Source organism: Desmodus rotundus, chromosome 1 (genome assembly GCF_022682495.2).
Source record: "Desmodus rotundus isolate HL8 chromosome 1, HLdesRot8A.1, whole genome shotgun sequence".
In the NCBI taxonomy this organism is placed as follows: Eukaryota; Metazoa; Chordata; class Mammalia; order Chiroptera; family Phyllostomidae; genus Desmodus; species Desmodus rotundus.
In genome coordinates this window covers 142,111,139-142,945,557 of record NC_071387.1, presented here as the reverse complement: position 1 = coordinate 142,945,557, position 834,419 = coordinate 142,111,139, and the positions used below count along the sequence as shown (strand labels likewise).

The 834,419-nt window shown below is 37.9% G+C and overlaps 1 protein-coding gene, 1 non-coding gene and 3 pseudogenes across 3 annotated transcripts; 3 read left to right on the top strand and 2 right to left on the bottom strand.

Moving 5' to 3' along the window:
• Positions 1-61,030: 61,030 nt before the first annotated feature.
• Positions 61,031-61,548, bottom strand: LOC112307213 (large ribosomal subunit protein uL15 pseudogene; annotated as a pseudogene).
• A 27,754-nt stretch (positions 61,549-89,302) lies between these two features.
• LOC112307239 (U6 spliceosomal RNA) lies at positions 89,303-89,410 on the bottom strand. The gene has a single exon (XR_002975032.1). It is a non-coding gene; the product is annotated as a U6 spliceosomal RNA (small nuclear RNA).
• Positions 89,411-235,208: 145,798 nt separating this feature from the next.
• LOC112307177 (peptidyl-prolyl cis-trans isomerase A pseudogene) lies at positions 235,209-235,845 on the top strand (annotated as a pseudogene).
• Positions 235,846-254,589: 18,744 nt separating this feature from the next.
• Positions 254,590-255,359, top strand: LOC128780193 (NADH dehydrogenase [ubiquinone] flavoprotein 2, mitochondrial-like; annotated as a pseudogene).
• Positions 255,360-258,374: 3,015 nt separating this feature from the next.
• On the top strand, positions 258,375-734,009 carry FBXL17 (F-box and leucine rich repeat protein 17). Of its 2 annotated transcripts, XM_053911271.1 has the most exons (9): positions 258,375-259,497; positions 274,435-274,557; positions 276,216-276,473; positions 298,946-299,077; positions 406,294-406,401; positions 435,409-435,539; positions 575,242-575,318; positions 710,826-710,968; positions 731,115-734,009. In XM_053911271.1, the coding sequence occupies exons 1-9, from the start codon at positions 258,511-258,513 to the stop codon at positions 731,253-731,255; spliced, it is 2,100 nt and encodes a 699-aa protein (XP_053767246.1). In that variant the 5' UTR covers positions 258,375-258,510; the 3' UTR covers positions 731,256-734,009. The 2 variants fall into 2 exon arrangements, with proteins under 2 accessions (XP_053767246.1, XP_053767248.1); XM_053911273.1 differs by lacking the exons at positions 710,826-710,968; positions 731,115-734,009 and adding an exon at positions 652,830-652,852.
• Positions 734,010-834,419: the final 100,410 nt, after the last annotated feature.

Here is an 834,419-nt window from a genome sequence, read left to right as displayed (position 1 = left end):
GATATATTAAAAAAAAGTAGCAGCCCTGGGTGGGTGGCTCAGTTGGAGCATCATTGATACACCAAAAGACTGAGGGTTCAATCCCCAGTCAGGGCACATACCTAGGTTTCAAGTTCGATGTCCGGCCAGGGTGCATATGGGAGGCAACCAATTGGTGTTTCTCTCACATTGATGTCTCTCGCTCTCTCTCTCTCAAATCAATGAAAATATACATGGGTGAGAATTTAAAAAAAGAAGCAAAGAGAGGTCAAATGCATGGTTTATAGTCTTACAGCTTGTTTGTGTAGGTATTGATTGTGACTGGAATCCAGGTGATCTAATGTAAGAGCCACTTAACCATTATCTAGGCTTCCTTAACAGTTAAGTCTATCAATTCAGAAGTAAAGGAGTGATTTTAAGAGGAAAAAGGATGACCAACATCTGTGCAAAATGACAAAACAGTAGGTGAGATCAGATCTTCTGAAGTAAAAAAGAACATGGCTAATATAAAAATCCCTCTACAGCTCTAAAAGTCAGACAAACCTCAGTTTGAGAACCTGCACCACAATTTTCACCTATGTGGCCTTGGGGAATTACTTAACCTAGTCTTAATTCTCTCATTTTAAAAATGAGGATAATAAGAACACCAACTTCATAGGGTGGTTGTGGGGATTAAATGGAGTAATGTACATTAAATGTTTATTATGGTGCCTGGCATTTATAAATGCCCCATAAATGTTAGTTACTGTTACTTTTATTTTATTTTAATTTTATTTATTGATTTTAGAGAGAGACAGCAACAGAGAGGGAAAGAGGGAGAAATATCGATTTGTTGCTCCATGTATTTACTGTATTTTTTTGACTATAAAATACACCGCTCCCCCCAAATTTGGGAGGAAAATAGGGGTGTGTCTTATAGTCTGAATGTAGCTTACCTGGCTCATGGAGAGGGGAGGGGTATTTATGTTATTAAATATTTTACCACATTTTTTGCTTCAAAAATTTTTTTTTTCTTATTTTCCTCTTCTAAAACCTACGTGCGTCTTATGGTCCGAAAAATACAGTATATATTCATTGATTGCTTCTTGTATGTGCCCTGACCAGGGATCAAACCTGCAACCTAGGTATAGCAAGACAACACTCTAACAAAATGACCTATCCAGCCAGGGCCTAGCTACTGTTGTTTTTAGTATTTTATTTTCTTGAGGTTCTCACCCACAAAAAATATTTTTCTTCTGTCTTTGTGGTCTAAGTAATTCTTCCTACAATCCTGAGCTAGAGTTGAGCCCTACTAACAAAAACTCCAGACAACCAGATATGGTCACTTTCTTCCTGCACTTCTATTTGCCACCCACAATATACCTGCTGATCTACTGCCACATTATGGATTTTTATCCACACATTTTAATTTAGATAGAACCTTTCCTTTTATCTGGCTTTGACGTATATTATGTTAAATTCCCAAATGGTAACTTTAGAGTTTGCTTCAAAGTCCTTATCATAGCTTTCGGAAAACTTAAAGTCGTTCTTAGGGGAATAATCATTGCTTTGCATTACATTATTAAATAGAAAATGTAGAACAATGTCAACTTTTAATGAAATTATACACCTGGAAGGGGGGTATAAATGTAAAAAGGAGAGCTCCTTATTATCACTCTTTCAAGCTGCTGGAGTAAAACTTAAGTCATTGCATATTCCAACATCAAAAACTCTCTTGGATATACTAAAGAACACCATTACACACACAGCGGTAAAATGAAGTTATTAGAGGGAGCCACTAAGAAAAGAAGATTACCAAGACAGATTCCTAAAATGGATAATATAATAAGCTCATTAATAAGTATTCCGAAATAGCTCTGAGATTCTCCAACTGAAACTGAATTCCTTGGGGTACTTAACTAGTCAGGGGCATCAACTTTATTTTTTTCCTGTTTAGTTAAATTGTCCATACCTCCTACTGAACCATGCAAGAAGGTTTCTACCAATATCCAGCTAAACAAAAAGAAACCCTGGATTTTCGTATTGGTATTTATCAGAGTACTGTATAAAAGTAAGTGGAATTAGGCTTCTTTTTAAAGACCTAGGAAAATGACAAAAGCTTTTTGAATAAAGAATAAGCATATGAAGGAGTCAGGCTTCACCATCTTGCTATAGTCCTATAAACTGACTCCATAATGTAGAAATTTTTCTAATTGCTGAACATTTAAGAATTACTGCGTGTCACCTCAATAAACCTAGTCATGAAAGATTTTTTTTTTTACTGACATTGTTTTGAAATATACCTACCAGTTCATTTTCCCTTGCTAATTTCCATCAACCTCATGGAGTAACTCATTTCAAATGGGATTGTTTTGGGATTTGCAAACTCCCCACCTTTTATGTTTATGGTTCTAATAATGTAAAATTTCCTCCCTCTCCTTGGTCACCGTGTACTGATAAATTTCTGAATTAGTTACTGAGTTGGCTACAGTGTATAGCACAGCAAATGTTTGATCCCTTTTGTTTATTTTTAAATTATTAAAACCGTTAGCTCTGTACTAGAAAAAGGGTCCTGGGTCCCATGCTCCCATGCTCTGCCCTCTCCTTAGGAAATTGCCTGCCATGAGTTTCCTTTCTTGACTTCCACCACAACAAAGCTTCTATAGCAAGAATTAGAACCATAATTAAGGAAACACACAAGAAATCGTTTTAAAATAACAGAGACAAAACAAGAAATAGTCGTTTTTATTTTTCTTTTCTACCACGCAGAAGAGGGTGGAATTTTTTGGCAAAAATTGACCACGTTATTCTCGATTTGTAGAAACCAGACCTTTTGCACAGTCAGTCAGTGCGTGAAGGGAGAACAGAGGCCGGAGCGTCCTGCTCCCCTCCTCCCTTTCCAGCTCCCGCTCCAGTTCGCAAACTCGAGGACCGACGCCCGCCCCACGCGAGCCCCAGGCCAGGCCAGCCCGGCCCAACCACAGAGAGGAGTCCCCTCCAGTGTCCTAGAGCGGCCGCGGGGCGCCGACGCTGGGAGGGGCGGGGGTCCGGGAGGAGCCTCCTTAGTCGCAAGTGAGCCCACTGCTCCAGGTCCGCGAGGGGGCGGGCTGGTTTTGTCCTGGCTGTGGGTATCCGAGTTCCCACGCTGGGGTGCGACCCTCGGGCCGAGCGGTCCCTCTCGGGGAGCTGGGCTCCCGCCTTCGGAGCTGCCAGGGGCTGCCAAGGTCTTGGGCGTTTCCCGCGCGGGCCTCGGCAAGCCGGAGATCATCCTCGTCCCGCCCTGGGCGCGGCCTCCCTCTGGGAGCCTCCCTCCAACCGCGCAATTAAAGTTCGCCCGCGGCGGGCAGGCGGTGGAGACCCAGCCTGTGGGCTGCCGCTTGCGGGAACCCGGAAGAACCCAGCCAGGGAAGTGGACAGGTCTGGCTCCCAGGCGCCACGCGGTTGCTCTCCTGAGCCCCACTTCGGGCGGGTAGCTTAATTTAGTTTTCTAGGTAGACCACATTGTATCAGGTTTAATACTGGTAACGTTTTGTGATAATTAAATTTAAAAAGAATGTGAATGTCAGTAAGTGCTACTTATTTGTGGATTGCTTCCTATGGGCCTGGCATTGTTAATTACCTAACCCAGACGTTCATTCATTCATTCATTCAGTGCTTATTTATTGCAGGCCCTGTATCAGTACAGCAAGGCGTTGGAGATGAATGCCCACCCCTTGGTGAGGAAAATTGTCAGGGTCCCCGCCCTTCTGAAGCTTGTTTAAGGATTAAAGTTTGGTTGGAGTATGGAAGGGAGACAGACTCTAAATAATTAACCATAGAATACTACTTAATTACAAGTTTGAGAGCTTGTAACAGAGATTTCTATGGGGAGGTGGTGGAGATGGGACAAGGCAAAAAGGGAAGACTTCCCGGAGGAAGTCCTGTTTTAACTGCGACCTGAGAGATGAGGAGCAATCAGCCAGACAAATGGTGTTCCAGGCCTAGGGAATGGCATGTGTGAGGGCTCAGCTGGAAGTAGTTCCCTGGCATCAAGAACACACTTCCACTTAATATGTTTTCTTCTCCTTATCTTCCTCACCTACCCTTAGTAGAGTGGCAAAACTGGAGGCCAATTTTGGTCCCAACAGTCTTCCCTTATAATAAGCCCCTGTGCAGATTCTTCCTATCTCCTCTTTGATCGAAATGGATATTTTTGAAAATTTGAAGAAAAGAGTTTTATATCGTCTATGGTTTGCCGTTACCTTATAAATAAAATGTAAACTGTTAATTTGCTTGAACAGTTATCTGTCAAATCAAGGATCCACATTCAATTCCAACTTCTGCTCTGTTGCACCCTTCACTATTTTCTTCAGTTGCTGTTGGCTGCTTTTGGAAATGTGTGTCTTCATTTCCGTGCTCTAACCTACGAGCTGTTCAAAGCACTGCACAGGTGAAGCAGCTGTGTTCTTCGCACAGTGACCCCTGGCTTCCCAAATATCTCCTCTCCTCCAGAAAATGTTTGCTCCTTAACCACTTCCTATTTGCACAATAGAGTAGGAACTATTACTTTACATAGTTACAACTACTGAATGTAGGTACCCTTTTTATTTATACAAATTCTATCCCAATCCAAATATAAATTGTTTATTGTGCACTGATTCCTTTTCTTCCCACTTTGGAGCCAGTCATTTCCTATCCCTTGATTCTGGATGCCAGGCAGACATTGCAGAACCATCTGATGGTATCGGGATAGAGGCTGACTCAAAACTCAGCCCACCATCCATCTACTTTCCTGCCTTAAGGGAGATGATGTACATATCTCACTCTTTAATTTCCTTTGCTTAGTGCTGCTCACAGCACTGTAGTTCTACTGTAGTAGAATTCATATCCATTACTTTTCTCTTCTGTTTATTAGAAAATTACTTATGAGCCAAAAAAAGATAGCAAGAGCTTAGTACTATAGGACACTGCTTATGCTAGCTAGTATAGCTAACTGAACCTCCTCTTTGTTCCTGTAATATCCTGTGAATATGCCTATGATTGGATTTACCACACTGCATTATGACTAGTTGTCCCCCCCTATTAATTAGACTTCCTTAAGGGTAGAGATTAGAGATTGAGCCTTTTTAAAAAAAAGATTTTATTTATTTATTTTTAGAGAGAGGGGAAGGGAGGGAGAACGAGAAGGAAAGAAACATCATGTAAGAGAAACATCAATCAGTTGCCTCTTGGACAACCCCAACTGGGGACCTGGCCCACAACCAGGGCCTATGCCCTGGGAATTGAACTGGTGACCTTTTGGTTTGCAGGCTGGCACTCAATCCACTAAGCCACACTGACGCGGATCTTGGCCCGTAGATGTGCTGTTCAGTATTCCAATACACATACACATGGAGTACAGACGTCCTGTGGGGGAAAAGGTCCTGTGGGGGAAAAGGGATGGCGCAGCCACTCTCTCAGGAGGAGAGCACCTCTCAGCGCCTCGGCCACTCCCTCAAGGGGGGAGCGCCAAGAACCTTGGGGTGACCGGCCTTTATAGGTTTTTGAGGCCCTTAACATCAAAGGTCCTCTTTACTATACAAAGGTTTGTTTTGGGTGGTTATCTTTGCAGATACAGGAGAGGAAGTCACTGAATACATCAAAGGAGGGCATTTGCAGTGTAAATGGTTGAAAGGGCCGTGTCCCATACCTGGAGGGTCTAGCCCAGATTCTGGGAAGATAAAGATACTCAGTAAACATTTGCTTCCTCAATTCAGGGTGAGGGAGTTTTTTAGCAAGAGCAAGTCTCGTAGCAGTCTAAGTACAATGCAGGCCTGATTTTCCACTGGAGAACTTATCCATGGACGTGGGTCCTGCCTGCCAACCTCGCTCCCCACTGGTTTTCCAAGTGGGGGCTGAGCCACATTTCCCACGCTTGGAATGGTTCCCCACACCACACCAGCCAGGGCAGAGTTTGGGGAGACGGGGGTTGCCCCATTCATTTGTTTTTTTTCTCTTTAGCATAATGCCTGGCATGTTACAGGTTCTCAGTGAATATAAATGGATACAAAAAGGAATTCATTGTTAAATCAAAGCTTTTAAGTGAAATAGGTGTAAATGAGAGGCTAACTTCTAAAGTCTGAAAATACCTAGAAATAGTCTTCAGAATCTTCACATTTTTTCATCGATCTTCTTACACTCTAAAGTAAATATACTTTCCCTCAAACATTGAGTTGGGGGTGTATGTGTGTGCATATTTGAGTGGGTAGTTGTATTTGAACTAAAGAGAAAAGGAACAAGTATGTGAGGTATCAATTCCCCATTTTACCAACGATAAAACATTCTCAGAAGGTTAAAAATGGTCATACTCTTAAAAAGAAAATCAGTGTTCAAACACAGTTTGTTTGGTTTTTGTTTCTTTTTCTTCACAAACCGAGTTTTTTCTGATACAAAGCTGGTATACTTTCTTTGGTAGAAATCAAACTTTGCATTTTCTTATTGTTCAAGTAATATAATCAATAATAGAAAAAAATAGAAATTCAGATGAGCAAAATAAAACAAAAATAAAATTTACACACGATTTCAAAATTCAGGGCCAACCATTGTTAATATTTTTTGTGTATATTTACACATATATACACATACACAATACATACATACAAATTTTTTCCATAAAAATGGAATCACACTAACTTTAATCTTTTGTAATCTCCCTTTTTGCTAAATACATGATCTCCTCTCTCTTGATTCATTTATTCCAGGGTTTTTGAACCTTGATGTTAGTGACACTTAGGGCCAGATGACTCCTTGTTGTGGGGGCTGAGGGACTTTCCTGTGCATGGTAGGAGGTTCAGCAGCACCCCTGGCCTTTACCTACTCAGTGCCATTGTACCGCTTCCCACTTCATAGTGGCAACCCGACATATGTCTCCAGATGTTGACAAGTATCCCCTGGGGACAAAACTAATAATATATAATAATAATCATTTTTCTTTCAACTGGTCTACCTAATGGCTATTAGAAAATCAATAGTAAGTGCTTTGCTTTTTAAATTATATTTAATATTTTGTTTTAGAAATAGTTAATTCAATACTTGAAATGTTTTAAAAATTAGATGTTTTAAACAATTTATTAAACTCCAAAGTAATGCCAGCACACCAAGAAGAATTTTTCTCATCTTAGATTGTGCCTTCTTTAGATTTGTTATTGTTTAAAATAAAGGTGACTGTCAGTGAAAAAAGCATGTTTTCTCAAAACAAAGATTTAGTAGCATCGTGAGAAAAGCATGGGGGACTGATAGCCTTTGGGAGGAATGAGTTTGCTAAATGAGTGACCTCGATAAAGTGTTTGTGCAGATATAAAGTGTGATAGATTTTTATCATTGCAATTTCCTTTGTAGTTTTAGTTTTCAACAAACTTCTAAAATAATGACATTCTTACATTAAAAGTTCAAAAACATCTTTCAAAGGCTATTGAAAAATTCAGGGAAGTTTTTAGAATTTTATACTTTAATTTAGTTTTTTATTTTTAAGTGAAAGGCATAAAAAATTGCATAAAACATAAATATGCAGTTTAATGAATTATGACAGTATGAAAATTGTGTAATCACCTATTTAGATCACAAAGTAAATCATCGGTAAAGCTCAAGAAACACCCCCACTTCCATCCCCAGTCCCAATCACAGCTTCCTCTCGCTCCTTAAGTGTAGTCCTTTCCTGATATTTATGGGAAATACTATGTAGTTACTTCCTTGTTCCTTTTATCTGTTTACATTAGAGTTTAGTTTAATGTTTTTAAACTTTATAAAAATGGAACCATGAGTGTGTAGTTTTTTCTCTTCAGCTCAGAGTTATGTTTGTCTGTGTCATTGCTTACACTGTAATTCATCTCTTGGTGCTATTGCATTGGTTTACATATATATTACATATGCAAAACACTAAACAGGTGAGCCATGTAAAAAGTGCTGATCAATTTTTATGTCATTCAAAAATATCAAAATAGTATAAGTTATATATAAGAGGGGACCCCTAAAACCCAGAATTTGTTTTTGAAAATTGTGTCTTTATTCTTACATGTTTAAACTTCAGTCACCTTCAAAGTACTCTCCATTTGATGCAATACACCTAGAGAGAGATTTTTCCCACTGCTCAAAACAGTTTTTGAACTCGGCAATTTTCATGCCTTTTGTGCTTCTGCCATTTTTTGTTTCACATTCTCCACATTGGCAAAACATTTCTCTTTGAGGACTTTTTTCATCCAGGGGAAAAAAAAAGTCCCTTGGAGTGAGATCAGGTGAATAGGGAGGGTGGGAGATGGTGGTCATGCCATTTTTGGGTCAAAAACTACTGAACACTCAGCGCAGTGTGGGCACATGTACTCATAAATCAGCCATCATGAAATGGGCAAACATGTTAGAAGAGTCCAGAAAAAAATTACTGAAGCCAAACACAGCCTCTCACAACAACACCAACTGGTACACTGATACAGATGGATTCCCAGAACACTCACCTAGCAGAGGAAGTTTGTACTACAAGGGACACAACCTCCAGAAGATAATTCCATTTTTAAGGGGGGTCCCTCCTTGTAATTAATTTGGTGTTCTGTGACTGTAACCACAAAACCAGTGCAGAATGGTCCTGTCCGGTTTCCAACAAGATGTGAGTTGCCTTTCAGAATCAACAGGCCAAAACCACAAGTCATGCAGCTGATGAATGCACAGAGGAGAGAACTTTTACTTCCAGCTGTGACCAGAACCAAACTCTCCCTGCCCTGCCTGCCCACAACTCCCACCAAAAGAAGGACTGGGACATAACTGAAACTTGAACAATGGAATCCTTTCAGAAGTGAAGGGTCTGTTGTCCAGAAAGATCTAGTGCTAAAGCCCCTTATTGTAAATGAGCAAGTTCTAAGGTCCTCCAATTAAAACTTAGCCCACCAGTGTTTCCACATACCCGTTCCCCCCAACCCCTTAAAGACCCTCCCCAACTCTAGATGGAGAAGGGGGATTTGGACTCTGCCCCCATTTCATTTGGTTGTCTCTCAAAAATAAACTTTCCTTGTTACATACTTGAGGCTTCAGTGATTGGTGCCTGCATGACAGGCATTCAAACTTGTGAGTTTGATTATAGGACCCAATTTCCAATGTGTGTGAGGGGTTCCTCCATAGCAACAACAAGCAGTTTTCAGGACACCAGCAGAGTATTCAATTCTGGCACCATCTACCTGGGGACAGCATGAGATTCCAAAGGTAAAGGACCCAGTCCTATAAGACTTGTACTCTCACCTTCAAATACCAGTCACAAGTCTAGCTTGTCACCCATGATTCTGAGCAACTTGTTATAAATCAGAAGTTCCCTTGTCCCCATGCTTGGGTTCAATTAATTTACTAGAGCAGCTCACAAAACTCAAGAAAACAGTTTACTTACATTTACCGGTTTATTATAATAGGATATGATTAAAACACACACACACACACACACACACACAGATGAACAGCCAGATGAAAGATGAGTAAAGCAAGATAATGTGACAATAAGCTTGGAGCTTGCATGCCCTCTCAGGGGTGCCACTCTCACCACCTCCACATGTTCACCAGCCCAGAATCTTTCTGAACCCCATCCTCTTGGGTTTTTATGGAGGCTTCATTACATATACATTATTCATTAAATCATTGACCATTGGCAATTGATTCACCCTCCAGCCCCTCTCCTACCCTTGAAAGTCAAAGGTGAGACTGAAAGATCCAACCCTCTAATTACAGGGTTGGTCCTCCTGCATTGAAACAAAAGAAAAAAAAAGGACTACATCAAACTAATAAGTTTTTGCACAGCAAAGGAAACCATCAACAAAACAAAAAGACAACCCACTGAATGGGAGAAGATATTTGCCAATGAAACATCTGATAAAGGGCTGATATCCAAAATATATAAGAAACTCATACAACTTAACACCAAAAGAAAGCCAATTAAAAATGGGAAGAGGACCTAAATAGACACTTCTCTAAAGAGAGCATATAGATGGCTAGTGACATATGAAAAGATGCTCAATGTCACTCATCATTAGAGAAATGCAAATTAAATCCACAATGAAATACCACCTCACACCTGTCAGAATGGCCATCATCAATAAATCAATGAACAACAAGTGCTCAGAGGATATAGAGGGAGGGGAACCCTCCTGCACTCTTGGTGGGATTGTAAATTGGTGCAGTCACTATGGAAAACAGTAGGGAAGCTCCTTAAAAAGTTAAAACTAGAATTACCATAGTACCCACATTTCCTTTTCTGGGTATTCACCCAAAAAATCCAAACACTGATTTGAAAAGATATATGCACCCCTATATTCATTAGAGCGTCATTTACAATAGCCAATATATGAAAGCAATGTAGTGTCCATTGATTGATTAATGAAGCTGTGGTACATATATACAATAGAATATTACTCAGCCATAAAAAAGAATGAAATCCTACCATTTGCAACAGTGTGGGTGGATCTAGTGGGAATTACGCTAAGTGAATTAAGTCAAACAGAGAAAGACAAATGCCATAAGATTTCATTTATTTGTGAATGCTAAAAAACACAAAACAAAGGAACATACAACAGAAACAAACACACACATACAGAGAAGAAATTGATGGCTGCCAGATAAAAGGGGGGTTGGGGAGATGGGTAAAAAGATGAAAAGGATTGAGTACAAATTACCAGTTACAAAAAGTCATAGGATGTAAACTACAGCATAAGGAATATGGTTAATAATATTGTAATAATTATGTATGATGTCAGATGGGTACTAGACTTTCTGGGGTGATCACTTCATGAGATACATAAATGTCTAATCACTATGTTGTGTACCTGAAATGAATGTAATATTGTATGTCAACTGTTATTGAAATATAAATACACAATGGAATACTACACAGCAGAAAGAAGGAACTCCTACCTTTTGCGACAGCATGGATAGAACTGGATAATATTATACTAAGTGAAATGAGCCAGTCAGTAAAAAACAGATACCATGTGATCTCACCCTTAAGAGGAATCTAATGAACAAAATAGAACCAGAGGCATGGAAACATGAAAGAGACTGACTGTGGCCAGTGGAGAAGGGAGAGGAAGATAATGGTGGAAAGAAAGGGAAGGGACTAGTTAAAGAGCATGTATGAATGATCCAAAGGCATGAACAACAGTGTGGGAATTGACTGTGGGAGCGGGGGAATGGGATGGGCAGAGGAGGGCAAAGTGGGTAAAATTGAGACAACTGTAATAGAATAATGATTTTAAAATATTTTTTTTAAAGTAAATTTTTAAACATTTAAAATAATCATGAAATTAATGAGTACAAACTTTGTGGCTTGCTCTGTCCTAGGCGTTTTACATATTTTATCTCACCTAATCCATATGATAATCTCATGAGATAGCTTTTATTATCCCTATTTCACAGGAGAGGTTTTAAAGATGCTTTCTCACCGTGACAGAGCTCATTAGTGAGCAGTAGAATCAGAATGTTACCCCAGGTCTACCTGATTCTAAAGCCCACTCTATTTTTGCTGTTCTGTGTATATTATACCATTAAAATTACACTCAGGAAATTAGAATTTTTTAGAAGGTTTCCATTAAGTGACCAGGATATAGTTTCAGAAGAGTGATCAGGCCAGATGATCTCATGAACTTAAGGACGAAGTGCTGAGGAAATGAAGATGGCTGTGGCATATCAGCTATTTGATGTACAGTAGTGAAACTTTGGAGATGAATAGCATTCATTGCTAGAAGTCCTATTTTTCCTAAAAATTTTACGTCTCATAAAGTCTGAGCTTTCTTATCCGGAGCTATGCTCAACTGGCCCTTTCTGAGGAGTTCCACCACATTATTTCAGTAATGATGCCCCAGTTTTACAGAGGTTTCCCACCCTCGTGGGGGAAAGAAAACCAGTTAGACAAGCATCTTGGGGACAGAACATCTCATTCATCTCTGCATTCTGACCACTAAGCCTAGTGTGCTGCTAATGGGGCTCTGCCCGTGGGGTCTTAGTGCAGGGAGTGTTTCCACTCGTTAACATTGATGTAGTGACTGTTTTCCAGGTCACCTCCTCCTGGCAGCACAGAAAAAGGTATTTATGTCTGCAGTCCTCCTAGCTTTCCTTCCTAATAGCACTGCTACCTAATATTTAAGCACAGATAGGTACCATTTAATAAAAACACTAATATGAAGGTTGAGAGAATAATTAGCTTTAACCTTGAATCAGCAACTCTCAAAAGAGAGAAATTATTACTATAGAAAATAAAGAAATTCTCCAAGGATAGTAGTCAAAATACAGAATGGAAACTAATACACAGATTCTTGATGAATAGGTAATAGAATAGTTAATTAGAAACCATTTTTCCTCCTCATGATAAGCAAAGAACAAGAAGAACCTAGACCAACCCCTCTCTGACTTATTACAGGTCTCATAAGAAAGGTGTGAAACTTCCTAAACAAGAGGCCGCAGTTAAGCTAACTAAACATTGCATCTTTCTTTTCCTATATCTTTCTTGTTTTTATTGCACTTTTACCTCCTCACATATTTTATGCTATTGAAATGTGTTTCTTTAAAAAGTCTTTACTAAATGGATCTGCCTCTTGACCTAGTGATCCCACTTCTGGGAATATGTCTGTAGAAACCCAAAAGACTAATTCAAAAGAACATAAGCACCCTATGTTCACAGCAGCATTATTTACAGTCACCAAGATATGGAAGCAGCCCCAGTGTCCATCAGTAGATGAGTGGATAAAACAACTATGGGATATTTACACAATGGAATACTACTTGGCCATAAAGAAGAAGAACATTTTACCCTTTGCGAGAGCATGGATGGACCTGGAGAACATTATCCTAAGTGAAGTAAGCCAGACAGAGAAAGACAAATACCATATGATTTCACTCATATGTGGAATCTAATGAACAAACTGAACTAACAAGCAAATCAGAGACAGACTTGTAAATGAAGAGCAGGATGACAGCTATGGAGGGAGGTGGTTAGCGGGTGGATGGATCAAGCAGAAAGGAAAAAGGACTCATGGACTCGGGCAACACTGTGGTGATTGTGAAGGGGAGGTGGGGATAAGGGGGATAAATGGAAATGGAAAAAAATAAAAAAGAAATAAAAGTCTTTACTATAAAAGATAATAACCATTTAATAGTAATTATTAAATCATAGAACACAATAAATGTTATTCAAATAATTGGGGAAAGAACATGGGGTAAAGAAGGGTATGGAAAAGAAGAAGGCGTGCAAAGATAATAACAAAAGCCTATTAGTGCAAGATCACGTACATCTAACTAGCAAGAAGGAAAGGAGCTGCAGAACGTGTTATACTCATGAAAGACCAATAATAGTAATAATAATGATGATAATTATAGCTAAAACTCCTATTTGAGAAATGAAATAAAGATGAAGCCAAGGAAGACTGCTAAGTATGGAGTGAATAGCTCCTATTGCGGGTTGAAGCTTTAGAATTAAAAAAAACATATAAAAGGAGTGATTTACTATAGTGTGGATGAGGAAAACTGATACTTTGACCAGGAGTTCTGGCTGCTCATTTTAGTCTCCATAACTGAATGGCATGATAAAGTATAGTACGTGCAGGAAAATATCTGATCTAAGTGATGTTAGCGAAGTTTTCACAAGATTTAGAAGCCCCAGATCTGTGTGGTCAAAGACAAGTTCAGGGTGAGGTCGGATGTCTATGCTCTTGACAACATAGAGAATATGAGCTGTTTTTCAGATTAAGAGACTATTCTGAAAGTTAAGAATTTCTCACATTTCATTTTGCAAGTCAATTAGACATTTTTTCCCCAAATAAGTGAAATAGCAGTAAGAGTTTTAACCATAGGCACTGCTTTCCCTTGAAGCTAGCCTATTAAATTTAAGGAAAAAGATATTTCTTCCTAAATAAATGAAACTAATTTAAAAATTAATTCTACCTTATGCAAGATAACTATTTTTGGTAAAAAGTTTGCTTGCAACATATTGTAAAACAGTGGAAATAGTTATGTCCTAGTTTAATATAAATTTTAATACATTTTTCTTTAAGATTCATTGGATTTATCTAAAATGTTGCTCTATTGACAGTATAAATTAAATTATGATAGTAGCACAATAATCAAATTATCTTAAGAAAATAAAGATGAAAAGTGAATTTACACTTCATAATGTTTTACATGAACTTAACCTGATCTCATCCTCAATTTTGAGAGTAAAGTTAAAAGTTAACTTAAAAGTTAAGTTAAAATCAAGAGATTTTAGAGAGAAAAGTTAAAATAAAATCTCTATTTCAGGACTGGACTAGAATAAAATATCTTAGTTGTTTAGATCATTAGCCACTTTAAGTAAAAGTATTTCAGATATATAAGGTCTCAATGAAAACAAATGACTGTATTATGCCAAGCTCAGTAACACAAAAATACCCCTATTTGTTCTCCTTTTCTCAGACACTGCAGCCTTCAACATCTCATAAATCCTAGCTAATTACATGTCAAGAGAAAAGGTTAATTATAAGTTTAATATGCTTCCCTTTTGTATCTAATGAATCAAAATAACACATGAAGAACGCTATGGGAATAGGACAGAAATGCAAATACATTAAAATAATTACTTCAGTAGGTTCTATATGTGAATAACTTCCTAAACAATGATGTCATTCCACAACAGAAACACTGCCTTACTAGATAGGCTACTCATTTAACAACCATTTATGGAGCACTAACTCTGTCCCAGCCACGCTGGGCTGGGTTCCGGGTTGTATAAGGAACAAACATAGGTAAGACAGCGTTTCTGCTCTCAGAGAACTCGTAGCCCTGGGGTAGTGAACTCATGTATTTGGAGGTCCTATCCCTGCAGTTCCTATAGAAGCAGATGGTACACAACTCCTTAGCTGCTATAAAAGTCAGTCTCTTCATTGTTGCTTAGGCTGCAGACCTCAGGGGTTTCTTCTTGCCAAAAAGTTTTTTAATTTAATTTCTAAGAGAGCTATAGACTTCTAAATGCCACAGAATTTTGTAAATTTAAAGCGACATGTAATAAATATCAAAAAGAGCTTTACTATACCAGGATTATAACTTCATTTCACAATATAAAAGAGAATAATATCATGTCTTCACTGATAAGTCATTTCAATATTACTCTGGTGTCAAAATTACCAGTGCTGAAGTACCATGAGCTGGTCTGCTAATTACATTCCACTTTAGTAAGCTGTGCCACTCTAAAAACATCAATATATCTTTCCTCGTTTTATTCACTTTATTTGAAAGTCCATAGCATCAGTGTCAGCTTAATCCTCCAACGTGCTGTGAATAATGAATCGTTCATTTTATCTATTAAAATATAGATCTGCCTTTACCTGGAGCCTCCATGATTGTGTCCCACTCCAGGAAGGTTTGCTTTCACAGGGCAGAGAAAGCGGATGTACTTCTCCGTTAGGGAAAGCCCTCACCACTGGTGAGTACTGCTGGTGCAGAGCAAACAACCTCAGCGTTAAGGCAGCGCATGGCATCACTAGCGAAGCACAACGGCGTTTGGGAAATGAACAAGGTCCCTACACTGTACAGTCTACAGTAGCCACTCTACAGTCTTAATCTTTGTAAGGATAATTTGCTGGATAAAATGGTTTGGCTGTGCGATTTTTACATAAACTATCTCTAACCTTCACAACAATGGCCTAAAATAAACTTTACGATCTTCATTTTACAGAAGAAGACATTTAATCTCAAAAGTAGGTGAAATTGCCCAATGTTACAGAAAATAAAGCAGCCAGAGCCAGCATTTGAATCCAGATCTTTCTGCCTTCATATCTCCTCTTACCACTCGGAACTGCCTCTCCAACAAACTCATTCTCTACCTTGAAATGGTGGTTCTACATTCGAAATAACCACCTGAATATAGAGGTCAGCAGTTTTTTATAAAACCAACACAGTTGAATCATCAGTATCTTCATAAAGCAACATGATTAATGAGATATTCCCCAAGATATTGGAAATCTTTCAGTTTTACTTTGCCGTGTTTTGGACACAGGCCTCAAGCAAACATGTCTAGCCTCAGAGAACGGAACCTGTCAAATCAACAGTCACATCCTTGTTTCCCATCTCTCCATACCATTTTCGAAGCAACAAGCATTGTGTATGGACAAAGCAGGAAGGGCTTGCATTTGATAGTAGCAAAGTGAATATTTGTCCCTGAAGGACAGACTGCAATTCCGTACTTTCATGCAAAGCAGGCTTGAAGAGGAAGCTGTGTTACATTTTGTGACTGAGATGAGCCTATCATACATCAGCTCATGCCACTGAAAGCACAAAAATTGCGAAATCCCTCTAAAGAGGTGACAGAAATTTCAAAGTAACGAGAGGCCGGTATGATCAATTTATACCTTTTGTAGAGCCATCATTAAAGGGTCAAGCACCAGTGTGTCAGAACGTCCTGTTGCCTTTAGATAGAGATTGCTTAACTTATGTGGTTCAATTGAGGGGAAAAACCTGTGTTTTGTGTTAGAGTTTATCAGGTAATTTTTTTAAAGTTCTTTCTGAATGATGCACAATATAATCGTGCATCTTGCAATCAGTAATATCTTAGTTTCAATGAAATATGATTCAAGAAAATCTAATCACCATGCCTGGTGCATGGTAAGTACTTTCTAAATGTTAGTTATATATAATAAGCAACTCCCTGACCGCAAAACCAAAAAAAGACTATAAAGTTATATGTGCACATATATCACTGCAGACATTTAATCAACAGAGATTTAGAGGGAATATGTAAACACACAAATAGTATTATTCTTTAAATTACAGTTTGCATTCAGCACCTTCTTGTACTAGTTTCAGGTGTATAACACAGTGGATAGACATTCACAGAGATGACAAAGTGTTTCCTCGGATACTTTGAGTGCCCACCTGGCACACAAATGATATCATGTTAGGTCAGTGGGTTAGTGGACTTTTTTTTCTGACTGTTTGCAAATTGTTACAGAAATTTGCCATTTTCTTATAATTTAAAAAATGTACTTCATGAGCATGGTAAAAAAAAAAATCAACAGTTTAAGGGGTATATAAATGAAATGTCTCTCTGATCCCAGACCCCATTTTTGTTTTCTAGAAGCAATTACTGATTTCATTTTCTTATATAACTTTCTTGAATTTTTCTCTGCATAAACAAGCACATGTGTGTGTTTATTATAAAGAATATACTTTACTTTTACACAAATGCAAATAAACAAGGCCTGCCCAGAAAAAGTCCAGCCAATGTTAATATAACAAGTAGAGTTTGCACAACATTGATATAACTTGGCAGCCAAGGAGAGTGGACTGGAATGTGCATGTGTGAACAAGGACGACTCCACTGCACTTGTCAGTCGGGGCGGTAGATACTGTTGAGTGAACACGTGTCCTGTGTGGCCATCACATTCAAAATGACTGAGTAGAGAGCAATGAAGCTGCATCAAATTTGGCATTAAGTTTGAACATTCCTCCACAGAAGTTATTCAGATGATTCAGAAGCCTTTTGGGGGCGATGCAGTGAGTGCAGTACAAATAAAAGTGTGGCACAAATGCTTCAAAGATGGTCGAGAATCTGTTGAAAGTGATCCACATTCAGCAAGGCCTGAAGCAAGCAGAACACCTGAGAATGCTGAACGTGTATAGGCCGCAATAAACAAAGATTAGTGACGGACAGTGTAAGAACTAGAGGCCAGTCTGGAGATTTCAAAAACAACTGTGTCTGAGATTTTAACCCAGGATCCTGGCATGGAACTTGTCACGGCAAAATTCATTCCGTGGCTTCTGCTACCAGAGCAGAAGGAACATTGTGGTGCATTTGCTTATGACCTGATTCAAACCACTATCAAGGAACCAGATGAGAAGGTCACAGCTTTGAAGGCGACTGAGGTATCATTGTCCCATGTACCATGTTTCTTGTATCTTCTATCTTCTTCAATAAATGTCTCTATTTTTCATAATACATGGCTGAATACTTTTCAGACAGACCTCATACTTTACATTCTATTCTCTACTTTTATTTTTATACTCTAGTGCTATACCTTGAATATTGTTCTATAGCTCATATATATTTCAGTCCTTTTTGATATCCATGTAGTATTTTTATCTGTTAGGATTCAGTGTAGAAAACAGAAATCACTCTAGGTATTTCAGATAGAAAAGTGTTTAAAGCAGGCCATTAGGTACATACACACTTGTAGAATGAGTTCAAGGAAAAGATAGTAGTGTGCCACCAGGTACTGAGTTCAAGGGCCACCACTGTAATCCAGAGGTCAGCAAACTGCTGCTGTTTCCACTGCTCCAGCCTCACAACTGCCTAGTTTCCCCCTGAAGCTGGTGACTAGAGGCTGACTGCTACATCCGAACACTGCTTGCAGATAAAGACAAAGCTGACGATTCGACACTGCAATGCTAAGACTGGCTGCAAACACTAATGAGTTGGCAGCTCATTAAAAAGCAGGAGGCCACTAGCCTACTTCCACCTTCAGGTGACTCTCATTGGTGGAAGGAAGCACATTCTCATTCAGAGCCCCAGCAGCCAGAGAGTTTTGAGAAAAGAAGTGGGAAGGAACATAGGAAAGGGGAGAAATGGATGTTAGTGCTAATTGACTGTAAACAACACAGTGTTTCACAGTATCCATTGGCTACAAATTATTTAACCATTCCCCAACTATGTGTGTGTGTGGAGGGAGATAATATGGTTGTTGGCTACTAAACAGCATTTTGTTACTACAGACAATGAGGCAATAAATGTCAGTCAAAATATGGTTTTGAGTATCAAATTCTAACTTAAATTCTTGGTATTACCAGTTGGTTATATACATCTTTACATAATAAGAAAGGAAAAAACACATCCCACACTGCTTGAAACACAAAATGCCATTAGTAGCTCCACGATTACATCAAGGATAGATGAAAATCTTTTAAAATGTTAATCATGTAACATTGTAATCATACAGAAGAATGCCCCACATCCCCGTTTGCTCTCCGATAGCCGTGATATATACATGTTAGAAACACTTTCATTCCTCTATCTTAAAATACACAGTAGATCTGGGTTTGCGGGTTCAAGCCTCTCACCAAAATCTCACCCGCCCCCACCCCTGTGGTTTCATTGTATTTACCAATCCTGACCTAAGTGGTGTGGCTGTCACAGGTGGGCACAGGGAACCAGGTTCTTGGTGATCATGAACATAAAAAAGCTCATTTTTTGCCTGCTAAAAAACTGCCTTCCAGGCCCCTGGTCTATGTTTATAATGGTAAGATCTTGAGGTGGTCTAGTAGTAGCTGCAGCTCCTGCCACGATAGCTGCGGAGCGTCATCGGGGAGGCTTTCCCTACCCCGAGGCCACTCTAAGGACACTCGCTAAGATTATAGAAGTCTCCAAGGATACCTCCGGTGCTCTAGCTGGATTATCAAGATCAGTAGACTCACTGGCAAGTGTAGTCATGGATAACCACCTTATCCTTGACTATTGTGTAGCAGAATAAGGTGGGGTATGCCCTGTTATCAATAAAACCTGCCACTCTGTAAACAGCTCTGGAATGGTCAAAACTAACAAGGAAAATTTATGAACAGGCAGAGTGGCTACATAAATACAACAAACAGGGCCAAGGAATTAGGAATACCCACACCTCCAGGCTCCCTAGCTTAACATAGCTACTAGCCCTCCTAGGTTCCTTAAAAATATTGCTGCTTTTAATACTTTTAGGACCTTGCTTAATTTACTTGTTAAGTGTGTATCTTCTAGACTTAAGCAGTTCCACATCAAAATGGTGATGCTCCAAGGTTTCCAACCAATCCCTACAGATAATGTTGAAGCTGACCAACATACAGCATCTGTGTCAGACTCAGAAGTTCCTCTTCAACCTCTGGATAGAATAGGGAGAGGGTTCCATGGTTCTCGACAGGCAGGGACTACTGTCCTGTCTAAGCCAGAAGAAGTTCAGAAGAACGATCTTCGCCTTTCGACAATCCCCAAAAGATTTTTGAGAATCATGCCTCTCGGGGAAGTTGAGGCATAAGATAGTCAAGAGTGAGGAAACTCCAGAGGTGCCCCAGGACTAGGACAAATTACATCAATACTGGACAGAGACCCTGTTCTAAGACCTATTGCCCCCACTTTCTGGAAAAGCGCTGAATCCCAGTGACTCGTGACTGCACCTGCACAGAAGATGCTACAGGACCCCTGCTTCATTATAATAAATTAGCATTGCAGTCCTCCCTCTCCCAGTGGGCAATCAAGGAAAATCATGGGAGACTGCATGTGCAGTAGCTTAAAAGTAATATAATTACTGGTACATGTGCAATAAAAGCCTGCCAACACTAGCCAGGAAATATCTGCCCTAAAAGAATAGAATCAGGCCAACCTCTGCTCAGAGTTGAACCCCTCCCATATTCTGTAGAGTGTACTATCACGTAATAAACCTGCTCTCTCTCTTTCTGCTATAAACTTTCTGTGTGTTTGGGTCAATTCATTGTTCATGATCACCAAGAACCTGGTTACTTGTGCTACCCATGACAAACACAAACAAGGAAACTAGCCCTCAGTGAGGTGAAGAACTTGCCCAAGGTCACAGGCCACCCTTGCCTGAAGTGAGAATTTGTTCTCTCTCTCACAACTAAGCAGGAATTCATGACACATGACTCAGGCTTAGGCAAAGGAACAAGTATTTGGTGTAGCCACACAGTGCAGAACCCCGACCTCAGGATAACCCACAACATGTTCTACAGCCACAGACTCTGCCTCATGCCAGTGGCTCTCACCAAGCTGACCAGCAAGCGAGTGACTGCAGTGTAGAACAAATCTACTACCGGAAAAGCCATGCGCAGTGCATGCACATATTCGGGGAGTCAGCCAGCCAGCCAGTGACTCATTCATTAACCGGCTGCTTATTCACAGAACGCTTAAGGTCTGTGGGGACTACGAAAATAATATAAGCTGCAGCCTCCCTGAAGCTCTGAAAGAATACACAGTCACTTCGAAGAGAACAGATAAATACATACCAAACATTTAAATAAAAATTAGAGTATAAGACAGCACAGTATCTTTGTAATGTCCTTGTGAAATTTAAAAACTTTTATCCTTTTTAAACTATAGTTTTAAATACCATTTGTTCCTGTCATACAGTTTTTAACTTTATTAACCTACCACCATGGGTTGTATGACAGGGAAAAAAATCGATGAAGAGGCTCAAACAGTGAGTAACTTTAGCAATCCATCATTGCGTGCTCAGGTCAATCTTCACCTCTCTGAAAATGCCATGTGGTTTTCATCCTAGCTCTCATTTATAAAAAAGACAATGATTTTGTAAAAATATACCAGTAAAATTCCTACATAAAGAACCAAAAAAAGAAGAAGGCCCTGCCACCCATGACTAAACTTGAAGGGTGGAAAATACTCCTTCTTCCAGTAGCGTGTGCACTCGGGGAGGGAAAAGTGAGGTGGAATTGGGCCAGTTTGGCTGATTGGACATTCCACGTGAGGTGAGGGTCAGGGGACAGCCTGAGGTATTGCCTCACGGCAGCCAGCGCCCAGGAACGTGGAGTCCCGCAGAGTGGCTCGAGACAGGACAGAGAGAAGCTAGGAAAATTCCTTGATAAGTGGAACAGGGAAACTGAGACAGACAGCTGAACGCAATGGCTGAGCAATTTGCAGCCAGGTGCAGATGGTCCCCAGGGCAGAAGGCCTGGGTGCCTGGCAGGGAGCAAACTGGGAAGACAAGAATCTCACCCCGAGGGTAACCTTTCCTCTCCCGCCTTTCTTCTCTGTAAATAAATCTATACCTTAGTTATATTTCAGCTCCAGACCCAGAAAAGGAGCAAAACCAGGTAGGCAACACTAGGACCAAATGCAATGACTAAAGACCCCCTGCCCTGCCATACCACTGACCAATGAGTAGAGACCATGACCCCGAAAGGGCACCCCTGGAGGACTGATGAATATTCTACTGAACCTGCGCCATTTCCTTTTTTCTCCACATCCCTCCTCTTCTTTCTTCACTGGCATGTATCTCCTAAACTCTAAGGCAATGGGCATCTGGCAGCTTGTCCCAGGCTGATCCCCTGAACCTGTCTGCAAAGCCTCCTCTCTGACTCCCCAGTGAGCTAAGGCAACCCAGACTAGGCTGTCCTGCTGCTTTTTCTGTGCTACACCTTCCTTGTTTCATTGTCCCCAGCTTAATACATGTATCCTCTTTGTCACCTCGACTCGTGTTGTGAGATCTTTCCTACATGAAATCACAAACCCACACACTACAGCTGGCTGTGGCAGACAAGTGTCACATGGCAGTGGACTTTGTCATGCTGTAATTTTTTACTGGAACTGGAACCTGTTGGCTCCTGCCCATTTTGGAGTCTAGATTCCAGCTGTCCTACCAACTCTGAAGTCTATCCAATAACCTTACAATAAATTTGTTTTGTTTATTTAAAATTTTTTTTTGTTTTTCCGTATCTAAATTATTTTTATTTCTCAATTACAGTTGAATACAATATTATATTAATTTCAGGTGTATACCCCAGTGATTAGACATTATATAACTTAGCGATCAGCCTGATAAATCTCATACCCATCTGACACCATACGTAGTTATTAGAATATTATTGACTGTATTCCCAATACTGTACTTTACATCCCCATGACCATTCTGTAACAATCCATCTGCACTTCTTAACCCCTTCACCTTTCTCACCCACCTGCCCAAACCCCTCCCCTCTGGCAACCATCAAAACCTTCTCTATATCTATGAGTTTGTTTCCATTCTGCTTGTCATTTATCTGGTTTTTTCGATTCAATCATTAAGGGATATATATTTATTGCCATTTTATTCTTCATATTTTTTCTTTTTTTATCTTATTTTTAAAGAAGACCATTTAACATTTGAGCCTAAATTAGCCAGAATCAGTAGCTGTTGTTGGCTATCAGGAATCCAGAGGAACAGGAGGTTTGGGGACTTTGGAGTAGGGGCATGAGGGTGCTGAGTGGCAGTGATCTCCAGTGAGGGTGAGGGGTGATGTGACTGAGAGAACATGCAAGGGTATCTGCAGTGGACAATGGTGGCAAAAGTAGGGGCTCCACACTGCCTTTGGCAGGCCATTGAGTGCCACCTGCTTTACAGGAAAGGCTGAGGTATAAAGACCGCTGAAGCCTGAGTTATAATCCGGTCACTGCCCACTCTAGCTACGTGGTCTTTTTAGGCATAAGTTTCTCACTCACACTTTTCAGTGAGGAACGGAGAGCTCAGAGAGTACTTTTTGGGATAAAATTCTGTAAGTGTTCTTGTTACCCCAGACATCCGAGATTGTAATATTTTTTCTACTTTTAAACATTTTAAAAATAATTTTAATTTTTCAATTACAGTTGATGTACAGTATTATATTGGGTTCAGTTAATTTGATTTACTTTTTGTTCAATAAATATGTATAGGTTACATGTTTCTAGTAATAAACAATAACTTTTTTTTTGCTGGCAAAATTTGCCTTCCTGACCCTAAAACATTTACTTTTGGCAAAATTCTGAATAAAGAAATAATTTCTATATAACTGTGTAATATAATCATCGTAAATATTTCTATTTTACCAAATTAAATTAAATTTAAATTAATTTTATAAAGTAAATAATTAAATATTAGTAACCTTGTTCTTGTCATTTGAAGATTATTTCTTTTTCTCTCTTATTTTATTGTTCTTCAAGTACATTTGTGTCCATTTTCCTCCCACCATTCTGAAGATTATTTCTATCATACCATTTCCTAAAACACTATATTTTAAATGTGCATAAAACTTAATGAAGATTGTATTAGTCAGGATTCTCCAGAGAAATAGAATCAATAGGAGATTTTAAGTAGATAGATTTATTATAAGGAATTGGCTTACGGGATTATGTTGGCTAGCAAGTCCAGAATCTGCAGAGTAGTCTGGTAGACTAGAGATTCAGGGAAGAGTCAATGTTGCAGTTCAAGTTCAAAGGCATTCTGCTAACAGAATTCCCTTTCTTCCAGTGAGGTCAATTTTTATCTATTAAGGCCTTCAACTGATTGGATGAGGCCCACACATATTATAAAAGAGTAATTTGCTTCACTGAAAGCCTACTGACTTAAATGTGAATCACATCTAAGAAACACTTTCACAGAAACATAAGGAATAATGTATGACCCCATGTCTGGGTACTGTGCCTGGACAAGTTGACACACATAGGTAACCACCACAGCACATATAGTTACGTGTTAAAATGAATTGTGCAGAACCAGCGTTACCCCACCCTGGTGAACACCTAAGACTCTGCCTCTTTACGTAACAGGTGCGCCAAGGCAAAAAAAAAAAAAAGGCCCAAATGAAAGAAGAGATCAAAGCTCCAGAATAAATACAACTAAGCAACGAAGAGATAGTCAGCCTATCAGATACACAGTTCAAAACACTGGTAATCAGGAAGCTCACGGAATTGGTTGAATTTGGACACAAATTAGATGAAAAAATGAAGGCTATGCTAAGAGAAACAAAGGAAAATGTACAGGGAACCAACAGTGATGGGAAGAAAACTGGGACTCAAATCAACAGTGTGGTCCAGAAGGAAGAAAGAAACATCCAACCAGAAAAGAATGAAGAAACAAGAATTCAAAAAAAATGAGAAGAGGCTTAGGAACCTCCAGGACATCTTTAAACATTCCAACATCCGAATTATAGGGGTACCAGAAGGAGAAGAGGAAGAACAAAAAATTGAAACTTATTTGAACAAATAATGAAAGAGAACTTCCCTAATCTGGCAAAGGAAATAGACTTCCAGGAAGTCCAGGAAGCTCAGAGAGTCCCAAAGAAGCTGGACCCAAGGAGGAACACACCAAGGCACATCATAATTACATTACCCAAGATTACACAGAAGGAGAGAATCTTAGAAGCAGCAAGAGAAAAGGACACAGTTACTTACAAAGGAGTCCCCATAAGACTGTCAACTGATTTCTCAAAAGAAACCTTACAGGCAAGAAGGGGCTGGAAAGAAATATTTGAAGTCATGAAAGACAAGGACCTACATTCAAGATTACTGTATCCAGCAAAGCTATCATTTAGAATGGAAGGGAAGATAAAGTGCTTCTCAGATAAGGTCAAGTTAAAGGAGTTCATCATCACCAAGCCCTTATTATATGAAATGTTAAAGGGATTTATCTAAAAAAAAGAAGATAAAAAATATGAACAGTAAAAATGACAGCAAACTCAGTTATTAACAACCACACCTAAAACAAAAGCAAACTAAGCAAACAACTAGAACAGGAACAGAACCACAGAAATGGAGATCACATGGAGGGTTATCAGCATGGGAGTGGGAGGGGGAGAAAGGGGGAGAAGGTACAGAGAATAAGTAGCATAAATGGTAGGTAGAAAATAGACAGGGGGAGGTTAAGAATAGTATAGGAAATGTAGAAGCCAAATAACTTATATGTATGACCCATGGGCATGAACTATAGGGGGGGAATGTGGAAAGGAGCGCGTGTGCAGGATGGAGTGGAGTGAAGGGGGTAAATGGGACAACTGTAATAGCATAATCAATAAATATATTTAAAAAAAGAAAAAAAAAGAATTGTGCAGACAGTAAATGCTATCTATTACCACGGGAAGAAAGGAAAACCCACTTATCTGGACTGATTGGGGAAGGCTTCATGGAAATGGTGTGGCTTAAACTGTGCCTAGGGATAGGTGAAGTTGGTGAGAGCTTCCATTTTCCTTCTCACCGTTAAGACAGTGAATGGCAGAGACAAAGGCAAGGAAGATTTTTCCAGATGTTCCTTGCTATATCATTCTTAGTGAGTAACAACTTACCTTCTCCATGAGCCCATCTGAAGCCTAATTAATTACCCTAGATGAACATAGACTTATTTAAAATCTTTTAGAAGAAAATAGGAAGCTATTAAACCAAGTAACCATAGCTAACATTTCTTATTTACTATATGCATCAATCACTTTGCTAAGCGTATTGTCTAATTCAATAGACCCAAGACATAATACCTTAAAGTAGGTGTTGCTATTATCCCCACTTTATAGTTACAAAGACTGAAGCTCAAACAGGTTGAGTCACTTGTCCCAAATTACCCAGTGACAACTGGATGGGAAGCCAGGATGGAAACGTAGGCCCACTTGATGTGAAACTCATGATTTTCAACACCAAACTAGATGTAAAAAAGAAAAAAGTTGCTAGCAGAAATTGACAATGCAAGTTTATCTTAATTTTGATTCCCCTCAAAGCAAACTTGAGACAACGTTCCAGGTGTACATGAGCCCATCTGGGAGGTGCTCTTGGGAAGCACGGTGTGAGAAGGTATGGCAGAGAAAGGAGGACACCCAGTAAAGACTGTAGTAACACATTATGGTGTGGGCTCAGTCCCCCTGAGAACCCTGAGACACTGTAGAACGTGGCTGAGAATTGATCCACCAAAGGACAAGGAAGCTGGCACATTTACCTACCAATTCTCATCCATCACTGATTGACTGTTTTTCCTAAAGAGAAGACTCCGTAACATTACTGGCCTTTAGCGTATGTGGGCTGAGCCGGATCGCAGGTGCTGAAGGATGGAAACCCTTGTTGTATATGGAAACTGCCACTGACATTACAGGTGAGCTTCACATTGGGCACATGGGCCATGATTGTGAAATTGACAGCACCTGCTGTAAGATATAAATTAATTTAAAACAATTAATAACCAGATAATTTCCATATTGTGTTAGAACATGTCATTTCATAAATAAATGGATTTCTGCTTCAGTGAAATTGTAACATGAAATAAATTAGCTTTCATCCTTCAAATTCCCAATTTAAGTAACTCATAATATAAAAGAAACTAAAATGATATTCAGTTCTAAGAACATACTAGAACTCATTATAGATTCACATAGTAAAAAATATGTGCAGCATCAACCAGGCCGAACCAGTGTTGCCCTGGACAACCACTAACCGTTGCAAGTAGATAATCGCTTCTTTCACTCACGCTGGAGGCACAAGCAACACCTGTGTACACGTGATAGGATCGCCCTTGCAAATCGGAAAGTCTGCCGTTGCTCTGGAGAACAATTTCCTATCTCTTTCAAGTGCCATCCTAATGATTTTCCAAAATAAATTGTGTGTGCACCATTATAACCTAATTTTGTGTGTTTTTTCCTTACATCCAACTATCCCAGACATGCCCTACAAATCTGTTTAAAATCTGTTTAGCTACTTTTTTTCATGATGTAGCAATAGGCAAGCAGAGGCTCCATTTTGTTAACAGAGATCCCATTATCCACATATAGGTAAGAAACTGGATTTCAGAACTAAAGTAAATTAAGGTAGCAAACACTCAAATCATAATTTCCCCAAAAGCATGAGCCTGGGGCTACTTTAAAATTGCTTGTTTCCTTATCATATGACTAAAATTTTTAATTGCTTCTAAATCATGGGTTCTAATAAATGTTTTCTTTATGCTTCTCATAGCAGAGGGAGAAGTGGCCCAACTGCTTTCCTGTAAACTTTGAATTCTGTGTAATGACTTCGTAACTAGTGAGTTCACAGGAGGCTTAAGGACTGACAGTTTTAAAATGAAGCATTTGTTATGGAGAAAATGAGAAGTGTATTACAGAATTTTTAGAGCTACCTTCTAAATAAATGTGGAGGGATCTTCAAGAGAAATGGAAAGGTGGAGAAAGATGGCAGCTCAGCATCACAGAGCTGACCCAGGGTGCACTCCTGGCAACGCTCACTTGTCATCTACCTGAGGCTAAAAACCCTTTCATTTTTCAGCCTGGAATTTATTTCTATAAATTCCTCAGCCATTGGGTTTATTTTGTAGAGACTGAAGTTACTGCCTCATTAAAAACAAAGCACCCACAACCTATTTCTGTAAGGACAGAGATTGATATTTAATGCAGAAGTTAGTCTCAGAGGACTAAAATTCCCCAGAGTTTGAAAAGTTGAAAACTATACTTGTTAATGGGAAACAAGTATAGTTTCCCATTAACTATGAAAATAGTATTCATTCTTAAAAAGAAACCAAAAAACTTGGGGTTTTTTTGCCTTCTAATACAAGTAGGCAAAGATCCAAATATGTTTTAGGATGTAATTTTCACTTAACATGCAGTTGTCACCATGGACATTTCCTTGAAATCTAGAAAAGTACCTCAAAGGATAATTAGACAGAGTAATAAATTAAGAATGAATAATAGAAGACTCTACACTTTTCCCATCATAATCAAAGTCAAAATCACATTTCTAATTTAATATTCAGTATAGAACCCACCTAAGTGACCTATCCTTTGGCAACTTGGAGAATCTTTTCACTACAAGTTCATTTGGCAAAAACCTGCAGACTTTGTATCCTGTGAATATGAGGATACACTCAAGAAATTCTCTGCATGTCAGGTTTGTCTGCATCAGTATCTTGGGCCTCAGTCACAACTTATTTTAATAATTTGTTTATTAGGACACCAGGGAGGCAGAACATATTCTACCTGCCTTTTGTAACTGGAATCACCAGTTTCACCATTAGAATTATAATGTAGGGTTATTTTGCTATTAATATCTGCTTATAGACATACTAAATATTTGAGGTAAAAAAAAACCCCTTACTAGAGATAATAAAATAAAACCATTTCTAAAACATGATGCAAAAATTTCAAATGCTACTTAGGGAGTGGTAAAAACAGCCAATTTCAGAGTCTATCTAACTTGTTTTCAAAGCTGAAAAAACAAAATCTGACTACAGAGGAATGGACAGGAATGCAGCACTTCATTTCCTATCACACTATGTCTATATTAATGGAAAAATAATCCAAGCATGTAGACTTTCAGGATATTACATTTTCATAAATACAGGCACAAATAAGTTTCACATAGTGTTGATTATGAGTGCTTATTTATAGGTAACAAAGTTATTGTATTTCTTTTTGTCCTTTATTATCTTTGTTCATTCTCAATTTTTAGTACAAACATTTCTGCTATTGTGTTTTAACATTTACATTCTCTTTGAATTAAGCTTCCCCCTCTATCTTTGGCAGCATTTTTCTCTTCTCCAAAAATTTCAGTATGTTTATTAAATTCTGCACATTCCACTCCTTCAGTAAGCTGGTAGTTGCTGGAAGCGGCTTTCTGGGTGTGCCGCCGCCCTCTAACCTAGCTGCACTCACAGAGCGTCCTTTTCTGGAGGTGTTTATCATTTGAAGATGCAAAGTTTATGAATTAAATAAAACAAGGAATTTATAAATGTTACTAAATGTGCAGTTATCTTTTTTGAAGGTTAAGACACATGAGCTCTGTGAACCTCATCTTCCTCATCTGTAAACTGAGGAGGTGAGAACACACAATCTCTAAGGTTCCTTTCCACTCTAACAGCCTAGGTTATAGGCTGTGGGACCAGAATGCATAGGTCTTAATTCTGGTTACTTCTTTACTCACCTTAAGAAAGTTACTTAATCAATCAGTTAATGAGGATAATAATAATTCTTATATAACAGGGTTGCTATAAAAATTAAACTAACTCAATGCACATTAAGCACATTGGCCAGTGCCTAGCATGTAAGTCCCCTTTAATATTAGCTCCTGTTATTATCTTATAATATCATCACTTCATAAGTAGGCATTCATTTAACCTTTCATTTATTTATTTACATTTTTTTATCCAACACATTCAGTACAGGTATTAGGAATTTTTAAAAATCAAGTAAAACATTCTTGATCTCAGGGATACTAGAGTCTCATGAAGAAGAAAAACAAGTAAATAAATACTTGTGACTCAGTGGAGTAAGTGCTTTAATAGCAGAAAGAAGCTTGGGTACGAGCGGGTAGTGTGAGGGCAGGTTATGGGATGTATGAGATCACAGCTAAGTTGAGTGCTCACCCTTGAGCTAGGGTTAACTAGGCTTAGCAAGGGCACAGGCGTGGGGATCGGGGGAAGGAAGGAGTGAGGACGTCCATGTAGAGCAAATATCATGAGCAAAGACTCAGGTGCATAAAACAGCATCAAGTGTTTAGAAATGCAGATGGTCCATATGTCCAGGAAAAAAGATGCATGTGGCAAGCAGCAGACAAGCCAGTGAAGAAAACAGGGGGCCAGCATTTGTGAAAGGAGCAGAGGAGAGAGAGGAAATCTGGGAAGAATGAGGAGCAGCTACAGGAAGAGAGGAAAATCAAGGTTGGATTGCTCAATTTTATAAGATACAGCAGGGAGATTGTTACCTTATTCCTCTTTTTTGCTCTTTCTTTGGATTAATGGAGTTTTTTATGTTTCTGGTTTATCTCCACTATTGACTCATTAGCTATACTTCTTTGTTTTTCTTAGTGGTTGTTCTAAGGCAGGGGTGGCAAATTTTTCTGCAGAGTTCCAGAGAGTAAATGTTTTAGTCTTTGTGGGCCACAGAAATATGAAAACAAATGGGTTTGACTGTGTTCCAATAAAACTTTATTTACATAACAAATGGCTGGGGCAATTTGGCTCATGGGTTGTAAATAGTTTTCGAACTCCTGCCCTAGGGTTTACAGTATACCTCTTTAACTTATAACCAGCCATGTATCTTTAAATAACATTATACCACTTCAAAGTATATTTCAAAATTATGCTACAGTATACTTCCATCTCTCTCCTCTCATACTTTGTGCTGTTGTTGTCATATGGTTATCAATTATACTTCTACACGTTGTAACCTCTAAAATACACTTAATGTTAATTATCTTTTTTAAAGATTTTTTTAATAAGAAAAATAATTATTTTTACTTATACACATATTTACAATTTCTACTTTGCTTCATATCTCCACCAAATTTCCATCTGCTATCATTTTCTTCTGCCTCAGTGGGGATTAGGGTGTGTGGAGTAATTAGGGACTGGTTAGACATTTGTTTCTTTCTCGACTGGTCCCCTTCATGTGGCTAGCTTGGCTTCCTCACGTTGTGGTAGTCTCAGGGTGGTCAGTTTTTTTTATGTGATGGCTGGCTTCCCTCAGAACAAGTGTTCCAAGAAGGAGTCACTCCAGAGACCCAGGCAGAAACTACTAGGTTTTACATTACCTAGCCTTGGTTGTTGTGCAAGTCCTTTCCCACTGCATTCTATTGGTCAAAAAGTGAGTTACAGGGTCAGCCCAGATGAGGGCTACACAAGGGCTTGAATATCTTGGGTCTGAGCTAGGGTTTGGGGTAGCAATGTGGGGAGGCATATCCTTAAAGACAAGCTGCCGCAGCCCAATGACAATAATAAGGATTATTGTGTATAAGACTGTTGAGGAAGACATTTCACTGAAGAGGTGGAACTGAAGACACCGAAGGATATGTGAGTATTCCCTAATGAAGGAAATGTGCTCGTGGTGAAATGAGCATATCCTCTCAAGAGGATTTGGATTTGAATTCTGCCTCTTCCCGTTTATTAATCATCTATCTTGGGTTCAAAACCTTACTGGTTAGTTTCAAGGGGCAATTGGAAACAGTGATAATATATCCCAAAAGTGTGGATTCTAGCTTGGTTCATAAAAAAGGAATTATTATTATTACTCATAAAAGGATTACATTTCAAGCTATGTAAAAATGAGAGCCAAAACATAGTTTGAAGGCATCGTGAGTCAGCTAAGGCTAAAGTCTTTAACTCTTGAGTTCCCCTAACATTCCCCTCTGTTTGTTTTTATCTTATTTCTATAAATCCGTTTACAAACTAAAACAACATAAGATATATTAGTGGTGGTGTTGCAATTTATCTAAAACAGTTTTAGTACAGTTGACAAAGTTTCACATTTTCCAGCAGGGGCTACATTAGCACTTTTAAAGAAAACATTTCCCTGGTTACCTTTGCAGAGGGGTACAAACACCTACAAGACATAAAATAAAAGTTTGTTTGACAGAAGTTCCAGTTCTCTTTTCTTCTAGTTGGCTCACTGGAGATCCTGTCCTCCAAGTATTGAGTAGCACCTTATCTCCATGCTCAAAGGAATATAGCAAACCTGTGGGGGAGAGGTCTCTAATACCGCTAAGGTCATTAATCAGAGCTGAGATCTGACTTAAATGTTGTACATAGTTCTTTACTTCACATCTTGATCTATGTACATATCTCCCATCCCAATCATAGCCTGAAATGGCAGCCTGTACACAATTTCCTAAGGACTCAATTGAATCCCATTTTGAGGAGCCACCCTTATCCTGACCAGGGCAATAGGTAAAACTTGATCCCAATGGAGATGAGTTTCCTGACTCAGTTTGGCTATATTTTTCTTCGAGGTGTGATTTATCTTCTCTATCTTCCCAGAAGCCTGAGGTCTTCATGTCATGTGGAGTTTCCCCTTGATTCCTAAAAATTTATTAACCTTCCATGTAATTTAAGAAACAAAAGCAGGGCCATTATCGCTCTGGATGCTGCCAGGTAGGCTCTCATTATCTCTGAGGATTTCTCAGTTCTAGTAAGAAAGGCCCCTACACATCCTAAAAACGGTATCAACAAAGACTGAAATATTTCTATCTTCAGACCTTCGCATCGGGGTAGAGTCCACTTTCCAGTCCTGAAACAGGCACTGCCCTTGGTATAGGTTCCCTTCTTTTTTCTGATGGGGATCTGTCTTAGGATTGTTCTTCTGGCACACATGGCTTTAGAAATTCCAGGACCTGTGAGCTCTTAACTTTCTCTAAGTCTGCAGTCAAATATGCAGGGTCGAATTGCGACAAGTCTAGAACAGGTACCAAAGGCATTATAAATGTCCCTTTAGCATCTTCTTTCACTGCTCAGTCGGCCAGATTGTTTCCTCTAGCCACTTCAGCGTCCTCTTTTTAATGTCCAGGGTGGTGCATCACTGCCACCTGTAAAGGTATCTGGACAGCTTCTAATAATATTAAGTTTTCTGTTGCATGCTTAATTTCCTCTTTATTGGAGGTTAGTAGTCCTCTTTCCTTCCAGATCAAACCACGTGCATGCAAAATTAGGAAAGCGTACCTCGAGTTGGTATACACATTCACTCTCTTTTCGTATGACAATATCAATGCAATCAAGGGTCCCAGAGGTAAGGCCTTGGTCTCTGCTGTTTCTTCAAGAGTCACAACTGCATATCTAGTCCTTCTGTTTCCTTTATTCATATAACTGCTTCCAACTGCATATAGTGTCCAGTCTTCCTCTTCTAGAGGATGGTCCTGTAAATCAATTGTGCTAGAATAAACTTCATCAATTATTTTAGCACAATCATGCATTAGTGTGGCCGAGTCAGGCTCCAGGAGAAGGGTGGAAGTATTTAACTTACTCATAGTTTTGCATTGCTTGATACCTGTCCATCTTTCCAGCAGTGATCCACAAATTTCCTTTTTGCTCTAGCGGGCTCAACATTTGGTGGGGTGCATAAATGGTGATAGGCTGTCCCAAGGAAAACTTTTCAGCTTCCTGTAAAAACTCACAGGGGTTGCCACAACTCTTAAGGAGGGTTGTGTGATCTAGTTTTTCTGACAAGCCTAGTTAGACTCCTTCTGCCAGGTTCATGCAGGAATCCAAGAAACCTTACTGCTTGTTGGCAAATCTAGGCCTTCTCTGCTGATATGTTATAGCCACAAAATGCCAAATGGTTCAAGGTTGCTATAGTATTAGTTAAATGATACATCTACATATTGTAACAGAGTTCCTCCTTCTATTTTTAGATCCTTTCTAAGTCCTGGCTCAGGGTCTCCCTAAAAATCGTGAGGGAGCTCTTGAACCCTTGAGGTAAGACTGTCCAGCCGCACTGAGTCTTGACCTGAGATTTCCAGTCCTATCATTCAAAAGCAAACAGTGGTTCAGAGTCTTGTCAACCGGAATGCAAAAGAAAGCATCTTTTAAGTCTAATACTGAATTTCAGAGGCTGTCCCTGGCTATACTGTTCTGTACACTGTCATTTACAGCCTTTAAATCTTGCATTGTTCAGGGGACGGCAGGGCTGAACGAGTCCATATTACCGAAACTTCTGAATTTCTGGGCATATTCCTTCTAGGGTCTCCTTTCGCAAGGGATACTGCCCCTTATTGGGAGTCCCCACCCCTGGTCTGAGGTCAGCTTTAACAGGGAAGGCTTGCTTAGCCTTCCCTGGACTTCCAGCAGCCCACACAATGGGCTTTACCTGATTTTCAACTTCCTTTAGCCAAGGTTGTTTTCCTCCTTCCCAGTTTCTTAAGAAACTGCTGGGCATGTTCTGGATGGGCCTGTAGGTGGAGCTGTTGTTTTCCTGGATAGAAAGTGATTTGAGCCTGAAGTTTGGACAACAAATCCCTTCCCAGAAGAGAAAAACTATACCTACCACAGCACATTCTAATGGCTTCAAGAAAAATTGGCTTTCAGGGCTTCCAGAAATTCCAGTTACAGTTCAGCTAGATGTCTACTGACCACAGAATATGTTGCTCTGGTATCAATCAAAGAAGGTCTACGATTTGTCCCCCACACTGCTAGTTTTACCGGAGTTCTCAGACTCTGACCTCTCTTTCCTTTGCTTGGGGCATTCATTTTTCCCCTCCTCTTTTCCCTTGCAATATGATTGCCCTGCCCTGGTAAGGGCTTGTCATCCACCAAATTTGGATCCTTGATGAGTTCAGGAGACCAGTTCAGGCTCACCTCCTTCAGCTTCCTGAGCCAAGTAAGGAGGAGGGTCCCCCGGGGCTGGAGGGGCTGTGGGAGCCCTGACCATGCTCACAGCAGCCATCCTGATCTTCCTGGTCTGTCTCTTCTGATCTGCTATCTGCCACAGTCACTTCTTTTTGCGCTGGACCATTTTCCTATTTCCCTGGTGTTTGACAAAACAGCTCTAATTGCAGTATAGTAAGTAGTTTAAAGATGCTGCCAGCAGCCAGCATTCTCCAGAGTCCAGATTATACACAAACTGAGCAGTATTACAAAAAACATAGCTTTATAAGCATAAGTTGACCCATCAGCCAACTCACCCCGAAAGTGCTGCTTCCCAGGATGGAGGCTCCCCCCACCATTCTACCAGACAGAATTCTGTAATTCAGAAGGAATTCACCCCCAATGGCTGTTTCCCAGAATGAAGCCTACCCATCTAGAAGCCTCCATCCAGAAGGCACCTTAATTAAACCAGAAGACACCTTTTCAACCAGACAGAGCTCTGTAATATACCAGACAGAGCTCTGTAAACCAGAAGGCACCTTAATTAACCCGGGACTACAATTCTAAACCAGAAAGCACAGTGGTTCAATTAAAAGTGAAGTGGTGGGGGGGGTCGGTTGCCAAGAAATGGAGAAGCAGAGTCCCCAAGTGAAATCACTTGGCAGCTGCTAGGGAGTCTCCAAATTCGCATCCTGGAGCTCCTTAGTACAGGCAGCCAACAGGACTCCCTGCCAAATACCAAGACTTACCAGAATGTTCCAAAGTCTGTCCCACCAGGAAAGTCGGTGTTCATGCTGCCTGCCACTACCAGAAACAATAAGTAGAGACAGAGAGTAAATCTTTATGGACGCTTTATTCAGATGCCGCCCGTGTGAGAAGGTGGTGGGTTACGTACCCTTAAAAGCAGTCTTAACATCTCATTTCAAGCCAACCATTTTATAATGAGAAGAAAGGATGGGTTAGGGGTTTGGAAAAAGGTTAATTGGATAGAAGGGTAGGTAAAGGATTTGGACAAAAAAGGTTAATTGGATAAGAGTTGCAGTCTGGTGGCAATTTTTCTAGTACTTCTTTATATGTTGACCAAAAATTCTTTAACTGCAACACGGGCATTCCCTCCCTGGAACACAATGGCGCAGATACCATCCCTTTGGCTTGCAGACCCCCTGGGGTACAGAGGTTGAATTGCTTGTCGACCTCCTGGAGTTACATGGTCATGCATTCCAGTTCAGGGAACAACAGCTTTCCACATGCATTAGTCACTTAGGCTAAAATCTTTAACTCTTGAGTTACAGCTTTACTCATGTAAGCCTATCAACTAAGGCAAAATCTTTAACTTGGGTTCCTCTATAATAAAGAGCCTCCTTATTTTATTGGGCTCTCCCAGATAATTAAGGATAATCTCCCCAGTCAAGGTCCTTGACTTGCAAAGTGATATAAGTTAATGTTCACAAGTCTCATGGAGGGGCCGTGATCCCACACCAACATGTTATGTTCTTTTCATGTTTCTTCACTTGAAGTTTGTTAAGCTTCTTGCATCTGTGGGTTTATAGTTTTCCTTAAACTTGGGGGAAAATGGACAAAAAGTCCATTTAGTTTTTTCCATAAAATAAAAGATATATTTTTCATTTTCACCAATAACTTTTTTGTTTGGATATATTGAGTATGTCGGCTATCTCCCTCTATTGGCTCTGGAGGCCAGGGGTGCTGCTAAACATCTTCCAATGCACAAGACAGCCCCACAGCAAAGAATTATTTGGCCAAAATATCAGTAGTACCAAGAAACTTCATAAGCCACTTCTGACACCTTCAATCAGTCACAGCACCTTCTCCATACCCTGCATGAATCATTTTTGCATTTCAGTTGTGTTTTTACCTTTCTTAAAACAATAAAGCATAATACATTGAAAATGTTGCTTGTTTTCTTCCATCTTCAATATTAAATAGCTGCACAAAAATTCATCAAGTTTGATGTTTTTTTTTAATGCACGCTGATATGACAGCTATCACAATACAATCTAACAAAATTGTTTTGAATGGAGTTAAAGACAACCAAGCACTACTAGAGCCATTGTACAGAAAAAACTACATGAACTTTTCAGCCAACCCAACATTTCTTCAAAATTTGTTTTCCATTTTGTAGTCTACCGTTTCTGTTGTGACTCCACTACCTATATATGAGACTGTTTGAGTGGCTTCTTTGGCTAATATATGCTCTATTGTTTTTTTTTTTTTTTTTGGTCTTTTCCCCCCTCTGTTGATAGTTTCTACTGTTATGTCTTTAAATCCAATGATCTTTTTCCTGTTAGTGTCTAATTTGCTGTTAATCCATCCAGCGTACTTTTCATTTCAGATACTATATTTTCATCTCTAGAAATTCTATTTAGGTCTTTCTTATATCTTCAATTTTTTTCTTATTGTGTTCATATTTTCTTCTGCCTTCTTGAACATATGGAATATATTTACAATAGATATTTTAATATTTTGTCTGCTGATTCTAACATGTGTAATTGATTTTCTCTTAGATAAGGATTATTTGTCCTGCTTTTCGCATGCTTGGAAATTTCTGATTGAAGGTCAGATATTTTGAATTTTATGTTGCTGAGTGTTATACTTTGTTGTTTTCCTTTCACTATTGGACTTTGTTTAGAGACATAGTTAAGTCCCTTGAAATGAGTTTTGATCATTTTGAGGCTTGCTTTTAAGATTTGTCTTGTTTGGACCAGAAGAGCCTTTAATCTAACCTAATTTGGCTCCACTTCTAGGCAATAGCCCTTTTAAGTGTCTAACCAATATCTCACATACTAGGAAACCTTTTCATTTGGTCTGGTGTGTGAACATGACTTCCTCCTAGCTATGCCTTAATTCCAGTAATGTTTATGTCCATTCCTTTCTGTTGGTTCATCCTCTGGCTTTGGGTAGTTTCTTCATATGCATGCTTTAAAGAATTTCTCAGCTGAAGTTGTAAGGAAATCTCTCTTCACAGCTGTCTCTTTTCTCAGCTTCCTTCTCTCCATTACCTTGCTGCAGAAATTCTAGCTACCTTGGACTCCCTGAACTTTCAACTCATGAAACTGCTGGGCTCTGTTTTGGTTCCTTTACCTGTGCTGTAGCCTCTCCAGGAAGTAAACCAGGGTAATAAAAGGCTTCCTGCAGATTACAGCACTGCACTGCCCATTGTCTAATATTTGAAAACCAGTATTCTACACATTTCACCTGCTTTTTTTAACTGTCGAAGGTGTAAGGGCAAATCCAGAACCTATTACTTCATCATGGCAGAAAGTTTTCAGTAATTTTTTAAGTATAAAAACAAATATATTTAAACATACCTATTTATTTAACAAACCATTTAAAAGCACTTATATACAGCCACCTCCTCAGAAAGTATTTCTTAACAGAGGAACTATGTCAGTATTGGCTTCTCCTGTCCTTATCTCAACAACAGATGGGTCTGCAGATCAAAGGCCAATCTCAATTAAGGAGCAGAAAGACTACCAACAGCCTCATTCTTGCTCTCCAGTCCAATGAGATTCAGAATTTGAGTAGATGGCTCACAGTAGTCTCTTAACTGTGCATCCTGCTACCCCTCAGTCACTCCAGTGCCCAGGGTTGACTTTCCATGGTCCTGTCTGTTCACTGTGACCCTACCTGCCAAGAATAAAGCTGGCTGACTGCACTAGAGCTGGGTCAATCAGTGAACAGAAATTGGGATAGAATCTATCTATCTACTTACCTACTTACCTACCTACCTACAAACGTACTTATCAAGAGAAAAGTTTGCAAAACACAAAAGGCAATAAAGAAATTCACAGTCTGTGTGGCTGGACTACAACAGGCAAGCTGGAGCTAGGAGCTGCCACATTCTGTGTGGACCAACATGAGTCGTCCACAGGCACATGGAGAAAAGAACACAGCATATATACATGGAGAAGCAGGGATGGCAGAACACGGCCTGAATTCCTTATGATTTTCCTGTTCTTCATTCTAATCCTTTCTTGAATTCCTGCCCTTGGGGCCTATGACACCTCTTTGTGCTCCTCTCTTTTCCTAAAACTAGTTTGCAGAGACCTGTTACCTCCCACAGACCTGGAATTTGCGTTGCTCAGAGCCAATTACTGGGATTCTACATTTCTGAGTTTCTTTGCTGCCTGTCAAATTTGGAAAACACCTATTGTCCTCTGACTGATGTTTTTTCTAGCACTGCGTATTTTAGTTTCTAAGATTAGCTTTTTTTTTCTGGTCCTGTTACTCTCTCTTACCCTTGCCAGCTTCTCCTGGGTCACTAAAGTCCTGCCCCAAACCTCAGTGATTGCAGCCCTTCTGCCTCATCTGTGCACTGGCCTCTAGCATAAGGCCCATCTGACTCAAGGACCTCCCATCCAGGACTCTTGGCTCCTGTGCGCCTGCCTGACAGGAATATGATGAATCACACCAAGGAGGCTGCCACTCTTCCTACTTTCAAGGCCAGGCCCCAAGGTGACATAGATTTTCCTTCTGACATAACTTCTGGGGCAAAGCAGGCTGCCACGCTTTGTAATATTCTTCTTTCCAATGCAGCCAAAGTCATGGGAGGAATTTGGCAGGGAGGGAATGAGTATCATTCATCATGCCTCCCTTTTTCCCTCAAGAGAGCACCTAGCTAATGCCAACCTATATAAAAAGGTATAATCGAACACATTAATAATGAAGGCTGCATTATGCTATTTTCCAGGGTTGCAGACACACCGAAAGCTGGAACTTTCAGAATACAAATGGATAAGTATCGCCTCCTCTATCTTGAGTATGTATTATTATGAGAACTCTTTTTCCTTTCACGCAGCTGTGTTTCTCAGCAGCTGACAGTACATTTACTAAGTCCTGACATAAAACAATTTTTAGCAAGAAGGTGCATGAGGGAAGTTGTAGTGGGTTATTAAAGTAGAGGAGAAAAACCTAAATATTGCTGAACTGGTAATAAATGAAACCATAAAATGAGTAGTTAGAGAGCCTAAGAGTACTGATTAGAGAAACAAAAAGGTTAGAAGATTCCATGTGAATTTGGATTACAATTATTAAACTCTTTCACGAATTTACCACATTCAATAGATATGAACATATTTTAAAGAAGAGAAGCTTTTGATGTCTCTAGTGAGTTTCAGGCTTTTGTTTTTCATTTTATGAACTAAAAAGCCAAGATAACCTTTTGTCTTGTAATATACGTTTCCATCCAAACAAGAAAGACATTAAAATAAAAAGTACATTATAACCAACTTTAAAAAACGACAACTTAACTTCAAGTTCCACTTAATAACAGTAAGAAAAAAGCAGCCAAGGACATGAATAAACAATGCACAGATAACTAAATACAAATACAAATAAATGCTATATATGAAAATATGTTCAACCCTGTTAACAAAGATGCAAACTGATATCACAACATGGTACTGTTATGTCTCCATCACAACAAAAAAAGTTTTAAAAATATAACATTTGATGCTAATAAAGATACATTGAAATAGTTGCTCATATATTGCTGATGAGAGTGTAAATTGACACAACCTTCTCAGAATAAATTTGGCAATAGGTATGAAGAATATTAAACATATTCATTCCTTTTGAGCCATGATTTTCTCTTCGGAGATTCTATTCTGGGAAATAATCTTAGATATGGGCCAGGATTTATGCACAAAAGTGGTTATAACAGCAAACTATATAAAATATTTTGTGTCAGAATAATTTTAGCTCTAAGTACCAGAAATTCTGACCCTGGCTGACTTAAATGAAGAAGAAATCTATTTTATATAACAGGAAGTACAGAGGAGAGGTAGGCATCCTCAGGGTTCCTCAATACTGCAAACAAACTAGGTTTCACTCATGTTTCCTGCAGTTTTCAGAGCTGGCAGAAAATTAGATGGCTGTACATCACAGTTCACACTGTCTCCAAGAAGAAGAGAGACCGTTTGTTGGCCATGTCTTAAATAGAAGGAAATTGCCCCACACCTTTCTGTGAGAACTTCCCTTCACCTTGGTGGCTAGAAGTGACCATATGCCATTTCTGAACCAATCACTGGGAAAGAGAATTGTATTATTCTTAGACCCATTAGGTCCACTCCTGAAGCTCATGGTGGAATTTCTTTTTGAGGTGCACAGTTACATGAAGGAGGAGTTTACCTCTGAACAAACCATTGTACTTTTTGGAAGATAGAAAGGGCAACCAAAACTGCACATTACACATACATCTAAACACATTAAGCTAGCAGTTTGGTAAAATAAGTTATGGTACATTCATGCTGTGTAGTGGAGGATGGTCTGGGCATTATAAATGTTGTGTTTAAAGAATGCTTAACACAGGAAAATTTTCATGCCATAATATTGTCTTAGTCTGCTAGGGCTGCCATAACAAAATGCTACAAACTGGGTGGGTTAAACAATGAAAATTTATTTCTCACAGTCCTGGAGGCTGCGAATTCCAAGATCAAAGTGCTGGCTAAATCAGTTCCTCGTGAGAGCTCTCTTGCTGGCTTGTAGATGGCTGCCTTCTTGCTGTGTCCTCACAAGGCCTCACAAGGCCACATGAGAAAACAAGCTCTCTGGTGTTTCATCCTATAAGGGAGCTAATATCATCATGAGGGCCCCACTCTGATTATCTTCAAATATCACCACACTGGGGACATAAACACTCCATCCATAACAAATGTTATGTCAAAAAAAGGAGATTAGAAAACTACGTACACATTATATCTATATAATACATATGCATACATGTTAGTATATAAAGAAAGAAATAGGGAAGAAATGACAAAATGTTAGCTGTGGGTATCTCTGTATTAAAAAATTATTGGTGATTTTCATTGTCTTCTCTATTTTTTCTATATATTTTTTATCTTTTTCTACATAGGTACACATAGAAAAGAATAGAAGTAATTTTATTCCTAAAAATTCCACTCATATTTGAGGTTAATGGCAGCTTTAATTTTAGAAAAGTCAATCCTATACTTCTAATTATTCACTGTATGTGGTACAATATTTTAACATTTAATGACATCTGTTTCTAAGAGTACAGGTTGAGGTCTATGGTGAAATACTCCTTTCTCAGTCCATGGCTCAATGGCCTTCTGACTAGCTATTGCCATACTAACATATTTGACTAAATTGGACCTTTCCATTATCAGACTGATTCAAGCTCATTCAACCTTCTTATCGTCTTTCTGAGGTTTACCTGAAAAGGACACTGGAGGAATTGGCTAGGAAAAAGTCAAGGATTAGAAAAGACTTTTAATGTAACCCTTGTGACAGGCAGGTAGTGTCAACAGTTATCCCAGTTTGCCCAATGCAAGGAGACTTCCCAGGATTGGAACTTTCAGTGAAAAAACCAGGGAAGGAGTCTTGAAAAAGCTGGGCTGGGTCGGTCTTCCTATTCACAGTCCCAAAACTGCTCCGCCAAGAGCAACACCTGGGTTTCACTGAAAAATGATTTGGGGAGCTAAAATATATTCATTTTGGCTTGGGGGATTCACCCTGTTTTCTTATTAAAATCTCTCTTGGAGCATTCCAAGCTGTTCTGTTATGCTACTAAGGAATGGAATTTTTTGCAATTTTTCAGCCAACAGTCAAGGGAAGCAGAAAGACTCAAGAGGCTGGGTGGGGTGGCAGCATCAGGAAACCCTTAGGAGAAAAAAAAAAGTAAAACTCAGTAGGGAGGGGCCTTTGTTGCTTAGACATCTAGGGAAATCTCCTCCACTGGAAAATTTCTTTTTAAAAAAATTAAGAATTTGATCTTTTGATATCTACCACCCCAATTTTTATTTCTCTTTATCCTTGCTTTCAGTTCTCTTAAATCTGTTGTCACAAGCACATCAGAAACTGAGTAGCTCAACCCTAATGTTAACATAGGCCTCATATTCACGTACAGAGATTATGTGCAAAGCCATACCTAGTTTTCACAGCATTACAAAAATAGATGCACTCTCTGTGGTATGCTATATATGGCCCTTTTATTTTTAATTTTATTATTATTTTGTATTAGTTTCAGGTGTACAGCATAGTGGTTAGACAACTGTATATTTTACAAAGTGTTCCCTCAGTACTTCCAGGACCTACCTGGCACCATACATAGTTATTCCGATGCTATCGACTGCATTTCCTACGCTGTACTTTATGTCCCCATGACTATTTTGTAACTACCAATCAATACTTCTTAATTCCTTCACCATTTTCACCAGTCCCCCCAACCCCCTTCCCTCTAGCAAACATCAACCTGTTCTCCATAACTATGAGTCTTTCTACTTTATTTCTTCATTTATTTTGTTCTTTAGTTCCACATATAAGTGAAATCAAATGGTATTTCACTCTTTGTCTCACTTATTTCACTTAGCACAGTGCCTTCTGGGTCCCCCCATGGTATCGCAAATAGTACAATTTTGTTCTTTTTTTTTTTTATGTACACAGACCTATTCTTTTTCAATAAATGTGATTATCAGAAACATCAAGAAAAAAACTTCAAATCCCTACATAACTAACAATAGCATACAATCATTTAAGAATATGACAGTTAAAAGATTATTTATAATATGATCACTATGTGAATGAGAAAAGGGCCATGTACTAAACCCAACAAGCCCAGGGGGCCTGCATGGCGGCCTTACAAACTCAGAGACCAAAAGCAACCACATAGGGTGGTCTGAACATAAAAATTCCTAACTAAAAGCAAGTCATGGCGAGTAGTCACATCCTATCCTGTAGCTTCCTTCACAGAGGTCAATCTTTATCTTAGGTGAGCCTGTCTATTGTCCTTTTGCATCTAAGATAACATACCTTTGAAATGTCAGAGTAATTTCCTTTTCTGGAACACTCAGAGTACACTCACTGCACCGGAGCAGGAGACCACAGAACCCCTCCTTGTTTCTTGTTTCCCAAACACCATCTCTGTGTGCTGTAAATGATAATTGTTAACTATCCTGTACCCACAAATGTAAAAGAAGTATGTGTCTCTCTGTTTTATTTTTTATCTAATCCTAGATTTCCCCACTTTGTTTTCTCCTGCTGTTACTGGTGGAAGTGGGGTTCTTGCTGTGTGGCAAAAAAAGAATTTCCTGAGACCAGCATGGGAGGTGAGGGCTCTGTGGCATGGTTTATTGGTGATGTGCAATTAAGGGAGCTCCCCTCCTGACTTCCCAATGTCCCATCTCCATCCATCTCACCATGGAAAAAGTCCAGGCTTGTCTTCCATAGGGTACTGCCCAGAGTTTATGCTCCATATTTAAGTCCAGTCCATGCCAGCCCCCAGCTAGCTTAGCATGTTTTCAGCTGTAGTCCATGCTGTGTTTGGTATTCAGGCTCCCTCATGGAGGTCACGGGCTGCATTGTTGCTAAGGCCATGTGGCCATGGAGAGAACAGGTATGTGCACTGTGCAAGTGTGGGTCATAAGCAAGGGAGGGAGAGAGAGAGGGAGGGAGGGGGAGAGAGGCAAGGGGGGTGGTGTGGTGAGCAAGCAAGCTATTCTTTGTTCCCCTAGGAATATAACCAGGAGCTTGGGTTTGGGACAGACCAGGTGCTTTCTCAAAATGACCAATCGACTTCCTAAGTTTTTGCAGGCTTTGGAATAGGGCCCATCCCCCAGTTAGATTTACAGGCTTTTGTGGTCCAGGACCTCCCCCTGCAATCCTCCAACAATCAGGGGGGAAGGGAGGAGTGTTAATCCTCTTGGAGCAAATGCTCTGATCCCCCAGAGTGTGAAAAGCTGTAGCTTCCTGGCCAGGCAAACAGACTCCTGCTCCCTAGTTTACTAAATTCAATGTTTAGTCTCTTTTGCTCCCCTTCTCAATATTTAGCTAAACACTGACGGTAACATTGCCTCCTTAATCTACCACCAATGGATTTCATATAACCCTCTTTGCGTTTCCTCTTTTGATTCCAATGTATAAAATAAGTTGCAAAACTGCCATTTTCCAGAGCATTTTCTCAATCTGTTAAGATTTTGCTTCCCAGCAATTGTCATCTGTTTGGCTCAAATAAACCCATAAAAATTCGCTACAGGTTTGGACATTTCTCAGTGACAACTATAATTTCAATATTGGATGCTACTGAGAAAAAAAGGTATATAATATTAGATTTACTGCTCCAATCAAGTCAACTACACTGAATGGGTGGTTAAATTCAGACTCTAATGATTTAGGCTAATGCAATGTATTTGCTTCGTTCTCTTGCATTAGCATGTGCACGCACATCCAGTAGCATTGTGATGTTTTCCGTGTGTGTTAAATGAATCAGTCTGTTCTTAGAGTGTGTGGCAGGAAAATATGTTTGAGAAATTTACCTCTACTTTTTTTTTCCTTTCATTTCTTCTATTCCCTTTCTCTCTATTCAGGCTAAGTGTTGGTTTGATGAGATGAACTATTCTGGGTATTCAGGCAGACTTAGTCATAGTCCGCTGACAAGAAATTTTATTGTGCCCCAAATATGGCATAGAAGCTGCCGAGAGCAGCTGGTCTTGAAGGAGCTGTGCTAACCAGCACAATGGACCAGTCTGCAATAAACTGGGTGGGTGGACAATTGCTATTCAAGGACTCCATCTTGGCCCTGAGTGGCTGGAACCATCCCCAGTTTGTGGGAGGTAGGTAAGGGATGGAATGAGTTCCATAGGTAGAAAGTAACATTCTCCAAAATGACTGTTTAAATTTTCTGAAGGCTAAGCAAAATGGGGACTGACCAAGATGGCCTTAACACTCCCCCCAGCTTAACTAAACTTTAGACAAGCTTCTTCCTGATCATAGGCTCCTGATGGCCTTATTTAGAGCATTTACTTTAGAAAAGTGGGAGTTGTAAATCCTTTCTCTGCCTCTTTGACATTTTCTACAACCCAGGAATGCCTTACTTAAGGCTATGAGAGGCTTTTCTTTGAAATATAATGATTAAGAAAGATAGAGCTCCTATATGGAAGTCTCTGGGGGAGGATAGGATCCTAATAATCAACAATTAATAAATACAAATTGTTACTGGACCACTTCCATTCTGGGGCTGACCCCGCTCCAGTTTGGTCTGGAACCTTTTGAGTGTCAGGCGACATCCAGGTCCTTGACACACCCAGGAAAAATTTCAAGGACAAGCTGGAGTGAGAACAAAGGAAGTTTTATTCGGGTAGAGGAAAAGAAAGAGGCCAGAGCACAAGTGCTGCTGTGAAAGGAGGGAAAACTTGTGTCTGAGTGGACACAGGCCAACTCATAAGTGAGTTGTGCATGCAGTCAGTTCTCGGGATTGTAGTATTTCCAAGGGGGGGGGAGGGGATACTCTCTCCAAGCTTTGTGACACCAAATGCAGACTCCATCTTCCAGTGGTTGGGGAGGGTCCATTCTGGAAGTGTTAAGACTTTCCCTCCTCCTCAGCCCCACCTCTACTTGTGGTGCCAATTTTTATTATTATGACTGTTTAATGAGCTTTGGTGTTGTTCTCTGGCCATTTTTTCCTCCATCTTGGATTAGTCTGGATTTAACTGGTCCTTTTGTTATCTCTCTCTCTGACTAAGGTGACTTAGACCATCTGCTCTTAAGCATCTTGAGTTAGGGAGCATAGGGTCTTGTGATTTATCAGCTGACTGTCAATTGCTAAACCCATTCCAGCCATTTGTTCAACCATTTGTCTGTTTCCTCATTCTACTTGCCAGGGAATTTTCCTAGTTTCTTACTAACCTGCCTCAGGATGATGACCTAATCACATTGACCAACTTTTTTCTAAAGTCCTCAGTATTTTTTCATGAGCTCACCCAGCGTTTAAAAATCTTCCTGCCTTTTGTTTCCATGGAGTTTAGTTTTTCTCCCCTACCACAACAACCTTGAATAAAGTTTTTCTTGTCTGTTTAGCTGGCCTGGCAAACTTTTCCTTTTATAGGATTCAAAAGTAAACAATTAAGCTGTCATGTAAAAATTTTAAAATTTTATTTATTGTATACTCCCGTTTCTGGCCTGAAATTCAAAAGCCTGAGAAATAGGAACATTTCTGCTCTGTAGTTGGCTCCTGAAGTCCTGGGTATTTTGGATGTTGGAGCTAGGTTCAAAATCAAACTGTTCCCTTACATACCTGCTTCCTTATTGAAGTACTGTTTCTTGTTCTTCTTACCATCAGAAATGGTTACTTTCCTTCCCCAAAATTGATTATTTATATTCCCTTCATAAAAGGGAATTTTACTTTTTTATTCCTTTCATAAACATTGTTATGAGAATTGGAACTAGGATCTGTTAGCTGAATAGCACAGAGCCCAGCCCTTGACAGCCATTCGGCCAATGCAAAGAGAGTTGCATTCTTTCACAAACAGGCCAATACACTCAATAGCCCATCAGTAAAGAAGAGAAAGTCTAATTTAGGACTTATTTTTCACAGCTTGAGAAGGTGATATAAAATTTATTTCCTAATTATAACAGAACTAAAATGAAACAGCTTAAACAATACCTTTTAAATTCCATATAACAAGAATGAATGATGTAAAAGTTTTCTACTATTGCTGTAAATTATTACCACAAACACAGTTCCATGAGTCAGAAGTCTGGGCATAGCATCTCTCTGTTGGGTCTTCTACTCAGGTCCTCACAAGAATAACACCAGGGTATTAGCTGGTCTGGGCTCTTATCTGGAGGCTTGGGAAGATTCTGCTTTCAAGCTCATTCAGGTTGTTGTAGGCACTCAGTTCCTTGATGGTGATAGGACTAGACTCCCACTTCCTTGATATGGCCCTCTTCATCTTCAAGCCAACAAACAATGGCACATAGAGTCCTTCTCATGCTTCGAATATCTGACTTCATCTTCTACCAGTTGGAGACGTCTCTGCTTTTAAGAGCTCATGTAATTATATTGGAAAATCCAGGATAATCTTCCTATTTTAATGTCATCTGATTACTAATCTTAATTAGATATGTAAAAATCTATTCTGCCATGTAAAGTAACATTCACAAGAGAAATGCCAAAGGCAAAGCTCACGGGGACCAAAATTCTGGTCACCACAGGTGGATCTGGAATGTATTTTGGAAGTAAAGGTGAAAAGACTTGCTTCAAAAAGTGTTTAACGTTTCATCTAATGAGACATTTGCCCCCCATCCAGAAGCTTATTAAAGGCCCTCACATTTTCCTTTAGTACTTGCATTCATTAGTCTACCAATAGGCACAGTAGGGCAAAGTAGGTTTACAGTTGTGAATACACAAAACACAGAGTTTATTATCATATTATTATTTATTACTTATTATATTATTTTCCATACAAACAACTGTAACTGCATCTGCCCCACCATGTACTGCTTGGTGCTTTCAGTGTGCAGGAAAAGGGAAAAGACAACTATCACTCAAGAAAAATTTGAATGTGGTAATAAGAATTGTGGTTTGTGAGGCAGAGACATGATGAAATTAAGCAGGAATTTTTGAGTGTCTAAGTTACTTTTTCCACTGTCTCCTTCCATATGAGTGTACTGGCATGCACAGATGCAGAAGAAATGAATGAAGAGGAAGGTGATTTGGGCTTTGGGGTCATATATAATATGTGAGGAGGGGGAACCAGAAATGTATTATATTAAAGAAGGTAAAGTGGCAAAAAAATATTTAAAAAAAAAGATTCAGGAATTCCTAATTTGGAAAAGCCAAATAAAGGTAGAAACAGTGTTAGGATCACACAATGTCATCAACTAACTAACATTTTTGGAAGAAATTTAATTGAGAGGTACACAATTAAAAAAAATATTTTCATAAAAGACAATCTCACTGCCTAGAATCAACCCTGTCATTTTATAATGATTTTCAACTACTTACAGTACCTCCCTGCATACATACAAGCATGCATACATACCCCCCTTTGGGGGGGCTACTATTTGGGGGAGGAGAAAGCCCAAGTAAAGACTGAGTTAACAGCTTGGAAAACCTCAGACAGGAGAACATGGTAAACCAAAGGGCCCCTTGGAGTGTGCTCTATTTTCCCTAACAAGCCCAGAGCCTCTGGAAAAAAAAAAAATCCACTATAACCATAGAAAACGCACATTTTATTTTGTTGCTCCTTCTAGCAGATACTGTTTTGGATTTTTAATGAAAAACAAGCTTGCATTCATGATCCGAATTTTAAAACCTCTAGGTCTCTGTACACCTCTAGGTCACTGATAAACGATGAATACATTTTGCTTTTTATCACCTTGGATCAGCTAAAACAATTATGCCCTCTAGCCTCTGAAATTTGTACTGCAAAGGCCATTTTAACTGCATTTCCTTCAGCTTTATCCTCCTCAACTTTGGTTCTTGAAGTTAAAAGTCAGCAAAATCATGGTTTGTATTCACAAAGACCCCTCTAGGTGTAAGTAAAGCAATTAATCTAACTTGGCTGCAATAACATGGCCATTGTGAGGTTAATTTGTCCTCTTAGCTCTACCAGGAAAAAAAAAACATTTTTAATTGCTTTTATGCTATGCTTTTATAATCATAGTTTTTTTTAACTATAGGAAAAATACTCCCTAAAATTTGCTAAGTAGGAAGTTATCCATCATATCCTAATAAAAGCACATTATAAGGACAAATTATGGATGCTGTCTGCCTGACCTTCATTAACCATCTGACATTTAGGATGCTGATCTTTAAAAAGCTACCTCAGCATCTCTTAACAATGCTTTGATTTGATCTATTTCTATTTCTTTGAGGCAATCAGATGAAGAGTTCTAAAACCTGTTTGCTAATTTGTTCCTTTGATCCTTTTATGTCCTGACTGCTCACAAAGGCAGAACTCAGGTTGAGAGAACTTAGTAGCAGTTCTCAAACACAGGAGTTTCAATGTCTTCATCTTGGGCCACCTTTAAAAGAATTTCAATGCATATATCTGAACACACGAACAGCATTTGGGCCAAGTCTCTTTCATAGAGTTGAAATTCAGATAAGTTGCCAGGTTTTTGAAAATGCCTTCCTACCTAGATTGGATCACTGCTAATCGCACTGATAAACTGCAATGCACAGTTAAGAGAGAAAAAATATTGAAAAGAAACCTTAGGAGAGAAGATGGTGGCCAAGTAGGTGGAAGCGGAATCCACTTGCTCTTGCCCCCAACTCGGACTCTTGGCTGAAATTCCAACAACTAATCTGAACAATCAATGGAATCTTAGCTGGTATGAAATGTCAAAGCCAAGGAGTACAGAAGACACTTGACAACAGGTGGTAAGAAGATTTCAATAAAGTGAAAGGGAAATGTCCCATGCATGGTGCCTGCAGCAGTGGGGAAACTTGTGAGAAGCTGCAGCTTTGTGGCTCTCTCCCCTCCCAGGGCGGGAGCCCCAGTCTCAGACCCTGACCAGGAGTTACTTTGAAGGATCTATGGAGTTGGGGCGATCCAGGCTATACACACAGTGAGCAGCGTGTCCATAGCTGCAGCACCAAATACCAACCAGGAGAATGCCAGAGAAGAGAGAGAGGGGAGGAGGGGGAGAGTGAGAGGGAGGGAGAAGGAGGGGGGGGAGAGAGAGAGATAGAGAGAGAGAGAGATCGATCAGTTGCTTCCTGCATGAGTCCCGATCAGGGATTGGACCCACACCCTAGGTATGTGCCCTGACCAGGGATCGAACCTGCAATCTGTGTGTGTGTGTGTGTGTGTGTGTGTGTGTGTGTGTACAGGATGATGCTCCAACCAACTGAGCTACCTGGTCAGGACTCTGACCCTTTTATTGAACTGTTTTTTAAAACAATTCATAAAATTTTGGCAGATTAGATTAATTTTAGATTTTTAAAATATAACTTGAATAGAATTCCTCCTCAAAGAAATGCTTATTCTTTACACATAATACAGTGAACTTTTTTGTGAACTATTTCTTTTAGCTTCAATAGAAAAACACCAGAAAAGCAATTCTGTTGCCTCTTCTGTATATAATAGTTTTTTTTCACATTTCTTTGGTTCTCAGGCCCGTGCTCAATCCACTGAGCTACACCAGCCAGGGCTACATTTCTTATAACTAATTTATTTTAAAAACTTTTAAGAATGGTAACCTAAACCATGCTTCTCCTACTTGTCTGGAGCGCTGTGGGGTAGCAGCGCAGTCTCACACGTGCTCGGGGCCAGCTGTCGGAGACGGCACCACAGGGAATCCACTATAATTTTAAGACATGTTGCAGACTCACATATGCCCATAAATCCAAATTCACTAGAATGCTTATGGGAACACAGTCATCATGAGATTTGAAAATAAATCCTTTATTGCTTTCATTTTGAACTTCACCCTTTACTTGACTGAAATTATCTTTATTAGACAGGGAATGAGGGGCGTCATAATGAGTGAACAAGTTTTCTGGAGTAATCTGATTTGGAAAACTTCCTTAAGTTCTTGTCAGAGCCCATTTTGAATAGAGCCAAGGCAATTATGTCTATTCGCTTTAAGAAATATTGACCTTGCTAATATTTGTGATGTTATATTTAACATGTAATGAGAAAAATAGTAAAAACCATAAATTCACTTAATAAGTGCAGATTTAAGAAATCTGAAATCCACATATACTACCAACCATACCATAAAAATATGGTGTCCACCTATGAAATCATCTCTACCTACTTAATGAAAATCACTTTTATTTATAGGTAAAGTAGCCTGAAGTTTATTAAAAGAGAAATAAAAAGTTGAATTCACCTCAAACATTTCCTCATCAGTTCTTGAAAAGTCAATGTAGTTACTATTAATTTATTTAATCACCTAGAATTATAACTATGTAAGTCATAGTCTCCCTTCTTAAACATTCCTAAGGAGTATAAAATATTAAATAAGTACACATTTTTAAAAGTAAGTATAAAATAATGTTCAGATGAGATGTCAGCATCTTCTCCCTCCTCCTCCCCACCAGCCACTTCCAGACCTTTCAACACACAAAGGTTGAGGAGAATTGGGCGTGTTCCTTGAAACTCTCTGAGCCTCCAGGACTTCATCTGTGGGCATTAAATACTTATGTGTGGGGTAATTAAACAAGATGCAGAAGTGAAGGTAGTCTGTTTATCATTCCTTTAACTGGGAGTATTCTCCTTCCTCCAAACCTGGACCTTGGTAAATCGCTGTTTAAAATAAGCTACCAGCACCCTCCTCTCTGTTGAGGGCAGGACATTGTGGATCTCACTTACTCACAGAGTCTCCAAGAGTGCAAGTTGATGCAACGGCAGGTAACACAATCCCTCCTCTTACTCACCACTGTTTCACCCCAGTGACCTCCCTCAGAGCCATGGGGTAACATCACTGGTTCTGGTCAGGGCCCCCTAAGGAGTGGTGAAGAAAATCCCACAGCTGGAATTGCAGCTTGGTCATTGGGGTCTCAGAAAAGCCCCTTCCCTGAGCCTTACACACACCCCGGTGTGTTCTTGTATTCATTCCCATCAGGGGCTGGTTCACTCGGTGCCCCTCTTGGTCTCTACTCCTCATTCTCTCAGCAGATGATCTTTCCTCCTCTAACACTAGAAAGATAGAGACCCCAAGACAGGTGCTCAACCTCCCAACTTCTCCCCTGCCCCTACCCTAGCTCTGTTTCTCATTTAATTGTATCCCATTTCTAGTGTATTTTCGATCTTGCCCTCTTCATTGACTTTTCCTCCGCTTTTGAAGCTGGCCAAGCCTCTCCTATCCCAAAGAGTTCCCGTCAATCCTGCTATCTCCTCTAACCACTTCCAACCACCAACCTTACTTCTCTGCCACTTTCTTCTCTGCTATTTCTGAAAAAATGTCCTGAACTCATCCCCATTTCCATCCACACCGGGTTCCACTCCTACTGTTATCGATGCTACTATGATTAATGAGCATGTCAACTAATCCAACTACTAACCATGGTGCTAGGCATTGGGGATAGAGCAGTGAAGAAAGCAGACATGATTCCCATCACCACAGAGCATAAAGTGTGAGTGCATTTGTCAGTTTGGAACTTCTGAGAAACATTTGCCAAGAAGAGATTAGATGTGCGAGATTAGATTTATTGGGGGAAATGCCAGTGCAGGGTAAAGGAGCTAAAGTAGGCAGGGAGAGTTCTTAGGTCACATTACAGGTCTGATGCCTGTGAAAGGAGAGAAGGAAGGAAGGGTGGGCTGCGAGAAGCCACAGACCACAGTGCAGCTCTGAGAAAGTCTCAGCTGTGCTGATGGGATGTCACCGAACAAGTTTCCTGCTAGAGAAATCCTGTGCTGTGCTCAATCAGTGATTGGAAAAGCCTCTGAAAGTGGGGGTGCACTGTTCCTGGGGGGAAGAAGATAGAAGTTACCTTCGTTTAGCAGGCTGGACATGTGCCATATCTCCAGAATCACCACCATCTGCACCGCCAGCTGCAGACTCACTTCTCCATGCCTGTTCTCATGGTCTGCATGTACCCTATTTCTGAAGGGAAACTAGAAGAGGGAGTCACCCTGTGGGGATAAACTATAGCCCCTGTTGCTACAGTTGATCCCAATCTTTGATGATAGCCATCTTCTCCCTCCTCCCAGCTAAATTCCCCCATCCTCAGTTATCTCTTCTGCCAGTCTTGTTGCCTTACTTAGTAGTAAAACCCCAAATCTCATCCTTGAGGGGTCCAATCTCTTGAAAATCATAACCTTTTCAGGCCACGGTCGCCGCACACGTCCACTCAGTTACAATAGGGCAAGGGAGTGCCGAGAAACAGGTGAACCACCTCGGTTCCATACATCTTCCTTGCTGCCCTCATTTTGTGAAAGCCGCCCTGCCTTTTCCTGCTGGTTGGGATAAATTATCTCTGCTAAGATGATAAACTCCCCATCCTACGTTCTAGCCCGTGGACACAGGAGTCCACAGTGATCTGGCAGTAGCCATAGCTTGCAGTTCATGGGGACCCTTGCTATGTTTCTTCACAAGAGTGTTCCCCCTGCCCCGGTGATGAGGACCTCCGACCCTGCTGAGTCCAGAGTCCAGTGAACCTCTGCCTGCTGCTGGTGGCCCTCCCCCAGCACACTCCTGACGTCTGCGGTGAATGGTGTATCCTCTGGCCCCTCCATGGAGTATGTTACCTTGCATTAAATCTTCTGGTTTCACACAATGTATCCACTCCAGCATCCCACTTCCTTCAGCCTGTTTATTCTCTCCTCTACCATACGCAGGGCAACTCAGCATTTCCACTTTGTCTAGCTTAGTACATCATTTTTTCCAGGCTTCTAAGAGTCACCCTAGTTGAAAGTTTGTTTCATCCTCTTTGGTCCTTGCCAGGGTAGTAAATCCCATGTCCTGAGAAAGCATCACAAGTTACCGAATTTTTGCTTATCCAGTTTTATGTTCTGACTCCCTGGTCAAGCATCTTTAAAATTCAACTTCAGGGGAATTCTCCGGTCTGTGTATAAAGATGCTGGCTAATTCTTGCAGTTTCTTCAATAGAAATCTCTTTCCTTCCTTCTCAGGTCCAGCATCCCTCGTCAGGCTGTGTAGGGATTTAATCCTAGTAATTAGCCTGGCAGCTAGAAGTACAGGTAGAATGAGCTCCTGAGGGTGTTATCTATTGCTTTATGGTAGAAAGAGTTCAGCAGAATCTTTCCTCTCAGGGCTCTAGCCCTTTCTTCAGAGAGCTGGGCCACTTCTCCCAGGTCTGAGACTTCAGAGCTCTATGGTTAAAACTGACAGAAGCACTGACCCAGATATCCCCATTTCATGTGTCAGGATCCCAGGTTTTCCCAGCCTCAGCCCTTACCTCAGCATACAGACCTCCTTTGCCTTAGTCTTAAATATCACTGGAGTTTGGCAATTTCAACTATCAGAACTTGATTTTGCTCTTCAGTTGTGATTGCTCCCCCACTGCAGGGGATAAGGTCTTCTTTGTAAACTACCAGATAAGCTCTCACATTTAGACTTTAACCTTTAACAGCTCTTATTAGGATTTCTAGACATCCCCGCCCTGAGGCTTTAGTACAACTTGGTAATAACCAGCAGATTCCATTGTTGGCTTTGTTCTTCCTTTATTTTTCAAATGCCTGCATCATCCCACCTTCAATGGCATCCCCTCCCTGAAGTTTCCCAGGTCATCAGCTTCCCAACCTCATCTGCTATCGGCCTTCTCCCACAGCACCTTAAGCTCCTCACGGTTCTCCAGGCATGTTTTGTGGGATCATGCCTACATGCCTTTGCCTATGGTAGTGCCTCTGTTTACACTTTTCACTCTTCTCTACCCCTATGACCCATCATTCAAGTTTAGCTCAAGCATCAGGTCATGAGAGAGTCATAACGTAGACATTCCGTTGCTTTAAGGTCAGTAAGACTTGGGTTGTGATCCCAACTGTATCACTAACTGCTGTGAGAATTCAGCAGTTTCTTCAGGACGTAAACTCCTCTGTTGGTGCTCAAACTACAGGGACAACGAGTCTCCTGGGAAGCCCCGGAGTGCAGCTCTAGGCTATAATAAGGGTGTAGTAAGGTGTCCAGATTGGCAACAAGTGGAGCTGGACCAGGACTTGGTCCTTTTAAAATGCAGCCAAGGACTCCTAAAGGCCAGGCTATCTGTGCAGGCCATAGGAAGCGTAACCCAGGCAGAAGAGTTGAGGTTGTGATTGCTGGAGTGTCAAGCAGTTGAGTTAGTGGTTAAGCCTTTGGAGCCAGATGCGTCTAGACTCAAATCCTGAGTCTGCCACTCAGCTGAATGACTGTGAACAATTTACTTAAGCTTTCTGAGCCTCAGTTTCCTCCTGGGAAACCTGGAAACAGTAAGCCTAGCTCAAAGCATGGTGGTGAGGTTTGACTGAGAGAATGTATAGAAAGCACCGAGGACTCTGCTCAGCATGTTGTAAGAGTTGGATGAAATGTAGAAATGACATTGATTAGTTCACATTCCCCTCTCAGGTGAGGGTCCATCACTAGACAGAGGACTTGTCATAGACGGTGAAAAGGATATCCTAAGTGGCTCTCATGCCTGATGAGGCCAGCTTTGTCTTTAAAGCTGTCTGCCTCCTCCTTGCCTCTCTCCTTCTGTGCATTCAGTACTCCATTTCTGCCCAAAATGCTGAGCTTGGTTCTCCCCAGTTTGTGCCCAGAGCTTTAAATCTCATTTACTCTCTCATTTCACCTGTTCCGCCCACCCTTTCCCCCCGTCTTTGATTAGGGCCTTGCTGGGGAGCTACCTAATTAATCTGGTGAAGCAATTAAGGTCAGGGCATTAGTGGCTGATAATGCTGCATTCCTCCTAGGGAATCTGCTGTATTTTAATAGGAGTCTCCTTAACTTGATGCAAAGGAGTGACTAATGAGCTAATTTCAGGACCCTTGCAAGGTCAACATCATTGGGACAACAACCTACATAAAATCCAATTGGAAAACAGAATAGGAGAGTGAGTGCCAGAGACTGGCACCTTGCTGAAGGAACAGAGCTGCGTCAAGGAGCACACCAAGTGAGCTGTGCAGTGGAGCTGGCTCAGATAGGTACACTTCGGAGCCTGGTTTCATTCAGGGCCTCAGCTTCCCTTGCCTCTCCTCAGGTCTCCGTACCTCCTTCAGTAGGTCTCTTTCTAGTCTTTCTTCCATACCACTGATTGGGGACCTTTAGAAGATATTGTCCTGAGAATGTAACCCTCTTTGCTTAAAATCTGTTATCAGGTCACTAGTACCTTCAAGGTAAAGTCTAAGCTCCTCAGCCTGATACATAAGCCCCTCCTGCTACCCCAATCACACCCCCATACCCCAGACCAACCGCATGACTTGCTGTTCCCTAAAGTTCCCCAGGCCTAGGATTTGCAATTCCCAACACCCAGATTGTCTTTCCCCTCACCCCAACCCCCCATCACACTCAGCTCCTCCTCCTCTAGCAGATTGCCCTATAGGCTCCTGTTCATTTTTTCAAGACACATCTTTTATCGCTCCCTGGAGAAGTCTTTATGATCCCTCCACCCTCATTTTGCCCTGGCAAAGTGAGTCATTTTCCCTTTTGTCCTACCAGCAGTACCTCTTTTATAATATTTGCACTTCTAAAAAGTCACTTGTTTTATACGTTTCATCCCACATGAAGGGAAAGCCCTTTCAGCATGTGGAGCATGTTCTATTGTTTGGATCCTTATCCTCAGAGATTCAAAATGATTAATAAATGTGTTCTGGGTGAAATGAATATGGCTATGAATGACCAGAATTTAATTTGCATTCTGTATCAACCACATATTATTGGGCCATTTATTTAATCTCTCAGTGCCTCCATTTCCTATTTTGGAAAATGGGAATAAAACATGCACCTAATGAGGATGGAAAAAAGTACGGGAAGTGTCCTGCCTGTGCTGGACACAGATGGATGTCACATTGGGCTGCTGTCCCCAGCTTTACTCACCTCTGTGGATATCAGTCTAGTTGAGTTGCAGTACTTTTGAAGACACATAACCAGAGTCACTGGAGGAATCAAGAACCTGAGGAGGAAAGCCGGTGTTTGCTGAGCACCGTCCCTGTGCCTTACCTCCTGCTTGACATTTTACGTGCTGTTCCCAAGGCTTTCTCCCACCTCAGGTGTCTGATTTGCCAACTGCATATAGTCAAAGTGTAATAGTCGTTGCTCATTGAACATTTTTATTTAAATAAATTTAATGGAATATTTTTATGTTGACTCAGAGTTTGAGGACCATTTTCTTCTGTTGTGCCTTCTCAGTAATTAAGTTACAGATTTTCCTTGAACAACTACTATTATGCTGACAGATATATAGATGCTGTTACTGATGATTGCTTAAAACAGACTAGTGTGCTTCGGCCTGGAATAAATGAATGTATTTGACTTCTGGGTTTTGCCAGCTTTGTGAGTAAAGAATTTGAAGAAATAAATCTCTACTGTAAACTGACATATTCTCTACTAATAACAAATAGAGAAAATGAGAGAGAGAGAGAGAGAGAGAGAGAGATTCTTACATGTGTACAGATACATAGATAAATCTCTCCTCCACTTGATAGCTATTCAGAGCACACTACTAGCCCGGTATCTTGGAAGAGCTTATTTGCTAAATGCTGGGAGAATCTAGTAACTGTGAGGGAGTCCAACTGCTATGGATTGTCAGTCTTTGAGATGTATTGTCTGCTCAAAGAAACTGACAAGAAAATCTTTCAGGAACCAGAATCAGAAGACCTTCTAGATATAAATGGAAAAATACCACAGTAAGCTCTTGACTACTGAACACTTTTCAAACAAAGGGAAGTAACAATAAGATATTATTTCCTTGGTTTTGTGCAAATTCAGTTTGCCAGTACCTGGGCAAGAGTCTTCCAGTCCTTCATTATCAGACATGTCTTATAATATTAATATGCTATTATTTATTGCTTACAGAATGTTGTCTCTTTAGAAATGTACACCCCAAAGGCTACATATATAATGGTGTTGTATGGATGCTTAATTTGTATGCATTTATGATTAAAGAAATATTTGTAGTGTGCCTTATATACGCCACATAGTGTTTTAGGCACAGGGTATGTAGCAATAAGTCATTGTTTGTTCTCAAGAAGTTCACATTCTGAAGGCTGAAGCTGGGGGTAGATGGAGAAAACATTGGTGCTAAATAAATTCATTAACAAGAAAAACATCAGAAAGTGAAAAGTGCTATATGTACAAGCAATATAAATTCTGTACAGTGGGAACAGGCTTGGCATGTTGAAGGAGCAAAGGGGACATTGTTGGACAGAAGTGACAAGTGTAGTGGTAGAAGTTGAGGTGGAACATCAGACTTAGAAAAGCATAGCTATTAAGTTTGTATTTTATTTTCAGTGCAATGGGAAGCTATTGGAGAGATTTTACTCTGAGTAGTGACAGAATCTGAAAATCATTTAGAAATGTGGGTGGAAAACAGACTCCTGTGAGTCGAGACTGGAGGCTATGTTGTATGTCAAATGTAATTGAAAAATAAATTTAAAATAAATAAATAAGTAAATAAATAAACAAACGCAGAGCTTTCCAGTTAGAAGGTACAATTTCGGGCCGGGAGAAGCATGACGGCGGCACAGACCAGGATAACACTGGTGCAGATGCAATCAGTGGAATGATTCTACACGATTCACACTTGTCTTCTGTTTATTAATTGCTCGTGAAACTTTTCCAAATAAAATTGTAGATGTGAGACCAAATGCTCATGAGAAATTATTCCAATTCTGCCAAAGGAGTGGCAGAAGAACTACAATATCTTTGTCTTTTTTACTAAATAGTAAATGTAAGCCAAGCACTGTGATTTATGCTTCATGTTATTTAGTCCTCATTACAACCCTGTGAAGGAGATATTATAATTATTCCTATTATACAAGATGGGAAAACTGAGGGTCAGAAGCCTAAGGTCACACAGCTAATTATAGGTATAATTAGAGCCTTAATCCAGATCTATCAAAATAGAGAACCTGAAATTTAACTAACAGTTTAAACTGCCTTTTAAGAATGAAATACATAAGTTATTTTCTATAAATATCAAGGACATTTTATTCCTCTCCATCATAATTTTATCAAGGACTCTAGATTCTACCATTGAATAAATATCAGGGTCAGGAGCACATAACTTGAGTCTGTGGCCGTGACTTTGGAATGAAATATAACAAAGAGGAGCAAGGAGTTGCCAGGAGGGTTATATGTTTCTCCTAAGCTCTAAAAAGGGGGCAGATTTCTCACCAAGTACTCACAGGATAGCCTTCTTAAGTCAGGAATTGCCGAAAAACCCATGTTTGTGTTCTAATTTTAAAATTCTGTTAATTCTATGTAAGTGCCTTTTAACCTTGTAGCCCTTTTTCTACAATCCCTTTCAACATCCTCCTTCAGGCCCTTATCACCTGGTGCCTAATCAGAACAATAGTGGTATTGCTTTACAGTTTACACAACACTTTTTTACATTATTACCTCAACTCTCACAACACTGGGATAGATATCAATATATTTTGTTGGTTTGTTGGTACATATATCTTTTTTCACTTTTTAACATATTTGCAATTAGAATATGGTTTACACTCAATGGCAACTTCCAGTTGCTGCTGGCCTGACAGCAGTTGTCCTGTACTGGTCGTTAACTGTGCTAGCTCAGCGTGACACATTTTCGCTGGCGGTATGCGTGGGACTCACTCTTCTCAATTGCTAGCTCCTCACAGACAGTTTAAGGAATATGAGTCCTGTTTATTGCCTAAAAAACCTTCTATTGAACACCTTGGGAAATTTCCAGTAACAAAATTCTCAGAATGAATGGGGCTTGAAAACATTACAGAGACAATAGTGGAGCACTCTTTAAAGAATGGCCCATCACCAATGCATCTGTGGCACAGAGAATGATGCTGTATAGACAAAATACGAGTGCAGACTATTCTGACTCAAAGTGATTCAGAAGAGTTGCACTATGAATGTAAAAAATGTTTAGAAGTACCTTGACCCAAACTTTCTTGGTTCATGGTATTTCTAGGGTCTCAGAGCTTTTTTATAGCACTCCTAGGCTCAAAGCATATCGAACTCATCCATTTATTAAATAGTTAGGTCCAATAACTTAGTAACCATTTGAAAATTTTTTTATTTCACTCTTAAATAAATAGAATTACTTTCTAATGGAATTGGTGTGCTTTTTGGGCACTACACAACTTCCAAACCTGGAACCAGATTGGACACTGGAACCCATCTCTCCTGTTCCAAGTAGATGCTTTTATATCACAGCAGTTCCCTATAACCCAACTTCACAAAATCAATGTCATCAAAAAGAATGTAGCCTGATCTAATGTTGGAATTGTGAATAATCACAGGCTCATTGTTTATACCAGGTCTAATAGATGTCAAGTATCACTGTTTCTCTTGAAAATATAAACTATCCCACAGCGCCCCCATGAGTTACTGTGGCTCCTTCAGGTGGCTTGGGGCATGTTTTGGGAACCATAGCCTTGACCATTTCATTTGTCTCATAGTTTAGTTTTATGAATGCATAACAGTAACATATGATAAAACACCAGATCTAAATAAGTATACAAGAGCAGTTCAGTAAGTACAAAGTAAAAATTCCAAAGTGATAAGAAGTCATTTTGTCATAGCTTTATTGACAGGAATTTGGGGGTGCATAGTGCTTTTTTGTAACTGATGATTTTGTAACATCTTAGATTCTATTTTATAGATCAAGGTAATAAGGCATTCGATTCTGAATTGATCTCCTTGCCTCTAGGCACTTACACAATACTTTGTTGCCAGGTCAGTTGCCCCAACTCATAATTTTTGTTATGACACTTCCCTTATCAAAATACTCAGTAATTTGTCTTTACGTACACAATAAAATCTAGGTTTCTCAATGTGACAAGTAATGCGCTCTGCAGTCTATTCTAATGTACTTACCTTTGTAGCCTCAGCTGAGGAGACTACCAGCCTGCATCTTCTATTACATGGTAAATCACTTTTCCACTGTAGGCCTGAATTTCCCCATCTATGAAATGAAAGGTTGCATTGGATTAATGGTTCCTAACTTTTTGAAAAAAAATTAGACACTGACATTGAATTGCCAGGTTTTTAGTCTATGATTAAACTTAACATTCACAGAGTTAGTCTATCTTAATAGTATTGTGTTGCCAATAAAGTAAATTATAACCTAACACAAATAACAAAACTAAAGTTAACTGTATAATAAACTCACTTTGTTGTCTTTATTGTTTTTTTTTTTTCCACTTGTGAGCATTTAATGAATTCCCCTCTGTGTGGCTTCAAGCTACCAGCACACAAGCCCCACCAACACTCTTAATCTTCTCCTCAGCTCTTCTGCTGAAGAATTTGGCCTTCACAATGACAGGCTGCTTTGGGAGCTTTCCCTTCCCCAGAACTTTGTAGTAGCCCGATCACACCACATCAATGATGGGAGCGGCTCCCGTCTTGTTTTTGGCAGCGTTTACCCGTGTCTGCTCACTGACCAAGGTCCACAGTTTATCCAGGCTGACAGTGGGGCAGAAGCTCTGATTCCTCTTTAAGTGGTAGTGCCTCATACCAACTTTCCCAAAGTACCCTGGGTGATATTTGTTGAAGTTGATCCTGTGATGATGCAAGCCACCAGCATTACCTCGGCCTCCCGGGTGCTTCCTGTGCTTGCCGACGCGGCCGTGGCCGTGGCTCACGTGGCCCCTAAGTTTCTGGGTCTTCCTCAGTCTGGATGGCATTTTGGTGGCCGAGACACAAAAGAAAAAACGTCTTTATTGTTTTCATTTAGACTGTTGAGCACTGGTTCTTATACCAACATTTGGGACCAACACCCTAGACACTTACTATTTAAACTGAAGCTTTAGACTAGGAATATCACATCACCTGGAGGCTTATTGGAAATGCTGAGTCTCAGGTCTGCTGAATCCAGGTCCACATTTTAACATGACTTCAGGTGATTTGTATGCACATTGAAGTGTGAGAAGCCTTAGACTAGATACTTTCCAACAAGAACATTCCCTCTTATCTCTCATCCTCCTGAACAACCTTGACATAGCTGCCAAGCCATTGCTTGCATTGAACTAATCTTGTACTTTTCTTCCACATTTCTTATTGCTCGGCCAACTCAATAACCTCCTGCCACCTATTCTTCATGATTGGCTTGGATTCCACCTTTGCTCCTGTGTCCTCAGCTCTGTGTGACTTTAGGCAAATTGATTTTTCAATCTAAGTCACAACTTCCTTAGCCGTAAAATGGGAATAAAAATATCTATTTCATAAGGCTGTTAAAAAGATTAAATATAGGTAAACTTTGTACCACTGTGCTTGGTATAATAGGACCTTAATTAGGAGTAGGTGCTATTGTTGTTCTTACTGTTGCGATAATACAGCAGTGTACCAAACAGACAAAATCCCCTGCCTTGTGGAACTTACTTTCTAATGGGCACTGCTAAATTAACACTTGCTGGGTGCTATAATCCCATCTTAACTCGCCATACAGTCATTCATAGGCCAGCTGAGTCCCAGAGATTGTCAGAAAGCTTGCTGTGAGGTTTTTGCATGCTTATGATATTTACCATATTATGTTTTTCATTATGACTATTCATGTATTTTCTGGCTCATCAAACTCTAAGTGCCTTGCTTCTAGGACTTATCCTCTGTCACTTCACACATAGAGAGCATACTCAATGAATGACAGAATTTTAGGAAGCCTCTCTTTCAGAACTCTTGTTGTCTTCCATCTGAGGCTGCTGTAGTGAGGGCTGTCTGAGCAGCCGTCTTAGATGAGGGGGTTCCTGGTTCCAATAAGACCCTGTTCTCTCTGTATTACACTGCTTGTCCTGGCCATTTAAGGTGAGTATCTGTATTTCTAGCCTCACTATTGTTAAGTTACCTCATCATGGACGCTGATGGCTTTAGGAAAAACTTCCAACTAGAAAAAAACAATGCCAACCATGGGCCGGTGCTGAGTGCACAGGCTTTTAGTCCAGCACAGCATACATCCATTCTCCCAGACTTTCTGATGTGGCCTTTCCTGTAACGTCAGATTGCTACCATAAAAAGATCTTGGAAATGTTTGGTTTAAATATAAAAATGATCTCTAAAGCAATTTCAGGAAAATAAAATTAAAAACCTGCCATAGGGCTCCTTTTGGCCTTGTCTGCCCATAATCTAATTAACACCCATTCTTTTTCAAGTAAATCACCAGATTTGTTTTGGCAAATCTAAGGTAAATCCAATTTGTCCTCTCTCTACTACCCCCTTTTGTAAGGCTAGGGCTGGTGCTTCTGTAAATCAATTTCCTGAAACTAGGTCAAACACCAGTGGAAAAGGCTTGGAAACCAAGATTGTCTAATTCACTGGAAAGTCACCCCCCCCAGCTGGGGCTGCCCTCCTCACTGGAGTCTTATCACCAATGTGCTGATTAGCTTCTCTTTCTATAACAAACCCCAGTAAAGCTTTTTCACAGAAAAACATCCATATTCTGTACATCCTCAAATCTACCATCAAAATCCAAGATGCTTGGGGAGATCATTAATTCAGGCATTTGACTGAACAGCCCTTTATTCCTTTTTTTCCCCAAAGTAGCAAGTTATGCTAAGTGCAGGGGAGAAAAACTCAATAACTCATGGAACAGGCATTCATCTTACTTTTAAATTTAAATCACCAGGGTGAAGGGTCAGGAAAGGCTATGACAGAAATTCTTGCAGAATAAAATCCCCCTGTTGCTCAGCAGTCAGTCATCTTCCTGCTGCATAAATCATTGCATTCATTCTGTGGAATGTCGGCTCCAGCTGAAATCATAGTGCCCAAGAGCAGGATTTCTTCAGGGTTTCAGACTGTGACAGTTGTATTTATCTGGGGTCAGCCTGACTGATGAACAGCCTCTTCAAAATAGCAAGATTCATTCAAGAGTCACTCCTACTCACATGCTTGGCGCTGCCCTGGCCCCACTGTGGGAGTGAGGAATCCACATTGCTGCACATGACCTCCACCTGCAGCACACCTGGGCCTCCTGTTCCCCTCCAAGGTCACCTGCACTGGCTGGCCACATGCTCCTGCTTCACTTCTTTTGGCAAGATACCAAAATACTTAACAGGCAAGAAGGGTGCAGACTTTTGACTCTAATCTGAAACAAAAGGACAAGCAGAAAGTCCAATAAAGCTAATTTTCCTAGCTTTATTTATAGATGGACTTCCTTAACCCCATCTATTCTTTTCTGATCTCAGCATCATCAGGAATAAGATTCATAGCCAGGCAGGAGGCTGGCCTTAGATACACAGGGAAGGACATGACCTTTGACTTTGGCAACCTTGTCCTGCCTTTCGCCTCCCTCCCAGATGGCACCGTTTCCTACTCATCACCTGTTCTCCCAGCTCACCTGCATTTGTGTGCTCACGGCCCCTCCCCCACTGCCCCAAGCTTCCCACTCCCACACCATCCCCTTTACTATATGTGCCAGGCTATCTCCTTCATCTCTAATGACGATATACGCCCAACACCATACTTCTATGTCCCCACCTTGGTTGGAACTAATGCTAAAACAGTGTGGTTTATTCATGAAGGTTGAGAGTAGGAGAGAACAGCTCATGGTTTGGGAAGGTCCTGACCCACCTCTGATTCTTCACACCTGAATCCAATGAAGGTTCCTGCCATGACAACAGCTTCACTGCACCCTAGTGAAGGTGAAGGGAGGTCACCTCACTTTTCCATATGATCAGGTTCTATGACCCCAGAGCTTGGGAAAGAAGCCCTGGTGGGGATGAAGTCTGTCCACAGGAATTTCAAACTGAGCTTCTCTAAGGGATTTTTGCAGGGTGAGACCCTATGCACCCACATTTCCCCAAAGTAAGGACTTAAAGCACAAGGAAGGACCTCATTTAGCTGCAAATTCTCTTCCAGAAGTATTGGACCCCATGGGGTTCCCATAGGTGAGCCAGAGGAATCTCAGTCCAGTGGTGCCCCTGCACAGGGGGGTAAGGTTTGGTTCTAACTTATTTTCAACTGTTATTGCTATCTGCTTGAAGCAGTCTGCCTTTGGGCACCAGAAGACATCCACTATGGGCAGCCAGACCAGAGGCTTGCCTGTGGGGTAGAACGTGAGTACCGCAAAGCAAGAATTTCATCCCTCTCGAACAAAGCAAGCACCCCACATCTCTGAGAGAAGTTTTCCCAGGTCAGTGCTTCTCAAATGTGAGCAAGCATCAGAATCAGAGGGAGGGCTTGTTAAAGCATAGACTGTTGGCCCCACCCTTAGAAGTATGGACTCAGTAGGCCTGAGGTGGAGCCTGAGAACTTGCATTTTTCCTAATTCCCAAGATGCTGATGCTGCTGGTCCTGGGACTACACTTAGAGAACTACCATTGTAGGTAAATGTAACAGGTCCATGTAGTAGAAATTAGTGATTAACCGGCAGCAGGTTTCTGAAGAAAGGGGAGCCTGGAAGAGGCAGAAGTGCGTTGGGTTGGCCTTGGTCATGAGACAGTCCTCTGACCTCATCACCAGCTAAGATGCTTTCTCCTGCTCCTGGTAAGAGAGGGTGAAGCACAGGAGCCAGCTTGCTTTTTTCCCTGGCTCCCTCTCTTCTCCCCACCCTTCCTTTTCACTTTCTTTTCCTATTTTTATCTCCCCTCCTCCTTTCCTTTTGGAGTCATTTTATCTAAGATATTTTCTCAAAAGTAATCTCAAAACTAGATTTATAAACAAATCAGAATGCCATTTTAACAACAAATTTCCCCTGAGATTGGGAGTCTGGGGAGGGTACTGGTATCCAGGAGGGCCCTACGAGGGGCAAAATGAAAAATTCGAGAAGAACAACAAGACTGGATCCTTCTCCAGATTCAAACTCCCTCTCAGAAATTATTCACTAGGAGACACAATTAGGCAAGTTAAACACCATTGCTTCTGTACCATATGTATTTTACACAAGGAGGTACGGTTACTAACTCCTTGTTTTCACATGAGGAAATTGAGTTTTCAAAAGGCTAATAACATGCATGGGCATAGTCTCAGCAACTCTGACCTAGAACAAAGACCTTAGTTCCATGTCTGGGATGGCTTCCTTCACAAGACCTACCGGAGTGATGGCGACGGATGTGGGTGGTTGCGGGGGAGTTGATAATCCATAGGGGAGCTATTTTGACAAATAACTAGAGACTAGGAAATGGAAAGATTCTACAGCCTGGCTAACAAGTTAAAATATACATGAGGAATGAAATGTAAGAAAGTGTAAGGAAGAAATGAAAGCTTTCAATTGTTAGAAAAGAATCAGCTAGTCACACAATTTGCCCTGTACTCTCTCCTTACCTCTGTTACCTACCCACAGTAACCAGCTGGGCACAACCCCCGGCCCACGATTACACTTTGGTACCCGTAGAGACCCCCACATACCAGCTGGGCCTGAACATGGAGACCAACTGGACTGGTTGCTCCTGCTCCAGGACTGCTGCTACCTTTCTGTCCCCCTGGGATTACCTTGGTATTTCCCACTGTTATCTGTCTGAACTTGGCTTTACTTCTAAGGCAAACTTCGCTTCCCAGTCGCCTGATGAAAATCTCTACCAGGAGCCCACCTATCCTCAAACTAAGCACTGCTGAGCTGAACTAGCTTTATTGCCAAACAATTTCTCCTGGCTCCCCGATTTCTACGGTTGACCAGATTTGAAAACAGCAGTCATTTAATGCCTTGTTTTCTCTTCCACAGAATTCAGCCAATAAACAATCTATCACCTTTCAAACATCAGGGCCACAATTCTAGCTCGGACTCTCACTTTCTATTTCAGACACTGTCACTGGATCCTCTTATCTCTCCTCACTTTCCATCTCTCCCAACTCTGACTTGTTCTCCATGCTGGGAACACATCCACCTGGAACAACTCCGATTATGCTGCTCCTCCACATTAGAATGTTCAGTGGCTCTCCATTGTTGAATCAGGCACATATTCTTCAGATTCATTTCCGAGCCCCCAAAATATGGCCCCTGGAGGGACATCTGCTTGTTTTCCCATCCAGAAGCTAGTTCCTTTTTTTGGTAGGTGCCTTTATGATTCTTTATGGGGACACATGCCCTCCTCCCTAATCTACATGGTTCGGCTGGCACTGAGCCCTTTTCTTGGCTGTAGGAGTAAAGACATGACACATCCTTCCAGACACAGTAATTGGTTCAGGGATAGGCAGAAATGACTTAAATCAAACCAATTAGTCTCTATTCTAAAGCTTTTATCTGAACAACTGAGAAAGTTCGTTTTCTGTTGAGGCTGCTAGAAGTAACTATGAAAAAAGACTGGAGTTGCCAGGAGTTAGCAAATATAACATGATAATGAAGCCAACAGGAAAAAAAAAAGAGGAGAAGTTTGGAGAGCAAGGTGGGAGGGAGTCCCTGGATCCAGCTCTGATTAAAGCCAGAGCACCCCCTAGACTGTCCAGTCAAGCATGCCAATGCATACCTTTCTGAGCTTAGTCCAGTTTTAATTGTGCTGCAGTCACCTCAACCTAAAGAATCCTGACCAGTACAGCTTTCATCTATCTTCCAAACAGCTCCTGCTCCTCAACAATTATGCTGAACTATTTGCTCTTGTCTCAAAAGCATAATGATTTGACATATTTGTGCTTTTGCTTGTATTATTCTTTCTATCTGCAACAGAGTCAGCAGCTGTTTCCCTCACCCCAACCTTTTAAGATGTCTTTCAGATGCTACCTCCCATCTGATGTATTTTCTGCTTTTCAACCATGTAGGGTTTTACCCCACTTGAATTCCCCCAGCCAATGGAGTCTTCTTTGCCACTAAATACAACATCTTTCACCAGTGTTCCATATTAGATTCTCAGTAAACTAGTGTGAATTGTACCAAAGGAAAATTAAGGGCTTTACACATAGAAATGAAGCTAACACTTGTTGGATCAGATTGGCTTGAAGTCTTTAGAAAAATAACAGAAAACAGCTTGTTATCCTTTCTGACTTTTGTTTCTTCCAGCAGACAGGTAGGCATCTTCACTGCTACTCCCTTAATCACACATGTCACTCTAAACTATAATTTTGCAACACAAACACTTTAGCTTGAACCTGTGGGAAGCAACAGAACTTATGGTCATAGAGAGATATTGTATTACTTTAATATTGGTGCTTCCTTTTACATAGAGACTTTGTTATTGTTTTGTTGTTGTTTTTTCTCAAAGTCAATATTGTAGATTTATTTCAATATTTCAGTATTTCTGAGGCTGTTGTATTGCTTTCTTCTTCTGCGTCCTGCAAATTCTTTCAGCCTTGTTGGTTTTACTATGACACTATTTGAAAGGAATGTTCGGTTGCACTCAATGTTTATATAACAACTGCCAGTTTATCCTCTGAGTGATTACAGCTCCTCTGTGGAAGAGGAAAGTAAGGACACTGCAGTTTGGCAGAAGACAGGCTCTTTCCATAAATGCTGACCTGAGTGGTTAACAAGAAAAGCCCAAACACCTTAAGTACTTGTCTATGTGATACCTAAGGCCCGCTTGTTGTCCCTTAAGTTAAAATAGTTACTTTTATGCCACATAAACACAGCCTATGGAATCAGACATTGAATTAAAAGGAATCCTAGGACTAAAATCCAGACCTTTTCTCCTTCATCGCCACAAGCTCCATTTACTTGAAGAGCTTCTTTATAGTTTAGCAGAAAAAAAAAAAACAAACCAAGAAGGCTATGTTTATTTGGTAAGTAGGTTAGAAAAGGAACTCTAGATAGTCTATGCTTTGTTCCAACTTTCTGCTCTGATATGCTTTTATATGGGACTTTCCAGGAAAGGCTAAAAGCCAAAGGAGCATGCTGACTTCTTTAAAAAGGACTTCCCAAAGCACCATCTAGCTTCTACTGGCCCATTCATCTACTTTTTATCTCAGTTTTTACTACTCCTACTGCTTCCCAACTTCTCTCCACTTTCCTTCTTTCCTTTACATGACTTCTCTTTATGGCCTTCCATGTCTTACCTTCTCTGTATATTTCACTTTGTTCCCAGAACAAATAGGTCATTATAATAGCTTAAGTTCAGAACTCCTTAAGAGAGACCTATTCAGGCAAAGCTCTCATGCTGGACTCTAACATGTCCCCGGCCAATGGGTTTCTTGATTGGCTGCCCTGGTTCATTCAGCTGGGACCATAGGCAATGGTGACGCAACTCTGGGGGAGATCTCTTCTGAAGAGGGAGGTGGGCATGGCAGACATTCTGAACCTTGGCTCAACCAGGCCAACTCAGCCCATAATGTGCTGAGGGAGAGGGAGGATTTCTATGTTCTTATAGTATCGGGATATTATCAATTCTTCTTTAGAGAAATATGAAAAGAGCTCTTGAAGATTTCTTTTAAAATAAAAAGGGGTGGGAGAGAAATGAGAGACCTCACATATTATTGTGAACTTACCCCTCTTTAGATAGCTTTACTGTCATTTCTATGGGACATGGAAGAGGAGAAGTAAGTACAGGTCTTCAGTCAACTTTCTGAATGGGCCAGCACCTAGCTTCTGCATTTTGATTAAATGCAGTCCACTTTGACATTACTTGAGTCCTCGAAAGCAATATACAAGGTCTGGCAGAAGTAGCATCATTGAGCGTGGTTGGTAGGGTATGTGAATGTCTTGCATGAGATGGACAGCAATTTGAACACTTCACCTAAAATGTCATATGGTGAGCTTGAGGGTGATATTGTTATGTTACAGAATTACATGTTATGATTTTGTAATAAAAGATTTTTACATAATAAAAAAGGGCATTGTTTGTGCTGGATCCTGTATTTCACAAAATAAATCATCTTACTGCTCTGATATTACAGCAGCATCATAATGAGCAGAAGCTCTAAAAGAGGTGAATTTTAGGAAAGCAAAGTTCAACTGCTCTGGCAGACAACTGAGTCAATGGACTAATTTGTGGCCTCACTATCTAGGGAAGGACTCATCACCTGGCGAGCTTTGCTGTGACTGACCATCAGTGGATTTTTCCTGATATGCTTGTGCTTGGGGAAGAAATGAAGACCAATTTCTAGAAGGCTGAATCATATTTTCAGGATGGGCTGAAACTGGTAAGAAAAATCTAGCAGCTCAGTTCAGATGGGCCAGCAAGTAGCATTTGTTGTCTGGCTGACCACCTTAGTGCATCTTTTTTTTTTTTAAGTCAGCAAGTGGTAATGATGGCATCATAACACAACCATGGACAAGAAGCAGCAAACTGCTCAAAATAAAAATTTAATATTAAATGTAAATGCTTCTTCCCCTCATTCTTGACATTTTCCTTTTCTTCCATGGTATGATAAGCTGTACTAAATCACCTACACTGGCTCAGGAGCCCCTGCTTTAAAAGATGACATACATTTTCAGGAAAGTTAGTGGAGGGTAAATATTTAGGCTTTGGCTGTGGCACATAAATTTAACCTGAGTGAAGATAAGTGACCCATTTGAGATTTAAATACATGTTTTTGCCTCTAATCCATGGACCTAAGCAATTTCTACAGGGGAAAATCAAATGAGTCCCCAGAAAGTCCTTGCATGCAGACCTCGTACATCTTGTGGGTTCAGTCCCAGACCATCGCAGTAAAGTGAGTCTCAAAATAAATCAATTGGTAATCTTTTTGCTGGTGGAGGACCTTGCCTTCAATGTGTAAAAAAACGCAACATCTGCGAACCACAATAAAGTAAAATGCAATAAAACAAGTTATGCCTGTACTTACTTAATCTACTTAGACACTGACATACTGACTTCTGTTGCATGTTCAGTATTTTGGTGTGTTTTAGAGATGGGGTGTGGTAGTATCAGCAATCAAAAAGTAGTAACCCCATTAACTGACAATCTAGTTGAGTAGATAAGATACATGTGAAGTAAATTTTAAAGGAGAATGCAAGTGGTTCTCAGCCTTAACTACACATTGGAATCATTTAGGAGCTTTAAAAAATACCAGTGCTGAGCTACCTCCAAAGACCTGATTATACAATGTAATCTGTAGTAAAGTACAGATGACCCTTGAACAATATATAGTAAAAAAAACCATGTATAACTTTTGACTCCACCAAAACTTAACTACTAATAACCTACTGTTGACCAGAGCCCTACCGATAACATAAAGTCAATTACATATTATGTATGTTTTATGTATTAGGTACTGTATTCTTACAGTAAACTAAACTATAGAAAAGAAAATGCTATTTAAAAAATCATAAGGGAAAGAAAATGTATTTATAGTACTGTACTGTATTTATTGATACCATAAGTTTACATAATCTGTTTACAAGATGAATCATCTGTGGGTATCTACACCAATATTGTCTCATATGATACAAAACATTGTAGATGTTACATGTATTACTAACACTAGACATCAATAATTAAAGTAAAATGTGAAAAAGAAATACATTTATTCAGAGGTATAACGATTCACTCATTGAAAATGAAGAAGCAACAATATGGCTGCTTGACGGTAGCCTAGTATAATTGATACAATTGCTTCATGACAGTAAGGAAATCTCCAAAAAGTTTCCAATACATTTATTAAAAAATATCAGCTTCCGACTGGACCTGCCCCATTCAAACCCATATTGTCCAAGGGTCAGCTGTCTTTAATTTTCAGGTGAAGACTGTTAAGCCTCAGAGCTTGGTTCTCAACATTGCCTGCTCAGTCACCTGGAGGACTTTTAAGTCATTGCACCCAACTCAGTAAGATCAGAATCTCTGGGGATGGGACACAGTCATCAGTAGCTCTCTCTTTCTTTTTTAAAATATTTCATTTACTTATTTTTAGAAAAAGGAGAAGGGAGGGAGAGAGGGAGAGAAACATTGATATAAAAAACATTGATTGGTTGCCTCTCGAACACACCCCAACCAGGGACAGAACTGGTCATGTGCCCTGACTGGGAATCTAATCAAGGACATTTCATTTTGTGGGGCGATACCCAACCAATTGAGCCACACTGATCAGGGCACCATTAGTATCGCTCAAAGTTTTCTGGGATTGAGAACTACATCCTTGGAAAAATTTATAGCAAGGGAAGGGAAATAATGTCTGGTATAGTCAAGAACATCCCACAAAGAAGGACATAGGATGTTTCTGGCACAGAAGAAGGAGGTGGACTTGCATGTGAGGAAAAGCCTGGGCAAAGGCAAAGACCTGAAACTAAGACGAGTGGGAGCTCAGCTGGAACACAAGCTGGACAATAGTAGGATACTCTTGTTTGAGACAAGTGCAAACATTTGGAGAGACAAGGTGAGTTGAAATTTGGATTTAAAAGTCAGATTTCACACCGACTGGAATGGTAAAAATCCAAAACCAAACACTGGCAACACCAAATACTACGGATGTGAAGCAGTAGGAATTCTAATTCCTTGCTGGAGGGAATCAAAAAAGAACAGCCATTTTGGAAGACAATTTGGCAGTTTCATAGAGAACAAAAAACGTATTCTTAACATACAATCCAGAAATCATGCTCCTTGGGATTTAGCCAAATGAGATGAAATTTATGTTCACACAAAAACCTGCACATGGATGTTTATAGCAGCTTTATTCATAGCTGCCAGAACTTGGAAGCAACCAAGATGTCCTTCACTAGGTGATAATAAGTAAAGCGAAACAGAATGAAAAACCATTAAATGCCATAGAGGAATCTTAAATGCATATTACTAAGTGGAAAAAGCCAATTTGAAAGGCTGCTTAATATAGGATTCCAACTATACGACACTCCAGAAAAGGCAAAACTATGGAAATACTATAAAAATAAAACCCCCCGAAACAGTGGTTTCCAGGGGTTAGGGGGAGGGAGAGATGAATACAAAGAGCACAAAGGATTTGTGGGCAGTGAAACTACTCTGTAAAATACTACAGTGTTTGATACATGTCATTGTACATTTGTCAAAATGTTACCATACAGCCACCCGGGGTTCTGCTGCCCGCCACCCATAAACTCTGGAAGCAAAGGTTTGAGGAAAAAGAAAAGGAGTTGTTTTTTTTTTTAACTTAAAGACTATATAATTTTGGAAAAATAATGGGCTTCTTCCTCGAAGCCCATTCTCTTCAAAACCCGAAGGCAAATAACCCCTCCATCCTATGCCTGGTTACTTCAAGGCTGTGCCTGGAATCCTTTCTCCCATTTAAAAAATGCCATCCTTTGGGAAATACAGGTGGCTTAGCTGGTTTCCGGTCACAGTTCAGCTGCAGGGGTCTTTTGGAGTCTGTGCACACCAGTGTCCTACTCACAGCGAGCTGCCCTTTCCTGCAGCTGCTGCCAGCTGACCCAGCACTTGTACCCCTTCCATCCGGCCATTTGCTTGTCAGTGTGTCACTGATCCTGGCCGAGCAGGGCTGCTCACAATGCCAGTCACCAGTGCTACTGCAGCTTCTCAGGTGGAGAGGGGCAGGGGCCTGTTGACTTGCCATGTCTCCAGGGACCACCAGCCCAGGAATGCTCAGGAACACTGGACTAGCAAGCAGGCAGAAACAGAGTAAGCTTCCACATGCGCTCTGTTTTAAAGTCCGATCCCAAAATCCTATGCATGTGGAAAGCCAGTAGGAGGGTCTTTTCCTCTGTCCAAACATTCTACCAGCCAGGGCAGGTATCTCTGTAAGCATCTCTCTTGCAATGTCCTGCCTCTCTGCTTGGTTGCCAGGGCAACACACACTAACTTGCTAGTTGTTTACCCTTCCCTGAGGGTATGGAATCACTGTACAGGCTTCGAACCACCACCTTAGGGTTTCCTCTGACTCCTCCCTTCTCTGGGAAGTGCAGCCTCTAGCACCAGATTGGGGTTCTCCCTGCAACCCCATCCTCCCTCTCCCCACCTTAACCATTTAGCCAACCCACCAGCCCCATTACAAAAACCCAAGTGTTCAACAGCAAGAGTGAATTCTAATGTGTACTGTGGACTTTGGGCGATAATGGTGTGTCAGTGTAGGTTCATCAATTATAATAAATGCATCGCTCTGGGCAGAACATCGGTAGTGGGGAAGGCTGTGTGTGTGGGGGGGGGCAAGGAATATGAGTACATGGAACTCTATACTTTCTTTGTAGTTCTGCTGTGATCCTAAAGGTACTCTAAAAAAGTCTTTTAAAATTTTTATTCATTGATTTTAGAAAGAGGAAGGAATAGAGAGAGAGAAACATCTATTTGTTCCCATTATTTATGCATTCATTGGCTGATATTTGTTTGTGCAATCTTGGTATATCGGGACAACACTCTAACCAATTGAACTACCCAGCCAGGGCCAAAATATAGTCTATTTTTGAAAATGGGGATGGGAGAAAAGACAGGATGAGGACTTGAAAGTTTGGACTAGAACAGCGATTTTCAACTGTTTTCACCTCACGGCATGCATAGACTAATTACTGAAATTCTGCAGCACACCAAAATATATATTTTTTGCCAACCTGACCAGATAAAAAGGTATAGTTTTTATTCATTCACACTAGATGGCTGTGTTGGCTGTTGTCAGTTTTTAAATTTGACAATCTAATGGAAAAGAAGTGAATGCCCCTAACTAGTCAGATATTGCATGTTTTAAAAATTCTTGTGGCACATCAGTTGAAAATCACTGGACTAGAGGCAGCAGGATGCTTTTATATTTCTTGAACAGGGAGTAATGTGGTAATGAGCAATGTTTTAAGAAGAACACCTTGACCACAATTTATAGAGTACATTAAACCAGCAAGGGGCTGTATAACAATATACAGGGTCTGACACAAGTAACGCCTGCTTGAGTGTGGTCGGAAGGGTAGTAATGTGGATGCAATAATTTACAGTTTTAATTTGAACATTTCACCTAAAATGTCATATGGTGTGCTTGAATGTGGTATTGTTATGTAACAGAATTCCATGCTTATGATTTTGTAATAAGAAAGGGGCATTGTTTGTGCCAGACCCTGTAGATGCAAAGATGGTTGGCAATTTGGTGATAATCTGAAACTCACTGTGAAGGAAGCCTTCATGATTGACATCTCATCTTGAGCCTTATGGTTCTCTTTTCATTATCCTGATAAATTAAAGCAGTGTTGAAGTTATCTAAAAGGGAGGGAGAAAAGTATGAAATAAAGAACTGAAATGTGCACTAGCCTCTGCAAATCTGTGCTTCAGAATGAGGCTGGAAGGTGGCATATGGGAAGCACTTGAGTACATTAAAAAGTCACCATGTGAATTATTTTTAAAATCTAATTTGCAAAGGCCATTGGCATTGCTTGGGTGCATTTGTAAATCAGGCCACTGCTTAAGTCATCTCAAACAGCAAAAGCTATAATTTTCATGAAAAGGCTCAAAATATTAAAACATTAATTGAAAAAGAGCACATTGAAAATCTTGTTTGCAGAGTTCAGCTGGGCAGGATAAGGTTGGGCTAGTTTTTCATCCATGGGATAAGCTAAGCCTTTTTGCATGATTGCCCTGGAAAACAAATCTTTCATATGGTAAATGAATGACTCCTTGGTCTGTTTGCTTTATTAAAGGCTATTGCAGTCCTTTTTTATTTATGATGCTCTCAGTTTCTACTAAATTCTCAAACTTGAATATAAAATGTCCTGTGTTATTTAATCTGCTAGCTTTTGTTTATTCCCTCGTCTTATGAAGACAGGGCTGGCAGACTCAGCTTTCATTATAATGACTATAAAGTGTCTGTGGCATCTGGGATGAGAATCAGCCTGGCAGGACAGGGGTCTGCTGTTCCCTGCTCTTCTCCTGCAGGTTAGCAATTTGGGGTAGTGGGCACAGATGCCTCCCCGAGTGCTCCCTCCCATCCTCCAGCAGTTCCTGCCAACCCTTGGTTCTCCTTTAGAGAGCAGAGGGTAACTCAATGTCAGCATCTCAGGCAAGCTAATCTTTCCTCTGAGGCAGTTGACAAAAGCTGCTGAGAACACAAGAGTGATTCTGGGCTCCCTCTCTGAAGGTCTCTGCTGATTTCAAGGTCAGGTAGGTAATGCATGTGGTGTTTTAATTAGAGCAGACACTACAGAGTCGGGTAGAAAATAGAGAAGAGGGAAGAAGAGAACTAATATGCCTATTCTGGTCCAGGTACTTCACTTTAGCATATTTTATTCTCCTACCATCTTATGAGGAAAAAAAACCATTATTTTCCTCTTTTATAGGTTAAAAATGAAAGCGTAGGGAAATAAAATAACCCACAGACTGGCATGCAGCTAAGAAGATACTGGTCAGAGATAGAGCTGGGGGTGTTAACCCCAGCCTGCCCAACTTCAGAGTCTGAGTACTTTTCACTATACTGATTCTTATTCTGTTGCCAGGCCCATTTGGACCCCCAGGGCTCTGTGCAAACCTTAGCTGTATGACTTGTTCCTGAAATATTTCTGAGGTCCTTGCCTGAATGGCAGAGCCCAAGGGCTCACCCAAGGAAAGTTACCTTTTCGTCTTTCCCAAACTGCCTGTCAGTTGGAATGTTCTCATTCTCCTCACACATACGAGTTTTTGTCAGTGGTAGGATTAATTTAGCTCATTAAACATCTTCCTATTAGGCTTGTGGCTTAAGTGGGGTGTCAAAATTTAATGTGTAATATTTTGTGAATTCAACTGATGTGCTACTTCTTTGAACCCTTTTCCTAGCCCATGTTATGACCATCTGGACACTTCCTTCTCTTGGAGTTTTTGGGATGGCAGCCAAAGCAAGTACAGAATGCTGAACAGATCAATATAGTTAAGCGCATTACCATAATCCACAGACATTAAAACGTCAATACCTCATTCCCCTTACAAAGCTTTTATCAAACAGAAGGCTCCGTGGCACGGTAGATAGATTCATTAGGCTTTCACCTCTGGGAATGGGTTTCAACACAGCTTAGGTCACTTGAAAAGATGAGTCTGATGTTGTTACCTTTGCCAAACTTTGTTTTTTGGCATTTGGGCTCCAAGCATAATCCAATCAGGTTAGCAGCTTTTACTAACAAAAGGGGTGCTCTCCGCATTTGTCCCATGAAATACACGATGCTGACACAGGAATCCCTTTGAGCTCTGTGCGACTGGTGTCCTGTTCTACTAACAACACCTGCAAACATTAGACTGCAAAGCTTCACATCTAAACACATCATTAAGTTAAGCCAAGACATGAAGAATTTGAAAACTCAGTGAATATTTCTCAGGCATGTGCTGTGTGCCTCTCCCTGAAGATGTAGCGGGGGGGAGCACAACAGATTAGGGGCTTCAGGGAACTGTAGAAGCCATGAGGGAAGTATACATGAAAATATAAAGTGGGGACACATAATATAAAGTCAAGTGGTGAGAAAAAGACTTGCTAAGAATCTGGACCATGGAAAAGAGCAGCCATATAGAAGTCAGGAAGTTAGAGGCAAGGCATCCCAGATAAAAAGAATAGTAAATGCAATGCCCTACGTTGAGAAGCTTAACTTATGAGAAACAGAAATAAGGCTACTGGGGGCCTTAAAAGGTCAGAGAAGCTGACAGAGCCTTCCTAGGTAAAAACTTGGGGAGTCACTGGCAGATTTAAAGTAGAAAGGTAACTATATTTTTTATTGTTTTATTTTATCGTTTAATATGTTATCATTATTAATTATGGCTCATTCTTTAAAATAAATATTGTTCTGGCTATGGCAGTGGTTCTCAGCAGCACGTGGTTTTGCCCCCCAGGGGACATCTGTCAGTATCTGGAGACTTTTAGTTGTCACAACTGGGGTGTACTACTGACACCTAGTGGGTGGAAGCCAGTAGTTCTGCTGTGAAGCCAGTAGTTCTTCCATCCCTGGAAGCCAGGGATGCCACTAAACATCCTATGAAGCTGGGGATAGCCTCCTACAACAACCAAATAGCCAGTCTAAAATCCTGAGCTGTGTGGTATGGGGAATGAATTGTTGGGAAAGCAGGAAAGAGTGAAAGCAGGAAGCAGGGGCAGGAGCCCTGGAGAAGTCATGGTTATATGATCTAGAATGGCAGCAGCAGGGTTGGAGAGAGGTAGAGTGATTCAAGATATACTTTGGAGATAAAGTTGGTAGAACCTGCTGATAAAGCGGCTATGGGAAGTAAACGAAAGAGGAGTTAAGGATGACTCCCATGTTTTTAGTCTGAGCAACTGGGTATACAGTGAAGTCATTACCAAGATGGGGCAGAAAAGGCAAGGAATCGGGTGAGAGAGGGAAGACAAAGAGTTTTGTTTTAGGCATGTGAAATATGAGATCCATTAGACTTCCCAGTGGAGATACTAAGTGGCATCATACATGCATCTGACACTAAAGCTAGGGGTTATATGTGAGCATGTTGGTGCCACTTAAGGCCATAGGCCTGATAAAAAATCACCTCCTAAGAAGAGAAGATGGGCAGAGCAGGGGAGAGAGTGCTGATATGCCCAATATTTAGGGGCCAAATTGAGGAGGAAGATCCAGCAGTGGGCACTGGGAACGAGATGTTAGGGAAGCAGAAGGAAAACCAGGTGAAGGTGGTATCCTGGCAGAAACATAGGGAAGGGGTTGGAGAATGGAGCTGTCATCTATGTTGAACATTTCTGAGAGGTCACAAAAAATAAGAGCAAAAAAAAAAAAAAGAGCCCAAATCTGGCTGGCTGGGTTTGGCCAAGGCAGTGGCATCACAGACGAGAGTAGCTTTGGTGATGTGGACTGTACTGAGCCCTGACTGGAGTGGGTAGAAAAGAGCACAGGGTTTTAGGAGATGTAGTCACAGGATATGAATTTTTTCAATAAATGGGGCCGAAAGGAAAAGCAGAGAAACGGGCTGGTTGATTCCAATTGCAGAACAAGTAAAGGGTTTTCTTCCTTAATAAATCCTTTCTTTTCTAAGTCCCAATTTGTAATATTTACTTATAAAATTAAACAAAGGAATTTAAATGAATATTTTTGTTGTTTCTTTGGAGTTGATATTTAACACATGTGTTTTATTAAAATTAAAACTATTTTATGAATGAAATGTAAGAAAAATTCCAGAACCACTGAAGAACCACTAAAACTTCAGAATAGTAGTTTTTCTAAAAATGTATTTGGAAAACTATGCAACAAAATTAATTTAATTTCAACAAAATTTCATGTGCCAGTTACTAGGGCAATAAACTTTTACTCCCAGTGAGTCCTTTCCCCTGAACCTGAAGTTACAGCAAATCTCACTCTCGGTTTTGTGTAGGGGAGATAATACCCCTGGATTAGCGTAGAGAATTGTCTTTGGGATTCTAACCTATGACAAGTACCCTTCCTGGGGTAGCTTCCATGGTGAGTGAATCCTATTGTTAAACATGAAGCTCACTTGAGCGTTTGAAAATATGGAAGGCTCTCACCATCACATCGAGTCGGTGCCAAAGAGGACTAACCAGAGTCTGGTGGTAGTTTCTGCATGCACGCATCTTTTATGCAAATTATCTCATTGGCAGCTTCCAAACTCTCTGGGGTGAGGGAGCAGTTAGACAAAGTCCACAATCCTTCCCAAATTATCAGCATCTACAGTACAAGACTTCTGATACAGAAAAACTTCCAAAAGCTCCAAGAAAAACTGTATTAACTCTTCAGGGGATGTTTCTCCATTTTTGGTATATTTCACTTCCCTTAATATAATTTTATCTGCCTGGGCATAATTTTACTTTCTTTAAATATACATATTTTAAGTTTTAGACTGTGTCGAATAATTTTTAGCCTTGAGGTGAAAGTCAATTCATACCATTTAGCAGTGTCCAGTGTTTATTTGCAAAGTAGAAAAATGTTTCTTGGTCCCCACATGATAATAACAGAACATTTAATATCTATTTACTGAAAAATTGCATGATGACAAAAGCAGAAGCATTTGAACACATTGTGACCAGTTCACAGGTTTGAAAGATACATAGCACTCTGGTTTTGCCCAGAATGCAAGATGAATCTGCTGGCTTGACTTGATTAGATCCTAAGTTGAAACTATAGTTTTGGAGCCAGGAGGGACAGTAGGGGGGTCATTTAGGTTTACCACCTTAATTCCCAAATAAAAAACTTAAGGCCAAAGCATAGGAGTAGCTGGCTCAGAGCAGAAGAGTAGGACAGAGCCAGGTCCTCCTTCATAGCATTCTCCCCGGGCTCCCTCCCCAGGTCCCCTCCCCACCCAGGTCTTGTGTGCAGCACAGCCAGGCCTCATGGTGAGCACTGGCCACTCCCTATGGCTGATTCTCCAATGTGTCAGGCTGTATTCTGCTTTTAGCACCCTCGTTGGGTCACTCCTCTTGCCCAGAATCTATTACTCCCCACAATTACCTGGCAGAAGTTTAGTTCATTTTCAAGATTCAGCTAGAGCCTTTCCATGAAGCATCTTTAGATCCTTACAAGTCAAATAAAACATTGCCTCTTTTGTGTTTCTACCATAGAAAGAATAGTAATGGCTAACATTTATTGAGCATTTACTATGTGCCAGTAATATTGCAAGTTATATCTTAATTAATCCTTATAATATGCTATGCGATAGGAACTATTATTCGTCTCCAGTTTAAAAATGAGGAAATTGAAGCTCAGAAAGCTTAGGTAATTCTTAAGAAGTGCCAGAAGTGAGATGCTTCCCCTGGCAGTGAGTCAAGCATCCACACGCTTCACCATTCTGCTATGGTATTGTATTGTGCAGTGGTTGTGGCACAGCACCCGTAACGCGGAAGTGTATTTAAGTTTAATATATGTCTTTCTTTCCCACTAGACTGTAAGCTGCTCAAGGAAAGGGCTTGTGTTTTGACTTCTGGTAGAGAATAAGTTCTCAATACATATTTGCTGAATGAGGGCATGCATGGATGAAAATTATTTTTCATAGGTAGTTCTTAAAGGGCAGTTCCAAGTCAGTCCATGCATAATGATCATTTTTAAATGAGCAGGCTGGACTAGTGACTTACCTGCCTGAATGATGATTTTCCCAAAAAGATACTACAGATTGTTGGTAAAAATGTTGGACAATTAAAAGGCTTTATATATTAGCAAAATAAAATATTAATATGAGAACTTCCAATTTCTCTCTCTCCCTCTCCCTCCCTCCCTCCCCCTCTCCCTTTCCCTCCCTCTCCCTCTCTCTCTGTCTCCTTGCTAAGGAAGAAATTGGGAGCAAGAAAGGAAGCAGGGAACAGCAGTAGTAGTTTCAGAGTGGAGGTCGGGAGACCTGGCACCCTGCTCTGCAGTCACTTGGCTTCAGGTGGCGCTCTAGCAGTTGGCACAGCCTGTAAAAACAGCCCCTTTCAAAGCAGGGATATGTTTCCATATGTTCTCTAAGGCCTTTTAAATGCAAATATTCTGGGACTCTAAAATCCACCAGGTGTTCTGTGGGCTGATCCAAAATATAAGTCATATGAGAAAACTGTTACTTTGGGTTTTCTATATTACAGACTTGAAGCTGCTTTATAAAAGACAGAAAATGAAGACAAAAAATGAAACTGAAGCTATGTTTCTTCTCTAGGGGCAAGACCTTCAAATATTTTGTGTTAATGGTGGTGAGAACAATTAGAGAAGCTCTCACCTGTAAGTGGTCTTCAGTCAGAAGGAGCTGAAAAGATGCTGTGACTGATCCTCTGCCAGGGGTGTTGCAGCCCGCAGGTCTCATGCAGCTCAGGATGGCTGTGAATGCAGCCCAACACAAAATCGTAAATTTACTTAAAATATTATGAGATTTTTTTGTGATTATGTCTCACAATGTATTTAATGTGTGGCCCAAGACACTCTTCTTTGTGTGGCCCAGAGACACCAAAAGGTTGGACACCCCTGTGTGTAGCCCATCTTGTACTGCCTGCCCGTCAAATGGAAAGGTGGGGGCTCACTGAATGTCTCTTCCAGGCTGAACGTTTCCATGGTTTATTTCACTCACTCCTGAAATCAACTTGTTATCTCTCTTGTCACCACTGACATGTGTGGGCACTGGATTGGAAGCCTCTGTATGACCTGTTACCACTGCCTTTCTATTAATGCTCTAGCTTTAGTCACATCCATCATCTCCATGATTATTGTCAAAGTCACTTCCTCCTTTTTTTTTTTTTACTTTGATCCCCGTCTACAAACTTTTTAGATGATTGTAAAACATCTGAGGAAATGCCAATGCTAACTTATGCCATCTTCTAGCCATGAGTCTTGGAATTCATGCCCATCTCTTACAGTAAGAGAAATATAATACGCATGCATTTAAAATGTGACACTCATTAAAAGAAAATCCTTAATTCATAAATAAATGGTTTCTTTGGTTCCACATTTGAAATTATCTTGATTGTTAATTTTCATGACTTTCTTTTAAGTGTATTTTCCTTTTAAAAAATCACAAGTAATAAAAATTAAGTGTTCGAAATCAACTGTAAATGCTCATTATTTAATTAATAAGAGGCTATGACATTTTCAGTGATAAGCTATGGAGCTCACAGCAGACAAGTTTCTGAGAGGTATTTTTAGACTAGGCATGTCAGCTGTTCTTAATATTATAAGCTTCCTTTTATGCTCTAGCACTTTCTTTTTTAGGCTTGCTACATATATTTACAGAACATCAAATTTTCCCCACAAGCTGTTTCAATTGCATTTTTCTCAATGACTACTCTGACAAACCAGACAAGCGATTCTTAGTTTTCCATCTTAGTAAATGGCAACAAAATTTTGGGGTGTGTGTGTGTGTGTGTGTGTGTGAATTCTGAGGAATCTAGCAATAATAAACAAGAACTAAAGGGTCCAATGTCTGTATGTTCTCATTCTCAAGATGGCCATATTTTTGAGATTACCCTTTTTGCAAAGTGGCGCTCCATGTTTCCACTGTAGTAACTTTGCTGTAACGGGAAGTCATACAAGCGTTGCCGGAACCAGTACTTTAGACCCTTGCATCTGCCCCAGACAGCAGGACTCACGGTGGTGACGCTGTGCATCATGTGTTTCTACTAGAAGGATCTGAGTTTCTTATTTGTAGTTCTGCTGTGAAATGGTGTGATTCTGAGTCTTTTGTCTCCCGAAGTGATACATGATTTTATTGCCTTGTTTTTTAGAAGAATGCATTTTTTTTATTTCTAAGGCATTGCAAAATTATTTCATTACTCTGTATTTGTACCAAGAAGAAGGAAGCAATTATCCATTTCTATTTCTTCTCTGTCACATTAGTTACCAAGCTAATCTTCCTTGTGCTGCCAATGGTCATTTGTCTACCAGTTATTTATAGTCAACTAATGATTACTCTTCAGGAATGTAGAGATAAATATATTCCACATTTTCAACTGTAATAAGGCAGTCAGCTGGCAAGAAAGTTCAGCGAGGAAGACTCTCAAAAACTGGCTTCAGGACTGTCCACATTTATAGTTGGTCGGAAATAGGACTCGGGAAGTATTCATTCTGTACTTGTCACTGACAGCACATCAGGGATGTACAATAAATGGAGGCATCTCCATGGGAATGGCAGTCAATGTTCCTAAATGTAGACCCCATGTGCCATGGCACTTTTGCTGTTGTTTACACACCGTAAGTAAATATTACACCTGGCTGACAGAATGATTTTTCTAGGAAAACTTCATTGCCACCAGGTCTCTAAATTCCAGGGCATATGTGTAAGGATGGAGGTAGCATCATCCCAACAACTGTTTCTTCCTTAAAAGATGGCTTGTGCCTCTTTCTACTGACACAAGAGCAGGAGGAGAATCATAAAGAAAGAAGTAACACAACAGTGGGCTCTTTCCTGGCACAGCCCCTTTCCCAAGGTTTTCCCTTTTTTTTTTTTTTTTTTTTTTTAAGCCAATAACCATGCATCCTCCTTACACCCAGACATCAATCTGAAGATAAGAAAATTGCTCTACTTGAGGGCAAGGGGAAAAGAGAAATAGGGCTCAGAGTTAGGTAAGAGCAAAACTTGCTTAACATGAAGTATCCTGAACTGAAGTGCTTGAGAAAGTAGATAAGTGGATTGAGATTTCCTGCCTCCTTATCTTGTGAGGCATTGACATATTGTCAGGAGTATGTGTTGAGTTAGTACGTGGGGACATGGAAACTATTAACTATGACTTAGTTGTGAACTAGAGCTTCTGTCTCTACTAATGACAGAAAATCTGTGAAATTTAGAGGTAACTGTGTTCTTTGTAATCAAGAACATGTAGCCTGTTGGCCACTGGCAGCCATCTCCCTACCATGAAGGAAGCCAGCCTGAAGATCAAAATAACATGAGGAGGAAGGCAGAGCCTAGTACCACAGAGAAATGGAGCCTGAGCCCTGATCAAACCACACTGGAAATCAATAAACTGTTTATTACACAAGTCAATAAAGCACTTTTTGAAAGGATAAAGTCAGTGCTATTTTCTATGGTGGCACTATTCGCTGAGTGGGCCTATGACCTTGTTAAACATGACTGCCATTTTACTCTTCTGAGCTTATGTCCCCAGGGCTGGAAATTACTGGAAAACAAGGACAGAATGTGACTAATCGTCCCCTACAGCTACAGGTAGAAGATAACACTGGAAGAAACTGCCACCTATAACAATGCCCTAACAGCCCAGGGGCCCACAAGAGCAAACCCTCACCCTTTTGTAGTCCAATTATAATCCAATAAAAGCTCAAAGACCACATCCTTCAATGCTGGTGTATCTCTCCACACCACAGCCCTCTCCATTCTTGGAGAGTGAGTAAAATCTTTATACTTTACACTTTCTTCTTTTTGTGAATTCTTTCACAGGCCACATCACCAACTACCCTAACACTTTTGATGCTGTAGCCACTACACATATTCTATTATTTCTAACCAAATACATCCCAGTGGACTCAGAATTTGATCTCAGTTTAAGGTATTAAAAGTAACAGACTAAAAATGAGGAAATTGCTAAGTGAAAATTAGGTAGAAGACAGTGACTATACCTTTATTTTGGGCTGAGAAATTGGCAATCATTGTCATGTCATAGAAAAATAATTGGTTAAACACAGAGATTGTGACAGTGTGCCTATAGAGGCTGCAGCACTAGAAAGCCTGGTAAGAAAAATCAATAGGTTAGAATGCCTTGCGGTCTTCAACAGAATCCTAAAATAGAAAGGCAAGTTCACTTCCAGTCAAGATGAAGGTGTAGGTAAACAGCTTTCCTATTTGCACAACCACATCAAAATTACAGTTAAACTACAGAACAACCATCACTCAGAACTGTTAGAAATCACCTTGAATGGAAGTCTGACAACTATGGAATTAAAGATACCACATCCATCCAGACTGGTAGGAGGGAGGGAGAAACAGTGATATGGCACAGGCTGGTCCCACACCCATGCATGGTGGATAAAAATTCAGTAGACATGTCTTGGGAGTGAGGGCCCAGCAACACACCTGGCCCCCAGCCACTGTTCTAGTGACAGAAAGATAAGTCCCCATAACTTCTGGCTGCAAAAACCAGTGGACTAAGTTGGTGGAAGAAACTTCTGGATTCTCAAGCAGTTTCTCTTAAAGGACTTGCACATGGACTTACTCAGACTCACTCCCTCTAAGCTCCAGTACTGGGTTAACACCAGTGACATACAGGGAGGAACTGAAGTGTCTGGCATTATGGCAAGAGATGGGAGTCAGCCTTCTTACAGACAGAATGGTGAGCAGAGGTCATGTTAGTATTCTGAACCCTCCTCCCCCAGAGCCACAGGGCTGGCAGATGGGTGCCGTATCTGAGACTCCATCAATCTGGCTAACATTCTGTGCCCCACCCGGGTGATTCCCTCAGGCTCTGCCCCACCCAATTTATGGGCCCACCCAAGCTGTTAACTGTGGCTTTTCCATTTGAATGGCCTGTCTTTGAGCTTGCTTCACATCTTCCTAAATTCTCTCAAATAAGCAACTGCCAGCCTCAGTGAGCCTCCAACCCCCATACCTCTTGCTACATGGCCCCAGGAGTGGCAGTAGCAGGAGCCAGCCTATGTCCATGGCTTGGCTATACCTGGGAACCTCCCAGTCCAGCACAAGTAGCAGCCATCTGCACACTGCTTTGTATCTCATGCAGTGGGGCCCTGGGAAGAACACAGGTGGTGGTTTCTCTTAACCTGGGAAGCCCCAGAGCCTGCACACCCAGTGGATAGCTACAGACCACTTCAGAGCACCACTACCCTTCCCCTGCACAGCTAATCTTCCATGGAGGGCAGAAGGTGGTGGTCAGTGGTCACAGCCAGTCCTTCCAGCTGACTGGCCTGGGTAAATCCCTCCCACTGATCTGTCAACAGCAATCAAGGCTCAAATACAAGAGATGGTGTACTTAGCATACACGAAGGGCATACCTCGAGTACCCAGCTTGGGTGATAGGGGAGGCTGTGCCACTGGACCCTAAAGGACACCTACTACATTAGGCCATGCCACCAAGACAAGGAGTCATAGCAGCTTTACCTAATACATAGAAAGAACACAAGGGAGCTGTTAAATGAGGAGACAAAGAAACATGGCCCAAATGAAAGGATAAATGAAAACCCCAGAATAAGAACTAAACAAAATGGAGATAAGCAATCTACCAGTTCAGAGTTCAAAACACTGGTTATCAGGATGCTCAAGGAACTTAGTGAGGACCTCAACAGCAAAAAAACCCTCCAGTCAGAAGCAAAGGATATACTAACTGAAATAAAGAACAATTTACAGGGAAACAACAGTAGAGTGGATGAAACTGAGAATCAAATCAATGATATAGAACATATGATCTCGCCTATAAGTGGAATCTCATCAACAAAACAAACAAGCAAGCAAAATATACCCAGAGACATTGAAATAAAGAACAAACTGACAGTAACCAGAGAGAAGGGGGGAGGGGAATAATGTAGGAAGGAAAGGGAGGGGTCGTGAAAGAACATCTATAAAGCACACATGGACAAAGCCAATGTCAGCTAGGATCCAGGGTGGAAGGTGGGGATGGGCAAAGAGGGGACAAGGCGGGGGAAAAATGGAGACAATTGTGTATTTGAACAACAAAAAATAAATAAATAAATAAAAATAAAAGAACATAAGGAAGCAAAAAACAACCAATCAGAGCAACAAGAAGACAAAAGAACCCCCCAAAATGAGGATCCTATAAGCAGCCTCTGGGACAACTTCAAGTGGTCCAACATTCACATCATAGGGGTGCCAGAAGGAGAAGAGAAAGACCAAGAAATTGGAAATCTATTTGAAAAAATAATGAAAGAAAACTTCCCTAATTTGGTAAAGGAAATAGCCACATAGTCTAGGAAGCACTGAGAGTCCCAAACAAGATATATTTGAAGAGGTCCACTCCAAGACATCATAATTAAAATGTCAAAGTTTACAGGTAAAGAAAGAAGCTTAAAAGCACCAAAAGAAGTTAGTTACCTACAGCGGAATTCCCATAAGACTGTCAGCTAATTTCTCAAAAGAAACTTTGCAAGCTAGAAGGGATTGGCAAGAAATACTCAAAGTCATGAAAAGCAAAGACCTACAACCTAGACTGCTCTACCCAGCAAAGATATTATTTAGAATTGAAGGGCAGATAAAGTGCTTCCCAGACAAGAAAAAACTAAAGGATTTCTTCATCACCAAACCATTATTATATGAAATGTTAAAGGAATTTATTTAAGAAAAGGAAGAAGATTGAAACTATGAACAATAAAATGGTAATAAACATATCTATCAACAATTGAATCTATAAAACACACTAAGCAAACAAGAACAGAGACAGAATCGTGGATATGGAGAGCATTTTGATGGTTACCAGATCGGGGGGGCGTTGGGGAATTGGGTAAAGATGTGAGGGGATTAAGAAGTACAAATAAGTAGTTACAGAATAGCCATGGGGATGTAAAATATAGTACAATAAATGGATTAGCAAAGAACCTATATGCATGACCTGTGGACATGATCAATGGTGGGGGGATTCTCTGAGAAAGTGGAGGATGCTGGGTGGAGGGAGGTAAAGAGGGAAAAAATGGGACAACTATAATAGCATAATGAATAAAATATAATTTAAAAAGACAAGTTTAGGCTTAAGAAGGCTTATAAAAACACAAAGAAAAAGAAAGTATGTACTTTCTAAAAAAGGCCATCTCTGAAAATCTGAGCCTGGCGGTATTGGAAAAGCCTAGAGAAATACCTAAAAAAGGATGCAACACTGATCGAACCTCACCTGAAAACCCCAACTCTGCCTGATATAAGCTATAAATTCCCCTTCCATGCTTAAACAAATTGAGTTGGGTTTTCTGGTTTTTACAGTTACTTATCTTCCACTGAATTTTTAAAAAGAGGGGAAGGGAGGGAGAAAAAGAGGGAGAGAAACATCAATGTGAGAAAGAAGCCTGGGCTGCTTCTTGTATGTACCCCATCTGGGGATGGAACCCACTACCCAGGCTTGTGCCCTGACCTGGAATCAAACCAGCAGCCTTATAGTTTGTGGGACCACGCCCAGCTAATTAAGCCACACCAATCAGGGCTTCCACTGAATTTTTACTTACCCTTATCACTTGCTTTAAACTAATGCAACAATGCCTAAAATGTGTTGTTGTTGTTCTTTAAGCTTTATTCCATTTTATTGTTCCTGCATCTTCCATGAGATTCAAGGTTTGAATATTCTTTTGAGTGTCTGGCTTCTGCTAATCTGAAAAATGAATAAACTAAATCTACACTATTTGAGTACAGCAACTTCTTAAAGTAACAATCTCAGATCAAGGTTTAGAAAATAAATCTGAATGTGCTTTAGCAATTATTTCATGATAAGATGGGATCTTTCTGTCACATTAGTAGAGACAGAAGCTCTAGTTCACAACTAAATCATAGTTAATGGTTTCCATGTCCCCACGTACTAACTCAACATGTACTCCTGACAATATGTCAGTGCCTCACAAGATAAGGAGGCAGGAAATCTCAATCCACTTATCTACATTCTCAAGCACTTCAGTTCAGGATACTTCATGTTAAGCAAGTTTTGCTCTTACCTAACTCTGAGCCCTATTTCTCTTTTCCCCTTGCCCTCAAGTAGAGCAATTTTCTTATCTTCAGATTGATGTCTGGGTGTAAGGAGGATGCATGGTTATTGGCTTAAAAAAAAAAAAAAAAAAAAAAAGGGAAAACCTTGGGAAAGGGGCTGTGCCAGGAAAGAGCCCACTGTTGTGTTACTTCTTTCTTTATGATTCTCCTCCTGCTCTTGTGTCAGTAGAAAGAGGCACAAGCCATCTTTTAAGGAAGAAACAGTTGTTGGGATGATGCTACCTCCATCCTTACACATATACCCTGGAATTTAGAGATCTGGTGAAAATGAGGTTGTCTGCTCTTTACTTGTATGCCAGCTCTGAGGAGGGTCCCTGGGCATCACTCTGTAGGCACAACAGTAGTATTTTATACTCACAGCTCTTGTTACCCTATTCCTTTTTGGTAAAACATAGGCAAACCCAATAGTTTTCTGGTAGACTTCAAACCACTTCCTTAAGAATGAACTCAAATATTAGAGTAGTTCATGTATAAACCGGGATTAATGTAGAATATCCAAACACATATTCAACTAAGAAGAAAATAAAATGGGTTATGAGAAGAATGTAGTCAGAGTGGTACGTAGAAATTTCCCAGGCAGAGGACTAGCCCTATGGTTCTGTGTGAACTGTTTAGAGGCATACAGAAGAAGGCCTGGGGACATCAGAAGAAAATGCTTCCTTCCTTCTTTTTTTTTTTTTAAATATGGAACGTTTCATGAATTTGTGTGTCATCCTTGCGCAGGGGCCATGCTAATCTTCTCTGTATCGTTCCAATTTTAGGTATATGTGCTGCTGAAGCGAGCACCTTTCTTCCTTCTTAAGAGAATTTCTGGGAAATTCCAAAAGAGAAAGAGCAGAAGGAGGGAAATTTGGACAAGACAACATAAATAATTCAAAAGTCTCAGCAAACAATATTAGGTTTGGTGGTTCAAATTCATAATTCTCTCTCCAAATGCCATTTTTGGGACCATATATGGAGCTATGTGTTAAAAATCAGCCTTTTCCCATCACAATGGCCTTTTAGATTTAGATGTCACAGCTAAACAGAGTATAATCTGACACCACGCCTGTTGTGACAACAGATTAACAACTGTGCCACCCCTGCTGGACTGGATCCAGCTGGAGTTCAGTTAGTGGACAAACCGTCTAATTCGCCCAAGGCTCTGGTTTAAGGGCATCCAGGGTGTCTGAGAACAGCTCTCACTTATCACCCAGTTATCCTGTTTCCCAAGCTGCTTAACTGCCCAGCAATTTAACCGCATAATAAATACAAATTAAACTTGTAGCTGTCCTGAACTTTCTTTATTATGAGCACTGGGGTGCAGCCCATTTAAGGGAATAAGCATTCAAGGGAAGAAATAGTTATTGTATCATCATTGTGCACAAAAAACAGTGGTATGCAAATTCCTCACTTTCCTGCTTTGTTTGGTTTGCTTTATTTCCTCTCATCCAGACGGTCTCTCTCTTTCCATAACCTATTTTGTATTCTGCTGGTGGATCTAGCTCCTCTTCCCCAAAGAAAGAAAGCTAAATTGTTTTTAGATAAAAATGTCATCTGCCTCCCTCAAAATGGGAAATTCAATCATACAAATGACTGTACAAATGACTGTGGAGGCTGGTTCTCCATTTCCAATGTGGTGTCACTTAGAACAAGATATTCTCCAGCAGCTGTTGTTCATTAGCGTGGAGGCTAAAAGCCCACACCTCAGTCACAGCAAAGGACACCCAAAGCTGCTGCTCCCTCCCTGCAACAAATCCCATCAGGCTGTAAAATCTTAACAGTTAAGAGCAGCTAAGAGAGCAGACTGCATTTGGGAACTTCAGTGCAACAAGCCTGGAGTACAAGCCAGAGACATAAAGTAGAAACGGTGACTCACTTGTGGTCTGGGGAAAACAAGCCCCTCTCCCAACTGAGACATATTCTGTGAGGTTAAGGCACAGAAGGTCTGTAAGAGGGAAGGGCCACAAGGTTTGGTTGACATGCTGGCCGGCTTTAACTAAATTTCTGCCACCTGATTCTAACCGAGTATTTCCCTGGGATTACTGCTCTTCTCTGACATTTTTTAGGAAAATTCTGAATATGTTTTTAAGATCCTTCTCTTAAAAAATTTTTTTTAATCCTCATCTGAGGATATTGTTCTTATTGATTTTAGAGAGAGACAGGAAAGGGGAGAGAGAGAGAGAGAGAGACAAACATCAATATGAGAGAGAAACATCCATCCATTGCCTCCCATATGCACCTGACGAAGGATCAAAACCACATTCTAGGTATATGTGCCCTGACAAGGAATCGAACCTGCAACCTTTTGGTGTATGGGATAATGCTCCAACCAACTAAGCCAACTGGTCAGGGCTAAAATCTCTTTTAGTAGATGCAATTTAAAGGCAATTTTTAATTTACAAAGTACCCATATTATACAGACTCAATACTGGAGGGAAAGGGGCTAATTATTAAAGACACCTTCCAACAGAAAAGGTTAGCAGGGATTTTCAGAAAATTTATTCTAATGTGCTTAGATAACTGTTTTCCCCACAAGAATGGGGAAAATGAACTAAAGTGCATTAGCTTCCTCATCTGGCATCCACAAAAGTGGTGAATGGAAGGGAAACTGAATGTCCATTTGGCGCCCAGACTCAGTGAAAGGAATTTTCATGTACATTTTCTTATATATTCCTAGAAAACCCTGTTAGATAGAAATTATTATTTCCATTTTCACAGGTAAGGATATTGAGGCTGACAATATTTAAACTGCCCAAGTGTCTGCACAGGGAGTGAGTGAACTAGAATTTGATCTGCCTGATTCTATGTGCTTTTTATCACATTTTTCAGTTTTGGGGTATACGACTTGAAGAAAGTAGGGAATTTGAGTAAACTTTTCCCACTTTGGGCCTGCTCAATTTTTAGAGAAAAAACACTCTAACAATTGGAGTATTATGCCTTCAGGGAGCAAGTGACTCATAACTCACGAATGAAAGTTTCTGCCCTGGCTGGTGTGGCTGAGTGGATTGAGTGCTGGCCTATGAACCAAAGGGTCACTAGTTTGATTCCCAGTCAGGGCACATGTCTGGGTTGCAGGCCAGGTCCCCAGTGGGGGAGCAAGAGAGGCAACCACACAATGTGTTTCTCTCCCTCTCTCCTCCTTCCCTTCCCCTCTCTCTAAAAATAAATAAATAAAATCATAAAAAAGAAAAGAAATTTCTCTCTTATATTTCTGCTTCCACAAGTCTCTTCCATTTTCCTATCTGCATGAGCATGGAAATTTGTGATAGAGCAAGATAGAAATCCTAGGAAAAATGCGATTATATCCGTCCGAAAAATACTAAAGTGATAGGCCAGGAGACCCCATATAATTCCTTCCTTCATCAAAATTCACCTTCCGGCCCTGGCCAGGTGGCTCAGTTGGTTGGAGTGTCATCCCACATACGAAAAATGTGGCAGGTGTGATCCCTGGTAAGGGCACATACCTGGGTTTTGAGTTTGAACCCTCATCAGTGTATGTACGGGAAACAACTGATGGATGTTTCTCTCACATTGATGTTTCTCTCTCTCTCGCTCCCTCTCTCTCTCAAATCAATAAACATACCCTTTGGTGAGAATTTAAAAAAAAGTCACCCTTCCAAAAAATGAATAACAATCAAAACAAAAAGTCAAAATACACACACCTACCCCTCATTAAAATTCTGTGTGTGTCTCCTAGTCTGGCTGGTGAGCTCCTTAAGGAAAGAAATCTTAGGTCTTAGACCTCATCATGAACTGAGAACATCCAATGCGGAGTGAATGGTGGTTTGACTGGTTTGGCCACTGCTCAAATTGCTGGTGTGGGTCTGGGGGTTTGTCCTCTAGAGGCCAAGGAGCAAAGCAAGCTAGCTGACACTCTGCAGGAAAGATGTTGGGGGAAGGGTCAGAGGTGGGTCTGAAGTTGGAAGTGCAGAGCTTAGAGGTTTGAGTCTGTTGGAAGCAGAGATCTATGCAAGAGCAGCATGGGAACAAGAATGAGGATAAACCCCCACCCAACAACCAGCAACTCCCTTCTTCCCCCCAGAGAAAGCATTTTGTCCTTTTCCTTTCTGTGAGAACAGTCTGATTGGAACCCTTCGTGTTGCACATCGTATATTTTTTCTTACCTCCATTTCCTGCTATGTTTTGTATTATCTATATTATTCCAAATATGACTTGCATGGTTTTACTTTTCCTACTTAGTTCTATAGTCATTTATCTGTCTTCTTTTCACAAAGTTCATTGAAAAATATTTATAATTGCTCTGTGGAAACAGAGCATTATTACCTATAAAGTAAAAGGGAGACAGTCAGAACATCAGCATCCAGATAACCCTTTGCCCATGGAGTCCAGTGGAAACCTGTCCTCTTGTACAACCACTCCCCTCTAGTGTTATACAAAGAAGAATCTGCTACAAGAACAGTTCCCCTGGGAAGTACAGAGGCACTACTATAGCTTGCTTTGCAATATCGATGTAAGGGACATTGTGATTCAACCTTGAATAATAAAACATTGAAGAACAAAACATTGGTGGGCCTGCTGTTGTACTTAAAATTGACGCAATTCTCAAGATAAAACTCAGAAAATAAGTTCTTATCATAGAAAAGTGGGCTCGGGTTGCGATGGAACCCTCTTGGGGCGTATCTTCTGACTGTTCACCCCTCCCTAGAGAAGCTTTTATTGGCCAGTGCACTCACACTCTGCCAGGAGCAAAATAAATAAATACATAAAATAATTCTTCAAATAAATGTACGCTGAAGGGAATATCATGGAAGCAGAAGAACAGTCTGTCAATCCATCTATCTCCTCTGTGCCTATGTCTTCAAAAAATCAGACAGAGGTGTCTGTGACCAGGTCAGTTTCAGCAAATCTATGTCCCATTTGGGGAGAAAACAAGAGGGTGATATTTTCTTCCCTCTACAGCTCTGGAGCTTGATTTGACCAAATATCTCAAATCAGGACAAGGCAGGTCAATCTCTCAGGCTCTTTAAGTCTAAAATGAGCCTGAGACAGGTTGCTAGCACACTGAGCCAGAATTTCTAAATTTCTTCTTTTGAATTCAAGAAGCCTCCTGAGGTCTTTTCATTGCGTTATTACACAGTCCCCTTCGTGGGTTTGTGGTTGGGTTGGTTAAAAGCAAATCTGACCTCTATCTCCCCTAATGTATCTGCTCTAGGCTGAGAGATTCTAACTTAATATTTGCTGTTTCCAGATCTTTATGATCTCTTACTGTTTGGAAGTGGGAATGCACAGTTGCAATGTGGCAATCAAAGCGGGGAAGGCGATCATTTACATTCTAACATACACAGAGACTTCGTAGTCTAGGTTACTTATAAATCAAATAGATGTCATTTCATAAACACCTCCAGACAACTATACTCTATTACCGAAATGGGAAGCAGCACTGTTAATAGGTACCTAAGGACTAAAATCAATTTAACATACAGGCACTTTGCAGCTGCAGTAGTTGTGAACATGTCTGAATGTTAATAAACACTGATTAGTAGTAATACCATACAAGATCTTAAATGTGGCTAGCATGAAATTCCCAATCTAATGGACAGAGAAGCCTGTTGACAAAGATTTATGCTCTTTATTCCCTTGTCTAAAGAAATTTTCCATAGGTTTGACAGTAGTAACATTAGTTTCACAAGATATTAAGGCATTTCTTGAATTTTCAGACCATAATACTCTCATGAAAAGAGAGAAAGTTGAACACTCATTTGGCACTCAAAGACAACACTGAAATGATACAGCGCAACTCCAGGAGCAGCAAGTGAAATGTGAAAATTGGGAGAAAAGACAGAGTGCAAATATGCAGACCATGATAATATAGAACAGCTGGGGAATGAGGGTCTGTTTCTCAGAGAAGCTGACAGCAGCCGTGACCTGAATAACAAGCGATGATACTGGGACATGGCTCCACTTTTGTTTCCTTTCAATGCCAGTGTGAAGGATCAAAGTAAGGGGAAGTGAAACACACTGTTTGGAATTGCAAAGGTGTCTGATTTTAGCAAGTTTCATGTGAACTCTGAATCCTGATTTCTTTCTATTTTCTTAATCACCTTTGATTGTCTTTGCTACCCTGTGATAGGAAATGACTGGACTCAGAGTAAAGAGCTAAGGTTAGGATTAATATAGATGAGTGGGTTTTACTTGAATAATATCTATTCAAGTAAATAGATATTATCAAATATTATCAAGTATTTACTAGATAATATCTATTACCTAGGATAGGTATATATTTTTAATATTTTTATTGAGGTATAATAGGCAAATAAAAATTGTATATATTTAAGGTATGCAACTTGAAGGTTTGACGTATGTAAACACTGTGAAAGGATGACCACAGTCAAGCTAGTAAAATACCCATCACCTCATACAGTCACCGTTTTCTTTTTCTTTTAATGTGGCAAGAACACTTAAGCAACTCTCAAGTATATAATGCAGTCTTGTCAACTACAGCCACCATGCTGTACATTAGATCTCCAGAACCCGTGCTCCACCAAGGTGATGTGGCAGTGCAGTGCATGAAAGAAAGATCTTTTCAATGACTGGTATTAGGTAAACTGGATATCTATATACAAAAAGAACCTGTATGCTCCACATACAAAAATAAATTCTAAGAGGGTTACGAATTCAAATGCAAAAGGTCAATCTTGAGAAAAGAACATAGGAGAGTATTCTCATAACTGTGGCATGGGTAAAATTCTTCAACAAGATACACAAAGCATTTAACTATGAAAACAAAAGAAAGGATAAGCTGGACTGTAAGGGTAATAACTGTGTATCACAGCCCACGGTGTGAAAGAAGATATTTGTAATACAGATATCCAACCAAGACATGGGAACATTTTTCTGCAAAGCAAGAAGACAACACAACAAAAAGACAACTTACTGAATGGGAAAACATATTTGTAAACAATATATCTGATAAGGCTTTAGTACCCAAAGTATATAAGGAGCTCATACAACTCAATAACAAAAAATAAAATAAAATAAAAATCTGATTGAAAAATGGGCAGAGGACATGAATAGACATCTCTCCAAAGAAGACACACAGATGGCCGAAAGACGTGAAGAAAATGCTCAGCATTGTTTATCATCAGGGAAATGCATATTAACACAGTGAGATATCACCTCACACCTGTCGGAATGGCTATTATCAAAAAGTCAATAAATAAGTGTTTTAAGGATGTGGAGAAAAGGGAACCCTCATGCACTGTTGTTGAGAGTATAAATTGTTACAGCCACTGTGGAAAATAGTTTCTTCAAAAAACTAAAAATAGAAGTACCATATGAGTCAGCAAATCTACTTGTCAGTATTTATCAGAAAAAAACCCACTAATTCAAAAGATATTTACACTTGTATTATTTATAATAGCCACGATATGGAAGCAATGTAAGTGTCCATCTATAGATGAATGGATAAGGAAGACGTGATATATATATGCAATACATATAATATACATATATATACACATATATACATGTGTATATATATACCATATTTTTGGGACTATAAGATGCACTTTCCCCCCCAAATTTGGGAGGAAAATGGGGGTGTGTCTTATAGTCTGAATGTAGCTTACCTGGGGGGTGGGGTGGTGGTGGAGCAGGGTTTTTTTCCCTATTTCCCTCCTCTAAAGTCTAGGTGCATCTTATGATCTGGTGCATCTTCTAGTCCGAAAAATACAGTATATATGAGTATATGTAGACAAATACAGTGGAATATTACTCAGCAATAAAAAGAATGAAATCTAGCCGTGTGCAACAACATGGATGAAATAAGTCATACAGAGAAAGGCAAATACATGTGGTTTCACTTATAGGTGGAATCTAAAAAAACAAAAGAAACAAACAAACAAAACAAAGAGACTCATAGAAACAAAGATCAAACTGATAGTTGCCAGAGGGAAGGGGGTAGGGGGTTGGACAAAAAAGGTAAAGGGGAACATAGTTAGTAATATTGCAATAACTTTGCATGGTGACAGATGGTTACTAGACGGTCTGGTGATCACATCGTAGGGTATATGAATGTTGAATCTCTTACATTGTACACCTGAGGGTAATATAATATTGTATGCCAACTATACTTAAATTTAAAAAAGAATACTATACATCAATAAAGACAGACAATACAAAATGAATGTACAAAGGGACAATAAACATATGAGGATACTCAACTTCACTGGTCCCCAAAACAATGGCACACTGAATTAAATAGTCGTGTCAAAAGTATGGTTCTGTCACCTTTTGAGACATTTAGTAATTTTATATTCTCTCTTCTATACCTTTCTGTTAGTACATAAGGCCAATTAGCCAACTGTGACAAGTAGGTCTCACGTTAGCAGTAAGTACGTAGGTAAGGAAAGTTGCATCTACCTCCTTCTTGGAGCCTGTGCCCACCCTGTTGACTCGAAGTGCAAGGCGCACATAGTGCATGTAACTTTGTTTTATACATGGGCTTCCGGTGTCTTAGTAACTGTCTCTTTCTTTGGGGGCTGATTATACAGGTGTGCTCAATTTGTAAAAACATATCCAACTGTGTACTCATAATTTGTTTACTTCTTTGTATAAATGTTATACATCTTTTATGGCTGTTACACTTCGATAAAGAGTTTTAAATATCAAATAACACCTGAACTTAGATGTTAACAGGTCCTTATTCTCTGCTATAATCTTAAGAAAAGTTGAAAGATTATTAATACAATGGACACACATATGCTCTATACCTAGTTAAATTTTGCCACATTTGTTTCTTCTCTCACCCACATGCATATGTGTTTTATCTAAACCAGTTCAGAGTGAGTTGTAGACATTACTACACTTCATTTCCTAATTCTTCAGTGTGTATCTCCTAAGAACAAGCATATAACCATGTAAGCAGTAGAAACCACAATTCTATTGAATGGAAAAAATGGGACCAATCCCATGCTCTTCAGACCATATGTCTTCCAGTAGCATTCGGTTTTCGTCGTTTGTGTGAGTTAGAAATCCCCTGTAGTCAAAACCATCTTTGAAAATTGCTAAAATTGTTTGTGTATATAACTTTAAATAGTAATTCTGAAGTTTGAGGACTACTGAGTTAGTCTTTTTTTAAGGGGGGAAGGGATGAAGATCAGCTCTAAATGCAGAAGTCTTGGCATTAAAATAATTCAGCCTTTAAGATAATCATCAAATCCCTAAATGCAAGGAAGGGAAGATGAGGGTTTTAAACTGCCTTTGCTTGTCTTCAGATTGCATTCATGTTTTAATAGCAGTAAGCACAGTGATTTTCACATTTGTTAATTTCAGTGTTGTTTTGAGGAATAAGTAAGCTACATCTGGGAAAGCACTTAGCCCAGGGCCTAGAACATAGTTGGTCCTCAATAAATAAATATGAACTGATTTTGAGTCTAAGATTTGTTTGATCAGATCCAAGTATATAATAGAGAAATACTCAGCTGACTGCTGCCTGCCATTTCAAATACACATTTGTCACAACTCTGCTAACCTGCCGTTACACTCATGCATTAGGGAATTGGTCTCAGGCCCGCTAAGTGGAGTTATACTCACCCACAGGACAGGTTCTCAAATCAGTATAAAAAATAAATGCAGTTGTACATCACTAAAGTATAAATGCCTCCTGACCTGTAGTTAATGCACAATTCACCTTCTCCATCCTTCCCAAATATCTCAGTCCCCCTTACCATTCTTCTCCCACCTGGCACTAATCGGAGCCCATGGGACCTTGCAGGATGCCCCCTGCTCCGTTTTCCAGGGTGTTTTCCTCAGTAAGAATGGGTTATATGCAGTCTCTGGGAGAAGTTTCGTGGCGATTATTTTTAATTCTCATTAATGAGACAGAAAAAATAACACCCTTTTTCTTAATTTCGCTCACTTGATTATTAATTAATTGGTAGTGTGTGTTTTTCTCTTTACGTGGTAGGGGCTTAATTAAAATTAACCTGTAAGAGCAAAAGTAGCCTGTTTAGATAAGTGCTCTTCTTTAAGTATTTTTATTATTAATTTTATGAGTAAATTGCAAAATATTCTCCTTATTAAAAACATACACAATGCAGAAGAATATAAAGTAAAAGATTATAAACCTTACTACTTCCTCCAAATTCCAACCCATTCTCCAGAGACAACCAACTACTCAACTAATCTTAAAAAGTTTCTGTGTATCTTTCCAGACCTTTACTTTTTTGTTCATACACATATATACACATATAAAAATATGCTATTGTTTTCTTTGCCCTTATATAACAATACTGAAAGTTACATAACAATGGATTGTAGTTGAATTAGCTTTTTTCATATAATGATGCATCTTGGTTAAACTTTCCCTGACCATGTTCCACCTCATTTTTTTAAAGAACTTGCTTATGCAATATTTTATAGTAATACATGCATCATGTAATCTATGTAGTGTTCACTATTTGATGGATATTTAATTGTTCCTAGTGTTCCACTTCTGCAGATAATGTTTCAGGCAACATTGTTGTTCCTGTCTCTGTGCACATTTGCATTTTTTTAGGACACCTGTGAAAGTGGACTTTCTAGCTAATAGGCAAAAATAAATTTTGGGTTTTACTGGATTAGAGGACAAAACTATCCTCTAATAAAGGCTTGGTCTTTGTACCTGAGAATGCAGAATACCTGCATCCCTCACACTCTTTCCTTCAGCTGCTATTGCCCTCAATTTTTCCAAGTAAGATAGAAGATAAATTATATGTATTTTGTCACTAAAGTTGGAATACAACCCCCACTACTCAATTTGACTGGAGCAAAAAATATTATATGTATTTATTTTAACAGGCACTGCTCTCATGTCTAAAGAAGGAGACAACTTTAAATTACATTAATTAGGCAGTCATGTATTTTTTCTGTGTATGCTTGTTTTTTTAATGCATTTAAAGCTTGAACACTTCTCTTTTTCTTAGTGATTTGTAAGAACTCATATCATTTTTATATTGATTGTTTTAGGTTATATGTTACTCATCTTTTAACTTTAAGATGGCATTTTGTCTTTCAGAAGTTTTTTATTATTATATAGTCAAGTTTTGCCTTTGTTATATTTTCTGAATTTAGGGTATTGTTTAAGAATGTCATCCCCACTTCAATGTTATAAACATATTCTCCTATATTTTCATCTAATATTTTTGTAGCTATTTTTTAATAGACAATTTCTCAATCATAGAAATTACTATTGGTATATGGAATAAAGTAGTAATCAAACCTTTTAATTTTTCCAAATGATTCAACTATTAACAAATAGTCTATCCTTTCCTCACTCATTTGAAACATTTCCCTTATCTTATACTACATACTCATATATACTTGGATTTGTTTCAGAACTCCCAATTCTGTTCTACCCACACACTTACAAATGGCATACCATTTTAATTGCTATAACATTATACAGTTTTTATTGTATTTTTTCCATTACCATTTATCCCACTTATACCTCTCTCCCCTCACCACAATCCCCACAGTGTTGTCCATGTCCATGAGTTCTTTTTGGTTTTTGCTCCATTTCTCCACCCCACTGTGGGGAAGCTTTACTGCAGAGCCCCCCATCCGCCACAGATGAAAATAAGTCTACCAAGACATGATCTGCTTGGGGAGGAGAGGTGGCCAATCTCTCAAAGGAGAAGGGCCCAGGGCCTTTTCCTCAATGGGTTTTTATTGGGTTCATTTTGCACAGGAATACAGGTAAAGCTCATCAATCATTGTCAGACGTAATGATCAAACAATAGATAACATATAAGAACTTTGAGGGCTTATTCTGAGTTAGGGTCAGTTAGTTAAAGGGCTATAAGACTTGGGGAAACAAACTCATTTCAGGCTCAGACCCTTATCATTTAAGCTGAGGGTATAAACAAAGCAGGTTTCACAGGATTTTATGCATTCTTTCTCAGGCCTGATCTCCCCTGGGAATCTGCCCTTTCCAGCACAGGACTGCACTGCCCTCTGTCATTGTTTCAGGCTTAAGTCAGGCAGGGGAAGTAAGGCAGCCAAGAGATTAGGAGACTTCTTGCAGACAGAATGAGGACCCAGGCTATGTCAAAGACAAGGGGGGAGGGTCCATCACCCCCTTTTTCTATAGCCCCCTGAGTCCTTCCCTGTGGGCCTTTTGCGTGACCATACCTGTCTTAGGTCGCTCCTCCCTTGAGGAATCTTACCCGTCATTGGCTAACTGGTCACGCTCAGGGCCAAGCAGGGTAAAGTAAAGTGGGCAGAGGCGGCACCCCTGCCAGGGAGATAAGCTTTGTCTCCTTAATGGCTTATGGTCCCAAGGTCTCTGACTCAGCCTTAACCATGGGGGGTTACAGCTTCTGAAGCCAGGCAGGGCCGTTCCCAATACCCCACCAATCCCCCGCAGGGCTGTCATCCTGCTCTCTATCTTTGAGTCTGTCTCAACTCTACTTGTTAGTTCAGTTTGTTCATTAGATTCCACATATAAGTGAAATCATATAGTACTTGCTTTCTCTGACTGGCTTATTTCACTTAGCATGATATTCTCCAGGTCCATACACGCTGTCTCCAATAGGAAAATTTTCTTCTTTTTTGTGGCTGAGTAGTATTCCATTGTATAAATATCCCATAGTTGTTTTATCCACTCATCTACTGATGGATACTTGGGCTGCTTCCATATCTTGGTGATTGTAAATAATGCTGCAATGAACATAGAGGTGCTTATAACATTATATAGTTTTTGATACATGATGTGTATGTGCTCCACTTGTTCTTGGTTTGTGGGTTTCAAAATTCTTTGTATAGCTATGGCTAATTTTGTTATTTAAACAGTATGTATACCCTTACTTATTTGTCATCTATTTTGTCAACTTTCTGAGAGAAGTTGCCATTTCTTATTAAAATTGTTTTGTTGATTTTTCTTTGTAAACTTACCACTGATTTTTTTACATATTAGTGATTGTCAACATATTTCAAATCTATTTTTTGATGCATAAAGTTTTCTGTTATGACTTGTTAGTGGATACCTTCTTATTAAATTGAAATATCACTGTTTCTTTTAATACTTTTTATCTGGCAAATCTATTTTATGCTTGTTTTCTTTGTTATAACATTTGTTTGGAATATCGTTAAAGTTGGTGGTGATTGTTGTCGTGTTGGGGGATGTGTTTGAGGCTCTTTTTCTCCATTTTTGTCCCATCTGCTTTCTATTTTCTAGGAATGTTTTACAATTTTTAAACTGCTGATGACACAATTTTTAAATTTCTTTCTTCTGCTGCTAAAGATCTATTCATGGTAAAATATGTAATTTTTATTTTTTAAAGATATTTGAGGTAGGAAGAGAGGTAAATGCATGTGCACATTCATCACTTTCCTCCAATTTTTAATGTTGATTCTTTTAATTTTCCTATATCAAGGCTTTTGTATTTAGGGGCAGTTCTCTATAGGTAGATAATTTAATTAACTCTCAAGTTCTTATCCTGACCTCCTTGTTCTCCTAATCTTTAGTCTTCCCTCTTTGGTTCCCCAAATAAAGAAGACAGAGAGAAGGCAAATATAAAAATCAGGTATCACTTTTACTTCTGTGCTCATCCATTGTGAAAAAAAGGTTAATTTTGGTTGAAATTTCTGGCTAAAATAAAGCCCCTGCATTATTAGTGGATTCCTCCCAACCTGAATCCCAATGCATGGACACACAGGCACTTTCATTACCTTCAAATGACTAGAATTTTTGATGAAATTGTCTTATTCAATAAGCCATCAAAACTGAAAGAAAGTGAAATCAAATGAGTAACCTCTCTTAGGGAACTAGCGTGAAAATACTGAAAGAGTACAACCTCACAGAGAATATTGAAGTTTCCTAATTGGATAACGGAGGGCAGAATGTCTTGTCAAGAAATGTCTTAGGTTAGCCTATGATTTAAGGGAGAGATTTTAAAGAATCAGATTTTGATAGGGGCACATTACTATTTAGATCAAACAATATATACTGCACATATATACACAAATATATATACATACACGCATACAAGTTAACTGTTCAACTCAGGAACAAAGGGTCAGACTTGAACTAAATTTATAGTAGACTTGTATGCTAGATGTATATAAGAGACTAGAGCATAAATTCAGTCCAGAGAGAGTAATAGCAACTGACATATAAGATGAGGAGAGGGGGGCCATTTCACACGTTCTCTCAGTAAAAAATATAGTAAAGGGGGTTAGAGGAAAAGTGTTTCAGAGAAAGCCAAGGGCTTGCAAAACAGGCCAGGTGAAAAGAATATTAATTCTAATATACAAGGCAAGCATTCAAGGTGAAGGACAAGAGATTGTAATCCATCCTTTTCTGTGTCAAATTGAGTGCCATCCACACCATGTCAAGAAAACGTTCTACATAGGGCCGTGAACTCAGTAGAAAATTAAGTAGCATCTATAAATTTTATTGAAGGGTAAACAGAGGCAGTCTGGCTTCCTCACCCAGATGTCTGGGCAACTAAGGGAAGCAGTTTCCCATAACTTTGAGAATGGACCCAATAAGCAGTGTTCTCATAGCCTTGAGACTATATCCGATAAACTGTTCCCATAGCCTTGAGTAAGCTAGCATGCACAGAATCCCTCTGTGTTACACAATATATTCTGGCACCCTGCCAGCTTTGTCTATATTTTAGCATGTGAGGGAGTTGGGACTTCCTGCTGGGAGAGAGAGAGGACAGGTGACATGCAGTGTGACATGCAAAGACACCAGGGGGTCATGCAGCTTGTGGCATGGGTGTATTGCCCACCCTTGAATAAAGGCGTGTCAGACATCCCCATGGCTCCATGAATATTCTTCTGTCTGCCCAAATCCCATGAACCTGTCAGGCCTTGAACAGTCGCAACACATTTATTCACTCCTTTTTCTGGATAATTAAAGGCATTAAACTAGACCAGACCCAACATGGACCCTTACAACACCCCAGTGAACATTGCTCTAGAGTTAATTATGCTATCATTAATCATTTGCTCATTGTTTATAATCACCCAAGCACTTTTAATATAAGTAGACTCTTATTCAAGCTGGTTTTAAATTAATTTTGCAAATACGATTTGACAGGCTTGGATATAATGATCCATTGGCACCTACATCCATCAATTAGGTAGCACTCTCTGTTGCTTCTCATTGGGAGTGTTTCTAGTAGGATGTACCTTCTCTGCAGGTCCAGCTTTATGCTAGAAATAGTTCTTCTCTGCTCTAGTTGTTTACAACTTTTCTCTTCCTATAGCTGAACCATAACTTTTTAATCTGTTTTTAATCTGTTGACATAAGAACAACCAGATGACATGAACCCAAAACACACTTGTTTCTTAAAAGTTGATTATATATCTGTTTTGTTCCTTATTAACTTTTTACCCACTATGCTCCTACCTTTGTTTCAGCAGTGTGCCCTAGTTCTCCACTGGAAGTAACTTGTATTATTTTAGCATCATTTAGGTCCTCATACAAGATCTCTCCAGAAAAAGTCCAGTCATTGTTATTATAACAACAGTTTGTGTGACATCAATGTAATCTGGCAGCCAAAGAGAGTGGACTGGAATGCGCATGTGTGAACAATGACGAATTCACTGTACTGGTCAGTGGGGGTGGTAGACACCATTGAGTGAGCATGTGAACTATGTGGTTGTCGCATTAAAAATGAATGAGTGAGAAGAACAATGAATCTGCATCAAATTTTGTGTTAAGCTTGAACATTCCTCTGTGGGAACTATATGGATGATTCAGAAGACTTTGGGGGACAATGTAATGAGTACAGCACAAATAAAAGTATTGCACAAATGCCACAAAGGTGGTTGAGAACCTGCTGAGAGTGATCCATGTTCTGGAAGGCCTGTCACAAGCAGAACACCTGAGACGGTTGAACATGTACAGGCTGCAATCAACAAAGATCAGCAACCAACAATGTGAGAACCAGAAGCTAATTGGGGGATTCCAAACACTACTGTGTCCAAGATTTTGACACAGTATTTTGTCATGAAACATGTTATGGCAAAATTCCTTCCATGGCTTCTGCTATCAGAGCAGAAGGAATGTTGTATTGCAGTTGGGAGAACTGTGTGAGGTCCCAAGGTGCCTACTTTGAAGGGGACTGAGGCATCATTATCCTGTGTACAATGCTTCTTGTATCTTCCTCAATAAATGCCTCTATTTTTCATATTACATGGTTGAATACTTTCTGGACAGACCCTGTATGCTTGAATGTATGTCACAAACATTGCCATTTTGGATGTATTAAATGTTTTATAACATTCTCAAACTACATATTGAAAAGAGGTATTTTTAAAATTTTTTTTCCTACAGACTATATAACAACACTTCCATACCTTCCTTTTCATAAGTTATAGCCCTGGCTGGTGTGGTTCCATTGGGGTGTCATCCTGCAAACCAAAAGGTCACCGTTTTGATTCCTGGTCAGGGCACATGTCTGAGTTGCAGGTTTGGTCCCTGGTTGGGATGCGTGCGAGAGGCAACTGATCAATGTTTCTCTCCCTCTCTTTCTCCCTCCCTTCCCCTCTCTTTAGAATCAATAAAAGAAAAAAATTTAAATGTTATACATCTATGCATATATTATGGGTTCTATTTTTATGAGTTCTATCCATTTCTTTTCTCAAACTTTAACTAATAAACCTAACTTTTATATGTACATAGTTTAGAATCAACTAGTTCTCCAGGGTTTGTAATGAAAGAGTAGTGTCCCACCCCTAATCCAGCATTTACTTTTCTAAGAGACAACAGATTTCAACTCTTAGCTGAATATTTTGATAATTACCTTCATGACTCAAAATAATGTGCTTGAATTTCTGCAGTGGATTTTTGTTTTAGACATTATTTATTGCCTTCCCACTATGAAAGATGGGGGTTTTGCCCATTTTCTTTCCCTATTCCTACCACACATGTGCTCACTTTCCTTTATCTCATCTTCCCAATATGATTTGTCATAATTTTTATTAGGTTAATATTGGGATTCATTATGTAAGTGCTCTCCATAGCTGAAATAAATGGTAAATTCAAATAACTTTTCCTTTCTGCTTAACTTTTTGTTTTCCCTGTTACCTCATTAATTATTAAACCCTTAAATATAAAAGATTCTAATGTCTCAGAGTGTTTGACCAAATTACATATTCCAAATTAACTGTATTTTCAGGGTTAAATTTATTTGTAAGGGAAATGTCAGAGAAAGAGGTGATTTATAAGAAGGACAGAAGGATGAGCCAAATAGAAGTGATGGCTGGATTCTCTCTAATATCTTCTTAAACTATGAGATTTCTTAACTGAGTTATCCTAGAAATAATTCAAAACTTTTCTTTCCTAGAGATAATTCAAAACTTTTTTCCTAAAATTCTTCTCTTATACAAAATGGATTTGGATATTCTCAGTTTGTAGAATTATTATTTTGAAAAAATTCATTCCCTTAGTTGTACCCAAAGGATTGTTTTTAACCTGGCTTAGAGTGGAGAAATAATTCTGAGTCTCATAATGAATGCATTTCGCAACATCTAAAGTAATCTGTATGTGTGGAAGTAAAACTCTGCCCAAGGGCATGCCAGTTTTCTGTAGCTCCTACAAATTACTTCAAATATCAAGGAAGAGTGATTCTCTCTGGTTTTTCTTATTCCCTGATTTCGAATCTCAGTCTTTTTCATTTACAATCAACTTTTTGTTCCAACATTGAGCCAACTTAGAATCCGGGTCTTCATTGGGAAGATTTACTAGTGTTTTTAAAATATTCATAAAGATTTTTAGTTGGGAGTTCTTCCTTCCTCCATGTTGAGGTTGCTAAGTGACTGGGGAGGGAAGCTATGTTAGCATTCACTGTATTCCAGCACTTCTCTGTCTAGATGAATGTGAGTCTATTGGTACCATGATGAATTTTCTTGTTGGCATTTTTGCCATATGCATGGATTTTTCACTCATGCTGATTGCTTTTCTCAGCTTCAAATTTCAGCCTTCATTTCAAATTGGCAATGCAAAGATGTGAGTCACTGTGGCTTAACAATGTGAATAATGGCCCAGCAAATAGGATCTCTGGGCACTCTCTGCTTGAGCAGGGACTTTCCTCGCCACAATGGACATGTAGCCTATGCTCTGTGGGGAGTCAAGGGAAGGAGAGAAGTTTGAAAAACAGTTTAGATTAGGGATCTTCTTTTAATTGGAGTTGTTACCTCATAAGGAGAATGTTCTCAGCTGGTAGTCTGTGAGTCAATGCAGCTTTGCTGTCATTTTGAATAATTCAATTGAGTTGAAAACCAGGTATTTAACTCAGTACATTGACTAAGCCCTCCAACCGTCCTAGCAATGCACACTTAGGATACTGTGTGGGCATAAATATGAGTCTATGCCTGTGCTCATTCAGCTGACCAGGTAAACTGTAGCCTAAGTTAGAGAGACCTCTGTAGCCGTTTTCTCTTCTCATTCATAGCTGCCTTGGGGACATTTGAGGTTGTCTGTGGGAACTGTTTGGAGTCCTGGGAGACAAACAAAATGTGTAAGTCAGACTATAGATAATTAACTTGGATCTTTTTTCAAAATGTTTTCCACTATTTCTGGAGCAGGGGAGAAAGTTCTATCTGAAGGCTCTGGTGGTCCATATTTATAGTATGCTTGGGGGTTCAGACTATTGCTGAAGCTACACTACATTACTGTCACTTGCAGTTAAATGACTGTACACATGACTAGTCTTCTTTCTTAGATCCTGTCATTTTGCATGCAGATAATTTCTGTGGGAAATGTGTCATATTCAAAATCAGCCGTTAGCCTTCATAAATCCTATAGACATATTTCTAGTGGGTAGGGATCACTTTTCCAGAATTTGAAAATATCACGAAGGCATAACATTTTCTTTCAAAATTCACCTTTTATATATACGTTGGCTCATATTCTGAAAACAGATTCAAAATATACTGTTTACCCGACTGATATTGGTAGGAAGGCTTCCAACATACACATTATTCTTTATTTCTTTTTTGTATACTATACAAGTTGAAACCTTGCTGGGGGCTTTCTCTTTCAATTTCAGTTGATCCACCTAATTCTCACTCTGGCTTAGTGGTTACCTGAATAGCCCAGCAGCCACTGCCATGTACCACACACCCGTTTCATATCAGCCCGTGTCAAAAATGCATTCATTCTAGTGTACACCCAACAGGCCTCATGGATTTTGAGTTATTCAACTTTTTTAACCATAAATTTTAATTATTTTCCTTTTGCTAAAATTGTATCAAATTTCACCACTGGGAGTCCCTTCATGATGGTTCCAGTTTTCTTTTAATATACCTGTATTAATTTTGGACTGTTTATTTACTCTTTGGCAAAACAACTTGTACTTTACCTGTCCTAGATCTAGAATCAGCATTTTCTCTAATTAGCCTTGATTCTTGTTAGTGGGAAATAATATACAAACCAGGATCTGAATGCTAGACTTACTTATTGATATAGTCATTGATACTGGTCATTTATGAGGTCATTTGTGAGGCCTTAGTGAAACATGCTGGAAATTACACATATTTTAAAATCATCAATTCCCTTTAAAATTTCCAACTCAAATATAATATTACAGGATTTTTTCTTAATTCCTTTGTTTATATTTGTATTTCTTTTTCTTCACACTGAAAACTATTGTTTGTATTTCTATACACATATATATACATATATATAAATATATAATAGTTTCAGAGCTACAATGCCAATATTACTCCAAACAATAAAATAAAAGCGAGGTTTAAAATTTCTTTACAATTTTTTTTTCACCCTGTAAGGGTATATAGTAAGAGTTTTCTGTATAAAAGCACTTATGTAATTCTTCTGTTAGCTATTGATTTGACATATAGTTAAATTCATTTATTTCACTTTATTTCCAACTTAAGGGTTTTCTTATTTAATTTTATTTTTGAATATGTAAAACATTTACTTGGTTCAGAAGTCAAAATAGATAAGGTATATTAGAGAAATCTCACTTCTATCTCTATCCTGTCCACCCTTATTTTCCCCATTAAAAGTCATTTTTTAGTTTCTGATTTGTGCTAGCTTCCTATTATTAAGCAAATGTGTATATCTTTTTATACAAAATGTAGCACAGTATATATACACCCTGTTTTATAACTTTTTTCTGGACAATATATCCTGGAGATCACTTTTTATGAGTTACCATTGATATTCTTAATTCTTTTTTAGTAGTGAGATAAACAATTCTTTTTTCTCATAATATATATATGTGTGTATATATATATATATATATATATATATGTGTGTGTGTGTGTGTGTGTGTGTGTGTGTGTGTGTGTGATAGTTATGTAACCAATCCCTTATTAATGGACATCTGAATTGCTTCCAATCTTTTGAGATTAAAAATAATGCAGCAATTAATTAATAACCTTGTGCATATGTTTGTTCTATGCTTGTGGAGGAGTATCTCCAGTATGGATTTCTTTTTAAAATTTTTAAAAAATTTATTGTGGTGACATTGGTTAATAACATCATATAGGTTTCAAGTGTATAATTCTGTAGTACATCAACCGTATACTGTATTGTGTGTTCACGACCCAAAGTCAAATCTCCTTCCATCACCATTTATCCCTGTTTATCCTCCTCTTCCTCTCACTACCCCCCTTTCCCTCTAGTAATCATCATACTGTTATCTGTGTCTACAAGTTGCTTTTTTTCTTAATCCCCTCACCTTTTTCATCCAGTCTGTTTCAGGATAGATTTCTTAAAGTGCATTGACAAATCTTGTCCATACAGATTGCAACATTTCCACTTCTACAAGTAATGGATAAGAATGCCTATTTCTCCAAAGCCTTGTCAATAGCACATGTTGTCAACTTGTGAATTTTTTTTGTCTAATGTGTAAAAAAAAAAATCTCAGTTTTGAGTATCTACTCAAAATAGAGCTAGATTGAGCATCTCTTCAGGTCTATTTCCCGCAGCTCCCAATACACACACACAGAAAACACACACACTCATGCCCTGTCCCTCCCACATGTACCTAGATTAGGGGGCCCTAAAAATGGGCAAATTAGGCTCGGCCAGTGTGGCTCAGTTGTTGTAACGTCATCCTGGTTTTGATTCCCGGTCAGGGCACATGTCTGGGTTGAGGGTTTGATCCCTGGTTGAGGTGTATAGGAGAGGTAACCGATCAATGTTTCTCTCTCACATTGATGTTTCTCTACCCTCTCTTTCTCCCTCCCTTCTCCTCTCTCTAAAGTCAATAAGCATGTCAAGTGAGGGGACACTATATATCTATTCTCCAGAGCAATTAAATGACTGTTTACATACAGAAAGCAAAAATATTCACTCTCCAAGGATAACCAGTCATTAGAGAAAATCCTCTAACAGGACAGAGAGATTAAAACAAGGAAACAGAAAATGTTACTGTGGGAAACAGACTCTTCAGGGAGAAAAAAATTTTTAAAAGTGTGTGTGTGTGTGTGTGTGTGTGTGTATGAGAATGGTGGTTACCTCTTTTGAAATCTCACTTCATATGCTTTATAATAAAAGCATTCAGATTAACAAAGAGCAATAAGAATTAACCATAGCACATACCTGCATCATAACTAGGAAGCTGAGAAAACTATAAACTTCAGTTTACAATAAGTAAAGCAACAAGTATCCAAGACAAGCACAATCAGCTTCAGATAACATAAAAGACTTCATCATCAAGCAAGGATCGTGTGAAAGAGAAAAGCTCACCTCAAAAAGGTGAGAGTCCCACTTGCGTGGGAAAATACTAAGAGCAAATCTGAGGCCTGACTATAGGAAGCCAAAAGAGAGGGGTTGGGAAGTGGGTTAAACCACAGGTATCAGTCTTGGAAGCGCACCATTTCTGGTCGAGAAGGGCAAAGGAGAAAGTTGCTAAATATAAGGACCTATTATAATAAGATACAAGTTAGAAGCATACAGATTTTTTAAAAGCAAAACCTAAGGGATGTTTATTGTATCAACAAAAGAAGCTGATCTTGAATTATGAAATGAAGTAAGCCACCAAATCATTTCTTCCTTGCTATAGGATTGCTTACTATTTCTGGAACCAGAAAACACAATACAAATAGTCATGAAAAAGGAGCTTAGGATTCATGCAAAGTTACTATGTGGAAAAAATGACAAAATTTTACTGCTGCTGAAAACACTGAAAAATGAGCAAAGCAAAATAAAAAACAAAACTATGAAACAGAAGAAAAGTAAACAAAATATCCTCCTAATTATAATCACAAAAGCAATCAAAGATGTGAAGGAACACCACAAATCGGAAATTAAACATTCAGATTTGAAATAAACAAGTAATAGGAAGATATGAAATAGAATCTGAATGAACTCAGGGTAATTTTTTTAAGACAATTTTTTTCAATAATGAAGACTAAATTACTAAGTACCTAGGAAAAATGTGTAGGACCAAGTACAGTAAGGGGCATAGGGGATAAAAATTAAAAGAGCAACAAAAACCCAAAAGAAAGTAATAGATATTGAAAACAGGAAAAGAAGATCTAAAGTACGTGTAATTGAAGTTTCAAAGATAAAATACATTACAATGGAATAGAACTATATTTAAAAATATAATTCAAAAGTTTTCTGAAGGATAAAATCCTGAATCTACGTATAAAGGAATCTACTGTGTACCTGGGGGAAATGTCCCAGGTTAGTCAACTTCAAAGCATAGATTAGTAAGACTCTTGGGCCTTAGGAAATAAACCTTTGGATTTTCCAGTCATTTACCAAAGAAAATGAAGCTGACATCAAAATTCTTAACAGCTATAAACAAAGCAAGACAGTAGCAGAGAAACATTTTCAAGAAACTTTAGGAAAATATGAACTAAAGATTTTGTGTCCAGCTAAGCTATCACTCAAGTTTGAAGTCTATAGAAAAACAAATTTTAAATTGCAATCATTCAGGGAATATTTTTGGTGCATTCAAGATGGTCACAAATTCTTTCGATACTCCTCCCATTGACAGGTGAGTTCTAAGTCCCATTTTCTTGAATCTGGGCTCCATGACTACTTTGAGCAATAGAATACTGTGGAAATCATGCTGTGTTCATTTCTAAGTCCAGGCCTTAAGAAATTGTGCCCTGGCTGGTGTGGCTCAGTATCTCTTACACATTGACGTTTCTCTCCCTATTTTTCCCTCCCTCCCCTCTCTCTAAAAATAAATAAAATCTTTAAAAATGAAATTGTCAGTTTCTACTTTATATTTCTGGAAAACTAGCCCTTATTGCCCTAGGGTTACAATGTAAGAAGTCCACTACCTTATTGGGAACACCACATGAAGAGGCCCTGAGGCTACATGAAGAAAGAGAGGCTGAGCCCAGCCTTGCAGCCATCCCTGTCAAGGCACTAGCCATGTGAACAAAGCCATTTCGGACCTTCAAAAACTACTTCATGCCAGATGAAGGCTACAGAGTGACAATAGTCAATACCACATGGAGCAGAAGAATCACCCAGCCAAGCTCCATCTGAATCCTTGGTCTACAAAACCACGAGAAAAAATAAAACTATGAAGATTTTTAAACTACTAGGTTTGGGAGAACTTTCTTATGTAAAAATTAGTTAACTAGAAAAATATAGTTAATGAATCTATCGGTAATGAGTTTCATTCAACTAAGACATAATTGCAGAAACTTCAGTTAAAGAACAGGTAGTGAGCTTTAAAAAGGTTTAATTGAAGATTTAAGACTAAAAGAAGCTGAGGATATGTAAAATAGTATAAAATGTTACATGTCTGATAAATGGAAACAAAAACTAAAACAAATGTGAGAAAAAGTGTGACAGAGAAAGTAGAAAAGCTTGTTAATTGCTGGAGAGGGAACTGATGGGAATCAAAGCACATCCTGGGAAGTCTTTATAAATAGAAGCTTAAGTAAGAAAAGGGGGATTTAAGGTTGCTCTCTAAGGTATTAATATAGAGGCTACATGTAGGCACTTTGGCCTACAATCTCAGCTTGGTCCTCAGCCAACAGCCATGATCACCCACTAGACATGGAAATGAATACGCCTTCAGAAGATTCTAGCCTCCAGACTCCAAGTCTTGTATCAGAAACTTTTGACACAGTGGAGCAAAGACAAGTCATGTCCACGCACAGAACCATAAAAGGTAACAAATGATTATGACTGTTTTCAGGCAAGCCTCTGCAGTGAGCCTGACTCGGAAAGACTTAACTTATCCCTAAGAGATATGCAAAGACTGTGCTGATCTTTTCAGGAGTCAAGAAAAAAAGATGCACTAGCTGACTTTTTATAGCCTAACAAATCATCATGCTGCCCACTTGATCACAGCAGTTTTGGTTGCAAGTTTCAGAAAACTCAACCAAAGTAGCTTATACAAATAAAGGTTTTTATTCCTTCATCTGTCTGAAAGATCCATAGGTATCCAGCTGCAGATATGTCTGACTTAAGGAAATAAAACAGTGTCATCAGGACTCAGTGTCTCCCCAACTTTCTGTGGTTCGGCTGTTTTCCCTGTTTCTTCATTCTTAGCTTCCAGAGAGTGACAAAACGGCTGCCAATAACAACCTTCCAGATTTAAGTCTGACAGAAAAAAATCTGCCTCTTCTCAGCCGATGCAACCAAAGAGTATGATTACATTACATTAGCTCTGATTGGGTGAGTGTCCATCTTTGAACCAATTACTACAGATTGAATACAATGTTCCAATTGGCCAAATGAATCAAATGAATTTCCTTGAAGCACATGAAATAAAATGGAGATGATGATCTAAGAGGATATCAAGATTTAGTGACCAAAGAAGGATAGGTACGTGTGTAGAAACAACAACTGTACAGCAAAGTTAAATGAAATGCACATAACACACAGGGCAATGGATAAGCTGAAATTTTCTAGTACACACTAGCAAAACACCTTTTGTAATTTCTTGCCTCCTACCTCCCTCAATCTAACAAAGAAGTACAGAGAGTATACTATTCATAGAGGTTGTTTAGCAATTCCATTTCCAAAGACATTATTTCCCCTCAATTTTTTTGAGTCTTAGTTTTCTATGGTTACTTTTCTTTTCATTTTTTAAAACAATTTTTATTATATTTTTTTCATTACCATTTTTTCCCCTTACACCCCATCTCCCTGCAACCACCTCACTGTTGTCATGTTCAAGAGCCCTTTGTCCTTTTTGTTTGATCCCTCCATCCCCTAAGCACCCCCACAGATGTTATGCTAAGTGAAATAAGGTAGTCAGAGAAAGACAAATACCATATGGTTTCACTCATACATGGAATCTAATGAACAAACTGAACTACCAAGCAAAATAGGGACAGACTCCCCTCAATTTTTTAAAGCTATTTACAAAAAGTGTTATTCTACTACTTCCATTTTTAGATACATTAAGAAAGACTAAATGTACAAGGTGTATCCAGAAAAAGTCCAGTCACTGTTAACATAACAAGAACAGTTTGTGTGACCTTGATGTAACCAGACAGCCAAGGAGAGTGGACTGGAATGAGCCTGTGTGAACAATGTTGACTTTGCTGTACTAGTCAGAGGGGGCAGTAGAAGCCCTTGAGTGATCAAGCATACTGTGTGGCCATTGCATTCAAAATGACTGGGTGAGTAGAGCAATGAATCTGCATCAAATTTTGTGTTAAGTTTGAAAATTCCTCTGTGGAAACTATTCGCTTGATTCAGAAGTCCACAGATTCATCACCACAACATGCCTGCTCATGCATCACATCTTGTGCCGACTTTTTTGGTGAAACATTAAATCACCCAGGTGCCTCAGCTCCCCTACAGCCCAGATTTGGCTCCCTGTAACTTCTGGCTTTTCCCAAAACTAAAATCATTTTTGAAAGGGAAGAGATTTCAGATGGTCAATGAGATTCAGGAAAATACGACAGGGCAGCTGGTGGTGATTGGAACTGTGTGAGGTCCCAGAGTGCCTACTTTGAAGGGGACAGAGACATCATTATCCTGTGTACAATATTTCTTGTATCTTGTATCTTCTTCAATAAATGTCTCTATTTTTCATATTACATGACTGGATACTCTGGACATACCTGATAAATCAGGACTCATTTGTCCATTATATACACTAAATATATAGCAAAGTAAAACAAAATGCACAAGGGACGATGGTTAATCTTGCCTCAGAATAAACACTGGAATGGAGCTCTTTGCATTTCTTTTCCCTGCCCCCACCCTGAACCAGTACAAAAATACATGTGTACTACTTAAACAGGTGGTATGGCCATTCCTCCCAAAAACCATTTCATGTAGATTTTATAAAAAATATATTAACACTTCTGATTTCCAGTCAAGATGGCAGCACAGGTAAACATGGCACACTTACTCACACAACCACATCAAAATTGCAACTAAACTGTAAAACAACCATCACTCAGAACCATAAGAAATAGAGTTGAATGGAAGTCTGACAACTACAGAATTAAAGAAACCACATCCATCTGGACTGGTAGGAGGGGCAGAGATGCAGAATGGGCTGATCTCACATCCATGTGTGGTGAATAAAAATTCAGGAGGGATGTCTCAGGAGCAAGGAGTCACAGCCCCACAACTGGACCCCAGCCCAGGGTTCCAGTGCCAGGAAGATAAGTCCTCATAACTTCTGGCTGCAAAAACCAGCATGGATTGAGTTGGTGGAAGAAACTTCTGGAGTTCCAAGCAGTTCCTCTTAAAAAACCAACACCCAGACTCATTCCCTCTGAACTCTAGCACCAGGGCAGCACTTGAAGGGTACAGTGGCATATAGGAAGGAAATGAAGTGTCTGGCACTATGGCAAGAACTGGAGGACAGCTTTCTCCCAGACAGAAAGGCAGGCAGAGGTGGTTGTTTCTTTTCAGAACCCTCCTCCCACAGAGCCACAGACCAGCAGGTGGGTGCCATATCTGAGACTCCATGAACTTGGGTAACACTGTTTGCCCATCCCTGGTGATTCTCTGAGACTCCATCCCACCCAACTTATGGACCCACCCAAGCTGTTAACAGTGACTTTTCCATATAAATGGCTGATCTTGGCTCATGCTTCACAACTTCCTAAATACTTTCAAACAAGCAACAACCAGTCTCAGAGAGGCTCCAGCCTTGTATGTCTTGCTAAGTGGCCCCTAGGCACTAGCAGCAGCCAGCCTAGATTTGCAGCTTGGCTTAACCTAGGAATCTCCAAACCCAGCATAAGAGGCAGCCATCTCACATTGCTTTATATCTCATGCTGGGTGGCCCTGGGCAAAATACAGGTGGGAGCTCACCTTGGCTGACACCACCCAGGACACCCAGAACCTGCATACCTAGTAGATAGCTAATGACTACTTCAGAGCACTACCACCCTGCCCCTACACAGCTGATCCTCTATGGAGAGCAGAAGGTGGTGGTCAGTGGTCACAGCCAGTCCTTCCAGCTGACTGGCCTTGGTAAATCTCTCCCATTGATTTGCCAACAGCAATCAAGGCTCAAGGACAAGAGGAGGGTGTATTCAGTCCATATAAAGGGTACACCTCGAGTACCCAGTTTGGGTGATAGGGGAGGCTGTGCCACTGGACCCTACAGGTCACCTACTAGATTAGGCAATGCTACCAAGACAAGGAGTCATAACAGCTTTACCTAATACATAGAAAGAAATACAAGGAAGCTGTTAAAATGAGGAGACAAAGAAACATGGCCCAAATGAAAGGATAAATGAAAATTCCAGAAAAAGAACTAAACAAAATGGAGATAAGCAATCTACCAGATGCAGAGTTCAAAACACTGGTTATCAGGATGCTCAGGGAACTTAGTGAGGACCTCAACAGCATAAAAAAGCTCCAGTCAGAAACAAAGGATACACTAACTGAAATAAACAACAATTTACAGGGAAACACAATAGAGTGGATGAAGCCAAGAATTAAATCAATGATTTGGAACATGAGGAAGCAAGAAAAAAAATCCAATCTGGACAACAAGAAGAAGAAAGAATCCCCTAAAATCAAGGACAGTGTAAGCAGCATCTGGAGCAACTTCATGTGGTTCCAACATTTGCATCAAAGGGGTGCCAAAAGGAGAAGAGGAAGAGCAAGAAATTGGAAATCTATTTTTAAAAAAATAGTGCAAGAAAACTTCCCTAATTTGATGAAGGAAATAGACGTACAAGTCCAGGAAGCACAGAGAATCCCAAACAGGTTGGACCCAAAAAGGACAACATGAAGACACATCATAGTTAAAATGTCAAAGATTAAAGATAAAGAGAGAATCTTAAAAGCAGCAGGAGAAAAGCAGCTAGTTGCCTATAGGGGAGTACCCATAAGACTGTCAGCTGATTTCTGAAAAGAAACTTTGCAGGCTAGAAGGGATTGGCAAGAAATATTCAAAGTTATGAAAAGTAGGGACCTATAGCCAAGATTGCTTTACCCAGCAAAGATATCATTTATAATTGAAGGGCAGATAAAGAGCTTCCTAGACAAGAAGCAACTAAAGGAGTTCATCACCACCAAACCATTATTATATGAAATGTTAAAGGTACTTATGTAAGAAGAAGAAGAAGATCCAAACTATAAACAATAAAATGGCAATACATACATATCTATCAACAATTGAATCTAAAAACCAAACTAAGCAAACAAGAAGAACATACATAGAATGATGGATACAGAGAACATCTTGATGGTTGCCAGATGGGAGTGTGGGGGGGGAATGAGTTAAGAGGTGACAGGATTAAGAAGTACAAATAGGTTGTTACAAAATAGCCAAGGGATGTAAAATACAGTATAGGAAATGGAGTAGCCAAAGAACTAATATGCAGGACCCATGGACATAAACAATGATGTGGGGATTGCCTGAGGGATTGGGGGTGCTGGGTGGAGGGGGGCAAAGGGGAAAAATTGGGACAACTGTAATAGTGAAATCAATAAAATATAATTAAAATATATTTACAAAATACCCTATTTAACTACCTAGACTTTTAAATGTAGCAGGCACTTCAGAACATCTAGAAAGATTAGATACTCAAAAAAGCACTTGTGAATTATATATACAGTATTGAGAAATAAAATGCACATATAAAACATTGGTTATTGTATGAAAATGTCCTCCAAATAATGGCCAGTCTAGCATAGAACCTTTTCCTCTTTTTCTCACATAAGCAACAGGAACATTCTAACTCTTCTGTCTCACAACACTCCTTGCTATTTCTTGTCTGAGCGTATAACCTTCTTGTGACTGATGTGAACAATAATCAGTGACCTGTTGGGAGCACTGTCTGATCTTGTGCTTAGTTCTCCTTCCCAATTCTTGGCCTTTCTTTGATGACCTACTATTAACTTTGTGGTCCTTCTACAAGGCTTCATTCACAGTTTGGGTTCCAAGCTAAATTACAACTTTGGGTATACCACCATAATAGAAATCTCTATGGACTTTAAATTTCCCTAAGTCTTAGCCAATATGCTTATTTAGTTTTCTTTTTAAAAATTGAGCCTGAATTCCAGTATAAATATAGAATTGGGTTAGTCCTTGAAGGCTACCAAATGGATTTGTCTTGAAGAGTCTTATTATAAAACTCACTCAACCAGACCTTTAAATCTTTGATATTCTAACTATATAGGAGGATGAGAGGAAACCATAAGTACAAATTCAATATACTTTTTATTTTAACAGCAATAATATCAAAAGGAATATGAAATCTTATGTTCTTTTCTTTATCACACATAATCTTTTCTCCTAAGAATCTGCTTTATGTGGCTAAATTTCTATTGGCAACATTGTATACTTCAATCCAACAGAGTGCTTATTTAAGAGAAAAGAGTGATTTAATATTAATTTTCAATCATTTGTAATAAAGAAATTTCCATATTATTACTTTGTGAGTCAAAACAAAAAGTTTTTTTTATTCCTTTAAAGGCTTTTTTGTTAGTTGTGTAATCACACTTAAAAATTTTTCTGTCCCATTCCCATTTTTGAAGTTGTTTACTAATAGATCATGGGATGTTTTACCACACATACAAGGAATAACTAGCCAAGGAGTCTCTTATGTATGATCATAAGTGGCATGGTATTTCTAAAGTATCTACCTAGTTCTCAACTGCAAATATGCTTTGTTCAGTAAAGTGATGTAAATATGATTATAGATCTAATAGCAGTCTAAAAGTCAAATTTACATGCATTGTTCTTTAGGGATTGGATAAAATGTTATCACATAAATGTGTTTAGAATGATTTGCTTCTTTTTATAATTACATTTTTAGTACATATTTTTCTGAAACATTTTCTGCATAAACTTTACCAGCATATTAATTATTAAATTTTTGCTATCAGAAGATTGTTTCTTCATCTGCTATGTGAGAATACCAAAGAATTCTGAGTTAGACAAACTGAGGCTTTGGGGTTTTACATTTAAACTACATATTATTCTATTTCAGTAAGGTTAATGACAAGAAAGGCAGGTTTATATACTGATCAATTTCCTGATGTTATTTATGTTTCATGAAAATAGAAAGAGGGTTCATCTCTAGAGAGAGTGACCCATTTCACTTCCCTGTTAACAAAACCAAAGGAAGATTTGAAATTGAATATAATTCTATGTAGCTGAGAAACACACACATTCAAGATGTATCATTGTTATTATCTCTGATGCATTCTGGGTTAGTCTACTTTTTGTTCTCCATTTGTTGGTTGCCCATAAAGTGGGACATGCAGCATTGCCCCCAGACACACACCACATGGCTCACAAGGTCTATAGCTGGGCAGATGACTGCCATATTGAGCAGGAAATCTACCAAGTCCTGAAGTATAAGTGGGAAGTGTTGTTTTGGTTGAGTAGGACTCTTGTTTCAATACTCTCTAGAACTGATATTTTATTTGGTGGATCCAATGATCCCATAAACCTATACTAGGTTAGACAGAGATCAGAAACACGTGTCTTACTTTGACCATCAAACATTTCTGAGTGTAAGTGTCAGAAAGGAATTGTATAACAAAGACTGATGGCCTCTCCTGGCCCTCCTAGTGAGTCTGTTTCTTTCCTTGCTCCATTTCAATTATCATTGAAAGGAACTTGGAAGACACTGTTAATTATCCCCCATATTCATTCTCCTTTGTTCCTTTTAATTAAAAAATGCCTTAAGTTTAGTTTAGAACATTGCTGCCCAACTAGAGATATTTCTTAACGTGCCTTATAGCTGTGTGAGGCCAAACGAGAGTCAAGTCATTGGGATGGGAACATAACATGTGGGAATTCTGTTCATGTCTCTGAAAAGAATCCCCTTCACTTGGCTCCCTTTCCTCCCTTCCCACTAATTGGGGGAAATGGCAACACCAAGGGGAGCTGCCTTAGACCGACAGGTGGACACTACACACTAAGGATAGTTGGGCCAACCCAGCAGCCTGGTGTTAGTATGAGGATATACTAAGCCACCCCTTTAGTCACAGAGATTGCTTACTTCTGGATTGTTACCTGAAAAGGAAAGAAATTTTTAATTTAAGTAACTATATTTTGGAGTCTCTTTGTTACTGCAGTTTATGTCCTCATTAATGGAACAACTCAGAAAACCTCAACTGCTGCATGAACCAGCATAATCATCCATAATCATCATTGTTTTCATTGTCCTAATGATATAGCATCACCTGGTGCATGCACTAATAAACTGTTCATATCAAGATTACCTTATTAAAAAGTCAACCATGACAACATACAGCATAGGTGAGATCCAGTACATGGTGCAGGTTACAGTGACAATAGTACGTTTATACCCTGAACAGCATATTGTGTTGAGTAATAGGCATGTGCAGACTTACATCTCTTTTACCAAGGTGAGTATGAGAGAGGCGATGACATGACCACCGATCCTTTGGAAAAGGCGAGAGTGTGATCAGGGAAAGGGCGTGGAGAGATGTGGTTGAAGTACGGAACCACGAGTTGTATCTCTCTTGGAAACACATTTGCTCTTAAGCAACTGGTACTAAAATAAATTCTATAACTAAAATTGACAGTTTCAGTGAAACTTGAGGGCAAATATACCAACCACAGAGGGCAAAAAGGCAGAGGAGTAACATGCATCACCCGATTAAGGAGTTTACGTAAAATCCATCTGCAGTTCAGACTGTGAAGGCTCAGGCCTGTTTTCTGCCACTCCTCCATTTTTATCCTCAGGAGAGAAGGCTGGCTGAGCAGACTCAGAGCAGCTGCAGGCTGACAGGAATTCCTGGCAGTCAAGTCGTCTTTAGGTTTCTGTGTCACAAGAATGCTATTTCCAAGGACTTTCAATACACAATATAATATATTAGAATACTTGTTTTATTCACTAGTTCTGCTTAGCTACACACGAGAGTTTATTCTGGGTCTTAGAAGTTTCACAGACATATGTATTCTTTTCTATAATCTGGTAAAAAGACCAATGTGAGGATTTTTCCTTGGAAGAGAAAACAGCCTCAAGCATCTGAGACCTTCCTGCCACAAATGTACCCTCTCCTGAAGAACTCAAATCTCTTCTCCAAATATATGAATATGTAAAGAGGTTCTTGTCTTTCATGGCTGAATACATGGGGCAAGTAACGCTGAAAATCCCTGATAAATAGACTTAATTACCATAGCAATGTGCCTGAAAGCCTCACATGGTAACACATCAAATGACTTTAGAAAGCTCTGCAACAATCTTTCTTGCCCACAGATCTTGAGAAATGCAAGGTATTAATCTTCAATGCTCACTTTTACAATTCACATTAATGAAAATTGTCATATTCCTGCAAGGTCAGTGAAATTAGCACTACTGTGACCTCTCTACTGTGTGTCATATATTGCCTCCTGTCACTCTTGAAGGTAAGGCACTGTGACAGGTCCCCTCAAGGTGAATACCTTCACCATTTACACCATAAAATGAACTGTTACTTCCCGCTAGGTGTTGGTTTGAATATAAAGAATGATGCCCACTGGTCCTTTTATGAAACTTAGGGTAGCTGAGGAGCAAGATACAAATATGACAAGTGTAAGACTTTTTCAGAGATTTCAAGGCCAAATGTAATTAGCTGCTAAAAATAGAACAAGTGGTCTAAAAATGTAGTAAAAATTCTTAAAGCACCCCAGCTGTAGGCCAAGTACTTTTCATTTACTGTCTTACCCAATCTGCTCACAGCCTCTGAGGTATTATTCCCACTTGGAGAAATTAATGTTCAGAGACATAACGCAATATGTTTAAAATTCATGCAACTAGTAAATGAGGGGTATGAGACTGAATCTAGGCCTGTCTTCTCCAAAGACTTGAGCATATTGAGCCAATTAGGCTTTTGAGGGGAGAAGTGACTAACCTGAGCCAAGTTTTAGAGGAAAAAGCATTTGGCCAAGAGAAGAACAAGGGCCTTCAGGTCAGGTCTGAAGGGAACAAAGGACTGGATGGTGGGAGCCTAGGGCTTGCCTGCCTGCCTCAGTCCCAGAGCGTGATTACTTCTTCCTTTCATTCCTTTTGCAACAACATACAGAGAGATAAGCAGTTAGTTGTCTCTACCATACTCACTTTCCACTCTTACATTTTCTCTCTCTTTCACTGGGGGTCTAATTATATGAGTTAATTTGGGGGACAGAAAAATCTGCATTCTATAATTCAAATTAAAAGCCCTTAATTTCTTTTTGTAGAAGGGCATCTGGATATTAGCATTGCCAATTGTGCCTAGCAGCTAAGAAGTAGATAAACACGTCGGAAAGTTGACTCTTCATTATGTCCTTGAGCATATCATTGCAATGGAAACTTTAGTCCAATTAGGGCTTATGCCACAGACCTATGGTTCCAAAAAAAGCTATGAAATTTGTAAAGAATATTCTGTTTTAAACCTGCTGGAAATATCAAGCTGGTATCTCCTAGGGTTTCCAAGATACAGTTGTCTCCAAATTGGCCCTCTGTGTTGTGCCCCAGGGCAGCACAGCAGTGTTGCAATTGTGTCTAATTAACCTCCTGCTAAACGCAAAATGTCAGAAAGGAAAATCACCAAACTAGAGCAAGATGCTGGGTTGTTGTTATTTTCAACAAGGATAAAATTAGCTATTTTAGATGTTGAGGCAACTATTCTGAAATTTAGCAGGATATTAGGACATTCCTATTAGGATATTTGCATGTCAAAGATAAGATTTGAATAGGTCTTAACTTTCGTGAGGTCACATTTTAAAACCAGGAGCAGAGAAAGACAGAGATTATTATAGCTGAATATTAATTTTTTAACCAAGTTTGGTTCCATGCAAGACTCTTCTCTGCATAACTCAAGGTGACTACTATAGCTGGATTTTTTTCTTTGTTCAATCATGTGGTAGTTAGGCAGGGAGAGCAAAAGACTGCATTATAATTCAGTTGGAATAGGCTAAACCATGCTTCAGTAACAACTCCAAAATCATAGTGTCTTTAAACACCAAAGCTTTTCAATGATACTACGTGTTCATTGGGTCCACTGGGATCTAGCCTGAAGGAGGTTATGTCTCTGTGGTGCCACAATTGCCAACTTGTTTTCTATTGCTGTATATCAAATTACCACAAATTTAGCAGCTTAAAACAGCACATACTATTTATCTTACAGGTTCTGTGGCCTAGGGATCCAGGCTCAGCCTACCTGTGTCTTTGTCTCATGGACTCTCACACGGCTGCAATTAAGGTGTTAGCTGGAGCAAGAAGTCTTATCTAACAGCTTAAATAATAATGAGACCGAAAGCAAGAAGTCTTTTCTAAAGGCTTGACTGTGGAAGAATCTCCTTCCAAGCTCATGTGGTTGTCAGCAGGATTCAGTACCTTGCAGTTTTTTGAATGTGGGCCTCAGTTTCTTGCCATGTGGGCCTCTTACCAGCTTGCTTCACTAAAGCCAGCAGGGAAGAAAATGTGCTAGTAAGTCAGAATTTACAATCTTATATAATAACGGAAGTGACATCTCATCACCTTTGCCATATTCTATTGGTTAGTATCAAGTTACCAGAACAGCCTACACACAAGAAGAGGGGATTGCACAAGGACATGAATTACAGGATGCGGGGATCACTGGAGACCACCTTAGAGTCTGTCCATCACCCACCGGACGGAAAAAAGTGAACATGAAGGACCATGCACTGGCTCTTAATGACATCACTTCCACTTACATCTCACAGGTCATACCAAATCACGTAATTATGTCCATTTTGGGAAAGGGAGTATGCAAACCCACTGTATACCAAGAAAGAGGAAAAATAGAGTATTTGCCAACAGCCCGTATGACTACTACATTTTGTTAATGAAATAAAATCATTTTCTTCTCTGTAGAGGGATTCACCAACTATAAACAGATCAGTGTAAAATAACAGGTGAAAAATTAACCAAGAAAATTATACCATTGTCTTAACTTGGGTTACCCTAGAAGCAGGCCCTGATATAAGGTAGGTAATTTTGAAAGTGGCCATGAGGGAGTACAGATTTGAGAGAGAAAGGGAAGAAAGCTAAGAAAGGGTGTGTGAGAACAGTTGCTATTGTGGGCAACTGGGTCTCAGATCCTCTGGGGAGAAATACTCCTAAGAGTTATCCCCCCGGTGAGACTACTAAAGTAGGATATTATTCTTTTGGCTCCACCTGTCATTGGCAGAGGGCTGTGCCCCAGGGGCATTAACTCCTGGACATTCCTGACCAGCCCTTGATTGGGCTGAGAGAAAGTACCCAAGCAAAGAGTTTCAAGTGCTTGTATTATCTACATGTAGTAGCATGGTGAGCAATAAAGGCTTGCATGGGTCAGGTGCAAAAGCATCGGCTACGACCATTAGCCTTGTCTTATGTGGGGACTGAAAGTCAAGGGAACTGGGTTTCAGAATCAGGTTCTTATACTATTTATAATTTGATATCTGTGTCACTGAAATTCTATGTTCCCCTCATACCCTGAGATCAACTCCTAAGTGTGTAATAAACAAAAAGTAAACTCTAAGCTTCTTAGTTGTAGATAATCAGTACAGCTTATCCATTACTATTATAAGTAACAATAGTAATAAGTAATAATGAGACTGAAAGACTGTGTATGCTCTCATAATATCTCTGTGGGAATGTAGCAGAGGGGGGTAGTTTATTATCATCACCAACAATTTTCCTAACTTTTCCATCACAGGTACATGTATGCTGTATCTTGTAAACATCTTTGCCACAAGCATGTTTGACACAAGAATTTTCCCCACATAACCAATTGGCCATAAGGCCATTTTGCTGTAAGAGATAAAATAACTAGTCAACAGTTTGGTTTACACTTGGCAGACTTAATGCATTTTGTCAGTCTGGTTTCATTTCTCCATTGACAAAGAAGTTCTCACAGTACCCCATTTTTATATTATACAAATCTTAGTCCTCATAATGGCCTATACAGTGACAAGTAGATGTGGTGGTCAATACAGTGGATGATAACAACTAGCATAAAACTAAATTGCATACTATACTAGAAAATGTAACACATCAGTTTACAAATCCTTCAGTGAGCAGTCATCCTTCCCACTCATTAAAACCAAAACTTTAGCGTGCTACAGCAAATATAAGAGAGGCAGCTACGAATTCACAATAGTCTTCAAGAGCATTAATTATGCTCTTGATTGATTAATTATTGCTCTTGATGATTTAGTTGCAAATTGATACCTCTCTTGATGTAGGAAGAAATTGTAGTGAAAAAGAATAAATGTGTGACACTGAATGAGATGAATCAACAATGAAAAAATATTTTATAATGCTATGAACAAAAGACTTTGAAGAAAATGTTTTCATTTGTTGCAATAAAGCCTTTAATTTTGTATTAATTTTTTCACATTTCATTACATTCTTTTTAATGTCCCTGTCTTCTATTTTTGTTCTTTTACCTTTCTCTGTGAAATTGCCTTGTAGCCAGTTACAGGGTGAAAATGTTTGTGGTGAAAATGCTTGTGGCAAAGATGTTTCCAACAAGACTCCCTAGAACACAACAGGTGGATGCTCCTGGAGCTGTGGAGGTAGTAGGGTCAAAGGCATCTGAGGGTGGGGAGAATTGGAGGAGGTGGAAACACAAGAAGAAAGATAACCTTATGACCTGTGATAACTTCCAGCCATATGTATTAGTTTGCTAGGGCTGTAATAATAAAGTACCACAAATTAAGTGGCTTACCTAACAGAAATCTATTGTCTCGCAGCTCTGCAGTTTAGAAATCTAAGATCAAGATTTTAGCAGGGTTGGTTCCTCCTGAAAGTTGTGAGAAAGATTCTGTTCCATGCCTCTCCCCTGGCTTTCGGTGGTTTGCAGGCTGTCTTTGGCATTCCTTGGCTTATAGTATCACCTGGAACTCTGCCTTCATCTTCACATGGTGCCCTCCTTATGTGCCTGTCTGTGTCCAAATATCCCCTTTTTATAACACCAGCATATGTGGTGAATTCATTCAGACTAAATTCTGGAAGAGCAATAGTTCACAGTCTTATAGAACTTTACAAACACACATTTCTAGGGATCTAGATCACTAGATCTAGAGAATATGCATTTTGGGGATATGAAGTCCAAAAATCTGCATGTTCATAAGCTCCTCTGGTGACTTTTATGCAGCAATACATAGGCAAGTACTTGGGACCTCTAGGGTAGAGTTCACTTCCCTAGAATCTCTGGCCACTGCTTACCAAGTCCAGTGTCATGGTCACATATTTCTAGCCCTTCCAGAAAATCATGATGTTGGGCATTATTCCTTAAAGATCCTGACCATTATATTGGATCCATGATCAATATGGTTGGGAAATGCTGAATTAGTCACAGTAAAATAAGTTACTGTAGGACTTCTCAAAAACTTTAATAGGATAATGTACATTGTAAATTGGTGTGGGAAAGGGTGGTATGCAACATCTTCCTATCTTGTTTTACTAAAGAAACTTTTTTCCTAGTGTATTTTCTAAGATCATTCTTCTCAAGAAATATTTAGGGAATAAAATGTAATCAGGAGCCACTTTCAGGAGACCTGGCTTTCAACTCCAACACATTATTCAAAGGAGCTAAAACCTCTTTGAATCTTATTATTTTCCTCATCTATAAAATTGAAGAAATTCTTTCTCTCTCCTGCATAGAATTCCATTGTGTAAATATACCACAGTTTTTGGACCCACTCATTTGCTGATGGGCACTTAGGTTGCTTCCAGTACTTGGCTATTGTAAATTGTGCTGCTATGAACACTGGGGTGCATAGGTTCTTTTGGATTGGCGTTTCAGGGTTTTTAGGGTATAATCCCAGCAGTGGAATTGCTGGGTCAAGGAACATAATCAACAGAAGAAAAAAGGAAACAAAATACAACCAGAGACATTGAAGTTAAGAACAATCTAACAATAGTCAGGGGGGAGTGGGGAGTGGACAGTGAGGAGAGGGGATTACAGGAACTACTATAAAGGACATATGGACAAAATCAAGGGGGAGGGTGGAGGAGGGGGAGGGAGGTGGGTTTGGCTGGGGTGGGGTGGAGGGATGGGGAGAAAAGGCATAGAACTGTAATTGAATAACAATAAATTTTTTAAAAAAAATTTTAAAAAATCGAAGAAATTTACTCCAAAAAATGTTTAGGTCTTGTCAAATTAATTTACTTCTTTCTGACTCACAAATGTCATGATATTATTTAATATGATATCTACTTTATTCTGGTGCTTTTGATTCTTTCTATCACATTAGTAAGAACCCGAGTTTCCACCGAATAAGGCACTATTCTAGGGACCGGTGGGGAGATGTATGAGAAAGAATCCATGACGCCTCTCCTCAGGCAAGTTCTTACTCATGTAGGGGAGACAGACGCGCACATCTTTATTTGTCTCTTTCTCTTCTCTCTCTTAATATCAGCCATGTCTGGCTTTGGTATTCAGAAGATATATGTGAAGTAAAAGCTGCAATAAAGTGCTCTGTTACTTCTCTATTTATCTTCATTACCTCCAGAGAGATGATAAACCAACAGGAAAATCAATGAAAGGTTAACTGTCCCTTTCTCCTAATAAAGGAAATGTTTTAAAGGGTTTCTTAAAAAAAATTGGTCTTGGATCCTGTTGTGACTTCCTTTAAATGAAAATTAGCATAGAAAACTGGGCTTGACTGGTGTGGCTCAGTAGGTTGGGCATCATCCCACAAAGCGAAGGGTCGCTGGTTTGATTTCCAGTCAGGGCACATACCTGGGCTGTGGCACATGCAAGAAGCAACTGATCAATGTTTTTCTCACACATTGATGTTTCTCTGTCTCCCTCCCACCACCCCTAAAAGATAAATAAATAACTAAAATCTTTAAAAAAAAATAAATTAGCATAGAAAACTAAATGAAAAGTAAATGCAATGCCTAGGCAAGGTGGTCTGACCTCCCTGAAAAAAAAAAAGAGTTTCTGGCATTAGAGAACTCCTGCGTGTTGTGGGCAGTGGATAATACAAGAGAAGGTGGCTGCGTCCTCAGTCCTGGTGCCTGTTTCTCTTGGTGAGATGCCGCAGTGTTCCCTGGAGTCATGGTTCCAGATGTTAGAAGTTTGGTTTGATGTCTTGAACCTGCTTAGCACTGTGGTTCTCAAAAGACTGGTACCTCCTTTTAGGGTATGCTTGTCAGATTAGCAAATAAAAATACAGAAAGCCTAGTTAATATGAAGTTCAGAGAAACAGCCATCTTTTAGTGAAATTATGTCCAAAATATTACACAGGAAGTATATATACTGAAAAATTTTGTTGTTTCTCTGAAGTTCAACTGTAACAAAGCATCCTGCACTTAACAATCCTACTCTTGGGAGCTATTTCACAATCTGTGGAGGGAATTTTGTCATCATAATGATGGAGGGAGCGGGGATGCTGCATATTGTGCATGTGTCGGGTAATTTTACACAACAGAGAATTGTCCCATTGCCACATGGCCTTTCAATATCCCACTGGACACTCCTGAAAACAAAGCTGGGGGTGGTTTTAATGTACAACGATTTAACATACAATGGACTCTTAAAAATCAGAATGAACCAATTTTGTAAATTAAGGAGTGATTTTACTTTGTTTTGTTTGTTCGGCATGTTACCAACAGCTGTTCATCATTCCCGAAAACCACGTTACCTGTGGCAACAGTACTTGCGGTACGAGTTGCCAATGTACCACACCTGAACCATCACAGACTCCCGTGTGTGGGCAGCACCCAATTCTTCATTATTCTTGTAGTATTCTTGAGCCCAAGCTCTTACATTTTAAAATATAGTATTATAAATCACCTTCCTGATATTTCTCTTTTACATTAAAATTATGGCATTATCCATTATGTTCAAACTGTTGCAGAGATAGATTATGCTACCTATGAATTTCACTTTGGGAGAATAAGAGGGGCCTGGGTCTCATAGTGTTGATGCCCATTGTTGGAGGAGCCTGGGACCTCAGTTTTGTATACCATGCAACATACATAAGCTCAAGTGAAAAAAAGAACTTTGAAAAAGGAAAAGTTCTAAAATTTTAAAACAAAAATCAAAATGATGTGACTTGCAAACATATCACAACCTCTTCACCCCCTTCCTTTTTTAATCTCTCTAAATACCCCTGAGAGCATAGAAGCTTAATCTCGATTCTGCTTTGAATGGTTTAAAATGTTATTTTTTCCCCTAAGCTTTCTTACACTAATTACATCACTGCATGGATGTATTTCTTTGCATTAATCAAAGTTGTGTTTTATGAATCCCAAAAGATCTAAATGGAAAAGAAATTCAAACCCTGAGGCAGCTTAGTGTTTATTAATACCAATATGTCTGTCAGTATAAGTAATGATAATGTTGATTAAGGTTTTTAAAAATTTACTTCTGAGAGAATACCTTGCCTCACCAAGCAGAGGATGAACCTAAATCCTGAAGATATCCAATAGAATAAAAACAATTCACATTCTACGCTATTAAGCAATTTGTCTGGCAATTAACTTCTATACTGCATCTTAAACCACTATTATCATAATAAATAGCATTTGGGTAAAATCAATGTTGTGGATTGCTAAGGAGAAGAAGAAAAAAACAGATGCTAGCAACAAAAAGAAGTGACAAAGAAGGACAACAATGAGCTGGAATGTTCTGGTTCTCAAATGCTATGTAATAAACTCCCCTCAATGTTAGCAGATTGAAACAATAGCAAATTTAATTGTATCTCATGATTTGGGGAGATGGGAATTCAGGTAGGGTTCATCTGGGCAATTCTTCTGCTTCAAGTGGCATCTACCAGAGTCAATCAGGTATTCAGCTGAAGGATGAACTGGTTTGGAAGGTCCAAGATGACTTCCTTCACGTGCTCAACGCCTTCACAAGACTTAGAAGCCTAGGTTGGGCTGCCTCTGTCCTCTTCATCTCATCTTTTCCATGGGGTAACTGGACTGATTTCTTGGTGGCTCAGGGCTGCAAGAACGTTTACCATAAAATGGGAGGAGCTGATTTCCTAGGGCTTTGGCTCAGAAACTAATGCAGTGTCATTTCTGCCATAGTCTATAGGTCACAGGTGGTTCACGGATTCAAAGGAAAGGAAAACAGATCTCACCACTCAATGGGAAAAGGATCACAGAATTTGTGGCTACTCAACCAATCAGATTTAAAGACAATATCGACGATGAGTGGGTTGGTGGACACACACCATACTACCCCAGGATTCAAAGCACCATGTCCCTGCAGCAGAGCCATTGTGAAAAGAGACAGAGGGGAACGCTGCAGTGCAAGATGAACAGGGCCAGCGGAAGCGCTGCTACTATGGTCCTGAAGAAGCCTAACGATGGGTTAAATTTATAATGTCGTGGAAGATTACAGCATCATGTAACATGACAATGGCATGCTAGCTAATACAAAAAAGTACAAGCTAATATTTTAAAATATTATACAATGCATATTTTATTCCTGTAAGATTACGTCTCCAAGGCCCTCTTCCAAGTGAGGAAAAAACACAGCAAAGACAAGAGATTAAATGTCCCCATTTGGACTTCCAAGCTAAACTCATTCTGAAGTCCATGTCTTACAAGAGAGTGAAAGGGTAAGTTGTTTAGAGTAAATGAGCCTGAATTTAGGGGAACTGAGGTTATAAAATGTACCACAGGATAGGAAGGATAAAGATACAATTGTTTTATCAAGCACTGGGACGTGTTACGCCACATCAACAGTTATCAAATTTTTATATTTGAATACTGCTGAGGCATGAGGCATCTGGGCCAGAGTAGAGTTCTTTATTAATACAACCACATCAACAACTGGAATAACACTGCAGCAGACTAGGGGTCCCTCACACCTAGTCCCGCAGGCTTCTCCAGGAGAGCCATGGACTCATTTAACTCAAGTGGTGGGTTGTGGAGAAGAATGGATTTTCTCCATTTATACAGAGAGAAGCAGTTGCCTTCATTCCCCGACCAGAATAAGAAGAGAAAGAAAATAAAACAGCTTTTGTTGCCTTGAGATAGGAATGGAAAAGATCTTCACCATTTGGATTATAAATAAAATCTCTCTGAGTGAGACAGCCCAGAGTTCCACCCTAGAGAGGTTCTGGCTTCATCTCTTTTTATATATAAATTCCTAGGAGCTAACCTAGGTGCCTATCACAGGACATTTGGCTTTAGGAGAGATAGGGAAGTTATATTATTCTTTTGGATCAGAGTAATTAGCTACACCTTTAGGGAAACAAATGACTACATATCTAATCCTTATGGTATGTGAAAATGTGTCCAGGGGAAACAAAAGCTAATATTCTCTGTCTTTATGATGTTTACATTTCTGTGTCTCAGGAGGCTAGGGCTTTTCACAGGAGCACTGAGGAATCCAGAGAAGTTTTATTTCTCTGCAATGATGTAACAGTACTTTTTCCGACATGTAGGATGGCAATAAAAATGTTGGCTACATTGGGTTAGGGGGTGAAGGTGGAGGTCATACATATTTAAAGGCATCAAGCCTAGGATAAATGTGGTGCCCAAGTTATTCAATTTTTATTGCTTTTACCTTCATGTACAAGTGACCTGATCACAGTGACATAAGTAAATAGAGATTTATGTACTAATAAAACACCTGAAGATAAGTAGTTCAGATCTGTACTCAAGTTATCGATGACCCCGACTCCTCCCAGCTTCTTACTTCCACCTTGGTATATGGCTTGCTGGTTGCAAGATGGCTTGTTCTAGCTCCTGACATCATGTATGCATTCCAATCAGCAATAAAGGGGGGAAAAAAACAAAGGCAAAAGGTACATATGAAGTTTGTTGCTATTGTTTTTTTAAGCCATGGAAACAATAGCTTTTGAGAAGTCAACTCTGTAATTTCCATTTATATCTTATTGCCCATCCCTAGCAAAAAGAAGTTGAAAAATGTGAATAGTACTACTAATAACATTGGCACTTTGAACAGCACTGGGTTTCTTTTAGCAAGAGGAAGAGCTCTCTGAACAGCAACCAGCAATGCCCTCCTCCCATCCTCTGGTCCTCAGTTTAAGGAAAGAGAGCGTAAGACTAAAAACACCCCACGTGGTTTGGAAGTAGGTTGAATGTGGGAGAGGTTTCTGCCCCACTTCCCATCTGGAACTGTGAGAGGAGGCTTCCTCCTAGTGTGCCGGGATTGTCACAGGTCAGATGAAGTAGAGTAGGAAGGATGGAGTGGCATGTTTGGGCAGAGAGAGGCTCTGAGCACAATATGGGGGTCATCCAGAGGTTCAAGCCTCCCCTGCATGGCAACTCAGAAGGACCATAAGGGCCAGGGGACTGAAAATGGTCCCAGTTGGGGTGCAGAAGACACAGACAGGTCACCAGAGACTCTGGCAAAATGGAATGCATTAGTATTTTATTTCTATAATATAATAGGAGAGATGTGCCAATGGTAGCCAGGTGCATCAGCAGCAGATGCAGTGCTGCAGAGGCTGAACCCTCAAGGAGCCGCTAGAGGCTGGCAAAGAGCTGAGCCTTTGCCACTTTGCCACACATACCACTCTGACACTGTAAGGGTCCTTAAGCTCCCCTGTACCCCAGGACCACTGGGGAATAGAAGGAAAGGCATGAACTTTGAATCGTGTACTCTAAATCCTGAACTAAGCATAATTCACTGAGAGACTAAATATTTACTGAATGTGACTAAATGACCTTTAATCTGCGAAATCAAGATTATTTTTCCTACCATCTAAAGAAATGATGAATGGGATAGGGTGAGGTCCTGAGTCAGCTGAATTCAATATGGAGACATAAAAAAGTTACATTTCTGAACACTTGGGAAGTATGTGAATTTAAAATCTATGGTCATACATAAAGTTATGATTATGGTGTGAAAGCTCTAAGTTAGAAATTAGTGACCATTTCTGATACTTAAGCTAAGTGCAATGATTAAGCTAATTCCTTCACTCATCAGATCACAAACATTAACTGAGCCTCCCATGAACCGATGCTATGCTTCGTGTGGGGTGCCTGACTGTAACTGGTGAAGTGGAGAGGCAGACCGTAGTATCTGGGGGCTTTCTGAGCGTGGGAGAAGGAACCCCACAAAGCTGAGTGAGGCAAGATGGCTTCCGCATGCAGGTCATGAGGGTGTGCGCTAGGCTGAGGAATTCTCAGACGTTTGGGGTAAGTTGGGGGAACATGTTGTGGACATTTCTGCCTTAGTACCTAGCCCACTCCAAGAGAAAAGAAGAAATAGAATGTTCCTCAGTACCTAGTTGTCTCTAGGGAATTCGTAAGAAATTCTTAGGAGGAAGTGATAGGAGGGAGATGATAAGATCATAACCACAAATACTTATAATAGCTATTGTTGGTCATGAATTTCTACTCTGTGGGAAACATGAAAATAATAGTTATTTATTATCTTCAATTCTTACAATCATTCTTGCATATGAAGAAACAGAGATTCAAGAGATTGAGGCACTTATCCAAGGTCACTCATCTAGTAAGAGTCAGGGCTTTAAGCCCAGGCCAGTGAGTCCCATGCCAAAGCAGGGCTCTTTCCACGGTGCTCTGTGGCCCCAGCACCTGTGTCTATTTCACAGGGGTAACAGTCTTTGGCTACTTACGCACATCCTCTCACTCTGAAAATGGGGAAAGGTTGTTAGAGACAAGGAGTGGGGTTTTCCCCCTGTCCCTAGATACCCCACCTCCCATTCCTGCCAAAAAAACGGTGCCTGAAGGTCCCTATATTTAGGTCTGGGTTCCAAACCAACAAAATCTGGGTGCCTCAGTAAGAGGAACAGAATCTTCCACAGATAATTTTCTGGTAACAGCAAAAAGACTCCTGATTCCTAAAAGATGCAGTCATTCTTCCTGGTATAAACACAGTGAATTTTTTTTAAATCATAACCAATTACATATGCATTTGGGATTTTTCCATTAAATTCTTTAAGCTACTCCCTCTCAACCTCATAACAAATGACATCACCCTTGGGGGACCACCAGGGAGCACAGAGGTTTCATATGTCTTAAATCTGTGTCCAGATTACAATGGTGTAAGTCCCATTACAATACTTGCAAATATTCAACTCATTATTTTCTTTGGATCACTGAAATGTAGCACTAAAAAAATCCAAATTTCAATTTTTGGTTTATTTCCCAGAATAGAATTCATTATGTCCTGAGTTTTATGAGTCCCTTTAGGAAGGTAAGGGCAGATCTCATCCTACTCACCACAAAGAAAAATAACCATTGAAGATACGCTGTGGCTTGTATCTCTTATATCTAACTTCCTCCTTTTGTCCAAATTCCTAAGAGTTCCCTGGGGTGAACAGATAGCAGAGCTTGGGTGGAAAGGAGAGAATGACAGTACAGGATGGGGAAGTTTATGTCACCAGCTAACACAATGTAGGAAGATCTAATGTTTGGAAATTGATCTTCCAAACATTTTGAGCTTTTCACACACAACGAAGATAGAGTGAATGTGGTATTTATCAGCATGTTTCATTAATTAAATTTAAAACTTTACTGTCAGAGACTGTTAAAGGAATTTAAACTTGGCCTACACTTAAGTATCCAATCATATGGACTTATAATAGGATAGTGTCATTTCCTGTGCTGCTCATTAGACCCTCAAAAGTGATCCTGCAAGAAGGGAGGAAGCCCAAAGTGGCAGCATCAAGGCTGAGCCTGATTTCACAGCAGGACAAGTCACAAGGTTTTAGGAGATCAAGCACATGTGGGCTCGATCTGAGTTGGATTTGGCAGGAAAGTTTCCCAGAAAGAATTTCTGGAGTAGACTGAGGCAAACTCAGCTTGATGGAACAAGACTTCAGCCAAGTTTTGGGGTAAAACCTAAGGGGTGAGTACAAGGAACAGATTTCAGTCCCCCGGAAGAGAATGAAAGGGACTAGGCAGGGCTTGGGGCAGAGTTCTAGTATGACTAGGACAAATACTTTAAGAAACCAAAGTAAAAGCCAAGTTACAAGCAGTTGACACAACCAAGGTGAAGGGGCAAGTCTGCAGCCTGATAAGTCTGGGAAAGCTTAGTGGCCACCCTAGGTAACACGGACTGTGCTACAGGTGAGAAAGGGGCATTTAATAGGTTGCTGAGGTTGGTTCATGGGTAGGTGAGTGAAGAGGTTGCCTCATTCCACAACTCCAAGGGGCATATGAAAGGCACCCCTTTCCATTACCCAGAGGATGGGACTAGTGAATAGTGAAGGCCATGTGAATAGTGTCCATTAGAATTGTCCCATTCAGTGGCTCTGAATGGGAGATATTTGGTCTCTTCATTTGAGTCTTTAGAACCTTTAGCCTGGCACAGATAGAGCAGAATGCACTGACCGCAAGTTTCTATCTATTTGTGCACGTTTAAGACTGATAGAGAAATAATTCTAAAATATCTTGCTCCAAGTTGAGAATAGCATATTGTTGAATGCAAAGAGCCAGTTAAGCAGTTCAGCTGAAGCAAAATATATTTGTCAGAGGTAAGGATCACAGAGTTTTGAATACCAAAGTGATTTAATTATGATCCTTTGATTTATTTGTACAAGTTTCTCACATGAGCCTGGAAATTTTTACACAAAAGAGATGAACAACCAGCTAAGCAGTGAAGCGAGCAGGGCCTGAAAATTTAAACCTACAGCATTTCCTTGCCAGAGACTTCAATGTCTGGCTGACGGAGACCATTTATTTCCTTCTATTGCTACGTCTTCTGGGTGTGTCTATCCACAACCCCTCACAGCGATAAACTACTTTTTTATTCTGGTGTCCTAACTCACCTTCTACTCAGACGGCTGTGATAAACTACAATCTGAAGAGTTGTAAAGTTTTGCCTAGAAAATAATTCTCACTCAGATTTTCTTCTGGCATCTTGTTTGGCTCCATGTCTGAGGCTATGATTGATTAAGGTTGGTCATGATGGCACAAAGCTGGAGCTGTGATCACTCCACGTCCCTTCATCTGAGAAAAATAAATCAAGAAGAACACCACCATGTGGCAGGGAAGCGAGGATTTCCAGAGCTCTTTCTGCAGCAGGCTGGCAGAATAAGTCAGAGTCTCCCATGGAGCTCTCAAAGGAGTCTCTCAACTGTATTTCCACGATCAGGGGAGCTACTTTTCAAAGGCGCAATGTGAACACTCACACAGGGAAAGCTTGTGTTACTTGGCTCAGCTAAATGTGCTGAGAGTGAAAGGGTTAGGAAGGCACTTCCCCTCTTTTCTCCCGTAGTGGATTGAAAGGCACTTTGAAAATATATTTAGTGTCTTTGAACATTTCTGGGCTGACTGCTGGTAGCATTTATAGAAGCCACATGGTGATATAGAAGCCTCACTCTCAAAAGCAAGCTCAGTGAAGATAATGAACTAAATATTCTGTCCTAGTTTGAGTGACAAGGTAGGCTGAGATGACAGTGGATCCCAATTATCAGGAACCTAGAACTGCCCTTTGAGGCCTTCCTCTCCCTCTGTACCCCGTACAATCAATTCCCAAGCCCTATCAAGTTTACCTTCGAAATATCTCTTAAATCCTCATCAACTGTTTCCATCTCCAGCACTAACACCTGGCCTTCAAGCTTTCACTGGGACACACACATACACTGCTCCATGGCCTCCTTCCACTACTTCTGAGCTCTCCCAGTCCATTCCCCATGCAGTAGTCAAAGAGGTCTTTTTATAACATCAGTCAAGTTATGCCTTGATTGGCCTCCTTTTATACTGCAAATAAAATCCAAACTCTTTCCCATGGCTTTCAAGGACCTAAATTATCTGACCTCTGCCTCTCCGTTTTCATTTCCTACAACTCTCCCATCATTCATGATGCTCTAAACAAAATGACCTCCATCCTGTTCCTCATACTTTGTACTTACTCCTTACTTCTTCCAGAATGTGCTTTCTTCTGATTCTGGTTCCTTTGTACTACTTAGGTCATCAGAGTCAATGTCTACTCCATAAAGAGTTCTTTATGACACTCCCTGACAAATCTGCCACATTTTGTAGATTACTTAACCATTTATCCATTTATTATTAACATCCAACAGACTAGAGATTCCATGAGAACAAATATCTCACCCTTATGTCTAGTAATACCTGGCATGTAGTAGGCACTCAATAAATACAGCCTGCCTTCATATCCATGGGTTCCAAATCCACAGATTCAACCAAGCTCAGGGTAAAAAATATTTTTTTAGAAAATGTTACATTGTTACTGCCATGTACTGTGTAGTTAAGCCTAAAATGTTTGCTGCTGTACTGAATATGTACAGACTTTTTTCTTGTCATTATTCCTAAACAACATAGTATAATAACTATTTATGTAACATTCACATGTAACTAATCCAGAGATAATTTAAAGTACATAGGACGATGTGTTCATGCAAAAACACCTTTTATATACAGGACTTAAGCATCCTTAGATTTTGGTATCAGCTGGAGGGAGGAGTGGTATTCTTGGAACCAATCCCCCACAGATACCGATGTACAACTGTATTTATGAAATGGAATGAAAATCAATTAATGAAGAAATGGCATTCTGGCTCCAACCCTCAACTCCAAGTTGCTGAGTAATTGTTCCAGCTATTAGGCTAACCTGCTGTCCAATATTACAATATCTTACTTTCCACTGGTTAAAGGCACCTCAAGGGAGTTTGATATTTCATCTTCTGACCTATTCTGCTGTGACTGGGTTCTGCTTATGGCAGGGGCTGGAGCTTATGTGTGGGGCCCTGATGGTGAGTACCAATTGTACTTATTCAAGTTCACTAGCCAACTGTAGAAAAGGATGGGGAGACAGATTAAAGTTAGTCACAAATATATTGACCCTCCTTCTTGGTATACATGTTCAGGAGCATAAGTCCACTCCATTTGAATCTGGGTGCTTTCTGTGACTACTTTGGCTAGGCTAGTAGACTACACTGGGGGTGGTGCTGTACCAGGTTCTGGGTCTAGGCCTTAACAGACACTTCAGGAACATACTCTCTCAGACCCTTCAGCCACCATGGAAGAAGTTCAACTATCTTATGGACAGACTATGTGGGGAAGCCCTGGAATGATATGAAAGTGAGAAGGGCCCAGCTGAACCCAGGCATCAGTCGACACAAATAAGGCACCAGACATAGGGATGAATCTTTCTTGGAGCCTCCAAATTTCAACAGCCCCCAGCTGAATATAACGGAGTGACCCCAATCAATGCCCCATGGGGTAGAGGAATTGCCTAGCTGAGACCTGCCTAATTTCCTAACCCACAGATTTTGGGCTTAAAGAAATGACACTTGTTTTTAAGGTATGTCATTTCAGATTGTTTATTAAGAGATAAGAGATGATAAGACAAGCAGGTAGATTGTATTTTGTCTTTCAAAGAAGGCATGACCTTCTACTCCTTTGAAAAAGATGATTGTAATCACTCAAGGATATGGTATGCAAATAACCCATAATCAGTACTTGGGAGTAAGGACAATGATGGTGGCTTCTCAGGCTGAGAACTAGATGCCTGGCAGTTTTCTAGGACGGCCATGCTAAATGATAATAACATTAAGAATATCTCATCAGGACAACCCATAAATGAAAAATACTATCATAATATCCAGTTTAATTCCAATCAGTTTTCCTCCAAGCGTATGTGATGAGACTACCCAAATAGTGTGGGATGTAGTAATTACAGGTACACTTTATCAGTTGCTGATACAGGATCTGATCACAATTTCTAGGTTTTTGGGAGGAATGTACAGCATTCTCAGAAATAAATCCCAAAAAACCTTCTAGCACCCTCTATAAACCCATCTACCAAACCAACTAATGACAGATAAGAAAAAATATCCAGTAATTTTTCTTCAGAGTCCAGACTTTCTTGAGATTGTCTAAATCTGATAATGTACTAGAATATAGTTTCTGAATTTTTAAATCATTGATGTATCTCCAGCAACTACAACAGGGCCTGGGACACAGTAGGAGTTCAATAAATATTACTGATAAAATAAATAGCAGCATTAGAAAAAAAATAAAGAGGCAATTCTGGGAGAGAGAGTCACTCTCTAAAGGTATCAGACTACCAGCACCTCCTCGGGGCCTCAGGCATGCCCAAGTGTTGTTCAGAGGATTATGTCACCAAAATATTTTATTTAAAAAGTTTTAAGGTATGTTTTATATTATTTAAGCAATAAAGAATGAAGAATACCATAACTAATAACCATGTACTACCACCCAGTTTCAGACAATATAGTTCCAGTAATGCTCAATTAACCTAGTGTGGCTCTCCTCATATTCTTCCCCACCCTCCCCTGAACTATAACCACTATACTTTATTTGATGTTTATCAATCTTATACACATATTTCTTTATACTTACATGAATATGTATCTTTAAGTACCAATCATATGGTGTTGCATGTTTTAAATTGCACATGTTACCTAACTGTATGAATTCTTCTGCCATTTGCCTTAGTTTATTTTATATTTAAGTGTACATACTTCTAGAAGTTTGACACACATACATGGCACACATATATACAGATATACTATACATACTACTCTGTAACCTCATTTTTATGGTTTCTCACCCTAAAATATTTCACAATACAAAAAAGTAAAACATCAAACTCAGTTGGATATACCTCAAGAAGTAAAACATTGCATATATACTAGAAGGCCTATGAGTGCCCTTCCTCTATTGCATTTGGCCCTTCACTATCTCTCCTCTCCTCCTCCCATAGCCAGAACTTCTATTTATATTTTGCGTCCCCCAAAATATCTAATATTATCTGTATTTTTCAAAAACTCACATAGCACTCTCTTCTAGAAATAAAAATACTAACTTTTTGAGGATCCAGGCTAGCGCAGGGATATCGGTTCTAAGTCTCCACCGGGTAAAGGCCCTATGCCCGGTCTCAGACCTCTTCACAGCCATTAAACTCTTAGTCTCCAGATTCCTATGATGGGACATATCCCAGGGTAGTGTGAGGGCATCCCCACCACTCAGGTTTTCTCTCTCTCTCTTCATTTTTTACACTGTGCATTTCCACTATTTTATTGTGAGCTCATTTATGCATTTTAAAATATGTTTATTTTATCTTTCTGCAGCAGAAGGTATTTTAAGACTATCTAATCTGCCAAATGTTTAGAAATAAATAATATTTATTAAATAATAAATAATATGTCTTAAAATATTTTCTACATATTTTAAATATAGTTGGCACAAACATAATCATTTCCCATTGAAAATATCTCACAATTTAATGGCTGAAAGATATTTATAAAACATCTGCTGGATTTTTTTTTGAGGTATATCAATTTCATCTAAGCAACTCACTTTGTTTCAATGTTAACATGTTTATATGATCATCTTTACATATTATTATTTATGGTATTAAAATAAAGAATAATAACACATGCCTAATAGGTAAAAAAACTAATAGACTTTTCATTCATTAGGATAAAGTCATAGTGAAATCTTTCAGAGGCAATTAGTAGAGTGGTAAGAAAAGGAAAAAAGAAGGGGCCAATCTGCAAAGTGGTTAGGACAGGTTTAATGAGAAAGAATGTTTCTGAGTTGGGTTGACCAACACAGATAATGTTGAGGGGCCCGTTGTCCACTAAAGAAGGTTTTAGTGATGAGAGTATAAGCAAATATAACTCTTGGTTATGGACAATGAAAAAAAGCATCTCTGTGTAAACCTGGGAAGTCTTGTTCTAGAACTATACACAGAAGATCAAGTACAACTCTTATTTCAACTGAGGTTCAAGTTTGTGGTTATGATTGTCTTTTATTGGTTGTATGCGATGGTTTTTATTTTGCTTTGATACTCTTTCTATATTATACAATTCTTCCTGATTAGTAAGTATTCTAGCTAGCTTCCACTTGCCCCTCCCCCAATGTCTAACCTTCTATGTCCTGCTCTGACCCCTGGAAGCTGATACACTGTCATGATGGCCTCTCTTGGACTCTTTCAGACAGTTGAATTCAGAGGCCCTAGGAATGGGTCAGGATATTTATTTTCCCAGCACCTTCCCTGACAGTCATATTATCTGCATCTCTCTACCTAAGGCCACAGTACCTGTCAGGCAATATTTCCATATGGTTACCATCTCCTTGTTATGGTAATTCTTCTCCCTCTTGCCCTCAGGCATTGGCTGGTACCTCATTACTGTTAGCCCTGTGAACCACTAACACTGCCCATATATTTATTAAATTATCCTCAAATTATCCAACTTGATTATATCATGTAATTCTTGCTGGAACCCTCAGACACGACTGAGGGATAGGTAGAGGAACAACCAATCTAATATGATCAGATATGTTTTAAAAAGATTTTTCTGGCTGTAATAAAGCAAAATAATTGTAAGGAAGCCAGAATGAATGTGTGTAGATCAATTAGGAGACAATCAATTGCCAAAGAGAGACTAATAGTACTTGCCATGGATTAGATGAGGAGATAATAAAGATTACTTTCAGGTTTTCAGCGTGCATAACTGGATGATGTAGTTAGTGGTTGTAATATGGAGATATTAAGATAGATATAAGTATTCACTGTTTCTTCACCCTACTGCTATTTCCTGATGGAGCCAAGAGCAGGTTTTTTAGCAGAAGGGGGCCAAGGAATCTTGATGCTTTGGGCTAGGTTGTGAATGATAACAATGTGGGAAAGAGTGCAAAAAAAAAAAAGATAGGGATAAAAAGCATTGCCTGCTTTTGAATTTTGCTGAGACTTGGCCCTTGATCAAATTTGACTAAAAGACATGAGTTGGGGATTTCAAAATACTGAACTTGCCTCAAAAAAGCTGATGTGTGCTCCATTCCTACCAAAGTTTGCAAGATGCTTTAAGCTCTTTAGAGCACATATTTGAATATTGACAGAGAGGATAATGCTATTCCTGTCCTGGGGTCAACAGTGAATTTCTGGTTTCCCTATTTCACATCCTGCTTATTACAAAGAGAGGTGAAATTCTCTCATAGCAGGCAAAGTTCTTTCCTCTTCAGTAGAAATTCTTATAAACATCATGGCTTCTAGTTATTCTCTTAATCTCTGTACCTTGCTTTTCTTATTTCATATTTTCAGAGTAGTCTTATTACACAAAGGACATCACCCATAATGACAGTTTAAAATAATGCAAGAAAGGAGTCTTTGGTATGTTTGCTATGTAAATCAGGCACAAAAAAAACCAACCCTAAATTTATAGCATTAATACATTTTCTTTATGATTTCCCAGGGGTTTGGCCAAAGCCCAAAGTCAGAACTAATCAAATTTAAGCTGGAACGCACTTTACTTCTACCGCTTGCCTGGACTGCCTGACTTTGGAGCTTTTTGGTTCTTCATTTGTGATTTTTACAGGCTACGAAGTAGCTATAACTTTGGGTATTTCTAAAATCCAGGCTGGGTATGAAGATTTCTTATTAAAAATAAAGTTAAATCAGGAAGACAAAACATAACTGTACCAATTTGAGCAGAATCATATTTATTCAAAGTAGAGTTCTTCTATAATCATTCTTAATAGCTATTAATTATGCTTTATGGTAAAACTTGAAGCATGCCCCTTAAAATCAAAATATTTGAAAGAGGACTTTTTGATGCTGTTTGATGCTATGTGTTCAGCTTTGAAATTATTTGCTAGAGTTTTGCTACCACAGGCTCTCCGGGCTGAACTTGGAAAGCTATTTCAATGGACCGTCATTAAGAACATTTAGAATACTAAGACTAAATGGGTATTTGAATGAATCATTGACCCAAACAAGAAAATGCATATTATTTAAAATGCATCAGAAACCCTAAAATAATTAGCAGTGAGTTTAAGTGCAAGGGAACATCCCTAAATCTCTGCTCTAAGTACAAAGTAGTGAATGAATCTTTTGGGGCTCATCCAAAATTAACATTGTTCAAGGCTCCCTTCATAGCACTTACTGTAGGGTATGTTTTACTTCATCAGAGAAGAATATGAATAAGATGGTGTTAAAATATGAAACCTAGCTGGAAAAAATCATTATTCCTTACAATTTTCTGCTATTCTACAAAATACAATTTTTTGATATCACTGTCCAAACAACTTCATGAAATAATAATGAAAATTCAAATGTCAATGCCTATAATCCCTAATTTGCTCAGAATTATTTATCTGTTTAAAAGATTTTTTTAATAATTCTTGAAATAAATAATATGTCCATGAATACAGAAAATATTATTTTTCTTGAACTGGATGGTGGTTATATGTCTTTACTCTGTAAAAAAAAATGACTAACTTAAGCATCTTTTGTGTGTATGCTATACCTCAATAAAAATATTTTAAAATAGTTACCATAAAAGCTTCTACAATAAAATTCTTGGAAAAAACTATTCTCAGTTAATATGCTAGACCAAAAGTTAATCTTCCTAATTATATATAAACTTTTTTAAATAAAAAGGAAAAATCCACAACCCAAGAAAAGAATGTGCCAAGTATATGAATTTCAGCTGATGAACAACATAGGTTTGAACTGCACAGGGCCATTTATACACAGAACTTCCCAATAATTAATGTTGGCCCTTCCTTATCTGTGGGTTTTGTATCTGGGGATTCAACCAGGGGTAGATCAAAAATAGTATTTTCGCATTCCCAAACACAGGTCTAAAATACTCTTTTCAAGCTGCAGTTGATTGAATCTGTGGATGTGAAGAGCCAGACTGTTTAGTCACAAGTTATGCGGATTTTCAACTGTGTGGGGTCAGTGCCCCAACCCCTGAGTTGTTCAAGGATCAAGGGCATAGTTCATAGAAAAAAATGCAAAGTGGGTTTTACACATATGATATAGTGTTAAATCTCATGTATAGCAAGTGAAGTGCAAATAAAACTCTATTGTAACACCACTTGTGGTTTACCACCTTGTCAAAGGTCAAAAAGATTGATAACACTATGTGGTAGGCAAGATGATAAAGAGACACATTTCTCTATTGTAGGTAAATGTAAATTGGTATCATTTTATGAAGGATAATTTGATGGTATCTATCACATTTACAAATGAATTTTTGACATAACAATTCACTTCTAAGTGTTTAACCTACAGACATGTTGAAGAATGTGCAAACTGACATATACAAGGACATTTATGGCAGCACTGCTTATAAGAGCAGAAGATGGAACACAACCTAAATGTCTATAAGTAGTAGACTGGTTAAGTAATTCTACAGTCACACAATGAAATATTCTTAACCCCAGAAAAGAATGAGAATACTCTTTATGAGCTAATACAGACAGATGTCCAAGCTCTTTTGTGAGTGAAAAATAAAAAGCTTACAGGACAGTGTACAATATGCTATCATACACAAAAGAGCAAAATAGTATATATTCATATTTGCTTATATGTGCATAAAATATGCCTAGAAAGGTACACCAGAAACTCATTATCATTTATTGCCCAGAAAGGGGAACCACGTGGCTTGGGAACAAAGGAGGACATTTCAGGATATGGCCTTTTGTACCTTCTGAATATTGAACTAAGTGAATGTATTTCCAAAATAGAAAGATAAGTTTTTAAAAATATGACCACGGTTTTCTGTCCTTTCAAGTAATCTTGAGATGCCTTGCAGATTGGAATACATCAGAAGCGCTATGGATGCACAGAGTAATCTTATCTTGCTTTCACGATCAGCAGGTAAGCCAATGTATGGGTTACCATTATCTGAAAATTCCAGAGATTATGTTTTGTGCTGTGTGCTGATTTTTACTGACTTTGTGTTCCTGGTGTACTGTCTTTGTTACCAAAAAGGCAAATTACTAAAAGACTAGTAAAGAGGTAAAAATTGTGGTAGAGAATTATACAGTCTCTTTCAATGTTAATTCCATTACTATAAGAAATCCCAGCATCAGTTAAAGAACATAGTGGTTCAATTCTAATTCGATCCTGTATTTATGGAAATGTCGCTTATCTTTCTGAAGAGCGCCTCTTATAGAATGCTCTAAATAGAAGTTATAGGACACAAGAAAATACAATCTTGGCATTAAGATAACCAGCTTGCTGGACTGGTGTCATGTCTTATTTTATGTTCAGCAGGAGCCTAACACAGAAAATAATCAAAACTGGTTTTTGGCAGTTAATTATCAAATGGTGGGGCTGATGGACTGTGCCAACACCAATCATTAAAGTAGCTGAAAAAGAATGAAACCACACATAGCAATGGCCTTGATTATGTAATGATGGTAAGATTTATGTGAAGGGAAATTATTTAAAATTTCTACACCATTAGGGTAGAGATCATTTTGTAGTAGTCACTTCTGGTTTTCTTTGTGGAAAAAACTGTGGTAGTTTGCTGATACTACCATAGAAGACAAGGGTATTTATTGAAGGCCTACTCTGCACCAGGCACTTAACTTTAGCTGAGTAATCTTTATAACTGCATAAGGTAGGTTTAGTTATCAGCATTTTCAGATGAGGAAACAAAGACACCAAAATAATGCATTTGGGAGTGGTGGAGCTAGCATTCAAACCGATCTCTAGTCAACAAAGAAGACCAATCTTTTCCAACCACCATACTTTTATGGAAGCTGCTGCCCATATCCCAGTTTTGCCGGCTGACTGAGAGCACTTTTTCCTCCTGCAGTGCAGGACTCAGTCCAGGGTTAAAAAACCTGCATGTAACTGTCATCTGCTTTAGCCTCTCAACCTGGATGGAACACCTCCACAGCTTTTCCTCTCTTCTCCAACAGTGACATTTTAAAAAATGCTGACCCTCTAAGCACCTTTTATTTTCCATTTTTTATTGTGTGTGGGTTTTTTTTTTTTTTTGAGAGAGAAAGAGAACCATCAGTTTGTTATTCCACTTATTTATCCCTTCACTGGTTGATTCTTATACGAGCTCTGACCAAGGATTGAACCTGCAACTTTGGCATATCAGATAGATACTCCAACCAACTGAGATATCCGGCCAGGGCCCTTGTTTTACTTTTGAAAAATAGAAAGTTCCTCCTTTTGAGATTGCCTGATGTTTCTTCTTGATTGGATTAAGGTTTTATTTCTCTCAGCTGGGGTACTGTATAGGGCAGTGATGTGTTCATTTCTAAACCACAGAAACTGTGATGCCTGTTGTCTTAAGCTACAAAATTTTAAGACACTTGGTCATGCATCAATAGATTACTAACATATGCATATACACACGCACATGTATGTTTTAGAAATCCTAAGACACACTAATAGCTCCCATTCTAGTCCTTTTTCACATTTCATATTTGTGTGTCCTTTCTTCCTCACTGAGAACCAATGCTCAGGGATATTTTTTAGACAATGTATTTACTCATTTGCTTAAACTGATCATACATCCAAAGTTATTTCAGAATTGCTTCAACATACCACTACACAATAAACCTATTTAAAAGAGACTGTAATTTTTGCAATTCTGCCCTCTTCCCCAGCCTCTTCTCTACTCCAAATTGAGGGTATATACTTAAAGTCCATGTGCATATGTCCTTCTTTTCTCTTCCTGTGTATGGTTCTGATTTTTATTTTATATAAAATTATAATACTAACAAACTGAATTTGTTTGAATTTACTCCCAGTTTTAAGGTTTTTTCTATGTATTCACACTTACTGATTTAACTTTTTGCCTATGTAGGATATTAGCATGTTTGAAAAGCCCAAATTAAAGTTATTCTCAGAAAAGTGTTGCTCTCACTTGTATCTACACTCCACCATGCTCTTAATGGTAGCCATTTAAAAAAAAGTTTTATCGTTTATCATCTCTTCTTTTTTTATTTTGTAATGACAAGATATGGGTATGATTTTTTATTTTCCCTTCTTTTATACAAAATGTCTTATAAAACATGTGCTCTTTTGGACTTTGCTTTTTTTATTGAATATTATTTCCCTGGAAATCACCTTATCTCATTTCATAGGGATTGTTCTCATTCTTTTTTACAGTGGCATTAGTACGTCACTGGTTGTAGTTTATGCTTGGCCATTTAGGCAGTTTCCAATATTTTGTAATTATAAATAATGCTTAAATTGAATCTGCTATTCATACCTATTTTGGATTGTTGGGGGTGTATCTGCAGGGAAAATTCCCAAAAGTGAGATTTTGGAACAAAGGATCAATACCCACGCAATTTTGTTTGATAGCGCCAGTTGTCCCCACTCTGCATTCCCCCAGCAATGTACGAGAGTGTGCCTTTCCCCACAACCTCACCAACAGAAAGTGCTGCCCTGCTTTTGAGTTTTAGTCAATCTATTGAGAAAAATGCTATCCCAATGTAGCTTTATTTTGTATTTCTCTAAGTGATGTTGAACATCTTTTATATGTTTAAGGGCCAGCTTTATATCCATATTTGTGAATTGTCTGTTTACATCTTTTACTCATTTTTTTCTGTCAGGTTATTAAAAATTTTTTTTCTTCAATTTTTAAAAGTTCTTTATATGTTGAGGATATTCACCCTTCACCAGTGGTATGTATTGCAAAATACAGAGGCTGGCTGAAGTAAGGCTTGCTTGAGTGTGGTTGGGAGGGTAATAATATGGGTGTAATAATTTATAGTTTTAATTTGAACATTTCACCTAAAATGTCATATGGTGTGCTTGAGTATGTTATTGTTATGTTACAGAATTACTTACTTATGATTTTGTAATAAAAGATTCTGTAATAAAAGGGGCGTTATTTGTGCCAGACCTTGTATTTTTCCCAGTTCGGCAACTGTATTTTAAATTTGCTTATAGTACTTTTTGCCATGCTAAAATTAAAAAATTTTTATCATCAAACCTATCAATGTTTCCTTTTTATTGCCTCTGGATTTTGAGTGCTGCTTAAATGAACCTTTCTCAACAAAAATGCAGTTTACCTTTGTCTTCCTCTAGTATCTGTGTTGTTTTATTTTTTATATTAAGATCTCTGATCCATTTGAGGATTTATTTAACTATGTCTCATGCAGTGATTTAAGGTACCACTTTAATCACACTCTAGATTTTTATATACTTGATTCTACATATGGACTTTGTTCTATTCCATTCATCTGTCTGTTCATCCCTGTACCGGAACTATACTGTTTTAATGATAAAAGCTTTTCAGTATATTCTAATATCTGGTAGTGCTTCTCCCCTTTCAGAAATGTTACTTTTCAATGTTTTCCTAAGTATTCTTTTGTGTACATGTTTGCATATGAACTTTGCAATCAACCTGTTTAGCTCCATTTAAAAAACTTAAAATTTTTATTAGGATAGCATTATAGTTTACATGATGGTTTCCTTCTTCCTTGAGATCAATGTAAAAATATTTGCTATTGCTTGTTGTCTCTTTCAGAACTCACCTAATTAGGTCTGGCCCATCCAGGGAAATCTCCCTTTTAGTCATAATCAACCATTAGAGACCTTAATGGCATCTATAATATCTCTTTGGCCATATACCACAACATAATCATGAGAGTGCTGTCCATCATAATCACAGGCTCAGACACATTCAAGAGAGGGGATTATACAGAGGTTGTACACAAGGGGCTAAGAATCTTGACAGCCATCTCAGAATTCTGCTACAGATACCTCAGATATTTTAGAAAGAAAGTAAAATATTCTACTTTTTGTTGTTGTGACACACTCAAGTGACTACAGAAGTTGGGAAGGAGCCAAGTGTGGCAAAGTATACTGTCACACTTTGTTTATCAGGGAAAGAAGCTACTTGCCCCAAACAAATGTCACTCAAGGACATGGTGGACCACGCACCAGATCACCTGACCTTTTCAAGAGGAGTTAGAAATCTGAATTGGTATGTGGAACCTGCCATTTAAAAAAATGTTGGAAACCAGCTCAAATGAAAAAGTGTACAGATGCTGTGGGCTAAACAATTGATAATTAGGACTGTATTCAGACTACTATCTGTTTATGGAACTGACCTATTATGACACCATGATTGTATAAGCAATGAGGGTAGAAGACCAGCCCAAGCATCACCAAAGCACTTCATGTCAAGTTTAGGATTAGAAACTCAGTTCGTGTAGTTCCTGACATTCCCTTTATCCTAATCATTGAACTTGTCCCTCTGTAATGTATTTAAATAACCCACTTGAAATTCAAAGTGCTTTAAATTGATTAATCATTTCTCAAGACATTTATCTTTCAAACTAAAAAAAAATTAATCATTTTCCTTCCTTTTATCTTGAAATCAAATACCACAGGGCAGATTTTTATTCATGGTTCTTCCACTGAGACAAGGTATAATTTATCATGTTTTAGTAACATTTTGATGTATTGCCTTTGAAAAAAACATGTGCCAAGAGATTAGCTATATGACATCTCGATAAACAGTTGCCTTCAAGTTGAAAAGCAAAGGTTCTTCTCGATTAACTTATATCACATTAGACAGTTATGTCAAGTGGTTCTTTCATAGAGTTTGACATCAGGACAAATATTATTAATAATAAATCTATCTTTCAAGTATATTGTAAAATACAATTAGTTACTATCTGAAGACTGCTTTGTATGTAGGAATTGCTTTGTAAACCCCAAGTACAATTTCTGACTAACCTGGAATGCATTTGATATAAGTCAAAATTACCCATGAAAATTTTGTGGTATAAATAATGTAATTATAAAACTCAATGATTCTAACCAAATAGAAAGGCATGAAGAGTATAAATAGATGTAAGTATTTTGGAAATAAACACCAATCCAAAACAATTTTTAAAATCAAGGAAAATTGTTGTACAGGGAAATAGCAAAATTGTAGAGGGAAACAATAAGATTTGACTATTTGATAATTGCTTTGGTTTAAAGTGAGATTCTCTTCTTATTTAGAATTGATCATTTCACTTATGTGAAAACATCAAAGGAATGATATCAGGGAATTAACTATACCCTATAGATTCTTGCAGTATTAGAAGATTCATAAAGACATCCCAAGGTTATAAACAGGCATTTTTTATTATTAGGATAAAGAGCCCCGTTTCAAAGTGCTGCCCAGTAGCTTGGAATTAAAACTATTAGAACTGTTAGAACTCTTACAACTCAGTAATAAGAAGACAAACAAGCCAATTAAAAAAGGGTCAAGGATCTAGAGAGACATTCTCCAAAGAAGATATACAGGTGACAAATAAGCACATGAAGAGATACTCAATATCCTTAGCCACTAAGGAAATGCAGATTCAAATCACAAGATACTATTTCTTACCAACCAGGATAGCTAGAATCAAAAAGCCAGATAATAACAGTATTGGTGAGAATATGAAGAAATCAAAACTTTCATACACTGCTGGACTAATGTAAAATGGGGTAGCAACTTTGGAAAATGGTCTCAAGTTTCTTCAAAAGTTAGAAATAGAATGGTACTTCACAACTATACTAGGATGGCTATAATTTTTGAAAATGATAACAAATATTGGCGATGATGTAGAGAAATTGGAGCACTCTTATGTCACAGATGGAAATGTAAAATATTACAGCCATTGTGGAAAACAGTTTGGTGCTGCTTCAAAAAGTTAGACATAATATTAATATATGATCCAGCAATTCCAATCCTAGGTATATGCTCAAAAGAGTTGAAGCAGGGACTAAACAGATATTAGCATGCCAATATGTACTGCAGTATTATTCACAATAGTCAAAAGGTGGAAATGATCCAAGTGTGCATCAACAGATGAGCTGATAAAAAATACGTAGTGTATATATGCACAGTGGAATATTACGCAGCTATAAAAATAAAGTGCTCATATGTGCTTCAACATTAATGAATTTTGAACACATCTAAGTGAAATAAGCCTGACATAAAAAGACAAATACTAAATGATTCCATGTATAAAAGGCACCTAGAATAGGCAAATTCATAAAGACAAAAAGAAGAATAGAAGTTACCAGGGGTTGGGGAAAGGGGAATTAAGAATTATTATTGAACAAGTATAGAGTTTGGGTTTGAGTGATGAAAAGTTCTGGAAACAGATAGTGGTAATTGCTGTATAATATTGTGACTACAGTTAGTATCCCTTAATTGTACAATTAAAGGCAAATATGTCATATATTTTACTAAAACTTTCATTTACATTTTTTTAGATTTTACTTATTTATTTTTTGAGAGAGGGGAAGGGAGAGAGAAAGGGAGTAAAACATCAGCATGTGAGAGAAACAGCAATTGGTGGTCCCTCACATGTGCCCCAGCCGGGGAGCTGGCCTGCAACCCAGGCATGTGCCCTGACTGGGAATTAAATAGGCGACTTTCATTTTGTGAAACAATGCCCAACCAACCGAGACACAGCAGCCAGGGCTATTTTACTATATAATTTTTAAAAAATTAATAAAGTAATATATAGAGTTCCAGTCAAGATAGAGGCATAGGTAAACAAGCTTTCTCCCCTTGCACAACTACAGCAAAAATTAAAACTAGACTACAAAACAAATATCACCCAGATTTGTCAGAAAATCGAGCTGTATGGAAGTCTGACAACTAAGTATTTAAAGAAGCCACATTCATCCAGAAGAGTAGGAGGGGCAGAAGCACGAGGAGGCATGGAGACACAGAGTGGTGTGGAGAGGCAGTGGACAGGCAGTCCCACATTCACATGTGCTGGATAAAAACCTAGAGGGATACCTTGGGATAGAAGAAACCCAGCTCTAGACCAGACCACCCAGTCCAGCATTCTAGCACCAGGAAGATAGGTCCCCATAACTTATGGCTATAAAAACCAGTGGAGTTTAGGGTGGTGGGAGAAACTGCAGGATCCTCAAGAGACTCCTCTCAAAGGGCCCACAACTGACTTAGGACTCAGACACATCCCCTCTTGGATTCAGCACTCAGGCAACAGCTGGAAGGACAGAGGTGGCATATGCAGAGAAATTGAAATGACTGGTAATAGGGAGAGTGTCAGGAGAGAGCTTCCTTCTGGGCAAAATTCCAGAGGCCAGAAAATGGCATTGTCACCTCTCTGAGCCCTCCCTCACACAGAGCCACAGAGCAGTGACAGAGGTTGCCCCACCCTGACAATTACCTAAGGCTCTATCCCATATGACTCAGAGGTGTGCTTTTCTACAATAGGCCACACTACTAAGACAGGGAGTCAAAGCAGCTCTACCTAATACACAGAAACCACCACAGAGAGGTTGCCAAGTTGAGGAGACAAAGAAATATGGCCCAAATGAAAGAACAGAACAAAACTCCAGAAAAAGATCTAAACGAAATGGAGATAAGCAACATATCAGATGCAGAGTTCAAAATACTGGTTATCAGAATGCTCAAAAAACTCACTGGGTACTGCAACAGCATAAAAAAAGACCCGGGCAGAAATGAAGGTTACATTAAGTGAAATAAAGAAAAAACTACAGGGAACCAACAGTGGAGGGGATGAAGCTGAGAATAAAATCAACAATTTGGAACATAAGGAAGAAATAAACATTCAATCAGAACAGCAAGAAGAAAAAAAGAATTAAAAAAGCAAGGATAGACTAAGGAGCCTCCAGGACATCTCCAAATGTATCAATACCCAAATCATAGGGCTGCCAGAATAAAAAGAGGACGAGCAAGACATTGAAAACTTATTTGAAAAAATAATGAAAGAAAACTTCTCTAATTTGGTGAAAGAAATAGACATACAAGTCCAGGACGCACAGAGAGTCCCAAACAAGTTAAACCCAAAGAGGACCACACCAAGACATATCATAATTAAAACAACAAAGGTTAAAGATAAAGAGAGAATCGTAAAAGCAGCGGAAGAAAAGCGGATGGTTACCTACAAGGGAGTTCCCATAAGACTGTCAGCTGATTTCTCAAAAGAAACCCTGTAGGCTAGAAGGGACTGGCAAAAAGTATTCAAAGCAATGAACAGCAAGGATCTACAATCTAGGTTACTCTATCCAGCAAAGCTATCATTTAGAATTGAAGGTCAGATAAAGTGCTTCCCACACAAGGTAAAACTATAGAAATTCATCATCACTGAGCCATTATTATACGAAATGTTAGAGAATTATATAAGAAAAAGAAGAAGATCAAAACCATAAACATTAAAATGGCACTAAATTCACAACTATTCACAACTGAATGTAAAAACCTAAGCATACAAGCAGAATAGGAGTGGAATCATAGATACAGAGATCATTTGGAGGGTTATCAGCTGGGAGGGGGAAGGGAGAGAATGGGGAAAAAAGTACAGGGATAAAAGTACAAATTGATAGGTACAAAATTGACAGGGGGATGCTGAGAACAGTATAGGAAATAGAGAAGCCAAAGAACTTATATGCATGACCCATAGACATGAACTAAGTGGGGGGGTGGATTGCTGGAGAGAATGGGTGTACATGGTGGAAGGTAGAAAGGGGGAAAAATTGGGACAACTATAATAGTATAACCAATAAAATATATTTTTTCAAAATCACAAAAAATAAAGTATCATACAAAAAACATTGAATTGTATACTTTAAATGGGTGAATTATGTTATATGAATTATATTTCAATAAAGCTGCTATTTTAAAAAGCCATTGTTGCTGAATCCCCGATGTTTCTTAAATATCACTTACATACATGTATACAAATACGTATATAAGTATATTGCATCTCTGATCTCCAGCAAGCTTTCCTGAATACCTTTCATCTCATCAAATTCCATGTTCTTTCTTCATAGCACTTACCACAGGTGACATTTTCTCACCTACCAGATTCCTAGCTTCATGAAAGCCAGGTACAAGTCTGCATTTAATTCATAGTGCTTAGCATAGTGTATGCCACATAACTGGTATTGAATAAATGAATGACTGGGCTCAGAGTTTGCATGAATAATTATGGGTCTCTTGTCAGTTGATAAACACTTGCAGAATCTATGGGTAGACAACACAAAAAGAGTTTTTATAATACAGTGAATAGCACATGATTTTCAAAATTGCTGTAGGAGCCTACCCCAAGAGACGTATCTATAAGCACATTAAATACAATATGTATGTGAATTTGTTAAAGAAAGATCCACCCAATTGTGATTTGAAAGGTGATGGAGGAGTTTTCACCACCTGGTAGGGTGCTATTCTGTATTTGGATAAAAGATTCACTAATACATATGTGAAAATTGAATTTTAGAGAGAAAATGTCAAAAGAAATTTTAAGTTCTGAAAATAAACAAAAAATCTGCTGATGTGAGAAGAAAACTACCAAGAAGAGGTCAAGGGTTCTGATTTATTTAGATTTCAAAAATGGTATTTCGGGTAAAAAAAAATCACTTAAAAATAGTGTCTGACTTTAGAGAAAACCAGACTTTAGATTAAACAGATCTGAAGGACAGTAAAGCAAGAGCAAAGAGCAAACTCAAACTGAAATTGAGAAAAATTCCTGGAGCTAATTACAGTCTGAAAGTGGAACTATTTCCCTAAAAGAGGTGATTATATAAACTCAATAGTGATGTTCAAATGGAAATTAAATGTTTATAGAAAATGTGGTGTTCCTTTTTCTGATAGAGGAAGTTCTACTAGCTGACTCATGAATTCATTACATTGTTCATCTTCTTCTATCTTTTTGCTTCCTATGAAGTTTTGCATTTTATCTGAGATTGGGTCTGAAAAATGCTTTACAATTATGTGCTTAGTCAGCATTTTTATATTTTATAGGAGACATTTATCTGAATGCCATATTTAAAACTTTACCCAAGAGACTAGGCCAGTGAAGGTTATGCAATATGTTTTTCTCAGCTTGAATTTAGTGCAAGAAATTCTATTTTAGGTCAAAATTTACCAGGCTAAAGGACAATACAAATTAGTAAAATATTCAAAATCTTTTATTCAAACAGTTAACATTCTATACAAATATGATACATTTATTATATAGTTCAAGATACAAAATGGGATTTCTTGCTTGAATAGCAAATTTAGAAATTCTCTCCTAGACCTTCAAAAATATGATAATAAAGGAATAAATCCATACTATGTCAATGGAGGAGAGATTTTTAGAAATTTTTGGAAGATAAAAAAGGAGAAGAGCCTGTAGGCAGACTAAACAAAGCAAAACAAAGCAATAGCAGGACAGCTCTGTGCATACTGTGCAGGTGAGAGGAGAATGCTGTTCCTGGCAGGAGCTCAGGGGCAGCAGGTACTATGGGAAGGTAGGTGAGAACCAAAAAGAGAAGAGTTAATGGACCACCTATCTCCTGAAGAGCTCCACTGGTCAGGCATCCTCCTCTCCCAGCTCTCTACCTCTCTGTCTAGGACACTGAGAATATTGTTCCTAGGCAAAAATCAGGGGAGGTTTCTCTTTAAGAATTTAGGCTGAGCAGAATTAGGTTATTAGGGTAGCCTAATAACTGCAGCCATTACCGTGTTGACATTTGGAGTCACCCCTGCTTTATGGCCCTACTCCCCATGTCTATAGAGTACTTGGTCAGCCATGATGCTAGAAAACAGATGAGAAAAACAGCCAGCCCTGACTGACCACTGTGGTTCAGTTGGTTGGGTATCAGCCTGCAAAGCAAATGGTCACTGGATTGATCCCTGGTCAAGCCACATGCCTGGGTTGTGAGTTTGGTCCCCAGTCAGGCACATACAAGAAGCAACGGATTGATGTTTCTCTCTCACATTGATATTTCTCTCCCTCTCTTCCTCTTTCTCTTTCCTTCTCTCTAAAAATAAATAAATAAAATATTAAAAAAACAAAAACAGCACTACTGCTCCAGGTCAGGTACCTGGTGTGATCAACACAGTCATGCAAGATCACTAGGAGGTCATCATGATATAGGAAGAAAATCACCAACATGGCCCTGGCTGGTGTGGCTCAGTGGATTAAGCATTGGCCCTCAAACCAAAGGGTTGCCAGTTCCATTCCCACTCAGGGCATGTTCCTGGGTTTTGGGCCAGGTCCCCAGTAGGGGGCATGCAAGAGACAACCACATATTGATGTTTCTCTCCCTTTCTCCCTCCCTTCTCTCTCTAAAAATAAATAAATAAAATCTAAAAGAAAGAAAGAAAATCATCAACATGGAAGAGAAAGAAAAATATGTTGTATAGACAAAAAAAATCCTATGAAAATGGGATCATCAAAAGTGTCCCGGGATAAAATAGAATGGGCTCAAGATGATAAATAACAAAAAGGGAACAGATGATGTTTGTGACATGATTTTTTTTTAAAAAAGCAACTGTTTCCTCTCTCAAGAAGTAAATTTTTGAAAGTTCAAAAGTCATGGTCTTAAAAAACAAACTAAGTTATGGCTGGATTTGATGCAAAATATGAAAACAGAATTTATGTAGGAATATTCATTACAGAAGTACTAGTCTTTGTGTGGCCCAGGGGTCATGACATTGGGACCCAGCACACTCCTTTCCTATTCAGTGGACCACAGTTATGCAATGGTTAATAATGTAAATATTCTCATCAACCTAGCAGAAGTAAGTAAAAATTCTTTAAATAAACCTATTTTAAAAGAGCAATAGACAAGAGATAACATGTAAATAAACATTTAAATATTCAAATGTAACCAACAGAAAAACTAAAATAGTAAGTACCAAAAATTATAAGAAGTGGAAAATGATCTAAGGAAAAGAAGTGATCTAAGTCCTTACCTTTCAAGGCAGGAAGTAAAAGCAGTGGCTTAATTGACAAAGAAAGAGCATTACTGAGTATTTTTAGTGCTATGGAGATAATCAACAGAAAAAAAAATTTTAAATGTTTAGTTGGCTGCATCTGTGGGAAAAATGGGTTAGGAGATTGTTGCTTTTCATTATGAGCCTATATACAACTCTTTTTTGGAGGAGGAAAATGTTTTTGTTGCTACATAAAGATATTGCTTTGGTAAAAATTAAACTTAAAATTGTTCTTCTGAAAGTCAGAAAAGGAAATACTATATTTGACCCATCATCTTTTCATTCATTTCAACATTAAATGATCAGCTAAGCTAAAAAATAAGTGAAATAACTTAACACATTCATTAGGGCTTACCCCTAACCCCAAGAAAATCGAATGACCTTAGGATTCAAGGAAAGATTAAAGAACAACTAAAAAGTTATCCCAGGAGAACTATGATGGTTTGGAAAGAGATATGGCCACTGCTTCAGAACAAGGTAAGGCCATTGCTGGAAGAAGAGAAACCTGGGAAGGAAACGGCCATCATGGATGGAGAGGGTGTCAGGAAACCATTATCTGGGATTGTCCAGCTAATAGGCACCCAAAGGCACCAGAGCCCAGAGAAGGCAGGGACCTCACCTTGGAAGAGATACTAGAAAGCAACGGTGGGGGCTGCTACTTTAGACAACAAGGTCAGGAACCCCCCTCAAATAAGTTAACATTTGAACAGAGACCTGTTAAAATGAGGGAGCAAGTCATGAAAATACCTAAAGAAAGTAAGTTTCAGACAAGGAAATCATCAAGTGCAAAGACTCTAGGGTAGAACCCATGCTCACTGCAAGACGTCCACCAATGTCTCAAAGGTGTCTCTAACTCAGTATTTTGCAAACTAGACTGTGTGTCCCTCTCAAATTAGTCATCTTCCAGCATTCCCAGCCTTAGTAAATGGCACAAGTACACTGCTGCTGGCCAGGAAGCTAGGAGTCATCCTTTATAAGAGCCTCTTCCTATCCACAATATCTAATGCATCTAATGTACCCTGAGGACAACCGTCCTAGTCCACAGCATCCCTCCCTCATCACTTGCAGGAACTCCTGCAGAAGCGTCTCCGCTCTTCACTGTCCACTCTCATTACACTCTCTACTCTGTAGCATGTAAAAATGCAAGTTAGGGCATGCCAATCACTTACTAAATTAGAGACATTCGGTGACTTCCCAGTTCTCTTAGGATAAAGTCTAAAATAATTAGTTTGGCTCAAGGTGGCCTGCATGATCAGGCCCTACTGACCTCTCCAGTCTCATCTTGCACTCTCTCGCCTTTGCTCTCTGCACTCTATTCACAATGGTTTTCCTTCAGATCTGAGAACACTAGTGTGACTCCTGCCTCAGGGGTCTTGCATCTGCTAACTGCTGTGTGTGGCCATGCCTTCAGGGAGGTATATTTTATTGAAACTTTAGATCTCATTTCAAATGTTGCTTCCTCAGGGAAAATGTTCCTGATTAGGTCAGACCTAGTTCTATGACTTCTTGTGCTTTTCCTTACTTATCCATCTCTTAAGTTCTCTAACAGAAGGAATGGTGTCTCTTTTGCTTATACCCTGAGCACTTACAACAGTACCTGGCATATAATATGTATTCAATAAAATAAACCTTCCCCTCCCAAGCCCCTGGCTCTATATCAGTTCCTGGCCTTCCCTCAGGGCCTCCAATTTCCTCTTTAGCTCAAGGGACAGGCCAAGCCACACCAAACTTTCCCAGCTAGTGAAAGGAAGGTCACTATTCCCTAGAGTGGGGATGAAGAGAGGATATGCTTGCTTCTTCTACATCAGCCAAATGGGAACTCTTATTGCCTTCTGCACCACTGGTCTGCTCCAAAGATAATAAGCATGGGCCAGAGAGAGAAGAGAGGTCTCATGGCTGTGCAAACCCTGGACACTGATTCCTGACACCCCTGGCTCACTGATGGTAGAAGACCACCACTGATGCAAGACATCCAGCCCCAGGGACAGAGCTCCCACCACCTATAGAATGGGGTAGGGGGTGGGGTCAACAGGTACCAGAGGCCATTCAGAAGTTTTTTCAATAACTACAACAAATAGTTGAAATTTATTATTTATCATGAGATAGGCACTGAGATAAGCATTTTAAATGCATTACCTTAGTTAATCCTATCAACAACCTATAAGCCAGGAACTATTATTTTGTCCAGTTTACAAATAAGGAAAGATATTTAGAGAAGTTCTGTAATTTGTCTTAATCTCACAGGTAAATAACTGGCAGAACCAAATTTGTGATGTAAACCACTGTGCTACACTGCGCTGGCAACATGAACCTTCCAGTGGTAAAAACGGTGTAAGCTACTATGTTGGGAACCGCCCTGCCTGGTTTCAGAGGCTGTAACCCCCATGGTTAAGGCTGAGTCAGAGTTGGGACCATAAGCCACGAAGGAGACAAAGCTTATCTCCCTGGCAGGTGTGCCACCTCTGCCCACTTCACCCTGCTTGGCCCTGAGCTTGGCCAGTTAGCCAATGACGGGTAAGAATCCTCAAGGGAGGATCAACCTAAGATAGGCTCTGGTCACCAGGAATAAGCTCTCAGGGAAGGACTCGGGGGGCTGTGGAAAAAGGGGGTGATGGACCCTCACCCCTCGGCTTTGAAATAGCCTGGGTCCTCTTTCTGTCTGCAAGAAGTCTCCTAATCTCTTGGCTGCCTTCCTTCCCCTGCCTGACTTAAGCCTGAAGCGATAACAGAGGGCAGTGCAGTCCTGTGCTGGGAGGGGCGGATTCCCTGGGGAATCAGGCCTAAGAAAAATACATACATTCCTGTGAAACCTACTTAATTTGTACCCTCAGTTTAAAAGATAAGGGTCCAGACCTGAAATGAGTCTGGCGCCTAAAGTTTTATAGCCCTCTAACTAATTGGCTGTAACTCAGAATAAGCCCTCAAAGTTCTCTGTAAACCATGAATTGTTTAACCCTTACTGGCTGACAATGATTGATGAGCTTTATCTGTATTCCTGTGCGAATGAACCTAATAAAAGCCCATAGAGGAAAAGGCTCCTGGCCCTTCTCCTTTGAGAGATCGGCCACTTCTCCTCCCCAAGCAGATCATGTCTTAGTAGACTTATTCTTCATCCATGGAGGACGGGGGTGCTGCTTTAAAGCCCCCCGACCTTACTATAATTTATTAAAGCCAGGCCATTAACGAGGCAGTTCAAACACACCATTAGGCAATTCTTCTAACAAATGTAAACTAGTGCCACTTTTTAAAAAAATGACAAATTCCATATCTTTGCCTCATATATTCATGGTTGTGATTATTCAAACATTATATATATGAACACAGTATACATGATTTTTTAAATTTATTTATTATATTTAATCTTTATTGTATTTTTTCCCCATTACCTTTTAGTACCCTAAGGCACTGTAGCTGTACATGTGTTAGAGGGGACACAGGCTCTAATATGTTCCATTATTGAAGAGTATCTGTCTGTAGTCAACAGGTCAATAGGCCCTGTAGCTGGGTCCACACCGACCATTCTCACTGGCTTGCCACTGTGTACTCTGCCTGTGTACTACAATGTGCTGGAACTACCAGCCATGGGTATGGAAATGGATATGCACCTTGTAGCTAACAACCCCTCAGCTATGAGCAGGGGAGATGACCCTGCAGGTGGTCCTCACCACTCCCAGACTTCAGTAATTTCACTGAATGTGGTCCTACGGAGCACAGAGAAATAGAGGAGTTTGTTGCTCTTCCCCAAAAGGGATTCTGTACAACAGAATTTGATCTTTGGCTATTCCACTTATTTTTCCAGTTTTCTGTTCCATATAGCCTTACTTTCAAGTAACAAGGGAGATCTGGCCACAGGCCTTTAAGCCTATATAGAGGATGACCTCTCCTGCCTGCTAAGATTAAGACACATATAGCTAAATCCCCTCTTCAGAAGAAGGAACCTTTAACTCTACAAAAAAAAAATGCCCTAAAGATCCACAGGTCTAGTTGACAAATTAACATAATTATTTACTGGTTATAAAGAATTACTTTGGTGTTACTATACCATGCAATGCAATTAGAAGCCTTTTTAAAATTCTGAAACTTTCCTGCCAAAAGGTCTCTTAGAATAAACTATTACTATGAAAATAGTTCACCTTTGCTTCATAAATGAGGGGGTAAAAAATCCAAACCACCTGCATGAATCAAGATCTGACAATTAAGGCTTTGTCAAACCAAAAGAATGAAATGCATTTCATAGGCTCTGGAGCCAGCCAGAAGGTCAAGGTTTGAATCTGGTTTTGTAATTTACTAACTGAGGAAGTCTGGGCAAGTTACTTTACCTGTCTGAGCTTCAAATTCCATAAAATGGGATCCTATACACTACCTACCTCTTAGAGTTTATGGTGGAGGTAAAATGAAATTGTTACACACCAGCACTGAACAAAGCCTCTGGCAGTATTACATATTTAATAAATGGTAACAATTATTGTAGCAATGACAGTGATGTGAAGCAATGATCTCCAAATGTCTTTCATCATTTACTTCTATCAGAAAAATAAAAACTGGATAGTGCATCCCACTACATGTATATTTCTTTATAAATTATATCCACATATACCAATGTGTTATGTATAATATTCACTAATTTAAAGTAGAACTGATTGCCCTGGCTGGTATGGTTCAGTTGGTTGGAGCATCATCCCATTCACTGAAGAGTCACTGGTTCAATTCCCACTCAGCGTACATGTCTAGGTGGTGGGTTCAATCCCCGGCTGGGGCACATATGGGATACAAGTGATCAATATCTCTCTCTCTCTCAAAAAATGTAAATATACCCTCAGATGAGGATTAAAACATTTTTAATAGAATGGTTTCAATATTAACCCTTTATCAGATGTATCATTGGCAAATATGTTCTTCCATTCGGTGGGTTCTTTTTATTTTGTTAATGGTTTCCTTTGCTGTGCAAAAACTTCTTAGTTTGATGCAGTCCCATTTATTAATATTTTGTTTCCCTTGCCATAAAGATACACTAGAAAAATATCACTATGAGAAATGTCAAAGATTTTACTGCTTATGTTTTCTTCCAGGTTTTTTATAGTTTTGAGTCTAACGTTTAAGTCTTTCATCCACTTTGAGTTTATTCTTGTGTGTTGTGTAAGAAGGTGGTCCAGTTTCATTTTTTTTGCACCTATCTGTCCAATATTCTTAACACCATTTATTGAATAGACTATCCTTATTCTATTGTATGTTCTTGCTTTCTTTGTCCATATTAATTGATAATAAAAGTGTGGGTTTATTTCTGGGCTCTCTATTCTGTTCCATAGATTTACATGTCTGTTTTTATGCCAGTATCATGATGTTTTGATTACTATAGCCTTGTAGAATAATTTGATATCAGGTAACATGATTCCTCAAACTGTGTTCTCCTTTCTCAAATTGCTACAGCTAATCAGGGTCTTTTGTGGTTCCGTATAAATTTTTGGAATATTTGTTCTAGTTCTGTGAAATACTCCATTGGTATCTTGATAGAAATTGTGCCAAATCTATACATTGCCTTAGGTAGTATGGACATTTTAATGATGTTAATTCTTCCTATCCATGCACATGATATATATTTCCACTTCTTCTTGTATCTTCTTCACTTTCTTTTTTCAGTGGCTTATAATTTTCCAAGTACAGGTCTTTTACATCTTTAGTTAAATTTATTCCTAGGTTTTTGCCCTGGCTGGCGTGGCTCAGTGGATTGAGCACCAGCCTGCAAACCAAAGGGTTGTAGGTTTGATTCCCAGTCAGGGCATATGCCTGGGTTGTGGGCCAGGTCCCCATTTGGGGGCACAAAAGAGGCAACCACACACTGATGTTTCTTTCCCTATCTCCCTCCCTTCCCCTCTCTCTAGAAATAAATAAAATCTTTTAAAAATTTTATTCCTAGGTTTTTTTTTGTTAAAATTGTAAATGGGATTGTTTTCTTAGTTTCACCTTTCTGATAGTTCATTATTGGTTTATAAAAATGCAACTTATTTCTTGATACTTATTTTGTATCTTGCTACTTTACTGAACTGATTTCTCAGTTCTAGTATGTAAAGATGCTCAATGTCACTAATCATCAGAAAAATGCAAATTAAAACCACAATGAGAAATCACTTCACACCTTTCAGAATGACTATCATCAAAAAATCAACAATCAACAAGTTGGCAAGGATGCAGAACAAAGAGAAACCTGGTGTATTGTTGGTGGGAATGCAGACTGATGTAGCCACTGTGGAAAGCAGTATGGAGTTACCTCACAAAATTAAAAATGAGTCCTAGCTGGTGTGGCTCAGTTGGTTGGGCATTGTCACACAAACCAAAAGGTCACCAATTTGATTCCCAGTCAGGGCAATGCCTGGGTTGTTGGTTTGGTCCCAGGTCGGAGTGAGTATGTAAGGCAACTAGTCGATGTTTCTCTCTCACATCAATGTTTCTATCCCTCTGTTTCTCCCTCCCTTCCCCTCTCTCCAAAAAAAATAAATTAAATTAAAAAAAATTTTAATGAAAATGAAACGATCTTTTAACCCAGTGAATCCACTTCTGGGAATATATATATCCAAAGAAACCTGAAACACTAATTCAAAAGAATATCTGCACTCCTATGTTCATTGCAGCATTATTTGCAATAGCCAAAATTTGAAAGCCACCCAAGTGTCCATCAGTATATAAATGAATAAAAAAGCTGTGGTACAATTACATGATGAAATACTATTCAGCCGTAAAAAAGGAAGGAAATCTTATCCTTTGCAACAGCATGGATGGACCTGAAATGTATTATCCTAAGTGAAGCAAGCCAGTCAGAGGAAGACAAATACTGAATCTAATGAACAAAATAAATTAACAAAATAGAGACAGATTCACAGAGACAGAGAATAGACTGATGGTTATCTAAGGGGAGGGGGTTGGGGGGTTGGGTGAAAAAGGCAAAGGGATTAAGAAAAAAATTCATGGACAACAGTATGTTGATTACGAGAGGAAATGGAGTGTTGAGAGGGATAAAGGAGGGTAAAGCAGTGATAAATGGTGATGGAAGGAGACTTGACTTGGGGTGGTGAACACACAATAATATACAGATGTTGTGTTATTCTTTTATATTTATATTTATTTTGTTACACACAAAAGATTATTTATATTTTTTGTTACACAAAAGAACTGTTTCAAAAAAGAACTGTTTGAAAGGTGAAACAGCATAAATATAAGTAAATTTCTACAATTTTCTTTCCAATGAATTTTCTTGTGCAACTCCCAGTGTATTGGTCCCTACTGGAGACTACTGCCTTAAAGGCTCAAAATAAAAGGCATTTCCCAAGGATCTAGGTCCAAGTCCAAGCTCATATTTTTCCTCTATAACCTCTCACCATCCCTCTCTCTAGACTTTCCTTCCACTCCTCCAAAATGTTAAGTCCTATAAACCTTTTAAGTGTGGGGAGCTTTCTCTCTGCCTCCCTCACGAGCCACACTCAGTGCGCTTGACAGCTCAGCTCGTGTCCCACCTATTTCCCAACACAAGGCCCCGTTTTGGTAGTCCTGCCCCGCCTATTGTTAGCTCCACACGAATATACGCCATCAGGGACTCTCCTCACTTACATTTCTATATACCTTGTGTTTCCAGCAAGGCCATGAGGCCTGAGAGAGGAACCATGTCTTAGGCTTCCAGTGATCTCTGGTGCCCAGACAGTCTTAATGGTGGTGAATAGGAAATCTTTAAAAAAAAAAAAAAAAACAACCTGTTGAAACATGCAATTTATTTCTATTTTTATAAAGTATCCTGATGACTTCCCTGTCTAGAAGTTTTTTCTACCACATAAAATAACCATAAAAATCAAAGTTTCTTGCCACATATTATTCAAATCTACTTTTTAAAATTAAACAATCTCAGAGGTAAAAAGAACTCCCTTATTTTTCAGATGTGAAAACCAAGATTTGGGGAGATTAAGTGAATTCACTTTTTTAAACATTTTTGAAAAGAAATTTTCAGAGTTCGAGATAATTCTTCATTTGTCAGAATAAAAATGTTTGGCAGGGATGGGGAAAGAATTTAAACATTCCTTTTACAGCTTGGTTCAAATGAGATCCTTTAGAACAGGAAAACCTCTTTCAATCTTTCTTGTCTCTGTACCTCATTTTTTTAGGGCTCTAGGTATTATTTTATGTTGTACAAAAGCACTATGCTTCCAAAATCTGTCAGAAAAAAAAAAAGCAACCACCTTTTAATATCAGATACACTGAGAATTGAACATAAACAGTGTTAGGCAGTTAGGTGACCTAAGTATAAGATGATGACTATCAAATAGAGGAAATCAATTGACTTTTTTTCCTCCTCAGACAGTGCCCTGCAGGGGATAGGTAAGTGCAGACTGTAAATAGTTTATTACTTGGTAGTTCTTCCTAATGGCCAGGCAGCAGTGAAGCTGACAAAGTAAGAAGTAGTCATTCAGCCAAAGGTCACTTTCTCTGGCCCAGCAGCCTTTTCATTTGGAAATACAATCTGAGTCTAATGTTGGTTTGAAAGGAGAGGTCATTATACCACCTAGCTCCAGGCATCAACTTTCTAAAGGTTTTAAAATTGTACTTCTTTTAAAAATGAACCCAAACCTGTGATATTTGTGCTTTACTGCCAGTGAAAAGAACTGATTACCATGGTTAGCGTAACTGCTTTTATTGAGAAGTAATAGCAAGTAGTGGAGAATAAATCTTGTGGCTCTGTGTGGGAAGACTGAAATAAAATTCATCACTCCAGTTAGCTTTCAGAGATAAAAAAGGATGAAGATGGGGCTCTGGTTTCTTTTGATTACAATTGTCTGTGCAAGCAGATAGGGAGACTGCAGGTTCTGAAGGGCGCTGCCCTGCAGAGGGCTACTGGGGACTTCTGAGCAGGGGGGAGAAATCTCTGGACAGCAGAGGCTCTTCTTGTACAGTAGCAAAAGACTAGTTCTGAGTCACCCTGTGCTGGACAGACAGACTAGACCCTCAAAGAGAATTAGATTTATACTTATAGTTTCAAGAAAATTCTACCATTCAAGGTAAACCTAAGCAATTCTACTGGGACAGGGAAAGTGGAATCTACATTTAAGATGTAATTTTAATTCATTCAGGGAGAGCACTCTTCCCCTTCTGGCTTTAATAATAATATCAGCAAAATGTTGGCCATATCCAGTTCAATTTAAGTCATTTGGCATTGATTCAGGTTTGTCTCTTTTGGGGCCAACTAGCTCCAAAGTGAATAATACTGATCATTACATATGATATGTTTTCCTAATCATGTCCCCTGTTTAATCTCTTACACTATTTATATTCACAAATTTTATAACACCTCTTAAATATATCTACCACATCTGAAGGTCTTCACAGCCATTCTTAAAATAAAGCTAGACTAACTGCTTATTTCATAATTCAGCCCATATTTCTTAGAGAGAAAATGACCCAGCCTCAATATATGTGCATTTCCATAGTTTACATTTTGAAACCTAACTATGGGCAGATTATTCAGCATGTCCAATAATTTCTTTGGGAATTTTTCTTGGTTATGTGAATATACTTCAGAAGTGAGCTATTCAAGCTAGCTTAGATTTGTGTGCTGATCTTGTTATAACTCCACCATATACTGGCCATAATTCTTTCAGTTGGACAGCCCCCACTTGTCCCACACTGCAGCAATGCAGCTTTGTCTTGGGGCCATCACCACTGCAATCTCCATTCCTTGGAGGTACAGCATTATAGGCGATTTTGAATCACATCAAGCTGAAATCAGAGCAGCAGTTTCTATATCTCCATGAAGAAAATGTGTTCCTCATTTTTAAACTGACTAAAATGAGCAACGGGTTGGTCTTGCTTCAAGGAGAGTAAATGCATTCACAGCAATTTATAGATTAATTAAACCACAGGCTGGGAGGAAAACTGCCACAAATATGATGACAGGTTTATATCAGTATTATGAAAGGAGTAATATACTTCAATAAGAACAACAATAAGACTAATAAATGAAATACAAAGTGCATAAACAGACAATCCTCAAAAGAGTAAATAAATACAGCTAATAAAAAACTGCAGAAATGTTCAGTCCTATAGTAATCCAATAAATGCAAATTTTAAAAAGAAGATATCATTTCATCCCTTAAATAAAAAAAAAATACAAAATTAAAATACCCAATGTTGCTGAACTGGCAGTCTGTCACACTAATTTAGGCTGCCAATCACATTTTAATCGGCTCATCCCTTTAAAGAACATTTTGACAATAAGCATTGAGAATGTTAAAAGCATGCATATTGTCCTGACCAGTGTGGCACAGGTGGGTGGGTGTTGCAAAGTGAAAGGTCACTGGATTAATCCCTGGTCAGGGCACAAGCCTGGGTTGTGGGTTTAGTCCCCAGCTGGGGTATGCATAACAGGCCACCAATTGATGTTTCCCTCCCTTTGTTTCTCCTTTCCTTCCCCTCTCTCTAAAAATAAATAAATAAAATCTTTAAAAAAATGTATACTTTTGAGTCAAGTTTTGAAGAAAGTAATAATCTAAAATGAAAAAAACCCTTGTACAAAAAGGTATTCATTTCAAAATTATTTATAATACATTAGCAAAAATTTTAAACAAGTTCAGTAATCAAAAATAGAAAAATCTGCCCTGCCAGTGTGGCTCGGTTGGTTGAAGCATCGTCCCATACACGGACAGGTGATGTTGTTCAATCCCTGGTCCTGGAACATGCACGAGGCAGCTGATCAACGTTTCTCACATCAATGTTTCTCTCTTTCTTTCTCTTTCGTGCTCTCTCTCTAAATCAATAAACATATGAAAAATAGGAAAACATTACACAAATGGCATATTATATAACCAGAAATTAATGCAACCATAAATGTATATTCATACCTAAAAATACTGTTTAGATTTCTGGTCAGTATGACAGTTTGAGCTGTGTGAAATATTCCTCCTCTACCTCAACTACATTAAAATCTAATTTAAAATTTTTTTAAAAAGATTTTACTTATTTATTTTTAGACAGAGGCAAAGGGAGGGAGGAAGAGGAGAGAAACATCAATGTGTGGTTGCCTCTCATGCTCCCCCTACCAGGAAACCTGGCCCACAACCCAGGCATGTACCCTGACTAGGAATCCGACAGGCGACCCTTTGGTTCACAGGCTGGCACTCAATCCACTGAGCCACACCAGCCAGGGCAAAAATTTTTAATCTATAAATAATCTTAATATTTTTTAAAGCCTCAATGCACAAGTTAAGCAGTAGACTAAAAATACAACAGTCTCCCCCATTATCCTGTTTCACTTCCCACAGTTTGTTACCTGTGATCAACCATGGTCCAAAATATTCCATGGAAAATTTCACAAATAAACAATTCGCAGTTTTAAACTTGTGCACCATTCTGAATAATGTGATACAATATTGCACTGTCCTGCCCAGAATATGTATCACCCCTTTGCCCAGCATCTCCATGCTGTGTACACTGCCCGCAGTTGTCACTTAGCAGCCATCTCGGTTTTCAGATCAACTGTTACAGTATCACAGTGCTTGTGTTCCAGTAATCCTTATTTTACTTAATAATGACCCCAAAACACAAGAGTAGTGATGCCAAAGAGGAGCCATGAAGTACTTAAGTGAAAGGTGAAAGTTATCAACTTAGTAAGAAAGAAAACCATTCGCTAAGGTTCCTAAGATCTACTGTAAGAACAAATCTTCTATCCATGAAATTGTGAAGAAGGAAAAAGAAACTTGTGCTAGTTTTGCTGTCGTGCCTCAAACTGCAAAAGTTACAGCCCGAGTGCATGATAAGTGTTTAGTTAAGATGGAGAAAGCATTAAATTTGTGGATGGAAGATGTGAACAGGAAATGTGTTCCCATTGATGGCACTGCATTGCACTAGAAAGCAGCAAGCCTACACAAGGACTTAAGCAAAGGATCCCCTTAAACAATTGAACCTAAGCCATTTACTGTATGTTAAGGAATGGTTACCGATTCAGGAATAGGTTTGAACTGAAAAATATAAAAATTATTGGAGAAGCTGGGTCTGCCATTAAAGAAGCTGCTTCTACACTTCTGGCAGAGTTGAAGAAATTGATTAACAAGAAAGATACCATTCAAAGCAAGTCTTCAATTGTGATGAAACTGAGCTCTTCTTGAAGATGCCCAATAGAATATACACTCATACAGTGCAAAGGAGTCACCGGGGCATAAAAGATGGAAGAACAGATTAACTCTGGTACCATGTGGCAATGCTACAGGGCATATGATAAAGCCAAGGTAGTGTACAGAGCAAAAAGCCCACATGCTTTCAAAAATAAAAACAAAAATTTTCTGCCTATGTTCCTGCAACATAATCAGAAAGTGTGGATGATGGCCATCATGTTTGTGGAATGGCTCCACCAATGCATCACAAGAATAAGAAGAGTGAGTACAGTACAATAAAATATTTTGAGAGACACCACATTCCTATAATTTTCATTACAGTATATTGCTACAACTTTTTAATTTTATTATTAGTTATTGTTAATCTCCTACTGTACCTAATTTATAGATTAAACCTTATTATAGGTGTGCATTATGGGAAAAAAACATAGTATATGTAGGGTTCCTTACATATCCATGGTTTCAAGCACCCACGGGGGATCTTGGAACATATGCCCCACAGATAAGGGGGGAATACTGTACAGCCAAAAATGAAGTATTGAATTGGGAGACAGATCTAGAAAACCCACTGAGCAAGATAAAAAGATAGAAAATATAAAAGAGATAATAAGAGACATGCGTGATAGAAAGATTAGATCCAATATATATGTAATTGAAGTTTCAAGAATAAAGAATAGAGAGAATGGGAAGATGCAATAATTAAATAAAAAATGGTTTAGATTTTCAATTTGTAAAGATACATGAAGTCTCAAGTGAAAGGGGCACACCAAGTCCTGAAGAAAGTAAAATCCACATCTAACCATAGTAAAGCTGAGAATTTCAAAATCACAGAGAAAAATCCTAAAAGCCACCAGAGAGAAAAGTTGTATTACCTGTAAAAGAACAAAAAAGGGTTCAGGTAACTCACCTCTGAAGGGTATCCACACAATAAAGAAAAAAATCCAAAAGGTATTACTGAAAGTATTGAAGCCCTCTACCAGTAGTTGGGTTTGCCAACATTGCTTGTTACTTTTATTTATATCAGGTATTTATTTCCCTATTTTATACCTTGCTGTCTTACTGAAGTATCTCAGCGTTTACATAGTTTTCCAGTTGATTCTCTTGTGTTTTCCATGTATATAATTATATCACCTAAAATAACAATACTTTTACCTCCTTTTTACCAATGTTTATTCATATGGTTTCTTGATTTTGTCTAATTATGTAGACCAGAACTTCTAGAACAATGTTGAATAGGCCTGTCTTGCTCATCACTTTACGGACCACTTCCAGAGTACAATCTTAAATTAACATAACATCATTTGAGGGTAGAAATGGATTCTTCTTTGATAAACATGATAAAACATATCTACTGATTCCTGTTTTATATATAGGATATTTATAAAGAATGGCTCTGGCTGGTGTGGCTCAGTGGATTGAGCGCCAACCGGGAACCAAAAGGTCGCTGGTTTGATCCCCAGTCAGGGCACATGCCTGGGTTGTGGGCCAAGTCCCCAGGTAGGGGCATGTGAAAGGCAACTGATCGATGTATCTCTCTGTCTCTCATACATTAATGTTTCTCTTCCTTTCTTTCTCCCTCTCTCTAAAAATATAAATAAAATCTTTAAAAAAAAAGAATGGATGTTGAGTATTATTAAATACATTCTCAGCAACTATGAAGATGATCATATAATTTTTCCACTTTGATTTGTTAATGTGGTAAATTATATTAATAGTTTTTTTCTGATGTTGAATTATTCCTGTACTCCTAGATAAAATGCCTCTTGGTCATGGTTTATTATCCTTTTAATGAGTTGCAGAGTTTTGTTTGTTGGTATTTTATTTAGATTTATTACATAGATATTCATAAGGAAAGTTGATCTGTCTTTTTCTTTATTTTTACTGTCATATTTGGGTCCTGGTATCAATTTTCTCATTTTATGAAAAGGATTTGGGAGCTTTAGTTCTTTTCCTACATCCTATAATGATTTAGATAGCATTAGAACTGTCTTTTAGGAGCTAAATAAAATTCTCCTATGAAAACATCTGGACCTGATGGTGTTTTGGGGATTACATTGCAACACATTCTGCATTTCTTCTCTGGTAATTCCTGTTTGTATTTTTAAATTCTTGAGAGATCAATTTTGGTAATTTAAATTTTCCTATGGCATTAATTTAATATACCTTTATATATCATATATATTACATATATGTATGTGTGTATATATATGTGATCTCAAATTTACAGAAAAAATATACTACAAAAATGGTTTTTACCCCCAAACTTTTTGAGTGACTTGTTGACCAACATCTCAAACATTAGTATCATTTTCCTACAAACAAGGAAAATCTCCTTTCTAACCAAAATACAAGCATCAAATTCAGGAAACTAACATTGGTATATTACTACCATCTAATCATCAAAACCCATTTAGGTTTCACCAGTTGTACCAATAATGTCTTTTCGAGCAAAAATATCTAGTTCAGAATCATGTGTTCCATTTAGTTATCACATCCCTTTAATCTCATTAAGGACACTCATTCTTTCAGTGACTTCCATGATCTTCACACTTTAAAACATTATAGACCAGTTATTTTGTCCAATGCCCCACAATTTAGGTTTGTCTAAAATTTCCCCATGTTTAGATGCAGATTAAGTGTTTCTGGGAGGAGTATCAGACAAGTGCTGGAAAAAGCTTTTGACTTCTGTGGTTAAATGTATCACTCTCTTTTTTATTGTCTCTGGATTTTGAGTCATAATTACAAAGCCTTCCCCATGGTAATTACATAAGTAATCACTTATATTTTCATTGATACTTAAATTATTAGAATCCTATCCTTAGATCTCAGATGAATGTGAAGTTTATTTTTGTGTATATTGTGAGATCTAATTTTACCTTTTCCCAAATGGTTACCCAAGCCCATCTCTAACTCAGTGAGATCCAGATGCCACCCTTATCATATACTGGATTTCTGTATGAAGTTGGATCTCTGTCAGGGCTTTCTATTCTGTCCAATTTTATAATAGTCTGTCTTTATATTCATGTATCACTACCACACTGCTTTGGTTATAGGGGCTTTGTTGTTTTGTTTTGTTTTTTTTAATTGTTATTCAATTACAGTTGTATGCCTTTTCTCCCCATCCCTCCACCCCACCCCAGGTGAACCCACCTCCCTCCCCCCTCTCCACCCTCCCCCTTGGTTTTGTCCATGTGTCCTTTATAGTAGTTCCTGTAATCCCCTCTACCCACTGTCCCCGCCCCCACCCCCCACCCCCACCCTGGCTATTGTTAGATTGTTCTTAACTTCAATGTCTCTGGTTATATTTTGTTTGCTTTTTCCTTCTATTGCTTATGTTTCAGTTAAAGGTGAGATCATATGGTATTTGTCCCTCACTTCCTGGCTTATTTCACTTAGCATAATGCTCTCCAGTTTCATCCATGCTGTTGCAAAGGGTATAAGCTCCTTCTTTCTCTCTGCTGCGTAGAATTCAATTGTGTAAATATACCAAAGTTTTTGGATCCACTCGTTTGCTGATGGGCACTTAGGTTGCTTCCAGTACTTGGCTATTGTAAATTGTGCTGCTATGAACATTGGGGTGCACAGATTCTTTTGGATTGGTGTTTCAGTGTTCTTAGGGTATAATCCCAGCAGCGGAATTACTGGGTCAAAGGGCAGTTCCATTTTTAGTTTTCTGAGGAAATTCCATATTGTTTTCCACAGTGGCCTCACCAGTCTGCATTCCCACCAACAGTGCATGAGGGTTCCCTTTTCTCCACATCCTCTCCAACATTTGTTTGTGGATTTGTTTATGTTGGCCATTCTGACTGGTGTGAGATGATACCTCATTGTGGTTTTAATTTGCATCTCTCTGATGGCTAGTGATGCTGAGCATCTTTTCATATGTCTCTGGGCCCTCTGTATGTCTTCCTTGGAGAAGTGTCTGTTCAAGTCCTTTGCCCATTTTTTAATTGGGTTGTTTGTCTTCCTGGAGTGGAGTTGTGTGAGTTCTTTATATATTTTGGAGATCAGGCCCTTGTCTGAGGTATCGTTGGCAAATATGTTTTCCCAAATTGTTGGTTCTCTTTGTAATTTGGTGCTGTTTTCTTTAGCCATGCAGAAGCTTTTTATTTTGATGAGGTCCCATTTGTTTATTCTTTCCTTTATGTCCCTTGCTTTAGGGGATATGTCTGTGAGGATGTTGCTGCGTGGAATGTCTGAGATTTTCCTGCCAATGTTTTCCTCAAGGACTTTTATGGTGTTACGGCTTATATTTAAGTCTTTTATCCATCTTGAGTTTATTTTCGTGTATGGCGTAAGTTGGTGATCGAGTTTCATTTTTTTGCACGTAGCTGTCCAGATCTCCCAACACCATCTGTTGAAGAGACTGTTTTTGCTCCATTTTATGCTCCTGCCTCCTTTGTCAAATATTAATTGATCGTATAGACTTGAGTTTATTTCTGGGCTCTCTATTCTGTTCCATTGGTCTATGTGCCTGTTTTTATGCCAGTACCAGGCTGTTTTGATTACAGTGGCCTTGTAATACAGTTTGATATCAGGTATTGTGATCCCTCCTGCTTTGTTCTTCTTTCTCAAAATTGCTGCTGCTATTCGAGGTCGTTTATGGTTCCATATGAATTTCTGCAATGTTTGTTCTATATCTGTGAAATATGTCATGGGTACTCTAATAGGGATTGCATTGAATCTATAAATTGCTTTGGGTAGTATGGCCATTTTGATGATGTTAATTCTTCCAATCCATGAACATGGTACATGCTTCCATTTGTTTGTATCTTCCTTAATTTCTTTCTTCAGTGTTGTGTAGTTTTCTGAGTACAGGTCTTTTACCTCCTTGGTTAGGTTTATTCCTAGGTACTTTATTTTTCTTGTTGCTATATCGAATGGGATTTTTTTCCTGATTTCTGTTTCTGCAGTTTCGTTGTTGGTGTACAGGAATGCCTTTGATTTCTGGGTATTGACTCTGTATCCAGCTATTTTGCAAAATTCATTTATTAGGTCGAGTAGTTTTTGAGTGGAGTCTATAGGGTTTTCCATGTACACTATCATGTCATCTGCAAACAGTGACAGTTTCATTTCCTCCTTTCCAATTTGGATGCCTTTTATTGCTTTTTCTTGTCTGATTGCTGTGGCTAGGACTTCCAATACTATGTTGAATAGGAGTGGTGAGAGAGGGCATCCTTGTCTTGTTCCTGATCTTAGTGGGAAAGCTCTAAGTTTTTGTCCATTGAGTGTGATGTTGGCTGTAGGTCTCTCATATATGGCCTTAATTATGTTGAGGACTGCTCCCTTTATTGCCACTTTGCTGAGTGTTTTTATCAGAAATGGATGCTGTATCTTATCGAATGCTTTTTCCGCATCTATTGATATGATCATGTGATTTTTGTCTTTGCTGTTGTTGATGTGATGTATTATGTTTATTGATTTGCGAATATTGTACCATCCTTGCATCCCTGGGATGAATCCCACTTGGTCATGGTGGATGATCTTTTTAATATATTGCTGGATGCGGTTTGCTAATATTTTGTTGAGAATTTTAGCGTCTATGTTCATCAGCGATATTGGCCTGAAGTTTTCTTTCTTCGTTGTGTCTTTATCTGGTTTTGGGATTAGGATGATGTTGGCTTCATAAAAAGAGTTTGGGAGTCTTCCATCAGTTTGGATTTTTTCGAATAGTCTGTGAAGGATAGGGGTTAGTTCTTCCTTAAATGCTTTGTAGAAATCTCCTGTGAAACCATCTGGTCCAGGGCTTTTGTGTGATGGGAGTTTCTTGATGACTGCTTCAATTTCCTTTGCTGATATTGGTCTGTTCAGGTTTTCTGCTTCTTCTTCAGTCAGTTTTGGAAGATTATATTTTTCTAGAAATGTGTACATTTCATCTAGGTTTTCAAATTTCTTAGCATATAGGTCTTCATAGTAATTTCTTACGATCCTTTGTATTTCTGTGGTATCAGTTGTAATCTCTCCACTTTCATTTCTAATTCTGTTTATTTGGATCCTCTCTCTTTTCTTCTTGATAAGCCTACTTAAAGGCTTGTCAATTTTGTTTATCTTTTCAAAGAACCAGCTTCTGGATTCATTGATCCTTATAATTGTGCTTTTAGTCTCTATGTCATTTAGTTCTGCTCTGATCTTGGTTATTTCCTTCCTTCTGCTTGCTCTGGGCTTTCTTTGTTGTTGTTCCTCCAGTTCTTGTAGGCATAGGGTTAGGTTGTTTGTTTGAACTGTTTCTGACTTCTTAAGGTAGGCCTGTATTGCTATGAACTTCCCTCTCAGGACTGCCTTTGCTGTGTCCCATAGGTTTTGGGTTGTTGTGAGTTCGTTTTCATTTGTTTCCAGGAAGTTTTTGATTTCTTCCCTAATCTCGTTCTTGACCCATTCATTGTTTAATAGCATGCTATTCAGTCTCCATGATTTTGAGTGTTTTGGGTTTTTACCCTTGGGGTTGGTTTCTAGTTTCAGACCCTTGTGGTCAGAGAAGATGCTTGATATGATTTCAATTTTCTTGAATTTGTTGAGGCTTGCTTTGTGTCCTGTCATGTGGTCTATCTTTGAAAAAGTTCCATGGACACTTGAAAAGAATGTGTATTTTGCTTCTTTGGGATGAAAAGCTCTGTATATATCAGTTAAGTCCATTTCCTCTAGGGTATTGTTAAGTGACACAATATCTTTGTTGATCTTTTGTTTGGAAGACCTGTCCATTTTTGATAGTGGGGTGTTAAAATCCCCTACTATAATTGTGTTGCTGTCAATATCTTTCTTGAAATCCTCCAAGATTTTCTTTATGTATTTGGGTGCTCCTATGTTGGGTGCATATATATTTATAATGTTTACGTCTTCTTGGTGGATTCTTCCTTTGAGTATTATGACGTGACCTTCTGGATCTCTCTTTATGGCCCTTCTTTGGAAGTCTATTTTGTCTGATATGAGAATTGCTACCCCTGCTTTTTTTTCCTGTCCGTTTGCTTGGAAAATTTGTTTCCAGCCCTTCATTTTCAGTCTGTGTAAGTCTTTTGTCCTGAGATGGGTTTCTTGTAGGCAGCATATGTGTGGGTCATGTTTTCTTATCCATGCAGCTGTTCTATGTCTTTTGATTGGAGCATTTAATCCATTTACGTTTAAGGTTATTATCGATAGGTAGTTATTCATTGCCATTATTTCCTACCTGTGTTCCTCTGTCTTTCTCTTTTCCTTCCTTTCCTTAAAGCAGTCCCTTTAGCATCTCTTGCAGAGCTGGTTTGGTGGAGCTGTATTCTTTTAGACTTCTTTTGTCTGGGAAACTCTTTATTTGGTCTTCTATCTTGATTGAGAGCCTTGCTGGGTAAAGTAGTCTTGGTTGCAGTCCTCTGGTTCTCATTATTTGGAATATTTTTTGCCATTTCTTCTGGCTTGGAGCGTTTCCATTGAGAAGTCAGTTGCTAACCTTATTGGGGTTCCCTTGTATGTTACTTCCTTTTTCTCCCTTGCTGCCTTTAAGATCCTCTCTTTGTCTTGGAAATTTGCCATTTTAATTATGATGTGTCTTGCAGTGGGTCTCTTTGGGTTCCTCTTGCTTGGGACTCTCTGTGATTCCTGGATTTGGGTGACTTTTTCTCTCCTCAGATTAGGGAAATTTTCCATCATTACTTTTTCAAACAGGTTTTCTATCCCTTGCTCTTCTTCTTCTCCTTCTGGTATTCCTATTATACGGATATTGTTACGTTTCATGTTGTCCTGCATTTCCCTTATTGCCTCTTCATTCTTTCTGAGCCTCTTTTCCTTTTCTTGCTCCTTCTGGGTGTTTTTTTCTACTTTATCCTCCAGCTCGCTGATCCGATCCTCTGCTTCATCAAGTCTGCTTTTCATTCCTTCTACTGTGTTCTTCAATTCAGAAATTGTATTCTTCATTTCCTCTTGGCTCTTGTTGATATTTTCTATTTCCTTTTTCATGTTGATATAGTTTGCAGTGAGTTCATTGTAGTTTCCTTGTAGTTTCTGGTAGTTCTCTTTGAGCTCAGAGAGCTCATTGAGCTTCCTGATGACCATTGCTTTGAACTCAGTATCTGATAGTTGAGTTGCCTCTTTTTCGGTTAGTATTCTTTCTGAGACTTCCTCCTTTCCTTTCATTTGGGAATTGTTTCTTTGTCTTCCCATTGTTTGTGAGGCTCTTCTTGTTGGCCTCTGCTTCTTAAATTGCTTTGTTCTGACTCCCGGGGTTTATGATATGAACTTCTATGGTAGAATGCCAATGGGATTCGGTGGTGCTGTCTCCTTACTCTCCTGTGCTCACTGGTCTTGAGCTGACGTTTATGTGTTTAACACGGTCTAACTCTAGTCTTTTCAGCACTCCAGGTTTTGTTGTCTCACCTGTGGGAAAAAGAGAAAGGGGGGGAGAAAGAAAAGAAAAAAAAAAAAAAAAAGATGGGAAGGAGGGAAAAATGAAATAGGAAAGGAGGAAAGGAAGGAAGGAGGGAAGAAGGAATAAAGAAAGATCGGAGGCAAGATAAGAAGGAATTTTAACAAAAATTAAACATAGAAATAGATATAAGAAGGCAGGAAGAAGACATAAAAATGGTAAAGGATGGGAGGAAGAAGGAATGAAAAAAAAAAAAAGAGAGAGGAAGAAGGAATTCAGGGGGAAAGGAAAAAAAAAAAAATCTTCTGTTGGCTTTGAACCGGTCAGGTAATTTCTGCTGGTGTCCTGTCTGTGCAACGGGAGGGGGTGGTTGGAAGGATTGGTTTCACTTTTCTCCCTTCCTGGGTCACACTTGTCACTGTTTTGTAGGTGTGGTCCCTGGCAGGCAATCAGGCCGTTGATCAGCCAATCCAGCAGCTTTGTTCTTGGGACACTCAAGCAGTGGCTCCAGCCGCTTTGGCTTGTGACGCGTGGGCGCGCAGCAGGGGAATCCAGCCGCTTTGGGTTTGTGTCGCTATTTGTGCCCTGAGCGTGCAGCAGGCCGACTGATCAAGCTGCCCGGGCGGGTTCAGCCGCCTTGGGGTTAGGACACTCGCCAGCAGCTTTGTGCTTGGAAAACGCGCATCCAGCCGGCCCTTCTCTTCGTGAGTGCGCAGCCCGCCGAGCCAGAGGCTCTATGCTTGGGGGCCGATCCAGCCGCCCTGGGCTTGAGTCTCTCGGGCGGGCGGGGCCGCCCTGGGACTGAATCACGCGGCACTCGGTTCCGAGGTTTTGGGCCTGTGGGTGGAGCAGCTAGCCTCGGCTCCAAATGATCTCGGAGGTTTCAGGTGTGGGCGCCCCTCCGGGGTTTCTTGTATGGGCCCCGTTCGCTAATCTGCGCGCGTGACCGGACCTCAGGTGAGCGCCTGTGCTGCTTATCCCGCGCTCGCAGTCCAGGGGTGGAGGGGGGAGGGGCGCCAGGGGCCGCGGCTACTACCGAGAGTTCTCTAACTAGCCCCTGAGTGTCTCTATTTTCTTTTTCTTTTTGTGAAATTCCTCCTTTTCAAGCCCCCCTGGTCTGATCGAGCACCTGGCTGCTCACAGCTCCGCCTGGCCCTCTCCCAAGACTCCTGTAGCAGCCCCTGCGCCAGGGCTGGCGCTTCTGCCGCCCTAGTACCGCGCGGTCCCGGTTCCCGGGGACCTTATTGTCCTTGAGCACTCTTCTTACCGTCAGATCTTTCAATGTCCTCTATATTTGGTCTCTGATCTTCGTATATGCTGGAATACTGTTGGCTGTTCGCTCTGCTCCTCAGATCAGCTAGGTATTTCCCTGGCATTGAGGGGAAGTGGATTCCGCTCCCACCTATGTTGCCGCCATCTTCAGATCCCTTTTGTTTTGTTTTTTCCAGACACTTCTTGCATGTTCTTTTTTCCTTGCAAACTTTAGGAGCAACTTTCCTAACCCTATATTAAAGCTTGTTTGGGATTTTGTTAGGGTGGCATTGTATTGATAATTTCACTGAAAGAAAATGTCACAAGTTTTCCTCCTCAAAAATAGAGAATTTTGCATTTGTTCAACTCTGTTCTTTCAGGAGTGTTTCGAGGTTTTGGACATTTCTTGATTTTATTCTTTATTTTCAAGCTAGACAAATTTGCTTCACCTCTCCAGTTCCTCTCTTTTTTATTCTACATAAGTTATACACTCCTTAAGTCATCCGTCTACATATATTTCCATTTACCTATTCTTTCAAACAAGTTGAGGTCCCAGCATGTGCTCAGCAGGGTCACCATTTCTGGTCCATGTAGGTGGTACACTTCCTGTCTCTAGGGTATATCATGTTCACTATGGTCCATGGCCCTATGCAAAGGCCTTGTCAGGAAGCCCACAGAATTATCTCTATTAGGCATACAGAAAGGATAGAGTAAGGTCTACAGAGTGTGACTTGTCAGTAGAATTACATCTGACAATATCTAACAAACATTAGTCACTGTTCTTCGAGTAGCTCATATAAGCAGTTATTACCTTGTAGTACATTTGTTTGATTACATGTCCATCTTCATTCATTTGAATCTTTTTTTGAGAGAAGTTATTTATTTATGAATTAACAGTGTTCAGCACATGATGCTAGATACTCAATAAATGTTTATTAAATGACTGACTGACTGAATGAGTGACTTGTGTCCATCACAAGCAGACTCTACTCTATATAAGACATAGATGTTGCCTCTTCCATGGTTGTATTTTCTATCCCATGTAATTTCAAACTTGAGAATCTTTTCCTGTGTAAAAAGAGAATATGGTATTTTAGACTACTATATTATAAGATGCAATTAAAATGATATTTCTCCCAAAAGTAGTTCTGAGAGGGTGGTTACTCTTCCACGAATTGTTAGGTCCTCCCAGGGCCTCTCTGTAGTAGAAATTTCAAGACATCAAGGCAATTGGATTCCTTACAAGCACTCTGAATTTTTTCAGACCTCATAGTTTGTAGATTTGTTGTCACTTTGAAAATTCCTGGAGCTAATCAAGAATGATTTCTCTCTAAGTATTAAAAATTAAGAATATTAGAAACAAAGTAACTTTTAGCTGAAATCCACTGAACACAACAACATTCTCTCACTCTAAAACCTTAAATTGAACTCACATTGAGTTTTTAAAGATTCTGAGGAATACAGTACTTTCTGACATCTTCCTGGTTTACTTCTCCAGGCAAGGAGTTGTTCAATTTCATTCTAAGAGTCTTTCAATTTGGTGAATCTCTTCACAAATACTAGAAAGAAATGTTTAATACTTTTTACAAGCAGGTAGCACTTTTCTTTCAAGAATCCTCAAGTAGTAATTAAACAAAAGTAATATTCTTAAATAAGATTATGAGAGGAGATAGATGTTCCTGTTAAATCTCTTCTCCTTGGTGAAAGTGAGACAGGACAAGGTGAAGGAAAAAAGTCAAAGATGAAGGAAAGAACCACGGAATGATCTGACCAAATCTAAATCTCTCAAAAAAGTCCTATCAACCTTTCAGAATCAATATCCTAATGGTCATTCATCTTCTGGTGGGCTTAGGTTTGCAGCATGTGGGAATGGGAAGTGAAGGAGAAGGAACTGTGTGATGACTAAGGCCAGCTCATCTGGGTGGGGCTAAGCAGGTGGTAGACCTTCATCTTCTCCAATTTGTTGGGGAAAGCCATTGCTTCTCATGAAGCACAAAGAAGGGACATTACCACAGTAAGTCTTGAGACAGGAGGAAGGGGACAACATTCCACTTTGTGCTATGAGAAAATGTTCTTGAAATGGCATGCTACTGGTGGCTAGAGGCACATTGAAAGCAAGTAAGAAGTGGCCCTTGTGTCACTCTTAGCCATGAAAATATAGATTCTTGTTTCTTGTCCTATTTCAAAGAGGGTTTTTAGTTTTGGTTTGGAGGCCAGTGCTCAATCCACTGAGCCACACCAGCCAGGATAAAAAGGGTTTTTAAATAAATGTTACTTGACAGAGTTTGTAGGGATGAACCTTCACTCTTTTTTCACAATGCTACAAAATAATAAAATACCTAGGTATAAACCTAACTAAGAAGGTAAAAGACCTGTACTCAGAAAATTATAAGACACTGAAAAAGAAATTGAAGAAGATACAAATAAGTGGAAGCACATACCATGTTCATGGATAGGAAAAATTAACATCATTAAAACATCCATACTACACAGAGCAATCTATAGGTTCAGCACAATTCCCATCAAGATTCCAATGACATATTTCACAGAACTAGAACAAATATTTCAAAAATTTATATGGAACCACAAAAGGCCATGCGTAGCTACAGTAATCCTGAGAAAGGAGAACAAAGTTGGAGGGATCATGCTACCTAATATCAAACTATACTACAAGGCTATAGTAATTAAAACAGCCTGGTATTAACATAAAAACAGACACAAAGATCAATGGAACAGAATAGAGAACCCAGAAATAAACCCACACCTTTATAGTTAATTAATACTTGGCAGAGAAAGCAAGCACATACAATGGGCTAAAGATAGTTTATTCAATAAATAGTGTTGGGAAAATTGGACACATACATGCAGTAAAATGAAAGTAGACTACTTTCTTATACCACACAAAAGAATAAATTTAAAATGGACCAAAGACTTAAATGTTAGATCTGAAAACATAAAAGTCCTAGAAGAAAACATAGGCTCTCACCTTTAACTGGAACATAATCAACAGAGAAAAAAGCAAACAAAATATAACCAGAGACATTGAAGTTAAGAACAATCTAACAATAGCCAGGGGGAAGTACAGAGGGGACAGTGAGGAGAGGAGATTACAGGAACTACTATAAAGGACATATGGACAAAATCAAGGGGAAGGGGGGAGGGGGGAGGGAGGTGGGTTCAGCTGGGGTGGGGTGGAGGGATGGGGAGAAAAGGCATACAACTCGAATTGAATAACAATAAAAATTTTTAAAAAAGAAAACATAGGCAACAAAATCTTGGACATTGCATGTAGACATTTTTTTTTATCAGATATATCTCCCCAGGCAAGGGAAACAAAAGAAAAATAAACAAATGGGATTATATCAAACTAAAACTTTTTTGCTCAGCATAGGAAATCATCAACAAAATAAAAAAGGACAACCCACAGAATGGGAGAACATACTCTCCAATACATCTTCTAAGGGCTTGATATCAAAAATTTATAAGCTACTTAAAAAACTCAACACCAAAAAAAATGAATAACATAATTAAAAAATAGGCAAAGGACCTAAATAGACACTTCTCCAAAGAGGACATACAGATGGCCAATAGACATATGAAAAGATGCTCAATGTCACTAATCATCAGAGAGATGCAAATTAAAACTACAATGAGATACCATCTTACACCTCTCAGAATGGCTATCATCAATAAATCAAAAAACAACAGGGGTTCTATCCAAGATGGAGACATACGTAGAAACCCTTTGCTTCCTCCCACAACCAAAAGGAGGATAACAACCAATCTAAAAACAATAATCAACCAGATGTGCCAGAAAATCAAACTGCATGGAACTCCAACAACCAAGGTATTAAAGAAACAGTCAACCAGACCAATCAGATGGATAAGACCAGCAGACGGAGAGAACCCACAGCAAGGTGGTGGACCGCAAGGGCGGGGCTGACTGAACTGAAACAGAGACTCAGAGCTGACAGTGGACTATGGCAGGGGGTTGCCACTGTGGGAGAAACTCCCAGTCTCACACCAGAATTGGTTGGAAAGTAGGGCTAGAGCTGAGCAGGGAAGCTTCATTGTTCCCTCTCTGGACCCTCCCTCACAGACAGTGCCACAGTGCAACAAGGATGGTTTTCCTGCCCTGGTGAATACCTAAGGCCCCGCCACCTTACAACTTAACAGATGCACCAAGACAAAGAAATATGGCCCAAATAAAAAAACAGAGCAAAACTCCAGAAAGAGAGCTAAGCGATGAGGAGATAGCCAACCTATCTATCTGATGGAGAGTTCAAAGCCCTCATAATTGACATACTTACAGAACTGATTGAGGATGGTCAAGAAACAAAAGAACAAATGAAGGATGCCCAAAGTGAAATAAAGCTAAATTTTCAGGGAACCAACAGTGACAGGAGGGAAACCAGGACTCAAATCAACAATTTGGAACAAAAGCAAGAAATAAACATCCAATTGGAACAGAATGAAGAAACAAGAATTCAAAAATGAAGAGAGGCTTACGAACCTCTGGGACAACTTTAAATTTTCCAATATCTGAATTATAAGAAGGAGAAGGAGAAGAACAAGAGTAAGAAATTAAAAACTTACTTGAACAAATAATGAAGGAAAACTTCCCCAATCTGACAAAGGAAGTAGACTTCCAGGAAGTCCAGGAAGCTCAGAGAGTCCCAAAGAAGTTGGACTCAAAGAAGAACACACCAAGGCACATCATCATTAAGTTACCCAAGATTAAAGAAAAAGAGAGAATCTTAAAACCAGCAAAAGTAAAGGACAGAGTTATCTACAAAGTGGTGCCCTTAAGACTATCAGCTGATTTTTCAAAAGAAACCTTATGGGCAAGAAGGGACTGGAAAAAAGTATTTGAAGTCATGAAAAGCAAAGACCTACATCAAAAATTACTCTATCCAGCAAACCTATTATTTGGAATGGAAGGGCAGATAAAGTGCTTCCCAGAGAAGGTCAAGTTAAAGGAGTTCATCAGCACCAAGCCCTTATAATATGAAATGTTAAAGGGACTTATCTAAGAAAAAGAAGATCAAAAACTATGAACAGTAAAATGACAACAAACTCACAACTATCAACAAATGAACCTAAAAAAATAAAAATAAAAACAATGAAAACAAAAACTAAGCAAACAACTAGAACAGGAACAGAATCAGAGAAATGGACATCACACAGAGGGTTTTCAGTGGAGAGGGGGAGGGGAGGAATGGGTAGGGAAAGGTACAGGGAATAAGAAGCATAATTGGTAGGCATAAAATAGACGGGGAGAGGTTAATAATGATATAGGAAACAGAGAATTCAAAGAACTTATATGTACAACCCCATGGACATGAACTAAGGTGGGGAATGCTAGAGGGTTGGGGGGTGCAGAGTACAGGGGATATAATGGGGAAAAATTGGGAAAACTGTAATAGCATAATCAATAAAATATATTTTAAAGAAAGGTCTAATGCTAACTACATAGACAAATTAAAATATATACTTTCAAGATAAAGATTGTTTAAGTTGATTATTCCTTACCTAATTAAACTTTTGTCCTGTAAAAAACAACAACAACAAGTACTGGCAAGGATGTGGAGAAAGGGGAACCCTTTTGCACTGTGGGTGGGAATGCAGACTAGTGATGCTACTGAGGAAAGCAGTATACCTCTTTTTTTAAGTATATTTTATTGATTATGTTATTATAGTTGTCCCAATTTTTCCACCTTTGCTCCCTTCTGGCTGGTCTTCCCTTTCCACCAGCAATACCCACCTCTTATTCATATACATGTGTTGCACATATAAGTTCTTTGACTTCTCTATTTCCTGTATTATTCTTAACACCCCCTTATCTTGTACCTACCAATTATGCTTTTTAATCCCTGCACCTTTGCTCTTATTTTCCCCCTTCCCACTCCCAAATGATAACACTCCAAGTGATCTCCATACCTATGATTCTGTTCCTGTTCTGGCTGTTGCTTAGTTTGTTGTTTTTTTAGAGTTAGTTGTTGGTAGTTGTGAGTTTAATGCTTTTTTAATGTTGACAGTTGTGATGTTCTTCTTCTTAAATAAGTCCCTTTAACATTTCATGTAATAATGGCTTGGTGATGATGAACTCCTTTAGCTTTACCTTGCCTGGGAAGCACTTTCAGGGACCATTTCTATAGTTTGTTACTAAATGATAGCTTTGCTGGATAGAGCAATCTAAGTTGCAGGTCTTTGCTTTTCATCACTTTGACTACTTCTTGCCAGTCCCTTCTGGCCTGCAAAGTTTCTTTTGAGAAATCAGCTGATAGTCTTATGGGAACTCCTTTGTAGGTAACTGTCTCCTTTTCTCTTGCTGTTTTCAAGATTCTCTCTTTATCTTTCACCTTTGGCATTTTAATTATGTGTCTTGGTGTGGTCCTCTTTGGATCTAACTTGTTTGGTACTCTCTGTGCTTTCTCGACTTATATGTCTATTTCCAAAATTAGAGAAGTTTTCCTTCATTATTTTTTCAAATAAGTTTTCAATGTCTTGCTCTTTCTCTTTTAATTCTGGCAGCCCTATGATTTGGGTGTTCATACATTTAGAGATGTCCCAGAGGCTCCTTAGTCTATACTTGACTTTTGAATTCTTTTTTTCTTCTTGCTGTTCTGATCGAATGTTTATTTCTTCCTTATGTTCCAAATCATTGATTACTTCCCTTCACTGTTACTTCCCTTCACTGTTACTTCCCTGTAGATTTTTCTTTATTTCACTTAATGTAACATTCATTTCTTCCTTTATGTCACTGCCATATTCAACGAGTTCTTTGAATATCGTGATAAACAGTGTTTTGAACTCTGCATCTGATAGGTTGGCTATCTCCATTTCATTTAGTTCTTTTTCTGGGGTTTTGTTCTGTTCTTTCATTTGCGCCATATTTCTTTGTCTTCTCAATTTGGCAGCCTCACTGTGTTTGTTTCTGTTTATTAGGTAGAGCAGCTTTGACTCCCTATAAAAGGCACCTGTAAATTATGTGGGGCAGAGCCTTAGGTAATCATTAGGGTGGGTCAATCCACTTCTCCACTTTTTGGCTCTGCATGGGAGGAGGGATCAGAGAGGGGACTGTACCATTGCCTGGCTTCCAGCAGTTTGCCTGGCACTTTCCCTGTTTACAGTCACTTCACCCACTCCACTATACAACTGGCACCCTTCCAGCTATTGCTTTGGTGTTGAATCCCAGAGTGGGTGGGTTTGCGTATGTTCTAAGACTATGCGGGCCTTTTCAGTGGAGTATTCTAAAAATCTGACACTTTCTTCTGCTGCCCCAACCCCTACTGGTTTTTACAGCAAGAAGTTATGGGGATTTATCTTCCTGGTGCTGGAACCCTGGGCTGTGCTGTCTGGCCTGTAGCTGGGATCGCTCACTCCCAAGGTATCCCTCCTGATTTTTATCCACCGGTGTGAATGTGGGACTCCCTGTAACTGTTCCACCACTGCTGCCGCCTCTCCACACCACACTCCATCTCCTCTCATTTTCTCCTGCTCCGTCTCTATGTCTCTGCCCCTTCTACCCATCTAGATGAATGTGGCTTCTTTAAATCTTTGATTATTGGACTTTCATACAGTTCAATTTTCTGACAGTTCTGGGTGTTATTTGAGATTTAGTTTCAATTATTTTTGTGGTTGTGTGAGGAGAGGCAGTTTTCTAATGGCAAATTAGGTGACTTTAATGCATGGGTTTGTGATTTTTCCCCCTATATATTCAAAGGCTGCTGTTGCTTACTTACATCTGGTTTCCTCAACCATGTCGTGATGAGGATGTGACCTTTGGTTAAGTGAGTGCTTTTATAACAAATTTAAAAATTCAGGGAATTTTTATATAGCTAAGCTCTGCATTTATGCATAATTTACTTTCCCTTGCTCATGACATTCCAATGGGGGTGTTTAATGTCAAGAGGAACAAATCCTCATTCTATTATTTTACATCAGCTGTTCCTCCCAAATGATCCTCTCTGCCTTCTCTCTAGTCAATCCAAAAAAATCATTGGTCTCACCATTGTTTCCTGAACTTACCTTGCTTGCTCTTGCCTATATGCAATATTTAAAATATTGCTTTGAGTTAAGGCACATTTTCCTACTCTTTTAACCCTCTCATGTTCCCAAAGTCATCTCACTGTCTGATGTTTCCATGGCTCTACCTCTGGTCCACATAAATCACTCCCCATTGCAATTGCTTATTGCCTAGTCTTTCCCATTCTTTGGGGAACTGATGAAATATTATCACTTACTGTTCTCTATTTGGGGGTATATAAGCTTATTATCTTTAAAAATGCTATTTCATGCTCTGAGTAAATGTATGTTCTTTCTTTCAGTGGTATCTCTTTTATATTCTTCCCATCATTTTATCTTATGTCTGGTAGAAAAAAAATGTCATCTGTTCAGTTAGGTATTACAGAGCAGCACAGTAATGCTAGTGATTTGAGCAAAATTGTTTGCCCTTCTTTGTACATATCTTTGTTTCTCCTGGCAAAAGCCTTCTTCGTATAAAGTTGTCTGGGTGTTGTCATGCTACATCGGAGTGGGTAGGAAAAGTGAGTCTTTGATCACTCCTGTACATTTGTATAAGGCTTTATAGAAAACTTGAGCTCAAAGGATCAAGTTGTATACACAAAAGGTCATATATCAGGTCCACCTGTAGACATAAGATGGTTTCAGGCTTTTTTTTTTTTTTTTTTTCAAATAGAGGATTTCTTGTCTCAAGCTTATGGTCCAGATGCTTGACTTAATACAACTTTCTAATCACAGACCTTTCATATTTCCAAGTTTGTTATGGCCATCTCAATCTTCATGTCTTTTTAAAGATTTTATTTGTTTGTTTGTTTGTTTGTTTGTTTGTTTTTAGAGAGAGGATAAGGGAGGGAGAAAGAAAGGGAGAGAAACATTGATACAAGAGGGAAACGTCGAATGGTTGCTTTCGAATGGAGGAAACATTCACCTCCACCAGGGACCAAAACCGCAACCCAGGCTGTGTCCTAACTGGGAATCAAACCAGGGAGCTTTTGCTCTGTGGGACGATGCCCAATCAACTGAGCCATACCACTCAGGGTTCAATCTTTATGTTTTGTCAAAGGGAATCTTTTCCAGTATGTCTCTTCTATGTTTTGAAATCATGCTAATGGAAAAATTAACTTATTTATTTTTGTAAACTCTGGATGAAAATTATTTTACTCTTACTCTAACTACTTGTTAATGAGTCACATCAATCCCTTAAGTTTTCTTGACCCAAATTCCATTTTTTTAAACCTCACAAGGTAGTTAACACTTATTAGAGATGCATAAAATCCTTCATGGAAATACAATTTATATCATTAATTGGGCAAGCCATCAGTCTCCACTTAATAAATTATGGAACCCAGTGAAGGATTCAAAGATATCTGGGTTATTTGGTTACAACTGGATGCTAATGACAGTAAGGTCAAAAGAGCTTCATTTCAACACAGTTTTATGCTGAAGAACTTTCTGCTCTACACCTGTACACTACTCTTTTCATGTAGGCAGCCATCTCAATGATTTACCTGACCTGTAGGAAGGAAGAAAACTGTGTGGCAGCCTTACCACTGTGAGTGAAGTTTCAAAGTGAAGAGCCCACATTTCTATAGATGCACAGTTAGTATGTGTCAAACCACAGTTAGTTTTTCTAAGTACTCTCAAATTAAAGATCTCTGTAATGCTGTGTTCTAATTTGTTTCCCCCAGCACCATTATCTTTCTGCTGCTATAACTAGTTCACAAGATGACACAAAGCATTAACCTGCCATGATTTCATTACCTGTACTCCAACATACTTCCTCAAAGTTTATTATAAAAGAGAGTTAATCACAGGTTTGACTAAGCACACAAAGCTAGCATATATAAAATATAAAAAACTTTTAGTGCCAGATAATGCTTTCTCAGTTGCAATCATATTGAACAACAAGTGATGATACCCAAAGATGTCTATCCACAGGTCTGAATCACGGTGGATTATATTTAGGTTTTACCCTGGACTCTTCCTTCTATTTCAATGCAGAGGCATGAATTTGAATGAGTGAAATTTCTTACTATACCTATTATATCTAAAAACTTACATTTTATGACTTAAAAGGGCATATGATTATTATAAACTATGTTTTATATTTAAAAATACATTAAATAACAGGATAATATGATCATTTGTCATTCTTGTAATTTTATACAAAGAAATTTCTGACATTTTTTCATTTACCTCCCACTTTCTTGTGAATAATATGTTCCTTTTGGGTTCTCAGTGAATATTTGAAAGTTTGAAGGGAAAATGTCATGTAGAAGGAAAGGTTTGAAAAATAATACAAATTTTTATTCCATTATACTTATAAGCAACTTTTTGAATCCTATCATGCTTTAGATGTCTGGTGGAAAATTACTGTTTCTAACTTCTTACTCTCCAGGTATTGTCCAACTTAATGAAAGCTCTCCCATGGAAAATTGTATGCTTTGTCAAGAAAAGGATTTATTTGCACAAGATTATTCAATCAATGTTGAGTGTCCTGTTGACATTAATTATTCCATTTGAAAAAATTCAAACTTTAAATTTATTTTTAAATAAGCAACACATGCACATAGGGAAAGGTTTAAGAGTTAAAAACCTATATACAGTGAAAAGTAAGATTCCTTCTCTACTCATTTCTAGCACAATCACTATTTTCAATATTTTCTATCCTTCTAGAGCTATCCTATGCATATACATCAACTTTTAAAAACTCCATCCACTTTAAAGAAATTTTTATTTGTTTATTTTTAGACAGAGGAGGAGGGAGGGAGAAAGAGAGGGAGAGAAACATCAGTGTGCGGTTGCTTCTCTGCATCCCCAACTGGGGACCCATCCAGTAACCCAGGCATTTACCCCAACTGGGAATCAAACTGGTGACCCTTCAGTTCACAGGCCAGCACTCAATCCACTGAGCCACATTAGCCCGGGCAAAATCTATCCACTTTTACACACAAATGGCAGCATAATATACTACATTTTTACACCTTTCTCATTCATATAAAAATATATCTTCGTAATATCTTTATATTCAGCTACGTTATTGGCTTTTATGGTGGTATACTATTTCATTACAATTCTTAAATACACAGAGGGCCTCTGACCTTTTAAAATATAGTTAAGATAAAAATACATTTCCTTTCCTGGTAATCAAATGCATGATAGTTTTCTTCCTATTCTTATTTTGAAGATATTTGTATAGTAAACTCAACATAGCATGTTTACTTATGCAAATATATGCAAATACAATGTGCGTTCTCTTACAGACACTTTCTGGCTAGGTGACTTTGTACATATTATTTTAATCCCCCCGGAATTCTGGCCAAGATGGAGGCATAAGTAGATATACTTTGCCTCCTCACACAACCCAAAGAAAGACAGCAACAAATTTCAAAAACAAAAAATAACCAGAACTGCCTGAAAATCGAACTGTATGGTGGTCTGACAACCAAGGAGTTAAAGAAGACACATTCATTCAGACTGGTAGGAGGGAGATGGGCAGCCAGGGTGGAAAGGACATATGGCAAGGCAGCGGCTGGAGGACTGAGCAGGTGAGGTGGTGGCTGGCGGTCCCCCATTTGCATGTGGATAAACTGGAAGGAACAACAGGGGAGTGAGACAGACCATGTAACACAGGGTTCCTGTGCAGGAAAACAAAGCTCAAAACCTCTGACTATAAAAATCTGTAGGGATTATGGTGGCAGGAGAGACTCCCAGCCTCACAGGAGAGTTCATTGGAGAGACCCACAGGGTCCTAGAATGTACACAAACCCACCCACCAGGAAGTCAGCGCCAGAAGGGCCCAGTTTGCTTGTGGGTAGCAGGGAAGGGACTGAAAGCCGGACAAGAGCTGAGCAAGTGGCATCGTTCCCTCTCAGACCCCTCACCCACATACAGCACCACAGCGCAATGATGTGCATTGCCCCACCTAGGTGAATACCTAAGGCTCTGCCCCTGAAAATGTAACAGGCATGCCAAGACAAAGAAATATGGCCCAAATGAAAGAACAGATCAAAGCTCCAAAAATAGAACTAATTGATGAAGAAATAGCCAACCTATCAGATATAGGGTTTAAAGCACTGGTAATCAGGATGCTTACAGAAATGGTGGAGTATGATCACAAAATAAAGGAAAAAGTGAAGGCTATTCAAAGTGAACCAACAGTGAAGGGAAGGAAACTGGGACTCGAATCAACAATTTGGAGAGATAAGAAGATGGTGGCTAGGTAGATGGGAGCAGAGCCCAGTTCTCCCTATGCCGAGCTGGAACACCTAGCCAATCTTCTGAGGAACAGAGTGAACATCCAACAGAATCCCAGTTTATATGAAGTTTAGAGGCAAAAAATTGCAGAGGACATTGAAAAACAGACAGTGAGGAGATTGTGCTAGGATGGTAAGGTCCCTGGGATCTCCACAGGGACCAAGGCTGCTGCGGCCCTGGCCTGCATCTGGATATGAGGAGGAGAGTTAGATCACCAGCTCCCTCCCCTATCAGAGCAGGGAGGGCAGCCCCACACTAGGAGGGACCTGGATGCTGGGAGTTACTGGGGGGAACAGAGATGAACTGGGAGACACACAGAGGCGGTACAAATCCACTGGGACTGTGGATGCTGGTACCATAGAAATTGGGATGCTGTGTGAAACCTGGAGAAGGGAAGAGTGGGGCCATGGTGGACCCTGACTCGGATAGTCTCTGAACTGGTCAGACTGTGTGAAAAGCTGGGCACTTGTTAAGAACAGCGGGCAGCTGCTTTGTAAGGAACTCGCAGCAGCGGCTGGCTCACCCCAAAGGGGATTTCAGCTGCACGAGCCCAGAGTGAGTGGCTGAGTAGAACTGCGGGTGGCCAGCTCCTGCTCCGTGCCTGAGATTCACTCATGCTGGGCACCCGGAGACTAAATAGCTGAGCAGAATCACATGCGCCTGGCTTGCTTTGAGCTACACGCCAGAGATTAACTCATGCTGTGCAGCTGTGCACCCAGAGACTGAGTGGCTGATTCAAGTCTGGAAGCTCACAGAGGACCTGGGCTGGCGGAGGCCAGGAAATAGCCACCCAGACCTGGTCCCCATGCTCCAAAACCATAGGAAGGGAGAAAGCGAATTCCAGTTCCCGCCCCCCCCCCGCCCCCTTCTTGTGGCATCTAGGAAGACCAGTAGAACTTGCTGACAAGTTTAAAGACAGCAGTAGGCTTATTAATTTTTTTTTCTTTTTGGATCCTCTCTCTCTTTTTTCTTTCTTTCATCCCCCAAGTGAAACAATAAAATATGGAGTTACGAAGGGTCCAGAGACAGATTGAAATGGAGAGCACAAGGCTAAACCCCCAAAAACTGAAAAACTGAGACAAATGTCAATTTGCTATCCCATAGAGCTGGTATTTTATTGTTTATGTGTATTATTATTATCTTTTTATTATTTTTACCACTTTTATTACTATTTTTTTATTTCTCTTCCTTCTGTTTAGTTTTCCTTGTTTTATTTCTCTGTTTAATTGAATTATTTGATTGGTTTTCCTTATTCTCTCTTTACTGTATTTTAATTTTCCTTCTTTCACTTCAACCCTGTTCCAATAACATACAACTCTTGATCGGGTACTTTCTATTCTGGTTATCCAAATCATGTATTTCTTGTCATATTATTGTTCTTCCAGTACTATTGTAAATAATTGTTGTTTCATACAATTGTACATACTAGACAGCCATACTACATGCTACACCCATACAGTACATACTACATAATCCCATAAAATACTCTCCCACTGTCTCAATCCATTTTGCCTACCCTCTGCTACTGATCACATACAAGAATAGGTGGGAGCTGTGAACATCATTATACCTGCTGGAGGAGAAACACCACCAACAAAGGAACCACCAAAAGGTAAAAACCCAAGTACAACAAGAGAGCCCATACAAACAGAAGAAAGGGCAAACCTATAGCATCCAGACAAGGAGATCAAAGAGAATACACTACTGAACCTCATAGAATTCCTAACATAGAATTTCACCCTACAAAGACAGCTAGCAAAGAGAAACATCAGGAAGTGCAGAAACAAACCAAAAGAGTCATCTAAATGGGGAGATAAAAAAGGAATGGAAGAGTCCCCACTAAAAGAGCTACATGAAATGGAGGTAACCAAACTATCAGATATAGAATTCAAAATAATGGTTATAAAGATGCTCAAGGAACTCACAGACAACTACAAGGAACTGAGGGATAACTACATCAGCATGAAAAAGGAAATAGAAACTGAAAACAAAAAGCAGGAAGAAATAAACAATAAAATCTCAGAAATAAAAAACACATTGGAAAGTATTACAAGCAGCCTTGATGAAGCATAGAATCAAATCAGCCAACTGGAGGACAAGGTAGAAAAAAATACCCAGAAGGAGCAAGAAAAGGAAAAGAGACTCAGAAAGAATGACGAGGTGGTAAAGGAGCTGCAAGACAACATGAAGCATAATAATATCCATATAATAGGGATACCAGAAGGAGAAGAAGAGGAGCAAGGGACAGAAAACCTGTTTGAAAAAGTAACAATAGAAAACTTCCCTAATTTGATGACAGAAAATGTCACACAAATCCAGGAAACACGGAGAGTCCCAATCATGAGGAACCCAAAGAGGCCTACTTCAATCATAATTAAAATGGCAAAATTCCAAGACAAAGAGAGAATCTTAAAGGCAGCAAGGGAGAAACAGAAAGTAACATACAAGGGAGCCCTGATAAGGCTACCAGCTGACTTCTTAATGGAAATGCTCCAAGCCAGAAGAGAATGGCAAGAAATATTCCAAGTAATGAGAACCAGAGGCCTGCAACCAAGGCTACTTTACCCAGCAAGGCTCTCAATCAAGATAGAAGGCCAAATAAGGAGCTTCCCAGACAAAAGAAGTCTAAAAGAATACACCTCCACCAAACCAGCTCTACAAGAGATGCTAAAGGGAGTGCTTGAAGAAAAGGAAGGAAAAGAGTGAGAGAGAGAGGAACACAGGAACAAAAAAATGGCAATGAATAACTACCTATCAATAATAACTTTAAACATAAATGGATTATGTGCTCCATTCAAAAGACATAGAATAGCTGAATGGATAAGAAAGCATGACCCACACATATGCTGCCTACAAGAGACCCATCTCAGGACAGAAGACCTACACAGACTGAAAGTGAAGGGCTGGAAACAAATTTTCCAAGCAAACAGACAAGAAAAAAAATCCAGGGTAGCAATACTCATATCAAACAAAACAGACTTCAAAAAAAGGGCCATAAAAAGAGACCCAGAAGGTCACTTCATAATACTCAAGGGAAGAATCCAGCAAGAAGACATAAACACTATAAATATACATGCCTCCAACATAGGAGAACCCAAATATGTAAATAAAATCTTGGAGGACTTCAAGAAAGATACTGACAGCAACACAATTATAGTAGGAGAGTTCAACACCACTGTCAAAAATGGATAGATCTTCCAAACAAAATATCAACAAAGATATGGCGGCACTGAACAATGTCCTAGATCAAATGAACCTAACTGATATATGTAGAGCCATGTTAGTGCCCACCAACTGCTGCTGCCCTACACTCAAGCCTGCTTTGGTTATCCACACTGACTGCTTGAATGTCCTAAAAACTTTAATCTTTTTCACAAATCTCCACTTTTGAGGATGTTCATCCCCTTTCCTAGAGTTGTTTTCCTTGTTCTCCTTCCTCTGCAATCACTGGATCCCCCCTACTTATCCTTCAAGAACAAGTGAAAGCACTCCTCCTCTGGGAAACCTTTTCCACATGTCCTGTCCACGTACAACAGCACCTCTTACCTTGATATATGGCCCACTACCTTTGTTACCTGCTTGGATGCATGGTTTGAATCTTTTTGTCTTTAGTACACAACCATAGTAGGAGCTCAATAAATGTCTGCTGAATGAATACGTGTGATGGATGAAACTGGTGACACTATTGATGGGGGCATTTATTGTTAAATAAAAAGTGCCTTTAAAAAAGAAGTTTTCATGAATAATGCTACAATGAACATAGGGGAACATACATCTCTAAAAATAAAGGTTTTCAAATTTTGGGGGTAGATACTCAGAATAAGGTAACTCTATTCTTAATTTTTTGAGGAACCTCCATACTGTTTTCCATAGTGGCTGTACCAATTTACATTTCCATCAGCAGTGTATGAGGGTTCTTTTTTCTCCACAACCTCTCTAATAATTGTTATTGTCTTGTTGATAATAGCCATTCTAACAGGTGTGAGGTGGTTTCTCATTGAGGTTTTGATTTGTATTTCCCTAAAGCTAGTGAAGTTGAGCATCTTTTCCTGTATCTGTTGTCTATTTGTATGTCTTCTTGGGAAAAATAATCTGTTCAGGTCCTCTGCCCATTTTTTAATTGGATTGTTTTTTGTTGTTGTTGAGTTGTATGAGTTCTTTATATATTTTGGATATTAACCCCTTATCAGAGGTGTTGTTTGCAAATAACCAAAGTGTTCTTCAATAGGTAATCGGATAAAGAAGATGTGGCATGTATAGACAATGGAATACTACTCAGCCCTAAGAAAAGATGAAATACTGCCATTTGCAACAACATGGATGGATCTTGAGAATATCATGCTAAGAAATAAGTCAGATTGAATATTAATTTAAAATGATTTATAAAAGAAAAAGAAATATCAGATGAAAAAAGTCAAGAGCCATATGATTTCACCTATGTGGGATATAAAACTTAAAGGAACAAACAAACAAGACACAGACAATAGTATGGTGATTACCAGAGGGAGAGGGACGTGGTGGGGAAGTAGAAAAAGATAAAGGGGGTCAAATATATGGAGACGGAAGTAGACTTGACTTTGGGTGGTGAATATACAATGTAATATACAGGTGGCATATTATAGAATGTACACTTTAAAACTATATAATTTTATTAACCAATGTCACCCCAATAAATTTAAGAGTTTTCAGAGTAAAAGAAGATATTTAAATTTTCCACTATAGGCAGCTTTCTGGAAAGACTAGATGGGATCAGGTAACCGTGAATGAAGAAAGATTTAAATACAGGGAGAGTGTTAGAGAACATGGAGAAGAACCAGGCCAGAGTCAGGGAGAGGGGGAAGTAAGGCTAGACCCTGGGGTTTTCCTTTGTCCTGTAAGACTGGTCAAGCTCTGCTTTGCATGAGGCTGATGACAGATCTACAAATAATAACATCAGAAGTTATGACATCTAGTTTCATCAGTTCTAGGGTAGCTAAAGTGCTTAAAGAAATACAGTTTGAATAATGAAATTGGTATAATCTGTGGAAGACTCAGGGAAATGAAAAGCTTACCTGAATCACAAATTATTCATGCTTCACTGGAGAACAATGAGGCAGAACTTTGGCTTTTATTATTGCTCTGGTACAAAATGATTAGTATTAATTTTACATGATATCACACACTAAATTCTATTTGGATATTAACTTTTTTGTTTTGACCATTCCAATTTGAGATTATTTACTTGAGGTTATGGAACTGTTTCTTCCTAATGAATGCATTGAATTAAATATTAAGATATATGGAACACTTCTTCCCAGTCCTCATAGTTAATCAAATAAAGTAATTTTTGTCTCTGATGCAGACTCAGAGATGAATTGAATTTTGAACTAAAATTAGATTAAACTGACAGTCATCTGAAGAACAGAAATATACATACCCTTTGCTATTATTTATTACAGGAGAACATTTTTGTTTCCTGATGATGATCATAGAGGTACTGGCTATATCCTGATAGTTAAATTGAACTTAAGTCACAAGTTGAGTCTCTTAAGTTGGTACAAGCAGTTCAGCTGTTTCCCCACAACTAAGAATATTGTCTATTCTTCCTTTCCAACTTGGATGCCTTTGATTTCTTCTTCTTGTCTGATTTCTGTGGCTAGAACTTCCACAGAAATAAGAGGGTTGAATAAGAGGGTGAAAGTGGACATCCCCGTCTTGTACCAGATCTTAAAGGGAACACTTGTAGCTTTTGCCCATTGTGTATAATGCTGGCAGTGGGTTTGTCATACATGGCCTTTATCATGTTTATATATGTTCCCTCTATTCCCACTTTGCTGAGAGTTTTGATCATAAATAGGTGCTGATTTTTATCAAAAGCTTCCATTGCATCTATTGATATGATCATGTGGTTTTTATCCTTCATTTTGTTTATGTGGTAAATCACATTTATTGATTTGTGAATGTTGTACCAACCTTGCATTCCTGGGAGAAATCCCACTTGATATGGTGTATGATCTTTATGATGCATTGCTGTATCTGGTTTGCTAATATTTTGTTGAGGAATTTAACTTCTATGTTCATCAGGGATATTCACCTATAATTTTCTTTCTTTGTAGTGTCTTTATTGGTTTTGGAATTAGGATAGTGCTAGCCTTATCGAATGAGTTTGAGAGCCTTTCCTCATCTTGAATTTTCTGAAAAAGTGTGAGAAGGAGAGGTGTTAGTTCTTTTCAGAATGTTTGGTAAAATTTACCTGTGAAGCCTTCTGGTCCAGGGCTTTTGTTTGTTGGGTTTTTTGATTACTGCATCAAATTTCACTAGGTGTAATCTGTCTACTCAGATTCTCTGATTCTTCCTGATTTAGTTTTGGAAGGCTGTATTTTTCTAGGAATTTATCCCCTTCTTCCATGTTGTCCAATTTGTTGGCATATAATTGTTCACAGTATTTTCCCATAATCCTTCGTAATTCTTTGGTGTCATTTGTTACTTCTCCTCTTTCATTCTTGATTTTATTTACTTGAGCCTTTTCTCTTTTTTTTCTTGATGAGTCTGGTTAAAGGTTTGTCAATCTTGTTTATCTTTTCAAAGAACCAGCTGTTGGATTCATTGATCTTTTTGTGTCATTTTTTAAAACTGTATTGCATTTATTTCTGCCCTGGTCTTATTTCCTTCCTTCTACTCATTTTGGGCTTATTTGTTGTTCTTTTTCAAGTTCCTTTAAGCATAAAGTTAGATTGTTTATATAAGTTTTTCTTTTTTTTTTTTTTGAGATATGCCTATAATACTATGAATTTCCCTCTTAGGATTGCTCTTCCAGTGTCCCACAGATTTTGGATTGTTGTGTCCTCATTTTCACTTGTTTCAAGGTATCCTTTGACTTCTTCCTTGATCTTGTTGTTGACCCCTTCATTGTTTAATAACATGTTATTTAGCTTCTATGCCTGTGCATGCTTTTCAGTGTTCTCCTTGTGATTAATTTCTAGTTTCATAGCATTGTGGTCAGAGAAGATGCTTAATATGATTTCAATCTTCTTAAATATATTGAGACTTGTTTTGTATGCCAGTGTGTGGTCTATCCTAGAAAACGTTCCATGTGCACTTGAAAAGTATGTATATTCTGCTGCTTTGGGATGAAATGCTCTGAAGAGATCAATTAAATCCATTTGATCTAGTGTGTTGTTTAAGGCCTCTGTCTCCTTGTTGATTTTCTGCCTGGAAGAACCAGCAATCCCACTGCTGGGGATATATCCAAAGGAACCCAAAACACTAATTCAAAAGTACATGTAAACACCCCTATGTTCAATGCAGAGTTATTTACAATCACCAAGGCATGGAAGCAGCCCGAGTGTCTATCAATACATGAGTGGATAAAACAACTATGGGACATTTACACAATGGAGTTCTAGTCAGCCATAAAAAAAGAAGAAAATTTTATCATTTTCAACAGTATGAGTGGACCTGGAGAACATTATGCTTATGTGAAATAAGCCACTCAGAGAAAGGCAAATACCATATGATTTAACTCATGTGTTGAATCTATATGAACAACTGAGCTAACAAGAAAACAGAGACAGACTCATAGATGGAGAACAAATGACTGCTAGTGGAGGTAGGTTAGTGGGTGGAGGGATTGAGCAAAAAGGAAAAAGGGCTCATGGACATGGACAACAGTGCGGTGATTGTTGCGGGAAGGAGAGTATAAGGGCACTAAATGGTAATGGAAAAAATATAATAAAGATTAATCAAAAAACATATTTAAAAAAAGACAGCTGAACAAAGGCTATTGCATGACTACAATATCTTCCTTCTAATGCTGTGATCACATCTTTGCAGAGAAATAACAATTTTTTAAGTAACAATGTTAAAGGCATGTGTAGTCCAAGAAAAGAATCTTTTTTTATGAGGCAGAGTTCTTGCCAACACAGTTTTCTTCTCATTGATTTCATATCTTACAAATTGATCTAAGTGAACATATAAAAATGGAAATTGCTTCAAGGCTGAATACAATCCTGATATAGCAGTCATACTCTATTGCTTTTCTGTATTAATCATTAACCCACAAGAAACTGCAAACATGCTAAGATTTATCCTAGAGTCATGTGTTTGTACCTTGGGCTGCCAGACCCTTGTCCAAATGTGTCTGGAAGAGCAGATGAGGATGCTATCATGGTTTGCAAATATAGGGTTCCATTCTGGGGCCATGTTATGATACCTAAAATTAGGAGAGAATAACAATCATAACCAATATATTTTGAGTACTTTTTAGGCACTGTTCTAGGTTGTTCCCTAAATTAACCCATTCAATTTTTTTAAAAAAACAGACCTGGCTGGTGTGGCTCAATGGATTGAGTGACAGCCTGCAAACCACAGGGTCATTGATTCGATTCCCAGTCAGGGCACATGCCTGGGTTGCAGGCCGGGTCTCCAGTGGGGAGCGTGCAGGTGGCAACCACACACTGATGTTTCTCTCCCTCTCTTTCTCCTTCCCTTCCTCTCTTTCTAAAAATAAATAAATAAATAAATAAGCCCTATTAGTCAGGACTATTATTATTCCTATTCTAAATATAAGGCAACTGTGGCTAAGAGGTTAAGTAACTTGACCATAATCACAAAGCTGTAAATTAGAGCCTAAATTCAAAAGCATGTCTATCACATGGAAACTCTTCAGTACCTGAACTGGGATTTTCCCTTCTATTTATTAGTTTAGTTTCTATACTTTTCAAACAAATACTACAATATTTGTTTTAAGATTATAGAATTGACAAGATGATACAGCACCAGCATTTCCCTACTTATTGTTCTCTGCCACTCCAGTTTTATGAAAATAATAAAGGACAGCAGAGCAGAATTCTAAATCACAGCAAGAGTAGCCTGTAGCACACTAGCTGACCTTGAGGAGCATGTCAACAGTTGACTTTGTGGACCACCTTTTCGATATTAACAGAACTGCTCAATATGACTATTTACATCCTTGGGAAGGCAAATATCACACATAACTGCTCTTGAGATTTGGTTTGTGGTTATTCTATTATGTTAATCAGGATTCTTTTGGTGCAAAGGGATGAAACCAACTCAACTAATTTAAACTAATATAACTTAAGCTAATGTAATATGAAGGGTTTACTACTGGTTGCAGGTGAAGCTAGATCTAGGCATTCAAACATGTAGTTTATATATTTTTCATCTCCAGCTTGGTTTACTCTCTTTTGCTTTCATTTCAGGATGACCTCAAGTCCTGGCAAATGGCTATCAGCAGTCTGGGCTTAGCAATCTCAGAAAATAAAAGAGAATTTCTCTTTTCTAGTGATTTCAGTAGGAAGTTCCAATGGGATATTTATTGCTGTGGCTAGCCTGCTAAGTCACAGGCCTACCTCTGAACAAATCTCTATGGCCAAGGCATGCATTGATCTCATCTCCCGTATATAAACCACTGGCTCCAGAGGAAGATTCAGCACTAGCTGAATCATAAGCCTCAAGTAAATCAGTGGAGGAGTGTTTCCCCAAAGGAGATGGTTTCCTCTCAATATCGGAAAATGGATGCTGAGCAAGGATAAACCACATATGTCCATTATATCTATCACGCCAGAAGAATAAGTTGCCATCTAGTCATATCACTTAGAGGAGATTCAGGGTTCTCTGTCAAATTGACTTCCCTACAATTAATTAACCTGTGGTGAGTCAAGCAAAAGTGAGCCAAAGAATATTAACAAGATTTCACTGAATAATGGCAATGCAGATGTGTAGATACAGCAGCAGCAGAAAACTTAGCTGATGTTGGCAATCAGAGATGTTGTGGTTTGGGGGCAAAGGCAAACTTTAGCATAAAGAATAGAGAAATTCATTGCTACTAAAGTACTTTAGCACACTACAGTCAATAGATCAAATTCACATAGATGATGCTTATTATGAAAGTAACTGCAAGTTATATATGCATCAGACTTTGTAGCTTTGCAAGTGTGCAAAGAACAATATTGTCAGGAGTAATATCTTTAAATGCCAAGAATGCTATTTGGAAATAAAACATCAAAGACTTTCAATATTCTACTACACACATAAGTTTTTCTAATTTAATTCAATTTGTCATGCTACTTATGCTTCCATTAATTTAAAGTTGCAGCCACTCAGTTCAGACAGTTCTATTCTTATAAATATAGCGTTAAGAAATTTCATTTGTCCAGCCAAGATGGAGACATAGGTAGGTACACTTTGCCGCCCGGAACAACCAAAAGAAGGACAGCCACAAATTTAAAAACAAAAAACAACCAGAACTGACAGAAAATCAAACTGTATGGAAGTCTGACAATCAAGGAGTTAAAGAAGAAACATTCATCCAGACCAGTAGGAGGGGTGGAGACAGGCAGCGGGGCAGAGAGGACTCACCGCAAGGCAGTGGCTGGAGGACTGGGTTGGGCAAGGCGGTGGATTGCAGACTGGGCAGTCCCACATTTGCCTGCAGATAAACCAGGAGGAACAACTGGGGAGTGAGGCAGACTGAGCTACCCAGGGCTCCAGTGCGGGGAAATAAAGCCTCAAAACCTCTGATTGAAAACACCTGTGGGGGTTGAGGCAGCAGCAAGAGAAACTCCCAGCCTCACAGGAAAGTTTATTGGAGAGACCCACAGGGTCCTAGAATGTACACAAGACCACCCACCTGGGAATCAGCACCAGAAGGGCCCAATTTGATTGTGGGTAGCGGTGGAAGTGACTGAAAACCCACAGAGAGCAGAGCAAATGGCATTGATCCCTCCCTGACCCCTCCTCCACATACAGCGTCACAGCGCATCGACGTGGGTTACCCTGCCCTGGTGAACACCTAAGGCTCCACCCTTTTACGTAACAGGCCTGCCAAGACAAAAAAAAAAAAAAAAAAAAAAAAAAGACCCAAATGAAAGAACAGATCAAAGCTCCAGAAAAAATACAACTAAGTGATGAAGAGTTAGCCGACCTATCAGATGTGCAGTTCAAAACACTGGTAATCAGGAAGCTCACAGAATTGGTTGAATTTGGTCACAAATTAGATGAAAAAATGAAGGCTACGCTAAGTGAAATAAAGGAAAATGTACGGGGAACCAACAGTGACAGGAAGGAAACTGGGACTCAAATCAATGGTGTGGACCAGAAGAAAGAAAGACACATTCAACTAGAACAGAATGAAGAAACAAGAATTCAAAAAAAATGAGGAGAGGCTTAGGAACCTCCAGGACATCTTTAAACATTCCAACATCCGAATCATAGGGGTACCAGGAGGAGAAGAGGAAGACCAAGAAATTGAAAACTTATTTGAACAAATGAAGAACTTCCCCAATCTGGTAAAGGAAATAGACTTCCAGGAAGTCCAGGAAGTTCAAAGAGTCCCAAAGAAGTTGGACCCAAGCAGGAACACACCAAAGCACTTCAGAATTACATTACCCAAGATGAAAGACAAGGAGAGAATCTTAAAAGCAGCAAGAGAAAAGGAGTTACCTACAAAGGAGTGCCCATAAGACTGTCAGATGATTTCTCAAAAGAAACCTTACAGGCAAGAAGAGGCTGGAAAGAAGTATTTGAAGTCATGAAAGGCAAGGACCTACATCCAAGATTACTCTATCCAGCAAAACTATCATTTAGAATGGAAGGGCAGATAAAGTACTTCCCAGATAAGGTCAAGTTAAAGGAGTTCATCATCACCAAGCCCTTGTTATATGAAATGTTTAAAGGGACTTACTTATCTAAGAAAAAGAAGATCAGAAATATGAACAGTAAAATGACAACAAACTCAGTTATTAACAACCGTACCTAAAACAAAAACAAAAACAAACTAAGCAAACAACTAGAACAGGAACAGAATCACAGAAATGGAGATCAAATGGAGGGTTATCAGCGGGGTAGTGGGTGGGGAGAAAGGGGAAAAGGTACAGAGAATAAATAGCATAAATGGTAGGTAGAATATAGACAGGGGGAGGTTAAGAATAGTATAGGAAATGTAGAAGCCAAAGAACTTATATATATGACCCATGGACACGAACTAAAGGAGGGGAATGGGGGTGGGAGGGGGTGTGTAGGGCAGAGGGGAATCAAGGGGGAGAAAATGCGACAACTGTAATAGCATAATCAATAAAATATATTTTAAAAAAGAAATTTCATTTGTAAGTTAGTGCTTTAAAGTTGGAGTCAATTCTCCCATTGAAAATTTATTATAAATAGTGACTGGATTCCAAGGCTAGCCCATGAGCATTAATCAAGTAATTTGAATATGCTAGATATAGTGTCTAGCACATTGTAAAAACACTTAGAGATTATAGCTAGTATTGCCATGACCAGTGTGGCTCATTTGGTTGGGCATTATCCCACAAAGCAAAAGGTCACCAGTTCAATTCCCGGTCAGGGCACAGGCCTGCATTGTGGGTTCAGTCCCTAGTTGGGGTACATATGAGAGGCAACGAACGGATCAGTGTTTCATGGGTCCATGTTTCTATCCCTCTCTTTCTCTCTTCCTTCTACTCCCTCTAAAAATTAAAAAAAATAGATTATAGCTATTATTATTAGTTACAAGCATGATCAAAATAATCAAAATGATTTTTAAAATACAAATAACAATTAAGCTAATGAGCATTTAGAAAAATGACAGGCAGGGACACTCAGTAAGTTACTATAAAAAAAAAAAACAAGCCTTATTTGTCTTAATTCCTAATTCCACTTCAAAGAATTTGAATTTAATATATTTCACCTTAATTTTTTTATTATTACTAAAAAGAAATTTAGGGAATTATCTTAATATTTTTCAGAATATTAATATTTCAGAATATTAATTCTGAATATTTCTGAATGGGGACACAGCCATATATGAATTTACATCTTTATTATTTTTACTCTTCTCTTTGCAGCCTGGGTATTCTATGCCTCAGAGCTGTTTTGCAGACAAAATATCATCCAGGATTAGTAATGCAAACACTACATTTTGGTAACTTGTATAACTTCTCAATAAAATTAATTTCATTTAAGAATTAGCCCTGGCAGGTGTGGCTCAGTGGATCGAGCACTAGCCTGTGAACTGAAAGGTCACCGTTCAATTCCCAGTGAGGGTACAGGCCTGCATTGCTGATCTCTGGTTGGGGGCGTGCGAGAGGCAATCGCTTGATGTTTCTGTCAAACATCGATGTTTCTCTTCCACATCAATGTTTCTTTCCCTCTCGTTCTCCCTCCCTTCCCCTGTCCTTAGAAATAAATAAATATTTGTAAAAAGAGATTCCAAAGATATATTATAAAATAATCTGAGGCTAATTTTTGATGTTTTAAAAATTATGTAAATGCTAAAAATATCTAACTGCCATCATTTATCTGACCACTTTTACTTTAGTGACAATTTGGGGGAGACTAAAAAATCAAACATATTTAAAAAATAAATAAATGCAGAGAATTATGGGTGCCTCATTCAGGCGGGTTTGAACTGCTACTTTCCAAGTATCTGGCACATTGCTACACACAAAAAGAGATGAAAAGAGGCATCACTGACATTTCCTTCATTCTTGCATTCATAAAACAAGCACCTAATACGTATCAGGTGTGTTTCTAGGTTCTAGGAAGACAGGAGTAAACACAACAAAGTCCTGATCCTCCAGAGAACTAATAATCTGCTTGAGGAAGACAGACAATAAATTATTAGATAGACTTATTTTCCCAATGAAGGAAAATAATGCAGGGTAAGGATAAGGTGGGAGACAAAGGGGAGGTGATCAGGTAAGAGCTAGCTGAAGAAGTGACATTTGAGAGGAGACTTGAATGAGGAAGTGAGCCCTATAAAATAAGCTATGGTTGGGAAGTGCAAAGGCCCTGAGGTAGAACAAACTTACTGTGTTCATGGAACAGCAAGACCCTCGTGGCTATGAGAAGTAAGCAGTCAAGAGGGAGAATGACAGAAGATGAGGCCACAAAAGTGGAGAAGGCCTGACTCTGTAGGGCAGGGGGTCACAGCTTCCAACTTCCGGGTCACAGACTGAGATGGGTACCAGTCCAGGCCTGTTAGGAGCCAGGCTGCACAGCAGGAGGTGAGTCTGAATGTAATCTGCTTGAATCATCCTGAAACCATCCTCCTTCCTGCAGTCTGTGGAAAAATTGTTTTCCACGAAACCAGTCCCTGGTGCCAAAAAGGTTGGGACAACTGCTGTAGGGCATTCAGGGCACAGTAAGGAGTTTGGGTTTATTATAGTTGCAATGGGAAGTCATTGGACATTGGGAATAAAGAGTGACATGATATGAAGCTTGGAGAAGAGGCTCTAAGGAAACAGGGAGGAAGCCAGCCATTTCAGTAGTCTGAGCAAGGGCTGATGCCACTGCAGTTTTACAATATTGACTCTTTACTGCCTAATTTCCAAGATGAAAAATAAAAACTAGTTCTGTGCAAGTGGTGTGTTGGGAACAGAAAACTCAGCTATTTAGCTTAAGTGGTACAAATGCAGCTAGAATAAAATACCTGTTTCTATAATGACTGTAGAGAAACTGCTCACCCAAACTGCCAATTTACAGAAGGTTTTTGTGGGTGGTAAATTAGAGAAGAGTATAAAAAGTCAGAATATTTTGAAACACATTTACCACCTTGTCTTCCATCCCCTCCCCTAACAACAGGCTGACTCCTGGGTGCTGTTCTGAATGGAAAAGCAGGATGGCTACTGCAGGCTCTGCACGCCTTCTTCCAAAGTAAAATGCTGCCATCGTGAGGTTTCTAGAGCACAAAAATAATGCAAAAAACAAAAACCTGTTTCTGTTTGACATTTCCGTGAGCAAGGTATATGATTTGGAAAGTATATATATAAAGATCATTACTGTAAGAGAAACAAGAAATAGACTTGACCAATCTCACTCCCTTGTTTTGTTTGGTCTGACCTATGTTCCATTAAACAGACCTGCTTACAGTTGATTTTGAAAACTTTCTTTTTTAGTAGGCTGTAAATTCATTATAGGTAGAGTATGTGTTTGTTTGGGGGGGTTTCCCCCCTATATAGCAACTAACACTAGACCTGGTACCTTTTCAAATGGTAAATCTTCTGCATCTCTTTCATGATTATTGACCTATTCAGGTTTTTTATTTATTCAATTTTGATAAATTATATTCTAGGAAAACATCAACTTTTCCCAGATTGTCAAATTTATTTCCATTGAATTCCATATTATAGGGTATTGTTCCACACGTGGGAAATGTAGCCCAGCTCCCACTTGGAAAAGCCAGTGGGAGCGAGGTCCAGCAGGCAGGACCCACACCCATGGACAGGTTCTCCCATGGGTAATCAGGCCTACATTGTACCTAGGCTGCTATGAGACTTGCTTTTTGCTAAAACTCCCTCACCCTGGATTGAGGCAGCAAATGTTTACTGAGTATCTTTAACTTCCTAAAGTCTGTGCTAAACCTCCCAAGTATGGAGTGTGACCAGTTCGACCACTTTCCCCCTTGATCTGTAACATCCTTCTCTTTGAAGTAATTACCAGCATTCTCTCCTTTGTTGTCTGTAAAAGGTAATCACCTACAGTGAACCTGTGCATAGTAAATGAGGACCATGCTCGATGTAATGTGCCCAGAAAAGCAATAAAAGCCTGTCCAGGCAGGGGTCGGGCTCTTTTGGGCTCTCTCTGGCCCTCTCGCCCTCTCTCTCACTTAGAGAGTGGCCATGCCATCCCTTTTTCTCCACAGGATTTCTGTAATCTGTGTGAATTTGTCTATTGCTGCCACAGCACATAGATCCCACGGGCCGGGATCCGCATCACCATATAATATTCTTCTAGAAAAGTTTTAGTCTCTCATCTGCTCATTTTAAAATAATTTTTAATAATTTGTATTATATCTTTTTACTTTCTCCTATTATTACAGGATTTTAAGCAAAGAGAGGACTGACTGTAGTACCTCAGCCAGAATTTGAACCCAAGCAGTGTGACACTAGAATGCTTTCTCGTAAACACTAGGCAATATTGCCTCTTAACATAGATATGATCAATTTTTAAAACTTGGAAATATATCATTCCAGTAGAGAAAGTGAATTGCTAACATATTATAAGATGAACTGATATTTGTAAAAATAAATTATAGCAAAAATAGCCACTTCTGTTTGTATTCACAAAGAAAAAAAATCTGTAGAAATATTCACCAAATTGTTGACAGCAGTAGTTATCTCAGGGTTAGGGAGCAGATTCTGAGAACTTTATGTTTTATATTACTTATTCTTCTCTCTAAATAAAGCCAGCATAAAACAATAAGTCAATGAATGAAAGGAAGAAGAGGTGAAGGACAAAGAGGAGGAGAAGTGGTGAAGGATGAGACTTCTGTCCACGTTTGGAGGCTGTACAAGGCTAATAGAACCAGGCTTGTGACACTAGAAGTCTCCCTCTCAAATTCTTTCAGGTCTCTGGCATTTTCATTCTCTCCTCTTTCAGCCCCTCTCCTTCCTAATGTTCCGAGTATCCCTCATCGTGATTTAAAAAAAAAAAAAAATCCTTCAGCATGTGGATTCTTCTAATTCCCATTCTTCTTTCTTTCCTTTTTCAAAATAGGGTCCAAGATCTCCGATGAATATTCTTTTTCTTCTGTTTCTATTTCCTCTCTACCCAGTCCTTACTAACATGCCACATAAGTTCATTTCCAAAGCAACAGCCATGCTGAAATTGTTCTCTTGAGGGCGAGCACAGGTAGCAAAACCACCTCCCTTCCCCTCACCCCTCCGAACCTGGGGCAGGCGTGGCGGCGCCATCAGCTGTCAGGACCGCGGGGCGCCTTGTGCTCCGCTGGACGTTCTGCTAAGACCCAGTGTCCGCGCGGCTAGGCCCTGGGCAAGAAGGAGGCCCCCACCTCCAGACAGCAACCCGCAACTCCAAAGGTCGCAGGGAGGCAAAGGGAGTGGGCGCAGAAGACGCTCCACACTCCTGCCTGCACCCAGGCCCTCAGCTTTGCCCGGTGGGACCCGGATGTTTCAAGCTGCAGGAGTGCGACCCAGAAGGAGATGGCTGACTGCATTTAAAAAGGAGAAAAATCTTTCCCAGTTCTGTGGTTCTGCACCACAATCATGGCAATATGAGATGTGATTTTTATTAAAGGAATTCACAGCATTTCCTTACAAAACAACATCTTTAGTACCAAATTCAATGGATTGTAATCATCGCCCCACCTCCCCAAAGTGTATTACCGTGAGATAACCAAAATTTCCTGCGGGGAAACGGGGCTAGGCGAGATCCTGACTCTTTTTCCCCTCTGATGGAAGAAGAATAAGGGAAAAGCCTGGTTTAAGGAAACCACTGTCCTCTGGCTTCCGAAGTTCTTCTTCATCCAGAGTGGCCCAGAGTAGCATCATAAAGAAGAAAGGCCCAGAAGTCCTAGTAGGCACAGCTATTGGGTCTTTTATCATCCATCCAGCTTTCTGGTGACCGAAAAAGGGTGGAAGTGAGACCCTGCTGTCTGTGCAGGAATGTATAGAGAGGGATCTAGAGAAGGGGCAAAGATTGCAGCAAGGGGCATCTACTGCAGAGCCAGGAATTTAGGCAGTGATCTTGGGGAGGCAGGGTCCCCCAGGATTACCCCCAGGTCCTATAGTGCCTGGGCCCAGAGCAGTAAGGCCCACCCTGCTCTACACAGGACCCCTTCCTCTTAAGTGGGTATGGCCCAGCTTTTAGATTGCTGCCACCGCCAGGTATATTTAGACCCTGTGGGATGAGGGGCAGCTCTGGAAGAGAAAGAAGTATCCCCAGGGACCCAGCAGGGATCCTGATGAGGGAAGAAAGAGCTTCATGGGAATAGGATTTTTCCCTAGCTCTTTAGGTACCTGGCTCCTTCCTCTCAGGCCTCAGCTCTAGGTCACCTCCTCCCTGGCTGGGTCCCTCTGTGCTCACCCAGATAAGACCCCTCCCCCAAAACTCCTCTAGAATCTAGGTGTTACTTCCTTTCAGTTCTAATGATAATCGGAATAAGTTATTTTGTGTATTCATTTCTTTCTGTTGTTTTTTGTCTCCCTCTCCCAAGTGATAAGTTCCACAAGAACAGGAAGTGATCTGCCTTGTTCCCTGCTGTCTTAGTTTGGTTTTAACTCCCAAAAGAAAAAGATTTGGTGATTAAGGAGTTAAGCCCAGGCAACACTGGGAAGGAAGGAACAGGGTAGAGAGGGAAGGGAGGAAAACGGATAAAATGAGCAAGTCACCACTAGGGCCAAACTGGCCTTCAGCCCTCCAAGGGTGAGGAGGCTGGGCATTTATCAAACATCTCCTGGGCCTCATTGGTTAAGGAGCCTCTGAGGTCTTTATGAATCTCTGAGCATAGACCCCGGCCTAGAGCATACTCTCAGTAGAGAAACTTGAGCAAACATTGCCCCAAGTAGGAACTGTGTGCATGCAACCTCCAGCGAAGCCTAAGTGAATATGGACTGTGCAAGAACAGGGCAGTCTATGACTATTACAGCATCAGTTCCCACATTAGGCTCTGGCACCAGGTATGTGCTCCATAAACTACACCTGGATAAAGAGAGCATTGAGACACGAATGAATAAGAGAGGAGATGAACAGGATTCTAGTAATTATAATGCCAGAGAAGATTGGGTGGTTTTTTTTTTCTTGGTGTTGGCCTTTATTTTGACTCATGTTCTTACATTTTCGCACCCTCTTTCTGCCAGGCTGAGAAACGTCCATCTGATTTTTTCCTTAGCCATATGTTCCTTCTCTTCCTGTTTCTGTTCCTCTTTGGCTCCTTGACTGCTGCTTCATATTCCTCCTTCCTCATGCTCATCCCATCCCCAGGGGGAAAAAAAGCACTTTCCAATCAACTTCATCTGCACTCACCTTTCAGTGAGAAAAATATTGCTAGGTTTCATGGAAATAAATATAGCATTATTACTGATCCAGTTTTCCTGGTATGTAAGCTATTGCCTATAAATTAGTTGCTCTACTTTTAGAAGTTGCATTAATTCTTCTGGGCCAGTTGAGTATCCTTTAGTGCACAAACAGCAAGAGAAGTTAAATTTACAACATTGCACACCTCAACCATTAATCTAGTTCGATGCATGCTAGGGACAACTTCCTCCTTTCCTTCTTTTTATATATGTACTTTTCATCTGGGCTAGGAATAGAATATCTATCTTGTCCTGAGCAAAAATAGTGTTATATCTTAGGGGTATTATATTTAAATTATTGATTAATAATAGTCAAAATCTTTTAACCTTAAATGAATGTTGCTGATGTGCATATTCTATTTGTTTTCCCCCCAGAGCTCTTGGTACACATAAGCCTATCTTAATGTTATTTTTTTTTAAGATTTTATTTATTTATTTATTTTTAGAGAGGAGGAGGGAGGAAGAAAGAGAGGGAGAGAAACATCAATGTGTGGCTGCCTCTCGTGCACACCCCACTGGGAGCCAGGCCCGTAACCCAGGCATGTGCCCTGACCAGGAATTGAACCGGTGACCCTCTGATTCACAGGCTGGCACTCAATCCACTGAGCCACACCAGCCAGGGCTACCTGTTTTAATTTTATTACATAGCAAGGTCTCTGCATGAGTGAGCTTTCTTTAACCACCATGCAAACAATAATAATAATGAATATGAAATTAGTAAACATCTGTTTATATTTCTTTTTTTAAAGATTTTACTTATTTATATTTTTAGACAGAGGGGAAAAGAGGGAGAAAGAGTGTGTGAGAAACATTGATGCGAGAGAGAAACATTGATCCATTGCCTCTTGCACGCACCCTGACCAAGGATGGAACCCACAACCCAGGCATGTGACATGTGCCCTGACTGGGAATCGAACCAGTGACCTTTCACTTTGTGGGATGACACCCAATCAACTGAGTCATACCGATCAAGGCTGATTATATTTCTAATTGTTTTCTGTAGGAAATTCTGTCTCATTTTTCATAACAAATTGTTTTTTTCTGGTTCCATAGTTACCTGCTGGATAACAAATGCAACTTTTCTGGTAGAGGTGATTGACATAGTGCTATTTGAATTTAAAAGTATTCAATAAACTCACTTCTCCTTATGGTTCCTGTGATCATTAATTTTGTGTCAAATTGACTAGGCCATGGTACCCCAGTTTTTGGTCAAACACCAGTCTAGATGTTTCAGTGAAGATATTCTTTAGGGATGATTAACATTGAAATCAATAGACTTTGTGTAAAGCAGATAACCCTCCATAATGTGGGTGGGCCTCCTCCAGTGAGCTGAAGGCCTTTAGAGAAAAGACCATCCAAGGAAGAAGGAATTCTGCTAGTAGACTGCCTTCAAACTTAAGACTGCAACATCAACTCTTCCCTGGGTCTCTAGCTTGCCAATCCGCCCTGCAGATTTCAGACTTGCCGGCCCCAACAAATGCATAAGCCAATTCCTTAAAATAAATCTCTCCCTTTATTTACATAAGAAGTGCATTAGTCAGGGTTCTCCCTGAGTATGATATGGATGGACACATATATATCCATCTGTAGAACCCTGACTAATTCGGTTCCTAATTTGCAAAGGAAATTTTTAGAGGAAAGCCCTATATGAATTTTTGTATGTTTAGAATTCCTTCCTTGCTTCTCCTCCATCCTTCCAGACACCAGATTAGGTATTAAGGCCATAAAGAAGAAAAACCATGGGTATTCCTATGCAGTTTCAATATGATGAGATGGTAGCAGAATACGTGTAAGAGAGGCAGAGATATACTTACCGAGATAGGCAGACCCAATAGCAGAAGAGCCTGGGGAAGCTTGATGGAAAAGTCACATTGAAGCTGAGTCTTGAGAGATTAATGGGAGGTATGGGGAGTAGAGGGTCATCTAGACAGGTATAATATTTGGTTCAAAAACATGGCAGATGCCTCTAATAATCATTGATGCATTCAAAAATATTTACTGAGCATATGTTTTATGCCATAGATAGCTTTTGTCCTTAATTTTTATTCATTTAACATCCCCCTTCCTGGGCTTGTGAAGAACCATCATATTTACCCTGCTAGATGGCTGCCTTGCATAGCTCTGTCCCTTTCAGGTTCTGTAGCAGATGTTGGGGATAAAATGGTGAGCACAAACAAACAAAAAGAAGATGTTTAGGATTAGCTTTAGTAACTAGTGACAGAAATCCTGAAATAAAAATGGCTTAAGCATGATAGAATTTTATTTTTTCTGTCATCTAAATGTCCAGCTCTGTGATCTAGAGTTGGAATGATGGCATTAGACTTCCTTCACGTTCCTGCTCTTTCAGCCTCCGCATGCAGCTATCACCTGATGACCCAGCACGCTGCCCCTGCACCAAGCCAGCAGGAAGGAGGAAAGCAGGAGGAAGTGAGCACTCATCTTCTCTATGCAGACACTTCTGAAAGTCACATACATCAATCTCATCAAATCCCAGTTTACAGAACTTAGTTATCCAACTACAACTAGTCTTCCTTGGTGGCAGCCATATACCCAACTAATAATTGAAAAAGAAAAAGACAAATATTGAGAGGCAAAGGAGTGTGTGGCAGAAAGGAACACACTTCAGAGAAAGAGGATGATTCTCTGAAGACTATACCCTTAAGTTGAAATATAGACTTGATAAGCAGAAGTTAGTTGGTTTTCTATGTCTTTTAAAATCTTCACTACATAATTACATTGTTTTAATGATAGCCATTTAGAACACGTTGTTTAGAAGAAAAGTGTACTTGAATTTTTCCAAAATTCAGGATAAAAATATATTTTATTTTTTCTCTGTGAGTTAATTGACCAATGGTTAAGGCAATTGTTTGTTTGGCCTGGATAATTCCTTGTTGTGGGGCCCTGTCCTGTGCTTTGCAGGTAGAGTTGCCAGATCTAATACAGGGCGCCCAGTCAAACCTGAATTTCAGATGAAAAGTGCCATTAATCTGATTCAAATTTAACTGGGAGTCCTGTACTTCACTTGGCCATCCCACCATGTGTACTTTTATTTGCTAAAGCTGGCAACCCTGATTGTAGGATATTAAGCATCCCTGACCTTTACCTATTAGGTGCCAGTAACACACCATAGCCCTGCCCCTCCAGTTATGACAACTACATATGTCTCCAATGTCCCCCCTCCATCCCAGCCAACCCCTACCCTCTCCCCCAACTCACACCTTAAGGACCACTGCTCTGTAAGGTATATAGAACAGTGTACTTCACAGAAAGAGTCCCTTGGCCTGGAAGCCTTTGTCTAAAGATAAAAATCATTGAGACCAAACCTTTAAACATCCAAGAAGGCCAAGTAGTAAAGGTTTTGCATTTGCTTCTCCTCACTGGCACTTCTCCCCAAGGGTATTTAGTCACGGTTGTCACCAACTCAATGCCACAGGAGTCCCCAATTTGGAGTGAGGTGAAGGGGAGAGAGACTTTATTCAGTGCAAACCGCTCTATTGTACAACAGTGCTGCTGTGAGGCAGCTCTGCTCCGGGGTTAGTGATCTGCAGTGGCCAGGGAGAGGCAGGCTTTGATGGAAACCAAGAGTGTGCTCCCAAGGCAATTGTTCCATTAAAGGTAAATAATAGCTATATTTGCATTCTTTCATGTTTTGAATCCTTCACATGATACATGTGAGAGGAAAACACAAGCACTGAAAACACAAACTAGAAATGAAAACAAGGTTTCTCACTGATAGTGAAGTCTGAAACAGTTTTTTGTTATATTAAGCCATATTTATGTGCTGTCCATGAAGGAGCAGTATAGTCAGACTTCCCCCTCAGAGAACCTTACTGAGGAGCGTTACTGATTGACATGCCTCTGAAGGCTTGTAAGGTTTGCAACGAGAACACACAGCCTCTGGCTGCTCCAAGCCAATAGCTGAGCACAGCAGAGGTACCAGAGAAGTAATCTGGTTTTCCAGAGTCCTTGCAGCTCTGCTCTCAGTCTTCATACACCAACACCACGTGAAGAAAAGGCACCCTCCTTGAGGATAAAGAAGTAAGAGGAGACGGTGTCTCAGTCAACAGTTCACACTAACCACCAGACCTGCTAGGACATCTTGAACCATCTAGCTCCAGTAAAATTCCAGGTGACTTGCAACCACATGAATAATTACAGGCAAGACCTGCAGAAGATCCACCTGTCTGAGTACAACCTACATTGCTGGCCCACAGAATCATGAACAAATCAAGTGGTTGTTGTAATCACCTGCTAAATTTTGGAGTGATATGTTAAGCATCAGAAGATAACTGATACACACCTAAAATAAGGTACAGGTGGCTAAAGATTAATATATATGTATATAAATATATACACATATCACATGAACACATGTGTGTACATACATGCATGCAGTGCGCACATTTACATATGTGTGTATGTTATACATACATATTCTGTGTGTGCGTGTGTGTATATACACGCATGTGTGTGTGCACATATACACATATACGTGTGTGTGTGTGTGTGTGGTCTGTCCAGAAGGTAGCTGGCATGTAATATAAAAAATAGAGACATTTATATAAGAGACAAGATACAAAAAACATTGTACACAAGACAATGATGCCTCAGTCCCCTTCAGAGTAGGCACCTTGGGACCTCACACAGTTCTCCCAACTGCCATCAGCTGCCCCTTTGGATTTTCCTGAATCTCATCAATGCTAGGAAATCTCTTCCCTTTAAAAGGTGATTTTAGTTTTGGGAAAAGCCAGTTGCAGGGTGCCAAATCTAGGCTGTAGGGAGGCTGAGTCATCTGGGTGATTTGATGTTTTGCCAAAAAACTCTGTACAAGATGTGATGCATAAGCGATACATTGTCATGAAGTTGCCAATCACCAGTTGCTCATAGCTGCTGCATTCTGAATCATCCAAATAATTTCCACAAAGAAATGTTCAAGCATAATGCAAAATTTGATGCAGATTTGTTGCTGTACTTGCTCAGTCATTTTGAATGTGACAGCCACACAGTACACATGCTCACTCAATGGTGTCTACCACCCCCACTGACTAGTACAATGAAGTTGTCATTGTTCACGCATGCACATTCCAGTCCACTCTCCTTGGCTGCCAGGTTACATCAATGTCACACAAATGTTCTCATTCTATCAACAATGGTTGGAGTTTTTCTGGACAGACTACTTGTATACATACATATCAAATACTAACAAGATGAAAATTTAACTTTCTATATTAATATCAAACAGAATAGATTTTAACACAAAAGCAATTATTAGAATTAAAGAGGATAAATATAATGCTAAATTGTGTATACCTAATAAAATGTTCAAAAAATATATAAAGCAGAAAAAATTGGAACTACCAATTTTTAGAAATAGATCTAGAAATAGATAAATTCACAATAACACGACTGTATTAGTGATTAAAATAGGTCAAGGTAGACCAGCCATGTACACCAGGATCTCAAACTCAAGTGCTTAACAAGGATCAGAAAGGTAACATAAATGAATAAAAAAGACTAAGTTAAAAAAAATAAGGTATGGTGGAGCTTTGGTAACCTGAGGAGCACATACCCCAAATAAAAGCATCTCAAATTCTGTGAACTGATTCTGACCAATGGGCCACCATCTTCCATAACATGCAGTATCATATGTGTATCTGTTATCTCTATCACAGCTTGATCGAATTGTATCATAGTTAAATATTTCTGTATACGTCCCCTCTCCCCACCAATGAGAGCTTCCACATGCTGGAACAGTGCCCTATTCTTCTTTATACCCCATGGTAGGTCCCCTAACATACAGTAAACCTGCAATAAATGCTTGTGGCAGAGATGCTGAATGAATGAATAAATGACCAGGGGCCCATAGCAGCAAATCATCCAGACCAAGGCATTAAGTGAACAGTGGCGAGAGTAATCAAATCATGGACGTGAACTCGAAGCATCTCACAAAGGTCTCCCTCTTCGTGATGTGACAGGCAACCAGCTGACAGCTCTCTGCTTAATGACAGCCTGTAACCTGAGATTCTAGAAGCTCAGTGTTTGGAAAAGGCCCTCATATCTTTCATTTTCAATTAGGTGACCACTGATTATATTATTATTGCTAGAGACAGGCTGATTAAGGAGTCAGTGATGAGTCATTTGTCCTTGTAGGAGGGCTGTCACTGGGGTACATTTACATAATGACAGCTACCCAGCTGGAAGCTCTACTGTCTGCTAGTGACACTCTGGTGATAAATGTTGCTCCCTCACTTTTCCGGCCTTCAGTAAATTTTTCCAGGCAGAAAGTGTTTAGAGGAAATGTTATTTTAAAACTTTAGAAATGGAAATGCACCCAAGAGGAATTTGTTCAGGCTTCTAGGTCTCTCTCTTTTCTCTTTTTTCTAGAAAGTAATCTTCTTAAGGTGGTGGTGGTAGGATGGTAGAGGAAGGGAGGGTTCATCAGTTCTACCTTAGAAAGATCCCTTTGGGGAACTGGTTAAAAGAATATCACCTTAAAGTGATGGGGAGGTATAGGGGAGTGTGTGTGTGCAGGGGTGGGGGGATAGGCATTAGAGGGTGGGGGGGTGGTCTCTCCCCTAAATATTGTTGTATCTGAAAAGTAGAAAAACATCTTTTCACTTGATAATTTTTTTCAAACTAGAGAGGTCTCAAGCCTCTAAGCTGTCTTTTTACTTTATCCCCCCTTACTTTTCCTTTTCAAAAGACTTTCAAGGCTCATTGTGCTTCTCCATTTCTACATAAACAGTTGATTACCTTCATTAAATGAAACATTTCTTGAGATAAGAAAGAGAGACAGGGAAAGAGAGAAAGAGCAAGAGAGAAAATTCTGCCTCTGATTATTTAAGATTAGTGAAGCCTCAGTTAATTTTTAAATGGAATGCCATTAATCAAGTCCTTAAGTTGAATCACAAAAAAGACAAATGGAAAAACTAAACTTCAAATGCAAACTTGAAAATAGCCACAAAAATAAATAGGAAAAACTAACTCATTTGGAGTAAGTATTCCAAATTAAAGAAACATCTAATTATAAAAACAGAAAGAAAACTTTTTTTATTGTTATTCCATTACAGTTGTCCCAATTTTTCCTCCTTTGCCCTTCTCCACCCAGCCCACCCCACTTTCCCACAGTCAATCCCCACCCTGTTGTCCACGTCTGTGGGTCATTTATGCATGTTCTTTGACTGGTCCCTTCCCCTTCTTTCCACCATTACTATCTTACTGCCTCACCTTGAAAGAAAGCTTTTTTATAGCATTGCTAGGTGGGAGTCCTTCTGAGCCATGTAATGATGTTCTACCCTACCCACCTGTGTGAAACTGTGAAACATTTTTTTCATGCAGACTTTTAACATTATTAAATTTCTTGGTAAATCTATTTTTTCCATAAATGGTGATGATTATGCTCATTACAGGTCCAATTTGTGGAAGTACAAGATTAAAAAAGGGTATATTCCAAGAATATAAAGAGTTCAACATCATAAAATCTACTAATGCAACTCACCATATTAACAGATTAAAAAGAAAAAATACATAGCAACACTGCCCTGGCTGCTGTGGCTCAGTGGATTGGGCGCCGGCCTGCAAACCAAAGGGTGGTCAGTTCGATTCCCAGTCAGGGCACATGCTTGGGTTGCAGGCCAGGTCCCTAGTTGGGGGTGTACAAGAGGCAACCACACATTGATGTTTCTCTCCCTCTCTTTCTCCTTCCCTTCCCCTGTCTCTAAAAATAAATAAATAAAATCTTAAAAACCCATAGCAACACCAATGATCTATTTTGCTCATAAACCTGTGATTGGGGCAGGACTTGGTAAAAACAGTCCTGCCCTGTTCCACACAGTTTTGGTTGGAGTGGTTTGACTGGGGCTGGCAATTCATCCCCCATGATAGCTCATTTAGAAGCAAGTTGATATTCTTGTCTAGAAGCCCAGCCAAAATTTTCAGGGGCCTCAGTTCATTTCCACAGGGCTGCTTGGGTTTCTTTTCAGCATAAAGCTGGATTCCAAAAGCAAGTGCTCCATAAGACCTAGGTGGAAGCTACCAGGCTTCAAAAGATTTCCCCCTTGGGAGTCTCAAAATGTCATGTCTACTCATTTCATTAGTTATGCAAATCTCTTAAGCCAGCCTAGGTCCAAGGGGAAGGGACTACCTCGTCTGGTTTGGAGACGCCAACCTTTACAGGAGTTGTATGAGAACACTAGCTGTGTGCACCTGGAGATCATGGGGTCTGTAGGAAGGTACAGCACCCCCTCTTCCATGGAGCAGAAGCCACAGATCCCGTGGGAAGCTGAACCTGGGTGCAGCCTCTCCACTAAGCAGAGAAAGTAAGCCAGGTCTCAGCTCATTGATCAGATGACCAGCAGTGAGCACCACAGTAAGCATTTTGGTCAGTCCTCCCATCGCACTCCAGGTCTATTTGTCTCTTTGCAACCATCGTGCCAGAGACTTCCTGGGCCCCTTCAGTCTGGAAACTCACATCCTTCAAAATTTGAATAACTCAGGTCTCTCTTCTTGGTATCCCTATTATTTGAACATTGAATTCCCTGGGCTAGTTCTATAATTTTCTTATCTTTTTATTCCCACTTTCCATCTCTTTATATTTGCCCTGCGCAGATTTTTTTTTATTGTTGTTCAAGTACAGTTGTCTCCATTTTCCTGCCACCACTTTCCCCTGCCCCACCCACCCCCACCTCCCTCCCTCAGTCCTTCCCCCTTTTGGCTTTGCCCATGTGTCCTTTATACACATTCCTTGACAACCCTTACCCTTCTTTCCCCCATTATCCCTCTTCCCCATCTCCCTGGTTACTGTCAGTTTGTTCTGTATTTCAATGTCTCTGGTTATATTTTGCTTGCTTATTTGTTTTGTTGATTAGGTTTCACTTATAGGTGAGATCATTTGGTATTTGTCTTTTATCATCTGGCTTACTTCACTTAGTTTAATGCTCTCCAGTTCCATCCACACTGTCACAAAGGGTAGCTTCTTTCTTTCTGCTGCAGAGTATTCCATTGTGTAGATCCACCATAGGTTTTTTTGTTTGTTTTTAAAGATTTTATTTATTTATTTTTAGAGAGAGGGGAAATGGGGGAGAAAAAGAGGAAGAGAAACATCAGTGTGTGGCTACCTGTCATGCAGCCCCCACTGGGGACCTGACCCACAACCCAGGCATGTGCCCTGACTGGGAATCGAACTGGAGACCCTCTGGTTCCCAGCCTGCATGCAATCCACTGAGCTACACAAGCCAGGGCCTGTACCACAGCTTGTACCACAGTTTTTTGATCCACTCATTTACTGATGGGCACCTGGGTTGCTTCCAGCACTTGGCTATTGTAAATTATTGTAAATTATGAGATTTTTAAATATTATCTTCCAATATCTATTGAGTATTTTTCCCACTGCTAACATGTTTTTAATTTCTAAAGCTTATTTTTGTTCTTTATAAATTTTTTAGGATCCTATTCTTTTATAGTTACAACATTTTATCTCTCTGGGGATATTAAATATAGTTTTGGTTTTTGGTTTTGAGGTTTTTTTGTTTTTAACTTTTCTTCTACTTGGTCCTGACTTCTGTGGCTCAGTGGTTGAGTATAGTCCCGCAAGCAGAAAGGTCACCAATTTGGGCACATGCCTGGGTTGCTGCTGGGTCCTTGGTTGCGGGTATACAAGAGGCAACCAATCGGTGTTTTTCTTGCACATAAATATTTCTCCCCCTCTCTTTCTCCCTCCCTTTCCCTTTCTCTAAAAATAAATAAATAAAATATTTTTTCAATCTAAAATAATAAAAACATAAAGGTTTCTTCTTCCTACATATCTGTTTCCTTCAAGTTTCTGTTTCCTGTTTGTTTTTGTCTTTATGTTAGCTTTCCTCATATACCTGAAAATTCTTGGCTTTCTGCCTTTGATATAGAGGCAGAGACTAAAACACACGTAAACAAGGCCTACCAGCTCAGAGCTTCTCTTTAAAAGAAGACAAAGGTGGCTCCGTCGCTCAGTGGATAGCACATTGGACTTCTAAAAGAAGATGGGCCATCTGGGGGGAAAGCCATGGTGTTGAGATGTTTAGATACTCACTCCTCTTGGCCTGCTCATATTTCTGAGTCTTCTGACAGGGACTAGAGGGCAAGAGTCTGGTTGATTGTGTCCCAGAAGCTGAATGAAGGATGAATGCCAGAGGTCTGTGCAGAGGTTCTGTTTTACCTTCTCTGGAGATGAACTTCCAGCCTTCTGCCTGGATGAACAATAGGCCTAAAGAGAAGGAGGGAATTTTAAAATCTAAGCATTTCTCAAACATTTGCCCCATGATCTTTATTATAGCGCGACCCCAACACACACACCCATACACAGACACACTGCACAACCAGTTCCGAGTGCACCTGGAAAGAACAGTTCCTGAGTCTTTTCAAAACTCTGGAGTAAATTGTGAATTGTGCTCATTCTTAGCTTTCTCAGCTGTTAGCTCGAGATCTGGTCCCGGCAGTCAGTTTCCTCTCAACCGTCTGCTTTCAGCCTTATAAGTTGGTTGCTGTTTTCCGCTCTCAGGAGGTAACCATGTTGAGAGTTTTTGACTTTTTAAAATATACCTTATCTCTGGTCACAAACTTCCAGTTACAAGATAAATAAGTCATGGGGATGTAGTGTGCAGCACAGTGACAATAGTTAATAATAGTGTATCATATATTTAAAGGTTGCAAGAGAATAGATCTTTAAAGTTCTCATCACAAGAAAAAAATGTTATAACTATTTGAGGTAATTGATGTTATCAAAACTTACTGTGATGATCGTTTTGTAATATATACATATATAAAATCATTATGTTGTATACCTTGAATTACTACAATGTTATATGTCAATTATATCTCAATAAAAATGGGAAAAGAAAAATCTGTAGTTTCTGTATGATTTGGGAAGGAATGAAATTAGATGCTCTATTGTATCCCAGTCAGCATCTTAACCTAGAAGTTTTCATTGTTTTGCTTTAACAACATGTATATGTATGTAGTAGCAGCTGCTGAACAGTGTTTAAGATGTTTCACTACTGAAAACATTAGCCTCTGAAAGTGAGTAGGTAAGACAGACACAAAATAGTCTAGTTTGTAAACTGAGGTGCTATAGATTTCCAATCTAAAACCAAGCTCATAAAACTACTCCAAAATAGGTAACTACTGTATATTCTATGGCAGTTTAACTTCTACAGATTTTAAAGTTTATTGGTGTATAAAAGTTTATTGGATGGCATAGCAATTGGACCTGGCACCAGACTTTATTGGTTTAAAACCCAGACCTTGAGTAGTTTATTAAACTCTTCTGAGATTCAGTTTGTTCAATTCTAAGTTCATTGAGAAGATAAATGAGTGAAAACATATAAAGTGCTTTGAATAGTGCCAGGTACATTGTAAGTACACAATAAATTTTAAGAATGAGAACTGAAATGCAATTTAACATATTGACATTAAAATTTTTTAATGTACAAATCCTTAAAATACCTTTTGTATAGCACTTACGAAATTAAATCACCTTACATACAATTTGAAAGAATGACCTTCAAAAAAGTGAACACTGTTTCTTTAACATGAAAATTTGAAACATTTGTAATAATTTCTAGTTTGTACTGTACTTAAACTTTATCAGTCTTGACAAAGCTTAGAAGAAAATGATATTTTAAATTTCCATCATAATTGTACTGTCATAAAATAAACAATGAAGGAGCGTTTGTGTATGTCAATTTAATAAAGCCACTATATAATTAATAGCAAGCTGAGCTCCATGTGATAATGTCTTCATTTTTTGGTGACATGTGTTTTTAAAAATTACCTCTTTCTTTTGGTAATTAAAGCCAATTAACTTTTTTTTGTCTTTCTGCTATCAAAATAAACTCCCTTTTATGCTTAATTAGAGGATGAAAGACTTCCCCGCTGATAAAAATATTTTACCACTTGAAAACCAGCCTGCAGTACTCACAGCATGAAGCAACAGTGACATCTGGTGGTTGCACAAGCTCATCACATACAACTCTGCACTTCGAATTTTTTCATTTGTGTTTTTAAGGCTCCTTTTTATAAAAAGAAAATAAAATTAAAAATCAAAAACTTTTAAGTGAATACTTTCATATCTTATAATCTTCAAAAGTTGTTTTTAGGTGAAACATGTAAAAGATGACATTTACCCTTGAAAAATGAACCAATGACATTGAGGCATGTTTAGAACATCCACACAAAGCAGAGGAAGAGGACAAAAGGACAGCGACAATTTAGATAAAAAGATAAAAGACATAAAATAAAGACAATGAAAAGCCAAAATATAAAGAATTGGTATAAAAAAAAGGACAGACCCTGTGGAACACAATTTTTTAAACTTTCAAAAACTGGAGGCATCCCTAAATAGAAAGATTTAAAGGGATCACTGTGTTACACAGTTAAAAATTAATTAGCAAGAATTAACTGCTCCACAAAATCATGTATAAATACGGTTAATATCTTCTTTATTCAACTTAATTACTCAGTTTCCCAGCTGCTTTATCAGCAGGAAATTCATTATCTCCCTCTCAAATCTCCATCCTCTTACAGACACGCAAGAATTCTCCCAGCCATGGCAATTCCTCAAAGGTCAGAAGGAGGAAACCGCAGCCTCCACACCCAAGCAGAGACAGAGCTGCACCATGATCAGCTCACTCCTGTGGTCCCCACTGAACCCAACAGGTCAATGGGCCTCAGTTCACGTACAGGAGGGAAATCGCAAATCACCATGAGGCAAACAGCACAGTAAGAACGTGGCAGGCAAGAGCTATCAATGGACACTGAAATTAGTGGACAAAGTATAGTGAGAAACAGGGTAGTCTCAAAGAATCTCCCTCTAGGGTACATATTCATTGAAAAGGGAAGAAAGAGAAACATCACGTTGGGAAAGCCCTGCAGACAGCACTTTGACCGTGTGGTCACCATTAATATTATCCCCAGTGATGTGACCTATGGACATCACATACCCCCTGATAGACGCACTGAGAAGATCATCTTCACAGTGTGAGGCGGGGGGGGGGGGCAACCCGCATAACTTCTACCTAATCGAGCATGATAAAATACCTGACACACCCAAACTGAGGGACATTCTAAAAAAAGATAACCGACCAGTCAGCACTCTTCAAAAGTGTCAGGATCCTGAAAGACAAAGGAAGACTGAGAAAAAGTCACTAAACGCAGTGTGGGTTCCTGGGAGGGATCCTCGGCCACATAAAGTACACCAGTCGAGAAACTGGCAAGATTTGAATGAGACCTGAGTTCCATCCATACCCTTGTTTCAGTGTTAATTTCCTGGTTTTGATCATTATAATTATGTAGTTTGTTGCTAACTTTAGGAGAAGCTGGGTGAAAGGTATATGGGATTTTCTACACTATTTTTGCAACTTTTCTGGAAGTCTAGAATTATTTCAAAATAAAAAGGGTTTATTTAAGTCCATATGGTTCATGTAATCCTGACGTAGATCCCTCTGCAGGGAACCTTGTCCTCGGAAAGAAGTGATCAGCCTCAGTGCTGTCCCAGCCAAGGTTGCCCCGCCCTTGGGCTTCTTGGTGAGGAGTTTTTTATGCTCAGCTCTTTCCATTTTTTAATACACAGATGTACCCCAGGGTTTCTGTTAGGCCAGGTGCTGGGGTAGGACTGGGTTCTGATTTTAGTCTCCTCATGATGTCAAAACCGAGTCCACCTTTCACCACAGAGAAGGATCCATAGGAGAAGCAGCGTGTTTAATTCTTGAAACATGAAGGGTCTGATTCTTACCCTTTCCCTATGCTGTTCTCCCACTCCTTCAGAACCACTAGACGTAGCAGACATGGCTGGGCCCCACCCCACGGTCCCTCAACCCCACAAGTTCACTTGCTGAGGTTCCGGCCTCCAGCGCTCCTCACATCTTTACCTGAGAGCTCTGTACGGCACTGAAGAAGCTTAGTCCCAGCCGGCAGGTGCAATCTACAGTGTGGAGGAATTAAGACCCTTGAGGGCCAAACTGAGGGGGAAGGAAGGGGCTGAATAAATGCTCCATTCTCCCTCCCTCAGGGGCTAATACTCAGAAGGCCCTCCACAGGCCTGAGTCCGAGCTGCTCACGGTGTCTCACTCTTACCACTGTGTTACTTGTGCTTTCTGGGACCATCTCCTCAAAAATAAACTCCCTGCATCCAAACTGTTACACAGATATTTAATGATTGAGAAAAATGTTCTCAAGGTATTCTGAACTGAAGATAAAACACATTAGAAAGCAGTATCAGCCCTGGCTGGGTAGTTCAGTTGGTTTCAGCATTGTCCCCAATATGCCAAGGTTTTGGGTTCGATCCCTGGTCAAGGCACATACAAGAAGCAACAAATGAATGCATAAATAAGTGGAACAACAGACTGATGTCTCTCTCTCTTGGTCTCTAAATCAATTAAAACTATGTTTAAAAAGAAAGCAGTATCGTCAGCTCCTGTCTAACTGTCTAACATAGTATAGTCTATGGCTTCCTCCCCTACAACCAACCACAGACATGGTGCTGAAGGTGGAGGGAGGTAGGTGCGTCCTAGTGCTAACCCCCACACTGTGGGAAGCATGTGGGTCATGGGGAGTGTGCCTGAAAAGAAGGCCATGTGGGAGGGAGGGGAATGTATAGGTTAGAGTAGATGAAGGCCAGACACCAGACATGGGCTGTGGGTCTTCATTAGTTCCTCCCTTTTTCTCCTCTTCCTCCACATCTCCTGGACAACCCCATTAGCTGTTGCAATGCTTGGTGTAGCAGCCCCACCCAAGTGCCATCCTGGAATGCTGGGTAACAGTGGGCAGTGCAAGAATTGGGTTACAGGCTGGAGTTGATAAAGGTCAGTCCAGGCCTATATTCTCCCCTCTTGATGGCATCTTCCTATGTCATCAGGGCTCCACCATGGCCTCTTGGTTACAATAGAGACAGCCCCCCATTCCCTGAGCAGTAGGCCTAGGCTAGAGGTAGGGCACGAGATAAAGGAGTGGTCGATCCCAGATTGCTTTATTCCTAGACACAGCCCCACTCCAAATTAATCTAGGATGTCACGAGGGAGGGCCAAGGCTTTATCCTTTCCCCAGCTAAATATTTTCAGAGGAGATCGGGGGCATTCAGGGTGGTATGGCTGTAGACTCCAGCTAAACATTTTCAGTCAGGAAATCAGTCTCAAGGAAATATAAAGAGCTAAAAGGAGACTACTGAAAAGTGCAAACACTATACAAGAGATTATCCTTGTAATTTAAAAAAATAGAAAAAGTATTAAGACCCACTTCACATGATGATTATGACGACTAAGTCTAATGCATGGAAAGCGTCACCCAGGAATAAAATTTTGTTCCTGTTTAACAAGAGGGGTGCCAAATACTGTGGAAGTAAGTTTGTATATTTGGAATTTGGAAGATAAAGGAGTATCCCCAATTGCTCTTAGTATTTCCTTCGTGTCATAGCATATGAGGTCATTACTTAAAGCAAAGGGGAAGGTTTCGGAGTGCCTGAGGGGATCCAGAGAGGTCAAAGGTTGGAAGTTTGAGGAAATAGCCTCATGGAGACAAGACAGGAACTGCCTGGGTGAGTCCAACACGTTTGATGGTCATGAGTTTGCAGTGGGGCCAATCTTCGCTGTCACCAACGCTCCGCCACACTGTTGACGGCGCGAACAGAGCAGACAGAGGGTTTATCCAGGTGAGGCTTTTGCCAGACATGACCAAAAGATAAAGGGCATAGGACTTTAGAGAACTGGTAAAGGTGTAATCGAAATGATAAACCACTCAACTGAAGCTGGAAAAAGAAATATGTGGAAAAATGGCTGCCAGACAGGGAGAACGTGGAGATAACAATGACTGCCTTTATTTTTACACATTTTTATCTTTATGCGGATTTCCTACAGCTTTCTGAATGAACCAATTATGTTTCTTTTACAAGAGTGACCCTCTTATTTTATTCTTTATACTTTACACATGTTATATAATCCTGTATATGTTTAATTTTAATTACCAAATGTTTTATAAGAAGAGAGTGCAGAGGTGAAATTACGACATTTATTTCCCTAATAAATCTCTTTGCAAGGTAGAGTATATCGTCAAACTGTTCATTACAGTCGATGAAACCCATGCTTTGTTTCTCAAATAAAGGATGTCCTTTTCTTCTGAAAAGAATAGTCATCCTTAGTTGATAGTGGATTAGAAGCTCTGTATCTTTAGAGGCCTGTTCTCAAGGAGCGTCCAGCTGGGGAAGAATGTAGTTGTAGGTAGAATTGACAAAATGAACATATCCCTTAGGAAAGCTTGCTGATCACAGCCACAATATTCTAGGGTCTTTTCCTCACCCTGCAAAGTATACAACCTGATTCATGCTAACAAACTCTCCAGCTGCTCTGGTCTGCCAGCAAGGCCAGGTGGACTTACATGACAGTTCAGGTGATGTCAAAATGGCTGAGACAACTTGAGGCCACAGGAAAGAAACTTCATAGAGATTCCCCAAACGCCACGTGTGGAGGCGACCTCAGCTGCAGCCACGCAGCTTCTGTGAGGTGAGCTAACAGGGTCTGAGGCTGTGGATTTAACCCCACCTCGAGTCAGACCAGTGTTCCCTGCTGCCATCTAGTGACCACTGTTGGAAATGCAGACCCCAAAACTCCCGGGAAGACTTCAGGACGACGCTGTGGTTCTAGGACAGAGTTGGCCAAGAGAAATTGGGGAGAGATTTGAGAAATAAAAGTAAATAGGCAACTATTGCTCTCTGAAGGTCACTGTGTTTAGAGGTGGTGTGACAGATGGACATAGAGGTGCTGGAGGGTTCCAGTTTGTACTCATTCTTTCTGGCCCCACTCCCAGTCGCTCCTGACAGCTGACTGTTCTGGCCAACGGCAAGGCAACCGCAAGCCCACCACCACCGACTCTGCTGTGAACTCAGAGAGGACAGCCAAGGAGAGGGAACAGCTTTCCATAGACTTCAACACCAGTCCCGCAGGGTCCATTCCAGCAGCTGGATGTGCCTGCCTTTCCTCGAACCCTGACTTGTCCACCTGCACCAGTGTCTGAACAGTCTGTCTTTTTCTTGATCTTCCAACTCCCTTTTTTGAACTTTACTGCCCCAGCCCTTCTCCCCATTGTGTCCAATCCCTATAAGAAATCCTTATTCCGTATACTCAGTGACTCTGCTTCCCTGAACGGACTTCACTGAAACATTCCCTCCCTCTGCTGTAATCCCTGACAGCAAAACGGATGCCCTATACCCCAGTCATTTCTGTAAAACTCAGCTCCAAATGCAAACGTCAGGAGATTGCATCTGATTAGTAGAATCTAATTCATGTTTGCAGTCAAGAAAATAAGGAATTGGAAAATGTATGGTTTCGTTTTGATTTTAAATATTAAAATGTGAAGATGGTGTTTGTCAAGGTCTTTTTTGGAACAGATGATGTCCTTAAACTAGTAATTTGACAAGAATTTAAGATGTGGGTAGAGTTTAGGGGAAGTGGAGAGTAGTTATAATCCCTCAACACACGAGTAAGTAAAGGGAGTGAATAATATAACCAGAGAGAGGGGTTTGGAGGGAGCATCTGACAGGAGCTGGGGCCTGCTACAGAGGTACAGAGATAACCCACTTTCACCTGTTGTCAGGGGTAAATATACTGACCACTTTCTCTTCCTGCCCTCTGGACCTCCTCTGGGCTCTCTGTGGCTGTCTCAGGGCTTTTGCCTACACTATGTCCAAACCCTGCTGAGCAGTTAATTACTGACCATCCTTCTGATATCACATCAGAAGGGTGTTACCCTATTTTTAGTATTACCATACTTTGCCACATATAATGCACACTTTTTTGCTCACATTTTTGCAGGAAAAATAAGGACGCACATTATACATGGGTAGTACTAATTCCATATCTATATTAATGTTTTTACTTCTTTTATTTGTGCTTATGTGCTAAAAGTGTAACTCTAGAAAGCGGTAACTATATCTGTATGCAAAATACTATAATACAAAAGACCAAGAATCTAAATATAAATAAATAAAAACTTGAATTAAAAAATTAAAATGGAAGATTTTTTCCTGAAAGTTTGGGCCCAAATTGTGGATGTGCATTATACATGGCAAACTACAGTGCTTCGATCAGGAAGACTTTTCTGTATTTTCAGCAAAACCTTTAAAATCCATTTTGAAGATATTTCAGGCCCCGAGAAATTATTTATGATAGTGATTCTCAATTTTAAAATTCTACTTCTTCATAGACCAATGTTTGAAAATTATAAATCAATTAGAAAAAAAATAAAAGCAAATAAAATACAAGCCAAAATATTTTATTATTAGATTCAACAGCATATGTCAAATTACCTTTAAACGTTTCTTAATGCATATCCTCAGTTCAGTGCTACCATTGATTCTCCTCCCTGGTGACAGTCATGAGGGTAACTTGAATCACCTGGGGAGATTTTTAAAAATAGTGCTAATTCCTTACTGCAGATCAGCTAGGTCAAAGGAGCTGGAAGGTGAGGCCTGGCATATGCACAAGCATATACATATTTTTAGTTCTCCTATATGATTCTAATACAAGACTATGGTTGAAAATAAATCACCCAAATGGTAAGTTGGCTAAAAGGAGAAAGTCTTTTTTTCTCTAGTTGCTTAGTATAAAGTCTACAATGAGTTTGTTTCTTATTACCAACTTAATTTATTCACAAAATATTTATATTGAAAAAGCCCTCTCCACTAAGCATGAAGCTCTAAATACTATCATTTTTTCTTCAATACTCATATATACACTTTATCCTGGGAGGTAGTTTATCCAAGTTATTGCAGGCACTGATGAATTATTTTTTTAAAGATTTTATTTATTTATTTTTAGAGAGAGGGAAAGGGAGGGAGAAAGAGAGGGAGAGAAACATTGATGTGTGAGAGATACATCCATCAGTTGTCCCAAGCATGCCCCCCAACTGGGGACCTGACCCACAACCCAGGCACATGCCCTGACTGGGATTGAACCAGTTTGCAGGCTGGTGCTCAATCCACTGAGCCACACCAGCCAGGGCTGGGGACTTAATTATTTTAAAAATCTTGCCCAAAGGACTTTCTTCTTCTTTTCTTTCTTTCAATTGATGTAACTACTTTTGTGAACTTTTTTCCTGTGGTCAAACCAATTATGATGCGTCTTACCTTCCAGCAGCCCAGCCTAAAAATGTCATGTTGGTCTAATTCATATCCTGAAATATCTCAGATTTTTATATAAATTTACTCACTTTTCCCATTAAAATTATTCTCTTTGTGTTGTCTTTATTTCTTTGTTTATTTTGCAGCTGGGCCTCCTATATTTTTCTTAAGAGTTTTCATGGAGCTTCTCTATTTTCCTCAGAAATATTCTATTCCCTCATAATCTCAAGACCTAAGACTGCACACTTTCAAATGTCTTACCATTTTCTTCATTTGGAATTTAAAGATTCTAAATCATCCTTGTGAAGATTTGGAAGGTTCTGGAAAATTATTTAGGAGAATTTTAAAAAGTTATTCTTTCTTTGCCAATTTCCTATTCTTCAATATCTTAGTGATTTTTTCTAAATGAGAGGCTTCAATGTAATTTGATTTTTTTTCTCTTTCTCCCTATTTTCTTCCTTGACAGCCTGATGGTAAAGACAGAAGCTAAAAATTTCATATGAGACTCTGAGGAATACATTAGGAGGATGCCCCTGAATCTATCCCTTTCTCTTCTTAATAGAGGTTTTCCTTTCACCCTTCTGGGCTAGAAAGGGTTTTATAAATGAAGTTCCACCCCCCACACCACCCCCACCCAGCCAGTAGCCTAGTTATAAAAGTGAGGGTGAATTTCTTAAATATGAAAATGTTCTGGAACTCATTTCTTCTCTTTCACCTGCAACAATTGCTGGCTTCTTATAGGAAATCCACTTTAGCAAATCTTAAGGGCACTGGGGAATTAATTAATGAGGGAAGTTTTTCATGAAGCTGTACTTTCCCTTTCTACCTCAGATACCCTGCTTTTTCTGCAAGCCTTAAGACATGATGTGGTATTCGCTGATGAAAAACAACATTATGTATTAAGTGTTGACTCAACCTGGTGATGCCTCGTGGTTGGGAAATTAAGGAGGAGGTGAAAGAACATGGGCTTTGGAGTTAGAATACAGAGTTCTAGTTTTCTTTTACTATCGCCTATTAAATGCATATTTGTAATTGATTTGTTTGGTCTCTCTCTACCTTATTTCCTTTATCCCTGAAGAGGCAGTCATATATACTCCTATAGAATTGTTCAGAGAATTAAACTTGATAATATACATAAAAGTGAAACACAGGACATGGCACCTAGGGAGGCATTCCAAGGGGAAGCAACTAGGTCTTGACATCTAAGAGAGCGGACCCTGGGGCTGGGCTGTTGATCGGGCTGTTGATTGGTGGGAGCAGAGATTGTCAAAGAAGCCCTGCTCTTCCACTGTCCTTAACTACACCCCTAACAGTCTTGTTATATGCTTTCCCTAATATGCTGGTTTTCAATCCTGATTACATATTAGGATTACCTGGGAGTACATTTTTTAAGATTTTATTTATTTTTAGAGAGAGGGGAAGAGAGGGAGAAAGAGAGGGAGAGAAATATCAACGTGTGGCTGACTCTTATGCGCCTCCCACTGGGGACCCTGCCTGCAGCCCAGGCATGTGCCCTGACTGGGAATTGAACCAGCGACCCATTTGTTCGCAGGCCAGCACTCAATCCACTGAGCCACACCAGCCAGGGCTCACTTAGGAAATTGTTTAAAAAATAATGAAGGAGGGGGTACAGTAACAAATGAAATCAGAATCTTTGGAGAGGGCAGGCAAAGATACGTGTTTCTCAGATGATTCTAATATCTAAGTCAGGATTAAAAATCTCTGAACTAAGTAATTTTACTGTAAGAAAAGATATCATAGTGACTTTAAGAACAATTGTTTAACCATTAACAAAAAAAAACATGTCACAGACTGGGAGAAAGTACTTGCAAAACACAAATCTGATAAAGGACTACTATCCAGAATTTATAAAGAACTGCTATAGTTCAATAATAAGAAGACAAACAATTCAATTACAAAGTGGCCAAAAGACTAGCTGGTATGGTTCAGTGGATTGAGTGCCAGCCTGTGAACCAAAGGGTCGCTAAGTTCAATTCCCAGTCAGGGCACATGCCTGGATTGTGGGCCAGGTACCCAGTAGGGGGCACCCTAGAGGTTACCACACATTGATGTTTCTCTCCCTCTCTTTCTCACTCCCTTTCCCCCTCTAAAAATAAATAAATAAAAACCCTTTTTAAAAAAAGTGGGCAAAAGACATATACAGATAATTGGTATTAATCATCTCTTTTAATTTTCTGCAATGATATTTTGACATCTTACAAAGTTTGCTGGCTGGGAAGAGACTGCCCCTTCCAGGGCTAACCTATTCTTAGAAATAGTGAAGACTGGGCTGGGAGCACTTCTATCATATGCAAGCCGACCACTCCCTGGTCTGTAGCCCCAACCACCTCTTTAATTCTCACACGCCAAGCCAATATTTCCCATGCTTTAAATCATCCCAGGGCCAGGTACCAGACAACAAGAGACCACCCTATAGCCCAAATTCCACTGGAATTAGCCATATGAGCCCATTCTAAGCTGATACCCTGCCCACAACGGAAACCCAATAAAGCTGATTCCTCCTCCTTTCTCTCTTGCTCAGTCTCAAATGGAGGCCTGGGGAAGAGGGACAGTTTAGTACACAGCATTAGGGCTGCTCTTGAGGAGATTTGCAAAGTAGATGCGTTTGTATTCTTCACCAATGTTTTCATGCTGTCCCCCAAATTTCCCAAGGCCTCTCCCTGTCCCTGTCTTCTTGTTCCCCCTGCAGGAACCAATTGCCCCTTCCATTTCTCTGAGGCAATGTCTTGAAACATTTTTTCCACTTATCCCTTAAAATAAATATGAAAATCTGTGCATGTTCATGCTCATTTTTAGGTTAACTAACATTTTATCATATATTTAAATAAGTCAATTTCTTGTTAATAGAAGATACAAAATAATAAATGTTTTATAAGATGAAATAGGATTATTGATTATGATTGACATTGCCATCTCAAGATAAGATTTGATGAAACAGGTTTAAACTTTCTGAATAAACATATTCCACCTAAAGAAGTGACATTACATTTTTATCTTGCAATTTTATCCAATATTCCTCAGTTTTTGGTAGCCTCATAAAACATTCCACTTACATGTAACAAAACAAGCATTATTATCTATTCTTCCTAGCCTGCTGTGAATTCAGTGTCCAAAAATGGGTCAAATATTCTGTTTCTCAGGCCAGCCTTCACCTTTAACAGAAATGTGTACAAGATATGTATACTTTAATTAATTATTATAAGAGGTTTCCTTGAACAAAAAACTGTGATATTTCTTTGGCTCCTCAGAAGTATTTACACTCCAGAAACAAGCACTGTGGTGAGATTTGGATGGGGATGGGAGATAAGTATGCCATTCTTTTCTTTAAAATTTTTTTTATCCTCACCCGAGGACTTTTTTTTTTTTGTATTGCTTTTAGAGAGGAAGAGAGAGAAAGAAACATCAATGTGAGAGAGAGACATCAATTGGTTGCCTCCCATAACGTGCTGGGACTGGGGATGGTATGTGCCTTGATGAAGACTAGACAGAAACCTAGATGTGTGACCTGGTGGAGAATCGAACCCTAGACCTTTCAGTTACGGGACAACACTCTAGCCAACTTAGCCACACTGGCTAGGACGGGCATGCCGCTCATTCCTAGTGATGGGGACTCAAACATTTCAGGCATATCAGTTTTAGTTAAGGTACATAAAGATGATGAGGTCTCTTAAAACTATTCGTGTAACTGCACATTTTAAAAAGTTTTCAGCTATCATCGTGGGCATGCATACCTATCGTAAACTTTTAAATCTTAACTCTATTTGAAACTTTGTGCATATAGAATAAAAGGATTCATGTTGTTTTAAGAAACTTCAGGTAATATGAAACTGGTGGTGAGAATATTTGGGAAGGTGCTAGAACTTGTCCATTACTGTGGAATTACTCAGTGATTCTGGTCATCTATTGCCTAGAAGTAAAGTCTACTCTAGTTTTAGATTCTTGAGAAAAATTTATAGTTAAGTTTAATTTCTAAATGTACTTTCTATTTTACTTCTGAGCTATTAAAATATAAATGTCTTTTTCAGATTACTTACAAAAGCTACTTTTTTCTTTTTCTATTTTATACACAATATTTGTTTTTGACCTAAGATACTTAAGATTGTATTCATTTAAGAAGATTTTAGTACATTTTCATGTATGTTTGACTTAATATATAAGTGAATACATTACTTAAGAAACTTCAAATGGGGTTTAAAGAATATTTTATGACATATAAAAATGACATGAAAGTCAAATTTCATTGTCAATAACGTTTTATTGGAACCCACAGCCATATTCTCTTGTTCCTGGCTGCTTACAAGCTACAACAGCCAGGTTGAGTAGAGCTGTACCAGAAACTACATAGACTCAAATGTCTAAAATATTTACTATAGGACCCTTTACCGGGAACGTTTGCTGATCTCCGCATCAGATAATTATCACACAGTCTAAAAAGACTATGTTTCAGGCTAGAAACAAAATGGTATACAGACCAAGTTGATTTTCAGCATTAGTTTTTTTAAAGGTAGGCATAAGGGAGAACATTTTTTCTCTATTCTTCTAGGTTCTTTTGGCTGGTCTATTACTTAAATTGACATAAGACATATGAATCAGAGGAAACAATTCAATTTCATATGTATGGGAGCCTCACATAGACAGGAGAGGCTCTCTGACAGTGAGGCAACCGAGGCTTCTGTGCCATACTGAGGAAAGGAGATGCAGGGTGTGGGGGTAGGGACCTGGGACTTCAGAGGGAAGGAAGCCAGTTCACAGGAAGAGGAGCAAGTGTCTGTTAAACAAGTATGCCATTAAGAAACAATGGGACACACAGAAGACTGTGAGCAAACTGGCCCTGCCAAGCTCTCCCCAGCTCACCAGACTTAGCCCTCACTCTTTGCAGTTATTTCTGGTGAAGGCTCTCTTCCTGAACATGGCCTTTTATCTAAATTTTTTAAGGCAGTTAATAGGGAGGTGAAAAGCTCTTCATGAGTCTTTTGGACCTTGATTGTCTTCAGTTCTAAATGATCCACATGCCAAAATGGCACATTCTGGGAAGGCTTCTTCTGAACCCCTTCACAGAGACAACCAATTCGAAATGAAATTCTGTCTAGTAGTTTTCCAGATCGTTTGGAGTGAAGTCCAAAGTCATTATTATGGTAAACAATGTCATTCTTGATATTGCTTACATCTGTAACTTCTGCTCTGCCTCAGTCATTCTGATTCAGTTGCTGTTCTAGGACCCGAAGCTCAGGCAGGACCTTTGGGTTTAGTGGATCACACACACACACACACACACACACACACACATGCCAGCATAACCTATTTTCTCATTGCATTCCTTGTCCTATTCAAATGTTCCTTCATCTAGAGGCTTTCCTTAGTTCTTTATCTAAAATAGTCCCCAGCCCCACACATACTCTATTTTCTGCAATGTAAGCCCCTGACTCAGGTACTTGAAGAAAGTTTTCTTCAACACTTTTATTTTAAATATTGTTTTGTTTTGTTTTGTTTTGTTGAGAAAGAGGGGAAGGGAGGGAGAAAGAGAGGGGGAAAAAACTGATGTGTGAAAGAATCGTCAATCGGTTGCCTCTCCCATGCCCCCAACTGGGAACCTGGCCCACAACCCAGGTATGTGCCCTGACAGGGAATCAAACTGGCAACATTTTGGTTTAAAGGCCAGCACTCAATCCACTGAGCCACACCTGCCAGGGATCAACACTATATTTTAGAAATGTTTGAACAGAGTAGCTGCTCAAAACTATTTGTTGATTGAATGAATACATGATCCCCAAAATGGATATATGTGAGTTCATTTATCAATAAGAAATTTATATCTAAAATGCTTAAGTTTTGTTGACAAAATATATGCATGAACATACGTACTATCCCACTTGGTTATGAAAAGATTTAAGGCATGAAAAAAAGTGAGTAAAAATGTGGACACATTTGCAGATAAAATTGAACTACCATTGGCTAGATTGCATAAACCTGGATTAGCTGTGGGCACTCGGAGGCCAGTCCCAAAGGATCAGTGGTGCACAGAGAAGGAGGGGCTCTGAGCTCAGCTGAACAGAGCAGCAGTGAACATGAACTGCGGGCTGCTGTTAGGGCCTCTCGCTAATGGTGGCTCATTACCCATTTAAGAGGCCTGTAATTCCGGGCCTTTTACAGATAAGGAAACTGACTCCCAGTGAAGTAATTTGCCCTAACCTGCTCTCACTTCCTAATGCAACTGAACTAGTGGATTAATTGTTAAGATTACAAAGAAAAATAATACATTGTTGGTGATTTGCAAAACGAAATTACACTTTATTGGAATTCTGTGAAGAAGCAGGAAATGGAGAAAAAGAGGACTAAGGGCTGACATTATAGTTCTTCCTAACAATTCACTCTGGACACAAGACAGGGAAATGATATGGGTTGGATTTGTCTAAAACCAAAAGTTGTCCTGGAGCTAGAAAGCAAATGGAGGAAATTAATGATTTCCTTAGAATTAGTGGAAGAATCCGTCTTACTTAGCATCTTTATATGATACCAAGGAGACTCTATCAAAGAATTACTGGATTTGAATCGACTTTTCCCTTGTATAGCAGGAAAGATTTAGATAAGAAATAGCTATCATTGGGATGTTAATGAACCCTATCTCCACCTGAGGGATTCGAATAGCTGATTACTGGCCAGTTAAATGCACTATTCCATCCAAAAACTAGGTATGTCTCTCTGTGTGTTAGGGATAGCAGGGGAAATAGTCAAATGATTAAAGGACTGGTGGAATCAAAATGGGAATTTTCAGAAAACACAGATGGGGCCAGGGTGAGTTTTGGGTTAAAAAAAGAAACACGGCCTTGCAGACGCCGACGCTGCCTCGGACCTTTCAGCGTCCAGCCATCGTCACCCCCACCATATTTTTCAACATCGCTGCCCACGGTGAGCCCTTGGGCCGTGTTTCCTTCCAGCTGTTTGCAGACAAAGTTCCAAAGACAGCAGAAAACTTTCATACTCTGAGCACTGGGGAGAAAGGATTTGGTTATAAAGGCTCCTGCTTTCACAGAATTATTCCAGGATTTATGTGCCAGGGTGGTGACTTCACATGCTACGATGGCACAGGCAGCAAGTCCATCTATGGGGAGAAATTTGATGATGAGAGTTTCGTCCTGAAGCACACAGGTCCTGGCATCTTGTCCATGGCAAATGCTGGACCCAACACAAACGGTTCCCGGTTTTTCATCTGCACTTCCGAGACCGAGTGGCTGGACGGCAAGCATGTGGTCTTCGGCCCAGTGAAGGACGGCATGGATGTTGTGACAAACATGGAGCGCTACGGGTCCAGGAACGGCAAGACCAGCAAGAAGATCACCATTGCTGACTGTGGACAACTCTAATACATTTGACTTACGTTTTATCTTCACCACCAGACCATTCCTTCTGTAGGTCAGGAGAGCACCCCTTCACCCCATCTATTTGGAATGTTGTATAATCGTGCTCTCCCCGCAGTTCATTGAGTTCCATGTTTTCCCTACCCCTTCCAAGTCTAGCTGGTTTGCAGAGTTAAGTTTATGATTATGAAATAAAAACTAAACAACAACAACGAAAAGAAACACAACTATTAATATTTTTCTAAGAGGTAACTGAAACCTCCCCTAGGAAATTCTGACACCACCACCAATAACAACTACAAAAACAACAAAAAGCACCTTGACTGGAGTGGCTCAGTGGGTTGGGTGTTGTCCCACAAAGGGAAAGGTCGCTGGTTTGATTCCCAGTCAGGGCACACACCTGGGGTGTGTGCCAGGTTGGGGGTGTGCAAGAGGTGACAGGTGGATGTTTCTCCCACACACTGATGTTTCTCTCCCTCTCTTTCTCTTCTGTTCCTTTCTCTAAAAATAAATAAATCTTTTAAAATCAACAATAACAAAAACCCTTTCCATACTCTTATGTAAATGTGTGGGGTTGAGATAGTTGGAAGATTGTGTATTTTTTATTGTTACTTGTGAAAATGGGGTTTTTGAAGGACTAATCTCCCTGGAAAGATGTGAGTAGGAGGTAGCTGTTATACCAAATGAGAGAACATGAAATACTGGGTTGAGGAAAACAGAGGAGTATGGGATATTGGGTGAGAACACGGTGGTTGTTATTTGTTGTTTTTGCCAGTCAAGATCTGCTAAGGTCTGCACATTTACTGCCGGTTTCCTGGGTGTAATTGAATACTTCACCTTCCCAGAATTCAAATTGCCTTTCCGAAACCATGTTATAGTTATCTCTTTATTCATATTCACCATTATTAGCTCCTCAAGTGAGGGAATGTTGTTAAATTCAACTTCAAAATTTGTTATGTATCTCCTTAAGATTTCTACCAGATTTATAAAAAGACTAAATATATTGATGTTTTTCTAAGATTATGTGATTTCTTACAAGATCTGAGGAACATTTCTAGGATTTGGGAGGTGGTGTGTATTGTTTATGACTTTCTGGCAAAACAAGTCTAAGTTTTTAATTCCTATAAGAGGGAAATGATTGTAAAATCATGAAAATTTGTTATGCTATGCTTTGACATATATCTTTGGTACTTCCTCAAAACATTCTTAGGAATTCAGCTTGGAAAAAGAAAAACTGACAGCTTAAAATAAATTCTGCCTATTTGAAGACTACTGACATAAAAGTTGGGATAGAAGAACTGATATGATGAACACAAATTTTTATTGATTGCTTTCTCTAAAAAATGAGAATGCGATTCTTTTCCAAGTACCATCTGCTATTGAATCACTTCTTTCCTTGTATTTCCTTAATTAATGAAAGTTTACATAATTTTCTTCAATTTTTCTCTAACCCATTGTTAAAGGAAAAAAATTCAATGACATTTGTAAGGCAGACTTATTTAGGACTATCAGGTTAGGTATAGAGACCACTGAAAAGAGGTTTCTGTAGTAGGAGAGAGATTGAGCTCAACTCTGAACATGGCATTGGGAAGTGGGAATTTATACCCAAGGCTGAGGAGGGGTTGAGGGGGGTGTGTGATGACAATCAAGGGAAAATTACTAACAGGAAACATCGAGAGTCCGGGAGATTCTGGCTAAACCAACCTAATGGGATTCTTGCTGAAGGCAGGCCAGCCAGAATGATCTGACATCTCCTGGGGGGTGGGGGTGGATAATGAGATACCTGATCAAATATACCTGACCATTGGAGCTCTCATGGCCTTTGCTATGAGGTTTTCTGTGAAGTCAGAAATTCTGAATATCCAGGTTGGGCTGTCCAAGCATTAGTATCACAAAACTTTTCCCCCTGGCTGGTGTGGCTCACTGGATTGAGTGCCAGCCTGGGAACTGAAAAGTCTCTGGGTAGATTCCCAGTTAGGGCACAAAACTGGGTTGCAGGCCAGGTCCCCAGTTCGGGGAGAATGAGAGGCAGCCTGCTAATGTTTCTCTTGTTCATCCATGTTTCTCTCCCTTTCTTTTCCTTTTTAAAGATTCTATTTATTAATTTTTAGAGAGAGGGGAAGGGAGAGAGAATAAGAGGGAGAGAAGCATCAGTGTGTGGTTGTCTATCACGCACCCCCTCCTGGGAACCTGGCACGCAACCCAGGCATGTGGCCTGTCTGGGAATTGAACCAGCAACCCTTTGGTTCAGAGTGGCTCAGTGATGCAGGGACCTGCACCTCCCCTGGCTATGTCATAGGTCAGGATACCTTCTGAAAGGTACACCTTTTACCCAGGGCAGTAGCACAGCTATTATCTTGCCTTTTGTTATGCAAAGTATCTTAAACACTGTATCATCTCCTTCTCCCTTCCCTCAGCCATGGGCTGTGGGGAATTTGGGGACCCCTTGCTCTGCACCCTGTTACACTGTGGCTGAAGTTGTATTATAAAACTGAAGTTGTAAGTACTCCATGTGTTTGTATATATGTGTTTATAATTCAGAAAGGCCTTTATCTCTCATTTTATACCTGAAAAAGGGTTTCCTATCTTTGGAGAATATTATATAGTAGTTAATAATGTTTCTTTTTTTTAAGATTTTATTTATTTATTTTTAGAGAGAGGGGAAGGGAGGGAGAAAGAAAGGGAGAGAAACATCAGTGTGTGGTTGCTTATCGTGTGCCCCCTACTGGGGACCTGGCCCGCAACCCAGGCATGTGTCCTGACTGGGAATCCAACTGGTGACCTTTTGGTTCGCAGGCTGGCACTTAGTCCAGTGAGCCACACCAGCCAGGGCAATAATGTTTCTTAAACAACTCTGTTCTGATTATCATATTTGGCTGTGTTTACTGTGCACCTATGTTTTTGGCCCAAACTTTCAGGAAAAATATCTTTCATTTTAATTTTTTAATTCAATTTTTATTTATTTATATTTAAAAACAAACAGACGATCATATTCCAGGGTATTATTTTGCATATGGATATCGTTATTGCCTCCTAGAGTTATACTTTTAACACATAAGCATCAATAAAAGAATTTAAAATGATTATATAGGTATGGAATTAGTACCACCCAGGTATAATGCACATCCTTATTTTTCCCTCAAAAAGTTGGGCAAAAAAAAAGTGTGCATTATATGTGGCAAAATACTGTAATTTATAGATATAAGTACTTATATAAATTGAATATTCATAAATTCCCAGAAAATAAGGGAATCAAGTATTTATTACTTTTAAAAGTGTGCTTAAAAATAAACAAAAGCAACTAAATTAGAAACATTAAAATATTTTAATTTAGATAATTAAGGTGAATGTGTGGTAAACAAAATAGTTTTAATCATAATTTTAAAAAGGAGCTATGTCTTCTCTCTGATTTATCAGTGTAAAGGATAGTATAAATGTATGTCAGAGAATAAAAATGGTTCCTCTGGCCTCTTATGCTCAGGATTTTGTGGCCTTTGCATTCAATTGACAAAAGACAGATTAGCAAGAGAAAAGATGGATTTTCATTCAGGTACTTAGGTCCTAGAGCTCACAGAACAATGTGACTCAAGGGGTGGTTAGAATTTGGTATTTACATACCATTTTAATAGGAGTGAGAAGGAAAGAGAGAAGCCCTTACAGGAATACAAGTTACTTTTTGGAAATATTAATGAGCCATAAATGGGAGATAGAGGTTTTGTGACAATATCTCTTGAGGGGTGATGTAGACTTCTCACCTGTAGTGATGAGTCAATCTCTCCTGGTTGCTCCCAGGGAGATAATTTATGACAATGGAGGTTTTATTTTCTTGTTTGTTCTGGTTTTTTTTAGTTCTTTTGGGAGGCTGTGCTTTCAGGCAGATGGAGGATGTCAGAAATTCAAATACCTTCTGCTCAAAATAACTTTTATGCCACAGTGGCATACTCTGGACCCCCTCGTTTACATTTTATTTTACTTGAATTTGTTTTTTCTAAGCAACATGTTTATTGATTAAATAAGTTGATACTACCCTGATACAATGCTTAAGATTTTGAAAAATATAAATTTTGTTCAATTAAAATAAATCTTGAAACTTTAAATTTCAACAGTAATTATGTTTTGTAGTACATCAGCTTTAAGATAATTCCCAAGATCTTTAGGTAACCTAGGACTGTTATTAAATGAGTTAGTTAATAGGTAATCATTGAATAACAGGACAATTTCTAGGTAAATCAGAATACTGAATCATTGATTATAAAGCAGAGCTTGAAATTTATCTACTTTTCATTTTATTTCTATGCTACAGAGTCTATATATTCATTCATGTTAATAAATGTTTTCATTTTTGCCATTTTAATAAGCTACAAAAGACATGTGCGTTGCTCTAGAACGCTGTGTTATGTGTTTTCACATGCTAGTTGCTCAAGTGCTTGTGTATGAAACAGTTCAACAGCCCATACGTGTTGGTAGAGGTTATGGTTATTAGAGGTGGCTTAGGTTAAAATAGGAGCAAGAATGACAGAGAAATAAATTGTGCATGTGCTTTGTGGTTTTTTAGCAGTGTTTTTTCTCCTAAAATAAAATTTAAAATTTGTTTTAATTCTCTGAACTCCTTTACACTTAAAAATTGGGGTGGGGGGCGGTTGCAAAGAGTTTTGGTTGTGTGAAAGATGTAAAAAACACTTATTTTTTGAATAATTGAAAAAGAGCAATAGCATATAAACCCATTGCATATTAAAATAACAATAGCATTTTTGTAAAAAAAGAAAAAAACCCTGCATTTTCTAAAATCAAAAGTATAAGAATGGTTTTACATTTTGGAAAAATTTTGAAAGTCTGACTTACTACAAAATAGCTGGATTCTTGTGTCTGCTTTTGCATTTAATCTATTGTAATTGCCTCTGTACTGTACTCTTGTGAGAGAACAAAAATGAGAAAGGAAAATAACAGCTTAATATTATTATAAAATAGTTTTTAGTTTGTGCATCCCCTGAAAGAGTTTTAGGGACCCTAGAGGTCCAAGACCATACTGCATCCCTGCCGTAAACTGAATGTTTGTGTCCCACCAAATACATACATTGAAACCCAGCTCCCAATGGGATGGCATTAGGAAGTAAGGCTTTTCGGAGGTGATTAGGTCATAAGGGCAGAGCTCTCTCAAGTAGTATTAGTGCTCTTGTAAAATAGATCTCAGCATGCTCCCCCTCTGGACATGTGAGAACACAGCTAGAGTTAGCTGTCTATGAACTGAGAAGTGGGCCCTCACCAGACACTGAATCTGCCAGTGCCTTGCAGAACCACAAGAAATGAATGCTTGTTGTTTGAGCTGCCCAGCCTATACAGTATTTTGTTATGGCAGCCCACATGAACTGAGATAGTGCCTAAGAAAATGGTTAGTTTATTCTAGATTATCAAATAGTATAAGGAAAAAGACTTGAAAAGTGGATTTTATTTTCTTTGTTTTATAATACCTGAGTTTGAAAACAGTTTATAAAGTATGTTAAATTTTACTAAAGATTACTCAGCTTTAATGCTTACATCCTTGGCTGATTACTAACCTTCATTTATAATATGAAAAGTTCACTTTTTTCTTTCATGTTATCTGCCTGTGTGGCAGAGATTCTGTGGTTTATCAGAATAGTTTTGTTTGTGCTTTATGTTGATTTTATTATGTTCTTAATTATTTAAGAAAAAAAGAACAAAAGTCATTTTTGAAGGAGTTAGGTTTCTTTAAATTCATGTTACCTTTTATGTTTATTTTAAAAATCTTTTATTGACACTTTGATTTAATAAGTAACCAAGTATTGTTTCTTAGTTACTTACTGATCTACCTTAATTAAATGTTCAAATATACTCTGACAACTCTTGAAATTGCTTTCCTCGAACTGGAATCTTAAATTTAGAAAAAATAAAAATAAAAACTTCAAGATATCTTTTACACCTAAAAGTATAGATAAGACTTTCAAAAGGACCCCAGGGAAAAATCATAAAGATCTGGTTTTTCATGTTATAAAAAGAGATGTTAGAAATAATCAGGTTTGTTTGATTATTGTCAGAGATGTTCCTGTTGTGAGAGTTAGATGGGAAGAGTCGTCAGACCAGCAGAGATCGTTGCTCATTCCTCGGACAGATTTGTATTGATAAATGCTGTCGAGGTAAGTTTTCAGAGATTGTATGTGTTATGGGACCTCCCTAGAGCTTTGCCAGTGCCCTGGCTATCTAAAATAGGTTTTTACTTTCATGAGAAATTGGATGAAAACTCATGAAATTCTAATTGATTGCCCCCAATAGAGAATTTTGCTTGCTTTCATTCTGATATTTTTGATTGCAGTAATAAATGAACTACAGCCTTTGAGTTTATGTAATCTACAGATAGTTTTTTTTTAATTTTTTGTTCTGATACTTGCCTCCTGAAGGCTCTGTTATAAGTTATAGCCCAGAGTTTGTTTCTTCAACAAATACGGACAGTCCAGAGACTAGTGGAAAAGGACCATAACAGGCATTTCAAACTAGCAGCATTTCAAAAAAACAGGTTCTTGCTTAGGCTTCCAAGTTCATATCACTTAGATAACTTTCAGGCCTTAGCAATGAACTGAGTCAGAATTTCCAAAACTTCATTTAGTCCAAAGATGGGTGTCTTTATTAGAGCAGTGATGAGGGGAATTTTATTGGGGTTATTTGTTTGGAATTTTGTTAAGTTATTGTTCTATTTCTTGGATATATGAGAAAGCCATTTATCTTTCTTCTTAAGCAATCTAACCCACAGTAGACTGCTTTTGTAAGCTGAAAGAAAACATTTTTACATGGTATTTGATTCCCACTGACTCCCCAAATTCACAAACTTTTACTGTGTCTTTTTGCTTTTCACAACAATACAGTTACATGCATCCATTCAATAAGAATCTGTCTGCCTTTATACCAGGATAGAACTGGATAAATTGCTTGGGATACATAAATTGAGAGTGGTGCTTTTTAAACAGCTATGACAGGTCATTTTTATGGAAAAGAGAGATTGACTTTACATATGGAACCAATAGGTACTAAGCCCACCCAGCTTACAAATGATAAGCGGAAGTTCACTTAGGCAAGCCAGGAAACGTAGCCAATTTTGAGGACCTCAAAAAAATAAAAATGAAAACAGGAGATCATCAAATTTGTAGGTAATGCAGAAGAAATCTGGTGAAGAGAAATTTTGCTACTTGATTCTTTACCCTCAGGATGGCGAATAACAGAAGTTTTAAGATGCCAATCCAAGCTTCCTTACAAAATCTCCCCATCAGAACCTTATTTTGTGGCCTTACTTAGTGCGTAAGCTTGAATAACAAACTCTAAGAAGTTTATAAGGCTGGTTAACACTGATGCTCATAAGCTTTTCTCTAAGAGCCAGTAGCAAATATTTAAGGCTTTCAACAGGGCCAGGTAAGGTGAGTAATATCTAGCAGTGCCATGCCAAGCCATACTGGAGCAGGAAACAAAAGGAAAAGTCAGTAATAGTGATCCTGTCTTTGTTTAAATTTTGACATTTTGGCCCTGTCCCAGTTGCTCAGTTGGTTGGAGGGTCATCCCATCCACCAAGAGGTTGTGGGTTCTGTCCCTGATCATGGCACATACCTAGGTTGTGGGTTCGATGTGGGTTGAGTGTTTAGGGGAGGCAGCTGATCAGTGTTTCTCTCTCACATCAATGTTTCTCTCTCCCTTCCTCTCTCTCTAGAATCAATAGAAACATATCCTCAGGTGAGGATTTTAAGAAAAATTTTAAATTTGACATTTTGTTCATTTTTTGCATTCCTTTTGATTTTTAAAAATATTGCATCAAAGTATTATTTGTTCATTTTTTATTAATTAGTTTTGGGTTCCCCCTTAAATCTTGTGCCGGAGGCAGGTTGCCTCACCCTGGTCCTGGCTTTGTCTTGTGAGCCATATGTTCTCTGTGGCGCCTTCCCAACTCTGCCATTGTAGTGATAAAGCAGCCACAAATGAAACCTTAGTGAATGAGCATGGCTATATTCCAATAAATCTTTAATTATGAAGATTGGAACTTGATTTTATGAGTTACAAAGAAATTATTCACCCTTTGATATTTTTAACCATGTAAAATTTAAGAACCATTCTTTTATTTATTTTTTTTAATACTCATTGTTAACATTTATTGATCATAAATAAAGTGAAGGAACTGGGCTATAATAAGAACGCATCACTTCTCCCTAGATTTTCTTTTTATTGTTGTTTAATTACAGTTGTCCCCACTTTTCCCCCATCACTCTCCCCTGCCCTACCCACCCCCCACCTCCCACATTCAATCAGCTCACAGTAGGTACAAAAAAAGTGGTGAAGGGCTAAAATTTGTCCACAGGCTGCAGTTCATGGATTCCTTCCTTTGCTTTACATATGTAAACAGTCAGGCCAGACTTAATCAAACCAGCCATTGTTATGTGTGTAATTAAGGGTAATTTTTGAAACTACTATTAGAAGGAAAGAAGACTGTCAGGAAAAATTTTGAAATACTTTAACATGACAAAAGAAAAAATATTACTGGGTGTCCTATGATATGCTAGGTGGTGTCTGAACCACTCTCTGTCATTATTTGTAACTTTCATTGCTTGTAAGTAAGTTTACCACTCTATTACTTGTTGTAACCTGCTGGTAGTACAAATAAGTTTTGCTGGTGGAGATGCAATTGATTATTTTCTTATGAACTTTGACCCTTTAAAACATCTGTTAACAAATTCATTTCAGCACTCCTGATTGCCTTATTTATGTCTTAATCTTCAGAATTTCCTTGAACTGGATTTTTATACTTCTCTAGTTCCCTCAAAAATGGAGTTAAAACATTCTTTAACGCGTTTTTTGTGTGTGTGCAGCGTTTGTCATTTTATCTTTTAAAGGTATCCTTTAACAAGAGGTTAAAGACAAACACAGGCTGTTATTAAAAGTTTAGTTCCATACCCAGGGAAAGTGAGGATAGCTCTTGAATTATTCATTTAATATTCATTGATCATCAACTAAAGGGCAGGGTGTTAGGGACACAAACATGAATAAGGAAGACCAGTTCCTTCCTCTCAGAGTTCATGATCTAGTGAACCTCCTAGTCATACCTATTGATTCATCCATTTATTCACTCTCTCATACTACAAATATTTATTGAGGCCTACTGTTAGCACTACAGCTCAGTCACATTTGGGCTGAATCAACTTTTCCAATATGACCTTCATGTCCTACTGCCATGTTTAACAATGTGGCTGTGGGGAAAATGTGTTATGCATTTCAAGGAACTTATGTTAATTAAAAACTTTTGTAACATCTCTATAACTTTCTCAAAGAGAAGAGGAAAAGGTCCTACTTTCATAATTTCTTATTACTACAAGATTAGGAAAAAATTACAAATGATTTTTAACTATTGTGTTGTATTGGAAACTTACTATATTATCCATGGATTGCATATATTTTTCCCATGATGCTGTTATGACTGAGAATGTTTGTCAAAATTCTTTTCTGGAATTGTCTGGAATACATTCAAGTGTATTAGTGTACTACTGTGAATACCTCAGTGTAGATATTCACCCATTTAAGGAGGATTAGATTTTAGAAAGAGTCAAGGTGTTTTCAAAAAAATTTTGGTCTCAATTCAGAGATATGAGGCTGAGGATCAAAAATGGTAAGGTTTTAGATGGCCTCCTTTCCACCTTGATTCTTTTACCCCAAGAAAAGTGGAAATTATCCAAAAGTCTTTTAGCACTTTAAAGTATAAAAGTATTAAGTATGGAGTACTAAATGAAATTTCCACTTGGGTTCTTCCAAATCCTGCTCCCCCACTTAATTTGCCAGTGGGTATCACTATTAACAAATATGGGTACAAATATTAACAAGTCTCACTATCAGCAATGTGATATATACAAACACTGAATTATTTAGGAGTTTCCACAGCTAGATCTATATATAATAATTATACATATACTTTAAAATCCTGAGTCATGTGATACATATTTGCCTATAATTTTCTTTTTGCTCATAATCCCCATGGGCATTCAGTATATAATAGAGGAGGTATTTTAGATCAGAGTGTTTTCATTGCACCTAAAAGACATTATGTGGTCAGTGCAGCTCACGCCTACAATTTTCTCCTAGTTTCAATAATGACCAGAATTTCTCACATCTCCCTCCCATCTTTGTTGCAAATACCATGATATTTCACCTTAAATACTTCAGTATGCATCTCCCGACAGCAACAATATAAAAAGACAGCTTTCTATACAATCATAGTATTATTTTAATGCCTAAGAAAATTAAAATAATTATATAATAGCATCCAATATGAAGTTCATATACAAATATCCCCACTTGTACACAAACAATTTTCTCGTTAAATTATTTTAAACCAGAATCCATTCTAGTTTCATACATTTCATTTGGTATTTTTGTTTCTTCAGTCTTTTTAGATCTAGTTCAGATATTCTACTTTTGTTTTCATGACATGTAATTTTTGAAGAGTCTAGGTTAGGTGTTTTATAAATTATTGTCCTATATTCCTTTCTTCTAAAGCAAGGTTTATGGAGATGTAATTTGTGTAGTGTAAAATTCATCCTTTTCAGTGTATAATTCTGTGAGTTTTGACAATTACATTCAGTCATGTAACCACCACCACAATGAGGATGTAGAATACTTCTAACTCTCCCAAATTTTCGTTCTGCCTTTTTGTAGTTAACGCCTCTCCACACTGCCAAATTCTGGCAGCCATTGTTCTATTTTCTGCCCCTACCGTGTAACAGGGTGTAGGTCAAGGGTTCCCTGAAAATAGGAGAAAATCCCCAAACCTTTGGTTGGGAGAAGGCAGAAGTGGATGATACATTTAGGATACTTTGGATAACAACGGCAAGTTAATAGCTGTGCCTTTCTTGAATAGAGAGGACTGTGGCCCAGAGCAGAAGGTGTGTGTGACTTTAAGAGTGTATAGTGGCTTGTGATATAGTCAGGGGAGGCAGATGCCCACCCCGAATGTCCGTGTGTCATGAGGAACTCTGGCCCTGGGTAAAGATGGCAGCCCAAGAAGGAAAAAAATACAGGTCAACTGGCAAAAGTGACACATCATGGGAGGAGCCAGATATGAGGTCGCATAGGAAGTTCTGGGCGGAGCTTTAAAATAAGGGCAGGCTGAAAGAGAAGGGATGCAGTCTGCCATGACTTCTGGTGTGTAAGGGGATGCCACTTGGTTTGGAGTAGAAGAAGCCCTGCAGGCTGAGAGGGAGAAAGCAGCCCTGTGGTCTGAAACGTTTAAGGAAAGAGCTGATGGAGCGGTTCAGGGACCTGCCTAACAAAGCACGGATTCATGGGAGGTGATTGGAGCTGAACTGTGACCAAGAATGCTGAACTGTAGGTTTCTGCTTCTCTGAAGGAGGTACAGAGAAATCACTCTCTTGGGACGTGTGCCTCCCTGGACTCCACCATAATCCAGTGTAACATGGCACATGTTACCCTGTACCACTACACAGAGGCAGAGAACAACATACCCCAGATCCTGAAGGAGAGAGCTGCTGCAAGAGGATGGCGACTCTGAAACCCACAAGTGCACATTCCAGAGAGGATGGAGAAGGATAAGGGGAACTTTCGGGCATGGTTTTGGCTTATAGCCTTTTGGGGAGCAAGGGAAGTGCTGGGTCTCCTGAGAGAGCAGGGCTCTGAGGGGGAGTGCTCCCAACCCCCCTGAGGTTGAAACCCTCTCACTCTCTTTCACACACACATATGCCTCAATAATGGCTTCCCAGAAAATGTATGCCATACTCATATTTTTTTTAGAAATTATTATTTCCCCATTACCCTACCCTTCAAAGTTTCTATTCAAAGTAATCATTCTCCAACTTGATATTGGCAAATATTCCCTAATGTGCCTGGGAAGGATTATTAATTTTCTTTTTTGTTTGTTTTTGTTTTGTTTTTTTTTATTATTATTTTCTTTTTATTGTTATTCAATTACAGTTGTATGCCTTTTCTCCCCATCCCTCCACCCCACCCCAGCTGAACCCACCTCCCTCCCCCCTCTCCACCCTCCCCCTTGGTTTTGTCCATGTGTCCTTTATAGTAGTTCCTGTAATCCCCTCTACCCACTGTCCCCGCCCCCACCCCCCACCCCCACCCTGGCTATTGTTAGATTGTTCTTAACTTCAATGTCTCTAGTTATATTTTGTTTGCTTTTTCCTTCTATTGCTTATGTTCCAGGTAAAGGTGAGATCATATGGTATTTGTCCCTCACTTCCTGGCTTATTTCACTTAGCATAATGCTCTCCAGTTTCATCCATGCTGTTGCAAAGGGTATAAGCTCCTTCTTTCTCTCTGCTGCGTAGAATTCCATTGTGTAAATATACCATAGTTTTTGGATCCACTCGTTTGCTGATGGGCACTTCGGTTGCTTCCAGTACTTGGCTATTGTAAATTGTGCTGCTAATTTTCTTCATAGATTATTCTTCAAAACTACATTTGAAAGAAGACACTATGAAGCATATCTTAATATTGGTGAGTGTAGTCTGGAATCGAAAGGCACAGTAAGAAATGATACATTTCAGGGGTGAGGGGAAACTGGTTGGTAATGAAAATAGATGAAACAGCATGAAATAGGCAATACAATTTTAAGTAGGTTTTAGGGTTAATTTCCCTTAGAATCCAATTTCCTGTTGAAATAACAAATTTTCTTGTAGCTCTTTACAGGATCTTGTCAGTTCTAATGGCTAGGTGCTCCACATATCTTTTTAGTGAAGATTCTGATACACTTTGGTTCTATGAAGACCTCCAAAGTAAATTTCCTCCTTTCATTATATATATATTTATATTTATAAATATAAATGTATATATAATGTTGATTGGATGTTATTTATCCTTTCACGGTTGACATGGAAAACAACTATATCGATTTGAGAAATAGAGACCCTCTAGACCCACAGCACATGAAAATGGCGCTAACCACTGGCTGCAGTTGTGTGACCTGATGGCTAGTCAGCAGTGAACACCTTCAGTTTGTAGCCCAATAAAGATTCAAATCATTCAAATTGGACCTGATTCATTAATGTTTAGGGATATTAATTTTTATAAATACAGAAAAAATAGGAGGAAATACTATATTGATTTGTAGGTGAAAATCATTGGCAAAACAATGGAATTGGGATGAAGCCCAAGGCACAGACACACACACACACTTGCACAGTAAAGTTGAGATGAATCTGTAAGACAGGGGTGAAAGGAAAAGAAGCCACAAAGGATGGCATGCTTCCTACAACAGTGGTTCTTGGGCTTTTCTAATCAATTCCCCCAGATGGGGCAAAAGACCTTAAGACTCATATTTTACTTATTCCCATATTTCAGGTGGGGGTGGGAGAGGTGGCTCTTAATGACAAGTGGTGTTGGACAACCAAATTTAGAAGTTACATTTATGTCTGCTCTGACAACTTGTTTTAGATAATATTAATTTTAATCCTGTACCTTTACCCTACCATGTAGTTAGGGGGGAATAATGGACCCCAAAGAGGGTTGCATTGGCATCACTGCATGCTGTAGGCATAAGTGAACAAACACAGAACACACTGAATTAAGAATTATTTACAAAAAGTGAAAAGCAAGTAAAACAACTGAAACCAAAAGATACTCAAGGTAACCCAGGTGATAAAATGATAATGTCCTTCCAGAAAGTTGAGGGAATTTATGTAATTCATGAAGTTAAAGAGAACAGATTCCCAAATTATTTCTTCCATTCACATAGGTATGACTCTAACTTTGTATTTTTACAGATGAAAATAACTTAAAAATTACTTTATTATCCCTTTCTATAGCCAAGAAGGATTATCTACTCTCTGAGTAGCGACAAATAACAGTGTCTGATCACTTGGCTAAGGAGGCAACAGACGACAAAAGTCTCCTAATGCAGGGATTAGTAAAAGGCGACTGGATCAGAGGAGAGGTGAGAGACACGCCTGCGTCAGCACTTCCTCCGTGTCCTGAATCTGTCCCAGGAGGGTTTGCACATGGAACTTAAATGGTTCTTTGAATTCATCCAGTTTGTGAATCCTGCTTATAATTGTTTTATTTCTAGAATGGAGGTAAAACCCGTTTTCTACAGGGAACATGTCAGGAAGGGGCAGCCTGCTACTAGTAATCAGACTTGGGAGTGGAGCAAATAAATCTGGAGCATCGACATTTCGCGATTTTACTGATACACAAATTTGTCAGTGTGTAGAATTGCAGCTCACCATTTAAATCACTAAAAGTAATTTTAGTTATCTGGCCTTTCAATGTTTATAGTGAGTAAGTAACTCTTTTAGAATTATATAATAAGAAACCCATTATATTATGTAATATTATATAATATTAAACTAAGGAGGAAAAACATGAAATTGGTTAGGGAGACACATGCACCTTAATTCTTGTTTCTAAAGGCCCTGCTTTACCAGTTGAAAACAAGAGAACATCAGTTATAATATAGGGTATAGCTGGACACAGAATTGAAAAAATACAAATGGTAAAACATCTTTTGTTTTATTAATTTCATTTAAGTAGAGAAAAAGATAAGTACATGAGTCCTAAGCAAAAAAAAAAAAAGTCAAACACTTACCTTGACTTTGATAACCCAGTTTATTATCATCTTTCAATATGCTTTATTGATTATGCTACTAGAGTTGTCCCAATTTTTACCCCTTTGCCCTAACTCCATGCGGTACCCCCCATTCTCTCCGGCAAGCGCTTGCATAAGTTCACATCTGTGGGTCACGCATTTAAGTTATTTGGTTACTCCAATTTCTATACTGTTCTTAACATTTCGTCTATTCTTTACCTACCAATTTGTACTTCTTAATCCTCATACCTTTTCCCCCATTCTCCCCCTTCCCCCTCCCAAATGATAACCCTCCAAATGATCTCCATACCTGTGATTCTGTTTCTGTTCTGCTTGCTTGCTTAGTTTGTTTTTTAGATTCAGTGGTTGATAGCTGTGAATTTGTTGCCATTTTGATGTTCACGGTTTTGATCTTCTTTTCCTAAAACAAGTTCCTTTAATGTTTCATGTAATAATGGCTTGGTGATGATGAACGCCTTTAGCTTTACCTTGTCTGGGAAGCACTTTATCTGCTTTTCAGTTCTAAATGACAGCTTTGCTGGATAGAGTAATCTAGGTTGTAGATCCTTGCTTTTCATCACTTTGAATACTTGTTGCTAGTTCTTTCTAGCCTTAGAAATTTCTTTTGAGAAATCAGCTGACAGTCTTATGGGGAGTCCTTTGTAGGTAACTATGCTTTTCTTTTGTTGCTTTTAAGATTCTTTTTAACCCTTGATATTTTAATTATGCTATGTCTTGGTGTGGTCCTCTCTGGGTACATCTTATTTGGGACTCTCGGTGCTTTCTGGACTTCTATGTCTATTTCCTTCAACAAATTGGGGAAGTTTTCTTTCATTATTTTTTCAAATAGGTTTTCAATTTTTGCTCTTTGTCTTCTTCTTCAAGTACCCCTATGATGTGGATGTTGGTACTTGAAGTTCTCACAAAGGCTCCTCAGCCTACCCTCATTTTTTGGAATTTTTTCTTCTTGCTGTTCTGATTGAATGGTTTTTAATTCTTTATGTTCCAATCATTAATTTCATTCTTGGTTTCATCCACTCCACTGTTGATTCCTTGTAAAAAAACCTTTTTTATATTGCTTAATCTTCATTTCTGCCTGGGTTTTTTTATGCTGTTGCAGTACCTAATGATTTCTTTGAGCATCCTGATACACAGTTTTGAACTCTGCATCTGATAGGTTGCTTATCTCCATTTCATTTAGTTCTTTCCTGGAGTTTTATTCTGTTCTTTTATGTGGGCCCTATTTCTTTGTCTCCTCCTTTTGGCAGCCTCCCTGTGTTTGTTTCTGTGTATTAAGTAGAGCTGCTTTGACTCCCTGTCTTAGTAGCATGGCCTATTGTAGAAAAGCACACCTGGAAGTTGGATGGAGTGGAGCCTTAGTTAATCACCAGGGTGGGGCAACCCAGGTAAACCAGGTTGAGGGAGTCTCTGATACGGTGTAGCTGCTCAGTTGCTCTGAATGGGGGAGTGCTCAGAAAAGGGATAATGGCCACTGCCTGGGCTCTGGAGTTTTGTTGGGGAGGAAGCTGGCCCTTGGCTTTTGCCCTATGCCAGTCACTTCAGTTTCTCCCCGTATGCCACTGGTGCCCCTCAAGCTGCTGCCCAGGTGCTAGAGATCAGAGGGAGAGTCTCTGTAAGTTGTAAGTCCCTTTCAGGCCCTTTAAGATCAGACACCTGAGAATCCTGAAGTTTCTTCCACCATCCCAACCCCCACTGATTTTTACAGAAGTTATGGGGACTTACCTTCCTGGCACTGGAACCCTGGGTTGGGGTGGTCTGGTGTGGGGCTGGGATCCCTTGCTCCTGAGGAATCCCTCCCAATTTTTATCCACCACATGTGGCTGTGGGACTGCCCGTCCTGTGTCTCTACCCCTCCTACCCCTCTGGGTGAATGTGACTCTTTTAATTTCTTGGTTGTTGGACTTCCATACATCTTGATTTTCTGACGATTCTGGGTGATGTTTGTTTTGTAATCTGGTCGTATTTTTGCTGTGGTTGTGTGAGGAGGCAAGTCATATTTACCAACACCTCCATCCTGACCAGAATTCCCCAATTAATTTATATATAAGTAGGAGAACAATGAATTCTGTGATTAACCAACCTCTGGTTAACTGTTTCCTCTCATAAGCTTGAATTAATCTTTGAAAAGTTTTGAATAATTATTTTGCTCTCTTCTATTAAACTACAAGTCCTGGTTTCTACAGGACTGTGTTTGGTGGTTGAATACATTTTCTATTCCCACAAAAACAAATTTCACAAATGTAGTGATTTAAAACAGTATCTATTTCATGGTTCATAGAACTTATTTCATAGTTCTGTATGTCAGAAGTCCTGGCATAGGCTCATTTGGATTCTCTGCTCAGGTCTCACAAGGCTGAAATCAAGGTGTTAGCAGGGAAATGCTCCCTTTCTTAGTTTGGGGTTGTCTTCCAAGTTTATGTATTATATTTGTTGGCAGAATTCAGAATTCTGTAGGACTGACGGCCAGCCTTTTGCTGGCCAACAGCCAGGGGCTATCGAGTTCCAGCCCACCTGCCATATCTTGCCACATATTCCTGGCCACAACACTTCAAGGCCAAACAGTAAAGCACCCACTGCTTTGAATCTCCCTGACTTCTCAACCTTTTTTTAAAGAGCTCCCTTGGTTACATTAGGCCCACCCAGGATAATCTCCCTTTAAAATGCAGCTGAAAAGGTGCTTAAACCGGTGCTGGTGATTCTCAAGTAAGCAAGGTAGGGGTTGACTCTGATGGGAGAGATAATTGAATACTGGAACACTACAACTGGCGACTGCTGTGAAGGGAATGAACAGGGTGGTGTGACAGAATAACTACAGAAGAGCTCTGGTGACAGGAGGTGCTATCTGAGCCGAAACCTAGAAGATGAGCATGAATCAGTCATGAGAAGAGCTGAGGGAAGAACAGTCCAGGCAATAGTTGAATTTTTTAATATTATGCCTGAAACAAACTGTTCAAGAGTACAAATTATCCTCCTGAAGGGAAATTTCTGAAAACCTGTTGTTTTCTCTATTATCTTTGACTTTGAGTATTTCAATAAAAACACAACTAAAGAAGGAATTAAATGTATTGAACACCTGGGGTGTTGCATGCTTTCTGGATGCATACAACAATGTCTTGTGCCCCTCTTTGTTCTTTTCTGCTGTCCCACTATCCACTGTACCTACCAGTCAGTGCGATCAACGGCATGCTTACTGTGCTCTACCTCCGTCACTGGTGCCATAGTGACGATGATTTACAACCATCATCACCCATCTGCAAGCATTAAAGCCTTTTACACATGGGTCTCATTTATATGCAAAAGTGAATTTCAAAGTAAATATATTCTATGTCAGCAAAGGAGAAGGAAAAGGCTTTCATGTTAAACTGTTTTCAACATTTTAAATTTATATACTGGCTTTCAGTGTGAATCTGTCACAGCAAAGGTCTATCCCAGCTTTGAATTGTATTCAAATATGAAAATGTCATTATTGTGGGTTTCTTCATTTCCTCCCTATCCATCTCCCCCTTCTCTCTACCTAATTCACAAATCTCACTAAATTCTGAAAACTCCATGTAAGAAATGCTTTTCAGTTCTACCCCTACTTCATCATCCCCACCATCGTTGCCTTAATTCATGCTTTTAAGGCCTCTCCATCAACCCTTTGAACAATCTCTAGGTTTCCCACTACAGGTCTCTTCCTACTCTAGTCGATCTTCCATACAGCTGTAGATTATGTTCCTAAAAACTGAACAAAATCTGTGTCCTCATGAAGCTTACATTCTACCGGAAGAGACTGAAAGTTAAAAAAAAAAGACAAAATGTGTGATAATGAAGCATAAGGAAAATAAAAACAGGGTAAGAGGAAGGAGTAAAGGAAGAAGTCATTTTATTTTAGTTTATTGATATAATTGATATACAGCACTACATAAGTTTAAAGTTTACAGCATAAGGGGTAGTAGTTTGATAAGATGATGACATTTGATTATAAAAAATGTGAATGCCTTCCAGCCAAAGACCAGCAGGAACACATTCATAGTCAAACCAAGTTGGGTTTATTGACTTGTCACAAGGAAGCAGATAACGCACCATGAGGAATTGTGGAGGGTCTCAGTAAGAAGATGTAAAAAAAAAAAAACCCTAACAAAATAATGTATTTTAAGTTAATTAAAAGATAAAAAATGATTAAAAATGACATTATAGGATTGGGCTTGTGTTAGGTGATTTTGGGAAGGTCAAGGCTTTGCTCTGAAATGGATGCTGTCAGGAAGCAGAGATAATTCTGATTGGATATTTTAATAATTGTTATCTAGGGGGATCCTCGTCTGGCACCGCCAGGAAACACCAACAGTTTTGCCCACCATGTTCTCCGCCACACTCAGGCCAGCGGCTGGCCTCACTGCCCAGTGGGGAAGACATATAAGGAATTTGCATAAGACAGCTGTGCAAAATGGAGCTGGAGGAGCCTTATTTGTGCAGAGATACTCCTGAGAATAACTCAGATACTTCACTTGATTTCACACCAGAAAACTGTAAGAGAAGCAATTGTAAAAAACTATCCAGAAGGGAATAAAGCAGCAGCTGTGCTTCTAGTCCTGGATGTAGCCCAAAGACAGAATGGATGGCTGCCCATCTCTGTTATGAACAAGGTTGCAGAAGTTTTACAAGTACCTCCCATGAGAGTCTATGAAGTAGTAACCTTTTATACAATGTATAATCAAAAGCCAGTTGGAAAGCATCACCTTCAGGTCTGCAGTACTACACCTTGCATGCCTCAAAACTCTGACAGTGTACTGGAGGCCATTCAGAAAGCTTGGAATAAAGGTTGGGGAGACTACATCTGACAAACTTTTCACTGTTACAGAGGTGGAATGTTTAGGGGCCTGTGTAAATGCACCAATGGTTCAAGTAAATGACAACTATATAAGGATCTGACACCTAAGGTTATTGAAGAAATTATTGATGAGCTCAAGGCTGGCAAAACTCCAAAACCTGGGCCAAGGAGAGGACGCTTCTCTTGTGAGCCAGTTGGGGGTCATACCTCTGTGCCTGAACCACTCAAAGGACCTGGCTTTGGTGTGCAAGCAGGCCTTCAATTCAATTGTAAATATGTCACTGGAGAAATAAAATAGGAATCTCCTGAAAGTAATAATAATTGTTATCTACAAGGAAAGAATGAAGCAAACCTAAGGTTATGATTGGTCAAGAAATAGAAGTCACTTTATATTTGCTAGAATGTTTGGTCATTGTGGTGGTTTGCAGAATACTCTTGTGTTTGCTACGGTTAGACATGATTATGAAGGGTCTTGTTTTTGTCTTGTCTGTCATGATCACATGTCTGATGTTGGTGTTTTGTGAAATCATGTTCAACAGAAAACTCAGACCTATCTGAGAAGGGCAGTGACACCAGAGCCTACATAATAGTTCCAGGCCAGCTCCCAGTTCAGGCTGCTTTTCTTTTTGTAAAAAAGCCATCAAGTGCTACTACTGTCTCTAAACGGCAATGTATAACTCTTATAATTGTTTCCTGAATATTCAGAATATCACCAGTATTATTATTTGGGGTAATGAATTCTAATACTCAATACAGCTCTGGTGACAACAGTAGTAGTTTTCTACAAAATTACTGTAACATACAAGACCCTCTGCTACACGTTGTGGTAGAGAAAAACAGCCACCTGCTTATGGTTGAAAGGCTCTGGAATTGGAAGTTAAGAATTAGTGCTGTGAATTTCAGAAACCACTTCAAAAGTCTCCAAGTCATTTGCCTCATCTCTGAAACAAGAATTTAGATTATATGTGTAGTTCTTGAGAGGTTTACATGGTGTTAGGGTGTCTATGCGGTATCACATGGGGAGATTGTTAAAATTACAGAGATTCTAGGGCCCCCAATTGCAGAGAGTCTGATTCGGCCTAAGTTTTTGAGATTCATTCTTGTTTTTTTTCTTTTCTTAAAAAAATTACTGAGCAGTAACCCATTGAATAAATATACCTGTTTGTTCATGCTTTCTCTACTGATGAACATCTGGGCTGCTTGTACATTTTGGTGATCATGAATAAAGCTGCTATAAACATTGTTGTGTAAGTCTTTTCACGAATATATACTTTTGTCTTTCTAGGATCAACACCTGTGAGATCACTAAGTCATTATGTGTTTAACTTGTATGAAACTAATGGGTCCACAGTTTTGACATAGTGAAAGTAAATAAAAAGCTTAGAATCCCTCTCCTTTGTTCAAAGTGCAGTCTGGTAGAGATAGCAAAGGATCTTTTATAAGGCCTCAGGCAATCCTGGTCATTCCCAACCTCCTGTCCTCAAGAATCAAGCTTTGGGGCCCTAGAATATCCCTATACAGCCAGAGGGATGAAAAACGTGTGGATAATATACGCAGGTAAACGTAGTTTGGGCAATGCATTTGGTAGTAACAGGTACCTAAAACCCTTTCATAAACCTTTGCCTCTAGGTTTCTTGGGACTTCCATCTCACTGTGATGGAGCTCGGAAAGGGAGCTCCCTGAATATTGGCAGGCCTTAAATAAAAGTCATTCTTAACAAAGAGACAATTATTAGCAAAGGTTTGAGATAGTATGTTTGGGTGAAGGGTAGGTGAGGCTGGCCACTATGGTGGTAAGATCACACAGGCTCAAACAATAGTCTCTAAGGGGATGGACCTTGAATCTTGCTCCCTCAACTAGTTCTCTCCAGTTATTTTCAGTAGCTTTTAAAAAGTGTTGCCACTGTCCTTCCACCCTTCATGGGGTAACCAGGCTCCACTTAAAAGAAAGAGAGACCATTTGAAGGAATTCTTTCCTTTCCTTTCCAGAAACATCCACCTAACTGCATCCATTCTTTACCCCTCCTTTCCTTATTCCTTCCAATCACAGTGAAGATGGTATCCCTCCTAAGGTACTTTCCATTCCATCTTCTCAAGTGCCTTGTATTATCTCTTTATCTCCTCCTTTAAAGTAGCTTATTCCCATCACCAGGCCTCTTCCAATTTCTTCTCCCTCGTGAAAGCTAATCTCTCAACACCAGGTAGTCCTGTCTCTCTAACATTATCATCAAAACTTCTAAGGGTTGTCTGCAAAGCCTACTTCCTCTTTCTCATCTCAGTCACCAAGGTCTACCTAGAACCATTTTCTAATATAGTAGGCACTCCACAATCATTTTTAAAGTATATGACAGATAGATGGGACTTCGAAGGTGCAGACGTTTAGTTTATTGCCTGGGATGTTGGATGACTCACTGGGTTGAAAGACTATCTTCCTGGTATGTATAGTTAATCTGATACACGTTTTCATCTTGAAATAAAGTTATGTAGTGAGTAGTCTGCCACAAGTAACAGAAGTATGAAAACAGGAGGAGAAACTTCACAACACTGTTGCACTACCAATTAACCCCTCACGTGAGATCACCGGTCCGCACCGCCGAAGGGGCACACATCTGCCACTCCACCGAAGAGGCAATCCGGTACACAGGTCGGCCTTCACACGGAACCGTTTGGAGCTCCTTAGTGGCCATAGTCCTGAAGTCGGGGGGTGGGGGTGAGCGGAAGAGCTGAGCGGCTCCGAGCCAATGGCAGTTCTTGAACTTACACCTACAGACGTCAGCGCAGCTTTGTAAACGGATGTCACACAGCTGGCTCCGAAGGGTCTCCTCTGGACCCAGAAAAAAGGCGCGGGCCCAGCGACTCCGCGAAACCTTGGGGGCAGAGGGTTAAGAGCCCTGCGCCCTCGCCGGCCAGCGTCTCCGTAATCCCAGCCTAGCGGCGGTGCGACCGTGCAGCCGGCGCCCCCAGCCCCGCCCGGAGCGCGCCGCCGCAGCCAGCCCCGCCCCCTGCTGGAGCTGGCCGCGCGCTCCTGCGGCTCCGAGCTGTGTCGCGGGCGCGCGCGCCGCCGGGGGAGCCGCAGTTAAAATGGTCCGAGCGGGACTCTGCGTTCCCCTCGCCGCCGCAGTGACTGACTGAGCCGGCTGGTCAGGCTCGGACTGGTCGCCCAGCCGGCAGGCTCGCTTTCTCCGTCGCGTACCCAAAGCTCGCGCCCATCGTTCTCCCGGCTTTCCTGGGCAAAGCATGTAGCCCCCGACGGGCGCCGAGGCAGCCCGCAGCTGACGCCCACCCCCCACCGTCGCATGTGTGCCCGTGTGTGCGCGTGTGTGCGCAGGGAGGGCGACCCTGCCGCGGGCCGGAGGCCCAGTCGGCGAGCGGCCTGCCCCGCTGCCGGGAACCCGCCTCTCCGGGCCGCCGTCCTTCCCCGTCCCGGTCCCCCTCCTCGGGGCCTTCTATATGGGCCACCTTCTCTCGAAGGAGCCGCGTAACCGCCCGAGCCAGAAGAGGCCTCGCTGTTGCAGCTGGTGCCGCCGCCGCCGCCCTCTCCTCAGGCTGCCCCGCCGGACCCCGGCCAAGGCGCCCCCACAGCCGGCGGCGCCCCGGAGCCGGGACTGCTTCTTCCGCGGGCCCTGCATGCTCTGCTTCATCGTGCACAGCCCCGGCGCTCCCGCCCCCGCCGGCCCAGAGGAGGAGCCGCCGCTCTCGCCGCCGCCGCGGGACGGGGCCTACGCCGCGGCCGCCTCCCCTCAGCACCTGGCGCGGCGCTGCGCGGCCCTGGCCGCCGAGGACTGCGCCGCCGCTGCCCGCCGCTTCCTCCTCTCCTCGGCCGCCGCCGCCGCGGCCGCCGCCGCCTCGGCCTCGTCGCCCGCCGCTTGCTGCAGAGAGCTGGGGCTGGCTGCGGCCGCCGCCTGGGAGCAGCAGGGCCGGAGCCTCTTCTTGGCCAGCGTGGGGCCCGTGCGCTTCCTGGGGCCGCCTGTCGCGGTGCAGCTCTTCCGGGGGCCGCCGCCGCCGCCGCCGGCCGATCCCCCCACGCCCCCTGAGATGGTGTGCAAGCGGAAGGGGGCCGGGGTGCCCGCCTGCACCCCTTGTAAGCAGCCCCGCTGTGGCGGTGGGGGCGGCGGCGGCGGCGGCGGCGGCGGCGGGCCGGCGGGAGGGGGCGCCTCGCCTCCGCGGCCCCCCGATGCCGGGGGCTGCCAGGGCTCCGAGCAGCCGCCGCAACCCCTCTGCCCCCCGCCCTCCTCTCCCACTTCCGAAGGTGCCCCTGCCGAGGCCGGCGGGGACGCCGTCCGGGCGGGGAGCGCCGCCCCCTCGCCTGCCCAGCAGCAGCACGAATGCGGCGACGCGGACTGTCAGGACCCCCGTGGAAACCCCTGCGACTGCCCTAGGGAGCCGCCCCCCGAAACCCCAGATATCAACCAGCTACCGCCATCGATCCTGCTCAAGGTGGGTCTGGGCGACGGCGCGGGGACGCGCGCTTCCCCCCCTCCCGGCCCCCTCCCCCAGGTTTCCTCTCTCCTCCCCCTCGGCGCGGAGGAGGGGGCCCCCGGGCGGCCCGCGGCGTCTGCGGGGAGAGTGGGAGACCAATGGGGAGGATGCTTAGGGCCTACTTTTGAAGTCGAAAAACTTGGAGTCGACTGAACGCCTTTTAAGAGCTTGGGTTTGTTACACACGATTCAAGGGTCATCTATGATTACGTTCCCAGCGCAGTGGTTTAGGAACTATTCGTACCCTTTTTGTGGAATATTTTTTTATTAATTGAGCAACTAACATTTACTGGGTAAATAATTTTTATGTTAGTATTTGAAAGTCTTCAAACTACTTTCAGGTTTGATAGCTGTCAGTCGATGTCAATAAGTTGGTATTTTTTGAGCATTTACTATGATCAGGCCCTGCGCCAGAGGTTTATATAAATAATGTCTAACTTAACCCTCTAGTTACTGCTGTGAGATAAGTATTGTTCACATGCTTAATTTGTGCAAGAAGAAACGGACCTTTCAGTGCCGTATGCCTACAGTAGTAAGTCAGACAGAAGTGAAGTCTGCTCTAAGGAGCTGACAGCCTAGTGGGGCTCGAAGAGGCTGCATGACTTGCCTAAGGTCACACAGGGCAAGTGGGAGGCCCAATAGGCAACGCAGGGCTGCTTGACTTGAAAACCCCTTGCTTTAGGCTGTGTTGTATTAGCCTCCTACATTTTAGTCCTTACTTGCGAGTATAACCAGAGGGTAGGACAAGTACTTTCTGTTGGGGGATGGGTGAGTGGCGAACAGGTGGGTGTCTTGTGGGAGCTTTGTCTCACTTTCAAGTACTAAGTAAAATTTGCAGTTTTGTCATTACTGATGATACACTTAATTATGTGATAGTTTGTATTATTATTATTATTATTAACAAGTGATCTTTCCCCTCATTTTGTCTCTTCTCTCTCCCACCCCCCGCCCCCTTTCTGGAACTTAAATGTAAACCTCCTTTTTCAGTGTGGGTGATATTTAAGACTAGCTACAAATAACTTAGATAAAATTTGGCTACTTTTTTTTGTTACTGAAGTAACTCATCAATTATAATTGTTATTGTCATTAGTACTTTGTTTGATTAGACTTTTTGCTTATTTAATCGTGTGGTTTTTAAACCTGTTTTATTGTGGTATTAATGTCCTTGAAAATTATACAGGAAGAGTGGGTAACTTTAACTTTTCCTTGTGTCAAAATGTAATGACTTAACTCTTATGGAAATATGTGCATTGAAGGAATAATTGCCTCCTTTATGTGTTCAGGATGTGCATTTTAGAGCAGAGGGAACTTTCTTGAGTCCTTTAAATCTGTGGGTGACATGGACAAATAAAATATCAACAAATATTTGGTACAGAGGTTTGATTGCTGTCTTGTTATTTGGCAAGTAAGACTGTTTCAAAACAAACCAAATAAAAACCCAGGTACTTCCTGCTTTCTACCAAAAACCACTATTTCATGAGGTAGAGAACATCTTAATACAGTACATATAAAGAAAAAGAAAAGGGGCACAAGTTCATAATAAAGAGAATCCCTATAGGCAAACTTACTCTACTTGTATATGCTACATTGTTTTTTTTTTCACATTTTTGCTTGTGGACTGTTGAAAACTCGGTCTAAGGGACATTTGGGAATTACTCATGAGACTTTGCCATTGTGTTGGGAGAATTTGGACACATAGGTAGAATTTTTCCCTGTATTAGAAACTTGAATAAAGATTGTGTGGGTCTCATGGTCCTAGGTGTATTCAGCAACAAGTGAGTTGGACTGTCTGGAATGAATTGAAATAAAGGTTTTTCAGTGTTTATCAACTCCAATAGAAGTTTTAGTAATAAGGCTTCTGGGGGCAGAGGCTCTGTTGACATGGATCTTGTGTATTGCTGTACCCCCTCTGCTAAGTACAGTGCCTGGCATTTACTAGTAGAACTCACTATTTATTTATAAACAAATGAATGACCAAAAGTTTAGAAGTCTGGACTGAGACTCTGGGTGAATCTGCCCTACCACTAAGAGAAGTGTCTAAGAAATGTTTATATCCTGACTCGAGTTTTTGTTCTGAGCTGCAGTAGAGCCAGGTGATGTTGAGAGGGTTCTGGCTCCGTTTCTGTGGAGAACTGGAAGTGTTTGGTTTGGAGAAGGGAACACTTAGGGAGCTATGGCTTCTTTTCTTTTCTCTTCTCTTCTTTTTTCTGTTTTCTTATTTGTCTTTCTCTCCAATTCAGTCTAGGAAGTGTTGTTGCACAGAGAGGCACAAATTCATCACCTCCACTGGAAAACATTCTTAGAAAGTACTGTTTGTCCTGCTCCCTTGCTAATGAGTTAATAGCCTTATGACTGTATTTTTGCACCTTGTTACCAGAAGTTACTGTAGTTGTAAAAAAGGGGATACAGAGGGGAAAGAGATATGTGAGGAAATATGATTTAAAGGGTGTTATTGGGGAAAGCTCTCATACTTCCCCAATTTTTTTCAGGTATGGCAAAATCAAAAGGGAAAAACTGAATTCTTTCTTTGGTGCTTCATAGGCAGATTTTGGGCTCAGTATTAACAAGGTCTTTTATTTTTAAGTTTTATTTTATGTAAATAATAAGTATTACCTGCTTTAAAACATTCAAACAATGCAGGTAAAGTGAAAGTTTGCCTTTGTTTACCTCTACATTTCCTTGTAGTTTCCTTTTCAGAGGGAACTAAGTACTGTTACCAGTTTGGATTGTTCTTCTAGACCTGTGCTGTCAAGTACAATAGCCACTAGCCACATGTGGCTATTTAAATTTAAAGTAGTTAAAATTAAATAAAATGTAAAATTCCGTTTCTCAGTCACAATAGCCACATCAATAGTAGTGGGTAACTGGGAGCTACTGTACTGAACTGTGATCCAGAACATTTCCATCATTGTAGAAAGTCCTTTGTAAAGCTTCATAGTTTTTTGTTTGTTTGTTTGTTTGTTCTTAAATGGCATCAAAATGTGCATGTTCTGCAGGTTTTTTTGTTTGTTTATAGTATGGTTTGGAGATCTTTTCCATTAGTGAGCATATGGTTTCCTTCATTCTTTTTAACTGCTGCATAGTATCCCATAGTGTTATGCCACACAGTATTTATTTCTCTAGGAATGGATGTTTCTAATTAATTGTTTTTTAACACAATGCTAATTGATTTTTTCTATGTACATGTGGTCATCATTTCTAGGGTAGATTTCAAGAAGTGAAATTTGAGGGTTGAAGAATGTGTATATTTGGAAATTTTGAAAGTCCTTTCAATAATAAGAGCTGTGTAAAAATGAAATGAGTTCTTTTGTGAAATAGCCTCATTGGAAATCATAATTATGTAAGTTCAGAACAGGAAGAGACCTTTGACAGCATCTGGTCTTTCCCCACATCTTATGCTTGAAGATACAGGCTGGAGAAGTGAAATGCCTTACTTACCCCAAGACATTTTAAATACTTAATGGCAGACCCTGGACTGGAACCCAGCTTAGTGTCTGCTGGTCCACAGATCCTTTCAACATATTGTGTGAGAGGGCTTGAATAATCTTCTCTTAGAGATTTGGTGAAAGAGATTCATGAATGAGGGTGGGCGGGGTGGTGAGGGTGAGGAGGAGCTTACACCAGATGACTGACTTCTAAGTTATTATGAGTCAGAGGCTAATTTAGAATTGGGTCTGTAGGGTTGAACTGTGATCTTTAATATAAGAAATTTGAGGAGCAAGGAATAGCTCTTCAAAGGTCAACTGTGAGAGTAGTATTTTAAGTACTTAAGCCTGTTACAGTTGATCTTTGACTGGTTAATGGATTGTTTTGGATCAAATAAGCTAGCTTCGAACTTTGCTACCTGTTGCCTTTACAACTTAAGCAAACCTGCCTACTGATATAACAGTTAGATATTTATATGGTAGAACAATTATGCAACAATTTTACAAATCGTAACAGTGGGATATTTTAAGTAATTATAAAGATGTTTCTCTTCATAATTACTATTCGAGTAACTGGGTATGTTGTGATCTGTATTTAAATTTTAGAGACTTTGTGTGCTATGTTTAGATATCTTGCTGTCAGCAGACCTATTTCTTTTCAAAGGAAACCAGGTGAGAGATCCAAAATCCATCACCACCGTTAGAAAACCACCTCACCATGCAAGCACCCCGATTATGTGTCAGTAGGTGTTAAGTCTTTATTTTTACAGCTTTATTACCAACAGGTTGCTTTAGTGTTTGAGGAAGAGTTTTAAAAGAGAAATGAGCTTTGGAGCAAAGCTTACATAGCTTACACCGGATCTATTTTTTTTCAGATATGCTAACAAGGATGAAAGCAATGGAAATAAGAGTCAAATGAAAGATAATAATACCACTTTTTAAAGCTTAGAATGTAGATTACTAGTGGGCAAGAGGATCTATATTACATATAGCACTTCATGAATGTTCGATTTAAGGCTTCAGTACCAAATAACCTCTAGAAGGTATGTCTCTGAAGTTCTAGGGTTAGTTTTAGTGCACACTGAAGTGAAATGTTCTTAGGAAGTCAGGTTCAAGATTTTTCTTTGCTGAAAATTATAAGCAGTCTTAATTAACTTAATCAGGCTTCCAAAAGGTAAGATTTGTTTTCTTCACAATTTAAGAAGTCTATAAATTGTGGTGCCTTATACTGAGTAGCTGTCAAGGGAATAACCTTGAATTGTTCATTGCCAATTTGGGGTGTCAGATTGTGTAAACGATAAGGAATGTAAGGGAAGGAAAATGAAGGCAAATGTGGAAGCATTTAATGTTAGCATATTAGTTGCTTAACTTTGGCTAAATATCCTATTTTATGCTTATTGAGAGTTTTGCCCAAGTCTCGGCCAGTTTGGAGCCCAGCTAGTATGGTAAGGGTATACATACACATGGAGAGAGAAAATAGCAGCAGTAATGGGAAATTGGTTACGTACATACATATATACATACACACATTCCCTAGCTCTGCCACTGAGAGCCCTTAGAGCAGCAGTATCCAGTAGTAATGAGTACATTTAGCGTATACATTTTTGCTTCTAAATACCATTCTCCAATAAAAGGAATCAGTGTTCCATGGAGAAATGGCAGATTACAGGGCTGGGACAAGGAAAGTACAAGACGAGCCTAGAATATTTTGTGCCAGAACACAAGGAAGTCCTCAAAAAGTACTGGAGGTATGTCAAAAGGACAAATTTTTTCATAGTATGTCCTCCCACAATACTTCAAGAAAAAGTCTTTAGTGTCTGGCTTTAGAATAAAACTTACTCTTATGTAAATTTAATAATATCTGACTTTGGTATTAAGTAACACTCTATATAGAAATAGTTGGGGTTTTATTAGTTTGCTGAGCTTTAAATTTTAATAATTGTGAGAAATTATTTTAAATTATAGATGAGAAAATAATTTTACAGTCTGTGACTTTCCTATGTCTGTTTACCAGGAGTATATTTTGTGGCTCTGTTTTTCTAAATGGTACATTATTCAACAGAGTTATTTAGTAGATTTTGCTTTCAAGCTGTTGGCAGGCAATAAAAATAGAATATTTAAGGAAGAGGCGAGATATCATGTACATGGGAAAAACATTGAAAAGACCAGAGAAGCAGAACTTAGGTGAAATAGTTAATTCTGAGAAAATTTTAGAGAGGGGCTCTATCTGAAGCTATAGGATATTCTCTGCTTAGTTCCTAACCAAAATGTGTGGTATGTGCATGTGTGAAGGTGTGTATATTCTCAAATAGTAATTCAGCGGTTCTGGGTAGAAGGTGATCGGATGATGAAAATACAGAGCTTGAAGCCTTTTTAAAAAAGCACCTCTAGTTGCATTTGTGTAGCCATTCAAGTGTAGAGTTGAGTTTTGATGGATATAGTTGTGCATCCATCACTACAATGCAGTTTTACAGCACCTCCACCACCTCAGGTACTTCTCTTGTGCCTCTTTGCTGTCATTTTCTGTTGCCACCCTTTGCCCAAGGCAACCACGCACTGATCTGCTTTCTGCCTCTGTAGTTTTGCCTTTTCTAGAAATTTCATGTCAGTGGTATCATACAACATGTAGTTTGGAAAATTGTGTTGTAATGTTAATACCTCTGTATCTCTCATGACATCCAGCATAGTCCCTGACACACAGGAAATAGTGTAAAATAGCTACACAGCTTTACTCCTTTTCAAGTAATTCTATAATTTGCCTACAGCCTGCCTGCTGATAAATCCTTACTCTTTCTTGTAGTGCATTCTAATAGCAGATAAGCTCTATTTCTGATATATTATACTAGCGATTTTCTACTGGTGTGATGCCAGAATTTTTAAAACATGCAATGTCTGACTTTAGTCAGGGACACTGGCCACTTTTCCCTAATATTGTCAAATTAAAAAAATGACAACAGCCAACACAACAATAGATGTCTAGTGTGAATGAATCAAAACTATACCTATATTTTTTTGTTAGGATCTGAAAAAATTTATTTTTTTCTGTGCCGTAGAATTTTAGTAATTAGTTTATGTGTGCCATTACATGAAAAGTTGAAAATCGCTGTCTTATACTAATGTGTCACTCAAAGATTGAATCTTTCAAAAGGTACAAACTTCCAGTTATAAAATAAATAAGTCATGGTGGTTGCAGTTAATAATACTGTATTGCATATCTGAAAGTTACTAAGATCTTAAAAGTCCTTATGAGGAAAAAAAATTTTTTTAGAACTAGGGATGGTAATGGATGGTAACTGAGTTAAATGTGATGATAATTTTGAAATAAACTAATAAAATGTTATATGTCAATTATATATATCTCAATAAAAATAAATTAAAAGAGAAAAATAATGCTTCCCTGCCTCCAAGAATCTTTCAAGGCTTAGAATACTTGGATATCAGCCTGGTAGTGATTTTCTGGTAATAAATAGCTTAGTTGTATTGTCCAGATTCCTCACTAAAGATTAAGAATATTAAGTTTGTTTTTAATTCAGGTTCTGACTACAAAGTCACTGCTGTTTCCCAATATCCATTCCCCTTATATTCTCTCTCTCTTTTTTTTTTTTTGAGATTTCATTTATTTATTTTTAGAGAGCAGGGAAGGGATGTGTGAGAGATACATGGTTGCCTCTCACACACCCCCAACTGGGGACCAGGCATGTGCCCTGACCAGGCATAGAACCTGTGACCATGTGGTTTGTAGGCTGGCACTCAATCCTCTGAGCCACTAGCCAGGGCTGCTTTTTAGTAACAGAATCCACCATGTTCTAGTTAGGGACATGACCACCTAATCAGACTTTCTCTCTGTCTCTCTTTCTCTCTTCCTTCCCTCCTCCCTTCCTTCCTTTCTTCCTTCTTTCCTCCCTCCCTCCCCCCTTCCTTCCTTCCTTCCTTCCTTCCTTCCTTCCTTCCTCTTTCTCCCTTCCTTCCTTTCTTCCCTTTCTTCCTTTTCCTTTCTCCCTTCCTTCCTCCCCTCCCTCCCTCCCTCCTTTCTTCCTTCCTTTCTTTTTTAAAAAGGTTTTAGTTATTTAAATTTAGAGAGAGGGGAAGGGAGAGAGAAAGACAGGAGAGAAACATCCATCAGTTGCCTCTGGTTGCCTCTCGTACGTACACCCTGACCCAGGATGGAACCTACAACCCAAGCATGTGCCCTGGCCAAGAATCGAACTGGCGACCTATTGCTTGGTGGGGAGACACCCAACCAGCTAAACCACACCAGTCTTTTCTTATCCTCTCATGGATAGGTGTGGCTTTATGTCTAAATATTAGGTATTAGGTTCTAGGTTATGAGTGGAACCAATGTGTACAACTTTCAAATACCATAAAAGTCAGTGACTTCCTTTTCTTCCTTTTTTTTAAGGGGTAAACCACCTGGATTATAAGAGTAAGCCATCTTTCACCCTATAAATGAGGGCAGTGATGGAAGAGCAGTGAGATTTAAGATGATAGATTCCTGGATTTTCTACATTCTTAGAAAACCTAACTTATCAATAGTTTGGACTTCTGTCATGTTCCAGACATTGCTAACAGGCCTCTGTTAAAGTAAGCAATTTCCTGGCTTCGGGTACGTGCCATCCAGTGTTTCTCAGTGTCATTTTTCCCCCTGTAGTAGTTTTCTTTATCCTACAAACACATTGTTGCAGATTAGTCCTTTACAGACCTATGTTCTCTTTCTTCAAAACAACATGCGAAATACTTTTTTCTTGAGTCTTAGATTATCTAAAGATAATTCAGAATTGCCTTCGAATATAATCTTAAAGCCAATGAACAAATTTCTTGTCTTAGCATCTCCCGTAGCGTCTCCCACAAAAGCCCAGGGACATGTGCACAGAAGTTTTTTTTAAATGAGTTAAGAAGATAATTTGGGGCTGAGTAGTTAATTTCTGGGGAGTTAGTGTATGTGTGAGATAGCATTTTAATGACAAAGAACAGCAGGAGTCTTAGAAACGTGTGTTCTCTATTTCTGTGTAACATATTATGCTGGGACTTAGCAGTTTAAAACCACAAACATTTATTATTTTATAATTTTTGTGGGTTTGGAATCCCCGTGTGGCTTAGCTGGGTCCTTCTAATCCATAGTCTCTTAATGAGGCTGTCAGCAAGGTGTTGGCTAGGGCTTGAGAATTCCCATCCAAGCTTATTTGCATGGCTGTCGGCATGCCTGTGGTCCCCAATGGCTGTTGGCCAGATGCTTAGGTTCCTTGCCGTGCCTTGTGGGCTTCTACATAGGGCTGCTTAAAACATGGCCACTTGTTTCTCCAAGAGTAACAGATCCAAGAATACACAAAATGGAAGCCACAGTTTGATTTTTACCTAATCTCAGCAATAACATCTTATTACAACTGCTGTATTCTGTTCTTTAGAAGTGACTCAAGAAAGGGGAATGGGTGGAGGTAGAAGAGGGTATAGGGGGGATAAATGGTGATGGAAGGAGACTTGACTTGGCTTGGTGAAAACACAATACAATATACAGATGATGTGTTATAGAATTGTACACCTGATGTACAGTTAACCAGTGTCATCCCAATAAATTCAATGAAAAAGTAAAAAAAAAAAAAAGACAAAAAAGAAGTGAATCCATAAATCCAGCTGACATTCAAGAGGTTAGGATTACACAGATGTAAATACCAGAAGGTGGGATTGTTGGGGGCCATTGTGCAGGTGGGCTACCATAAATTATATGCAAAGATCTATTACATATGCATTGATATTTAAAGTTAGGATTTTGCCTTTTTACTTCTACCCATCTTCACTGGTACTGGTTTTGTCGTTCTTTTACCTACTTACTGAATTTCCTTTTACTTGGGTGAGTAAGACTCATCTAGGTCCACTTAGACTTAGCCAATTACTTATGGTTTATAATGATAATCTCACCTTCACAAAAGAGAAAACTAATGCTTAAAGAAGGTGCTATCCAAGTGAGATATTTTAAACAAGGTGCTTCTTGGTTATAATGACCATGCTGTACACATTTTCTATTTGTTAAGGGACAAATTAGCCCTTTAAAACCATGTACTGCTTTAATACTAAACAGATGATCGAATCTCCCTGCATCCCAATTTTCTCATGTGTAAAACGAGGAGGACAAGCATAAAAATGTCCGTAAGAGAGAGACTTTCAGCTATGGCTGCATGAAAAGTTTGGTGACTCCTCTCCACAAAAAAATAAATATAAAACTGAGGAAAATTGTCCCAAATTACTTGCACTTTGGAAATTGACCAAAGGGAGACAACAAATTCTTATTCGTAGGAAAACTGCTAGAGCTTCAGATGAGAATAGTGAAGTCTATAGTATTCTTGCGTGAGGCCCCTACTGTGTACTTTTGGCAAAAACTAGAGTTTGGAAAACTTGTAGCTTTGATGCCAAAGAGGCTAAGTCTGTTTGAGGTAATGAATGAAACTCTATTAGTCAACTACAAGTGATGAACTTGGTGGGAAACAGAGAAAATCCACATATTTGCAAGACTCCGATTGTGGTGCCAGTGGGATGAGTAGGGGCTCAGCCAGGAGTTTAACAGGCAGACCTTGGAAATGAGACAACCATAAAAGGATAAACTCTCCACCTTTATTTTTGGCCTACTGTGAAACCATGCACATGTGCAGGTAGAATCTTAGAGTGTGTAGCAGAAAGCAAGGGCCAAGGCAGACTTGAAAATGGCTAAGCCTGGATGTGCTCTTCCCAACCCACACAGAGATTGTGGGTTTCCACAAATACATTGTGTTACAATTGTCTCGAGTATTCAGTATGTAAGATGCAGTACAGGTTGGTAGCCTTGGAGCAGTAGGCTATACCATATAGCCTGAGTGTATAGTAGCCCATATCATCTAGGTTTGTGTAAGTGCACTCTGATATTCACACGATGAAATCACCTAATGATACATTTCTCAGAATGTATTCCGGTTGGTAAGCAATGCATGACTGTGCTTAGGTACTTTCTTAGCATTTGCCCTGAGGTTTATAATTACATTATAATTTATAACAATCTTATTTTGATTAATACTGTACTGTTGTTCTCGAGCCTATTGATGATAGTATCCATGGTCAGAAGTGCCTACAGTGCTTGCCTAGGCACACGTCACTCCTAGTGAGCTCCTGAGACACATCCCCCAGCAGGATGCTTATTTATGGTTGGGCCAGCTCTTTAGGTTCTTATTATGACTGCAGGACACATTTCAGCAAGGAACCATCAGGGAACTTTGAAGACAAGATTTACTGCTCGCAGATCCTGGAGGGCATATGCCACTCTCAAGGGCACACAGCGAGGTCACAGGTAGAGAGAGAACATGGACTGGCTCTGCCTTTAGTAGGGTCTAACGGTGGGATGTCTAGGGTTTTGTGGGTTTACTTTTTATTGGCTAATTTAAAGCATAAGTGCAGGAATCAGGGCTCCGGAAGGGAGAAATGAGTTCACTCAGTAGCCAGTTATCGAGGTTCAGAGTTTTCTGAAAGAGGGAACTTCATGGGTGGTGGTGACCTAGTTCCATATCTGGTTGTTTTGTTAGTAGCTGTGCCATGTAGCTGACAATATCTTTATTCAAGACTGAGGTCTTTTGAAATACATGTCTTGGTGATCAAAGTCTCAAAGTTAGACACAATACAATAAAACAAGCTTGATGCCAGGCACTTGTACTACAAATACCAATTTAGTTTCAATGGTATATAAAAACTGTCTATATTTATGTTGTTATTGTCACAAATTATACCTGTATGTGTTTTGTGTCCATAAGATTATCATAGATTTATAATTATTATTTTATGTGGTTGTTTTTTCCATCATTTAGAATTGGAGTATAAGCCAAAAATATATTAATACTGAATTTTATATTTACCTACATAAATACCTACTTTTATTAGTGTTCTTTATTTCTTTATGTGGTTTCAGGTTACTGTGGTTTCAAGTACTCTTTCATTTCAGCCTGAAGAACTCCCTTGAACATTTCTCGTAGGTAGCTCTCCTAGTGACAGACTTCCTCAGTGTTTGTTTACCCCCAAATACCTTAATTTCTCCTTCATTTTTGAAGGGTGGTTTTGCCACGTACAGAATTCCAGGTTGACAGTTTTGCTCTCATTGCTTTAAAAACGTTGTCCCCTTGCCTACTGACTTACATGGCTTCCAATGAGAAATCAGGTGTTAATCTGATTGAGGATCCTTTGTACATGATGAATTGCTTTTCTCTGGCTGCTTTCAGGGTTTTCTTTTTGTCTTCATGTTCTGACAATTTGATTATAGTGTGTCTCGGTGTAGATCTCTTTGAGTTAATCCTATTGGGGCTCATTGAGTTTTATGAATATCTAGCTTCATCAGATTTACCAGGGATCAGCAATATTAGGTTTAGACTGCAATTTCTATCTTACCTTACTTGGTCTGTGATTCCAATGTTAGCTTAATTTTCAAAGACTTTGCTGTACTGCTTTCGGTTTCTTCTGTACATGTGTAGCTTTGTGGTTAACTCAGGTTTTTTATGCACTGAATTAAGGGTGCTCTTTCCAGATCTCTTCTTTGATCCTTCCTTCACACTGTTTCACCTAGAAAGCTCCTTTCCTGGTTCTCTGGGTAGAAAGATGGAGTTTCTCTCTCTCATGAGTTATAGCCCATGCCATATGCCTGTGCTGCTGTACAGTTTTGCAGGACTTGGACAATTTTCATGATAAAGTGGTAAGAAAAACATAATGGAGGTTCTTTGCATACTTTTTGGTCCATGGAGTTTCTTTTCTCATTCTCCTGGTCAAAAAGATGGTTTACTTTTGGACTTTTAGGTGCCTGCACGGCTGCTGCACTGCAGCTCTGTGACTGAGGCAGCGTTTGGGACATAGCCAGTAGGGAGAAAATGGAACAGTGAAAGAAATGAAAACCCCAAAGGGGACTATTCCCACACTTTCTGTTTCACAGAAGCCCTGTGTCCAGAAAGATGGCTTGCTTTCTGTATTTTCATTGGTTGTGCCTGTTGTGTAGTTTTTTTTACAGGGGTGTTCTTTAGTTTCATACTGGGAGATAATAGGAAAAATTTGGTCATTCTTTACATTTTGGCTCATCTCCCCAATCCATATGTTATTAACATTTTAGTCCTGAGGTCAGTGCTTTTAGTGTGTTGTACAGAGGTTTTAGTTGTCATGAGTGGGAGTGAGAGGCTGTAGTGGGTTTAACTGTATTTATGCCAGTGATTCTCATGCATAGTTTTTTACTTCTCACATCACCCTTGGAGTTTGAAGAAACAGCAATGGGCAGTTGTTTTTCCAAGGCTCAAGTTTTAAATGTAGTAGAGATTCTAGCTTAGATTTCTGTAACACTTGAGTGTACAAAGGACAATCATTTTAGGATATAGTTGTAGCACTCATTTGTATACTGTTTGCTCTGTTCCAGACACTGTTCCAAAAACTCTATGTATACTCCTTTAGTCTTCATGATAACTCTATCAGGTAAAGACTATATTATTTCTATGTTGTATTCAAGGAAATTGATGTACAGAGAAGATAGATAATTTGCCCAAGGTTACATAGGTGATAAATAGTAAAGCCATGACTCAAACCTAGGATACAACAATTTAGTATAGAGCACAAGTTCTTGTTAAAATTTTCACCTAATATTATGGCAATTTTCATGCCCTGACCAAAGTAGAAAATATGAACTCCTCATTTATTATTCAACCACTATCAATAGTTTTTTTTTAATATCCTGCCTTTTCTAGTTTGTCCCAACTTTTTCTGTTTTTGGTAAAGTATCTGGAAACAAATTCGAGGTATCATTTCAGCCATAAACACTAAAGTTATGTAAAATGGATAATAACTTTTAAAAATAATATAACCACAGTAATACTATAATCACAGCGTAATCACAACTTAAAAAGTGAAAAATTTCCTTTAAATCATTTCATATCTTTTTGTGTTCAGTTTTATCTGATTGTCTCAGAAGTATTTTATAGTTGGTTCACTTCAGGATTTCAATATGGTCCACACATTGTATTTGTTGGTATGTACCTTAAATTTTAAAAATCTGTATTGGTCCTAACACTGAACATTTTAAAAATAATTCTTACTTTTTAAAACTTTTTAAAATAAGCTTTTCATTTTGGAATAATAGAGAAGTTGTAAAGATAGTACGGAGTCCCCATATATTCCTCAACTACTTTCAGTTTTCCCTAAATTGATTATCTTACATTACAATGATATATTTGCTGAACTGTAAAATTGGCATTGGTACAATATTTTTTTGTTAACGACCTTTTCCAAATCAGGAGTGCAATTAGTTGTCCTTCCTCCTTACTTTCCTCTTGCCTTTCATACTTGCTCAGTCTTTCTTTGTTTTTCATAATCTTGATTTTTTCAGGAGTCCTGATTATGCATTTTGTAGGGTGTCTTACAGTTGGTGTATATGATACTTCTCTTGGGATTAGATTGGGTTTATAAATTTCTTGAAAAAATGCCATAAAGGTAAAATGTTCTTTTTGTGGCATTTTTTTAATATGAAAAATAGAGATATTTATTGAATAAGATACAAGATGTGAGAAACATTGTACATAGGACAATGATACCTCAGTCCCCTTCAAAGTAGACACCTCGGGACCTCACACATTTCTCCCAATTGCCATCAGCTGCCCTATCGTATTTTCCTAAATCTCATCAACATTCTGCAATCTCTTCCCTTTCAAAGGTGATTTTAGTTTTGGGAAAAACCAGACATCTCAGGGCACCAAGCCTGGGTTTTAGCGGGGGCTGAGTCACCTGGGTGATTTGATGTTTCACCAAGAAACTGCACAAGATGTTTTGCATGAGTAGGTGCATTGTTGTGATGAAGCTGCCAATCACCAGTTGCCCGTAGCTGTAGCCTTCTGAATTATTCAAATAGTTGCCACGGAAGAATATTCAAGCTTCACACAAAATTTGATGCAGATCTGTTGCTCTACTTGTTCAGTCATTTTGAATGCGATGGCCACACAATGTACATGCTCATTCAATGGCATCTACCACCCCCACTAACTAGTACAGTGAAGTCATCATTGTTCACGCATGCACATTCCAGTCCGCTCTCCTTGGCTGCTAGGTTTTTATGACATTTTTACTTTTAAAAAATCATGTACAAAGTTCACCTGGTTCTGAGGTCAAAACTCTGAAACTACAACCTTCAGAGTAGTTTCACTTTCATTCCATTCCCCTTCCTAGTCTTTTCTCCCTTCTCTAAAGAGGAGTATTTTAAAATTAATTTTTGGCCCAGTCTTTTAATTTTTTAAAATATTGGCAAACACACGTAATCCCCTGCTCTTCTTTTCTTACATAAAAGGCAATACTAGTCCATGTTCCCAACTCCTCTACCATACTTTCTCTTTAGGACAACCTGTAACAATGACTCTTCTAATAATGGCTACTTGTATTCAACACATTTTGTGCTTTAAGGTTAATATTTTCTAACAAATATATGGCTTCTTTTTTATTCACAGATATTTTCCAATTTGTCCCTGGATGAACGTTGCCTTTCTGCATCATTGGTTTGCAAGTATTGGCGTGACCTTTGTTTAGATTTCCAGTTTTGGAAGCAGCTGGATCTTAGTAGTCGTCAGCAGGTATATGTAATTTAGTTCTAAGAAACACTGAATTTGATCAATTCAAAAAATATCTTCATTCCTTTTCAGGAATCACTTCATTCATGTTATAGTTTCTTAAGATAGTTCAAATAACTATAATCTATAATTCTGTGCTTTAGTATTTTTTGCTTGTGAATATAAGTTGAAGCTAGTTTCTTATGGTCAAGAATATGTTTTTTAGTGTGGATTAGTAATTTTGGGTTGCTTCTTAATCCTCTTTATTTTATTCCTGTTTGTCTTCTCCTTTTTTCATTACTCTTTAAAAAAACTTTCCCTTTTTGGAGGGGTCATTTCATGACTATTACTTTAATAATAGAAAATGATGGCAAACGTTTAGATAGTACTCTCGATGTGCCGTGTACTATTGTACGGGCTTTATACATATTAACTTATTTCATCTTCCCATTAACCTCATAAATTGAGACTATTATTATCCCTACTTTTAAAATATATTTTATTTATTTATTTATTTTTAGAGAGAAGGGAAGGGAGGGAGAAAGAGAGAGAGAAATAATGATCAATTGCCTCTCATATGCACCCCAACTGGGACTGAACCCACAACCTACGCATGTGCCCTGATTGGGAATCGAACTGGCAACCTTCGGCTTCACAGAATGATGCCCAACTGAGCCATAACACTCAGGGCTTATTATCCCTATTGATATATTATTATTATGATATTATTAATACTGGCCTTATACTATTATTATAGATGAAGAAATGGAAGCAAAACCGGCTAACTTATTTTGTTTTCATTTTACTTTAAATAAATTTTTTAATCCTCCCCATTTGCCTGGGTGGCTGCCCAATATGTTTATATGCTGTCACAAATTAGGGAAAAAAGATAGAGTTAATTGTGCCTATTGCAAACAGTTTGCAATTCTTCCTTTATACTTGGTTGTCAATACTTGGCATTGGAAATATATAAAAATATCCATTAAGAATAGGATTTTAGAATAGGATTTTAGTAGAGTGCTAAAACTACTCTAAATTCTTTTATGATTTGGTTAGATTGGTGTGCTGGTAAATGTGTAACAACTGGCTTTCAAAAACAAATGAGCAAATAAAAAGCCCTGATTTGTAATATTTGCCAGTTTCCACAGTACAAATACTCCCACTGTAACTAATATCAAGCTACCGATGTGATGTCACTGATTTGGAAAGAGGTACATGTTACAGGTGTTGCGAGTTGGTATAAGCCGACTCCAACATCTCACTATTAGTGTATGTGCTTGTGTGTTTAACATGTACATTTTAAACAAAATGAGCAAGGTTTCCTCCATGGGTTAGTGTAGTAATGTAAAATAATCCACTGGCTCTTTACTGCAATACTCTTGGATGTCTGAGCTATTTGTTACAAACTCGGACTGAAAATAGCTTTCCCCTCTTCTGATAATTAGATTTGGAGATGAGAAATACATTAAAAAAGTTCAAGAAACCAGAAACAAAGATCAATTATATTTTTTATTATAACACAGCTCTTGTTATGCTTTAATATTAAGTAGAAAAGTTCTCTTTCAATTGTGGTTTTCATGTTATAACCTAGTTATATTGTTTATTGGGGAAACTTTAATAAAACAATAGAAAATACATTTATACATTTAGCAAAAGTTTAATTTTGCTTTTCTTTCTCATAGGTTACTGATGAATTATTGGAAAAAATTGCATCAAGAAGTCAAAATATAATTGAAATCAACATTTCTGATTGTCGAAGTATGTCTGATACTGGTGTGTGTGTTCTAGCATTTAAATGTCCTGGACTTCTTAGGTACACAGCCTACAGGTGTAAACAGCTTTCTGACACTTCTATTATTGCGGTTGCCTCGCACTGCCCTTTACTTCAGAAAGTTCATGTGGGCAACCAGGACAAACTAACTGATGAAGGACTCAAACAGGTAAATTTTAACATCTATAAAGTGATTTAACTCATTAACTAAAAATGTTTTCTTGTAGCAACACTTTAAAAGATTGTTATGTAAAAAATAATGCCCAGACTAAAAGAAGTCATGTTTTTAATATATCCATGAATATTTGTTTGGGTTGGTGAGCTAGTGTGCCATTGTTAAAATTGATAAATTAACTTGTGTTTTGTAGTGAGTGCTAGAATTTCTGTGACTAAACATTTAATTAATTTATTCTTTTGTTACTTAAATTCTGTTTGTACCAAATTTTGCTTTAGATAACAATAGTATGCAGTTTGGATCAGCATGAAGTTTTAAAAATCAACTTTTAATTTCCCTTTTATGTTACTAAATAATGTGCTTACATGCTTTACATACCTGCTTCAAGGCATAAATGAAAGTCAGAGTTAGAGAGTATAAAATGAAGAAAAAGATGGTAATCATCCATATTTAACACAATAATTGGATTACAAATAGTATCATATGTATTTTATGTTTGATTCACTTCCTTTGGAAATGGTATTTAAGGTTTCTTGTCACAGAATTGATTACTCATTCAGTGAATATTGAGTGGATTATATGGGCCAGACCCTGAATTTGTGAATATTTTGAGTAGTAGGTAATGTTCCTACTATTGTAGTAGGTACTTTTTGTATTTTTACATTTAGCTCTTGAAATAACTTTGTGACATAATTGATCTTAAACTCATTTTGTAAAGGAAGAAATTAGGGCTTAGAGAGACTGATGAGTTTGCCTAGTATTTAGCAGATGGTTGAGTTGAGATTTGAAGCCTGTATTCTCCAAAGCCACTATTGTCTTTCCACATTTCCAGGCCAATAGACTGCACTCTTCTAGACCTCGAATAAAGGAGTCTGCTCCAGGGGGGCAGAGGCCATGCACATTTACCAGTCTACCTGCAGTATCCTCAGCCAGCACTAATTGAAAGAAAATTAGTTAATAATTACATTCAAGAACTTCGTCAGGATTAATGTTGAAATTAAAAATTGGGATGCAGTCTAAACTCTCCTGGTTTCAATAAAACCAGAGTGTCAATAAAGTCCTAGATTTAAATCTGATCTGAGAAGAAGTTAGAGATAAAATGAAGGTCCCTACATCTAAAGATTACATATGAATTAACTGAGAATTTTGAGACTAATTCAGTAAATCTTCCATAGAATGTGACATATTTTGGAATTAATTTTTGATAGATTAGATGTTTGCTTCAGGTTTGCATGGTGTCTGAATTATAAATTAGTTATATATAATCTGACAGAAGTAGTAAAACAATCTAAATCTTTTTCATCCTGAAATAACTTTTTAAAGTGACTTCATTACATTAAATAATTACATAGAAACCTTGTTGCAGTGTACAGAGTAATAATTTTTTATGCTTAAGACTGTGCTATAGCAGAGGTATCCTATTTTAGTGTGTTTCTTCTGATGAAATGGTGTTGTGGTATAGTTGAAAGAGAATGCCTTTTCTATAAATATAAAATAGAAATAAAAGTTTTATCAAGCAATATGTGGCCGTATGTACCATACACATTGATATTTTCTATTCTGTACCACAGGTGGGCAAAAGTAGATTTACAGTTGCATTGTGACATTCTTTTGAGTTAATAAAGCTGTTGTAATAATCATGACCTGCATGATTTTTTCCATACAAACAACTGTAAACCTACTTTTGCCCACCCTTGTATTATGTTAAATAAGTGTTGGCCTTGACCAACTTAGTGAATTAATTTCATGATCCAGTGATATTTGATGAGTTCTTCTGTGGGAGTATATTGTGGTTTTAGTGAACTAACAACTTAAAAATGTACAATACAGTTTTAAAAGGCCTAGGATGAACTATTCATAATTCATGAATTTTGGGGGGATTACTATTACCTTGTTATGTCTAAACATAGCAAATGATTGAATTGTTGATTTTACAGATCAGGTTGCAGGGTATTTTTTTTCCTTTTCTGTTACTAAAAACTGACAAATGTTTTAGAATGATAAAATTTTTTTGATAATTTCTTTAAAGTGTATTCCCAATGTAACCACTATAATTTTGATTGACTTTAGCAAATACTATGTGAATTTGTTTTTTTGAGTTGTGTTTATAAAAGTAGTTATGTAAAGTATTTGTATTTGGAGTTCTGATGGATCTAAAATTTAGTATTTTAGTAATTGCATTCTACTTAACAATGTTTCTCAAACTTATGGTGAAGCACCTAAAAGTCAGGCTGTTTTTGGCCAAACACTATGTTTTTTGTTTGTTTGCTTGTTTTTGCAAAATACCACATTGAATTCTTGGTATTTTTATTTTCATAAAAATAACTGCAAATAATTGTACCAGTGGAATGTATTTCTATTATACTCATCTCATAAAATATAATAATGTATTATAGGGGAAAAAAGAGCTAGTTAAGAATAATAGGCTATTTCAGTTTTTCTAGAATTTTATTACCATCTGGACCTTGCCAGCAAATGAAAGAAAACAGTAGCCAAAGTTTTCAAAGAAATCTAAGAAATTGTATCTTTTATGTTAATTTTTATGTGATTTATATTTTATTTTAGCAGTGTAGCACCTCGATCCAATTCATGAATCTCTGTGGAAATTTCTGGAAATAGTCACTATAGGCATCTTCTCAAATTATTAATAAAATGGTGCAAAAATAAATGTTGCTTTAGTAAATTTCAGTCTACATTAATGTAAATTTCATTGCTACATTATGAAATTTTAGGTCTTTAAAAATAAATATTTAGCATGATATCAGCAAAATGGCAGAGTAGGCAGCTCCAAAATTCCATTCCTCCACGGAAACATGAATAAACAGGCAGAAACTGTTGGAACCAACTTTGAGAAAATAGTCAGGGTTTGACAGCAACCAAGCAAATGCTGGACCAAGAAAAAGCCAATTAAAAAGTGATGGGAAAGCTTCATGGTATTTTGTTCTTGTCAGTGCTCTGTACCTTCCCCAGCTTGGCAATAGGTTTGAACAGCAGCTCACATTCCCAGTGTGGGACCAAGGTCCCTGGTTCCAGAGGGAGAAAAGCAGACTTTATTTACAAATAACTGTATTTGTGTATTCTAACCTGCCTGGGAGCTTCCTGAAGAACCTGGTGCAAGGCACTCAGATCTAGGGACTAGATTTAAATTAAAAACTTTTGTGCTTCAAAGGACGTTCTTAATGGAGTGAACAGAAAACCCACAAAATGGGAGAGAAAATAGTTGAAAATCATATATATGATAAGGATTTAATACCCAGAAGGTGAAGAACTGCTGTAACTCAACAAAAACAAACAAACTGAAAAACCCATCAAAATCTCAGTTGAAAAATGGGAAAATGCTTGAATAGACATCCAAAGAATATATATACAAATGGCTAACAAGCACAGGAAAATATGCTCAACATTATTAGTCATCAGAGAATTGCAAATCAAAAACCATAATGAGATAACATTTCACACCTACTCTGATGGATATGAAAAAAATGAAAACAAAAACATAAACCAGAAAAGAAAGCATTTCTTTGGATATGAAGAAACTGAAACCTTTGTACATTGCTCGTGGGGATGTAAAGTGGTACACCTGATTTGGAAAACAGTTTGGTGTTTCCTTAAAAGATTAAACATAGAACTATCATCTGAACCAACAATTCTTAACACACACACACACACTTGTCTACTAGTTGCCATAGTGACATTATTCATAATAGCTGAGAGGTGGAAACAACCCAAGTGTCTATTAAGAGATAAATGAATATACAAAATGTTATGTGTGCAATGAAATAGTATTAAGCCATATAATGGAATGAAATGCTGTTACATGATACCATGTGAATGAACCTTGAAAACATGTAAATTTAAGTAGGCCAGACCCAAAGAACAAATATTATATGATTCTACTTACATAAAATATGTAAATTCATAGGCAAATTCGTAGAGACAGAACATAGAGGTTTTCAGGGGCCGGGAGAAATGGGGAATGGTTATTTGGTACAGAGTTTCTGTTTGGGATGATGGAGAAGTTTTGACAATGGATAGTGAGTGGTGATGGTTGCACAACACCAAAAATGTAATTAATGGTTCTGCATTATATACCTGAATATGGTTAAAATGGCAAATTTTATATTAAATATATTTTACCACAATAAAGGAAAATAACATCATACTGTTTTTAGATTCTGAATTTCTATAAGATAGAGGAAACTGTCAGTCTCACCTAATCTGTCTTTACATGCTCCAGTGATGTTCAGTTAACCAAGTAAAGGGCAGTTATGTAATCTTTATTGAGTATCTACCCTGTGTCAAGCACAGTTTATATATTCTAACTATATATTCATATGTTTAGTTTCTCTATTGATTCACAATCACTCTGTGAGTTAGGTATAATTCCCTTTTTATAGATGAGAAAGCAATTACAGAGAAATTATAAGTAATTTTCCCGAGGTAAAGTTGTAAGTAATAGCGCTGATGGTCATATCCAGGGATGACTAGAGTTCATTCAGTACCCTTAGCTCATTCCCTCCCCTTTTCAGATGATACGACACTCATTTTATCCCTGTAATGATAATTGATGTTTACAGTGAGACTCAGAAACTAGAAAAGACTTCTTTAACAAAATGTGTTATATTTAGGTAGTTTAAGAATGTCTTAAGTATTCTTTTTTTAAATTAGCATCACAGCAAAGAGAAATAAATGTTTTGGGTGCTTTTCATATGATAAGTATTGTATTGTGGGCTTTCATATATGTCTCCCAATTTACTCTTCACCACAACACTGATGTGGTATTTCAAGGTGAAAAATAGGATCTCTTAGAAGTTAAGTAACTTGCTCAAGTGTGATTCGGCTTGATTTCCAAAGCCTACATATCACACCTAGGATTTTAAGCTTGGATGTCCAATGACTAGAGAAAATATTTTCCACATATAATTGTATAGAGCTTTCATTTAATGTCAAGAAGGTTTCCTTTTTTTCTGGAAATTTTTTGCTATAGTACTTTTTTAAATGCTTCTTCTTTAAAAAGCATTTTTTAACAAGATTTTATTTATTTATTTTTAGACAGAGGGGAAGGGAGGGAGAAAGAGAAGGAGAGAAATATCAGTGTGTGGTTGCCTGTAGTGCACCCCTGACTGGGGACCCAGCCTGCAACCCAGGCGTGTGCCCCAACTGGGAATCGAACCAGCAACCCTTTGGCTCACAGGCCAGTGCTCAATCCACTGAGCTACACCAGCCGGGGCTAAAAGCATTTTTTTAATTGTATATTTTCCACTACGATTTATCCCCCTTATATCCTCTTCCACCTCCGCCTACCCCCACTCCCTCTCAATCACCGCACTGTTATAGCACTTTTAAAATACTCCCTTCACATGAATCCTAATGAATAGTGTCCCAATAGCTTCCTTCTTTACCCATTAATAATAATTAATAATGATATATAACATTTACTGAGTATTTCTATATGCCTTGCAGTTTGCTAGTAATCATTTCTACTGGCATTGTTTTAAAAAAATTTTTTTATCCTCACCCAAGGACATTTTTTTCATTGGTTTTAGAGAGAGAGAAACATTGATGTGAGAGAGAAACATCAATCAGTTGTCTTCTCGTGTGTTCCCTGACCAGAAATCGAATCCATGACCTTTTGGTCTACAAGATGACTCTCCAACCAACTGAGCCACACTGGCCAGGGCGCATTACTGGTTTTAATATTCTCAACAATCTAATGAGGCATAAGTAGACATTGTAATAATTCAGTGTAAGCCTTCTTACCTGAACGGCCTGAGAATGGAAGTCAGTCAGTTAATTGAAATCAGTTAAATTATAGAATCACAAAAATCAGTATGTGTTATAAACATTTTAATTTAAAAAACTATGTAAATTTAGATACATTAATGAGTCTTTTGGTACAGGGTCAAGGCTGTTTTTTGGATTAAGAGATGGCTAGAGTTTTGACTTTACTGTTGTGCTTAAACTGTCACCATGAGGTGGCATTTGTGATTTTTCGGTTGTTGATATTTCATTGGAGGGGAACAGGCACATAAAACTATCATGAAGAAGTAAGAGTGCAGCAGCTTGTAGAATATAATTTTCCCAATATTTTATAATTTTATAGTTGTCTTATCCAAAACTAACTCCATAATAGTTTTTTTATTGGGTTGCTTTCATTGAATGCAAAATATTAAACCTACTAGACCTATAGCAAGACCTTTCTTTTTCCTTTCATTCAAATCAGTTTATTTAATATTTATTTATTTACTAAAAATAAAACTGATTACATTTATTTAATTCCTTATGGGTTGCATTCTGTCTTCTGATTAGACAACAGACTTTTCTGTGCCAGGCAGAGAGCTGCATATGACCGAGATGGAGAACCACTGCTGAATTTGTAAGCTTGCACCTGAAAGTGTTTGCTTTCTCCCAGTTTCCATGTCAGGATTCCATGTATCTGCCTCTAGGTATATGGGTTATTTTGCCATATCACCCTACCTCCTTAAACAAACCAAATCTTTCCCCAACCATGACCAATGAGCCAAACTAGAAGACAGTCTTACCATTTATACTGCTATTTCTCTCAAATGTGATTATCAAACTAGGAGCATGAATTATTAGGTCATGACTCATCATCCATCATTGTATATATTTTAGAGAAAAATAGAAAGAAGTACAAAATATATAAGGGCGAATTAAATATCCTTCTCCTATTGAACTTCAACTTTTAGCCTGAATCACTTCTTCACCTAACCCTTCTTTCTTATTTTGCAAAAACAACTTTTTACTTTCTCAGATTAAGTTTCCAATGTCCACGAATCCCTTTCTCTGCTTTAGGGCTTCTGATTGTCTGGGATCACCAACCTGTAACTATTTAGTTACACTTACTAGAGAAAAGGCATTGTATATCGTTGCTTCTCTGAATAGACTGACATATTTAAACTGGCCAGCTGGACTTCCAGAGGAAATCTGGCTTTAGACTTGGAGAAGTGACCTTCCCTTTCTTTTCTTTTTCTGCTTAGACAAGGAAAGAACAAGAAGACAATGGCAAGCCCTGACAGACACTAATATGTCCAACAGGGCAGAAAATTCTCCCAGTAGTTAGGGGACCTGTCACTCACTCAGGCTGACTTCCTCCCCTCCCTGCCTCTTGGGGTACCCCAGTGTGGAATTTATTGAGGAAGCAGTTTGCACAGACTTCTCCAGGCCAGCACTATCTGACAGAAATATATTGTCAAATATATTTCCGACAGATAGTGGTCACATGTTATATAAAACTTTTTTGTAGCCACATTAAAAAAGTAAAGATCAGACTTCTGGCCAAGACGGAGGCATAGGTAGATACACTGTGCCTCTTTGCACAACCAAAAGGACAGCAACAAATTTAAAAACAAAAAACAACCACAACTTCCAGAAAATTGAACAATATGGAAGTCTGACAACCAAGGAGTTAAAGAAGAAACATTCATCCAGACTGGTAGGAGGGGTGGAGATGGACAGCCAGGGAGGAGAGGACTCGCACAGCAAGGTGGCAGCTGGTGGACCAGGCGGTCTCACATTGTGTGCAGATAAACTGGGTGGGATAACTGGGGAGCAAAACAGACCACGCAACCCATGGTTCCAGCACGGGGAAATAAAGCCTCAAAACCTCTGACTGAAAAAATCTGTCGGGGTTGATGTGGTGGGAGAAACTCCCAGCCTCACATGAGAGTTCATTGGAGAGACCCACAGGGTCCTAGAATGTACACAAACCCACCCACCCAGGAATCAGCACCAGAAGGGCCCAATTTGCTTGTGGGTGGTAGAGGAAGTGACTGAAAACCAGCTGAGAGCTGAGCAAGAGGCATTGTTCCCTCTCAGACCCCTCCCCTGCAGTGATTTGGGTTGCCTTGCCCTGGCGAATACCTAAGGCTCCACCCCTTACTATGTAACAGGCATAGGGAGACAAAAAAAAATGACCCAAATGGAAGAACAGATCAAAACTCCAGAAAAAATACAACTAAGCAATGAAGAGATAGCCAACCTATCAGATGCACAGTTCAAAACACTGGTAATCAGGATGCTTACAGAAATGGTTGAGTGTGATTGCAAAATAGAGGAAAAATTGAAGGCTATGAAAAGTGAAATAAAGGAAAATGTACAGGGAACCAACAGTGTCGGGAAGGAAACTGGGACTCAAATCAATGATTTGGACCAGAAGGAAGAAATAAACATTCAACCAGAACAGAATGAAGACAGAAGAATTCAAAAAAATGAGAGGCTTAGGAACCTCGGGGACAGCTTTAAACATTCCAACATCTGAATCATAGGGTTACCAGGAGGAAAAGAGGAAGAGCAAGAAATTGAAAACTTATTTGAAAACATAATGAAGGAGAACTTCCCTAATTTGGCAAAGGAAATAGACTTCCAGGAAATCCAGGAAGCTCAGAGAGTCCCAAAGAAATTGGACCCAAGGAAGCACACACCAAGGCACATCATAATTACATTACCCAAGGTGAAAGAGGAGAGAATCTTAAAAGCAGCAAGAGAAAAGGACACAGTTACCTACAAAGGAGTGCCTATAAGGCTATCAGCTGATGATTCTTAAGAGAAACCTTGCAGGCAAGAAGGGGCTGGAAAATATTCAAAATCATGAAAGGCAAGGACCTACATCCAAAATTACTCTATCCAGCAAAGTTATCATTTAGAATGGAAGGGCAGATAAAGTGCTTCCCAGATAAGGTCAAGTTAAAGGAGTTCATCACCACCAAGCCCTTATAATATGAAATGTTAAAGGGACTTACCTAAGAAAAAGATGATCAAAACTGTGAACAGTAAAATGGCAACAAACTCACATCTATCAACAACTGAACCTAAAGAAAAAAACCCCAAAACTAAGCAAACAACTAGAACAGGAACAGAATCAAAGAAACGGAGATCACATGGAGGGTTATCAGTGGGGAGGGGGAACGGGTAGAGTGGGGGAAAAGGTACAGGGAATAAGAAGCATAAATGGTAGGTACAAAATAGACAAGGGGAGGTTAAGAATAATATAGGAAAGGGGGAAGCCAAAGAAGTTACATATATGACCCATGAATATGAACTAAGGGGGGGATGATGGTGGGAGGGGGGTGCAAAGTAGAGGGAAATAAAGGGAGAAAATAGGACAGCTGTAATAGCATAATCGATAAAATATATTTTAAAAATATTCTAAAGTAAAGATGAACAGGTAACTTGATTTTTAATACTATATATAATACAATACATTCAAAATAAAATATATTTCAATATATCAATATAAAATATTAATGAGCTATTTTAGATACTCTTCTTCTTCATAAGTGTAATTTACATTTACAACATACCAAATTTAGATTTTCTTTTTTATGGGGATTAGTTGAAGTGTATGATTTTTTTCCTTTTAAGTATACTTTGTTTTATATTTTATTAGTTTTCTTTTTATTTTAAATGTATTTTATTGATTATGCTATTACATTTGTCCCAATTTTCCCTCTTTGCATCCGCCACTCAGTATGCCCTATTCCCTTCATTGATCCCCCTCTTGGTTCATGTCCATGGGTCATGCATATAAGTTCTTTGGCTTCTCCATTTCCTATACTGTTCTTACCATCCCCCTGTCTATTTTGTCCCTACCAATTTCTACTTATTAATTCTTGTACCATTTTTCCCAATGTCCCCCTTCCCTCTCCCAAATGATAACACTCCAAATGATCTCTGTATCTATGGCTCTGTTTCTGTTCTGCTTGTTTGCTTAGTTTTGTTTTTTTTTTAATTTAGTTGATGGTAGTTGTGAATTTGTTGCTATTTTAATATTCATGGTTTGATTTCTTTTTCTTATATAGTTCCCTTTAACATTTCATATAATAATGGCTTGGTGCTGATGAACTTCTTTAGTTTTTACCTTGTGTGGGAAGCACTTTATCTGCCCTTCAATTCTAAATGATAGCTTTGCTGGATAGAGTAATCTAGGTTGTAGATCCTTGCTTTTCATTACTGTGAATACTTCTTGCTAGTCCCTTCTAGCCTGAAAAGTGTCTTTTGAGAAATCAGCTGACAGTCTTATGAGAACTCCTTTGTAGGTAATTGTGTGCTTTTTTCTTGCTGCTTTTAAGATTCTCTCTTTATCTTTAACTTTTGGCTTTTTAATTATGATGTGTCTTTGTGTGGTCCGCTTTGGGTCCAACCTGTTTGGGGCTGTCTGTGCTTACTGGACTTAGTCTATTTCCTTCACTAAATTAAGGAAGTTTTCTTTCATTGTTTTTTCAAATGAGCTTTCAATTTATTGTTCTTTGTCTTCTTTTGGCACCCCTGTGATTCAAATGTTGGTACATTCAGAGATGTCTCAGAGGCTTATACTATCCTCATTTTTTAAAATTTTTTTCTTGTTGTTCTGATTGAATTTTTTTTTCTTCCTTGTTGGTTCCCTATACATCTTTCTTTATTCCAGTTAATGTAGCCTTCATTTCTGCCTAGGTCTTTTTATGTTTTTGTAGTACCCAATGATTTCTTTGAGCATCCTCATAACCAGTGTTTTGAACTCTGCATCTGATAGGTTGCTTATCTCCATTTCATTTAGTTCTTTCCTGGAGTTCTGTTCTTTGATTTGAGCCATATTTCTTTGTCTCCTCATTTTGGCAGCCTCCCTGTGTTTGTTTCTGTGTATTAGGTAGAGCTGCTTTGACTCCATGTCTTAGTAACGTGGCCTATTGTAGAAAGGGCACCTGTAAATTTTGTGGGGTGGAGCCTTAGGTAATAGCCAGGGCGGGGCAACCTGTTTCACCACTTTGTGGCTCTGTGTGAGGGAGGGCTCAGAGAGGTGAGAATGCTGCTGCCTGGCCCCTGGAAATTGCCCAGGAGGAAGCTGTCTCCCAGCAGTCACCCGGTTTCCAGTTACCTTACCTTCTCCCCTTTTCCCTGTATACCACTTGTGCCCTTCCAGCTATTGCCCTGGTGCTGAATCCTAGAGGGTGTCTCCATGAGTCCTAAATCAGCTGCAGGCCCTTTTAGAGGAGTTTCTTGAGAATCCCACAGCTTCTTCCACCACCCCAGCCCCTACTGCCAGAAGTTATGGGGATTTATTTTCCTGGTGCTGGAACCCTGGGCTGCATGGTCTGGTCTGTGGCTAGGATCCCTTGCTCCTGAGGTATACCTCCCAATTTTTATCCACCACACATGAACCTGGGACTTCTTATTCTAACACCTCTCCACGCCTCTCTGCCCCTCCTACCTGTCTGGGTGAATGTGGCTTTAAATCCCTGGTTGTCAGACTTTCATGTAGCTTGATTTTCTGATGAATCTGTGTGATAATTGTTTTGAAGCTTAGTTGTCATATTTGCTATAGGTGTGTGCAGAGGCAAAGTGTGTTTACTTACGCCTCCATCTTAACCCAGTTTACTTAATATTTAATGTAATTATGTTGTAATTACAGCTAGAAAAAAAATAGGTTTGAGAATTAATATCACTGTTATTTGGCAGTTTTTACCCCCTCAAGTTTTTTTGACATTTGCTATATTTTAATGTGTCAATTTTTTTTGTAAAATATATATAAAATTTGTCATTTTAGCTATTTTAAGTGTATAGTTCACTGACGTTAAGTACACTAATAATGTTGCATAACCATTACCAATATCTATTTCCAGAACTTTATCATCATTTCAAATAGTAACTACATATCTTTTAAGGAATTACTTCCTATTCCCCTGGCCTTTTTTCTCCACTCCCTAGTAAGTTGTATTCTAATTTCTGCCTCTGTGAATTCTAGGCCTATTCTGCATACCTCATGTAAGTGGAATCATACAATATTAATTCTTTTGCATCTGCCTCATTTCACTTAACATAATGTCTTAAGGTTCATCTATGTTGTAGCATATATCAGTGTTCCATTCTTTCTTATGGCTTAATAATATTCTGTTTTCTATATGAACCACATTTTTTCCTATTCATTTGTTGATGGAGACTTGATGGTTTCCTATGTTTTTAAAGTTACATTGCAAAAGTTTTAATCACAGTATTTTTGTTTTTGCAACATTAGTAATAAGTAACAAAGGTTTTTGTGTATTGGTGCTAAAATAGCATTTTTTTGCCGGTTTCCTAAAAATTTAAATATCTTTTCAGTGTGTAATAGATTCATCAAATAATTATTCTGTGTATGTTGGGAATTTTCATTTAATCTGATTTTAAATTATATACCATGCCAATAAAATATAAAAAATAGTATTGACACATATTTTGGGAGCTTATGTAGCATATTTTCATTGTATTGAATGGAATTGCCTTTAAACAGGGAAACATTGAACAATACAAGTCGAGGAAAAAGATTCAAATTTGAGTCCTTAAAGTGGGTTAGGCTAGTGGTAGTTTGAAAAATTTGCTTTGCTTTGTTCCATATCTCATAGTCTGTACTACTCTACTACACAAGATGAAATGAATAAATTAAATTATAAAACTTTTGTTTTTATAATTTTACAAACATGAACAATTAACATGTGAATTTACTAGAAGATATGGATTAGGTTTTATTCACTGTCTTTTTTGCATGTCTGTAATAGTTACAGTGGTGACAGATTGGGAATGGAGAGTAAGAGGAACAGCTTTCTTCTTCTATTGAAGGTGGCATACCTGATGTTTTAAAAATATTTTCTTAATATTGGTTTTGAGCAGCTTTCATGTGACACTGGAACACCAGTTCCTGTTTTTATCCCAGTGGGTCCCATGTTGTAATTTCAGTTGTCTAGCTTCTTTCTTGATTGATGTTTACTTTTCTTAAGGTGTTTTATTATAAAAGAAACCCAGTAACAACAGATGACTTCTTAAAACAGATTCTCTTTTGTAAATTCTCAAGGATATTGTGCAAAATTTTAATTAAAATTTGAGGTGCTGGGAAAATCACCTCCCAATATTTTATAGAAATGTTTGAAAAATACCTTTGCATTTTTTGAGTAAATTTATGAATAATCTTGAGTAAATATTTTAAAGAAGAAAAGGATGAATCAAGGATATTTTCTATTTATTTACTCTAGTTTATTTACAGTTTAATTACTGCTAAAATGAAACATGGCTCAATGGGTGAATGGACTGGCTTCTTTTATAAAGATTTAATTTATTTATTTTTAGAGAGAGGGGAAGGCAGGGAGAAAGAAGGAGAGAAAACATCAATGTCAATCAGTTGCTTCTCTCTTGACCCTCAATGGGGACCTGGCCCGCAACCCAGACATATGCCCTGACTGGGATTTGAACCAGAGATCTTTCCGTTTGCAGTCCAGCACTCTGTCCAATGAGTCACACCAGCCAGAGTTGGACTAGCTTCTTTTAAGTGAAGTGGCTACCAACACCCTTTTCATTAAACACTTTTCTCAGGATTGACTAGTGAGTGCTCTTGACACACTGTTCTTTTTGAGTTAATAGATAGTTTCTATTATCAGTCACCTGACTTGTACTTTTCCTAGGGAACCAGACTAGTATTGATAAAAATTCAGAACATCTTAAATGACATAGTATGGTTTTATGTTTTAGGTTTACCCATTTACTTGGGTGAAGAATGAGAGTTAGGATTGTAGAGTGGGAGGTACAAGTAGCGATAAAGTATAGGCTGGGTGTGAATGGAGGGGAGGTGTTGGAGCTGAAATTCCACATGGTTGATAACCTTCATTATCTGGAAGGGCCCTAGGACAGCTGTTTCCCAGTATCTAACAAAGGTGAGTGGTGATACACATCCAATCAACATCATCCACATAGGTAATATTAGCTGATGATTACTTAACATTTCAGAATGTTCTTTGGTAGGATAGAAAGTATTCTGGAGTTAATTTTGGGGTGTTTGTAGATTCTTTAGGTACTGATGTTTTGCTAGGATAAAATGAGGGTAAATTATTTATTTTATACAGGAGGTCAATTACAGTTTGGGGTTTCCCACCCTGGCACTGCTTCCAGCAGAGGGAGGTTTGCTCTAGGTCCTTTCTGTTCTGGCAAGTTGTGATTCTGTGTATTCACTGTTTTGTCTCTCCAATTTTGGGGGCTGTGGTGTTCCCTATAACCTTATTTCTGATGGATATAAGAAATGTTGATTTTCAGTATGTTTAGCTTTTTATTTATTGTTAGGATGGAGTGGTAGCTTATAAGTTCTTTATGTGCTGGTCTGGAATCCAGATGTTGATTTCTTTTTTATTTTTAATATTTTATTTATTTTTAGAGGGGAAGGGCGGGAGAGAGGGAGAGAAACATCAGTGTGTGGTTGCCTCTTGTGCACCCCCTACTGGGGAACTGACCTGTAACCCAGGCATATGCTCTGACTGGGAATCAAACCGGCCACCCTTTGGTTTGCTGGCTGGCCCTCAGTCCACTGAGCCACACGAGCCAGGGCTGATTTCTTTTTTAAAGGCATTGCAGTTACGGGATGATCATCTTGATCTTGCTTACACTCAGTTTTATGCTTTAGTATGATAGATCATTGAAAAACCCAAGGTCTTTCCAAACCCCTTTAACTTGGATGGTCTAGACAAGCCCTTACTCTCAGGCCTGGTTCTTACCCTGTAGTACCATCTGTTTGGTGTCTCAGCTGGATGCCAGGGTGCTTAATCAAGATTTGTCCATTTTGGTCCTGACCATTGTGACTTGGTTGGGCATCGTCCCACAAGGTGAAAGGTTGCTGGTTTGATTCCCAGTCAGGGCACATGCCTGAGTTTTGGGTTGCTCCCTGGTTGGGGCATGTACGAGAGGCAACCGATCAAAGTTTCTCTCTTAAATCGATGTTTCTTTCCCTTCCCCTCTCTCTAAAACTAAATAAATAAAATCTTTAAAAAAAAGATCTTTCTCTTTTGGCAGGGCCTGACCTACAATGTCTTTAGCACTCTCTTCCTGAGTAGAGAATGCTGTATTTAGAAGTTATACTACTACAACTGCTGATGGGTTTTAGGCAACTAATTGTGTTAAATTCAGGGCATGTTGACAGGGATATTCATATAGGGTTTGGTTGATGCCCTGTGAATGTTTTTTTGTGGATGATGGACATATGGTTGCATCATTGAGAGATTTGGCATCAGCAAAACTGGGAAGTATACTGGGTGTAATGATTGACTCTCTAGTGCCTGGATAGTCTGGAACATTGCACATTTGTGTTTGGGATAACGGTGATTAGTGCAGATAGGCACCGGTGCATATGTAGTCTTGCCTATTATGTCCCATGAAGATATCTAAAACACCATCAGTTTCTGCAGTGAGACTAAATGACAGTAATTATAATTATAAATGGCATAATTTTCCTTAATAAGTTACTTGGGTTCCCATGCTGCTGATGCATGTTGAGGCCAGCCACGTGTCCTTAACTGTGTATGGCTACTCTTGTTTGTTTGTAGATAGAGCCACTAAAACCACTTGCTAAGGTCAAAACATGATGTAATCCGCTTAAGTCTCTCTCCCAGGCTACAGCAGTATGACTTGACCTGTTTTAACATGAGATTCTACCAACTGTCTTCACACACTGATGTCTAAGACCCTACAGAATACCTTATTCATACCTTTTATATAGCTTCGATTTTTTTTTAAGATTTTATTTATTTATTTTTAGAGAGAGGGGAAGGGAGGAAGAGGAACATCAGTGCATGAGAGATACATGGATCTGTTGCCTCTCGCATGCTCCCAACTGAGGACCTGGCCTGAAACCCAGCCGTGTACCCTGACCTGGTATTGAACTAGTAACCTTTTGGTTTGAAGGCTGGCACTCAATCCACTGAGCCATACAAGCCAGGGCTAGATCCAATTCTTCTATTTCCCAATGAACCTGGATGGTGCCTTAAGTATTGAGGTCTCTTTATTGCCTAGGATCTGATCAAATTGACAAATAAAATAAAGGAATAGTGACGGAGGAAAATAATCAGATTTATTACTTAGAAAGGATAGATTGGAAAATGTTGCTTAGTGATAGAGTTAAGTGAGTTTGCTGACTCAGTGCTGGAGTTCGGCTATCTGACTCTCTTTATCATCAGGTAGGCCCAGTAGAGGGGCCTGCCTGGGTAGAAGTGGAGATTGCTTGCTTCCTGTGGGCAGTTTGTTCCGAAGATGAAGAAGAGTAGAAATTAGCTGAACATGTACAGTTTATTAAACACAAACTAACCAGTGAAAAGACCAGGAATTAGATTAGTCGAACTTCCTCCAGAAGAAGGAAGTAGTAGTAGAGAAGAAGCATTTTCCTTCAATGTCTATATATTCTTGATTTATTCATTTTAGAACATCTGTACTGATTCCTTGCTATGGAAATTGAGCACTTAGTTCACTTATCCTCCTTCCCTGTCTCCCTTCCTCTTATCTTCCCAACATAATTCTATTATAATTTTGGTTAAATAAGAATTCAGTGTTTACATTTTACAATTATGTACCTATCTTTTTCTCTATAGAATTTTGCTTTTATTGAAATTAACAAGTGTCTCTTTCTCCCCTTCAGTTGATTTTTAATTTTTAATTTTTTGTCCTTGTCTTTTATTTACCCAAATACAATTCCTTGTCTTTTCATTTGCTTTTGAAGCAATGGGTCAGACAACTTTTGCCACAATAATGTTTGTCAAAGTGACTGGTGTAAAAATTTCGGCACCACATTCCCTCTGAAGGCACTCCTGATGAAGGCAAGTGATTTTGCCATTGTTGTCCACTTCGTAGTATTTCAGAACAGCCTGCTTAACCTTCTTTTTTGTATACTTATTCTTTTTTTTCTTTTTCTTTTTTAAATTTAATTTTCACTGTTATTCAGTTACAGCTGTCCTCATCCTCTCCCCATCCCTCCACCCCAACCCATCCGAACCCACCTCCCTCCCCCACCTCCACATCCCCCCTTTTCGTATACTTATTCTTCTTGGGGGTGGTGTGAGACTTCTTCCTTATCTTAGCACCACCATGACGTCTCAACACAAGACGAAGAGGGGATGCCTTTTGAAAGTTGTAGTCAGACAGACTAAGTCTATCTGCCAGTTGCTTGTCAGTAAAGATCAGTCTTTGCTGACCAGGAGGAATTCCTTCCTTATCCTGGATGTTGGCCTTTACATTGTATATTGTATCTGAGGGTTCATCCTCAACAATGATAGTCTTCCCCATAAGCATTTTCACGAAAATCTGCATCTTGGTGGTGATTCCACCACAGATGGCAGATTGGAAAAAGCCTGTTTAATTTTTGTAGTTTTTAACACTAAAGGAGCCAAAAGCTTTTCCTCAGTTGTATTAGTATATCCATATGTAGATACTTCATCAAAATTTGTCTTCTTAAAGCAGAATTTCCTGGCATATTCTGAAGGCTCTTGTGTATAAATGCTCTTATATTAGTGGTCATGTTAGTATCCTAACCTTCACCATTATCCTTAAGGCATTCCTCATTTTGCTGTTTTATTAGATGTATTATTCAGATGTCATGTCTTCTTTCTCTTGGTATATTGTCATGTTTTGTTAAGCACAGATTCTAATAGTTTCTTAATAAAGGATATATGGGAGGTAAATCTTTAAGAAGTTGTGTCTGAAATGTCTCCTTTCTACCCTCACACTTAATTCAGAGTCTGAATACTGAGTATAGAATTTTAGGTGTGAAATAATTTTCCTTTAGGATTTGATAGCATTGACTTAATTGTTTCTTTCAGTGTTGTTGTTAGTCAGTTTGATCCCTTTTTTTTAAAAGAAATCTTTAATTCTTTGTATGAAGTCTGTTTCTTTCTGAAAGTCTGTAGAATCATTTTTTTATACTCATAATTCTGAAATTTTATGATGGTTTGCCTTACCATGGGTCTATTTTTGTCCTTTGTGCTAAACACATGAGTCAGCCCTTTCGGTCTGGATGTCTGTAGCCTTTCATCCTGGAACATTTTATAGAATTAATTTTTTGAATCTTCCATATTCACTGTATAAGCTTTCACATTATGCCCACCTTTTCAGCAATGTGCTATTGCTCTCAGGTATGAATGGTGTATCCCAGTCCGAGGACCCAATGTTTTTCTCTCCCCAGTGAACTGCAGGCTTTTACTATGGCAGAAGAGTGGCAAGGTCAGGCTGTGCAGTAATGGGACGTGATCTGAGTACTTAACAACCCTAAAACAGACTTTCAAGAACCCTGTGTTTCTAGCACCAACCTCGACCTCACAGCCAGACATTCGTGAGCCTATTGGCCGTTCTGTAGGGATTATCAAGTTGCTTTTGTGCCTTCCCTATAATTGGCTTTGGATCCAGCTTTCTCAGGTTTAAGTAGTGTGCCATTGTACATTTGTTGTAGAAGTACATGTACCTTTTAATGCATTATAATATCTGGTAGTGGATCTAAGGAACATGATGAATAGTGATGAATAAAAATGACACTTCATTGTATCTGCAACAGCAGTAATATTATATGAAATTGTCTTTGATTTCTGTTTACCATGTCCCATGTACTGCTAAATACTTTTTTTTTTTCCCCTTACATAAATAGGTGACAGGCTAAAGTTGATTTAGAAGATAGTATGAAAATAAAAATGTACTTTTTTTTTTCTCATTCACGCTGAATTCTACCCATGGACCCAATTTAGAACTCCTGAATTAACTGAAACATTATGAAACCATAATCATGGTCTCCTGTATTTGTCCATATTTTTAAACTGGCTTCTAGGGTGTGTAACCTGATCAACCTTTCATTCATTCAGCAAATATTTACTAAGTATCAATTAAGTGTAGGACAGTGTGCTGGCATCAGGGATACATTAGTTAACAAAACAAACTTTTATCTTCATGGAGTTTATATATCTAGTGGAATATATAATTGGTTATCATGTAGCCTTTATTAAAATACATAGTTTATATGTACCACCACCCCTAGAAAAATAACTGAAATCACTTACCTTTCTGATAATATCAGTACTTGACACAGAATTTGAGAGGTTTTATTATAGAAGTAGTATTTACTTATTTATTTTTATTTATTCATTTTTAAATTATTGTATTGTTCAATTACAGTTGTCTGCATTTTCCCCCAACTACTCTCCCTGACCCCAGCCAAACCCCCCTCCCTCCCTTGCTTCTACTCTCCCTCTTGGTTTTGTCCATGTGTCCTTCATAGTAGTTCCTGAAAACCCTTCCCCACATTGTCCCCTCCCCCCTCCCCTCTGGCTATTGTTAGATTGTTCTTAATTTCAATGTCTCTGGTTATATTTTGTTTGCTTTTTTCTTTTGTTGATGATGTTCCAGTTAAAGGTGAGATCATATGGTATTTATCCCTTACCGTCTGGCTTATTTCACTTAGCATAATGCTCTCCAGTTCCATCCATGCTGTCTCAAAGGGTAGGAATTCCTTCTTTCTCTCTGCTGTGTAATATTCCATTGTGTAAATGTACTATAGTTTTTTGATCCACTCATTTACTGATGGGCACTTAGGTTGCTTCCAACACTTGGCTGTTGTAAATTGTGCTGCTATGAACATTGGGGTGCATAGGTTCATTTGGATTGGTGTTTCAGGGTTCTTAGGATATAATAAAAGTAATAGTGTTTTTTTGAATAACAATAAAAATATATTTTTTATTTTTTTATTTTTATTCAGTTACAATTGTCTGCATTTTCTCCCCATCCCTCCACCCCACCCCAGCCAATCCCACCTCCCTCCCCCACCTCCACCCTCCCCCTTGATTTTGTCCTTGTGCCCGTCATAGTAGCTCCTATAGACCCCTCTCCCCACTATCCCCTCCCCACTCCCCTCTGGCTATTGTTTCATTGTTCTTAATTTCAATGTCTCTGGTTATATTTTGTTTGCTTTTTTCTTTTGTTGATTATGTTCCAGTTAAAGGTGAGATCATGTGGTATTTGTCCCTCACTATCTGGCTTATTTCACTTAGCATAATGCTCTCCAGTTCCAACCATGCCATTGCAAAGGGTATAAGCTCCTTCTTTCCCTCTGCTGCGTAGAATTCCATTGTGTAAATGTACCATAGTTTTTTGATCCACTCATGTGCTGATGGGCACTTAGGTTGCTTCCAGTACTTGGCTATTGTAAATTGTGCTGCTATGAACATTGGGTATTATTTAGTTTTTTAAAAAATATGAGATGAATAGGCAGAAAAAACAAAAACACTACCACACATTATCATACTAATTAGATTAACCACTATTAATGCCTTGTTGTATATTTTTGTTTCTTTTCTCTCTATATATTTATTTGTATATTTAAGTATGCACAATTTGTTTGTAAAACTGGATTATACATAAAAACTTGTGTAAAGCCCTGGCTGATGTGGCTCAGTGATGTGGATTGAGTTCTAGCCTGTGAACCAAATGGTCACTGGCTTGATTCCCAGTCTAGGGCACATGCCTGGGTTGCAGGCCAGGTCCCCAGTAGGGGGCATGCAAGAGGCAACCACACATTGATGTTTATCTCCCTTTCTTCCTCCTTCCCTTCCCCTCTCTCTAAAAATAAATAAATAAAATTTAAAAAAACTTTACAAAAATTATCATTTTAAGTGTTTACTTCAATTTTAATGGCTATATAATAATTTTATGAAAGCACCTTAATTTATAACCTTAGATTGTTTTCTACTGTTTTTTTTAAAAAATTTGTTTTGGCCTGGCTGGTGTGACTCAGTGGGTTGGAGTGTTGTCCCATAAACCCAAAGGTCGCAGGTTTGATTCACAGGCAGGGCACATACTGTATTTTGCTGTGTATAATGCGCACCCATGTTTTTTGCCCAAACTTTTAGGAAAAAACCTTTCATTTTAATTTTTTATCTCAATTTTTAATTTATTTATATTTAGGTGTCCTGCTTTTTGTATTATAAAGGGTATTATTTTGCATATGATTATCATTGCTTTCTAGAGTCACACTTTTAATGCATAAGCATAAATAAAATATTTAAAACTATATAGGTACGGAATTAGTACCACCCATGTATAATGCACATCCTTATTTTTCCCTCAAAAATTTGAGCAAAGAGTGTGCATTATTCGTGGCAATATATGCTACCTACGTTGCAGGGTTGGTCCTTGGTTGAGGTGCCTGATAGATGTTTCTCTCACAAGGATGTTTCTCTCTCTCCCTCTTTCTGTCTGGAATAAATAAACATACATAAAAATTTAAAAAATTTATTTCTGCTGATTTTTCTTAGTTAAATCTTACCAAATATGCCTTTAGTTGATTATTCCAACACTTTATTATGAAATATTTTAAATATATGGAAAATTTGAGTTTTACAGTAAACACATATCTACTACTTAGATTATATAATCAATGTTTTAATATGCTTGCTTTACGATTTATCTATCCAATTACCCGTTAGTATTTAGTTAATTATTTAGTAAGTATTTAGAAGTGGAGCCATGCATTTTTCAGGTGCATTTTTGATATTTTTTAAAATCTATGGTTAAGAAGCCCTCCAGGAAAATTTTTGTTAACTAATTTACACTCTTACCAGAGATTATCACCATACTTTGAACCCTTGCCAGCACTGGGTTTTAATTGTTTTTATGTGACTTTTTGCTAATTTTTCATATATAGGTTGTTTCTAAAGTAAGTTTCTTATTTTAGTTGGAAGATGACTCTCTTCATATGTAATACTCATAAAACAACATTCATTTATAATTTGCTTTTATGATCTAATCTCCACTATAGATTTCAAAAAGAAATACAAGTAATTTGTTCTTTGTTGATACTTAATGTTTTTAAATGGGAACACTGTGCTTGTTTATTAATTATTTAGGTACAGTTGGGATTTCAATGAGAAAATTACTAGTCCTTTTATAGTTTTAGTTCATGCACTCCAGTGTGTGAATAAGTATTCTTAGACTATTAGTGGTGGTGCATTCAGACTTTTTTCTTTTTCACAGAGTATTGTGCCAAAGGAGAGAAATGATTCACTGGGACATGCAACAGTAGAACTAGAATCTCATGAATTAAATTCTTTCACTCACTGGTCCTTTGTTTTACTTCTTGGACCTTCGTTTTATGCCTCGGACTGGTGTCCCACTCAGTGTAACACTATAACTGCTGTAGAGACTCAAGAAATAAAGATGTGAATTTGAGGTCTTAAGCAATCAAGGCACTTAGGTGGCATATAATGTGAGGTAGTTGAAGCAAGGAAGTAGATTAGAACATGGAAAGGCTTACCCAATACTGTTTTAAATGATAGATGGTTTGCATTTTATTTTAAAAGTAGTTTATAAACAATTATATAACTTTGGTATGGCTATTTAAAAAAATTATATGGAAATTTTACAAGAAATATGTTACTTTTTGCCCCGGCTAGTGTGGCTCAGTGGATTGAGCACCGGCCTGCCAACCAAAGGGTTGCTGGTTCGATTCCTATTCCATTCCCAGTAGGCACATGCCTGGGTTGCAGGCCAGGTCCCCCATATGGGGCACACGAGAGGCAACCACACATTGATGTTTCTCTCCCTCCTTCTCTCCCTTTCCTCCCCTCTGTCTAAAAATAAATAAATAAAATCTTAAAAAAAGAGAAATGTTACCTTTTAAATTTTCTAAGCATTTAACCAAATCTTTTTGTTCACAGCTGGGCTCAAAATGCAGAGAACTGAAAGATATTCATTTCGGCCAGTGTTACAAGATCTCAGATGAAGGCATGATCGTCATAGCTAAGGGCTGTCTGAAATTACAAAGAATATACATGCAGGAAAACAAATTAGTAAGTACTTATATCATCCTTGTGTTTTTTATTTTGTTTCTAATTTTTAAATTTCTTATAATTTACCTTATACATTTTCTTCTGCTTAGCATTTTTTTTGGTGGTTTGGAGGCAAATTCTACGTAAAAGCAAGAATTCATTCCACACAATGATTTTACAAATTGATGCTCTAATCGTATAGTTGGTTGTATGTGGCACTTGCATGACAGTCAGCTAATTCAGATATATTGGAAAAATTAAATTTTAGTTGTAAAACATAGTAAATATGTGGTTGTAGATATTCAGGGAGATGTATACTTGTGAAACAGAGCTTTTCACTAAGCATGGTGAAAAATGGTGATTCCATGAATTGTGGTAGATAATCTTGGTAGCTACATAGGTTTTGTATTTTAGGCACACACATGTGTAACATTCATACTTCATGTTTTATATGTGATATACTTAAAACCATTTAATTTTATTTTATCGACATATAATTTACATATACAGCTCACTCTTTTAAAGTGTAAATTCAGTGATTTTAGTATTTTCACGAAATTGTGCAATCCTCTTCACTAATTCTAGAGTATGTTCATTACCATGAAAAGAAACTCTGTGCTTGTTAGCCGTCATTCCCCATCATTTACCCTTCTTTCAGGCCCTGGCAGTTAGTAATCTATTTTCTATTTCTATGGGTTTGCCTATTATGGACATTTCGTATAGATGGAATTACACAGGATATGGTTTTCTGTGTCTGGCTCTTTTCACTTAGCATAATGTTTTCATGGTTCATCCTTGTTGTAGCTTGTGTCAGAGCTTCATTTCTTTTTTAGGGCTGAATAATATTCAAAATTCATTTAATTTTGATTTGGTAGACACATAGTACAAGTTAATGGAAAAGTTGTCACTAGGGAGGTGCTAATAGAGTTTTCAGTGCTGAAAATGGGACTTTACAATAGGCAAGGTCGCTGTGGCCAGTGTGGCTCTGTTGGTTGGAGTCAGTCCCATTAACTGAAAAGTCACGGTTTGGATTTCTGGTTCAGGCACATGGCGAGGTTGTAGGTTCCTACAAAAGGCAACTGATTGATGTTTCTCTCTTGCATTGATATTTCTCTCCTTCCCTTCCACTATCTCTAAAATCAATAACCTGTCCTTGGGTGAGGATTAAAAAAATTAAAAATAGGCAAGGGTTGTCTGGAATATGTAGCATATTTACAAAGACTTGTATTTTTTAAAAGATTTTGTATACTTTTGGAGAGAGGGTAAGGGAGAGAGAGAGAAAGGGAGAGAAACGTCAGTCCGTTACCTCTCACGCATGTCCCAACCAGGGACTGGACCTGCCACCCAGGCATGTGCCCTGATGGGGAATCAAACCACAGAGCTTTCACTTTGCTGGACAATACTCAACCAACTGAGCCATGCTGGTCAGGGCCAAAGAAGACTTGCTTTTTAATTGTATCCCCAAAATAAAGAGATCTTTTTATTGCTTCTTAGAGTTACTTTCTAAAATTTGATAAATACATCTCATATATTGTAAGTTTTGAAAGGTTTCTAGAACCATCAGCAGTTCAAATGAGATAATGCTATTTTAAAAATATTCCAGCCCTGACTGGTGTGGCTCAGTGGATTGAGCACCTGTTTGTGAACCAGAGGGTCACTGGTTCGATTCCCTATCAGATGCAACCTGCCTAGGTTGTAGGCCAGGTCCTGGGTCAGGGGCACATGAGAGGCAACCACATATTGATATTTCTGTCCCCCTCTTTCGCCCTCCCTTCCCCTTTGTCTTAAATAAATAAATAAATAAATAAATAAATAAATAAATACAATATTACAGTTAGAAAAATTGAAACACTATGAATTAAAAGTAAATGCTTTTGTTACCACATAGAATTATTCCTGTCACTGAAATTATATAGTAAAAATGTTTTACTTTTCTCTTTACTACATTTAGTACAAAGTAATTAACCACTCCTGAGGCAGTATGATCTTGTAGAGGGAATAAGATCTTCTTGGATAGGGGGACTGAATTTTGACTCCTGGTTTTCACTTACTTGCTTTGTGACTCTGGGAAAGTTACTTAAGCCCTCTGAGCCCCATTTGTAAATGAGGTTAATACTTGTCTTTTTGCACATTGTGTCTAATGACTAAATGACATAATGTCCTTAAATTGTCTAGTATAAACTCTGACTCATAAGAGACTACTAAAAGCCCGGGCTGGGTGGCTTGGTTGGTTGGAGTGTCGCCCTGCACACCCAAAGGTTGGGGGTTCTTTTCCCTGTCAGGGCACATACCTGGGAATTGCGTTTGATTCTCTTTCTCTCCTTTCCTTTCTCTCTTTCTCTCAAATCAATAAAACATATTCTTAGGTGAGGATTTAAAAAAAATTTTTTAAAAACTAGTAGTTTTTATGAGATTATGACGTATTTATTATTTGTTGATTTCCACTACTCTCAAGATAAATTAAAGGATGGTTAACCCAACTTAATTTTTTTGTATTTATCACATAATGGGAATATTTGTTGCGCAAACACAGAGAAACATTTTTTTTTGACACATTAAAAATTTTAGTGTCTCTGACAGGTATGGCTCAGTGGGGTCTCAGGCACGATTCCCTGTCAGGGCAAAGGCCTGGGTTGAGTGCCAGGGCCCCCCCCCCGCCGCTGGGTACGTGAGAGAGGGAACCAGTTGGTGTTTCTCTTCCTATCTTTCTTCCTCTTTCTCTAAAAATAAATGAACAAAATCTTTTAAAAAATTTCAGTCAGTGGTTTCCCAAAGGAATTAAATGTATATGTATTTTTAACTGTATACTGTTGTGAAGGTTCTAGTTATATTCACATTAGCTTTTTCCTAATATTGTGGTCCATTAAAAAGTTGTTATACACCTAAATACCAAGGGAAGCAGTTTTGTATATAGAGCTACTCAGTAAACATTGATTTCATTGTAAATTTAGAGTGACAGCCAGATATTAAAGAAAGGTCAGTTTAATAAAGTTTCTTTTTCAATTTAAGGTTCTTAGAAAAGAAAATTTACAATACTTTGAACTCTTTATTTTGGACAATTGCATTATTGATAACTAACCTCCCATAGGAACTTTGCTTTGTATTTTTGGAATTTATGAAGTAAATTCTTTGAATTATTTGAATATTTTGATATTATTTGAATTATTTGAAAGACTGTAATTTTAAGTATTTGGGTTATTTTAACTCTGAGAAGTGTTGTTACTAGTCATTTAACAATGAATATTTTAAATAGGGTAACTAGAAGTAATTGTTGTCTGGTTAAAGGCAAGTAATATCTAGGTAGCTATTTATATTTTATATGCAATTACAAACAGGAAATATAAATGTCGTTAAATAGGAAAAATATTTTAAATTAACAACTAATAGAAATACTTGGGAGAATACTGTGTCTGAAAGGATACCAACAGTATTTGACATGTGTAGACATTGTTAGCCAAATTGTTCGCTAATTTTCTTATTAAAGCGAATTTTCTCAAGAGTTTTAGAGCTTCATTGTGTAGTCTATGTACTGTCTATGCTCTGTAGCATCATAGCATAGGCTTTTTATTTAAATATAAACTCTGATGACTTTAAAATGTCAAATTGGTTGTTTTTATACATTGGCAGTATTTGACCGAGTACACTTTTTTCCATGTTAGATCTTGGCCTTTAGGTGGCAGCATTGTCTTTGTATATTTCAGTGATAGATTATTTTTGAGTCCTTGATATAACTAAAAAGATAACAATGCTTATACACAGTTTTTGCAGGTATTATAGGTTATTTAAAATTTTTATTCTTTAGGTGGTTTTCATGGTAGAATTTTTTTTAAGTTTTTATTTATTTATTTTTAGAGAGAGGAGAAGGGAGGGAGAAAGAGAAGGAGAGAAACATCAATGTGTGAGAGCAACACCCAGCTGGGGGACCTACCTGGCCCACAACCCCAGCATGTGTCCTGGCCTTTTTGTTTCTGGGATGATACCCAACCCCCTGAGCCACACCAGCCCGGGCAATGGTAAACTTTTTTATTAAAATAATTTAAAGTATTAGTTGCAGCTAGAGTGTTAAAAGATGAACTTTCTGTTTTACACAAAGCAAGATATTCAGACATCCTTATTTGTGGAACTAATTTAGGTAAGATAAACTTTAGAATAGGGGAAGGATTCCTGTGTTTACCAGAAGGAAAACTTTTATTCAGGTGGAAATCGAGGACAGTGACTTGACATTTTAAGACTCAAATTAATTATGGCGAGGCAAAGAATTAGGATTTACAGGTAAAATCTTAAAAGAACATATTTCCAAAAAAATGAATTTCTGTTTTAGTTATTTTTGAGTTAGACACGTGCCATTTACCTACATGGATGTATTTTGCATTCACCATGAAACTCTAGTATAGCATCTAGAAGTACATGCGAGGAATACAACTATAGTGAGGGTCTAGTATACTGTATACACTGTTTCCCTGCTCCTAATGGTAGCTTCCACATCACTTCTGTGCAATACTTGCTCCAAAGTTATTTTAAAGGTGTATTTAGTTTGTGTGTATAGTTATTGATGATCTAGGAACCTCATTAAGTATATTCTCTCTGCTTCTTTACTTTCTTTGTTTTAGATTCTGTTTCTGTACTTTTTGGACAGAGGAACTCTTTGGGCAGCTTCTTATTCAGTTGTAAAATGATGGGGGCCAGATAGATTATCTATCATTTGTTACCCAATCTGATGTTTTAAAGTACTGTACTAGAATTTTATGAATTATTATGAAAATAGCTTCCATGCTGAGTCCTATCATTTTAATATTAGATCTGTATGTGTCGTGTGTATTTGTATTTTTTTAAATACCTTCTACTTTGTAGAGTTGAATTGTGAACTAGTATAGACTTTCTGAATTATCAAGAAAGTAATAATGTATTATGGATAGAATTTAGAATGTTTTAGGGAAATGATATATGTTTATTGATTTAAACTTGATTTCCTGAAAGTTGTGACCTTTTATTTTATTTCAACCCCCTGGTAAATTGTTATTTTACTAGTGTTTTAATTCTATGACATCTCCTGGAGCCCTTTGGCTGCTGCTATAACATGATTTGTAACATTGTTTTTCATTGTTTTTAATTTTATTATCTCTTGGAGGCTTACACAGATACCACAGGATCTAAAGTTGCCTCCAGGCTTTCTTCTTCCAGACTGGAAGCATTGAGGGGGTGATAGAGGCAAACACTGTTTGGATTGAACTGAACTCAGTTTGTGCCTTGCTCTTGCAGTTTCTTACCTATGTGATTGAGGTTATCTTAAATTTTGTACATTCATTTCTTCATTTGCAGAAAGGATATAAAACTGCTTCAAACATGCTTTTATGAGGATCAGACTAAATGAGATTAAGAGGTAAAGCACCAAATGTGTTTCATACGTAGGGGATCTTCAATAAAGGTCACTTTTCTTCCACTTCCTACCAGAGTTTATTTCTGAAGTCTACTAATTTGAACTGGGCTGCGTCAGCGCCTAATATTACCTACTATGTTCTTATTTCACCTATTAACTACCTACAGTTTAATTTCTTTTTACTGCTTGCTGTGATTTAAGGCTGTTGTAACAGCCAAGTAAGTAGATTGGTGGTCATGTCATCATCAGCTGGGTTATGTAAGGTAAACATTTGCATCAGAGCTTAAATAGCAGTGGTTAATTCAGCACCCTAAGAAGGCTTATGTTTCTTCATTCATTTACTTTTCCACTTAGAGTTCATATATTAAAGGATTTGGCCCTCACTCCCCTCAGTTCTCCCTATGCAATCCTGATAGTTTATTTCTCAAGCACTCCTTGTGAAGAGAGTTTACTTGTAATCTCTGACATAAATAATTTACATTTGTGAGGGAGGCCGTTTTCACTTCAGCCTCCAAAATCTCCCAGGGTAGATATTTGCCTTCATTGCCTTTTCCTCTCTTAATAGATGAGGCATTTACCTGCACACAGAGTGGTAGTTTTCAGTAAACAGTGATGCTTGAATGTGGCATTCTAAAGACGGAGACCTAAACATACATACTGAGCTTCATTTTATTGTTGTATACTACATTTCAGGGTTTTGCTGTCACTTATTGATTTTTAAACATATTTAATACTTATCTTTTATTGAGTATTTTCAATGTACCAGGCACTGTGCAATTTTACATAATTAATCCTCAAACTACCATATACAGTACCTTATTTTTATTCCATTGTACAGATGAGTATATTGAGGCCTAGAGAGGTTAAGTAACAACAAATCTGTGTCAAAGTCAAGATTCTAACCCAGATCTGTTAGATTCCCAAACCTTTGTCTCCAAGCTCCTTTGATTGCATGGATACATTACAGATGGGGCAAATCCATATGTCTTTGAACCAAGCAGTAATTTTCAAAAGGCATTATCTCCCTTTAACACACAGATGGGTAGTGTGAGACATCAAAGGGAGGAAGTTAGCCCTGGCCGGTGTGGCTCAGTGGATTGAGCACCCACCTGCGAACCGAAGGGTCGCTAGTTCGATCCCCAATCAGTGCACATGCCTTGGTTGTGGTCTAGGTCCCCAGTAGGGGGCGTGTGAGAGGCAACCACACATTGATATTTCTCTCCCTCTCTTTCTCCCTCCCTTCCCCTCTGTCTAAAAAAATAAACAGAAAAGCTCTATTTCATCTGTTTTTTTAAAAAAGAAGTTAACTATTAGCATGAGGGAAAGATCTTTTTCCTAGGATGACAACTGATTTCAAGGCAAGCTGTAAGTACCAATGGAGATATATTAGAGTCTTTTCTGAGAAAATTAGTAAAATTATCAAATAAGAGAGCAGTCTTCAATATAGTTTTTAATGTTGATCTTAATCATGTACAGATATAAACATAATTAACTTTAACAGAATTTTACTCTTTATGTAACAATTTTCCTTTGCAAAATTGTACTATTTTATATTTTTGTGAAATTTGGATTTAGATGCTGTTAATATTTCATTTTTGTCCAGCACATTTAACAGAGATTTTAATGGATTAATGAAGTAGATAACTTTCTTTTTTAAAAAAAATATTTTATTTTAAGAGAGGGGAAGGGAGGGAGAGAAACATTGATGTGAGGGAGAAACATCAGTGGGTTGCCTTTTGCCTTCTGCAAGTGCCCTGATGAGGGCAGAGCACAGTCTGCAACCCGAGTATGTGCCCCTGATGAGGAATTGAACCTGTGATCTTTTGGTTTGCAGAATGACACCCAACTGACTGAGCCACACTGGCCAGGGCTGAACTGATAACTTTCTACTCTGTTCCTTACCACTATTTCAAATGTCCATTCAGTTTAGTTAACATTTGAATATCTACTACATGCCAGGCACATATGAGAGGTGTTGAGGAATTAAAAAAGTTATATTGCTAAAGAGAAGAGATTTTTGTCTAGGCTTACGTGCTATGGAAGTGTCAATCATAAAAATAGTTACTGGTATGAGGGATAAAAGAGGAATCAGGAATTCCTATAAATCATAGGTGATATTTGAACTGGGTCTTGATTGATATATAGTGATATGGTAATTGTGAAGCAAGCAAACATTTTTTGGTCAGGAAAAGTGATTGCAGTTGGGAGAAACAGCACTAATGAAGACAGGCACCAGGAAAATATGTGGGATGTTTCAAAAGTGGTGGGTATTACGGTAAGATTGATTAGCTTTACAGGCGGGGTGGGTAGGGCAAATGTTCATATTTGTGTCTGTGAAGGAAGGTAGGGACCAGATTGTTTAAGTTTCTTGAGTTTAGGTAATGGGGATTATAGCATGGGATTTCACCAAATGTGAAACAGATCATATTTTGGGGTTTTTAAGTTCTTTTTTGAATTTTGAGAAATTAGGAAAATACGGAATACTAAATAGTAAAATCTGTGTACCCATTACCCATTGACATTTACTTATTTATTTTTTAATTTAAATATTTTATTATTTATGCTATAACAGTTGTCCCAATTTTTTACATTTTGTTAATTTGTTTCTTTTTCTTGAGTTAATAAAGCAAATAAAATGTGTGTAAGTCTCTGTCGTTTTGCATGCAATGCCATTTCACTGTATCCTTTTAGAGGCAAATACTATGATGATCCACAATGCTTTAAACGTTAAAAAAAACCCTTAACATAAATGATAACATGAACAACAATATAGTATTATTTAATTTGTAGTCACATGTAGTTTATGTCTGATGTTACCTGGTTAAATATCTAGTCTCACCACAGTATATATCAATATGGAATTTGCATTTTTTCTTTTAAATTGTTTATGAGATCCAGCCATGACAAATATGTAATTCATTCTTTTTTAACTGTTAGTGTTCTATATATGTATATATGCCCTGCTTATTAATTTTCTATTGAAAGATACTTAGAATGCTTCTGGCATTCTACCATCATAGGCAGTGTTGCAATAAAACTCTTGTGCAAGTCTCTTGTGCTTATTTCTAATACCTAAAAATGTAATGAATAAGGAGCTAAGATATTTATATTTTCAGATTTTTACTAAATCATGACAGATTGTTCTTCATGAGTAATTGAGATCATGATTCACAGGTATATCTTTCTGATAGATTGTCAACTCTTTTGAAGGTGGGAAGGGACCTAGCTGTCTCTTTATCCCATCCCTCTTTCATGTTAGCACATGATATTCAGTAAATGTTAGTTTAGTGACAAATTGGCTACTACTGAACTGAACATGCTTTTTAAAATGCATTTCTTCAAGTATTTGCAGAACGGCTTTGAAAACAATATGAATTTGTGTGTATAAATAAAAACCTGAAAAATAGCTGAAGGATGCAGAGTCAGTTTTTCTAACTTTTCTAGTTTGATCTAGTTACTGGATGAGTGATGCCATTTAATTTATCGAGCCACTCCTTAACATACTCAAGGAGTATTTCTTAGGGCACTTGCTTTTAGCAACATGCTGTTCTGATAAACTAGAATATAATTTTTATTCTTGTCAGAATTACATTGATTTGTACTTTCTTATCATTAATAAAATTGGTTTATTTTATTGAAGTGATTTTTGAAAGACCTACTTTAAAGACAAAAGTTATTTGGCATACAGATATATTGAAAAATGTTAAAATGTTATTTGGCAGATTTTTCAGTTTGAAGAATAAATATGTTAGTCATTTATATTCTTGGCTCTAGAGCTTGATCCCTCACTCTCTTTTTAATCTATTGGTATCTTTCTCTTATGGGTATCTTTTTTACCTACCAGGTATCTTGGTTTTTTAAAAACATACATGAATTGTATTCTATCATTTAAAAAGCATAGAAAACCATAAAGAGTGAATGTGAGTGAGTATATGTTTTCTTCCCCTATGTGCCAGTATGGTATGGAGGTCAAGCAGTGACTTGGGTCATCCAAATAATTTTTCTTTGAACTGCATTAATTGTTAACCCAGCGTATTCACCTGCCTAATTATGTTAATTTAGTAATATTACAAGTAGTTCACAAACTTTGGGGATCCATCAACTGGTAATAGAACATGCTCAAATGCTAACAGAATCTCAGGAAGAAACTAGCCTAGTATTAAAAGCTCTTATACAGATAACCCAGTGTTAATAATGCAGAATTTATCGTGGTTAAAAATAGGAGACTCTTATTTTAAAATGTAATGAGGATGAAGATTCACCAAACAAGCTCTATACATTCGTTACCTACATACCTGTCACCACTTTCAGAAATCTACAAACAGTTAATGTGGATGAGAACTAACTGCTGATTGTCAAATAAAGTTATAAAACTGCCCCCCAAAATAGGAGACTCCAAATAGTATTAACATAGTTTTAATTTTTTTTCTGAATCAAATTCTGGGTTATTAAAAATATCTAAATTGTTTTGATTTTACCATTTACAGCTGTTGTTTAGGTTATTCCTAGTATTGGGATTATTTTTTTACTGGTGTTATTTTCAACTTATATATTCTATAGTTTAGTTAAAAATATAATTTTGTTTAATTCCTTTTATGACTGCATGTTAAAAAAATCAGAGATTTGGAAGCAAATCAATTTATCTCTCAGATATAATTGAAAGTGCTGTCTCTGGCTTTGTGCTCCAGTGTTGGCAACAGGGATGGTTGGTTGAGATAAAGAGCCCAGTCATTAGCCTTAGCAGAGAGAAATTGTATAAGGTTAGATGGCAGTGGGATGCTGGGAGTACATTAAGCCTGTCATTTATGAGCACATATTCTTCAGCTACCCTTTTCGACTGTCAGTCACTAAGTAAGATGCATTGTTTGGATCTAGAGAGAAGTTTTGGCTTATATATATGTATGTATTTTTTTATAGTAATGGGTTGCTAGGGTTTTAGGACATCCAAGACTTACTGTCATTTATCATTTTAGTGGGTAGACTTAAAAGAAGGATTAGTTGTTTTGTTTTTAAGATTTGCCTTTCTATATATCATTTACAAACTGTAGTTGAATCTGGCTTTCAGGTGATAGGATGCTTTTTTTCTAGCATTTTCTTGTAGTTATTATAAAAAAGATACATTATCATTATATTTATCATAGATAAAGATACATTGTCTATGGCACTTGGGCTTTCATCAGGTGATCCTCTCTTCAGTTTATGCTCCTATCTAGGCAGCCTGTTTGGTGAGTACTGTTCCTATTCCTGCTGTAGATTTGGCTTTATTTGTATTACTTAGGTTGGCTTCCTTTTCTATTTTCTTTGAAGTTCTTTTTTTTTCTCTGTTGTTGTTCAAGACAGTTGTCTCCATTTTGTTTTCCTTGAAGTTCCTGTTAAAGATCTGACATGAGGTTGCCTCCTGGGCAGTAAGTGGAAGGATGAATAGTCCTGAGAGTGTTGGGGTAAATTCTTTTCCTTGGATTGCACCTTCTGGTTTTTAGTAGCCGAGAAGTTGAAAAGCCAGATGAAAGATGAAGTTTGTTCTACTTTGATATTTACTTATTTTTAAACGCTTCTATTGCATCTTTTTTTATGTAGCCACATTAGGTTGCAGACAAGATCAGTATAGTCTTTTTCTTTAGTGGGTGTCACATTTCACTACTTTTGGTTTCTAAAATCTGATAGATATGATAGAAGTGGGCTACTTCAGGAGCATTCGTGGGGGTAAAAAATGTATAGTGTCTATTACCAGGTTTTCATTGACTGTTTTTGACGTAAGCATAAATATAGGTATTTATCATTCTTTTTAATATGATACATAAATGAATACACTAAGAATTTGTAATCCAAAGAAAAATAGTTATAAATCAGAATCCTTTTAATTAAACTGTGTTTGGATGGTTATTCTTATCTTTTGTTTTCCTCTTATTGAATACATCTTTATAAAATTTTAAAAATTTCCATTACAGTTGGAAATGTTATTTTTAATGTATTATTATTTAATGTCAATATTATTATTTAATATGTCTTTGATGAAGTAAAGAGGAAGATACATATTTATAGTCATTATTGTTTGAATGCTCATACAAATGCCGATAGATTATAAAATCATTTGCATCATGTTATGCTAGCTTTTCAGTTTGACTCCTGAGAACATAGTGGAATTAGTGAGCTGTGATTTGTAGATTCTCTGAGTGGGGAATCAAAATACATTTTCATGTCTTTTGGCTAGGTTAATGTTAACTTTATATATTTGAAGATAATTTTTAAGTAGTTTGATATTTAATGTATTTTAAGTTGTTGCAGGACACAATTTTAAATACACACACGTATATTCCCCTTTTCCATTGATATATTAATAAGTATTATATATCATATGTGATTTTAGGCAGTTCTATTATGTAATCTATTATACATTTCATAAATTATAATTTTTAGGCTTACGAGTGAAGAAGTTAATGGAAAATAGTGTAGAAGATAAAAATATATTGTATATTCCTCTGAATTCGGTCATGGCCTAAGAGGTTTCCAAAGATTGACTATTTAGCCCATCCACAGTCGAGGAATGCTCTTGCAAGAATCCTCTTGCTAAAATACTCTTTTAATCACTTCAGAAATCTGTAGTGGCTAACTTCAAAGATTTCTTCAATTATTAGTCTCTATTCTCATTTCATTCTTAATTTGTATATGTACTCTTCATTTTCTCTTATCATTTTGTTTTCTTCCAATATGTATTCATTACCTTCAAGCTCAGCTAAATATTTTTGTGTCAAACACTAAGAATTCTAGTCCTATTTATTTCTTCCTCATATTCTATCAGTTTCCTATATTTTATTATTTCTTATTAACTCATTGATAATTTGTTATAGATTTCAAGGCTTTAGTTTAGTCATGTAAGCTCCTTGAAGTTGGAGATGTTGATGTCTTTTTTAAAAAACCATATGTAGTAACTGACTGTATATTTGTCATTTTTTTTTTTTACTAAATGGTTAGTTGTTAGGAGTTCTTCAAAATTAATTCTTTCTAACAAAAATTTTAAAGTTTCTGAAAAGGACTGCTGGTGAAGATGAACCATTCTATACTCAAGTCTTTTTGGCTCAGTGCTGGAAAAATTCTTTCCTCAATAGGAAGAAAACTATTAAAAATCAACATTTTTAATGAGACACATGCCAGTGACATTAATATGATTACTTATACTTTGACATATACATGCAATATCACTTTTAGACCATGAGATTTAAATCTTGTTAACAACTGAATTGGTGAAATGTGCTTCACTTTATAGCGGTGTCAAGTGGTTCTTCATTAGTGTTCATACCAGAAGAGTGGCAAAGATAGTTTGAGGAAGTAAAATCCCAAATATGTCTTTCCTCCTCAAGAATTACATAATTTATAGGAAATGATTTCTTAAAAGTGAATGTCGAAACTTGTGGCTTGCAATTTTTTTTGCAGATTATGTGTTATATATATTCATTTTTTGGTCTATATCCCATTGAAGATATTTGATTTCGGTGAGTGCTTCCACCAATGCATATTCCTTTTTTTCTGCTTTCAGACAACCCTAACAAGAATCTCTCAAGACTGCTTACTAAGAACTGTGGTCTTTTTTCTTTTGTCATACTTGACTGACTTGACTATTGAAAAGATGAAAGCTAACAAGTTGCTTCTATGATTGACTTTGTTTAGAAGAGCTTGATTTATTATTGCAGTTTAGAGAGAGAGAGTTACATATAAGACTTGATGCATATCTTGGTTGCTTGGTACCTACAAAATGCACCAAGCAGATCTGGCATAAAATTTAGTTAGAATATTGAAATTGCATGCTTTGAGAGTATTATAACATGCAAAAAATTATAGTGACAAATGTTTTTAAAAATACTTGGCTTAAAATTCTTAGTTTTTCATTTCATAAATTAGTTCCATTTTATTATTCTTTTATCCTTTAATATGTTCTGATAGTCTTGTAGAATCAAAAATTGTGGAAAGAATACCTAAAAAGAACCATAGATAAATACCTTTTTTCTTAATTTTTCTCAAAGATTAAGTATCATGTGGAAAAAATTGGGCAAGCATTGGTTCAGCCAAGTGTATTGTTTAACCTTGGATTAATTTGTGTTTTTTCAATATGCAAGTGATTTTTTCCCCTAGTATACCTGGATGGTTTTCTTCCCATAAAGTTCTAGTATGTAGGAATTATCTTTTTCTATATTAAAGTCTATTGAAAGCAGTCACATTTTTAAAATATACTCTGTTGGATGGTATTTTTAGATTATAGAGTCAAGAATAGTTTTCTTTTAGAAGACTGTAATTATACTGATTGCTGGTCTGTATAAGAATAGGAGATATTTCACATACAGTCTTTTGCACAGTGGTAAATAATTTTCAGTCTAGTGTATGCATTTGCCTAGTGTCCAGGTTAATTCTTTAGACATTTATGCCTTTCCTCTTTCTTTCCATCAAAGCATACCTTTTTACAGCTGTTGTTGAAATTTCACTTAGAGAATCAACATGTATCACCTTAAAGCTTAACACCTTTGAGATTCTGTGTTTGTACATGTCTAAAGTTAATTATTTATTCATTTTTAGCATTATAATATTAAAGGTACATTAAATTTGAATACCTATCTTATTGGTCATGTTCTTCCTTCTTTTGTCTCTACTTTTAAAAAGTTAAGAGAAGTCCTATTTCTTAAAAAAAATGATAGACTTAACCTTGAAAGTGATCTTAGAAGTCCATTAAACCAGCTTCCTGCAAATTCCTTAATTGCATGCCTGATAGTGAACCATCAGTCATTGTTTGTGTGTCTGTTTGGGGAGGGTTATTATCAGAAGAATATTCAAGAACCCATGCAGTATTTTAATGAAGGTTGAAAAATTATGAGTAAGATGGTGCCAAAATGATATTTGACCAGCTTCTTCTACTTGCCAGCATTTAAATATTACTAATACCTTTTTAAAAAAAAGGTTACATATACTCACCACATTATATAAAGACTAGATCTTATTTCCAGTACTAACTGATTCTCATACTAAATTAGTATAAGACTCTGTAATTTGACAATTTAAATAATTGCCTCTCGTGAATATGTGCATTGTTTTAGGGGACCTTTCCACTTTAGTGTATGGTAATACCCACTGAAGAGTGGTCCTCATAAAACTTCTGCGGTTTCATTTACCATTAACATGCTCTTTGACAGCTGCCCTTTACTAATCTCACACCACGGGTTTCAAACTTTTTCCTTAAAGCTTCAATACATTGTGCCCTTTGTTTTCCTGGAAAAGGATTTAAACAAACCTTCTATTGCGCTTGTTGAATATGTATTTCATAGTAACCACCATGAAGATTGCAGCATTTAAGAAGATGAAGAAGCAAAGATAAAAGGTACACATTCAAGGAGGCTTGGTTTCACAGTTGGTGCATAATCCTTTCTGCTGTCATTGGTACCCTAACTCTGTACCTACCAGAACAAAAGAAACTGAATTGGAAATTGTGGGAGCTGGGGAACATTCAGTTGGCAGCCCATCGCATGGCCCATAGGCGTTGTCAGGTCTCAGTTTGATCCCTTTTATTCCTTTTGACAGATGTGAGGTAGGGTCTATGAGGGGGAAGTCATTACTAGAGAGAGGGCAGTGTCAGATCAAAAGTAACCAGTGATCAAACAAGGTAAAGGGCTGTGGAAAATATGCTCTTTCTGGCCTCAACACCTGCCTGATCACTGAAGGGAATAGTCCAGTGTGTCAGGGCAAGTTGATTTTCTTTGATGTACAGTGAATTAGAAGTCAGAATGGAAGCTTAAGTGGAGTACAGAACACTTTTACTTCCTACTCTTGAGCAATTTAGGTGTTTAAATTTTTTACTTTAATTATCTAGAAGTTATAGAAGTCATTCTCTATTGAATAAAATATTAAAGCTTACCTATACTAACTTTTATCACTATATACTAAGAGATAGTAGTAATAAACAAACAAATTTCAATATAGTTGGAACAAGCTTTAGAGGTCACCAAACTTCATTTATTTCAAGCATCTAATTATAATTTTAATCAGAGCAGTGGTGGATACAAAGTGGATTAATGCTGAGCTCGGTACATAATAAGTCCCTTTATTGTAAAATTTTGGAATTTACTTCACTGAGTAATTTCAAATAAGTTTGAATTAATTCTTTCCCCGCTAAATGCTTGTTACTATATTTTCTCTAAAGGTAACCCTTTCTAAGCAAGCCAGATAAAAGAAAATTTAAAGAGACAACCTCATTGGAGTTTAGTATGTATGGTTTTTTTCTTTACCCCTTCATCTTTAGAAGAATGTGCATAAGTCTAGAAGAGGGGTGATATTTTTATCTTTCATTAGCTTGCTGTGTGAGTAAATTGACAATTGAGGCATATTTCTAAAAATTTTAATTTGGTTCTTTATATTAAAAGCAAAGATTTGACTGCTACTAGATTTTACTGTCTCAACTTTTGGTATTTTAAATACTGCTGAATTTCATTCAGATTCATAAATGAGTCTATAGTCATTTTGTCCTCAAGTCTGGAAATAAGAATTTATTTGAAATTCCTGATTTTCCGGTAAGAAGAATACAGATTCTTAGTGCCACAGACTTTTAAAAGTGATTTTTAATCTAGTAATTTGTCTGGCTATTCATCTTTACATGAAATCACATATTTATTTTTGATATTCTCATGTAACCTTAATCACCTTTGTTATATTTAGAGATATAAAAGAATATAACAATAATATATATTATGTTGTATTATCTTCAAATTAGATTAGTATAGCACTTTGAGACTACTGTTCACTATAAATATATTCTATGCTTGAGAAATTTCAGAAAAATATATTTGAACATACTTATTATCAATAATGATTTTTCTGGTTTGCCTTTTAAACTGATTTTGCTCATAAATTGTCTTTAAACATATTTGTAAGCCTAACTACCTTAAAGTAGTTATCTAGAAGTTATAGAAGTCATTCTCTATTGAATAAAATATTAAAGCTTACCTATACTAACTTTTATCACTATATGTATTAAGAGATAGTAGTAATAAACAAACAAATTTCAATGTAGTTGGAATAAGCTTTAGAGGTCACCAAACTCTTCATTTATTTCAAGCTTCTAATCATAATTTTAATCAGAGCAATGGTGGATACTTTAAAGTAGTTAGACTTAGGAGTTCTTATATAGGTATTGAGTTAGATATGTTACAGTTTTTTATTAGGAATAAAATATCTAGTAAATTAAGATTCTATATCCTTGAAGCTTTTGAAATTTACGAATCTTAATACAGATTCATTATACAATCTGAATACAGTTAGACTAATTTTTTGCTTTTGATTGTTTTGTAATGTTTTTTAATATGAATGACTGCAAATGGAAAACAATATAATATTACTCTGATTTAGGGAGGGGAATAAGTTTGGTTTCTGTCTTGGTTCTCTGAGGGCATCCCTCTAGTCTATCCTTCAGTTTGAATATCTGCAAAAAGTATTTGAGTTTGCTGATAATACTTCAGTATCAAAGTTAAGAAGAAACATTTGTGAAAGGTAAATATCTCTAAGCAAACATCGTTTTTCAAAATGGACCTTAGGAACATAAAATTTTAGTAGTCATAATCTTTGGCTCCTGGCATACTATCATACCTGGCCCATGAGTGATCTTATTTTCTTATAAAAGCTAATTTATCTAAATATTATCTAACATTTACTCAAGAACCTTCTATCCAAATCAAGAACTAGATTGATACCAATAATTTTCATCTACTTATGTATTTGTCCCTTCTCTCCACTGACTCTCCTTTAGAGATCATCACAGGTAAACAGAATAACCACTGTCCTGAATTTTAAGTTTTATTTTTCCCCATTTTGTTACATATATTTTTATACCTAAATAACAAATTGTTTAGTTTTTACTTGTTTTTAATCTAATACATTTCTAAAGAGGTCATTGATGAACTGTAAAAGTAATGCTTTAACAGACAGTCTAATGTATTATTAGTAGTGACATAATTTAGTAAATTAATCTAAGAGATGTTTCTGATTTTAAACTTAATACTATTTAAATCTAACTTTCAAGTGAAGTTTAAGCTATTAAAATCTAACTTTCAAGTCAGATTTAAGTTGCTTTCTCTACAGTATATTCATGTTTTTAGATTTTTAGATTTAAATATACCATATATGTTGATCTCTCACATTTTTCATCTTATATTTATAAATTATGTTTATAAATATGGAGAATGAGGTCTTTCTTGGTTTTGGTTTGCTGCAATTGTAGCAACTCTGTGATGATTTTAATGTGCAGGTTGGAAAAGTTATTCTTTTAGATGATGGCGGTAGTTGGTCAGGAATATCTAACTAATTACAAGTTTGGTATGGAGGCAAGTGAATTTTAAGCTTACCAAATGACATTTGTGTTTTACTTACCAGTTTACATGTCATTAGTAATTTAATAAATCCAACTATTGTCTTTTTCTATAAGGATGAAGTGATTGTACTAAATTTCTTTGATTGCTAGATGTATTATTGATTTAATGACAGACTCTCAGAGGAAAAAAAGGAAAACTACAATAAATATTTGTATTAATTTTAAGACTTTTTCCTTTTTATAATTCAGAGCTACTAATTTGTAGAAAAATGAGTGTCTTCTTTTTTCCCAGCTTAGTTAATTAGGTTGATCAATATTTGCAGTATTAGACTGACATATAAATTTTGGCGAAATCAAATCATACAAAATATTTGCTTGACAACAGGTGTTTTTGTCTCCAGTTCCTATTTTTTAACATACAGTCTTTATAAAATAAAAATAAATATATTTACCTTCATGCTTTTGCTAATCCTTTGGAATTGTGGTTATTATAACTAAGAATAGTCAATACAATGGTTAATTATTTGTAAATAATGAGCAACATGATTAATAAAATATAATTGGAGATCAAATTAGTACATTTCAACTTTGATTACAACAAATTTTTTCTTGTACAAGTTACAATCATTTACATTCACTTACAAGAATGTAGAATAGAGAATAAATTTTTGTACCTATCTCCATTTTTAGGAGATTTTTCAGGTGGACAGCTTATGCATACATGTACATATATATGTATATATATATAAAATAACATAAAGTGAGTGAAGTGATTTTAAATTAATGTAGTATAAACTTAAAAGGGAGATAATTTTTTTCTTTTTTTTTATATTGATGGATTATGCGGCTTTGCTTTATGAAGGAGTCTGAGAGATTCATATTATTTGTCTTTGCCCTCTAAAATATATCTTGGTGAGATTGCTTATGAATGACAAATATAGTTGGCATAAAGTGTTTAGGGTTGTAGTTTGAGAAACTTCATATAGTTTATTTATTGAAGTTTATTTAATGTTTTGTAACACAAGGCACACCTGAAGAAGCAAAACAGTAATTGCTTTCATGATTTTTAAAAGTATCATATAATTTTATAAAGATACAATGGTATAGTTTCTTGGTTTTTCTTAGTGTACACCAATCATTTGGATAACTTAATGGAAAAAGTTACCATACAGTTTATAGCATTCATTAAACACATTGATTTATAATATTTGGGAGAATAGGACTTAAGCTTAGACTTAGAGATTGGAGAATGGAGTGACATTTTATACCCTAACAGGGGTGTCCAACCTGCGACCCTGGGCTGCATGTGGCTCAGGATGGCTATGAACGTGGCCCAACACAAAATTGTAGATTTACTTAAAACATTATGAGATTTTTTTTGAGTTCGTGTCACAATGTATTTAATATGTGGCCCAAGACATCTCTTCTTCTTCCAGTGTGGTCCAGAGACACCAAAAGGTTGGACACCCCTGCTAGAAATGATATTGAAAGCCTGGAAATGAATGCTGCTATCCTTATGGGTGGTATAATTCTGGAAAATGTATTCTCCTTGATTCCTTTATGGATAGTAGATGCATGGATAGATTAATTTTTTATAAATCCAACCTCCTGCCATTCACTTATTCATTAAGCATGTATTGAGTGCTAACCACATTTTTCTTGGGTGATGACAGCACACTCACTTTATAGTAACTATTAACTAACGTGAGGAATTTCCTTCTATGTTGTATTTACCTATGTAAGAGCCTGCTGGGGAGGGCACTAATGTCCCTGCCACAGTCATTGCTCCAGAGTCTGGACTCTGAGTCTTTCACATATGGAACACTACATTTTAAGAGTAATGATTTAAGAATGATGGCATCTAGATAATACTTACTAATTACGATAACTTCTAAGTTATTTCACTCTAGTTAATTAAGATGAAATATTTTGAAGATTAAAGTTAAAGGAGCTATTATTAGTATAAAACGTGGTATGTTTATTACAATGACTGTTCTGTTCTTTATGAAGATGCTTTGCTGTTAAAGAAAGACTTGTCCCACTGAGCCATCATGGTACTTGGGTGGTACATGGTTAGTAATACTCAAATAATTGTAATAAAGTTAGTTTTCTGTTATTCCATTGGGTCGTCAAGTCTATCACATAGAGTTATCCCTTATGAGAAAGCTCAGTTAAATATTTCCTCTGATCATAGTACTAGGGAAAGCTACACTTTTGAGCAATTGTTTTCCTTTATTATTTTACTACTGTGAATTTTATAAAAGGTGTTTTGGTCTCCTTTTCGTCTTTGCTTTGGTATCTTAGAAATCAAGAAACAAATCAGTAATTCATCTAAGAGAAAGCATTCAGGACTTCTGTCTTTATTATAGGATAACTTCTTTTTAACCCCTATTTTCTCTTGCTTCAGTTTTCATCTCTACTTACTTTTCTCCTCTAGTGTATTTCCATGAACTACCTCAATTTCTTTTTGGAAAGAGGAAGGTTATACTTAAACACAGCAGAAGTCCTTACATAAGCACATTTTCACTTTAAAACACCGTTTTCCTGGAACTGACAATTGTGTTACAATGGAAAGTGCTTTAGAGCTTGAATTAGGGAGATTATATAGGTTTAGGTATTACCTCTGTCCCTTAGTTGAGTAGTCTTGGACGAGTGTCTCTGAGGTGGTTTTCTCATCTGTATGAAGAAAATTACCTCAGGTAGTTTATATAAAAGTGGTAGTTTCATGTTAAGTGATCAGTAAGATACTTTCCTTTAGTCATTTGTCTGTCAAGCTCTTGATAAATATCAAAATCTAACCCAAATTTTAAAATATTTGAGAGGATTCTACAAAATACTGAGAAATATAAGAGGCCTAAATAACACTGTGGTCATTAAGTGAAATAAGCTAGTTGATGAGAAACAAACACCATATGATCTCACCTATAAGTGGAACCTAATCAACAAAACCAACAAGCAAGCAAAATAGAACCAGAGACAGTGAAATAGAGGACAAACTAACAGTTGTCAGAGGGGAGGAGAGAGGGGGATAACGGGGTAAAGAAGGGGAAGGGTTAAGTCAAGGAACATGTATAAAGGGCCTATGCACAAAGACAAGGGGAGGGAGGATTGAATGTGGGAGGTGGGAGGTGGGTAGGGCAGGGGGAAGAAATGGAGAAAATGAGGACAACTGTAATTGAACAACAAGAAAAAAAAATAAAAATAAAAAACATACACGTGCAAGACTATAAAATTGTAATAGTACAGAAAAGCAGAAAATGAAAAGTGAAAGCCTCCTACTAATCCTTCTGGTGATTCCTTTAGAAAATTTAATGCACATACCAACTTGTACTTATATGGCCTTATTTAAAAATTATACTATGTATTCTGTTGTACAACACTCTATTATTGGTGGCTACTTAGCCTCTTTTTTTTTTGTTTTCATGAGAAACAATAATCATAGATTTTAATGTTTTTTTATTAGAAGAAAACTTTTTACATGTGTCCTTTGTATGATTTTGAATCTCTATTCCTAGTGTTTTTGTCTTTTTTTCTTTTAAATAGTGACCTTGTCAGTTTCTGGAGTTTTCTGAGACCATCAAATAGTTAACATCTAGAGGCAGATATATGAATAAACAGGATGCTTTATTTTTTTAAAGATTTTATTTATTTATTTTTAGAGAGGAGGGAGAAAGAGAGGGAGAGGAACATCAATGTGTGGTTGCCTTTTGCATGCCCCCTAGTGGGGACATGGCCTGCAACCCAGGCATGTGCCCTGACTGGGAATCAAACTGGCGACCCTTCAGTTCGCAGGCTGGCACTCAATCCACTGAGCCACACCAGCCAGGGCTAAACAAGATGCTTTAAAAAAATCTTTGATGGTCTTTACTCAATTATGTCATTAGGGAATATATGTATATATATATATATATATATATATTTGTTTTAATAAGAAGTAACTGATACTTTTAATTTGGGACAAGATAGACAAAGGGACATGCAGTGACAGACTTCTTGAAGCTTACTCTCCTCAAGAGGTTGTAGAAAGGTAGCTTTATTTTTTAATCATCACCCTAGGACATTTTTTCATTGCTTTTTTATTTTATTTTTATTTTTTTAGAGAGAGGGAATTAGGGCAGAGAGAGAGAGGTGAGAGGTCAGAGAGAAACATCAAATGGTTGCCTTCTTGCATGTACCTGAACGGGACTCAAACCTACAACCTAGGTATTGTCCCTGACTGGGAATCAAACCTGTGACCTTTTGGTGCACAGCAGGATGCTCCAAACGACTGAGCTACACTGGCCAAGGCAAAAGGTAGCTTTTGTGTCAGACAGATATAGATACCAATTTCAGTATTACCAGTTTAATTTACAAATTGTCAATTTAATTTAATTGTCAATTCCTTTTTAAGGACTTAAAAGTAAATTTCTTGGAGATTTGATTTATTTGTGTACAAATTGGAAATGATACCATTTACTTAGCTTGGTCATTGAGAAAACGAAATATACTGAGATGATATATGTAAATCATCCAATAAGGAACCTTGACAAATCACAGTTATTCATAAAATCTTAACTTCACCTCTTTTCCTGTCAACTTCCCAACTGTCATTTCCCTTCGTTGTTTTCTTGATCAATGGAAACCTGGAAGGATGTCATTGTTAGAGCTTTGCTGGCAGTGAATGCTTTTGTTATTGAGTACCTTGTCAATGGGGAGAAGTAACTGATGGTTTGATGGTTGCTTATGCATTTGAGAGTGTCCATTGAGCATTTCATCTTGTGGGGAATTTCTAGAAGAGTAATCTTTAACCTCCAGTGTTATTCCTAGTAACTTAAATACAAAGGTTTTCCAGTAGATTAGTTTTTTTCTTGGACACCTGTTCCCCCTACACCCCTCCTTCCACCACACAAATCCTCATTTTTAGCAGTTAAATTCTCTTACTGTTTAATGGGGAATATTAAATCATTAATTATGAGCTACATCATATCAACTAAAACATATTTGATGCAAGTAAGAGAAAACCCAGCTCAGCTTGCTTAAATAATAAGTTTATTGATTTATAACTGGACTGCCTATAGAGGTAGTTCAGGCTTTAGGGTTTATTTGATTCAGTATCACAATGTATTTATTTATGGAACTGGATCTCTTTGACTCTTTGCCAGCTTTCTGTTATGTCATCATAAATCTAAGTCTTGATCTACTCTGTAGTTCAAAGATTGCTGAAAACAATCCCTAAGTACATGTTGTGCCTGCATCAGTTAATTCCTTTTTATTACTGAGTATGTTGTGCCCAGTTTTGTATTTGGTACAAAATGTAAACATGTAACAATTTGTTTTTCAATTCACCTGTTAATGAATACTTGGGTTGTTCCCATTTTTAAAAATACTACACTCAAGGCTACTATGAAGATTCATGAAAAAACCTTTGAATAAAGAGAGGATTTTATTTCTCTAGAGTGAATGCCTAGAATTGTTATGGCTGGGTCACGTGATAAGTGTTTGTTTAAATATTACTTTCTGACAAAGTGCCAAAGAATTTTACAAAGTGATTATGCCATTTTATCTTCCTTCCAACAACGTTCGATAGCTCCATTTGTACGACATCTTCACCAACAGGTAGTGATGTCAGACGTTTTAATTTTAGCCATTCTGTGTGGATGGCTGTGTAATGGTACCTTTTTGTGGTTTCACTTGCTTTTCCCTGATGTCTAATGATGTTAAATACCTTTTAATGTGAAATTAGCAAGCCATTCCTGTCTCTTTTGTGACATGTCTGTACTAATGTTTTGTCTATATTTTTAAAAAGTTTGGTTGTCTTCTTACTGAGCTGTAAGAGTTCTTTATATGTTTTGGATTCAAGTTCTTGTGTCAAGTATATGCATTGCAATTACTTCTTCCTTGTCTGTGTCACTTCTTTTTATTTCCTTTCATTTTTAAGAACAGAAGGTTTTAATTTGATGTTGTCAAATTTAAAATTTATAATGGTCAGTGCTTTTTTATCTTGTCTGAAATAGTTAGCTAGTGTCAGTTGCTTTTCCCCCCTCAAAATTGTTTGTGTACCATGCTCTTCCACTAGAGTGGAAACTCAATAGAACAGGGACGTTATCTGCCTTATTTGCTAATGTAGCCTTTGCCTAGAAGAGTGCCAGGCACATGATAGTTGCTCAAAAGTAATTTTTGGAAGAATAAATTTATTTTCGTATCATACAGTAGAAAATTTTAGCCGTTGTTTATCTTACTCTCTTTTGTCCTTTATATTAGACTCATCATTAGAGTGTCTTAAATCTTTTGATTCTTTGCTTCTTTAGTCCTACTGCTAACTCTTTAGTCCTGGCCCCATTATTTCTGTGTATGATTGCAGTACCTCCTGTGCTTGTCAGGTACCACCTGTCCCCATTAGGTTTACCTCTAAACCAATTCCCAACAAATTAGTAAGGTACTTACTCTCTTCTCACTAATGTTACTTTCTTGCTTAAAAACATGATCAAAGCTGTATTATAGATAGTAAGGTAGAACCTGATCTTAATATTTCTCTTTTCCTTTGTTCTTGTTTTCATCCCTGTGTATTTTCCTTCCTGGAATACTTTCCCTTTCCCTCCTGCCAAAATGAATCCCACTTACTCTTTAGGTCTTTAACTTACTTTTCAGATCAGGTTTTTGCCTAACTTATCTTGCTGAGTGTTTGTCCTTTTGGATTCTTCCCAGAGGTGAGAATTCATGCATTCTCCTTTAGTGAGGTTTTCGCTACAGAAATGATGCCTCTTGGTTGATCACTCCATTCTTCATTCAACTGAATTTGATCGCGACATTACATGGGAAGGCAGTGAGTGCCTGTGTTTCAGTTTTCACCTCTTTTAAATATCATTTTACTTTTAATTGTGGTAAAATACATATAACAAAAATTTGCCATCTTAACCATTTTTTAGTGTGCAGATCAGTAATGTTAAATACATTCACATGTTGTGCAGTGATCTCTAGAACTCTCATTCAAAACTGGATAACGCTTGTAAAACTGAAAGTGGATACCAATGAAACAACAAGGCCCACTCTCACTCCCTGAAGTCTCTGGCAACCTCCATTCTACATTCTGTCCATAAATTTGATTCCTCTAGCTACCTCATAAGTGGAATACAATATTTGTCTTTTTGTGACTCACTTACTTTACTTAGCATAATCTCCTCAGAGTTAATCCATGTTGCAGCATGTATCAGAATTTCCTTCCTTTTTTTGAGACTAAATAATGTTCACCTATATCTATTGACCACATTTTGTTTATCCATTCATTTGTCGACAGAGTTTGGGTTGCTTGCATGTTTTAGCTATTGTGAACAATGCTTCTATGAGCATGGGTGTATAAATATCTCTTCAAGATCCTGCTTTCAATTCTTTTGGGTTTATAAATAGAAGTGGAATTGCTAGGTTGATAATTCTATTTTTAATTTTTTAAGGAAACACCATACTGTTTTCCACAGTGGCTGTACCATTTTCATTCTCACTAATGGTGTTCAAGGGTTCCAGTTCCCCACATCTTTACCTAACAGTTACTGGATTTTTTCACAGTATCCATTCTGAGGGGTGTGAGATGTTATTTCATTGTTGTTTTGTGTTTCCCTGATGATTAATGACGTTGAGCATCTTTTCATATGCTTCTTGGCCATTTGTGTATATCTTTGGAGAATTGTCTATTGAAGTTCCTGGCCAATTTTAAAATCAAGTTATTTTGTCGCTGTTATTGAATTGTAGGAGTTCTTTATACACTCTGAATATTAACCCCTTGTCAGATATATATATATGATTCATAAATATTTTCTCCTCATTAGGAGATTGACTTTTTCCTTTTTTGATTGTGTTTTTTTGATGCACAGACATTTAAAATTTTGATGTGGGCTAATGTATCTACTTTTACTTATATTGCCTGTGCTTTTGGTGTCATATCCAAAAAAGTCACTGCCAAATTCAATGTCAGGAAGCTCTTCCCTTCTGTTTTTTCTGAGAGTTTTTTTAAATTTCTATTTTATTTTATTTAAAAAAATTTTTATTGTTATTCAATTACAGTTGTATGCCTTTTCTCCCCATCCCTCCATCCCACCCCAGCCAGTCCCACCTCCCTCCCCTACCTCCACCCTCCCCCTTGATTTTGTCCATGTGTCCTTTATAGTAGTTCCTGTAATCCCCTCTCCTCACTGTCCCCTCCTCACTCCCCCCTGCCCATTGTTAGATTGTTGTTAACTGCAATGTCTCTGGTTATATTTTGTTTGCTTTTTTCTTCTATTTATTATGTTCCAGTTAAAGGTGAGATCATATGGTATTTGTCCCTCACCATCTCGCTTATTTCACTTCGCATAATGCTCTCCAGTTCCATCCATGCTGTTGCAAAGGGTATAAGCTCCTTCTTTCTCTCTGCTACGTAGAATTCCATTGTGTAAATGTACCATAGTTTTTTGATCCAGTCATTTGCTGATGGGCACTTAGGTTGCTTCCAGTACTTGGCTATTGTAAATTGTGCTGCTATGAACATTGGGGTGCATAGGTTCTTTTGGATTGGTGTTTCAGGGTTCTTAGGGTATAATCCCAGCATTGGAATTGCTGGGTTAAAAGGGCAGTTCCATTTTTAGTTTTCTGAGGAAATTCCATAATGTTTTCCACTGTTTTTTTCTGAGAGTTTTAAAGTTGTAACTCTATGTTTAGGTGTTTGATCTATTTTGAGGTAATTTTTGTATGTGGTGTGAGGTTAGGGTCCAGCTTCATTCTTTTTTGCATGAGGATATCCAGTTTTCCCAGGGCCATTTGTTGAAAGGACTTTTTTCCTTTGAATGTTCTTGCCACCCTTGTTGAAAATCATTAGACTGTGTATGTAAGGATTTATATCTGGGATGTGTGTTCAGTTCTGTTGGTATGTAAGTCTGCCTTTATACCAGTACCTGCTTTTTGATTACCGTAGCTTTGTAATAAATTTTGGAATCAGGAACCGTGAAACCTACAACTTTGTTCTTTTTCAAGATTGATTGGCTATTCAGTGTGCCGTCTTAAAGTATATTTTTCTATTTCTACTGAAACTGCCATTGGGATTTCAATAGAGATTACATTAAATATGTAGGTCACTTTGGATGGTATTGACATTTTAACAATATTAAATCTCCTGGTTCATGAACATGGGTTTCTTTGTATTTACTCATGTCATCTTTAATTTCTTTCAGCAATATTTTATAGTTTTCAGTACACAAGTCTTTAACTCCTTGGTTAAGTTTATTCCTAAATATTTTATTCCTTTTGATTTTATTATAAAATCAAATTGTTTCCTTAATTTTCTGTTCAGATCATTCATTGTTAGAATAGAGAAATGCGACTGATTTTTGTTCATTTTGTATTCTGCAGTTCAACTGAATTCATTCATTCTAGCATTTTTTTGGTGTAATCTTTAGGTTATTCTATATATAAGATCATATAATCTATGAATAAAGATTTTACTTTTTAATTTTCATTTTGAATACTTTTTATTTATCTTTTCTTTCCTGATTGCTCTGGCTATGACTTTCAGTAGTGTATTAAATAGCAGTGGCAAAAAATGGGCATCCTTGCCTTGTACCTGATCTCAGAAGAAAAGCTCTTAGTCTTTCACTATTGAATGTGATATTAACTGTGGGCCCTATGTATCAGTTTTTATTGAACTGACACAAAGGTCACATCTAACGTACACAGTATACTTTTTCTAGCTATAAACAACCATGCTATAGTGGCATTAAATAAAGTTTTGAATCTTGGTGTTTTTTGTTTCTTTTTTCTGGAGACTTTCATACAGTTAGTTCCCAAATAATACTTTTAAGACTATAGGTATTAGTATGGCACTTGCTATCTCATCACACTGTTTGGGAGCACCTATTAAATAATTGATGGCAATTTTACAAATGGTTTTAAAAAGCAAAAGTAGTAGTTTTTCCTTCCAATATCTGGCAAGATCAGCTCTTGTTGTTTTATTTTTTTTTTAACGGCTACTGGTTGAAATATAAAATTCCTTAAAAAAAAAACCACATGCCAAGAAATCTTGCTTCTACTTATTCTTCCTTGTTTCTCCTTCTTTGTTTCCTATGTGTAACAAGTATTTTCATATGAAAATATGAGAAAATAGAATCATATATTTTCATATCCCTCTTATACAAAAAGTAGACAGTTTTGCACAAAGGACAGCATACTATTTACCCAGAAGTTAAATTTGTATATGCCGTATACTGCACTTCTACTTTTTCACTTCACAGATCTCTCATAATATTTTCATAAGATCTCTCTCTTCTTTTCTGTTCTGTAACTGTGATATAGTATTTTATTGTTTGGAGGTAACATGATTCATTCATTCAGTACTTGATTGTTGACACTTAAGTTGTACCCGCACTCTTGATATTAATAGAATTGTTATGTCAGTTATAGGTATATTATTTTGTACAAATTTAAATGTATTTGTAGAAGAGATTCCCACAGTGGGGTTGCTAAGTCAAAGGGTGCAGACATTGATATTCCCAGTTTCCCCTCCTTATGGGCTTTCTCATTTTCCATTCCTATAAGCAATGGAAATGGATTGAGAGTGCTTGTGTCCACAGCCTTGCCAATAGTGTGTTGCCAATAGACTTTTGCCATTTTGATAGATAAGAAATGGTATTTGAGTTTTCATTTGTGTTTCTGTCATCATGAATCTGATTGGGCATCCTTTCATATTTTTAAAAACCATTTGGATTTTTTTTCTGTGATTAGTTATTCTTGGCTCATTTTTCTACCAAGTTGCTGATTTTTCTTTTCTATGTTACTAGGTACTTTTTATATAGTAGAGATATTAGTTCCTTGTATGTGATTAGAGTTCTAAATACTTTTTCTGTCATTTGACTTGTCATTTGGCTTTAGCCTTTGCCTATAGTACTTTTGCATCACAGACTTATGTTTGTTTTTTTAAAAATTTATTTACATTTATCATTTTTTCCTTTCTTGGCCTCTATAAAGTTTGAGTTATAGTTAGAAAGGAAGATGCAGCACTTTCTGAATGGACTGGAAAGTCTTAAAGAGCATTAGCAACATAAATTATATAACTTGGTGTGTGGCAGAGATATTGGAACATTTTCATGACAATAGCATGCAGATACACTCTTAGATAATAACATTCAACACCACTCTATGTTTTTATAAATAAGAGGTTTTTATGTGTAGACAGTGTGGAAACAGTGACCGTTCTTTCAAATCTATACCAATCAATAAAAGACACACAGTTAATTTGGTCAGCATTTGGGAAGAAGGCTCTTTCTTTATTTTTCTTTCCTCAAAAGAGAATAAACACTTTATAAAGTTAAGAATATATCTCCAGCCATAGTCCTTTCATATTAATTTCTTTCAGTTCAATGGCTTATTAGTAATATGTTCAGCAATTAAATGTGGGTATTGCTATAGATTTAAATGTACAGTTGTACACATGCCATATTATAGGTTTGTAGTAGTAGTAAAATTAAAAATAATTTTTATAAGCAACAGCCATTAGGCATCATTATTCTCATTAAATATATTACTGAATATATGCTCTTAGGGCACCATTGCTAGCTAGGTGAATTAGTTGGTGATCATTTTTTTTAACTTTAGATATTTGTCATAAAGTTTTTTTTCTTTTCAGGTAGACATTAAACCTGTGCTTTTGAAAAAATAAATTTGTATGACCCTTCTGAAATTAAAACCAGCATTATCATAAATTGTTAAACAATCTGTTTTTTTAAAAAACTTTGAAAATAGCTTACTCAAATATGATGTTATATTGAAAATTAAATGTTTAAAGGCTTATGGAATTGCTTTAGATATTTTTATTAGTTGCAAAATGTTGAGTTTTTATTTCTGAATCTAGCAATTACTTTTTTAGTAATTGATACTTCTATAGTTGGAGCAAAAATTGTAGGAAACCAAAAAACAGCTTAGCCACCCCTCAGATTGAAATGTTTAAATGAAATTAAAAATTGTCAAAACATTGAAAGTCCTAGCTTATAAAGATTTCATTGAAAACATTTTTGTCAATAGACTTGTGAAAGAGATTGAATTATTATAGTCCATTTATTTTCTTAGTCATCTTTTCTAGACAAGAGAGGGAACAAAAAAAAATTGGATGCTTTCCAAGAGCTGATGTGTGTGTGCACGAGAAGTTATAATCACTTGATTCAAGTCTGAGTTTTATTGGACAGGCTTGTCTGGTGGTTAAAACCCCTTCCTCGTCTCCCAGATGATAACTGGCTTATTTTTCTCCCCTTAAAATAGTAAGAACTTATTTTTTATAGCTATCTCAGACTTGGAGACATAGGCCACATTGGCTTTATATACTGCTGGCTTAAAGAAAGAATGAAATATGAAAAGACAAAAACAAAAAAGGGCATAAAAGAGAAGGTAAGGAAAGGAACAAATCTCAAGGTTAAAGAACAGGAGAATAATGAGGATTAAAAATGATGGATTAAGTTCAAAGTAGTAAGGAGGGATAATTGTGCAATGCTAAATGTTCTAATAAAAAATCTCATCATCTCAGAAAATGCTTTTTGAGGTAAGAGAATAGATTTTTTTAAATGAAGAAATGTCAAATTTGAGTGATTTTTTATTATGTATAGCTAATGTTCAAGGCCAATATATTATTTTTGGATCTCAGAAAACAATTCTAGATTTTGTTAGATAAACTTATTTTTTATTGTACATGTCTCAAATACACATATTTGAATAAAATATTAGTATTCACATTTTGGTGGTATCTAGCCTAGGTTCTAGACTTAATTAACATAGTTTTCATAGTAATATTAACTGAAGTTACATATTTAAAAGTAAATTGTTAAATTTAAAAGTGAAAATTATCAAAATTTTAAATTATATTGTTTACTTAAGATAATTTTATCTAATTAAAATACTTTCAGATTGTGGATTTTTGTTTATTTAAAGTATGTTATTCTTATGGGTATTTATAATTTTCAAAATCAGTTTGCATTTATTTAGAAATATATTATTTAAAAATACCTAGGAATCACTAATTGAATGCTTATAGGAAAACATTAAAATCTTCACATTATTTCAAGTATCTTATGAAGTATGAGTCTGTTGAAAACATTAAGTAATTCAACTTGTTTCATTTGTTAATACTTTTGCATTGCCGTGTTCAGTTAAAATCCATAGCTGTAACCTTCCCCTAATGGTAATTGCTCGTCTTAACCAAATTGAGAATGCTTTAATCCCAGAAATATGATATTTAGTTTTTGTTTTACTGTAGATGTAATGTCATATTGATCATTTTTTTATCCGGAAAAATTTCAAAGCAAGTACATGCTAACATTTCATAAATGTCTTAATGGTGTTTTTGCTTTTTCTGTTTCTAATTTTGCACATAGAATGGTCAACTTCAAGAATTAGATTGGCTATGTAATTCTAACACTGCATGGAAGAAAAATTTAAGAGGAATGCCTTATTTAAAGCATTTCCTTTGTTGTCTGTGTGTGTAGAATGAAACCATTGGAATGCAGCTCTGTGTGCCCCCATCTTGTGTCTTTCAGGGGAGCAAAGTGGAACTATCCAGCTTTGTCAAATCAGACATAGTCATGAAGGGGTTTGGCCCTAACTTGGGGATGTGTTACAACTTATTTTTTAAATGAATATTTAATTTCCACTGTAAGCTTTAAAACTATAAAGTTAAAAGAGTCTTAAAATTATTAATTGCAATTGTCCTTTCGTAAGTATAATGAACATAAGACAATTGTTCTCCTAATCATTGCTTGTTTGGCTTATAATTTTGAATGCCATGGATGGGAATGGTGAACATTTCACTATTTAAGAACACTGAAACTGTATCATTATATTGCGTGCTATTGATTCTGTGTGCTCAAATTCTAAGTCTCTCAAGCCTATAAAATTGGCCATTGTTTCCTTTCTCCTGTTTTTGTTTGCATACAGTGCCAGAAAGCTAAATTAAACACAATTTCGGTGAGGAAGAACTAAAATAATACTTCATATTTGAAAAAAATCATATACAAATGGTAAAAGATTAAATGATATCAGTCTTTAAAACTAGTTTTCATGTCTTGTATCAAAATTTCAGGGCCTATTTGCACATTGATTATTGAGGAACATTTTTTTTTTTTCAGTATACTTATATTTTTAGCAATATGGGAGTATTTGGGATTATTTAAAAAATCAAAACAAAAATGATTGCAAACATATTAACCCATAGCACAGTGTAAGTATATAATAGGAAGTCACTAAATATAGTACTGATAGGTTGATACTTGTGCATCTTACTGACTGTGTCAGCAAAGCCATAGGATGTGTGAAAACCTGCCAGTAAGACATTAAGTTACTGGATGTTTTATTATTTTATTTTTGAGTATGATATAGTGGGTAGCTCAGTACTGTTCTTTTTAAATTAAACTAGGTGATGATTATTAAGACCGCAGGACATCTTTTTGTTATGTGTGTTTTTTTTCTCCGTATTAGGAAACTTAACATTCATTGGGTAGGAGAGAAAAATGTTCACGGCCTTTAAAGCTATCTATTAGCATATTATTTTATTGTATTTACAGGCATTGAAATGTTTGATGAACTGTTTCATAAAAGACATTTTGGACAAGAACTATATATTTAATTTTATTGTTACTTAATGATTTATTAGAGTTTTTATTTTGGCAAATACAATTTCATTAAAAACAGTTAAGTCTCTTATTTGCAGCTAGCTAGCTAGCTAGATGGGATATATACATTAAATGTTTTTGCATTTAAATATATAGATTTGTAAGGTGAGTGTACTTTTATACTAAATTACACTGTTCCATTTGACAGCTGAAATTCTGTGTAGCTCTTGGAATGGTTACTTAATCCCATGTTTTAAGATAATATATATTTTTTCTGTTAAAATACCTGACTGTGTTGATATTATTTTTTTAATTTTAAAAAAAAATTTTATTGTTATTCAATTACAGTTGTATGCCTTTTCTTCCCATGTTTTAAGATAATATTTTTAATATGACTAAATATTATTTGCATACTGGTATAAATTTTTCAAAAATTTGGCATATGAAGATATGTGGATATGTTTTCTTATTGTACTTAAGGTAGATAATCTTCAATGTAACATATCTTAATTTCTATAAAATACTTAGAGTATGCTTAGTTTCTTTTTTAGCCGATTGCAGAAAATTAATGTTCATTAAAAGTGCTTTTTACATAAAATTTTTAAAAAAGTTATAACCAACATTTTGGGAGTTAGATTTTAACAAATACATAATATACATTGGTTTAATTTTTAAAGAACTAACCAATATGTCAACTTTACATATGTTTTTAAAAACTTTATAATGAGAAATATAGAAAGAAGTACATTTAACAAAGCACCTGTTCTACTTAATACCTGATGGGATTTGATGAAAGTATAGCTCAAATCTAGAAATTAGGACCATTATGTACAATTTGAAATGATTATTTTAAAGAATTTGAAATATGATAGATAAATACAAAAGAAGTATTTTAAAAAAAGCTAAAGTAGAGAAAATGATATTGGCTTAATGTTATAACTGATATTTTAGTTAGGTTCATGATAACTTAGAAGGTCTCTAATAGTTTAATAATTGGTGTGATTTAATGATTACTGAGCTCTAAAATATCAACAGCATAATTTTCAATGTGTGCTGTTTATTTTATGGTCTCATATGCTGTCATCTAATTTATGATTTATTTTATTTAGAATGTTAAAAATGGCTACTTGATTGACAAGGCTAAACTACATTGAATCTAGTTTGTGTAATAATGACTAGGCATCATGAACAAAAGAAATGTGTCGTCTTCTGAATTTGAAGATTTTCCTTTATGTTTTGATATTTTAATGTTAAGAATCTCACAGTTTAATTGTACTTGAACAACAACAACAACAACAAAAAATAAAGCCAGCAGTGCAGAAAAAAAATCTTACAGTTTATATTCAAGGATAGCTATCATTTATATGTATAAACTTTGAATGCCAGCTATATAAAAGATTCTGTCCATTGATGACTAGTGCTTATGTTTGAAAGATAGGATCGTCTATTAAGTATGTTTTAGGTTTAATTCGTAACTATGACAGAATTTATTGTAGGGAGTTATTTCATGAGAGAGAAATTAGAATTTAAAATTGATATTGCCATGTAAAATGTTTTATATTTCAAATATAATTTTTCTGTTGTTGGTAATCTTTTTAAAAATGTATTTGTTTAGCAAGCATTTTAATCACAGTATGTCACCAGTTTTTTCCTCCCTTTAGAGGGTCAGGTAAGCGGGATGGATTTTATTGAAAGTCTTAATCTTTCTTAAGGATAGCATTTCATTGGATTCATAATATGTCTTTTTTATGAGTCATTATGGATGTATATATCTGGGTGACCTCATTCAAAGAGCTTTCACTGCTGAAGGCTCTGTTGAACACATGTCATGAGACAGCCTCCCCAGCACGGTGCGTGTGTTTGCAGGGCAGCATCGCAGTTAGACTCTAGTGAGAGACTGTGCCTATTTTGAGATGTTCAAAATGAAGGCTAAAAAATAAATTTTTGTTGGTTTATTCTGCATGTCAAAGATAAATATTTCCTAACATTATTAAATCTAAAGTATTATATAGACTTAGAGCTATTAATTTGTTTTAAAGTATTCTATATATATATACATATATATAACATAAAATGTTTGGAAGACATTAGATTTTTATTCTAATTGCATCACCAGAAGATACAGATTTGCAAGGATAATTTCAATTGTTTGAGAATTCTTCGACTTTTCATGAGACTATGGTACTGAATTAAATAAGCATATGTTTGATGCCTTGTTGCTTAAAGGATTTTTTTTCCTGACAAAGTTCCTATTTTGGGGATAAAATAAGTTTTGTGATTTGAAGAAAGATAGTGAAAGAAAATTTATTAATATATTTAAGGTTGTACAACTTTGGAATAATTTTTAGTGTGTTAACTTAAGTTTATTAACATAAGAAAAATATTTTGAAATGTGTACTTAATATAATTTATGTGCAGCAGTGTTATTAAAATTATACATAAATTACATACTTCCACCTCACCATTCAAAAACACAAACTACTATAAGTGAGAGGATCTTTATGCTCTTATTAAGATATTTCTATTTTTAACAACAAATTTAGAAAAAGTAAAACTCAGAACAGGCCACTCAAGCTATTTTCTACCCATCTTCTCCTCTAGCTGTCATAGCTCTAAGTAGTTCTAAAAAAGATACACGAGAATTATTTTTTGAATGTGTTTATTTTCTTTTTACTTCAATAATAAAGTAGATTTATTGATGTATGGTTTTCATTAGATTTTTATTATTTTTCCCCTTCTAGTGAACTGCATTTTTTCAGCCTTATTAATTGATGAATTCTAAAAATAATTCATCATTCCTTTTTACTTTTATTTTTTTGAATTTATTTGGGTGACATTGGTTAATCAAATTACTTAGGTTTCAGGGGTACTATTCTGTAATACATCATCTGTGTGTTGTACTGTGTGTTTCCCCACCCCAAGTCAAGTCTCCTGCTCCTGTTTATACCTCCACACCCTCATCTGCCTCCCACCAACCCCCTTCCCTCTGTTAATCACCATAGTGTTGTCTGTGTCTCTGCGGTTTATTTCCCCTCATAATCCCTTCACCTTTTCCACCCAGCCCCAAAATCTAATCTATCATTCCTGATTGATTTTTAGAGTTATTTCTCCTAGTGAACATAATGATTTATTGCATGTTGATCATCCTTTTGTTCATAAAACTGTAAAAAAAAGGGAAAATTATTAAAAAATATTTTATTGTTATTTTATTACAGTTGTCCCAATTTCCCCCTTTACTCTCCTTTGCCCAGCCCTTTTTTAGATTATGAAAATAAGACAATAATTATTTAAATTTTATTAATACAATAGGTTTTTTTAAAGCAATAATGCAATAGGCTTTAAAACCTGTTAAACTGATGTTATGATAACTATCTTTACATATCATGCAATGCTGTGGGACTAAAATAATTTATAAATTTTAAATCGTTTTATAAAGTATAAATGTTACACAAATATAGTATTGTTTCTTATGACTCTCATGTCTTTCTTGCCTCGTTTTAAAATAATGAAATGGAATGACATATTTTATCACTCATAAGTAGTAATTTGAGAAACTGAATGTTAATATTTATTCTGGCATTTTCTTTTTTCATGCCTAATTTCTGGGTAGTATGTTCAGGCTACTTCACTTTTGAACAATGTATTAATCTGAATTAAATTTGTAACATGGAAGAAGAAATACAGGGCGGGGCAAAAGTAGGTTTACAGTGGTGTGTACATGAAACAGTGTTTGTTCTTGCATTATTATTTATTAATGATTATATTATTTTCTACATGAGTAACTGTAAACCTACTTTTGTCCCACCCTATATTCAGGCTAAGAACAAAATTTAGGGTTGAAGTAAATATTAGTATGGCATTTGTAATATAACGTGTACTTAGCATATTAGTAAAATGTTAAATTATAAATTAGTTCCCTTATTGTGCTAATTTCTGAACTCATGTATGGGATAATCATAGGAATTTGCTGTTTCAAACTTAATTTTAAAATAAATCTTGTCTTTGTAATCAATTTTAAAACTTCTTAATTATAACATTTCAATATTGGCAGACAATGCAAAGTCCGTGATTATTTTAAAGAGTGTATTGAAGTAGTGGATTTTTTTCTTACCACAGTTCAAGAGAAATTAGGTCCAGAAGAATGTGGGAAAATGTTAGCATTTAAGTCTACTCTATTACTTATTAAATATTGGTGATATTAAAGAAATGTTTTAAGAGTGGTGTTTCTTGTTTTATTTTAGATGTTTAAATTGTTTTATGTTGAAATAATTTCAAAGTAGAGATGTTAGAAGAATATTACAAAGAACTCATATATCCTTTACCTCACTTTACTAAATTTTAACATCTTTCCACAAAACTATTTCCCATCATCCTCTATTTTAATTGCAAAAATATATGTTTTCTTTATGGTAAATATTCATATTACTAAAAATTTTATTTTTAGGTCATTTTATATCAGGTGGTTCTTTACTCAAGCTGTGTAAACCTTTTATTATAAAATAAAATCAAGTGAATACTGAAACTGTTGAATGTTCAAAAATGATTTTTAGTTGTGCTTTGGGACTAAGACTGAGAGGCATTAAATAATTATAATGCATAGAGTTGTAAATGGTAATACCAACATATTCTACAGAATATGCTGTGTTATTGTTGTGGAGGCTGATGAGTGAAGTGGTCATTGTTATCCTAGTAGTGCTTACAGGAATAAAAGAAATACAGTAGTAAACATAATATATTATGCATATTATGTATATTATGTCTTAATATATTATGGCTGATGTTTATTCATTCTTTTGCCACTGTCCAATTCTTGTGAAATGTAAATGAGCAGAATAGTTTAGTATAGCTACTAAGGGTATATTTTGCAGTTGTTACCTTGCTATAAATGAATGACAGAACTAGGTCTGTCTTAGTTTCTCTCTAACACAGTGATGGACTTCTGTTTGGCAGAGGTAGTGGCAGAATTAAATGGCCTTAAGCTTCTGCTTTTTAAAGATACTTGGCCTATTGTTTTCAAATTGAAATATCTGTTCCCAAGGGTTGTGTATCTAGTCCAGGTGCCCAAGGCTGGAAAATGGGAGGCAGGACTCATTCCAGAGGAGATGTGATCCCAGCTACTTATCTGAATAGAAGGGCTTATCTGTACATCAGTACTGTTGGAAGGATTACTCACCAGGTAGAGGTTGGAATAGATCAATTCTTCTCTCTAACAAATTGGAATTGTCTAATTCATTCATCATCTTTTCTTAAAAATTTCCTCTCTATTAAATCAATGAGAAGTGAAGAAGAGTCAAAAGTGGGAGTTGGAAGGAGAAGTAAAAGCTGCATGAGCATTGGACAGTCACATCTCTAGTAATGATTTGTCTGTGTGTGGAGTGTTTACCTTCTTTTAAAAATATGACAAATGATCAATTGGAGTTCGTAAATGATTAAAGTTAAATTACAGTTTTATTTTATATGAGTAACTTGGGTCTGACATAAAAGCTCTGCCATTAGCTTATTGTGGTGAAATCAGAGAAGAATAAGTTTTAACTACTGAAATGAATTATGCAGTAACTTAGAAATTGTTAGTATTGAAGTATTTTAATACAGGGACCTTTAAAAATGAATGTACATTTGTGATATGTTACATAAAATAATAGGTTCATCTGCAGATAGTAATGGAGTTAAAATCACCCCTTTGTTTTTCCTCAAAATATATTGAAAAATTTATATTTTTAAGGACAGAAAGCATTTTACTTTATTACCTATACCTTTGAAAGTAACAAATTTAGAATTAGAATAGCAGGCTTTTTTCCCTTAAGTTTTTAAAGGCTCTTCCACTGAAACTTAGGTTTATAAAAGTTTCTTTGCTCACACTTTGGCATTTGGGCAGTGTCATAACATGTGTGACTGCTGAAGGAGGAGATATGTGTGAAATTACTTTCAACCCACTGTTGGGTTGCTTTCCAGCAATGGCTTGGACTGCTACAAACAGGCAATCTGCTACTCAGGATATTTAAGTTGAGAAAAAAAGAGATTCATTTTTTCATATAGGAAGAAAGGAAATGGTTTTTCTACATGGGACTGTTGCTGTACCAGCTGTGGTTGCATTAGAAATATACGTAGTTCATGCTATACAAATGAGCAACATTTCAAGATTGATTAAAAAAATTTTTTTTAAGGAATTGAGTAGAACTTGGAACACTTTTTTTTTTTGGTGTGTTTTTGTAATGGGTTGCTAACCTAGTTTACAATAGCCATTTACATGAACTATAATACTAATGGTATTATGAAATCCAGCTACCTTTAATAAAAAATGTTTTCGTAGAAAAGTATCTTTAGAGCACTAGTTTAGGGGGTCTAAAAGACACAATTCTGTCTACTCATGGTAACTCCAATGTGCTAGTTGCAGGCATAGGAGTGGGTGGTGGGTGTTGGGGCCTGGAGAATGGATTTTGTAGTTCAGAAGCTGAAGGGTCTGATTAGAACTCGACCTAGACCACACTCAGCATTCCCTGACATTGAGCCTTCATCTGTTTTTCTTCTCTTCCATAGATTCATTATTCACCTCTTATCACCTGCTATTTTGTTACTGGGATTTCTTTCCTTTTCAACTAAAGACACAAAATTGTGTTAGCAATTTTCCTCTTTTTCTGTTAACAGAACAAGTCTATCTTTTTTGAGGTTTTCTAAGAGTTGACACAAATAACAAATGGAGATTTGGAGAAGGAATAAAAAGACTCTTAGGGAAGCAAGTAAAGATATGAGTGGTAGATTTTTTTGGGAGCCCAGAAACCAAAAGCCATTTTCTGTATATTTGGAAGAACACTCAGACTTCCTTGGAGCATTTCCAAAGAAGAATATGAAGAGGAATGATGGTAAAGAGTATGTGAAGAAAGCATAGATAAGTTAACTTCTCTGCAGTGGGGACCTGAAGATGGAATGCAATAATATCAGTAGTGCTTACCTTTGCCTGCTTCCTTTTTCCCCTTCAGTCCCAAAGTTAATTTCTGTTGATCTGGTCCTGAATTATTCCCTACTTAAAGCCAGAATGGCAATGGCTGGACTGACTTGAAGTTTGCTGGCAGTTTGGAGAGGAAAGGAGGTTAAGTCTCAACTGGCAGCAGCATATAGTGAAGGAAACCATCTGTGGGCCTTTCAGCCTTGGGCTATAGAGATGTGTAAGGGATGCTGGAGAGTCAAGTATTGCTTTTTGTTTAAAACAAAAGAAAAATTGCACGCAGTGACACTTAAGTGATGGTGTAGCGGTGATGGTGTGGTGTGGTGATAGGGTAGTGGTGTAGCAGTGATGGTGTGGTGGAGTGGTGATGGGGTAGTGGTGGAGCGGTGATAGTGTAGTGGTGTAGTGGTGATGGTGTAGTGGTTGTCTAACATGGCAGTGAGAGTAGGACCCTGCAATAAAATTGAACATATTCCCTAACATACATATTTAATTAATTTTTGAAGTAGATATCTCTAAATTGTTTTTTTGAAACAGTTTAAAAAAAATCTAGAAGTTCTAATGAAGAACAATTTTAATAAGCACCTTACTTGAATATTTTAAATTGTATATTTTGTAACCACAGTTAGGTTAGTTATTGAAACTGCACAGTTTGAGTTGGCAGTTTCTGACATAAATGTATGTTTTAAGATACAGATACCCTAACAGGATTATTACATAGAAATAGGGTGGCACATTTGAATCAGTTTTTTTAAAAAAATGGTTTCCTAGAGCAAAACAGCTTTTACATTTCATAATTGGGAGATACTTGGGTAGAAAAGGAATGAATAGGTCATGTATTTTAAGGGTGAGGGTAAGTTGATAATAGCCTCACTGTCCTTTTGCAGCTATTAAAGAAGGTAGTCCATCCAAAAATCTTACATGTTTTGTGAAACCTTGAAATGGTAAACAAAATTATTTAAAAGTAGCTCTTAGTGCACAGAAATTTACTTGCCTTAAGAAACCTTAAATATTTAATTGATAGGATACTTTGCATTTTATAGAAATATTCAATTTAGAAAAAATTTTAGTGATATTTACTCATCTATCATACTTACAGAATATAGTAGTTTTCATTGAAGTATTGGATATAGAATACTTTTGTCATTAAGTAAATGAGAATTTTTAAATTTATTTTACTTTTTAAAATTATAAAGTAAATACATCCTCACTAAAGAAAACTTGGAAAACACAATGCATAAATGACGGAAATCACAAACTATCCATAATCCACCACTCAAAGACAAATCAGTCACTGTTTATACCTGAGTGAATGTTGCCATTGTTTTTATATGTAAATACAGTTTGTATTTTCCAAAACTGTTATACTTCATATATGGCTTCACTAATTAATATATTTTGAACATTATTCCATAGTAAATAATCTGATAGAATTTTAATGGCTGGGAAGTATGCATCTATCAGTTAATTTGATATTTATGTTGTTTCTGTTCTTTTGCTTTTTATGTTATATTCTAATAAATATATTTTTTAAAAGTGTTTTTCATAAGATTTTTTTAAAAGATTTTATTCATTTTTAGAGAGAGGGGAAGAGAAGGAGAAAGAGAAGGAGAGAAATATCAATGTGTTGTTGCCTCTTGTGTGCCCTGTACTGGGGACCTGGCCATCAACCCAGGCATGTGCCCTGACTAGGAATTGAACTGGCCATCCTTTGGTTCACAGCCCGTGCTCAATCACTGAGCCACACCAGCCAGGGCTAATGAATATTTTTGTACATACATCTTGTTAGGCATCTTGATTGTTATTATTTTTTGTTTTTAAAGGATAAAATGACCCCTTTTTCTGATTATAGAAGTAATACATGTTTGGGACAGTATGGAAAGGTATTTTTTAAAGTGTAGATTTTTAGAGTGCTTCCAATTACATAATATTCTTTTTAACAATTTGGTTAGTCTTCTTTTTGACTTGTTGTATATAGGTACAGGTATACATTTATTTTAATACAGAAAATGACTCATACTAAGTATTGCTTTGTGTTATTTCTTTCAACTTATCTCATATGCATTATTCTATGTCAGTAAATGCAGATTACACCAGTGTGTTTAAAAGCTATTTTGTGTTCCATTGTATTTTGCTTTCCATTGTAAAAGCTATTTTGTGGGCCATGATCTATGTACTAGTACTTATTATTGGATATTGAGGTTGTTTCTGATATTTTAGTATTATAAACATCCTTATAATAATTACCTGTTGCCATGTCAACTTTAAAATATTTTTTCTTTTACCCCTCCAATAATTTCCTGGAAACATATTCTGAAAGTGAAATTTTTGGGTCCAGGTGGTACTTGCTTTTAAAACTTGTTGCTTTGGCAGATTACCCCTTCAAGATGAATGGTTGTGTCAATTTGCGCTCTCATCCGCAGAATACATTAGTGCCCTTTTCCCTGTACCTGTTCCCAACCATTTGTTATATATCTTTTAATTCCTTAAAATCAGTAAATGAACAGTTACACTTTAAAAAAATTAATGATACCTGATTTATTCTCTTTTCAAGCAAGTTTTCTCATTCATTGAAGGTAAAGGTTAGAGGAGGTGAGGGCAAAAGTTAATTCTGTTCTAGGTAGCAGCAGCTAGAGGTGTCACCTTGCTCATTCAGATTCTCCTAGTGGTTAAGCACTTTTGTAGGATAATTGCTTATATATAATGTACAAGGGAGGTTCCCTCCCAGGTTGGATTAATATTTCTACCACAGTTTCCATAATGCAAAACCTGTTTTGACTGCACAATAGATTAGCAGGAGTCAAGATTGTATGTAATATTGAGGAGGCCGACTTGGTCTGAATTTCTGTTGTAACTCTTACTAGCCATGTGATCTTTGGGCAAGTTACCTAACCTCTTTGAATCTCAGTTTTTCTAAACTGTAAAACGACATTTCCCTCATAGGATTGTTGATATGAGATAATATATATAATATTCTTAGTACAGTGTCTCTAGATTCTAGGCACTCAAGAAAATGAAAACCACCATTTGTTATTGTTATTAATCTTAACTACTATTACTGTTGCTACTAACACCATGATTATTATTTTTACTATTAATACAATAATATTCTTTCTCATTCCTTAATTTTAGTTTATAAAAAATTTCAAAAAGATCAAGATACTAAGAAATGGCAGTAATAGGAATTCCCTGAGGCAGATGAGGTAAAAGTAGGGCAAGGTCATGTTTCTGTCAATTTATAGGAACAAACAGAACTGCAAACATGATTCTGTAAAGCACTTTCGTTGATATGTGATATGTATGAAATCATATCTTATTATGTCTCCCATAGCATACTGGTTAAATAAAATAGTTATGTTGTAAACCACTTACACATATAGATGGAACGCAAGGCAAAATGGAGACACGTAAAACTTCTGATGGTCAGCTTTTTCTTTAGTCCTTGCTATTTTACAATATATCTCAAAAGAAACAATTTTTTTTACCCTTCATGGGCTAAGATTAAATGTAATTTGTTATACAGAGAATTTTGTCCAACAGAACTTACTGTTAGCATATCAGCCATGTACCTTTTTCTAAGCATATATCATATCAAGAATCAGAGGTTAATATTATATGTAATAAAATGAGAGTTTAATTACACTACAAAAGAGTTAACATCCTAGACAATTTAACTAAAGGTCAGTTATGTAAATTTAAAGCCTTTAAAAAAGGCAATTTTTCTAAAATATCTTTTAAAAGAGAATATATTAAGATAATTAGCTTTTTCTTGTTGGCTCAAGAGTATGTATATAAATATCAGTAACATTGCTGTGTTATACATAGTGATACATTTACACTCAGGGGTAATTGAAAAGTATAGGGTTACTTGACCTGGTATTGGGTTTCATGATGGATACCAAAAACAATGTACCGTATATCATAAAAAAGAGAAAGTATGAGAACCAGTAAGTGACAGGGATTGAGGAAGGCATAATCATTACAGTGAATTAATATATTTAATGTTATAAGGCAATTACTAGTGTCAGTATTTTGGATTTTTTATACATTTACAGGTGCTTTATTATATAAGACTTTCCATTTGTACTCAACTTAAAATACTATGACTCAGTACCCTGCGGACACTGTGATGTAAAAATGGAAGCCTTATTCCCTATACTGAGAACGATAAAATACTTGACAAATTATGCAATGAAAACACCCCCCACTTAAAAGAAGTAACAGTCTGGCTCAGTAACTTGTTCCAAGATAAATTATAATTCAGACATTTAATATTTGAATCCAACACTCTACAAAGCATTTTACATGTTTTAAATAGTTGAATTATCACATTTGTCCAACAATAACTCTCTTATCATGTAGGTACTATTTTTATGTCCACCTTACAAATGAGGAAACTTGAAGCTCGGAGAGATGACATCCAGTAAATTTCAGGGCTAAGGTTAGAATTTTGGCAGTATGGCATCAAAATCCATGTTCTTAACCACAACTCTGAACTGCCTTTATTATAGCTATTTGTTTTGAATATAATGTTTTAGACCTTAAAGTATTAAAAATTCCTCTTGTAGGCCTATGTCCTTCAGTAAGTTCTGTCAAATGCAAAGCCACTAGTTTCTTTGTCATTCATTTCACAGCATCACAGAATTAAATTTTCAGTACTACCTGAGGCACTGGGAGTATATTTTGCCTGTATATCTAAATACTCACAGAATAGTAATAAATATATGTACATATTTTTAAAGAGCATGGATAGAAATTTAATCTCAGAATAAAAAGATACTTTAAAAAATACACTGAATCATATAGTGCTCTGTTTATGTAAACAATGATGGGTAAGAGTTAAAAATCCAAATGTTAGTTGTTGGGTGTCGGAGTCTGCTCTTAGTGCTACAACAGTACCTTAGATCAGCATCATTCTGTCAGTAAAGCCTCTAATAGTGGGTTTTGATAAAAATTTATTGGACCCAAACTTCCATTCCTATTTTTTTATAGGAATGGAAGCAATCAGATGTATTACATAGTAAATGTCAATATTATTTTAAGAAACTTTAGTTTCAGAACTGGATAGGTAAATATATGGATGGTTCTTTCTGTGGATATTGATCAAAACAATTGGAAAAGGACCATCTAGCAACTGCCCAAGTTTTTATGTAAGCTACTCCCTGCATGCCAAGACTGCTGAATACTTCTCCTGGTTTTAGTCTTTATGTATATTTTTCAGTTCAAACTGAGCATGACCAAAACTCAATTGGACTGAACTTGTAATCTTACCCCTCTTCTTTCAAAGTATTTTTCTTCTGTGTTCTCATCCTTGGATAAAACTTGTCAGTGGTTTTTTCACTCATTCAGGGTAAAGACCCCACACATCTTAGAATGTTTGGCAATATCCCTGTTGGCCTGACTTCTGCTTAGCAAGCCTTCTTTCTCCTATGCCCTTACAAACCTACTCAGTCTTAGTGGAATTCAGTGGTTTTCTGAAGATGCCATTTACACTCACATCTTCCTGCCCCAATTTCTCTTTCCCTTCTTTTCACCAGGCTTATCTTTTAAGACTTGTTGATTATGACAGCTTTATGAGGTAGGCATTATCTACCTGTTTCTCAGATGGAGAAGTTGAAGCTTAGAAAGTTTACTCTGCCAAGAACTGATCAAATTCCTCTATTGGGAATTAGAAATTGGGAAAGAAGTCAGTTCCGAATAGAAAAGTTTTATTTTTATTTTGTTCTAGAGAAAGATCAGGAAGCAGTGTCAAGATCTTCCCCACAGGGGAAGGATTTTTTTTTTTTAATTGAGTAGGTATACGCCTAACGTATGAGGTAACAGAAAAGAAATACTGAGTGTGATAGGTAGAACCAAGTGAAGGAGAGAGGATAAGAGCTGTCTTGGTGCCTAGACCTTTTCATTCTTGTGTTAATAATGAATTATTCCCCTGAGTTCATTTGAGTTGATTTATTGTTTTTGGCAACTCAAAGGGCAAAGGAAAGTGGAAGTGTATATTTGTGTATATTTGCTTACTTTCTGCTTAAGTAGAGGAAATCTTCACTAAAAGTTGTTTGTATTCCACAGATTTATTTATGAATTTGATTGAAATCTAGAAAATGGTTTTTCATGAAAACAATTATAAATGATAGTTTTGTTTTTTAAGTTAGATTATGTTGAGTTTACCTGTTGGGTTGAACCATTGACTATTATAAAGAGGTAAAAATAGATAACACCATTGAAATAGGATTACTAAAGCAAAATCAATAATTCAAATCAGTACTAAAATAGTTTTCAAATGTTGGTACTTGAAGGAAAACAGATTTAATTAAAGAAGCATAAGATAGTAGATATAAATTTTCATGGAAATTTTAGCTGCTTCATATTTATTTAATATAGATAGCTGTGCTGCAGTGTTTAGTGACCCTGATAGATTGTTTTGGGTTTCAAACTAATAACATTAAAAGGGAAGAAGATACCTGTCCTGGGGATGTGGAAATCATGGGACCAAATTTATTCTGTTCAGTGCTTCTCAGACTGTTTGGTCTGTGGGCCTCTTTATACTCTTAAAAATTATGCAGGACCCCAAAGAACTTTTGTTTATGTTGTTATATTTTTTGATATTTTTGCATTGAAATGAAAAATTAGAGATTTTGAGTATATAAGTATACATTCCAGTTTTCATCAGAATGTTATGACAGGTCATGTAGTTTCTGGAGAACTCTACTTTATGTATGATCAGAGAATAAGGGTGGAAAAGGCAGTTCACGGTTTAGTGTTACTAAACTAGTCTGACCTAGCAGATAGATGCCATCAACAGGCCCCAGGTGAGAGTCCCTGGAATGAAATTTGAGAACTGTTCTTTTAGTTAAAATACTACTGCTGTTTTGAAAGTATTTTAGATGTGAGAAACCTTTAGCTGAAGTAAAAATAAAACAGTCTTAGGAATTCATTTACTATTTTATGTTGAGCAAACTCATCCCTCTTAAGTTGAGTTACTTTCCACAGTGAAAGAAAGGATTTTGATTCGTCTTCGTTTGCAGTCAGTCTTACACTGGAAGACCAAACTATGAATACAAGGAGTGGATAGTGTTGATAGTGTGTGTATGTGTGTTTCAGGGTAAAGATCTGGTCAAATGGAATTGATCTGGTACTAGAAATGTGTTTTATAGGTGGCTCATCTAGTGGTGGTCATTTTGCTTTCTGTTTTCAGCCATACATTGTGGTTTACTATATAGCTGTTATTTGAGCCCTATGCCAGGTAATTTAGAGACCACAGTTAGTAAAGGGGCAATATTTTAAAGTATTCTTATACATGAGAGAACATCATGATCTTTTAGAGCCTTAGGAAGAATGTTATATGAAGATTTCAGCATTTTGTGTTGTTACTAACACTCCCTGGACCTGAAGCAGACACTTGCCTGTAGTGGTGCAACTGTGCAATTTTGTGTGCAGCCGTGTTCTGAAAATGGTAGTAGTTGCAGCTTTGCGTGTTAGGTACTCTGTTTAGAAAGTGAATGCAAATAAATTTTTCTTACATTGAGTTGCATGTTAACTTAGTTGTGACATTTTTGGCTTAAAGAAGTTCTGTGATTTTTTTTAATAAAATGAAAAATTATTTTGAATTTTGAATTATCACTGATTTGTCTTTCAACATAGACTTTTTCCATAAAAATGAAACTTATCTATATATGTTTCCATAGGTTACATTTTGGAAAAAACTACTAGTGTGTATATAAGGGATCTACATCATTACCTAAATATATTTTGTATTAAAATATACCACAGAGTATAATCATTCTATTCCTTAAAGTATTATTTAAATATAGTAAAAATAACTTAAGTTAATATAATGAATATATATTTTTAAATGGTTAAATTAAGTTGAAGGTTTTGATGAGGAAAATCATTATCTTAAAGTTGTTTTCTTAGTATAAAATTATCAGGTTTTACATGTAGACTTGGTTTTCCAAGGCTTCTCTCAGGCCAAGGCAATGATAAACGAATTTACTTTTTTAGAAGGGCAAATTTGAAAGTGATTATTTCCTCAGGCTAATGACTCATTTAGAGAGGCTTCTAAGACTTAGTTGAAATAGTAAGCAATATATATTTATAACTTTCATTTTGGAATTTTCTTTGAAATAGTTATTTTATAAATAACCCTCTGTCCACCTTTTTAAGAGAAATTACTCTTCAGTTACATTGCACTCATTTATTCATGGGAGTACTTTTGACTAGTGGTGATTTTATATTCCTACAGAGGATAATCATTACTTATCTTTGTCTTTCTTAGTATAAACATTTGTTTTTCCTTGACTGTGTCAAGTTAGTTACATTGGTGACATCTGTATTGTCGGCTAATTTAGCCTTGACCACCTGCTTTATTGATTGGTCCAAGTTTGTGGCATGTTTTTCAGAAAGACTTATGGGTTGGCGAAAAATGTCACATTTCAATCATGACATGAGAAATGTTTGGATTGCCTGTCTTACTAGGAGGTTTAATTAAAGTTAGTTAACCTGTTATATTACATCAGTGCTTAGATCTCCCATTAAGAATGAGAAATAGCTGGGTTTTGTTATGAGCAGAGTTTACCATCACTATACATATTTATAAATTCATAGAAATATCATTCTAGGAATTGGTGTGCTGAACATTTCTGGATTCCAAATTTTTGATGGTTCTCCTAAATAGAAAAATCATGTCTCTTAGTAAATAATTATTAACCTACCCCAATTACACTGATAACGTTTTCCAGAGTAATAAAGTTTTTCAATTACAATTAATACAAGAATGAGTATTATTTCTCCAGTGTTTATCCTTTTTTAAAAGGCTAGACCTATGGTATTTCAACTGAAAACAAAAGTTCGAAACTTGCCACAATTAATTTCAATTGCGTTCAGATAGTAGTTAACACTGTTAAATATTTGCCTAGGTATAACTTCACGTGCTGCATGAGAGAAATGTAAGAAACTTGCAGCATAGATGAATTGTAGTAATTGTGTGTGCTAAGAAATTTAGTAAAATTGCTAGCTTAAAATTATTTTGCAATTCAAATGCCAACAATTCTACCTGAAAAGAAGTCTTACTTTGAAAATTCCCTTTTATTAATATGCATTTTTAAAGTTCTTGAACTCATCTTACATTTTTATCACTTAATTCATAAGTGATACATAAATATGTGCCCCCTCCATTTTAAGACTGGTTATAGAAGACTGAGCAAAAAGGAAAACCAAAGATCAAAGAATTAATAAGTGGTGGAAATAACAGAATTCAGAGATCCCTCAGTTTAATCTGTACCTTTTCTTAAATTCAAGAGTTAGAAAAAATGCAGTGAAAAGCTACAATTAGAATGCTATAGTGGTTACTCCATGAATCAATTTTATTTCAGAGAAAAAAACTTTGTATATCTTGCTAGTTTTTATTATTTTCATGTATATGTATACTACATAATTATAGACCATCTTTTAAGTTCCTATTTTGAACTATAAACATATACATATACATTCTTTAATATTCATTTTATTTTACTAATTATGGTATTTGATTATAAAAATCATTTGAGTCATTAGGGGTTTTTTTTGGGGAATTAGTAGAACTTTACCCATATGTATATAAAACAATTTCATATAGACCGTATTATATAAATCTTAGGTAATAAAAATATAGCCAGAAACATACATCTTTATTTTCTTTCTCTTTTTTGCCTCCTTTTTTGTGTTAAAGAAGCTAAGTGAGTTATTTCATACTGATGGATAAATTTTAGGTATGGGAACTGCCCTCCAGTTTTCTCAAATTACTATCATAGCCAAACAAAACTAAACAGATCTCCATATAATGAATACATCTCTTCTGTATATAGAGGATTGTTAAACATACTTACTGCACAGTAAAAAAAAGTTCCATATGGAGATAATTAAGTACACAAAAGAAACATCTTCTTTAGTCATTGATTTTTAACAATAGATAATTTGATTCACATGTTTAGTTAAAACCATTATCTTTATTTTGGAAGCTTTTAGTATACAATACCAAAAATTATACATGGAAAAAATAACACAAATCAATTTTTCTCAAAATCGGGCCACTTTGAACAAGTAGAACAGAGTATCTGTAAAGGAATCCTTCATTTTAGATAGTTGACATAGCCGATTATTAAAGGATATATATATAATATATAAATGGTACATGTGTTTGTATATGTGCGTATATATACATATACACACATTTATTTTCCTTCCTGCTATAATTTCTTAAAATCAGATGGACTTTTTTGGTATTGAGTGAAACTTTTGAAAATTATTTTAGTTTTTAAATCCCTAAAATTTTTTGATTCAGAGCTATAAATATAAAATCATCTAATCAACAGAAGCAATGATTAGTTTAAAATGTCTTAAAAATCTCACATGAGACCCTGATATGTTTTCATAAATTTCTGGTTTTAAAAATTGCTGTTTTGCTTTTGCTTTTGTTTTGTCTTACAAATGTAAAGAGGTAAGGTAGAGGTCATTTGACATTTGCACTTTTTTTCCTGGTGAAATTATAATGCCTGAATTTGGAATTTTTTGGTAATTCTAACTGACAAATGAAGGAGATTTACTGTAGGAAATGCTTGGCTCTATGAACATCTATCAGTAGGTTTCAGGCACAACAGAATAAATATGAGAAATACCCATGACATCCTTGTTGGCCAATAAAATATCACTTGCCAAAAATTAAAAAACTTACAAATTACACTGGCTTAAAAATGTGAAGGGATTAGAAGTACAAATTGGTAGTTACAGAATAGTCACAGAAATGTAAATTACAGCATAGAGAATACAGTCAGTAATATTGTAATAACTGTGTATGGGGCCACATGTGTACTTGAAATGTCTGGGGTGGGGGGCCGCTCTCTAAAGTACGTGATTGTCTAGCCACCATGCTGTATACCTGAAACTAATACAGAATAATATTGAATGGAAACTGTAATTGAACAAAAAAGAGAGAAAATAGTAAATGCAATGTTGGATCCTGGAAAGGATTTTGGAACAGAAGAAAAAAGCATTAGGGGAAAAATAAATAAGGTCTGTACTTTAGTTAATAGTGTTGTACCAATGTTAATTTTTAAGTTTTGAAAATTGTACTGTGGCTATGTACACTGTTAATATTAGAGGAAGTGGCGTTTGAAGATATATATAAACTGTGTTCCATGTTTGCCAGTTTTTATCAAGTCTGTAATTGCTACATAATAAAAGGCTTTTTAAATACAAAAAATTATAGATTACATAAACTCAAAACTGTAATAATTCTCTGTGAGAATGGTCGCAGAAGTTTCATTTTCTGAAAATTTTAAGTGTAGGGTCTACCATTTAGGTTCATTTTACCCATCATTTCAGATGTTCTGGGAAGAAATATCTAATGATTTTTTCCATGACATCTACCCTTTTTTTCAGATTCCCGACTGACATTTTATCGTGTTATTGTGTTCCACGCTATTTAGTTCCTCCTGGAGCCTCCGAATTTCACTTGCACTGCTTCCATCAGCTCCTGCAGAGTGGATAACTTTCCTAGGGGCCTAGGCCTTACTGGACAAGCAGCCAGTCATGAACACAGGCAGACTAGCCTTATTCTTTTTAATTTTAATATTTATATATTTTTGTGTTCATATATTCATTTTAGCAATTCATTGAAAAATGAAGGCCAGTGAGTTTTCTGTAGGAAATATATGCATATATCTTTACCTAAAATGGAAGGGTTATGTAGAAATGAGCCTGTCTGCTGGTTCTCCTTTCCTTTTTTCAGTAACTTTTACATTGTGATGTAAGCATTTTTCTATCTCTAAAACCTGAGTATGTCTTTGTCTTTTGGTACTTATTTCCGCAATGTAATCTGCTTGCGTAGATATTAAAAAAAGTTTGAAACTGTTCTGTGTATGCACAAAATACGCCTTAATGATATTTTGGGTGGGAAAAGACCCTCAGGTTTATGCAGGAAGTAGAAGGGAGGGATTTCCTTAAGAACCTTTAAACTAGTTACAAATTAGGAATTTATCCTGTATGACATAAAGATCCCACTGTACTATCAGTTTAAAAGTAAAACAAGATTTTAGTAGAATCTTGATTAAATCACTTTTAAATGTATTAAAGAATTTAGAAAACTTATAAATCAGACTGCTTTAGAATAGAAACAGAAATTTGGGGCTACTTTTTTAGAGATATGAAAGAAAAGGCTCTCATTTTATAAACTGCAAGAATAAATATATATTTTAAATGCTGAAATATATTATTTAAATTATTGTTTTAATTTTTTTGTGTCATATTGAAAATATGTGGGAACTAATGTAGGTTTTTAATTATGGTTAATAATGCAGTAAGTAAACATGGGTCTGAAAATTAAACAACTAGAATTAATCAGGAATTTTAAGACTTCTGGTACTTTAAGATTCTGTATGAGAGAGTAGCTTACATTTAGAATTCAGTCAGTCATTGGGTCTTAAGCTATTTTTGAAATTAAAGAATATCATGCTATGTAGAAGCTTGAATTTTTAATAATATACTTATTCTGGTTTAGCTGAATTTCATAGTTTTTGTTGTTTTAAAACTATCTTTCTAGCAAAGGATACAATGTCGAATACTTCATAGGAATTCTAAAGTATGAGTCAAGCTAGTAAAAATGTTTTAAATTAGTTATTTTTTAATTTATAATGAATATTTGGATAATTTTTAAAGGCATGTTTCTGAATTTTTAAATATTTATTTGTAGTATATAATGTTAATTTATAAAAGAAATGTTTCAGTAACATTTTGAAAGCTGTTTTTAGCGAAGTCTTCTCTAGATAAATGGGCAGTCAGCATCAGTCTTAAAATTCTTTTGCAAAGTAACCAAAACTATTTTCCTGCAACATAGAAACAGTTAAAATAATGTGTATGCATTGGGTTTTCTGATGTTTGAGTTTAAAAAAATTGCCATATAGTCTGAAAATTATTTCATTGTCTGGGAAATACTTTTGAGATATTTATTTTCTTTTTAAATGGAGATTGAGCACCACCTGTTGGTCAAACGAATGTATTTTAATTTGCGAATTAAAAATTATTGAAGTGATTACACTGGTTAATTATTGATGTCTTATATATTATATAATTCTGTCACAATATAGATTTGTTTCTGAAAGCTTTACTTCATAAAATTCACCAGAATGACTTTATTATTGTAGTTTGTAAAATGATCCATGTTTACTATTTAAGTTTTTGTAACTTTGCTCTATACTACTGAATAATAAGTTATCCTTTTAAGGAAGTGAATGGTCTTAACCTTGTTTTTATTTATGATGTTATTAAAGAAGCGATTATTTTATTTGCCTTAAGTGGAAATTTTCAAAGTAAGGAAGAACAATTAGATATTTTGTATGTTACTATCTGTGCTAGATTTAATATTTAAGAAAATGAAATCATTTCTTGTTCTTTAATAACAATTTGCAGTAAAAAAGTAACAGTGAATTCTTGTATTAAAAGCAGCATCTGCTATTTTTATAATTTTATATTTTTTATGTTGAATGTTTCATTTCATTGGAAATGGATGCTTATAATTCAAGTAGGCATTAAGAAAGTAAATTATTAATATTAAATATGCTAATTGTAATAAAATATATATTTATAAATATTAGTAAAATAACCTAATTTTCTCAGAGCAAAGCGAAAAATGTCTGATGTCACATTTGATACTCCCAAATATATTGCAAATATTTTCTTTAAGAGTAGGTATAGAAGGCATCTGTGATAGTTCTTCCATTAATGACTCAAAGTGATACTAAGGCTGTATCAGTCTTAGAAACCCTCATATATTAATAATGTACAATAAGTAAATCAGTGCTTTTATGTTTTAGGGAGATGGATCTTAATATTGTAAGTCATACTTCCAAAGAAGGAATTACTCCATGCTTAATATTACATGTGTAAAAGAAAGAAGTTTAAGAATCCTTTATTAGTATTTTATATTTTACACCAGAAAGTAACAGATTTTTAAAATATAAAATCAAGACTTATAATATGTGCTGTATTAGACTGTTTCAAGTCATGAATTGTATCACAATTCCCCTCAACTCCTGTTGCTTTTTCCTCTATCCAGTTAATGCTATCACTTCCGCCTAGTGTTGTAAGCTGGAAACTTCAGACTCAGACCTGTCTCACATCTCTGCTGTCAAGTTCAGCTTCTAAGCTTTAGAAATGACTCTTCCTTCTCTTTTCTCTCCGTATTCCTGCCGTACTTCAGTCTTCCTCATCTCTCTGATTTATTCCAGAAGCTTCCTAACTGTCATTGTTTCCAGTTTCTTTCTCATTTCACATTGTCAGTAGCGCTGAAAAGTTTTTTGTTTTGTTTTTCTACTAAAACATTTGGCCAGTCATATTAAAAATTCTTCTTTGGTTCTCAGTTGCCTACCACAAATTAAACGTAAATTCCTTAGGATGGCCTTTACTGGGACCTTATAATCTGGTTCCAATCTTCTTTTCTAGCCTTACTTTGTCCCCTTCCCACCCTTTGAAACCAAATTTGAATTTGAAACCAAGTTCTCTCTTTTTGTGAAAAGTCACTTTTGCTCTACTAACAACTGGATTATATTACCAGAAGGTCTTTTTATCACTAGAAGGTCTATATGTTTATAAATAGTTAAGAACTTTTTGAAAACAGTGACTCTGTGGTGGGTTGGTTTGTTTGAACTTTGAATCCAAGTACAAAGCATAGTTCTTGGCACACAGGAGGCTATAAACTTCCAGTGAAAAGTATAGACTCTAGGGCAAGATTGCCTGGGTTCAAATTCCGCTCCTCTACTTTGTCTTCCTGGAGCAGTTTACTTAATTCATCAGCCCCTAAATGTGCTTATACGTGTACTGTGCTTAGAACATTGCCTAGTACGTAAATGTTAATAGTTATTGTTTTGAAAATAAAACGAACCATTTAACATATTAAAATTTGTGAAGGTACACATATTTGAAGCAAGTTCTTAAAGATTAATTTTTTACAGCAAAATATCACACTTTAAAAATAATTTGAAATATTTTCTTCAACATCTGAAAACCATTTGTTTAAAAGTTTAGTAATTGAGAATCCATATGTGTAAAGTTTAGTAAGTCTGTCCTTCAGAATTAAAAAAAAACACATGTATAAGTAAGTGTATAATCTTTTTAAAAATTCATTTTTATAATATGCTAAAGTAAAGTAATGTCACTAACTATTAACCAAAATGGTTTTTTCTTGGAGATGCAAAGAATCATTGTTAAATAAAGTAAGAAAATAGAACCATGTCTTTTTTTAGGTGGACTTTTAAATTTAAAACTGAAAACCTAGGATAGACCTTTATTTACTTATTTTTAATAGCTAGGTTGAATATAGTAGCAACAGTAGGTTTTAAGGGACAACTCTGGGATTTTTGAAGTAAGTTGTCCTGTCATAAGTCTTATGGCAGAAATAGACTTGTTTGTGACTGTCTCAAATTTAATGCTTTTGTTTTTGTACTTTCTTCCATCGTTTTGGATTGATTAATTTTTCATCACTTCCAGCCCCGTTCAAAGTGATTTCCCGATTTTCTTTTGCTTTCAGTGGTTTTTGGTAGAATAATAGGTGGGTGCATAAGGAAATGCCAAGAGGAAAAAAAAAATCTGTGTGCGTATGTGTGTGTGTGTATGTGTGGGTGTGTGGTTAAATCTTTTCTGTCAGAGATTTGCATTTACCATTTGGCATTGGTAAGATGAAGGTTAAACCATCTTTTGGGACATATGCTTCTGAATCCAGACAGTTCTCCTCAAAAATTCATAAAAACATTCATAAGGAATGAGAATCACTGAGTAATGTTAACATTAGCCTAGACTATAAGTGTATTTTTAGGGAACTTAGAATTATAAAAAGTGTATATTTCAAACAATGGAGTGAAAGAAATTCGATCCTTTGCTTGGATGTTGTATTTTGTAATGTAGTATCATAAGAGTATACATATTGCATAATTTAAAAAAATATCACTAATAAAAAAAATCACTAATATTTTCTTCTTATGGTTGAATGCTAATGTTAGAAATAAGAATACATTTGACAGTCTGTGTTAGTATGATATTTTGCGTGTTGGCTCTGGAGTTTTTCTTAATGACTGACATACATTACTCCTGAGATAGAGCCTTACTATGATAATATTCTGAATATAATTTGTGCAGCTGACAGTTAACAATTTAGCTGCAAATGGCTCTGTTTACCTTTTGTATATTCTTCTTATGATTGTAAAATGCACAATTCATTTTACTTTATAAAATACAGTATAATTTCATAAACCAGTGTTATTTGGGGGGTTTAATCAAGTATTAAAGAATAAATATAGTTTAAAGACCTGTAATTTTAAAGGTAATTTTAGTGTTTAGTGAATTGCATGTTATTCCCTAAAAGTGGTGTGCTCAAAATCATGTAGGAATATTAAAAGAGGAAATAAATATTTTAAAATTATTTTCTAGGAATAAAACTATGCTTGTCTCCATATTTGACAATATCTTTAAATTATTGGATTCAGAGTTTTCACATTTTGCTTTAGATTAGAATGCTTTTAAACATTTCTTAAAATTAATGTAAAATATTTCAGTTTTATATATAACATATAAATATGCAGTATTTACTTTATAATGCTAATTTCTCATTGCAAGGTATAATGACTCATGCCAAGAAATACTTTAATTTTAAAGTATCAGTGATAACCATATTTTCAGATTAATAAGATGGTAATAGGAATATGAAGTATTTATACAACAGATTTATTTGGTGTCTAATAAATACTGGCACTATGTTTTAAGTTTGGATATTTCCCAATTAAGTGTTATTTAGGAAGGAAAAAGTTAATAGAGAATTAAGATGCTGGGTTATATATGCTATAATAAGTCATGGTTCAGAAGTAACTTAGAGCCTCTTAAGTCTCTTTGGGGACTTAGAGAAGATTTTTGTGAGATGATGCTTCAGTTCGTTTACGGGGAATTGAAGGATATTTCCAGGTGGTAATAGGAAATAGAGAAGGAATTTTAGGTTGAGGAAGCAGTATGTGCAGAAGTGTGGAGGCACTTAGAGAGCAGGGCGGGGAAGGTGGGACTATGGACCCTGAGATTGACTGGAGATATAGGCTATGTAAGCTTTGTCGATGTTATGCTAAGAATTTTGGATTTTGCCCTGGAAGCATTGGTGAGGCATTAAAGAATTTTGAGCAGGATAGTAACGTACCCACTTATATTTTTGGAAGATTATTCTGGTTTATACTGTGTATGATGAGGGTAGAAGGACTAATTAAAGAAATTACTGCTGAAAGATGAAAGAGATGGTGAGTGCCTGGGCTAAGGCAGTGGCAGTGAGGGTAGGTGGAGAGGGTGTTAATAAGGTAGAATCAGCCAGCAAGTCTGGATGATTAATTGGATTTTGGAGTTCAGAATTCTTTTTGGAGTGCTTTAGATCAACTTCTGTATTTCTAGTCTGAGCTGCCACTCACTGACATAGGGACGGACTAATGGGACAGGGATACAGTTTTGAAAGTGGGGTGGCCTTCAGTACTGAACTTGTCATGTTTGAGATATCAGAGAACCCTGGCTTAGAAATGTCAAAGAAGGCAGTTGGAGGTCTCAGGATCTGAAGTCCAGGAGGTAGAGATTTGAAAAGTAAGTATCCTGGTCCTAAACTTGTTTCATCAGCTTTATTTTATAATTAGTTAATGACTAAGACAAGGGTAAAGTAATGAGGGTGAAAAGAATTTAGATCTTGGGTTAGAAAAATTTTGGAAAAATAAATATCTGTGTATAGTCTCTTCTGCTTTAAGGAAACCATCAGGAATTCATTCCTACTGCCAGTAAATTTTACTTATCTGTCACCAGTTGTCTCATATGATTAGTGGTTTTCTTAAAAGAAAGGAGAGCACATGATGACGCAGCTGCTCTAGGTATTTACAAATTTAGGGGATACCTAACATGTTAGTGTATATCTAACTCACCAGGGTGGGTCATCTGTGGTTTTCTATCACACGTATTAATGTTTCTCTCTGTTGGTGGTATCCAGTTTATTGGCATCTAATCATTTATAGTATTTCCTTTTATTCCTTTGTGGTTTTTTTGCGTCATTTGTTGCTTCTTTTTTATTTCTGATTATATTCATTTGGGTCCTCTCACTTTTTTTTTGTGAGGACTTGATTAAAGGTTTATTCATTCTATTTATCTTTTTAAAGAACCATCTTTTGGTTTCATGATATTTTGTATTATTTCTCTTATTATTTTATTTTCATTTATTTCTTCTCTGATCTTTATTATTTTTTTCCTTGGGCTTTGTTGTCGTTTTTTCCCCTAGTTTCTTTAGGTATAAGAATGGATTGTTTTCTGAGATTTTTCTTATTTCTTAAAGTCTGTATTGAAATGAATTTACTTTTTGGAACTGCTTTGGCTATAGGTTTGGGGTCATTTTGTTTTTATTTGTCTCAAGGTATCTTTTGATCCCTTCCTTGATCTCATTGTTAATCCTTTCATCATTTTGTAGCATGTCATTTAACCTTTATATGTTTGTGTGTTTTTTTGTTTTCTTCTTGTAATTGATCTTTCATACCTTTGTGGTCAGAGAAGATGCTTGATGTGATTTCAGCCTTCCTGAATTTGTTGAGATTTTTTTCGTGGCATGACATATAGTCTATCCCCCCAAATTTACATATTTGTTGTAGAAAAATAGAAAAGTGAAGAGAAATAAAAGGACAGACAATACACATTTATTAAGAATATAAAAAGATAATCACTCACACCCAGCTATTTTGCAATTGATATTTCTGGCAACAAAAGGAATTTCAGCATTTCACCACTAGGGGAAAAAAGAATATCCTATGGCCCTGGCCAGGTGCCTCAGTTGGTTGGCTTGTCCCATACACCAAAAGGTTGCGGATTTGATTCCCGGTTGGGGCACATATGGGTGGCAGCCAATCTGTGTTTCTGTCACATCAATGTTTTTCACTCTCCCTGTCTCTTAGATTAATGAACATATCCTCAAATAAGGATTAAAAAAAAAAAAAGAATATACTGTGTACCAAATATTTCATATGTATTATCTCATTTAACCTACAAAATAAAATAATCGTATAGTTACTGTTGCTGTTTTGCACATAAGAAAAGTGAGTTAGAGAGTGTCATTGTTAGTAAATAGAGGAGTTCCAGTTTGCCTAACAAAGTCTACATCATTCCCTCTCTGTTTTGGTTTTCTGTTTGTAAACTTGGTATAAATGGCATCAGTAGTGAATTTATCAGACATCAATTTCTTTTTCCTCCCAATATCCTTTTTGAAATTTTGTCAGTGTTCATTCATGGAGCTTCACTTCATTCATTTAATTAAAAAACTTTCAGAAAACAATATGTGTACATAGATAGTTTAGAAGGTCAAAGTATGTTAGGCACAGAGTGAAAAATGAATCTCTCCCTTTCTATTCTACTGAGACAACTGCTTTCAGCTTGTTATTGTTGGGTTTTTCCCTTTTATTTACCTCTGAATCCTCCCTTCCCAAATCCATACTACCATTATCTGACTTCAATTCTAATAACACAATGTCTTTCTACTATGAAAGAAAATTCTTTAGCATTTTCCCTCCTTTTCCACCACCATTTTGTTTTCTTTTTTTTCTCTTCCCATCTCTGGTGTATTTATATCACATTAATATGACTGTGTGAACATTTACAACAGAGCTGTGTAATTTACTATGTTCACTTTCTTTTGTCCCCTGTGTAATTTTATTTAATAACTCTACCTCCATTTGCTTAGTTTTCTTTGTACCACTTACTAATTCTTACCCTAAACTCTGATGACTTACAAATTCATTTCAATGACTAAATGAATACATAAACACAGGGAATCAGCCAAAATGTTAAAAAAAATCAGTGAATTAGGAAGTGACATCAATTATTTAATCTATATGTTGGTGTCAAAAAAAAATAGATCAGTGTCTATTATGCCTGCCCCTGTGCTGATCCCACAAACACTAAATAGATATTTAAAGAATTATTGGTTCATAGGGGTGCCCTAGCTTCCTTCCCTATATTTTACTCATTCAACAGACATTGACCACTCACTGAGTTAAAGGAATGTATAAGAAGGTATTGGAAATATAAATATGCAAAATACATGGTTTCTACACTCAAATTGCTTACTGTAATTGGATAGGGAAGCCTTAGAGGCAGTAAAATGCAGTATGTATGACATGTCATGGTTTGAAGTCCGATGGTCAAGGGCTCCAATCCTGGTTCTGCAGTTGTATTTTGGGAAACATTTCTTAAACTCTTAAGTTCCAGCTTCATATATAAAACCTTAGATAATTGTCTCGCAATGTTGCCTAAGGATCAAGAGAATAATCCATAAAGTAACTACCACATGACATACAGGTAGGTAGGTATTCAATATTTTGGTAACTCTTAGTCCTATTAGAATTATTGTGTAAGATACATACGTTAAGCATGGGAACATTGAGGGGAAAAGTCTTTGTACATGGCTTCTACTTTGTAAAACTTGCACAAAGAGATACAAGTAAATGCTGTACAAAATCTTAGTGAGAGAATTTATTTCCAGATAAGAGAGGCTAGGGAATATTTTTGTTGGTAAACAGGTATTTTAAAAACCATGCCCAAATGCCCATCAGTAAATGAGTGGATCAAAACACTATGGTACATTTACACAATGGAATATTACACAGCGGAAAGAAGGAAGGAGCTCTTACCTTTCGTGACAGCATGGATGGAACTGGAGAATATTATGCTAAATGAAATAAGCCAATTGGTGAAAGACAAATACCATATGATCTCACTAGAGGCATGGAAATAAAGAATAGACTGACAGCAGCCAGAGGGGAGAGGGGAGGAGGATAAAGGTAGAAAGAAGGGGAAGGGACTAGTCAAGGAATATGTATGACTAGCCCATGGACATTGTGGGGATGGACTGTGGGAACGGGGGCGGGGTGGGCTGGGCAGAGGAGGGCAAAGGGGGAAAAATTGGGACAACTGTAATAGAATAATAACATATTTAATGAAAGAAGAAAGAAAAAATAAGTTCCATATATCCTAAGATACACATTTTTGTGTTTCCACATCTCTAAAGTAATGTATGCAGCAGTGATGTATCAGTTTAACTGGCAACACCTCTTCTTAGTGGTATATAAAATAGTGATGCATCTTAGATTCAGTGAAGTATAGCAGATAGGGATGAGAGGATTGAGAGAAAGGCAATACCAAAGGCGTGGTACTGGACTTCTGGGGGCATGAGTGTTGGCATATATAGTCCTGCAGAAAGTTTAAGGTGAAGGAAACTTGACTTGGGGTGGTGAACACACAATACGGTATACAGATGATGTACTATAGAATTGTACACCTGAAGTCTATATTTTTATTAAGCAATGTCACCCCAATAAATGCAATAAAAAAGAAAGAGATGAATGAACATAAAAAAATTTAAAGTGATGTTAATTCTTCTCTAAATCCAATAAAATCAGATCAGAAAAAACATTTGTTTTTCTCATTCTGTAGTTAAACAGCTTGGGAGGAAAAAATAGAGTGAGATACTAGCTTGTTGAAACTTTCCCCTCCAGTTTAGTGCGTCAAAGCTTTCAGATTAGATGAGTTTGATAAATGATGAAATTCTTAGAGATTTAAAGAAAGCATAGATGATATAACTCCTTATATAAAAGAGGGGATGTCAGTTTTACAGCAATGTCGTGCCTCTGTTTTCATTGATGTAAAGGCATTTATTTAAAGCAATCCTTAGTTTGAATGAAAACATTTATGTTGCAGTGTTTAAAAGCAATTATAATCAAATTTTTACATAAAGATGTCCAAGGTACAATCTAAATTTCTATTATATGAAAGTCTTCTAATTGCTAATGACAAAAATTAACCAATATATGCTATTTGGCTTATTTTTTATGTTTTTTTAAGTGAAAGCTTTCTGTGTCTGACATTGCAGAGAAGCCTTTTCACATAAATAACTTCCCCATAAATCATTCAAAATGTCTAAGTAAGGGCCTGAATAATAATTTTTTTGAGTAGTCTGCAAATGACATCTCAGTCACTAACTACTTTAGGATGATAAAAGCATTTTGCTAACATTGAGCTTCACTCAAAAGTCTTAACTTGAGATTGGCATATGCTGTTTACAGTGTTGTATTTGACTTGTTTGTTAGATGTCTTTTTTTTTCCTTAGTAAGAAATTTTACTGTTACTTAGCTTGTCAGACATCATTATAAATAGGGGGAGAAAAATCTTTGTGGTAGATTGCAGTGTTTTATACTGAGCATTATTGATCTATAAAGACTTAACAATATATTCTAAGGTTGTCATTGCTAGAAAGGGCTGAGGAAGGATTAAGAAACTACATTGACAGAAGTCATCATTTTAATGACAGGCAATTTAGTTCGAGGTAACTGAAGCAGGGAAAAGTGCAATCAATCATCACAGCAAGGATTTTCAAAAATGTTTACCAGTCTGTAATGAATGTTGTGTAGATCATTGAGGTCATTTGATAGCTTCTCTGAGAGTAATGTTTTCATGTTCTAACAAAGCAATTTAAGTATTTTAAATAAACTCTTATGTCCATTTTCTAAAGTCCTGTTCTTCCTCTATCTATTCAGTAGTAGTCACTATGGAAAACAATGTGGAGGTTCCTCAAAAAATTAAAAAAAGGACTACCATATGTTTCAGCAATTCCACCTCTTGGTATTTATCCAAAGGGAACAAAAATACTAATTAGAAAGGGTGTATGTATCCTCATATTCATTGCAACATTATTTATAATAGCCTTTCAACCTTCAGTATGAACCTGTGAAGTCTATGCTGTTATTAGCCACATTTTATGGATGAAGAAACAGAGTCACAGAGAGATTAATTTCCCAAGGTCACATAGGTAATAAGTGGTGGGCAGCGAAAAACCCGTGCTCTGGTATCTGTGAAGAGTTCTTAATTAATGCTTTCTTCCTAGTTCTCTTAGTGAGTCTTTGGAATGTTTTTTCCAACTGGTTCAAAGGCACACCATGAAGCATTAAGATGCCACAGATAGATATATTGGCAAAATTTTGCATTTATTACTGAGTTTCTCTGAGCATATTATTTTATAGTTGTTTTATAGTTGTGTGTTGGCAGGTATATCCCAACTTATAAACCACAAATTTGTTCTCAAGAAGTGGACTGTAAAAATATTCTTCAAGATGGAGGCCGATCTTTCATAGTATATGTGTTGTAGCACCTTTTATTTTTTCTTCAATTTGAATCTTTGTTGTAATGAAGAGAATTCTTCATGGCTTGGCCAGGTGTCAGGGACTCACCCGCTATTTGAACCTGTTTTGTTCTCTGCGCGCGTGTGTGTGTGTGTGTGTGTGTGTGAATGTGAATTCCTCAACCTCCTACCAGATTACTGAGTAAGTAGGAAGAATAGAAAAAGCATGAGAGAGCCCAGACATACTTCATGGAGTGTTACTGGGGTTTGCAGCAACTTCTCTCCATTTCAATGCTCTTTGCCTCAGCGGTGATCCTTGTCTAGCCAAGCTTTGGGCCTGGAACTTAGAAGGTGTTTAATACACAGGTGATGAATAAACATAAATGAGCGGATGAAATGAATGTTCTCTTCAGCTTGTAGCTCTTTTTCTCATCACAAACAGATATTGGGTGGAAACTGGGTGAAGAAAAGGCAGATGCTTCTTCTTGGGCATTTGTAGGAATGTGACTTGGACATTAGTAGGGTTAATGGAGAAGATAGATCTTGAAGAATGAGGGAAAAAAGCTTCAGTTTTAGAGGCTTATTTATTTATTTTTTAATTTATTTTTGATTTAATCTTTATTGTATTATGTTTCCATTTTCATTTAGTCCTCTTACACCCCTCTCACCCCAGCAATCACCACACTGTTGTGCATGCACATCAGTCCTTTTTCCACTCAAACTCTGCATCCTGTCACCTCCGCCTGCCCCAGCTGTCAGCCTGCTCTCCATCTATGAGTCTGTCCCCATTTTCCTTGTTAGTTCAGTTAGTTCATTAGATTCCACATCAGAGTAAAATCGTGTGGTATTTGTCTTTCTCTGACTGGCTAATTTCACTTAGCATAATGTTCTCCAGGTCCATCCATACTGTTGCTATGGGTAAATTTTCTTTTTTATGGCTGAGTATTATTCCATTGTGTAACTGTCCCATAGTTGGTTTATCCACTCATCTATTGATAAGACATTTGGGCTGCTTCCATATCTTGGTGATTGTAAATAACACTGCAAAGAACATAGGGGTATTTATATTCTTTTGAATTAGTGTTTTGGGTTCCTTCAGATATATTCCCAGAAGTGGGATAGCTGGGTTGAAATTTGGATCCACTTTTAATTTTTTGAGGTATCTCCATACTGCTTTCCACAGTGGCTGTACCAGTCTGCATTCCCACCAACAGTCCAAAAGGCTTCCCTTTTCTTTACATCCTGGCTAGTGCTTGTTGTTTGTTGATTTATTGATGATGGCCATTCTCACAGGTGTGAGGTGATATCTCATTGTGGTTCTTATTTGCATTTCTCTGATGATTAGTGACATTCAGCATCTTCATATGTCTATCAGCCATCTGGATGTCCTTTTTGGAGAAGTATCTCTTCAGGTCCTTTGCCCATTTTTAATTGGGTTGTTTGTTTTTTTGTGTTGAGTTTTGCAAATGCTTTATAAATTTTGGATATTAACCCGTTATCAGATGTATCGTTGAATATGTTCTCCCATTCTGTGGGTTGTCTTTTTATTTTGTTGATAATTTCCTTTGCTGTACAAAACCTTTTTAGTTTGATGTAGTCCCATTTGTTTATTTTTTCTTTTGTTTCCCTTGCCAGGGGAGGTATATCCAATAATAAATTTCTATGAGCAGTATCCAAAATTTTGCTGCCTATGTTTTCTTCTACAATTTCTATAGCTTTGGGTCTAACATTTAAGTCTTTGATCCATTTTGAGTTTATTCTTATGTGTGGTGTAAGAAGGTGGTCTAGTTTCATTTTTTTGCATGTATCTGTCCAATTTTCCCAACACCATTTATAGAATAAACAATCTTTAGCCAATTATATGTGCTTGCTTCCTCTGTTGAATATTGATTGACTATAAAGGTATGGGTTTATTTCTGGGCTCTCCCTTCTGTTTCATTGATCTATGTGTCTGTTTTTATGCCAGTACCATGCTGTTTTGATTACAGTGGCCTTGTAATAATATAGTTTGATATTAGGCAGCATGATTCCTCCCACCTTTGTTCTTCTTCAGAGTGCTGTTGGTATGTGGGGCCTTTTGTGGTTCCATATAAATTTCTGAAATATTTGTTCTAATTCTGTGAAATACATCATTGGACTCTTGATAGGAGTTGCATTGAATCTAGGTTGCTTTTGGTAGCAGGGACAATTTAATGATGTTCATTCTTCCTATCCATGAACATGGATATGTGCTTCCACTTATTTGTATCTTCTTCAGTTTCTTTCTGCAATGTCATATAATTTTCCATGTACAGGAGGTCTTTTATATCCTTGCTATTCCTAGGTTTGTTCCTAGGTATTTTATTCTTTTTGTAGCAGTTGTGAATGGGATATTTTTCTTAATGTCTCTTTCTGTTAATTCATTATTGCCACAAAAAATGCAACTAATTTCTGGATATTAGTTTTGTATCCTGCTACTTTGCTGAATTCATTTATCAATTCTGGTAGTTTCTTGGTGGAATCTTTGGGGTTCTCTATGTAGAGTATCATGTCATCTGGAAATAAAGATAATTTTACTTCTTCCTTTCCAATTTGGATGCATTTTATTTCTTCTTATTGTCCAATTGCTGTGACTAGGACTTGTAGTACTATGATGAATAAGAGAGGTGGAAGCAGACATCTCTGTCTTGTTCCCGATCTGAAGGGGAACGCTTGTAGTTTTTGCCCATTGAGTACAGTGCTGGCAGTGGGTTTGTCATATGTGGACTTTATTATGTTTAGGTATGTTCCCTCTATTCTAACTTTGCTGAGAGTTTTTAGCATAAATGGGTGCTGGATTTTATAAAATGCTTTTTCTGCATCTATTGATACAATCATGTGGTTTTCATCCTTCATTTTGTTTATTTAGTGAATCACATTTACCGATTTGCAAATGTTGTACCAGCCTTGCATTTCCAGAATAAATCCTGCTTTATGATCTTTTTGATGTATTGCTGTATTTGGTTTGCAAACTTTTTTGTTGAGGGTTTTAGCATCTGTGTTCATCAGGGATGTTGGCCTATAATTTTCTTTCTTTGTAGTGTCTTTTTTTATTTTTTAATCTTTATAATAGCTATTTTTAATTTTTTTATTACTAAACATTTTTTTATTGCTGTTCAATTACAGTTGTCTGCATTTTCTCCCCTCCCCCCCCAGACAAACCCACCTCCCTCCCCCACCTCCACCCTCCCCCTTGATTTTTTCCATATGGCCTTTATAGTAGTTCCTGAAAACCCCTCTCCCCACCATCCCCTCCCCACTTCCCCCTGGTTATTGTAGTGTCTTTATCTGGTTTTGGAATTAGGATAATGTTGGCCTTGTAAAATGATCTTGGGAGCCTTCCTTCTTGAATTTTCTGAAATAGTTTGAGAAGGAGAGGTGTTAATTCTTAGAATGTTTGGAAAAATTTACTTGTGAAGCCATTTGGTCCAGTGCTTTTGTTTGTTGGGAGTTTTTTGATTACTGCTTCAATTTCATTAGGTGTAATGTCTATTCAGACTCTCTGTTTCTTCCTGATTTAATTTTGGAAGATTGTATGTTTCTAGGAATTTATCCATTTCATCTAGGTTGTCCAGTTTGTTGGCCTATAGTTGTCCATATTATTTTCTTAAAATCCTTTGTATTTCTTTGGTGTCAGTGTTACTTCTCTTTGACTTTTGATTTTATTTACTTGGATCCTTTCTCTCTCTCTTTTTTTTCAATGTGTGGTTGCCTCTCATGCACCCCCTCTGGGGACTTGACCTGTGACCCAAGCAAGTGCCCTGATTGGGATTCCAACTGGTGACACTTTGGTTCGCAGGCCAGTGCTTAATCCACTGAGCCATGCCAGCCAGGGCCTCTTTTGTTCTTGATGAGTGTGTTTAAAGGTTTGTCCACCTTGTTTATGTTTTCAAAGAACTACCTCTTGGATTATTTTATTGATTCACTAGGGAAAGCGAGACTATCAGGTGTCATGATTTCTACGTGATTTGCTTAGCTATAGGTACTGATTTTTATTAACCATATTCTTTCCTGTTGCTGTTCTTTTCTCTTAAAAATTTTTATGTTGTCCTCTTTTAGAAAATCATTTGTCTTCATCGTTTCCACTCCCTGCTTGCTTGGATGTATTCAATGGGAAGGGAGGAGCATGCATGAGCACCAAGAGGGGCTGGAGGGGGAAGGAGAGGGGAACAGAGGGATGCTTACTAAGAATAAATAGACTTGGAGGTAAATTTCAGCAATCTATTGTTCTTTATTTTTATGTGATATCTCCCTTCTAGTAATATTAAAAGGGATATGGGAGAAATAATTTAATAAAATATCGTTAACTTAGAACTTTATATAAACTTCAGACTGAAAGATGAAGTTTTTCATGGCATTTATTCTCAAAGTATATGGCTAATGAACATTCTGTTTCTTTGGTATTAATAGATAAATTTCCTTGGGAACATGCAGTTTTTAAAAGCAATTAATGTAAAGTTCTCCTTTTTCTTTCTTAGCATGACGGTTAAGTGCATGACTTAGCTGTATTTGGAAGTGTACTAGGGAAGTTCCCATTTATCAGCCTCCCTTTTCATTTCCTCTGTTTTCAATGGAACAGAGGGTTAAGACCATCTTTTTTTTTTTTTTTTGGTAGTTTATCTACAGATACGGAGAGTTTCCCAATACTTAAGGCTCCCTTTTTATTCTTCAGAGCTTCTACTGTTTTCTTAGAATCTAACCCTTTATATGATAACACACCTGGCATCCTTCCTTTTCACTTCCCATCGATGTCTCCTAGATGCTTTGAGGTGGTTTACTTATCTTTTTAAATTAAATTTATTGGGGTGACATTGGTTAATAAGATTATATAGCTTTCAAGTACATTTCTATGATACATGATCTGTGCATTGCATTGTGTGCCCACCACCCAAAGTCAAATCATCTTCCGTCACCTTATATTTGACTCCTACCCACTTTCCCTCTGGTCACCACCATAGTGTTGTCTGTGTTTATGAATCTTTGTTTGTTCTTCTTCTTTGTTCATTTGTTGCTTTCAGTTTCATATCCCACATGAGTGAAATCATATGGTTTTTGACTTTTTCTAGCTTATTATCACTTAGCATGGTATTCTCAAGGCCATCTAATATCTTTTAATCTACATGTTTGGAAATTTTGTTTCAAAGTTGTTGAAGAGACATTTTAGCTTTGTATACTTGCTGCTGCTGCTTTTGGGGGGCAGGATCTGCCTAGTCTCACATTGAGAGGGCTATAGCCACACTACTTTATACTGATATTTGTAGGAACAATAGGGTAAAATGCATTTCATGGCAGTACCAATGTTCGCATTTAATATTTCCAGTAATAAAGTAGCTTGGTGGAAAAAACCCTGATTTTAAAGATTTCGGCTAACATTATTTATTCTTTCAATATCTGTTTTGTGGAAGTACTGTCTTACGTACTGGAGATTCAAAGATAATGGTTCTCTTTTTTGGGAGATCTTAGTTTGTGTGGATGATGGAAGCAGGGCAAGGGAGGGTGAGGAGGAGATCCAATACCCATATTTTCATATTTTTACCTCACCTCAGATTGCTAAATGTGTGGGGAATCAAGATTCTTCTTTTGTGCAACGGGTTTATGATCATGCCAGGCCAATGCTGATATGAAAATAAATAAAAATAAATTTGATGGGGGAGGGATAAGTAGGCAGATTGCAGAGGATTTTTAGGGCAGTGAAAATAATCCATCTGATGACATAATGATGGATACATGTCACTATACATTGTCTAAACCCGCAGAATGTACAACAAACACCAAAAGTGAACTCTAAGTTTGGGACTTCGGCTAATTATGATGTGCCAGTGTAGGATCATCAATTGTAACAGATGTATAGAGTTGGCCAAAAAGTGTATTTAGCTTTTTCTGTACAATGGCTCAAGTAGTGCTTAGTTGTCTTTAACTTCATTCAAAACAATATTGTTAGATTGTATCATGACAGCTGTCATGTCAGCGTGCATTTAAAAGAGCTTATCAAAATTGGTGAATTTTGTTCAGTCATTTTAATATCAAAGATGGAAGAATATACGGAACATTTTTGGCGTATTATTCTTTATTTCAAGAAAGGTAAAAACGTGCCCCCCCCAAAAAAAAAGATTCATGCAGGGTATGGAGAAGGTACTGTGACTAACCAATTGTGTCAAAAGTGGTTTGGGAAGTTTCATGGAACTATTGACATTTTGGCCAAATAATTCTTTGCTGTGGGGCTGTCTCAGATAGCTGATACAACCAAATATCCAGAGCAATAAAGACACTGGTGAAAATTTAAAAATATGTCTTTTCTTTAATGGAAAAAACTAACTGGACTTTTTGGCCAACCCAATACCACACTCCGAGGGGTATGCTGATAATGGGAGAGGCTATGCCCCTGTCTGGGTGGGAGTTATTTGGGAGATCACTGTGCTTCCCTTTCAGTTTTGCTGTGAACCTAAATCTGCTCTTAAACAATAAAGTTTTAATAAAAAAAGGAAGTCACGCATTTCTTCATCTGTATCCAATATAGCTAAGCCTGATGAAGTTAGAACTATTGGGTGCATTATTTACATTAAATTCTTCAGATTCTTTCTCTCTCGGATAAATCTAAGACAATAGTCTCAGCCCTTTTGCTCTGATTTCACATACACTAAGATTGAAAGCCTTCATAGCAGTATAAGAAAATACACATTCCAAAGTAACTCAGTTCATACAGTTAATTTTAAAGTGTTTTAATTAAAAACCTATAAAAGTTATAACATGTAGTAATTGATGTAAACCTTTTTTAGTAGTGTTTATATATCTTTAAAGAAAATGAATTCCTCAGTCATTTTCTAGGGGTTGAATTCTAGCTTTTTAGTTTGATACTTAAAAATAAATTCAATATAGTTCTGATTGAACAGTTTATCAGTGAAGGAGTGAAGAATCAGGCTTTCTGCATTGACTGACATATTGCGCCAAGTGTCTGGTGCGGCTCCGAAGAAAAACACGAGAATTTATATAATCTAAAGTTCTGGTCCTTTTCTGATAACGCTGAACCACAGCCGTTTCATAGTTACAGATTTGCCTTTAAACCTTATACTTTGAGATAAAGTGCTTTGAAAGTACAAAAGGGAAAGTGCTAGGTGAAGTTAGGTATAAAGCCATGGCACATTTGCACATGTGTGCACAATACACATCCCACTCCATTAAAACTGTTGCCTCTTTGGAATAAAATGAAAATAGAAAGACCATTTATTTATGATTTACTTATGAGCTGCTTATCCACTTTATGAGTTTTCCAGGTTTACCTCTGCCTACCTGTAAACCTCTGGTTTTTCTTTTTTAAAATTATTTATTTATTTATTTTTAGACAGAGGGGAATGGAGGGAGGAAGAGGGAGAAAAAAAACTTTGATTGTTTGTCTCCTGTGTGCTCCCCGACTGGGGACCAACTCTCCAGCCAGGCATGTGCCCTGCCTGGGAATCAAACCGCAGACCTTTTGCTTTGTGGGTTGACGCCTAACCAACTGAGCCACAGCAGTCAGGACTAAATGTTGATTTTTTAAAATAAAATTTAGAAAATGTATTTGAAATAAAAGGGGCATGGTCATTGATTTTTCATAACGTCTTAGAGATAGTTCTCCACTCAAATGTTACTTCTCGTTTAAGCCTGCCGTATAGACAAGCTCTAGTCATTTTTTATCCTTCTTTATCTTTTTTATCCAACTTTGTCTTCATGTGGTTTATTTGTATATGCACCTGCGCATCCACCTGTATTCTGTGCTTGTCTTTTGGTTTAATTACAAGTGCTGTGGTGTAGGCTACTCTAGCACAGTGCCTGCCTCAGAGCAGGCACAAAACATTTGTTGAATAAAGCATAGGCAAGGGAAGCAATTTTTTTCATTTTATAGAAATGGTAATCAGTACTTAGAGATAACACTACCAAGGTTACATTATGATTAGTAGGGGTAGGATTAAGTAACACCCTGGAGCTTATAATGTACATCTTGAACACTGACAGTTTACTTAATTGAGAATTTCCAACCATTTATATTTGTTAATCTCTGCATAAACTAGAAGTTTAATACTTTGTGGTTATGTATTATTTTAGTGGAGTTTTAATTTTTTACTTACTTTTTTATCCTCACCCGAGGATATGCTTATTGATTTTAGAGAGAGGGGAAGGGAAAGAGGGAGAGAAACATTGATGTGAGAGAGAAACATTGATCAGTTAGTTGCCTTTCCTAAAGGCCCCGACCAGGAATCACACACGCAACCTTTTGGTTTGCTGGACGATGCTCCAACCAACTGACAATGGCCAGGGCTCATAGTGGAGTTTTTAAAATTTATGCCCAGTAGTGAAAATCTGGCCATTTTATAAATGTCTTTTCTAGAGCATATCTTGGAAATACTGTCTTTGCTATGTTTGGAAAAAAATATTTTAAACTCGATCCCCTTCACCCATTTTGCCTGTGGTAACCACCAATCTGTTCTCTTTATCTATGGGCCTTTTTTCTCCTCTTTAAAGAAGGCTGTGCATAGCTGTTTTAAAAATATTAGATTTTTTCCCTGGCTGGTGTGACTCAGTGGATTGAGTGCCAGACTGCAATCCAAAGGGTCACTGCTTTGATTCTCAATCAGGGCACGTGCCTGGGCTGTGGGTCAGGTCCCCAGTAGGGTACGTGTGAGAAGCAACCACTATTGAGGTTTCTCTCTGTCTCTTTCTCTCTCCGCTGCCCTATGTCTGAAAATAGATAAATAAAAATCTTTAAAAAAAAAGAGTTACTTAAAAAATACTAGATTTTTTGTTATGCATTAACAGATAATTCCATTGAAAAATATTTTCAAATATTTAGATTTCTGTGTGTTAATTTAGAGCTTTGGAATAACAGTAGGGTGAACATTTTAGAAATCCAAATATAAAAACATTTTCAAGGTTGCATTTGCAAGTTTTATTTAATAAATTTATAGTCCATACCTAACTGGAAATATTCTAGAAATATTTTTAGAAATTCTAGAAATATTTTGAATACATACCTCTAAATGTTTGTTTTAGTCTATATAATATAATGACAAATATACAGGAGTATTGATCATAACATTAATTTTTATTAATTCAGTTTTTCATTATTTTTATTTAGGATAACAACTAGATTTTTAATGAATCCCTAAATAATTTTTACTGATAAGTGGAAAATCCTGAAAATATTATGCTAGTTTTTTAAAAAGTATACTAATACCTTAATGTTAAATACTTTTAACACTAAAAAAACCTGCCTTTTTAAACAGTTTTTTTGTGGGAATCATAAATAGTTGCAACTTATTGTCTAACAATTAATTATTTTTCCATTTTCAAACATTAAAGTTAGTAGTATAACTCCTGTTAATAGTTGCACCTTACTTAAAGCTACAGTGTGAGATTTCAAGCAAATTTTGGTTCAAATTTTCAAATCTTGAAAACATTCATATTTTTTATCTATGCCTCAACTCTACCACACTAATGTATCACATTCTAAAGTTGAGAACATGAAAGATTTGGATTACTTTGCCGCTGTAAGAGAAAGCTGGAGGACATCTAAGTATTTATATGTGAAGGGGAATACTGCATTTCTGTTGAAGTTAAACTTGATTTTAGTCTTGAACCTTGCTACTTGAGGTCTGATCTGAGGACGAACAGCATACAGGCAACTCTTAAAAGTTTGTTAGAAATCAGAATGTGCATTTTAACAAGATGTGGTGTGTATGCACATGAAAGTTTGAGGTGATCTGATTTAGAAAAAGCTGGTCAAACAAAAATGAAAACAGGGCCTGACTTTAGGATGATTAAATGTTGTTTTCATCCTAAGAGATTAAGATATTTAATAATAATAAGTCCTGGTAGAAGTAAGCATATTACTGGATATGTGAGCCCTGAGGACAAGGTTTGCTTTAGTTATCTTTTAATGACTGATACGGAGACTGACAGACAGTTGAGCATCAGAAAATCACAAGCAGGGTCTTTAGTATGTTTCAGTTTTATTCATTAAATCATTATAAAGTGGTATTGGATTGAATATACACTAGATATAAATGGGAATAGTTGAGAAGAAGTAGTTTTGGCTATGATGGCTTTTGGTTTCTGTCATTTGATAATGTGTATATGAGGAGTGTCCAACCTTTTGGCATCTCTCAGCCACACTGGAAGAAGAATAGTTGTCTTGGACCACACGTTAAATACACAGACAGTAATGAACACTGATGAGCAAAAAAAAAGGTCTGTGTATAATTTTCGTGATATCTACCACCACAGATAAGCAAAAAAGTCCTCACGTAATAACACTAATTGTGCAACTACCCTTTCCATAATGTTTTAGAATCATGGAGCAGGTCCCAACAAAGTTTGCGATCGCTAATATAGAAAATGTACATATCTAAGTAATAAAACTTAGTAGTAAAACTTAGTAATAAAACTAAGTAATGTTTTCTGTAAATTTACAATTTTGTGTTGGGCAATGCCCCTGATATATATGGTTAATGGGGGTAGTTATATAGATTTAAGGCTTGTATTAATACCTTTAAATGTCAAGTTGAAAGTCCTTTGCTACAGATGAGCACAAATAGTTTTGTTCTTTTCTCTGATTAGGTAGAATGATAAATCAGTATTTCCAGAAGTAAGGAAACATTTGCCTTAGTTTAGTTATATTATCAAAGCAACTAAAAGAGCAATGAAATAATCAGTGTCCAAACATGAAAACAGAAAAAAAAAATCTTTAATGTAGACAAATCATTGATAGAACAAATTCTAAATTATTCTATTGCTTTTTCTAAACAGAGTTCTGTGTTCATGACAGTATTAATTCATATAATAGTTTTAAAATATAGAACAAATTTATGGATCATGGATAGAAGAAATATGACTTTGACCCTATGACAATGTCACTAAAAATTAAAATGTATTTCTTAACTATTGCTATAATTTTTATGTTAATAGATAAGAAATTACATAGCATTAGGAAATGTAGACTATGTAAGTAGAAAATAATTGCATTAGGAAATGTAAACTAGGAAAGTGGAAAATAATTGCCTGGTTTATTCATCTTTCAATGAAATTAGAATAATTATAATTGATACTTTCATGCTAAGACTTGTTCTGGTGAAGTTACTATCATGGGTCAGTAGAGCTGGCAAGGCTGGGAGAGCTGATCTCGTCTCTTTACTCAGCCTTGAACCTTTTTCAAAACATGAACATCTATTTAGAAAGACATCCAGATAAAATATCTTGAATAGTTTCTAATTCATTCGAGTCATAAAATTTTAACTTATTTTGAATTGAAATCCCTTTATTGTAATTTTAAGCATCTTTATTTTCCTAAATTTAAAAACATTGAAACAAAGAACTAGCATAGAAACTGGGATCATCTTGTTATCTTACGTGGTATAATGATTCATAAACTCAACAATATTTTTGCCTACTCTCTCTACGCTTTAAATAATTTTAGTTCTATCATTGGCTTTCTTTGTATCTTTTGACCATTTTGATCATTTGGGACAGAGCACTCTTGAATGTTTTGGGTGCTCTTACATGCTTTGGGACAAAAGTAACTCTGGTCTTAATGATCAGTTCGGATCAAATGAGTTAAGTGAAAAAAAGTCGTTATATGAAGAAAAGTGGAGAGATTCTTTAAAATAAACACCCCACAATGAATAATGGAATTTTCTTTCCATATTGGGTCATTTGTTCAAGTGAAGATAATTTTCTCTTTCTCCCTAATTACGGTTTTTGAAGAGTTAAGTGTCACAAACACTTTGCAGTCTGGTTAAGTTTATGAAAACTTTCTCAGGGTAATGTTAAAATACATGCATATGTGAAACTACATAGATGCATGCTTCTTTTTAAATGTGTTAGTGGCTAGTAACTCATACTTTCGAAATAGTCGTGAACATTAATGCTATTTCAAGAAATCTTCAACAACTGTGATGTGATATGGAAGCACCTGGGATGGCTGCTGGTGACGACTGCGCTGGGTTGCTGCCTAGTACGTGATTGAAGTGCTACATAGAGGGAAGTGAAAGTAAAATATAATAGAAATTTGGAAAAGTAAATAAAAGCTTCTGAATGTAAAAATGTAATTTATTTTCCCCTCCAAATTTGTGAATTCATTAGAGTCTATGGATTCTATGATCAGAAGGCCCTTTCGCTTTTCTGAAAACCTCGCTAAACTCTCTTATGAAAATTTGGGGGGGTTTTTTAGGTAGATATTTATATCATCTAAAAGTAATGATTTTCCCTTTCTTCCCAATCTTTAAAAATGTTCTTTTCTTTTGCATTTGATTTTGACCAAGACCTCAAGAACTGAATTTAGCAGTAGTGATGCTGGTAATCTCCTGTCTCTTGTTCCTCATCTTGAAGAGCAAAAAGGCTCTACGTGAAATACAAAGTTTCATGTCAGTTTTTGCTATATAGGTATTCTTTGGAATCCAAGATTACTTATAGCCTGACTTTAGATGGATAGCTAGTGGAACAAGGTGATTTCAGTTTATTGTTGATATATGGTTCATGAATTTTGGATAATGAATGATGAGAGCTAAGGCAGTAAGGAAAATTGAAAACTGAAAATTTATTTGAAATTATTTTGCTACTGAGTTTCACTAGCAGGTGTTCAGCTAACTTTGATGGAAAGTATCCCTGTACAGCTTATACCAGTTTAAGGAAGTTCTCTTCTATTTTTAATTTGTTAGTGCTTTTTATAAAATTGTAAATAGGTAATGCACTTTATCACATGCTTTTCTTATATTAATTGAGCTAATCATATGATGATATTTAACCATTTAATTATGTCTGGTTTTGGAATCAAGATTCCATTAATTAGACTCCTAAAATGAGCTGGGAATTTTCACACTCTTTCTATTTGCTGGTACTACTTGTATTATAAGGCCATTAATGTTGCGTAAAAGTTTATTAAAACCCCTCTGTGGGCATTGAACTTTTTGAAAGGGGAGTTTTGATTACCATTTAAATTTATTTCATGCTTTATGGTACATTTAAGGCCTTTATTTCATCTTTTGCCAACTCTGGCAGTATTTTTCTAGGAATTTATCCACTTTATTTTGACTTTCAACTATTAGCCTATATTTAGCATTCAGTACCCTGCTTTCAATCTGTATCTCGCTTCTTTATTCTGTCCCCCACCTCACCTCTGTCTTCGATGACATGTTTGTCAATATTTGGTAATATTCTTCATCTTCAGAAAAAGGAACCTTTGTTAATCTCTCATATTGCTTTTGTTTGGTATTTTATTGATTTCTACTCTTTATTCTTTTCTGCCTTTTTGTTCTTGCGAGATTGTTTTCTTGCCTCTTGTTGTTTAGGGGTTTCCTTTTATTTTACTTTGTGTTCAGCTTAGTTTGTAAGACAATAACAAATAAGATATTCAAGAAGCCTTATATTTTATTTTACTTTGTGTTCAGCTTAGTTTGTAAGACAATAACAAATAAGATATTCAAGAAGCCTTATATCCTTATATTTACATTATCTCCCTGATTTTCTTCCTTTTTTTTTTTTTTTTTTAAATTTGAGTACCTCTCTAAGAAAATTTTCAGTTTGGGTCTTTGTGAGGCAAACCTTTTGTTCCCTGGTATACTGGACTAATTTTTATTCTGCCCTTACCTTTGAGAAACAATTTGGCTTGATATAAAATTGTAGAGTCAATTATTTTCCTTCAACACTTTAAAATGTTACTATATGTATTGTGTATCCAGTGTTGTTCCAAAGTTTATCTGCTCTCTTTCTGGAAGCTTTAAAAATTTTGTCTTTTTTCCTTTTTAATTCAAAATTTAACCATAATGTGTCATGGTATAATTTCTCTTATTTCTCCTGTTAGAGACACCTTTCATTTTGAGATATTTCATCTTTGTTTAGTTCTATAACATTTATTTTAAGTATTCCATCAAAGATTTACTTTGTCTCTCTCTCTCTCTCTACCTTCCTCCCCACCCCCATCCATTTTCCCTGAGACACTGATTATCTGTATGTTCACACATCTGCTTCTATTTGTTGGCTTCTTTTTCATGTTATTATATCTTAACTTTTTCTATCGCCTTTTAGGAAAGATCACCAATGTGATTTTCTAAATCAATAATTCATCCTTTACTTGTATCTATCCTGCTGTTTATTTTCTCTTCTGAATTTTTTATTATAGCTGTTATGTTTTTATATCAATATTTTAAGTTATTTTTTGCTCATGCTTTATACTTCTGATGTCTTAGGTTTATTGTGCTTATTTTAAATTATTGATACATCTATTCCAATAATTCTTCTTCAGCAGATACATAAAACTCCTTCAAAGATAAAGGGAGTCCAAAATTTTAATTGCGTAAATGCAAGATTGCATAATATTGATATTGATGGAATGACTAGAGCAAGTTGGCCAGCCAGGATTTCTGGGCTTTGGGCAAGAGCCAAATCTGTCCTCATCCAGGCTGTGGTTTGGGGCCCCCTAGTGGTCATTGCCTCCTTTGGTTTAAATTTCCATGGGTACGATTAATTTACCTTGGTAAGCTCCAAAACAGCAGCAGCAATAATTTCTGGTTAGTTGCCTCTGATTTCGAGGGCTCGGTTGGAATGATTAATCTTGCAGGAATTTGGGAGTATAGGAACCCACTCCCTTTAACTCTGTTTCTAGAAATGGTGTTGAGTGACATGGCTTTGCCCTCTCTTTCTCTTCTGATCTTTCGTCCCTTCCTCACTCCAACCAAGGGAAAGGGAAACCAGTGTTTTATGTTTAGGTTTGTGTTCCTTTAATTGTTGATGTTCCTTATAGTTGTCTAAGTACCTGGATTTCTACATCTATTCGTATTCCCAGGATATAGCTACTCTGTCTCTTAATGTGAATTAGGAAGGGCTGTAGGTCAGCAGGTTCTGGTCCCTGTTAACCTGGCATTGAACTCCAGGCACCACTGACTTCCTATTGATCTCTCATTGCCTCTTCTCGAACTAGTGATTTTACCCACACCTCACAAGAAACTCTATGCTGCCCTGTGGGACCCTGTTGATACTAATAACCAGACCTTTGCTGTCTAGGTTCTGTGGCGTGGTGTTGGTGTGTGCTTTGCTTATCTCAGAGGGGAGGTAAGATTGGCATTGGAAGGCTTTCCAAAAATGTGTTTTCTCACAACCTGGGCTGTAGCACCCTGACTCCAACATGCAGTTTTCTTTTTGTTTGTCTGCTTTTTATCTTTTTTAAGTTCCTTGTGAGTACTTTACTCACTAAGCTACAGTTTCTCCAGGGTTGGTTTTTGTGGAGGAAGCCAGTAGTGGAGAGAGTTTACCATGTTGATAGGAACCAGAGAATATACTACCTAGTAGGTAACTACAAGGCAAATTTCATCTTAGCCCAGGTTGAAAAACCATTAGTCTCAATTGATAAATTTAAAAATACTATTTTATTGCATTGTGTCTTCTGGTATTTAAATCTTAATTTCAATAGCTATTGAAAAAAGTTCCCTTTTAGGGTACTCTCAGTATCCTTATATGATTCTTTTGTTTTGGGAATTATTTTTGCCTTTTATTTTGTCTTGCTTTGTGTTTTTTACATCTCATCACACTGTGACACTGAGAAATTGAACATGCCTTGGACTTCTTAGATGCTCTCACGTTTTATAGCAACAACATTTTACAAAGTCCTCTTACATATCTTAATCATTTCTAACTGACATTGCGTGGAGGGAATTGTAATGCTCTCAGAGGTCGGGATGTAATGACACAGCCAGTAGAGAATGGTGAGCCAAGGATGAAAGTCCAGGGCCAGCTGCAATTCTAGGGTTCTATCTGATGCACTACAGCTACACTGGGAATAATTTTTTATATCAGAATCCTCTGAACTCTTTGAAACTATGCCCAATTCTAGTTTTTTAAGTAAACTGACTTTTACTGTTTTTATTGTTCAGAAACTTTTAAGTCAAGGATTTCGACAAACCCACATATTCCATATTCATAGGAATTTTTGATGGATTGTACTATGTATTTTTAAACCAACATACTTGCTTTGTACCTGACTTCCTCCTAAGAAGAAATATCACTTCAATTCCTGATTCTCATGACTTTAAAAAAAGTGTTGTTTGTTCTTTCTTTCCTCCAGTTCAAATTATGATGTGAAAATAGTTTATAGTAGCCAAGGACTTATTGTTGGGGGAAAAACTTGTTACTTTTAAATTATAGAAAGTTGTTATTTATGTAATTGCTTTCATTATGATCTATAGACTGCCTTGGAAATATAGCCTCTGGATATACCATATTATATTTAGTTTTTCTCTTGGTTTTTAGGATCTAATTTGTGTCATTGGAATTTCTTTTAAATTCTATTTGTTACCATTTTAAGAATACTGTATATTCTGAGCAGACTCTTCTGTTGATTAGCTTTCTACCACCTAGATTATAGGAGATTAAAACACCTAGAGTGTTTTAGCAGAAAAGAAATAAAAGGTCATCTAGCCTGATTTCCTTGATTATATTTGAGCAAATGGAAAGATTAAACAACTTGGCCAAAGCAAATAAGGGTCCAATCCTTCCTGACTCCACCTCTAATTCTTTATAGTGTACCACTTAATCTCCTAATAAATGGTAAACACGAATTTTGTATTTTTATTTGAATCTGTTCCTCTTGTTGGAATCTCACATTATTTTTCTTTTGAACAACCGACTGCTTCTTTTGCTACCTTTTTCCCCCCCTCCAACATATGAAAGGGTAGAAAGAGGAAGAAAAGGGAGCTAACATTATGGAGTTCCTTCTAAATTCCTGCCCTGTCTTAGCCTGCTTTGGCTGCCATACAAAATACCATAGATTGGATGTCTTAAACAGCAGAAACTTATTTTCTTACAGTTCTGGAGGCTGGAAAGTGCTGCAGAGTTCAGATCTGGGGAGAGCTCTCCTCCTGGCTTTCAGACTGCCACTGTTGCTGTGTGCTCACAGAAAAGGGAGTAGGGGGGGAGGTGTCTCTTCCTCTTATAAGGCCCCAGTCCTGCCCCATAAAGGGCCCAACCCTTAGGACCTCATTGAACCTTAGTTACTTCCTGAGGACCCTATGTCCAGATAGAATCACATAGGGGTTAGGGCTTAACATATGAATTTTGGGGGACACGATTCAGTCCATAGCAATTTCTATGTATCATGACCCTGTGAGGTAGCTTATAGCTGCTGACATGCCTGCCTCGATGTGATCTGTCCTTAATGTGATTTCTCTTCAATGTCAGGGGATGGCTGATATGAGTAGATGCAGACTGATACAAGCACAATTTCTTGTGCAACCCTTGGCAAAGCACACAGGACTTCATGGGATTTTCCTAATTCCCCAATTCAAGTGCACATAGGCCTTTCTTTTGAAAAATTTTAGTATAATATGGGTGTGATCAATTTAAAATCATTTTGGCCATCTAAATCGCTGATTAACTCTTTATGGAAGGCATCACCAGGCCATGACTGAATGCACACGTGCACATTCTTAGGCATCAGAACTCCTGGGTTTGAATCCTGGCTGAACCACTTAGTATTAGTGAACTTGGACAGGGCATTTGTCTGCCTCAGCTTCTCTTCTGTAGAGTGGACAGAATTACCTCACAGCTGTTCCCATTGAGGATTAAAGGAGATAGAACCTGCTAAATAGTATGTATTCAGTTGTTAATAATGATTATTGTCATCTTAATTTGCTACTCTTCCTGGCTAATGGGGCCCAGATGACTGTAGTTAATTTGCTCTTTGTGCTAGCTCTAAAAGTTATTTAGGACCTTGGTAAATTTCAGCTAATTCTGTATCTTGTCTTTGTTGGGTAAATGCTTATAGGCTTTTTATCCAGGTTTTTACTATTCTTAAGTTATTTCAGTGGCTAGAGAAATCAGAAATCAACCTTGATATCACAATAATCTGTTTTATAGATGGGGAAACTGAGGCCCAAAGAAGTTAATAACTTGTTCAGTTACTATTAGCTAGAGTTCTCTAGCAGGTCTGTTTCCATATCTTGTGCTGTTTCCATTACATCTTATTAAAAACACTTTCAAATGATACCTGATTAAAGTAAAGTTCTGTAACATCTGAAATATCCGTAGTCCATATAATACCCAGGCAATTTATGACCTAGGTCTAAAAGAATCCCATTCAGTGAATCCATAAGTTGCTAACTAAAACTGTTAAACACAATTTAATTATTTGTGTTGCTTCTAAAAATGCCAAAGGGCCGCAGCAGTCCTAATGAACATCAAAACTTCTACTATCCTCTGGCAAAGAATGTGTCATTGAATTCATGATGCATACTTAAAAAGCAAAGCAAGATAAATATAGAACATCAACAACAAAACCCCAAAACATTTATTAACCAAAGGTAAACAAAAAGTTGTACAGGGAAGAAGTAGTAATATCTCATTACACTGCTTAGCTCTGAATATTGTTTATATGGTCATAATTATGTAAACACAAAATACGAACCTAATGGAATTGTAATATAACTCTGTAGGAAAGATTGTGTGTGCATTGGAGCTGGGGGGGGAATACAGCTCAACCCTTATTTTCATATTGAAGAGTCAACAGATAACACCTAACATATGAAATCAAGAAGTAGCAACATAAGTATGGTATTTGGAGATAGGAAGTAAATCCCAAAATAATCATCTGAAAGAAACGGAAAATGCTTATTACTTCTTGGAAGGGGTAAATTGGAGAGGGGGAAGAGGAGTTGGCTATTTTTTTTAACCTTAAGTAATTTTCTAAATCATGCCACGTGTATACATAATTTAACAAAATGAAAGCTAAAAAGAGAGAAAAAGCAAACTTTTGCTTAATGATAAATATTTTGACTTTAACTTAGCTGATGCTTTGTTTTAATGTCAATATAAGCATTGATTTTTCTTTAGAAGGCATCACACTGAACTAATTTGCCTAATATTAATTAAATGTCTGTAATGTACCAGGCATAGCAGGGGATGTAAATGTAAATTAGACAATAATCCTTGCTTCCAAGGAAGTTGTGATCTAGTCAGGAGATGAGATATATGCAAATAACATGAATGGAAGATAGTACAAAACGCCTGCCAGGAGAGCGGGGTTTCCAAAGCCTTCTTGACTCTAAGCTTGGCCTCAGGCCTTGGGTTAAATGATACTCTGTGCTCGCATTTCTAGTGACCTGGGCCTTGCTTGTGATTTGCAGAGAGGTGCCTTAGTATGCAGGTTGCACAGTGCTCAGTTGCAATAAATCTGTGACTGAGTAGCCTACATATATGTAAGCTATTCTGTTAACTTAAACATTGATACTGAATGCTTTTCTGAAGGGCAGGAATACCTCTGCCAGCCCTTCAGGTGAGGAGAAAGCAGAGGGTGGGGCTGTCCTTTCTTCTTTGTTCTCACCATTATAATTTAGCTCACCTTTGTGGGGATAAAAGGATATTTTTGTGAAATTATGGTTTATGTCAAATTATTAAATATTACTTCTACAAATTAACATTGTATTTTTCCTTGGAATAGAAATCTCACTCTCCAACATGGCAGAATTAATGCTTGAGAAATTAGAGGTATTTATTATTTCCATTTTGTCTCAGTGTTCAGTTCATCACTTGGGAATAAGTAATGTTTGTAGGATGTCTTGATCATTATTTTAAATCCTTACTGGATCATCTAACTTAGATCAGTGATTTAAACAATGAAGAAAAGGAAAGCGGGGGGGGGGGCAGAGTTTCCTCTCTAGGTGGATATTGATTGAGTTAGGGAAGAAGCTATGTATATGCAGAGAATTTTGAAAATTGGTAATTGGTGTCTTGTTTCATCTCAAACACCAGAGAATAAATCATTTAGCTAAATCAAGCTCACTGGAGGAAATTGACTTAAAATGTTTCAGTTTGAAAATTTTATTTCTATTTCTTTCTAGAAGCACAGTTTACCATTTAAGAGCTATTTTACCATCAACTTTCTCATTTACCAGTAAGTTTCTTTAATATAATATAGCTTGAAAATTCCTTAAAATTTTAGATTCTATGAAACATATTCATGCCTAGTTAATTGTTTCTGTGTGTTCACAAAACAAATTTATCTAAGGGTGCCTCTATTGTAGGAAAAGGTGATTTCACATTTGTTACTACTTTTATGTGGATACTAAAAGGCAAGGGGTATGGGCTGAGTTGGAGGGTCAGCTGGTGTCAATATCCTACATACTTTATTCATTTTTTTGTAAAGAAAACAAGAGGTAGAGTGAATGGAATAGAATTTTATGAGTAATATTGGTAATATGACATTGAAACTATCATTAAATGATAAGATAGTGCTTCTGCAATCCAAAGGACTTTGGAGAGGTGGTATTTTATGCTATACTTTAACAACTATAAAGCTATCAGTAAGAATTTAAAGTAATACATTTAATAGGTATGAATCATTTGAAGACAAATGATTCATACCTATGTGGAATGAATCTTCAAAAAACCATTCCACATGCTTAAATACAAGAATTACCATTGTAGAAAACCTGCCGAGGCAAAGAAATGAAGATAGAAAAAAATACCTGTTTTTCTAGAATAAAATGTTCTTACTGTAATTTATATGACCTGTCTTTTTAAAGGGAATTTTTATATACAGGGTGGGAGAACTTTGCTTTCCTACATTAGTTCAACAATTGCTTTGATCATGCCATGACAATTTTGGATGTTTGTTTTGAGCGTGTTTTATTGAAATGGTGATCTGCTTTTACTTGCTGAGCTGATTTATGATTATAGTTCTTTGGACTCTCGTAGATCATTAATACAAAATCTAAGTCCTTTAGAAAGTCCAAAGACTACTCAAGAGCTTCAGGTCTTCACATTAGCTTATGCCTTTTCTAAGATTACAAGTGTAATTGATTCATTGGGATGGTGGTCCAGATTTGCTATGCATAATGAGAATTTTAGAATTTTTCAATTAGGACATAAGAACAGTAGCAGCACCTGTTACCCAGCTTTGTGGATGAAGTGGTGCTTTACTCTCTGCTGCCAGGGAAATTCAATTTCTATGCTCTCTTGGGTGCCCTAGTATTATTTCTGAGACTTTCTACCCTCATATCAAAGTAAGACATAGTCCAATATGTGTTTCATGGATCTTTCTATATGCAGTAAAATATGCTTAAATGGTATTAAATTCTTAAGCATATGTGTATTGCCAACTTTCAGATAACAAATGACTGCTGGAATCCATACCAAATATATCACTATGCTTTTACTTCATCTTAGTTATCTCATTTGTTCTAGAAATTTTAGAAGCAATTTGAAAATGATGTTGTTTCAGATGTCTGGCTTGTCAGAATTTGTTATCAACATGGTATTCTGTCTTAAGAAAAAGCTTGCTGATTTGATTTTGTACTCATGATGCTTTTTAATTCTGTCAAGCACTGTTCTTCAGTCTTATTAATGTTTCCCATGTTGTTTAATTGCTGTGAATACTCAAGACCTAGGCCAGTTTTATGTCTGATAAGAAATATCTCAGATATGAAATTACAAAAATGGGAAGAATCTGAGGAATAAACTAGTTCAGACAGATTAAACAGCTTTTCAAGATATGACCATATTGATCTTCAGAATGCTTATTCCAATTTATGCTCTCAGCAGTAATGGAAGGGAGTTCTCTTTTCTTTATAGCCTAACACTTGTGCAAGAGCTTCTTTAAGACTAAGCAACTCAGCTGTGGGTATATAGATATATACACAAACATATCTTACAGAGGCCATTGTAGATGTGTTCAGAGAAATGTGCAAGAATGTTCATTGCAATATTGCTTGTAATAAGTTAAAAGCAATTAATAAGGTAATTGATAAATAAGCCACTGTATATTAAAGAATTGGAAATGGTTAAATTAATGGAGTAGATCTACAAGCATCAAAATGTCCACATCTCAGCAACATAATGTTGAATGAAAAGATAAAAGCAAATTGTAGAAGGATTTATACAATATGGTATTTGTATAAAGAATAAAACTTGTAAAAAAAAGAATAAGACCAGTAAAACACTCTTTATATAGGATTGGTGGAATATTATATAGCTTTACAAAGGGTTTATATAATGTGGAAATTTGTGTTATATATACCAGGGTAGAGAATTATTATAGCTACAACTATATTGTATAAAACTATACAATATAGGGGTGGGCAAAAGTAGGTTTACAGTTGCAATACAAATAATACAGCAATAAATAATACAGGAATAAACTTCATTTCACCTACTCACAACTGTAAAATAATACAATAATTAATAACAAGAATAAACTGTTTTATACTCGCAACTATAAACCTACCTTTGCCTACTCCTGTATGTTTACTGTTGTGTTTCCTTCTGTTTGTAGCCTGCTCGTCCTATAGTTTTGTTAGCTTCTGTTAGCCCACTGTCAAGGAATCTTGTGAATTTTGAAAAGCAGATATTATTAGATTGTATCAGGAGAATAAAGTCTGACTATAGAAGAATTTCATTAAACTGATTTTTGATTCATCTGATAAGAGGTCAGGCATTTACTTAGAAGCGGTTTTGTATCAAATTCTAAACTAAAGTGATCAGACTGATTTTTCTGTTTTAACTAAATAAGAAAATAATAATAGCTGAAAACAATGATCTGTGATTAAACAGATGAGAAGATTTATATGCTTATTAATAACAAAAGAACGCCAAGTGAGAATAACAGTGAGATCTTTTTTCCTTTCAGGTTGGCAGAAATAAGAAGTGTGATCATTCCTGGGGGTGGCAAGGGCATGGAGAACGGGATGTTCTCTTTAACGGCTGCTATCAATCAGTATAGGCATTCTGGAAGACAGGATAGCAAAATCTCTTAGAATTGAAAAGGCACATTCTTTGATCCAGGAGTTGCACTTAAAAGAATCATTGCAGATGTCTTCCAAAATATATGTAGGAGAATATTCATAGAAGGATTGTTTGCAATAACTAAACAAAACAAGCAATAGAACAGGAGATAACTTAGGTATTTATCAGTATGGGATTGGTGAAAGAGATTTGTATTTTCACATGGTCGAATATAGTGCAGCTATTAAATAATTGAGATGGACTGATGCATATTGTTATAAAAGGGTTTCCAAGATTCTGTGAGTGAAAAAAGAAAGCTGGAGAATGACCTATCAAGTACGTACATTGTAATATGTTTATATAAATATAAAATTAAAAGGAAAAATAAAGTGCATATAAATATACACATAGGCATTAAATATTTTTAAGGCAATTATGAGAAACCTAAGGATGATTACCTTAGTTAAGAGAAGATGGCTTTTACTTTTTATTTCGTACCCCTCAATACCCTTTATATTTTCTAAACTAATACATGTTTAACTAGTATAATTTTAATGCCAGTAGGGTTTAACTCAGATTTTCTGTCTCCTTACTCCCTACCCTAATTCCTACTTTAATGACAAAATAACACCAACCACAACAAGGCAACAAGAAAAAATCAGCAAGTGACAGCGTGATTATATAAAATACAAAAACAATTATGTTTTCTTGGGCATAGATGGTCACTGAAAAACACCCTTCAAAATAGGTCATTATTAATAGTTATTTATTGTCTTGTTAGTTTAAAACATGATGTAAAGGTCAGGACAGTAATAGCTAAAGCCAGTTGGTCATTAACTGTGGTAATCATTGACCTTAAAAAAAATTGGTCTTCCAAATGATTTTCTGAGGTTGTTAATAACTGTATTTGAAGATTAGCAGTTATATTGTGATGGTGACAAGCGTGCCAAAAGACATTGGCCCCATTCATATGAAAAATTATGTTTTTAGTGTGTAATTTGCAATAACATTTATCAAAATTATTCATTCTTTCTAAAAGGAAAAAATTGATTAGTAGCAGTCACAGTGCCAAGGTTAGCATTAATGGTGCTGAAACATCTAAATTTCCTGGCTTTTAAACCTTTTAAAAACCTTTGAAGAGATTTATATGGCTTTTTTGATATGTAACAGTTCTTAAAAACTAATAAGGTCACTTTTTTCTCTTGCAGGCAAAAAATGTTTTTCCTAGATGTAGAGTTGTCAGCTTTTCCTAACTATTGTTACATTCTCTTCACTCTTTAGGGTTTACTTCTGAGTACAGGAAAGAAGAGTTACTTTTCCTGACCTAATGCGTGGCCTCCAGTGTGACTTTCATTGCACTTAAATTTTGTTAGTATAGGAAAATGTCTAATTGTGGGCAGGTGATCTCTAATAGCATGTTCCAGAAAATATGGGTCACACATGTGTTGTTTTTAGCTCTGCGCTGTTTCTCAGGGCATCTTGCTTGGAGTAGTGGATTTTGAACTGAGTCCCAAGTAGATAGCATTTCTGAATGCAGAGTGCAATGCTCCCTTTTCTTTCTGTTTCTGTGTAAGTTGCTCTCTTTTGCAAGTTTATGTTCTTACAAAGGTAACAGACCATTGAACTTCAGTATTTAAATAAGTTAAATGTAGAATTCCCATCATTTGTAATAAATTATGGATGATGCCGTTTATAATACTAATTAGGTATGTTCCTACAAATTAACATGTTGGTACAGAATAAAGCAGTATATTTACTTGTGTTTGTCCAGATCATAAGTAGGAATCAGCCTAACCTTTTAATCATTTCCTGCCATGGTTAAAAATCATGTTCAGAAGTGTTCTTATTAGTCAGATGCATTTCTAGCTTCACAGCCTTCCTAGCAGGGGAAGAGACAGAAATTCTCCTTTCTTAAAGCAGTAACAGGGATAAAGCATGACTGACCATTGTAGTTTAGAGTCAAGAAGGGGTTAGACAGATCTCTAGGCCAAGGGGTCAAGATCAGTGTGTCCATTTGTTGACTGGGAAAAAGAAAAGAGTGGAAAGGGGAGCATCATGATAGGCTGAACCGGGCTTTACAGTTTTTCAGCCCGTTGCTGCTTGAGTGTTTCAATGTCAAATATAATTTAGAAAATTCAAAAGAAGAGGAAAGTCCATTGTATTAATCCATATATTTACTTTTTCTCTTCCCACTTCTTCCCAATATTCAAGATTCCTTCTTTTATCATTTCCTTTCCATTTTAAGAACTTCTTTTTGTTATTCTTTTAGTGTAGGTCTGCTGGCAACAAGTTTTATTTCTTTATCTGTGAATGTCTAAGTTTCCTATTCACTTCTGAAGGATATTTTTTGCTGGATATAAAATTCTGGTGTGACAGTTCTTTTCTTTTACAACTTGAAAAATATAGCCCCGTTTCCATCTGGTGTCCACGGTTTCTCATGAGAAATCTGCTCTAATATTGATCTTTCAAAGTACCACTGTAGAGATTTTGCTGCTGTCAAGATTTTTTTTATCTTTAATTTTTAGGAGTTTGATGATATTATGTCCTGGCATATATTTCTTTGGGTTTATCCTTTTTGGGGTTCATGTATCTTCTTAAATGTGTAAGTTTGGTTTTTTTTTTAAATTTGAGGAAAATTCTGCCATCTTTGAATACTATTTTAATACCACATTCTTTCTTCTTTTCTACAATACTAAATACATACATGCATGAATGTTAAACCTTTTTATGTAATGACATAGGTGTCTCAGGCTATTTTAATTTTTTGTAGCTTACTTTCTCTGCTTTTCATGTTGGGTACTTTCTATAATTCTGTCTTCAGTTTCAGTGATTCTTCTCTTTCTGCATTCTGTTACTGAGACCCCCCAGTGACTTTTTTCCTTTTGGTTAATTTACATTTCAGTTCTAAAACTTCCATTTGGTTCTTAATATATCTTTTATTATTTACTGATACTTTCTGGTTTTTTATTTGCTTCAAGGATTTCTGTAATTGTTCATTGAAGCATTTTTATGATGGCTGATGTAACATTTTTGTCAGATAATTCTGACCACTGCATCATCTTGGTGTTGATGTCTCTTGATTGTTTTTTTCTTGAGAACCTGAAAACAACAAAGTGGTGAATTCCCTGGATTGTCTTTTTGCCTCATTGTATTCATGACTGTGTGTTAGAGAAGCCAGCAACCTGAAAACATTAGTGAATGTAGAAGACAAACGGAAAAAAGCCATAGGACAACTCTGCTTTCCTGCAGTTTGTAGCCAAAAGACCAGAGTCATCATGAGTTTGTTTTACATGCGGTGCCCAGTACTTTTTGTGGTATTTAGCAGGAAGACTAGAATGCTTCATCCTATTTCTGGAACCAGAAGTGTTAGTTTGAATGTTAATCCTTGTCATATGGTAAATATGAACTATGCCACTTTCTAGCTTCATTTAGATGAATGATAGCCATAAATCCTTTGAAGATGTTTCAAAAGTAGTAAAAATTAAATGCCACGAGAAAAATTAAAATGTGTTCAAAACTTTTTAAAAATCAACTTTGAATACCAAAAGGTTAAATATAGTAATTTAAGGCATATTATGTTAAAAGTTTCGAACCTGAGGTTAGAAGGAATCTGATATGATAGTAAAACAGTTACCTATAATATCTTATTTTTTATGAATAACCTTATTTATGAGAAGACTTTAATCTGATAATCTTATCTTTTGTTATTCTTCTTATCTTTTAATCTGATAATCTTATCTAAGAACAATTATGTTTTGTTCTTGGGGCATCTGCTGTATTTTACTCTCTACCACCACTGCACAGGCATGCATACTACTCAGGGCATTTACATAGTTGATGGTAGATACTCGTGAGTTGAATTAAAATTAAAATCTAACTGCCAGTTAGGCAGTTAGGCACTTATTTTGTCATGGCCTTCTCTGCATAGAATGAACTCTATAATGTTAGGTAAATACAAATTGCCCAAGATTTCAAGAGACCAAGCCTCCTCAGCTAACTAAACCGGAATCCTCATTGAACAAAGAAATGTTTCTTTTAATGATTTAGTGTTTTTTAATGAAATTTTGAAAAATTTGCTTTCACCCCAGATTAACATAATATTTTCTGTCTTTTGTCAATTAATTGACTTATTTTAAAGCAACTGTATTGAACTTATAGTGTATGAGTTCTTTACATACATTATCTCCTTTAATACAATGACTCAATGGGAGTAAGTACTATAGTAGCTCTTTTTAAGATGAGGTTTTAAGATTTTGAGAAGTTAACTATGAAGCTGATGTTTGGTGAAATGAGTGATTCAGTTCCAGTCCTGTGACTCCAGATCCAAGTCTTAACCATCTGAAGTTGTAGAGATGCCTGTCCACCCACTTCTTATGTACATGCGTATATACGTAGCATTTGCCAGTTTCTGATATGTATATTTGAAAACATGAGGAAGAGGGACATACTTGTGGAAGAGGGAGTAAGGAAAGGCACAAGTTATATATGGCATCCCTTCCTCATTCAATGCCTTGTACTTGGTTTTCATTCTTTTGGTTAAAGGAAGAGGTCCAGAAACAGAAGACACTGTGTATGTGAGAGACAGACAGACATTGTGAGATGGTGGACCCCAGCAGAACATCTTTGGTGGTTCAGGTGATGAGGAAGTCTTGGTGCAAAGTCAGGGAAGAGGCCATTGGTTCCACATCCGCAGTGCTCTGGGACTCCAAGGGCTGGAAACTGTAGGAACTGCAGGAGATAGATCACCCTGTGACACCGGTGCCTTCTTGAGAGGCAGGAAAAGCCTTAAGCTCTGAAACAGACATGGAGACAACAGGAACCAGAGCAGGAGGAGCAGAACAAGGCAGTACTTTGTGGGGACAGCAACTAAGAGATGGCATTTGGGCAGAAATGACTGTGGAGAATGTTTAGAGATGCTAATTGCCATCATTCACATTAGTAGGGAATTCTAACTCCCTAATTAGGTCATTAAAAGCAAATGTGACCCTCTTTTATAGTCCCATGCAAATAAGATCTGGGATAGCTTTGATTTTATGTTGTTTTCAGACAAAATAATGGAGGGAAGCTGCGTAATGCAAGGATATCATCACCATGTTGTTGAAACAATTGGCTTTGAGAATTCCTGGAATGCATACCCCCACTAAACATTGCATATTTGTATGCATATAAAGTATCTTTTCAAACTGAGACCTAACTGTATGTCATGATTGGTAATCTAGTTAATCCAGTTATAGTATATGTTGAAACGGTGATATGATTTTTAAAAATTTCGGATTTGTGTTTTGGTTCTAAACTAGTGAATTGACTCTATAGTATTCTTGATTCTTAATAATTTTTTAAATTTTACATTTTTTGAATACATAGGAATAAATAAAATCAGATTTTCAAAAACTGTTGTTTTGGGCCAACCTAAGCAAAGTATACTTAGAGTATTGTATATTGTTTTATAATACATTTTCTTTCTATTATCTGGCTTATAGAAGTTATTTTGGAAGAATAAAGGCCAGGTAGAAATATAACATTCATTTATATGTTAAAACAATTTATATTCTATTTTTTAAACTTCTGAGAAAGTTTACACTTTATTCCTTAAATTTTTCTAAATTTGTATAAAAATTATTGTAGTTAAAATAAGATAATAAAGTTTAAAGGCCTTCACCCATGTTTTTTTTTCTTTTTTCCTTTTTTTTATCATTTCTTTTCTGTGGACTATAAGAGTATTAAAATATTGATATAGAATTTTGGAAAATAAGCATAAAAAATTATAATCACACAAAGTTTCACTGTGAAGAGGTAGTTAACATTTTATCTCCTCAGTTTTTTCCCTCTGCATATATGCTTGATAGATGATGTTTATACTCATAATAATAGTATATCCTGCTTTTTAATTACCCTATATTTTCTTACTTTATTAAATGCTTTAAGAAAATATGATTTTTTATGGCACATAGCACTCTATTAAAATATACACCATCACTTAACAATTACTCCATTTTAATATATTTGGGAGGTTTCTATTTTTTCATTACTATAGATATGCTACAGTGAGCATTCTGGTCCACAGATCTGTCCACTTTTCTGCTTATCTTAGTGCTTAGAAGTCCCCAGAAGTGCTATTCTTGGGTTAATATGTGTAAACATCTTTAAGAGTTTTATACTGCATTTTAAATAAATAAAAATAAAAATCATCTAGTACAGTGCCTTAGCAATTGGTACACCAATATTGACTCTGTCTTAACTATAGAAATTTTGCATTGTATTTGTCATTTCATCCTGATAGGGTTTCATCACGATAGGTTTTTTCTAGTGTCAGCCTTTCCTTCTTTCCTTCTCTTCCTCCTTTCCTTTCCTTCCTTTCCTTCCCTTCCTTCCCTTCCTTCCCTTTTCCCTCCTTCCTTCCATTCATGTAGTCAATAAATTATTATGGAGCACCTACTATCTGTGAGGCCCTATGATACTGGTACATGTTACTTGGGACTTGGGAAGAGTGCTTTGAAAATACTTAATCTCCTTTGACCCCTATACCTGGAGAGTTGAATCTATGTCTTGACTTTTATACAACATGAGCTCTGCCTTTTCTGAGGTTTTAACTTTAAAAATATTTATACAATATACTTTTCCCTTGCCAAATTGACAAAGAAAATATCTTTTTTTACATTTGTGTTACTTAGCATGGCTCTTCTTTTGTGAAGGTTAAGTGTGCAGACCAAACGGACTAGGTCAGGTGGGTGAACCACTCACCATATTACTTCCAATTATTGTGTGAACCCTAGTAAAGAAAGTGGGATTTTATAAGTTGTTTGAAACGTAAGAAAGAACATTTAGTGAGCTGTGAATGTATTTCTCTGACATGATGAAAAATGTATAACCTAATTTTAGGGTTTATTTTTTAATGATAGGTTTTCTTGTTTAAAGAATGTTAACATGAATATGTAAGAAATGTTCTATATTCATATGTAAGGTGTTTGTACTTTTTTTTTTATAAGCAAGTGATTATTGTCTTTCAGTTATGATTAAAATACAGATTGCTTGGGCTTTATACCTTGGTAGATATTATACATCCTGGGAAGCATTTACTGCTGTTAAAATATTAAAGCCTAATTTGAAATATTTTCACCAACACAAGTGACTTTTTTGAAGGTTGTGCTCTTAGTTCTATGTGTTTTCTTTTTGCATATTATATATCAGCCTTTCAGGGAGGGGTGTGTTCTTTGTTATAGAATGTTATACATTTAAGTCAAATCTGCTCATATTCATGAATTAAATACCTTACTGGAAACCTTATAACAACAGATAAGAAACTTTGCTATTCCACTTATTACTCAGGTTTATACTTTGTTGTGCTTTCCAAAGGCTTTAACAGTATGGATGTGCTGTCATATCCAAGTGCTATTACAGTAAAATGATTTATTAAATTAGAATGTTAAAAATAAAATCAATATACTCTAAAAAATAAAGTCTTTCCTTTTATTACCCATCATTTTAAATCTGTTGTAAAATACAGGTAAACCTGTTGTGTTTAAACAGTTAAACTGATTACTGATATTTTACCAATCAAAAGTCATATTGAACTTGCATTTCCCTCTTGATACATAACAGCTGGTAAACAAGTATAGAATACAACAGTTTATATATTGTCGTTTCTTCCAATTTTTTAAAATTAAATTTATCGGGCCCAGGCTGGTGTAGCTCAGTGGATTGAGTGTAGGCCTCTGAACCAAAGCATTGCCAGTTCGATTGCTTGGACTGGGCACATGCCTGGATTGCAGGCCAGGTCCCCACTTAGAGGTACGCTATAGGCAACCACACATCGATGTTTCACTCCCCTTCTTTCTCCCTCCTTTTCCCTCTCTCTAGAAATAAATAAGTAAAATCTAAAAAAAATAAATTATTGGGGTGATATTGGTTCATAAGATTACATAGGTTGCAGGTATACATTTCTGCCATACATCATTTGTATGTTGTATTATGTGTTTACAACCCCAAGTCAAGTCTCCTGTCACCATTTATCCTGCCTTTACTCTTGTCTACCCCTGCCCACACACCATCCCCTTTGGCAGTCACCATAACGTGGTCTGTGTCCACAAGCCTCTTTTTTTTTTTCTTTGCTTAACTCTTTACCCTTCTCACTCAGCCCCCAATCTCCTCCTCTCTGACAGCTGTTAGTCTACTCTCTGTATTTATGAGTCTGTCTCCACTTTGTTAGTTTGTTTTATTAAATAGATTCCACATATAAGTGAAATCATATGATACTTGTCCTTCTCTGACTGGCTTATTTCACTTAGCATAATACTCTCCATGTTCATCCATGCTGTTGCAAAATGTAAGATCTCCTCCTTTTTTATGGCTGAGTACTGCTCCCTTGTTAAATCTTACATAACATGATATATCCACACAGTCACATTTTGGTAAGTGATTTGGGGGATTTAGTTTAGGCTTCAATCAAAGTCTTGTGAATTCCTCTTTATACTCTTCAAAATGAATTCTCAAACTTACCATATCTGTTGGTTTAAAGGTTTGTTTGGAACTGAAATAAAGTTTGACAGCATGGAAGAGACTTTGAGAGAATTAAGACATTTCTCCTGTGATATGACCAAAGAATTAACTGTGTGTTTATAAAGCAACTACTTATTATGAATTATGTTTACTAGTTACTTACTTGATCTCAAATTTAACGCTCAAATAGATTCTTTGGTTGTATTTAAGTACATTGTTGGGTATGTTGTAATGAAACAAGCACTGGGCTCCCATGTAACCTTGGGCAGGTTACTTTAACTTCTTTATTTCTTAGTTTGTAAAATGGAGATTGCATCTGTTTACCTAACTGGGTGAGTGAACAAATGTATATGAGTAGTAGAAAATACTTTTTAAATAGTATTGCTAAATACAGCTAGGGTTGTTACATTAGTAGATTACCCCTTTTATTAATTAAAGGATGAGCAGGTGCAGAACAGACTAATTTTTCTGTTTCATTTAGATTACCCAAATATTGAATTTTGATAAACTAACGCAGTATTAGTCAAAGACATCTGGTCAGCAAGTGGAAGGAAAGTGGTTGAGTCATATCTAAGTAATCATAGATCTTTTTAATAGGGACAAATATCTATGTCATTAGTTCTGGACCATTGTGTTTCCCTTTCACAATATTTTAATGCATAACTTATAAATCTCTTTTTATCAGCCAATCTGACTTTTCCACACCCAGACTAGCATTAAGCAAGATAGAATGAGCAAAAATCAGGGAAGGTCAAATAAGTAATCAAATGATCTGATTCTCACTGGACGCTAATGGAATTTTAGACTTTTAAAAAATGATTAGTTAATTGTTAATAGCCTTGTTGCCAAAGGATCAGTTTTTGTAAAATTGTGGTAAATTGTTTAGTGAGATTTTGAAATTATCTACATTAAAAAGTATACATAATTTATTTTTCATATTAAGTCTCACATGCACATTTTTGTTGACATGATAATGGTAATATGTTTATCATTTTAAAAAAGCCTTATCTTTTAGAGATATACTGAAATACTGATAAATGTGATATTTTATAAGTGGATAGGGCTATTAATGAAATGAGATTGGCTGTGAATTAGTAATTATTGAAGTTAGATGATTGGTTAATGGAGGTTTATTTTTGTATATCTTTGAAAATTTTTTATAATAAAAAGCTAAACAAATTAAATTTTACTGCTTTGTGTTCCTGAGTAATTTAATGAAATATTTGTATCATGATAATTTAAAGTCAAAGTCATGTTAATGCGTATGAATTCTTAAATAATTCTTAGTTTTTCTTACGATTTCAAACAATAGGAATGTTTATTATAGCTCTCTACTAAAATGATAGCAAACATGTAATTGAGGCTTATTTCAAAATGTTTGGGAAAAATCTAAATTTGTAATAATTGAATATAATTTTTAGTTGTATATTTGGCTTCTTTCCATGTGAACCACAAAATTATGACATATATGGAAAGTAATAATAATTCATTAGCTGCAAATGACTGTTTTAATATAGTTACCACACTTGTTGTAATTGTTTGTTAAACATTTGCTCTTTCGCTAGATTGTAAGTTCCACGAGGGTAGTCTGTCTGTGCTAACACTGTGTGCAGCACAGTACGTGGCACATAATGTGCTCAATAAATACAGGGGTCTGACCGTGGGTTAAAGAATACTATTTGTGTATACATAATCTTTTAGATTTCTTTTTAAAATTTACTAAATGTATAAAGTGTTTATTAAATGAAGAGCACAGCGATGAAGGTCTTACTGAAATGATTCATAAATTCATACCAAGTGTTTTGTCTCCATATTTAAGTATTTTCTTTTATGTGACAAGTGGTCATTTGTTTTGTGTTTTTGTAATACCATTTCAAAGGTGAAGGCTGTTTAGTATATTGGTTGCAATGTACATAGTATACCCTTTGAAAAACATGATACAGAAAAGCAGAGGAATGTGAGAAAAAGAAAGAATTTTTACATAGTTCTTGAAGAGTTGAATACACAAAAGAGAAATGTTACTGTGTTCCACTTTTTAAACTGTTACAAGTAAAAAGTAATAGTTATTGTACTAGGTAGTTAAATGAAGTTCCTTCCCCTTGGGATTTTTGTCATCACAGTACTTTACAATCTCTTTGTCAGTTGCCAGTTGTGGGTGCTTCCTGCCTGTGGTGATGTCTTACTGAGGTACCCCTTGGTGTTCCTCCAGGGCAGTGGCCCTGCTGCATGCACAGCCTCCTGGCCAGCCTTCAGCTGGCTCTCTGTATACCTGCTGGACTGTGAAGTTTAATATTCCCTACATCACCCTTCCCTTAGAACCTTTGATGAATGACTTCATCAGTTCAAGGTTTGCAGTATGTTGGGATCTTTGAGTTTTTTAAGCCTTATGCTTCTCATATTACCAGTAAAAAAGACAGAGTCAATATGAAGTCATAACCATTCTGCTTGGCTTTCAAACCTCCATAATCTGGTTCCTCTTCAACCTTGGTTTCAAATCTAGTCCGAAGGCCTTGGGAAACTGAACTGAACTAAACTGGGATGCAGTATTGAGCTAAAATATTTTCAGAAATCTCACTCGTAGTTGTGGGAGCTACACCTGTTCACATCCCAACCTGTAGTTTCTGCTCTTGGAGGCAGGGGCTAGCCCTTATTTTCATAATGCGTTAGTATTTTTTTATTCACTTTTAATTTTTTAAGTATATTTATTGATTATGCTATTACAGTTTTCCCAATTTTTCCCCCATTATCGCCCCTGCACCTACCACCCCCCAACCCTCCAGTATTCCCCCACCCTTAGTTCATGTCCATGGGTTGTACTTATAAGTTCTTTGAATTCTCCGTTCCCCACTCCATTTTTGACCTCTCCCCGTCTATCTTATGCCTACCAGTCATGTTTCTTCTTCCCGCTACCCCCTATTCTACCCCTCCACCTCCCCACTGAAAACCCTGGATGGGATGTCCATTTCTCTGATTCTGTTCCTGTTCTAGTTTGCTTAGTTTTTGTTTTCATTGTTTTTCTTTTTCTTTTTTTTTCTTTAGGTTCATTTGTTGACAGTTGTGAGTTTGTTGTCATTTTACTGTTCATAGTTTTTGATCTTCTTCAGTTTCTTAGATAAGTCCCTTTAACATTTCATGTAATAAGGCCTTGGTGATGATGAACTCCTTCAACTTGACCTTATCTGGGAAGCACTTAATCTGCCCTTCCATTCTAAATGATAGCTTTGCTGGATGAGATAATGTTGGATGTAGGTCCTTGCCTTTCATGAGTTTCAATCCTTTTTTCCAGCCCCTTCTTTTGCCTGTAAGGTTTCTTTTGAGAAATCATTTGATAGTCTTGTTGGAGCTCCTTTGTAGGTAACTCTTCTTTTCTCTTGCTGCTTTTAGGATTCTCTCCTTATCTTTCATCTTGGGTTATTTAAGTGTGATATGTCGTGGTGTGTTCCTCCTTGGGACCCATTTCTTTGGGATTCTCAGAGCTTCTTGGACTTCCATGTCTATTTCTTTCACCATTTGGGGGAAATTTTCCTTCATTATTTGTTCAAATAAGTTTTCAATTTCTAGCTCTTTCTATTCTCCTTCTGGGACCCCTATGATTTGGATGTTGAAACATTTAAAGTTGTCCCAGAGGTTCCTAAGCCTCTCCTCATTTTTTTGAATTCTTGTTTCTTCATTCTGTTCTGGTTGAATGTTTATTTCTTCCTTCTGTTCCAAATCATTGATCTGAGTCCCAGGTTCCTTTCCATCACTGTTGGTTCCCTGTATATTTTTCTTTATTTCACTTTATATAGCCTTCACTTCTTCCTTTATTTTGCATATGTACTCAGCTATTTCTGTGAGCATCCTGATTAACAATGTTTTGAACTCTGCCTCTGATAGGTTAGTATGTTCTCACCACTTAGTTCTTTCTCTGGAGTTTGTTTTTATAGTGTATTTTATTGATTATGCTATTATAATTGTCACATTTTTTTCTCCCCTTTCTCCCCTCCACCGCCCCTCCCAGCATTCCCCCCTCCTTAGTTCATTTCTATGTTTCATACATGTAATTTCTTCAGCTTCTTCATTTCCTATACTATTCTTAACTTCCCCCTGTCTATTTTGTACCTACAAATTGTACTTCTTATTTCCTGTATCTTACCCCGGTTTTCCCCCTTCCTCGTTTCCATCTGTTAAATTGCTTGCCTCTATTTCATTTAGCTCTCTTTCTGGGGATTCCTGCTTTCCATTTGTTTGGGAGTTGTTTCTTTTTCTCTCCATTTTAGGTTACATTTGTTTGTTTCTACATATTAGATTGATCTGCTTTGACTCCCTGTCTTTATGGGGTGGCCTTCTGTGGTAAGAGACCTGTGGGACTTAGTGGTGCAGTCTCCTTAATTTCCTGAGATGGATGCTCTTGTGGTGTCCTTTATGCAGTTTATGTGGACTCTATTGTTATAATTGGGTTTTGGTTGTTGTTGGGTTGTTCATTTATATATTGTTCATTTATATACTCCCCTCCTGCTGGCTGACTTAGAGTCACAACCTCCACCGAATCTGGTATGCTGTTGTACAGGTGGTGCCAGAACAAAACAAAACAATACAGTAGGTAAAACCCACACCAGCAAAAATAGCCCCCAACCTCAACTGCAATATCAACAACAAATGAGCAAAGGTTAATGGAGGTAGAAAGAATAAAAATATTATAAGAAAGGAAAACATAGTATGAGGTGGCTAACAGAAAGAAAAATGACTGAGAGGAAAGAAGAAGGAGAAATAATAAGAGTAAAGAATAGAAACAAGGCCAAGAAAAGGAGAAAGTAAACTTTACAACATTGATTAAATAAGGGAGGGAATAGGGTAAGAAGAAAGAAGAGTATAATACGAGGCTTGAAATAAAAAGAATTGTGAAAAATTAAGAATCAAATTGAAGAAAAACAACCACTGGAGCAGTAACCACAACAAATGAGCGAAGATTAGTAAAAGTGGAAAGAGAACAAGAAGATTATAAGAGAGAAAAAGAAAGAACAGGAAAAAAGATTATGTGATATCTAAAGAAAGAAAAATGATTTTGAGAGAATAAAGGGGGGAGAAATAATAAACATAAGGATTAGAAACAAGGCTAAGAAAGGGACAAAATAAAATTTAAAACAAAAATAGAAAAGGCAGAGGGAAGAAAAAATGGACTAGGATAGAGGAACAGTAAAATATGACATTTGAAATAAAAAAAATGACCGTATAGTAATAAAGTTGAAGAAATGCAACAACAACCACAGTATCAGTGACACGTGAACAATGATTAATAAAGGTAGAAAGAGAACAAGAACTTTATCAGAAAGGGGAAAAAGACTGTGAGATGACTAATGGAAAGAAAAATGGTTTTGAGAGGATGGAGGGAGGAAAAATAGTAAGAGTTAAGAATAGAAACAAGGTGTAGAAAGGGAAAAGTAAAATTTAAAATGAAAATAAGAAAGGGAAGGAAGAAGGCAAAATGGAGTAACAGAAGGGAAGAGTAAAATATAAGATTTGAAATAAAAGTAAAATTAAAAAGTAAAATAATATAAACAAAATTGAAGAAAAAGAAAAATGTCAAAAAGCTATGCAGGATTAAAAACAATGCAAATGCTGAAAAAGAACAAGGTGGAATTCATCTCAGAAAAGTCTAGTGTTTGCCTACTGTCTTCTGGATCTGTCTCTGGTAATGTCAGATGGTGTCCCAGTGTAGCTTTAGGCAGCCTGTTCAAGGCTACAAGTGCGCCACAGTCTGTGGCTGTCTCCTTCAGGCTTGGCTGGTCCTCACAGTTCTGCCCTGCTGACTTTTTATCAGCACAAGGCCCAGGGGTGGTTCATCTAACATCAGACAACACCTCATGTACCACCCCCACCTGCTCCTAGATGGGGCTTTTAGTACCACTGGGAGGGTGGGATCCCTAGTTCTCCCTGGGAGGCACTGTTAGTTCTCAGGGAAGATGGTGGGTATGTTCCCCAGCCCCTGTGCCACACATCTTGATCTCTCCCAGATTATTTCAATAATGTATAGTTTCTGATGAGTTCATTGTTCCTTTCATGTGAGGAGCCAGTCTGTGTAAAGGCTCAGCTCTTTCCTGCTTGGTACCCTGAACATGCCTTGCTGAGCTAATTTCTAATCTCTCTGTTCCGCTGTTGTCTGTGGAATAGGGCCCAAGGAGGAACTAGGGTAGCTTGTTGAATCTGATAAAAGTTCAGAAAAGGCTCTTTTGAAGATTCCCTTTTTTCCCCCTGTGGATATGCACCCAGCAAGGGGTTCTTGATCCTAGCTTTAATGTTCTTCAGAGTTTGCAGTCCTGCAGGTGGGGGTGAGTTGTTCCTTCTTCTTCCCAGAGCTTTGTACTCCAAGATGTGAGGGAACCTGCCTGCCTGCAAAGAATCTCAGGTACTCAGCTCTTGCCCATTTAGCTTCCAGCCCACTGCTCTTGCAGGAGGCTCACACTGGACCTCTCCATTCTGCATGCAGCCCTGCACTCGCCAGCCACACTGTTTGGGGCCTTGCAATCCCTTCACTGTGCAGCTTTCTAATCTTCCTTCCCAGCTCGATTCAGTGGGTGTGAACTGCTCTTTCAATCTGGTCTCTTTGCTGGCAGGTTGACTGCATGTGCAGGAGATCCCTGCAAGCCACACTTCAGCTCCCTTTTTAAAAAGTCTCTATGTGGCACCCACACTGTAGTGCAAAGTCACTGCCTGGTTCTCTGTGTACTCCACTTCCCCAAAACGCAAAAACACTCTCTTGGTCAGGGCTGGCCACAGCCTGCCAGTGCTTCCAGCAGTTTTAGGGAATGGAATTTCTCTCAGGATGTTTCCCAGTTGGCACTGCAGCAATGGACATGTTCACTGTGTGAGCCTAAGTCTCCTAGACTCTGTATACCCTCCCAAGTCTCTCCTGATTAGGGTTAGGGGCTCCCTGTATGGGAACCACTCTGGGAGGGGAAGGAGCTACTAAAGCTGTATTTTCTGTCTGGTCTCTGCTCTGCTGAGGCACTCACACAGGGTATTTCACCTTCAACTTAAAAAAATCTCTTAGTGCCCTGGGCTGGTGTGGCTCAGTGGATTGAGTGCCAGCCTGCGAATTGATATAATAGGTCGTCGTCAGTTTGATTCCCGGTCAGGGCACATGCCTGGGTTGGGAGCCAGGTCCCCAGTTGGGTGTACATGAAAGGCAACTGCGCACTGATGTTTTTCTCCCTCTCTTTCTCCTTCCCTTCTCCTTCCTCTAAAAATAAATAAACATAAAAAAATCTCCTAGTGGACGGTACAAAGCCTCGTCTCTACTCCTTGATTCAAAAATTCGTATCAGCTGAGATTCCATTGATTGTTCAGGTCACTTGTTGGAACATTAGCCAAAAATCCATGCTGAGGCACCAGCAAGTGGGCTCAGCTTCCACCTACTTGACCGCCATATTCCATCCACTCATTCATTTTTATTTTTGAAGCTCCTGTTGTGTTCCAGGCCTTGTGCCAGGCAGTGGGGATAGAGTGCTGAATGAGATAGATGGCAACACCATCACATAGTGAACAAGGAAAGAAGGCGGTGAGATAAAATGAGGTGGAAGAGATAGAGAAGAGACAGATCATGCAGGGCCTTGTAGGTTATAGGAGTTTGGATTTTATTTTTTGAGTAATTGGTTCCATTGGAGGATTTTAATAGCAGACTGACTTGATCTGATTTGCACTTTTTGAAAGATCACAGTGGCTTAATGGGTGGAGAATAGATTTGTGATGTTGAGTGTCCAAAAGAGGTACAGTGTGCTGGCTATTAAAGATATGCATGAGAAGAATGATGTACGAGGTCTGTCCAGAAGATATCCATCTAATATCAAAAAATAGACATTTGTTAAAGAAGATAAAAGATACAAGGAACATTATACATAGGACAATAATGCCTCAGCCCCCATCAAAGTAGAAACCTTGGGACCTCACACAGTTCTCCCCATTGCCATCAGCTGCCCATCATATATTTTCCTGAACCTCATTGACAGTCTGAAATCTCTTCCCTTTCAAAGGTGATTTTACTTTTAAGAAAAGCTAGAAGTTTCAGGGTGCCAAATCTGGGTTGTAGGGGGATAAGTCACCTGGGTGATTTGATGTTTTACCAAAAACTCTGCACAAAACATAATGCATAAGCGGAAGTGTCATGATGAAGCTGCCAATCACCAGTTGCCCATAGCTGCGGCCTTCTGAATTATCTGAATAGTTTCTGTGGAGGAATGTTCAAGCTTAACACAAAATTTGATGCAGATTTGTTGCTCTACTCTCTCAGGCATTTTGAATGCAACAGCCACACAGTACACATGCTCATTCAATGGCATCTACCATTCCCACTGACTAGTACATTGAAGTTGTCATTGTTTACACATATACATTCCAGTACATTCTCCTTGGCTGCTAAGTTACATGGATGTTGTGGAGACCGTTCTTATTATATTAACAATGGCTGGACTTTTTCCAGACAGACCTTGTGTCTTAGACCATGATGGTTTATAGTGTCAGTAGAGATAGCAAAGAGATAACCTCAATGTATACTCAAGACCATCTTCAGTAGGTACTAATATTTGGAGGATCTAGTTAACCATGGTGGTTATAGTTAGTCATGGGATTTTTTCTGGACTAATTCCATATGAACCATTAAAATAATTATTAAGGGTATATACTTCTGGGTCCTGAATTAGTAAGTTTGGGGTGGAGTCTAGGGAAAAATATTCTTCAAAAAGTTTTCTAAGCAAGGTCAAGAAATACTTTTTTGGGAGAGAGTTGGGTGGGGAACACAATCAGTTGTCTCCTGTATGTCCCTGACCAGGGATCGAACCCACAACCTGTTGGTGTACAGGATGACACTCCAACCAACTGAGCCACCTTGCCAAGTTGGTCAAGAAATACTTTTCTCTCATTTAGTACACTTGTGTAGAAATACACAGAAGAGTTCTCTAAATCCAGCACTAAAGAGTGCTCCACTACTTAATACTGTAGTTTTCTTCCCTCCCCAGATATATTACCAATAATTCCCCAAAGTTAATCTTTCAGCACTGATTCCAAAATCCTTTCATTGAATTGATCTTATTCTGGTATAAATCTCTCCTTCTATGTCCCAAGAAAACTTTGTTTTAAAAAAACAAATTGCTTCTCTTTATGCAGAATCTTGAAATTTATGTAAAAGTTCCTTGGATCCTTTTTTTCTTTTTTAATTTTAATGCTTTCTAGATAAAAGTGCTTTCTTGAACTATCAGTTCCTACTGCTGTGATTTCATAATTCACTAGTATTAATCCAGCTGCATCAGCACCTCTGAATTAGGTTGCCACACCCTCTCCCGTGCTTCCTTCTGTTGGGAGGGTTCTCCGGACATACGGACATACGTACAGCTCTCACAGCATCAGCACCACAGCCATTCCGTCTGCAGCAGATGACAACAGTAATCAAGGGCAGCACTTTTAGAAAATTCTTCAGTTTAAAAGTATACATTTTGCCTTGATTCCTTCTTCTCCGGCGCTGAAGGGAAGGCCCTGAATTTTCAGTGACATTGAAGTGAAATTAGCACAATGAAATGAAGAATAGAAGAATAGTACAGAACAGAAGAAAATATTTGTGAAACCAGTATCTGATAAAATGCTTGTATCCAAGATATATAAAGAGTTCTTACAACTTAAGAAAGGAAACCCAACTTAAAAATTATGTAAAACATTGAACTTATATTCACCACATGATTCAGCAATTCCACTCCTAGATACCTACTTAAGAGAAATGAGGAGATATGTCTACACAGAGATTTGTATATGAATGATCACAGCAGCATTCTTTATCAAAGTCCCAAACTGGAAGCAATTCAAATATTTATTAAAAGTAAAGCAGAAAACTGTACTTGAACAACAATAAAAAAAATGTTAAAAATAAAGACAGAGTGCCCCAACTGGGAGGGAAAAAGTAAAAAATATTTACTGTTATCAAATAAAACTATTTCTTGACCACTTGGCAAAGTGGCTCAGTTGGTTGGAGTGTCATCCCATGCACTAAAACCGCAGATTAGAATTCCATGGGTCTGTGGTGGCGTCTGAGATTTTGCAGTTCAGCAAGCCTCCAAGTTGACTCCAGTGCTGCTGGTCTGAGGCCCACACTTTGTATGAACTTGTTTATAATCCAGGCTACATGTTAGAATCTCCTCTGGGAGGTTCTAAAATTGATGCAGACCTTCACCCAGAAATTAAATCAGAAAGCTCTTCAGGGGATTCTGATGTGCAGCCAGGCTGAGAACCTTAACAACATTAGATTCTTTTTACTGTAATGGTGCAATAACTAGCTTCCACCTATGTCTCCCTCAATCACACCCCACAGTTTGGCCCATAACCTAGCCCCCAAATTATGATCAGAATCTCTTGGAGTACTTAGAAGATGAAACTAGCATGCTTTAATCACACATTTTAATGATAGCAAAATATAACATTTTGCGTGTATATTTACTCTCTACCTTGTGAGGTAGATGCTTTTATTTCTTCCATATTATAGAAGGAACAAAGTATAGAGAAGTGCAAGGACTTGCTTAAAATCATACAGCCAGTGTAAGTGGTGTACCTGGGATTTGAAAAGAGGCACTCAGATCCCAGGGTCCCAAAGAAGCTGACACTAACCAGCACCTGCCTCCCGTAGTCTTTGTTTCTATCAGGCCTTCAGCCCCAAATTCCGAGCTGATCTTGTATCTTTGGAAATGGAGCCAAACCCCATGCAAACTCAATGCCCTTTTATTAGTCTCCAAAAACACACACCCATACCTACTCTAAGAGTGTTTCTATGCTTCAAGGACTTACTCCTGTGGTCTTGTTTGGCTTATAGGACTGTTGATGCTGGAGACTCTGAGCTCTCTTACTCTGATTGCTTCAGCTGAAAGAGAAAGAGCCCCAAGCGAATTTTTAATACCCTTTTTCTTCTCTCTCAAAGCTCTAATACCTTAGACTTGAGCTTTTTCTTGGGTCCTTAATCCTTGACTGAATTCCTTGAAGGTAGATATATGAAAGGCTTGATATTAGAGTGAGATTGGACTAGGACATTTAATCAACTATTTGTTATTTAAGTTCCCTTACTTCCCCCCACTCACTTTTTAAAATAGCAGTTGGTAAGAACCTGTGTACCCAATGTTCACAGCAGCACAATTTACAATAGCCAAGTACTGGAAGCAACCTAAGTGCCCATCAGCAAATGAGTGGATCAAAAAATTATGGTATATTTACACAATGGACTTCTATGCAGCAGAGAGAAAGAAGGAGCTTATACCCTTTGCAACAGCATGGATGGAACTGGAGAGCATTATGTTAAGTGAAATAAGCCAGACGGTGAGGGACAAATACCATATGGTCTCACCTTTAACTCGAACATAATAAATAGAAGAAAAAAGCAAACAAAATATAACCAGAGACATTGAAGTTAAGAACAATCTAACAATGGGCAGGGGGGAGTGGGGAGGGGACAGTGAGGACAGGGGATTACAGGAACTACTATAAAGGACACATGGACAAAAGGGGGAGGGTGGAGGTGGGGGAGGGAGGGGAGTTCGGCTGGGTGGGGTGGAGGGATGGGGAGAAAAGGCACACAACTGTAATTGAATAACAATAAAATTTTTTTTAAAAATCACAAAAAAATAGCAGTTGGTTTTCATTGAAGCTTCAGGCAATTTTAGTGCCTTTATTCTTTGTTAACATAATATTTTTAGAAAGCTGAGTGTCAGGAAGGCCCATTTTTAATTTATCAGTGGCACCCTTACTCTTAATACGCTAAAGCATACTTTACTTGTGAGGGCAGAATTAATCTTTTATCAGATGTACCATGGTTGCTGTTGGTTTTATTATTTTAGGAAAATGTGCTTGTGTTGTTTTAGAATTAATGTTCCCTACACACCTTTATTTTCCAATACCTGTTCAGAATGGATAAGGAAGAAACAAAGTAAGAGTTACCAATAGTAAAGTTAATGCAAAGGAGATGTAAGTTGCTGCTGTTTGAAAAACTAACAAAATTGCTCAACTGGATTTCCTCTTGACTATGAGGGAAGAGAATATGAAAGTAAGCCTGTGATAGAGAATATTGGGACCTTCTTTTATAAGCTACATCTTTGTGGAGCAGTGAAGAAAATGTTAGCACAATCAATGAAGATATTTTTGTACATGGGAATTTTTCAAAGTTGGGGGAAACAAAAAAGGAATTTCATCTTGCCCTTTGTTTAAATAAAGTGGGGCCAGGCACCTGTGCCAAAAGCTGTCAGTGTAACTTCTTCACAGCACTGAGGCCTCAAGCTTTCACATGCCTAAGGGTCACGCAGGGGATTGTTAAAAATACAGATCTTTGGGCCTCACTCATTTTGGCTCTGAATTTTTAATAAATTTTTCAGGGGATTCTAGTATGTATTGCATTAGTCAGGGTTCTCCAGAGAAACAGAATTAGTGTGTGGGGTGTGTGTGTGTAAGGAGATTGTTATCAGGGATTGACTCATGCAATTATATAGCCTGAGAAGGCCCAAAATCTGCAGTTGGTTAATTTGGAGACACAGGAAGGCTGGTAGATAGTTCCAGTCTGAGTCCAAAGGTTTTAAGAACCAAGAGAGCTGATGGTGTTGAGTTCCAGTATGAGTTTGAGTCCAAAGGTAGGAGATCAGTGTCCCAGCTCAAAGATTGTTAGTTCAGCAGAGGGTGGGGTGGGGGGGAGGGAGCAAAGAAAGAACAAATTCTTTCTTATTCAGCCTTTTTGTTTCATTCAAACATTCAGTGGGTTGGATAAGATCCCCACCCACATTGGGGAGGGCAGTCTGCTTTACCTTTTCAAATGTTAATCTCATCCAGAAACACCCTTACTGACACACCCAGAAAAATGTTTAACCAAATGAGCACTTCATGGCATAGTCAAGTTGATATATAAAATTAATACTATACCATTGAAATCTGAAGAATTTGAAGCAGTAAGGGGCAAAACTAGATTTCTTGGGAGAAACACTTAAAGGGAGAAGCATAAGAGATCATTGTTGCATTTTAGAAACCAATTGTATAATTTTAATTATAAAAAATCTCTAGACTAGACAAATCCATAGAGACAGAAAGTTGCCAGGGGCAGGGGATGGAATAGGGAAGTGACTGCTAATGGGTATGGGGTTTCTTTTTAAAGTGATGAACATGTTCTGAAATTTGATATTGGTGATGGTTATACAACCTTGACAATATACTAAAAACCACTGAACTGTATGTACCCTTTGAAAAAGTGAATTTTATGGTATGTGAATTATATCTCAGTAAAATATATCTACTGAGAGACATGAAGAAGTGGAAGTAGATAGTGTTGACATCTTTGAGATATTTTCTATGTAGTGGAAAAACATGGGGTGTTAGAAGGCATGTGGGGTGAAGGGAGGATTTCAAAAAAAATCCAAGAGAGATAATGCAGCATGTCTGTAAACCAATTTGCATGATCTAATGGATAGGGAAATACTATTAATGCAGGTTGGGCAGAGGGAATTTGAGGAACCTAAACCTTAAATCCACTGGAATGCCACCTCGAGTAACTCTTCCTGCCTGTTCCCTAGGTGACAGATCAGTCAGTGAAAGCGTTTGCTGAGCACTGTCCTGAACTTCGGTATGTGGGCTTCATGGGCTGTTCAGTTACTTCCAAAGGAGTCATTCATCTAACTAAGGTAAGACCATTGTTGTGTTTCCTCAGTGTTTCCAATTATCATTCATATCAATGCCCTAGCACTGTTAAATGCACTGGAATGAGAAATAATCAGACCATAATAGAAGTGCACTAGTGTTTGATAAAGTTAAAACAAGTTTAAGGCAACAATACCAAACCTGTCCTTTATGGAGTTGGTCACTTATTTATTAGAAAAGCAGCTTAGCCCTGGCTGGTGTAGCTTAGTGGATTGAGTTTGGGCCTGCAAAGCAAAGTGTTGCCAGTTTGGTTCCCAGTCAGGGCACATGCCTGCCTGTGCTGTGAGCCAGGTCACTTCTGCGAGGCATGTGAGAGGTACCCACACATTGATGTTTCTCTCTTTCTCTTTCTCTCTCCCTCTCTTTCTCTCTCCCTTACCCTCTCTAAAAATAAATAAATAAAATTTTTAAAAAGCAGCTTACTTTGTTGCTTTTTTATTGCTAATGACTATGAAATTTATGCAATAAATAAACTGATAAATGTGACAAGAATTGTTTAAATGTTAACTTAGTGCATTGCATTTAGAAAATATTTTGATTGAAGTTTTAACTGCTCACATACCATTAGGTCAGCTTTTAAGAAGGGAATATGGTCAGTTCATATTTTTAAGGTGAATATGTAAGGTGAAAGAAAGGTGACTGTATATCTAAAATTAACCTTATAGCTTTCCTATATACCAAATATATGAAATCTCATGTTTTAGTAATGATGAAAGTGCTAGTTCCTTTGTGATCTCTCACTTATGTGCCATCTCTGCTGCTTTCCAGAGCTCTAAAATAATTAGGAGTTAATTCTTACATACATGTAATAAAAAAAAAAAACTGGCTCTAAAATTGACTTGTATAGTACCAGAAATTTGTCACTGCATGGATTTTAAATGTATTATATAGTTCTTAGGAGAATGGATGTGATTCTTGCCTTTTCTACCCAATAGCTGAGTAACCCATTTATTCAAACTTCCTTCAATTCACTATTATTAGAAAACTACTGTGTTAGTAGCAAAATGCCAAAATAAAACAGGTAAGATCCCAGGTGTGTTTGGGCTTGGTCTCTTCAGGTCTCTTGAAGCTTACAGTTCAGTGGGATATAATGTTTTCTTTTTTCCTCCCTAGGAAAAGAGCAAATATTTACAAGTTACCTTTGACTATAGCAATAAAGCACAATCAGTGGGAGGCTGGGCTCTGTTGTCAACTTGGGTTTGAATCTTGGCTCTGCCACTTACTAGTTGAGCAGGCAAATAATTTTTTCAGGGAACTAATTGAAGTAATCTATGCAAGGTGCTTGCCTTAGCATTGAGCTTGCATACGTACTAAGCTGAGTACATGTTAGTTACTAATATTAACTTAGATGCTACAATATCTAAATTGCTGGAAAATCAGAGTAAACTTTGAGGGAAAAAAAATCAAATTGTTCTTCTATTCTAGTATATCTAAAACAGAGGCTGTGGTTGTCCTGTGTCTTAAATGACTGATCAACTTTAATTGTATTTTGAGGATCAGAACCTAAACTAGTGGAGAGTATAGACACCTTGTTCTCAATTTTTGCTCTATTAGAAAAGAACATCTTATATAAACATATGTAATATAATTTTTTGTTCATTTCCTATAACCATGGCATGAGCATCTTGGTAGATGAATGTTTGTCTAGTCACATCTAATGCTATTTATAGTGTAGAGTAGGAATCTATAGGGAACCGTTCGACACACGGGAAATGTAGCCCAGCCCCCACTGGGAAAAGCCACTGGGGTGTGAGGTCTGGCACACAGGACCCACGCTCACGGACAGGTTCTCCTGTGGGGAATCAGGCCTGCATTGTACCTAGGGTGCTATGAGACAGTGCTATTGCTAAAACTCCCTCACCCTGAATTGAGGCAGCAAATGTTTACTGAGTATCTTTAACTTCCTAAAGTCTGTGCTAAACCTCCCAAGTATGGAGTGTAACCAGTTCAACCACTTTCCCCCTTGATCTGTAACATCCTTCTCTTTGAAGTAATTAGAAACATTCTTCCCTTTGTTGTCTGTAAAAGATAATCACCAAAGCGAACCTGTGCATAGTAAATGAGGATCACCCTCAAAATAATGTACCCAGAAAAGCAATAAAAGCCTGTCCAGGAAGGGGTCGGGGCTCTGGCCCTCTCGCCCTCTCTCACTCAGAGGGTGGCCATGCTGTCCCTTTTTCTCCACAGAATTTCTGTAGTCCATGTGAATTTTTCTATTGCTGCCACAATACACGGATCCTGTGGGCTGGGATCCGCATCAGGAATCCCTTTGGAGGAACAGATTATACACAAGTGTTACAATGATCATATGTGGGAATTTTTTGATCACTAGAAATCGTATTCATTAAAGACAAAACAAGACTTACTATATTATTAAGTGCTTCTCTGAGCATTTTCAGATAGCCAAAAATTATGGTACACTGGTACTTAAAAATTCAGAATTATTCTCTGTGACAAATTAGTGGCTACGGCAAATGTCTGCATTGGAAAACTTAATTTGCTGAGAAGGTTCTTAATATTATAGGCCAGGATTGGTTGCTTGTCTTGTCAGCAGTTAATCTGCTGGATCCATATCAAAGCTGGTCCACAGAGTTTTGAGGATCATCTCTGTTGGAAGACTGGTTTGTGGTATAATACTGCTTAGGTTCCTGGATTCAAGTAAATGCAAGATAGCATTTTTTTATTTTTTATTTTTTTAATATATTTTATTGATTATGCTATTACAATTGTCCTAATTTTCCCCCTTTACTTCTCTACCCAGTACCCCCCATTTCCTCCTACAAGTCCCCCTTAGTTTATGTCCATGGGTCATGCATATGAGTTCTTTGGCTACTCCAATTCCTATACTGTTCTTAATGTCTCCCTGTCTATTTTGTACCTATCAATTTGTACTTCTTAACCCCTGTACCTTTTCCCCCATTCTCCCTCTTCCCCCTCCCAACTGATAACCCTTAAAATGGTCTCCATATCTATGATTCTGTTTCTGTTCTGCTTGCTTGCTTAGTTTGTTTCTTAGATTCAATTTTTGATAGTTGTGAATTTATTGCCATTTTGATGTTCATAGTTTTGATCTTATTCTTTTCCTTAAATAAGTCCCTTTAACATTTCATATAATAAGGGCTTGGTGATGATGAACTCCTTTAGCTTTAGCTTGTCTGGGAAGCACTTTTCTGTCCTTCAATTCTAAATGATAGCTTTGCTGGAGAGAGTAATCTAGGTGGTAGGTCCTTGCTTTTCATCACTTTGAACTTCTTGCCAGTCCCTTTTAGCTTGCAAAGTTTCTTTTGAGAAATCAGCTGACAGCCTTATGGGAACTCCTTTGTAGGTAACTGTCTGCTTTTCTCTTGCTACTGTTAGTATTTTCTCTTTATCTTTAACTTTTGGCATTTTAATTATGATGCGTCATGGTGTGGTCCTCTGCATTCATATTGTTTGGAACTCTTTGCTTCCTGGACTTGCATGTCTATTTCCTTCACCAAATTAGGAAAGTTTTCTTTCATTATTTTTTCAAATAAGGTTTCAATTTCTAACTCTTCCTCTTCTCCTTCTGGCATCCCAATGATTTGCATGTTGGTACATTTGAAGAAGTTCCAGAGGCTCCTTAGCCTATCCTCGTTTTTTGTTTGTTTGTTTTGGTAGTCTTTTTTTTCCTTCCTGTTGTGATTGAATATCTTTTTCTTCCTTATGTTCCAGATCATTAAATTGATTCTTGGCTTCATCCCCTCAACTTTTGGTTCTCTCTAAATTTTTCTTTATCTCACTTAGTGTAACCTGCATTTCTACCTGGATCTTTTTTACACTGTTGAAGTAACCAATGAGTTCCCTGGGCATCCTAATAACCAGTGTTTTGAACTCTGCATCTGATAGATTTCTTATCTCCATTTTGCTTAATTCTTTTTCTAGAGTTTTTATCTGTTCCTTCATTTGGGCCATGTTTCTTTGTCTCCTCATTTAGGCGGCCTCCCTGTGTTTGTTTCTGTATAGTAGGTAGAGCTGCTTTTACTTCCTGTCTTATCAGTGTTGCCTATTGTAGAAAAAGCACCTGTAAATTGTGTGGGGCAAAGCCTTAGGTAGTAGCCAGGGTTGGGCAAAGCATGTCATCACTCCCTGGCTCTGTGTGGGGGAGGGCTCAGAAAAGGGACAATGGCTGCTGCCTGGCCTCTCGAGTTTTATCTGGGAGGAAACTGTCTCCTGGCACTCACCCTGATACCAATCACTTCACCTTCTCCCCATATGCCACTTACGCCCTTCCAGTTGTTGCTGAAGCCCAGAGGAACTGAGTCTGTGTAAGTCCTAAGTCTGTTGCAGGCCATTTAAGAGGAGACTCCTAAGAGTCCTGCAGTTTCTTCCTCTGCTCCAATCCCCATTAGTTTTTGCAGCCAGAAATTGTAAGGACTTATCTTCCTCGCACTGGAACCCTGGGCTGGGTTGCCTGGTGTTGGGTTGGGATCCCTCACTGTTGAGGTATCCCTCCCAATTTTTTTCCATCACATGTAGGTATGGGACTGGCTGTTCCATGTCTCCATGCCTTTATGCACCTCTATGTGTCTCCACGCCTGTCTGCACATGTTCGCGTCTCTGCCTCTCCTACCCATAAGGGTGAATGTGGCTTCTTTAATTCCTTGTCGGACTTTCATACAGCTCAATTTTCTGATGATTCTGGATGATATTTATTTTGTAGTCTTCATGTAATTTTTGCTGTGGTTGCATGAGGAGACAAACCTTGTGTACCTATGCCTCCATCTTGACTGGGAGTCCAATAGCATTTTAAATATGCATAACTTTTGAAAAGCCATTTAGTTGTTTTACCTCTTGAAACCCAGGGGAGAAATCAGCTTTAAATAAAATAAAAACATTTTTGTTAAAATATTTGCATTCTGACAAAGTGTTTACATACTAAGGCATTAAAAAATGTAATTTACATTCACAAAATTTTGTAAATATATGAATATTCCTAGAAAATTGTGTTACTATTATTACCATCATGGTTTATAGTTCCTAAATAATTTATCATCATCATGGTATATAATTTTTACATAAATAATTAGGGAGATGTCAGGCACATAGGATGAAAGCTCTCAACCTACGTATGTGTACTTTCAGTCTACGTATATGATTTAGAAAATCTCACCAACTTACTACTTTACTAAGTCTCTGGCTGTCAGTTTGCTGATAGAGGCGAGTGCCATCAAATCTCTTTGTTTACTAACTATGAAGAGAAGTGCCTGGATTAGGTGATTTATCTCTAGATCTAGAGTTTCTTATACACAGAAAAATCTATGAATTTAAGAATCATTGACCTGGAAAGGATTCTGTGGGGGTTTCACTGGAACTAAGAAATGTGAAGTCTTTAGTAAGTTAGAAAAGAAATTTGGGGATTTGTGACAACTTTGATTCTTAAACCAAGGTCAAGAACACAGAAGGTTGGGAATAGATGGAAATATATATATATTTTTTTTTTAATTTAGATTTTTAAATTTATTTTTAGAGAGGGGGAAGGGAGGGAGTTAGAGAGGGAGAGAAACATCAGTGTGTGGTTGCCTCTTGCACGCCCCCTACTGGGGACCTGGCCTGCAACCCAGGCACGTTCCCTGACTGGGAATCAAACTGGCGACCCTTTGGTTCGCAGGCCAGCGCTCAATCCACTGAGTTATACCAGCCAGGGAAATATATATATATTTTACACTTGTGAGCATTTAATAAACTCCCCTCCCTCTGGCTTCAAGCTACCAGCACACAGGCCCCAACAACACCTTTAATCTCCTCAGCTCTTCTGCTGAAGAATTTGACCTTCACAGCAATATGTTGCTTTGGAAGCTTTCCATTACCGAGAACTTTGTAGTAGCCTAATCACACCACAGCAATGGTTAGAGCTCCAGTCCTGTTTTTAGCAGCATTTACCCTGTGTCTGCTCACTGACCAAGGTCCAAAGTTTATCAAGGTTGACAGTGGGGCAGAAGCTCTGGTTCCTCTTTAAGTGGTCATGCCTCATACCAACTTTCCCAAAGTAACCTGGGTGATATTTGTCAGAGTTGATCCAGTGATGATGCAAGCCACCAGCATTACCTCAGCCTTCCAGGTGTTCCCTATGCTTTCCAGTGTGGCTGTGGCTGTGGCTCTTGGCCCTGAAGTTTCCAGGTCTTCCTCCATCTGGATGGCATGTTGGTGGCCAAGGTGCAAGAGCTAGATGGAAAAATGTTGAGATCATCTTACAATGATCCCTTAGATATAATTTTACTAGGCTAGATGCCAATTTACTTTGCAGTATTTATTGATGACACACCTTTAGTCTTGAGATAGATTCTGCTAATATCAAACAATATTGGAGTAGGAGACTTTCCTTTTAAGCTGCTATCACTATGTAAGTAAGAATCCAGAAATCACTGAGACTGAGTGAACTCAGATTGAGAAGATAACGTCATGTTTAGTAGATTGTGTTTGGAAACATGGAGGTCTATATTTAGGAAGAAATGATAAGAACTTTTGAAGTATGTTCCTTTTATTGCAATGTACCTGTTTATAAATATAAAATATCTCTATCTTGCTCTCCCTCCTACTTTTTAAAAAAAAAGTTTAGCAAATGCAAATAAGTAGTTAACCTCTTGCCTGAATATCATTTGCCCCTAAAGGCACTAGTAGAAACATGTCAAAAGGAGCCAGAAGCCAACGTGTAGTGGCTCCTACTGGCCTAAGTTGGGGTACTTTGAGCTTCAAAAATGAAAATGATTGCAATGGATTAAAACAAACAAAATGGGAGGTTCAAAGATGGAGGCAAGGTAGAAATGCTTCGCTTCCTCGCACAACCAAAAGAAGGATAACACCTGATTTAAAAACAAAAGACAGCCAGAACTTCCAGACAATCAAACTGCATGGAAGTCTGACAACCAAGTAGTTAAAGAAGAAACATTCATCCAGACTGATAAGAGGGGCAGAGAGGACGCAGGGCAAGGTGGCAGCAGACTGGGGTGGGTGAGGCAGTGGCTGGTGGATGGGATTTTCCACTTTCTCATGCAGATAAGCTGGGAGGAATAACTGCGGAGCAAGACAAACTGTGCAACCCAGGGCCCCAGTGCAGGGGAACAAATCCTCAAAACCTCTGACTGTAAAAATCTGTGCGGGTTGTGGTAGTGGGAGAAATGCCTAGTCTCACAGGAGAGTCTGTTGGAGGGACCCATGGGGTCCTAGAACATACACAAACCCACTCACCCAGGAATCAGCACCTGAAAGGGCACAATCCTTTTATGGGAAACAAGGGAAGTGACAGAAAGTGGGGTGAGAGCCGAGCAAGCATCATTGTTCCCTCTCTGACCTTTCCCTCACATACAGTGCCACAACACTGTGAAGTGGGTTGCCCCACCCTCATTAATATCTAAGGCTCTGTCCCTTACAATGTAACAGGTGTGCCAAGACAAAGAAATAGGGTCCAAATGAAAGAACAGATCAAAACTCCAGAAAAGAACTAAGCAACAGGGAGATAGCCAACCTATCAGATGCAGAGTTCAAAACACTGATAATCAGGGTGCTCACAGAAATGATTGAGTTAGGTCACAAAATGGAGGAACAAATGAAGGGTATACAAAGAGAAATAAAGGAAAATATACAGGGAATCAACAGTGAAGGGAAGGAAACCGGGACTCAACTCAATAATTTGGAAAAAAGGAAGAAATGAACATTCAATTGGAACAGAATGAAGAAACAAAAATTTTTAAAAATGAGGAGAGGCTAAGGAACCTCTGGGACAACTTTAAACATTCCAACATATGAATCATAGGGGTGCCAAACGAAGAAGAAAAGGAAGAAATTGAATGCTTAGTTGAGTAAATAATGAAAGAAAACTTCCCCAATCTGGTGAAGGAACAAGACATGCAAGTCTAGGATGCTGAGAGAATCCCAAAGAAGTTGGATCCAAGAAGAAACACACCAAGACACATCATAATTAAGTTACCCAAGATAAAAGATGAGGAGAGAATCTTGAGATCAGCAAGAGGAAAGGAGAGAGTTATATACAAAGACTGTCACCTGATTTCTCATAAGAAATCTTTCAGGCATGAAGGGGCTGGAAAGAAGTATTTGAGGTTTTAAACGGCAAGGACATAAATGGTAGGCAAGATTACTCTGTTCAGTAAAGCTATCATTTAGAATGGAAGGGCAGATAAAGTACTTCCCAGATAAGGTCAAGTTAAAGGAGTTCATCATCACCAAGCCCTTATTATATGAAATGTTAAAGGGACTTACTTAAGGAAAAGAAGGAGATCAAAGCTATGAATAGTAAAATGACAACAAACTCACAACTGTCAACAACTGAACCTAAAAAACAAAAACAAAGATAAGCAAACACCTAGAACAGGAACAGAATAACAGAAATGTAGATCACATGGAGGGTTATCAGTGGGGAGGAGGAGGGGGAGAATGAGGGGGAAGGTACAGGGAATAAGCATAATTGGTAAGCACAAAATAGACAAGGGGAGGTTAAAAATAGTATAGGAAATGAGGAGCCACAGAACTTATATGTATGACCCATGGACATGAACTAAGGTCGGGGGAATGTTGGAGAATGGGGGGGGAGTGGAGGGGGATAAAAGGGAGAAAAAATGTGACAACTTTAATAGCATAATGAATAAAATATACTTAAAATATAAAAGAAACAACATGTAGAAAAATCATGAGTTCACAGTGATATATAAAGAACAAAACAAAACTGGATTTCTTCGTCCAGCTAAGATGGGGAAGTAAGTACCAGATTTATTCTCTTCACTGAAACCCCCCAAAACAGACAAAATGTATGAAACAGTGGTCTTCAAGACACTGGATATCAAGGACAATGATTCCTGAGACATGAGAAACAAACAAGAGGGGCCCTACAATTGCCTCTGTCTAATGCATTGAAAGAGTTTCTGATGTGCAGCACAGGGAGGGGATACGTTGGCACAACGCCGCTGTCAGAATTGAGAGGGAACAGAAAGTCCGGGGAGACCAAGGCAGCCAGAGTTTAGAGGACTGAGTACCAGCATGGAGAGAACTGCATAGAGAATCCCACAGATCTGTGGCTTATTTCCCTTGTGTATCCAGTCCTAGATAACCCATGAGTAAAGAAGAAATCAAAAGAGAAATCAGAAAGTATTTGAAATGGAAGGAGAATAAAAACACAACATGTTAGATTCATTGCAATGCTACTATAGTACTCTTTAGGTAAAATTACAGTAGTTCTCTGCCCCCTCCCACCCATCTGTGGTTTTGCTTTCTGTGGTTTCAGTTACCTGTGGTCAACTATAGTCCAAAAATATTACATGAAAAATTCCAGAAATAAGCAACTCATACATTTTAAATTATGAGTTCTGAGTAGTGTGATGAAATCTTGTGCCATCCTGCTCCGTCCCTCCTGGGACATACATACAACACAATAGGATATTTTGAGAGAGAAAGAGACCACATTCATGTAACTTTTATTACATTATATTATTATAATTGTTCTAGTCATGTTGTTAGTCTCTTGTCTAATTTACAAATTAAACTTTGTCATAGGTATGTATGTATAGGAAAAAACAGTGTCTGTAAGGTTTGGTACTATCCACAGTTTCAGGCAGTCTTTGGGGGTCTTGAAATGTATCCCACACAGATAAGGGGGGACTACCATAATAGCACTGAACACCTATATAAGAAAAAAATGAAAGATCTCAACTCAATGATTATAGCTTCTATCTTATGACACTTGAAAAAGAAGAGCAAGTTATACTCAAAGTAAGCAGAGGAAAGGAAATTAATAAAGTTCAACATGGAAATAAATGATAGGAAAAATAAAAGAAAGAGAAAATTAATAAAACCAAAAGCTGGTTCTTTATAAAATAGATAAAGTTGTAAGTCCCTGTTTAGACTGATTAAGAAAAAGAGAGATACAGAGAACACAAATTGCCAGTATCATGACTCAGAGGAACGACATAACTCATAGATTCTGTAGATATCAAAAGTATAACAGGGAAATATTATGGGCATCTTTATGCCTATAAATTCAACAAACTTGATGAAATGGAAAATTTATTCGAAAGCTACAAACTACCAAAGCTCACTCACTTAGGAGAATATAGATTATCTTAATACCCCTATGTCTCTGAAAGACACTGCACTTGTAGTTAAAAACCTTTCCTCTAGTAATACTCTAGGCCCAGATTGCTCACTGGTGAATTTTACCAAATACTTGTTAAAAACTTTTTGAGTATCTTGTGTGTGTATGTGTGTGTGTGTATTTATATATACATATATATTTGAGTATTTACTAGTGAAATTACAAAATGTTAGGTATTTGGTTTAAAATAGTAAAAAGTAGGTGGGAACCAAGATGGCGGCGTAGGTAGACACACTGCGCCTCCTCGCACAACCAGAACTGACAGAGAATCGAACGGCAAGGGGGTCCGACACCAAGGAAATAAAAAATAAACATTCATCTAGACCGGTAGGAGGGGCGGAGACGGGCACCGGGGTGGAGAGGACTCGCGTGGCTGTGGCAGGACCAAGACTGGCGTAGTGTGGGACGAACGGGGCAGGCAGTCCGAGCACTAGCAGACCCTGCGGCCACACATTCCCGCAGATAAACCGAGAGGGAAGGACTCGGAGTGGTGGAGAGCAGGGCAGGCAGAGTGCGGGTAGCACACCGCAGCCCCGCATTAGAACATAGATAAACCAGACCAACGGCGGGGATCGAAGCAGACCGCGCAACCCAGGGCTACAGCTCCGGGAAATAAAGCCTCAAACCTTTGATTGAAAACACCTGTGGGGGTTGGGGCGGCAGCAGGAGAGACTCGCAGCCTCACAGGAGAGGTTGTTGGAGAGACCCACAGGGGCCTAGAGTGTGCAAAGGCCCACCCACTCGGGAACCAGCACCAGAGGGGCCCAGTTTGATTGTGGGTATCGGAGTGATAGATTGAAATCCGGAGGAGAGTGAAGTGGGCGCCATTGCTCCCTCTGGGCCCCTCCCCCACATACAGCGTCACAGCACAGCAACCAGCGTTACCCCACCCCGGTGAACACCTAAGGCTCTGCCCCTTAAAGTAACAGACGCGCCAAGACAAAAAAAAAAAAAAAAAGAAAAGAAAAAAAAATGGCCCAAATGACAGAACACTTCAAAGCTCCAGAAAAAATACAACTAAGCGAGGAAGAGATAGCCAACCTATCGTATGCACAGTTCAAAGCACTGGTTATCAATATGCTCACAGAATTGGTTGAATCTGTTCGAAAAGTAGATGAAAAAATGAAGCCTATGCTAAGAGAAACAAAGGAAAATGTACAGGGAACCAATAGTGATGCGAAGGAAACTGGGACTCAAATCAATGGTGTGGACCAGAAGGAAGAAAGGAACATCCAACCAGAAAAGAATGAAGAAACAAGAATTCGGAAAAATGAGGAGAGGCTTAGGAACCGCCAGGACATCTTGAAATGTTCCAACATCCGAATTATAGGGGTGCCAGGAGAAGAGGAAGAACAAAAAATTGAAAACTTATTTGAACAAATAATGAAGGAGAACTTCCCTAATCTGGCAAAGGAAATAGACTTCCAGGAAGTCCAGGAAGCTCAGAGAGTCCCAAAGAAGCTGGACCCAAGGAGGAACACACCAAGGCACATCATAATTACATTACCCAAGATTAAACGCAAGGACCTACATCCAAGATTACTGTATCCAGCAAAGCTATCAATTAGAATGGAAGGGAAGATAAAGTGCTTCTCAGATAAGGTCAAGTTAAAGAAGTTCATCATCACCAAGCCCTTATTATATGAAATGGTAAAGGGAGTTACCTAAGAAAAAGATCAAAAATAGGAACAGTAAAAATGACAACAAACTCACGGTTATTAACGACCACACCTAAAACCAAAACAAAAGAAAACTAAGCAAACAACTAGAACAGAAACAGAACCACAGAAATGAAGATCACATGGAGGGTTGTCAATAGGGGAGTGGGAGGGGGAGAGGGGGGAAAGGTACAGAGAATAAGTAGCATAAATGGTAGGTAGAAAATAGACAGGGGGAGGGTAAGAATAGTGTAGGAAATGTAGAAGCCAAAGAACTTATATACATGACCCATGGACATGAACTATAAGGGGGGAATGTGGGAGGGAGGGGGTGGGCAGGATGGAGTGGAGTTGGGGGGGGAAATGGGACAACTGTAATAGCATAATCAATAAATATATTTTAAAAAAAGTAAAAAGTAAATACAAAGAAGAAAAGGAGAAAAGTGGATAGGCTCATAAAGTAGACAAAAATGGTAAAATATAGATAACTAAGCTGGGTTATAGGGCATGGGGGTTCATTATACTATTCTCATTTTGTTTATATTTGATAATTTCCATAATATGACAGAAAGCCTGTAAGGGGTAATAATCTTTAAAATGCTGTTGTTAATATAACATGATAAAATCATACTATTCAATATTGTATCTTTTAAGAATGCACAATAGCACAGGAGATGCTTAAGATAATAATTAATATAAATATTTTAAAATCAAATAGGTTTTTATGGAGTCTGAAATGTCAAATGGCAAGTTATTTTTACATGTAGTTGGAATGCAAGTCTCATAAATGCCGTAGGTTCATTAATTTAATGCCACATAGCTGTTATGACTTGATTTATATCAGATCAGTTCAAATGATTTCAGTGAAGATGATCTTACTTTAAATGATTTCAGGAAGATGTCAAAGAAGTTTTGACAAAAAGTTGATTTTTATTATATGCTATATAAAAATTGTATATTTTTCATAAATTAGGGATAGATGTAGTTTTTAGATTGTTGAAATATTTTAAAGTTATGACTGTTAAGTAATATTAGGTCTGATCCTACACTAAATCTTATTGTTGCTTCAGTTTTTCAGATAAGCATGAACTGAGTTCTTAGGATATGATAGGTATGGGCTTGGTTGAAGATTTTTATGTTGGCTAGTGCTTATTTTTAAATAGTTCTTTGGGGGAGGTGACAGCAAAACAAAATGCCCAAACTTCGGATATTTTCTTAAGCCATAATCACGTTTAAAACACTTTTAAAAAATCATGTTTTTAAAAGGTGCTTATGCTTGAAAATGTGAAATGTTTTTAAAGGAAAACAAAATTGATTTTTTTAGTCAATTTAACATAAGTAACTGAAAGTATGTTCATTCGTGCAGCTAACTCAATTTTCATCTTCCTTTTCTTGTTTATTCAGAGACTAGAAAAAAAGATGAACTTTTTTGCCTTTTACATTTCCAAACAACTGATCAGTTAAGAATGCCTTATTCTAAAGGAAGAGTATACTGTTTATTTTGCTACTTTAGGGGTGATATTACTGTTTAGTCATAGATTATCATTTCATTTGTTCTGATTAATTATAGTACTTGAATGATATTTTGATATGTGAAAAGTGCATATTCTTAAATTCATCCCGCTCTGAAGTGTTCTGTAGTAAAGTCTGATGCAGTGAGTGTTGGGAAGGGGCTGTTTTGCATGACCGCGTTTTCAATTCTTCTCAGACTGCTGGGAGTTAAGAGTTGAGTCAAAAACTGAGTGTTGAGGATATCTGTGACTGATCTGGTCCATTAATTTTTTTCTTAAAGATTTGGAACAGAGAACCAGATATTGCTGTCATCAGAGCTAATGGTGTGACTGCTGATTGTATGACCTTAGGCAAATCACCCCATCTCTTTGCCTCAGTTTTCTAATCTGTAAAATGAGGATAATAATAGCATCTACCTTCCTCTAGGGTTGTGGAGGGAGAGTGCTTCGCACATAACTAAAGAAGCAGTTGAAAAATGTAATGAATAAATAAAATAATTAATTACTGAGAAAAATATTCCTTATGGTATATGATAGTTCTTATGTCTTTAGTCCTGACCCACTTATATTTTCATTAAAATAAAAATGTAAAATAATTTTCGTGAAAATAAATCTTACTTGAAAACTTGATGAACCTGAGTGTCAATGCTGAATCTTACGATTAATAATTATTTGCCTGCTCTTCCTTTTTTTCTTCCTGCTGACCTTAAGGGTTATGTAATGATTTAAGTTAACACACTGCACAACTAAAATAGCATTTTTAATAAAAATTATTTTAAATATTCCTACATAGCAATACACAGAATTGGGTGTACTGTTGTTACTTATTATTGCACAAATTGGTGACTTTGGTTTTTATTTTTCTAAATTAGTATAGGCATTGTTTACATAAGTTGTATCAATTTACCACATTTATTTTTTTTCATTCTGTTAAGTCAGTGTTACCTGTTCAGTGAGGCTGCTCCTTTTATGTTTTATAACCGTTACTCGCTCTCCGGGTGCAGTGTGTGTCTGTGCTCCATTTTCGTTTCAGTGCCTGCAGTAGCAGGCCATACCAATATGGCACTAGTAAAATAAATGGACGCATCTTTCAAATGACTCAGTCTGTGGAAGTTCTAACAAATAAAATGAACCAAATGAGTTTCTTGTTGCATCTGTTGTTTGATAAAATGGTTGCTTCAGGCTTTAATATAAATATATAAACATAAAATGAGGAAACTTGGCAATCTTTTCTGGAAGAGCCTTTCTTGGATCTTGGCTTTATATTTTAAATATTATTTTACTCTGCTTATATTATCCTCTGTTAACTTCTTGAATTTTTATTACACACTTGTTTATAAATTGTGGGGGGTGGTTTGCAAATATTCTTGTAAAAATGGATTTCAACTGTATTTATTTGTTCTCCTAACACACGAGGTCAGTCTTTATCTAATAAAAATATTAGTTGTTGTTGCTTTCTTTTAGGTTTTTAAATTCATTCACACTGTGTTTTGACAGAAATTTTATTTAAGGATCAGAGTGAGTCTCTTACTCAGTTTTGTGGTTTATATCTGAAAAGTGATATTGGACACGGAGTGGTTTCACCCTTTAATCAACAGAACAGACTATATGAATTAGGGAAACTAGATTTGGGGCTCAATGAGAATAAGTTATATGTAACTGAATGAGGAGATACAGTACTGAGGGGAAAAAAGTAAGCAGGTCTTACTTATTAATTTAGAATAAACAGTTTTTAAGAATTACAGAGTTGCCCTGACTGGTGTGGCTAAGTGGGTTGGGCATCATCCTGCAAACTGAAAGGTTGCCAGTTTGATTCTCGGTCAGGGCACAAGCCTGGGTTGCGGGCCAGGCCCCTCCCTGGTCAGGGGCACATGAGAGGCCGTCGATTCTCTTGCACCCAGTTGCTTCTCTCCCTCTCTTTCTCCCTCCCTTCCCCTCTCTCTAAAAATAAATAAATAAAATCTTTAAAAAAAGAACTACAGAGTTAATAGAATCTAATTAATTTAAAAACCTATTCAGTTGATAACAAACATTGGCACTCATATTGACTTACTAGTTTTAAACACATAAAATATTTAACAGTGTTTCATTTGTAATTAACTATCTTATTTAAGCACTATTTTCACTCGACTTGGGCAGGTCAGCCATGGGAAGTGCCTGCATGTATGCATCTTACATGCTGATTCACACACATTTTTAAACATTGTACACACCCAATCGATAATCATAGAGAAGCCAAATAATCTAATTTTCTTTACAATTTTGTTTAACATTGTGTGATGTTTATAGTGGGATGTATAGGGGTTCCTGGATAACAAAAGGAAAATTATGTTGTATCTTTATTGTAGTCATATTCTTTGAAAATAGGAAATTTATTTCCATAGTAATTGTCTATTAGTCAAAAATTAAGTTATTTATGTTACAGTAGGGGTATGCGTTCTGAAATTTTAGCTTGGAGCTTCGATATTTAAACAGAATTTGGGCCTACATATTATTAGTCGTTATTTTCCATAATACTTTTTGAAATAAAGTTTCATTCTGAGCTCAGTCTTCTCCAGACACACTGGCCCAATAATTGAGTCCAGTGGAGTCCACTGACTAAGGCAATTGAGCTCCCCACATGTTTGCTGTACAGCCCAGAGGTATCACAGGCATTTACACAAAAGTTGTTTATCATGGTGTATTTACAAAACCTTTAGAAACATAGCTGCTGTTGCTCCTGTAGACTTCCTTTCAATTGATTATATCCCAGTGGGATGATTTGCCAACAACATCCCCCTCCCCCACCCCCTGCCCACCAAGAAAAAGCTTCCCACTGGAGCTTTCTCTGTTACATTCGCTACAGGAAATGCTTGGTCATTATGTTTGATCAGAGGTACTTTTTCAACATGCAATTAGGTATCAATCTTGGATCTTTAAAAAATGAAATAGTACACCTGTGCCCGAGAAAGCAGCTCAAGTTACGATTTTTGCAGCTTTCATCTGGCTTGAAGAAAAAAACAATGTTGATCAGCTGCTGGGTTGTTACAAAGAACTCCCATTAGATTGACTGCTTCTTATCGTTGTTGGAAACTGGTTCGCCTTCCCAATTTTTTCTTTTGCTTTACGGGAGTCCTAGGTCTGTCCGCCTTCAAATCCTTTCTTCTCTCTAAGCATACTCATCTTATCATAGGGACTTTACTCTGTAGGTGCCATTTAGGCAAAAGTCAGGAAGGCCAAAGGGAGGGAGAGCTAGGGTATTTCTCTCCTTCCTTCCCTCCCTCTCAGGTATCATTTTTGGTTACAGCTTTATCTACTCCTTGGTTCCAGCCCTGGAGGGAGCCCTTGCAGCTCCAGATGATATTGGGTGACCTAGGCCTGTGGGTTCCAGTAACACTGACTCTTCCTTTTGTCCCTCCAGCCTTGGGGGCCTGTGGCTTCCTGCTGTTGCTAAATCTCTGGCTTACCCTAGCCTCTCCAGTTCATCTTCTCCGCTTTTACTGCATTAGAATAACCAGTTTCCTTAATGAAATTCTCTTCATGTAATTTAATAAATACTTGTAGTAGTTACTGTTTTCCTGCTTAGTCTCAATATATCTTCCTTTCTCTGTTATTTTGTGTTCCTTCAAGAGAGCACATTTGAGAAAATAGAACTGTTATTTATTTCCTCTCAGAGAATCTTGTGACAATGGATCAAAGCACAAAGCAGAGAATTGCACGTAAGATTTAAATTATACTTGATCCTTCTTTAGATTATCACTAGTCACACTTCTCTCCCAGATGTAGACAGGCTGTAACTAGAGAGAGAGGGGCAGCTAGGAACGTGACGGTTGAGAATAATGAAGCTGCAGGCCATGGTGAGTCCCAAGAATGGGATGGAGGGCTAGCTGCCTTGTTATAGAGAGATGCTTTTTATACATGCTCCTAGCAAGAATGAAATTTAAATGTTTTCCTAGAGCTGTAATGTACAATGTCAATTCACAGAGGCAAATGTAAAGAAAAATATTTGGCTAAATAAGAAGTTAATTGTTGTGAGTTAGTAATTTGAGTGATTGGTTATTACTTATCAGTTAATTCAAATTATACCTTAATGGTTTTGACTGACAAAAATAACATGCTATCATGTCAATACTTCTGTTTATTTTTTTAATTTTTAAAAATAATTTAATTTTAATAAATGTTTTCTGTTGATGTAAGAAGTTATAAAGAATATAATATTAAAATAAATCATAAATCAGTATTTAAAGTTCAACCTTAGATGTACACATGATACTGTAATTTTTCTCAGTCCATTGAAGCTTTTCAACAACTCATAGATGGAGAAAATTGGTTGAGACAGTAGAATTACAGATGGACAGGGGTTTTTTTTTATTAGGAAATAGTGCTTTAATATTTAAATCAAAGTCATAAAATTTTTGCAGTTCACTTTGCAAAAATTTGTATTATCTACTTTAATAATGTAATTTTATGTTTTACACTATTTAATATCAAGAAAAACTTCATAAAGATATTTTCTGATTACTTTTTCTTACTGATAACTGATATACTGCCTATACCATAACCATACTCATTATCCTAGAATTTTAGATCATTCCTTTCCAGCTGTCAACATGGATATCAAGAAAAACTTCATAAAGATATTTTCTGATTACTTTTTCTTACTGATAACTGATACACTGCCTACAACATACTCATTATCCTAGAATTTTAGATCATTCCCTGCCAGCTGTTAACACTGAGTGTGATTAGGGAGTCAGGAACTAAAACCTACCAATTCCAAATTTAAATATATTGTAAGCCAAATGCTGTTGCTTCTTGGATTGTTGTTGTGGAACGAAGGTGAAACTAAGTGAAACAAATGGGCTCTGAGTCGGTGTTTGGAGAATTCCTCATGTGGGTTTTGGTTATAAGTCCTTACATGCACTTTAAAAAGCTTGAGTCTTCTTAGGCCGTATTTTTCATTGGGAAACTGTTCGTTCTTTCATTATCATATGTGGTTGGGGCACTTGGATAATACCATGAATAATTACATCAAGTACAATGCCAGAAACGAAGATTGTGGAAAAAATAGTATTTTTTCCAAATTTGCATCCTGTTTTTTTTTTTAAGGATGAGAATCTGTGACTACTTTCTGACTAGTAGGAGTGATCTGATTAATTCATTTTTAGATTGTTAATATCAGACTTATTTTCCAAGTAGAAGGGGCATTTGGGGCTTTATTTGGGGACTTCTGGCGTAATGAAAGGAGGAAGAACTACATACCGTATATGTTTTGGACTATTTCTTCTTTTACAAACGGCTTAGAGACTGAGAAGTGAGAAAGCTGCTGATGGGTGCCTAGGGCAGCTGTTTTCTTCCTGGGTGACACAGGGTCCTCCAGCCTACGCAGTAACCCTCAGAGAGCAGCTAGCTGCAGGTACCTATTGATGGGGCTTCGTGCTGCCCTTTGATTAGGAATTCTGTTGGGGGCTTTGGAAGGCCCAAGTGGCTCAGCTGGTGCTAATCCTGTGTGTCAGGGCTTTTTGACTCACTCTCTCTGAAACAACCTGGCCACAGAAGAGGAACACCAATTCCTGACATTAGGCTTTAGGTACTTTTTACTCTTGGCTTTGGTTTTAGGCTGAGGCCCAGAAATGAGAGTGTAAGGCTAAGAGATTTTTGATGTGGAGGTGAGTTCCAGTTGCATATTCTAAACCTCAAAGGAAGAAAAAAAGACATTTTATTTTAGACAGTAGGTACAATATTTCTGTAACATTTTTATAATGGTGGAAAATAAAAATACATGCCAGAATATTTTTAAAAATTAAACACCATCAATATCATACCTTTGTTTTCCAGTTTTACACATTTAGAAATAACAAATGGAATACTTTGACTGTTTTGCTTTTAATAGTGCAAGATCTGGAGGTCAATGTACAGGTCACTTGGCTTGGATATGATGAGCTTTGGTGTTGGACTAATGGCATTTCAATTATTTTACTACTTTTAAAAATAAGATCTCAAAACTTTTATTTGGAATATAGTTCTAAAATTTTCAGCACATTGTAGTGTGATATGTGGATGCAAATGACTAACATGGGTTCAAAACTCTATGAACTGTCTTCTTTTTTTCAAATAGACCTCTGAACTTGGTCTGAGGAGAATGAAAGAGAGATGTACAGTCAGGCCATTTAGATGAAGTAGTCTGTTCTTGCTTGCATTTACCTTCAACTTACTTTACCATTAATTTATTTGAGCATTGATTTATTTTCCTTATTTCAGTAAAAGTGTGAACATTTTAGTTTTCAGTTGAAGAAAAGTCCCATTTCTTGGCTCCTACTTTGTAGAAAGTGACAGGGCTGCTTAGAGCTGCTAACTTTTAGTGCTGTTTGTAGCTTGTTAGAAGCTCTAGAAATCTTATATGGAGAAGAGAAAGGAATTTGATAGAAAGAAAAGTACTAGAAAAAAGTCAATTAGAGACCATGCTGCCTGCCAGAGTAAGAGAGAGGGGCAGAACATCCATTTTGAATTGGTTTAAGAAGCAGAAATCCAATTAACAAATCCACATTTCTGCAGCAGAAGAGAGTGATTAAAATGTTGGTGAACTACTCAAAATTCTTGCTACACGCATCAAAGCTGACAACTTACGGAGGCTTTTTAAAAAAATTTTTAATGTTCTTTATTTTAAGAACAAATATGTAAATGGGAACTGATTATGCTTGTTCTAAAATGACCTTTAATTGTGTGGAATGACAGTGTTGTTTTTTATTATTTAATGCATACATCTTAGTGATGTTTATGTTCAAATGTATCAGTTTTAAAAGCATGTAGCTTCAGTGCTGCAGGTCTTGCATTTGATATAGATAAAAGACAGAGATCTGATTGCCAGAACCTTAAATAAATGAAGTTATTTTTAAATTTTAGATCCTGGCTCTCTTCTTCCTGAAAGAGGCCTGTGGTGAATTCTGAAAGTGGTGTGCTACTCACTTGACCCAGAAAACCCCTCAAAATCATGCAAATCAAGAGATTCAAATCTTCATGTTTACTTTCAGAACACTCGTGAAACTGCCCAGGCCATCAAGCAAATGCATATCTGAAAAGCCACCAAGTCTGAAGGATGTCATTTTACAGAAGCAATGTGTGCCATTCTGTCATTTACAATGGGGGCATGGGTAGGTGTGCCCAGGCCAAACAGTGGGGCTGCATACAGGGTCAGTGGCCCAAAAGAATGCTGAATTTTTGCTGCACTTGCTTAAAAATGCAGAGAGTAATGCTGAACTTTAGGGTGTAGATATAGATTCTCTGGAAACTGAGTACATCTAGGTGAACAAAGCTCCCAAGATGTGGTATAAAACTTACAGAGCTCATGGGCAGATGCATGAGCACTCCCTGCCACACGGAGATGATCCTTACCGAAAAAGAGCAGGTTGTACCTAAAGCAGAACAGGTTGCACAGAAGGAAAAGATATCCCAGAAGAAACTGGAGAAACAGAAACTTATGGGCCAGCAGTAAATTCAGCATAAAATAAATGCTAATAAAAGGTTTAAAGAAGTTTATATCCTGATTTCAAATACACTCATTTAGCAGTAAACATTTAATAAATGTGTTTGATGCACCTACCACTGTGTTAGGCACTAGTAACAAAAAAGTGAATAAGACATGGTCCCTGACCTGCAGTAGCTTGCTTTTGACTCTGGTGGGAAGAACATACACTTAATTTTATTATATTTTAATTGTTTAAAATTAATTTGAGAGAGAAGGCAGAGAGCGAGAAGAAAGAGGTGGGGGGGCGGAGAAGGAGAGAGACAGAAACATCGATTTGTTGTTCCACTTATTTATGTATTCATTGGTTGATTCTTATATGTGCCCTGGCCAGGGATCAGCCCCCAATGTTGGTGTATGAGGATGAAACTCTAACCAACACAACTACCCAGCCACGGCAGGAACGTGCAATTAATTAGACACGTTATAAAGCACTGTGTTTAAGGCTGTGGTGGGAGAATGAGCTGTAACATTGGTGGGTGTGTAGAGGGCATTTCTCTGCCTGTGGGCATCCCAGGAGGTTTTAGAGAAGACATGTGCTGGAGCCATGAAATCTGAATTATGTTTTCATAGGAAATGAAGACAGCTTTGTAACTGCCCCAGGTGGCTCAGACACTATAGCTGTTAATGCATGTTTTTAAAAAAGAATCTTGCTAGTCCACCATGTAATATATTTTATTACTATGGGTATATATGCCTGTATATTAATTCAACCGATTAATTAATTAATTTTTGTATTCATTATAAATTATAGGGTTGCTATGATTGTACCTAGCTTAGCATACTTATATATAATCAGTACTTTTATATTTTAAATTTAGAAGTATAACTGCCATGTATGTGCTGATGACTCCACAATTTATTTGACATATCTCTCTGAATATCTAATAGGCACCTCAAACATAACATATTCAAAACTCAACTCTGTTTTCCTACCGGTCCCCAAAGCAAAGCATCTTAGTTAATTGCAACAGTACCTACCAGTTGTTCAAGCCCCAAACCTTGGAATCATCCTTGATTCTCCTTTTTCTCTCAGGCCCCTTAACCTATTTGTCAAAAAATTCTGTTGATTCTAATTTCTAATTTCAAATATATTGAGAATCTGATCACTTCACACTACCTCCAGCTAACTGTTACTGTGGTCCAATTTGCTGATATTGCTTGATTGGATTCATTCAATACAGTCTCTCTCTCTGTTTCTACCCTCGCTCCTCTCCTAGGCTCACAGAAACTAAAACGATCATTTAAAAATGCAAGTTATATCACATCACCCTCCAGCTTAAACCTCCAGGAGCTCCCAAAATTCCTCAGAGCAAAAGCTAAAAAACTTACTTTGGTCTATAAGGTCTCATAAGAGTCTGCCCTATTTCACTCACTTCCTTGGCCATGTCTCTTGTTAGTTTCCTTTCTATTCCCTCTGCTCCAGTACCTGCAGCTCCTTACTAATCCTCTGAAATACTAGGGCAGTTCCCATCTCAGAGCCTCTTGCGCTAACTCTGGCCTTAGACATCAGCATGGTTTTGTTTGCTCCCTCACCTCCTTCAAATCTTTGCTCGAATTATCGTTTTTCAATGAGATCATCCTTGACTACCTATTTAAAATTATGCCCCATCTTTCTCCCTTCTACTCTTTTCCATCTGCCTTGCGTTGCTTTATTTTTTTTCTCTATAGTACATAACACCATTGAACATATTATATAATTTGCTTATTTATTTATTGGTCTCCCTACCCCCTTCTAAGTAGGGACTGTTATCATCCCTTTGGACAGGGATTTTTATCTCTTTTGTTTACTGCTGTATTTTATCAGCTGGAATATTTTCTGGTGCATAATGGGTGCCCAGTAGTTATTGCCTACATGAATGATATCATCTGCATTCTTTTATGAGTTACTGAAGAGGCTGAGCTTAATCAATTATTTTTACACTTGAAGTAACTGGATATTTATATATTAGTTGCTCTGTATTAGGGAAGTGTTTCCTAGTCCAGGCTGGGATCAACTGGGTATCTTTTTCAAAAATAGTAATGGCTGGCCTCATCCCAAGCCAATTAACTTAGAACTTCTAAGGATGGGACCTGGTTATTACTATTTTTCCTTAAAACTATGAATTTTTTAAATTTTATTTTTAAAAGATTTTATGTATTATTCATTTTAGAGGGAAAGAGAGGAAGAGAAGGAGAGAAACATCAATGTGTGATTGCCTCTCATGTGCCCCCTAGTGGCCTGCAACCCAGGCATGTGCCCTGACTGGGAATCAAACCAGTGACCCTTTGGTTTGCAGGCAGGGACTCAATCCACTGAACCACACCAGCCAGGACTATTACTATTTTTTTAAAGTTACCCACATGATCCTAATGTGTAGCCAAGGTTAAAGCCAGGTGTTTGGGAAACATTTAAATAAATGTGAATGAATGAAAGAAGGAAGGAAGGAAGGGAGGGAGGGAAGGAGGGAAAGAGAAAAAGAAAGAAAGAAAGTGTACCACAACTACCACATCAGATATCCAGGTTTGGGTCAGCTGAAGCATTATGATGTCAAATGTTAGTGTATTGAAGAGCCTTGATAGGCAAGCTCTCGGATTCCCTTTTGCAGTTGGAATATTTTTATTCCTAAAGGTTTGGGAGAAGGTGTGAGATGGTCCTGAGCAGCATAGCCCAGGAAGGGCTGGTGGGGGAGGAGAAGGGGAAAGGGAGGGTGAAGGAGATGGATAAAACAAAGAGCGGACCCCCAAGTATTGTAGCACGAAGGGAACTTTGCTCCCGTGGTGCCTTGGCAGTTCTTACCGATTGATGATTCCTGCCTAAAGGGCACAGTCATATTGAAGGCTGCCTACTTCATAATTTGTGTTAAGGCAAGTATATTTCTATGACTCACTAATTTTTCCTCTCTCTAAAGTAATCAGGGAATGATCATTTTTAAAATAATGAATACAGCTTTCTGAACACAACTCAGTGAGAACAACTTCCCGAAACTTGGGGAAAGAGATCTGAGCTATCCTAGCTCAGGGATGGGTAGGGATGGACAGTGAAGGGCCTTGATAGGAAAGTTCAGGGATTCCTTTTTGCAGTTGAAATATTTTTATTTCCTAAAGTTTTCAGAGAGGGTGTGAGTTGTGATCAGAGTTATTGAAGGAATATAAATCTGGCTAGTAATGTGGCAAGGAGGAGTTAGGAGGGATAGCTCTGAGGAGACACAGTGCAGTAAAGTGTCCAAGAAAGCAAAACAAAAATTGCAAATAAAATGGTGAAAGATATCAGATCCTGCAGGAGAATAAAGAACCAAACAGGCCTTGATTGGAAATAAAGCAAAGAGAGAGTAGCCCAGTGTGAGTAAGAAGACAGTGGTTGGAAGGAATACATAGAGAAGGTGCCAGAGGATTAACATGGTAGTTACTGTGGATGTGAGAGCATTTAAGACCCTGGAAGTCCTGTTTTCATGATTAGAATTAGAAATTTTTATTGTCTCTGCCAGGCGTTCAGGCTCTCTACTTAAAAGCTTTCAGTTCCCACCAAGGTTTCTATGAGGTGCTGGAAAGGATTTGCCTGATGTCCTAAATGTGGTTTATTTAGCTTTTATTACCATTTCTGTACTCGAGTCCCAGCTTTAATGGAGCTGAGATTCATGCCTATTGATGAGCAGAAGGGATGCCCTGTATTCTTTCTCTTGTCCAACCAAGTTCTTCTCTAAACGTACATGCCAGGCCCTGTCAAAGTTTGAAAGCTTTCGTATACTCAGGGAGAGAGATTCTCCCTGCCCCTTTTCTTTCCATTCCTAGCAGTCTTAGTTCTTTAATGTTCTTTTCAGTTTTACCATGCAAGGACCCATGCTAAAACCCTCTCCCTTTCTCCTGTGTCTCCCTCCCTGCCCTTAATAGAAGGGTTTCCCCAGTTTTCTTACAAATGCCTTTCTCTAACCCTTGTCTCCCTGTGCCTTTGGTCTCTCCAGTAATCATCTTGGCAGCCTGACAGGTGATTGGCAGATGAGTGTGTCGTACTGATCTATAGCCCCAGCTAACCCTGTCAAGGCAGCCTGTCTTAACCCTTGACTTTGATCCCAAAAGATTACAGCTCATTGCTCTGAAACGCAGTCCCAATAAAGCCAACATCTGCAGGGCTGGCAAGAAGTAATTTAGGTACTAGTTGACATTTGAACATATTTAACTATACAGAAGTGTTTAGTCTTTTCAAAAATTATCACCTCCAATGGGCATCACATAAATTATCCTTGTTAGCCTGAAAGAAATGGAACATCCTGCTATCTTTGTCAAGATTCTGTGAGTCGTCTTCTATTGCTTCCCCCACTGTAGGCAACCTGTACAATTGAGAATTTTGTTTCATTTTTTGCTTTTCCAGGGTCTTAAGAAAATTTGGAAACCATTTAAGGTATCTTTATAACCCTCCAAGCCTGTGTCTCCTAGGTAACATTCTAGTGTCTCACTTTGTACTTAAGTGCATACCCAGCCATACCAATCATTGACTAATTTGAGTCTTTAACCTGAGTTGGTTAATGTGATACTTTTCTCAATAAAAGCAGTATTAAACTGAAAGTTGGCTACCTACATTCTATATTCTGAGTTGAGTTTCTTTTAGAATACTTTACTAAACATTTAAAAATTGGATTGAAGCATTTAGAAGATCTTGGTAGTATGGATTTACTTATTCAAATCCTCTGTGATTTGTACAACCCAAGACTACTACCAGTGAATTTATAAGGAAAGTGAGTTTAATTAAAATGTCAGTTTTGTAAATGTAATTATTTGTTTCAGACTCTGAAGGATTATTTTAGGCAGCTTTTTATGAAACACTGGAGGGCAATATTATTAAATTCCCATAGCAAGGGAAAGAATGTGATGAATCTGACAGAGCTGTTTGTGGAGTTTTGAATGAAAATATGCCACATCTCCTAGAGGTGTTCAGTATGTGTCTTATAATGATGCAGGTTACCAGGAATTAGCTTCCTGGAACTGCCTTTGGATACTGTCATATTTCAAGTTGAACTGGCAAAAATGGTCATAGGGAGAGCCATGGGAGCCTAGTTAGTGATTGTCAGCTCAGGAAACAAATGAGCTCTGTAATTGAATCCAAGAGTAAAACACTCTTCAAGATCTCAATAAAGTGATGGCATGTGGGAGCCAAAGTGAATCTGTTTCTTCGTGTCTGAATCTGTGCTCCATTGCAAGAGTGAGGGAGGTTCCATTTATCGACAGTACATGCAGGGCAGCACCAGCCACCGTGGCCCAGTGCCCTCACCTGACCCTGTACACTGGGGATCAGCCTGGCTGCCGGGCTTCTAACTGCTCAGGAGTCAGTCAGCCAGAATTAGAGTTTTATCACATGTAGATAGCGACTGGAATCGTTTCTCCTTGCTATTCCATTGTTCTAGAAGACATCTTTAAATTCTCCCAAGTCTCTAAAATATATAGTTTAGGTTTGCTAGCATCTTTCTCCCTAGTATCTGTACTTTAGTTTTTCAAACCTCTTTGTTCCTCAGTTATCTTCCCTAATGTGAGAGGACTGCACCAGAACCAGCAACTTAAAATTTTCTTCTGTATGGAACTTTATTGTATGTTCCTATATGTCCTGGTTGATAAGAGACTTTTTGGTTTTTTTGTAATTTTTTTATTGTTATTCAGTTACAGTTGTCTGCATTTTCTCCCCATCCTTCCACCCCACCCAATCCCACCTCCCTCCCCCACCTCTACCCTCCCCCTTGATTTTGTCCATGTGTCCTTTATAGTAGCTCCTGTAGACCCCTCTCCCCACTATCCCCTCCCCACTCCCCTCTGGCAATTGTTACATTGTTCTTAATTTCATTGTCTCTGGTTATATTTTGTTTGCTTTTTTCTTTTGTTGATTATGTTCCAGTTAAAGGTGAGATCATATGGTATTTGTCCCTCACCGCCTGGCTTATTTCACTTAACATAATGCTCTCCAGCATTTTACAATAGCCAAGTACTGGAAGCAACCTAAGTGTCCATAAGCAAATGAGTGGATCAAAAAACTATGGTACATTTACACAATGGAATTCTACGCAGCAGAGAGAAAGAAGGAGTTTATACCCTTTGCAATCGCATGGATGGAACTGATAAAGAGACTTTTTAGTTGTGATAAAAGGCACATAATATACAGTTCACCTTTGCAATCATTTTAAAGTATATGGTTCATTGGTATTAAGTACATCCACACTGTTGTGACAAAGAGATATTTTATAATGAAGGGAGATAAAAGATATATAAGGATTCACATAGAAATTTTGTCAGAAGCTGTGCTATGCATATAGAGGAGGTATTTGTGTGTCTGGATAAAATTTCTATGAATATATGACTTCCTAGTGACTATAATAAAGGATAATTGGGAAAATACAGTGAAGTTCTAAGTGTATTGTATGTGGCTATATTTAACAGTTCACATATGTATGTGGTTATACATGGCAAAATTCACCTTTACATTCATAGGTTTAATAGTCATGTCTCAAAGTATTTTCAAGAAACCCTCTAGGCCCTTTTCTGGTTTCGCTGTGGTACAGACACGAGGTTGTTGTCAGGACAGGAGCCCAGCAAACTGCCCAGCACCTGCGATTCAAAGAGGCTGTTTGGTTTTTCACTCCTTCCCGGAAGAGTACATCTCCAGCAGCAAAAATTTTGGGGGTGTTGGGATTAAGAATATTCTGCAAAAAGAGCTAATTGTAAAAATAATGTGGTTTAAGAAAAATGCTGGTTTTTATATAGAAAACAGAAGTATAGGGTACATTACTGAGGGGAACATTAATGAGAGTTACTAAGAACAAATTTACCCCTGTGATCCTTGACATGTACAAGTTTACCTGTGCTTAGTCAAGTTTAGACACTTCTTTAGCCCCAATGCAAAATCTTGTGGAAATAGAAGTTTAGTATTGTAAAAAGATGGTTACCTTGTGGTACTAAATATGTATGGGGAACATATGACTGTTCACAAAATATGAATTGAGTAAAAGTCCGGGATTGGTTTCAGGAATTTAGCAAGACTCCCCCACCCCTACCGACAATGTGGCGCTAACAGAATGGCCACTTCAGAGTTTCCTGTCTTCCCAGAAAGTACTTTCTTGGGCGCTGAAGGTACACCTAGAGGAGAAGGCTGAATGGACCCAGTGTCTCCCTCTGTCCTTTTGTGAGCATACACATCTAACGAAGGGCAGCGAGCCTCCATGTTTAAAGTGACTGAGGATATTCTTCTTGTCTTAAGAGAAACTGAGCTTATCTTCAAGGATACAAAGTTCCCTACAGACCTTCTATATTAATTTTTTTATTGCAGTACAAGTTATCACACACTTAGCAGCTTAAAACAATGTACATTAGTCATCTTACTGTTTCCATGTGTCAAGGGTCCAGGCACTACAAGCTGGTTTTTGCCCAGGGTATCACAAAACCACAATCAGGGGCTCAGTTGGGGTTGCATTTCTTTCTAGAGCTTAGATCCTCTTACAAGTAAATGTTGCTGAGCAAACATAATTTTTCTGAAAAGTAGTTTATTTAAAGAGGATAATTAAGATCCTACTATCTTTGTTTAAATAATATTATTTTATTTAGAGATGAAGCATCAAGGGAAGTCAGGAAACATCAGGAAAAGAGTAGAGAAAGTGAAGAAATGGGGAAAGTGGTACCAAGATAAAATATTTACTTCTTAAACAATGTGTGTTATATTGCTTTCCACATGGTGAAACATACATCCCATCATGGGATAGTTTGGAGTACATTGATAAAATAGCACCAAGATATCTCAAATTAACCATTTAACTCATATTTTATCTTTTAAAAAATGAGAAATCCTACGCAAAAGTAACATGATAATCATGAAGATAAATATCTGAAATTGAATAATGTTAGAATAATCCTATCATGTTTTGGGTACTTAATGTAATGTATCAAAAAGCTTCCACCCCTATTAGATTGTTAATTTTTAATTTTTATTATGCCTCAGTAAAATCTGTTTGATTTAAATATATTATCATTTATGTATTCACCATAGATTTCTGCCCTCATTTCTAATTTAGTATGTAAAATACTATTTAAATAATTTTCCTTAAATACTTAGTTAAATTAAATGATTCTGGACTATTATCTATTTAAATATTATACAATGATACTCTATTTTGTAATAAACTATATAATTGTTTTAGAATGAACGTAACATTTACTTTTTTCATCTTTTATTTTATTTATCTTATTAGCTAAGAAACCTTTCCAGCTTGGATCTACGTCATATCACTGAACTGGATAATGAAACCGTGATGGAAATTGTCAAGAGGTGCAAAAATCTTAGCTCTCTCAATCTCTGTCTGAACTGGATCATAAATGACAGGTAATGAAAATAACATCTTCAAAACAGTTTTCCAGAAGAAAACATGTGTTATATGTACCAAATACTAATTATCATTATAACAAAGCATGTCAACTTTAAGGAAAATTTAATATAGCATGACTTTCCAAATAGATGTGTTTGAGCTTTGAAAACCTAGGTGTGTACTTTTAACCTATCCATTGCATATATTTGCAACACGTTTTCACGTGCTAAGATTCAAATGTTTGCCTAAACAGTTACATCTACAGCAGTCTGTTGAATTTTTTCTTTGTCACCCATCCAGGATATTTTGTTTATTTGTCACTTTAATATTTTTGCAACTTTTGTAGTTGATTTTACTGTCCACTTACCAAAGAAAATGATTCTTAGAAACTATTTCAAACATTATACATTCAGATTCTTTCTCAAGGTATGTTGTTTTTTGTATAAATATAACTCGTTTTCAAAGTGAAAGTCATGTGGTGGGTAATTTAATGTATAGAGTAAAGATGTGTGTAACAATTAAGATTGTTTTTCATATAAACAGTAAGAAACTATTTCTTTGAAATATTGCATGAAAGAAAAAATGAAGCAAGAACCCTTGAGATTAGACTTCTCTTTTATTATGAAAACAACTACAAAGTAGTACTACTGTATTGCTACTGGCTAGTTTAGGTGGGTTCTTAAATACAGGTATGAGACAAGATTTTTGTCCCCCAAATTTTCAAAAATAAGTTTTTTTAAAGATAGACTGCCAAAAATATTTTGCTTTTAAAATAGAAAGCACTATGTAAGCTAAAATTAGAACCTATTTAGATTTAAATATTTTTTCCACAGATAGCAGCAATAATTTATTACGTTTGTATGTGATAATGCTTTAATTTCAAGACACTTTTCCTTGCCACTTCTTTTTAAAATTAAATTTATTGGGGTGACATTGGTTAGTAAAATTTTATAGGTTTCATCCCCCTCCATTTTTAATTTCCTTTTCTACTTTAAAAATAAAATCATGTTGGGTCCATTTTCCCCAATTGCAGTAAATTCTGATGACATTTTCTTAAATTACCCTGCATTATTCTAAATTATGTGATAGCTTTTGACTTGGCTATTTCTTAGTATAACTTTTCTTGAAAAATGTGCTTATCTAGAATGGGCACAGGGTCATCATTTATGAAAGGTGTTTATTGTTTTTAAGTAATAGTCATTGTATGAAGTACATTTTGAAATCTAAAGAAAATTGATAAAAATTGTAAAAATAAAATTCTTCTCTATAATTTACATTCTTCATAATCAATTATATGACAACTTTAAAATAATTTTTAAGTGTCTTTTCATAACAACTAATAAAGTACATAAAACATTATCCTGTGGATTTACATACTCATGATATTTTAATGTAAACTTTTTAGTTTTCTTTTTTAAAACTAATCTCATTTGTTTTTGCTTTTGTTTATTTTTTTATCATATAGATTTCAAGTGTATGTTTCCTTTTTTAGGTGTTTACCATTAGTTTGATATTGAGATAAGCTTCTTAGTAATGCATCATATTAAAAGGAGAAAACTGTTTCTGCAACAAAATGATCATGAAAATGAGGGCCTTTCATTCCACCACAATGTTCTGTGTCCCTGCGGGCAGAGGGCCAGTACCTGGAGAGTAAACAAGATGCAGTCCCTATGTGATTGTAAGGGGTATTTCCTCAGTTAACAGTTTGTTTAGGTTTGTATCATTTAGACAAAGATATTCAGGGATTTCAAATCTTCAAGTTCTTCAAAAACTTTCTTACACTTGGTATTTACAAATGGGAAACCGGGCAGTGCTCACTTTGCCTTTTCTTCCCTTTGTTAGGCTCTATCCACTCAGGCCTCTTCTGTTTCCATCAGTTTTTTCCTACTTAACTTTAATGGTTATTTGCTATTTGATCATAAATATATGTACTGTAGAGATTTATTTGCAAGGAATGAGAGTGTATTTTTATATTTTTAATGGAAAAGTTTGGATTAATTGAGAAAACATGCATTTTAATGAGGTTGAGCAGTAGAGTTTTAAAGATCAGACTCTTAGGTTTTAATTACACTGCTTGCACTTATCCTGTGTACTGTAATAGAAGTTTCGAACATTAAAACCCACTTTGCAGTACCATCTAAATTACTCATCTCATTGTTCTTCCCATGCTCTTTTACTAAGCTAAGTAATATTTGTAATTATATTGGTATAAATCTAGGACTTGCCATCAGACTTAATTATAATTTTAGCACTTAGCTCAGATGGGTTAGTAACCTTTCATATAGAGGGCACTGGGATGCACTAATGCATTTAGCCTATCAATTAGCATCTCTTTTACATTTGTTCATTATTACTATCCGCTAATAAATTAGAAGCATTTATTAACCCCCTACTAAATTCTTGGTACTGTGTCTCAGACTGGGGGGCACTGAGTGCCTGCTGCTCTCAAAGGTTGCTCTGTAGGTGACATAAGACTTAATGAGTGAGATAATAGTGAGCCATGGAAGGATAAGGGGAGAAAAGTAACCTTTATTACCCAGGCAATCGATAGGCATTTTACATGTGCCCTTATTTAAATCCTTCACCATCTTTTGTTCAGTGGAAGGTTATACTGTTCCCATTAAATTTGGACCATTTGCTTGACTTTTCTTTGGCTTTTCTGATGGATATATTTTTCCCTCATTGCTCCAGTAAAAACTGGGTGAGGACAAACAAGAAAAAGCAAATAGCTAATTAGTCAATTTTCTATTTCATAACTGGGATTTACACACTATTTATATAGGAAATTTTTAGTTTTTTTTTTAAACTAATCTCATTTGTTTTGTTTTTATCATATAGGTTTCGTGTGTCCATTTCTTTATTTTTTATTAAATGTATTGGAGTGCAGTTGGTTAATAAGATCACATAGGTTTTGAGTGTACATTTCTTTGATACACGATCCATATATTGCATTGTGTGCCCACCACCCAAAGTCAAATCTTTTTCTTTCAAAGTCATTATTTTCTTTCATAATTAAGGTATGATAGAACCTTTTGATAATATTTTATACATAGCATATGTAAAAAGAATCTACATTTAATGCTGCTAGCTTTAATAAAAGATTCCTCGCATGAAGATAACTTTGATATTCAGATCTTAGATATAAGATTTACCCTAGATTTAAAAGTGCTTATCTGTAAACTTTATTTTGAAGTTCAAAATTTTAAAATATGGAATAATTGGAAGTCTTAACTGTTAGACTCATAGTGCCTTTTAGCATTTTGTGGTTCATGAATTGATGTGTGGGACTAAGACATGCTGTTCTTTATCTTTGTTTTTCTAAAAGCACTTTTTGTATTTAGAGAGTTAAACAGCATGATATTTCTTGTATTCAGAAGGATGGTCTAGTAGTCATTTGACATTTACCATTGCGTTTGAATACAAATAAAATCCAAGTGGTTTATGAAAAGAAGACACTGACTATTTCTATCAGTGATTTAAATTAAATATCTGGTTGTTGTGTCTCCTCTACTCTCTCCGACTCCAAGTTTATTGAAATGTTTATTTGCATTTGATATAAATCTTTTGTTATTTCACATCCAATTTGGTCTTCACTGTTTTGTCCCAGAGTCCAAAAGCAGCATGCTTTGGATGTAAAAAAAAAACTGGTATGTGGAAAAATGGAATTGTTCTGAGCATTTGTACAGTGATATGCTTATAATGGCTCTTCTGTTCTTTTTGGCCAATAAGAATTAAATAAAATCTAATTGATTTCAATAGATCTTTACAAAAGATGTCTTTAATATTTAAATTGTCTGTTAAAGAGGGACTTAATCTTCCCATTTTGAATTTTTAACATGCAAATAAAGTTCAGTCACACACGCACACACACACTCATTATCAAGTACATGACTTTTTTTCATTGGCAGTTGACCACGCTTTCTCATGAATTAAGATAACGGAGGAGGATAACAATACAAGAGAAACGAAACACCCATCAGCTAAAGTCACAAACCATAACACAAGTCAGGCTGGTTGTTAAAGTAAATTATGTTGCCAACTAGTTGATCTTGCCTAGCTAGAGATTTATTCTTTAAATTTGCATTTTTTAAAAATGTGTTAAATATATTGAATATTCTTTAAGGAGTTAATTTGCTGTGTGAATCTTGTATTTATGTAAGTGAGCTATGGCATCAGTGAAGACTCTACAATTTGGAGAATTTTAAACCTGAGACTGTTCTGACCATTTTCTTTCAAGTATAAAATAACACTTGCAATATGTTACTATTTCACTTGATGTATATAGTATGAGTGTTTAGAATAGCAACTGTAGATATTTTCTCTTTACATAAAACTTAAGTAAGATCATTTGAAGTTGTAAAGCTGTGGGCCACAGCTGAGTTCAATCCCCAAAGCTGTTTTGTTTGGCCGATATACTATTTTAAAAAACAATGAATTATTTGCCAACACTTCAAAAATTGGGACAGTTCATGTGAAAATTACAAATTTGGGCCTTCTCTTGGGAAAGTGGCAGATCTAGCAAACCCGGACCCAGGTTTTCTCAGGTCAGCAGTTTTCCCAGGATAAGGAATGGCCATCCCCTTTGGCCACTCTCCGTTTCTTCATCATTCCACCAAGCATGATCTCGTTGTGTATTATCTGCCTGTCTCCACCCGGCCTACAAATAGAATTCTCCTTTATTAAAATTCAGAATGTAGAGATTTTTCCATATTTCTGGTTTTAAATCCAATAGTTTTTAAAATTGAGTCTGGTAAAAATATATTAACAGGTAATAGAGAGTTAATCAGTCCACCCAAATTGTTTCTTCATTATTTCAGGTATCAGAACTTTGGCCACCAGGTGGACATTAGAGGGGAAAACAGAATTCAGCTTAAAATAGGTTAAAGCCTTCAATTTCATTGACTGCCTTCCAAAATGGAGAATTCACTTCTACTTTGGGTTCAAACAAGTGTTATAAAAAGGTTTCCTGAATTGTAAAGAAAATTGAACTAGTTTACTGAATTCCCTCTGACTGTAAGCCTGTGATTCAAAATGAATTTATTTGCAGTGCTTAGTGTGTGAGTCATGATTCCTGTGTTTACAGTATTAGGAAAAATCTCAGTGCTGTTTTTCCTTCTGACTTTTCTGTGTGCAGCGCTTTTCCGTCTTTCGGGCATGCTCAGGTGGAATGTGTAGAGTGACAGATTACTTCGCCACCCCATTCGGGGAGGCTGACGGCACCCGGCTCCTGTGAAACTCGATGAGGCATTCTATAAAGATTTTTCTAACTCCCTTGATCTTCTCTGGGTGTTTATTCTGTTTCTTCTTTCAAATTTCCGTTGATTCAATAAAAAACGGTGACATTTAGAAATAAAGTTCAGAGAGGATTTGAGCAGGTGTTGGTGATATAAGGTATTTGCTGAGTGCCCATTGTGCTTTATTTCCAAGAATTGTTTTTGAACATATGCTATATATTGTATTTATAAGTGTTTGAAGACTGGGTGGATAATCTACCATCTTCCTGTGAATGTCATGTCACAATGGACTTAGAATTTTATTTCATTTCAATCCCCTAATATTACTTAATTCTTCTGGAGACTGAGGTTTAAAGAGTGCCCAAGGGGGACAAACGTATCCATTAAATCAGCAAGCAGAGTTGAATTTGAGTTTGAGAATATTTTGCTTTCTATTAAAGTTAAGTGGTCTGGAGGAGAGGAATACTTTTCACCTTGGAATATTGAATGTGAAGTTTGAACAATTTCCTCCCATGAAAGCCTGAAAACTGGAAATAAAGAGGCAGAAAGAATAACGCTGACTCTCGAAGCAGCTCCGTGGCATATTTACAGCAGGACTCCCTGCCTGTGTAGAGTGCTGAGCGGTCCGTTTGCACACTTTTGGTGCCGAGTAACGTGGCTGGGCTGGTTAGGTGGAGCTTTACCATAACTGAATTTTTGCTTGTTTCTGTAATCTACTGCATAGTTTTCTGTACGTTCTATGATATTTATTTATATTTTTGCAAAAAGAGTAAGGGATACATTTTCCTGAGTTCTGGCAGGGTTGTAGAAATGGAACGGAGTCTTTCTGAGCTCGAGGCACTTGCTTGAGGTTGGCGTATTTTTTGACACTCTCCTTTCTATTTACAATAATTTGTAAGACCATTCCTGGAAGAAGAGTATGGTGTTGGGGTAACCACCATTCAGGCTCCCAAACTGTTTACAAATGTGGTGTCTTCTGTGTCCTCCTATCCATTAGACCTTCTCTTTGAAGCCACGTTTGGTCTTTGTAGTGCCAGTGAGGTCAGAGCATATATTTTTTCTCTTTTGTTTTGGGGCTAAGGATAATAACAACTACTAATAGTAGCTCTCATTTATTATTGTATAATCTGTGCCACAGAACGTGCTAGTGTTTATGAACAGTGTTTTGTTTAATCTTTACAACAATCCTGAGGAAGAAATTAACCTCATTTTTAAATGAAGGATTTAAGGCCCAGAAAGTTACAGCTCATGAGTAAGTGGTGCAACTGAGACTGGAATCCATTCTTGTGTGTCTTCAAAGTCCAAGCTGTAACCATGAGATGCTCACTGTCTCCCAGTACCTTATTCTCCCTCAGATTTAGAGTGACCTAATGTCCTGATTTGCTAGGATCATTGCTGTTGTTTTGGGATTTTTTGAGGTTTAGCATTTCTGCTGCTCTTGCCTCCTTCTGTGTTCCAAAGTGTCCTGGTTTGGATACTAAATTATATGGTTGTCCTACCTCGGACCTCATATTGTGTGTGATCATTCTGAACATCATTAGAATTTTACCTTCTCTTTTCCTGCTTCTCCATGTTTACATTATTTTGTCTTATAGAATAGTGTGGATTTTTATGGTATCCCTAATATATAATGGTAATTTAAAATTTTGGCTTTTGTCTTTGGTTTCCAGTGAGCAATAATGCATAAGTAAACATTTCTATAAATAATTAAAATAGCTTCTGTAGATTCATATTATTGGTATTCTTGGCTATGATATTCTAAACGATGCTACCATTTTTGTACTTTTCAGGCAACATAAAGATGAGTAACGGATATATTAAGAATTTAGTTGCAGGACTAAAAACCATGTTTTCCATGTTATGAAATAAGAATTTGTGATCAAATTATGGGAAAGAACAGGCCACATGCTATGTGATGGTGAGTGCTGTGTTGAATGCCAGTGGGTCTGGAGGCTTCCTAACCTCAACCTGTTTTCACATTGTCAACAATGAAGAAAATTTTCATTTATTGATGAAAATGATAATAGTTTATTGGCTGGACAAATTTATGACCATCTGTCCCTCTCCTGCTTTCCCCGAGAGTTGTCTTATTCTTAATTCCCAACCAGAAATGATAATTAAAATAACTCACTGTTGTCAAAATTTTATAATATATGATAAATGAAGGCCAGTAAAGAGTGAAAATATGAGAAAGGTAATTAAATCTGACAATTTTCTTGTAAAAGGCTTGAGATGATAAATATCTCCTGTGATTAGTTATTAATTTAGTGCAAGAGATTTTGCTTCAGCTTAAAATATTTAATGAACAATGGCATAAAGAAATATTTTAGAAGATAAGTGTATACATGTTAAACCATTAAGAGGAGAAATTGCTAGAACTTGATTGGTAATAATTAAAAATGGCAGGCCTGACGTGTATGTGTGTGGCCTATTTTCCATGTGACAGTTCTTTCAGAAATTAAGAAAGAAGACATGAAGAATGACAGAGTACTTTCAGCTTGAAATCTTTTGCTCCATGAAAAAGGAAAGATTTTATGTATATCATTTGTCAACTGGTAAAATATTTAATTTAAGGTAGCAGAATAACTCCTTCCTCACTTAAGTCGGAAAAAGCAAACTTGTTTCATTAACAATGATAGTTACACTAATAATAACTTCTCTTAAAATAAATGTGAATTCTGTAATTGAATAACAATAAAAATTTAAAAAAATAAATGTGAATTCTTTTCTGTTTAAAGCAAAGATGAAGTAATGTGGTGTTTGTGACGAGTTGCTGCATCATGTCACTGTCCAGCTGAATCCACCGCGCATCACTTTACTGGTGGCATATGCCATTGTGTGGCTGCATAATGTTTGGTTTATTAGTCTCTCTCTTTGTGAGGGGGACCAGTGCCTTCATCTTCGGGCCTCTGCCACCCCCTAAGCCCCTGGCACCGTGCACAGGGCTTGGCTCAGAGAAGTAATTTAATACTTGCGTGTTGGAGAATTACATAAGTGCTTCTTTAGTAGGATATATAAATCTGCTTTTAAACAAGGCTCGAACTTTGGCTGAAATCCAGGCAATTTTCTTCTAGATTTATTTATTTCTGAATAGGGTTGCTTCTTAATAAAGTGAGGATTTCATGTCATTGTCTGCATTCAGAGAGAGCTTGCTTTTATGTATGGCATGCCATTTACCTGAGAGCTGGGGCCTCGTTTTTTTGAACAATAAACAGGATTTTAATGTTGAATCATTGGGTTTTGCCCTTTTAATAAGGTCTTTGGAATTCTTTTAAATGAAGAACTAGAAACTTCACTTTCTTTTTTTATGTAATGATACCTTGTATTAAATTGACAAGAGGCAGAGAAGACAGTCACAGCTTTTTTCTGCTTCTGGTGAGAAAAGCATGACCATGTGAGAAACAGTGCTGCAAAATTTCCCTTAACTCTTTTTGTAGCATCATTAAGTGGTACTCTTTAAATGTATGTTTAATGTTTGATTATTTGCCACTATGAACCCACTCATACCGATTAAGGCGATGTTCACATTAGAACAATTATCTGGTTAATTGCTCCGCTGCAAAAATAGGCTAAAAAATCATCAAAACATCAAGTTGTGAAAGCACCGGCAGGAGTTTCAAAACTACCATGCATACCTACTGCAAATCACATCAGCAAAGCAATTAATTTGGGCTAATTGCTTTTCTGTTCCTTCAAGATGCACTTTGGAACTATCTTTTGAAATTGTGGCAATTAAGATTAGTAAGCAATATAATTAAAGAATGTTAGAATAGTCACTATTTTTCAAAAATGGTAACTATTTCATGTGAACCTATATATTGTATCGGTCACCTATGTAGGACTTTGAAATAATTAAAGCAAAATAAGAGTATTATAGTCATTTACACAATGTCCTTAAACAATAAGTTGAGTAAATTACCTGTTATGAAACTGTATCATGGGGTCACCTTTAATTCCTGGTTATTAATTAGAATTATCTAATTTCAACAATTCACACTGAGGTGTACCATCAGAGGAGAAATACCTAGCCACCAGTGGCATTTTCTCTAGATGAACGTGTATATGGCTTCTCATATATCTTCTCACAGTGTAATTAGGATTTTTAAATGTCTTAAAAATCAGAGTAGGCACACTTCATATTATTGAAATTTTCTGTTATTCAGTATTATAATTTTGACAGCACATTTGTCTAAAATTGAAAATTATTGAGATTGTAACTGTTTCTCTAGAAAGCAGTGTTTTAACAGATCATCAGCTGAAAAAAATGGCAAGTTTAGGGTTGAGTTCTTCATTGGAAAATGTAGAAGTGTTATTAATGGTGGAAATAGCCATTCCCCAACTGCTTCTCTTCTCGCTGTATTGTCAAACAGCAAGTAGCTCTTTCTTTCACGTCTTTCCTCCTGTGAGGAGCAGTTCATACACAGTGTGTTTAGTGGCACATCCTCCCCCATGAAATGCTCCGAGGCTCACAGATTGTATTTTGTGAAGGACTGCGGCTCTTGAAATGCATCTTTTGGAGACACACATGCTAAAGGAAGTCCTGGTGGCAGTGACCACTTTGCGACTCTCTGGGCTATGACAAGAAATTTAGAAAGATATTTTAAAAATGAGATTAGATACAATAAATTAAAATGAATTTCAAGTTCTGTCTTGGCATGCTGTTTGTTCATAGATATGAAAATTAATTTATTTTTCTTTTTCTCTTCTTAATTCAGTATGAATAGATCTCTGAGCCTAGCTGATTGACAGCGTCACAAAGCTAAAGTTTTCTCTAAGAAATATTTTCATGGAGAAGAACAAAAGTCTGTGTACTTTTACAATGATACAGTTTTCTTTACTTTTACAAACTTAATAGTTTCTAGAAATGCTTTATACTTGATCCAGATTTCTTAGTGATTCTACTTGTTATGGAATGTTCAACTAGAAAGCTGCTTACTGAAGGTAAAAAGAGCGAAACAGATGAAAATGAATTTATTGATTAGATTAACTAGAAAAGTGTTGAGGACTCAAAACGCAGAAAAACAAAGAAACCGAAATAACAGTACCAGTCACTACGTCTGGATGTCGGTCGTCTTTGGAATCTGTCACTGAACCAGCAGAGCATTGTTAACTCTAGTTTGGGAAAAATTCGAGCAAGCACTTCTTTTTTTGGCTTTCAAAACTTGTATTTTGCAGTTATTTATATTTGAAAGATAGCATAGGTTCTATAAAAATGTATTACTATTTTGCAGATTTTAGAAGATTGCAAATCATAGCCACAAAATTTTCCCCTCCCTATCTGCATGGCTCTGGGCAGTGTGCTGCTGCCTGTCGCGTCAAGAGGTAGTGTTTGTTTCCCTGTCGCCTTGCATCTGGGCTCCTTTCTGTTGTGCTCCGACCAAGAGGATGTGGGGGAAATTACATTGTGGGGCTTCCAAGCTTTGGCTTCAAGAGGCCTTGTATCTTCTTTTCTTGCCTTTCTGGATGCTGCTACCCCTGAAGAAGCTCACACTATCTGAGGATGAGAGCTCCCACAGAGACACAGGTCTAGCCAACAGCCAGGGCTACCTGTCCGATGTGTGAGTGAGGCCATCTCAGACAATCCAGCCTCAGTCAAGCTTTCGGATCCCTGTGGTTTGGTGAATGAAACCAGCAGAACTGCTCAGCTGAGCCCAATCCAAATTGCTGGCCCACAGAGTTGTGAGCATATGAGAGCTGTATTTCTTTTTTAATCCACTAAATTTTGATTAGGTTTGTTATATACCTATCATTGCCTGAGTCTGACTTTGTAGCTGCTCAATGTTGAGAATTTTATCTTAAGTTAGGCAAGGTGCTAAGAGTGTTTTATTCATTATCTCATTTAATTATCAATGCTGTGACATAAGTATCAAGACACCCTATTTTACAGATGAGGTAAAATGAGCTCAGAGGTGAAGTATCCTGCGGATTGATGATCACAGCTCGTAAGTGCAGAGTCAGAGTCTGCCACCCCAACTCCATCTCTCAAACTCCCTCCAGCATCTTATTTGGAGTTTAAAAATACAGTTGCAATAAGCAGTTAAACCTACCAATGGAGTCTGCTAAATATAAGAGCTAGCTAAATACAATAATAATAATAATAATATGATAATGATGATAACATAAATATTACAATAAAGTGGCATCTATTGGCAGTTTTTAGTGTTCTTATTTAATCTTAAATAGTCATCTAAAAATACATGGGGAAAGAAGGCAGCTCTTCTCATAAGGACCTTGAGTTTGAAAAGAATAGTGCAAATACAAATTGTAAACATTGATTTTATATATATTAAAAATATTTTTTGGTGTTTCACAGTAGTAAGAATATATCCCTTTTCTATCTTATTGTCAAGTTAGAGAAAAATGGAATTGAGGAGACCCTCCTTTAGAAGAGTTTGGCAGAGGCTTATTTACCATTATATTTTTGCCTTCAACATCAGTGTCGTCTAATAACAAGACTTGGAAGAACATAACTTCTATGGCATATAAACAGTAATGGTACTAATACCTGCCACAGAAATCCCACAAATAGAGTCTTTTCATTTGAAATGCTTTTATTTTGATCTTATAGTAACCATATATCAACAAATCAGTTAATACAGTGGGGTGACTCTGACATATTTATCCTAGCTTGTCTCACCACTTACCATACCCCCACACTAATCAGACCCGCTGCCTGTTAAATAAAGCCTGGGGGCATTTCCTTCGTGATTTATTGAGATATTTTGAGAACTGGTTTCATTTGGGAAATACAGTTTCCATTTGTTTTCCTTTTAACTTGAGTTTATACTGAATTCTTGTTTTTGATTTTGGTTAATCTTTTTTCCTATCAATAAGTTACCAATGTGTTTTAGTATTTTGACATTTTATTGTATCACACAGACATACACGTGAATGCTTTGTGTGAATATGTATGTATCTGGAGAATCTTATGTTTGGGGGGAGGACAGAAAATAAGTTCCATTTTTTCTTTTAGTTTTAATTCAGACTCAGATGGATTATAAATTATTGCAATGTTACCTTGATAACAGCACAGAAAATAAAACTGCATATGGGAATTGTGACTCTCCCACAACCCTGGGCTCCCAACCAGAAGCTCAGTTGGCGCATGTTGCTTGATTTGATGGCAGTCAAACAGTGATCATAACTTGTGTTCAAGGTAAAGGGGTGGGGCGAGACTGCTCAAGTTGGTTAAGAAATAGTGCAATTCAAAATAAGTTGGTCAAAATAGTCAAGTTCACTTAAGGGGTGTATACACAGTCTGAAAATACTTTATAAATGTAATTGAAGAGTTAAAGAGGCACTCCCTGAATTCTCTAACATAGAGTGGTGGTTTATGTTTGAGGCACATGGACACAATTTTAGTCTAATTGAAAACCTGGTAACCTTACTAGATTAAAAAAAAAAAAAACAGAATGAAGAAGATGGGGAGAAAAACCTTGGAGAAGTGTGATATCCTTGACAAAATATGTCAAGATAATGCCCTGATTTCTTTATTAAATTTAGTAATGAATTTGAAAAAAATGGACTTCTGTAACATTTTTATCTGTAGATTTTAAACATTTATGAAATGACTGCGTTTGAAGAATACATGTTACTTAACCATGCAGTTACTATCTTGGATCTTATGGTCTTATTAGAATTAGAAAATATTTAATAGATTATGTCTCTAGATAGAAGCCCATCTTCTTTTTGTTTCCAAGCTTTCTCTTTCTCAGCATTATCCCTAGTACTGAGACATCACTGTGGTACAGAGGAGCCCTTTTTTTAGTGGGGTGGTGATGGCTCTCAGCAGCCATCCATCTCTAAGTAGGATGTAACAGTGACACTTGGTAGAGGCAGAGGAGTATCACCCAGCAAGCCCCGACAGACATTTAGACAGCCACACAGATATCGCTGCCACTTGATGGCCATCTCCCGTTTTGAAAATGTAGCTGTTTAAAAGGCAGCCAGATCACAGTGACTTTACAGTGCTATACTCCTGTTGCTTATCGTGCGCACATATATTTTACTTGTGATTCTTTCCCCACTGACACTAGTTTTCTAATGTTTAATTTGAATGGTTATATTTATGTTTACTGATTTACCACTGTTATTTGCATACTACCTTTCCCTGAACTTGGTATTTAGAATTTGAGATGACCCACACTGATGGGCTTGGTAGTACGTATAGGGGAGAACGTAGGGTATACTCCACAGTAGCAGGAAGTCCCAACACACACCTCTCTGTGTTTCATTAACGTCATATTAGCATTGATTTCACTTTATTTTGGGGATAATGGTATCCTGTAAGCATTTAGGTGGACAAATTGCCTAGTAATAAATCTCGACAATGGTTAATCTTCCTTCATTTTGTCCTCAGGCAGGTAATCAAAAGTGTACATGTGTTATTTTGAAAGTTCTATTAAATCTATTATTTGAAAGTGCCAATCATATACAGATAAAAACTCCAGAATATACAAAAATACATTCTTATCATCAGTAATAAACTTCAATCATTGATTTCAATAATCACATTTGCAAGCTAGCTCCATCTAAAATAAATATCCCAACTCTTAGTGTAAAAGTAATTTTTTCAATGTAATCACTTTTTTAATTTCAAAAGAGTGGATACATCCAGCTGGGTTGTTTGATTTTAAGTATTTGTACAAATGGAACTTATTTTCAAAGACTTCAAAGTGAGAAAATCAACAATCTCTGATTTTCTGTTTTAAAGGTAGCAAGGAGGAAAATTTTGTTCAATTTCTATTTAATTTGCTGTGACTACGTTTGACATTTACAAGTTATGTCACTCATTTTGACATGAACGTAAGAAAAACAAGTGGCTTCGGGATTCAGATCTGAAGAGCTCTCACGGGTGCGTAGACACGCTACCCCACGTCCCCATCTCCCCCCCGAGGAACAGGATGATTTCTAAACGAGCCCTCGTTTTCCCACAGCCTTTGTAAAAGGAGACTTCCTTCACTTTTCTGATCTATTACTAAGCATTTTATTCTTGGGTAATGTTTTTCCCCTTTGATTTGTGTCTTCTTCCCTTACTTAAGCTGTTTATTTTACTTTTTTGTTGACACGGTCACTGATGACATTTTCTCAGGTAATTTTTCCCCTTTAACTTGGATCTTCTTCTATCCTTAAATCGGTAGAATATTTTCTTTTATTGTTGTCAGTGTCACTGATGACATTTTCATCTGATTCTTGACATATTGATTTTATAATGCAGTGCATTGTAAGGAGTATTTTCGTCAGTGACATTTGGCAAACACTTGCCTGTGGCCACCAGAGAAGGTCAGTCAGACTGAGAGCAATGGAAGAAGTTCCCCTGAAAGGCTTCCTCGTAATAGTAATGAATAGGGCTTTTTTTTTTTTTTTGGTTCCAAACTTTTATCATTGAGTCATGCACTATATAACCTTGGTAAACTTATTTAAGTTCTCTTTTTATAAGAAACGTTTGGAGGCTTAATCATGTCTCAAAAGCACCTTGAGTATGAATCATTAGTTCATTACAGAATGGTGGCTTGGGTGGCGCCATCCATCATCAATGCTTTATCACTGTCGTGGCCACGTGGTTTCTTGCAAATTGACAGCGAATGTCTTAATCAAACTTTTAAAGACACTGGAAGGTTACTTATTGCTTGTTGCGTAGTAACACTGAAGGGTTTAACAGTTATCTGAAGAAAATAAGACAGGATGTACTCATTATTATATATTTTCATATACATCTTCAAATAAGATCCTTTAATCAATAGCTATTTTTTATGTTTGTGAAGTATTTTTTCTGCAGTTTTCATCCAAATACATTTTAATGAGTTACACTTTAAAAAATATTATCGTGTTATCTACACACACATATATACACATGCACAATGGGCTAATGGGGGATTAAATGAAACTGAAAATATTCTAGGAAGCAAAGCTCTTAATTTTTAATTTGTAGTTCAGTAGAGAAAATGTGATGACTAAAAATTAAGGAAAATTAACTATTTGAGTGTTTATATGTAATTCTGAGTTTGAGGTAGTTTATAGAATCTGCTTTGGAAGTCGTTTGAAAGGACATTAAATTCAGCCTTCTCTGAGCTCCTGGCTCTTCATCCACTGCATACAGTTCTTCCTACCACCTCTCCTTCATCTATCATCTGGGTCCGTTTAGTTAACATATTAGCTCACACTCTGATGATCTGACACTCACAATGCTTCTTATAACTACAAGATCAGCACTTTCTGAAAGTATTTTTTAAAGTCGGGTTATTTATTCTCAGTTTAAAAAAAGACTACAACACATCCCCTTAACCTTAGAGCTTGGCAGGTCTGCGAGAGGTCTTACGATACAGAGAAGTCTCTCTGGAGCGTGTGTTGTGGGAGTGGAGCAGGGAGGGCACAGTGCACGCCAGAGGGCAAACCGCTGGAGGGAAGACACTGCACGTGCAGATTTCCCTCATCTGGTTCTGTTTTTCCAGCCCTGTGGCTTGAAGGCTTATTAAAATGCTAATGAGGTTTATTCTATTTTTATTGGCGGCTCTCCAGATTTGATTATTGATATACCTGAATAACAGTGGAATGCAACATCAAAGTCTCACTTGACTCTTTTCCATAGATTTTTGTCAGTAGAAATATAAATATCAACGTGTCAGATGGATCATATGCACGTTTTTATCTGTGTAGAGGTGGAATATTATAAGAGAACTGTCAACGGTTTGGAAATGAGCTTTTATTGGGATGGTGACACATCTCCCATGGGCTCCTTCCTTAGGTGACTGTACCGTCGCAATCTGAAGAGTAACCATAGTTTCAATAATGAGTGCCCAAGTTTGTGGGTTACTATTGTTCTCATTTTCTGGGCTTTGGAATTTTATATCTTATACAAACTGACTAAAGCGTAGACTAATAAACTTCAGAATAATCCACTTGTGACTAGAAAGGGATCGAGGAATTGTCATATTTCTACTTGTTCTTTCTGAAAATTTTAACCACAGACCCTTAAAACTGAAAAGAACGGAGGACAACTCCTGTGACTCCTTCACTTTGCGATTTTGAAGCTGAGGTGCAAAGATCACCTGTGGCTTGTCCAGGCTCACACGGCTTGCTCACGGTGCAGGTGGAGCCCGAGTGCTGCTTCCCCGACTCGTAGACAGCAATGTGTCCCACTTGGCTGAGCTGCCCCTCACCATTGTTTACTAGCCACTGGTTTGCCACCAACACCTGTTTTCTTTCATGGCCTACAATGGACTGGAAGGTCACTCAGTTGTAAGCATTTATATTTCTTTTATGCCCCTTTGAATGGCAAAATGACAACACATACCTAAGTAGGTTTTTAGTAAATATTTTTAAAAAAGATTGAGATGACCTGAAGTCCCGCAATCTAGACATTTTCCCTGTTTGTGTTCTGGTGAGCACATTTTCAGATAGGCACATACGTGTGTGTACTCTTCACTCCCTCCTTTTGGAAGGACATAGCATGTTCTATTTTACAGTGTTTCTATAAGTCAACAATATATTATGGATTTATTTTTTTAATAAATATAGGTCTGTGTAACCATTTCTCTTGGATTTTGGGGAGGATTTCAGCACATTGCATTTAACCAGTCTCTTATTGATAGACATTTAATTATTTCCAATTTTTACTGTTATAAATAACTGTATGATGAACCTTTTTTTATCCACCTTTCTGACTTTCTTTTTCTTTTTTTAAAAATTTTTTAATTGCATTGTTTACATTGCCATTTAGTCTCCTTATACCCCACCCTGCAATCACCACCCTGTTGTCCATGAGTCCTTTTTCCTTTTTGTTGAATCCCTTCACCCCCTATTCTCCCCCTCACCCTTAGCTGTCATCCTGCTATCTATGAGTCTGTCTCTATTTTGCTTATTAGTTCATTTTGTTCATTAGATTCCACATATGAGTGAAATCACATAGTATTTGTCTTTCTCTGACTGGCTTATTTCACATAGCATAATTTTCTCCAGGTCCATCCATGCTGACACAAAGGGTAGAACTTTCTTCTTTTTTATGGCTGAGTAGCATTCCATTGTGTAAATGTCCCATCATTGTTTTATCCACTCATTTACTGGTGGACACTTGGGCTGCTTCCATATCTTGGCAATTGTAAATAACACTGCAATGAACATAGAGGTACTTACGTTCTTTCAAATTAGTGTTTTCGGTTCCTTCAGGTATATTCCCAGAAATGGGATTGCTGGGTTGAAAGGCAGATCCACTTTTAATTTTTTGAGTTATCTCCATACTGCTTTCCACAGTGGCTGCATCAGTCTGCATTCTCACCAGCAGTGCACAAGGGTTCCCCTTTCTCCGCATCATCACTAGTACTTGTTTGTTGACTTACTGATGGTAGCCATTCTGGCAGGTGAGAGTTGATAGCTCATTGTGGTTTTAATTTGCATCTCTCTGATGATTAGTGATGTTGAGCATCTTTTCATGTGTCTATTGGCCATCTGTGTGTCCTCTTTGGAGAAGTTTCTATTCAGGTCCTTTGCCCATTTTTTAATTGGGTTGTTTGTTTCTTTGGTGTTGAGCTTTGTAAGTTCTTTATAAATTTTGGATATTAACCCCTTATCACATATATTGATGAATATGTTCTCCCATTCTGTGGGTTGTCTTTTTATTTAGTTGATGTTTTTCTTTACTGTGTTTATTCAATAAATGGTGTTGGGAACATTGGACAGATACGTACAGAAAAATGAAACTAGGCCACCTTCTTATACCACACACAAGAATAAATTCAAAGTGGATTAAAGACTTAAATGTTAGACCCCAAACCATAAAAATCATAGGAGAAAACATAGGCAGCAAAATCTTGGACATTGCTCTTGGCAATATTTTATTGGATATTTTTCCCCAGGCAAGGGAAACAAGAGAAAAAAATGAACAAATAGACTGCATCAAACTAAAAAGTTTCTGCACAGCAAATGATGAACATTCTTATACCTCTTTCTTTGTGTACTTTTATTTTTGTCTCCTTAGGGTAAAATTCTTGAAATGGAATTTGTGCATATAAGGGTATACATATCTAAAACATCTTGCTTAATTCCTTATAGAGAAGATTATATCTACATGTGTCTGTGTCCCTGCAAAGGGTGCCTGATTGTCCATAGCTGTACCAATTCTGGATGCTGTCATCAACTATTTTGGAGCATTTTAAAATGGCTTTTTAAGGTTTAATAACTGAAAAACACGTGGAATAAATTATTTAGGTACAAGTGTATTTTCACTAAGAGACTGTTTGGAATAGTGGTTATAAACTCAGGCTCTGGAAACAGACAGCCTGGATTTGAGTCCTGGCTCTGCCACTCCCTGCCTGTTTTTCCTTGGCAGGTTACTTAACCTCCTTCTGTTTTATTTTCTTATCTACACAATGGGGATGGCAGTAGTACTCATTTCTTAAAGGTTTTGTGTGATTTAAATGTGATTATACATGCAAAGCACTTAAAACAGTTTCTGGCACATAGTTAACTACTCATTACATGCCACCTATAATAATTACTATTGCTATTTCTATCAGTTGGCGAGCATTTGATTATTATCTAGTTTATAGTGCACAGTGCTGCAAAGTGGGGTTTGAAAAGAAACATGAGACATCATCGTGACCAAAAAGACCCACAATATACCAGAAGAAATAAGGCATAAGTAAAAGAAAAGTTACATATTCAAGTTAAACAACAACATGAAACCACATCATGAGAACAGCCTTGGACTAAAATACTATTAACTACCAAATGAATGGTGTATTCATGAAACAGGGTCCCCTTGCAATAATGTGGAAGTTTGCTCTACTCTTTATTTTCCAACAGGACCAAGTCTTAGGATTTAGGGTGATCATGTGTCTCAGTTGGTGCAGCACAGTCCTGGATGGTGCCTGGCCTGATGTCATGACTCGATGATAAATTGTGTTGTCACCTTACTTCTGATCCAAGTATTGTTTCTCTGGATGTCATTGTGGTGATGATGTGATGTCAAATTCTTGCTTTGGCAAGGGAGCTATTTTGACTACCATCTTTGCTCATTTGTTCAATTTCGCATTAGTTGTATAGTTTAATTTAGAGGGTAATCTTATTCCCAGGTGCTCAGGGGAAATCTCATTCTTGCATATCGTGTACTGCTTACAATTGTCAGGTTTTAGATGATCTAGCATGTTGCATCATTGTACCTCCTGAGACTTTATTTTTCTGAAACCAAAGGGAGAAATATTTCAGGGTGAATTATGGCAGTTAGGTGGGAAAATTTTAATTTGTAAGTAAAACAAATCCACTCTTTTTAAAGAGTTCTAACATGATATTATTTTCACAAAAGTGTGCTTGTGATGCTAAACACATTTTGAGCAATGTGTGGTTCTCCATGTCTTCAGTACAGATTTTTAAAGAAGTTTTAATGTCCTCCATTGTTGAAATCTTAGCCCTTTTCCCAATATTTGATTGTCAGGTGAACCCTCTTATCTGTTTTTGTTGCCATTGATGTCACACTGAAAGGATTGGGAGTTTAGCTTTTGAATGATAAATAAATGATAAAGAGGAATATAAAGGAATAGAGGTTGACTATAAGATGGACCCTGGCAAAAGTGAAACATTTAAGCTCTTTTATTATAACTGTCTCTTAATTAGATATTATCACATGTTAGAGAAAAATGTTTGTCACATTTGGATTATTTATCTAGAAAATTCATGCTCTGAATCATAATGGACCTCCATGACTTTTTTCTGATCAAATGAGAACACCGTAATGTTATTGTTAGTCAGTACAACTTGTATTCCTTGTTTTCAATCATTTATTATATGGTAGGCACTGTGCTTAGTACCTTATTACTTGCAATACATTGTTGAATAAGAAAGCCTGTGCTCAGGGGTAGGGCGGAGGGGACGAGGCTAATAAAACCAATGACCAGCCATAGGATTTTCAAAAGCTCCCTGCATATTATTCCAGAACAACAACAGAAACCACTGACACTTATATAGCATTGGCTGTGATAGTCACTTTCTAAGTGCTTTTGCATATATTAAATTCCTAACAACCCTGTGAGGTAGATACTATATATTATTCATTCCCATTTTTCAAATGAGGAACCCAAAGCACAAGTGACTGAGTTGTCCAATGTCACATAAGTAGGATCTATTCCACGTGAACTCTTTATTTTTTAAAATTTTTTATTCTCACCCAAGGTTATGTTTATTGATTTTAGAGAGAGGGGACAGGGGAGAGAGAGAGAGAGAGAGAGAGAGAGAGAGAGAGAGAGAGATAAAGAAACGTCAATGTGAGAGAGAGACATCAATTGGTTGCCTCTCGTACATGCCCCAACTGGGGATCGAACCCGATACCTAGGTATGTGCCTAATGTGGATCAAACCCTTAACCTTTCAGTGTATAGGACTATGTTCCAACCAACTGAGCCACCTGCCCAGTACCCGCGTGAACTCCTTAAAGAAGCATTTGTGATTCAGGGGACTCTGTTTTGTGTGCCATAAACATTGATTCGTTACTTGTGTGAATCAAGAATATGTGAGAGAAAACTGCTGAGTATGATTTTATTTATTCTTAATTTACTCATTTACCAGACATTTATTAAGCACCCACCGTGACCAGGCATTTGTGCTGGGGCAGCGAGCAGGACATTCGTGTTTCCCGCTGTCTCAGGGTTTCTGGTTCAGCAGAACGTGGAGGGGGTGTCAGTACTGGTACGGTGCTTTTGCCAGTTTCCGCTTCTGTTGTTTCTGTTTACTTCTTTTAGCCCTGCTGATCATTCTGAAACCTTGTTTGCTATTCGTGTAATTAGAGAAGTTAATGGTCTCTAATTTGCATGCATGGATAACTCTTAATTACTGTATATTATACTTTATGTAACCTGGATTTTCACATATTGTATATGACTCTCCTAAACTACCTTTTATAAACCAAATTTCATTGCTCTAGCTGATAAAAGATGGTCTTTGGCTCTTGTTCAGATTTTTTTAACTTATTTCAGTGACTGGCAGAGGTACATGGTTTAAGTAAAATTCCAATTAGAGTTATATTTCTTTTTACATAGAGGGAAAAAGAGTCAATGAGAAACTAATCCTGGATCCTGGATTGCTTTATCATTGCCCAGAGGTGTGCTTCCTTGCCAACTACTCCATCCAGCTGGTGGGTCTCTCCTCTGTGGAGGCCTTGGGATACTAATGGGTGGCGGCTTTTGACAAGAACTGGCCCGCTGGTTGAGTCTGCATTGGCTTTTCGTTCAGCGTGCCGTGGTTCTCTCCCCAGGGTCTCTCAGGCAGGTGATCATTATACGCAACCTTTGCTGCTAAAAAAGAAATCTCCTCCTCCCACCTGTCCTCCAGGAACCTAGTAGTTTCTGCTGTGGAGGCTTAACGTCTTGGGGGCTGGTGGACCTTCCCCTGAGGCCCAGAAACAGGGTGGAAAACAGGGTGATTGCTCTCAGGTAAGGGGACCGGCTCCATCACAGCCCTGGCCATGAGTCTTCTGGGGTGACTGGCAGCTGACTTTTCCCCAGAGGCCCTGTCCAGACTCATACTGCCTTGTGGGATTAGGTCGGCCCAAGAAAGGCACGCCTGCATGGGCCACAGTTAGGGACTTTATTATTATTATTTTTTAGATCTTTGGTAGTAAACCTTCTCTTTGCTCCTGCACTCCCTCCAATTGTCCTAAATAATATATAAATTCATCTTTTTTTTCACTTTCAAACTTGTCTGAGGACTGTTTTTTTCCCTCAAGTAGGGAGTCTGCATCTAAGTATATGAGAAAGGGTTTTCCTCATGGATTTTTGTCTTTAGTCAGGATATTAAACTAAACATATAACATAATTTGTGAAAAGCCATTTGTCTTACTGGCTCTTTTTGCCAATAGAACACCAACCCAATTTTACTCTGCATTCTAAAGGCTAATGACTGAGAGCTTTCTTCCTCTACTCTTCTATCAGAAGCAAGTGGTGGTTTGTCTAATTACTGTACTGTGGTTACAATTATAGAGAAAAGGTCAGCCTCATCATGGCCAATTAAAGCAGGGAAAGCTGCATTTATAACCACTAGGAGTTACTGTGTCAGTGCGGTGCTGTCACCAGCATGTCACCTGTTTTCTAGGATACATAAACCTAGTCTCGGTATTGCAGGACACCCACGCTGTTGAAGGCCTTTAGTGCTGCGAAGAGATCATAGCACACGACTTATATTAATTTTATATATCTTTTCACTGTGTCTCGTCATGGATTTTAGGATCTGGATTTTGTAAAACCTGATTACCATAATGAGTAGTAATAGACACTCCAAGTCCCTAGTTGACAAAGTAAAATGATCTGTTGAGATTTAGGGTTTTCCTTTTAACTTTTTTTCAGTGACCAACAGGGATATACTATTTAACTGAAATTCTTATTGCAGTCATGTTTCATTTCATATATAGGAAAAATGTATAAACCTTCTACTATCCTTAGAAAACAATCCTGGGGTCTACCTTGATTTAGCATTGCCATTTTAACCTATATGTTGTTAGGTAATATTTAAGGATTTTTAACTTAAAAACATCATGGGTTTAGTACAGGTTAAGACAGTGTGGTGGAAAATGAAACATTTGTATTGATTTAACCCCTTATGAAAAGCCTGGCCAGTTCTCAGTGTATCTCCCTGTGCTGGGCAGGGTGTATCACACACCACCAGGTTTTTACAAACCTGAAATTAGTCTTTCTAAGTAATCCTTCTGCTTTAGTCTCTATTTGAATCAAATTGCATAATGTTTTGAATCAAGAAAAAGGATATGGGAAAGTTGAGTTTGTCTGACAGACTTGTATGGGATATGAGAACAAACCTACAATTTGATATTCTAGAGTAGATTTCTCTGTTCAGAGTAATTGTGTGTGATATTGGGCCAAGGACATTCTGATCTGCAATCTCTGAGTCCTTTATAAATCTAAAAGATGGGATTACTAACTGAGATACCAATATTTACTTGCTAGGGACCTCCCCAATACCTTGGTTCCCTCGTAGTTGTAAGGGTCAAGTTATAATTTTGGGCCTGTGAAGCTCCGCCTAGCTGGTTTTGCCTCTTCCAGGATCTTCTGCACCCAAGAGATAATTTAGAACTGAGTAGGTTTATCAAGGCTTTCTTTCATTTTAGGTCTTAGATGCCATCATCTTGAACTCCCTTAAATGTCTGTGTCATGGTTGATGATGTTTTTTTAAATTTTTGTTCATAGCAATTTTATTTATAAAAGTTGGGGGTGGGGTGGGGGGACCATGTAAATGTCCATCAGTAAGAGAATAGAAAAGCAAATTGTGGCACATGCATACAACAGATTACTACTTAGCAAAAATAAATAGAACTACTAATAAAACAATAGGGATGAATCTCAGAAATATGTTGAATCCAGGAAGTCAGAATAAACAAAGTACATTCTCTAAAATTTCAAATATTCTGCAGTTTTGGAAACGTTCTCTATCTTGACTGGAGCCATGATTATCTGGACACAACATTTTTCAAATCCCATGAAACTGCATGTAAGATCTGTAGATTTTACTGTATATAAATTAAATCCCAATAGAGAAACACATACCAATTTTTATTTTAATTTTTTTTACTGGAAGTTATATTTTTATTTATTATTTATTTATTTTCAATTTTATTGTTGTTCAAGTACAGTTCTCTGCCTTTTTCCCCCACCCCAGCCTAACCCCCAGCCCTCCTCCCTCCCCTTTCCACCCCCCACCCCCCCAAGGTTGATGATGTTAACCTCTCACTGAGCCTAGTTTGCTCTAAGCCAAACTGGAGCTGAGACATTCCACTTTACTATGCAGTCAGTGACAGTGACATTTTTGACACTGTAGAAATCAAATATTGGATTTAATGGATTTGGGGATTTTTAATCTTTGGTCTGTCTATATGTCACCTTGGAATAGTCCCTGGCTCCGCTCTTTCCCCTTCAGTCTCTCCACTTACTAATATTTGCATAAAAATGCCATCTAGCCCGGGGACCCCTACCACATGCGCACACGCATAGGGTATGAGAAGTTAGTTGTGATTGCTCTATAATTACAGTTTTATTTGTGGAAATTTGGTGATATCTTTAAATATTATAAGGTATAGCATTTCATACTTGCTTAAGCCCTTTTTGGGGGTTTATAACTTTCTTGTAAGTTCTGTGTATTTCATATTAAATTAATTTTTTTATATATTTGGTAATTTTATTGCTATTGTGAATGGTACCATTTCAATATTTTGTAACTGGCTATTATTGGTAAATGACAGTACACTTTTTGTACATTTTACATATATTTTTATATGTAAATTTCTAGTTGATCATCATTCTGATTTTTTATTGTTTGTAATACTCTTGTAGTAAATTCTCTTGGATCTTAAAGGTAGACAGTCACATCAGCTGAGAACGATGACAAATTGCTTTCTCACTTTTAAGATTTTGCCTTTTCGTTCCTTCATGTATTTGATTGTATTTTCTAGAATATCAAGAGGCAAGTTATGGTACTTAAAAATCTACTCCTTACTTTTCCTAAACTTTCCACCCCTTTCTTTCCTTTTATCTTTTCTTTCCTTTTTTTAAAGCAGATATATTAAATGAGAAGAAAGGCAACAAGTATTAATAGAAAATTATCTTTGCCTCAGTGATTAGGGTTGGAGGGTGGTTTATAGAAGTAATTGGTACATTCATTTTACTTAATATTGAACACTGAAAGAGCTAAATTGAGGTACACTTTTGTTTTTAACTCCTATAACCATAAATTATTGACTTTTGGAGTTTTCTTTAGTTTTTTTTTTTAAGAAAAATCAAAATTGAATTGACTTGTTACTGTGTTATCATAGCAAACATCTTTTCAAATAAAGTACTGAATTGGATTTTGTTGCATTTATTCTTTAAAAAACTGAACCTTACTGTAAGAGATACTTTGGCATGCTTTCATGACTAAATCTATATAGAACATATGTTAGTAGTGATTTAGAATTGTAGAATGTCTGTTGACAGAATGTATTTTAATAAATCTGTGTTGTATAACAAAATGAGTTATTTAGAATGGATAAGTCTTTTGGGAATTAAGAACCCTTTCCCTTTCATTTATGTATATAAAGAATTTTCCTTAATCATTTTATATGTGTATGTTGTCCTAGCTTACTTTTTTTCCAGTTTGTTTTTTAGTATCATTCATAGGAGTGTATAAGGTGAAAAACCAAATGGTACATGAATCATTATCAAATGGTGGAAATTTGCATACCTGACAGCTAGATGTAATTTTGTTTTGGTTCATTATATAAAATAGATTTAATCAAACTCTTATTTTTTTAATTTGAATAATAAAGGTCATTTTAAGAATGATTAAAAATAAAATTCTATAATTTAATTTTAAAAGATTGTATTACTAATTATACTGATTCCACTATTTTAATTTTTTAAGTGTCTGTTTGCATGCAAAAGAACTAACTATCCACGTTAGAGTCAAGTTATTATTCTTAGTATAGGAGTATAATTGCGGCTACTGGTTTTTGTTTTTGTGTTTATTTGATATGTAATGATATAAGTTATTTTTTAAACTCTATTTAAGATAGAACCATCAAATGATTTTTATAAGACTTGTTTTTATGAAAACTTGTTGATATTGTGTTTTTATAAAATATTTATAATTTCTCTAAATCATGAAAAATAAATAATAGGTATTGATTCAGAGTAGAATGCTAAAATATCAGTAAGCTCTGATACTTTCGATACTCCAGATATGTTAAACTACCAAATTGTGAAAAAGACAACTATTATTTATTGTACTTCAATATAATATGTGTAGGACATACAAGTAGGATTTTGTAACTAGATCTTGATTAATTCACACTTTTCCAGAAATTATTTATTGAATTAAATACATAGATTTTGTTCCTAGGTTGAATATATTTGCATTTTATATTACATAGAGGATTTTGTCCTCTCATTAATTTTAATATATATATATATATATATCACCTACTATATTCTGACACTGTGCTAGGTGCTGGGTAACAAAAGGTTGATAAATAGAGGCACACCTGGGAGATATTTCTGGTTTGTTTCCAGAACACCACAATAAAGCAAATATCGCTATAGTGAGTCACACAAGTGTGTTGGTTTCCAGTGCATATAAAAGTTATCTTTACATTATACTGTAATCTGTTAAGTGTGCAATAGCATTTTGTCTATAACTACCTTAATTTAAAAATATTAATAAAAATACTAGCGATTATCTTGTCATCTTTTTGCCGGCAGAGGGTCCTGCCTTGATGTCGACTGCTGCAGACTGGTCAGGGTGGCTGTGCCAGGTTCCTAAAGTAAGACAACAGTGAGGCTTGCCACATGGATTGACTGTTCCTTTCAGACCGTTTCTCAGAATTCAATACTGTTCAATAGCATTTTATCCACAGTAGAACTTCTTTCAAAATTGGAGTCAATCCTTTTAAACCCTGCCGTTGCTTTATCAAATAAGTTTATATAATACTATAAATCTTTTCTTGTCATTTCAGCAGTCTTAACAGCAACTTCATCCAGGAGTAGATTCAAAAAACCTCTTTCTTTGCTCATCCATAGTAGCAACTCCTCAGTCATTAAAATTTTATCATGAGATTATAGCATTTCGGTCACATCTTCAGGCTACATTTTTAATTATTTTAATTCTCTTGTTATTTCTACCATACATGCAGTTACTTGCTCCACTAACTCTTGAATCTGTCAATGTCACCCATGAGGGTTTAGATCAACTTTTTTCAAACTACTGTTAATCTTGATATTTTGACCTCTTCCCACGCATCGCAAATGTTCTTAATGGCGTCTAGAATGGTATATATTTTTTCCAAGAAGATTTTCTATTTACTTTGCCCAGATCCAGTGGAGGAATCACTACCCATGGCAGCTGTAGCCTTATGAAATGCGTTTCTTAAGTAATAAGACTTGAGTCAAAACTACTCATGGATCCACAGGCTGCAGAATGGATGTTGCATTTGCAGGCATCAAAACGACGTTACTCTTGTTATACATCTTTACCAGAGCTCGTGGGTGACCAGGTGCATTGTCAGTTAGCAGTATGAGCGGTAGCTCTCAACAGTGGGCTTAATATATTCAGTAAACCATATTGTACACAGATGTAATGTTATCCAGGCCTTTTTGTTCCATATACAGAGCATAGGGGGAGTAGGTTTAGCATAATTCTTAAAGGCCCTATGGTTTTCAGAATGGTAAATGAGCATTGGCTTCAACTTAAAGTCACCAGTGGCATTAACCCCTAACAAGAGACTCAACCTGTCCTTTGAAGCTTAGAAGACAGGTGTTGAGCACCTGTCTCCTGTCTAGCTGTGAAAGTCCTAGATGGTATCTGCTTCCAAAATAAGGCTGTTTCATCTATATTGAAAATCTGTTGTTTATTGTAGCTATATTGTCATTAATTATATTAGCTAGATCTTCTGGACAACTGGCTACAGCTTCTACGTCAGCACTCGCTGCGTCAGCTTGCACTTCTATGTCATGGAGATGGCTGCATTCCTTATACCTCATGAATTAACCTCTGCTAGTTTCAAAAGTTTCTTCTGAAGCTTCCTCACCTTTCTCAGCCTTCACAGAATTGAAGAGAGTTAGGAAATGTTGTAGCTGGTTTGATTTTTTATCCAGATCACTAAAATTCTCTCTATATCAGCAATAAGGTGGTTTTGCTTTCTTAGCTTTCATGTCTTTACTGGAGTAGCACTTTTAATTCCCTTTAAAACTTTTCCTTTCCATTCACAATTTTGCTAACTGTTTTTTTACAAGAGGCCCCTCTTTCAGCCTATGTCCGCTTTTAACATGCCTTTTTCACTAAGCTTAATTATTTTTAACTTTTGACTTAAAATGAGAGATGTACATTTCTTCCTTTTACTTGCACCCTTAGAACACTTAGGGTTATTGATTGACCCATTTTCAATGTTGTTGTTTTTCAGGGAATACCGAGGCCCAAGGAGAGGGAGAGAGATCAGGGATTGGGTCGATGTAGCAGTTAGAACACACACACCATTTAATTAATTTTCCACCTTATCTGTGTGTGGTTTGTGGCGCTCCAAAACAATTACAGTAGTAACGTCACACATCACTGATCACAGGACACCATAACAAATATAATAATAATGGAAAACTTTGAAATATGAGAGTCACCAAAATGTGACACAGAGACAGAAGTGAGCAAGTGCTGTTGGGACAATGGTGCTAGTAGACTTGTTCAATGCAAGGTTGACACAAATCTTCAACCTGTGAAAAATGCAGTATCTGCAAAGTACAACAAGGTGAGGCTCAGTAGCATGAGGAATGCCTGCAGTGTCCTAGGTTGCTCATAGGCATCGAAAAGGGGAAGACAGACTTATGAATGAATAACTATAGTATGTTATAATGCTTATTATAAGGAAATTCTTTATTAGGGTTATAGAAAATATTCACTAAAAGTTTTAGTAGTTTGTGCTGGGTAAGGCTGTATGCAACTAATCAGAACTATATATGTTACTTCTATAAAATTAAAATTGTTTTAATCAGTGCTCCCTTTTTGGAAAAAAGTAGCTTCTATTTATACCCTCTAGCTTTCCAGGCAGTATTTAAGAATTATTTAATTTTAATATGCTATCAATTGAATTAAAAAATAAATGGCAGCAAATGGAATATAATTACATTTGAAAATAACCTAAGTGTATAAAGTATATAAGACAAGATGGGTTCTTTTGTAAAATTTTAGTTTTATTTTTTTGTTCTAAATCAGAATTTATTCTAAGACTAATTTATACCTGAATTCTTATGGTATGTTAAATGTTTACTTACAGATAATCAGTATCTAGAGTGGGTGGTAGGGAAATCAGGGAGACACTCTAGTAGCTTCATCAGAAATCAAGATAAATTGTTATTGTACGTTTCTGGGTCCTTCTAGTCAGGATTTGTTTCATTGTTGAAACTCAGAATCCTGTCTACTTGGAGGTTAATTCTTGAGGCCAGGACTAACATTTGTATTAACGTATATCTAATTGGAAAACACAAACAACTCCAAAAGCCAGCTTTATAAAGTATCTCAGTTGTTTTCAGTATGAGAAACTTCACTTGAAGACAACTTTAACATGTATTTATATGTATTTTTTCTACTTTGTTTACAAAATGATTTACTTTATCATGAATATTAGTTTTATTAGATCAATTTACTGGCAGCTAGTTGGAGGAAAGTGGCAAATCTAGGTTGTTTTTTAAGTCTAAAGGGAGGCCTGGCTTCTTTTTATTTCTGACACTTAGTGCTTAAATTTATGGAAATCCCTGGTGTCTTGACTCCAGTCTTTGGCTTCTTGCCTTTAGAACAGTTTGGAAGGTTTATGGTCCTGCCTCATTTCTCTGGTGTTGGTTGGTCCAATCCAGAGTAATGATTGTGTAAGTCTCCATGTGCCCTTTTTCACTGCTTTCATTTAACTCCTTTCCCATCATCCTTTTTTTTTCCATATCTCCTTTTTTAAGCTTCCTCATTTCATCTTTGAGATTATCTGTAATCCTTTCCACACCATTTTCTTTCCTCTCTTGAATTTACCCATCTCTGTGTTTGTGTTTTCTCTTTTCTTCCATCCTTCCATTTTTTTAATTTTTTAAATTTTTATTCAGTTACAATTGTCTGCATTTTCTCCCCATCCTTCTACCCCACCCCAGCCAATCCCACCTCTCTCCCCCACCTCTACCCTCCCCCTTGATTTTGTCCTTGTGTCCTTTATAGTAGTTCCTGTAGACCCCTCTCCCCACTATCCCCTCCCCACTCCCCTCTGGCTATTGTTAGATTGTTCTTAACTTCAGTGTCTCTGGTTGTATTTTGTTTGCTTTTTTCTTTTGTTGATTATGTTCCAGTTAAAGGTGAGATCATATGGTATTTGTCCCTCACCGCCTGGCTTATTTCACTTAGCATAATGCTCTCCAGTTCCATCCATGCCATTGCAAAGGGAATAAGCTCCTTCTTTCTCTCTGCTGCATAGAATTCCACTGTGTAAATGTACCATAGTTTTTTGATCCACTCATTTGCTGATGGGCACTTAGGTTGCTTCCAGTACTTGGCTATTGTAAATTGTGCTGCTATGAACATTGGAGTGCATAGGTTCTTTTGGATTGGTGTTTCAGGGTTCTTAGGGTATAATCCAAAATATATGAAGAACTCACACGATTCCACTCCAGGAAGACAAACAACCAAATTAAAAAATAGGCAAAGGACTTGAACAGACACTTCTCCAAGGAAGACATACAGAGGGCCCAGAGACATATGAAAAGATGCTCAGCATCACTAGCCATCCTTCCATTTTGAAGTTACTAATCTTCCGAATCAAATGTTGACATCTCTGATGTTTGGTGGAAGGTGCAGCACAGTAGAGCGAATCCCTTGTTACTGGTGTTACCCTGATATTTGCCTGACATCACATGAGGAGACTTGCCTAGTGGGCCTTTGGGACATGTGGGAATTCTTACCCAGCCTGGAGAAGGAAACGCTGCCTGCAGGGAGGAAATGTTGCAAGTTGACTGGCCCTGGACACCTAAGTAGGGCACATAGATATCAGTGTCAAAGGTGTGTGAGCATGTTGGATTTAAAAAAGAAAATAGTTCTTAAATACATTTTACACAATAATTAATTATCTGTAGACAGTCCCTACAACAGTGGAAATAAATGAGTGTTCTCATTAACTTTACCCTTTATCAGAGGGTGGTCCTGACTTTGAATAAAGCTTTGTGTTCAAGAAGGCAAATTAGTCATTGATATTTTTCAGCGAAATTTCCTAACTCTTAGTCATGATGCTATGGTCCTTGGACCAATTGCTATTTCATGGAATTGTGAAAGAGTATAGAAGGTGCCTTCCACAATAAAACAGTGCTTTACCTTAAATTATTACCTCACTGATACTTACACATCATAAGGCATTTTCAGAAATATTAGGTCTCTGGAGCTTACCAACTCTGCAAAGTATGTAGGGCAAATAATGTCATTATATTGAGTGAAATAATGGAAGTTCGTGGAAATGACTTACCCAGTGTTATCCAGACAGTTGGTACCACAACTGAATTTGAATTCAGTTCAGTGCCTTGTATCTTAATGCTTTCTATTTGTTAAATAGTAGTTTCAAAAGAGTAACATAAAATTTTCTCATTTAGATTCATATTTTAAGATTCAGCATATATGCTGAACACCTACCACTTTAGGATTGCTAAATAAAATACAGCAAGTCAAAGTTCAAAATTCAAAATACAAAATACAAAACCCGAAAGTTTTAAATATAATTACAGGGGTGGGCAAAAGTAGTTTTACAGTTGTTTGTATGGAAAAATAATACAATAATTAATAATGGCACAGAAATAAACTGTGTTCCATGTACTCACAACTGTAAACCTACTTTTGGTCACCACTGTATATCTTATGAAATGTTTATATTTCTATTTGCTTAAATAGGGGACCCTACACTACTTCAGTGGTCTTTTCCTATTTATCATTTCCCCAACTGAGGAAGGACTGTTCTCCTTGCATTCCAGGATTTTGGTTTTCTCTCTGTGGCCCTTTGTATTTCACTTTACTTATTTCTAAAACTGACTCTTCCTTTCTATGAGACTAAAAGCACCTGGAGTAGAGGTATTCAGTTTTTAATGTTTTGGTGCTTTACGCACTGAAAGAATGGATCCTTAAATCCATTGCCCTGCTGAGCCATATTATAGCCTGAGACAAAAAATGTTTTAAAATGTGTTCCCCACTCATATTTTGTGTCAAATTTACCACTCTGTGGGACACCATTGTCAACACTAGCAAACCTTCTTGGCGGAACCGCCTCGTGCACGGACAGCTGCTGCAGCTGGCGCGGAGTGGTGGTCCCTGCTGTACCACAACGCGGGGTCCTACAACAAGCGGCACTGGCCTGTCCTTGGTTAACATTTATGTCTTGTTCATCATTGATTTTTTAATTAATTTTTATTCTTTAAAATATTGCACTAAACTATTATCTTGATTACTGAGTGGGTTTTTTTTGCCTTTTTAAATCTCGCTTTTGGTTAAATCTTTGGGAATGCAAGAAGTTCTTTTATTTGAGTATCTACTTATGTTTTTATATCTTAGTCACCTATATATATTCAGGTCCATAGATGAATTTGAATGTAAAATGTTTAGAACTCATTAACTCTGATCTCTGTTTTGTAGATAAAGAAACTGATCACAGTAGCAAAGTTGAGACTAGAATTTCTTGCTCACTGTGGTTTTGGTGGGCCATTTACACTTCCCTGTGGAAGATGCTATCATTTAAGTCATTTTTTTACCTTTGACATTAAAGTTCCAGAGAATAAAGAGTGTCATTGGAGCATATTATGTTCATTATTGGAGGAATTAATGTATATTGTTTATACCTAGATCACTTATTTTAAAACTCTGTTAGGCTTTTTACAGAGGAAAAATATAAGTAGAAACATATGTTCCCTTATTTAAATTGCATTTCTATTTTTCATTAAAGAAAGATTGCTTTTGATTTTTATGGGTAACATTTAAGCCTGGGTTATAGTTACACACTCTCAAAAAGTTCTACTGTTGTAATTATCTGTCTGAGCAAAAGTTTCTTCTAGGTGTCAATAGATGGCTGTGTTCTTCCTGTGATTGCCCTCTTGACTTCTGGTTTGGGAATTAAGATTTTGTTAGAAACCTTATCTCACCTTCCTATGCAGCTTGCTTCGTTAGAGCTCATGAAGTAAGAGTCATGGCAACTGTAGAATGCTGAGCTATGACAGACAACCTGGTACACAGCTTTTAGGAGACAAGCTGAAGAGTTTGATTGACAGATTGTCCTGTAATTTTGTGAAGCAACGAGAATTTTCTTTATCAACCAGTGAGACAGATGGGCTCAAGTTTGATAGGCTTAGTTTAATTCTGCTTGTATTTGGTGACTTTTTATCCTTTATATAGTAGGTGAGGCAAGCAGATAGTTTGTCCAATATGAGTTATGAGGCAACTAGTATGTAAAACAAGATAGTTGATGTTCTTAATTGAAGGAAGTTTAAAGATTTTGAAAGGAAAAAAGGTACTGTACACTGAGGACTTCAGCAAACTGTTGTGCTAAAATAATACGCCTCACAAAAGAACCCTGTGGTACCGTAATTAGTCAGGCATTCTGAGGACAAGATTTGTTAATACAGGACCCATATGGAATGAGGGGCACACGTAAAAAACTAAAGTTGTCCAATTCATCAACATCTTAAAATCATTGGATGGAGAGTTACTTGGGAAAAGATAGGTTTGTAACCTCACGGATTATTGATTGATCGTGAAGGGCAAAAGCTGCCTTTACAATGGCAAAATCCAGCAGGCCTTACCTTAATCAAGTGATCATACATCACCATCAGCAATGGAGAAAATGGACATGATGTGCCTTCCGATGTGATCCTGTGGATACTACAGCATTTCCTATAGTCTCATTGCCAAACAATGCTTAATCTGAATTTACTTGCAAAGCAGTAATCAGCCAAGTTGAAATTATGGGACATCCTATAAGACAATTGATGAGGACTCTTAAAATATGTCAGTGTTATAAAAGGCAAGAGCATAAGTTTAATGTGACAATGAAATGCAATGCACAATCATTGGACTGAGAAGAATGTATTAAGAATATAATTGGGACAAGTGGAGATTGTATAAGAGAAAAATATATCAAAGTTAAATTTCTTGGGTGTGATAAAGATATTGTGATTTAAGAGGAGTGCGCCCTAGCTCTTGGGAGATATTTTGAAGTATTTATAGATAAAATGTTAGATGTTTGAAACTTACTTTCAAATGACTCTGCAAAAAAATAACAATAATATGTTGAGAGAGCAGAACAGCACATGTGGTGAAATGTTAACAATCTGTGTGAAAGGTTTATAGGGTTCTTCTTCTTTTCAGCATGTTTGAAATTTTTCAAAATTAAAAGTTAAAAGCAAACAAATGAGCATCAGATCCCTAACCATATACAAGATTAAAAATCAAGGGGCATAGGACTAGGGGAAATATCCCAAGAATTCTCTGTCAGTGGTTTTCTCTCTTTAATACATTAGATTTGGGGTAGGGAAAAAATGAAGGTAAAAAGAAGTATTTTGATAACCCAAGTCACATGGTACATAAGAAAACTCTTAGAGAACATGGGATATCTTAAAGTTAAGGCTGTTTTTTGATTATTCATGGTAAATTAATGGATAATTAACTTGCATTTAATATTAAAAGGAATGACTATGACTTCCCAAAAGCACAGAGTGTGGTCTGAGATACTAGGCTTGGTATTGGGAATGCTGAATTGCAGCCACTATCATGGACCGTCAGAAGAGTCTCATGCGTCCAGGGCAGTAAATGAGGCTAGTACTAGAGCCCAGCTCTTTTATGTTTAACACATGCTTAACACACTTCAAAGTGGACACTGAGGAAGCTTCAATGTGAGATTGACTTACACTTAAGTAATATAAAGGGGTGAGGCATCCAAGTAATGAGAAACCAAGTGCCAGTCAAAAACTACCTTTGAAGGAAAAAATTAGTAGCTAAGACATTCTTCAAATGACAGTTTCTCTAAATGCTTAAATGCAATAATTACTGTTTAATCATTTATTTAGTTGTGCTATTTTGACTTTAATAAAAGTTTCCTCCTCTTCCATAAAAGCCTGTAATATGTACATTGTTAAATGACTAACTCCAAGGCTCCGATGGGTTCAGCATGGTTGATTTTCAGCCTGGAGCATCTAACTCAGCAGTCCTTTTATTTCAGTATGTCTCTTACATACCTCCCCCAGAGAATTTGTTAGAAAGTTTAAATGATATCATGTATATGAAAAGGCTGGAGAAATTAAAGGGTTTATTCCATACATAATTCAGGTATTTTTAAATTGACCGTTTACTTTAAGGCCATATGGAGACAAACCAGATGTGGTTCCTACCCTCAGGGTAGGTTGTTGAATGAGATATGATATGTCTATAAATCACTGTCACCCTACACCTCACTGTGATACACACCACAAAACAGCGATTGGAAGAGAACAGGCTTAAAAGTCGCGTAAGTAGAACTCTAGCATTTGCCATGTACTGTGTAACCTTGACAAAGTGACCGAGTCTTGGTTTTATCATGAGGAAAGTGAGAGACCCCTGATTTGCTCATGAGTCATGCGGAGTCATAATGTCTTAACATAGCACTGTGACTGACACATAGGAAGCACTTCAGTGGTAGTAATAATGATATTGCTGTAACCTATTTTTATTTAGTTCAGCATTCTGTATTTTCTTCAGAACCAATAGCACCACTTGGTGGCAGCCCTCAGAATTACATATTCTGATACAGAGTTCCAACTCTACCTGTTGTGTCCTTTGAGACCTCCATGAGGTATTAATCTGTAATCTTTGGATGCATTTAGTTGTTTTTTTGTATTGTATTTGGTTTGTTTCCAGTTTTGGCTATTATGAGCAGTGCTGCTGACGTGAATATTCTTTACACGTGTCTCAAGCACACACTCAACAGTTTCTTAGGGACATACAGCTAGGAGTGGAGCGGGTGAATTGCAGGATTGTGCATGTTCCACTGCCCAGGGGAGGGCCAGCCTGCTTTCCAAAGTGGTCGACTACGTTTACAGTCAGAACCGCAGTGGATGAGAGTCCCTTTGTCGCGTATTCTCACAAAGCTTGTGAGACCACCTTTTTAATTACTGCTCAAACTAGTGAGGCTTAAAAAGAAATCTCTTCGTAGTTTTAATTTGCATTTCCTGGATTAAATAACATGCTTTTCAATTTATTTATGCCTTTTTTAAATTTCTTACAGAAGATTTCATAATTTTCACTTATGAAAGAGCTAGTGTATTTTGTTAATTATTCCTAGACATGGTATTTCTATTACAAATGGTATTTTTTTAAGTTTTCTGACTCTTGCTAGTCAGAAATACAACGAACTTTTTAATGTTAATTTTTGAATCTGACAACTTTGAAATTCTGTCTCACTAATTTAGCTGTAGATTTTGGGGGTTTTCTACACAGACAGTCACATTTGTAACTGATAACAGTTTTGTTTCATGTATGTTGTATAACTTTTTGCTTTAGGGCATTTTATTAGGTTCTTACAATTTTAGAATTTCTGTATTTTTCTGTTGAGAATGTTTTACTGTTCTGTCATGACCTTTTTCTTTGTTAATGCTTTTGACTTCCGGTGTCTTTTGTTTGATGCTAATATAGCACATTGGCTTTCTTTTAAATAGGTTAATATTAGCTGCAGAGTTTAATCTATTTGCATTTATGGGGCTTCTAATATATTGGGTCTTTTTTACCAAGTTGTTATTATTTTTATTTATTTCATTCTCCTAACCTTCCCTCTTCCCCACCCCTATTTCCTCCTACCTTCTTCTGCATTCACTAACATTTGTTTTTTCTCTGTTAGGAAGCTATATGCTTTGTGTTGGTTCTTTTAATGGTTACCTTCACTATTTTAATATACATACTTAACAAAGTATAAAAGTAATTAATATGTACTTTTTGTCAAACTTACCTTTCCCTTTTCCCATGAGAAATTATTATTATTTTATACAATTGATGTTTATATAGATTTACCCATATATTTACCAGTATTTTTGCTACCATTTATAACCCCAGGACACAGCTTCTCTGAATTTACATCTTCTCCTCTTGTTGGGGAAATTTTAGATAGTTTTGGGGGTGGGAGGATTGACAGGCTATTCAGAAGTCTTCTAGATCTTTGGTTGATGGCATAAACCATATGGCTTGAGTCTTTTAAGACTTTTGAAGCTTAAAAAATAAGTCATTGCAATTCAAAAGCCTCAGTTTATTAAACTCAAGGAAGGATTTGATTCTTATTTTCCTAGGAGCCCTTCTCTAAGGCAGTGAGGTGGATTCCTACCACCTTGACTAGGGGATGAGTCCTGGCATACCAGGGCCTGCCGGCAGGGAGAAACTCCTGTTATGTCCCTTTGCAGTGACAACATACAGAAAGTAACCCCAGAGTCATTTTAGAGGTCATGAATTAAATCAGTCATCAGTAAATATGGGGATGTGTAAATATTTTGTGCCAGAGAAGTTAATTCAGATTTGAAAATTCTGGTTGCTTTGGTAATAGGAGGCTTAATAGCTAATGCTTAATTACTACAATTATCATTGTATGCTTTTCTCTGTCTTGATAGTGATTATGTTTGAATTATAAAAAGAAAAATTTAAGGCAACAGAGATGTATTGCCATATTCTATAAGGGTTTTTTCTCTGTCTTTCAATAATGGCCTTCGGAAACTATCTGAGACACCTAAAGTTCTGATTTCAAATAATTGCTTAAAACTACCCTTCTGTTGTATAGAATAATTCTCTTTATCTGATAATTCATTTTCTTTATTTGCAAAACTGAGGCTGAAAATATAACCCATTTCATATTCTTGATTTCCTCACAGTAATAAACATTGTAAGACACTTCTTAACATTTGAAAGTAAATGAAGGAAACAGATGAGGTGGTATGCATTTAATGATGGACATTTTTACGTAAGACAGTTTGGTGGGGAGATAAAATGGAACTTGTCTTGACCTATCTGATGTTGGATTATACAATGTTTAAAGTTCGGCCTAGCTCTAACAGTTCCGAGAAGGAGGTTGGAGATGCTGGTGTTGTAAAGAATAGAGTTCTGATTGTTGCCACCTCATCTCTACTCATTTGCTTTTCTTAAGTTGTTGGTTTTGTTCTTGATGTTTTTATTCTACAAGTACTTTTTAATACATGATGACAGAAGTAGAAAACGATCTGTCAAGTGAACTTCACACACACATTCAAAATCACAAACTGTGTTTCTCAATTCATCATTGGCAAGTGCCATAAACTAGACTATATCAAACTATATGGAAAATGGAGTCCTATTTTACAATTAAAAACTTGTTGAGCCCTGATGATTAAACAACAGTTTTCTCTAATGCCAGTGTTTGTTGGTTCTGGTGGGTCTGAATTGGAAATACATAATTCTAAAACAATGTTTTTAAAATGTTATTGTGCTTCTCTATTGCATTTACATTTTTAAATATAGACAAGTTTGCAAAATTATTAGTCTGTAACTCTAACTAAATTACTTGAATATTAAACATGTTTGTTTTCAATATATATGGAGATTCAGAGTCATGAGCTCCATTTTACTAGTTTCTCCAGGTGAAATAGGCCAACTAAAAGATTTTTTTCAGTTTCATTCTTATTATGATTTAATTTAGTTTGAGAATTTCAGTAGATTATATGTGTTAAAGGAGTTTCTGATAAGAAAAATTATGCAAAATCTATTAGACATAGTGCATGAGCAATATTTATGAAATAGTTTAAAATATAATACACTGGTAGTCCAGAATTACTAGGTACAGTTTTTTTGCCTACAGCAGTTGACTATCAGATGATTAGAAATGTTGGAATGCTCGGTACATCTTAGAAAGAAGAAATCTGCAAAAAGTCCATATCTATCCTTGGCAAGTTGCCAGATTCATGTATTATGGCATTTTAATATAATTTTATTTTTATATATGATTTGAAAATATTTTTGCTGTGAGAAATTGCTTTCTTCAGTTGACAAATGATTAAATGAGTGTAAGAAATAATTTTAATGTATTTACATTGGTCTATGAGAGTACATAAATATAAGCCCGAAATTTAATGTTTATCGTATTATTTTAGGTTCATATAGGATTAGCTCATTGAACACCTTTTAAGAATCACTTTTCCCCACATAGTCATGGGGATATAAAGTACATTTGTAGGGAATACAGACAATAATATTGTAATAACTATGGATAGTGCCAGACGGGTACTGGACTTACTGAGTGGAACACTTTAAATTGTATGATTGTCTAACTGCTATGCTACTATACCTGAAACTCATGCAAAATAATAGTGTATTTTAAAAATTATAAGAAAGAAATAAGACTAATTCATCAGAGAAAAAAGAGAAAAAACAACACATTAACTCAGTGAACAGGCTAGGTTGTTCTAATCAATAAACCCTGCAAAAAGAGTTTACACTTAGCTAATATGAGCTTCTGTCTCCAGTTTATTAACAATAAAAAAGAATTCATTGTAAAAATTTGACTCTCTAAGAAACATAAAGTCTTTAAAAAAAAAGAAGAATCAGCTTCCCTAAAAACATGCACATTCACTCTCAGAGGGCATGCGAGTGTAGCCGGATGAGCTACATGGCGCTGGTCTAATGAAGCAGACCCTTCCTTTGTTTGAGAAGTGGTTCAAATTAGCAAGACTTTTATTTCACGTTTTAGTCCTTTAAATTTGGCCTAAGTGTATCGGAAATGCCAGAGAATTATAGAACCAAAGAAAGGTTTCCAGGGTTACCATATGTCCTTAGTTCTGCTATAGCCTTAGAAACATTGGTTGCCAGTCTATTTTTTTAATAGCTGCAGATGAAGAGGTGTTGTAACATCTCTCTATAATTTTTCTATCATAAATGTTTTTCATTAGCTCAGGTTTTTTAAAAATCAAGATCTTGTTACTAGCTTCCTGGGACACAAACTGAAGAATGAAGAGTGTGAGTTGTATTTTTCCTGCTAAAATAGAGTCTTCTCCCAAATTCACATGAAGACATATTGCAGAAGTTCTCACAGGCAGGATGAATGTCCATCTATGAAAGCAGCCATACTTTTAAATTTTTTTCCCTTGAAAGAATACAAAGTAACAGGTATGAAGACCAGTAGAAACACCTTCATTTCAGTTCAAGGGCTCAGTGAAGGTTTATTGTTTGTGACTTTGTTCGAGTGGTCTGGGCTCCAAAATATACTTAAATATTCACACACATAAATTGAAAATGGAGGTGTTAGTTGCTGATGTCGGTAAAGACAGAGGCAGGAGAGAGCAGGGTAGCGTCAGAAGACTATTTGATTGTGACTGGATGTCTATTTAAAAAGTGTGGGCACCAAGGGCTGCCTGGGATTGCACTTCAGATTCTTTATAAAATACTGCAGCAATGAGTGAATATAGCAATAGCATGGGTTGTTTTATTTTTTATTGTTGTTCAAATACAGTTGTCTCCATTTTCCTGCCACCACTTTCCCCTGCCCCATCCACCCTACCTCCCACCCTCAATCCTTCCCCCCTTTGGCTTTGTCCATGGGTCCTTTATACATGTTCCTTGATGACCATTTCTCTTCTTTCCCCTGTTATCCCCCTCCCCTCTCCCCTGTGGTCACTGTGAGTTTGTTCTTTATTTCAATGTCTCCGGTTATAGTTTTCTTGCTTCTTTGTTTTGTTGATTAGGTTCCACTTAGGTGAGATCATATGGTATTTGTCTTTCACTGCCTGGCTTATTTCACTTAGCATAATGCTCTCCAGTTCTGTCCATGTGTTGAGAAGGGTAGGAAGCTCCTTCTTTCTTTCTGCTGCGTAGTATTCCATTGTGTAAATGTACCATAGTTTTTTGATTACTGATGGGCACCTAGGTTGCTTCCATCTGGGTTTTTTTTTTAATGTATATGTGAACACTGTTCTTTTGGTAAAATGCATTAGTAGTCCATATTCATTTATTGAAGGATATTTTTCATATCTTCATAATTCTATCTCATTAGTACCTGTAATGTCATAAATTTTTTCTTAAAACTCATTATGTAAGGAGTTTTTACAATTTAAACGAAATCTTGTCAAATTCCTCATCTTTTTTTCTTACGGTTTTCTTTGTTTCCAATTAGTTTTTAAATGCAATGATTAATATTATTTGTTAGCATTACTAATGTAGGCTTGGGGGGTGAAAACAGTTAACAAATTGATTTTGATTTATAAACAGACAGCATTTTTGGACAGATGTGCTCTTGTGGTGCCAGTGCACTGCTGTTTTGAGTTAATTTAAAGAAATAAGAAGAAGCATCTGGAAATTCAAGACAACTAATTTACCATTTACTGCATCATTTTGTGTCTGTACAATGTAGCTCATTTTTTAAAAAGATTTATTTATTTTTAGAGAGAGGGGAAGGGAGGGAGAAAGAGAGGGAGAGAAACATCAATGTGTGGTTGCCTCTCACATGCCCCCTACTGGGGACCTGGCCCTCAACCCAGGCATGTGCCCTGACTGGGCATCAAACCAGCGACCCTTTGATCCACAGGCTGGCGCTCAATCCACTGAGCTACACCAGCCAGGGCACAATTTAGCTCATTAAAAACCTTTTAAGAATCCTCTTTTGCTGGAAGTAGAGTGGGAAAAATTCCCAAAACAGTCTTTGAAGAATAACTGTTTGCAAAAAAGATTATAGGGGGAAGCAAAGCTTTGAATCCAAAATAATTATAATTAGAGTGTAGGCTCTTATAGTTTCTAAAATGCCAGTACAAAAATGATAAGAATAGAGGAAGAGAATATTTTAAATGTAGACAAATTAATGCCAACTAAAGTGGGTTAGAATGTGTTTGTATTTTTGTGTTTGTACATGCTTATTTTCTTACTCATCCTGCTACCACTGGAAACATGGGCTTTTATATGCCAAAGATTTAAAGATAAATGGAATAGCCCCACCTGTAAAGGAACTGACATTTTAGTAGGAGAAACAAACTTTTACACAAATAATTAAAGTGCATGAAGTAAAAATGTAAAGTTATGTTAGAGGTGCACCCAAGGGCAGGTGATCAACTTGGCATGGGATGGGAGTGGTGGAATCAGAAATGCTTTCTAAAGGTGTGGTGCCTAGACCCTAAGTGCTTCATAGAGGTGTGGTATCTTGAAGGATAAGGGAGATTTTCCTGTGCAGATCCTGGTGGAATGCTTGTGTGTAGGCCTGAAGGCATCGAACAACATGGAGTCTGACATTGCTGGAAAGTCTGATTGGAGGGTGAAGGAATAGAAAGTGATTATGGAGAAGCAAGGGATTATGGAGTTCACATAGGTCATGTAGTTACTTGGATGTGATCTTGAGGTATTTGGAAGGACCTTCAGAGACTCTTCATTGTCTTCAGATTAATTCAGAACGTAACCTGATCAGATGTTTTTAGAAATGCAATTCATACAGATATGTGGAAAGAGAAAAGTGACTAGAAAGAGAAAAGACCAGTACCCTTTTATCATTGAAAAAAAAATATTGATTGGTCCCTACAAGGGCCTGACCAAGGTTTGAGATACTGAGGTTACAAAGCAAAGAAAACCTTGCCAGACCCTCCTCACAGAATAGCAAGCACAGACATTTCAAGAAACCAGAATATAGTGTGGAAAGGTCTATAGTTATAGAAGCTGGTTTGACAAAAGGAAAAGAAACGTGAGAACCTACTAGATCTGTGTGTATTAGGGGTAGAAACTACTAGATCTGTGTGGGAGGGGATACAAGAATGGTTTACATGAAGAAAGGAGGAACATTCAACCTAAGATCTGAAGTTGAGTGGAATTTTGTCAAGTAGATGAGCCATTTTGCCAGGTAAAGAAGCCATTTTGGGCAGACAGAATTCAGCCATAAAAGGAAACACCACGTGTGGAGAGATAGAGAGAGTTCATTGTTACTAGAGCAGAAAGGGCAGCAAATGAAAGGTAGATAGGGGCCAACCTGAAGAAAACTTTGAGTAGAGGAGTGGCATCATCAATATCCATGTTAGGACAAATAGAAGTTCCAAATTGAGTTCAGGCAGATCATTGGTGGGAGACTATTGGGTGGTCCAGGCAAGAGATGTTGATGCCTAGATTTACGGCAGGGCTAGTGAGAAAGTATTAGGGGAAATAGGTTAAAAAAATTGGTTAGGAGATGGAATTATTGAGTCTTGCCATTTGGTTTGATGTATGTAGTGAAAAAAGGGATGGTTCGAGTTTCTTGAGTATGTAATTGGGTGGTTGGGTGGTTGGCTTACTCACTGAATAAGGTATGTCATCTTTAATTTTGTAGGATACCCTTGAGTTTATAACTACTTGGCTATTAAATCTAGAGGGTAGAATTGGGACAGAAATCTGAGTCAGGTTGAGGGAGATGTCAATATATGGTGGCTGTTAAAGCCTTGGGTATGGGCACTCAGAATTGAGTATATGGGCCCAGACATTACCTCAACAAACACCATTGGTAGGGGCCGGGCACGGGAAGCTGACACTCCAGAGAAAATGAAAAAGAAGAATCAGAAAAAAAGGTTTTGTTACTTGAAACCAAAGGAAGAGAAAATTTCAAGGAGTGTCGGATGTCTCAGTTAGTTATGAAATTAAAGACTAAGGAAAGACATTTGGATTTAGCATTTAGGATTGTGCTGACTCTGTGAAAGCTGTTTTAGCAAAGAACTGGATGGAGGAAACCTAGATTATAGTAGATTGAGGAGTTTTGTTTACTTTTCTTAAGATGGATGAGACTTCAACAGGTTTAGAGGCAAAGGAGGTAGGAGAATGAGAGATGCGAGCTGAGGAGGAAATTTGTGGAGTGAGGTCTAAGGAATTCAAGGAGCTTGGCTAGGAATAAAGGAATGTCAAGAGGAATTAACCTTGAGGAGAGATAGATACCCTTTTGCTCTGAGAACAGAGGGTAGATGCTGATTAAACATTTGTAGGGTTTGTGGAGTAAAAGAAGTTGAAAGGAGTGCATGCTTGATGGCCTCTAATTGTTCTTTGAAGCCAAATGAGTTCTGAGATAAAAGCCCGAGGCAAGGAAGGAATTGGGCAGGGCTCTTAAGACAGGAGCTGAAATTTGGAAGAGCTGCTGTGGGAAGTGGCAGAGGGAGCTGCCCAGCAGAATGCAGAATTGCTGAGTGGTTTTGAGAGCTTGGAAACCATAAATTTGTAGTGGCACCAGTCTACATAATTGTTGTATTTCCTCCAGCAGAACTCAGGAGCCCAGTTATGAAAACTCAAAAATTATCGATTGAAACTGAATCTGGAGATGCTGTGAAGCTAGGATGGAATAAGACAGCTATCAAGTTCCATTAATTCAAATTTGTAGATGACAGAATAGACTCAATAATTCTGTGGATTTTAAAATTAGCAAATGCTATATCACAGGTGCTAAATAGACATATTTGTTCCCTACTTAGTGTTTCCTATTTCTATTCAGGAATGTGCTCAGTTACTTAAACACTGTACAGTCACTGCAACCCCTTCCCACCCCCAACACATGTATATGTACTACGTATGATGTGATTTTAGTTATCCTTGTGCCTAGTTTATGCCTGGAAGCTTCCTTATTTCAGACAGATTATTTCATCTGAGTGTTAAAGGTTTCTAAGTTGGTTGTGTAAGAACACAAGTTTATTCCTTAATGAATGATGCCACTTGAAGGAAGATAAATGCTTGTTCTCAATAAATTAGTAAATCTGAGGTGGTTCTTACCGCAGAGTTTAGCTCTTATGTGGCCCTCACAATAAAACTTGCCCCCAGGTCTTTTCTTCTTCTAAGTTGATCTCTGCCTGACTGTTCTTGTAACTTGTTTTTCATACCTTGTCTATTAAGTAGGTATCACAGAATTTCATGCCTTTTTCCATATAATTTTGAGTTCTATGAATGCCGGGACTGAGTCTTACTTATCTTTGTATTTCTAGTGTCTTTCTGTTGCCTGGCACAAATTAGACACTAAAGCATCTGGAAGGAAATAACAAATATATGAATGACTCATTATTTCCTCTGTGTAAAGGCCATGAGTGAGAGAGAGGAAGATGTAACACCTTGTGGCTAGTTATTACTTCTCTTTGCCCCTTTTCACCACTGCAGTATCATGTGGTTTACCTTTGATCAATTTAAAGGGAGGTGTTTGCTTTTGTCTTTGGTATTAGGCCCAGGAATTGTAGGTATTGCAATAGAAGAAAAGCATAAAATCCACCTGGAATTCAAAAGCCCACAAAAGTCTTTCACCAAAATTACTGATAGGCAAAAAATTGAGAGTTTTACACTTTCTCTTTTATTCTTTATGCTTAAACTCTGTGGATATTGCATACTTAGAGTAGAGCCAATGAAAAATTAGCCAGACATATCAGGGAGAAAGAGAAAAGGGGAAGTAAGTTTTCTAATAAATGTCAGTAATTTGGATGTTTGTAGTCTGAACCATATTCTCCTTGCTTGACCATGCTTTACTTTTGCTCCTAAGACTCGTTCCCCCAATTAGCTAGAGTCTGTTTGTAAAATAACTTTGGACAAATTACTGAATAATATATTGTCTTGCCAATAGTCTTGTTGTCTTTCTGATTTAGGGTCTTTAAGTTAACTTTGCATTATAAACATCTTACTTCTGAGAGTGTTTCTGGGTAGTGATAAAAAAATAGGCACAAAGATTCTAGAAAAATAAGACAAAGTAATGTAAAATTCAATATTAAACAGTTATAGTTTTAATAGTTGTGAGGTTTTATCTTAGATGTGTACGCAGAGTATCAATAGGTTAGGCATAGTGTACCTCTTAGCAGCTCATTCAGTTTTCACTGGGCCTAAACTTAAATGTGATGTTCTTCTTTTCCCCATAATTCGAAGTTTCACTTTGTTCAACAGATAAAGTATGAAATAAATGTATAACTGGTCAAGTTAGATTTTAATATGGAAGAGGGGCTCTACTGAGATAGCTGACCAGAAATTGTGGTTATCCAGACTGATTTTGTGACTCTCACTAGAAATAGATAATTCACAGTTATAGTGCATTTTTTGAAGCAGATCATTGTTCGGCAGTGATAACCTCTGGAATAATTAAATGCTCTCATCAGTGTGCAGTTATCATCTATGGCAGCTTTTTCAAAAGTGGCATGCCACTTTACTCTCATGCATAAGATTACCAGCAGGTGATCATGCCAATTTTTAAAAACATAAGAGGTTATGGTTGACATTCCTGATTTTGTGAACGTGGGTGGTAGGGAGATAAGGAGTGACATCTTGACAGGGAGGCAAAGAGCAGGGAAGAGGTTTTTCCAAGTAACGCAAAGGAAAGAACAGCGGCTGATCTGCAAATCCTCCCCACCACACAAACAGCCTTGGGGGCCGGCCTGTGCTGTGTATCCCGTGCAGATCCACCAACTTCCGTAGCGTTAGACTGAAATGAATACACGGATAAGAGTTTACACTGAATGTAATTATCTTCCTTTAAAAATAAGATATTGCAAGATTTTTCCATATTTCATGATTAACCTTATGATTTTTATCATAGAGAAGGTGTATTTGGTTCATAGAGAATTCCAGTTAATGGCAACTTTTACAGTACTACAGGTTAATGTAGGATTTCTGTTAACTCTAGTTTTTAATTTTTATTATCTTTTGTTTAAAAGATTGGATGATGTTATCTGACCATCCAAATGTGTTTCTTGGAATTTAATATTACCTATTCTTTCTATGTAAGTGTACTTTTAAGTTATAGTTTTAAAGTAATTAGTAAGTTGAAAGTGATTTCAAAATAATATCAACACTTCTGGATTCATTAACTTCTCTTTTTTGCTATGTTAAGAAAAAGTATAATGAACAAAACAATTTTTCAGACTAACTGAGAAACATTAGTTCCTTTTGAGTTTAGACACATTCCTAATAATAACCACTCAGAGAAACTTCTGGGATTACCAAGCCCTGTAAATTTTTGCTAGGTTGGGCTCTATTTACAGCGCAAGTTTATTATCATTATAAACTGTTCTTCTGAGGGATAAATTTTATGTGTTTTTGGTATGACCAAAGACTGCATTGTTTGTTTGCATGGATTGGCCATAGTAGTTCTTATAGCTACTTCTTTGACCATAGTCCTTCTTACTGCTTGCCTGGGCAAGAAACACTAGTCCTTATGGTCACAACCCACTTTGGGACAAGAAACACTGTTGTTTAAACTTGATTACAGCATACCAAGAAACATGTTACTGAAATTTGCTATCACTGCAACTTAGTGGTTTTGGATCTGATATTTGAATCTTTAATTTTTTCACATCAACAAGCTTAAAATGTGCTAGCCCATTTCCTTTTTTATGAAAATGAGTGATACTTACTTAGAGGAAATGAATGAAGAAATAGTAATCAGTAGTAATTTGAATTATTTCTAGAGGTACACTCATAAGTAGTTTAAAAAGGGTCTTCCCATTTCTAAATAGAGCATAAGGGGTTTAACCTATCTGCAGTGTTTTTCTTTCACATATAGACAGCGCACATGTATGTATATACATATTTTGAGATTAAGTAAAATGTATTCTTCAAAAACAATCTTACCTTTTTTTCTCCCCTATTTTGAAATAGCAACCATTATTGCTTTACTGATGATTGAAATACCCCTTATCTTTGCCATACCTACAAAGAACTGTGTCGGGGGCACTGGCAGCTGGGTGGTATGAGAGGGAGAGGAGAATATTTTAGAACTTCTTTGCCTCCATCCTGCTGCCTCCTAAATTACTCCCCTGAAAAATTCCTTTTTTGGGAGATTGGAGATGTTCAACTTACTCCAGAGATTACAGTCATTGATTAGACGAGAAATAACTACCTTATCCTGAACTCCATAAACCCCAAATCCAAAATTGAGAAGCAAAATAATCCTGGATGCAAATGTCATTTTTTAAATAAAGATCTTATTCCCCCTTCCCATCTCCGGTTTTCTCAAAATTCAGTGTATATGTCGCCCAAGTTCCCTGCTGTTTACTTGGAAAGACATTTTTAGGAGTGTAAAGAATTGTGAAGTAGAATAGTAGAAAAGTTTGGGTTTTTTCCACTTCATTAGTGGGAGACTGAATCTCTCACAAACGTGTTTTGAAATTAGCCAAGGAAGGCTCTCTTCCCACCCAGATCCAGATGCCTGCATAATTCTTACTCTTTCAAATGCCAGGGTAAAATTACGAAGAACAAAAACAGCACATTGTAAGTGTTCTGACTCCCACCTTCACTCCAACTCTTCATTAAAATCATCTCCTTTAAACATGAAGGGGTTGTGTCATGGGGTAGTTTGTGGGGTCTCAGCTCCCCTCAGAACCACCACCAGCTTTATCCCTCCAAACCTATGCTAACTGAACAGAGAGCATGTCAAATCAAGGGACCAATTATGTAAACACACTGGTAAGATGATTTCCATAGGCATCCCTCCTTCCATCTGATTGACACTCCCAAGTTCCTTCTCTAGTGAAACCCTGAAGCTTCCACTAAATGTGGAGTATGTTGGATAGGTGGTTGTTAATGTTTTTAAGTCTGTAAGTTTCTGATCATAAAACATTTATTTTGACCGTAAGAGTAACAGTAATACTTTGTATCTAAACACTATGATAAAACGTATTTAGATGATGTTGTAATTATCAAAATATACATTTATTAAAACCTTACTAAATTTGTAGCCATTTTTTGTCAATAAGGGAGAGAAAGAAAAGGAAATACGGTGCAGCTTAATGTGTAGCAGAGTGGGGGGCGGAGAATTATAATCCGAGGATTTCTACAGAAGAAACTGCCAGCCCATGGGTGACTTCAGGGCCCAGGAGCATATTGGAATTAGGATTGGAAATCAGTGGATACATCAGTGTGGTACACAACTTACATATCTGTAGGATTTTCAAATCTACTTCACAGAGTATTTACTCTTGTCACAGTATTAGTCCCCCATGGTGCCTCTGTAGGTACAGTTACGCCTTCCTTTCCTTCACTGTGCTGTGCCAAGAACTACTTGGAAAGACAACTCTGCTGATATCCCAGAAAGAGTGACTACAGTTCAGTTACGTGGTTTGAGGCAAAAAAAATAGGTGCATTTTTATTTGTCATTTTCTAAAATTATATCTATCTGCTATTTTAAAACTTATGAGTAGGCATAAAAATATACTCTAGTTTAAGAAAACCTATATATTAAATTATAACCTTAAAGATGAGACAAAGTTAAGAGGAGATTATTTTTATTATAAACTGATATCTTAAACCGAAAAGGGTTTCACTCTATGACTCCTTGGTGCATTTTCTATATCTATTACCATATATATGTTTATATATTTTCTTCTAACTCAAATTTTGAGATGAAATTCAAAGGGTTTGTTCTTTCCTTTTTTCCCCTTCTATCTAACTTCCTTTAGTGGACTATTGTGGTCATATAACAACAAATACTAGAGGTTGCCATTGGACTTAGGAGTTGGTATTTATTGGGTTTTTATTTTCCCATTTTTGGACTAAAATGAAGCTAAATCTTTGGGCTTTGCTAAATAATCTTCAAAAACAGCTAACAATGACAACCACTGTTCAGACCCATTTTACTGGCAGTGCTTAAATTTGTAATATTAGAACACTGGAAGTGATTTAAAAGTATAGTTTTTGAAGTACAGTGAGGCATTAATAGGGTGCTCAATATTACTGAGCACCTACTCTGTGTTGGACTTCTGCTAACTTTTATACAGATGCCAACTCATTTGACTATCATTTTAATTGATGAGGAAAAGGGAACAAAAATTTAAACACATTCAAGTTTTTCAACCAGTAAGAGTAGACAGAATTCAAGCTGAGATGTTTGATTTCAAAGCTTAGCATTTTTTCACTCTTTAATTCTGCCTTCTTTCCCTCTTTATTTTCTTTCCCCTCTACATACAGAACACAGTTGGCGTACCCTTTCCCTCACCCCTTCATTTCTAACTCTCTTCCAAAAAGTCTCTGCATGCCGTCAATTCCTGACACTGTGGTTAGTACTGGGAATGGGGTGTTGCCCTCAGAAACAACTCCATTCTCTAGAATGGGCTGTTGATTTGTACGCTGAATAAATGAGTGAATGAATGAATGGGGAAAATAAAAGAGAAACTTTAGACTTTCCTCATAATTTTGAATAGCTTATTATTGCTATTAGTAAGTAAGACTAATCTGACAGATAAATTCAAATGCGTAAACTATTAGGGGGATTTATGTGTAGCGTGCTAAAATCTCAGTGGCGGCTACTTACTTCATGTGTAGTGCTAGGTGGTAGCCCCTGAATGAAAAAGCCAAATGTAATGTAAAAAATTTTCAGCACAGACAGAAAGACAATAGTTTAGAGTTAAAATTTATTTTAAAATTTCATAATTTCAGAAGCTTAATGCTTTCAATTAAAATTTTCATAATTTTAGTTTTTCTCCAAATCTTTGTTAATAGTGCTTTTAAAATTCTAATCATAGTGTTTGTTCAGTTTCTCCAATGTTTGCCTCCAATATTCCACCAGAACCCTAAGAATGGTCGTGTAAATGACTAGGTTGCTGCCAAATGTGCTTGATGGGTGTTTACCACAGTTTATGTAACCATTTCAATTTCCCTCTTTAAAAGAAAATTTATTAAAATCATTTCTGATTTTTTCTACTGCTTAATACTGCAGGCAAGCTCTTTATGCATGTAACATTTCATTCGGTGTCATGTTTATGTGCTGAATTTGGGGGAAACTAATTAGTGCAGGACATCCAAATGTAGGTGTTCCTTTCACATTTGGAGTGACAGAGCGGGGGCCAGGTTTGGAAAAGTAGATGTAAGTAGTTTGCGGTGGTGGTCACAGAGGCTGCCCTGGAGGATCAGATAACTCTTTGTAGGTTAAGACCACCATTATTAAAAAAAAATTAAATGAAATATTTTTTAAAAGGAGGTAATAATGAAACAAAGGTATTTTGTAGATTAGTGTTTACTTAACGAAACACTACTGAAATGTGAAATTTTAAACTTTCCAATCAAATCAATTAGAAAATGTAAGTCCCTCTGAAGTAATTCTTAAAGAGGAAAATTATTTATATAATTGTTGGATATTTATTATAGACACAACCACAACATATATATGGAAAAAAGTTTAATTAGGGATGTCCATTGTTTGAGGCTTAACATTAATTACAGCCAACAAATTTCAGTCTATTTTGATCATTGTTACATGTATATAAGAGATAATTTTAATTTTTTTAAAGATTTTATTTATTTGTTTCTAGACAGAAGGGAGGGAAGGAGAGAAACATCAGTGTGTGGTTGCCTCTTGCATGCCCCACACTGGGGACCTAGTCCCTCATCCCAGGCTTGTGCTCTGACTGGGAATCGAACCAGTGACCATTTGGTTCACAGTCTGGTGCTCAATCCACTGAACCACACTAGCCAGGACAGAGATAATTTTAATTTTTGAGAGCCATGTGTGAATTGTTTACCATTTTACATTTCTGAAAAAGACTACCTTCAGTCAAAGTTAATATAAAATATTTCTTAAAAAGCACATGACATGGACAAAGATAGCGGGGGTGGAGGATTGAATATGGGAGGTGGAGGGTAGGTAGGGCAGGGGAGAGTAATGGAGGGAAATGGGGACAACTGTAATTGAACAATATATAAAAAACCACGTGATTATACTTCTAGTAGAATACTAGTTTGAATATGATTGTATGTGTAAATTTGTGTTCTATTTACTCTAAAATGATTTGATGGTGAAAAATAATCCCTAAAATTCAGCCTGGACACTTACTGAGATAATTTTAGAAGTTAGAAGACTAGAAGTTATATTGGAACCACAATTACTATAGCTATATAATAATTGGCATTCCTAATTATAACAAATAATATAATAATTCTTTTTTTCACCAACCAGTGTTCTAAATTCCCTCTGTAATAAGGATTTATATTTTGATGAAAATGTGGTCTCTTGCTGCTCTGAGAATATAAGAGAATTCACAGTGGTGATTAGCTTGTACGGAGTATAGCCTCTCCCTCTACTTTTTTTCTAATGGAATGTTTTATTAAGATTTTCCTTCAAAGGTATGGGTTCTCATTATTAAAACCAATAATGCCCATGTAAGTTGTCTTTCCACAGAAGCATCTGCCTCACTACAATTTTAAATAATTTATAGTCATCTTATTAATGAGGACCCTGGGGGTCTCTTCATTTGTGATTTCGGTACCTGAATTCTTGGGCTGCTTGCACATCTTTCACAAATTATTCTTACAGCGAAATGTTATTACCAAACAGTCATGGGTTTATTTATAATGGAATTCAGACCTTCCAATGGTGAATAGTCAAGGAAACACATTTATTATTTAAGATTCATTAGATGCTCAAGGAACCTTTTAAGGTAACCAGGGAGTAATAATTTAACTGGTGTCAGAAATAACTTGAACCAAGAAGTTTGTGTCAGAATAGACATAAAACAGAATGAGTTCTAAACCTGCAAAATTGTTCCTATTCCTGTTTGAAATATGTTATTTATTTCAGTAGCAGAGTCAAGAATTGCATAGAGATTTATGTTGATACTATGTCTTGTGAGTTTTGCTGTTTTTCTAAAATTTGATGGTTTAGAAAGACTTAAAAAAATCTGGGGTAATAAAAAATATTACTTACTCTATCTTCATTTGTCAGGAATAAAATCTAAATGAGAAATATGTTAAAAATGAGGCCTAGAACTTTAAAGTCCATTTTCTAGGTTAGGTCCCGACCACATGGGGCTATCAATTGAACTTATAAGAGCTATCCTAATCTTAGCACACCTGGCTAATGAGGTTGTAGCCACATTTGAGTGTACATATCTTACTATTATGTAGTTTGAACACAATTTTCCCAGTTAAAATAAATGCAATAGGACATTAAAGCAGACTTTGTTTAACACTTTTGCCCAGGACATTGATAAATGTGCCCATAAGGTAGCAATAGAAAAGAATCGATTTGAGAAATTTTCAGCAATAGTCTTTCCATAGGAACTTGTACATTTTACTCCCTGGAGTAAAATCTTGAACAAGCAGCCATTTTTCTTCTTTCTCCATAGAAATTGAATACACGTATTTTATGAGCCCTTGACTCCCCATCCATAGACTTCATGATTATATTGACACATAATCATTTAATTGTAGTTTTAAGGGTATCTCCCCAAAATTATGTGACTATATCTAGATATTTATTCTTTTGTCTTTTCCATTCCTATCCTTAGCTTCTTGTTTGCTAAAATGTTTGATTCTCTGCTCATTTTAAGGTTTTGAATCTTAGGTTAGAACGGAAGTTCATGTTTTTCTTCCTCTCAGTTTTTCCTGTTCTAAGTCTCAGTTCTGACTTCACAACCCTTTTTAGTGTTTCTATTCTCACCTCTAATAAAAATTATATTTGAAAACTCAATATATACATGTTTATATAAATACATGTGAAAAAGTTGGGAAGAGACATGAAAAATAAAGTAGTTTAAGTATAGTATTCTTCCTTTAAAACAACTTTATCATGTTAAAATGTTATTATCTTTATAAATGAAATTATTGAAAAATAAAGTTGTTTACATAGACTTATCAGAACTGGTATCAATTCTTACATTGCCTGGTAATTTTTATTAGATTAAGTATATATAATTAAAAGATACAGTTTATTTAGAAAAATGATTATGAAACATTCTCTTAAATAACCTATGCAAAAATAGTAATTTAACATTATGTTAAATTTTTAAAAAGGTCTTAGAATACTAGCCAATATTACTTTATTTATTTTGAAAAATCTTTGTTCTAGTCAGATTTTAGAATAGATTTTTGAATCTATCATGGTAATGAGTTAGTGCTTTAAGGAGTGCTATTTGATATATTCTCAGGAGTTATGTAACTACCATGACATATTTTTACTCAGTAATTTTTGTCTCAGTAGAGACATATTTAAATAACTAATGTTATTCAAAACTGATCGTGAAATCTTTTGACTCCTTTTCACTGTATAGACAATATTAAGGTTAAAATTGCAAAGTGATTGAAGCTAAATGGGAGCCTACTTTGATGATAAAGGAAAATGATATTCAGTTAGACAGTTTCATACCTGTGAGACTTTTCAACAGATAGTGGTAGGTTGTCTATTTTAAGAGCATAAATCAGACTGCAAATGGGTTCCTTAGAACTATGTGTATGCAACCCTGCTTCAAGATGCATCCCCTTAATTTACAATACTGTCATCCTGTGACTGACAACTAGTGAGTACATTGCATTGATTTCATAATACCTGACAGCCTATACAACCGCAGAACAAATTGGTAAAATCCTACTTCCTGAAAAGATTGTGTTACAAGAGCCATTCTTTCGGTTTTCTCTTTTTTTAACTCATGTGTTCTGTCAGGATGCAATATAGGTAGATTGATTGCTTACAGTTGAAAGAAAATACTTAAATTCAGATTTTCTGCTAACAATAATGACTTAAGTGCATTTTTAAGTCAATCTATTTGATACAATTCTCTAAGAATGCAATTCTCTATCGCAATTGGTATCACATCTACTTAAAAATCATATCAGCCAGACAATTCCTTTTAAATAGCTAGTGGGGAAATGAATTCTTACATACTATGAACACAAATGTAATAATTGAATTTGGTTGAGCTTGGTTTTATATTGCAGATATTTAAATATCCAGATGTTCCTGCTGAAATTATACGTAGTATTGAAAGTTTTATCTTCCTTACAGATAGCATTATCTGCAGATATATACATTGGTAGCTATACTTTAGCTAGTGTTGCATGATCTATATCTTATTAAAATTTTAAATTGCTTTAAAGAATTGTGCTGTGTATCTTCACATAGTTTTTAACTGTGCTTTGTAGACTCTTGTGGATTTTGTTATTTTAATCAGCTATCTTGACAAGCCATCAAAAGTGCTGCATTAAGGGAAGGTTTTGGGTGGTGGTTTTTAGCACTGAGCTTCTGTGTACCACAGGGCAAGTTATAATAAGGTGATAAATTGTTGTTGGTATAGTAACCCTTTCACTTTTCATCTGTCTCATAACCTTTCTCACTGTAACATTTTTAGCATTGAAGCTGAGCCAGTCTAAGTGGCTACAAAATCCCCAGTCGCACAACTGACTGTCAATGTTAGAAGAGACAATACCAAAAATGAAGAGCATAAAACATTGGCCCCGGTCACAGATGAAAATCCAGTGAAAAAGCAAAGAATTATGACTAGATGAAGATTAGATTTTCTGGTCAATGGAGGGTTATGCAGAAATTCTTCATAGTAAGTTAGAGAAAGCAGAAAAATAATGTTTTATGAAAACTCACAACTCTGATTAAAAAACTCCTGATGGGTTTATTATTCAAGCATTTTTCAATATTTGGATGAATTTACACATACGGTGCTTAAAAATCAACTTTTAATCCATGCTGATTTTTTACTAGATTGGTTTTCTTAAGAGAAATTGGCACTAGGGAAGATGCTTCATAAAAAATGCTAAAAACTGTGATCCCAAAAAGAAAAACCCTGATCTCTAGTCTATATCATATTACATATAGTTTTTTAAAAGCAGAATTTTTATAATATATTTGGCAAAGATTTTTCTTACTGGAAGCAGCAGCCTGCTGCAGAATATCTTTCTTCCTAGATTTTTATGTTTCTAAACACCTCTTTCCTCCTCATCATCTTAACAGGGAGGGAACAAGTGTGCATCAATAACCTTTGAAACCCCAAGTTCTGTTAGTTGTGCTGACTGTGCATTTACTTATTTAATACGTGAGTAGAGCGAGCATTGATGGCAGCTTTGAAAAGGAGATCAATGCGTAGCCCCTCTGTGCCTGCCCAGCTCTTTCTACACTGTTTTCCTTCAAACTGTGTTTTGGACAGGACAACGACAGCAGTCTGGTATCAGCGGTCATTGTGGTTGAGTATCAGAACTTATCACTGTGGCCTCGCTGTGGCCTCGGTTCATACTGCAGTGAGCGTGATACGCAATTGGAAAGCTACTTCTTCAAAGACATAAATGTCTGAATCTTACAAGTTTATAATTACTTTCTTAGATAAAAATGCTTTTTAAATTTCATATGTATATCTTTCTCCTTATTCCCATTGGCACAAGCCAAACAACAACAACAGCACATAATACAGAGAAGCAAAGACAAGTTTAAAATTGTATTGATTTGAGGATTTTAGGTACCCAAGGGATTCTGGTGGCTTTAAATGGGATCTGTATGATGTTGGTAATACTCTCTTCAGTGACCACTTAAGTGTTTTCTGCTGAGCCTTTGACTCTCAATGACATTTTTAAACTGTGTCTTCTAGTGAACTAAAAAATAGACCAAACCTAGTTATCTAAAATGTTGTGCCTTAATAGTATTAAAGTCAGTAAGCTTTTTCATCTGACCTTTCTTTTAGGAAATAGGCCTTTATCTGACCCATGCTATATATTTGTTCTAAGAATTAATGATACATATACATATATGGAAATAAACCACAACTATGGTAAAAATATAAACTGGCAGTCTCTCCTAGACTTTCAGCTGTCTAGAATGTTAAATCATTTTTAATACAAAGTAGAAATAGTCTGACTTTCAATTGGATGAAATTTCAGGTATATTACTTTGGCACACAAATTTTTAAAATGCTTAGTGGTTTAACAACAACAACAAAAAGCTGAATCTTAAATGAAAAGAGAGAGAAGTAAGTGAACCTTATAGTACTTTTACCTATAAAACCTCCAGAATAGTCTATAAGAACATGTGTCTCTGGGCTGATATCTCATATGCCGGGTTCTAGCCTAGGGCCCAATTTTTTTTCTACCTGATTTTTTAAACTGATCAAATTAGAGGCTAAATTATGTTTTCTATTTTAGTTAAGCCATGTGCTATTAGCAGGGCACACTAGAACTATCTCTGGTTTACAGCTGACCAGAAAATACTTGTCTCTGCTCCTCTCATAGCTGCACATGATTGCCCTTGAGAACATTCTCAAAAGACCCATTTCATCAGAGCAATTTAAAATTAAGGAGTTGAGAAATAGGATTTTTACACTTGTGGGCTTTCAGAATTTTTGTTGGCATTTTGGGCCCTTTGGTCTGTGAGAATATACAGGTGTTGTGTTTCACTCGGTTGCATTTCTCAGGGAAATAGAAGGACATTTATGGACTAAGCAATGGTTTTCTATTTCCTTTTTAGGTTTGGATATTATTTGAATGATAATACCATTAAAAAGGATTCTCTCTCTCCCATACACAAACCATAAAATAGTTCTGATCACACAGTGAAAATTACATGCAAATATCAACCAAAATATCTATTAACATAGACAACCAAAGCTATCACCATCGATCAAAACTATCTGCCATTTTTAAAATGTCTCACAACATTTCATTATCTTGCCCCCCTTCCCAAAGACTTCTATAGTGATTCATAGATGTAAATCTCATTTAGGAAGTCCTTTTTTCAGTCTAGCTTAAATTCTATTTGATGTTTAAATCTTACTCATTTTGTTCTGTTTTGACCTAGACCTATTTTTATTGATTTTACTGGGTTTTTTATAAAACTTTCAGTTTGTCCAAATTTATGTTTATTTATAAATTTATCTTACTGTCTTTCTAGATAGTATAAGCAGAAAAGGTTCTAATGCTTAAGATTCCTATTCCATGTTCCATTACATTTGTTTAGATATATATGTCTGTGATTTTTAAAAGTGTTTATTCTCTTTTTAATAAAATGCAAGATTTTATATCTTCTAGTACATTGATAACAAGGAGCAATGTTATTACCCAGGTTTCCAACCTACAGCCCTTTTCCTTGGGTAATTAGTTAGATAATTTCAGGGATGGTTTAATTTGACATGGAGTTTTATACTTAGGATATTGCTCTAGTTGTTTTCCTTTCTCAAAAAAGGGATATTTGATTGCAGTTAAATTGTGAAGTTCTAAAGCTATGTTAGCTAAATTTTTTACTATGTCAGCAAGCAAAATATTGTTTGCACTTCTTTGCTTTTTAAATGCTGCTCAGGGAGCTGCGTAAGTTATAATTGATGCACAGAAGAGATTCCGAATTTTATATGCCTGTAAATTGGCACTGCTACGTAGACTAGAAAGATGAGATTGGAGAAGTTATTTTCCCATGAGAATGATACAAATTACTGTCAAACTGTTTATGCTTGCTGTAAAAATATTTTCCATATACAGGTATTTGCTTACTAGCTGTGTAGTACTCTTATTAAAGTAGAACAACATTTTGAGCCAAAGTGAAATGTTTTCAGTACCATTGCATTTTAACAGGCCAATTTCATTATTCCAGGCTTAAATACCTATAATTATGTTCATTCTTTAAAGCTCACCTAAATTTGCTTAAGATTGAGTTTAAAATTTTTAGGGCCTCTTAGAGTTTATCTGGTCTAGCATTCTGATTTTACATATGGAGAGGAGTTAAAGAATATGCCAAAGTCAAAGATGTAGAAATTTTCATGATTGGGACTAAAATTAAGTTTTCCCACATCACTTTGGTTCTTTTCTGACATCTCATATCTAATGAAATTGCTGTGCTTAATATGTTTTTTATTTCAGGAAAATAAATACCCTTCTTTTAGTCAACTTAACTTATAGGTGACCTGAAATTTGCAGTGTTTAAGATGAATTTGTAGGACTTATTTGATGAAGTTTGTCAAAACTTTAAAACCATCAACTAAGGTAAGCATAAGCAAAAATCCAATGTTTATCTTACTTTGTCAAGACAGTTCAGTAATGTCAACGTCGGAAGTGTTAAGTGACTCTTTACTACGAATAAATGGGTTGTCACGGACTCACACTTAGTGCATGCTTTAATATGGTTACAGACAGAATACTAGCTGGTAGGTCCTCTGTTATTGGGGCTCAGGAAAGGAACTCAGAGACTGAGGTACCCAGGAATTTCAGTCTTCGTTTTGTGTTTTCTCCTAATAATAATGTAGTGTGTTCTGTGTAAGAAGGTTCTGATTTTGACTGGCCATTTCAGATTGTAGGTTCTTGGTTTTGCTTCTCCTTCATCCAATAACAGGATCTAAGATATCTCATGTTTTACAAGTGATTTTTTTTATTGGTATACAAAAGAGACACAGGATAGAGGTCATCTGGTAACAGTTTGAGGTGTTGTGAAATAGGATGAAACCAGGGTTTGCTTTCACTCTTAAACTGCTGTTTTTTTTCTTTCATTCTGTAAAGTAGGCTCTAAGGAAAAGACTTGGTGGTATGTCCTTACTACAAGTTGAATAATACAAAACACAAGAATGTAATTTGTTTACATTAAAGTTATCAAAGGGGAATGTAAACATATTTCACTGCCCACGGTGATGCTTATTTTAGGATCTGTCCTCAGGAATTGGCATACACAATGATTGCTGACCTGTAAGTAGCCTCCTTCAATTATTTTAAGAGTTGCTTGATGTTACTTTGTGGAAGAAAAAAAAGTGAGGAAGAAAAAAAAGTGAGGTTGGGGGAAATTAACAGGCACATACACTTCTCCCAGGAGGAAGCTGTATTAAAAATACAGATATTTGAGTAATTCCTCCAGAATCTTGTGTTTCCTATAGAAGGTTTTGCCAAAACTGTGGTGGTAATTTTTTTAAAAGGGGGCAAAAAAGACAGAAAGAAAACAACCTTCAACCAAGCACATGCACACAATAGGCAGTACCAAAATGAAAACACCCTTTCCTAAAAGATCCAGCATGATGGAGTAGCAAATCTTGTATGCGTCACAGAATAAGGAGTAAAAATCAGATAGAAGAGAAGTTGGAATGTTTGTATCCTTCAGCACAGATTAAGGCCATGTGCTGGCGGTATCAGAGGCAGATATCCTAGTGAACTAAATGTGCAGCTAATGAATGGCTTAGCCCCACCAACAATCAGGGTAACTGTGGGAACACGCTGTTCTCTTGTACCCACTTTTCTGAACTCCTGTTGCAATGAGAGCTCTCCATGGGAAGAAGCTGGGTGGTGCTGTCTGGGCAGCTCCTCATGGGCTCATTCTGTGAAGCCCTTTGTTGACAAACAGTGCAGTAGACAGACGCTAATGAGAGTGCATTTGCCTCCCCAACTTTGAGTGTGTGTTACTCAAGTCTTCTCTTTGTGTGAATACAAAATAGGCATATAGTTTTAAATAATGTTGATTTCTTTCTAATTTTAGGTTTTTCTCCCTAAAGCTTCTTTCTTTCTTTCTCCTGTATTCATTGATCTCCCAATCATGGTAATATAAATTAGGCAAACATTTTCAGGGAAATTCGTAAGTAGATTTATTAGAAGGCACTGTAGGTACTTATCTTTACATTTTCTGACAATGTACTTAATTTATGGTACTTTCACAAAAAATTAAAATCCATTTCTGTATGGAATACAGCACAGTGATTAAGAATATGAACTCAGGAGTCAGATTCTCTGAATTTGGATAATGGCTCTGTATTGTCTGGATTTGGATAACGGCACTGTTACTTATTAGCTATGCGACTTATTAGCAAGTCACTTAAACTCTGTGTGCCTCAGTTTCCTTGTATTTAAAATGGAGGAAATGATGGTAATCTACTACATAGGATTTTTGTGAGGATCAAATATATTTGTGTGTATGTATGTATATGTGTATGTGTGTATATATGTATGTTACTTGATACTTGATTTTTATAAATTACACAAATTATATTAAAAACTATATCATAGATAGTACTTAGTACATAAGTCTTTATAAAAATTCTCTATTGCTATTGTTGTGTTCTTATTCTGGAGGCCCAATACATTTTCAGAATTTGACCTATAATTTAAAGAATATTTTAGTGTCTTTCACAGATGTTTTTAATATCTATTCATCTGATTCCATTCTCTTTCAGTGCATGGGGTTAGAGTATTAGTTATCTAAATAAATATTAAATGTTCAGAATGGAGTATAAAAATATAGAGTGTAAAAAGTGTCACTTTTCAATATCTTTAAAAATAAGATGAAGAAAATATTTAAATTGTAACCACATTTTTATATCTATTAGATTTATGTAGCCATATCCTTTTGTATAATGAAGGATTGTTCTGTATAACTTAGAGATATTTTCTTTCTTTCCATTTTTATCAATCCTTTGTGTATGTTGTAAGAATACACGTGTGTCTATTGTCATTTTATACATTCCACTATCACAAAACATTAAGATTTTCTTAATGTTGTAGCTACTTACTTAGAAATTATTTTTTGGTGATGGACTAAATCTGAAATGCCTTTATTTTTTTTTGAGCATCGGGCTAATATAAAGAACATAAACCTAGCAATGAGGAAAGACTCATTTATTCATTCCATCAACCAATCAATCTATCGATCAATCAATATTTGAGTGCCTACCTTGTTGCCAGGCATTGCTCTAGACACCAGTATATATCAGTGAAAAATCTTATCAGTCAATAAACTAATGCAGTTTTTCTTTCCCTGTGATTTATGAACTTCATGGTCATAATTATTTATAATATCCAAATACACATTCAGTACCCAGAGCTCTTCTTTACCTGTACCTGTGCTATGCAGTTAAAAGGCTTTTTATTCTCTTCCCTAAAGTATCTTACTTACTGTATGCAGTGGTTAAATGTGAAGTGCCATCACTAAGGTGGGATTAAACATAATGGAATTGTTCACAGAACTACTATCTTGATGTAAGCCAGCTTTTTCATGAAATTCGAGTAATAGGGGGTGCTTTGATCCCTGATTTAAACTAGTTTTATTTAGCCTATGGACCAACCTCAGTGTTGCTGAAGTCTAAAGAGCTGGAATAGGGGAGTTTTCTGCCCTCTCCCTATCCTATAAGGAGTTTGTGTTTATTGTGATGAATTTAAGGTGCTGCCCGCAAGTGAATTTCCCTTCACCTCGCACCTAGCACCTAGCTTTGGGAATGGCATGAAGGGCAGGTGAATGGTAATTGTGAAGGGAACACTGATAGTGCAAATGCAGCGTATGTTAACAGTAGCAGCTGAGTGGTGAATGCACGGAGGAGGCGGGCTAGGGCCAGGGCCTGATCAGCAGTGTTTTGGAGCTCGTCAGTGGCTCATCAGACACCACTGTTTGCAGTTCACTTAATGTATTTCATGAAGTTGTATATCATCAAAATCTAATAACTGGTTAACTTTTATTAAATCTTGTCTCCTGGAATTATCTGGAAACATAGGGAAATGATCAAGAATTGTTATTGTCATAATGTAGGGGACTAAATAAATCTCAAAATGACTAGATCATGCTGGCCTCTGTCCTCATTACAAAGAAACTTCTGCACAATGTCTAATTCATGTAACAGTTACTGTATAGCCAACTCCCCACTGGAGTATTAGACGTACTTATTTAATTTTCTGACAAAAATATTAATGCTGCAATTTCATTGATCCTTATGGTCTACATTCCAGAACTTACTTCATTGAGTTTTGGAGAGATGGGAAGTGTCGTCTTTCTAAAGTTGAGACTTGCTTTTCTCAGTGTTAACAATGAGCCCTATTATGCTGCTTCCTACTGAGCAAGGCTAGGAAGAACTTCACAGTTGGCTGGGCACCTGACATGCCCAAGGCAGGTACTCTGACCTGCTCATACAGCCCTGGTTCCTCCTGGGGAGCATAGCAGTTTCCATCCCCTGAAATGCCTAATTCATTTCAGGCTATTAATAGAAAGAGCGTGTTGATTTGGGACTAGTGGCATTCCCTGTGAACAACCTCAGGACATGATTATCCATGCCAGGGTCGGGTGAGAGCTTCCCATCTGACCCTGTGCTGGCCTCACCCTGGGCACTTAACAATAAGAGGCTATTGGAATGTCACATTCTCTCACTTTTATTGGTATTTTTAATATGGTACTGGTATCCTCTTTTGCCTTTATCTGAGCCTGACTTTGTAGTAACTTGATTACAAAAAGTGTGTTAACTCAGTGAGCTGTTAGAAGAGAGTTATTAATTCATGAATCAGGAAAATCGTAATCCTGGAATACTGCCTTTTTATTTTTCCTTTTTTAAAGGTTTTATTTATTTTTAGAGAATAGGAAAGAGAGGGAGAAAGGGAGAAAAGCATCGATGTGCAAGAGAAACATCAACTAGTTGCCTCTTGCCCCAAACCGGGACCTGGCCAGCAACCCAGGCATGTGCCCCGATCGGGAATCAAATCAGCAACCTTTCACTCTGCTGAATGATGCACAACCCACTGAGGCCTGTCGGTCATGGCTGGAATTTTGCCTTTTAGAATCATGTGTTTTTGAGTTCATTATGTATGCAGGCCACTGTACTAGGTTCTATCAGCAACAACAGAAATAAAACAGGAAGCAATGTTCCTGCTTCCAAAAGAAGGAACACCCTAGAGACACAAATAGTTGAGAAACAAGTTGAAGGAAACATATCACTGAATAAAATCTTATATATACTTTTGTCTAACTAAATACCTAAGTTATTTAAACACAAAGGACAAATCACAGAAAGAAAGTGACTAGGAAAGGTTTCTAGCAGGTAATAAGTTGCACTGTAAGCCCTAGAGTGTTTAAATAGGACCCAGAAGAATGGAAGCCTAGCTGTCCTGAGTAGTTTTGCCAGGTAGGGAAAAGTGGTATCTCCTTAGCTGGGGCCGCATCTCTCCTAACAGGGTGATTTCTACTTATTGGTTGCTCAGAAATATTTGTTGACTTGAATCAATTTTCTCTTTAGGGGAAGAGAGACTGGGGTCTCTGATGCTGTCAGTAGAGTCAGCTCAAGCCCTTCAGATCCTCTTATCCTTCGGGCATACAGAATTGTGACCAAGAGAGACCTATATTAAAATTAAGATGTTTGAAGCTTCAGTAAATTTCATGCTTTAGTTGTAGAAGACAGAAGGGGACATTAATGATTTACTTTGGAGAAGGAAAGGAAAGGAAGTAAAGAAGGAAGGAAGGGAGGAATGAAGAGAAGGAAGGAGGGAAGGGAGGTAGGGAAGGAGTGAAAGACGTAAAGAAAAACAAGTAAGTTGAAGTAGCAGACAAGGATGAGAGATAGGCATTTCTGCTGGAGTTTCTAAGAAGGTTAAAAAAAGGCAAGGATGGAAATGGTCAAATTACAAACTTAATAATTTTAAAAACTTATTTTAAGAGGTTTTAACTCAATTTAGATACTGTACTAGGTGCTAAATTTTTTTTAAATACCTAGAAAATAATCTATGCCACCCTAATCTTAGTGGGCAAGGCAGATATAAAGCAAATGATTGCAGCAATGTGAAATGAATGCCTTTTGCATATATGAATAAAGTACAGTAAATTAGTACAGCGAGGGAAGTATGTGAAGGGCAGGAGAGGCTCCCAAGAAGACATGACATTTCACTTAAGTCTTAGTGGGTGAGGTAGGAGTTTTTTGGAAGGAGAGAGTAGTAAGGGCTTTCCAAACCGAGAAAATTACAGGGTCATGGCATGTACACTTAATTTTCCTAAGCACTCTTAAACCTTTAGGCAAGATAGCCTTCCAAATATTACAAAAATTTTCCTCAGCACTTAATGCAACTACAAACTGGAAGCCTAATATATGTATTAGTTAATCAGTTTACAAACACTATGTGTAAATTTAGTCAATAAACTATCCTAAAGATTTCAAATTAAAATCTCAAGTTTACTGTTAGTCAACTTCTTTAAAATATTTTAAATAAAAATCACAAGCCTAGAATGTCAGATTTCCTAACATGTCAGATTCGCTTAAATGTTTCAAACACCCTAAATATCATACAAAACATCCTTAATCCTAACAAAGTATAAAACTCATTGTTTTGATTCACTTCATTATTTTTGCATGTATCCCATCACTCTTTGGGGGTGCAGGGTCACATACCTGACAAAGTGGAGATAATTACCATCTCAGCGTTACTGTGGCTAAGACGTTAGGGCTGCTGGCCACACTGGGGATTAAAAACCCAGGTGTTGCCCTGGCTGGTGTGGCTCAGTGGGTTGAGCGCCCATCTGTAAACCAAAGGGTCGCCTGTTGGACTCCCAGTCAGGGCACATGCCTGTGTTGCAGGCCATGTCCCCAGTGGGGGCCACATGAGAGGCAACCACATATTGATGTTTCTCTCCCTCTCTTCCTCCCTCCCTTCCCTTCTCTCTAAAAATAAATAAATAAAATCTTAAAAAAGAAAAAAAAAAAACCCAGGCGTTTACTCCAGGATGGATCTATCTGAGCTGCTGTTGAGAGTGATGAAATTTTTTGTGCCTATAACATTCTTGAAAACTGTGTCATGCATCCCTCATCTCATTACTCTTTTTCTCTTTTTACTATTTTTAAATTTTTTATTTATTTTTCAATTACAGTTTATATTCAATACTGTATTAGTTTCAGGTGTCCAGCATAGTGGTTAGATATTTGTACAGTTTATGAAGCGCTCCCCCCGATCATTCTAGCCCCACCTGGCACCATACACAGTTATTACAATGTTAGTGACTGTGTTCCCCATGCTGTGCTTTACCTCTTTCACAATTTTTGATTGTCAGCTTGGATTGATGATATTATTTACTCTGTCGTGGATTGCAGTTAACCTCATTACCTGACTGGGTTCTGCACTCACTTTCTATTTTGCTTCCCTGTCTTTCTCCTAGATCTTCCTTCAGGAATCATTTTACTGATATCAGGCTGAGGGGCTTACCTGCTTTCTAAGCTATATTCTTCCTTGCCTTTAGGATTTTTCTCATTCCTTTCTATTTTCATTCTGGCTTACTATATTTCCTTTAAGGAGATTTTGTTCACTGTCATCTTCATTTCAAAATTTCTGTTTCACCTTTTCTTTCCCTAAGCCATGACTTATTCAGTATCATTGCTAATCCAAAGGTTATTTAGCTTCAAAACAAACAAACAAACAAAAAATAGTTGTGGAAGGTGGTCAAGCTGTGTTGTGTAATTTAATTTCAGTCTGATTGTGAACAAGCTTATTTTAATCTCTTTGAGTCTTGGCTGCCTGAGCTTTTAAACTAGATGAACCTCACACCTACCTGAAGACGGGGCCTTCTCTTCCAGGTCTGATGGCTCGAATTCTTATCCCTGTCGTTTTGCACAGTTACTAATTACTAACATGGTCTGTATATTTGGGCCATTTTGTAGAACTATCCAGAGAAATAACTTCTAAACTTATATTAGTTGTAAAAATATAAAACTAGGGAGACATATTAATTTTTTCTCTTAAAATTGGGAGATATGAAAGTAGTCTGCGTTTCTGCTGCTCCCGCAGCAGTTTGAGCTGAATATTGGCTCCCACCTCTGGGGACGTGTTTATGTATATGATAATATGTGCATTTTGGAGGAAAATGTCTTTTAAATTTACTACAAATATATTTTTATATACCTGATTTAATATAAACACACACCAAATTCTCATATTTAGGTTTAAAAATTAGTAATGAAAGCCCATGCTTCTCAATGTTTCGTCTTCTCATGTTCCTCCTCAGTGAGCGCGAACATGCTGATTTTTACCACAGGTACTTAGGTCCCGTGCTGTGTTTGCATACATTGAGTGCTTGCTGTTCTTTCAGGTTATTGTACCTGAATATATATTTTCTAATGATTATTCCTCAGTTTTTTCTAGTATACTTTGAATTTGCCCTGTTGTCAGGTGATTGATGCATTCATTTAAGAACATTGCTTGGGGATTATGAACTTGTATACACACCATATTGAAATGGCTGTGGTTTTTCATACTACATTTCTGTATAGGATTAGAGGCACTGTGTTAATATTCCAGATAAGAAAAGAAATCTGCAATTTGTTTGTCATTTACCTTGGTTCCCTGGACTTAGGACATGAAATTCTATCTAGCAGCTTGAGAGCAATATTAAAAAATGATGTAGCATCACAAGTCAATGGTAAATCTGTTCACCCTGAGAATTTAAATGTGGTGAGTAGATGCAGCAGTATGATTAGCATTCAGTGGCCTATCTCTAATTCCCTTTTCAAGCATTGAAAAGCCAACCAAGCTTGAAACATTTTTGCTGTGTGCCAAGCATTTGTGTGCTCCATTCAGTATCAGGGTCAATTTTGCCCATTTGAATGTCTTTCTGATATACATAGTTTGAAAAACAAATGTGTGCAGATAAGAATATAAAAGCCACAGTATCCTACACCACCACAAATGAAGAATGTGGGGCTATTGAATATACAACTTTATTTCTCATTATTGGCTATAAAATTATTTTCTTGCCTAATTTGTTTCAATCAGACATTTAGTGATGTGTACCTAATTATCTTTTGACAACAATAACACTCAATTAATATAAATGATGATTTATGCTTGATGTCATACTGAATTTATAGTAATTTTCAAGCTAGGGACAAAAACTTATAGGGAATTGAATGAAATGAATTCACTAATATTCTAACAAAAGTAAGAATAAACAAATCATTACTAAGCACAATAAATTCGTAAATATTTGTGAAGTTCTAGGACTTAGAGTAAAATCTGTATATGTTTTATTCACAAAATGGTGTATAAACTTGTTTTGAGAGGTATTTTCTTGTTTAATTATCACAGATAATGATGACCAAGATTAGCTTTCTGACCTTCGTGTATAGCACTGCTGTGTAATCCAGATAGTCATCAACACAAGTCTGTTCCTGCAATTGGAAAAGATATATAAAGGATTGTTGTTTAAATGACTCATAAAATTAATAATTATAATTTTTTATATATGCAAAAATTCTTAAAAATAGAAGATATCAAAATGTATATTTCTTAATTATTTATGTCTTAATTGTGTTGTACTTTTTCTTTGGAAAAACCAATTTTCTGAAGAACAGCTTACCCAGCAACATACCTGGATGGCTATTTCAGGTGTAGTGTTCAAGGAGTATTTCAGGGCAGAAGACATGTTGCCTAGAAATTCTGGGGGACAGAGTTTCCTGGTTCACAAGAAAAGAGGACTTAAAAATAGGCATCTGGCCCTGGCCCCTGTGGCTCAGTTGGTTGCTGCGTCATCCTGTAATCCAGAGGTTGCCGAGGTTTGATTCCAGTCAAAGCACAAAGCTAGGTTGTGGGTCCAATCCCCTGTCCTGGCATGGGCACCTGTGACCCCTGGTTTGGACATGTAGGGTCCCTGGTCTGGCTGTATTGGGAGGCAACCAATTTATGCTTCTCCTTTGCATTGAAGTTTCTCTCTCTCCCTTTCTCTCTCTCTAAAAGCAATGAAAAAAAAAGTTCTTGGGTGGGGATTAAAAAAAAAGGCATCCCTAGAGTTGGATTATTTACTTCTAAGGGTACATTTCTCAGAGACTCATTGGTTTTTGATGGTGTCCTGGTGTGTTTTAAGTCCCTCAGTAGTTTTCCTGCCTCTGAGAAAGAGTGCTTTTTGCTTTCCACTTGCCATTATTTCTCATTTACTTTACTGTATTGATTCACATATATTACCCCATTCATATTTCTTCCCATCCTCGATATATCAAAAGCAAATTTTAAGAAAACAGTATTTTCCAATATATGATTTTATATTCAATAGTTACTGACTTTTTCTGTATCAGTTATTGAATTTTTCTGTATTCATGGATATAAACATTAGCCATTTAAAAATTATTATGACTGTTAGTAACAAGTACTTTTTGCTAGACTTCTGACTTTATTAGCAGTAAACTAACCTATATATAGGACCTTGGTTAGGGCAATGCAGAATATTTTTCTGATTATCAAAGTGATACAACACATATTCTTATTTGGTACTAGTAAACACTAGATCACACCTGATAAAAGATACTGTGTGTTCCCCCCTCCTCGTCTCCTCCTTTCTTACACAGCTGCTCATTTATCTGTAACCATCTAGAGTTATGGCCCCAGTGCCTCACCTGGTAACTGACGTCAAACAGATATTCAATAAATACTTATAGATAAATGGGTGAATACATCTGACGTTGGAGGTGACTGGTATAGATAATTCAGTAGTTTTTAAACTAGATGCTCAGGATGAAAAGGGACAGAGGCATGAAAGGGGGTTTGTTTTATCCCTTCTCCTGTGCTCCCCCTCCAATACACTCTGCTGTACTCACTCAGGAGTAACATAGCATATTACATCTTACTTACTGTGTTTAAAGGGATCAATGGTTAAAAAGTGTTTAGAAATTGCCAATTAAAATCAACATCTGAATCTTGATTAAAGATTATCTTCTCTTTAATTTAGAAGATAAAGAGACTGAGATCCAGCTATATTCACTACATGCCCTCGAGGTCTTTAGTCAGAGGCAGAGCCCGGGGGAGCTTGTGTCTCCTGTTGTCCCCACCCTCCCTGCAAACCTTCTCTACAACACAGACACAGCTGGAGGACAGTCTAGATGAGGGTGAAGGTATGGGAAAGACATAGTGAGGTGCTGACAAAACAGATTGTGTTCAACTGTATGCTGTGAAATTTAGAGTAAGTTTCTAACTATAAACGGGGATAGAATGATGAGAAATATTAGAAAGATAATAAGACTATGAACAGCAGAGTAAGAAAAAGTTAGGAACCAATGAGGTATGACATAGTTATCTTCCCCTACTTTACCCATTTTAGAGTTTCAGTATCAGAGGAAATCAGAGGAAGAAGTTAAAGACTTACGAAAATATATTTAATGTAGAATATTTTGATCTTGGAGTATATCAGCATCTCTAGAAGTTTGATTTTGCATCTTCCAATTCTTTCCTGATCGTGCTCATGCTTTTCTTCTCCTTGAACAGCAGTATATTTATAATACCTCATTCACTAATTCTGTCGTCTCTGCCATTTCTGTGTCTATTTCTACTGATTGATTTTTCTCCTGGTTAGTGGATGTATTTTCCTCCTTCTTTATGCCTCCTAATTTTTGATTGGATACCAGACATTGTGAATATTAGGTTGTCGGATGCTGCCCTTCAACTTGATGCATTATGTGTTAGATTTAGGAGAAATCTTAGGGATTTCCAGGCTTTTGTGAGCGCAGATATTGCTCCACTTACTCCTAAATGATGATTCTTTCTTTAGCCTCAGTAGTTTCCTTCTGTGGACACCCAGACCAGTTATCAGCCAAAGACTCAGCTGGACTGTGCGTATAAGCAGAGTTTGCTCACTTGCTCTTTTTATGTGGCTCCATTCCTTGTGGTACTCTGCCTCTCAGATTCTAGCCATCTTGGTGTTCTAGAACTCTGAACTCTGGGATCGTCTTCCCTATGCAGTGATTGGGAAACTCCTAGAGAGTGAGTATTTTATGTGTAGGGCTCACTTGTCTGTTTCCCTCACTCAGAAATCACTGTCATGCATTGCCTGCTGTTCAGTGTCTGTATCCTGATTTTTTAATAGATGTTGTCTATTTTTGTGGTCTACTGAGGTAGAAGGGTCAGTTTGGTTCCTGTTCTCATCGTGCCTGGAAGCAGAAATTGCAGAATCCTTTGAACCTTTATTGTTAGTACATTTAAAATGTTTAACCTAGAATTAGTTTATTTAAGATTTTTTTGCTTTTTTAAAAATTATTTTATTGCTGTTCAATTTCAGTTGTCTGAATTTCTCCCCACCCCCCCTTTTTTTTTGCTTTAAAAAAATTATTTTATATTTAAGATTTGGGACCATTGAGTCAGAGCCTGGAGTTGGAATCTTTTGGTCAGTTCAAAATCTGCTACAGGGCCCTAGGCTGTGACACAGAGTCGGATGTGAGCTGTGTGGTGGGTCTCTGTGGACAGTGCCTGCATGTCTCTCTGAGCTCCTGAGGGGCTGCGGCTAAGAAATCAATTTGATTGGCAAATATTCATTGAGAGTTTATTATTGCGATAGGATTTTTTATTAGTCACTGGAAATACAGAAATGAATAAAGCATGGTTCCATAGACTAGTGGAGGGAGGTGGCGTGTACAGTTTTATACATTGACATGAAAGATTACAAGAATGGGGAAACTGAGAAATCAGGTCTTAGGGCACTTTGTGTTTGCAGGATGTAGGGTACAATTAGCTCTTGTGCCCAGTAGGGCTCAATGAATACTTAGGGGTGAAAGATACTGCAGCTAATTTATAGGCATATTCTGCTCAAAAATATGTTAACTTGCTTTTTTCTTAGTTCTCTATAAAAGTTTAAATACACATTAAGTGTATATATGTGTATACACATATATATTTTTTAAAAAAGTGTAGCTTGGTCTAGCTTGCACCATTTCAACAAATAATAAATATTATTTGTTGACAGTTTTGAAGACTTCAAATGGCACTGCGGTATCTAAGTTATGTAGACCTGCTTTGTTTCTAAGTTGTCATAGCAAACATTTAAAAGCGCCAATTCAATCAAACCTTTCTTTTCAACTACTGCTCCCTCCCACTTTTTTATTATTCCTGTTCATATTTGAAAAGCAGCATCTGCAGATAGTTATTTATATGTATGAATTCACTGGTTCATTCTAGTGCGAAATAGGTCATTCTGGAACAGTGAGAAATGTGATTGCTGAATTTCAAGCAGTTTTGCTGCTCAGCTGGATCTGTAGGAAAAGAAAAGGGGTCAGGCCAACACTTGTTGAAGATTTCTTGTTGCCATTGTCCCAGTGAGAGACACTTGGTGCTGGCGAGTATGGTCTCTTCAGTGTATCGACAAGAGGGAGAAGGAGGCTTAGGGTCCCAGGTTTAATGTCTACTGTGATATTTTATTTGAACCACTAATTAGAATCAAGGAAACACACAAAATGCTATCCTAATTAAAGGGTGAGGGGCTTTTTCCTCTTCAAAAAAATGTAGGTACAACAAATTGTAGTGTGATATTTTTCAGGCACAGTTTTTTGGGTTTTTTTTTAAAGCATGCCAATGTACCAAAAAGAAAATCACCATAGGCTTGACAAGTGATGATTGTCATAAAAAATATTTTAAAAATCTTAAATAGTAAAATAAGGAATATTTTGAAAAACATCTGCATTACTCAGAATTGAAAATTAAAAACACTTCAAGTCTTCTTTTCTTCTGTGTAGAACTTAGGGCTGTGAAAAGGAAACTACTTTCAAGCAGTAAATTTTATTAACAAATTTGATAAACGGTCCATCAATTAAAATCTGATTCTCACAGTCAAGTGGCAAATTTATTTATGACATGTGTATTAATTCATTTGTTTCTTTAACAGCATTACTGTAATACACACTGTAATTTACTTCTATTAATATCCAGTTAAGAGGTGTCAGAAATTCTGTATTTGAAAATACATATTTTAGTTCATTTCAATTGTTACTGTAGATAAATATATTGGTTTACTAAGGAATTTGTTTCAAATTAAACTTGAAGAGAGGATCTGATAAGAGATTAATTCAAAATTATGCCTCGGGTTCTGCTTGGGTGTTCTTGAATCCATTGGTTCTTCTCATATCCTTTTTGAAGCAAGTGGGGAAGGGAGCTGACACAACAGTGAGGGCTTTGCCAGGCAGGCCCAGGAGCCAGGTGAGCCAGGGGCATCTGTCGCATTCAGGAGTTCTGTGAGGAACAGCAACCGTGCTTTAGTGTCTGTAAACTATGCTGTAATTGCTTTGTCGACCCATTAGCTAGAATAGAATAAAGCCATTTGACTCTGTCAGAGGATAGACTGTTAAAAGATAATCTATTATAAAGAGAAGGAATTATGTCTCTAATTTTAACAGAGTAGATGTATTTCCCCCTCCCCAACCTACCCCACCTTCAATGGGTTTAATGTGTTTGGTGTATGAAAAGTGATTCAGGTAAAATGAAAAATGCATTATTACTATAAAAAAATAGCACTCCCAGGCTGGTGTGACTCTGTGGTTTAGAGCATCGTCCTGTACATTGAAAGGTCGTGAGTTTGATTTCCGGTCAGGGTTGGATCCCCAAAGGGGTGCATTTGAGAGATAACCCATCAATGCTTCTCTCTCACATTGATGTTTCTTTCCCTCTCTCTCTCTCCCTTCCCCTCTCTCTAAAAAAAAATCAATAAGCATGTTCTCATGTGAAGATAAACATAAATTTAAAAAATTTTAAATGTCACAAAACATCTTAATCCTGAATTGTTCTTATATTATATACATTGTATATATGTATTAAGCATATACAATAAAATAATTAAAGGTCATAGGTCTGCATGTTTGGGAATCCTAGGAGCAGAACACTGGCCAGTATTTCATTCTATCCCTCACCATTTGTCCTTCCTTCTGCAAAAACCAGGTGTTTCTTTGCTTACTCTCTTCGTTTACTTTCCCAGGGGGTGTTTGTCTGAAGTGGGGAGTCTTTTGGCCCACTGGAGAACCGGATCTGATGAGGGCATTTCCCCCCAGTTAGTCTTGTTTTAGGTAAGGACACAGATCCAGGCTGTCTAAGGAGTATTCCACTTAGTGCTTAAAACATGGAGAGGATTTAAAACTTATTACTTTTTTGCCACAGGAAAGCCAAAGGAAAATTTAAAATTTTTTAGACATAGTTACTGATGTCTTTATTCAAAAATAGTATCTGTCCTTATCTGGTATCCTTAAACACAACTTCTTTTATTCACACATCCATCTACCCACCCTTCAAACTTCCCAGGTGCTCAGCCCTGAGGGCAAAAGATGATTCCTATATCCAAAGAGCTCAGAGTATTTCATAGTTTTCTAAGCACTGAGGTTCACCTGATTGTTTATTCATTTATTCAACAAGTACTTGCTGAGCTCCCTATTTTTGGCACTGGAGTTACAACAGTGAACAAAACAGACAGACCCCTGTCTTCGTGGTGTTACATTCCAGTAGGAGGGTTGGATAATGAACAAGTAAAAATATTCACTATATCATAGAGTGGTAAGAACAGTGTAACAGCTTAAGTGGATGTAGGGAGTAGAGCATGTGCCTAGGGGTTGGTTATTGTTTCCTGTTTTCCATAAGATGGTGAGGGGTAGGCCTCGTCGAGGGCCTGGCATTGGAGCGGAGACTTAAATGAAGTCAAGGAGTGAGCCGTGTGAATCAATGAGGACATAGCAAGTACTGAGTCCTCAAAGCAGTACCATATTGATATGTCTGAGAAACAGAAAGGAGGGCTGTAAAGCCAGAGGAAAAAGTCAGTGAAGGAAAGAGGGATAGGAAATAAGGTTGGAGTTCTAAACAGTGGGAAGATTATGCTGTACCTTATAGGTCATGTAAAGTGTCTGGATTTGTATTTATTTTTATTTAATTTTTAAAAAAAATTTATTGAATTTATTAGGGTGGCACTGGTTAATAAAATTATATAGGTTTCAAGTGTACCACTCTGTAGTACATCATCTCTTTATTGTGTTGTGTGTTCACCACCCCACGTCAAGTCTCCTTCCATCACCATTTATCCCCCTTTACCCTCTTCTACCCGCCAACCCCCTTTCCTTCTGGTAATCACCAAACTGTTGTCTATGAGTTTTTCTTCTTTGTTTAATAGCTTCACCTTTTATCCTCCGGCTCCCCCAGCCCCCCTCACCTCTGACAACTGTCAGTGTGTTCTCTGTATCTATGAGTCTGTTTCTATTTTGTTAGTTTATTTCATTCATCAGATTCCACATATAAGTGAAAATCATAGGGTACTTGTCTTTCTCTGACTGGCTTATTTCACTTAGCATAATATTTCTCCAGGTCCTTCCATGCTGACACAAAAGGTAAGATTTCCTTCTTTTTTTTTTTTACAGTTGAGTAGTGTTCCATTGTGTAAATGTATCAGTTTTTTTACCCACTCATCTCCTGATGGGCACGTAGGCTGCTTTCAAATCTTGAAAATTGTAAATAATGCTGTAGTGAAACATAAGGGTGCATGTATTATTTCAAATTAGTGTTTCGGGTTTCTTTGGATATATTCCCAGAAGTAGAATCGCTGGGTCATAAGGCAGTTCCATTTTTAATATTTTGAGATAACTTGATACTGCATTCCCACCGACAGTGCACTAGGGTCCCCTTTCTCCACAGCCTCCGCAGCACTGGTTGTTTGTTGATTTGTTGATGACAGCTTTCTGACACGTGTGAGATGCTATCTCACTGTCATTTTAATGCTCATTTCTCTGATGATTAGTGACATTGAGCATCTTTTTATATATCTAGGGGCCATCTCTCTGTCCTCTTTGGAGAAGTGTCTGTTCAGGACCTTTGCCCATTTTTTGATTGGATTGTTTGTTTGTTTGGGGGAGGGTCTGGATTTTTAGATGTGATGGAAAACTGTTGGGAGATTTTGAATGAGAGAATGGCATATCTCATTTACGGTTTAAAAGAATCATGCTGGCTGATAGGCAGTGAATAGACAGTACCAGGGAAGGACAGATACAGAGAAATTAGTTAGTCTGTACTGAAACAGTGTAAGTAAGATATCATGGTGGTAGGGACCTGGATGATACGAGTGGAGAGTGTTCAAGGCTAGAGATGACAGAATTAGCTGCTGGATTATATGTGGGAAATAAAAAGAATAGAGTCAAAAATGATCACTCTAGTCCTGGCTGGTGTGGCTCAGTGGACTGAGTGGTGTCACAGGTTTGATTCCCAGTCCGGGCACATGCTGGGGTTGTGGACCAGGACCCTAGAGGGGCGCACACGAGAGGCAACTACACATTGGCGTTTCTCTCCCTCTTCTTCTCTCTTCCTTCCTCTCTCTCTCAAAATAAATAAATAAATAAATCTTTAAACAAATACCTTTCATTTCGATTTTCCTATTTAGGACATATGGAATCCTGTTCTGCATGGTGGTTTTACGATCTCGGTTAGTTTCCTTCTGCTATATACAGTGGTAGAGTCGGTAGCTGTGGTATAGAGAAAGAGCTCTAAAGTTAAAATTGGCTTTTAGGCCCGTCTTCTACTTACTGCTTGAGTGATCATAAGTAAATCAATTATTTCACTTCTGTGAGCCTCAGTTACCCACTATTTTAAATAGGATTTATCCCTCACTTTCTGGAAATGGTCCAATAAAATTAAATGTAAAATGAATTTACATTATAGAGCATCAGACACTTTTTCCTGTCTTTCTGTTACTGTCCTTTTTACTCTCTCTTGGATGCATATTTTTTAAGTAAATAAATACAGTGAAATATTAAGTATTTTTGCCTTAAGGGCATTTTTCTAATAGAATATAAACTCTAAAAAAACTGTAAGTGCCTTTTCTGTCTTTGTAATTATTAGTTAACTTTAGAAGTAGTTATATCAGCAAAAGTGTTGAAAGCAAAACTTATCTCCTATCCTGTTTGGAGAGAAGAATTTTATAATTTTGTCTAGGGTCAAAAATGAATACATATAATTATGAGTGGAATGTAGCTCTTTTACTTTGCTAGCATTTAACATTTTTCCCCACATTTTTCCTGTTTGTGTTTATAACTTGGGTATGAATTCAAAGAAAGCCATGCTTTCTCCATTACTTTCTTTTGTAGTTAAAAGCAACTTTGAGAAATACATGCACCATCTAATGGCACAGTAACAACATTGTATCAAAGTCTTCGATGGTTTACAACATTCAGACTTTTCTGCTACAGTTTTACCTGAATCATCTTCTGAAGCCAGTTGGCACAATTATAGTCCTTTACCAGGTGCCAGCAACTTGTCTTCCATAGTGCTTTGTGCTTTGTCTGACACAAGCTTGGCCCGTTGCTCCACTTCTGTTCTTCAAGGACCATTCCACTTCTGCTTTTTTCAAGATGCTTTCTCTTCTCTTCACCCATCTGAATCCATTTTATTTCTCACTAGCTCTTTTTTTTTTTAATACAGAAAGAAACTCAAACTTTTTAAAAAATCAAACATATCTGAATTGTGTGAGGAGAAAGGCAGAGGTCCTGTCTGGTCCTGAGTTCCCTGTGTTTGTCCTTCCAGTCATTTGTAATATTTAGCCAAATACATTTTTAACAGAAATGAGAACTATATACATGTTGCTTTGCGGCACTTTGTCACAATACTATGAATCATCTGTTATATTCATTGAGTGAATTCATTAGTCTCCATATTTGTTTTTATTTATTTTTAATGTGTATTAGTCGTACTCTCCCAACTAAAATTAGAAGCTTCTTGGAGGACACTTGCTATATCTTAAGATTTTGTTCTTCTCCCTCAGGGATGCACGGAGGTCCATCCTGTAAGAGACATTTAATAAGTATTGTTGGTTGAATTGGACATGTTGAGCCTATATCTTAGTGTGATCTTCTGTAAAGTCAGGAAAAGTCTTAGACAATTCATTAATTTCCTTATTTTCCATGTATGTAATCTTCCTAATAAAAAACTTAGGTACACAGTTACCTATAAATTAATATTTGGGTGAGTGGAGAGAAATTCGAGAACGTCCAGCACAAGGCCTAGTGTGTGGAACAACTTGGTCTGTGGAAGAAGGAAAAGCACAGCAGCTAGAGGGAGGGGAATAAAGGGGAAAATCAGGAGCATAAGGGTGACTGGTTGTGGACTGAGACAAAGGGTGAATGAAGGGAAACCTCTTGAGAAGTAACATAAATATGGTCAATACAGAAGGTACCTGTTATCCTTTTCAGTATAAAATAAGAGCCCTACTGGCTCCCAAAATACCTCTTCCATTAAAGTAAAAGAGATATAAGCTTTGTGGTAAATAAAAGAGAAAATATCTTATTTGTTCTGAACAAGCTAAAAAATAGAAAGTTTTGCTACCAGAGTATAAGATGGCCTGATAAAATATATGACATGATATTTAGAGCTCAAAATTAATATCACAGCTTTTTTTTTTTTTGCTTTTGATGCACACCTCATTAACCTCTGCTGAGCTCAATGCTTTGTTTTTTTTCTTAAATTAGGTAGGTAGTGTGTTATACTAAGGTATACATTGGAGATATCAGTGACAGGATACACTGACCAAGTGATTATTTGAAAAACAACAACAGAAAAACGAAAGCACTGTTTCTGAAGCAGAGGCAGTGGCCGACCTTGCGCGTTTTCTAATGAACACCCTTTGAGTCTGAAAAGTTCCTCATGCCACTGGAAAGCGAAATGGCTGCAGCTTACAATTGTAAGTTGCAGGAAGTTTTCTAAAGTTTTAGAAACCGAATTATCGAATACAAGTTACCTTTTGCATAATTGTATAAAGCTGATGAAGTGGGTCTCTTTTGGTCTGATTGCTTTCCAAGTTCTATCCAAGCAAATTCAAGGTGATGGTTTTAAGGAGAGTAAGGACAGAATAACTTGCTCACATAAAATTAGAAAAATTAAGTAAGCTTCTTAAGATGTTACACTATTTGCAAAGTGTCCAGTAATTCTGGTGGCAAATATCTTCTTTTCCTTCTCTGACCGGCTACTTTGTGGTATTTATAACATATTTACCTTTTCCTGTTGGTCAGTATTACCTCTTTTATTTAGTCTCTCAACTCTGACTTTGCAACGTTTACAAAAGTAAATGTTATGGGCAGGAAAAATATAAGAAAATTGCTTTGTCATAAGATTTGCAATTTTATAACAGGCGTGATTTAAATATTTCTTCTGCTAGGAATTCTTTAGACAGTTAAGCATTAGTGACACACAGGGGAAAATTATGTCTGTGTTTGTATCTGCAGAACTGTCTTCTCATGAAGGTTTTTTGTCTTGTGTTTTTGTTGTTGCTACCGTATGAACAATGGTGAATTTCAGTGAGAGCCACACCAAAGAGAGGGCCAACAGTGAGACAGCTGCTTCAGACCGCAGCATTTCTGATCGCCAGGGGGGACTAAGCCTAAATAGAAAAACACCCCACTACTACACACACTCCACATTCAAAGCAACAGTGTTGGCATTATTTCCATTTTGCAACGAAGGAACCTACGGCTAAGAAAGATTAATTTGCCCACAGTCCCATCAGTGCTGAAATCAGGATTAGAACTCAGATATGTCTGATTCAAAATTCCATCTCTTTGATCACCACACTCACGGTTTTGTTTCTTCCTTCTAAAAATTTGGTAGAAATTAAGCCATTTTTAGTCAAAGGAAATTAAAACTTATAATCAATAATTTTCCTAATTTGAGTCTGAAAACTGACTAGCAATTTGCGTATTTAAAGTAGTACACATGGCTTATGAGTGTGTCTTATCTAGGATTAGTATCTCTGATGCCTCCTCTATCTTTCCACATTCCATTTCCATGAATCTTCCTCATTAGAGAAAGAAACCCTTAATTTGTAATGGCCATCCCTTCCCGGGGACGGTGGGGGGAGCTGTATTTAATCACCATTCCTTGAAGACAAGCTGCCTAAACTGACTCAATTTATCTCATTTGAGCCCCAGCCACTCACATTCCACAGTGAGTGCTCCAGTCCCAGAGCAGAGCAGCCCTGGGAACTGGTGAACCCAGTCACACAGGTCTCTGTTAAATGCATCATTTTCTCAAGTGTTTTTGTTGTTGTTGTTCTGTGATGTCTATTTTGAAATTTTACAAAGTACATCATCATTCCTTTCAACTGAAGTGGTGTCCTTTGTACATTCAGTCCTATATTTGTAGTGGTTTAAAATTTTTTGTTAGTTAAAATAAAAGCAACAGATTAGTATAGGTGATGAGTAAAAGCTGGTACTTGTTGTCCAGTTCCCCTGCCAGTTGTGAAGTGTGGGAGAAGATGGGTTATAAAATTACTGTTACAAAGTATATTTTAAAATGACTTATTATAAACATTCTCTCTTTTTATGTCAATTAATGTTAAAATACAGCAGAAAGATAACTCAATTTAGTTCAAAAGCCATTTTCTAAATAAGAAGAATTGGCTGGGAACAGTGTTACATTAATAGACACTGCCAGTGGCTGGATTCTGCATACAGAACACTTGTTCATGTTTTCCTTGAACTCTTTTGATTGCCCCCAGCGCTAAGTTTATACTGAATGGGCTCAGTCTGGTCCTTGGCAAGCACTGGGCAGCAATGAATAGTGGAACATCGAAAGGCTTAAATGTCCTGGCATAAGCCCTGTGTTGGTATGATGAGCTAACCACAGCAGTGTTCAATGAGAAGGCCCTGTGTCCCTTTGGAAATAAAATCTTGGCCTGTGGACAAAGGTCTGTGTCCACACATTGGATTTCTCTGTCTTTCTGCTACGCTATTCCATTCACAACAAAACTTTGAAAGCAAAGTTCTGAAGAGGTTCTTGAATGCCTTTCTTTCTAGTATGCCCAGAAACAAGTGGCTGATGTAAAAATGACAGAGCACTACACTTTTATTTGGTAGCTTTCCGAAATTCACATCAAAGACTTAAAGAACAAACTCTTTAAGCTAGAGAGCAGTGTAGACATCCCCTGCTTCTTCTCCCCCCCAACTGTCTTCCCTTTGAGAGCTATGGTAATCTACCACAGCTTTTCACTATGGAATTTGTGATGTTCTGATCTTTATGTTTATAGCTCCATCTGTATTTGTAGTGAAACGTCTAAATTTGTCTCAGTACATCTGAATTCCAAGAATGAATTGGTCTTCTTATGAGTACTCTCGCCTTGAAAGCAAAGAAGAAAAAATTAAGCTATGGTGTTTGATTAAAACTGTGACATTATAACTTGCTTTTCCTTTGCAATTTTTATTCTTAAAAACGGAACAAAAATTCTGTAATCAAGCCTGCCAGAAAGTACCTAAAGCCCGGAATAGAAACTTATTTTAGTTGATTTAAAACTGCCGTCCATATTGTAAATTATGGAGAAGAGCCTCCTAAGAGTCCTTTTCAAGCATACTTTAGTTCTATGTTATAAAACCAGGCTCCTGATAGGGTATAAACAGGTAAAGAAAACCACAAAAAACCCTGCATTGTGTAAATATTAAAAATCAGTGGATGTATAAGAAATATCATTTGAACTACTTACCAATATAACAACATAGTTTCTGGGATTGCTTGAAAAAGCAATTTAAGTGAGGAAAGGGAGTAAGGAGAAGTTGGTCAGCATATACATGACATAAGATGACGGTGGCCTGATCGTTGTTAACCTAGAGGTACATATGTAATTGGTTATTATACTTATTTCCTCTACTTTTTTATATGCTTGAGATTTTTTAATGATAAAAAGTAAAAAAATATATATCTGATGGTTCAGAATGATGGTTTTAGAGAATGAAATTTTTTTTTTTACTAAAGAAAATCCAAAAATCTAAGATACTTTTTTAAAACTTTAAAAAGTCTTATGATATGGTGCAAATAACACTAGGATCTGTAAATAATTTTCCCCTCAATGATTGCATTTAGAATGCTAGTGGATGATATAGACATAAAAAAGAATTGTGCTATAAATAAGGTATTAACTGAAATACTAGGGTCCTTACAGATAACTATAAACTGTATCAGTCTCTAATGTAGATTAATTAGTCTCTAATGTAGACACAGTTGAACAGTTTTCTAGAACATTGCTGTAGAGCCATACAAGCAGGAAATCCCTATGAGACATACTCTACTCTATAAGGCAAGTAGATAATGGTTGTATTTTTATTGGTATGACTTGTCCTACCATTATGGACTTGGAAAAATTTGATTAACAGAAAGAGTATCAGTTATGAGACTGAAAGATGTTTCATGTGCCAAAAGTAGCTTATAAGTATGTTAATGTATGTTTATAATCACACAGTAAACTATTTTATACATTATTTTTGTTTGGCTTGGTGTGATCATGAATCAACTATATTGGAGTTCAGTGTTTGAAACTGTAGTATTGCTTGGCTGAGGGACGGCCATATGTTGGTGAATTCCCAATGGGAAAGCTGTACTCCAATGAGGCTGTTAATTTTGGTGTCGGAGGCAAGGGGAACATCAGGTAGATACTGATGACTGTCAAGCATGCCTCATCTTTGATGTCTCTGTTTTGCTCTTGTACTACTCTTAGTATTTCCTTTAGTAAAATATTTAAGAGTCTAGGTAGCTGGTCATCTGTTAACTGAATAATGCTACACCCTAAACTTGTCCATTTGTTTTTCCAACAAATAATCATTTAGTGTTTACTAATAATTTACTAATTTGTAGGAGATCCAACAGTGAATAAAATAGGCAAGTTTCTTGCTCTCATAACCTTTTCATTTTAGGGCGTATGGGTAGATAAGTAAGAGGGAAACCTATAGTGTGAAATGGTATTTGGAGAACTGGAGTGGCATGATGTGATGGGGAGAGCATTGTGTAGTCAGGGGTGGGGCACCTTTGAAGGTATAAACTTTAAACTGAGGTGTGACTATCATATAAAGATGAGTTGCTTAGTTTTTTTGTGTAAAAAACTAAAGTCTTAAGCCTGTACCTTATTTTCATAGTGGCAGGGTTTTATCCAAATAATGTGTACTTTGATTCTACTTGACCAATCAGTTAGACTAAAATATTCCATAGAAGTGCATTTAATCCATGCCACTCCTTCATTCATCAGCACGCTCTGTGCTGGCTTTCTTCCCCATACGTTACAGGGCTCTTTAACGTTCAGTGCAAAACTGGAAGCAGGATGCTTATGTGTGGCATTCTTCTCTCATCTTTCCAGCCGATGTTGTGGGGCCTGCCCACCCTAACCCCGAGCTTCATACTGCCTTCCGGTTGCTCAGACAGCTCCTACGTGCTCATCTTTTTCCGTTGATACTGACTGGCCATCCAGGCACTTTGTTTGTGCAGCCTGAACCCCCACCTCCAAAATAAGGGAAACGTTTTTGTTGTCCTTTGTCTGCTTGATGCCACACTCTTGTTCTTCCAGAGGTTACTCGTGGATAATCTGATGTCCGAATCTGAGCCAATATGTGAATGCAAGAAAGCTTAACTATGTTCTCCTACTTTGTCTTCCCCTCCACATCTGCCTGCTCTCTGTCCCATTAGGATAACATAAGCACATTTTCTGGTGCTCTTTTGGGACAATAACTCTAAGTTTGGTGTTAATTTTGAACTGCGACCAAAGGCCTTATGGAGAAAATGGGTCTTGCAGCACTGAAGTTGTCCTAAGTGGGTAACTGCCTAGGAGCGGTTTCTGCTTATGTCTGAAAAGCCCTGTATTTTCCATTTGCACAGAAACAGTGTTTTTGATAATGAAGTAATAGTTTCTTACTGAACTGAAAATCATTTTGCTAGTGCGTCATGTATGAGCTCTCTTTGCCTAAATAAATTGTTTTTTTGGTGTATATGCAAAGATAACTAGCATTTATTAACAAAATCGGGTGGGATATTTTGTGTTGCAGTATTCAGTCACGTTTTTGGACTCTTAACTCTGTGAAATTGCTAACAAGCATAACAATTTTAAAACACTGAGTCTATATCTAGGAAGGTAACTAGACTGATATGGTAATCATGCTGTTTAAACAGACAGAGAGTATTTTCAGCTCATTAGAATTTTAAACTTTAAAAAACAAATTTATCTCTATCTGTAAAAGTTACATTTTGGCAATGACAGCATGTCCATGTTCAGCATTGATTTGCCTGACTAGAAAACTGATTTATCAGTTAGTCTTATTTCTAAGAATACAGTTTTTTCTTATAAAAGTCCCCAGTTCTTTTCAAACAGTTGGATTTGTGTCATTTTATTCTGGCATCTGACTTAAAAACTATGAATGGTGCCATTTATCATCACATCAGCCTTTATTGTGAAGATAATGTAACTTGTATTTGCCATTTTTTGCCCAGTGTTAACATTTATGGATTGTACATAAAGCTTCCTAACATACATGTTCCTAATAGAACAAATACTAAGATCTGTTTAAGTAACAGAAAAATGATCTGTTTTCAGAAAATTACCCAATTAGTTAGATGCTAAATAACATTTTGTTAAGTTGAATAGCTGCACTCAATTGATTTATTCTATATAATATACAGGGTTAAAGCTAGAGATTTCTGTTCTTCGATTTCTTTGGTAATAACTTACTAAAATAATATAGTTAAATTTTATTTATCTTGAGTTTTCCCACATAATGGGCATAAGTGCCATCTCTTCTCCTTCTTCCAAATAGTATGGTAGAGGTTAGATAAATACCACTTATTAAGTGAGAAAGTGTCAGAAGTTCCCACTGATTTACCTACATTTTCATATTGTAAGCAAACAACGTTGCCATCTGATAGTATTTATAAAAGTTGCTTAGAGATCTTCAAAAGTAGGGTCCTGTAAAACACTGACTATTAGTAGGAAGACAAATACATGTCCCCTAAATGTAAACCTGTCACATGTTATGATTTTTAAATGAATGTCATAAATGACACATTTGCTTTTTAATGGGACTCACTTATATAAAAAATAGAAAAGCTAAATATGTCACTTATCACATTTGGCCAGAGAAGCAAGTTCTTTTGCTTTCTGTGATGATCAGTAAGTGGTGTTGCTTCTCTACCAATTTTGAAATGCTCTGATAAAATGCATATGAACTAGGCATGCCAATTTAAGCCAAGTGTCCAAAGAAGGTCACTCACTGCTTGTAGGGCAAACAAATGAAGGCAGTCTGGCTTCCTCACCCAGGTGTCTGGGCAACTAAGAGAAGCAGTTTCCCATGACCTTGAATGGGCCTGATAAGTAGTGTTCTCATAGCCTTGAGACTGGGTCTGATCAACTGTTCCCATAGCCTTGAGTGGGCTTGCATGCACAGAATCTGACTGTGTTATACACCCTGTGTTGGCTCTCTGCCAGCTTTGTTTGTCTCTAGCATTTAAGGGGGTAGGGACTCCCTGCTGGGGCCACATAGGGGGACAGGTGATATGCAGGGGGACCATGCACCTTGCAGCATGCATGACTCATCCACCCTTGAGTAAAGGCACATCAGACATCCCAACGGCTCCCTGAATATTTTTCCATCTGCCCAAATCTCACAAACCTGTCAGGCCTTGAACAGTAGCAACACACTGGTTTACTTTTTTGTACTCTTGTTTGTATCAATTTTCATAGGAGCTTTCCAAATTTAGGCTTTTACAATTATTTTCATTTTTTGCTTTAGTTACCATAAGGTTTCTAATCATAGTAAATCATGTAATAATTAGTCCCTGGCAATGGTTTAGACAGTAACATTTTTAGAGCAGAATATGAGAGCCCTTACTACAGATTTTGAAAGTAATATAAATATCTTTAATTACAAAAAACCATTCCCCCTTTCTCACAGAGCTAGGATTTTGCAGCTTTTGTGTTATTTAACCACAAACTCATTTTTACACACAAATGAGAAACTGCTATTTATTGTGAATGAGCAGAATGATGTTTAGAAATAGTTTTCTGTGAAGATACAGGAGAGAGAGAATGAGTGAGTAGGGAGAGGTTTCCTGGATTTTTTTCTTGTTTACAGTGTTATATACTTGTCCTGCTGACATTTGTATTAAGGAAGCCTCATCATAAAATGGTTGGCTCTCCCTCATAGAATCACTGAGTTTACCAGGGTTTGGACAAGTCTCTGTGTATAAAAGATACACAGAGATACATAATGGACTTTTATCTACTTTTTCAGAAAGATGATTTTGTTACTTGTTTGTGTAGAAGAGCTTTTCCCTTGTGTTTTGCCCTTGCTTCTTGAGTACTAACTGATCGCAGTGAGTTTAATTTGCACAAAACAATGACTATAAAAAGGCATGCGACTAAGTGCCACAGATTGTGTTTTATACCAGCATTTTAGTAATCATTTTAAGTTTAAGAACCCAAGGCTGTTAACTGTGCCGCCTTCAGAGAGCATACTATGTGCAAGTACGGATTTTTATGTTTAAACCACAGACTCTACGCTGCTCTTTGGGAACACTGAGTGAGAAAGGAACTGCAAGGAAGTATAGGGACATCTAAAACTAAGACTGTGCTCCATGCAGATGAGTTCTGACTCCAGCATCTTGAATCTGTGGCTTTCTAAGTAGTTAATGGCTTTGATTTTTAAAAATCATGCTCCTGTCTCTTTCCACACTATCATACATTTTACATTACATTTTCAAATAAAGTTAGGCATTAGAATAAAACAGATGTCCTACTGAGTTAAAGATTTTTAAATCTTGTTCTGTGGTCCTTACCCTTAGATCCACCCACTTAACTCTCGGGTCTGCATATAATCTTTGCAAATATAAGTGCAGTAAAATTACTAAATCAAAAAATGTTAAAAACTGTCAGTGTAAAATTGTGAACATGAATGGGTAGTAAAGGAAATTCTTCTAAGACTAAACACTGTATGCTATAATATTTCTTTGTTGGTAATGTTTAGGGAGTATCTAGCAGTGTGAATTCCCTTTTCAGCTTTTGAATACATTTCAAGATGGAGTTCCTTATTAGAAAGTTAAAGAAAATACTCTTTATTAGTCATTTTAACACTCCGCATCAGTGGATTTGCCTTTGCTTCCTCCTAAAGTTTTGCTTTTTCTCAGTAAATACTGTCAGAATGTAATGGGGGGGGGGGAGGAGGGTGGATGCAGTAAATTACTGCACTAAAACTACACTGCATTTTATTTTTTAAAGTAGATTAACATTTTTAGTGGGATTATTATCAGAGTTGACTATGCATGTAAAATATAGAAATGGGATCTTTTTCAACACTAAAATATTTACCAATTTTAATGTTATCAAAATTGAATTTCAATTGACCCTCCCTAGAAGGACTCCTGGAAATATTCATGAGTAGCACGGTGTTGGGGTTTGGGGAGAGGGAATGAGGAGATGTGAAGAAGACTGTGTATGCGTAAGGTTAAAAATTTACTCAATGACCATTTTATTATTTTGGAAAATGTTTTAGAAATCTTTTATTTTTCTCTTCATTGCTGATTCTCTGGGTAATATCTCATAGATTGATTATATACTTATTTAATTTGGGGATTGAAGAGAACATACTCTTATTAGTCCCTCTATTCATAGTAATTTCTGTCTTTGAAACAAGACCAACATAACTAAATTTTCTACAGCATATACTACATCTTAACAGTGTGCACAAAACCAGTACTTACTGCTTATTTTTATTCTGTTCCCTTTGGGAAACATTCATCCCTCGTGTGTGTAATTGAAAAGATCTGTTTGTGTACTCATTTCAGGAAAGACTTTAATGAGACCTATACATGTTTCTTGACAATGAAAACAACTCCAAATTTTGTAAATTTTGTATTTGTATACATGTAAATCCACCCAGCTCCAGCCTCATCCCCTGCTTTCACAAGGCCAAGAATGTTGGTCTCAGTGAGGAATTGTTGTAAGGTCCACCTGTCTCTAAAAGGGTGCAGGTATGGACTAGTCCAAGAGTACACACCAGAGGCTTTGTAGAGATTCTGTGATCTCTCACCACAGCGGTTAATTTTGGTTGGCATATTCATACCAATTTTAGTGTAGAAAGTAATACTGAACTGAAAAAGACTTGCTATCTGAAGTTGCAGTTTTTCTCAGCCCGGCAGATTACAGTACGATGCCAGAGCTAATGCCAGAACATAAACAGGGGAGGGATGTTGTATTCTCTGGACAGAGATGTGTGACACATAAATAAACAAAGGAAAATGTGTTACAGATTATTTTTGACTATTGCTAAAACTAAATATTTTGTTTTGCTACCCACATATTATTTTACTTGCAATAATATGTGAGGATTAGAGTTTATTAAAAATTTATAAGAATTCTTATATGCACCTCAATTTAATTGGAATGCAGTTAGGCAAAATGTAGGTTTAAGGAATTCACAGATCAAGTTAAAAATTCACTTCTATAAGCAGCAGTCTATTTCTTGGGGGCCTGCTAAACCCTGTTTTGTTTTAGGGGAATGTTGGGATATATACACACATACGTACTCTGTGTATAAGGAGTGAAAGATAGATCAATAGCATAAAGAATGGGAGAAAAAGCTTAAGGTCTGAGGTCTGTCCTCAAGGAGTGTATTTAACAGCCTGCTCATAGAAGCAGCAAGTTTCATTCAAAACAAATGGCCGAGTGGTAAACAATAACAAGAGCATGCAACAAGTGCCAAAGTGGGGGGCACGTTAAAGGAACAATGAAGGGCAGACCTCCCTTTCCAGATGAAATTGTATGCAAAACACCAACACAGAAAACAAGAGAAATGTGATTTTTAAAAATTATAACTTTGTCACACACATTTAAGTACATGTAATATTTATTCAAGAAGTTATTCAAAAAGCAAATCCATTTCAATTAACCAAAAAATTTAAATGAGCAGCAAAGGGATTGGTCTGTAATAAGGACTCAATAAATGTTAATTAATTACTCTTGGTATTATTGCTATCAGTTTTAAATTATGTGCTTTGGATAGCAGTTGCAATACAAGATTAGCCCTAGCTTTCAACTTACTTCTACATTTTGTTCAGGATACACATTTTAGAGAAAAATCTGAATTCACATGATAAGGTTTTGTTTGGTTTTAATAGCTTGCTTTGCTAGTTTTACATTGTGATAGTCTTTAGTTAATGAAGATGGCAAGAGAAAAGACTCTTTTTAAGCAGAGCCCACTCCCCAAATTGGGGTAAGGGGCCAAAACTTGGTGGCACAATTTAATTCATTGGTTATTTATATATATATAAAAAGTGAATGTGTGCATGTGTGTTGTGTTAGTGCATAATCACCTACAGAATAGAACCAGACATCTGAGACCGCCTTCAGACACCCGCAGGTAACACAAATTTAGTAAGGTATGCAATTTGGGCACCCCTAGTGTATCTTACAGGACCTTTGTCAACAAACTACAGATGTAGGCTAAATTTAGCACACTACCTATTTTTATGAGGCCCAGGAGCTAAAACAAGTTTCTGTGTTTTCAGTGGTTGAAAATGAATAAATAAAAATTTATCATGACACATGAAAATTTGGGAGGTAGAACCAACATAACTTGGAGATGGACTTGGATGTGGGGAGAGAGTAAAAGAGAGAGGTGTCACTACTTGGTTTTGGCCTTTAATTGCAGGGTTAATAGTAGTGGGACTCTGAGATAGGCGACTTGGGAGAAGGGCTGTTAAGAGTTCAGCCTTTGGCATGTGGTATTGAAAGTGCCTCTGAGGCATTCATCTGAACCGTTCTGAGTAGTCTGCACATAAGTGTCTGTGTATCTGTGTGTGAGTAATCTGGGGATAGGTGCCCAGATTACTGTAACTGTGACTGAATTTTAGGGATTGTTTATAAGATGAGAAGGGGAAAGGGCCTTGGACCAGGCTTTAAAAAGGATACCTTATAGTGACTGGATAGAAGAGAATGAGCCTGGAAAGCTTAGAGGAAAGGCAGAAAGGAGAGAGAAAACTAGCTGCGGTGTGGTAGAAGGCAAAGGCAGACAGGTGTCAAGGGACTGTAGAGCAGTTAACAAAAGGGATTGTTGGGTGTCCGTGGACTTTGGATATGGATGTCTTTGGTGACTGGAGTAATAAATGTTTTGATGAGCCAATGAGAACAGAATCCCTAAATTATTGTTTTATTGAAGTTATTTATACATTTAGCTATATTAGTTTTAAAGAAAATCAGCATTCCCAGGTGTGATCTTTTTTATTATTTAATTGATCTCCAACTTTACAATGCCAGTTAATTAAAAAATGGGATTCACTTAAATGCAAATTTTGATGGAAAACAACTATTTCCCGTCACCTAAATACTTGAATCTTGCACAGATTATATATCAAATCCCCTTAATAAAAAAGGATAATAATGAGAAAAAAGTTGTTGAATAACATTCAAAGTGAGTTTTCTATAAAAGCAAAACTGGTGACTTCGGGGAAATAACACACCACTCACAGGCCTTGTCAGTTTTAAGCAGGTTCCAAGCCAACTTAATTGTGTTACTCCAGTTGATTAAATAATGCCCTCCTCTTTTACCAGGATTTCTTTTATGTGCGGCTGAAGGAGGCCGTATTACTAAAGGCCGGTTGGAAAAGGGGAGGAGTGGGGCAAGGCAAAAGGAAAAATGTGTTATGCATTTTGTTTACAGGGATTTGGTGAGGATTTTTCTTTCGTGGTTTCACATAGCATTTAATTATTTTTCTTCTGTTTCCTTATTTTGTTATAACGTGCTGTAATGTGAAAGTGGACAGAGACTCTGTCACTGTTCAGTTCTTTGGAATCAGACACTAAGATGAAAGTTGGGGTCTAAGGTATTTATTAGGGAACAACTCCTGTGAAAGGAAGTACGAACGAAGAAGGATTGGTCAGAAGAAACATTCAAATGGTAATGCAGATGCAACAAGGCAGTGGCCAACCTGCGGGGAGTTGTGGAGTGAGTATTGCTTGTCCAGGTGTTCTGCTTAGGATTAGATGGATGGGTCTTTCCATCCCCTTGCTCAGCCTCAGCTCTCTGTGGCCACGGACAGCTGAGGCTGGTGCTGCCACACCCCATACTTGGCACCAAATCCTTCCTTTTGGGGGGGATCTGAGCAGCGCATCTCATCTCTACCACACTGTCTTGTAATTTTACACATAATTGAGTTGAATGCTTTGTGTTACAGGTAACAATAGCTACTCACACTAAGTCAGGGATGTCACTTGTTCGTGTAAACAGAGGCCCAGAGGTTGTGTGGGTTTCCTTAAATCAGTAGCTCCAGCTCCATACTCTGGGATTCTTTTGACTTTGTCATCTTCAGTGTATCGAAGCCTGCTTCTACATGCTGACCTCCCTGGAAGTAGCAAAGAGGCTGTGGTCCCACATCTGCACGCCCCCTATGCAATGCTCAGGCATAGTCCTGAGATGAATCTGCGAGAACACAGGAAGTTTAGTTCAGTGGCAGAGCGGGAGAAGGCCCTCAGCAGCCTGTTCTTGGAGCTTGAGGTAGAGTAAGTTCCTAGAGGCCTGTGGATTTCCAGAAGTTGGGGGCTGTCAGAAAGGGAGGGAAGGCCACCCACAGATCATAAGACATGCAGGAGTTTTTGATAACTACCTCTGGCTGAGTCGTTGCTGACAATGTTTGCTTTTCCTTACTTATGTAGTCATATTTACAGACCAAGCTATTAATATATACTAAAATCTTAGTTACTGAAAAGCCATTTTTCCTCGTTTCTTTGAGCTGTTTCTTAGGAGATAAACTTGTAAACACTAAGGCTGTCACAGAGTTTAAACATCCAGTGCAGGGAAGGAGGAGCCTATGCAAGACAATGTAATCGAAATTTGTAATTGGTATGTAATGATATGTAATGGTATCTTGTCTTTTTTGCTCTGGTTCACTTCTGGTTGGAGATAATAATGAGAGGGGAAAAGTAAAGAACTCAAAGAACTCAGATGATTCAAAAATATAAATCCAAATTAAATCACTGAAAGCTGACTTTTGGGTCAGTTGAAACTCCCAAGAGAAAAGAAAAATGAATTAATACTGGAATACAAGAATTGTAAGAGTTAAAATATTTATCTGCTTATCAAGTTTCTAGTCCCATCTGGGATACCTGTTGTATAGATAGGAAGTAGACTAAAAATTTCATTTTCTTAGAGATTTTATTGAAGTTTTTATAAAACATCAGCATTTGCTTTTTCTGCCTTTGCTAAGTGGTTGAGATTGCAGACTGACACTTATTAATTATACCAGATTTCTAGTTTTAATTAGAGAATCTCTTCTGAGACTAAACCTTTTTACCATTAGGCTGTTTGAAACCTATGAGATAAAAAGGGAGGGTTCTTTCAGAAAATTATTTACATGATTTTAATTAATGATTATAATCTCCATGGTCACTTTTGCAAAAGAGCATTTAATCCCTTAACCAGTTTTCATGATTTGCATTTTGCAAAAACATATCGGCCCTGCAGGCTTATTATCTCAGAGTTGTGTGTTTTTTTCCAGATGAAACTTATTTTGAGTTTTATTTTGCTACTGTTTTAAACCCCAGCTTATACTTCAACACCTGTTTCTCATGCAGAGCAAACCGACTGGTAGAAAAGTAAAGTTTGTTTTCTTTTGCCAAGACAGAACATAGCCCTCGGCAAGGTTACCTTTGAAAGCAGTTTTTCATGCAGCGACCGCGTACAAGTAGCATTGCTGTTGCCAAGATCCTCTGACTAATGAAGGGTCGGAGTGATGGTGTATTCTTTTTCATTGCTCACGGCACGTATATGTAGCATTTCTTTTGAGAAAAGGCACTCTAGCGTTTCAAACAGGAGCTAGAAGTTTAACCTTCCAGGAGGTAGGTCAGTGTTAGTTTTATTGATAACTCAGAAGAAAGCCACTTTATAAGAATATGAAAGATAAATTCTTTGCTAAGTAGAAACGATTAAACACAGTGAGTTTTTCACCTTTCTTATGAAAATCAGTTTGAAACTATTTTCCATTTTTAAAGTTGTTTTTTTCCCCCTCTCTGAGCTGAAGTGTCAGTCAGAGCCTTTGTACTGTTGATGCCAAGCACTGGTCTCCAGTCTGGAGACTCGGGCGGGATTCAGGGCCCAGACCCTGGATGCGGCTGTCTGCTCCTACTGTGGTGCAGTTATGCCATAGACAGTGTCGCTTGTTTTTAATCATATTTTACGAGAACATTTACATTCCTAGTATGCTTTAAGCTGTCTATAGTTTAATGGTTTCACAGACTGTGAGACTGATTCTTTGTTTTACAAGTGGGAAAATCTTAGCGAGCAAAGTTTTGAGTATGCATGGAGCTGGGGAAGAGGAATGGAACATGTTTATTCCTATGTACCTGATCAAAATAGTTGCTGTCCTGGTGTGTGTGTGTGTGTGTGTGGGTGTGTGTTGAGGTGACTGTGAGGGAGAAGCCATGGAGAGGGGGCTAATGTTTCTTGCTTTATTTCCCGCTTCAAAAAATTTTTATTAGGTGGATGTTTTCCACCCTTTAAACATTTCTATATTTACCATATTTTTCAGACTATAAGATGCACCTTTTCCCCCTAAATTTGGGACGAAAGTGGGGGTGCGTCTTATAGTCCAAATGTAGCTTACTGGGCTTGCTGGGGGTGGGGGGTGGCGGTGGAGCAGGGTTTTTTTTTCCTATTTTCCTCCTCTAAAACCTAGGTACATCTTATGGTCCGGTGCGTCTTACGGTTCGAAAAATATGGTATGCCTTCTTAAACATTGATTATTTGGGGGTTATATTTTTTATTGCTTTTCCTTATCCTCCCCCCTTCCCTTACAGTCATGGGCAAGGACAAAATAACAGCTTCATTCCATAAAATTTCAGCAATGTCAATGCACAATGTTTCCTTCCTGAACAAATGCAAGAAGCTGATTAACAAGTGCAGCATTTCTTTAAATAACAAATTTTGTTATGTGAGTATTATTAGAAGTCTCCACTTACCCCTAGGTATTTCAAGAATTCAACCACTTTCACTCTAGTTCCACAATCTTACTCTTTTTCGCTGATCTGAACACAGATGATCTGAACACAGCATAGCTCAATCTGTTCGTAAAAGGTTGGGAAATAAATTTTACAAAAGGAGCTGGAGACAAAACAGGAATGCTTTCATTATAATTTTTATTTTATTATTATTATTTTGATGTTTTACAAAAAAATTTTAGGAGATCTGGGCTATCATTGCCGCTCATGTTCTAGTGAACATTGCAGATTATAAAAGAATGTTTCCAGGACTGGAAATAAAAAAAACTGAAGTAAGTAGAAGAGATTGCTACCGTGTGAAATTTTGTCTGATGTGAAACAGAAGCAGTGTGTCGGATGCCTCCTGCTTACCTGTCTGTGGTTGGAAATTTTTACAATTATAACTAACATATATTGTGCATTTGTTATCTGTCAAGCATTATTCTGGGCATAAATTGATATTATCGAGTAACTTAATTTTCATAATGACACTATGAGGTGTATCACCACTTTAGAGATGCAAAACCAAACATTTATTGCTAGAGCTGAGATTTGAACCGGTCACTTTGAGCCTATAGTCTGTGGGCATTTTCTGCACAACGGCATTAGTATTTTGGTGCTAAAGAGGGCTTTCAGAAATCCTCTGTCTCCCTTCTTATTTTACATAGGTCCTCATATGTAAATATGTAACTGGCTCCAAGACACTGAGTAACTTTGCAAAGGCCACAGCAGGGACGAGGTAGAGTGACAGTTGAGCCGGTGTGCGCACTGGTTCCAGGGTTTGTTGTCCTCTTGGGCTGCCCTGCTGAGGCCTCTTTCCTCAAGCTGTCAGTAGAATTGAGAGTTCAGCTTAAACTTTTTCTTCTTGATAAACTTGCAGCCCAGAGGATGCTGGAGTTTAGCTAAATAAGCAGAGAGGAGAGTTACTTGGAGAGGGGGGAAAAGGAAGGGAAACCATATGAGTACAGATGCAGCAGAGCCTGGGAAAATGACTTACTTGGACATTATTTGTGACAACGCTTGAGTACTATCTGAACGTATGATTACGAGGAGTCCTTGTTACTGTCCATTGGTTTTTATCTTTAAAAAAATTGTTTAGTATTTTTTACATTACCTTTTAGTACCTTATATACTCCCCACCCCTCAATCATTACATGTTGTCCATGTCCGCCAGTCCTTGTTTCTCAATCCCCCCGCCCACCTGAGCTGGACAGCTCTCCATCTATGAGTGTGTCTCTATTTTCCTTGTTAGTTCAGTTTATTCATTAAATTCCACACATGAGTGAAGTCATGTGGTATTTGTCTTTCTCTGACTGGCTTATTTCACTTGGCAGCAGCCTGAGCGGGTAGGACTCTAACTTCTCCAAATGTAAAGGCTATGTTCCCATGGGCATTTGGTATGTGACTACTGATTCCAGATCTTTCCTCTACTAACAAAGTGGATGATTTCCCCGTAATTGCATGGGAAATGCAAATCCTTGGTGGAACATAAGAATTGTTTCCCCAATTTGCTTGGAAACATCTAATTGGAGAGGAAAATTCTACTCTCAGTATAGACAGGAATAATCCATAGGCCAGATCATTATCCTTTGTATTTCTATGAGAAAATTAGGCTTTTATTTTTTTAAATCACCTCTTAGTAAGTTAAATTTATCTGTTTCTAATTTTTCTCTAAGATATTTACTTTAAATCCTGTTCATTTATTTCCATCAGTGACACAGGGATGTACTGAATAAATTAAGTGCCTGCAGACAGTAGGTGGTGGTGTTCAATCCTAAGGAAAGTGCTGTATAATAGAGAAATACTGTGCTTAATATCTGCCTCCCTGCCTTGTTTCTTAATTGGATCTGTGCTCTAGGGGGCATTAGGTTGAAGTGAACAACCATCTAGAAACAACATTGCCTTCCTGAAGCCAAGTCGATTAATCACACAATGCATTTCAAAGGAGTTACTTCTAAGTAATTGTTGTGTAAATTAGGCCCATTGCAATTGCTGGGTAGTAAACAAGAGACAGCCTCCTTTATGCAACCTAAAACATACCACAACTTTCCCTCTTCCAATCCCCTTTGAGATAATCCTTAAGATCTCATTGCTCCTACCCACAAAATATCTATGCAATTTTCCAACACCATGTTGGTTATGTTTTCTCAGTAAGCCTATAATTACACATTTAACTTTTTCAGGCAGTGGTTAATAATGATGGGAATTTTGAGTTTGGGGGTATTTTTTATTTTTCTCTAATGACTTGCTGTGGTCCTTGCATAATAGAAATTATTAAAATATAGATAAAGAAGGCTTTCTCTTCAACAGCATTGAAACTCCACCCCATGGCTTTCATGACACCAAATAACATCAAACATGTATATTTTTGTTTTTAATCAGGAATCAGAAATTATATCTGACACTTCTTATTTCAGGAATATGTCCAAAATTATAAAAAAGACCCTTGTGGAGAGTTTCGGGATCACTTTGCCCGATCATACAAATTAGTTTTCAGCAACATAGTCAAGGTGCTCAGTAGAAGTTTCCTACGGGTCACACTAGGAAGCACTCAGCTCTGTAGTAAGCATGCCTGGGAAGTACAGTTTCTGCCAAAGCCAGACTAGCCGTTTCAACTTCGCTGTTTACATTTAACCATCTTCTCACACACGAAACGTGTTTGTCCTCAGACCTTTAAGGTAGTGTTCCTGAGAGGACTTACTTAGTGATTGTTCTGGATCAACTGTAATCATAGTTCAAACTCACCAGTTCAGAGCAAAGGATGGGGAGGTATGAACCTGGAGCTTACTCAGCCTTGGCTCTGAGTTGTGGAGAAAATTATTTTGAAAGAAGGAAGTCAATTTAGAGAGAGAAATGGAGAGAGGTGTTGGCGGTGAAATGGCACCACGTGTACGACCTGTGGGCCTTGGTTCAGCAACCTTGGTACTTGGGTTTTGGCTAAGAAAGAATTCAGAGCCAAGACTCAAACTATAAGAAAAAGTTTATTTAGAAAGTCACAGAGGTAGAAGAATTGAGCTATTAAAAAAATGGGCCCAGGAGACAAGTTACAGAGGCAGAAGAACTTAGAAGAAAGAGAGATACAAGGAAAACTTGCCTGGTGGAAGTGGGTGGGGAAAGGCTGGGGTGACCTCCAAAGAGACAGAGAGAGGGCCAGGCTGGGTCCTCCATCCTGAGGGCTTTTAAGGGTAGGATTTTAAGGGAGATCCTAGGGGAGGATCGCAATAGAATATTCATCAGTTTTCTAGGTGTGTCCTTTCAGGGTTGTGGTCTTCACTGATTGGTCAGCACCAGGGCAGGGGGTCATTAGTCAATGCAGCTGGCCCTGATGTCAGACTTGGCATCTCTTGTCTAGTTTTGCTGCTTTTCTGCGCCTGGAGCTGAAACACAACTGAGGTCTAGACATTATCTCTAGGGGTTAATGCCTAAGGGAGTGGGCATGCAGGGGCCCAAAGGGGAGTTGCATGAGGCCACTCTTTGGCCCCTTGTTCCTCCTCCAAGGGGGTCTACTGTGTGATTAGTGACAGGTCTGGGGAGGAAAGGTCAAGGGAGGGTAGGAACCACATGACCAGTGATATGCTAGGGAAGGAAAGGTTACCCTGGGGTGAGGTCCTTGTGTTCCCAGTTTTTCCTGTTTCTAGGCACCTGGAGCTTTCCACCCTTGGCGACCTTTTGCACCAGGCCCATCGTCTTCTCTCCACTCCTGCCTGTCTAACTGCCTACCACAAGGGCACAGAGAAAGTAGGGCTTAAATATCCCTGCTTTCAGTTTTAACTGGGTTTCTTTGTCATTAAACAAAAGACACCTTCTCATGTAGATACATCTTTCCTAAGTTTCTAAGCATACCTACAAACCTCTGTGATTTCACTTACCATGTTGCTTGGAATTTGTTTCTCTGAGGAGAAGTGCTGTCTTCATTATTACTCAGCATAGAGTCTGGAAGATAAAGGTTAATACATAAATGTTGGATCAAGAATGAACGAGCAACCATATAGTTTTCAGTGTCCTACCCTTTTTATCATCAGAAACAGATTTAAATGTACTTGATTTTGAATTATCTGGTCATATAATGGCTCATTGTAATATGTGTATAGAAGCTGTAAAGTTTTTTAAAATATTAATCAATTTTTCCAATAGTGTTTCCAATACTGTAAAAATGTAATAATGTATCCCCCCCCCATCCTTTTTCTTATTTCTTTCCTAGCTAAATATAGTTAACTCCTAGAACCTGGTTTCATGAGATTGACCTAGTCCTCAGGAAGAATTTATATCTGTTTTTTCAAGTGTAGAAAATGCTTTATAAATGGAGCACTGAATGCTTTCTGTAATAAGGGCCTTAACCTGTTGGATTTTCAGGGAATCTTGCTTAGGCTATAAAGTCTTGTTATATTTTGTCATCTTCAACTACTGAGCCTTCCAGGTAGAATAGATTAATTACTTCTTTATTTTTCATTTTTGGTTATCTTTCATTTCCTCGTGTGTAATATTTTATGTAGGTTTTTACTTCAATTTAGGTTCTTGTAGATAATACTTTATAATTGGGAGTGATTAAGTTCATGATTAATATTTTCTTTCATTTTAGTTGTGTCTCAAGTCTTCATAGATTTTTTTCAAAAAGTAAGCAAAGTTTTAATAAATATTTAAAATAGTGTTCTCTCACCCTTTGGCACACTGTAGCACTGACTTTCAAAAGCAATGTAGTTCAATTTTTATCCATTGAGTAGTTTTCCCCTGGATTAGGTACTGTGGAGGCTAAAAACATATTAATGCTTTTCTTCTCACCTTCTAAGTTCTTCTAAACTGGGCTAATAATGAAATTAGCAGAGAAAAATTAACAGGAGAAATCCAGTTTTAATACATGTGTGTGGGGGATTCACAGAGACATGACAAATCTATGAAAATACCAAAGATGGTGAGGCAGCATTGGGCGTGTAAGACATTTTGGAGAAAGGAGAGATGGGTGGGGCGGTGAGGGGTATTAGATTCAGAAGTCAGAATGGGTAATTTACAGGTAGTTGAGGAAGTGCAGAACACACCTGACAGCAGAGTCCCTGCAAGGCAATTCAGAAACAATGTGGCATAACTGGTATCTAACAGGCGCAGCTGGGGGAAACCCTCCTGTTTACCACACTGAATTCAAATTATGCTCAGGTGGCATCCTTTGATCTCCTTCCTGAAGCAGATTTCTCTGTCTGAATCTCTTAGGCAGGAAAGGGGGGAGTGTCAAAGTTTCTTTCTGAGTCTTGTTTCTTAATAAACAGCTTAAAATCAATATCCCAAAAGGGTAGCTTCAGGGTGGCAGAATTTAGGCCCCCTCAGTGTTATGTAGGAGTATAGACACAGAGGTTTTTCTTCTTTTTTAAAAATACTCAGCCAAGGATGGTTTTACTGATTTTAGAGAGAGAGGAAGTAGGGAGGTGGGAGAGACATTGATGTGAGAAAGAAACATCAATCGGTTGCCTCCTGACCAAGGATTGAACCTGCAACCTAGGTATATGTGCCCAGACTAGGATCCAACCCTCAGCCCTTTGGTGAATGGACGGCGCTCCAACCAACTGAGCCACCTGGCCATGGCCAGAGTTTCTCCATTTTTATTTTGTCCTCTCTATTCTACCATTTCACCAGCTATTGGCATTGTGGGAGAGGAAGAAATTTTCCTGTACCTTGCTAGGTTCTTCTGACTAGTCAAATAATTAAATCAACATGAGACAAATTAGCAAGAAAAAATAACCAAACTTAATTATATACGTACCTGTGGGAACCCCACTTATGTGAGAACCCCACTTGTGTGAGAAAGGCAAAGACGCCACAGACGTGAGAGGTTTAGACACAGAAATGTAATGTTGGGTATATATGACATTCTGAACTAAGGAACGAGGCAAAGCACCTGGGGCATCAGAGGGGAGGAAGGTCACTCACAGCATGTTAAGAAGAGCAGATGTTCAGTAATTAAAAGTTTGTCCTGCCCTATGGATAGGTCACAAAAAGTTATCTCTGGTAACAACTCTCATTCTGGACAAGCCTCCCAATTTAGACTCTTATAGGTAGTGAAGTGAGGAACAGAAGTTTCTCTTGAACCCTCAGGGTCTCAATTTCCTTCTGCTCAAAATAACCCACATTCTAAAAAAAAAAATCCACATTCCAAGGTAGCACATGTTGGGGAGGCCTGTTCTGAACCTCTTTACTATGAAATGTCATGAAGATATAGCCTACTGGAACTTCTAACCTTTGTAACTTCACATGGGACTAACAGTATTCTTCCTGAAGCAAAAATACGTGAAAATGAAAGAAGGCTCTCATGAAATAAGCATATCTGTTTCAATAATTTTTTGTACATGATCCCATATACCATCATCCTTTTCACTCCAGATATGGTGCCTTAATTGTTTAGCTCGATAGCATCTTTCTGCTAAAAGCAAATTGTATTTCATAGTGAGAAGATCTAGTGCCCCTTAGCTTGCTTGTAGGCATCTGAAATGTGTCTAATGCAAAAGAGTTAATGAGGAATAAGTTAAAAATGTTAGCAGTTGAGATCAAGATATGACTGAGCACTTCCTTAGTATACCCTCTAGGAAAATTTCTGCAGATGGTAATGTTGTAACTGTTCTTGACTTTGCTATTGTGACAGCTTGTGGGTGTTAGTGAGAATGTTTTCGGGGTGTTATTCTTTACATTTCCTCATGTGAGCTCTCTAAAACTTTAGCTAGGTAAAGTAAGGTATGAGAAGATAAAGATGACGACTGGTTTTAGACATATTGAATCTCAGTTGAAGTCTGTGGGGCAAGTGTGGCAGGAATAAAGATTAAGAATAAAGATCAGGGCCTTTGATGCATTTGGGAGTCATTCGGGCAGAGTGATACACCCATCACAGATAAGGTTGCCCCATTCTGAGCTGAGCCTATGGGAGCTGAGGAAGGACCTCCCGCATCATGTTATAAAACTAAGAAGCCATCAGGAAGATGGGGGGAGGATCGATCTGATACTGCCAGAGAGAAGACTGTTTGTTTTATGACTAGGGCATTTGGTAAATCCAGATGTTTTGAAAGTTATGTAGGATGAAGTCCTGATCCGGACTTTTGATATAGGAAATTCTGTGACTTAAGCAGTTTTGCTGGAGTTGTACTAAAAAACAGGGGATAGAAACTAGGTTATAATGTACTAATGAGTAAATGACAGTTGAGACAGAAGGGACAGCAAGTAACAAGTTCAAATGATTTGGTCTGTACCCATGAAGGGAAGGAGAGAAACTTGAGCGTGAGAAACACTGAGGGAGAGACCATAGTTGGGAAAGAGGAAAAAGAGGGAAAAATAAAACTGGTCAGGTCTGTAATTGAGGGGCTAAAGTTCTGATTACAAATGCCAATGTGTTTGGTTTTCTCACGCCAACAAGCAATTGTCTGGTACCAGCTGAGTGTCTTGCAGTTTACATTAATTCTGAAACTATTTATCCCGAGATATTATCAGATTGCACAGTGAAGGGTTCAGTCCCATGTGACCGGCCTCCACTTCAGATGCCAGTGTCCAGCCCAGGCTGTTACCTGTGCTTCTGACCAACTGGCTCTAAATTTCAGGTTCCAACCACCCCCTCCTTGGGTTCAATTAATTTGCTGGAGTGGGTCACAGAACTCAGAGAAACATTTTACTTACTAAATCTCCAGTTTCTTATAAAAGAATATAACGCTGGAACAGCTAGACGGAAGAACTGCATTGGGCAAGGTATGGGCAAAGGGTACGGAGCTTCCAAACACTCTGAGAATGTGCTGCTTTCTCATATCTCCCTGTATTCACCAACCTGGAAGTTCTCTGAACTTCCTCTGTTTGGGCTTTAATGGAAGCTTTAATACATTACGATGGTTAATTAAAGCATTGGCCAGTGGTGATTGATTAAACCTCCAAGCCCTCCTTCAGCAGAGGTGAGTGTGGGGGAGGGGTTGGGTGAAAGGGGTGGGGAAAGAAAGTCCCAATTCTCCAATCACAGGGTTGGTTCTCCGGGCTTAGCCCACATCCTTAAATGCAACTCAGAAGTCACCTCATTTACATAAAAAAAGACACCTTCAGCTCTCTTATCACTCCGGTTTCCGGAGCTCTGTGCCAGAAATAGGGAGGAAGACCAGATATATATTATTATTATACATCACAGTATCACAGAGGGACTGAAGGCATAAGGCTTGGAAAGGAGCAGAGCTACTTTCTCCATGACATCAGGGCAAGTTCAGAAGAGGGCAGTCTGGTTATTACCACCCTCACCGCTCAGAGGTGCTGTGGAGGAGGAGGGTGACTGGAATCAGTTGGTGTCAGTTTGGATCTGGACTGAGATTGGCCCAGTGAGGAATCCACGTGCTTCACTTCAGTTATCTCCACAATCGGAGATGCCAATGATATGAGATGAAATTTTCTGCCTGATGTCATTCCTGCCGACGAAGTATGTGACACACTTGGAGCTTTGTGTTTCACGTGGTACCGCGTCCTGAAGCAGGTCTCGTTACAGATTGTGTTCCATTGTCTTTTACCCGCAAACTTCACACGGACAGGTCAAGTATGATACGGTCATGAAAATCTTAGTGCCTACATTCCTGCCATCAATATTAAAGGCAGGACATGAAAAGGCAAGCTTAGACAAACCAAGCCTTGGTTGCACTTTGGGAGTTTTGGTGAGATGACTGTTTGTTCCAGCAGTGCCACCTATAGGAGGTAGTGGCATTTGTATCTTAGTAACATAAAATGTTTTCACAAATTGGGCTTCTACTGTGTGAAATTTTATCTCAAGGTGCTTTGGATTCTAATTAGCTCAGCCCTTTCCTCATCAAGAAATGGCATTTGATTTGGTTTTAAAAAGAAGTGTTATGGCAATACCTTATTTGCTTCATCTGTAAACATACTGAATTTCTTCTTTTTTAAGGACTCAGTTTTATTTACAGCAGAGTTTCCTTAACATCCTGCTGCAAATTAAAATTGCATTTCCCAGTAGTAGTTTCGTGGTAGTGGGTATTCTCGGTTTGGGCCACTCTATTTTAGAAGGTCTTTATGCTCCGCTGCGCTTTGAAACTACTCAGCCCTAAATATCTTAATCTCACTAGTTCAGATAATAAGGAGCAGGGTTAGTAAAAAGTGTCTAAAGCAAACTATATATTTTTAATTAACTGACATTAACTTGGATACCTTTATATTGATGTTTTCAGAAATGCTGAGATCCTTGCAATTGAGGTTTGGTCTAACCTAATGAGTTTACACTAACGAGTACTGTTTTGATTTATGCAATAGAAATTACAGTAGGAAAAGGAAATGCAGCTTCTGAGATGGGTTCAAAGTATTTGCAGTGATAAAGTGTATCCTTGTTAAATAAACCCTGTTGGTGACTTAAAAACAGTATAATTTTTCACTTTTCATTTTAAAGCAGTTTCTTTCTTTATACTGTCATGAAAACCTCTTTGCATTTGCCAGCATGAAAGGCAAGATTTTTAGTAATAGGGGAGAACTGTTAAAAGTATCTTTAAAAGTTCACGTCTCTGAACCTAACAGTGGTTTTTAAAGACAGCCATGCTTTGTGTAGATGAATGCAGTTCTGAAGGAAACCTTTGTTAACCTGATCAGAGCCTCAGAATTAGATGTGTTATTGAAGCTTTTGCACAATTTGACTTTGCAGGACCTTATTGGATGTAAAGGAATGACATGGTAAATGTATTAATTTATGATGAGATTTCCAACTTTGATAGATTCATTTACAAATCTGTGACATGGAGAAATACTTCTACTTAATTTGCCGTTTTAATGTATAATACTTTAATTTGAAATGTGTTCCATGTGTCCAAAGAAATATCTTAGGACAGCAGTAGGAGACAGACTAAAACAAGTAACTCAGATGAGTAATTATCTTTGAAAGAATATTCTACAGATCAGTTTTGTTATTTGACCACTGGAGAGCTGGCTAGCTTCAAAATATTGATAATTATAGCTAGTTATAATATAACTATAGAATAGAATAGTGAAAATAGTGAATAGAATATATTCTGTCTAGAATATAAAGTGAAAACAATCAGTTATCAGCACTATCGAACTTCGTTTTAGGCATCTACATGAGGGAGGTTCTGAAACTGGAAAGGTATATGTGAGGAGTTGTCAGCTCTAGTTTATTTCTTCAGCTATGTGGGGCACAAAATCCTTTGAAACCACAAAAAGTAAGACCGCTGTCTCTACTGACTAACCAGCGAAAGCAGGGGTGAAAGGTGGGGGCAGGAAAAAGATTTTTCCTTTCCTGCAATGAATCAGCGGGAAGTTTAGTTTACCTCTGTAGTTTCTTGACCTGCAGGTTATAGAATCTAGCTTTTTAAATTTTATTTTTATTACTTAAATTAAATTTATTGGTTAACATTGGTTAATAAGGTTATTTAGGTTTCAAGTATACATGTCTATGATACATGATCTGTATATATATGTGTTTTTATTTTTAAAAATATGTATATTTATTTTAGGGATGGAGGGAGGGAGGGAGAGAGAGAGAGAGAGAGAGAGAGAGAGAGAGAGAGAGAAAGAGAAACACTAATGTGAGAGAGAAACATCAATGGGTTGCCTCATATATGTGCCCCAACTGGCAATTGAATCCACAACCTAGGTATGTGCCCGAACCAGGAATTGAACTCCCAACATTTTGGTTATACCCATTTTGGGACAACACTCCAACCAACTGAACCACACCAGCCAGGGCCATGATCTGTATATTGCATTGTGTGCCCAACACCCAAAGTCAAATCAGGTTCTGTCACCATATATTTGGCCCCCTTTACCCTTTACTACCTGTCCAACCCCTTCCCTCTGGTAATCACTATACTCTTGTCTGTGTCTATGAGTTTCAGCTTTATATCCCACATACAAGTGAAATCATATGGTTCTTAGCTTTTTCTGACTGATTTATTTTACTTAGCATAATACTGTCAAGGTGCATCTATGTTGCTCACAAATGGCAGTATTTTATCTTTTCTTATGGCTGAGCAGTACTCCATTGTGTATATGGACCACATCTTCCTTATCCAGTCCTCTGTCAAAGGGCACTGTGGTTGTTTCCTTGTCTTGGCCGCTGTGAATAATGCCTCACTGAACATAGTGGGTGTATAGATCTTTGCAAATAGATGTTTCCAAAATTTCCAGGTAGACACCCAGAAGAGGGATTGCTGAGATATATGGTAACTCTATTCTTTTTTTTTAAAGATTTTATTTATTTATTTTCAGAGAGAGGGAAGGGAAGGAGAAAACAGAGGAAGAGAAACATCCATAGGTTGCCTCTCACACCCCCAAGGGGGCCCTGGCCCACAACCCAGGCATGTGTCCTGACTGAATTGAACCAGTGACCTTTCAGTTTGCGGGATGGTGCCCAACCTACTGAGCCCCCACAGTCAGGGCTGGTAGCTCTATTCTTAATTTTTTGAGGAACCACATTTTCCATCGCAGCCGTGCACTTTACATTCCCACCAGCAGGGAATGGAGGTTCCTTTTCCCCCACACCCTCTCCAACATTTGTTATTATTTGTTGATAGCAGCCATTACAACAGGTGTGAGGTGATATTTCATTGTAGTTTTGATTTACATTTCCCTAACAGCTAGTGCACTTGAGCATATTTTCAAACACCTGTTGGTCCTTTGCCTTTGTATGTCTTCTGGGGAGAGGTGTCTGTTCAGGTCCTCTGCCCACATTTTGATCGGATTGTTTGATGTTAAGTTGTATGAGTTCTTTATGTATTTTGGATATTAACCCCTTGTCAGAGCAGTTGTTTGCAACTATCTTTTCCCATTTGGTTGGTTGCCGTTTTGTTTTATTTGGCAGTTCCTTTTACTGTGCAGAAGCTTTTTAGTTTGCAATAATCTCATTCATTTATTTTTGCCTTTACTTCCCTTGCCTTTGGGGTCAAATTAATAACATACTCTCTAAGACCAAGGTCCCTAAATTTAGTGTGTATGTTTTCTTCTATGTAATTTATTGTTTCAAATTTTATATTAGGTCTTTTGAATTAATTTTTGTATGTGGGGACAGACTGTAATCTAGTTCCATTCTTTTGCATATGGCTTTCCAGTTTCCCCAGCACCATTTACTGAAGGGACTTTTTTTCTCCATTGTGCATTTATGGCTCCTTTGCAAAAATTACTCACCCATTTACATCTGGTTTACTTTTGCATTCTCAATTCGGATCCATTGAGCTCTATGTCTGTTTATCTGCCAATACCATGCTGTTTTGATTATTATAGCTCTGTAGTATAATTTGGAGTCAGGTAGAGTGATACCTCTGGCTTTGTTCTTTTTCCCAAGATTGCTTTGTCTGGGGGTCTATTGTGGTTCCATATGAATTTGATTATTTTTTGTTCTATTTTTTTAAAATGTTATTGAGATTTTGATAGGGATTGCATTAAATCTCTATGTCATGTTGGATAATATGGACATTTTAACTACATTGTCAAATCCACTAACATGGAGTACCTTTCCATTTCCCTCTTTTTCAATCTCTTTTAATATTGCTTTGTAGTTTTTAGTGTATGTATTCTTCATTCACATCTTTTGTTAAGTTTATTCCTGGTATTTTATTTAGTTGCAGTTGCAAAAGGATTTTTTTTTCATTTCTTTTTCTGAAATTTCATTGTATAGTATATAGAAATGCAGTGGATTTTTGTACATTGATTTTTTATCCTATATTTGTTTATTGTTTCCAGTAGTTATTTTTGGTGGAGTCTTTAGGGTTTTCTATATACAGAATTATGTCACCTGCAAAAAGTGACATTTTTACTTCTCGCCTGATTGCTCTGGCTAGGACTTCCAGAGCTATGTTAAATAAGAGTGGTGAGACTGCACATCCTTGTCTTGTGCCTCATTTTGGAGGAAAATCTTTCAGTTTTTCAACGCTGAGTATGATATTGGCTGAGTGTGTATCATATATGGCCTTATTATGTTGAGGTACTTTGATACTTTACCCATTTTATTGAGAGCTTTAATCATAGAATGGATGCTGTATCTTATCAAATACTTTTCCTGCATCTATTGATAAGGTCATATGATTTTATCCTTTGATTCGTTAATATGGTGTATCACATTGATTGATTTGTCTGTGTTGAACCATCTTTGTGCCGCTGGAATGAACCCCAATTTGTCATGATATATTATTTTATAAATGTATTGTTGTATTTGATTTGCTAGTATTTTTGTTTAGGATTTTTGCATATGTGTTTATCAGAGATATTAGTCTGTAGTTTTTTGTGCATGTGTTATATATGCCAGGTTTTGGTATCAGGGTTATGTCGGCCTCATAAAATGTTAATAAGTATTGCCTCTTCTTCAGTTTTTTTAAAAGAGTTTGAGAAGGATACATTTCAAATCTTTGAATGTTTGGTAGAATTCACTAGTGAAGCCACCTGGTCCTGGACTTTACTTTGGAGGAGGTTTTTGATGGTGGTTTCAATTTCCTTACTTGTTGATCAGCCTATTTAGATTTCCCAATTCTTTATGGTTCAGTCTAGGAAGGTTATATATTTCTAGGAAGTTAACCATTTATTCTAGGTTATTGAATTTGTGACAGATAGTCTTTTATCACATTCTAGTATGATCCTTTATATTTCTGTGATGTCTGTGGTAACTTCTCTTTCATTTCTGATTTTCTTTATTTGATTCTTTTCTCTTAGTGAGTCTAGCCAGGGGTGTGTCAATTTATTAATCTTTTCCAAGAACCAGCTTTCTTGTGTTAATTTTTAATATAGTCTTCTTGTTCTCTATTTCATTCAGTTTTGCTCTCACTGTTATTATTGTCTTTCTTCTGCTAACTTGGGCTGTTTGTGTTCTTCTTTTTCTAGTTAAGATTTAATGCTAGGTTGTTTACTTGAGGTTTTTCTTGTTTATTGAGATAGGCTTGTAATGATATAAACTTCCCTCTTATTACTGCTTTCACTGTATCCAGGAAGTTTTGAAAAGTCATATTGTCTTTCTCATTTTTCTCTATATGTCTTTTGATCTCACCTTTTATTTCTTTTTTGACTAAGTCATTTTGTCAGTATAGTATGTTGTTTAATCTCCACATATTTGGGTTTTTTAACTTCCTCTTTCAGTTGATTTCTAATTTCAAAGTTTTTTGGTCAGAGAATATGCTTGTTATGTTTTCAATCATTTAAATTTGTTGGAGCTAGTTTTGTGACCCAATATATGATCTAGCCTTGAGAATGTTCTATATGTATGCACTGGAGCAAAATATATAATCTGATGTTCTGGGATGAAAACCTCTGTAAATGTCAATTATGTCTATTTGGTCTAATGTGTCATTTAAGGCCAATGTTTATTGATTTTCTGTTTAGATATCTATCTAGAGCTGTTATTGGAGTATTTAGGTCCCCCACTATGATTGTGTTTTTGTTAGTTTCTCCCTTAATTTCTGTCAGTAGTTGCTATATATATTTTGGTGCTTCCTGAGTAGGTGCATATATATTGAGAAGTGTTCTCTCTCCTTGATACATTGTCACCTTTATCATTATAAAATATCCATCTTTGTCTCTTGTTACCTTTCTTGAAATCTACTTTGTCAGATATACGTATGGCTGCCCCTGGTATTCTGTAGATGCTATTTGTTTGGAGAATGTTTTTCCACCCTTTCACTTTGAGTCTGTCTTTGTTTTCACAGCTAAGATGTGTCTCCTGAAAGCAGCATATGGTCGGGTTTTGTTTTTTGATCCAATCTGCTACTTTGTGCTTAATTATTGGTGAACTCAGTTCATTTTCATTGTGGGTAATTATTGATGTATGAGGGTTTCCTATAGTTATTTTACCTTTTGTTTTCTAGTAGCTGTGTGCCTCCATTGGTTCTTTTCCTTTGTGTTTCTGTCTGTTGTTTTGGTTTGGTGGTATTGCATACTTTTCCCCTCTGTATCCTGGATTTTTTTAAAGTTATATGACTCAATTTTGGAGTTTTCTTTTTGTGTATGGTTACCATTAGGTTTACAAAAAAGAAAGTTTTATATATACAGTCATCCATTTTCTTTTGAGTGCATCTGATCTCCATCATCCTTTGCAAATTCAGACCTTTACCCCCCCTTTTATGTTTTTGTTGTCACAAATTATTCCTACCCATGCTGTAAATTTGTTGGTGATCTTACTTGTAGTTTTGTGACCTTTTCTTCTTTGTTTTAGGTAGAATAACCCCCTTGAGAATTTCCAGCAGTGGAGGTCTCCTGGTGATAAATTCCCTCGGTTTCTGTATGTCTGGAAACGTCTTTATTTCTCCTTCATATTTAAAGGATAACTTTGCTGGATATATTACTCTTGGCTGGTAATTTCTCTCTTTCAGTAGTTTGAATAGTTGGTTCCACTCTCTTCTTGCTTTTAGAGTTTCTGCTGAGAAGTCCGATGACTTTCCTTTATAGTTTGTTTTCGTTTTTTCCTGAGCTGCCTTGACAATTCTTTCTTTGTTAATAACTTTTGACGGTTTTAATACAATGTGCCTTGTAGATGGCCCTTTTGGACTGAGGCAATTCAGTGTTTTATTTGCTTCTTAGATTTGAGGATCTAGCTCTTTCGATAGGTTTGGGAAGTTCCCGTCAACTGTTTGTTTGAATAGGTTCTCTGTTCCCTTCTCCTTCTCTTCTTCTGATACGCCTAGTGTTCTTATAATGCTCTTTTTGTTGGAGTCAGAAAGTTGTCATAGAATTCTTTCATATCTTCTTATGCTCAAGTCTCTCTATTTTCCCTCTGTATCATTTCTAGATTTCTATTTTTGATATCGCTAGTTCTTTCCTCCATTTGGTCAACTCTGTTTCCTATGCTTGCTAGTTTATTATTGATTTCTTTTATTGAATTCTTAATCTCCAGAACTTCTATTTGGTTCTTTTTTAAAGTTTCAGTATCTTTGGCAAAGTACTCATTTTGTTAATTTTGCTTCTGTGTTCAACAAAATATCTGTCTTTGTCTTCTTGCATCGTGTAGAGTTTTTTTCAGAACTGCAATCTTGAATTCTCTGTCATGTAAATAACACATTTCCATGTCTTTAAGTTTGTTTTCTGGAAATTTTTTGTTTCCTTTTTGAGCTGCCTTGCTACCTTGGTTATTCATGGTATTTGTGGGTTTCTCTTCTGTCTAGGCGTCGCTCAGGCAGCATTCCCCATGTGGTTCATGGCCTGTTTCTGAAGCTCTGTAATCAGTTACACACCTTGAATTATTATCTTTGAGAATAAGAAAGTAACTAGAAGAAGAATTTATTGATTTTGATGTGGATTCTCCTTCTTTAAAAATTCATAGAAAATCATTTTATAGTCAGAGCCTGAAAGGAGTTAATTGCCATGTTGAGTTTTGAATTTCAGGTTTGACTATTATAAAATATATGGGAAATTTGGCAGTACTTTCTAAATTAAAAAAAATGTTTACTCTTTGACCCAGAATTCTGCTTCTAGGTATTGATCTATCAGATAAACCCCCACATGAGTGAAATAATGCTTAAGGGTATTTACTGTATGTGTTATTTACATGTCCAATGTATACATTAAAACTAAGAAGCTTACGTATGGAAGTTTAAAAGTAAAACACAGAGGCAGCATGTATACCCTGCTGTAATTTATAGGAAGACTATATGTATGTATACACTCATGCATACACACACACATGCATACACACACATGCATACACACGTGTATATGGCACATATTTGTAAATGCATAGGTTATTTCCAAAAGGCTACTCAAGAAATTGCTCATAGGGTAGCTAGCTTCCAGAGAAAGAAACTGGGCATCCACGGAGAGAAGAGGAAGGGAGGTTGACTTCATTTTCAGTATCTTACTATTGTATCATTTAATGCAATGTTTATCTAAAAATAAATAGAATGTATAAAATAAAATTTAAGATTTAAAATTAAAAAAGAAGGAGTCCAGATGAGAACGTCTGACAGAAGAAGGCTACCAGAACAGAGACTTGCTCTGAACTGGGTAAGCCTAGAAACCCTGAGATAAAATCACCAAGCCTATTAGGCCTCACTCTGTCCATCATGTAAGTCTGGACTGTAAATTTCTATGTGGGTGGGAATGAGCTAATCTGAAAAGGCCAGAGATCCAGTTTGCATTAGAGTATTGTGTTAATCTAAATTAATAATTAACATTATGTAGCACTTCAATTTTCATAAGTTAATCCCAGAGAGGCTTCTCAATATCCCTATAAACACAAAATCATTTCTGGAGTGCCAAGGTGGGGGCCTAGGTCCTACTGTAGTGACTCAGATGAAAGTGTTGCCCCGGAGCCGCCCCGCCAGGCCTCCCCTCGGCCTCTTCAGCTGTCGTGCTGCTCTGTGCCTGTGGCAGGGCTGGATACGCACGTGGTTCCCCACCCAGCCAGGGTCTCTTCTGCCTTGGATTTTAGGTTCAGTTGTTCAGGTTTTATTTCATAGGAAAAAAGGGAGCTCAAATCTGAGAAGAAGTGGAAAAATGAGTGCTCATCTACATTACAGGTTGTGAAATTATTTCCCAGAAAGCAAAACTTGATGGGCCATAAAAGAATGTATTTCCATGCAGAATACCTCAGAAGAGAATATAAAGCACTGTAAGTGATTGATCGACTCAAATATAACAGTGCTTGCGGTATATATTAATAAACAGGGCTATAATGTTAGGGGCCTGAAGCAATATATTTCATATTTAAAAATATCAAGTAAAAATTATCTTTACAATTATGAATGCTTAAACAGTATTATTGCTTCTCAATATATAACACACACAAACATTCTACAATCGTTTTTATTGCCAAAAAGGAAGAAATAATTAAAACTATAAAAAGCTGTTCTTAGTGTCATTTTAATGTCTTTGTTATTGCCGTTGATCTCAAGAGATAATATGAAAAAAAATTGAGAAATAATGCATCAGTACATGATCAGCTATATTCATAGTGTACTTCACTATTTTTTTAATCCAAGAATACAACAGAGAAAATAAGAAAGTCATATCTATTATAAATGTCTCTTGTGTTTACATCATTTTAAAAATAAAGGTTTACTTTTCCCCCAGACTTTCAATTTAGGGTTTCTTTGTGTGATTTCCATCTTACCTGATTTTCTTAAGTATCAGGAAGAAGTTTTATGGTGCATATGTGAAGGAATTTCTCTGCAATACACAGTTATATTATAGGCAAATACACAGATCCTTCACTTGTGAATCTGACAAATTATGAATAGTTGTTCAAAGACTGGGCTTACTTCCTTGCATGTTAACAGTGGGAGGCTGAGGATCTCTGAGGGTGGGAGAGCTGCAGAGGAGAGATGGACAGATCAGGTCTTTAAAAGCCAAGTTAAGCTAAGGTTACTGGATAGCTATTATTTTATACTTAAGCTCACCGAAGGCTTTCCTGTAACTGAGAAATGAAGCTAAATTCTTGTACAGTTGAGTAGGAGAAATTTTGGTCCCTCCCTAAATTTAAATACCAGTAGACAAATGACAAAGTTCTGGGGAATGTGAACTTTCCATTGTGATAGATAAAGCAGTTTCTTGAATGGGAAAAAATGAATTTTAAGTAAAAAAGACACACACGTTCTGGGTATAAAATGCTTCATGACATTTCAACTGAAAAGAGCATGATGTGACATTGTGTCTCTGACACTGTACGAGATACAAGAAAGAAAACAACCACTCATGTAAACAATCAAAAAAACTGTGTGTTGGAGCACAGTAAAGGAAATATGTAAGAGCTGACTAATGACTTATAGGATTACTTTTCTTTTTTATCACTTTTTTGAACTCCAAATTTTCTTTTGCGAGGACTACCCTTTTGAAATGTAATAATTTTATGTTGTTTATGTTTTTTGTAATTAGTTCTTTATGTATTACCTTAATATTCTATATATGTATATTATGTCAAAAAAGAAAAAGTGGAAATGGAAAGTAAGCCACAGAAGGGAATAAATACAACAAAAACGTTTAATGAACAATTTATTCTCCCCCAAAAAATGTTGGTATGAAATTGCCTTAGTATTTTAAATCTTAGGTTGAGAGTATTAAATTACATCAAACTAGGGAGTTTGTTTCGTGTTTCCTATAACATAGAATCCAGCTCCCTCTCAGCTACCAAATAGCTTATGATTATTATATGTGGATCTCTTTAGAGAGTCTCTCCCCATTCCCTTCTTTTCCATTTTTGACAGAATAGCTAATTTTGTTGTTAGAAAAGTTTGTTATTTTTAATTGATATTTCTACTACTAAAAATGTGAATTTTATATAGCTCGATGTAGTTTTATGTTGGATAGCCTGCATATCCATGGCCACATAAGCATGATTTCTGTATGCTAATATGCTTACTTAATCTTTAATACATTATATTTTAATAATATAGGAATGCCAAGCTATGGAAGAGCAAAGGAAAAGGTCATTTTTTATTCATGTACTACTGCATGTACCTTCTGCTTGTAGCTCATTATACATGCAGTTGAGCCCAATTTTTTAAAAATGGAAAGTATGCCAAATTAAAACTACAAGTTTTGCAACTGATATTCCTTTTCTAAAAGGAGTGCTCCCCATCTTTTCAATTTTATTTATTCTGACTGCTTGTTACTCATTTGTGCCTCTCTCTTCTTGGTTATAGTCAGAATTTCTAATCCCATTTCAAGCAGAAGGCTGCCACTTTTCATCAGAGAAGAGGCAATAAACATGCATCACACTTATATATGCGGGCTTTCATCTGGGAGCTCAAAGTGTTTTATGCATAAGTAGCGTTTCCCCTGGCTTTTTTTTTAAGTAGTAAAAATGAAGAATAGAGAGCTTAAATGACTGAAGGAAGCCCACACCTGCAACAACGAAAGTCCTGATTTTAATTAAATATATACCTGTGAAAATATTCAGGATTCCTTGACCTCGATATCAATTTATATGCTGTGCTTGAAGAGTAACAAAATTGTGGAGAGTAGAAAATTGGTGCTAGCACATTCTTGTCATAGCCCAGTTAGGGAAAACAGCAACACAATGAAATGAACTCTAATATACAGTAACTTCAAGAACCTAACTCATGCATTTATTGCCTTCAAATATCAAAATTATCAAAAGAACTCAACTGGAAAGAAGAAAGGCTTTCAGGGTCAAACTTTTTAGAGTTTTGTGACTGTGGTTCAGAGGGCCTGAGGAAGGGTGGCCAGCCTGTGGGTGGGGTCTAGTCCTGACTGGCCACAGGGCAGGCTGGTTCCCAGGAACAAGTCCCTCCCTCATTTACTTAATTTCAGTCAGTCTCCCTCCCTCTCTCCCCTCTCTCTCTGTCTCTTTCTCTGCCAAAGACATAAGTGATCGCAACCATACTGATTCAGATGTGGATTATTAGTTGTAAATAATGTGTAAGAGATGAATAGGAAATAGATAATTTTTTAAAATAAAAATAAATGATGCTATTACTGACAATAAAAGACCATCTTGTTCTAAGGGTATTGGGATGTAGATCTGTGATTCTCAGTCTGCCTTGCTCTGGATCTGTGGGGCGGGGTTTGGGGGATGTAGAAAGTCAGAAAGTCAAATGAGGACTCAGAGGGTCCTTTTCTCACTTCCACTTTCAGTGGTGTTGTGCAGATTGGTTTAATGCATGGGTGGGGGGAGATAGTGGAGGAGTAAAAGGAGTCTGTGAAGTCTGATTTACACTGAGAAGGGTGGCACAGTGTGTGGAGGCAGGGATGGGATGAGACAAGTTAAAACTAAGGAAGCCTGTGTCTTTGAAAGAGTGATGGAGAAATTTAGAGATTTAAATGTAGAGGTCAGTAATGGTTGTTGCTTTCTGTGACGAGTGGGACTTTAGGAAGACAGATTTCTGGAAAGGAATCGAAAGTGTAGCTAGATAGTGGAAGACTAGTGGCTAGATGAAGTACTACAATGTAAGGGATTACTGGACTCTGGCATGGGACAATTTTTGCCTGCTGAAAAAAATGTATTAAAACATGCTAGATGTGTCCCATACATACACATTAGAGTTGCGTGACGGAGAGCTAAGGGTAAGTAATGAATTGGCTGAATGATAGAGGAAAGTCCACCTGATCTCACTGTACCTCTTTGCCATTTAAATGCAAACCAGATTAATTTCTTAAAATAATTACTGAATCAACTAAGAAAACCTGGCATTTCTACTTAAATGAAAAATGGAATGGAGCAGAATTTACTAATACCCAACAATATATACTTTTTAGCTGTGATATGTCTGTATAGACACATATGTGGGTATAGGGATATTTAGATAAAATGTAGGTATATACTCAGCATAATATTACTGCATATATAGAAACTTAGAATTTCCTACTGAATTCCAAGATATATATTTATTTCCACTGGAAAACCACTTTAAAAGCACTCCCTATGTAAAGGTGATGAAAAGTACCTAATTCCCCTCCCCACAATTATTTTTATAAGGTTTAGAATTACTCTTGGGTATCATAAATGCCTGTTAATACAGTACTTGGGGGGAAATTGTGGGTATATCAGCTTAGAAATAAACATCTCAGGATGCCAGACACATGCCTGGTATTCTCACTACAAACATCGCATGCTCAAAATTGCAACTGACCGTGTTTGGGATTGTCCTCTTGGAGAACAAAGCAGCGAAGCAAGAAGGCAGAACAGCATCCCAAAGCAGTATTCTGTGGTCCCCACAGCTACTCTTCCTCAGCCTTCCACGTGGTGACCCTAGAACAGGCCACCAGAGAATGACAGGATGTGCTGAGCAGGGAGCCTCTGCCACATCACCTTGCTAAGGCACCATGGCCTAGCCTGGTGAAGAAAGGACATCACTCATTAGGGGAGCAGCCACTTTCCAAAGTCCTATTATGATCTTGGAGCAGGTTCTCAATCTCTTCAGGCTCTTGTTTCTTCATATTTAAACGAAGGGATGAGATCCTTAAGGCTTTGCCAAGTTTAATATCCAGAGATTACACCATTTAGTCTCATCTGCCCTGGGATTACTCTTTGAACCTTTAGAATAATGCAGGGTGTCCAACCTGCAGCCAGTGGGCCACATGTGGCCCAGGATGTCTGTGAATGTGGCCCATCACAAAATCGTAAATTTACTTAAAACATTATGGGATTTTTTTGAGATTATGTGCCGCAATGTATTTAATATGTGGCCCAAGACAACTCTTCCTCTTCCAGTGTGGCCCAGAGAGTCCAAAAGGTTGGACACCCCTGCCTACAAGTTAGTACTTACAGTAGATAATGAACTATAAAGATTCCATTATGAAGTAATTGTTACAACAGAAAAGCACAGTATGGTTCATACTCATAGATTATTTTCAGTGTCAAGTCTAAAATATTAATAGGTTTTACACTTGGAAAACACTTGGTTAAGCCCAGTGGAATGGACCGTGGTTCAGCAATACTGCTCAGGGCTTTTTCTGTGCTTAGATGCATTGCGACCCAAGGGTCTGAGGGTTCCAGAAATGCAGCGTCTTTCCAACCGACTTTAGTGAGGTGGGACTTTTTTGTGTGGAAAGTCTGTACTCTCTGAGAAACAATGCTTTTGCCTCCTCTCAATTTGTCCACAGACATATTCAGTTGATCATCAGATAGAGTGAGCGTTGCTCTTCCTAAAATCTGCCCTTCTCCTAGCTCGTGTTAGCCCCCGGAGACAACTTCTCCCGAAGGCCTCAGTGTTAGGAAGAAGTGGAGGAACATCAGATTATCATACTAAGAATCTCAGGCCCGGCCCCAATTTACTTGGCGTTTGAGTTCACTTCCCTCTCTCCTTTCTCATGGAAGAAAGCATCCACATAGAATAGACAAAGTAGTAGAGAAGGAGTGCATACCTTAGCTTCTGAATTATTTCCAGCTTTAATTTTTTTCTCTTAGGGAAAAAGCATGAACTTTGTCATTATAATCATGCAAACATCAGCTCAAAGCTGCCATTTACTATTAGACTGAGCTCCCGTTTCTGCACTAGTAATATGGAGATGGTAAAATGGTAGAATGATGTAGTATTTCCCAGAATTAAATAAGTATTTAGCAAATTACCAGCTGTTGAGTACTCACTAATATTAGTTACCTTTGTTCTTTCACTGTCTAGCTGAGAGGTCCTAGATCTAGGAGGGAGTGATCTGGTCTCATCCCATCGCTAACTATCACAACATGCAATCTTGTTGGCCCCAGAGTTTAAAGTCTCCAGAACTCAGTCTTCTCATTTCTCAGATGAAGATAAAACCACTACATGGTGTTTTTAAGTATAAACTGAAATAATAGATGTGTAATTAATTTCAAAGATTGTTTCAAATACCAATTAATAATACTTATTTTTAGTAGTAGTAAAAGTACTCCCAACTAAGTCTGACAGTAGAACCTTTTTGTTTCCATTGAAATATCTATTGTAATGGGATTTCTGAAAAGAACATACTACTTTAACAAAATTCTTTAGGGATGGACTTAAGATAACAAACTGAGCCCCTTGTTTTTTTTCTCTTACATAGGAAGGCTTTGTGCTTTTAAACATTTGTATACAAGTTATTTCATCTTCAACTGCACAACTGTAAAAGATTTAGAGTTTTTGAAGATTGTGCAGTTAATTTTTAGCTGCATTGTATATAGATCAAATCCTTGTATCATCAGAATAACTCTGAAAAGAGAATTTAGAGAGCTTGGGGAGATGGAGTTAAAAATTTATTAAGTCTTTGGGAACCTAAAGTGGAAAAGATGTGAAAAATGTGTTTTTGGCTTAAAACTGCATTTTTTTTCAGTGTTATATATTTTTTATTGTTGTTCTAGAACTATGGGAAAATACTCCTTGTAAATTCTTGCATGAAAACCATACTGTTTATTTCTTTTATCGCATTTAAGGTATGTCATTAAATCTGTTAATTTCAAAGTACAGAGATACTATTCACATTGAAATTTTGTTCAAATTATATTAAGGCATTCTCTGTTTAAATTTATTTCTGATGTGAAGTTTTAATAATTTAGTATGACAAGCTTAGGCCTTTTTATAAAAAATCTAAAATTTTAAATTTATTCTAGATGTGTTATGTTTATTTTACAGTTTTTCTTTGTAAAACTTTTTTTGCCTAAGTTTTTCATTTGTATATCTGACCTCTTTGAATGAACTAATGGTTTTTAAGCCAAGCTATTTGCAAAATATTCTGGATGATAGATAGCTTGCCTGTCTTGTATGATAAATCTCCATTTCCTTCCTGCATACTTAGAAAAGAGATCTAGTATGTCTCTAAAGCCATGGTGGCTTGTCCTGTCTATTGCAGCTATATATTCATAATTCACTCAAGCTGTTAGGTGGGTATTTTATAATTTCCTGTAGGACTTAAGTGGGTAGACCAAAAAAGTCTTAAAGCTATTGTTGAGAAAAGATTTCAAAACATGTGATTCATTGCTAACATGGTGTTCCATGTAAGATGTGCTTAAATTGGTGACATTTCTAAAAATCACAGGCCAGGTGTCTATATTCTTGCCATAAATGATGGCAAAGTAGCTTATAGATATTTTTCTAGGAGTTCATTGTGGAATATATGTATGAGTCCTCAGATTTCTGTATACTAAGTTCCATTTCTGGGTACAGCAGTGTTTCAACAGATTGGCATGAGAAATCCTTTCTAGTTAATACCCAGTCATGAAAACTGATTAAACATGAGCTTCCTGTGTTGGAAGAAAGAACATTCTTAGATTGAGAATTTTAATATAAACTGCTAAAGGAAAAAGAACCCTCCCTGGCTGGTGTGGCTCAGTGGATTGAGCACAAGCCTGTGAACCAAAGGGTTACCAGTTTGATTCCCAGTCAGGGCACATGCCTGGGTTGTGGGCCAGGTCCCCAGTGGGGGGCACACAAGAGGCAACCACACATTGACGTTTCTCTCCCTCTCTCCCTCCCTTATCCTTTCTCTAAAAATAAATGAATAAAATCTTTAAAAAAAAAAGAAGCCCTTGAAATATTTCATAAATATATATTTGATATGAAATATTTAATAATAGCTACCAATTAAAATAATAATTGAACACTCATGAACATGAAGCACTGTATATACATTATACCATTTGATCCTCACAATAATTTTATGAAGTCATTATCTCCATTTTATTATTAAGGCAATAGACCACAGAGGTTAATAACCTGGTCTGTGGCTCTGCATCATGACACAAAACCAGATTCTAACCAAGGTCTCTGATCCAAATCCTGTGCTAGAATTCTTCACATTTACTGATACATTATTTCAGTTTATAGCTACTTCATTGCCCAAAATATATAAACCAAATGATGCCTGCATTACCAAGTCTGCACTCTGCCTTTGTATTCTTACATATTTATTGTCTGTTGGTCACCTTCATGGTGAAAACCTGATACCCACAAAGCTACAGAAATTATCTCCTTATTCCTACAAGTCATTTGGCAACGGGCTTACTGTTTTGAAAGAACAATAATTGAATCCAAACCAATTAAGAATATGTAAGAAAGATAAAGTAATCTTATAGAAAGGATCATGTTATTCTTGCTGCTTTGTGACTTTTTTTCTTAACAATACTATTTCTTGAAATCTTTACATGTCAAACAACATATGTATCATCTGTTTACATGTCTGCATCTGGATACCATAATTTATTTAATCTATCCTCTTTGTGTTTACAGTGATAGAATTTCTGGGTTACAGGACATATTCATTGAAAATTTTGTTCATCCTGTACCACCAGGACCTGGTATATCCGTAGGACACGTATGGTGGTCCATAAGCTTGTAAATGAAACAATGGTTTTGCTGATTTATGCTTCTGCCATGTGTGTTCATTTCCCCATACTCTTCCCACAAAAAAGTATGACAGTTGACAACTAAGTTCACGGTATCTTTTATAAGCTCATTCTAGAGAGAGAGTGGAAGGTCCAAATGGTCAAAGATGCATTGGCATCTGTGTTTGGTGTGGCTCCTGGGCAGCAGCCCACGGCGTTGTTGAAGGGGCAGTGTCTGGTTTACTAAATGGTTATTTGTAATTCAAGATTTTATTATACCTAAATATTTAATTCTTAAAATTTTGAAAGTTTGGTTTAGAGAAACTATAATATAAACTTTTCTATTTTGTTTCTCAAGATATGAAGTAATATGCTTCAATATTTTTACTATTTTTAAAATAAACAACCAACCAATGTCATTTCTAAATTTATGATAATGAAGAATTCTGGCATGGGGCTTTAGGCACTAATTTATTATATATATTTTATGCTGGTTTGATGCTTTGTTGCTTTGTCACATTTTTTTCAACAACTTTAAAATGGATGCTATAATTAATCAAATCTCTAACAAAATATATTTTATTGAGATCATTTTTTCTTCCACTTCAGTTTATTGGAACATACAGATTTTGATAGCTTTCTGTGATTATACTGTTGTACTCAAATTATATGTATGAAACTCAGAATTATGCTAGATATTCAGCTGTTTTAATAAAGACATAATTTTAACAGGAAAAATTTAAAGTTCTGGTACTTTATAATAGTGACTTTGACTGTTTTACATAACTTGGCTTTGGGAAGGAAGCTTGTTTTAAGCATTGTTTTTCTTTTAGAACAAAGTTTAAATATATCTCACTGTGTAATAACTAGCTAAAATGAACATTGACTTTCATTTGAAGTTATTGCCAATTCTTTTGTTAAGTAGACAGTATATAGATAAATAATTTGTCACAACAATAGTATTTACTATATCTAGTTGATATCAGAACATTTGATTGTATATTCCGTCTTCGGTCAAAATGTAAACTACAGCTGTTTACAATTTAGAAAGACCTATAGCTTCTAGATTTTATTGATGAGGCTATAGTTTTGTTTTTAAAGAATAGCATAAATGTTTATTTTTTGTATGACTCACTTTGCTGTCCTATTTTTAGAATATAGAAAAGTGTATTCTTTGGCTAGCTCTAGAAAATATACATTTAATTTTTCCATTTTGGGATGTAAATAGAGCTTAAAAAATTATATACCCAAACTCCCCAAATAGCCTTTCAAAATTGTTGAACTAATGTGGATGTTAATATTGTTCGGCAATTTGATGCAAATGCCTCAATACAAAAAGTTGTTTAGTAAGTACTACACACAAAGGAAAAGACCTACTACTTCAGCTTCTGGAAAATCAGAAGAACTGGTAACATTTGATTGCACTTTCAAAGGGGCTGTAGTTGTGGTTACATGATATTCATTATGAAAAATATAAATTTATGCCATTTTAACTGTATATTATGAGTTAATTTAAATAGTTGAAATAATATTTTGAACATGATTTTAAAAACAGATAATCTTTGGACTCATTAACTTTTAAAAAGGGGTGTAAGAATTTTATTAAAAAACAACAAAACAAGCCCTTCGTTTCTGCCCTGATGTGGATTAGTATTTGTTTATTTAAAGAGTTAAAGGAGGGATTGTAAAAGAGAAATGTTTATAGAGTTTGCATGATTTAAAATTACATAAATGTCCATCCATTCATGTGTGGGTTATCACAAAGTTGTGTATGTCTTGAGCCTTAGTTGAGTACTTTAAAACATCTGTGGCTACTTCTTTCCTTGATCCTATTTGGAAGTAATATTCACAGAGTTCTTTAAATATCTGGTTTTTGGTTGCTTAATAAAAACAATCTAGATCATAGGTGAGTCATTTTATGTTTGGCATAAACAAATTTACAATGGAATGAAAAAAGATACCCTAAGGGTTAAATTTTCTTTGATCTCTTTTGTTCTGTGTTTACTTATGATTAGAAAAAAACATTGACTTTCTCTCTTCTGCAGTACTAAGCACCTTTATGTTCATTTGGAAAATTTCATGGTTTTCAGCATGTTTCAGTGAATATTTTTATTTTATGTGTAGTATAGTTGGTATGAAAATCAGTAGGCTGCATGTTCCTTGAAATTGGGCCATTCACTTACGTAATTAGAAATAATAAAAGAAAGGAAATTTCTTTTCTTTTCAACCAAACGACTGAAGAAAATTCTGCTGAGAAGGCCATTGTCTCCAGCTTTTACTATTTGCTGACTAACGCCAGAGTCCTTATCTATTTTCTGGCAACACATTTTTTAAAATGCTCTTTGTGATATCAGAAGCAGTCTACCTTGTAAGTCATAACATTATGTAATGTCTTCCACCAAATATTCAGGTAAGGTAGAAACTTAAAATGAAATGCTTCATGCTTACAGAGGAAATATAGCTTGCAGCTGATTTTAAATTGATTTCCAGCTTCTAGTTGGAACTCATGAGAGATAATGTGGAAGGTGACATATAATGTAATGTTGAGGACCATATGAAATGACTGAAATCTCTTTGCCAAGGTTATCTGGTTCTCGTTGGATAGTTAGGCTACTTGAAATGAAGATGATGCAAGAAACAGAATTAGCCATGAAGATATCTCAGAAAATTAGCAGATGGAGTGTTGCGTCTGAGCCCAACAGCTATTGCAAAAGAGCCTGCACCAAGAATTGTCTGTATAATGAATAAATTATATATGTGTACTTTTATGTCATGTGCATTTTTAAAAATTCTAGAAATATAAAAAATTTGTTTTTAAAATATATTTTATTGATTATGCTATTACAATCCCATTTTTTCCCCTTTATCCTCCTACACCCTGCACCCCCACCTCCCTCCAGCATTACCTCCCACCTTAGTTCATGTCCATGGGTCATACCTATAGTTCTTTGGCTTCTCCATTTCCTATACTATTCTTAACCTCCCCCTATTTTGTGCCTACCGATTATGCTTCTTATTCCCTGTCCCTTTTCCCCAGTTCTCCCCACTCCCCTTCCCCACTGATAACCCTCCATGTGACCTCCAGTTCTGTGATTCTGTTCCTGTTATAATTGGTTGCTTTGTTTGTTTTTCTTTTCAGTTTTTTAGATTCAATTGTTGATAGTTGTGAGTTTGTTGTCATTTTACTGTTCATAGTTTTGATCATCTTCTTTTTCTTAGATAAGTTCCTTTAACATTTCATATAATAATGGCTTGGTGATGATGAACTCCTTTAACTTTACCTCTTCTGGGAAGTACTTTATCTGCCCTTCCATTCTAAATGATAGCTTTGCTGGAGACAGTAATCTTGGATGTAGGTCCTTGCCTTTCATGACTTCGAATACTTCTTTCCAACCCCTTCTTGCCTTCAGAGTTTCTTTTGAGAAATCAGCCGATGGTCTTATGGGCAGTCCTTTGTAGGTAACTGTCTCCTTTCCTCCTGATGATTTTAAAATTCTCTCTTTACCTTTAATCTTGAGTAATGTAATTATGATGTGCCTTGGTTTGTGCTTCCTTGGGTCCAACTTCTTTGGGACTCACTGAGCTTCCTGGACTTCCTGGAAGTCTATTTCCTTTACCAGATTAGGGAAGTTCTCCTTCATTATATTTTCAAATAAGTTTTCAATTTCTTGCTCTTCCTCCTCTTCTGGCACCCCTATGATTCTGATGTTGAAATGTTTAATGTTGTCCCAGAGGTTCCTAAGCCTCTCCTCATTTTTTTGAATTCTAATTTCCTCATTCTGTTCTGGTTGAATGTTTATTTCTTCCTTCTGCTCCAAATTGTTTATTTGAGGCCCAGTTTCCTTCTTTTGACTTTTGCTTCCTTGTATATTTTTCTTTATTTCCCTTTTCATAGCCTTTACTTTTATTCTCTATTTTGCAACCATACTCAGGTATTTCTGGGAGCATCCTGATTACCAGTGTTTAGAACTGTGCATCTGATAGGTTGGCTATCTCTTCATTGCTTAGTTCTATTTTTGGAGCTTTGATCTGATCTGTTCTTTCATTTGGGCCATATTTTTTATCTCAGGCACTTGTTATGTGTAGTAAGGGGTGGAGCCTTAGGTATTGGCCAAAACGGGCAACCCCTGCAGCTGTGTTGTGATGCTGTATGTAGGGGAGGGGTCTAAGAGCGAACAGTGCTGCTTGCTCCACTCTCATCCAGCTTTCAGTCACTTCCTCCACTACCCACAAGCAAATTGGGCCCTTCTGGTGCTGATTCCCAGGTGGATGGGTTTGTGTACATCCTAGGACCCTTTGGGTCTCTCCAACGAACTCTCCTGTGAGGTTGGGAGTTTCTCCCACCACCACAACCCCCACAGATTTTGTAGCCAGAGGTTTTGAGGCTTTACTTCCCTGCCCTGGAACCCTGGGTTACATGGTCTGTCTCACTCCCCAGTTGTTCCTCTCAGTTTATCCTCATGTGAATGTGGGACTGCCCCTCCACCAGCTGCCACTTTGCCTTGAGTCCTCTCAGTTCTGTCTGTCTGTCTCCGCCCCTCCTACTGGTCTAGATGAATGTTTCTTCTTTAACTCCTTGGTTATCAGACTTCCATACAGTCCTATTTTCTGGCACTTGTGGTGGTTTTCTGTTTTTAAATTTGCTGTTGTCCTTCTTTTGTGCAAGGAGGCACAGTGTGCCTGTCTACGCCTCCATTTGCCCAGATGTGCAATTTTAAAATATTGAGTACTGTTTAGTTACCATCTGCCATTGTGTACGTTCTTAAAAGATAAAAGAATAGAATTATTATTATAATGGGATCTCTGAATTTTTCAATGTTCACCTGGCCGGGATGGCTAAAAGTGTGATAACATCCACAGGGGTGAGGAAGTGAAGCAGCGACAGCTCTCCTAAGTGTTGGCGGGCATGTATGACAACTTCAGAAGGAGATTTGGCAGTTTCTTCTAAAACTGATCTTCATCTAGTACATGCATGCTACTTTTACTCTGACTCAGCAGTTCCACTCCTAGGTTTTTACTCATGAGACATCAAGCATATGTTCACAAAAAGATTGTTCAAGAATATTCCTAGTGGTGTTATTGATAATTTTTCCCAATTCACATGCCTTTCAAGAGAAGAATAAAGAAACTGTTACATCCTTTTTAAAAACATTTTATTTATTTATATTCAGAGAGGGGAAGGGAGGGAGAAAGTGAGGGAGAGAAACATCGATGTGCAAGACAAACATTAATTGGTTGCCTCTTGCACACCCCCAACTGGGAACGTGGCCCACAACCCAGGCATGTGCCTGACAAAGAATTAAACCAGTGACCTTTCAGTTTGCAGGAGGGCACTCAATCCACTGAGCCACACCTACCAGGGGTAAGTTATATTCTTATAATGAGATACCTCTTGGCAATTGAGAGGTATGATGAGGAAAAACTACTGAATTATGAAACAACGTACTCACAGATGAATCTCAAACCCTTGCGCTGAATTTAAAAAAAGCCTTACAGAAATGTACATATTTTATAATCCTATTTTTATGAAGTTTTAGAACAGACAAAACTAAGCAAAATAACAAACATCCACAACATTAGTTGCCTTTGTGTGTGGACGAGGGTACTGATTGGTAGGGGCACGAGGGAACTTAGTGGGAGGATAGGAATAATGTAAATCTTGGTAGTGGTTCAAGGTGGACAGACACAGGCATTTGTCAAAACTGATCACATTTAATTTTTGTTCACTTCACAGTAGGCAAATCTTACTAAAAAAAAAAAGGAACCATTACGAACATTGAACTCTAGTTAATGATGTGAATGCCGAAGTGTTTAGGAGTGAAATGTAGTTATGAACTGTACTTACTTTGAAATGCATTAAAAATAAGATAAATTGATGGATAGAGATCAATGGATACACCTGAGATAGGGCAGGTGTAAAAAAATGTTAATTGTAGAGTCTAGGTGATGGATAATGGGTTTTCACTGAACAATTCTTTCACCATTTTTGTATGCTTGAAAATTCCTATAATAAAATGTTGAAGAAAAGTGTTTATTCTACGTAACTTTAGAAGACATACCTTTTTGGAGTTTATTCTAATTTAGGCTGAAGATATGATAGTATTCTTTAAGGTTTTCTGTTTTTTGTCCATTTTACAACTTCAAATTTCATCTTATCCAATTATGTCATCTTAACTGCAATTAACTTATCTCTATAAATCATATTCCTTGGTGCCACGTGTGTACTTCAGTGATTACTTTGATAACATTTAGCAGGTTTTGTGTTTCTTGTGACTAACAAGTTATCCTGGTCCTGGTAGCTTAAAACAGTATTTATTCTCTCACACTTATGGAGGACAGACATTTAAAATATGTCATTGGGCCAAAATCAAGGTGTCTGCCTCCCTCTGGAGGCTCTGGGTAGGGTCCAATCCATTTCTCTTCTTTCCAGCTTCCAGTGGCTGCAACATCCCTTGGCTTGTAGCCACATCACTCCAGTATCTCCCTCTGAGGTAATAATTGCCTTTTCCTCTCTATGTCAACTCTCCATCTGCCTCTCTCTTGTAAGTATACTTGGAATTGTATTTAGGGCCCATCCAGGTAATCCTGGATTATTGCCCCAGCTCAAAATCCTTAATTTAATCACATCTGCAAAGTTTCTTTTCCCACATTAGGTAACATTTATATGTTCAGTGGATTAGGACCTATTATCTTTTGGGGCCATTATTCAACCTACTACAGGCATTTAAAGGTGCCTAGTTCTGTGCTACAGGCTAAAGAATAATAATTAATATTTAATTGCTTATTTTGTGCCAGGTACTGTCCTATGTGCTTTACAATCATTTTTTTCTGTACTGAGGAAAATTCGATATAATGTAATGTGAATTTATTGGGCCATACATTTCTTTCTTGCATATGTCAACTATTAAAGTGCCAAAGTGCTAGTTTTCTGAGAAATGTACTTTAGGAAATTCTGTTCTATTCTAAATAACCATGTCTCATTTGCGTGGAAGACATTAAAGTTGACAAGATTGTGAATTCCCTTTGGGAAAAGACTTGTCTATTTCATCTTTGTAACCATATATATAGTTAGGGGCATCGTAGAGGTTAGGAAATGTTTGTTGAATAACTGAAAGCACCTTGGCAAACATTATGAAATGTAACCTTTACAAAATCCTTGGAGGTAAATATTGTAATTTCCACTTTATGGAAAAGAGATAAGTTGAATTATATTCCCAACTGCAGGACTGTGTCAAACACACACACACACACACACACCACACACACACACCTTGGCAATCTGAGCATTCGAAACATTTCCTTCATCTAAAACTGACTGATTTTGTACACGAAACATTGAAAATTAGTAAAATTCTGATGTAGCTCAGAACTATCTGTTTTATTATTGTATTGCCAGTATGTTATTAATCATGTGCAATATACTTTCTAATTTTTGTCATTTTTGAGATGTCAGTTTCTTGTGGATTAAGTCCACACTAATATTAAGAAATGAAAGGGGAATATTTTAAATAATACTGAATATTTTGATACTTTCTTGAAACTTCAGCCTTTCCCCAGAAATGCCTCAAGTATTTTAGGCTTTTTATAGCTTTCTTTGAAAATCAGATTTTAAAGAAAATTATTGATATCATGAATCTTGTAAATAGTTATAATTCCCTCTTTGATTCCTTGAAAGCTTATTTCAAAACCATAACCCACTCATGGAATCTTCTTATGATTGAATCATATGAATCCCCTGGGTAGTAAATCCCTAACTTTGTTATTTTACCATCTATATTTTCACCTTCCTTGACTCTCTCAAATAGTACTTTTATAGTTTTGTATGCATTTCTAGTGGAATATGCTGGGTAGAAATAAACAGATAAAATAAATTTAGGCCCCTGAATAATTATGAAATATATGAATATATTTAGATATATTACATATATATTACAAGTATTGTTATATTGGGTTGACCAAGATTTCTGTTTAGTTTTTTCCATAAAATAAAATAAAAGGTGCATTTTTCATTTTCACCAATAACTTTATTGATCTGGATATTTGGAGTGTGTTGGCTATCTCCTGCTATTGGCTTCTAGTGGGTAGAGGCCAGGAGTGCTGCTAAACATCCTTTAATGCATAAGACAGCCCCAGAGCAAAGAATTATTTGGCCAAAATGTCAATAGTACCAAGAAACTTCACAAACTACTTTTGACATGTTCGATCAGCCACAGCACCTTCTTCATACACTGTACAAACCTCTTTTTGCATTTCAGTTGTGTTTTTACCTTCCTTGAGATAATAATACACTGAAAATGTTTCTTATTTTCTTCCATCTTCAATATTAAAATGGCTACACAAAAATTCACCAATTTTGATAATTGGTGAGTTTTTTTTAAATGCACACTGACATGACAGCCATCACAATAGAATCTAACAAAATTGTTTTGAATGAAGTTAAAGACAACTAAGCTCTATTAGAGCTATCACATGGAAAAAAACTAATTGGACTTTTTGGCCAACCCCATATACTGTATCTATTGTTTTTCTTCTTTTTCCTCTTTACAATATTCTTTGCACAACATTCAAGTCATAACTTCAACTAGTGTGTTCCTGGGTATATTTCACATTCACTAACGTGCTTATACAGTTATTCTTTATAGATGTTTTTCAGCTTTTTTAAAGTATGATGTGACATTAAATTGTCAGTATTTTTCAAAAAGCCCCAAATTTTGCCAACTGGCATAAATGTGTTGTGTGTTTGATGACCATGTATTTACCTTTCAGTAAAAGATCACAAAAGGACTTTGTGCTATAGATTTATTTTTTATATATAATTCTATTATTAACATGTTAAAATTCATGACATCCTCAGAACTTATAGAGGCACAAAACTTACCCGTCGACTCGAAGCACGTATACCTGGCTTCCCTATCAAAATCCTGGCATTGCACTTTCCTGTTTATTTCACAAGGACTTGTGCAAACAATAAACCTTCTCATCAACTCTCAGTCTTGTTCTTCCTCAGAATGTGTTCCTTTACTGAGCTGAGCACTGGAAAGAAGCATTTGTTGTGGAGAGCAGAAGTGCTAATACTCTTACTCCATTTTGCTACAGGATTTGTTGATTATGCAGACATATCAGTGACTATAATCATCAACAATGGAAATATACCAGAGATGTGCTATTCATTTTGATTTATCTTTTACAATAACACACAGCTGAGTACTGGGTTTGGGAGCGTTGCTTGTTCTTGCTGGCTACCAGACACCAGGTCCCCTGCAAGGCACCCACTCTCTGACACAAATATTAGGTATGCCTTCCTCCTTCTCCATGCTTACGTCCTGTCTTGGGTTTGCAACTTTCTGAGAGGAGAAAATGCGTAAAGCTTACCCCCTGCCCCCTGCCCATGGTGTCTATCAGCCTTACAAACGAGTTTCATTAACTTTCCATCCACCATTCTCCCTAAGAACAAAGAGATACATTTTTCCTTTATAGGGGGCAGACTTGATGACTAGTCCAGTCAGAGCGACCTGGATTTTAGTGATTATGTAATTTCAGGGGCTAGATGCTAACATTCCTGTACCAGGTGCATCCACAGCAATGATATTTTTGTTGATTTAATGGCACTGTTGGTAAGGGAAAATGGGTCTGTTAAGAAATTTATAAATGTATATAAATGAATGCACATGTAACACTATATATTCCTTTGAGTATAAATTAGATTGTTGATAATTAGGCCTTTGCATTAATGGATAAAGAGTTAAGAAAGAATCCTCTAGAAGTATATTTTACAGACAAATAGACTTTTAACATCAGGAAATACTGAGTCGGCCTGGTAGCTAGAAAAGCTAAGTATAAGGTTCCATAGCCTTTTCCTGAAATTTCTACATCTCGTTTTATTAACTTGTATATTATTTGAGAAGAAAATAGGAAGGACTTTGTTTCTCTATCCTTTGGTTAAATAAAAATTAGCTGAAATCAGCTGTCATCTTTTGTTGGGATTTTAAAAATGTAAACTGCATACTTTTCATAAGAGAATTCTTGGTTAATGCCCCTTATTTTCACTTGTAGAAATGTCTGGCGCTTTTTTTTTTTAGTGTAAATGTTATTTTTTAAGTAAAACTGTTATCTCTGTGTGTAAACATAATGTGCCAAAACAACTAAAAGTGATCTGCTGCCTCTCTTTCCTGTAAATCTTAGAGCAAAGATTATTTTACCTTTGACATGAATATTAATATGTAACGATATGGGAGAAAATAGGAATGGAGCAGTGGCAGAACCAGAGCCTTGTAAGTAGGTTTCATCAGTTCAGCAGGGAGGATCCATAAGCCTCCGATGGTTCAGAGTTCAACTTGGCCAAGTATCAGTAAGGTCAAATTTATGTCATGTCCCTGCCTTCATCAAGCCCTTGTGGTCCTTCTTCTTTCTGAATGAGTATGTGTAGGTCACTTTGTTCCCACTGCCTATACTTTTCCCCCTCCCTATTCTGGAACTCCTTCCTCATGCTTTCTTTTTTAGAAACTAACAAGACAACTGACAGTAACCAGAGGGGAGGTGGGAGGGGATAAAAAGGGACAAAGGGGAAGGTTTTCCAGGAACAGGTAAAGGACACATGGATAACACCAAGTGGGGTAGGATCAAGGCTGGGAAGTCGGGATGGCTGGGGTGGGGGGAAAATGGAGACAACTGTAGTTGAACAAAAATTTTAAAATGTGAAAAAGAAAGAAACTAATAAGACACCTTCACCTATTTTCTTCTCCCAATTGCAGGATTAATTTATTTTATGTAATTGCTACTTAAAACTACATGTCAGTTTTTTTAATGGCTTTTGATAAGACCAGAAAGTTGCTAAGCTTAAAGATTAATGACAAAGTGCCGGCTTCCTGAGTGTGAATACTTGAAGCATGCGGGAAGTACTTAGAGTGGAGAATACTTCGGGGGTTTTTTTTGTATCTTATTATACCTATCTAACTATAAGTTTCCAAATATATCAAATTAGGTGTTATCTTCTCCCTCCCTCCCTCCCTCTCTCTCTCTCAATCACTGTGTGTGTGTGTGTGTGTATCTCAAAGGCAGTCAAGAAGGAGATGTTCCCTCTTCTAAGAGCCTTTTGTTCATATATATATGCATTTCTCAAACAAAATTTTGACTTAGTTTATTGGGATGTTGAAAATCATTGTTTGTTAAAATAAAACCATTCTGACTTTTATCAGTTGTCTTTACATACTATGTTTTGCATACAGTTTTCTAAGAATTTGGCCTATCCAAAAAGAAATTATATGCCTTCCCAAGTGAGAAGGAAACCTTTTGTCAGCATCTTGTCTGAGTTAACTCCTTGGCTACGCAGGTCATGGGAGGTCTACGTTGAACATCAGTCTTTGGCTGTATCACAAAACTGGTATTGAAGCATAGGCCAGCCCTCCGAGTACAGGGGTTAAAGAGGCAATTAGTCACTACAAAGCTGACTTGTGGAGTCTTCTGGTAAGGAAGTACTTAACTCTTTCCTGAATGCTGCCTGAAATCTCATCTTCTGGGTACCTTTATTTTCCACTAAAATAATATTCTTAGCCATTTTAAATTAAAGGTGAACTTAAAATATATGGTGTTTGTTGAATTGAAACTTTCTTAACCAATACAGCAGTTAGGGTAAACAGTGTAAGGAGGGCAGGGAAATTATTATCAATTATATACTTAATATTCCACCTAAAATTTATTTTAGCTGTTTGGAAGCCTAACAAGTCTTTTGGAAATATCACTGCCTTCACCATTAAAGTCTATTTATTATAGTATAGTCAAGGAGGTGTTTGGAGCTTGCCAGAATATGTCTTTGCCTTTTACTTTTTTAAGGGCCGAGTCTTTTGCTTTTACCCAGTAAACTTTTGTTACATCAGGCTAGTATAATCTTTTCTTTTGCCCTCTATCTTAAAATATGCCAGAAAACCGTAAAGATAGCACCGGTCTTAACAGCGCCATCGTTGTGCAGTGCCTGGGTTTCCCAGGAGTTATTGGCTATAAATTGATGGACTGCAAAAAGCTTAAAGGAGAGGAGCTTCCTGAACTTTTCCTACTTATAAATAACTACATTGTTTTTCTTAATGAGGAATGAATGAACTGCTAAATTCAGGAAGTCTTGCCTTTAATTTTTATCCTTCAATTTCTTTCTAGCATTTCCTTTGATCTCAAAATACAACTGAAAATCAGCTGCTTTTATTTGATTTTCCATGGTTGTAAGGATAGTGATAGGCTTTTCTGCTTCCAGGTATCAACATTAATAGCTTGCATTCAATAAATCACTGATAAATTTTAAAAAATAAGTAAAAGCTTAGACTCTTTTTCTGAGGAATGCATAGACAAAGTTAGCACATGTTTTTATATAATGGTTCAATGTAATTGTGGGAAAAGGATGGAACAATGACTAAAAATTAAAAATAAGATTTTTGGATAAATATATCTGAAATATTAAAGCAAGAGCCAAATTTATAACTAAAATGTTATTGATCTTATTCCTTTCCATTTGGGAAAAAGTTTAACCATCTTGTTTCTTAGTAGTATAAAGAAAATGTGCATTTTAAAAGTATTACAGACTTTATTCTATTTGAAAAACATTTTTAAAGTATTCTAAGAAACATTCAAAGTAAATTAAAACATGTTTTGCTATATAAATGAAGAAACAAAATGTTTCCATAAGAGCTAGTTTGTGATAGTCATCCTTAAAAGTATTAGAAAATATTATTTTGTTGCTCTATTAATCCTTTTTGGAGGCTGACTCCTACTTACTCTCCAGTTAGGAAACCTGTCCAGTGTCAGAGGTGCTCAGGGAGAGGGTGGTCCAGAAAGAATCAGCAAATGACAATACCTGCTATGCCTCCCGCAGAAGTGGGACAACTCTGTTAGCAAAGATACAAACTTACAAAACTTAAGTTTCAATAACATTTAAGTTTATCAGCCACTTATTATGGTATGTTTTATTTTAAAAAAAACAAACCTAAGTATTCTCATTTTGGGACCTTTCAGTATCTCTGTGCTACAAAATAGGCATCAGTCCTCCGCTGTTCACATTGTGAATACCTAAATTAATCTTACATTCACTAATCAGGTATGGGCTTTCCAGAGAATAACATTTGGTAAGTGAGAACTTAGTGAGGGTCCAAGATAATTGTTGTTAACTGGTGGAGCTGGTGACATTTTGCATGTCCCTCCTAGTCCTTGCCCTGTGGTATATCAAGAACGTGCTTTGAGCAAATGCTTTAGCATTTTAATTCCAAGTCAACCTTTAAATATGAAACAAAAGAACCCTCAAACCTCTTGCAAGAAACATCTCTATGGGATGTTCTATGGGAATATTTTTAGTAGTTTACATGAAAAATTGATTTAAGTATATATTTGGTACTATGTTAATGGGACAGAAGAACATTTACAAGAAAGTGTACTCTGATACAAAGAGCACTCAGTATACCGCTTTGATGCCATGTGTCATTTTTCTGATATAGTCTTTCCTATGTCATTATGGGCAGTTGTTTAAGTTAAAAATAACCATTACATGCTATTTCTGTAAGGTTAAGGTGTTGTGTTACTAGAAAAAGTACGTACAAATAGAATGCTCATAATTAAACTATGTTTGCATAAAGGGAAATGTACTATTAATAGATTCTTGAATTGATTCATCTTGTATATATTTATTTGTGCGTGTGTGTTTTGTACATAGAAATATCTTATACATTGTGTTTTCTGAAAGCAGGGCATACCTGTGAATCACACCCATTCATTTGCTGCACTGCGATTGAATTATTTTTCAGTAAAACTTGATTTGAGGCTTTGGAAAAATCAATCAGATATCATTATTCTTTTTGTAAGATGCCAAATTGTGTTTTGCTGACCTCTGCTATCATTTAAATGACCTGTATATGAGTTAGTCAGGATAAGCTTACGCAGCGCTGAATTGGGCCAAGTTTGTTCCCTTGTTGCTCTCCTTAGATCTTGTAAATCCTTTTTATTCTTTGTGTGTGTTTACTGCAACTTCTTATGATTTTACCCACTTACAATCTGTGTAACATGGGGTGGCTTGTTGGCTTATTTAGTTTCAAGAAATGATGAAAATGAAGCTCTATTTCTAAAACCTCCAAATAGATCACTTTTATGATGTGTTTGTGTTTCAGGGGGTTTAAGGTTTGATCTGCGTGTTTTTTCAACCTTAAATATACCTAGCTCCCCACTGCACTTATTTGCCAGTTACTTTATAGCACTCTTTATATTTTTTGTTTTAAATCTGTGGGATTGTTTTGTTGCATTTTTTTTCCTTTGCTCAAAGATAGATCAATTATTTAAATGTAAAAGTAACATAGGGAAGAACATCTTAAAGTTTATTTAGAAATTCACCAGGCCACATACTAATATATCTCTAATGGGGACATTTCTTTTCACACCTCTAAGGTGATTGAGCCTGTCCTTTAAAGTGAGATTTGCAAACCAGTGTCTGGCAGCTCCAATTAGCTTCTTTTTGGTTTGAAGCACATCACAAATAGTAACAAGGTCTCCTAGGACACCCCTCTTGCAAGAGATGTAGTCATATTTCCTCATTAGTTCTTTTCAATTGTCACTAATGCCATGTTCTTGCTTTTGAGTAGGAGACAAAAAACATAAAATTTAGTATGTATTTAGAATGGGCTATTGTTTTCCATAATTCAAGGCTCTTTTGAATTCCTTTGATAGTTTTGAAGCTTACACAGCTTAATTCATTAACCTTTACCCTTCACATAAATCAGGTGATTAGGAATCTATTGCTAAGGAGACAGATTTTTCCCTCCACTGAAACTAAGAAATACCTTTTATTATTTCAAAAAAAATCCAATATAGCTCACAAAAGAAACCCTTTTGTTGCTTTTCAAATCTCATCAGATGTTTCAGGTACATTTTAGAACATTATCAAAAGCAAGTGAGCATAAAATTGCATTGTTATAAAAAATAATTCTGGTTGCTTTGGGGTTTTTTTGTTTCTTTTCTTTTTCTTATTTTTTTTCTAGATACTTTCTGGTCCTCTTCAGTATTCTAAAGGAGTTTATGTATATATATAAATTTTTGATCTGTTACTCAAAAATTTATAATGGCTGCATTTTTTTTGTTCTGTTCAGATCCCTGCCAAAACATAAAAGCAAAAATTTAATCTGAGGGGAGGCAGTTCTGAATAAACTAAAATATATTTAAATGAACCTAGGATGTTTGATTTGGAGAACTTTTTCCTATAGGCCCTCATTGTATAGAGAGTGCTGATGTGAGGCTCCGAAGAAGGTCGGTGACTGTTCTGTGGTTCTGTGGAGGTGAGACTGGGACGCATGCCTTCTGATTATTTCCTCTTGCTAAGACATCTCCCTTTATTTCTTAGAGCTCAGATAGATGGTCCAGTAGGCTTGTGTTTGATGTTCATGGGGTGCTTTAACAGCAGTTTATATTCTTCTGAGTTTTTCCCCTATGCCATTTTTCTTTTTTTAATTACATTTTATTGATTATACTATTACAGTTGTCCCAAATTTTCCCCCTTTGCTCCCCTCCACCCAGCATCCCCCACTCGCTTAGGCAATCCCCACACTATTGTTCATGTTCATGGGTCATTGCATAAGCTCTTTGGCTACACATTTCCTTTACTTTACTTTTTATATTCCCCTGGCTATTTTATAACTACCTATCTGTACTTCTCCCATCCAAGTACTAACCAGGCCCAACCCTGCTTAGCTTCCAAGATCAGACAAGATCAGGTATATTCAGGGCCTGTCTGTATTTCTTAACCCCGTCACTTCCTCACCCATTTTCCCCCACCAGCCTCCCATCTGGCAACCATCAAAATGCTTTCCACATCCATGATTCTGCCCCTGTGTTTCTTGTTTGCTTAGTTTGTTTTTTAGATTCAATTGTTGATAAATATGCATTTTTGCCATTATTGATTATAGTTTTGATCTTCTTTTTTCTTAAATAAGTTCCTTCAACATTTCACATAGTAAAGGTTTGGTGATGATAAACTCCTTTAGTTTTTCCTTGTCTGGGAAGCTCTTTATGTGCCCTTCAATTCTAAATGATAGCTTTGCCAGGTAGAGCAATCTTGGCTGTAGATCCCTGCTTTTCATGACTTTGAATATTTCTTGCCAATGACTTCCACCCTGCAAAGTTTCTTTTGAGAAATCAGCTGACAGTCTAATGGGAACTCCCCTGTAGGTAACTGCTTTTCTCTTGCTGCTTTTAAGATTCTCTCTTTATCTTTAATCTTTGGCACTTTAATTATGATGTCTTGGAGTGGGCCTCTTTGCATCCATCTTGTTGTGGACTCTCTGCTTCCTGGACTTGTATGCCTATTTCCTTCACCAAATTAAGAAGTTTTCTTTCATTATAATTTCCAAATAGATTTCCAGTATCTTGCTCCTTCTCTTCTCCTGTCATCCCTATGATGCAAATGTTGGACCTCTTGAAGTTGTCCCAGAGGCTGCTTATACTGTCCCCGTTTTTTTGGATTCTTTATTATTCTTGTTGTACTGATTGTTTTTCTGGTTGTTTGTTTGCTTCCGTATGTTCCAAGTCATTGATTTGATTCTCCGCTTCATTTACTCTACTGTGGTTTTCCTGTAAATTGTTCTTTATTTCAATTATTGTTTCCTTCGTTTCTGACTGGATCTTTTTTATACTGTTGAGGTCCTCACTAAGTTCCTTGAGCTTCCTTATAAGCAGTGTTTTGAACTCTGCATCTGATAGATTGCTTATCTCCATTTTGTTTAGCTCTTTTTCTGGAGTTTTGATCTGTTCTTTTATTTGGGCCATGTTTCTTTGTCTCCTCATTTTGGCAGCCTCCCTGTGTTTGTGTCTATGTATTAGATAGAGCTGCTTTGACTCTGTATCTTGGTAGTGTGGCCTAATGTAGTTGGTATCTGTAGGGTCCAATGGCACAGCCTCCTGTATCACCAAAGATGGGTAATGGAGGTGCACCCCTCTTGTGGGCTGAATACATCTCCTCTTGTAGTTGAGCTTTGATTGCTGTTGGCAGATGAATGGGAGGGTTTTATCCAGACTAGTCAGCTGCAAGGATTGTCTGTGACCACTGACCGCCAACCGCCACCCTCCATGGAGTATCAGCTGTGCAGGGGCAGGGTGGTAGTGCTCCGATGTGGTCTGTAACTGTCAACTGGGTGTGCTGGCCCTGGCGTTTCCCAGGTGGTACAGGCCAAGGTCAGCACCTAACCTGTGTTTTGCCCAGGGCCACCCTGCATGAATAAAGCAATCTGAGATGGCTGCTACTTTTGCTGGGCTTGGAGATTCTCAGGCAAAACCAAGCTGTGAATATAGGCTGGCTGCTGCTAGTGCCAGGTCTGGGGCTCACTGAGGCCAACTGTTGTTTGTTTGGTAGGATTTAGGAAGTTGTGCAACATGAGCCAAGACCAGCAATTCATATGGAAAAGCAGCTTGGGTGGGCCCGTAAGTTGAGTGGGACAGAGTCTCTGAGGATCTCCAAGGCAGGTCAAACAGTGTTGGCCAAGTTGATAGAGTTTCACATATGACACCAGCTTGCCAGGTCTGTGGAGGGATGGTTTAGATAAGGGACAATGCTTCCGCTTGCCTTGAGGGCAGACACTTCAGTTCCTTCCTGTATTATACTGGTGCCTTTCAAGGTGGTACCCCAGTGCTGGACCTCAGAAGGAGTGAGTCTGAGTAGGTGAGTCCTAGTCTGTATTGGTCTTTGAGAGGAACTGTTTGGGACTCCAGAATTTCCTTCCATTGACTCAATCCCCACTGGTTTTTGCAGCTAGAAGTTGTAGGGACTTATCTTCCTGGCACTGGAACCCTGGGCTGGGGGAGGTGCCTGGTGTAGGGCTGGGACTCCTTGCTCCTGACATATTCCTCCTGGATTTTTATCCACCACATATGGGTGTGGGACCAGACCATTCCATGTCTGTGCCCCTCCTACCAGTGTGGGTGGATGTGATTTCTTTAATTCCTCAGTTGTTAGACTTCCATTCAACTGACTTCTGATGGTTTTGAGTGATGGTTGTTCTACATATTAGTTGTAATTTTGATGTGGCTATGAGAACAGGTGAGCCATGTTTGCCCATGCCACCATCTTGATCGGAAGTCCTGCCATTTTTCTATATTATGAATTTCTCTTTAATAATCATGTAGATTATTACTGTCCCTAAGGATATCATTCTTTTCCCAAATTTTATAACTCTTTAGGTTATGCGTAAAATGGTAAATCTTTTAAATGTACTGACCCATAGAGAATGTCAGTCATATGGTATTCTGAGGTTTGTTCTTAGGGCTGGTAGGGAGAAGGGGTAGGGGAAGAATGGGCAACATTTGAATTCTGGATTATGAGTTTAGGGACTCATTTCTTGCCTCTGGGGATAAAACTATAGTTTATCACTGAGACTAATGCATATTCTACTATGATATTGATGTGGACACTTACAGATTATCACTTTGTAAACATTTCTCTCTTATTGCTACCATTTTTAAAACACTCCTTGAAAACTTACACAAACACCTGTGGTTTAAATATTTTAAGTTTAAGTGTTCACTAAGCTTTAGTTTAAATAATTACTAAGCTTCACCGCCTTGTTTGCTGCTTGCATACAATATGTAGAGTAGCTGGGAATGCTCTGATGTTAATACACTATAGGTCATGACTAGAGCCAGGTTTCTTTTAAATCAGAGTTGAATTAGAGTAAATGAGGCCCACAGACTTTGCGTTATGTTAGAGTACTTCTGTAAGTATATTTTAGAATGGACTCTGAAAGTTTCAGGATAAAAGGACAGTCACCACCCATGACCTGTCGTTATGACTGGCTATGAGCATAGGTTGCAGGGTACACTAGGCATAGTCTGATCACAGAGCTTTAGAAGCTAGCCAGAGACCTGCTGCAGAGCTCCATTCCACCAATTTGCAGTAACAGGATAACACATACCAGTTTCATTTTCAACTCTCAAAACAGTAGTTATTTTAACTATTAATTTGAAACACTTAATTTTGTTTGAATATTAAATTAAGAGTTTCAATTTGGATTCACTGGGGTTTCTTTTCTCAAATATCACATCAGTAAATGATATGACATTTAAATTAAAAAATTAAATTTTGCTACAAATCTTCTAAGAAGTTGTTTTTTTACCTTCAGGAATTCTTATTTGAAGAGTTCTGTGTGGTACATAACTTCTAGCATAATGCATTTAAAGGTATTTGTAAAACTATGTAACTGAACTTCAGAAAACAGAGCAGAAATCTTAGGTGATCCTTTGTAAAAGCAAAGGATCTTATATTTTTCTTTTTTGTCTAAAAGGTACTTCCTGTTTACTTCTAACCGTGTGTTATCTCTCACTTACTGCCTCTTGAGGAGGCTAAATATATTTGCAGTATCTGTTCATAATAACTTTTCTCAGTTGTTGGGAGGAAACCTGATGCTCATGGCCTTTCATCAGTTCTAGGACAGTTTTCATCCAGTGATCGATTATCTTGTTTTATATGAATACCGTTTCCTGTTGCCTGTGAAATAGCATTTGGTCTGGCTCACGCAGTAAAATCAATATGTGTTATTTGCTGTTTGTAATCTGCTTGGCGTGTCTTTAATGTTCACTGGTGCTTGTAGCATATTTAATATAAAATCAAGTGGCAGGAACATAAATAGGGTATTACATTGGTTTAGAGTTTTTTTCCTAATAAAATATAAAATCATGCATTTTGAACTATTTGAAAAGAACGTGAGAACAAAATTAATGGTATGAAGATTATTTCTGCACTAATTTATTTGTGGTGGTCATACAGAATATTGATTCTGCTAACATTTTGGGGGAAGTGATGGCAGATGGTGAGATGTATATCTTTGGTATGTTAGAAAGTAGTCAGATTTTTGTTTTAACTACTAAAGATTTTATAATCATCTAGGGCCTTCATTTTTATTCTTAGCATGTGAAAATTAGTTTGCAAGGTTGTATATACAGTATGGTTGTTTCCTGTGATGTTTTGTTTTTGCTTTTATCCTTCCTCATTTCTCAGTTTATTCAAATGTTAAGGCCAAATGACATGGAATTAGATTTTTAAATTTCTCTTCATAATAAACTATATCAATCATAATCACATTCTGTGAATGTTTTTTCTTTTGTAGCCATGAAAGTCCATATCAATTTTTATCATAATTTTTAAAATACACAAAGGAGAAGTGTTATTCAGTTATTCTGAGTAACTTTGTAATGTTTATCATTACATTAAAACAATATTTTCTAAAAATATATTTTAAAGAAAATATGCCTTTTCTATAACTAATTTAACCTTCAATAATGAATTATGTGAAGTAAAATTGTATAAAATTTCCTGACATTTTATAAAGATACCTACAAATAAGCCAGACAGCAAATAAAATATCTGAAAGACGGAGATGGATACTCAGTAATTTTTTGATGGATTATACACATAGGTATCAAATTACTTGATCCTTACTTCCTAGAAAAGGTTAATGACTCATTTTGCTTTTACCCTTTTACTTAACTGTTATTTATAAAGATTAGAACAGGGACTGCACTGACGGACGCATGTGCCTATGTGTCACTAGACTGTCCGGGTTTTTCTGATATGATGGGGAACTGAGCTACAAAGTAGACAGTGTTGTTCATCATTATTTTTAAAGTTCATTCAGTTCCATACTACATGTTCCACTGAGGGTATTAAGCAGAGTGTAACATTTGAAACCTTTTAACTTAAACCAGAAAAGACTATAGATGTTACATATGTATACCAATGTTATTTAAATGGCCTCTACTTATGCAATAATTTATGTAAAATATTAAGAACAACCCATTTTAAATTAAAAGATTTTAAAGTTCTTAGTGTGCAGATTTTTCTTTCCATACTCAGTGTTATACATTTTTAAAACATTTTTATGTTAAATAGAATTTCACAAAAATGTGTGTTTCAGTGTTATCAAACCTCATATTAAAATTGAACCATAAGCAATATTACCATCCACCTATAATAACTATCCATCTATAGCCTACTGTTTTGTTATAATCATTCTTATCAAAGAATTATATAATCACAAAATATAATGTAATCATTTGTGTGTTTTATTATATAAATGACATGTTCATTATATAGAATGTTTACTATTCTTTTATTACCAAATGTAATATTACTCTTATAGGAGTACCTCTTTTTTTCATCACTTTAGTTTTAAAAGATGCTCTAGTCATAAATGTATTTAATTAAGGTCATTTAGGTATTAGAACACTTGAGTTTAAAGCAGGGAATATAATACCTCTTCCTGAAGCACCTTGAAAGGGGCTTGTTGAAAGAAGAGAGCTGTGGCATTCATCAAATGCTGACCTCTTCCTGCTATAGTCCTGGCCAAACTCTTGCTAATTTAACTTGAAACGCATTAGTGTAACTCACCACTTTTTTGTGTGTTTCAGGTGTGTGGAGGTCATTGCAAAGGAAGGACAAAACCTGAAAGAGCTGTATTTGGTGTCCTGTAAAATCACAGATTATGGTATGTAATGAGCCATTGTCCTAATCCTTTTTAAGAATAAAATGTTACAAAATTTTGGAAGGTTTTAAAAAGAAATGAAGAGCAACATTTCATAAAGACTTTTTATCTTTATTTGGGCTAACTCCAATCATACCAAAATTAAAAAAAATTAAGAAATAATTAGATTAAACCAGAGTCATGTACATGTATAACAGTTTCTCACCACATGCAGTCACACAAATGTATGCACCGACACTCACATAGGATTAAAATTGGCGCTAAAAGATCTAAACAATGAAAATAATATAATGAAATATTTGCTATAATAAATACAACCAAAAATTACTACATTGAGTTGATTTGCTTAATTCAGTGTCATGTCAAATGAATTCCTGCTGATACTACAAATGCCAAACTTCTTAAGGCTTTAAGTTTTTCAAAACATTGGAAATGTACATGTTTACATGTGTACATTTGTATGCAACATTTTAAATTATCTTAATTTTCAATATCCCTTTAAGGTGTAGAAAAACCATGTTGTTGTATTAAAACATGAAAGGTATGAAATAAAGAAAAATAACCTACTCTTTCCTTTTTTTATTTAGGTTTATATTTTTCTGATTAATTTGTGTTTTTAAATATAGAGTTTTAGCTACATATTTGGCTTTCTGGAGACTGAAATGGTTTCCTTTTCTCTTTTCTGATATTTTAATTTGGTCATTTGTATTTGAGAATATGCCTTTTATGTTGAGGGAAACTAATAATCTGTTGTTTTTATTAACTGTGATATGACTCTAATCCTCAGATGTTACGGTGACCACCTGCCCTGAGTAGGAGGGTTATATTTTTTCAGCTACTAAATTCATCCTTTGAAAAAACTCTACTAAAGCTATAATTTAAAAAATAACATTAAAAAGATTTAGCTTAAAAATAACCCTGATTTCTTTTCAGGGTTAATTTTTTGAGAATGGTAAATGTGTTTTACACAAGTTTATCCATAATATTTCTGGATGGTTGTTTTTTCTAACCATACCATGTGAACGGAAGGTTTTGATGTGTTGGTGTTTTTTGTTTTTTGTTTTTTTTGTAGTTAGTTTTCTGGTTTGGCTTTTTGGATTACCACTTAGATATAGTAACTCTAAAACCTCTGATATCTCTTTATTGTCTAGGCCTTAGAGGGTTTTCTCTTCCCAATACAGGATATAACTCAGTACCTGTAGATTTATTTATTAATTAGTACAGTTATTCATTCCAAACTCTTTACTTGGCATTCAAGGTCCTTTACCATTAGTCCTTTATCTGCCCCTCCGACTTTATTTTATATTTATTTCCTTTACCTATTCACTGCCAATGTCAGATTGCTAATAACCAGGAGAGCTATGGATTAAGTTCCTTAGAAAGAATCCTTCACCATCCTGCAGTGGAAAATGTTCCTGAAATTACACTCTGTTCCAGCACTTATTAAGTTAGCCAGTGCAAAGAAATGTTCCAGAAGATATGGAAAAGAGGAAGATCTTTGTATTTGAGACAGATCAGGGATCAAGTTCTGTCTTTGTTCTTTGGCCTTCACATCTTAGCAGCTCACTTTCCTTATTTGTAAAGTGGGGAGTTAATGTTTGACTTCATGCTCCTGTATTGCTTGGACATTCAGTTTAATGAATTAGCACAGTATATTCTACTGATAAATGTTGCTTTCCTACAGAATGGGGACAGAGAAGAGATTCACACAAAATTTTTCCATTGCTTTGCTTTTCGTAGGCCTTGGAAGAAGTATTTGTTTTGTTGTTGTTGCTGTTTATTGTTAGTGATAGCTTTATGATCTGTTTTTTTGAGATTTTTAGATTTCTTCTGGTGAGTTGAAACTGTGTTAAAACCTTATACTTTACATTTATTCATATCTTTGAATTATTTAGGTCAGTGGTTCTCAACCCTCTCCGTGCATTAGAGTCACTTGGGCAATTTCGAAAGCAGGCTGATGTCTGTCTGAGCTTTACTCAAGAATCAGTGTCTAGGGGGTAGGGGCCCAGGCAACAGTTCTGTAGAATCTACCTAAGTGATGTTAATGTCAGCCAAAATTGAGAACTGATTTAGGGTAAGGAGGAGGAACCAAAAATGAACAGTTTGGGGACTAACCCCCATGGCGACAAGAAATCTATTATGATTTTTCTCATACCTCAGTCCTTCCAACTTTTAAGCTCTCTGTCGCACCTTATCTCTCTTCCTTCTTTTCTGAGGTTTTAGGCACTCAGAGGGTTTGTCATAAAAGTCTCTGTGCCTTGTTTGGCTGTTTTTCAAAATGTTGGGGCACAATTGAGTATGAGGAGAAAGGTCCATAGTTTATAAGGTTGTAATATAATTGCTATTTGATTATAAAATGTAAACAGATGGCTAAAAGCTGATTCCGCTCATACCTCTCTCCCTCTCTCCCTCCCTCTCTCTCTCTCTTTCTCACTCTCTCTCTCTCTTTGGTACCATGCCAAAAACACATGAATAATTTTTGTCAAAAAGACAGCAAAAAGGATTATTCATTGTAACCTAAGAAACAGCATTACTGAGGTAACTGCTCTGCTGGGGGAGGCTGTCTGTGATCCCTTACCCTGTGTTAATTACAAATTTTAAGAAAGAAAACTCATTCCTTGTTTCTTCTTTAACTAGATAAGTAGAGGTGTATTCTGTAGAACTTTATTAGGGCTACTTAGAAATTGTAAAATTTGATGTTACTGATACTGGGAGAACTCCATCATTTAAGAGCCTACTCCCTAATTCTGCTTCCTGTTACTTTACTCATATTGCGTCTCGTTAGCCTTCCCTCTCTCCATGGTGTGTGTATGTGCATGCCTTCTAATTTTTTGTAGGATACATTATTTTAGAAACAGCAGCTTGCCTGGCATATCATTTATAATTTTTGTCAAGATTCTCACAGATGTTGAATGTGATATTATAATACTTAGCAACACCTGGGCAGGCTGTTATGAAGTTATGTTTATTTGAGCTTATATTTGATAGAGTTGTCATGAAGAAAACTATCATTCCAATAGGCTTCTTATTCCCCAAACTGAACATAGATCTCTATGGTAAGGGATAGCAATTATAAACAAATCACTAAGTGAGGCATAGCTACATGGAAAATACAGTCTTGGAAAATTGTTCTCTGAAGAGAAATCTAATATTGTCACTCTTCTATCACTGAACAAATATGTTAAAGGCAGTGCTGTGAGAAAAACTTAAACTTAAGAGTTAGAGATTAGGTTAGAATTTCAACTCTGCCTCTTCTTTCCTTTATGACCTTGAGCAGGTTACTGAACTGCCTGGTTTTGTCTTCTGTTAAGCACCTGGTAATACTCACATCAAAGGTGGTGAAAATGAGTATAAAACATCTGTGTCATTTCTGGTGACATGTGGGTATTCATACCAGTGGGCAGTTCTTAGAATAAAGTCATCTCTTTTTTAACAAAAAGAACCTGCCCTCCTCCTCCTGCTCCTCCACTAAGTGTGGCTTTTTTGTTCGTGGGAATCATCCCTGTGTAGCTGACTTCTATATCTAAGTCTCTAATACAGGTTCTTATCAGTAGGGAATAATGAGAAAGTTATAGCAAAAGGTTTAAAATCTTCAATTTGCTATGTTAGGTTTCTCCCCTATCTCTTGTCTATATTGCCTTCATTTTCCTTTGGATAATTTTCTCTTGGCTCCCCTTACGCTTTTCTTCGTTCCTATAATAATTTGTCAGCTCATAGTTTCCAACCTAGCTTTCCGCTCACCTTGAAACACTTTTCTGTTGAAAATTCTCCTCCTTTGGAAAAGTGTATTTGTAGGACTCAAAGGAGAACAAGGAGTGGAAATCCACCTGGAGCATCCAAGCCCAGGGCGGTCAGAACCAGTGTCTCTCGGGCTGCAGGGCACCCACGTGCCGTGTAGTGAGTGAGATGGATGAGTAGAGTGCTAATCTCTGTTCGAGGTCTTGGTAGTGAATTTTACCAGGCTGGCCCTGTGGGGGGGCAGACGTAAAAAGGACCCAGGTTCCTTTCTGGATTGTTTTCACATTTCTTTTGATTTTAGCACTCCTGGAGGCCCTAGAAATAAATGCGAGGTGACATCTTTTGTCTTTCCTTCTCAAGGTGTCAAATAACCTTTAATTAAAGAGGACTGTAAACACTCAGCTACTGCCATTGGTGTTTGGGGCCTACAAGGTCACTGACAACCCACAGGCCCAGCCTGTGCTGCTCTTCCTATGCCTCCGTCACTGCCTTAAGCCCCGGGGATGCTCTCCCTGGATGTCTTCGGCTCACCCTTATTCTGCTTGGTCCAAGTGCTTTTATGCCTGATCTGGGACGTTTAAATCTCACACAGAAGCTTGCCACAAAAGCTTCGGATTGCTCTGGACTAAAGGTCTCTGAAGTCAGTGAGGTTACTGTTCCCATGGTCATCATTTCAGATGTCACTGCAGTTGGCCTGCCACGTGATAGACAAGATCTGTATTCATTCTGTCAACAAGCACTGAGTCAGCACCCACTACGTGGTGAGCTCTGTGGTAGATGCAGGACATGTATAGTTTCTGTGTTCCTGGAGCTTTCATTCTGGTGGGATCCAGAGGGCAGCACTTATTTAAAATAAAAAAGAAAGAATGAAAAAGTAATGCATCTCCAGACAAGAAGACCAGCAGAGAGCAGCCTGCCGACATTAATCTTTGCTGTGCTGGAACCCCTGCCTCACCCGAGCCTTATTGACCTTCTAAAGTTATTGAAAGATTAATAGGTTGTACATTCCCAACTTCTTCTTGGGATACCAGACCCCTTTAGCTGTTAGTTAACCCAGAATTGGGACTGAGGATGCATTAACAATGTAAGCACCCTGGAGAAACCAAAAGAAAGCCCAGCAAGCATTCTGGGTCACACCAGTACCAGGAGTGCTTTATCTTTTCTTGCCAAATCAACACTGACAAATTATTTGAGAAAAAAAATATTGTACCAAGAATAATTTTGCTCTTTATTATATCATCTTATTTTTAATATTACTAGGTATGCATTACATACAATGATCTTCCATTTAAAATTAAATTCCATTTTTTCCCTTTTCTGTTTTGTTTCATTTTCAAGTTGTATTTCAAAGATTGCTGGGTAAGATTCAATTTCTTTTGTCAGCAAGAATAACTCTAATAGTTATCAAGTGACAGAAAAGTACTTTAGAAGATACATTTGCAAATCAAAAAGAATATCTTATTGTTTACTATTGATTATTCACGCTTTCTCCATTTTATCATTTAAATATAGATAGCTTATATTGTTCCTAACAAAATAGTCCTAAATTACTAAATCTGTTATTTTGAATTTCCCTTTTTTGTGTGTCCATCTTAAAAGTGATTTCTCTTCACTTCTACTTCTTTACTGTATGCCCGGTGTTCCTCACTACTGAACTGATACCGGATTTATGTGTCTGCTGTTGTATTTAGCAAATATTATGCTTTTTTTCCCCTTTCTTCTTAGTAATGGTCATGATTTTTCACCAAACACTTGAGTTTAATTGTAAGTTTTTCTAAATGCTTTACTTTTCTTGATAACAAAGAAATTGTGACTTTTTTCCCTGTTTCCCACATCATCCTAAAAGTTTAGCCATATAACCTTGAAATGAAAAACTGAGTAATAACAATGTTTATCACTGTGTTTTCCCATAATCGACTACAGATCTCAAATCTATTGAGAAAGACTTCTTAGAACATTTCTTCAAGAAAATATTCCTGTAAGCAATTCAAAGGCCAAATCTAACTTCATAAATAATAGAAGTTTTTTTAAATTAAGAAACTTTGTCACCTATATTTAAAAGACAAATGGAGCGATTTCTGTTTGCTTGCCCCTCAACTTTCTTAAACGTCCAAATGTGTTGTTGCTCCAAATTAGTTTATTAATTTTATAACTAAATAGTAAATTTCCATATTTAACTGAATTATTAACAAACGTTAACTTTCAACTTTATATTCCTCAATAATTTTAGCATTTCTAAAATATGTTTCATTTTAAGTAGCTGTTTTAACATTAATTTTGTGGAGTCCTTTTATAGATAAAATAACTTGTTTCAATTGCATAGTCATTTTTCACAGAGTCCCCATCTTTAACCCTCTTTGCTCAGTACCCTTGAATATGCAGACTAAACATCTGTTTTCCTTGCACTATGTTGTGGTATCAATAGAATCATTATTTATCATTATCTCTAGTCTATCACTGATGAGTAGAGCTAAAGGGGACTGCAATGAACACCAAGACAATTGCAGTTATACTAGATTTCTAATATTCCACACAAGAAGCAACTTCTAATGTTTAAAACTTCTTGAAAATAGATGTCTTGAGTGGTAGTGAGTTCTCTATTATGGAAGTTATCCAAGCTTTGATAATCATCTCTTGAGGAGGGTGTGGAAAGATGGAAGCTTTGGTTAAGGATCTGTATGATATTTAAACGTTTTTCTAATCCTGGGATTTATTCTGTGCTGTTTTTTGTTTGTTTCATTCAGCAAATGTTTGCTGTCTGTGTGCTGGCTGGGTGCTGTGGAGAATACAGAGATGGTTGAGAAGTACATACTCTTATGTTGAGAAGGAAGATATAAGCACTGAAAGTATTGTCTAATGTATTAAGCAATATGATGGTGTCAAATTTTAAAATGTCCAATAAAATGTAGGGGCCCGGGATGACTGGGTCATCAGAGATTGAAGTCATTGGGGAAAGATTTGTGGTGTAGGAGGAACAAGAGGACAGAGATGAGAAGGCAGTGCATTTGAGGTGGTACTACCCCAGGAAAGGCTCGGAGCAAGAACAGGTGTCGGAAAGGATGAGTTTGTATGCATTGGTTAATCTAAAGAAGGAACAGAAATCAGCCAAAGTAATTACATGCACACATGGACAAATTTTGAAGAAACTTTATGAAAATACTCTAGTTGAAAATTCAGGGTAAGTTCCAACTCTCATCTATACTTTTCCAGTCTTATTCACCATTCCCATGGTAACAGCTTCACTTAACATGTATAAAAGGAAACACCACTTTGGGTTTTAACTACTAATTAAGTATCCAGTATAATTGAAATAAGTCAATATAAGCTTTTAAAACAATAATCATAGTGATAGAATAGTTAACATTTATTGGGTGGGTTCTTTTTGGAGCATTATTCATTTAATCCCCTAAATGCCTCACTATTAATATTCAGGCTTACAAATGTGGAATTGAGGCCTGGAAAGGCTCAGGTTCATGTAGTTTGTGAGTAATGGTATGGTATGGATTCAGTATTAAGTCAGTTTCTTGCATTCTCCCTCACAGGTTAGCAATGTGCTTAGGTTGATTACTAGAAAACTTTGTTGAATTTTCCCAGTCGTCAGAGTTTAAAAATACAATTTAATACTACCATGTTTGTCCATCTGAGTATTAAAAAACCAATGTCACAAAGTAGCTACCCTATGAGATCTAATTATGTACTTATAGAACCTAATAGATTTAATGTGCTTATTCACATAGCTTTGTTATGCTGACAACAAATATTAGTTGCATGTTATGATTAAACAGCCTCTAGCCAGAAGGTAGAGACTCTCATTGATGTTCAGTTTGTATTCACGTATTCAACAAATGTTCTCTTAATAATTTCAAAATTGTATGTAATTCTTCATGAGTTAAAAATTTTTCTTACATTTCCTTTTTTTAAATTATTACCAAAAACTTGTGAAGGAAGAAGAAATATTATTATTCTTTAATAGATGAGAAATTTGAGCCCTGACAGGTTTTAATTAATTAGCAAACCTGGAAATAAAATCTCCCCACTGCAAATAATTTACTGCATTATGTGCAAATAAGTTCTCAGATTTCTCTACTTTTCATATAGAGATGATTTCTTCATTTAAATGATCCTTTAAAAGCAATTTTAGCCAAGACTAAATGCCAAAATTTCATAGCAGTTTTTTTAAAGTATAGCTATTTCTAGAGATACACGACTGTAAACATGAACAATTGTTTTCTTCAATTCACCTTCCTTAAACCGAGGCTCCAGAGTTCATGGGGCCTGTTTTATCATCTGCCTTGATTGCCTGTTACTGTTCTTCCCCCAGAAGAGCCTCTTCCAAGAATGTTCTCTGCAAAGTCGACATTGAATCTCTCTTCAGTGTAGCTTTGCTCTGTCTTCTCTATGTTTTTTGACTTTAGTACTCCTAGCCTCCTGAGGTATCATGAAAATAGGAGCAGAAAGGGAGGAAACACCCAGGAACTTCATGCCCGCCTTCTGAAGCATCAGTCCCTGTCTCCTCCACATAGAAGGGCTCTCCCGGGTCTTTACCTTCCCTTTGAGATAATTTTTGCACTTCCCAGCTGATGTTTGACTAAATCCCTGTCATTATTTCCTGGTTAATTAGCCTACTTAACACACTTGGCATCTGATTTATTTTGAGAAAACAACAACAACAAAAATAAATAAACATCTGCCAAGTTTCCCATTAGAAAGTGATAGAAACACTCATAGAAAAATATAAATTAAACATTAAAGTAATTGATTTTACTCTGTGTCTATCACTAATTAGGCTCACATCATTATATCCACTAGCATTGATTAATAGGATAAAGCATTACCAAAAGGTCTTTCCCTTTTCATTTATTAGCAGGACTGACTTATATTAAGAACAACTTTTCTTCATCAGCCTTTTAGTTTACCTGAGTTTCATTTATATAGGAATGGAAGGAATAGTATACAATTCTTTCTTTTTATTTACCAGTTTTCAAAATACTGATTTGGTTTCTATCATTCTCCAAAGATGAGCAATGAAGAGTTATTGCTGTTTTCTATAATTATCATCATAAACTCAATAATCCATTGTAGTCATTTTTCTTGTTGATACTCAACTCTCCTATCTTTGGTAGTAAAAGCTTCTTCCAAGTTGGTTCCCCTACGTTTTGACATAGACTGATTCTGTCAAAATACACCACGCTTATCTTAGGCATTTCATGCTCAACACGTAGCGTCAGCCTTTTTTTTTTTTTAAGAACTCTGCTTCTTTGAGTGAATTAGGCTTTATTGGAGGGGGTCATCTTCTAAGTCTGTGCTGCACTCTGAATTGTGTATTTCCTGCCTTTTATTCCTCTAGCTTAGGGCCTGCTCTGTACCTCATCACAAGTGCAACCTCCCACCTCAACTCAGCAACATCAGCCCAGGTTTTAAGGCATCCTCATTTAGGATTCCCAGCACACTAGAAAGTTCTAGTTCTTTTTCCCAATAGTCTCTTAATTCTACCCATACTTTCTACTTTTGGAGAAGTTAGGGGTGGGACACAGGCCGGAATAATTTTACATTTTAGCTACTTCATCAACTTTCTGGAGATTTCCTTCTGATTTTGTTCATCTCAGATTTTCTGCACTTGCTTTAAGTAAGTGCTAAAATTGGACATCTTAGGCCCATTTGGAAATAAGTAGAAAAGAATTCAAAGTATATGGTCTTACATAATCTCATTCAGGGCTTTCAATCTTCCTTGTATTACAGTGAAAAATAGCTTTTGCATGTAATATGCTTGGTGAATTCTCACTAAATCGATTTCATCACTTACCAGAATGACCAGCCGTTTGAAAAACACGGCTGTAGTTCCGTTTCTCCTTCAGTGTTTGGGTGGGAACTGGATCTGTCAGGCAGCGACCTGCTGAGCGGTAGACAACTGCTCGATTTTCTTGGTGCAAAATGGACAGTTCTTCTCAAGGTAGAAGGTGCCAACCTTCCCAGGCTTGTCAAGTCCCATATGTGGGTCATATTACCTATGAAATAAGGGGATAATATTCTTTCCATCTCATATTCTTAGAAATAATAGAATTGAACAGATTCTCTTGATGATTTTACTTTTGGATAGATACTAAATGGAACTTTCTCCTGAGGCAAAAAGGTAGTTTTGTTAATTTAATTTCCTAATTAAGTAAATCAAACTTTTAACTTTAATATTGAGCCATTCATTTTAATCCTTCTCCTGAAACATTCCCTTGGGTTTGTAAGACTGAATCACCTAGAATTCATCTGTCAAATGTGTTTCTTTTCTTGAGTTTATCTGCATGACATTAAATAAATAGTTTGAACTTTTCAACTCTTCAGACGATTGCGTGAGTTGACGCGGCCGATGCAGCCTGTGTCTGCCTCTGTCTGCGGTGCTCGCCGACGCCTGAGAGCACCGTGTCTTTCCCTGAGGGTGATGAGTGTGGGCAGAGAAAGGGAGGTTTTAAAAATTAGAAATAAGGAGTAAACAAGAGAAAATTCTCTCTGTCTTCAGGGAGTTATGGTACTTTCCTATTTGTTATTATATAGCCTTTTAAAATGAATTCTCTTCATGTGACTATAATACAAATTTCGCTTGCCAAGATGTTCTTATAGGGTAAATAATTCTTAGAAGCAGAAAAAATGATGTGGAAAACTTCCTAAATACTCTTTGATTTTTGCTACTTATAGCATGTTTTTAACTATATCTATCTATCAGATAAAATTTTCCATTTTATTCCCTTCCTGCTATCTCTTTCCTCACATATGGCTCTACAGTCTTCTCTAAGAAGGCAGGCTTGCTTTGAAGATAGTTTATTTCCTCTTATAAAGGGCTCTTCTGTCCTTTTAGATTTCAAATCACAATAATATCATAGTAAGATCCAGTTCCTTCCCTGCCCTCTGTGTGTTTGAGAATATCTCCAAAGTCAGCCCTGCAAAGTCCAATGTGATTTGCAGTCCAGAGATGCTTCTCTGGTGGACTGAGGACAGGACAGTTGTGCAGGAAGCAATTTGTGACCAAGCCAAACCGTCCAGAATGACAGTTCATGAACATGCTTAAGAAGAATATATTTGAAGTTTTCAGTCATTTATACCCTTTGGTAAGCAAAAACTCCTTTTAAGTGAACGACAATAATAGGGGGGACCCATAATAAATAAGATTCAAGTTGATTTTGAACAGAATAAGGAACTTAACATTTCAGCTCTACAAAATAAATGAAGAGTTTGAAATTCAATCAGTCCTATTTTGCGTTGAGGCAAATGTACTTGGCTTTTTCTGAGAATCATACCTTCTGCTCCGGTTTACAAAAGAAATTGGATGAAATCTTCTGAAGCATTTGTTTTCAATTTACCATTCCAACACACCTTGCAACCAGGGTTTGCAAATGATATACTTTCTAAAAATATATAAATTAGAACATATTTAGTGATTTCTTCTCACTCACTTGGATCCTGATAAATTTTCTATCTTGAGTGGCAGAAAAAGGAGTAGTTCAGCACATGTGCTGAAACTTGCACATGAATTGTCGCTTCTTTGTTGTCACAGCCCTTGGTGTACGGCATTACCAGGACACCATTATTATCTGCATGCTTGTGAAATGTGTTGCTGCGAAGGCCAGTCTCCTATACCCCGCATGCATGTTCCACTCAGATTTGTGCTGTGCTTTTTTACTTCCACGGTGTTTGGGACCAAGAGCAAATTCAGGGAGTGCTGCACAGATCAATGTTATCCGTCACATTCATCGACTCGAGAGCTTGCGGCCTTTGAGGGCAAACAGGGCAGCAAGCAGCGCAAGTCTGAAGCAGGGCCCTCCCCTCCACACACACAATTATCTGGAAAGGCACGGCCTTTCCACAGTTAGGCTGCCTCTCTCACACAGCTCACTCTTCGTCTCTTTGCTCGCTAGACTGTTGATTTGGAAACTATTCTGCTCTCTTGGATTTATGCAAAAATACAATTTATAACTTTTTATTCAAGCATGTGATCTTTATTTTCAATAGCCTACATATTATAGAGTTTTAAAATAGTTAAGATAGAGCATTTAAATTAGACACCTACTATAATTTCTTAAGGTTTCCTGATGTATAGTAAGGCTCCTTAAAACATTTTTTACATGCAGTGGGCTCCACACATATTTACCTCTTTTTTTTTTCAATCTTAGGAAACCAGTTGAAAATTGTAGAATTAGGCTTTGGAGCTGTGTAGTGTACTTTTGGTCTATTACAAATCCATCTAAGTCTACAACCTGCTAGGAAAGATCGAATCCCTTCCAGCCTGTGATGATAATATATGATTTGTGTGGACTTGAGTCTGTCTCACAAGTGCATTTAAGTATTTTCTGAACTGAGCTTCTGTTCTGTGCCAGGCTGGTGTCTCACTGTGCATGTTCAGTCCCCTGATTGACTAACTGAGAGCCAGATTATTCTCACTGACACATACTCAATTCCCAACGACTGCAGAGAAGGTGGACTCCAGGGCCAAGATTGGACCCTCACTAACAAAGCTTGCTTTCTGCCACTAGTAATGCTTACACTGTGAATGAAAATTTAGTGACCCACATTCTTCCATTGAAATCTTTAAAGATTTAAATTAAAACTTTGTCAACAGTAATTGTAACCATACTGAGGCAAAAAGAGCGTTCCCTGCAATCTGGTAGCACTAAATGTAATTCATAGCTATCAAAAATCCGTTTTCTCTGCATAACTTTTAAGAATGCTCCTGATGTCTTGAAAATTCCATGCAATTTTCTTTAAAAGTTGGTTTGGAATGCCACTGTGCATCTTGAGACCCCCATACAGTGAGTTAAATTACAGCAATAGCATATTTCTCAAGCACCACATAGTTGCAAATCCTTTATCCTAAAGTATATAGTAAAGGATTTTCTCCTTGAACAGTGACGAAAGTTGAACCTTGAGTGTTTCAATTTAACACATGATGTGCTGCACACTTAAAAATGTGTTTTGCTTTTTCTACTTTTTGTATTTATCCTTGCTTCCCACAAAAGGAATTAAGTGTATGATGTTGATTATAAAACTGGGTGTGTAATTACCATTATTCTCAAATCACCCTTTCCCCACGCTGGCTTATCTGTGGATTGATCTAAATGCAGAGCGGATGACTGTTCGTTCCTCACCACGAGTTCCTCACTTCTTTGTAAGCATTACTGGTCTTCCCTGACTCAGTGAATGGTATCACTATTCACCTGTTACTGCAGCCCAAACTTAGCTGTCCCTGACATCTCACTATTCACTGTTTCTCTCTTCACATCCGTTAACAAGCCAGATCAGCTCTACCCTCCAAGTATATCTCATATTAATAGCTCTACTGACAACTTCATTAGCCACTTAATTGTACTCCCTATTTGTCTTCTTTATACCTTAGTCTATTTATCAGAGAGTAGCTAAAATGAACCTCCTAAAATATTCATCAATAAATAAATAAATCAAAATGTTATAAAATTCATTTGTTTGTGACTTGAGCAATATGTTGTTTATCCTGGGTTACAAAAGAAATACTGAATATTAAACATTTAGGTATGTTGTCTACCATAACATCTTATGAGGTTCAACTAAAGGTTTGGACATTTAGCCATCATAGGCCACCCTTGGCCAAGCCTCCCAGTAGAGTGAAGAATGGGAACCTCAGCTTGTCACAGAGCAGTGTCAGCCCGTTTCTGTGGGAAACCTTGCAGCAGCCCACGCCACTGTGCACCCAGCAGTCAGGGAAGCATCTTCTTTCGTCCATGAGAAGAAGACTGAAGTGCAAGGAGATGAGATCCGCATGGCATGGCTGTGGGCGTTGTCCTGGCTTGGAAGCTTCTAACCCTCAAGAACGAATATCTCTTGGAACACTCAATAGGTATAGCATCTAGCACCCCCAAAGTTGTAGGTCCATTTACAAGAATGACCACACTCGGGAACTCTAAAGCAGTGGTGTCCCCTGCTAGTGCTGATAGTTCTCTCAAACCGGGCAGATGCCGTCTCCCAGTCAGAGTTGTCGTTCCTATGAGCAATTGCCTAGGAAAGTGGTTAATGTGCCTTTTGAGGGGAACACATCTAGGAAGTTAACCAAAGGTCATATCCTCATTCAGAAAGGGAAATGGTTTTGTTATCCTTTAACCACTGTTGGATTTTTAAATCAGCCTTAGATTTGACTTCAAATGTTAAAATTATTTTATATTTTATTAGAGGGCAGACATGTAACCACCATCTGCACCATATTTCTTGCCTCCTCTCCACAGCGGTTTAAAAAAATAATAAACAGGTACTTTTAATATTATGATGGAGGGCGTTAGCCGTTTGACAGGAGGGCACTGCTGTCTCCTAACCCTCTGCCCAGGCCTCTGGCCTGGCCCAGCCTCACCATGAACTCTGACAGTTTACACATGGTCCAGACACAGCCACAGACACAAGCACCTTCAGATTTCCAATTTAGTTTTGCACAAGGGAGAAAGCCTAGCTAATATCAGGCAGCAGAATCACTAGGAATATTGCTTGTGCCTAATACATCAATCTGGTCCCAAATGACATAACTAAACAGGAAAAAAAAAAAATCTGAAAATTTGCCACTGTAACAATTTCCTTTGCTACTGTTGGGAAGACCTATATACTGACACCTAGTATCCCCTAACTAGTGTCCTCCAACCAACGCAGTGTTCTTCAAAAAAAGCTGTCAGCTTTTCAAACACCTTTTAAAGTAGGTGTTTCTATTATTATATCTCCTGGGGCTGCAGAATGAGGAATCAGGATTGGAAACTTCCTAGCTGCTACAATTACTAGTGTGAAAATATTGCAAGACTGTATTATATAATGTGCTACAAATTCTATTTAGAGTTATTTCCAACTGGCTTGGTTCTGAGATTATGGAAGACAGATGTTTCAGAGGCATCCTATAGGATAAAAAAATTGTCAGGCTTGAGAGCTGTAGGAACTGTTAGAAAATGTTGGTTCTTATGAAGCCCCTGATTTGTTTAGAGGAGAAAATTGAGGCTCAGTTTCCTTCAGCTCCAAATCCAGAATGAACCTGTCCTCTTTCCCAGGTGGGGTGACTTTTTATCCCACAGCCTAACTGAGGCACCAGCTCCCCCAACCCCGGCTTCTTTGTGAGACCAGCCAGGCTTACCTTTCCTCTGTAGAATTGCAAAGGTTGTAGAAAATGTTTATTGTTTAAGTGAATCATTTTATGTGATAACAGAATATTAATTCATTTGTGTAATGATTTTAGAAATACTTTTTATTAACTTCTCCTGTAAACTTTTCCGAAATAGTATATAATTTTGCACCTAATTATTGAAGTAGGATAACATTTTTGTGAGTTTATTTAAGAATGGGAAAAATTGTGTTCATTAAGCAAAATGTGTGAGGCTTCTATACACAAATATTTTTAAAATGTCAGATCATGTTTCAGTTTACCTATGTTCTTGAATGATATTTAGCTGGATATATAATATGAGAAATTACAGTTATTTTCTTTCAGTGTTTTGAAAAAATCTCATTGTCATCTGGCTTCTATTTTGTTGAGAGAGCTGCCAATCATCATCATCATCTTTTTTTTTTCTTTTACTGTTATACAGTTTTCCTGTGATAGCTCTACTTAGGCATTTTTTAACTTTATTATGCTTAGAATTTGTAGAGCATTTTGAATCTGAAGACTCAGTTTTTTCATTGGTTTTGGGGAAAGTTTCAATAATTTCTCAAACATTAACTTTCCCCTGTTATCGCTATCATTTTCTTATGGACACGCAGTTAATCAGATTAGACCTTCTTGTGCTACGTTTATCAGTCTCTCTTGTATTATCTGTTCTTGTGCTGTAAAGGATGCTCTCTTTAGATTTGTCTTTCAATTTACCAATTTTCCTTCAGCTCTGTCTAATTTTCACTTTAAGCTATCTATTGCATTTTAAGTTTCAGTGATCCTATTTTTAATTTCTAGAAGTTCTGATTGGTTTTCATATAGTTTAAATATACACTTATTTCTGATCATGTAAAATCGTAAGTCCTTTGGGGTTTTATTCTTTTGTTTGTTCTTTTTGTTGGCTCTTATTCATAGTGGCTTATATATTTCATTTTTGTTTTTAATTGTGGGCTGTTATTTGGACTTTATCTGTGGCAGTCTAATTGGGCCTGGGTTAATGGATATGCCTCCAAAGATTTGTTTGCTTCTACCAGGAACTCTAAGGCACTACCAATGTGGACATCCTTTGAGATTATTTCTTGGGTAGATGTTTCCAAGAGCAGGAAAGAAGGGAAATTCACACCCCAGAGTTATGTGAGGGGCGGCCTGTTGCTTTACATCTCAGAAGAGATATTCTTCTCAACTCTGTTTTAATGGGTCATTGAACTCGGGCTACCAAGACTAGTGAGTTTCCTCAAGGTAATTGTGGCTTTCCTCCTTCATTTGGGGGTCCTTAAGTTTTTTTCACTTGCTTAAAAAACAGAATTTTATTTACATATCATAAAATTCACCCATTTTATGTGTACAATGCAATTATTTTAGTAGGTTAACAGTTGTACAGTTAGCCCCAGAATGTAGCTTTCGAATATTTTTATCATCCCAGTAAGATTCTTTTCTCTGTTTATAGTTAATTGCCATTCCTATATCCAGCCTCCAGCAGCTACTACTCACTTTCTGTCTCTATAGATTTGACTTTGCTGGACATTTCATATAAATTGAATGATATAAGATGTGATCTGCACCTGCTTTCTTTCATTTAGCATTATGTTTTTGAGATTTATCAATGTTGTAGCATGTATCAGTATCTCACGCCTTTTTGTTGCTGAATAGTATTCCATTTAATGACTTCCATATTTATTTACCCATGCACCAGTTTGTAGACATTTGGGGTTTTTTTGCTTTTTTATGGATAATACTGCTATGAACAGTCTTATGCAAGTCTTTGTATGGATGCAGTTTTTATCTTGAGTGGATATTTAGGAGAATTGCTGGGTTTAAAGGTAAATTTTTTCTATGTTCTTAGAAAATCAGCTATGTATTTGAAAGAACGCTTATTATATTTTATCCAAAATTTCTAGCTATTTTGTAGTAAAAGGATTTTTAGTATATCTGGAGCACAATAATGTTTGAAAGAGAAGTTTATTTGGGTTTTTACATACAAATTTGTGAGTTGAACTTTTTGTCACTTGAAAATATTAACTTACAAGATAGTGATCACATTTGTGCATCTGTGACTTCCCTTCTCTGTCTCCATCTCTCTCTCTCTCTCTCTCTCTCTCTCTCTCACACACACACACACACACACACACACACACACACACACATCAGTGACCTTTAACAGCAGAGGAGGAAAACACCAATGGAGTGTCAGAAGTATTATCCATGGAATGTTTTGTTTGTTTGTAGTTTATTTTTGTTCCATTCTAGGACACAGGAAGTCTAACCCTAAGAAACTAACTGTTCCTAATTTCTCTTCTGCACTTTCAGCCAAAGAATTAGGCTAAAAGAAATACATTTTTAATTTTCTCAAATATTCAAATTCAGGTTACTTAAATTCTACCTTTATTATTGTAATGAGCATTACAATAAAACATTTGTAAAGATGTCCCTGACTGGTGTGGCTCAGTGGATTGGGCGTCTTTTTGCCAAGCAAAAGGTAGCCAGTTCAGTTCCCAGTCAGGGCACATGCCTGAGTTGCGGGCCAGGTCCCTGGTTGGGGGTGTGCAAGAAACAACCAATCGATGTTTCTCTCTCTCTCTCTCTCCCTCCCTTCCTCCCTCTAGAAATAAATAAATAAAATCTTTTTAAAAATGTGTAATGATAAAATTATTTAATTAGAAATTAATTCCATTTTGGAGACTTGGTATTGACTTGTTATGCTTTTATTAAAAACATAATGATATCCACATATATCATTTTTATTTCTCTGCTTGGGATTTTCTTTTCCCTAAATTGGATCACAATGAGTAAATGGTTAGAACTGTTATATATAAAACAGTTGCAAAACTAGGAAAGGCTATTGTTAGTTGCTTTGAGGCCTTATATTTGCAGATCAGTTTAATGATTCTGTGCATCAGCTATTTCATAAATTTCGTGTTTTTTGGTAAATGGAAGTAAGCACAGGCGTTTTTGATTAAGTGTCACCTGTGAGTACTTTGTGATTCAAGGCATTGTGTTATTTTCCACCTAGTAGATGATGTTACTTAACCACCCAAATGCTTTAAAATAATTTATTTTGCTATGTTTCTGTTTTTCTTTACAACAAGATCATTTTTGTAAAATCTTTCTAAATGGATATTGTTTTTGTTCATGGGAACTTTCAGAAACATAATGTTGATTTAAATGCTTTAACCAATCACTTATCTTTAATGCACTGAATCATCACGGAGATGCTGAGAGCAATTTAAAGTTCTGGTGTGTGATCCTCTCTAGCGGGATTTTATTGTCTGGAAATCCTGGCCTATCTCTCTTAATAGAAAGTTGAAGATAGAGTTTCAGTTCATCGTATGGATTACATTAGTATAGGATGTTATGAAATTTACTTTTCCATCAAGCACATATATATTAAATTTTAGCAGTAATCAGAACCCATTGTCATTTCTAAAATATTGTTATTGTGCTTCTGAGTGTGCAGTGTAAAGAAGAAACTTGATTTTCTCGGTAGACTCTCTGAAACAAACAAACAAACAAGGTAACTATCCTATCAATGTAAGTAGAATTCTGCCTTACAGTGCTCCTGAAAGGAACCTGTTTTCATGTGCTGCCCACATACTTCCCCTTACCAAGTATCACCACTTCTTTCTTTTTCTACCCTAGCCTGGGGAAGCCCCAGCACTAAGTATGCAAGAAGTTTCTAGTCAGACGGTCTTATTTTTAAGGCAGCTGGAGTGATGTTGGAGTTATTGTGAGTATTATTCCTATCTGCACTCACAATAATGGTAAAGCAGCTTTCACTGATAGAGCGTGTCAGGCACTTACCTGAAAATCTGGAAGGGAAGGGGCATTAATTCCATTTTACAGATAAGAAAACCCAAACCCGGAAAGTCCTCTACTTTGCCCAAGGTTATTCAGGTAGAATGTAAATCTAAAGTATCTGATTATAAAGTTCACTACCATAACCTCTAATCCCAGGCTACCCTGCCTTTTTTGGTTCGGAAGATTTCCTTGCTCTGCCCACCTTCTCTTGCCTTTCATTGCCTCCTCCCCGCTTGTTCTTTATTGGCAACCCATTTTAACATGTCTGTTTGCCTTGACTGTGGAATGTGAATGTACTTCAGAATGTTGAATAGTTTGTGCTCACACACCAAAGAGCATGAATATTCTCTTATCCACTTGTTCAATCAACTGACAAGTGTTTATTGAGTATCTATTATGTGTAAAGTGCCCAACAAGATATTTTAGGGACCATGAAGATTTGAGACAGATCTGCCTTCTTTTGCCTGTGTCCTTCTTGAGAGCAATGCCTGAGAAATATAAGAATGAAACGAAGAATTAAAAAATGCCTAAAGGAGTTGGAAGGGGTTGATTTCAGGAAGTAGGTTTTGGAAACGAGTAAGTATACAGCATGATACTGCTGGTTGCAGTATGTAACTTTAAAATAAACAATATACATGTGTTATTCTAATAAAAGTAAGACAAAAGTAAACACGTTTCAAAAAGAAAAGCATTCTAAGTTGCGGTAGAACAGTGACGATGTAGATCATAGTTGCAGAAAGTGCTAGATGTTTCAGAAACATGAGAGTCTTGCATGGCTAGTGCCTAAGATGCTAAAGAAAAAGAACATAATTCTTTCAACCAAAAAGTATTTACTGAAGACCTAGTTATGTCTGTCACTGTACTAGATACTAGAGACACAAAGTTTAAATAGCAAGGTTCTTCATTCTACTCCCTGTCAAACTGATCTCAGGTGGGGCAATAACTCTGTATGTACAGTATAATGTGATGAGTGGGATATATGGTGATATCCATATACCAGGTACCTGACGAGTATGGATAAGGCCATCCTAAGTCACCTGGGGTATCACTGAAGGCAAGGAGAGATAGCCAGCAGGCAAGGAGGGAGACAAGGGTAGCAGAGCTCTGAGTGGGCTCAGCACGGTTGAGAAGGACAAGGCATTCACCTGCGCTGGATAATTCTCAAAGGCGACAGTGAAAAGGTAGTTTTGAATGAGATGTTGGTGAGCTTTAACTCCGAAGAATTTGGACTTTATGCTATAAATGTTGGGAGTTATTGGAGGTGTTTGAAGAGGAAAGTGACAAAATCATTTATCTTGCAAAACAGAACTCAAAGCAGTGTTTGGAGGATGAGCTGCACTGAGATCAGAGAAGAAACCAATCATAAGGAAGATACAGGAGCAGTTCAGGAAAGAGATAAAAAAAATCTCAGGTTTCTTAAGGTTGTTGCTTTTGACTTTCTGACTTCAAATTTTTTATATCTATGTCTTCATCTACATCTGTGCCTGTATCTCTGTCTCTGTCTCTATCCTGAACTCTGGTGCTTTAGTCACATCCTGTCAGTGTCACTATATGTATTTAGAATGTATATTTATATATTAGAATTAATTCTGAATATACACAATAATTATGTATTCTAAATTTAAAGTTCTTTAAATTATCTCTGTGGGTCATAATCCTAAAAAGCAACATGTTTCCAGTGGCAACGTAACATGCATACTACCTACTGTACAATAGCCTGTGAACATTTGTGATTCGTGAAACACTTTGCAAATGGAATTCTTAATGAAGTGCAGCCCCTCTTGTTTGAGTTGAAGAGAGTATTTCTCGTATTTGGCACTTGCCTGAATATACAAAAATCTTGATTCTCATTCTTGGTCAGCACCGTCTAATAGAAAGTCACAAATGTGAGCTACATATGCAGTTTAAAATTTTCTAATGCCACGCTGCAAAAAGAAAGCAAACAGGGGAAATCCATTTTAATATATTTTATTTAATAAAAAATATTTTTAAATATATCAAAAATATCATTATTTCATCATGTAATCAATTAAAAATATTACTACTAAGATATTTTACATTCCCTTTTTAGTGCTACGTTTTTGGAAGCTGATGTGTACTCTACATTTAAAGCACATCTCAGTGTGGACTGTTCACGTTCGAAGTGCCCAGGAGCTGTGTGTGGCTAGTGGCTACTGTCCTGGAGAGTGCAGCTCTGGATTAGCCGTCTGTAGTGTGAGACTCCATTTCAGGAGCCACTCTAAATTTAGTGAAGTATGACAAAAGTGGATATCAGTGTGACTTCTGCTTTTCTTTCTTTGTGGCAAAGACGCAAACAGTCACTGAACGTGCATGGTATTTTTTTTTTTTTTGCCTTGGTGACTCAAGGTGTTAATTCATCCATCTAGTTAATAGACATTAAATTTACCTTTTTCATCATCTTTCTGAGGCTTTTTATTCTTTTTATAATATCATCCTTTTTTCTTAACTATAGTGTCATTTGTAAATAAAGCAGACTGTTCATCTGACGTCTTGAAAGACAGACAGAAACAAATCAGACAGAAATAAAAAGGAAACCATGTCCTTTATAACTCCTTGCCCTCTTGTAATGAAACCTGTATTATTTGATATGATAATGAATTCTTGAAATTGTTTACAAGATGCCATGTCCTTAATAATACTCTCGGATAATGAATCGCAAGGAGCACTGTTCTCTCACTAGGATGCCGGGGGGTCGCAGAAGCCCGTGCGTGGTGACCCTCTGTAGAGGACATACATCTGACTTCTGCGCTGTGCTTTCCGATGAACCCCTGCAATGACGAAGTGTCGGTAGAATGCCAGTGTTCAGCATTTCAACATTACATATGAACTGGGAGGGAGCAGAGAGACTGGCCCTGCCTATTTTGTTAGCAATTTACCATACATGGGCTCCACTAGTCTTCACATTATGGTCCTTCAATATCCTGCATTATTATTATTGTTGTTGTACTGATAAGGAAATATGCTCAGAGTATTTGCAAATGTTGCCTAAGATACAAAATAATGGTAGAGACAGGATTTAAACCCAGATCTCTCTTACCCTAAATCTGGTACCCTTTCCACTCCAATATGCTGCCTGCCTAAATACAGTCTTTCATCTTTAAACACTCTGTGCTGTGATTATTCAGTGGAGCGTGGTGTGAAGAAGCTGGGAGACAGTGTCTAGTCCCTCCCCTGCCACCGATGGTGTGTGTGAACATGTGCAAATTCTTTTTCTTCTTTGTAATATTTTATACATCTACATCTGTCTCAGGTGATGTGCTAGGAGTAGTGAAGTTCATAATGCGAGTCATTTTCTAAGAGAGGCACCATGATAAAATATAATTCTCTCTGTCCTTTAAAATCATCAGCTGCATGAAGGGAGGCTTTAATACTTTGGAGTCAGGCAGGCCAAAATGTAGAGCCCAATCTTGCTTCTTAATATTCTGCGTGAAGACAGGCAAATTACTTAATCTCCCTGAGACTCAGATTTTTCATCTGTGGATCAGACTATTGTAAAGATTCAATGAAGAAATGTAGTAGATAGAATTTGTTCTTTCTTCTCCCATCAGAAAAAAATGAGAGTTTTATTCATAAAACACTTCTTACTTAAGGGTTAAGTTCTTAGTGTCAGAGGAATCTCGAGAAGTAAATTGAGTGTGATCAAGGAAGATTTCAGAGAGGATGAAGGGTTCGGGCCGGCAGAGAAAGGATCTGGACAGACAGACTGGGCGATGCAGTGAGCAGTATTGTATTAAAAAAGGTGAAAATCAGGCATGGGATTTACAAAAATATTCAGAATTTGTAGTGATTTGTGAGCATTTCTTTATGGTCCAGGTTTTTGGTCATAAGCTAACCATAAAATTAAGTGGCTGCTTCTGCTACTGTTGTGGGCTGTCTCTTCCAGACTCAGCCAGCCCACTGTACTTCTACAGCCGCCGACTCCAATTTTTGACTCCCTTAATGTCTGCATTTTTCCATGTCTGCATTTTTTAATTTCCTATGTTCCATGTCCAGAACTTTCACCTTCTTTTAGAATATCCATTTTATGCCTTTTATTAGGTTTCACAGAACTAATTTAAATACTCATTGATTTAATACTATTTACTTATTTATTTAATATTATTTATTTTTATTTGGTAATATTATTAAATTAAACTTTAAATAAAACCAGACTACTCGAATTTCTTACTTCACATCTCATCACTTTTCAAAAATAACTTTTTAAAGTTCTTGAATAATTTATAAAAGCTCTCAGAGAGTTGAGTTCATTCGGCTTTTGGTTACATTGATACATATGCAAACTCTTATGGGACATACGATATTTTTTTCTAAAAAGTAAAGGCAACTTTATAGTCTCTAAAATAAGACCTACTGGAACTGATGAGGAGTATATCTTTGTTTTTGTTTTTTGATTCACCTGATACAGTTTTTTCTTTTAAATATATTTTATTGATTATGTTATTACAGTTGTCTCATTTTCCCCCCTTATCCTCCTCCGCCCTGCACCCCCTCTCCAACCCTCATTCCCCCCTTTAATTCATGTCCATGGGTCACACATATAAGTTCTTTATTTAAATATCCTATACTAAATATTTCATCTGGCCATCTTTACTCTTAAAGGAAGCTAAGTCACATTCAAAATTATTTTCTAATTCCTCAAAGGAACATGTATTCTAAATAAATCAGGTTAAATAGGACATAATTGCTCTTGCATAGCACTGAACTTTGAACCACTTCTATATTATATTGTATTATATATATTTTGAAAGTAAAAATATTGACTGATGTATAAAAATTCAGAAATGGCATAATGCTTCAGGTGACACAGTATAAAATGATCCAATATAATTTTAATTCATTTTCTGCTTTTAAAAAATATTTAAGTATACTATACATAGAGAAAAGTGCACATATACCAGTGAATCTTCACAAGCTCAGTACACCCTGTAACCAGCATCCCGATCAAGAAGCAGCATGCCGGTGGCCCACAGTTCTCACGCTCACCACGCTCTCCAGTCATTACCTTAGCCCAAGGGTAGTCAGTATTAGCGCTTCCGACAGTACAGATTGATATGATTTTTTTTACATTTGGGGTTATTTGGCTTCAAATTGAGGATTTTTTTCTTAAAAACTATTTTTGTTATATCATGCCACTGGCTTTTATTGGCAATAATTTTAAAACCTTCAAGAATAGTGAGAGCAAACAATACAGCTTTCTGAATCAGTGTTATTCTGTGTTTTCCTAGCCTTCTTGCTTAACGAGACACAATTGTTACCTTTAAAATTTATTTTACAATATGTAGAATTAACCAGAATGACAATTTCAGTATGACTTTAATGGAACTTTGAAAACCCCTACTAACTAATCCTTACTCTCAACCTCTGCACCGCTGCTGGAGCTGGGGCCCTGAACCAGGCTGGTATTTTTGAGCTAAAGGGTGTCAGTCTGAAGTGAGCTTGGTGTGGTAGGATGGACTCTATTCAAAAGTTGGTCAGCTGTGGCATTCTCAGATGTAAATTTTGATTTTTCCACCACATTATGTTTTGGCATTTCCATGACTTAACTACTTGAGACAGTACCGTGATACAAAGAAGTGTGGTTTTAAGGAAGATTCCTAAAGAATGAGAACACCCTTTCTTTCAACAACCATTATATTAAAAGAAGACATTACAATGTAAAAGTGGAACACCCTTAAGAACATATATATTAGATTAACTAGTTAAGGAAAAATATAGGAAATTTTTCTATTTATTTAGGTGTCGTTGGTTTTAGAATTATGAAAAGCATCTCTCTAGAATATTTATGGCTTAGTCAAATGGATGTAAAAGTGGAGGCTGCATAACATTGAATTTTCCTGATGTTTCAAAATGTCAGAAAACTATATTTGTGTATTTAATAGCTCTTTTAGAGTGTGTTTGCATATGGGGGTTTCGTAAATCCCTGAGTCTCTAATTTCTTACCGGTTACTATATTTTCATAGAGCCACAGATCACATATCAGAAACACACATGGATGAAGAATGACCACTTGTCACCTTACCAGGCTAGTCTGAGAAAGTTTGTTTCTTCCAGGCAAGCTTACAAAAGCACTAGGACTTAGGAGAAACTTTTTCTGGAGTGAAAAAAGTACAAGAGATACGGCATGAAAATGAAAACAAAATCCTAATTATTCAGACGCTGGATAATGGCACTATAAACTCCCCCTCCCCAACCACCCCCCCCCAACAACATGCCGTTTGGCATTTCCTTTGAAATAATCCATTCGGTGCACTCATTGGGGTAGGGGTGTCGGCAGGCATACATATGAAGCAAGTTTGCTTATCTATTAATTGTTGAAAGTAGGTGATGGAGACATGGAAGTTCATTATACATTTTTTCTCTATTTTTATGTATATTGTAAATTTTCCATGATAAATTTTTTTTTAAACTTTGTCCACCAAAGCACACTCAGAACTGATATAAGTTCTTCCTGTTTCAGTGGCACAAGTGCCATTGGTTATTTTTTTCATCACGTAGAAGGACAAAGAGGAAAATCTGCTTAGTAGTGCCAAGACTTATAACACTAAAAACTAGTGATAGAAATGGGCAGAGTCAGAGCCGTGTTTATACGTCTTTCTCAAGGCCAGCTGTTTGGGGATTCTACTCACAGACAGAGTATTCTTGTCCGATGTCCAATAATAGATAATTTCACTTTTCTCTGTATTTAACACTATACTTTTCACATTAGTGCAGGATATTTGTTATATGTTATACTTCTATATAGAAAGTTAGTTCCTTTCTACTCAGACTAAATCTATTGATCATTAAACTGTGTAAAGAAAGTTGAGTTGTATCTACTTCTTCTTAGTTTTTCTTTGTCATAAGGGAAATACAAGCATCACATGGTCATATATGTGCCCCAGTGACTTTTATATCTCTAAAGGTTATTGTGTGTGTATATAATTTTATCTCCATATTTTTAGATGCAAACAGGTGCAGTCATATTCATCACTCCTCTCACTTACTTTGAAAGTAATTCTGATGTAGGCAATTTGTTTTTTATTTCATTAATGCTGTGGTTACACCTCCCTACTCTAATCAATAGAATAATATTCTTAAAGTATGTTTCACATAGGGTACTTCTGAAAATAGATTATGTTGACCCCTCATTTTGTAAGCTGATGAAAGAATACTGTAAAATAGCAGATAAGGAATGCATGATTGTTTTTCTCTTAGTATAAGCAATATCTAAATGCCACAAACAGAAGAGATAAAACACTAACAGAATCTTAGATCTGAAAGAGTGCCCTTCAGATTATTTCTAGGGGAGTAGATGAAAGTTACACAGTACGTTTGTCACACTGGAATTGAATTTTTTAATCTTACCTATAAATTGGCTTAATCATTGGGTAGGATGCTTACCCCAGTTATGTTTATGTCTTCACTCAGTACTATAGCATATGCAGAGTAAGAGGTCAGGTAGCAACTACTGGTCATGACAATGGCCTATGGTCTCGGCCTGGAAGCACAGGAATGACATCCAGTTTTGTAATGCACTGCTCAGCACGGAAGTGCCGAACTAGGGAGCATGCTACATAGCTCTGACTGCACCTTAGAACCACTCGGACATGCTTTGTAAAACACCAGGGCCAGGTCCCACCCCAGACCAGTGAACCCAGAGTCTCTGGAGATCGGGGACTGGGTAATGATTCTAAATCGGATTGAGATGTGTGCATCCAACCGAGGTACTGCCCTCAAATGTTCCGAGTAGCTTGGGAGTTGGAGGGGAGAGTACAAATCACCATCCCCGTATCAGACCTACTAAATCTGACCTTTGTGGTCGTGGTGGTGGGGTGAGGGTATAGGGTTGGTGGGCAGAACTCTGTAGGTTTTTGCTAATGTTATTTAGTGTTTCTCTGATGAGTTTTATGATTACTTAGATTTAGGTATCACTGTTCCAGAGTTCATCTTCTTTAAATCAAAATGATATAGATTTAAATATATGTAATACTATAAATATATTGTGTGTATACATATATTTTTCTATTACATATATACATATATGTAATACATTATGTATGTATATACACACACACATATATATATACATGTGTGTGTATAAATACTTCTATGTGTCTGGCATTTGCTTCCTATGACCCTTCCCAGACCTAAAAACGGTGAAGCTTCAGCCTTGCTCCTTACCCTCAGCCTTGTCTCTCCTTACAGAAGGACCATTTACCTGTTCCGCCTGTTCACACGGTCATCACTGTAAGTTTTGTATTTATGTTAGATAAACCAGAGGCCTTTAGGAAACAAGACAGACGTAAGGAACTGAGAAGAAGGGCTGGCATCCTTCTGTGTCTCTGGCTTCCAGTTATCTGCAGTCATGTACATTTTAATTCTTCAGGGAGTCCTACTTTCACATGCCCATTAATGTCACTTTTTATAATCATTAGTTAATAAGTCAAGCTTGAAATATAAAATTGGGCCTCTTCAAATGCAAACGGAGAGATGGCCGGTCAGCCTCAGATTTGGTCCTGGCCTCATTCTGATGGTTGGTGTCCGTCTGTTGTAAGAATGACACTAGATTGTTACTAAGATGGCACCTCACCACAGGAATCCCGACTCAGTCCCTGAGAAGCCTGCACGATCCCATGAGACAGGTTCCCTGCAGGGAAGGACTTTTTCTTGTTTGTGTTTACATCCTCCCTTGCTTAGCTACTTGTCAAGCAAGACTTAACATTATTCTTACATTAAATAATGATCAATAATAGGAGCTAATATTTACTGAGCACTTGTTATGTGTCAGGCCTATGTTAAGGGCTTCATATTAATTAACTCAATCAGTTCTGACAACAACCCTACTAAGGAGTTGTTGTTGTTATTATTATTATTTCATATTATAGTTGAGAAAACTAAAATACAAAGAAATTATAAAACCTTCCCCAAGTTATGCAGTTTTTAAGTGACGGAGCTAGAATTCAGCTTACAGAGACTAATAACTCCATTGCTTACACCCTTAATGCTTACTCACCTAGTAAGTAATTGTTAAGTGAATCCATGATGGTGAACATCTTGCTCCCAAATCTAATACAGAACTGTAATTAAAAAAAAATACTTGGAATGCACCTTTTGTGCTGGTTGAAGGGCCAAGTGGGTTCTTGGGCTTAAACAGCAGTCTTAGAATGAGCCAAACAAAAAGGCACACCCTCCTTCACCCTCTCATAGCTCCAGGTCTGTCTGCTCATACTGAAGGGGTGAGGGTGGTAGGAGGGGTGCTAGGTGGAGCCTCATAGTAGAATACCAAAAGAAAGCAATACCCTCCACAACAGGTAAAGAAAAGCTCTTATCTCCTCTGAAAGTTTTATCCCCAGAATATGATGCTCAGTTGCCAACCTGGAATCCAGCGTCAGATACACACTCCACCCCCATGGAGAGAAATGAAGAGCGGTTAGGGGAAGAACAGAACGGGGCGGGGGGGGGGGGGGGGGGTGGTCAAAGCTGTCTCCTGGAGCCCAGTGCTGGGCGTCCTTTGGAATAGAGATCCACCAACAGTTTCAACAGGGAGAACCTGGTGGAGAGATTAACATAATTCTAGGAGTCACAGTGTGTCCTAATTTTTTTTATCTAGAAATATCACAAACTCCAAGTACATCAAATACACTCCTATTTCAATGTTCAGATGACAACACCCCCCATGGGCAAATACACATGATATGCGGTTAAGCAGCCAGTTGGGATTGCCCTATTCATTGTCAGGTATAATCAAGAGTTAACTTCTTTGTGCAAATTATTTCTTTGCCAGATTTTGTTGCTAAGAGGAAATTTAGCTTGGGGTTAAATTCCAGGTAGGCAGTTACCTACATTAAGCTAAACAAAAAGATCGGATCATCATGCTGTTTTTCACTTTTAAATTTAATTAATGGAGCAAAAAATTCAAATGTAGTACATATCTAGATGAGTAATTTTATTCTTTTAATCCACTGAAGCAAAATATTCACATTTAAAAACTGAACATCCAAATTTGTTCTATTATCATTAGTTACGGTTATTTGTGTGTTTGATGGTTTGTTCATATGTAATAAAAGATTTTTAATTAGCCCTGACTGGTGTGGCTCAGTAGGTTGGACATTGTCCCGAAAAGCGAAAGGTCACTGGTTTGTATTCCCTGTCAGGGCACATGCCAGGGTTTTAGGCCTGGTTGGGGTGCATGCAAGAGGCAACTCATCAATGTATCTCTCATACGTTGAGATTTCTCTCCCTCTCTCTCTTCCTCTCTTCCCCTCTCTCTAAGAATAAATAAATAAAATCTTTTTTAAAAAATCTTTAATTAAAATGTAATGCTCAACTTTTATAAAAGCATTTCTTTGGTCCTGTTCAAGAATATTACTTATAAAACTAAACTGTTCAGAAAAAGGACTATTTGTAGCAGCCCACATATTCAACTCATATCAATTTTTCAGTGCTCTAACGGTGTTGATTTTTGTTACAAAAGAATTAGCACCCTGTATGACATCTTCAAGAGAAAATGATTGAAATATTTTTTAAAATAGCAAAATTGAAGGAAAAGTGTTCGACCAGGGAGTTCTCAGATTAATAAGTTTATGCAGTAGAAAAAAAAGTGGCAATGAGTTAAAGGTGCTATCTTGCTGGACACCTGGATGTAGTATCACTTGGTTTCAGACTAATCACAGAATTCAGGATGTTGTCATATATTACATATAGCAGGTATTATGAAGAGGACTTCTGAATTTTTTGTCATTTGATCCTTATATTTAAAAATTATTCCTCTTTTAAAAAGGACACACTTTTAAATTGCCCCTGGGCACCAAAGAAACTCAATGATATTCTTGTTTGTATTGATGATTTAAAATTATTACTAGTAGATTTTTATTTTCAAATATATATGTACAAAAAAATAAGTCCAACAGTACACTTTATTAGCCAATAATTCTCTCAATTATCAGCATAAATTCAATGCCCCCTAATACATCCAGGATGAATTAAACACCATCAAAGTATTGTCTTTGATAAAAATAGGTATACAGCTTCTCATTCATTCCTAAGGACACTTAAAACTCATTTTCCAGTTTTCTCATACTCAGCTATGGTTGTAGAGCATCTATTCAACATGTGCTGGAATCACTAAATGGCTTGGCTTTGAATATCTTTAGTGTAGACATTGGTTAAAAACAACAAACAAGATGCCCGCTGACACAGGTTTTAGTGGTGGGCATACAGTAAGTGGAAAGCGGGGGCAAGCATCAGAACAAGCCACCGCTACTGTCCTCTACATGCGTGTCTTGAGCTAATAAATTTACATGCACCCTTTTCCTCACTTGAAAAAAAAACATGAAGCATTTAGGAAGGAGGACATGAGAGAACTTTTACAAAGTGCCTGGCTTACAGTAGTTTCTGTTCTGTAACTGATTGTTATTCTTTTAAAATAAAATTTTAATTTTTTTCAGGATAGGTTTTAGCACCTGGGGAGGGAAAATTTACTTATCTATCTTATCATAATGAATCTGAATTTTTTTAAAAAAATTTTTATTGTTATTCAATTATAGTTGTATGCCTTTTCTCCCCAATGAATCTGAATTTTTTAGAGAAATTGACAGCTTGTTAAAAAATTAAGCAATAGCAGATTTAAGTAGCTGAAAATCCACACTACCTATGTGGTTTTTGGCTTTTGTATATCACTTAGACAATAACTTTTCTCTTAATGGCACTTAAGAAAAATAACCAAAGGCTGTACAGACAAAATATTTAACATGTATGAGCTGTAATATATTTTAAATTCCCACTCCTGTGTTTCCCTGTCTGTCTCTTCTCAAAGGAGTAGATCATTTCTAGCCATTCTTTTATAATTTCTTTTGCTCAAAAATGTGTTAAAGTTTTAATTATGTGACTTTTTGGCACAAATATATTGGCAATTTTGAACTCAGTATGTTAATAAATTTGTATAGACTTTTGGGAAATTTAGTAGCATTAAAATTAGAAAAAAATATTGCTTAGCCACATGAACATAATTTTTCCACAATTGAGCCTACAGATTAACATTATATTATTTGTTAGATATTTCCCATCCTCAAGTCTGATTCTTGGACTATATTAAATTTTGTTAAATTTTGAGTGACTGATCGTTTTTGAATTTCTCATAAATAAGTCTACTTATTTGTAAATATGTTACTCCGTTAACTAAAAAGTTTAGTGTATTAATGTATTATTATTTATATTTTTGAGAATGACTATCAAGTCAAAATAACTCCAATAACATAATTTAAAATACTAGTTTACTTATATTTTAAGTGATGTGATTTAGGTCTGTTTTTAAAAGTTTATTTGATTTCAGTATGTATTACTGTTATATTTTAAAAGACTATCAAGATATGATACTGAGATTTTAGTTCTTTAGTGTAAAGGGAGGTATTCCTTGCAGCCTGATTCACACTGAAAATAAAATGATAATATATTTACGTTAGTGTTAGGTTTGTGTTACGTCGTTTTAATGTTTGAGTGAACTGTGTTTTTCCTTGTGTTTAATAATTTTCCTTAGCCTTAAAATGTTTAACTTGAAAGCATTGACATCTTTTGTGACTAGAAATTAAACATGCCAACCAAAAGAGTCTCTATTAAAATAATTGTTTATTTCAGGTTTTCTTTTATTACATTAGTTATGGTTGGTTTGACAAGTCAAGAATTGTAGTTATCAATATAAAAATATCCATTTTAAACATTGAAATATTTAGTCTAGTTACAGATGTGGTTTATCTCAAACTTATTTTGGTTACTGTGCAAAGTAGATTCAATACTGATGATTTAGTAGATTATATTCCTAGTCTGTAAATTAAATTTATTTCAACCATATTAAATAATAATATAACCTTCTAAAGTTGTTAGATTTTATGTCTTTAAAATGTTTTTGTCATGGAAGACTTCAAACATGAACAAATAGCTCTACAAAAAAGCTATAATGAAACCCTATGTACATATTACCCACCGTTAACTGTTACCAATAGACAACTAAACTTCTTTCATTTATGCTCTCACCTTCTCTACTCTTCCCACACACTGAATTATTTTGAAGCAAACCCAAGAGAAATTATGATATATTTACAAATAACAATTCGAATGACATTTAGTCATTTCATTATCAGCATGTTTGGCCGTGTTTAACGTTTGGCTGTATTTCGGCCAGCTGCAAATTCATAGACGGCCATTTACCTCCTGCACAGTGTCACTGTTTTTAGACAAATGGAAAACACTGAATTCTCCAGGGACTAGTTGTCATAGTTTGGTACCAGAGCACTCTGACATATGTAAATCATAATAAAGGTGGGAAAGATCTGTGACTATAGATGGCCTGATAGAATGCCTGGAATCACTTCATACTATGTTTTCTAGCCATATGGCAGAAGGGAAAAAAACAAGAGATCAGTCTAAGGTGTTCCACTCAGGGCAGTTTGAAAACACATATCACAGGCACAAAGAGAATAGATATGAAACTCTGACAAGCTTTCAACAGAAAAGCCAGAATGTCCTCTGAGGTAAGCCTGGAATAGCTACGTGGTATGCACCACCTCCACTGAACTTTCAGCTTTCTCCCGAGACACTTGGCAGGCCGCCCTATCAGCCTGATGGCAGCGGTACAAGGACTAATCATCCTTAGACGTGGCATGCTCCGAAGGTGCATATAATTCTTTCAGAAACTGAAATAGGATCACAAGACTGAGGCATCTATTTCCAATTAATTTGGTCACAGGAGTTTATCTGTCATCTTTGTTCTGTCACAGCAGTTTGTGGTAAACCTGCTTCACATGGATTATCAAATATTAAGAACAGTGGATTGCAGAATTTTCCCCCCAGTCAATTCCTATTTTGTCACTTTTGGTTTAAAGTAGATGAAACTAGCCATGGGTTTAAAAATGAACTTGACATTTTCAAACTTCCATGAAAAGGAATTGGTCAAACTTCTGGCACGATGACATAGTAGGTTATTGTATACACCTTACTAATTCATTCTGATTTTCTACAAAAGCTCAGTATAAAGTTTTTACTCTAGAAAAGTATATACAACTTCAGCAACAAAAATATTTTCTTTCTTTAGCACAAAAATGCATATGTGAGGATTCTGTGTACAATATTCTTATTGTGTACTGAAATGAATATACTAATTTTCTCAATAGTAGCTCTCAATATGTAAATATCTTTTATACACCTTAAAAGTATAAGAAATTATTTTCCTCTCTATGGTCATTTAAGTCCAATGCCAAAAAGGTAGAAATTTAGATGGCATCATATCTATTTTTAATTTTCATTTGACTTTGATACAAGTATTTCAGGCTATTTTGGGTTCAAGAAACAAAACCTTGCTTGGGTTGGAGCAGGGACCCAGGTCCTTAGGATGCAGTGTATGGTACAGCAAGCAGGCACCTGGAACTCATGGGTGTCTGGCAACTGAAGGTGTGTGGCTGGCCTCCTGTGTAGAGGACTAGACCTTTGTTAATATGGTCATTCCAACAATATGCACTCACTGGTTAATAGTAAGATAACCATGTCTGAATTTTGTAGAAATAAGTATTAAGTACAACTTACATTACAAACTTATAAAATCAAATAGTTTGTAGGTCCATTATAGGAGATTGAAATGGGGCTACACTCTTGGAAGTGTTTCAAATATCAAAACTTGCCTTCATAATAGCTCAGGGAAGTTAAATTATCGTCTCTCAATAACTTGTCCAATTGGATGCAACCAGCCCATAAAGGAGAAAGCTGAGAATCAAAAAAACCCACGTGTCCAAACCCCCAAGCTGTCTGCTCTCAGAGCACACAATCTGCCCATGATGGAAATAACAAGACTTAAAAATCACTTATGTTTGAGAGACAGCGTAGGCTACTGCATTTCTTCCTTTGTACCCCAGTTCTTTTTTGTCCATTTAACGTCAGGTTGAACCAACCCAGAACAACCCTCCCACCTTTCTTGTCATGTCTTCTTCTTCTTCCTGTCTCTCTCTCAACTTCTGTTATTCCTCACCCTGCCCAACCCCTTCCGTTTTCATTCCTTATGTGTGTTAATGCAGGTAGGGTGTGATGCATCCACCCAAAATAATTTGGGGGACACAGCAAAGTGTCAACTTCTAGTCCTACCCAGACTCTACCCTCCTCTCCTTCCGGGCTTGGCTGTTCTGACATTCTTATTGTTTAGAAATGCTACTTTGTGACGGCCCTTAGAGGCTATAGTTTTAGTCTCTGAATTTTTTGATTAATTTGTTTGTTTTGTGAAGAGAGGTTCCCCATCACTCATGGTCACCTATCCCTTGGCCATACGATATTGATTTTGTTTATGAAGTCCATTCGTTGTTCTCCAGAAGGCAAAGACTCTTGTTCTGTGCAGCTCAGACAGAAAGCAGCCAGGTTTCTTCCAGAGCGAACAGCAGGGCAGCAACTAAGTCTGGGGAAGGAAATGGCATCGAAGAGAAGCCGTCCAGTCCACTCCTGGTGAAGGACAACAGGACTCTTAGGAGAGTAAGGAAAGGGAGAAGTGGAGGCTGATAGAAGGGACAAGCAATCCAGGAAAAGAAAGGGAATGACTTGATAAAAACAGAGGCAACTTTTAATCCGACAGCCCACCTCCCAGATTTTTTTCAGAGTCTGGCCTCATAGGTGTGTTCCCCATGGCCCAAAGTGGCGGAGGGGGGCAGTGTGGTCAGAGCCAGGAAACATGAAAACCACTCCTTTTGTTGCCAACCTCAAGTCTTGATTATAATGGAAATGATGCCAGACCCTTAATTATGAAAGTACAACAGGGCATTAATATAATTCATCACCTTTTAGAAGGAGCACTTGTGGGCTATTTACTAGAAATCTATTAAATATGACACGAATACAAATTGCACTCCATTTCTTAACATGACATTGTAATCAGGATGCATGTGCAGTAAAATGGTTTATAGCCCCTTGTCTGCGAGTCCTATCAACCTAAAATCTACATAAAGTGTAGCCAGGCAGCACCCTCAGCAATTGGATGTGTTTTTGCTCTGGTTCTCAGTAAAGTTTCATTTTGAAATATTAGTGTTGTTTTCATAGCAGGTTCATTGCCATGTGTTATATGCGTCAATGCACTGAGTTAAAGGATTATAGAACAGAGAACTTCTTAGTCGTGTTACTGAATGTCAAAGGATTTGTTTTTGTATGAACCTGGTACATTTCCTTGACATCCTAATATAAAAATCTTTTGTACAGATAAGGTCAATATTGATGGCTGGTACTAGAATCATGTAAAGTATGTCCTGATGTATCTTAATGTAAAAATATCCTTGTAAACTCTTCTGCTTACAAATGAAAGAAAATCCATTCATGTGTTACCTACACACCAGTTAAAGATGAGAATCTCTCTGACTTTAAGTGGAGAGTAATGTTATTTTCAAATGTATTTTACCTTTGTGTTCAGGTTCATCCTAGTCTTTTCTTTTTTTTCACCTAAAGAATATTATGTGAAACTCTCCTCATTAAGTTATCATTATAGTCAGGACCCTCTCTGCATTACTCTAAAATTTTATGAGAAATGTTGCACAGTGAACAAGCTGTCATGTTTATCATTTTCAAATTCAGATCTCTTGTACATGTTTCTCTAATAAAGTTGAATGCAAACATACCTTCTCCATTGGGAGGTGTTGTGTTTCCAGCTGTAATGAAGGGAAGTGGTGGAAGAGGTCGACCAACATGGTGAAGCATATAAGTCATCTGGGCGTGGCTCTAGAATAAATATTTGTTTTTCCTTACCATGTTTATTCATTGGTTTTTCTCCCCTTCACATGCTGGCAGGAATATCAAGGAGAATGTTTTCCTTGTATAAAGTCCCCTGCCCTGGTGCCATGTCATGTTACGCTTTAAAACAGAAGCTACCACTGGCAACCCAGACTTCTTTAAAGAAAACACACTTTCTTCTGACTGGAGCAGAGCCAGTGTTCATTATGCCAGTGGGACACTCTAAGCTGAATGGAGTGGGTCAGGGCGTCAGTTAATCGTTCTTCCTCCACCATTCCCTGCCCGGACTGAGCGGCTTTCCACCTCTGCTCTTCCTGTTCTGCTCCTTAGCAAGGGTTTACTCCCCTAGGCGCACCTCTGTCCCTGTGGAGACAGAGAGCACTGACCCACAGCTGTGGCCACCCCTTGTAATCATTTTCTTAGGTGCATCTGTGACCAGCCCAGAGGTGCAGAAACAGAAAAGGGAAAAAAAATGTTAAGATGATATCAGAATTCTGGCTAATAGGCCTTGCTTTGGCTATGAAGAGGGTGATCAGGTCCATAGTACTCATTTGCACCTCCAGGTCTCTTTATTTAGCCTTTTCTCTTCTCTCCAACATGAACTCCTGCCCAAACTAAACTGGGCTGCTTCTCACTCTGCCCTAGACATTTAATCCTCAGTCCAGTTTCTGTGACCTTGGCCATGCCCCAAATGTCCTCCCTCTTCCCCTCAAGATCCTCCGTGAACATCAGTTCCCTAATAACAGCAAAGTACTTACTCACTTTAGTATGTCTCCCAGAATTGAATATAGGATATTTTACTAAGGAGACATACTGAATATCTGTTGAGTCAAAAATATTAAGTAAAATTTCTGTGTAGTTGTAGACCTGTATTGTCTTTAGAATTAAGGTTAAGGATTTGTGAAGGCATAAAGATGCATTTATGTTTTAAACTGTTCTTGTTAAAGATTATTTCTGTATTTTTACCTCTGTTCCTTTTCTTTGTATATCTTAAATGTAAGTAAGTAGGACATATTTCTTGAACTCTAAAGAATGAAAATAATCCTTTCATTGTGTTCAAGTGTATACATGCCCCCCAAATTAATCTTCTCTGAAGGATAGTTCAGGGTTCATGATGAATACTTGTTAAAATGAAACAATAAAAGTCCTCGTTAGCTGTTAGTCCCAAAATAGAAATGGTCATTATCAGTAATCAAGCCCCTGTAATAGAGTCTTACTCTTTTATTGGAGACCAGGATGTTTGCTGCCTCATTTCCAGAAGGCGCTTGTGAGAGAGTAAATGACTGAAGTCACAGCTGTCAGACTCTGGAGAATCAGCAAGGCATGCTGGGTTGGAAACCAGCTTTCCAAAGGGTCAAGGAAGCAGAAACTGATTTCTCACACATCATTACATGGTTTAACTAACATAACAAATGCCAAATAATTGCTGGCACTAATGGGTAGGTGGGTGTTTACTTGGTGTGGTTACCATGGATTCCTTTAGCATTGATGGGCCTGCCATGATTGAAATGCTAGAAATTTAAAGAAATAGCAATTAAATGACTAGCCTCACTCAATCATTTTAAAAAGGGTTTATCTGGCCCTGGCTGGTGTGGCACAGTGGATTGAGTGCCAGCTTGCGAACCAAAGGGTCACCAGTTTGATTCCCAGTCAGGGCACATGCCTGGGTTGCATGACAGGTCCCCTGTAGGGGGCGCACAAGAGGCAGCCACACATTGTCGTTTCTCTCCCTCTCTTTCTCCTTCCCTTCCCCTCTCTCTAAAAATAAATAAATAAAATCTTTAAAAAGTAAAAATAAAATAAAAATAAGAAGGATTTATCAGAAAGACAATTAAAATTACAGTCTCCCTTGGTATCCATGGGGATAGGTTCTAGAACACACCTTTCCCCCCAAAACTGCTACCAAAATTCAGATGTTCTGGTTCCTTCTATAAAATGGTGGCATATTAGCATACTGTCTACTCATGTCCCTTCATGTATTTGAAATCATCTCTCAATTAGTTATAATACCTAATATAATGTAAATGATATGTAAACAGTTGTTATACTGTATTGTTTAGGCAATAATGACAAGAAAAATAAATCTACATATTCAGCACAGTGCAACCATTGTAGGCCTCACTATGTAGCACCCATTGGCAATAACATAACATTCTGTAAAGAGCATTTTCGGTTGAATCAGCGGATGCAGAACTGAGGATATGGAGGGCTGACTGTCTGGTAAGCCCAACTTACTTTAATTTAATGTATTACCCTATCCTTTGGGATTTGTTTCACTATTATATAATTCTATTTAATTTTTCCCTTTTTACCTTTTTTAATCATTGTTCAATTACAGTTGTCCCCATTTTTACGCCATTCCTCCACCCTGCCCACCTCACCCCCCCACATTCAAGAAGGTTTTATATATATGTTTATTGAGCCACTGAATTTATGGATTTATTCATAACACCTATTGAGCTCCTAATATGTGTCATGCAATGGAAAAAGCACTTCACATGCATTATCCCATTTAATTTTCATTATGTATTGTATAATCATTCCCATTTTACAGATTACAAAACTGAGGTACAAACAGGTTAAGTAACTCGTTGGTGATGTCACATCAAGTAAGTAGTAGACCAAGAATTTAACCTTATTGGACCCTAGAGCCTTTGCCTCAATCCTTGTGTGTGGTTGTCTACCCAGCAGCATCACCGTTACCTGGAAACTTGTTAGAAATGCAAATTTGGAGACCTCACTACAGCCCCCCTGAATCAAAAACCCTGGGGGTGGGGCCAGTGGTGTGCTTTCACAAGCCCCCCAGGGTGATTCTGAAGTTTGAGAATCATGACTTTTTGCACTACTCTCCTCTTTTTGAGCCTGAGTTCCCAGCCAGCTTTCCTGGCCCGCATCTGCCCCAGCTGCAGCTGCTTTCTGACTCTCACCCCCCACCACCTGCCCTCCTCATCCTCCTGTTAATCACTTCACTGTCTTTGATGCATCCAACCCTACAAGGACTTTTACTTACATTTATTGAAAGAACAAACTATGTACTAGGTTTCTTTCTTGAACAAGCAGTTTATCTAATCATTATCTGATCAGTGTTACGAACCTGCTGACCAGAGAAATGCACATACTTGTGTCCACGTAGAATTTGTTAATCATGCTTCCCAAGAGGCAATTCATGGGATATCCATGGAGATCAGGTGACAGCTCTCAGGCAAGGCTGTAAAGATTGCCAAGGCCCAGTTCAACTTTGTTCATTAGTATTATTTCTTTGAAAAAAAATGTGACCCCTGACAATTATCTGTGTACAAACTTAAATAAGACTAACTAAACTGAGTCTCAGTTTTTTCTCTGTAAGCTAGGGGTAATAATACCTACCTTGTAGGATCTTTGAAATTTAACATTAATAAATTTAAAGCTCCTACCATTATAGAGGGGCGCTTAGCAAGTTGTCTATGTGTGTTCCTTATCATTTGGAAAATATAGCAAATTATGAAGAAAATAAATAAAATAAATCACTCAGAAAGGATCATAGTTACTTTTCATTTCGAAAACATGTTTGGGATATGCACAGTGTAGTTACCCTGTTTTTACTGAGCAGTATATTACAGTTCTCTAAAGCTGCTTAGGAAGAATCACCTTCAATGAATAAGTCTAATACATGAATGAGGCTTAGCCCCTGCCTGTGTACACCCAACTATGTATTTTTTGTCCTATAATTGTGACAAAGGATAAGCACTTTTTAATTTTACGTGGTACTTAAAGAGCAAACACCCTTGAGATTTCCAGACCCCTTCTCCAGTCGATTCCTGATAATAATGAGTTTGGATAGAAGGAAGAAAAAAAAAGATGGATGTGGATTTAAAATCTCTTATTCTCCCAGTGTATTCTAATACTTACAATTTCCTCTGTGAGACTAGAATCAATTGTGTTTTATCTTTAGATGTTACAGTTGGAGACCTCAGTTTAAACACTGTTCATATTGAAGTCTGTTCCATGATGTTTTTTACTGCCTTTTTTTCCTCTAATTGCTTACCATAACATGAATTGTCTCAAAAACAGAAAAATGTCACTAAAACATTTTTTGAAAATGAAATGTGTCCTTTTTCTACACACATCCTACCTCCCATAATTCTTCCCTCACTGTTGTCTGGAACAGGCATCTCCAAATAGTCAGAGTGGAAGCCTGGATTCCAGAGCCGAGGAACACCGTGGGCGGACCCCTGCTGCCCCCAGACCCTTGCCACCAGTGTCACCGCCACCTGGGATTTGAGTTTACACATCTCGAGCCCTGAGTGGGATGGGATAGGGTCTTTTTATTTCATTTTTGCCCAGTAGCTAGTACTGCGTAAAATTAACAATTTAGCCAGTAACTCTTTGTTGACGATATTATGTGTTAGCTTCATATAAGCATGAACAATTCAAATATCCTTTTTCCCTTTACTTCAGACCTCCTTAAATCAATGTCAGTAATTGTTAGTATAAGGGAAATCTAGCAACGAGAAGGAAAATTACAGAAAGAGAATCCTAGATTCTTCTGTTTCCTTAACTTAAAATGTTCTTTATAATTACAACCAGTGGAGATAAGATAGACTTTTAAAATGAAGTCGTTATTCCTCCAAGTGGGTATGTGTCAGCCTTGGCAGAAGTCATCACGCATCACATATAACATCTGGAGATTTATGATTCCTTGGGAAATGTTAGCAGAATTGCAGGCTTCTCAGAATTCTGTTTGGCTTTTAAACTTTTTAATATTAACATATTTTTATCTGTCTATAAAATTATATCTATTCATAGTCAAATATTTGAAAGATATAGAAACTGTAAGGGAAAAAAATCACCATCACCAGCATTGAAATATACAAACATAAGCATTCTAACATTTTATCTAATTTCCTGCTATCATGCCCACATTTGTTAAATGTATTGGAAAACAAAGGCTGGAGTAAACTAACATTTATATCCATTTAAATATTATGCAACCATTTTACAATGTTCCCAGTATTGGTATAATTATCTTCGTGTTGGAATATTAAACATATCCTCCATAAAACTTTGTTACCTATATTGGTCAACCATCTTTGAGTTTCTTTTCTGAAAAATCAGATTTAACTAAGGTAGGATAAGCAGAACAATCCAATAGGGGCAAGACTCCTTATTGAACTTTATAAATGGACTCTGATATTATTTATAAACTTACTTCAAAAACTCCAATTAGCATAGTAATAAAAATGAACTGTCAAATTTACATCTAGGTTGATTCAGATTCCACATATTCTTTTTTGACTACTATAATTTTTTTTCATGACTGAAGAAAACGGTAGGTTCATTCTTCCCATTTCAATTCATAAGTCAAATTTCTTTAATCCTAATGACATTACAATGAAAAACATTATAATAAAAATGTATCCAAATCCCTGGCAAAGACATTTTTCTTCAAGTGCTCTGTAATGGAATAGATTGTGCCAAAATAAATTTTTAAAATGTGTTAATTTTAAAAAGTTTCATCTACATTTTCATTCTTGAAACTTATGTAAAATAAAAATCAAGTATCAGATAGTATTTAGCAAGAATACATTATATAAGCTGATGATATACTAGAAGTGAAATTATATATTATTTCTTTATGTGATCTGTTTATTTGACCTTGGACTTAATCCTATTAAATAAACATATTTCAAGAACTGTAATGAAAAATAAGCTTACTATGAGGAAGTCAATTTCCATGTTTTTGGCAAGGCTTATAAATTGATAGATTTGCATCGCCCAGCCTGTCTTGTCTTGGATGTGCTAATGAGCAGTTAAAGCCAATACAGGAAGAAAGGAAGGAAGAGAAGTATTTGAGCATATTTATAGGCAATCCATAGCTCAATGACTAAACGCTGAATATCTGAGAATTGATTTTATAAAGTAGCATATTTTAAGAATGAGACCTTTCTGAAGTCCTTTTACTCCCAGAACAAAGAGTGTAATCTTACTGTGTTTTTAAGACTCTTGTCTAGGGCAGGCTTTTGATATAAATAAATGATGCATTAACATTAGATGCAGACAGAGTGTATACGCCAGCAGAAATCTAAATGGGGGAGAATTATGTTTATAGAATCCAATTCCAAGGTTAGCTCACTAACTCTTTGCCGAATATCACAGCTTAGATTTTCTTCTTCATTTGATATATGGTGCTTTTTCTGTTAACAGCAGGTACCCCTTTATCAAACATTACATAAATCTGAGTCTCATGAGACGATTTTTTGTAGTTCTCCCTTGACCCATTTCTGTGCAGTTTTGTAAACATCTAACAAAGGGCTGCTCGAGACAACCTAGCAGTCCAAACTGACTGACACTGGAACGGAAAGGAATTAGGAAATCATCTAAGACTCTGTTTAGCAATTAAATTTGCAGGCAATCAATATTTTTGATGAACTGACTGGACAGTGTTCCTTAAGGACGTTGTTCATTGTTTCTAGGTTTTAGATGCCGTTTATAGTTTTGGGAGATTGTAACACCAGTGACAGAAATGTTGTCTGATAGAAATTGTCCTAGGATCAAATATTTTTGAGTGGCAATTAACTTAATAGTTAAAAATTACCAATGAAGAAAGCCTTTACAACTACTAAGACATGATTGCTTTACCCTTTTTTGTTTAACTGTATAAATGGGGTATCTAGTTTGTAGTTTAGAAGGTAATGGAATTTTTTTTAGTTGAAGTCATTTAACTTTGAAGTTACTTTTCACTGGTTTTTGTCGCTCTGTGAAGTTACTCAGTAAGTATTGATATTTTGTTAAGTCATTCAGCAACTTTATCTCATGCTAATGCCACTATCAGGTCACCACGATTGATAAGGTCCCTTCCTTTAGCTGCTTATATTGATTGAAACATTTTAAATGGTTACATAATTTGATATTGCTTCATTTTTTAAGTTCCACAGTGACAATAAAGTAGAGTAAAGATCACCATCACAAAACCTTGGTAATAATTTTATCTTTCTGTTTGGCGCATAGCAAATCTACCCAGTGTTATATAATTTCCTTCTGTGATAAAATATTAATCCACACAGAGTAAAGGAAAGCAACGGATGGAGCCATTAGCAATTTACTATCACATTTAATTCTACTTCATAAACTGCTGCCCTTTATCAAAAACAAAGAAGGATTTGTCTAAGTAGATCTCATCACAATTAGGTACACGTGCATTTTTTACCCTCTAAAATCCTCCTCCTAAGCCACAGGGGCCTTCGGGATCTTCAGGCTTCAGTCTGGTGCCCATGTTAGAATCTGTTCTGCATTTTCATTTTTTCCTGGGTGACAAATAAAAGGCATACTGATTAAGTTTGGAGATTACACTAAGCTAACAGGAGCTACAGACACTTGGAAAGCTAGAACCCGCATTCAAAATGATCTTAATAAATTATATAAATCACATTTCAAAAATACGGAACAAAGTCAAGGTTATATCCTGAGCGAGAAAAGCAAACTATGCTGTGAGCAGAGGGAGGAAGATTGTCAAAGCCCAAATCAAACAAGGAAAGGACTGTGAGCTCAAGGGGAATCAGCAGAGTGGCACCCACCCTAAAACCAGATTACAAAAGCCAGCTTTGCTCTGCAAAAGGCCCCCTTTGCTCATTTGTGGCCAGAACTACAGAGCGTTAAGATGAGGCACACCTGGACCATGCTCCACACCCCAAAGCCCTAGTTCAACAAGCTGGTGAGAACAGACACAGAAGGTGTTGCATGGGCTCAGGGCACCTTTAAACAACTATTCACAGAGAGAGTGTGGGTGCCAGACCCTCGTCGGTCACCAGGCATTCAGAGAGTGCATGAGGACTAAGAGGCACTGAGAGGTGGTAAGAGTTTGTTGGCTTTTAGCAAAGCATGCTATAAAACACATGTGATACTGGGATTTAGGGACTTAGGAAGTAATCCTTTGTTATGTTTGGCATTGCCTAAGCTTTTATTAAACTATTTTGTCAACTTTGAGGTTGCACATTTTAAAAGGAAGTGTGAAAATTGGAAAAGGTCTGTAGAAGAACAACAGAAATGCTTAATGGGATGTAAAATAGGTCAGGTGGGGAAAGATTAAAGGAGTTTGGTTGCTTAGCCAGGAAAATAGAAAGCTAAGAGATGACTTAATAACTGTCTTACAGTATACAGAGGTTTAGAAGAAGAATGCTGACCAGTTCTCCATTCCCTCAGAAGGAAGAACAAAGTAAAAGTAGCAAGGGAGACTTTACTTTTACATTGGAAGGGATTTCTTGATTATAAAAAATTATTAAGCATTGTCTAAGGCTACCAAGAGACAATCTAATCTATGCAGGTTTTAAAATGGAATGAATACCCTCCTGGTTGGAAGGCGTAGGAGTTGGACTGCTTTATGGTGGAACTGAGCCAGACAGCCTCCTGCGGAATTTAACAGTTCTGCCATGGTTATAAAATACCACGATCATCTTCCTTGCTTACTTACCTATAGAGATAAATTTACATTATTTACAGAAGGCTTTATTTGACAATTTCAAGAGATGAGCTTGTTTACTATTTTTCTCTCTATAAATAAGTACACTTCTTATTTTCTGTTTTCTGGCATTTATTCAACAAGTGTCTATTGATGGCTGTCGCCCTGCAAAGTACTGTGCTCAAGTCTGTGTGATACAGTAACTGGATATCCCTTTATTCTTCCTTCACAAACATTTGCTGGCTATCTCCCCTGTGCGAGAAACACCACCACATGCTCAAAGTTAAAATACATGTGCGAAGATGCCACTGAAGAGCTCAGAGTTTAGTGAGTAAGCAAGCAGAACTGCAATGTTTTGTGATGAGGCCTGTGCTGACCGCATGAGGTGGCAGCCTTGAGACACGAGGCACGGTGGCCACATGCTGAACAGGTTGTGGTAGTTTCTGGGGTTTGGGAAACATTTGCTGGAGGGATCGACCTCTGAACTGAATTGGGGGTGTGGTAGGAAGGGAGCCCAGTGTTCTATAAAATGCCAAGATTACCAATCATATGAACTGATTGCTTCTACCTAGCAAGATATATCAAAACATTTGTTTCATTTTTATCAACTAAAATGTTATTGATTCTGTCCTCTGCCCTTTCTTTGATCTTTAATAAAACAATGAAATCTGATTTACAGTCAGCTCTGTTATAAGGCGGCATACATGTTTCTAAATTCATTCTGCTGCATAGAAAATTGTAGGTTACAGGGAAATGGGGTTAGAGGTAAACACTCAAAGACTTCATCAGGGACACACACAATTTTTTAAAAGGTAGGAACCTAATAAAAAATGGTAGCACAATGTTACACATGTTAAATAGTTAAGGGATACATACTAATACTACAGTAGTACATAGAAACTACAATAAGCATGGCAGAGTACCTTGGAAAAGACTTGGAGTTTACCTGTGGAAGTCAGAGGGTGAAGCGGTGGAAGGAGGTGATCTGGAATTCAGCAGAAAGTTGTACAGCAGATGGGCATGAATGTGGCTCATAGTTGAGTCATAACCCAGGAAATGCAAGGAGAAGTTTGAGACGTGTGCTTGCGTGTGTTTTGTGAATTTCTCCATGGTTTAGTTCAGCTGGGTACGGCTTTCTCTGCTCACTTGGTGCTTGTCGCCAACAACTCGGCATAAACAAACGTGAAATTTGCATTATGCTCAAATTGTTCCCTAATATATCAATCCTGTTGGAACAAATTTGCAATTTCAAAACAAGAACTGTGTATGGTTGCAAATTAAGTTCAGATTTTTTTTTACTTAACTCCTGAAATTTCCAGCATAATGTATTTAGATTCTATTGGACATATCAGGACTCCTCATACACCCAGTTTTCTTCTTAACTAATGCTGACATAAGCAACTCCCATTTCCTCCAGAGCAACATTTCCCTATCAGCTTCTCTAACAGGGGAAAGTCCGCAGGGAACGTGACGAGACAGGTGAAATGGTATGTTGCAGTCTGAGCCTCCGTATCTGCAGCAGTCCTTGGAGAGATGCGGTAACAAAGACAGGAGGTGTTTTTCACTCTGGCAAGGTAGCTGGCCAAAAACTGCAAAGTAAAAATCGTGGACGTGTGGGGCTTTGGCCATGGATCAGCTTCTGCTACCAGGCACGCAGAGAGAGCCTGCCTGTGTGGGTTGAAGTGCTGCCTTACAGTGGGGAGCCAGCAGGTCCAAGGACTGTCTCTCTTTTTTTGGCAGTGGGCAGAGATTCTGGCCAAGGGGAAGAGGAAAACTGAACTGGAGAAAATTAAAGTTAAGGACAGAGGATGTTTTGGTACCTGTGCAATGTGGTAGATTTTTTTTTCCACCTAATTCAAGTGTTGCTGCAAGAAAGGCTGCTCTTCGTGACACTGTCTAAGTCAGAAAAGAAGAGGCAGCTTTGGATTTGAATTGGTAGCTGAGTAATCCTGGGCAGTGCGTGGTGTTCTCTTGAAGTGGCCAGAGTCCCTTTGTTCATGCTGAGCCCCTGAATCGCAGGCCCAGTGAGAGGAAACAGTTTTGTCTCCCCAGTTAGACAGCCCCAGTAAAAAACTGGGGTCTGAGTGGTTAAATTACACCAGATGATAAAATCCTCACATAGCCTTAAGCAAACATTCAGCTGACAGAAATGTTATTGTATGTTCTCTCTCTTGAAAGTCTTAAGATATGCTTAGGTTAATTAGATTTCTAAATATGCAAATATACCCTAGTGAGGTTTTTCTGAAATGTACCACTTTAAAGTTATGTAACATGCCATTAGTGTTCAAAATATGGAATTGTAAGACTTAGTCTGAATAGCTTACTAACATATCATATAAATTCATAATTGATCAAACCCATTTATTCCCCACTGTCCACATTATCCTGTTCAAATTGAGTTAGAAAGTTTTATGGAAATTAGATTTTCTAGCATGCTTCGGGGAAGATCAAGGAGTAGTTTAAATTACAGCAATAGTTCTTCAAAAAATGCCAATTCACTTGTCTGATACCAGCACTGCCAACATGCTCAGTTAGGGAAACAGGAGGCTTCTGTGGCCTTGAGATGTGGATCACCTGAAGAAAATTAAAACACAAACTTTCATCTTACGGGGGGGGAAATATTTTAGCAAGGACATCGGAAATGATTTCCTATTGTTCACCAAAATTTTGCAAATTTTATGATTTCAACTTTTGAAGATTTTTTTTTGAAATATTAGATTTTTCTTTAGAAACATGTCCTTCATTTGGGTGTTCTCTATAAACAATTTTCTGGTTAACTGAAATGTTCATGCAGTGTCAGTTAAATAACTATTTTTCCTGGAAGCCTTTCTAAAATGCCTTACATCTTTTAATGCTTTTTTAAACTGTACATGTAATAAAGTATACTAACCATAAGCCAACAATTTCTGGATAACTCAGATGTGCTAAGCCCACAGGGCCCAGTGAGGTGTGGAAGGCTATTTATCAACATTTTTAATCAACTAGACCACGAGGTTGGCAAACTTTTTCTGTAGAGGGCCTGATAGTAAATATTTTAAGTTTTGTAGGCCACGTGGTCTCTGCTGCTGCAACTGCCAGAGCAGCTGAGATGATAGCTAGTCAATGAGCACAGCTGATTTCCAGTAAAACTTGCTTATTGAACTGGCGGAGGTTGACTTTAGCCCATGGGCTGTAGCAGCACAACCTCTGACCTCAACTACCCTCTTTCTCTAGTATGTATTTTTTTTTAAGTTCCTCATGGTCATTACTTGTTGTTTTGATGTTCTTATCTTTTTTTTCACTTATGCAATATCTTACCCCTTTCTGTTTATTGCTTTTGATGTGCTCTGGAATACAAGAAAAAAAAATCTAGCTTGTTAGAATTGCACCTAAAATAAGAGTTACTAGACTACAAGAGAGGGTCGAAAGACTTGCCAGTGAAGAAAATACATAGTGCACTTCCTGTGACTTGACTTCTGAATGCTTGCCAGTGGCCATTTTTAACTTACTTACAGGTTCTTAAATTGTTGGTGCGTGAAATAATTTTTGTGTTAAAAGAATTTTGGTGTGACAGGGTTTTGTAACTACATATTTGTTTAAAATAATAAGTTTTTCATCTACATTTTCATGGGCACAGTTTCGTGTGTCTCATCCAGTGTTTTCCACATTTATGAATGCTTTATCAAGAGTAACAGATGTGTCTGCTTTAAAGAAGAGACTGGATTGCCTCCCAGACAAGAAGAAATTGCCCTGCCCTCACCATGATGAGTGTACTGTGTTCTGCTTACTCTTAGATTTCCTTTATTCAAATACCTAAACTTAGGTTTAGAGTTATTGGGAACTCTGCCCACATAGCTGAGTTGTCGAGAGCACTGGACCTGGTTAGAATGGTAGGGCGATCACTTAGCTGCGTGATGTTAGACAAGTTACTTAACTTCTCTAAGCCTCAACTGTTTTCCATCTATAAAACAGGAGAGACAACGGTACCTACCTGAGAGCACGGTTGTTCTGAGTTTTTTCGGTGTCGTAGAACTCTTCTAATGAGAAAGCTCACAGGGATGAGCCCTGACTAGCTGCAGTTTGGAGCTCATCAGGGGAAGAGTACTGGACTTCTGCCCACATTTTTAGCAGGGCCCCTCACTCTCTCCAGTCCCTGCAGCCTCCAAGTCCTGAGATTCTCTGATTCGGTTTTCGAAGCACTGCACACAGGGATGAGAGACCCTTATTACTTCTCTTTTTCTCCTCCTTTCCTCAAATCAACTATAAGTTTAAAACTTAACATGTTATTTACATTACACTATCCTTTTTCTTCTCAGTTCATCAATGAAACAGAATACCTGAGATTAAATGATATAATTTGTCTCATTTTCAAAAAGTTGGCCACTGTGATGCATGGAATGTACTTAGTCAGGATCTATAACATAAAAAAGCTATATGCAAGCATAGCAAATATTCGTTTATCACTTTTGATATTATACTATTGGGTGTTCAAGGTATTATTTACATCTCATTTTAGGTATATGCTGGGAGAAATAGGTTGTACCAAACTGTTTTGAAATAAAGTCTGCCAGCTCTAGGAGAAGTGTAAGTTCAGTTGTAACATGGGTCAGCAAGCTCTTCCATGTCTGTACATCAGAGACATTCCGGAGATTTAATTCTGCCATTCAGTTTTCTCCTTGCTGTCACCAGAAGACTTTAGGAAGATATAGCTTACTAGGCAGCAGTTATCCAACAGTTATGTTCTAGTAATTTCTACAGAAACATCCTCAATCTCTTTTGTAGACACAGTTTAAAATGCTGTACCAAACAGAGATGATCTAAACTCACAAGGACATGACACCCGATGATGATATGAATAGTATAGTTAATACAAAGTACCCTGTGTGGGCAATTAGGCAAATCATATTGGTACCTAAAGCAAGTTACTTAATCTTTCCAGGCAAGAATTGTCCCATCTTTAAAATGAGAAGATGGGACTTTAGGTATTACGATGATAGAATAAAAACATTTCTACACACTTCTCTTGAAAATCACCCCCAAAACTAGGAAAAAGAAGCACAATTGTGATTAAAGTAGATCACGTTAGCCTTAAAATACAACCTGTGAAGCTGAAAAGCAAGTAGAAGAATGATAAATAATTGGAATAATGAAAAGGCTTTGGAAATAGTGGTGATGGATGTACAACAATGTGAGTATAATTGTTGCCACAAAACTGTGCATTAAAAATGGCAAATTTTTAATATATATTTTATCACAATAAAAACAGTTTTTCAAAGGAATGAGAAGTGGTTTAGTAGAGAGAAGGCAGGTCAAACAAAAATGCTTGCAAGTTGAGAATACCGTAGAACAGCTAGCCAATTTGCCACCCAGAAAAGTCTCAGAAATTGAAAGCCAGATTAGTAATAAAACTGAGAGTATCGAAAGCAGTGATTGCTCGGAAATGTATACAATTGCAACTAGACCCCTAGGTCTCTCCCACCCCCACATTTCACTGTTCCTGCTCGGGCGACCGCACCACTTACATCCCTGTGTGTGGTGTTCCGAAAACCGAATCAGAGAATCTCAGGACTTGGAGGCTGCAGGGACTGGAGAGAGTGAGGGGCCCTGCTAAAAATGTGGGCGGAAGTCTAGTACTCTTCCCATGATGAGCTCCAAACTGCAGCTAGTCAGGGCTCATCCCTGTGAGCTTTCTCATTAGAAGAGTCCTAGCTGATGAAAACATAGAGGGGAAGAGCCAAAGCAGTGGCTGAAAGAGCTGAAAATTGTTTCCTCTGGAGAGGAGAGGAAGGGATTGGGGACAAGTGCCCCCAGGTTTTGAACAGGCCTTTTATTATTGTTAGATTCCCAAACTACATGCATGTAAAACTTTGGGGTTTTTTAAGGTTTAAAGTAGATTTAAAAGACATAAAGGATGATTTCTAAGAGCCCATCTTGCCTTTTGTTTGTTTTAGTCCTATTCAATCTTATTTTCCTTTATAGAAAATACTGTTTTTAGACTCAACTTTTTTCCCTAAGGAAAGAAAATCACCAAAATAGCTTTTTCTAAGGAGTGCTAATTGGTGTCATCATGTTTTATGTGTTGTGTGTGTTTGTAATTAGGTACACATTCCCCCTCTCATAAACTATGTCTGTACACTAGGCTGTAGCTACTTCAATATCACTAAATTGGTCGTAATTCAGAATGTCTAATAGTAGAACCGGGACAGGGCCTAGCTTCCTTTGTATTTTTTTCTATGAAGAAACCATTGACTAAGTAATGGAAGGGGGTACATTTAAACACATATTTGAAGGAGAAATGTCTTAGCTGCTTTGTATTTACCTAGAGAATATTTGCTAATTATAGTGTCGTGTATTAAAGGTAATCTGTACCTTCAATACGTTAAAGAATTTTATATTTTGCAGCATCTTATTTCCATGTAGAGATATCTCATTGGCCTACTCACTAATGGGTTGATATTTTGATTCATTTTTATGTATCTAAACAATGAGTTGAACTACCAGACACTGTTATACTAGGTATTTTTCAGCAGACTACTGCAGCTCATTTATGCAGTTCTTTATGTTTGCTCCTATGAAAAGACTATTTTCATCTTTTGTTTTTTATTTTCCAAACATACAAGGGTCACTAAACCTCTTTAGAAATTGCTTTTGAATAGTCATTCTTTGTGTGGAAAAACTACAGTATATTCCTTAAGTGAAATTCAATCAACTACTTTTATGGTAACTGGGCTTAAAAGACATCAGTGAAAATACCCACACAAGCTCTTAAGATTAAGGCATTTGTTTCAGCTGACTTTAGTACGTACTTATCCATTGTGCATCAAATAATGAGCAAAATAGCCAGATTTCTAATAAGTAAGTACAATATAGACAAAAGAGAACACTGATTTAAGGTCCTAGTGTCAAATGCGGTAAAACACTCTGTTTATAGCAGGTCAGGCTTGGGTTTACAATTAGCACTAATTACTGAGAAAAAAATCAAAACCTCAGCTTTAAGGAAGGACACTTTTCACTGCAAGATCAAAGCCAGTCTCTGCAGAATAGGGAAGCCTGTACCACTTAATTGCACTGAAGTGCTAATTGGATTGTAAGGAACTTTCATGAGTTCCTCCAATTAGCCAGCCATCCCTGACGAAATCAGAAAAGAAGAGATTATGAGTTCTTAGAGCTTTTGTCTATGTGGTTGCCATTTGTATACCTGAGTGAATGTAGCTTCGCCTTCTTTTTATGCAAACCGAGGTCTTTGGGGTCTCAGTTATTAGCTTCTATAAATAGCCTTGGCGGTAAAGCGGTCCCTTCTGTATAAAGTCTTAACTGTGTGCTGATGATAATGGGACAACATTTAATAGGAACTATCATTTTTATTAAGATTCTTCATCTAAAATATGAGTTGGTACAGCTTCCTGGCTCAGGATTGTCACCCATGCAGTTAGGGTCCATTTAGGGTATTTGTATTACTTTTGGTATTTGTATTACATTTAAGTATTCTTCACTTTGGGTAACTTTTTTTTGAAAGGAATAGACAATCAGTAATTTCATGGTGTTTATTTTCTAAGTAATAATTTTTATCTCTGAGAATTACTCATTGCTGTAATTGTGCTTTGCCCAAACACCGCATCCCCTGTGACTTTTATTGTCGTTTGATCATATAAAGCAGCGACAAATCTGCCAGCTCACCACACGTAAGCCCATATGACAAAGTGATCTCTTTGGGCAAAGTTATCCTTTTGGATCAAGAAAATGGGAACCTTTGCCCGATGCCGGGCCGTCCATATGAAAAGTGAAGTGAAAAATCGGCAGCTGTGCAGTGAATTCCCCCTGTCTATATTAGAGTGGGACCAGAATTAATCTTAAAAAGCTCCTACTGACATAAAAACTCTTCCACTTTATTCACATTCCTCAAACTTCCTTTGTTTGGACATTTGCCTACATGATAAATATGCTAGGTCTCCTTCGTTACCGGCAGAGGAAGACAAACTTAAGCATGTGTCCAGAATTTTTAGATGTTCTGAATTATCTCATGATTAATCTCATTCACTCAAAAAGAATCTACTTCCCACACTTTACTTTCTGTTAAATAAACCCTAGAGTGAGTTTCCAAATAATAAAATTGTTGATGAGCTTATCCAAAATTTGAGTATGCTGAAGATGACAGAAAACAGAGTGCCATAGACGAGAAACGCAATTGATTTTCCATGCTCCCAGAGATAAATGTGTTTCATGCCCAGTTTTGCATTTTATAATAAACGGAGATGTTATGGTAATAATGGAGCGTACCACATATGCAGCCTGTACTGGTAGGCATTTTACATACTTGATCTCTCTTCCGGTGACCCTGTAAGTGAAAGCAGTGCTGTCCTCATCTCACAGGTAGGAAAACGGAAGCTGAGCAAGGTCCAGCAGCACGGCTGTTAAGTGACACAGCCACTGACGAGAGAAGCCAGGATTACAATCCAGTTTTTTTCTGACTTCAAAGTCTTAGCTCTCAGCTCATGAAAATTAGTGATCTAATTATCCTTCCCTGCATGTTTAGTCTTAGCACCTTATGCATATGTTATATAGGACTGTAATTTATATCTGTGTAGGTTTTTTTGTTTGTTTAATTCTTCATTGGTCATTTTGAAAGCAGGAGACCATGTCCGTCTTAATCACCGGTGCTTAATAAGAGTGCGTGGCCCGCAGCAGGCCCACACTTAACAGAGGGGCAAGTACTATGCCAGTACCTGAGCCATAGGCTTCCAACTCCCCAGCTCATACTTCAAGTAATCTGGTTAGGTTCTGAAATTTAGAAAATTATGTTTTATTTAATAAAAGATCAGGATTCTGTAAATAAAAATAACAAAACAGTCTATTCTTTGATAGTCGTGATTACCTTTTCCAAGTATTTTAAGTGTTTTCTTTTCTTCATCACGAACATATAATTGTGTGTAACAAAAGCCTTCCCTAAAGGAAGGATGGGTTTCGTAACGTGGCATTATTCAGATAAGCTTTTTAGAGTTAGGGTGGTGTGCATTCTTTAAAATAATTGCCTTCTCTAAAAAAATTTATACTTTGCTAAATTCTGACATTTCTACAAGGACTCCCATATAAATCTTGAAATTACTAAAGTTGGTAAAAGAAATTTATTAGTGGTATAAATTTATCGATATCCACTTCTGTTGTAATTATGAAGAAAATAATTAGCTTATTGTTAGGCAAGTTTCCCTAAATAAAATGGAAAGTTGTCCGTTGAAAAGAAAAAAAGAATAACAAAAAATATACCTTACACTCGCTCTGTTATTTAGCCTCAAAGAAACAGGCCTGCAGACATATTCTAAAACGTGTTAAAGAATGTAAGAAACAAACAAAAATCCCATTTGTCATATGAGGTAATAGCAATAACTTTTATGTAATCGTCTGCTAAATTTTTCATGTAAGTAATATTTCTTTTCCTATTAATATATATTTCTCATCTATAAAATGGGAAGAGAGCATCTGCCAATATTAAAGGGCATGTTTCATATGTTGTATAGGATGCTCGACAGTAGACGGTCAGTAGCTGTGTATATAGTGGAATGTTAGTAGTCACAGTGAAAGCATGGATTATTAAACAATGTTGTTAGTGGTATTTTATTCAACATAAAGCTTTGTACTATAAATCTGAACATATATATGTCTTTTATACATATTTTAATTTTTTGGTAAAGTAAAATATGCTTAACAAAATTTACCTTTTTAACTTTTTTTTAAGTGTACAATTCAGTGGCATTAGGTACATTCACAGTGTTACACAAGCTTTCTCACTATCGGTTTCCAGAACTTTCTAAACAGAAACTGTGTATATGTTTTACTTTATTATTAATTTTTAAAGAATTAGACAACAAAAATATATTGAGTAGATCTCAGTGAACATTTACTGTGTTCCCCTTTTTTATTATAAATGCATTTCACTCTCTTATGAGTCACATTTACCGTAAGGAATTAATAAATAAAAGTTAGCATTATAAAAATCTTCATCTTTTCTTTTCCAGACTCCAAAAACTCATCTCCTATCCTTTATTCCCTCCCACCTATTCCCACATACACACACCCCAACCACTTGTAATAAAAAAGTTTATCTGAGAAAGCTGAGTAACTGAGATAGGGTTTCTTACATCCAAATGAAAGCATTCTCAAATCAGATGTCTTTTAAGAAATAAATGTTTATCAGGAAAAACATTTTACATTAGTTCTACTTTACCACATTATTTCAGGTTTTGACTGATTGTGTTTTACCCATGAGTTTGAATCATGTATGACTGTTTCCCTTGCCCTTGCCCCACTCCTGGTACCCACTCCCTACCGCCATTGCCTTCGTTAATCAAAAGTCAACTGAACTGGAAGTTCCTGTGTCTGTGCCTATCCTGCCTAAAATGTCCCTGGGCCCCCACTTCTTTGCTGCCATGCTGGTTCTTGCTATTGCTTTGTGCTCAGCTCAGACTTTACCTTCTCAAGAAAACCTTCTCTGGGATCCAGCCAACCTACCTCTCCTCTGTATCCCCATAACTTCCTGTGCCTACCCTCTGGTAATCCGCATCACCTCTACTGAGAATAAATACACTCCTTTCTTCTAGACTGGGAACTCCCTGAGGTTTGGTGTTGTGACTTATAAATATTTCTATCCCTTTTCCTAGCATAGTACCTGGCACAGAGTCAGTAAATAGTTGCTAAATAAGCACTGTTGTATTTCTCTAATTGTAGTTAACCTGTCATACCCAAGTACAATGGATTGCTGTATTTGTATTTTCAGTCTACTGGGAACCTGTGGGGATTATACCTGACAGCAGACGACTGAGCAACTGTGCATGCCAGGAGACTTAGTGAGAAAAACCGGAGCCCCAGAACTGTGGGTAGATGAGTGGGCTATGACTCACGTGAAAGGCAAGGTATCCAGAAGGCCAAAAATAAAAAGGAATTGGGAACCAACAAAAAACACGGTTCTCCAAATTTGCCTTCTGTCCATATCATTCCTTTTCTTGATTAATCTGAATATCAGTTTCCACAACAGAATAAGGCTCTGGGACTTGTGTGCCATGTGAAAAGGAAGGTACACAGATTAATTTTAGTCACTGAGAACAGATCTACTGAAACATTCCCTGAAGTAAGTATAGATTTTATTACAAAGTGCTGAATAAGCCTCCCAGAACTTTTTTTGCTTTTGTGAGGCCATGTTAATTTTCCAAAGGGAATAAAAAAAGTATAAAACAGAAAACAGGGAACTCTGAGACCATATCTAGCCACGAGTTTAGCAAATCACTTTAAGCTTTATTCTGTGTCAAACAAGACCCTGTTGGAATGGACCTGAAACCAATGTTTGCAGGAACAAGTGGCAGCCATAGTCCTTATGTTAGAAGAACCATTACAACAAAACTTAGTGCATTGGGGATGTGAGCTTTGTTTGCATAATAAAGCTACTCCTATTAAAATATAACATAAGATGGGGGTGATTAACATGTTTTTAACAGTATGCATTGAAATGTACAAAGCAAACTAATGAATTTCATGAGTGAGTGAAAGGGCCCAGGGTGTGAGGTTGATTAGAACCACGTGAAACGCAGGTGAGGCAGATTGTAAAATCCATTTGGAAATAAAGCGTATCTGGATAATGAAGAGCTGCCTGCATGTGTGTGAGTGAGCGAGTGCATGTGTGGTTATATAGCAGCCCTATATATTAAATAATGGTCATGACTCAAAACGCTTTAATTTTCTGTGTAACTGAATAAAAGTCAGTTGAAAATAGGTTCTTCAAAATGATTCCTGAACACTCTTCTTTATAAAAGAAGTTTTGTACTCTACTAGACCCATGTTCTGTGATTTGTAGTTTCACCTTTCAGCATCTGAAACTAGAGTTAGTAATCAGCCCTGAACGCGGAGAGCCTTCCCCAGCTATGAAGAGAACAATTCCATGGCCCAAAGTCTCATCAGAAATATCACGGGGTATTTATTGTGCATGTAAGAGAAGGCCCTTTGATGTCAGCACCAAGGCTGTTACCATGGAGACCACGTGATTCAAGTCACTTCTTGATGCTAAAGCAGCCGATTTTCATGTCTCCACTAATTTCCATAGAACCTTGTCCATACTTGACATTTTAAACTCTAATATGGCAGAACTTATTTTAAGAAAATGTGAGATCTCCCCATCATTCATAAAGCTAAAGATGCAAAATCTTGAGAGATGTGCAATAATCCCACTGAAATTTGCACTTGATGGCATTTTTCCTTTGTTCCTTTATTTTCTTATTTTTAGAATTATGTCAGGATTGTTTTCCTTGTAATTTTGAATGTTATTCTTTTCATTTAGATACCTCTGAGAAAGCACAGGCCTGCCTAACATAAGGAAAAGTTATCTCTTTGGGTCACATGGTATTAGCTGGCAGCCACATAATCCAGGAAGAGGCAAGAGACTATTGTTTAGGGACACCCATAGAAGTGTTTATTTTAAAGCTCTTGCACCTTTTCTCAAAGAAGGGAGGCCAGAACTTCGGTGATCCCAAAGCCTCCATTACATTTATACTATGTTTAGGCTGCTGAGGAACAACTCACAGCTTGGACATAAGCGGCGGTCACTGAGGGGGTAGCTATTGAAGGAAGAGGGCGGGGAGGATACCTGATAACTTTTCACTTGTGGTTGAGGAAGGAGTGCTTAAGGATATATTTTTCAATGTGTACAAAATACAAACATGCTACAGGTCACATTTTAAAATAAAGAACCTGTGGTTTCTTATACATTCTTTCTAATTTGTCTTGTTTCTGCTGAGCTCTAGTTGTATAACATCAATTTGAAATAAAATTAAAGAGGAAGTGGATGATTTTTTTTTTTTTAATATGGCTTTAAGCCCTGGTCAGTGTGGCTCAGTTGATTGGAGCATTATCCTGTACATCTAAAAGTCCTGGGTTCAATCCATGGTCAGGGCACATACTTAGGTTGTAGGTTCGATCCCCGGTTGGGAAGTGTCTGGGAGGTAATGAATCAATTTTTCTCTCTTACATCTTTGTTTCTCTCTCTTTCTTGCTTTCTCTCGCTCTCTCTCTTTCTTCCTCTCTCTAAACTCAATAAACATATCTTTGGGTGAGGATTTAAATATAAATAAAATAAAAATGAGGCTGTAAGGCAAAGGAGTGCATGAGAAGTATCTCCACATTAAACAGCTAAGCCATTTGTGTTTTGGTGCTTTTAAGGACAGGTTAACTTGTGGCTGGCATAACTATAGAGAGATAAATAATTTAGGCTTTTCTGTCTTCACAAAGGAAACAGGAAAAGCTGTAGGAGATTTTGATTACCAAATTTTGAGCTGGCCAAAGAGCAGATCACTCTGAAGTCTGTACAGTATATCTCTAGTTTTGAAAGTAAAGATTTTGTATTAGGCAAGAGGAGTCTTAAAGCAGAATAACAGGAACCATTGATGGCTGATAAAGGGAAAGGAGATATTTAAACTTAATGTACAAAAAAAATAAAAGAACAGTTTTATGTGCTGAGAACAACTGACAAAAAACAGAATCGGGGCTCTCTTTTCTCCTTCTATTTTTACTCATGATTCACTTTTCCCCAAGCCCTTCCGTGTCTGTGTACCATAGTTGACTCATAATCATAAGGCAGATAATTATGCTCTCCACCTGGATCACATGGCTGTTGTCCTGTTTCAACCTGAATCTTTTCTCTGTCGCGTCAGCAGTTAGGAATTCATTACGTGGATGGAGGCCTCACGCGCTGCATGGGATGCCTGGGCCCAAAACTGCTGTTCAAGGACACGTTCTGCACGTTGGTGTCTCACTCCATTGAGTCACCTAGGTCATCTCAAAACTCCTCAGTGAGAATGGGTTTCTTTTTAAATATTTTTCATTCTCAATCCAACTGAATCAGTAGGAAATTTCTACTACAATTATTTTAGATTATCTGTGAACTATGTGCTCTGTAGTCAAAATACTATCAAAAGTGCTTACTTTCATTACGTGTACATAACTGTGTACGTAACTGTGTGTGGACATACAAAGCAGCTTAGGTTGTGCCTGAGTTAGATGGAGAAATGCAGTGGTCCCCTACTCGAGGAGTCAAATATTACCAATGAGTAGAAATCTCTCTGAAGCTCTGAAAGATGACATGCAACTCCTTCACTAATATCAGTTTTAAGTATAGTCCTTTTTAAGTAGTGTATTTCTAAATACACAGGGGTAGGAAAAAGTGGGTTTACAGTTGTTTGTATGGAAAATAATACAATAATTAATAAATATGATACAAGAATAAACTCTGTGTTTCACATACTCAAACTGTAAACCTACTTTTCCCCACCCCTGTATATTCTAAAAGGAATGAAAGATTCTTTTCTTCCTGAGTGATTTTTCTTTTGTAATTTGGCATGAAGCCATTTTTTTCTGACTAATGAAAAAATCTTGTTTCCTTTCTCTTTTTTCCAGCATTAGAACTGTTTATTAGCATGTTACTTCCTGATCACACTAATTGGCTGAATACCGTGGAACAGTCGGTGGAAGCAGATGTTGTTTACGCCCACTCCTCCCGGGTCTCTGTCCCCCTTATCCTCACCTGGATTACTTACAGAGCCAGTGCCCTTTGTCCTCTTAGCTGTGCACTTCTGGTGTAGAGATTCTTAATCAGTGACACTAGAAGGTTGAGAAAACACAAAGAAAAGAAAGAAAGAACCAAGAAGTGACTACATTAAGCAAAGCTGTGAAACTATGTAAATTTAAAGTTGAAGGAATCAGCCTCATAGTCCTGAAGGTGATAAATTATGTCCTAATTTTAAATGTGAAATCGATGCAAATTCACTTACTACCTTCCCAACACTATCAGTGCCTAGATTTGGGGCACAGAGAAAAGCCAAAAATTTACATTTATTTTGGAACCATTTCCTCCTAGTGCTTTTCTTGACTTTGCCCTAAACTGTCTGATAAGCAGTCCATCTTCTGCCTGCCCCTGCAAAAATTGTTTTTGTGATAAAACTTTTCAGGGTTTCATCAGATCACCTAGGCTTGGGGAGTTAGTGGCACACTACCCCAGAGTAGTTAGTTTTTTGGTGCTGATTTGAGTGAGGTCCACTCTGTGGACTAGCTACAGAACGAGCTAATTGTCGATGTGAAAGTTGAACTCATACTACCTTTAAGAGCCTCCTGTGTGTCGGCCTCTTAACACAAATGATTTTTAATCCCCAAGGCACCTCTATGGGGTAGTCAAATTCTTATTGTTAAGCTGAGGAGCCCAGATCTCAGGGACCCGAAGTCACTTGCCCAAAGTTAACTTTGGAAGGGAAGGGTGGGAGTCGGAGCTTTCAGTCTACCTGAGCCCTGACCGCCACATTTTTGCCTTGGAAAGACAGCCAGAGAAACCAGCACCAAGCTGTGTGTAAGTGAAGTGGCCAACCGACTCCTTCCATAGCACTGGTTCTGAAACCTTATTGTGCATAGTAAGTACATGGGAAGCACAGTAAAACTGCAGAGCTTTACCATACAGTGGAGATTCCAGGACTCTGAATTGTTAACAAGTATACCAGGTAATTCTGAAGTATATATCCACTTTGCAAGTCACATTTCTAAAGGTATTAATAAAATTATCTGTACCTATCTATCCATCCATCCATCCATCCTGTGTATGTATATCTGGAAGAGTTGACATAATAATCTTTACTCGAAGGAAAAAGAAATTGACTTCTCTTGCTACATGATGGTTAAGTTTCAAAGTCAGGCCCTTGACAATCTAAGCATCCCTCTCTGTCCACTTTCTTTCACCCAAGAAAGCTGAAGGGTTGGTTTTCCTTTCTTTAGATTAATTCAAGAGGTCATTGGTTGTGGAGTTAAGTCATTTCAAGTATTGCTAAAGATGTTTTCATTTTAATAAAATCAGAATTTTAAGATGATATCAATTCGTATTTTGAGGAACCTTTTTGTTTTTTACACTTTTAGCCATAGACATTGATTTTAATTAGTGGACACAGCTTATTTCAAAGCTCTGTGGGAGGTGGGCTATTCTGAAACCAGACATTAGGGTAGGCTGCCTCGAGAATCTGTGTCTCTGAAATAGTGGATTTGGAAAAAATCCGTACAGCAACACTATTTTTATGAGACAAATTTTTAATTTGAAAATTAGTGTTCCGTAAGCCATTTTTCCATAAGTGCATTTTTCATAGAGAGAGGCTGTTGATGACACGTCCTGAAGTGCTGCCGCACTTTGCTAATTTACCAAAGGCCTGCTGCAGATCGATGGCGACCTTATCAATAGGATGATCTCATTCATCTCCTCCGGAGAGTCTGTCACAGGACGCTGCCTCCACTCCGATTGCAAAATCAACATTAAAGAGTTTCAGAATCAGTTCGTGGTAAAGTGAAGCATCTTCATGATCTTCTTAGATATTAGTTTTTTTTAAGTGAAACAACTTTGAATCCTAGTTATTTGTTTTATTTTAAAAAAACTACAATCTTATGCTACTGATACCACTCTTTTTTTTTTCTTAAGACTAAGGTCTATTAAGGTGAGAGGAAGAACGAGTTTGTGGTATGTATTGAATTTGTGATTCTTTTGAATCAGCACTTTGTCCTGCTTAATGCATTAATTTTGTTCATATATTCTATTCTTTGTTGGAAACAATTATCAAATATAATAAAAAATCAAATTCCTTAAAGGTCACTACTTTTTAGCACTTCTAAGAAATTGCTTTATAATTTAAAAGAATAATTTTATTTCCTTGAAGTTAAATAAAATTTGGAGAGTCAATTTTCACAATGTATTACATGTTCATTACTTACCATATCTCAGGTATATCAGGAAATTAATGAGACTGGATTTCCTGCATGGGTTTTGGAGTAAATCTCAGCTTTAACGTCACATTTTGTATCTGAGCACTAGTTATACAATCTATAGTTCCTTAAGCCTAATTTTATAGATAATAATAAAAATGAGAAAGTTAGTTTTGTTAAAATTGACTTTCTTCTATTCCTTTTCTGCTTTTCACATCTATTAATTTTGTCCTGATCATTTTAACTTTCTAATATTAGTTTTTCTCAATTTTCCTTCATTTCTTGTCATCTGTGATCAAAGCTATTTTCTCTCCATCTGCTATCTTTTCATTCATCTCTCCCTTTAAATTCTGTTTCCTCTCTTATAGATTCATGAATATGCCATGGTATGTCAACTTTCTTTGACTACTTAGGAGGGGGAAGGGAATTTGCTTTTCAGATTGTCATCCTCCTTGTGTAGCGGCCTGAACAATTAAAATCAGAAGTCTTTGCCTACTAATGATTCTCCAAGTTAGATGTGGGAAATTGAAATGGGGTGTTTTCCTTTTGAGGACCCCAGCATTCTGTCACAGTGCACTCGGCATTGCCCCACTGCCGCTGACTGCTGTTCAGGTCACCGGGCAGCCTACTCTCTGAACTGATCTTTCCTAATGAGACGGCACTGACCTCTTAACACTGTTGCTGTTTTAAATTATTTCTTGTGTGTTTTAAATACATGTCAAGAAAAATGCTTACTTAAATGGTCCTGTTTTGGTAATGTCTATAATACTTGACAGAATATTTTATTTCCATTTTATTTTGTGCATAACTATTATTAACTTTCTCACTTGGAAATATTATGTTACATATGGTGCTCTTCTAAGAAGAATATTTAGAACTCAGTTTTTTCTTTAATATTTAAAACTATCAGAAAATATTTGCAAGTGTCTTATTCATGTTTTAGAGACATGTCAGCCAACAACAAGTTACAATGAAATATGTTTCAACACAACGAGACTGTATTGAGTATCTACTATATACATAAACTTTTCTAGGTCTTATGAGAAATACAGAACAATTTAAAGTTTGGTAATTAGTGACGCCATAAGATATATGGTTAAGTATCAAACTAATTGGTAGACTCAATCAATGTTCTATGATTTTAGAGGAAAGAGACATCAGTATGAATTGACGATTTTGTATGAAAGCTTGATTGAAGAGCTAGTGTTTGCTTCTGTCCTTGAAAGACGACCATATTTCTATATAATCTCCATACCAAAGGCCTTCTGTTGATTACATTTAGAAGATAAAAGGACGGAGTCAAGGCGATTTTCAGATTTCATGCTAGGGTAACCTGTGGAGTGAGATGTCTTCAGTAAAAAAACATATCGTGGGAGTGGCTTGAGAGAGAGGCCGAAAATCTGGCTTTGGACAGTTGAAGTGCGATGTCCAGCAAGAAGGCCAGCAACGGGCACAGTCTTGTGTATGAGAGAGCAGACAGCGGGGACTGCAGCAACCTGTGTTCTCGTGCCCTCCTTGATGCCAACTAGCTGGGCAGCTTCAGTCAAGTGACTCATGGCTTCCACTTTCCATTTTCTTCTATATAAAATAAGAGAGTCCTGATGTTCCTTGCATTTTTAACATTCTGTAAAGAAACATTTCAGAGTTTCCCACACATAAGTAATAGTTGAATCCATGGAAGCACATCTGACTTCTGTGAAGAGAGGAGCATTAGTGAGAGTAGAGGAGGAGGGCTCAGTCTGGAGGATTACTGCGGACGAGAAGACAGAGTGGAAGGGACTGTGTTGTCCCAGGGCACGTGGTGGTGTTAGGGGAGAGATGACCAGTGTGTGAGACGCCAGCGGAGGCAGAGTAAGGAGAATAACGGAAAGCAGACAGGTCACGTCTCCTGGCTTTCCAGTCAGTCTTTGTTTCTGAGGAGACAGACAGCGTGCTGTGGCACTGGAGTTGTGTTTCTTAGAAAGTCGTACTCACAAATCACAAGATATACATATGGATTTCCTTGTGATATGCATTGAATATTTTTATATTATGCATCAGGAAAGTCAAATTAACTTATTGACTTTCTAAGAAAAGCTAGACTTATTTAGGCTGAATTATATTACACAGTGTCGTTTAGTCAGAATATGTGGATATATTAATACTATTTATGTCATTTAAATAATTCAAACAACCTTGCTTTACTCTGATTACTCGTTCCAGGTCTATGTTTTGGAAACGTACCAATTTTTTAAAGAGAACCACTGAAACATCATTTGATTAAGCTATTTGGTGGTATATTAAAATGACACAAACACTGTGAACCCCAAATTTCACACACAGCAGAAAACTGTAATTTGAAGATATCCTCAAAAGCCTAATAGTACTTTAATTCAAATTTAACCCTTAAATAAGAAACAATTAAATTAAAAATACTCATCATTTCTAACCAACTCTGTGACCGGAGTCTACAAATACCTAGTAAGATTTATACCCAGAGATGATACTAAAACAGTTTCATTAATGTTGGAAGCAGATGTGGAAAATTTCCAGCACCTAAGTATCTACTTCAATTTTAAGACTATTAGCAAAAAAAAAAGTCAAATTTTTATCCTATCAAAAGATGAAATCATAGAAAGGTCATTATAAAGAATGCAAAGAGTAAATGTAAATATTTTGAAAAACAGTCAATTATTTTATGATTCTCCTCTTAAATTGGCAGATATGTTCATACATATACCAGTGATTACAAGTATAAAGGGAGTTTGTTGTTTCTTTTTATTGTGATTCAAGTATAGTTGTCCCCATTTTCCTACCACTGCTTTCCCCTACCCCACCAACCCCCACCTCCCACCCTCAGTCCTTCCCCCCTTTGGCTTTGTCCATGGGTCCTTTATACATGTTCCTTGATGACCCTTTCCCTTCTTTCCCACATTATCCTCCTCCCCCCTGCCCTCTGGTTACTGTCAGTTTGTTCTTTATTTCAATGTCTCTGGTTGTATTTTGCTTGCTTCTTGGTTTTGTTGATTAGGTTCCACTTATAGGTGAGATCATATGGTGTTTGTCTTTCACCGCCTGGCTTATTTCACTTAGCATAATGCTCTCCATTTCCATCCATGCTGTTGCAAAGAGTATAAGCTCCTTCTTTCTCTCTGCTGCATAGAATTCCACTGTGTAAATGTACCATAGTTTTTTGATCCACTCATTTACTGATGGGCACCTAGGATGCTTCCAGCACTTGGCTATTGTAAATAAACCTGCTATGAACATTGGAGTGAATAGGTTCTTTTGAATTGGTGTTTCAGGATTCTTAGGGTATGATTCCAGCAGTGGAATTGCTGGGTCAAAAGGCAGTTCCATTTTTAGTTTTCTGAGGAAATTCCATAGTGTTTTCCACAGTGGCTGCCCCAGTCTGCATTCCCACCAACAATGTCCTAGGGTTCCCTTTTCTCCACAACCTCACCAGCACTTGTTATTTTGTTTATGATGGCCATTCTGATTGGCATGAAGTGGTATCTCATTGTAGTTTTAATTTGCATCTTTCCAATGGCTAGTGATGCTGAGCATCCTTTCATATGTCTCTAGGCCCTCTGTATATCCTCTTTGGAAATGTGTCTGTTCAGGTCCTTTGCCCATTTTTTAATTGGATTGTTTGCCTGCCTGGAGTAGAGTTGTGTGAGTTCTTTATATATTTTGGAGATCAAACCTTTGTCTGAGATGTCATTGGCAAGTATATTTTCCCATACAGTTGGTTCCCTTTTCATTTTGCTGATGTTTTCTTTAGCCATGCAGAAGCTTTTATGTTGGTGAGGTCCCATTTGTTTATTCTTTCCTTTATGTCCCTTGCTCAAGAGGACATATGGGTGAAAATATTGCTGCGTGGAATATCTGACATTTTCCTATATTTTCTTCCAGGATTTTTATGGTATCACAACTTATATTTAAGTCTTTTATTTATCTTGAGTTTATTTTTGTATATGGTGTAAATCGGTGGTTGAGTTTCATTTTTTTGTATGTAGCTGTCCAGATCTCCCAACACCATTCATTGAAGAGGCTATTTTTACTCCATTTTATGCTTCTGCCCTCTTTGTTGAATATTAATTGACCATAGAGATGGGTTTATTTCTGAGTTCTCTATTCTATTCTATTGATAAATGTAGGTGTATTCCTATCTTTGAAGTTCTGCAAGTGTTAATAGTCAAGTTTTAAGAAGTCTGTTGAGCTAAAATGAGGCAAGAATTATTTATTCAGACCAGTATTTACTCTCATGAGAATCTGTTTTGGTATATATTTGGACCATTGTAAGAAAAATTTTAAAAAGCCAGTTAGATACAAAATAATTACTTTGGACAAGTAAAGGTTATTTGTATTCATCTTACAGGTGCAATGCAGAGAACTTTTGTTACCTCCTTTGGTCTAGGAAAAATGACTGTCTTGGACTTTTTTCTATCTTCCCTTACCGCATACTTCCTAGGCAGCTTTCATCATTAAAATATATTTCATACAATTAACTGCCATTTTTTTAGCACAACTATATACTAAATACTTTAATATGTTATTTAATTTAATTGTTACAACTGTTCTTCGTTTTTGCGGAGAGAAATTGAGACTCGAAGACTTGGAATAAGTTGCCTGGGGTCACATAGGCTATTCAGGGGCAGAGCCTGGATTCCGAGTCCCTTTGCTTTTAACTCTTTTATACACTGACTGTCCTTTACTTCCTGGCTGTCCTCTCCAGGCACCATGTTTCAGGCCGGGGTGTGAAGATGAAAATGACCATTCCCCTGACCTAATGCTACTCAGTCTAGCAGGGTAGGGCCATTCCCTTTTCTTTTGTGGTTTGCCTGGCAGTACCATGCCTGCCACTACCTGCCAGAGTGGCTGTTCCCCTCAGGTACAAGAGATCGATGAGAGTCCCCATTCTCACAGAATCTGCAGGCAGTTTTTTATCTTAACTCCAAGGTGACTGTTGCCTGAAGCAAGCTCTTGCTGTGATACTACCAAATATTTTCAAAGTGTTCTGGTATTCTCCCAGAAGACAAATAGAGAAGAAATGTGGCACAGGAATAAAGGAGGCATATTACCTACGTGCACTGAAATTGTGTTACACAGTAGAACTCTCAGGCACATGGAGCGCTGAGCCCGAGCCAGTAATGAGAGTTAGTTTGTTCCAGCACCCTGTGACCCGCTGCCTGGCCAGCCCATCCCGACAACGGCAGCAGCAACTGTGCTCAGCTTGCCGCATGATGACAGCCTTTCCAGTGCATGCCTGCCATTTATTAGGACGTTAGTGGCCAGCCGTCCTCCAGATGCCCAGCCGTGACTATCACACAAAGAAAACATTCGCTTTCTTGGATGCTGCTATTATAATTTGAAAATTAGTTTTGCCTTCGTGGCCGCATCGCATTTGGAATCTCCCTTTGATGTTGTTATCAGTGTGGGCTCACGGTGCTCATGGTAACTGTCGCACATTAATCATGTCTGTCACGTGATTGTTCATTTGCTCTGTTATGACAAATGGATTTAGACACAAATTTACAATTACCTATTTGGAGGTTAATAGCAGATTTGGGGTTGTAATTAGTTCCAAAATATTCAATTTAGGGAAATTATTTCTCACCCAGTTCTAAAACATGTTCCAAATGAGCAAATTGTATTTTTTACTATCACTTCATAATTGTGCCAGATGGGACCATATAAGACATCTGAGCATAGTAATACACCCCAAAGTTTTTACGAGAAGAGAATATCTCTGCCTTCTGCTCTTTGCCATTATCTCACTTATCCACCCCATTTTTATCTGGGTCTCAAATTACTTCAGGACATTTTACTTCGTAAACTCTCTCCTATGGGGAATATTGTATAGTGACTATTCTATTTTCAGAATGTTAACATTTTAATAACTTCCTACAATTGTCATTTTTAATCTAATGGCAAGAAAAATATGTTTTTAAAGATGACTATACCTTTTGATTTTTTTCTTGGGCCTCTTTGTTAAGTGTTGCATATTTTAAATGATTGCATATCTAAGACCACCTCAGACATTCTCTTTCTGAATGATCAGAGACATCTCCTTTTCGGTTGCAGAGACTTCTTTTTCTCAGAGGGTTTGTGTAGACTAATGTTCCCCTTCTGCTACAACTCTCTCCTTACATGTGAATTCCTGTATATCTTCAGGAAATGTTACACATTCATCTATTCCAGCAAAACGTCCTCTTCTAACAAATCTGAGTAACAGGAAATTACAGACATATGGATGCCAGTTGACAAGGGATGGCAGAAAGTTGTGAGAGATGGAAACGGGGAAACTATAGGTGAAAAACATTGATAAGTTGGCTAGTTTAGAAGTTGTGTAGCAGGGAAGCCAACAGTCCGAGTTCTGGATCCAGTGGCCTTGCTTGAACTCCTGTTTTTGGCTATTTCCTCTTGCACCACAGGCAAATCACTTAACCTGTTTCCTCATTAGCAAAATCATAGTATCTACCTCATAAAGTTTCTGTGAGGATTAAATGAATGATTTTGTAAAGCTCTTGGCACATCATTAAGTGCTTAGTAAATGTTAGCTATTATTATCTAGTCCCCGCTCTTGTACAGAAAGGAAATTCTTTCCACATGGTTTTTAGAGGATGATCATTCAGCCTGTACTTAAGACTTTTCCTATGAAGAACCATTTGTTATTCTTCCAAGTATTTTTTTCTCCTATATTTGAATAGCTCTAATAATGAAAATTGAAGTCTTCCTCCTTATGGCTTCTATACTTTGGGCCCAGCTCTGCTCATTAGAACATATACAATGTGTTTCCTATAAAAAGACTTTTCAAATATTTGAAATGTCTTGTCTATCCTCTCTTCCAGGTCTCTTCTTCCCCAGGCTAATTACCCCTTAACTATCTCACTTCCCTTAACTATCTCATACACTTCATTGTTTGCAGCTCCTTACCTTCCTCCTTGTCCTAAATCGGTCTTTAATTTACATGGTAACATAATCACTATTAAAATATGGAGCCTATAATAAAACAGAATATCTGACCAGGGCAATATGTGACTTCTGTTGTAGATATAAACAATATCATGGTCTAAGATTTCCTTGTGGGTGGGTGCGTGAGTGTGCGCATTGGGGTGGAGAAGGTGTGTGCAAACCACTGTGCTCTTTTCTTTTAGATGCTTGCATTCAACTAAAGCCCTTAAGGGCTTTTCACATTAACTGTGAAAGTGCCCTGAGCCACTTTTGGTGTGTTGTTGATATTTTAACCCAAATGTAAGACTTAACACAGTTCAGTTAAATGTAGTAATCTCTTGTTGATATAGAAATGAGACAGGGTGTATGTTGGGAGAAGTATTAATAAAATTAGAAAGGGTTCAGTAGTTTTTTGAACTGCCTAATGTAGAATACAGAGTGGGTGCTCTTTGAGTCTTTATTGACTGTGTAATATTCAGATAATTAACACTCATTGAGTGCTTGCTCTGTACCAAGAACTTTCATAAGCGCTTTATAGGCAAGGTCACTTCTTAGCTGTATTTCATAGCATAAAATTTATAATGTAAAGAGAGAGCCTATAACTGACTTGAGCTAGTTACTGATACAAACATAGACAGGAAACCAAATCCTGTATGCCTTGGAGGCTAGGCCACGAGTTGGATTCGATTCAAAGCCATTGATACCACATTGAAGAGTGTTCCCTGGGGAGTGGCACAGCCGGGCTGTGGGTTTAAAAATACTGCTCTGGCTGCTCTGTAGAGAGGAGATTGGAGAATGGCCACAGTGCAAAGTAGCCCCCTAAGACCATTAAGGAGTTTAGGAGTTTAGGCTATTAAGATATTCCTGAGCAGATAGAAGAGCTGCAAAGTAGCTAGTGCAAGGCCTGTTCTCAAGTTTGAGTCCTCAGGATTTTGTGGTTGGCTGGATATGTGGTCAAGGAAAGGGAGGGTTCCAGGCTGACTCCCAGGTTTCTAGCTTCAGCCACAAGATGATAGTGATGATTAACAATACAGATTAGTTAAGTAGAACAAATTGCTACATGATTATGTTCTCAGAAAATATCTTAGTGGATAACTAAATGAATGGATGATATATGTTAAAGTTAAAATAGGAGACTATGTGCTTTCAAAAGCCTAACTTCATTACATCATATTCCTAAGGAAAAGTATGTAAGACAGTGTCCTTAGAAGAAAATGACGCCTTTTATTTTTGAACCATAATTCCACAAGAGATTTTTCTCTCTGGAAGAAAATAGTATTTTTTCCCATAAGAAAAGTTGGCAGGCAGCAATTCCCGTTTGTTCCTTTATATTTCCAAGCATTTTAGTTTCTCTTATGTATCTTAGTGAGATTAAATCAGGGTGCGTGTGTCTAAACATCTGTTCTATTGAGTATGTTTGAAATGTTTAGGTGAGAGAAGGACTAGGGATGGAAGGAGATAGAAGAGAATTAAGGAAGAGAGAGTCAAGAATTTTAGCTCTATATTGAACTTTACAGATAATGTCTGCCAAACCTCTCAGAGTAGAGCTGAGGAAATTAAGGACCAGAGAAGTTGTCCTTTACTCAACTTGGAGCCTTAGGTCCTCAGTCTAGGGTTCTCTCCTGAAGCTCTCTTCTAGAGCCCTGGTCTTTAAAAACGAACTGTATAAGAGAAAACCGCATTCTAAGTTGAGGAAGAAGTAGCTGCCACCTGATTTGTGGAAATGACTATAGCAAAAGTAGGTTTACTTTTGGTCCTGTGGAAAATAATACAATAATTGATAAGTAATAATACAACAATGAACTCTGTGTTTTGCATACACAAAGATAAACCTACTTTTGCTCACACCTGTATGTCAATGAGAACTCTACATTTTAGGAATCAGTAGGTAAGGCAGGTGAGAAGACAGAGGAAAGGAGCTTGGGGTGGATATCCTAGTGACAATCAGCCTCACAGGGTTAAGGTCAGCCAAACCTAAGACAGGATAATGAGAGCCAGGAAGCACCCTGGGGGTCAAGGTGTGACAAGGTTGCCAAGTGGATTGGCAGGCATATTCCAGGCACCAGAAGAAACCCAAGCACCTCACAGCCCAGGTAAGGTGAGGCATCGTGGTACCTGTTAGAGATTAAGGCCTATAGACAGAAAGCAATGGGCATGAGACATTTCAACTTGGGAGCAAAAACCAAAATCTTAGCACAAGAAGCTTAGCCCTTGAAACTGGGGCCCGTAGCTATGCCAACGTAATGGCCATTGGATTCCACCTTTCAGGCCCTGACCCTCAGCCATTGTTTTCTGATTAGTCCATGAGAAAGATCAGGTGGACATGATAAGAAGCCGGAAAGAAGAAAGTGAGAAAAATAATGTCTTTCATAATAAATGACCTATAAACAGGTATATAGTGAAAAGTCATACTTCCAGTCCTGTCATTTGCTCTGCCCAATACCCAATTCCTGCTAACAGCTAGACACTGTTCCAATTTGTACTTTATGAGTATTTTTCTGCACATGCAAGCAAGCCAAACACATAATTTTCTTATTTCCCATCATTTTTTATAAAGTGGTTCTGTATTATACACACTGCCCTGCACCTTACTATTTTTATTTGATGAATAATTATATATAAGGACTCATAATACAGAGCCATGTCAAATCCAAAATGTATCCAGAGGATTCTGTCCTTAACAAAAGTTTCAAGTATCATGTTTGTGATTTAAGATTCAGTAAGACTGGTAAAATTAATAATGCTAGAATGTGGGGCATTGTGCTTGGGAATGACCTTATTTGATTCCACCCCGTGTCCGGGATTGTAGCAGTGAGGGTAGAGACCCAGCTGTCCTAACCCTATCACTGCCCAGTCTGGCATCACTGAGTGATTGAGTTCTCCCTGCTGCTTCCTTACTGTAAGTAGGAGAAGGTCAGACTGGCCACACTTTAGGGTAAATTCTAATTCTAGAACTGACAGCACTGTGTGAGGAGATTAAAATTAGACCAGTTTGTTGTCAGAGGCTAGAATATGTATGGTTGTTGGATTCGTTATTAGGGAGGTACATGTTACGGCAACTTCTTCAAAAAGAATTGTCTTCAAATGATTGTGAAAATTACAGATATTCAGAAAAGCATAGAGAATAGTATATAAGCATAAGTAGACCCACCTTAGCCTAAAAAGTAAATGGTTACGGGTACAATTAAAATTTCTAATTAATATCTGTCTCTCGCCTCTGGAAGTAACCACTCTCCTGGTTTTGGTATTTATCATCCCCACACACAACTTTATATTTTTGTTCATTTGTATGTTATTTCTGAACAACATAGATCACTTTTGTAGGTTTTAAAATTTTATATAAACTGATATCTTACCATATACATTTTCTGCCTCTCATTTCCTTTCTTTAATATTGTTCAGCATTATGTTTTTGAGACTTATCCACGTTGGCATGTGTCCTAATTCACTTATTTTTGCCAATCTATGAACAATCCCAATTTAATTTTCCATTTTCAAGTTGATGGACATTAGGGGATTTTTATCTCTTCTCTTACAAACAGTGCTGCCACAAGTATCCTTACAAAAGCTCTTTGTATCTAAAAATAAATGTAGGAGTGCTTCATCAGCTTTACTAGATGTTGCCAATTTGCTCTCCGAAGTTGTGCTAATTTACACTCCCACCATCAGGTATAAGATTTTTCTTATAGCTCAACATCTCTGTCAACACTTGGTGGTGTCAGTTTTTAATGTTTGCCAGTCTGATTGGTGTGAAATGGCTTTAATTTGTATTTACTTGATTTCTGATTAGGTGAATGTTTAGGTGTGTTAATTGGACCTTAAAGTACTACCTTGTTTTATATTGCCTGTTCATATCTTTTTTTCTTGTTTTGGAGATTGCTTTTATCCTATTGACGTACAGTCATTCTTAGACAATCTGGATGTTCAGTTTTGTCACTTATATGCTTTGCAGATATCTTCTCCAAATCTAATGCTTTACTTTGTTGGTGGTATCTTCATGAACAAGTTTTTCATTTTAATGTAGTTGAATTTATCATCTTTTGCTTTGTTTGGTTCCTTCTAATTTACCTTTTAGAGGCCTTCCCTATTCTAAATTTATAGATCCCTTTTCTCCTAAATTTTTATTTTGTTTTTTTTAATACTTAGATCTGTTATCCATCTGAATGCAACTTTTTTAAAAATGTGGTTAGCCATTTATTGAGTATTCCATCCTTTACATAATGTCATTTAACTAATTAAACAAAAATACCTTATAAGCCTTGTAGCATTCCTGTAAAAGTTAATAGCCTAACAAAAGTATTTACTTCAATATGGCTGTCAACGTTTAAAATGTTTTTTAAATTCCTCTTTTTCAAATTACATTAAAAGACTACTATAAATTAGTTAACATCTACCATTATACATAAACTTTTTCCTTTAAGGGCAAATTTAATTTTCAGAAAGGATTAAAACTCCTTTAGCATAAGCTTGGTGATGAAACTGGAGAGTTAATTTTTACTTAATTTAAGATGTGATGTGACTGCATACTGTTAAGACCGCTTTTCTTGTATGAATATAAAGTGATTCTTAAGGCAGATGTCCAGGAGAAATTCTCAGACTATTTTGAAATAACAGTAACCTGAATATGAATAACGTTATAAAATCTTCATTAGGTTCATTTGTAGGTTTAATCCTGGTATATTTGAGCCAATTCCAAATGGTTTAGCAAGGTAGCCATAACCATAGGTAGATGAAAGAATGAAATACTAATTAATGCAAAATAAAAAAAATCAAGTCCTTTGAAATGAAAATGTGTAGGGAGGGTCTGACTATGGGGGGTGGGGGTGGAGGAAGGCTACATGGTAAAGATGGCATTTAAACTGAACCTGAGAGGACAAGTAGAGTGAAGGTCATGCTATGCAAAACCCAGAGCATATATGGGGGCACCTAAAAATGGAATTAATTTATTAAAAATTGTGTGTTCTTACATGTTAATACTTTAGTCACCTTCAAAGTACTCTCTATTTGATACGACACAACTATCAAGACTTTCTTCCACTGCTCAAAACAACTTTTGAAACTGACAATTTTGATGCCTTTTTGTGCCTCTGCCATTTTTTTTCGTTTCACCTCTGTCACATGGGCAAAACTCCCTTTGAGGACTTTTTTCATCTGGTGAAACAAAGAAAAAAGTCACTGGGGACGAGATCAGGTGAAAAGGGAGGGTAGGGCACGGCGGTCATGCTGTTTTAGTCAAAAACTGCTGAACACTCAGTACAGTGTGGGCAGGTACACTGGTAAATCACCCATCTTGAAATAGGCAAATACATTGAGTCTTCAAAAAATAATTCACTGAAGCCTAACACAGCCTCTCACAATACCAGCTGATACACTGATACAGATGGGTTCCTAGAATACTGACCTAACAGGAGAAGCATGTACTACAAGGGGCCCACCCTCCAGAATATACTTCCAGGTTTTTTTGGGCCCCACCTCATAGGCACCTAAGGACAAAGTTAGCATTAATATGCAAGACACCTTCAAGATCAGGAGTTTATTTAATGTGGTCAGAAATACTACATTTGGCAACTGCAATTTGATCCCTCACCACCAAATGTAGTCACAAAAGTCTTAAGCATGGAAACAGTGTCATTGGAAATATACCTTTGGTTAAAATCCTCGAAACAGCAGTTTAGTTGGTGAATGTTTTCTGTAAAGGGCCATATTATAAATAATTTAGGTGTTGTGGTCCATACAGTCTCTTTCATCACTGTAGCATGAAAGCAGCCGTAGATGGTACATAAATGAATGAGTGTGGCTGTTCTGATTAAACATTACATACAGAAACAGCAGACAGGATTTGGCCCTTGGCCGTTGTTTGCTGACCACTGGAGTAGAGGATAGATTGAGGAGAAAATGTACTGAAAACAGGAAGATCAGCTAGAATGATTGGGCTGTTTTGGGTAAAAAAAAAAAAAAGTTTTAGTGATGAGGTTGCAAACCCAGACTGTAAAAGCAGGGATGAAAAGAGAGGGATGGCTGAGGAACTGTGGCAGCAGTATACTTGGCAAAGCTGGTGGTATTCTGGAATGGGTGGGGTTGGGGGCTGGTGATGGGGGGAAAATGGCCTGTGGGTCGTGCCTCCGGGAAGTCTTGAATGTCCATGGAGACCCCTCTGCCTTTTCTCTGAACTCTCCAAGAAGACAATGGTTTGTTTGTTCCTTTCGAGCCTACCTTACGTGATTTGAGGGACCATGGTGGTGGGGAAAGGCCTCCTGTGGGCACATTAGGAGGAAGCGCAATAGATTGGCTGGTGGTGTTTATATTTGGACATTAGCCCTGTGCCACCAGGCAGAAGCCCCATACAGGAACATCTGTGTGCAGTGGCCTTCCATGGGCTGTGACCATGGTGGCCCCACTGAGTGGGCAACAGACATTTCACGTGTAGCTGCAACTTTTAGCTATTTGAGAGCTAACATCAGAACTGGCAAGGGCCAAGGGCCAGTAGTTCCGTAACAGAATTTTGAGTCAAGACCAAATGAGGTCCGCAGATTGTCTTCCTCTCTTCAGACAGCTGAAATAATTTAGTTATATTCTGCCGCTTGAGCTTTTTTGGGGGAAGGATGTGTGTGTAAGATGCTGAAATAGGTTCTCTTTGAATTCTTTAGTTCTCTCAATGCTGAAAAGTTCTTCTTATCTTTTGAAATGTGAGTGCTAACTTGAAGACAGTAAGGCGTTTCTCTTTCTATATCTCTAACGTGGGATCAGGATTATATCCGTCCTCAGCCACCAAGTCTTGTATTAATGGAACTAAAACCCTCTGGGGAAGCATCTCAAACCTATTTAATGTTCCCAAGCACTAAAGTTTGCATTAGGACTTTTACATTAGCTGAGGTGTCTATAAAAATACATGCTTACAGCCAGGTCCCTAGTGGCTTCGCATCCGTCATTCTACCCAAGAGTAGGAATACTTTTACTGCTGCTGCTACTTGCATTCCATAACTCAGCTAAGAGTGGTCTGCAATTGCTGTGGCAGAGTTTAGTCAGAAATCTACAGAATGGTGTAAAGATGTAATTGATTTTTAATTATTGTCACCCAAGATGCATTGATAGAGAATCATGGAATTTTAAGAAAAAGGGCTTTTTAAGATGTCGTTGATTTTCTTTTTACCCGTTTAAATGTCGTGGCTTTTCCCCCCTCCCTCCATGTCTAGTGCTGTAACTTAACCCCTTGGCGTGCTGTGCACAACCCTTACTACCTTCAGTATGGAATCACAGGCAAAAGTGGTGTTTTCATTTCACTTGATTTAGCAATAATTTTGTTTGAGACCTTATTTAGAATCATATCTTAGGCAAAATCTTCTGAATTTTTTATTATGTTTTGCTGTGTATGCGGTAAATGTTTACTAAAAGTGTGTTTTTTATTTCATAAATGAGACATTAATGCCGAGAAGCTGTGGTTCTCAGCCTTTGGCTGCATATTTGAATCACCTAGGGACCTTCTAAAAATACGGATGCTCAGGTCCTCCCTCAGATGAACTGAATTTGATTCTGTGGGAGTGGGGATGAGGCTCCAGTATTTCTTTAAAAGATCCCCTGATGATTCTAATGTGCATCCAGGTTTGAGAACACCCACCTTTTAAAATGCAAATCAGATTGTGTGTCTTCACACTTTAAAACCCTTTGTCAACAGAAATAACCTAACCCCTTAGCATTTAATATCCTTCCTCAATGGTTCCACCACTTGTCCAGATAAGCACATGGTAGTCTGCTGTGGACACCCTCCAACTACTCCATTTCTTGTCCAGTTGTATTGACATATAATTGAAATAGCTCATTGTAGCCCTGGCTGGTGTAGCTCTATGGATTGAGCACTGGCCTGAGAACCAAAGGGTTGCTGGTTTGATTCCCAGTCAGGGCACATGCCTGGGTTGCAGGCCAGGTCCCCAGTAAGGGGTATGTGAAAAGCAACCACACACTGATGTTTCTCTCCCTCTCTTTCTCCCTCCCTTCTTCTTGGTCTAAAAATAAATAAATAAAAATCTTTAAAAAAAATAGCACACTGTATAAGGTGTACAGCATCATGATTTGAGTTACATATATTGAAATGATTACAATACTTCACTGTCTCAAACAGGCAGCTCTATTTCCCATCTCCATAGATACTGTGGAGAAGAGACCCTATCCTCGCAAACCAAAGTCTTTCCTTTTTTTAGATGCCTTTTGAACATCAGTCCCCTTACTTAGCAAGCTTTCCCTCGTTCTCTCACATGGTGTTTGCTGCTGTCTGGCCTGTGCGTTCCTGTCACTTTGCATGCGTTCAGTTATCTCACTCATCACTATTTATCTGTGGATACATGCCCCCTCCTCCAGAACACTGGGTTACTTGAAGGTTGGGCTCATGCCTGACTATTCTTTGTATTATTATACAGGACCTAAAAGATAGTGAGTACTCAACATATGAATGAATGAATTTATTATAAAAATCATTTTGTGAGTAGTAATAGCAGGAGTTCCAGAGTCTGACTACCTAGGTTCAAATAACACTCTGCCACTTACTAGCTGTGTAACTTTGAGCAAGTTATTTAATGCTTCTAAATCTCAATTTCATTATCCACTAAGTGGGAGTAATACTATTTCCTACTTCGTAGGGTTATAGAATTAAATGGGATACTATTTGTGGCTAGTATAGTACCTAGTGCATAGTACGTATTAAAATAATGTTCACTGCTATTATTAATACCGCCTAATTGGATTTCATCTGGATGTAACTACAGGTTTCCCCCATTATTCAAAACCAGAGTATTCCTATGAAAACTTTCTTAAACTGAAATTGTGCAAAGCAAAGAAACAGTTACCTCAGGACACATGTTGTTAATGGATGCACAAAATAAATCGAGATAAATCAGATGTTCATAGAAGCAGCTCAAAGCTATGGAGGCTATCGATGCTGAGATGCCTGGTGTAGGTCCCTGGGAGGGAGCTTGGCGGTACCACACTTGCTGCTTGGGGTGCGAGCTGCCTTTGTGATAGATTGCTGCAAAACAAACTCTCAGTTCTATTTTTGCTTTTCACCCTAATTTGTACAAGTGAAAATCCTCTTTGACCTTTTTTGGTTAGTGAAAACTGGAACTAATGTAGGTCTTTCATAAAAGTGAAGTGGTGTAAAGCAAACTTTTAAAAAGTGGAGACACCTATGTAAGTATTAACCGTGACGGAGCAAGAACGTGAAACAGATGAGACATGGTCAGCTAACCTTGCGTTAGTCTGACCCAGGCTGGTTGAGCTCCAGGGCTTTACTGGCTGACTTTGAGAAAGGACAACACAGAACCACATGGAATCGTTTGGGAGAATACTTTGAAAGACAGAGAATCCTGGGTTTCAAAAGGATATGCTATAGCAAGAGAGTGAAATAATTGAGATTATATAAGAATAGAACTATTGTATATAATTTTACATGATTGGAAATAGAAAATATTGGAAACAGGGTGATACCCCCCCAAAAAAAAATCTGCCATAAAATAATGAGAATCTATCAAGGGTAGAGACTGACACTGAATTCCCTACTCTAAAGCAGCCTGAAATTAAAAAAAAATTGAATGCACACTAATACTTTATGCTCTAGTCATCCACCCAGAGGCACTTACTAAAACCATAGCCCTTCCCAACCCATGGCCTGAGCCACGGAGATTCTGGTAGTTAGGAGGCTAGAAGAAGAGGAAGGTGGAAACAAAAGACAGAGAGCAAGTGAAAACTCAGATCATTCATTTACTCTTCCTCACGTTGCTTACCCTAGAGGCACCACGATCGTCCGGGTCTCACATGTACCAAATCACCATTGTGATGACTGAGAATGTAATGAATTCAACCTGAAAATAGTATTGCCGTAAACACCGCTACTCCATTTTTTACCTACATTGTACTTGTAGGTAAAATGAAAAATGACGTACTGTGTCCTGTAGCACAATATCTGGCATGTTGTCTATACTCAGTAAATGGAAACTGTTGTTGCTATCAGGAGGTTGATGAAGATGATTGATGATGATTACCCATGACTCATTCATCAGCCGAGGAAACCCTGCACTGCCAGGACACGCTCAGGAACATCGTCTGGGGTGACGCGTTAAAATTTATGCTAAATTTTGCTTGACCCAAATGTAAGTAAGAATACTATCTTGATACTCAAACTGAGAATTTTAGTGGCATAGAAAATAAGTTTGTAGGTCCTAGAAATGCAGTGTTATAAGTAATAGAGATTATATTAGACTAACTTAAAAATAATCCTCTTCTTATTTAATTCCTATAAATATTTTAAAATCCATAGAAGAGAGAATGACCAAAGCTATTATTCAGGTATACCAGTGAAGCATATGGCTGTCTTCTAGATCATATGTTTATGGTAATATAACATATGGGTAACATATGGAGAAAAATTAGGCTGGAAGCCCTCTGGAGATAGACTAATATATCACCATAAGCAGATGTAAATTGCAGTGCCTTAGTCACCTACTATCGCTCTTAGCATTACAGGCGCTTTTCAATAGCTAAAAGTGAAGTCATTTTTAAAGGTAAAATTCATTTAGACGCATATTTACATACAGTGCATTTATTTTTGTCCTTAGCATTTAAAGACAGAGCTACTGGTTCTGACTACCATTTATGAAGACTGATGTGGCTAAAAGACAGCTAAATGACTAATAACCCTTTTCACCCTGGATCCAGAGAAACTAGTGACTTTGATGCCTACAATCATGTTTTCCCACATAGTTTTTCTCAGTATGAGCTGTCTCATTTCTTGATTACTGATAGCCAGATTCATCTCGCTTCTCTGTTTTCCCAGGATTTTTTTTTTTTTTTAACAGCTTGGCTGTATCATTTTGAATGGTACTTCACTGAGTTCTTTAAAGAATTTCTAACACTCATCCGGCTTATGTTAATCCCATTTCAGGTCACCATAAAGCAGTTGTTTTCCTGTCTAATCGGTAGGCTTGCGTCATGCACAGAAGCCTGTTGTCAAGTGCATTTCTTCAGGCTGGTAGTTTAGCTGCAGTCTGGGATTGTGTCATTTGCGCTCCTCTCTCATTGTTCGCTATTAACGAGAGCATTACTCACAGGTGATACTGATGAAATTGCACAGATAGCTAGAAGTGGTCAGTTCAGCTCTCTAGCTATATATTAGAAGGTTGGACATTCATCACTTTGATCTTGACCTTGTTGCTACAGTGAGTGCACAACCTGTCTGCCCGACTCAAAGGTCATGCTGGCCTCCTTGATTTGATTTTCTACTCTGTCAGTCAGCACACCATTAGGCAGAATGCTGCCAGTGACCCCTGTAATCTCAATACCGCCAGTGAGCAGTGTGTGGGGTTCTGCTGATGAGGATAAGTACGTGATCTCATGCTGCAATTCAATTCAACATGTATTTATTGCACACCTGCCATTCTCCCAGAAATGTACATGGTAACACAGGATAGAAATACATACAGGCACAGTTTCTACCTTCAAGGAGCTTACAGTATTTATTGCATGATGATAAAAGTCCATGTCATGATTGGGAGGGACAGATAACATATGTTGTTGGAGTTGGCTTAGCAGCATTTTGGCCACTGGACTTTGCAAAAAAGATCTATAGTCATGAGCTGTCTTTCTGCATGTGCATTCTGAAAGCTCCCACGTAGCCAGCAGTAGCCCTTGAATGACTGTCTCACAGGCTTTTAATGATATTCAGAGTTGTTAAGTGGAGTTTCCCAGAAGACAAAAATCACAGTCCAACACTGGCTTCTGAGCCCTTTCTTCTGCTCTCAGAGAATTGCTGCACACGACGGATTCAATGAGATGCGGCTGATTTGCATCCCTGCTTCAGTCTTTGGTGACTGAGCTTCTCAGCCTTTTTATGTTCAGAGGATTATTGGATGTTTCACATACATTGTCTAATATATTTTTATCACTAAGTTAATATATACCCTTTTGTGTTTATAAATGAGAGTTGGAATTTTTGCTTAATAATAGGAATTATTTATTACCCAAGTTTTATCTTGACTTTTTTAACTGAAAAAACATTTTCCTATGCTAACATTGGTCATTGTGTTTTTTCTGAGCCATTTTTCTTACCCATGGTTATTTTCAGTGGTGAATTGTTTAATCTAATTTTTGTTTCTCTTTGCCTTACTTCATACTGCTAAACTCCTGCTAACCTACTTAATGTAATGCAAAAATAAATGTTAAAGACAAGTTCATGGTGGGTAAAGCTGATCATCTTGTTTCTGTTGTAATTTATAACCTGGAGAGTTTAGCACTGTAAATATTTAGGAAAGTCGACTTGCCACCCAGCCTCATATTTACACATGGGATTTACTGGCCCCATGTTTTAGGTCAAAAGCCAATATAAAATAGGAATAGAGGCTCTCTGGTATCTTGTCGCTTGGAAATGTTTTCAGAAAATTCCACAAGCAGATCACTGTACTGTGAAAATAATGGGCTGCTTAGCACATCTCTAGACCCCACCTACATAGGGGCCTTTGTGTAACACATCAGCCACCCTTCTAAAGTAGAGTTTCAAATTCAAGAAAAGTAGGACAAAAGAATACTTGTTAGATCCACCGAGGTAGAAGGTGGAGAAGGGGAGGGGGAATAGTTAGCCAGAAGGCAAAAGAAAAGCAGCAAACTGGAGAGGATTCTCAGCCCCTGGGAATAATAAAAGAAATAAATAGCGAATTAAGTGACTTACAAGATTCTTTGACCCCATTCATCAATAAGTTGAAAAATCTTGCCACATGAAACAAATAAATCTTAGTTAAGTATTTAAACTTTGACTTGGTAAGCTATTAAGAATTTGCTGGTTGAAGAGTATAAAATAGTTATATAAACCTTGCAGGTAGAGGATACCTTAATGAGAGATTATAAAATATTACATTTGAACAATCAAGTTCATTCTCAAACTCATCCGGTAGTACAATTTAACACAAACTGAAAGGAAATTATCAATGCAACTTTTCTTAATTACTACCATACTTGCAGTATAAGGGGATTAAATGCTAATGGAAAAAATACAATTAAAATTAAAAAATAAAATAAAAGTGGGACAACCAGAAAAAAATAAGTTTTCTTTGGAGCAGATGGCATATAGCAAAGTGGTATGAACTACACTATTTATTATTAATATATGTGTTAACAATATGACTGAGTTTTATAAGTTGAAAAGAGAATTCCCAATTAGGTTTCTGTGTGTTACTGAACTCTTATCTATAGCAGTATCTCCAGTCCCACCCAGATTCTCCAGGATTTCTTGAATTTAGCAAACAGTTCTAATTGATTAGCAGGTGATGTGCGGTTCCCTGCCTTCCCCCACCTCTCAGGTTGCTATGGTGATACAATCTTAGCTTCCCCTCCATTGCTTCTTCCTCTGTTCAGTCTGAACTGCGGAGTGAGATCCTGTGAACCTATTGGACAAACTGGTGCTGGCATTTGTAGTGTGCCAGCTCACAAGGTTACATCTTGCAAAAGTGTCTAAGAAAAAAATTATGATTCTATTTGATGTACCTTTTATTTTATCACTACTTCTAAAGTACTAGGGTATAAAATATTTTTAAGGCAAACCTTGAAAGCACATTCATCTCCTTTCTTACATATTTCTAACAATCACTGTAGAAAGTATTCTGTTACCACTGACAACACTTTAAAATGGATGTTACCCCACTATTTCGAGATGAGGTATATGTATCTATCTGTATCTATATATCTGTATCTATGTAGCAGATATAACTGTATATAGATATATCTGTATCTGTATCTGTGTATGGAGAGAGAGAAATGTATGTGTAAGTCTCTTTTATTTTAAAATCAGTCTGAGAATCAAGAGCATTATTTTGTTGGCTTTAATTTGGTTTTTGCGGAAAAACTAAGGCGAGTCATTAATATTAACACGCCTTTGCTGGGTCTCCTGCCAATGTAAAATGGACATTAATTGCTTTCGAGTCAGTTCTTAAGATTTCTTGATTTTTAAAGGCTGCTGTTCACACGTACCAGCCAAAGAGTCTAATCTGGGCACATTTTGCATCTTCTGTAAGGAAGTAGATATTTAAGTAATATATAAAAAATACTACTTCTTATTTATACAGCACCTTGTATGTGCAAAGTACAATTGCACAAAACACATTATCTTGTTGGTCTACTGACCATTCTTTTCTGTGGACAGATGACAATGATAACCTCCTTAGAGCAACTCATTTCACAGACCACCTGACTTGAATTTTACATTTTCAGAACACATTTTATATCCAATCACAGAGTAATATGTTTTAGGCCAGCGTTTGACACCTACCTTTTTAACATGACTTTAGGTACATTAAAGTATGTGATAAAATGTGTGTAAGCAGGGTAGTATTTCAAAATGCATTCCCATATTTTTATAATATAATACACACTAAGAGATTCCAGCTTCTGAAATTCTTGAAGTCAGGGGCCTGTCTGAAATGTAATCATAGCAATGCCTGCGATTCCCTCCCTCCACCTCCCCCCACTAAGGATCTTAGGGGCTGTACTTCAGATATGGTAACTATAGTCAGTATGCAAAACAAAGAGTGTGTGGTGAAAGAATGAGAAGAAAATTAAATTAAAACAAATTAGGAAAGAAAGTAAGAAAACAACCTTTAACATTGGGAGTATGTACCTCGTTTCAAAAAGAAAGAACACCTTTAATGAAGTTATCTTGTTAAGGCATAACCAAACTTTTCTTGTCTGCTTATTCTCTCATATTACTATGTTAAAATTAAGAAAAAGATTCATTTAATTTATGTAAAATGTTAATTTAATGTATTGAATGGCAATCAAAAAACTAGAATTGTTCACTCTGAAATCTACAATGCAGTATATGTAGTTAAATGTTATTTGAAATAACATTTTTGCTTAAACTTTATTTTTAGATTATTATTTTACAATGATAATGATTTCTGTCCCAAAGCCTAGATTTGTCATGTAAAGTGGAAGAAGTAAAGTAAATCTGAGTCAGTTACAGAGAAAAAATAATTCGGGTACCACGAAGAGATACAGCATTTTTCAGGTCTCCTAATGTAGCACCTGTGAGATCAGTGGACAGGCGTACTGAGAGTCTCCTTGAGCCTGTGCTGTAAGGTAGCATAGCAGCAGTCCCTTATGTTAGTAGTCAGAGTCCTCACTTCTCTTAAACAGCCCAGACCTCTCCCTTATATAATTCTGGTCTGAAGCTGAATATGTGGGGCATGAGTTTACATCTTTCCTCCTCTCCCACAATCCCCATCTTTTTTTTTTTTTTTAAGTTTCTTAAATGAAAAATGCAACGGTCAATGTCGGAAGGGGAATGACATATACTGGAATAAATGATATCATTTATAAGTTGTAAAGGTTTTTTTTAATGATTTATTTGTTTATTTTTAGAGACAGAGGGGAAGGGAGGGAGAAAGTGAATGAGTGGAACATCGATGCTCGACAGATACATCGACTGGTTGCCTCTCTCATCAGTTCGGTTGGTTCAGCTGCCTCTCGAATTGGTGGGGACCTGGCCCAAAGCCCAGGCATGACCAGAAATCAAACCAACCAACCTTTTGGTTCACAGGTCAACGCTCAATCCACCGAGCCACACCAGGCAGGGCATGGGTTGTAAACTTCTAACACTACCCTCACACTTTGCAGAAGGAGGACTGTCAAGTCAAGATAAAACCCCACAAGCAGAATCAAAAGACAAATTGGTAAAAAGTGAGAAAATCAAATTAGATGCATTTCAGTGACTATATTTAAACCATATTTGGGGAACAGGGTATTGTTTCAAGTATATCCCTAAATTTCTCATACATATGAAATAATTAGGAAAACAAGACCAGATTTAATTTTCCATTTCTTTGAGTTCCAGTTAACTTAAGGAGAAGCCTCTTAAGTCACATTATCTTGGTGTAATTTAAGTGCCTGTTTACTGTTGTAAGTCAGTAGTTGGGATGCCTGTTCCCAGACTGTCTATGTGGAATGATTAATGAAGGGTAAATTTTTAGGATAGTAAATGTCTACTCCCAAAGTTCCAACTCATTCTTTACTTACGGATTCTATTTCTGTGCCTCAGTGTTGGTAATCCAAATAATGACAGTCAAGCATTTACAAGGCATTTGTAACAGATTATAGTATGTCCTTAAACCATTCAGTACCACTTCACACCTCGAATCAGAAAACTGAGACTTCTCTAAAGTAACTTGTCCGAGGTCACATTGCTAGACTTTGAACTTGTATCTTCTGATTCTAAATCCTGTCCTTTCTTTACTGCCGCCTCCTCCTGTCTTCAGATACCGCTCTGTTTTCTCTCTTACAACCACTTACCTCTCCATCGTCAGCTTTCGTAATAACCATGACCTTACACCCATTTACTAGAATTCGTAGTTTACGTCCACCACCAACATTGAACTAGAGATCCTATATATTCCTAAATAGGCTTTTTGCTTTTGATAATGGTAGATTTTTTAGGCTTAGAAGTAATTTGGATTCTGTCCACTATTTTAGAGATAGTTTACGAGGTTTTCCTCTGCTATTCTTTCTAGGTTCTCTTTAATCTTACTTTAACAGATAAATCTTATTTTGAAATAAATTATGTTCAATTTTAATATTTTAAGCTTATTTTTGATCCTTAAAAACATTTTCACCGTATGCTAAAGGAGAAGAAAGAATGTCTTAGTCCAATGATCTGCGATACGATAAGGCTTTCAAAACAAATCAAATTTGTTTCATTAAATACATTTGGGGTTGAGAGTTCAGTGGACAACAGTCAGCACTTTATTTCCAACCATTTAATGGGATTTCATAAAACATCAAGTAGTAGAGAGCACTTTCCTATTCTTCGCAGTAATTCCACCTGCTGCTAGCCACATGGCGGTCATTAAAATATCCAATTTAATTGTATTCACAGAAAGTTTTAAACATAAATATATTCCTTAAATGTAGTCCTTTTAAAAATAACTATTAGCTAATATTAGTATTTAAAAGATAGGTTATACCAATGAGAACATTCCATTAGATATTTCATAAAGTCACAAACTTTCTATTCTTGTGAACAATTCATTCAGCGAAAATTTACCGATGCTTATATGCCAGGCACTGTGCAGAGTGCTGGGTAAAAATCCTGCTGAGGAGAAAAGGTTAGACCAGCGTCTTTCAGTACGTGTGCCTCTTTGCATCAGCGTGCAGCTCGCCTGCAGAGTTTGTTAAAAATGCAGGCTCCGGGACCCCACTCAGACCTACCAAATCATGATCTGCAGGTAGCACCCAGGAATCTGCACTTTTAAATAAGTTACCCAGTTATTCTGTGGTTCATTAGTTTGAGAGGCACTTTTATATCAAGATGACAGACACAAAAAGAAATAAGTGTATCAGCGAGTGATAATTATTCTAATAGGATTAGCACTGATAAATTATTTAAATTTACATTTCTAATGAATGTAAAGTATAAACATGTGACCTATCATATAGAATGAGCACATGGGTACATATTTATCTAGAGTTCCATGCCTTAGGTAATTTTGAATTTTAACAGAAATTAAACATACTGTTCTAGAGATTCTGTCTTGAACTACAGACGTCAGAATGAAGTCAGGTTTACAAGGACTAGGAATAAATCTTCCATGCAATAAAGAAGAAAGATGCATGTTTAAATTTTAAATTACTCAACTAAAAAAATCTTTTACACAAAAAGCTCAAAAATGGTAAAAAGCTCTTGGCTTCTTACATAGTTCATACCAAGAGCAATATCAGGCGACTCTATTTGAGGTCAGTGCTACTGCCTAGTCTGTTTAGATGGGCGGCTGGCCAAGTCTTGAGAGTGTCCATTCTTCGGGTTTTACCCTTCTGTTCAGTTCAGCCTGTTGCTCAGCCTAAGTGGTAGTGGTACCTGTAGTGGTAGTTCACACAGGCTAGCCTCAAAGGCTGTATAAATAGCCCCAAGGAAAAATGTCATTATTTACTTTTTACCCAGCACTACAAAATGATAAATAGATCTTAATCAATCAGCAGGACATGTCAACGTAGAAAATACTGTATTGACAAACTAGTATAGATAAAGCTTTTCAAAAACAGGATATACTTTCCAATATTTATTAGTTGCTATACATTAGTCTCCTTTTATAAATAAGCACGCAGTAAAAACAGTTTGTACTCTAGGTCATAATTACATATAAATAGGTAACAGTGAAGAGGAATATAAAAGGACTTTAGGATGCTGCCAGGCTTCCTGTTCATCTCACTTTTGTGTGTGTGTATTTATTTAACAAATGCTCCTTGAGTGATAGCGGCAGGCTCTGTCCTAGCTATGGGGCAGCCGCCTAGAATAAGCACACATAATCACTCCTACCACTTGAGTGTGTGTGTGTGTGTTGGAGTATAGTCCATGAAAACATGAACAAATCCAGAAATAAAGTAGTTCTTAAGGGAATTTGCAATGTTCTTTGACAGAAAAAAATAGGGTGGTGGTCCAGTTACTTTACACAGAATTATCAGAGAAGGCTACTCTTAGAAGGAATATCTAAGTCCCAACCTGAAAGGTAAAAAGAGCCAACCACAAGAACAATTGGATAAAGAAACTGAGGAAATGACAGCCACTTAGGCCCTCCACTGGAAGGAGCTTGTGGAGTTGAAGGAACTGAAGGAAGACCAATGCAACAGGAATGACAGAGAGAAGAATGTACAAGAAGTCACATAAATAGTTGGCCTGTCCTATCTCTGTAGGTAGTGGCGATGCACTTGGCTTTTTTCCTAAATGCAGTGAGAAGGCATTAGTATTATCCAGAGAAGTATGATCAGACATAGTTTAAAAAATTTACTTTGGATGTTGTACGTAGAATAAATTGGGGACCAGTAAGGGGACAGTTGCTGTGATGCAAGGAGAGATGACGGTGGCCATGTGGAGGTGGATAGAAATGAATGGATTCAAGGTATATTTCAGAAGTAGAATGAACAGACTTTGCTGATAGATTGAATTTTCTTCTAGGGTTTACATGACGTTGTTAGAGCATTATTTTCAGGAAGAAATTAGTATATAAATCCAGGCTTCATAGGTGTAAAAATGCAGGGAAATAGGGAATAAAAATTTCACAGCCGCTAGCTCACAGCTCCCATCCCTTCTTCCCCCTGGACTTTGTCTCTTTTGGGTGGGCATCACGGAAACATTTTGCCTTTGTATGTATGCACACATGGGGGCAGAGATGGAACAGTCCGTCTGCTACAGCCTTCCTTCCCTTGATTCCTCTCACAAAGAACTGTAAGCATTGTGGGTCCTGTAAACATATCAGCTCATATTTCTCGGAACCATTACACTTCATAGGTATGTGATTCCAACTCCTATTTTTGCCTTTTATACCATGTTCATATTTTCAATAAATCAACAACTTAGATTGAGAATAAAATCCAGAAAATCCACTGAAGCACTTAGAAACTCAAAAATCGAAAAAAAATACTTAAAATATTTTCACTTTTATTAGCATGCACTTATTACCCTATCATAGTTAAATATTATTTTTATAATAATTTAATATGTTTTCCCACTAAATAGCAGTAAAAGTAATTTTAGAGCATTTAGGTTAATTTATCAGATTTAATAATGGAAACAAATGGGACTCATTTTAAGTAATGAGACTGGGGTAGGAAAAGAAGCATCAGGAAAAATTGGAAACCACAGAATAATTAGATTTAGGCTTTCAAAAGCATTTGGCTCCGTATCCTCCACCTCCCCCCAAATGAAATAAAAGGACAAGCCATTTAAAAATGAATTCTCTCAAGACTTTCCTTAGTGTGCCTATTTAGTCTTCACAGTGTTCAATGTTGACAGTGAGTTTCTTTTTACCACCAGTACGGCAAGTTCTTTTGAGGTAGAGAGAGCTCACCTTCGTTGCCTTGCGTTATTTCCCCTCTACCGAGCTGTGTGAAGGAAGGTAAATGGTAAAATGGCAGTGCACAAGATGGAGAGCCTTAGATTTTTCACTTCTGCGCACGGAGGCGGTTTTCTTTCTTCTGGTGTCAGTATACGTTCGGAAAAAAAATCTGCTGTAGCGCCGAATTCTTCTTCCAGAGAGGTAATTAGGAAATACACAACTTCTGCTTTAAGAGCACGTTCTCTACAAACGGCTGCGTGCCCTTGCCGTGATGACAGCATAGCTGTAGGAGGTCCGCAGCCACAGAACAGATGAGACAGCCTTACTCGCAAGACGAGGCATATGTGGCTCTTGCTCTCATAGCAATAATCTGTTAAGTATTAATCCTTTTAAAACCATTACCTGTTTCTCTTCAGACTCTGTCCTTTGCATAAAATAAAAACTTGAAGCTACTGATCGGTGAATTAAAAGTTCAGACAACGTGCCTTCCTTGAATCTAAGCCTATAAGATCATTTGGTAATGGTAATCGTTGGGATTCCTGTACAAAAAATTAAAATGCAATATGATTCCTAAAGGCAGTATAAACTCTGCAAAAGGAATATTTAGGAATATTTTGGGAAGGTTATCTTTGCTGACTTTTTAAAAATCAAAGTAGCTTTTTGTCTCTTAGAATAAATCCGAGAGCCAAAATCTCTTAAGTAAATAAAGGTTTAAAAGAATAAATGTTTTGCAACTAAGGGTGTGATGGACTGCTGCTGTATATGTATTTTCCTGCAAAGCTAGTCAAAGGCGTTTCTCCCCCCACCACGTCTTTAATCTTAGTGGAAAGCTTTCCTTAGAGCTTGAGCAGGCCCCCCAGGAGCCCCGTTTTCTCTTTCTGTGTTCCTACACGCCGCTTCTCTTCACCAGGCTATAAGATATCCCCACGTTTCGTAGACCTGTGCTCAAAGAGCAATCGTTTCTCCTCATATTAATTCTTATTTAGAATTTCATTTGTTATGGTTGAGAGGAACTACGGAAGAACCTCTTTCCCCAGGGTAGCCTTAATATTTTTAAACGCTCTGTAGATGGATGGTAAGAAATTAATCACTTTATAATATAACTTGCCATACTTAAAATATTTGGATATTTAATATCTGAATGACAAATGAGGTCAGTTATAAGCACAGATGAGTGTAAAGGAGTAATTGCTAACATGTTATGAAAAAAAGCCATGTACCTCCTTCATTCTTGCTCCTTAACTTCTTAGAATCCATGCAGAATTCCAATGAGCATGTGTCAGGCAAAATGATTGGTTGTGTTGAGTGTCAGTTATCACAAATTTTTTTAATTGAGGCTTTTTTCCCTAAAAAGAATACTTCTTTGAAATTGAAGAACCTTTTCTTCAGAAGAAAATTACTGTTAGTGAAAAATACAACCTTGTGATAGATAACTCTTTTATATTCAGTTTTATTTAGTAGAGAATCGTTATGTATTTACCGTTAGAGTCTTGTGAGAGCTTATTAACTGGAGAAATTCTTTTATGTATGTTTTGATTTTCACATTTGGTTCATAATCTTTTATATAAAAGGAAGTGATTGTTCTTAGCTATTGAGCAAATGAGATGCTCAAAAATCAAAGACTGTAATGCTTCCAAAGGGTCCTAACTACTCACTTGCTTCTCTCCAAAATTTGGGTGACAGAACTCTGGATTAGGAGTTACCATTGCAATTTTTTCTCTCATAGGGCCAACTGCCTACAGCAGGCAAGGTAGCTCTGAGCTGTTATTTTAAAATCATTATGTAACGTAGTTACGGTTTTTATTAATAAAGACTGGTTATTATTTACAGGATTTACAGTATTACTCTGTCATAGCTAGTTCATCAAAATTTAACATTTTAAATATTTGAAGAGAAATTGATTTTGCCTTTATTCTTGTATTGTGTATTTATTAGTAGTCATAGGACTTTAGGGACACCATTATAATAATCACTGAGACCTATTCTATCCAGGACTTTATGTTTAGCATATTTTTTTATTACTCTTGCACCTTACTATTTACACTTACTATTTTTACATTATGTATTGTTTTGGTTTTTTACATGTTTAAAAAACATGTAATTTTTTTCAGTAATTTTATTGTGCTTTTCTTTAAAGACAAAACTTAAGTCAGTAGTCCAACAAAATAAATGGGTTTTCAATTGATGGACCAGCAAAATCATTAACTTAGAGATGTCACATAGCTAAACAATGTGTATTAGTAACTGGAAAAACATTTTTCTTGATGTACTAGATGTCCCTAATTTATTTTGAAGAAAAAAATAGATACTGCCTCTAGTACCTTCCTTTCCTGTTTCCCTGCATATTACTATCTTTTTAATGACAATAATAAAGAAGAGATTTGCTTCTTCACCTAGCACAGGCAAGCTAGTTATTCTGCCTTCCTAACTTTTGACGTAAGAAACAGCTATTAGACAAGTACGACATTTGTCAGAGAGCCCAACATATGCTAATGGTCAAATTAAACATGGGAGTACTCTTACCGTGCACAAGGGTGGACACGTGGATTTACTCGCTCAGGAGATGCAGGGAGAAAGACTAGGGAAAAGATGTAGGTAGCCGGAGGTTTATGACTAGTACAGTCAGCACATGAAGATGTGGGTAATGTCAATTTCCGTGTGGATGGGACAGCAGCTATGTTAGCAGCCCCGCAAATGATTTATCTTCTGCAAGCTCAGAGCAAATAAATATTCATTAAGTGAACTCCCTACTCTTCTTTCTCAACGAGGCCATCCTGTAGGATGGTGTGGGGTTAAGAGCTCCAACTCTGGAATCAGCCCTGCCATCAGCAGGCTGCTCACCTTTCTAAGCCACTACTGTATCAGCTGTAAAACTTGGTTTATGCAACAGGTATTCAATCAGTGTCTTGTATTTTTTAGCTACCATTCTAGGAGTTGAAGCTTAACAGCGAACCAGATAAAGTCTATGCCTTCAGTAGTGTCTACCTCACAAGGCTGTTGAAGGAGAACCCATGGGATATAGAGTTTGGCACAGAGCATGGCATTGAGGATGTGCCCCGTTGGTGTTAGGGCCTTTCTTCTTCATTACCAGTGCCACAAACCACTGCATCCGGTGTTACAAGAAATGAAAACAAATCTTGCACTGGATCTATCCTTTAGCATTAATAGTCTCTTTTCATGTTTAAGACAGAGATTACTTTAGGTTGCAATTCCTGAGTATAGACTCTGTGACAGGGATTTGAATGCAAGTAGTTTATTTAGGAAGTTATCCCAAGAAGCACTCATGAGGGAAGACACGGAAAGGAGGGCAGGAAAAGAAAGCCATTAGAGAATACATTAATGAACAGGTGACTACAGTGGGCAACTGCGTCTCAGTCCCACTTGGGGGTCTCTGGAAGATGACATAGAACATGCCTTTGAGTTGTGCCTCCAAGGGGAAAAGAAATTGGAGTATTTATTAACCATTGTCTGTCGTTGGCCAAGGGCCCCTTCTGGGGGGTTAATTCCGTGGCATTTACAAGCACTGCCACGCATAGTCCTGGCACGCCCTGGGGCCAGAGCACGCTCTCAGCTGTCACAGGGCTTGCACCAGGGAGCCGTCGTCCTTTTCAGAAGCAGTGATTATCGCAGGGATACGGGAGGGCTCCAACAGCAGTTGCTGCATAGATGTTCACCCCAAAATTACAATATAAGGCTGTATGTGGCACATTCAAAATACAACAGAAACGTGAAAAGAGTGTACAAACACTGGATCTATCATTCTTTTTTAAGAATAAAGGTGAGAACATTAGTACAGAAACACAACACCTGACTTACATACAGGAAATATAGTTATGCTTTTTCCCTCTAACTATCATAAGTAATTCTTTGGCACTGAGGAACCTTTCAGAATGGTCACCACTTTTTGATCATCTCTTTTATCAAATTAGAACTTAATTACATGACATATATATGAAAAAATCAATCCATTCTTTTTCTTAGTTGCTGAAGCATTTGGACACTCCAAAGTAAATTTAATCTTTACATCAATTTTCCAGGAAAAGAAACGATGAAATCTGTGTCCTTGAGGTTCCACTTGAAAGGGTCAAAGCAATTCTTTCATTGTATTATACCATAACACAAATCAGAAAATGCAAAGATTTCAGAATTGCTCTATTTCACATATTATCTCCTAAGCTTGCCTCTGCAGCTGAGCAAGGGTGTTATTAGGCACAAGAAATTTTGTTGAATTCTTAAATTGGTCTCAAGAATTTTGTGATGGATGGCTTACTCAATTTAAAACAGATCATCTGATGAAATTGCTTTTAGGTTAAAAGGAGGGTTCCTCAGATTCATTTTAGCAGAGATCCTTTCAATTACCTGGTTAGCCCAGAATTGCTAAACTGGAAAGTATGAAGACTGGATACATGGGTGGTGAATATAATAAAAAGAGAATTCTTGAAGGAGAATAGAGCAGCCTCAAGGCCAAACCTTGTCTCCTTGAACATTTCACGGAGCATTGATACCGGCCTGGCCACTTATTTATCTTTTTTAACCTTGTTAATGCTGAATAATCTAAACCTTAATTAATGATTATCAATTTGACATGAAGCTCTATGCAAATACCCAGATGCTGTCTGGACATTTTACTCAGTTACATGTAACAAGTATTTTTCTAATAAGACTCCTTGTACTTGATTAGAAATATATGTTGCTCTCTGCCATGAAGCGTAGCTTTTAGTGGAAACTAAGCCAAATAAATGCAGACAAATAAAAAGATATTTTATGCACTTCATTCATATTTTTGGTATTTCCTGGTGAAGGCTACAAACTGAGGTCCCAAAGGAACACTCTCAAAAGTCTCAGTGCGCATCTCACTCCCACGTCTCCTCCACAGCTAGAACTTCTCTCGGTGCTTCCTGTAAAACAGCCCCTCTTCCTGGCCCCTCGTCTGCATCACCTCATCCTGTTTAATTTTCTTTAGCACACTCATCCCTATCTTGTGTTCTTTCTTTATTCTTGTTCCTGTGATCATTTTGTATGTTTGTCTGATTTCTCACACTGGAATGTTACCACCATGGAGGAAAAGAATTTATCTGTCTTGTTCATTGTTCTACCCCAATGTCAAGGACAGTGCTTCCCACAGAGTAGGCGCTCAATAAATTTTTTGTTGAAAGAATCAGTAAAAGAATGGATATTAAGAATCCTGTGTCCTTGAAAATAAATGTAGCATATCAAGTACCATAGTGTTTTAGGGAAGAAACTTAACTCTTTCTAGTTTAAAAAAAAATGTACTTTATCTCACTGCAGTAATAATATAAAAGTCTGGGAAAGACACAGCCTCTCGGTAGTAGAAGCCGAGGTTTTCAGACCACTGGTTTCCTGACAAAGGAGCACTAAGTGCAGGGGCTGGGGAATGCCAGGAGCATGCACTCTTGGTCAGTGTGCCAGGCAGCTGTGGAACTGTATCTGGGAATACCTGAGAGTTAAGACCACGTGAACCAGCCAACAAACAGGAGGAATTAAAGGCTCATTATAAATCCACACATTCTCATGACTCAAGCACCCTGGCCATTCCCTGGTCTACTGAGCAAAACCAGGAGGAGTATGATGAAAATGTCATAATAGTCCACCAGATGGAAAGACAGGCTGGGTATATTTGAGGTGAACACACCATGCGACTTGAGAGCATTTCCTGAAATGATAGGTCATTTTTCCTTTTAACAAATATTTATGATGAAACATATTTTGTGCACGAACACTATTTAAACTCCAGCCTTATCCCTTCCCTCGCCTTCTACCCCCGATACACTTGCATACCCATTGCTACAGAGGCATGCTGCTTTTGATTTTATTATTTATTGGCCTTTCATGTAAAATTGGGTTTGGCAGAATGGCTTTGCCACTACAATGGGACTGACAAGGCTTCTCTGCACACCATATGGACTAGTAGGGAGTGCTTTAGGCACTAGATAGAATCTACCTATTTCAAAACCCAGAATGAATGCTTTATGTCCTACGAGAATATTCTTTTCTGCCCCCAAGAAGTTGGGAAGTCTCCAAGCTTATTCTTGAAATCACATTATTTATGTGCAGGCCTATTTTTTCAAAGGTGGCAGATGACCCTGTGCCTTTTGGGTAATTGAGATTGAAGTTAGGTTGTTGCCTGTTGTAGTAAACTGACTCTGGTTCCTTATTTTACAGAATATGAGGAAGCTGGGCTTTTAGAATTGCTTCTGTTATATTTCTGGAGATGTGAGAATGACAGGAAATTTTATTTTAAAACAATACCATAATCCATGCACTTACTGACAGAATATGTTGGTTTAAAAAAAAAATGTCAATCTTAAAGAAATTGGGTGCAGCTTGACTGTTAAACCGACAAGTCAATTGCTAAAGATATCTCATCCTCATTCACTGAGCTCTCAGGGAGAGTTTTATTAACCCATTGTGTTTCGGGGTCTGTATAGTCTTCTGTGCAATGGGTTATTACCCAGTGGAATTGAACTGAGTGAGATACTTGCGTAGACTGAACATCTTCTTAACCATAATGAAAACAATATCATATTGCTTTTGAATCTGTTTGAAGGGAGAAATATTTTTAGAGCAAAAAAAACGATAATTGAAAAGCTCAGTATTCATCTTTCTTTGCCCTGGGACATTGATTCTTCAGACATAATGTACTACATGGTGAAATGGTCCTGTGGACCTTCAGACACATTAGTGACTCTAGTGCCTACAGCGCACACTGCAAACCTTCCGCATTCAAGGAGTCAGCATGCTTGGCGGCATTTCTTTCTGACCTCAATCCATTTTGGAAATAAAATGTTTCATACTCTATCATCAGGTAGGTGTTATTGGTCCCTCTCTGGCTTTCCTGTCATCCCTTGGTACCTGTGGGCGGAAGCCAGTGGCAGGCATCTTTGCTCAAAATCTGTCTGGTGATACCCAGGTCCCTTCCCCGAGCTTCAGGATCCATGTTTCACTCTGCTGGCTTCCAGCAGTACTGTCCTACCTGTGTGGTCTCAGGAAATGTGAACTTTGTATTCTGCAGGTGTTGCATAGTTATTGAAATTGAATTGAATCAGGACTCAGTAAATCTGAGCCAAATCAGGTTTGAGTTATAGGACTGCATCATCCCTGGAAATCAAGAGGGGATGGAGGACCATCAGTGGTAGAAGAAAAGGAGAGAGAAATCAAGTTTCCCCCCCCATTTCAGGCACAGGAGGCTCATGCATAAAAGAGAGGAGATTTCCTTTATGTACAGATTGAGGAGGAATGTCTCCCTCCCCCATCCTAGATTGTGAATGTTTGTCCTTGGCCAAATCCCTGGTGCATGCCTGGTTTCTGTTATCAGGTGCCTCTCTTCTAATTTTACCTCTTAGTTGCCCTGCTCCCTGGCCAAGCTCACAGATGTGATGCAGTGTTGGTCCTGGGGCCCCTTCCTAGATCATGCGAGACTATGCCAGCTACTTTAACTCCTCACCGGTGAAGCAAGCTTAAGTGTCGGGCTCTTTACCCTGGCAGCTCTCAGTGCCCCATCTGGTTTTCAGCATCCGTAACAACAGCCCACTCATATTTAACTCTTCAAGTTCTAGGTAGAGTTGTGTTTTGTACAACAAATAAGAACATTTTGGCTTGCTGCCTCCATCTTCCCCATTTCTTTTTATGACCAGCCCTTCACTCCGTGCCAGCCCACCTGCTATGCCTTGCTCTTTGCCACATTGCTTTCTGCTTCTTACTTTGAGCTATGAAAAATCTATTTGAAGAGCTAATGGATACCAACAATTGTGTCACTGATATGCTAAGGTCATATATGAAAGTTTGTTGAATATATGGGCCGTACGTGAGTTTGGGAATGCAGCATATGTGCCCAGCTACTGCCCTATGCATCATATATGGTTCATAAAATGAAGACAAGGGAGGTAGGAAGCAAATCAAATTCCATTTCTAAAGCAAGTAGTCTCTGGAAAAAATCTGAAATTTTAATCAAACGTTGGAAGTTTGGAATTTTAAAAAACTAGCACATCTCCTCCTAACACGTTCACTAAAACTCTACCAAAGGATGCTCTGAAATGACATCTAAGAAAGGTTCCAGTTTATCATTAATTATAGAAAGCTCCTCAGACCTTACCAGTCCTCTTGTGACTATTAATAAATAGTATTGTTGTAAATTGATTTCTCCCTGAAAATAGACCCTGGCATCAAAGACTCATGCTTGTACATGTAGACTTACACAAGTTCTTAAATTGATTTGTTTTTAAAGAGAAAAAAATAAAAATAAGTCTTTACCAACTATGCTTTTATTTACTCTTTTTATGTATTTGACATGTAAATACAAAAAAAGAAAGTTGTCTTTAGATTCCTGCAACAATAAGTTTGAAAACTAATGCACTTGGTAAATATAGCACATGTTCTCCTTTACAAGTATATGATGCTCAACCTTATAGAATTTCTGAATAAATCTCATGGACTATAATATAGTCACTGTGTTAAGAATGTGTAAATAATTAATTGTGGATTAGGTTGGAAATAAAAGTTCCATGACCACTTTCCTCATTCCCATTTAAAGCTGAAACCTTCTATTTACATTGTTGTGCCTTCTCACATGAACAATATAATGCTGTTTTTACTTAGTTTATTATAGTCAAGCAGTGTGAGTTTTAAAATATTTTCTCATTTGAATATTCATATGACTATATCCTGTGGCTTTGGAGTATATATAATATGTTTTTTCAATAAGGAATAAACAAAGAAATGCTATGAAAATAGAAATGAATTGTATACCATGGTCCTGACATGAGCAGCCTAGTTCCTAGTGAGATCGTGGAGCAATTTTCATGGCTTTTAAAGGAGAGCAGAAACTTGTAGTAGTGACAAATTACACCGTGGAGACCTCTTAAACACTTAGCCTTGGTGAACATTAAACCTGTCTCTTCAACAGGTTTATTATAGGATTAGCACTTCCTGGAGAAAGATTCACTCTGCCTTTGGCATTGATATGAATTTGTTTTCTGCTAGATTTACAAAAGGTGCTATACAGAAGTCATTCAATTTTCTCAAAACTTCACTTCAGGATTGGGGTGTGAATTTATTCATGTCCCAGACATCACCCCATTGTCCTTTAAAGTTGACCATTTAAAAAATCTTCTCAGATTCATATTGAGATAGGTCGTTCCAATCCTTTGTAGTAATTTATTTCCACCTAAACATTGTATTAAGTCTCCCTGGCTCCCAGAGTTTTGCTGATTAAGTGACAAGGTCAGTGCTGCTAAAACTCGTGAGCCATGTATTAAGATTCACATGCACAGTTTCGATATGAAGGTGGCAGGTATAGTCACTTTGATTCTTAATTTGCAAATTTGTCAAAAAAGATCTAATATGTTATTTTGAAATACCTAGTGGCTAAAGAAGAGTCACAACACTAAATAACTTTGCTGCTTTGGCTTAAGGTTTGAGCATGCATTTTGTAACTGTGGCATAAAACGAGATCTTAAAAGGTCGTTCGGTTGCTCTATTTAGCCATCATTCCATTTATTCTTAGAAGTATTTTTTGAGCACTATACCCCAGGCCCTGTCCTAGGTGCCAGAGATAAAGTAGTGAATAAAACAGGAGAAAATCCTTGCCCTCAGGGGGTTTGCATTCTAATGTAAGTAAATAAGTAAAATCAGCCAATGATGTAGAAACCAATAAAGTAGAACAAGGGGGATAAGAAAGGGTGGGAAAGAGTGCCATTTTAACAAGGGGAGTGAGGGATGCCTCACTGAGAAGGGAACTCTAAAAGAAAGATCTGAAAGAGGGAAGAGTATGAACCATAAAGATTTGGGGGAGGGAGGACTGAGCATATCTGGGTGAAAGGAAGAGCAGGTGCAGGTGGTAAAGGGGGGCAGAGTATGTAACACCTTTATGGCATTTGGCATTTATTACTCTGAGGTAAGGAGCTGTTCATGGCTCCTGAGAGGAGGAGGGACTTGAGCTGATTTACTTTTTAAAGGACCCCTTTGACTGTTTTTGAGAATAGATTCTAGGGAGACAAAGGCATGTGGAGAGGGACCAGTTAGGAGGCTGTTGAAATCATCAGTAATCCCAGCAGGAGAGGAAATTGGCTTGGACCCCAGTGGTAGCAGAGGAGGTAGGAAGAAGTTGGATTCTGGTTTGATGGAACGCAGAGCCAACTGGACTTGCTAACAGAGCAAATATAGTTGTGAGAGGAAGAGAAGAGTCCAGACTGCCAGAGTTATACTCTCAATTATTTGTTATGTAGTAGCCAAAACAAGGAATCCAATCTTCATTTAGTGAGGACCCTACATATTTTTTCCTCTTTCTGACTCAGTGAAAAATCTGTTTCTCTGTCTATAAAAAGAAGAACATGATACAAATAGTATTTGTTGCAAAGTAAATAGAATTTTACTATGGTATAACATAAAATAAAGATACTACTTGAAAATTAAGTTACCAAATGCCCAGGTTCTGTAATACAGCTCCCTCCCCCAAAGTATAATCCACAAATAATGCAGGCAGAGGGAGGGGCAACTTTGAAATAGAAGGAGAACAAAAACAAGAGCTCATGCATGGGTTTCCAAGGTTAGGAGACTAAAGCCAGAGGAGGGCCAAGCAAAGATTGGTTGGAATAGTTACTCAGCAAGGCTAAGCACCAGGAATCAACAAAGGAATATGACATATTCCATTGTCTTTGAAAAACTTAAAGAGTAGTGGAAGCACTTTGCTTCCATAACTCAGTGGAGCACTAGGATTTTATTTATACCATATACAGAAATATGTTAATAACGTAACCATTTAAAATATATAGCTCTATTAAATATAGATCTATATAAATAGTTATTTCAACATATTTTTAAGTATATGGGGTGGGGCAAAAATAGGTTTACAGTTCAAATGGAGAATAATAATAAGAATATAAGAATAAACTGTGTTTTCATGTACTTAGAACTGTAAACTCACTTTTACTCCACCCTGTACATAGGCCAGCAATATAGGCATGTGAATACAAACATTCATATTCTCATTCCAAAATTTCATTCTCAGAAATTGATTGGCTACTGGGATCAGTAAGAGCAATAGTAAACTAAGAGTCCATATAATCTTCTCAAAATTTTTTGTCCCAAGAAAGGTCTGTTTGGAAAGTTAGTACCCCTATTAAGGAGAAGATATTAATCCAATTTCCTTGCAGACATCTTGGAAATTGAGTAACAGGGTCTTTCAATGTCAGCAACTCCCCTAGACTTGGGCAGGAATCCCCGCCAGCTCTGCACCGCGTGGGCCTGGGGCACCGCTGTTGGCGGAAGTCGGTGAGCAGTGCCGCGCAGACTCCTGCGTCACTTCCGGCGTTTTGTCTGGGCGGCTCCCCGACCGGGAGGGCTGCCTCTCTGTTAGCGCAGGACCGAGCTGCACCCACTGGTCTCCCATCGAGGGGCTGAGGGAGAGGCTCCCGCAGCGCGGAGTGAGGGCAAACCGAGTTGAGGAAGGTGGGAGGAGACCTTCACTGTTGTCACATTGTTTTTATGATCCTGGGCAAAGGTGAAGTACACGTTTCAACCGTTACTTTTCAGTCTGCCCAGTGGAAGGTGAAGTCAGTAATCTACTTGTTTCTGAAATTTTCTTGTGAAATTTTACTTCAGTTTAACTCTCATAAGTTCTGGAGGTTCTTGAGTTTTTTTATTTTCCTACCCTCACCGCCGCCCCCCCTCTAGTTCTCAGCCTCCTTTAACTTGTTTTGGAATAAGCCAAAATGAAACAAAATCACACATTCTAAACTGAGCACTTAAAACGGAACTGAGTTCATTGATTAAATATGAAAGGGAGCATCTTTAGCGATATGAAAGCCAAGCTTTTAAATCTTCATTGAGCATTGGTTAATCTTAAACTGCCTTGGCTCTCGTTTCATTGTACAACTTTTCCTATCAGGTGTTTACAGACAAAATAGTAGATGAGCCGCAAGTACTCTATGCTCTTTAATGACAGTGAGCTCACCCTGTTTATCCGGCTCTGGCTTAGCAGTTGAAATAATCTGCATGAGTGTTCGGTATGCTGCAATTAAGAAGCGTGCTTGTGGAAGGCACCCTCTTGGTTACTTTTTTAAAAAGACCATCTGTTTCTTGGCATGCTACTTGTACAGGTTTCCTTTCATCTTTCACCTTTAAAAAATTCACAGCTTCCTAAAGCTTTTGGTATTATTTCATTCTTAGGTTTTATAAAATGCTCATTCTCTAGGTTTTCAGCTGTGCTTTTACCAGCATCCTCACAAATCGTTTTAAACCCTCGGGTATCTTAGAAATTAGAAAAGGACAATACGGGAGCCTCTCCCCCACTCTGTATTTGTTCCCTTCCAGCAAGCTGATCGTTCTGTCACCATCCAGTAGTAATAGTGGTGGGGGTGCTGGTCACAGTCTATTCCTATTTGCAAGTTAACAGGGTGCAATGTATTTAAGGTTCATGTATTCAAGAAACTTTGGCTCGTTTCCTTGAAGTGCCCTTGGGGAAGGATAGAAAGGCCTTGACAGGCTGCGAAATAGGAAATCCTACATAGGATGGGTTCTTGGACCAAAAGTTGCTCTGTCGTAGTGACACACCTTTGACCGTGCCCAAAGACTGTATTTTTATCATGTTGAGAAAACGGTTTCTTGTTCTTGGTATTTTTAATTCAGAAAACAAGCTTCAATCACGTATGTTTGAAGCATTTTCTCATTGTCTATTCTGAAGGTGAAGGATGCACATTATTTTGTGGGAAATGAATAGGATAAAGGGGGAAGTAAAATGTTCTTCAGTTAAACAGCACATTTTATGTCCAGCAACTACGGGAAATGGGATAGCTTATTTAAGAAGTTTATTTTTTCGTGTAGGAAAAAAGAAGAAAGATGCTCGTAAGTAGATGCACTGGAATAAAACACCAAATTTTAGACTTGACTTCACTTAAATTGATTAAACACAATGCCTATTTATTGTTGCATTTCTTGGAGGAAAGGACAGTCTTCTCAAAAATTGAGTATGTCCACATCTGTTTATTTGGTATAATTTTTTTCTGGTAAAACTACATTTTAAAAAGGTAAGCAGAAAGTGATGTGGCTTTGAGGACATTTACAATGTCCGAAAACAGATTGGAGTAAATGGAATAACCGTACCCACCCCTGTGCTCACCTAGGGTGTGGGTAAAGTGCGGTTCTTACAGTGATGTTAGCCTCAGCTGAGAGCCTTTCCAGTCTCTGTTGTGCGTTTTGTTTTAGACTTTAAAAAGCATGACCTTAAAACATATTTAGGTGGTCTTAAATTTTATAAAACCTTGGGAAAACAAGGGATTGATTATTATAGTCTCAAACCACCTACTCTGTATTGAATAAGTATGGACATAATACCTGAGGTCTGGGCTTTGTGTTTACGGCCCCATCTACACCACTCAGCGGGGCTTAGGTGAGGTCTGCACTACGCAGAGGTCTTTAAGCCACCAGTTTAGGTTCTTATTTGACTGACCCATCCCAAGAAGAAAAATCTATTGTCTGGAGCGAAGAAAGTATTAAATGAGCCTTTATATAGTGAGAGAAAATAACCTGCAAACGATGAGGTGAGAAGTCCAGCAGTGCCTGTTGGTGAGGTTGGAGACCTGGCTCCAAGAGCCTTTTGTCTGCTGGCAGGTGTGTCAAGTTCTCTGAACCAATAGTTGTCAGCCTGATTGAACACAGACTGGAGACAGCGGGAACTAGCAATCACGATGAAATATTTTGGAAGTCAAGTTTGGATTAAGGTATTTGGTATTAGCAGTTGAACAAGGCAGCAGCAGACAAGGCTAGAGTAAACACAGCTCTCCTGTTTAGCTATTGATTTATTGTAAGTACCAAAATTACTTTTATTTTTACTTGCAAAGAGGTACTTTCAGGTTCTAAAATTATATGTCCCAAGACTAGATTACGCAAGAACAATGTGGCTCACTGTAAATTTCTTAGAAGCAAAGGGGGGAAAAATCTCATTACTTTCATAAGTTCTTGCAGAAAAGACTGTTGTATATTTTTTCCAGACTATTGGTGGGAATTTTTCTTCACATATAAAGAGTAAACCATTCTGCCACCCCAGCCCAGCCCCTACCTAATCTGGGAAACTGCTTTTATGAAATAGCAGTGCTCTAAAATAAAAACACCAAAGGCATATTAACTAGAGGCTTTTTTCCCCCCTTATTGTTGGCATTGAATACAAATCAACATTAAATTTGAGACCATTTTTAGTGTCAGATTCCCAGATCTAAAATAGGGTACACAAATAAAAAAATTGGCAAAAATGTTTTACTTATGTTTTATGCAGCTTGTAATGGTTGAGACTCCCCATTTAGAATTCAAACCTCCCGCTCCAGATTCCATATGGTATAAGTTTTAGGAAGTGCCAAAAATAATGAAGGGATGCTTGGGTCTAAGCAAATAATGTATTATAAAATTTCAATTATAGTAAGAACAAGCTTTTCTCTATACAAAAGATCATTGATTAATGTCTCTATCAAAGATGAAGACTATAATCCAGAGTTCTAGCCATATTTATTTTCTAAATCATTAATTGAACAAATTGAATATTATCAGTTGGGTGAATTTTGGTTACAATTAGTAAAAACACCACTCAACTGGCTTAAGCAAAAAGGAGGGGTAGATTCAATTGGCTCATGGAACTGAAGAGGTACATGTGTGTTTGGACCAGCAGTTCTGGGTTCTCAGGCTCCAGGTCTGTTTTTCTGCAGTTCTTTCTACTTTGCCTCCCTCTGTACGTTGATGTTGTCCTTAGGCTGACTCTTCTTGTGTTAGCAAAAGGACCATAGTAGTTCTAGACCAAATACCTTATAAATACCATCCTGAGGAAATAAAGAATCTGTATCCCAGCATTTAGAGCAAAGGTCCTGGAGTTTGCTCTGGTAGCACGGACTGATGTCAGATGTCCACATGGGATGGGATTCACAAGTGTCCTTCAGCTTTTCAAAGCCTTAAACCCAAAATTGAAGACGGTTAAATCCAACCACCTAAACACGGGTAAGAATCGGGGTAGGTTGATTCTTTTTTTTTTTAATTTTTATTGTTATTCAATTACAGTTGTGTGCCTTTTCTCCCCATCCCTCCACCCCACCCCAGCCGAACCCCCCTCCCCCACTTCCACCCTCCCCCTTGATTTTCTCCATGTGTCCTTTATAGTAGTTCCTGTAATCCCCTCTCCCCACTGGATTCTTGTAGGAAGATCTGAGTGTTCTTTATGACAAAGGAAGGAGGGTGGTGACTGAATAATTAGGAGGCTGCTGGCAAATACCCTCTACAAATGTGAACCTAAAAAAGATGCAGACTTTGATGCCTAGGCTTAAACTGGTTGGGGGAAATTTATCTTGCCCATCATTCCCTTTACCTCTCAGCAGGGAGAACTAATCCATTTCCATTCTTTGGGTATTTCTAGTAGGGCTATTTCAGCCTTATTTCAACATATTAATTCTTAACATCTTTTGTAAGCAACACACTTTTCAAAGGAGGAGTATAATCAGAAGTATACATGGAGTCTTCCTCAGTGACTCTAGTACCTCATCCGTGTAGCTAAATTGACTATACTCTGGCTTGAAACACTCTTCTGATTTCAGTGAACTAGTTGTAGGGTTTAGGCTAGATTCAACAGGAAACATTTTGCTGGTGTTATATTTAGATTTCCTGCTACATCTATAATGAAGTGTATCTGTAGAATGCTGAACTTGCATATGGTGGACTCCTTGTTATACTTTATACTACCGTCGTCGTGTGAGGTGCCTCTTTGTGAAAACAAACTTCATAAAGTGAAAGCTAAAATCTTTTCCTCTGTTTTTGTTTCTTTCTTTGTTTACCTATTCCCATTCAGTCCTGTGTGGCACATGTCCTTGTGCTGTTTTTAACAACCCTACTTGGCCCTAATTTGGATTTGAATTTCCGTGCATCACTGGCAGTATTGGCAGAATGAGCAGTGATACTGTTGCCCTTAGTAAATAGCATCCTCCCATGCTGAATTTATGAAGCTAAGCCCTGAACACTGTTCTTAGATGTAAAGGGGAAGGATTCTAAGGATTAGAATGTGTCCTTCCATCTCTCCTGACCTGAACCCCTAGTCTCCAGATGCAGTGCACTGAAGAGCTAGTGGATCTACCTCACTTAAGGTTCAAATTCTGTGAGGGCGGCTATAAATTTTTTGTACCAAGTAGCATTCCTAGAGAATCAAGGGAGCCCACAGATGATGTCGTCATCCTTGTGCTAGTCATGGCCATCATCAGCATCATCACCATCTCTTTGCATCTATCGCAGAAGTGCCACTTCTCTTAACCTAATGGTCAGTACCTGTACACCTCTAGTCCCATCCCCTCTGCCCTGCTCCAAGGCTTGACCCGATTTCTACAGCTCCCTCTCAGCCTACTCTGAGAGGGTGTAATGAAGGCAGCACAACAAATCTCTTCTCTGTCAATTTCACAAAAAAACACTTTTCTTTGTCCTTCACAGCTCCTGTCTTGGTGATCAGTAGTCTATACCAGTTTCCTCCCTCCCTCCTACCCTCACCCCTGCACAAAAACACATACCATCCTAAAGTTTCTAAAAATTCAACAAGTATTTATTGTGAGACTAGTGTGGGAAAAGCGAATTACTGTTAAGATACAAAATAAAATGTAGGCTGTGCTTTGACACCACTTACAGTCTTAATGGGAGCTATTTGCTGTGCTCATCAAGCCACTGAAAATCCCTCTCCAAGTCTCAGTGCCCACTGAAGCCTCAGACCTACTGTCTTCCCTGAGTCCTTGTACTACACCTTTTTACAATTATTTAAGTCCTTGGACAAATATGAAAAATAAGTGACAAAGCTTGAATTTGAATCCAGGTCTTTTGGGCACCAAATTGTGAACTTTCCTTATTATTACATGTTATTTGCACTGATACTATATGAATAGTTTGTCCTTTAAAAGTAGGTAGAGTGTTACAGATTAAACTGAAATTCCTTCTAGCTACCACTAGTAGAAAACACTGTGACAGGTGTAGTTCTTTCAGACTATTTTTATACATGTGAATATGTATATACCCATTGAAAATATATGGTATTTTATTTGTTTTTATGTAAATGAATTATAGTGTAACTATCTTTTAACAACATGCCTATTTATTCAACAGTATTCTTTTGAGATTACTCTTTATTGATATACTTAGATCTGTTTCCTTCTTTGAACCACTTGGTGAATCCCCTGAAATGAATATACCATGTTGCATTTATCTGTTCCCCATTTGATGAATGTTAAGTTACTTTTCATTTTTCACTGTTTTAAATTTCTCAGTGGACCTTCTTGTCTGCAGAAAAGTAATATATTTTACTGGTTAAATCCCAGCTCTCAATTTACTAGCTATGGGGCCTTGGTTGAGTTACCTAAACATTGTGAGCTTCATTCTCCTCATCATGGAGTTGTTACAAGGATTGGAGGAGATATATAAGGTGCTGAGTTACAGGCCTGGGACATGGTGAGCACTCCATAAAGTGAGCTGTTAGTATTGTAAATGTCTGGGTTCTGAGTTGTGTTCGTTTTCAGTTTAATTGGCACTTCTGAATTACCCTCCAATTGGCCACATGGATTTATAATTCCCTCAGCAGTATGAGTGTGTTCATTTTCCTACTTCTTCCCAACACCTTGTAGTATCAAACCTTTTTATTTGCTGTTTTGTCCAATGTTCTCTCAGAGATATTTTAATTTTTATTTTCCTGACTACTAAGTGTTGAGTATTTTTTATATATTTATTAACTGGCTTTTCTTCTCTAAATTATGTTTAGCCATTATCTATTTTTCTATTTTTGTAAGCTTTTATAACTTTTTAAAAATATATTCTTGATACTAATTAATTATTTCACACTAAAAATATTTTCAGTTTGCCACTTACTTGCTTTAGCTGAAAATAGCTTGGTCTTTAAAGAGATCAAATTTTATGAGTCCACATTTATCAATCTGTTCTTTTACGTGCTTTACATGGCACTTGAGATTTGAATTCCAGCTCTGCTTCTCTGAGGTCCTGGACAACTCACGTAACTTCTCAATGCCTTCAATTCCTCGGCTGTAAAATAAGAATAATAATCATATGTACCTCAGAGGTTGGTGTGGGGTGTATATGAGTTAATACATGTGAAGTGCCTGACACAAAGTGAACACTGTTTTCCATTTTCTTGTTTTTCTGTTTTCTATTATTAAGTAAGCCTTCCCCAACCCAACCTCCCCAAAGTCAGAAAGATATCCTCCTATACTATTGTAATTATTGTAGTTTTCTTTTAAGATTTAGGTCTTTGATCCTCCAGGAATTAATCTTTTTCATATGTCAGTTTAGAATCTACATATTTTAATGTAATGGTCATGACCTGTCTCTACATCGTGTATCATCTTTTCCTCTCTGATTTGAGGTGGCCCTTCTCTCATAGTCAAAATTTCCATTTAGTCAGTGGCCTGTTCCTGGAATCTCTTCTGTCCATTTGTCTATTTTGTCACAAATGCCATACTGTTTTAATTATTGTAATTTTATATTTTGACTGGAAATCTAGTAGATTTGCCAGATTCTTTAATTCTTTTTCAAGACTGTCTTTCTTATTTTTACACAGTAGTCTTCCATATTAATTTACAATCAATTTCTTAAATTTTATTTAAAAACTATGTCGGCATTTTGGGGGGGGATTGCACTGAATGTATAAATTTTTGTGACGAGAAAGGATATATTTACAGCATTGAATTTTCCCATCCATAAACTAGGGTTGGCTCTCCATTTCTGGCCTTCTTTTATGTCCTTTAATAAAGTTTTATAATTTTGTCCACAAAGCCATTTCATGTTTTGTTAGCTTTAATCCTATGTAACATGATCTTTTGCATTACTATTGTCAATGAGACCTTCTTTCTCTTTTACATTCTAACTGCTTTTTGTTACTATATTGGAATGAATTGATTTTATTAGTCTAGTAAGTGGCCAACCTACTCAACTTCCTTTAGTATTTTTAATAGTTTGTCAGTTTGAGTCTCTTGCATTTTTTTTAATTTTTATTTATTTATTTATTTTTAGGTAAGCAGTCAGCTTTTGAAAATCCTTGTCAAGCTGTTCCTTTTCAATTTTTACGCCTGATAGTTCTTCTTTTGGTTTTATTGTCAATATTTAGGACCATGAATGCTCTGATGCTAGGAATGTCCAACATGTCTGGCCTATTCCTGGCTTTAATGGACACTTACACTATTGTACTATCCAGTCTGACGCTTGCTGTGGGTTTCAGATGGTGAAGTCACTTTAATTTAATGCATGTAGCTCTCGAGGTGCTTCTTTAGTGAAGTTGCTTTCCTAAAGAAGCAGATTCTTATAATGGAACCAGTATGTATCCTAGACAGTAAACCATTTAGTAGCAATAATAGTATGGTAAATATAAACTTTTTTTCTTACCTTCCTCAAGATTGACTTTTATCCCCAAAGTGTTTAAACTCCTTAAAGTAGAGGACAGCTCTGGTTGGGTCCCAGTGCCTCAAGCATGAGGCTTTCTGAATTTGGGACAGGGAGCCATGTTAATGTTAATTAACTTTCACAGCCTCCCCCAACTTTGCGCGCAGCCCTTCCACTCACCTCTCTTGTCTCTGCATTCCAGCTTTACATTTCATTTAAACTCTCAGATTCAGTGGGCAAGGTTGGGAAAGAGATGCTCCCATTTATATTATGTTTTCTTGAACAACCCCTGAAGCAGAAAGTCCTTAATTAGTAAGAAAAGTAAGATTGTGCTACTTAAGCTTATGATGCAGGATAGGCTTGAGAAATGTTTTTAGTTCCAGAAGCAAATGTTTCAAAGGCCTGCAGAACTAATAGCCATTCTTTGTATTTCCATCGTGCGCATTGTAACTTAAGGATTTTTGAAGAAGATTTCATTCAACCACCTTCCTAAAGTTCCTTGTGCTCATTAGGCAAGGCCACCAATTATGGTTTGAAGCTCTGTTAATCTAAAAAATATGCAAGTTATGTGTAGCCACTGAGCAATAAACATTGTTCACATATAGTAGGTATAATTATTTGAAGCCAATTTAACAGTCTTGAGATTCTGTGCACAAATTGTGGTTCTTTCCATGCAAATTTGGTGCAATTGTTCTTTCTGAAGTACTCAGGATCCACTTGGCGTTAATAACGAGTCTTCAGATGGTTTGACTGGAAATACTCCCTTCACTGTGTTTTTACTCAGTCAATAATGATTCTCAGTATAGAATTCTACTTAATTTTGTTCATTTTCTCTCCAGAATCTCAGAGGTTGCTCTAAACATCTATTATGCTCATTTAAATGTATAATTGAGATTATCACAGGTTTGATTAGTCATAATTAACAAAGGGGCAGAACCTATCGCTGTGGCTGCTTGCTTGACTGTAGTCAGCAGAAGTTTGTGTTGACATAGCAGAAAAAAACATTTCAGAAGGGGACCTCTGGTCCCAGATTCATAAGTGCAAGGCTTTTGGGGCTTTCAGTACAGCTCAATTTCCCAAACCAGCACGTGAGACCCCAGACAGACCTCAGTCTACATTTAAAACTCCGATTCCCACTGTTTCTCTCCACAGATTCATATGCTTACTGATATACGTGTTGAACTCCATTGCACCATGTGCATTTCCACCCCAGAGCCTTTGCTTCCCCTCCCCACTTTCTTATTTTAAAGATTTAATTAATTTATTTATTTTTAGAGAGAGGGGAAGGGAGGGAGAGAAACATCTATGTAAGAGAGGAACATCCATTTGCTGCCTCTCGCTCATTTCCCAACTGGGGACCGAACCCACAACCTAGGCATGTGCCCTGATGGGAAACTGAACCAGTGACCCTTCACCCCGCGGTACAAGGCTGAACCAACTGAGCCACATTGGCCAGGGCTCCCCCTCCTCCCTTTCTAAAATGCCCTCTCATAACTTCTCAGCCATTTCTGCTTCACAGCCCAGCGCACAGCCCACAGAACACATAGCAGTATCCCTATCTTTGAGCCATCGACTCTTGATAGGGAATTAATTGTATACTGGTTTTTGATCACATATCTAAGTTTTTATATGTATCATTTTTTTGAATGAGCTCAAGATTCCTTTAAATTTGAGTATATGTACATTTTGGCTTTAAAATATACTTTTTTTCTGTCTCCCACCCAATTCATTCTTTCATATTCCAATCCCTAAGAACTGTGCCTGGAACCTAGTACATACTTACAATCATTTACTAAATTAATGAATGGGTTTCTGTGCATGCAGAAGGAGGTATTGGAATATTGGTGAAATTAGCAAGTAAATCTAACTATGACTAGATCACCAAAATACTGAGTACTAATGAAAATTAGTTCTTAGCATATTACTAGGTATAGGAAATACCAAATAGAATCCTTTTGGTTATTTGTATACTTGGTTGATTCCAATTTTGTTTTATTTTGCTTAGCTTTGAAGGGAGATTCATTTGCAGCTATCCTGAGCCAGGGCGAGATTATACAGGTGTCTAGCACTGAGCTGGTATATACTGTTGTGACTACTGCATATGGAATTGCTCAGTAGCAGTGCACAAAGGTCATCTTTAAAGCAATGTGACTGATCTTTAACCAACATACTAGAATGTCCCTATTTAGATCACTGTTACTGGCTTCAAATTAGTTGTCTTTTAAGACTATTCCTTATTCATTACACTTTAGTCACACCTCATAGAGCTTTACAAGGTAAATGTGTGAAGTGGAAATGGATGATGTGGTCAAGGAGAGGTAGAGGACAATAGGACAGTGCAAATTAGCTACTAATATTTTTCTCTCCATTTATCAATGAATTAATGTACATGTCATAAGAGCTTTATCTGTTTTAGTAAGATATTAATTGTGATTCAAAAGTTGACTATATTTCTAAGTCTGACTAGGAAATATCTGCCCTTGAATCCTAGTATCATGTTACTTTTGATGCAGAATGGACAGTATTATAAAAATATGTGTAATTGAAAGAAAATTTAGTTAATGTAACAGTGGTATTATAAGCTAGCTAAATATTGTGTGTATAACTGTAGTTTCTTTGTCTTCTTCATACTGTTTAAATGGAAGGTTATTTTACTCCTTAGTTGCCTTTGAATCTCTTTTGTTGCTTTAGTTTACTATTCAGAACAATTCACATTTATTAGTCATGCTGCTAGACATGTTCTCCCCACCAAATCTTTTTGCCTTCATTCTTTTATGAGTTTTATCAAATTATCCAGCAGTATGAGGTAAAATACTGGAACCTAGACAGACAACAGACCTGGGCTCCAGACCCTGTCCCTGCCTCTTATTATCTCTGGTCCGTAGGTGGTTCAGCCTCATCTGAAATGTATCCTTCTCATTTATATGATACAAATAGCATTGACATCACAAGAATAGGATGAGTATAATTGAGTAAATGCATATAAAAGCACTTAACATGATGTTACCAGATAGCACATATTCATAAACTTGCTCCTTTTGTTATTGCTATTTATAGTCTCTATATTGCTTTATCTTTTACTTTACCTATGTTTAAAGTAGGTTTACCCATTATCCTTTAGTATAGGAAGCTTAAAGTAATAAATTCGAGATATATCTTATTTACATTTTACATGTACATGCTAAATATAACATCTGTAATACCTGTTATTTTTAAGGAACATGCTTTCAAAAACTATGTGTTAATAAAACTTACTCTTACTGTTTGGCTGGCCTGTCATTTAGTTCCCAAGAAAATGTCAAAATGTACATTTGGATCTAGCGAATTTAACCAGATTTGCTAGACTCCCGGAGAAAAAAAGAAAGGGGCACACTAGGCATGCAGTCTGCCTCTCTTTCTTTGCAGTTCATTTGGGCATAATACCAGATTGGTTCCCAGTTGGGGTCATGCCTTTATATTCTTGTGGAATTTGACTGCAGTGCCATATTTCATTCTCAAGAAATGTTGCCCAGAAGCACAAAGGTAGACCCTCAAATTACCAAGGGAGACCGCAGCTGCCTGAGGCAGGTGAGGCCCAGAGAAAACATGAAACATATAGAATTTATTAAAAGGCAAATCTCTACCCCAAAAGTATGATATGAAATTCCATTATGAAAATAATTCCAGATGGACAAAGGCTTGCAAATGATCGTTTAGTGTTGGTGAGTTATAGCCTCATCTATATATCCAGAGAGGATGCACACACACATACATACATACACACACATATATATTATGTGATGATCAGGTTTACCTGTTACTGTCTGTTTTAACTACAGATGTCTGCAATAGTGTGTATTTGACATATTTTAAGTTCTCATTTTTGCAGTATATATTAAGTACTTGGTATACATTATCGCACAAATAGTAAATGCATATTGATGTAGAAGTCTGAGGAGGTGTTTCACACACCTTGTTTCAAGGATACTCATACTCAGTAATCAAAAGTAGATTATGCATGAAATCAAAGCAAAAGGAATTGATTAGAATATATTGAATGAAATCTTGAGTTAGGGATAAGGTCCTTTTAAAAATACATCAAGTATTTTGTAAACAATATCTTTAAGAAGACACAAATAGAGAGTTTTATAGTTATGAAAGAGGGATTGTTTTTTGTTAATGATTGTTTAGTTAAAAGCTGCATTTTATGAAGAGCCATAACACATTGAGAGAGAGAGATGTTAATGGCCCTGTTTGCGTTGGAAGCGGGACGCGAGGAATCCACCTTAAGTTGAGATTTCCCTTTCCTCTTGCCTCTGCTTCTTTCCACCATCCTCCCACATATATACCACTCCTGGAATTGGTGATGTACCGGAGGTACTTCAGCAGAATTCAGGGTTCTTTAGCAATCTGCGGGAATGAACTCCTGGAGTAAAAAGTTTAATAGCAATTCAGCATCAGTTATATATGCATTTTCTCAGAGTGATAACACATAAGCATTGAAGTTGTTACTATTTTATACCTTTGATCCTTTAGTGATCTTATTTAGGGAAAATACACTTTTGTTTGGTTTTGTTATTATATTTGGTTATTGTTATGAATAAACATTCCATTAAGAACCGAAGTATATAGGCCCAGTTTTGTCAGTGGATGTTATTTACCTGGCAGAAAATTGTTACCCAGTGTTTACTGTGTCCCTGCTTTGAGGTCCAAGCCCTGAGTTAGGGTATGTAAGTAGAGAGGTGGTTTTTTAATTTTTAAAATATGCTTGATATAACTAGAAACTAGAGCGTGAAAAACACCAGAAAGCTGTTTTCTGTGAAGGCTAAGTTAAAGTGGGGCAAAACTAGAGTGAGGAGACCAGTTGGGCTGGGTCACGTCAACAGAACCTGATGAGAATCCAAATTAGAGCAGAGGCAGGGGAGATGGAGAAATTGGGGAGATTGAAGAGCTGTTTAGGAGGCAGATCAATAATAAGCTACTGATTGAATATATTGCTGGTGAAAAGGAGAAGTAAAGGATGTTTCTCTTGGCTTGGTTCTGGGCAACTCATTGGTGCCATCACCCGGTAGGGAATAGGAGGCATAAGCAGTCAAGAATGGTAGGTTTATTCTTGAACTGGTTGCCTTAGACCACCTCTGGAGCATCTAGATGAAGCCCCAGATGCAAAACTGCAGTGTGGAGCTCTGCAGAGGGGTCTAGGCTTGGAGTCATTAACATTTTAGAAGTTCGTTCTTTTACAGTGATTGTACCCGTAGCAAAGTCAAAATGTCGTTGTTACAGATAGGTGATTAGAGGTGTATTAGAGAAAGCTGCCCTTGTAGTCCTTGGATCAGAAGACCAAGGCTTCCTTCCTGCTAACTTGTGACATGATGCACTAATGGCCTCAAAATAGCTCTGGAAATGAAGAGGGGCAGAGAAAAACTGCTTCTGAGGTTGCAACAGTAAAGCTCAAATCATGGTGTGAAAGCAACTGTCCCATCATTTTGTAGTTTGTGGTGTGTTAATTTCTATTTTTCCTGGTTAATTTTGATATTATTATTTTTCTCCCCAAGCAAACTGTAGCTTCTTATAGTTAACAGACTATCTTCTACCTTTTCCTGTCTTTTCTGTCTTCAGCTACCACATAACCCCACCATAGCTCTTTAATATGAGAATACAGGCTTTGGGACCAGATGGACCTGGGTGTGAACCCTCACTTTGCTGTTTACTAGCTACAATATATGACTATGGATAGGTCATTCTGACTGCTCAGTTTTCTCTTCTGTGGTAGGAAGCTATGCTAATATTACATAATAGGTTGAGCTGTTTGCATTTGCTTATATTCAGTATACAAAAACAGCAATTTCATTTGGTTCAACCTAATACTGTGCAACCTTATAGTGAGGATGAGATACTGTGTTTAGAGTAATATGAAGGTATTCAAAAATATTTTTTCAATAATATATTTATATATTATAATATAATAATATACAATTGACTACTACTACCACTAAAAATATACCTTAATTAACTCTTTTCAATAATAGTTTCTATTAAATATATAAGTATCAAGGAAAGCTAAAATTGCTTAAATTGAAAATCTAAAGTAAAGAAATAAATGTAGCAGAAAACGTCTCACTATGAGCACTGTAAGATCTACGAAACGTGAAATACTTTCCAGAAGTATCTGGGCTAAATCTTTACATTTAAGCTTAGATTAATTACAAAGATAACATCAAAATGACTTAATGGTTTTCATTTTTATTTCACAGAAGTTGATGAAATACACAAGGAAAGTTTTTTGGTCTCATAAATTACTGAAATAAAACACAAAATTTCTGTTTTATTCACTTTTTATTTAGTCAGTGCCCTGAATGATGATTTTAATTTTATAAACTACAGTAAAATTTCAATTGTCTGGAAATCAGTGATCAGTCAACTTCAACCAGAACACAAATGAAGAGCCTGCAACTTATGATAAAAAACACTTCGTGCAATTAAAATAGATACCACAAAGTACAATACATACATAAAATCTTTGTACTTTTGTTTTTAAATTTCCATAATAAGAACTTTTACAAAATAAATGCAGATAATAAGAAATTATTAAAAGATACTTTTACATGGTCTTCAAGAGTACATCACTTCAGATAGCTGTTTTACTTTATGGAAGGAAGAACACAGCCTTGGAGATACTCATGCTTTGCTTAGGTACTGAAGGATAATCTTAATTTAGCTTTTGGAAATCTTACAGTCTTAACAGTTTTGATCACAACTTCTCCCCTGAAAGGGGAATGCTGTGATAAGGTAATAAAACATGGCACCCGCTCTTCTTACCTGTCCCTCTGACACTCCTAGTTGTGTTAGTATTGTACCAATAATAAATAATTCTTTAAAACCTGCCCTGCACTGTCATGCTGGAATCAATAAAGTAAATTAAAGTATTTTCAAAGAAACCTCTTGTCCTTTACCCCTGCAGAATCCATTCATTCCAATCTTATATACTGTTGTAACAATTAAGATTATCTGGTTTCTCAAGCTGTACAACAACCTTAGGAGCCATTGAAAAATAGCTGTGACAATGGGGGAGAGAGAGAAATACATAGAAAAACTTAAAACCACACAGCAGAATGTGGGAATGATTAGAGCAGAGATTCCAAATGATTGCTTCATGGCCCATATTCATCTCCCAGACATATCCTGTTTATCTCCCATTATGTTGATGATTTACACAGTTGTTTTTGTTTGCTTCATTGCTAATAATTAAGTATAGGTGATTCACATTTTAAAAAAAAAGATTTCAAGTCTCTCTTAAAGAATAAAGATCTGGCAGCACTGAATCTATCTTCCTAAAAGGCGTTAGTTCTTGGGAGTTTAGATTGACTATAGTGTATGTGGTACCCAGTTTGCCACAGCCCCCACTTTTAGAGAGGGCATTTTAATATTCACAATCCCCACTCGCCCCATTCTCACCCTAACACTGAGGCTTAGTGTTGGTTGCCATTAATCTTTGTTTATTGTCTTAGCAGGCTGGCTTAAAAGAAACTAAACAAAATATTTATTGCATCTGAGTGTCCATCAAAAGAGAGGAATGGGAAAGCAGGTTTATTGGGCTGAATGGTGTAGGAAAAAAGGGAGCAAGTGCATTTTTTTTTTATGGAAGAGAGAATATTTCTGTACATGATATGCAAGCAAAATGTGCCTGTGTCAAAACAACATTATAAAGCAGCTTTCTCATGGACTTTACCTACATGGCCCTTTAGCTATGTAGCTTTAGTAAATAAAGAGCCTGTCTATAGTTCTGAGCACAGCTTCTTATTACAGTAGGGTAAAATCATACCAATCAAGGCAACGTTTGATTAAGCGTAATAAATGCTATTTAAAAAGATAAAGAGTCCTGGCTGGTGTGGCTCAGTGGGCTGGGTGTCGTCCTGCAAACCAAAAGGTTGCTGGTTTGATTCCTGGTCAGGGCACCTGCCTGGGTTGCCTGCCAGTTCCCTGTTTGGGGGCATATGAGAGGCAACCAATCACCATCAATGTTTCTCTTCCTCTCTTTATCCCTCCCATCCCCTCTCCCTAAAAATAAAAAAAAAAAATCTTTAAAAAAAGACATAAAAGTATGTAAAACTTTCCTTAAATATTTCTATCTAAAATAGTTAATATATGAAATTTTTGGTATATAAGTTGAACCATATTAAATTGCCAATATATAATAAGTTTTGACCCACAAAAGTGGCAACATCACACTAATTAACCTACTGTAAAAGAGTAAGCTTTCTCTACCTGTTTATTTCATTTAAATGGAACTCCTTCTTTTCCATAATACCAAATAAATGAGATAGTGCTTTATCTGGGTTAATAAAATTAATAATACACTGATGAATAATTACAGATATTTTGTGAATCTTATAAAAGCAATTAAAATATACAGTATCATGCTTCATTATAGTCTGCCAATAGCTTATGTCCATGGATATGACATTATACTCTGAGTATGATTGAAATATTTTCAGTTGATAAGCCCTTCATTATGAGAGGATAGTAGCTTTACAAATCTTTTAATCCCCTGAGATGTAATCCTCTCTGTGGAGAGACTTACTCTCTTTAGCATCTAATAAATATGTCCTAGAAATTAACTACATTGCACTTTGTTATTTCTTCTCTATGGGCACAACTTTCTCTTTTCATATGGTTCACCTAAAAAGAGAGGTAGTGATGCGGACACCAGCCCACAGTGTCTGCGGCGTTATGGATAAGACGAGACAAATTCACACAGACTACAGAAATCCTGTGGAGGAAAAGGAATGACATGGCCGCTCTGTCAGCGAAAGAGAGGACTGGCCCCGTTCCTTGCCTGGACAGGCTTTTATTGGGTTTAATTTGCATAGGAATATAGGGTGTATACATAAAGCTCATCAATCATTGTCAGGCAGAAATGATCAAATAATAGATAACAAAGAACTCTGAGGGCTTATTCTGAGTCAGGGTCAGTTAGCTAAAGGGCTGTAAAACTTTGGGGAACAAACTCATTTCAGGCTTGGACCATTATCATTTAAATTGAGGGTATTAGCAAAGTAGGTTTCATAGGATTTTATGCATTCTTTCTTAGGCCTGATTGCCCTAAGGAACTGGGCCTTTCCAGCACAGGGCTGCACTCACCTCTGGCATTGTTTCAGGCTTAAGGCATTAAGTCAGGGAGGGGAAGTAAGGCAGCTAAGAGATTAGGAGACTCCTGGCAGACCGAATGACAACTCAGGCTATATGTCAAAGCTGAGGGGTGAGGGTCCATCACCCCCTTTTTCTATAGCCCCCCAAGTCCCTCCCTGAGGTCCCCTTCGTGACCGTGCCTGTCTTAAGTCATCCCTCCTTTGAGGAATCTTACTCATCATTGGCTAACCAGTCATCTGCCTAGGGCCCAAGCAGGGTGAGATGAAAAGGGGCAGAGGCGGTGCCCCTACAAGGAAGATAAGCTTTCTCTCTTAAGTGGCTCATGGTCCCAAGGTCTTTTTACTCAGCCTTAGCCACAAGGGGTTACAGTTTCTGAAACCAGGCAGGGCAGTTCCCAACAAAGTAGATTCACCTGAAATTCAGTAGATTTTTTACAAAGCCTTAGGAAGTACAAAAGATTTAAGTAGAAACTTTGGAGTAGATACAGTTTTATTTAAAATAATGTCTTGGTGTCTAAACAATTCTTCAAAGTAATATATTTAGTGCACACAAATACTTTTTAAGCACATAGTAGTTACTGTATGCTGCATGCGTATCTAAAAATAAGTGAAATGTAATAATTAATAGAGAACTACATTATCTGATATTCTTCAGTTGGAACAGTTTATTTTTGTAGAAAGCATAAAATTCCAGAGAACTAAAATGTTTAAATTCTGCATTTTAACTTTCAAAGCTACCATTGTAACAGGGTGCAGCCAAGAGGGGCCCCACATAGGGATTTGTAATGGGGTCCAGAACTCAACATGTCCAGGAAATATTAGAAAAATATATATAGGATATCTTCACCCCCACAAGCCTGAGCTGGGGGGAAGGGACACATGGAGCAGGGCCATTCATAGCTGTTTTGAATAGCAACAGCTGTGCAGTTAACCTCTGGCATGGTCATTTAACATATCCGAAACCTTTAACTGGTTTCATAGATATGTTAAATAGCTGTGGCCAGGCTTTGAGCCAGGGAGATGGGAGTGACTTCCACCCAAGATGTAACTGGGAAGCAACTCCCCCTGGTTACAGGGCTGTGTGAGAGCTTGGAGAAGATTGGCTCCATGCCATGGGGCCACACCTGCCCAGACTTACTGTGGCAGCCCAGTAAAGCTGGAAGAATACGGGAATGCTGGCAGGTGTAACTAATTGTAGGAGGAGTTGGAAATGGGGCTCCAGAGGAAGACTAGCCCTGGGATTTACACCCAGGGGCAGCAGCCATACCAAAGAGCAGCTTTGGTGGAGAAGGGGGAGAGAACCACAAGGCTTTGATGGAGTAGGAGAAGAGAGCCACACGGCTTAGGCAGCAGGAGAAACTTTGCCGGGAAGAAAAGGGGAGAAAGGACTTTGGCTGGTAAGCCATGAGAACGTGCCACATGGCTCTGGATTAACTGGAGATCTAGGCAGTGACATAGTGGATGGTGCCAGAACCGAGGGGCTGCCTAAACCACAGACTTCTACTTCTTTTCCTGAGATATGGTACCCCGGACTGGGCAGAGGGAGAAGGAAGGACTGTGTGCGTCTGTGGGTATTCTAAAGGACTTTGGTATTTTAATGAAGACATTAAGTCATTACTCTAAGTCTGTATAGCTTTTGCATAAATAATTCCTTTCCTTTCACCAATCTCTGGCATTGAGAGACGTCTTCCCAGTGGGCAAGGCGAACCTAGTAGGTGGGGGGGAACCTTGGAGAGAAAGGGGGTGTCCTTTCGGTAATAGTATATCATTCAACCCCCCCATCTGTTCTGTAACACCATCACCAAGGATAAATTGCATTTCTTAAACTAATAATAGTTTGTTTATAACTGTATATATAAATATTTATGATATTACTGAATGAAAGGAACTGTCAGTCATAGTCTGTTTTCTTGACGATGTCCCTCTCTGGACCTGAAAAATAGTTGGCTGAATTTAATGACTATTACATATATTGTGGATAGATGATGGAATGAAGTAAAAAGAAGCACAATACAATTTATCAAGATTTGCTACAATTAGACTGAGATAAATTCCCTTACTAAAAAGACATACCAAATCATGTTTAATACACTTATCTTAGCAAAAAATAGTCTCTTTACTAAAAATATCATTTTGCATAAAATACCAGATTTTACTTCTCTGTTTTCAAATATCTTGAAATAAAAATATTTAGTGTATTAAGATATTGGTGAAATCAGAAAAGTGTTTCAAATATGTTATGATAGAAAGATTCAAATTACAGAAACTATTCCTTGAGAATATATGGAGAATTTTCAAGCATCTAGGATTTAATTTCAAATATTATTTCACTCAGTGGAGATACAATATTCTAGTTGACAAAGTAGTTGAAGTACATTCCAATGGCTTTTAAAATATTGTATTCACTCATACAGATTGTCCTAAATTTAGAGCAGAATAATATAAAATATAGAGCAGAGTAATAGTGCAGAAACCAGGAATAACTAAAATAATGCTATTATTTAATTAATAGGTTTACATTTTTCAGGATATACTACTGCTCATCCTTAACGAGAAGTTGTCCCATTTTTACTCTGCCTTTGATTTGTGCTTTTAATAGACTGGGTTTGTAACGTATACACATGTAGAGACTAACTTTTCCTTTAATTATATATTTTAATCAAGCCCAAAGGAAGCAATTTTTAATGAATACTTAAAACTGGAACAATTAGGAAAAAACAGATTTCCCATGCTCTTTCTCACCAGTTGAAATGGCTGGTAGACCACATGCATTTTATCTTCCCTCTCTGTGAATATCTTGCTATAATGACATTAAAGGAAATAGGAAAGGAGATAAGAGAGGATGAGCGATGTCAACACATTTTTAGAAAACAAAAATCAGAAGGATTTCTCAACAAAGCAGAGGAACTTACAAAATAAAACTTAAAACAGAGATATGGAAACAAACTGAAAAATGAGGTTAAGAGGAAACAGGCAATGCCAATAGCAGAAGGAAACATCGAAAACCCTAAGTAGTATCCTCAGAGAGAAGAAAAGCAATTGCATCCTTGAACAGGCTGCTGTGAAAGAAAGGACAGAAGTTTCCATATTGAAAGTATCCACAAAATTTCCAGCACTTTGCATGAAAATTGACTTACGTGAAGGCATATCATCATGAAATTTTAGATTTCCAAAAATACAAAGGAAATTCCAAAAGTTACCCAAGAAACAAGACAGGATCCATGCTCCTGAGGGGAAATAAGAGTGGCTCAAAATTTCTTAAAGGCAATATTGCTACTAATCGTTTTACATTATCTAAGTGTGTCAAATCAATACATTGCATACCTTAAAATTACAGAATGTTATGTCAATTATCTCAATAAAGCTAGGGAAATCAATATGGGAAGACAGAAGACAATGACACAGTGCCTTCAAAACTAAGGAGAAATGGTTTCCAACCTAAAATTTTATACACTTCCCACCTATTAACTAACTATGAAAATAAAATAAAGATGCTTTTAGACATTTAAGGACTCAAGTTTTATCACCCATTAACCCTTTAGAAATGCCCCCTCTGAAGAGTTAATGGGAGATAAAACTTGAGTCCTTAGTGAGTAAATCATGACAGGAAGAATTCATGGGACCCATAGAACAGCTGAAAAGGGAAATCAGGATTCCGTGTACCTGTCCCTAACAGCCTTCAGCTCAGCCAGGAGCAGGAGTTGGAAGGCTTCAGGACTGAGTACATGGAGATAGGAGGGTGTGTTTGGGTAGTGGAACTAAGTTAATTGTGTATTGGAACTTTCGGGAAAATACCAATAGGGACATTGAAAAAATAATGATAAGTAGTAAAGTAAACAAAATATGAGGCAAATATAAACTCTGGATAAAAACTGAGAAATGAAGTTTTGTTACAGTGTACTACTTGGCCTGGCACGGAACAGTATTTACATCATTATAACCATATAGATATCTTCTATTTTATTTACTCTCCCTAACCACACTGAAAGCAAGGACAAGGACTTTCTTTTATTCATCTTTTAATCCTCTTTGTTATTTTACATGTAGTAATCTTGCAATAAATTTTAGTCAAATTAGCCTACAGTTCAAGAATTCTATACATAATTTGTTACTTCTCAACATTCCAAAAATGTTGAAAAGGTCACTAAAGGGAAAGCATGTGGATGAGCCGTGTCCATCTCTGGCCACCTTGCTTCCAGAGGGGAAAACTGCCAGAAGTTAAGTGGGTGAAAGAGAGGAAGAAGCAGAAAGTGCCAGAATTTAACACAAAAATGACCCAGTTTTGTTATAACAGCACATGACATCTTGAACGTAGATATCTGAGAAGACCAATGATGTGTTAGGATAAAGGAAATAACCCATGTGGTAAAGGTACTGAATACAGATTCCCAAGTAGTTGATGCAGACAGCCGTAGCTCATGACTTACCTCTCCATATTCCCAACAGATGGCCAACCCCATCAACCAAAGAAAAAGAATTTGAAAGGAACAAACATAGGATCATTTAGAGTATCTATGCCTGCCATTTTATTTAGGTGCATCATTTGCAAAGGGGTGGGGGAAGAAGTGAGGCCACCAGAACAAGAGTGAAACACTTGTGTGTAAAGAGTTTTGATTGACTAAAATCAAAATGGTCTGCCAAATTCCAGGAAAATAAATCACTGTGGAATAATCAAGACATGTCCTGATAAAGATAGTGATCCTAAGAGATAAAGGAAATATCATATGGCTTCCAGACATTGAAAGCAAGACGTGTATAAAGGGGAAGAAATTAGATTGGATTTATGTCTCTCCATATGTCTTCAGCAAAACTGAATTACCTGTCTATAAAGCTAAAAGGTAAAAGTAAGCATGACCCCCAAAATTAATACTTAGCCACATTGTCCCTTAAACATAAGGGTACAGCCTTTCTTATGCATTTAAGAACTTAGGGAATATATGATGAATCTTTCTTAAAGGAACAAACAAGCTACTTAAAGATGGTATCTAGCCACCCAAGAGATTAAAAAAAAAAAAAAAAAGTCTCAGGAATGAAAAAAAAAATCATGGAGAAATTTGTGCTTTTTAGTCCACCTGATATTTAACCAGAGCAAAACAACCACAAAAATTGTGGTTACAAAGGTAGATGAAAACACTGAAACATGACGATGTAAAAATAATAATATAACAAATTTGAGAGAAGGAAGGAAGAGGGAGAAATACATGTCATTTTTCTCCTCTTTGCTAGAAGGGAAGCAATAGATTCTGTCTGAGAAAGTGTAGGACTCTGTAAATGACTCTACATTCTTAAAAGTTTTCATAAATTTTTTTCTTAATTTACGTAGACTCTTAAGAATTATCTTTTATGATGAAGAAATATTTAACGAAACATCAATGATTCTTTAGTTTTTTATTTTGGTCCAAATAAAAGAAACTAAATTCTTTTCAAATAAAACAAGTTAAATACTTTTTAAAAGCATTATAATTACATACAAGATTCCTGAAATTACTGTTATCTTTTTTCTGCTTTATCTATATACAGAATATGTTGAAAGAATGCTTGCCAAGTGTTAGTGATGGTTTTTCTGGATGGTGGGATTTGGGATAATTTTAAAGCTGTTTTTTGTGCTTTCCTTCATTGCTTTAATTTCTGCAATAAGTTGCACCATTTTTACACAATTAATATTGAGGCATCGTTTGAAAAATTTTAAATGATATCTGAATAAAGCTATTTTAATTTTATTAGTAAAGTAGTAAGCACAGGTATTTCAATAATATCTACTACAAAACATGTTTATCAGCTGAGCCCTATTCATATTTTTTGCTGGTGACTCAAGTGGGCATTGTTGAGAATCCTTTTAGGTTTTTTATGTTATTGTAGAGGATAACTGAGTTCATATCACATGCATAGTTTTCTGTATCAGTCAAGATTCTGTGGTTGCAAGTAACAGAAATCAATAGAGACTACTTTAAGTGAAAACAAAAATCAAGAACAAAAGCAAAGAAAGTATTGGGAAAAAAGAAATAACTCCCAGAATCAAAGTCAAAACTAAATAAGGTAGTCTGTGGGAAAGATAAGAATACGGGATCTGTAGGGAGCTGGGACTAATGGGAGTCTCTTTAGTGAACCTCCCCCAGGACAGATTGTCTCCTGCTGTTTTTCTTCCTAAATCATTCCAGGCAGAATTCAGATGTCTGTGAGTGTGTAGTCAGGTTTGGGACATGTGCCCACCTGCTGCCTGTGGAACGGAAGGAACCTTTGGTTACAGTCTCCCAAACTACAGAAAATTTCGAGGGAATGGATGCTAGGGAGGTAAAAGCTATGGATGCCCCCTAGCTTTGCCTCACTTTAAACTTGCAGTCAAGTAAGCCTCTCTCCCACTTAGTATGCCCCTGAGGAATTAGCTGATTTAGTTTCTTTATCAGATCTGTTCCTTCATTCCCTTCAAAGTAATTACAGGCTGCTCCTTCCCTGTCTCAGGACACTGATTATTAGCTGAAGCTAATTCATCAGCTAGATATAGGTGAAACACCTTTAGCCATCTTTTAGAAAAAGCTTAGTAAATTATTTGTCATTCTCCCACCCAAGAAATGTTCTCCCTATAAGTAAAAGTTTATTAGATACCGTGAGAGGTCTTTGGGTTCAGCCATTTTCTGTCCCAGCTATAATTAGAAAGCTAGACAAATTGTATTAACTCCCAGGAAAAAAATCCACACACATACTCTTTTTAATAAATCCAATTTACTCTATTTGCTTGGTATTAACAACCGTTAATGTTATGTCCAAATTCCTTTCCTTCCTTGTTTAAAAGGACTATATCACTACAGCCAGTACATACAAATGGATAGTTAATTACTCCCTACAGAGGGTTATGTGATTCATCACAGCAATGTGGAAGTGACTGTTGCCAATTGTCAGCTTTTTCCAAACTATGTAGTGTTGCGTGGTTTATGTTCTAATCAATAGTGGCAAAGATCCAGAAAGAAATATACTTAGATGTCAGGGACTCATTAAATGGATCAGTCTGCAGTCCTTTGTCAGTGATTTCCAACCTGGCTATGTATCAAAATCACCTGATGACAAAAAAAAGGTAAGAAAAAGATACAGCCCCCATTCACCTCCAAAGCCACTGAATCAGAATATCCTGGTTTGGTTTGGGAACAAATTCAGGATTTTTCAGGGTCTGGGGTTTATATAGTTTCAGGTCTGTATTTGAGAAAATGAATACAAAAGTGTTTTTTACAGATTTTATAAAAATATGTTATGTGAACACACTTCTAGGACCCGGACCCTTGGAAACATCCATATAAATGCTGGACCCTGAGGCTTAACCTTCATTAGCTTCAGGGTAAGTCTACCTGTAGGTTAGGGCCGAGGAGTAGATGCTTGTTTGTCTGTCGTGTCTGTGTGTGTGTGTGTGTGCATAACCTGTGTTTGCGGTTCAAGCTCCCAGGTGAGACAGTGGAAATGGGACTGTCCCTTCTCCCTGGAAAACAAAAAGACTATAGAAAGTTTAGTGTTATCTAAATTTTAATCTTGTTATCTACTAAACTTTAAAATCTCAAATACAAATACTTTCATTTTCATGTTTCTATTTCCTTTGCCCTTCTCTCATTTTCCTTTTGCATATGGGCAGAAAGGCCAATAAGCAAACGTTATCACCAGAGTCTAAACTAATCCATGCTCCGGACAACAGCCCCTGACTTACAATGCTCTGGTTACAGTTAGGGAGGAAAAACAGCTTAACTTCCTGCATGTAATTTTTGTTTGCAAATAGCTTTATGCTTTTTTTTTTACATGATTTCACATGACTTTAGGTATTGAATTTTGGCACCAGCAAATATGTGTTAGCCTTGAGGAGCATGGGATTAAAGAGAAGCCCCACTGTAAGAAATGTCAAGTTCTTCACATTACTCGGGTAAAATTGAGTGATCTGTCCCATAGCACCTTTTTAAAAACTTGTGTTTAATCCTTTGTAAAAGTTAAACATGCCTAGTGTTGAATTTATTAATGCAAAACATAAGAAAAAATATACATTCCCTATAATCTCCCCAAAGATAACCTAGAGTCATCACAGTGATTGACACAGTGTAGCTACTCAGTAAATATTTTTAGAATAAAAGAATGAATGTGAATTCTAGAGAACACAAACAAAACCCTTTCTGACCATTTTTCCCTAAGTGCATATAATAGTGATACCTAAGATAGGCCTGTTTAAGTGAACACATATTGAATACTAACAAGTAAAGGCCCAATGCTAGAAAATGATAATATAAAGATGAATGAAGGTGGTCTTTGCCCCCTCTCACTGGAATTTATATCCAGTAGAAGAAACTAATATATTCTTGCCAGTACAAGGACACTGAGACACACAAGGGTACAAGAGCAGCTATGGAAAATCCCATGTAGAAAATTTCTTTCAAAGCTGTGTCAAAAAAATATTTCTTTTTCTCTTGATATCCTTGACTCTTCTCTTTCTCTCAAGCTACTCTTAGCAAATATTATTGTTCCTATTTTGAAAATCTGTTCATAATTCTACTCCTTCTCTCCCTCTTTATTATGAAGCCCTGGACCAAGCCATGTCACTTGTCTGGATAATTGCAGTGGCCTGCTTATTGGTGTCCCTGCTTTTGTTCTTGCCCCCTTCCAGTCTGTTCTCAACCCAGAAGCCGAGGCGTCCTTTGACAATTTAAGTTAGGTTATATCACGCTTCTGCCCGCAAATCTCCAATGGATTCCCTTTTCATTTAGAGCAAGGGTGTCAAACTCATTCTCAGTGGGGGCCACATCAGCCTTGAAGTTGCCTTGAAAGGGCCGAATGTAATTTTAGGACTGTATAAATGTGACTACTCCTTAACTAGGGGAAAGGAGCTTGGCACTGTCACCGGGTAGAAATAAGATAGAGGGCCGGATATGGCCTGTAGGCCTTATGTTTGCCACCTGTGATTTAGAGTGAAACCCAGTGTCATTCACTTGGCCTGTGAGATGATTTTGTCCATTCCCTTTCCTATTAATTTTCACATTCTCAAATTCACTAATCATTCTCTTGCTCTTTTGCTCATTCTAGAACAAGCCAGCAACCATCCTACCTCATAGTCTTGGCACTAGGTTTTCACTGCGCAGAATGCCTTTCCCTTACAAACCTGCACGACTTGCTCCCCTGCCCCTTCAGATCATTGTTCAGATGCCACTTTCTCTATCAAGCCTTTCCTGCCCAAACTAATTAAAATTACCACCCCTGGTTCCTGCTTTATTTTTCTCCAAACATTATTGCCATTCAAAAAATTATATTTTCTAATTATTTATTTGTATTTGTAACCTAAACTCCATGAAGGCAGGGATTAGATCTTTATATTCCCAGCTCCTAACATTCCCTGGTTCATAGGTACTCAATTAGTATTTGTTGAAAGAAACTAGAGATAATATATTCACTCTGCTGACATCCCCACATGTTTTTTCCTCTTCCTGTGGTTTCTTTCCCTTTCAATATTGAGATATTTTTACAGTGTTTATTGGGCAGTCTGACAGCACCATAGGTTGTCACCAACGTAGGTGTCTTCTTTCTTACGTGGAAGTCGCTGAAATGGCATCCTCCTCTGCTGCACGCTGGGTTGGACGAATGCTTGTACCTGATGCTGGAAACATGCTTTGTCTTTATGGTGGTCTGGAAAATGCAGTTCGGAAAGGTGGGAAGGCAGATAAATGACAGAGACCCTAATGTTCTTTTCCATGTCCACGGACCACCATATTTAAGCCCAGAAGTCAGTTCTCATAAAATGAGGAAATTTAATGTCAGGGTTTTGAAAAGGAAGCCTAATTCTTAGGTAAGTAATAGACAATGCTTGTATGTATTTATGCAGGCTATAATGAAAAGGAATCATTGAACCAGGGATTAAGGTTCTCTGCTGATGTTAGAATGGTAAGGCATTTTCTTCTTTATCTTGCATTCTAAAATTTAATGAGGGGACTGACGGGAACCATCCCACTCATAGGGCTGATTACCACCAAACACAGCGCCACTGAAATCAGAGCAGAGGATTAGATTCCTGTTAAACCAAGGTTAGTTCTAGATACATCCCATGTTCACTACATTTTTGGAAGTCATATATTCAGAAAGAGTTTCTACTTACCCAATCAGATTTGTCTTTCCACTATGAAATGAAAATAATTAGGAAGGGACAAAGGAGGGAAAATACTTATCTTTGCTCATGATACATTAAAAGACCTTTTTAAAAATTCCTTCACTTGAACTCTTACTTTTCCACCAACTTGTTTATGTCATAGAAAGGAAATCAGATGCAGCCTATAAATAATGTGTACATTTCTGTTTCAGGATATGTATAGGGCAGAAGAGCATCCTTCCTAAAGGTCAAGGGCCACAGCCAGCTTGCTCCCTTTGTGAGTCAGTACTTGTATGCAGTAAGCAGAGTGTGTGAAATGAATGCCCTTACGTGCAGCATCTTGAACATTCTAGCACAATTCAAAGTTTTAACTGTAACGTTAGCCACCATTGCTGGACAATTTTTATTAAATTTATTTTTCATTTGATTTTCAGAGATTAAGAGTTCCCAAATAAAGCATACTCCATAATCTGAAATTTCCACATATAAAGGAGCATTTTGAAAAGTTTTCTCCAACTTTCTCTTCTTGAATTTACTTTCTTATTTTAAGAAACTTTAAGACTTTTAATGTCTTCAAAGGATATACTGTTTATTTTACTGGTACTTTCCTTCAAATTGCATGAAAAATTATCTGTTGTCTAGAAAGCTGTTCTTTGCTATAGTCTAATAACAGAAAAATTACATACGTTCCTTCCCTTCTTCATAAGTTTAATTTTTAATTTTTTTTCTTTTATTGATTCCAGAGAGGGAAAGGGAGGGAGAAAGAGAGGGAGAGAAACATCTGTGTGAGAAAGAAACATCCATCGGTTGCCTCTTGCACGATCCCAGACTGGGGACCAAACCCACAACCCCAGCATGTGCTCTGACGAGGCATTGAACCCATGACCTTTCCATTTTGTGAGACAACACCCAACCAACTGAGCCACTCCAGCCAGGGCTTCATCAGTTTAATGTAATAGATATCTGTGGTCAGTAAGCTATGATTTATAAGTAATCAATGACACCATTAAAATTTGCTCAATATCATTAATCATTAGGGAAATGAAAATTAAAACCCACAATGAGGTACCACTGTACATACACTAGAATGGGATTAATCAAAGAGACAAATATTACCAAGTATTGGCAAGGATGTGGAGACATTGGAATCTTTATACATAGCTGGTAGGGGTGTAAAATGTGGGTATAGCCACTTTGAAAAACATTTGGCAGTTTCTTAAAAAGTTAAACATTCACTTCCCATACAACCCAGAAATCCCACTCTGAAGTATTAACCCAAGTGAAATGCAAACATACATCCATACGAAGACATATATGCCAATGTTCATAGCAGCATTATACATAGTGCCTAAAAGTTCACTTTAAAAATAAGAATACTAACCGGTGTGTCAGCACAGTGGTTACCCTTTCGGGGAACAGTAGTGGCTGGAGTGGGGGGCAAGAGGGCCTTGTGAGTGGTGGTTCCACTGTTTCTGATCCCGAAACTGTGACACAGCTGTGTTAGCTTCATCAAAATTCATCAAGTAGTACCTTTGGGATTTGTGTAAATTTTTGCATGTATGTTATACTTAGAAAAAGTCATGAAAACTGTAAAAACGTGAGTGGCACTTGAGTTTCAGAGATTGAGGGTTCCCAGGACAGCGTTCTTCATATTCGCTGCTTCAAAGAGTTTACAGTCTAGTAGCAAGACAGGCATGTTGATAAACAGTTCCGATGTGAAAACAAACTCTGATACATACTGCATCAGAAACATAAATAAATGCAATGAACTAAAAAAATGTTTATAAAAAGGGACAACCTGGAAAAATATTACAGAATGGAATCACTGTTGAGTTTACTACATAGTAGTAGGAGAAATATAATACTGTATAAAAACAGAAGGAAGGGATATAAATTAGAAATAAAGAGATTAAAAAGTATTGGGTATATACAAAAAATCACTACTGTTTGAGAGGCAGAGCTGTTTTATAGTATCAGAACACATGAGCTAATTATGTCCTTAAAAAGTGAGTTCTTTTGTTTTTAGTTGACTGACTTTGCCCAAGATGTAGGTTATTCCGTTCCTGTGGTTCTCGGCCTGGCTGCACAACGGGATCTCAGGGGCTTTCACAGCTTCTCCTGAATCAGACTCTCTGGAGGTGGGACTCGGGCATCTGTACTTTTTCTAGGCACCTGTGATTCTCCTGAACTACTAGGGCTAGGAACCTCTGCTGTAGCCCCTGTGGCGTGGAGGAGGACTCGCAGGGACCATCACACAACAACAAATGTCTCTGAAAGTGTCAGTTCTTTGTTTTTGGAGCTTCTGTGGTTTCCACAAAGAAGAGCACTTTTCATATTTGTCTCTTTGTATTCGTGCCAAGAAATTTCTTTGAAAGTGGCTTTTATCCAAGTATTACATGAAAGATGTTAATCCTACTGTTAAATTTTAACCCTAGTTCTTTCAACCACTAGGCCATTTCTTCTGATTTTATCACGGGTACATAGATCCATAGCAAAAGATAGAACTGGAAAGGACAAAATGACACATGTAGGTCACTTGTTAATGCACTCGTATGACTAGTCTTCCTATGAGGAAAAAATGTGTCTTTAGTCCTAACATTTATATATATGAGATCTTTCAGTGTGAAAATAATACCTGCTTTCACTTACAAAACTTTAGTCCTCTACTTATTTCATTCACTATCTATTATTAGCTTAACTATGTTTTATTCTCTTTGTTTTGAAATAACTTTAGCCCTGGCTGGTGGCTCAGTTGGTTGGAGTGTGGTCCCATACACCAAGTGTTTGTGGGCTCAATTTCCAGTTAGGGCACATACCTAAGTTGCGGGTTTGATCCCTGGTCAGAGCGTTTACAGGAGGCAGCCCATCAATGGATTAATGTTTCTCTTTCACATGGATGTTCCTCCCCCTCCCCCATCTCCCTTTCCCTCTTCTCTACTCCTCCTTTCTCTCTCCCTTCCTCTCTCTCTAAGAGAAACAAAAACATATCCTCTGGTAAGGATTAAAAAAAAATAGTAATGATATAGTCAACAACCTCTCGTGTTACAACTTATATAATCATAGAATAATTATTAAACTAATTAACATTGAAATTAACATTGAAACAATAAGATTTACTAACTACAAATCTGTGAATTTCACCAGCTTTTTCTCAAATTTCCTTGTCTGTCCCAGGATCCAGTCCAGAATACTACAGTACTTTACGTTTCATTGTCATGTCTCTTTAGACTCCTTCAGTCCGTTATACTTCCTCATTCTGTTTGTATGCTTCATTACCTTGACCCTTTTGATGAGTACTAGTGACTTATTTTGTATGTTTCTCAGTTTACATTTGCGTGATGTTTTCTTATGAGTAAGTTCAGATTATTCATTTTGGCATATATGTGTTGTTACTGTTAATGTTAACCTTGATCATTTGGTCAAGAACGTGGTGTCTTCTGGATCTCTCCACTATAAAGTTACAATTTTTGAAAATTGCTAAGTATCTTTGGCACTCTGCCCATATTCTGTTTTTCCTCAAACTTTCACTGACAGATTTAGCATCCATTGGTAGGTCTTGCCTGCAACAGTTATTACTGTGATTTTTGCCTGATGATTTTTTTTTATTTCCCTCATTCCATATATATATATATATATATATATATATATATATATATATATATATATATATATATATAAAAGATTTATTTATTCTTAAAGAGAAGGGAAGGGAGGAAGAGGAGCATCAGTGTGTGGTTGCCTCTCACGTGGACCCCACTGGGGACCTGGCCTGCAACCCAGGCACATGTTGTGACTGGAATTCAAGCCGGTGACCCTTTGGTTTGCAGCCCATGCTCAATCCACTGAGCTATACCAGGCAGGGTTCATTCCTTATATATTTAATTGGAATTCTTCTGTAAGGAAGAGCTGCCATGGCTTGGCTATTTATTTATTTGATCATTTATATCAGTATGGATTTATAGATGTTTTTTCAATTTTTTGAATTTTAATACAGTACTATCATTATTTCATACTCAATTGTTCCAGATGTGGCCACTGGCAGTTCCTCCAATTGGATCCAGTGGCCTTTTAACATACCCTCATTCCTTTTTAGCACTTTTTTTCTGAGATCACAAGATTTTCCAGACTCATCTTGTATTTTTCCTGCCCCAGACCTGTAATCAACAATTTCTCTAAGAAGCCCTGACTCCTTTTATTGGAGAATGTTTTGAAACCAAGATCTGGGTGCTAATAAATCATTGCTTCTGGGGTGTCATTGCTCTAGTCCCTCTAAGCAGAAAAAGCTAGGAATATAAGTGTGTATACTAAGCCATGCATGCACATACATCACATTTATTGATTATTTCTATATCTATTATGTGTGTATGTGTATGCATATTAAAACATTTAAGTACCTCTGATTTCAGTTCCCTACCACAAAGTTCATTACAAGCTTCTTCTCTTTTCTTATTTGTAACTTACTTCTCTAAAAGACTGGCTCTCAGTATTTACAATCCTAGATTACACATGAAGTAGTTACTAAATTGTTACTCATAGCCCTGTGGGAAATAGATTCACTAACTAGAGTACAGTATTTGCTGACAGTTCTTTTTGGTTTTTCACTTTGTAATATCTAGTCAAAATTATGTTTTCCAAAGCAACTTAATTCCCATCCCTTTCAGTGTGGTTACATTATTTGGCAGGTTCATGCTTTTCACTTGTAATACAATTAGGATTTATTTGTTACTGTTGTATTACACTTCAGGTTCCCCCACATTCTAGGTGGCTTTAATTTTGGGAAGTGTGTAAAGCATTACTGTGGTTCAGAGAGTCAAAGCTATAGCCAAAGAGATATTTCAAGAAATGTCTGTCCTTCCTCACCTTTCATCCCTGCATTTTGTGTTCTTTCTTTCCTCTCTTTTCCCACCAACCCCTATAGTTAAATGGTCTGTGTATTTTCTGGTTTATCTTTCCCGTATTCCTTTTTCTCAAATGAGCAGATTCATGTTTTTTTATTGTATTCCCTTTTATATGGTGGTAGCATACCATATAAGTAAGCTCTTTTGCACTTTGCTTTCTTCACTGAATGATTTGGAAGTTCCTGGTGATGTAGCCCCATTTCTTTTTTTAGCTGCATAGTGTTCAGTTGTGAGAATGGAGCATAATTTATTTAACCACCCTCCTATTATGAGCATTAAGGCTGTTTCTATATTTTGCAAATACAGTCAGTGCTTCAATGAACAAACTTGTATATATGTAATTTTGTTTAATTAGAAGTGTATTTTTCGGGTAGATTCCTAGATGGGATTTCTTAGTCAAAATTAGTATACGCATGCTTGTGTCTTTCGGTCACTCCACATGACTGTGGAGATGCCTTTTAGTGGGTTAATCTATGTCCTTTCTTGATCAGCATATAAGTTACTGAATCACAGCTTTTAATTTGTGTAACTTTTTAAAATTTAACTTTATTAGTTGCACTTAGCACATAAAAAGTATATTAAAATTGCATGGGGATTGGAAAGTAGTCTTGCATAATTTATCCCTTTTCAAGGCTCAATAAATATCATTGTAATGTGTCAACGGCCTCTAATGAAGGTAGTAATCACATATACATTTACAGCCCTATCATCCCAGGTTCAGTCTACAGGTTCAGTGAACACCGATGGAAAGTAGGCAGTTCAAGAACTCTAGCAGACATAATGACTAAGTACTTATATAATGGTCTCATTTGCCCAGAGCCTTTTATTTTTCAAAACTCAAGTCTTCATTTAATATCAACTTCACTACTGTAGAATGCTTTGGGGCAATATCACATAAATCATAACATTTATGTAGTGCAAAGTCCTTTACATGTATTATCTCATTTGAACCTCAGACCAGCACTATGAAGTGGGCAGGACATTGAGTCAACATCCCTATTGTCCAGGTGAGGAAGCTGATACTCAGAAATGTTAAATGTCATCCTGAGGTTAGACATCTCCTGCACTGTGCGGCCCCAAGAGAATTTGAAACCACACTACACGTTTCACAGCTAGCTCATGAACAACAATAAAAAAATATCCAAAGATAGAATATAATCACAGAGAGGTAAAATTACTCAGTAAGAATTTTAGAATGTAAAGATTCTGTCAGAATCTTACAGTTACCAAGTAAAGACTTGGCTGCCTGTAAGTTGTAATGTTTCACTCCAGAATTGTGGTAAAGGGAAATACTTCCTCACTACACGTAGTCAGTCTCCTCTCCCACCCTGGGTGCTGCTGCTGTTGGTAGAATGAGCATTGGCTTTGGAACAAAACAAACTGTCTGAGTGTGCACCCTGGCTCTGCCACTGGGTAGGAATGGGACCTTGGTGAGGTGTTTAACCTCAGGTTTTTTACCTCCAAAATGGATATGTAAAAATAACTTCATCAGAAATACTTTTCCTCAGTACCCCCCATCTAAATGTTATTTTTACAGCAATCAGTCCATTTCATTTAGAGCACTTGCTATAATTTAGAGTTATATATACTTTGTTTCACATCTATTTTACCCATTACAATATAATCTTCATGACATGGAGGATTCTTATTTTTGCTACTCTTTGCATCTCATAGGCCTACCGCAGTGCTACTAATCATGAATAAATATTGCTGGAATAAATCTTTCCCCTTCCTTGCACTTGTTTTTATTTCTGGCACATAGAAAGACCTGCAGTTCCCTGTTCTTTCTCATCTCTTTACCCAGACACATGCTTTTCCTTAGACCTACATACTTGCCCTTATTCCTTTGTTTTTCTGGAGAATCCTCCAGACATAGTTTAGCATGTCATGAGGGCTCCCATTATATCTCTCCTCGCCTGAAGAGTGAGGGGCTCCCAGGCCACCTGGGCATGCCTCTATAATCGATCTAAACATATTAAAGCCACTGATATGTTCAACTAATATTTTTAAGAACCACCTGTGTACTAGGCACATACTAAATGCTGGACATACAGCAATGAATAGGAGCTGTCATTGTAATGGGGGAGGTGGGCCACAAAATAAGTAATAAATAAATAAATAAATAACATTTCCCATAGCAGTAATATGTGACAGGGTGATCTGTTCTGAGAAGCTGACCTTTCACCTGAGATGTGGAAGGTGAGATGAGTGAGGCATGGGAAGAGAGACGAGCAGTATGACTGTCTACTCACTCGTTTCTCACTTCTACTCGACCCTTCCCCCCCCACACCCACTCATCTAGTGCCTGAGCTCTGCGAATCGTTCTGTGCCCGGCACCCAGCACAGGCCCCATGTGTCATGCACACCACAGTTCACATGCTGGCAGTGCAGAGAACTGGAGTTGCAGGGTGCCTGGCCCCATGATTCTGATTTAGTAGGTCTGATGTGCGTTCAGGACTGAGAGCCAGCTCTCGGCTTATTACCCATCCCCCCACTTACTACTATCTTGTTATACTGGGAAAGTTATTCAATATTTCTGTGACTCAGTTTCCTGATCTTTAATATGGAGATAACAAGAAGACTTCATAACATTGCTGTGAGGATCGCATGAGGTGATGCACCTAAATTCCTTAGCCTAGTGCCTAGTGTGTGGATAGTCAGTAAATACTGTAGAATGCTGTAGAGTGAGTGCTCGTGAGGTGTTTGTTGAATGAATGTTAAGTTAAGCAATAATAATATTTAATTCTTACATTAATAAATAGAATGCCTAATTTATCTTCAGGTGTCTTATTTACTGTTTATTTTAATTTGGACAGAAAGAAAATACTGAACACCAGTGATTTTGACAACTAGAATAAATAGCTATTCACTCTTCATTTGCTTATAAAGCAGCCTCTGAAAACTCAGATTATTTTGTTTACCTTTTTCTAGCTAATACTGCGCTTTCATGTTATAGCCTCAAACCTCAATAAAAGTGCACAATCTACTGACCTGGGGCCATGTTGCAAGTTGTGCTTTGTGGTCTTTTGAAGTCACAATTTGAGTACTTTGTGCTGAAAAGAATTTCTTTTATGTATCTTCTACTCTATTCATTATAGGAGATCCTCAGGACATCATAACCAATGAAAGTTGTGGCAATACCAGAGATGACAGCAATTTTCTTAGGTCAGGGACACCAGTGAGCTTAACCTGTGGTACTTCTACTACACGAAAATGTCGATTCCTCCCTTGTCCTTCCTTGCCTTCTGGGAAAACTAGATACCAAAATAGTATGGGCAAAAATGAGAGCATCTTCATTTAGTGGCATGAAGAACTTCTAGGAAAAAAATTTCTTTTTTTCGTTTATAGCATTTTCACTGGAAAATAGTAGGACCGTGATTATGGTTTTTTTAGGCTTGAAATATGTCTTTGATACTTGAATGGATGAGAATGAGTTTTCTGGGTAAAAAAAAATCTGAGGTAATTAGCAAAGTGATTTTGCCAAGTGTACTTTTCTGTGAGCTGTAAGAGTTAACATTTATTTACATGAGTAATTTACTCTGGTCTTATCAATCTAGTCAATCATTTCATCCTATCCTAGAATGAGGAAATAATTAGCAAACAATTTCTCCTTCCTTTTTAATATTTGTAGCATTGTTTTCAGGGTTTTCATTTACATACCAAAGTACCGTAAACATATTCTGGATGGAGTTACTGAAATTGTTTTTCTGCTCCACAAATGTAGAGGCGTGCGTGTCTGTCAAATCAGAAATCCATAGCAACGAGCCACGTTCACCACGTTCACTGATTGGTCACTCTGACAGGGTGATGGGTTATGATGGGTGATGGGTGGTGCACATCAAAGATTATGGGATACGTGTCTGCACATTTGTGGTGCTTCAGTGCTAAACAGTCAGGAAGACTACAGATACTTTCGTAGTTTTCAGATAACAGGTTTCATTTTATATGTTAATGGAAGGAAGATGCTGGTACAATGAAGAAATTCACTATAGTAAATGCATTCCCTTTACTGCACTCTAGCATGGCACCAATTAAATTCAACTGAATGTATAATGTACTCTTAATTCCTAACAGTCCCATGAAGGACTAATGTGAAAAATATTATATATTCTTACATTTTACAGATCATAAACAGATGGAAAATTTAATGCCAATTGATAAATTCATGTGCAGTATAACACACCTCAAAATGGTGTTTATGTGGGGTTTTCTTTTTAAAAATTATTAAAGTTGTCATGAGTAAAGTTTAGTTACTACTTGGGGTTTTCTGTAACGTTTTATGTGTTCATTTTAATTGATTACGTCTGCAGATACAAATGTTTGAAAGTACAGGTAACCTTGCAAAGCGGAAAACTGATAAAAGGTGGTGAGGTTGGGTACCGGTGAAAGGGAAATTGTGGGATGATTATTCACCTTGTGAAAGGGTGGGTCATAGGGTAAGCTTTCCCAAATCATTTTAAATTTAATTGTTTGTAGAACAGTTATTTACACACCACATTCCAGGAACAAATTTAGTGAGGAAATGGGAGAAGTAGTCATATTAAGGTAGAGATCCCTTACACTACTAACGTTTGTCCTGGCCTTCTTTCCCCCCATCCCTTCTTGCAGCACTGATAGCCATTGGGCGGTACAGCATGACAATAGAGACTGTGGATGTTGGATGGTGTAAAGAAATTACAGACCAAGGAGCCACCCTGATTGCCCAGAGCAGCAAGTCTCTCAGATACTTGGGGCTGATGAGATGCGATAAAGTAAGAGCTACCTTTCAAGTTTGTTTTCTACAGATCAGTGTGGTTAACAGCTTGGTATCATATTCTCTCTATGTATATGTACGTATGCATATATATGTATGTAGGTATATAGGTACACATGCACATACATGTACTATTAACAGCTGTACATTTTAAGATGCCTGATTCTCTAAACTCTTCTGAGATTATATTTGTATTTCTCCATTTAAAAATAAATTTTGTGCATAGGCAGTAAGAAAAAGCAACTGTACTTATAGTCAACTCCTCCCCATAAAGTTCATGAACCAAAATGTATGTTTTCATGGCACGCCGTAGTGTGGAGTCTACCAGTAAAATTCTGTTCTGGGTTCCAAGTTTCCTGCAACAGTAAGGTGGGAAGAAAGTGCCAGATTGTTTTTTCTTGATTTGAAGTATGCAATTTCAGTGCTCAACGTCTATGTATTGTGGTCAGTGTGGGCATGTTATGTGGGGATTTGCACCTTTCCACACTTAACATACCACTTTTAACATATGATAAGAAACAGTCCTAGAGGTCACACTGCAGGTCATGGAGCTGGCCCAGAGACATGAGCCTGAGCCTGGGAAATTAGGCCACATTTAATATGGGGACCTTTAAAGATGTTTTCCCTGTAACAAATCTAAGAAATAGTTACTTATACTGTGAAGAGGAGCACATAGAATCTCAGAAAGACCGTGCACTGGCTCAAAGCCACTCATCCCAGACGTTGCCCCTGGTCTTGGGAGTTTATGTCCGGTGCTTGTGGCACATCCTTGGGGCATCTCCAGGCACAGGAACTCTTTCCTTAGGAAAGATCCACCTCATATACTTGCTCAGAAAATGCTGGCATCTTAATAATGATTTACACATGTGTGGTATTTTTGCAAATGGTGACTGGGGCCATATCTAGTAAAAGAGAGGGAAACTAAATATGTACACCCCTCAAGGGGCTTGCATTTTCTAAATGTAGCAAAATTGGGGGAAGATAGAAAAGTTGCCCAAATCCTTTGTGTGCTTTGTCATTTTTGTTAATTGACCTAGTTTTTTTTTTCTCCAAATGCTTTAAAAATCCCAACTTATACTAAGCCGTTGCCAGTGGGTTATGTTTAGAGAGACTTTATTATATAGTCTCATCGCAGCCTAGAAAGCTGGCTGACTTAGTTACTAAGCAACAGCATTGAGACCCAGGGGTTGCAAGTCTCCCTCAAATTTCACTACTAACTAATCTAACACTGCTACTAACTCTGTTTCTTAAAATGAAATTCTTTTAAAACAAATGAAAGGATCCACACTGGACAGAGGATTCTAGAAATGTTAAACAATTTCAGTAGAGCTCCTCAGCTTCATCCAGAAGGAACTCCTGTATGAGTGCTACCTAACCAAGGACACTAAAAATGTACGCATTCACAATGGATAGCTGGATGCACAACCATTCTCAAAATCAGCACATTCCCAGTCTTTAGATTTGTTGAGATCAGCTCCACCTTCAGAGGTGAATTGTAGAAATTTATGTTCTAAACAAAGCAGAAATAGACTCACACATCCAGGTAACAGACTGATGGTTGCCAGAGTGGAGGGAGTTGAGGGACCAGGTGAAAAAGGTAAAGAGATTGAGAAGTACAGATTGGTAGTTACAAAACAGTCGTGGGGATGTGGGGTAGTGGTACAGTGGAGGGAATATAGTCAGTAATATTGTAATGACTGTGTAGGGTGCCAGTTGGGTACTGGAAATATCAGGAGGATCACCGTGGAGTATGTGATTGTCGGACCACTATGCTGTATACCTGAAATTAATACAAAATGATGTTAAGTGGAAACTGTAATTGAAAAAAGTTAAATAAATAAATTAATAATGAATTAACATTTTAAAAAATTTATGTTCTCATGAGTACAGGAAAAGATTATTTCAGATATACTTGCTGACCAGCCTTTTGCTAATTTTAAGTTAAAATGGATCCTTTTCTATCCAAATAAAAGTTAGTTCAAAACGAGATGGGGAGGCCATTCTGTTTGGCGGGACCCCTGAGGACTTTAGCCGGTTCCTTGAGGCCTCTGAATCCTTTCTCCAACTCGAGAGCTGCTCTGCAAGCATGTTGGCTCTAGCGCCATGTGTCTGACCTTAGCCCGCAGCCAGGACAGGCGATGTGGGGCCCAGTTTTTCTGCCTGGCACCCTCGGCGTAAGGCAGCTCAGAGGCAAACATGAGAGGTACTGTGAGGATGAAGTTGTTTTGAAACAACACACAACGTGCAAGTAAAGCCTTGCACATAAAAGCCTGCTGGTTGATTTAGTTGAATGGAAATGTAGAGTAATAGCTGTTCAGCTTTCAAAATTTGTATTATGCTAGCCATCTCCAGATTTTAAATTTTTATCAAGATTCAAAGAAAGATTTGAATCGCAAAGAAAACCAGTTAGTAGTTGAGGGTAGGGACTCTGGAGCCAGAGTTCAGGTTCAGATCTGGTCTCAACACTTAGTTCTGTCATTTGAGCACTTACTTAACATCTCGGTGCCTCTGTCCCCTTGTTGTAAAATGAGGATAATAATAGTACCTATCTTAGAGAATTGTGAGCATTTAAATGAGCGAACATAGATATATTAAGCCCTTAGAATAATATGTGCTATATATAAATGCTCAGCATTACTGCTTATTCTCATAAACAATATCATTATTTTAGCCTGTGGTTTAATAATCAATATACTGAATTTCCAAGTGAGAAAAAAAAATAACGTATTGCCTGCTATCCCATTTTGAAGGGAAGTTACAATGAGAGGAAAAAAATATACTCATTACAGAAATTTTGCCCTTTCACTTTTTTCTCGCTTAATTTTAAATTAAAATCTCTTCTATAAAAAGATGTTGATAACCACGTTTCTACACACTTTACAAAGGAAAACTAAGGTGTCCATGGGACACACTGTATTTAGGATCAGTTTACGAATTCAGGCATAGAGAAAAGGGTGAGTTGGAGATAAGATAATTCAAATAGGTAGGGAAACAAAAAGAAAGTAATAAGAAAAATAATGGAGGAAAATAAGAATAGAAATAGGAAATACAGAGAAATTTGGATTAGGATATGGAGACAAAGATTCACTATTTCAATGTGATCATCTGTGCCAACAAAGAATTAAAGAACAAAATTAATTTGAGCCTTTCACTCCTCTCCCTGTACCTTAACCAAATAGACTAACCACTAATTCATTAATTTGAGTTTTCCTTCCCCTTTCTGGAGCCAAAGGAGTGGGCAAGAGATCTCAGTGGTTTGCACAATTAACCCCCTTGTCAGGACTGTTGTCCCCATGTCCCTGCACTGGGGAGAGATGGGGTTTGTGACATCTGTGTCCCAGGACTCGTTCTGTGCGCCTGTGGTTCTGAGAAATATTGAAGGCAAGGTATATTTTCCTTCATATGCAGTCAGTTTCATTTGGGGACACTTATGCTTAATTTGAAAGCTACACTTTACCAGACTCTTCTGCTTTTTTCCTCACTTGAGCTTTGGAGAAATTGTAAGAATAACAAAATGCACTGTATTTGTTGTAGGAAAGTGTTCCTCCTCCGTTTTTCTCATTAGGTAAACAAAGAACAGATGAGAAACATTAAACCTATTCTTTGCCGATGAAAGCAACATGTACTTAGATTATCAGAAAATGTGGAAGCAAAACAGCAGTAAAATTTGTTTGGCTGCAACATTGGTGACTCCTAGGGAGGAGTCCCCCAGCCATTTGACAAATGCGCTATTCCCTGAGCACTTGTAAAATTAGGAAGTGCATTAAGGAAGCCCCTGTTTGAGTAGCTTTTCTGATTGCTGGATGGATAAGCATGTTAGAGGCATTACTTTGGGTTTTGAAGCCAAGGCCACTTAATCTCCTAAACTTTAGTGCATTGTAAGAACCAAGAGAAGAAAACACTGTGTGAGACGGCTTTGATGAATTGGGGTGAACTTATATTCTTAAAGGCTGTTCAAAGGCTTACTTGACCTTGGGAATTAGAGTTGACCCGAAATCACCTATCAACTTAACATGCATTTTACTTGGTGATTTAGTAAAAACTACCAGTATAATCAACGGGACTCTCTAATAAGAGAAATATGTTTACTCTACTTTCCTTAATTATAGACAGGGGCTTTGGTTATAGAAATCATTTTCACAATTTCATTGAATTCTAGAGTCTATATAGATCTGTTTCTTCTAATAATATATTTTCCTTATTTCTTACAAGGCAGTTTGGATGGAGAACAAAACTGAAAAAGACAAAAAAAATTCATGGAAAAGCTGTAGGGTAAATGGAAATGCAGTGTTCAAAGTTAATGAAAAATGTTTGGGGTAACAAGGTTGATGAAAAGGGAGGGAGCCTAGTGGCATGGCACTGGCTAAGAAACCAGACCTTGCCAGAGGCAACCTGGCTGGTGTGGGAAACCTCGGTGATAAAACGTCGTGGTGGAAATCTCTGCAGTGCATGTTAATACAGAAGTTTGGAGACAGAGGGCCTGAATTATGAGCAGTGAATAACATCATAAATGTAGCAATTCTCATATGCCAAACCTTTGTGAAAAGCAGTTGGATGGAGAAATGCTGGAGCTTTTAAAAGCTCCCTTTCACTTACTATTTTTTTCAACTTCATGCAGAACTAATTTTATACACTGTTCATTTGATTTGAAAATGCCAGCGTCTGGGTATCATTAAAGAGCGTTATTGAGGGAGCCACTCTTGGCAAAGCAGTTTGCTTAAAATGGTTATTAGTTCTTACGTCCCTAAAGAGTTGTAGACAGGACGGAGAAAGTGTACCTCCATTTACCTAACTCCATTCCTCCACCTTTGTCTGGAGCAGGTAGCTGCCCTTCTGTGGGGAGGCTATTTCTCCTTGGCCCATAAAGGCGCCAGGAGGGCTGTGGGGGCCAAGTTACTTAAGGAATAGACATAAATAGATTTTGAAAGGTCCACCCCAATGTCCTATGACCAAAGCCTCTTGGAATTTCTTTGATTTCTAGTTGACATAAATTAGAATTACACAGGCGTGAAGAGTCCGCCCAGAAAAGAACAGAGAGGCTGCTGGGGGAGGAGAGGCTTCTGTGTGATCCTATTGATTATCCCGCTGCCTTCAGGCCAGGGCCTCTGTGGAGACTGACTATTATTGATCCACACAGTGGAAATAATCAAATTAATACATTTCTCATCAAATGGCCATTGCCAAGACCTTTCTCCTCACCTGTCCCAATTCCTGAAGTACTTAGCTGAGGAGCGAGATAGGTGACTTTTTTAATAAGAAATTCTTTCTCGAGGTCATACGAAATCTTTGTTTTCACACAAGTTCTTCATTTAAATGGTGGAGGCATTTCGTTTAGTCGAGTCAATGAGAAGCCATACAGAAAACAAGTAATAGAAACCAGTCAGCTCTTTAAAGCCAGGAATCTGCTTTATAACTTTAAAATACCAAGGGCCAAGTTTTGTGTGCCCAATTTAATGTAAAAATATTCAGGAAAAATTGACCACTGCATTTTTCAGGAAGTAATTATGGTAAGAGAAAGCCTCAACAATCTAAATATTTCTGTGGAGAAAATGGAGTTTTTATCAGCTTATTTAGGAATCATAAGGAGGAAAGCCCTATGGGGAAAATAATATAGGACTCTGTAATTAATATACAGAACGAACTGGGAAAATCAGTTTAAGGGAAAATAATTTGTGGGGCACTGTGTCCAGGACTGTTTGGGTAGCAATTCAGCCATGAAACAAAGTGTGTACCTGCAGGGACTCCCCTCCCCGCTGCAGCGCAGGCACCGCTGTTTCCAGACTGCCCATAGCCACAATCTAAGACTGAAAAGTTATGCCTTATCAAAGAAAATAAAGTTAAAAAAAAAACTAAAGAAAACATTCTTGCCTAATAAGGCGGGGGTGGTCTGACCCATTGGGTCATGCAGTCCCAGGTCATGAGCAGCGCGTCCATTACGCAAACATCCCGCAGCGCCAGTGCCGTGTGCCCCAGAGGAGGGGAGGTGAAAAACGGTGAGAGAGGGGCTGGGGCTCGAAAACCCGAACTTAAGTCCATCCCTTGAAGTATCAGCATCTTGTTACTTTTGCTGATAAAACAGTTTCTCCAGGTGATTTTCACATAGGAGCACTTTAAAACACATTTTTACAGCCCTCTCCTGATTATTCCTGGTAATTGGAACAGGGATAAACACATCAGCTGAAATATAGAGGTTACCACACAACCTCATTTTGGCCAAGTGTTCCCATCTCTTCTTCCAACCCTATTCACCTGAACTGCTATTAGGTGGTAGCTGAAAGGCCTTTCCTATGTTTAAATATTAAGCCAAGAAAACACTGGCCTGGAGCTTGGTGACAGAGGTTTAATTGGTGAGCACTAGTGTTTTCAAATTCCACTTGTTCACTTTACTCTCTCTGAGACTTTGGACAACTTCATCTCTAAAAGCCTCAGGTTTATCATCTAAAACAGGTGATATTATTTACCCCTTAGGACTGTTACAGGATAGAGGTACTGTAATAAAGCACTTAACCCAAAGTCGTGCACACTGGAAGTTCTTGATCAATGTTAACTACTACTATTATTATTATCATTATTACTTACTCATGTAGTACACATACCTGCTCTGCAGCCATGTGCCTGATATTTAACTTGGATGCGAATCACCTGGCTCATAATGTTCTAGCCATGAATGCATATTTTTTTATATACTAAGCTCTTACTATGAAAAACTAGGCCTCAGACAATGATTCTAAAAAAAATAATAGAATCTATTTTTTTAAATAGTTAGGACCAATTTAAATTATAGCCAAACTTACAGGGGAAGAAGAAACCTAGAAACCAGCAGATCTCAGTTCTTTCTTGTGAGCAGAGAGAGTACAGATTTGCCAAGTCATACAGCCGGTCAGAGTTGAGGCTGGGACAGTTTGGTTTGTTTCTTCAGGAAAACCAGCATGTCCCTAGAACCTTTTAAGGAAGGCTGCTGCAAGTAGCTGCTTATGTTTTGCTCACTTCTCTTTTGGGAATGATGTATAATAAAATTGATGGGTTTTTTTTTTTTTCTTTTTCTTTTTTAAGGGAGGAAGGAAAGGGCCTCCAGGTCCCCAACACTGTAGGGTGGATAGACTATTTTGTTGGAGTTTGCCTGAAGGCACCCTGGAGCCTCAGTGCTTTGCAGTAAATGATCTCCTTAGATCTTTGATTTGACTTAACTAATTATACAGAAGACTTAGGTTGCAGGATCATATTATTTCTGTGATTTAGAAGTAGGAAAAGTAACAGCAATTTCTTAACAGAGCTCAGATTAGATCCGAGAACTGCTGAGCACCTGACATCACTGAGTAGAAACAAGGATGGCCCACAGAGGCTCAGGGGCCTGGGGGACTGCTGCCCACTTGGGCAGAACCTGCCCAGCCTGCCCACGAAGCCAGCCACACAGCAGCAGGTCTCAGGGCCTGCCCTGCTGGGCCTCAGGAAAGTTTGGTTTGGCAAGTAGTTCTTCAAAGAGAAAACCTAAACTTCCCCCCACCCATTTTTTATTATATATTTTATTCATTTATTCAAAAAACATCTCTTGAGCTACTTACTATGTTCTCATCACTGATAGGTGACAGGTCAGAAAAAAACAGAACTAGATGGAGTTCCTGCCCCGTGGACCTGCGGTCCCCCCTGGGGGCTGGGGGCAGGCCAGCCATCGGGCAGCCCCAGTGCCTGTAAGACTGCAAATTCATTTTCAAAAATGTCACCCAGAATTATCTTTCTTCTGCATATAGAAGCACACTCATGTACCACATCGGCTTTCAGTGATGGTCCTCTGGAGTCCTATTTTTCTGCCACTCCGCTGTTAAATTCCTGAAAAGCATTGACCTTACTTTTTCACTGCTCCTTGCAATCTGTTTCTATCCTCCCCGTGCCCCTGCTTCTGTTCTTTCCAAGGTCACCGGTGGCTTCCATGTCACCAACTCCAGTGGCCACTACTCTTTCTACAACCTGCTCCATGTCTTAGTGGCTGCATCCACATGGTAATTGTTCCTTCCTTCGTGAGGATGCTCTTCTCTTGCTTCTCTTGTCTTCCATGTCACCATGCTCTCTGCATGGCCTTTCTCTCTCCGTGTCCTGCAGTGAGTGCTTCTGTGTGCCTCCATTTCCTCATCTGTAAAGTGGAAATAAAAATAGCACCTGTCTCACTGGCTATTGAGAGGATTGAGTGAGTTAATATGTGTAAGGTTTCTTCCATGAAATAAGTGATAAGTAATAGCTATTACTTGTTTTGGTGGTTAATTCTTACCTTTTTCATCCGCATCACTCCCCTCATTAGACTGTAAGATCCATGGGTTTCTCCCATGTTATATTGCCAGGCCCTACCACAGTGGCTGGTACATTAGTTGCTAAACAAATACGTACTGGATGATGGGTGCATGGATAGATGGACGGGAGGGTAGACAGATGATGGATGAACGGATTGGATTGTGTTTCCCACCTGCATTCAGTGTAATGCCAGGTTTCTGAGGAGATTCCTTCAAGCTGCTGGGAGTGCAGAGTGGCTAAGAGGACACGGTTCCTGGCCTTGCAGCTGTCAGCCAGAGCAGTGCCACTGTTGTTGCTTTACTTGTTTGGTTTGTTTACTTACTTATTTATTATTTTGTTTTGCAGAAGTATTTTATAGATAAAAGCAAGTTCAAAACCATTAGATCTCACGGCTTCTTAATAATTTGATTAGGAAAAGTATCTAGGCAGACAGGAACAAACAAATAAGCGAGAAAGACGACACCTTGGATTTAATACCAGCTTCCTGTAGCTGGGGGATTCTGAGAGTAGCTAAAGCCCTCTGGGTTCAGAACAGTCACAGAGTTCAGGCATCTGATGTGTGTTTGGATTCAGCACCCTTCAGAGACTGACCCTGAAATGCTCTGATTTATGTAGTCTCTCTCTCTCTCTCTCTCTCTCTCTCTCTCTGCGAAACCCCAAAGTATCACTTGTTGTCGAGGTTTTATTAATCTGCAGATTTACAGATGGATTTTATGCAGAATAAATTTTTTGCCAATAATAAATTTGTTTTAGGAAACAGGTCAAATGCATAAATTTTGCCTGATGTAAACTGCAATTTTAGAAAGAAATGTTGTCATCAGTTGTCCACTTGTGGTTAACACTGCCGTAGGCTTTATGTAAGAAAAAAAACTCAAGAAAGCCGTTAAGCACAAGAGAAAACATTTTTTAGTTCTGGGAGTTTTCTCCCTCAATTGTGTTTTTCAGCTTAATTTTGTGAGTTTAATTTAGAAACACCCAGATGTGTTCCATAAATACATTGCACTCACCACTCAGTGAGTGCATTAATTGTCACATTAGGGCCCAGGTTTTCTCGAATACATGATCTTTTGCTGAACCACTTGGAGTGGCTGCAGACGACTGCCCAAGCGGCATTCTCTATCCTGGTGTCCCACACATGTCTGTTTTGGCTTTCATCTGCACTACACATGGAAATCTATTTTTAAAAATGTACAGATTTGCATGATGGGTCAATTCCATGGCTATCAGTTTATAGCCTCAGAATGGCCTCCACAGGCCTGTGTACTAGAGCTTACACTGGGCATGAAACATCCTTTTTGGTGGAGGACCTAATGGCAAAGCAGAGAATGAAAATGTCACTAATTTTTCTCTCTGACAGTGTGGTTGTTGGACTCCTGTCACACTAATCTCTGATTAGAGGCTTCAGATTGGCAAGCCCCGAGCCCCTATTCTCACTTAACACTGCAGGCGTTTCTGTGATCCCCATCCTCCCAGGTTCTTTGCTGCTTTCTCACTGTGCTAATTCAAGTGAAGAGACGCAAGGCTAGTGTTAACAGGCAACCCACACTTCACGAGAACGAGACAGCATGAAGCCAGGCCTGTTGCGATATTGACAGAGCATAGCACTTCCAATCATTGCAGATTCTGAAATGGAATGACTGTATTTGACAAAATTGACTGGATTTATGAGCCTGCCCCAGTCAGGTTCATTGTGTTCTCACTATTTGTCTCTGTCTGTGCTTTGGGATTTTTAGATGAGGTTTTTTTGTGGGTTTTTTTTTTTTTTTGCGCCACCCAAGAGTAATATTTCTTACCTCTCTATTTAAAAATGTATCTTTAAAAGCCTCAGGCTATCAGTGTGAGGTTTATGTATGAAGCATGGTGCATTATGGGTGGCCTGTAATCAGCTGATTTTCATAGCAGGTGACATTTAGGCTCCAGTAAGGTAATCCATTTTTCTTTTTAAACTTATAATAAATACTTGGTGAGGTATGTCCTCTCCCGCCTCATGGGTGCTCCCTTGAAGAAGCACTAGGTCCATGTGAGCAGAGGGCTTGGGGGAGTTTTCCCGTAGCTGTTCGGAAGGTCAGGTGGCTGCCTCCTTTGGCTGTATACACCCAACTAGAAATCTAAGACTAATACTGAAGAAGAAACCAGTCTGGTTTACCGTATTCAAAGAATATACCTTTTGTTTCAGGCAGTGATGAATATTTGAAAAGAAAACGGGCTAATAAGCTATAGGAGCGATTTTCTTTCTCCAGATCCTCTGCCTCAGAGTTTACTGTGGAGGGCAGCCCGGGAGGCGGGTAAGTGGTTCTGACCTTTCAGCAATCTTAGTTCAGACCTTGTCTTCAGGTTCCCAAGTGCAGAAATCATCTGCACCTTCTAGGAGCTCTTCAGTCGGAAGCTTTAGACCCGCAGATCTCAACCTGAGCTGCACTTGGAGATCCCCTGGGAGCTTCAAAAAATACTGGTGCCTACACTCCACTCCTCCAAGATTTAGATACAGTTAATCTGGGTTATGGCTGGGAATCGGGATTTTTAAAAGATTACCAGGTGACTCTAACAGTTGGGCAAAGAACCACTGTATTCTCTTTTGTATTCTTGGTTGCAGACACAGTTTAATCCATCCCACATCAGTAAACATGGATCAGATATTTGTTGTTTATGAGTCACTGTGGGATTTGTGGAGAAGGCCTGGGTGTGACTGAGGAAGGAAGAGGGAAGGGAGGGAATGCGAAGTTGCCTGCAGCAGAAAGGAGCAGCCAGGGCACCCTAACTCACACCCAGAATCATTTCCGCAGCCTGTACCAGGCTGGGGAGGACCCTTCCCCCACATTGCGGGCTCTGCCTGCAGCCTGTTCACGGCTGTCTAGCTGCTGCGTTACCCTCCTGCAGACTGCTGGGAAGCTCAGTCTTGCATCTGAAGAGAAAGCCAGATTGGTGAGGTAAGAAATGATAAAAGTGGTGCCTAATTCTTGCCCTCCTTGCTCTAACCTTAGAGAAACATCACAAGGATGTGGCATGTCACCCAAACGGGACATGAGAAGTCCTGCCACAAAGGTAGGGAAATAGAATCATAAAAATCTACCCAGGCCAGCAGAGTTCATGTTGTTGGCTGAGCCGTGTCGTGGAAAAATCAATGTATTATCTACTCTTTTATTATTTTTTCTTAGTGTCCTGTTTAAAATATTTTAAACTGCACTTAGATGACTCGTCTCATTTACAGAAAACCTGAGCTATTACTAAAATTCACATTACCCTTATCTTACTCATATTAATATGTGCCCATCATGGGGCCAGTGGTCACTTGCTGAAAGAGCATTTAGGTCTCATTTGAAATGCATTGTCCAAGATGACTTTTGTGGGCACTTGGTGAATGCCAGGTTCCACAATAGCCAGTACAGCCGCCCAGAGAGCCAAAAGTCTCAGGCAGAGAGAGAGAGAGACTCCAGAGGCGAGTTGCCCCAGGGACAACACTCTGCCTTTGGGCTCCCAGGAGTCAGCCTCTGGGGCCGTTAGCAGTGACATTGCCCAGGGAGTCTGTGAAGAATGACAGACCCATGTAAGGGCCAGAGCTCTGAATTAGGAGGCAGGAGCTGAGTGTGCTATTTGCCACACCTTAACAGACATGCTGTGGGCTCCTTACTTTTCCCACCTGTAGACAGGGAGATCCATTTTCTTCACCACCACCACCACCCTCAGAGAAGTGCTATTTGAAATAAGAACTTACTTCAGTTATACACCTGAGTGAGTGTGCAACGTGGGCTGGAGAAATATTGGCTCCAAAGCTTACAAAGCAAAGAACAGATTGTTTTACTCAAGCTTACAGGCGGGTTTCCTTTCTTCCCTGGATAACATGTATGTTTAGTGCATGTCATGCACAGGCTGATGCCTCCATATCCCTCAGAAGTCCACGTGAATGGTATTTCTTTTGCAAAGCCATCCTGGAGAAGATCAGGCGCCTGCTCAGTTCCCCCATCCACAGCAACCTGCACTTCCCTGAGAAAGCACTCCCGGGATTTGCTGTTGCTGGTGTGATGGTTTGTCTTCCCTGTCCTAAGAGGGCGAACGTGTTTTTCACGCTGGCCAGTCTACCTGTGGGACACAGAAAAATGCCTTGATGGGAGAGAGAGAGAGGAAAGAAAGAACTGCAGTTTATGGCATGGGGCGGTAGCCCTGCCGAAAGGCCCCTTGTTCGTCTTGCAGCTTCATCATGTTTCCCTCGAGCTTTAAAGTCTCACATGACCACAGCACGTGACAGAACGTTCCACAGGCCAAGTGATAACCATTATAATTTATATTTCCCCAGAGCAGCCATTTTGAAGAGATTATAAAGGACTTTGAAATGAATTTATATGTAAACTACAATCATTTTTCTTGATTGTGGATGGAAAATGAATGTCAGTGAAGGTGTGTGACCTTGTGTGAAATACTGATCCTGTCTGAGACAGTTTATCTGTAATCGGGGGCATTAATGCTTAGATGCCTGGGGAATAGTAGATGCTCACTGAATATGTTTTCCCTCTCCTCCTCCTCCATTCTTCCTGGAATGTGAACATTCTTTTATTTTACTGTATGAGTTATTTGGGTGAAAAATTAACAAATTACTTTTAAGCCTTTCACCAAAATAAATGATGCTGAAGAGAAGAAACATGTTTGATTTATCCCCCACTATGTGAGAGCCTAGTACCAATGAGGACAAAGTTTCTTAGTGAGGGGCCCAGGGTGAGTTTGTTTGGAGAGTTTTTCCTCCCCTGGGACTGTACCATCCTGTTGCAGTGTTATGTACATGCTTCCTGGAACAACAGCTGTCTGGTGCCACTGTGACAATGAAACCAACAACTAGGGCAAAAGCCGCTCAGAGTCCCACTTGCCCCAGTAGCAGTGAAGGCATGTGAAAGTGCTGGAGCCCAAGAAATCACTGGGTAGAAATAGCAGTGTTTTGAGTCAGGAGATCTGCTCACAGTTCCCATTGCATTACCAGGTAACTGTGACATTACAAGGGACCTTAAATGTCACAGAAGTTCTAACTCTTCTGTGGGGTCCTCCTGGTCCTGCCACCCTGAGCAGACTGCTGATGCTCTAAACTAAAGTATTAAATCTTCTGAACCTTGTGAGTTTTTGCAAAGTTTTGGAAACCAAATCCTATCCAGTTACCATTCACATGTTTCTCAGTGTTATCCAGCCAGTGTAGTGAGTCATTGATCTCCAATAGGCAGGCTGCCCTCGGTTAATCTGAACTAAAGCCTAGTCATTTCCTGAGTACTGCCTGACAGCCACAGGGCCCAGCAAAAACTGCTGAGTCACCGTCATGAGCTACTTTGGTCTCCTGTGCAAAATTATTGGAAACCCCAGGGAACGTGTATCTGGGAAGAGGCACCTGGTGATGTCAGGTGGAAGGGAGAGTAGCACAAAGAATCACCTCGGGTATGAACTTCAAAGGATTACAGGAGTTTGGAGCCTCCATAGTATCAAGACTTTGATACTGCTTAGAGACTGCTACCTCTGTAGATGGCACAGTCTGGGAACAAGGTGAGCTTGTCTTCACAATTTCTGATGTAGTATTATTTAGTAGTTTTGGGGTTTTTTTTTTTTACTCAATATGCATTCACTAATCAACTGCTATATTAACTTAGCCAGCAGATATTTATTGAGTCCTTACTATGTGCTGGGCATTCTGTAGGTGCTAGTGGTTTGGCAGTGTCCAGAAACAGCCAAAACTCCTGTCTCGGAGCTTCTATTCTGATGCAGCAAGAACGTGCCAGGTCGTGTGTGTAAGACTGGGCAGGGAATGGCTGCAGCGCGCCTGTTGCCGAGGAGCGCAGAGGCTAGGAGTAATGCAGTGCACGCTACTGTCGCTCTGCTAGGAGTAATGCAGTGCACGCTACTGTCGCTCTGCTAGGAGTAACGCAGTGCACGTTACTGTCGCTCTGCTAGGAGTAACGCAGTGCACGCTATTGTCGCTCTGCTAGGAGTAATGCAGGGCACGTTGTTGTCGCTCTGCTAGGAGTAATGCAGTGCACGTTACTGTCGCTCTGCTAGGAGTAACGCAGTGCACGTTACTGTCGCTCTGCTAGGAGTAATGCAGTGCACGTTACTGTCGCTCTGCTAGGAGTAATGCAGTGCACGCTACTGTCGCTCTGCTAGGAGTAACGCAGTGCACGTTACTGTCGCTCTGCTAGGAGTAATGCAGTGCACGTTGTTGTCGCTCTGCTAGGAGTAATGCAGTGCACGCTATTGTCGCTCTGCTAGGAGTAATGCAGTGCACGCTACTGTCGCTCTGCTAGGAGTAACGCAGTGCATGTTATTGTCGCTCTGCTAGGAGTAATGCAGTGCACGTTATTGTCGGTGGTGCTGGTATTTGAAGTAGTATTCACTTTTGCAGGGAAACTTTCTCCATTTAAAAAAAAAAGTGATTTTAAGGGGTTTGTAGGCATACCTCAGAGATCTCACAATAAAGCAAGTTAGAATCTTTTTGCTGGTGGAGGGTCTTGCCTTCAATTTATAAAAAAATGCAACATTTTGAAGCACAGTAAAGTGAAGCGCAGTAAAATGAGTTATGCCTGAATGATGTCCCTAAGTGTGATTTTAATATACTCATGTCTCAAATATTTCCCCCTAATGATAAACATGTCCTGTTTTATAATGAGTCAAAGAGGAAATAAGAGTCAAATAAATTAATTCCTCGGAAAATTTTATCAGGAATTCTACTTTTTGAGCAATGCCTATCACTGGGGAGATAATTCAGGCTTACACTTCTCTGGGACTTCCTGGGGAAAGTGTTCATAAAGGTGAAGGAACAATGCGGTGCTCTAGACAAAGTGGTTGAACTGAATCTTGGAAACTCCGAAGTGCTTTCCTCATCCTTCCACAGTAGCAGCAGCAATAGAATGAAACTATGGTACGATTCACCTTAATTAGCACAGCAATTTGCCTCACATTTCTTAAAAGTGCTAATGGATATTAACTCAAAATAGATTAAAAAACAGACAAGTTGCTACTACCTTAAAAAGAATTATAATAATTTTGAAAATGTAAATTATGGTTATGCAGTCTTTGGAGAGGAATATAAAATCCAATATTTTTCATATTTAGAAAAATCCTGTGGTGCATTTTTTTCCTCTTTAATCATAATTCCTTAAGTGACACCACTGCATATTTGTTTAGGAAGATAAAAGAGGAGACCCCCAAACACCTCAGAACTATCTTTTAGAGGGCAGCCCCCTGTGGTACAGGCTTCCCCAACTAGGGGAGTGTTCGAGGAACCCATCTGTATCAGTGTACCAGTTGGTGGTGTTGTGAGAGGCTGCGTTGGGCTTCAGTGAATTTTTTTGAAGACTCTTTCAGTGCATTTGCCCATTTCATGATGGGTGATTTATAAGCGCACCTGCCCACACTACACTGAGTGTTCAGCAGTTTCTTACCAAAAACGGCATGACCTCCATGCCTCACCCTCCTTCTTCACCTGATCTTAACTCAAGGGACTTGTTTTTGTTTCCCTCATTGAAAAAAGTCCTCAAAGAGAAACATTTTGCCAATGGGGAAGAGATGAAACAAAAAACAGCAGAAGCACTAAAAAGGCACCCAAATCGATGAGTTTAAAAACTGTTTTGAGCAGTGGGAAAAAAGTCCCAAAAGGTGTATTGTATCAAATGGAGAATATTTTGAAGGTGACTGAAGTTTAAACAAGTAGGAATAAATACACAATTTTTATAAATAAATTCGGGGGGGGGGTTGGTCCCCCCTTGTACACTACATTTTTCAAATTGCATGTGTAATATAGGAGTTGCCATGGACAGTTTTCAGCAAGTGGAAAAGAAATTGAATACCAAAAACCAGGTGTCATGGGGAAATTTTTTAAAAATTTATCTTTATGTTGCCTTTTAATATTGCATACATTTTATGAGTTGTAACAGAGAACGGTTCTTTTCATTCTAGCGAATGGAGTTGTGCCTGACAAAATGTCTGAAAACTTTGTGTGTAGGAATAAGGACTTAAAATGATGTGGAACCTCCTGGTGTCTCACACTGAACTCCTTCTGTAGGGCACCAAAGCACTTACAGAGTCTGTACAGAGAGGGGAATATAATTTGTACTTCTGAGTAAATGAAAATAACTTTAGTATGAGACTTGTCACACTGATTCTCCAGGAGACGCTGTAAGTAGAAGATGGAACTTTCCCTGGTGGAACCACATGTATTTCCCTGAGTAACTTCTACCCAGCAAAGCTCTAAAATGGATTATTTACATTTCCCCCACTGTGTTGTTTTGCAGAATTCACAGAGCATAGTTAGTAAAAAGATTGCTTAGAAGATATATCCACAGAGGAATTCCAGTATCGTTTTTCACGCAGCTCTACAGAGCCAAAGTACTGTCTTTTCTTGCCCATAACCTATGAAAGCCAGAGAATTAGCAGTCTGTATTCTCAACTATAAGTGTATCTTACTTTCTACAAGAGAAATAGATGAATTGAATTTTGCTAAATAAAAGGGCATATAAAACACATTGAGAGAGCTGACAAAATGAATTAACCCTTCCATGGAAGTATTTGCTAAAGTGAACAATTACTCTCTAATTTATATACTTCATAAATCCATATCTTCATGCAGCAAGTTTGCTTAAAGTGAATTGTATTTCTTCCTCTAAAATATCATGTAGAGATACTTTCTATTTTTAAAAATTGGACCTCCAAAATAAATTGCCTGTCAACCCTAGGTATAAAACTTGTTACAGGCCCTTGTGCAGTTTAGAAAAGATGCACAGAGAAGACAGTCTCACCTTTATGGTGGGTTTCGATGTTTTCGCTTTTCCATTCTTTTTCCATCTCTTTTCAGTTAGTTGTTCCCTGAATGCTCAGTGGCTTTGCGGCACGGTTACTTCCTTTGCAGTGTGATACAGGTTTTCTGAGAATCCTCTCTGACCAAGTGTCTTCAGCGCTCTCTTAGTGAGATGTGCATCCTTCTGGGTTTTCTGACAGGAGAGAGGAAGGTAACCTACCTGTAGCATAGGAAACATCAGGTAAAGAAACGGGAGGATTTCCAGAAAATATGTTCTTGAGGAAAGTTCTGGAAACTCCTCCAGAGAGTGTTAAGAGAAAATAAATTCTTCTTGTATAGGAAGTATATTTTAAAGGTTACTTCTTGCTCCGTGGTTATTTTATTTTGAACATTATAACTAATGTTATAAAGACTTGTTTCTGAAATATCTCAGAAGTAGAATAATATTGAGCATTACTGTAGAGAGCTGGTCGCCCTACCACACTGTTAGTTAACTCAGGCACTCAGTGATTGTGCCTGCTGCAATAATAAGAGCTACAGTTTGAGGGCCATTTTAGTCAGTCACAGTGTTAGGCATATTATTACAGCTAATCTTTTATAACAGTCCTATGATATAACTACTTTTGCCCTGTTTTTATAGTTGAGAAAATCAAGTCCTAAAGAAGTAACATCACACCAGGATTCAAACCTGTTTCTGATTGACTCTTACAGTCCATGGTGGCCCGGACCACAGTTGCCATGTCTCTTCTCAACAAGTGTGTAGCTCAGTAGCCTGAATGACAGCCTTTGTTCAGGTGGGAGAGGGAGGCAAGTAAAGAGACGATGGCAGTGCAATCTGGAAGTGCTTAAATGAAAGACAGATCTTGCAGGGTGCCAGCCACGGGTGCCCAGAGAAGGGGTGCCTAACCCATCCTCGCGGGGAGGTAGGCTTGCTTAGGGAAGGCTTCCTGAAGGAGGGGATTCTTGAGCTGAGGAGTTCCTCAGGAAATTGTTGCTCTTTATGATTATTAGTACATTAGTGTCTAGCGTTGCCTTGCTCTTGGGTTTCTGTTTTTTAAATTGGAGTTATTGTTTTATCATTCATTCACTAATAATTAGGTCTGCCTCATAGGTACAAAAATGACCGTGGCTCTTAAGGATCTTCCATTGGAGCATGAGAAGTAGACATTTAAAAAAGCAATTACACACTAACTTTATAAGTGCTATGCAGGAGAAGTAGGCAGTACTGGAAGAGTGGAAATCTTCCCTCATTTGGAGAGGGGAGCAGGGAAAGGGCAGTGATCAGAATTACCTGGGGAAATGACACTGAAGCTAAGAACTCAAGAATCAGTGTGGTTAAAAAAATTTTTTAAAAGGTGAAGGGGAATATACTCAATAACAAACACTGTGATAACTTTGCATGGTAACAGATGGTTACTAGACTTGTTATCATACCATAAAGTATGTAAATGCTGAGTCACTATGCCACATACCTGAAACTAATATAATACTGCATACAAAATTAATAATTTTTTAAAAGAATAAGTAGGCAGTAGGCATGAGAAGGTGATTTTAAAGGGGATGTATATTAAAAAGTGTTCCAGCATATTAAAAAGAGAACAACATGTGCAAAGTCTCTGAGGCCAGACAGATCTTGGACAGCTAGGTGATCTGAAATTAAGTCAGGTGCCCGGATAGCACAAAAACCATGCCGGAGGGACAGGGCTAGATGACGCGGGACCTTCTAAATATGCTCTTATAAGCTGCCTCACTAAGGCAAGACTTAGAAGATAAATTTAAATTAAAAAACTAAAAAAAAATATTGCTTAAAAGTCCACTTAAGACCATCAGTTCATATTCTTAGCTCTAATTTGTATAATTTTTTCTTTTTTATTCAAAATTACATCCTATCCATATCACAAAAAAAAATTAACTGCATGTCTTGTTTGAATTTACATAAAAGCAAGTCTTGACTAGAGAGATATTCTGACACAGATTAAGTATCATCAACCCAATGTTGAAACATCAATTCTCAAATTTTCAAAAAAAAGAATATATGTAACACAGTTTCCAAATGACCCAGAAAACACCACATTATTTCAGAATAGTGCAGAGGACTGAATATCATGGTCGTCGTACTTCTAAGCTGGCTTTCAAAATCAAACAGCAAGGATTTCACGTTGTTTTAGGGTTTTCCTGGCGGTCCTGATCTTTTCCAATAATGGCCAGATGTGGAGAGGGAGCACAAAAATGTGTACCGCAGCACCTACTTTCAGACCAGCTTACTTAGGGTAAATGAAATATTGATGTCTTTGAAAATGCCCAAGTGTTCAGTAAAGATTTTAAATAAAGCTACCTAAAAGTTGTGGTTCTTAGGTTAATCATTTATTTATCTAAAGGATAAAGGAAGCTGTCTGCTTCTGTGATATGAACTGCAATCAGCTTAAAAATAATTGACAAATTAATCCCTTCACAGCACAGCAATTGTAAAGGTGTTAGTTTTAATTAGGCCTGTCTGATTGCCTTGTCTAATCAAGAATCAAGGTGGTATCTTTGATGGTTAAGGTCTAGTGGGGCCATCCCTGACCCGCCAGCCATGTATGTTTTAATTATTGATTCCTCACATTTCAGCCCCTCTCACAAAGGGACTTGAAGTTTGCAATACCTTAACATTTAAGGGAAAGAAAAATAAACATTTTCCCCAGCACTTCTATCTAGGACCTTGTGTAACCTCTCCACCAATCTACAGTTTTGTCCGGAAAAGCCTGCCAGGTTGACAACAAAGTCAAATGCACATTCAAATACTCTCTTACAGCAGCCTTATCTCCCGAGCACTGGATTTTCAGTGGACATTGATTTGGATCCCAGCAAGTCATAGTCATTTATGCTTCTAGAAAACACATTTGATTTCTTGATATGCTAAAGCCATACGGGTGAACGCAGTTCTCAGGACACCAGAGTGGTCAGACAGAAAGGGGCGTGTACCTTCTCCCCAAGCCCTTCTCCCACTGCCGGGCAGGAGTGAGAGCGGGCTTCCTCGTGCCATTCTAAGCTGGCAGTGAGCGTGGGCAGCTGCTGGTCTCGGTGGTCCGTGTGCATGACGATGGCTCTTCTTTGCTTACAGGTCAACGAAGTGACGGTGGAGCAGCTGGTGCAGCAGTACCCCCACATCACCTTCAGCACCGTCCTCCAGGACTGCAAGAGGACCCTGGAGAGAGCCTATCAGATGGGCTGGACCCCCAACATGTCTGCCGCCTCCTCCTAACACTCCTGTCCAAGCTTGGCTCCGCTAGGATCATTCGGCAGGGAGGAGAGGAATTGTCGATTTGGGGTGGGTGATCTCTTGGGAAGGTTTTAACTGTCGCCTGTCTGTGTGTGTACCCCAGTGTGTATATTTGTGTCTCGTTTGCATACTGCATAGCATAAGCGCAATTGCTGTTTATTCCCAGGTGAGCTGGTATTTTTCTTAAAAGTTAAAGATTTTAAAAGGCACAAACCTTTCCTTTTTTAAGTTCGAAGGCTTTTTCTCAAAAAAAAAAAAAAAAGAATGTTTCTACCATGGAATCAAAACACCGAGTCTGTAATTTTGAGCTTCTAATTCCTGCCACTTGGTGATGCCCCGAAATGAAGGCAACTGCTTTCTTTTATGATGAGATAGACCTGTGCGCTTCTGCTGACGACAACCAGAACGTAAGTGATGTCACACTGGTTAGAAGTCTGGAAAGCGGAATTTCCGCATTTTCGAGCACACACACACGTATAGGTCCTCCACTCTCCTACGTGCGTGCACACGTGTGTGTGCACACGCTCACCATGGCAGTTTCTTTCTAGATCATTTTCTGACGTAGGCGCCTTCCCGCAGGCCCCTGAGAGAGCATGCCATCCACTGAGGCTCTGCCTGACTCACTGTACCCACAGGTGGCCAGCCTGCTGCCGGTAGGTGATGTAGGGACTAGAGAGGATAAAGCCTTTTGTGACATTTTTATATGGAGGCAACAATCCCCTGGCCAGCTCACGAAAGTTAATTATTCATATACAGATGTGTTCTGTTGAATATTTTAGTTGAGTTTTATGTTAACCTTGTGTTAACTTTTACTTCATGGATAGTAACCAGTCTGGATATATTTTAATGATATTTGGAGCTCATTTTACCATTATCCATATTAAAGCCACCAGTGTAATTAATAGTGGGAAGTTATTTTTTAAAAAATCTACAGATCATTTAATTATTTTTGTTAATTTGGGTAATTATGAAATTATATTTCTGAGATTTGGGGGTAGTCACATTAACAGAACATTGAGTGAGATGTAAGTAGACAATCTTTTTTTTTTTTTCCTTTGCTTTGCTTTGGAAAAGGCAAAGCTTTAGAACAGGTTTTTTGGTTATATGCATGTTATTTTTTTGAATAGTTCTTATGCTTCTGCAAAGAACTATTGCTGGTTAATGTGTGAGTTAAGAAAAATTATAAAAATCCTTTCATTAAGATTGTTTAAACTTGTCAGAAATAAGCATTCTTGTTTTAAGGATTGACACCCTTCAGTTAAGAAAATATCTATCAGTAAATGAACATATGTTTTGATTTCACACATCTTTAGAATTAATTCATAGTAGGGACTCAGGCTCAAATAACCTTTCCTGTCTCTAGATTTATAATCAAGACAGCAGGGAGCCTTTTTACGCTCAAGAGTGATTATCTTTCCCAGTAGAGCTAGATACAAAACCCTGACTTGTGAGTTTGCTATTTATTCTTCCCCAGTGTGGACATAGCTGTATGTTGGTCTTTAACAGGTAAACTAAGGTTTGAGTTTCACTTTCTGTAAGTCCCAATATTGCTAAAATGGGACTAGCTGTAAGAAACAAAAAAATAGCTTTGCATTCAAATGCCCTTCACTTATTTATAATGACTCCAAAAAATGTAAACAACTGTTTCTTTTGATTATGTCAACATGTTTCTGATGTGGCTTTTTTTTCTTTTAATCCAAATCAGTTAGGAAAATCTAGTCAGTACCCACCAAGGGTATTTTTTCCATCACTAAATGGATTGCTAATTTAATTTGAAGGGAATAAAGTCTGTGTAAGGAAAAACAGCTGTTTATTCTTAATAAGCTATGGTTCTTCTTACACATCAAACTGTATTGTTTTCATTTCCCCTCCACTGAAAAATATCTTAAATCACAATATTTTAACTGGTTTTTAATCCTATACTAATTTATAAGGCAGTATGTATAGTAATAGTAGCTTAAGTGAATAAGCAAAAGTTTAATTTTTATATATGTCACACTATATTTTAAACAGTTAAAGAAGGGAGAACCATCGATGATGTAGACGGTGCCATTCCATTTCAAAGCTGTAGTAATCTTTGGAGTCTTCCCGTTTGGTTGTCAAATGGCCTCAGAAGTGTATAATTGATTTTTTTTTAATGTTGCATTGTTTGAATCTACAGTACAGCACTATAAACATGCTTTTGCTTGGGTTGGGAGGGTGGGGGGAGATTGCACTTATTCTTTAAAATGTTGACTAATCCAGAAAGCCTGATGCAGCATAGCCTGGAAACTGCTTTGGTATATTTGTAGAAATCTGTAGAATATCACATCCAGCCTCAAAGCATTAATCTCAAAAAAAAAACACAAAAAACCCAACCAGAAAAAGCATTACCTTGAGTGATCCTGTGATGGTTGTTAAATGTGTTCTCATTAGATGCTTTGAAATGAGGCTTAAAATGATTTTTCTGGGCAATGTAGAGTTTCTTTCTTTCTTTTTTTTCTTTTTTTTTTTTTTGGCTTAGAATGTCATAAGTGTGTGTGAACACATTTAATGCAGGGCTTTTTATCCTCTCCAAAATGTCAACAGTATTTTCAGAATAAAGACTATGAAATATATTGCTGTAGTAGAAAATTCTGGTCCTTGTCTTTAATGTCTTTTTGAGTGGATAAAGGAAATTTAACTGGTTTGTAGTTTCTATATTTCTGTGAATCTTTTGACCTTGCAATGGGTTGCAATAAAAGAGAAACAAAACACTGTGTCTTTTGTGTTATTTCAGAGACAAGAAACGGTCTCCCGGATGCTGGCTGGGTGTGAGCGTGCAGTGGGCTGTGTCCTTGTGTGTTTCCCTACAGACTCTATGTAGGTTTGACTAACCGAGAGTAATAAACAGGACTGAGTTTGGGAGGTTCTCATTTGGCTAATCATTACTGAGATAACATTAAAAATCAAGGGTTTAAACAAGTGGTTTGTTTAAAATCCCATTCCCTAAAATCTCATTTAGCCATTTTTTTCAATCTTTCAAAAGTAAGTAAATACATTTATTGAGTAAAAATATGTGCCAGGCATTGGGCATTTAAAGATCACATTCTCAGGTTGCTCATAGCCTAGCAAGAGGACATTCTTAAAAACTAGCAATAGCAATGGAGTTCCACAGTTATAATAATAGCCACAGTTAAAGGGAGTGCACATAGGACAGAGTTGCAGCTTTGGGAAGAAAGAACTTCAAAGAGGAGAAGGTTTTTAAAAAATAAATAAAAAAGATTTTATTTATTCATTTTTAGAGAGAAGGGAAGGGAGGGAGAAAGAGAGGGAGAGAAGTATCCATCAGTTGCCTCCCAATGCCCCCAACCAGAGACATGGCCTGCAACCCAGGCATGTGCCCTGACTGGGAATTGAACCACCCTGATGGGGAATTGAACCAGCAACCTTTCGGTTTGCAGGCTGGCACTTCATCCACTAAGCTGTACCACTCAGGGCCCCAGGAGGGGCTTTTTTTTTTAATTAGATTTATTGGGGTAAGATAAGTTAACATTATTATAAGTTTCATGTGTACAGTTCTATAATACATCATCAGTATATTGCATTGTGTGCTCACCACCCGAAGTCTAGTCTCTTCCCATCACTGTCTTCATCCTCCCTTTTCCCCTCTGGTAACCACCATACTGTTGTCTGTGTCTGTGAGTTTGTCATCTTTGTTGCTTTCTGTTTTATAGCCTATGTATATGGGTTTTGTCCTTTTCCATAGGACTCATTTCACTTAGCATGATACTTTCAAGATCCATATGTGTTGTCACAAATGGCAACACTTTGTCATTTTCTTCTGGCTGAGTAGTATTTCACTGTATAATTGTACCACATCTTTATCCATGCATCTGTTGAAAGACACTTAGGTTGTGTCCATGTCGTGGCTATTGGGAATTATAATGCTGCAATGAACAGAGGGTTATATATATCTTTTCAAATGAGTTACTGAGTTTTGACAGGTTAGATACCCAGAAGAGGGATTGCTGGATCACATGGTAGCTCTGTTCTTAATTAACCTCTGTACTGTTTCCATAGTGGCAACATCAATTTACATTCCCACCAGCAGTGCGCAAGGGTTCCCTTTTCTCCACAACCTCTCCAACACTTGCTATTATTACAATGGTGATAATAACCATTCCAACAACTGTGAAATGGTATATCGTGGTTTGGATTTGCATTTCCCGAATAGCTCTATCTGTATGTGTTCTTAGAAGTTTCTGTCCAGGTCCTCCTCCCATTTTTTAATTAGATCATTTGGTTATTTTGTTGGTGGTGGTCAATTGTACGAGTTTTTTATATATTCTGGATATTAGCCCCTTATTGGTAGTATTCTTTGCAAATACCTTCTATTTGGTTGGTTGCCTTTTTGTTTTCTTGATGGTTTCTTTTGCTGTGCAGAAGCATTTTAGTTTGATATAGTCCCATTCATTTATTTCTGCTTTTACTTTCCTGGCCTTTGGGGTCAAGTTCACAAAACCCTTCTGAGACCAAGGTTCATGAGCTTCATACCTACTTGTATGTATTTTATTGTTTCAAGTCTTTTTATTAGTGTCTTTAATATATTTGACTTAATTTTTGTATACAATGCCAGCTAGCATTCTTGTTTCATTCTTTTGTATGTGGCATTCCAATTTTCCCAGCACCATTTAATGAAGAGGCTTTCCATTCCCCATTGTAAGTTTTTGGCTTGTCAAAAATTAGTTGCCCATATTTGTGTAGGTTTATTTCTGGGCTCCCTGTTCTGTTCCATTGGCCTGTGTGTCTCTTTTTTCTGCCAGTACAATACTGTTTTGATTATTGTAGTTTTGTAAAGTATACTTTGAAGTCAGGAAATGTGATATCTCTGGCTTTTTTCTCACAATTGCTTTGGCTGTTTCAGGGCTTTTGTGGTTCCAAACAAATTTGAGAATTTTTTGCTCTATTTCTTTGAAAAATTTCACTGGGGGCCTGGCTGGCATGGCTCAGTGGGTGGGGTATCATCCTGCAAACCAAAAGGTTACCGTTTCGATTCCCTGTCAGGGCAGATGCCTGGGTTGCGGGCCAGGTCCCTGGTCGGGGGGTGTGCAACAGGCAATAGATCAATATTTCTTTTGCATGTCAGTGTTTCTCTCCTGCTCTTTCTCCCTTCCCTTCTCTCTCAAAATAAATAAATAAAATCTTAAAAAAGAAAAGAAAGATGTCATTGAGATTCTAGTGGGGATTGCATTAAATTGGTATATGACTTTAGGCAATATGGTAGCCATTTTAACTATGTTAATCCTCCCAATCCATGACATGAAATATCTTTTATTTCTTTGTGTCTTCAATTTCTTCCCACAATATCTTGTAGTTTTTAGTGTATGGTTTCTTCACTCCCATTGTTTAAGTTTATTCCTAACTATTTTATCCTTTCTGTCAGAATTGCAGATGGAATTAACTTTTTCCAACATTTCATTGGTAGTGTATAGGAATGTAACAGATTTTTGTACATTGATTTTGTATACTGCAACATTACTGTATTTGTTTATTGTTTTTAATAGTTTTTGGTGGACTCTTTAGGGTTTTCTATACACAGAATCATGTCGTCTACAAATAGTGACAGTTTTACTTATTCATTCCCAGTTTTATGCCTTTTATTTTTTCCTCTTGCCTAATTGCTCTGACTAGGATTTCTAGTACTATGTTCAATAACAGTGGTGAGAGTGGGCATCCTTGTCTTGTTCTTGATCTTAGAGGAAAAGCTTTCCATTTTTCACCATTGAGTATGATACTAGCTGAGGGTTTGTCATGTATGGCCTTTATTATGTTGAGGTGCATTTCTCTATACCAGTTGTATTGAGTGTATTAATCATAAATGGATGTTGTATCTTGCCAAATGGTTTTTCTGCATTTATTGGTATGATCATATGCTTTTTATCTTTTATTTTGTTAATGTGGTATATCTTTTGATTGGTTTGCATGTATTGAATCATTTTTGCATCCCTGGAATAAACCCCACTTGATTGCGACGTGATATCTTTTTAATGTATTACTGTATTCGAGTTGCTAGTGTTTTGCTTAGGAGTTTTGTACCGATGTTCATCAGAGATACTGGCCTTTCATTTCCTTTTGTGTGTCTTGTCCTTGCCTGGTTTTAGTAACAAGGTAATGTTGGCTTCGTAAAATGAGCCAGAGAGTATTCTGAGGAGGAGCTTTTAAGGAGGATTAAACAAATAACAGTAATTTACCAAACTTACTGTGGGGAAAGAAGGGCAACCTTGAAAATGGAAAAGTATGTACAAAGGCATGAGGAGATGAGACATAAAGGTAAGTTCAGGGCCGCTGAGGTAACTGAGCAAAATAGAAGGGTATGTTCCATAGGGGCAGAGGGAGGAGAAAGGTCCTAGGGCTCATCGTAAACTTTCCACGGACTACTAAAGAGACTGGACTTGCAGGAACATCGGTTCTGTTAGAAAAGTCTTGCCCTAAATTCTTTCAATATGTCAGAAACTTCTATTTCTGGCAATATGGTGAGATAAATATCCTAAAATATTTTTTGCTATGTAACATGTAAAAATTTTCATTAAAATATACTTAAACATTTTTTAATTGACTAGATGTGTCTGCAGAAAGCAAAAGAAACCTCCTGCGGCCAGGTCAGAGTGGGAGCATCTTTCTAGGCTAGGGGTTAGCAGACTGTGGTCCCTGACCAAGCACGGCCAGGCGACTATTTTTATAAAGTTTAATTGGAGCACAACCACACATGTTTCATTTTTTATGTATTCTCTATGGCTGCTGTCCTGCTACAACAGAGGTAAGTCATCTTGACAAAGGCCATGTGGTACATAAAGTCCAAATTCTACTATCTAGCCTTTTACTGACCCCTGGCCTGAAGGAGTGGTTCTCAAAGTGTTTCTCCCAGACCAGTCACATCAGCATCACCTGGGAACTTGCCGGAAGTACAAATTCTTGAGCCCAAACAGATCTGCTAAACCAGACACTCAGGGAATAAGGTTGAGCAATCTGCGTATTAGAAAACCCTCCAGATGAGACCAGTGCATGCTAATCTTTTACCTCCAAAGAGGTAAACTCGGAAACTACCAGAATATGGGAGACTCTCTTGGCCATCATAGCCTCGATGATGTTGTAAAGAGCTTTGGGCCAGTGAATAATGGGGAGTTGAATCAGAGTCTACTTCACATAAAGACAATACACTTTCACAAACAGTGAGCTAAAATAAAACAAGGCAAAACAAAAAGTGAAGAGGCAGACAGAAAATTTACCATTTCCATCTTGGCTATGCATGGTTTTTTTGTTTCTATCTTTGTTTTATAGGTTCTGAAAATTAATAGCCACCAGCTACCATTCACATTGGTTTAGTACCTGAATCTACATTATTTATGTAGTTTGTGTTGGCTTATAATAGTAGTTTTAAAAGATTCATTTCCGACAAAAGCAGACAAAAGTCTTCTCTGGAGCCCTGACCTATATGTAGCTCAGTTGGTTGAGCGCCGTCCCACAAAACAAAAGGTCACTGGTTCAATTTCTGGTCAGGGCATATGCCTGGGCTGCGGGTTCAGTTCCCAGTAAGGGCGTGTACAAGAGGCAACCAATTGATATTTCTCACATCAATATTTCACTCTCTCTCTTTCTCCTTCTCTTCCCCTTCCTCTAGAAGTAAATAAGTAAAATCTTTAAAAAAAATTATCTCTGGAGAAAGTTACCCTCAATCTTGGCTTCAAAAGACACCTCACAAATAGAGTGCCAGCAAATATAACTCAATCTAAATTCACAGGGAACAAGAAATAAGCCGGCATTACTGCAAGTCACCAACAACAAAACAAATAAATGATAGACCCACGTTCTCAAAGACTTCAATTTTAAATGATACGATACATAATATAATGTTTTATACACTCAAAAATGTAAAAAGTTACTTAAAACATATATAAGAATAAAGAAACTACCAAAAGTGAACAGATAGATTTTTAAAAGAAGTAAATAGAATTTTTAAAAATGAAATAATGATTGGAAGTTAAACTGGAAGCCTTGAGTAGCAAGATTCAGCTAAAGGGAGAATTTGTAAACTGAAAGGTAGATCTGAGTAAAGTAAAAAGAAAACAAGTAAAAACAGGCTTTGTCTGTTGTGGAGATAATTTCCATATGGAAGACCTAGATGGTAAGACACACGGGACATAGCGTGAGACTTTCCAACATGTATAATCTTGCGGAAGAAAAAATAGGGGAAAGGCAATGTTTAAATAAAATGGTTTTTCCATTTGTGTAGGAGGAAAAAAGATTTTGGGGGAGAATATCCGAGGCTTGGTTTGGGATGAGTTAATTTTGAGATGCTCATTAGACATCCAAGTGAGTATGTTGAACATGCAGGTGGATATAGGAGTTCAGTTCAGAGGAGAAGTAGATAGATGGTGTGTATAGGTGGCACTTAGAACCTCCCTCGGTCATCATCCATTATTGGATAGAGGATCCAAGGACTGTGCCTCCGATGCAGCAACATCTGGACGTCGGGGAGGAAGAGAGGAAGCAGCGTTTACACAGCACCACGTCCGAGCGGACGGCAGGCTGAGAGGACACTAGTCTCACCCTCCCCTTCTCCCGAGCATTGTGTTGCCTAACTTTCTGGTCCCATCTGACCATCATTGGAATTCTATCCCAACAGCTGTCTGTGCTGCCGAGACAGCCGTGAGAATTCTTGTGGCAAACCAGTCACGTCATGAACGCAGAAATCAAGGGACCACAGCACTGTTCTGTAAAGCACTGGGGCGCCCTTTCATTATCACTTCACTTTTAATTATACACAAATCTGGTTTCAAAACCTTTGAGTGATGCAAGAGTCTCATCTGATAATGTGATAATTGATAGTAAGAACAGTAACTTAGGGTCAAGTCTATTTCATTGTTTGAATAAACCACAATTAGGTTCTTTGCTGTTTGGAGCATTATGTTTATTAAAATTCATCTCAGTTTCTTGAGGTATTTAGTAGATGCAAAGGCAGCAATATAGCTCCTCAGTCCTTGAAATGCAACTGAGCCCATATTTTCAGTTTTATTAGGTGATGCCATGCTGTTTTTTAAAGGGGTTGAAGCAATTCACAATTCCATTGGTAGAGATTGTGGAGGTGCTTCTTGATCGCCTATTTGCTTCTGATCACCATAGTGGTACTGTATCATGTTTTTAGTCTGCATTGTTCAGAATATTAGGAAAGTACCATTTTATATGTTTATTGGCTGCTTAGGAAATAATGGTTGTAAAGACCTTTAAACCAACATTTGCCTTCTCATTTCAGAGAAGATAGGAGAGAGTTGAGAAGATTGCCACAGTTGCACTGTGAACTGTAGCATTGGTGTAAAAGCTTTGCAAAGAGGGCAAGGGGTTGTGAGGAACCCTTGAAGAGGTTTACAGATTTTTTAAAAAACAAAGTTTTCTTCCCCTTCCTGTGACTTTATTACATCTTGATGTATGGAAGGAGGCCATTATCTTGGATGTAAATGAGGAGGGACCTGAGCAGTGCCTGTATGCAAGATTTTATGGCCATTGTGATAATGTAAGTGAACTAAATATCATGTACACCGATGAAATAAGAAAGGGAGAAAGAAAGTTGTCACTCCTCTGCTATGAAAACAAAGTTGAATGCTTTGGAAATCCAGATGAAAGAGTCACAAAAAAATCTCAAATTAGTTGTAGGGCACACAAGATGTAGAATGTGGCAAAATGATAAAAACCAAAAGGACTTTGTATTTAGACTGCTTCAAAAATGAATTTAATTTCCTACTCCTTTTTAAAGGAACTGAAACAAGAAGCCGTAGATGTTACGGAGGTGGTTTATGCGAGGATGACAATGCAGAATGCAAATCAAAGAAAAAAGGCTTTGGCTATACATCAAAAGATTAGCAAATGAATATATTACATATGTTTTTATTTTTAAAATAAAATAATTTATACTTTAAATAATTTTTAGTAAACTTTTAATTAAGCAGCTGACTAAACTGCTTAATTAAAGCCTTATTAGTCCCCTGACTGCGCTAATAAGGCTTTCACTACACTTGCTTAGACCAGAGCACAGACCAACTGATGGGAAATCATGTTTTCAAAAGCTACGTCTTTGCCCCAGCTGGTGTGGCTTAGTTGGTTGAGTTTGTCTCACAAACTGAAAGGTCACCAGGTTGATTCCTGGCTGGGGTGCCTGGGCTGCAGGTTTGGTAGCCCGTCAGGGTGCCTGCAGAAGGCATCCAACTGATATTTCTCTTTCACGTCACGTTTTCAATCGATGTTCCTCTTCCCCCTTTTTCCCTTCCTTCTCCTCTCTCTAAAATCAAAAGTAAACGAATACATGCATACATAAATAAATAAATTTTTAAAATAAAAAGCAACATGTTTTTTTCCAACGGAGGCATAATTCATCTAAAATAAAATACACATGTATTAAATTATAGTTTTCTGTATTTTGACAAATGTGTAGACATTGGTAACAAACACCCCAAACAAGCTATACAATATATACAACACAAGGTGTACAGTGTGTGTGTATACACCACCCAGAACTTTCCGCATCCCCTTCCTGCCACAGACAGCGCTGTTCTGATTTCTGTTACATACTATGTTTGCCTGCTTTGAACATCTTATAAGTAAAATCATACAGTATGTATCCTTTATGTCTAATGTCTTTCCCTCCCTGGATTGTTTTTGAGATTCATCCATGCCACTGTGTGGCAGTCATTACTAAGTAATATTCCATGGTATAAGTATACCACAATTTATGTATCCATTCTTCTGTTAAATATTTGAATTGTTACCAGATTTTGACTATTGCAAATAAAGCAGCTATAAATATTTTTGTGCAAATGTTTTTATGAGATATAGTCCTAGGAGTGGAACTGCTGAGTTACAGGATATGTGTATAAACATAGACCTTATAAGAAACTGTCAACCTGTTTTCTAAAGTGGTTATACCATTTTTCAATATACCACTTCCAACGAAAGTTCCAATCAGTTCACATCCTCCTCATTTGATGTTGTCAGTCTTAGCCATTTTAAGGGCCCATTAGCACTTTAATTGGGATTTTATTTCAATGTCTTGATAAATTTGAGGATACTTGACATCTTAACAATATTGAGCCTTCTGGCCCATAAACAAGGTATATATTTCTCTACTGAAGTCTTCTTTAATTACTCTCAATGATGTTTTGCAGCTTTCAGAGATGTCTTGTACTGATTTTATTAAAGTTATTCCTGTGTATTTTATGCACTTCAATGTAATTAAAATTTTTTTCATTTTTAAATTTTCACTAATATAGAGAAATATATTTATTTTATATATTGCCTTTTTATCTAGCAAACTTGCTAAATTCACTTACTAGTTCTTAGTAATTGTCTTGCAAATTTCTAGGACTTTTTATAAAAAAGTATTTATAATAGTAAGGATAATGTTTACCTCTTTCCAATCTGTATGTCTCTTATTTCTTGTACTTGATTGATTGTACTGGCTTCCAGCGCAGTGTTGAGTAGACGCAGTGAGCGTTGGCCTCCTTTTCCCGGAATTAGGGAGAAAGCAGGCAGTCGCTCACAATGAAGTATGATCTCAGCCGTAGGGTTTGTAAGATCTTAGTCTGCGGGGTCTTTCACAAGATTGAAAGGTTTCACTTTTTAGTTTGCTGAGAATTTTATTACAAATGGGCATGGAATTTTGTCAGATATGTTTCTTAATCTTTTAATATCTACTCATATTTACCATTTCTGGCAGGTTTCATTACTTCACATTTATGAAGTTTCTTCTGATATTTTTCTTCATTCTGAAAAACTTCATTTAGTATTTCTTAAAATCAATTGACATGATCATATAGATTCTCACTTATTTTCTTTTGTTATACTATGACATCATACTAATTTATTTTCTGAGTTTATATGAAATTAGTATTATTTATTTTTTAAATATTTTAAGGAAACCCCCCAGTGAAATCACAGGGCCTGGAGTTTTGAGTTGGGAAGGTTTTCTATTTGTTTTTCTTTTTTAATTTATTGATTTTGAGAGAGACAAAAGAAGAAGGAGGAGGAGGAAAAGAAAGAGGCAGGGGAGGAGGGGGCGGGGGAGGAGGAGAGAGAGAGAGAGAGAGAGAGAGAGACACTGATTTGTTGTTCCACTTACTTATACATTCATCAGTTGCTTCTTGTTTGTGCCCTGCCTGGGGATGGAACCTGGAATATCAGGACAATACTCTAACCAACTGAACTACCAGGCCAGTGCTATTTGGGGTTTTTATTTTTTAACTTTTTCTTAATATCAGAACAACACAAGGGATTTTTTTTAAATTTCATCTGAGTTATAGAATTTATTAGCATAAAATTGTTCAGAATCCCTTGTTATCTTTTTAATGTTTGTAGGGTCTATAAAGATACCCCTTTTCCATCCTGCTACTGTTGATTAGTGTTTTCTCTCTAACCAAACCTACACAAGTTCAAGGTCATCAGCTAATAATTTAACTGCCAAATGGAAAAAAGTTAAAAAAAAATTGATAGGAGATAACAGAAGCCAGAATCCTACAACATATGCTCTATAATGTCCTGTGTACAATCAAAAACTAATAGATACCCCCTGGCTGGTGTGGCTGAGTGGATAGAGCACTGGCCTGCTAACCAAAAGGTCGCTGGTTCAATTCCCAGTCAGGGCACATGCCTGAGTTGTGGGCCAGGTCCCCAGTTGGGGGCATACAAGAGGCAGCCACACATTGATGTTTCTCTCCCTCTCTCTCCCCCTCCTTCCCCTCTCTCTAAAAATAAGTAAATAAAATCTTAAAAAAAAAAAAAACAACTAATAGATACATAGGGGAATAGGAAAATCTGGCTCAAACTTAAGAAAAAAGTCCTGGTTGGTGTAGCTCAGTGGATTGAGCACAGGCCTGTGAACCAAAGTGTCTCCAGTTCGATTCCCAGTCAAGGCACATGCCTGGGTTGTGGGCCAGGTCCCTAGTATGGGGTGCATGAGAGGCAACCACACATTGATAATTCTCTCTCTCTCATTCTCCTTCTCTTCCCCTCTCTCTAAAAATGAATAAATAAAATCTTTTTTAAAAACTTAAGAAAAAATCAGTCAATTGAAGTAGACTTGATATGAACCAGATATTGTAATTAGCAGACGAGAACTTTAAAGAAACTATTATAAATATTCCCAAGTACTTAGGGGAAAAAATGGTCATAATGAGTGAACAGATGGGGAATCTCAGCAAAGAAATGGAAACTATATTTAAAAAATTGAAATTCTAGAACTGAAAAGTATAATATCTGAAATAGAAATTTCATTGAATATGGGTATAAGAACAAATATGACTTGGCAGAGGAGTCATCGGATATGAATATATAGCGAGATAAATGATCTAATCTGAAAAAATGGAGAGAGAATAAAAGCTGAGGGAGAAAAGAATAAAGCCTCAGTAGTCTCTAGTACAAGTGGCCTAATATATACACAACTGAAATCTCGAAGAGAAAGAAAAGAATGGGTAGAAAAATATTTGAAAAAATAAAGCCTATTCCCTCTAACTTGGAGAGACAAACTCCTAACTCTTTCTCACCTTTGTTGGCAGAGCTGAAGTCTCTTTTCAATCTTTGCAGCCTTCCTGTTGTTGCTTTCATGGGCTTTTTACAGTCTCCCCTGTGTGTGCACAGGAGTCAGCCACGGATTAGCCAAGAGTTTAGACGCGGATTCTAATGGGTCTCTTGTTTCCAGGATGTCCCCACTCAATTTCTCATCTTTTGGACTCTTTCCTCACCCTCCAAGTCTCTAGAGAGCAGCTTTCTGCTCAGGTTCTATCCTTCCCTGATGCCAGACAGACTGGGGAGTCTTCTCGGGGGAAAAGCCATGTTAAAGGGGATCTTGTCTAGTGAATGCAGTTTCTTCTTTGAATGGTGGAATTCCTTTAATAACTGCCCACTTGGGTTGTTCCACAGTAACTTCAAAAGGGTTTTCTGTTTTTTTTTCCAGAGTGTATTGTCTGTGGAGGGTTTAGTCTAATTCAAGATGCTCGACCACTACCAGAACCATAGCTCCTAATGACATATTGCTTTTGAAGAGGCCAAGTTTAGACATACCGGAGGAGTGCCGTTTGTACTGCACAGACGCTATGCAGTGACAGAGACAGCTCACAGCCTTCCGATACACACATTCTCTTTCTTCCTCAGGACTGCAGCCCCGGTTTGATGTAGAATCACAATGCAGATTTCTCAGTCTCCTTTGCAACAAAATAAGTTCTGGCTAGTGAGATAAAAGCATAAATTTGGAAGGAAATTTGTGGAAGTCTTCTTAAAAGAGAGATAGACAGCAGAAGACAAATCCCCGTCCCCCTCTGTCTGTCTTCGCATCATCCAGCATGTGGTATGACATAGTGGTTGGAACTCAGTGTCTATCTTGATTCATGAATTGACAATAGGAAGATGAAGCAAAAAGAAGAGTGAGGCAGGCCCTAGTTTCTGCAGAGCCACTGCACCGGATCTGCCTACCACCAGGCTTCTTTTAAGTGGATGACATACATATTTCCATCTTGTTCTAGCCACTGTTAGTAGTCGTTGATGCTAACCCTAACGGGTATGAGTGCAGCGAGGCCCTCAGGTAAGTAATGCACCATTTAGCACGAGTGTGCGCATCGTACAGGACTTTTGTCAGGGAGGAAAGCAGGTGACGTGAGAGGTCATTAGCCCGTAAACCAGGAGATCTGAATTCTAGTCCTACCTCTTCCAACCATAGCTATATACTTTTGTGAAAATGCCTCATTACATTAAATAGTCTTTAATTCTCCTTCCCCCATTCCACTGAAAATCTCCATGATGTTGGTCACATTTTTGCTATTTTAAAGAGTTACCAGACTTCTTATTTTTCCTGTAATTTGATCATAAGCCTTTAGTTACAAACAAAATTCTCTTTACCCCTCAGTTTCCAAGAACATATTGTGACCAAAATCAAAGTCTCGATGTTCCCATTGATCTCTGTCTCTTGACTTTATTTTGAAATGGAAAGAATAAATTTTTTGCAGGGTACCTGTCTGCTCACAAATATTTCCCTAATTTTTTAAGAGGTAGAACCAGTCCATAGTACAAATCAAACAAACAAAACACATTTTCAACAGGGCTGAGGCTCAGAACTGTGGCTGGGATGATTAAATGGTTTTATTTTCTAGGTGACTATTTTTCAAACTAGAAATATGTTTTGCATCAGTGATGTGTTAAGGTCAAGTCAAGAAAAGAGACAATGTGTCCCGTGTCACAGAGACCAGGATAATGAGAGTGCTCTCAGAACTGGCTCGGAGGCTGTTCATTTCACCAGCGAAAGGTTATAGCAGACAGATTGTTTCTCATTTGATGTCTTAAATTAAACTGCTGACATGGCCTGCCTCAAAGTAAGAAGCATACGTGTTTGCCAAACAGATCCTAAAGAAAATCCTTGCGTGAGAGTTGGTTCCTTTAGCTGCAGCCTTTGAGTCTTTCTATTTTAGAGTATGCTTAGGCATTAAACCAGGTTTTCGACTCAGTGCTGCTCCTCACGTGTTCATGGGGGTGGGTCTGAGGCTCGGGGGCTGTCAAAGTGCTGTGGGATAGAAGCTGGTCAGCACAGCTTACAAATAGCGTACATTCAAGATGCACATGAGATCAAAGAGGAATTAATTACTAAGGATAGAACATTACCTATAAGAGATTCTTTTTAGCTCTTTCCCTCCCTTCTGGTCCTGCCTTGCCCTCTTCTATGATGAGCTCCACCCACTACCAAATCAGAGCTAAAAGAAGACCGAATGTCCCAGTTAGTGGTCCCCAGACCAGCAATACCAGCATCACGGGCCCTATGCAAGGCGTCAGAATCTGTAAGTGAACAAGATCTGCAGATGATTCAGAAGACTTGGTCCATGCATATCAAAGAGGATTAGACAAGGTGATAGACCAGGCACCATTCTAGGTTTGGAGGATACCGCAATGGGTATAACAGACACATTGTGCTCGCATTGAACTTACATTGTAATGGGGGAGGCACATAAGATCAATAAATTTGAAGGCCGGTGTTCTGTTTTTGTAATGGTGATGAGGGTCAGGGCCGGGAAAGGGAGGGTTCCTGCTTGTAAGTGGTGATCAGGGAAACCTTCACTGAGAGGGTGAATTTGAACAGAGATGTAAAGGAAACAAGGGGACAAACCAGGGGTGAGTGGTCAGAGGACCCGAATTCCAGTCCTGGGTCTCCTCCTTTTTATGAAGTGCAACATTTTGCAAGCTACTTAAACTTCCTAGCCCTCGTTCTCCTCCTCTGCCAACTAGGAGTGCAAATACCTCACACTTTGGAAGATCAGATATGATGCCTGCATGCAACGGCACCATCACCTCTATCAGAGTCTAGGCTACTTGGCCCTTTGCCTCTGATTCAAGGGAGATCAAACTGGGGGGATTTGTAGTTACAAACAGAAGTACAAGAGTAGGGCTTTGCATGGTCACTCTAAGTCTTTCCTGAGCACCTCACACAGCTGTGGCCTCACTTCCTAGACTGTAGGTATCCTCACGTGACCTCCCGTCACTGACTTCCTACCTGACATCCTCCCTACCTGACATCCTCCCTACACTTGGTCCTTCTCTCTCATCTCCATGCCCAACGCTTTCCCCTCTCCTCTGTTATCTCTGTGTCACGGTTTTTCCCAGGCCGTGGTACTTCCCCAGGGTGAGGCCACTCACCTTTTCCTCTGGCAAGGAGTGTTTCTCTCAACTCAGGAACTCCTGATGCATCTACACATCCTCCTTGCTTCCATTCACTTTGGGCCGTGCAATGTGTAGTAGTTGTCTGCTTTGGGACCCCTGGAGCTACAATATAAGCCCTCTTCTATGAACTTAAACTTGGAATGCTCAGTCTCTCCATCCCGATTCCTGGGTCAGCCAAAGAAGGGACAGTAAACTGACCCACCTGTAAAGCTCCCCACAAATATCACAGTTGATGGAAAAGACCCCTAGGCAAGGGCTGGGCTGCAATTTATGTTGTACAGTTTATTCTTCACGAACAATCAGCTCTTTCTGGTTAATTTGAGAGAATGTCTGTATTTGGTGTTTCTGTAATTTTATTTTGTGTTTCAGTTGAGTAAGTGTTGCTGAATATCTGTAGAATGTGTGATAATTTTTTTGTAAAAAACTCAATAAAAGAAACATTAGCATAGGAAAATATTTTATGTTGTGTGAAACACTTGGCTGAGAAAATGTTTTAATGCATTATATCAAAATGCTACAGGCGCTCAGCAGCTAGATTATAGGAGCGAACTGTGTCTGGCACTGAAGGAGACCCAACTCAGCATTGCCAGGTTGGGAGAAGGGCACTGCGGGAGGCCTGGATCAGGAAAAAACTGAGTGTCAGAGGGTTCTCTTCAACCAAATCAGCATTCATTCAGCACCTTCAGTGCAAAACACTGTTCTAGGCTCTTTGGAAGACATATTGATGAAAAGTGCATCCAACCTATCTTCCTGTGGCTTACAGGCTGGAGATGGTCTGGGTATAAACTAATCATTTGGCCCATCCTCATGGGAGTTACTGTGAGCAAAACTGTGTTGGATGCTGGGAAATAAAGACAAAACAGATGTGGATTCTGTCCTCAGTTCTAACAGGGGTGAGAAAACATGTTCACGGGTTGTCATAAAAAAATGTCAAATGTGATGAGTGGTAGATTTTGATGTTAATGACTTTATATCATATTTTTAAACAGTTCACAGCCCTGATGGGGTTTTGTTCATAGAATTTTGGTGACTTAGAGAGCAGCAAAGGTCACGCTTTCCCTCTGTTCATGTTCCAATTCTCATTGAAATGCCCTTCTCACCCCTTGCACCTCTATTTTTATCTGTCCTCATGGGCATCTCTCATAGTAAATGCTCAATAAACGTGTGTGCACTGAATGAACCGGACCTGCTGTGTGCTTGCCGGGTGTATCCTAGTACCGCAGTCCACTTAGCACACATGTGGTCTCCTGACCTTAATCACAACTCAAGCTGCCTACAATCCACAGTATTAAAAGGAGTTTAATAATAGCATTCTCTCCACCTAGGAGGACATATGGCCCTATATTCAGACTGCAAACTTGCAGAATCCAGACCACAGACATCAGGCACGTTCTGTTTCTTTGAAAACATTTGGTTTCGAATGGTTGAGGCATTTACTACCGGCTCCACTTGTAGTATTCTCTGGCAGCCCCTCCCTCCTTTTATATGATCTGACTGGAAACTTAACACTTAAGCTGTCAACCCCTGAGAGCCAGCAGTCCTGGACTTAAACCATCTTGATGCAGGGGCTGAATTTTCAGGGGCACGGAGACCATTGTGGCTCTAAGTCTGTATCATTCCTAGATCATGAAATTTAGTGCTGCAATAACCTTTATTCCCAGCTCATTGGAGAAAAACAGCGGAACATCTTAGCTCACTTCTACAGGGTGGCTGATCCCCTGACCCGCGCAAATGCAATGGTCACGGACAAAGCGTTGGGAGAGACATCAGGGGAGGCCTGGAGTACTGGTGTCTTAGTACGCTGAGACCGACACTTTAACAAAAGAGTGCTATGACTTAACAGAATCAACTTTTTTCATATCACATAAAAATAATTTAACATCAGAGTAAAAGAAATAGGAAGTATATCAATTTTTAATAAATGCAAGCCACAAAATAAATTTAATAAATTATAAATGAGAAAATTATTGGAAAAAATTAAATATTAAACATTCCCACATAAAAATGTAGAATATTTATTAATTAGGGAGCATTTTCAGAGTAATACTTGCACGTTAAATTTCTCGTAACTTCTTAAACACTCAGTGCTGTAGACCAGCAGTCCCCAACATTTTTGGCACCAGGGACAGTGGCGTGGAAGACAATTTTCCCACAGACTGGGGTTGGGGGTTGGTTTCTGCATGATTCAAGCTCACCTCCTGCTGTGCCGGAGGTTCCTAACTGGCTGGGACTGGGACTGGTCTGTGGCCGGCGGGGGCAGGGGATTGTGGTTCTGGTTCCCTGCTGCAGACATACAGAAAGTGCTCTCACTGTATTCGCAGAACAGGTCCCAGCAGAGGGCTGACACCCCTGGTCAGTTCCAGGCAGAGTGGTCAGGGCAGCAAGGACACGAAGTAGCTGGGGAGACAGTGGGAAGTGGGGCCAGTGGTGGGATTTCTAGAACTGGCGTTTATGGACCAAGATAAGAAATTTCTTTTTCCCTGTTTGAATTTCCAAATACCAGGCAGAGCAAATATCCTTTGATTGGACATTTCTGGCAGAAATTGGGAAGAAAGGTCCATCCAGACATGTCTGATTCTTCTCCAAAAGACTTCACAGACTTTCCTCCATGGTGAATTGGGGTGGTGTCTTCCTAGCAGGGAATGCATTAGTGAGAGCAATATATAAGGCACCTGAAACTTACTGCTAAGTACTGTTGATGCTTCACAGAAAGATCACGAACAGCTGAAGAGGAGTCACAGGCAACCAAAAGCTGGGGACGGAAGCCTCTTTGCTCATACACAGTGAAGCTCTCATCTTCTCTAGCTGGAGAACGCAGCAAGCTTGGTCCTCACCAAGCCTAGGACTCTAAGTCAGAGTGGACCAACCCACTAAGGCAGGTCTGTGAACCCAAGGTCAAGGTCCTGGTTGGGAAACCTGTGATCTTGACACATTGAATAAGGACATCTTGGATGGTTACCTTGAAAGAATTTATGGCAAATCCCAGTGGGATAACTACAGTGCAGGCTCTTGGGGTTCTGGAACAAAACCATGTTATCTTTAGTGGAGAATTATGCACTTTCTGAAATACATCTCCTAGCATACTAATGGGGCCCTCCTAGATACAGAGTGTCTGACCGTGGGTAGGATGGCCAACATTTCCGGCTTGCTCAAGACTTCTCCTGCTTTTCAGTTTAAGCACTAAAAGTCCTAGTCAGGTGCAAACTGGGCAATTGTTCACCTGAGCATAGGACACCCAGTCCCAAGCAACCTGCACAGGTCTGGGTCCTGTCAGACCCCCCACATCAGCAGGTTGTGTAGGCCCAGCAACAATCATCATAAGGTAAGCGTGATTCATCTGGGATCAAGCAGTTGCCTGCTGATTGCCCCTTTCTAAAAGGGCCCACTGGAATCCTAGAGGACTTGCCCCCTGAATCTATATGGAGAAGTGGATCCAAGCCACACAAAGGGTAGACTTCAGTGGACAGTGAGATGTGCCTCCTGGGCCCCCTCCAGGGAAGGACTTGCCATCCAGCTGCAGGGACACAATGGACACATGGCTCCAAGTGCCAGCTTTGTCATGGTCTGTCTCAGCAGCAGAGGGTGACATGCTTGAGGTCACCCTGTTCCTGGTGTCGCTCTCATGTGATGACTGATCCAGCAGAGCAGTATGAAGGCCTGGCCATTTCAGCCCAACATAGTATGTACTCTGATGGGCAACACACCAGGCTAGCTGAGGTTGGCTGCATTGTAGTTGCCCTCCCTCCTCTAACCCTGCTTTCTCTGCCTTCCGTTCATAGCCATTGTTCCCTAAAGTCATCTGGCACCAGAAACACCGTCTAAGCATCTGCTTTGGATGGGTTCATTCCATTTCAAGCTTTGAAAGGATCTTTGGTCCAAGAGCCAGGCATCAAGAAACAGAGTGGAAGATTGCCTTCCAATCTTGCAGTAGATACTGAGGAAGCCACCTTCCAGGTAAGGGACCGTCCTGAAGCAATCACAGGTTAGAGGTAGGCAAAGCAGGATTATGAGGAGGCATTGGAGAGTTAAAGAAAAGCTCTAACCCACCTCTGGGCTTCAGTCAGAGCAAAGCCACTTTCAGGGGTTGAGAGATCCTTGGCTGCGAAGGTTTGAAGCATATGGGGCAGGCACAACCTGCTGACATGTGTGACCAGCACTGGATACAGGTGTGGTGGCCAGAGTGGTGTCCAAAGAGAATGTGATGAGAAGCTACACGGAATCTGCAGGTCACAGTGGCAGGCCCTGTATTCATGAGTCCTGTTAGTGTGCTAGTCACCTCTGTGCCCGACTGCCCTGTCTCTTCTTCATGGAAGTGACTATGGGTCATTCTCTCTGGTCACTGCAGTGCCCAGCATAGAACCCATACACAGGAAACATTTGTAGGGCTAAATGAAAAAATCAAAAGTAGCCAACAAAGAGGCCTTCTAGTTCAGATGACCCTCTGCCTCTCAGCGCCACCTTAACAAGTCAGTGCGGCCTCCTGAGTGGGTCAGTGAGGAGGCAGCGCCAGTGATCACTGGGGTGATGTAGTGGAGACAGAGTTCCAGGAAACCTGTGTGTGGGTTTAGTTAAAACAACGGGGCTTTTGTTCTGTTTTGTTTTGTTTGGCTGGCATGACCTGAAAAGTAAGGGTTATATTTGTTTGTCATATGGATGGATGCATGGATGGATGGGTAGATGGGTGGATGGGTAGATGGAGACAAAGAGAGATACAGAGAGAAGGAGAGAGGCAGAGAACCTCTCCTGCAAATAAGAGAACATATCACCAAAGTGGCATCGAAGCATGATGTTTATTATCTCACGTGAGAAGTTCTGGGGCAGACTCTTCCAGGGTTCATTTTGTGGTTAATGATATTATCAGGGGCTCCGTGTCTATGGTTTTGTGTATGGCTCCTCCTCTGACTTCAACTGATTCACAGTCTGTCCCCTCATGGTTGCAAGACGGTGGCAGCATTCCCAAGAGTCATATCCTCACAAAATAGGCTCTAGGGGAGGGGACTATTCTTTCTTGCATCTTACATCTATTTCTCAAGAGCGAGAAAAGCTGTATCAGTCATGGTAGAGTAGATTATACTGCAGTAACAAATAAGCCTCCGAATCTTAGTGGCTTAACATGGTGAACGCACTCTGCTTGCTCAAGCTCTGCATCCTGAGCAGGACTGCAGCTCACCGTGAGGATCTGGGCTGACTGACGATGTCTCCTTAAAAAGAACTTCGGGTTTTGGGGCAGCAAGGAAAGAGAAGGCTGGAAAGTGTAGCTCCTGCTGTCAAATTTTTTGACCTGAAGGGATACATGTCACTTCCTGTCAGATTTCGCACCTCAGAACACTACATGGCCCTGCCTCACTTCATGGGAGGAAGGAAGACACAAGTTAGCATGTTCTAGAAGGAGAGGAGACCCAGAAATAAGTGAACAGTCACTATATCTTCTAAAACAGCTCCTCCCAGAAGTCCCTCATTTCTTACATCTCTTTGTCTAGAATTGGGTCACGTGGTCATGACTACATGAAAACCGAGTCCAGGAGGAATGGAGTTGCTCTCCATCCTCTGGGGCAGACAAATGTTTCTGCCAGCAAGCCAGGAAGGGTGCTGACCTGGGTAGGCACACAGCAGTACCCCCGCTTGCTGTAAACGGATTTGTTTAGCACAGTTCGTGGGTCAGTAAAAAGGTCCTTCATAAGAAGGTTTTGTTTTGGGTTTAGAAAATGACTTCCGTGGGTTAGCATTGCACTCATTGACAGTTCCTTGGTCACCTTGGTGACATTAGACCCACAGAGGTCCTGCAATGGGTACTGTGAAGGATTTTGCTTTCGTCTTCTAACAGCTTTGAAAGATGAATGATGAATTTTTAAAAAATAATAAAACCTCTGGTTTGTTAGTTTTCCCAGAAAAATTAATTCAAGCAAACAACCAGACAAAAAGTCTTTGAAAGAAGCCAATTAGTTGTCTTATTCCGAGTTAATGAAGGACAATTGAATTCAGGAGGTTCTTTTAGTTTCTTCCTTCTCCCCTCTCTCTCTACCCATCCATCTCTCTCATAAAATACAACTACATAAAGTGTTGTTGCCCTATTTTGCCATGGTTGGGGCCTCAGATGTTTATGATTCCGTGGCTGCATGGGGGCCATTTAAGTGGATGGTTGAAAGGGCAGGGGGAGAATTGCAGCAGATGGTTGAAATTCCAGAAAAGTCAGCCACAGCACCCCCACTGAGATTAAAATTGCTCTGTTTCTGGGTTGGTCCAAACCTGGAAGCTTTTTACCTATAGCCTCCTTCAAAGAGTAAGCAAAGGGTTGGAAGCAGACTCCAACCAACTTGATCCCAGCACCAAAACAGGCATGTGGGGGGGTGAGTGTGACATATGGCAATTTGAAACAGTTAAACTTATGAAGAATGTTTTTCATTCACAGATGGTTAAAAAAGAAAAGGCACTTATTTTTTCATATAACACATTCCTGGGTTTGGGAGCCAACTGCCTCCAGGGAGGGTCACAAATCCCCTCAGTGCCCCCGATGACTCGGGCTGATGTTTGAAGGTTAGCTTCAGCGGAGATATGAGTAACGCTGGGGTTAAGTCAGATATTCCCTGGTGTCTTGGGGGGCCGCGGGGCGCTGGTTATTTCAACAAGGCTATATGAAAAAGTCCAATTCATAACATTTGCTTCAGATGGATCCACCTGCTTGAGGCAGCCGAAGGAACAAAATTTATCCATTGGGCTAAATCCTTCCCATGGCATTTAGCTAGCACCTGGTGCCGTAGCTCTGCTGAGAGGGCCTCTGAGGCTGTCATGAGGAGGGCGGAGGTGGCTTTCCCATGGCAACTACAGTCATGCGCCACATGACATTTCAGTCAACTCCAGACCACCTATGTGATGGTGGTCTCATAAGATTGTGTGGGAGCTGAAAAATGCCTGTTGCCTAGTGATATCTTAGCAGTCTTATCGCCATAGCGCAAGGCCTTACTAACACTTCTGTAGTGAAGCTGGTGTAAGCAAAGCCACTGTGCTGCCAGTTAGTCAAAGTATACAGCACACACAATCACAACAGCAGGCCGCAGCACCTAGGTCTGAGTAAGTGCCTCTGCGACGTTTGCACAACAGCAGCAGTGCCTCATGACACATTTCTCAGAAGAAATCCCCATTGTTGAGCGGCCTGTAACTGTACACTGTCCTTTTCACTAGTGAATAAAGTACTGTGCTTTCTAAGTTCTTTTTCCTGCCGCTGTGAGAGCAGATTCGGATGCAGAGTGTCCAGTCAGGGCAACCAAGGCTCTGCATGACTTGCGATGACAATTATTCCACTGGGGCTTTTGACAGTGGGAAAGGAGAATTAATTAAATCTCATTGCAAAATTAAATAGCATAACAATATATTTTATAACTAGTACAATTATGCCATATCTTAGAGTGCTGTAAATTCTTTATACTGTGATGTATTAGCAAAAATTTTCATAGAATTCTATAACTCAAGGGGCTTTAGAAATCATGTAATCGAGCAACTTCCTTTTATAAAGATGAGAACAAACCCAGAGAGGTTATGTGACAGACGAAAGCCTACAACAAGTCTCCGGATTCAAAATCTAGTCCTCTTGGCATTTCGTTTGATTTGCATTTTGCACAGGGATGAAGCCTACACCAGGTGAAAACAGCAGGTGCGCGAAACAGCCTCTGAAAATCTCTTAGAGCACCGTGCTGGAAACAAACACAGGTCTTCCATTGAGTCCGATGCCGTCAAGTTGTCCCGAAGAGCAGTAGACTGTATTGCTTCTCAAGTTACGCACCAGCTGAAGTAGTGCGCTGGGGCTTAGAGGCCCTGTCATGTGCAAAGTGTGTCTTTAAAGTCAAGAATCACAATCTGTAAAGATCCTGTCACCACAAGAAGCACCTAGAACTGAGACCAACTCATGGATCAAGAGCATCCTCGGGTGAAGACTCAAGGGGAGCACTGCCATCTCCGAAGCTTTGTCTCCGAGAGCTCTGACCTCCGTGGTACTCTGCCCTGTGAAGTCTAACTACCCTGGCCTCTCTGAATTCTAAACTCTGTCTCCTCAACTTGGCGAGGCTGCAGACTCTTTGGGATCTCCCTCCCTGGGCTGTAACCTGGAGACTCTCTCTCAGAAGTAGGTTGTGGCAACCATAGGCTCACTATAGGGTTCTCCAGAGAAACAGAGTCAAGAAGGAGGTGTTCCCTCTAAGAAAAGCCTTTTTGTTCTATTCAGGGCTTCAACTGATTGGATGAGGCCCACCCACTCTAGGGAGAGCAATCTGTTTTATTCACTCAACTGATTCAAATGTTAATCTCATCCAGAAACACCATCACAGATGCATCCAAAATGTTTGGTCAAATATCTAGTCAGATGGACACATAAAATTAACTATCACGATTATACTGTGTTACTTTTTGCTTCAAATATTTCTTCCTATGTTGTTTAAAGTGAGAGAGTACATTTAGTTTTCCTTACACTGGCATGGCTGAAAGTGGAAGTCTGGCAGATGCATTGTAATTTGGAAGGGCACTGTCAAATTGCCTCTCTTCGGAGTCTGCCATTTTGTGCTCCGGCCAGCAGCGTGTAGGAGCTCCCCTCTTCCTGCCTCACCAACAGACTCTGTTGTCGGCCTCCGATGGCTGTCAGTCTCATAGGGAGAAATGGCTTCTCTCTACGGCTTTAATGTCCTTTTCTTTTATAATGAGTGATACTGATAATCCTGATATATGTTTTGCATATGTGTTTCTTTTTCTACAAACTGTTTGCTCATGTCATTTATTCATTTTTGAAAAATTTCGGGTTTAGTCTTTTTTCTTTTCTAGGAGATCTTTATACAGAGAAATTAGCACTTTGTCTGTACACGAGTTGCAATTATTTTTGCCTTTGACTCCCTTTATGCTAATTTTGCATGGACAAGATTTTGTTTTTTACAATGTCACTGAATTTATCAGTTTCTTCCCTTATGGATTCTGAATTTTTAGGCATAGTTACAAAGGCCTTTCCTATAAAAGATTATAAAAGAATTCTCCAATGTTTTCTTCTAGTATTTTGGGGGTTTCATTTTTTACATTTAAATGGGAATCCAGTGTATTGTGTAAAGTATGAATCCAGGTTTACCCGTTAGCCCATGATACTCACTTGTCCCAACATTCTGTATAAAGCATCCATCTTTATCATACACTAAATTCTATGTGTATTTTATTGTTCTCCCATAATTTTTAATCTTTTCCAAAGGCCTGTCCTTTTATGCAGCAGCACCACACTATTTAAATGTTGAGGCTTTTTATTATGTTCTAATATCTACTAGAACAGGTCTCTGACATGCCCCACCCTGGCCAGCTGTTTTTCAGAAATTTCTAGTTATTTTGACTGCTTATTTTTTCCATATGAACTTTAAAATCAGCTTGTATAGGTCCAGAAAAGGGCTATTGATACTTCTATTGAAGTCATGTTAAACTCATAACTTACCTTAGGAAGAATTGAGATGCTTATGATGAAAAGACTTTTTGGTTAAGAACATTTTGCATCCTTCACTTGTAAAAGGTCCACTAGAGGCTGACACTTTCCTCCCACTGCCCTCCAGGCTGAGCAGTAAGCTCTGCTGGACAGATGTGGGGACTGCGACTGAATCAAAGGCTGAATAACCCACAAAGACAGAGCTGGAGAAGAACTAGTGTTTGTAGGGTGTTTTCGTGGGATTTCTACCTACATTTTTGTTAATCGTGTAGAACATACTAAGTCTCTGAAAGAGTAGGAGATTATTCTAAACGGCACCTCCACATGGCTCTGCAAAGCCCTTTCAGTACTTTTGGATAAGACTGGTCTTATGCAAAATTATGAAGTGATCAACTTTTGGCAACCTCACTCTCTTCCCATTTTTTATCATTTCCCCCAACACAGCATCCCCTCTCTCCCCCAAGGCACTACATCAGCTGTCAATAATAACTCCACTTTCCCTCCTAATTTTCTGTTAAAAAAAAAATCCTTGGGAAAGCATCAGATATCAGTCATTTACACCTTAATGTGAAATTCTTTCTATCTCACAGTGAAAGAAAGGCTGTATTTATTTAAAGGAGTTTTGAGCATCTGGGAGCAATTGGAGGAAGCAGGCAAAGGAGCCTTCCAGGTGTCCCTGAAATGCTACATGGTAGATCTGCACCTCCTAAGGCCCCATTTTCAGGCACAAGAAGACCCTACAGATGCCCCAAGATGGTCTTGTCATCTTCCGTCCCACATTCTGAGAGGATTCCCCAGACAATACCAAAGATTTCACAGTGACCAAAAATTACAGGGAGGCTGTCCAGAAGGAACACATTTGCCTTACCTGCCAGGCCTGGTGTTGCGCATCCAGGGCCAGAATACTCCTCTGTAAGCCAGAAATGGTGTGGTTAGAAGCAAAAGTATGAAGTGCATTACATGCAAATTCTCTTCTAACACATGCAAAGTGATCAATCTTAACCTCTGGCAGCTACACCAGGGAGTGTGTCTTTTCCTTTTTATTTATTGACTTGCCCTTGGACAGAGCTTAATGTATTTGTTCTTGTCATCCCAAGGTTTTTGCTTAAAATTCAGTCAATCCTGTTTCCTTTCTGGGATATCGATGGCTCATCTGTCCTGTGTCTTCAGAATTAGTGACCAATACCCATGCCATAGTGTAAAATAAAGCCTGCTTTATTCTGACTTAGTGGCATGGAGTCTTGCAGCTCAGTTGTTCAATGTTTGAATGAGCAAACAGGCGCCCCTTTGGATTCAGGCTCTGTCTGGCTCCAGTCAGAAAGTCTGAATCCACAGCTCCTTGGAGGCTGCCTTCTGCGGAGCCCGACATTGCTTGAGACCTGGCCAAGAAGCCTTGATGGTCCTCAGGCTCCATTCTCCTCTGCCACTGCTTTGGAATGGATACTTTGTGCCCGTCTCCAGACACACATTTGAACAAATGGAAGAAAAAACACACACACAAAAAAAACAGAGCTTCACCCTCAGGTGTAAGGAATAAATGCGAAAGGAATGTGAGCTTACCGAAGTTCCTGAATGTGAGGCACTGTGAGCTAAGAAATGCACTTCATTTTTAAACACTTCGGCAGAGTTACTCTGCTTCAAGAACTCACTGCAGTGCAGCGCAGAATTAAAGGGCCCAATTACCTCTGACGTGCTGTCTCTTCTCTCAGCTTCAAAACTGAAACAGAACTGTAAATGGGACTCGGGAAGAGAGCGAAGATGATGTACTTATACCAGAGGAGACATTCTTGTCCCATCCAAGTCTGAGCTCTTCCTTCTCCCACCTGCTCATCTCTCTCAGGCAGCCTATCTAGTTTCATCTCTGGACTTTTCATTAAGCTTTGATAAGACTGCACATCCTAAATCAGGGGTGCAAGAGTGGTGATAGTTTATTGTTCTTTATTTCTGGTTGATTTTATACTAAGCACTGGCTCTGCTGAGGCGGAGGACGTGTACCCTCCATTAATCTAAGGCTGTGCCTTGCTCTCTTTCTGAGATGGCGTCTGTGATCTACGGATGTGGGGCACAGGGGTGCGGGGCACAGGGGTGCAGGGTGGAAGGAGGGCAGGCGGGATGGGAGGGAGGCTTTGGTCCTCAGTGGCCTGCCACTCAGGTTTCTGCAAAAGAGTCTATCATCCCTCTGCCTCTCTCTTCAGTCCTTTGCTCCTGTTCATCTGGACCCCTGAGGTCAAATCTCTCTCTCTACTTCTTGGTGCCATGCTCCTTTCATGCACGTGCCATGCTGAGACACGAAGTCTCCGAAAGACACTTGTAGATCCTGCCCTGTTCACCTAGATTTCACCCCTTGGGGAAAGGGCACAGCTGCCCTCGGGTCTCAGATTTTGGAAAGCACCTTGGGTTTCCTGCTTCTAGTGGCTCAGTCCAGGAGACAGGGCCAAACGGCCCCTCCATCCAGGAGCACCACCATCTGGCATCCTATGGACTCCTTCCCATCTCTATTCACTCTTCTCCAGACTAGGGGATTTTTCTAGTCTGAGGAGTTAAGTCTGGTCTAATTACATTTATTTCTACATTTTCTCACTCAGATCCACAGATTTATTTCTGTCACCTCCTCTTCTAAGGACACTTGAGGGCCCAGGCTTTTGGATGACAAAAGCCAGGAATGCAATTTTGGTTTCTACACTGTGTAGCATCCTTCTCTTGAAGCTATGATGCTAAAGTGGCCCAGCTGCTTGACTGGGTATAAAATACATTGGTTGGTATTTCAAAATATTATTCTGCCACAAGGATAAAATAGCTTGATAAACAAAAATCTCTCTTTGCAATCAATGCCTGCTCGCTGAGGGGTGACCAGTGGCCCTGGGCAAACTCTCTGAATTCTGACACCAGCTTTTCAAGCCTGGCTGCTTTTCAGTTTACTGAAGTTTGTTCCTCCTTTTTGAAATGGTTGTGTTCTAACATCCTTGCTTAAGGACTGCAGACATGTTCCAAAGCCATGTTAGCAGTGTGGTATGAACACCACACCAGGACTCCTGGCAGAGTCTGTCTGGTTCTCTGCCTGCCCATGTTCTTCCTGTTACATCCTGAGGGCCAGCAAAACTCATTGCAAATGAAGAGTGTGGCCCTCAGGGAGATTTTGCTCTCTTTTTTCCCTCTCTAAAATCCCTTCAAAGTGTTTTCAAAATTTTCCCACTTACAATTCAATATTTACTTTAATATGTTAGAATTTGTAATAGACACTCTATTTTTTCATATGCTTAAATTTTCAGCAAACTGTCAGATAAGCTTCAGGTAAATGGAACTCATTTTGACTTCTTGTAATTACAAGTTCCTTTTCCATAGTTTGGAGTCAGGAATCCATTTTAAAAAGAATATTTCTTTTTATTGATTGTACCAGTTAGAAATAAAAATAGCTATTAAATAACTTTGAATTACCTATGTTAAATAATATAAAAAAGGAAGTTACTTTGAAATTCCTAAATGTACTGCAGGGAAAATCACTATTGGGCTCAATATTCAATGGCGTGCATGTAAAGACATCAATCCACACATAAGCACAAATGCCTATAAATGTACAGATATACTCAAGAGGGGGCTGATATGGAGATGAGAAGTGGGTGGACCATGAAGCAGAAAGGAGAATGGTGCCCAGGAGGGGAGAAAAGAGAGCACATTAATGTGTAGGGGGCTACCTGCTCCATGCCTGGTCTTTCTCAAGCCTGTAATGTTCACATTATTACCTCCATTTTGCATAGAAAGAAACCAAGGCTAAGAGGGTTCGGTAGCTTGTTGAAGGTCACATGTCTACCTAGCAACAGAGCCTGGCTTTGAATTTAGGTCTATGGGACTCTACAACATCCTCTTTTCATAATAACATTCAGTTGTGGTCAGTTTAGTGCTCGCAGAGTGCCAACATAGGTGTTTGGGTAAACTTACCTTGTGTTTTTTTATACTTATAAAAATCCATGCCAAAGGATTAGCTTGCAGGATTACAATGGAAGGGAATAGCCCACTGTATGTTCTTAAACATACTATATCCATTTCACACATTGACACAAGGCTGGCTACAACAAATCTTGTAGAAGATGTTGATTTGATCAGTGCAATCTTTCAAGATATGATCCAGGTCTTTAGCAAGTGCTACGCTATTTTTGCAATCCATTGAGTAGTGACAGGAGTTCACTTCACACCATCACAGATTTCCCACGGGAGCTCACAAAAGCCTGCAGCTTGGTTACATGTGGGAAAGTGCGATATTCTACTCACAAAGTAAAAGTAATATGTCACCCTTGCATGGTACAGTCATAAACTATGTGTGCATTGTGAGTGAAACGGAGCTGGGTGGAGGGGGCAAGAGTAATCCGCATACAGAGGATGCATTGTGAGCTTAGAAATATTAGGAGATGCTGCATTTGTCACCACGAATTCACATATGACACTCAGGTTAGCAATTTGTGGTCTGAATGCCTTTGTTTCTTTATCTTCAGCACAGGACTGGAATTCAAAAGTTTTTAATTTTAAAATCAGTTTTTCTAAGTGTCACTCATTTTGGTGGTACTTTTGGTACGTTAGCAAAGAAATAAAATCACCTGAAGTCTGATTTCCTTGACGATCTAATCTATTGCATAAAAAGCTTGATAAAAATATGTAATCCTTGTACAACTAATGCCTTAACAACTGTCTTAAGATATTTTTTTACTCTTTTATTTATGAAACAAATAAAAATTTAGATGACTCATATCCAAACCTAACCAGACCAGTCCATCCAAACATTTCCTTTTATGTTAGCAGCAGCTCCTTCCTCTCTTTTCTGATTAATCAGTGGGTTGCCTTCCAAACCTGCACAGTGAAGGGAAATTTTTAAATGATTGCCATTATCTAGAAATGAAACTAAGAACTAGTAATCCTAGTACAGTATGGTTAACCAGTCACTCACCCACTGACAGAAAAACTGCTTCAGGATAAATTGGTCCTTCTCCAAGGTAGTTACTCTTTGAAGTCACAAGGGAGAAATTAGGAACATGGGGAAGTTCTAGGTGAACATCCCATTTCTAATTCTAAACAAAATTCAATGCTCTGATGCTATGTCTTGTATTACCCAGAGATATCCCGAGACAGTCTCACATAGAAGGAAGAACATGGGCTCTTTTGTCTACAGGACCCCAGTCCTGGAACCCCCACTTCCTAACCAGGTGAGCCCCACTGAGCAACGTGACCTCAGAGAGCCTGGTTTCCTAAGGTATAGAAACTGAGGTCAATGAGCCTCAGGTATCATGGGGTCAAACAAGGTAAAATTTGTATTCTATACTCTGAAAGTTAGTACAGATTTTTTTTTAATAGAAAACTCATTTCTGAAAAGCCTCACATTTACAACTGCAGTTTCCTTTAATTGCACTTTTCTGTGCCATCGTAGAGAATTTCAAAGACATTGGGAGTTAGACAGGCTTTCATGTGTCCAGGCAGGCAACCACCACCACCATTGTGAATTTTTTTTTCATAGAAAACAAAAAAGTTGTGAATTGATTTCCTGTTCAACAATACCCCCCCCCATCACCACCCATTTTCTTTTTAAATAAATCATTCTTATAAGTTGGGGATTCACCTGTTTAATAAATACTCTGCTTGGTGCTACCAGGAATACAGGACCCTTCCATGAAGGAACTTGAAGGGACTCACTATGCAGCTGTTGAACTGAATGGAATTAGGATGCAGATGTATGTGACAGTATAGTAAAGTGAGGGGCGGGACCAAGGGTTGACAGGCATTGGCTAAAAGCTCTTGGCCTGGAGAGAGTCATCAGAAGGCAGCAAGGGGGGCAGGGAGTGTGTTTGTGTGTAAAGGCAGGTGGAGTACCATTCTGCTTCCTCTGTGAGGTTTGTTTGTGTGAATGTGCGGATTGGTAGATGATGCTAAATGAAAAGTATACAGGTCAGAATTTGGAGGGTTAGCTACACATGCAGGTCTATTTATGTGACATTTTGAGTAAAATCCCTTCTTTATTTTAAAAAATAAGTACCTCTTCTTCTAGTTGTAAAAGTTAATCTACTTTGTCTTTTCATTCTAACTTTCTAAGTTGGCTTTCCAAATTAAAATCTAATTTTACTTATGTTATCTTACTATAGCTTATAAATATTTTTTAAAAGGGGAACAAGATATAAATGAAGAAAAAATCAGTCTATTTATAATTAGTGTGTTTCATTTCACTTAGATGCCTTCCTGGTATGAATTAGGCTATTACGGGGCCAAACACTGAGCTTAGCATTGGTTTTGTGGGGAAAAAGCAAGTAGTCAATTTTAATTACTTGTTGCCTTATTAAACAATGCACCAACCATGGAAATGTTCAAAATATCTTTCCTTCTCTCTGATTTCACTTTAGTCAATCTAACGTTGGCATCACAGCTTTCTGAAATATTTTTTATCGTAGAGCAGTGGTGATTTTAATAATTTAGTACAGAGGAGGGAATAAAAATAAAGAAATTGGGATTTAAAACACAATGGCAAAAAAGTTAATTTAAAGTAATGTTTGCTTTAACAACAGCAGGTTCCCTTTGTGTTGCTGCTGTGTACTTGAACAGACTGAAGGAACTGACAGGAAGGGACTTTCTGGGTGTCTCAGTGACCCCTGTTGGGTCAGCCCTTGGCTCTTGTACCTCATGTTAAACAAGTTTGTCAATTTTCCATCAGATTGATTTTCCTCACAAGTCTGAAGGCCTGCCTTATTTTGCCTTATTTCCACACGGGTTCTTAGCATTGCAAAATTGTGTTTACTTTTGTTTCAAATGTGAAGCATGATTTTTATCTCTGAGAGATAATCAAAGAAGATACCTTCTGGAATTGGAACACTCTGCTTAATATGTAGACCATGTTGGTTGTCTACCATTTTCTTTCATTATCTTTTTCTATTGGAATGAATCAGCCTTTAAGGATAAGCATGTTTATCTAGTATACCTAGTGTTGTCTTCTGAATTTGACTTGTTCAAATATCCACTCACAAAGTGATGTTGAGGAAGATCAGATGGGTTGGTTGCTCCTTTCAAGACAAGTGGCTCACGGCAGATTCCAAACAGACCCCAGGGAGATTCAGAGACTTGCCAATATTGACATGCTGAGCTACCTGGCCCACTGAGGTCAGCAAGAACTCAAGCACTGCGTAAGGAAGCTAGCTCCTCCCCACTCCCCTCTGGCTACTGTTACATTGTTCTTAATTTCAATGTGGGGAGAGGGGTCTATAGAAGCTACTATAAAGGACACAAGGACAAAATCAAGGGGAAAGGTAAAGGTGGGGGAGGGAGGTGGGACTGGCTGGGGTGGGGTGGAGGGATGGGGAGAAAATGCAGACAATTGTAACTGAATAAAAATAAATAAATTTTTTAAAAAAATTAAAAAAAGAAAGAACAAAAAAAAAAAAAAAAAAGAATAAACTAGCTCCTGGATGTTAATGTTTAGTTCCTTCATGTTAAATATTGGATCCCTCAGGCTTTCTTACTTTCCTTTTTTTTAAAGTCGTGTTCTGTTAGTTCCAGAAAAGAAAAATCACTTTTACTCCAATTAAAAAAAAAAAGTTCCTTAAAATGACTTTAGTCTTATGACTTCCTTTTGAGTTTTTTGGGAAACGTATAAGAAAAACGCCACATTTACATAAGCAGAATCAATTATATCTTCCATTGCTGTCTTCACACGTGCTTGACTATTTCTGATTTAAATAGGAAACCCCAAAAATACACACATTGTGCCTTTCTCTTTTCTTAAACTTTCAAACATTGTCTTCATATACAGGAGCCCTCCCGACAGTGCTGTGAATTAGGGAGGATGGGCATTTCCAGCCCCCCACTTACAGATGGCATCCGTGTGCCCTGCCGTGAGACACGCCAGGAAGTGCAGAGCTGGGTGTAGAATCCTGTTCTTCAGACTCCTCAGCCCATGCCCCTTCTGCTGCAGCCTGCTGCTTGAAAGAGCTTGTCAAAGATGACAGACCCCTCAAATTGATTCCCTGGCAATTCTTTCAAAAAAAAAAAAAAAAAGGAAATGGTTTCTTCACCCTCAAGACTATAATCACTTTATCACATTAATGGGGAAATCTTCTCATTTCCAGACCTTGACAAATAGTTTCCAGTGAATAAATGAACTCTGCTCTCTCTCCTACTTGCTAATTTATTAGCTGTTTCCATATTAACATCCAGGGCCAACCTCAGGAGGAGGCATAACAAGGTTCATGATGCCTGAAATTCTACCCTTGTAACATTTACTCTTTGCCTACTTTTGTTTCCAATAGAAATGCAAATAGTTCTCAGAGAATCATGAAACACTAATTGAAATTTTGCTCTGGGCGAGTTTCTGTGGTTATAGGTACAAATAATAATAACATTTGTTGAACTCTTAGTACCACCAGGCACTATGCTGAACACTTCTCACATCTCATTTAACTATAAAACAACCCAAGAGTTAGGTTCTATTAGTACCCTTATCTTACACATTAGGAAATTGAAACTTAGGTTAAAAAACGTGTTCAAGGCTTGCAGCTAAGTAGGTGGGGAAAGGACTTTGAACTCAGTCAGTTTGGTTCTTATTCGTTTGCTTTAAAGACCATACTCGAGGAATCCAGTTTGTTCCCTGCAGTCCAGTCAGAGAGAATGATGTAGGGGAGCAGAAAACCTGGGAACACGCGAACACACGGAAAGTGCCTCCCTTTGCCTGGAACAGACAAGCATTTACAGAGAGGGATGTTGGGGGCCGGGGCCCGAAAGGTGGGTAGCAGTTCCCCAGGAGGGTAAGGGGTAGAATAGAGGGAGCCTTTGAGGCAGAAGAAACAGCCAGGACAAAACAGAGAGCACAAAAATATGTGGTGTGTTTGAGAAATCCTAGTAATTTCGTGTGGTTGGAGCAGAGATTTGTAGGAGTGGGAGCGCGGATAGAAAATGGGTTGGAAAGCTGCAGGAAATGCCAGATTACAAAGGACCTAGGATGTTTCATGCTGGGCTTTAGAATTTTTCTTTTGGAGCAAAAAGGCCCCATAAACTATTTTTTAGAAAGGCAAGTATACTTGGATTTGTGGTGAGAAAAAGTAGAGTATAGAATGAGAATACCACTTCTCAGGGTGTTATGATCCCCTAGAAAACACAGACTGTCTGTGTTCATTATCTATGCCATATAACAAATTGTCCCCAAATTTAGCTGCTTAAGATAACAAATATTTATTATCTTATAGTTTCCATGGGCCAGGAGCCCAGGCATGGTTTAGCTGTGTCTTTCTGACTCAGGGTCCCTCACAAGGCTGCAATTAAGGTATCAACTGCAGTCATCTCAAAGCTTGCCTGGGGGAGGATCCCCTGCTAAGCTCACTCACATGACTGCTGGAAGGTCTCAAAAGACCAATTTCCAAGCTCACTTGTATGGCTTTTGGCAGACCTCAGGTCCACATCGGTTATTGGCCAGACATTATTAGTTCCTTGCCATGTGGCCTCTCTACAGGGCTACATACAACCTGCCTCTTGGCTTCCCCCTACATCAAGGGCTCAGAGAGAGAGAGAGAGAGAGAGAAAGACTGAGGGAAAGATAGAAATGGTGAGAGAGCAAGATAGGGAGAGCAAGACAGATACCAGAGTCTTTTGAGAACCAACTTCATAGTTAATATCTTGTTACTTTTGTCATATTCTATTTGTTGGAAGCAAGTCACAGGGTCCAGCCTCCTCAAGGGGAGGGGATTCCAGCAGGGCATGAATCCTAGGGGATGGGATTGTTGGGAGCCATTTTAGGGGCTGCCTACCACATTGGCTTTTTTGAATGTTGATTTCACACTGTCTCTGGGGTCTTTAGACACTGGGGTCCATTGGGTAGTTGAAAATACAGGTTTGAAGTTGAAAAGAAAAGCTGGGTCAACTATACTTGCATGAGAAGAATTTTTTTTCTTTTTGCCATCTCTGGCAGCTGTGTTTGAATATGGGGCATGCCATAGATGCATTCTCATTTACTTAGCAAATATGCAAGCACCCTCTGTGTACGAGACACGGTGCGAGGCCTCCAGGTAACATCTCGGTGTGCTGCTGTTCTGTTTCTTAGCGGAGCTCAGCCTCTTGTGGCCTTGTCGTAATTAAAGCCTGTATAATGGCCTGAAAATGTAGTCGCAGGACCGCCTACCCTCCTATAGTACTAAACACAACTAAAGGAAAAGCCAGGCCCTGGGATGGATGACCTTGGAAAAAGAAGCCGCTCACATAACCAGCCTACCTGAAGGGCGGGGCTCAGGGAAGGCAGTGCCAAGGAAAAACTGAGCTACAGCGTGGGCAAGCGGATCTAAACAAGGACCCTGGAATGCAAAACTGACTGGGACCGAAAGCCCAAACCCACTGCTGCCCTCATTCCAGTGAAGTCAGAATAAGTTGTGTTGCAAGAACCATAGTCTGACTGTGGCAGAGTTCACTGTCTGCAAACCCAAATTCATTACTGGCAGGGGCATTTTCTGCTTGTCTCTACCTCAAGTGGATTACATACTTAACAAAAAAAACCAAAAATGAAGTGATCATTTAGGCCATTTTCAAGATAATTCAAGCAGGTTAAATCTGATTATAACAGATACCATTACGACGGATAACAGCCTATTCAAGGGAAGATCTAATGCCCAAATGATGGCTCACTTCTTGCAAATAAGATTCAATATTCAAAGTAATTAGGACAGTGTCTTAAAGTTTGTTGAAATTGGATTTTACTTATGTCCAGATAATTAAGATGGGTCAGTGGTTTGCCTGAAATCTGCAGATAATTGCTTCACTTATCCTCTTGGGATGCGTGTGGCTCCTAAATCCCTGGGCCACTGCAGGGAGATTCCCCGTGTCTCAGAGAAGCGTGAGTACCTCACACTTTGGTACAACGTCCAGTTCATTACTCAAAAAGCAAAGAAAGTACAGCAATTTTCAGATAATTAAGTGTCCAGCCTGTCAACACTCAATGTGATACATTAATACGTGAGAAACTGCAGTGAGTTACAACTTTCTGGAAAGATGTATGACTAAAGCTTACTAGGGGAAAAAAATATCAGTAGTGCCAGGGAGGTAATATCACCATTCTACCCAATTACACCTCAGGTCCTTCCATGGTGCTAATTTGTCTCCTGTTGAGTTAGTCTTTGTTCCCCCACTCAAGGCTGTTGCCTTGTGTGGCGTGTGGCATGCAGTGGAGCCGTGGTTCCTGTGGGGAAGAAAGTCCCTGTTTATGTAGTGCTCTTCACCACCCCAGTTTCTTTGGCTTCGTGGAACCATCCAGATGTCTGGCCTTGCTTCTTTCTCTTAATCCACTCTCTTCTTTCTTCATGCACCTCTTCATCCAGCTTGACTTGAGCATGCCAATGGTTGGGGTTATTGTGAGGACCAGTGCTCAGAATCTGTGTGTCTCACGAAAATCCAGCAAGTAGTTGAAGCTGGTGCACCACGTGTCTGTATATTTACAACACTAGTGTGTTTGGAATATCTGAACTCAAAGTCTAACCTAACTTGATATATGAGTATCAAAATCATACCTTATATTTTCCAAGCCTCCAGATCTAGATAGATAGATAGATAAATAGATAAATAGATAGATAGATAGATAGATAGATAGATAAATAGACACTTTATATTTTAAGTGAAGAGATGGACACAGAAAGTTGAGTCATTTATTTAAGTTCATATGCATTTGGTGACAGAACTGAGATGATATATCATTCATTCCTTTCCAAGGAAACTTGTAAAGATAAACTCACAACACCTCTCCTGTCTGTTTCATCAGTCAATCAATGCAGCAAGCGTAAGCCCTCCAGTACCTGGATTCTCACCAATCCTGCTGAACTATTCCATCACCTGTTTTCTTCCGGCCTCCTGGCCCAGCTCCCTAACTGTCAGTCTGGCACCATCAACACTTCTGCCTTGCTGTCTGGAATTGCCATAACCCCAGAAAACAGCTCCGTAATCTTTTCTCAGAGTACGCTGGAACTTTCTCCCCTATTTGACACTGGGCTCTTCCCAAAGGATTTCGCATACCCTGCAGCCCTTTCAAGTCCCTGCTATTATGAATTCTTTCCTATCCAGTATGCCTCAAGGCTGGCAGAAAGACTCAGAGTCAGTCTTCTTTGCTTCCTGAGTTGCTCCTTGGCCGTAACTGCCCCAGCTTCTTTACCTGCAAGTCAGTTCCATTGTGAACTACACCATTCAGCTGTATCACCCTGTCCCCTTTTCAATTGCTTCCATCCACCAACTCGTGACTTCCTCTACTTTAATTCTTTTTCAGTCAACATGAACTCCTCAATACATCTTTTTAAAAAACTACATTCTTTCAAGTACCCTTAACTCTCTGGTACCTTTATATTTTCCTTCATGAAACCATTCCCGATCATCTGAGCCCATCTGTTTGGTACTGAACATTCATATCGGTTACTGTTATGCTATTATAACCACCACCGTACCCACGACCACTGCTGTTACAGCGACTGCTAGTGCATTAGCACTGCCATGCACCACTCACTGGGCGGGCGCTCTGTGCCAGCCCTGTCTAAGTGCTTCACTCTCTTTTCCAGTCTTCACAACAACCCTGCGAGGTGGGTACAATTACCATCCCCATATCACAGATGGAGTCCAGGTTTTAGCAAGACTTATTGTCCATGACACTGAGTATGTATCTATATAAATTTTTCATACAGTGGCCTACATTCAATGGCTCAATTAGTTGTCATCAGTGAAGGTGACTTTAATGATATTCAACACATTTCTAGGATGATCAACTACACATTAGGTTAATACAAAACCCTGGGGATTCAATGATAAACAAAACAAGTAATTGCCCCTTTAAAGTTTATAGTAACATGGTAATAATTAGACATGCAATTGTAATCAGGCACGCTCATATCTGAGGGCCAGGAGAAGAGTACAAATAGAGGCCCACATACCACATGCCTAAATACTTAAAGCTAGTAAACTGTTAAACAAAATATGTTCTATTTTCTTTCCTTGACAAATATATTTCAAAGAGACAAGATTGAAAAAGATGAATACAATTATAGCCTTTATATGTTTTAAAGTTGAAAAAATGTCACAAATGACAATTAATTATCACATATATTTGGGTGTTCTGTTGATAAAGTAGAGGCGTCTGAATGAATAATAAAGTAAAGACACATATAATAAATAAACTGTCATATATTTATTCCATAATTTTTTTGCCTTTTTTAAACAAGATCACTAATTAAGATGTTATAGTTGACATTTTTTATATAATTTGTGTTCTCATGAGAGTAATATCTAAAGAATTGAAATAGTAAGATACAATTAAATTAAAATACAGACAAAATTTGAATATATTTTCATAAAAATGTAAATAAAAGTAACGTTTAAAAATTTTTTAATTAAATCATCTTACATATTCAACTAAATTTTTCTTTTAACAGAAAGTAACATGGTGGTTACCAGGGCTGGAGAGGGGAAAGAGTGAAATTGTTGTTCAGTAGGTATAGAGATTCAGTTTTACAAGGGGAAAATGTTCTAGAGATTTGTTGTATAACAAGGGGCATATAGGGGTATAACACTACTATACACTCAATGTAGTTAAGATGGTAAATTTTATGTTATACTTTTTACAATAAAAATATATATTTTTTAATATTTTAAGTAATCTTATTAAAATTTTCCCAGGCTAGTGTGGCTCAGTGGATTGAGCACTGGCCTACAAACCAAAGGGTCGCCAGTTCAATTCCCAGTCAGGGCACATGCCTGGGTTGTGGGCCAGGTCCCCTATAGGGAGGGCGCAAAAGGCAACCACACACTGATGCTTCTTTCCTTCTCTTTCTCCTTCCCTTTGTTGGGAACCGCCCTGCCTGGTTTCAGAAACTGTAACCCTTTGTTGCTAAGGCTGAATAAAAAGACCTTGGGACCATAAGCCACTTGACAAAGCTTATCTTCCTTGTAGGGGCACCGCCTCTGCCCCCTTTCACTTCACACTGCTTGGGCCCCAGGCAGATGACTGGTTAGCCAATGATGGGTAAGATTCCTCAAAGGAGGGATGACCTAAGACAGGCATGGTCATGAAGGGGACCTCAGGGAAGGACTCGGGGGGCTATAGGAAAAGAGGGTGATGGACCCCTTGGCTTTGATATAGCCTGAGTCCTCATTCTGTCTGCAAGAAGTCTCCTAATCTCTTGGCTGCCTTACTTCCCCTCCCTGACTTAATGCCTTAAGCCTGAAACAGTGCCAGAGGTGAATGTGGCCCTGTGCTGGAAAGGCCCAGTTCCCTAGGGCAATCAGGCCTAAGAAAGAATGCATAAAATCCTATGAAACTTACTTCGCTAATACCCTCAATTTAAATGATAAGGGTCCAAGCCTGAAATGAGTTTGTTCCCCAAAGTTTTATGGCCCTTTAGCTATCTGACCCTGACTCTAAATAAGCCCTCATAGTTCTTTGAATGTTATATATTGTTTGATCATTTCTCCCTGACAATGATTGATGAGCTTTACGTGTGTGTGTGTGTGTGTGTGTGTGTACAGGGCATATATACGCCCTGTATTTCTATGCAAATTAAATCCAATAAAAGCCTGTCCAGGCGAGGGACGGGGCCAGCCCTCTCTTTCGCTGAGAGAGCGGCCGTGTCATCCCCTTTCCTCCACAGGATCTCTGTAGTCTGTGTGAATTTGTCTCATCTCATCCATAACACTGCGGACACTGTGGACCAGTGTCCACCTCATCCATTCCCCTCTGTCTAAAAATAAATAAATAAAATCTTTAAAAAAATAAATTAAAGGGCACAATATAAATTATGATTGCCAAACTTTTCAATAAATATTAAAGGCTAGATTGTTATTTAACATTGTTTAAACAAATTTTATCACGTAGTTTTATTTTAAAAAGCTGTTTCAGTCCTGCTAATAAATTTCCATCTAGCTATCAATGTAAAGGATCAGTATCATGCTTCACTCATGTTACATGTAGACAGACTGATGTATGCATACAAATTCCAGAGTAATACACATCAGCACTTATGTGTAACTGCATGAATGCCATGTTAATGTGGGAGTACCTTTGGGATTCTCAACTAGAGAAAAAGAGAAACAAGAAAATGGACACCTGTTACCACTGAGAAGTGGTACTTTGTTGTGTAAGAGTCTTTTGTACTTGAGCTTTGTGAGAGGATGGATTTGAGAAAGTTAATTATTGGTTTGGCCCAAAAGTCTGTATGGTTTTGTCCATAAAACAAAAGACACATTTTTCATTTTCACCAATAACTTCATTGATTTGGATATTTCGAATATTTGGGATATCTACTATGTGGTGTAATGTTGATTGTTCTCAATTAATGTCTCAGTTTGATTGATATCAACTTCAATTAGTTTAACTGACCATGGAGCATCATCCAGTGAGAAATATCCAGCAGGAAACTTCTCAAACCATTTTTGACACGTCCTATCAGTCACAGCACCTTCTCCTTGCACTGCATGAATCTTCTTTTCATTTCAGTTGCATTTTTACCTTTCTTGAAATAATAAAGCATAACATGCCAAAAATGTTGCATATTTTCTTCCATCTTCAATATTAAAATAGCTACACAAAAATTCACTAATTTTGGTAAGTTTTTTTTAAATGCACACAGATATGACATCTGTCATAATACAATCTAACCAAATTGATCTGAATGAAGTTAAAGCTGACTAAGCGCTAGTGGAGCTGTCTTAGGAAAAAAATCAAGCAAACTTTTTGGTCAACCCATAATTTGTCGTTTCTCTTACCTAAGTGCTTCCCCTGATGAAATCCTCCTTGTGTTCTCCCACCTGAATACAGACCTTCATGGTTTTTGGCGTGGTGGCCATTTGTTTTGAGGATCTCAAACTAGAGATGTGAACAAGTGTTTCCCTGGAAGGTAAAGGTGTTATTCAGGGGAATGAGTGCTCAGGATGACAGAGAGCCATGTGCTCACACTGACCTTAGACTCTTGAGTGACAGAGGGGCCCACAGAGCTGCTAAGTAAGTAAAATTCAGCATCTCCTGGCTTTCCCCATCTCTGGAGCTCCTCCCTTTCTTTCCCGCAGCACTGTGGGTTTCACACTTGCCATTCGTCACCCTCTGTGGCATCTTCTCTCATTAAGGTCACTTGTTTTCTCCCTTTCTCATTTCTTTCTCCCAAACAGAATTTCTGCCACTTCTGGTGCAAAGCTTGTAGTTCACTTGTGACTTGTGCTCTACTAAGTGATGTGACAAACACTTTCCCTGAGAGTAGACAACTTAAGCAGTACATTCCCAGATTACTTTCTTGAGTTTGGTATCTTCTGGATCCAATGCCTTTCTCCTCAAAGATCAACTTCAACATTCAGAATTCAGGTCACTAGAGATCACAACTGAGGAACATATTTTGGGAAAGACAGGTGGGCCTTCACATCTCTAAAACATTTGTTGTAAAAATGTCACAGCTTGGCCCTGGCTGGTGTGGCTCAGTGGATTGAGCGTCAGCCTGTGAACCTGAAACGTCAGTTCGATTCTTGGTGAGATCCTGGGTTGCCAGCCAGGTCCCCAGCTGGGGTCACACAAGAGGCAACCAGTCCATGTTTCTCTTGCACATTGTTTCTTTCCCTCTCTTTCTCCCTCTATAAAAATAAATAAGTAAAGTCTTAAAAAAATGTCCCATGACCCATGTGGCTTAGTTGGTTGGGCATTGTCCTGCAAGGCAAGAGGTCGCTGGTTCAGTTCCTGGTCAGGGCTTGTGCCTGGGCTGTGGTTTTGCTCCTTGGTCTTAGCACAAGCTGTCTGGGTGCCTGCAAGAAGATCAGTGTTTCTCTCTCACATAGATGTTTTTCTCCTCTTTCGCCCTCCCTTCCACTCTCTCTAAAAATAAATAAAATCTATTTTTTAAAAAAATGTCACAAATGTGAATTTTTCCCCCCAATTCAAATATTTGTAATTCAGTTAACAAATTCCATTTCCATTAACTAGCTTTCAATTATTTTTGGTCTTATTTTAGTCTACTTTTTCAGGGGTCAGATTAATACTGCTTTTAACACCCCACAGGGAAGCTTCCTGTGTCTGGCATTTCTTCCTGTTTAACAGTAGATCCTTCAGAGAAATAAAGGAAGTCAAGAATCTGATGGGATCTTTGATTTGCTCCTGCCTTCTGATTCAGGAATTTGATAAATTACACTTTGGACAACCCCAGACCATCACCTGTCACGTGTTCTTTAAAGTCAGGCTTTTTAAGAAACCCTACCTTATCTACTAGTGACCCTACGTGACAGCAATAGCAACATTAGTGACTATTAAAAATGCCATTTAAAGATGGCAAGAAAACTAAAAATCTTTATGAAAGGTAATGAAAGTTCGTTTGCACAGACACTTTTCAAAATTAAATAGTTGAGACACCTTTCATTTTTCTCATAATTCTAAAAATAATTAGATCACAATGTAGATTAATTCCTTGTCACATTCAATTTTTTAGATAAAAGCTGTTGTTCAGCTGAGCACCCCAAAAAAACTTCCCCAAATGAAGTCATTCAGACAACATTGCTCCCCTTCCTCCTAGAACTAGGACTGCCGCCCAAGGTGGGATTTTTAGTCTGATTGCTTCTTTTCTTTTCTTTTTTAAAGAATCATTAAACAATCAAATTGTTGTTTAAGAAATAAATTTTCATATTAACTCCTTACAATATTTCCTGTTCAAAATCTTACTTCAAGGACCAAAAATGGAAAAAACAATTATACATATGGTGTCCTGGCAGCCACAGTGGGCTATTAACCCCGAACCCTAGTTGTGAAGCTCTTTGACTCTGCTTGCACGGAGATCGCGGTTCAGACCCCAGACGGCACTCATTCCTCGGTGACATTGAGTAAGAGCTTCACCCCCTGAGCTTTGGTTGCTTCTGTGAACATGAGGTACTGAGACCTACTCATTGGGTTAACGTGAGGATGAAATGAGACGACAGATGTAGAGCACTTAGCCCAGATCAGCGCTCAGCTTATGAGACTACTCTGAGGAAGCCAGTTTGACTTTTAGAATGTGACAAAATATTGTCTACTTGGTATCAAATTAAGACTCACAGAAAATGAAATGGCTTTGAAACAGAGAATGAATCAGACTCATAGCGGACCGTCTAAATCCCAGGCTCTGAGAGGTTACAGGACACTTCAGATTTAAGCATGTGGTGACAGTTTTAATTAGTGTTGCCTCCTGCGTTTCTCAGGAACTATGTGACCCTTGAACTGCCAGCCACCTGGCCTCTCACCTGTTGTGCAGAAGCTCCCAAGAACAGGATCTGGGTCAGGGGTGATAGAAGGATGCCTGCTTGGGGAGCTGGAGGGATTTGCTGTTGAGGGGACACCTGAGGAAACATTCAACAGCTTGAGTCGAGCAGTGCTCGGCTGGGGAGGCCAGTCCAAGTGGGTGGGTGGCATCTGTTAAGGGTCGGCAGCCATGTTCACTGGCCAAACCCTCTCTAAACAGCCGAGGTGGAAGCAGACTAGTGGTGAAGCCAGAAACCTGGGCCCCTTAAGTCTAAATGAAAGAAAGGATTTTCATATATCCTCCCACCCGCTTTTCCACCACTTTCTCTGCCTTTCCTTGTCTGAGCCACTCTGCCTTTCTCTTCTGCCCCCAGACCCAGCCTGTGGCCTCTCCCAGCCCGTGCAGTGTGGGAAAGCACGGGCTCTGGAGTCAGACTGCCAGAGTCCACATCCTGGCTCTGCCGCTAGTTAGCATTTGACAGCATACTTCATCCTTTGGTTCTCCATTTGCTCATCTGTAAAGTGGGATCTACTTATATTGTTTATGTCAGAAGAGGTTGTTGAATATTTAATTGTGTAACACAAACGTCTTAGTAAGCACTAGTTCTGATAATCCTTCAAGAAGGTTATTCCTGAGTGTTTAGTGTGTGCCAGGCAAGGCATAGAAGAAGGAGATTTGACAGGGAGGGAAGCCATTCTACTAACTGCCCTCAAGGAGTGGGGAACAGATTTCAATAAGTAATCATGCAATGACCACAGGGATGTGAAGAACAGATAGATACGTGGTACGATGAGAAAATATAATGAAGGGCCAGGAAGACTTCCCAGACAACTGGCTGATATTGTCAGCTTCTGCTCACCACTGGCCACCTGTCCATCTGCTGGGTCCTACTAGTCCTTCAATATACCCCTGCCTTCCCTTCCCAGCGATCTCTGTCCTCTCTGTCCTCGGGCCTTTGCCCTGCCCAGGAAATAACCAAATGGTCCCAGAAGGGAGTCTTGGTCCAACATTAGCCGGGCCAAGAACTGTGGTCCACTTTGTGAAGGGTGTCTCAGTGGCAGGCACATCTATGCATTTTCAGTGAAATGTGTCAGTATTTTGGGGAAATGATCTTGATGGGGCCATGGTTCAAGGATGACCCCTTGATAGGAGATTAAAACTATGAGAGGTTTAAACATCTCTGTTAGCTTATGTGAGGTGAACCAGAAAGTGGAAGGATGCTTCAGGTGACAAGATCTGTGACACCACACCCTGATTACTGTTTCCCAGACCTACTGGAACTGCCCAACCTCCTGCTATCCATAGGTTGCCCTGCGACCTCTCCACATATATCCACAACTCTCTTTCCCAACAGTAAAACTGACCCCTGCACCTTCTACAGCATCTGCCGGCCCTCTACTTGTTTGGCTTTCTCACCAGCCCGGGGCGATCCAGGCCAGGGCATATCTTTTTGCATTCCCTGTGCCTGGCACATAGTGGTGCTCAATTAGTGCTTGAAAACTGGCACTTTGTGACCCTTCCTGCAACTCTTGTACCCTATAGAGTGAGTTTTCATAAAACCCAACAGTATTTAGGAAGAAACTGCCACTTCTATTATATCACCTCCTTATTATATATTGCCTTCCAACTCTTTAATTCTTTCATATATTTTCCTTATCCTAAATCCTACCCTCATTTGAACTCTGCATGCATTCTTGGTATTTTGGAGAGTTAGTAAAAATGCACGTTATCCTATATTTATTTGCCCACCAACTATGCTCCAACGTGTACATATATAGATAGAGGCAGAGCAGAGTCCCATAGATATTTATAGTGTTTGGCTGATTCCAGAATGGTTCCTGGGATTTTTGCTGGGTCAGCCATCTGGCCCTGTACTATGGGCTGTCTGGTGCCTCACAGCGTACCTCCCAATGTTCCATCCCCTTGTTTAGTTGGGTGACAGCTTGCTTCCGTGGTCAAACCCAGTCCCTAGCTCCTTAAGCCCTTACCCCACACAATCAGTCTCTGAATAGTTACAGTGAGCATAGCTGAGGTAGTGGCCACATGTCAGAGGTGGAAGATGGAGAGGGGAGAAGAAGGGAAAAGGGGAGCTCCCAGCTGCAAGACTGTCAGGGGCTCCTGGTGCAGGAATCTGATGGAGTCAGGAGGTGAGAGGAGCACCAGCTGCTTAGCAGCTATTTATAAGGCTGTCATATGGGGAAGTGTGTCTGGCCGGCAGAAGCAAAGGGGGGTGGTGGACTAAACTGGCTCCTTATTTAGCTTTATGGCACGCACACAGCCCAACTGTGAGAACCCACTCTGTGTGGAGACACCTGGTCAAATCTGCCTCCACCAGACGGCGGGAAAAAACATTGACATTTCTCAATGGAACTGAAAAATGGCAGTGCAATTGAGTTTAAAAGAACAATAAACTTTTTTTCTACCCTCTTTCCCTTCCTTGCTCAATTTTGGGCTTCCCCTCAAGTGAACTGGTGTAACCCCGAGTCCCTGTACTCAGGAATCCAGGCTCCCAGCTGGGTAGTTGGGCAGTACTAGCCAGGAATAAACAAGTGGAGTTCAACTCTGCTACAAGCCAGGCAGAAGCCAGTGAAGGCTGGAGATTTTTACCAAACCGGCTAAGCAGCAGGCACAGAGTGTCAGTTGGTCTCCTGGAGTGGAGGGAGGTTAATAGTGTAGTGCATTTGGAGTCCATTTGGGAACCAATGTCATTGAACGTGTTTATTGATTTGGAGGAGCAAGTGGATAGTACGTTAGTGAGGGCTGTGGAGGGGACTAAGTTATTTCACTTAGTAAACACCACAGAGAGTAGTAGACAACTCAGAGAGGATTTTCCATGGAGTTACAGAAATCAGAAATGCAAATGTCTTGTTAGATGACGTGCCCCCATCCCAGTGGGCCAACACAGAATTGTTGCCGACAATAAGAAATGTCTCCTACCGTTTAATTCAACCTCAATTTTTAAATGCCTTGAGTGTACTCCCCTTCCCCTGGGAATGTGGAAGTTCTGTCTCTTTCCTAATGCCTGTCTCAAACTTTTCTTTTTAAATCCCTCCGATTGCACCTCCCAGTTACAGCATAGGGATCAGGGCTCAGTGGATTTCCAGTCTCCGCCCTCTGTATAACACAATGAGGGCAGAACATTAGCACTCCTCTAGCCACTTGTGCTCCAAACTTACTCTTTTATCTTCTCCTAAACTCTTTTGTCATTATTCATTCTTCCTTGTCTCCAAATCCTGGTAGCTACCCCACCTCCTAAGGTTCCTTTCAGGTCCCCACGATGATCTGGCTCTAGGCCTGGCAAGTGGTCCGCATGGCCCCTTCTCCAGCTCCAAGGGGAGGAGATGATGGAAATGTCACATAAACATGTATTTATGCAAATACCTGTCTGTCTGTCTGATACAATGGCCTGTGGTTGAAATGCAAAGTCCTAAAAACCATGTTTGCCAAGCGAATATATTAAAAACTATTTTCCAGCTCGCCGCCTCAGCTCCCTCCCTGCCTTCTCGAGTCCAAGCACCTGTCTAGCTCTAACTATCTGTGTTTCAGCTCACTATCCCCCAGTGAACCGCTTTGCAATTTGCAATTCCCCGATCAGGGAGTACTAGGCTCAAGCAAAGCTGCGTGGAGTATTTCTTGGATAAAATGTTTTTGAACATGTTGAGAAATGGAGCACCTTGATGAGACATGGCTCCTTAAATAAATGCAAAATTTTTTAAAAATTATACTTGTCACCTTGAGTGCTTGACTATGTCAGGAATGTGGGTAAACATGAGGATGGAGTGTAACAGGTGTCCAGCCAAGACACTGGAGGAGACTCCAACTTTTTACCCACTTTTCATCCATTTCTTCTTTCCATTTGCTCCTCTCCCACAGTTGTGTTTACCCTTCATTGGCACTCCGTGCTCCACCGTGCAAAAAAGACGTGGCTCTGGAGAAGCTGCATGGGGAAAATCTCCTTCCAGCTTTGTTGTGATTAGAGGACTTTTGTAGCACTTCCTTTTAATGACTTTCTAATCATTCCTTTCTTTTAACGCTGTTATTTCAAAACAGCCTTCTTCTCAGAAGTCTCCTTACATTGCCTCTTCTTGTCTTGGAAGAAATCTGGTACTCTCAGCCCCAGATACATACTAGGGGAACTGCAGAATGTTTGAGCCAGAGAAATCTTAAAGGTCATTTTAATTAACCCCTTTGTTTCCAGGCTGGAATGAAGAAACACAGGGTTTAAAGTCTTTGAATGCATGAAAAAATTCTAGCAGCTCATCCTTAGGAGGAAAATCAATAAAAATATTTAACAAATGTAAATTAAAGAACCATCACTTTTTACATAGTTGCAGGGTGACTGTGAGTGGAAGCTGCAAATTTGTTTAAAGTGTGTAGCAGGAGAGCTCAGCCTCACTTATACCTCTTATCAACCATCTGTCTTCTCTCCCTGGAAATGCACCATCTTAGCCAGGTGCAGGTTTGGGAGCTTTGGGGGAAGAATAGGGTACTTATCTAGCCAGCCAACTCAGTCTAATCAACACTGGTAATAATGGGGTGACATATATCATAGCCAGATTATTCTCACATCAAAAATAAATAAAATTCAAAATCTATTGTCAAGAGCAAATTTATTGAAGTGTTAACAATAGCAAGTGAGTAATGTCTTATCTTCGGAAGTACTTGCCAATCTCCATTTCAACACGTGTGTGTGTAGGATACTGCCGTGGATGCTGTGGCGTGTCTCCCAGGTCCCTCTGGCCCCCATCAGGACCGAGGGCTTCATTCCTCCGGGTGGGAGTGCAGGTGGAGGTGGCTGCCTATTGCCGTCAGCTGACTCCCTCCAGGAATTGACTGTGGACTGGAGAGACCTGCCTTGCCCCAAGTCACATCCCTGACAGGGAGGAGCCAATGACTGGCCCATTTCACTCCCGATGATGGTTTGTCCCCCAGAGCACTCCCAATAAACTTTCTGCATGCCCCTCCTCAGTGTGCTTCCAGGGAATCCTGACCTAAGATAGATGTGCAGGACCGCTGTGCTCACCCCAGTATGGAAATACTGAGCTGAAAGCTCCGAGCAGCCAACGCTTCCCTTTCCGTAGCACTCACCCTACTTTATGACTTGATTATATCCCTCACACACTCCAGTCGGAAACCTCAGAATCGCTGGAACACTTTCGCAAAGTTCATATGTGCAGGTCACACTCTAGAAACGCTCTCAGCCCTATGAAGTCTGGGCTGGAGTCTCAGTGGCTGTATTTTGAAAGCCTCCCCAGGTGACTCCAAGGGGCATCCTGTTTGAGGACACCTGGGAAGAGGAGTCCAGTGTGTCTCGCTCTTTTCTCCCCAGCACTAGACAATGCCAAGCACAAGGCAGCACTCAATGAATGTTACACTAGGGAATGAATTCCCTGCACTCATAGATTGGTTCATAACAAAGCCCTAGAACTCTTGGCCCATTGCTTTCAGGACTGGAGGTGTTTTAAAAAAAAAAAAAAAAAGCAAAAACAGTTTTCTTAGCAATATCTTAATTATTACTCTCTCCTTTGGCAATTGTTTATTTAACTTCTTAAAATTCCTCTCAGCCACAACAACAAAAATAAAACCACAAAAAGGCTGCATACTAATGGGCTCTCCTAATAATTTCACCACAAAATTATATCGTACACTCTCCACTGCCATCCCCCACTTCAGAGGCATCTGTGCTAGAAAGATGATGGATACGCATATTAGGCTCTGGCTGTAATGAACACATCCATTATAAAAGCAATAGTAGCTGCAACGGGGATTATGTGCTTGGTGAAAACATCTCCAGTGCCTTGTAAACACCTCAGCCTTCTGGCAGCTCCCCTGTGGACCTATTTACTGCCTTGACGATGCAAGGTAGCTACTGTCTAATTATACACAACTGGCTTGGTTAATCCTGTATAATAATAATTAAAAACAATTCATATTTTTTTTTCTCTTAGTCTCTTTATTAACTTTAAACTTTTAAAAGCTTCAGAGGTCCCGGTAGAATCAAAAGCTTATTAAAATATCAAGACAGGCGAGCCTTTTCAAGTGTATATTATTACATTTGTTTTTGTTAACATGACAAGGCCCAGAAGAAACTCAGCAGACTTTTGTAGATCAAAACGAAGGTGTTGTAAGAGACTGGAGGCCTGGGCAATGTCACCCAGCGTCGTGAAGAAAACAGCTGGCCCCAGGGAGCCTCCCACAGCGGCAGCCCAGGTGAGCAGGCCACCTCAGGGGACAGAGAACACAGCTGGGGGAGCTGCGCCACCTTGCCTGCCTCCTCAGGGAGGCCTGCCTGGGCTTCTGGGACTTTTGGCAACTGGGGTTACTCACCCATGGAGCTCGAGTGACAGATCCAGCCTGAAGACCTGAGGATTGGAGAGGGGTGGGGTGGGAGAGGGGTTGGGGGTGGGGGCGGGGAGTGCTGCTCCGGGCTATAGGCTTCTGGAATCCTCTCCTAGTGAGCAGGTGAAGGAGGCGGCTGCTTGGCTTGGGGGAAAATGGAAGAGTAAATCGTCCCTCTTCATAAATGCGCGTATACATTCTGGGACGTGCATGCAACGAACACTACGTTCTGTGCATGGGCCATGGGTGAAGCTGTGGGCCTGCCCTCCTTTGAATTCTTTCCTCTTTTGGAAACTGCCTTTTGCCTTATTTCACCTCCTTTTAGGTTGGGAGGTGGGGCGCTGCCGCTGAGGTGTATACAGGGAGTGATGGGGCTGCTGGTCTCCCTGAGGTGGCCCTGGGCCCTGAAGGCTCTTGGGTCAGCCCAGGTAAGTCTGGTTACTAATTTCCGTGGTGGGCCCTTCTTATTCCCTAACCAAGAAAGAAATCCACAAGTTCTATGGCGTATCAGAGCATTAGGCTGACATGGTAGGAGTGGTGGGGAAAGGAAAGAGTCCCTTGCTTTCCCAGACTGACTAATTAGCACTAAACAATTTTAATTGGTCTTAAGGAGCAGAGGAGAGTGTGAATCCACATAGACCACACATAGGCGATTGCTATTCAGAAACACTATCTGTTGAGTGCCTTCTGGGCTCTGGGGCTGCGCTAGGTGTTTTATTGCTGTGTGACCTCCTATTTGAGATAGGGAACTATATGTTATTCAAATTCAAGTACCTAGGACAGTGATGACACTTAGTACATATTTGTTACATGGATTGACTGTAGTATTTATAAGCCCCAACCTCACATGAGGCATTAATATCCCCATTTAACAAATGCGGAAAGTGAAGCTGGGCGATTTGCCTGAGTCCTTGATTCGAACACTTTCTTCCCTTGGCTCTCAGGCCACTATACTCTTGTTCTCCTCCTCCCCCGCCCTCACCCTTTCCTCCTCTTCTTTCTCATCTCTTCGTTTTTGAGTAGCTTCTTTAGATTTACTCACTTGGTGATCTCATTGAACCCCATGGCTTGAAATACTGTCAATCCCCTCTTTATGTCTTCAGCCCAGACATCTCTCCCACACTCCACACTTGTATACCCAACTGCCTCTCGGCAGCTGTTTGGAGCTCTGTGGGATATTTCTATCTCAACACATTGAAAATTAAACTCCTGATTCTTCCCCACCACTTCTGCTTCACCTGACACCCTCCCCAACTCAGTGAGGGCAACGCCTCAGTTCCCTCTGCTCAGGCCAAAAACAATGGCACCATCCCTGGTCCCTCTCTTTCTCTTGCATCCTATCCTTCCTTATCTTCAAAACACCTCTTGTCAGTCCCCTGGGATGGACACCCTAGTCTGAGTGTCCAGTATCTCTTGCCTGAATTATTGCAGCAGCTAACTGGTCTCCCTGCCTCTAGCCCTGCCTGCCTAACACTGCAGCTAGATCATGCCCCTCCTTTGCTCGAAACCCTGCAATGCACACCAGTTCACTCAGGAAAAATAAGTAGAAATCCTTCAGGAACCCACAGTGCCCAACGCAGTCTACTGCCATTCTTTACTTGCTGGGCCTCATCTTTAAAAATTTTCCCCTCACTCCTTCAGTTCCAGTCACCCTGTCTCCTGCCTTTGTTGTGGATTTTCAAGGAGACAATCACACCATGTACACAACTCAACCCCAACTCCCCACCTTCCAAGCCTAGAAGGAGGTGAAATAAGGCAGTTTCCAAAAGAGTATTCTGCCCCAAATACTCTTGCTCCAGAAAGTCACAAGGCTACATGCCTTACACATCTTTGAGCAGATTACCCTTTTCCATGAAGCTTTGAGGACACTGTGGCTTAGTCCATGGGATAAATACAGAAATTGGGAGCGTGTAGGAATTTCCGTAGCAACTTGGTACTGCCACGTGGCCTTGACACCCATGCACGTGGTCTGTTGCGCAGGGTCTGGGCCAATCTGGGCACTGCTGCTCCCAGCAGTGAGTCACTGCAGTGTGAGCTTGCTCACTAGGTGTGCACAGTAGAACTGTTCCCAACAGATTGGAACTTCATTATTTCTTTTGATGTTATTTTTTTAATTTTTAAAATTTTAATTTTTTTATTGTATTTTTTCCATTACCATTTATCCCCCTTATACCCTCTTCCACCTCCACCCACCACTCTCCCCCCACAGTCACCACACTGTTGTCCATGTCCATGAGTCCTTTTTCCTCGATCCCTCCACCCCCTACCCCCCCACCCCCCCAGAGCTGTCAACAGATTGGGACTTTAATGTTAAACTGAGTCTTGGAGGACGGGGAAGAATTCTGTCCATTGTCTCCAACCAACCTGACACTCTCAAGTTCCTACAAGTTCATTTCTCCTTTCCTCTCTCACTTTATCCAAGACCTTTATTTGCTTTTCCCCTAGAAGGCTGTATGCGATCCGCTCAGTAACTGGGAGAGAAGGGGGAGACATAGAGGCAGAGCGGCGGTGAACGCAGCTGCTGATCTTGACAGCTGTGTTCTGTTACCGAAACTGGGAATTAACTGAATTGGAGAGACTGAATAGAATTAGCAAGCTGTTGGATGGATCCGCTGGGAACTGGCTCCCTTGGAGCTGGTAGGGATGGGGATTTGGGAGGAGGGCTGGGATGAGAAGCTCCCTGAGGAGCCTACCGGTAAGCACTCCCCCTGGATCTGCTGGGACTGCAGTCGGCCCTCCCCGGAGCTGAGAGCGGATGGTTCCCCAGTTTTTGCCCTTCTCAGAATGATCCCCTACCGCCCCCCAGAGCAGACGCTTTCCTCCTTTCCTTTCAGTTACCTGTGGTAAAGTAGTTATGTTGATCAGAGAAGCATGAAGGACTCTGACATTTTAATTATCATCTGTCTTCTTGAACAACAAGAATAAGAAGAAAAACAAATCCCTTAAGAGTTACCTGCAGGAGGGTTTTGCCAGGTCTCATTTTATCCTACCTCTCACTGTATATAGTTAAGCAGGGCTTGAGCTGGGCATCTCAGAAAAGGGAGTTCTACCAAAATGCAAGGTTGTGTGTCACCCGCAGAGCAGAGCTGAGAGGGAGCCCAGGAGGCGGGTGTGGCCCGTAGTGACCAGGACAGTGGCATTCTGTCTCTGCTGCTGAGTGCTTCTATGGATCCTAAGCAAGTCATGAATGCTCTTTGCCTCTGTTGCCTTATCTGAAAATGGGGCTAATACTAATATCATTAGATGAGTGTGAGGAATAAATGTATGAGCAAAATATACATAAGGCCCTTATCACAGAGCCAGACATTGTAAGTGCTCAAAGAGTAGGTAGTGGTAGTAGGCACTTTTAGTGAGTTTTGTTTATGTGTATTTTACCAATTTCTGGACACATTTTACTCTCTGCTTCCCTTGGTGTGATGGTTGCCCTTCCCGCCCAAGAGGTTTGTAGCCTAACCCTTGAAAGCCGTGAATACATTGTTACATGGCAAAGAGGAATTAAGGCTGCGGATGAAATTACGTAAGATTGCTGGTCAGCTGACATCATCGTGGATCATCCAAGTAGGCCCAAGGTCATCACAAGGGCCGTCAGAAACGGAAAAGGGGGGCAAAAGAACAGGTCAGAGTGATGCAGTGTGAGGACTCAGTGTCCCTGCTGCTGTCTCTGAAGAGGGAAGAAGGGGGCTGTGAGGCAAGGCCTGCAGGCGGTCTGGAGAAGCTGGGGAAGCCAAGGGAAGGAATGCTCCCCTGGCGTATGCAGAGGGGACGCAGTCCTGCCAACACCTTGGCCTTAGCTCATGAATGCCATTTCAAAACTATGACCTTCAGAGCAGTATGTTCTGCACGTGGTCACTGAGCTCCTGCTATGTACACAGCCTTGTTCTGGGATCTTGGGGAGAATGGAAAGAACGCAAGGCTCTGTCTGATAGGACTACCTATCTGGGGAAAAAAAATACACATGTGCATGTGAAATTTACGATACAAAGTAGTTGAAGATCCACAGGAAGGAAAGGAGCACTCACCATGGTCTGTGTTGGAAGGGCTGGCTATGTTCTGGATATCTCACAGGCCTGACTCTCAGATGTATGTATGGGAGGATTATGTATGTTTCGTGATGCGCATGCGAGGGAATGCGGCTGATTTGACTTTCTGCATTTCCAGTGGGCAGAGATAGACAGTGGGTAGAAGTGAGGAAGTGTCCTAACTCTATTGTTTCCTAGCTGACAACTCTAAGGTACGTCACTTTATCCTCTTCATCTATAACACGTGGAATGATTATACTTGGAGGTATTTTAAAAGGAGTAAGCAAAACATGACCCATGAAAGTAATTTATAAACTATAAAGTATACATAAAAACATGTTTTTTTCTTCTCATCTCTTTTGTACAAGTTGGTAGCCTATATCTAACTGGCATCCACAATTGTTAGGCATCAAAGCCAATCCAGGCAACCCCTGGCTTAATGCAGAGACAGTGAGATACAGACTTAGAGGTGCTTTTGGAAAATTGCTAATTGCCAATGAATGGCCCCTTTCCTATTGCCAGGTATCTCTGTAAACATCAGAATGAAGCAGCTTCTAGAAGAGCACTTTGGGGAAGAAGAAACCAATTGCTCCACTTATGGTGGGAAAGGGCAGGACTTTCCTGACTCTGTCTAGTTAGAAAAGACTGACTTTATGAAGGCTGGCACTTCAGGATAGAACTCACTGTACATAAAAGCTCTCTTAGGGTACAGGAATGTATTGGGTATTGGAATCTTAGAGTTGTTCTTGACCAGGAAGTACAGATAAGTCTCCAGGGACTGGACTCCAAGGCAATGTCTGGTCTGACGGCTATTTTCATTTCTTCTCTGATCTGACACCATTCAGCTCCACAGTCCAGCACAGACCTTTGCCGAGGTCCCAGCCCACTCTACAAGGTCATCATGAGGAGCAGATGAGCTGAAGCCTGCAAAAGAGCTTTGCAAACTAAAAAACAGTGTCTCTCAAAATGTGATTCGGGGGCAGCAGCAGCATCACCTGTGAAAAATGTACTCTCATCCTGGCCAGGTAGCTCAGTTGGTTAGAGCGTCACCCTGATATACCACAGTTGTAGGTTCGGTCAGGGCACATACAAGAATCAACCAATGAATGCATAAATAAGTGGAACAATAAATTGATGTATCTCCCTCTTTCTTTCTCTCTATCTCTCTATCTCTCACTCTTTTCCTCTCTCTCTAAAAGAAACAAATAAATAAAAATGTTAAAATGCACTCTTGGCTTCTACCCCACATCAGAAATTCTTGGGATGGGGCCCAGCACTCTGTTTCAACAAGCCTTCCAGAAGAGTCTGGTTTTAGAACCACTGATGTCCAGTTATAACATTACTTCTTTTCCAAAGGGTTTCCTGGAACCTCTACTTACCCACCTTGGAATGTATGACTCCTCTGGGCTTCCAGTTAAGAGAACCAACAGTCCCAGTTTGCCTGAGACTGTTCCAGTTTTACCACTGAAAGTTTCATATTCCCCAAACCCCTTGGTTTCAGGCCAGTCAGGATAGTTGGTCTCCCTAGTAAAGACTTCATTGATGTTGTGTGGCTCTAGCTCAGCAGCTCTTTCCTGCTGGCCCTGCTTTTACTTGGCACCAAAGCCCCAGTTCAGACCTTTACCAAGTCTGTTCTTACCTATTGAGAAATCTTCAATCGGTAGAAGGCAAAGCCCATGGGCTTAGCGTAATGCACAACTAGCTCAGTACTGGCCCCATCCATCCATTTGTTCATCTTTGTTTATACTCGTACAGAACTTGCTGGGCAAGACGTTAAAGATACAGAGATGGAGAGTGTGGCAATTTACTTAACCAGCAGTGTCGGAGCTTTCCCCTATGCAGTTAAAATGAAAATCCTAGCAACTTCTTTATAACAGTGTGAAGATAAAATGAAGTCATAGATAAAAAGTATATGCCGCAGGTCTAGCACATTCAACAAATGCTTGCTCCATAACACATGGTCTCTTTTCCTTAATTCCTCCTGCTTTGCCACAATGACCCAGCTCTGATTATGTCACTCTGCAACTCAAAGACCTCCAAGGGCTCTCATGCATTTGTTTACCTGAGTGCCTGCTCCTCAGCCTGTATTGATGGTCCTCCCTGTGCTTCAGACACACAGATAAACTCAGTGAGCCCTAAATGCTCCTCCAGTTTCTGCATCATCCTCCTGGACCACATCCTGTGCCTCATCGTTCTTGTGACAACTTTCACAAAGGATTTCAGTGGCTCCAAGAAGTCCTTCTTGATTTCCCTAATTGAACGTGAACGTGGCCCTTACTCTATTCTGTCTTGTATTTTTTCATGTCTTTGGGGAACGTGTTATCCTAGGATCACCGAGGGCCTGGCAGAGAGTGAGGGCTATGTACAAACCTCTGAGTGGCAAACACATGAAGCCATCATAGTGATGAACGTGCAGTGACGGAAGTGTGCACAGGGCCCTCGGGGCATAAGGACACCAGATCACCTTTAGAGGAACCCGGAAGACTCACAGGAGATGAGGACACCTAAGACTGGGTAGAATTTTGCCAGCTGACCGGCATTGGTGTTCATTCTAGTTCTGGTATCATATGGTTAAGATATTTCACCTGTTCATGCCCAAAGTAGTGGTTTGGGCCACGTACTTAGTAAGGCAGAAGTCAGGAAGAGAGTGGCAGTGAGACAGGCAAAGAGTAAGAGACCCTGCAGCCAGAACATATGCCCTCTGAGTCTGAAGGGGGCAGGGCTCTTCCGTTCCAGCCCAGCATTTCCTAGAAGGAATGTGTGCCTGTGATGTCAGGTTATCCAATTTTGTAATGGGAGCTAGAACTTCTGGTTTTTAGGTAAAAGCTACTGACTTTTAAATGGTGGCTTCTCATTCACCTTGCCAGCCGCTCAGATGGGCTTGATGCAATCCATGGACCCTAGTCAGTGAGTTCAAATCTCCTGTCTGTCTTTGCAGGCCCAGGCTCAGTGGTTTCCAGCAATGTCCTTCTCCACCCGCATGTCTGCCGCTGTGGCTCCAGCGTCTACCTCACTGACACCGATTACAGGGATTGGTGTAGTTCTTTATGGGGCCCCAGAAGGATTCACTCTGAGACCACAAGGACCAGGGAAGTACAATGAATTTCGTAGCCACGGGACTGTGAGTATCCAGATTCTTCTTACCACTTGTGATGTGATAATGATATATTTATTTCTTGATTATGGCAAACTATATGACTGTTTCTGTGATCTTGATGGATGTATAAGTAATAAGTACACTTAATTGTAATATATGAATTTTAAGACAAAGAGTATGTTTGGAGAATCATTTTCCAAGCAACACTGTGTATTAAAATGTGGTACTATTGGGTTGGCAAAAAGGTTTGTTTAGTTTTTTCCCATATGATGGCTCTAGTAGTGCTTAGTTGTCTTTAACTTAATTTGAAAGTTTTGTTAGATTGTACTGTGACAGCTGTCATATCAGTGAGCATTTAAAAAAAACATAAAAATTGGTGAATTTTTGTGCAGCCATTTTAATATTGAAGAAGATTTGCAATATTTTTGGCATATTATGCTTTATTATTTTAAGAAAGGTAAAAACGCAACTGAAATGCAAAAAAAAATTTGTGTAGTGCATAGAGAAGGTGCTGTGGCTGATGGGACGTTTGAAAAATGGTTTGCAAGGTTTCTCAGTACTACTGACATTTTGGCCAAATCCTCGCTGTGGCTCCAGTGTGCTGATTCTGTTCTTAGCAGCACCCTGGCCTCTACCCACCAGGAGCCGATAGCAGGAGAGAGCCAATATACTCAAAATATCTAAATCAATAGTTATTGGTGAAAATGGAAAATGTGTCTTTTATTTTATGGAGAAAACCATACAGACTTTTTGCCCAACCCAATATTACTCAAAGGTAGAGTTATTACTAAGGTAAAATTTCTCAAGTTTTTTACCTTTAATTTTGTTTTGTTTTTAAAGGGATATTTTGGGAGAATTAAAAATTGCTCTTTATGTACCCTGGGTGCACAAACACCCACTAACAAACTTGCACTTGTGTATGAAGGCATTGCTGGGTCTGTTTATCTGAGATTATTTTTTACACTTTCTCTCTCTCTTTTTTTTTTTTTTTTTTTTGATTGGCTTGTCTCATGAACCAAGGAAACACTCAACACCTTATCTACCTTAAGTGATTAAAATGGCTTCATAATAGAAATAGTACAATTTCACCTTGATGAATGCAAATATTAATTAATGCAATTTGTGAGAGGCTTGACAATTTTTGTTAGAGAATATTACAAAAGGATGTTTATCCCAATGAAAATTTAAACTATGCTCATTGAAATATCAGTCAGAAGCCATGTAATCCTTATGAAAATAAGAGTTGCTTTAAATTCTGGTCTGTTTATTTTTCTCAGTTACATAAATTGCTTCTCTACAGAGAATGCTACTGACAAAAAACAAAGAAAAAAAGAAGTGAAAATAGGTCAAGAGGCACTGCAGAAATTAATAAAAGCCCAGAGTGCTCCTCTTAATAGAGGGTCCCCTCCATGTGTCTAGGATGTTCAAAAGTGAGTGACTCCAGTGTTGTATAAAATGCTCCCATGCAGTATTCAACTTCAGGAGGGTTTCTGCATAGCAAATATCTTCTGATTATTTTAGTGAAATTGCCACTCATGTAACAGTTTTTAACTAGTTAATTCCTGGTTAGGAAAAGACAAATGTAGTTTATATTGAAGGACGGGGTGGGGGGAGGGGAACCAAACTAGCCGTAAGCCATATTTACTTCTCTCGAGTTTTGAAAGATTTTTCAGGTTTTTAAGAAACGAGAATTAGCATGAAGTAAGTATTTCCTGGGCATCTCTTAAGGCTGAAAACTGAAGAAAATTGAAATAATGGCCCCTGTGTTTGGCTTCCTTCCTCCCTAAGTGAAAACTCTTCCATATGTTTGCTGTCTTTCCTCTCTTCACCCCCAACTCGTCTCTTTTGGATTTCCGGGATGGCTGATCTCGTCTTCCTGTTTCTCTGTTCCGGCTGCTATTGTTTGAGAACAGCAGGCTGGCCACAGGAATCACTCTCTGACTGAAGCAGAATATTGCTCCTGGTTAGGATATTGTGTCCTCGTGCCAGTGACTAGAACACTGAGAATTCGAGGAGTTCAAATCATTTTGTCATTCACATCCTAGGGCTCAAATTTCTCTTCAGATTTCAAAGGAGTCAAGAAAGAAAAAAGAAAAACTATTTCTTTGTGGGCAACAACAAATGTGGCTCCATGCAGGAGAGAGGAAACAGCACCAGACGCATTCAGGGCCAGACCTCTGCAGGGCTGCTAATTACCGTTGGCACTAATGCACCGACTGCTGCTTTTTTGGGCTTAGAAAAATGGACATGCCAGTTGGGCAACAGCTCAGACTTAGTCGGGTACACGGAGTTGACCATGCCTGAGCACCTGGCTCAAATTAGAGCTTGTTAAGGGGCATCTGGGAACCACATTGAATGGACTTGCCTCATTCCAGGAATGATTTAATGCTGAGACCCACTTGAGCTCCTTACTTCACCCAGAATCAGGACATGCATTAGAATTTAAAGCCCTGTCATACTCACCAGGTAAGCTCCTTTGTGAGGGCAAAGACCGTTCCTAAAACTCCACATTCCCAGTGCACTCCAGACTCAAGTTTAATTCATACATCTAAAAGCAAACTGTTGAAATGCTATACTCTGGTATTTTCTGTATCTATTGCCTATTAACTTTTCTAGTTGGTTGATTTTTTCCTTCTCTCCATTATGTTTATCTTTGCCCTTAGATTTGGTATTCTCCTTCCTCTTTTTAAAATTGTTCTTCAGGAGTGATCTGAGTCAGTCATTTCTACCTTAGTGAAAATTAGAGCGCATATATCACTTCTCCTAGATGTTTATATTTATCCATAAAAATAAGTTAAACATGCAGGGGTGAATTTTAATGATAAGAGGGTCTAACATTCAAACAGGATTGATGTGAACTTGAATGAGTCATAAACATTTTAGTTGTCTGTCCCATCCATTCTCAGTTAGGGGCCTGACATCTTCTTCCCTCTCTGAAATAGCTGTGAGTGGCCAGTTATTAGCATGATAGTTGCCCTGCTGTTTCCAACTCTCCACTTAGAATTCTAAGCTATTTCCCACTTCCCACCATAGGAAACCTTTCCTCTGCAATGTACAAGTTAGGTAAGTTAATCTCTTCAAAAGCACAGAATAAAGCTTAAAGTGGTCTGAAGGTCAAGGAGCTTAGATTCATAAATCTCTGTTCTTGCTTTTATAGCGTGTGGGTTGCCATGGTGATGGGAGGATAGGGATTAAGAAAAGGTGAGGAAATGCATAAAACTTCTGTGAGTGTTTCCCTCCTCTGAATCTTGCCTGGACCCAAATATTGCTTGATTACCATTTGTTATAAAAGGTAGTCATCAAACACACTTGGATTCTTTTTCTTATCATTCTGTCTTCTCTGTGTCACCCTACTATAGAGGGTGGCACAGAGAAGACAGAAATGATAGGGTGGTGCTGATATGGTTTGCATTTTAAGTCTTATTTTAAAGTGTAAAATGAAAGGCTGTTAGAATTTCAAGCCTCCTCAAGTGTGTGGATGATTTTGGTAAGGGACACAGAGGAGCATGCTTGAAGTTGCGCTTTGTCATGGGTAAGGTAGGCCTCGTTGCTCCATCCACACAATTTGTAGCAAGGAGGAAAAGGGGCACAATGCGTCTTTCCTTGTCTTCTATTAAGTGCAGAAATAAAGCATTTTGAAACACTCCTCTCTGAGTAAGCACTCTCAGTCGAGGGCCTCATATCTCTTATGTAGAGAGATGGCCAGAATCCCCAGTCACCAGCCTTTTGACTATTAATAGATACTCCAGGTTCACAAGGGAAACTCTTAATAAATGTACATGTTTTGTGTCTAGAGGTATTTGGCCCCAGAGGTCTCCACGGAGTCCTCAACCCTAGAGAGTTGGGGGCCTCGAGGTCTATGGCTCAAGCCTGTCGATTAGAACCTCATACTGGTGTTGGCCCTCCAGGTCTTACTAGTCAGAAAGCAAGAAAAGGCAGAACATGGTAAAAACAAGAGCAAGAGAGAGCAGTCTTCTCCCTGAAGTCTAGAGCATGTGGCCTCTGCCATCCACTCCATGGGTCCTGATACATGAAGCCCACCTTGGACCCACAGGGCTCTCTGCAGGGGAGTGGGAGGGAAGCATCTTCACAAGGTGGAAGAGGTCTGGTTCATCCCATCATAGAAACTATGTAAAAAGGGACAGAGAGACCAAGGTGAGGGAGACTAAGGTGCCTACAGAGGAAATCCAAAAGGGGTATTTGTATAAGCAAATGAGCCTGAAACTTTTTCTGCTGGGGTGTCCCTTAGTCCAGCGTCTAATGGCCTAGTAGCATCTGTGGTCTTGACCCACCTCACTGCTTCTCCTCAGAGCTGCCTCTGGACCAGGCACTTTCACAAATCCTGATGCCCACATTGTTCAGGCAAGTAATGTGAACTTGGGAATGTAACCAAGTAGGGGCTGGGGGAACTGGATGGCACAGTGGGAACAGCTACTCATTTCCAGCTGGTGGTGGCCATGAGAAAGGACATTGCCAGATATCCCAATTTTTTTAATGAAGTTAGAAGTTCAGGTTTTTATGTGAACCTAGAATGCCAGTTCAATTTAAAAAATACAAAAACAAAACCAAAACTTATGTCAAATATAGCTCGTGGCTGAGCAGTTACCAATCTTTGCCCTGAGCCTCAGACATCGAAGCCACATTTTCCAACACTGATGATAAGAAGTGTGATATGGAAAGTATGTTCAACTGATGGTCGCCAGAGGGGAGAAGGGTAGGGAGATGGGTCGAAAGGGGGAAGGGAGTTGAGAAGTACAAACACGTAGTTATAAAATAAGTCATGGGAATGTAATGTATAGCATAGGGGACATACTCAACATCCTAATAACTATGCCCAGTGGCAGATGGGTACTAGACTTATGCTGATCACATCCTAAGGTATATGAATATTGAATGACTATGTTGCACACCTGAACTAATATCATTCTATATATCAACTGTAATTTTTAAATGTCTTTTAAAAGTATATTTTGGAAATTCAAGATAAAGTGACTCACTAACATGTAAAGGCCACACAGTGGCTTATACTTTGGGATACCCAAACATAACTAAAGAGGAGGACAGGCTCAAAAGAGTCCAACCACTTCCTCCTACCTTCACTGCTAATTCCCTGCTCCAAGCCACCACCTGCATCTCTTGCTGGGATCACTGCACTAACCTCCTAAGTCATCCCCGTGTGTCTGTCATTGCTCCTTATCTCAATACTGTAGCCAGAGAGATCTTTTTAAAACATGTCATATCATGTTCCTCTTCTGCTTAAACTGCTGCAATGGCTCCCATTTCATTCAAACCCAAGGCCAAAGCCTGAACTTGCATTGGCCTATAGGGTCCTCGATGTTCTGGTCTGTTCTTCTCATGTTCTATTCCTCTCCTCCTTGCTCTTTCTGCTCGTGCACCTGTCAGCTCTGGACTTGTGCACTGGCTGTTCTCACTGCCTTGAATACTCTTCCCCCTAGTATCTGTGTGCTCTCCTTACTGAAGAAGCCTGCCCTGACCACTCGATTTAAAATTGTCACTCAAGTCCACCCCTGGCACTCCCAATCCCCTTTACCCTGCTTTACTTTTTTTCTGTTGATAGTACACATCCCTTCCAACATAATACACAATTTATTTATGTGTATTATTTATTGATTATCTCTTCCCACTGGAGTGTAAGCTCCATGAGGGCAAAATTTGTGTCTGTTTTGTTCACAGATATATCTCTAGTATGTACCCAAGTATGTTCACAAAGTACAGTGGGAGCACTCACCACATCTTTGTTGTGGATGAATGAATGAATGAATGAATACATTATGCACGGAAGCCTATCCCTGCACAAGCCCCTGTGCCCTAGCAGATTGTAATGCTATAAGAATAATGGGTGCAGCCTGAAGCCTGAGAGTGGCTGGACTGAATCTGAAGACTCAGAGGTGCTTTAATGCATCAGGGGCTGCACACGAGAGTGCCAATAGAGCAACAGGCTCCTTGAATTTTGCTCTCATGAAGGTGCTGCAGGAGAATCCACCCTGGAAACCTTGCACAAGCTTCAGAGCCCTGTGTTTCTACTGCCTCTTTGAAATCTGGTCTAGAATGACATCTCCTTGGCAAAAACTCAGTCCCCACAGACCTGACTAATGTTGCGTTAAGACCTTAAGGTAGTGAAACCATTTCTCCCAAGAGCTCAGAGTGAGCTCTGGCAGAAAGACAGGCAATCCATCCTTGTGCGCTGGCAACTGGCCTCTCCTCAACATCTGTTCCCTTCGTTTTTCCTGTTACCACACACATGCCAATTAATTTTTAAGTCCATTAACACTTCCTGCCACACTGCCCACCCTCCTTGCTCTGTTCTTGACCTTCTTTCAGACCTTCTCTCAGGAGAGGGAACATTCCAAGGCATGATCCCAAGTGAAGTTTACTGAGAGAATTGATGTCTCACTGGAGTCTTGTTGCAATCTCAGCCTGCTACACACTTTTAAAATGAAAACTATGTAAGACAATCCATAGTGGACCGGCAAAATTTTTATCTTGAAAACATGAATTGCTAACCATAGCTGGAAGGTCCTAATCCTGGTTAAAACTCCCCTCCCATCACCTACCCAATCTAGTCCCATCTAGAGAAAGCCTGGGATTGATTACTTGAGGAAATGGTCAAGAAGCCAGCCAGAGGATAAAAAGCTTGAAAAAGGAGTTTGCAGGGAACTGTCCTGTGGGAACTATGGGCAGTCCTTAGTTACATTGACAGACGGGGGCTGGAGAGGACAGCTTTCAGCCTCTGGAGCTCCTGAGAGTTGAAAGGAACCAGATTGAATCACTTTAGTGGCCTGATGGGAGGGGAGGTTTAGAGCTTCAGGGTTGGCCTGGGTGGGGTCTTTCAGTTGGGCTGGTTTCACATTCTCTCTAGTTTTGGTCACACTTAATCCTCCCTCCAGGCCTTTGCTCACTTCTTGCTCCCACCTCCTAATCCAATTCCATCCATCTTAAAGGCCAGCCATATCCTTTTCTGTGAGCCCTTCCTTACTCCTAGGACAACAAATCCAACATCTGGAAATTGCCTTGAATCCCTAGTCCCCTTGCCACTCAGGTCAGCATTCCATTGCTTTGAGTTGTTTCATTGATTCTTTCTCCTACTACCTTACCAAATCATATTCTCCACAATTCAACGCAGTTACAATGACGTGATAACGGTGAGAATCTCGGGTCCAGACTAACCAGGGCAGCGTGATATGATGCAAAGGAACTGGGGTGTAGTTCCCATGTGGAGACTAATGATATCCACGTTAGAGGTGTGTATTCCAAGGGGTTCCCCGCTTGATCCACTCAGTTAAGGGAAGACAGTATTAGAACTTCTATTTCTTTTTAAGATTTTCTGTTAGAATGTGTGTGATATTTCACACATATATTAATTTAGTATAGTAGTATAGGTGTGCATAATTGATAAATATGTTACACATAAATTGGAGCGACTAGGTCAAAATGATTTCAGAGGTGGGGCGGACAGTTTGAAAGTCTTTGAGAATACTGGCATAGCAGTCCAAGCAGGAGAATAAACCTCTTGGTCTGTCTACATGTTCCTCAATAGAATGAAAAAAACAAAAACAAAAACAATCTGACTTCTAAAAGAAATAGCCTAATTACCTATTATAGAGTATAACCCTAAACCATTGTCATTTCTTGCTCTGACAAGTGCTGTGATGTTTCAGAAATCTTCATTTTTAAAACTGTTTGGTTCTGAGATTCCAGAATATACCAGTTTATTAATGTTTGTGAATTATGGGACCAGGAACAGTGAGCCTTAGTCTCTGGATAAGGGTAATCAATCAATAAGTTGAAACTAGATGGATCCTCTCAAGTCCTTAATTGCTAAATGCTACTTTCTGGCTGCCAGGATGAGGGTAAAGGAGAGAGAACTGAGTGACTCCCATGAGACAGGCCCCCGAGATTGATCCAAGAAATGTTACAAATTTGATGTAATCTAATGGTGCAGTAAAGGATTAAGTAGCAGACCGGGTTGCTCAAACCCTTGATATTCCTAAGAAATGACTGGCCCTTGTCTGGGTCCTGGGAGATAATTTACACATCCTTGACATATTCTGCTTCCTAAGAATGGCTGGGGCCTTGGGCCGTCCAGATGCGTGATTGATGTTGGGAACGTTGGGCCAGTCTGTATCTGTTTGACCTTGGTAGGGGCAGGAGACTGAGCAATCACAGTGAGCCACGTGGATACTCCATGCCTACATGATCAACCTTCGTGGCAACGTTGGAAACCGAAGCAATACTCTGTACGTGTTGTCACGCACCATTCTGAGAGCATTAGCACTTGCCGTAGAGTTTGCTAAGAGAGGGTACCTGGAAGTTTGTGCCTGGTATTCCTTTTGCTGATTTTAATGTTCATTTGTTCACTGTAGAAAACTATAACTGAGAGTAAAACAGCTCTTCTAAGTTCTTTGGGTCCTGTTAGGGAATCACAGAACCCGAGAGGTTGTCTGGAGAACTCCAGCACAGTGATGAGCATATCCATGATACAGACGACAATCTATCACACGGTGCTATTGCACAGATGAGGAACATGAGACTCAGAGAGATGCAGTGACTTGCCCAAGGTTGCACGGCTGGGAAATTACAGAGCCACATCCAAGACTGTTGGATAGGGAAACTTGTGTTCAGATATCTTGCAGTGAAATACCAGCTCTGCCACTTACTAGCTGTGTGGCTTTGCCCAAAATATTTAACATTTCTGTGCCTTCAGTTGGTTCCTCTATAAAGCAGGGAAGATTCAGAGTCTCAAAAGCTGTTGCAGTTGTGAGGATATAATGAGGTAGTGCATGTACAGATATTTAAAAGAGTGCCAGGCGTGTGGTAAACAGCAGCTACTAATTTATGTAATTATGATGAAAGCGGTATTTGAGACTAGATTTTTTCTAAACTAAAGACACAGGCCATGAGCTGTATAGTTGTATGTGCATGTGTGTGTGTGTGCACATGTGTTCACATCAGCTATTGCCAAATCTTGTCCCTTCTGCTCCCCACACAGCCATTTCCTTCATGTGTTGTTGATCCGGATTGACCCAATTAAACTGAGAAAATGAGATTCTGTGCTTTTTCTGCCTCCTGTTGGGTGTAGCTTCTATTGCTAATGGCAGCCACCTTTGCCCTGGGCCGAAGTTGATGCTGATGGCAGAGTCCAGAGACAGAAAGAATCTCAGTTCTGCATGATGTCCTTGAGCTGCTTCAGCAGCTCTGCCCTACTTTTACATTTCCAGTTACAAAAGTTAATACATTTTGTTACTGTTTAGTCTCTTTGGGTTAGGGATTTTTTGTTTGTTTGTAATTTACAACCAAAATTATCTTAACTAATACATCTCAATTTCTTTAGCTGATTTTTCAACTTTGCTATTCTGTCTTGGAAAGTCTAAAAACAAAGAAGCTTCTCTTCCCTTCAGGAAACTAGGAGTATTCAGTTGTATGCAAGAGAAAACCAGTTCAAACTGACTTGACCACCAAGAGGTTAAACTGGTTCACATCACAGAAAGCTCCTTAGGCAGAGTGAGCTTCCAGTGTGGTTTGACAAGATCTCTGGTTCCATTTCTCTACATTTTTTCAGCTCCATCTTTTTCTCTTTGTTAGCTTTATCACTCAGCTGGCCTTGTATGGTAATGAAGTGGCTAGTTCTGCTGTTGTCCTTCTGGTAGCTGTTTCCCCACCTCTTGGCACCTCCACACTAAGTGGGTCCCTACTTTTGTTTTGTGCGTAACAGTGATTCCCTGATCTCAGGGAAGGTGGGTCCTAGGTCTGGTTTAGAAGTAGGTGTGTAACCCAGTCCTGTTTCGAAGGTGTCTGAGAATGATCTTGGTCATACTTGATGGATGGAAGGCACGGGAAGAGAAATAGTGCCGTCCTCTGACCCCGATGCTGAATAGGAATTCTGAACGTGAAGCTGCTGCAATAATGATGCCAAGTGTGGACCACGGAGATGTTGCCTCAAACCCACTGAACTAACGTCAGCAAACTCTCGTCTCTGATCTTCCTGTTCTTAAACAATAACAAACACTATAATCAGGTGTTTTAGTTACTTTTAGCTGAATGCATTCTTGACTAATGCAGACTAACAGCATCATCCAGGGTTACATGCTTCCTCGTTCATACTCAAGGAGACAGACCTCCTGCTAACTATACCCACTGCATCAAAGTCCTGAACTTCATTCTGACTGAGCCATCTGTGCCCCAGTTGCTGCGGTACTGGAGACAACCTACCCCTGACTGCCTTCACCCAACCCGGAGCCCATCTTTTCTGAGCTTAAAGCTGTGGTGTGCGACCATTTGGGGCAAACAACCACACTGTCCATCACACATCTTAGATCACACAGGTAAATAGTCATGAGCACCGTGGCGGCCATGGAGGTGTGCCGCTCAGATGTTGCTTCAAAACACCTTTCTGCGCAGCACATATGCAGCTGAAAGCCTCTAGCTGTCACACCTGTGGACCCACCATGGTGTCCGTGCAGAAGTGTGAAATCCAGGCCATTCCTGCTCACTATGGGCTCTTCTCCACTGGCAGTTTTGCTCTTGAGCTGCCTGTTGGTCGGGCCAAGCCTGTGACAGAACAACACTATACTTAGAGGCTGCTCCTAATGGGTGCTCTGTCCCTCTCCCCTTTGATAGGAGTCAGACCTGCATGTTGGTCCCCAACCCCTCTCCCCGCACAGGTGCATGCACACACCCACTCCTGCTCCTTCTTTCATTTACTCTTGACGGGCATTTCCCTAACGAGTCTCTTGCATATCTACTTCTTTCTTCGCATCTCTTCCTCACAGGCCCAAATTGACAAAGCATCTAAAGGCTGGTTAAGTGCCACACACGTTTGAGCACATATTTGCCCTGAGAGTGAGTGCCTCTCCCAGTGAGGGTACCCTGGGGAACTCATTTGCCACCCTAGTCCCAGTCCTGTGACACAGTAATATTTTAGGGTTCGTAGGTCATGTAGTCTCTGTCACAGCTACTTAACTTTATCACCATAGAGCAAAAGCAACCATAGACATATAAACAAATGGACATAACTCTGTTCTGATAAAGCCTTATTTATTCAAACAGGCAGCATCCCAATTGGGTCTAGGGACCACAGTTTGCTGACCCCTGATATAGAGGATTGCTTGGAGGTAAAGGGAAAATAAAGAGTCAATTAAAATAGCTTAGATGAGCCCTGACTGGTATGGCTCAGCGGGTTGAGATCATGCTGAAAAGCAAAAGGTCACTGGTTTGACTCATGGTCGAGGCTCATGCCTGGGCTGTGGGTTCATCTCTGGGATCAGGGCGCCTATGAGAGGTAACCTGTCTGTTTCTCTCTCACACTAATGTTTCTCTCTGTCTCTTTTCCCCTCCCTTCCCTTCTCTCTAAAAACAAATAAATAGCTCTTGCTGGTGTGACTCAGTGGATTGAGCACTGGCCTGTGAACCGAAAAGTCACCGATTCAATTCCCACTCAGGGCACATGCCTGGGTTGCAGACCAGGTCCCCAGTGGGGGTGAGTGAGAGGCAACTGATGGATGTATCTCTTACACATCGATGTTTCTCTCCCTCTCTTTCTCCCACCCTCCCTCTCTCTCTAAAAATAAACAAAATCTTAAAAAAAATTTTTTTAAGAATTATTTTAAAGCACATAAAGAAATAAAATTTAAAATAGCTCAGATGAGAAATAATGATGGGCTGACAATGGTAAATAAAATAAAGGGGAAAGCTTTAACTTCATTTTATAAAATTAATGCATGTTAATATTTAAAAAGTGAAATTTATAGAACATACAAGGAAGAAAAACATCAGCCATGGCCATTTTTTTTTCTGTGTGTATTTCCTCTCAGTAATATTCTACTAATTTTCTGGTAATTTTCAATGACTTTCAGTAACATTGCCAAGTTATTTATAGTTATATATTACTTTTACTCAACATTATTATATTATTAGAATGTCCCCATATCATAAACAATCTTTAAAGAGTTATTTCTGATGGCTCTACAATATTTTATTGTATATTCTATAATTTTATTATTCCTTAATTGATGTGTTTAAGATTGATTTCAATATCTCAACAGAAGGGAAACTTGAAGATTAACCTGATAAGACCTATTTTCATTTTTTTTTAAATACATTTTTGAGAGTTTCAGTCAAGATGGAAGCATACACGGATACACTTCACCTCCTCGCACAACCACAGAGAGAATTACAACCAGATCTCAAAACAAATAAGAACCAGAACCATCAGAAAACCAAGCTGTTTGGAAATCTGACAACCAAGGATTTAAGGAAGCCACATTCATCCAGATAGGTAGGAAGGGTGGAGTCACAGAGACGGTGGAGAGGCACAGAGATGTGGTGAGGCGTAGAGAGGAGGTGGCTGAGGTGGTGGACTGAGCGGTCCCACATTCACGTGTGGTGGATAAAATATGGGAGGGATATCTTGGGAGTGAGAGATCCCAGTCCCAGGCCGGACCTCACATCCCATGGTTTCAGCACCAGGAAGATAAATCCCCATAACTTCTGGCTGCGAAAACCAGTGAGGTTTGGGGTGGTAGAAGAAACTGCTGGATTTTTGGGAGAGTCTGTATAAAAGGCCGGGGCAGACTTAGAAAGTATGCAAACCCACCCACTCTGGGATTCACTACCAGGACAACAGCTGGGAGGGCACCAGTCACGTATGGGAAGTGGGTGAAGAGACTGGAAACGGGGCAAGTTCCAGGCAAACCTTCAGAAGCCAGGCAGAGGTATTGTCCCCTTTCTGAGCCCTGCCCCCAAGCAGAGCCACAAAGTGGTGAAACGGGTTGCCCTACCCTGGCAATTACTTATGTCTCTGACCCACATAATTTATAGGTGCCTTTTCTAAGACAGGGAGACAAAGCAGCTCTACCTAATACACAGAAACAAACTCAGGGATGCTGCTGAATTGAGGAGACAAAAAAAATATGGCCCAAATGAAAGAACAGAGCAAAACTCAAGAAAAATAACTAAAGGAAATGGAGATATGCAACCTGTCAGATGCAGAGTTCAAAATACTGGTGATCAGGTTGCTCAAAGAATTCACTGAGTACAGCAAAAACATGAGGGAGGAAATGAAGGTCCCACTAAGTGAAATAAAGAAAAATCTACATGGAACAAACAGTGGAGAGGATGGGGCCAATAATCAAATCAACGACTTGGAACACAAGGAAGGAATAAGCATTTAATCAGAACAGAAGGAAGGAACAAGATTCAAAAAAGTGAGGATAAGCTTAGGAACCTCTGGGACAACTTTAACCATCCCAACATCCAAATCATAGGGGTGCCAGAAGGAGAAGAGGAAAAGCAAGAAATTGAAAACTTATTTGAAAAAATAATGAAAGAAAACATCCCTAATTTGGTGAAGGAAATAGACATGCAGGTCCAGGAAGCACAGAAAGTCCCAAACAAAATGAATGCAAAGAGGCCCACTCCAAGACTCATTATAATTAAAATACCAAAGGTTAAAGATAATGAGAGAATCTTAAAAGCAGCACAGAAAAGAAGTTATTTACCTACAGGGGAGTTCCCATTAGACTGTCAGCTGATTTCTCAAAAGAAACTTTGCAGGCGAGAAGGGACTGGCAAGTATTCCAAGTTATGAAAAGCAAGGACCTACAACCTAGATTACTCTATCCAGCAAAGCTATCATTTAGAATGGAAGGGCAGTTAAAGTGTTTCCCAGACAAGGTAAAGCTAAAGAAGTTCATCATTACCAAGCCATTATTAAGTGAAATGTTAAAGGGAATTATTTAAGAAAAAGAAGATCAGCCCTGGCTGGTGTGGCTCAGCAGATTGAGTGCTGGCCTGCAAACTGAAGGGTTGCTGGTTTGATTCCCAGTCAGGGCACATGCCTGGGTTGTGGGTCTGGTCCCCAGTAGGGGGTGCGTGAGAGGCAACCACACATTGATGTTTCTCTTCTCTCTCTCCCTCCCTTCTCCTCAGTCTAAAAATAAATTTTAAAAAATCTTTAAAAAAAAGAAATATAATTGATAGGTACAAAATAGGGGGATGTCAAGAATAGTATAGGAAATGGAGAAGCCAAAGAACTTATATGCATGACCTATGGACATAACTAAGTGGGGAAATGCTGGAGGAAAGGGGGGTGCCAGGCAGAGCTAGGCAAAAGTAGAAAAATTGGGGCAACTGCAATAGCATAATCAATAAAATATATTTTTAAATATTAATATATCAAAACCCCTGAGAATTATGTAGCAAAAAGGTGAAAATTACTTACTTTGTTTTGACTCAAAATTTTCCAGATATATTTATTTATTAAATCCTGCCTCCCTTTACTTTGGCTAAAGACCTATCATATCCTATATAACTCTGATAGTTCAAAACACAGACTTTGGAAAAGGCTCCTCCAGAGTTTTTCCATCGTGAAATGAAACTAGAAAGTACTGTTAGCAGAATGTATTTCTATTAAAAGTACAAATGACTTGGTGGCTTTTATAGGTAAACCTGGAATATAATCAGTGAACATGAATATAATACACTGATTTTATTTTTATTATTTCTAAAGAACCTTTTATTGAAATTAGGAGTGGGATTAAAATACATCCAGTAGAGATTATAGATGGCCACTGAAGTGAGGCAAGAAATGAATTTATTAATTCTGCTACAATGGCAGTCTCAAAGTAAATGGAAGAGAACTCATCAGTTTAAGAATTCTAGATGTCTGTGGTGAGAAAGGAATGACAGACGATGAGAATCAGTACAATAATTTCAGCATGGAATGTAACAGCTGAATATTATTTATATTTTATTATATCTATCAAGGGTATTGCAGTGTTAAAATTTCATCTCGAAATATAAATCTAAAGACACATTAGTCTGTACCTGCATTTCTGAAATAGCAAACCCTCAGATGGAACTGGCACTCTGAGCACTTGTCTGTTCATTGATACTCTTGTCATTTTGTGGAAACAGAGAAAATAGAAAGAACATTTTCTGTTTTTTGAAGAATTTTGCTTCATTTTTTTCATGAACTTATATTAGCAAGAAACAGTGGAATATTCTTTTATTGGGCATAGTGATTTCAGCAGCTGTAAAAGGAAAGTACTCTCTTACAGCCACACGAAAATTAAGTTTGCATTTCTGCACACAGGCAGGCCACACGAAAACACCTTCAGTGCCCCCACAAGAGAGCAAGCTGCAGGCTGCACCTTGTGGAAACAACTTTTCAGACTCTCTTGTTAGGAAGACAAGGAAGGGGTACTTGTAAAGTCTGAATTAAATGTCACAAGCCTTACAAACAGGACCAAAAAGTTCATAATATCTGTACTTTAAAAAGTAGTCACCTTTACCTTTGAAAGTTCAAAAGGAATAATAAGTAAAATTAGAGAGTTACTTAGTCTTAATTCACATAGATATTATCCTTGACCAACATTATGGGACAGGAAATGATAAACAGGAAAACCTGTGCATGTTTTACAAATAATATGCATTCATAGTGATACGTATATACATATAGTTAACTGGTTTTGTTGTGTGGAGTCTAAAAAAATATTAATGCTTTCCTTCCACCTTCTAAGTTCTTCTGGCCTAATAAATTAAGAGAGACAGATTAACAGGATAAACTCAAGTTTTTAGTATATGTGCATGGGGAATTCACATAAGCATGAATATTCCAAAGACAGCGAGGCGACATTGGGTATGTAAGACATTTTTGGAAAAAGTAGAAAGTAGGGGAAGGGAATATCAGATTTCAGAAGTGAGAACAGGCGATTCACAGGTAGTTGAGGAAGAGGGAAACGTAGGCAGCCGCATCCTTGCTGGGCAGCTCAGAAACAATGGAGCACAGTGGGTGTCTAGCTGCCAGGCGCCCTCCTGCAGTCCCCTTATTTACCATACTTAGTTCTAGTTGGGCTAAGGTGACATTCTAAACTGTCTTTCCTGAAGCAGTTTTCTCTGAATCTCTCAGGCAGGAAAAGGGGGAGGGTCATAGGTTCTTTCTGAGTTGTTTGTTCCTTAATAAATGGTTCAAAATCAATATCCCAAAAAGGCAGCTTCAGGGTGGCAAAATTTTGGTCCCTTCATTTGTCACTTGAGCAAAATGTTTGTGCAAAAGGTTTTTCTCAGTAACACCCCCATATTACAATATCGTAACAGAAAACTCCGATGTGATCGCAACTCAGACTGGAGTACTCAGTAATAGTGAAATCCACTGTGATATATTGTACATTCCTTCTATTATCCTTACTAACTCATCACCTGACCTCTTCAAGACAAATTCTGAACCTGTTCACATTTTATTAGTGACCAGTGGATCTTATGCCAGAGGTGCAATGTCAGTTTAACATCTGAAAATTAACCGGTGTAACACTGATAAAAGACAAAAACCATATATCATCTCAGTAATGCAGAAAAAGCATTTGGTAAAACTGACCACCTGTTCATGACAAAAATGCTAAAATAACTAGGAATAGAGGGAACTTTCTCAACCTAATAAGGTGTTGGAAGAAAAGGGACCACAAGCTCAGGGGAGGCCTGCGTGGTGGCCTTACAAACTCAGAGAACTAAAGTAGCCACACAGGACAGTCAGGATTTAAAACTCTCTAGTTAAAAGTGAATCATGGCAGGTAGTCACATCCTAGGCCAGAATCTTTCTTGACAAAGGTCAATCTTTACCTTAACTGAGCCTGGCTGTTGTCTTTTTGCACCTATGATAACATACCATTGGAATGTCAGGGTAATTTCCTTTTGCCAGACCCTGAGGGCATAATCTCCCACCAGAACAGGAGACCACCAGCTCTCATTGTTACTGTTATCATGTTAATTGTTAACTGTTAACTGTCCTATACCCACCTGTGTAAAAGAAGTATGTGTCTATTCCTCTTAGTTTTTATGCAGTCCCAGAGATTTCCCTGCTCTGCCTTCTCATGCCTCCCTAATCTATCACTAATGGGTTTCAGGTAACACTTTACGGCTCCACCTTAGAAGGCAACATACAAAATAAAGTGCAAAGCTACCATTCTCTGGAGCATTTTCTCAATCTGTTGAGATTTTGCTTCCCAGCAATTGCCAGTTGGGTCCAAATAAACTCATTAAAATGCTCTACAGGTTTAAACAATTCTTACCATGACAAGGTCATCTATAAAAAAAAACCGTATCTAACATCTTAATGGTAAAAGGCAAAATGCTTTTTCCCTAAAAACAGGAAGACAATGAGGGAGTCTGCTCTTGCCACTTCTATTCAGTATTATACAGCAGATTATAGCCAGGGCAATTAGGCAAGAAAAAGGAATGAAAGGTACTTGGATTCGAAAATAAAAAGTAAAATTATCTCTATTTGCAGATGTCGTGATCTTGCATATAGACAATCCTAATGAATACACACACACACAGAACTGTTAGAACTATTAAAGGAGTTCAGCAAGGGTGCAGGATATAAAAGTCACTAGCAGTGAACAATCACGATGAAATTAAGAAAATTATTCCATTTACAATAGTATCAAAAAGAAAAAAGTACTTAGCAATAAATTGAACAAAAGAAGCATAGTCTTAGAAGACTGAAAACTACCAAAATATTTTTTAAAAATTAAAGAAAACCTAAATAAATAGAAAGACATCTCCCATGTTTATGGATCAGGAGACTTAAAAGTGTTAAAATGGCAATAATCCCAAAATTCACCTACATAGTCAATGAAATTCCTATTAAAGTCCTCACTGCCTTTTTATAGTAGGAATTCACAAGCTCATCTTAAAATTTATATGGAAGTGTAAGGGACCCAGAATAGCCAATACAATTTTAGGGGGAAAAAAAAGAATAAAGTGAATGGACTAACATATCTCAATTTTAACACTTACTATAATGCCACGGTAAATAGAAAAGTGTGATAGTGACATAGGATAAACATATAGACTATGGAATTCTATTGAGATTCTAAACTAAGGGTGCCACGAGTGTTTAATGCGAGAAAGAATAGTATTTTGAACAAACAATGCTGATACAACTGGATATCTACATGCAGAAGAATGAAGTGCTCTCCTACCTTGCACCACATACAAAAATCAACTTAAAATTGGTCATAGATCTAAATGTAAGAGCTGCAGATATAAAATGCAGGGAAAAAATTGGAGTAAATCCTTGCCCTGGCTGGTGTGGCTCAGTGGATTGAGTGCAGACCTGTGAACCAAAGGGTTGCTCGTTGGATTCCCAGTTGGGGCACCTGCCTGGGTTTCAGGCCAGGTCCCTGGAGGGGGGGCATGCAAGAGGCAGCCACACATTGATGTTTCTCTCCCTCTCTTTCTCCCTCCCTTTCCCCTCTCTAAAAGTAAATAAATAAAATCTTTTTAAAAAAATAAAATGAAAACAATAAAATGCAGGAAAAAAAATTGGAGTAAATCCTTATGACCTTAAGTTATGCAGTAATTTCTTAGATCAGATAGAAAAGCACAAGAGACAAAAGGAAAAAAAAGAAATAAATTAGAAAAATTGGACTTCATTTAAAATAAAGACTTTTGGCCTCAAAAGGTACCACTAATAAAGTGAAAAGATAATCCACAATGGAAAATATATTTGCAAATCATATACGTGATGAGTGATTTGTATAGAATATAATAAAGAATTATTATAACTCAATAATAAAAAGGCAACCCAATTTTTTAAACAAAGGACCTGAATAGACATTTCTCCAAAGATGTTCAAATGGCCAATGAGCACATGGAAATGTGCTCAACACCATTAGTCATGAAAATAATGATAGCAAAACCACAAGGATATATAAAGAGAAATAGATAAAAAGCCCCAAAGTTAGATTTTAACATTTCTCTGAGCCTATGATAGATCAAGTGGATCAAAACCTAGGGAAAGAGAGATATAACAAACATTACTAATATAGTTAATCTAATTGATAATTAGTTTCACCTTTAAGGGACTCTGGGGCCCTGTACTTAAAGGATGCTCAATTTTTCAAACCCCTTAAATTGATTTAAAAACACGCAGAATTTTTTAGGAGCCTCCTGCTCTCTGAATCTGATGCACACACTGGCACACGGTGTCTAGAAACCCTAAATATCCATGTTTTCATTAACACTATTCAGAATCCTGAGAAACACTTTTTCACATCCCTTGCCCTAAGTCTTTGAAACAAAAGACGAACTCTGTCCAAATGACCTGGGAGTCTGGGGATTGTGCTGCTCTCTGCAAATGGAGACTGCTTCTGAGTGCAGGGAGCACTGACCTGAAAAGGCTTAGTTGTAAGAAAAGAACATTAAGCAATTTGTCAAATTCTTTGTCTCAGATAGCATGAATATTACAGATTCCTGCACAAAGAAGTATCATTTCCTAAAGTGCTAAATAGTGATCTGTTTGGGCCAGCTCATACGTACAATTGTTATAAAAGCAGGAATTTGGTAAGCCAGTTTTAAAATTGCTGGAAGTCTGAAATTTGCCATTGTGGGTGTATTTATACTATGGAAATTTGTAACACTACTAATCAGGGCACATTCCCTCCCTCCCTATACTGGTTTAGTGGCACACCACTAGTTAGAAGTATCTATTTTTTTTTCCTCTAGTCATTCACTATTTAGGAGGCACTTACAACTTAGTTCTATATGGTAGTAGAGGAATATTTTGCAATATTGAATAATTAATGTCACTACTATATTGTATATCTATAGGTATCTTATATTACAAATGAAATTAGAATATTAAAATTGTATATAATTTTATTGTAAAATAATAAAACTTTGAAAAGGAAATTTAAAAGTTACTTAAAATTTTTATATTTAGTCTGTAATTTAAATTTTACTCTGTAGTGTAAATTAACTGTAATTTAAATTTTGTCTTTAATTTTAATACATAATTTAAACATTGTAGAAGAAAAATAGATTTGTAAACATATATGAAAACTAGCCCTGGCTGGTATGGCTCGGTGGATTGAGCATGGCCTGCAATCCAGGGGAGTCGCTAGTTTGATTCCCAGTCGGGGCACACGCCTGGGTTGCGGGCCAAGTCCCCAGTGAGGGGCACATGACAGGCAACTGTGCACTGATGTTTCTCTCCCTCTCTTTTTCCTTTCCTTCCCCTCTCTCTAAAGATGAACAAATAAAATAAAAATAAAAATATATGAAAACTAAAAAATATATGAAAATTAATAATAAATTTTAACGTTTGGCTTAAGTTTTGATGCAAATGTGTTCAAATTTTATATACTTTGATTACTATTAGCTTTTACATTTAGACCGTTAGATGATTTTTTGGAATATAATGAAAATTATGTGAAAATCTTAATTATTACTGTTAGAAATGCACGAGAAATAGAGGCGGGATGAATCAGATGATCTGATCCAAATGCCTTTATTTGATGCTGCACTTGAATAAATAAAACACTAGGCAGCCATTAAAAAAAAAAAAAAGAAGAAGAAGTCTTAGCTTTTGCAACAGCATGGATTGATCTGGAGATTTTTACGCTAAGTGAAATAAGCCAGTCAGAAGAAGACAAATACCATATGATCTCACTTATATGTGGAATCTAATGAACAAAATAGGAACTGAGGCATAGATACACAGAACAGGCTGCCAGCTGTCAGAGGGGAGGGTGGACAGTAGAGGGGCTGAGTGAAAGAAGGTGAGGGATTAGTCAAAGGACATATATGGATAATTCACAAACACAGACAATAGTGTGGTGATGGCCAGAGAGAAGAGGGGAATGGGTGGGGGCAGGCAAAGGAAAGGAAAATGGGGACATCTGTAGTAGTGTCAGTATAAATAAATAAAATAAATAAAAATGGTTAATTTTATGTTATGTGAATTTTGCTTAAATAAAATCAAAATATAAGTAAAACAATATAATTTTGCTAACAAAGGCAAGAAAAAAATTTAGGAGATAAATATATAATTTATGATTTGTACATATTTTATTTTATTATTTATCCAAACATCAGCGCATCAACATCCAGATGTCTGCAAGAACAACTGAATTCTGTCATTTTTAAATATTTTGCTTACTTTCAATCATACAAAACCAATGCCTTTGTAAATATTACTCAATTTTGTAATTATGAACCAAAGTAGAAGAATAATCATATCTTTTTATTTTTTTAATTTTATTTATTGATTTTTTTTAGAAAGAGAAATAAAGAAACATTGACTTATTGTTCCACTTATTTATGCATGCATTGGTTGCATCTTGTGTGTGACCTGACCGAAAATCAAACCTGGGACCTTTGTGTAACAGGCCATTGCTCTAACCAACTGAGCTGCCGGGGCTAATCATATTTTGTTAAGAGGGCTAGTTTCAATGTGTAACTTTTGTAATTTTTAGACGTACTGTACAACTCTTAAATATTTAGGCATGGGATATGTTGGCCTACATTTGTGCTCCTGCTTCAGACTCCACCAACGGCAGAAATGGGAGTGTTCTTCAGCATGTGGTGCATCAAAAGACACTGAAAGGGACACGGCTCTGGGCAGTTCTTGAAGCACTTCAGCCAATGATGTGTGGGATGGTGTTCGCGCACGAGAGGTACTTACAGAGGGCTACTTTGGGGTAAATGAGGCGATTCTCTTTTATGGATTGATTTTTCAACCTGGTTCCCCTTTGTTTAGTGTTCACGAGTCATGTAGTGACATTTCAGAAGACAATTTGCACAAAGGATATTTCATTAGTTTATTTGTTTTTTAAATTTATTTTTCAATCACAGTTGATGCTACAATATTATATTAGTTTCAGGTGTACAACATAGTGATTAGACATTTATATCCTTATAGAATATCCAGTAAGTCTAGATGTATCTGACATAATACATGATTTTTACTGTATTATTGACTATATTTCCTTTGTTGTTCTTTACATGCCCTTGACTATTTTAGTAACTGGAACGTTGTACTTCTTAATCCCTTTTGCCTTTATCACACATCTCCCTAACCCTCTCTCATCTAGTAACCACCAATTTGTTCTTGGTGTCTGAGTTTATTTCTGTTTAGTTTGCTTGTTTGTTTTGATTTTTAGCCTCATAGAAGTGAGTCTAAATTTCATGTGAGTGAAATCATATGGTATTTTTCTTTGTCTGACTTATTTCCCCTAGCATAATATCCATAGGTCTATCTATGTTGTTGCAAATGGGAAAATTTTACTCTTTTTATGGTTGAGTAATAGTCCGTTATATATATGAACCACCTCTTCTTTATTTATTTGTCTATTGATGGACACTTACATTGCTTCTATATCTTGGCTATTGTAAATAATGTTGCAGTGAACATAGGGGTGCATAGAGCTTTTTGAATTAATATTTTGGATTTCTTTGGATAAACACCTAGAAGTGGAATTGCTGGGTCATATGGTCATTCTATTTTTTATTTTTTGAGGAATCTCCATACTGTTTTCCACAGTGGCTGCACCAATTTACAACCTCACCAAGAGGGCACTAGGGTTCCCCTTTCTCCACATCCTCGCCAACACTTGCTTGTTGATTTATTGATGATAGCCATTCTGACAGGTGTGAGGTGATATCTCATTGTGGTTTTAACTTGCATTTCTCTGATGACTACTGACATTGAGCATCTTTTCATATGTCTATTGGCCATGTCCTTTTTGGAGAATTGTCTATTCCAGTCTTCTGCCCATTTTTTAATCAGATTGTTTGGGGGGTGTTTTGGTTTTAAATTGTAATGATTTCCTTATACATTTTGGATATTAACCCTTTATCAGATGTGTCATTGGCAAACAATTAGAGAAGACATTTTAGAAGTTTATTACATCAGTAATACCATTCCAAAGGACTTTACCAATCTCTTAAAAAATACACATTTTGAAAATGGAATGTTTTAATATCAGCACTTAAAATAAAGGATTGTTTACCAGTTAGCAGAGGTGTACCCAAACACTGATTTCTTAAGTAAATCCAATAAGATGTGAAGACAAGTATGAGAAAAACACAACAGGGTGTTTACTTACAGGGCAGATGTACAACCTTAAATTAATAGACACAGTAGAACAAAGACCTAAATATTTTATGGCTCTTAGAGAGAAGCTAAGTGATCAGTTGCTAAATTTTATCTAGAGTTGTCAGTACTATTTAGAATTGTACTTTGGAATGGTATTGATCGAAATGTGCTGTTGTTGTTGCTGCTGTTGTTGTTGTTGTGTGTGTGTGTGTGTGTGTGTGATTACACCCACTATTGCCATCATGAAATAACTTAGCACATGACCAACATCCTCTGGTAGCCCCAACTACAAAATCCTTGTTCTTCTTCCTTTACAAAAAGTTAAGAGTCTGCAAACATTTAAAAAGTCTAGAAAGTGACCTCCACTTCTTTTGTAGCTAACGTCAGTGCTCATATCTCCAGCTGTACTGAGATCTGTTGTCGCGTTGCAGCTCCAGGAGGGTTTGACTGACAAAACCGCAAGATAGCTCATCCAGAACATTAGTCTGTGTTGGAAACAGTGAGATGCCCTTAAGACACTCAGTCTGTTGGTTCTCTTTCACTTTTTCTTAGAGATAGTAAGGATTATAGCGATTCTCCTCAGACCTTGAGGAAAGATACCATGCAGACATCAGAGCAGCATCGTATGTCTGTATTTTCAACAGGTCAGCCATCTGATCCGGAGCTTTAGTCTTCTTCACAATCATACTGAAATGTCAGTTTTGTCAAAAGATAGCATCACATCCCTGTCAAATGTCTGGGGGGTGGGGCGCATTGGGCCACGGCAACACTATTTGTGATGATGGAAGAGTCTGAAAGGCTATCACAGGAGCATTGTTGCTACGTCCAAAGCATCTTCCTTTGTCAGCTCTTCAGAAACTCCTTCATAACCAAGGAGTCCAAAATTATCTTTCATGTGAAATGTTTGAAAATGTCACGTTACAATTGTTATTCTTCCGGCAAGGGTTGAATTTTTATGGAGAAAAAAGAGCAAAGAGGAGAAATGCTTTTGAATAGAAACCCCGAGAAGGCTGGGGGACCCACCCTTCTTCCTGATCTGATAGCTATTTTAGTTCTGAAAGACGCATGGAAAGATCCAAGCTGAGGCATGAAATAACTTTGAGGCTCCCATACACTAAAAGACTGGAATGGACTCAGAGGTGAAATGTCACCTCAAACCCTCATGCCTCCTCTTTATTTTCTTCATTCCCTTGAACCTACACCTACAGTCCACACTCTTTGACATATCTGTGATCTTTGTAATCAAAGGAGAGACCGGTTCTTACATAAAACCAAAGTGACATCTCAGTGGTTCTGCTTTTGCTCCTCCCACCAGTTCAGACCTTGGAGAATGACAGACTAGCCTTAGCTTGTCTTCTGCAAAACACAAAGGAAAATACCTTTGAGAGGAGGAAAATACATGTATGAATATAGCAACAGACTGTCAAAAAAGAGCACATGACAGGGTCTGTTCGTTTCAACCCTGAACTATCATAGAAATGATAGGGAACAGATCTTGAACACAATCCCTTTGGATTGCGTGGCAGACCTGAACTCTGCCATTGGAGTTGTGCCCTGCCTGGAAGGAAAATATCATAGCTCTTCTACTTCGCAAGAGATAAAAATACCATGTGTAGAAGAGCGAGGCCAGAGAGCTATCATTTCCCCTGTGTCTTCTACTGGCTGCAGAGTCTGCTGAAAGATGTTATGGCTGACCGACCCTCAAAAATAGACACTGTGATGGTGATATATTGTGGCCCTTGAAGAATTTAATTGTCAAGTTGACATTTATCAAAAGCTTTAGTGCATTTGAAAGATAAATTGTGCAAGTTTGGTTCAGATCAAAGAGCCCCTGTCTTTCTCCATTCATAGTGCAGGCTGGCTTCAGCAGGCAAGTCATGTGTGAAAAATGATCTCCTACTCCCAACTCCTTTAAGCACTGCACTGGTGACAGATAATCACAAATTTAAATGTTAGCCTCCTCTTCAGAAAGTTCTTAAAATAATGGAGAACCCATTGAGACCATTTGTATTTGAAAGGAATGCTAAATAATTCAGTGTTCTGGAGCAGGACGGGCTGTGCTGGGCAGATAAATGATGAAACCCCAGCACAGACTCTCTTCAGCAGTTGCCACACTAATTACAGATCAATTACTTCCCAGTTGTTTGCAACCTTATCAAAGAATGGTAAATTTACTGAGAGCAAAGTGTGATAAGATGACTTTTCATTATTACAGTAGATTTGTTGAAACAGCTCTGACACTGAGATTAATAAGAGTTCTCCCAGAGGTAATTGGATCTGTGCGTATATAGGGAGAATTTAAGAGCTGAAAACCGGATGCTAGACGCTATCGTAAAAACCCTTCTTCTCATTAATTGTTATCATGAGTGTGTTTATAATGCAGAAGTAAAGCAGGGAAATGACCCATTCACTGAAACTCGCCTAAAACAATGTAGCTCTTTACTCCCTAAGAGAGGCATGCTGAAAAACCAAAGGAAAGTAAAAGCATTGGGGTTTAGAAGCAAGAGAAGAATGTATATGTGTGTGGGGGTGTGGGCATGAGTGTGTGTGTGTGTTCTAGCTGCATTCCGTGTTCATTAGGACAATCACAAAGAGATGGTCTGTCCAATGTCACTATAAAAGGAAGTGTCAACGTTTTAGAGGTGGATGTCAGTGAAATCACTAAAGAACTGAAACCAATAAAGATTTGGTGTGGCTGCTAGAGTCACACAACAGCAAGATTCCTTCTGGGAGCAGAGGCCTAGGAGGAAAAACGAAGGGTTCATAGAGGCCAGGGAATCTTCAGATTGTGATAAGGAATGCATAATGTTCTTAACACAGTCGCTATGGAACCCTGTTTTCTTTCTTTTTTTTTTTTTTTAATGGAGAAATAACTCATTGAGGAGCACTTACACTGGGTCGATTTTAACACCAGCGTGCCGATCTACTCACCTTTTGATAACCCCCAGTCTGAATGGACACTCGAAACCCCATGGAATTGTTCACTCAAAATTGGAAGCTGTTGTTATTTTAAATATATACTCTGGTCCAGGGAGTCTATGGGAAGTGAAGAGAATCTCCCACCAGGACTCAGGCCACTAGGGCCACGTGTCAGATCCCACTGGGAACGGGTCAAGAGGGAAGTTGGGAGGCAAAAGCCAGCTTTGAGGAACAGGAAGTCTTTTATAAGAAATCTTAATAGAATCTTTCATAATGTTTTTTTTTCCTGCCTTTTAAGTGAAATAAAAAACCAAAGGGTAAAGGTCAGGTCTATTTGTGAATTAAAAACTAGTAGGAAAGTGAAGGAGTTGGTGGATTTTGAAACACTGGTGGGTGTAGTGATAGGATATTCGTCCTCACACTTGATGAGCGTCGTTGGTGGAAATATGCACTGAATAAGGTTTTCCATAAATGATGTTGCACTTTAGTTTTTAGGACTTCTATTCAATTAAGTGCTGTATGGTTTTCCTCAATTTTTGAACACTCATATAAACTAAAGCCCAAAGACAGAAGACAATTCCTTTCAGATTCCTTGCAGAACCAGATCTGAAGCCTTATTGTAGATGTTCAAAGCCAGTTAGTCTGTTCCTTCGAGGATAAGCCATAGCCAATTTGGAGACACAAGAATACAACCAAGGTACAACCAACAAATTGGGAAGGAAGCTGGGGGAAAGCATGGGGTATTTAGTTTGGACAAATGAAAGGTATTGTAATAATGACCGGGGGAAGATAATATAAACTTTGCCTACTTTAAGCTTAATTCACATACATACAAACATAATTTAAACATCACTATAGATGGGTCTTGGGAATAACTGTCAATGGATTGATATATTTTTCTAGCAACCTGAGCCACTGACACCAAGAAAAAAAGATGACAAAGTCAGTGTGGCATCAACAGTTGTGGTTTTTCAGTGTGTTCACTTGGTGTCTTTCCGCCACTGCAAAGAAATACAAACAAAAACTGTGAGAGAATAATAAGCTATCTTCTTCAAAAACTTTCTTCTTTAAGTCTAGAAGAAGGTAGTAGAAAAACCCAAAACAAATATTTGTTTCCTCTTCTGCTCATCAAACCTAAGCAAGGCTGTCTGTAAGGTGAGAGAAAGAGGAATCTCAGAAAAGCCTTTGAAATGGAATTTCTGGCCTAAATTCCTCTCCTCCTCCCTTAGTCCTCCCCACTAGTTCTCTCCCTTAGCCATCTACCCTCTCACTTGCTAAATTTGATTTATTTCACTCTCGATGGTTATTTGGACATAGCGTCATACTGCTTTGTACATTCCTGTTGCAATTTATTTTCCTTCATTTTAAAAATCGGGATGGGAAATGTGTATGTGTGAGTTGCTGTTACATAAAGGGAGAAGAGAGGAAGGGAGCTGGCATGGTATATGAATTACACATGTTGAGAATACTTAGCATGGACTGTCTTAAAGCAGATGTGTTTGATGTATTCAAACACGTGCATATTCAAAAATCATGAGAGGTGTTGGGAAAGCTGATCAGTTCTCTCCCTACTTCCTGCCCAGAATGTCAGAACAAAGGCCCACTTGATGAAATTGAAGGGCAGAGATTTATGAGGGGTGGGGGAACCAAATGAAAGGAAATTCCACTTCACATTATATTCATTCAACCTTCTGAAGCTGCTTCCATGGAAATCCCTGACTTAATACTGTAGTTGGATTTTAATAAGGTTAATTTTCTGACTGATTGTGTCACTTGTACAACGTTTAGCTGAGATAATGATAAAAATAAGACAATCTCTTGCTCTGGGTTGTAAACCACGCTTGGAATGATTAACTTGATTCTGTGCACAGTGTTGGCAGGGCTGGGCTGGATTTATTTTCCCTCCTCAGAAGCAGTGCTTTTGGATCATTATTGAGCTAGATGAAACTTTCTGCTTTAGAAAATCCTGTTCGTGACAACCTGAAATCCACTTTGTTGAAAAGACTAATTTATTTTGGCATTAGTGGCCCTGTTCTTAAGTATTAGGGCTAAGCACCATTTTTAAAATTTACACTTCTTATTCTTTATAAAAGTAGTACGTGCTCACTTACGAAAATGCAGAAAATTAAGGAAAGTAGAGAAAGACAGATATCACATACAAACAGCTATTGTTGACTTTTCAGTGGATTTTTCCCTAATCCTATATTTTCTACACAGAGGAGTTTTTGCTCGTTGGCTGGCTGGCTTGTCCAATATAGAGTCGTACTTATTTAGAATTTTGCATCTTGCCTTCCTGACAGCATCCCAGCTAAAGCATCTTCTGGGTTACTGTGTGGTCTTCATGATCGCCCCAGTGGTTGCTCAGCATTTCACGTGAACTGAGGTTTGCTTAACCATCCCGCTGTTATTGCATTTATTTATGTAACTTGTTTTAAATTGACTATTTAACTTGTTTTCTATTTTTTTGCTGTTGTTTAGAATTGTTTCCTTAAAATGCCTTTTCTGCAAGTGGTATTACCAAGTCAGGGAATATAAATATGCATATTTTAAAAGATCTTTCTCATTTGAAATGCAAATAACAAGAAGAAATAAATCGATTGGTTCGTTAGATTCCATATTTCAATATTAAAATAATAAGGCGCTCTGTCAGGTAGGAAAACAGCAAAGACGTGTCAACTGATGTCTGCTTCATCGTCGCAGTCCCCACTGTGTTCCAGTGCCCTCTGGGGCACCCCTACCATGCCAAGTGGCCATCCATTTTATGGGACGTAAGCTTCAGAACCGGTTTGTTCACTCCTGTTAGTGACCTTGTGTCACCTTTACAAAGCACACTCTCAAAGTCCCCTTGGGGAAAGCACCCACAAGTGCTGTCCTGAAGCTCCTTGATGGTGTTTTCCTTTCACTACTTATGTAAAATTGAATTTGCTCTCTCTTTGCCTCTTAGGTGGCAGAGCGAGCTCACCCAGGCACACTCAAGGGCAGATCTGCTAACACAAATAAAGGGAGTTGGGATGGGTAACAGAAAGAATATTTTAGAATGAGGAAACAGGTTTTAGACTATACGAAGTAGATTTTAAAAAAATAGGACAATTAGACCATATACAGAGCAGCCACAATGCTTCAGCCGGAATGTTCCTGTCAAAGGGACAAACATTGCACCAGGGAGGTGCAGGGCAGGCCCTGTGGCCGTGGGTGCCATCCCCGCCCTGCAGCCCTGGGGTCCCCTTCCATGATCACAGTGGCAGACCTAGGAGGTTGAACTGCCACTTTCTGTCTATGGCCCGTGACCCTGCCTATCTTTTGTCTTGGCTACACTTAAACTCATGCCTCCTGGCTCTGTGTCACTGGGCTTCTTGCCCAGAGGGAGATGGGCGGAGAGGGTCTGTTCCAGAGCTTAGAGATGCCACCAGGCCTTGCAGGTAAAATTAAGGAAATGGTTGTCCCTTGCCTGGGGCCTTTCATGACAGGGTAGTAGGCCATACTCTAAGGCGCCCTGCAGGCAAGTTTAATTAGTCCAGAATTGTTAAATTTTTGAATAAGTTGCCACCCTTTAAAAATTGGGTGAATTTACATGAAAATTTAGGACACTTATTTCTAGTTAAAACATCTAAAGGGTAACAGTTTGCTGCATTTCCATGGAGTACTAGTCTGAGTCGCAACCCTACCCACCCCCCATACACCAGAAGACTTTCTGTCTGATTCACCATGGCTCCCAACATTTTCTATTTATTTCTCACACCTTCCCACTTCAGTCACTCAGTTCCCTCTCCTTGCCAAGTAGGCACCTGAATTTGTGACTTCCAACATACAAGAGCATGCTTGGGAAGAACCACAGGGCACTGTATCCTCATTCGGGCACAAGGCTGCCTTGCCTGTCTCCTGGACAGCAGCTTCCTTGTGTTGGGGGCCAGTGTCATGGCTGCTCCAACTCCTCTGACCATAACAACGCTTTCTGAGCTGCTGGCCCTTCCCTAGACACACCCTTGTTGGTCACCGGCACAGTCAAGTTAACAATGGATTTACTTCACATCATCTTAACAGTACAGCATGGGAACTTTCCCTTTTTTATTAACTAAAATTCTGTGGGATGTGTTCATTGCATTAGTGTGATTCTTATTTAATAAGGAAGTAGAGTCCTGTCCCTGAAAACGGATGTCTATAAGAAATTGTTGAACCGGAAACTAATAGAGAGTAAAGTTGAAGGCAAACTGTAATTAAAAAACAAAAACTAAGGAAGTCCTGCTGACCCTGGCTCCTGAGCCTGGGGGAGTAAAGCTGTAGCCTACAGGGGGAGCGCGCTTCCCACCGCATCGCATTTCACATTGCGTTGTTCCCCCCCCCCCCCCCACGGAAAAGTGTAATTTTTATTTACAAAAAGCTACTCTTAACTTTTAAATAACATATGACGATGAAGGAAAAGAAATTTAACTTTAAATGAGAAATCAGGGTACAATACTATGCATACAGCAGGATCCCAGTTTTACAAAAATAGCATTTTATGTGCATATAAAAAGTTGAACGTGAATAGTTTGCCATGTTAATTGTATTACTTCTAAGTAGTAGGAGACAAGTAAACTTTCTTCCTTAAACTATATTTTGTTCATTATCTTTGGGTCAGGGCTATTTTATGTGAGATTGTCATTCTAGAAACTCTTACAATTACATAAATTGAAATAGCATTCTTAAATCTTTCTTTTAAAATATATCAGCTGTTAGTATGATGAGACTACACTCTATATTGATGAAATGCTGTGTTCATATCAAATAATTAAACATATTTGTTTCTCCCTTTAAAATAAAACGAATTGTGCTTCCTATCAGATTCCCAGGTCGGATATGGGGCCAGCCCACTTCGCAGACAACAGGACTGAGGAAATACCAGGAAACAGGGACAGAAGGGGAGACAACAGATATCACATATATTATTAGCCTGTGACACTTTTTGGCTATACAGTAATTCTATCTCACGCCTTCCCTTCTGGATTTTAGGGAACATGGATGTGTAAAAATGGCAGAAGGAGCTGAATGGAATTCATGCATTGCTATGGAAGGCAAACTCTCCTTTCTTTATTGCTTATGCCACGTGCCTAAGCCTTTCTAGTAATGGAGTGAGCAGCTGAGATGCAGATTACAAAAAGAATATTACCAAAGTGTGGACAGTTTTATTTACAACACATTTATGTTTTGTTTTATGAGGAAAAATATAGGCATTCCATTAATGAATTAGTTTTTCAATTTGAACTCTCAGTAGGAGATATTAAATGTTATTTATTAACAGGACAGCTAGACCCGAGATTTAAAAAAATAAACATCACATTTAACAATATTCGCTGAAATAATTCAGTTTGATATGAATGGGTAGAGATCTCCAAGGGGAAGTTTCCAGAACTGTTCACTGATTTATTTATTTTACCAAGAGAAAGCACTGCACTGGATCAAAGTTAAGCTAATTACCAGAATGTATTTAGACATCCCTAAACAGAGGCTGGGATCTTTATAAACGTCTCCTGCATTCTTGTCTGGAGATGAAACAGGGATATACCATTTAGAAGACCATGTAAATTATTTTTACCAAACCACTGAGCAAGTTTGAAATGACTTTACAGAAAACTTTCTCTCTCAGGAATCAACTGCGCCCTGGTGCCCAGAGACCCCTGGGTTCTCTCCCTAGCTTCATCTCGTTCTGGGCTCCTACTTCAAAAGCAGATGATAAAGGCCATTCTCCCAGGCATATTTTCTAGCTGCAACTATTAGCATTTTCCTCTCATTCTTTTTACAATTAGAAGAAAAAAAAAAGTGGAGCTCTTTTCCAAAATTATTGCTTTCTTTTCAGCTGCAGATGGGGCCACCTGCAAGTCGTTCTACTCACCTTCCATTTCTGCAGAGAGGGAAAGGCAGGCGCTGTGTTTTCTGCCCCATAACTTCTCATCCTTGTGTCTATAGGGCACCCCAGAAACACAATGGTCACATTTTAAGCAAGTGGGTAGAAGTGAGAATTAGAAATTTCCAACCTCTTTTTCAGATCAAGGAGCATTCTGTTTTGTCAGCTCCCTTCTGGTGGAAAAGGTGTTTTGGTCTGACAAGTGCCTCTCCCTTTGTGGCAGGGAGGTGTGGAGTGACCCCCAGACAGACAGAGATGGACCGGAGCTGGCTTGTCCCTTCATTAATTCAATGACCATGAAAAGTAAACTTTCCTGACACCGTTTTGTGGTTCACTGCTTTTATTCCCCCTGTTCTCTCGGAGCATGGAACAACTTTTAACTTCACCTCAGTAATTAGCCTGCCTCAGTCAGCTGAAATTTAAGTCTCTCCGAGAGGTGGTAAAAACATTTTAAAGAGCTACGTCTAAAAACATTAGCCTACTCCACATTTTTAGAACCCTCCAAAATCCCTTCTTTTTCTTTTAAAATTTTTCCACTTTGAACTTTTAAAAATTAGAACCTGGGCAGAATACCAAATACTTAATTCTCAATAGATGCTTCCTAATTTGCTCAGACCAACTTGTACATAATCCAGTCTACCAAAAAAAAAAAAAAAAAAAAAAAGAACACCTGACTTGTCTACTGTTCCTGTTAACAATCTGAGTCCTAGAAACATCAGACTTTCAGTACTTTACCCTAATAATCTATTGCTCTCAGGCAAAATGCCAGTCACCCTTTTAAAAATCCTGAAAAATCTTGATTGGTGATCAAGACAAAAACCACACTCTCCATTAGGGACTAGCATCTGACTTTCCTTCCACTTGCCCGCAGCTGAGGACCGGCTGCTCATGCAATCCATCACCCATGCTTTTAAATGAACTGGTATAACACTGGTGAATTTCAAAATCGCTCACAAAGCCAGCTTTGGAGAGAATTTATGGAGTAACCAAACCACTTGGATTTCTCCACTACTCTATCCTTCTTTCTCAAAAGCTCATCCCCTAGGTCTCCTTCCTAACTCCGCACCCAGCACCTCAGGCCTCCTGGCAATCCTTCATCTGGTTCTATCACCCCCTGCTCCAGTCCTGTGCTTCTCCCTATTGCAGCTGATCTCCCACCTACCTACCTCTCTTGAAAAATACCCAAGATTCCTGCTACTCTCCTAGTATCAAATCTTAATCTGAGACACTGATCCCAGTTCAAGTTCTAGGAGAACATCTGAGAGAACCTGTTGGTCTTCTCTGTCTCCAAGAGCCTCCAAGAGCCTTTCTTTACCTAAATCCTAGAAGTGAGTCTAACAGTAGAGATTCCTCACCAGCCCGGTCACCAGAAGAAGGTGGCTGCCAATTTCTCCCATGCAGTGGACTGCATTGAAGTTAGTAAACCTATTATTTACCCTGATCTAAAGTTGTTTACTTAGAGGTCTTGTTGATGCTTCTTTTCTGTCATGCTTTGTACATATAATTCCCTAAACTTATTTAGGCTTTTCCTTTTCCAGCCACAAGAGCCGTTCTCAACTGTATTCTCACTCCGCACAGGTGCATCACAATCAGCGGTGAGGTGTCACAAGAAATTTGTTACCACTAATCGTTTTTCCAAGGCCTGCAAAGTACTGATTTTCTTTTTCTAAGAGGAGAGTTTTCCAGCCAATAGCAACCCTCTCACAGTCTTGTTACAGCCAGAATAACCCTGACAGCATGCCTGAGAGTGTGTTGCACATGGGAAAGTCATGTACCGTGGATGATAAGGAAGAATAAACATTGCCAAACTCCCCGTTACGGCATCGGATCCAGTAATTGAATATAAAGGAGATTATTGGATCATTTATTCCAAGGGGTTCCTATTCATTCAAACCATATGCCGAGAAGAGCGAGAAAGATCATTCCCAGGAAGGGACAGACCACCGCGGGGACTCCGTGACCTAGAGCACACACCAGACCGAAAGCGCAGCAGTTCGCCTGCTCTGGCTGAGCGCTGCCATGAGAGAAAGCAACCCGGTGTTGACAGCACTCCCAACGTTTCCAAAGAAAATAGGATGCAGATTTTAATACGGAGTCTCTCCATTTATAAATGTAAGAATGTACGTAAAACACAGAACCTAATTCACAATTTACTAGACGCTATTTGTGCCAAATGACACACAACAAACCAGAGTGGTCTGCAGGCCAGAGTTTGCAATCTCTGCGTTAAACAAAATATGAACGTGCAAGACTCCGTTGGACTCTATTTAGCATTCAAAGATGAGTGAGACCCGGCCCGGACTGCAAGGGACTGATAAGGGAGGGAAGGAAGGCACCCAACTTGTGTAACCCCGGGCACTCCATGGTAGTTAAACTTCCTTAGGAGAAGCAGGAAGTGCCATTTAGCTCAGAGGTAGAGCAAACAGGGTCGGGAGAGCAGGGTCTTGTTCCAATGTTTGTAACTTTTTCAGGCTTCTGACAGGGGCAGGGAAAAGTCTGGGTCCTCTCCGACAGAAAAACACCCTCCAACACACCCGCTTCCACTGGGTATTTAAGAGCAGACACAGGACTTCTTAATCAGGGCCACCGTTAGCCTATTAGGTAACTCGAGGACACAGCCCCACATACACAAGTATTACGAGTGGTTGACATATTTACACAGAGTAGGAAAAAGGTCTCTTCCTCAAGGTAGTTTGCAACCCCATGACAGGACGCTCAGCTTGGCCGACAGATTACTTACTGGATTTCATCTACCAGCTATGTCCTTGGCTGGGTGCCCGTGTGCAAGACAGAAAACGCAGGGCATATTCACCACATGGCCCAGCCACCCAGCCTAGGTGTGCATCTCCAGATGTGCTTTTTTTTTTGAGCCTCGTAAAATGTAGACTGTGTTGAAAATTGCTTTCCTGCAGCCTTCCTACCTGCCATGTGGATGGAAATCAGGAGCCCTTGGGATGTGGAGCTATTTAAAAATAAATGTGGCATATGTAACCATAGCAAGCGATTATATCAATTCTAAATGGACTTTGCCCTAAGAAAAATAAAAAGCCAAGCTTTGGGGTTTTATTTCATTTACCAGAACCCAAGTGAATCGAGCATGATTGAAGTGCCTGTGTTTGGCTGGGCTCCTCTATGTAATGCTGGCTCGTTGGACTGGTTTGAGTGGACCCAGCTGTAAAACTAAGAAGCCCCTCTGGACACAATCTCTTCCCAGATGCCAAAAATACCTCCTCTTTGAGAAGCTGGAGGAATAATTCTGCTCCAACAATAGGACATTCTTTCTTTTTGAAGGTTTTATTTTTTCAGGGAATAGGAATGAAGCAGGAGGTTATTCTCTGCCACAAGGCAATGCCCGGAGCAGGGACAAAGTCCTAACCTAGTTAGGAGATTGGGAATTTGATCCAGCATCCCGAAGAGAAAGTTGATCTATGTTTCTCTTTAGACACAGCACCCCTGCCCCTATGGCACATCTACTGTGTGTGTGTGTGTGTGTGTGTGTGTTGCCATTTGGGGATGAGAATTACTAAGATTCTTGGAACCTAAATCTGTTTTTATTTTGGAGGACATCTCACTCACAGAGTTCTTTCAAAAGCCCCAGTGCTGAAATATTTCACGAAGCCACATTACAGCAACGCGGATTATGCTGTGGGAGGTATGTTCATTCTCTTCCTACACGTCCTTTGTGGATTGTTGTGTAGCCATCACCTCTTATGGAAATCTTACCCCTCCTTTTTTTTTTCTGTCAGGGAGTACTCACCAGTTCTCTCATACAGCCTTATAAAATGGATATCTCTTGGTTTCATTTTAGCTCACCACTTAGTTTAACTCTTGCTTCTTGATTCAATTTGAACAACTGTGAGAGTTCAGATTGAAACAAAACAAAAAAACATTACCTCTGTCTGTTTCCGACTTTCAAATTGACTAGAGGGCTCCTGGGATTAAACAGAATATGTGTGGTGTCTTCCCATAAGAATAATTTTTTTCTTCCTTTTTAATAGAAAATTTCTGACTGAGACAAAGAAGCCAAGAAAATCTGTTGAAAAATTAGAATCTCTTATGTGGCGATTCCAGTGGAAAATAAAAAAGAAACACAAATCTAAAGCAGCACCTCGGTCTCTATGCAGGAACCATGAAGTGAGGAAGTTAGGAGGGGTAATTCACTTCGCTGGGGATCTGAAGTAATTAAACAGGTATTGCAGAACCGAACTCGGCATAGATGTCAGCCCTTGATAGAGATGTGCCATCCCTTCCTTGGGAAGAAGGTGGAAATGTGCGTTCTGATGGCAAACAAGAAAGCTTTCCATTTGATTGAGTACTTCTTTATAACATTTGCTACTTTCTATCTGTCGCATTGGAGCTCATCTTCCTTATTCTAGCAATAAGAAAGCAGTGTTATAGCTTGTTATGTCAAAGTTGTGAAGGAAGTATGTACCTAGCCCAAGAAGCATGTCGTTATTTTTCTTAATTATTTCAGAAATGTCATCTCCAATACCACCCAGTCTTTTGTAACTATGAGGAGAAAATTGAATAACCAGCCATTTCCTGGGAACCACTTTTAAAAGTTTGCAGTCAATTTTTTTTGGTTGGCCATGAAACAATTCAATGATATGGGTAAGCTTGCAGAGTGATAGGAGAGCCATTACGTGTCATCAGGAAAAAAATATTACGGTGTATACAGGCAGACAGTTTCACATAGTTCAGTTAGTTTAAGTTAAGAAATGTTTTCTCTCAGGAAATGCCTTTAAACCAGGGCTACATTTTAGTTAATGATGTGGAAAAATTCCACAAAATATCCTTATGAGAAATGTATTTAATTTTCTCTTTTTAAGCCAGTCAGCAAGTAAAGTGAGCTGCATATTGCTCGCATTACTAACACCGCCTGGCAGAGCTCATTGAAATATGCCTGGTCATGCACATCCAGAGGTAATGTTAGTTGGGAGCTCTTGGTACAGTCGCTTAGCACTTTCCAGAAACTTGATTGACTTCAGCTGCTGAAAATTTCTGCCAGGATATTGACATGTTGAAACACAGAGTCAACTCTCCTTGCCTTTTTCTGTCCCTAAGTACAAAGGAATAAACAGAAGTGCATATTGGCATCACTAACAAAGATCCTTACCTTTCTCTGGGCTTAATGCCTGCACTGAAGAGAGAGGAGGGATGCCCAGGCCTAAGAGAGCATCTATCAACCTCCGACATCCTCAGGGCCGGTGGGTAGGAAGACAAAGGCTCGGGGAACATCATAGTGCTTTAAATGTGCATCTTCCTTCCTTCCCCCTCGGGCTACGGTCCCAGCGCAATTGATCTTTTTCAGGATTTAATCACAAACAGGTCCCAATCTGTCCTCCGTGGGTCATCTGGTTTCTCTCTCTGACCTTTGGTGGAGGTGGGCTTGCTCCACTCTGCCCTATAAACACTGCAATACAGTAATGACATTCTCAAAATATGTAGGATTCAGTTATGAAAAACACTGGGCTGACAGTGATAAAAGAGTGCTAGAAGATCTTTCCCCCTATATCTACAATTTTCAAACTCTTAATTTTTACTCTAGGTAAAAAGTAAATGTTAAAGATACAGGCTGATTTTTGATAGAGGTAAATGTGAAAGAAAATTCTTGGTGTAAAATGTAACTGATTCATTTAAGATTTCCTCTTTTATTTGACCTTCACTCTGTTTCCAGCTCGAGGCTACTTGCTCGAACAGTACAAAGAGAGCGTGTGTCTTTCAAAGAAGTCGTATGAGCAAAGAAAGAACTGTATTGGCAGGGTTGCTTAGGCATTTTAATTCTATTAAAGCTGTCACAGGATAGTATTTTTTATAGAATCAGCTTCTACATATTTTAAATATGTACACTGAGCCTGAAGTTCATATATGATCAGCAAATTAATAGAGAAATCTATGTACTTATCTAAGGGTGTGAGCACAGTAAAATGATACTCCTTGACCCTGGTAAAGACATTAATTATAATTACTTATCCCACCCCTCCCCCAGGTTAATTGGTGGGAGTTTTCAGTGTGCTAATAGCTGTTAAGGAAGATGTTGGATATCAGTTAAAAATGAGGCATCTTTACACAGGAAGAGCTGCTGTCCTCTAGACGGTTGATCTGACAGCAGGCCAGGGGTAAACTTTAGGGTGTAAGACTGGTGCAGACAGTCACTGAAAGCTCAGTGTCTGACTTTATCTGAATCCAATGGGAACAAAAAGGAACTGATGTTCTCCAACACACGGTGTATCGTCTCTTTGACCTGGAGACAGATGTTATCTCCTGTGTAATAAAGGTTATTTTACACAGAGCTTTCAGTTCCCTGGAAAATGTGCTGGTCCTCCTGACCAAGGACCAGGGGCTTCTCTTAAAGAAAAATCTTGCGGAAGAAATGAAGATCTCCCATAATTATCAAATATTTTCTCCCCTCATCAGACATCCCATTTCATTAGTAGCCAATATCAGATAATTCCAAAGTAAGTTTGTCATTGGTCCAGTGATACAATACCCCATGGGTGTGTGTGGTATTGCTGAGCAAGGGAAATACATGTAATCTCTTCTGTAGATAATCAATTAATGACCTGGTTGCTTTTAATAGCTTCAGATTATCTATAAGAGATATTAATAGAATAATTTTTAATACTTGTAGCAACAAATATAATTAATGGTAATAAAATATAAACCTCATGATTTTCTTACTATAACATTTGACACAATGTTCTATATTTTAGCTTTATACAAAGTAAAATATTAGCCCCTGCTTTTACTAATTTTTCAGTTATTAATTTCATACAGTGTGCTCTTTTCTTCCTTACCACAGATTAAGTTAAAATGTGGAGTTGCTCAGATTTCATTGGGGGATTAAATAGCTCAATAAAGTCTCTAATAATTTTTCTCTATTCTATTCTAGAATAAAATAATACTAGGCCATTCAATTTTATACCGTGTATATTGTACCATCCATCTTAAAGTCTCTCTCTATCTAGAGTCTTACCCCAGAGTGGTAGCCTTAACTCTTATTAGGCTTGTCTATCCTAAATACTTTTGAGTAAAGCCACCACAATTAATTATACTCTTTAAGATCAATATTTTAAAGATTTTTTTATTGATTGATTTTAGAGAGAGAGCAGAAGGGAGAGAGAGAGAGAAACATCACTCCACTGGTTGACTCTTATATGTGCCCTGCCTGGGAATTGAATCTGCAACTCTGGCACATCAGGACAACACTCTAACCAACTGAGCTACCCAGCCAGGGCAAGGTAAATATTTTAAGAAATGTATATTATATTTCTTTGCTTTAGGCATCTTTCTGATTATAGAAATAATACATATTCATGACAGACAATTTGGAAAAACCCAGAAAATATAAGTCACTTCTAGAAAGTAGTGTTGAATTAATTATTTTCTCCCATTTTGTTGTTCTTCCTTAGAAAGAATTTAAATTGAATATTGATTTATTTTTTACTTCAGAATATATTAAGATTATAACTGCATATTGATTCAATTAGTCTTTGAAGCAAGTGTTTTAGAATTCAAGATGCTCAGAGTTTTTAAATTTCTTGTGTCTCCCGAGTACAGAACACCTTTGTAATTTCCAGAAATAATTCCTTTGCACAACTAGATGATAGGACCCAATTCTCCAACCTTTATTGAAGAAAAAAACGCCCCGTGAAGGCTGATGTTTTGGTAAGACATGGCATTGAGGCTGTGTTTTGTGTCCTGACCAGTGCGATGGCCATTCACACGTGAGTCCTCCTGGGACGCCACAATGAGTACCATCTGGCTTTGGAGACTTGAAACACTTACATGTCTTAAGTGCTACGTAATGACTTCCTGGAAGACTTTATTCTCCATCAACATTGTATTAAAAATGATTGCAGGAGAAATTTTTGTTTTACCTTAAACTCCTTTTGTTGAAACTGAATCTCTTAAATTCTCTGCTTTGTCTCATGTTCTTTGTGAAATTTATCTTTAGCTACAGTGTTTCATGCAGCTTTTAAACTACAATATGTTGTTTTCATAAAGGTTCTCAACAATTTATACCTTGTACCATCCATTCATTTAGCCCATCCCATCTCAATTCAATATATGTATTTAATATTTCAATGTCTATAAATATAGCCAGGTAGATTTTAATTTTCTACATTATATTTTACTTTAAAGAATTTCTGTTTTCTTTGTGAAGAAGTCATTTTTCTGCTTCATCACCTGGGCATTGCTCTTTCTTGCCCTTACACTTTACTTTTCAAAAGCACAGTGACCTTCAGTGCCTTTAACTCAACATGTTTGTACAACGCCAAGGCTGATTCTAGGCTGCCGGGGCTGCGGGGGGGGGGGGGGGGGTGTTTGTTTTTGTTTCCTCTCTGTATCATCAGCGGACAGTTTTAAAGATATTGAAATTCCAGAAGTACTTTTGGGAGTGAACTTCAGTGCTTTTGCCAAGACAAAACCAAAAATATTTCCATCTAGAATATAGAAGTAATCAGGTGATGTTGCAAGTGAAAAACGAGGTTGTTCTGAAGTCCTGTGTTATCTGTACTACTTCTGCAGCCCATAGCAGCCCATAGGTGGCGTGCAGCCTGCCAGCTGAAGATAAGTTTCATTTTAATTTTTTTATTTATTGATTTTTGGAGAGAGCGAGAGAGAGAGAGAAATATTGATTTGTTGTTCCACCCATTTACATGTTCATTGGTTGCTTCTTGTGTGTGCCCTGACCACTGATCAAACCTACAATCTTGGCATATCGGGGACGACGCTCTAACCAACTGAGCTACTTGGCCAGGGCTAGAAGATACCATTCTTAATGCCGTTTGCTGATTTAGAAAACTGAGACACCAAGTGGGTAAATAATTTGTCTAAGGTCACAACGGACTGGGAGAACTGGGATTCAAACCTAAGCAGCTCGATCTAAAACTCATGCTCTTAATCCTCATGCTGTTCTACTTTCTAAAAAATCCCTTCTTATGTTGCTTGCTCTAAAATCCATTCCCTGTAACATCCACCCATCCACACAACTTTAATCCCCTTTCACATGACAGACCTTTAAATATCCAATGTGATTATCACATTCCCTCAGTTGTCCATTCCTGTGGCTCAGCATCCTTTTGTTTTGTTTCTCTTTTCTTTTGTTTTAATCAGATCACACACTATATCTGATATGGGCCCTTTCTTTAATCCTCTGAATGATTCCACCTATCCTTTAATGTCTTCATCATAAACTGAACCTAGTTTGGCAGATAAATGAGTGGGATGATAGGAGTCCCACATTTTGGTGACAATGTTTCTCTTAGTATATCCTAGAATTGGGTCCCTTCATCTCCCCATTAGTTCAGTGTGAGCTGAATGCTTCTAAAACACTGAAGCGTTTTGCAACCATATTTTAGTTTGGCCCTGTCTCTGCCATCGTGTATAACTCTCCCTATTTAAACTTTCTTAGCCAGTGTAAACACCTCTCTGGATTCTAATGTGTCATCTAACAAACTGTTTCCCTCTTACTGTGTCCTTTGTCATGGGCCCCACAGGTCACACTGGGTCCTCCTTGCTGCAGAATAATGTGATCCTCTGACCCTCACTCATCCCTTCTTTGTTCCTCTGTGGGCACAAGGACAGCCCGGCCCTTCTCCTGCACCAGTCTCACGAAGGCTTGGGGAAGTAAATCGGCGCTCACCTTGCAGACACGCGAACTATGATATTCCCATGCCCTGGTGACACCAGAGACTTTCCCAAGACCTCTGTAATCTCCAGATAGGGAAAAAGGAGGAGAGTTAAAAGCAGCTCCTTCTCTCAAAATAATTGGCATTCTAAATTTAGCTGCCATAAACCCCTGCAATCTAGGGAGTTTGGGGACTACAATTCCTGATTAATTTTAGGATATTTGCATTGGATTGTATTGTTGATGTGTTTCAGGCCTGTGGAAGAGATGAATGTGAAATTAACAAGACTGTCACCAGTTTCTAGGAGAGGCTGCACCAGTAGCCCAAGAACTATCGTTGAGATTTTGACACATCCTCATTTGTTGTGCTCGTATATTTTATCTATCAGTAATAACAGCCCTGGCTTGTCAGGAAGGGAAAATGATGAATTGATGTTAAATGTACTTGAAAATGGACCAAACACCCAACAAATACAGTATTAGGCCGCCTCAGTCTGGTCACCTCATCCAGCCATTGTTCTGCGGGGGCGCTGAGGACGGGAGAAATGTGGGGCAGTCACCTTTCCTTCCATGTGTCATTGGGGTGTGAGGACAGAGGAGGCCCTGGGACTCAGCGTGAATACTACTAGCCTTCAACTTCAAAAATTTCCAAAATTCCTGGAATTTGAAGTTTCACAGGAAGGATCTGTCTACCAAGAAAATGAGGAGGAAGTGAACACTATGTGGTGGGAACTGTCCCTTTGCCGCTGTAACTAGTTCTTTCTGACAGAGAAGGCCTGTCTCAAGAAGCGGCTTCTGGAGGACTGTGTGGCATCTCTTCTTCCCACAATCCTCACAGGTTCTCAGAGTGTGACCCCGACAATCCACAGGGGCATCACCTGAGAATTTATTAGGTTAAATTAACGGCCCACCTACCCTATTGTATCAGAAACTCTGGGGGTAGCACCTAGAAATCTAGGTTCTGAGAAGCCCTCCAGGGCATTCTGGTATGCACTGCAGTTAAGAATGAGTGGTTTACATCAAGCAGAAGTACCAAGGCCGTGCTTCCCTATCTACCAACAGTCTGGTGTTTGGTGAAACTGCCATGCTGCAACCCCAACCTAGAGTTTCAAAAAAAATGGCCTGAAGTTCACTGAATAGTCCTCGAAGCTCCTGGCCTATCGTATTGTTCCTTCTGCCCCCCCCCCCCTTTTTTTTATCACTCTTTAAAGTCCTGTTCAAGTAACATTTCCTTTGTGAAAACCACCCCAAATGCTCTAACGGGGTTATTTGCACCCTCTTCTATATGAATTTTGTCATTAGTACTTTTAAGAACCACAGACATTGATCCCTGTTGTTGCTCCTCATCCTCAGCTAACCCCCAAAATGTCAGTAACCTCATGGCTCCCATTTCTGTTCTCTCCCTGGACCATCTCATCCATTGGTACAGCTCCAACTACCATCATTTAGTGAATGATTTTAAAACTCATATTTCTGACCTAGACTAGTATTACTAATACTACCTGGATACCTTCACCTCAGAGAACCACAGCGATCCTCAAATTCAATATGTCTCATATGGAATGAAACATCTTTTCTCACCCCACCCGACCCTCCAAACCCTCATTTGCTTCATCACTGTTTCCTCTCAGAGGTTATCACTGCAGTTTACTCTGTGAACAATGCTGGAAACCTGGGAGCTGTCTTGGACTCCTTCCTGAGCCTCTCCCCTAATATCTAATCATCACCTGCTATAATTCTAAAGACCTTTCCCTGCTAAATCTCTCATGTGGATGACTGGGGTAGTTTCCTAACTGCTCTCTTAGCCTGAAGGTATTTCCCGCCCCCGTGCCTACACACTTCAGAGAGATCGTTCTACACTGCAGACCTGATGATAGCACTGCCCTGCCTAAACCCTTCCTGGCTCCCATTCCATACTCAATAGCACAAGGACCAAACTCACGCAGCTGGGTCTTGGCTCCTCGTTCAGCCTTAATTTCTTTCCCAACAGTGAACACCCCTATAGCCTCTACCTAGATTATGCCATTAACATTTTACTATACCTATTTTATCACATAACTATCCTTCCTTTTATGCATCCACCAACCCATCTGACTTTTGACATATACAAAGCCAGTCCGAACATCAGGACACATCCCCCCAAGCATGTCAGCATGCTTGGGGGGACATGTATATCATTAACTAGGATTCAATATTTGTTTATAGGGTTGTTTTTTATTTGTGGTAAACTTTATATATAATGAAACACACAAATGTTAATTAAACAATCACTGAGTTTTGACAAATGGATATAGTTATGTAACCCAAACTCCTATGCAAATAAAGGACATTGCCAACACTCCAGAAAGTTCCCACATCCCCTTTCCAATCAGTTGTAACCCTCCTCGGTTACTCACTGTTCTGACATTTTCCACCCTAAGTTAGTCTTGCCTTTTCTAAAATTTCTGCACATGGAATCTTTGTGTAAAAGTACTTTCAATACTGTTTTGGAGATTCATTCATGTTGTTGGATGTAATCAATATAGTTTTCTCCCACTTTATTTCTGAGTAGTATTCCATTGTGTGAATAGGACAGAGTTTATTGCTACATTATCCTGTTGATGGACTGTTTCCAGTTTTTAGCTATCGTGAATAAATCTTCTGTAGCCATCATTGGATAAGCTTTCGTGAAAGTGCGTTTTAATTTCCTTTGGGTAAATACCTAGGAGTAGAATTTGGGGGCCATAAAGTAGGTTGTACCTACTCTAGGTTATACCTTTTTTTCTTTTTTTACTCCTACCAATAACATTTGAGAGTTCTAACCCCTATCCATCTTTGTCAGTTTTTGGTGTTGTCAGTGTTTTCAAATTTTAGCCTTTATTGTGGATAGTAGTAAAACTACTTCATTGTAGTTTTAATTTGTATTCCCCTGATGATTAATGATGTTAAACACCTTTCAGTGTACTTACTGGCCATTCATATGTCTGTTTTGGGGAATGTTTAAATCTTTTGTCCTCTGTCTTATCATTTGACTTTATATTACAGAGTTGTAGAAGTTCTTTACGTCCTGCATATTAGTCTTTTTCCAGACAAATGTTTTGCAGATATTTTCTGCCAGTCTTCAGTTTGGCTATTTATTTCCTTAGCAGTGTTTTTTTTGGTGAGAGAAGCTTTTCATTTGATGAAGTTTAATTTAACTTTTTATTTTTTTGATGGTTAGGGTTTCTTTTTTTTTATCACAGAGAAAAAAACCTTAGCCTACGTCAAAATCGTGAAGATATTCTCCTACATTTTTTTTCTAAAAGTTAATGGTATCAGTCTTTATGTTTAGGTTTATTATACATCTTGAATTAATTGATGTGTATAATGTGAGATGGGTCACGGTTCACTTTTTTCCCTGTGGATATCTTACTTAATCATATTTATTTCCTTGTTTTTACTGTACGGTTTCTTGATAAGAATTGTATTTTCCTCTCAGGTTACTTGGGCACCTTTGTTGAAGGTCAAGTGAGCAACTAAGTGGTCTGTTGTTACTGTGCGCTCTGTTCAGCCGTTGCTCTGTCAGTCTCCACGCCGGTACCACGCTGTCAGGATGGCTGTAGCTTTCCAGAATATTGAAATCGGGTAGTGCAAGTCGTCCAACTTTCCTCTTCTTTTTCAAGTTAGCTCCAAATGTTTGACATCTTTTGCATCTTTGTGCAGATTTTAGGGTCAATTTGTAAATTGCAAGAAAGCCTGCTTATTGAGCCCTAACTTCCCACGTGCCACCCTCCGTTTTGACTGTCACTGCAGATGAGGGAAAGAGAAGAAACTACTCTCTGTAACAAACGCTTAGCTGTACAGGGTTTTAGCCAAAGGACAGAATTTAGAAATATATATATGTACTTACATTTTTAGAGCAAAAGGGAGGAAGAGAGGGAGAGAAATATCGATTGTTTGCCTCTCACACACACCTCGTCAGGGGACCCGGCCTGCAGCCCAGGCGTGTGCCCTGACTGGGACTGCGATCGACACCCCTTCGCT

Excerpts from the sequence above, each read along its gene's own strand:
- FBXL17 (XM_053911271.1), top strand. The coding sequence starts at position 258,511 with ATGGGCCACCTTCTCTCGAAGGAGCCGCGTAACCGCCCGAGCCAGAAG. Across the intron at positions 259,498-274,434 it reads CGCCATCGATCCTGCTCAAG|ATATTTTCCAATTTGTCCCT; the intron begins GTGGGTCTGGGC and ends TTTTATTCACAG. Across the intron at positions 710,969-731,114 it reads GGCTGATGAGATGCGATAAA|GTCAACGAAGTGACGGTGGA; the intron begins GTAAGAGCTACC and ends CTTTGCTTACAG.